Source organism: Ambystoma mexicanum, chromosome 2q (assembly GCF_040938575.1).
Source record: "Ambystoma mexicanum isolate Mex_15411 chromosome 2q, UKY_AmexF1_1, whole genome shotgun sequence".
In the NCBI taxonomy this organism is placed as follows: Eukaryota; Metazoa; Chordata; class Amphibia; order Caudata; family Ambystomatidae; genus Ambystoma; species Ambystoma mexicanum.
Genome location: NC_090924.1, coordinates 456,604,147 through 457,566,929, shown reverse-complemented (window position 1 = coordinate 457,566,929; position 962,783 = coordinate 456,604,147). Strand labels below are relative to the sequence as shown.

At 46.9% G+C, this 962,783-nt stretch overlaps 2 protein-coding genes across 4 annotated transcripts in view; both read right to left on the bottom strand.

Moving 5' to 3' along the window:
- Positions 1-191,804: 191,804 nt before the first annotated feature.
- LOC138569514 (uncharacterized) lies at positions 191,805-845,383 on the bottom strand. Of its 3 annotated transcripts, XM_069647555.1 has the most exons (11): positions 844,946-845,383; positions 578,696-579,145; positions 578,357-578,593; positions 539,176-539,649; positions 538,837-539,070; positions 513,646-513,801; positions 432,994-433,100; positions 431,993-432,149; positions 347,263-347,355; positions 236,886-236,995; positions 191,805-194,516 (listed from the first exon to the last, which is right to left on the bottom strand). In XM_069647555.1, exons 1-11 carry the CDS (start codon positions 845,352-845,354, stop codon positions 194,433-194,435), a joined length of 2,511 nt encoding a protein of 836 aa, XP_069503656.1. In that variant the 5' UTR covers positions 845,355-845,383; the 3' UTR covers positions 191,805-194,432. The 3 variants fall into 3 exon arrangements, with proteins under 3 accessions (XP_069503656.1, XP_069503657.1, XP_069503658.1); XM_069647556.1 differs by lacking the exon at positions 513,646-513,801; XM_069647557.1 differs by lacking the exons at positions 578,357-578,593; positions 578,696-579,145.
- Positions 845,384-914,111: 68,728 nt separating this feature from the next.
- The window catches only part of LOC138568974 (synaptonemal complex central element protein 1-like), a 347,522-nt gene continuing 298,850 nt past the window's right edge, over positions 914,112-962,783 (bottom strand). The window contains exon 5 of the mRNA XM_069646720.1: positions 914,112-915,142. The gene's annotated coding sequence lies outside the window, so the exon portion shown is untranslated. The remainder of the gene's footprint in view (positions 915,143-962,783) is intronic.

Here is a 962,783-nt window from a genome sequence, read left to right as displayed (position 1 = left end):
ACCTATTGTGTATGCTCCTAGCCTAAATTGCATTTGCCCATCGTTATGCTCCTAGCCTAAGTCGAATCTGCCTACTGTGTATGTTCCTAGCCTAAGTTGCATTTGCCCATCTCAGGTTATCCACACCCTACCCAAGGTCACTTCCACTATACTAAACATGGCCTCCCACCACGCCAACAGGCCTCCATACTCTGCCTACATTCCCCCTACTCCGTTCCTACCAGCCTTAATCACATATGAGCGCCATAACCACCTCCCCACAGCCACTCCACCCACTAATGCTGTCATAAAGCCTAAATCCACTGTCAGATTCACATCGCACACACCACCACTGCACATAAGAAACACTAGATTAGGAGCCTGCACAACCACAGCACACACCAAAACTCACACTCACATTGCAGACGCTCCTCCCACTTACTATCACTCCTACTTCGAAACCCCAGCATCCCACCACCAAACGCCACACCAACAGTGTTAAACCCAGCACACATGAACCTTCCCAAATCCAACTTGCTCTCATTAATACCAGATCATTACAAGCCCATGCCACAGAAATGCATGATTTAATCTCTGACCTAGAGCTAGACGCTCTAGCCATTGCAGAAACCTGGCTTCATGAAGCTTCTGGACCAGCCATATGCCAGTCCCTTCCCCCCGGGTACATCATCCTCCGTCAAGACAGACTAACACACAAAGGTGGTGGTGTGGCCCTAATAGTCAAAGAAATACTGAAGGCTAGACAAATGAAATCTATCACATCTGAGAACTTTGATGCCATATCAGTAAAAATCTCCTTCTTACCTAACGACACCATGACAATGCACCTTATCTACCGGCCTCCAGGCCCACTCCTGAACTTCCAAACCGACATCCTACACCTCATAGGTAACAACCTAAAACCAAATACTAAAGCCATACTCCTAGGAGACCTGAATCTCAGATTCAATGACACAAAACACAAACGCAGCAAAACCTTTGCTAAAGCCCTTCTGGACCTACAATTCATCCAAAGAGTTGACTCTGCCACTCACACTAAAGGCTGCATACTAGACTGGTTAGTCGACCACAACTGTAAGGTAGATATCAGCTCAATCGCCCCACAACCTTGGACCGATCACCACCTCATCCACTTCTCCCAACTAATGCAGCAATCACTCAAAACCTCCCCATACCAGCTGCCCTAGCCAGATCTAAAAAACTACTCACTAAAGAGAGAAGTCTCAGCATTAGCATCACCCATCTCTAACAATCCTAAAGAACTAGTTGAACTTTACAACCCCACTATTAAAGAGGTCATCGACACAATTGCCCCACTATAGACCAAAAAAGCTAAAAAAAACTCTTCCACGCTAAATCATGGTTCAACCGAGACCTACGAGACCTAAAAACACCCAAAAGACACACTCTTAAAAAAATGTCAATTCTGCCCCACTGCGTTACTCATACCGAACTATTGCGAAACAATACAAAAACGCCAAAGCTGCTACATACAATACTAGAATAAATGCCCAATCTGACTCAAAAGAACTATTCGCTATTTTCAATGAGATAGTCACTCCTCCCACGTCCAAACTTCAAACGGTCAAAGACGAGAAATGGTGTAATGACGTTCAGAAGGCTATGCTTGACAAAATAGACCTACTCCAAAAGAAAATCAAAGCCAATCTTGACAATCTACCCAAGTCCCCCTACAAAACGCGGAACTCCCCTAACCCTAAACATCCTATCCAACATGATAGCAACCCACCACCGCCTTTTACCTTTAGAAAGGTAACCACTCCTGAGGTCTTACTCATTATGAAACAAATAAAACCCTCACTCTGCAAAGGGGACATCTGTCCAGCAAACATAATCAAAGACTGCGCTGAGTCCCTAGCGCCATTCATTGCAACCTTTATCAACGCATCATTTGCCACTGGGTCGGTACCCTCCTCTCTCAAGGAAGCCTGGGTTCGTCCACTGCTAAAAAAGCCCACTCTAGACCCAGACTCACCTAACGACTATAGGCGAATCGCAACAGTGCCATTCTTGCTGAAAAACCTGGACAAGGCTGCTAATCTACAAATACAAACCTACCTTGAATTTGCACAACATCCTAGGCAAGAGACAGTCTGGTTTCCGTCCATGCCATGGCACAGAGTCAGAGCTACTCGACCTAAAAAGCCAAGTCCTAAGAAATATGGATAAAGGCAAATGTGCCATCCTCCTACTCCTTGACCTGTCGGCAGCGTTCGACCTAGTGGACCATAAAACCCTAAAAACACACCTCACCAATACGGCTCACTTCTCCACTGAGGCCACAACATGGATCTCGCCATTCTTGGAGGGCAGAGCTATGAGGGTCTACTCAGACCAAGCGTCAGCCACTCCCTCCCCTATCAACTGCGGAGTACCACAAGGTTCCTGCACCTCCCCCACATTATACAACCTATTCAGACTCCCTCTATTCAACGACTTAGAAGAATTCGGCATAACATTCACCAATTATGCCGACGATACACAAATTCTTCTCCCTCTATCTGGTGATTATGACCAAGACCTAAAAAACGTACAAAACGCATATGCTATCATCCAGCCTGGATGGCAGCCAAAGGCCTCCGTCTAAATGGAGACACGACAGAGATCCTAGTGGTGGGTCCAAAAGAATCCCTCAGTAAACTAGACAACAAATACAGTAACTTCTTAATTGAGAACTCTGTAATCTGTCTCCTCTGCTGTAAAAATTCTGGGAGTATACCTAGATTCAACCCTGTCCATGGACAGACATGTTAGTTACATCTCCTCCTCTGCAGCACTAACAACTAAAATAATCAATGCAGTAAAGCCTCACCTATCCACTGTAAACTGCCTCAACATCGCTAGGACCACCGTAGGTGCCAAATTGGATTATTGCAACGTCCTCCTACTATGCACTTCAGCCAAAAACATTAATAGACTTCAAATCACACAGAACAACGCCTTGAGAGCGGCCCTCAATATTCCTAGGAGGGAACACATCTCCCTAGCAAGACAAAATGCTCATTGGCTCCCAGTCAAAGAACGCATCCAATTCAAGACTCTCACCATTACCCACAGATGCATTAACCAATCCGCCCCTAGCTACCTTACTGAACCGTATACAACCAGTCCAGACACTCGGACCCAAAAGAAACCAACTCTCAGTTCCCAACTTCAGCAGAGCTAAAGCTGGCGGTTCGAGTTTTGAAGTTCTAGCTCCAAAATCTTGTAACTCTCTACCTCCTAAACTGAGAGCTGAAACTTCCCTCATGGCCTTCAGAGAGGCACTGAAAACCACCTTGTTTAAGTGAATCCCACTTAAAACTCCACGTCAACATGAATAATGGCTGTAATTTACAATTCTACCTATGCCCACCGTTCCCATGTAACCTCGAAACATTAGCTATGTCTGTAACCACTGTCATTGTCTTCGTTTTATTCACCTATGCCAAGTAAAACTGCGAGCTTTAAAAATGCAAATAAATAAAAATAAATTGCGGCGTGAACAGGGAGCTCCCAGACAAAGCTCTGGCCCTGAAGAGACTCCAGCAGCGGCGTCCATCATGGGAGTGCTCGGGGGAGAGATGTGATGGCTTGCCCCAGTTGTTTCCTGATCCCCCAAAGTTGATCGGCTCTCTCTGCGGGAGGGTTGAAAGCTGCCCGCCCCTGAGCCTGCGTGTCTGCGCTTGTGCTCCCCTGCGCCTGACAAAGGGAAAAGACTGCTCTTTGCCCGCAGCGGAGCCCAGACTGGTCCCCCCTGTTAGGCAGAAACCTGTGCAGTTCCCTCTGGGACCACTGCAAACAATTTAAGACTACAGGTGTTTGGCAGTAAACCCACTTAATAGCAGGCTGTACCACACAGATTCACTTGGTAGCTGTGGCTGAGCAGTCAGACTTCCCTCAAGAAGAGTTGGGCAGTATACAGAGTATTCACAATAGGTCAAAAGAACACCATAGAACAAGTAATCACTGACCAGGGCTTGGTGTAAACATTATTTATTTAAAACCACATTTAGAAAAACACACAGGCACTAATAGTAAGCAATTCAGAAACACGGTCACTAAAAGATATACACTCCCTTAGAAGAATTTTAGACAAGTCTTGAGGAAAGCCCCACTTATTTTCAGACAGCGGTGAGCGCTTAACGCAGATGGCACTTTAATAATTCGTTTTTAAAAGGGAGAGAAAAGCAGAGAATAAATTGAAACAGGTCCCAACACTTTTACAAGAACACAACAAGAGAGGAAGGCAAAGTAAAACCGTGAAGTTAGAGTTCAGTAGGCCGAATCCACTTTAAGAGGATCAAAACGAAATGTGGCCAAGGTCACATGGTTGCAGTGCACAAAAGTTTTGTAATGGTTCAAAAAGGAGTTGGACCAAAGAAAGGGACCAGTTAGGTCATGGCGACCAGCCCAGTCCAGAAGGTTAAGGGGTTATTATTACCTTGTAGCAATCTTTAGAAAAGGAAGCTTGGCGGACACGGTACCTTAAAGTGGTGAGAATACTCCAGCGGGGGCAGTTGTTCCTGGCAGCGGATGCAAGTCGGTGCTTCATCCGGGGGAAGAGAGGATCTCGTCGGGGAAGAAGACAGGAGTCCGTTGCACTGCCCGGGAAGAAACCAGCCGCAGAGTTCTCAGTTAAAAGGAACGGTCCTTTAGTTCGCGGTCCATTGGTATGTGGCTATCCGGGTGCCGGGGTGCTTGGCATGGGCAATTCGACCACAAGCCAGTCTGGGGTGCGAAGAGAAGAAGGTAAACTGGTTGTGCCCACCAGTCAGGGGAAGAAGCCTCTCCAGCCGGGAGATCTTCTCTGTCGTCGGGAAGTGGTGAGTCGGTTCCGCAGGGCTCCACCGGTGGTGTCGTCGTGGTAGGTCGGCTCAGCTTCTCCCTCGTCGGATTTTCCAGTCCTGTGGCGACTTCTGAAGTTCCAGTCCCCAAAGCCCTGCTTTTATGCAGCACACCCCTATTCACTCAGCCTAGCTGTCAATCAAACATGCTAAGTGGTGAGCCGGCCGGCTCACCACTTGGACCAATCACACAAGAGTGTGACTTGAGTTACCAAGGTAACTCAGTCCAGGGTGCCTAAACCCCCTCCCACACCCCCTGTGGTACCCAGACAGAGTGGCACCACTTTTGGAGGCTTCTGTGGAGAAGCCCGCCAAAAAGTGGAACAAAGGGCTCGACTTGGATTGGAGTCACAGAAGAGAACACAAACGCCATTTTAGAATAGAGTCCTGGCAAAAAATACCAACCGGTGAATTAATATTAAATAAATAAACCGGCGGTATGTTCGAGGCTATGAGAATTAAATAATTAAAGTTGGTAACCTCGAACAATGGGAAAATCCCATAGGAATATATTTGCGGTCGAATATAGAAAGTAGCATCCACTGCCACCAGCCAAAACTCGATCAAGGGGGACGGAGACGTGCCCCCTCGACTAACAGACCCCGGGGCAATCGAATTGCCCTGACCAGTACGTCCACAATATGATGGTTTGTACTGGTTTCTGTTAATAATTGGGACTAGTAAAGCCAATGGTGACTTTACATGCCCTGGGAGACAGTAGTCAGTCCCAGGGTATGGAGTCTGTGGTGGGGTGTCACTATGACACCCCTGTGTTACTGCACGGAGGGTGCTGTGTAACACGCATAGAAAAAAACACATGAGACCCTATGGAGTAAAGGACCCCATAGGAACACACGCTGGAGACCAAGTAATAATACTGGGTCACACAACCGCTCTCATATGGGGCCCAAGATGGGCACGTATTTATATCTGATTCACGACAATATGTTCAAGTATCCATAATATACCATACTTCTTAGAGAAAGGAAGATGAGTCTTTCTGATTCATATCAAAAATGATTTATCCATAGTAGTTCAAACAAAAAGTTATCACTAATAATCCTTAGTGAGGAAGCAGTTGCCACAATCCACATGTATTAGACTAAAAAAGCCAATGCATTTCGGAAATTATTTCCTTCATCAGGGCGAGTCTAATTATAGAAGTCCAGCAAGCAAGTATATAACATAACAAATGCAAGTATGTGACATTCATATAATGGTGACAATTCAAACGAAACATACATTGAAAAAAATGAATGAAAGGAAACATACCAATCAGTAGATGTTACATCATGGGTAAATATCAGTAGCAAAAAAGAAAAAAGAAAAAGAAAAATGCTGTAAGTAGTTTATAAGGTAAATAAATGAAACCAAAGAATATTGGGTGTGAATTTACCTCATTGGTGTGGTCAGTGGTGAAAAACAGAACGTCCTGCGTTCATGCCCGCTCAGCAGTGGGTTGTAAATGACATTATGCACAAAGGCATGGAGAAAATCCACTCGTGCTTACAAGGAAACCAATCTGTGGATCATAAAAGATCCAATTAGATACTGTGTTTTACACTCATACTTGGTCAAAGAGAAGGATTGTAATCAGATTCTTACCTTGTAATACACAGAGAGAAACGATCCTCCACTGTGCAGCTGCAGGGCAGTGACACAGACTGCAGTGTGAAGCCGTTGTCTAGGCAACGGTTCTTTTGTTTAGCATGTGACCACCTCGTTTCTGTGAGATGCAGGTGGTCACAATTAATGATGTGAAATCGGCCAGGGCCCACAAAAATGACAAACCAAATATTTATGGGGCATCATCAATAGGTGCCCATAATTGTAATGATAAAATCCGAAGAAAAAAAAATTGAAACATTAGAATAATGAAGATAGAAAAAATACTGTCACAGGTCCTGTGGCTGTCTGGTCACAAATACTGCTGTAAATTCGACCAGGGCCCCCAAAAAATAAAAAATGAGGTATTTATAGGGCATCACAAATGGGCGCCCATAATTGTAATAACAAATTCCCAAATTAAAAAAATTATGAAAAAACAAAGTAGTAGTGATGGATTTATGCAGGTGGTCACAAATAATGTTGTAAAATAGGCCAGGGCCCACAAAAATGACAAACCAAATATTTATGGGGCATCATAAATAGGTGCCCATAACTGTGATGATAAAATCCGAAAAAATTAAACATTAGAATAATGAAGATAGAAAAAATAGTGTCACAGGTCCTATGGCTATCTGGTCACGAATACTGTTGTAAAGTCGGCCAGGGCCCACAAAAATTAAACATGAAGTATTTATGGGGCATCACCAATGGGTGCCCATAATTGTAATGACAAAATTCCAAATAAATATATAAAGTAACAAAGTAGTAAAGATAGAAAAAATAGTAAAGATAGAAAAAATACTGTCATAGGTCTTTAAGCTGTCTGGACAGCAAGACATAATGAAATTAAGCTAAGGTAATATTAAGACTATTCAAACGTAGATGGGCAGTTGAAGTACAGTCACAGTGCGTAAGGTGTCGCCCAGGGGCGGCATCTTGGGTCCCAGACATATGTCCGGGACATGCACTAGGGCTGTTACTAGAATGCTCCAAACATGATTAGACAAAAGGCAACATATGCCAGACAATAATTAAGAAAATAAAGCAAAAAAGGCTACATGAGGTAGAGTGATTCGAACAAGTTAAGCTCAATGGCTGTCAACATGTGGAAATGTAAAAAAACAGTATCCAAATGTTCAGAACATCTTTCACAAATTACTCTGAGCATCATATAGAGTAGCCAATGCAATCAAAAAGTAATAATTAGAGCACAGGGCAAAGAGACCCCTATGTATGAAAACATGTTAAAGTATGCAACTCAAGCACAGAAAGAACAGTAGAAACAGTAAAGTCACAAGAGGAACAGTAGAGACCCATATGTGAGAAAACATGGCAAAGCATACACCTTTAACACAGGCAAAACAGTAGTATCACAATCAAATATAACAGTGGTAATTGATCTCCTCATTCAGACCGCTCGGGACCAGACTACAGAGTTTATCAATCCAAAATGTCTCTCTGCGATTGAGGCGCAGACCTACATCTTCATGAGGATTATTTCTTATGAGTACCTCCAGAATCAGAAACTTAATCTGTGAAAGATTGTGATTGTTCAAGGCCCAGTGGCGAGCTACAGCCGAATTAGGGTTGGAATTACGGATACATGACCGGTGTTCGTTCCATCTGATTTTGGCTGCTCTAGTTGACTGGCCGACATAGTATTTTCCGCAAGGACATCTAATGCCATATATGATGTTGGCAGTGTCGCATGTGCCAAATGTCTTGAGGATGATCTTCTTACCTGTGCGTGGATGGAAGATTACATTGCCTTTAATGACGGAATTGCAATTGATGCAGTGTAGGCAGGGAAACGTACCAGTGCGTTGTGTGATAATTTTTTTCAATGGAGGTCTTGTATGTACAAGTTCGTCCCTGAGATTCCTACTCCTCTGGTATGCAAACACAGGTAATTCAGAAAACAAGTTTTGTACTCTTATGTCGTTTTTGAAAATGTTCCAGTGTTTCTTAATTGTTTGTTTGATTTTATTGCTCTGGGTAGAGAATTTTGATACATATACTGGTGATTTAAGGTCCCTTGTTGGTTTCTTAGGAGTGGATAGTAAGGTTTTACGGTCAAGACTGTTGACCCTTTCAACTGCAGAATCCAGTTCTTCTTGATGGTAACCTCTTGCAAGAAATTTCTCTTTCATAGCCAGATGCTGTGAAATACAATCCTCGGGGTCACTTACGATCTTTTTGACTCGAAGAAGTTGACTAAATGGCAGGTTCCTTAGTAAGCTAGGTTGATGGAAACTAAGGCGGTGTAACAGATTATTGCGATCAGTTGGCTTCCGGAAAAGGGTGGTACTATAACCATTGTCTTTCTTTATTATTTGTACATCTAGAAACGTAATCTTGTCCCGTGATGATTCCCTAGTGAATTGAACTCGTTGGTCAATGTTAAGGTGCTCAAAGAAGACATCAAATGCTGTATCTGTGCCTGTCTTCCATTCCGGTTTGTTCAAAATGTGGTCCGACTCGAATTTGTACATAAAGCAGTTGGCGTAAGTCGGCGCCATAGTTGCACCCATGATGTACCAGAGACTTGAAGGAAAAACTGGTAATGGTATTGAAAATAAGAATTTTCAGCAATAAATTGCAGAAGGGTTAGAATAAATTCCTTTTGGGCTCAAACATCCGGTGATTGAAGTAAAAGCCATTCTACTGCTTCAATTCCAAGGTCGTGTGGTATAGAAGTGTATAGATTTTTGACATCTATAGTAAACATCAGATGATCCTGTTGGAAAGTAATATTGTTAAGCTTCTGTAAAAATGAGTTGTGTCTCGAGTATAAGTAGGGGTTTCTTGAATTAGGGGTTGTAGGAAAAAATCAATGTAAACACCAAGTGGCTGGTTTATACTGTCCATTCCTGCGACAATGGGTCTGCCAGGGGGTTTGATAGGGTCCTTATGAATCTTTGGCAGAGTGTAGAAATTCGGAATTCTCGGATGTTCATTGAGCAGGAACTTGTGTATGTTCATTTACCCAATTTAGTTCGAGTGCTTTGTCCAGCAGAATAACTAAGTTCTGTTTGATTGAGATAGTTGGATCATGATCTAGAGTGGCATATGTGGTCTGATCTTGAAGTTGTCTACTACACTCAGAATCATAGTCTGTAGTGTTAAGGATGACAAGGGCACCTCCTTTGTCTGCAGGGTGAATAGTGATTTTGGTGTCGCTGTAGAGATCTCTAATAAGTCTCATTTCGTGAGGTTTCAAGTTCTTGTGTGGCGGGGTTCGATAATTGATCCGTTCAAGATCTCGAGTGACCAGTTTTTGAAAAATATCGATAGAGGGGACACTGATGGGAGGTATGAACCCACTTTTAGCCCTAAACTCTTGGAAATCAGGCATGTTGGGAGGTTTATCGTATGTTTCCAATTCTTCAAAGAACACTTTCAATTTAAGCTTCCTTACAAATTTATAGAGTTCGATCTTACTGTTGAACAATGTTGTACTATAGGTCGGAACAAAACTGAGACCTTTTTGTAATGTGTCTTCTTCCTGTTTAGTAAGAGTTCTGTCTGAGATATTAATCACTAAGTTTTCCTTAATTGTAGACGTGTTTGAGGTTTGGGTCTTTGGCTTCCTCCTCCCCCTGCGGGTTCTTTTGGCCGTGCGCCTAAAAAAACAGCGGTGGATGTTTGTGCTGAGGAGCTCGCTGTGTGGTTGAGGTTGTCAAGTGCTTGTTCAATTGGTGTTTCTGAATCTCTCTGTACTTCTGAGTCTGAACTAGAGGTGTTATCAGATGATTGTTTGTCAGATGGGTATTTATAGAGCTTTTTTGGTGCTACTGGGCCATATTTCTCCATCCATGTGTACACTTCATCATTAATATAGTCATATGTGTCGCGCTTGAATTTCTTAACTTTCTTTTGTTCAAGCTCAGTTTTGTATTCTTCAAGTTTTGTATTAATATCCAGAAGAATTGAATCGTATTCCTCTTTACCCAATGTAGCCACTAGTTCCTTTTCAATCTCTTGAATTTCTGTACCCAAAGTAACCAAGTTTTTTGCGAGTTCCTGGATGGTAAGTAGGATCAGGTCTAATGAACATTTGTTTAGGATAGCCTCCCACTTGCGAACGAATTCCTTACTTTCTTTACAAAGGGTCGGGCGTAATTGTACTCGGAGTCCCCTTGGAATTCGCTGGTTTTTAAAGTAGCGCCCCAGAGTGATTGCATGAAGCTTCCTATTTATTTTTTTGCGTCCCAGATACTCTAGTTGTTTTATCCGCTTTGCTGGATCTTTTGGTGTTGTCCCATGTGCACCTATTGTCGTCTCACTAATAAGTTTGAGGATCGCGGTTGCTTCCTCTGAAGAGAACCCTAAGGTCTCAGCACATTTAGATGAAAGGCCTTCTATGTCTTCAAATGACATATTGGTGTAGTAAATCTTTGAGTGAAAAATTTTTTGGAGTAAAAATGGTGTGCCTCCACTGTTTTGTGTCTCGCAAAGAGGGAAAAAAAGGAACAAACAGAGAAGAGAGTGGGCACCACCATGTATTCAAAAATGTTCAGAATATTCAAGTAAAAATCAAATTTTTCAAAAAAGAATATACATCCAATTGAAAAGGAGCTGGCTGTGACAAGTCTGGAGACACCCGGACTTATAATTGCAACACACGCTGGAGACCAAGTAATAATACTGGGTCACACAACCGCTCTCATATGGGGCCCAAGATGGGCACGTATTTATCTGATTCACGACAATATGTTCAAGTATCCATAATATACCATACTTCTTAGAGAAAGGAAGATGAGTCTTTCTGATTCAAATCAAAAATGATTTATCCATAGTAGTTCAAACAAAAAGCTATCACTAATAATCCTTAGTGAGGAAGCAGTTGCCACAATCCACATGTATTAGACTAAAAAAGCCAATGCATTTCGGAAATTATTTCCTTCATCAGGGCGAGTCTAATTATATAAGTCCAGCAAGCAAGTATATAACATAACAAATGCAAGTATGTGACATAAATTCATATAATGGTGACAATTCAAACGAAACATACATTGAAAAAAATGCATGAAAGGAAACATACCAATCAGTAGATGTTACATTTATGGGTAAATATCAATAGCAAAAAAGAAAAAGAAAAATGCCGTAAGTAGTTTATAAGGTAAATAAATGAAACCAAAGAATATTAGGTGTGAATTTACCTCATTGGTGTGGTCAGTGGTGAAAAACAGAACGTCCTGCGTTCATGCCCACTCAGCAGTGGGTTGTAAATGACATTATGCACAAAGGCATGGAGAAAATCCACTCGTGCTTACAAGGAAACCAATCTGTGGATCATAAAAGATCCAATTAGATACTGTGTGTTACACTCATACTTGGTCAAAGAGAAGGATTGTAATCAGATTCTTACCTTGTAATACACAGTTAGTTATTCTGCTGGACAAAGCACTCAAACTAAATTGGGTAAATGAACATACACATAGGTTCCTGCTCAATGAACATCTGAGAATTCCGAATTTCTACACTCTGCCAAAGATTCATAAGGACCCTATCAAACCCCCTGGCAGACCCATTGTCGCAGGAATGGACAGTATAAACCAGCCACTTGGTGTTTACATTGATTTTTTCCTACAACCCCTAATTCAAGAAACCCCTACTTATACTCGAGACACAACTAATTTTTCACAGAAGCTTAACAATATTACTTTCCAACAGGATCATCTGATGTTTACTATAGATGTCAAAAATCTATACACTTCTATACCACACGACCTTGGAATTGAAGCAGTAGAATGGCTTTTACTTCAATCACCGGATGTTCGAGCCCAAAAGGAATTTATTCTAACCCTTCTGCAATTTATTGCTGAAAATTCTTATTTTCAATACCATTACCAGTTTTTCCTTCAAGTCTCTGGTACATCCATGGGCGCAACTATGGCGCCGACTTACGCCAACTGCTTTATGTACAAATTCGAGTCGGACCACATTTTGAACAAACCGGAATGGAAGAAGGATATCTACATGTGGACTCGATACATAGATGACATTTTTGGCATTTGGACAGGCACAGATACAGCATTTGATGACTTCTTTGAGCACCTTAATAACATTGACCAACAAGTTCAATTCACTAGGGAATCATCACAGGACAAGATTACGTTTCTAGATGTACAAATAATAAAGAAAGACAATGATTATAGTACCACCCTTTTCCGGAAGCCAACTGATCACAATAATCTGTTACACCGCCTTAGTTTCCATCAACCTAGCTTACTAAGGAACCTGCCATTTAGTCAACTTCTTCGAGTCAAAAAGATTGTAAGTGACCCCGAGGATTGTATTTCACAGCAAGGTTTTACTGCATCATTTGCAATTCCGTCATTAAAGGCAATGTAATCTTCCATCCACGCACAGGTAAGAAGAGCATCCTCAAGACATTTGGCACATGCGACACTGCCAACATCATATATGGCATTAAATGTCCTTGCGGAAAATACTATGTCGGCCAGTCAACTAGAGCAGCCAAAATCAGATGGAACGAACACCGGTCATTACAATTATGGGCACCCATTGGTGATGCCCCATAAATACTTCATTTTTAATTTTTGTGGGCCCTGGCCGACTTTACAACAGTATTCGTGACCAGATAGCCATAGGACCTGTGACACTATTTTTTTCTATCTTCATTATTCTAATGTTTAATTTTTTTCGGATTTTATGATCACCGTTATGGGCACCTATTTATGATGCCCCATAAATACTTGGTTTGACATCTTTGTGGGCCCTGGCATATTTTACAACATTATTTGTGACCACCTGCATAAATCCATCACTACTTCTTTGTTTTTTCATAATTTTTTTAATTTGGGAATTTGTTATTACAATTATGGGCACCCATTTGTGATGCCCTATAAATACCTCATTTTTTATTTTTTGGGGGCCCTGGTCGAATTTACAGCAGTATTTGTGACCAGACAGCCACAGGACCTGTGACAGTATTTTTTCTATCTTCATTATTCTAATGTTTAATTATTTTTTTTTCGGATTTTATTACAATTATGGGCACCTATTGATGATGCCCCATAAATATTTGGTTTGTCATTTTTGTGGGCCCTGGCGGATTTTACATCATTAATTGTGACCACCTGCATCTCACAGAAACGAGGTGGTCACATGCTAAACAAAAGAACCGTTGCCTAGACAACGGCTTCACACTGCAGTCTGTGTCACTGCCCTGCAGCTGCACAGTGGAGGATCGTTTCTCTCTGTGTATTACAAGGTAAGAATCTGATTACAATCCTTCTCTTTGACCAAGTATGAGTGTAAAACACAGTATCTAATTGGATCTTTTATGATCCACAGATTGGTTTCCTTGTAAGCACGAGTGGATTTTCTCCATGCCTTTGTGCATAATGTCATTTACAACCCACTGCTGAGTGGGCATGAACGCAGGACGTTCTGTTTTTCACCACTGACCACACCAATGAGGTAAATTCACACCTAATATTCTTTGGTTTCATTTATTTACCTTATAAACTACTTACGGCATTTTTCTTTTTCTTTTTTCTTTTTTGCTATTGATATTTACCCATGATGTAACATCTACTGATTGGGATGTTTCCTTTCATTCATTTTTTTCAATGTATGTTTCGTTTGAATTGTCACCATTATATGAATTTATGTCATATACTTGCATTTGTTATGTTATATACTTGCTTGCTGGACTTATATAATTAGACTCGCCCTGATGAAGGAAATAATTTCCGAAATGCATTGGCTTTTTTAGTCTAATACATGTGGATTGTGGCAACTGCTTCCTCACTAAGGATTATTAGTGATAGCTTTTTGTTTGAACTACTATGGATAAATCATTTTTGATATGAATCAGAAAGACTCATATTCCTTTCCAGTATTATTACTTGGTCTCCAGCGTGTGTTGCAATTATAAGTCCGGGTGTCTCCAGACTTGTCACAGCCAGCTCCTTTTCAATTGGATGTATATTCTTTTTTGAAATATTTGATTTTTACTTGAATATTCTGAACATTTTTGAATACATGGTGGTGCCCACTCTCTTCTCTGTTTGTAAAGGACCCCATAGCCCATACAACACATTAGCAGTCAAAGGAACACCACAAATCATGTCCAAGAGTGGGAGAAAAAGAGTCTCACTCTTGGCAGGAGAAAAAACAAACTCCAGAAATCCAGCAAAGCTGCTGGGGGACTCACTAGGTTAGGAAATTCAGCCTAAAGAGAGAATTCTCCCTAACACCCCCCGGAGTGGAGAGCGGTGCGGGTGCAGCCGGGTGACGAGGGTCAGCTTGCCTGCAGCTCCAACACAGCCTGGGCGAGTCAGCAGAGGATACCTACCATACTATTAAGCCCGGCCGTGAGGTAAGGAGAGCGGGCGGGCCAGGGAAGCTCATGATCCAGTAAGCGCCGCTGGGGTCCATGAGGAGGCGGGGGAATAGCAGTCCATCCGCCTTCCCTTCCCATTGAACCATACCCCAAGGCCTGGAGGGGCAACCCACGGCATGGAAAATCAATTGAGAGGAGGCCCTATACTCGAAGGACAGTGACAGCAGGCTGTGGCTAGGTCCACAACCAGGAGTGGGCAATAAAGAGACTTTTAAGAAGTCATGCGGCAAAGAAACTGTGAACTGGGGAATCGGGCTCAGCGGCAGGATCTGCCAAGCAGAGGATCCACTTTCTCCCTCGGCAGGGGAGACCAGCTTAATTTCGCGCCTTTCCCTGAGAGACTTAATGCATTTTTGCCCGCCGGCAGACAACAGCCAAGGAAGTGTATTGTGAGTCCTGTGAGGCTTGATAAGTGGAGGCCCACCCTGGGCTGTGAGCGCAGGAAATGCAAGAAGCAGCAGGCAGTCCCCCGGTGGAGGAGTGCTGTGTATAGGGACCGGAGGGCAACAGCGCAGCACGGGAGAGACCATGGTATAGCCCCCTCCCGTGGCACATGGTGAACAAGAAAGCAGGGATCGAGGTACTGCACACGGGATGTAGGGGCACAGAAGATAAAGGTTGCGTGAAAGCCGGGAACAGCGAGAACAGCTGCAAGACCAAGATCACACAGAGCGCTCCAAAACCCTGCCCGCAATTTTAGAGGCTCATTCCCGCGGGGGTAATGGCATACAGTGATATGCCCCCTTTTGCAAGGAGCATTCACAAAGTCCCTACAGCGACACACAACGCACACTCTATATGCAGTAGGACACAGGGCCCTCTACAGTTCAAAAGCTACAGAAATTCTGCAGGGAGTCCACAATCCTGGCTTCTCCCATGCCCTAAGATGACACTGCAATCCCAGGGGGCGACCAGGAACTATCAACTAAAGCTGACATTCGCTTTCTGCTGGGAGAGATCCGTGCGTTTAGGACAAGCATGATCACAACGGTCAGCGTGTTACAGGACTAGATTCATAAGATTGAGGATAAGGTTGAGGCTCTGGAGAATTACCAGCAGTCGGCAGATATAAGTGAAATGAGGACGGAGGGCCATTTCCAAGAGTTTGAACAGAGGAACCGGGATCTGAAAGCAAAAGTTGACGATTTGGAGAATCGGGGAAAGAAGGGCGAATATAAGGATACAAGGCCTCACGGAATCCCCAAATGAGACCCCTGCTTCCATAGAAAGAAGGATCAAAGTCCTCATAGCTTCCATACTTCCCTCTCCAATCTCCCCTCAGCTGGAATTTGAGAGAGTCCATCGAGCTGGTGCCTCCCCCACACCCCCTCCTGGCGGGCCGAGATCAGTCCTGGCAAGATGCCACCATTACAAGCATAAAGTAGATATCCTCCAAAAGGCGCAAGAGTTAGAAACAATTGACTTTGAGGACTCCAAAGTAAGGATATATGAGGATCTCTCGGCCGCCAGCACAGAGAAGAGCGTGCCATCCTCTCACTCTATGGCTGGGAGAAAGGAGCACGAGATATAGGTGGAATCACCCGTTCGCCTTGATATTCTCGTATGGAAATGAAGAATATAGGCTCACCTCGAAGGAGGAGGCGGAGGGAGTCCTTTGTAGCCTACAAGCGGGGTCAAGCGCAACTGAAGGGGAAGAAGCCCCCTCATCATCGGAGCATGCAAGAACTCTCTCTGGCCCCTGGTGACAAAAAAGTAAGACCAGAGGAGGCAAGAAGTTTCAAAGGTTGAACACCCCCTGATGGAATCGAGATGAGCAGATCACGCAATCTAGAATCAACTCAAACTGAAGCCGGGCTGGGCATCGTTGACAGTTGAAATAGAGCGACTGCTCAAGGCATGCGTTTAAAAATGAGGGGGAGCCGGAAGTTCCTAGGGATGACATCCGTTGTGTGGCCCTATGTTAACACATGGGCCGTCTCCGCAGTTAAAGAGAGCACAGCTGAACGTTTTCTCGTTCTTTCTTTCTTTCCATCGTACATTTCCTTGGGGGGTGGATGAGGCTTGACTGTAGCTGGCAGTCCATGAGAGAATCATTAAGGAAAGTGAAAATGCTGATGGCACGACCACCAATGAAACGGGCGGAAAGCTGGTGACAAGCCTGTTTAAGGGAGATGATGGGGGTTGACGCAATTAGATTCAATGTAAAAGGATTAAACTTGCCGCAAAAAAGGGCCATGCTTAGACGCACTTTCAGATTAGCTAACCTCGACATACTATTTGTCCAAGAAACAAAATGTAAGCAGCTGGGAGAATTCGAAGTAAGAGGGGGATCAATATGGGCATCTGGGCCTCAGACGAAAGGAGGGGTGTGCATACCATACTGGGCCTCCCTGGGGCTCCAAATAACACGTTTGCACAGAGACCCAAAGGGTGCATTTCTCATTATACAAGGGTCCATCGGTTCCACAGCAGTCGCGCTGTGTTCAGTGTATGCCCCCAATGCTAAGCAGCTATCTTTCTGCAAAGATTTTCTGATGACCCTAGAGGGAGAGTTGGGGCAGGGGGGGCTGTAATCAAATCACAAACCCAAACTCAGATTGGTGGTCATATTGCACGGGAGCTTTGCCCGCCCCCCAGACAATGGAGCTTTTCAGCAGCTCTTTGCAGCACATCACCTCGTAGATGCGTGGAGGACCACACACCCACAGAGCAAAGCCTATACATTTTATTCACCACCCCACCAAACCTTCACTCACATCGATTATATATTTTTAGAAGAGTACCTAGAACACTTGATCACATAAGCGACAAATAAAGTGGTGGGTTGGTCGTACCACGACATGGTCGCTGTTGGCTTAGACCTGGGGCGGAACATATTGGTGGATAAAAGATGGATATGCAATGTTACACTATTTAAAGATAATCTCTTCCAGGAAACCCTAGCCGAAGAGATATGGAGCTTTTTTGAGAGAAACAACACAGGAGAGACCTCCACCCATACTGTCTGGGAGGCCGTGAAAGCTACACTAAGAGGCTTAATTATGGCGCAGGGCTCCTCAGTCAAAAGATTGAAACTGCTAAGAGAGACCCAAGTCAAACAATTAATTACAGAAAAAGAAATGGCCCTTGCTAGGGAGGAAGGTGACCTCGCTGAGAGGAATACTGAGATTAGAGCCCTCAGGAAAGAACTAAAAGAGATTTGGGAGAGCAAGGTGTTGTCTAGCCTGTGATTTGTTAAGCAAAAATATTTTGGGAATGGGGATAAGGCACACACACTCTTAGCAGCCAGGCTCAGAAGGGAGAGAGCAGATAGGGCGGTCCTGAAGGTCAAGACTTCCTCTGGTTCGATACCGTCAAACCCGGTAGACATCACGGGCAGATTTTCCCAATTTTATGAGCAGCTTTACACATTCCGACACTGCCCTCACCCCTGAGAGCAGTGAGGAATACCTGTCCAAAGTAGTGTTCCCCGCACTGACCGATGAGGACCGAGATAAGCTGAATGGCCCAATTACCACAGAAGAGGTTGATCATGCCATCTCCGCCCTGAAGGCGGGTTCGGCACCAGGATCAGATGGATTTACCCCAGCCTATTATAATAGATGTAAAGGCGCTCTGGTGCTGTTTATTGCCTTGCTCTTTAACAGTGTCTTAGAGTCCGGTTCAGCCCCCCCTTCCTTCACAGAGGCAAGAATTATAGTGATACCCAAGGAGTGGAAAGACAGGATGTACTCTAGCTCTTATAGGCCTATCTTACTGTTAAGTGTTGATACAACGGTCTACGCTAGCATCCTAGCCAAAAGGTTAGGCGCTGTTCTCCCCCGGCTGATACACAACGATCAGGCTGGTTATGTTGCCGGTAGGTAAGGTTCAGACAATGTCCGCAAAACTCTGGACCTCATGGCTTCCATCCCAACTACGGAAGAAGGACCCACATTGATATCAGTCGATGCCGAAAAGGCCTTCGACCGAGTGAAGTGGAGGTTCATGTCGGAGGTCCTGCGCAGAGTATGTCTGGGCCCAAACTGGGTCAGGGGAGCACATGCTTTATATCGTAATACTCAAGCTAAGGTAGTGGTAAATGGAATTGCTTCAAAGCAGTTTACATTAACCAAGGGTACTAGACAGGGCTGTCCCCTTTCCCCGCTCGTATACGTTCTAGTCATGGAGCCACTGGCTCAAAACATTATTCGAAACTCAAAGATTAGAGGGCTCCTCGGATATGGTGTAGAATACAAACTGGCGCTGTTTGTGGATGACGTCCTGGCCTATGTCTCCCATCGCGAACACTTGTTTCCAGCACTCCTGCAGGACATAGAGGAATATGGAGCGCAATCGGGGTTTTGCATAAATGGGAATAAAACAATGATCCTCCCTCTCAGGGATCCTGACCCGTCACTTGCACCGCACCCACAAACATGGGGCCCCAGAGTCGTGCAAACAAGCATTAGATTCTTAGGTATACTGATCAAGAGGAATCATCAAGAGTTATATCAGTCTAACTATAAAACACTGTGGTCAGTGATCCAACAAGACCTGGACAGATTGGGCAAACTCAACCTCTCCTGGGCAGGTAAACTCACAGCGATTAAAATGAACATCTTGCCACGACTCCTCTTCCTTTTCCAATCTCTTCCCATTGTACTTCCCAGTGCCTTCCTGAGCACGGTTCAAAAAACCCTGTTGGCATTCCTTTGGGATAATAAAAGACAGCGCATTGCATATAACACTCTTATCCTAGCAAAGGAAAAGGGAGGTCTTGCCTACCGAGACATCCACGCATACTATGCAGCTGCTCAGCTTCGTGTTCTTGTAGACAACATTCGTGAATCCAAAAGCAAACAATGGGTCACCTTGGAAAATGGTCTCTTTGCCCCAGTCACCCTTGGGGAATGGTTATGGGCTCCTCGGGAAGCCATCCCGCGCAGGGCAAGGGAGCATCCTGTCCTATGGGCACTATGGGATAGAAGAAACCCGGGTATGGTGGGAGTCACAACATGGCCGTCACCACTTAGCTGCATCTAGGCCCCACCAATTAGAGATGCTATCCTGGAGCCCCTCCGGTTTCAGCCCCAATAGGAACAGAGACTGGTCAGGGCAGGGCAAATGTGGAGGGAAGGCTCGTTCTTGTCCAAGGGAGAGCTCGAAGAGGCGCAACAAGGTCTGACTATTAATCCTCTGCCATACCAGCAGCTGAAGGGAGTCCTCACGGACCGTAAGTGGAAGGACATGCTAAAGCACCCTCTAACGCCATTCAAAAACATACTGAATACGCACTCTGGTACCAAAGGGCTCATAGCCTCCATGTATAGGGCTCTCATGGACAGGGGTCACCTCTCTCCTCCAAGCTCTAAAGCCAAGTGGAACTAATAATTGGGCTGGGAAGAGAACCAAGCAGGCTGGGATGCTATATATAAGGCGGTCTGGATGTCCTCGATCTCGATGCAATATAAGATGCACAATTGCAGAATTCTGACTCAATGGCACTTAAACCCACAATGCTTAGCAAAAATGTACAAGGGCATCTCCCCTACTGCTGGAGAGGGTGTGCACAGGTGTGCACATATTGGCATCAATGGTGGAGCTGTCCACGGATTCAGCTGTTCTGGAAAGAGATTCTGGGGTGGATCTACAAGATCGAAGGAATACACAGAAACTTAACTCCTCTCTTGGCCCTCTTTGGAATTGAAGAGATTGAAGACGGATATCTACTTCTCCCACACATGCCAAGAAACCTGCTGTTAGCTGCCTGTGTCTGTGTAACGATCAAGTGTAAAGCGTCCTCCCTCCCTATGAAATCAGACTGGCTGAGTAAAGCTAAAGAAATATATAACATGGAAAGCCTACAAGCCCTCATGATGGAGACCCACACACACATAGACCAGAAATGGCTTCCGTTCTTGGAGTATCTCAATGAGGGTCAAGCAGCCCAGACCTAATGCGGCCCCACTGTCGGGAGAAAGGTGAAGCAAAGGTTTTAGTTCACGCGCCTAAAGCACTCCCGAAACCCAGCACAGGCATGTCTACTGTGAATTAGCTACCTTGACGGAACCCGGTCTATCCCGTAACCTAGCCAACAAGCTTGGACTCTGCTACCAAGCTAGCCGTACGCCCCTGGTGGACAATATGTGCTCTTAAGTCTCACTGGATAACAGTTTGCTATAGCGGTCAAGCCCGTGAGGGGATTGAGGGTGGGGTGTGGAGGGAGACGTGGGCTCATCTCTATCCTGTCTTTCTCTTCTTTCGTACTCTAATGTTATAAAATTGGTGATCAGATTGTTATATGTGTTGCGTTTGGCCGATGCTTTTTGTGATCACAATAAAGATATATTTAAAAAAAAAAATGTTAAAAAATGGCTCAATGATATGCACCTAGAAGGATTTGATGCACAACTCACAGATTGAGCAAAATTCTTAGGCTTCTCCATTGACAGCAATCGGTCCTTCCAGAAACACATAGCCAAGAAGGCCCAAATAGCCAGGCTCAGAATCTCTACCCTTCGAAAAATCAAACCCTTCATCCCGCCGCAGGACTTCCAGACCGCAGTGCATGTCCTTGTGATCTTGCACATAGATAGGGGAAATACTCTCCTGACAGGGCTCCCAGCTGCTCACTTGGCTCCCCTAAAAGCTGCCCCCCACAATTCTCCCCACAATTCTCCAGTCTTGCAAATCTCTCACTGGCTCTTTCAACAACTGACCAAGGACTAATTCCAATGGACGCATATACTGATGCAAAGACCTCACAGTACTGTGCTACTGCTGTCAGCCCAAATGCCAGATACCCACACTCTGGTACAGTGCTCTGCTGCTCTAGAGCTAGGTCAGCGCTTCAAACAACACATTTTTATTTTTTATTTTGAAAATCTCCTTAAAAGCAATGACGGCAGACACTGATGCAGTAAGATCTCTTACAGGGCAGAAAGACTTTTCGTCCCTTCAGGGGTGCATCAGACATGACCACCTCCTCGTCCTTCACCATGGGAGTAAAGAGGGAGATCCAAGTATGGCCCTTGCAGACCCCCCCCTGACTGGCAGATCCACATCACTCCTGTGCGAGGCTACTCGCTCAGACAGCCATTTAAACCATACCCTATTGACGACATGGAGGAGATAGTCGTCATTGATCAAACAAGTTGACTGACTATAACCGTGAAGAAGCTGGTGACATCATCACTGACATTATTGGCATCATGACATAGATGCGTTAGATAAGAAGCATATGGGCATCCATGCTCGAAGCTCCACAAACACTTTTAGTTTATTGCAGTTAGACATGAGGCAGATGCTTATGAGCCATAGGAGTTAGAGGATTGACACGCTTATACAAGTATATCTTCAGATATGCAGAAACCGGAAGATGCCAAGAATACATACAACCAATTTGCACATGCTTAATTGCGACTAACGTCAACAGCCAGAGAAACAGTAGGTGCTTTGACGTGAATGGAGGAAGCAAGGCAAACTTCAGAATACAGGGAAAGGCTGACGGACCGATCCAGTTAAAGCGGACAGACAAAGCTTCCCGCTCAGGCACTGTATACAGCCCTGCCAAGGATGATCAGAGATGGAACGTTTCCAGTTTACCAGGACGATAAGGGACCTGCAAGGAATATAGTCTAAAATCCTCATAATTTACAAGCAGGAGAGCTTCATTTCGTGGTCCCTACACACGTGACCTAGAAGAACAGGACAGAGCCTATTCATTCGAGGTAGATCGGGAGGGGGCAGGGAGCTGTTCCTATCAAGCCAAAGGTGGAAAGGTACAATTACTATACAGACTCAAACAGAATATTCTGTGTCGGGGCCCAGGTGATCAGAGATAGCAACTTAGGGGAAACACGCAGCACCTTGTAATCATTCCCACTGCCTTGGGAAGTTTCACTTGGCCTGGTAGCTTTCCAAGGCTGAGACGAGAGAAGACCCATTCTGCCCAAACCCTAGCTACCTTTCACATTATGCACACTACGTTGCACAAGCCAATTACTCTCAAGCTAACCTGCAACTTTGTATTTGTTACACTTAGAGGTTGTCCTAGGAGGAGCCGCCCACTACAAATAAACAGGAAACGTAAATGGAACACACAGCCGTGCCAAACGACGAAGGAGGAGATAAGGGGAAAGAAAGGGAAGAACCAAAGAAAATATACCCATTGTTTACAAGAACCACAGAAGGGTATGCGGACCCAGTGTATGTACCAGGGGTCAGTGCGCCCGTAACTCCAGTCACTGCGCCGCCTCCTCCATAAATTCCATCAAGCACAACTCCTGCTCCCACAGGGCCCATTACTCGAGATCTAGAAGTAGTGTCAACATCTACCCAGGCAGAACTGGCCCGATTACGAACACTATGCGAGACATCACTGCCCTTGTTCGGGGATGGGCAGCCGCCATTGCAACCCATGCCAATAAGTACTGCTGCATTACTGGAAGATAAATGGAAATCTGGGGATTTCCTTTTTAGAATAGACAGCACCCCAATAAAAACAGTATGGGAGGAATGAGAAGGCGAGGTAGAAAGTGTGGGATATGATAAAGTAGCCTCAGAAAGGGATGAGGAATGTTGGAGTGACTTGATGAGGCAGATGAAGGGGCGGTAGGAGGTGTGCAGCAAATACAATGGGCTACTCCCCAAATAACGACAACAGAGGAAGGATGGGAGGGAAGGCTCTGAACAGGTTAGGAATAATGGCATTGGCAAAAAAGAAAGTAGTAAAGGTGAGTAAGGAGAAGGTGAGATCAAAATTACAGATGCCCCTCATCCACATGGATGCAGGACGGCCTCATTATATACCTTGGGCACTGACGGACAAGAACAATCTCTTCAAAGCGCTTCCACCGCTTTCAGGGGGTGCAGGAAAATGGATATATGCATTTGAAAAGAATACAGCGGGGGTACCATTCGCAATTGAAGACATAAAAAGCCTTTTAATATCTGCAGTGGGAGATCCAGCAGACGCAGTGTGGGTGAAGGCAGGGTTTCCGGGAGTGACCATGGAAAATGACATGCATGACAGGGCGTCTTTTAACCATGTGTGGACGCGAGTATGATATGCACTGCAGAAGGCCTTGCCCGTTACCCCAGATTTACACTTGGTAATGCAATGTACCATGGGGGACGAGGAAGATGCTGCACAGTTCATTCTTCTGGTGCAGGAGCTGTGGCGAGCGGAGGCAGGCATGGCCTGGGACCAGTTCACCTCCCTCTTCTATTTTATCATTAAGCAAGGCCTCCCAAAGGAGGTCCAGAAGGCCCTTGATAGAATTGCTGGGATAGAAGCCAAGGAGTGGCCAGAAATACAAAGCATTATAGTACACCACTGCGGGAGGTTCAAAGAAAGGCAAAAACAAATAGCACAGTGGAGATTAGCTGACGAAGCAAAGCTGGTACAGAGTAAGTTAGTGAAGGTTGCAGCAGTAACTGCTGCATCTCCCTCAGAACGGCAGGGAGAAGAAGGGAGGGACCCATAGTGCTACAGGCTAGAATGGCAGCTACATGGGCAGTCAACGGTCAGGAGACATGGTGTGGAAAGGAACGATACATGGGATCTCAATAACAGGGAATACCGGCAGAGGAAGAGGTGGGTATCGAGGACAGCGCGGAGGAGGAGGTGGTGGATATTCATATGGAGGGGGAAGGACCAGGGGGGGGGTGGACCTGGGCCATGCTGGTCGTGTGGGAGATGGGGACACTTTCCAAGGGAATGTCGTATCCGACCTGTAACCAATGACCAGAATACCCAGAGTTACAGTAATTAACAGCCGTATGGGCACCCACACTGAGGTAGTCCGTATGGACTCCCCATGGGCCATTTCGAACAGGATGGGCAGCCCGACTATAGGCCCACACCGGGGTATACTGCACCCAGACCCCCCCCGCATTGTTTACAGGCCCGTCCAACTCAGCAAAATCACATCGCGCACACACATGCAAACTCATTCACCACCACAGCTAACGGCGCCCCAGCACCTTATCAAGCAACGTGTGTGCTAAGTGAAAATGTTTTCTCTTGCCCAGGAACAAACACCCACCCAGATTAGGACAGCCCACAGAGAGCACTTGCGTGTCCAGTCCTATACTACCTTACATCCAGACGAGGAACCATTGGTGGGGGCAGAGATAGGAAACAAACCGTTCATCTTTATGGTGGACTCGGGGGCAGAGAAATCATGTTTATGTGAAGGGGATTTTCCGTTATCTGGCAAAAATCACGAGACGCAAGGATTCTCTTGGTCTGTGGTCACGGTTCCTTGCACAGAAGAGCTAAATGTCAAAATAGGAGGAAGGACAGTACAAGCACCCCTACTGTATCATGAGGTCTCACCTATGAATTTACTGGGACGAGACTTGCTAAGCAGACCAAACATGATCATCGAGTTTACAGACCAAGGGATAGTGTGCTCCACCCCGGGCATGTGCTCCATGCGATAGATGCTTCTCATACAAACAATAGCAAACAAGACGGCTGTCCGAAGGGTACCAACCAACGCAGGCAGAGATGTTTATTTATGGCATACAGGTGTTAGCCAGGGTGGTGCCAGAGATTACATGCAAGGATTGGAGAGTGCCCTCTGATTTTGTTTTCAGCCCCGTAGCTACCCCCGACATATTGCCTGGATCCATTTTGTCTCTCGATCTACAGGGGGTTCAGGTTTCCGCAAAACATATTGTGACGATTGGCCTGGACATGCATGGCTGTGAGTGAAGGACAGTATTTTGTATTGACTGAACATAGCACCGAACATAGCACTGCGTGAATAAAATGATGAAGAGCTGTTCACTGACAATGACACTGATGGCGAAATAATAATGGAAATATGTATGCCTTGTGACATAATGGTACAAAAGTGATGAACCCCCTCATGGCCATTGTCAGTGCACCGCCATCTTTCTGTGACAATGATTTACAACTAGTGCCACCCAATTTATGGACTATGGCCCCCTTGATTTAGGGTTATTGAAGGAAGTGACACCAATAAAAATGAAGATTAAACCAAGAGCAGTGTTGGCCAGGGTCCGACAGTACCCCCTATCAAGAGAAGCAGAGGAAGGTATAAAAGACCCTATACATGCACTATTACAACAGGGCATCATTGTACCCTCAAATTCCCCATGCAGTACCGCGATTTACCCGATTAAGAAAGAAAAAGGGAGGTTGTGGCGTATGGTGCAGGACCTCTGCCCGCTTAATGAAATTGTCCAAAAAGAGTTCCCTCTTGTCCCGAACCCGGCATCCATCTTGTGTAGCATCCCAAAACAGGCCACGTACATTATCGTGGTGGCACTGAAAATGCCTTTATCTCAGTGCCCCGACAGCATTTACCCTAGGGGGGAAAAGATACAAGCATTGTCGACTGCCCCAGGGGTACTGCGAAAGGCCGAGCATTTTCAACAGAATATTGCACGAGGACCTCAGCAATATTCCTGTTCAAAGCACCATCATTCAATACGTTGATGTCGTCCTGGTGAACAAAGGGGAGGATAAATGCAGGAAAGACTCAGTAATATTGTAAACATTTCTGCCCCACAAGGGGTACAAGGTAGATAAGAACAAACTTCAATACTGTTTGGCAGACGTGTTGTATCTGGGCCAATTAATCTCCAAAGATGGTAAGAGGATAATACCCGACAGAATAGCAACAGTACGGGCAACAGCCAGACCTCAAACAGTGAAAGACATGCAAATGTTCCTTGGCATATGTAATTACTGCAGGGCATGGATCTTAGATTATGCCACATACACACAACCCCTACTACAGGGCTTAAAGGAAGCATAGAAAGAAAACACAGCAATAACATGGACACCTGAAATGCATACTGCCTTCACAACATGAATGTCTGATATGCACAGCACCCGTCGTCACCACACTGGATTCTGAAAGAGAATTTTTCTTGTTCTCACATTCAAACGGAACACTGATGACTGCAGTATTGACACAAAATACATCATTGGCCCATAAACCACTTGCTTACTAAAGCAGTACCCTAGATTCAGTAATGAAAGGCCATTTGGCTTACCAACAAGTTCTTGCAGCAGCTACCTTCGCGACTGAAAAATGTTCCACAATTGTGATGGGATGCTCTGTCACGTTATTTGTTGAACACTCTGTTTGCTATACTTGACCGATCGAAGCCAACACTCACCACACAAAGGGCCACTGCCTATGAGATTCTCATCTCAAGCCCAAACATTCATGTGATATGCTGAAACAGCCACATTCCTCACAGAGCCATGTACATTGGAAGATATGCAAACGTATGACTTGACACTTATGAGGGAGAAAGAGACGACATTCCCAAATGAAGTGAAATTCCCTTGAGTGAAGGAGATGTATATTTTGTAGATGGGTCATCGTCTGTTTGTCCAGAGACTGATGAAAAGCTTGTTGGTGCGGCAGTAGTAAGATTGGAGGAAGGAGATTACGAGGTGCTGATGCAGTCGAGATTGCCCATGCATTATTCAGCTCAAGCAGCCGAATTGGTAGCATTAATTCAAGCACTCCATGCAGCCAAAGGATGTGCAGTGACGATATACACAGATTCAGCGTATGTAACCACCACAGTACATGCTGGACTATCTAGATGGAGAAGAGGGTTAAGGAGAGCAGATGGGTCACCATTGCAACATGCAGGGTTGCTAAATGAATTGGTTAAAGCACTTGCAGAACCATCAATAGTAGCCCTGGTAGAATGGCAAGCCCATACTAATAACGAGGACAAAATATCACTAGAAAACGCGTGTTACGCTCACCTGGTATCCACAGGGACGCCACCCAGCCGGGTTACTCGCTGGTATGCTTCTCAGCTTTGCCCTGATGTGGTCTGCGGGGAAGGTTCTGCCGGAAAATACAGGAGGACTGTGTTCAAGACTGACCGACTGGGGTAAGTATTCTCCCTCCACCCCCGTATGATTTCAGTCCCTATGGCGCCCTCTCGTCACCTTGTGGTAGAATTAGGCGTGCTCTCCGTCCTGCCTTCTTTGCAGGGGCGCGTTCTCTTTCATGGGCGAGTGTGGTCCAGTTACTTCACTGACGCGGGCCCGTCTGCTATTGTGCAGGTAGTTCTTATTGCTGTTCTTTAGTTGTGTTGCTATCCTGCATGCCTTTCTTTGTTTAAAATGTCTCTTTTTTTCTTCCTTAGGTATGCAGAGCTTCAGCGCGGTGAACTGGCTTGGTTGAGACCCGCTGGTAAATGATGGCGCATTAAGAGCACTATGATGCGGTAAGGAAGCGCTATGCGCAGCACTGCAAAGTCTTGCCTTTGCTAACCTGTGTTTTCCTTCCTTGCAGGTTGCGGTGTTATTCAGCGCGAGTGGAATGTCCGGAGTGGTGCCAGCCGAGAGGCGACCAGCCAGGTAAGCCTTTTGAGCAGTTCGTAATTTGTAAATGTCTCTACTGCTTTCTTTAATGTTGCCTCTATCTTCCTCTTTCAGGTTGTTTTGTCCGGGATGCGTGCAGATTCGAGGAAGCTGTTCTCAGTAGCTGTGAGTGTTTAAAGATGAAGACTGCAGGTAAGATGCTGCTGCTAATGTTGTTCCTTTTGTCTCCTTGCAGGTTCTGCTTCTCCGAGGTTCGAGGGAATAGCTGGACACAGTGAGCGTCAAGTTGCAAGTTGCAAAGTAACGCGAAGCGTGTTGTCTTGCTCGGGTGTGGTTGAAATAGCCCCAACAAAATAGTCCAGGTAAAGTAGTCCCTAGGCTACTACACCCAAAACACTAGACCACCTAGCTTGGTTCTCAGGAACCAAGCTATGTGGATGCCTCCATGTTGGCTGACAATAAAGTAGTTCCCAAGCACATTGTTTTTTCATGGTGTATGAGCCTGGCGCCATAGGCGCCAGGACTGGCCCCATGAGTGCTTTTGAAGAGGATGCCAGGCTCTAGAGGCCCGAGTCCTGACTCCACCTGGCCAATGGGTTTGCCAGAGGGGGTTTTGGGCGAGGGTCGTGAAAACGCGGTGGCGGATGCCACTGCAAAACAAGCAGCATCCTTCCAGAAAGACTTGGCAACAGAATGTGTAATTAAAGAAAAAACGGAAGAGCCTAAAGACAGCGGCTACAACTCTCTCCCAACAGCTAAGATAATAGAGCTCCAAAAGAAAGTACCTCAGTCAGAACTATGGGCAAAACGGGGCTGCACACAGTCACCCACAGACCTCCTATGGAGACAGGACACAACAGGGAAAGTAGTGATGCCAGTAGAATTATTGAAGATAGCGTTCCAACAGTTACTTTCCCGCTCACACATCAAAACAACACATCGCGGTTCATCCCGAACCTCCATGAATACCTTAATAAATTAGCAATTGAGTGTATAACATGCCAAACATTCAGTTCCGTAATGATTCTCAGGACACTGCAGGGAACATTGCCCCGCCCCATCGGACCTTTCCGTGAACTGCAAATTTATTATGTAGACATGGGAGAAAGGTATAATGGGGCTAGATACTTAATCATAGTGGTTAGTCCCTTTTTTAGCTTTGTGGAGTCTGGATCCTGCGCCCATCCAGACGCGATATGTGCAGCTAAATTTTTAATAAGAGAAGTATTCCCACGATGGGGCATATGCGATGTCATACGCTCCGACAATGGGACACATGTTGTGAATGACCTTTTCAAAGAAGTGACTACATTATTGGGAATAAAGCATAAACTGTGTTCAATTTCTCCAGCATTGGATCTTTCATGGATTCACATGCTGTGAATATTCCCCGTCGTCAGGCTGGGAAACCTCGGTCACTTTAACTTAGCGTTTTCCTATGGAAAACTGAAACACTTCAGTGTCCTATCAACGTCCTTGAAGGGTGCTTTAGGCCCCACCAATAGGACATGTGGTATAAATAGCCCTGCCCCTGTGGCTTCCCTTCAGATTTCAACCGTCTCCAAACTGTTGGGATCACCTCGTGTTCTTCGTGTGTTTGCACGTGCTTCTTTGGTATCGAGAGCTACAATGGCATCGGGGGCTCGGAAGAAGTCTCTTTTTCGGCCTTGTGCTACCTGTGGCTTGAAGAAGGTGTACGAGGGCGACAGCCATATGTATTGCCTCCACTGCCTTTACCCCATCACTTGGCAGAGACCTGCAAGATTTGTCAGGGGTTCTCGCAGAAGACTCTGAAGGACCACAATCGGTGGCTTATATGTTGGCTCAATGAGGGCACTACCTGGCTTCGGAGGTGGGGTCGGCCCGGAGTCTGTCTTCGGACGGGCGGGGAAGCCCACTGAACATCGCTGTGCGGCGTCGGCTGAGCCTCCAGCGAAGAAACATTGTCCTGCTTTGCCAGCGTCGGAGGTGGAGAAGAGCAGTAAGTCTTCATCGAGCAAGCCGCTTTCGAAGGGTACGAGTACCTCTTCGTCCAAGCATGGTCGGTCAGACCATTCCCGGGGGTCTGGTGTTAGGCCCGAGAAGTCAACAGCACAGGAGACAGTCTTGACCAAGCCGAAGGAATCATTGAAGCGCTCGTCGTCCGGGATACATCACAGGTCGTCGTCCAGCCAGGAGTCTTCCAAACACTGGTCCAGTTCGTCCAAGAAAGCCGGGTCTCCGGTGAAGTCGACATCCAGGGATGCGGTTCCGACGACGACCACATCGACAATTGGGCTGCACTACGATCCCGTCGTCGACGACAGTGATTGACAGTGGACCGATGGATTGTTGTCAACGATCGGGGCGTAGCAGTCCGCCGTCTTTGATTCTCTTCTTCCGGACAACATTCTGCATCAGGATCTGGTGCAGAATGTTGTCGGTTTCATTTTTCGGTTGCATCAGGTGCTGGGCCCGTCGGCTTTGGGTCTACAAAGTGTCAGGCCTTCAACGTCAAGTGGACTGGGAGCTGGTTCGGCCAGTTATCCGCTGGGTAACCCACAGTCTCTTTTGTCATTACAAGTCCTGTCCACGCTGCAGTCATTGTTGGGGCAGCTGTATGCGAAGTTGCCTCCTCGGAATGTGAATTCATCGGTGCCGGTGGTCAAAGTGCCTGTTGTAACACAGAGGAAGTCTCCTCTGGCACGGTTGCCGTTGCCGGTGGGGGTAGGCTGTCCACAGTCACATCCAGAAGAAGGCGAGCTGCCTGAGTCTGAGCTAGCGAGTGTTGCGCGGGACACTTTGTCTACTGTTTAATCTTCACCAACGAGGGACGATGCGTGGGATACGGATGTAGAGGTGCAACCTCCCCGGAGTCCGGCGCAACCCTCTCCACCAGATGATATTGGGGCCTTCCACGCCATGTTGTCTAAGGCGTGTGGAGTTTGGACTGGCTCCAGAAGAGGAGCGGAAGGACTGCTTCCTATTTGATAATATGGGCAAGAGGGGGCAGGCTGTCTTCTGTGTCTTTTCTTGATCATGTGTGGCAGGAAGGCCTGCGCACGATGCGCCATCCGTTATCGGAGCCGACTGTCAAAGGTTGTCTTGAAAAGAAGTTCAAGGCTCGAGTCTACCCCAAAATGCTTGGTGTCACAGTCCACGCCCGAGTGGTGTCAGCGGCGGCCAGCAAGAAGGCCAGAAGTCAACACAAGTGCGTGACGCCGCCAGACAGTGAGGCCAGGAGGCAGGATGCCTTTGAGAAGAAGGTTTTGACGGTTGGGACTATGACGGTCAAGGAGGCGAATTCCGTGGCGATTATGGACCGATATGATCGAGAAATGTGGCATCGGCTGGCCCCAATTCAAGAACATCTGCCGGAGCAGCACCGCAAGGACGCCATGCTGTTGGTGTGTGAGGGTGAAGAGGCCTCCAACCACAGCATAATTATTGCCGTGGACCTGGAGGAGTCAGGATTTAAACAAAATAACAATGTGGTGGGGCTGCAACGCCAGGCCTGGTTAAAATGCACTGACTTTCGGCCAGAAGTACAATATAAAGTCATCGTCATGCCCTGTCAAGGGGAGCACTTGTTTGGTGAAAAGATTGATGAAGCCGTGAAAGGGATGAAGGAGCACACAGAAACAGCTAAGTCCTTGGGTTCCTTACCGAGTGGGCATTCTTTTCGCTCCTTTCGCCCGTTTCAGGATGCTTCAGGTAATGCCCGGTTTGCTTCCACCAGGGACCATGGATACAGTCGATCCAGTTACTCCTCGCAAGGGTATCGACGGTCGGCCCAGTTGGCGCAGAAAATCGAGACTTTCAGGCTCAATGGAAAAGGGGTTTGCAGTCTTCAGCATCTAAAGGGAGGCCAGATAAACCGCAACAATGACTGCCTTATGGACAATCTGCTCGGGGCAGCGTGGCTATGCACGTGGACAAGTGGAGAAAAATAACATCGGATCACTGGGTGTTGGACACAGTGCGTCTACGCCACTCGTTGCAGTTCAGGTGTCCCACGGTTCCTATCCCACCGGTGTATGTCTTACAGCCGCATCTTCAAATCCTGCGGCAGGAGGTGGTTCTCATGCTGGAGAAAGGGGCTATAGAACTGGTGCCGGTGGCAGAGCGGGGCCAAGGGGTTTATTGCCGATACTTTGTGGTGAAGAAGCCCAACGGCAAGTGGAGGCCCATTCTGGATCTTCGGGCGTTGAACAAAACTCAGGACGCATTATTTCACATTGCCATGCAGCGACGGCACTGTGAGTTTCTGCGGTTTGTAGTTGGCGACGAACACTACCAGTTTCGGGTCCTCTCATTTGGCTTGAAGTCATCTCCCAGGACGATCACAAAGTGTTTGGCACCAGTGGCAGCGTTCCTCCGACAGGAAGGTCATCATGTACACCCCTACCTGGACAACTGATTGAGGGGTCCGTCACCGGGGAGGGCACAAGACAGTCTTGTGGCAACCATGCAGCTTTTGCAACGACTGGGATTTGCAATCAACTTCGAAAAATCGGTTTTGGCGCCGTCCAAGGAATTGGTGTTTCTGGGGGCAGAGCTTCTCACCCGCAACAATCTGGTGAAACCCTCCAGCGAGTGTGTCAAGAAGTTGCAGCAGAGAGCAGGTGAGTGGAAAGAGAGCACAGTGGTGTCGGTCCGAACTTACATGTCGCTGTGGGGGACCATGGCTTTGTGTATCCCGCTTCTGCCAAATTGTCTCCTCGTGAGGCCGATGCAAGAGTTCCTAGCAGACCGATGGATGCAGAGTCGCGGGTCATGGTCGGACAAGTTGGTGGTCAACAGAAGTCTGGTGTACGCTCTTCACTGGTGGACCTGCATGGCCAATCTGGTGCGGGGCATGCCGTTGCTGGAGTCGGAGTTCCGATTGTGGCAGACGCCTCTCGGATAGGATGGGGGGCTCATCTCGTCGATTCACAGGTGCAGGGCCTGTGGTCTCTGGGGGGAGGAGGGGGGAATCTCTGTTCCACATCAATGTGCTCGAGTTGAGAGTGGTACACTGGGCCCTCAAGTCGTTTCTGCCATGCATACACGGATCAGTGGTGAGGGTGTTGATGGACAATAAAACCACAATGTTTTATCTAAGGGAACAGGGGCACACATTCCAGGGTCCTGTCAAAGGAGGCGCATGATGTTTGGCATTGGGCTCAGGAGATCTGCATTGTGGCATATCATCTGCAGGGGATGTTGAATGTTCAGGCGGACGCACTCAGCAGGCACGCGGGCCAGCTGCACGAGTGGAGGCTGAACGAGCAGCAGTTGTCCGGGATCTTCCGGCGATGGGGGCATCATCCGTTGGATCTTATCTTTTTGCAACAGTAGAAAACAAGCAGTATCGGGAGTTCGCCAGCAGGGGGGCTCATCCAGAGTCTCGGGGGGATGTGTTTTCATTCCTGTGGATGGGCCAGTTCGTGTATGCATTCCCCCTGTTCCCGCTCATTCAGCGGACCCTCCAGTGGATTCGGAGATACCAATGCTGTGTGATTCTGGTGGCCCCGTTCTGGCCCAGACAGATGTGGTTCTCCGATCTCCTTCATATGTCAATGGAAGAACCAATTCGTTTAGGGGCGGCTCCGGATCTTCTGTCTCAGGATGAGGGGAAGGTGTGGCATTACGATCCAGGATCTCTCAGCTTGACGGCTTGGCTCCTAACCACTCCGAGTTCAGCCATTTAGGTATTTCCCGGGACTGTCGACAGATTTTGGAGGCAGCGAGGGCACCGTCCACCAATATCTCATACGGCCGTAAATGGAAAAGGTTTTATGAATGGTGTAAGGCCCACCCTGGAGTTGACCCTTTGAACATTTCTCTGGCACAGGTTCTCCTGTACCTATTGCATTTGGTGGAAGGGGGCCTGGCATTGTCATCCATTAAGGTACATTTGGCCGCGATATCCAGGTTCACTAGGAGGCGGCATGCTGCTCCTCTGGTCAGTGATCGGTTAGTGAAACATTTTTTGAAAGGGTTGTTTCGAACTTTTCCTCCTATGAAGTAGTTTGCACCGGTGTGGAGCTTTAATGTGGTACTTTCGGTTGTAATGAAACTGCCTTTTGAGCCGATGTCTATGACTCCTTTAAGGTTTCTATCTTGGAAGGTGGCTTTTCTGGTGGCAATTACTTTGGCAGGCAGATATTGGAGTTGCAGGCACTGGTCATCGACCCTCCATACTTGAGATTTCTGAAGGACAAGGTTATTCTGGCCACTAACCCGCACTTTATCCATAAAGTGCTGACAGCATTTCACAAACTCATCTATATCTTTACCCTCGTTTTTTGCTACGGCAAGGACTCTCACGTTGGGTTTCCTCTACGATTTCGTTGTGCCACTTGAAAGTGGGGAAGCCTTCGAGGGGGGTTCCTAAGGCACACTCGATGAGATCCGCGGCTTCGTCGGCAGCGTTATGGTCGGGGATACCGCTGGTGGATATTTGCCAGGCGGCCTCCTGGGCGTTGCTGCATACCTTTACCCGGCATTACTATCTGGGGCAGCAGCACGTGGATGATGTGCAGGTCGGGTGTGCTGTCCTGCAATGCCTGTTGCAATAAGGTAAGCCCCGCTGCTTCGGGGTGTTTATTTTGAACTTTTTCACTTGATGGGTTGTTGTCTCATGTATGTGATTAAGTGTTATTTATTGGTTTGCCTGTTACACTCCATCATCCATGGGTGGTACTGCTATGTAATCTATTCACAGCATGTGAATCCATGAAAGATCCAATACTGAAGAAGGGAGTAGTTTCTTACCTGTAACTCCATTTCTCCAAGCGTTGGTATCTTTCATGGATTCACATGCGCCCGCCGGCCGTCCCTGTAGGCAAACCTGGGTTGGGTTTCCTCTACTTTGGCGGTTAAAATCTGAAGGGAAGCCGCAGGGGTGGGCTATTTATACCACATATCCTATTGGTGGGGCATAAAGCACCCAAAAAGGACGTTGATAGGACACTGAAGTGTCGAAGTTTTCAATAGGAAAACGCTAAATTAAAGTGACCGAGTTTTACCAGCCTGATGACGGGGAATATTCACAGCATGTGAATCCATGAAAGATACCAATGCTGGAGAAATGGAGTTACAGGTAAGCAAGAACTCCCTTATCACCTGCAAGCGAATGGGATGGTAGAAAAAATCAATGGCCTCCTTAAAAGCAAGTTCACCAAACTGCCACACTCTTAAAAAGAATTGGGTTTATTGCCTCCCACTGGCCTTATTCCAACTGCGTACTCAACCCAGTAAGGACCACCATTTGTCCCCCCACTAAATAGTAACTGGGCAAAAAATGCAAACGCCCATGTCCCCATTAAGAAAAATGTCTGATGCCCACAGAAGTAGCAAAGTACTAAGGAATTCAAGGAATACCTCACACAGCTTACAAGGGCAGTACAAGTGATTTCAAAACAAAAAGCCTCACCATTCACTAGAGAAAATTAAACGGATACTTCAACACCCTCAGCAGATAGCTTGACAAGTCCTTTAATGCCTGGAGAACTAGTATATGTCCACAGCTTTGTACGTAGGTGGAACAGTCCAAGATTTCATGGCCCTTATGAGGTAATATATTGCACATCTTCGGCAGTGAAGGTAAAGGGCCTGAATTACTGGATCCACCTATCAGATGCTAGAAAATCACATGACAGTGTAGTACAAGAAACACTCCAGCAAGATGAACGTGAGGCAGAAACTCCGTAATGCATACTGGATAAAACCGGATAGTGGCATAAAGATACATGAGCAACAGCGATATAGTGATTAAGAGAAATATATGTATTCAAATGTACTGTGTAAAAAATAATGTATTACTTATCCTGCTTTTTTCTTACCTCATCTCTCTCTCCATATTTTTCACTGAATTGCACCTGTACTTTTAATGTTTGACCTTGCAGATCATCTGAAAGTATGTTTAAACCCTTATATCCCACTCTGTAGGTTCTACGATGGTGGAAACTAGCTCATTGGTTACAACTAGAATTCAGTCAGATAGCAGTAGGAATAGTGTAAGTGCCACTAGGACATAGTCATATGAATGTGGCCTTTATTTTACGGACAGCGTTGTCGGAAGCGGCCTCCTCCTTGCGTGCCTCTGCGTTGTTGCATTGTTACTGTGGGTGGAGGTGCGGCTTGACACGCCCCCAGCTTTGTTCTTTGCCGTCGGAAGCCGGCACATCAGCGAGTTGCCGCTCCTAGTTGCCTGCAGTCTGTGGCTAAACGGGCTCCTCCCTTCGTTTCCCCTGAGCTTTGGAGCCTCTGAGTTTAAGAATCCTGACTGCCGCTGCCCGAAATCTTGGACAGCGGCATAGCCCTTGAGTGGAGCGGCGAGGCGTGATAAGGAGTAAGTACGCCCACCACATCCCGCCGTCGTCGTACGCTCCTTGGATCATTGACTGGTGTGAGGGGGGCCAGAGCTGGGAGGCGTGTGCCGTGTGCAGCTGGCAGAGAGCGGTGCCTGAGCTGTGTTGAGCGGCACTCGCTGAGCGGGACCGCAGGGCTGCTGACATTAACAATAACTGGACAGCAGCCCGCAGGTCCCTGGTGGCGTATTGGGGGGCAATATACTGATTGCCTTGCTGTGGGCAATTATTGTGAAGTGCCAAATATCGCCTTTGATGGGGGCACAGGGGGCTAACATGTGCAAATTACGCTCATTATTTTCCATTCTGCTGTTTGCCCCCCCCTTTCTATACTTGGTTGAGAGTGAACGTACAAGCTTGCTTAGGCACTCTCTGAGCACCTTTGAAGGAAGTGATCTGGCTGTATAAATCAGCAGGGTGTTACTTGGAGCAGAGGCCACCTACACCTCCTCCCTTAACAAAGAGCTGACACACTGTGAGTAGATGTGGTCAGGAGACTGTCAGGACTTGTTCCCTTTGATCCTGACCGCTGATATATCGAGGAGACTGCAGGGATTTGTTCCCTTTGATCCTGCATCCTACAATATACAGGTGACTGTGGGACCTATTCCCATTGATACTGATTTGCGATACAACCAAGGTGCAGAGGACTAGAGTTGGTGTAAGCCTGAATGCCTCCTATGAAGAGATCTACTCAGCTTAAGTATAACCTTAGAAGAACTAAGGGAACCGAGAAAGTAAAGAGTCCTCTGAGTAATGATGCAGCACGGGCAAAACCCAGGAAGAAAGCTAAGAACGCCATACCTGCTGACCAGGGCATGATTACTGAGTTTTTCCCCACAAAGCCCTCTCCCTGAAACTAACTCCACTACTATCGAGGAGGCTATTGTTCCAGCGCCATATAATGCAGGTTCTCTATGTGCCTCCAGTTATGATGACATAGACAATAATTTGTTATTGGAACTATGCTTAAACATCCAAAGAAATGTGACTCCTGCACCAGGATCAATGCCTATCAACATTGATTGCACCCAAGTAAACGAGCAAGGAAATACTCCATATGACAGTCCTTCCACAGTGGAATCAATGGGCAGATTATCAGTATCTCCGAACCTGGCAATGGCTTCTATGGAAGACAGCCCCGAAGTCGAAAGCGAATGTCTGGCTAATACCTACCCTGGGGCGACTGAGATTGCAGAGATTCAGTCTTCAGTCGCATCTCTCCAATTCGCTCTTAAAATCCTATTGAAAATGTCTGGGCGAATACTGGCCAATTCCAATGCTTTAACCCTAGACATGAATAAAAGGGAGAAAACCGATGGAATTGCTGATGTTGACCCTTTAGCAGAATCCAACCTCTCGGAAGCTATACAACTGGTCGAAGAAATTGAAGAACAGCAAACTGAAGAACGACAAATCCCGGGGTTAGAGGCTGACAATGAAAACGATGAACCATTCTACTCGTGCAAGCAACGTAGAATGGCAAGGAGGGCGGCTGAGAATAAAAGAGCCAAAGCTATGGCTCCTTCCAGGCGCGATAAGGACCCCACTGGGCATCCCTCAAAGAAAGCCAAAAAAAGAGCGGCCAGAGCAAGGAAAAGGAGGAACAGTGGAGAGGGCTGCCTGACTAGCTGGTTAATACCTGAACGAGAAAAGATGATTGAGCCCGATGAGGAGGATGGTGAACTGGAGGGGGATAACATGAGGGAAGAGCATGTGGCTATGGATGAGGAGAGCCCTGGGAGAATACCTGAGCCACCAGCTTCAACGACCAATATAACTCTTCCGACTGAGACTAAAGTTGCCACGGAAGGAAATCGTATATGCTTGATAAAGAACTTATACTTAAGCGAAGAACCAAAATGGCTATCTCGCACAGAACTGTTAACTAGACTGAGCTATGTACTGCAACTGAGGGTCCTTAAGTCAGACGATTTGCAATTCGTGGAACCACTTAAAGGCCCAAATCCCCAGGTCTCAGCGTTGCATTGCAAGTTTCAATCAACTGCACAATTGCTAAGGAACTTTAAGGTCGAATTGAACGCTGTTGATGTGGAAGTTGTCAATTTGAATGACGTCGACTTAAGATATCTGGCCAGGAGGCAGATCTGCCAGTTGAGGTTAGTGCCTGTCCTAATCTCACTCCAGGGAAGAATGTGGATGTTTCGGACATCCAGCAAGTATTAAAATGGCTGGCTGATTCGCTATCTGGAGTATTGTTAAAACAATGAGATATTACAATTTTGTCATGGAACTGCAGGGGTTTTGCTCATTTGCTGTCAACTGAGGACTCTACCAAGATCTTGGATAAACATAGCTGTTTTTGTCTCCAAGAAACTTGGGCGATGGATCCATTGATTCTGGATGGCTTTGTCACTTATCAAATGGCAGCAAAAAAAGGCGTAAAGGGTAGACCCTATGGTGGCCTTATTACGGGGGTGGCCAACACTCTTGGTTCAAAACAAGTGGAAACCCAATTTGCTAGTAATATGGTGGCAGTTGAAGTCAACTATGACAACCAAGCAGGAAAGGATCACTTCCTATTAGTCAGCCTATATAACCACCCTGGTGCATTATTAAGAGAACAGCTGCAGGAGGCTCTTCATGACCTATTGGCTACCTTGCTGTTAAAACTCGGAAACACTGGGGTAATAGTGGTGGGCGACTTTAACTGCCACATGACCGGGATTAGAGGGAAGTGCCATCACCCTAAATTAAAATCTAATAATCGCATGCAACATACTAAAAAAAAAGTGATCCCGAAGGCTGAGGGTGGGAACATTTGTTTGATTTATGGGACTTCGAAATGGTCAATGGTAAAACCATTAGCGATTACCCAGGATGCCACACTTGGTCTAATGGAATCTCCTGCAGCACTTTAGATTACATCTTTGTCTGCCCAAGATTATATCAGACGGTGGATGACATGCAAGTGATCCCTAATGAGTGGAGTGATCATGCCACACTTACATGCAAATTGAAAATCAGGGTAAAAGACCCCCCTGCCATTAATATGGGTAACATTAAGCTAAACAAAGCAGGCACACGGATCAGTTGGTCTGATAAAAATGTGGCCCACGCTGTGGCAGCTTTGACTAATAACTTACATCTTCTACCGAATTTTGGGGAGATGACGATCAATTCCATCGAAACTTGGATCTACTCCTTTGCTGAGAATCATGCAGTTTGTCGAATAGGGACCATGACCAGCTGGGGGAAAAGAAAGCCCCCTTTTGAAAAAATGATCAGAGATGCCAAGAGAGAGTGTAGAGCAGAACTTCGGCTTGCCAAGAGAAGAGTATGTGCCCTAGACCAATATTTTATCAAGGTAAGGAGTGTCAAAAATAGATAAAGAGCTATTATTAAGGCCAAAAGGAAATCCGATAAAATCTTGTCTTGGCAAAAGCTAGTAAATACGATTTGTACAGGTAAAACCCGTAATATATGGTCGTTGCTGGGTGAAGCAAGGGGCACTGTACAAGGTCCATTAGTTAACCCTATTAAGTCCGAAACATGGATAGCATTCCTTGAAAATCGAAATGCTAAGGAAGTTACAGAGGAATCCTGGCCATTGATCACAATGCTGTTAATCCCTCCTATTAATGCATTTTATGAAATGGTGACGAATATAATTATGGAATTAAAATCCTCACATGCCCCAGGCCCTAATGGGCTAGCAAAGATTGTGATGAAGTCTCATCCTGAATTTTGGGCATCACTGCTAGTTATCATGTTTAAAAAGTTCTTAAATGAGGGGAAAATACCCCAATCCTGGCAAACGGCGGTTCTTATACTGGTCTTTAAAAAGGGCAATCGAGCAGACCCCAGCAACTATAGACTCCTTTCAATGTTGGATGCTACGGGGAAGATATTTGCCTCACTCTTATTAAAGGAGCTACAGCTCTGGGTAGAGCAATCTGATATACTTTGCAAATTTCAGAGTGGATTTAGGCAGGGCTATTCCACGGCGCATAACATCATGGATATGGACCTCCTAAGGACGATCAGGGGGGCAGCCCCCACTATATGCCCTCTATATAGACTTCTCTGTGGCATTCAATTCTATTCCCAGAGATTGTCTGTGGCAGAAGCTAAAATCAATGGGCTGCCCTGAGGGCCTAACTTACTATCTCAGATCTCGCTCCATCAGAATACCTCTGTAAAAGTTAAATTGGACCAGGAAGGTCATAACACCAGAAGCGTTCTCCAAAACCGGGGGGTGAAACAAGGCTGTGTCACGGCCCCTTTAATATATAATCTATATGTACATGACATTCCCGTGGCCATTAGGGCTGCGACAAACTGCCCACTGAAAATAGGAGACTCCATCTCTCTTGTTCTTGCCTACGCGGACGGCCAAGTAATACTTGACCACACTATCAGTGGGCTACCTATTTCGGCCTTTGCCCTGTGGGAATACGCCAAGAGAAGCCGCCTTAAAATTAACTTGGAAAAAACTAAGGCCATGAGATTCACCAAAAAGAACACCTCTCGTGTGCAGCTTAGAGTGGGCCTCGATAACATTGCCTACACTCCTCATTATCGTTACTTAGGGATCGAATTTGAGACCGTCGGTGACTATGGAATATGTATACAGTCACGCATCTCTAGAGCGGCACAATTGACCGCCCTATTCCATAGATTCACAGTAAATCAGGGAGGTTTTATTATCTGGGGTACACGTCAACTTTATATACAAGTATTGTCCCCCATGATCACCTATGGCCTGGAAGCTCTCCTTAACACTGACCCGAAATGGTTACAGGTAATAGAAGGAAAGTGTTGGCGCTCTATCCTGGGCCTAGCACCAGGAATTCCTATGGCAATAATAAGATTAGATTTGGGGCTGACCTCGTTGAAAGCTCTAGTTTTAAAAAAGCGAGCCCTACTCTATTTGAAAAAGAGTGGTGAAGCCAACAACGGGCTACTAAAGGCTGTCCATCAAGAGATCTCAAAGGTTTATCCCCGGTGTCCCTTGAAGGAGCAAATGTCCAAATTGCTGATGCCCATTGGGTGGCAAACCCGGGTGGGTAGTGTCACAGAAGAAGTACAGAGGGCCCTGGGTAAACTTACAGATCTCTGGGACTGGCTCGAGAACTATAATCATCTCGGAAGCTGAAAAGCTATCAGTTTGTTCAGTACAGACTGTACAACTTTAAAAAACCTCAGAGCTACCTCAATCTGTGCCCTGATGTGAGACTCAGACGCTTAATTTTATTGTTAAGGCTCAAACAACTACCCACGCTAACGATCTCCGGGAGAAGAGACATGATCGCTCCAGAACTATGACTTTGCTGACTATGCAAGGAAGTGAATCAGCTAGAGACGGGCAGATATTTGTTGACTGAATGCCACAAGATGCTAAGTGCCATAAACCCCGGTTTGGGCAATTTTGTGCACAATTGCGGAAATATCAAAGAGGAATTATTTTGCTATCATTGCATTAATTCCAACAGCATGAGGCTCCTGACGGCATTCTATAATATTTAGCTGAAGGTGGAAATAAGTCTTAATATTACTATATAAGAAAACACAAAGATGAGCCACTGAATAGTCACTGTTGATGCCTAACTGATTTTGCTATTTATTTGTCATGGGTTTGCATTCAAACAGGAACTGCTATAATAGTAAATCATCATTGCTAAGTTAAACAAATACTGGAAGTCCGCCCTGTAGAATAGCTGCCATTATGAGGCATTGTATGGTTCTTAATCTATCACTAAATCGAGCTTATTGTTATCTTAAATCTCTGTGTTGATGATGACATGATGGTTTGTTTACTCAGGGAATTTGATGTTTTTCTCTTTAGCTATATTTCTGTAGTTAATATTTAATGTGTTTTCTTTTTTTGATAATTTTTATTTTCTTATGTTTTTTCTACGTAAAAGCTATATTAATGTGTAAAGTTTCAATGTAAACTAAATCACAATAAATAAAATTAAAAATTAAATTAAATTTATGGCCATTGTGTTTTCTACAATATTACTGTGTTTGGGGCTTTGCTGGAGCATTTCTTTTATTGTTGGATACATAAAAGAAGGTGGGGTGGGGGAAAACTAATACACAAAGGGTGCAAACTGATATAGGACCATAATACCTCCTTGAACATTACCACACAACACAAGAATCGTACAAAGGTGTCATCACAGTCTGGGCCACTTGTAATGAATGAAAGTGAACATTTTATTTATGTATGAGTCAACTGTTTATCCACTCCAGTAATGTTTACAGTACCATCAAGTGACTTGTATACAACCAGATATCCTACCTCAAATGTTATGTGTATACTCTGTCTCCTACTGACATGTCAGAAGCACTTTCGAGCCCTCGATACTGGCAGCTTAGTAATGATACCAATGTAACCTCAGATGTCGGTCTCTTCCCTATTTATCGTTCACATGCTTTCAGTGCACACGAAATGCCCAGTGTTGATGGTAAGCAAAAAGGTCACTAACTAATGTTAAAAGTAAGTTCACACACAGGCAGACGCGGCAAACAAAGCAATACAAATACGATGCATATCACGGGTTGGGGTTGGATAAGGTAGAGGATCTTCGTTATACGGACCAGTCTAACAAGTGGTACTATGACATGAGAGCCACAGGGAGACAGGCCACAAACGGTAGCTGCTATGTGTTCACTGATACCTCATGCGTCAGTGACGTCGAAGGTTTTAGTGCCACAAGAATCCCCTCTAGTGGAAGCCCAGTGTCTCGTTCATCTTGCACTATGTAGGATAAGAAGCACCTTCCAGGATAGACGTTGCCTGGAGCTCCGGCAATGCAGACTCTCTCCGTGACGGGCCCGCTGCATAAGCGGTTCGGCGAAGTCCTGGGGCATGATATGAGCCCAAAACCTTGCCTGTGACGTTGGAACCCCTGCGGCTCATGAAGAGACAAAAAAGATCGGGGCAAACAGCCGCCATGGGGCCACACGGCGATCCTTCGATCTTCACAGCCCCTCCACCGCCTCCTTTCAAAATGGCATGCGGAGCAGACAGAGCCCACATCAACGCGATGCAGCAGGCTGCCTAAGCTTTTGAGGGTGCTGTGATCCCAGCCGGGAACCCCTCCGCTAGCGGCCCTGGGCCCATCAGCTTCGAGCACTCAGCGCAACACACAGCGCCCTTGGAGTGGAGAGCCTTCGCTCAAGCTACAGCGCTGCAGGACGGGGAGGGGCCCACCCACCCGGCAGCATCGGGCTCGTGGACAGCAGGAGGTGAAATGATGCTTCGGGAGGGCGCGGTGAAGTGCCACTCCCCCCCCCCCCACCTCAATCTCTAACAGCTTACCTCATCGGCTACAGAGGCAGCAGGGTGGAACACCGGATCGTTGTCTGACTTCCCCCGTATACCAGCGCCCCCCCCCGCCGCCGGAGCGAGGGGGTTCACCTTGGGCCTAAATTGCTGCTGGTGCCCGGGGGCTGCGGACATGGGCCCAGACATCACAAAACGAACCCAGCCAGCAGCTCCTCGCCCCGGCAGTGACCCGACACAGGCTTTTGGCTGGCTATAACAGAGGACCAGCTGGCCATGAGGGGACATAAGCCCAGCCTCCACATGGGGCACCCAGCCCCTTTGGCTCCGCCGGCTCCACATATCAGCCATTATAAGGTGGGGACACTGAAGGGGATCCTCACTGCAGTTACCACCTGCTTAAAACAAACCATGACACCGTAATGAACGGGGGCGCACATGTGACTGCTTTTCTTCTCCCTGCTCCCCCCTATTTCCCTCCTTGGGTGCCCCGGCCCACTCTTCACCCCCCCCCTGCCTCCTAGGCCTGTATTAGGAAGCTGGAGATCCAGGCCGCCCCCCCCTTTCTCCCCTGCATCTTGCTCTGGGAGTCATCAAACCACAGAAACATGCACCCCCGCAAGAACTAATCAGGGAAGCAGGAGCTTCTCCCTAATAACTGGTGCACCCTGACCGCAACCAACAGTCTTCCCCGCTCTATCTTTCCGAGTGAGCAGTGGGCCACTTGCCCTATCCCTACTTGCTATAAAAAGCACAGACATCACCACAATGTTTTCATCGACCGAAAATGGAAAGAAACACGACCCTCCCAAGCTTACCCCACAGAAACTCCAAGAGGAGAGAGAAGCCCTTGCCACTAAAGAGGACATACCGGCTTTTATGGACAATATCAAGCCTGAACTTAGATCCTGCATGACAGAGCTTACTACCAAGCTGGAACATACCGATCAAATGGCGACTGAGATGGAACAAAGGCTAGGGGAGATAGATGACCGCTTCCAGGACCATGCCACTACATTGGGGGAGGTCCAGCGCTCGATCAGAACCCTGCAGGACAGGTGCAAAATCCTCGAATTCAAACAAGAGGATTTGGAAAACAGGGCCCGGCGCAACAACTCTGAATCCAGGGCATCCGAGCCTCTGTCCCGGACAAAAACCTAGCAGAGCATGTGGGGGACTTCTTCCAATCTCTGCTCCCACTATTGGACAAATCTCAACTCCTTTGGACCACAGTCAGACTGCGCCCACGTTGGGGGGTTGACTCAGACCTCCCCTCCCCCCGACGTCATAACGAGAGTGCATTTTTACACCACAAAGGAGGCTATATCAGCAATCAGCTGGTTGCAAGACCAGCTTTCCTTTCAGGGTTCGCCGCTCCAGATCTACCAGGATCTCTCATTGCTTACAGTTCAGAAGAGGAAAGCTCTCCGACCCCTGACCCTCTTCTTGCAGGAACATCAAATCGGATACAGATGGCTATTCCCGACCGCCCTGCAATTCTCATATGACTGCACCATGCGCAAAATAAGCCACCTTATGGATACCAATAAAATCATGCACCCAGCCCCGCCCAGAGAAGCCACCTCGCCAAGCGCCGACGACGCCCCTGTCGTGGGAGTCGCCTCCCTCCCGAGACCCAGACGATCCGATCCTCCTGGTCGAAGGTGCCAAGAAGCAATAGAAGAAGGTAGGCTGGTGCAGGCTCGCAGCCAGTGGATTTTGACTCGGCGACTCTATGGACCCCCAGCTCCAGCTCAAAGGAACTTCACTGAGCCTGATCCAAGTTAAGAACATTTACAACCAATGCAGCGGGCCCTACTCGCGGCCCATGCCCATTTCCAAGGTATATTCCACCTATGAGTCCTTGGAATCTCTGACTATTACCTCAATTGGCCCGGTTGGCCAGAGGGACGGCCGTACCCACAATGTCGACCCCCCCCTCCAGTTAAAGTTACGCCCCCCCCCATTGGGGGTTTGTTTCAAAACCCTGAAAGCAGAGTGACACATTCTTAGCTTCTCTTCAAGATGGCGGCTAACTCGCACCCCTCCGGCCCCTCCCCCCCAGATGCGGCAATGAAGGGGGGCCTAGCCCAGGAGCATCAAACCCTAACATTTCTCACCCTCAGTGTTAATGGACTGAACTCCCCCACCAAACAAAAGCTGCAGGATGAAGATGCAGCGGTGGCCCTGCTCCAGGAAACTCATTTACTTCCAACAGACTTAGGGTGCCTCCGCTCCCAACGCTACCCACTTCAGCTATTTGCCTCAGGTGGCTCTAAGAAGGAAGGCACAGCATTTCTCTTCAGAAAGGGCTTGAACCCCCAGGTCCTGGAATCAAAAACTTGCCCGGAAAGCCGATTTGTGGCAGTCAGATGCCTACTGCTGGGAGACCTTTATACTTTTGTCTCAGTATATGCCCCCAACTCCGGGCAAGCAGCCTTCTATGACTCGTTGGGTTCCTCCCTCGCCCCCTTCACAGAAGGCCAAATCGTAATTGGGGGAGACTTTAATGGAGTACCAGACCCTACAAAAGACAAATCTCACCCTCCCACCCCTGGAGACTTCACTCAGGCACTCAGTCTGTTGCGCCTGTTCAGATCTCTTGAAGTGGTGGATTCGTGGCGAGTACTCCATCCCTCCGAAAAAGACTACTCCTTCTATTCTTACGTTCATCGAACTTTTTCAAGGATTGACCTTCTCTTGACGTCCCCCCCAGATACTTGCCTACGCCAACGAAGTGTCCATCGGGCCACGGATCCCATCAGATCATGCCCCGGTAATCCTGGAAATTCGGGCACATGAACCTAAGCCCGACTCTCCGCGCAGATGGACTCTCTATGATCCAATCCTTAACGAAATGCAGCTGAGGGAAAAGATCGCAACAGCGATCAAAAACTTCCTTAAGGAAAACCCGACCGAAGACACCTCCCCTGCAAACACCTGGGAAGCCCTGAAAGCGGTGATCAGAGAGGAATTGATCGTACAAGGAGTGGCATTCCATTGAAACAGGCACGCCTGATCCTTGAAGAAGAACTTAAAAACAGCGGAAGAGTCCCACAAGGAAAACGGTTGGTCCCCCAAGATACAGTGAGCCATCCGTATCGCCAGGAAGAAACTAGAGGCCCACTAAACCGAACACACAGCACAGCTTTTGCCCAAAGCCAAACAATTCTATTATTTAAAGAACAATAAGGCGAAAAAGCTGCTTGTAGCCAAGCTAGCTAAAGCAAAATGCAACAGCACCATCATAGGGCTCCGCGACCCACATGGGGTGATAGAATATGCAGAGTCAAAAAAGTGACAACTAGCGGCGGACCACTTGGTTCAGGTCATGATGGCGCCGGCCCGGTACCGGACTAAAAAAAGAAAATATCTGCAAGAAGCGGCCCTCCCCCGGATACACAATTCGACCAGGGAGAACCTAGAAGCACCAATTTGAGGTGAGGAGGTTGAGGAAGCTATTAAATCCCTTAAACCCCAGGCCCCGGTCCCGGACGGATTTTCTCCCAGGTTCCATAAAGTCTTCAAACCCCAGTTGGTCCCCCCCGGTGACGCTCTTCAACTCCTTTAGGGAAACGGGCACGGTAACCCCCTCAGTGCAGGAATCAATCACAGTCCTCCTCCCCAAGCCAGGGAAGGACCCGGGAGACCCAGCCTCCTATAGGCTAATAGCCCTGCTGAATATCAACGCCAACCTGTACTCCAAAATCCTCGCCAACCGCCTGGCACGTATATTACCTGATGTAATCCACCCCGACCAAGCCGGCTTTATCCTGAACAGATCGGCAGGAGATAACATCCGCAGAACCCTGGATCTGGTGGACCTCGCCTCTAGGGGCTCTGAGGGGTTGGTATTGATGGCCCTGGATGCTACCAAGGCATTCGATAAGGTGGATTGGTCCTTCATGAGCCTCACCCTAGAGGCCTTTGGGTTTAGCCCGGCATTCCAAGCGATGATCCTGGCCAATTATAAATCACCGAAAACCATCCTGAGGGTCAATGGCTCGCTCTGTGCTCCAATTCCCCTGACCAGCGGTACTACACAAGGCTGCCCGTTGTCTCTGCTGCTATTTGCACTCATCATGGAACCCTTTCACCCAGAAAATAAGACTGAATGACTACATCAAGGGTCCCCAGGTTGGCCGATCCCAACATAAAATTGTCCTATATGCAGATGATGTGCTGCTCGCAATCTCGGAGGCCCGCTCCTCACTACAACATGCCTTGGCTGAAATAACTAGCTATGGGGAGGTCACTGGCTTCTCTATCAATTTCAATAAATCGGTGGCCCTAGGGGTCGGCCTCTATTTGGAGGAGCGGGAGGCACTGGTCCGGATGTGCCCGATCACATGGAAGCCAAGGGCGATTCCCTACTTGGGGGTCTACATACCCGCAAATCTGAAAGAAACATACCATACCAACTTTCCCCGTCTCTTTAAAGAACTGGAAGGCGATTTGAAACGCTGGACGACCCAAGAAATCTCCCTGATGGGATGCATAACGGCCTGTAAAATGAACTTACTCCCAAGGTTTCTTTACGCCTGCTCCTCCCTCCCGGTTGCAATCCCAGCCTCGGCCCTACGTGACTTACAGAGGAACATTTTCCAAGTCATCTGGAGGGGAAAGAAGGCCAGAATCCCCTCAAAAACAATGTTAGGCAACGCGAGATTAGGCGGACTGGGGGTCCCCGACCTGCAAGCTTACAGGGTGGCAGCGCAACTAGCACAGGTCCGCGCCTGGCAAATAGCAACCAATCGCCCCAGATGGGTAGAATTGGAACAATTACGGCTACCACTCCCCTTGCGGTTCCTTCCACACGTGCCGCCCTCCCTCAGAGAACATGGGGAGGGACTCCTGCTGGCGACCAAACACACTTTGAACTCCTGGGACTGGGCGCTGAAACATAAAGGAATTCCAAGGGGTCTGAGCCCGCTGTCTCCAATTTTCCACAACCCGACCTTCTCACCCGGAGCGAACCCCCAGAACTGGATTGCGGGAGGCCTCGAGACCCTAGGTCAGCTAAATGTGGGAGACCTTCCTTGCATGTTTGCATAATGCAAGGACAAGTTTCAGCTTCAAGAAAGGGACAGATTCACATACATTCAGCACAGGCACTGGTGCTCCCACCCACAAACTCTCCAAGCAGCCACGCGCCCTCTCACCCCCTCCAGCTAACCCTCAAGGATCTTCCAGTCTGAGGCAGGATCTCCACTTTATACAAACGCTTTCTAGGGGATTTTCTCGCTTCAAAAACCCAGTGTATGGCCCAGTGGGATACAGACCTGGGATACACGATGGAGGACCAGACTTAGGCGGACATCTGGACTCGAGCACCTACATCCTCCACCTGGGTTACCAACAGAGAGTGCGCATACAAAGTTCTGCTGCGTTGGTACTACTCCCCTCTCAGGCTTCATCATATGAACCATTCCCTTGATCACACCTGCTGGAAAGGGTGCGGCAGTGGATGCTCCATCTTTCATATGTGGTCGACATGTCCCAAAATCCAACAATTCTGGAAGTTATGCTTAACCACCATTGAACAGATCACCCAAACGGCCCTCCCCCTGGAGCCTGGGCCCATCCTCATGGGGGTCCCGGTCCGCGGGACCTACCCGTGCTCTGGAAACCACACCAAACTACTAACTCAATGCCTCCTGGCTGAGAAAATAATTATAGTTCGCTCCTGGAAAGCCCCAGACGGCCCCTTCATGTCCCAGTGGTGGGGGAAAATATGGGACATCTTGATCGCGGAAAAGGTAACAGCGGCAAGTGCCGGAACCCTCCATCGCTTTCAAAACACTTGGGCCCCAATATTAGAATATGATCTGAAATTTCCAGCATTGACTTACAAACCTACCAACATCCGATGGACCTTGAGGGACCGGGATGCTCCCTGAGGGTGGTGGGGGAGTACGACCAAAGTGGACGCAGAGCAGAAACTAACGAGAGGTGTCTCTAATCGAGGACTGAGGGGGGGGAGGTGGTTGGGGGATTGGAGGGGATTTCTGTTGCTTGTGGACTTGCTTGCAAAGCCTGTTTATCTCGTATCGTTGACACTCTGCCTTGGTTTAAAATAAAACTTTTTTTTTTTAAAAAGCACCTTCCAGGCACACACAGTAAAACTACAACTGCTTCCTCCTGATGAAAAGCTATGCAAGAAGAAACCTGAGGGTACAACGTGTTTTAAAGAGCCATTCTTTGCAATAAAAGGGACACTGTTCACAGAAAACAAATGGCAAGATGCAATAGTGATGTGCAAGGCAGAAGTGCTATGTTGCGTATCGGACAATAGACTGCAATGGATGGAGGACACATGCGCCCACGTATGGTCTCAACACATCATGAAACTAACATTGGTCACAGCTCTCGGAAAAACGAATCAAGATCCAGCCTGAAGAAAAATATGAACTGTGCTACCAGGGGAAAGGGAGAGTACCCATGGGTTAAAATACACGCTACAATGTCATAATACCTGACATGCGAAAAGGAACTGCAGCTTTGATGGACCACTACTGGGTGTGTGACAAACAGGCATACTTCCACCTCCCGTCATCATGGAGGGGCCACTGTGCTCTGGCAACGCTGCACTCGGGACTACTGGTGATTCCGGAGAAGCGCATCAAGGGGGGAGGGGTACCCAATCCACGGCAACTGACACCCAAACCGCAGGTGAAGTGCCCCCGATCTATGATGTGTTATCAGAAGACAAGTTGCAAGATCAAGTGTCCCTCAGAAAAAAAGAGCATCCAACTACCCCTCAATAGACTCTTCAGACCTCTTGGTGCATATCCCTGATCAGTATAAACTGTTTAACTCAGCAGAGACATTTTTTGCATATCCAGGCACGAGAAAACGCCAAATGGTTGCAGATAATCCGCTGGCAACTGATCCAATTAGCCAATGAGACAGAAGAAGAATTCAATGTCATCAAGGTAGAACTAAGAGCACATAGACTAATGACAATACAAAATAGATATTTGCTCGACCTGCTCACGGCTATGGAAGGTGGTGTTCATGCCTTCTTCAAATGCTGAAAATGGAACACTCTTGCATGTTATCTCAGCAGTGCATGAACTCGGAGTGCGGATGAAAGAAGAAGGTGGCGTTCAATCTAGTGACTGGTTCAGCGCGGCATTCAACTAGGTACCATCATGGCTCGGTACTGCAATGAAGTTACTGGTCCCCATTATTGTCTTCCTCCTGCTGATCTTCTGTGTGTGCCAGCTGGGAGTATGATGCAGTGCAGAGGCGATTCCTAATAGTACGATGATGATGGTGACTGTGGGCAATCCGAATAGAAATGGGAAAATGCCTCATGATACCAGGGAAGCCCAAGTACAAACAGGCGAAAGTGATGAATCCAAATATTGTATGGTGGCCATCTACAACACAGGGGATATAGTAGATGCTCTATGACACACAACCATCAAACAACCCCAAGATTTAGAAAACCATAAGGAGGTGTGGGTTGACCTATCGGGGGATGGAGGCTGCATTTATATGACATGTACTCCTGAAGAATATACACGGTCTGGGTAAAGTTTACGAAGTGTGTGCCGTGCATGGATGCCAATAAAGGGTACACCTGCATGGGATGAAGCGGTAAAAAGGGCAGAGGAATGTAGACGTGCTGGAGGAAGGTATTTGTTACTTAAGAAGTAATGAAAGGGGGAATGTTGGGAAAAGTGGTCTTTCCCGCCTCTCAACACTCCCGCATGCACGGATCTCACTTGTGCTGAAGGGGGGGATGTCCCCTCTCCCCCAACTGTAATCTGTGTTAATCACCTACTAATTACTAACAAGGAAAGCATGTAACTAAGCCTTATTAACGTGCAAAGTCTCAATTTTATGTAGTCCACCAAACGCCATCTTTTACAAGGCCTGCAAATCTCTAAAAACCTCTCTTCCTCTGCCCTGCGCCTCTCACCGCCAGCCCAGGCCCCCACCCCACTGCCTCCTGCCAGCTTCTCACAAACCCCGTTTTCACAGAAGTTCAGCCATTCATTGTTGCAATCTTTAGTGCTGTCCCGGAACAGATGTGCTCACTGCACTGGGCCCCCGCCTGAGTGCCCATCCATCTCCACTAACCTGCTTGTGCCACTTCTGACCCACACCCTGCTAATCTGTAAACCACCAGGCCCATGCCCCTCTGCTCTTTGATACAGATACACAACTGACCTCCCGTAGGGCCAAACAAAGACACCCCTGAGAGCCCTGACCCCAGACACTCATATATTCTTTCTAATCCTAACACTTGTCTATTCGTATCATGAGGCATTAGGTAGATCAAAACCTCCAAGGTGGCACCTGGGTTGGGGTCTCTGGGTTTATGGGTACCTGAGTGCAGAGAGTACAATACATGCCTATAACTTGTCTATGAACTCTGGGAAGCACCCACATTCCATACCAGACTGTATGATTGTCATTTGTCTCATGCTCTCAGATTCTGTTATTGTAAGATCAGTTAGGCAGGCAAAGTGTCATTTTTGTTGGCCTGACCTTCATCTCAAAGAGATGAGCCCAGCTGACCCACATGCTGCGGGAGTGACATCCAAGCAACAGCCAATCCTACGTGGTCCGCGCCTACACTTCTGTACAGTACTGACGACTCAACCCAATCGTATTGCAGAATTGTGTATTTGTAACCTGATGTCATCAGTGACAATTCTTTCCCTCATAATGTGCTACCCGTGTAATGTTTGGCAGGGTGTGCTCTGGGCAGCAGAGTTCTCTGCGTGCACAATTAAACTTTGTTCTACTTGCAATCTATCTCCTGGTCTCATACTGGGGTGTGTCCATTATTCTGAGTTTTGTCGATATCGTGTCGGGGAATGGGCACCTTCACTATCCAAAGGTTATACTAACCCCTATGTATTACATATATAGTTTTCCCTGGACTAACCAATCCCCTTCCCTGTTTTTTGGAACGCAACTTGTTTTTGTGACATCACTAATGGTTAAAATGGTGTGACACACGTTTGGAGGATGAGAGCTTGTGGAACAGTTATGTTCTAGTGCGACCCCTGTCAGTTTTGATTGATAATAAAGATTGTAAATTGTACCCTAAGGTTTCTTCCGTTCTTGCAGCTGGGAAGTTGTGGGGCCCGAGTACCCTATTGCTGGTAATCTGGGTAACTGCTAAGAGTGCCCTTGCCGCTCCTTTACAAGTGGTAGCAAAGGGGTGGTCGCTAAGACCTTTTGGCACTAAACTGCCAACTGCATACCTGAGGGGCTGTGCAGCGACACGTGAGGATCAGACCCCAAGACCACACTTGGGAATAATTGAAGCGATTGTTAGGAGCCACTTTGGAGGAATTCCTGCCCGCTCCCCTTGGGATGTCAAGCAGACCGGTCGGCAGAGTGGCCGATTCTGGGAGAGTCTGTGTCCCGGGACTTCAGCGGATCAGTGTGTAAGTATAGATTCAACTATCCAGCAAATACTGGGTAGGGGAACACTTTGTTTAGTGTTGTGCTTTTATGTTTTTAGTGACGGTTACCCTTTCTTTAGTTGGTCAGCTTAGGCGATCAGCTTACTTTACGGATGGAAAAATAGAAAAATACTATAAAAAGGTTTCCTGTACTTTGGGCATTGGCTTGGTTTATGGATGAAAAATATTAAAATCATAAAAAGGATACCATTGCGCTAGGCAGGTTAGCTTGGTTCATGGAAGATATTATGTATGGTTCCCTGTATCTAAGGTTTTAGAAAAAGGCGCTAACTTAGGTTGTGGAACGTGGTTTCTTAATTTATCTCTGAGATGTATTCCTATATGCGGTGGTATTAAAGAAGGACCACAATTTTGGTGTTCCTTGTGACTAGGTGACACGGGAAGCTGGCCGTGTGTTATGTTTGTTATTGTGTCCGCAAATATAGCGCAGAATGAACTTGCGATACAAAGGGCAAAATGGCAAGCCGTGGCCTAGGGATGACCGCTTTTCCAAATGTGTGCAGCAACATATGACCACTTATTTACATGCTACCTATAAAGGAAAGACATTAAGTAATAGACTGGCTATATTAGAGCTATGGAAAATGTTTCAGGACGAGGAAGGGGGCTCATTCCAGAAATAGTGGATGTTGAGCTCACAATGTGGGAAGCAAATTACCCAAGCCATCGCCTCCTCATACTGCAGACGCAGACCCAACAGCAGAAAGCCAGAGATTTTACCCCTTGATAGAATTGCCATGTTTAGATGGCGATGAGGGAGGTGGCATACAGAGAAGAATAGGGGAACTCCATAGGAGCAGGAGAGACAGTGCTGTTGCCCCAAAGACTAGTAGGAGTACAGCAGGGTCTCAATTGAGGGGCAAATGTGATTTTTTTTATTTGCTGTTGGACAAAGCAAAGGGAAAACGACAGAGGAAACGGATGTTGAGGAGGCTCTGCTTTGAAGATGAGAGAGAAGAAGACAGTGATGACAGTATTGGGACCATGGAGGTCAGACAAAGACTGACAGGAAAGTGATGATGATGAAGGGGAGAGGCCTCGCCGCTTCTCAAGGGAATTAAGCCCTGACAGAGACACATTATGGGAAGAGACGAAGGAGAGCCAGAAGGACAATTAGAGCGTGCCAGGGACAAGTCGCATACTGCAGACAAAGTTATTCTGTATGCGCAGAGGCTCGGAGCCTTGCCAGAACAGAAGTGGACTGAGATAATGAGGGTGTTCACAGTCGCTAAAGACATGGGAAGACATGACGGAGAAATGAGACTGACACAGTTCCCATTACTAGAGAAGGATGGCGGACTACCACAGTATATATTGTGGCAACAGATGGACAAGTATAATTTGAGGTGTAAGCTACCCTCGTTGACTGCAGGGGCTAGGAAATTAATTCATGAACTAGAAAGACTGACAACAAGGACGACATTGATAGTGGGTGACATGAAGAGTTTACTCTCAGCCATTCTTGGAGAGGTAGCGGACGACGTTTGGAAAAGAGCAGGGTATCCCAGGATGACAGTACAGAACACAGCGCATGATGGAGCATCATTAAATGAGTAGCCATATGGCAAGCTCTCAGGGTACAGTACCCAGATGCATATGGCACGTAAAATGCGTGAGGACGAAGACCCACTTCAGTACATTCAGGAAATACAAGAACGCTGGTGTCTCAAGACCAGAGAACTGTGGTATAAAACAGTGGGGTTATTTTATCACATATTATGTGAAGGGCTGCCAGAACAGGTGCAGAAGCGGCTGAAGAAAGTGGGGAAGGTAGGCAACACTATGGTCGGAGATTCAGCTAACCATAGTGCACTATTGTCGGTTAATGCAGGAGAACGCAAGAAAGAAGCATGAGGAGAGTGTAAGGAACTCATGGTGGCAACACTAAAGATAGACACAAGTGATCACAGTTCAACAGTGTTTATTAAACTGTATAAATGGGCTGGAAAAATGCCTAATCTAAATCTAAGATGGGAGCAAGCTACGACCATCAAATAATAAGTCGGTTCTAGTGGCATCTTGTCAAATAAAAGGGCCAATTAGCAGGCATACCTTAGCCGGGTTCACGTTTGCCAAATACACAGTTCACTTTGGTTTCTCACAATGTGGGATTCACTCTTGTTCGCTTTCTCCTCGACATCCCTCCGTCGGGTTCACATAGCCGTTCTAACACAGTTCATGATTTTCTAATACATCATCTCATCAGAAAGCAGGGTTCCCTTCCCCTAACTTTCTCTTGCCATCCCTCCGTCGGGTTCACACTTACCACAATTCACACAACAGTTCCTTTAGACCCCTTAGGTTCTTCCTTTTAAAGAAGTCAGGGTCTCAACCCCAGGCATACTTTGCTTTAAGCCACCAGTCAGGCTTCCCTTTACTTTCCTTCTTGTCAATGCGTCAGAAAATTTTCGATTGTACAAGGAGTTTGACTCAACCCTTGTATGACCCCCTCTGACTCCTCACGCCAGCCTCTCCTAGGGCCTCCTGATACTTGTAGTTTCAAGAAAGGGGACCACTCGGAGTCCTTCGAATGAGCATCCACGTGACACCAGACCACTCTGCATCTGGACCTTCACTGGGGTTTCTTTTAAAAGTTCAAATACACAAGTTCTTTGTCACGAGTTCTTTATACAATAATGTTGCCACCTGCAATCTTGGGTCCAGCAGAGTTTGGTTTATTATCTTTTTTTTTGTTTGTTTTATTTATTATTGTATTTGGTTCACAAAAAAATAAAAAAGTTTACATTTCTTTAGAACCTTTACAATTATTAATCAACCAATGACATTTAACATTCCCAAAAATGGGGAAAATAGACCAAATAAAAATACATTTTAAAAAAGAAAAATTAATAACCATTTACGCACATTGACTTCGATAAAATATAATTACTCCCATCTCCTGTTATTCACAAATTCCTTTTCAATCAATAAAGAATACAATTGGCCTTGGTTTATTATCAGTTCTCTCCGACTCACCGGCTGTGCTGAACTGTTGGAGTTTCTTGTCGGGAGTCAAGGACGGCACCACCACGGCAACCGCTTCTCCCAGCTTTGGCTATCAGAGCGGAAGGGCCCTGTGTACTGTTGACACCTGTCGCACCACAAGCCAGCTGGACTTCCCGATCTTATAATTTCCCTTTCGATGGCTGTGCGGGTCTGAGTTGAAAAGGGCAAGGGCAATTCCCTCCTCATCGTCCTTCAGGTCTCGCTGCCTTTCTCGTTTGTTTGAACTGCTGGTCCGGATTAACTGCTTCCTTGTGCATTCGGCCTTGCTCGAAGTGTGCTCTCGGGATCTGCCTTTTATCCCTGTGGGGAAGAGAAAGGGTTGTCAGGTGTGTGTAATTATTAACAATTGCCTGACCCTTGTGTTGGTACATGTCAGGTAAAGGGCTCTGATTTTAGGCCGTTGTTTATCACAGTGTAGGAAAGTGTTTTTGTTAGAAAAAGGGCGGGGGGGGTAGAGTTTCTAGATATCCTACGCGGACAGATGGGGAAAAGGTGTCTTAAAGATGGGGATACTGCTTCTCACCCTTCTGTGTCCCACTCCCTGAGCACCCCTCATCCAGGTGATCATCTCCCATTGGTCCACCCCCCAGGAACTGTATCCAATAGCAGTGCCGTGTCCTGGCCACCTGGACGGCAGATCCCTGAGGGCTAGTAAGTGAGACACATTCAGGTTTCTCACAAGAGAAAGCAGGAAGAAGCAAAGCTAGTGCAGAAGAAGCGATCCAAGTATACAATGGAAGGGTCGATGTTGACAAGTGGAGAGGGAATAGTTGCCCAGAATATGCAAAATTAAATTGACCGCAGACAGTAGGAGGAGTATTCGTCGGAAAGGGCGACGTAAACCACTGGCCAAAGGGACGAGGAGGAGTGCCCCGGAGAAGAGGGTTCGGACACCCAATACAGCAGGGTGGAGACTGATTTAATGGGGGACAGCCGAGACCAATAGCCAGGTCCATTACCATGCTGGCTATGCAGAAGGATAGTTCACATATCACAAATGTGCAGGAGCAGGCATGAAATGCAGTAGAACAGGGGAATGACACCCCAGCCAATATACCAGATGGAACAAGCTGAGTATTATTGCCAAGATCATGCGCAGACATACGCGCTACAACTAACGCAAGCGCAGAACATGCCTATGCAGCCAAATAAGCTCATGACACATGCACTGCAAGCACAGGAACACGTGCAGCCACCTCAGCCAGCACAGCAAGTACCGATGCAGCAGAATATTGTAGCCACGACACTCGCAGACTCCACGATGCAGACTCCCATACAGAAGTTGGGGGGGGGGTGACTAGTGGGGGGCATCCCTTTTATCAGGACAGGGATGACATTGTATCCACAACGGGACAGCCTACATACAAAACAGTCTTAGTAGGGCTTGTCATTCAGATTGCTCAAGTGCGAGGGGTCGTGGGAGGAGAAGTGGGAGGAGACTGTAAGTAGCTTGTAAGTGCTTCGGTTGGTGGCTCATAAGTGCAGAGAGTCAGGGGACTGTAGGGTTGCAGATACAGTACCTTAAGTGATTGGGGGCCCAGAGGCAGTGTAAGGGCAACTGGTCATGTAGGAGAGGAGGCTGGACCTTTAAGTTCAGTGGGTGGTCAGGTAACCAGAGTGTGCAGCAGATGGGGACATCAGCAAGGGAGCAGGAGAGAGAAAGCGTAAGCCAAAAGGAAGTTCTTGAATTACTTCCGTAAACTTAAATGGTCCTTCTCAAGTTTGAGAGAGGCTGGAGGCTGTTCCAGAGGGAGGCCCCAGCCGAAGAGAGATCTACCCACCACTCTCTGCCTGGAGAAGCGTCTGAACCGCGGAGTTGGAGATGGATGTGCAGAGGGCTCGAGAAGGAAGATCTTTAGGAAGAGAAAGTTAGAGGTAGTGTTGTCCTCGGTCCCAGAAAGCCTTGTGGACAATGCAGAGGGTCTTGAACTTGATCCTTGCAGCCACAGGGAGCCAGTGGAGAGATTTCAGGGCTGGATAGATACGATGCCTGAGCTTGAGGCCAAGGACAAGTCTTGCAGTCCTGTTCTGGATAAGTTGTAAATGGCAAAAAGTAGAGGCAGCCAGATTTAGAAGGAGACTGTTGCAGTAGTCCAGCCTAGAGAGGACAAGGGCTCTGGAGACAGTGAGCTTCTGGGGGGAAAGTCATAAAAGGAAGAATTCCTCTGAGGAGGTTGTTGATAGCTTGACTTCTTAGAGACATCGAAGATGTGAGGAAAGAAGGAGAGGGTGGAATCGAAGATGACCCCAAGGTTCTTAGACACACAGAAAGGAGCAGGTAGAGGGCCCAGGGTGGGTGGCCAGAGTGAGGGAGGGAGGCGGGAGCAGGTGTCCCAATGAAGAGCATCTGATCGTTGGAGGCACACCATTCCTGAATTGCGGACAGACACTCTGGTAAGAGTGAAGGATCAGAAGAGGCTCTAGGGAGCCTGAACGAGAGCTGGCTGTAATCCGCATAACACTGAAAGTTAAAGCAGAAAGTAGAGATGCAGTGGGCCAGAGGTTCCAGGTAGTGGTTAAAGAGCCAGGGAGAGAAGTTAGACCCCTGGGGAACACCACAAGTAGAGAGAAGGATATAAGAGAGGAAAGACCCAAGTTGGAACTCGGAGGGTCGATCATTAAGAAAGGAGGTCAGCGAGGAAAGGTCCTAACCAGAGATGCCTAGGTTGTTGCGGAGATGATTGAGCAGGATGGAGTGGTTGACCATGTCAAAAGCAGATGATAGATCAAGGAGAATGAGGCCAGAAGGAAGGTTAAAGTCAAGATTGGAGGGCAAGTCTTCACGGGTGTTCAGGAGAGCAGTTTCCTTATGGCTGCTCTGAAGCCAGACTGATGGTCATGGAGACAACCAACAGATTCAGTATGTAGATTAAGCTGGGAGATGGGCCACTTTTCTGGGAGTTTGCCCAGAAAAGGAGATATGGATATCGGGCGATAGTTTGCTGGAGAGGTAGGATCGTCAGAGGGTTTTTTAAGAAGGGGTGCACAAGAGAGAGCTTGGGGGTTAGGGAGGGGAAGGTTCCAGTGGCAAAAGAGTGATTGCAGAAATCTGCCAAGACTGGAGCAAGGGTGTCGATGTGGTCATTAATGGTTCTGGAGGAACATGGGAGCACCTGCTTTGACGAGAATTTCATAGATCAGACATGTCTAGAAACATCATCGGGAGTGAACAGCGGGAAGAGGAGAAATGCAGAGAGAAATGGCAGGAGAGGGGCCTGGAATGGTAGAGGGAGAGGTAGAGGTAGAGGAGATAGAGTGGACATGATGTCTAGAGTTTTATTGGTGAAATGAGATGCCAAAGGTGTGCAGAGGGCCTGGGATGGAACAGGAAAGGTAGAAACTGCAGAAGGATTGTACAGCTCCTTGCATATTTTGAAGTTTGGAAGATTTGTCTGATGCCGCGGGGATGTGGGCTTGGATGTAAGCTCTCGTCTTAGAGTGAACAGAGTCTGTATTGCCTTTGGAGCAGGCGGCAGGCCAGTTTGTCAGAGGGTTTGCTTGATGCCCTCATTTCCTCTCTTAAGGGTGACGAGGTCAAAATCGTACCAAGAGTTGGTTCGGAATGGTTGGGGAGCAAAGCACCTGCACTCATAAGAGTTCCAGTAGAAGTGGTACAAAGGGAAAACAATGATTACCTCAAGGAATGGTAAACCAGTGAAAAGTAGTTCCTATGCCAATTCTACCACTCCAGAGTGCTTCCTTGTCATTTCCAGAATGATGGTCCGGTGAAGGTTGGAGAGAACAAAGGTCAAGGTCAAAATTAGCTTTATTCCGGCTTAATGCCACGAAGGCATACAACAATGAAAACATTCCATCTACATTAAAAGAATTTCAAAATAAAAAGACATGATTGAATTATTAAAATAATACAGCTGCATTGTTCCCCCAGAGCATTATCCTTAATTACCACATTAAATATGATCAATAAAATACATTTTATATATTCACACTGTAAACAAGTACAATTTGAAGAGGTTGGAGAGAACAAACAATGCAAGCGAATATCTAAGATACCAGGCATGAAGGTCGGTACATCGGCACTACTGGGCCTGCTAGTCGAAGGCATACATGCAATTGCCACCAGAATGGGGAGGAATATGCTCTCTAGTACAGCAGCATTAGTAGTACCTCGGGAGGACATACAGGTAGACGGGTTCCCTAAGATGGATGCTCATCAGAGGAAGAAGAGATTGGTAGAGCTGACAAGAGTGAAGAGGAGTAACTAGGTGTCATGGAAGATTCACTGGATGCAATACTACCAGAGCATAGACTGTTCAGCAGAACAGAGATGTTCTTTGCGTCAGTCGTTCCAGCATTCCAGACGAATGCGAATGCCAAATGGCTCCAGATCACGCGATGGGAACTGATGCAGACCATAAACTCGACCGGTAAGGGGTTCAACGCCATCAAGAAGAGCTGAGGTAGAGGCCACCAGGGGGTGATTGCATGGACGCAGCCTGAGTACGTCTCTCCAGTCCTAATGGCTCAAAAAGTGGCCTGATCCCCCACTGGGACCCCCACACCCACTGGTGGCTGCCAAGACCAGGTGGTCTCCGACATCCCTGTTCACACGCCGGTCCAACAACAGAACTGATCGGACCAGGAACAGTGGAGAAAACAACGCAGCAACTGTCAGCGGGAAAGTGAAAGTTATCCCGCTGACAGGATAAGCAGCAATGGCGGCCCAGACCGCAACGAGAACACTGCAGGCACTCCTGCAGTGAGGAGGCCCCAAAGGAGTGGAGACTGCATCCTGACCCCCCCTGGCTCCCCACGCAGAGGCGGATCCAGGAGGTGGGTGCAAGGCAGAGGGGAGAGGACAGCATCCCTCACCAGGATACTGAGGTGAGAGGAGCCGAGGAGGAGGACCAGTGCCCGTGGAGAGGCTGAGGGAGTCCCTGACCACATGGGGCACAGTGATGAGCCCCCATCGGCAAGGGACAAATGTTGGTGAAGGCTGGGACCCCTAGGGGGAGAAGAGAGGTGTGGGCCTGCCCAGCAATGCCATCGTGCTTCACTGAGCTGTGTTGGAAGGCCACATGGAGCCAGTGCAGGGCAGCAACTAGGTGAGGGCCCCCGGGTTTATGCCTGGGCCATGTGCCCACCTGGGAAAGTCCCCCGACACATAGGAGGAACTATAATGGAGGGCAGGGTCATTGGGGACAGAAGGCAGCATACCCAACGATTGAGCAGAGAGGAGAGTGAGACCAAGTAAGACCCACGAAAAGAGTCTCAACAAAAGCTAGCTGGGACTCTGCGGTGGGGCGAGCCCCCAGGCGGAGGGAAGATGAAGTGGGAAGAGCGCCCACCACACGGTGCCCACTCTGTCAGTGCTCCTTCTCCCCAGGGTAAGAAGCGCAAAGGGACAAAGCTGGTGGCACCCCGGCAGAGCAGTGTCAGGAGGCCCAATAACAAGGGGAGGAGTGGGGCATGAGGCATCCCCCGGAGGAGTATCGGGGAACCCCACTGGTGAAGTGACCAAGATGAGCACCGTATTAACAGGGATCAGAGCTGGAGGGGCGCCCCAGGAAGCAGGAGTGCGCTGATCGAAGTGAGAGCCCAAGAAGGGTACCACTTGGAAGGGGAGGAGGCACTGCTGCCGGCCCAGAGGAGTTAGGGACAACACAAGGGGAGACAAGAGTGGGTGAAACAGACAGGGGGCCCTGAGTGATGACACCCAGGCCCTGTGAGGCGTAAGGCAGTGAAGGAGGGAGAGGACGCCATCCTAGTAGACCGGAAAGGGAGGAGAGTGCACCTGTGTGACCCAAGGTGCCGTTGGACCGAAGACCCAAAGACCCTCCTGAGGCATTCCACCCCAGGAGAGAGAAGACCGGTGTGCAGGGGAAGATGGGCACGAGGAGAGGTGGGGGCCACAGCTGAGCACTGTGAAAAGGTCTGAGGGGAGATTGAGACCTGGTGCAGCCATGAAGTCCCTGTTGATCTAAAGGCAAATTGGGAGCAACTCGGCCCTGCAATCCACTAAAAAGGCAGACGACGCCAGCAACAGGTGGGGTCAGCATAGGACACAGAGGGATAGGTGAGGGCCCCCTCAGTTTGAAGAGGGGCGTGTGCATGCCTCCCCGCAATCCACCCAAGGTCTGCAGGAGGAGAGTGCCAAGGGATAAGGAGGGGAGAACGCTTGAGCTGGTGGAAGCAAGGGGGAGAAGCTGCCACAACAAAGACCCCTGAGGGAGAACCACAGAGCCCCAGGCCATAGTAGGAGGGAGCCGACTACAGAAAGAAGAGCGCGGTCCAGTCCTGTCAGCCCTGGACTTCACCGGCTTACCAGAACGAGGGGGACTGTGTGTGAGCCAGGACTAGAACAGTCCATCACCAAAACTGAACAACAGATTGTAAAAGAGCGGGACAGACAGGTCATTGAGGGGGCTAGTGAGAGCACAGGGAGCCCAAAGATAAATGAGCTGGAATAACGCCCTGGAGCAGTTCCAATTTCATACCCCCGAAGCTGGTGCTCCCCAACCCAGCCCACCCAGGCCAGAGCTATGGAGGCGGACTCATTCTTTACCAAGAAGGACATAGCCACCCTGTTGGAGGAAATTGGGAGGATGCGCTCAGCTCTGGGCCTCAGGCTATATAACATGGACAAGAGAATGGACTCCATTGATGAGAGCTTTCACATCCTGGAGCACAATCAAACTTCACTTGATATGTTGGAAACACAGATGGACATGAGGCTCTCGGAACTGGAAAGGAGGGAGACCGTAATGAAACTAAAAATGGATGACTTTGAAAACAGGGAGCGAAGGAACTACCTCAGTTTCTTCGGGTTCCCGTAAAGAGAGGGAGAAACCGAGAGGGGATATAACAAGGTTGATTATGGAACTACTGAGAATCATGTTGGGATCAGATGCGATCGACGAGCCCATGATGGACAGAGCACACCGAGCAGGGGGTGAAGTGGGGGGAACCTAGAACGGTGTTGGCGAGGTTCCACTATTTCTGGAAAAGGTGAAGATACTTGAAAAGCCGAGGAAGGTGGGTCCAGTCACTTATGGGTCTGCAAAGATAGCTATCTACCAGGACCTGTCAGCATTTACGTTGGCTAGAAGGAAGCAATGCGGCCCCCTGACGAAATGGCTCACTGATAAGGGAGTGAGATAGCGATGGGGCTTTCCCTTTTCCATATCCTTTGACTATGAGGGCTACTCCTACAGGCTGAAAATGGAAGATGACATTCAAAGGGTGATCACCAAACTCATGGGGGGACACATTGCCCCTCCTAAGGGGCCCGGGCGAAGTGAGGGAAGGAGCATGTAGCAGTGTACAACAGAAGGATAGACAGAAGATCCCCAAGTCTTGGAAATTCAGAAAACTCAATACTCCCCCTGGGGGAAGGAGAAACAGATGAGTACACTGGGGAAAGATATCCCTGGGATCTTTTGCTATGTAAGGAACAAGTGGTGGGGCCAAGGGGGCAGGATGTCGGACGAGGAAGAGGGGAGGTGTGATGAGTGGGGGGGATTGGAGGTATCTGGAGATGGGAGGGGCTCAGGGGAAAGTGCTTGATTTATAGCGGGTCCTGGGTTCAGGAAGATCACTGGTGATCTGATTCCATCTAAGTTGACAGATCTGGGTGGGTTTGGATGCTGAGCGGGGGGCAGGAAGGGAAAGGAGGCGTTGGGTGTGTTTTGCAAAGTTTCATGGTTTGGTAAAGGTTTCATGGGCTCCAGTGACGGAAGCCCATCAAGGGAAATTTCTCAGGGGAGGGGGTGTTTGTGCGGTGGTCCAACAGCAGAGTAATGTCTGGATCGAGTGAGATGAGCGTCGGCTCCCTCAATACGTGAGGCCTCAACTCACCAAATAAAAGATTGATGTTCCTCCCTGAATTTAAGCGGGCAATGTTAGACTTGATGTGCCTACAGGAAACGCATTGGCCTAGTGGCAAAGAGCCCCGAATGCGATCCCGGGAGGTAGGAGAAGTGATCATGGCCTCTGATGTGGGACACGGTGCAGGGTGGTGATTCTGAATTCAGCCCATTTGGGATTCGAGTCGGTTCTTGCTAATACCACTGTGAGATATGTGTTCATAAAGGGTCTGTGGCATAACACCCGCCTCACATTGGGTTCGGTCTATGCTCCAAATGTGGCTCAAGAGGACTATTGGGAAGGGGCCTGTGACAAACTGAGTTTGCAGAGGGTCAGTTGATGGGTTGGCGGGCACTTCAGTATGGTACAAGAAGGATCGCAGGAGGATGGGGGAGGGACCGACGATGAGGGCAGGGGATTCGAAACATTTTAGAGAAAAAAATGAGGTTTTGGGCCTGGTTGACTCCCTTACACCCCTCACCCCACAGAGGGCGATAGGCCGTTCACTTTCTGCTCAGCGACCCACAATTCATTCTTACGTATTGACCCGATCCTGGTGGATGCAACCCTGAAAGCGCAGGCTTTGGAGTCTCAGGTCGCCCCGATTCCATGATATGATATCATGATATGGTTGTGTGTTATGGTTGTGGTCTCGCACAACATGGGGTGGAGAGGTGACTCGAGTGGGAGCTGGAGATGTAACAATTTCCTACTAAAAGATAGGAAGGTACAACAGGAGCTGCTCGAGGATATCGAGGAATATTAGGGGAGGTGAAAATCCAATCTGTGTGCGAGGGCTTCAAGGCAGCATTCCGGGGGGTGCTGATTGGGATAGGCTCCAAAAAGAGAAAAGAGAGGGAAAAGAAGGAGAGCAAACTACGGGATAAGATAGCGTAGATACAGCCGGGGGTCCCCAGGGAAACTATATCTCTCTGTCAAAGGCAAAGGAGCTCCGGAGCTATGAAACACAATTGAAGGCCATTATGACCCAAGACATGAAAAAGAAGCTTCTGTTCCTGAAACAGAAATACCATGAGAGGGGGGATAAAGCGGACAAAATTCTGGCATTGAGACTGAGGGAAGAGAGGAAGCAGAGAATAATTGGGGCTACAAGGGCAGAGGAAGGTGGGACTGTTTTCGACCACAAGGGCATTGGGAAACAATTTGCTAAGTACCATAGCAACCTCTATGCGTCAGAATGGAAGGGGGAGGAGTTACCAATAGATGCTTTCCTGAGGGGTCTACCCATTCCATGGCTCCCCCAGGTGGGAATGTAGACCCTTGAATGCCCCATAAGTGTGGAGGAAGTCATAAGTGTTGAGGAAATCCTAATGGCTATAAAGGGTATGAAGGAAGGCACAATCCCGGGGGGAGGACAGGTTTACCATTAAGTTCTATAAGCTGTTCAGGTTGCTGTTGGCCCCCATCCTTGGTGAAGGTGTACAAAGCATGTCTGCAAGGGGAACCTCTGCCCTCAACGATGTTGGTGGCAACAATAATAGCCATCCCGAAAGAGAGAAAGGACCCAAGCATGTGCTATTGACCCATCTCCCTCCTTAACATTGACCTAAAGATTCTAGCGAAGTCCTTGGAACGAGACTAGAGCGGAAAATGCCAAAATTAGTACATGGAGACCAGGTGGGCTTCATCAGAGGGAGACTGGGCTCCGATAATATTCTAAAGACTATACATTTAATCCATGGGTCACAGGAGGGCGACCTGGACACTTGTCTTGTATCGCTTGATTCCAAGAAGGCTTTCGAAAATCGAATGGCCCTTCATGATGAAGGTCCTGCAGAAGATGGGGTTTGGTCGGAACTTCTTGAGATGGGTATCTGAGCTCTATAATAAGCCTAGAGCCAGAGTCAGTGTTAATGGGGGACTCTGTGAGATCTTCACGCTGACCAGAGGAACAGGACAGGTGTGCCCCCTCTCCCGCCTACTCTATGCCTTAACGATGGAGCCACTGGCAGTTGCGATCCGCTCTAATGGGCTGATCAGGGGCATAGACGCTGGGGAGATAGAGTGCAAGCTATTGCTTTTCGCGGATGACCTACTGGCATACCGTGCCGATGTCCAGCGTTCACTACCAGACATGCAACTGTACTACAAGGCGGCACAGCTGAGGGTGATGCATAAGCAGATGTGGGACGAACTGGGGACCTATTGCACCTATTTGGAAGACCTTGCAGCTCACCCCCTGAAGGTGAGGGACTACTTCTGGTCCCCACCTGGGGCCATCCCAGAATGTCACAGGTCGCATCCTACCTTGGGGGTGTTTTGGTCCGGATGGCGTGACAACGAGGGTAACCATATGTTCTTGATGTGGCCCTCCCCGATGTCCTCGGGTTGGGGACCCCCATTTCACCTCGGATGACAGGGGCTAGCCTGCTTGCAGAAGTGGTCAGACGGGGGACTGGAACGGGTGGGAAGACTGTTTAAGGACAGGGTGTTCTGGGACCTGGAGTCCATCCGGGAGGCACTGGGAAAGGATGTGGTTTCAGTGTTTGAGTACCTCTGCATCAACCGCCTATTAACTGATACAAAGTGGGGAGACTCAGTAGCTAAAGGGCTTACTGCTGTTGAGAAGGTCATAGACACCTCCACCACAACAAGGGGTATCTTGTCTAGACGTTATAAAACCATGAACGAAGCCCGCCTGGAGGGGAGGCAGACATTCCAGAGGTATTGGGTGGACCTAGTGGGGGAGGAGATCCCAGAGGAGCTATGGGCTCGAATCTACAAGGTGGCCTTTCAGGGTGGATTGTTCACCTCCACAATGGAGCATAACTTTAAGATGTCGATGGGATGGCATAGGGACCCTTTGAAACTATCCAGGATGTTCGAGGGAGCCTCTCCAATGTGTCCTAGGGGATGTGGGCAGATGGGGTCTCTAGCCCATATGTGGTGGCGGTGCCCCAAGGTGCAGATGTTTTGGAAGATGGTGCTGAGCTGGATGGAGGAGGTAACAGGAGTCAGCTTGGGCTTGGACCCTTTGCAAATACTCTTGGGCGTCCCGGCAAAGGACAGGGAGGAATATAGGCTCCATAGGATGTGGAAAGCAATGCTGAGAGCGGGGAGACTGGCAATAGCACAGAGCTGGAAGAATGAAACAATACCGTTGAAAGAAGTTTGGGAGAGGAAGGTTTGGAGATGGAGAAGCTGTCATGATGCCTACCCCCGGGCATCAGGACCAAGGCCCTCAGCTCCGGGAGCAGGCATCCAGACATTTATTTAAATCTCAGCAGCCCTGGCTAGGGGCTGCCTGGGTTCAGTCCTTGCGCCCTAGGCGCCAGGCTCATCATAGAAATCAGTCCTGGCGCAATAGGAGCCCGGCTCATAGACTTTACTTACCTGATGCAGACCATGCTGCAAAAGAGTCCAAGCCTACATGAGGCCTGGATGGGACTATTTTGTTACAGGGACTATTTTTTACTCGGGCGTGGCTCTAGGGAACTTCTTACCTGGAACTACTTTGGAGGCCATTTAAACCACACCCGAACAGCAGCACATGCTTCGCGTTATTCTTCATCCAGCAGCGTGACGCTCACCGTGCCTGCAGCCAGCATCCAGTCTTCTGCCATGCCCGTGTGCCTGCAGCCAGCATCCAGTCTTCTGCCACGCCCGCCTTGAATCCGGAGCTCCTAGAATAAAGAAGAAGAAAGGGACAAGGTTAGAAAACAAACTTATTTCAAATTCCTCACCTAATTCCGGAACCATTTCATCTCCGGACCTGGAAAGTGCATCAGTCCTGCACGCATCGCTTTGCCAGCTCCAGCACGGCGCCATACTCACCAGTTCTCACAGCATCTTTCGATCTGGCACTGTCTCCATCATTTCTTCGCCGTAATCCGGCACCTAGGGGACACAAGAAAAAACAAGGTGAGCCAAGGGAATCAACAAATACAACCTCTTACCACCATAGACTTACCACCGGCGGTATTATTCCATAACTCTCCACATTTTCATATGCCGCATCTGTAAAGAGGGAGAAAAACAACATGTTAACGCATGCAATAGTTACCGGACAGCATTGGGTAATACAGACTCTTACCTGAATGCCAGCAGCAGCTACGAGACCTTCTTCTCACGAACTCAGTTGCAACTTAAGGAAGGAAGGGGACAAGAGTGAACATCGGGCACATTGGACTCTTTGATCTTGATACTTAACAATCCCGCCAGGGACTTCAGAGTCAATACTTACCGGAACTCTCCCAACGCCTTCGAACCAGTGAAGTAACTGGTATCTACGCGCCCCTGCAAGACACGCAGGATGGAGAGCTCATCTTTTACGAACATAAGGTGAGGTTACTAAGGGGCTATCGGAGGTGATTAGTGGGGGAGAGCGAGAACATTTGGGAGGCCATCACTAAAACCCACAGGTGGTTAATCCCTGTCTCCACTTGCAGGAAAATAGTTCTTCGGGTCCAGCAGACAAGACTAGGCGGGCCAGTCCAGACAGTCATCTCTGCACTACGCATCACGTTGAAGGAGACCGCAGCTGTCCGGGTCCGATCGACACCCCTGTGGGGTCCAGGTGAGCGTAACGGAATGCGAAGCCTCTCTACAAATACCCACCCGGGTGTTATGGAAACCTCGGAAACCGACCAACTGGCCCAATTATTGGGGGAAGTTAGGGCGGAAGTACATGCCGCTCGCCAAGAGACTAATGCCCTCAGGAGAGAACTGATTGTCTCAAAGGAGCGCAAGGATGATCTGGCTAGGCAACTACTGCAAAACCAAGCTGGGCAAACGCCCCTACCTGGATATGTGGGAAACCCAACCCCCTTTTCATCAAGCAATCCGGTGCAAGTGGTTTTACCAGGAAATATTCCGTTAGCTCCACCCGAACGCTTTGCTGGGGACCCCAAAAGGTTCACCGTGTTTATGACCCAATGCTGCTTGCACTTTTTATGCAGACCGGGAGCATTTCCAAATGACCAAGCCAAAGCAGCCTTTGTATTGTCATATCTTAGTGGCAGCGCAGCGGATTGCTCCATTTCATTAGTCAACCAGGATGATCCTCTTCTCCGGGATTTTCAGGGTTTTCAAAGGAGCATGGAAAAACTATTCGCCAGACACTCACATGGTCAAGCCCTGGACAACAAACTTTTATCCTTACGACAAGGTAACCAAGATCTGCTAACCTATATTGCAACCTTCAATAGGTTGGTGGTGGAAACCGGGTGGCCGGAGGAAAAACGAATTACATTGTTTCATCGTGGACTTCGGGGAGAACTCAAAGATGTCTTGGCTCAAGTTGTGAATCCACCTCAGGATTGCACAGAATTTATAGACTTAGTGGTCCAGCTAGACCACCGACTTCAGAACCGAAAGACTGATCGAGCTAAGTTCGAGAACCGGGTATTGGTTAAACCCAACGTTGCCCCCAAAGGAACAGATGCATCTGAACCTATGCAGATCGGGGGGGGGGGGGTAAAGGACCCTTAACTCAAAAGGAAAGAGAAAGAAGACAGATGCAGTTGTGTCTGTACTGTGGAACCTCGGGACATTTTCTACGGGATTGCCCTACAAAACCACCCAAGAAGGTGGTAGGAGTTGCTGATAAAAGCCACATAGAGCCTGATTCGGGAAACGACCACGCCCGACAAGCGTAGAGGTCCGCTTGCCGAGCTTAAAGCAGTACACTCAGACCTCGCATCTGATCATCCCAATGGTCCTACTTGATCCCAGGCAGCCATCACATATGCACGCAGTAAGGGCATACATAGATAGCGGCGCCGTAGGAAACTATATGGACCACGAATTGGTGTCAGGGATGAATCTACCTCTTTGCAAAAAGACCACTTCGGATGGCATCACCACAGTTGATGGAACTGAGATTGCCTCGGGGCCTGTAACTCATTCCACTACAGAGATGACACTGTTCAGTCAAGATGGGCATCGAGAGACTATTGTGTTTGATCTAATCAAAGCCCCACAGTTCCAGATAATACTGGGGATGCCATGGTTGGAAACACATAATCCTTGTATAGATTGGCGAGAGAAGAGAATAACCTTCCCGGATTGTGCACACACCTGTTACCCGGAGAAAACTTTGAACAAAGGCCTGGCTACAGTCGTTAACCCAATCGTGCAGTTACCTCAGGAATACCAAGAATTTCAGGATGTTTTTCAAAAAGAACAGGCCAATACATTACCTCCTCACAGATCATACGATTGTCAAATCGACCTCCTACCCGGTGCACAACCCCCATGCAGTAGAATCTACGCCCTCACGGAACCTGAAAATCGTCACCTACGGCAATACTTGGACAATACCTTGCTAATGGCTTTATTCGTCCTTCCAAGTCTCCTGCATCCTCAGCTTTATTCTTCGTGCCAAAAAAGGAAGGTGACCTTCGAACATGCATAGATTACCACGCATTAAATCAGATTACGGTAAAAAACCGATACCCATTGCCTCTGATCCCCGAATTACTAGACCAAGTAAAGGATGCTTGTATCTACACTAAGTTAGATCTCCGAGGGGCATATCATCTGGTACGTGTCAAAAAAGGGGATGAATGGAAGACTGCCTTTCGCACCAAGTACGGATTATTCGAATATCAGGTGATGCCCTTCGGGTTGTGCAATGCACCAGCAGCCTTCCAGTATTTTATGAACCATGTCCTTCGTGAACTCATTGACGTCTGTGTCGTCGTATACATAGATGATATTCTAGTGTACTCCTCCTCAGAATCAGATCATGTTAAGCACGTGCGTGCAGTCCTTGAGAAACTATGCCATCACAAGTTATATACAAAATTGGAAAAATGTGTTTTTCATGCTATGGAAGTTGAATTTCTTGGATTTATCCTGACTCCAAAAGGAGTCCGAATGGACTCTCGAAAGGTGGGCGCAATTCTCAAGTGGCCATCACCCAGTTCAGTCAAAGGGGTACAAAGCATGCTCGGATTTGCTAATTTCTACCGCAGATTAATTCCGGACTTCTCCCATGTTGTACACCCCATCACAGCACTTTTGCGAAAAAACAAACGCTTCTTGTGGACCGAAGAGGCTGAAAAGGCCTTCCAAGAGCTGAAAGCGAATTTCACATCAGCACCTGTCTTAAAGCATCCACGCCCTGAGCTTCCATATATAGTAGAAACTGATGCATCCAGTTTAGCCATGGGAGCTGTCCTGTCCCAGAAGGACCCTGAAACCAGTCAACTTCACCCAGTAGCGTTTTGGTCCAGAAAGTTCTCAGCACCTGAGTTAAACTATGCGGTTACCGATAAAGAGCTATTAGCCATTAAATCCGCCTTTAAGGCTCGGCGGCACTATCTTCTTGGTGCCAGGCATACTATTACCGTAATCACCGATCACCGGAACCTGCAGTATTTAAAAACAGCCAAAGCCCAATCATCGCGACAACTTCGATGAGCATTGTTCTTTGCCGAATTCGATTTCGTGATCACTTATCGACCAGGCTGCAAAAATGGCAAAGCAGATGCCTTATCCCGAATAGGGATGGGAGAAGCATATGCAAACCCGGAACCGGTGCCAATAATTCCCGAGCAAAGAATTCTTGGCATAACTACTCTACAGACACTAGAAGATATTCATTCAAAAATCCAACAACTCTTCGATCCAGCAACCCTGCAGGACTGGGTAAGGAAAGGCCCGGACTACTCAGTCGTCAATGACCTACCTTACTATCAAGGACGACTATTTCTACCACACAAGGAAATACAAGAACTAGTCATCTCCAATTACCATGACACCCTGATGGAAGGGCACCCAGGTATCACAAAAACTGAAGCGAAAATTAAGAGACAGTTCTGGTGGCCCACTTGGCGAAAAGATGTAAAGTCATTTGTGATGTCTTGTGGCATTTGCGCCCAAAACAAAAGCCAGAAGAAAAAACCTGCTGGCCTTTTACAACCTTTGGATATTCCACCTACACCATGGCACACCTTGTCTTTAGACTTTATTACAGATCTACCTCCATGTAATGGATTTAACACCATCCTAGTTATTGTGGATCTTTTTTCCAAGACGGCCCACTTTATTCCTTTAAAGGGGTTACTTTCTGCTTCGATTCTGGCCAAGGAGTTCCTCGAAAACATTGTTCGATTACACGGATTCCCTTCCGTATTGGTTTCTCACCGAGGTAGTCAATTTATCTTGCATTTTTGGAAGAAATGTTGTCAACTGGCACAAATCAACGTGAGGCTATCAACAAGTCACCATCCTCAGACCGATGGTCAGACGGAAAGGACCAACCAGACCCTTGAACAGTACCTACGCTGCATGCTACACCAGACCGAAAGCAATTGGAAAGATATTTTATGGATTTCCGAGTACGTATACAATAACTCTGTACATTCAGGAACCGGACAAAGCCCTTTTTATACCATATATGGACATCACCCTCGAACCTCAGAACTCGATTCGCCTCAGCACTTAGAAATGCCCGCAGTTAGTCATTTGCACTCTACTATTACACAAGCCTTTAATGAAGCCACAGAACATTTGAAACAAGCAAAAGAGAAATACAAGAAAAATGCTGATCACCATAGAAGTGAAACTCCACAATACCAGATTGGGATCAAGTTTGTCTGGCTACAAAACATATACATCTGAAGGGAACTCAGACTTTTAATCCTAGATATTTGGGACCTTACACCATTAAGGCCGTTATCAACCCGGTGGCCGTCAAATTGGAATTACCCTCTAATATGCAAATTCATCCTGTCTTTCATGTTTCACTTCTAAAACCAGTTCAACCAGGGACAAGATTAACCAAACCACCTGACCCCATCTTGATAGATGGAGAACCTGAATTCGAGGTAAAAAATATCCTGGACTCCAAGATGATTAAATCAAAACTTTTTTATTTGATCGATTGGAAGGGCTACGGACCACAAGTAAGATCATGGGAGCCTAGCGACCACGTTCATGCACCTCGGTTGGTGAAAAGATTCCATCGGAACTTCCCAGACAAACCGGGGCCAGGAGGAAGAACAACTTTAGGAGGGGCCTTAGGGGGGGGGGGTGCTGTCATGATGCCTACCCCCGGGCATCAGGACCAAGGCCCTCAGCTCCGGGAGCAGGCATCCACACATTTGTATAAACCTCAGCAGCCCCGGCTAGGGGCTGTCTGGGTTCAGTCCTGGCACCTTAGGCGCCAGGGTCATCATAGAAATCAGTCCTGGCGCCTTAGGAGCTAGGCTCATAGACTTTACTTACCTGATGCAGACCATGCTGCAAAAGAGTCCAAGCCTACATGAGGCCTGGATGGGACTATTTTGTTACAGGGATTATTTTTTACTCGGGCGTGGCTCTAGGGAACTTCTTAACTGGAACTACTTTGGAGGCTATTTAAACCACACCCGAACAGCAGCACATGCTTCGCGTTAATCTGCATCCAGCAGCGTGACGCTCACCGTGCCTGCAGTCAGCATCCAGTCTTCTGCCACGCCCGCGTGCCTGCAGCCAGCATCCAGTTTTCTGCCACGCCCGCCTTGAATCCGGAGCTCCTAGAATAAAGAAGAAGAAAGAGGCAAGGTTAGAAAACACTTATTTCAAATTCTTCATCTAATTCCGGAACCATTTCATCTCCGGACCTGGAAAGTACATCAGTCCTGCACGCGTCGCTTTGCCAGCTCCAGCACGGCGACATACTCACCAGTTCTCCCAGCATCTTTCGATCTGGGCCTGTCTCCATCATTTCTTCGCCGTAATCCGGCACCTAGGGGACACAAGAAAAAACAAGGTGAGCCAAGGGAATCAACAAATACAACCTCTTACCACCATAGACTTACCACCGGCGGTATTATTCCATAACTCTCCACATTTTCATATGCCGCATCTGTAAAGAGGGAGAAAAACAACACGTTAACGCATGCAATAGTTACCGGACAGCGTTGGGTAACACAGACTCTTACCTGAACGCCAGCAGCTGCTACGAGACCTTCTTCTCACGAACTCAGTTGCAACTTAAGGAAGGAAGGGGACAAGAGTGAACATCAGGCACATTGAACTCTTTGAACTTGATACTTACCAATCCCGCCAGGGACTTCAGAGTCAATACTTACCGGAACTCTCCCAACGCCTTCAAACCAGTGAAGTAACTGGTATCTACGCGCCCCTGCAAGACACGCAGGATGGAGAGCTCATCTTTTACGAAAATAAGGTGAGGTTACTAAGGGGATATCGGAGGTGATTAGTGGGGGAGAGCGAGAACATTTGGGACGCCATCACTAAAACCCACAGGTGGTTAATCCATGTCTCCACTTGCAGGAAAATAGTTCTTTGGGTCCAGCAGATAAGACTAGGCGGGCCAGTCCAGACAGTCATCTCTGCACTACGCATCATGTTGAAAGAGACCGCAGCTGTCCGGGTCTGATCGACACCCCTGTAGGGTCCAGGTGAGCGTAACAGAAACTGACAGCGATAGTGAATGATAGGTTGAGAGAGTGGAGTGTGCTACTGCTGAAATGGGGACTGGAAGGGGAGAACCCAGCAGATCACATAGACACTTGCACAGTTGTGGTATTTGAGGGGTGGGAGGAGGCCTCAGAGGGAGCCGATGCAGGCCAGTGGAGACACAAAAGGGACAGCTCCTCAGAGATAGAAGAAAAGGAGTTATTTCATTATTGGACGAGTTTTTGAGATGAGGTTTGGAGGGACGGGTATTGGGGTTTTAGTACACAGTGGGAAAGGGATTTGTGGTGAGCTACCAGTGAGGAATCAGACGGTGAGGGAGGTTAGGGGGGGAATTAGAAGGTTGATTATTATGTGATATTGAAATTAAAAACAACACTGTTCTGTTTTGTACCCTTAATAAATGCTAATAAAAACTAAAGTTAAAAGAAAAAAGAGCTGAGGGCTGTCGGACTAATGGCCCTGCAGAACTGATACATTTTGGACCTTCTCACGGCCATGGAAGGAGGTGTTTGCACCAAGATTGAGCCTTCTTGCTGGACTCAAAACCCACCCACTATGAGGAAAATAGAACACTTACTGAAGCTATCAGTTCTGTATGCTGAAATCGAGATGGAGACAAATGCTATAGGGCCAGTTTATGACTGGTTGTCATACATCTTCTCTTGGATACCGTTATGGATGGCCAACGGACTGAAAGTACTGATGGCATAGTGTTATTTGCCTTCTGTGCCATCAGAGTACTGTGAGAAACCAAAGAGTGCCTCACCCGCTGGTCCTCAGGGACTTGTCATCCAGGTGGCCAGCATACGCCATTGCTTTAGGATTCAGTTCCTGGGGGTGGACCAGTGCGGGAGGATCACCTGGGTGATGGGTCTTCGGGGAGTGGGGTGAGGCAGCCGAGGGTGAGATGCAGTATTTTTCCATTTTTTTGTAAACCTAACCCATCCTATTATTTAGGATTCTCTGATGTCCCAACCCCCCACTTTCTACACAAACACTGGGCCGAGGAAGAGGGCGACTGAGAGTAACAAGACTAACTCTTATACATTGCACAGGACATGTCCCGCTAATCGGGTCAGGCAAAGTCAGGCACTTGACTTTAACTGCCTATACCTGATACCAATTAGCTCTCCTCACATGGATAAAAGGCGATCCATAGAGACACACTCTGATCAATGTGGAATACGAGGAAGAGCAGAACTTCTGGGGCAAAAGCGAACCTACTGGAGCACAGCGACGTACCACGGGACGAGCGCAGCAGGTCGAGAACCCCAGGAGTTCCCTATAGGAGGTTGTTGCCTCCAAAAGGCCACAAAAGACACATGGAGAAGGCCATATCCCAAAGCAGGAGGCTGCATTGTGTTTCAAGGATGTCAGCGACCCTCCAGGGCGAACGCAAGAGCTGGGGAGGCAAGGCCAAGCCTCTGGTACTAACCTTGACTCTTACATTGGACAACTGTAAAGACAAGAAAGAAACGCACACAGCCGGTGAGTTAGCAAGCGACCTGAGAAACCGGTGTGTGCTTGGGAAAGATTGGAGTTGCAACATTATATCGCCAGTGAAGGCTGCACGCATGTGGATGAGACGCGAAGAAAGGCAGACCTGTGAAGTAAAGATAGCTGTGAAACCAGCGATACTGAGTAACGGAGTGGTCTTGCGAAAGGAAGTAGCCCAGTCACAAGTCTCAGTGAAAGATTAATTGTTTGTAGCGATAAAGGGAATTAACTGTGAAAGCAAAGTCATCAAAATTAACCCAGAGAGAAAGGGAGAGTAAACTGCTAAACGATGAACTTTGAGTCTAAGTGGTCCTGCAGAGGTCTGCAAAGAAATCCACGCACATTCAAATGTTTTCGACATCCGAAAGCTGTCTGAGCCCGACTGATGGAGACCCGAAGTGTAATAAGTATCGGGAAGGGAGTCCCCTTCTAGTATTGTTGAACTTGTGTTGTGAAAGGTCTGAGCCGACACAGTGGGACCAACGTGAGCTTTGTTGAACATTGTTTGGAAGACTAGAAAGAGAGACTTTAACATGGAAGGTCGAGCGGGCGGGCCTTGATTCACAATTTTGAACTCTTCTTGTGTTAAAAACCCAAGCCAGAATGTCATCTCACCTACGGGGGCTGCCTTACTCTGTGCTGTTTTACGTGGGGAGGAGAGCTGATTCAGTCACATTTATTCTTTATATTTGAACACTTATTTTCCTTTACATACATATCTCCTTTATACACTTTTTGTACAACAGATAGGGCAGGAATTAGGTGTTCTTAGCATAGTCCATTTTGCTTTGACAGACTCTACTAGGACTGTTTTATTAATTATTTGATGGTCGAGACTACTCCCATCCTAGTTATAGGGCAAAGTAGGAGTTTTTCCAAACCCACAAACTTTAATAAAGGTTTTACAAATTGTACCTTTTATGTCAGTGTCATACTTATGACACCATGCCTTCCCAACAGTAGCCATGTCACAATGCAAGAAGACTACTGAAAAGACTATAGGGATAAAGGTATTACTGGAGGTAGGGACGGAAGAGAATGAGGAAACCAAGACATGTAACACACTGAAATTACAGCTACTGCAGTGCCCTCTGTTCCCACCAGGCACAGTGATCGCGTTTCCACCCAACTCACGTGACTATTGTTGGAAATGGGTATGGTGCGCCGCTGATGGATATTGCAGCTATATGACTTGGAGTTTATATGGCAATACAAAGTATCATGGACATCTAGCAGGAGTAACAAAGGTCTGGGTCCAAAAACTGTATATGTATATGAATAGGGAGGGTCGTTTGGGGAGTGTGGTTGACTTGTCGACCAAAGGGGGAATTGAAGAGGGAGATCGAAGTGTGGCCCTTGTGACCCCTACCTGACTTGCAGCCGACGACAGAAATTACAGATGCACATCACTCCGGGGTCCTTCCTCGCCATCGCAGATGTGACAAACGCTGCTCACAGCCATTTGAACCATACCCAATTGACATGGAGGAGATGCAGTTGTCATCAATCAAACAAGTTGACTGACTATAACCTCGAAGAAGCTGATGTCGTCATCACTGACATCATGGCTATCAAGCAAAAAAGTGGATCAGTAGATCGGGATGACACTAACTAAATTCAGTATATATCAAATTTTATTCAATAAACACATAACAATGCTACACCAACACGTTTAAGTTTATTGCAGATAGACACAAAGTAGATGCGTATGACCCATAAGAGTTAGAGAACCGGCACACTTACACAAGTATATCTTCAGCTATGCGAAACAGCAAGATACCAAGAATACATAAACCACTTGCACATGCTTAGTTGCGATTAACATGAACGGCCATAGAAACGAAGATGAAAGCCATAGGTGCATTGAAGTGAATGGGGGAAGCAAGATGAGCTTCAGAATACAGGGAAAGGCTGGCAGACTGATCCAGCAGTCAGGCAAAGTTTCCTGCTTAGGCACTGTGTACAGCCTCGCCAAGGATGAGCAGAGATGGAATGTTTCCAGTTTACCAAGACGATAAGCCACCTGTAAGGAATATAGTCTAAAATCCTCATAATTACAAGCAGAAGAGCATCATTTTGTGGTCCCTACACACGTTACCTAGAAGAGCAAGACAGAGCAAGACAGAGCCTATTCATTTGAGGTAGAAGGGGGGAAAAGCTGTTCCCATCAAACCAAAAGTGGAAAGATCCAATTACTATACAGACTCAAAGCAGAATGTTCTATCTCAGGGCCTAGGCTATCAGAGATGGCAACTAATGGGGAACACGCAGCACCGTTTTGATCGTTCCCACTGCCTTGAGAAGTTTCACTTTTCCTGGTAGCTGTCCAAGGTCCCAAGGCTGAGAAGACCTGCTCTGCCCGATCCCTAGCTACCTTTCACATTATGCACACTAAGTTGCACAAGCCAATTACTCTCATGCTAACCTGCAACTTTGTATTTGTTACACTTAGGGGTTGTCCTAGGAGGAGCCACTAGATATGGCTATCCAGTGGTTATACTAACCCCTATATGTTACATATATAGTTTCCCTGGACTAACCAATCCCCTTTCCCATTAGGTTTTTTGGGCGTGCAACTTGTTTTTGTGACATCACTAATGGTTGAAATGGTTTGAGACACGTTTGGAGGATGAGAACTCGTGGAACTGTTATGTTGTTCTAGTGCAATCCCTGTCAATTTTGATAATAAAGACAGTAAAATGTGCCCTTTAGTTGGAGTCTTCTATTCTTGTGGCAGGGAAGTTCTGGGGCCCAAGTACCCTCTTGCTGGTAATAGGGGTAACTGTTAAGAGTGCACCACCCTCCTTGGTGATCTTTCAATAGAAGCTCCTAATACAAGGTTTTAAACCGAGATTTCAAGGCTACCAGAAGTCTAGAGTCTGCAAGCTAGCTCAACGGTGCAGAGGGTCCTCCTCTTCAAAGAGAGGGAGCCAAGGCAAAACACAAGCATGCCTCCTAGACGTCATCTGACAAGGTCACCTCCTAGTTTGCAAAGCTTCTCCCACCTATGTCACCACAATGGCACATGCTACCCCGTCTACAAGTTCTCATACAGGAGGTACAAGAGATACTACAGAAGCATGCCAACGAAAGTGCTAAGACCTCTCTAAGGCACAGGAGTCTACTTAAGATCTTTTGTTGTAAAAAAAGGCAGACACGAAAATGGCACCCGATCCTCGACCTAAGGAGGTTAAACAAGTTAATTGAAAAGCGGAAATTCAAGGTGATTACTCTGCAAGACGGCATAAGAGCAGTTCATCAGCAAGACTTCTTGGCTTCTCTCGACCTACGAGACATGCAGTTCCACATTCTAGTGCATGAAAAGCAAAAACAGTACTTTCGGCTTGTGGTGGGAAATGAACACTACCAGTTTTGGGTTCTGCCCTTCAGATGTGGATCAGCCCCCGAACCTTCACAAGGTACCTCACACCTATAGCAGCATATCTCCGAAAATAAGATCACCACGTCTACCCCTACTTAGACTGATTAGTGCCGGCACCAACACGATCTCTATCAAAACAGTCAATTTCACGAACGGATGCGACACAACTGCTCAGATTTGCCCTAAACTACAACAAAAATAAAGTCCTAAATGCAGCCATCCAAATGACTACTTTTCCTTGGTGCAGACTTTGTCACGACGGAAGCGCTAGTATGATGTTGCCAGACAGGATCAAGACTTTGACAACAATTGCCCCACTTTCCAACAGGGAAAGTCGATTGCTATCTGAAAATGTATGAGACTGCTTGGGACAATGTCGTTGTGCATACCCCTCATTCCACATTGCAGACTGCACATAAGGGTTTATGGCCAAAAGATGGTTCCAAACAACTGGTTCATGCAATGCTAAAGTAAAATTGCCCTCTGCACTGACCCACAGACTCAAATGGTGGTCATCCGCACACCACATAGCAATGGGCAACCCTTTACAGGAACCACCATACCATAGAACCCTATACCTCCGTTTCTGGTTGGGGGGCATATGTCGATCTCCTCCACGTAAAGGGACGGCGGGCACAGCCAGAAGCAACCCTACATATCAATGTCTTGGAATTGAGGGCAGTCAGATGGGCACTCTGGTCAGTCCTGCCAGTGATAAGAGGGTCAACAGTGAGGTTATTGTAGGGGAGGCATGCATGGTATCACAAGTATGACACTGACAATGGGTATAATTTGTAAAACCTTTATAGTAGTTCTTGGGGCTGGGAAAACTCCTACTTTGCCCTATAACCAAGATGGGAGTAGTCTCAACCATCAAACGATAAAACAAAACAGTCCTAGTGAAGTCTGTCAAATCAAAATGGCCTATGCAAACAAAAACCTAATGCCTGGCATATCTCGGGTACAAAACGTGTATAAGGAGAAATGTATGCAAAGGAAAAATAAGTGTTCAAAAGAATACATGTGGTTGAACCAGCTCTCCTTCCCACATTAGACCTCACGGAGCAAGGCTGTCCCTGCAGGCAGTATGCCACACTCTTGCTTGGTTTCTAACCCAATGAACAGTTTAACAACGTGGATCGAGACCCACCTGGCCTTCCACAAAATCTCTTTTCCTGACTTCCAAATAATGTTTCAACAGAAGTTCACGTAGGTTCCCCTCTGTCGGGCTCAGACCTTTCACACCAAAGTTCACGTAGGTCCCCCTCTGTCGGACTCAGACCTTTCACACCAACGTTCACATACTTCCCACTCTATTAGGCTCAGACCTCCGCTGGCCCCCTCTGTTGGGCTCAGACCTCATGCTGGTCCCCCTCTATCAGTCTTAGACCTTTCACGACAAAGAGCAACAAAAACTTGTAAGGGGGCTCCCTTCCCCAAGGTTATTACACTTTGGGTCTCCCTCTGTCCAGCTCAGACCACTTTCAGACGTCAAAGACTTTCAAATGTGCGTGGCTTCTTTACAGGCCAACGCAGGACCACTTCGACTCAAGGTTCACGATTTACCTTTCACTCTCCCCTTTTTGTGGAGTTAATTTTGCTTCATTTTTGCCGTTCATTTGCTTTATTGCTTCAAACAATGTACCTTTCACATAGAATGTACCTTTCAAGTAGACCTTTGAGTGGGCTACTTCCTTTTGCCAGACCACTCCTTTACTTGGCATAGCTGATTTTACAGATGTCCTCACTTCAAAGTTCATTCAAAGGCCTGCCTTTCTTCGCGTCTCACAAAACATGCGTGCAGCCTTCACTTGCGATATAATGTTGCTACTTCAAACTTTAACACACGCCGGTCTCTCAGGTCGCTTGCCAACTCTCACCAGCTGTGTGCGTTTGTTTCTTGGTTTTACGATTTCCAATTCACGAGTCAAGGTTGGTATCACAGGCTTGACCTCGCCTCCCCAATTCTGCCGTTCACCCGCAGGGTTGCTGGCATCCTTGAAACACAATGCTGCCTTCTGATATGGGATCTGGCCTTCTCCACGTATCTTTTGCAGCCTGTCGGAGGCAACAACCTCCATTAGGGAACCTTCTGGGATTTCAACCCGGTGCTCTCGTCCCATGGTCCATCGGTCTGCTCCAGTAGGTTTGCTTTTGCCCTGGAAGTTCTGCCCATACTCGTGTTCTGCCTTGCTCAGAGTGTGTATCTAGGTTCTGCCTTTTATTTGTGCAAGGAGAGCTAATTGGTATAACGTGTATGCACTTAGAATCAAGAGCCTGACTTTGCCTGACCCGATTAGTGGGACATGTCCAGTACGATGTGTGAAAATTAATGTTATTACTCTGTCACCCTCTTCCTCGGCCAAGTGTATGTGTAAAAAGGGTAGGGTTTGGAACCTCAGGGAATCCTAAGAAATAGGATGGGTTAGATAAACAAAATGGGGGAGAATACCATGGGCCTCATTACAAGTAGGGCGGTAAGGGTTAACAGTCACCGGTAATGAGACCGGTGCCGTTAAACCCTTACCAACCTACTCCGAGTTCCCTTTGCAGGTCCTTTTAGCAGGCGTTAAGGACGGGACCCGCAAAGGGACTTTAGAGCTAATAACAGTGCCATAATTTATGGTACCGTTATTAGCGCCTTGCCCATTCCCATTGAGCCCTATGGAGGTTCAAATGGGAATGGGGAAGGGCCCTGGTGAATGGGGAATTACCGGTCCCGCCAACCTTGGAATGGACCGGTAATTGCTCCATTTACCAGGGCGGAATCGGAACGAGTTTGGAGGCAGCCATGCCGCAAATAGCGGCGTGGTTACCTCCAAACTCGGAATGAGGCCCCATGTCTCCACATCGGCTGCCTCACCCCCACTCCCTGAAGACACCTCACCCAGGAGATCCTACCACACTGGTCAACCTCCAGGGTCTGGATCCAAAGGTGATAGCGGTGCCCTGGCAGCCTGAAAGAGAGATCCCTGTGGACTAGCATACACCTAGCAGCGATATCCAGGTACTACAGGAAGAAGGACTCAGCTCCACCATTCGGTGAACGGCTCATTGAACGCTATGAGAGGCCTTTTTCATTTGTTTTCACCTACCAGGAAATCGACTCATTGTAGCATGAACACAGTGCTTGTGGGTCTCATGAGGGCCCCCCTTTGAACTTTTGGCTACAGCACGTATCCAATATGTATTATGGAAAGTGGCATTTTAGTGGAGATTACCTCATCGAGGAGAGATATGCAAGCACAAGTGGTGAACGAACCATATCTAAGTTTTGGAAGGGGTGGGGTGGTACTAAAACAAACTCCTGCTTCATTTCATAGGTCCTTCTTCAACCCATAAGTCTCAACTGACTTCCACATTCATTCTACCATCATCTTACCGACTTTTTTCCAAAACCCCAAGTCTTTCAATGTAAGGAGAGCTATAAGTATTATTTGTACAGAACAAACCCCTTCCGGGACTCTACTCAACTATTTGCTTTTGGCCCAATGAGTGCGATCTCAAAACAGAGGTTATCCAGATGGATCTCTTGTGAGGGAAGCCCCTCCGGACCAGTAGCCTTGCTGCTCTTCTTTCGACTGATCAACCCTAATATCTCTATGTTCAAGAACTTTATTTCACCATTGAGGCCACCCGCTCTATGCTGGGGGTCACTTCAGGATTTAGAAAAGTAAATCCTTTAAAAGTGTGAAGCCATCAATCCTTGGTGATTGCCCCGCCATGGATATACTGTCCCAGGTCACAGCCGTTCGCCACCAACTTCCAAAGTAATTTAAGGTTGTTGTTACCAACTGCTGTTCCTAGGAGATGCCACTGGATCTCTCCATAGTCTTGCCTCTTGGACTTATTACATTTCTTATATGCACATTTCAGATGGATTTGGCCCACCGCAAAAGTTCCAGAACTGACTGCATTATTCAAAATAGCCTTCTGTTTCCTACAATCACCATCAAACCAGGGAGCATGTGTGTTTGTAGAGGATGCATTCCTAAGTTCCCATTATGAATTTTGCATAGTTTCCCTCTGATCCTCTCAGCCAGATAACAACATTTTACTATCAACTCCTACCCCTTTAATTCATTAGAGAGTATAAAATGCCCAACAGCTATAATATTGTCTGAGGCTAAACAAGTTCCCACCTTCAGGCTACTCGAGTGGCCCATAGGCTGGATACTCTCCCAATCACCCCTAGCCTCCAATTCCTCAGTTAACGGCTGGGCACTAGAGAACTCAAAAGATAACACCACTAGCTAATTGTCACTTTCCGGCCTATCTTCCACCCAGAAATCTCTGACTTGTTTGAAAAAATAGCAATCAACCTAAATATAATCTAAAATTGAGGAGTAATCCCCTCTTCTGAACGTGTGCATGTACGGGCGATTGCGTGCTAGTCCATTCAATTCCCCCAGAAAGTACTGCCCCCCTGGTCTGGTGTATCAAAAATAGGACTCCTTCCAGGGATCACACATCAGTTTTCTACTATGCCTCATGTTAAGGGGGCCAAGTTTTAAATTCAAATCGCCCATGATAAGTATGATACAAGTTTCTTCCTCAGCAGAGAGCTGGGTTAGGAAAGCTCAACTCCTTCAGCATTCTAATTTCTTGTTTTGGAGGTGATTAGATGTTTACCACAAATATCTTAAATAGCAACTTCAAGCCAAATGTCATGATGCCTACCACCGGGGACCCAGACCACGTCCAGCAACCCCAGAAGCAGGCATCAAGTTATCCTAAGCAAGCCCAACAACCCCTGCTCGGGGCTATTTGGATCCAGTCCTGGCGCCTATGGCGCCAGGCTCATATGGAGAGTCAGTCCTGGCGCTTATGGCGCCAGGCTCATAGATCAAAACTTACCTGATGCAGACCATGCTGCAAGAGCTCCAAGCCAAAACAGGCTTGGAAGGGACTACTTTACTTAGGGACTATTTTTTACTCGGGCGGGGCTGGGGAGGAATACTTACCTGGGACTACTTTGATTGATTGATTAATTGATTTATTTATTTATAGAGTGCTTTACACCAAGGCGCTGTACAATGGAACAACAAAATACAGAGTCAAAACAACAACAACAAATAACAATGTGAGCAAAGTGGCAACTTGAATCATTCAACAACAAAACAGTGCAAAGAGCAATTGACTGAGAGGGGGGAGAAATGGAGTGCGAACAGGAGATTGAAGGGAGGGGCGGGGAAGGATTGAGTGAGAGTAGAAGGAAGGGTGAGAGAGTGTAAAATAGAAAAGGGAAGGTGGAAAGGGAGGGGAGGGATTAGAAGAGGGGAAAGACGGGGGGAGTAGAGAGGGCAGGGGTGGCTTCAAGGTGGGGAATGGAGGAGGAAGGATTTAAGGGAAGTGCGAAATGAGATGAGAGTAGTGGAAGAGCGGATTGAGAGGGGGAGAGAGTTCAAATACAGAAGAGCAAGAAGTTGGAAAGAGCGGAACTGGGAGGAAGCGCAAGGGGAAGGAGGTACAGAGAGCAGGAAGTGGCCAGCAGAACGAAGGGAGCGAGAGGTTGAGTAGAAGGAGAGAAGGGAGGAGAGATAAGGAGGGGCAAGACCATGAAGAAATTTGAAAAAAAGGTAGAGAAAGTGGAATTTTAGTTGTAGGTGGAAAGGTAGCCAGCCTAGTCGAGAGAGCGAAGAGGAAATTGAGTCATGGGAGGTAAGGAGACAGAGGGTTTGAATGGCAGAGTGGTATATAGATTTAAGAGGGGCAAGTTGAGATGAGGGAAGACCAAAAATGATAGAGGAGCAGTAGAAGAGGCGGGAAAAGATGAGTGAGGAGATTAGGAGCTTGGTAGCATGGAATGTGAGGGAGGGACGGATTTTGCGAATATTGTTAAGGTGGTATCTGCAGGAGCGGGAGGTGAGCGAAATGTGTTGCGAGAAGGTGAGAGAAGAGTCAAAAAGAACACCTAGATTGAGAGCATGAGTGGAGATAGGGAGATTGGAAGGAGGAAAGTGGATGAACGGGATGAACTTTGGAGGCTATTTAAACCACGCCCGAAGAGCAGCACACGCTTCGGGTTATTCTGCATCCAGCAGCGTAACGCTCACCGTGCCTGCAAGTCTGCATCCAGCCTTCTGGCACACCCGCCTCGAGTTTGGAGCTCCTAGAAAAAGGGAGAAAGAAGGAGAAAAGGCTAGAACAAGAGCAATACCTTTAATCCTTACCTGAATTCCCGATCCATCGCGCCTTCGAGCTGGAAGAAAGAAGTTATTTTATGCACGTCGCCTCGCCTGCTGCAGCGCCGCGCTGAACTCACCGGCCTTCGCAGCATCTTCACATTCCACCGCATCCTCCTGCATGTTCCCGCCGCAATCTGGCACCTAAGGAGAAGACAAGAACAGCAAGGTGAGCCAAGGGAATACACAGAGGAATATTAGTTACCCCCCCCATAGACTTACCTGATTTTACCACTGGGGGTACTATTCTATTCCTCTTCACGGGTCGGCGTAGCTTCCACTGCATCTTTGCCGAACCCCGGCCCCTAAGGGGAAACAAAAGGACATCAAGGTGAAACAAAGGGACTAACAAGGGGAACCCTCCTCACCCCAATAGACGTACCTGACTTTACCGCTGGAGGTATTATTCCCCAAGACTTCATACTTTCTCTCAGCGCCTGAATAAGGGAGAAAGCAACAGGTTACATATTGACATTATTTTATCGAACTGTGTTGGAAAATACAAATCCTTACCAGAATACTACCGGTTGCCACGAGGAACTCTTCATTAGGGTCAAGCTGCAACCTGCAAGGAATTGGACAAGAGTGAAAGTCAGGCATTTGAACTCTTACGAACTTTATACTTACAGCGTCTTGCCGGGAATCTCGGAGTCAATATTGTTCTGGAACTCACCAATTCCTTTGAGCCAGTGAAGCAACTGGTTATCAACGCGCCCCTGCGCTCAATGAAGGATGGAGAGCTCATCTTTTCAAACCATCAGGTGAGACTATAAAAGGGGACATCAAAGGCGATCTGTGGGGAGAACAGCAGAGGTGAGGGGATTTACACTCAACTCCACGGATGGTTAATTCCCTTTCTCCATTTGCAGAAGAATATTCCTACAGGCCAAGCAAACGAAGTTAGGTGGGCCAGTCCAGTCCATCATCTCGGCCCTACGCGTCACATTGGTAGAGACCGCAGCTGTCCAGTTCCGATCGACGCCTCTGTGGGAGACAGGTGAGCGTAACAGAACGCGAAGCCTACCCACAAATTCCCACCCGGGTGTTATGGATACCTCAGAGACTGACCAATTGGCCCAATTACTAGGGAAACTGAGGGCTGACGTGCATTCCGCCTGTCAAGCAACCAATGCACTTTTTATGCAGACCTGGAGCCTTCCCAAACGATCAAGCCAAGGTAGCCTTTGTATTGTCATATCTCAGCGGCAGTGCAGCTGATTGGTCAATTCCACTAGTTACTCAGGATGACCCAATTCTTCGGGATTTTCAGGGCTTTCAAACGAGCATGGAAAGACCATTTGCCCGGCACTCCCAAGGACAGGCCCTGGATAACGAACTTTTGTCCCTACAACAGGGTAACCAGGACCTTCTATCCTACATCTCAACCTTTAATAGGTTGATAGTGGAAACTGGATGGCCTGAGGTAAAACGAATCACGTTATTTCATCGAGGGCTTCGAGGAGAACTCAAGGATGTCTTGGCTCAAGTCGTGAACCCACCTTAAGACTGCGCTGAATATATAGACTTAGTGGTCCAGTTAGATCACAGACTTCAGAACAGAAAGGATGATCGAGCCAAGTTTGAGAATCGGGTGTTGGTCAAAACCCACACTAACCCCAAAAGAGCAGATGCTTCAGAACCCATGCAAATCGGAAGGGTTAAAGGATCCTTAACCCAGAAGGAAAGAGAAAGGAGATGGCAAATGCAATTGTGTCTATATTGTGGAACTTCTGGGCATTTTCTACGGGATTGCCCTGTAAAACCACCCAAGAAGGTGGTAGGAGCTGCTGATAGAAGCCATATGGAGTCAGACTCGGGAAACGACCACGCCCGACAAGCGTAGAGGTCCGCTTGCCGAGTTTGAAGAAGGATACTCAGACCTCACATTTCATCATACCAATGGTCCTCGTAGATCCAGGGCAGCCATCGCGTATGCACGCAGTAAGGGCATACATTGATAGCGGGGCCATAGGAAACTATGTGGACTATGAATTGGCTTCCATGATGAATCTACCTCTCTGCCGAAAAACCACCTCAGATGTCATCACCACAGTCGATGGAACTGAAATTGCCTCTGGGCCTGTAACTCATTCCACCGCAGAGATGACACTATTGGGTCAGGATGGGCATCGAGAGACTATTGTGTTTGATCTAATCAAAGCCCCACAGTTCCAAATAATACTGGGGATACCTTGGTTGGAAACACATAATCCTTGTATTGATTGGTGAGAGAAGAGAATAACCTTCCCGGATTGTGCACCAACCTGTTACCCAAAGAAAAGTCAGAACGGAGGCCTGGCCACAGTAACTACAGCAGTCATGCAACTACCTCCAGAATACCGAGAACTCCAGGATGTCTTCCAAAAAGAACAGGCAAACACCTTACCTCCTCACAGATCGTACGATTGTCAAATCGATCTCATACCCAGTGCACAACCCCCTTGTAGCAGGATCTATGCCCTTACGGAACCTGAGAACCTTCACCTACGACAATACTTATACCAGTACCTTGCCAATGGCTTTATTCACCCATCCAAGTCCCCTGCATCTTCAGCTTTGTTCTTCGTGCCCAAAAAGGAAGGTGACCTCAGAACGTGCACAGACTACCGCGCATTGAACCAGATAACTGTTAAAAAGCGATACCCATTGCCTCTGATCCCTGAACTACCAGACCACGTGAAGGACGCTTGTATATACACTAAATTAGATCTCCGGGGGGCATACCATCTGGTACGTGTAAAAGAAGGCAACGAATGGAAGACTGCTTTCCGCACTAAGTATGGGTTATTCGAATACCAGGTGATGCCTTTCGGGTTGTGCAATGCACCAGCAGCCTTCCAATACTTCATGAACAATGTCCTTCATGAACTCATTGACGTTTGTGTTGTCGTATATATCGATGATATTCTAGTATACTCCTCTTCAGAATCTGACCATGCGAAGCACGTCCGAGCAGTCCTTGAGAAATTGCGCCAGCACAAACTATATGCAAAACTGGAAAAATGCGTTTTTCATGCCACAGAAGTTGAATTCCTTGGGTTTATTCTGACCCCAAAGGGAGTCCGAATGGACTCACGAAAGGTGGACGCAATCCTTATGTGGCCATCACCAAGTTCAGTTAAAGGAGTACAAAGCATGCTCGGCTCCGCCAATTTCTACCGCAGATTCATCACTGCACTCTTGCGAAAAATAAACGCTTTATGTGGACTGAAGAAGCTGAAAATGCCTTCCAAGAGCTGAAAGCGAAATTTTCGTCTGCACCTGTATTAAAGCACCCGCGCCCTGAACTTCCATACATAGTGGAAACCGATGCATCCAGTCTAGCCATGGGAGCTGTCCTGTCTCAAAAGGACCCTGAAACTGGCCAGCTTCATCCAGTAGCATTTTGGTCCATAAAGTTCTCAACACCCGAGTTGAGCTATGCGGTTACCGACAAGGAGTTATTAGCCATTAAATCCGCCTTCAAGGCTTGGCGGCACTATCTTCTCGGTGCCAGGCATACCATTAATGTGATCACCGATCACCGGAACTTACAGTATTTAAAGACAGCCAAGGCCCAATCATCACGTCAACTCCGATGGGCATTGTTCTTTGCCGAGTTGTTTTCGTAATAACCTATCAACCAGGTTGTAAGAATGATAAAGCAGACGCCTTATCCCGAATAGGGATGGGAGAAGCAGAAGTGAACCCAGAACCAGTACCTATAATTTCCAAACAAAGAATTCTTGGCATGACTACTCTACAGACACTAGAGTACATTCAGTTAAAGATCCAGCAACTCTTTGATCCTACAGCCCTGCAGGACTGGGTAAAAAAAGGCCCGGACTACTCTGTCACCAATGAACTGCCTTATTACCAAGGGCGGCTATTTCTGCCACACAAGGAACTACAAGAGCTAGTCATTTCCCGTTATCATGATACCCTAATGGAGGGGCACCCAGGTATTGCAAAAACTGAAGCTAAAATTAAAAGACAATTCTGGTGGCCCACCTGGCGAAAGGATATTAAATCATTTGTGATGTCTTGTGGCATTTGCGCCCAAAACAAAAGTCAAAAGAAAAAACCAGCTGGACTCTTACAACCTTTAGACATTCCGCCTACACCATGGCACACCTTATCGTTAGACTTTATCACTGATCTACCCCCATGCAATGGATTTAACACCATTCTAGTTATTGCGGATCTTTTTTGCAAGATGGCCCACTTTATTCCTTTAAAGGGATTACCTTCAGCTTCAATCCTGGCCAAGGAGTTCCTCGAAAACATTGTTCGCATACACGGATTTCCGTCCATATTGGTCTCTGACCGGGGCAGTCAATTAATTTCACATTTCTGGAAAAAATGCTGTCAATTGGCGCAAAACGATGTGAGGTTATCGACCAGTCGCCACCCCCTGACCGATGGTCAAACGGAGACGACCAACCAGACTCTCGAACAATACCTGCGTTGTATGTTACATCAGACTGAGAGTAATTGGAAAGACATTCTTTGGATTGCCGAATATGCATACATTAATTGTTACCCTCACCTCGGACCCAGACAGCTGCAGTCTCCTTCAATGTGATGCGTAGTGCAGAGATGACTGTCTGGACTGGACCGCCTAGTCTTGTCTGCTGGACCCGAAGAAGTATTTTCCTTATGTTCATAAAAGATGAGCTCTCCATCCTGTGTGTCTTGCAGGGGCGCGTAGATACCAGTTACTTCACTGGTTTGAAGGCGTTGGGAGATTTCCGGTAAGTATTGACTCTAAAGTCCCTGGCGGGATTGGTAAGTATCAAGTTCAAAGAGTTCAATGTGCCCGATGTTCACTCTCGTACCCTTCCTTCCTTAAGTTGCAACTTAGTTCGTGAGAAGAAGGTCTCGTAGCTGCTGCTGGCGTTCAGGTAAGAGTCTGTGTTACCCAACGCTGTCCGGTAACTATTGCATGCGTTAACGTGTTGTTTTTCTCCCTCTTTACAGATGCGGCATATGAAAATGTGGAGAGTTATGGAATAATACCGCCGGTGGTAAATCAGGTAAGTCTATGGTGGTAAGAGGTTGTATTTGTTGATTCCCTTGGCTCACCTTGTTTTTTCTTGTGCCCCCTAGGTGCCAGATTACGGCGAAGAAATGATGGAGACAGTGCCGGCTCGAAAGATTCTGTGAGAACTGGTGAGTATGGTGCCGTGCTGGAGCTGGCGAAGCGATGCGTGCAGGACTGACGTACTTTCCAGGTCCGGAGATGAAATGGTTTCGGAATTAGGTGAGGAATTTGAAATAAGTTCGTTTTCTAACCTTGTCCTTTTCTTCTTCTTTATTCTAGGAGCTCCGGATTCGAGGCGGGCGTGGCAGAAGACTGGATGCTGGCTGCAGGCACGTAGGCGTGGCTGAAGACTGGATGCTGGCTGCAGGCACGGTGAGCGTCATGCTGCTGGATGCAGAATAACGCGAAGCATGTGCTGCTGTTCGGTGTGGTTTAAATAGCCTCCAAAGTAGTTCCAGGTAAGAAGTTCCATAGAGCCACGCCCGAGTAAAAAATAGTCCCTGTAACAAAATAGTCCCATCCAGGCCTCATGTAGGCTTGGACTCTTTTGCAGCATGGTCTGTATCAGGTAAGTAAAGTCTATGAGCGGCGCCAGGACTGATTTCTATGATGAGCCTGGTGCCTAAGGCGCCAGGACTGATCCCAGACAGCCCCTAGCCGGGGCTGCTGAGGTTTAAACAAATGTCTGGATGCCTGCTCCCGGAGCTGAGGGCCTTGGTCCTGATGCCCGGGGGTAGGCATCATGACAATAATTCAGTACACTCTGGAACTGGACAAAGCCCCTTTTATACCTTATATGGGCACCATCCTCGAACCTTAGACCTTGACTCACCCCAACCCTTAGAAATGCCCGCAGTGGACCATCTGCACGCTACGATTACACAAGCCTTTAAGGAAGCAACTACACATTTAAAACAGGCGAATGAAAAATACAAGATAGACGCTGATCAGCATAGAAGTGATACTCCACAGTGCCAGATAGGGGACCAAGTATGGTTAGCCACACAACATATACCTCTAAAGGAACACAGACCTTTAACCCCAGATATTTGAGACCTTACTCTATTAAGGCCATTATCAACCTGGTGGCTGTCAAGTTGGACTTACCCGCTAATATGCGAATTCACCCCGTCTTTCATGTGTCACTTTTGAAGCCAGTGCACCCAGGGACAAGACTAACCAAGCCACGAGACCCTATCCTTGTAGACGGAGAACCCGAATTTGAAGTTAAGAACATCCTGGACTCCAAGCTGATAAAGTCAAAACTCTTTTATTTAATCGACTGGAAAGGTTACGGACCAAAGGAAAGGGCATGGGAACCTAGTGACCATGTTCATGCACCCCAATTGGTGAAAATATTCCACCGAAATTTCCCAGACAAACCGAAACCACAGGGAAGAACGACTTTAGGAGGGGCCTTGGGTGGGAGTGCTGTCATGATACCTACCCCCGGGGACCCAGACCACGTCCAGCATCCCCGGAAGCAGGCATCAAGTTATCCTAAGCAAGCCCAACAATCCCTGCTAGGGGCTATTTGGGTCCAGTCCTGGCACCTATGGCACCAGGCTCGTATGGAGAGTCAGTCCAGGCGCCATAGGCGCCAGGCTCATAGTTTAAAACTTACCTGATGCAGACCATGCTGCAAACTTACCTGATGCAGACCATGCTTCAAGAACTCCAAGCCAAAAGAGGCTTGGAAGGGACTACTTTACTTAGGGACTATTACTCGGGCGGGGCTGGGGAGGAATTCTTACCTGGAACTACTTTGGAGGCTATTTAATCCACACACGAAGAGCAGCACACGCTTCGCGTTATTTTGCATCCAGCAGCGTAACGCTCACCTTGCCTGCAAGTCTGCATCCAGCCTTCTGCCACGCCCGCCTCGAGTTTGGAGCTCCTAGAAAAAGGGAGAAAGAAGGAGAAAAGGTTAGAACAAGAGCAATACCTTTAATTCTTACCTGAATTCCCGATCCATCGCGCCTTCGAGCTGGAAGAAAGAAGTTATTTTATGCGCGTCGCCTCGCCTGCTGCTGCGCCTCGCTGAACTCACAGGCCTTCGCAGCATCTTCACATTCCACCGCATCCTCCTGCATGTTCCCGCCGCACTCCGGCACCTAAGGAGAAGACAAGAACAGCAAGGTGAGCCAAGGGAATACACAGAGGAATATTAGTTACCCCCCCATAGACTTACCTGATTTTACCACCGGGGGTACTATTCCTCTTCACGGGTCGGCGCAGCTTCCACTGCTTCTTTGCCGAACCCCGGCCTCTAAGGGGAAACAAAAGGACAGCAAGGTGAAACAAAGGGACTAACAAGGGGAACCCTCATCACCACAATAGACTTACCTGATTTTACCACCGGAGGTATTATTCCCCAAGACTTCATACTTTCTCTCAGCGCCTGAATAAGGGAGAAAGCAACAGGTTACATATTGACATTATTTTATCGAACTGTGTTGGAAAATACAAATCCTTACCAGACTACTACCGGTTGCCACGAGGAACTCTTCATTAGGGTCAAGCTGCAACCTGCAAGGAATCGGACAAGAGTGAAAGTCAGGCATTTGAACTCTTACGAACTTTACACTTACGGCGTCTTGCCGGGAATCTCAGAGTCAATATTGTTCTGGAACTCACCTATTCCTTCGAGCAAGTGAAGCAACTGGTTATCAAGGCGCCCCTGCGCTCAATGCAGGATGGAGAGCTCATCTTTTCAAACCATCAGGTGAGACTATAAGAGGGGACATCAAAGGCGATCTGTGGGGAGAACAGCGGGGGTGGGGAGGATTTACGCTCAACTCCACGGGTGGTTAATTCCCTTTCTCCATTTGCAGAAGAATATTCCTACGGGCCAAGCAAACAAAGCTAGGTGGGCCAGTCCAGTCCGTCATCTCGGCCCTACGCGTCACATTGGTGGAGACCGCAGATGTCCAGTTCCGATTGACGCCTCTGTGGGAGCCAGGTGAGCGTAACACCAAACTTGAGGGGGACTATGACCATAGAGCCAAAATTGGAGTAGCACCTACTTATCCTTAAGTCAACCTGTGCGCAGACCGGGGTTAATAGGCCTCCCTTATTTCGGCCCCTCAATCTTTTCTCGGCCCGCAAAGCATTCCCCTGAAACCCAGGTAGAAGGAAATCGCGAGTTAGGCAAGTTTCCTGTAAGCAAATTATATCACATGTATTTAAATAATCTACCCAGTTCATATCATATAATTTTTTAGCCACCCCTGGTATGTTCCATGAGGCTACCCCAACCAACACAAGATTATCTGGGGATTTTGACCCCCCCAAGGACCCCTTGGTGTCTTGCTTGTTAAAGAAGGTATGATCTCTGTGTCATTTGTATTTGTATTTTATTGTTTATATAGCGCCTTAATCCAAATTGCTTTACAATTTAACAACAAGAAAACATCAACCATAGAACATAGAAGCAATAACAGTATATTTGAATCAAACCATGAAAAACAGCATGTGGAAAAAAATTCGCATTTGAGAAGGAAGAGAAACGGAGGGGCAGGGGAGGAGAAAAGGGAGAGGGAGAAGGGAGTAAAGGGAGTATTAGGGAGGATGAAGATTATAGGGGAGACAGGGAAAGATAAAGGAACAAGGAAGAGGCTATTGGGAGGAGAAGGAGAGGTGAAAGGGGAGAGGTGTCAGGGAGGGGAGTGAAGGAGTGATTTCAAGGTGGAACGGAAGGAGGAATAGGTGGAAGTGGAGCGGACATTGAAAGGAAGGGTGTTCCAATGTAGGGGGGCAAGGAGCTGAAAGGAGCGGAAACGAGAAGAGGCACAAGGAGGTGGGGGGACAGAAAGTAAGAAGAGATCAGCAGAGCGAAGAGAGCTAGAGGGGGTATAGAATGAGAGAAGAGAGGAGAGGTAAGGAGGGGCAAGGTCATGAAGAGATTTAAAGACCAGACAAAGGAAGTGAAATTTAAGTTGGGAGTGGAAAGGAAGCCAATCTAGGTAGGAAAGTGAGTTAGAGATGGAGTCATGGGGTGAGAGAAGCAGAGGGTACGGATGGCAGAGTGGTAGAGGGATTCAAGGAGGGCAAGATGGGCGGCGGGGAGACCGAAGAAGACAGAAGAACAGTAGAAAAGGCAAGAAAAGATGAGGGAAGAGAATAAGAGCTTGGTAGCATGGAAAGTGAGAGTAGAACAGACTTTACGGATATTAAATAGGGGGTAGCGACTCCTAGATTCCAGGCGTGAGTGGAAATAGGAAGATCAGAAGGGGGAAAATGAATAGAAGGAGGGGGAGAGGGAGGAGGAAGTGTGTTAGAAGGGAAGAATAAGACCTCAGTCTTGTCAGTATTAAGAGAGAGATAATGAGATGACATCCAGTTTTTAATGGCAGTAAGGCAGGAGGAGGGGTTTAGATGCAAGTCAGGAGAGGAATAGCTGAGTGTCATCAGCGTAGAAGTGGTGAGAAATTCCGAAAGAGGAGATGAGAGGAGCGAGAAGTGAAGTATAAAGAGAGAATAAGAAGGGTCTGAGGACAGAGTCTTGGGGAACGCCATAGTCCAGAGGGAAGGAGGAAAAGGTTCGACCGCCCCATGAAACAGCGGTAAGAGGAGAGCCAGTTAAGGACTGAGCCTTTGAAGCCAAAGGAGGAAAGAGTATTGAGAAGTAAGGGATAATTGACCGTATCAAAAGCAGTGGAGAGGTCGAGAAGGATGAGGATTGCTTAGCGTAGCGAGCAGTAAGGAGGGAGTTAAGGACATAGGTAAGAGCAGATTCAGTGGAGTGTTTGGGGCGGAAGCCAGATTGAGAGGGGGGAAGAAGAGAGAGGTTAGAGATAAAGGACGAAAGTTGGGAATAGGCTTGGCGTTCAAGTATCTTAGAAAGAAAAGGTAGAAGTGAGATTGGGCGAAAGTTAACTATTTTAAGGATAGGGATAATAGTGGCGTGCTTGAAGGCATTAGGAAAGATGGCCATAAAGAGACAAGTATTGAAGAAGGAGGTTATATAAGGAATAAAAGGGGGTAAACCTTGGGAATAAGAAGGGTAGGGATGGAATCAGAAGGGGCAGCAGTAGGGTGGGATTTAGTTAGGAGGAGAGAAACGTCAGAGGGAGTAATGGGAGAAAATTCAGACATGCAAGCCGAGGGGGAGTGCAAGGAGGGAGGAGGATGGGAGTAAGAAGGAGAACAGATAATTCTTTGCCAAAGAGAACATTTTTTGTCATTGAACCACTGTAAGCCAGCTTTGTATGGCCACTTTGGAACTGAGCTTGGTTTTTCTTCCATCCGACTTAGATCAATGACTCCAGACCCAGGCCCCTCCAGTAGGGCTGCAGCCCCTAATGATCCAATGCAGCACTCACGGGTAGAATCAGTGGGGCTAACTGAACCAGGGTTATATTGGCCCCTGTTCTGGCTCAGGGCTTCAATGCTATCTGTGCCGGTGGGGTAATACCTCCCTCCTGGTCTAGCGCGATTATTCAGCTGATTTATAAAAAAGGGACCCTGGGCATCTCCCACTTCATGTAGACCTATATCGCTACTAGACTCTCTTTTTAAAATCCTGGGTCATGCCATTCTGGTTCGCCTCAAAGATTGGGTTACGAGTAGTGGGGTTCTCTCCCAGGTCCAGCTGGGATTTAGGCCAACGTTGGAATTTGCAGAGCAGGTCCTCGGGCTCCATCTGGTAACTGCACATTCACTGTATGTTAAGGAGGAGCCTATCTACTTGGCATTCACAGACCTGACCAAGTGAATCGTGCCAGGTTGTGGGATGTGCTCAGGTTCCTGAACTGCCCTTCAGCTCTGGTAAGTCCTTTGGCCAGACTGCATGAATCCACGCAGGCAAGTGTAAGAAGCGGCGCCAATGGACATTGTACAAGTTTATTTGCAGTCGAAATGGGGGTGCACCAGGGCTGCGTCCTGGCACCTCTCCTTTTCTGCCTGTATATTAATGGCCTGTACAGACACCTTCTAAACTCCTCTCCTGATGTACCCAGGATGGGTGGTCGGTCTCTCCCTGTTCTTGTATATGCAGATGGCTATGTCTTGATGGCGCGTACCAGAAAGCCTTGCAGTCTCTTGTCTCTGACTATGCTGTTTTTATGGACTCGTTAGACCTAGTGGTGACTGCAGCAAAGTCGGCGGTAATGGTCTGTTGGAAGGGAAGGTGCATGGTTAAATTCAGGGTCATGCATTCCAAGAGCAGTGCGATTCCCAGGGTCGATTATTTCGACTTTCTGGAGGTCAGATTTCCCGGCGGCTTTTGTGCCACTGCCCATATTTCAAAACAGGCTGTGCGGTTCAAGCAGGCTCTGGGTGGGGTTGCCCAGGGGAAAGACCATGTTCAAAGCAAGACCAATTGATCTATTGCTCAAATTGTACAAAGGCAAGGCAGCATCTGGGGCCAGAGTTGGCATGGAGCTATGGGGCTATATGAATGTTGATGCTATTAAAATAGTGGAGAATCATTTCTTCAAGAAATTGTTGGGCCTGCCATTGTCGTCTCCAAATTTTGGAGTATACATAGAGCTGGGTTGTAGGCCAATCAGGGTTGTGGTTTCCTTGCAGCCTGTCTTGCACTAGCTCACGCTTTGGGGTAACGATAGAGCTACTATCACTCATGAATTGATCACCTCTATGATATAAAAATAAAATATATCATATCATATCATATCATTGCCAAAGATCTGAGTGGTAAGATCCCATGGTTGTTCCACGTTATGAAACAACTGAGGGCAAATGATGTTACACATTTGTTTCCGCCTGCAGTATGCTCTCACGAGGTGAGATAAAAATGTGGACCTCCCTTTTCTAGGAGCATATGAGCTCGGTTTAACTGTGTCCCATTAAGGGCGGTGGTTGCGGCTTGGCCTGGGGGGATGTTAATCGGTCCTGCCCTCTGTGTGATGCGCCAAATGAGGACCTTGCACGCTTGGTTTTTTTTGCCCTGCATTTGCGAAAGTGAGAGGCTCTGTCCTACGGCCCTTACTGCTTGAAATCGGATTTGTGCAATATCAGCCTGCTTTAATATATTTATTGTGGGCTGGTTCACCTCGTGTGGGCTGGTTCCTGCTTACATACCTACAAACTGCGCTTTACCTGAGGAGATTTATGCTAAGAAGTATGACATGATAATTGAATTTGTATGTTTATCATTGTGCTAGGATGTGAATTGTCTCTGGGATTCTTAGAGTTCTTATGGAAATGGTTTGTACTGTATTGTATTTGTATTGTATTTTGTATTTTGTACAGTTTTTATGGAATATAATTTGCATTTCCAAAAATAAACATAATGATGATGATATGGTCGAACCAAGCGTCAAGAATATGACATTACTTTGCTTTAACATCCAGGAAAATGTCAGTTCCCTTCCCGGCCAATGCCTTTCTGCATTGAATAACATATGCTGTGAAATATGCATTATTAAAACCAAACACACGTTACACCCTCCACAATACATGCAGTCAGACAGGATCTGAACATGAGTAAAATTCTTAAGCAAAATTTCAGCTAGCCCCATTGTCTCTTGGATCGATGCTGCCACAGCCCGTTTATAAGAATTTGTATACCCATGAGTACGGCCTTTGAAGACCATAATTAGGTTCTGTTTCCTCCATTGCCAAAGTGGGTCCTTCTCCCCTTTTGATGAAGTCGGGCTCAAGTTTCTTGCTTGGGGCTCGAGGGCCTCTATCAACCCAATGCAATCTTTCACTTTGCTAGAAATAGTCAGTGGTACAACCTCAGCCATCTCCAAGCCCACCCCCCCACTCCCCGAAGCTGATAGGGGGAGTTTCTCCAGGAGACGCTGAACATGAGCGGTGTTGCTTGAGATGATTGAGCCACCAAATCCAAAACTCCACCATTGTTGATCTTGTACAGTAGCAGTAGCAGAAGCAGGGTTTGTATTCAGAGGCTTTGGAGCCACACAGCTTGGGACCCTTTGTGCCCCCATAGGTTCCCGCAAATACACTGAGGCTGGCAGTTTATTCTGACTTTGGTGGCCTTTATTATAACCACTCGCCTGCGTGTCACATGAGTTCCCCTTCTCGCTCATTCTGCCTCTGCCCGACGGAGATAGAATACTTGGGGGATTCACTGGGCCATTTGCTGTGTTGGCAGCCTTCGCAGTATCTCCCTAGGGCTTCCCTAACTGAGTTTCTCTTGGTAGATAATTATTCAGCAATTGCAGACACTTCAGTAGGCACTGTGTATCCACCAGTGCTTCCTTTCTCTAAGTAAATAAAAGTTGCTTCAGCTCCTCCACAACAGATTCCATCCTTGACATGTGTTGCCACAATTTGTCCTTCATAGCTCTCTCGAAATTATACGAGTTACTGTGGGAGGACTGCTGGGATATTGACTCTGGGCATGAAAACGCCACCGGTACCTCCTCCTTACCTGCCAAAGTCAGGACTGAGGTCTCCCGCTCATCCTCTGGTAGCCCCTTCAGACTGGTCATCTCTTGATAAAATAAAGATTTCTTTTGACTGTGGCTGTGACTGAGGCTGTGGCTATTCATACGTGGACTGCTTGTTGTTATGGGGATTTATCATTTTTATGCTTCATCCCCTCTCCTAGTGAGAGTCCAGCACTTGTTGCTGGACTTCTGGACGTTTTTCTGAAATTCTGAATGAGTGAAGCCTTTTTCCACTCATTCATTCTTATGGGCTCTGTCTTTTGGAACTTTCTGTTTTACCTGTCCTATGGAGTCTACTTTCCTCCATACCTCTTTAAGGCATCTGTATTTTACTATTGCAGCACCTTGCTCCTTATGGGCACTGTTGCTGGGGACACTTTGGGTCCTCGTCAGAGATTATTTTCTTTATCCTAGAGTAACTATAGTTCTTATCTCTCCTAAAACATTTTAGTTTGAGAGATTGGCACCCACCTCCTTATGTGGAGTGCAAAGGGATACTTACTATCCCCCTTCTCTCAGCTCCTGGGACATTTTAGTCACATAGACAACCTCCTAGTTATGGCTGGTGGCAGTGGACGTGTTCTACCAACTATTGTGTGATCTTTCTACCGCAGGCTATGTCCATAGCCTCGGTACTGCACAATGAGGGCCCCCAAGGACTAACTTGGGGGCTTCCTTCTTTTTTTGCCATTTCTAGTGTGGTTGTTTTTTGTTAGCCCTTCTACCATTCTGGGAGGGGGAGGCCTGTGTGTGTGTATGTTTTGCCTTTGGCGGAAACCCTTGGGTGTCCCTGCCTAGGCTCCAGTGTGTCTGGGCAGGCAGGAAGTGGGGGAGGAGTTTTCTACCTCCCTCTCCTTTTTCTTGCCAGAGTTCCTGAATAGAAACAGCTACCTCTGGGGGGTCTGGCTGTCCTGATTGGAGAGCCACACACACCTTTCTGTAAATTGCTGAGAGAGATTGCAGAGGAGTGTGTGCTGGAACTGTACATAAAGTGATGCTTCTGAAGTGAAAAGGAAGTTGACCACTGGAAACTGAAATAGCCGAAGAGAAGACAACCAGAGACGTATGCAGACCCTTTGCAATGCTGTGAAGAGACCATTGCTGTCCTGACCCTGTTTTCTAAGCGACAGAGGATCTCCGAAGAAGACGACTCCTGTGACTTTCCAGAGCTGCGAAGCGCCAATAACAGGAGACTGCTGACCCATTTTAAGTGCATCGTTGTGGAAAGGTTGAATTTGTCCAAGTCTTTGATAAGCCCTCAAGAATACTACAGAGACACAATCCAACTCATTCAAGTCCCCTTAACAGAGGGCAGGACTGCAGGAACCGAAGAAGATTGACTGGACGAATCGTGTCCTTTGTTGGTGCTGCAGAAAGGGCGCCAAGACCACAGAGTACCAGAGAGGTTGATGAAAGCCTTGCCAGAGGACCTCCCTTCAGACTGCTGCTAAGAGATCACGTCCATTGTCCTGCCTTTTGTCAGACCAAGGACTCCGGAGGTCAGGTCCAGAGCTGCGACATAGAGGAGCGTCGAGCCCCAAACGTTTCCTCTAACCAAAGGTACTATGGGGAAAAAGGTATTGCTTACCTTATTCCAGAAGGTTGCTCCAGAGCATTGGAGTGCATGTAGAGGTGTCCAGGGCAACCCCCTCTTACCTCCGACCCAAGCTGCTGCTTTTGTCCCTTTAGCAAGTCCTTTAACAGGGTCTTTAACGTTGGTTATATCTTCTTGCATCTTTAATCCTAGGGACTAGAAAGCATCCATAGGAACTTTTTTATTCTGCTGCTTTACAAGACTTTAAGCCTCTCCGAACTGCCTTTTAGCTAGGGTTGCATGTTGCACTTTAAAAGCTTTGCTGTGCGAAAAAACTGCCTCTAGAACCTTAAACTCTGCTAATATTACACTAACCAACGGTTTTCCTTCTTAAAAATCACTATCTTGTATGGTTTTGCTAAACTTCTTTCAATTATTGTATTACTTTGTGGGTGTGCGTTATTACCGATAATCCAGTAGACCTAACAATCGTAACCTTTCAGCAACTTTCAACTAAGCTGTGTCCTTTTGGAAGTATCTAAAAGCATGCCTGTGTGTTTTGGTTTATTGTGCTAAGTATTTAAAAGTGAATCGTATGTAAATGTAATAAATCTATATTTTAATATAAATGTATGTGTAAGTGTTTCTTTGATGTGCATTACTAAATAGGTTCAGTGTACTTACCGACAGCTCACATCTTCCTCTTATTTCATGTTTTATTGTACATTAGTTTATATAAACTTTATACATTACAAAAAGATTTTAAAAAAGAGTACCTTCATTACAAAAGGAAGAAATAGTAAGAAGATAAAAAGAAAACAATTGAATTCTGAAAATGTTTTGGTTACGTTAATCACATTCTTTAAAATCCAGTAATCCATTTAATTCTATAATATTAGCTTTTTAAAGATATTGCACAATTCGTACTAACATTCTTTGTCTACCGTGTAACATATATGACCATAGATTCTCACTATGCAAATGATCAATGTAATGTATAAAACAACTAAAACATTCCTCTCTCAGGCTCTGAAGAGCAGGGCACAATATCATTAAATGTTTTAAGGTTTCCATAGGATTTCGACACAACCTACACATTGCATTTTCCTGTTTACCTCTTAAAAAACAACACTTCTCCTGTATACAACAGGTTAAAACTATATTGCATTAAAACTTCACTAAAGCTCCTGTCTGGGCATTGTTTCAGGTAGGATGGAAGAGCCCCCCTCATTTGGCACTCCAAGCTGATTTCTTTTGTCAGTCTAAATTTTCCTCTTCCACCACAGGTTTTCACCCAATCTAGATCTAAGATTTGTCTTTTTGTTTTCTCTTGGTGGTGGAGCAACATCTCTAGAGATACATCGAGCCTGCCCATTATTTGTTGGCACTGTTGGTAGAATATTCGAAATGGCTTTCCTGTATCAGTCCCCATTTGAACTCCCATTGCAGCATACAAAGAGTCCGGGGAATTTATCATTAATTTTTCGAAATAAGAACAGCATCTTCATCTGAACTCACGAAAGGAGTGAATTCAACCCCAATTCTAAACGTAGGATAGAAAGTGGAACACAAGATGGAACCAAAAGCACCTTCCTCCAAATCATTTCTTCTAACTTATTCAGTTTCATTTTCTCTAAATTGCGAGATATTTCTAGCCTATATATTAATGAAGGAATGATTTTACCTGTATAAAATAATATATGGGGTTGAAACGTGAATCAACAAAAGTTTTTTTTTTTAAACGTGTTTCACTTGTCCAATGTACTGGATCTCTCGTGCCCACAATGCTGTCTTCCCAATCTTGTACTCCATGGCCTTAGGAGAGTGAACCCTAAGTATTTTATTTGCGGGGTTACAGCTATTACTATGGAGTCAAGTTTCCATCTGAAGTTAATCTTCCTAAATTTCTTTCCATTGTAACACAAGAGGTTTTATTTGGCTGGATTTATTGACAACTGTTTATTTTACATACCCAGAAAGGCAATTAAGTAATCTTTGCAGGCCAATCATGGTCCTATCTAAGAGTAGTAGCCCATCAGCAAACGCAACCCAAAAGCTCTGCTCTCCCCTTATCCTCGAGGCAATGAACAAAGCTTCCTCAAGATCCTCACCCACATCTGATAAGCACAAATTGAAGAGGCAGGCGGCCAAAATACACCCCTGCCTCACACCACAATCAGTTTCTATTGGCCTGGATACCTCACCATTTATTCCAAGTTGCACTCTCACCTCTGTATTACTATGCAATTGTATTAAAATATCTAGCAGCTGTGCCGGAATTCCCCAGCCAAGTAACTTTGGCCACAGCCTCGCCCTATTTACTTTGTCGAATGTGAGACTTAGATCGATACTGGCCACATACAATGGGTTATTCCCTTCAATAGACGATTGGTCTACCATCGACTGTATGTAGAATCCACTAGCATCAGTCCCTGTTCCCTTCCTTAAACCTGTTTGGTATCTTGATAGTCTTCTTGTCAAGGCCGCCCATTCCTCCAGACTACTCAGGGCACACCGAGCAAATATTTTGCCCTCCACATCAAGGAGAGCAATAGGGTGGTAGGTCACAGGATTCATTCTGCTACCTTTCTTGAATATAGGCACAATAACTGAGGAGTGCCAGGAGCGAGGGAAGGCCTTATTAACCAGGACATCTTGGAATAGGGCATGCAGTACTCTAGTCCACATTTCTGGATTATTCTTCAGCATGGGATTACATAGGCTGTTTGGTTCAGGGGCATGAGAGTAATTTGATGAAAGATTTTATCATTTTAAGTAAATGTTCTGGAGAGATGTTCAGGATTCATCAAAGTTTACATTTGGGATTTATCCACCAACATTTTTGTACAAACCCTCAAAATGTTTACACCAGACTTCTTCTGGTATTGGATTCATAATTTCAGGAGACTCGTACCCAGTTCTCGTGTTGACAATATTCTAAAAATTCCTGCACAACCACACTCAGCATCTTTTCTCCATCTTTTTGCATCCAATTCCTACAAGACTGTCTCTCCCTATGAATCTGTTTATTTTCTCATCATTATTAAGGGACCCTGATCTTAATTTCTTTATTAATTTACGCATTAGGGTGTGCCTTTCTTGGACTTCTTTTATATAGACATGTGGATGACTAGTACACATTTTGGTAAGATTACCCAAAAGGGTTGTATTCTTGTCCCTTATAAACAAACAAAAGTTCTCAACATCCAGACTCCTTATTTTTTGGGGATAGGCTGAATAATACCAAAATTCCTCAATAAGTCTATTAAAATTCTCAAGTCTCCTCACATTTCAGGTAAGTTTATTTTTACGTTGATTCAGAGTAATGTTTCTGCATGATGTCATTTTGGACAGCTTGAGCATTATATTTAAATGCAATGCTACAAGATCATGATCATTAGCGGAATTGTGTATAACTTCAAGTAGAGTGAAAATTGAGAATACATTTTCTGAGACTATGATATAATCAAGCCCGGAACTTTGTTTGTCCCTATGTCATCTATTATGTGGGGGCAGATCTTCATTCATTTGCCCATTGGCAACTATCAAACCGAGCCATGCCAGAAGTCCATCCATTGAGTGCCACATTCAATTAAAGTTATGGTATGCGCATTCGGATCCTCAACCATTATTATTTCAGCGACTGCTAAAGCATCCTTGTAACTTTCGAGGAGTCTCTCCAGTCCCCCTATCATGACAGAGTGTTCGCAACGGGCCGGATGCCAGGAAACATCCACCAGGAGTATATTTAGTTCTACATTCTCCAATTGCTTTTTTAGGTTTACCGCCAGCACACCTCTACATTCATCAGAAAACACAGTTGCCGTTATTCCGTGACCATGTTTAATCAGTGTGCACAGGCCTCCCGAGGTCCTCCCACCATTCCCTCTAATCGCTGCTTGTTGCAAGATCACATGCCCATCCCAGACAAGGTCATACAAAGCGTTGGTTTCTTGGAAACACAATACATGGTAATCTTTTAACGTTGCCAACAATGCCTTATCCTGAATCAGTTTACCGAAGCCCCTAATATTACATTTTCCTATCACACACCTTTGCTTATCAGTGTTTTCCACAGAATCCTCCAATTTGGCGTGACTACACATTCCATCAATCTTAAAGCTACCAACATGATTTCCGTCACAAGGTGGAGATAACGGCCATCCAATTGGTCTTACTGGGGACTCTATTGGTTGAGGAGTGTTCTTGCCCATGGGTATCATTAATATAGACATGTAACCCTCTTCACTTCATTCCCTCTTTCCCCCCTTCTCTTACTAATTCTTCATTCATAGGAGAAATCATAAAACCAAGATCACACAGTCTCTTCCTCTCTGACAGTACATGATCAAACACAATTCTCGAGTTAAGATGCAATATACAGCAGTTTGTATCCCTCTTATCTGGAAATTCAATCCTCTCGATGTCAGAGGATACAAAGGCTCCTAGGTTTGGAATTTCACTAAGGATTAGAATAACATTTTGTTCCGTACCCTTTGGGGGCACCCAGTTCTTGTTTAAATGCAGGGTGTGGTCTAACATTTCCATGGATCATCCTAGACCCTTCATGAGGCTCATTGGCACAAACCTTCTCACCAAACCTATTTGTGCCAGAGCTTGTAACTATACTTTTGTTCTGATTATTATAATTACACATCTACCTCCTGGCTCCACTAATTGTGGTTTGTGCATTCTTTTGAACAAATCCCCCAGATTCACGTTCCCATTCAAGGCCCTCTGCTACATATGTACCCAAAGGAGGGACTGTTTCTCCCACATGTGTCTCCTTTCTGTTTCGGGGAAACCCCTGTCTTCCGCTGAGCGGCGGAATGGGGTTTTGTTTCTGTCAGTCACCAAGGGAACACAACACCCGTTTATCCCTTTCAGAGGTGTTGTGTTCCATTTATTATTTTTGCACTCAAACTCATAAACACCCTTTGGTTGACATGCACAACAATCTTCATTCATATTGGTCGCCTTTTCACCTAGCGATAACCCTTCTGCATTAATCCCCGAACTTACGTGTTTTTCCCCCAAATGTTTCTCCCCTTCCATTATTGGGCAGGCAATTTGTGTTTTTATGCATCTGACAGGAATTTGTTGAGTTTTGGGCATTGAGTGATCGCTACTTCCTTTTTGCTTATAAGATGAAATAATGGCATTCTTTTGGGAGCCACAACCATTATCACCCATTATCAGTTGACAATGCTCTTCATTCCCAGTTATTACAGTTCTTTGTCTGCCCACATATTTCTTTAATCTCAGATTTGTCTCTGAATTTGGCCACTTTAGGGAGGTCTGAAGGGCGGCAGTCGGCAAGATTGCTGAATTAATAAGAGGTCCCCTCAACGGTAGGAGATCAAAACCCATTTAGGTAGCAGAGGAAACACTCAGTGTATTGATCCCCTCAGGTTCACTCACATGAAGATTAGATTATTTGGCACAAGCACCAACAGGTTTCACCCACACTTCTGAGGTACATGTTTTTGTGTGCAACAGCTTTCTCTCATGATTCTATCATTTTCACTCCCATTTACATTCATACACATACACAAGCCAACGTCATACTCCGGTTCCTTTCTTGCAGTAGTTCCATTCTCATGCCTCTTGGTTTTCCTTTGACCTAACAAACCCCCAAGAAACACTTTTTTTTACAAATGTTTGAACCGCCTTATTTTTCCTTTTCATAGTTTTATGGTTCTTGGTTTTCGTTATCTGGTTGGGCGTTTCCCCCCGATCCTTTCCTGGGGTTACGTTCTTTCCCCCTTTCACAGTCGAGGGGTAACTTAATTCGGAGGAGACCTGAGATGTAACATCAACCTTTAATTTCTCAGTTGTAGAGGCGCCCCCTTTAATTGCAAGTTCCAGACTCTCCAGTTTATCTCTCTGAGTCAGTCAAAATTACAATAGGTGGATGAGATGTTCTATGTCCATATGTCCTCCAGATTGATCCCTTATTTGTCCACCATTTGTCCACCAGTATTAAAAAATATTGCAAATTCTCTATCGTCCCGCTGATTAAATATTATGTGGGGAAGGTTATACCATCTTTACTATATGGGTTGGAATGTAATATTCAAAGTTTCGAACTAAACTGGGAACACATTGAGGCTAAGCTATGCAAGAGAACACTAAATCTCCCTAATTCGGTTCCTATGACCTTTGTTCGTTTTGAGTTAGGATTGATCTCTCACCTATCCTGGATGGAATGGAGATGGGTTTCCCTGTTTAGATCCATTATTGAGCCTCAAGCTGATTCTCTTTATGAGGATGCCCATATTCAATTGATCAAGGGTGATAAGTTTCTTCAAACCCTTAGATCTAGAAGTTTGGATATTCTTGCTGTAGCAAACTCTGACAAAGAAACCCTGATTTCGAACCCATTAAAATCCAAAGAACAAATTAAACGTTGTGACTGGATCCGAATGACATATGTCAACTATGTCAGATGAACAGCAAACATACTGTGAAACACATTTTACTACCATGTTTGGGGACAAGGGAATTGAGGTGGGGTAGCCTGCAAAGATGTGTCCATAATGTGGAATGGTTGGAATCAGAAAATTTCTGGGGAAGAATTATTTTGGGCATTGAAGTTTTCTTGACTATGGAGATGGTTAGACTTCTTAATGAACTAAATCTGGTTCACTAAGTTGTAAATGGAGGTGGAAACTGACATGAGAAGTTCTTATTATGTTTGAATTTTTGCATTGTTTGTTTTTGACTACGCCTGTTTTATCTTCTCTTTTTGGTTCTTTTTTTCTCTTCTTTTCTTCTTCAGATGAATATAATTTAGTTAAATGTGGTTTCTTTTTTCTTCTCTTTCTTTTTGATTCTAGACTTCTTCTTTTTATGGCTTGTTTTAATATGTATACATTTTGTACTATGTGTAAAAAGTCGAAATTGTGTTTTGGCTAAATCACATAAAACATTTTTTTAAAAAGAGGTTAGGACCATATTTAAGGCAGATAGGGTTGGAGCAGTCAGGCGAATCCATTCGTCCAGTTATCTCAGGTTATGATGGATGGAATTTGCGTCATTACTGATTTCATCATTTATAAACCCAGACCCAGAGGTCTGAAAAGTCTCCTTTATCAATTATGTTAGTAAGGTCAGTTGGTGAGCCCTGTATTGAGGGGTTGCATATGGGTTGCATAACGCTGTCACCCTGGTGCCATTCTATTTCTAATGCCATTAAGTTAGTGTGTTCAATCAGGCTTAGGTCGTTCATGCCATTTCCATCATTGAAATCATACATATGAGTACCATCCAGAGCTGCCCTGGATATGACCCCCCTTGGCTTAGTTGTAATATTTTGGTCTGAAACCTTGAAGAAATCCTTGATTGTTTGCCCAGCAATTGGGCATGTTTGAGGATGTGGGGGTGAGCTATGCCTGGAATTTCGTCGAGGTTTTAATGTCGGTTTCAAGCATTTTGGACGCACTCCAAGACGTCTAACCTCATCTGCTACCAAACCTGGTATAGTCTGATCCTCTTGGAGCACTGTGCTTGGTGGGACATGACCCCTAGATTTGTCGTTAACACGGCCACCATTTGGTCTTTCCTCAAAATTGAGGTCGGGCTCCCCTCCTTAGACCCCTAAATAACCAAGTCTCTGACTGATTGCCTTTGCAAGCCTTGCCTTACAACCTTGCTTAAGGTAGTTTAGTACGATGGCTCACAGGTTTTCATAGGTTGTCACAGGTTGTCAGGATGCACAGTTAACACACGGTAAATAAGTTAAAATCAGATTTTATATTTTTGTTGTTACGTTGTTTTACAGCTAAGAAAGGATACATGGGACGGAGTACAAAGTATATGATGTGAGTTTGTTTACTATGAGGGCTGCGAGGCTGAGGCAGAAGCTGAAAAGATAAAAGGTGGTAGAAAGACTGGAGACCACGGCTCAAAGGGTATTACCCCAACAGTCGCCATGGAAACAACCCCTTGCTTCTTTCTGGTATGATAGTTCCAGGAGTAAAAGAATACAGAACAGTACCTTTTTATTGAGTCTAGAGCCACTCTATTCCCTCGACAGACCACGACAGACCACTTCTGCCCACTTCCGTCCATGTCACGCTCCGTGCAGTTTTGATATTTTGTATATTTTCCTGTGTGGAATCCACCTCCAGCAGCAATAGCAAGCGAAAAAAGACTCTCCTCCACTGCGACAGACCACCTCTGCCCAAATCTTCCTCTTATGATAAGCCTGACTGCTCTGCCACTCTACCAAGGTTCTGAGTATTACAGACTGATGCTAAGAGTTGGGGATCTATAAACCACTGGGATAGCTTACTAAAGTCTTACCTCCAAGTGGGACTTTAGGAAAACTCCCCTAGCACTTATATGTACCAAACTCCTAGGAGTTGGGCTTGGGACCCTCGTATGAGTGCATCGGTCCAAAATGATGTCAGGAATACCAGGGTATTTCTTGCTCCCTAGCCATGGGGACCACAGAACATAGGGTCCGGCTTCACCGGGTTTCACAGAAGCCACCTGATTTGATTTACCATTTTGTCAGTGGCCTCTTTATCTGATTTGCCCTCCATGTTGAGACACTTTTCCTCTTAAAGCCTGTTGATTGATTCCTCCAGAGCCCTTAGGATCGACCTGTCTGAAATGTATGGTGCCTCTGTGGGACGTAAGAGGGTCCGCAGAGGGGTCTGCACAGTTACTGCGTGAGAAATAAGGGATGGCTCAGGTGCAGGATCAGGTATAGGATCAGAAGCTGCAGTATGATTTCCTTCATGCCGAATGAGGCAGGCTGTCCATACCTCCTGTCTCTATCTCTCATACCCCCCAGAGGATGTCTGGCCAAGTGGCTGGTTACTGAGCATATAAGCTAATGGCTTAAAATTGAAGGATACAACGCCCTGTGTACCGGCCCTGCCCTATGATTGGGGCATGCCCCGGCAGGCAGATTTATCTTCAGCGGTAGCAGCAGGAATTTTCCCTGCCTCTGAATTTCCTGAGTCCAAAATGTCCCCTGGGGCAGGGGGTACCTCATGCACTTCTGGCTTCGGAGGGCCCACTGGATCGATGGCTGTGAGGGGGATCTGGGGCGCCTCACTCTCAGACACAGATGTATCACCCGGCCTCTAGTTTGCCCCACCCTTTGAAAGCATAATCTACTAGTGTGCTGTGAGTTGGGTCTCTCCCCCTGGCTATCTTTACAAAATATGCTATGGCTGATAGGGACATCCTAGACCATGCTTTCTTCTTACTCTGGCTATAAGCCCATGCAACACATTTATTGAGCTCTATCTCATTGACGTCTTCTGTGTTTGCAACATTTGTAACTTCTTTTAATGTGGCAAGACACTTACTCTATTGTTTGGCTGTCTTTTCTGGCAGTGACTTGTTGGTCAGCTCCATGAAGACCCTTGTGGAGGCCTCTGCTTGTCTGGCTCGGTAGGCACCTTGGTTAGAGGTGCGTTGATTTCTTCTCCTGGCCTCGATCATTCGGCGTGTACCAATCAGCTGTATTTAGTAGTTCCCTGTCAGAAGCGCCCAAACCTCTTTTGGCATTTCTGACATCCTCTGGTCTGCGTCTGGTACGAAGCGCCGGAATGTATCCCACTGCAAGAGCGATAAAGCGTCAGCCACATCATTTTCTGCTCCTGCAATGTGTTTTGCCTTTATCTCAGTTGTTGTGCAGGGAAATTGTGGTCATAGCCCTTAGTACTTTCAAAACCCATTAGCATGATGTAGTTCTTCTATTGATGATGCTGACCACTACCATATTATCAGACCAAACTACCAGCTTACATTTGCGACCCATAGTGTTAAGCCAATCGATATGGGAAAGATTTCCAGAAAAGCTATGTTCCTGGTCAACCCGTGGATGTGCCATGCCTTTGGCCGAGGATCCGCAAACCAACTTTTCCCCAGAATTGCACCAAAACCTTTGCTGCCGGCGGCATCAGAGAATAATACTCTTCTCTTTTCTGTATTGAATGGCGTGTGTCATATGACCACCCCATTGAAATTCCTCAGGAAATTTCCACATGTGGTTAACTTCTTTCTGACCTCTTATCTCAAACTTATGAGAAGGTGTGGTGTTGTGAAACCTCTGGTCTTTGGCTCTAGGTTCCTGGAACTAACCCTTCCCTACGGTATTACCATACTGCATAATTGAGAATGCCTGCTAGAGATTGTAATTCTCGCACTATTGCTTTTGTCTTTTTGCCTTAAAGATCTGATTGTCTTCAGTAGACTTAAAAAGGATATTGTAGTCAAAGGTCCTGCTGCTTTCTCATGAGCTAAATGGATGCCCCATGTTTCTGTGAATTTTATAAACTCCTTTAGGGCCTGTTTACAGGTGTCTGACTCATTTTGCCCTATGACTAAGAAATTATCCAGGTAATGGACATGGATGCCTCTGACATGTGCCTTTGCAAAGCACATTGGAGGAAACAACCAAATTGTTCAAAGGATGCGCATGAGATGGCACACCCCATGGGCAGGCATTTGCCTAAATATATTTTGTCTTCAAATTGAAAGCATAGCCATGGTTGTGATCCTGGGTGTACTGGTAACAGCCTGAATGCAGCTTCTATGTGCACCTTGGCTAGGAGTGCGGCTCTACCTGCTTTTTTGACCAATCTGATTGCTTCCTGAAAACTGGTGTAATATACAGCTGTGTCCAGCTCTGATAGGATATCATGTACTGACCTGCTTGGGGGAAGTGATAGGTGGTGTATGAGGCGATATTTTCCTTGCTCTTATTTTGGGGACCAGCCCTAGCAGAGAGCAGATGAACTTACTGAAAGGTGGTGCGTCCCAGGGACCACTTATCCTCCCCAACTCCAACTCTTTCTGGATTTTTTTCTCTGACTGTTGGGTTTTCTCTTGCTAATTTGCTGTTCCTTGGGATGTCCCCTAATTTGTCCCATTTGAAAGGGATGGTGAAACCATCCTGTAGACATTTGCTGGCTTGTCTGTCTGGGTATGTGGCCAGCCATCCCTCCATAGCCTGCACCTTTATGGGTGAGTGGCCAATGTCTGAATGGTTTCTATGGGGGTTTCTTGGGCTTCTGGATATGCTGTAGCACCCCCCCCCCACATTTGCTTCATTGGTGCTTTTATCTACACTCCTTACCCCAGGAGAAAAATCCCATGTCATATTTCCAACATATGGTTTTATTACCCTTGGGTGTATGTCCGTTTGGTGCATTTGTGCTGTGCTGCGGGTATGTGACCTAGCCCCCCCAGGCTGCTTCTTCTGAAAGGGCTTCCGTCTTTTGTTTTGGTGTTGGTAACTATCATTGCCTCTGCTTGTGGGTGGCTGTGGGGGCCTTTCTGCTTGTTGCAATGTGTGTGTGGCTGCCTGGATTTTCCATCATAATTAAGCCAGGCTTCCCCCCCAAAGGTCTCATTTTTATTTTTGTATCTTTTTAGTTTTATATTTATTGTCTTAGAGCCGACATTGCGACTTTTCATATAGTGCAAAACATACATTTCACATACAAAAATTTTCAAACAGAAAAAATGAAATCCAAATCTTAAACAGACTTTAAATCAAATTTAACACTCTCAAAAAACTAACAGCCTCCCATATCAGCCGGGACAGAGCACATTAATTCGTAGAAAGATGATGTCCCAAGCCACCAGTAAACAAATCTTGAAAATGTCTTTACCCTCAGGTCCCAAGTGTCATGGCAAACCGTCATAATGTGTCTAAGGGTCTGGATGCCTTATTTCCCACAGAGGGTACACAAGTTATCGGCATATTGATCCTTGTGCCTAGCAAAAAGGATCTCTCTTGTTGGTAAAAGGTTAAGGCGAAAGCTGAGAAAATCAGTTCTGCACTTTGAAATGGGAAAGCGCCTCAAATAGCCCAATAAAAAACCTTTTGGTTTATCATATGATAATGACTGAAACAATTTAGTACTATGCATTTCTGCTATTGTTCATATCCAGTCCATTTTTTTTCAAACACCCTTTGACCTATATAGGGTTACATATCAGGTCATTTTCCATACATTCACTTCCTGCGGAATTCCAAGGGCGTGTATTCTTCGTCCACACAGGAACTGGTTTGAACTCTCCCGTAGCGTGTCTTTCAAATCCTCATATAATGAGTTCACCCTAGGTACTAGGATCAGCCTATACCATGAGATTACCCTCCACTCAACAATGGAAAGCAAAGACTGTAGACCCAGTTCATACCTAAGGTAAGCTATAGGCAGGCTCTGAGGGAGAGTAAGGACATATTTCAATAATTTACCCCCCATCCTTGCCCAATCCAGCATTTTTATTGCTGGATTTATATCTAGACCATAGATAAGGGAGGGGATTACCTTGCTGATATAGAACTTGATCAGAGGAACCAGAGAGAACTTGCAATAAACATGATTGGGTTTCTTCATTTGGCAACCCAGTTGATTAGTTTGCCTTCTATGGTTATCCTCGCGTATCCCTGCGATGGAAAAGCTCACAATTTAAACCCCAAGAACACGACTTTGTGGGCCATTGGTATTATCTGGCCAGAAAGCCTCCAGTTTAAGGAGGGCTCTTTCTTCAGTGGTCATTTGAATACAACTATTTTCAACTTAGAGGGGTTTAGATCCTTGGTTCTTGCATACTCCCCCAAAGCACCCAACAAATGTTGGAGTCCTATGGGGGTGTAGTCAAGCAACACAATATTGTTGACATATGCTACCCAGTTTATCCTCTCCAAACCAATCTTCGGACTTGCCAAACTGCACTCGTACAAACAGTCTGCCAGATCCGCTAGGTACAGGTTGAAGAGGCAAGAGGCAATTATGTAACTCTGCCTCACCCCTCTCTCACTGTGGATCAGGCAGACAGACTTCCCTGAAGATCTAACCTCACCTGTCGATAGGAACATTCGTGGAGTTCTACCATGATTGCTAAGAGTGTTGCAGGGATTCCCCACTGTCTAAGCTTCAACCATAGGCAGGCTCTATTTACTGTGTTGAAGGCCTGTGACAGGTCAATCCAAGCACCAAACAAAGAAGAACCTCCCTTAACAGATGATTTGCTAGAGACTATACTCCTAATTAGGCCATTTAATGATGTAGACAATCCAAAATGGAATCCTAGTTCATGTGTAGACAGGATTCCTTCCTTCTCTACCCGGAGTTCCAGTTCTTTCAAAACTATCCCCACACAAATGTTACTGTCAGTGTTGAGAATGGTCGATGGATCAGCCTGATCTCCCTTATAAATCGGGATAATTATGGCCCCATGCCCCGACTCAGGTATAGTCCTAGACTTTTTTAAAAAAAAGTTTTTATTAATTTTATTCAAACCAAACATGCAGTGCATAGATCAACAGTTCAATTGTTAATTCCTTAATTCTGGCCACTGCTCCCCCTGTCCCACCCCCCTGTATGAGCCTATTTATCCCACACCTTCTGTATCTGCTGCATGTGGTGGGGTCTCGCTGCTCGTGGATCCTGTCAGATCTTGTATTGTTCCAAACAATTCCACTATCAATGATCTCCATGCAATCAAGGTTCCTGCCTCCTCCTCCCCCCCACGTTGCTTGCCTCTTGCCATACTATCGTTTCCGCGTCCGCCCATTTCTGCAAATCTTTCCACCCGTGGCCTGTGGCCTGTCTTCCATCCCATGGCAATTCTTCGTTTTGCAAGCACATATGCTAGATTGTCATGATGCCTACCCCCGGGCATCAGGACCAAGGCCCTCAGCTCCGGGAGCAGGCATCCAGACATTTGTTTAAACCTCAGCAGCCTAGGGGCTGTCTGGGTTCAGTCCTGGCGCCTTAGGCACCAGGCTCATCATAGAAATCAGTCCTGGCGCCATAGGCGCCATGCTCATAGACTTTACTTACCTGATGCAGACCATGCTGCAAAAGAGTCCAAGCCTACATGAGGCCTGGATGGGACTATTTTGTTACAGGGACTATTTTTTACTCGGGGCGTGGCTCTAGGGAACTTCTTACCTGGAACTACTTTGGAGGCTATTTAAACCACACCCGAACAGCAGCACATGCTTCGCGTTATTCTGCATCCAGCAGCGTGACGCTCACCGTGCCTGCAGCCAGCATCCAGTCTTCGGCCACGCCCGCCTCGAATCCGGATCTTCTAGTATAAAGAAGAAGAAAAGGACAAGGTTAGAAAACGAACTTATTTCAAATTCCTCACCTAATTCCGAAACCATTTCATCTCCGGACCTGGAAAGTACATCAGTCCTGCACGCGTCGCTTCGCCAGCTCCAGCACGGCGCCATACTCACCAGTTCTCACAGCATCTTTCGATCCGGCACTGTCTCCATCATTTCTTCGCTGTAATCCGGCACCTAAGGGACACAAGAAAAAAACAAGGTGAGCCAAGGGAATCAACAAATACAATCTCTTACCACCATAGACTTATCTGATTTACCACCGGTGGTATTATTCCATAACTCTCCACATTTTCATATGCCGCATCTGTAAAGAGGGAGAAAAACAACACGTTAACGCATGCAATAGTTACCGGACAGCGTTTGGTAACACAGACTCTTACCTGAACGCCAGCAGCAGCTACGAGACCTTCTTCTCACGAACTCAGTTGCAACTTAAGGAAGGAAGGGGACAAGAGTGAACATCGGGCACATTGAACTCTTTGAACTTGATACTTACCAATCCCACCAGGGACTTCAGAGTCAATACTTACCGGAACTCTCCCAAAGCCTTCAAACCAGTGAAGTAACTTGTATCTACGCGCCCCTGCTTGACACGCAGGATGGAGCGCTCATCTTTTACGAACATAAGGTGAGGTTACTAAGGGGATATCGGAGGTGATTAGTGGGGGAGAGCGAGAACAGTTGGGAGGCCATCACTAAAACCCACAGGTGGTTAATCCCTGTCTCCACTTGCAGGAAAATACTTCTTCGGGTCCAGCAGACAAGACTAGGCGGGCCAGTCCAGACAGTCATCTCTGCACTACGCATCACATTGACGGAGATCGCAGCTGTCCGGGTCCGATCGCCACCCCTGTGGGGTCCAGGTGAGCGTAACAGAACGCAAAGCCTCTCTACAAATACCCACCCGGGTGTTATGGAAACCTCAGAAACCGACCAACTGGCCCAATTATTGGGGGAACTTAGGGCAGAAGTACATGGGCCTCATTACGAGTCATGCCGGTAAGGGAAAAATGATGCCGGTATGTAAATACCGGCATCATTTAACGTTCCTTAGCATTCTGACCCGCAAACCCGGTATGAACGGCACCGTTATTTACGGTGCCGCTAATTGCGGCATAGGCGCCTACACGCGCCTCTTCAGGTAGTAAATACCGGCATGCAGGTAATAGGGGGTAATCAGAACCCACGCAAACATGCAAATACCGGCATCGCGAACACGGTAACAACAGGCTGCATGATGCCAGAAAAACAGGCATCGCGTACCACCAGCAAACAGCAACCAAGATACAAGGCAGCTGCCACAGGTGCACACAATCCCCACAGGTGGAGTCAAAGGAGGCTGCGCCAGTATGAACTGAGCACACCCACACACCACAACCCCCCCAGGTGTAGGCAATGCAGAGTGGTCCAGTACAAAAGGAGCACACCCACACACCACAACCCCCCCCACAGGTGTAGGCAATGCAGAGTGGGCCAGTACAAAAGGAGCACACCCACACAACACAACCCCCTCCCCAGGTGTAGGCAATGCAGAGTGGGCCAGTACAAAAGGAGCACACCCACACACCACACCCCTTCCGACACCAAAATGCTACCACTAGCATTTGCAATCATGGGGCAGGAGGACATGCCTATACTGCTACAACTACAACTACAGCAACAACAACAACAACAACAGCAGCAAGAACAGGCAGCACAGAGGAGACGCAGGCGGAGAAGGAGGGTGAGACAGGCCCAGCAATTACCACCAGCGCAGCCACCAGCGCCTCGTAGGCAGCCACCAATCCCTCGCACCCGATCCAGCCCATTCAACCTAACCCCTGAGCAGATCCACACCCTGTACCGGTTGGACCGTGACACCATCACCACCATAGTGGACATGATAGAGAGCGACATTGCGAGCCACATACAAATACGCACTGCCATCCCCCCACTACTGAAGGTGGTGTCTGTGCTACACTTCCTGGCCACAGGCACCTACCAACACACAGTGGGCCAGCTGCATGGCATTTCACAACCACTATTCTCACGCATGCTGAACCAAGTGCTGGATGCCCTCCTGAAGCACACAAGCACCCACATATCCCTACCACGGACTGCCCAGGAGATAGCCGAAACCAAAGTAGGCTTCCATGCACTGGCAGGCATGCCCAATTGTGTCGGTGACATCGACATGTGGAATTGGTAGTCCCCCATGCCACAGAGGCGGTGTACCGCAATCGCAAGCAATACCACTCCATCAATGGGCAAATGGTATGTGACTCCAGCAAGATCATCACTCATTGCTGCGCCCGATTTCCTGGATCCACACATGATGCCATGGTACTGCGCAACTCCACTCTACCCCGTCACATGGAGCGACATGCTGGACCACGTGCCTGGCTGCTCGGTGAGTTGCACAACAGGCCCATGGCCATGCTGTGGGGTACTCATGTGTGCGGATGCAGAAGGGGGGGATAGTACACCTGGGTGGGAAAGGGGGGGTAGTACACCTAGGTGGGAAAGGGGGGGATAGTACACCTGGGTGGGAAAGGGGGGGATAGTACACCTAGGTGGCAATAGCCAGTGAGTGTAGAATGAATGCAGAGCTAAACACTCCTCACCTGACACAGCCAAACTGAAAATGACACATCACTGGGCAACATATCACAAATGATGCAAATGGATGACAACAAGTAAGAGGCACAACCAGGCCACCATGGTGATGGCAATCAATGCATGACTGAATAGGATGGCAACTGTGCCAATGCGGCCAGTGTGACCATGCATAGCAAAGAGTATACTGCATGAATTGGAGGCTAGACATTGTCGCACTGCCACAGCACATCTGCCTCAACAGGCATGCTTACACCCTGCATCATCTATTCAACCCCATCCAGTGTTACACACCTCTTTACAGTATACATTCCATATAGGTGACTATTTGGTACACGTACAGGGACATGTGCATGCTCACACCTAATAACTGCTGCCATGACCGTGCTCCCTGAAGGTGTCAGTTCAGAGTGACACACACCTATTTGTATCTGCTTGCAGGTAATGGAGGATATCCCTTGAGGCCATGGCTACTTACCCCTCTGCGGAACCCGCAGAACAGCCATGAAGAGGAGTACAATCGTGTGCACACTCGAACCCGTGTTGTGATTGAGCAGACCTTTGGCCTGTTGAAGGCGCGGTTCCGCTGCATAAGCAGGTCTGTTGGGGCACTCCTGTATAGGCCTGAGAAGGTGGCAAAGATCACCATGGCCTGTGTCATGCTGCACAACATGTGCGTCCGAAGGAATGTACCACTGCCACCTGACATTGACATGCATGGCCTGGGTGAGGATGAAGGGGATGGAGATGGAGGCGAAGGAGCCCCCCTGCCAGTACGTGATGCACGGGACGGCCATGCTGTACGCCAAGCACTAATTGACGAATACTTTTAAGACACAGGGACCATGAATGACTTTTGTCAGTCAGACACTGGGCCAATGTGAACATGCACAAAGGGAATGTTGTAGTTTGGACACTGAACACCGTAACACATTAAATGGATGCACACCAAAAATGACAATGTCCAGCCAGGGATTGTTCTCCAGAAAACTTGTGTATTATATGAAAGTGCAAAACTGTGCCCACTCCCCCCTCCCACAATCCCAAAACAATCTCCCTCACCCACCCCACAGATCCCAAATGCCCCCATCTGCGCAACAAACAGTGTTGCCTTCACCAATGTTACTCCTCCCATTTTTTCCAATTTTCAGAGTCACTTTTTGGCGACTTTAGGGTCTGGGGGTTCCATGGCCATGCGCTGTGCGCTCCTGCGCGTGAAGCGCACAGGGCTAGATTGAACAGAGGTGGAAGGTGTTGACGTGGTGGATGTGTCAATTGTCAATCCCCTTACAGACCCATTGTGTGGCTGCTGCACTTGCCTGATGTTGGCAAGTAGGGCCTCGGTCAGTGACCCCATGCACTGCCTGAATGCAGACGTGGACGCCTACACGGCAGCTGTATTTGCAGCAATGGCCGTGGCTATGGCCTTCATGGCCTCATTACCGGCAACGACCTGTTGCCGCATAATCTGAAGAATCTCGTCTTGGCGGGCCTCTACCCTTGCAAGACGGACCTCAAAGGTGGTTTCTGTCGCAGGTGTACCGGTGGCTGGTGGGGTGGTGGAAGGCAGGGTGGTGGAAGGCAGGGTGGTGGAAGGCAGGGTGGTGGAAGGCTGGGTGGTGGAAGGCAGGGTGGTGGAAGGCAGGGTGGTGGAAGGCTGGGTGGTGGAAGGCAGGGTGGTGGAAGGCAGGGTGGTGGAAGGCACCTGCGTGGGGCCCTCGTCCTGGGCACTGTCGTCCGCGAAAATGCCGATGTCCGAATCTCCTAGGTCGGAGTCATGGAGACATGGGTCATCCAGGCTCTCTGTCTCCACAGGGGGGGAGGGGGTGCCAATGGGTGTTGGGCTGGGCAATCCCAAAGATTCTTCGGCCTCTTCGACCACCTCTGTGGACACAACGTCCGTGGTGGCCGGTGGTACAGCTGCCACTATTGCAGCAGGTGCACCCTGCAGAGATGATGCCTTGTGTGGCACACTGGGAGTGGTCGCAGGCAATTTTTCAGGGGAGAGGGTTGCGGTGGCCCTGGTCCCCTTGCGTGCACTGGATGTGCTTGCCCCCCTGTCCTGGGATAATGCAGGTTCTCAGTGAGATTGCCAAATGGCAGCTGTGATTTGTTGCAGTGTAATATCTTGATACATTCAGGCATGATTTAATTTCTGTTGTGTGGCATTTGGTGTACTGAGAGGACATGTTGGCAATGATTGCATGGCTGGTGGCAATGGATTGTCTAGGTGGGGGGGGGGACATGGGCATGGATGGGTCATGTTGCACCTCTGTTGGGTTTACATATTTCACGCAGCATGCATGTGGTGTAGGGAGTGGCAATCAGTATTCTGTTGGTGAGTTGATATTGCCTTGGGTAAAGGAATTGCCTTGCCTAATCGGACTCCCACCTCACTTGTGTCACATCATGTTTTGTTATTGGTGGATGTGATGGTTCACTCACCTTCCTCTGTTGTGGTAGCTGCCCCGAACTCCTGCTCTCCGATCCCCTCTATGGATTCTGGATCGATGAATCCACTTGCAATCTCCTCCCATGTGGTGAGCTTAACAGGGGAGTGTGTGCCACCGCCTGTCGCCATTGCGGCCCTCCGGTTCTCCGCAAGGATCTTCCGGACACGGAGGCGGAGGTCGTCCCAGCGCTTTCTGCAATCCCGGACACTCCTTGGGGTGCACTCCACTCCTGTTACCCTCTGCGCAACCTCCTGCCACACCTGTTTTTTACGCGTTTGGGCCGCATGCTTCAGGTCCTTGCTTCGGATTATGTCAGCATGCTGTTGTAGGGTGTCCGCTAGCATTGTCAATTCTGCATCTGAAAAGCGCTGCTTCCTCTTCGTTTGTGAGCTTTTTCCAGTGGCCTTTGACATCCTGGTTGTGTTTTGGCACTCAACAACACGGGTGTAGTGGTAGTAATGGAGGATGGCAATGGATTGTGTTTTTAAAGATGGCTGCCGGCCCATTTCCTGTTCCTGCGCGATGATAAATTTCCAGGTCCGTTTTTTGCAAACACAGTAATAACATGACGGTATTACCGTGCCGGTATTTACGGGTTAGTGTGAGGCGGTAGCGCAATGGGCGGGCCCCGCAATTCCGGTATAGGGAGCTTGGAGGCCCTTTACCGGCATGGCGGTATTGCCACTACCAGCATGGGGGAACGCGCGTGCTCGCGCACTCGTGATGACCCGCAATTAGCGGGTTCATACGTGCACGGACACGCTTATTCCGGCATGCTGGTAATGAACCCGGTTTTACCAGGCAACTCGTAATGAGGCCCATTGTCTCAAAGAAGTGCACGGATGATCTGGCTAGGCAACTACTGCAAAACCAAGCTGAGCAAACGCCCCTACCTGGATATGGGGGAAACCCAATCCCTGTTTCATCAAGCAATCCTGTGCAAGTAGTTTTACCAGGAAATATTCCGTTAGCTCCACCCGAACGCTTTGCTGGGGACCCCAAAAGGTTTGCCGTGCTTATGAACCAATGCCGCTTGCACTTTTTATGCAGACCGGGAGCCTTTCCAAATGACCAAGCCAAAGTAGCCTTTGTATTGTCATATCTTAGTGGCAGCGCAGCGGATTGGTCCATTCCATTAGTCAACCAGGATGATCCTCTTCTCCGGGATTTTCAGGGTTTTCAAAGGAGCATGGAAAAACTATTCGCCAGACACTCACAGGGTCAAGCCCTGGACAACAAACTTTTATCCTTACGACAAGGTAACCAGGATCTGCTAACCTATATTGCAACCTTCAATAGGTTGGTGTGGAAACCGGGTGGCCGGAGGAAAAACGAATTACATTGTTTCATTGTGGACTTCGGGGAGAACTCAAAGATGTCTTGGCTCAAGTTGTGAACCCACCTCAGGATTGCACACAATTTATAGACTTAGTGGTCCAGTTAGACCACCGACTTCAGAACCGAAAGACTGATCAAGGTAAGTTCGAGAACCGGGTATTGGTTAAACCCAACGTTGCCCCCAAAGGAACAGATGCATCTGAACCTATGCAGATCGGGGGGGGGGTAAAGGACCCTTAACTCAAAAGGAAAGAGAAAGAAGACGACAGATGCAGTTGTGTCTGTACTGTGGAACCGCAGGACATTTTCTACGGGATTGCCCTACAAAACCATCCAAGAAGGTGGTAGGAGTTGCTGATAAAAGCCACATAGAGCCTGATTCGCGAAACGACCACGCCCGACAAGCGTAGAGGTCGGCTTGCCGAGCTTAAAGAAGGACACTCAGACCTCGCATCTGATCATCCCAATGGTCCTACTTGATCCCAGGCAGCCATCACGTATGCACGCAGTAAGGGCATACATAGATAGCGGGCCGTAGGAAACTATATGGACCACGAATTGGTGTCAAGGATGAATCTACCTCTTTGCAAAAAGACCACTTCGGATGTACTCACCACAGTTGATGGAACTGAGATTGCCTCGGGCCTGTAACTCATTCCACTACAGAAATGACACTGTTGAGTCAAGATGGGCATCGAGAGACTATTGTGTTTGATCTAATCAAAGCCTCACAGTTCCAGATAATACTGGGGATGCCATGGTTGGAAACACATAATCCTTGTATAGATTGGCGTGAGAAGAGAATAACCTTCCCGGAATGTGCACACACCTGTTACCTGGAGAAAACTTTGAGCAAAGGCCTGGCTACAGTCGTTAACCCAATCGTGCAGTTACCTCAGGAATACCAAGAATTTCAGGATGTTTTTCAAAAAGAACAGGCCAATACATTACCTCCTCACAGATCTTACGATTGTCAAATCGACCTCCTACCCGGTGCACAACCCCCATGCAGTAGAATCTACGCTCTCACGGAACCTGAAAATCGTCACCTACGGCAATCCTTGGACCAATACCTTGCTAAGGGCTTTATTCGTCCTTCCAAGTCTCCTGCATCCTCAGCTATATTCTTCGTGCCAAAAAAGGAAGGTGGCCTTAGAACGTGCATAGATTACCGCGCATTAAATCAGATTACGGTAAAAAACCGATACCCATTGCCTCTGATCCCCGAATGACTAGACCAAGTAAAGGATGCTTGTATCTACACTAAGTTAGATCTCCGAGGGGCATATCATCTGGTACGTGTCAAGAAAGGCGACGAATGGAAGACTGCCTTTCGCACCAAGTACGGATTATTCGAATATCAGGTGATGCCCTTCGGGTTGTGCAATGCACCAACAGCCTTCCAGTATTTTATGAACAATGTCCTTCGTGAACTCATTGACGACTGTGTCATCGTATACATAGATGATATTCTAGTGTGCTCCTCCTCAGAATCAGACCATGTTAAGCACGTGCGTGCAGTCCTTGAGAAACTACGCCAGCACAAGTTATATGCAAAATTGGAAAAATTTGTTTTTCATGCTACAGAAGTTGAATTTCTTGGATTTATCCTGACTCCAAAAGGAGTCGGAATGCACTCTCGAAAGGTGGACGCAATTCTCAAGTGGCCTCACCCAGTTCAGTCAAAGGGGTACAAAGCATGCTCGGATTTGGTAATTTCTACCGCAGATTAATTCCGGACTTCTCCCATGTTGTACACCCCATCACAGCACTTTTGCGAAAAAACAAACGCTTCTTGTGGACCGAAGAGGCTGAAAAGGCCTTCCAAGAGCTGAAAGCGAAATTCACATCAGCACCTGTCTGAAAGCATCCACGCCCTGAGCTTCCATACATAGTAGAAACTGATGCATCCAGTTTAGCCATGGGAGCTGTCCTGTCCCAGAAGGATCCTGAAACCGGTCAACTTCACCCAGTAGCGTTTTGGTCCAGAAAGTTCTCAGCACCTGAGTTAAACTATGCGGTTACCGATAAAGAGCTATTAGCCATCAAATCCGCCTTTAAGGCTTGGCGGCAATATCTTCTTGGTGCCAGGCATACTATTACCGTAATCACAGATCACCGGAACCTGCAGTATTTAAAAACAGCCAAAGCCCAATCATCGCGACAACTTCGATGGGCATTGTTCTTTGCTGAATTCGATTTCGTGATCACTTATCGACCAGGCTGCAAAAATGGCAAAGCAGATGCCTTATCCCGAATAGGGATGGGAGAAGCATATGCAAACCCGGAACCGGTGCCAATAATTCCCGAGCAAAGAATTCTTGGCATAACTACTCTATAGACACTAGAAGATATTCATTCAAAAATCCAACAACTCTTCGATCCAGCAACCCTGCAGGACTGGGTAAAGAAAGGCCCGGACTACTCAGTCGTCAATGACCTACCTTACTGTCAAGGACGACTATTTCTACCACACAAGGAAATACAAGAACTAGACATCTCCAATTACCATGACATCCTGATGGAAGGGCACCCAGGTATCGCAAAAACTGAAGCGAAAATTAAGAGACAGTTCTGGTGGCCCACTTGGCGAAAAGATGTAAAGTCATTTGTGATGTCTTGTGGCATTTGCGCCCAAAACAAAATCCAGAAGAAAAAACCTGCTGGCCTTTTACAACCTTTGGATATTCCACCTACACCATTGCACTCCTTGTCTTTAGACTTTATTACAGATCTACCGCCATGTAATGGATTTAACACCATCCTAGTTATTGTGGATCTTTTTTCCAAGATGGCCCACTTTATTCCTTTAAAGAGGTTACCTTCTGCTTCGATTCTGGCCAAGGAGTTCCTCGAAAACATTGTTCGATTACACGGATTCCCTTCCGTATTGGTTTCTGACCGAGGTAGTCAATTTATCTCGCATTTTTGGAAGAAATGTTGTCAACTGGCACAAATCGACGTGAGGCTATCAACAAGTCACCATCCCCAGACCGATGGTCAGACGGAAAGGACCAACCAGACCCTTGAACAGTACCTACGCTGCATGCTACACCAGACCGAAAGCAATTGGAAAGATATTTTATGGATTTCCGAGTACGCATACAATAACTCTGTACATTCAGGAACCGGACAAAGCCCTTTTTATACTATATATGGACATCACCCTCGAACCTCAGAACTCGATTTGCCTGCAGTGAGTCATTTGCACTCTACTATTACACAAGCCTTTAAGGAAGCCACAGAACATTTGAAACAAGCAAAAGAGAAATACAAGAAAAATGCTGATCAACATAGAAGTGAAACTCCACAATACCAGATTGGGGATCAAGTTTGGCTGGCTACAAAACATATACCTCTGAAGGGAACTCGGACTTTTAATCCTAGATATTTGGGACCTTACACCATTAAGGCCATTATCAACCCGGTGGCCGTCAAATTGGAATTACCCTCTAATATGCGAATTCATCCTGTCTTTCATGTTTCACTTCTAAAACCAGTTCAACCAGGGACAAGATTAACCAAACCACCTGACCCCATCTTGATAGATGGAGAACCTGAATTCGAGGTGAAAAATATCCTGGACTCCAAGATGATTAAATCAAAACTTTTTTATTTGATCGATTGGAAGGGCTACGGACCACAAGAAAGATCATGGGAGCCTAGCGACCACGTTCATGCACCTCGGTTGGTGAAAAGATTCCATCGGAACTTCCCAGACAAACCGGGGCCAGGGGGGAAGAACAACTTTAGGAGGGGCCTTGGGGGGGAGTGCTGTCATGATGCCTACCCCCGGGCATCAAGACCAAGGCCCTCAGCTCCGGGAGCAGGCATCCAGACATTTGTTTAAACCTCAGCAGCCCCGGCTAGGGGCTGTTTGGGTTCAGTCCTGGTGCCTTAGGCGCCAGGCTCATCATAGAAATCAGGCTCATAGACTTTACTTACCTGATGCAGACCATGCTGCAAAAGAGTCCAAGCCTACATGAGGCCTGGATGGGACTATTTTGTTACAGGGATTATTTTTTACTCGGGCGTGGCTCTAGGGAACTTCTTACCTGGAACTACTTTGGAGGCTATTTAAACCACACCCGAACAGCAGCACATGCTTCGCGCTATTCTGCATCCAGCAGCGTGACGCTCACCGTGCCTGCAGCCAGCATCCAGTCTTCTGCCACGCCCGCGTGCCTGCAGCCAGCATCCAGTCTTCTGCCACGCCCGCCTCGAATCCGGAGCTCCTAGAATAAAGAAGAAGAAAAGGACAAGGTTAGAAAAGGAACTTATTTCAAATTCCTCACCTAATTCCGAAACCATTTCATCTCCGGACCTGGAAAGTACATCAGTCCTGCACGCATCGCTTCACCAGCTCCAGCACGGCACCATACTCACCAGTTCTCACAGCATCTTTCGATCCGGCACTGTCTCCATCATTTCTTCGCTGTAATCCGGCACCTAGGGGACACAAGAAAAAAACAAGGTGAGCCAAGGGAATCAACAAATACAATCTCTTACCACCATAGACTTACCTGATTTGCCACCGCGGTATTATTCCATAACTCTCCACATTTTCATATGCCGCATCTGTAAAGAGGGAGAAAAACAACACGTTAACGCATGCAATAGTTACCGGACAGCGTTTGGTAACACAGACTCTTACCTGAACACCAGCAGCAGCTACGAGACCTTCTTCTCACGAACTCAGTTGCAATTTAAGGAAGGAAGGGGACAAGAGTGAACATCGGGCACATTGAACTCTTTGAACTTGATAATTACCAATCCCGCCAGGGACTTCAGAGTCAATACTTACCGGAACTCTCCCAACGCCTTCAAACCAGTGAAGTAAATGGTATCTATGCGCCCCTGCAAGACATGCAGGATGGAGAGCTCATCTTTTACGAACATAAGGTGAGGTTACTAAGGGGATATCGGAGGTGATTAGTGGGGGAGAGCGAGAACACTTGGGAGGCCATCACTAAAACCCACAGGTGGTTAATCCCTGTCTCCACTTGCAGGAAAATACTTCTTCGGGTCCAGCAGACAAGACTAGGTGGGCCAGTGCAGACAGTCATCTCTGCACTACGCATCACGTTGACGGAGACCGCAGCTGTCCGGGTCCGATCGACACCCCTGTGGGGTCCAGGTGAGCATAACATAGATCTTTCAGTTTACCAACATGCTTAAGTTTCTCTGATCTGGGGAACCCCCCCAGCAAGCAGGCCCAGGCTGTATCTATTATGATTGTGACCCCCTTTTCCGCTAGTTTCTGTGCCACTTCACCCCAGAAGCGCTCAATTACTGGGCATGACCAAAACATGTGTATCATGTTGGCCTTTTCCTCATCGCATTTGGGACATGCTTGTTTTCCAGCATTTCTGAACCATGATATCCTCAAAGGTGTCATGTATGCTCTGTGCGTTATATACAATTGAATCTGTTTTAGTCTCGCATTCCTTGACACCTTCTTGTGGTACCCCAGGGCACGTTCCCACATCCTATCCTCTATCCGGGCTCCTACTTCCACTTCCCAGTCTAGTCGTAATTGTGTTAAATCCTTCCTGACTTTAAATATCACCATCTCATACAGTCTAGAAATCTCATGCCCCCCTTCCGATATATCATATATTGCCTCTATGACAACATCTGGTTCTTCTGCCAGTACTGTTTCAGGCCACGTTTTCTGGATTCTCTGTACCATACTGTGATATGTGATATACGGGCCCGTGTGCAGCCCCGCTTCCTCCCCCAGCACTTCAAAATCCGTAATGATCCCCTCTTGCCAGATGTCCCCTAACGTTACGAACCCCACCGATTCCCAGTGGTTCCTGATTATCATCCTCAGCTGCTTGTCTACCCCCGCTAATGCAACCAGTGGTATCTGCGAGGAACATGGGAATGGGTTCTCCATCATCCGGCACGCCCGGCGCCACATCTCCCACCCAAGCATCATCATCCTAGGGCGCTCTTTCATCTCTGCCTTGGGCAGCCACATCATCTCTCTTAAATGAAATGGTGCGCAATTCTGTCCAAACAACCTAAATTCGGGGGTCACGTCATCTGAGAGCCATTTAGCCACATATTGCAGCTGGCTTGCCACATAATAGACCTCATAATTAGGCAGTTTTATCCCCCCTTTTTCATAAAAGTTCTGCAGCTTCCATAGCGCCACTCTATTTTGGGTGCCGTGCCACAGGAAATCCCTACACATACTGTTCAATTTAGCAAAAAACTTCTTGGGTATCATGTATGGGATATTCCCAAAATAATGCAGGAGCCTAGGTAGGACCACCATCTTCAGCATTGCACCTCGTCCCATCATTGCTAGGAGCAACTTCACCCAAAATGTCATACACTTCTCGATGTTCACAATAGCTACCTCAGTGTTGTGCCTATGTTCCTCTTCTACTGTGTGGTACACGTTTATCCCAAGGTACCGGAAAGAACTAACCGCCCATGGTATTAGTAACACCGGTAACCGTTTCACCGGGGTTCCCTTGTAGCTCTCCAATGGGAAAATACTGGATTTTTGAGGATTTACCGCTCTACCAGAGAGCCCCGCATATCTCTCCATCACCTCCAGGATGTACTGAAGATTTTCCTCCGGGTGCCTCAAGTACAGCAACAAATCATCTGCATATAAGGACATCAGGTGTCGTTCCCCTCCCACCTCGATACCTATCGTATCATATTGTTGTCTGAGGTATATTGCTAAGGGCTCCGGGGCTAGTATGTACAGCATTGGGTACCATGGGCACCCCTGTCTGGTGCCTCTACTAAGCTGCCATCTCAGATATCACTGATCCCGTTCGAACTCTGGCCAGCGGCTCACTGTACAGCATCTCCGCCCACCTTATGTAACCAGGCCCCATTTTGTAACCTTCCAGGGCTGCCAGCAGCCACGGCCACTTGACCGAATCGAAAGCCTTTACCGCGTCCAAGGACACAATCGCCATTTCACCTTCATTTTTGCTTCCCCATTCGACCACCCACTGGAGTTGCCTGTGATTATGAGTTATATTTCTATTCGGGACATAGCCCATCTGGTCGGGGTGGATCAGTTTGCTAATAACTCTTCGCAATCTGTTTGCCAATACAGCCGTCAATATCTTGCTGTCCTGGTTAAGCATCGACAAAGATCTGAAAGAGCCACAGCTATGTCCAGGTTTGTTGGGTTTGGGAAGCGGTATTATAATCGCTTCTCTAAGTGACTCCGGCAACCGTCCCACCTCGAACGCTTCGTTTAACATTTCTAGCAGTGGGCGGAGCACTTCCTCTCTATATACTTTATAAAATTCACTTGGGAACCCGTCCGCCCCCGGGGTCTTACTAGTGGGCAGCTGCCTCACCACTTCTTCTAACTCCTCCAGAGTGATTGGTGCATCCAACTCCTCTTTCTCTTCTGCACTTATCCTAGGCAGTCCTATGTCTTCTAATGTTTCCGATATCTCCCCGTGACTACTTCCCTCCTCATCCCCATATAGCGACTTGTAATAATCCGCAAACTCCTTGTTCACTCCTGCTTGGGTGTCCACTACGCTGCCATCTTCTTTCATTATCGTTCTAATCGTGGGTCTGGGGGTTTCGCTCTTGTATAACCATGCCAAGAACCGCCCTGTTTTATCCCCTCCCACATGCTGTCTCTCTATATATTTTTTGTAGTTGAGGTTGCAGAGTCTTTCCCAATGTTCCGCACACTTCTGTTGTAGCTTAAGTACCGGCTCCATGTTTTCGCTTCCCCCCTTTAATGCCTTTTCTAGTTCCCTTTCTGATCCTTGTAGGTCAGCCAAAACTCCACCCTGCAGACCTTTTGACTTGGATATGGCAACCCCTTGCATCACCACCTTGAAGGCTTCCCATAATGTACTCGCCGAGTCAACGCTGCCCGTGTTCGTCTCAAAATAGTTAATGATCTCCTCCCTTATGTCTTCTCTAAAAACAGGGTCCTTAAGCACCTCTGCTCGGAGGCACCATGTCAGAATCCGTGCTCTCGGGGGGCAGTATTGCCACCCGAGAACCAGGGACGAGTGATCCGAGAGGACCCTTGCTTTATATTCTGCCTGAGTGGTATCTGTTATTACATCCGACGTAGCAAAGACATAGTCCAGCCTTGTGTGTAGTTGTTGTGGGGGTAGAGTAGTGTGAATATTGCCTTTCTTGGGGGTGTATCGTTCTCCACACATCCACCAGACAAAAGTCATCTAGCAGTGTCTGTAATGCTTTAGCCACTGGGGCAGGTCTATCAGGCTTGCCATCTGATCTATCTATCTTGGGGTTTAGTACACAGTTAAAATCCCTGCCCCAGATCACCGCACTACCCATACACTTGCTAAGGTTGGTACATAGAGTTCTAAAGTATGCTGCCGTGTTCTGGTTGGGGGCATATGTATTCACGATACTTATCTCCTTATTCTCCACCAACCCCTTCAATATGACCATCCTCCCATCCGTTTCCGCAACTTTCTGTAATAGTTGAAACGGGACGTGCGGCGCCACCCAGATGAGTACTCCTCTAGCATAAGCAGAGTATGTCGAACCCCTTTCCATTTCTTCTCCACCTTCTCCATCTTTCTCCGTGTCAGATGTGTCTCCTGCAGCAGTGCAAAGGTATAGTTCTAGACTTAAACACCTCATCGAACAGATGGAACAACATATGTGACCACAATTGACTGTCAGACTTTAATATTTGATTAGTGAGCCCATTAGGTCCTGCGGCCCTTGAAGCTGAAGATTTCTTTATCAGGTTTTTTATGATATCCCGTGTAATATTCAGCTCCCACTTAACTTTGTTCAAGAAAATTCCTGAACTCGTGGTGGGTAATGCATAAAGGGACGAGAAATGTTCCTGCCAGACTGCCTCCTGAACGACATTACTCTGTAAGCTACACTGACTACATCTCTGAGAGTTAATAAGTGGGCACACATTTCTGGAAGTGGCACTGCCCATCGCCCACAGCATCTGTTCTCCATCTTTCTGGGATCAGAGATACTTATGTGACCTAGACCAGTTCATATACTTCGACCGTAATTTTCTGATTTCTGTCATGTGTTCTTCTCTATGCAAAGATTTGTGTTTCAGCATGTGAATATCTCTCCTTAACTCTCTCTTCTTTTGACACTAATCTTCATTACATGTGTGAGAGTGCTTAGGCTTAACTTGCTCTCCCATTATTGTGGGCGTATATTAACTGCCCAGAGAAATTCTACGAATGTCAGGGTGTTGCATATAGGGTTAAAGTCTGATTCCATAGAGGTAGCATCAATTTTCGACAGACCATTGTTCAATTTGGTCCCACCCCCACCAAATATTACCAATCTATTTCTGCCATTATTAACAGATACATCACGAAATGTAACCTTTGCAGGATTGAAAATTGGGTTAGAGAAAACCCCAATAAGCATGTCATGGTCGCTTATCCCCTTCGCCTTGACTTGGAAGTGGGTGCATTTTTCAAACATATCTTTTGACAAGAATAAATAGTCAAATGTTGAGCCCTGCATCCCTCTATTCAAAGTGAAAGCTGGAGGAACATCCCCCTCAATGTTCCCATTTGCCATGTACAAGTTCCATTCAGTTGGGAAGGCGTACCATTGTTTACCATTTGGTGTGGGTTCTCACAATGTATCTTCATTCACACTTTTTTAATACATTGAGAGTTCAAATCACTTATGAGAATTATACTCACTAACCGTTCATCATCGCAATTCGAATCAATACATCTGCTAACAGTTCCAGAAGTCTGAGAGGAGTGAGCATGAAGGGTTCCAGCATATATTAATAATTAACAATACCTGGATGACGCTTTTACTCCTCAAATCTGCCTTTGTGACCAAGATTCTCAGAGTTTTGTCGCAAACCAATTCAGTGGAGGATAAAATGGAATTTTGAAATGCAATCAGCAGCTCCCCAGCCGGTCTCCCTTTGCCTTGGCCCTCTTCTGTTTGCTCCATAATTGTAAACCCATCCACAACAAAGCTGAACACCAATCATGTCTCCTGAAGGGCTATTATATCGTAGTGATCAAAAATGTCCTTTCTAATTGCACTGTTCTTAAATGAAATGGAGCCCCTCGTGTTCCACCCATTCAGTTTGACCTCCAGAGTGACTAAAGTGGCACCTCAGCTAGACCCAGTTTCTGAAAGACTTGAGAGATTAACTCGGGTACTAATGTCCAACCATTGTGTTTGTTGTCCAGACTCCGGATAAACCTTTTATCTGATTCTAAATTGTCAGGACCAATAGAACTCGATCCTCTATTGGTTCCTGAATGGAGTTTGTGTTTTCCATTTACCATCTTACACTATTCGTTTATGGGCTCTGCTGGTATTTCAAAACCTTTTTTTAAATTTTTTTTTTTAGAAGAGCTGGAGTAGCTGCGAGAATAGCATTGGCCCCCAACCTGGCCTTTACCCGATTTTCCACGATGTGTGTGTTTGTGTGGTTGGGAAAGCAGAAATATTCAAAAGAGGAAAAGATCATCCACCTCGCGAAAGATGGCTAGGATTCCAGTCCTGTTCAATGGCTTTGATTTTTTTATTTTCTTCCAATCTTTTCATCCACACCTTTGAAACTGCAAATGGGTGAATTAACTGCGGGGTATAATCAAAGCTGATTCCTGCATTTGTCCCGCATTCCGTCATTGAAAGATGAACTATGTTGCCTTGAGACAATGCAGGTCTTTGACTATAAACATTTATGGAGGAGAGAGGGCGCTAGAGAGCCATCCAAGATGGCCGCCTCCTAGAGAGCTCCGTGTGGCTCTCCATTAATCCTGCGACATCCTCATCTTTGCGGCATCCGATTCACCCAAATTTGCCACCGGGTGCGCTCGGGAGGCGCCACTGATCACCCCGAGCCCATTATCCTCTCCAACGGCGGAGCGCCGGCCGAGATCCGGCCCGGGCGCCAAGGCCCGCGGACCACGCCAGCAGCAGGCCGAGAGGGGAGGAGCAGTCCGGGCACGAAACACAGAAGAAGCGGCGTGCCACCCGGCGCCCAGAGTTAGCAGCGACCCGCTGGGTGAGAGAACGAGGCCACACCAAGAAACGGGCTGACGTGCGCACGACAGCACCAAGAGACACACGGTCTCCGTCCCCGCAGCGGCCTGGCAGAAAATCCAGCAGGGAGCGCGAAGGACTACGCTACCCTCGCCAGACACGCAGGTAGGATCCCCATTCGGCACGCAAGGTCGGCCTTCCCGACCCACCAGGCTGCATAAACCCCGGCGCTTTTACCAGACACCGAGAAAAGCTCAGGAGGCGTCACGACGAACCCCTCACAGAATGCCTGCCTTGGCACCCACCTGAGTAACGGCCACGCTCGGCCTAACCGGCACATTGGCAACACAAAATAAAAGGGAGTCCCCCACCCCAAGACGGCAGACAACATCTGAAGAATATTCCCGCTGCCCCTTCATCCCGACACCGCACAAGCCCCACCACCTGGCGACGACTCCCCACTCCAAGGCCTGACCAAGTTCCAACAGGCGGTAGCAGGAGCGCCAGCCAAAAGCGACGGAGGTCACCCCCGCCACCAGACACCACGAGTCCCCCTCCAAAATCGGGTACTCCAAACACGCGCAACACCAGCCATATAACCCATGAGAACCTGGCCCCACACTCAGCTGCTTCCAGTTTGACAAAGGTGGACATCGTAGGCCTATCTCACAAAACAGCGTAATACCCGCCAAAACCACGACGAAAGCATCGGACTCGTCACAAACGCCAGTGGAGGGTCGCCAGCTCCGCAACCGCCACACTCTCAAGCACTCAACGGAGAAACAAGAGCGTAATGGGGAAAACAGATAAAACCCAAAAGAAACTGAACTTCGAAGCAAGCCATACCAACAAACCTCCCAATGAAGGGTGCAGAGCAGCGTCCCCAACGCCCGCTACTTCCATGTCGGACGAGCATATACCAAGCTTCGACATTAGGGAAATCCTGATGGACCTCAAGGCGGGAATTGGCGACTTAGGCAGCAAACTCGACAATCTCTCGTCTAAAGTGGACCAACTCCAACACAGACTCGACAAGCACGCCGACAGGCTAGACACCGTGGAACAACGGGTCTCCGACCTAGACGGCGGCACGTCGGCCCTGACCACGCGGATCTCCACCCTGGAAACCCAAATGAAGGCAGTCTGCGCCAAAAATGAAGACTTAGAAGGGTGCTCAAGAAGAAACAACATCAGAATTATAGGAGTTAGGGAGAAACAACTTCAAGGGAAAATGGAGGACCATGTTGAACTGATCTGCACGACGCTCTTCGGGAAAGAACTCCTCTCCCAGCTGTTTGTAGTCGAACGCGCCCACAGAATCCCAAATTCAAGACCAGTCCCAGGCGCAAACCCACGGCCAATTATTGCAAAACTGTTAAACTACAAAGATCGCGATGCAATACTCAAAGCAGCCAGGGAAAAAGGGAACCTCCAGTACGACGGAGATCCAATTCAGTTCTTCCCAGACTTCTCTCCCAGCGTACAGACACAGAGACGCTCCTTCACCACCGTAAAGAGGAGACTGCAGGACAACCAAATACTTTACTCAATGCTATACCCGGCAAAGCTTCGCATTCAACATGATGGGAAAGCACTTTTCTTCCACACACCTGATGACGCCGACGACTACTTGGACCGTGCTGGCTGCAGACCTGCCCCAAACAACCCCAGGCCGCAGCGCGAAAACCAAAGGCGCAGAGAACCACCATAACTAATCGTCCCGGGCAGCTAAGAGAGATGAACTCGTACCTCCAGCGCATCCACGCAAGCCTTTACCGCAGAGAGACACTCCTAGTTTGTAGGAGAGCCACCCTTACCTCTCGGGAGGCACCAAGTGCCCCAAGCACAGCAACCCTCACTGTTTGTTGATGAAAGGGGAACATCGCGGGTCTGTTGGGGGTTGCCCGCGCGAGGGAGGGAAGTTACGTACACCACACCACCTCCAGTTGAGGTGTGCATCCTCACAATGGTTCAACAGTGAGGAGCGTCCAGGTTCCGCGCCATCTCCCCCACACCCCCCAGCTTCACCAACGCCAGCACAGCGCCCAGGCTCCGAACCCCCCGACTCCATCCAATCTGCCAGATCATCCCTAGCTGCAATACCAGCAACCTTGAGACATAAACGACGAATCAACATAGACCCTAATCTATTCCATTCAATGTCATAACCTGGAACATAAGAGGAGGCAATGTCCCATCGAAAACCAGGAAAATCCTCCAATACCTCAGAAGACACGAAGTGGACATAGCCATGATTCAAGAAACACACTTGCTCCCAGGGAAGGACCGCCAGTATGCCAAGAGTTGGGGATGCCACAGGTACTTCTCCTCTTACTCGTCGTATTCCAGAGGGGTCACGATCCTTATACACAAGAGGATCGGCTTCCGCCTTATCCACACATCCAAAGACTCCGAAGGGAGGGCAGTCCTCGTAAGTGGCATCATAGAAGGCCAGAAAATCACCCTCGTCAACTCCTACGCACCAAACGTAGACGGCCCCGACAACTTCAGCTGGGTGCTATCCCATCTCTCGTCTCGAGACCCCGCAACCATAATCTGGGGTGGGGACATGAACACAGTACTGGACCCGGTGAAGGACAGATCCCACGCTACCCCACATCCTCCGTCCAGAGCCTGCCTCCAAATAAAAGAAATATGCAAAGCATTCGACCTGAAAGATTCCTGGAGAGCATCTAATGGAGAGCTGCGAGATTACACATTCCACTCCGCGCCGCACAACTCGAGCTTCAGAATCGATTACCTTTTCACCTCAAGGAACGGCCCATGGACCAGCGGCTCATGCGATATCCTACCAAGAACTCTTTCGGACCACTCCCCGGTAACTCTCGTCCTCAACCCAGCTAATCCCAAACCTCCCCTACTGAGGTGGCGCTTCAAAACAGGCTCCATGCGAGACGAGGTCTTCGCCTCGGAACTGAAAGAGGAGATCTCAATGTTTCTAGAAGCCAACACAGGGTCAGTTTCCTCAGCCAGCACGCTCTGGGAAACTCTAAAGTGCTACATCAGAGGGGTCTGCCACGCCAAAGAAAATGGCATCCTGAAGCTCATACGGCGGGAGCTGGCAACCAGCGAGGAGAAGCTAAAGCAGCTAGAACTTCAAGGCACCAACACAAACAACCCAACAAGTTCAGTCGCCCTGAGAGAAGAGCTACAAAAATTCAGGAACGCTGCCGATCGCGAAGTGAAATTCCTAAACCGCGACAGATTGGTCAGGCAATACGGCGAAGGGCAAAAACCGGGCGCTCTTCTGGCAAACCTGGTCAGAGCCGACAACAAACTTTCCCCCCTAGAAGGGATCAGGACCAAACAGGGACAAATAGCCCACACCGACGAAGACATGGCAGAAGAATTCAGGCTTTTTTATCAAGAACTCTACAGCACTAGACACAACGGAGACCCAACCGCCGCAAGGGAGTACCTAGAGGACACTGAACTGTACTGGGTTGAACAGCCGCTGCGGGAACCACTAAACGAGCTAATCACACAAGAGGAGATTACTGCTGCCATAAAATCCCTCCCGAACTCTAAAGCTCCCGGCCCAGACGGCTTAACCGGGGAATTCTACAAAGCCTTTGCACCCACCATCGCTCCCCTTCTAGCGGCAGTGTACGAAGAGTCGTTGGATAGGGGATCCCTCCCCCACTCTACCCGCGAAGCCAACATCATCCTCCTGCACAAACCAGGCAAACCATCGGAGGACTGTGCATCATACAGACCCATCTCCCTCCTCAACCTTGACAACAAGATACTCGTGAAGGTGCTTACCAACAGGCTTCTACCACTGATGCCCACCCTGGTACTGGCAGACCAGGCGGGTTTCATACCGGGCCGAAATACAACCTTTGGCATCAGGAGGCTGTTCAGCGTCATCGAAGCACTCGATCCTTCAAGTCAAGCAATCGCAGTCCTCCTCGACGCCGAGAAGGCATTCGATTCAGTGGAATGGCCGTTCATGTTCACTGTACTCACCAGAATGGGGCTGGGCGCTCGCTTAATCAAACTTGTCTCTTTATTGTACAACAAACCACGCTCCAACATCATCGTAGGCACGGCAAAATCTGCTCCCATAGAGCTCCAACGGGGCACCAGACAGGGCTGCCCGCTTTCGGCACTCATCTTCGGCCTGGTAATGGAACCGTTGGCTTCCAACCTAAGAGAGCATAGACAACAAAGAGGGCTCGTTATTGGACCACACAAGCTCATTACATCCCTCTACGCAGACGATGTGGCACTGTTTATCCGGGATCCCGAAGAAAATCTAAACCCGGTCATGAGGGAAGTAGTCAAGTTTGGAACAGCCTCCGGCCTGAAAGTCAATCCAGCAAAGTCCATTATTTTCCCGTTGACCCCTGCTACCAAACCATTCATTGATGACTTTCAGTTCCCATGGAAAACGTCCAAAGTCCGATACCTGGGGGTCCAAATGTCCCTGAATTACCACGAGGTGTTCCGCGACAACTACAAAGAGGTAGTTAAGTCCCTCCAGGATAAAGTGACGTGGTGGAAGTCCTTACCACTAACGCTCTGGGGGAGAGCTTCCCTAGTTAAGATGGTGATTCTTCCAAAATTGCTGTACCTATTCACCAACATCCCTATACTGCTACCCCAAACCTTCCTGAAAAAACTGAAGAGTATGGTCCTTGAGCTGCTCTGGGCAGGCAAACCAGCCAGAGTGGCACACGCAACACTGACACTCCCAGTGACGAGCGGTGGTCTCGCCCTCCCAGACCTGGAGAAGTACTTCTGGGCAGCACAGGCACAATTCCTCAGCCATTGGTACGCCACCCATACAATCAGGCCTCACGTGCAAGTGGAGCGAGCCCTGGCTACACCAAACTTGTTAACAGCAGTCGTCTTCAGCCAAATTCCCGTTCCCAACTACACCATGAATGCAATGCTTTCAACGTACAAAGTCTGGAAGAGACTAGCTCAAATATACGGGGTACAATCACGATACTCTCCACTATTGCCCGTAAAGTTTATCCCAGGGGTTCCACTGACATCTGAGAAAGTATTTCACCAGTGGGTTGACAAACTACAAATAAAGACCCTGGGAGACCTCTTCACGGGGGACGGCTTTATAACACCACAACAAGCAAAATTGAAAGGCGGCAACACCGCACTTGACGTATTTCTATACTTCAGGACCAGGTACACTTTACAAGCTCTCTTGCCAGACTTCCCCCAGCAACCCCCAACCTGGCAACTACTACACAATGCCATACAGGCGCAAGGCGAGGGCAGGCTGGTGTCGCAAATCTACAAATCCATCATCACGGATACGACACCTAACCTTACTCAGGCAAAGACCAGATGGGAGAGGTCCCTGCACAAAACTATTCCAGACGAAGACTGGACCTACATCCTGAAACAAACACAGAAAATAGCTCTCAACTCTCGCCTCAAGCTAATTCATTTCAACTTCCTCCACCAGACCTATCACACACCAGCAAAAGCTAACAGACACCACCCTGAGGCGGCTGCGAACTGCGAGAGATGTGGGACGCAACCAGCAGAATTCGTCCACCTCGCATGGGATTGCCCCGAAATAATACCTTTCTGGACCCGAGTCTTAGAGACGACAGCAGCAATAGTGGGAGAGGAGATACAACCGAGCCAAACTGCAGCCTTACTCGGCTTGACAAATTCACTTTCCGCCCCGTCAAGGAAATTGGCAGGACTCCTGCTGACACTGGCCCGCAGGAGAGTGGCCATGGCCTGGGGTCGAGGCCCACCTCCAACAATCCCCGCCTGGCGCAGGGACATTCTTTACTGCCAGGATGTGGAAACAGACTTTATTAAATCACTACCCTTACATGCCCGCCCACCTGACATCTGGGGACCGCTAGTACAATTCCTGCTAAATGAAGCTGAGGAGACACCTGACACTCGAGCAGGCACCTCTGGCACAGGAACAAGCCAGCTGTGAAGACACAGAGCTAGCAGCACCGTCCACATGTCTCAAGTAACCAGAACTAGGCAGCACATCCATAGGAGTCACAAGACTGAGCGGGAGAGCAGGGGGTGAGGAGAGGGAGGGGGGAAGCGGGACATGGCGCAGAGTTAAAACCACCCTAATGTGGGTGTGTAGTTGTTTTGTGTTTCAAAAAACCAAAAATAAAGGTTTTAAAAAAAATAAACATCTATGGAGACCAGTGTTCCCCTGTCTTTTGTTTGAGTACAGGTCATTTTCAGATTTCTCGGCTGTGAATCCTGAGTTAGTTTTGTTGGTTCCTCATTCAAAATACCATTATGATATGATATGATTTGATATTTTATTTGTATGGTGCTCGTACACAAGTGTGTCAGAGCGCGACTAGGCAAGGACGGGGAACAGGGGAGAACACAGCACAACATAGAAACGATCTTACTAGGCCCAGTGACATTGAGAACGCCCAAGTGCATGGGAAAGGGAAAAGGGAAAAAGTGCATGGAAATAAATAAATGGAGGCAAAGTGTGGTAGTGCAGCCAGCAAGTGGCAAGTGCTGTGTTTAAGGCAGCAGACTGAGTAAGTCTGAATAAGTGCAGAAAAAGAAGAAACAGGGGGTGGGGTAGCTCTATGGGTACAGATACAGTCCCCTGTGCAAGGGGTGGCCAGGAGGCAGTGCAGGAAGGTGGCAGTGTGAGCAGGTACATGGGCCCAGGGGACAGAGGGTGGCCAGGTGCACAGTGCCAAGAGAGAGCAGATCAGCAGGGGAGAAGGGGAGCAAAGGCAGAAGCAAAGAGGACGGTTTTGAGATGCTTCCGGAACCAGAGATGGTTCTCCTCAAGTTTTAGAGTGGCAGGGAGGCTGTTCCAGAGGGAGGCCCCAGCCGAAGAAAGAGATCTACCCCCCAGCTAATTTCTTTGAAAAACAATTGACCCGGAGGGAGTTAGAGGTAGAGGAGCGAAGAGCTCGAGAGGGGAGGTGTTTGCGGAGGGATAGCTGAAGGTATTTTGGACCCAGGCCCAGAAAGCCTTGTGGACAATGCAGAGGGTTTTGAATTTAATCCTTGCATCCACTGGGAGCCAATGGAGAGATTTCAGAGCTGGAGAGATACGATCCCAGGGCTCGAGGCCAAGGATAAGTCTTGCAGTCCTGTTCTGGATAAATTGTAGAGGGCGGAGAGTAGCGGCAGGTAGATTTAGAAAGAGGCTGTTACAATAGTCCAACCTAGAGAGAACCAGAGCTTGGGAGACAGTGAGCTTCTGAGGGAAGGAGAGGAAAGGAAGAATACCTCTGAGGAGGTGCAGTAGGAAGTTTGACTTTTTAGAGACCTCAGAGATATGGGCCGAGAAGGAAAGTGTGGAGTCAAAGATGACCCCAAGGTTCTTAGCCTTGCAGGTAGGGGTAGGAGGAGGGCCAATGGAGGCCGGCCAGAGAGTGAGGGAAAAGGATGGAGATGGTGTGCTGATGAGGAGGATCTCCATCTTGCTGGCATTTCAGACAAAGATCATTGGCGGCACACCAATCTTGAATGGAAGTTAGGCAGTCAGAGATGAGAGAGGGAGAGGAGGTGGCCGAGAACAGCCGGAAAATGAGTTGAGTATCATCAGCGTAACACTGGAAATTTGAGCAGAAAATGGCAATGAGGTGAGCGAGAGTTGCCAGGTATTGGTTGGAAAGCCAGGGTGAGAGGTTAGACCCCTGGGCAACCCCACAGGTGGAGAGGAAGATAGATGATAGGAAAGACCCCAGTTGGACCTGGGAGGGTCGATCAGAGAGGAAAGAGGTCAGCCAGGCCAGAGCCTGATCAGTGATACCCAGTTTATCACGGAGACGGTTGAGCAGGATGGTGTGGTTGACCGTGTCGAAGGCAGAAGAGAGGTCAGTTTCCGTGCTTCTGGCCGCTCTGAAGCCAGACTGGTGGTCATGGAGAAAACCAACAGAATCTGAATGAAGGTTAAGCTGAGAGATGGCCAGCTTTTCCAGGAGTTTGCCCAGAAAGGAGGTAATGGAAATTGGGCGATAGTTAGCCGGACAGGAAGGATCAGCTGTCGGTTTCTTGAGAAGAGGATGCACAAGGGAGTGCTTCAGAGGGGAGGGGAAGGATCTTGAGGCAAACGAGTGGTTGCAAAAATCAGCAAGGGCTGGAGCGAGGGTGTCAATGTGGTCCTTGATTGTTTTGGAGGAATAGGGATGAACCTGTTTCGATGAGGCTTTCATAGATCGGACTTGTCTAGCAACCTCATCAGGGGACAAAATAGGAAAGGAAGAGAAGGCAAGGGCATTGCAGAGAGCCTGATAGGCAAGAGGAGAGGAGGAGACTGCTGCAGGGTTGTCAAGCTCCTTGCCAATTTTAAAGAGTTCAGCCGAGTTGTTGGATGCCGCAGAGACACAGGCTTGAATGTGGGCTCTCTTCTTAGTGCGGACAGAGAGTCGGTATTGCCTTTGGAGCAGGCAACAGGCCAATTTGTCAGAGGATGAGCAAGAAGACCTCCATTTCCTCTCAGCCGCCCTACACTTACGTTTAAGTGTAGCTAGGTCAGAGTCATACCAGGAATTGCACTTGGCTTTGGACTTCAAGTGGATCCTCATGACAGGGGCAAGAGCATCAAGAGTATCAGAGATAGAAGAGTAGAGAAGGGACAGGGTGTGTCGGGGTGTGAGGAGGAGGAGGGGGAGAGAAGGTGGCAGCGAAAGCCTCAGCTGACACACGCTTCATAGGTCGGATGTCTGAGAAAGTAAGTGGCAGTGTTGGGGTGTGGTTGGCTTGGGGGAAGAGAGAGAGTGAGAGATGGGAGGAGAGGAGGCAGTGGTCATTCCAGGAGAGAGGAGTGGTCAGAGGAATAGAGAGGGGGAGGCCAGGGGAGATCAAGACATCAAGTGTTTGTCCTGCAGAGTGCGTCGGGCCAGAGAGGAGGATAGAGAGGGAGAGAGAATCGCAGAGGTTACGAAAGAGCAGCGATGAGGGACAGTGAGAATCGAGGTGAATATTGAGGTCACCAAGGAGGAGGAGCTGAATGGTTAAGACCAGGAGGGAGGAGGAGAGGTCGGCCCACTCAGAGAGAAAAAATGTGATTTGCCCGGGGGCCGGTAGAGAGTAGCAACAGTAAGAGAGTGGCTAGGAGAGATTGAGAGCCTGCAGACAAGGCATTCAAAAGAGGAGTAAATCTGAATGGGAATGATAGTGGCAGGAATCCACTCAGGAAAGATCAGGGCTACGCCTCCTCCATGTCGAGTGGATCTGACTGGAATGGGGTTCCTCACTTAACTTCACCATCATGGGGAACCATCACAGTTTCTTGGTGCCTTTGACCACTCTAGGGTACACTCCATCCATGGCTCCAATACTAGATTTGGCTTGGGTGGATGCTGCATTCTGCCAGGAATCAGTCATCCCTTGCAGAAGTATCGGGCCATCTTTAATACTTTTTTGGGGTTCTCTGTTTGGACCCCCACGTTAGCTTTTATGGATACTGAGATTTGCATGGGAAATCTATCTCCGGAGCATTTGCTGTGTTCTCTGATCTTGGGACAAGCATCTATGACTCCAGAGCCATTACAGTGTGTGTTTGCTGCTCAGTATTCTTTGAATTCCTTGACCTCTTCTGATGGTTCTTACTTCCATTAATTGTTGGTATAGTGATGGCACGCACAAACTGAGCTGTGGCTACGATCCTCTTCTTTGGGACTTTCTGATTCTTTGTTTTCTGCTCCTGACTAATTTTGGATATTTCATCCTTCTCTCCAGCTTCCAGGTATTTTGGCCTATGAGTCCCATGATCCGACTATTAACTATGATGGCTAGGGCTGATGGGGGATGTAGTCCAAAATACCTGGAGAGCCAAAGTTTGCAGACCCCTGCACTATGAATATGTCCCCAATGGATCTTAGCAGGGGGGTTGGCAACCACCCCTAATTGTATTAACTCCTAAATGGAGAAGGAGAACCCAATCTGTTGGTGCTACTCATTTAGTGTCTATTGAGAATTCAATAGACATCAGCTGGAAGTACCTGTTGTTGCCTCGGTTACCTTTAGCCTGTTGAACCCCAGGTCCAGAAGCATTACTTTTGGGAACTTCTGTTTCTCTTTGTACACCAAAAGGACATCAAGCAATTGAGCAGACTTTAAAACCCCATTGAATACAAGTTTACTTCATGCAACAGACCACGCGCTGAGTTTCCAAGCCCACAATCGAGCCGGTCCAGCATGCACACTTTGAAGACATTTGTGTCGTGATTGAACCTCAGTGAGCTGTCTCTCCAATATCAGGACACCTGGACCACGCCATCAGCTTTCCCTGATCAAGCCTCCCTGACTTGGAGACACTGCTGCTTTGCCTGAACAAAATCTAGACATCATGGCATGTTTTTGAATGGACAACAGTATACGGTTGTGCCAACTTTAAGACTTCGAACCACAGACCAAACACCTGGAAAGCTTGGATACATGATGTTGAGCCATCAACAAAGACCTGGGCCGATAATATGTGGTTTAGGTGCTTTAGGCCCTAGAGATTGGTTTGTGTTATGGTTGAACCAAGAGGCGCGGCTTATTTAAGAAGGAAGCGCGTGCTAGGGTGGAAGGCAGAAGGGAGGGATGAGGAAAGGGGTTTTGAAGTCAGTTAAGGTTCGAGAACAATAAAGAAGGTTGACAGTACGTACGGCTCCTGGTGTCATTAATGAGAGCATGGGAGAGCAAGTGAAATGAATGCCAACAACTGGCGACGAGGCCGCCGAACACATTGCGTTCCGCGTGGTGGGTACCTTGACCCAGCAGTGAAGAGAGGAGCCGCCAGGCTGGTGACGCCCAGCAGTGGCAGTAATCCTGGCGGGTAAGGAGCCCAGCAGCAGAGAAGCAGCCATCACGACTGCAACAGCGGAGGGCAGCGTCGGAAATGCTAGCCCAGCATCAGAAGAGCAGCGGAGGGGCGCATCAGCCCCAGCAATAGCAGCAGCCATCCCGACTGCAGCAGCTGAGGGCAGCGTCGGAAACGCTAGCCCAGCATCAGAAGAGAAGCGGTGGGGCACATCAACCCCAGCAACAGAAAGCAATCATCTGCCTATGGCAGTGGAGGGTCACGCTACATGCATCGACCCAGCAGCTGGTAACAAGTGATCTCGACTGCAGCAGAAAGGGGCCACCGTCACTAAGACCATCCTGGCAGAGACACAGAGCAACGACAAGGGTGTCACACACCCCGACACCCGCCAGTCATCAGGAGCACTTATACACGCATATGACTATGCGCCTACAGCATACGCCGGGGGGAAAGAAAAGAGGTCCGACCACGCGGTCACCCCATCCCAGCAACACAAGCCGTGTGGGACAAATGGTCAACGACAGGAAAGACTACAGGTGCTGGTAAGAAACCCCACCCCGCACCATAGCAAAGAAAGACGCCTTAAGCCAAGATGCAATCCATGGAGGGTGCCACAAGTACTAGCGCATCCCTCAACTGCGCACCGTGCCCTGAATAGGCATGCACCAACCCCAAGAGGGCTTCACAGGGATCATCAAGACCCGCCCGAAACCCCGACCAGCAGCATCAACAACCATGGCCCAGACTGCACACTCCCCATGTGGCTCATACGCACCAATTAACACTGCTACGGCCACCCAACGCACCCATTCAACAGTTCAGAAAACAAGGAGTATACCGGCAACGGGACCTCAGCCCCTCCCAGTTGAATACCGCCATCAGCCCCACCAGCTAAAAGGGCAAATTGCTGGCCTGCCCACCCCAGCATCAGCCAACCAAGTTGCCTACATCTCATCATCAAGACCAAACCACCATGACTGATCTAACTCAAGGAGCTGCAGATGCAGGAGCAAGCCCAACCACCAACGCTAACCCCTCATCCCACGCCAGCCTCATGAGGAGACCTAACCCCTTCACGCTCAACCCGCACCACGATCAAGGACAACGCTGGGAAGAATGGGTGGAAGAATTTGAAGACTTTGTAGGTGCCATTGGGACTCAAGATCCTCCCAACAAAATCAGCATCTTCACAAATGTGGCAGGAGGAGAAATCAAAAACATAATACGAACAATTCCACCACAGGAACGAGCGACATATCAGCGCCTCCTTGAAGCCATCAACGAGACGCTAGTAGTGACACCCAACCGGGACTATGAAAGCTACACCTTTAACCAATGTGCTCAGCTTGCCCACAAATCCATAGGTGAATTCGTCATACGCCTTCAGAGGAAAATTCTGAAATGCGACTTCGCCAACTTCAACGACGACGAAGCAATCAGACTAAGGGCCTCATTACACGGAAGGCGGTAATCCAGGGTGCTATTAGCACCCTGGACCATGCCGGTAAATTACCGGCACCGCCTTGGCGGAAAGGGGATTTACCGCCCCATTCCAAGGTTGGAGGGGCGGTAAATCCCCCTTCCGCCATTGCCCTTCCCCATTCCCATTTCTGCCCCATAGGGCTCTATGGGAATGGGGAAGGCGCTAATTACGGCACCGCAATTTTGCGGTGCCGTAATTAGCTCCGAGGTCCCTTAGCGGGTTGGTACTTAACGCCTGCAAGAAGCAGGCGTTAATTCCTCCAACCCGCAAAGGGACTTCGTAGTACGGCGGTAAGGGTTAACGGTCACCGTTGCCATTAACGGTGACCGTTAACCCTTACCGCCGTCCGTGTAATGAGGCCCTAAGAATAATAGAAGGGTGCATATCATCAATGTTCAGAAAGCACCTCCTAAAAAAGCCTCTATCCCTCAAGAAAATCCTTGACCTCGCGTGGGTATATGAAAGAATAGATGTCCAAACCGTAGCTATCGAAAATCAAAAAAAGGGGGACATCATCGCTGCCATAACACCGTACACAAGATACCAAAGCCCACAAAGCAGACAAAACATCAGGAACCCCCTAACATGACCCCAAAGCGACAGGCAATGCTACTGATGTGGGTTTGAATACTCCCACAGAGGACCATGCCCCGCAATCGGTCAGAGGTGCATACGCAGTGGCACAAGAAAACCACTTCCAAGCCACGTGCAAAGAACAGCTTCCAGAAGCAGGGTCCGGCCGCCAACAGAACGTGCAGAGCCCCAGCCCACGTCTGGAACCACAAAGAGAACAACTTGCCCAAAGGGTGCCCGACAGAGGAATGACATACCCCACAATGACCTATCAACGCCCAAACACTGTGACAGCCCTCGAAGGTCTACAGATTGAGCCCGATAGGAAAGCCCATGAACTATATGACTACCAACTATATGACCAACCAAGGATGTCTACCCTAGGTGAGGTCTACCCGAGGGAGCTCACGTCAAACCAAAACCAAGGAAGGAGCATCACCCCTATGGCATCAGACTACGCCCCATACAACAATTCCCCACCCAGAACACTAATGGCGGAAGACCAGCAACCTCTATACCTACAAGATGGATATGGCAGATAATATGTCCAGATTCTCAACGTCCATGCAGATGACACACCAGATCCCAGAGTAACAATACAAATGGGAAACGCCAAAAACCAATTTGTTGTTGACACAGGGGCTACGGTCAATGTGATGAACGAAGAACTACAACGCTCAATAGCGGATGAATACCCACTGCGCCAGTCGAAAACTCACATCTTCCAATGGGGATCTGCCGACCTATTGACAAGGATACCCTAAAATCCCAATTTCCCAATCTATTTGAAGGGGAGGAATGCTCAAAGACTCTGTCATTAAACTACACATTGACCCCACAGTAACGCCAGTACCACAGCACCCCCGCAAGGTGGAGTTACACCTTCAGGCGCAAGTGTCCAAAGAACTACAACTCCTACTGCAGAATGACATTATTGAGAAAGCCGTAGGACCCACACCATGGGTATCGCCCATCGTGATAGTACCCAAGGACAACGGGCGACTCCGCATATGTGTCGACATGCGTATTCCCAACACCGCCATCCAAAGGGAAAGGCACCCCGGCCAAAGTCTAGAAGACATGCTTGTCAGGCTTAACCAGGCAACACACTTCTCCAAATTGGACCTTAACAGGGCTACCACCAACTCGTTATTTACCCAGCCTCCCGACCAATTACCACCTTTGCCACACATGCGGGACTGTTCAGATATAAACGCCTTAACTTCGGCATATCCTCAGACGCAGAAATTTTCCAAGAAACCATTCGACAACTTATCTCATCAGAAGTCAATGCCTTAAATTACAGTGACGACATCCTCATCTTCGGGAAAACTCAAGAACTCCATGACAAAGCACTCCTCACGGTATGCAAAATCCTACAGGAAGCCGGCCTAACGCTCAATGGCCCCAAATGTGACATCAACAAAACAAGCCTCAGATTTTTCGGACACATATTCTCCAATGAGGGCATCACAGCCGACCATGACAAGATAAAGGCCATCACAGACCTTCATGCCCCCACAACAACAGCAGAATTACAGTCATTCTTAAGCATGGCAGGATACTGTGCGCGATACCTCCAAAGTTATGCCACCACCACTGACCCGCGTCGGACCCTCCTCAAGAAGGACGCCCCTTTCAACTGGGACTCGCAATGCCAGATGGCTTTTCAGACCATCAAAGACACCCTAGCAAACCATCGTCAACTAGCCTACTTCCACCCTGAGTGGGACACCATCATCACAGTCGACGCCAGCCCGGTAGGTCTCGGTGCCATCTTGGCCCAAACCAACCCCAGCGACAGAGCCCACCACGCAGTAGTAGCCTATGCCAGCACAGCCCTGTCCCCCACTGAGAAGGCATACTCACAGGAAGAACGGGAGAGCCTGGCAGCAGTCTGGGCCTGCGAAAAATTCTCCCACTTCGTAATAGGCCGAAGATTTACGCTTGTAACAGATCATCAAGCCCTGCTGTCCCTATTTAGCAATCCCAAACCAGAATGCCCCCCGGATAGAAAGATGGGGCATCAGACTCCAAGAATATAACTTCACCATCAGTCACAAACTGGGGGGAGATGCCAATCCAGCCGATTACTTGTCAAGACATCCGACGAGAGACAGAGACAACTCACTTGTCTGTGAAGCAGAAGAGTACATTGCGTACCTATCCACTAACGCCATGCCTCCCACCATCTCGATAGAAGCATTCACAGCCAGAAGCAGGGCCGATCCCACCATCAAAGCAGCCCTACATCTCACCCACACAAACAACTGGACAAACGTGCACAGGACAGATAAAGGAGAGGAAGGGGCGGACAGGAGAGATCTAGACCGCATAGCGAAGATAAACCCCGAACTAGTGGCCACAGACCAAGGCATACTACTACGTGGCAACCAACTGGTGGCTCCAGAAGACCTCCGGAAGACACTAGTCACCATAGCCCACGAAGGGCACAGGGGAATTGAGAACATTAAGAAAATTCTGAGAAGCTATGCATGGTTCCCCTATATGGATATAATGGTTCCCCTATATGGACATAATAGTAGAAGACGTCCTAGCCCACTGTGGGCCCTGCCAACAAGCAGCGAAAAGAACAGACCCAAGCCCAATGCAGTTAGAGCCACTACCAGAAAGACCCTGGCAAAGAGTTGCAATCGACTTTTAAGGGCCCCTAGAGGAAGGAGGATACTTACTTGTAGCGATCGACGAGTACTCTATATTCAAATAGACACTCTCGACATCATTCCACAAAACAGCACCCATCATCGATGAGCTGTTCAGTGGATGGGGCATCCCAACCGTCGTAAAGACCGACAATGGACCCCCCTTGCAAGGACGGGACTTTGAGAAACTGGCAGACCACCTTGGCTTCCATCACCAAAAAATCACACCCCTCTGGCCCTATGCAAATGGAATGGTGGAACGTTTCATGGCAACCATCAAACTCAAACAACAGAAAGTCCTAGCAGACCAAATACCGCACCCACAAGCGATATGCTGGATGCTCCGGAGCTATCGGACAACACTGCACGATGCGACCGGGCAAGTGCCTGCTGAACTAATGATAAAATACAAACCTCGGACCCGCATTCCTCAGTAGGACGAATATACCCCAGAGCAAGATGCAGCCATAAGGGAACGAGATGCAGAAAGGAACGCTCGAGCCAAAGAGTGGTCCGATAAGAAAAGGAAAGCGAAAGAATCACAACTTGAAGTAGGCCAGACGGATCTGGTCCGCCAAAGGCAACTCAGAAAGACAGAGACGCGATACATCCCAGAGCCCAGGGTGATCACGGCCATAAAAGGACTGATGATAACTGCAATAGGAGAACCAAGAGAAATAACCCGGAACACATCATTCTTCAGGAGGCTATACCTTGAGGACCAAGAAACGCCAGAACTCACAGCGAACAACCTGGAGCCTGAAGAGAGTGCCAATCCTCCAACCGAGACAGCGGGTGAAACCAGAGAGTCCCCAGGCAGACCGCAAAGGACTGTGCGGAGACCTACGAGGCTCATCGAACAAATATAAGCCCCCAGCTTTCATGTTAAGCATGGGGGAGATGTTATGGGTGAACCAAGAGCCGCGGCTCTTTTAAGAAGGAAGCGCGCACTAGAGCGGGAGGATGGCGGAAGGGGAGGGACAGGGAAAGGGGTTTTGAAGTCAGTTAAGGTTCGAGAACAATAAAGAAGGTTGACAGTACATACAGCTCTTGGTGTCATTAATGAGAGCATGCGAGAGCAGGTGAAGTGAATTGAATGCCAACAGTTTGGTCCTCATTTCCTACCTTGGCCAGAGACATTTTAAATCGGAATTGCCTACTTTTGTGATTCCTCCTACAGTACAATTTCATGTTTCTCAGCCTACCTACAACTATAAATTCAGCCTGTAGTTCTGTATTTCTCCTTGCAAGGCTGGGAAAGTTAAATATTTTAGTTGCACAGTGTGTTTTAGTAAAGACTATTATATTTTTTACAGAGCCTTGTGTAGAGACATTGGGCCTCATTCCGAGGCTGGCGCTATCCATGGAGTAAATAGCACCATGGTAAGCAACCATGGAGCTATTTACTCCATGGAAATCCGGCATGGTGAATGGAGTAATTACCGGTCCATTCCAAGGTTGGAGGGACCGGTAATTCCCCATTCACCATACCGGTTCCCCATCCCCATTCCTGCCCCCATAGGGCTCAATGGGAATGGGGAAGAAGTAAATTACGGCACCGTAAATTACGGTGCCGTAATTTACTCCAAGGTCCCTTTGCGGGTTGGATTTTTAACGCCTGCTAAAAGCAGGCGTTAAATGCCAACCCGCAAAACACAGAATATGGTGGTAAGTGTTAATGGTCACCGTTGCCATTAACGGTGACCGTTAACCCTTACCTCCAGCCTCGGAATGAGGCATATAGTCCTGCGAGAGCGGCCTTGGCCATCTACTCGGAGCGCATGAGAGAGACGGCGCAAGAAGGTGCAATAAGAAGTGCAAGGGACTTAGTAGGCCCCCATTACAGCACTCTAAGATGGGGAGTTAGAGAGACAGACTCACATAAACATTATTGGACAGTGAAGGCAACTGGTCCTGTGCCTGTAAATAGTCTATGCCTGCTGAGTAGCAATTAAAACAATTTCTCCTAAACCCAAGTGTTGGGTATTATGTTAATCCACCATACCTTGACTGGACACTAGTTTAGAAGTAATCCTGTTGGTGTTTGGAAGATTCTGCTGCTGATCTACTTCTATAACGAGTATAGCCTGTCCTCTGCCACCAAAGACAAATGAGATATACCTTCACCTGTTTAATCTTTATGACAAACTCTGCTAAGCCCTGTTGTGGTACAGGTTTGGCTATAGCACTTAAAAGCATTTGCTTCCCCTTGTACTGCTTCAGGTTAGAATGGGATTTCCTCACAGCTACGGAAAAAGTCCAGAAGAGGCAGAGGTGGACCAATTTCCCAAGACTCACTAACCACAGACGGGGGCCCTGAAATATACCGCGTCGTTGCTAGCCTAAAATCCCATCAAACCTAACACCGGGACAAATAATGTCTAGTACCAGGCTGTTAGTCCTAACTCATATTACACACCAGGGGCTTTCCAGGAGGATCAGCAAAGTCATCAGACAGGCCTAACACGTTACCTATTACAAGACATACAAGACAAGTTAGTGATGGGATCTCATTATCCTCTGTCACATCTCCCAGGCAGAAGGGATGCCACCTTCAAGTCGAGCCTAAGCCCCACACCTTGAAACTCCATTGTGGCAAACCTGCCCTCATGGAGGACACCTCATAGCAGAGTTATGCCAATTCAACCACTTTGTGTGTGTATGAGAGGAAGGTGGGAGCTAGCCTGGAGGCTCCTATGGCCCTTTATATGTGCAAGGCAACCAAGATCTTTTTTGCATCTTTCGGGTGAGCACTGAGCCCCCACAGATTGGCAATTGCGTGAACGCTTTTGCTGACCCTCGTAAGTGCGAGAAAACCAAAACTCCTGCATGCGTCTTTCAGATGAGTACAGGAGCCTTAGGCGAAATGGGTGGCATATCAGCCTCTTCTGATTCAGTCCCACTTTTGCAAGAGTCACAAGTGATGCAAACGGTTCAGGGTAGTGTGGAAGGGCCTACCACACTATACATAAAACTAGACTCCCATTTAATGTGATTCTCAACTTTTAACCCAGGGTAGACTGATTGATGCCATCTCTTAAGGCACAGGCTTCCATTCAACACCATATTCCATCTCATGCAGAGCACCAGAGCCTACTTTAACATACTCTAGGTTACCATTCTCACAAACAGTTCTTCTTGAAGGGCATGTGCAATACAGCCTGAGAATTCCTTCATCTAGAAATGTAAACCGACTTTTCCTCCCATGAGGACTTTTTCATAGATCTGATTGTAGAGATAATTCCACCTGCATCAATGTTGCCTCCTCAGGTTCCACACACACTGCCATCTCCATCCTTGCCACCTCCGAGTGTGGAATCCCCACAGACACTCCTAAAAGCCCTGGGCCTATTTAGCCACCTTTGCCTCCCAGACCCCTGCAACGCTAGATGTCAGCACTCTCCCTCTGCAATCAGCAGGATGTGGCCTACAACACGGGTATGGTGAGGCTAGGGAGAATGAAGACTTACCTTATACTGTGGAGGCGTTACATGAACACTTACAATTTCTGGACCTACAAAGCCCAGAACCAGAAACGGTTAAAACAGGCATTCTAGCAACAGAGCTGGGAGGTAAGCAAAGCAAAACAGGCATTCCACTCCAGCCAAAGTGTTGAAAGGAGCAAAGAAACTGGCGAGCTCTACACTACATTACTGTATGCCAAGTTCTTAAACACGGGAGAGGAAAAACGACGCTTGGGGTTGATTCTGAAGCTCTTCCAGTGGTTCCTGCCACTGTTCTGGCTCAGAAAAGGCAGAAACATGTCTGGGATGCTTGTGTTCTCATGTAGAAGAGTTGTGACCAAGCAGTTTGGGTTGGATTGCCCCTGGTTTTGCCCTTTTGCAATGGCTTGGCAGGCAACGAACGATGGTATGGAGGGTTGCCCAGAGCAATTCCAGAGGTTAGGATTTATCCTAAACCTTCCAGCCATCACCTGCTATTGTCACCCTGAGTGGGACGGGTATGCCCAGATGTGGGTCCCGTGCCTGCTGGGCCTAGAGACCCAAGCTACTCCTCATTGATGACGCCCAATGAGGCTGAAACATGTCAGGGGATGCTTGTGGTCTCAAGCAATTCAGGCTGGACTGCCCCTTTGGGGTGGGACCAAGATTCATTTGCATATGGTCTTTCCCCTTTCGTAATGGCTTTGCAGGCGAGGAATGATGGTCTGGAGGGTTGCCCAGAGCAATGCCAGATGTTAGGATTTATTCAGCCATTACTTCTTTTGTTTTTCTCAGAGCAGCGGCACAACGTCTAGATTAACAGATATGGTTTTACACCTTTGGCAAAGAAGGCCTTTAGCCTATCGGCAAGTACGCACTCTACATTCCTCTGGAAAAAATTTTCTGGTGGCCCCCTCATATAAATTCCTCTCTCAAGGAGACAGATGCTTTTTTCCATCAGGGGCCCCCAACTCTGAAACGCCCTTCCAGCAGAATTGCAGAATATGTCATCTATCATTCTCTTTTTAAAAATATTGAAAACATACCTGTTTCAGTGATCAATTGGTTTCTGTGACTGTGCCTCAATGTGAGCAAAGGATCTTAACATCTGCGTCTAGATGCAGTCTATTGTTTGGTTCCGAAAGGATGTGCGCACTATAAATCCTAATCTAATCTAGATGCACCAGGGAAATTGTGCCTTAAAAGTGCCCTTGACCGAATGCAGTCTAATGCAGATACTAATATGGCAGCCTGCATTTTGAGCCGTTTCCCCTCCCCAGAAAAAAACAGAATCGGTCCTGGCTAGCACAGCAGATGCCAAACAGATTTCCATGGACATGATGGAAGCAACTGCCAGATGTGTTGATATTGTTGCTAGGGGAATCTGCGTAGGTCTGGCTGTGAGCACACCATGACTAAAGCACACAAAACAAATTCAGGACAAACCGAGACCCTTACATTTCGACCTCCGACAACTCTACATCTTTCAATAGACCAGGAGTTAACACAAAAAACAAATATCCTAATAAGCTCAGTCAGTCCACCCTGAAGGTAGACCGAGTTAGAGCTTTTCGGGGCTTTGTTTGCTTTCAAACAAGAATTCAGGCTTTGGCCCAGTCATGAAAAAGGCAACTTACAAAAAGGGGTTCTCCTCCTGCTCATGGAACATTGCACATATGAGAACACAACTCCAGCAGGGGGAAGAGTTGTAACTTTTTTCGATCATTGGAGAACCATTTCAAGAGACCCATGGAGTCCGTGTTAGGCATCAAAGTGTTTTCCACTCTCTCCCTCAACTTCCATTGATTATTCCCTTTGAGATATTAGCCTTGATTTAGATGGTGGCAATAGAGAGGGTCTCCCCCTCTGCAAATCAGGCGGGTTTTTACTCCTGCTAGTTTGTTGTTCCAAAGAGGGGCAAAGCAGGTTTGAGCTCAAACCTTGACCTCTCAGACATCAATGCATTTCTCCCAAAAGAGAAGTACAACATGGTTACCCCAGTCCAAAGCTCCCTCAGCTATAAAGCAGTGGAACTGGCTGTGCACTCTGGGTCTTCAGGACAGATACATGCACATCCCTATTTGGCCTCCTCGCTGCAAGTAATTGCATTTTGCAACCCTAACCCAGTCATTCCAGTTCAAGGTTCTGCACTTTGACTTCAGTTTGGCCTGCGGGTATTCCATCTCATGTGAGACAAGGTGGAGTCACACTTGTCCCAATATGTCTGACTGGTTGATCTGGGCCTCCTCACCCTTCAGTACGTCAACCTCTTTCCAGCCAACTTTGTATCTAGTATTTTGCTTGGGCTGTTCAGTAAACATTACCAATTCTGGCACAGTCCATTCAGGAAATTGGCTCTGCGTGGGACACATTACAGAATTCAAGCTCTTCAAATGATGAATGTAAATTGTGGCAGCTTCTTCAGTGTGTGCTTTTACATATCGGGAATTATTGGGTGTGTTTCTGGTACAGCATATCAGATTACACATTGGAAGGACACAATCCCATTTGCATTGCTCCTAAAATGAAGAGATCCAGCCAAGGAACTTTTTGACTTCTGTTACAAATCAGGCCAAACAGGAGATGATCTGGTGGATGAACCAAGACGTTCCCTTAGCTGAAAAGCCCTTTTGCAACTGGACATCATAGCAAAAGACTTTCCACTAATCCGGTGAGGTCAGGGGCTTGACCACATAGACACTGCAAATCCATGACCTATAAGGCCCACACGGTCAGGTATATTAAATCAATGCACCAGAGCTGTCAAAGCCATATTTTTCACCCTCAAAACCCTTTTGTCTTCAATGCTGGAATCAAGGGTGCTTTCCCTGCTGATCACTTCCATATTAGGTTTCTACCTCAACAAGCAAGGGGGAATACATTGGGTATCTGTAGAAATGACTGAATCCGATTTTTTTCAAACGTTTGGTACATTTTAATTAAAATATAGGTGGGTGGGTATGGGTATTAGTTAAGGTAGGGGGTTGCGCGGGGTCTCCTCCCAAACTATTTTGTAAAAAGTGCAAAAAGCAAGGTGGAATTTTGGTTTTTCGACCCAAAAATATTTGTAATTTCTGCATTTGTTTTAAAAAAAATGTGGTTAATTCATGGACAACCAACAAATGAACCCTTCATCTGTGATAGTAAGCCACAGAACACAGCCTTCCCAATTGTGGATAACCAGATGGGCTCATTAAACGTGAGAGCAGATTCTTAAAGCAGCCCTCTCAGCCATCACATTAGTCGAAATTGTCTGCCAATGTAGTTTGTGAGATTTTCAAACAATGCTAAAAATCTCTTTTTCAGTTTGAACCAATGCAAAAGGAAGTGTCCTCTGTGTGCCTCCCAGAAGACAGAGGACACAATGTCCCTACTGGACCCATTTCTGCTCACTTGGGATCATAAGACACTATATACCTTCTCAGATTTGCCACATAATCCTGGTTGTACTGGATTGGTCCAAACAGTTTTCGTATTCTGGTCTACTGGCTCCCAATGGGGACCCTTCTTCAATCCTATCACTTAGGGATCTCCCATTGCAAGAGTGGGGCTGATTATTCACACTTACACTCAATCACTGATCTTACTCGACTAGTCCATGGGGCACTTTGTCACTCACAAGTAATGAAATGTTACCCAAGCGGCAGGAGAGTATTTCACCATAAATCAATATGGCCAGAGTTGAAATTCATTGACTTAGTAAACTGCATTTTTGGTTGCACTGACATTGGCATGTCGGATACGGAAGATTTAAGCCCTATGCCTCTTGCCAGCTTTCTTACATTTCATATAAAGGGCATGGTCTTATACACTCTTCCACGTTCGCTACTGAAAAATGATTCTTCCAGTTTTCTTCTCAAATGAGGCCGAAGGATCTCACTGTTCCCTGAATGTCAACAGGTTGTTAAAAGTATATCTGTAAAGTACTAGAGAGATTAGATTATATTCCTTCCTATCCTATTTGTGACCTATGGTGTTATGGCACCCAGGGCTAAAGCAGCAAAAAGTGCCCACTGGATAGCTTGCTGCATCCTTCACTCTTACTCTGTTAAACAATTCCTGGGCATAGGGAGCTGCATGCACACTTAGAGCAAAGTGGCATCAGTACCATTCCAGTTAAATGTACCCCTTGAGAACATCTGCAAAGTTGGTAAGTGTGCCACCCAGACACATACTGCAAACAGAATTTTATGGATACCAGTTCCAAGGCAGGTAGATGCGCAATTTCGCCAGGTAGTTGTGTAGACAGTCTTTAGCAAGAAATCCATCCAATTACTAGGGTGCTTAGATCTCCCACATGCATAGAGGAAAAGGGATGATATGCTATGGCATTTATAACGTGCCTGTAGACAAGTGTTTCACGTGGGACTTGGGAGTAAGAACAAGTCACTCACTTGGTGACTACAGTACTCCTAGTCCATAGTCGCTTCTCCTCCTGTAATAGGGTTGCCGGGGACCAAGAAGTAGGCCATGGCCGTGTACATCCCTCAACACATTTATTTTTGGGGGTAACTCAATACTTGAAGAAAAATTATGTGTTTCCAAATAAGCAAATATGGTCAGAGTTAGTCTCCTAGGTTTACTGGGCCTCACCACCTCTGAGAAGCCCCCACAGTGTCTTCCTTGGTTTCATGGTTTGCAGGCATTCCTGATCCCTTGAATTTCCAACCCAGTCCTTGCAGCTCTAAAGTGGTTTCTTTATGCCTTTTCTGGGACTTGCCGGCTGTAGGGTTTTCCGAACTCTTCCTCTAAGTTTTATCTTGTAACAGCTTGTCTTGGGTCCCATACCCCCAGACTCACTTTGGTGCACAGTCTTTCCAGCACATGGATCAGCAGGAATATCCGAAAGGGAAATCTGGAGAGGCATCTCTCGAGGTCTGCCCTACTTGGGGTCCCTCCTGTTTCTTCGCCCCTTACCTCTCTGGCCTTAACATGACCTTCACAGCCCTCTTGCATTCCTCCTCCCACTGTCTGGTCCAGCCTGGGGTGACCTGGCCCTCCAGAACCTTGCAATTCTCCAACCCTTCCTCAATTTCACCTTCTGGCTTGTGCTGCCTTCACCTCCGGATGTTGCCACCTCCAAACCACCTACTTCTGTTGGCCCTTCCTCGTCTAGGATACTGCCTCCTTCCCTTGATGTTACCACCTTCATCTCCTCATTACCACCATTGCTGACTGATGTTTCTATTTCTTCCTCCTCTCTCACTTATGGCCCTTATGATATCACTTTTCGCAGAGCTCTGATTGGGCACACAATCGACTGAACTTGGAAAGTGTAGTTTACAGCCTTTATTTTTATTTGTACCAGAGGACAAAAGTATCAAAGACAATATATATATATATATATATATATATATATATATATATTTCAAAAGAAGGAGGAAAAGGCAAACCGCACTCCCGCAGGCACATAAACTAGTGCCAGCTTCAAAAATGGTCGGACAAAACACACCGGACACAGTAGAAAGATTACTGATGTCTTTAATGTTTTACAAAAATTTAAAAAATGCATCGTGCAGCAACAAATGCACAACACATGAGCAGCAAATAGAAACAAAACAACAGCAGGACGCCTAGGGGCAGCAGTCTGCAAACAACGCGTTTCGCCCTATACTGAGCGCTTGATCACGTAAGGGGGAGTGGGTTTGACAAAAGTAAATACACTTCAGAAATGCAGTCCCTTAGCTATGTCGATGGCAACAACTGTTAAGACAACATGAGGAAACAAAGGCAGCCATATTGGAAGGGAGTAAAAATACAGGCAAAGTCAGAGAAATTAAAGCACAGTGCATTAACAAATTCTCTGCAAGTTATCTGCAAGTTGAAAGTAGCCCTGACCACAATGTGGGACACTGTATGGAAGGTAATAGTCCCAATATAAAGTCAAAACCTCATAAAAATAAAAATATTGATATAAGGGACATGCTAAATATTACAGTGTAATGACCACAGGGCAGACCACCATAATGTGATGAACTATAATAGCCATACTCAGAATAACAATATACCCGCATTGAAATTAGAATTGCATGGATAGTAAAACGGCCAGATCTGTCAAATAGCATTCAAGTGAACATATGCGTCCTAAGTGACCTATGGACACCCTGTTGTGAAAAACTTATTAACATCAGTAGTAAAGTCATGTCACATGGGAATCACTAGCATATATAGGCAATAATACCAAGGCCCAAGCATGCAAAATAAAGCCTGCGAATGTTCAATCAGCCTCATGAGGTAAGTAAACAAGTCATGTGTTCCCATCACTCAAGTAAAATTACAATAAAAACAGGCGAGCCGAGTTTAGATGTAAAATTAGATCAAAGATAGGGCTGGACCAACAATGTTAAAAATGTCAGCATGACAGTGCAAAAGACAAGATATTATGTGCAAAAAACAAGAGTAGCAGCTAAATCATCAAATGTCTGTAGTTCAGTGCAAAAAAGCATAGCGAGCAGCAGGACAACAAAAATGTGTCTAACCAACTTCAAAATTGAAGAGGTCTTAAAATGCAAGTGCATCAACATGGTTGACAGTGCAAAATGCAAAAAATAGCAGCTATTCCGTCAAAGTACAAGTGCATAAGCAGTAATAACGGACCATGATGTAAAAAGCATTCGGAGCCAAAGGCTATAAGCAGCATGACAAATTAAAGCCAAAAAATAAACAATACCGAGGAGAGAAGGGAAAAACATAGGTATGTAAAAAGACTGCATGTAAACCACCAAGATAAACTAAACATGGTTAATGAAGCGCTCCCCCTATAATGCAAAATAATCAGCTAAGACAGGCAGATAAAGAGAAGTGAAAATTGTACAAAATGTGAAAAAGGTTAATAAATAAATACCTGCATGAGACCAACAAAAGTGAAACAGGAAATATAAAGTTAAGGAAGTGTCCTATTTGGAAAGCAAGAGAACCCCAGCAAAGGAAAACAAAGCAAAATAGCAGGAGAGACAATAAAGTAACTGAGGCAAATAATTAAGTACCCAAAAAAGTATAAAGCTCCTTGTCTACATTGTGACCCCTGGGATATTTAGTGTCAGGATCTAAAATAAATCTGGTTTCGAGTTGTCTCAGCTTCAAAATACGATCACCACACCTTGGATGAGGAGGTACATGTGCTACAGCAAAAAACGTTAACATTTTCACATCATTGTTATGTTCAGATTTAAAATGTTTAGCCATGGGGTATGTCGGATCAGAATTCTTAATGGCTCTCAAATGTTGCAGGATTCTGAGTTTCAATTTCCATGTAGTACTGCCAACATACCAACGCAGACAGGGGCAAGAGAGTACATAGACACCGAAAGTGGTATCACAATTGATGGAATGACGTATCATTTGCTGTGTTTGTGTAATAGGATGCACAAAGGATTTCTTAGCAATGGCATGTGCACAAGCGTTACACTTCATGCATTTGGTAAATCCCGTGTGTGAAGCTGGAAGCCAGGTTTTAGAACAGTGAATCTTACCCCCTGGAGGTAAAAAACTGGACACAAGTTTGTCCCTTAAAGAAGGTACACGTTTGTACGTCAAGGTAGGTCGGTTGCCCAAGATGGGCTTCAAGTCATTATCCAGAGTAAGGACATGCCAATGCTTTTCCACAATTTTTCGAATATCATTGGAAGCAGTATCAAATGTAATGAGTCTAGGATCATTATTCATGACAGTTTTAGGACTGGTATCATACAGTAATGTATCCCTGGACATTCCACGTGCTCGAAGATATGCCATTTCAATCGTTCTTTTTTGATAGCCTTGTTTCAAAAAATCCATGGCTGTCTGTGCACAGTGATAATCAAAGCAGGCAATATTGGAACAATTACGGCGATACCGAATAAATTCGCCATAAGGGATGGATTTTTTGCAAGGTGTAGGATGACAACTGTTCGCATGGAGTGGTAGACCAGTATTAGTCGGTTTCTTATATAATGCTGTACTGATGCCTGAATCATCCATCATTACAGACACATCTAAGTAGACAATCTTTGAGCGACTATGGCATTCAGTGAAACTTAGATTGACCTGATTGTTGTTAATGCTTTTAACAAATGACAACCAGTCACTTTCGGTACCCTTCCAAATGATAAAAACATCATCTATAAACCGCCACCAAGAGATAATCTGTGTCGGAAAGCAAGATAGTAATAAGCGGGACAGGAAAGTAGCCTCCCACCACCCCATTGTGAGATTATCATAGGATGGTGCAAAGGTACTGCCCATCGCAGTCCCCCTTACTTGCCGATAGAAGCATCCTTCAAAAAGAAAAACATTATTGTGTAGACAGAGTGAAAGCATGTCCAAAATCATATAACTGTGTCCAAGGTAATTTAAAGAGCGGGTGTCCAAGAAATATTTACATGCAGAAATACCAATAGTGTGGCTGATGGATGTATACAAAGAGACTACATCTAGAGTGGCCAAAAGCAAACCCTCCTCCCAAGGTGTATTAGTAATGTGTTGTAAAAAGTCCTTAGTATTCCTCAGGTAGGAAGGTAACACTGTGATAAATTGAACCAGTGTTTCATCAATAAATTGGGCTAGATGTTCCAATAATGAGCCGCATTAAGTGACAATAGGCCTGCCTGGGGGATTAATACGGCATTTATGCGTTTTGGGGAGGAAGTAAATGGTAGGTATGGTATGACATGTTGGAGTAAGAAATTTAACCAAATCATCCTCCAGTAGATCTTCATTCATCCACCTGGTACATAGAGCAATCAGATCTGTCCTGATTTCTTCAGAAGGATCCTTCAACAACTTGGTATAGCATTGACGGTCATGTAATTGTCGATTGGCCTCTATGACATATTTCGTTCTGTCCTGGATAACAACATTGGAGCCTTTATCAGCTGGTTTGATGACAATATTAGATAACAGCTGAAGTTCATTCATAGCTTGACGTTGGGCAATTGTAAGATTCTGTTTGATAGTGCCAACCTTTTGACAAAGTTTTCTGAGGTCATCAATACATAGATCATGGAAAGCCTCGATACAGCCTCCGACTGGAAATTGAGGGTTGAATCTAGATTTACTTTTAAGCTTAGTCTGTATATCCCAATTGGGATTGATGTCAAAGTCAGAAAAGTCAATATTTATAGGATCATATTTGTCATCATCGAGGCATGCCAGATCCATGAGTGATGGGATGCCCGAAATTAAGAGATCGGTGCCACCAGTACGTGATGTAGGACGCTTTATGGTGGCAGCAGTATTGGCAAAGAATTTTTTAAGCTTAATTGTACGCATTAACTTGTCAAAGTCTATGCGTACTTGTGCGTAATCATAATTCACAGTGGGACAGAAATTAAGACCCAACAATAACAGCGAAGTCTGGGATTTGGTAAGGACGTGGGACGACAAGTTGATAATTTGGCAGATCCTCATATTGTCTATTGTTGGTTTTTGGCCCCAGAGCGCGTTGATCTGCCCTGTTGCAGCGCCTTTAGACCGGTTCCCACGTCGGCCTTGGCGGATGACTTTTTTGCCTGTGATTTCTGTCCTCTTCCTCGTCATTTTGGCTTCCCACGACCTCTGCCTCTTTTTTGATTTTTCCCATCCTGACATAAAAGTTGCATTTCATCGAAAAAATTCATTTTAGGAATGGGCTCGTCAGTCTCAGATGCAGAGATATCTGACTCAGAAGTGGCCGCGGCTAAATCACCAGACTGAGCAGACATTGACTGTGTAGCATTGGTTTTGCGAAGAGAGTCGAAGCGTTTAGCAAAAGTAAAAACACGACCCATCTCATAGTCTGTTTTTATCACAGAGACATTTTCTGTGTTGACGCTGTTTGATCTCATCTTCATAAGAAATTAAAGCTTCGTCAATTTTTATGCATAAAAATTTCCTTCCTCTGTTGTGGGGACTTTAGTAAGATCAGACTCTACTTTATCCAATTCTTTGAGTGCTTGTTCGCGATCCAATTTGGCATATTTTACTAGAATTGTCAAAAATTTGCCACAATAATCGTTACTGGCTTCCCCCCATTCCTCGAGCATTAGTGGGTTTTGGTCCTCAAAAGACGGAGTAGTCATGATACGTAAGCCTTGTGGTATTCTGTCAATGTCCAAATAATTTTGAAGGGAATGCTCCTCCCACCATTTAGATATTTCCCTTTTTCGAAGTCTCTCATATTCCCTCAGTAAGGACACTTCCTTGCTAACATTACTGCTAGCCTTTTTATTAGCCCCAACAGTGGGCAATGTAACAATATATTCCTGTTGTTCACAAAATTAATCCTTGGCTTGAAGTAGCCGGGCTGCTACCCAGGCGTCCTGCATGCTTATCATACTATGGCTGAAATATTGTAGATTTTATAAAAAGTCCGACTGGAAAAAACCAAGATAGCGGAGTACCGTCTTCTAATTGTAAGAGTGGTGACCAAAAAGACCTGAAAGCTGGTGTGGGCTGGGATCCGGAATGCAGTAAGTACTTGTGTGGCAGATGGGAAGCTAGAACGAACTGAAAACACACTGTTACCTTGCAACGTTCTCCCGTGCGTCCTCCGGAACACGTGAAATCGCCGGCCGGCAAGGTGGTTCCAGTTGTTATCTTCCCGTGCGTGCACTCGATCCGAGTCTTATCGGCAGTGTAGTCTGCCACCAGCGGCAGCAGTCCTCTTCAGCAGGCGAAGCATCAAAGTAGGACGCGCACAACGTGACGGTCCCGGTGCTGGTTCAAACACGGAACGCTCCGTGTTAGACAAGATTTCAAAAGAAGGAGGAAAAGGCGAACCGCACTCCCGCAGGCACATAAACTAGTGCCAGGTTCAGAAATGGTTGGACAAAACACACCGGACACAGTAGAAAGATTACTGATGTCTTTAATGTTTTACCAAAATTTAAAAAATGCATCGTGCAGAAACAAATGCACAACACATGAGCAGCACATAGAAACAAAACAACAGCAGGACGCCTAGGGGCAGCAGCCTGCAAACAACACGTTTCACGCTATACTGAGCGCTTGATCACGTAAGGGGGAGTGGGTATGACAAAAGTAAATAAACTTCAGAAATGCAGTCCCTTAGCTATGTCAATGGCAACAACTGTTAAGACAACATGAGGAAACAAAGGCGGCCATATTGGAAGGGAGTAAAAATACAGGAAAAGTCAGAGAAATTAAAGCACAGTGCATTAACAAATTCTCTGCAAGTATATATATATATATTAAGGAAAACTTTCAGCGATAACAAAACAAAACAGTCTCTTACCCTGGGGTGATCGGTCCTCTGGTCCCAGGATGGTTGTCACTCTATGTCGACTATCTAGATGCTTGCATTTCTGGGTCTCAGGCCTAAGTCTATCTAGCAACAAGAGTCTTTGAACAGTCTATTAAACAAACCCCGGAATGTGTCCTTTCTATCAGCTGTAGATACAAGGCAACTTTCTCCCGGGGGTTGGAGCCAGGATTTCCTGCTATCAGCCCGTATTTTTCAGATCCTCTCTCCACTGTCAAGGGTGCACCCCCGTTTCTCTTTTCTTTGGAGTTCCTTGCTACTTCTGTCCTGTTCTCCCTACCTGGATCACGTACCTCCTCCCGCCTCTTCCACCTACCTTAGGCCAACCTGGCCTCCTGGTTCCTTCCTGCTCGGACTAACCGCTTTACCACCTCCATCAGCTGTTACCACCACCTCCTGCTGCACACCACCTCCTTTTGTTACCCCTTCCTCCAGATTCCGGTCACCTTCTCTTGATATAACGACTTCCTGCTGAGGTTACCATCTACAAACTCTGACAACCTCCCCTTAATATAACCAAACCCTCCCCCAGGCTTCTTCTCTCCCTATTGCCTTCAACAGCACCCACTGCTCCACAGTCTTTGTATCACAATCCATACTCCTCCAAACACCAGCCACAACCTGCTCCAGATAACTGACTGAATGTAAGGCAGGCCTTTTATAGTGATGTGTGCCCTCCACCTTGGTTGAAATTAGGGCAAGGGTTTGTAGCTATGATTGCCAACAGTTGGAGGGCTGCAATTGGTTGGTGCTGCCAGCCTCACGTGGGTCCTGTTAAGGGTGAATGAGGCTCTCTAAACCTGCCCTCCATTTTGGATTTCATGTGTGTCAGAAGAGCTTTAGAGAGCTGCATGTGGAAGGAACGACCCTGTGTTGTTTTGTTGTGCAGATAAGTACAGTTGGTGTTTCTAACTATGTTTTCCTGTTTCCCATAATATTCATGGACACTGAGCGAGTTCACGGACATCACAAGCAGATCTGCAAACTCACACAGATCTGCAGACTTTGTGTATAGGTTTGCAAACCTTGTGGGCTTTGGACCTGCAAGATTTTACAGTGCAAGTTAGTAATCCCATTTTAGGTGCTGAGGTCCCTCGTGGGGAACGGGTGCTGTGCTCTAGCACCTTGAAGCGACTTTTGTGCTAGATGGAATTACAATAATAGATCTTAGACCAAATTACCAGACCGACTCAAAGAATATGGTGAAATACTTATCAGTTTAATAAAGCTGGGTCATCTGGCACACATCAGACTGATGCTTGCACACTAACACGATAACTTGATTGCATGAAAGTCTTATATCCCAATGTACGTCATTCATGACGTCATTCTACGTGGCAAAATACAAAACCTATCGATGGGAGGGATTGGTTAAGGGAACATATTTACTTATAAAATATATAAGTATTAGTGCTTCATTGACTACCCCTTGTCTTTAGGGCACGCCGTGAACTACCTCTAAATGCATACAGCACTGATTATGAAGGACAAAACATCAGGAGATTGGCTCTTGCAATGTTGTATGTTAGGTTGTCGCCCAGCCCCGCTGATTGGTTGGCATACTATCCCAACCTTAGACTTTTGTCTCCTTGGCAGCACGTATGTGAAACGAAACTTAGGTGTTTGAATCCTACCAGACTACTCCCCATTTTACCAATTAGATCATCATCTGTCAGCAGTAGGCCATCAGACAAAGTCTTCTGTTTGTAGTTGACCTTGTTGCTGATCACTGTTCTGGAACATTCAAGGAGTATGAGCACACCGCTATCTTAGCTTAGAGCTCTAATGAATAGTCTTTGTTTTCGACTTCTGGGTCACGTGTGAGTGGACCATAATTTGTCCATTTCAGCCTTCCATTTACTCCCATTTGATTTAATTATGCAAGGTGATGTTGCTCCTCTTGACCTCTAGAGACTTGCTCACTCTATTGCATATTAGATATTGCAGGGTTGCAGTGGAAGCGGCAACTGCCATGCAGGTAAGTAGAGGAGGGGGTTGGTGAAAGGTATATTTTGGGTTGTTTGGCTGAAGTGCAAATCGATTTGCGGCGAAATTGACTACGGTCAATTCCGCTGCGAATAATTACACTTCGGTCGAACAACCCAGATCTATTATAAACAGTGATTGTTGGTGCCTGCGCCAATTGATCAACATGGTATACTTGATCAAATAAAGAACAGGATAAAACTTCAGGTACGTTTTGGCAGTTGAAATCGACTCACCATTATGGGGGACACTCCTCTTTTACATTTGTGTAGGACATTGCCAAGATATACAGTGAAACTAAGAAAATATCATTCGGAATGGGTACGAGGCACGACTAATAAAACACTCATGCCGTGGCCTCAGGAGGGTTCGCTGTCAATAACCCTATTGCGGCATATGCCAATTTATTTGCATGCCACATATAAGGGAAAAAAGGCTGCCCATTTTAGAGTTATGGAAGATGTACCAGAGTGAGAAAGAAGATCCAGCTAAGGAGTGGATGCTTAATCAGCATAAAGGGGAGGATAAGACGCATTCGGCTCCCCTTTCCTCTCCTGAGATAAGAGTGTAGATACAGAGGAGAAGGGATTTTACCCCTTAAAGGAATTAAAAGCAGCAGCGGAGTGTGTTAATTCAACATATGCACCCCCACTTATAACAGCGAGAATAATGCAGAAGAGAGCAAAAGAAGAGAACACAAAGATATAGTAACAAGCAATGAAAGTAAACAGCGTGATGCGAGAAAGGACAGACAAGACAGACAGATGGAGATAGAGGAAGAAGCAGAAATAAATAAAGGATAAAGCTAAAGGAATAGTGTTAGTACAGAATGAATGGATTGGAGGACAAATATTACTTAAACTAGATGACAAGGGTATTGATGGGATTCAAGAAAGAGAGGAAAGAGAAGAACGGGAAAATGAAGAGAAGGAAGAGGAAAAAGCATAAAAAGAAGAAAGGGATAAAGAATGTAAGGGAAGAATGAAGAAAATATGAGGCAAGGAAAGAAAAGGAGAGATTAGAAGAGAAAAGCAGAGAAGAGATAGAAGCCCAAAGAATGAAAGTACATAGGTTGTAAAGAAGGTAAGAGGAAGATGAATTGAGGAAAATGAGGAAAAGAGAAGAAGAAATTAACAGGAGTAGGGGATTAAAAGATGGTGAGATAGAATATTTATGTCATAGGAGCATAGTGCCGATTAATGCATGAGAACGATAGGAGGAAGAGGGAGGGTCAAAACATCCCCGTAGTGCGCTGCAAGGAATGCCGAGATCAGCATGGGCTGGTGGGCAGGACACAGAAGACATAGAGCGAAGGCTTAGGAATTTATACAGGCAAATGAGGAATATAAAACCCAAGAGAAAGCAGAGGGATCCCTATTAAGCAGGACTGAAGGTAGATTAGATGACGTCACAACAGACGAGTACGGAACATTGTCTTTAAACAGATTAGATCTTGATGACGCAGAGAAGGACAATAGTCACACGAGTTGGGGCATAATGATGTCAGACGAAGAAAGGGAGGAGAATGAGAAAGCGCAAAGAGAGGGCGCATGCAGGTTTTGAAAAGAATCAAGCAGAGACAAAGGGGTAAAATGGCCAGATTTAGAAGACCCTAAAAAGAGAACACCAGAATCGATGTTATATACCGATCGACCACAAGAACGATTGCACAGTACAGGGAATGTATCATTGCCTTATGTAAGCAGATTAAGGGCATTACCAGGACAGAGACGAATGGGCGAGACAAACCCTGTCTGGAAAATACAAAGCATGGGCATGAGTGATTATGTGCTACTACTTGATTCAAGTACGTTCATGCCTGTTGAGATGGCTACGTAAGTGACTAAAGAGCTGACATGCTACGCAAGATCAATTTATAGAGTGAACAGTCCCTATTAATTTGGAACTGGGTGAAGAAACTAAACTGTTTGACATCGTAAAAGAAGTGTTTGTTGCAGATTTTAATCTGCATTGCATTTGTGATGAGAACTACCCAAAGCACAAAGTGTTGAAGAAATTAAAATCTAATGACCATCCCCTGATGAATGTTCGACCAGCGTGGTGTTAGGAATAGAAACATGTTGGGAATCTATTGTAAATACACTTTATGGGTGCTGGAGTTTACATCATCGTCATCTGTATCTATTGTATTGTTTGATGTTGATACATATTTATCGTACTGATGTGATATTGTATTGAGTTATGACTTGCTTTGTGATTTAATTATTTTTTTGAGATATATAAATTAATAAATTGAATTGTTATACAATCTATATAGTTTTAATGTTACTATGCCAATTTTTTCAGGACAAATAGTATTGAGAGAGACAGGGCTCCATCACCTCCTATGAGAGAGCTGTTTTTGAATTTAGAGTATCTATCTCTCATCTTGTACGTAGATTTAGGTCCACCCCAGACCGCAGAGATAGGTTGACCCTGGTTAGGAGTCAATTTATGGGGTTGTGGATTTACCTGTTTGAGGTACAGAGGAGTGATTATGGACCAGGAATTTCACAATTCACGTTATTGAAGAAGGGGGGAGGACGACCACAATATATACCTTGGCCACAGATGGATAAAGACAATTTAAGATGTAAATTGCTGAGTTGGACCTCTGGTGCAAGAAAATTGATTTATGAGTTAGAAAGAATGACATCAGGAATGAAGTTAGCTATAGGTGATGTAAAAGGCTTACGAGCAGCTAATCTAGGGGAGAGAGAGCTGACAACCTTTGAAAGCGAGCAGGATACGTGGGTGTGACTGCGCAAAACACGGCACACGATGGAGCAACATTTCATAACTGCAGAGCAGATGTATATTGGGCGCTCAGAGTGCAATATATCGATACATCCTGGTGCTGGATGAAGATCATGTTACTTATATTAAAGATATTCAAGATAGATGAAGCATCTCACTGTACCAGGACTTATCTATCACAACCCTACAGAAGCGGAAAGCACTCCGCAACCTCACAGAATGGCTAATAGAACGGAAGGTGCAGTATCGATGGAGTTTCCCAACTGCCCTGAACTTCACATGGGCGGGATCTCGGAGGTACAGCCGCACCCCAAATGAAGCAGAGAAATTAAAAGGGCCAGAAAGCAGAGCCTCCGAATCCGAAGCACATAGCCAAGGCAAGATGAAACCACCCCCGATCGGAGCATGGACGCGTGCCACAAGGAAGCGTAGACTCAGGGGCCCCCGGAAGGCCATGGAACCAGACTGATCCAAGAATAACGACCACAGCCAAATACCTGATTGCTCGCTGCGGCGATCCACTCTCCTAAGGTATTACAGCAGCATAACCATAGGCACACCACAGGGGGAGCCCAAAATGGGAGAGGGTGCTCTGATGACCCAGGGCAACACTGCAGACACACAGACCCAATAATACCTTACACTAAGTTTAACGCAACGCACACGGTCCCACTCTGTCGGGCCTCACGCTCTCTGGTCATCCTGTTGACGGTATTCGGGTCCCGTTGTTACCTATTACCTCAACATTGAGGTCCAGCTAGCCTACCGCATTATATGAGGCTGGTCTCGGTCTCGGTCCAAGGAGTTGGGGGGAGGAAGGTGGGAAGGGGTTGGGGGAGGAAGGGATGGGGGAGGAAGGGATGGGGGAAAATTGGGGTACGTTGACCCCTAGTAAGGAATTCCGCACTACAGCTCAGACAAACACAGACATAACACATACACATTCACCAAGGGGGGCTCGCCAAACATTGACCCGAGGGCCTGGAATAAAGGAGCCCATAGTGGCGCTATCGCATGAACCTAACAGGGTTGGAGGATGATGGAAACATCTGCATCCTTACATGGAACGTGGGAGGCCACAACTCTCAGAGGAAACGCAAATCGGTAGAGAACAGGCTTAACAACCTAGAGGGCGATATTGTAATCCTCCAAGAGACCCATCTGTTGGCAGCTGACGAGCACCGCCTGAGGCTTAGGCGATTCAAACAGGCCTACTTTGTCACTTCGGGGGCAAAAGAAGCGGGGGGTAGCAATCCTATTGAGCAACAATTTCCCAATACGGGATCCCACAGTGAAAAGGGACCCAGAAGCCAGGTATTTCTTTGTAAAGGGATATATCTCAGAACAACCAATCACTATAGCAGGGATTTACTGTCCCAATAAGGACCAAAACAAATTCCTACAGAACTTAATCCCAACACTGGTAACCTTCACCACAGGGCATCTTCTTATGGGAGGGGACTTCAACATGGTTGCGGACCCCCTAGTAGACAAAACCCTCCCACGATCCAATCTGGATTACACCCGAGCCCTAACCTTCGCCAGGCTAATGCGATAAACTGTAAAAATAGACGCATGGAGGCTCACGAACAGTGGGGCCAGGGACTACACCTTCTACTCTAATGCCCATGAAGGTCACTCTCGGATTTACTTATTACTAATCACGGGGGCCCTATTTCCATGCCTGGAGAATATACAGATCCACACCAGGATGATCTCAGACCATGCCCTGATCTCGGCAGACCAGGCAATGAGCGGGTTACCAGCACCCCCTCTGAGGTACTGGAAGCTAAATAACTCCATACTCCTAGATGAAGTAATCAAAACAGAGGTGAGGGACTCGCTGACTAATTACTTCAAGGAAAACACAACCCCTGATACACCCATCGGTATAATATGGGAAGCTATGAAGCCCGTGATCACGGGAAGACTAATCAGTGCAGCTGCAGAACACTACCAATCGTTAAGATCCAAGCATCTGCCCTGGAGCTAAAAGTCTCAGAGATAGAGAAGAGACAAAAAATTCACCATACCTGGAAGCTAGAGAAAGAGCTGAGGAAAGCGAAAGTTGCACTGGAAATCCATTGGGCAGATCGATCGGCTAAAGCCCTTGCATATATGAAGCAGTTTTATAATAGCAAAATTAACAAGGCAAATCACATACTCACCCATAAGCTGCAACGGATACACAAAAGGAACAATATAGTCTGCATCACCGGGGGAGATGGCATAACTCGATACACAGACACAGGAAAAATGAATGCCCTCGTAGCCCATCACAAAACAATTATGACTGGCCCGCATACCCAAACCGGGGACCGACGCCAGAGCAAGCAATACCTACAACCATTCATAGCACCCAACATGAAACCCCAGCTTGAATCCCTTGAAATTCCAATAATGGTAGAGGAAATCGGGGAAGCTATCAAATCCCTGAAGAACACCACCCTAGGCCCTGATGGGCTAATGGTGACATTTTTCAAATCATTCACGCAGACACTAGCTCCACAGCTCACTCGAGTATTTTACTCATTCCTAGAATTCGGGAAGGTCACTTAATCAATAGATGAATCACTCACCATATTAGTCCACAAACCGGGGAAAGACCCAAAACAGGTATCCTCTTACAGACCGATTTAGACGGGAATATCTAGACGGGAATATCTACTCCAAAGTCCTGGCCGCCAGACTGGGGAGGGCACTCCCAGACCTGATAGATAGGGACCAAACTGGGTTCATCCCCAGGAGGGGGGCGTTCGATAATATCAGAAGAACGCTAGATCTTATCGATAGCGCCACACGGCAGAAGGAAGAACTCCTGGTCATATCTCTAGACGCGCACAAAGCGTTCGACCTTGTAGGCTGGGACTACATCAAGAGCACACTCGAACACATGGGTTTTGGACATAACTTCACAACATGAATAATGGCAAACTACCAATCTCCAACGGCCCAGCTGCGGGTAAATGGGAGTAGATCGGAAACCATAACCATCACCCGGGGAACACGCTAGGGTTGCCCACTCTCTCCCATGGTGTTCGCACTATCTATGGAGGCCTTTGCGGGAAGGATTAGGCAAAACCTGGGCATACAAGGAATCTCAGTCGGGGGCAGGGAATATAAAGCAGCATTATACGCCGACAACGTTCTCCTAACAATAACACACCCAAGCACCTCCCTAGACCCCCTACGAGAAGAGCTAGAAGCGTTTGGAAGAGCGTCAGGATTCAGGGTGAACTACGACAAATCAGCTGCACTAGCAATCAACATCACAAAGAAGCAGCAGGAGGAACTCAACCAAATTCCCTATACCTTCGACCGAAGGAGCAATCCAATACCTGGGGATCCACATTCCCAAAAACCATGCCTAGATATACCAAAGCAACTTCCCACAACTATTTAGAGAACTGAGAAGGGATATACGCCACTGGAACAAACAGGAGATCTCATGGCTGGGCATGGTGGCAGCAATAAAAATGAACCTGATCCCAAAACAAATCTACTATTTCCTGGCACTGCCAGTACACATCCCAGAGAGCGAGCTTAACGGCCTACAGCGATCCATACTAAAATGTATCTGGGGGGAAGAGGCCCGAAGAGCGAAGCAAATCATGACTCTAGGCCGTAACGCAGGAGGTCTGGGAATGCCAGAGGTAGCCAGGTACAGACGAGCGACCCAACTAGCCCATGCATTCACATGGACACAAGCATCAGACCCACCATACTGGATACAACAGATAGAAGAAGCATGGTGCAAATCTCCCCTAATCGACCTCCCACACATGCGGGTGCTAAAAAAATAGCCGAACACAGGACCCCTAAAAGCAACACACAACACAGTGACAAACTGGAAAGCAGTGGCCCGAAAATGGGGATGCACAGGAACTCTGGGCCCCCTGACACCGCTATGGGGCAACCCATACTTTTCACCAGGCCTTCAACCTCCGAGCTTTGCCGCATGGCAAGACGGGGGGCCGCCGAACAATCTCAGACTTTCTAGAGGGAGGCAACCCACTCACGTTCGAGGAGTTCAAGACCAAATTCAAAATCCCAGAAGGGGAACGGTTCAGATATTCACAGATACAGCACTGGCTATCCCAAAGAGCAGTCAAGAAAAAGGGCTCTAGAGACCTAACCGCACTAGAGCAGACACTAACATCGGCCCCACCCAGAGGGAAGGTCTCCACACTATATCGGCTCCTGGATAAACATGACCTTGCAATCAAAGAGAGATATATGATCAACTGGGAGAAAGACCTGGGGCGACCAATAGACGAGGGCACCTGGAACAAGATCTGGGTGACAACCCACAAAAGCACCCAATGCATCACCAATAGAGAGTGCGAATACAAGATCTGTTACAGATATTACATCACCCCTACGCAGCTGCACAAAGCCAACCCAAACATTCCACCGGGCTGCTGGAGGGGCTGCAAAGCTGAAGGAACCCTGTTCCACCTACTATGGACATGCCTGCAAGCAGTGAACTATTGGAGAGAAGTACTAGACCACATAAAAGTATTCACAGGCCTTGAAATCCCCTGGGATCCAGGGATTGTCTTGCTGGGGGACACAGGGGATGGGGAAATCCCCCTTACAGCCCACATAGCTCGTTTATGTACACACCTCCTAACAGCAGCAAAAATCGCATTAGCACGGCTCTGGAAGAATCCTACGGGCCCATCAATCCCGCTATGGTGGGCAAAATGCTGGGACACGGTCATGGCTGAGAAGATCACAGCTCTACGAGCAGGGAATCTGACCCAATTCCAGATCACTTGGGCCCCGTTTATGGACTTTGCAGCACAGTTCCCAACCCTCTCTCATAGACCCCCACTCACCGGCTGGCTGGAATGATTCGAGAGACTATGAGACACCACAGCAGCACCACTACCATCCCCTCTCCTCTCACCCCGGACTGAGTCAGCCAACCCAGAATCAGCCTCCCCCCACTAATAAACCATCAAGTCACTAAACCAATATATGATATAATGTATTCTGGAATATATGCAATGTCTGATGTACTGTCATAAGTTAAAATGCCAATAAAATGTTATGTTGAAAAAAAAAAGATGGATGGCCTCAGGAGACATGTGAACCATGGGATAAAATGATAGCATTATTTTACCACATTTATTTATTTATTTCATTTTTTCATAGCGCCCAGGACCCGGAGCTATCACGGCACTAGTGGTTACATTACAGAGAGTGCATATGAGACGTGTGGTGTCTTGGTGGTTGTCGCAGGTGACAAGTTATTGTTACAGACAATACAATAACAGGAGAGCAAGATTTAGACATATTTTTAGAAAGTAGTGTTTTGATGTTTTTGCGAAGGGCCTGGTAGGAGAGATCTTCTCTGATGATGGGTGGGAGTGTGTTCCAAAGGGTGGGGACAATGGTGGTGAAGCAGGTTCCTCTTGCTCTTTTTCTGGTGAATCTGGGGGTGCTAGGTGAGGTGAAGGAAGAGGAGTGCAGGCTGCGTATGATTGGCTTTTTAGAGATACGGTGAGTGAGGTAGGAGGGGGCCGTGTTGTGTAGGCAGCGATGAGTGATGGAGAGGATTTTGAAATCAATGGGTGCCTTGATTGGTAACCAGTGAGCTTCCCGTCTCACTTTGGAGATGTGATCAGACTGTTTCAAACCCCACACTGCTCTGAATTAGTTGTTTTGGGTCAGCTGCAATTTCTTTAGGTTTTTTACAGAGGTGCCTGCAAGGATGGCATTGCAGTAGTCAAGTTTACTCCCTATGATGGCTCTGGCTAGTGTGAAACAGTTGTTGGTGGTGTGGAACTTCATGGATAGGTTGATGAGTTTAGTGGAATATGCCGCGGAGGAGGCGATAGCCTTGACGTGTTTGTGCATGTTTAGCTCAGTCAAGGTAGACACCCAGTGTTCTGACATGGGATGAGACAGGGGTGGTGTTCCTATCAATGCAAAAGGAGGTGAAGGCAGAGACAAGGTGTTTGAGGCGGTGCGGAGAGCCAACGATGAGCAACTCCATCTTGTCATCATTAAGGCAGAGGTGGTGGTTGGCTATCCAGGTTTAGATGATGCTATAAAACCAGTTGATATTATCAGTGTCAAGTTTGTAGTTGCCAGTGTGTTTGAGGAGGACTTATGTGTCATCGGCAAAGTTTGTGTAAGGAATGTTTAGGTTGTCCAGGTGGTTGAAGAGCGGCTTAGTATACATATTGCAGAGTGTGGGTGAGAGGCAGGATCCTTGGGGAACACCGAAAGAGACAGGAATGGGGTCAGCTGATTCAGATTCAGCAGAAACCCTGGAGGTTTGTTTGCTCAGGAAGGACTTGATCCAGTCGGCCACTTCGGAGGAGAGGTTGAACAGGCCGGTGAGGTGGTGGCACAGGATACCATGGTCGACAAGGTCGAAAGCTGCTGAGAAGTCAAGTAGGAGGAGGACACAAAGGTCTCCAGCATCACAGATCTGATCAAGTTGGATCTTTAAGTTAAGAAGGGCGGATTCCGTGCTGTGTCTGGGCCTGAAGCCGGATTTACGGGTGCCAAGTAGATTGTTGGTTTCTAGATGGGTTTGGAGTTGGGAATAGGCAGTGCGGTCGAGGATTTTCAGGAGATAGGGCATCGTAGCGATAGGGCAGTAGTTTGTGGGAAGGGTGGGTTTTTTCAAGAGAGGTGTGACCCATGCTTCTTGGATGGATTTGGGAACAGTGCAGGTGTTGAAGGAGGCATTGATAAAATTGGTGATGGTGGGGGAAAAGGGGTCTGCGTACATCTTTATAAGATGTCACCTATGCAGTTGGAGGCTTTAAGGTGTTGGATGGTGGAGATCACATTGGGTGGGGAGACGGGGAGAAGGTGAAAGTAGGGATCGTGGGGCAGGTTGGGTAATGGCTGCGGTGGTGACCTCATTGGTAAGAAGGAGCAGGGATTTCTTGATGATGGTTTTGTCACAAAGTTTGAGGGTTTTGTTTGCTAGGGCTGATTGCACAAGGTAACACCAGGCTTTATCCTTAGGGAAGCTATTAGGAGCGGGGGCTGCAGTTTCAAGCTCCTTGACGATCTTAAGTAGCTCTCTGGTGTTGGAGCTGGCATCACTGATTTGAGTATTGTAAATGCTGGCTTTAGTAGAGGTAATAGCTTTTTTGTAAGAGGTGGCCGAGTTGGAGAATGCCTCCTGGATGTGAGGGCTAGGGGTTTTCCTCCAGAGGTGTTCTTTGGTCCATTTTAGTTTACGGAGGGTAGTTAGTTCTTCAGTGAACCAGTTATGATGATTGTCTTTTTTATGCAATTAGTTTTTAGGGGGGCGTGCTGCTCTAGGGCGTTGAGGAGGGCGGAGTTGTAGGCGTTGAGGATGACTTCAGGGTCAGTGCTGATAAGCCCTGACTCAAGGGAGGCCAGAATGGTGGGTTCCAGTATTTCTTTGGTTAGTCTGCGGGTGTGTCTAGCAGGGATGGGTAGGCGATCATCAGGTTTTAAGGTGGCAAGGGACGTGGAGACGTGGGTGTGATGGAGTATTGGATCACAGAGTGGTCAGTCCAGGGTACAGGGATAATGTAGGTGACTATGTTGGGGATGTTGAAGGATAGGATCCAGTCGAGAGTGCTGCCTTTGATGTGTGCCGTGGCTGAAACAGATTGGGCGAGGTTCATTTCATGGAGAGCTGTGGAGAGAGTGGTAGATTTCAGGTCTGAGGGTCTTTGAATCCTAGGTTGAAGTCACCCAGGAGCAAAAATTGAGTGTTGGGCTTCAATAATGGGGCGATGAGCAGAGGTATGTCAGCATCCCGGGAGCTGAGGTTGTTGGGTTTTCTGTAGAGGAGGAGGTTGATGGTAGTTTGGGGGTAGGGTTCAATTTTTAGCAAGTAGGAGTTCCTAGCCTGGCAGAGGCTCTGATGGGGAGGAATGCTTTTGATATGATGGCGATTCCCCCGGCTGGGGGGAACTGTCAGATCATGTTGGGAAACAAACCCAGAACTACTCACTCACAGGTCATCGATAATATAACGTCTTTCTTTATTTTAATCATGAATCCTCTCAACAAGTTCGCCCGCGTCGTCGCTGGCATCTGCAACCGAGGCCAAACATACCCTTCAGAGCCAGCCTTAAAAGCTAATTCATCACTATTCCATTCTCAAGGCAACAAACAAACGTACTTACCCCATTAGTTCTTTTACCGCCACATACTGTGTTCACTCACATGAAGTCTGCTACAAGTCTCATTTGGCGCTCATATTTAATGGACGCTTTAAAGGCTATGCCTCCAGTGTCTGTTTCCTGTTGTGCTCACTTGCGCATTTCATGTTTGTCTTGCGTGGCTTTGTGGTTGTTGTGGTTATAATAGCAGAGACTCTGTGTCGCATTATGCCTCACTAGTCCCCGCAGCTCCATGTCGCATTACGCCCCATTCGTCCTTGCAGCTTCATGCATCCACTGTTTACCTCAAAGTGCATCCCGATTGTTATAATGCTCGCAGACAAGTCATAAGCTTATTATGTACATTTGTCCTCGAGTGTTCCTTGTCTAACTTGCATTGCATTATCTTTGCTGTACAGGCATATATTTAATCAGACTATCCCTTCAAATTGATGGTATTAAGGACACCATTTACACCCATCAATGGGGATTTTTCTTTCCTGTAATTGTTAACATATTATCACTAAGGACATATAGGACTTGACCTGCTCTTCTTTATCTTCCTTATTATCTGGTTCTGGGAGTATCTTTTCTACGCTGTCTGCCAAACAGAGCTTAGTTCACCACATGACTAGGAGGATTGACTCACTCGTAGCCATTCTACATTCTCATTTAGTCCTTTTGTGTTGCTCTTGGTGACGAAAATAAGTTCTTGTTATTTCCTGAACAGTCTCTCCTTATCTCCAGAACCATCCTTCCCTGGTAGCAGTTTATAAATCACTGTGCAGTGGATTTCTTCCAGGGTGTGATTCATCTCTGTCAAGGCAGATCATTTTCAACCTTATTGCATATGCAGCTTTTGTGCTTGGTTATCCTTGTGCATATCTTTCTCTCGGGTTTCCCGATGCATAATAATCCACAAGGACACCGTGTTGTGTAGATCACCATGCTACTATTGCAATTGGTCAGTGTGTTTTGTTGCCATGGCGACTTCAAACCGAGATCACACTCTGTGCTCCTTTTTGTTAGTATAAAACATCTACAGTTACCACATGGTGTGTGGCCTCTTGCTCTTTCCAAAAACCACAGTTCTTGCTAACTTTTCTCTTTTTGGGGAGGCAATATGATGTCATTTATTGTAATTCAGTCTTTCAGATTCCTGCTTCGTTTGAAGGCAGAAATAGGGGGTCTGAGGCTGGTTTTCTCTTTGCCGAACACTCTCCAGTTTTTAATAACTGATTTTTTTATTTCGTCCGACAGATTGCTAAATGTGCTGGCAAAGACCAGATTTATATTCCAACAGGAACTCCCGGTTATTAGTGGCTCTCCTGTACGCTTGCCTCACCACTTTCTTGGGATGTCCTTGATTTCGTAATTTTGTTTTTAAATGGACTGATTCCTGTTCATAGAGTTCCACACAAACTATTTCTTCTCAATCTGAGGAATTGATCAAATGGTAAATTGTTCTGGGTGTGTAGGATGGAAGCTGTCAAACCTCAAAAGGGCATTCCTGTCTGTTGGTTTAAGGAAAGGTTTGATCCACAATTTGAGTGATTTCATCATGGAAGACCGTTACATCCAGAAAGTTCACCTTGGTCTCACTATAAGTTGCTGTGAACTTCAAAAATCTATCTGGCACATTCAGCCAGGTGACGAATGCCTCTGCCATATTCTTGTATGCTTTGTGCAAGATAGGTTCCCACTATGTTTAAGGTCTTTCAATCAGAATACGGTTAACGAGCCCAGAAACAGATAGTTTACGTTCTTAGCGCATGGCAGGGAGCCCAGCCTGAAAAGCTGGACATCACTGTGGTTTACCAACGATTAGGTGTTCGAGGGTTGAGGTCTGCAATGCTTGGGTGTGGTGAAGGTTAAGTGCCAATGACACACCTGATTAGAAGGGGTATTTCGAGTTGCTAATTTGCATGCTACACTATGGTAGCACTAAGAGATGTAATTACTGAATGCCATATGTCATGTGAGATAGAAGCTTAAGAGTACATAGTGTTTGTTTATCTGCTTGCAGGAGAACGAATCAGAGGTTCCCGGGAAGCGGAGAAGCTGATACCTTACTAAAAAGACAGGATTTTATATGAATGATTAGCATATGCAGACTGAATAAGCAACCTCCATGAACAACAAAGACAGTTGTAACACCGCACAATGATGGTGTATTGACGTGCGCGCAAGTGTGCATATGTAGCACCCTACTGTGCAACAGACAATCTTAGAGGTTCCTGTGATTAGTCACACATCCGATCAGAAGCGAAACATGTTGTGCAGGCTAAGATCTGAAATAGATATGCTGTATGCATTTTTATAAATGATTTGATTTTGAGAATATATGAATGACAATAGCACAAAGCCCTTTATGATTGAATGTATGAATGTAGCGTGATGAAGAGTTCAAAAGTAGTTATGTTTTACAGTTCTTTTCTTTGTCGCAAGCATTGTTGTGTATGATGGTTTTAAGAAATACAGTTAGGATGTAAAAACTTTAAGAGCAGTGAACACTGATTTTTACTATGACATTTGTAAGCTCTTTATGTATGGCATTTAATAATTCAATAAATAAATGTAATTCTGATGTAGGAAGTGAATCTTATCTATACATATGGGTTTTTCAGTTTGCAGATGAAGTAAATACCAGGGCTACCCATATGTATTGTCCCTGGGGTCTCTATCTATTGTATTGGGGAATGGGAGCAAAGCCATGGCCAGAAATACAATTGACAATCGTGCATCATTGCCGATTGATGCAGGAGAAGAATAAAAAGAAAGCTGATAACAGAAAGCAGGAGGAAGCCAAGCTAGTTCAGAAAAGCAAAAATAGCCATAGAAGGAACGTTATTGACGATTAATGAAGGAAGGGGGACACAGGAGATACAGTCAGGGCAGCAAAATAATGCAAGGTATTCCACAGATCAGAGTGGGAACAACCTTTGGCCAAGAGGAAGAAGGAATGGGTCTAGAGGAGTAGGACGAGGTTGATTTCAAAACCCTCAGGGAAGAGGAGGATTTAATGGTAGACAGCAGCCACAATCTTGGAATTGTGGAAAAATAGGACACATAGCTAGGACATGCAGAAGCAGAGGAGGCATGCAACAGAATTGGCAAGCTCCAAGAGGGGGGGTGGGTTATGCTCCACAATATAATGCAGAATCACAGGACTATTATGCCCAAGATCACACGCAGACTCAGACATATGCACCACAACCCCAGAAAATGCAGTCAGTGCCACAGCAAATGTAAGTACTCATGTAAGCACAACAGGTATAACCGCAGCAAGCGTAGGCAGAACAGGCCATGGCACCACAATGGAATATGATTAAAGGATCTCAGCAAGCACCTGCACCCAAATTGGGGAGTGTGGCTGTGGTAGGAGGAAATCTTTTCACGGGTAAGGGGATGAATGTATACCCACAATAGGATAGCTCACAGGTTGACATGATGTGTTCAGTACTATCAGTAACGCCAGACCCCCAAGGGTCAAGGTGTCGATAGGAGACAAGACATTTTAATTTCTTGTAGACACTGGAGCAACTTGTTCCTGTTCCATGAGGGAAAATACCCAATCAGGTACTGCCATGAATGCTCAGGCATTCTCTGGGGTGATGGGTTTAGTTCTTGTTACAGGCGAATTACCAATCTCTATAGGAGAACATGATATGTCAATGCCATTATTATATTCAAGGCAGACGCCAGTTAACATGTTGGGACGTGACTTAATAATGAAACTTAACATGACGAAATCTTTCACTGCCAATAGGATAGTGTGTTCAACCCCAGGGATACATTACATGAATGTGGGAGAGTTTATTTTAGCTTTGACAGGCCAGAATGCATTACGAGAAGTTCCTTTAGATCCAGAGGTATTCCTGTATGGAGTGACTGTTCTATTATCATGGGTACCCAGATTGATAGGCAAAATATTGAGAATACCTGATGAATTTTTGTTTAGGCCAGAAATACCCATGGATGATGAAGAAGGGCAGATTATTCCCTTAGAATTAGAAGCACCGGTGGTCGGAGATGAAAGGGTAATGCTCCATGGGACAGATGATGAAGGAAGAGGATGGAGAACAGTGATGGTTCTCAGTAAAGGATGCAGACTGACAGTTTGACTGACAAAGAGCTGTTTGGAGATGGCTACTCAGATGACTAATTGGTATTTTTTTTATAAATCTCACTTATTGGATTAAAGTAAGGAATATAGAAATACCGCAGAAAATGGCATTGGTAAAAAAGAAACCGCCATTTTTTCAGCAAGACTTAGAGAAAGTGCCAAGTATTTTATGGACCACAAGCCCATAAAATGTAGGTCTATTAAAAGGAATAGGGGCAGTTCAAATTAAGATTAAACCAGGAGCCCTTTTGTCACGGCCAAAGCAATTCCCCAAAGTCTAGAGAAGCGGATGAAGACATATTTGAGACAATTTTAGCTTTAATGAAGCAAGCCATATTAGTGCCTTCTGACTCTCCATGTAACACGGCTCTATACCCTGTGAAAAAATCAAAGGGGGGGTTGCAGAGATTTATCCAGTGCCTTCACCCCTAAACAATATAACCGAAGCAGAGTTTCCTTTAGTTCCAAATCTTGTGACACTATTGTGCAACATCCCATCTAAAGCCAAATATTTTACAGTTATAGATTTAAAAAATTAATTTTTCTCAATTCCCATACACAAAGACTTACAAGATTTCTTCATTTTCCTATAGAACCATCCACCTGAAACATACTCGATTGTCCCAAGGGTACTGCGAGTCCCCTTTGTTCTTTAATAGAGTTCTCCAGATGGACATGGGTAATGTCCAACTTAAAAGTGCGATAATCCAATACGTGGATGACATTTTGGTGTTCAGTGAGACAGAAGAAAGATGCAAAGAAGACTCAGTTAAGCTCATGACAATACTCTCAGAAAAAGGGTATAAAGATAAGTTACAATATTGTCAAGAAGAAGTCTTGTATATAGGATAGTTAATCTCTCATGAGGGGAAAAAAGTAACACCTTAAAGGGCAGAAGCAATCATGAGAACCTCAGCACCCAAAAGAGTGCGGGAAATGCAACAACGTTTAGGCTTATGTAATTACTGTAGAGCCTTGGTGTTTGATTACAGTACATATATACGACCACTTTTAAAAGGACTTAAAGAATCTCAAGTAGACAAGAGCACATTAACATGGACAGATGAGATGACTGAAGGATGTGAGGAATTAAAAAAAGCACATTAACATGGACAGATGAGATGACTGAAGGATTTGAGGAATTAAAAAAAGCTATCAGCACAGACCGTGTGTTAGGGATTCCAGATGATCATGAATAATTGTACTTATTCTCCCATTTAAATGGAGAAGTTATGACAGCAGTTTTCACACAAGAGATGACTTTAGGACATGGGAACAAGCCATTAACTTATTACAGTGGGATTTTAGATCCAGTTATGAAAGCACACTATCTTTGTGAGCAGTCTTTAGCAACTGCTGCATTTGTAATAGAAAAGGCTTCAAGTATAACCATGGGGTGTTCAATAACGTTATTTGTAGAACATGCATTATTTGCCATTTTAGAGAAGCCCAAAAGTAAATTTACCAAGCAAAGAGCATCAGGAAACGTAATTATATAAAATCCTGCAATTAAAATGGTTAGATGTAAAACAGTGAACCCAGCAATGTTTATAGCAGGGCCAGTAGGAGAGAATGACTATGTACATGATTGCACAACGTATGTTGCAAATTATAACGAAATCCCCCAGGATAGATAAAATGCTCTTGGGAGAGGGGCGTTGTCTTTATTGATGATCATCGAGAATTGATTAAAAAAAACTGGGGAATGGCACACAGGATCAGCAGTAGTAAAACTGTATCGAGAGGGTGAATTTGAGGTAGTGACAAGTGCAAGATTGTCCTCTAATTACTCAGCACAGGCTGCAGAATTTGTGGCACTCATCAAAGTACTGCAGAGCTTTGAGGATGAGGAATCAATGGTGTACTCTGACTCCGCCTATGTGACGTCAACTGTGCACGCAGGTTTGTCATGCTAGAAATGGAGGGGCTTCCTTCGTGCAGATGGTACTCCAGTGCAGCATGCAGCCCTATTAGACAGGCTTATTGAAGCATTAAGTCTTCCATTGACCCTAGCAGTCATAAAATGCTCAGCGCATTCTAAAAGAGCAGACGTAATTTCCTGCGGGAATGAAGCCGCAGACGTAGAAGCCAAAAAGGCAGCCTATTATCCGCCTATGTCTAGTTTAGGAATAGAAGATGTTAAACAAATGACAGATGATGCATGTTAATAAAGGAGGGCTTTAACATGCTGCCTATTGTCCATTTAATTGAAATACAATGACGAGCTTCGCAAGAAGAGCAAGATTTATGGAGAAAGCGGGGGTGTTCTTTATCCCCCATTGAGGCAATTTAGAGACAGGATAGCACCAGAAAGCCAGTTATCCCTCTAGCATCATTAAGACTAGTGCTGCGGCAGCTTCACTACCCAGCAAACACGACTCGAGAGAGTACTGCTGCTACAATTTCAGAAGAGTGGTTTTCCCTGAATCTGTTAGAGCATGTTGCACAGTTCATTATAAATTGCATTGTTTGTCAGAAATGTACTGCAGGACACACTTTGTGAACAGTGAGAGGAGCAATCCCTAGACCCAATGGCCCCTTTCAGCATCTGCATATAGATTGTGTAGATATGCTACAGACATGCAATGCTACAGATATATGCTGGTCGTGGTATGTTCATTATCGAGATGGATCATGGCAGATCCATGCATGCACCCTGATGCCACGTGTGCTGCCAAGTTCCTTGTGCATGAGGTGTTTCTGGAGATGGGGTGTGTGTGAGGTCTTGCGGTCTGATAATGGACTGCATTTTGTGAATTAACTATTTGAGCAAGTAGTTCTTTTGTTAGGGATCTTAGGGATTAGACCCAAGTTTTCTTCCGCTTATCACCGAACGGCAACGGCATCTGTGTGAGATTAAACAGACTTTTGAAGGAGAGAATAGTCAAATTAAAAATAACTCTAAAGAAAGGATGGCTACACTGCCTACCCCTAGCCTTGTATGTATTAAAAAATCAGCCTAGCTCAGATCACCCTCTAACTTGTCATCAGTTGCTGACTGGACGCCGTATGAGAACCCCACTTGCTCCTCCACCTAGAGTAAGACCTGATGCCCATAGTGTAGCGAAGACATTGGGTGACGAGATGCATGATTACCCAACAATGACTGCAAGTATTTCTTTCATGTCTCAACAGATCAAAACCAGAAGGGAGGGGTCAAAAGGAAGAGACAAAGACAATCGACCTATTGAAACAGAGGAGTCACTGAAACCTCCTATTCTATATCCAGGAGACCAGGTGCTAGTACGTAAGTTTTTGCGCACCTAGAACACACCCCGTTTTGGTGGAGGAAATTAGTGCCACTGCAGTCAAACTGAAAGGGATATGTGCCTGGTCGCACCTAAATGATAATAAACGGTATAAAGGCGAACCATCAACCACTCATGCAGCTGGCCACTGCAAGAGAAGAAGTTCATTGTGTGCTGACCCATTCAAGTAAAGAAAGAGAAGAAGTTCCACACATGCAGACACGTTCCATGGCTAGACAGGAGAATTAGGAAAACGAAGTGAACCCAATCACCAAAGACCAGCGTTTCTCTAGAATCAACTAAAGATCAGCGTTTCTCAAAATTCAATAACGAAAAGATAGACTTACAGTTACCCTGCAACTTTTTTAGATAGAATTAAAGGAACAATGAGAGAAGAATCTGGATTTTGAAGAGAAGACAAATAAGAAGAGAATCTTTCGTCCATCGTTCATGCTACCTACAGATAATACACACAATCTTGTATGCTGTTTTTCCTACATATTACAGTCTTATCCAGCCCTGATACAAAGAGGAGTAAATAAAATCATGTTTCTCAGAGATCCCAAGAATAACTGTATAATTTGGAGAGTGATAATTGCAATCATATTACAGTTTCTGATAAAAAAAAGTGATTTAAAAGGAGATAACAAATGTGCATATTAAAGTAAATCCAAAAGGGAGAGGATTCAAAATTTCAGTGATTCACTACCATCCAGAAAGTTGATAGGTTTTCATGGAATATTGATAGTGAAATAATTTTGTATTATGATTTGTGTTTTCTTCCTTATCTGTATAACATTTAGACATGTTACACAAAGCAATACAGGGATGAATGATGTTAATGAAACATTTATTACTGGTCCCCATGGTGGTACAGACAGCTTTTCCCATAATGTGTCACGACACCTGTTTAAATATAAAAAGAATGCTGAGGCAGACCAAGAAGATATAAATACATATATTGATAATTCGATTCATTTAAAAAATAATCCATGGTACCAGCACATGAAAGAGGTGGGAGAAAGAACGTTGGACGAAAGCTGTTATGTTTGTTCCCTAATACTGTATGCCATGAATGCTGCAAGAACATATATTGCAAAAAAGTGCCTAAGTCATCTAACAGCATGCACAACCAGAGGACAATTCGAAGGAAAATGGGCAATGTTATGACAGCGATCAAAAATGGCATTTCCATATGAACACACCTTTGTGAAAACAAGAAGGATGGAAAATGGACTACGATGGACAAGCAAGAAGCTAATGTACCCATCCCAGATTGGAGAAAGAATAAAGGTTGTCCAGATGAGGAAGCTGAATTGTTCCAAAATAATAGAAAAACCAGGAGAGCCAAGATGTGCAGAGAGAGCTCAGCTAATGGTGTATGGACGTGTTGTTACCAGTACTGGATGGGAAGAAGGACTATTGGCCTGCCCTGTACATCTATTGAAGAAAGACTCAGCAAGCATAGTGAAGATAGTGAGTGGCAAATGCCTAGGATCATGGGCCAAGTATACAAAGTTACTCACATGGGTCGACAATGAAGCAGGACCTATATCTATAATACCAGTAATGAATGCAACAACGTGCTTCAGGAATGATTGCCTGATCCTGGTTGGAGAAAACAGAGAAAACAGCACAACTGAGGAAAAAAAAATGGGGGCTGCGGGGGTGTCTCCCGCAACACCCCGCTCACTATACTTGACTATATCCCTGCAGCTTCCGAAAAAAAAAGACCCTGCGGCGCCGGTTCCCGATCACGGAAGTGAAAGGGAACTGGCACTGCAGGGACACAGCGTGAAGGAAAGGTAAGTAGGGTTTGGTTATGTTGGTGGTGTGGGTGGGGGTGTGTTGTGGGTGTGTTGTAAGGGTGGGTGGGGGTGTGGGTTTGTAGGGGTTTTAAATGCATGTTCACATGGGAAATGTACGAACCTTTTGTGGTTCGCACATTTCTCATGCAAACCTTTCCGTTGCTGACTTTTCCGTGACGGAAAAATCACGCAGATCCGGACAGATAATCAAAGTCCCAGGAATGAATGGAGGAACTGCAGCATTGATGGCCCGATATTGGGCCTGTGAATCCAGAGCCAACATGCAGTTGCCTAAGAATTGGGGAGGAATATGTTCCATAGTAATGATACATGTTCCAGCATTGGTGATCCCCCAAAGTGAGCTTCACATCGATGAATTTCCAAAGATGGATGACCACATGAGAAAGAAGAGGTCACACAACCTATATCAACAGAAGAGAAGCAATTATTTCTCAGCAAAATCAATTGAAGCCTATGATAATGTTCCAGATGAACATAGACTGTTCATCAAGACAGCAATAATTATGACATCTATACTTTTGCCAGGACTCCAGACTGCAGTGAACGCCAAGTGGCTGCAGACTACAAGATGGGAAGGTACCCAGTAATTTTTCTGAAAATAAAACGGAGTGGTAAGTTTCACCGAAAGCCAAAATACAGAACAAATCCCGAAAATGTTAATTAAATATATATATGGTAGTGGGGTAAGGGGTTAAAGTGAGTGGGGTTGGGTGGGGTTAAAAGCATAGAAAAACAGAATGCTTGGGGAGTCTCCTCCCCAAATAAAATAAAAAACAATTTGGTATTTTGACCACTCTGAAATTTACCACTCTGTTTTTACCTTCGTAAAGTCACATATAACCGATGGGAATTGTTGCAGACAATTAATACAACAATTAAAGGATTCATTTGCAATCAGAGAAGAATTAAGAGAGCCATCAGGCTGATGAAACTCCAGCACAGATATGTTCTAGATATGATTACAGCAATGGAAGGAGGCGTGTGTGCCCAAGATCAGCCATCTTGCTGTATATTTATACCATCTCATGACGGAGGGAATGGAAACCTGACAGAGGCAATAACTATGCTGACGACCCTGCAAATGAAAATGGAGGATGAAGTTTTTGAGACAGCGGCAGATGGTTGGTTCTCATCATTATTATCATGGATTCCAACCTGGCTGGCAAATGCTTTCTAAATACTTGGAGCAGTACTAGTGTTGGCATTGCTGGGATTTTGTCTCATAAGGGTCGAATTGGGACAAGGCCAGAAGACAGCCAAGAAAGCTGTTGGAATGAAGATCATGATAGACATAAATATTGCAAATGAAGGAGAAGTGCAGTATGAGGAAAGCACCCGTGAGAATATAAAAGAGTTCCTTTGCACCTCCAGGAACACATTTCTATTACCTCAAGCATCATAGAATATATGTAGGATGTTGGATATTCTGTCCATCATATGTAGAGTGCTGTCACAACACCTGGAGTGTGGATGAACATATAAAGAATGCAGGCAACTTGAGGGGGTGACAACGATTTTGATCCCAAAGAAACGATCATATGAAGAGATGATAAAGAAGCATGAAAAATAGTATGAAAAAAAGATGAAGGCAAATGATGAATAGAATATGAAGACAATAGAAGAAGAGAATTTTGGTCGAAGGTTCCACCAGAGGGGGAATGTAGAGGAGCAGGTAGCCTCCTTCTCACTGGTTCCCACCTCCTCACCACCGTCATACTGGAATGGTCAGAGAAAAGCAGTAAATGGGACCCCCTGTTATTCCCATACCAGAACGAGTGTACGAGAGACGTTATGCACTCAGACAGCCATACAGAATGTATCCTGACGTTGTGCCAGTGGAAGGATGCCGCATGGAAGGATGTCGGCCCGCACCTATGGACATCATGGAGCTGTAAGTGAAATCTGATGAGAGCAGAGTGATGTCATAAAGAGGATATATAAAAATACTTAAGAGTAAACAATGTAACTGAAGCACAAAGAGAAACATGTGCCCAAAGCTAAAGTAATCGTGACTACAAAGAAGATGAAGTTACTTATTCATCAATAACTGTAAATACGCAGTAATGCATGGTAGAAAGGAAACATATAGAAGCTTGCCACAAAAGTATATATAACGTGGCTAGGACGCCCATGATAGGAAAATGGACACCGATTCATATCTGATACATCCAAGCCACGTCAGAGACAGACTAAGGTTGCAAGATCAGGAGACTTGGAAGAATAGTTCCATGTGCAGAACCGACAATGATTCAAGGTTGGCCCAGAATAAAGGATGCAATTTTAAGGAATAAGCACAGAGCACAAAGGGAGTTACATGGATAACCTTTGAATATGGGACATTCCTCATAGATTGATGAATAAGAAAACATCTGCGAAAGCCAACTGTTGGTCAATTAAAAGTGCACAAAGTTCATATGAGATTGAGTGAGTAAGTCTCTAGAGGCCAAGAGCAGCAAGTGCATCCAGCAGAATTTAATCAAATGGCAGAAAATAGAAGGATCAAATGGACAAATTCGTGGTCTGCTAACAAGTGATCTCGGAGAAGAGAACAAGGGATATTCATTAAGCCTCAGACAAAGATAGTGGTGTGCTTACACTCCCTTGAATGTTCCAGGACAGTGAGCAGTCAACAAGGTCAACTACATAAGGAAGACTTTGGCTTATGGCCTACCGATGAGAGGTGATGAACTAATTGGGAAAACAGGGAGTAGTCTGATGGGAATCAAACACCTAAGTTTCGTTTTGCTTACGTGATGCTAAAAGATTCAAAAGTCCAAGGTTGGAATAGTATGCCAACCAATCATTGAGTTTGAAGGACAACCTAACATACAATGTTGCAAAGACCAATCCACTGACAGTTTGTCTATTATAATCAGTACTGTACATATGTAGAGGTAGTTCATGGCATGCCCTACAGATAAGGGTTAGCCAATGATGCACTAATTCTTATATATTCTATAAGTAGATATGATCCCTTAAGCAATCCTTCCCCTCGATAGGTTTTGTATTTTCCCCCTTCGAATAACGTCATAGATGATGCATATTGGGATATAAAGACTTCTGTGTAATCACGCTGCTCTGTGCGTGTACATGCATCAGTTGGATGTTTGTCAGGTCTCTCTGCTTTGAATAAATTAGTGTTTTGCCACATTCTTTGAGTCTAGCGATTCAAGGTGCTATAGTACAAATGCGTCAAGTTCATTAAGATGGGTGAAACAGTATGGGGAAGCAGAGCTAGTGAAGCACCGTTTGAGCACCTTAACATTTCGGGGGCACCCTGTGGATCACTTTCCATAGTTAGTCTACTTGCGATCACCCAATCCCCACACCTAGATTGGGGCACCGCCGTAGGTTCCCTAGTAGGATGCTTTTCCTTTGTAATTGCAATTGCAGATGTCACACTACTGTAATAGGGTCACTATAAGCCCCAATATCCACCCTCAGGCATGTTATGACCGCAAAGACCCCCAATTGAGTAGAATGGGGGCTGAAGACCACCTCTCCAATTCTGTACGGAAGTAAAAATTGGGGCCCACTGCATTGCCTTCATGTCAGCTCCCGTCAGATTGAATTTTACCCACCTCCGTTTGTGTCAATTTCACGTGAGCTCCCTTTGTCCCGCTCGCTGTGAATCACTCTACAAAAAGCGTATGCCCCTTCCATTGGCCCTTCCTTGGCATACGCTATCGAGGCAGCTTCTTCCGTGAGCTGGCTTTCTGTCCCTTTTATTTCCCCTCTTCCCACCATTAGATTTTATAATCCCGCCTCTGCTAGATATAATCGGAATGACAATATTCTTCCCCAGAGTTCATAGGGGCAAAGCCAGCTGCAATTAGATATTGAATGGCTGCCTGTACGGGCGCCAGATTAATCTAATATCACTCAGTTGGAGGGTGTGAGTGGCCAGCTCTAATTTGATGTTTCATATAAAGTCGCGAAAGACCATGGCCCTCATTACGATACTGGCGCTAAACCATGGAGCTATTAGCACCGGTATCGTAACGAGTCCGCCAATTTTCAATGGGGAATTAACACCCCATTCCAAGGTTGGTGGGGCGGTAATTCCCCATTGAACATTGGCCCTTCCCCATTCCCATTTTTGCCCCAAAGGGCTCAATGGGACTGGGGAAGGCGGTAAGTACGGTACCGCAAATTGCGGTACCGTACTTACCTCGAGAGTCCCTTTGCGGGTCCCTACTTTAACGGCTGGTCTAGACCAGCCGTTCAGGTCGGGTCCCGCAAAGGGACCTCGTAGTAAGGCGCTAAGTGTTTAACAGCGCTGCAGCCGCTTACGGCGCCGTTAAACATTTAGCGCCAGGGTCCTAATGAGGGCCCATATTCAGCGGTGAAATGTCCAGAGCCGTTAACCTAACTTTTCAAGCTCTCTCAGGGTATGATGGAGACCTTGCTATAGTGACAGTTATCCGGTAGCATTCACGCCTGTTGCAGAGATGTTAATGCTGCAAAGGTGTTTGGTTAAAAAGGATGACAAAGTTTCCACTTCAATTGGAGCATTTAAATCCGCTCCTTTGCCAATGACATCCTTGTCTTGCTGCATTACTTCCAGCACCCCTCTCCCCCGCCACTCCATGGCTAATAAACTCTGATCAGTAATGAAGTCCAGACCTCCACATTGCCCAGTGTAGCCTTAGCAGCGGGTCTCAGATCAGTACTTGGACCAGAATTTACACTGGCAAACATGTACAAATCTTTCTCTGTATATTAATTAGCTTTGATATTTTCTGAAGCACAACCGTCCCCTTTGCTCTCTGCTGTGTTAGTCAACCTTTCCTTTACTTTCCTTTAATAGGGTCCTTAGCATTAGTACTGGATTTAGCTGCAACCAGCCGTGGTATAATCTCTGTTATTCCACCTCCTGTGACGGTGCCCGTGAGACAATCTGAACATCCCTCGCTACATTTTCCTCTGCGACAGATCGTACTGCGTCCGTCTCGGGCCTCCGATTCTCTGCCGTCTTCACACTAATCGTACAAATAATGCTTTGTTGCCCATCTAGCTGGCTTTCTGAATCCTGAGTCGCCAAATGGATGTCCAAGTGCCTCAACCCTCAAGCCCATAGCTATTTGCCGGCCAAGCCATTACAAAATGGAAAAAGGAAACCTGTCTGAGCATGCTTGTGTTCTTGTGCAGAAGGGTTATGACCAAGCAGTTCAGCCTGGACTGCCACTTTTGGGGTGGGACCAAGCCTAATTTGTATGTGGTCTTCCCCTTTTGTAATGGCTTGGCAGGCAAAGAACGATGGACTGAAGGATAGCCCAAAGCAATGCCAGAGGTCAAGATTAATTCTAAACCTTCCAATCATCACCTCTTTTGTTTTGCTACAATCTTACAGCCAAGCCTTCAGCATGATGCACTTGGACATGCATCATGGAAAAGCTGATTGGAAATTGGGTCCCTCAAAATTCAGATACTGAAGTTCTCTCTAGCAAGACCTAAAAATGATCCTAGCTACATTTTAATGATGAAAGGAATATGTTTTGTTTAAAAACATACGCAACACAAGGGATCATCTTCAATTCAGAAAACTACTCAAAACGTGACTCTTTCTTCCAGAACCAGAATGAAACAAATAGGAAGCATATACGCAGCGGGAAACAAGAATCCCATAGAGGGAACACAGCGTCCCAAACTTAATCTTCCCTAACTGGAGGGTGGAGGAAGGATGCCATGTCCACATACCTCTAGCCCGCAGACGAAACATAGGTAGGCTAGGACATCACACGGGAATGGGCAGGGAGGGACCATGAGGGTGGGGGAAAAGGACACAATATCCACATACCGCTAGTCCACAGAGGAAACATAGGTAGGTAAGGACCCCCACACAGGAATTGGCAGGGAAGGACCAGAATCCACCAACCTAAACATCGACAACCCCGGATGACGGAACACGCGTGCGCTAGACAGGTACGCAAACCGCTAAAGTAAACAGAGGAAAACTGCCATCCCTCATCATACCTGCCAACTAGGCGGACAAACTACAATACCAAACACACAAGATGATCACAGATGGATAGCAAAGAAACGCAAGGACAAAAAGGTAAGAAAGAAAGAAGAAAAAACACAACTCTAAAACCTCAATTTCCCCATACACTTCCCATACAGAAATTCACACAACCATTTCTCTGCACAGCAATCCGCACGTACTTCACCACACTCCAACAACAGATAAACAACACATAACCTGTTTCAACAACACACAGGGACACACACCGACCCGATAACCGCACTCAAGCTCAGTGAACATTGCAAACCGAACTGAAGCTGCCAACAGGACATCACAGCTCTCGTTTTCCTATTCTCAGTACGTCCTACTATGCCCCCTTCCCTCCTTTTTCAGATCCGCCAGAGCGCCTGGGGACTACGCCGGTGGCAGCGGTGCACAGTACAAATACCTTTAACATATTTATATAGTTTTAATTTAATAGTGAAAAAAAGACAATTACTGCAAGATGGGTGAAAGAGCGCTATTTTAAATAATTACATTAATACAAATAGCAACGAGGCAGAAAAACTCAAAAGGGAAAGAAAATTGTAAAGTAGGGAAAAGACGAGTGCAGAACAAAACAATGATTAAAACAAAATAACAATCATAGATAAGAAAGATAATTGGGCAAAATAGGGCTGTACTGAACTGAGCAAAATTGGAAAGCAAAAAATGGGAATAAAGATATATTGGAAAAAGAATCACCATAATGTGATAATTATTGGCCCGAGCTTACTTAGTTAAGCACTTGGGGATTGAGTCACAAGAACTTGCACTGGACAAAATCTGGAGATGCCCTAAACTCCTGCAACGTTATAGCTGTTTCAAAAATCCTAAAACTACAGCAAATACAGAGCTGCCAGGAGTATCTCAGATATCCCATTGAGAGCTCCCAGGAGTATCCAGATATCTCCCTGAGAGCTCACAGAAGTATGTCAGATAGCCCCTTGTGAGCTTGCAGGAGTATCACGGATGTCCTCTTGAGAGCCCCCAGGATTATCGCAGCTATCCCCTAGAGAGCTCTCAGGAGTATCTCAGCTATCCCCTACAGAGCACCCAGGAGTAACTCTGATATCAACTGAGAGCTCCCAGGAGTATCTCAAGATATTCCCTTGAGAGCTTGCAAGTGTATCTCACATATCCCCTTGAGAGATCTCAGGAGTATCTCCGATTTGCCCTTGACTTTTTTTGTGTGAACTGTATATGGGCAGCTCCAGTTTCAGGCTTAGTGAATAAGGGAACAGGCAGTATGAGTGAAGTTTAGATGCACAGGGCATCCGACCCCTGATTGGCTCACATGCTAATCTTTGTGAATCCTGCTTGATCCGGACTTCACAGCACTGCATGCAAAATGTGGCATGTGCATTCCGGGCAGCTTTTTTTCAGTGCACAATCCATCAGCTGGTAGAATGAAAAGTTAGCCATTGCATCTCTATGATACAATATTGAGCAACAATAAAGTTTACAGTCTATTAGAATTTTAAGAGAAATATTTACATTTTAAGTAATTGTCGTAGTACTTTTGCCTTAACATGTAAAACATCACACATAGGAGGGAACCCATCTCTCTACGAAGAATTGGGTTTGTGGAGCAGTATGTACAGAAACGGGACCCTGTAGGGTGCGTCGGGCATAGAAGATTTGCATTGTGCTCAACCGACCCATGCATCCAAAACATTTTTCATCCACACAGACTCTTAAATAATATGTTCAAACTCTTTATTGAAATTTTCTTTAAACTATGGTAAATATGGATTCTTATCCTAATATTTACAAATATAAAAACAGTGACTGGGAGTGAACCATTTTCTGTAATGGGAAACAGACATTGTACCTGCTACCAGAAGGCCCCTCTCGCTGTGTAAAGGTCCTGAGGGAATATCGTTAGCAGACCAGACAGGGTCCATTCATTGTGACAATCGGCCTCATTACAAGTCCGGCGGTAATCCTGCTGGTGCTACTGGTGGGTTGCCACCGGACTTGTAAACTTTTACCAGTGCCTGACTTCCCGGTGCCACTGGGAGATTCCAAGTCCGGCGGCCCGGGAAGTCTGGCGCCGGTAAAATGTAAGTCCCCATTCCCATGGCAGTGGAGACTCGGAAGCGCCGGTACTGTTGCTAATGGTGCCGGCGCTTCTGTGACCGGTCTGCCTACCGTGGCCACTGCGCCCAGGAGGGTCAGACCTGTCTAGCTCAGCGGCTCTGGCAGGCAGACTCCTACTTTCCGGTCCGGAAACAAGGGTTCCAGTAAGCTCACTGGCACCCTTGTTCCCGGACCAGCAAACCTCTAATGAGGCCGAATCAATCCTTGCAATGAGAGCCTAGGTGCTTAAGTGCACTGTGATTGGAACACATAGCTGGGGGTTGGGTTAATTCATTTTGATAAACAATGGGGCTCTTGTGCCACATAACACAGCAGCTAATGTACTGTGTGTCTGGGTTATGTGTAGGTTGTATTTGTATTTATTTATAGAGAAAGGAACATTGTGTTTAGAACAGAATCTGCATCACAAAGGTATGATGGAGAGTGGAGTGGGCCCATGGCGAAGTGGCATTGCAATAGTGGAACAGTGAGGTAACTGATGACACATAGCTAAGGTGGCCGAGAGGGTTAGGTAGACACATTATGATCCCCAGTGTGAACATGGTGGCAACAGTGAAAACGTGTTGCATTTTAAATACCCCCTATTTTTAAAACATCCCATTATTAATTGGGCTAGCCACTGCATGTGGCACAAAAAACGTACGGCAAGTGGTAAATATGCATCATTTGCTTCTTGTGCTTTCTATGTACCGGTATGTATTCTGGCTCCACCAGTCACAATGGCCCACTGTATATGTATAGCTACTCTTCGTTTGTGAATAAACCTTGAGCTCATGGCGGGCATGTTAATAAGTATAGATTGCCATAAAGCTGTAGGCGTCAACTTACTTGCACAGACTGTTTACATGCCCCCTATTAATACATAAAGTATTAAAGCTTGTGGGTTCGAGAATTGTCCCAGTGCGCTATTAACCACTGATGTTGCTTTGATGGTTGTAGGATTCGTCCACCACTCCACAAAGACCACCCAACTGGAGCGTTGAAGGATTTATAGCAAACATTGAATTGGATTCAGGTGAAGCGCGCTCTATTTCTCCAAATTTACTGAGCTACATATTAATGAGCAATTGATTCAGAGTCCTCCAGATAGGTTAATGGATATGTTTAATTCTTGATAAGGTCAGCCAACAAGTGTTTCGACCTTGGTCGTTCTCAAGGTCATCCTCCTACTAGTTTCAATGGTGATTCCATAAAATGTCTGCCGAAGCTGGTACAGATCATTGAGGTTGTGTAGAGGAGGCAACGGGAGTAGTTTGGATGAACCCTATTTCAGGTGCATCTTAAATGTGAACATTTGTGTGCGTCAGCATTGGGTGAATGTCAAGAATAGCTTTGCGGTATTTTCGTATGAGATAACTGTCAATCTAGAATTAAACATATCTATAAACCTATCTGGAGGACTCTGAATCAATTGCTCATTAATATGTACCTCAGTAACTTTAGAGAAATAGAGCACGATTCACCTGAATCCAATTCAATTCCCTATAGATACATTTTGACGGGGTTGGGTGGGAAGGGGCAGAGTTGGTGATATGACACATTTATCTCCAACTCCCCCAAGCGGACATAGGTTGGCCCATCACTTAATGACTGACAGACGTCAGGGCCCAAGCCACAACAGTGCCCAACAGAAAGAGCTATGACATCCTCCATCTGCTTTATCTACCACCTTTGCACATGTCATGGCCATAAAACGTTAGGGTACCTCAATCTTTCTTGTACTATTATTTTATCATAAATAAATAAAGTTTTTGCAAGATATGTAAATACTTGTTTGGAGTGAGACACTTGCCTACCACTAGTTACAACAGTTTGATAATATGTATTTAAAATGGCTAGCAAAGATATGGACCATGTCAGAAAAGTTAGAGCATTCCAGGATTCTATAACGCCCTCATTTTTCATCTTCCGATTGGAGAGCCAGGTGTGTCTCTCTTGTTGGTCCAGAACTTATGCCAAGAAGAATGTACAAGCATGGGCGGACAGCCAATATCAGCGATGTCGAGCCTCAGTTATCCATTGCAGTGTCTTTTATAATCAAAACAAGGGCTGGCTAAACTACAACAAAGAGTTCTTAGTAACAGAGATGGGCTGGAGTTTAGGCAGTGGTAAGACACCACAAAGGTAGACTTTCTGAGCTTCGGTGTAGAGTTCTGTTCAGTGGGGCATTTGTGCAATCTGCAATTCACAGGAATTCTGATGTTAAATAGCGAGGAGGACCCCCAGATTACAGTATGGCAGCCAAGTCTTCTCGGCCCATCTCCAACATCAGGTTAAACAGCTTTCCCACTTTCGCTTCAGAAATCTTGATCTGTGGAGTGGGAGAAAAAGGAGAAAAAATTCTCAGTGATAAACTTGGCCAGGAGCACATTCAGTTTACTTGTGTGTTGGAAACTCCTGAGAGAAGTGGGAGGTTAAAGGTAAGTGGGGAGCCTGAACATACTATTTTCTTATGATGCTTCTTGAAATGCTTTTCTCATGTCGGCTCAGGTCAAAATGTGAGACCGTATTGGTGACCATCGGTGAGCAGGCAATCACACTGTAGTGCACACTGAGGCGATATGATCCAAGGTGGCGGGCCACCCCTCTCGATAATGGCCTGCTTCTCAGGTTAAGGGCCCAAGCCAAACAAGAGTCTCTTAATACGGGCAACAGTGCCATTACCGAGGGGGTCGCCCTCCGCCTCGGGGCATATCGACTTTAGCACCCACAAGTAATTACATGTGGGTGATAAAGGCGATATTACATTTTTTATTCTGAATCAACACTAAAGAGGGACTCCTGTTCCCGACGCAGCATCACAGGACTCAGTGAAGGTAGGTTTTTCCTTAAAACAATTTTTAACATCGCCTTAAGCACCCAAATGTAGTTACTCGTGGGTGCTAAAGGCGGTATGGGGCTCGTTTGAGGTAGCAAGGACGGCACAGGGTGAAGAGCAGACAGCCACGGGGGAGATCGGAACATGGGCTTACACCACAGAATTCAGCCCACGGTCAGAGCTCACTAATTGGCTGACGCCCCCGCCTAGGGTGATAATGAGAATTGGGAAAAAGAAGCACAGAGAGCACCCAGAACACCAAGAAGGGGAATGCACCACCGGGGAAGGGGGGCATTGAGCCCCACTTCTGATCTGCCAGAGCCTCTGAGAATCAGGGATGCCAACCCACTGTTATGTGCTACCTAGAAGAAGGCATGTTGGGGGATTTACCAGAGCCCCTCCTCCTATCTTAGTACCTCTTGTGTAATATCAATGCATGTACAGCCCATCCACAGCTTTATGTGCTTCAGAGAAAGTGAGCCCTTTTCCCCACTGGCCAGAGAGATTTTCGCTTCAATGACTTGTTATGTGCAGCCTTCCCTTTGTAAAGAAAACTGATTGGAAAAAGTAGGTGATGATTCTAACTGTATCGCTCCCCCTGGCAAGCACAGACCCTCTTGTACCGACTCATGATCTTTGACTGACCAAACTACCCTTGTCCCCAAATCGCTTCAGTCGTGCACAGAGTCCACGGGAAGACGCAGCCCTTGCTGCAGAGCTGCACTGCTGACGCTTCGTTTCCACCTGACTCCAAGATGGCAAATAGATCATTTAAACCTTCATCCACCACACCAAGAATAATTATCCCAAATTGTCCACAGGGAAATAATAGAAATAGGGCACAACTGATAAGGCTTATTAGAGGGGAATAAGCAACCTCATTTAGGGAGTAGTGAAAGACCACAAAATAACCAATCAAACCATTTACTTGATAAATCGGTTATTCAAGAGAACTATAAACGTGCTCAGGGCTCTGCAGTAGGTGTCACGGATCATGGCTGTTCATTTACAGTGCAACACGCGGCTTTGAACTACGTTATCTTGACGAGAAGCTAGTTGTATCATGTCACAGTGATTGAAGAATTTCATTTTAAAAGTTTTATAAATTGTAGTAGATCTGTTTTTTACTCTGATATTTAATCTTCTGTGTACATCGACTGATTGGGGGTGCATTTTTAGTCTGCACAACTATTGGGAGTCCTTCTGACTTCAAACACTGGCTTGCCGGTATCAGTCACCTGCGGCAGCGTCATTTCCCCATGCTGCAGGCTTAAAAGACTCACAAAGCCTGTTAAGGCCTACTCGGGGCTGTTTGACAGTTGACGTGGCGTGCTGCTGACTGCCAGTCTATTGTGAGGTTGGACCTATTTTGAATTAGTATTGAGCGCACCTACCTGGTGTGGCATGGAGTGTACAATGTTGCGGTATCCATTAGGGTTACTGCAGGAATTACAGTATAGTAAAGAGGGTACATTAACCCTTAGGGCGCTGAACAAAATTAGACAGCTAGGCATTTCAAACAGCCACCCTGCTCCAGCTGAACAATGCTTGCCATTTTTGCAGGTCCGCTATAAAGAATGCCATTGCTCTTAATGATCTTCTTTTGTCATTGAAATTGGACATTTTATCTATAACTGAATCCTAGTTTAAATCCACCTTTGTTGTGCATTTTTATACGTTATTTCCAGATAATCACCAGATCAAGTGGGCAAATAGATAGCTTTTGAGGGGTGGAGGAGTGGCTATTATTTCGAGGTCCTTCTTGGACCTACGTAATTTTCAAACCTTATCCTGGAATAGGAACTCTGAAGTTCTTACCTGTACTTTGTTTAAATCTCACAATGAATCTTACCATTTAATTCTTTGTTATCGACCCCCTGGCTATGCCAGCCTCTTTCTTCATGATCTTGAAGTATATTTGGGAACAGAAGCACTATACCATCAGAATGTAATTATCTTAGGTGATTTTATTATATGGTGTAACGATCTGGATAATCTGGATTATATCCAGTTTGATACCATGCATTCCCATGAATTTATGCTACTAACTGAAATGGCATCCCATGTAGGTGGCAACTGTCTAGACATTGTTATGTTCAGAGGGAAACAGGTGTGCCATCAGGACAATATACCAGTTACATGGTATGATCACTATGTGGTGAAGTTTATCATTCCATGGGAAAAAAACGCTATTTGATGATAGGAAATCTGGCAATAGCCAATTGTCTTGCAACGAAAAGAAAATGTATGCTATCACATGGGCTCAACTCCTGGATGGACTAATTGTGCCCCTGGCTGACCTGAAATGCCCAGAGGCTTTTCAGAATCTTATGTCCTGTCTTCGGAAAAATTGTGACACCTTTTCCCCCATAATAAGTAATACAAACCCAGGAGAAGGAATAACCAGTGGTATAGGGAATCATTGAAAATTTTAAAGAGAGAGTATCGCCGGAAAGAGAAGTTATGGTTGAAGACTAGGTCATCTGCACATTGTTTAGATGCCAAAACAGCTCTGGGGGACTACAAGAAGTCCATTGCTCTAGACAAAGCCTCGTGTATTCAAAAGCAGACTGACTTGGCGCAAAATAGGCCAAAAGCACTATTTACAACTACAAAAAACATTGTGTCTCCACCATGTACAATCTCACATGTTTCTCCATCTCTGCCCCTAGCAAATGAATTTAATACCCAATTCAGCAAGAGACTATGTCAAATGGGAATAAAACTGATAGGCATGTTCAGATGGGCCCAGAGTTTACTCTCAGCCCAGTAGATCTGGAAACAGTCTCCAGTCTCATGTCTCAATTGAAGCCCACTAATCACAATTATGATGCTATCCCTGCATACTTAGCCAAGAGGCATGTAGCAGCTATTATCGAACTGCTCCAATCTGTCCTAAATGCCTCATTAACCCAGGGGATTTTTCCAACTGAGCAAAAAAAAATAATTCCTTACACCACTCCTGAAGAAAAATACACTGGATTACAAGGCTCGCTCTAATTATCACCTGATTGCAGGCCTATCCTCGCCGTTGAAAATCCTTGAACAAATCGTTACGGTACAACTGCAAGATTTTCTGGAAGATCAGGAGATATTGGATTTGTACCAATCAGGATTCAGGGCCGGATATGGGACTGAAACAGCTCTTTTGTCTGTTTGGGATGACATATTGAAGGTGGCCGATGAGGGTGATATCAGCATGTAAGTCATGCTGGACCTATCGGCTGCCTTCGATACAGTAAACTTTGAGATTTTAACTTTTAGACTTTCTAGAGTAGCTCATGTGTCTGATGAATCATTGAAATGGTTCACATGCTTTTTGACTAAGCAAACTCAAGTTAAATTGGGGCCTTTCAGCTCTGACCCGCTACCAGTGAAATGTGAAGTGCCTCAGGGCTCCTCTCTTTCTCTCCACTGTTATTTAATAATTAATATCTACATACGTCTGCTTTGGACATCTTTTCTGAATTTAATCTGCGCTATTATCCGTATGCAGATGATACACAGATAGATTTATGTCTGATTAAGAGAACCAGAGGAAGCTATAGACAGATTGGTAGCTTGTGCCAGTAAAATAAAAAAATTGGATGCTGACTAATAAACTTCAACTTAACCTAGCTAAACCAGAGATTATAATATTTGGGACTAAGTTGAAATTTAGTAAACTCTCTCAGCATAGGGCGACGCTGTTGAGCAGCCCAAGATGGCTGCTTAGCTTTGGAGCTCCGTGTGGCTCCGGCCAAAATCCACCCACAGCTGTGGTCTTCTTCAGCCCTGCAACCCCACACTTTGCGGAGCTGTTCCTCTATCCCTCCTGCCTGCTCCCTGACAATCCCGGTCCGAATCGGTCCCTGGAGACCAGTTAACGGACTCTTGCGCCAGCTGCCTGTTGGCCTGCAGGGGCCTCTGCGCACGCCCGGCTCTCGCCTCCTCCTCTCTGGCTCCTCTCGCCTGCAGCGGGCAGTGGAACGCTGAGTGTGATGCCCTTGTGTCCTGCCCTCCTCCTGAGGGCTCCTGCTGCACGGCCTGCGACTAACTACTTGAGGCGGGATCCCGCCATCGTCTGCGGCAGCCCCCCCTTGGAGCGTGCCGTTGCGCGGGCAGCCGCCGCAGGTGCCTGCGCTGGAGCGCGCCCCAGCTCCCTCCCTCACTACCAGCGCCGGAGCACTCGCCTTGCTGCTCCTTGGAGCCCGGAACTTCTCACCCCACCCTGGAGTGGGGCACCATACCCTGACTGTCAGCCCCCTAGTGGGCTTGCAGGGACTCTGGACACCTCTCCATTCCCCATCACTGGGGCCCCGGTCTGCACCATAGCCCCCCCTTACGCGGATGGCTCGCAGTTGAAGAACCCTTGGGCTAGTGGTGCGCTTGGCCTACATTCCCCCCCTTCTATTGGAGGCGTCGGGGCTCCGGGGGGGAGCGAGGACTGACAAACTGAACTTACACAGTGCCCCCCAACCTAACAGAGGAGTGAACCCCTAGGCATCAACTGCTACATTTTTGTCAGTTGGATACTCGCCTTTGTGGATTGGCAGCCTCCCCCTCTTGGCCCCCTCTTGGCCCCACGCTCTCTATCTGGCTGCGGTCTCCCTGCCTCCATTGCTACCATAGTCTGTCCACACCACCGCCACAAGTGTAGTGCCCGGTGCCTGCCATTGCCTTGATCCCTTGGCCATCCGCCCTCCCCCATTTGCTGCAACTGTGAGCCCCTGCCTCACCCGGGACTGTACCGGCAATGTCCAACAGATCTAGAGGGGCCTCGAAGGGGGGAGCCATGGACGAATTTACTAAGACTGTCCCGAGGACAGAGGCTGGTCACACATCATCCCTGCAGGAGGAACCTGAGCCTGACCCTCACCCCTGTGCAATGGCCCCCGATTTGACTACACTTATGGAATCTATGGCCGAAAATTTCACCTCCTTCCATGAGAAGTTAGATGACATCAATGCCAATGTGGCCTCCCTAAAAACACGAGTGGACCAAGCGGCTACCAGAATAACTGACACTGAAAGTAGAATATCAACGAATGAAGATGATATTCAGGTGCTGCAGAACACAGTTGCCTCCTTGTCGCGCGACGTGAAGAGTGTGAAAGCAAAGTGCGATGACTTGGAATCTCGCTCTCGCAGAAACAACCTGCGTATTATTGGGGTCCCCAAAAACACCCTGAAAGGGCGCATTGGAGGACGCCGTTGAAACCTTGCTCAGAGACCTGCTCGGCAACCCAGCTCTCTTGCCCTACTTCACAGTCGAACGTGCCCATCGAGCTTTGTCACCACGCCCCAAACCAGGCGACATCCCCAGGCCCATCATCGCCAGGATTCTAAATTACCAGGACAGAGACCTCATTCTCCACCTGGCGCGTGAGAAGGGAGACCTATGCCTCGAGGCCAACACCATCAGGATTTTCCCAGATTTTTCAATAGCGGTATAACAGGAGAGACGTCAATTCCTCTGGGTCAAGAAATTGCTTAGGGAACGATGTGTACGCCATCCTGTTCCCGCACGACTCAAAATTACACACAATGGCAAATTGTACTTTTTTACTGTTCCCGACAAGGCAGTGAAATTCCATGAGGCGCACATTCCTCTTCATGATCCAACTGGTTGCCGCGCCAGCGAGGATTGACCTAGCGTATCGTACCCTAATGCGGCCTAACCCGTCTAGTAATCCTTCACTTTGAATGTGTCAATGGCAATAATGTACTGCAAACTCAGCTAACTCAGCCCCTTCTACAAGCACCCGGCTTCAGGCTTACCCTTTGTACTTTGGACATTGATCTCCATTTCCCTTTCAGGGTGTGGAGCTGGCCATGAGCCCTAGTTACCTCCTCACTACCATCCTGTTTCCAATAGCCTACTGACTTTGGGGCCTGACATAGGATCCGTTTACCGCAGAACCTGTCTTCGACAGCTCTCGCTGTCCTATATGATGTTCAAACGTCCGTCCACATAGCAACAGCACACCTCACTGCAATTGCAATGTTCATGTTTGATTGGGTGTTACTGCTGGTTGGCCCTGGTTGGGCCATGGTAGGGGCATATCCCCGTTGGATGTTGCCCTTTGACCTCTACTTCTCTGGGAGTGCCGATTTAATTGGTGACACCTGCACTTGGGGGTGGGGGGGATATACACTGCAAGTTGGGGGAGGGCAGTGAGGGTGGGGGGAGGTAAGGTTGGGGTTTTGGAAAACGTTATTGTAAAAGGCAGAGCAGACAGACAGACCACACGACATCGGGGCGCCCACTTTGGGGCTTGCTATGCCCTATTTGTAAACTTCGGTGACAGTGGTGGGATGTTCCTTAGACTCTTACAATGCCTGCTACAGTGATGTCCTGGAACATCCGGGGCTTAAGTAATTACACCAAGGCGCGTAAAATCATGACCTACGCCAATAGACATGGATGCAAAATACTACTGTTACAGGAAACACATTCCACGGGCCCCCTGACCAAATGCATGGCACCATCATGGGGTCCCCACAGATATTCCACCTCCTACTCGATCCGAGCCTGAGGGATACTGACGATGATTCATGAATCACTTAAGTATTTACTCCACAAGAGCTATATAGATCTAGAGGGAAGATATATCATATTGTACTGCACAATAGCTACCAGAGAATATTTGTTAGTAAACACCTATGGCCCTAATGTGGACTCCCCCGACTTTGTCGACCAGGTGGTATCTATATCACTGGGCTATGTGGGGGTGCATATTATCTGGGGGACGGGATATGAACTTCATTTTAGACATTACACTGGACAGAACAGGCACAGCTCCCAGACCACTATTCGGCGCAGCCAGAAGACTCCTAGCACACAGTACATACTCGACTTCCAAGATGTATGGCGGGTACTACATCCACAAACACGCGAGTACACTCACTACTCCTCAGTGCACGATAGCTCGTCCAGAATTGACATGTTCCTTCTGTCAAGCGCAATGCTGGGGAGAGTGGTGGAAACACAAATTCTGGCTCGCACCCTGTCGGACCATTCACCGATCTTGATGTCCCTGGAACTGGGAGTACCTCCCCCCACCATCAATACTTGGAGGTTCAAGTCTTCTGCACTACAGGACATAGTGTTCAAGGCGGACATTCTTGCCGACATTCAGTCCTATTTTGAGCTCAATACACCCCAGTCCACGGCCCTGGGAGTACGATGGGACGCTCTCAAAGCTTTTATCAGGGGAATGTCTGTATCCAGGGAGGCAGGAGTCCTTAAGACTATAAGAGCAGCCCTTGGCCGCTCCGAAACCAAACTGCGTGAACTAGAGAGGGCTCACCTGTCGTCAGTTGACCCTGTCACTCTTCTCCAAATTAGCAAAGAACTCCAATTCTTTAATGAGCAAGCCACTAGGGAGGTGCAACACTTTAGCTGCCCACAGGCTGCGTGGAAATATGGGGAGGGTGATAGGCCCGGGAAAACACTGGCCACCCTGGCTGGGGGTGAGTGGGGCCAAACTCAGATCACTTGTGTTAAGGACAGCCAGGGAACAGCTCGGCGGTCCGATCAGCAGATCCTGGAAGTCTTCACGGACTTCTATTCAGAACTATACTCTCAGCCCCCCGAACACAGCGAATCCTTTATGCGAGACCTCCTCGAGCAGATTCCCACAACTTGTATCTCCCCCACAGCCAGAGACCAACTGGCCTCCCCCTTCCAACTAGATGAAATAGTTGAGGCCATATTTAAGTTCCCTAAGGGTAAGGCACCGGGCCCCGACGGGCTGACTGCAGAATATTACCAACTACTTGAAGTATGAATGAGTCACTCTGGCTAGGGTCCCTTCCCCCAAAACTGCGTGAGGCCGTTATAACGGTTTTACTTAAACCCTGTAAGCCCAATGATGAGTGCGGATCATACAGGCTCCTCTCGTTAATAATTTGGACACTAAAATTTTCGCTAAACTGGATTGCCAATCGCTTCCTCCCGGTCATGTCATATATGGTCCATGATGAACAATCAGGCTTCATGCCTGGGAGGTCCACATCCCATAGCATTAGAAGGTTGCTCAATGTTATGTCGCGTATTGACCAGGGGGCGAGTGCAGTCGCAGTCAGACTAGATGCCCAGAAGGCATTCGACATGGTGTCCTGGAAATACATGTGGCTGGTGTTGGAAACCATGGGCATAGGGCCTAACATGATTGCATACATTAAGTTACTGTATACCTCCCCGGTGGCCAGGGTCCGTGTCAACTCCCAGACGTCGGGCTTGATCCCCCTTTTTAGAGGTACCCGGCAGAGCTACCCGTTCTCCCCGATCCTGTTCGCCCTGGCAATAGAGCCAATGGCAGACTATGTAAGGGAGCGACACTCACGTAAAGGTATACGGCTGAAAGACTCCCCTGAAATTATTTCGCTCTATGCTGACGATGTATTGTTTATAAGAGACCCGGCTGTTCACCTTGACCCAATCTTGCGCGATATTACCCGTATAGGCACACATTCTGGGTTCACTATAAACTATACTAAATCCGAAATCTTCCTCCTCACCAGCTCCACGCTACAACCTGCCACTGAGTACCCGCTCCGCTGGCCCCCTGATGGGATCAAATATTTGGGAGTCCAGGTGTCCCTGACCAAAGACACATTATTGGCAGACAACTACCTGGCTGCGGCACAGCAAGCTGAAGCCAAGATGACGCGCTGGCGCACCCTTCCACTTTCACTAGCCGGGAGACTCTCACTGGTGAAGATGATTTTGCTCCCCAAATTACTGTACATATTTAGCAATGTCCCTATCTGGCCCGGAAAGATATACTTCACAAACTTACATAAGCTGTATGCCCAATTCCTATGGCACTCTGGCGCCGTGCGTAAAAAATGGTCAGGCATGACACTCCCCTATGATAGAGGGGGATTCACCGCCCCCGATATGCTACGGTACTGGATCGCAGCACAGGTGCAGTTCGCCACTTATTGGTATCCCGGGCCCCCACCTCGTCCCCATGTCAAGCTGGAAACACTGGCAGCAACGGGCACCAACACAATGGGAGTCATTACGAGGTTGGAGGTAACCATGGCGCTATTAGCACCATGGCTGCCTCCAAAACCTCACCGACTCCGCCCTGGTGAATGGAAGTATTACCGCCCCATTGCAAGGTTGGCGGGGCGGTAATTCCCCATTCACCAGGGCCCTTCCACATTCTCATTTGAGCCCCCATAGGGCTCAATGGGAATGGGGAAGGCGCTAATAATGGTACTGCAAATTGCGGTACCGTTATTAGCTCTAAGGTCCCTTTGCGGGTCCTGTCCTTAATGCCGGGTAGACCCGCAAAGGGAACTCGTAGTAGGGTGGTAAGGGATTACCGGTACCGGTGCCCTTACCGGTACCGGTAATCCCTTACCGCCCGGGTCATAATGAGGCTCAATGTCTTTAATTCAACACCAGCAGTACGAACCTGATTCACCCACCGATCCGGTCCATGCCACGGTGCAAGCCTGGGGCCGGATATTCGAGACCTGCACCGAACAATGGCCATTCTACAAATGGCTTCCCGCCTGGCGATTTCCCGGGCTGGAACCCACATTCGACACAGCACTGGCACGACACTGGGAGGACCTGGGATATCACGCCCTAACTGACTTCTACCCTGAAGGACAGTTTATAATGCCACAAACGTGGAGGCCGGGCCACTCGGGCTCCGCACTGGAAACCTTGCAGTTCTATAGACTCTGCGCCGCCTTCAGAGATGCATGGCCAGACTTCACCAATGAACCCCCGGACTCCCTTGGGATTGCCTACATCGCCAACTCGGGTGGCGCTCGTGGGGAGGTTTCTTCAATGTACAAGCACTTACTGACCACTGCCCCCCCGGCCCTCCAAGGCCCGAGATGACTGGGCGGCTGAGCTGGAGTTGGAGCTCACCGACCACCTATGGGAGAAGATGTGTTCTCATACCAATAGGGTTTCCTTAAACTCCGCTATCGAACCATACAGTACAAGTTATTAAACAGGCTGTTCTACACCCCACGCTGGATCTCCAGCTTTGCACGTGCTGACCCACGACCTTGTCCTCGCTGCGGCGCGGAGGGAGCTGACCATTTGCACATGTTCTGGAACTGCCCGGGCCTGACTGCATTCTGGGGCAGGGTATTGGAAACGCTATCTGAAATCACTGGCTCTGTGGTTGACACTGACCCGTTGGGAGTTCTGTTTGGGATATGGCAGACTGAGGGGGCTAAGAGCATGGCTAAGTTCCTGAATATTGGCTGCATAGTGGCTAAAAAATGTGTTTTACAGAACTGGAAGAGTCCCCCCCCCCTTCATTCCAGAAATGGTTAAATCTGCTCACGTGGTCCCGAAACTGTGAAGAAGAGTTGATCCCAGCTCGCTTCCGCCCCAAAAACATATGGTCTGCCTTCAACAGTTAGTTGAATGGCTTAGATGATACTTCCACAGTAGACGATTCCCCCCAGCTCAGGAACCTGTTGCCCCGCGATATGTCATCCCCCCATGCTGTCGTTCTATTGTTTCTGTATACCCCTGTATTCACTCATGCATGTACCTAATGCCTTGACTGCTCTGATGTATGTATATGCTTTATGCCTCTGCCAACTAAAAATAAAAGTTTTTTTAAAAAAAACTCTCTCAGCATATGTCCTGACCTGCACTTTTCGGGGTTCCAGCAACTTTTGCATCCAAGGTAAAGTACCTTGGGTGCATTTGGCAGGCGAATCTGGGTAGTAATCTACAGGTAAATGAAAATGTTAAATCTGTGTATTATCATCTCAAGATTTTTGAAACCCTTGCTGCCTCTTGTCTCAGAGAAAGAGCGCCCGTTGATTGTTAGCACATTAGTACATTCTAGACTAGACTATTGTAATGCCCTTCTAATAAGAGTCCCAAAAGGCCAAATTCAGCATCTGGAGGTCACTCAAAATGCAGCTGTTAGGCTGCTCTACTCGTTACCCAGAAGTACACATATTTCTCAGTTTCGTAGAAATCTTCACTGGTTACCGGTGCAGCCGAGAGTTCTGTTTAAGGTCCTCTGTCTGATCTGTAAGTGTCTACAAGGAACTGCCCCTACATACCTTTCATCAAATATCACTGCTTACCATCCAGACCGTTGCTTACGGTCTTCAGGGCAACATTTGTTGGTGGTTCCATCGTCCAGGTCTGTGTCCTGGTGTGATGGATGCTTTTCATGTGCAAGACCTCGTGCCTGGAATTCCCTGCTGCGTGAACTTTTGGAAAATTGAAATACTAAGTGAGTTTAGAAAAAGGTTGAAGACTTCTTTTTGAATACCGAAGACTTTTCTTTTTGGATAACTGCCTATGAGAGATCTCACTCGTTATTTCTGTATTATTATATCACCTTCGCCAGGATGCAATTTTTTTGCTGGGTTCCTTCTTGGTTATGCGCGCTATTAAATACGAAAATCAAATGGCACAGACCAAAGGCAGCAGACAGAGGAGTGCAAGTTGTGGAGTAAGAGCAAGTGGAGACACTGACGCTGGGAGGTTTTTTGGGGGGACACCCATAACAGAACTATACACCACTTATGACTGTCTGCAAAAGAGTTTGAGCCAGGTATCGAAACAAGCCTACAAGGCAGTTAACTGTCATGGTAGAGAGGGTCAACCTCACCGGACAGTGGTAATGTCTGGCTATTCTAAGTATGTGGAGTGAAACCAGTTCCCAGGAGGGTGGCCCATGGAAGAAGGGTGAGAAAATAACAGCCTGACCAAAACCTTTACGTGCTTATTCAAATAGTGATGAGCTTTTAACTTCAACAGAAATGTGGTCTGTATTAATGAGTGGAAATTATATTAATCTTGTTTATCATGTTATGGGTCTATATAAAGAGATCATGGAAATGTTTAAATTAGTAGAAACATGAACTTTGCTTGATACTGCTTGACCACTCCTGTTGGATGGATGTATTATGTCTGTTTTTTATTTAATGTATTATGTATTTGTATGTTGTGTACAAAGCCCAAAGAGGCTGTATGTATCAATAAAAAAAATAATAAAAAATAAAGCAAGGGGGAATACATACTTGCTTGAAGGAATGTGTTAGAGTGTCTTGACTGTGGCCAGGACAATGACCATGACAAGGTTAGTATCCTGGCCTTGTCAATAGGGGGTAGGAACCCCCCTAAGCCTAGAGTGTGAGGCCTACTCTATAGGGGGTCAGTGGCAGTTCGGAGGGCCCCCTTTCCTGTCCACTTCCCAAGTGCCTTTTTACATATGTGCAGTAGCATTTTGCATCACGCCATGCCTTTGAACCCTATTGCTGGCCCAGATTTTTCTTTCAATTTCAGAGGAACAACAGATACTGGAGAAGAAGAGGAAGACTGAAAACCATCAGTGCTCCAGGCAAATCCATCCAAAACGACCGCTGGACAGCAAGAGATAGTGTGAAAAACCACAGATGTCTAGCTTACTGGTCAGGAACTATACACGAGTGGTGTAAAGACAGCACTGGCTGAAGGCAAGCAACCTAAGGAGGAGCTGGCTCTAAAAGAGTTGTTGCCGATGCCATGCAACACACACCAGCGGATCTACATAAAAATAACACATTTCTGAAAAGCTTGAGATTCAAAATTCAAAGCAGACTTGCTTGCATTTTGAACTACTAGTTTTCGAATTCTGTTGTTTTGTCCCCCGCTTTGCATTTAATGTATTTGGGGTACACACCTGGAAGCCCATATTGCCGAACTAGGTGAGTGGGGGACACCCCACAACCCCAGCTCACCTAGTTCGGTATTTTGGGCTTTGTCATTTTCTGTCATGTCGAATTATATTTATGTTATTTTTGTGCAATACCACGCCAGCCTCGGCCCAGCTGATGATGATACTGGTGTGGGTCCCTTAGATCATTAGGAACATAAATGAAAACACCACCGGGGCGGAGGGCGTTCGAGAGACCGGGCAAGATGGTTGCAGCGTGATCGAGCTCCGTTTGATCACCCTGCGACCATCTGATGGCACCGGGTCCACTGGGCCAATTGCCGATCACCAAGGAGAGGGACGCAATCACCTCCAACTCTGTGGAGGTTGATGCGCTGACTCACTGAGCACTGCTCGGCAACTGCACACAGCACCGGGGACGGCACTGATGCTCCGAGGCGGCACGCGGGACCTCCTCACACCAGCTCCTTTGGGTCGCTGTATCCGCGATGTGCCTCCAGTGACATCTACCTGGGAAGCTCTAGCTCTGTATGTGCTATATGAGTGGAGCGGGCTGCTAAAAGCTTATCAGTGTGACAGTGGTTCTGCATGGCGGCTTGGCCGAGGCCTTCTGACCATCTAATGAGCAATATGGCACCAGCAGCGGCACACAATCTGTGCAGCCCAAGATTTCGGACATTTTGTGCAGCGAGGCTCTTGGCTCCACCTTCTCCACAGGAGCCCATATTGGACGTAGTGTGGCTTCTGATGGACTGCCGCCATTGATTTGCCTAGCAGTGCACCTTTTAGCCTCTACGCTTGGCCGAGAACTTGTTTGAAATTTTGAATTGTATAGCCTCATCATGCGAGATCCACGGGCTGTTGGCTGGACGCTGTTGTCGCAAAACAGGTGTGCCTATATTTACAGGCACCACTCATGCCGGCGCATTTTGTGTGGGCTACGACCCAGGTGCACATCGATCCTGCAACTAATTGTACCTCTATCCTGACAGCTGAGGTATCTATCCAGCATAGATCATTGCACTGCTCTGCCAAGATAGATGTTGCCACGCAACTGCAGCTGATATTGGCTGAAATGAAGACCATCAGTCAGCTCACACAGGAAACCAACGGCACAGCCCAGCACCTCATTAAAGAACTGAAGGACATTAACAAATGTCTTAACGCACAATCAGACTGCACCACAGATAATGAAAGGCACATAAGTGCCTTGTAGGATAATCAGGACACAGTATCAACGGACGTCGATGCCTTGATCAGTGAAGTGCAAAGACTCAGGGTCAAAGTCAAGGCTCAAAAAACGATATCGCAGCAGAATCCCATATGGCTAGTAGGGGTGCCAGAAAATGTGGAAGGTAGGACATGGATGGTTGTATATATTACCTTTTCCATGATAAGCTTAATTTGGCGGAACCCAGATCATGTGTCATAGAGCGTACACACAGAGTGCTGATGCCGAAACCTGCCAAAACCTTCCTCACATTATTATGACACGCAAGCTTAATTTTCTGCATAAATTTGCGATCTTGAAGGCATACTGTATGGCAGGCACTTTGCATATTGAGGGCTCGACAGTGAGGCTCTTTAATGATTTTTGTCACACAGCGCGGGAGAAATTTTAACCCCCTTTTCGAGGCCTTGAAGGACTTATTTTTTGCGGTCCAGCTGGACAGCCAGTGGCACACTTTTGATACTCCAGATGAAGCCTGGAAGTTTTTGAAATCACGTGATCTGGTTGCTACTGATCATATCCCGGATTAAGCTACCGGCGTGGGAACAGGCCCGTCGGAGGTGCGGCCACAGTCTGATCCTACTGCGCATCAGGGGTGGGAAAAAGCAGAAGGCCAACCTAAAGGATTCGACCAGAAACTGGAAAAATGCCCCAAAAGGTGATGGCTGCTGGCCTATGCTCTCTAGTGATTGCATTGTCCTATCCTCGCTCTTTGCATCTTCAACTATGGTGACGATCTGTATAGTTGACAAGTGTGCTATAGGGTGGCAGGATTGCCCTTCCTATGTCAACATTCGGACAGGGCTACTTGGTTGGGGATTTTACACCTAGAGATAGGTACACGCCCCTTGTCTTTTGCTCAACCCTTCTGACATTTATGCACCCATGTGAGACGGCAGACTGCATTTTTCTTTTTTAACACTGGTCACCAGCGGCTTGAGGGCCTCCCCTGTGCGCCAATACACTCTTCTATGACACATGTGGTAGTGTTTTGTTACCTGTTGTGTTTCCAATTCCCTGGAATGTGGTGGGATCTAGGAGGGTTTTTTTGGCTCCCCTTTTTCATCTCCCGTGTGGGTTCTTTCAACATTGTATTGGAGTCATGTTCTGGGAACCCTAATGTTTCTGATTCAATTGTTATACATGTTTTTTATTTTGGGGATGTTTCTGTGGTGCACATACATTTTTATTTTCCATGCTCACCTGCGTCAGCGCCTCCTGCAAATGGGGGCATGTATGCTATATCTTCAGGCGGTCACTACTTAGTGGGCATGCAATCTAACAGGTGTGACGGCTTCGCTTACAGTTACTTCAATTAACATCCAGGTTTAGGACATCCCATCAAGCGACATCAACCGTTGAACCTTGTGAGGGACCTACAGGATGGAATTCTCTTTTTTACAAGAGACACTTTTAGAACAGACCGAATCTGACAAACTCTGTAGAATATGGGTGGGCGCTGCAGTCCACTTCCTGTATCATGCGAGATGAAGGGTCGAGTCCCCTTGACAATATTAGACACTAAAACGGACAAAGAAGGATGTTACGCCCTATTGTATGGCATGATATACAATGAAAGAATTACCCTTCTAAACATGTATCACCCTACCAGAGAGACTCCCCATTTTTTTTACCCATACTCTAGCCACTTGTGCGTCTTACATGGGAATACTCACCTTCATAGGGGGAGACGTGAATGTGGCACTTTCGCCCGACCTAGACAGATTGCATTGGCACAGGGTGGGCCCCTGCCAGAAAAAGGCCTGACTCTCAACACACAGGTGGATGACCTCCACTTGACGGATGCATGGAGGCACATACACAAAGACAAAAGAGATTAAACATTTTATCGTATTGGGTCACCTCTTATCCTCCATGTTGACAGCCAACATCACTGTGTTCCATAAAGAGGGTCAGGATCCTACTCTTTGCAGCTCGTATCGGTCTATATCATTGATCAATTCAGATGCAAAAATATTGGCAGAATGTCTAGCACAGGACTGGAGAATCCCCTCCACAGGCTGGTTCATCAAGACCAGACAGGATTCATTTTGCATAAACACTCTGCTGACAATCTCTGATGCTTACTGCACATTTTAGATGGACCATTGAGCTGCGAAAATGGAGTTGTAAGCTTGGATGCTGAAAAAGGTTTAGATAAAACCAGGTGGGACTACATGTTCGCTGTTCTTCATAAGTTTGGTTTAAAAGGGAGGTTTGTGCAGATGGTGCAATTGCTATATGTGATGACAGTAGGAGTCAAGGGGCTTCCACTATCTGTCTTTGCCCTAACATATATATCACAAAGTGGACAGTAGTTATTTTATTAAAAAACTATTTATTCCTGGGTCTAAATCCCTAATGATAACTTTCTTGCCCTGTGTGTGAATATCTCATGCCCCCATAGTGTAGTACACCCGTGCCTAGTTGGCGATGATGTGCTGCCTACAAGGGGTGTAGAGATCCTTGCCCTCAACTCTCTCACTACTTTCCTCAATGTAGGTGATACGTGCACACTTCGTGGGGGTCAGTGTTTTTGTTTTTTATTGTTACCGCCTCCAGTCTGTGTGTCTTATAATTAAGGACTGCATTTTGGCCTGGTGGTCAAAACAACAGCAACTTTAAAAGCAATTTTCTATCAATCATAATAATAAAACCCGCCGATAAAGGGGGTGCAACTGTTGTCATGAATAAACATGACTATGACAAGATGGTGAACACTTTAGCTGAAGGCGGGAACACATACCGGAAATTGGGGAGTGATCCAACAGAAAGTTTAAGGAACTTAATTAACCCCATTATCGAGGAAGCAGCGGCAGAAGGCCACATCAGCACCAAAGAAGCAGACTTTTTAAGTCCCAAACATCCAAAATGCCCAGCGTTCTACGCACTCCCGAAAATCCATAAAGGGATCTCACCACCACCAGGGAGACCGTTAGTGTCCGGTATCGGCTCTATATTGGAACCCTTGTCACAATTCGCTGATTTTTTTCTGAAAGATGAAGTTCGCAAAATGAGATCCTACATGAAAGATACCACAGCTGTTCTCACATACCTCGAGAATCTCAATCTGGTAAACCCGGATCTCTACATCGTCACCATGGATATAGAATCATTATACTCTAGGATTCCTCAACAAGAGACCTTAAGAGTGGTTGAACAAGTCCTATTAGAGAAAACAGGCAACCTAGACATGCCAATTAGTCTCATTCTACAATTAGCAGAAATTGCACTCACCAGGAATTTCTTCTTAAAGGAGTATAAGTATTATGAACAAACAGCCGGGACAGCCATGGGAGCGACCTTTGCCCCCACTTTGGCTAATCTGTACGTCGCTGCTTTTGAAGAAAAACACATATATTCCAAAAATAACCCTTTTTCAAAGCACATCCTTAGTTGGCGTCGTTACTTTGACGACATTCTTATGTTCTTTGAAGGAGATCAGAACACTCTGACCAATTTCATCACTAGGGTAAATGGACTAGATCCTTTTCCTAGGTTTACACACGAGGCGAGCAAAACTGAAGCCATGTTCCTCGACTTAAGAATTAAAAGAACAGGACCCACTTTTCAAACCACAGTGTTCCGAAAAGCTACAGACAGGAACTCCCTTCTAGAGTATTCCAGTTTTCATCAAAGGACCCTCAAAGAAAACCTGCCATTCGGCCAATTGCTCCGCTTCAGGAGGAATTGCACCACTCAAAGGGAATATGACGTACAGGCAAGAACACTTTCATCTAACCTGAGAGAAAGGAATTATCCCAATAAAATCATAAGACAGGCGTGCAAAAGGGCAAGGAATATACCCAGAGAAGTCACCCTTACACAACAAAGAAAAAAAGAAAGGGGACCTGATGCCATTACAGCAGTCTTTAGCCACTCACCTGTGGTCAACCTTCTCAAAAAAGAAATGCAAAAATCCTGGTATCTACTAAATGTAGATGACAACAATTTACCAGTGCCATTTTTCACCATTAAAAGAAGGAAAAACCTCAGGGACAGCCTAATACACACATATCAAGAAATAAAACCTCTAGAGACCAATACTCTCTGGAACACACCAAGAAGGTTGGGACATGCCCCCTGTGGAAACTGCTCAGTGCGTCGACTAACTAAACGCACCACCACAGTAGACATCGGGTGGAGATACCCGTGGGAACAGAGGACTTTCACAAATTGTAACACCACTAATGTGGTGTACCAAATTCTCTGTCCATGCAATATGAGATATATCGGTATGACAACAAGAACTATCCGTATCTAACATCAGAACAAAACAATGCACTGCCCCACTAGTGGAACACTATATGACACAGGGACATTCAGAAAATGAAATAGCATGGATTAATTTAGAGAAAGTGACGGTACCAAAAAGAGGAGGCAATATAGCAGTGTTGCTATTACGAAGAGAACAAATGTGGATTTTCAAACTCCAAAGCCACAAGACCGGCTTGAATGAAGAAATTTGCTGGCAACTTTGGCTGTGCACTGATGTTTTTCACACAAGAGAATTAGTAGCTACCTGAATAGCTCAAGGGACACTCATTCCATATAATATTTAGCCAGCAACGTACTGGCGTACCTGCCAGCACACTACAGGTCGCCTTTTCCATCAATTACCAGCCATAAGCTTTTCCATGATCCAATTAGAGAGATCACTAGATGGTCTGGCAGGCCCCCTTTTTCCTATTCTAGTCCATTGGACTACATATTCCAACATGCACTGGGCATACCCATATTCAGCATTCAGAGGGAAAACAAACAATACAAAAACATTAGCAGTTACTACCAGCCCTAGTTAGTTATATAAGGCTGTGCCTTTTAGTGCATTATTGCAACACTAGTATAACTTGGAATACATTTTGGGATCATGTGTGGTTCAACCACACAGAGAACCACTATTCTCAGCACAGTGGAGAAATATTTGTAGTTTCTCGTCGACACGTGACCGCAACTGGCCACAGTCAAGAAAATCAGCAGCCACTTTATTAGATCAAGGGACACCAACTCCCCCTAATAATTAGCCATTCACAGACTGGCGCACCTGCCAGTACACTGCAGGTCGCCATTTCCTATCTCTGACTCAATTAGAGTGAACATCAGATGGTCTGGTAGGTATATTTTCCTATTCGAGTCCCGTGGACTACATATCCCAATATACACTGGGCAGATCCATATCCAGCAGTGGCACCCATGTGTGAATTCTGAGGAAAATAAATTATATAAATACACTTGTAGTCACTGATCTAGCTATATAAGGCTTTATCTGTTTCAGTGCATTATCGTAGCACTATTACAATTTTGAATACAAGTTGGGACTTTGTGCGGCTCATTCACCCAGTGAAATACAATTCCCAGTGTAGCTGAGGAACACGTGTATTCCCTCGTTCACACGTGATCGCAAAAGGCCATGGCCGACATACACGAGCACCAAGATGGCACTCCGTCTGTTGCACGTGACCACGAAAGGCCACTGGTCATCTAAATGAGCTCCAAGATGGCGGGCGTTAGCGCGACCTTTTCACAGGCAGCCCGGTTTTGAGAGAGAAAACCTACCACTCACAGGTAAGAAACTAGAAAGCCCCCCAGGCCATACTTGTATCAGTTGGGGCACTCATGGTTAGTTTCACACTACTCGAACCACTCGAGCAGCACAAAACAAACTCATGACCATGTCTGTGCTTTTGTAAGCATCATTAAGCTAAACTATGTAAATACATCGTGTAAAGAGCACACAACGAATAAAACGCAATGATTTAACCATATGGGCTTTCGACTCGTGCCCAACATTGCCTGTTATCTACACACTTGGTACCTAAGACCATAGGCACTAAATGCTTTGACCTTGGTCTTTACCCCACAGAGGTATCCCATTAGATGTGATGAAGAGGACTGGACGAAATTGAGCACCCAGCACCTAGACCCAGTACCCACAGAGCCTGATACGAGAAACCCCTATCTCACAGGTATTTTATTACATTATAACAAAAAACTACCTGTAGATTACAGTACTGGCCACGATCTGTAAAATAGTTGGCACAGGATAAGATATATCAAAACATCTTCTTACAGGTTTTTGACGCAGAAAGCCACCGAGAGTTAAGATGTACCCAGCAACGACCCGAGAATAGAAAGGGCCTCCACAGGTAACAATTCTCGACTTGCATGGTAGTTCCCACATTGAATACCGATAAAGAATTTCCCTTCTTACAATCCCCTTTTGTCTATTTTTGTAACCCAACAGGGACCGGGACGTAAGCAAAAAATGCCTGTGGGTAACCCGAAGAACCTCCCAAAACCCTCTAAGATGTGGAGACATTTGAAGCAATCATATTGTTAATGAGAATACACGATTCTCCATCATGAAGAAGGCGGCTAGTTATGTGGACCGCCGAAACCGGTTGACTAACTTTAAGAGTTGAGAGGCTGATGACCGCAACTCTGAGACCCTACATACGGTAGAGGAGAGGGCTCGAGTAACTAAAACACATCATTTTAATTCTATCAAACTAGTACAAAGTCACCCCACTGATTGATAGAAAATTGCTTTTAAAGTTGCTGTTGTTTTGACCACCAGGCCAAAATGCAGTTCTTAATTATAAGACACACAGACTGGAGGCGGTAACAATAAAAAACAAAAACACCGACCCCCACGAAGTGTGCACGTATCACCTAGATTGAGGAAAGTAGTGAGAGAGTTGAGGGCAAGGATCTCTACACCCCTTGTAGGCGGCACATCATCGCCAACTAGGCACGGGTGTACTACACTATGGGGGCATGAGATAGTCACACACAGGGCAAGAAAGGTATTAACAATTGCTATATGACAAGCCACAGTGGCCACGAATGGCTTCACATCTGCTCCCTTCCCCTTATATTTGGGTACTAGACAGGGCTGCCCCTTTCGCCCCTCCTGTACGCGTTGGCGAGTGAGCCGTTGGCTGCAACACTGCGCAGTGACGGTCAATGGTCTGGTATTGTTAAGAGCGATGAAGAACACAGAACCTTGCTTTATGCCGACGACCTTCCATTATATATCAGTCTGTACCAGCGCTCTCTCCTCCATATCCGCATGATATTACAACTATATGGCCCTATTGTCAGCTATAGTGAGAACTCAGACATGCCCCTTCGAACAGACATCCCCTGGCATCCATTTCATCTGCAAGGTCGACACATTACATACCTAGCTGGTACTGTTAGTCCTGACCTGGGAAGCCTGAGAGAACTGAACGATAACCCCCTACGAGATAGGATCAAACAGGATCTAGCAAATGAAGTAAGCTTCCATTATCGCTCTTCTGTAGGGTTAATGCTCTTAAGAGGAATTCACTCCCAAAATTGATATATATGGCATACATGTTACTGATGTCACAGACATCAGCTATTTTGAAGAACTAGATAGACACGTTGTGAATTTTATATGGCGGGATAAAAGGGCACACTTGAATAAGACTATATTGCAGGCCCCCACGCCAATGGGGGACATGCCCTACCCTCTTGGAGGTTGTACCACCTTGTTGCCCAAGCGGGCTGGGCCAAAAGATGGTTGAATACAGATGATACCTCCAGTTGGCACGCAGTGGAAATCAAGGTGTTCCTACCATAGTCTCCTTGCTACATTCTTGCCATCCTGCCTCTCAATCCCCCAAAACGTCATTCAGTAGTTGGACCCATATGGTCTCAGTGGCATAAGATGCGTGCTATTACTGGAACGGATGTCCATGATACTCTCATGTCGATAATGGTTTATACTTTCCTGCCATGCAGTACGTGCAATGTTGTACATAGACATCAAAATACGGAGTGGCAGAATGTGCGAATAATGGACGTGTTGGATGATGGCTGTCTGGTTCCATTTGGGGAGGCTCAACACATTTTAGGGATATCTGCTGGAGATTGGCTCCAATATAAAACAATACAATCTGCTGTCAGAACACAAATGACACAGGAGTCATTCTTGAGAGAACCATCATCATGTGAATTGGAATTTGGCAGGAATATATTAGAGCATCCGAGAATTAAAACGTTTTATGCATCATGTATCCCAAACAACCTCAAGAGAAACAAGACGTTGGCCGGCATGTTGCCGGAGGACATAGGGATCTCGGTTGTGGAAGATATTTGTGACTTCTTTGCTCAGGCTGCTCACGCATCCTATAGTCTGACAAATACAGAGATACAATTCAAAATCATATGCAGACCATATTATACCCCAACACAGCTGTATAATATAGGACTCGCTCGTTCTGCTAATTGTTGGAGACAATGTGAAGGTCGTGGTACTCGACAAATAGCGGGCATACAGGGTGCTGCGATCTCAGCATATCCCGCATCTATGCTATTCGGAGCAGTGATGAGTGGCATGAGGACGCTGTGAGGCTTATACTCATACAAATTATGCGTTTTACGGTACGCAAAGCGATACTCCTCGGCTGGAAGAATGTGATGCCCCCTAACAGGAAAAAATGGCTGACGCTTTCAGCCACTACCCGCGCAGCAGAGAGATCGTGTTATAGACGCAGCACCAGTGCCTTGCAGGATACATTCTCGGATCTGATTACCATAGTGCTTTCGGCATCTGTACACCGACCATTGTCAAACTAGCCTTAGGCCATGTAAAGATGACTGAGAGGGTGAAGCCCCATAAACATTGTATCTGATCTGTGGGACGGCCAGCAGTGAGTGTTGTGATGGTGGTGGGATGGGGATGACATCTGGCTTGGTTCTTTACTACAGGGATGTATATCGTGCACTAGATCGGGGAGTTTTGTCGGAAACACCCTTCTGCAAGTAAAACTAAGTGAGGAAAGACAGATTGCACAGTGCCACCCTGGGAATAGATGCAGGTGAAATTCATGATGTAATGTGTTATATGTTCCTCAAGAGGCTTAACTTTAGGGGCATGCTAAGGGACAACATGGTAATTTTTCAATTTTTCAATGTCCATAGAGTTATATTAGCTGGTTGCACTGTGAGGGGGAGGGAGGGATGAGTGGAAAGGGGAAGAGCAGACTATGCTCTATTTGCAGCCTCAACGAGAAACTATTGATGTTCTTTTTGTTTTCTCTTTTTTGTTTTCTCATCCCTGAGGCTTGTATTCTTTCTTTGGTAGCTGGCATGGATTTATTGGCTGCTCTCCCTGTGTTCATGATTTCGTTCTACTATGTGCTGTTACAAATGTTTTAATAAAAAAAGTAATCCAACAAAAATAAAAATAAATAAACCTCCACCAAACGGAGAGTGAACTTACCTTAGGAGCGTCCAGGCCTGAGAACACAAACTGGGACACTGTGCAAAACGAACCACCATTGTTTCCACAGCAACTCCATGTGGAGAAAGGGACAGTGGCTTAAGGCACATTTAAGAAAACAATGCTATATGTAACACCTCCCGGGTGGGATGACAGAACCAGACTGGCCTGGGACAGCAAGCCAGCCTTGAGGATAGGGAGGGGGCTTAAAAGAAGCCCCGGGAAGTTATGGGTTGTTTGGGTGAGGGCAGAGGATGGGGTTGCGGGGTGGTATGCAGCAGGGGCGGACAGAAGCATAAAACTGTCTCGGCACCAATGAAAAAGTGGCCCACAGTTGCAAATGGCAATTTATTCCTTTATTGACAGAATGTTTGAATAGTACCCAAGGGAATGTTTATGGTTAAAATGTAAGCAAATTGTGATATTTAAAGAATATTTATTGAGCAACAATGGTCAAAACTACTAGCTACATAGTGAAGTAATTTATCAAAATGTCCCACATTGGCCAGAAAAGTGGCCCATTTTGACCCAAAAAACTAGCCCACATTAGCTTTTTGCATTTTTGGATTGAGCATTGTCCTATTGCCCTATAGGCCAGTTCGAGCCTGGCGGCTAATCCATAATGGGCGAGGGGGTGTGTCGATCCATTGGCCCCCTCATCCATTATGGGAGAGTCGAGGAGCCAGCCCAGTGAAACATGGAGCACTCCCTCAGCTGCTTTATCCAGCTGAGGGAGTGCTGCTGGGCTGGCTGAACTGTCGAAGGGAAACACTGTTTCCCCTCCACAGTTCAGTTCCCCAGCCGCACATGCTCACTGAGCCATGCAAGGCTGAGGGCGTTTTGCTTTGCAAGCCTTGCATAGCTCATTGAAAATGCTGGCTGGGGAACTGCATGTCTGTATGTGCGAGGGGGAGCTCTTGCACCTCCTCGCACATATGGACAGAGCAGCCTGGAGCGGGGTGTTTCAGCACCCACACACAGGCCCCTACACACATGTGCAGGAGCCAGGAAGCCCTTGCTTCCCGATTCCTGTTCATGATACAGGAGCTGGAGCGCTGGGGAGGAAACTTCAGGCACGGGCCAGAAGGTAATTTTAGGTCATTTGATGTTCATTTATTGTTTATATAAATATGTGTATGGATGCTTGTATGCTTGTGTTATGAGTGAGTGTATGATGGAGTGTATGATGATGTTGCCCCAAATGCGTGTGTTTGTCTGTGGAGATGATTTTGGCGAGTGGGGGGGAGGGTTGTACAACAAAGGCATTTTAAAACTGCCTTCGTTGCACAAACCGCTACACACCTGCCAAAATCAGCTCTTTTCTGAGGTGCTGTGGAGCCCAGGGGACAGGGATGTTTTTTTTTACTGGACATCTATTATAGCTGTCCAGTCAAAAATGCTATACTTTCACCCTGGGCCCCCTAGCACCTTGCATACACACATAATCATGCTGATTGTGTTAGGCACTGTGGGGACCAGGGGACAGCGATGGTATCTTTTTACTGGACATCTATCATAGATGTCCAGTACAAAATATCAGGCCTACCCCTGTGCCCCCAACGCCAATTGCAAACTGGCTTTTTACTCAATTCTTTTAAAAAGTATGCTCTAAAATGCAACATTTAACCCATATTTAAAATAAATCATGGGGGTAAAAGCCCCCAAACCCCTCTTGATTGCTCTGGGGTGGCCCAAGCCTACTAAAACGTTTGAAGACCACTGCTATAGAGAGTCCATGGACTGCCAATTACGCTGCAGAGTGAGCTAGCAGCACAAATACTAACTATTGTCTTTACAATTAGGCCTATGAGCGTTCTGCCAATTTATTTCAGTGTCTCTGCCATTTTGAATTAGGTTCAAAATGGCAGAGAGAGCCTTCGAGCTGCCAAGTATGTGGCAGGATTGTCTGGCAGCACAATTATCAGCTATTATTCTGAAAGCTAGGCCTCTGTTACACGTAATCATGAAATCTTTCCCAAGAGAGTAGAGCACACTATGAAATCATGGTTTCGTCCTTGGTATAGGCAGACAAGAATGCAACAGCAGCAAGGACAGGCTTTAACGTGGGAGAGCTGCACGTTTTGGGAGTAGCCTGGGGTGCCAAGTTATCTGGTCGCATGGAAGAGAGTGTCCTTTAATTTAATTTGTTGCTGAGGAGGGCAGATTTCACTCTTTGTACTGACTGCGAATGATTAGCTCATCTGCACATCCAAATGTAAGCTGTTAATGCACTAACCTATCAGAATAGGGTAATGTACTAACCAATTAGAATTTGGTAATTTATGCTGGCTTAGATTTTATATAAGAAGGAGCCAATATGATGATTAGAATGTAGTTACAACTAATGGTCAGATGGTATCCACATGTATTCACATTTTTTTGGTTTTTGTCTTTGTGTCTATGGGCCTCACTCCGAGTTGGGCGCAAAGGGATTACCGGCACTGGTAAGGACACCGGTGCCGGTAAACCCTTTGCGCCATATTCCGAGGTCCCTTAGTGGGAGCCGCAAAGGGACCATGGAGCAAATAACGGTACCGCAAATTGTGGTACCGTAATTAGCTCCCTCCCCATTCCCATTGAGCCCTATGGGGGCTCAAATGGGAAAGGGGATTGGCTTTTTCAATGGGGATTTACCGGTCCCGCAAAGGTCGGACTACACTGGTAAGTCCCCATTGAACCAGGTCGGAGTCGGTACCGTATTGGGAGGTAGTCATGGCGCAAATAGCGCCATGACTACCACCATACTCGGAATGAGGCCCTATGTCTTTTTGTCTTTTGCGTCATTGGGGGTCATTCCGTGTATGGTAGTAGCCATGCAGCAATTAGCTCCATGGCTGCCTCCCATACCGGTACCGACTCCGGTGTGGTTCAATGGGGACTTACCAGTCCATTCCGACGCTGGAGGGACCGGTAAGTCCCCATTGAACATACCATTCCCCATTCCCATTGAGCCCCCATAGGGCTCAATGGGAATGGGGAGGGCGCAAATAACGGGCTCGCGAATGGCAAGCCCGTTATTTGTGCCCTGGTCCCCTAACGGGACCCGTAAGGGACGTGTGGTCTGACCACACGTCCCTTACGGTTCCCATTAGGGGACCTCGGAATCGGGCAGTAGGGGATTAGCGGCACCGGTCTCCTTACCGGTGCGCGGTATCCCCTACTGCCCGACTCGGAATGACCCCCATTGTCTTTTTGTCTATGTCTGATTTGGGTGTACCGAGAGTTTTCAGGTTTGTGGTCTCACGAGACCAGCTGACCTGCCGGCATCAATTGCATTTGCGTTAAAGATGTGTTTTATACAAATCGGGCCACCTCATTATTGTTTGGATTTTACTAGCGGTCTACATTCTTCTTGGGTAGACGTGAGAATATGGGTTATTTTTGTTTATCGAAAACCCAGAATCCTGCAGCATTTAAGGCATGATTTCCACCCCCCCTCTTGCTTACTCTAGTTATGGTCACTTTTCCCCTTGCAGACTAAGGTCTGGAGCACCCCATGCGGGGGGCAGGGGGACACAATGTACAAGGATCAGGCGCTTTGAAACTAGGACAGTGGTGGTGATATGGCACAGTATGAAAGCAGAATAACATGACATGCGGTTTATTTACATGAATACTGGATGCGGAAGGCAGCAGCCATAATAAAGCAGATTGTCAAAACATTGTCAAAACATGTCGTTTTTTAAATACTGTCTGTTTTTACACATACGTACCGAGGATCACACTATGTTTCAAACAGTTTCCCCTTCTATGCCTGATATGGGAAACACAACATAATTGTGTGAGGTATCTGGAGGCAAATATATTGTCAGGTGCAATATATGTGTTAAAACAGTAGTCTCTGACTCCCAGCCTTTCGGTTGTGCCATTAATAATTGTTAATTACTTTGCATAGTGGTTGAGCTCCTTGCGAGAACTGCGGCATATCACGACTATGTTTATGATCTTCTATGGATTACCGTTGATGGCAACCCTGCTCATTTTAACGACTGCATAAAGGCACTGGAAAATTGATTTATGTGAGGCGTTTGACAGGGATGGCAGGTCTTGTTTCAATATTGGCAAACTATCTTAAAAGATTTGGTGTATTTCTCAACTTTTACCAGTTTATTACAGAAAGGATTGACGCTACACAGTGTATTCCAATTCGGCTGGGTGATGTATGCAGACCATACGCTCTGTACCGGACCATGAAACAGGCAGTGTATTCATCAGGTTGGTACTTGACCCACTTAATAAATGTAGGTCCAGGCAGTGCCCCTGGATATGTTACTGAGTAACCAACCCCTAGTGCTTTCAAATCATTACTCCCCAACATGCCCCAAAGCTCCCTTGAGTCGGGCTCAGATTGGTCATCTAGACAAATATCGAAGTCCCAAAGACGGAGAACTTCTTGTATTTACTTCCCACTGAGGAAAGGAAGAGATCCAGAAAAACGTTAGCGGACTACACAGGGCGACAGCCAAACTGATAAATGTCCAATCTGTGTTAGCTCACCCCAATCCAGTGCTTCCAGATGGGAGATTTTCAGGGAGGCTTTGCAGACTATGGATACCCCTCCACCCCAATTAGGAGTGTGGTTAACAGAATGGTGAATCCCACTTTGACTAAGTCATGGAAAATGGCCTGCGAGGTATCTGTGAACCATGTCTCTGTGATAAAAAAGATATCCAGTTCATTTCTCCTCTCAATGAAGTCATCAGGTTCATGTGCATCACAAACTGCAGACCTCACATTTAGCATTGCAGCTTTGGTAGAAATGCTCGCTGAGCGCACAGGATCATATTCTTTCATACATCCGGGATTTGGGAATATATTTCCACCAGCTTTTCTCTCTACTGCTGGGTCCTGGCGTTAGGGATGCTGCCTTGTCCTCTCAATCTACATTTTGCCTTGACGGGCCTGGCGTTTTGTCTTCACTTTGGACACTGTCTGTACCGTGGGATCAATCAAGCAAGGGTTGGGGGGCTCCAGGGGATCCTCCTTATACTGCTTGCAGGGCTGCATCACTGAGTAGGTGGCTCAGCCTGGACCCCAGGGATCCATGAGTAAGAAATATGTGACCTTGTCTCACCTACCTGACAGTCCCTCTGTCTGTGATGCATCCCCTGTCTGGATCTAGGGACCAGGTATTTGGTGACTCATTAGGTGTCATAGAGCCAGTTGCCACCCAGAGCCAGTGGATGTTGGAACTGGGGTGCTATGGCACCCCACCCTGGTCTCTGCCACAGAACATGGGACAATTACACTGCTGCCTCTGTGGCTAGTCTGGGCCGATTAGACCTAACCCCACCCACTCGTCCGCTACAGCAGCCCAGTCCTGACAGCTTTGCCCCTACCCAAACCCGCTGGGAGACCATGTGTGATAAGATTAGTATGCCCCTGACCCATCTCAACTGAGAGAGCCTAAAGCTCTCCTTGAGCAGACCCAAACCTATAAACAGGAAAAAGAAACACTCCCTTTAAGGAAGAGAGTTTCTTTGCAATTTTCCACTTTAGCAAGTGTTTATATACAATTAAAACGCTCCTTGATATATCAAACAACACTTCTTTGCAAGTTTGTGAGACCTGCCGGCAATGAACTCTGCAGAACCGCGGATACAATCTTGTAAGTTCGCAACTTCCGAACTATAAGAGTTCAGCGCGGAAAGACACTTTTCAGCATTTCCGCCCCCCAAAAAATAAACTCTCCCATCGGGAGAGTTTATTTTTTAATGTTGCTAGTTCCCCATGCACTCTCAATTTTCCGCCGCTTCGGAATCACGTGTTAAGAACACTCTAGAGCTTTGCGCAGCTTAGCTAGTAAACAGGATAGTCAGAGGGAAAAAATAAAATGAAAGGTTGCGGAGTGTCCATTTATAGCATCCGTCCAGCCCCTTGAGTCCAAAGTAGCCTGGGATGTACACAGGGGAGAGAACCAAATCATAGCAATCCCCAAATTACCAGTCATGGTAAAGCTGCACTTCATGCTGCTCCTGTATACTTCGGAGCCCGATCCAGGGGTGTTGAGAGAATTCCATGTTGGCTTCTGGGTGCAAGACTCCCCTGGTAGGCAGGCAGCATGGAAGAGCCCCCTTCCAGCTGGACCTGGGCTCATAGAACATCAAGCCCACAAGAAAAAAGGCCATACAAACACCACGTATTTATCACTTCCATCGCCCGACAGCAAAGTGGTGCCAGGACAGTGCGAACACTGTATGTGGGTGATGGGACGAGTTACAAAGATGGTAAAGGTCAGTGCCAGGTGTCAAAGAGGACAACAGGATAATAAGGAGGAAGCAGTGGAGACAACGTGGTCAGGGGCAACTGAATGGGTAGGACACAGGCAAGGAGGCAATGATTCATGAAGGAAGGAGCAGACCGTCACTAATGGCAGCACAAAGGAGCCAGGACTGAGCATTAAGACTGCCAGACAGGAGCAACTCCTCAGGAAACAGAAGACGTTTGTGCCGCACTGTGCCTCTGTCTTTTTCTTGCTGATAGATTTTATCCATAAGCCGTGATTTTTGGTTACCGAGGTTTGAGCCTTTTACTCCATCTTCTCGGGTTGAGTATGTAGTCGTGGGTTAGAATTCTTCTTGGTCTGTGTGGACTTGTCACAGTAGGCTGGTTTCACAGGGTCTTCGCCGTGCCTGGCAAAACCAGTGCATTTATCTCCACTGGCATGAAAGCGAGGCTCCTCCTCATGTCCCCTGTCGCCCATGGCAACAGACTTGGTGTGGCGTACAGTGCATGTCGAGAACGAATACGCTTGTCCCCCACAAATGCGTACTGCACCCAACGTGACAGCTCCCATCTAGAGCATCCAGCACGCCGGTGGACGTTGCTGAAGCTGACCCACATAACACCAGACAGTGCAGCCGCCCAAATGCCACAAGGGTTAGCACCACCAGCTGAGGAAAGGACGATGACAATGCCCACGGTAAGTGGACGTCAGAACTGTCACCCCAACCCAACCAGTGGAAGATAGGAAAACACTATAAAAGCAACCAGCTGCAGTCAGGCCGTGTGGGTTATTCGAGAAGGATGTGGCAAACAGTGAGACAGACTTGAAGTTCGATAGGCAGAGTGATTAGGAGGAGCTGTATACAAATAGAGAAGAAAAGAGAGGAGGGTGTAGCAGTAACATCAGAGAAGGTGGTTGTATCAGAGGAGGAGATGGCTTTAAAATAAGAGGAAGAGATGGGTGAAACATCAAAGGTGGTTTTAGTATCAGAGAAGGCGGTGGCAGTTACATCAGAGGAAGATGTTCTATCAGAAGAGTGCATGGCAGTAACATTAGGGAAGGAGGTGGTAGTAACATCAGTGCAGGAGGTGATATGAGAGGATGAAATGGCTGAACCATCAGATAAGGGTGGGAGTAACATCACAAGAGGTGGTGATATTAGAGGATGAAATGGCAGTAGCATCAGAGGAGGAAGTGCGGGTAACATCAGAAGAGGTGGAGGACCAGAGGAGTTGGCAGTAACATCTGAGAAATATGTTGTTAAAACAGGGGACTAGGTGTATCAGAAGATCAGATGGCAGTTAATTCAGAGGAGGATGTGGTAGTAACCTCAGAGGAGGTGGTGGTATAAGAGGAGGAGATGGCAGTAGCACCAGAGGAGGAGATGGGATTCACAATAGAGGAGGTGGTAGTATGAGTGAAGAAGGTGGCATTTAGATCATAGGCGTATGTTATATCAGAAGAATAGATGTCAGTAACATTAGGGGAGGAGGTGGAATTAACGTCAGAGTAGAGGTGACATTAGGGGATGAAATGGCAGTAGCGAGTAGCACCAGAGAAGGAGGTAGGAGTAACATCAGAAAAGGTGGTGGTACCAGAGAAGGAGGTGGAAGTAACATTAAGGACGAGGTTGTATAAGAAGATCAGAAGGCAGTAACTTCAGAGGAGGAAGATCAGAGGAGGAGCTAGTAGCATCAGAGGAGGTGGTGTTATAAGAGGAGGAGGTGGCAGTAACATCAGAGGAGGAGATGGGAGTGACACCATAGGAGGGGATGATACCAGAGGATGAAATGGCAGTAGCATCAAAGAAGGATGTGGGAGTAACATCAGAAGAGGTGGTGGTATCAGAGAAGCATTTGGCAGTCACATACAAGGAGGAGGTAGAAGCAACATCAGAAGAGGAGGTTGGAGTAACAGAGGACTTGGTTGTATCAGAAGATCAGAATGCAGTAACCTGAGAGGAGGAAGTGGTAGTAACATCAGGGGAGGAGCTAGTAACATCTGCAGAGGTGGTGTTATCAGAGGAGGAGGTGGCAGTAACATCAGAGCAAGAGGTTGTAGTATCATAGGAGTAGGTTGTATCAGAAGGTCATATGGCATTAACTTCAGAGGAGGATCAGAGCAGGATGTAGTATCAGAGGAGTAGATGGCCATGAGAGAAGAGGACATTGGCAGAATGAAAGTACTAACAGTTGAATGGTAGAAGGTCAAACCCTTAGCAAACAAAAGAAGGAAAGCACAAGGCGGCCAGGTTGGCCCAAGGAAGATTAAGGGGGCAGGAGGAATAAGACCTTCACAAAGAGGACAGAGGACGAGTAATCATGGCAAATATGAGAAACCACACCAAGACTAGACGAGAAAGGGAACCCAGAGTTGAGGAATGGCGAAGTATCACCAGTGCATGGCAATGAACCCCGAACCACTCCCACCCCAACAGAGACTCGGTGGCTGTACTAACATCTGGTTCAAGAGACTGTGTAACTGATGGAGGGAATGCTCACCCTTGAAGTATGAGGTAAACAAAAGGGTTTGGGGATCCCTTGAAAAAGAACATTGCCACTGAAAGGTGAGATGGTGCCACCCCAGTGTGAGCGAATTGGTTATTCGTTTTTTTCCTCCACGTTACGTTTATGTGTGTATATCAATAAAGGACTGTGCACATTTTCTCTCATGTTCAGTATTCTGTGCATGCTGCATATGCCACCTAACATTGTACAGAACCAAAACAGTCATCACCCTTGACTATCAAGACTAGATAACGCCAACAATCTTTAACTAGGCCTCCCGGATAACTGTCAAACTGTCTACAAAGGGTACAAAACTCAGCAGCAAGACTTCTCCTGAGACTGGAAAGATAGGAACACATCGCCTGAATTTCCAGACACTCAACTGACACAGAAGAAGAATTCAGTTGAAAACTCTATGCCTCACCCACCATGCCATCCAGGGCAGGGGCCCAGAATCCACCACAAAGAAGGTCATCTGATAAGCACCTGCTGAACGCTCTGATCTAGCAAAATCTCTCTTGTAGCTGCCATTCTTCAACTATAAATACCCAAGGATTCTACACTTTCTCATTCTTGGCAACCAAACTATGATCACCATACCCAAGCATCTCACTAAAATATGCAAGATCACTTGGTCTTTAGAAAACCGCTAAAGGCTTGGCTATTCAAAATCACATCACAAACACATAAGCAAACTCATTCACACTCCAAACAAAAGTGTTGGTATAATTTACAGTAATTACGATAGTGTCACGACATTAAGACCTCCCCTAGACACAAAGGCACAGACACAAGACACAAGTACCCCCATTCTGAATTCAATTGAGTCAGTCTCACCTACACATTGTTATTAGGCATTTATATAGCCCTATACATCAATGGTATGATCTCAAAGCGCTTGTAGGTTGAACATCCTTGGGGACCGTAGTCCAGGTCAGTCGAGAGAGTAGGGTAGTACAGGGTGTTTGGGTGCACTGAATATGTGTGCAGCTGGTGTGATTTGCCTGATGTTAGCTGCATCCTAACATTAGGTGCAGTGATAGTTAGAGATCAGTCGAATGTGTGCAGTCAGGTGGTTGGCCTCCGAGACTGCATTCTGGCGGCATTAGGCCTGTGTAGGGCGTTTATGTGTGCAGCTAGGCAGATTTCTTTGTGGACTATAGCTGCGTTCTAGCAGGATGTTGAGGTATTCATGGAGTATTGTTCGTATGTGTGCAGTTAGGCCGAACTTGATCAAGGGGTATAGCTGCGCTCTATTGTGGGTTGGTGTAAAGTAGAGCATGAGCATAGCGGTAGGAGAGGTGAGAGCCTGTAGTGGACGATTTACTCTTAGGAGCCCACTGTTCCTGGATAACATTCTGGATCTGGACGAGCTGGCAGTGGTCCTCATGTTTTGCGGTAGCAACATTCTGAGGTACATTCACAGGTAGGACCGGGGTAAGTTATGTTTTCGCTCGGTCAGAGGGTCATTATTCTTAGGCTCAGCACTATGTGTTTATGGCGGGTTGCAGGGTAGGTCTAGGCAGGATACTTGGTTATAGGACATGAGATATCTTGCACCGATGTGGCCACACCGAGGCAGTGATACTAAAGGACTGGCTGTACATTTGTCAGCCGGCTGTAACATTTGTCGGCCGGCTTTAATTACTTTTCAGATTAATGTTGTTGAACTTATGAATCCATAATGTTGGTGGGTTTCAGTGGCCCTAGATGGTCCTAATAATGGTTTATGGAAAGAGCCAGGTTTTTAGAGCTTTGCGGAAGGCCATGTAGTCTTGGCTGTGTCAAATGTGCAGAGGGAGTAAGTTCCACAAAGTTGGAGCCAAGGCTGAGAAGGCGGACCCTCCAATCCTGGCAGAATTGGAGGCTGGAATCACTAGTAAGAGGGCAATGCTTGACCTTAGCGTGTGTGATGGGTGGTAGGGTGTAATCTTCTCGTGTAGATATGCTGGGCCGGTCATGTGCACTGCTCTGTGGGTAATGCATATGATTTTGAAATTGGCCCTTCGTCCAACAGGGAGCCAGTGAAGGGTGCAGAGTTGGTATACCGGTGCACCCAGGTATAAGGAGTTGGCATAGTCCAGTCTCGACATCACAATGGACATAATAGCGGTGAGTCTGATGGGGTAGGTGAGGTGAGGGAAAATTTGTATTTTGTTTTATTAATAATATACATGTGGCAGCAAAGCCTTGTATATACAACACAAAACATTTTATAAGACAATACATGGGTAATAATAAACATGCTAGAAGTTAATTAACAGTTAGTTATATAAAAGCTCAGTGGTTAAAACTCAGGACATAAAATCACATAAAAGCCAGCAATCATTCCTCCTTCGATTAAAATACATCTCCTTCTTAAAAGAAAACACTGTATGGAGTTAATGCAGATAATGGGTAAAATTACATCATGGAATAAGATCATAAAATCTCTAAAATGTCAGTATATTTAAAATAAAATGTAATAAGATAGTGAATAAGATTGATGTCATTCCCCTCCATAAATATTGACCATAAGTGTGACAGATCTGAATAGTCGATTCGATTGTTAGACATTTTCATATACTTGCCTCTTAGTGGGGAAAGGCCATCACATAGCAACAAGATATGTATTAGGCTTTCTATTGTGCCATCACCACAAAAGCAGCAGTTGCAATTGTTTCAGGGAATGCCCCTTCAACTGCCCATGGCCTCTAATGTGTCACAGATGTTACATTTTAACAGTAAGTATTGGTGTAATACTACACTACTTGGATATGCGTTTATATAAGATGGTCTTTGGGTCCGCTCTATTATGTAACCAATGAAAGCACCGCTATTACAGTTAGAGGCCAGACGAACAATACGGCTTTCGTACATGAAACTATTCAATTTCTGTTTGAGCTTAGATTTTATCATATTAACAGGGGTATTGGTTTGTGAGATATCCATTTGATTCTGCCATCTACCGTATACTCCTAGTATATTGCCAATAGTGCCCAGTTTCCTGACTTTCTCTAGTTTAAGAAATGATCGAATATAATTTACAACACTCGTTCCATTGTTTTGCCATACAAGTTTGTCCAGCAAATAAAGTTTCTTTGGATACGAGTTGTTGAGATCCCAAATAAGCCAAATTAAAGGTAGAGGAAGTCAATGGGTAAGGTAGATGGCATGCGTAATCATTTCCGAAGGATTTTTGCTTCAAAACAAATCAGTTTCGATTCATATGCTTGGCCCGAAAATTTCAAACCCATATTCCAAAACTGGGGCTATTTTAGCGGTGTATAGTAGGAGAACCGTCTGTACTGATATTCCCCCATTTTAGCCAATAAAATGACTGATGGTATTCGCAATGACAATGCATCTGGCTTTAATGTGCAGCCAATGAATGTTCCATTTAAGAGAGCCATCAATGATTAGGCCGCGGTACCTATAACGGATGACAGTTTCGAACGAAGTACCCTCTAGCTGCCATGTTGGATACGTTTTCATCCTCTTAGAGGGAGGAAAGATCATCACTTTGCTCTTGCCAATATTCACTGTCAATCCATTTTCAGAGGCATAGATTCCAAGTGCAGATATCATTGCTTGGAGGCCTTTTGGGGTGTGGTCGAGTAAAATCAGGTCGTCGGCATAAGCTAGCCAGCTGGTAAACTCAGTGTCAGCTTTTACTGCACAGTGAGAAATGGCATCAGAAGCTTTATTCAAATCAGCCAAGTAAAGATTAAAAAGAGTCACTGCAAGGATGCATCCTTGCTTTACACCTCGATTTGTACACATAAAAGCTGAACGTTTTCCTTTGCCATCTAGGCGTACTCTCACTTTGGTGTCTTTGTGAAGGAGCATTAACATTCTTAACAGGCCGGAGGGGATGTTCCATTTTACTAATTTTGCCCACAGTCGATTTATTAGAACTGAGTTGAAAGCAGCACTAAAGTCTATGAAAGCGCAGTAGACCGATGTTTCTCTCCTCAATTGAGAATATTTTACGGCTGATACCAGGGTCAAAATGTTGTGACTAGTCGCATATGTCGCACGGAAGCCAGTTTGACAGGGGCTTGGGATGTTGTTATCATTAATCCATTTAGTTAATTCCACAAGAAGTATTCTGGCAAATGTCTTTGTGGGGACGTCTAACATCGCAATGCGTCTTAGGAGTTTGAGGTGGTAGTGACAGGATTTTGATACATTATTGATCTGATGGGAAAGAGTTAAGCCCGAGTCCATAGTGCTGCCAAGGGTTTTGACTATATTAGAGGTAGGAGGGGGTGCCAAGGGAGGGGGGCCATGGGAGTGGATGCGGGAGAAGGGTAGTGTTGCCGCACACCATGATCTCAGTTTTACCTGGGTTCAGAAGGAGGTGGTTTCTTGTCATCCATTGGTCAATATCTCTGAGGCAGGCTTCAAGGTCGGGACGTGGGTTGGAGCTTGTTTTGGGAATTCTCAGGATAATTTGGGTATCGTCAGCATAGTTGTAGCAGGTGAGGTTGTGCATGCAGATTATCCCTGGTAGAGTGGTCAGATAGAGTTTGAAAAGGAGAGCAGAGAGACAGATGCCTTGGGGTACTCTAGTGTTCACAGTGCAAGTGGTTGAGACAAAAGAGGAGAGGAAAGCGATTTGTTTCCCGTTGTTGAGGAAGGAGGCAATCCATTTGAGTGCAGAGCCTCAGATTCCTAGGGAGTGGAGTTAGTTACGGAGGATTGAATGGTTAACTGTGTCAAAGGCTGTCGACAGATCAAGGAGAATCAGCGCTGCACAACCCTCTGAGTCGGCTGCGACCTTGAGTTCATCCCAGATCAGAGTGGTTTCTGTTCCATGGCGCGGCCTGAAGCCTGATTGAGCGGGGTCGAGTAGTTTGCTGTATTGTACGAAGCAGTTGAGCTGAGAGTACGCAGCATGGCCAATGAGGTCATCCTCAATAACCACAAGACAATCACACCACCCCTTCAGCACAGGCCCAATCTCAGTCAAGCACCATCCACACTGGCCACAGGAATGTAAGACCCATCTTTTATGGCAACATCACTGTTTCACCTTACACATTCGCTGAAACATACTAGGTCGGTCACACTAATCAACCACAGTCAGGACTTCCAGACCACCCCATGAGCACTCACTGGGCGGAGACAAGGAAAGTGAAACACACTTGTACTAACACTGTCTAACAATCATCTTAATAACAAAACCACACAGGTTCACTTACCCCTATTTTGATTAACAAGATCAGCTCAGGACTACTCCCTAACAACCAACTAGCCTACTCCCCTATTCTTCTCTTCACCTTTCTCTACATACAGAGATCACTATGCACAATCCTGCCTAACATATCCTAGACCCTTACCACCTCACAAACCACAGCAAAGGCATGGATATCTCATCATGCATGAATCTGCATCACTTCTACCCCCACCACACATATACTCCTTCTCCCAGACCTGTAGATCTCCATGTATCCCAGGTGTGATGAAGTCCCCGGCCATATTTTGAGGACATCTAGTGGGGTGAGCAAAGAGGCCAGGTGCCTCGCTGAACTAGTGAATAATAATCCTAGGGGCAGTATGGGGAGAATACTTATCTCACGTCCAGAAACGTCCCATTATTGGGAGCGAGTAGCCAAACGCACAATCAAATCACTACTGGCCATTTAAGTAAGAAGGCTTGGGATGAATTTCAGCATACTATGGGCACTGCTGGTCCAGTAATGGGGAGACTGTGGGAGTTAGTCTATTTGCTTTCCGGTGCTTTGAGTATCAAACAGAGACTAGCCACTACTGCGGTGAACACACCATGCAAACAAACGCTCACCAGGATATAGGGGCACAGCCCAGCCCGTGTTGTGCCACTGTCCAGGAGGGATCAAGAAGAGATGTGGCTTTACTCCCAGAGCCCCATATGTGTGCGCAGTGACACAAAGAGTGAAACTAGAATTCCTAGATGGCGGACTAGGCTTCCAGAGTCTTGATCTTCATACAGACAGGAAATATGCCCCAAAGCTTCCGCACACCTGAAATAAGAACACCAATCCATGCAGAACAATCACAAACCAATGTTAGTTTTTCCACACATGTGCAGTCCTTTTCCCAAAGCCTTTATTATTGATATTACTATCATTATTAAGGTATTTATTGAGCGCAGACCTAGATTCAGGAAGCAGTGGAGCACTTTACAATCAGAGGGGGAAGAACAGAGTGAGGGAATCATAGAGAAAAAGGGAACGAGGAGCTAACAGGGGAGGGCGAGGGTGGGCAATTGGCAGCAAGGGATATATAAGCAACCGTGGGGGAAACAGTGGAGAGCAGATTACAGAGTCTCAGGTAGGGTGGGGAGTGCAGGGCTTGTGGACCTAGGTGTTAAGAAGGAGTCATTCCTTGAAGAAGCCTGACCCAAGGGAAGGAATAACTGGGGTATATAAGACCCACATGTAGAGGTAGGAGCCTGTGCGTTTCGAGAAAGTCATGGTGTGCGTTTGGAGCAAGTTGGCAATTCAGGAGAGAAGTGGAAGGAGGTTGTAGGGAAAGAGGAAAGAGCGGACATGACTGTAGACAAGAGAAGGGAAAGGAGCATCAGATTTAGGAGGTGCATACCAGAAGGCGGCAGGAGCTGAATATGAGGTGGTGGCGGGAGTATAGCATCAGGAGTGGGTGGAGGAGAAAATCAGTAGGTGGCAGGAGAACATCCAGCAGTGGCAGGAGGAAACATTTGGCAGAGAATGGGAAGCTAAAGGAAGCACACGGCTCTAGTGATGTGGTAGCTAGCAAGATTACAGGTAGGAATGAGTGGCAACCATTGCCACGGCAGGGAGTAGAGAGGAGGTGCAGAGGGTAGCATTTAGTACCCCGGGGAAGGGCGGTGATTAGACACTTGTAAGGAAACTGTGGCTGGCAAACGTGGTTGGCTCTGTCTGCCAGTAAGAGAGAAGCTCCAGTTGTTTCTGTGACTTGTGGCATAGACACACCAACATCTACAGTGCCTACAGGAGCGATCAGAGGTAGTTGTAGCCAATATCAATGGTGATAAGCCAGAGGACGTTTGAGATGAAGAACCCCAGAGACTGAGTGCTGGAGTGATTCCCCAAAATCTTGTAAACTTTTACAAAAGAAACACTTGCACTGGCGCAACTGTTGAGGAAAGAGTGCCCCGTGCAATTTTCTTTCCTTTAATTTTACGTGAGGAGGAGTGCTGTTGTGTTCAATAAAATCTATTTTTCTAAGATCATTTGTGGAGCCCACTTGACTATGTGACACTGCACTGGTAGTGAATCAAACTATGATTCTCCCTCTCGATATACAGATACCTTAGGGCACCTACCATAACCCACCTAGAAACACACCAGCACCAATCAACACCTCAGGATTCGCACTTGCCTATCTGTCCCCTCCGCTAACCCTCCTTTCCCTCCCAGAACTATGCATCAAGAGGCTGCACTATGTACAACCACTTTACATTATATTGCATGAAGATACTGAAGGACATGGGGAGATGTGAAGGAAATGTGCATTTTTGTAGCGTGAGCAGATGTTATCTTGTCTTATCTCTTGTACGTTCTTTTTTTTAATCAAAAGAGCATTGTTCTTCCTGTGTATAAATAGATACATAAATGTAGAATGAGGCTGCCAACTACACAAACACAGAAAGGAACCTGCAGGCAAAATTACAACCCAGACTGGAATTCAGGTTTACAGCCAACATAAATGTTACACAGTTCAATGCCAGCTTTGCTACAGACACAGGCTTTAACATACCTAGCAGGCCCAATGCTAATGCCTGATACCCTAAGCACCTTATGGCAGAGTAGAACATAATAATAAATGGTGCACAAGGCAAAAGGATTAACCGAGCAGTTCATAGCAGCTATATTGCACCATGGTTACAGTTCTAAGGATCAGGGGCCTGTAAAGTGTACGTAGAAATTATAAAAGACAGATTCTAGTTTTTCAAAACTGCAGAGATTAACCCCCATAGGGACTGAAGGGCTTCAGCACATCACCACTATCAGAATGGCCCTGTGGGTGTCAATCCATTACACTATGGGTGCTCATATGGGTTGCCTGACATTGCCTATCAGTTCACCTATGACTGGTTCTCCGAGCTTGCTGAAGTAGTCATGGGATGCCTGCTCCACCTAAAATGGCCTTTGTTGTGCGATGTTGAGACGGTCACTCATCAATTGTAGGCTCTGCTTCTCAGCTCTAGATACTCCATAATATTTTAGAACAACTGGATCTGAAGGATTAACACATATGGCCATTAACCTTCGGAGGTAGACAGCTAACATTCAAGAGCCTTCTTCCTGGGCAACAGCTCAATTGAGATTTCGTGTATCCCTTCATAAGACCGTGCGAAATGCAAAGGAACGGAACAAATTAATATATTTAGAAGGCATCTCAGTATACAATAGAATGCATGAGGTATTCCATAAGGATGTCCCGCCATAGTCGTAGACACTTGCAACATTATCTCCACCTAAAAAGTGCCTTTTGCAGAATGGCTGTGAATCGTACAGTGAGCTGGTGCCCCTGTCAAGTTGAACCTGGATGTCTAGGATGCTGCTCTAACATTAGAGTAGGAACAGGGGAGTGACAGTTCACCTTGGACCCCTTTGGTGGTTAACTTAAAGACAGTCTTGCTGCTGGGGGCAACGTTTACAATGATTTCCTATGAAATCCACTTGCTTTTGCTGGTGCAAAAAGTAGGCGTATTCCATAGAAATGTATAGGTTTTACGCCAGTTTTTGAAGATGGGGAGTAAAAGGGAGGCAGAAAGGTAACTCCCGTTTCGCCCCAGCCCTTCACCTGTCAGTTCACCTATGACCAGTCCTCTGAGAGTGCTGAAGTAGTCATGAGGATACATGCTCCACTGCACAGTGCAAACACAGTAAACCCTGCCTGGCATGTATGCATGGTAGGCTGTGTTTACAATGATTTCCTATAGAATCCACCTGCTTTAGTACAAAAAGCTGGCATATGCCATAGAAAATCATATGTTTTATGCCAGTATGAAAATGTCATGCTGGCGTAAATCTGAGTTGTCCTTGAAGACGGAGGCAGAAATGTAACTGCCCCTGGCCTCCGCCTTCAAAAACAGTGAACATTCCCTGGAGCCTGAATGGAGGCGTTAAGACTACTGTAACACGGTTATGCCTGTCTTTAGCGCCTTAATTTACGCTCTGGGGGACTCGAAAATTAGCCCAACAGTGGTAAAATCAGTATTGTAAGGCACGTGCAGCTTCTGCTCTTGTTTGTGTGAAGTAAATCCCAGTATGTATGCTCCAAAAGAGTCCCAGATGCCTAGTTCCGTTCCCTCCCACTCTCTTGGCCAAGCACCCAAACTGATATCCCTGATCCTTGAATAATAACAATGCAGCGCAAGGAGAGCCCACCATCTCCTCACCTGGCGAGCCTCCATGTGAGCCTTCCTGGGGATCACAACTGCCACACAAATGTAGGAAAAGGCGAGATGGGGTTGGAGAAGAGTGCAATAAATAATCTGACACACGGGTGAGGGAGGATGAGCAGCACATGATCAATGGAGGAGCAAGTGGGGACAACATTTGACATTGCGTGGGGGAACCAGGGAAGTTTGCACACACAGAGAGACATGAAAAGTATCAAACACAATAAGTTAGGACTGGAATTGTAAAGGCACAATATGCAGATAATCAGTGTATGGGGAACTCCACAGTGTGGGTGCAACATTCTGCGTGGTAAGAGGTGATGAGACATGCAGGGTTGTGGAGAGTAGAGTGGGACGTACAGGGTTGCAAGACGGAGAATCAGACATGTTGGGTGCGGGTGGAATAGGGGCAAAGATGGACACTGCATAGGTGTCAAGGGTGTGACCTTTGCACCAAATAATTATATAGAGACACAGTCACATAATTTTACCATGCTTCAAAGGGAGCAAGTGTGAGCTATTTTGAACTAGGCTAAATTGCAGCAACTTCATTTTCACTTTTGCGTTTTTACTATCATATGTGTCAACGCACTATTTTGCAAGGGATGAGTGATCGTACCTGCCAGTGTCTCAGCACCATTTCCGCAGGGTCTTTCTCTTTCAGTTCCCAGTTGTGTATGAAGATTGTTGGAACCTCGCGATTTTCTGCCAGCCACCGCCAATCATGACCTGGAATAGAACAAGTAGAGGATAGCAGAGTTAGGTAACAGTTTCCTCTGAAGCCACATAAAAAGTGCACTAGTGCAGCTCTCCTACGGGGTGAGGATCATTAACTTGAATCTCTAAGGGTGAAACATGTGTAGGTCTAACATGAATTCTATGAAAGCATGAATTAAAAACACACATTTCAAGCATCAACTCAAACCTTTGGGTCCTTACTAAGAATCTCACATAGCGAGCGCATTTGGAATTAAGATTTTTTATATTTTTCAATTGTTCCAAGTACGAATTGTGAGACTGGCCTCATGGAAGGAGACACAGACAACAGATTCACAGGGTAATTCATAGAATTTCACACAAAAGTGGCGCATGCGGCTGGCACACAGTGTCCCCGTGCGATACACTGCGCCAGCCGCGTGCGATAAAATCCATTTCATCGCACAGCGTATTCATGGATTATAGCCTCCAAACCCAGCCGTGGCGCAGAGTGGCGCAGCGACATGCAGCAGCGCCAGTTACGCCCCCAAGAACGCCCTCGCGCAAGGAAAAGCCATCAAAATTCCCAATTCATCGCAAATGTCTGTGCTAACCCTGGACCAGTTCACAGGGCTGCCAAACAGCAAACGCCAAGTGGGGAACGTGTATTTCAGTGGTTCGCAGGAAGTTTCACACGCGATTGTCCTGGGTACGTGTACATCAGGGGTGCGCGTGAAGTAATACACGCAAATCCATCAGTGCACGTGTATTCCAGGGGTGCGCGGGAAGTATCACACGCAAATTCAGCAGGGTACGTGTATTTCCGGGGTGCGCGGGAAGTATCACACGCGATTCCATCAGGGCACTTGTATTTCATGGGTGCGCAGGGAGTACTACACGTGAATTGGCTGTGTGGGTCCTCCCAGGTGTTCCCTCTACACCCTCCACGGCCCCTGCAGGCAGCCCACACCACAGGGGACTACCCTGCACCCCAGCTCATGTCCCACAGGCAGCCCATCCACCATGGGCATGCCCCCCAGCCAACCCACATGTCACCTTGCACCACTGATCAACAACACATGTCTCCCAGCACCCACACCCCCCAGCACTGTGGGGCACCTGCCAGCAGGCCCCCACACATGTCCAACTCATGTCCCCCTGCACCCCCACCCCCCAGCACTGTGGTGCACCCTCCACCAGGCCCCCACTCATGTCTTCCAGCACCCCCACCCCCTGCATCCAGGGCCACCCTCCACCAGGCCCCCACACATGTCCCTCTGCACCCCCACCCCCCTGCATCCAGGGCCACCCTCCACCAGGCCCCCACACATGTCCAACTCATGTCCCCCTGCACCCCCACCCCCCCAGCATCCAGGAGCACCCTCCACCAGGCCCCCACTCCTGTCTACCACCCCCCCCACCCCCAGCAGTGCGATTCGCCTGGGTACGTGTATTTCAGGGGTGCGCGTGTAGTCTGACACGCAAATTCATCAGGGTACGTGTATTATGGGTCCGCGTGAAGTTCACATGCGATATCAGCAGGGTACGTGTATTACGGGGTTTGCGGGAAGTTCCACACGCGATTGCCCTGGGTACGTGTATTTCGGGGTTGCTTGGGAAGTTCCACACGCGATTGCCCTGGGTACGTGTATTTCGGGGTGCGCGGGAAGTTCCACATGCGATTGCCCTGGGTACATGTATTTCGGGGTGCGCAGGAAGTTCCACACGCGATTGCCCTGGGTACATGTATTTCGGGTCGCGAGGGAAGTTCCACACGCGATTGCCCTGGGTATGTGTATTTCGGGGTGCGCGGGAAGTTCCACACGCAATTGCCCTGGGTATGTGTATTTCGGGGTGCGCAGGAAGTTCCACACGCGATTGGCCTGGGTACGTGTATTTCGGGGTGCGCGGAAAGTTCCACACGAAATTGCCCTGTGTACGTGTATTTTGGGGTGCGCTGGAAGTTCCACACGCGATTGTCCGTGGTGCGTGTATTTCTGGTTGCGCGTGAAGTTTCACACGCGATTTCAGCAGGGTACATGTATTCCAAGGTGCGCGGGAAATTCCACACGCGAATCCAGCAGCCTACATGTATTCCGGGAGTGCCAGGGAGTCCTACACGTGAATCGGCTGTGTGGGCCCTCCCAGCTGTTCACTCTACACCCTCCACGGCCCCTGCAGGCGGCCCACACCACTTGGGACTATCCTGCACATGTCCCGCAGGCAGCCCATCCACCATGGCCATGCCCCCCAGCCAACCCACATGTCACCTTGCACCACTGCCCACCAACGCATGTCTCCCAGCACCCCCACCCCCCAGCACTGTGGGGCACCGTCCACCAGGCCCCCACTCATGTCCAACTCATGTCCCCCTGCATGCCCACCCCCCAGCACTGTGGGACACCCTCCACCAGGCCCCCACTCATGTCCAACTCATGTCCCCCTGCATCCAGGGGCACCCTCCACCAGGCCCCACTCATGTCCAACTCATGTCCCCCTGCACCCCCACCCCCCAGCACTGTGGGGCACCCTCCACCAGGCCCCCACTCATGTCCAACTCATGTCCCCCTGCACCCCCACCCCCCTGCATCCAGGGGCACCCTCCACCAGGCCCCACTTATGTCCAACTCATGTCCCCCTGCACCCCCAACACTGTGGGGCACCCTCCACCAGGCCCCCACTCATGTCCAACTCATGTCCCCCTGCACCCCCAACCCCCTGCATCCAGGGACACCCTCCACCAGGCCCCACTCATGTCCAACTCATGTCCCCCTGCACTCCCACCCCCCAGCACTGTGGGGCACCCTCCACCAGGCCCCCACTCATGTCCAACTCATGTCCCCCTGCACCCCCACCCCCCTGCATCCAGGGGCACCCTCCACCAGGCCCCACTCATGTCCAACTCATGTCCCCCTGCACCCCCACCCCCCAGCACTGTGGGGCACCCTCCACCAGGCCCCCACTCATGTCCAACTCATGTCCCCCTGCACCCCCACCCGCATGCATTCAGGGGCACCCTCCACCAGGCCCCACTCATGTCCAACTCATGTCCCCCTGGACCCCCACCCCCCAGCACTGTGGGACACCCTCCACCAGGCCCCCACTCATGTCCAACTCATGTCCCCCTGCACCCCCACCCCGTGCATCCAGGGGCACCCTCCACCAGGCCCCACTCATGTCCAACTCATGTCCCCCTGCACCCCCACCCCCCAGCACTGTGGGGCTGTGGGGCACCCTCCACCAGGCCCCCACTCATGTCCAACTCATGTCCCCCTGCACCCCCACCCCCCTGCATCCAGGGGCACCCTCCACCAGGCCCCACTCATGTCCAACTCATGTCCCCCTGCACCCCCACCCCACAGTACTGTGGGGCACTCTCCAACAGGCCCCCACTCATGTCCAACTCATGTCCCCCTGCACCCCCACCCCCCTGCATCCAGGGGCACCCTCCACCAGGCCCCACTCATGTCTCCCAGCACCCCCACCCCCCACCAGTCAGGGGCACCTGCCCGCAGGCCCCCAAACATGTCCCCCAGCCAACACGTCATCACAATCTAGATCCCTGGCCCTTATGGGCAGCCTCCACATGCCAAACACCCACCCAAGTATTGCATCCACCTACATAGAAATGCCAATTACATGATACAACCCCAATGGCAAGTATGTAAATGAAGACATGTCCCTCACATACACACAATGGGTGTCAGTGAATGTCAAAACCCATATCATGACATGCATGAAACCAATGAGATGATACTACACATTGAAGTATGATGAAAAAATATGTATTAAAAGCAACATAAATGGAATCAAAAATAAACAAACGAAAATGGGAATTAAAAACAAAAAGCACCATGTCCGTAAAATAATGTAAAACCACAAATCATAATCCAAAAGAAAGCTGTCCAAAGTCACAGTTCACAAAAGTAAATCCAATGGAAAATTAAAACCAAAAACCATTGCTCCATGGGTAAAATAAAAAAAAAAAATTCCAACAGTCAACTATATACAGATAAACAATCCAGGGTCCATGATCCCAACAGAAGAAATGAAACCTATCTAATAACACAAACCTAATAAAAAAAACTATATACAAAAATCTGGTCCATTGTCCAAAAGGTCCAAAAAATATAAAAGAGCAAAGGAAACCTAACACTAACTACAGAACTATTTACAAGGGCAGCGGGTCAGTCCGACGGCTCACTTCGGGATGTTCTGGGCCAGGGCATCATCGAACTCCTGCTCAATGTCCCGGAGGCGGTTCTCCTCCATGGCCCGAGGGTCCGCAGGGCCGACGACATGTTCACCTCCAACTCCCTGCGGATTGCCTCGAGGCACTCGGCCCGCCTCGGGGCCCTCCGCATGGAGTTCTCCGCCCTGACCATCGTGAGCTGTGCCTCTTCCGCCCGCTGCCGCTCCACATCTATGGCGTGGCCCAACCGCTGACACACGGAAGACACTTCCCGTCCTGGGTCCTCCTGCCCTCCGGCCGATGCCTGCCCCTCCGATGTCGAAGGCCCCGAGCCATCATGGCTCCCACCTCGTTGCTGCTGCTGCTGTGCCTATGCCCGTGCCCTGGCTCCTGCTGCCTGCACATCCTCCACCGGCTGGGGTGCAGTTGTTGATGTGGCCACCCCTGCTGGACGTCCGACTCCCGACTGTGGCAGGGATGCCTCCTCCACCAGCCTGGCCGCACCGTCAGAGGCAGCTCCACAGGGCACCCAGGTGACAAATGGGTGGGAAGATGGCACGGAGGACGACTGGCGCATAGGGTGTTCAGTTGAGGAGGGGGTCGGAGCAAGCTGCAGCAAACGGAGGAATCCGGCCTGGGTGACCTGTGCCAGTAGGCCGACGCGGTCAACGAGCCATTCGAGATGACGTGCAGTCTCCTCATGAAAAGACTGCAGGTCACCTCGCATGGCCCGTTGACGCAACGCCACACCAGTCAGGACAGGCTCAACCCGTACCTGGATAGCCACGTCCGCAGGCAGAGGAAGGCCAGTTGTTGTGAGTTCCTCCACTGCCTGAAAACGGGTCTGGACATAGGCATCCCTGCTGGTGCAAGATGATGCAGTGACAGGATCAGGGACAGGAATGCACACAGGCACCTCCGCTGCGGCCTGTGCTGCCTCCTGTCCATGGTCCTGCACTGCACCACTAGCACCAGTGGAATCCCCACCCCCAAACCCCGTCTCTGTCGCTTGCACAGCCTCCTCCTCCACCAAACCCCCCATCAACCTGGATGACTCCGTGCCATCTTCCCCCGTTGGGCCCTGTGGGGTCCCAGCTGCCCCTTCTGCTGCCGAGGAGTCCAACTCCGACCTCCGCCTCTTGGACCTCCCCCCGGCAGCTGCGGCCTGGGACGTGGCACCGGACTCCTCACTCCCCGACAAAATCACAACCTGGGAGGGGAGCCGGGCCTTGCGTCTCCGGCTGGCGGTGCGATCCCCGCCGCTGTGCTCCACAGCACCTTCTCCGCCCTCTTCATCAGTTGACGCTGCAGAAAGGGAGAAATAAAACACAGGCATCAGGGCACTGTACAATGGACACATACACACATGACAGTTGTAAATGAGTGGCATTGGCAAACCTCAGACATGGCATCACAATCGCCAACACACATGTCATTTCAACTCGCACACATGAGCCATACCACAGCCATATTGCAACAGCCAGCACCATCCATACACATACAACATCATGAGCAGGCAAAGGTGAGCCAGACATCACATGCAAAACAGGGAGTGCACTACACATGCACACACACACCACCACACTTGCATGCATGTGTACACCTCTGCCAACTGTCGCAGTGTTCAGATTGGCATCCATGTCACATCTGCCAATCAGGCTTCCACATCCCGCTGTCACATGCATCCATGTTGCATCACTGTTGCACCCTTGTCAAATACACACACATGCACATGTACACAGTGCTGATACATGCAGCTGAAAACAACATCCATGTGTGACATCACGAACATGCCTACTTACATACACATTCATCCAAACATGTGCGCCTACACAACTGCATAGGCATGCAAGCCTACACACACAAGCACCATCCATGTCTCACACATGACAGCCCTTGCATGTGTAAGCCTCACGGCCCTGTACACCCCCCCATACTTGGCCCCATAAAAACACATGTGCAACCTGCACACTACTGGCACATCACCACACGCACAGCTCACAATCATGATGCATGTACACTTACCGCTCGACTCCAGACGGGTCTGCCTCTCAAGGACCTGGACGTGGAGCGCTGGGGATATGCGTTCCAGGACCCTCATCTGATCGTCCGACAAGTGGCCCCGACGCCCCTTAGCATCCGCTGCCTTCAAGAGGCGCCGGGCCTTGTTGAGGGTCCTGGACCTGAAGTCTTCCCAGCACTTCTTGAAATGATGGAATAGTCGGACTGCCACCCCCTCCGCGTTGTTGGCAGTCACGATGTCTGTCCAGATCCGAGTCCGTCCTTCCTTGTCGGTGCGCAAACTTCCGAAGAGGGCATCATACTGCCCTTAGGACTTGCTCCACCAGGACACCAACTTCGGTGGCAGTGAAGCTGGTGCCCCTCTGCCTCTCTGGCCGGGGGTTGTCAGTGGTGCCAGATGTTGCAGTGCCCGACATGACAACCCCAGAGGCAGGAGTGGGTGGGCAACTGGATCCTGGGGCTGGTCTGTGGAGCGATGGAATCCCAGTCGGGAGTCTTCGGTTCCAGCAGAGGTGGTCACAGCAACAGCACCCCTGGCTGATGTGCAGGCAGCAAATGGCAGGGCAAGTGGACAGCAGGCAATCAGGCAGCAGCAGATGGAAGGTGGGAGCGAGCTCGGAGCTCTGGGGGGCAGTAATTTGGCCTTCTGGGCAGGAGCGTGGTCTTCCGTGTGCTTATGTGTGGTCAGCTTGATACGGAATGATTTGGCACGTGAAAATCCAGCACGTCTGCGTGTAATTCGAGGAAAGGGCTTTAGCGCGTAAGCGCGACAGCACACGTATGCGAATTCATTGGGCCAAAGGCCACCAGCGCGTATGCGCGTCTGTGACGTGCGTGCACGGGCGTTTCCCTGTACACGGGTGCATGTTACACGTCCAATGACTGCACGTCAGAGTGTCAGCTCGTGTAATTGGAGGATGGGGCCTTAGCGCGCACACGCGGAAGTGACTCTGGACGTGTGGGCATGTTTAAAAGGTACGTGTAGAACGCCATTTCCTTGTACGTGCTTTTCGTGGAGAGCGAGTGGGTGAAATCTGTACTTCTTGTCGGTTCACACGCGATTTACTTCACGGCGTTCCAAGTTCATACTCCCTGTTACCTCTGACAGCTTTTTCTCTTCTTGTCTTTTTCCTGGGCCTGTATCCTCAAACAGCGTTGATTTCTCCTGTTTTCCTGTCTCCTCAGACAGCGTACAATTCTTCTTTTGCCGGGGGTGTTGCCAACGCGCACACGCGTGTATTTTTCACGCGATTTTTCCTGGCAGACGGTGAGTCGCGCACGTATTTGACATCTGTGCTTGCCCCTTGTGTTGCCTACCCCTTCAGAGGTCATTCTAGGCTGCGTGTGACACGCATACGTTCATTTTTGTGTTTCTGGGTGCCACAGCGTAGTGCAGGTTTATTTTTCCACGCACGTGGTCTAGGAGGTGTTGCGTGCACATTATCTCCCTTTTTCGGGGTGCCTGTGCGTTGCGTGACCCGTCATCTTCCCCCAGGGGTCACATACAGCCTTGCTAGAGCACTAGGGTACGGATTCCATCTAGTACCCTACCCCTTTGACCCCCAATTGCCCAGGACAATAGTTTACTGCAACTCCCATACGCACAACAACATAAGTGCCATGGTTGCGAGGCGAGCACGCGGTAAGAGTGGCAAAGGTGGGCGAGCCACAAGAGGTGGCCGTGGTGGATACGGTAGGGGACGTGGCCGGGACTTGCAGGGTGCCCCTAGCCCCCCATGTCTGGGTGACCAGTCAGGGACAGCCATGCCCCCCCCCTGGTTGAGGGTAACGTGGCTGACACCATCCCTGCTCAGCCCTTGTTGGACCAGCCCATTGTGGCACCAGACCTGGCACAGGGTGACTCCATGGCTGACTTCCAGGTCAGCAGGTCTAGGCCACGTGTGGCGGTGCACGTTGGTGTCACAAGCCCACGTGGATCAGGGGCAGCTATGTCATCTGCTGCCCCGAGTAGGCAGGGTGGGCATGCTGCAGGGGCAGCTGTGGCTCCATCCACCCCAGCTCTGAGTCTCCCAGCCAAGACAGTGTCGGTCCTAGTCCATCCTGCTGACGTTCCCCCTGACTACATAACACTTCAGCTAATGCCTGCACCAAGTCCCATGGTGAGTGTTCATTCCCACACTCCTAGTCCACAGTCCACCGGGGCTCCTGCCCCTAGTGTCCAGAGCAGCGTAGGACACTCAGTATCACCACCACCTTCCAAGCGGAAGAGGAAGAGTGCTCGTCCAGTACAGGCTGATGCCCCAGACACGGCTACACAGTCTGGCCCACCAAGGAAGCCCAGCTTCAATCAGGCCGAACTTGATGCACTTGTGGAGTATGTGTCCGCACATGACAGCGAAATGGTGATTACTGCAGGATGCAAGACCACACCTGCACAACGTCAGGCACACTGGCAGACCATCGCGGACCTCATAAGTGCCCTTGGATTCGTGAGGTGCACAGCTAATCATTGCTACAAGCGCTGGAATGACCTGAAGCGCAGGGCAAAGAAAAAGCTGGCCTCAAGTCATGCCGCAACTCTAGTGACTGGAGGTGGGTCTCCAGCAGAGGACATAGAACTCACTCCAGATGAGTATGTTGCTGGGACCTACGTCACGGAGGAACAGATCCAAGGCGTGGGAGACCTGCCAGATTACGAGGCATTGTCCGGTCAGTGCACATGCATGTGTGTGTCATCCATGTGCATGGTGTGTGTGTGAGTGCTTCTGATTGAGTGCCAGGTGAGGGGGTGTGTGCCTGAGTGGTTTGGGTCACCCATGTGCTTCATCCAATACATTCTGCGCACCAGGATTTGGGTGTTGCAGTATCCCTTCTGGCAACAGTAGACAATCAGCCCAACCTCATGCCCTTGAAGTGTCATCTTGCCACAACATAGTTGCATATTATTCTGTGTTCATTCAGGCTAATTGTCTGCATTCCACCACTTTCACTAGGCATTTCTCAGTCCTATTGTCACATGTGTGACATGGCTAGGGTACATGCCATCTGTGTGATGGCATGTGTCATGTATGTGTATTGGACATGCCAATCACAGGCCAATGTGTGATGGCACTGCTAGCCAGCATGCAGCAAATTTGTTGGTCTTCCATCTTGGTGTCATCAATGTGTGCCATTTGCCTCCCCTTCATACGCAGTGACAGTGCATGCATGGGTGGGTTATAGTCATGTGGGACATGTGTCAATGAAGTACTGTTTCTGTTGCTTCTCAGCCCTAATTGTGTGCCATGGTGCTAATGCCTGTTCCCATTTCTTTTCTTTCATGTCTTTGCAGGGGATGACGCACTTGATACTGCTGGGGTTGTGGAGATGGTGCAGACCCAGGAGGGGTCTCAGGCCCGACCGGGCACCAGTGAGGGACGTGGTGTGGTGGTGGGTGAGAACCCACACTTGCTGCAGACCATCATCTCAAGGGGTGTCTCTGGGTGCACCTCCCCCGAGCTCTATTCAGGTGTCGATTCGGATGATGAGACCTATGTGCCATCGCAGGTAAGTGTTTCTGGGAGGGATTCTGTACTGTCCAACCCACCTGCACCAGGGGTAGAACCCTCAATGGGGATGTCAGTGTTGGTAGGTCCGCCTTTGGTGGTTACGGATGCAGGGTCACACTCCGCTACATCTGATTCTGATCCTGTTCCTGGGCCAGCAGATCAGAGGGGGAATGCAGTCCTGCAGCCTCAGGCAGTGCCGGCACAGCAAGGCGCAGTTCGCCTTTCCCCAGACAGGTGTGGTGCCCGCCGACGCGGTGGCCGTACGCCACCTGGCAATACCGCATGGGAGCAATCCATATACGGTATGGCAAACCAACAGGCAGCATCAACTGAGATGATGGCTCAGGCCATGGATAGGGTGGCCACTTCCATTGTCCCCCAAGAAAGGCTGATTGAACAACTACAGCAGGCAACAGACTCCATTTGCCAGTCACACAGGGAGGACATGTTGGCGTCCAACAGGGACAGGCGGGCGGCACTGGAGACTCTGCGGGAAGCCATTTCTATTGAGTCTCAGGGCCACAGGGAAGCCCTGAGGGTGGAACTCCGTCAGCTCAGGGTAACTCGAGGACAGAACAGCAGCTGGAGCGGCTCACACGTACGCTCTCAGCTGAGATGCAGGCAACTAGGGAGGAGGTCCGGGCATCCCGTGAGTTGTTGCATGGGGACCTCCGCAAGATTATCCTCCAGAACCAGACCTTCCACACCCGCATGCTTGCTGCCATGGAGGACCAGACTAGGGCTTTGCGTGGGCTGCCTCCCATAGTGCCACCACCTCCTGATGCAGCTGCAGAGGGTGAGGAGAGCGACAGTAGCGATTCTCCCACAATATGGTAGCCGTGCAGGCCATGAGCCCATGGAGGTGTTTTTTTTCCGCAAGATCCACACAGGTGGGTTTTGGTGTGCACCCTGTCCTCAGACCTCCTGGGTGGCCTTCCCCACCACCCCATGCCCATTCATGGCCATTTTTGATTTTTTGGACAGTGTGTTGCCTTGTGTGGCTCCCGTGGGCATATGCTGTATTGGGCCTGGGCACATGCAGGCTTGTCCTGAATTTGGGTCAGATGCTTGGGTTTGTGTGACACACACCCCTCCTGCTTCCCGTTTCCATGGGCTTGCAAAGGGTGTGCCCAAGTGACATTGACTTACACAGTGACAATGGACTCCCATTTGATGTGTGGGCAGTCTGTAGTCAATACTGTGTATACATTCCTACTGCATATTCTTGTTGTATTGTACACTGCATGGTGTATTGAAATGCGCCTCTGCATCCATCTCATCCTCCTAATTTGCAGGTACATTTCTCATGTCTTCACAAGGCGGTCTACTTTGGAAATGGAGCCCATGTTGTAAGCAGTGTACCTACACTTTTGCGTGGCGCTAACACTGTACAGTTGGAAGTGTTCCAAGTGCTGGCATTATCAGGTAGTGAGGCTACCAATTTTTAAAGTCCGTACTGTCATGTTTATGGTCGGTTGGAGGTTGTGTAGGTGATTAGTATTATTGGTAAATATTTGGTAATGTGTGTTGTTGGTCCTGCATTACTGTGAGCATTTCATGTGTGGCCAGTTTCCATTAGGGACACTGTAGTTGGTGACACTTGTGTCATGTTGAGGGGATTAATTTGTTTGCTCTCACATAGCATGACATGCCATGGTATGTTGTGTGGCGGTGCCGGGGAGGGGTTGGGTGACATGGCACTGTTCCCATGTTGTATTTTGCAGCATGGAAGTGTGTCTTTTGATGACACTGCATTGGTGGTGTTTGTGTAGGTAGGGATGCACACATTGTGACACTTCCAGGTGAAAAATCTCAGGCTGCTATGGTTCTGACAGTTGACTGTCCCTTAATTCATCAGAATTGTCAGATTGAGTCATCATTGATTGTCAGATGGTATGTGCCAGGGCTGTGTGCACTCCACAGGGGTGTGATTTCTATGTGAAGTAATTAGCCACCAGCTGCGTACGGGCTGCCTCACCCCGTGCCCTTTCCCCTCCCATGCGCAGCAGGCGTGCATGTGGTTGGGGATGTGGGGGCACCACCATGTCCACAGCCAGGCCCCGGCGTGTTGCAACATTGTGCAGGACACATGCTGCCACTATGATCATGCACACTACTGGGGGAGCGTATAACAGCTGCCCGCCAGAACGGTCAAGGGAGCCAAAGCGTGACTTGAGCACTCCGAATGTGCGCTCCACTATGCCCCGGGTTGCAATATGAGCTGTGTTGCATCGTACCTCGGGAGGCGTGATGGGGTTCCAAATTGGCGTCATCATGTGGGTGCTCAGAAGGTAGGCACTGTCCCCTGGGGAGGTGGTGATGGGGATCATTAGTGGGGTAGTGACATTACTCTGTATCTGCCATGCATGCGTGTGCTGTGGCATTTATACTCACCAAGCAGCCATGCATCGACATGCCGCCCCACTTCCATGTCCCGGTTTAGGGTTGACATCCTGTAAATGAAGCTGTCGTGGGTGGACCCTGGATAGTTGGCATATACTGAGGTGTTGATTCCCTTGGCATCACATACTACCTGGACGTTGATGGAATGCCAGTGCTTGCGGTTTCTATAGATGTGCTCAGATGCCCTGGGGGGACGTAGAGCCACATGGGTGCAATCAATGGCACCTAGCAATGGAACCTAGGAATTGGGCCACCCTGTAGAAATCCAGGCTGACAGCCTGCCTTTCTGCAGGTGTTCTGGGCAGGTATATGTGCCTGCGGACTGATGGGCGTGCAGTGATGATGGCCAACACCTGGTGTAGGCACCGTGACTGCGTGGCCTGTGACACCCCCACTATGGCAATTGTCCGCTGAAATGATCCGGTAGCCAAGAAGTGCAGTACATTGAGGACCTTCTCCAGGGGGCTGAGTGCTTGGGAGCACAGGGTGGGTGATGTGAGGTCATCCTCCCACTCACTGACCAGGTCGAGTATTATGTGTGGTGGAAACCTGTACCTCCCATACACCTGGTCATCAGGCATACCAAATAGGCTGGTTCTGGGTGTGAAGATTCTGGCCCTGACTATCCTCCTCCTCCTCCTGCGATATCCCACGGCCACTGCTGCTAGGAACGGTATATTCATCCTTGCGTCTGAGCTTGTTTGTTGTTTGCGCACTCTTTTATGCTGCGCGGGACGTGCACCGTGTTTACGGATTGGACCTTTTTTTTGGGCGCGTTGTAGGCGACCGTGTAAATCTTCCCGCCCACCCCAGGAATACACGTGACACGCTCTCCCAGGCCCAGTCGCAAGTAAATATTCCCGCCCACCCCAGGACTACACGTACCCCACTCTCACAGGCCCAGTCGCGTGTGGACGTTCACGCGACACACGAAATACACGTACCCTGCTGATATTGCATGTGGAAGTTCACGCGGACCCATAATACACGTACCCTGATGAAATCGCGTGTAAGACTACCCGCGCACCCCTGAAATACACGTACCCAGGCAAATCGCACTGCTGGGGGGTGAGGGGGGTGGGAGACATGAGTGGAGGCCTGGTGGAGGGTGCCCCTGGATGCAGAGGGGTGGGGGTGCAGGGAGACAGGAGTGGGGGCCTGGTGGAGGGTGCCCCTGGATGCAGGGGGGTGGGGGTGCAGCGGGACATGAGTTAGACATGAGTGGGGGCCTGGTGGAGGGGGCCCCTGGATGCAGGGGGGTGGGGGTGCAGGGAGACAGGAGTGGGGGCCAGGTGGAGGGTGCCCCTGGATGCTGTGGGGTGGGGGTGCAGGGGGACATGAGTTAGACATGAGTGGGGGCCTGGTGGAGGGGGCCCCTGGATGCAGGGGGGTGGGGGTGCAGGGAGACAGGAGTGGGGGCCAGGTGGAGGGTGCCCCTGGATGCAGAGGGGTGGGGGTGCAGGGAGACAGGAGTGGGGGCCTGGTGGAGGGTGCCCCTGGATGCAGGGGGGTGGGGGTGCAGGGGGACATGAGTTGGACATGAGTGGGGCCTGGTGGAGGGTGCCCCTGGATGCTGTGGGGTGGGGGTGCAGGGGGACATGAGTTGGACATGAGTGGGGGCCTGGTGGAGGGTGCCCCTGGATGCAGGGGGGTGGGGGTGCAGGGAGACAGGAGTGGGGGCCTGGTGGAGGGTGCCCCTGGATGCTGGGGGGTGGGGGTGCAGGGGGACATGAGTTGGACATGAGTGGGGCCTGGTGGAGGGAGCCCCTGGATGCAGGGGGGTGGGGGTGCAGGGGGACATGAGTTGGACATGAGTGGGGGCCTGGTGGAGGGTGCCCCTGGATGCAGGGGGATGGGGGTGCAGGGAGACAGGAGTGGGGGCCTGGTGGAGGGTGCCCGTGGATGCAGGGGGGTGGGGGTGCAGGGAGACAGGAGTGGGGCCTGGTGGAGGGTGCCCCTGGATGCAGGGGGGTGGGGGTGCAGGGGGACATGAGTTGGACATGAGTGGGGCCTGGTGGAGGGTGCCCCTGGATACTGTGGGGTGGGGGTGCAGGGGGACATGAGTTGGACATGAGTGGGGGCCTGGTGGAGGGTGCCCCTGGATGCAAGGGGGTGGGGGTGCAGGGAGACAGGAGTGGGGCCTGGTGGTGGTGCCCCTGGATGCTGGGGGGTGGAGGTGCAGGGGGACATGAGTTGGACATGAGTGGGGCCTGGTGGAGGGTGCCCCTGGATGCAGGGGGGTGGGGGTGCAGGGAGACAGGAGTGCGGGCCTGGTGGAGGGTGCCCCTGGATGCTGTGGGGTGGGGGTGCAGGGGGACATGAGTTGGACATGAGTGGGGGCCTGGTGGAGGGTGCCCCTGGATGCAGGGGGGTGGGGGTGCAGGGAGACAGCAGTGGGGGCCTGGTGGAGGGTGCCCCTGGATGCTGGGGGTGCAGGGATTCATGAGTGGGGGCCTGGTGGAGGGAGCCCCTGGATGCAGGGGGGTGGGGGTGCAGGGAGACAGGAGTGGGGGCCTGGTGGAGGGTGCCCCTGGATGCAGGGGGATGGGGGTGCAGGGAGACAGGAGTGGGGGCCTGGTGGAGGGTGCCCCTGGATGCTGGGGGGTGGGGGTGCAGGGAGACAGGAGTGGGGGCCTGGAGGAGGGTGCCCTGGATGCAGGGGGGTGGGAGTGCAGGGGGACATGAGTTGAACATGAGTGGGGGCCTGGTGGAGGGTGCCCCTGGATGCAGGGGGTGGGGGTGCAGGGATACAGGAGTGGGGGCCTGGTGGAGGGTGCCCCTGGATGCTGGGGGGTGGGGGTGCAGGGGGACATGAGTTGGACATGAGTGGGGGCCTGGTGGAGGGTGCCCCTGGATGCAGGGGGGTGGGGGTGCAGGGAGACAGGAGTGGGGGCCTGGTGGAGGGTGCCCCTGGATGCTGGGGGGTGGGGGTGCAGGGGGACATGAGTTGGACATGAGTGGGGGCCTGGTGGAGGGTGCCCCTGGATGCAGGGGGGTGGGGGTGCAGGGAGACAGGAGTGGGGGCCTGGTGGAGGGTGCCCCTGGATGCTGTGGGGTGGGGGTGCAGGGGGACATGAGTTGGACATGAGTGGGGGCCTGGTGGAGGGTGCCCCTGGATGCAGGGGGGTGGGGTGGGGGTGCAGGGAGACAGGAGTGGGGGCCTGGTGGAGGGTGCCCTTGGATGCTGGGGGTTGGGGGTGCAGGGAGACAGGAGTGGGGGCCTGGTGGAGGGTGCCCCTGGATACTGGGGGGTGGGGGTGCAGGGATACATGAGTGGGGGCCTGGTGGAGGGTGCCCCTGGATGCAGGGGGGTGGGGGTGCAGGGAGAGAGGAGCGGGGGCCTGGTGGAGGGTGCCCCTGGATGCAGGGGGGTGGGGTTGCAGGGAGACAGGAGTGGGGGCCTGGTGGAGGGCGCCCCTGGATGCTGGGGGGAGGGGGCGCAGGGGGACATGAGTTGGACATGAGTGGGGGCCTGGTGGAGGGTGCCCCTGGATGCAGGGGGGTGGGGGTGCAGGGAGACAGGAGTGGGGGCCTGGTGGAGGGTGCCCTGGATGCTGTGGGGTGGGGGTGCAGGGGGACATGAGTTGGACATGAGTGGGGGCCTGGTGGAGGGTGCCCCTGGATGCTGGGGGGTGGGGGTGCAGGGAGACAAGAGTGGGGGCCTGGTGGAGGGTGCCCCTGGATGCTGGGGGGGTGGGGGTGCAGGGATACATGAGTGGGGGCCTTGTGGAGGGTGCCCCTGGATGCAGGGGGATTGGGGTGCAGGGAGACAGGAGTGGGGGCTTGGTGGAGGGTGCCCCTGGATGCAGGGGGGTGGGGGTGCAGGGGGACATGAGTTGGGCATGAGTGGGGCCTGGTGGAGGGTGCCCCTGGATGCTGGGGGGTGGGGGTGCAGGGGGACATGAGTTGGACATGAGTGGGGGCCTGGTGGAGGGTGCCCCTGGATGCAGGGGTGTGGGGTTGCAGGGAGACAGGAGTGGGGGGCTGGTGGAGGGTGCCCCTGGATGCAGGGGGTGGGGGTGCAGGGAGACAGGAGTGGGGGCCTGGTGGAGGGTGCCCCTGGATGCTGGGGGATGGGGGTGCAGGGGGACATGAGTTGGACATGAGTGGGGGCCTGGTGGAGGGTGCCCCTGGATGCAGTGGGGTGGGGGTGCAGGGATACATGAGTGGGGGCCTGGTGGAGGGTGCCCCTGGATGCAGGGGGGTGGGGGTGCAGGGAGACAGGAGTGGGGGCCTGGTGGAGGGTGCCCCTGGATGCAGGGGGGTGGGGGTGCATGGAGACAGGAGTGGGGGCCTGGTGGAGGGTGCCCCTGGACGCAGGAGGGTGGGAGTGCAGGGGGACAGGAGTGGGGGCCTGGTGGAGGGTGCCCCTCGATGCTGGGGGGTGGGGGTGCAGGGAGACAGGAGTGGGGGCCTGGTGGAGGGTGCCCCTGGATGCAGGGGGTGGGGGTGCAGGGATACATGAGTGGGGGCCTGGTGGAGGGTGCCCCTGGATGCAGGGGGGTGGGGGTGCAGGGAGACAGGAGTGGGGGCCTGGTGGAGGGTGCCCCTGGATGCAGGGGGGTGGGGGTGCAGGGAGACAGGAGTGGGGGCCTGGTGGAGGGTGCCCCTGGATGCAGGGGGGTGGGAGTGCAGGGGGACAGGAGTAGGGGCCTGGTGGAGGGTGACCCTCGATGCTGGGGGTGGGGGTGCAGGGAGACAGGAGTGGGGGCCTGGTGGAGGGTGCCCCTGGATGCAGGGGGTGGGGGTGCAGGGATATATGAGTGGGGGCCTGGTGGAGGGAGCCCCTGGATGCAGGGGGGTGGGGGTGCAGGGGGACATGGTTGGTGGGCAGTAGTGCAAGGTGACATGTGGGTTGGCTGGGGGGCATGGCCATGTTGGATGGGCTGCCTGCGGGACATGTGCAGGGTAGTCCCCTGTGGTGTGGGCCGCCTGCAGGGGCCATGGAGGGTGTAGAGGGGACAGCAGGGAGGACCCACACAGCCTATTCACGTGTAGGACTACCCGGCACCCCCGAAATACACGTAGGCTGCTGGATTCGCGTGTGGAATTTCACGCGCACCCGGAGTACACATACCCTGCTGAAATCGCGTGTGGAACTTCACGCGCACACCGAAATACATGTACCCTGAGAATTCGCATGTGAAACTTCCCGCACACCTTGGAATACACTTACCCTGCTGAAATCGCATGTGAAACTTACAGCGCACCCCGGAATACACGTACCCTGGCCAATCGCGTGTGGAAGTTCCCGCGCATCCCGTAATACACGCACACGCTATTTTTCACACAGCGGGTGTTCGTGTTTGTCGGTACCCCTTTGCATCTCATTTGTCCTAGAGGGCCACAGTATGGATCATTCATCATAGCTGTATATAGGTTCTTTTTGTTAGCACACATTTTGGCGCACATTTATTTCAGGCACAGGGACGCTACCGTCTGCTTTCTTGTGGCGGACTTGTTTGGCCTTGTGCGCGTCTTTCACCGTGCGCTGGTTTGCCCTATTCGATTCCATGAATACGAGTTGTGGGCGAGCGTGTGGGCGTTCCACGCACTTGCCTCCTGTACTTCCCCCGTGACGCCCATATTTACACGCGTTGTTCCCCATTCCGAGTGTTACGCCCCGTGTTCCGCCTACTTTTGTTATGTGCACCGCGCTATGTGCGATTTCGCAGCGGCCGTGGCGCACGCCGTTGGATGACCTGTGCGCCGGCGTGCGTCGCGCACTTTTTCAGTGCACATCCAATATTTTTCTCGCGCACGAACTTCCATGAATCGATGTGCGCTGGTTTCCCTGCGATTTTCGCAGTTGCACTGCGATTTTCGCACTTTTACTGCGAATCGCACGTTTTGGCACCTCTGCGCCGGAATTTTCGGCGCACATTAATTCCATGAATCGGCCTGTCAATGTATAACACAAGCTTTTATTAACGAAAAAGTCAGGATGGATTAAGGCCTAACTTGCCCTATGCTACGGTGGGATTTCCCTACCTAAAGAAACTAAGGAAGGTCTGTGTCAATATGTTCAACTGAAAAGTATGTATGTGTCTAAAACCTATACCTGCCCTCACAACTAATACAAACATGTCAACCATAAATTAAACAGTCTTCCAAAAGTAAAGTTCTGAGCTATTTCTAGTGTGGGCTTACTCAGCTTCTTTTACCCAAATGTCAATAAGTTCAATATAATGTTCATTTGACCTTCTTTCGGACTTGAAGCAATAAAGTTCCACACATTTGAAAAGGTCAGGATGCTCTTAGCCAAGTTCAATGCAGTTTCCGGGCAGCGCATCTCAGGGTTTCCTTCCTCTAGAGCAATATCAAAAGATGATACAAAAAGAAGTATCTTGGAGCTTTCATTGGGTATTTAAATAATTCCTTACAACTCAGGGTTCCCTTCCCCAAGTCTGGTATACACCAGTGGTTGGTTTCCTTCTCCCACAAGAGCAAACTTCATTTTTAGCATGTAGGAGTTCTCTGTGCTTGGCACAGTTTTAGACCATACGATCCACCCATTACAGGTCACTCAAAGAGGAACCTTCTATTCCCTTTCAACAGTTCAACAGATAGTAGTTCTCCAGTCTTCGCCTAGTTTTAGACCACATGGTCCACCCATTACAGGTCACGCAACCAGGAACCTCGGATTCACTTTCAACAGTTCAACAGATAGTAGTTCTCCATTCTTGGTGTAGTTTTAGACCACAAGGTACATCGATTACAGGCCATGCAACCAGGAATTTCCAGGTCTCCTTGAGTAATTCAATATATAGCCAAACAAGTAGTTTCTCCAACGCAGCTCCACAACTTTAATATACAAGTGGTTTCTCAACCTTGACTCCAACTTTGCTCTCTGTGTCTTTCAACTTATTTCATTCAGTTCAATATTCAACAAGTGCAGCCTTGTGTATTTGATTCAATTCAGTATTCAGTAAATGTAACTTTGCTTCCTTCATTCAATTCGATATTCCAAAAATACTGTTTTGCTTTATTCATTCAAAGTATTAATCAACCAATGCAACGTTACTTCTTTCTTTCAATTCTGTATTCAAGAAAAGAAACTTTGCCTAGTTCATTCGATTCTGTATTCAATAAAGGTAACTTTGCTTGTTTTATTTGGTTCCGTATTCAATAAAGGCAACTTTGCGTGTTTCATTTGATTCAATAATCATTAAATGCAACTTTGCTTGGTTCATTCAGCTGGTATTCAATAAAAGCAACTTTGCTGGTTTCATTCAGCTTAGCATTCAATAAGGGCAACTTTGCCTGTTTCATTCAGTTCAGTATTGAATAAGGGCATCCTTGCCAGTTTCATTCAGTTCAGTATTCATTAAGGACAACTTGACTTGTTGCTGTGGACCGCTGCTACATTCACGGTCCCTTGGAGCGCCACGGTTGTTCCAGTCTTCCAGACACTTACCCAGACCTGACAGCTTCGCTCCTGTTAACGGCTTCTCCCCGAGCATGAAAGCCTTTTCACCGGGTGCTTCGTGCCGCGCTCTCCGTCTCTCATGCATCGCTTCGTCCCCGCTTCTCGGCAGCGCTTGCTGCCCGCCTCCCCTTCTGTGTAACCTCCAGGGTTTTGGTTGGCAACTCTGCGTCTCTGCCTCTTTCGCTTCTGCGCTGCTCCTTGTTCTGTGTCTTTCTCTTTCCCTGCTTCCTGTTTGTGCTTCAGACTTCCAGATTTTACCCACCTGTGCTTCATTAATGAGCTGCAGGTGTATACAATTAACCAATATTGCCTGGCCCTGATTATATGGACATGCCTGACCTTGATGCCTCTTCTTTGTCCCAGTACTAAAGTGGTGAGAGGAAATGGTATCCATTACTCTCAGTTGCTTCTTCCTCGTCTCAGTACAAGAGTGGGGAAAGTGTATATTATTCATAACTCTCAGTTGTTTCTTTCCTCGTCTCAGTACTGTTAGGTACCCCAGGAGGGGAATAAAGGGGAACTACCTTATAATGACCTAAAAAGGTCGGGAGAGGGTTAGGCTGATTGTTATAAGGACAAGGGGGATACTGTGTTTTGTCCAAAGTACCTCATTCCTAGTCCTTCTCTCTCTCTGTCTAACAATTTGGGGATGGTAGTTTCTCATGTTCTTATCAGAGATTAGGGAACATGGTGTGCAATATCCATAACCACTTCTGGGATAGGAGTTCCCTCTTGAAAGGAGGATGTGGAATACTGTGTCTTACCTAAGGGCATCCCACCTCCAATGCCCAAAGACTCTCTATCCAAGTGGTCCCCCCTCGCTTGTCCACTCCCAGGGGCAGGATCCAAAAGCAATGGCCTTTCTCAGGACACCTGCACAGAGTATACGGGGGGGTAGATGTGAAGACTCTCAGGTTTCTCACACACCATTCCCCAATGCGGTTTGGACCGTTCCGTTTCACAAGGAAACCAGGAGAGAAAGAATTTCTTATCTTGTTCTTGACTTTTGCGGGTTTACACTGTGGAGTAGTTTAGAGCACAGTCCAAGACATCCTGCATACCACTTAGGCCTGTTTTCTTCATCTGAGGTATGAGGGTTTCTTCACCACTAACGTTATCCTTAGTCCCTAAGGAAACATTGTCAGTTCTAGCAGCATTAGATCTTATTTGAACTATCCAGGAAACCCATAAATGGAACTGAGGTAACTCTGTTCCTAAGACCAATGGGGTTGGTAAGTTGGGAATTACAGTCACTACCAGATGTATCTCTTCACCCAGAATAAAATGGGTATTTCAAATTGTGGGTAGGTTTCAACCAGGCCATGTACACAGCCTACTCTCTCCTCAACCTTTTTTTCTCAATTTCTGGGGAAGTAATTCTTCTCGTAATTCACATTTCTTACTCCCACTATCTAATTGAGCCCAAAGGGGTTTCCCTTCCAAGAGGGCAGGGATTTGATAGTAGATTTTATTTTCTGCACATAAGAATATCTCTGATCGTTTCTTATTTCCCTTCTATTTGTAATGGCCTTCTTTCGGGGTGGTTTCAAGATACCATGTTGACTGTGTAATTTCTCATCTGACGGTTTAATTCTCTTATATCTTTGAATTTGGCTAGATTAATTTATGGATAGTGAGTCGGAAAGTTTGCTTTCATTTACTGGACAACGTCTTACCATGTGCCCATACCCCTTACAAGAATAACATTGTTTGTAGGGTTCATGAAGGGGGTTAATTATTAAAGGATATCCTCTTCCTTTTTCCTATTACCCTAGAGATTCATCTTCCTGTTCCATTGATGTGATCAAGGGAAGATAGATAGATAGTAGTTCTTTCAGGTTAGATGTCAATGTATTACAACTGCTTGAAATATTTCTACACATCTCCTCTTGAGAGGTTTCTCTCACAGTCCACTGGGTAACATGTTCCCCCAAGTTTTCATACCTTAGACGGCTTACCAGTTGGCCCTGTTTAATTTCCATTGAGTCATCTGAAAAATTCAAAAAGATCAGCTTCAATTCACCTCTGCAAGGAACTCATGGTGGCAACAGTAAAGACAGACACAAGTGATCACAGTTCAAGGGTGTTTATTAAACTGTAAAGGTAGGTTGGAAAAACACCTAATCTAAACAAAAATCGAAGATGGGCGCAAGCTTCGACCATCAAACAAAAATAAGACAATCCTTGGGGCGTCTTGTCAAAATAAAATAAAAGGGCCTATACTAAAAAACCTATTGCCAATCCCTACACAAAAAGAAGTGCGGGATAATGTTTATAGAAAATAAGGAAGTGTTCACAAATAATAGGTCAGGATGCGGTAGTCAGGGTCTCCCTTCCCCATGTTTTAAGCATGGGACAAGGTAGGGTTCTGGAGCACAACACACGCTCCAGCTTTCCCAGCACAAGCTAACAGTTACGTTCTCAGCAATCAGGGACTTCAGTGGTTAATTCCCTTTTCTACAAAAAGTCTCTTGCTGCTGTGGACCTGATGTATTCAAAATAATAAACAATAGTTCCTCTTTGCTTGCACGTTGTGTGATGTCTTTTCACCCTTGGATCCCCCTCTTCCGGGCGCAGATTCCTTCATCGGGTTCACTACTGCTTTCAACACAATTGCTTTATGACCTTCACAAATTTTTATGCCTTTTTGAACAGTTCACTGTGAACGTTCACGCTTGTCAAAACACTGTATTGTATTTCAGGGCTTTAGCTTTCGCCCCCTCTTTATTGGCATCCCTTGTTCGGGTTCACTCTTGCCAATCTTGTCAATCGTATATTTTCTCATTCAACTCTTACGATGCGGGATACACTTCCTTTAACTTCACAATCATCTATCGGTCAAAGACTTTTGACTGAACAGATGATTTTACAAGACACCTGTATGACTACTTGGACCCCCTTCCCCTCTTTCCCAAGGCCTTCTGCAATGGTAGTTTCAACAATTGGGTAATCGCCCAGAGTTTCCTGAGTGAGCACCTACGTGGTGCTGGACTCCTCTGTTGCTGGTTTCCCCCTTTCTGATATCAACAGTTCTTTGTACTTTCACAGTTCAGTTAGCCGTTTGCTACTTTCGTTCAACACAGTTCAGTTTCTCCCCTCGACTCACCAGCTGTGATGAACCACTTGGCTTTTCTTTCTCTCGAGTCAAGGTTGGCACCACAGAGACAAGCATCTCTCCCGGGCTTGGTTATCAGCGGAGGAGTGCCCCGAATACCATTGACATCTGCTGCAACACATGCTGGCTATTATTTGCAGCCTTACAATTCCTTCTGCAGAGGTTTCACTGGCCTTAGTCGGAAAGAGCAAGGTCGCTTCTCTCCTTGTCACCCTCTCGGATCGTACCGTCGTTCTCCTTCTCTTGAACTGCCATGCTGAGTTAGCTCTCTCGACTTGCGGTCTGCCTTGCTCATCTTGTGCTCTCGTGCTCCACCTTTTATCCCTGTGAGGAAGGCAAGGGGCAGTCAGGTGTGTGCGGTTCTGTTCAATTGCCTGACTTTGCCTGACCCTGGTGTTGGGGCATTTCAGGTGAATGGCTCCAGTGTTAGTCTGTCGTCCTTCATGATATGTGAAAGTGTTCATGTCGGACAAGGTGGGGTGGGAGGGTAGAGTGTTTGAGCATCCTACGATGGGTGAAACACGGTATACCCCTTTTAGGTTGGGGAAAAGGTATTATAAGAAGGGGCATACCGCGTCTCACCCGTCGGTGTCCCACTTCCACTCCCCTAGGACTCCCCATCCAGCTGATCCTCCCTCACTGATCCACCCCGAGGAACTGGATCCAATAGCAATAACCGCGTCCTGGCCACGTGGAGGACAGACCCCCGGGGACTAATTAGGGAGACACCTTCAGGTTTTTCACACCTCCCAAGGAGAGAACAAGAGAGATCTTCAATTCTTTCTCTTCGGGGTATGACGTACATGGCTATACCCAGTGGAAAACTGATTTGTAATACTAAAGAGATTATTTTATCTCCCAGGTATTCGGCATTCACATGGGCATTTTTCCTAATGAGAAGAATAGTTTGAGGACTCAGCACCTTAAAATGTACCCCCAGCGATTGGTTCCAATTGTTAAAAGGGTTAAAGCATTCCCCTGAGCCTTCACTTTGTTGGTTCAACAAGTTGAAGAAAAAATGTTGGTCATCTTCCAACTTTTTGTCTCCTAATCCCTTACTATGGGCCTCACTCAAAGTACGGTGGTTCGGAAATAAGGGTGCCTGTAGCAACGTATCAGCACCCTTTCTGGACCGCCATACTACGAGAATGCTGGTAGGGGCACGGATACCCCGGCAAGCCTGACCTGCCAGGAAATCAAGCCCCTACCGACATGCCTCTCACTGAAGCACCAGCACTGTTACCAATGGTACCTGTGCTTCAATAACCACATTCCCAGGGAGTCCTTTTGGACTCGCTGGGAATGGGGATTTACCGTTCCGCTGCCACTTGTGATATCCCGGTGGCACCGTGATATCAGGAGGCAGAATGTGTGTTACAGGGTTGGCGTCAACCCGCCAGCAACACCAGCAGGTTACCACCAACCTCATAATGAGGCATGTCTTTGGAGTCTTGGGTTAGCAGAGTCCTCAGGGACCCTAATAGTTTCCCAAAGCCTTTGAGTTTCCTCATCAACTCTTTCCTCTTGGAGTCTGGAGAACATGGCTCTCTCCAATACCACTTCAGCGATCTTATGGCCTTGAACATTTTTATAAGGGTTCTCCCCATGGTTTATCACTAAATCTTTACATCAGCTCAGAAGTTTGGGTCTGTAACCCCGGCTAAGATATTGATCCCAAAATTCCAGACTAACCCTAACTTGGGTGTTATTCTGATGTATGAATCTGGGGGTGCAATCAAAATCAAATCTGTGGGTATCACCTGGAGGAATTGTCCCATCCCTACTGCTACAGATATCAAGCCCGATAGAGCCTTTTCTGGCTACTACAGGATCTGATGCTCTAGCACTTTGTTTTTCATATCTGACGGTCCCCCAACTTGTATCGTTTGAGCCGCATGCTACTCCTGACGCCATTTGTGAGATTGGCATCATGGAGGAGACACAGACAACAGATGCAATATGTAACAAAAGCTTTTATTAATGAAAAAGTCAGGATGGATTAAGGGCTTACTTGCCCTATAATACAGTGAGATTTCCCTATCTAAAGAAACTAAGGAATGTCTGTGTCAATATGTTCATCTGAAAAGTCTGTATGTATCCAAAATACATACTTGCCCTCACAACTAATACAAAACAATGTGAAGGGATGTCAACCATAAATTAAACAGTGTTCCAAAAGTAAAGTTCTGAGCTGTTTCCAGTTCAGGCTTACTCTTCAGCTTCTCTTCCCCAAATGTCAATAAATTCAATATAATGTTCAATTTACCTTCTTTCGGACTTGAAGCAATGAAGTTCCACACTTTTAAAAAGGTCAGGATGCCCTTCCTCAAGTTCAATACAGTTTCCGGCCAGCATGTCTCAGGGTTTCCTTCCCCAAGATCAACATCAAAAGATGATACAAAAAGAAGTATCTTGGAGTTTTGGTCTGGTATTTCAATAATTCCTTACAACTCAGGGTTCCCTTCCCCATGTCTGGCATACACCAATGGTTGGTTTCCTTCTTCCACAACAGCAAACTTCCGTGTTAGTATGTAGGGGTTCTCTAGTCTTGGTGCAGTTTTAGACCATATGATCCACCCATTACTGGTCACGCCAGCAGGAACTTTGGATTTACTTTCAACAGTTCAACTGATAGTAGTTCTCTGGTCCTGGTGTAGTTTTACACCATATGGTCCACTCATTACAGGTCATGCAACAGGAACTTCCAGGACTCCTTGGGTAGTTCAATATTTAGCCAAACAAGTCGTTTCTTCACAGCAGCTCCACAACTTTAATATAAAAGTGGTTTCTGGGGGGCTTAGGAGAGCCCGCAGCCAAGATGGCCGCTTGGTTCTGAGCTATGCGAAAGTATAGCCGAAGGGGGAGGCTGCTATAACACCCACTAGGGAAAAGGGTGCTCCCCCACGACGAGTTATTCCTGCTACAGGACACTGAGGACATAAACCCCAGAGAGAGGGAGGGCTTCTGGCCCACCGGGTGGTCAGTATACTCACACCGCTTCAGCTTTTACATACCCTGCCTGGGCCGGTCAACTACACCCTGGCACACTGCAAGCTAGCTAAACAGAAGGGCGGCCCCAGCATAGACGGCACTGGTTTATAACTAGTGCGGTCGCGCATTGCACCATTGCTGCAGGGACCGGGAAGTGGCATCTTGCGGTGGCCACTGCTCCGGCCAGTGCAGACTCTTTGGCCAGCTACCGATGTCACCCCAGCGGCTAGGCCCATTATTGATCATCCGCCCGCAGCCCTTGATCTGGGGCACTCCCAGGTACGACTAACAGACCCTCGTGGTATCCCTGCTGACATGGCCCAGGCAAGGTCTGGTATCCTGCCTGGTACGCTATCCTCTCCCCTCCTGTGGCCATGCCCTTGGGAGGTAGCATGAAGCTGCTTCAGAGTCTACCTCGTGATAGGCAATTCCTGGTCCCCTACGCTGGTGCATCCAGAGGTGGTTGGGAGTGGATTACACGCCCCAAGCTCCACCTCAGCAGTCCTACTCTCAATGGAGTGGCTCCTGACCCTCGAGGCGGCCCTCATACCAGGAAACATCGCCAGAGACGAAGGAACCTGCCCCACCAGGTACAGCGTAGCTAAGGGTGGTGTGCCTGGAACATCCTAAATTGTCAGGTGGCATCGGAAGCCAAGTTATAGAGTGCGCCAGGTTTGGGAGTACGGAGGGCAGGCACCCCGGCGGACTAAACAGGGGCACTTGTGCAGGGGGAGTTATATGGCTAAGGGAAAGGCAATCCTGCTTGTCATTCTCCCAGAAGGGGGATTGGGTGGCGGGAGCAAGAAGATGCTAATGCCTTACGACACTCGGATAGACCATGCCCACCTGGCCAGGAAGAAACCCCATCGAAACTCACGGGGGCGCACAGGTGTCGGAGCTCAGTCTAGACGGAATGGCATACAAACTCGATACAGATATACAGGGCCTACAATACGCTATGATGTACCCGTCCAAATTGTGTGTGCTGCATGGAGGCCAGGCACACTTCTTCACGGACCCAGGGGCTGTGCAGGACTTCCTAGAGGCACTGCCCAAGGAGTGAGAGGACTGCCGAATCAGGGCGATGTGCTTGTGTAAGGTTCAGCACCTGAGATCAAATATTACTGTGTGTTGGGGATGATAGACCCCGGCTGGAGGTGCCTACTGATGGCAATACAAACAAAATGTGCTGTACAGAAACTTTTCCTTGGTGGAATATAGATATGCTTGACCTTGTAATGTTACAGTCCAACTGCTGATTACAGGTGACTTAGAAAGGGCTTCCTCCGGAGGCCAGATGCAGTGAGCGGTCACTTGGGTAGCATTGTCCGACACCCCCGGGCTGTGGCTCATGGCGATTTACTTGTTGGAGAAGGGGGAGGGAAGGATATTCCACTGCTAGTTGGGGGAGGGCAGTGTGGGCGGGGGTGGGTTCACTTGATGGTAAGGGGTCGAACAGTGGTTTTGGGGGTGCAGGGGGGAAAGTTGGGTGTTAAATCAAAATGATTCACGTCTCTTGCGTTCTGGTTATAGCGTGATGTGGCATGAAAGTGCGCGATGGTAGGACTGGTCTGGCTAGTACGAATATGGGCTTATGGGCAATTGTAATGTGATAAGTTGGAACGTGTAAGGACTGAATAACCTGCGGAAGGCCAGTAAGGTACTCCAATACTGTGAGAGGCACAGGGCCAAGGTGGCGCTTATACAGGAAACTCACTTAGTTGGTAAGGGGAATGAGGGGGTTGGCAGGTCCTGGGGGTATTGCAAATACTACACCTCTTCCTCCACATACTCGGTAGGGGTCATGATACTCATTCAAAAGTCACTTTCGCACCACAGAGACAGTGATTGATCTGAAGGGGAGCTTTGTGATCATCTCGGGGTGCTGGGGGTCCACGCTGGTGACATTCGTCAGCATATATGGCCCCAATGTGGACGACCCATCTTTCTTCGAGTCACTATTATGTAGATGCCATAAGTACCTTCACACCAACATTGTGTGGGCAGGGGACCTCAATATCACCGCAGATCCAGTGAGGGATAGATCAATCAGCACCTCTTGTCCACGGTCTCGGGCTGCAGAAGCGGTGCAGAGATGAATGGCAGAGCTGGAGTTTGGGGACGTATGGAGGTTACTACGACCGAAGGGTAGAGAGTACTCATTCCATTCGACAGTACACAACACTTACTCATGTATAGATTATATTCTAGCAAGCCTGACTCTGTTTCACAGAAGTGTCGATTGCACCCTTCTCCCTAGAACATTATCCAACCACTCACCGATTCTCTGGACACTAAATGTGTCTCCCGTCCCTTCTGGAGATTCAAAGCCGAAGCTTTATCAGACATAGTGTAGAGAAGTGAAGTGCTTAAGTCATACTTCTAGGAGAACCTGGGCTCGGTTTCCACAGCAAGTTTGTTATGGGAGGCATGCAAGGTGGTCCTACGGGGGGGTTGTCTGTCCCTGGAATTGGCTATGTTAAAGATGATACGTACAAAACTGACCGAAGTGGAGTGGGAAATAAAGAGTCACGAGAGCAAGGTTGAGGAGAAGGAAGGAATTGGCTGCAAAGTTGACTTGCGTGATGTGTTTTACCGCTTTAACAACCTGGCCGAGTGTGAGATTAAATACATGGCACGCCCGGCGCTGGCCTGTCGAAAAAGGGAAGAGGGTAGGCTGGGTAAACAGCTGTCAGCAACGCTTAGACATGAAAGGGAGGCCACGGACATTGTCGCTGTGAGGACAGTGGATGACGAAGTGGTTGTAAAACTGGATGCCATACTGGACACCTTCTGTCAATTTTACGAGCGGCCATATACATCTAGGGGGTTGATATCAGCAGAACACCTTATAGAGTATGTGTGTGAAGCATCCCTGTCTGTATTGCAGCAAGAAGCGATTGCGGGACTAGCTGAGCTTCTTCTGCATAATGATGTTTTCCTGGCAAGCGTGCCCTACCCTCTGGCAAGGCGCCGGGCACGGACGGAATAACGGCAGAATTCTATAAGCATATGGGCCAAGAAGTTGTCCAACACCTGTTTCAGTATGGGCGAAAGGGATGAAGGGGGGACTGCTTCCCCCGACTATGCGTGAGGCGGTGATCACATTGATCCTGAGGTCTGGGAAGGACCCCTGGAGATGATGCAATCCTATACTTCAAAGCAATAGCTGAGTTTGGGTGTGCCTCAGGCCTCAGGGTAAATTGGTCAAAGTCAATACTATTCCCACTAAATGAATCCACGGTTGAACCCCCCAACACTGACGGGTTCAGATATGATATGATATCATATGCCATTTATAACGCGCCTATACACAAGTGTTTCAAGGCGCAGAGAGGCAAGGGAGGGGGAACAGAGGGAAGACAGAGACAATGATTTTACTAGGCCAGGTGACATTGAGATTGCGCAAGTGCAGGGGAGAGGGGAGGGGGAAAACTACGGGGGGAAAAGGGGAGGGGGCAGTGCAATACATAGGATAAACAGTAAAATAAATAAAACAATAAATACATAAAACAAATAAATAAAACAATAGATAAAAACAATAAATAAATATGCGGCCAGCTGGTGGCAAGTACAAGGGTAAGAGCAGGCATCAGGTGTCAAGTCCTGGTAGGGGGCTGTAGGGATACAGAAACAGCCCCCGAGTGCAAGGGTTGCCAGGAGGGCACTGCAGGTATGCAACTGGTGCGGGGGGGGTGGTATCTGGCCCAGAGATCAGAGGTTAGCCAGGTAACCAGCGCAGTTTCAGCCAGGAGATCAGCAGGGGAGAGGAGGAGAGAAAGCAGAAGCAAAGAGGAAGGTCTTGAGCTGGTTCCAGAACCAGAGATGGTTCCCCTCAAGTTTCAGAGAGGCAGGGAGGCTGTTCCGGAGGGACGCCCCAGCTGTAGGAAAGAGATCTACCACCAACTTGTTGCTTGGAGAAGCGACTGACCCTGAGGGAGTTGGAGGCGGATGAGCGAAGAGCTTGAGAAGGAAGATATTTAGGAAGAGAGAGTTGAAGGTATTGAGGCCCTGACTGCAGTTTTCGAGCCAACCTCTGTGGCTTTGGTTATCTGGCCAGTCCAGGCGTTTGCGTCTCAGGTGTGTCTCTCCTTCAGGAAGACTACGACTTTCACATAAACCTCTCTTGGGACATTTCCTCGTCTTCTACGCTTCTAGGGTACGGGTTTCTCATTCACTTCCTTTTAGGGATTTCTTTATCTGCTGGCTTATAGTAATCCCTTTTTCTGTTTGGGATTGCTGGAGTTTATTTTCTGTTCTCCGTTAGGCCCCTGGGGCCCGTAAGCTACTTGAATGTCTGTGTTAATCAGAGTCTCTCGCGTAGTGCTGTGGGGCTCAACAGCCTTCCTCCCTGTCATTATTGCATACTGTGTACCTGATGTTCCACTGTCTCCTTCCCGGGGGTATGGGGGGTTGGGGGGGGACAGTCACTCTGCCTGGTTTTGCATAGTGGGCTCACCTTCCTAGTCTCATAGGATGCAGCTCTCCCTTGGAGAAAAGGGACACATTTCATGAATTCATCACACCCCTCTCTTACTGCAGATTCTGTGTTGGAAATCAGAAGCATCAGGCAACTACCCCTGAGGGATTGAACTACAGATGTGAAGAGTAGGAGCCAAAAGTTGTTTGGGGTGGAATTTTTTTTGGGCTTTCCAATCCCTCTTACGGTGAATCTGTGGCAAACAGCCCTCTGAGATCCACTGGGCACCGGTACTGTCTAAGGTTTGTTTTTCGATTACCTGTAGAGACAGGTGGCTCTTTCTCAGCACAGGGCCAATTTCCCAGAATCTCAGGGTCTTAGGCATGGACTTGGGAGGGACCCTCCAACCTCTGACCACCTCCTTGCTCTAGAGTCCTGTACCAAATAGTGCTCCTCTCAGAGCTATCACTGATGTTACCTCCCTGGCCTTCTGTGAAATTACATGAACGTATTCCTCGACTCGTATCCGAGATCTTCCCTGGAACAACCTGGTCCAGCAGGACCTTCCTCTTCTTGCTGGCTCTTAGGGTGGCTGATCTCCTTCCACCTTGCAGCCTTATTTCCCCTTCTATATTCTCCGCCTTCGGATGCAAATGTTCTGCTTCCAGCATCCTCAATACAACTTTCTCCTGATTGCGACTTTCTCCCTTAAGCTCCACAATACAGATCTCTCCAGACAGCAACTTTGTCCCTCAAATCCCCTCTATGCAACTTTCTCAAATTGGTCATATTCTCCCTCCAATCGCCCCAATGCAACTCTCTCCAGAATGTCATTTTCTCCCTCTTACCTCCTACATACTGCTCTCTCTGGATGGTAACAATCTCCTTTAACGTCCTCAATAAAACTCTCTCACTCCAAATTTAAACAATCTCCTCTCAGCTCTGCGCTTTCTGTTGACTACTATCAAGAGGACTGGCATTTCCTCTTTTGGCCTTCTGGAAGCATTCAGGCTTACCACCAAATGTCTTGAAATAAATTGGTGATATCGCAATCTGTCACTTTGTGGGTGTGTATACAGCAGAGTACTCATAAAAAAACACAAGGCAAAGACAAGACCATGTACTGAACAAAGGCAATATGCCCTTTATTGCAATGTGTTCCTCCTACAAGGTAGGCAGAGTGTAGGATGACACTAAGTAAGTAGCATTGGAGGGGGATGTTGCTGTCTAACGCAGGGTAGAACAGTAGGCAGAGACAGCATGAGCATGGGAGCATACTCATGGCCTTGAGCACAGTGATTAGTACTCCAACTCAAAGGGTACCTGAGTCTGGGTATAATGGGAATCCACCTTTGGAAGGAATACACATGGGTACCAGCAGATATGCACGAGAGTAGCAGTGGAGGCCCGGAAGCAGAGGAACACAGTCACACAGCAGGATTCGGGGTCCCACAATGAACTGGAGGCTTAGCTTCTCGCATACTAGCTGCAGGCAAAAGTGACATAGAGGCAAAGCATCGATGCATGCATCACCTCCCCCTGTTTGCTCCTTCTTGTAACTTTCCTCCAGTATGGTTGCTGAACAAATCTGATTCTCGTGACGCAGAGTTAGTGCACAGAAGCCCCAGACCCAGAAACTGGAATGCACACTGATACACCTCCCATTCCACTATGAAGCTCTCCCCCTCGCCGATCCAGGTTTATCAGGGTGTTTCATATGGAGGTATCTGAGTAGCCACGGCGCTTGGATGCTAGTTACTGGTTCCCTGGTGGGTTATTTGGGACCATATCCCTTGCAGATATTCCAGTCTCCTTCCCCTATGATGGTCATCGCAAATGTGGCATACTTCATATTCTGACATCAGCATTGCTTCGATGGGCAAGGTATGCAAAAGGGGTATAGCCTGATGTGCCCCCTTGAGTACGGAGATGCAGAAGATGTGATGTACCTCTAACAATTTCATGATATCTAGTTTGAATACGGTCTCTGATGTTTTCTGACACATGGATGAAATGTGTGATTTAAGTGTGGGAGCCCAAAATTCTGAGTGTTCAACCATGCTAATTGCTCAACCTCGAATTCAGGAGTAGGGCATCGTCTGCGATCGACCTGTCTCTTGTTTCTCTGTTTGGCCTGTTGTAAATGGACTTGGTGTCTCATTGTATCTGATGAAGTAGACAAACAGATCTTGTTCCAAGCTTTCATTAGTTCTCTCTGTGTGGATGTCGGTCAGCGCATGATGACTTGTGGAATAGGCCATTTCACTATGCATCAATTTACAGAAACCTTTTCAGAGCCATATGGTAAACTGACTACCCCAGTCAGATATCATTTTGTTGGGGAGTCTGTGTAGCCAAAAGATTAAATAATGAAAATGGATGCCCAGAGACACTGCAGATGAGATAGCAGAACATGGTACACAATGGGCAGCCTCAGTGTAATACTCCACAACCATAGTGATACAGGTGTACACTCTAGAGAGAGGCAAATCAGTCATGAGGTTGATAGATATTTGTGACATGGGACATTGTGGTTCTTCCAGCAATGTAATCTCCCTGTGCGGGGCTTGTCGCCCACTCCTCATGGATGCACACATGGCATATTTCTCTACAAAGAACTTGCAATGTGGATTTACTGCAGGTCACCAAAAACTGCGTCATACTAGCTCCAAAGTTTTATACAACGCTCTGAGTCCTGCTATTGGAGTGCTATAGTGTTGTTCACTTGCTCTTGTAGTTGTGGGGTCTGAACAAATAACTGTGTACCCTTGATATACAATACATCTTTATCCTGCCATTTTTAATGTTATAGATGGCATTGCCAGTGGTGGTTATCTCGTGTTGCCTGACATATTCAATCCAAAAAGGAGTCTAGTCCTTGTATCACTATTATTTGCTGAGGCGTAAACAGAAGCTCAGTTCTCTTAATTTGTTCATACACTTTGATATACAAAATACCTGGTATACTCTCCTGCCAGGTCTTAACACAAAATGTCCCTCTGGTTTTCCTTTCCCTTTTTGGTCTTCCCCAAGTTTGTACTATGGGTCCCAGAGACCAGTACCACTGTCTAGGGCTTCCGATACCTTGCCTGACCATACTTCGGTGTCTCAAACCTTTCCTTCGGCTCACTGGTTCTTTTCCTACAGTCTCTCTGCGTTCCCGACTTTGAATCGGGTGTATCTCAGGCTCTTGTTGATCTCTCTGACCCTGGAGGCCCCTCCTACAGACGTTCAGTCCAATGGTTGGTGTTCCAGCTCCCTCGACTGCCAGAAAGAACAGCTTGCTTCCTCCTGCTTTGCCACAGCCTCCGCCGAGCTTCCCTGAGCGATTCGCTCACCAGACTTCCTTTTCAGTCCATCTTGCTGCTCTGTCTTCTGCACTGCCGCTGGTCATGACACTCCCGGTAACTCCACTCGCCTGTCAACATGACAGCTTGGGTTCCCCAGCAGCGTCTAGCTGGTCCGATCTCCCGTTCTTGCAGCGTCATCTATCTGCATCACCATGAAGAGAACTCCATACTTCCGTTCCCGGCATGGTTTTAAATCATGTCAGGCCAATCTCCAGCTACTAGACTGCTGTTGTTGGTTCTCATTGGGAGTAATAATCACTGCTCTTTGCCCCTTCCTCCTCTCAGTTTTATCATTCTACTCATGGTATGATATTGAAGACTACTGTCAGTAGATTTGGCAAGTTGTTGAAGGGGATTACTAAAGTATGCCATCAAGGCATGAGGAATGAAGGGACTATCCCCAAAAGGGAAAAGGGAATACCATGACTCACCCAATGATGTCATGTCCTCCCCCCAAGGGTTTGCCTCCCCCATGTGGTCCTCCCTCAAAAAGCAGCCCACAGGGTCAGGATCAGGTAGTGGCTGCCGTCCCCATGCCACATAAGGAAAGGCTACTGCAGGGAAAGGAGTGATGACATCATTAGATTCATCACAGTACCTTGTTGGAGATCCCATAGGACTATTTCACAGGCTCTTTCAAATTTGTGTTTTGCAAACATGAGCTTAAGTTCTTTTTCAAATTGGGCAAAATGATTAAGTACAGGAGTATGTTGCGGAAGATAGGGGGTGGTTCATAATGCTGCATCTCCACTTAGCAGGTTAAGCACAAAAGCAACCTTAGAATGAACTGACTCAAATGCCTGGGACTGATATATGAAATGTATCGGGCACTAGTTCACAAACGACTGAAAGGTATGAAGCCTTACATCGTATCTTTCTGCAAGGGGTAATCCTAGTTTGGACTTGAATTTGTATAGTGGCCACTTGTTGTATTGATTTTTTCATTTTAACAACTGCTCATTTCTATTAGCTACTTTCTAGAAGACTGGCATTTCCTCCTAGGGTCCCTCTAGAGACATCCATGCTTACAAGGAAAGTCTTGAAATAAGTTTTGTGGCTTTGCTATCTGTCTCCCTGTGGGCTCATGTGCAGCACAGAACTTCTTCTTAACACAAGTCAAAAACAAGACCATGTAGTATACAAAAGCAATGAGCACAATCAGTAGTGTTCCAAATGAATGGGGAACCTGAGTCTGTGAGTATCAGGAATCCGCCTTCTGTTAGAGTGCAGGCTGGCACCAGGAGATCTGCATAAGACCAACTGTGGAGGCTGGGAGCAGAGGGATGCAGCAACAAAGCAGGATTTAACGTCACATGATGAAATGGAGACTCAGCTTCTGGTGCACAAGCGACAGGTGGAAGCAATGAATCATGTAGCACACAGAAGTGGATTGGTGATGCATGTGACACACACCGCTTTTTGTTTGCTTCTTCTCATAGCGTCCCACTGCCATGGTTGCTGGGCATCACTGTTTTTAGTGAAGCAGAGTGCAGAGAAGCCATGGACCTGCAACTGGTATGCACGGTGCTACACCAATCTCCTCCAAAAATGCCCTCCAGCTCCTCCTTGAACACCCCATACTACCAGATTGGACTGGCTGCTTTCAATAGTGTTGTCCCTCCTCCTCCTGGTGGTGCTTAGGACATAGTTTGTAGTGTGTGGTTTGGTACTCTGTGATTGTGTCTGGTGCTTGTGCTCATGTGAGTTGGAAAGGGTTTGGCCTAAGCTTGCGGTTCATCGTATAGATTGCTTGCAGACAAATCCATCAAATTTCATTTTTTCTTTTGAACCATTTTGCTGCAAATGTATATGAGAGGGGCGACTTCCTGCACACCCACTTATGCCCCATACCTTATTTATTACCTTTACCCAGCCCCCACACACGTATGCATCAACATGCGGCCAATAATATGTGATTGATTGGGCTACGACCAAATCTACAGTGTTGAAACCTCTCGTTACCAAGCTTGCACTAAGCTCTTCAACCATCTTGGATGCCAATACTGTCTGAGACACATTTGTCATCTCCTCTACTCCTCACTGAACCTCTGCTCCTTTCCTTGTTCCAATCTTGGTCTCTGTGCTTTTTCAGCATGTAAATATATAGCTGGAAAATGCTTTGGTAAGCATATGAAGCTGTCCGGTGAGATTGTGACTCCCTTGTTGTGGAGGATTTGCAACTTTGAAACCCCTGAGATGCTAACCGGAACGGGATAATAGTGTTAGTTTGTTTTCTTTTTCTTGCGTAATAGTGTTTGGTTATTTTCTTTCTCTTCTGTACAACTTGAGTCAGTTTCAGATTGTTTGAGCACAACTATGTATCCATAGGACTTTGGACGGTCTGTGCAAGTGTTATTTGTGTTCTGAAAGGTTTCCCCCGGTATTAGTGTCGATGCAATACACATGTTTCCCCGCTCACCAGTGACTTCAAACTGCTGTAACTATGTTTCTTTAATGGAGAAGGCTGAGTCAACCTTTACAGAAGTGGTGCCTTTAAGGGTTTTCGACTGTCCTCTGTTCCTTTGACCCCTTGGTGGTCACTGGTGTTTGTGGGGGTGCTGTGAGTTTGAGCGCTCCTTTGACTGCCTCCTCATTAGTGTGGTATCCCACATGCGGTGGTCTCGGGATTCCCAGTATAAGTCCTTCAGGTCCAGCAGCCACTAAATCAGGGAAGCCTTTGGCTCCCAGACCCCACTGTCCGTCTCCAATGTTAGCCTGGGAGCAGTGTCCCGTGGGTTAATCCGGCCTGCCGAGATCCATGCTCATAATGTACTCTAGTTGTGATAAAACCAGCAATATGAAGGCTAGAGCCCTCTGTGGGAAGGTAAGGAAAGGCATTATCACGATTGAGCGTAGGTGGGAGAAACATTTCTTTACTACTGCATTAATTCCCGATCCCAGAGTTTGGCCATTGTGCATCAAAATTCCAAGATCCTTGACCACTTTAGACTTTTTCAGGTACGAACCCATTTATGTAGGCCATAGTATTGCTGCGTCTGTCATGGTATTTGGTGAAGAGATCATAATTTCAGTCTTGTCCGGATTTATTTATAGGTTGTTATTCGCTGTCAAAGTGTTCACTTGAGTGGGGGATTGTTGAGGGCAGAGTCTCTGTCTTTATTTGTAGTCATTTTGAAAATTGAGTGTTGTCTGCGTAGTTGTAGGTTGTTCCTTTTGATGAGTCTTATCAGAGGGGCCATCTATATGAGGAAGAGCAGAGGAAGTAGTGATTATCCATAGGCTATGTTATGTGAGAACGAGAATATGGGCGTCACTAAGTCATTTCTGTCCTGTACTTGAGAAATGAACTCATCCATTCTAGCAATGTGTTGGCCAGTCCTGCTTCTTTAAGTCTCTTTGTTAGTGATGCATGCTTAACCATTTCATTACTTGCTGACAGATACAGAAGTATGTGGGTCAAGGTATTGATGGTGTCTGCGTTGATCTTAAATTGATAGAAAATAGATAAAAGTGCAGATTACGTTCCCCTCATTGGTCTTAAATCTACTGGACCTGGTCCAGAACGAGATTGGCCTTACTGTGTTCCTGGATTTCAGTATAAACATAGCTTTCCATGATATTAGCTGTGAAGGGTATGTTGGAGATCACTCAGTAGTTTGTTGTGTCTTCTGGGTTTCCAGCATTGTTTTGGAGGGGTGGTTTAATGTAGGCTATCTTGGAAAATCATGGTACAATTCCAATGAAGAGGTCATTACCTTGCAATTGAAAAAGACTGGAGTTTTCTAGCAAAGGATGTCCTTGCAGATGTTTGGAAGGCAGAGGGTGATAAGAGAGACACCTTAGCCAAACTTCTAACAGACACTGTACAAGAAATACAAGTCCGAGCATTGGAGCTATTTATGGTTCGTGCCACTAGGCTAAGATTAGTGGCTAAACCTCTCTAAGTGGAAAACATACCCTAACAAATGAAAGGATTCGAAAGTAGTATTTCCTACATGCATGGACTTAAAGAAGCACTCAGGAATGCCTGCTAGCAAACGTCCAGTTACCTAAATATGAGGTGATTACACCTGTTTAGATAAACCTAATCACAACAGATGCCAACAGATATTCGAAACTAAGAACAATCCTTTTGTTATTGGCATAACTTACAGAAAAGATATCCCGAATTGTAATTGGATATTATCAGCACTTTGGTATTTAGGCCCCGCCTTGAAAAGGACCAAAACGGTCGAAACACGTGTTGGCACATTATGGGCCCACTATTGAAGGAATAATAAATGTACTATTGGACAAGATATACTACTTTGTACTGATCTTGGATTTTTGTAGGACAGCGCTTTCTCCACAGATCACTAGTTAGTTTATTTACTGTATAGGGTTGGGGTAAACTATGATCTGATGGTAAAGCAGCAGTCTAGTTACACCAATTGGACTAGTAAGAACGCTTCTTATCAGTGTAACATTTTATCTTGTTATGCATTTAGCGCTCTGTTACCCGGGTACCCAAACACAGTAGTTTCCTTTATTAGTGTCCACAGCGCAGAAGAGCGGGAACTAACCCTGCAGTGAAGTCCGGCCCACTGCTGGAGGTCAACACTGGACAGCATTTCCCCTGTGGTGGCCTGCCTGGACCGGAGCCTGCTTTGTTTAGTAAGAAAGAGAGATGACAGGGCCTCGTCAGGCAGGAGAGCAGTGAAGTGCATAGGACGAGAAACTACTGGTATCTACATTATTTTGCTGCTGGGCTGTTTTAATTATCCCCAGAGGGATTACAAGGGGTCATCTTAGCTTATTACAGAACCACCTTCATCTCCCCCCACTTCAACCCCTTCATGAACAAGATGAATTCAGGGCAGACCAAGGAAAAGCCGGCGGCATCTATTAAAGGGATGGTCCAGCAACCTAAACCATCATCCGTGTCGCCTTCCGCAGTAGATGATGACGCGCAGCCCGCCACGAGAGGGGACATCTTGCGTCTGCAGTCCATATAAAAGGAAATGGCATCAATGTTAGGAAAGATTTCATTTTTATTTTCCCTCCAGTTGTACACCCCCAAGCTTTTTGCTGCTGTTTAAACACCTTAGTCTGACTTTGCCAGAAAAGCACAGCCTTCAGCTGCACTCCTCTGGGCTTCCTCTTTTTTTTTAATTGGAAACTGACATGCCCTTAAGACAGTCAGTCTGGGAGACTTTGTTTCCCTTAGTCCTTTTCCAATGTTGCAACTTTTCTGCAACATGTAACAAGTGCACAATGTACCTTACAGTACAGTGCACTTGGGTCTCATAGTCATTTCCAAAGACCCTAGATACTCTCATAGGACTTTTTGGGAGATGTGCAGATGTGTCATGGACTTGGCTGGTGGCAGCTTATCTTTTCAAGTAATTTTAACCCTTTCCTGCCATTTTAACCATGCTTACCACGTTTGGCATGAATAGGTGGCCTGGGTCCAAAATGGCCATGCCACGAGGTTCTTTGTCCTGTCCTTTGACCATCTTGCCCCTTTGGCTTCCCCAGGTCGAGTCGACCAGGGTCAGTCCTTATTTGCTCATGCAGTTTCCCACAAAACCCCAAGCTTTAGCAGGCTTCTGTATGCCTTGTGTGTGTGCCTCCAGGATGTGGGATGGCGTGTCTGTCTCCAATACACATCCTGGGTGCCAGAGAGTCTTGAGTGCTGTGAATGCATGGGACGACTGTGGTCCATGATTGGTCCACGTATGGAGTGTGTGTTTGTGAGCAGATCTCCTATTGGGTCCTCTCCGTTTTGGCGCAAAGGGAGCTTTGGATAAGAGGGGGCTGAAAACACCCATACCATGTTGATCTCTGGAGTTCTCACTGAATGAAGGATAGGATCCAATATCCTGAAACTAAGAAGCTGAGTCGAGGAACCGCTGGTGAATCGCTGGAAGTTTAGGCACCCAGAGCTAGCTGTCATCCGTGGGACCCCTCTGCATCTGGTCATCCTAGAAGGTCTGCGAAGACGCTTCGACCCATTGGAATAGTGGGACCAACTATTCTCTGCATCTTCAACAAAACCTGCAGGTAAGCCTTCTCGGAAGTGTCCCTGGGCCAGCCAGTGGTCTGACTTTACGCATAGCCTTTGCTCTGTCTCTGCCGTCGTTACTGCTAGCTCTGTGTCCCCGGCACCCTCACACCGAATTTCTAACACTTGGCATTCCCAGGTCTGAAGTGAGATGAGTGCGCCAGGACCGGAGTAAAAGCAGTTACCGTGTTGCCCAGCCGAGGCGACAATCTTTGGAGGTGCGCTGCATTTGTGACCCTCTTGCCCCTGAAGCCTGCTGCAGTGAAACGGGCCCAATCCCTCCAACAGGAGTGGAGAAATCTCACTGTCCCGTTTGGGAATCATTACTGTATCGCCGGAACTGAAAGCCGCACAGTCGTCCTTTTTGTCGCATTTGAACCTGCAGCCGCAGTGGACCCAACTGGCGAAGTTCGGTCCGGAGTGCGTCTGGGGCCAGTGAGTAATCCTAACCTTAACCGGTGGCCCCTACCGCCTCCATCTGTTTTTATGCACCCTTGGGGGGTCCCTCTCCTTTCCACTGCTAGTGCGAACTAGCGCCCTATTCCCAAACCTTGGAATCACCTCTGCCTTCAAGTGGAGGCCGTCCTCCAATAGTGCGAATCTATTCTTCATCGCTTCACCCACCTTCCTGAGCTGCTAGAGACCCCTGAAGAGACCCCGTTTTGCCCATTGGAACAACCGCGTGCGCCTGCACTACATGTACTATTGAGCATAAAGCTCCTCTCTTCTTAGGGTTTAGACTGCCTCTTAGTTAGGTGCGTGTTCGATGTTGAAGGGGACTAAAGACTATCTGCACTACCTATTTTCCTTGCCCTCTAGGTTGTGAATATAATTTGTGCCTTTAACCCTTTAGACCCCAATGGTCTTGTATATATCTTGTATTGATTGTGTTGTGTTGGTTTGATAGTATTGCTGTGATTATTTTACTGTGTGTTGAGTTACAAAGGCCTTGTAATAAATATGTTTATATTTTTGATATAGACACCTGTCTGGGAGTAATTTGTAAGTGTCTTTGCACTGTGTGCTCATTGAGGTCTTTCAGTCACCCTCACACCTCCTGAGAATTAGTCTTGACCGCAGACCATAGCTACCTTGATTGGTCTGGCTTGTCCAGAAGTTACCCTGTTCCAAGAAACTAGGCTGGCCTTCTGAACATCTGCCCACCAGGTCAGAGTTCAGAAATCCGTCTTAACAGTCAACGCTAAAGGAATTGAAAAGCTGTTTCCAGGACTTGTCCCACATGTGCAGCAGAATTAAACTAGACTGGGAGAATTGGAAACAGCCTACTGTGACCAGGTGAAGCACAAGATCAGGAGGAACACATAGTGGCAACGCTTTAGGCCTATAGGCACTTTGCAGAAGAAAAGCAGGAGGATGTGGAAATGTGCTCCCAGAGGAACAATGTCCATATCAGAGGGGTGCCGAGAGAAGTTAAAGATCAGGATCTGGAAGAATACGTCCGGGGGCTGTTCCAGGGGATATTGGGGGAAACGGAGGTCGATCCCACTCTGGATCGCACACACAGAGTTTACTCCAACTTTCAAACACAGCAAAATCTCCTCCCGGACGTCATGACGAGAGTTAATTTTTTCAAGTCTAAAGACTTGATCTTTCAGAAGTCCAGGGAACAATGCAGCCTGGAGTATAAAGAGGCATCCCTCCAATTATTTCAGGACCTTTCTCAAGGGACAATCCAAAAACGCAGCCTCATGAGGTCACTACCCAACTGGCTAGGAGACAAGGGTGTTCAATACAGGTGGGGATATCCTTTTCGCATCATGTTTCAACTGGACGGAGTCCAGCACCAATTTACTTCCCTCCGGGCGACAGTGGAGACTCTTAAGATACCGGAGGCAGACATGAACTTACCTGACGATAGTTCCCGAGGACCTTTGACATCTACCTGGGCCCAATCCCACTCGAGGAAAAGTAGAAGGAGGGACCGCCGCAGGCCCTCGATGGACAGGCGAGAGAGGAGCGTGAACTCAGAGGCCCTCTCCTGAGGGTCCCCCTCATGGAACTATGAATGAAGTGAGATGAGTATTTTGGCCAGCAGTAAAAACAGCTATGAATCATGGATTATAATGCAAAAGACAGTTAAAGAGGTGTAGAGGCTGTAGATTGGAATACGAATCTAAGCAACTATAAGGGCACTCGGAGTGTACGCCCTATTTCTGGCGACAGACCTGATGTTCACCCCATACGAGGTTGTGAGTGTGTTTTTTTCTTTTCATCTCCTTTTATTTGATGGTGCGACTCAAGATGGTGCAAAACAGAGAAGGGACTAGATGTGGAATATTGGTTTATCGTGAATGGAGGCTGGTGGGCGATTTGGCCAGAGGTCGGAATTAGGGGGGGCAAGAACTGGGAATGGTTCTAAAGGTTGGCTAGTGTCAGTAGATATATTGATTAAAAGGGATGGCTGATGTGAAGGTCATGTCCTTAAATGTCCAGGGTCTGAACTCACCAAGGAAGAGGAAACGCGTGCTAACTAAGCTGATAGACCTAAAAGCTGATATAGCCCTAATTCAGGAGACCAATCTTTTGCAGTGAGACTGGCCATGGTTGTGATGTGGTTTTGGAGGGGATCGTTGATGGATCAGGCCCTCTAGCCCCGGCTGAGTCGTCAAGGTGGTCTCTCTTAAGAAGGCTATAGGGGACATGCACCTGATAGATATATGGAGATACCTGCACCCCCAACAGCGAGACTACACACATTTTTCACACTTTCACTCTAGTTACTCCCAAATTGATTTTCTTCTGGTTTCTAGGCCCCTGCTCCTGGGAATATCGCCCGCCACCATAGAATTGGCACTGGTGTTTTACCACTCTCCTGTTGCTCTACAACTAGACGGGTATGGACTTGGGGGTAGGAAGTCCATGGGGTGAAAGTTGAATGGCTCTTTACTGGCGGACCACACGATATGCACCAATGTCACTTAGGATTACCCAATCCTTCCAAGAGAGCCTTACGGGAGAGGTCTCATTGACGGGGTATGGGAGGCTTTGAAGCCAACACTGAGGGGGGAGCTGATCACTTTAGCATCAGCTCGGAAACAAATCCTTACAGCCCAGCGTGTTCGAGCAGAGGGGACAGTCCGGCAGTGGAAAGCCCAATATGAGGTAGATGGTGATAGGAGAACATATAGGCAGCTGCAGGTGGCTAGCGTGGAACTAAAAGCGTTATGAGTGGAGGACATCTCGCATAAGCTGCTTGGGACGAAACATTTTTACTACAGCACCTCGAATAGGGCGTCCCGAATTCTGGTTTATAAGCTTCAAGGCCAGAGAAACAGCACAACGATTGGGTGGAGCTAAGGGACGCGCAAGGCCTGTTACACGATGACGAACCTGCTAAAATGGGTATATTGTCACAGTATTATACTGAATTGTTTGCAGCATACTCTCCTAATGGCCTACAGCAGGACACATTTCTGCTGGAGGCCCGCGTCCCCCGAATACCTGAAGAGCACAAACAGACATAAGAAAATCATATAGCAGTTAGGAGGTTACGCAAATAATTTGCACCCTCCCTTGAAACAAAGATCCGTGACCGGATGGGTTCACAGTCCTGTTTTAAAAAACATTCTCTGAAGTTCTCTCTCCCTATTTGGCAAAGGTGTTTAATTCCTTCATGGAGATTGGGTCTATCACACAATTAATGGGGGAATCAACACTAACACTGCTCAATAAACCTGGGAAGGACCCTGCACTCTGTTCCTCTTTCTGAGTGATCTTAAATTATGATTCTCGTATATTCTCAAAAGTATTAGCTACGCAGTTGGCTGTGTTACTTCCTGGTATAGTAGCAGCGGACCAAACAGGCTTTGTTCCTGGGCGTCAAGCATTTGATAATGTTCGTCGGACGGTGGATATCTCGGCCTGGGTGCGGCAGCATAAACGGTCACTAGCTTTACTTTCAATCGACGCAGAGAAAGCGTTTGATCGTGTAGATCGGATATATTTATCTAAGATATTCATGGGGTTTGGGTTTGGCCTGAGCTTTAGTAAATTAGTGCTGGCTAATTTTGTCCTCCCTTCTACCCGGATCAAGGTAAATGGGATCCTCTCGAACCCAGTGAACCTGAGAAGGGGGACCCGACAGGGTTGTCTGTTGCCCCCCTCCTCTTTGCCTTAGCAATGGAACCCCTGGCTTGTTTGGTGCGTTCTTCTAGGGATATTCTCAGGGTGGAAGTAGCGGGCTACCGACATAAGCTGGCACTCTATGCCAATTACCTCCTTTTCTACATGCCGGACTCCTCGATATCTTTGCCTCACATCATTTCACTACTAGATAGATTCTGGGAGGTCTCAGGCTTCAAGATTAATTATTCTAAATCAACGATCCTCAATGTAACAGAATCACAGGAGCGGTTGGGCATTCTCATGGGCATCACATTCTATGAAATATTTGGGTGTTCACCTCACAGCAAAATATACCGATCTATATGCGGCCAATATACTGCTGCTATTTTCTGGGGCCAAGCAAGATTTACTGAGATGGGGTGCCTCCGAAATCTCCTAGTTGGGCAGAATAACAGCAAATAAGATGACTCTATTGCCAAGGCTACTGTATACATTTCAAGTGTTACCGGTTTGGATCCCCAGGGCTTCACTAAAAGAATTTCAGACACATATGTTTAGATTCATATGGTCCAGAAAATCCCCCAGGCTCAGTAGACATATGCTCATGAAAGCAAGGGGCGCTGGGGGGTGCGGTTTGCGGTGCCTGATATTGAAAGCTATCTCTTTGCAGCTCAGTTTGTGCCCGTCCTAGAAAGTCAGGCTACGGAGAATAACCCAAAGCACTGGGTCGCCTTTGAGCAGGAAGCCCTGGGATCCCCATTGCATTACTGGTGTTGGATCTCCCCGAGGGTAAGTATATTGGGAGTGCGGGGGCTCTCAACAACTAGCACCACATAAGTACTGGGACAAGGCTATGCGGCGATATGCAATGACTACCTTCCCCTCTCCTATGATGAGAATATGGGGAAATGGTGAGTTTCCCCCGGGATTAAGCAAGGGGCGTCTCCTTAGGTGGTCTGAGGGTGGGTTGAATAGACTGGGGCAGTTATTTCACGATAACCTCCCTCTCACGTTTGATCAATGCAAACAGGCCTTTATGGTCACTGACTTGGATAGATATGGATATGTCCAACTGCGACATTGGGTGGCCCGATCACACGTAACAACAGAGGGGAAACGGGATGCAACCCTCTTTGGGGTTCTATTCGTGGGCGATCCCCCAGCAGCAAGGCTTGCATCCTTGTATAAGGTGTTGAACTCCAGTAGATTCAAAGACCCACACGGGTACATATCCAGATGGGAGGAGGATGTTGGAAGGCCCATAGATGAGCTAACATGGTACAACATCTGGATGAGGGCGGATAGGGCATCCCAGGTGGTCCAGCTTAAAGAGAACTGTTTTTAAACTACTATGTCACTGGTACTTGACCCCGGAACGGATACACAAGATGAACTCTGAACTTTCCTTCCAATGTTGGAGATGCGGGATGTCCCCTGACTCCTTTTTTCATATATGGTGGGTGTGCCCCCAAATCCAGGGGTTCTAGAATAAAGTGGTCACCCAAATTAACGAAATTTGAGAGTTTTAGCTCGAACTTGACCTGTTGGTTTTGCTTTTGGTCAATGAAGACTCCCAGGGCAATCATACACAGAAGCTCTCGTCTGGTAACACATTTCCTGGTTTTCGGCAAGACTGGTGATAGCGAAAGACTGGAAGGGCCAGGAAGACCCAGATATTAAAGAATGCTGGGCACGAGTCTGGTATGTAGCGGCCATAAGCAAAATAAATGGGGCAATGCAGGAGCAGATGCCGACATTTCTTTCTGACTGGGCCCCACTCAATACATGTTTTTGTTTTTATTTTAATGTTATCTCCTATGTTCATTACGATACACTGTTCTCATTCTCATGTTTATTATTTACTACATTGCAGCATGAGCACTAAAGGAACCGAATAGAGATGGGTGTAATAGTGGTGTGGACATGTTACTCACACACTTGATGTCTTTTTTTTGTATAAGGACGTCGATGATATGCTTGTTTTGGTGCAAAGAGAAAAGTGTTTAGTAAAGTTTAAATGGTTAAAAAAAAAAAAGTACCAGCATACAACACTTGAATAAGAAGGGGCTCTAGTCATCAGAGCTTCGTCCCCAAAAGTTGCGCCGTTGCCCCTTTATCTGACTATTCATTTAAGGTGAAGGCTGCCCATGTAGGAGCTATTTGGGTTGGTATAATGAAGTGTTCATGCTCCACCGTAAGGTTGCTGACTGTGTCTGGGCGTCTTTCTCTGAATGTGGGATTGCATGGAAGAGGTCTGTATATTAGCAGGAAAAATAGGTTAGTTTGGTGGTTGAGGTTTAGGTGAATGAAGGTGCGTCACTGTCTGGGATGTCCACAGGAGATGCTGTGTGTGTGAAGGAGTTTGAAATTAGTATGGATGGCTTTTTGTGCTACTACCTTGTAATCATTCAGTAGCCACGTTTCCATGACGAACACTATGCTGGTGCCTTCTTCGCTGGGGTGCTCGTGGTTCTCAGTCTTCTGTTTGGATATAAGGTGTTGGTCTGGTTGCAGTGTATTTCATTCTCTGCCAACCAGTCCCTTTCTGGTGAAACCTGTGGCCCTGAGTTTCTCTTACTATGTGAGCTTGTCTTGTCTGTGCCAGTGTTCTTGGCTACACCTGGGGTTATGTGTGTTGACTGTTCTTCACTGTCTCAGATTTCTCAGGGAACTGTTCTAGTAGGTTATGTATTGTTCTTCTAGCCAGTGGTTGCCTGGGAAATCCTGTATTGTTTATACTGTGTCATGGCATTCCATTGTAATGATGTATTTTGCTGTAGTTTCTGATAGTGTCCTATTCGTTGTAGTAGGAAGGCTCGTCCATTCTCATCCAGATAGGGGAGAGGGTCCAGATAGGGGAGAGGTTCCAGATAGGGGAGAGGATCTTGGAGTTGAACTTGCTTGTACCAGGATCTCACTTATGAAAGTCGCTCATCGCCTCCTGCTGTTTCCAGTAATACTGCGGTTTCCATTCTCCCTAGGTCTCCCTTGTGCAGCTTTAATTTGAGAGCATAACTGAAAGTCTTCCCCTCCTTTACAGGATAGGGGCACCAGCTGGAACCATCAAGTACAACCAGAATGTGTGGGTCTGCTATGATCAACTATTACATGCCGACACACGAGCTCATTTCATATCTCTGGGCAATCTGAAACGAATCTCAGTTGGCTTGCTGGAACTGGTACACGCACACACACACGCACACACGCACAGCCTCCCCACCCCAACTGTCCATCACTGCCGATTTGGACAGGATTACCAACTTCCAACAAGATTGTTGAGTCGTCTGGTATCTACTGCAATTTAGCCGACACAGCAAACTCATTAGCCAATGAAACGACCTGCAATCACAGGCCACTATGGTATACTGCAGGGATGGGATTTAGGGGCACTGGCAGTTTGCCAGGTAGCTGCAGTTGATGGAGGCTGTCTATCCTAACAACGTGAAGCTCTGTTAAAGTAGAAGTAAGTTAGAAGATAATAAAAACACATTTTTCCATCTTCTACCGTCTATTTTAGATGTAATTTTAAAGGATGAGGGTGGGTGTTTATGTTGCACTGTTTACAGTTTTCGGGGAGGGTCGTTGGGAGAACAGGGCGATGACATGTACATTTCTCTGCTCTGTTCTATGCACTGCCAGTCCCAGCCTGTTAGCTATTTACTTCTCATTACCTGGGAGTCACCAGGTGACAGGTGTTGGGAATCTGACTTTTCTTTCGTTTTCGTTGCTGTTGTTATAAGAGAAATGAACCTTCTTTCTGTCCCACGTACTGACATGTGGCTTGCTTTGTAATGAGGTGCCTGGGGCGGGGTGGGTTGCTGCCGAGAAACTCGCAGAAGCACCATTTCTGTGACGTGCCATGCCTGCCCTGGGGCACTTCTTTGTTGCTCGCCAGTGCATGGATCCCCTCGCTAGGGGAAAAGTCATTTCGCTGCTCACTCAGTACCACCCCCATGACTATTGCCTGCAGCATCCCCTAAGCACAATGTGTGGCTTCACCTCTTCACCTATATGCCATGCCAACCATGTTCACAAGCTGCTATTTCACCATCATATTTTAGATCTTTTTATCATAACAAAGTAAAACCAATTCACTTTCTCTTTCACAATCTATAACAGGCAGAATTAGAAACGATGACCACCAGGCAGTATTAGAGAAAATCTACGATAGCAGGTATAATTAGAAATAAGGACCTTCAGGCAACACCACCTCACACTCCTACCATGGCCCCTTCTCATGCACACACATGCATGCACACGCACGCACACACGCACACACCTCTCACACTTCACTGCACGGCACAGTGTACTGGAGCAAGATTGGTGACTTTAATGACATACAGTACGCATCTTTACAGGTTGTCTAAAGGAGGCTTCTGCTTCTTTGCAACCAGCACCACCAGATTTGGATGTGAGCTACCACTGGTTTTACTTGCATTATCTCAGACCTCCCTCCCCTTGCATCCATTCCACCTTCACTAAACCGAGCAGCAAGTCAGTGAAAGACAGAGGGTGTTGGTGGCTGGCGGTAGCCACCGCTAGCTCAGATACTGTGGTATCCCCCTCGTACCCTGCTTCCAGGCTTCAGAGATGGCAAAGAAATACTCTTTGCTCAGCTGTACCTTTCCGGACAAGCGGAGGGAATTCCTTATGCATTTTTGATGACAGATAGAAGGATGGGGTGGGCCTCCTTTCAGCTCTGAGCAGGTGGTATTGTACCCAAATGCACCATCTGGCAATGCAGGTAAGTTCTTCTGCAGACTGATTACCACCAATGGCACACCAGTAGTGCCAGATGAGAAAATAGGGTGGAGGCTCTGCCTCTCGTCTTGTCAACAGAAGGTGGAGCAGAGACGTGTCGGAAGCTCTTCTTCCACTAGGTTTCATAGAAAGGGGCTTTAGTGCACTGAGCAGCTGGGAGTTTTAACACATTTTACTCAAAAATGCTCTTTAACATGTGAAATTTCTACAAACTATTGTGACGAATCTGGGCAATTCTTCCCTTCTCCCCAGAGGGGGTCACCCCTATGAGGCTAGGGAGGTGAGCCCGCACTGCAAGACCCTGCCTAGGGGTCAGGGCATATGGAACCTCACTGGGAGTGACACCTAGTCTAATGAGGACCTCACGGAATGTACTACATTGTCTACCTACATGGGACTTAAAAGATTTCAACTACAAGTACCAGTGATCCTCCTTCCACCATGTTGGCTTGAGGTAATGCTGAATTATCTGAACACAGCCGTCAAGGAAGGACACACCTTTTTTGATTCTGATGACGTATTTAACCATAGTAAGAACTGTGAATGGAGAGAGACCTCCTACGCTGTGCACGACTCCAATGGAGGGAGGAGAATCAATGATACGCAGCGGCAAGCCTCTGTGGACATATCCTGGAGGGGCAGAGCTATGCAAAGCCACGGAATAAGGAGTGGCGTAGCTGGAGCGAGACACGCTAGCTGGAGGCTTTGAAGCGGGTACACTGAACGAGCTAGAGGCTCCGGTCAGGAAAGTGGCACAAACGGAAAGAAAACCATCTTCCCTGGTGGCGTGGGTGCCAAGCATCCAACACCGAGAACAGGAAGAAGAAAGGAGCCAGAGTCCACAAGCCCCACACGGCGAGTGACGGTACCTACTAGATGAGCATGAACAGGGACTTAAACGCTCCCAAATTGAGGACGCTAGTGAAAGCTTTAACCCGTGGGGTCAGAGACTGCCAAAGCTATTCACAGTTTGAGAAGCCTAAACGGGCACAAGACCCAGGTAAAACAGAATGTGAGAGATGCAAATACTGCATATCAAGGCTGGAGAAGCTGCAAATAGAGTGATAGTCTGAAAGATTGGAATGGGCATGCGACTCAAATAAATTGTGTATGAAAGACGAACACTGTATAGGCTTCTGTGTTTCACCCTCAGGCTGGCCCCCTATGCTTCTGCATGAGTCCCGGGCCTTTTCAACGTCTTCCTGGACTGAGAGGAGAAACCACTGATGCCATTCTTCAGAGATGGATGTTAACAGAACTAGGTCAGAAACCAAGACAGTCACCTTTGTAGGGCACTGCACATTAGGGTACTGCCCATCTCCCTTACATCCAACAAATACTTTGGAATCTGAGTTAAAAGGAGGTGTGGAAACTACTCTACTTGGGGATTCTTTGTACTCTAAGGGGTGGGTCACCACCAGTAAGATCCTGCTTGCCCTCTCCCCTATATGGTGTTAAGCAGTGCAGGCTCACCTCTCTAGTCCCATAGGGGTTGGCTCCCTCTTTGGGAGAAGGAATTAATTCCTGGATTCGTCACAGCCTTCACTGTAAATTTATTATAACATCAGACGACCTACATAAAACTTTGACAGGTTAAGCGCTAGGCTTTTGGACACAACATGCACATATCCTAGCCAGAATGCTTGCCATGGTTTTACAGCCTGCACTACATAAACAATATTGGCATCCATGGACAAGCCCTGGCAATTGCGGTTCTGCGATGCTTGGAGAGTTAGCACAGAAAATTGCAAATCAATTGGGACATATTTCTTTGTCCAGTAGCAATTTATTTATATTTTTATAACATAAAGAAATCAGCAGGGTTATACATGTATATAGTATTGTCAGGTGACGCTGCTAAATAACACCACAAATTAGCATAAGCCCTCCCCCCTCTTGGCCCCATCCACTCCTAAGTAAAGCCCTGTTATACTGTGTTTAGAGGAAGATGATGTTCTCAGTCCATCAAGGCTTAGGGGTGTTATATTTCTCCAAGAATGGTAGCCACATAATTTCAATGATCTGTTTTGATTATTGAAGCAAAATATGTAAGTGTCTCCATATGGTAACTGTCCCAAACATTGCCTAGCCATTCGTTCTTTGTGGGTGTCATTGTCCTCTTTCAGAATTGTGTCACACAGCTTCTCGCCGCTATAAGCGTGATGCTTGATATATGGCCCAACATTGTTTCCCCCTCCACTCCTGACTTAAGCCCAACTAGACTAGCTCAGGCGTTAAGTTAACATGTTTCCTACTTGACCTCCCTGATCCAGGATAACACCTCCTTCCAGAATTTTTGGATCCCAGCGCATGTGCAAAAAGTCGGCCTGATGCGGCCACATCTCCAGAAAGCCGAGCTCACCCTGGGATACATTCATGCTAATTGGTGTGAAGAACAATACCATTGATGCAAAATCTTAATCGCTTGCCACTTGTATTACAGTGATATAGTTGATTTGAATGTCTTGAGACAGATCAGAGCCCATTCCCCATCTGTAGGTTCTCTCCCAAAGTCATTACTCCCTTCTACCCGGACTCTCAAGTACTCTCTGGGCTCTGCTGATACTAATTCTCTACATAAACATGCGGCTAAACCCTTCGACTCTGTGTGCATTATAATAGCCTTCTCGAAGGATGTTAATTCTTTGCAGAGGTTTTCTTCCCATTGTTTTTCTTGCAGTACCTCCTTACACTGAATTTAGGGAAAAATCGGTATCGGGTGGATTCCTTACCTCTCTCCCAGTTGTTCATCGGACATGTACTTACTCTCCAACCACATCTGACCTTCCCTCTCTAAAACCTCCTCATATCAACTCTGAAACTGCAGGGGTTGATGGATCAGGCCTCAGACTGGGGGCATCCATATACAACTCGGAGGGGAAGGATTCCCTACTTCCAAATATCCCATATGACTGCTATATCCCATATACCTGCCAGGATTGGATTCTCAAGATCTCCCTTAGGGATCTTAGTTTGAGGGACCCAGAGCCACACATTCAGAGTAACTTGGCTCAGGACCATGTTATCTAAGGAAACCTATTGCTTCATCGAGAGCGGGTCCAGGTGGTCTGTTGCCTTGTAATATGCCCAGAGTTCTGGGAATGCCACCCCTCCCCTTAGGCCGGATTAATGTTTTGTAAGCTATCCTCGGCTTAGCCCCTAACCATAGTAAATCCAACAGGGTTTTCGGAGAGGTCAAAAGAAGTTGGCTGGCATCAAGACTAGAAGTTTTTGGAATAAAAAGAGGAAAGGGTACGATGTTCATTTTGATAGTATTTAATCTTGCCATACACGAAAGTGATAATTGGACCCATTTAGTAATGTCCTCCCGAATTTTGTCCCATAGTGGGAGGTAATTTATGTCAAACAGTTCTGACAACACCTCAGGTATAAAAACTCCCACGTATCTGATTCTCCCCTCTCTGAATGTGGAAGAATCTCGTCATTAGATTAAATGTTGATCCTCTTATAGAGGAAGGTTGCCTACAGTAAACGCATTTGACTTCTCAACATTAACTTTGTATCCCAAATACATTTCATATTTTCTAATCGAATCCTCTATGATATGATAAGTCATTTATAACGCACCTGTACACAAGTGTTTCTAGGCACGACAAGACAAGGGAGGGGAGACAGAGTGAGGACAAAACAATGATCTTACTAGGCCTTGTGTCATTCAGATCGTGCAAGTGTGATGACGCAAAGTGCAGGGGGGAGGGAGAAGGATAAGTGCCAGGATGAGAGAAAGAGGAAGTGCAAAAGGGGAAGAAAACTCTGTGTAAGCGCAGCCATGGCAGCGGGGTAAGTGCCGGGAGGCCAGGGACTGTAGGGCTGCAGTTATAGCCCCTAAGTACGGGTAGGCCCGGAGGCAGTGCAGGGGTGACTGGTCGTGGAGGAGCCTGTACCTGGTGAGACTCTGAGGGTAGCCAGGCCACCAGTCAGCGCAGCAGACAGGCAGGTCAGCAGGGGAGAGAGAGAGAGAGAGAGAGAGAAAGCATAGGAGAAGAAGAAGATCTTGAGCTGCTTCCAGAACTTCAAGTGGTCCAGCTCAGGTTGGAGAGGAAACATCCAAAAAGGCAGAAAATAAAAGACTGAATGGGAGATTTGGCCGAATTTCGAAAATTCCAAATGGCCGAAAAGGTTGACAAAATCCACCATTCAGTGGCAAGATCTGCAGTGGGGTGCAGGGCTGTCCCTCGCAGCCGATCGCGTAAAACATTTCTTTTTAAAGGAAAAGACCATGCAGTACCAGTTACAGATCACGGAAGTGAAAGGGAACAGGCGTCGCAGGGACACAGGGAGTCGGCGGCACACATCGAAGTCGGGGTGTGTTGTTGGGGTTGGAAGCCCGTGGCTGAAATGTTCAGGGGAGAGAAGACTGAAAGTTATTTTTGGAAAAATAACTTTTGGTCTTTTCTCCCACGAACATTTCAGCCACAGGCTTCCAATCGCAATCCATTTGAGAGGGGCAGGGAGGATATTACAGGGGGTGGCAGCTGAAATCTACCCCTCACTCACTGCCTGGAGAAGCGTCTGACCCTCAGAGAATTAGAGGTGGCCGAGCAAAGGGCTTGAGAAGGAAGGTGTTTGGAAGGGAGAGTAGGATGTAGTGCGAGCTCCGGCCCCAGAACGCTTTGTGGACGATGCAGAGGATCTTGAACTTGATCCTTGCAGCCACCAGGAGCCATTGGAGGGATTTCAGGGTTGGAGAGATATGAGCCCTGGGCTTGAGGCCAAGGACAGGTCTTGCAGTCCTGTTCTGGATAAGTTGCAGAGGATGCAGAGTAGAGGAAGGCAGACTGAGAAAAAGGTTGTTGCAATAGGCCAGCCTAGAGAGAACCTGGGCTTTGGAGACAGTGAGCTTCTGGGGGAAAGTGAGAAAGGGAAGAATACCTCTGAGGAGGTGCAACTGGTAGAGGGCTTTCTTGGAAAAGTCTGTGATGTGAGAAGGAGAGGGTGGAGTCTAAGATGACACCGAGGTTTTTTGACTCACAGGAAGGTGAAGGAAGAGGGCCCAAGGAAGGCGGCCAGAGTGAGAAAGGGAAAGCGGGAGAGGGGTTCCCAATGAGAAGAATCTCGGTCTTACTGGCATTAAGGCAGAGATGGTTGGAGGTGCACCAATCCTGGATTGCGGATAGACAGTCAGGAATGAGCATGAGAGGAGAGGAGGCTGAAGGGAGCCTGAAAGAGAGCTGAGTGTCATCCATAACACTGAAAGTCAGAGGAGAAGGTAGAGATAAGGTGGGCCAAAGGGGCCAAGTAGACATTGAAGAGCCAGCGTAAGACGTTGGAGCACTGGGGAACACCACATGTGGAGAGAGAGGTGTTGGAGAGAAATGACCCAAGCTGGACCTGGGAGCGCCGGTCCAGGAGGAAGGAGGACAACCACTCCAGGGCCTGATCCATGATGCCCAGGTTCCCACAGAGTCAATTTATCAGGATGGCGTGGTTAACCATGACAAAAGCAGATGAAAGGTCAAGGAGGATGAGGACAGAGGGAAGGCTGGAATCAAGATTAGAGAGCAGATCTTCACATGTGTTCAGGAGAGCAGTTTCCATGCCTCTGGCTGCTCTGAAGGAGTGCAGGAGTGATGAATGGCGGGATTTAACATGCATAGTACCCGGTGAGGGTCAACCAGAATGCAACATGCATTCCGATAGGCCCTCACCGGGGCTTTACCCGGCTGGGAATCCATTGCACGCTGTACGTGCCTTTGGTTCCTGGCGGGGGACGTGGTGGCCCCTTAGCCAACGAGGAGGCTCGAAGCGGGGCAATCCCCGCTCTGAGCCTCCCCATGGCTGGAGGCTGACTTCGTCCCCCGCCGGGGACTCAGGTAAATATTCTTTTTTCCTCCACCCCCTCCCCTAAAACTATGTCCTCCCCTCCCCCCCAACCCCACTTACATTCTTTTTTCTTCTTTTCTTGGAGCGGACGCGCTGGGAACAGAGGGTTCCCAGCGCGTCCGCTCCCGCTGGCCGCCATGGAACGGGAAAATGGACTATGTTTTCCCTTTCCCGGTTGCCATTTTTTTTACCTCTTTTTTTTTTTTTGCAATTAGTACCCCGGTCTAATGGGTCAGGGTACTAATGGCTATAAACCCCTCGACGGGAGGCCAATACAGCCCGCGGTAATGCCCCCAGGGCTTTGTTAAGACCCCTGTTACGCTTGGGCCTGTAAATACGGCCCCAGGGGCATTATCTGGGGCGATAATGGCCTGCCGTCTCATGGCATATTGCCACAATAATACATCATCTGCAAACAAGGTGAGCTTTTATTCTATGCCCCTTACTTCTATTCCCCATACGTTGGGGTTGGCTCTGACACTATGAACCAAGGGGTCCATCGCCACAACATAGAGTAAGGGCGAAAGAGGGCATCCATGTCTCATCCCCCTGAAAAGGCTAAAGGGTTCTGAAATAATTCTGTTCACCGATACCCTGGCTATCGGATGAGAATATAAAACATCTATCTAACCCTTCGGTCTCTGACCCATTACCAGCCTACCTAAGACCTTCCTCAGGGAATGTCCAGCACACCCGATGAAAGGCCTTCTCAGCATTTAGCAAAAGAATGACCTCGCCCATCTGCACCACATGCAGAATCACCATCCAATGTAAGGTTTCGAAGATATTGTCTGCTCCTTGTCTGTTTGCAACAAAACGTCCTTGATCCGGATAAACCACCGACAGAAGGACTTCCTTAAGTCGTGAGGCCAGCACCCTAGCAAATGTTTTTGCGTCAGGTTCAGCAGGGACAGGCCTAAGTGAGGAGCACTTCGTACATTCTTTGCCCTCCTAGGGGAGGACCACTATTACTGCCTCCAGAAAGATTTGGGAACTGTGCCCGCTCCCGGCATAGTATTAAATAGTTTGGCCAGAAAGGGGGGGGGGAGCAAATGTTCCATCTTATAAAAGGCGGAGGTAAAGCCACCCTCCCCCAGGGTTTTCCCGGGATTCATGTGCTTGATAACTACTTTGACCCTCTCCACCTCCATTTCCCCTTCTAGGCATTGTACTTCCATTGCCATAAAAACCCTCAAATGCAGGCCCTGGAGATAGTTGTGAATATCCTGTACTGAGGTCAACCTTCCTCACTACACGAATACTAATATTAACTAATACTACTAATACACTAACACAAATTCCAGTGCTACCTTCTCTTTGGAGGGTTTACACACTCCATAATCATTTAGAATTTCCTCAATTATCCTATCCACCTTCATTGTCTCAGCCTTTTTGCCAACAGAGTACCCATTTTATCGCACCTCGCTTAGTATTTTTGCTTAGTCACTTTCAGTTTATGGTTTGTTTCACCCATTAGGAGCCTGCCGAGCTCTAGCCTCTTTTCCCTTCGGGTTACAATCAGTTTATGGGTGTCTGCTCTCGTATTTTTCATCTCTTCTTCAATGGCCTTAATGTATTTCTGTAACCTCGCCTCTATGAGCCCCCTTTCCTTGTTCTTCCTCAAACCCTTCTGGACTGAGGAACCCGCTGAATGTTGCTTTTGCTGCATCCCACACCACATGGCACCACGTGACAGTGGACCTCACCTGTGCCATTAGTCAGAAGGAAGTGGTTAATTTAGTGGCCCGGGAATTCCCTCAACATGTTCTCTGTCAGAATGGAGTCGTTACAGTAACACATAGGGCCTCATTACACGGCAGGCGGTAAGGGTTTAACGGTACCGGTAAGGGCACCGGTGCCGGTAAACCCTTACTGCCTTACTACGAGTTCCCTGTGCGGGACCCGACCTTAACGGCTGGTTTTACCAGCCGTTAAATTAGGGTGCCGCAAAGGGACCTCGGTGCTAATTACGGTACCGCAATTTGCGGTACCGTAATTACCACCTTCCCCATTCCCATTATGCCCTATGGGGGCAAAAATGGGAATGAGGAAGGGCCTTGGTGAATGGGAAATTACCGGCCCCGCTCACCTTGGAGTAGGCCGGTAATTCCGCCATCCACCAAGGCGGACACGTTAAAATACCGGCGGCAACGATGGCGCTAATAGCGCCATGGTTACCGCACAACATGTAATGAGGCCCATAGTGTTAGATTTTCGGACTGTGCCAAAGTACAGTTAGGCTTGCACCATGTCATGGTCGGAACACAGGGTGACATGTACCATTGAGTCCATCACGAGGGTCTCACTTTCCTTCCCTATCATAATATAATCAATTCTCGTGCTGAAAGTATGCGGCATCAAGAATAGGGTATACCCCCCAGCTTCCGGATGGCATTTTCTCAAAACATCTAGATACCCCATGAGAAACCTCTAGATACCCCCAGAGGACCGAATGTTCTTTCTCAGTTTTTCTCCCTACGGATTAACTACTTGATTTACAATCTAGTGCAGGATCAAGAATCAGATTTAGATCTCTCTCTAAAAGCCTGATCTCCTCAGCCCAAAAGTCGAATTTACGAAAGACTGGTTGCAAAAAAATTGGGCTTGTGCTGTGTTCGGTGCATAAACTCAAACCAGTGTCCTCGGGTTGTCCTCTGAAAGGCCCTTGACCATTAAGAGCCTACCCTCTAGAGCTTTCTTGATTTGCACCTCCTTCAAGACCTAGGATTATACCTACACCCCTTTTCTTGTCTTTTTCGTAGGCCCAGAATGTCTGCCCTATGTTCCTTCCAAATATGGTGCATTCCTCCCTTAACATAAAATGCGTTTCTTGCATTAATAGAATCAGTTCTTGTCCCCCAAACTCTCTCGGGAGCAAGGAAATGTTGCAGGGTGAATTTAAGCTCAATAGATTAGCGACTTTCAGCATCCTCTAAGTACGCATGGTTCCCTTCAAATTTTACCATCACCTCAGATGTGGCTATGTTGACCATCCCTTTCACCAATAACACCATCACCACCTGTTGCACTTGCCAACCATAGACAGTATTTTGTTTCCAGATCCCCTTCCACATTACCAAACATTGAAATAAAAACTGAAACTTTGCCCAACCTTGAGATGCCCAGAAAGTACTGGACCACCAGGACTAGGAGCCAACTCCCTTAGTCATCCCTCCTATCAATCCAACTTACACAGTTATATCCTCAATCTCTTTTAAATCACAAATCTCGCCCCACCACTTGTTCTTGCCCAGATTCTAATATAGTCCTTCATACAACAAACACAGTTCCAAACCCACATCTTTAACCTGCCTTACCAGCAGTTCTTCCCTCCTTCACTATTTACCTGCAAGTATTCACATTCACTGAGCATCTAGGAAGAAAGTCATCCCACGTGCCCCTTCTGCGATCCAGCTACAGTCTTCCTAAATGTTCTCACTTCTGGCACGTTTTTCCTCGCTCACGGTTGTGAGAAGGCACTTCAGAATGTGTCCTGTATGGACTGTGCAATTTCCCCTCTTCAATGCGCCTCCATCGGGAGCAGTGCCCCCTACCTGGTGACAAGGCTAAGAGCACGACTTGGTGTCACTCCAGCCACCACTGCCACAGGTTGTATCCGAGGCTCTGCTCTATTTCCAGTTCCCCCAGAGTCAAAGCACTTGTGGACCACTATCTTCGGCCAAACCACTGCCGTCGGGCCGCATCCAAACTTTTGTGGGGGGAGGAAGGTCTTCTTTGGCTGGGGCTCAGTGGAGCTTCAGATTAACGCGGCCATGTTTCTCTGTGCCCCCTTGCAGTCTCCATTGGGTAGTTTTTGGTTGCTAACTTTCTTAGAAATTCTATGTAATGATTGCAGCTTTAAATTCACTCACATATAACGTATGCTAGCTTGCAAGTAGTGTGAGTGCACAAAATAATGGCTATTTATTCATGCAGTAGTTTTCAAGTTGGTTGAATAAATACGTTCCACCTTGACAGCAAATGCACCGAGGAGGTCAGGTTGAGACTCCACTCTAACACGAGGGGCATGTGGTAGACCTGGACCCAGAAGCTAACAGGGGTCAGAATAAGACTGATAGAGAAAATACTGAAGCAAGATGGGAATGTTATGCTCACTATGGTTTTTTAATTGAGTCAGGGAGCAGAATATCCCCTGTGTCACAAAGTACGGGCCCCACCAAGCACAAAGAAGTGCACATGAACACTATAACTCCCTAAGACTGAGTGACCTGGTTGGACTCTAACCTCAGTTGATTACTCAGGAACCTTGCTTTCTAGAATATAGCCAGGATTTTTGGACACAGGAACATAATAAGTAGAGCAGGGCATACACAATATGATATGGCATTTATAACGTGCCTATACACAAGTGTTTCAAGGCGTGATGAGGCAAGAGAGGGGGAACAGAGGGAAGACAGAGACAGCAATCTTACTAGGTCAGGTGACATTGAGATTGCGCAAGTGCAGGGGAGGGGAGAAGTGTAAGGGGGAAAAAGAGGATGGGGTAGTGCAGTAAATAAGATAACCGTAATAAATAAATAAATAAAGACAATAAATAAAAAGTGCGGCAAGCTGGTGGCAAGTGCAAGGGTAAGGGCAGACCTCAGGTGTAAAGTGCTGGTAGGGGGCTGTAGGGATACAGAAAAAGTCCCTGAGTGCATGGTTGCTAGGGGGCAGTGCAGGTGTGCAACTGGCGGGGAAAGGACCTGGGCCCGAGATCAGAGGGTAGCCAGGTAAACCAGTGCAGTTTCAGTTTCAACCAGGAGATCAGCAAGGGAGCAGAGGAGAGAAAGTTGTAGAGGAGGTCCCAGATATGGCCTGCACTCCAGCCAACCATTTTGAAATACCGGGAACATACTTGCCGAGATATGTGACGTATGAGGAGAAAATAAACCAACAGAGAGCATCACTAGGGCGCTGCCCAGTGCCCATCTGAAGAGTAATACCTGTTGAAGTGCCCATAACCAGGCAACCATGGGCAGCACGGTATCCATTGAGACAACCATAATAGCAGCTGACACGAAATGAAGACTACATGCAAACTGTCCCTGAAGAGACCCAAAGGGCCTTAATCAAAGGTGATTGTGATGACACAAGGGCCTGGACAGACGTTCAGATGAACAAAACGATAATCAAAAGATGACACGCAAAGACGAAATGTAAGGAATAATGATGTAATGGACTTAAAAGGAGAAACGATGACGAACTATGAAGAACCGTAACTATAAAACAGGATGAAGATACGCAACTAGCTAACGCCTGTAAATAGGCTTCGAACGCAAGATGCTAAGGAAACAGTACTGCTTGCTATGCTTAGTAGAGGAATAGAGCGGCAAGGGCCAACCATATATCTGCCTCAAGAAGTACATTATACAAGTGCGAATCCATTTTACAAAAGCAGAACTAAGGTTAGGTTGCTTGGGGTCAAACAAGCCAAGATTCATATACCATAGGCCATTATCCTGGAAGCCCCATGGCAGGTGAGTGCTTCGCGACCCCCCAGCTCCTCATTTTGGAAAAAAATAAAATAATTTGTGCTCTAAAAAGCATGTGGCGGGAGGCCTTAGCTGGCTCTCCCCCATGGCCCTGCGGCTTCCTGGGCCTCCGTTCCCCGCCCCCCAGACCTCCCAGCCAACGTGATTGGTGCCCTGCACCAACAGTAAACACAGGTCTACTGACCTGGTGTGTGCACGCCTCACCAGCGCCATTATCCAGGAAGCTCAATGGCAGGTGAGTGCTGCACGACCCCCCAGCTCCCCATTTTTGAAAAAAAATAAAATAATTTGTGCTCTAAAAAGCACGTGGCGGGAGGCCTTAGCTGGCTCTCCCCCATTGCCCTGCGGCTTCCTGGGCCTCCGTTCCCCGCCCCCCAGACCTCCCAGCCAACGTGATTGGTGCCCTGCACCAACAGTAAACACAGGTCTACTGACCCGGTGTGTGCACGCCTCACCAGCGCCATTATCCTGGAAGTCCCATAGCAGGTGAGTGCTGCGTGACCCCCCAGCTCCCCATTTTGGAATTTTTTTAAAATGGTGCTCTAAAAAGCACGTGGCGGGAGGCCGTAGCGGGCTCTCCCCCATGGCCCTGCGGCTTCCTGGGCCTCCGTTCCCCACCCGCCCAGACCTCCCAGCCAACGTGATTGGTGCCCTGCACCAACAGTAAACACAGGCCTACTGACCTGTTGTGTGCATGCCTCACCAGCGCCATTATCCTGGAAGCCCCATGGCAGGTGAGTGCTGCGCGACCCCCCAGCTCCCCATTTTGGGAAAAAAGAAAAGAAAAAATGTGTGCTCTAAAAAGCACGTGGCGGGAGGCCGTAGCGGGCTCTCCCCCATGGCCCTGCGGCTTCCTGGGCCTCCGTTCCCCGCCCCCCAGACCTCCCAGTCAACGTAATTGGTGCCCTGCACCAACAGTAAACCCAGGTCTACTGACCTGTTGTGTGCACGCCTCACCAGCGCCATTATCCTGGAAGCCCCATGGCAGGTGAGTGCTGCGTGACCCCCCAGCTCCCCATTTTGGGAAAAAAATAAAAAAAGAAAAAATTTGTGCTCTAAAAAGCAGGTGGCAGGAGGCTGTAGCGGGCTCTCCCCCATGGCCCTGCGGCTTCCTGGGCCTCCGTTCTCCGCCCCCCAGACCTCCCAGCCAACGAGATTGGTGCCCTGCACTCAGGGGTCTTGCTAGGTCTGGAAAAGACATGGGGCTACGCTGATGTCGGAACTGGGGGCTAGCTAGCCTTTTGGTTGTAGCTCCTGAGATTCTATCTGGGGCTACAACCAAAAGACCAGGGGCTATAACTCCCTTAACCCCCCCTAGCAACGCCTCTACCTGCACCAACAGTAAACACAGGTTTACTGACCTGTTGTGTGCACGCCTCACCAGTGCCATTATCCAGGAAGCCCCATGGCAGGCGAGTGCTGCGCAACCCCCCAGCTCTCCATTTTGAAAAAAAATGTAAAAAAATGTGTGCTCTAAAAAGCACATGGCGGGAGGCCGTAGCGGGCTCTCCCCAATGGCCCTGAGGCTTCCTGGGCCTCCGTTCCCCGCCCCCCCAGACCTCCCAGCCAACATGATTGGTGCCCTGCACCAACAGTAAACACAGGTTTACTGACCTGGTGTGTGCACGCCTCACCAGCACCATTATCCTGGAAGCCCCATGGCAGATGAGTGCTGCGCGACCCCCCAGGTCCCCATTTTGGAAAAAATGTATAATAATTCGTGCTCTAAAAAGCACATGGCGGGAGGCCGTAGCGGGCTCTCCCCCATGGCCCTGCGGCTTCCTGGGCCTCTGTTCCCCGCCCCCAGACCTCCCAGCCAACGTGATTGGTGCCCCGCACCAATAGTAAGCACTGGTCTACTGACCTGGTGTGTGCACGCCTCACCAGCGCCATTATCCTGGAAGCCCCATGGCAGGTGAGTGCTGGGCGACCCCCCAGCTCCCCATTTTGGAAAAAAAATAAAATATATTGTGCTCTAAAAAGCATGTGGCGGGAGGCCATAGCGGGCTCTCCCCCATGGCCCTGTGGCTTCCTGGGCCTCCGTTCCCCGCCCCCCAGACCTCCCAGCCAACGTGATTGGTACCCTGCACCCTCATTAAGGTCACCCCAGAGCAGCCTCTGCCCGGCAGCCCCTAGCGGCTAGGGGCCCCAAGGCCAAGGGCGGCTCCTACATTGACGGCTCCAAGATGTGTCTGCAGGTGTCTGTAGGGGAAGCCAGTGAAGCCAGCAGTCAACAGACACCAACAAAAACTGTGAGTGTGGCATGGGTGGGGAGTGGAGCAATTACTCTACTCCAGAAAACCCCTGCCACTCTATCTTACCTCCCATTAACATAGACTGCCATAGAATCACACCAGGTACACTCAGTAAGTTTTGTGACCACTAGACTGAACTTATTCATGAAAGGATTGTCGAAGTTACCTTGCATTACATACTAACATACTTGTCAAGGTCAACAAGCGCCACACTTAGATGAAACTTCAATATTGGCATGCCCACACTCAGAATTGTGAATATTAGCCTGCGTCACATCTAGATAGGACTCTGAATATTGGCATGTCCATACTTGGACAGAACTGTGAATGTTAGCCTGCGTCACATCTAGATAGGACTTTGAATGTTAGCATGTCCACACTTAGATAGAATTGTGAATATTGGCATGTCCAGACTTAGATAGAATTGTGAATACTAACATGTCCACACTTAGATATAATTGTGAATATTGGCATGTCCACACTTAGATAGAATTGTGAATATTGGCATGTCCAGACTTGATTGATTGATTGATATTTTATTTCTATCGCGCTTGTACACAAGTGTTTCAGAGCGCGACAAGGCAAGGGAGGGGAACAGGGGAGAACAAAATAGCGATCTTACTAGGCCCAGTGACATTGAGAACGGGCAAGTGCATGGGAGAGGGGGGATGGGAAAAGTGCAAGGAAGGGGGGAGAGGTGGAAAGTGCGAAGCAGAGGAGAAACAGATAAATAACAATAAATAAATAATAAAGGCAACAAACAGTGGTAATGCAGCCAGCAATTTGCAAGTGCTAGGCTTAAGGTAGCAGACAGGGTAGGTCCGATAAGTGCAGGAAGAAAAAGGGGGGGCTGTATGGGTACAGATACAGACCCCAGTGCAAGGGGTGGCACGGAGGCAGTGCGGGAGGGTGGCAGGATGAGCAGGTACCTGGGCCCAAAAGACAGAGGGTGGCCAGGTGCACGGTGCCAAGAGAGAACAGATCAGCAGGGGCGAGGGGGAGCGAAGGCAGAAGAAAAGAGGAAGGTCTTGAGGTGCTTCCGGAACGGGAGATGGTTCTCCTCAAGTTTTAGAGTGGCAGGGAGGCTGTTCCAGAGGGAAGCCCCAGCCGAAGACAGAGATCTACCCCCAGCTCGTTTCTTAGAAAAACGACTGACCCTGAGTGAGTTGGAGGTAGAGGAGCGAAGAGCTCGAGAGGGGAGGTATTTGCAGAGGGATAGCTGACGGTATTTTGGACCCAGGCCCCAGAAAGCCTTGTGGACAATGCAGAGGGTTTTGAATTTAATCCTTGCATCCACTGGGAGCCAGTGGAGAGATTTCAGAGCTGGAGAGATACGATCCCAGGGCTTGAGGCCAAGGAAAAGTCTTGCAGTCCTATTCTGGATTAGTTGCAGAGGGCAGAGAGTAGGGGCAGGTAGATTTAGAAAGAGGCTGTTACAATAGTCCAAGCTAGAGAGAACCAGAGCTTGAGATACCATGAGCTTCTGAGGGAAGGAGAGGAAAGGCAGAGTACCTCTGAGGAGGTGCAGTTGGAAATTTGACTTTTTAGAGACCTCAGAGATGTGGGCGGAGAAGGGAAGGGTGGAGTCAAAGATGACCCCGAGGTTCTTAGCCTCGCAGGTGGGGGTAGGAGGAGGGCCAAGGGAGGCGGCCAGAGAGTGAGAGGAAAGGATGGTGAAGGTGTGCCGATGAGGAGGATCTCTGTCTAGCTGGATTTCAAACAAAGATCATTGGCGGCACACCAATCTTGAATGGCAGTTAGGCAATCAGAGATGAGAGAGGGAGAGGAGGTGGCAGAGGGCAGCCTGAAAATGAGTTGAGTGTCATCAGCGTAGCACTGGAAATTTGAGCAGAAAATGGCAATGCAGTGGACTTGGATAGCATTGTGAATATTGGCATGTCCAGACTTGGATAGAATTGTGAATATTGGCATGTCCAGACTTGGATAGAATTGTGAATATTAACATGTCCACACTTAGATAGAATTGTGAATGTTAGCCTGCGTCACATCTAGATAGGACTTTGAACGTTAGCATGTCCACACTTACATAGAATTGTGAATATTGGTATGTCCACACTTAGATAGAATTGTGAATATTGGCATGTCCAGACTTAGATAGAATTGTGAATATTAGCATGTCCACACTTAGATAGAATTGTGAATGTTAGCCTGCGTCACATCTAGATAGGACTTTGAACGTTAGCATGTCCACACTTACATAGAATTGTGAATATTGGTATGTCCACACTTAGATAGAATTGTGAATATTGGCATGTCCACACTTAGATAGAATTGTGAATACTAGCATGTCCACACTTAGATAGAATTGTGAATTTTGGCATGTCCACACTTAGATAGAATGTCCAGACTTAGATAGAATTGTGAATGTTAGCCTGCATCACATCTAGATAGGACTTTGAATGTTAGCATGTCCAGACTTAGATAGAATTGTGAATACTAGCATGTCCACACTTAGATAGAATTGTGAATATTGACATGTCCACACTTAGATAGAATTGTGAATATTGGCATGTCCAGACTTAGATAGAATTGGGAATACTAGCATGTCCACACATAGATAGAATTGTGAATATTGGCATGTCCACACTTAGATAGAATTGTGAATGTTAGCCTGCGTCACATCTAGATAGGACTTTGAATGTTAGCATGTCCACACTTAGATAGAATTGTGAATATTGGCATGTCCAGACTTAGATAGAATTGTGAATACTAGCATGTCCACACTTAGATAGAATTGTGAATATTGGCATGTCGACACTTAGATAGAATTGTGAATGTTAGCCTGCGTCACATCTAGATAGGACTTTGAATGTTAGCATGTCCACACTTAGATAGAATTGTGAATATTGGCATGTCCAGACTTAGATAGAATTGTGAATACTAGCATGTCCAGACTTAGATAGAATTGTGAATATTGGCATGTCCAGACTTGGATAGAATTGTGAATATTGGCATGTCCAGACTTAGATAGAATTGTGAATACTAGCATGTCCACACTTAGATAGAATTGTGAATATTGGCATGTCCACTCTTAGATAGAATTGTGAATGTTAGCCTGTGTCACATCTAGATAGGACTTTGAATGTTAGCATGTCCACACTTAGATAGAATTGTGAATATTGGCATGTCCACACTTAGATAGAATTGTGAATACTAGCATGTCCACACTTTGATAGAATTGTGAATATTGGCATGCCCACACTTAGATAGAATTGTGAATATTGGCATGTCCAGACTTAGATAGAATTGTGAATAGTAGCATGTCCACACTTAGATAGAATTGTGAATATTGGCATGTCCACACTTAGATAGAATTGTGAATGTTAGCCTGCGTCACATCTAGATAGCATAGCACTGAAAATTCGAGCAGAAAATGGCAATGCAGTGGACTTGGACAGCATTCTGAATATTGGCATGTCCAGACTTGGATAGAATTGTGAATATTGGCATGTCCAGACTTGGATAGAATTGTGAATATTAGCATGTCCACACTTAGATGGAATTGTGAATGTTAGCCTGCGTCACATCTAGATAGGACTTTGAATGTTAGCATGTCCACACTTAGATAGAATTGTGAATATTGGCATGTCCACACTTAGATAGAATTGTGAATATTGGCATGTCCAGACTTAGATAGAATTTAGAATTGTGAATACTAGCATGTCCAGACTTAGATAGAATTGTGAATACTAGCATGTCCACACTTAGATAGAATTGTGAATATTGGCATGTCCACACTTAGATAGAATGTCCAGACTTGGATAGAATTGTGAATGTTAGCCTGCATCACATCTAGATAGGACTTTGAATGTTAGCATGTCCACACTTAGATAGAATTGTGAATATTGGCATGTCCAGACTTAGATAGAATTGTGAATACTAGCATGTCCACACTTAGATAGAAGTGTGAATATTGGCATGTCCACACTTAGATAGAATTGTGAATATTGACATGTCCAGACCTAGATAGAATTGTGAATAATAGCATGTCCACACTTAGATAGAATTGTGAATATTGGCATGTCCACACTTAGATAGAATTGTGAATGTTAGCCTGCGTCACATCTAGGTAGGACTTTGAATGTTAGCATGTCCACACTTAGATAGAATTGTGAATATTGGCATGTCCAGACTTAGATAGAATTGTGAATAATAGCATGTCCACACTTAGATAGAATTGTGAATACTAGCATGTCCACACTTAGAAAGAAGTGTGAATATTGGCATGTCCACACTTGGATAGAATTGTGAATATTGGCATGTCCAGACTTAGATAGAATTGTGAATAATAGCATGTCCACACTTAGATAGAATTGTGAATATTGACATGTCCACACTTAGATAGAATTGTGAATACTAGCATGTCCACACTTAGATAGAATTGTGAATATTGGCATGTCCAGACTTAGATAGAATTGTGAATATTGGCATGTCCACACTTAGATAGAATTGTGAATACTAGCATGTCCACACTTAGATAGAATTGTGAATATTGGCATGTCCACACTTAGATAGAATGTCCAGACTTAGATAGAATTGTGAATGTTAGCCTGCATCACATCTAGATAGGACTTTGAATGTTAGCATGTCCAGACTTAGATAGAATTGTGAATACTAGCATGTCCACACTTAGATAGAATTGTGAATATTGACATGTCCACACTTAGATAGAATTGTGAATATTGGCATGTCCAGACTTAGATAGAATTGGGAATACTAGCATGTCCACACATAGATAGAATTGTGAATATTGGCATGTCCACACTTAGATAGAATTGTGAATGTTAGCCTGCGTCACATCTAGATAGGACTTTGAATGTTAGCATGTCCACACTTAGATAGAATTGTGAATATTGGCATGTCCAGACTTAGATAGAATTGTGAATACTAGCATGTCCACACTTAGATAGAATTGTGAATATTGGCATGTCCACACTTAGATAGAATTGTGAATGTTAGCCTGCGTCACATCTAGATAGGACTTTGAATGTTAGCATGTCCACACTTAGATAGAATTGTGAATATTGGCATGTCCAGACTTAGATAGAATTGTGAATACTAGCATGTCCAGACTTAGATAGAATTGTGAATATTGGCATGTCCAGACTTGGATAGAATTGTGAATATTGGCATGTCCAGACTTAGATAGAATTGTGAATACTAGCATGTCCACACTTAGATAGAATTGTGAATATTGGCATGTCCACACTTAGATAGAATTGTGAATACTAGCATGTCCACACTTTGATAGAATTGTGAATATTGGCATGCCCACACTTAGATAGAATTGTGAATATTGGCATGTCCACACTTAGATAGAATTGTGAATACTAGCATGTCCACACTTTGATAGAATTGTGAATAATAGCATGTCCACACTTAGATAGAATTGTGAATACTAGCATGTCCACACTTAGATAGAAGTGTGAATATTGGCATGTCCACACTTGGATAGAATTGTGAATATTGGCATGTCCAGACTTAGATAGAATTGTGAATAATAGCATGTCCACACTTAGATAGAATTGTGAATATTGACATGTCCACACTTAGATAGAATTGTGAATACTAGCATGTCCACACTTAGATAGAATTGTGAATACTAGCATGTCCAGACTTAGATAGAATTGTGAATATTGGCATGTCCAGACTTAGATAGAATTGTGAATAATAGCATGTCCACACTTAGATAGAATTGTGAATATTGACATGTCCACACTTAGATAGAATTGTGAATACTAGCATGTCCACACTTAGATAGAATTGTGAATACTAGCATGTCCAGACTTAGATAGAATTGTGAATATTGGCATGTCCAGACTTGGATAGAATTGTGAATATTGGCATGTCCAGACTTAGATATAATTGTGAATATTGGCATGTCCACACTTAGATAGAATTATGAATATTGCATGTCCACACTTAGATAGAATTGTGAATGTTAGCCTGTGTCACATCTAGATAGGACTTTGAATGTTAGCATGTCCACACTTAGATAGAATTGTGAATATTGGCATGTCCACACTTAGATAGAATTGTGAATACTAGCATGTCCAGACTTAGATAGAATTGTGAATATTGGCATGTCCAGACTTGGATAGAATTGTGAATATTGGCATGTCCAGACGCAGATAGAATTGTGAATACTAGCATGTCCACACTTAGATAGAAGTGTGAATATTGGCATGTCCACACTTGGATAGAATTGTGAATATTGGCATGTCCAGACTTAGATAGAATTGTGAATAATAGCATGTCCACACTTAGATAGAATTGTGAATATTGACATGTCCACACTTAGATAGAATTGTGAATATTGACATGTCCACACTTTGATAGAATTGTGAATATTGGCATGTCCACACTTAGATAGAATTGTGAATATTGGCATGTCCAGACTTAGATAGAATTGTGAATAGTAGCATGTCCACACTTAGATAGAATTGTGAATATTGGCATGTCCACACTTAGATAGAATTGTGAATGTTAGCCTGCGTCACATCTAGATAGCATAGCACTGAAAATTTGAGCAGAAAATGGCAATGCAGTGGACTTGGACATCATTCTGAATATTGGCATGTCCAGACTTGGATAGAATTGTGAATATTGGCATGTCCAGACTTGGATAGAATTGTGAATATTAGCATGTCCACACTTAGATGGAATTATGAATGTTAGCCTGCGTCACATCTAGATAGGACTTTGAATGTTAGCATGTCCACACTTAGATAGAATTGTGAATATTGGCATGTCCACACTTAGATGGAATTGTGAATATTGGCATGTCCAGACTTAGATAGAATTTAGAATTGTGAATACTAGCATGTCCAGACTTAGATAGAATTGTGAATACTAGCATGTCCACACTTAGATAGAATTGTGAATATTGGCATGTCCACACTTAGATAGAATGTCCAGACTTGGATAGAATTGTGAATGTTAGCCTGCATCACATCTAGATAGGACTTTGAATGTTAGCATGTCCAGACTTAGATAGAATTGTGAATACTAGCATGTCCACACTTAGATAGAAGTGTGAATATTGGCATGTCCACACTTGGATAGAATTGTGAATATTGGCATGTCCAGACTTAGATAGAATTGTGAATAATAGCATGTCCACACTTAGATAGAATTGTGAATGTTAGCCTGCGTCACATCTAGATAGGACTTTGAATGTTAGCATGTCCACACTTAGATATAATTGTGAATATTGGCATGTCCACACTTAGATAGAATTATGAATATTGCATGTCCACACTTAGATAGAATTGTGAATGTTAGCCTGTGTCACATCTAGATAGGACTTTGAATGTTAGCATGTCCACACTTAGATAGAATTGTGAATATTGGCATGTCCACACTTAGATAGAATTGTGAATACTAGCATGTCCAGACTTAGATAGAATTGTGAATATTGGCATGTCCAGACTTGGATAGAATTTTGAATATTGACATGTCCAGACTTAGATAGAATTGTGAATACTAGCATGTCCACACTTAGATAGAATTGTGAATGTTAGCCTGCGTCACATCTAGATAGGACTTTGAATGTTAGCATGTCCACACTTAGATAGAATTGTGAATATTGGCATGTCCACACTTAGATAGAATTGTGAATATTAGCATGTCCACATTTAGATAGAATTGTGAATGTTAGCATGTCCACACTTAGATAGAATTGTGAATGTTAGCCTGCGTCACATCTAGATAGGACGTTGAATATTAGCATGTCCAGACTTGGATAGAATTGTGAATATTAGCATGTACAGACTTAGATAGAATTGGGAATATTAGCATGTCCACACTTAGATAGAATTGTGAATGTTAGCCTGCGTCACATCTAGATAGTACTTTGAATGTTAGCATGTCCACACTTGGATAGAATTGTGAACATTGGCCTGCGTTACAGCTAGATAGGACTTTGAATGTTAGCATGCCCGCGCTTAGGTGAAACATGAATGTTAGCATGTCCACACTTAGAATTGTGAATATTAGCATGGCCACACTTAGAATTGTGAATATTAGCCGGCGTAGCATCTAGATAGGACTTTGAAAGTTAGCACGCCCGCACTTAGGTGAAAACTGAATGTTAGCATGCCCGTACTTAGATAGAATTGTGAACATTGGCATGTCCACACTTAGATAGAATTGTTAATGTTAGCCTGCGCCGCATCTGGATGGGACTGTGAATGTTGGCATGCCCACACCTAGATGGAATCCTAAGCATTGGCCTGCGCCACATTCAGATAGAGTTGTGAGGGTCAACAGGTGCCACACTTGGACAGAACTGTGAATGTTAGCATGCTAAAGATCAGGTAACCGACTAACCAATATAAGCTCAAACTCAGCATACTTATCTCACTCAAAAACTCACACAACCATCTCTCGCACAACAAGCCGCACGCACTTCACAACACTGCAACAACACATAATCCAGAGCAACAGCACACACGGACTGACACCGATCCAATACCCGCACCAAAGCTCAGCATCTGGTGTATACCGAGTTGAAGCTGCCAAAAGAACACCACTCCTCTCACTATCCTACTCCCTCTTCACCTTACTAACCCATCCCACCTTATCATTTACAGATCCGTCAGAGCGCATGGGGGCCAAACCACTGCCGTCGGGCCGCATCCAAAACTTTTGTGGGGGGAGGAAGGTCTTCTTTGGCTGGTGACGGTGCGCAGTACAAATAACTTTAACATTTAACATATACCTGCACAAAACCAGACAAAAGAGCAGAATCAAAACTTAGCAAGAAGCAGCTCATGCCTGGGAATTCGAGGTCAATCCAAGGAAGGGAGGAGAGCGGCAATTAAGAGCATAGCAGCCTTCCCCGTGAAGGTCGAGATAAGGAGGCCCAGGCAGGTGGCAAGGCTGAATGAAGAATCAAATTCTCAAATAGAAGGAAATTGAAGCAGATTCATGGTGTACTAACACGTGACCAGCCAGGCGCGTAGAGGTACCCACGTCTGATGTCATCCAAAACCAGAGGATGCCATAACTTCTCCTGATAAGAAGCTACAGTTTCAAGGCCAACCTCAGCCAACTAATTGACACATAGCCCTAAAGTACTGATTGATGGAAGGGAGGCAGGGTGAATCTTGGGGCATACCGCATCCGGGTGATCATTCTGCTTGCTGCTAATTAAAGTGGAGATTTATGCCTAGGGTTGTAACCGACCCAATCACAATGGACCAAATAATCAAGGGTCCTATAGCTAGTAGAACCAATGAGACGTCATACTTTTTGTGACGTCTAATACAAGTGATGTAGAGGGATGGGCTTAGACGCCCACCCGACAAGAGTTATCCAATCCTTACACTCCGTTACCACATACAGATATAGTACCTATACTTAAGTTACCTTTTCCAACCAATAGAATTTCATGATAAACTTTTGAGTGTTACATGTCAATGATGATGAAGTTTTGCTATAAGCATTGCTGTTTGAATGAGGATTTTGGAAGTTGAAGCGAGACGGGCGATCGCAACACTGATGATTTCCTATTGTTTCCCTGTTTTTTGTACTTGTCATTAAACGGACTTCCCTTTGCCAAACCTTTGAGTTGTACGTATTAATTGGTGTTGGAGTAAGGGAATCCCGCACCCCATCCACCTCAAGGTGCAGCTATCTCGTCTTAAAGTACTCGAGGGTGAGCTCTGATCCCATGGGCCCGTCAGAGGTCGCTCCGCCCTCCTGTACACTTGGTAGCAGAGGATGGTTATGAACATCAATTATCGATTATTGATTAAAATAAGACACCTATTGACCGTCGACACAAAATAACTCTAGGTCTTTGGCAATATCACAAGTCCTTCCCATTTGCCTGAGTAGACTGTGAAGCTTCCCGTGGACAATGATAGTTTAAATCTATCCAAAACTGCAGTGGGTCTGAAGTGACCCATTTTATAAACATAAACCCTTCCATTCCTACGGGCAGCGGAACAGGCGAAAGACTAAAGAAGGCGGTAATGGAGGCAGTGATCCCGAGGGTCCAGAGAGGAACCATGCGAGCGGTGAGTGAAACAAAGATTGAATGCTTTGGCAAATGTCATAGGCATTAGAACAAGGAATAGGTAACGAAGGGAGGTGGAGAAAGCAAAATAGTCAGAAGCAGAGAAGACTGTATATATATATATATATATATATATATATATATATATATATATATATATATATAAGGGGATAATGACTCGAGAATAATTGAATAAATTGCAAATACTGGGGTAGACACCAGAGAAGAGAGAGAATACCAGAAAATACCAGGGTGGACCCCTGAGAAGTTAAGAACACCAGGGCGAACACCTGAGGAGAGAGAGAGGATATGCCTTATTCCTGCGCTTTAATATAACGGTCAGAAAAAACGGGAACTCAGAGCCCACATAATAGGGTACGACTAGGCTACTACCACGTTTAAAGACGTCGTAAAAGGGGTTTGTTTAAACTCCATGTCGGGGTACAAATTAGAGGCAGAGATTTTTGTGTCCAGGTGGTGTCTGTCTAGTCTGTCAAGTGTCTGTCATATGTGTTCTGTTGTGTGTCACATGTAAGGAATTTTTGTTGTTTGTTGTTTAGAACTGAAAAGTATTTTACGCGATTCAATAGTTGAGAAGGAATTGCACATGGATTGATGTTCTTGAGTAAATTGGTGATAGAAAAAGTTTAGCGGGAAAGATTGGATTGGAGCTTGCGGTACTTGGTGCTCGCTCATATTGTTGGGAGTGTTGAAGTTGCATGAAAGTATTGTTAGAAACAGAGTAAAGCATGGAAGACATTACTCCATTAGCACACCTATGTAAACAACTGCCGAAACATGCACCCAAGCTTAAGAAATACAGCGCTGAGTGGGTTAAGGGTACCGCCCACAAGATGTTTATGCCGTGGCCACAAAATGGGTCTTTATCTAAACCCGTCTTACAGCATATGACGACTTACTTGCATGCCACATATACAGGCAAAAAACTGGAGAAACACCTTGCTGTTCTAGAACTTTGGAAAATGTTCGAACAGTCGAAGAAAGAAGAGCCACCTGCTGACTGGATATTAAACGTATGCAAGGAGGGCTGAGACACCTACTGCGCCACCTGCCTCGCCTGAAACAGAAACCGAGGGAAGTAAGCCTGAGGCACTCTACCTATTAAGAGAGCTTAAGGCAGCCATGGGGTATAGCAACCCCGCATATGAGTCACCTACGTACAGTAGTGACGAAAATAAAGGGAAGGGTCAGGATAGACTCTTACCTCCACAGTCCCAAGGAGAGACACGATGAGAGGAAGGATCAGGCACAGACAAGTGCATCTCTCGATAAAGAGAGAGAGAGAAAGAAATGGAAAGGAAGTGAAGACAGAACTGATGAGATGGCATTCGCAAAAGACGAATGGATGGGAGGATGGACATTGCTGAAACTCGATGGAGAAGGCAGTGATGATGTGAGACCTAAAAGGAAGGCAGATGAGGCACAGAGAAGGGAGAAGGAGATAGAAAAGGAGTTAAGGGATGAAAGGACAAGAAGGAAAGATAGGCTGAGGCGAGAACAGCTATATCGCGAGGAGCAAGAAAAGCAGCTCGATCGCAAGCAGAAAGCAGCCTATGACCAATACAGACAGAAACAGCTAAGGTTGGAAGAATAGCAAAGGACATGTGAAAAAAGGATAAGGAGACGAAAAGATGATGAAGTTGGTAGGGTAGATGAACGTAGAAATGAAAGAGGAAGGGAAGTAGATAAGATCAGAGAAGAGGCGGGGAAGCGCAAAGAATTCGATGATGATATCGAACAAAAGCGTACACAGAGGGCACGCGATCTCGAATATCTGGAGTGAGAAGTTAAAAAACCTGATCCTGATGTAGACTGGGAAGACATTGAAGAATTCTTTCCTGCATACGACTCAGTACCAGGCATGACTAGGGCAAATATTGAAGATGACTTCGACACCAGAAGCATCGGGGAAACGATCGATAAGATATTTGATGAAATGGGGCTAGAACAAATATCCTGAGGGGAAAGGGAAGACCAGCGCCTGGAGAACACTCAGCTGTATGATACTGAGGATGTCACCTGAAGTAGTGGGAGTAGGAGACTATCCCTGGATAAACTAGAAATCAGTAAAAACGATGATGACACAAGGAGTTGCATGAATTGGGAACAATCGGTGTCTGACTCCAGAGAAGAGACGGAGTACGAGACAAATAAAGAAGGGAGACGGCGCGAAAAGCGGCTCCCAAGGGACAAAGGGATAAGATGGTCAAACACTTGCAAGTCCGCACTGAGGACATTAGAATCTGCCACGCAGTCCGACTAGCATGAAGGGACACCCTGTGGTCAGAGGGGGGTGTCGGCACCCACCTATGCATACAGGTTGAGGACTTTGCCAGGTAGACGGCGATGCAGGAATATTACCCCAGCGATAGAAAAAAGAGCTATGGGGAAAGAGAAAGAAGGCTGCGCATTCCAATTTCCGCTGCTAGAAAAGGGGGGAGCAAGACCGCAATATATTTCATGGCCACACATGGATCGCGAAAACCTGAAAAATAAGCTTCCAATGCTGACATCGGGATCCGGGAAGTGGATACACGAGTTAGAAAAAATGACAGGGGGTGTCACGTTAGCTATAGGGGACATTAAAGGTCTCCTGATCGCCATTCTTGGTGAGAGAGCAAACAATGTGTGGACATGGGCAGGGTACCCTGGTGTAACCATAATTAACACTGCACATGATGGAGCGCCATTCAACAATTGCAGAGCAGCAGTATGGAAAATGCTACGAGTGCTTTACCCGGACACTTCAGATATGGGAGCTATAATGACTCAGAAAATGAAGGAGTCAGAAGATCAGTTGATTTATAGCCAGAATTTCCAAGGCGCGTGGGTGCTCGAAACACATGAATCTTGGACAAAATCTATACCGGTGTTTTGCCACATTTTATGCCAAGGGTTGCCAGAACCAGTACAGAAATAGCTCAAGAAATTGGTAGGGGTTGAGGCTAAGCCTTGGGCTGAAATACAGTTAACTATTGCACATTACTGTAGATTGTTGCAAGAAAAGAATCGGAAAAAGGAGGCAACTCGAAAGGGTGAGGAAGCGAAGCTGGTGCAAAAGAAATGATCAAAGTATGCTCTTGAAGGAGCTATGCTGATGAACCCAGCCGAACAGAACATACAACAGGTGGCTAGCCCACAGCAGAATAACCAGGGTAATGTAGGACAGTACCCAAGGGGAAGAGGATTTAGAGGAAGAGGATGGCAGAGTAATCAAGGAGGGTTCCAAGGACATCAAGGAGGCTTCCAAGACATGCAACCGGGCAGCCTAGATATGTCTAACGGACAAATAATCCGACCACCGCCAATATGTTGGCTGTCTGGACTGAAGGGGCATTTAGCGCGCACGTGTAGAAGTCAAGGCGCGTGGCAGAAAAGCCAAGGCATGGGAGCAAGCACGGTGAATCCACCTGCAATCTCACAACAGGGCGGTGCACAAAATCACATAGTGCAGCAGCAAGCACCAGGCATGCAACAAGGTGCACAACAAGCGGTTCAAACACTGAACATGGGGAATTTGCCACAAGGACAATTTCAACAGGCACCATCACAAACGTCTCAGGGCACGAACTCCGGAAGGGGAGGCAACCCAGAGAGTGGAGAGAGTCCACAAGCGTACAGTGGGCCGAACTTATATATGAACTAGGACAGCTCACTGGGAACCCTGATGTGCTCTATCCTATCAGTGACACCGGACCCCAATAGGGAACCTAGGGTGAATGTCGCCATAGGGGGTAAAGAATATTCCTTCTTAGTTGACGGGGGTGCAACACGCTCGTGCATACGAGAAGGCAAGTTTTCCTTGTCCGGCGAGGCCATAGTTACTCAAGAGTTTTACAGGAGCTCACAGTCGAGTTCCCTTTACAGACGCACTCCCAGTCTCCATAGGAGAGTGCAAAATGAATGTGCCTTTGTTGTATTCACGTCAGACCCCAGTAAACATTTTGCCTTGAGATCTAATGACAAAATTGAATATGACAATCTCGTTCACAGAGGAGGGCATAGTATGCTCCACTCCAGGAATGCATTATTCGAATGTGTGCGAATTTATTAGAGCATATTCAGGACACAGCCATGGAGCCAGAGGTTTTCGCATATGGCATGCGTGTGCTTATGGCAGGATTACCAGGCCTCGCAGATAGAACTGTGAGAACCCCTGATGAGTTTCTATTCAGACCGAGAATACCTATGTATGTGTCATGATTCCTGCCCCTCATGTCCCCAGCCCTTCAAGATGTCAGGCTGGAGCCAGGCCACGATCACCTATATGGCCCTCAAGGGCCTCTCCATCCCTCCAAAGACCCACTTGGAGTCAGACTTGGCTCTTGTGGCACCAGACTCACTCACTCCCATAGGATAACATTGGGGTTTGGACTTGTAGTGCATTGATGGGGACAGGATAGATGCCCCCCCATATTTCGGTTCCCAGAACTGCAGTCTAGTCTTTTGGGTGTGGTTCAGCCCAGAGACACCTGGGATACCCAGAGACTATTTAAGCCACGCTGAGAAACATGCTTTGTGTTTTCTGCACCTGCAGCGTGACACTCACCGTGTTCGGATCGGTCTCCAGTAGGACTGCATCTTTCTTCTGGGCTCAGCTCCTGCAAGAACAAGAACACTTTTAGGAACAGCCTTACCTTGCGGCGCTTCTACCCATCATTCATCACTCCTGTTCTGCGGGCATCTTCGGCGGTGTCATTCCCATCCCGGTACGCCGCTTCCTAAGGAAAAGGGAAAAGAACAGAAAAAAGGCATTAGTAAGCATTCTGCAAATCTTCGCTTATTTTTAAATACTGTACGAGCTTCAAACGCTTACCTGAATCCCAGGCGCTCTGGGTAAACTCTGTCTCCGGAACATCTCATCCATCTGAAAGAGGAAAAAGACACTCCGAATGACCAATCACGGGTCGCTTTTGTGCTATCCTAACTGAGTGGTAGCACCGCGGACTGGTCTGTACCCTTTGTGGCCCAAAACGATCCTTTGCTGCATGACTTCAGGGGCTTTCAGCAGGAGATGGAAAAGCTGTTCGCCCGTCGTACTCATGGGCAGGCATTAGACAACGAACTTCTGTCCCTACGCCAAGGGAATCAAGACCTATTAACATACATAGCCACGTTCAATAGACTCGCAGTTGAAGCAGAATGGCCAGTGTAGAAGAGAACAATGTTATTTCATCAGGGGTTGCGGGGGGAGCTCAAGGATGTTCTCGCACAAGTAGTGAACCCCCCGAAAGACTGCTCAGAATTCATTGACCTTGTGCGTTCAAAGGACAATACTGCCCGAACAACGGAAGGTTCAGGAGAACCAATGCAAATCGGGGGGGGGGGGGCGGTCAGCTCCCCCTTGACTAAAGCGGAAAGGGATAAAAGGAGACATCAGCAGTTATGTCTGTACTGTGGAAGGTCAGGTCATTTCCTTAAAGAGTGCCCTGTGAAGCCACCGAGGAGGACGGTAGGGGCCATGGACAGGACAAGGAAGATACCATCAAGGAATCGGAAAACTCCCCAGCCCAGCAAGTGTAGGGGTCCACTTGTCGAGCGAAGACAGTGAACTACAGACCTCCCATTTTGCACTATCTGTGGTCTTGATCAATCACCAACAACCATATCGGATGCACGCAGTAAGAGCATACATAGACAGTGGAGCCGTTGGGAATTACATCGACCAGTATCTTGCGGCAAAGATGGGGCTTCCGTTACGCCCTAAATTAACCACCGACACTGTTACCACTGTCGACGGCACGGAAATAGCTTCTGGTCCAGTATCCCAATGCACTGCAGCTTTAACCCTTCTGTGCCAGGATGGACACCAAGAATCTATCCTTTTCGACCTCATAAAGGCACCACAGTTCTGTTTGATTTTGGGAATGCCATGGTTGGTAGCTCACAATCCTAGAATCGATTGGCGAGCAAAAGAATTGGTCTTTCCCGAGACTTGCGCCCACACATGTTATCGCCAAGAGAAACAACCAATAGACACCAGAACCTCCATGCTTGCGACTGTGGCAATGGGCACCCTACCAAGTGAATACCAGGACTTTCAAGATGTCTTTCAGAAAGAACAGGCTAATACACTGCCACCGCATAGACCATACGATTGCCAAATCGACCTGATACCCGGTGCACAAATCCTTTGTGGGCGAATTTACGCATTCATGGAACCAGAAAACCAGCACCTGAAGGCCAATCTTGACCAATACCTGGCCAACGGGTTCATCCGTCCCTCAAAGTCTCCAGCAGCCAGTCCTCTATTCTTCGTACCGAAAAAGGAGGTGGACTTGAGAACGTGCATCGACTATCGTGCACTGAACCAGATTACCGTAAAAAACCGCTACCCCCTGCCACTGATCCCTGAATTGCTTGATCAAGTCAAAGATGCCCAAATCTACACAAAACTAGACCTGAGGGAGGCATATCACCTTGTTCGTGTAAAACAGGGGGACGAATGGAAAACCGCTTTTTGCACCAAATACGGCTTGCACGAATATTAAGTAATGCTCTTTGGCCTTTGCAACACGCCTGCTGCATTTCAATACTTCATGAACGATGTCCTACGGGAATTGATTGATGTCTGTGCTCTAGTGTACATCGACAATATCCTAGTATATTCCGCATCAAAGCAGGACCACGTTAAACACGTCCGATCTGTATTGGAGAAACTCTGTCAACACCAGCTCTACGCCAAGCTCGAAAAGTGCTCAATCCACGTCTCTGAGGTGGAATTCCTGGGCTTTATTCTCAGCCCGAATGGAATCCGAATGGATGTACACAAGGTAGATGCTATCCTGAACTGGCCATCCCCAAATTCATTGAAGGGGGTTCAAAGTATGCTGGGTTTTGCAAACTTCTACCGCCGGTGCATCCCAGGATTTTCGCAAATCATGCATCCCATCACGTCATTACTAAGGAAAAGCAACGAAAAGTTCCAGTGGACAACAGAAGCCGAGGAGACTTTCCAGGAACTCAAAGCAAGATTCACCTCTGCCCCAATCTTACGCCACCCTCGCCCTGGTCTCCCATACCTGGTGGAAACGGACGCCTCAAGCATGGCTATGGGTGCCGTCCTCTCACAAAAGGACCCCGAAACGGGCCAGTTACAGCCCTTTGCCTTCTGGTCGCGTAACACCCCCTGAACTCAATTACGCTATCACAGACAAAGAACTCCTGGCCATTAAGTCAGCCTTTAAGGCATGGCGGCACTACCTCTTGGGCGCCAGACACACAATCACTGTAATAACTGACCACCAGAACCTCCAGTACCTAAAAACTGCAAAGGCCCAATCCTTACGACAACTACGTTGGGCTCTTTGTTTGCTGAATATGACTACGTGATTACATTTCAACCAGGGGTAAAAAACGGGAAGGCCGATGCCCTTTCCTGTATGGGGGTCGAAGAACAAGTGTATCAGACCCCTAACCCAATAGCAATCATCCCGAGTGACAAGCTCCTAGGAATCACAGCAACCATAACTCAGAAAGAATTACATGAAGAAATCCAAAACCTGATGACTCCGGAGCAATTACAAGCGTGGAGTGCACAAGGAGAACATTACATGATAAAAGATCAGTTGCCCTACTTCAGGAATCGTTTATTCTTACCAAACCAAGAACTACGAGAACAAGTCATGTCCGTTATCATGATTCCTTGATCGAGGGCCACCCCGGAATCGCTAAAACCTTAGCCAAGGTAAAACGAAATTATTGGTGGCCCATGTGGCGTAAAGACATTATCCAATTCATCCTATCTTGTGGAGTGTGTGCTCAAAACAAGTCATCCAAGCAGAAACTAGATGAACAATACCATTCCTTTACAGTTGATAACATCCCTATCGCTGTGTCCAAAGTTATCAAGACGTTGGGCATCTACATTGAACCTGACCTATCCATGAACAGACAGGTCAACGCAATTGCATCCTCTGCAGCGTACCACTCTAAACTCCTCAATGCAGCCAGACCTTACCTTTCCCAACCCAACTGCCTCACCATAGCTAGGGCAATAATTGGGTCAAGGTTGGACTACTGTAATGCCCTCCTAGTAAGCACCTCCCAAAAAAACGTGGCCAAACACAACTAGCGCAGAATAATGCCCTCAGGGCCGCAACCGGCATCTCTAGACATGACCACATCTCTGAGGCCAGAATAAAGGTCCCCTGGCTCCCCGTCAAGGAGAGAATTGCTTTCAAAACTCTCGCCCTGGCGCAGAAGTGCCTGCATGGTCGCGCTCCACCTTACCTAGCTCAAAGAATCAGCCTGCAAACTCCTATTAGGCCCACCAGAGTGGCCTATACCAACAGAATCCTTGTACCTTAAACCCGCAGTGCGAAAGCGGGGGGTTCAAGCTTCCCCAACATGACAGCCACGCTGTGGAACTCCCTTCCCCCATCCATCAGGGGAATTGACTCCCATGCAACTTTCAGGAAGGCCATCAAAACTAGACTCTTTGTCTAAAACAACCTTTGCTATGCATTCTGCAACATGATTTTGACAATGTAACTCATGAAAATGTCCGTTGTTAACCGTAACCATTCTCTGTTTTCAAGTCTCTGCTGGGGCCACATTCTTGTAACCCTGAATCGAGCCTCCCTAAGCCATCTCATAGCGCATTAATGCCTGAGGGCTACAGTGCGCTTTACAAATGCAAATAATAATAATAATAGAAACCGGCTGGGCTATTACAACCACTGGAAATCCCACCAGCACCCTGGCACACGTTGTCCTCGATTTTATTACTGAATTATCACCCAGTCAAGGATTTAACACTATTCATGTGGTCGTGGACCTATTTGCAAAAATGGCACATTTCATTCTTCTTAAGGGGCTCCCAAATGCTTCCACTCTGGCAAAGGTATTTCTTGAAGGCATCGTACGGCTCCATGGGTTTCCTTCAGTTTTGGTCTCAGACCGAGGTACTCAATTTGTATCTAACTTCTGGAGAAAATGCTGCTCTATGGCCCAGATCGACATCCGGCTATCCACCAGTCACCATCCCCAAACGGATGGTCAAACTGAGAGGACAAATCAGACGCTCGAGCAGTATCTGCGTTGCATGTTACACCAAGCTGAAGGAAGCTGGTTCGACCTATTATGGATAGCTGAATATGCTTATAATAATTCCCTACACACCAGCACTGGGCAGACACCCTTTTATACCATCTAAGGCAGGCACCCACGTACTTCTGAGTTGGAAATTCCTACAACCCTGGAAATGCCAGCAGTCAAAACCTTGCACACGACCATTTCTCAAACCTTTAAAAGGGCAGCTGAACACCTACTTCAAGCTAAGAATCGCCAAAAGAAGTTTGCTAATCAACACCGAGCAAAGGCCCCCAACTACCAAGTGGGAGACAAAGTCTGGCTGGCGTCTAAACACGTGTCCATTAAAGGAACCAGAACTTTCTGTCCAAGATACCTGGGTCCATTCACCGTCACCTCTGTGATAAATCCTGTGGCGGTCAGACTAGCTTTGCCGTCAAACATGCAGATTCATCCTGTGTTCCACGTGTCTCTCCTTAAACCTGTTCAACCTGGGACCCGGGTAGCAACGCCACCGCAGCCAGTAGTAGTCGCCGGGGAGCCAGAATTCGAAGTCAAGGACATCCCAGGTTCAAAGTACGTCAGATCCAAATTATACTACTTAGTAGACTGGAAGGGGCATGGTCCACAAGACAGGACATCATTGTGAGTACATCCATTCACCTCGCTTGCTTAGACGATTTCATCAAAACCATCCAACCAAACCAGGACCAGACAGAAGAGCCACCTTGAGAGGGGCCTTGGGGGGGGAGTGCTGTCATGATTCCTGCCCCTCATGTCCCCAGCCCTCCAAGATGTCAGGCTGGAGCCAGGCTACGATCACCTACATCGCTCCAAAGACCCACTTGGAGTCAGACTTGGCGCTTGTGGCACCAGACACACAGGATTGGATTGTAGTGCATTGATGGGGACAAGATGGATGACCCCACATATTTCGGTTCCCAGAACTGCATGTGCAGTCTAGTCTTTTGGGTGTGGTTCAGCCCAGAGACACCTAGGATACCCAGAGACTATTTAAGCCACGCCCAGGCTGGGAAACATGCTTTGTGTTTTCTGCACCTGCAGCGTGACACTCACCGTGTTCGGATCGGTCTTCAGTAGGACTGCATCTTTCTTCTGCGCTCAGCTCCTGCAAGAACAAGAACACTGTTAGGAAACAGCCTTACCTTGCAGCGCTTCTGCCCATCATTCATCTCTCCTTCTGTTCTGCGGGCATCTTCGGCAGTGCCATTCCCATCGCGGCACGCCGCTTCCTAAGGAAAAGGGAACAGAACAGAAAAAAGGCATTAGTAAGCATTCTGCAAATCTTCGCTTATTTTTAAATACTGTAGGAGCTTCCAATGCTTACCTGATTCCCAGCCGCTCTGGGGAAACTCTGTCTCCAGAACTTTTGATCCATCTGCAAGAGGGAAAAGACACTCTAGGTTAGCGTGGAAACATCTAGAGGCGCCGCATACCGTGCTTACTCACCGCATTTGTTCTTCATAACCGGCATCCACGCTGAAAACTTCGCGGCACCTAAAAGATACAGAAAAATAACTCAGTTCAATATAAATATGAAAGGGGTGCATCGCGCATCGCTCTCACTCACCTTCAGCGCTACTCATCTCAGCAGCACGCCGCCATCCCCGGACGCCGGCCATTATCTAAGGAAGGAAAGGAACGAAGTTAGAGAACTGTTCAAAAGACTCATTATACTTACCTGTCGGACTCTTGCCAGTGAAGTAACTAGGCAGCAACGAGCCCGCATCAATCAACACGCCCCTGCGCTGAAAGCAGGACAGAGAGCACACTATCCAAGAAAACAAGGTGAGCTGTGGATCAAAGGGAAGGGTTGGACCCCGGGGAAGAAGGGGTTCAAGCACACAGAGACAATAGGGAGTTAAACTCTACCAATCCTGTATTTCAGGCCCAGTCTCCAGTCGAATAGCCTCCAGGGAAGGGTTTGGGGTCGTAAGAGGTCAGAACAGGCCGAGTGACGTCCCCGTGGATACCAGGTGAGCGTTACAGTATGAAGAGGATGGACAAGTATTTCCCTTGATGATACATGTTGCAGCAGTGTGAGGGAAAGTAGCACTGGTCGAAGGTTACGTTGATGAAGGCAGACAATAGTGGGCAATTATCACCATTGAAGAAGGGTATCGAGTGATTGACGTCACCGATGACAATCTGTTTGAAGAACAACCAGATTCAGAAGAGACAAGGGTGGAATTGAGTCTCATATTTTGTGTAAAAATGATCAAAGAGAAGTGCCTCAGAGAATGATGTTGACACTGACACGTCCAGAATACTTTGATGACGACATGGCCCAGGTGCCTGTACAGGACCATACGACCCTCCTGGAGGGGGTGGGAGAAGTGAAAATGAAGCAGAAACCAGGAGCAATTTTACAGAGAGCGCGATAATATCCCATGTCCAGAGAGGCGGAAGAAGGGATCGCAAAGAGAATTTCTGCCATGATGGACCAATGCATTTTAGTGACATCAGAGTCACCATGTAACACAGTGATTTATCCGGTCAAGAAATCAAAAGGAGGGTCTTGGCGTTTAATCAAAGTTTGAAGAGTATTAAACAATATTGTTGAAGCCGAGTTCCCTCTAGTTCCCTCTAGTCCCTGAACTATCTACAATCCTATGTAACATACACATCGAGGCAAAATATTTCACAGGGATTGATTTGAAAAATGCCTTTTTCTCAATCCCGCTGCACCGTGACTCTCAAGATCTGACGTTATTCACATTCAGACAAATGCGTCTGAAAAGCACGAGGTTGCCACAGGGGTACTGTGAGTCCCTGTCTATATTCAATAGAGTCCTACAGATGGACCTAAGCAATATTGCATTAGAAAGTGTCGTCTTGCAGTATGTGGACGACATCTTGATCTGCAGCTCCACGGAAGAACAATGCAGGCACGATTCAATTGAGTTATTGACTACACTGGCTGTGAAAGGTTATAAGGTTGACAAGGAAAAGTTGCAATATTTTCAACGGGAGGTCCTATACATCGGCCAGCTAATCTCACATGAAGGGAAAAAGGTGACTCCAGAAAGGGCTGAAGCCATCATGAACACGGCTAAGCCACTCACGATGAAGCAAATGCAGAGCTTTTTAGGCCTGTGCAATTATGTTAGAGCATGGGTCTTCGATTACAGATCATATACCAAGTCCTTGCTCCAGGCCCTGAAGAAGGCCCAGGCGACAAAGGAAAAGATTTAATGGACTGAAACAATGGAAAAGGGGTTTGCAGAACTCAAGAGAGCGATTTGTATGGCTCCAGTTCTCGGGATTCCTAATTATGCAGAGGAATTCTCCCTGTTCTCGCACACAGATGGTAGCGTTATGACGGCAGTGCTCGTGCAAAAAACCTCATTGGGGTACAAGCCCCTGGCATATTACAGTGGGAACCTGGATCCAGTAATGAGAGGCCACTTCCCATGCGAACAAAGCTTAGCTGCCGCAGCGTTCGCCATAGAGAAAGCAACAACTATTGTAATGGGAAGTTCTATGACGTTATACGTCGAGCACTCATTATTCACCATTTTAGAAAAACCAAGGGGCACATTGACATCTCAAAGAGCTTCTGCCTATGAAGTGATTATATCTAATACCTCAATCAAAACAGTTCGATGTAGAACGGTGAACCCTGCTACGTTCACAGCTGAGCCAGTCACTGAAGGAGAGCCGATACATGACTGTGCAAACTATGAAGAATTCTATGATGAAATCCCCAGGGCAAAAGAAAATGCCCTGGCGGGAGGAGAGATCGTTTTTATTGACGGTTCTTCGAGAATCGACCAAGGGGACAGACTAAGATATACAGGCGTCGCTGTAATGAAACACATAGCAAACAGAGAATTTCGGGTACTCTTCAGTGCACGAATACCATCTCACTATTCAGCAAAGGCTGCAGAGTTATTGCGCTGATACTCGCGATTGAGAATCACGCAGACCAGGAAGTGACGGTGTACAGTGACTCCGCCTATGTGACATCCACAGTGCACGCACGACTAGCACGCTAGAAAAGGAGGTGTTACCTCCGAGCAGATGGCACGCCAGTGCAACACGCAGCCTTATTGGACAGGCTGATTAAGGCACTACAACTCCCAGTGGGCATAGCGGTTGTGAAATGCGCCGCCGACATCAAGGCGATAGATTTCGTGTTGTGCGGAAAACATACAGCAGACACGGAAGCCAAGCATATGGTCTCCAAGAGTGAGACGATCATGGAAGTGGACGTGGCATGCACCCTTGAGAGGATGATGGTGGCGCTTACCACACCTGAAGCCTACAGCAATCTGGGACAGATGCAACTAATGGAGCTTCATGGGGAGGCACCACAGGACGAGAAGAACCTATGGAAACGTCAAGGGTGTTCTTTAAACCCCTCTGACGGATTTTGGTGACAAATCAGCACTGGTAAACCAGTAATGCCTGTAGCCCTACTAAAAATAGCATTGGAGCAGCTACACTACCCTATACACATGTCGAAAGAGAATCTAGCAGCAACGCTCGCGGAAGACTTTAGCAGAGCATGTTGCATTCTTTATGGTGAACTGCATAATCCGCCAGCAATTCACCGCTGGGCACACATTAAAAGTAGTGAAAGGCGTCATTCCCCGGAAAAGTGGGCCTTTTCAGCACTTACATATCGACTATGTCGACATGATACAAGTGTGTAACGGGTACAGATACTTAATTGTAGTGGTGTGTCCATTCTCTAGATGGATAGAAGCAGGTCCATGTACACACCCAGACTCTACCTGTGCGGCCAAATTTCTAGTGACGGAAGTGTTCCCTAGATAGAGGGTGTGTGAAGTAATGAGATCAGATAATGGGGCTCATTTTGTAAATACAGTCTTTGATCAGATTAGCTTGTTGCTTGGTATAAAGCACAAGTTCTCGTCGGCGTATCATCCGGAAGGTAATGGTATTTGTGAGAGGTCAATGGCTTGTTAAAGGAAAGGATAGCCAAGTTGAAGCTTACTCTAAAGAGGGGATGGTTGCACTGCCTTCCCTTTGCAATGTATGCTCTTCGGAACCAACCAGGCTCCGACCATCATTTTACGCCACACGAAATAGTCACAGGAAGAAGAATGAATACTCCCCTGACCCCTCGAGACAGAGCTAGATGTGATGCCCAGCCAACCAGGGAGGTCCTGGGATCTGAAATGCAGAATTACCTGAACTGCAGGACATCCAGCCTTACTGACCAGCTGCAGCAACGACGAAAAGGTTGCAGCGTAACACAAGGCACAGAGGGGGACACTGCAACAGACCCAGCTCAAGGTCTAAGTGTTCCAATCATTTTCCAAGGAGATGCTGTACTTGTGAAGAACCATACGAGGAAAAGGTGGGACGAGCCGAGATACAATGGTCCTTTTATCGAGGAGGTCTGCACTCCATCAGCTGTAAAACTGCAGGGCAGGAGAGGATGGATTTTTCTAAATGACATTAAGCCCTATATCGGAGAAAGCCCTCTAGCTGCACCCCACAGCGAAGAAACTACAGACAACGGGGAAGGACCACAGCACGTGCAGACGAGATCCATGACGAGGAAGAAGGACGCATGAGCAGCAAAGCCAAGACAAAAGAACCCTTTTGCAAGTTGTGGCTTAAATTGGACATTTCCTCTAAGCAAAAAGAGGATAAGGACATAAAAACGGACACTCTGTACATCCTAGCTGCGGGGTGAAGAAGAAAATTGTGTATGTAAGCCACAACACGTTTGTCAACTTGAACTTTCGAATCAAGTCGCACTTAAACATTGCCAAGAAAAAGACTATAACAGACAGTGATCAAGGACGTTTACTTTAAGAGCAAAATCCAGCAACCTGAATCATCCAGTACCAAGACTTTGGTTGGCTGCACTTATGGTGTCCCCCAGCAGAAACAGCACAAAGGACGTACTCATCTACTTCCAGTTAGTAGTGGTATCATATCTGGCACTAGTAGGGAGGGTCACCAGTGTTTCAGACTTTATTCAAGATCCTGCCAACTAGAAGATCATCTGGCAAATACATACCGTCATCACGGAAGCCTTCATTGTGGTGCCTGAATACATTGATAAAGACACAAATGATTTCACCACAGGCGATTCTAGATGAACTCATCAATACACTTTTCTTTCACATAATCGAGGAGTGTCCAGCTATTGTCGAAAGAACCACTGACACTCTGACTTTTATTAAAGATCCAGCAAACACTGAAAATTTGAACCAGCTGTGGATTAAACTGAGTTATTTGGTCGCAATCCACGCTTCAGGGAAGAGCAAGGACTGTTCATGTCAAGGAAAGGGCCTGTAATCCTGAACCCAGCAAGGGAGGACAAATGTCCCTGTCACCCGAAGACAGCCGACTGGCTCACAACGTTCTCTTTCGCCTAGTGACTGACTTTCCAGACTGGTGGGGAGACATGTCGAGGTTGTCGTCCTCACATTCATCAGAGATCCAGCTAACATTGCACAAATGGGAACGCTCCTCCATAGTATCATGCTACAAGTGGAACTGTCCAACTTTCAGAGAGAGTATCTGCAGAGATTCTAGTGACTCTTTCCGCCGAGGGACAGCTCGAGGAAGCAGAGTCAAGAACTTCACCTTTTGCTGTTTGATTGCCATTTGCCATTTCTTCACAGTGACCAGTGTCCAGCATGTCCTCGGGACTGAAGCAGATTCGGGGGATGAACTAGCAACTAACCTACTTTGAACATGCACAGTAAAAGTGACATACTGAAGTGTTAGTCTAATCTGTTTTCCCATAGTCTAGCAAGGATATTGCATCATATATCAAGAGACAATCGTCACCCGCAAGAAGGGGGACACTTGTGAAGTACCAGACACTTCATGACACAAACTGTTTGAGAACAATATCGAATTGGGGGAATTCAATGACATTGACATTGAATAAATAATCAAGATGAGGGCCCAGAACAGTAACCTGGTCCTCCCACAAGCAGAGGGGCACTCTCGCTTCTCTGGAAGGAAATTCTGCCGTCGGACCTGTTCTGCTTAATTTATGCTTAGTTCAAAATGGCGCAGGCGCAATGCATTCTGGGAGCGCTCGCAGACATGTTGGATATTTACTTCACTCCGCAGTGAAAGGCTGCACACATTTTGCTGAAGTGTTAGATTCACAGTGCTGAGACAAACATGCTTTTTCAAACTTGGTATGCAGTCAAGGCCATTTCTGCTGGGAAAAGCTAACGTTGTTATGACTTGCTACTGTTCTCGGTGGAGCATGTTTTTAGAGCAGGGAGGCCCTGAGTTCCTTGGGCGAAGCTCTCGATTGACCCAGCTGGCAACCGACGGCTGTTCCTCAACTGCGCAGGTGCAATTCCAGAAGGTTCGAGAATTAACTCCTTTTTTGGAGTGCCTATATAGGCGGAAACCTGGAGAGGTCAGGTGAGACTTCAGCCAGAGAAGGACGCTCCGTCTGGCTTTCCTGTGAGCTCTGGCACTCTCGTCCTGGCTATCCTCGGGGTCTTCCAGCCGCTTCTGGACGAGATGAGGAAAAAGAATTACGCTCACGGTGATGTATTCTTTCTTTGACTTCTTTACTTCTTCTGCGATTTATGTCCATGTTAGTTTTATGAGTTATTTCTATGTACCTGTAATCTTTGAATAAATGGCCGTAAAGAGCTGATTATCTCCTAAAGGGTGCGTGGCTGTGAGTTATTGTGTCTGTCTGTTTTTATGTTGAAGTATTTGCTCTACAATTGCATTGGTGATTTATGGTAGTTCTGTGCACTTTTCAGAGGAGAGCAATACAGGCCCTACCGTACTTTTATGTGTTTATGCATTGTGTTTATCATTACTTTACTATCTTTAATGATCAGAACTGCATTTTTTCTTGGTGCACAAAGCGGTCCAATTTCAGTACACCCACCTGACGGTGTACGCATGAATCCTACAAAAGCACCCAGACCCTATATAGTAATTCCGGTCCCGAGGAAATCTGATGGTAAGGTAAATTAAATGAAAATGAATGAAATTAGCAGTGACACATAGACACTTGAGGTAACGAATGAAGCGAAAAGCTGGAGATAGGGTCAGCACGGAATGAACGAAAACATAGCACTGACAACTACACGCACCCACACACTGAACGCACACGAACCAGGGCATTTGTCAATGGCTGCAGAACCTCAAGCGAAGGCAACCGAGAGTATGAATCTGCCTACTGAACAATCAGTTCCTGAAAATAATGAGAGAGACAATAAAGAATCGAGAGAAAGGCCAACGAAAAAAGATTTAACAGAAGTCCTTAAGAAGACAGAAGCGGCTGTAGGAGAATTTACTGCAAGGTCACAAATGTTAATAGGTAATTTATTCCCATTTATAGCCAAAGCGAAGAAGCGGCATGAGGAACTGAAAAATAAGATTGCAGAGACTGTATTGCCCAGCACACAAGTTCCAATGCAAGGAACAAGTACCAGGCCCACGATGCAGCCATACACTGGGCCAGCGACAGGCTGGTGGTTGATAAAGGCACTTATAGGGAACAGGAAAAGAATGCAAGAAGAGAAGGAGAGAACTGCAAAACCTCCACCTACCTCATCGATGCAACTAAAGAAACCCACTCCATGGACCAGAATGCCAGAGAGTACTCCAGCAAGGAAAAGTCACACAGACGCGTTTAGAAACGTAGTTATAGCTAACTACCGGAAGACACAAAGAATCAAGAGAAGCCCACACAAAGATAACAATGAACTGAACGACTACCTGGACAGCACAGCACATCTAGGAAACAACATCTGGTACCAACACATGAAAGAAGTTGGAAGAAAAGAATCAGAAGGAGAATGCTTCGTTTGCGCACTTCTACCATACAGCATGGGGAAATCCAAGATCTTCGTGGATGTAGAGATTGATTTCCTGACAGCACACTGTCTGTCGCACATAGCAATGTGCCACACCAGAGGACAGTTTATGGGAAGGGATGCTTCACTGATATGGGCAACTGAAACGGATTACCCTGATGAAGATGATTATGTTCAGGACATTAAGACGAGAAATAGAGCCCATACCAGGAATCACGTGATCAGGTACGAAAGACCTGAAGTCAAAGGAGCAGGAATAAGATGGGAAATAAACCCGAGACTGAACGTCCAGGGGAAAACCCAAGAAGAGGCTCAAATTTGGAAGAACAGCGGCCAGATGCAGATTTGGGGAACAGTGCTTTCCCCCAACGGATTGGAAGAAGGAGTCGTTATCTGTCGAGCATGGATGGTCCTTGGAGCCTGCAAAGAAGCAATAGAAAACTCACAGAGGTTGTGCAAACCTCTATGGCCAAGACTCACAAAATTACTAACATGGGTCGAAGACAGAGGAGGACCCCTGCAAATAGTGCCACTGGAAAGCCTGAAACTGTGTTTCAGGAATAACGGCATGAGAAAGATGGGAGAGAATCCGAACTGCGGACACATTTTTGAAGCTCCAGGAATGATGCACGGAACTGCAGTAATTATGGATCATTACTGGGTGTGTGGATACAAAGCATACATCAGACTGCCAACAAACTGGGGAGGCATATACACAATAGTGAACGTCCACGTCCCAGCACTAGTGATCCCGAAAAAAGACCTGGATATTGACAGTTTCCCAAAAGCAGATGTCCACTTGAGGAAAAGGAGATCTGTGGAACTGACAACACGAGTGAAGAGAGAAAATAATTTTTCTGCCAAATCAGAAGAAGCATTTTATGCAATCCCATATGAACACAGGCTATTCAGCCTCACCTCATCAGTGTTCACGACAATCCTCCTGCCAAGATTCCAGGTTGGAGCAAACACTAAATGGTTGCAAATAACAAGATGGGAGTTACTGCAGACCATTAACACTACAATAAAAGGATTTAATGTGATTAAGGAAGAACTAAGAGCAATCCGATTGATGCCTCTACAAAACAGATATGTACTTTACATGATCACAGCGATGGATGGAGGAGTTTGTGCAAAAATCGGAGAATCATGTTGCACATTTATACCTTCTCATGCCAAAGAAAATGGAACTTTAACAGAGGCCATAGAGATGCTAACGAACTGACGAAGTGGACGATGACAGCTGGTTTGGAACACTATTCGCATGGGTCCCACAATGGAGGGCAAACATATTCAAGTTTCTGGGAGCTCTTCTATTGATCATACTGCTAGGATTTTGTGTCATTAAGATAATAATCTCACAATGCCAGAAAACTGCAAAGAAAGCAATAGGCATGAAGATCATTATCAATGTCAAACCAGGATAGAAACCCAGAGACCTGACTGATGAAGAAATAAGAGACTTTATGAAGGCCAGCGAATATGCGCCAGAAGGAACAAAGTTTGCGTATCCCAGAAAACGTAGGAATTATGAAGGAAAATGGATCTATTGCAGCCCAAATGGACAGTGCCAGCTAATGACCTGGAACAAAGATGAACATCTAAAAACAGCTGGAAGTTTGAAAGGAGTGATAAAAATATGGACGCCGAAGAAACACACATTCACACCATCATGGACAAACCCAGAAGACGAAGACGTGGATACAGAAGAACTAAATAAGACTAACCCAAAGGAAAAAGAAGAAGTGGTCGATGAATCGACCAGAGGGGGGAGTGTAGAGGAGGTCCCAGATATGGCCTGCACTCCAGCCAACCATTTTGAAATACCAGGAACATACTCGCCGAGATATGTGACGTATGAGGAGAAAACAAACCAACAGAGAGCATCACTAGGGCGCTGCCCAGTGCCCATCAGAAGAGTAATACCTGTTGAAGTGCCCATAACCAGGCAACCATGGGCAGCACAGTATCCATTGGGACAACCATACCAGCAGCTGACACGAAATGAAGACTACATGCAAACTGTCCCCGAAGAGACCCAAAGGGCCTTAATCAAAGGTGAATGGTGATGACACAAGGGCCCGGACAGACGTTCAGATGAAAAAACGATCATCAAAAGATGACACGCAAAGACGAAATGTAAGGAATAATGATGTAATGGACTTAAAAGGAGAAAGGAGAAACGATGACGAACTATAAAGAACCGGATGAAGATATGCAACTAGCTAACGCCTGTAAATAGCCTTGGAACGCAAGATGCTAAGCAAACAGTACTGCTTGCTATGCTTCGTAGAGGAATAGAGCGGCAAGCACAACCATATATCTACCTCAAGAAGCACATTATACAAGTGTGAATCGATTTTACAAAAGCAGAATTAAGCCCAGGTTGCTAGGGGTCAAACAAGCCAAGATTCATATACCTGCACAAAACCAGACAAAAGAGCAGAATCGAAACAAAAAGCAGCTCATGCCTAGGAATTCGAGGTCAATCCAAGGAAGGGAGGAGAGCGGCAACTTTGAAGAATCGAAACTTAAGAGCATAGCAGCCTTCCCCGTGAAGGTCGAGATAAGGAGGCCCAGGCAGGTGGCAAGGCTGAATGAAGAATCAAATACGCAAACAGAAGGAAATTGAAGCAGATTCACAGTGTACTAACACATGACCAGCCAGGCGCGGAGAGGTACCCACGTCTGAAGTCATCCAAAATCAGAGGATGCCATAACTTCTCCTGATAAGAAGCTACAGTTTCGAGGCCAACCTCGGCCAACTAATTGACACATAGCCCTAAAGTACTGATTTATGGAAGGGAGGCAGGGTGAATCTTGGGGCATACGGCATCTGGGTGATCATTCTGCATGCTGCTAATTAAATTGAAGATTTATGCCTAGGGGTGTAACCGACCCAATCACAATGGACCAAATAATCAAGGGTCCTATAGCTAGTAGAACCAATTAGACGTCATACTTTTTGTGACGTCTAACATGAGTGATGTAGAGGGAGGGGTTAGACGCCCACCCGACAAGAGTTATCCAATCCTCACACTCCGTTGCCATATACAGATATAGTACCTATACTTAAGTTACCTTTTCCAACCAATAGAATTGCATGATAAACTTTTGAGTGTTACACGTCAATGATGATGAAGTTTTGCTATAAGTATTGCTGTTTGAATGAGGATTTTGGAAGTTAAAGCAAGACAGGCGATCGCAACACTGATGATTTCCTGTTGTTTCCCCGTTTTTTGTACTTGTCATTAAACAGACTTCCCTTTGCCAAGCCATTGAGTTGTACGTATTGATTGGTGTTGGAGTAAGAGAATACCGCACCCCATCCACCTCAAGGTGCAGCTATCTTGTCTTAAAGTACTCGAGGGTGAGCTCTGATCCCATGGGCCCGTCAGAGGTCGCTCCGCCCTCCTGTACAAAGTAGAAGCAAAGAGGAAGGTCTTGAGGTGCTTTTGGAACCAGAGATGGTTCTCCTCTAGTTTCAGAGAGGCAGGGAGGCTGTTCCAGAGGGAGGCCCTACGAAAGGAAAGAGATCTGCCCCCAACTCATTGCTTGGAGAAGCTTGGAGAAGCAACTGACCCTGGGTAGTAGGAGGGGGATGAGGGAAGAGCTTGAGAAGGAAGATATTTAGGAAGAGAGAGTTGAAGGCCTTATGGACAATGCAGAGGGTTTTGTACATAATCCTCACCGCCACAGGGAGCCAGTGCAGCGATTTCAGTCCTGGAGAGATACAATTGCTGGGCTTGAGGCAAAGGACAAGTCTTGCAGAGAGTAGAAGCAGGCAGATTGGGAAAGAGGATGTTGCAGTAGTCTAGCCTAGAGAGAACCAGAGCTCTGGGAACAGTGAGCTTCTGTGGGAAGCAGAGGAAAGGAATAATACCTCTGAGGAGGTGCAGCTGGTAGTGTGACTTCTTAAAGACGTCAGAGATGTGAGGAGAGAAGGAGAGTGTGGAGTCGAAGATGACTCTGAGGTTTTTAGCCTATCAGGTGGGAGCAGGAAGAGGTCCAAGAGAGGCCAGCCAGAGAGTGACAGGAAAGGAGGGAGCAGGTGTACCGATGAGGAGAATCTCAGTCTTACTGGCATTAAGGCAGAGATCATTGGTGGCACACCACTCCTGGATAGCAGACAGCCAGAGATGAGAGAAGGAGAAGAGGTGGCAGAAGGGAGTCTGAAAATGAGTTGAGTGACATCTGCATAGCACTGAAAGTTGAGGCAGAGAGCGGCAATGTGGTGGACAAGGAGTGCCAGGTATTGGTTCAACAGCCAGGGAGAGAGGTTGACCCCTGGGGAACACCACAGGTAGAGCTAGAGATAGAGGAGAGGAAGGAACAAGTTGGACCTGGGAGAGACGATCAGTGAGGAAAGAAGTCAGCCAAGCCAGGGCTTGATCAGTGATACCCAGGTTATCACGAAGACGGTTGAGCGGCATGGCATGGTTGACTGTGTCAAAGGCAGAAGAGAGATCAAGTAAGATGAGGACACAGAGGGTGTTGGAATCAAGGTTGGAGAATAGGTCTTCACAGATGTTCAGGAAAACAGTTTCCGTGCTTCTGGCAGCTCTGAAGCCAGATTGATGGTCATGGAGACAACCAACAGATTCAGTGTGAAGATTAAGCTGGGAGATGGCCAGCTTTTCCAGGAGTTTGCCCAGGAAAGGAGTGATGGAGATTGGGCGATAGCCAGGCAGGAAGGGCCGGCAGAGGGTTTCTTAAGACGAGGGTGCACAAGGGAGTGCTTCAGTGTGGAAGGGAAGACTCCAGTGGCGAAAGAGTGGTTATAGAACTCAGCCAGGGCAGGAGTCAGGATGTCAATGTGGTCCTTGATGGTTTTGGAGGAACAGGGGTGAACCTGTTTTGACGAGACTTACATAGATCTGACTTGTCTAGAAACCTTGTCTGTGGAGAACAGGGGAAAGGCAGAGAAGGAGGGAGGAGAGGTGACCGAAGAGGGGCCAGAGGTAGAGGGAGGAGGGGGAGAGGAAGAGAGAGAGGACAGGATTTCCTGAGTTTTAGAGATGAAATGAGAAGCCAGGGCCATGCAGAGGACCTGGGAAGGGATAGGAGAGGTAGAGACTGCAGCAGGATTGCCCAGCTCCTTGCAGATTTTAAAGAGTTCACCGAGTTGTTAGATGCCGCTGTCATGATGCCTACCCCCGGGGACCCAGACCAAATCCAGCAATCCCGGAAGCAGGCATCAAATTACCCCAAGCAAGCCCAACAACCCCCGCTAGGGGCTATTTGGGTGCAGTCCTGGTGCCTATGGCGCCAGGCTCATATGGAGAGTCAATCCTGGCGCCATAGGCACCAGGCTCATAGATTAAAACTTCCCTGATGCTGACCATGCTGCAAACTTACCTGAAGCAGACCATGCTGCAAGAGCTCCAAGCCAAACGAGGCTTGGAAGGGACTATTTTACCTAGGGACTATTTTTTACTCGGGAGGGGCTGGGGAGGAATACTTACCTGGGACTACTTTGGAGGCTATTTAAACCACGCCCGAAGAGCAGCACACGCTTCGCGTTATTCTGCATCCAGCAGCGTAACGCTCACCGTGCCTGCAAGTCTGCATCCAGTCCTCTGCCACGCCCGCCTCGAGTTTGGAGCTCCTAGAAAAAGGGAGAAAGAAGGAGAAAAGGTTAGAACAAGAGCAATACCTTTGATCCTTATCTGAATTCCTGATCCATCGCGCCTTCGAGCTGGAAGAAAGAAGTTATTTTATGCGCGTCGCCTCACCTGCAGCAACGCCGCGCTGAACTCACCGGACTTCGCAACATCTTCACATTTCACCGCATCCTCCTGCATGTTCCCTCCGCACTCCGGCACCTAAGGAGAAGACAAGAACAGCAAGGTGAGCCAAGGGAATATACAGAGTAATACCCCCATAGACTTACCTGATTTTACCACTGGGGGTACTATTCTTCTTCACGGGTCGGCGCAGCTTCCACTGCATCCTAGCTGAACCCCGGCCCCTAAGGGGAAACAAAAGGACAGCAAGGTGAAATAAGGGACTAACAAGGGGAACCCTCCTCACCACACAAGACTTACCTGATTTTACCGCCGGAGGCATTATTCCCCGAGACTTCATACTTTCTCTCAGCGCCTGAATAAGGGAGAAAGCAACAGGTTACATATTGACATTATTTTATCGAACTGTGTTGGATAATACAAATCCTTACCAGAACATTACCGGTTGCCACGAGGAACTCTTCAGTAGGGTCAAGCTGCAACCTGCAGGGAATCGGACAAGAGTGAAAGTCAGGCATTTGAACTCTTACGAACTACATACTTACGACGTCTTGCCGGGAATATGGGAGTCAATATTGTCCTGGAACTCACCAATCCCTTCGAGCCAGTGAAGCAACTGTTTTTCTACGCGCCCCTGCGCTCAATGCAGGATGGAGAGCTCATCTTTTCAAATCATCAGGTGAGACTACAAGAGGGGACATCCAAGGTGATCAGTGGGGAGAGCAGCGGGGTGGGGGGATTTACGCTCAACTGCACGGGTGGATAATCCCCTTTCTCCATTTGCAGAAGAATATCCTACTGGCCAAGCAAACGAAGCTAGGTGGGCCAGTCCAGTCCGTCATCTCGGCCCTACGCGTCACATTGGTGGAGACTGCAGCAAGTCCAGTCCAGATCGACGCCTCTGTGGGAGCCAGGTGAGCCTAACAGCCGCAGAGACGCGGGCTTGGATGTGGGCTCTCTTCTTGGTGTGGATAGAGAGCCGGTATTGCCTTTGGAGAAGGCGGCAGGCCAGTTTGTCATAGGATGTACCGGAAGTATGCCATTTTGTCTCAGCCACCATGCACTTGTGTTTAAGGGTGACGAGGTCAGAGTCATACCAAGATTTGCACTTGGCTTTGGGCTTGAAGCGGATCCTCATGACAGGGGCAAGAACATCGAGAGTATCAGATATAGCAGAGTGGATCATGGAGAGGGCTGTGTCAGGGTGTGAATCAGCCAAGGGGGAACGAGGGGGGGAGAAAGTGACGGCGAAGACAGAGACCTTCCGCATCATCGCTGGATGTGAAATGCAAACAAGAAAAGGCAGTTCGACCCTGGGGAACTGGGCCATGGGGGGGGGGCTTGCCCCCAGGCCACAGACGGCTATGCAAACGAGACTCTTGCCTTGTTTCATTCATGTCTGACTCCACCTGCCAGCTTGGTGGCACTTGTCCCTTTAATAAATTCATGGCTGGGAATATACTGGGCAAGACATTTGGGTAGGCACATATAATACTTTAATGGTACCCTGTTAGTTACTGCTGCATAACTGTGGTTAGCTTCCTCAGGAGCTTAATAGGAGACTGGGTCACGTTCTTAGATCACCCGAACTAACATGGACCACTCCAGGCATTCCACAATACCAGCGAAGGTGGTAGGGCCTTTCAACTCTTTTAGTTGAAGGGGTCCTGAGTGTCCTCCACGTTGACAACAGTCTTATGACACAGCAAAATACACTTTCATTTGAGACTTTAAATGTGCTCTTTTCTGCGTGCAAGTTACAAGCTGCATTTGCTGGCCCGGCGGCCCTTAAGGACGTTAGCTCCCTCGGGCCTCCGCAGTTTCTTTTTACTCCAGCTTCTCTACTTTAGTCCCTTACTGACAAATAATGATGAATAGATTTTTAGTAGATGTTTAGGGCCCAATTCATGGAATTATCTTCACGGAAAATAGGGACTTTGCGCGACAAACCGTGCAAAATCCCTTTTGTAGATTCATGGAATTGACTGCGCAGTACTTTTTCATACTTGGCGGGGACTTCACGCAGGCTCATCACGTCAATGCGAGAGGCCCAGTGCCTTGCGTGAGACACCATGCAGAGCGTGGGCTTGGCTTGCACGGAGGGCAGGTTAGGGGGCAGAACTTGGAAAATGAGGAAGAACAAGGGACAATGTAGTCATTACAAGGGACGGCCCGCAGGCAGTCCTTCACACGGCCACTATTGCGTGGAACGATACGTATTCATGGATCTGACTGCGCAACCTTTCGGCGGGGAAATGGCCAGGTAAAGCCCTAATACTATCCGCCACCCGAAGGCAGGCATACAGACACTTACACATAGAATTCACTGCGCAGAGGTAAGATCGGGTGCTGGATTTAGGGATGCGTGTACGCAGCCGGGGTTCTGATCTAATTTAGGGGTGAGCATACTCAGTGTAACGAGGTACAGGAATATTTTATGGGGGTTCACACAGAATTTCTGAGTTTTACCCGAGTTACGATAAATCGTACGCATGTTTTCGGGGTGCTGGTAACAGTTACGGGGGACCCGCGCAGGGTCCCTGAGATGCAGGCCTGCTTGCGGTGGACCCCATCCACTGTTTAAAGGGTGCATGTATTCGTAACTGGGGGAGCACGCAAAGGTAGCTGTTTCTGGCTGTTTGCGTGTGGGCGTGTCGGGACGTTCCGGTCACGTCTTGCATATACGGTTACTTTACGCAAACAATTCCATGACTGCGCGGAGCACACTGAAATTCTCTGCGTGCAGAGTTGTTCTCGGCACGCAGGCTTTGCGGAATCGCTGCACACTTTTCCATGAATCGGGCCCTAAGTGTTTCAACTCCCTCGTGGCTGGCTGTCTCTTGATAATCGGCAGCTATTAACCCCCTGGCTGTGTTTCTTTGTCTCCATGATATTGTATGTACCAGATGGGTGCCTCAAACTGTTGTTCGCCACTTTAAGCAGGGAGGCCCTCAACCATCATGTTGAAATGGATCCTCACGAGTCGTGACACATCTTGAGCCATCCCGGCCCAATACACACAACTTGTTTGCCAAATTGTACATTACTAAGAGAGTATGATACCTTTCGCTACGTTTATGTAAACTTCAAGTATTTGATTATTTTCATGGTTTTGTGTTCGAAAGGAAAGCAGCCTTTGCCATGTCCTATCTTTATTCCAGCCATGTACTGTGTTTGAAAGTGACTGTTTGTGCCCAGCGAAGTAATCAGAAATTCAGTACAGGGTGGGCCTGGGACAGGGCACCCCATAAATTAAGTGAGATATTTTCTTAACTGGAGTGTTTTCTGTTGTGCGTAAGCAGGCTGCATTTTGGGCTTTTAAGGTCTAGTCTCAATGCACTATAAATAAGACCTATTACTAGTAACCAACAAAATGATACTCATTTTATTGACTGTTTAAGGATGAAGAGAACCCTGCCAAAATTCAAACAGGTGCAATCAGGTTCCAGCATAAATACAGACATAAAGGGCCTCATCAATGTGGTGGTAATAGCCTTACTGCCGCATTACCGCTCCGCTCAAACCCGCGCTTGGGCAGAAAGTTGGAGATTTACTTCCAACTTTTAGCAGGTGGTAAATCTTGCCACTTTCGGCCTGTTTTCGGTGCTATTGCCGCAGCACTTATAGTGCCACAGTAATAGAACCCAGAATTTACTGCCCTCCTTACCGCATACCTGCAACTCAGGATGCAACTCAGGATGCAGCGCTAACAGCGCCGGACCGAGTTGCAGTAACGCAGTTTGCGTTGGGTGGTATACCGGCACATTTATCACCGGGATACCACCCAACTTCTGATGAGGCCCAAAGGTAAATGCTTTCTTTTCTGTCACACAGCAGTAATCTGCATTCAGAATAACTGCTGAGTGCGACTATTCTAAAATTAGTAATACAGTGTTGAGCTAGGCTTTCTTGTGCAGGCTTATGCAGTAACAGCCCACTGGGCTAGTTAGGCCCTAGAAAAGTGAGGGCCTCGGCGATAATTTAGGGCTGTTACATTCGAAGCACCACTCCTTAAAGCAGGGCCTAATGCTACTTGCAACCGGCTCATTTTGCTTGGTGCTAAAAGCATTTTTATGAAAAAAAGATTGTTCCCTTGGATGAATGAGCATGTGTCCTGCAGCACTCATTCAGAAAGGCAAAGAATAGTCCCTTGAAAGATGGCCGCCAATTGGGAAGTGAGAGTAGCTTGGGGGAAGTCCCTTGTCGCTTTCCATGGCACACTTTAGGAAAGTTGAAAGAGATGCACCGGCAAGCATTTGAATGCACCAGCAGGAAAGTGGAGGCAGTAAGGGTGAGAGAGGGGGACAGCACACCAGAGCCTGGCTCAAGGGGGAGCAACAATCAGCTGTCCTGGAACTAATGCAGACTATATGCACATCCACCTTTCTCACCCAACTACTCTTACACACTATTGTTTTATCAAATACGCTAGAACGGAGCTCGACCAGTACAAACATTCTATAAGATGTGAACCTAAATGCCAAGACTGATTATTTCAGACCTGGCATGGCCCAACTTGAGATCTCACCGTGAGAGATGAGAGACTATTGTTCATGCCGTCGTTTTGTGTTTTCTTTGTCAACTGTGGCTTCAGTATTTTATTATTTTTGCTTTCTCCTTCCTTATTTGTAGTTATGAGTTTCTTTTTCTGTACTGACACTCTAACATGAAATCTATACTAGACTGATAAGACTACATCAGTTAGCGTTGCTGGTACATCTATACGAGACCTTAGTTATTCATTCAAGCTAAAGACTACACTAGTGAAGTGAGCTCCTAATGGGCATCGAGGCATTAATGGAACATGCAGGAAATGGAGGTTTGATGTTTGGTGGCCAGGAACGCATGCTTGTGGCGTGGCCCCTTTAAGGGCAAGCACGCGACAGAGTGACGTTCACTCCGTCGCGTGCCATATAAATAAAGGGGCGTCGCCCGGCGGCAGCAGAGCCACCGGGGAGCCCACACGAACAGCATCGGTCTCCGTGTGTCTCTGTGTGCACGGGGGTGTGGGGGCTCACGGGGGCGGCGGGATCGCCCGCTAACAATGGCGACGAAGTCGGATCGATCCCTGGGACAGGTGGCAACGTTTCCGAGATGCGCAGATGATCGCGTGTGAGCGCATCCGTGAATGTTGGCCGCGGAGAGGGGAGAGACACGCGTGGCCGGCGGCCATTTTGACGACAAGGCCTCGGAAACTCACGGCTTCATAACGAAGCATCTGTGAGAGATCCGGACCCAATTTTTGGAGAATCCAGTGGCGGACAGTCACTGCTTGCAACACGTGCTGGTGGAAATGCAAGTCATTTGCATTTTCACTGTTTTTCATCGAGTTTAAGGGTGGAGCTACCTGGAGGCCTACTGGATGCACACTGGGGCCTACCCTGCTCAATTTTTGGACTCTTCAATCCTACACCGGCTGAAGTCTGGAACCTGGTGGTCCTACATTTGCCTGGAAAACCCTCGAACCTGGACATCATCTGAATCATCTGAGGGGCTGGGATCCTCATCAAGGTACTGGTTGTGTTTGGTGTCCAAGTTGCGGCCCCATCACGGGGTGCCTGTGCGCTTTACACCATGGATCAAGGTGCAGCGGCCGCCGTGGCCCAACAGCAGGCTGCTGCTCCAGCCCAACCCCCGCCTGCCCCTCCACCAAGACCATTGCTGAGACCTCCCGGTACCCTACAGCCAATGCCAGAGTTTGATGTCTCGGGCACGCCATCAAGCCTGGGACAGAGGTGGAAGATGTGGATGGACAGGCTGGAAATGTACTTCAGGGCCACGATGGAGACGAGTGACGACAGTAAGTTGGCCACTCTCCTGTATTCTGCAGGCCCTGCTGTGCACGAGATTTTCTTGTCCTTGCAACCAGCGGATGGGTCTTTTGATGCCGCCAAAACTGCGCTCCACAATCACTTCCTGCCCATGGCCAATGTGGATTACGAACGGTTCCTAATGGGCAACACCAGACAGAAAGATGACGAGACTTTGGATGTGTTTTATGGGCGGCTGCGCAGGCTGGCGGCACCTTGTGCTTGGAATGACCCTGATGAGATGATTCGCAACCACCTCATCCAGGGCTGTTCCTCTGGTAAGCTGAGACGTCAAATCCTGCGCGAGCCTGGTATAACACTACCCCGCATCCTAGAACTGGGGAGGTGCCACGAGGTGTCGGAGCTGCGGGCATCAAGGATGGAAGCAGGCGTACGCCCTGGTAGGGTGGAAGAGGTATGCGCAGTTGGAAGAGGTCACGGATCAAGACGCCCCATGAATACTCAAAGTCCACGGCCCCAAGGGGCGCAGTCCTCGTGCCTAAAATGTGGATATGACCTCCCGCACCCAGCAGACTGTCCAGCAGCGGGAGTAAAGTGTGGACGATGTGGGGGCACAGACCATTTTGCAAGAGTGTGCAGATCGACGGTCCCGAAAATGGTCCCCAGGGGACCTGTCCGGGCTGGCTCTTTCCGCCCCCAGAGAACATCCAACGTTGCCCAGGTGGACCAGGCCGACGATGGCCCCCCTCAAGAAGGTGAGGAGGAAGAAGATGATGAAGAGAATGTTTTCTTCGTGTCATGCGTAAGAATGCTGAAATCGCACTCCAAGAGACAGCCGAGATGCGATGTACTGGTCAATGGGGATTCAGTACCCATGTTGGTGGACACGGGGGCGTCCGTGAACGTGATGGCCAGGCAACACTATGATGCAATGCAGGCACCGCCACCGCTGGCGGCACCGAGAGCGCGCATTTTCACATTTGGTGGCAACCATCCGATCCCACTGGATGGTGTGTTTGTGGCTGACACTCAATATGGCAACTCAGGCATTCGGGCAGGGTTTTACGTCACGCCGGTGAGCACCAACACGCTCCTCTGCTGCGCAGCTGCTGAAGCTTTGGGGATTGTGACATTCGCATACAACGTATATCTTGACGACATCCAGGAGCTCCTGGAGAAGCACACATCTCTCTTTGAAGGCGTTGGACAGTTGGTGGGGGAACCAGTCCGCTTGCACATTGATGAGTCCATACAACCGGTGGCTCTGAAGCACCGGCGCATACCGTTTCACCTCAGGGATCTGGTAGACCAGGAATTGGACAACCTTGTTCAGCTGGACATAATTGAGAAGGTGGAAGGCCCCACTCCTTGGGTTTCACCCATTGTCGTCGCACGGAAGCCCAAACAACCAGATGCAGTAAGGATTTGTGTCGACATGCGCCTGCCCAACAAGGCGATCAAAAGAGAGAGACACCTAACCCCCACCATGGACGACATCATTGCAGAATTACAGGGGGCGAGATTCTTCTCCAAGCTGGACTTGAGGGCAGGATATCATCAGGTGGTTCTGCACCCTGAGTCCCGATACATCACCACCTTCACCACCCATCGGGGCCTGTATCGGTATAAGAGGCTAAGTTTTGGAGTGTCCTCTGCAGCGGAAGTATTTCAAAATATCATAAGAGGGGCGTTAGCAGATCTGGATGGGGTCATCAACATCAGTGACGACATCTTAGTACACTCCAAGTCAGAGGCAGAACACATGGCCCGCCTTGCGAAGACATTTGAGCGCCTCCGTCTCTTGGGACTCACCCTACACAAAGAGAAATGCGAATTCCTCAGGACAACAATCGAGTTCTTTGGGTTCGTGTTTAAAGCGGATGGGGTGTCACCCGACCCCCGGAAGGTGAAGGACATTAGAGAGGCCCGCCCACCTGAAAACGTCGCTGAGGTGAGGAGTTTTCTGGGCATGGTCACTTATTGTGGCCGCTTCATCAGGAATCTAGCGTCCCGCTCTGAGCCTCTAAGATCTTTAACCAAGAAAGACTCCGTGTGGCAGTGGGGGCCCCTCGAGCAGGCGGCATTTGATGACATCCGGGGTGCCCTAGCGGCAGAAGACACCATGGCGTTCTTTGACCCTAGCCTGCAGACGGAAATAGTCGTGGACGCCAGTCCCTATGGTCTGGGGGCGGTCCTCACTCAAGTGGGGCGCGAGCAGGAAGTTCGGCCAATAGCCTATGCGAGCAAGGCACTCTCGGACACTGAACAACGCTACTCGCAAATCGAGAGGGAGGCCCTGGCGGTGTTGTGGGGTTGCAGGCATTTTCGCCTATACATTCTAGGGCGTCCTGTGACTGTCATCACTGACCACAAACCACTGCTACCCATCATGGCAGGCTCCTCCTCCAGACCACCAGTAAGGATAGAGCGCTGGATGCTTGCCCTGCTTGAATACGGCGTGTCGCTGGTGTATCGGCCTGGTGTAAGCAACGCTGCAGACTATCTGTCACGTCACCCATGTGGGGATGCCTGGGCGTCTGTGTCCGCGGAGGAGGCTGATGAACACGTTCGTCTCGTCGTTGAGTCTGCCACCCCCAACTCCATGCAGGTGGCGGAGCTGGAGCTGGCGTCGAATGATGACGAGTGCTTCGCCATTCTAAGACTGGCCATGCAACAAGGTGCGTGGAAGACGGTGCTTGAAGCGCTAGACCATCGAACATGCGAAGCCAGGGTGGCACTGGAACAGCTCTGGAAGGTGCGGGAAGAACTTGCATTCTCGGAATCGGGACTCCTGCTGAGAGGCGACAGAATAGTGGTGCCACAGACGAAGATCCCACAGATAATCGCTCTCGCCCACCAGGGCCATCAAGGGGCGCCCAAAACAAAGGCTCGGCTTCGCCAGAAGGTGTGGTTCCCGGAGCTAGAGCGGAGGGTAGAAGAGTTTGTGGCCTCGTGTCGGTGGTGTCAGGCCGCATCCCCAGCCCAGCGGGACCCATCCATTGAGACAATGCCTAGGGGAACCAAGCCATGGGAAGTAGTGCATGCTGACTTCGGCTCTACATCTAGAGGGACGCACTTCCTAGTGATGGTCGACGAGTGGTCGCGATACCCGGAGGTGGAATTTGTGGAGTCGCTGGCGTTTGGTGACGTGGTGATCGCAGTGGAAAAGATCTTCGCCACCCATGGCCTTCCATCGGTTGTGTGCACTGACAATGGCGCACCGTATCAGGGTGAGAGCTTTGCTGAACTCTTAAAGAACTATGGTATTCAGCACAGGAAGGTCACACCCCTCTGGCCCAGGGCAAACGGGGAGGCCGAGCGCATGATGCGCACCCTTAACAAGGTGTTCCGGATCGCCCAAGGCAAGGGTGAATGTCTGCAGAGGGCCCTGTATGTATTCCTACGGGGATACAGAACCACTCCCCATTCATCGACAGGAGTAGCACCGGCGGAGGCCCTCTTCCAGAGGTTCCCTCGGGATGTCGTACCTGAGGTAGGGGCCCGAGAGCCCGCCATCATTGACAATGAGCAGGTGGAGGAAGATCGGCTGGCAAGAACTCGGGCGGAGAACATGAGAAGAGGTCTGAAGCCACCCAACATTGCCCCAGGGGATGAGGTATTAGTGAGGAACCGTCATCCGCAGGGCAAGCTCTCCCTCACATACGAGCCCGCCCCCCTGGATGTTGTAGCGGTGAAGGGGTCTATGGTGACTGCATCAGATGGAACATCGTCGGTGACCAGAAATGCCAGCTTCTTTAGGAGACTGGGTGACCCGGGAGCGAATCGAGTGGAGGCTGGCGAAGAACTACCCGACGATAGTGGAGGAGATGTCCCCACCATGGACTCGCCTGTTCGTGGAAGAACCGACTCAAGCACTCCGGTAAGGGACAGTGGCAGGAGGTACCCCCTGGGAGCAGGGCGTGGGAAACCTGCCCACCTGAGTGACTATGTGACAGACTGATCTGGGGTCATGTTGGCGATGGGTCGCCGGACTGTGTGAAGGCACCGCTGGGGATCCAGGGTGGTTGCCAATAAATGGGGGATTCCTAATGGGTGTGCTGTAAAGTAGTGATTAGTCAGTTTTGTGTGCTGTAGAACGTAGAACAATTGTATCCTCCTTTGTGTTTGTTGTTATGGAAAAGGAGGAGTGTGGCGTGGCCCCTTTAAGGGCAAGCACGCGACGGAGTGACGTTCACTCCGTCGCGTGCCATATAAATAAAGGGGCGTCGCCCGGCGGCAGCAGAGCCACCGGGGAGCCCACACGAACAGCATCGGTCTCCGTGTGTCTCTGTGTGCACGGGGGTGTGGGGGCTCACGGGGGCGGCAGGATCGCCCGCTAACAATGCTGATGTGGATAAGGTGCGGGCCTGTATACCACGCAAACATAGTGCTAATCCTGCAGTAACCCTCTGGAGTTACTTTCCGGACTATGGCAACAAGCTGAGGTAGGTGAATACCGGCTTTGTGCTTGGGTTTTTGGAAAGAAAATGTTGTGAGTAAGGGAATACATTCTTAGTGTCTGATAACAGGGTTCAGAGACATGTGCGGGTTTCTAGCATGCCACAATATCAATCACAAGTGCACAACATTTTATCACCCACAACGCAAAGGGATGGTCAAATGCTTTGTGTACTCAAGGATTTAGTACAGATGTCTGTGCAAACAAAGAGGATTTTAAGAAACAATTGTTAAAATACATATTTTCATATAACCCCTCATTAACACCACAGAAACCACCCTTTTTGAGATGCACGGAAAGCATACTCAGATCGCATGAGAGGGGGCAGACCCGCGGTGGTTGGGTGTGAGATTGCCAGAAAAAATGACTAAAGGGTTGTTACGGTTTTCAAGTCCAAAAAGAGTAAAAGTACGGCTAGGAATTTTGTTATTTTGGATAATGGAGACAGGTGGAACGTGAGTCGCACAGTACCATATCAAGCAAGTGAAGTACTGTATGGAGTGGGTTATGTGGTCCATGGGCAGATAGATGTTGCTGGGACCACTAGGCTCCAAAGTGAGATTGCCAGCGGCACAGATCCCGACGCCTTTCCCCCAGTAGACCAGGGTTGGAGCCAGAACAGGAATTGACAGCACCCCACCTCATAATTGTCTAGCGTTGAATCTGAAGGGACAACACATGAAGTTCCAGGACTATGTTATGTTTCAAGTACCCTATTGTTGCACGTCCTTAAGGATTTTTGAAAGATGCCTTGTAAAGGGTGGGAGATGTGTCAAGCGGTGATGCAATGTGCCACCACGCGGGACATCCTGCGCAAGTTTCTGCATGGAACATTCAGAGTTTGATGAGGGTTATGTTATGTTAAAGGTACTTATATAGTGCACCGTCACCAACGGAATTGGTCCCCAGGTGCTCTGGCGGATCTGTATACAGGAAGGAGGGCAGGTAGGGTTAGTCGGGAGGAGGGGAGTAGGAGAGTGGGAGAAGTGGTGTGGTGTTGGCAGCTTCAGCTTGGTATACACAGAGTGCTGGGCTTTGGTGCAAGTATCAGATCAGGCGAGACCTTGTGTGCTGTAGGTGCTGTTTATGTGTTATGATGCGGTGTGGTAAAGTGCATGCGGACTGCTGGGAGAGAAATGGTTTTGTGTGAGATGAGTATGTAGAAAATTGAGGGTTGGGTTAGTGTGATCTGTATCCTGATTCAGGTACTTCTGGTTCCGTTTGAGCTGTATCCCTGTGGGTGGGGTTGTTACTGGTTCCTCATGGGCCGTCTCGCTGTGGTGGTGCTGCGCGGATCCAGCTGTATCATAGTGAGTATTGTATGAAGTGATAGGTGTGTCTGAACCTTTTCTTCAGGTGTGGAACTGGGGTGGTACTATCCTCTTGTTATCTAATGTGACACTGGTCGGTTGAGGCTTTGAATGGTTCAGGGTCGGAGTGCTGTTGATGAGGCGTCCTAGTGCATCCGTCTTGGTCAGCCTGTGTATTCAGTCGTTAGTTTCCTCCTATCATGACTATCTTTCAGTTAGTTCTTAGGTTTCTGTGGGGTGACTTCCTTAGGGCTATTGTTTAGTTGTAGTTTGTGTGTGATGGTGCATTGTGCTTCCCGCTGTATCTTGATGAACATTGAGTAATGTGGGTGCTTATTCTGTTTCTCAGCCTCTGGATTGGAGCTAATGGTACAGGGTTTCCTATTCCCTTGCTATCTGCTGTGATTAGGTTAGCAGCCATTTCCCGGCGCCTGCCCTCCCCTAATGCTCGCCTCTCTCTTCTCCTAAAAAAGCTACCTTCTCATTACTTCCCGAGGTGCAGGTGAGTGCATCCCCCCCAGGACCCTCCTGAGCCCTAGGGAGCAACATCTCGGCCTTTTGGCTGCCCCCCTGCCCCTGATCACCATCCTTGCCTGCGGTGCTTTTTCTCGCGTCCCTTATCCCTCCTCCCGCCTCCTGGGCCACCCCCTTCCATGATTGGCGGAGCTTAACTCCTTGCTGGGCCTAGTGGCTGCACTGCACCCTGCTTACCTCGTTTACATCCCGAGGTGCAGGTGAGTGCATTCCCCCCAGGACCCTCTTGGGCCCTGGGGAGCAACATCTCAGCCTTTTGGCTGCCCCCCTTCCCCGATCGGTATCCTTGCCTGCCGAGCCTTTTCCCGCATTCCCTTATCCCTCGTCCCGGCCCACCCCCTTCCCTGATTGGCGGAGCTTAACTCCTTACTGGGCCTAGTGGCCGCACTGCACCCTGCTTACCTCATTTACTTCACAAGGTGCAGGTGAGTGCATTTCCCCCTTGACCCTCCTGGGCCCTGGGGAGCAACATCTCGGCCTTTTGGCTGCCCCCCTGCCCCTGATCACCATCCTTGCCTGCCGTGCCTTTTCCTGCGTCCCTTATCCCTCCTCCCGCCTCACCCCCTGCCTGATTGGCAGAGCTTAACTCCTTGCTGGGCCTAGTGGCCGCACTGCAACCTGCTTACCTCGTTTACTTCCCGAGGTTCAGGTGAGTACATTCCCCCCCAGGACCCTCCTGGGTCCTGGGGAGCGACATCTCAGCCTTATGGCTGCCCTTGATTGCCATCCTTGCCTGCTGTGCCTATTTTCCCTGCGTCCCTTCTCCCCCCTCCCGGCCAAAACTGTAAGTGTGGCAGTGGGGTGTAAAGCAATCACTCTACTCCAGAAAGCCCCTGCCACTCTTCCTTATCTCGATAACGTAGATTGCCATAGACGTATACCATGCATAATCAGAGAGATTTGTGCCAGCCCAAATCTATTCATGGCTGCACTGCAAATGTTGCACTGCATACACACTTATTTACTTGCCCACGTTGACTAGTGCCGCACCTAGAGATAACTGTGAAGACTGGCCGGCGTCGCACATAGATAGAAATGTGAATGTTAGCATGTGCCACACTTAGATGGGCTTAGATCGAATGCTCAACTTTAGCCGTGTCGCACCTAAATAGAAATGTGAACGTAAGCATGTGCCACACTTAGATGGAATGCTCCACTTTAGCCGCCTCGTACCCAGATAGAAATGTGAATGTTAGCATGTGTCACACTTAGATTGAATGCTCTACTTTAGCCCGTGTCGCACCTAGATAGGATTGTGATTGCAAGCATGCGCCACACTTAGATGGAATTCTCTACATTAGTCACCTCGCACCCAGATAGAAATGTGAATGTTAGCATGTGCCACACTCAGACTGAATGCTCTGCTTTAGCCCGCATCACACCTAGATAGGATTGTGAATGCTCGCATGTGCCACACTTAGATGGGCTTAGATCGAATGCTCAACTTTAGCCCGTGTCGCACCTATATAGAAATGTGAACGTAAGCATGTGCCACACTTAGATGGAATGCTCCACTTTAGCCGCCTCGTACCGATAGAAATGTGAATGTTAGCATGTGTCACACTTAGATTGAATGCTCTACTTTAGCCCGTGTCGCACCTAGATAGGATGGTGATTGCAAGCATGCGCCACACTAAGATGGAATTCTCCGCATTAGTCACCTCGCACCTAGATAGAAATGTGAATGTAAGCATGCCCCACACTTAGATGGAATACTCAACTTTAGCCGCCCCGCAACCAGATAGAAATGTGAATGTTAGCATGTGCCACACTTAGATTGAAGGCTCTACTTTAGCCCGTGTCATACCTAGATAGGATTGTGAATGTAAGCATGCGCCACACTTAGATGTAATACTCTGCTTCAGCCGCCTCACACCCAGATAGAAATGTGAATGTTAGCATGTGCCACACTCAGACTGAATGCTCTGCTTTAGCCCGCATCTCACCTAGATAGGATTGGGAATGCTAGCATGCGCCACACTTGGATGGACTTAGATTGAATGCTCAACTTTAGCCTGCGTCACGCCTAGATAGAAATGTGAACGTAAGCATGCCCCACACTTAGATGGAATACTCAACTTTAGCCGCCCTGCAACCAGATAGAAATGCGAATGTCAGCATGTGCCACACTTAGACTGAATGCTCTGCTCTAGCCTGCGTCACACCTAGATAGGATTGTGAATGTTAGCATGAGCCACACCTAGACGGACTTAGATGGAATGCTCAAATTTAGTCTGCGTCACACCTAGATAGTAATGTGAATGACCGTAAATTCACACCTAGATAGTAATGTGTACAGACCGTAAAACACCCCAAGCCCAGCCAACGAACCCACCGGGCTGAGACTGCCAACAGCACATTACTGCTCTCTTGCACTTTTCCACTTTACTCCCACTAACTCATCCCCGCCCTTCCCTTTTTTCAGAGCCGCCAGAGCGCCAGGGGACCACTCCGGTGGTGATAGTGCGGGGTACAAATATCCTTTAACATTAACATTAACAAACGCAGCAACTCTTATTTAAAGCACCACAGTTAAACCCAGGTTTACGTTTGCAAAAATGTTGCCTTTTTATTAAGAAAATGCAAATGAAACATGAATTAAAATGCAACTTGGCTTGCAATGTAGTCCTCTCTGTTCAGACAGTGGGAAGAGGTCGGCAGAAGGCCCTCCATCACACGTTCTCTTACCTGTGGGGTGCGCTGTGCTGAGTGCTGTGGTAAACGGCAGCCTGTCAGAATGCTTCATATTTTTGATCAAAAGATGTTCCGGGAGTGATGGTCCTGTGAACAGAAAGATGGGATTCCTGTAATATTTATTTTTATGGGCAGCCGATGGGTGCGTATGGAAACAGCTGACATTTTAAAATAAATATAACAATCATATCAAATGAGTTGTATCAGATGTTCTTCATAAGTATCTGCATGGAGCACACACAGGTCATAGGCCTGCGGAGCAGCTCAGGAGGCAGCAACGAGCCTGGAAGGAAACAGGTAAGGAAAGAAAAGTGTTTTTGTTTGTGTGTTTGCATCACTGCGAGGATGCATGCAAGATGGTAAGTGCGTATATGTTTGTATATTATTATTTTCATTAGTATATTTTGGTTAAAATTAAACCTTATACACCTTGAATACAAAGCTTCACGCACAGTAAGATATTTTATTACATTTTCCAACATCATCTATATATATATATAAAAGTGAAAATGTGTTTGTGTGTGGCGGGATATGTGGCAAAGCTTGGTTCCTTATACAATTCCACACCGTTTCACCAATCTGCACCAAATGTTGCATAGTTACCGGGTAGGACCATTCAGACATTACTGGCTACATGGCATTTGGACACTCCACCCGTTTCCCAAAATGTCAACATTTGTTTGTGACTTGGTGAAGCATTGTTCCTTATCAACACCACACCGTTTCACCAATCTGCCCCAAATTTTGCATAGTTACCTGTATGGACCATTCGGACATTACTGGCTACATGACATCTGGACATCCAACCCCGTTCCCAGGATTTCAGCACAAGTCAAAATGTGTTTGTGACTTGGTGAAGCATTGTTCCTTATACAACTGCACACCGTTTCACCAACCTGCCCCACATTTTGCATAGTTACCTGTTAGGACCCTCCAGACATTACCAGCTACATGACACGTGGACACTCCACCCCTTTCCCTGGATTGTAGCATCTTCACACATGAGATGGTTGCCTGAAATCGGCGAAACATCAATGTGGTCGTAGACTGACCGGTTCCAACACAAGGAACGAAACAAGTTCCATGCCCTAGGATGCACAGTTTACAAGATATTTGCACTGCACTGCACCGCAACGAATTGCACCACGCCAGGGTGAGGCAACAGGTTGGGAGAGAGCACAGGAGGTCCCAGTATGCAGCAGCACACCAACTCTTGCCTCCCCCCCAACATCTGCTCCGGGTTATGTCAGCCAGCCACACGCACCCATTCTCAGTGCAGTTTCCTTCAGGGTGCAAAGCACATCAAGCGATAAGCAAATCAAAACAGCGACCTACAGGATCAGTGTTATCATGTCTGTCTACAGAACCCGTTTGGGTACTTCTGCTAGTATGATATAAAATGTAAAAATGAAAACAGCAAAATAGGAAACATCCAATTATGAAGATATAAATAAAATCACATAATACATATCTTTTCATGAATAACAGTATGATATTATGTGGCCTCCCCATTCAATTAGCTCCATATTATTAACCAAAATCGAGAAACAGCCATAGATAATCCTAGATTATGTCCCAGTATTCAATTCTTTTATTGGGTATTTATAATGAGCCTATACAGCAAAAGGTGTTCAAGGTGCCACTAGGCATAAAAAGGGGAGGGGGCAGAACAGGGATGAAGAATAACAAAAAACTGTCCTACTAGGCCTTGTGACAATCGGATCGTGCAAGTGCAGTAACAAGAAGTGCAAGGGTGTGGGGGGGCTGGTGGGGAGGTGGGCAGTGCCAGTCAGAGTGCAATGTGCTAATGCTAAGATGGGAGGGGAGGAGTGGAGAACACGCAAGTGCTGGGTGGGGAGGGAGTGGGGACCTTAACCAAAAAGAGTCAATACATACTGTCTCTACATTATGTTTGTGTATATGAGATGGGTTGTTTGTAAGTGCAGGCATACAAATTAATGCAGTGTGAATAGTGTACATGGATGCGAGTGTGTGTGTAAATGCAGTGTGAATGTTCTGGGTGCTCGTGTGGACGACAGAAAAGCTGTATGGGTGCACGACTCATAGTCAAAAGTTGGTGTGTGCCTGTGTGTGTGTATCTGTGTGTGTGTGAGATACTGTCTGTGTATGCAAGCCTGGGCCCGGGGAGGAGCATTGGAGCATGAACATTTTTTGACAGGGCCCAAAGCCAACTTGATTATCATTGTGTTAAGGTGGAGCTGGAGAGGGAGGAGGGCACTACAGTAGGGCTGTCTGGGTACTAGAGTGGCATGAGAATGTGTACTCAAATTAAGGGCAAAGCCAACATGATGAGTGTTCTTACATGGGGGAGGTAAGGGCATGTTTCATTACTGTGGCATGGCATTATTTTATACTGGTGTTAAAGTGAAAGGCAACATAATAAGTGTTCTTACATGGTGGGGGAGCATATGTGCAGCCAACAAGGTAATGTTTTCTTACTGTGGCATGACACTTTTTTACTAGCGTTAGGGAACAAATACAACATGAGTATTGTGTTCTTATATGGGGCAGGATTTGTGTAGCCAGCAAGGACATGTTTTCTTACCGTGCCACAACTTCTATTTACTGCCATTAAAGGGGAAGTTCACTCAGAAATTCTATTGGCCCAATCAATCAGGCATGTATTTTTGAGCATACATCGATTGATTGTAAAAGGAATTCCAAAGCATCTTTCTTTAGTTTCTATCCCATTTACACATGCAAAACTGATGGCCGGGTACTGCCATCTTGTGATAAACTTAGCCATTGATCCATCGCCCTAAATTCAAGTGCCATCGCAGCAGTAATTCAGATCACCAACCCCTCAGGCTGATTGTGACTAATCAACCTCTGGGGTACCAGTGGTTCAGGGATGAATATCATTTTCTAAACCATCAATCAGCCCCACACCTCTAGTACACCAGAAGGGATCCGAACAGAGTGGAATACAAGTGAATTATAAGACCTTCTTTTCCAATTTTGGTAACGTGGACGGAACGGCAGGCTTATCTCCGCAAGGTCGTGTATCTTTGGTTAGTTGCAACACAGTGAAAATATAATTATTAAGCAATGATGAAAGGAACTGTGCAGTCAAGGTTTTATAAAAATATCTACTTTATTATTACAACAACAGACAGGTCTAGCACACTACAAATATGACCCACCCGGTAAAGGAACACAGAGGACAGACAATTTCACTAGGGGAAGGGATGCACTCTGGATACTGATAGGAGGGTAGTTGGTAAAGCAATCAGTCGTACTGTTCAAGCTTATTTGGTTCCAGCACCAAAGGGGCAAAGGGTTGTAACTGTCTCTAGGGGCTTTCGGAAAAGGACCAGGGGGGCAGAACCACAATGTACCTGATGCTGCAGAGGTTCTTGGTGCTCGACAGCGTCAAGGCAGTTCCAGGGTGCTTTGCAGCCCTTGAGACAGAGTTAGTGGTGGAAGATAGCTGCTGGTACCATGTGGCAGGCAGTTTGGCAAGTGAAGCTGGAAGTACGTCTGCAGGCTGTCCGGCATGGTGGCTCGGGGCCAAGAATCGTCTCTATGCTGGTTGGCGGATCTGCAATGCGGGTCGAGGCAGCTGCGGCATGACAACAGTCAGCAGTGCAGCCGGATGCAGTTTGAGGACTCGACAGTCTCAAAAATGTCCTTAAAAGATGGACGCTGGATGATGCTTGTGTGGCACTCCTCCTAGCTTCTTCACGGGGCCCGTGTCCTTTCAAGGTGGACGACCCAAAGCTCAGGAGAGTGCAGGCAACAACCTTGTCCTTTGTCGAGAGACTCTCTGGCATTTCCCACTTAGGAAGCTTGCTGGCAGAACCTAGCAGGGCACACTGTGTGCTGGCTGGGTACGTGTTCTGGGGCTTCTGGACGGGTCCTCTGAGTCCTGTATCTCCCTCTGTTCCCTGGGAGATGTTTAGGGGAAGGATCTTGCTTCCCTCTTGGAACTCCTGGCCTCCTTCACTGGCAGAAGATGTAAGGTAGACTGTACCTTCAGCTCGGTTCCAAATTAGTCCTTCTTCTTACTCCTTTCAAAGTAGTCTGATGAGTGAGGAGGTCAGCCCTCTTTTAAGCCATATGGGCCCCAGAGATTGGTGCAGGCTAAGCCTACCTTACTGAACCAATCACTGGTCCCCACCAGCAATCTTCTGTTATGCATGAGGTCAGGATCAGAGTGCTCTGCAACAGGAGATACAAGGGATGACAACATATAGCCAAGTCCCACCCATCTTCCTGTCTGCTATAGATCAAAGTGTCTCTCTGGTTAACTGAGTCCTATGAGGCCCTTGATTAAAGCACAGGTTTCCCTTGAAGTCTGTTCTAGGAGCAGACTTCCTGTCTCCCCCAAATCACATACTTCTCCTCTCCGAAAGGGGTCAGGTCTGCAGGGGTTTGCCTATGGTAAATAGTGGATCCAAACATGCATTTCACTGCCTTTCATACAGAGGGGTGGGAATTAGCTTCAAGTTGACACATTGCATACCAAAGGGGTGTTAGCCCCGCCTTTCTTGTCTGTCTGGCAACCAAGCCCTTTACGCTGGCTTCAATTATCTTGTTAGTATACACTATCACCAGCCGGATTAAACAAAAGGAATGCAGATCCATGGAGCCTTTCATATTTAAATTAGGCTGCCCATGGCTGGAGGAAGGTGTGCCTTTCCTCCTTCCTGAGATGCTTTGATGTACCCGGGGCTGTCACATTCTAGCTGAATATGACAGGGGAAGACGGCGCCTGTTGGATGTGTCTTCCCAGAGTACACCTGACTATGTGTTTTGTGCGGGAAGCAGATAAAATGGGTGCGGAATGGCCACACACATTTTGGAGGCTGATCTCCCATCATTCATTTTCCTTATCAGAAAAATCAAAAAGCCCAGGCGAGTGCACTCTCCCTGTGAGGATGGTCGAATTTCTCACACTGACATCATTAGTCAAAACGATATACACCTATTCTGATGACATTCGTGGACAGCGTAGCCAAACATACCATGTCATTACCTATGTCATAACGTTACCTAACGCAAAACCAGGAAGATCAAAACACACATCCACACACAGCGCAAAAGTTCACTTTCTTTTCATAAAAAGGAGAAATCAATGTAAACATTTAAGAAAATAGTAATAGTCAGGAATGTAACAATTACTTATATTTTTAACATGATGCTCAAAATAGAAGATTACATCCACAAAAACACTGAAAACATTTGTGAAAAGAAGTGATAGCCTTTCTGGCATGCTTCACATTTTTTCTATAACTGTCAACTTCCATCAAATATTGCTGATTGCCTTGATCGATCAATTAATCCCTGCATTTAAATGTGTGGTAAAATCTACTGCACTTATTTTCCATCTCTGATGTTTGATCGATGCACATGGTGTTCCGTATATGTGAGTAAAAAGGACTAATTTCACTTTGAAATGCAACACTTTTTGATCCGTATGTATTCATACCATAATCACAGGCATGTTGCTCTGTATTACTGCCACTGCAAATGGACAAACTGGTGCCTGATGATCGCCCCAGAATATTGATGTTACAGATGCTGTGTTGATGGTTATTGTCCAATTCTGGTTGAAAAACCTATCCACAAGAAGATTGTATCCATGACAAACGCACATCCCCAGGTCGCAGCAATGAAAATTTGAGAATGCAAATACATATTTCAGTACCTATTTTCAAAAAATAATATACACAGTACATGAATATGTTAATTAACAATTTTTGGTATAATGTACACGTTCAATGCCTAGTCTTTGCATCAAATTGAACATCAATCCGGCACATCATTAATCATTAAGCACACAGCACACATACCAACTTTAGTCGCATAAATACTATGTAAAATTTTGCTTAATTATTTGTGGATTTTCCATTGTCTCTATGTAAAGATGTGCAACCATCATGAAAGACAGATCTCAGTAATAAAAACGTAACTTTCTTATGTTCAGATTCATTATAGTTTCAAGATAGTTCACTATAGTGAATCTTATCAATTCTTTGTGGATATTCGACACATACAAATTGTTAATACGAGGGGTTCAAGGACAAATAACAAAGAGACCCTTAATTGAGGTTTTGTTTTCGGGAACAAATGCCACAAAAATGAACAATATTATTTTCTACTTTCAATTGTAAACTGTGCAGGGAAAATAATGGAATATGTCAACTGTGCCAAATAAAAAAATATTTACTTTGTTTTTAATAGTCTCAAGGCACCCTGTCCCAATGCGCTTTGGGCTACTTCAACACATGCAGCTAGGAGCGGTGCAGAACACAGACGCCACACATTGCTGTGTGGCCATGGCCACCGCCAGTCACGTACCCTGGGCATGTATGTATTATTTGTATAGATGCCCAGAAGAGAGGCCATCCTGCAGCAGTGGGGGCGGGTTGCAGATCTGTCTGCCCATGCGGTTGTGATCGGTCTAGGTGATGATTGCATTAGTGCCAAAAGAGTTTTTACAAACATGTGCCAATCTTCCTTCAATGTAAAGTCATGCACCCCATCACAACGCAACCTAACAGTAGTGTGCCTGTACACATCCAAACCATCTCCTCAGAATTCGAATACATATCATGAAAACACGCTTTCCCACCTCAAACCCAATATGACGACTTCTGAAATTCTGTCCATTGGTTAAATAAGTTCACCCTTGTGAATTTGACACCTATTGCAACATACTCAATGCAACTACTTCCTAACACCTGATAAGTGTATATTGCTGTTAGCTAACTATCTATTCGCTACCCACCTTCAGTGCAGATCAAAAACGCACAAACTCATTTTACAAATCCTCTCAGACACAGAGAGATGGTTACAACACGAAATACAGATGCATGGATATTGATGTATAAAACGTGGTGGGTTTATATGTACAGATGGCCCGAGAAGGGGGTAAAGAGGCAATTGCCCACCAGGAAGGCTGGACTTTTGCTCCCAGGGCCACAGGTGCAAAGTGCAAAAAACAACAAAAGAAGACAAGTTCCTTCAAATTCCAGCCTGTCTAGAATGAGCTGAGTTTTGAAAGGCTTACTGGCTTCTGTGTAGATGTAGTCAAACAATCATCTTTATTTCACAATGGTGCAGGCATGCCTCAGTGCCCTCCACAGTGAGATGGAAATGAGCATGGGCCACAGGGGCATGTTCATACTGCACATCGGCAAAGTATGCATTTAAATGACATATTCTGTGACCCTGGATGTCAATGTTGGCTAACACTGTGGCCCATAAATCTTTGGTCTATTGCAATCCGCAGCCACTTACCACAAATCCTACTTACCAAGGAAGTTAGACTCCATATCTTATAAGAGCTTTTCCTTGCTTTGATTCTGTATGACTGCTTCTCCTTTGTTATGGTGATTTTCTTGAGCACTTGTGAGTTCATTACAAAAAAAGAGTTTAATAGCACACTGAATAATAACCATGAATATTACAAGGGTGGTATGGTGCGGTACTCACTTTTGCATTCAGTTGAATAACATGCACAGAAAGATGTAACGGTCAGGTATTACTTATTAATAGAATAATACCATTGCTGGTCATATTTTATGGACATAATAGCCAATAGTGCCCCTTTTAGTGAATTTCCTGGTAAATGCCATAATAATGTGGGCATCTGAGATGCTATCAATGTTCCCCTTTCCATGCACCTTTCCAAATACTTTACGTGTTTTGAAGGAAAGTGCCTGCGCTTCTTTGAAAACACAAATGCATATGTTAGGCCACTCTTACACCCTCTCCATTACCATATCCCAGGATGACACCCTTTGCAGTTCCCTCTGCTTCCATGAATTGAAATATGCAGCCAACCTAACAAGAAAGTGCAACATGTCAGCACAATAAACGCCAAGTCCACTCAGCGTCTTTCACAGTGTTGTACAAGTGTAGACCCCTTAGCTACAATTACCATCAAGTCCCTGACCCCAACTTCTTGTCATGTCTGGAAGAGGATGAATGGCAAATAAAGGTGATCTACCATCTAGATGTGAACCAGGGCAATGGAAGGGGGTGAGTTACAAGCAATTAGTCACTGAGAAATGTGGGCAAGGGATGATAATTGAGTAAAGAGTAAAGGGATGGCACAAAAAGGAAACAGAGGTATGAAAGTTAATTGCAAGGAACAAGAAGGTGAAGGGGTAGAAAGGATGTGGTGGAAAGGAAGAACACGTTGAAAAAGATCTTTGCCTGACTTGCAAGCAAAGGCAAGTCCTTATGGACCTGGCTTGACTCCTTTCTTGTTCTAACACAGTGATGCATACTTGCATTATGAACATATATTTCAATTAAGACCAGTCTTAATGACTCGTCTTAATGCAATGAGACAGAGAAGTAGTGGCCTTCAGACTTTACAATTAAATGCCTCTTGACTGCATGCTAAAATCCATTCATTGCCTGCCTCTTTGCTTGTGTTGTGCACGGTCAGACCATAATGCAGTGTTCAAGTCCCTAAATAAAAGTGACTGAATCCATTAACATACAAATTGTATGTTGTGTCACCAGAAATTAGCATATGAAGGTGCACTCTGAAAATAGTGTGGGGACTCCTGAAAACAGTGTAGCTACTCCGTCCACACTCGTGTACCCTCGACTTCAGCTGTGTCATAATGCACGATTAGTATCAATCACACCACTAATTGTTCTATCCCAGTCAATCCATGTTCTGTGTGCAAGATAAATTGTAACAAATGTAATATTAGATCTCGCACCTATTTTACTCTAAAGATTCAATGTTGTCAATGCACTCCTTTCTATCAATGTTCTATTTCTTGTAATGAACATTTTACTATGACCCATTACATATTTTTTAAGCATGGCCAGCACAGTCAATGGACCTCATTACGAGGTTGCATGTAAAACCTGCCAGTACGCAGTGGATTACCGGCAACCTCTTAACACTGTTACCGCAGCGTGACATCCAGATGTTACCAGGATGTCACATGCAGTGGCAGTTATTTCCCATGGAGTCTATGAGGACTCCATGGGAATTGGAAACCTAAAGCACCAGCACTGTTAGTAACGGTGCCAGTGCTGCAGTAAAAAGCCTGCCAGTAGAGGCCTGAACTCCCAGCCGGTGAGGGAACAGGATGTCTTTCTTTGATTGACATGTTTTAGAGAGTGTGGATTGTGCGAGCGGGTCATCAAGTAATTCTGAAACATCTTCTGTGTTGTCTGTCTCTTCTGGGGGATGTTGTGTGCTGTAACAATGATCCATGGGTACTTTCCTTGGGTAACTGGTGGCATTCAGTTCAAATTCTGACCACTGGATATCTGCATACTGACTCTGAAGCTTGAGGCGAGCATGCAGAGTACAAAATGTTGTTGCTCCAAAGTGGCATCAGTTTGGCAAGTGACATCATTAGTTTAAGGTGGGGTCTGAGCCTTTCTGCTCCTCTTCTTCCTAGGCCTCTAATTGATTAAAAATATGCTTAATTTATAGTACACTTACAGAAGATATGAATTTCAACCTCAAAATGTAATATCAATTAAATACATTCTAAACAACCCCTTTAAAGAAACGAAAGCATGTTTCTTATTTACCCTGGTTTTTCCTAGTGTGTCTTGATATAGTCAATCTTGATTTGCCAACTTCATCACCCAACTGAAAAAGAGCTTTTTGAAAATGTAGAAACTAAGCATTTTACTCTTCCATTTCAAGATACATATGTACACTTACAAATAGTACATCATTTCCATATGAAAAAACATGATCACATAATAAAAATAACATTAAAAGAAAAATAGATAACTGATCTTTTAAAAATATCATATTTCTACCGCGGGTCCATGTGTCTCTTCAATCTCAACCGCTTCAGTAGTACACTCCTTGTGCATAACAAATTCAACAAAAATAGTTTAATAGTAAAACAATGTAATGTTAAAATCTTTGATCTCAAAAAGTACATCTTGAGAATGTTGTCTTTATGATTGTCCACTTTACAACTTCGGTTATGCATAGAAAACAGAGACAGTAAATCACTGGAACATTTTCTTTAGTGAAAACATTTATCACAATTAAATTGTTAATACGATAAAGTCGAACACTGTGTAGATCTAATGTTTTAAAAACAGATATTTGAAATTGTACCTGGTGAGTTTCGAAGGTGTCACAGGGAATTGGTGTAAGATCATCCTCCAAACAAAGTGAATACTGAGCTTTAGGTAGGTAGCGACAGTTTATTAACACATACATAGACCATTCAGAGAGTGAAAAATTCCATGTAATTCTTCTACAATCAATGTTTTGTGATGATTACTGACATTGATGCATGTGTGTGGGTGAATGACACAACAAGGTTGATTGAATGCTTTCCAATTTGTCAAAAGTATTATTAATTGTAAATAAAGTATCACTTTTCTTATTACTTTTAGATAGAATATTATTAATCAACAATTATTAATATCATTCAATAAAATATCATGTCTCCTACCTCATCCTCCTAACTAGTCGCAATAGAAGAATAGAACGTTGTTGAAGTTCCTGCATCCCCTTGGATCAAAATAATTGTTGTTATAATAGTAATGGAAGAGAAGTATAACAAGAAAATGTAATGAAAAAGATAATTGATATTGTGATACGATCCTACATGCCAATTTAAATCCATTGCAAATATAATAAATAACAATGATCAATATGTTTAAAGTTGAACTTTACCGTATAAATGTATTGTATAGTTGCATCTGAATGAATAGTATAAAACAAATTACTTGAAAGGGGAGTGAGGTTGACGTTGATTCCGCACTATTTGTTGAAGTTGAATCTCTGTCTTTTTTTCAATGTATATATTCATAGCAGTGTTCAATAGAAACGTACATTAGTATTAAAATTTAGACAATTTCATACACTGTAAGATAAGTTTACATGCATGTCAGTTGGCCCCAGTGTTTGGATATTTGACTTGTCTGTTGTTTCCTCTGTGGTAACGGTCTGTGTGCTTACATCAGTGTGGTCTACGTAAAGGCAGTCATGGTAATCAACACATTTACCAAAATAACCAATTTTCAGAGGACGCTATTAACGTTTTTAGAAAGGCTCACATTGCAGTGAACTATTTGTGTGTGCTTAAAATAGGGATACACAAAGTAGTTGAAAGTGAAACATTTAAACACTTCTGTACATTATGTCGCAATGGAAAATCGGGCAATAAAATATTGATACCAATATTCCCAAGAAACTTCAAACCTTTCATCATGTTAACTTTTGACAAACTATTTCAGTAGACTGTGTGATCATTTTGACAACATATGCATACATGTGAACATACATACAAATATCAACGTTCGCTACTCACTAGTCAGCGTGGGCTGTAATTGAGTTGGAACTGCAATGGGAACTAATTTGCGAAGGATTCTGGGGCGATGCTTTTTAAGTGTACTTTGATGGTTTGTACATATCTTCTGCGAAGTGCAGACGCGGAATTGATTGGCCCTCATGTTCTCCAAGACATCCTTGCCTCTGCTTTCAATCTCGGATAATGGAAATCCACAGTTCAACAACCATGCTCTTATTAACGTCATATGCTTTGGGAAAACATGCATCACTGTACCAGGAGTTTTGACATGGCTGATATTAGGGCAACCATAAACGATGCATGAAGGCATTGTTTTACTGTCAAGAAGAGTAAAAAAAAATGAAATAAAGATTACAATTAATATAGTATAACAGTGAGTAATTCAACTATCACATAGCTTTGAAAGTAAACTTTTCTTAGACTTTGAAAAATGCCCTGTAACCTGGTCTAACCATCACAGCGATCAAATTGGTTAAAAACCATTGGTCTACCAAAAGAAGAAACGTATTTCTGGCACATCGAAGAACTTTTCAGCAATCCAAAGAAAACATGGATTGAAAACACGGATTACGAAACATTACATTTCCATACAATATACTGTCATGTGATGTGGTTATTCCAGAGATAAAAATACATAGATAGGTTGATAATAGTGAAGTCTTTGAGATACATTAAAATGAAAATATGATGTATATTGAGTAAAAAGCACTAGAAAAGTACTGAACTGAAAACAATGACACTCGAAAAACCAATAGTTGACTAACCGTTACTTGGAAAAATAGATGAGCTGACTCAGAAACCAAGGGAACAAGCAGCCCAATGACAATATCCTTTGTAGACTGCAGAGATGTTCTCTTGCTAACTTTCAAGGTGTTTATAAACGCTTAGAAAAGTGGGTGTTAAAGTGAATGTTTGATGTGTTTTTTCCCAGCCAGCCCCCTTGCGAGCGCACGGTCACAGGCACAAACTACCATTTAGACCAGAGGGGGTATGGATGAAGGTGAGGCGAGCACAGGAGGCCCGGAACCTAGTCAAAACACACAGACATATGTTGATTGCAGGTACAGGATCTTCAAATGGGGAGCCTGGAGACACCGGGTCTGGGGTGGCCATGTGCCCAATGGTTCCCATGCGAAAGAGCCCTTTGAGGTGTACATGGTATTCGGCACCTTGTTCGTTCCCACCCACTCAGCCCCTTTACAGGCACACGGTCACAAGTACGAACTGCCTTTGATACCAGAGGGGGATGTATTTGAGACGAGCCAATAGGCCTGAAACCTAGTCAAAGGACACAATATGTTGATTGCAGAAAGGGTGTTTTCAAAGGGGAGTCTGGAGACACTGGGTCTGGGTTGGCCATCTTCCCAATGGTCCCCATGCGAAAGAACCCTTTGAGGTGCACATGGTATTCGGCACCTTGTTCGTTCCCACCCTCCCAGCCCCCTTGTGAGTGCACGGTCAGAGGTGCGAACTGCCATTGATACCAGAGGGGGGGGCGGATGAGGCGAGTGCAGAAGGCCCGGAACCTAGTCAAAAGACAGACATATGCTGATTGCAGGGACAGGTTCTTCAAAGGAGAGTCTGGAGACACAGGGTCTCGGGTGGCCATGTGCTCAATGGTCCCCTTGAGAAAGAATCCTTTGAGGTGTACAAGGTGGACGGCACCTTGTTCGTTCCCAGCTGTCCAGGCCCTTGTGAGCGCAACGTCACAGGTGCGAACTGCCCGGAGGCGGATGGATGTGGATAAGGCAAGTGCAATTTGTTAGGAAAATGTTAAAGTGCACTGATCTTTCATGATCTTCTTGGTATAGCATACATTTATAAATATTAGATGTTTGGACGTGTTGGTGAATTACAATTTAGTATTAATCACTTTTCATATTACCTAATTTATTTTATTTAGTTTAGTATGGTTGATGGTATTGACAAACCGCAAATTGTACTGCTGTGGTTGAGATACTGGGCCTCAGTACGAGGTTGGAGGTAGCCTTGCTGGTTTTACTGGCAAGGCTACCCCCAAACTCGCATCCGGCTCCGGCACCCACGAAAGGGGAATCACCGGGCCATTCCCACCTTGGCGGACCTGGTAATTCCCCTTCTGCGGGTGCCAGAGCTGGTACGTCCCCATTCCTATTTGAACCCCCATAGGGCTCAATGGGAATGGGGAGGATGGTAGCAGCAGTACTGTTTATAACGGTTCTGTTGCTACCATCATGTTTTGCTCGCGGGTGCCGGTACGGCCACCTGGTCAGACCACGTGGCTGCAAGGCAACCCGCGAGCAGAAGTCCTAGTATGGCGGTACGGTAGCAACGGTGCTGGTAGCGATAACGCTGCCATTGTTGCCTTACCGCCATACTCCTAATGAGGCCCACTGTCTGTATAAATCCATTGCGTTGTCCGGTAAATCGTACTCTACACCAGTTTCCTGACTTCGGTATCGATGTCATGGATGAACCAATTGATCTTCCCAGGAGTTAAGGAGAACAGGCCGGCGTACTGATCCAGCAACCGCTGGCAGTCTCATATCTGCTGCTCTTTGAGGTCTGGTGAGAGTTGAACTCCCTCAAGAGACTCGTCAGTGGGCTCTCACTCCCATTGCTTGCCCATATTGCTCAGCCAACAATTCCTCACCACTCCAGACCTTAAATTACCCATCCCACCAAGCCAATTTCTTGCATCTCACCACCTTCCGTTGCCAGATGGCAATTCCTCAGAATATCGATCTCATGATTAATTGAGAGACTGACGTAGTCTGGTACCTTTTTTTAAGAATTAATGTTATTTTGGCGTGTTATTGGGATTTGTACCACGCACTGTTGCCATTTGCGTGTTCTCCAGGTGGCCTTGTGGATCTGGAAGGGAAAAAAGGTGGGGGGTTTGGTAGGAGAAGACAAAGTGTTGCGCTTAACTGTTGGTGCTGGGATAGCCAGCAGCAAATGGTGTCTGTTCATATGACTTCTCGTGGTGGTTTGTGGATTTTCCCCAGAGGTCTCTGTTTCTAGTTGGGAGACCAGAGGGCAGGGGATCTGTGTTTTGTGGGCAGGGTTTAGTGTTTGGTTTGGAGAGGTGTCGCATTTTGGCTAAGTTGTGATGGGACAAAGAATTTGTTTTAGCCATTTTTTTTCAGGGAGTTGGTGAGTGCCTGTTGAGTGAGGCATTTAAAGAATTAGGTTGTTAAATCATTTGTATTCATTGGCCAGATCCGCTGGACTGAGTTTTGTGGGCATGTTTTATGGTATCTTGTAAGTTTGTTTCTGTAGGCTAGCTCTGCTCTGTGATGTTCCTTTCCTCTGTGTTTGTTGTGTTATTCCTTGAAGAGTGGTTTGCCATATTGTTTATATTGATGTGGCATATGTTGGGGAAGGTGTCTGCTCGTGTTATGTGTTTTTCCTTAAAGGATGTTTTTCTCATTGTCTTCATTTAGGTGTGTAATTGGTTGAATACAGTGTGGGTTTGTGCAGTGGTGGCATCAGTGTTGTTATAGACTGTTTATGTTTGTGGATAGATCTCTAACCTAGTATATTGAATAGCCATTTTTGTAAAAAAATGTCTGTGATCTCACATGGTCCTCTGTTGTTCAAACTCCTTCGGGACTGAGTTCCATAGTTTTGCTATGAGGATAGAAAAGGCAGTACCTTTTGTATGTGTTTTTCTCATAGCACCTTGATTCTTTGAGTATGTCAGTGCTTAATTTCAATGTCCTTCTTGGGCAGCAGTGGGTGAATTTTGATTGGAGGAATTCCACTTGAGAAAGAGCTTTGATGTGGATTCTTTTTTCACTGTTAACAAGTGTAGGTTTCGCAGGGCTGGGGTGATGTGTTCTCCTGTTAAGTCTTAGTAGAATTCATCCTGCAGTGTTTTGGATGTGTTTTTGCCGAGTGGGTAGTCAGGCATTGCTAGCTTTAGATTGTTTGCATGATCTATTCTTGACAGTTATCAGCGAGATTATGATAAAGGTCGTGTGTGTTAATTCCGGCATAGTTTTAGCCTGCAACCATCATGGGGTACTTATGATCATCATAGGTGTAGTACAGTGGGGTATATCGTTAATGCAGCCCATGTGCCATAGTGACTTGGCTGTCACGGCAGCAGTCAAATGGGCAACTGTGACCTCTGAACCTGCTCAGTGCACTGGTAGAGCAGGTGCTGCAAATCAGGATACTGATGCAGCAGGACATCGATACACACTATGCTTTTGGCATCAATTTACTGAAAGGGGAATATGACCCTTTCAGAGATGGAATTACCTGCACCATGTTATTAATTAATACCATTTTAAAAAGCCAGGGCTGTCACACCCTTGCCAGATGGAAATTCATCACAGTCTGGGTTTAATTTAAGGTTGTTATTGGTCATCCAGAGGCTTATCACAGTGAGGCATTTATTGAGGGAGTTGCTTGGGTCAGTGGTGGCCATCATCTTGAAGATTAGTTGAGTGTCTCTGCGTAGTTGTAACATGTTAGTTTGTGTTTTATTAGTAGCTTTATGAGAGTTGTGATGTTTATATTGAAGAGAAGTGTTCAGAGACTTGATCCTTGTGGGATGCCGTGGTTGGCGGTTCTCGTTGTTGACATGAAAGGGGGTTTGGTTCCGTTTGTGAGGAAGTATTTTAACCATTGCTGTGCAGAGTTATGGATGCTTGAGTTCTTGATGAAGTCGGTGTGGTTGAGTGTGTCAAAAGCTGCTGCTATGTCCAGTAGCATGATGGTGTGTTAACATTTATCTTTATGTTGCCCCATATGAAAAGAAGTGTGCAGTTAATTCCTCTCATTGGTCTGAAACCTACCTGAGATTAGCCCATTAGGCCATTTGATTCCAGGTGGTTGAGCATCTCTTCTTATACTTATTTCTCCATGATTTTGGCAGGTTAGGTTATGTACGATACAGGGCTGTAGTGAGTTGGATCTTCTGCTTTTCCTGCCTCATTCCTTAAAAGCAGTTTAAGGCAGGCAGTTGTGTACATTTATGATATTATACAGGTTTTCGGTGACAGTTTAATCAAGTTCTGACAGTAGAGGGCTGGTGTTTCTTTGGAGAGTACATTTTTATAGACGTCAGGTGGACAATGGTCGTTGGAGCTCCAGCCACATTTGTCTACTTTAGTAGTTTGTTGAAGCTTTCTTCTGAAATTGGTTAGAAATAGTTGTGTTCTGTACATGTTATCAGGTTTTCCTGCGTCTGCTAAGGTGTAGGTTGTATTTGAGGTAGATGCAACAATTGCCTTTTAGATTTTATTTTGATTTTGCTTCTGAGATGGTCCGTGATGTTGTTCCATAACATTTGTGAAGTTTGTGAGTATTACTGCATGAGACTGGGTTTTTCATTTCATTCATGATTTTGTACATTTCCTTCAGTGGGTTTGTCGCTAACTGGAATCTGTCAGCATAATGAGCTTTCTTGGCTTTTAACACAGCTGCTTTATATAGATGGATCTGCCATTGGTACTTGACATTGTCATGTTGATTGTAGTGTTTTCTCTAAGCTTTCTCTAATGTTACTTTGGCTTTCTTGAGTGGTCTTAGTCCTGTCGTGTACCATTTTGATTCTCCTTTTTTCTGTCTTGATTGTATTTCCCTCTCGGGAGAAATTTCTTGCAGCATTTGGTTCAGCTAAAGCATGTCTGGTTTGCCATCAATTGTGCTGTTTTCTAGATTGCACTTTCTCTTTTGGTTGTCGTTGGTTGTTTATGGTCAGTGCATAAGTTGAGATGTTGATAAGGATCAGGTGGTGGTCGCTCCAGATGACTGTTACAGTGGGAGGGGCATAGTAGTGGTAAGTCTATCCTTGTAGAACATTGCATCAAATGTGTGCCCTGCTTGTTGGGTGCCTCCATTCGCATTGCTTTCAGGTGGACAGTTGCCAGGTGAGCACAGAGGGAGTTTGACAATGTTTAGTTTTCCCTCCGAAACCAGACGTTAAAATGTCCCAATATAATTATACTGTCCTGTTCCACTGCTAAACTGTCTATCTCGACTGTGAATTTCAACTCAACATTTTAGCTGTATGTGGTCTGTATATAAGTGGGAAAAGTAAGTTTACTTGGCCGCTGAGTTTGCAGTTAACCAGGAGAGAGACACAATCTTCAATGTCTGGTGAAGATAGGGATGTAGAAGTTAATTTGATTTTTGTAGGTCACAGCGAATCTTCCTCCTCTTCTGCCTTTTCTGTTTACTTATAGTAGTTTGTAGTTGTTTGGCAGGGCTTTATTGGTTCCTACTTTGTAGTCATCAGCCATGTTTCTGTGAGGAAGAGGGCATCTGTGCCACCTTAACTTAGGAAGGCATAGATTCCAGCTTTGTCCTTTGCCATTGATTGTACATTCATTACGCTGCATTGTATTGTGTTCTTATTCAATGATTTACTGATATATGCATTTTGGAAAGGCGTGGGCGGTGGGGATTTTACGAACTGTTGACTCACAGGTTGGGCATAGCTTGATGTTCCAGAGTGTGCAGGGTTTTCATCTGTTTCTTTGCTTAGAAGTTCCAATAGATTGTGTGCTCTATTATTGTTTGTAGTATGGGTTGTCCAGTGTCCTATTATGAAAGTGGTATTGAGTGTGCTGAGCTCGTTTGATGATCTATTTCTTAAAATGGGGTTTTCCCCAGTGTTATCAGCGTTGTGATGTTCCGTTTAGGGAAGGGCTCTATTCGGTGGGAGGATTCTATCGAAACCTTTCACTGAGATCCTCGGCTGTGTCTCCTCTTCTTGTGTCGCTGATCCAGTGGGTTTTTATGTGGAAAGGTATTGTACAATGTACGATGTCTTAAGTCTAATTTTAGTAAATGGGTTTTCCTCATTAGATTGGTGAGATTAAGATCTGTTGAGGTATATTTGCGTTTTATTTGTGTTCAGTTCTTTTTTTGTTCTGTTTTACATCCTTGTCCATTTGTCTTTCTTGTATTGAAGCATTGTTTTAATGTCTTGAAGTAGGTGTAATTATGTTGTTTGTGGGTTGTGACACTCCGTCTATTGTAATTGGTAACATGTGGAGTTGTGTAGCTGAGGAGTTGCAAAATGCTCAGTATTCTTAGGTAGCTTTATTGTGGGTATGGTGCGGTTGTGGTGCAACTTGCTCTGGCTATTGTTGGGGATTTCAAGTTTAGACCACAGAGAGCACCTGCCAAAAGGTGGCAGTTTGATGTGCTTAGAGTTTGGGTGATAGTTCATAGGTAATGTGGTGCAGCTGTGTGGATTGTATGCAGTTGGTTATGATAGCAGATAGCCTGTGTTCTAGTTTTGCAAGTAGTTGCAATAAAGCAGTCACGCTTTGTGTTAGGTATTGTGAGAAACCAGAAGGTGTCTCACTCACTAGTCCCAGCGGATCTCTCTTTCAGGTGGCTGGGCACGGCCATCGCCTCGGATCCAGACCCTGGGGGTGGACTAGCGTGGGAGGATCACCTGGGTGACGGGTCCGAGGGGAGTGGGACACCAGATGGGATACACGGTATCCCTCTCTTCCCTGTAACACCTTGATCCCATCCTACCCAATGGGATTTTTAGAAACCCCAGCCCCCCAAACCCCTTTTCCTGCACAAACACTTTTACATGGACAGCCCGCTCTGGGAGAAAACAGACTCACACCCGAGCCGAGTACTATGTCCCAATACTATGGTCAGGCGAGTTCAGGAAATTATCAACAATCACTCACACCCGACTTCCATTACATTTCCCCACACGGATAAAAGGCAGAGCACAAGAGTACACTCTGAGCGAGGCAAAACACACAAAAGTACAGCAGTTTCGAGTTGGCAGCTGAACGAGGGGGGAAAGACTGCCAGGCACGAGAGGTTTGTGAGAGGGGCAACGCCCTTGACCTTTTTGACAGAAGTCGTTACTTTCAAGAAACCTCCAAGGCAGAGAACATAAGACCAGGAAACAAGGCTGAAGAAACCTGGATTGTGTGTCAGAGATACTGAGGGACCTCCGCGTAACTGACCAAGATGGGGAGGAGCAGCAGCCGCTGTGGTATCATCCTTGACTCCAGGAACAAAGAAGCGAAAGAAAACAGAGCCAGTGAGTTGGGGAGACTGATGCCAGACTGGTCTGTGTTGAAGCCAACGTTGCAAATGGCAACATTGTAAAATGAGCACTGAAACGAACATTGTTAAACACGTGTGATGAAAGATGCAAGTGAAGCTAAATTGCTGGTGAATATTTGAACATTCAAAGATAAGATACGATACCATGGTCCGGTACTGTGAATGTGCTCAGTCAAAGGTCCCTGTACTGTATCCTGACAAAAGGAAATGAAGCAGAAGATAGATGTGAAGTGTGAATTGTGTGAAGTAAATCAAAGTGGTCCTGCGACGGTTTTAGCAAAACCCATCGCACATTCAAAAGTCTTCAATTCTGGTGTCAAAAGGGGATCTTAGCCTGGAAAAGGGGGATCAATGGTCACAGCCCAAACGAAGGAGAACAAGTTGTGAATATTGTGCAAAAGGGGATCTGAGCCCAGGCAAGGGGGATCCATGGTCCGAGCCTGAAAGAGGGAGACCAAATTGTGAACATTGTAGAAAGGGGATCTGAGCCGAATGAGGGGGATCCATGGTGCGAGCCTGAACGAAGGAGACCAAATTGTGAACCTTGTAGAAAGTGGGTCTGAGCCTGGCCGAGGGGTACCCATGGTGCAGGGCCAAAGGAGGGAGACCAGTCTTGAACTTGTGAAAAAGAAAGTCTGACAAAGGAAAGGGACGTTTGTGCTTTGTTTGCTGCATCAGGCCCTCTGCAATAAGAGACTGTCATTGCGAGAGAGATTATGGCAGAAGGCCCTGATGCCTATGTGTTTAACTGTTACCTCGTGGCCAAGAAGCCAGAGAGTGTGCAAAGCCTGCACGTGACGCCTTTCCCTGTGCTGAAAACGTGGGGAAGGGAAGCTAACTGCTCAACTATCCTGACATGTCATTTCTTGAACACTTTTCATTTGCATACATTATTATCTCACACCATTTTGTATTTAGAAGTAAGGATTAGCTATAGGTTTATTAGTATGGGCCCTTTAATTTTGACAGACTCCACTAGGACTGCGTTATTACTATTTGATGGTCGTAGCTTGCTCCCATTTTTAGATTTAGGTTTAGATAGGCGTTTTACCAACTCATTGAAGTTCAAAAAACACCCTTGAACTGTGATCACTTGCCTGCGTGGACCTGTCTTCACTGTTTGATACCATGCCTTCCTTACAGTATGCAGACAGCAGTTTTAAAACAGTCAGGCTATGTGCTAGATAATCAGGGAGGTATGATATAATGGCCCAGCTATGTGTTAGGTGTTCCTACATAGATGGTCGAAAAAACATCACAGCAGTGTCTTAAGTATGCAGAGAGTTATGGTAAAACAACCAAGTTGTGGGCTATGTTTGCAGAGAGCAGTAATAGAATGGGCCAGCTATGTGCTTGGTTTGGAAACAGTTATAATAAGAGCTGCCCAGCTATGTGTTAGGTGTGCAGAGAGCTATAATAAAGAAAGCCCAGCTTTGTGCTAGGTATGCCTATACGTATAGTAAAGTCAGCCCAGATATCTACTAGGTACGCAAACAATTATAATAAAGACAGCACAGCTATGTGCTAGGTATACACATAATTATAATAAAGACAGCACAGCTATGCACTGGATATGATGCTTGCTAAGTATTCAGAATAGCTGTAATAAAGACAGCCCAGCTATCTACTAGGTATGCAGACAATTATAATAAAGCCAGCCCAACTATGTGCTAGGTATGCTGCATGATATAAAGGAAGCACAGCTTTGTGCTAGGTATGCAGACAATTGTAATGAGAATGCCCAGCTATGTGCTAGGTATACAGACAATTATAATATAGACTGCCGAGCTATGTGCTTAGTATACAAAATTAGTATAATAGAGACTGCCTTGCTGTGTATGCAGACAGTTTTAAAAAAAGACAGCCCAGCTATGTGCTAGGTATGCAAACAATTATAATAAAGAAAGCCTGGCTGTGTGCAAGGTATGCAGAATGGTTATAATAGAAACAGCTCACGTGTGTGCTAAGTATGTAAGTAAAGATAGCCCAGTTATGTTCTAGGCATGTACAGGGATATAATAGAACAACACAGTTATGTATTGGGTGTTGTAAACAAGCTGGTTATGTGCTGGATAAGCAGGATAAGTAGTGAAAGAAACTGCATGGTTTGGGTAGAATTGTGAGGCAGGGTAAATCTGTAGTTTGTCTATGTTCTAAGTGTAGGAGTGTCCTGTGGACTGTGTACAGTGTGAAAATAATCCAGGGCGCTATTTTAAGGTCTTTGAGGTTGAGGCACATTGGAAATACAGTATACAAAGTATGCAACGCTATTGCACTTTCTTGGGTTACTTAAGGGTAGTAAATATAAGTTTGTGGCAAAATGTAGAGTTAGTGCCATGAACTTTGCCTGGGAACTCCAGTTGGAGATAATGGTACAGTACAATTAAAATTGGTGCAGTGTGCTTAGTCATTTTTCCTAGATGGCAGACAGAACTGTATAGCGTGAATCAGCTGTGTGCTTTCTATGTGAAATCTTTATTTGAGACACTATTTTTTTTTCTTTTTTCTTTAAATGATATACTTTATATATAAACTTTTCATTTCTGCACATCATACAAATCCATTTTCTTAAAACCAAATAACACGTCACAAGGCAATATTGACAATAAAAGACAGAGCAAAAAAAACAAGACGCTCAGCATCATCATTCCAGGTGTCCCTGTGGCCCTGTGGCCATATGTCAGTTAGACTCATTGTACCGTTTCTTGTCCAGGTCTAATATGTTAGAAATGAATTGCGTGTGCGTAAAAAATGATTTTTTGTCTTGGCCACTCAACAACTGATCCCATCTAGAGTCAGGGTCTAATTGATAAGTTGCAATTGCAAAAAAAGTACCAAACAGGGCTCTCTTAAGCGCCGGACAAACCATAATTAAATGATGCAATATTTCAGGAACGTCTAGAACCATACAAAAACGACAGTGACTTTCTGAGAGTAGTATTTGCCTAATTTCAGTTAACCTTTCACGAGTCGGAAGTATATTCAGTCGGATCTTCAAAAATAAATCTCAAACTTTTGGGTCTGGAAATAACTGTAAATATAAAGGCGGCTCATTGATGGCTCTTAAATCATTTGAGACACTATAAAGTTTGTAGCAACTAGTTACGCCAAAATCAGGTGTAGCATAAAGACGTTGTGCCTTACCTGAATGTAGCCGCAGACAGGGACCAGGCGCCACCACAGAGCAAAGGGGCCAGGCGAAGAGGCAAACAGGAGGCACTCTTCGCCTTTGCTGGCTACCTAGGCAAGGCTGCCATAAAAGGCTCGCTGAAGAGCAAGGCAGAGACCATTCAGCAAGCTGCAGGTTGGGGGAAGGACAGGCAGGGGGCAGCTATGAAGTGGCAGGCGGGAGGCAAGGGATCAGCATGTAAAGCACAGAAAGATGAAAGCAAGGAAAGGCAGGCAAAATAAAGCAAAAGGTGCTTGCCCTTGCTAGGTGGATTCTGCAGCAGCAGAAATGGGTGTGGTAGTCCTCTGGGGCCTGGAATATACTTCCACAAGGTCTCTGAGCACAATTTAGGCTGTAGGAAGGGCCTATTAATGTTCTAGGTCACATAACCATGTACAGACCCATCTGTAAGTTGGAGGCCATGGAGGGGTGTGTGGGGGACAAGACACTGGTGCATAAAGCGCAGAAAGGTACCAGCAAAGAAAGGCAGGCAAAATAAAGCAAAAGGTGCTTTCCCTTGCCAGGTAGGTTTTGCACCTGCAGAAATGTAAAACCATTGTTGTTATCTCTGGGAATAATATGTCCTTGAACAATGAACAGAACATGTTTAAAGTTAGTTGGAGTTCCCGATTAGACAGATGCTTCTTAAGCTATTTTTTTTATTTTAGCGATTTTCTAAATTCAACTGCATGAAGACATGAAATACGACTGATTCACAAATGTAAATCTTATGATGCAGAGAGCTAATTGCCCATGATAGTTGTGTGATATATTAATGGAGTAACCTTTAAATCAGACTTTGCACAGTCATTTAATTTAATTGGTTTTTTATAATGTGCCTAATACTCAGGGCCATTTTATGCACTTTTGGGGCCCTGGGCACGGACATCTTTGGGGCCCCCTTCAACCAAACCAAAGGAATTGATGGATCAAGAATACTGGTCGCGCCCACAACCTATAGGTTGATATGCTGTCTCGCAGCATAATAAGCATGTTTACCCCATTTAAGTCCTATTGTCCTCTTCATTCTTGCTCTAATCAGAATGACAAACAAGTAGCATTTGAAGACCAACATTAGCAGTCTACAAATGGGTTACTGTTCTAGTACATACAGGATACTTTTTATCAATAACATCCAGGAAGGTAGATGTAGTATTAATGCAGGACCGTATGTAAAAGGTACATGTAACCCACAATAGAGAGAGAACTCACATTAGCTGCCTCACAGAATGTAAATGTGCTCATACATGGATAGGGACCACTAATTGAAAGGAGCGAGAACGCTACACATACCGTAGCATGGATAATGGAGGCAGATTAGAAGCTACCGGGAAGGTGTCTTTATCCAGACAGACTGAGATTAGATATGGTTTTCAAATAGTGCTGCCATTAGATATAAAAGGAACAAATGCCGGTGGTGTGCGATATAAACATGCTCACTATTAACACAGTGAAACCATGAATAAGGCTTTTATGAATACCATACCATGAGAAGGAAATCACTCGGAAGGGCTGACAATTTTGAAAGGTTTAGGGACTGGCAACATTGAAAGGTTAGGCAATACAAGATTAAATGAGATGCCCAGGATCACACATTGGTTAAGGGGTGAAGGGGGGAAGCTGGGATTTGTGCCAACTCTGCAATTTCTGCATTTGAACACTTTCTCTCATTTTTTTTAAAAACAGACCTGGAAAGTACACAAATCACATTACCAAATATGACCATTTTGAAACAAAATATTATAGGCGAGTGTTATGCAAAATGGGAATGATTCTAGCTTCATTCTCTCCTTCATCAAGGGAAGTATAGAAGAACCAGCATACCAATTGATATGATTTAACAAATTTAATCTGGGTTTGCCTTATGTATTTCAAAGCTTTAAATACTTCCAAAACAATGGCTTGTGACATTTTCATTTACAAACGTGCATAAAAACATTAGACTTTTAACAAAAACCAAACCGTTTTTTGTGTCAAACAAGCAGACCTTAAACTATGCTTTCCTGAGGCCTGCAACATATGGTCCGCTCTCTTCTGGCTACCAACCCTTCCACCCAAATGGTCTACATAAGAAAAAGATCAAGTAATGGGCTAAACGATACCAGCAGCATGAGAGGAGGCAAAACTCACAGAAGACAGCACAGTAATGTAATATATATTTAGATGATTTGACCAGGATCACTGTATCGTCTGCTGGAAAATCCAGGATACAAACATAAACGCTGTTGTTCCATAGTCTTGAATTTGGATATTTATTCACCTCTTGGACTAACAGTTTATGCCATCATTGGAGGCGATTGCCTAGGTTTTACAGCACTGCATCTGAGCAAACCAATTTCTAGACCTTCACCATATGGATGATATGTTAGTTTTATTTTTTATAGCAACCCCTATCTGTTACAGGTACATTGCTGATAATAGCATATGTTGTCCTGCAAAACCAAGTACATATGCTGTCAGGTTTATAAACTTTAGACATAGGAAAGGCTCAGCCAGCCTTGTTGGAATGTGATATTCTAATTTTGCATATGAACACATATCTCTGCAATAGGTGCTTCACACACTGAGCTAACTTCTGAACCATTGTGGCACTCAATGTATCAATATGCATTTCACAATTGCCTATTGCACATGATCAACATAATTCCCACAGGAAGGAAAGAATGCTACAGAGTTGAGCCCTCAGGAACACACAAACTATGTATACCACAGTGAACACAGAAAGCAATACATGATGAATTGATCAAGGCAGAATGCACTTGCCAAAACAGAAAGCAATGGGTTGAGAGCCTCAGCACCACCCCATAAAATATTCTGACGTGTACTATTGAAGACTGGTGAACAATGGAATCTTACTTCCTCAGATCAGCTAGCCTTGTGGGGCTCCCTGCAAGGTGGGGGCCCTGGGCAAGTGCCCCTTTTGCCCTCCCATAAAAACGTCTCTGCTAATACTGTACCTGAGCATGGTTCCTAAGCGCGGACCCGGGATTCGACCCTCTGTTGCTCTGCGTGGACCTGCTTCCAAGACCAGCGCATTCCCCCTGTGCTATCCTGCATTCCGTGGATTAGATGAACTTGGTTTCACACTACTATAAACCAAGCACAAGGACGGGGCTCACACAGAGTTCGTGAGGTATCCTGGTGAGCAGATGTCATGCGGGTAGAGCTGGGAGGCAGAGTAGAGCTGAACCAGAGAGCTGAGAGGCAGAGCGGAACTTCAGAGCTGAGAGGCAGAGCAGAACCACAGGACTCGACTGCTTTGGTGAGAAGAGGCGAGCAGCTACTCTAATACATTCACTATAGTAGAGTACATTTGCTCATGGGGTGAAAAATAGACAGTTTGCCAATTTTTCCAAATTTTTTTTTTTTTTTTTTTTATTGTTTAATCACATTGGATTTTTACAATACAGGTCTTCTCATCATTTCATACGATTATTTATCCGATCAGTTTGTCGCTTTCTGTGGGCAATTTGTGATTTGCCGGTTCATTTGATGGATGTTGTGGTCACTGTTGTGTTTGTTCTTGGTGACACCCAGGGCTTTAAGTGGGGTAAGAAATCGAGTGGGGGCCCTCATTTGGGGGCGTGGCTTGTGGGGGGCGTGGCCTAAAACGTACGCAAATCGTAAGGTATGCACACACATATATATGCATGTTATATACCTGTGTGCGTACCTTACTATGGTTTGTGTACTTTGCAAGCCATCTTTTCTAAACATAGAAATATGTATTTCTATGTTTAGAAAAGATGGCTTGCAAAGAACACAAACCATAGTAAGGTACGCACACAGGTATATAACATGCATATATATGTGTGTGCATACCTTACGATTTGCCTACTTTTCAGGCCTTTTTTTTAAAAAAACATTTCGGTTTTATAAAAGATGGCTTTGAAAGTACACAATTCAAGCCATCTTTTATAAAGCTTTGACTACGGACAAAATTGTCCGTCGGCAAAGCTTTATAAAAGATGGCTTGAATTGTGTACTTTTCAAGCCATCTTTCATAAACCTCGAAAAATGTCGAGGAATCCCCAGGTCCGCCGAGGGTTAAAGACGCCTCGGCGACCTGGGGAAACAAAGGGACAGTAACTGCCTCTGGTGACCCCTCGCGCGAGAGGTCACCAGAGGCAGTTACTATGATTTACAGAAGTGGCAGCCAGGCACAGCATTGCTGTGGCTGGCTGCCACTTCTGTCAGATCGCCTGACTTCATGGCAGGCGCATATCCCGTCGCGGCTGCTGCCGCGACGGGATAATGCATCCCGCCAATGTTGCGTGTGGTGGGACGGGGGCCCCGGCAGGGCCCCGGCTCAGTCCCACTTTTTGGAGACTGCCGGGGCCCGGCCCCGGCATGCCCCGGCCCACTTAAAGCCCTGGTGACACCCATTGTTGTTGAGTAGTTGTTGGTCGATGTATTCTAACATTTTTGCTGCTGCAACTTGCCATGTGATTTTATCACCCCCAATGAGCCTGCACCACCAGGTATTTTCCTTGTGTAATATGTTAAAACCGGGCATGTGTGACAAATACTGTTGTCTAATGAAATTCGTTGCTGGGCATGACATGAGCAAATGTCTTATTGTTTCTTTGACAGGGTGGCTGGCATTGTTGCAAAAACGACAATCGTTAGTTGCTGTTTGTCCTCTGATATAAAGTATCTCGTTTGTTTTCATTATGTTGAGTCGTGCTCGTAAAATTAAATTTTGCGCCTTTTTATTTGGAAATTGGTTTATGAAGCCTTGCAACTCGTTTCGTTTCAATATATTATGTGGTAAGTGAGCCATAAGTTTCGATCTTGTTGTAACGTCGATCGTCATTGCCCAATCTGCATCTTTAATTTTTTGTAGAACTTTACATGGATTTTCAATCAGTTCTTGTTCGTCCGATGCTATATCACATAATACACCTAGATTTTCCTCTTGCCATGTTATTAGCATCTGACAGGTTCTGGCATCCATTTCGCATTTAATCATATTGAAGATTTTATTGCTGGTGTCCATTCTGCTTTTCCTAAAGAGCATTATGGTGTTGCACACCACTGTGCATTTTAAAGATTGCAGGCTGAGTTCTCGGCGTATGGCCACCCCTGATGTCGATTGGGGTAATTTCAAGACTTTTCGCCAAAATCGGGCCTCTAGTTTAGCCCATATTTGCTTTGGCATCATGGGCATTGCTTCCATCCCATATGTCAAGGTAGGTACGACCTTCATTTTATAGAAGTTTAAAACTGGGACAAGTGAGTATTTCCCAAATTTGCCATCGATAGCTTTTGCTTGGGCTGCTAGTTTGTCTGTCTTTCCAAACAGTTCCGCTTGCATTGTGTTTTCTTGGCGTGAACTGTCTAGGAATACTCCAAGATATTTGAATGAGGTGACGGACTCGATTTCAGTGTGGCCCAGCCGCCATCTGAAATTGCTGTTTTTTTTCTCACGATTTTGGAAGATCATAACTTTTGTTTTGCTTATATTAATTTCTAGGTGGTTGCTTGTTGCATATTGCTGTAGGGCACTTAACTTTCTTTGCAGACCTATTTGTGTTTGATCAAAAAAAGTTAGATCGTCCGCATATAGGAGATGGCCGATTTCTGTGACTCCGATTTTTGGCGGGAATACCCTTATTGTTTGCCCAATGTCTTGAATGTCCCCAATGTAGGTGATGAACAGCGCTGAAGCCAGCGGGCATCCCTGCTTGACTCCTCGGGTGCTCTTGACTTCATTAGACAAATCCCCTTCTCGGCTGAGACGAACTCGCATTTTGGTTTCATGATGCAGAGCCTGTATCGGGGCTAGTATGTCTTCCGGGCAATTCCATTCTTTTAGTTTTCTCCATAGGATCGGCCTTTCAATACGATCAAAAGCTTGAGTGAAGTCAATGAATACTACAAAAAGACACTGTTTGTATTGCAGTGCTTTGCTTTTTAAGATGTTACACGCCAGAATGTTACACGAGGTTCCTACGTTTTTCTTAAAGCCAGTTTGATAATCATCATTGCATTTTGCTGATGCAGCCCATGTTTGAAATCTTTTCATTAGTAACGTTGCGTATACTTTGCCTATCACGTCCAATAACGCAATCGGACGAAAATTTGCTGGATCTGTAAGGTTCCCTTTTTTGTAAATCGGAACTATTATAGCCTTTGTCCATGATTCAGGTATCGATTTTAGTTCTGTGCAGCGTCGAAAAATAGCACTTATGAAGCTTGTCCATTCGTTTGCATATTTTTTTAATTCAGCGTTGGTAATGCCGTCTGGACCAGGTGCTCTGGAGTTCTTTAAGTTCTTGATTATATTCAAAATGTCTTCTTTATTTTCTACATTGACCCAGTTTATTGCTTTCGATTGTGTCTCAATGCCGGTATATGGTTCTTCTGCTTTGAAAACTGTTTCAAAGTGTTGTTCCCATGCATGTTGACTAATGTTGTTCAAAATTTGTCTCTCAAGGGTTTGCTCTGTATCTCTTGATAGAGTCCAGAAATGTCTGCTGTTGTTTGTAATGAGAGCCTTGATAATTTGTTCCGCATCAGCTTGATAAAATTTATATCTATGGGCTCTTACCCATGCTTTGTATCTTGATTTTATGTTCCTGATATTTGCGGGTGTTTCATTGATGGATTTTTTGCGTGCGTTACGTAGCGCTTTTCTGTATTCGCGTCTTTTTGCAATAAGTTCTTTATTATATGCATGTTTTGTGTCAGTTTTCATCATGTGTCCTCTTCCTTTTCTCGGACATATGTGCGGAATTAGTAGTGGTTGATAATCAATGTCGGGCACTGTTGATGCCAGTGCATCTGCTTCGTATTTTGCTGTCGCTTTGATGATCTCATTCGCATTTATTCTTATTCGTGTTCCTTGTGCGTTCGGTTCGAGTTGCAAATTTCGGCCGCTTTTGTTGTTCTCTGCCAGCCAAGATATTACTAACATGTTGTGATCGCTCATGGACGTGCGTCGCACATTAAACTCTTTGATGTCATGCAGTAGTGATTCTGATACAAATATGTAATCAATCGTGGTTGCCAAAGGCGCACGCTCCCATGTTGGTATTCTGTTTGTTACTGGGAAAGCCTCATCTACATTGTGAAGTCCATGCATGCCGGAGAATTTGAGCCATTCTTTGCCGAGTTGTTCTGCGGCTTGCAGTGCTATGGTTTTGCTTGCCTTTTGTGTTGTTTTGCAATTTGCATTCAGGTCTCCGCACACAAGTATTGTTGATACTTGATACTCACGCATTGCTACCTCTATTGCCTCGTTGCACATTGCATTGAGTTTTCTTGCACTTGTTGTTACTGGATTCCAGTAAGTGTTGATTATCATAACTTTTTTGTTTTTCACTTTTTGTTTGCCTACCTCACCCCAGGTGAGTATTACTGCTAAAATTGACTGGTTGGCGGTTATTGTTGTTTCCATTGAAGCTCCACATCCATTTCGACATGCTATCATCAGTCCTGAAGTTGGACGTCCTTTAGTTCCCCTTGCGGCAGGTGCCAGAATGATCTGGTAGCCTTCCATCGTGGGAGTTTGTTGCAGCCATGTCTCTTGGAGACATATGATATCAAATTCTCCTAGATTGGGGTCTCCTGGTGTGGTTAAGTGGGAGTGTCCTCTCGTGTTCCATGAGCATAACTTTACAGTTTCGCCCCGCTCATTGTTCTGGTCGTTTGTTGCTGTCTTGTCTTGCCAGAATGGCTATTTGTTATATCGGCGGGACAATGCTTTCGGTAGCCAACCCCATAGTCCTGTTTTGCTATTCTGTGGAGCTTCTTTTTTCTGTGTGGACGGACTTTTGTCTACTCTTTGTGTCACCGATCTTGTTTTCCAAATTATAATGTTTTTCTTCTATATTTTGGGGTCTGAATTATGCCATTTTTACCCATGTTTTTCTTTCCAAGATCTCTAGTGCAGATGCAGGATGTCATTTATTAAGTCATTTTCCAACTATAGAGTGTGGGTAAAGCCCTGAGTTTGGGGTGAAGCCTCTGCTCCTACATTCAGTTCTCCAGCCAGGATAAGTTGGCTTAACTATGCACTAGTGGATAGAAAGGAGAAAACCTGCAGGTGGATTCAATGGTTTAACCTACAATTTTATCCATCGCTTTAGATTATTTTTAGTTAATTGCCTTGAGTTTTTGATAAGAGTATTTTTTAAATGGGTTTAGCACCCCCTACACATGAAGTCCACTTCTGATAGCCAACCGGGATGAGCCATGCTCTGTTAATTTTGCACTGTCCTCTGTTCTACCTAGCTAATGATTTTCGAGTTGGTAAAGTTGTTTACTTCTCAGTAATTTACAGGACAGGAAACGTGGACGTGACTTAGTTTGTGTTTTTTTCTCTTTGGTGAACTGCTATGATTTTCAGTTTTACAATGTTGTTCAAGCATTTTGCATTACTAATATTGGAATATTCTTTGCAAATTGCTCTATGACACTTTGGGGATTATCACTGGAATTGGTATTCTCAATGAGCCCGATTTGGAAGACTGGTACAGTATTGTTTACAATTGTGTCTTAGACAAGGGGGGGGGCTGCATCTTTGTTTTGTTTAAGGCTGCTGCTTTCATTGGCTTTAGTAGAGGCAGCTCGGACGCCACAGCACCATATGCCCAGGTTTAGCAGTGATCTTACATTGACATTTTATACAGCGTTTTCTCTTTGTACTAGAACCACATGCAAGGCATCTAATGGCTTGAGGTGTTTGCTGTGTTGAAGTTTTATGAGAGCCTTCCAGCAAGGAGATGTGTTTGGCATTTGTGATTAGGAAAAGCTTTTGATGTTAAATATGAAGTTGTGCTTTGTATAGTTTGAAAAGATTGCATGAGTATGTGCACAAAAGGGCACAGTCAATTGTTCGTAGTCAAAGTAGAGAGAGCAGGGCATGGCTGGGCATGGGGCCTGAACTTTAATTAAACTTCCTAGCCTTCCTCTTCCTCGCCAAACATGTATAATGGACACAACACAGGTAGGTAGCATGAAAATTGACAAGCACTTATCTGAGGGACTTTTAGACTTTTAATGGAACAGTAGGAGCCCTTCCCATCCGGGCTAGACTAGCTCTTATTCATTAAATGAAACAGGGATAACAATTCTAAACAGTGCTGTATGTGTTGTAGTGGAACTGGCTGTATCAGTACTCCCAGTCCTATATACTTAGGCACGGACCTGGCGTACCTTTTTTATGGGACAATTTCAACTATTCAAAGGAGAGCCGATGCACATGTTGTGGTATTATAACCACATTTCTTAACAGGACATATAAAGCAGCAAAACAGTAATGCTTGGTGCCTCCTCAGGTACCCCCCACGCCCTCTTAATGGAAAATCTGCCCCCGCCACTGGCCCTGCAAGTGGGAGTAGTGTGATATAGGCATTGATGGGGCAAAAATGGGAATGGGGAAGGGCAATGGGGGAAGGGGGAATTACCACCCCACCAACCTTGGAATGGGGCGGTAATTCCTCTTTCCACCAAGGCGGTGCCGGTATTTTACCGGCATGGACCAAGGTGCTAACAGCACCTTGGTCCACCGCCGTCCGTGTAATGAGGCCCATAGAGTCTTAGGGAGTAAAACTTTGCAAATAGGTGCCCAAGGGGGTTACAGTTAGGTCACAGAGCTGTAGATTATAGATACAGACATTGTAGAGGTGAGGAAGTTAGGCATATTTGTTGAAGAGTGCAGTTTTTACTTTTTTCCGGGCTGTCAGATAGGAGGGTTCGTCTTGGGTGCAGGGAGGGAGGGCGTTCAAGAGGATGGGGGTGATGCCAGGGAAGCTAGTACCTCCAGCTCTTTTACTAGCATATCTTGGGCTGATCAGAGACGTGGTTGAGGAAGACTGCAAGAGGCAAGGGTGGGATTTCTTGGCAATGCAGGGGGCAAGATAAGAGGGAGCGGTGTTGTGGAGACAGTGGTGTGCGATGGAGAGGATTTTGAATTCAATGTCCGCCTTGATTGTTAGCCAGTGAGCTTTGCATCTTATTGATGAGATATGGTCAGAACGCTTCAGTCACCAGACTGCCCTTAGAGCATTATTTTGGACAGTCTGCAATTTGTTTGTTTTTAGAGGAGGTGCCTGCAAGGATGGGGTTGCAATAGTCTAATTTGCTGCCAATAATGTCCCCGGCCAGTGTGAGGCAGTTGTGTCAGGAGTGAGGAATTTCCTGGAGAGGTGGATAAGCTTGGTGGAATAGACCACAGAGGACGCGACCGCCTTGATGTGTTTTTGCATGTTTAGCTCGTAGTCAAGGTAGACTCACAGCATTTTGACATGCGTTGAGACTGGGGTATTATTTCCATCGATGCAGAAGGAGGTAAAAGCCGGGTCAAGGTATTTGAGGCGGTATGGGGACCCTATAATACGGAGCTCCGTTTTATCATCATTCAGGCACAGATGGTGGTGAGCCATCCAGGCCTCAATAATGCTGCATATCTGGTTAATATTAGCACAGTCCGCTTGGTGGTCACCTGTGAGTTTCAAGAGGACCTGCGTGTCGTCAGCAAAGTTAGTGTACACTTCATAATGACCCCCAATCCTCCACCTTGTTTAAAATAAGTGTTCAGCTAAACCTCCACTCCCATCGCTCATTTCCCATTCCTACATGCAGCTTCCCTGCCCCAACCATTCACAAGTGACAGTAACTGGGTCTGATGTGAAATGTTGCAAGGTGAGAACATGTTTCAAGAGGCAAGATGCAGTATTAAGCACGCTACAGGAGGTTATCTTTATATTAGTATTACATCCTCACCCCACAGTCACCGAAAACAACATTCAAGGGCACTGAAGGAAAGATCAGAAATTGACAAAAAGGTCTCCCAAACTGTAGCTCACATTTCAATAAAGATGTTACAGTAAGAAGATTCCAAGGTGGCTGCCGTAATCGATGCTCTCACGAACCTCGGCACAAAAAAGGAATAATAACTGAGCCAAAAACACCCTCCCCAGGCATTTCGGAAAGCAGACAAATGGTACGGACAGGTGGGGGCCCACACTCCTTACTTCTGAAGACTGGAGCGATGTTCGAAGCCCTTGGTGTTGACACAGGCCTGCAGCGCCTGACCAGAGTGAGTGGAGGTCGGAGCGGAGACAAGCCACCCAGCGATCTCAAGCTGCAGAGCTACCCGGTGGCCCAGAAGCGGTCATAAAAACACCCGGGAGAATGCAGAAGCTCCGCCGGTGAACACCTTGCGGCAAGCGAGGAAAGTGAACAGACCCAGCAAATAAAAGACATGCAGCGAGGAAGGAACCAACACAGACTGAATCCAAGCAGGGGAATGAGGTGTACCAGGCCTACGTCAAGAGCCTAGACAGGAGGGGAGCGCACCCCTGTGGAGCGAAGGCCTGACCCATAGAGGCAGAGGTGGGTGGCGAGGGAGACCAAGGGAGGGCGAAGAAGCCCGCACAGGAAGAGCGACGGAAGCTGGGCTTGTCGGTGGGCATGCAAATTAACTGAGGGCCCGGGCTAGACCAGGCCCCCCCTCAATACTGGGCCTCAAACTTGGAGAGGCACTCAGTGGGCAATAAGTGGATGGGGGAATTATTAATATTTTCCCCCAGCCATAAATATGGGCCACCTCCTTCCTGAAGTATATCCCTGGAATGGGGCACTCACTAAAAGTTACAAGCTACCACAAGCTTAACCAGGACCCGGAGGAGGAGGAGGGCAAACGAAGTACCCCGGAAAAGCTCACCACCCACCAGAGAGAAGGGCAAGATGAGAGGGCACCACAAGGGAACTCCCCACCATTGCCCTACAACCATGTCTAAAAACAGGGGAAAGGAGCCACTAACTCCCTCAAAGGGAACCAGAAAGACCCAGGAGAGCAACCTGCAGAAGATGCGGGCTAAGGAAGACAACTCTCTCCAAGTAGCCCAACAGAACCAGTACCAAATGGACCACGGAGGACTGCAACCACAAGAAGGCCAGGATCAAACTGTGACGCAGGCACTTCTTAAGCAGTATTTTAACAATTTTGTCGACAAAATTGCAAACACAGTCCAAAGGCAAATGGATATAATGAGAGAAGATCTGGCAGAGGCCGTGCATGATATAAAACGGGACGGAACAAACAAGATGGAAGAAAGGGTGGATATTAATGAGAGAGCAATCCAAGAATTGACTTTAGGAAAACACTGCTACCACATCTGGTAACTCTTTTTAACGAATTTGATAGAGTGGGGCGCATCACACAATCCATGGAATCCATGGAAGAGGTGAAGGTAGTCCTCATACCAAAAGCGGGCAAAGACCCGACCATTTGTGGGTCAAACATGCCAATCTCTTTAATTAACGTTGACACTAAGATATATACGAAAGTCCTATTGAGCTGCCTAGACCAAATCCTCCCAGACATTGTAAGCACAGACAAATCAGGCTTTCTTGGGGGCAGACAAACGAATGATAACACAAGAAGGATAGTGTACCTCATAGAGAAGGTTAACAAAAAAGGCATCCCTGGTCTCCTAGTCGCTTTGGACACCTAGAAAGCATTCGATAGGGTGGAGTGGAGGTTTCTATTCCTCACTATGAAGAAGATGGGATTTGGGGATAACTTCCTAGCAAAGATTAACGATAACTACCAGAACCCATCATTACGTATAGCTATAAATGGCCAACTAACAGAGCCCATCAAAGTACAGCGTGGCACAAAACAGGGCTGCCCCCTCTTCCCTTTACTCTATGCAATCCCTCTTGAGACCCTATTGGCTGCAATAAGAGCTAATAGGGAAATAGTAGGGGTACCATTTGGGGCAAGACGCCATAATATAGCTGCCTTTGCAGACATTACTAACATTAACAGAGCCTGGGGCATCCCTTGTAGCCATGGACAGAGGGATGCAACAATTCGGGACAGTCGCAGGATTAAAAATAAACACCCACAAATCTGAAATCCTGAACCTGACGATACATAGAGATGTATCGAGTAACCTCAAACAGGGGTCCCCATATAGATGGGTCGAGAAGGCCATAACATATTTAGGAGTAAAACTGCCAAAAACAGTGGAGGGGCCCTTTTTTGCTAATTACCCACCTCTCCAAGAAGCCATAAAGAACAAATTGAACGAATGGGGCCCGCTAACCATAACATAATTAGGTAGAATTAACATCTTGAAAATGGCCATCCCTCCCCAACTGCTATACTGCTTCATGGCACTCCCGACACAAGTACCTGCCTCCTTCTTTAGAGGCCTCCAAAAACACACTGGCAGATTCGTGTGGAACAATAGAAGACCGAGAATAGCGAAAAGGGTAATGATGATGCCAAGGAATAGGGGTGGAATGGGAAGCCGGACTTTAAGGCGTTCTCTCTGGTGGCACAAATGAGAGTGATCACAGACTGGTTGAGGGACGACCGGGACAATATATGGAGGCCAATGGACAGGGCGGTGGTAGGAGAGAACCTAGAGAAAGTACTATGGAAACCTAAGGGGGATAGGCCATCCAACATGTACTGTAGCAGGATAGTGTCCATGGTGGGGGATTCCTGGGACGAATTAATCAAGCAGGCCCGAATCACCTCTTTTCCGTCCCCACTTACACTGATCTTTGGCAACCCACAATTCTCCCCGGGACTGAGAGACAAGGTTTTTAGTAAATGGCGGGAGGGAGGGTGACATAAGATCCTTGTTATGTTGGAGGGACCAGAAATTCGATCTTTTTCTCGATTCAAGGTGGATTTTGGGTTGGAAGAAGGGTAACGATTCAGATACACCCAAATAAGACATTGGTTGCTGCACCCGTCACTGAAGGAAGCAGCGACGTGAACCCTAACCCCCTTCGAGAAATACTTATTGACAGACTAGGGCGACAAACCCATATTAGCGACAATCTACTCTCACACCAAACATGGGGAGGAACCGGGGTAAAGGTGACACATTGCACATTGGGAATTGGCAACAGGCCAACCAATAGATGATCAGATTGGAAAATACTGTGGGCCAATATTCCCAAGCTCACGAGGTCCCTTCAGATTCAGGAAATATGGGTAAAACGTATGCTACAATGGCATCTAACCCCAGTAAAAATCCATAAACTGTACCCCTCAGGATCCAAACTATGCTGGAGGGAATGTGGAATGGAGGGAACCTGGAGCCATGTCTGGTGGGAATGCCCGCCTATCCAATCATATTGGGGGGTAATGTAGGAAGCAGTAGAGGAAACCCTTGGAGTGAAGGTAGGAGGTAACAGAGGCATGGCACTGATAGGCCTAGGTGGAATTTGGATGAACTACACTTGAGAGCGGAACGCAAAGTATACGGCATCCTGATGATGGCGGGGCGCTGGCATTAGCGCAAAAGTGGAAGTCAAAAGAGCCTCCCATGGAACACGAATGGGTGGAAAGAGTATGGAATTTTGCAGCTCTCGAATGGCTATCTTACTCTCTACAAGGAGACCACCAAGCTTACTTAGCAGATGGTCCAGGGGGCTGGGGTTTCTACAGAAGGGAGCCAGGGGGTCATGGTGCCTGAGGAGAATGAGACTTTTGGGACTATTGTAATTATCCTGGGAAACTTGCACACCAAGGGCCTTAGACCCACGGCCTCTCAAAGAGAAAGCATTTCAACAAGCAAATGGAACTTACAACTCAAAAGAAGAGGAGGATATGGAAGGAGAGGGGAAGGGACGGACGAAGGATCAAAATCGGACAAGGCTATTGGGGTGAGGCGGTGGGGTTCACTTTGTGTGGAAATGTTTTGAAAATGGAAATGAAAGGTTACTTTAAAAAAAAGATGTTACAGTAAAGAGAGACCATTTTGAAAGTCACTTTGGGGAAAGCCATATAATACCCTGTCCAACCTGTAACGTATCCTAATTGAGAGAAACCGTTTGAGAGATCTTTAAATTATCTTTTTGATTGACTGCTATACCTCCTCCTCTTTTTTCAGGATGATTAATAAATAGAATTTTATAATCTGTGGGTACTAGCAAATGGAACATAGCATGCGAGGTATCATTAAGCCATGATTTAGTGATACAAAATATATCAAGCTTATGTTCTTCTATGAAGTCGGAAATGTCAGTTTCATGAAGCACTGCAGACCTCACATTCAATAACGCAGCCTTTAGTGGGAAGAGTGGATGAGCCACTGACATTCCGTTTATATTTACATGCTGTTTTTCTAACCCGAGGGCGTGCATTCAATTTAAAGCCTGAAGCGTAATATGCCCTAAATTGTGGTTCTGTCCTAGAAGGGTAGTTTTACTATATATACTGAGAGCTAACCAGCATGTTGTTGGTAGGTAGAAGGGAGGAGAAGACCTGGGTAGGTTGTAGAGAGTGGGGGTAGCAAAGTAGAGGGCATTTTCTATATAAATAAGGCAGTAGAGAAAAAGGCCCAAGAGGAGACTCAAGCAGTAGTCAATTGTGCTGAGCATGATGGCGGAGATTAGAGTTTTCATAGAGTGGTTAGTGAGAAAGACATTGGGCCTCATTAGGACCCAGGCGTTAAGGGGTTAACGGCGCCGTAAAAGGTGTCGGCGCCGTTAAACCCTTAACGCCTTACTACGAGGTCCCTTTGCGGGACTCGACCTTAACGGCTGGTCTGGACCAGCCGTTAAAGTAGGGGCCCGCAAAGGGACTCTCGAGGTAAGTACCGTACCGCAATTTGCGGTACCGTACTTACCACCTTCCCCATTCCCATTATGCCCTATGGGGCAAAAATGGGAATGGGGAAGGGCCATGGTGGCATGGGGAATTACCACCCCGCCAACCTTGGAATGGGGTGGTAATTCCCCATTCTGCCATGGCGGACTTCGGCATCGACCATGGTGCTAACAGCACCATGGTTTTCTGCCGGAGTTCTAATGGGGCCCATTGTTTTACGAGAGCAACAGAGGCAGTTGTAGTGATGAACTGTTGCAGTTGAGGGTCACTATCAAAGAGGACCCCAATGATACCTCACATCCCATGCTAAGTTCCATTTGCTAGTACCCACAGACTATAACATTCTATTTATTACTAATCCTGAAAAAAGAGGAGGAGGTATAGCAGTCATTTAAAAAGATAATTTAAAGATCTTTCAAATGGTTTCACTCAATTAGGATTCGTCACAGGTTGGACAGATGATTATGTGGCTTTCCCCTTCGGTTTCCAATAACATATTACTGGGTTGTAGACTTCCAGGCCCTGCAAAATCCTTTCTGGAAAATGTTGTTAATTTCCCATTAACTATAGGCATTAAGCATACAAAGTTGGTCTGTATTGGCGATTTTTATATTTGGCTAGTTGATTTGCGTGCAATCAACTCTAAGGTATTCTGGGAAGTCCTGCACAGTCGCAGCTTAAAGCCCCTCGATTTAAAGCCATCCCATTCAGCAGGGCACAGTCTTGGCCCCAATCTAGTGTGTGGGGCAGGAATGAACATGCTCAACACTTTACCCGTCACCTGGTTAGATCATTTGGCCATGATATTTTCTTTTAATAGTAATAAGGAAAAGGGATTTCCTTCGACTCCAGCAAGGGAGCAAGAAGTTCAGATGCCAAGGAGCTAGGAGAGTGGAGGATAAAGGTGACACTGGAACCTGGAATAAAGGGGACTTTTGTTTTGGAAGAGTTCAGCATGAGTCAGCGGAGAGCAATCCAGTGACGATTTGCAGGCAGACAGTTGGAAATCCGTTCCGAGATGGCTTGTGTGAAGGAGGGAAATGAGAAATAAAATATCAGTGTCATCAGCAAAGAGGTGATAGCGAAAGCCAAAGAACGACATAAGAGTTTCTAGGGCAGAGGTATGAAAGGTGAAGAGCAGAGGTCCAATGCCTGATTTTTGGGGGACGCCAACAGGGAGAGGGTCAAGGTCAGATGTTGTCTCAGGAGATTTTAAAGGATCGAACTTCCAAGTAAGAGGCAATCCAGGTGAGAGCAGATTTGAGGAGAGTGAGGAGGTGAGAGGAGTTGTTGGCAGCATCAAAAGCAGAAGAGAGGGCCAAAAGGAAGCCTACACAAGAGAGTTTGGAGTAGTTATTACCAGACAGAAAGTTGGAGACACGCATGAGCTTGGGAGGTGTGAGCAAATCTTGGAGGGTAAATTAAAGTTTGAGTGGGTGATCTTGAAAGGAGGAGGTTAGGTTTGTCAAGTAGGAGTATTTGGCAGAGTCCAGTGCAGATGTGAGGGAGTGTTTGCTATGGAAGCCTGATTGAAGTGGATCGAATAAGTCATTATCCTCAAGGTACTTAGTGTTAGGGAGAATTCTCTGTAAAGGCTAATTTCCCAAACCTTTTGAGTCCCCCAGCAGCTTTGCTGGATTTTTGGGGTTTCATTTTTTCTCCTGCTAAGAGTGAGACCCTTTTTCTCCCACTCTTAGACATGATTTGAGATGTCCTTTGACTTTGTAATGTGTTTTATGGGCTATGGGGTCTTTTACTCCATAGGGCTTCATGTGTTTTTGGTAGGTATGTTACACAGCGCCCTCAGTGCAGTAACACAGGGGTGTCATAGTGGCCCCCAAACATAGACTCCAAACCCCCTGGGACTGACTACTGTCTCCCAGGGCATGTAAAGTCACCATTGGCTTTACTAGTCTTAAATTGTGAACAGAACCAGTACAAACCATCATATTGTGGAAGTACTGGTAGGGGTAATTCGATTGCCCCTGGGTCTGTTTTTCAAGGGGGCACTGTCCCGTCCCCCCTTGTCGAGTTTCTGGCTGGTGGCAGTGGTTACCACGCAAAATATTCAAGCGGAATATTTCCTATGGGATTTTCCCATTCATTTTAAACGCACCACTTTTTTAGTGCAATGTTAAAGATACTGCCGGGTTATTTATTTAATATTTATTCCCCGGTTGGGTCTTTTTGCCAGGACTCGGTTTTAACATGGCGTTTGTGCTTGCCTCTGTAACTCCAACCCAAGTCGAGCCCTTTGTTCCACTTTTGGCGGGCTTCTGCACAGAAGCCTCCAAAACTGGTGCCACTCTGTCTGGGTCTACAGGATGCGTGGGAGGGGGGAATAGGCACCCTGGACTGAGTTGCCTCGGCAACTCAAGTCGCACTCTTGTGTGATTGGGCCAGCGGTGAGCCGCCCGGCTCACCAGTTAGCATGTTTGAGTTACATCTAGGACTGATGAATGGGGGTTTTCTGCATAAAAGCAGGGCTTTGGGGACTGGAACTTCAGAAGTCGCCACAGGACCTAAAGAATCCGAAGAGAGAGAAGCTGAGCCGACCTGCAATGACGACACCACTGGTGGAGCCCTGCTGAACCGAACTCACCACTTCCCAACGACAGAGAAGATCTTCTTCCAGGAGAGTCTTCTTCCTTTGAGCTGGTGGGGTTAACCAGTTCGCCCTTTTTCGCCTTCCTGGATCGTCTCGTGGTCGAATCGCCCGTGCCAAGCACCCCGGCGGCCGGATAGCCACGCTTCACCACTACCGCGAATAAAAGGGTAGTACCTTTTAACCGGGAAACTCTGCGGCTGGTTTCTTCCCTGGCAGTGCAACGACCTCAAGCTTCCCTCCACGTCGAGATCTTCTCTTCCCCTGGACGAAGTACCGATTTGCACCCGCTGCCAGGAACAACTGCCCCCGCTGGAGCTTTCTCGCCATTTCATGTAATGTGTCCCGCCTGGTCCCCCTTGCAACAGACTGTTCAAGGTGTCCCGTAAATCCTTGACTCTCTATCCTGGGGTGACCTCGGACCCGTTAACATTACCTTTCTGAACTGATCCAACTCCTTTTTGAACTATCTGCAAAGACTTTTAAAGTGTACTTCAACTGTGTGATCTTGGGCACATTCCGCCTTGCTCTCTCCAAGAGTGGGCCTGGCCTATGAACTTTTTGCTCTACAGTAGACCCTGCCTTTCTTGACTTGCTGTGGTTCTTTAAAAGTGTTGGTATTGTGTGTTTTCCTATTTCTGCCTTTTCTCTCCCTTTTTAAAATGAATTATTGCAGTGCCATCTAAGGTTACGCGCTCACCTCTGGTTTGCAAATAAGTGGTGTCTTAACTTAGACCTGTCGAATAATTTAATCAGGGAGGTGTATATATTTCTAGTGACTGTGTTTGAACTGGCTTGACATATTAGTGCCAGTGTATTTTTACAAGTGCGTTTTAAAATAAATAATTATATACTTTTATACCAAAGCTCTGGTCAGTGTTTGCTTGTGCTACTGTATTTTTGTACCTAATGTGTATACTCTATATACTGCCTAACTCTTCTTGAGAGAAGTCTGACTGCTCAGGCACAGCTACCAGGTAAATCTGGGTGGTACAGACTGCTACCAATTGGGTTTACTGCTAACACCTGTAGTCTTAAACTTTTTGCAGTGATCCCTAAGGGAACTGCACAGGTTTCTGGCTAACACTTAGTGATCCAGCTGAAGACCACCCACTCATGGACCTTTTAATAATGAGGAAATAAGGAAATTGGGCAGTAGCTTCTGGGACCGTTTGGGTCAGCAGAGGGTTTCTTCAATAGGGAGGGGTAGGTCAGTTGCAGATTAGAAGGAAGCATAAAACGGTTTCCAGGGAAGAGAGAAAGGTTACACAGTTCAGAGAGATATGAGCTGGTGATTTAGACTAAGTCTTTGACCGGGAGCAAACGTATAACTGGGAGCACAAGATGGATTGGTCCTGAGAAGGATGGGTGCTATTTCGGTAGAAGAGAAATAGTTGAGAGTAGCATGGAGAGGGGGAGAGAGGTGGTGTAAAAGAAAGAGGGTGTGGGAGGGAGAAAGAGGAGGGCTACGAGAGTGCCGTGAATTTGAGAGATTTTAGAGGAAATGTAGAGAGCAAATTCATCAGCAGAAATTGAGGTGCAATGGATATTGGCTTGTGAGGTGTGATCAAAGGGTGAATGAAAGTTTGCATGGGTGATCGTGAAAGGAGGAGGTTAGGTTTGTCAAGTAGGAGTATTTTGCAGAGTCCAGTGCAAATGTGAGGGCAGCAAGGAAATTATTGTAGGATAGTAGCAGGGATTGTGGTTTGCGTAGGCATCGTAGGTCAAAGGGTATGTTTGTTTTGAGGGTCTGAATCTTAGAGGGGATCCAGGGCTGAGGATAGGGATAGGAAGTTGGGAATGAGCAAGCAGGATAGTATTGGTCAAAAGGAGTCGTAAGTACATTGTGGAAGAAGGAAAATCACAGTCAATGGAAGAGGCATGGATAGGAAAGAGAGACAGGAAGGGAGTTGTGAATTTCCTCTCAATCATTGAAGAGCAGAGAGGAGTTTTAGAGCGTGGAAATACTGAGATGTTAAAGTGAACAATGGAGTGATCAGAAGGAGGGGTAAATAAAGTCAGAGGAGGAGAGTCAAGTAGTGAGAAAGACAGGGTCAAAAGAGTTCCCAACAGAGTGGGAAGGGCGGTCATGGAGGGAGTAAAGGGAGTGGTCTGATAAGAGGGAGTTAAGTTCAAGGCGGGTGGCTGCAGGGGGTTTAGGAAGGTTAAAGTCGCACAGCATGACAAAAGTATATTGATGGGAAGTGACTCAAGGAGAAGGTTCAGTTCAGGGAATAAGGAGTTGAGAGGACTAGGGGGTTGGTAGAGAGCCAGAAAATCTTTCCCATCCATGCTTAATTTCCATGTAGCCGATGCAGTTAATATCCTAAGCAAACCATACTCATGATTTGTTAATATTGTAAATACTAATGGTATCCAAGGGGTGATGCTGGAGAGCCAAGTCAACCATATTCTATGCCTTACATTCTATTGTGGACATATAACCTGTGAAATAAGGGCAGTCTCCTGTCTCCCCCACCCCCCGGCTCATGCCCCGTGTGGTCTCCTGTCTCCCCCACCCCCCCGGCTCATGCCCCGTGTGGTCTCTTGTCTCCCCCACGCCCTGCTCTTGCCCCGTGTGGTCTCTTGTCTCCCTCCCACCCCCCGCTCATGCCCCGTGTGGTCTCTGGTCTCCCCCCACCCCCCGCTCATGCCCCGTGTGGTCTCCTGTCTCCCCCGGCCATGCCCCGTGTGGTCTCCTGCCTTCCCCCTCCCGCCAGCCATGCCCCTTGTGGTCTCCTGTCTCACCCCTCTCACCCCCACCCCCCCCTCATGCCCCGTGTGGTCTCTTGTCTCCCCCCACCCCCTGCTCTTGCCCCGTGTGGTCTCTTGTCTCCCTCCCACCCCCCGCTCATGCCCCGTGTGGTCTCTGGTCTCCCCCCCACCCCCCGCTCATGCCCCGTGTGGTCTCTTGTCTCCCCCCCCACTCCCCGCTCATGCCCTCTGTGGTCTCCTGTCTCCCCCACCCCCGGCCATGCCCCGTGTGGTCTCCTGCCTTCCCCCTCCCGCCACCCATGCCCCTTGTGGTCTCCTGTCTCACCCCCACCCCCCCGCTCATGCCCCGTGTGTTTCTCCTGTCTTCCCCCTAACCCCTGCTCACGCCCCGTGCGGTCTCCTGTCTTCCACCCACCCCCCGCTCATGCCCAGTGTGTTTCTCCTGTCTTCCCCCTGACCCCTGCTCACGCCCTGTGCGGTCTCCTGTCTTCCACCCACCCCCCCGCTCATGCCCTCTGTGTTTTCCTGTGATACATCAGGTTTTAATTCCCTCCTCTTCTACTACCTTCCTACTCCCCTTCCTACCTATTTTCTCCCTCCTCTCAGCCTTTCCCCTCCTAGCACTTACTCCTATCATCTGTTCCCTGACTTTTGATAGCAGCTTGTCTGTCTCCCCTCCTCCCCCCTTGTTTTTCTCCCTCCCCACCCCTGTTTTTTAAATTTGTCACTGACAAATTTGCTCAGTAGCGTGCCTTGTTCTTCTCCTTCTCCCACACATATCCCACCGTGCCCCCCCTCCCAACCCTTCTCTTGTATATCTCCTGCACTACATCAATTGTCGTCAAACATAGTAATGTTACTGCTTGCTTTGTTTCTCTCTCTTTTCCATTACCTCTTGCCTTACTTGTTTCTATGCACTTGCACTATCAGAAATGTCGACAGGCCTAATATGATAGTTATTTTTCACATTCTGTATTGTTTCAAGGACTTTAACTGAATGTAACTGTATTTTCCTATGTTCCCTCCCTCCTTGAAGCGCTTTGAAACACATTGTGTACAGGCGCTATATAAATAAACAATCAATCAATCAATCAATCAGTGCATACCACACAGGTGGTGTCCAGTGCAGGATATCACTGTGCATTAAGTGTTGCACAGAGTGAGTTAGATGGCTATTGCCTCACATAGATATGTCAAGGGCAGCTGGTGCTGGAGGATGCCTGATTAGAAATGGTGGCACATCTGACCTAGCTGATCAGGCTGACCAGACATGAAGGCTGTGCAGTGAGTAGTTAATGTGATGAAAGACTCCCCAATGGCAGCCGAGGCCCTTAAAAATGTTCAGCTGCTACTGGTAGCTATAGTCATCTGAAGAGTCTGTACCCTTGGGAAGCCTTTGAGGAAATTGACAAGGAATATATGGACCCAATGGTGACTGGTGAACAACTTTGGTGAGAGGCATATGAGGCTGCAGCAGAAGGCCCAGATCACCTATCGGAAGCCAGGCAGGGAGGGCAAATGTCAAAAGGGGAATAAAAAATGGCGACTCATCTGGCACGGTTATGAACACTGAAAATGAGATATCAGTTATGTGCCCAAACTGTTACTACAAAAACATAAAATTTAAAGCTGTGGATAATTTTAGGACTTTTTTTATAGATTGTTGATAAGATCACTGATGGAAATAATGACTGAGGGGTATTCTATTTGTATAAAGAGATGTATATTGATTGTACATTGAGCATATTTTATTTTTGTATCTGTAGATAACATGCGGTATTCACTTTTTATTAAACTGGAAACACAAATAAAAAAATATAAATACTGGTTTCAAAAGAGGGCACAAGGAATGTATGTGCCGGTGGACAAACTAGCAAGAGCCCTGATAAGCCCCCTCATGTTACAATCAACCAGAAGGGGGAATCATGGGACAGACTTTGTGACAGCATGACCTTCTGATCAGATATTTATGTATTCCTCGGGAAGGGCAGGACTTGTCACCAAGATACATATTCAATAAGGGGGAAACTGTTAGGGACACATAATCTTGGCGTTATTCCTCTGGTTATTTTCGTTATTTTGTTAGACTGCAACGAGCAATAGTTTTATACTATTTCACTCTCATTTCTACATGGAACAGATGAACTGCCTATATTTGTACTTGTGCAAAATGGTCCTCTCAATGCAATGTTCATCATTTGCACGACAAGGCGCAAAAAATAAAATAGGCAAGACAGCATTTGCAATGGATGCCTATGGAATACCTTGGTTTCATTCAGCATGAACATATCCTGCTGGTATAAATCCATCTGGTCATTGAAGGGGGCACGGTTATGCACACTGAAAATGGCATTTCAGTTATGTGCCCAAACTGTTACTACAAAAACTTAAAAAATACCCCCGAGTGCAAAAGTGGTGCTAAGGTAGGCGTAACACATATACGTCTGTGTTTTGCACCAATTTCTACACTGTAGGGACCTGGAAAATGAGGCCAAGGAAGTGTGTTGGGTGGAAAACAGCCTTGACCACGGGCCATTAAAGTTTCATGCTGTGGTCTCAAATGCAGTTTCAATCTGGCCGTTTTTATGGGAGCTGTAATTAACAGCCCTTTTATCAGTTAAGGGCTGCTCAGTCAGTACTAATTAATGATAAATGGGCCATGAAGTCAAGTCCATTTCAATGACCTTTTAATGTCAACATTTCTACATATTTTTTGTTTTAATCCTATAATATGCGGTTGTTAACAGTGATTGAACCCATAGGCCCTGATTCATGGAATTATTTGCGTGTATAACTGGGATTTGCGTGCCATTCTGCCCGCAAATCCCCATTCGTCAAACATGGATTTGCGGGCAGAATGGCAAGCAAATCCCCGTTTTACACGCAAATATTTCCATGATTCAGGGCCATATCTTTTCATGGTAAATCTCCACCGCTGCCGTGGATTGGTTAATATGTGGAAGATAATGTCAATGAAATACTTAAAAACGTGTATAAAAGACCATTACTTTTTTTATTTTTTTATTCACATAATGCATTCTAAAAACTTGCTTTTCAAACAATGCAAGAAGCAGTTGCCATTTGTTGATTGTACAACCAAGAGGGGAGTATCCACACATTTCATGTCAGACTGTGTTGCCTTTAGAGAAAGTGTGGGAGACTCGTATCCCCACCATAGGAATACCCCTAAGACCTCATTGTTTATCCAATCCTGATACTATTGAGAGACACCAGTCCCAAAGGGGGATTGCCTTTCATGGCGTAGAATAGCTATACCCACGTAGTCCATATAGGCATTGACCACAAGACTTCATATTTGTGGACTGGAGCCAAGAAGCATGCTGGGAAGGGCTGGCTCACCCATAATGGGGGAGGAGCTGCTGACCCGCTAGTACCCTTGCTCATCATGGAGGAGCCACACCATCTCACTGGAAAAACAGAGTGCTTCCTTAGCTGCTTGCTGCAGCTGAGGCAGCGCTCCTAGGCTGGTTTAAAGTTTCATTGTGGAAGCATGGCTTCCTTTTGACAGTTTAGTTCCCCAACGCACATTACCAATGGCCCATGCAATGCCAGTGGCGTTTTGCTTCTCCAGCCTTCCATGACCCATTGAAAATGAAGGGTGGGGAACTGCACATCTGAATGTGCATGGGAGACGACATCCCTCTGGGATGGGGCGTGTTGCTGGGGTAAGGTGGTGAGGATCGGGGGCAGGGGAGCGACTAAAACGAAATTCTTAATGGGCATCTATGGTAAATTAAGCATGATAAGTGTTATTACATAGCTATATTGGCATTTTGGTGCAGCCAGTCTGGCTATGTCTTACTGTGCCATGGCATTTTTTACTAGGCATCAAGGTAAAGCAAACATGATAAGTGGCATTACGTGTGTAGGCTGGCCCACATTATGCAGCCAGTTTGCACAAGAGTTCTTATGGTGGTACGGCATTTTTAACAACAAAGCCAACAGGAGTATGTTCTTATATTGTATTGTAGTCAGGGACCGAAGTCCATGTGTGGGAAAGTTCGAAGAGTTTATTTAAGCTGTAGCCTTCCCAACCTTAGACATCATCATCTCATATATTCTAGATATCTCATGTCCCCCCTCCGTTATATCGTATATCATATCTATAGTAGCATCTGGTTCTTCACCCAGTACAGCTTCGGGCCATGTTTTCTTAATTCTCTGCACCATTCTATGATACGTAATATACTGGCCTGTGTGTAACCCAGATTCCTCACCCAACACCTCAAAATCCATGATAGATCCCTCTCGCCAGATATTTCCCATTGTTGCTAGTCCAACCGGTTCCCAGTGATTCCTGATTATCATCCTCAGCTGCTTTTCTCCCCCTGTCAGTGCAACTAGTGGAACCTGCAGGGAGCATGGGGATGGATTCTCCATCATCTGGCACGCCCTGCGCCACATCTTCCATCCCAGTACCATCATCTTGGGACGCCCTTCTATTTCCGTCTTGGGCAACCACATCATCTCTTTCAAGTAGAATGGGGCACAATCTTGTCCAAACAACCTGGATTCGGAGGTCAGTTCATCTGAGAGCCATTTGGCAACATACTGCAGTTGGCTCGCTACATAGTAGACCTCATAATTAGGCAGTTTTATCCCCCCTTTCTCATAAAAGTTCTGTAACTTCCATAGTGCCACTCTATTGCACGTGCCGTGCCACAGGAAATCTCTGCACATACTGTTCAGTTTAGTAAAAAAAACTTCTTGGGTATCATGTCCCATCATTGCTAAGGGCAACTTCACCCAAAATCTCATGCAGTTCTCGGTTTTTTTAAAGGCTACTTCCGTGTTGTGCCCATGCTCCTCTTCCACTGTGTGGTATACATCTATCCCTAAGTAACGCAATGTACTAACGGCCCATGGTATTTGTAACACCGTTACCTGTTCCATTGGAGTCCCCTTATGTCCTCCTAAAGGGAACATGCTAGATTTATGAGGGTTCACCGCTATACCAGACAACCCCGCATATCTCTCCATCACTTCTAAAATATATTGGAGATTTTCTTCCGGGTGCCGCAAGTACAGCAGCATGCCATCCGCGTATAGGGAGATGGAACAAGTTACTTACCTGTAACTGTTGTTCTCCAGCATGGGTCTGGCATGGATTCACATGCTCATGAATATTCCCCGTCGTCAGGCTGGGAATCCTCAGTAAAGAAAAAAATCAGTATCAGTTTCGTTTCTGATCTGGCTATCTTAGTAGTAACCAATCACTGGTCTCTGGGTCATACTGCCCCCAGCCAATGACTGTCCTCTCCCTAAACCCCGCCCCTGGCAGCCATCCTCAGATTTGGTAGCACGTGAAGAGGCAGTATGACCAAGTGAAGAGCCGCAGAGGGGAAGGAGGGAGAGTTCGCATGTTACAGTTACAGGTAAGTAACTTGTTCCTTCCCCAGCATGGGGTCTGGCATGGATTCACATGCTCATGAATATAAGAATACATAGCAGTACACACATGTACAACCACGGGAGGTGGCAAGGCTCAACATTAAGCATTACATAAAACTCAACATTAAGCATCTCTTACCTCCTCACCAGGTTCACCTTAAGTGAACAGGTTGCGCAGCACTGCCTGGCCGACTCTGGACTCCTCCCAGATGTCCAGCAGGGGCACACCAGACAAGAACGCTGTGGTAGCAGCGATCGCTCTGGTCGAATGGGCTCTCGGACGGCCGGGCAACGGTCGGTTTGCCAACCAATGACAGTGCATGATGCAGCCGGAGAGCCATCTGGAAATGGAAGCCTTCGAGAGAGCCATCCCTTGGTTCACAGGTCCAAAGTTCACAAACAGCTGTGATGTCTTCCGAAAACTCTTAGTTCGGTCCACATAGAACTTCAGCGCTCTAGCCACATCCAGCGAGTGCAAAGTCCTCTCGGCCGGCGACGAAGGCGACGGGAAGAAAACTGGCAACACCAAGGGCTCATTGAGATGGAAGTCGGACGGCACCTTGGGCATGAAGGAGGGGTGCGTCCTCAGCACCACCCTCGTCTCGTGAAAAGTCAAGTATGGAGGCTTGCAGGATAGGGCCTGAATCTCTCCCACGCGTCGTGCGGAGGTGATGGCTACAAGGAATGCTGTCTTCCACGACAGGAACTTCAACGGAGCCGAATACAAAGGCTCGAATGGCGGGCCCATGAGCCTGGTCAGCACCACGTTGAGCTCCACGCCGGGGCTGGAGCCTTCACCGGCGGGAACGATCGGAACAGTCCTTTCATAAACTCCTTCACCAGGCGATGAGACCACAGGGATGACCGTCCTGCAGTTCTGGTGTATCGGGAAATCACTGCCAGATGTATTTTAATGGAAGAATGAGCTAGTCCAGCTTTGGCCAGCGACAGTAAGTACGGTAGCACTTGAGGGGCCGTAATCCGTAGAGGGTTAATCTTCTGTGCACGGCACCAGGCAGAGAACTTCTTCCACTTATGTCCGTAGCACTTGAGAGTTGAGGACGCCCTGGCCTTTGCAAGAACCTCTCTGCATTCGGCCGGGATATCGTACCCTCCAAACTCTAGTGCTGCAGGAGCCAGGCCTGCAAGTTCAGAGACACCGGGTCGTGATGAAGAATGGCGCCTCCTTCTCTGGAGAGAAGATCTGCGTTTGTCGACAGCTTGACTGGTGGGGATGCTGACAAGTGCAACGAGGATCATCCTGCACCGGGACCTCTTGAGTTGGTTGATGAGCCTGAGCAGCAACGGCGGGAACGCATACAGGAACACGCCATCCCAGGGGAACGAGAAAGCATCGGCAATGCTCCTCGGCTGGGGGAACCTGCTGGCGAACCTCTGGCACTTGGAGTTCGTCGCCGTCGCGAACGGGTCAATATGGGGTTTGCCGGAAGAGTTGATCCACTTGATCCTGGCGTAGTTCCCACTCGTGGCACAAGTGCAGCTCCCTGCTGAGTCATTCGGCAATGGTGTTTTTTATCCCTGCTAGAGGAAAAGGCACCAGAAACATCCCCTGGGAAACGGCCCAGTGCCACAGATCCTGGGCTTCCTTGGACAGGGCTGGGAATCTGGTTCCTCCCAGTTTCCGGATGTAGAACATCGTGGTGGTGTTGTCAGTGAAGATCCTCACCAGCTTGCCCTTGAGGGACGGGAGGAATTACTTGAGGGCCCATAACACCGCTCAGAGCTCCAGTATGTTGATGTGGAGCGGCCTCTCCTCCGGGAGCCACAGGCCTCTCGCGTCAAGATCTCTGGTGTGCATCCCCACCCCTCCAGGGAGGCATCCGTGTTCACCGTTGCCTGGTATGCTGGGGTCTGAAAGTTCGTGCCTGCCGCGAGATGCGCGCGTGTGCCCCACCATCGGATTTCCTGGCGGAATGCCTCGTTGAGCGAGATCTTGTCCTCAAAGCTGCCCGTCGCTTGCATCCAATGGGCGTCGAGGAACTCCTGCAGAGGTCGCATCCGAAGCCTGCACAGGAGCACCAGATAGATGCAAGAGGACATCATCCCAAGCAGGGACTTGATGGACCTCACTCTGGTCACGTCCGTGGCCAGCAGACGCTGTACCTTGCCCAAGATGGCCTGCGTTCTTTCCTCCGACGGCGAGGCCAATCGTGCCACTGTATCGAGCTTGGCTCCCAGAAACAGCGCAACCTGCGACGCAACCAGGTGGGATTTGGGGAAGTTGATGGAGAATCCCAGGTCCGCGAGCAGCCGGACGGACTTTGCTGTGTGTTCTACGGTGAGTTCCCGTGACCCTGCTCGGATGAGCCAGTCGTCCAGGTAGGGGTAGACGTGGAGCCCCTGCAGGCGCAGCCGCGCCGCACTGGTGCTAGGCATTTGGTGAACACCTTGGGCGCCGACTTTAATCCGAACGGAAGGGCCTTTAACTGGTAGTGCCGCCCTTGGACTACGAACCCGAGAAACTTTCGATGTCCTTTTAGGATGGGTATGTGGAAGTACGCATTCTCCAAATCCAACGACAATAGGAAGTCGCCTTCCTCCAGCTGGCCCAGCACGTGCTGGAGGGTGACCACCCGGAACCTCTGTGCCTTGATGTATTTGTTTAGCCGACGCAATTCCAGGATGGGATGCCAACCTCCTGTCCTCTTCCTGACGAGGAAGTACCTTGAGTATACTCAGGAGCCCCGGAGCCTCTTCGGGACAAGCTCGATGGCTCCTTTCTTGAGCATCGCCCTTACCTCTAACAGTAGTTGAGGGATGTGGTTTTCCTTCCTGGCCACGGGAGGAATTCGCGGGCACTTCTTTAGAAATTCCAGAGTGTGCCTGTGGGCCAGGGCATCCATCACCCAACGGTCGGTGGAGATGGACTTCCACACGCTGATGAACCTTGTCAGCCGGCCTCCCACCGGGGTGCTTCGGTGGGGGCCCGACGCGACAGCCGGTTCAGTCTTGCTTGGAAGCGGCCTTGCCGCCCTGGCCTCCTTGGCCACGATGGCGAGATCCACCGGACTTGCCTCGTCCCCTCTAGGCTTCTTGCGACGAGGAGCGGGCCGCTTGATGGTAGGTCGAGGAGCTGCCACCGAATCCCTTGGAGGCACCTTACTTGCCTCCGGAGTTCCGAAAGGGTGGCCGCCGCTGCTGCAGAACTCCCAAGGCCCGAGCCGTCTCAGTGTCAGTCTTGATGGCCTGCAACGACGCATCCACAGTCCTTCCAAACAGATTGTTCCCATCGAAGGGCATGTCCAAAACCTTGGCTTGCACGTCCTGGAGGAAATCCGTCGCCTTGAGCCACCCCCGCCGTCGAAGGCAAACGCCGTTGCCCAACTGGCAGAAACCGGTGTCGGCAATGTCCGCGGCCACAGTTATGGCGTGGTCCGACGCCACCCCACCCTCCTGTAGGATGGCCAGGGCCTCTGCCCTCTTGTCTTCCGGGAGGAAGTCCAACAGGGGGGCGATCTTGTACCACAATTCCCTGTCGTAGCGGGCCACGATCGCTAGAGCGTTGGCCGCCTTAATCGTCGTCGCCGCCGATGAGATGACTCATCGTCCCACGGCGTCCAGCTTCTTTCCCTCGCCGTCCGGTGGGGAAGTTGAGGATGGAGCCGATGCCCCCCCGCTTTCTTCTTGGCCGCCGCTGAGACGACCGAATCCGGGGCCAACTGCGCCCTAAGGCACAACGGGGCGGCATCAGGGACCCGGTACTTCTTCTCGTACCGGTCCCTCTTGGCAGGTGTCGTGGACGGGATCTTGAGGAGGGCAAGTCCCTCGTCCCAGATGTCATCCAGCAACGGCACCGCGAGGACCGTCTTCCTTTTGGCCTCGCGCCGTTGGTAGAGGAAGCCTTCCTTCTTCTTCTCCTCAGGGCAGAGTTGAAAAAGCTTGAATGCCCTGGCAATCATGGCGTGGAAGGAGCCAATCTCGTCGGGCATGGACGCCCGAGGAATTGGAGACAGGAAGCCAGTCCCGTCGTCACCGCCGTTGTCATCCGTCCCCGACGTGGCCGTGTCCGTTCCTGTGTCGTCCCTCGGGATCGGGGAAGGCGTCAAAGGCTGAAAAGGCCGTGAGGGCTGAAGGGGCACTGGATGAATTCTCCTCCACTTGTTCGGAGGGCTTCCCGACGGACCCGGTACAGCTGGGTCGTCCGTCGGGGGTAGGGGCAGTCTCGTCCTTATCTCCGTGCATAAGGCTTGGATTGCTGTCAAAATGGCCGCCGAGTTGTCCTCAGGCTCGGGTTGCAACGGACGTGCCGGGAGCGACGGTTGTTCCTCCACAGGAACCTAGTCGTCGTTGCCACCCTTGCTCTCGTCGTCCCCCTCCTCGGGATTCCTCCCGTGGGGCTGGGCCTCTTCCAAATTCTCGGTCAGTTCCTCTGTGTCTGTAACGGCCACCGGCGCCCCCCCCCTCTTTTTCCACCGGGGTCTTCACGGGGGTCTTCTTGATGGGCTTAAAAGAGGATTCCCTCAGCGGAAGCAAGGAAACTCTGGGCCCCGAGGTCGCCTCCACTGGGATAGCCTTCACAGGCTTTGCCAGGGCCGCAGCGACTCCCTCGATGGAGGCCTTAGCTGGGTGAATCAAGGCCTTTACCACTTTGGGCGCGCTTGAGGCCTTCACCTTAGGGGGAGGGTCACCACCTCGCTCCCCCTCGGCTGGTTCCTCCGAGATCGACCGGGGCCTCTCCAGAAACCTCGGATTTCCTCTTCCCCGAGCCAGAGCGTTGGCTCGCGGTTGATGGCGTCGGTGAAGGTGCGCCCTGCCTGGCAGCCGAGGAGCCCGACCGTTCGGCGCTCCCGGTACCCGCAGACTCTCGGTGCTTTGCCTTCTGTTGGGCACCCGTCGCCGGGGCGCCCTCACAGGACTTAGAAGACCGCTCAGACTTCTTCTTCTCACCTGCTGGGCTCTTGCCGTCCAGCCATTTGGAGAGATGGGTCCGGCGATCCCTCATCGTCCGATCCGACATGTTAAAGCAAAACGCACAGTCCTTCTCCACGTTCGTTTTGTCCTCGTGGAGGCAGTAAAGGCATTTCGAATGCTCGTCCTCCTTGAACACATTTTGTAGGTTGCATCCAGGGCAGACCCTGAACAGTTTGCCGGGAGTCGAGCTTCCCTTCTCCTGGGCCATGTTCTTCTAGTCTATGAGGTAGGCCTGAGAAACTTCTGGAATCCTCCAAGAAGCGTAACTCGACGGAAACTTCACCCTTGAGGGGCGTAGATAAATCCGAAACGGGTCCCCGTTGATCGGACGTAGAAACGGTGGAGCTCGAGGCACAATTAAACGGAAAAATTAGATCAATCACTCTGAAAAAACGCAAAACGCAGTAAAGGCTCGAGAGCTATAGCACAAGGACTCCCAACACTTGAGTGTGCTTTAAAAGTCTGAGGATGGCTGCCAGGGGCGGGGATTAGGGAGAGGGCAGTTATTGGCTGGGGGCAGTATGACCCAGAGACCAGTGATTGGTTACTACTAAGAAAGACAAATCAGAAACGAAACTGATACTGATTTTTTTCTTTACCGAGGATTCCCAGCCTGACGATGGGGAATATTCATGAGCATGTGAATCCATGCCAGACCCCATGCTGGAGAACATATGTCGTTCCCCTCCCACAGCAATGCCTATGATGTCATATTGCTGTCTCAAGTATTTTGCTAGAGGTTTCAGGGCCAATATATAACGCATCGGAGACCACGGGCATCCTTGTCTGGTGCCTCTGCGTAGCTTCCATCTTTCCGATATCACTGCCCCCGTTTTAACCCTGGCTAGCATTTTCGCCCACCGTATATATCCAGGCCCCATCCCGTAACTCGCCAGGGCCTCCAGCAGCCATGGCCACTTGACCAAGTCGAAGGCCTTTATTGCATCCAACGACACGATTGCCATTGCACCCTTGTTCTCGCTCCCAAACTCAATAACTCGTTGGAGTTGTCTGTGATTATTGGATATATTCCTGTTTGGGACATAGCCCGTCTGATCAGGGTGTATCAATTTCCCAATAACCCTCTTCATTCTATTCGCCAAGACAGGCGTAAGTATCTTGCTGTCTTGATTCAACATCGATAAGGGTCTATAGGAACTGCAGCTATGCCCAGGCTTGTTAGGTTTGGGAAGTGGTATTATAATCGCTTCTCTGGCAATCTTCCCATCTCAAACACTTCATTCAGCATTTCTAACAGTGGGGGAAGCACCTCTTCTTTATACACTTTATAAAATTCACTCGGGAGTCCATCAGTCCCAGGTGTCTTACTAGTGGGCAACTGTCTCACCACCTCTTCCAGTTACTCCAAAGTGATCGTGCATCCAACTCCTCTCTTTCCTCCGCACTTATCTTGGGCAGTCCTATATCCTCCAGTGTTTCTGTTATCGTCGTGTGACTACTCTCCCCCTCATCTCCGTATAGTAGCCTATAATAGTTTGCAAACTCCTGATTAACTCCCTCTTGGGTGTCAGCTACACCACCATCTTCCCTCGTTATTGTCCTAATCGTGGGCCTGGGGGTTTCACTCTTATATAGCCACACCAAGAGCCTTCCTGGCTTATCCCTTCCCATATGCTGTCTCTCTGTATATTTTTTATAGTTGAGGTTACACAGTCTTTCCCAGTGACCCGCGCATTTCTGCTGCAGCCTGAGTATCAATTCCATTCCTTCCTTAGTATTACTTCCATCCCTCAGTGCCTTTTCCAGTTCCCCTTCTGTCTCCCGTAGGTCAGCCAGGATTCCCCCCTGCAGACATTTAGATTTAGCTATGGCTACCCCTTTCATGACAACCTTGAAGGCTTCCCATAGTATACCCGCCGAGTCCACACTACCGGTATTCATCTCGAAATAGTTTATAATCTCCTTCCTCATATCCTCCCTAAAAAAGGGGTCTCTCAGTGCCTCCGCTCAGAGGTGCCATGTCGGAATCCTTGCTCTCGGGGGGCGGTATTGCCATCCGAGGATCAGAGGTGAGTGGTCCGAAAGGACCCTGGCTTTATATTCTGTTTGTGTAATCTCTACTAGTACCTCCCAAGTAGCAAAGACATAGTCCAGCCTCGTGTATAACTGCTGCGGGGCGAATAATGTGAGTATTGCCTTTCCTGGGGGTGTCTCATCCTCCACACATCTCCCAGGCCAAAGTCATCCAGCAATGTCTGCTGCGCTTTAGCAGCTGGGGCGGGTCTGTCCACATTTCCATCTGATCTATCCACCCTAGGGTTCAATACACAGTTAAAATCCCCTCCCCAAATCACTGCACTCCCCATACACATGCTTAAATTAGTACACAATGTTCTGAAGTATGCCGCCATTTTCTGATTCGGGGCGTACGTATTCACAATGCTTATCTCCCTATTTCCCACCAATCCCCTCAGTATGACCATCCTGCCATCCATCTCAACTGTCTCCTGCAACCGCTGAAACGGAACATGCAGCGCCACCCAGATAAGCACTCCCCTGGCATAGGCACAGTATGACGCGCCTACCACTACTCCTTTCGATTTTTTAGCAATCAGCTCCGTCATATCCCATGTTAGGTGGGTCTCCTGCAACAGTGCAATGTCTATCTTCTGCCTGCGCAGGTACAACATGACCTTGTTCCACTTTAAATAGCTATTAAGCCCCCTGACATTCCAGGTAATTATTTTAAAGTCCCCCATGATCTATTAGAGTTCCATCCCGCCCTCCACCAGTGCAGTCTAGATCCAGGTTCCATCTCAATCTATATAGGCTTGTTTCCCAATTTAAACTCCCCTTAACTTAAAACACAACAAAACCCCCAATCTCCCTCCCTCTCACCTCCCTCCCCATCCCCAACTTCCCCCCTCCCAACTGTTGCCCAGCTCCATCCCTGGATCTCAGGCACCTCCGCATCTAGCACTTTCTGGCAATAGCCTGTACTCGCAGCTCAGCAGGATGAGGTCGCCCTAGTGGCTATCCTACTACTACTACTACTCCTCCTCCTCGGGGGGGCGGGTGCCTTCGTCCTGCCACCCCTATCCGCTTCAATTCAGCCGCGCATTACTACTCAATTTACTTATGTACTCATTATTCTATATTCCAGTCCAGTAAGTTCAACAAAATCAAGGATACCATAGGCTAGTTCCAGCATTATCCGTCCGTACCCCTCTATCATTAACTTTATCATAGTCTCCACTGGGATACACGGCTCTGTGTCATTTCAATATACATATAATATCCCAATCACTTATCGTGCTCCTCATGAGCCTGCTCCGCATCTTGCTCCGGGCAGCCCTGTAGATCCAGCCATGTCGCTGCTTTTTCTGGGGTGTCAAAGAAGAACATCCTGCTTTTGTGTAACACTTTCAATTTTGTGGGGAACAGGAGCATATATTTGATTCCGGCCGTGCTTAGCCTCCTCTTGACTGCCACATAGCTGTACCGTTGCCTCTGGACTAACATTGTGTAGTTATAATACGCCGTGATGGTGGTTGAAGCTCTCTCGATCGTTCCCCCTTTACGAAAGTACTCCAAAATCTTCTCGCAATCCTTGTAGTTCAGTATCTTTGCAATTATTGCACGGGGAGGGGCCCCAGGCTTCGGTTTCCTCATGAGGGCTCTATGTGCTCGCTCCACTGTAAATCCTTGAGAAAGTTTGTCGGCCCCTATTTCTTGCAGGATCATGTTCTCCACATAGTCTGTAGGGTCCTGGCCTTCTTCCCCCTCCGGCAGGCCGACCACGTGGATGTTATTCCTTCTCGCTCTCCCTTCGGCCTCCTCCGCACGGTTCTCCAGATTGGCCACCTGCTGCTTTAGTATGTGAACCTCCTTTGCATTATTGGTGCTGGTGTCTGTGTTGGTTTTCACTGCACTCTCCAGACTGCTCGTTCTATCTGCCAGCGCCCTGACATCTTGTCGCAGTAGGGTGACTTCTATGCCCACTGCGTCTATTTTACCCTCCAAGGAAGTTCGCAGGTCCGCCATTGCTATCCCCCATGAGTTTCTCAGCTCCGCTATAGCCGATAGTATTGAGTGGTTTTCAGTCGCCAAGGTACTCTCCGCGGATGCGGTCGCACCACTATGCGTCTGCGCCGCAGGAGATTGCTGTGTTCTTGCAAATGGTTCCATTGTGGATTGCTTGCTTTTGCTCTTGGCTCCTCTCGCCGCCATCTTGCGATCTTAGTTATGTGTCCGAAGTGATTTCGTCCGTGGTATGGTTATTCTGCTTTTCTGTCTTGCTGTGACACCCGTGAGTCACTTCAGGTCTGAGGCCATTGTCTTGAAGAGCCCCTATATATTTGCGTGTGCTAAGTCTCCGGATGGATTATGTCCTCCCACGTTTCCAATTGTCCTTACTGCCTCTTGCAGACTTCCTCTGACCTCCAGCAGGACCATCCGTCTCTTGGGCCCATTACACTCTGCCTGCATTCGCTGAGGTCACTCCAGTGTCATCCCTCACTTGGCACAGCCCTGTGTACCACACCTTCCGGTAACAATGCCCAACATCTAGCTCATCCACTTCTTCAGGGCCGTTTGCTTATCCTTAGCGCCTTAGGGGTCATGCGGCGCCTAACTCTGTGTGCCCCTATAGTCAATGAAGCGTCAGCACCAGCCCAGTAGCTTAATCCTATGTCCTCCTGTGGGCATTGCTACACGGTGGCCACTCTCGCAATTATCTGCTGCCAGCTTCCATGGCAAACAGCTGTAAACCAGCTCCAGCTTTCATTTGTGCTTGGAACGTGTCAGCTCCCATTCTCAGTTCAACTCCTGCACCATTGCAGGCCCCCATTCGCTCTGCGGCCGTCCCAAACACACAGTTCAGTTATACGGATCTGCTACATATGTAGCCACAAGTTCCCGCTGCGCGGTCGCCGACTCCACTACAATGTTTAGCCCGATGGTTATATTTGTGTCATTGGGCTCCGATTCATCTCGCGTCCCATCTCCACCTCTGCTCATGCGTTCCCAGCGGGGAGGCGCCAGCCAGCCACTCCATATAATTTCTGCCTCACGGCACACGGCTTTGTCAACGCCGCGCAGCAGGTCCTTTCCGCTGGTGCGCTCGGAAAGCCGGCTACTGTGCCCAGTTCGCCTCTCGAGCTTCCAGTGACCCGCAGCGTTACACGGCGATGTGCTTGGTGAAGAAACGCTGCCTTGCACATATGCTCCAGCGGACGCGCTGCCAGAAGCCAGTCCTTCGCTTAATCACCACGGCCCAGCTCGGTTGTTTCAATGATCGGGGCTACGACCCCTTTGTTGTCCGCCATTTTGTGTACGTTCATACCCACGGAGCCACGAACTCGGAGTACTATATCTAGGTGCACTGCACCTGAGAATCTTGATTCTTGCAGTTGTTGTAGGGTTTATCTTCCGACGCATGTACTGGCATTTATAGAGGGTTTAGGCTATTTTGTACGCGGTTGATCAGTTATACGGATCTGCTGCATATGTAGACACAAGTTCACGCTGCGTGGTCGCCGACTCCGCTACAATGTTTAGCCCGATGGTTATATTCGTGTCATTGGGCTCTGATTCATCTCGCGTCCCGTCTCCACCTCTGCTCATGCGTTCCCAGCAGGGATGCGTCCAGCCAGCCACTCCATATAATAGCGTTACACGGCAATGTCGGGGCTACGACCCCTTTGTTGTCCGCCATTTTGTGCGCGTTCATGCCTACGGAGCCACGAACTCGGAGTACTATAGGCGCACTGCACCTGAGAAGCTTGATTCTTGCAGTTGTTGTAGGGTTTATCTTCTGACGAATGTACTGGCATTAATAGAGCGTTTAGCCTATTTTGTACGCGGTTCTTCGGATCATCATCGGATCAGCAGGAGCAGCTCCACCAGGGCACGTCCTACTCCATGGCTAGTTAGCCACGCCCCCAGGAATGAGAAGAACATTGCTGAATGATCTGTCCATGTTAGTGAGCGTGGGGGCAGAATAGATATGATGTTAGTTGTGCTGAAACTGCATCAAGGGTGTGGCCTGCAGTGTGGGTGGGCAGAGAAATGCATTGGCCCTCATTACGACCCTGGCGGAAATAGGAAAACGATGGCGGAAATGCAATACCGCCATCGAATAGCGCTCGGTGCGACTATGACCCGTCACCGCAAAGTACGAAGCCATTAGCGACACCGTAGTGAACGCCAACGCTAACTGCACCAAGCACGCGCGCGCGCGCCATGCGAAACCGCAAACACCACCATGGCGCAAGGGTACGCCAATTCCGACCCTAGCGGACATGTACCTAACGCCATCAGGCATGGCGTAATGTACCATTCCGCCATGGTGAGAAGTACGGCATCGCGAATCAACCGTAAACGGCCCCACTGAGTGCCTGTACACCGCTCCCTGCCCACAAAGTACAACTCCCCGTAGGTGCAATGAAGTCACAATGCAACCATTGAAATGTACAAGTCACCCATGCATGGCAACGAACAAAAGAAACACAAGAGGGGCCAATGGGAGCTGCAGGGCACAGATGGCACGAATACAGAAGCCATCCCAATGGACATGACCACAGTCCCCCACCAAGAAACGCACGCAAACACAGGCACCTGTGACCAGCAATATTCCGAGAATCACATCATTCCACCAGTCCACCTGGCTGACCGGCATCTGTTACACAAAACCCAATCCCCCGCCCCTGAGCATGACAACATTCAAACTGTCATATTGGCAGCCCCCATCCCTGACCTCACGGGCTTAGTAGGCAAACGCGCCCAGTACAGTACCACGCAACTAAACTCCGAAGCTGGAACCCAATGCAGATCTCCTCACAATACATCGCCCCCCAAATAGGCATATGCCACATCACTTGCAAAGAAAAACGCTACACGGGCCAAATCAGAATAGAAATTTAATGCACATCAAAGTCACCAAGCCCATACAGCCATCAGGCCATGAACTCCAAAACACAAATCACCATTGTGGGCTGCATCCGCAAGAAATGACCAGCCACTACTTGTGTGTCGCCCTGTTCCCTCATGGTACACAGAGCCACATTCACGTACGAAAAGGCAACATGGAAGCGCACAGAACCGCAGGGCCGTCCCAATGGGGAGGCACTAGTCCAGCTGAAAGGCCGAAATGTTGCTCCGAGCCACCAGTACTGCGTAAGGGCATGTGGGCCATTGGCGATCGTCCCATAAGATCGTAATGCTGCTCCACTGATTAACACGAAGCAGCAGGTGTCGGGAGTAAAACCCATCTGCAGGAGTGGCATACAGATGGCAGTGGCAAAAGGGGAGGAGATACCTGTCAACCACAAGAAAAGAAAAAGAACAGAATGGCCATCAGAACTACATTCCAACAACTCACTTCAATGATCACACGAAATCCACAGCCATATGCATGCTAGCCCACTCCAAAGGATCATCACCACCCCAAAACCACTTGCGACTCATAACCATCTATATCGAGGTGCAAACACCATCACAAACGAGTGTACCTGTGCATGCGTCTGTCAAAACAGAATCCATCAGATGGGAATGTTAACGTGCATGGACGCAAGTGTCTGAGGGCGCGTCGAGACAGGGAGGGCTCAACAAGGCCAGATAGACGATGGTCCCACTATGGCAGCCCTGCATCACATAGCGTAGGGGAGGCAGATAGATCCCAAGAAGCCCTGTACATGGCAAACTCTGTATCAAATCACCTGCCCATGCATCCATTCATCATTCCCTCATCCCGGGATCAAAACGCCTGAATAATTACTCACATAACATTTGAAACATCCATTGAGTCTGTGCGTTATGCAGCCTGCAAAATCCACAGTGCCCCAGCCCGTAATTCCAGTGTTGTGAAGTAACATGTATTTGGGAACGGCCGGCCTCATCGCCCACGTAGCTATTGCGCATCCCAAACTATTCATATCAATCATTGCTTCCTCGCCATGGGCCCTGTCTCAAGGACATTGAACAATAGAACGTTATATTTGCAGTCAGACCTGTGGGCATCTCCTCGCCGCTAGCTGGAAACCGAAAGCGCCGCCCTTCGAATTCCACATTTGCAACATCACGTCGAAGAGGCATCTGTGGCCGTTTGAAATCACTAATTATTCCATCGAGTGCGGCTGTGTGTGAAAATGGCAACTGCCTTCACCCACAAATGGGACGCCCCGCCCGTCGTTGCAACTCGGTACAGTGATGCATGAGGGCCCACCGTTACTCGAGTACTACGTTCCACTGACCCTTCACAAGTCTGTTCGCGACTGCACAGATAGTATGTGAAACAATGGGACCACAGCAGAATGAACATATCAACCAATCTTACACGGCCATCGGGTACAAATACATGATTGCAATAGCAAGATGCCATTCCCCGAATTGCAGCGTTGTGCGCGGGACGTGCTCGGCCAAAGGGGAGAGCAGTTTGCACAGGTGGAATGAATCACCACAGGTGGAGGCCATACAGCCTGAAAACACATAAATTGCACAGCCAGTCTCCTCCCACAACCACACCGAAATGCTACCGGCAGGACTCGCGATGTTGGCCCTGGGGGACCTGATAGCACTGCAAGTACTCCAACTCCAAGAAGAAGACGAACACCAACTACAACCAGCCGCACGGAGGAGACGCAGGAGGAGGAGGAGGCCAAGGCAGGGCCAGCAAGGGCCGCCAGCACAGCCACTACCACCACGCAGGCAGCCCGCAATCCCACGCCTCCGAGCACATCCGTTCAACCTCACTGATGAGCAGATCCACACCCTCTACCGTCTGGACCGGGACACCATAGCCGCCATTGTGGACATGACACAGGCTGACCTTGTCAGCATGATAGATAGCCCAACCGCCATCCCACCCCTACTGAAGGTGGTGTCTGTACTCCACTTCCTGGCCACAGGCACCTACCAGCACACAGTCGGACAGTTGCATGGCATTTCTCAGCCACTGTTCTCACGGACACTATTTCAAGTGCTCGATGCCCTCCTGCAGCACGCAGACGACTACATCTCTCTACCACGCTCGGAGCAGGAAATTACCAACACAAAAGTGGGATTCCATGCACTTGCCGGCATACCGGGTTGCATTGGTGCCATCGACTGCACCCATGTGGAATTGGTCGACCCACATGCCATGGAGACCCAGTACCGCAACCGAAAACAATTTAATTCCCTGAATGTACAAATGGTGTGTGACTCCAACAGGATCATTACACATTGTTGTGCCCGATTCCCTGGATCAACCCATGATTCTATGGTCTTGAGGAACTCTACAATACCACGCTACATGGAGCGACACGCAGGGAACAGATCCTGGCTACTCGGTGAGTCTCATTACATGCATGATTATGTGGGGTATGTGATTTGGCAATGACCTGGCAGGGAGGGGGGGGGGTGTGCGTACGTAGCAATGGCATTCCACATCATACGTTTCTCGTCCACATACAGGTGATGCTGGATATCCACTGAAGAGATGGCTCCTCACACCAGTCCGGAACCCACGGGACCAGCATGAGGAGGACTACAACCATGCCCACTCACGTACCCGTGTAGTCATTGAACAGGCATTCGGCCTACTGAAGACTCGTTTCCGCTGCCTCAGCAGGTCTGGCGGGGCACTCCTGTACCGCCATGAGAAGGTTGCAAAGATGGTCATGGCATGTGTCATGCTCCACAACATGTGCGTACGTAGAAATGTGCCCATGCCCCCTGACGCAGAACTGCAAGCACCTGATGATGGTCATGATGAGGGTGGGGATGTGGCAGCACCTCATGGAGTCTGCGAGGCACCGGAGGGCCGTGACATTCGTCAGCATCTCATTGATGTATGCTTCTAGCACTCACGCCTGGTGGCTGATACATGGACACGGGACTCGTGGCACTGTGTGTGTCTGGGACATGCACAATATGGACTGTACGCCTATGATGGCCTAGTACACAAAGATCAATGTCCACACATCTCATTGGTTGATCGTGCACTTTTTATGGCATATGTGATGTCATGTTGAACACCCTATCGACCCGCCACCCAAGTGAGCCCAACACACCCCCTCCACCCTCCTACCTCCCCCCCGAACACCAGTGTCCAAAGATGCTCATTGTCAGTGGGCTGTCGCTATTGCAAGCCCCCTCTGCGGGTATCAGGGGCACCCCTGCCTGTGGAGCGCAGGTTCCTTCCAGATCTACGTTGGGGGCTGCCCTGGACGGAACTTGCAACGGATGATGTGTCTGCCTGCTCACGTCCATGCATGTCCCTAAGGGTTTGCGAGAGCTCAGTGAGCACACGGCGCACTGCGGCAAGTTCGGCACATACGTCTTTGGACGTCGCATGCAGTTCCCCCCTCAGGCTCTCGGTGCTTCTCTCCATTTGGACTCTCAGGCTCTCGGTGCTACTCTCCATTTGGACTCTCAGGCTCTCGGTGCTACTCTCCATTTGGACTCTCAGGCTCTCGGTGCTACTCTCCATTTGTGCCCTTAGCGTCTCTGTACCTCTCTCCATTTCTGCCCTAAGTGTCTCAGTTGATGTTTCTATGTCTGCCTTAGTGCCCCCACATTCATCGGCATGGTCCTTGAGGAGTGTGGCCAGTTGCTGCTGTTGTACGATTAACTGGTCGAGGGACTGTTGCCTCTGCTGGGCCATGGCCATTTGCGGGGGTGTCACAGAGGGGCTGTTGTCCTCATGTTGCCTTGCCACAGGGCTTGTGGGGGATGGCCAGTCGTCGTCTTGTGGGTGCCCCTGCGTGGTATCCTCATGTTGTACGGGATGGGACAGACAGGGGGATTGGGACAGGTCATGGATGGATCTGACTTCGACATCCCCGTTTTCTGTGTCCGAGCATGCTGCCATCAATGGGGTGTCACCTATGGTGCTGCTGCCACCAGAGGCAGTGCCTTCTGTGGCATCCATTGGGGGGACCTGTGGTGGTGGTGTTGTGGGCATGCTGGCTGCTGGGGTGCCTGTTGATGTTCCCTCCTCTGTGCTGCCACCTGATTTGTGCTGCTGCCGTGTCTTGATGCGTGCAGCTGAGGTGGAGGGTCTCTGGCCGTTGGTCTTGGCCCTCTTTGCAGGTGTGCTGGTAGGGGTGTCCTGTAGCTTGTCGTTTGGATCGGACCCTGTGGTGGAGTAAAGGAGGGCGAGGGTTATTGATGGGTCTGTGGGAATTGGAATGGCATTGTATCACATGCATTGGGGTGGTACCTGAGGGTGATTTGGGTCGGGGCCTTGGAGGTGCTTTAATTTGTGTGTGGAGTGAGGGTGCAGTTGTTTGGCAGCCTGCAGTTAGGGTGTGCCTGCTGCACGTGTAGTGCGTGTATTAGGGGTTTTTAATTATTTATGTATTTATTGTGGGTTTTAACGTGCGCTATCAGGCCGATGTGTGTGGACGTTCTCCTGGACATGTGTTTCTGTTGCACTATGTGGACGCATGGTACTTCACATGGATGGACTGTGTGGATTTGGCATTGTTTTATCTGGCCCACCTACCTGAATCTTCGGATGTCTGCACTCCTTTCTCCATCCCTCCGACTCCCTCTATGCTCTCCATTCCGATGGTGGAGGCACAGATTTCTTCCCAGGGGGTCAACTTGATGGGTGATTCAGGACCTCCCCCGGTGGCTGTGGCAATGTTGCGGTTGGCAGAGAGTATGCTGCGGACGCGTATCCGCAGGTCGTCCCATCGCTTGCGGCATTGCTGTGGGGTGCGGGGTGCGGTCCCCACCGCACTTACCCGCTGTGCCACCAGAGCCCATATGGTCTTCTTGTTTGCAAGTGCCGTTCTGGTCATTTGCGTGGAGAAGACGACGGCAGCATTCTCCTGGAGGGTCTCTGTTAGCACGGTGAGTTCCTCACGGGAGAAGTGGACCTGCCGCTTGCGGTCGCACGCTTTCTTCGCTACTTTTCCCATTTGTCTTGGTTTCGCTAGGGTGGGTGACGGGTTGGGGTGTGTTTCAGGGTAGTGATTTTAGTGGTTGTGTGGCTTTTGTGGTTTTATAGGTGTACGGCGGGATGTTTCCCGTTCCGGGCCCATGTTTTTACTTCCGTTTCCGTATATTTCCGGTCACCGTACTTTCCGGTAGGCGCACACTGCGGTGACCGCTAAGAGGGGTGGCGGTATTGCACCTAGGGCGCCGTACGGCGGCGGTGTGGGCCGTTTTGGGGTCATTTCCGCCATCGCGGACTTTGCACTTCCGCCGTGGCGTGGTGCTCGTGCCCGATGGGTCGGAATGGGCCGCACTTTGCTCCTTCGTGCAATGGCGGAAACGCTATTTACGCTGTGGCGGTCCGGTCAGTCACTTTCCGCCAGGGTCGTAATGAGGGCCATTGTGTTAGGTTGAAAGATTCTAGGTTATCTGTGAGAGAGCGGGTCATAGGGCTTGAGGGGGGAGTCAAACCAGATGTTAAAATCCCCTACTATGGTGAGGGTTGGTTGAAGGTGGCTGACCGTCGCTGAGTGTGTCTGCAAAGTTTTTGTTACAGCCAGTGGGTCTATAAATGAGTAGGAAGCTGTGGGAAGAAGTGGGTGAGAGTTGGAATTTTGCCAGTAGGGATTCATAGTCTGTGGTGCTGGCTAAGGATTCCTTGATAAGTACTGGATTTTGGTGTTTGTGTAGGATGGCTAATCCCCAACTGTTCTGGATATTTTCTGGACAATCAGGTTGCAGCCTGGGGTAAGGCCTCAAGTGCAATGGGTTCATAGTCATCAGCAAACCAGGTCTGTGTGATGAAGAGGATGTCTGGGTTTTCATCTGAGATAAGGTCAAAGATGTTAAATATAGAGCTAAGACCGGGTTGGGTGCGGGAGGAGAGATTTGGGTGCTATAGCCAGGGCAAGGATTGGGATCTGTGGTGGAGCACGGGTGATGCTGAGTGGGGCTTCAGGTGGCTGAGACCTGGGCCTTTTCTTGTCTTTCGGGCAGCCCACAGGGTGTGGATGAGAGTGGGGGGGGGGGCGGCTCTTGAGTTCAGGTGTTGGCCACGGCTACCCTTGCTGCGCTAAGTGAAGGGAAGCGTGTAGTGGTGGGGAGAGGGCAGTGCTGTTCGGGGCTGGTGGAACAAGCGAGCAGAGGCAAGGGGGTAGCGGGGTGTTGGCATGGGAGGCTTGGCAGGGCTGAGAGGGTGGGCAGTGCAAGATGCTCAGGGGTTTGATGTTTTCGACTCCAGCTCTCCAACGTGCTGCTCTGGCTTGGGCGGTGCGAGATCTACGTGGAGGTTGGAGGAGAGGGGCGGATCCAGGAGGTTGGCCATGGGTGTTGGTAGGGCGTATAGCTCAGAGAGTTGGAGGGGGTGGAAGGGGCTGCATGGGGGAGTGGGGAGTGGGAGGATGGTCCGTGCAGGGATGAGGGTTGGGTGTGCATCATTAAGCATACTGACGTGCCAGCGTGCAGCTCTAATTTGGGTGGTGTGTGGCATGGTCTCTAGAGTACAGCAGGGATGAGGCAGCTAAATCTAGCAGAACAGCACTCCGATTACAGGGAACACAGCAGCAGCAGTGTGTCTTGATTTGGGAGTTCACAGCAGCAAAAATGTGACTAGCCTTGAGGTTGACAAAAGCAGGCAAAGTGCCTAGACTTAGATAATAATGCAGCTGTGGCGATGTACCTAGACTTTGTGGAGCCCACCAGGCAAAGCCCTAGATAGGAGTGGAGCAGTGGAGCTGCAACTGGAATCAAGTGACTGGGCACACCTAAATTTGAGATGCAGTGGGAGGAACGCCTACGTTTTCAGCCACCGCAGCAGATGGAACACAGCGGTAAGTCAAGAAACACCCAAAGTGGGACTCAGTAGTAAAATGTGAAATGCCCAAATTTGTGGTACTTGAATAGTGGGAGAAATGCCTAGTTCAGAGAAACAGCCGTAAACAGAGCAGCACCCACATATGAGATTCAATAGTAATGGGAAAACACCAAAACTTGTGGTATCTGAATAGTGGGAGAAACGCCTAGATCAGAGACACAGCACATGTGAGACTCAGCAGTAATGGGGAACCGCCAAAATTTGTGGTACCCGAATAGTTAAACACTTTAATTTGGGACACAACAGTGTTTGGAGGACTACTCACTAGCAAACTAACACGTCTGTGTATGTGTGTTATAAGGTAATGGGAATGCGGGCATCTATTGGTGCGGCCAGCAAGGAATTGTATGCGCACCCTGCACAGCCAGCGTGAAAATATTTTTATGGGCGAAAGCATTATGAAAATCCATTTTAACCCGTTTTTACATGTTAACTCACCCTAGATCCACCATTGGTTGTTCTGGTCTCCCTCGCTATGCTGGGTTGCTCTGGTATATTTGTGGCAAATATTGATGCCCCTTCAATTAACAAAATTACCAGCCGCAACTGATGCTAGGCACTGTATTGCAAAGATTAAGCATGAGGGTGAACAGTAACAGTATTGGACCAGGAATCCCGACACCATATAGTTGCTCTGATCCTGCTACCATTTGCTTATATTATGCACAGAGAAGAATATGCCTTTTGTTGCAGGTTAACCCATAAGGAAGCTAAAAGAAAATCCTCTTAACATACTTCTGTGTCATGGGTTTGTTGAATTTGCCCCACAGACTAACCTGCAAATCCACAATAAGAGCATTTAATTGGTTCCTTTTCAGGAAAAACACACTTGAGTTACAAACACATAAACAGTCACAAAAAAGGCAGGTTGCACAGGTGGAAAGATGGATGTATCAAACACAGCCTTTGATCTTTCCACTCAGAACCACTCAGAACCTCAAGGGTTTGCCCTAAGCTTGCATTTACCTACTTTGGCCTTACATGTATTTCAAATACAACCGACCGGCTAGCCACCATCCCTTATTTCATGGACTTCAGCATAAAGTATGTCCATTCTTCAAGAAACACATTGTTACACATTTTAAAACTCAGTGCTTGAAATTGAAACACAGAAGTGCAGGTACTCACTATCCTAGAGTACCTACTTACTGTTGAGAAGTGCCGGAAGTCTACCATTAAAGTATTGGCTTTCTGATTAGAATTGGGCTGACTCAAAACTGCAAAGTTTATCTTGCCAGAGCACCCACCCAATGCCCAGGAAACTACCAGATCTGTTCCCAAACCTAGTCTCCCGCACAAGCAGCCCTTGCTTCAGAAGACTCAGCACGCAAGACTGAATGCAGAAACAGGTAAATACTCAGATCCTGTTCAGAAGCTGTCCAAATTGGTATATATGTCTTGTATATTACAGACCTTTTTTGTTAGGATGAGTATTGCGACCAATAAGAGCAGAGTCCAACTTGCATTACTCACTCAAAAGTGCTTCTTGCTGAATCACTCTCACAGACATGTTTCAAACTTAAAGCGCGGAAGTGCAGACAAAAAAGTGCATTTCGGCACAAGGTTGTTGTTCATTGAGGACTTTGTTACTTGTAACACCAACCTGTGAGGAGGAGCTCCTTATTGTAGTGGTCGGTGCAGGTGAAAAATTGCAGTTTGGCAAACGGTGTTTGTTTCTAGAGGACTTTGCTACCTGCAACATCAGCCTGTGAGGAGAAGCTTCTTATTGTAGTAACCAGAACAAGGAAGCTGAGCATGGAAGTGTGGCAGAATAAATGTGCAGTTTGGCTGGCGACAGACCCCGGACTGCGCTCACCAGCAATATCAAAGAAAGAGGGTAAGCTGTTACTTTTCGTTTCTTTTTAATACATGACTTTGCTATTAAAGAACGTGTCATATCTTGTGTGACCTCCCCACGCTATAATGTAAGGAGTGGTCCAAGTAAGACCATGGTGGATATAAATGATGAGTCCTTACATGCCAATCGTTGCTGGTGGAAAAATCAATTCATGGTACAACTTTGCTGCAGAGAAAATTGTCAACTATAGGAACGAACAGGGCATTCCAGTTGAAAAGCCTGTTATCACGGGCAAACATGCTATTGATGCAATAATGACTGAGTCATATAGTCATCTGGATAATACGGGTGTAAATCGCCCAATTGAGGTAATTGAATCGTCATTCCTACAATTGTGCCAAACTTTGGAAAAGTAAGGAAATCGGCATGAAAAAATCTTTGCTACCCTCAATTACGGCTTTATTTGAGTCTTCTGTGATAAATGGGTCTATATCTGGAAATGGTTCTCAAGTACCACATCTGACCAAATGCTTGGTTTAGAGTTTGAAACCTGTGAATACTACTACACAGACAAGCCAAGATATAACTGTAACCGTTCCCTCCCTCAGTGTCCTTTGCTTGATAACGACTTGCCTATGTCAATAAACTTAGTATTGCAATCTTTTGTCAGACTTTGTGATGTTCTGTCTGAGGAGAGCAAAGAACACACTTGTTTGTTAACTGAAATTAAAGTCACACTCAAGAAAAGATGGAATAACCAGGATTCTGCTAAGAAGGGAGGAAATGGCTAGGAAAGCCAACCTATCCCTGCTCTTGTTTGAGCAATCATCTATTTTGGCCCCTCATACGATGGACCAAGTAGATAATCCAGAGTGTTTGGAGAGTTACAACTTTTCTCTGGAATCCATGACTAGAGAGCATCAATGATAACAATCCTGGAAGTACGCGGTCAATCTAAGAGTCCACAGAAATTATTACCAAAAAATGACAGAGGGAAGATTTTAAACAAGTAAGAAGGTTATAAAGGCTCAGCTATGTAAAAGGGAGAGCTACTGGAAAGGTTTGTGATCTTTCATTGTGGAGATGAATACCAGAAGAGGAGCCTGAGGAGGGTCTAGTTTCGGTAATTAAAAAGAAAAAAACACAAAAAAGAAAAAACTGTTGGAAAAGAATTGTAAGGTTACAATGGAGTCTGAGCCCCTGATTGAGGATAGAAAATCCAATGAAAAACAGCAGAGTCCTAAATGTAGGGTGCAGAAATCTATACTGCGTATTTAAAGAATTACTCAAATCAATCTCTTGGATACCAAGTGATATCATGCCCTTGTTGGCATTAGCAGTAACCTCGAGTAATAGAAGTGTAGCGTGGAGGATCAAATAAGTAAGGATATAATATCATTTACATCCCCCAAAGAAGGAAGATTAAATTCAGAAAAAATAAGTTATCCATGGTTGCAATGTAAGGTTTTTACGCTGAAGTCTCCACAACCTAATCTTTTTCAAATTGGTAAGGAATTGTTGTTTGAAGACTGAGGGGAATCCACGTTAAATCAAGCTTTGCTTTTGGCACTATTGGAACAAATTCCCTCTCTCTGTTGAGTGAGCAGCAAGGGCATAGCTCAAGTGGAGTTTGTAAATATGCAAAGAACTGATTTGGTAGTAGGGCATATATATTCTAGACTAATTTATAATCTACTACTAAAAGAGGTGGAATTTGTTTTGACTCTCGGTGTAGCTGTCTTTGCGTATGACAATAAGTGGTGAAAAACTGTGGCAATGACACATCCAGGACTATAAAAACAAAAGCATCGAACTCCGTAAGGAGCAAAATGACTGGGTCGAATGAAGACTTACTGTGCTGTACAGGGGCTTAGAAGAGTGCAATTCCAGAGACAATTAAAAAAGAACCTAAATGATGTTAATGAAGGCTCCTGGCTCTCAACAGCACTGATTACAAATAAAAAATCTGCAGCTGGAAGAAATTATTTTTAGCGCATGTGAACTAAAGATCATCTCTTGGAATTCACAATGGCACATTTCCTGTTTTATTAGATTATGGTATATTTTTATAATTATAGGAGATATTGCTACTCAATACCCCTTCCCTAGATGGCTATTCTATCTTCGTAAAGGCAGCAAAAAAGGGTCTACCTGGTCACCCATTTGCAGGTCTTATGGCTGCTTTAAAAAACCTTTAGAGTATGGAATGGGAGTCCCCAACAGAGAGCCTGTTTGCAGCAAATGTAACTTATTAAGAACGTTTTTATAAAAAAAGGACTCTCATATGCTTTTGATTACGATATATTGCAACCCATTACGAGCAAATCTCAATTCCGTATTTGACATTTTGGGAGATATGATGGATGATTGACAAAAGGCAATGAAATCTGATGAAATTCTAATTAAGTGTGATTTAAATTGCCTTAGCCCAGATCTTCCAATGACGATGAGGATTGTATTATTTATCTAAGTAAGAGTGTATCACGTGCTAATGGAAGTTGTTTGTCTAATTTTATGGCATAGGGTCTACAACAAATAAATGGAAACATTATGGGTAATATTGCCAGTCAGACCACATAGAAATGGGAGGACGCTCACTCAACTATTGATTATGTCTTCTGTTCACGTTAGCTGTGGTCATATTTATTACCAATGAGAGTAGAGTGGTCCTTATTGAGTGATCATGTTTGCCTATCTTTAACTTGTTGTTTTTTCACTAGAATACCAATGAACAAAAAAGGGTCCTATATTGGTAGAGCCAAATAGTGGAGGTACTCGTTTTGTCTGGTCACCTACTGTTATAAATACATATAATGACTCAATATAGGTATTATTGAAAATAATAATTAGAAGTATTAAAGTGTTATGCTTGGAGTATTATGATGATTGGTTGTTGAGGCTAGAAAGGATTCAAATGCCTGAATAACAATACCGAAATTGGGTAAAAAGATATAGACAATCACCATACATAAGCGATAATAGCAAGTTGCTAACTAGTCTGAATGATAAGTCTTGTCACTGTTTTTGGAAATATGTTAAAGGTTTATTTACCTGCCCGAATAATACAATAGCAAGTGTCATCCAAGAATCTTCTTGGGTTGATTTTAAGAAGAAATTTGCCTTAACATCTTTTTCCGAATTGTTCTTTAATTTTAATACGGTACAAATGTGGATGGGTACCTTTTTTGTGGACGAAATTAAAAGGAAAATAAATGTAAAAGCTCTAGATCCATGGGCCCAGATGGTCTCCCAAAATTAGTCTTAAAGGCAAATCCAGGTATGTGGTCAAATATTCTGAGCAGGTTATCTAGAAATATTAGGAGGCATTGCCTCATGACAAACACTTGGAAGACAGTTATACTGTACCGATATTTAAAAAGGGCAATAAGCCTAATCCAGGAAATATTGTCCCATAGTTTTACAAGACCCTGCAGCAAAAATGTTCACTTCAATGGTATTGAGTGAATTAAGTAGATGGTCTAAAGAAATTGGGAAACCTACGAAATTCCAAACAGGGTTTAGATCGTCAATAGGGACTTCACTGAATGGCTTTACCTTCAAGTCATCGAGAGCGCCAAGGGGGCCACATTTGCCCCTAGCCTGGCCGTCATATTCATGTCTGAATATGAACAACAATATATTCTGAACACCAACAACCCCTTCAGAGATAAGATGTCCCGATGGTTCCGCTATATATGATATTATTTTCATCTGGCAGGATAATGACACCGCACTGGATAACTTCCTCAATTGGGCGAACGAACAAACAGCAATTCAATTCACCTTTTGCAAAAGTAACCAAACCATCAACTTCCTAGACCTTGAAATCACCGTCAAGGAAAACAAACTAATCTGCTCTCTATACAGGAAGGAAACGGACAGGAAGACCCTCCTCCACTACAGGAGCAACCACCCTAGCAATTTAAGGAACAACCTAGCGTTCGGACAATTTCTGTGGCTCAGACATAACTGCACAGAACTGGAACATTTTAAGAAACATGCAATTATACTCCAGAACAAACTAAAAAAACAGAGGTTACCCCAAAATACTGGTCAGGAATACAGCAAACAGAGCGCAGTACACCCCACAGGAAACCCATTCTGAGAATGGCACTCAAACGGGGGAGGAACCTCAAAGACATGTTAATGCACGCCACGCTCAAAAAAAAGTCCCAAAGGTCGGAACTTTGGAGTATGCGGGAGATAGTAGGACATCACCCCTGCGGTTCTTGCAATGTCTGTAGACTTACGAAGAAAACAACATCATTCATGATCGAAGAAAAAGAGTGGAAGATCAAACACTTCTCCAATTGTAAAACTACAAACGTAGTCTACATAATCGAATGCCCTGGTGGGCTTAGATATATAGGCCAAACCAAGAGACAAGTGAGCAAAAGGATCGGTGAACATCGATCTCGGATTCTATGCCGTGTACATACAGCACCCTTGGTACCACACAATCTTGAGTACCAACACAGCGCAGACGATATGCACTGGTGGGTAGCGGACACAGTCCTCAAAACGACGAATGCCACCAATGCCTTAAATCACAAAGAATCCTGGTGGATCTTCAAATTAAAATCAACCACCAAAGGCCTCAATGAAGCCATGCCCACTACCTACACATGAGATAGTCTGCTCATTCTCCCTCCCTCCCACTGCTTAAGTCTGCTCCATACTGTACTCTTACGTATGCGACTGTTCCTCCCTGTTCACCTGCACTTGCTGTGCCATTCCCCACGTTTTGGGGCACCACCACTACTTGATGGCATGGCTAGCCATCCAGCCCCTCCCTGCCCCCCCTTTTAAGATAGCCTCACAGTACCTCGCCACACTGCACTTCACTGCTATCAAGCACCACAGCATCTTGACCAATGAGCCCACGGCCCCCCGGTAACGGCCTCATTACCTCCCAATTGGCCGCTTGCTCACATCAGTACTTGGGGAACACCAGATTCCGGTCCCTAACACATAGTTATTCCACGCCGCACCTGCCCCCCCGTCAGGGTCCAGCCTCCAATTTCTCCCTAACCTGGGCCCACACGGGTCTCAAACTATCAGATTCCATGTTTGCACAGCAACTTTTACCATGTTTAGCAAACACCTACCCCAAGCACTACTACCTTTGAGTTATGTTGCAACTACTTGCATGAGGTTACTGTGTGCCAAATGGGTACAACGCTTCTTTTCAGCAACAGACAACCTGGTTGCCATTATGACATCCCTATACACTACTACAGGCATGCGCCGGACGCAGAGACACTGATCCCTGACACATGCGCAGTTCGTCTTTACGGCACAGCTCACAAGCCGTCCTCTGCCCAGAAAGCTGGTCCCGCAGAGATCCTCGGAACCTCCGTGGCTCAATGCGACTTGCACGCACCAACTTGCACACCCCAGGTGAGCATTACACCCACAATTAGGGGGCTCCCACTATGGGACCGCCCCAGTTCGAACTTACCTCCTCCTAAAAACCGCCGCCTGGACAGCCTGTTCCAGTGCAGTCATGCGGTTTGCGTCCCTGTTCATAAAATCCCGTTCTAATCTCTTTACAGGGCCATAGCTACCTGGAAGATTGGCCGGCATGACTTCTCCCGGGCAGCTACCCTTGGCACATGCCGTGGTGCCTGCATATTAGTGAATCTTCAAAAACCTGCATCACTCAGGTATGGTGTTTTCCCTTCTCTCCTCCCACGTTGCCATACAGTGCATTTACTCCACTGCACTGATCTACCTGCACAGGTTCTGCAAAGCCTTCATTCCCCACTTGTTACCTCTTTTCAAATAGAGGCACCAGCTTCCTGTGAACAGCTACCCCACTCCGGACTAGCCCTACAACTGGCTTGACAAAATAACAGCACAGGTACCTCTTGCAACTCTCGCACAGCCATTGTACCTTGTAGGACCAGCCCTCCTCGCTGACCCCATCCCTTATTATTATTTTTTTCCCTACTCTCCAGTTCTTCAAGAACTTTATTTGCCAAGTGTGCCATCAGGAGTTTCCTCCCCTAGCAACACGGGGTCTACTCCTTCGTCTCTCCCCCACAGGAAGAAGCGCCACGCTCCTCTTTGACCAGGTCAGTAACTAATGCGCACTTGCTACTGGACAGTGCAACCACACTGTCCAGCCACACTGTCTCAATTTAATTTTAATATGTGCTAGTATTGGAGCCACAAGTCCCCATCCTAGGTGAGCTCACTACTGACTGAGTCCCTCTTCCCCGTTCTGTTCCCTGCTGCAGGGAGACCAGGTCGAGGCCCATAAAGAAGGCTTCTTTGCCGAAACGTCACGGGAATACTCCATCTTGAGGGCTAACTGCCCCCCATCCCGCATCATCTTTTGATCTACACCCAGACGAAGACCAACGACTAGGTCCTTCCCTTATCAGTCAACTTCAAACATTCAATGCCAAGAAGTATTTAACTGCCTTTGCTTTTGTATTTTATGTTGGTTGCCCTCTGAAAAATTCAAAATTCTTCTTTTATGTGTTCTATACTGAGGCAAACCATCAATGTTCACACGGCTCTGTAATTGCTTTGTACGTGTGTGTACATATTTTTATGTGAATGTTTACCTATGTATTTGTTGATGATATTCATGTTTCCCCCTTTTGTCTACATAAATTGAATACAAGTGAAATGCAGAAAGTGTTTTTATCCTTGTAAAAAAACCAAAAAAGAACCCCTGATGCAGGGGCACGCAAACATAATGCGGAATTAAGTCTGCATCTCTTAACACCAGCTAAATAAAAAGCTAAAGTGTACTTTGCAAGTGTCTTTGCTCACCGCTTTTATATGAGAGTTAGCTTAATAATACAGCTCTGCATATACTAAGCATGTCAAATGGTTAAATCTTTACAGTAAATGTACATGTAAAGCTACAAAATATATGTGGCAGGACGCCACCTCTTTGTTTCCATAGTTATCAGTTCATAAGTCCTCCCACATTTTTGAGCAGTCCCTCCCGTTACCCACAGTCCTACAACAAGCATTAATACAAAACAACATGCCGTTATTTAGTGCATATTCTGATCTTAAAACTCAGGTCTTGGGGGATAGATGAAGGTCTACTAAAACTAATAATGAGCCTCTATCTTGACACCACTTTAAGCATTATATTGGACGTGAACGGAGCACTTAGTAAGGTACTACAAACATATAAAGGATCTCAGCAATGCTACGCCCTGGTGCCAGCACCATTTAACTTGTATGTTTCTGATTTAATAGGATAAGTGGAAAATAATAATACATTCCATCTGATGTTAGGTCACTTGAGAATTTCTACTTTCTTATTCATGGATGATATTATGTTGTTCAATATGACGCAAAATGTATTACAAAGATCTTGATCCTCTTTAGAAGCTTATATAAATCTTGATGAATTGGAAATGAATGCAACTAAATCTGCTATTTTGATCAATAAAGCTGGCAGAAGAACGAATGAAAAATGTTCCTGGAACATTGGAGGGAAAAGAATGTGCGGCTAACACAGTCAACATATTTCAGATTTAATATTCAGGAAAAGCCCAATAGTAAAAATACTAAAGTAAGATTAAAAAGAAAGCTGATTCCATTATTGGCACAATGCAAAAACGTTAAGTCCAAGTGTTGTGCTTATACTTCAATCCCTTAAAGAAATATTGTGCAGGAAAGTTATATCTTCTAAGAACGTCTTGCGGCTACCGAAAGCAATCCCTCAATCTCAAAATAGGTATGAACTGGGGCTCCAGTCTTGGACTAAGTAAATAGAAACAAACTGAATATTTTTTAAATATTTTAAATTCAGTTATTAACTCTTTATACAAAGATCTGTATAACATATATTGTGAAAATACTTGAAAAGTAACAACAGAGTTTACCAATGAATGTGAGCAAATATTGTTGGAACTGGATAGTAATCTAGCAACCTTTGTGGAAAATCCAGCTAGGTTTATGAAAACATTGAAAATATATGATTGGTGCCAACGGTTGCAAAAATGATATAACTATAAATTATGTTCAGAATATATAAATGTGTGTATTTGACCTGTTTCCAAATAAGCACTACTGGTACATCTCCATGAGGGTATGTTTTAATTTACTGGGAACCTTAGAGAAATGGGGGTGCATTTGTGGTCTCGACAAAAGAGATAGGGTTTGTAGACTCTGTAAAATCTCTCTACAATATGAAACTTCTCATTATATATTGCGTGGCCACTCAAGTGCATGGAATGCTATGGTTTGAAAGATTTGTAAATAATGCTAATGTGGTGACTAGTGAGGATCTTTGGTCACGCTTAATGGGAGGGACAGATATATCATTGCTCTTATTAGATTCCTGAAAAAAATACATGATCTTTTAGATGAACCAGGAAGAGACCCAAGATCGAGCGACTACGTCCCAATCGAAAAACCATACAAAATAGCCATTCTTGCGTCCAATTGATAATCTATGGAACAAAATATCCACGGAAATTAGAATGACAGAAGACCACCTCCCCTTCAGAAAACTACTGAAAACATGGTTTTTCAACTCGCAATCACCATCACCAAATGGACACTGCTAGCAATGCCAATGGGGACCGAAGAAAAGCTATTAAAAATACACAAACCACACATCCACCACAAAACTAAGTGCTGCAACAAACGCCCAATCGACTGGACGCTGGCCATCCGGAAAAAATAGCCCAATGGGCATAACCCAAACACACCATAGAAGGCAGACCTGTACTAGACACCAGTTCCTCCTGTTTCTACAACCACCAACAGAAATGCACAACCTTTATCCTACTCACTTTTTCTTCCCTAACCAACCCAATTCACTTTCTTCCAGCACCATGTGAGCACCTGGAGACTATGCCAAAGGTAACGGTGCACAGTATAAGACAACATAACATAAAAAGTCAGTCCATTCTATTATAAATGTCACTCCTGGTTCTATGTGAATGTTAAACTGTAATTTTCCTCAAGTCCCTGCCCCCAACAGGTAGTACTCTCACTTATCTTAATGCATAACCACAACACATTTAACAGGGCAAACGAGTCATAGTTGACTTGTTGGGCACATCAGGACATTGAAGTCTCTCTGAACTTAAAAGTGAAAAGGGAGTTTCTCCTATTGTCTAGCCACATACTAACAGTGGTTCAGGTCTCTTCCTGAATGTAGAATTGAAAGTTTGGCTGCTAGTAGCAGGTATGACACCAACTTCAGTTCCACTGTTTTGCATGGCTCTTTTAGTGAATCATAGAGGCCGAGGATGCATTACCCTAACCCTCCCCCACATACATTTGCGGCAACACTTGATAGAAACAATTTGATGACTTCCCCTTCGATGAAACCTCCCTATCCTGTCACACCCACCTCCTCGTCTCCATAGGAAGCTATACATATATAGCTCTCGGTGGGGAGATGCTTTGTCTAAAACAAAGAAGGTGAGTGTGCTCCTCGATACTCCACTGCCCTCTAAACTGTGATATGCATATTTTTTCCGTCCCCCTGTGCCCGCATCTCCCTCTTCCCCATCGTGCATAGATTCCTGATTCCCCTCCTCCTCCCGCATCCCAGCCCGTCCTCTGCCCCTGATTGGTATAAATAACCGTGTTTAATAGGTCTAGCGACCCATGTTAGCCCTTGCTCGCCACTTTTACCAAATACAAAGAAGGTGAGTGTTGTGCTCCTCAATACTCCACTGTCCTCTAAATTGTGATTTGTATATTTTGTCCAGCCCCCAGGTGCCCCTGTGCTTGCATCTCCTTCCTTTTCTCCTCCGTGCATAGCTTCCTGATTACCCTCCACCACCCGCCTCCCAGCCCGCCCACCATCCCTGATTGGCTCTCCACCCAGGTCATAACTGACTTTTCCATGGCAGCCCTCTTCCTGGGCAGCCGCTGTGGCTAAGGACCCAAGGCAAAGGGCGACACCTATGGAGGCGGCTCCATATCGTGTCTGCAGGTGTCAGCAGGGGAAGCCAGCCGTCAACTAGCAATGACTAACAAAATAGGTGTGGCTGAGGCAGGGGTAGAGCAATTACTCTACCCTGGAAGCTCTGCCATTTCACAAAACAATCCAAACACTGTGAATGCTGGCCTGCACCACACTTTGAGAGACTGTTCATACTGACTTCTGTCAACCCCTCTCTCGCTGCGTTGATTTACACCTAGAGGTACCTACTGTGACAGTACTGTAACTAATTACCTACCTGACTTGCCCAGATCCGCTTGTAGAAAACTCTCTGAGAGACATTACTGTGTTCTAATTTTCCTGTGATAATAATGTGCCTCATTCTACCTGTCCCACACACCTAGAATTTGCTCTGTTTGGCCAGATTTGCATCTAGAAGGCACCCCATGAGATATTACTGTTTCATTCCCCCTGAGACATTACTGTGTTTTAATCTGCCTAAGATATTACTGTGTCACATCTAGAAGGTACCCCCTGAGATATTACTGTTTGACTCTGCCTAAGATACTACTGTGTCTTATTCTGACGGAGATATTACTGTGTTCAATTCTGCCGGTCCCACACACCTACAAATTGCTCCCGTTGACCAGATTCACATTTAGAAGGTACCCCCGGAGATATGACTGTTTCATTCTCCCTGAGATATTACAGTGTTTCTCTCTGCTTGAGGCATTTCTGTGTCATATTCTGACCGAGACATTACTGTGTTTTATTCTGCCTGCCCCACACACCTAGAACTTACCTGAGATATTACTGTGTTTTATACTGTCACATCTAGAAGGTACCCCCTGAGATATTACTGTTTCATTCTCCCTGATATATTACTGTGTTTCTCTCTGCCTGACATATTACTGTGACTGTGTCACATCTAGAAGGTAACCCCTGAGATATTACTGTTTCATTCTCCAAGCTATTATGGGGTTTCTCTCTGCCTGAGATATTACTGTCTTATTCTGACTGAGACATTACTGTGTTTTATTCTGCCTCCACCACACACCTAGAAATTGCCTGAGATTTTTTTTATTTTTTATTTTTTTATTTAACCCGAGGGTTTTTAAAAGATTTTGTGTTGCATTGTCTTTGTCTATCAGGTTCCTAGTCTGTTTGACTAATTTTTTTTCTTTGTCTCACGTTGAGAGAATTGCATCCAAAGTTTTTTCTGTGGCCGTAACCCAAGTTGTTCGTCCACCCCCAATTAGCCTCGACCACCAGATCTCCTCATCGAAAATGTGAGCTGTAGCAGAACAGGCTTCAGATACGGTTTTCTGATAGATTCGAGAGAAGCGACAGAATTTCTTATCTATCGCTTTTGCCTGAGAGGTTAGGGTTTTTGTTTTCGCCTGCAGATGTTTTTGCATTGCGTTTTCATGTTGCGAGTTGTCAACCATAATGCCTAAGTATTTGAATTCGGCGACCTTCTCAATGCGTTCTCCCTCCATGGACCATGCAAAAGTATTGCTTTTTTCTCTCCCCTTTCCAAAGAATAGAATTTTGGTTTTTGACTTGTTAATTCCGAGGACGTTTTCTGAAATGTATTCGGCAAAGTTGGTAAGCTGTCTCTGCAGCCCTATAGCTGTTAGGTCGACAAGGATGATATCGTCCGCGTACAGAATTCTCGAGATTTTTGCGTCTTATACTATGTCACATCTAGACGGTAATCCCTGAGATACTACTGTTTCTCTCTGCCTGAGAGATTACTGTGTCTTATTCTGACTGAGACATTACTGTGTTTTATTCTGCCCCCTCCCATCGCTCACCCCTTGTGGCCTCCCCTTTTTATCCCCCTCCTGACCACAACCCACCCCGCCCACTTCGCTCACCCCTCATGGCCCATGGCTCACACTCTAGCACCTACCTTCACGCCTCCCCTTTTTTCCCCCTCCTGATCACAACCCAAGACACCTCCCCTCATACTTCAATACAACCTGATGCCGCCCACCCTCCTACCACTGCCCTGCATCCAACTCTAAAATCAGAGGGGCACTCTGGCACCCCAAACACCTCCTGCCTCAAAATGCCTATTCCCCATCCCCCTTCCCACTCTAACTCTTCAACTACTACCCTCCCTCAGACACCTATTGGGAACACCCTGGTACCCCTCGCCCAGACACCACGCCCCCTATCGAACTCCCAAGCCAGATGAGCCCTCTGGCACTCCAAACACTGTGAATTCACCCGCTTTCCCATTGTCCCCCTGCACCATCCAAGGAACACCACTCCCTCCCCTCCAATCCCCACTACCACTCTGTCCCACCCACTTAGCCCACCAGAGAACTCACCACCCTCTTGCCCACCCTCCCCAGCCACCCTCTCCCCCATAACCCATTCTCGACCCCCGCCAACAAACCTCCCCCTTCATATACCTTCCCCTCTCTGAAAGCAGCACGTCTCGCCCTCACTAGAACGGTAGCCTCATCTCCCCCCTCTGACCCCACCCTTTCTCACACCCCTATAGTACTAAAACACACGAAATGCAGAAAACATTGCTGGTCCGCTTCCTTGACTCTCTACTCCGCACCACTTCTGAACCCATCCTCTCCCTCCCCTCCCCTACCCACTCACAATCCCCCCCTTCGTCCAGTTTCTATCCCGTCTCTCTTGACTTCTCTCCCTGTACTCCAGAACCCCCAAACTCACTCCAAAATCTAGCCGCCCAACCCCCTCACTCCTACTGATCCTCGTTCCACTCTCCCACCCCCCCAGGCCCTCCCCACACCTCTGACATATCCACCTCCACCCGCCTACTCTTCCCAGCCCCCATCGACATATCCCATTCTCCCAACCCACCTCAACCTGTCTCAGCAACCCTGAATATTCCACCCCGCCCACCTCCCCTCCAAGCTCCCACGCTCCTCATGCTCCGACTGCGTTGTCCTCCACTAAGACTTCACCTCCTCATAGTCAATTGCATCCTTTTTAATGCCCGCTCCGTAGCAAGAAACAGACACAGCATCTTTGACCTCCTGTCCTCTGACAAGCCCGACCTCGTCTTCATCCCTAAAACCTGGTTCTCTGACGACTTTTCCCCTATTACCCAAATCATCCTAAGAATCCACAAATCAGACACCAACACCCACCCTGACTTCAAAGCCTGTCTTCGAGCTATTGATCAATGGATGACAATAAACCACCTCCTCTTAAACCCAACTAAAACTGAAATCATGGTGTGCAGCAACACTGCCCTTCTATCTCATCCACTCCCAAGGCCCACGTCCCTCGGCCCACCTGCTCCCCCGCCCCCCTACGACACAGTAAAAAACTTAGGCTGCACTATGGACTCAGGCCTAACGCTCTCCCGTCAGATCAACAACCTGTCAAAATGCTGTCACTAACACCTCAAACTTCTCATACGCATCTTTCCTTATCTCTCCTTCCCGGACAGACTTGCCGCAGTTATGTCTATTGTGATGTCGAGACTGGACTATGCCAACTCCCTATACCTAGGAGGACTGGCATACCAACTCAACAAACTCCAAAGAGCCCAAAACGCTGCTGTTAAACTGCTCCTTGCCCTAGGTCCTAGAGACCACATTTCACCAGCTCTCTGAACCCTCCGCTGGCTCCCGGTCGGACAAAGGACCACTTTCAAGACCCTATGCATCACTCACTGAGCTATGCACAAGTCTGGGCCATTATACCTACAAGAGAAGTTAAAACCTTACCTTCCATCTCGCACCCTAAAATCAAGCACCACCCTCCTTCTTGTAATTCCAGCTGCTAACTTGCCAGGATTGGAGGGTCCGCCTTCTCAACCTTGGCCCCAACTCTGTGGAACTCGCTTCTCCCTCATATTCGTCACACCCAAGATTATATGACGTTCCTCAAAGCTCTAAAGATGTGGCTCTTTCCATAATACCAACCACAGTCAGCCTCTAACGACTAACCTAGCATCCGACAACTAATTGCCTCGACGTGATCACGAGTAATGTCGTTAATGAATACGCCTAGTGACTCACTACAAACGACCCACACCGGCGATCCGGAATATCGATCTCCTTAGATTCTAACTCCACCAAACACTTCCTACGCATACCACTATGCTTACTCTCTGCTCTACCCCATCACACAATTAGAGTGTGGCTATACCCCTTGATCAATTCGGCCTAGCTGCTCACATACGAACACTACCACATTGACAACTCATCACTCTTATAAAACGCAACTATACCCCATGACAAACCGGCCTAGCTGCCCACATAAGCATCCTTCAGGCCTAACGGAGCCAGAACCAGTCTGGATGTCCACCCGCCAGACTGCACACATTCAACTGATGTCAAAGGCACCACCCCTAATGCTAGGATGCAGCTACCACCAGGCAATTAGATCTGCTGCACACATAACTGGTGCACCCAAGCACCCTTCTTCACTTTCCTCTCTCAACTGACCTGGACTACGGTCCCCGAGGGCGTTCAACCTACCAGCGCTTTGAGGTCATACCAATGATATATAGAGCGGTATATAAATGCCAAATAACATAACATAGCAATAGCATAACATGAAATGTATATCAAACTTTAATTTATATGGATGCTTTAGTAGGATGAAATTGAATAGTTGTTGTATTATGTGTATAAATATATTATTCTTATGTTCCCAAAATGCTCTTTGCTTTTATTCAAATCTCCAGGCGTGGGTTCCATGAAGAGATAGGGCCTCATTACGAGGTGGGCGGTAAGGGGTTAACGGTGCCAGTAAAGGTGCCGGCGCCGTTAACCCCTTACCTCCCTATTACGAGGTCCGCTCGCGGGACCCGCTCTGGACGCCTGGTTTGACCAGACGTCCTTAACGGGTCCCGCTAGCGGCCCAGCATGCTAACAACGGGCCCGTCATTAACAGGCCCATTGTTAGCATGCTCCCCATTCCCATTGAGCCCTATGGGGGCTCAAATGGAAATGGGGATGGTCCGGGTTCCCTGAATGGGGAAATACCGGGCCCTCCAAGGTCGGAATGGCCTAGTAATTCCCCATTCAGGGAACCCGGACACGAGTTTGGAGGCAGCCATGCCCTTATTAAGGACATGGCTGCCTCCAAACTCGTAATGAGGCCCATAGCCTCAATATAAGCATGGCGGTCCGGGAACCACGGTACCGGTAAGTATGCCGGTACCGTAGATCCCAGACCACCATACTACGAGCGGTGCTCACGGGCGCCTGTCAGCCCGCCAAGTCTGGCCTGGCGGGCAGAGCGGCACACGCAAGCGCAGCATGTCGGATGCCACCGTCGTTGACAGTGCCGGTGCATCCGAATGTCAATGGGGACTGACAGGCACCTGCACCCGGCAATGCAGGAATTACCAGGTAATTCCTCATTGACGGGTGCTGGAAAAATTGGCCCTCGGCCCTGCCCTCTTCCGCAGCACAGAGGAGAGGGTTCCCAGAGTTTTTTTTTTATTTGCAGCACTGCCTGCCCTTTTAAAACACTAAAAACTACAAATGTTATTAACATACTCTTATCTCACGATCAGACCTTACCCAGGAATGGGAAAAGTGATATTTGGCTGCGCATCGCCTTCACAACGTCACCCCTTGAATCTTTCAGCTTGTCCGCCAGGTGGCGCAGTTTTTCCTTGCTACCATGGAGCTCCTGGATTGACAGCATGAACCGTCTCACGTTCAGCGTTAGCGCCAGCTGTAAAAAAGAAAAAAAATACAGAATTTCAATCGGTAAGCATTTCCGTCTTTTTCTACCACACGGTCAATCCTCAAAGTGTATGATGCTGTCCAAAAATGTTCATCCGCCTGTACTATGCGTTCCCTCCTTCTCGGAAGCACACCTGTTAAAAGTGAGCTTTTAGCATTAAAAAAACCTACCTACCCATTACTCTCTGAATGCACGCCCCTAATCTCATTTTTGCTTAAACTAGAAGATTCTGGCAAAACAAAACAGCAGCAGCATATTATAGGACACTAAAGTGGTTGAAAATGAGGAGCCTCCCTTCAGGTTGCCTGGTCCAACTGCCAATAGTGCATCCACAGAAAATAATGTATTTACGTGTTATTTTCCATGCTTGTTTCCTACTAATAGCATTTTTGCAATGTTTCGGGCAAGGTTGCTGACTGGCAACGGGGGCCGTCGGGGTCGGGGGGCGTTGTCGAGTCCGCTGCTTGCCGGTGGAATGTAAGCCCCCCACCAAACCAAGCCTCTACCGAGGTGCGCAATCACTGTCAAAGACTCTGGTTATGTTGTGCAATTGCTAACTGGGGCTGCTTAGCTGCTAAGCAACATTCCTTCCCAGAACTCCAGGGCAACAGCCACGGAGATTTGGCGGCATCGTGCCCTGCCAGACATTCTTAGCATTACTGCACTGAGAAGAATGTGCCCACGAACATACACATTCAATCGAAGCATATTGCCCAAAAAATCCTCTGTATTCGCAATGGGACTGATTCCAGAATCACATGACCACAACGCCCCTGAGAGGCAAAAGTCCAAAAGGTAAAGGTAAGGGCTGGGTAATTGCAAAACATCCAACCTCGTGTGCTCCAATCACATCAGCAAGAGTTGCTGCTTCTTCAGGTGTGAAGTCTTTCAGATCAGCAAACGCAGCCAGCGTAGCTGGGTCCCAGAGACCTGGACATTCTGTCAAAAGAAAAGAAAAATATTCATGCACTGTGAAGAGGGCAGGCATCCTGTCACACTGAACATCAGAACATGGACGACAGATAGGCCTTAGATGGTGGTAACTGGAGCACTAAGGCCTTCGTTTTAGTTTTGACTATTAGGCGGAGCGAAAGGTAGGGAGAAATGGCATATGAGGAGGGACACAAAGCGTGTATGTGTTGTTTGGTTATTTTGCCACCCTTTGACTTCCTGGCCATGTTAATCCCTATGGCATTTCCACCCACTTCCTGTCAAAAACACATCCTGCTAGGATCTCTTTGGGCTAGGTTTCTCAAACCCTACTATCAGACTTTGAGCTCAAAGAGCCTACCAGTGCTTCTTTTTTAAAGATGTCTTTTGACAGTGCCGGTCGTAGTTCCCAAACCGGCAAACTACGAGTTCTGCTCCTGGTTCTGCGAACTGGCACCCGCGAACAGAGCATGTCGGATGCACCAGCACCATTATGAATGGTGCCGTTGCATCCGACCTCCCCATCAAATGGGAATGGGGAGCATTCCATTCAAGCGCCCGCAAATGGGCAATTACCCGATCCGGCAGAGCAGTAATGAAATTGCAAGTTTGGCAGCAGCCTGCCAGTTCTACCGGCAAGGCTACCGCCAACCTTGTAATGAGGCCCAATAATAACTTCATTGGAGCTGTTAACGCGTTACTCATGGGTGTGATAAAAAAGCTGTTAACCAGGTCTGCATTCAGCCAATCGATTAATAAGCACTATGTGTGTCCTTGCCAGAAGTCGTGTTAAAAACAAGCCTTGGCAAAGCCAACAGTTTTGGCTTGTGTATAAGTATTAGGCATCTGCCAGGCTGCCCAGGTATTCGCACCATTTTACAGCATCAACAGTTATTACCACTACAAAGTAGTGCTAATGACTGACTACTTTGCCTTCACAAAAGCTCACCCTTAAAAGACTTAGTGGTATGAGATGGGGAGAGATGACATGTGAGGATGAGCACACATCCTGCGGCTGTTGTTTTGCCATAGACCCACCCATCCCATACCCAGTGCCGTACTACGGCTTACCCGAGTTCCCAGCCACTCCCTATCGCCTGGACTCTCCTTAATTGTGTTTCCATGGCTATATGCCAGAAATGCATGCCAGAGCTCTCTAGTTAACCAACATGCCTACATGTGGGCAGTCACTGCCTCTCCTGGAGACTGCCTGGCACCAAGCATTCTCCAGTGAAAGCTCCCTGCAGCACCATTACTGCCAGCCACCAGCCAACAGTTGCAGCCAATGCCCCCAACATTATTTTATTTTCTTGCTGTAAACCATTCACACCGTTTATTGGGCTATTTTTCCGGCCTTTATTTTACAGGACTTCAGTTGGTTTGCAAAAGAGTATTGTGCAGAGTCAGTGGCCAGGGCAAGCTTCGGGCGCTGGTGGTGAGAGGAACAGGAGCTGCACGGCCTGGCAAGGAAGGGCGAGGAAACTAGAGGCACGCATGGAGCCCATGACACATCATCCCCGTGATGCCCATACGAAATTCCTGACATGTGGAGTTTAAAAGCAGTTCCCTTGTTCGAAGGTAGAATACATGTTATTTGTCAGGAAGTTGTGGGAATGAAAAAGAATTGTTTTACCAAAGAGGTCTGATGAGTGCAAAGCTTGGGCTCCTCTTTCTGAACCCCAGCTTTCAGCACGAGGAAAGGTGTGTGCGTGTGGAAACAGTTCAAGGCATGTGTTAAAACATGCGTTGTTCTAGAAAGCAGAAAATAAATCGTAAACATAAATAGCTGATTACGTGTATGAGACAACGAACAGTGTCAAATTAAAAGCAGTGGCTTATACCTAATTTAGGATTAAGTTCCCAAAGGGGACTGCAATGAATGTTTGCATAGATTCAAACTGGTGCCATCTACTTGAACCAATTGACAGATTCGTGGATTTCTTTTAAAACCTCTGAGCATGTTGACAAAAGCGTTCCTGAAAGAAACTCAGACACCATCATGATGTTTGATGTCCAACCCTATGATGCAGCATCTCAAAGCCATAGGAATACCACAGGCCGCCCAGGGCTGTCTTTAGGGTTTCACCTGACCCTCTCACTACCCCCCTCTCTTGGGGTCCTAGACCTACGGCTCTCCAACCCCAGCTGCCTTTCCTCGCTATCTTGCAGCAGCTCATCCCTAGGGGTCTTTTTCTAGCAGTTCTGACACGTGGTGTACCATCTCACCATCCTACCATTTGCTCCTACCTCCACCCACCTTAGTCACATACCTCATACTGTCTCACTTTCTCAGGAGGATAGCTCAGTAGGCAACGTGCTCGCCTTGGAAGCAAGACGATATGGAGCACCATAGGTTCGATCCCTGGGTCCGCGCTTAGAAACCTCTGGGTATTCAGCGTGTTATAAATAACCTATCATATCATATCATATCCCAAAAAGACAGGCTCAACTGCGGTAGTCTCCCGGAACCTAGCAGGGGTGGTGAATAAACTACATGACACAGACTGGGGGGTTTATTTATCAACATTCGGCATCATCTGCTTACAACAAACCTGGCTTACGGGTGAATTTATGTTACCGGGTTTCCAGGGGCACGTAGTGAAGACCGTGAGAAGTATGAGAGGTCGAAATAAGGGAGGATTAATCACCTTGGCCCGGGTGCAGAATGGGGTACGAGCAGGGATGTCATTTCACCAAAATGCCAAGGGTAGCCGAAGTGACATCACACGACCCTTGACCTCGGATGACATCACAGGAAGTCATGTAATTTAACCTCACCCCAAAGGGACATCACAGGAAATGAACTTTCATCCCTTGACAAAATAGGAAGTGGCATCACATAGCATTGTTCCTAAGTACACTACGAAAAATATGGTTACGATATCACTGTAATGTGATGTACATTTGCTACACGAATAGATCACCATATGTATTATTAATATCAGTGTGTATAGGCCCACATTACCAAATTACTGTGAATGCAACCAGACGTACAAGGCCAAATGATAATGATGTGTTATTATATAGCACTTACGCTTAAGTGCTTTATATAGAACAAATATACGTACAATATCACCCAACCTCTGATGGTGCTCATTTATCGACCTCAAACGGATGAAAGGCTGAGTTGTTCTTGCTGGGATTCGAACATGCAACCTTCAGATCAAATAAACATCACAGCAGTGAGCGCTCAATCCACTGAGCAATCTTACCAGCTATGGCTTTCTTACCAGCTATCGTAAAATGAGCAATTACATGTCTGAGTGTTCTGAAAGTCAGAAAGAAAATGACACTCTGTAGTTGATATCATTAAACTGGTAACTGAGATTTAACAGCTAGCCGGTTCATCTGCATTTGTGGTGCAAAGTTGGCCACATGGGAGGGTTCATAACTTTGGATTAAAGTATTTAAAGTATTTAGAGTAGCGCAGGGAAAGCAGCGCAATCACACGGCATCCTGTACTCAGGGCACTCGTTACTGCATGCATGCAAACAAACATCCTGAACAGCATGCCAGGGAGATAGGAAAGATAGACACATTACAACAAAGCATTCATTATAGCACAATTAAATCAAGGGCCACTTGATGTGCTATGGTCAAACATTTCAACACTGTACACAAGCTTATAGGCACACAGATTTTGTCAAGTAAAACAAATACACCGAGATGGAATGTCTTGTGATGATCGTAACGGAGACAACAGCAGAAAAAAACATGCTAACTTGCAAAAAACAAAATACATAGAAATCGATGCTTATTCTACTCTAAATGCTTTTTGGACGCTTTTGTCTGCATTGTGAATTTGAGGTGTTTAAGAACAGACTGGGCCTCATCACGAGTTGGGCGGTATCCAGTGGTATTCTCGCCGGGATACTGCCCGCGCTAATAGCGCTACCGCCACCCAGTCCGGTGCTATTCACGCCGGATCACGGGTTTGGCGGAACAGTCCTTCCCTATTGCCCATTGGGCCCATTCGGAAATTCCCCCATTGGACCCAATCGGGAATTTTCAGCGCGATTACCGTAGGCAGTGTTACCGTGCGGTAATAGAGCCGAAAATTTACAAATTCCCAGCAGATTTTCCCCCAGCTCAGAGCTGGGGGTAAATACTGCCAAGCCTGTGATTTGGAAGACCCTTAAATGAAGCGGTAATAGCGTTACTGCCGCATTTAAGGTTTACCTCCCAACTCGTGATGACCCCGTATATCAGTGACTCACCCCCTGAAGTGTGCCTGAAATAAATATTTAACAAGCCTAACAATAGTATAGAATTCCAGAAAGACAAATTATTTGTTATTCCTATTCTTTCTTATTTAGGGTCACTGCTCAAAGTGGTACACTTGTGGAATCCCCTGTTTTGTGGGGATCTCAGCAGAAGCTCTGTTTTCAATGCCCCAGACCGGGAGTGGGGGGGGGTAGCCTCTTGGCCGATCTGATGGTTGAGTTTTTCCTGGTGGAACTGAATGGACGAATAATGGCTGATGCCCCGCTCAAGCCCATGTTCAGAAGAGGGAGCTCGCTACTCCTCAATCTTAGATGATTGTTTTTCTTTCAAACAGGTCAGAGATTTCCGGGTGTCTGGTAGGACAGAGAGTGATCCTCTCTGTTGATCTATTTAAAGTCCAGTCCCTAGCCACTGGATTGGGGGATAAAGAGAGTTGCCAATCTATTAGTAGCATCTTAGTGGGAAAGTGTCTAGCCTCAGCTGATATTATAGCTATTCGGGATTCAATACTCTTTTTTTGACTGAGAGGATTTGTGCTAATCTATGTCAAGGACACGATGGAAACACAAGAGGTTTACCGCTTCTCAAGCACATGCCGCCTGGTTTGATGTTGAATGCAGAAAACAGAAGGGTGTCTTGAATAATGCAATCCGAAGCGGGAAAAATCTGACAGCATCGCCATCACGATATGCCACGACTAGAGCCCTGTACATCCTATCAAGGAGTCGACATATATTGAATACTTACACAGCAAGGGACTTCCCGAATGCCCCACGCACCAAGATATAATTCAAAGGAAAAATATTTTTCAAAAGCAAAAGATCCTCTGTAAATGCATATTTAGACGTGTATGTAACTGCAATACTGTACCAAAGTGTAACACAATACCTTTCTGGCATAAAAAGTTATTATTTGTGACTTAAAGAAGCTTGTGACAATTTGAAGAAATAATGCATTATATGCTACTAATCCACCACCATCTGTGATTACAAACAGGGGTCTTGAGAGACACAATTGAAAGATTTTTAAAAAATTATTTAGACCTCTTGACCTTGACAAAGCGCTTAATTGGGTGAAACATTAGCATGTGCCACCTCCTGGTTAATGTTGGCTTGACTAGGAACTCATCTTAAATCACATCTTTGGTAAAATAATTAATTTTGAAATGTCTGACCTACTAACTCATTTGCCTTGGTGCAGTACCCAACTACACAACATTTTGATCACATTTAGCACACGTTTTAAAAAGAGTCTAGTCGCTTTCTTGCCAGGCACAGTAACAGGACTGCGTCTATTAGGCCACTCCTTTAGTTACTGGCCCATACATCTTTCACAGGTCCCTAAACTACTTGGGATTACTAGGCCTCACGTACAACTTCTTAGGCCTCACACCAAAATAATGTTTCATGACGCGAAAGGGCCCTACATTGATTTCTTATCCCACAAAAAGCACAATTGCCTCTGAGCAATAATATGTTTCGCTGATATGGAGTAGATTATACAAAGAGAAATAGATCAAGGATCTTGCAAATCTTTGTTGGAAGATTATTCCAAAATCTAGGCTCTGCCTCAAGCGTTGCATATTTGAATGCTGATATTGAAAGAAAAAAGGAGCCAGCGGAAAGTAGTAACCGGATGGGACATTAGGCCTCATTACGAGTTGGGCAGTGCGGGACAAAATGCGGCGCTATTACCATAAACCGCTGCACTACTGCACCACCAAATATGAGTTTGCCCTAAAGTTGGTGTATTCACCTCCAGCTGTTAGCTGGAGGTAAATCCACCAGATTTCTGCCAAATTTCAGCCGAATTACCTTTGCAGTAATTCTGCCCAAAAAAAACAGAGTCCTATGGCCTGAAAAAAAATGGGGATTTCTACCGCCAGACCAAGTGGCGGTAGTACAGTTTAGTACCACCAAACTGGGCGGATTTACTGCCCAGATACCACCAAACTCCTGATGAGCCCCCTAGAGGTGATACAATTTGCGGGAGTGTGCTGATAGGAAAATATCATAAGGTTCTAAATTGTCCTGCACCGGCATCCTGCTCGGGCTGTTACTGGCATCCCGGTTTGCCGTTGGCTCTATTGGGTTATTTCTAGATCCCTTTCTAAATAATCAGAGACATATTTAACTGACTGGGGCTCAGTCTGGCAAGAGGGGCAAACAGTAACATGAGAGCTGTTCTCTATAATGCACACTGTACAATATACAGGCACTATGGGGCGCATGTATGCAGGTATGTTGTGCATTCAGTGTTGCTGAAAGTAGCCCTCGGGAGCAGATTTGGGTGGGTAACCAGGACCTTCAGACTCAATGCTGCCGAGACATGAAACAAGGAGTGTTACACATTTGACATTTCAGTGCCAGCTAATGAGGAAAATACCACAGTTTGAAGACCTCAGGTATAAAGTACTCAGGGACATGGGTGCCATCTTTTGATTTTTGATACAGGGGCAGAAATTCCAACAACCAGTGAAGTGAGGGAGCCATACCCATCCTCATCCTCAGGTCATAAAAACACATTTTAAAGCAGGAATTGGAAAAAAGGCATAGGATTTACAGGCAGGTCTAAACATATAACATCTCAGCAACAGTCACCTTAACTGCTCAGCTTTCTTTGCAGCATTCTGCTTTAATATTCCGTCCTCAACTTTCAAAGAATTCAACACCTGACACGGATCCCTGTAACTACTCAAGTCAGCAGCACTAGGCAGGTATGTGGCCTCCTGTTAGGGAGAATTCTCTACTAAGGCTAATTTCCCTTACCTATAGAGTCCCCCAGCAGCTTTGCTGGATTTGAAGTGTTTATTTTTTTTCTCCTGCTACGAGTGAGACTCTTTTTCCCACTATTAGACATGTTGCTGGTGTGTGTTTTAGGCTATTTGTGTGCTTATGGTCTATGGGGTTTTTCTCACCCTCAAAAGTATCATCTTTTTACATGCGTGTTACACAGCACCCTCAGTGCAGAACCACAGGGGTGTCATAGTGACCCCCAAACATAAACTCCATACCCTGCGACCGACTACTGTCTCCCAGGGCATGTAAAGTCCCCATTGACTTTACTAGTCAATAGTTATGAACAAAACCAGTACAACCCATCTTACTATGGAAGTACTGGAAAAGGTTAATAGTTTTTCCCTGGTGTTCATTTTCGACGGGGTACCGTCCAGTCCCTCTCTCCAAAGTTTCTGGCTGGTGGCAGTGGTTACTACCGTAAATATTCGACCGCAAATATTTTCCTATGGGATTTTCCCATTGTTTGAGGCTACCACTTTTACTGACAGCCTCTAACATACCGCCGGTTTATTTTAATATTAACTTTACTCTGGTAGGTTTTTATTGTCAGATCTTTGATAATATTCCTTTCTCATGTCTTCCTCTGAAATCCTAACCCAGGTCGGGGATCCTTTGTTCGTCCTTTTGGCGGGCTTCTGCACAGAAGCCCTCCTTTCGGCGCCACTGAGTCTGGGGTAGACAGGATGTGTGGGAGGTGGAATAGGCACCCTGGACAGGGTTACCTAGGCAACCCAAGTCGCACTCTGCCCTGATAGGCTGGGGGGGTTATCCCGCCAGGATAGCCACCCCACTGTGTGAGCGACAGCTAGGCTGTATGAATGGGGTTTTTTCTGCATAAAAGCAGGGCTCTGAGGACTGGAGGGCAAGACGTCACCACTGGAACTAAGAAACCCGAAGAGTAGAGAACCTGAAGACATCTGCAACGACTGAACCACCGGTGAAGCCCTGCTGCAGATCCTCACCACTTTTCTCCAACGACTCGAGAAGATCGTCACCTGCAAGAGTCTTCTTCCCTTGAGCTGGTGGGTCCAACCAGTTCGCTAATTGCCTTCCAGGACCTGCCTTGATCGAATCGCCAGTGCCCAGCACTAGGAGACCCGGATAGCCAGGCCCCTGTCCACCACAACCGCGATTTAAAGGAGCGTACCTTTTATTTAGTTTTGGCATCACCGCGGCTGGCTTCATCCCTGGGCAGTGCAGTAACTCGAACCTTCCTCCATGACGAGAGCCTCTCTTCCTCTGATGGATCTCCCGAATTGCAAGAACTGCCAGGAACTACCGCCACCGCAGGAGCCTCTTCCACTTTTAAGGTACATTGTTCCGCCAGGCCTCCCATTTCGATGGGTACTGCTGAAGGTGTTTTAAATCCTTTACTTACCTTCTGGGCTGGCCGCCCCTTTCAACTAACATTATCTTTTTACCTTCTGCAACTGCCTTTTCAAATCGTTAAACAAAGACTTGACTGCAGCTACTAGAACCGTTTGATCCTGGGCATTTGCCTTGTACCATTGACGCTGGCACAGGCCTATTGACACTGGCTAAATATGTTACAACTGCCTTCTCGAGATTGCTTTTCACTAAGACCTCCTCAGCCACACCGAACACAACCACATCTTCCTCACCCACCAACAAGCTTTGGCCTTTCCCCTGCAATCAAGTCTCGGGTCCATCAATGACTAGAAGACATCCAGCGTCATTCCCACTTTGAAGTTAGCAGCACTTGCTAAGTTTTGGGTCCTATGTGGTGCTTTAGCTCCACCAGCAGTTTTGTAACAAGTATGGCTTTAGTGGCACTATTTGGCTTTTAAGCGGCTCTTTAGCAGCACCATTCGTTTCAGCTCACATGTGGCATTTCAACTCCAGGATTAGTTGTGCTCACGTATGATGCCCGAGCACCACCGTTTTGGCCAATGTGGTCTTGGCTCAAATGGGAAACCTTAGCACCATCAAGAGTTTGACTCATAAAGGGGTGCTTTAGCATCTCTCTTGATTTTTGCTCTTAGGTGGCACTTTGGTACCACCTAGAGAGGCTGCATAGCTCTGGCTCACACAAGACACTTTAGCAACATTAATTGTGGTTCATGTGTGGCACCATAGCAACACTTAGCAAGGCTACATAGTTTCAACTCACAGGGAGCACATCAACACCATCATTACTTTTGTTCAAAGGCGGGTATTTAGGAAGACCATGGTCCTCATTACGAGTTTGGAGGTAGCCATGGTGCTATATATTAGCGCCATGGCTTCCTCCAAACTCGTAACCATGATGCTCAAACTTGTCATAACGTAAATTGACACGATGCATAACATGTTTTCCAGTGCATGCTACACCCAGGCCACGTCCCAATTGTCTAGGCAACACAAAATGCTACAAGCTTTCCCAAAACACTGAGCCAGGTTTGAGATCATGATGCTTGGCTTAGAAACCCCTGCTGCCGCTGATTGTGGCTTGGAGTTTGTTTGGATGATGAGGTCCGCATTCTGAGGGAGTGCTCTCATGTTTGAGAGATAGTGCTGGCTGAGGTAGTACTCTCATGTTTGAGAGATAGAGCTGGCGTTTCTCGCTGTCATGCTGTGAAACAAGGCCCATGCAGCGCTCTCAACTTCTAATTCTTTCAGGCAGTATCAGGCAAGTCTTAAGAAAGGTGTTGAGAATTGACGTTTTTATTGTAGTTCAGCACATTGTTATGGGCTTCAGCAAGAGAGGATGTTACGTTATGGCTGCTTTATATTTTTGCAGTTTGTGTTATGCAACACCTGGGAACCATACAAGATTTGACATACTATGTGAGCACATCTCTACATATTGAATATTGGTGAAGATGCTGGTGGTCATTCTGTGGATTAAGTAATTATATGGCCCTTCTCCCTTGCAAGGATGGAGTATTAATTACATATAACCATTATGAGCATGACTAATTAGGTATGCTCATATCGAACATTAAATAATAGTTCTGCACTTTTAATCATGCAATCTTCTTTAATTTCAAATAGGAAAGTTGGCTTAACCCTGATGAAGATGCAGCGTTAATTTATATGCCGTTACGCTGAAACCGGTCAGTGATTTAAGGCAAAAGTGGTTCAAAAGAAGGTGGTCCAAGAAAAAGAAATGATAGTTTAAACGCAAAGGTGGTTCAAGAGAAGATTGTCTCAGAAAAAGGATTCAAAAGAAAATAGAGGTAACCTAGTTTCAAGAAATGACTTGTAGAGAGAAGTAATCCAGACTCATGGTGTCATAGGAACTGATTATGGTTTCCGTTTTGGAAAGATGTTTGAAATTAAGGTTGTCGTTATCTGCAAATTGTGATATAAACTATGAAATCAATTATGAAAAACCCACTAATTTACGGATTTGTGGGAAATTTTGAAAGAGCCAGGCACCACAGTGCTCGTTTTAGCACTTTGGGTAATGTTAGGGATTAATATTGCTTGCTAATTGTATTTTAAATGATTGCTATTTATGAAAGTAATGTATTGTGTATCTTGTTTATATTGGATGTATTTTAATTGCAAAAATATAGTTCATGCATGAAATTAATATACTGCATATATATGTCTGTGTGTGTGCATTTTTGATATTAAAATAACAGTTCATGCAGCGGTTTTGTGGCTTGATTGTGCATTCATTGTTTTTTTGTTTTTTTTAATATCTTTATTTGTTTTTAGTTTTTATAAACGTTTACAAAAGTAAAGATTAAAACATTTAAATTTTACAATTCTACTTGATACCTTAATATTTCCTTTAAAAGCAACATTTTATAAAATTTCTTGTAACTTAGTATCTCAAGTCCGCATTTTACTCTATTTTACATACATTTTCTACAAATGCTAAGAGAGGTGTGTGGGCATCATGAGTGTGGAGGGAGCATTTCTGCCTGGGCCTCAAAAAGGTACATTTTCTATCCTGGACAAAAAAATACTACCCAACTGCAAGTGCTGCTCATTTACACTAATTTCTCAAAATAATGTCAAAGCTCTCAGGATATCATCACCTAGTAGATTTAAGATGCACTAAATAAGAAGGTGTTTGGCTATTGCCATTCTGTAGTGTTAGCTCCTAAAATGATTCAAGTCAGGACTTCAAGTACTGGAATGTAAAATGATGGGAGCCTAAATACGTGGACTCGTTCAGCATCCTTTCCCTGACTTGGGTAACTTGAGATTTATGTGATATCTCCTTGGCTATGACTATCCCATATGATACGGATGAATGACGCTCCTAGTCAATCTTTGATAGGAGCTTGTTATGTAAAAACGCAATTCAAAGTCGCACAAAAGATATTTTAAACAAACATCTGTCCTGGGGCTGATGCTGCAGCGCTCACCTTTGCTTATTCATTTCTTGGAGCAAGGCCGCTAGGAGTTAGGGGGATGCTCAAAAGGACCGGCATGGAGTAGTAACTCAAGGTCAGCATTTCAGGAGAGTCTGGACTTTCCAGCCCCTTTGCATACATTAGAGTCGGGAGCACACTCCTGACCCTAAAGTATGACAGCCTCTCAGCAGGCACGTGCTTGCTGCGAGAACATTTCCCCTTCAGGGGCCCGTCTCAGTGAAATTCTTGGAAAGTAATCATAAAAAATCATGACAGGTTCAGAAATGACCGTGTCATGATTTGTTCCTCGCCGTGCACCAGTACCCACAGGTGCAGGGATGACCCTCATTTCCACACATTTAAAAGCACCTCCTGTTTGTGAATTTGGGATGCACTTTTAAATTAGCAGAAACGTCCCTTATTTGCGCAAATGTGCAAAGGGGGTAAAAAAGGGCACCTGAAAGAGCGCATAAGAGATGTACTCATTTAGATGCCCTTTTAGAATGGGCAAGTTCCCTTTTTTGGCGCAAGTGATCTCAGAACTTGCGCCCAAAAATGTTTTGAGAATGTGGCTCCTAGTGTCCCAAAGTCCTATGCTTATGCCAATTCACACACATCCGGGGCATGTACAACCAAGAAAGATCTACAATTCACTCACAGTCCCACGGTAGTTTTAAATGTGCCAGCAGACTTCTTTACTTGCCCTGTGTCGATGAGCTCAACAATGCACACTTTTCTATATCTTTGTGCAGTACTCCTACTGGGGAAAGACCTCTGATCAAGTCTCACCTTGCCCTATAGGTCCCTGCAGATACATGACCGAGGAAAGCCCTTACAATTTGCCCTCTTGCCCCAGGGGTTCTTCTGGGCAGCAGTGTCTTCCACCGACTGTGTTTTTGTCAGGCTACAGTAATTGTAGCCTTACAAAAATGTCAAATGTGATCCCCTGTTAGCATGAGCCTGTTATAAACTTTGCACAGATACTTAAGGACAAAGCTTCTGCATAGCATCTGTGGTTCCTCTGACGTGAGAACCAGAAAAGTCTGGAAAAGAAGAAGAGGAAGTGGAAGAAAAAGGAGCCATGGGGTGTTCCCTCTCTCCTCGGAACGCCTTCCTTTTCCAGCTATAATGGAAGAATGGTTCTGCTCGACGGTGGTACAGCAGGTGGATTATGGGATCTGTTACCCAGGGGAGAAGAGGGCGAGCCGTGTACGATGTACATTTTTTTACGGAAATAGAAAGAGAGAGAAGATGGGCCCTCAATGGTGATTTTGGCAGAATATATATAAACCTTACATGGCTACAGGAGCTATTCATGGATTAGTGGCCAAGCAGAGGAGCCAGTTGAGTACAGTAGAAATATGTCTGGGATTGGAGAACAATTTAAAAAGGAGAGGTGTAGAGGACGAGCCAACTGCCCCTACCTCAACCGTTCCGCCCCTATTGCCTGTATGTTGGAAACCAGAGTATGTGACATACACGGAGCAGTTGAAACAACAAAGACCAAAAGGAATCCTAGAGGCAAGATTCCCATTGAGGAAACCATAACTGCATACAAGGAATTATGATGGTTGTTTAAATGAGATTCCTGAAGAAGCAAAGCAAATAAATGGTAAGGAAGAATGGTGCCATCACCAACCATCACCAAGTAAACGTCACTCAAATCTGAACTGACGTAACTAGGAGATGCAGAGAATGCAGATATTCTATAAGGCATCAAGAAAGTATCGAGGATAAGTGACACCTTGGGATCAAGGCGAAGAAGCTTATGCCACAGAACCGATGAAGACATCAAGCTATGTTACACGTGTACAGATGCAAGCAGACAAAATAATCTTGAGGCTAGCTTTATAGTGAATAGATTGCGGCAAGCGCAAATATATATATATATGCGTAAGGACAAGTAAAGGATGGGTGTTTCCACTACGCATTATAGCAGTGCTGGACTTTAACAAGAAGGCAGAAAAAGGCTCATTTCCAGGGTTTCGCAGTTGAAAAGCAAATTGAATTACAAAGTGAAACTCAGCAGACAAGGCTGGATGAGCCAAAGAAGCCAAGGTCTTATCAAACTGGAGTAAACTGACATTGGTTAGAAATCGTGTGAAAGAACAGAACTCCTGTTCAGAAGGCATGAACAAAACAAGGAAGACGTCAGAGGTCTATTAACAAATAGTATTAAATAGCACCAGAAGCTCAATTCCATGGTCTCCAGTCACATGGAAGGATGAAGTTGGACGAACGAGATGGTCACACCTACACACAAGGGCAGAGCATGCTTTCACTCCCTGAATTTCTCATAGCTAAGGAAACACTCTCAAGGCCGAGCTTCAAAGCCTAATTGGCAGTTTACCACTGAGGTGATGATGGATTGATATGCTAATTGGTGGGAAGCAATGGTTAAAGCGAGCTCACCAGCACCTGGATGGCCAGCCTGCATGCTGCTAGACGGAGGCGGAAAAGTACTGATGGCGGTTAGAGTGCCAGCGTAATTAGGGGTCCTATAGTTGTGTAAACCAATGGGACGTTGTGCATTTACTGACGTTCATAGTGGTAATTTTTAGGGGAGGGCTTAGTTGCCCCACCTGATGTTAGGTAACCAATCACATATTCACAAGTATTTAGACTAGTATGGATCGTATACTTAGATGTTCACTCAGAGCCAATCACCTATACTCATAGGTTTTTGCCGTTTGCCACGTAGGATGACATTAGTAAACACGTAGGTCAACGTCATTGATGATCAGTTTTGTGTATAAAATCTCAGTTTTTTCTAGAATGCATTGAGTAAGAGGATTGAGCGAATTTGTTGATGTTCGTTGTACTCCCTGTTTTAGATAATTGATATTAAAACAGTTTTCCTTTTGCCAACAACCTGAATTGTCTTTATTATTGATGTATGAATAAAAATCTACATCCCCGTTCATCTCCAGGGTAATTGCAACTCATCATAAAAGGGTGGGGTTATGCAGTTCATGGAGAGGATGGTTCAGATCCATCGACATAAGTAAACTTTAAAGTCCCGCAAATATCGAACGACCTTTGCCATTTGGCTGAAAGGACGTGAAGCTCCTGTAGTTAGTTGTTAGTGTCATTTGCAAAAGCTTGCAAGTGCGGTGTGATGGGTCCCCTGGTTTCTACAGAATCCCCTCCCACGTCTACGAGAAGCTGATCGAACAGAAGTTTGAAGAGACGGTAAAATAGGTGTACGATCCTGAGAGTCGGAACACGAAAATGCGAGTGGTGAGTAAAAACAGAGAGTTGGCAAAACGTATGGGCGATGAGTGAAGAAAAGAAGTGAGTAACAGAGGGAGGCGGGATAAACATAAAGTGAGAATAAGAGTGTCATATGTATATAGTCAATAGATATTGGGGGTCATTACAAGGTTGGAGGTAGGCGCCGTTAACCCCTTATCTCCAACCTCGAAATGAGGCCCATTGACTTAAGTGTGGCCTAGCAATAGAGGTAACGTGAGAGAGGCCACAATAATAGAATACACCCTGGCCTGCGCTTTAAAGAACTTATCAGAAGACATTTGAACCTAGAGTCCAATAGCGGATGACGTAGAAGACGGATTCAATTAAAGACGAATCTAAAGAGGTTAATTTAAACTCTGTATGGAGTATCTTAGAGGGCAAACAGATCTTAGAAGAGACTGTAGAGAAGAATATATGTGACCGGTCGAGTCTGTCTGTTTGTTTTATGTGATTATGAAAATGATGATGTCATAAGCGGAAAAAACTAATTGATTGTTTGAAATTGAACTTGGTGTTTTTTTTTATAGCAAGATTAAAGTAAAAAGTGTGATTAAAGGGATTGGAGCCTGCGACGATTGATGTACGCTCACATTGTGTTATTTCTCTGAAACGTACTTTTTAAATCTGTGATTAAAGCAAGTGAGTGTTAAACAGGTTAAGAATAACGAGTCAAGAATGAAGGATGTTACTCCACTTGTTCATCTCTGCAAAAAATTGCCGAAACATGCACCCAAGCTTAGACAGTAAAGCGCGGAATGGGTTAAAGGAACTGCAAACAAAATGTTTATGCCGTGACCGCAAGGAGGGTTACTATCGAAGGCAGTCCTGCAGCAATGACGACATATTTGCATGCAGCATATACGAGTAAAAAGCTAGACAAGCGACTGGCGAGCTTAGAGCTTTGGAAAATGTACCAGAAGGATATTGATATTGATATTTTATTTCTATCGTGCTCGTACACAAGTGTTTCAGAGCGTGACAAGGCAAGGGAGGGGAACAGGGGAGAACAAAACAGCGATCTTACTAGGCCCAGTGACATTGAGAACGCCCAAGTGCATGGGAGAGGGGGCGGGGAAAAGTGCATGGAAGGGGGGAGAAGTGGAAAGTGTGAAGCAGAGGAGAAACATATAAATAACAATAAATAAATAGTAAAGGCAACAAACAGTGCTAGTGCAGCCAGCAATTTGCAAGTGCTAGGTTTAAGGCAGCAGACAGGGTAGGTCTGATAAGTGCAGGAAGAAAAAGGGGGGGCTTTATGGGTACAGATACAGACCCCAGTGCAAGATGTGGCCCGGAGGCAGTGCAGGAGGGTGGCAGGGAGAGCAGGTACCTGGGCCCGGAGGACAGAGGGTGGCCAGGTGCACGGTGACAAGAGAGCACAGATCAGCAGCGTAGAGGGGGAGCGAAGGCAGAAGAAAAGAGGAAGGTCTTGAGGTGCTTCCGGAACCTGGTTCTCCTCCAGTTTTAGAGTGGCAGGGAGGCTGTTCCAGAGGGAGGCCCCAGCCGAAGACAGAGATCTACCCCCAGCTCGTTTCTTTGAAAAACGACTGACCCTGAGGAGGTTGGAGGTAGAGGAGCGAAGAGCTCAAGAAGGGAGGTCTTTGCGGAGGGATAGCTGAAGGTATTTTGGACCGAGGCCCAAGAAAGCCTTGTGGACAATGCAGAGGGTTTTGAATTTAATCCTTGCATCCACTGGGAGCCAATGGAGAGATTTCAGAGCTGGAGAGATAGGATCCCAGGGCTCGAGGCCAAGGACAAGTCTCGCAGTCCTGTTCTGGATTAGTTGCAGAGGGCAGAGAGTATAGGCAGGTAGATTTAGAAAGAGGCTGTTACAATAGTCCAAGCTAGAAAGAACCAGTGTTACATTTCCTCGTCAGCACGGGATTCTCTGGCGCCTTTCCCTATGGCGCTGCTGGCGTCACGTTGCTAATCTCCGATTTCCTACTCCCAAGATGGCCACTATTTCACAAGGGGTTGGTCCAGTGGTTCAGGAGACCAGAGAACCGACTCCGCCCATCCTCGAAGAGAAAGTATTTCCGGCTCTCAACACAGGACGGCTTTGCGTTGCTTCTGTCAATAGAGACTGCACTCCGTGAGTATCGCTCCTAGGGACCTTTAATCCTTACGAACTTGCAATCCTCACAGACACACACATTTACCTTCCTTTTCTCACTCTCAGGGTTTCATTCCGGGAGACACTGAATCTCTCCTTACTCTCCCACGAACTACGTGATCCTGTCCAACCTCCAGATCCTGTTCGTATAGCACTCGCTAGATCGAGACATATCGAACTACAATACCCAACCAACCCTTCTCCCCGAACGCGGATCCATTTGCCGAGCAGTTTTTTCCTTTGTCATTTCTTCCATTGGACCTCGAGCAAACCTTGCTCTGACTTCGATTAGCCTACCAGGGTAGAGTTTTCCGCTTTATTTCCCCCCATACTTTATTTTGTTCTGTTCCCCTTGCTAACCGTTGCTTCTCGTTATAGCCACAAGACTCCTAGCCTACTACGGACAACGTGACGGAGAACAACACCCTCCGTGAGAAGTCCACAGCAGACAGTCCGCATCTTATTCTTCATCACTACCGTCTCTGGGTTTTCTTCCCCTTGAGGGTTTCCCCGGCATTTTCACACAGTGTCAACACCTTTCCACACTGTGAGAGAGCGCTGGGTGAATCGCTCTTACCTACTGAAGGCATTACAGAAGAACAGGTAGGATTTCGCTCTTTATACCTATGTGATATTCGAGGAAGTGATTGATACGTATCTTAACGGGAATAATACCTATCACAGTTGATACCCATAACAGCAAGCAATGCCTAAAAGAAAGGATACGAACCACTCACCTCCTTACATAGGTATCAGAGACACGAAATGGAACAACAGGTCCAACAACTAGTGGCCGCCATGCAGAATTTTTCTGCAGAAGTGCAATTTCTCAAACAAGAGAAGCAGTCTTTAAAGAACCAAGTGGGTCATTCTGCTCAGAGTTCAGAAGTCCCACCAGGTCCTCTTCCCTCCGGCAGATTCGATGGCAATCCCCATCAGGTAAAGGAGTATCTCGAATCCTGCACCATCCAGTTTGCATTCAAAGCAGCCTTTTTCCCAACAGACAGGGACAAGATCGGTCACATGATATCACAAATGACCGGAGCAGCCTTAGCTTGGGCCACCCCCTTGGTGACCAGCAACAACCCAATTCTAGACTCTTACCCCGCCTTTTGCAACAGCATAAGGAACATGTTCGGAAGACAAGAAGTCACCATAGCCGCCCAAGAGCATCTTTTGGATCTTAAACAGGGGTCCTTAGATCTTCTTTCGTACATAACCTGTTTCAAGCAGATGGCCGCAGATACCACCTGGGCGGATGATGCTCAGATGACCATATTTCGGAGAGGCTTGTCCGAGGAACTAAAGGACGAAGTCTCACGACTACCTCGTCCACCTAATATGAGCGAATTTATTTCCTTGGTAATGCAATTAGACTATAGACTTCAGGAGAGAAACCGGGAGAAGAGAAAGGGTAGACAGAGTCGACTGAATCTTGAAGGAAGCACTCCAGCTAGTAAGACTGTGACAGTAGAGGTACCTATGCAGTTAGGAGCCGCTCGCGGTCCCCTTTCCTCCGAGGAACGTTTTAGGAGAAAGTCTCTCGGACTCTGTATGTATTGTGGCTCAAATACATATACTGCCAAAGAGTGCCATCTGATTCCCACTAAGAAGTCGGGAAACGCCAGTGCCCGGCTGTGAGGGGAACAACGGTGCAGGGTACGACATCTCCAAACAGTTCCCTCCTTACTACTTGTACGGAAACCCCTACCCAGACAACAGTTAACGGGATGGTAGTTCTAGCGATATCCCTCTCATGGGACAACCTCCGCTTAGAGAACGTGCCCGCTCTGGTAGACTGTGGAGCCGCTGGTAATTTCATCGACGATTCTTGGGCTCAGAAACACAACATTCCCAGAAATCCAAAGACCATATCAGTCCCGGTGAAAAGCATAGATGGTAGCCTGCTAATTTCCAGGCCCATTAAAGACCAAACAGATTCCCTGATCATGACCATCGCTTCCCATCAAGAGTCCCTAGAATTAGACATAATAAGAACAGCTCATTACCCTGTCATCCTGGGCCTTCCTTGGCTAAAATTCCATAATCACTACATAAATTGGACAGCGGGTACTCTATTCCTGGGTTCCGAGACTTGTGTCCGAAGGTGTCTAAAAACAACCTCCCTTCAGTGCAATGGAAATCGGAAAACTGCCCCAAGCCTTGAAAAAACTCTGCTAAATCAAATATCAACGCTACCTCCCGAATACCAGCATTTTCGCTCAGTGTTTACACAAGACGAATATTCTGAATTACCTCCACATAGAAGAGACGATTGTGCAATAGATCTGGTACCCAACAATCCTCTACCATTCGGACGTATGTACACACTATCAGCTAAAGAAAAGGAGGTACTAAAGGAATACTTAAGAATACATCTCCAAAATGGTCTTACGGAATCCACCTCCCCAGCAGCAGCCTCCCTCTTCTTTATACCGAAGAAAAATACCACGGAACTCCATCCGTGTATAGATTATCGGGGATTAAACAAGATCACTGTGCCAGATAAATATCCGATGTCCCTCATTCCGGATATCCTGGAGGCAATTCGAGGCTCTAACATCTATACCAAACTGGATCTGCGAGGAGCATATCATTTAATACGCATAAAGAAGGGAGACGAGTGGAAAACGGCCTTCCGTACACCTTTTGGTCTTTTCCAGTACAAAATCATGCCCTTCGGGCTGTCTAACGCACCAGCCGTCTTCCAACGGTTCATGGACCACATCTTCGCAGATATATCCTTACATTATGTAATCATTTATCTCGATGATATATTGATCTTTTCATCTTTAGCAGAGCATATATTCCATGTTCAAGAAGTACTTTCACATCTCCAGCGAAACCATCTCTTTTGCAAAATCGAGAAGTGCGAATTCCATATATCATCGGTAGCATACCTTGGGTATATTTTGTAAGGGAAAGGCATTGCAATGGATCCCTCCAAGGTGTCAGCCATCACTGAATGGCCTGTTCCCAAATCCACCAAGGACATTCAAAGATTCTTGGGATTTGCTAATTTTTTATAGAAGATTAATTCCCCGCTTTTCTTACCTGACTCATGCCTTAACACATCTCCTCAAGAAAGGGGTACTGTTTCTTTGGAATGCGGAGATACAACACTCTTTCGATCAACTAAAGCCACTATTCACCAAGGCACCAATCCTGATCATGCCCGACCAACAAAAGAGATTCATTGTAGAAACAGATGCCTCCCATCAGGCATTAGGAGCCATTCTGCTACAAACAGGAATCGATGACATTGAACAGCCCGTAGCTTATCTATCAAAGACTCTGACACCAGCCGAAATGAACTATACAGTGTTAGAAAAAGAACTCTTGGCAATAAAACGTGCCTTTGAAGAATGGAGACATCTGCTATTGGGAGCCCGATTCCCCGTAGAGGTCCGGACCAATCACCACAACTTACGCATATTACAATATGCCCAGATGTGCAATAGCCGTCAGGCCCGATGGGCTCAATTTTTTTCCCCATTTCGTATCAATTTTTCATTTATACCTGGCAGAACCAATTTAAAGGCGGACGCCTTGTCTCGAAGAGATCCTGTGGAAGAAACACTATTCCACCCTGAACCTATTTTTCCCAAGACAGTCTGCATCCCAGTCGTACGAGACATTCTGCAGAAGATAGAAGCAGCAACTAGACAGTGGGAATCATCTCATCCGGAACTCGTAACTAAATATCATCTAACACCCCAACGGGGTCTCTTGTGTAGAGATAAAAGGGTCTTTGTACCGGACAAGAACCTACACAAAGAAGTGTTACAACTATGTCATGATTCCAAGACCGCCGGGCATCGAGGATACGCTGGCACTGTAGACCTGATTCTAAGACATTACTGGTGGCCAAATCTCCGAACAGACGTTCAGAACTATATCTCCTCTTGTACCATATGCCTACAAACCAAAAGTCCTCGACAAGCACCCTCAGGGAAACTGGTGAACACAAGAATACCAACAAGACCGTGGCAAATTATCTCCACGGATTTTATAGTGGATTTGCCAATTTGGGAAGGTTGTAACACCATCATGGTTACTGTGGACTCCCTCACCAAGATGGCTAATTTCATTCCTCTGTCAGCTATCCCTTCTGCGCACATGATGGCGCAGGTGTTTCTAGACCGTATATTCTCTCTTCACGGACTTCCGGAAGTGATCATATCAGATCGAGGGCCCCAGTACACCTCCAAATATTGGAAACACATTTGCCATGTCCTAGGACTATCCAGAGCCTTGAGCTCCGGGTTTCATTCTCAAACGAACGGACAGACGGAACGGCTCAATCAAACTCTTGAGGGTTATCTGCGGTGTTACATTAGTGCCGCACAGGATAATTGGAGAAGACTTCTGTCCTTAGCTGAGTTTGCCTATAACAACAGCACCCATTCGGCTACACGTCTCAGCCCTTTCTTTTGTACCTATGGATTTCATCCTACAGTATTTCCTGCTCATGGATTATCCTCCTCACCCGTTCCTAACATCGACAGTATGGTCAAAACCACACAAGAAGGACAGGAATAAGCCCAGAAGGCCCTGTTAGAAACTCAACTCCAAAGCAAAGACCAAGCGGACAGACATCGCACTTCGGCTCCATCGATTCATGTTGGGGATCGGGTATGGTTGTCTAACCGATTCCTCTTCAAAACTGTCACCTAAATTCTTTGGTCCTTTTCAGGTGATTAAGCAAAAAGGACCTGCTGCCTTTCAACTTCAGTTGCCAAACTCGTGGAAGCGCATCCATTCGACCTTCCATGTCTCTCAACTGAAACCGGACCTCCGGAATGTATTCCATCAACAGCCTACCAGTACCCCTCTTCCGATCCTTACAGACGATGGTCCTGAATACGATGGTCCAGGTATCTGCGACTCACGCTATAGAAGAGGTACCTTGCAATTTTTGGTGGATTGGAAAGGTTACTCACCTGCAGAAAGGTCTTGGGAACCCGCCTCGGCTGTACATGCTCCTCGTCTGATAAGAACGTTTTATCATTTTCATCCTGGCAAACCGGGTTTTGTCTCCCATAAAAGGGGGCATACTGTTACATTTCCTCGTCAGCACGGGATTCTCCGGCGCCTTTCCCTATGGCGCCGCTGGCGTCACGTTGCTAATCTCCAATTTCCTACTCCCAAGATGGCCACTATTTCACAGGGGGTTGGTCCAGTGGTTCAGGAGACCAGAGAACCAACTCTGCCCATCCTCGAAGAGAAAGTATTTCCGGCTCTCAACACAGGACCGCTTTGCGTTGCTTCTGTCAACAGAGACTGCGCTCCGTGAGTATCGCTCCTAGGGACCTTTAATCCTTACGAACTTGCAATCCTCACAGACACACACATTTACCTTCCTTTTCTCACTCTCAGGGTTTCATCCTGCGAGACACTGAATCTCTCCTTACTCTCCCACGAACTACGTGATCCTGTCCAACCTCCAGATCCCGTTCGCATAGCACTCGCTGGATCGAGACATACCGAACTACAATACCCAACCAACCCTTCTCCCCGAACACGGATCCATTTGCCGAGCAGTTTTTTCCTTTGTCATTTGTTCCATTGGACCTCGAACAAACCTTGCTCTGACTTCGATTAGCCTTCCAGGGTAGAGATTTCCACTTTATTTCCCCCCATACTTTATTTTGTTTCTGTTCCCCTTGCTAACTGTTGCTTCTCTTTATAGCCACAAGACTCCTAGCCTACTACGGACAACGTGACGGAGAACAACACCCTCCGTGAGAAGTCCACAGGAGACAGTCCGCATCTTATTCTTCTTCACCACCGTCTCTGGGTTTTCTTCCTCTTGAGGGTTTCCCCAGCATTTTCATGCAGTGTCGACACCTTTCCACTCTGTGAGAGACCGCTGGGTGAATCGCTCTTACCTACTGAAGGCATTACAGAAGAACAGGTAGGATTTCGCTCTTTATACCTATGTGATATTCGAGGAAGTGATTGATACGTATCTTAACGGGAATAATACCTATCACAGTTGATACCCATAACAACCAGAGCTTGGGATACCATGAGCCTCTGGGGGAGGGAGAGGAAAGGCGGAGTACCTCTGAGGAGGTGCAGTCGGAAATTTGACTTTTAGAAACCTCAGAGATGTGGGCGGAGAAGGAAAGTGTAGAGTCAAAGATTACTCTGAGGTTCTTAACCTCGCAGCTGGGGGTAGGAGGAGGGCCAAGGGAGGCCGGCCAGAGAGTGAGGGGAAAGTTTTGGTGAAGGTGTGCCGATGAGGAGGATCTCCGTCTTGCTGGCATTCAGACAAAGATCATTGGCGGCACACCAATCTTGAATGGCAGTTAGGCAATCAGAGATGAGAGAGGGAGAGGTGGTGGCAGAGGGCAGCCTGAAAATGAGTTGAGTGTCATCAGCGTAGCATTGGCAATTTGAGCAGAAAGTGGCAATGCAGTGGGCGAGAGTTGCCAGGTATTGGTTGAAAAGCCAGGGCGAGAGGTTAGACCCCTGAGGAACACCACAGGTAGAGAGGAAGATAGATGAAAGGAAGGCCCCAAGTTGGACCTGGGAGGGTCAATCTGAGAGGAAAGAGGTCAGCCAGGCCAGAGCCTGATCAGTGATACCCAGGTTTTCACGGAGACGGTTGAGCAGGATGGTATGGTTGACCGTGTCGAAGGCAGAAGAGAGATCGAGGAGGATGAGGACAGAGGGAATGTTAGTCAAGGTTGTAAAGCAGATCTTCACGGATGTTCAGGAGAGCAGTTTCTGTGCTTCTGGCAGCTCTGAAGCCAGACTGGTGGTCATGGAGACAGCCAACAGAATTGGAATGAAGGTTAAGCTGAGAGATGGCCAACTTTTCCAGGAGTTTGCCAAGAAATGGTACAATGGAAATTGGGCGATCGTTATCTGGACAAGAAGGATCAGCTGTGGGTTTCTTGAGAAGAGGATGCACAAAGGAGTGCTTTAGAGGGGAGGGAAAGGATCCAGAGGCAAAGGAGTGGTTACAAAAATCAGCAAGGGCCAGAGTGAGGGTGTCAATGTGGTCCTTGATGGTTTTAGAGGAACAGGGATGAACCTGTTTTGACGAGGCTTTCATAGATCGGACTTGTCTAGCGACCTCGTCAGGGGAGAAAAGAGGAAAGGACGAGAAGGATGGTGGGGGGTGGCTAAAGGAGGGTCAGCAAGCACAAATGGGGAGGGGAGAGAAGGGGTGTGGGTGGAGAGGGTGGACAGGAGGTCCTGTTTTTTTTTAAATCAAGTGAGAGGCAAGGGCATTGCAAAGAGCCTGGGAGGCAACAGGAGGGGTAGAGACTGCTGCAGGGTTGGCCAGCTCCTTGCAGATTTTAAAACGTTCGGCCGAGTTGTTAGATGCCGCAGAGACACAAGCGTGAATGTGGACTCTCTTCTTGGTGAGGACAGAGAGTCGGTATTGCCTTTGTAGCAGGCGACAGGCCAGTTTGTTAGAGGATGAACAGGAAGTCCTCCATTTCCTCTCAGCCGCCCTACACTTACGTTTAAGTGTAGCTAGGTCAGAATCATACCAGGAATTGCACTTGGCATTGGATTTCAAACGGATCCTCATGACGGGGGCAAGAGCACCAAGCGTATCAGAAATTGAAGAGTAGAGCAGAGAAAGGGCTGTGCCAGGATGTGAGACAGCCAAAGGTGGAGGGGGGGTAGAGAAAGTGGCGGCAAAAGCCTCAACTGACACACGCTTCATGGGCCGGATGTCCGAGAAGGTAGGTGGCAGTGTTGGGGTAGGCTTGGCTTGGGGGAAAGAGAGGGTGAGAGGAGAGGAGGGAGTGATCGCTCCAGGAGAGAGGAGTGGTCAGAGGGATGGAGAGGGGGAGGTCAGAGGCGATCAAGACATTGATTGTGTGTGCCCTGCAGAGTGAGTCGGGCCAGAGGGGAGGCTGGACAGGGAGAGCGAGTCGCAGACATCACGGAAGAGTACAGAGGAGGAGCAAGGAGAGTCTATATGTATATTGAGGTCACCGAGGAGGAGGAGTTGAGTGGTAGAGGCCAGGAGGGAGGAGGAGAGGTCTGCCCACTCAGAGAGAAATGAGGTGATTTGACCAGGAGGCCGGTAGATGGTAACCACAGTAAGAGAATGGGTAGGCGAGAGAGAAAGCCTACAGGCAAGGCATTCAAAGGAACAAGTTACTTACCTGTAACTGTTGTTCTCCGGCATGGGTCTGGCATGGATTCACATGCTCATGAATATTCCCCGTCGTCAGGCTGGGAATCCTCGGTAAAGAAAAAATCAGTATCAGTTTCGTTTCTGATCTGTCTTTCTTAGTAGTAACCAATCACTGACCTCTGGGTCATACTGCCCCAGCCAATGACTGCCCTCTCCCTAAACCCCACCTCTGGCAGCCATCCTCAGATTTGGTAGCACGCAAAGTGGCAGTATGACCAAGTGAAGAGCCGCAGAGGGGTAGGAGGGAGGGTTCGCATGTGAATCCATGCCAGACCCATGCTGGAGAAAAACAGTTACAGGTAAGTAACTTGTTCCTTCTCCAGCATGGGGTCTGGCATGGATTCACATGCTCATGAATAAAAGAATACATAGCAGTATACACATGCACAACGACGGGAGGTGGCAAAGGCTCAACATTAAGAATCACATCCAAAACTCAACATTAAGGAATTCTTACCTCCTCACTAGGCTCACCTTAGGCGAATAGGTTGCGCAGCACTGCTTGGCCGACCCTGGACTCCTCCCTGGAGTCCCGATTGACGCAGTAGAATCTTGTGAAGGTGTCCAGCAGGGGCACACCAGACAGGAACGGCGTGGTAGCAGCGATCGCTCTGGTCGAATGGGCGGTCGGTTTGCCAACCAGTGACAGTGCATGATGCAGCCGGAGAGCCATCTGGAAATGGAAGTCTTCGAGAGAGCCTTCCCTTGATTCACAAACCCAAAGTTCACAAACAGTTGTGACGTCTTCCGAAAACTCTAGCTACATCCAGCGAGTGCAAAGTCCTCTCGGCCGGCGTCGAAGAAAACTGGTAACACCAAGGGCTCGTTGAGGTGGAAGTCCGATGGCACCTTCGGCATGAAGGAGTGGTGCGTCCTCAGCACCACCCTCGTGTCATGAAAAGTTAAGTATGGAGGCTTGCAAGATAGGGCCTGGATCTCTCCCACTCGTCGTGCGGAGGTGATGGCCACGAGGAACGCTGTCTTCCATGACAGGTACTTCAAAGGTGCCGAATGCATAGGCTCGAATGGGGCCCCCATGAGCCTGGTCAGCACCACATTAAGCTCCCACGCCGGGGCAGGAGCATTCACCGGCGGGAATGATCGAAATAGTCCCTTCATAAATTCCTTCACAGGGCGATGAGACCATAAGGACGCCCGTCCCGCAGTCCTGGTATATAGGGAGATGGCAGCCAGATGTATTTTGATGGAGGCGTGAGCCAGTCCAGCTTTGGCCAGCGACAGTAGGTACGGCAGTACTTGAGGGGCCGTAATCCGCAGAGGGTTAATCTTCTGTGCACGGCACCAGACAGAGAACCTCTTCCACTTATGACCGTAACACTTAAGAGTTGAGGACGCCCTGGCTTTTGCAAGAACCTCTCTGCAGTCAGTCGGGATATCGTATCCTCCAAACTCTAGTGCTGCAGGAGCCAGGCCTGCAAGTTCAGCGACTGTGGGTCTTGATGGAGAATGGCGCCTCCTTCTCTGGAGAGAAGATCTGCGTCCGGCGGCAGCTTGACTGGTGGGGACGTTGACAAGTCCGGGAACCAGATCTGCCTCAGCCACGTCGGTGCGACGAGGATCATTCTGCACCTGGACTTCTTGAGCTGGTTGATGAGGTGGAGCAGCAATGGCAACGGAGGGAACGCGTATAGAAACAGGCCGTCCCAGGGGAACGAGAAAGCATCGCCCATGCTCCTCGGTTTCGGGAACCTGCTGGCGAACCTCTGGCACTTGGAGTTCATCGCCGTTGCGAAAAGGTCGATCCGGGGTTTGCCCCATCGTCGAAAGAGCCGATCCACCTGGTCCTGACGTAGTTCCCACTCGTGGCACGAGCGCAGCTCCCTGCTGAGTGAGTCAGCGATGGTGTTTTTTATTCCTGCCAAGTGGAAGGGAACCAGAAACATCCCCTGAGCAACGTCCCAGTGCCACAGATCCTGGGCCTCCTTGGATAGGGCTGGGGATCTGGTGCCCCCCTGCTTCCATATGTAGAACATCGTGGTGGTGTTGTCGGTGAAGATCCTCACCACTTTGTCCTTGAGGGACGGAAGGAACGACTTGAGCGCCCAGAACACTGCTCGGAGCTACAGAATGTTGATGTGGAGAGACCTCTCCTCCGGGAGCCAAAGGCCTCTTGCGTGGAGGTCTCCGGTGTGGGCCCCCCAACCCTCCAGATAGGCGTTCGTCGTCACCGCCTCCTGAAACGCTGGGGTTTGAAAGTCCGTGCCTGTAGTGAGGTGAGCATGGGTACCCCACCATCAGATCGCCTGATGGAACTCATCGTCGAGAGGGATCCTGTCCTCGAAGCAGCCCGTCGCCTGAAACCAGCGGGCGTCGAGGAACTCCTGTAGCGGACGCATCCGAAGTCTGCAAAGGGGTACAAGATAGATGCATGAGGACATCATCCCGAGGAGGGACTTGATGGACCTCACCTTGGCCACGTCTGTGGCTAGCAGGCGCCGTACCTTGCCCAGGATGGTCTTCATCCTCTCCTCCGACGGGGAGGCCAATTGCCCCACTGTATCGAGCTTCGCTCCCAGAAACAGTGCTACTTGCGACAGAACCAGGTGGGATTTGGGGTAGTTGATGGCGAACCCCAGTTCCGTGAGCAGCCGGACGGTCCTCGCCGTGTGTTCGACGGCAAGTTCTCTTGTCCTTGCCTGGATTAGCCAGTCGTCCAGGTAGGGATAGACGTGGATCCCCTGCAGGCGCAGCTGCGCTGCCGCTGGTGCCAGGCACTTGGTGAATACCCTGGGTGCCGACTTTAATCCGAACGGTAGGGCTCTGAATTGGTAGTGGCGTCCCTGAACCACGAACCTGAGAAACTTCCTGTGCCCTTTTAGAATGGGGATGTGGAAGTAAGCATCCTCCAGGTCCAACGACGACATGAAGTCGCCCTCCTCCAGCTGTCCCAGCACGTGCTGGAGGGTGACCATCCTGAAATTCTGTGCCTTGATGTACTTGTTCAACCGACGCAGGTCCAGGATGGGGCGCCAACCACCTGTCTTCTTTCTGACGAGGAAGTATCTTGAGTATACTCCGGAGCCCCGGAGCCTCTTGGGGACGAGCTCGATGGCACCCTTCTTGAGCATCGCCCTTACCTCCAACCGCAGTTGAGGGACGTGATTCTCCTTCCTGGCCACGGCAGGAATGCAAGGGCACTTCTTTCGGAATTCCAGCGAGTGCTTGTTTCCAGCACCCAACGGTCGGTGGAGATGGACTCCCACACGCTGACGAACTTTGTCAGCCGGCCTCCCACCGGGGTGCTTCGGTGGGGGCCCGACGACACGGCCGGGTCAGTCTTGCTTGGAGGCGGCCTTGCCGCCTTGGCCTCCTTGGCGACGACGGCGGGATCCTCCTTGCTTGCCGCAACCTCTGTAGGCTTCCTGGGAAGAAGAGTGAGCCGCCTGACGGTATGTGGAAGAGCCACCGCTGGATCCCTTGGAGGCACCCTGTCTGCTTCCGGAACTCCGAAAGAGCTGTCGTTGTTGAAGTACCCCTAAGGCCCGGGCCGTCTCCGAGTCGGTCTTGATGGCCTGGAGAGACTCGTCCACCGCCTTACCAAAGAGGTTGTTGCCGTCGAACGACATATCCAGCACTCTGGTCTGGATGTCCTGGCGAAAGTATGTTGCCTTGAGCCATCCTCGTCGCCGGAGGCAAACTCTGTTGCCCAGTTGGCGAAATCCGGTATCGGCAATGTCCGTTGCCACTGTTATGGCGTGATCCGACGCCACCTCGCCTTCATGCAGAATTTGTAGGGCCTCCGCCCTCTTGTCGTCAGGTAGGAAGTCTAGCAGGGGAGCTATCTTGAACCAGAGCTCCCTGTCGTAGCGGGCCACGATCGCTAAGGCATTGGCCGCCTTAATCGTCGTCGCCGCCGACCAGATGACTCGTCGTCCCATGGAGTCCAACTTCTTGCCCTCGATGTCTGGCGGGGAAGTGGAAGTTGAAGCCGCCGCACCCGCTGCTTTCTTCTTAGCCGCTGCCGATATGACAGAGTCTGGCGTGGGCTGGGCCCTGAGGCACAAGGGGGCGGCATAGGGGACTCGGTACTTCTTCTCGTATCTGTCCCTCTTGGCAGGTGTCGTGGAAGGGTTCTTGAGGACAGCAAGCCCCTCGTCCCAGATGTCATCGAGCACTGCGAGGACCGTCTTCCTCTTGGCCTCTCGTCGTTGGTAAAGAAACCCTTCCTTTTTTTGTTTTTTAGGGCAGAGCTGGAAGAGCTTGGATGCCCTGGTTATCATGGTGTGAAAGGAGCCAATTTCGTCTGCTGGAGAAGCCCGCAGGGGGGGGGGTGACGGGATGTCCAATGTGTCATTGCCGCCGTCGTCGTCTGTCCCCGTCGCTGTATCTGTCGCTGTATCCTCTCTAGTGTCCGGCGATGGGGATGAGGGGTCCACAGGCCTCGCGGGCACGAAGGGCGGAGAGGGGTGGACTCTACTCCGCTTGTTCGGAGGGTTTCCCGACGGGCCTGGTTCTAGATCCTCCGCCGGGGTCTGTGGTAATCTCGTCCTTATCTCAGTACATAAGGATTGGATCGCCAACAAAATGGCCGCCGAGCTATCCTGGGGCTCGGGTAATGGCTGCGACGGACGGGATGGCTGCTCCACTGGGCCCTCTTCTTCGTCATTGTCGCTATCTTCGATCACGTCAGCGGGAACCGTCCCCTGGGATCGAACCTTCTCGAACCTCTCGTTGAGGCCTATGAACCTCTCGTTGAGGCCCTTCTCGGTTTCCACCTGCTCCTCCTCAGAGGCTGATTCCGAGTCTGTAATGGCCACCGCCCTCCCCTCTTTTTCCGCCGGGGACTTCACGGGGGTCTTAACGATGGGCTGGAAAGAGGATTCCCTCTGAGGAGGCAAGGATACTCTGGGCCCAGAGGCCGTTTCCACTGGTGTAGTCTCAGCTGGCTTCGCCAGGGTCGCAGCGACCACTTCGATAGAGGCCTTTGCCGGCTGGATCAAAGCCCTCACCACCTTAGGTGCGCCCTGGGCCTTCGCCTTGGGGGGAGGGTCAGTGCCTCGCTCCCCCTTCGAGATCGACCGGGGCCGCTCCAGCAGCTTACCCGGGTTCTCGGACTTCCTCTTCCCTGAACCAGAGCGCTGGCTCATGGTTGAACGTGCCGGGGAAGTCGCGCCCTGCCTGGCAGCCGAAGAGCCCGACCTTTCGGTGCTCCCGGTGCCTGCGGACTCACAGTGCTTGGCCTTCTGTTGGGCCCCCGTCGCCAGAGCGCCCTCACAGGACTTAGAAGCCCGCTCAGACTTTTTCTTCACCTTCTCACCTGCTGTGCCCTTCTCCAGCCAGGCGGCGAGACCGGAACGATGATCTTGTTTGGTCCGTTCCGAAAGGTTCTTGCAGAACGCACAGTCCTTCTCCACATGCATCTTGTCCTCATGAAGGCAGTAGAGACATCGCGAATGCTCATCCTCCTTGAAAACATTTTGTAATCCGCATCCAGGGCAGCACCTGATCAGCTTGGATCCGGGCGTCGAGCTTCCCTTGTCCTGGGCCATGTCCGTTGAGGTAGGCCGCAGATCTTCCGGAATCCTCCAAGAAGCGTAAACTTGACGAAAACTTCACCCTTGAGGGGCGTAGAAGAATTTCGAAACGGGTCCCCGTTATCGGAAGTAGAAACGGTGGAGCTTGAGGCTCGATTAAACCGAGAAAATCTCCTGAAAAAGCGCGAAAACGCAGCAAAAACTCGAGAGCTAAGCACGAGGACTCCCAACACTTGAGCGTGCGGTAAAAATCTGAGGATGGCTGCCAGAGGCGGGGCTTAGGGAGAGGGCAGTCATTGGCTGGGGGCAGTATGACACAGAGATCAGTGATTGGTCACTACTAAGAAAGACAGATCAGAAACAAAACTGATACTGATTTTTTCTTTACCGAGGATTCCCAGCCTGACGACGGGGAATATTCATGAGCATATGAATCCATGCCAGACCCCATGTTGGAGAAAGAGGAGTAGTTCTGAGTGGGAATGATAGAGGCAGGAATCCACTCAGGAAAGATCAGGGCTACCCAGCCACCGGACCGGGAGGATCTGGGTGCTGAAAGGATCTAGTAGCCATCAGGGAGGAGTGTCCAAGCTCGTGACAGAGCAGGCCGTGAACCATGTCTCAGTAAGACCAAGGACATCAAGGTCTAGTTTTTCAAGGAGGTGGCAGATGTCAGAGGAGTGTTTGACAGCAGAGCGAGAGTTGAGTGTGGCAATATGAAGAAGGTTGCCAGCCTTAAAGAACTTCCGGGGAGGGATACAGATCAGAGGTACACCCTGCGGAGGAGAAAGAGCCCTAGGAAGGGCAGATGAGGAGGAGGAGAGAGAGAGAGGGCAAGGTAGCCAATGGGGGAGAGGAGAGGACAGCAGGAGATGAGAGGAAATTGATGAGGCGAGGGAAGCGCCAATCAAAGAGGAAGAGATTGACCTGAGGGCCTTGGACCATGACAGTGCCATTTAGGTGGACATTAATGATGACTTCAGAGGAGTCGAAGGAAGCCATGAGAACTTCCCAGCGAGAGCCACCATTAATGGGAGAGGAGGAGATAGGGCAGCGCACAGAGACCATATGAGGAGTCCATAGATCTGGCGAAGGAACGACAAAGAGGATGTCAGTGCGGATCTGTCTGGCGGAAGCATTGGATTAGGTGTCGGCGATAGGAAGACCAGGGTTAGAGACCAAGATATCCTTTTTGAACTTCTTCCTACCAGACTTAGTGAAAAGGGAAGGATAGTCAATGGAGAAGCAGTTGGAAAAGATAGGAGAAACAGAAAGCGCCATTGGGGTGAAAGCGAGGAGAGGATGGAGATACTGGGGGGGGCTAAGGCAGGTAAGTGTGGGATACAAGAGAGTGGTGAGGTCACTGGGCTAACAAGTTACAGGGAAGAAACAGTATACAAGCAAAATACAGAGAATTCCACAATGGGCAGCAAGATTTGACTTTTTAGCACAAAGCAAAAACAGCAAGGTTTGACTTTTTAGAACAAAGCAAAAACAGCAAGATTTGACTTTTTAGCACAAAGCAAAAACAGCAAGATTTGACTTTTCAATCTTGGAATCGGATGTTAGCAAAGGGTATTAGGAAGCACTGTGCATCAGGATGACAACATGGGAATAACAAGCAGAAAGAACAGTGATAGTCAAAGGTGGTAGGAGTGAGTCCATAAGGAGGGAACTAACCCATAGTTCTGGAGGAGGCAAAGTCAAGGCAGTCCGGATTTCTTAGAGGAGTGAGGTGGCAGCATCATTGTGGTTAAGGTGCAGGGAGGACTCCAATTAGCATTTGGGAAGCGGACAGGGAGCAGACAGGGGCCTTAGACGTGGGCCATTGCTGAGAGGGCCGGCTGAAGCCTGCCGGTCCCTGATTGGATGGAAGAAAACACTCAGCAACCAATGGGAGTGCAGCACAGGGAGAGGTGGTTCAACACAGCCTGCCTACACAACAAAGAAAACCACAACGGCCATCTTGGAAGGGCCAAATAATAGTCAAATAAGCAGGCAATAGTGGGAAAAAAACTTGTGCTTTCAAAATAGCAAGGCATGAGATGAGCCGCCATCTGTATTTTGGATACTTAATGTATGCAAAGAGGAGGGTGAGGAGCCCTCTGCTCCCCCTGTCTCAGCTGAAATAGAAGACAAAAATAAGAAAGACGATGGGTTATACCCATTGAGGGAGCTTAAGGCAGCGACAGGGTATACCAACCCAAGTGAAAAGGAGAGACGCGATAAAGAGAGAAGTGATCGAGCAAGCACATCTCTAGATATAGGAAGAGAAAAAAGAGATGGAAGGGAGAAAGAGATAAAGTTGATGAGTTAGCACTTCTACAGAAGAAATGGATGGGTGGCCAGATTTTGCTTAAACTCGATGGTAAAGGCATTGAGGATGTAAGGCAAAGGGAAGATCAAGATGAGCAAGATAGCAAGGATAAAGAGAGGAACGATTGAAGGATGAAGAAGCGAAAAGGAAGGATAGACACAGACAAGAGCAGTTATTACAAGAGGAGCAATTAAGGAAACAAGAGAGAGCAGAAGAGCAAAGAAAATGTAATAACAGACAAAGAGCAATTGATGAGCAGGAAAAGCTAGAACGAAAAAGAAAAGAAGAGGAGGAACAGAAGTTAAGGGACAAAATAATACAGAGACGAAAGGATGAGGAGATACGCAGGGCAAACGAGAGAAGGGATATTAAGAAAAAAGAGCAAGACGGGGTAAGGGAGGAAGCAAGGAGGCGGAGAGAATCTAACGATGATATAGAACCTAAAAGAAGGCAAAGAGCATGCGATCTTGATTGCTTGGAAAAAGAAGTAAGGAATCCTAATCTAGAAGTAGCATGGGAGGACATAGAGGAATTCTTCCCAGAGGCGTTTCACTCTAGGAGCATTGGGGAAGCGATTGATAAAGTATACCAAGAAATGAAAGCCCACAAAGAATCAAAGGGGAAGGGAAAAAATGATCAACTCGACAGTACGCAGTTATACGACACAGAGGGAGCCTCCTGAAATACGATGCAGAATGAGTTGTCTTTAGATAGACTGACTCTAAACAAAGACGAAGAGGAGAGAAGTTGCACGAGTTGGGCACAAGAATTGTCAGACGAAGACAGAGACACCTTCCGTGGGGAAGAGAGAGGCGATGTATGTGGTCCTGAGGGATGTTTTTCAATGGATAAGGAAGTAAGATGGTCAGATATAAGGAACAAGTTACTTACCTGTAACTGTTGTTCTCCAGCATGGGTCTGGCATGGATTCACATGCTCATGAATATTCCCCGTCATCAGGCTGGGAATCCTCGGTAAAGAAAAATCAGTATCAGTTTAGTTTCTGATCTGTCTTTCGTAGTAGTAACCAATCACTGATCTCTGCGTCATACTGACCACAGCCAATGACTGCCATCTCCCTAAGCCCCGCCTCTGGCAGCCATCTTCAGATTTGGTAGCACGTGAAGTGGCAGTATGACCAAGTGAAGAGCCGCAGAGGGGTAGGCGGGAGGGTTCGCATGTGAATCCATGCCAGACCCATGCTGGAGAACAACAGTTACAGGTAAGTAACTTGTTCCTTCTACAGCATGGGGTCTGGCATGGATTCACATGCTCATGAATATAAGAATACATAGCAGTACACACATGCACAACCACGGGAGGTGGCAAAAGGCTCAACATTAAGCAATACAAAAAATTCAACATTAAGCATCTCTTACCTCCTCAGCAGGCTCACCTTAAGCGAACAGGTTGCGCAGCACTGCTTGGCCGACCCTGGACTCCTCCCTATCGGCGCAGTAGAATCTCGTGAAGGTGTGCGTCGACCTCCACGTAGCAGCCCTGCAGATGTCCAGCAGGGGCACACCAGATAGGAACGCTGTAGTAGCAGCGATCACTCTGGTCGAATGGGCTCTCGGACGGCCTGGCAGCGGTCGGTTAGCCAACCGGTGGCAGTGCATGATGCAGCCGGAGAGCCATCTGGAAGACTTCGAGAGAGCCTTCTCTTGATTCACAGGTCCAAAGTTCACGAATAGCTGTGATGTCCTCCGAAAACTCTTCGTGCGGTCCACGTCGAACTTCAGCGCTCTAGCCACATCTAGCGAGTGCAAAGTCCTCTACGCCGGCGACGAAGGAGACGGGAAGAAAACAGGTAACACCAGGGGCTCGTTAAGATGGAAGTCCGACGGCACCTTGGGGATAAAGGAGGGGTGCGTCCTAAGCACCACCCTCGAGGCATGGAAAGCCAAGTACGGTGCTTTGCAGATAGGGCCTGGATCTCTCCCACTCGTCGTGCGGAGGTAATGGCCACCAGGAATGCAGTCTTCCACGACACAAACTTCATCGGGGCGGAGTGCATCGGCTCGAATGGGGGCCCCATGAGCCTGGTCAGCACCACGTTAAGTTCCCATGCCGGGGCCTTCACCGGCGGGAACGACCGGAACAGTCCTTTCATAAACTCTTTTACCAGTCGATGGGACCACAGGGACGTCCGTCCTGTGGTTCTGGTATATCTGGAGATCGCCGCCAGATGAATCTTAATGGAGGCATGGGCTAGCCCAGCCTTTGCCAGCGATAGCAGGTACGGCAGCACTTGAGGGGCCGTAATCCGTAGGGGGTTGATCTTCTGTGCTCGGCACCAGATACAGAACCTCTTCCACTTGTGACCGTAGCATTTGAGAGTCGAGGACGCCCTGGCCTTTGCAAGAACCTCTCTGCAGTCGGCCGGTATATCGTACCCTCCAAACTCTAGCACTGCAGGAGCCAAGCCTGCAGGTTCAGCGACGCCGGGTCGTGGTGGAAGATGGCGTCTCCTTCTCTGGAGAGAAGATCCGCGACCGCCGACAGCTTGATGGGAGGGGACGTTGACAAGTCCAGAAGGTCCGGGAACCAGATCTGCCTCAGCCACGCCGGTGCGACGAGGATCATCCTACACCGGGACCTCTTGAGCTGGTTGATGAGTCGAAGCAGCAACGGCAACGGAGGGAACGCATTCAGGTATAGGCCGTCCCAGGGGAACGAGAACGCATCGCCCATGCTTCTCGGCTGGGGAAACCTGCTGGCGAACCTCTGGCACTTCGAGTTCGTCGCTGTTGCGAACAGGTCGATTTGAGGTTTTCCCCATCGTCGGAAGAGTTGATCCACCTGATCCTGGCGCAGTTCCCACTCGTGACATGCGTGCAGCTCCCTGCTGAGCGAGTCGGCGATGGTGTTTCTTTCTCCTGCCAGGTGGAAGGGAACCAGGAACATCCCCTGGGTGACCGCCCAGTGCCACAGATCCTGTGCCTCCTTGGATAGGGCTGGGGATCTGGTGCCTCCCTGCTTCCGTATGTAAAACATTGTTGTGGTGTTGTCCGTGAAGATCCGCACCACCTTGCCCTTGAGCGACGGGAGGAACGATTTGAGAGCCCAGAACACGGCTCGGAGTTCCAGGATGTTGATGTGCAGGAGCTTCTCCTCCGGGAGCCAGAGGCCTCTTGCGTGGAGATCTCCGGTGTGGGCGCCCCAACCTTCCAGGGAGGCGTCCGTCGTCACCGTCTCCTGGTACGCCGGCGTCTGAAAGTCCTTGCCCGCCGTGAGGTGCGCTTGACCGCCCCACCACTGAATCGCCCGCCGGAACACCTCGTTGAGGGGGACCCTGTCTTCGAAGGTGCCTGTCACCTGCATCCAACGGGCGTTGAGATATTCTTGAAGAGGGTGCATCCGTAGTCTGCAGAGGCGCACCAGGTAGATGCAAGAGGACATCATCCCCAGGAGAGACTTGATGGACCTCACCCTGGCCACCTCCGTGGCTAGCAGGTGCTGCACTTTGCCCAGAATGGTCTTCGTCCGTTCTTCCGACGGTGCCGCCAGGCGCCTCACTGTATCGAGCTTTGCTCCCAGAAACAGGGCCACCTGCGACGGCACCAGGTGGGACTTTGGGTAATTTATGGCGAATCCCAGGTCTGTGAGTAGCTGGACGGTCCTCGCAGTGTGTTCGACGGCGAGTTCCCTCGTCCTTGAGCGGATGAGCCAGTCGTCCAGGTAGGGGTAGACGTGAATCCCCTGCAGGCGCAGCCGCACCGCCACAGGTGCTAGGCACTTGGTAAAGACCCTGGGGGACGACTTCAATCCGAACGGCAGTGCTCTGAATTGGTAGTGGCGTCCCTGGACGATGAACCTGAGGAACTTTCGGTGACTTTTGAGGATGGGAACGTAGAAGTATGCATCCTCCAGGTCCAACAACGATAGAAAGTCGCCTTCCTCCAGCTGTCCCAGCACGTGCTGGAGGGTGACCATCCTGAACTTTTGTGACCTCATGTATTTGTTCAAACGACGAAGGTCCAGGATGGGGCGCCAGTTGCCTGTCTTCTTCCTGACGAGGAAGTACCTTGAGTACACCCCGCAGCCTCTTCGGGACGAGCTCGATGGCACCTTTCCTGAGCATCGCCCGTACTTCCAACAGCAGTTGCGGGACGTGATTTTCCTTCCTGGCCACAGGTGGAACGTGAGGGCACTTCTTCAGGAATTCGATAGAGTGTCCTCTTGCCAGGGTATCCATCACCCAACGGTCGGTGGAGATGGACTTCCACACGCCAACGAAATTCGTCAGCCGGCCTCCCACCGGGGTGCTTCGGTGGGGGCCTGAGGCCACGGCCGGTTCAGTCCTGCTTGGAGGTGGTGGCCTTGCTGCCCTGGCCACCTTGTCGATGGCGGCAAGACGCTCCCTGCTTGCCGCGACCCCTGTAGGCCTCCTGAGACGAGGAGCGTGCCGCCTGGCGGTAGGACGACGAGCCACCGCTGGATCCCTTGGAGGCCCCCTGTCTGCCTCCAGAGCTCCGAAAGGGCCGTCGTTGCTGAAAGGCTCCTAGGGCGCGGGCCGTCTCCGTGTCCGTCTTTAGGGCTTGGAGGGATTCGTCCACCGCCTTCCCGAACAAGTTGCCGCCGTCGAACGGCATGTCCAACACCCTGGTCTGGACGTCCTGACGGAAGTCGGTCGCCCGGAGCCAACCCCGTCGTCGTAGGCAAACTCCGTTGCCCAGCTGGCGGAACCCGGTATCGGCAATATCGGTTGCCACCGTTATGGCGTGGTCCGACGCCACCTCGCCTTCTTGAAGTATTTCCAGGGCCTCGGACCTCTTGTCGTCCGGTAGGAAGTCCAATATGGGGGCCAGCTTAAACCAGAGCTCCCTGTCGTAACGGGCCACGATTGCCAGGGCGTTGGCCGCTTTGATCGTCGTCGCCGCCGACGAAATGACCCGTCGCCCCATGGCGTCCAACTTCCTACCCTCGCCGTCCGGAGGGGAATTCGACGTTGAGGCTCCTGACCCCGCCGCTTTCTTCTTCGCCGCCGCCGAGACGACCGAGTCTGGCGTTGGCTGGGCCCTGAGGCACAGGGGAGCGGTCTCGGGGACCCGGTACTTCTTCTCGTACCGGTCCCGTTTGGCTGGTGCCGTGGAGGGGTTCTTGAGTACCGACAGGCCCTCCTCCCAGATGTCATCGATTAGAGGCACCGCAATGACAGTCTTCCTCTTGGCCTCCCGGCGCTCATAGAGGAAACCTTCCTTTTTCTGCTCCTCCGGGCAGAGCTGGAACAATTCGGACGCCCTGGCGATCATGGCGTGGAATGAGCCAATCTCGTCGGGCGGAGAGGCCCGTGCGATGGGAGACCCGTTCCGTCGTCGTCGTCGTCGCCCTCAGAAACCGTCGTCGAGCCCACCGCACCGTCATCTCCCGACTCGTGGGAGGATGAGGAGGGAACTGTAGGCCTTACGGGGGCCAGTGGAGGAGAGGGTTGGGTCCTCCGTCGTTTGTTCTGAGGACTTCCCGACGGGCCAGGTTGCGGGTCCTCCGGCCTGGGCCGTGGTAATCTCGTCCTTATCTCAGAGCATAAGGACTGGATCGCAGACAAAATGGCCGCCAAGCTATCCTGAGGCCTAGGTTCCGGCTGAGTCGGAAGGGAAGGCTGCTCTTCCTTGCCATCGTCGTCTTCCTCGGTTATCTCCCGAGGATCTTCCTTACGGGATTGAACCTTCTCGAATTGGACTTTGAGATTCCTCACGGCCTCGGTCAGTTCCTCCTCCGAGGCTGACTCCGAGCTCGAGGAGGCTACCGTGCCCCCCCTCGCTTCTTCCATCATGGTGGCCATGACGATGGGCTGAAAAGAGGATTCCCTCCTTGGCGGCAGGGAAACTCTAGTCCCGGAGGCAGTCTCCGCTGGCGGGGTCTCTGCCGGCTTGGCCAGAGTCGCCGCGATCGCCTCGATAGAGGCCTTTGCCTGCTGGGTAGGGGCCTTCACCACCTTAGGAGCGTCCTGGGCCTTCTCCTTAGGGGGAGGGACGACGCCTCGCTCTCCCTCTCCCGAGATCGGACGGGGCTTCTCCCGAAGCTTACCCGGGGTCTCAGACTTCCTCTTCCCCGAACCAGAGCGCTGGCTCGTGGTTGACGGTGCCGGGGAAGGTGCGCCCTGCCTGGCGTCCGAAGAGCCCGACCTTTTGTCGCTCCCGGAGCCAGCGGACTCGCGGCGCTTGGCCTGGTGTTGGGCCCCGTCGCCGGGGCGCCCGCACAGGACTTAGAAGCCCGCTCGGACCCTTTCTTCTTCTTCTCACCCATTGAGCCCTTCTCCAACCAGCTGGCGAGACGGGATCGACGGTCCCTCATGGTCCGCTCTGACAAGTTCTTGCAGAACTGGCAGTCCTTCTCTACATGAGTCTTGTCCCCATGAAGACAGTAGAGGCATCGTGAATGCTCATCCCTTTTAAACACATTCTGCAGCCCGCATCCAGGGCAGCTGCGAAACAGCTTGGGTCCGGGTGACAAACTCGCGTCCAGGGCCATCTCGAAGTAGGCCGCAAATCTTCTGGAATCCTCCAAAATGTTGATTCGCCGAAATCTTCACCCTTGAGGGGTGTAGGAAAAATCCCGCAACGGGTACCCGTTAACGGGAGTAGAAACAGTGGAGCTTGAGGCTCGATTAACCGAAAAATGTGAAAATTCACCTGAAAAAGCGCGAAAACGCAGCAAAAGCTCGAGAGCTAAGCATGAGGACTCCCAACGCTTGAACGTGCGGTAAAAATCTGAAGATGGCTGCCAGAGGCGGGGCTTAGGGAGATGGCAGTCATTGGCTGTGGTCAGTATGACGCAGAGATCAGTGATTGGTTACTACTACGAAAGACAGATCAGAAACGAAACTGATACTGATTTTTCTTTACCGAGGATTCCCAGCCTGATGACGGGGAATATTCATGAGCATGTGAATCCATGCCAGACCCCATGCTGGAGAAATGCACCTATACCTAGGACATCAGAACCAATGACACAGTCAGACCGACCTAAGGGGCAACTCCATGGTGAGAGGGGGGAGTCGCCACCATATGTGAGCAGATTAAGATAGCTGCCAGGAAGAAGGTGGTGCAGGAATCTTGTCCCTGCGGTGGACAGACACATGATGAGAAATGAGAATGAGTTTGCGGCTTCACAGTTTTCCTTACTAGAGAAAGGGGGGGCCAGACCACAGTATACCGTGGCCCCAGATGGACAAGGATAATTTAAGGTGTAAACTCCCAAGTTTAACTTCTGTTGCTGGGAAATGGATACATGAGTTAGAGAAAATGACTTGAGGAAACACATTGGCTATAGCGGACATTAAGGGTCTCCTGATCGCCATAGTTGGTGAGAGAGGTGATGATGTTTGTTCAAGGGCAGGATATGTTGGTGTTACTACAGTTAACACTGCTCACGATGGAGCACCGTTCAATAACTATAGAGCAGCGGTTTGGAAAGCGCTTAGAGTACTGTATCCAGACACATCCGATATGCAAGCTATAATGACGAAAAAGATGCAAGAAGGGGGTGAACCGCTTGTTTACATTCAAAATTTCCAAGAGCAGTGGAGATTGGAGTCATGGGAAGCTTGTGGAAAATCTCTACCTGTGTTTTATCATATATTGTGCCAAGGGATGCCAGACCCTGTACCGAAGCAGCTCAAGAAGTTAGTCGGTATGGAAGCAAAACTACGGTCGGAGATTCAGCTGACCACAGCGCATTATTGTAGACTCTTGCAGGAAAATAATTGCAAGAAAGATGATGCTAGGAAAGGCAAAGAGCCAAAGTTAGAACAGAAGAAATTGCCCAAATATGCCATTGAAAGGGCAATGTTGACTAGTGCAGACGGATCGAATTCATAGCAGACCGCAAATATGCCACAGGTGAATAACCAAAGGCAGTTTGATCAGGGCAATAATGGATTTGCTCTGCAAGGAAGGGGAGGATTTCGAGGAAGAGGTTTTCAGAATAATCAAGGGAATCGGCAGAATAATCAAGGAAGCTTCCAGAATAATCAAGGTGGGTTTCAAAATTTGCAGAATGACAGTCAAAATATGCAGGATGGGTAGATTAGGAGACCTCCTACATGTTGGATATGTGGTATGGCAGGGCACTTCGCTCGTATGTGTAGAAGTTAAGGGTTCGTGCAAAAGGACCCATTTTTAGGAGGGGGACTTCAAGCCCGCCTACGTATTCACAGCAAAGTGGAGACGGGTTTGTTCAGAATCAAACGATGCAGCAGCAACAAGCCCAGAGAGTGCAGCAAAGCTTGCAAACACAGCAGGTAGCAGTCAATCCGTCACAAGGGCAGTCGCAGCATTCACCCATGCTGATTCAGCAGAGTACACGCACAGGACAGCTAATGACTCCTAGAGTAGGGGGTGTCACTGTCGATGGAGGGAAGCCTTTTACAGATAACGGAATGAGGCTGTACCCACAATAGGACAGCTCACTGGGAGACCTGATGTGTTCAATACTATCTGTGACGCCAAATCCTCATGAGGAACCAAGGTTAGACATCAGTATAGGAGGCAAATCTTTTTCATTTTTAGTAGACACCGGTGTAACACGCTCATGTATACAAGAGGGAACATTTTCGATGTCTGGAAATGCCATGAATACTCAAGGTTTTACAGGAGCTACAAGTAGAGTTCCTTTCACTGAAAAATTACCAGTTTCTATAGGAGAATGTGACATGTCGGTGCCATTGCTATATTCAAGGCAGACACCTGTCAACATATTGGGTTTTGATCTAATGACCAAGTTGAACACGACAATTTCCTTTACTGATGAAGGCAAAGTGTGTTCAACACCAGGAATGCATTTTTTAAATGCATTTATTATGGAATTTACAGGACAAATGGCCATGCCTTTAGAACCAGAGGTTTTCCATTATGGAGTACAAGACAATTTCTGCCCCTGTAATACAGCGATTTATCCTGTGAAAAAGGGGAAAGGGGGGTCGTGGAGGCTAATTCAAGATTTGAGGCCGATAAACCAGACTGTACAGGCCAAGTTCCCTCTAGTTCCTAATCCTGCTACAATCTTATGTAATTTACCGGTTGAAGCACGATATTTCACTATGATTGATTTGAAAAATGTGTTTTTCTCAATCCCATTGCCCAAAGACTCGCAGGATCTGATGTCATTTACGTTCAGGCAGACTAAATTAAAAAGCACGAGATTACCTCAAGGGTATTGTGAGTCTCCACCGATTTTCAATAGATTCCTCCAGATGGATTTAAGCAATATTGATTTACAAAATGTTGTGTTGCAATACGTAGATGACATTTTAGTTTGCAGACCATCAGAGGAAGAGTGCAGACGCGATTCCGTTCAGCCAATGATTACACTTGCTGACAAAGGATATAAGGTTTAAAAAAAGAAGTTACAATATTGTCAACAGGTGGTGTTGTACATAGGCAAATTGATTTCACATGAGGGAAAGAAGGTTACTCCTGAGAGAGTTGAAGCTATTTTGAAAACCACAAAGCTGCACATGATAAAACACATGCAAAGATTTCTGGGTCTATGTAATTATGTCAGAGCACGGGACTTTGACTACAGTTCATATATAAGGCCTTTATTACAGGCTTTAAAGAAAGCACAGGCAACACAAGAGAAAATTGTGTGGACTGAGGAAATGGAAGAAGGCTTTGATGAGTTGAAAAAAGCAATTTGCACAGCTGCAGTTTTAGGGATTCCTAATTATGCTGAGGAATTCTTTTTGTTTTCGCACACGGATGGCACTGTTATGACAGCAGTCCTTACACAGAGAACCACATTGGGGTACAAGCCCCTTGCATATTACAGTGTGATTTTAGACCCAGTGATGAGAGGTCATTTTCCGTGCGAACAATCTTTGGCAGCCACCGCGTTCGCCATAGAGAAAGCTGCAAGCATAGTGATGGGATGCTCTATGACGTTATTTGTTGAACATGCACCATTTGCCATTTTAGAGAAACCAAAAGGCATGTTAACTTCTCAAAGGACTTCTGCCTATGAAGTAGTTATATCGAATCCAGCGATCAAAATAGTTTGATGCAGAATAGTGAATCCTGCCATGTTTGTAGCTGAACCACTGGCAGAGGACGAGCATGTGCATGACTGTTCGAACTATGAAGAGTTCTATGATGAAATACCTAGGATAAAAGAAAATGCTTTAGCAGGAGGAGAAATTGTTTTTATTGATGGTTCTTCAAGGATCGATCAGAATGATGGACAGAGATACACAGGTGCCTCTGTAGTAAAGCACATGGCCAATGGGGATTTTCAGAAGATGGTAAATGCTCGACTACCATTTTATTTTTCAGTTCAGGCTGCAGAGTTAGTGGGGCTGATTGTCGCGCTCGCGAATCATGCAGACCAGGAGGTAACAGTGTATAGCGACTCCGCCTATGTTATGTCAACGGTGCACGCAGGGTTAGCACATTGGAAAAGGAGGGGCTACCTCTGAGCAGATGGCACTCCAGTGCAGCATGCCGCCTTATTGGATAGGCTTATTAAGGCACTGCAACTCCCTGTAGCCATCGCAGTCGTTAAAAGCGCAGCACATACTAAAAGGACAGACTTTATCTCACATGGAAACCAAGCATCAGACGATGAAGCAAAACTCGCTGCATGTTCAGAAAATGTTATGTCATTTGATACACCCGATGTAAATGAGAAAATGGTTGTAATGATCTATGTGTCTGACTGAAGGATATAGTAATTTGTCAAAGACACAATTAATAGAGGTCCAGGGGGAAGCACCTCAAGATGAGAAGGATTTGTGGACGTGTTCTTTAAACCCCTATGAAGCATTATGCGACAAGACAGCACGGGTAAAACGGTGATGCCTGTAGCCTTATTATGGGTGCCGCTGGAACAGCTACACTGCCCTGCGCACACAACTAGAGAGACCGTTGCTGCAACTATTGCAGAGGATTGGTTTGTACCAAATTTGTAAGAACATGTTGTGTTCTATGTAGTGAACTGCATCGTGTGTCAACAATTCACGGCTGGGCATACACTGCGCACAGTTAGGGGACTTATTCCGAGACCCACTGGCACCTTTCAGCATTTGCATAATGTCAACATGCTGCAAGTATGTAATGGATATAGATACATGATTGTAGTAGTTTGTCCCTTTTAACAATGGATTAAGGCTGGTCCATGTACACACCCAGACTCTACCTGTGCAGCAAAATTCTTAGTGCGAGAAGTGTTTCCTAGATGGGGAGTATGTGAAGTAATGAGGTCAGACAGTGGCCCACATTTTGTGAATCAAACATTTGAGCAGATCAGCTTGTTGCTTGGTATAAAGCACAGTGTTTCTTCAGCCTATCATCCACAAGGAAATGGGGTCTGTGAACGGCTCAACAGCTTGCTTAAAGAAAGGATAGCCAAGTTGAAGCTTACCTTGAAGAAAGACAAAAGGCGGGAGAGGCGCACACTCCAAATCCTGGCCAATATACTACCTGAAGAAAGATAAATAATTACTGGGTTAAATCCCAACGATCCCAATTGTTGCAAAAATGTTCACAGGGTTGGATCCCTTCTGCTGCATTTGTACTGCTGTTCTCCTCCTCCTAGCGCTTTCATGTCCCAGAGCCTGCATTAGCAACTTAATTGGATTCACCTGAAAAGAAAGTCAACACAGCCTCCCTGAAGAGTGTTGGGACACGAAAGCGCTAGGAGAAGAACAGCAGTACAAATGCAGCAGAAGGGATCAAACCCTGTGAACATTTTTTGCAACATTTGGGATCTAAACCATTGAATTGGACACTTTGGGCTTTAACACAGTTATTCTTTTTCTTTTTTCAGGTAGTATATTGGCCAGGACTTGGAGTGCACGCCTCACCCTCCTTTTGTAGCACCGGGGATATTTTGCCCTACAGTGGAGAACCATAGTTATGGTTTTCCCCCTCGCCCTGCTAAGGATAAGATGTGTGCTCCTGGAGGGGAGTCTTTCCTTGGTCACCTGAAATGAACAAATGATTTCACTACAGCTCCATAATCCTTAGAGACTGCATTTGCAACTTAATAGGATGCACCTGAAAAGAAAGTCAGCACAGCCTCCCTGAAGAGTGTTGGGACACGAAAGCGCTAGGAGGAGGAGAACAGCAGTACAAATGCAGCAGAAGGGATCCAATTGGACACTTTGGGATTTAACCCAGTTATTCTTTTTCTTTTTTCAGGTAGTATATTGGCCAGGATTGGAGTGCATGCCTCACCCCGTTTTGTTTTTACATGTAATTTGTGGAGATCCGGACTCCAGAGACTGCAGCACCGGGGATATTTTGCCCTAGAGTGGAGAACCATAGTTATGGTTTTCCCCCTCCCCCTGCTAAGGGTAAGATGTGTGCTCCTGGAGGGGAGTCTTTCCTTGGTCACCTGAAATGAACAAATGATTTCACTACAGCTCCATAATCCTTAGAGACTGCATTAGCAATTTAATTGGATTCACCTGAAAAGAAAGTCAACAGAGCCTCCCTGAAGAGTGTTGGGACGCGAAAGCGCTAGGAGGAGGAGAACAGCAGTACAAATGCAGCTGAAGGGATCCAACCCTGTGAACATTTTTTGCAACATTTGGGATCTAACCCAGTGAATTGGACACTTTGGGATTAAACCCAGTTATTCTTTTTCTTTTTTCAGGTAGTACATTGGCCAGGACTTGGAGTGCACGCCTCACCCCCCTTTTGTTTTTACCTTGAAGAAAGGGTGGTTGCATTGCCTACCACTGGCATTATATGCATTAAGGAACCAACTAGGTTAGGACCACCATCTCACCCCCCATGAGATAGTGACAGGGAGAAGGATGAGGACACCCCTCACGCCTCCATCCAGAGTTAGAAGTGATGCTGAGCCTACATCTGAACTGTTAGGAATGGAGCTATGTGATTTTCTTATGTGTATGACTTCAAGTATCTCTGTCATTTCAGGTCAGCTACGGCGAAACGGGTGTGGGGCAGTACAGAACCCAGAAGGAGTTGCTTCGACAAGTAGCATTCAAGAATGATGTCTTCCCAAACTATTCCCCAGAGATGCAGTCCTAATCTGCAATTTCACAAGGAAGTGGCCCGAACCCAGATTTAACTGCCCTTTCATTGGGGTAGACGTCACGTCGTCTGCAGTCAGAGTGCAAGGCAGACGTGCTTGGACTTTTCTAGGTGATGTAAAAATCTATGCTGGAGAGACCCCTTCGCCCCCACACCCTTCAGAAGCAAGCATCGGGGAAGAACCTCAGCAAATGCGGACAAGGTCTATGACGAGGAAGAAGGATGCAGAGGCTGTCGAGTAAAAGAAAAGATTTCATTGGACTGTGGCTTAGTTCGGGACACTCTTTTGGCCACTTATGAAAGAGTTAAGGGAAGCTGAGTCTAACACTCTGTGTATTCATTTCAGGGTTAAGGGAAGATCTTTTGTTCTTAAAGCCACAGGAGTTGGTTGACTTTGGACTGAGGCATGCTTAAACCTTGATAAGAAGAAAAATATGCCAAGTCGTGGGCTCATTTTTGACAGTTTGGAAGAGGGTGCAGTACCCTGATTCATTTCTTAATGAGTTCCTGTTTGGATTTGCCCATGGTGATTCTCAATGACAACGTTTCACGGATTATATTCAAAGTTTTTCTCTTTATATTGCACACATACCCTGCAATTGTGGGGAGAACTAATAGTGTTTATGTTTTTCTGCAAGATGCTAAGAATGGTCCAATCGTAAGGAGGTTACTGTCACGACTCGCTCTCTTCGCTCCCGTTCCCACCATTTGGGGGCATGATTTGGGGTTTATTCCCCACTGGACTTTTCCTCCGAACTTTAAGCTACAGTGCTGTGATGATTTGGGAGCGCTAAATCCCTATTTTCCCAGCTACTTCCCTTCCGGATCCATTCCAGGTTTTTGGCAGCCAGCATGCTTCTTTTACCAAATGACTATGCTTCCCAGAATGCCTGGCCCACTGCTCCACCTCCACCCTTGCAACACAAGGTTGGGTGGAGGATAGGTAACAGCTGTGGCGGCAGGTGCAGCTATCAGCACACCCGAGGCGTGTGCTCGTTAAGCAGCTTTAAAAGCCTCAGTCTCACTTCAGTCCAGCGCTGGTCATCGATTGCAGTGTTCCTGTTTTTGACTAGTCCCTGGTTCCTGGTTCCTTGCCTTTGTACCTTCTTCCTTGTTCCTGTTTCCTTGTTTCCTCCGCCCTGAATTTCGGATTCATGAGCTAATTGATTTCTGCTCCCTTGATTTCCCTTTTTGTCTTCCTCAGTTTGCAGGCAGCAATTCTCAGTGCTTTCCCCTTTTAGATGCAGCCCAGTTTGTCTGTGTTCTATATTTCTTTGACTCTGTCCTTTGCTGCTGTTACTCATTTGCCTTAGCCTTCCTCTTAGTTTAGTTTCCTGTCTTTTCCTTGGAGGGGTAGGGAGAAGTTTGCATAGGTTTATTTCGTTTTTCCCTGCTCCTGATCCTTACTTTCTAGAGGATCCATTCCATGTTTTCCACTGCACTTCTGCATTTATTTTCCCTTTGATTATTAGGTGTGGTGTGCGGTAGTAGCTACCTCCTGTGTGAATGCTTATGTTTTCCTCACTATTTTGTAGACACTATTCCCACTTAGGTATTTAGTTTTCCTTCCATTGCTGTTCTAGCCTTTCGGGGTCCCAGTTTCTTCAACAGGATTCGTGGGCTAGCTGACATTCAAGAGGTTTATCTCGTCCTCGTGAGTACAGTTCTTAAGTTCCCTTCTGTAATACCATCAAGAGTGTTAGTACACAGATCCTGTCATTGCTTGCCCTCCACGTGGGTTTAGCGCTGTCAGTACCTGTAACAGCAATTGGGGGTAAGGCGCTTGCCGACTTTCCTCGCGGTCAGGTGCTTACCCCACATCCCTTTTCATATATTGGTTTTGATGTCACACTCTATTTGCACTCCTGGGTTCTAGCATACCTGAGTCGTAGTTCCTGGGTGCACATTTCCCTTGCCATATTCGCAGCCTTTGTACTCACCTGACTAATCCCTGACAGTATGACCAGCCCAAAATTCCCATTGAATATGGCAAGTTTAAGAAAGAAAGGCAGCAAGGCCTCTAACAAGTTTGTACAGAAAGCTTCCCCTACATTTACCTGTGAGAATCAAATCACTAGTCCTGACTCCAGTGAACTCCTTGTCACGAATGGGCATTTACGGGCAAAGTATTTTTCCCATAGGATGGCACATCCTACATGGCCTGATCCTAGTTCTATCTTTGGTCTTGATCCCGATTCTATGTCAGCACAAGCCTTAGCCGCAGAAAACAACACACTGTTAGACTTATTATACAAGAGTACCTCTGTTGTTGAACCCCATGATTCCAGTTGTGCTTCACCTCAGATAGAACAGTTTCATGATACCAACATAAAGAATGGAGGGGTTTCTTACATAACTTCTGTTTTCTACCCTCAGTCTAACGCATACTCCGTTGCACAGGTACATACTGTAGTCCCTAATGCCAAGAGGTCTAATGTCAATAGTTTGTTTAAGGGAAACACAGACCAAGTTGGAAAAATAAACTATAAATCACAGAACCTGCAAGCAGTAGAGGACAATGTACAATCGATGCACATCCAGTTTGCTAGTGCAGGATCCAGCCCTGATACCACTATGCTTTCCCCTGTGCCTACTGATAGTGATGTACAGTTAATGCAGGGCATGCTAAGAGCTAAACTTGAGGAGTTAAGACAAGAACTCATTTCTGCACAAGAGGAAAATAAAACCTTACACTCTTTACTGAATACACCTCAGACTTTATCTGTTGATGTGGAGGAAGTGAACACTGTTCAGCCCCTGAGTGCAGAGACTTTGGTAAACCATGATATTTGTCGATATGTTAGATCTATTGGGAGTGAAGGTCTTTCGTCTAGCACAGCGCTTAATCTAGGCACAGGTTCTAACAATTGTTCTGCTGTTTATCAGGGATTGCAGTTAGCTGAAGAGTTACAAGCCACTCCTTTACCAAAAATACCCTGTGTAGCAGTTTGTCATAATTCTGAGCTAGCACACATACAAGCTTCTGAATTCCAAACACAATCCACAATGGTGGCATACACAGATTCAGTCACTACCGTAGGCTTAGGCCCTGCTCTTGATACAGCTGCTGAGACTGAAGTAGATGTTAAAGCTGATGTGGAAAACAATGTTACCTCTGGGTTCACTCTTCCTTCTGCCACTTCTGATCAATACGAACAGTCAGAGACAGTACAGATTTCATGTTCTGATGGACTCATTCCACAGTATACTGAACCAAAGAACCGTCAGGCGGTTCCTGAACTGTTGATTGATAATCTGCCTCTTTCAGAAGCTAAAACAGAGGAATGGACAATAGACGAAATCCTGATCAACAGAGACTTTACTATGGTGATTCCACTGATTGATTTTGACTTCTACAAAGAAAAAGACTCTGTCACCCACTAAAGTAAGGGACTGCAAGGGTACAGCTCAGTCTTTGGTTACTGGTGCCAAGGAGTCTACTGCCCTAAAGGTGCCCTTCATTCCTGAGCCACCGATGGGTCTGTCAACTTCTGAGACTTCTGTCTGTCCTCCTACAACCATTGACTCTTCTATGATTCAATCTACAGCCCTGCAGTCATCTTTGGCACACCTGTCTTCAACCAATGAACCGCTGCCATGTCTGCCATTTACTCAAGAGCCAGTCCCAAAGACCTGGACATGCTTGTATCCAGCAACCGAGATTGCTCCAGCTTGCATGCCTTCAGCCTCAAGGTTTCCCCTGACCTGCCTGTCTTCAGCTACAGTGACTCATCCTGCAGATCATCCTTCAGCTTTAGAGCCTCTGGTAGTCCATCAAAAGAGCATGTCTTCAGTCCCGGAGTATACTGAGTATTTGCCTTCAGTTCATGAGACGCCTGTATCCTGCATAGCCTCGCTGCCAATATCAGAGGTATACATGTCTACACCATCTGATTCTGCTGTATTTTCTTCTGCTCCAGCGATTCCTCCTGAATCCCAACCATTTACAGTCGATGAACATCTAGCCTGCCTTTCTTTTGCTTCAGGAGGAGCACCAGAATGCCTGCCTTTCCCACAAGACGATTCTCCCAACTGCTTCACTTTAGCATCAGAGCCTCCTAAAGATGCAGCATCAGAGTTTGAGACTTTTGCCAGCTCCCGCTTCAGAGTCATCAAGCTGGACCAAGTGGTGAGTCAGAACCACTCACTTGGGTGTGCACAAGGGGTGGTGCAGACCGGCGTATTACCTACAGGACTTGTGCAACAGAATACCGCCAAGAAGCACCAGTCGGGTACTAGTAGCCAAAGGAAGGAAATGACTGCTGCAGTTCAAGATGTGTCTGTTATTGCTCCTTCTGCGAGTCTGCCTGAAATACCAAGTACTGCGTCTATCACTCCTATCAGGATGCCAAACATCCCTGCTGTGGTATCCCACGTGAAACAAGGTGGCTACACGACTGTCACCAGGAGTACTAGCCTTGTACAGCCCATTGGACTTTCAGGTCTCCAAGGCGTAGAACATGTGCAGTCAAACCTTAGTCACTTTCAACCACAAGCCTTTTCCCAGATGGATGACAGAAGGAAATCTGAACCTCTACCTCAGCCACCACCTTCTCTAATGACTGAGCATAAACCTTTCCTGAAGCCAGCATTTTCCTCACCTCCCGCATGTCCACTCTCGGCAGAAAGGCTAACAGAGCTTCTACCATTGCCTAAGGCATGTTGCACCAGCCTGCCTCTCTCCTCAAAGACTTATAAGGGTCCACTCCCAGTGACTGAGCTTCCTGGACCTTCCAACTCTGCTTCTGGTCCTGCAAGTCCTTCATGCCTTTCTTCGAACCATGAGCCTCTTCCTCACCAGAAGCCACCGTTTCCATCAGTACCACCTCCAAAGACAAAGCACTCCTATCATGGAAGTCCATCTGCCTTTGCCCACAGGCCACCATTTCCATCAGTGCCACCTCCAAAGAAAAAGCACTCCCATCATGGAAAGAAGATGTCTCGTGCGGGTGGCGGGCACCCGAAGCCGGCCGTAGGAGGGGGTATACTGTCACGACTCGCTCTCTTCGCTCCCGTTCCCACCATTTGGGGGCATGATTTGGGGTTTATTCCCCACTGGACTTTTCCTCCGAACTTTAAGCTACAGTGCTGTGATGATTTCGGAGCGCTAAATCCCTATTTTCCCAGCTACTTCCCTTCCGGATCCATTCCAGGTTTTTGGCAGCCAGCATGCTTCTTTTACCAAATGACTATGCTTCCCAGAATGCCTGGCCCACTGCTCCACCTCCACCCTTGCAACACAAGGTTGGGTGGAGGATAGGTAACAGCTGTGGCGGCAGGTGCAGCTATCAGCACACCCGAGGCGTGTGCTCGTTAAGCAGCTTTAAAAGCCTCAGTCTCACTTCAGTCCAGCGCTGGTCATCGATTGCAGTGTTCCTGTTTTTGACTAGTCCCTGGTTCCTGGTTCCTTGCCTTTGTACCTTCTTCCTTGTTCCTGTTTCCTTGTTTCCTCCGCCCTGAATTTCGGATTCATGAGCTAATTGATTTCTGCTCCCTTGATTTCCCTTTTTGTCTTCCTCAGTTTGCAGGCAGCAATTCTCAGTGCTTTCCCCTTTTAGATGCAGCCCAGTTTGTCTGTGTTCTATATTTCTTTGACTCTGTCCTTTGCTGCTGTTACCCATTTGCCTTAGCCTTCCTCTTAGTTTAGTTTCCTGTCTTTTCCTTGGAGGGGTAGGGAGAAGTTTGCATAGGTTTATTTCGTTTTTCCCTGCTCCTGATCCTTACTTTCTAGAGGATCCATTCCATGTTTTCCACTGCACTTCTGCATTTATTTTCCCTTTGATTATTAGGTGTGGTGTGCGGTAGTAGCTACCTCCTGTGTGAATGCTTATGTTTTCCTCACTATTTTGCAGACACTATTCCCACTTAGGTATTTAGTTTTCCTTCCATTGCTGTTCTAGCCTTTCGGGGTCCCAGTTTCTTCAACAGGATTCGTGGGCTAGCTGACATTCAAGAGGTTTATCTCGTCCTCGTGAGTACAGTTCTTAAGTTCCCTTCTGTAATACCATCAAGAGTGTTAGTACACAGATCCTGTCATTGCTTGCCCTCCACGTGGGTTTAGCGCTGTCAGTACCTGTAACAGCAATTGGGGGTAAGGCGCTTGCCGACTTTCCTCGCGGTCAGGTGCTTACCCCACATCCCTTTTCATATATTGGTTTTGATGTCACACTCTATTTGCACTCCTGGGTTCTAGCATACCTGAGTCGTAGTTCCTGGGTGCACATTTCCCTTGCCATATTCGCAGCCTTTGTACTCGCCTGACTAATCCCTGACAGTTACTCACAGCAATTATTGAACAAGTTCTGAAGTTGCCAAAGTATAGTGGGGAAAGGACAAAAGCCCCTATTAGCTGATGACGCGCACAGACTGGTCAGTTTGGTCTTTTATAGTCTGATTGAAGAATACCCTCATCTTGTTGGAAGACACACTGATGTGCATACATGGCTAAGGGATCAGAGAAACAATGCAGCACTAAACAAAATCTTGAGAGTTATCATATTACAAGTGAGTACCTATTCCTAGAGAACTCTGAGATCATAGTCAAACTTTCCTTCAAGGGACAGATCGAGAGGTTGCTGGTCAGACAGAACTTTTGTTTCATGCTGATAGAAATTCATCATGCCAGCCCTCCCCACGAAGGCACTACCTACAATCGCTTACTACCCTGTCCCGAGCCGAAGGAGCCGGGTGGCGCAGACTGCTGTCCGCTCTTTACCCTAGGAATTTGCCTTTTAAACCGGCACTGCGAGCTGCTACTGTGCTCTTGCCGGCATCTCTGCGCTTCCTGGAGGAGGCGGGGCCACATTTGCCACGTGATCCATCACGTGACCCAGGACGCTGATAAAACGCAGAGGCTGCCGCCCGAGCGGTGTGTGCTGCTATTGTGAATGAACTTGTTTTATTTACCTTGAAGGAATTTGCCTTTTAAACCGGCACTGCGAGCTGCTACTGTGCTCTTGCCGGCATCTCTGCGCTTCCTGGAGGAGGCAGGGCCACATTTGCCACGTGACCCAGGACGCTGATAAAACGCAGAGGCTACCACCCTTGCGGCGTTAAGCCCGTCGGGGTAAAGGCCGGTGACTGTTGTGCGGCTGTTTGGCGGCGTTGGCAAGACGATAAGACGCTGAAATTAATACAGTCTGAGCCACATTGATCTGCCCCCAGATCTAAAAGGGAAGACAGAAAATATTTAGTGGAGACTGCGGGCAATTAGCCTTTGATCCACTATACGCAACAATGATCTGGGAGGCACACACCGGAGAAAGCCCCGGAAATTGGCATTCAAGAACTCAACTCTTCGTAATATAATAAAAAATAAAATAAAAAAACAACGCCCACGACACATTAAAAATAAGCAGCAAAACAGTAACCAAAAACTACATAGAAGAGAAAAACATACCCTACAGTGCCCGAACGGGCAAGAAAGTGTGCATCTCTAAAAATCACTCTCCGCATGACACGAACAACAAAGCGCAGGAAACCCGTTGAACTAACACCCCCGCACATGAATCTCAGAAGAAAGACAATGGAGACGCCAGAACTACAACATGAAATGACCAAACTCTGCGGTAGCAACAAAAATACTACCCCTAGAGAATGTAATACCGAAGAATCACCAATAATTACCAAAAGCGATACCAATACAAGCTGAGCAACGAAAGAATTCAAATAATGGCACCAACAAATGAATGCGACGGAAACACCAGAGAACCTTCTCCTCCAATCTCGAAAGCATATATGAAGTTGAACTCCCCAATTAAAAAGATACAAAATACATCCGAACCAAAAGAGAAGCCTGTAACAAAAAGTGAAAACGAGAATTTAGCAACAGGAGACATGAAATTTGAAAAAAAAGAGTCCATGAATGTGGAACGAAGCAATACTACCCCTGTTCAAAAGAACAAAATCATAATAAAGAAGGAGGATGAGATAAAGGAAATCGAGAAGAATCCAAAGCTGCCGGCCCTACAAGAAGGAAAGGACAAAAAAGAAAGATAAATCATAACCCAGCAGGAAAAGGCTGCCAAAGCAAAAAAGAAATGGCAGGCCCTATACGAAAGCCGTAGACACTCGCAACAACTGGACTCAAAGAAAAAGGAGCAGACAAATCCAAAAACCGCAAGATTATCCCTTGATATAACAGAAATTGAAAACCTAATGAAGAACCATGAAAGAAGAAAAGAGGTCTGCGGCAGCCCACCATCACTCACAAAGAAAAAAGAGACAGACAATTGGATACAAAAGCAACAAAAAGGAAAAGTACTAACACCACAAGAACAAGAATTCCACAACAATGACAGAAGATCACAAAACAAAAATGATTGGCAAATCGAATGCGAAGAAACACAAAATCCAAACCAAGAATTATCAGACAAATGCAGATGCGATCAACATACTGAACAGGAATTAGCATCTATACCGACTTCAATGCTAGACCTACAAAATATGCTGATCACAACTACAACACAATCAATATTGCCATACATGAAGCTGCAAGAGGCACTAGTAGATTCAATAAAAGACCAAACAACACTCATTGCATTGATACATTCAAAACAAAGCTACTTAGAACAATGTATGATTAAAATTCTGCAGCGAAATAGAAATCAAAACACAAAACTGCCACCTATGGCAAACTAGGCTATTTGACATCGCACGCAGCGACAGAGCCGAAAAAACAGATCTGACTCACGCACTAATCACAATGATGACACAAGGAAACCAAGAAAAACCAAAGCAGATGCCTCTTTCAAATCCCCACAGTTTAAGCAACACGTGGACATGGCAAGAAGGGATAGATAACAGCGATCCCGCAAAGATTGCAGAAAGGCAAGAAGCAAAAAGCAATCTCACTTCCGTAGAAATTAAAGTGATGAATACAAACAACCACATAGATAGAGACAAAGGAAAAAAGGAAAGCAAACCAATTGATGATAAGAAACCTATACCCGATCGGAAAGGAAAAGAAACGTATGAAATTTTTGCGAACGGAAACAAGACTCAACTCAACAGAGAGCAGGATAAAAAAGGAATAACACCCAATAAAAAAAAGCAAAGAGGGTCACGCGCGTTCCTAAGAAACCTGACGAATCCCCCAAAAGAACTGCATCCAAAAATTAACAAATTAACACAGCAGAAACAAACAAAAAAAACATTGAACCCAAAGAGAACAAGATAGGTCTAGACCACAACGATGAAGTCATACTAATAGATGAACTAATCAACCTATCAACTTATACAGAAGATGAAACTGAACAATCTGAAGAAGCCCAAATCGGAATGGCAGAGACATCTTTGATAACGATAGATGAATATGAAGAAGAGCACCCAGAAGAAGACCATAACCAGGAAGAATCCAGATACGAAATGACACTTGATGAAATATCAAAAATGGAATGGGAAGATGACAACGAAACAACATTGGATGTAAATAATCAATTCACACCGACAAGGGAATACCAAAATAACAATGTCAATGATGAAACAACTGATGAACAAACAGGAAAAGTAATAAAACTACCAATCTTTGTACTCCCACAAAATCAGCAGGCAGAAAAAATAGACAAGAAAATAAAAATAAAGAGAACAACAACAAAAAGCGACAACTTAATCATGAACCGCTCCAATGTGCTAAGACTGATACAAGCTATACCAAATATGACAGAAATCACAACGAAAGATATACAAAAAGTAGAATTTTTTGATGAAACAACAACAGACCAAGTGAAGATCACCTTTGAATCTGAAAAAACACTGAACAGAATGCTAGAGAATAAACATATCTGCAAGCAGATAGGCTTCAAAGTGACCTTGATCGAAGAATTGCAAAATACAGAGTGGAGGAAAAAACAAAAAAATATTAAGTTGGAGCCAGACTGGGATGAACGAAAGTAGTTGCAAAATGGATGATGCCTATGAGAAGACACTATCTGAACACAAGAGAAAAGATGACAAGTATGAGAATAAAACAAACGACAAGAAAGACTATCAAGACCGTCACTACCTCTACAGAAAATACGGAATATGGAGGCAACAAGACAATTCACCTATAAATACAGAAGAAATATACAACCAAAAAAGATAACAATTAAAAGAAGACAACCTGCAAACCACCACATTATGCTCATGGAACACCCGGGGACATAGCCATTTATTCAACACAACAAACCCGAATCTTATATCGGCTGACATAATCTGCATCCAAGAATCATGGATTACGCAACAACCGATAGCTGACGGCTACACCATACTAATGAACCCCGCAATCCAAAAGCAAAAAGGCAGACCGTCCTCTGGACTTCTAACTATAATCAAAAATGGACGAAACATCGACATATTAGAATATGAAAACTTAAACCCGTGGATACAAATTACAATACTTAAGCACAAAGCGGGAAACAAAGAGAAAGAATCCCCAACAGTGATTCATAAGAAGGACCGCATATGGACGATAATGAACCTATATTGGAACCCGGCAGGAATAACAGATGAGAAATGTATAGATATGGTAACATCAGCAATAGACAACACCAAAGGAAAATATAACGAGACAGAATTTATATTATGTGGAGATCTAAATAGCCACATATTTAATGAAAAAGGAGAAGAAATAGAAAAATCTCATCTGTCACCCCGAGCCAAATGCTGGACCAAAAAACTACTATGCAGGAACTTAAGAAGATCGGATAGCATCGATACAATAACTGGAAGGTAAAAGGAAACCTGGGCAAGAGGCAAGTCCATCGCCATAATTGATTACATTTACATGACTGAAAACATACATGAAGAACTGAGGGAATCCAGAAATATTAAGACAGAAGCAAGCGACCACTACATAATAAAAAGATCGTGGAACACTGGGAAAATGGTAAACAATAAACTGGATTCAACACAAATCGAAATAAACAATGGAAAAAACAGATTAAGAATTGGAAAAAATAATGGAAGAACTGCCAAAAATAATGCATAACTCAGCATTAGATGAACTAGAAAAAATCAACTATGGATGGCTACTTTTACCATATAGATGCCAAAATACATCAAATGGAAAGCAAATAATAAAGAAAAACACCCATGCATATAACGAGAAAATAATAATAAAGAAAATAGAATTGAGAGCAAAAATAAAGAGGATAAAGAAACAAAATCCATTGGAAAAATACAAGGAAATTAAAACAGCAAAACAACAATACACAAATTGGATAAAGAACAACAAAGCTATGATAACACAAGATGACGCAGAGAAAATGCTCCTGACACTGAAGAATAGAAACATGAGACAACTATGGCCGTTACTACACGATCAAACGCAAACACAGAACAGCATGGTCACTGATATACGAGAAGCAAGATGGACAGAATATTTTAAAGAGATTTATGGAAACAATGATTCAATGAAAGAAGAAAATAACACACAACAAAAAGCATGGCAATGGGAATGGGACTATGAAGATCTAGAAAAGGCAATAAATACCCTACACACCTCCAGAGCCCCAGCTCCAGATGGCCTTTCCAACACGATAATCAAGCAGAATGCAGTAGTCTGGACAGCGATATGCGAGAGCATCTTCAAGATGATACAAAACACACAAAAAATTCCAAACACATGGACACAAGCCATCATAATACCCATATTCAAGCATGGAGACACAAAAGAACCACAAAACTACTGACCTCTGGCACTTTTAGACCCTTTGGGTAAGATTTTCACAAAAATACTACTAGGGAAACTGGACAGATGGCCAAATAAAGAAAAGAAATACGCAATGAGACAAACCGGATCCATCAAAACACTGGGCACTAATATCAATCTATTTTTACTAAATCTATTGAAACATGAAGCCATAAGAAACAAAACACAAATTTACGCCGCCTTCGTAGATCTATGGCTAGCTTTCGACTCTGTGAGTAGAGACATTCTATGGAAAAAACTGATTGCTGGAAATGCCCAACTGATATCGAACCGATTAAACTCTTATATGGGGATACCAGCGTGAGAGTCAGACTATCGAGAGACGGTTCACTCACGGAACAAATCAGAACATGGAATGGCCTAAAACAGGGATGCCCTTTAGCAGCTACTCTATTCCACCTCTACATGGCCGATCTGGAAACAAACATTTACACACTGCAAATAAATCCTCCAAAAATAAACAATACAGCCATACCCTGCATTATGTATGCTGACGACATAGTGCTTCTTGCAAAAACACTGAGAGGATTGCAGATTGCACTAGAAAAACTAGAAACATACATGACAACGAATAAACTGAAAATAAACACGAAGAAAACGAAAGTCATGTCTCTAAAGAAAGAAAATAAGATCAATCGTCAGCTCCCGTCTTTCCACATAGGAATGGAAAAAATGGAAATAGTAAAAACCATAAAATATCTTGGAATATGGATCTCCCAATCGCCAACAGAAGAATGATGGGCGGTACACCTCAAAGAAAAAACCTTATCCTTAGCCCAGCGAGCGAAAATAATCCATGGAAAGTACGGAAAATGCTCAATGACCCCAGTAGTTACATTTTACAAACAAAAAGTAACGGCCATACTAACATACAGAGCAGAATCCATGATAAATATCAACTCCAACATCTGGGACAAACTAGAAGGGTGCTTCTGGAAAAAAGTACTAAACCTGCCGAATTCACTACCCATCACACGAATCAGAGAACTTGCACTTCAATCGCTAAAATCCATTGCCTCATGGAAACAACTTGATTTATACAGGAAAATTATGACCAAAACCAATACCCCACCTCTGGAAATATTCAGAACGGGGAAAAATTGCAACAGAGAACATGCCTTAGAAAAATGGAAAACAGCGACAGAAGCGAAAAGAGAAGAGCAAGTTATATCGATGGAAATGTTATTAGAGAGACCGCAAAAAGAGAAAATAAAACTAAAAGAGAATGACTGGATGAAGACTAACCAAGAGAAAAACAAATATCGGCATAATATACATAACCCATTTGATAACAGAAGAATTAACCAACTACCTTCATACCTGCAAATATTTCCGTCTTCAAAATCAGAGATACATTTATGAGACTTCGGTTGAACATCCTCCCGACACGAGAAATAAAGGCAGCTAGAAAACAAATCCCCATAAGCAAAAAATACTGTTGATTTTGCAAGAATCCCAAGATGACCGAGAGTTTACATCACATAATCATGATATGCCCGGCATTGAATGAAGAAAGACAACAATCGAGAGAATGGTTCATGAACACCGAGACTGCACTAACACCTGAAGATCGCTGGGCGAGGATGATATCTGGGAATGAGAAAAAACTGGTGTTTGCCCTAATATCATTCTGGCACAATATCATGAACAATAGATGAGTACGACAACACATATACATGAGGAAAGAAAACAAGAAGTAAGAAAAAGGACAAAGCTCCCATAGCACTCGCTTTGTAAAATGAGTAAAGATCACAAGAAAAGTAAGATGAAAGGTTTGAATGCAAACCAAACGTTTAAAAAAAAAAATCAAAAAAAAAAAATCATCATGTCATCTGGTCTAAAACAGATTCGAGGAATCGACTGGGAACTGGTGTATGTCATTGAACTTATCTAGACTTATTCAAATCAGGTTTCTTCTGGCTGGGGAGGCATCCACATTTCTTCCGGTTAAAGACTGGTTCCAGGGATACTTTGAGAGTTTGTTTTTTGGTATCCAGTATGCAGACAGCTGATCGAGGATAAGTATCCAGGATAGCAGCTTCAAGAAGCAGAACATAATGCTGCTGTATTAAAGTTACTTTTTCCTTCCTTAGGCAATAAAGATGGGAAGTGTCAGTAGCAACATCATTATGCCGGGTGCAGAGAGACGTCCACGTTGTCCGCAAAGTCGATGCTGCAAAATATCCTATCTGTGTATTATTTACGCTTGCATTTTGTTCATAATTATACTGCTTTCACTCACAGTACGTATATCGTACTACATTGATGTACATGAGGCTAAGACTCCTGTGAATCTTCCTGAGCATAAGGAAGGTACAATTGTGGCAACTACTAGGCAGCCAAGACCCTATGTAGTTATTCCTGCCCCAAAGAAAGATGACAAATTGCCTTGCTTTTTTAGATAAATGTCCCTAACAATCATTCATATGCAAGAAGTGTCTTAGAGATGCTTTTTGTACGCAAGAGACAGGCTTGGCAAGACAGGCAGGAGAAATGGTTGATAGAAGGTGAACCTACACAGGCAATGCATGCAATTACACCTGGTCCTGTGATAAATGACCCAAGGGTGATTCCTAAAAGAAAGTCACACATGGGGATTTTGCGATACATTTTCATGCCTAAAAGGTATGCTGAGAGGATGTAACTTTCTGAACTTTTTCCTACTCAGATAACACATGTAGATGTACCAATTCCGCTGATAAATGTACCTATGATTAACCCAATTAGAAGAAGTTATGCTAACACACTTCCTGAAATGATTATGGAAGGTCACATGAGACGAATAAGGCCTAAAAGAAGCACCAAAGAGGATGATTTTGAACTAAATGATTACCTGGACAGTACAGCTCGCCTGGGAAATAACATATGGTATCAACATATGAAGGAAGTGGGAAGAAGGACTTCGAAGGAGGAATGCTTTGTGTGTGCACTCCTGCCTTACAATATGGGAAAATCCAAGATCTTCATAGCTATCGAAATAGATGTCCAGACAGCTCGTTGTCTTTCACACATAGCACTTTGCAAAACAAGAGGCCAGTTCATGGGCCGAGATGCCTGCCTCAAATGGGCAACTGGATGGACAGATCCAGACGAAGATGACTACATCCAAGATACAAAGACAAGAAGCAGAGCCCATACTAAGAATCAAGTGATTGGATCCGAGAAGCCTGGAGTGAAAGGAGCTGGAAAAAGATGGGAGGTAAACAAAAAACTGGAGAGTCCAGGAAAATCTGAAGAAGAAATTTGTAGATGGAAGAACAGAGGCCAAATGCAGATCTGGGGATCAGTGTTATCACCAGACGGATGGGAAGAAGGAGTGGTAATTTGCAGAGCCTGGGTGGTCATTGGTTGTTACAAACCTGCCATTGACATCGTACAGAATGGCTGTAAGCCATCATGGCCAAGACTTGCTAAGCTACTGACTTGGGTCGAAGACAGAGGATGACCCTTGCAGATAGTGCCTCTGGACAATTCAAAGCTGTGCTTTAGAAATAATGGCACAAGAAACGTTGGAGAGAATCAGAACTGTGATCGAATCTTTGATATACAAGGAATGATACATGGAACAGCAGTAATCATGGATCACTATTGGGCTTGGGGATCCAGGGCATACATGAAGCTACCCAAGGATTGGGGAGGACGATGTTCATTAGTGAATGTCCATGTTCCAGCAATAGTGATTCCAAAAAGTGATCTGAATCTTGACAGTTTTACAAAAGCAGATGCTCTCCTGAGGAAGAAGAGATCTGTGGAGCTGATGAATAGGATGAAGAGAGAGAACTATTTTCAGCAAAATCCATACAAGCTTTTGTTACTATTCCATATGAGCACAGGCTGTTCAGCCAGACCTCGTCGGTGTTCATGACGATTTTCATGCAGAGAATCCAGGTTGGAGCAAATACCAAGTGGCTGCAGATCACAGGATGGGAATTGCTACAGGCGATCAACACTACCATAAAGGGATTTAATGCTATCAGAGAAGAGTTGAGAGCCATACGACTGATGACTCTTCAGAACAGATATGTCTTGGATATGATTACAGCTATGGATGGAGGCGTTTGTGCAAAAATTGGAGAATCATGTTTCACATTTATACCTTCTCATGATGACGAGAATGGAACCTTGACAGAGGCCATAGACATTCTGATGAAGTTCCATGGTCAGATGATAGACGAAGTTGAAGACGTTGCTGATAACTGCTGGTTTGGATCACTCTTTTCTTGGGTTCCACAATGGATGGCAGACATTTTCAAGTTCCTTGGAGACCTCTTAGTAATGGTATTACTTGAATTCTGTGTGATCAAGTTGATAATCTCACAATGTAAGAAGACAGCAAAGAAAGCCATAGCGATGAAGATCATGCTCGATATCGAACCATGATGGAAAGCCAAAGACCTGATGGATGAAGAAATCAGAGACTTTGTGAAGGTCAGTATTCATGCACCTGAGGGGACAAAGTTCCTGTATTCAAAGAATCATCAGAAGTATGTAGGAAGATGAATCTATTGCAGTCCAAATGGACAATGCATGCTCATGACGTGGAACAAGGATGGGCTTGTGAAAACAGCAGGATGCCTGAAGGGTGTCATAAAGATATGGATCCAAAAGAAGCTCTTCTTCAAACCTGAATGCCTGGAAGTGAAGGATGATGTAAGCGTGGTCGATGAATCGCCCAGAGGGGGGAGTGTAGAGGAGGAGCCATGTACCCCCACCTCAACCGTTCTGCCCCTATTGCCTGTATGTTGGAAACCAGGGTATGTGACATACACGGAGCAGTTGAAACGACAAAGGCCAAAAGGAATCCTAGAGCCAATATTTCCATTGAGGAAACCATACCTGCATACGAGGAAATATGATGGTTGTTTAAATGAGATTCCTGAAGAAGCAGAGCAAATAAATGGTAAGGAAGAATGGCGACGTCACCAACCATCACCAAGTAAACATCACACAGAGCTGAACTGACATACCTAGAAGAGATGCAGAGCCCAGAGAATGCAGATATTCTATAAGGCATTAAGAAAGTATTGAGGATAAGCGACATCTTGGGATCAAGGTGAAGAAGCTTATGCCACAGAACCAATGAAGACCATCAAACTTTGTTACACGTGTACAGATGCAAAAGAAACGCAAGCAGACAAAATAATCTTGAGGCTAGCTTTATAGTGAATAGATTGCGACAAGCACCAATATTTATATATGCAAATGAACAAGTAAAGGATGGATGTTTCCACTACGCATTATAGCACTGCTGAACCTTAACAAGAAGGCGGAGAGAAAACATTTCCAGAGTGTCGCAGTTGAAAAGCAAATTGAAGTATAAAGTTAAACTCAGCAGACAAGGCTGCATGAGCCAAAGAAGCCATGGTCTTATCAAACTCAAGTAAACTGACATTGGATACAAATCGTGTGAAAGAACAGAACTCCTGTTCAGAAGGCATGAAGAAAACAAGGAAGACGTCAGAGGTGTTTTAAAAAATTGTATTAAAAAGTAAAACAAGCTCGATTCCATGCTCTGCAGTCACATGGAAGGATGAAGTTGGACGAACGAGATGGTCACACCTGCGAACGAGGGCGGAGCGTGCTTTCACTACCTGAATTTCTCAGAGCTAAGAACACTCTCAAGGCAGAGCTTCTAAGCCTAATTGACAGTAGACCACTGAGGCGATGATGGATTGATATACTAATTGGTGGGAAGCAATGGTTAAAGCGAGCTCACCAGTACCTGGATGGCCAGCCTACATGCTGCTAGATGTAGGTGGAAAATAGTGACAGAAGTTAGTGCCAGCCAATTGTAGAGGACCGCGTAATTAGGGGTCCTATAGTTGTGTAAACCAATGGGACGTTGTGCATTAGTGACATTCATAGTGGTAATTTTTAGTGGAGGGCTTAGTTGCCCCACCTGATAGTAGGTAACCAATCACATATTCACACTTTTTTAGGCTAGTATGGATTGTATACTTAGATGTTCACTCAGAGCCAATCACCCATTCTCATAGGTTTTTGTAGTTTGCCACATAGGATGACGATAGTAAACAAGTTGGTTAACCAACCCTAACACTCTAGTAGCCACCTTCAATGATACCCTGACAATGGCACTCGACACCATTGCGCCGTCCAAACTTTGCAAAAGTAAACAAATGTCCCATCTCAATACGTGGTTTACCCCGCATCTTAAAGAACTAAGACTCCATAAGAGGAAACACCAAGCTATCTGGTGACACTCCCCCACAGTCGAGAATAAAACAATCTTAACCAACTTCGCCAATATGTATAAAAAGGAAATAATCCTCATCAAAAGTAATACGTTTAACGAAAGAATTTCCAAAGTGAACTCCAACACAAAGGAGCTCTTCACAATCCTTCGTGAAATGGAAAACCCTATTCCACCTACAGATAGTGCCCCAAAAGATTAACAATGGTGCACTAGCATCCAAAACGCTTTATCTAATAAAATAGCCACCCTGCAGACCAAAATAGCTGCCAAAAAAGCCTCCTTGCGCTCCACTGAGACGCACCCCATCAATCCCACTGTAACGCCTATCTTAAATACACCATTTAGATTTACCAATATCTCCATATTGGAAACCGAAAAGGTCATACTCTCCCTGAAACCTTCTAACTGTCAGGGAGACAGTTGCCCAGCGCAAATAATTAAGGATGCAGCCAGAGATTTAGCACCCTTTATCTCTAAACTAATCAATGCCTCCTTTAATTCATGCACAGCCCCAACTAACCTGAAAGAATCATGGGTATTACCACTTCTTAAAAAACAGACGTTAGACCCGTCCATCCCCACTAATTACAGACCTATCACAACTGTCCCCTTTTTCCTCAAAATTATTGATAGAGTAGCCTACCTCCAAATACAAACTTATTTGGAGGTCAACCACCTCCTAGGATCAAGCCAATCTGGTTTCAGACCACAACACGGGACAGAAACGGCGCTAATTGATCTAAAGACACAAATCGACGAGTTGAAGGATAATGGTAAAACAGCTATGCTCCTCCTCCTCGACCTTTTGGCAGCCTGGTGGATCACTCAGTGTTATGTGAACATCTAGAGTCAGCTGCACATTTCTTGAGTGATGCTATAGCCTGGGTTCAGTCATTCCTAGCTAACCGTACGATGAGAGTCTTCTCCCCATCAGCCTCAGCAGACCCAATCCAAACCACCTATGGTGTCCCACAAGGTTCTTGTGTCTCACCGACAAAGTATAACATCTTTACCAAGCTACTCTTCGACAAACTTGACCGACTGAGTGTTACATAGACTAATTATGCCGACGATACTCAGATCCTCATTCCCCTCTCAGGCAACTTTGTCGAAGACATGGCTTTGGTAAACAAGATATACCTCCTCATTCAAGCATGGATGGCCTCACATGGACTCTGCTTAAATGATGACAAGACTGAGATTCTGATCCTGGGCTCTGACTCCAACGTAAAAAAACTAAGCCCCAATAACGATGCCTTTACCATTGATGGCAACGTAATTAAAGTAGTTACCCAGATGAAAACACTAACTTTTTGTTTGGATTCTACACTATCACTAAAAAAAACAAGTTAGCTCGATGGCTTCCTCCACAGCTTATACGTGTACATTAATTAGAGCCTGCAGACCCTTCTTATCCAAAACCAGCTGTATCCCACTTGCCAATGCACTAATAATGTCTAAACTAGACTATTGCAATGCCTTATATGCTGGTGCTAACAAAGGTATTATCAACAAAATTCAATTATTACAAAACAACGCCATGAGAACAGCCCTGAATATATCACGCAGAGAACATATCTCTAATTCCAGAAGAGACCAGCACTGGCTAAAAATCAGTGATAGGATACTTCTCAAAATGGCTTCCCTCACGTTCAAATGCCTAAACAACACCGCTCCCCCTTATCTTTCTGCCAGAATCACAAAAAAAATCCCAACGTACCACACTAGGGCCTCTAACCACCTTTGTTTAGAAATTCCCAGATTTAGACTCTCCAAAGCTCGTGGATCCAGTTTCCCTGTTAAAGCTGCTATCTCCTGGAAAAGAATGCCCTGCCCCCTTCCATTAGAGTGTGACAACCTTACTCTAGTTTTAGACGGAACCTGCTGATTTGGCTGCGAACTAATGATTCCTAGAAACTGCTCACCACCTGGACTCGTAAATCTTGCATAAACCTGCGAGATTATATGCGTCTACTTCCATCTTTGTCATTAATGTAGCTGGATTGTGTGTTTACCCTACCACACTTGTATGTAATTCATATGTCATGTAATCCATATGTCTATGCTCCATGTACTTATCTGTATCCTGTAACTAAGCTTCAAGTATCCTTGTAACGGCTGTGCCCAGCTACCTAAGGGTTAGGTGCGCATTACCAAATAAATAAATAAACAAACAAACATCATTGATGACGAGTTTTGTGTATAAAATCTCAGTTTTTTATAGAATGCATTGAGTAAGGGGATCAAGTGAATTCATTTATTGTTCATTGTACTTCCTGCTTTAGATAATTGATATTAAAAGAGTTTTCCTTTTGCCAACTACCTAAGTCATCTTGATTATTGATGTATGAATAAAAATCTGCATCCCCGTCCATCTCCAGCGTAATTGATACTCATCTTAACGGGCTGGGTTATCCAATTCAGAGGTGTTTCAATAGATGGTTCAATTTCAAGAGGTATTTCTGTTACCTAATTCGTTTTACTGTGTTACTGTTGCTCTGAAATTGTGGTAAACTAGGGCTTTTCTCCCCTTGCAGGACTCTCAAACTTAGGTGGCCTTTACACTGGGTACCTAATTTGTATTACTGTGTTACTGTTGCTCTGAAATTGTGGTCAACTAGGGCTTGTCGCTCATTCCTGCCCACTTGCTCCCGTCTGTCTTCCCCACCACTCCCTCCTTATTCCATGGTCCTCTCTATCTCTCCTATCTTCTCTAACTGCTTCTCCATTGACTATCCTGCTCTCCTCACTAAATCTGGTAGGAAAAAGTTTAAAAAGGATATCCTGGTCTCCAACCCAGGCCTCCCTATCGCTGACACCTACACTAGTGCCTCCTCCAAGGAAACTCTTACTGACATCCTCTTTTTCGTGCCTTCCCCTGACCAATGGACCCTTCATATGGTCTCTGTGCTCTCTCCCTTATCCTCTTCTCCCATTAATGATGGCACCCGTTGGGATGTCCTCTTGGCCCCCTTCCGCTCCTCTAAGGCCATCATTAATGTCTACGCTAATGGGACCGTCTTGGTCCAAGGCCCTCAGGCCAACCTCCACCTCTTTGATAGACGCTTCCCGCGCCTCATCAACTTCCTTTCCTCTCCTGCTGTCCCATCTTCTCTGTCCTCGGCTACCTTTCCTCCACCCTCTCACCCTGCCCTCACTCGGGCTCCTTCTTCTTCACCACAACAGGGCGTACCTCTGATCTGTACCCCTCCCCGGAAGTCCTTCAAGGATGGCAACCTTCTCCACATTGCCACTCTCAACTCTCGCTCTGCTGTCAAACATTCCGCTGATATCTGTCGCCTTCTTGAGGAACTGGACCTTGGCATCCTCGGTCTCACTGAGACATGGGGCCTCATTACGACCCTGGCGTTAAGGGTTTAACGGCGCTGTAAAAGGTGTCGGCGCCGTTAAACCCTTAACGCCTGATTACGAGGTCCCTTTACGGGACCCAACCTTAACGCCTGCTTTTAGCAGGCGTTAAAGTAGGGTGCCGCAAAGGGACATTGGTGCTAAGTACGGTGCCGGAATTTGCGGCACCGTACTTAGAGCCTTCCCCATTCCCATTGAGCCCTATGGGGCAAAAATGGGAATGGGGAAGGGCCCATGGTGAATGAGGAATTACCGCCCCGCCAACCTTGGAATGGGGCGGTAATTCCGCCATTCACCATGGCGGACCCCGGCATGGACCATGCTGCTAATAGCACCATGGTTTAGCGCCGGGGTCGTAATGAGGCCCATGGTTCACGTCCAGCTCTGTCACCAGCTTTGACACACTCCTACCTGACGGTTACAAGATCCTCTCCTTGCCCAGGCCCAACCGTGCTGGGGGGGGGGGGGGTGGCCCTTATCTTCCCTGAGTTGATTCCTGCCATTGTTACTTCTACGCAGACCTACTCCTCCTTTGAATGCCTTGTCTGCTGACTCTCTCTCTCTCTCCTAGCCATTCCCTTATCGTGGCTACTATCTATCGGCCGCCTGGTCAAATTTCCTCCTTCCTCTCTGAGTGGGCTGACCTCTCCTCCTCACTCCTGTCCTCAACCACTCAACTCCTCTTTCTGGGAGACTTCAATATCCACCTTGATGCCTCCTGTCCTCCCTCTGGACTCTTTCGCGACCTCTGCGACTCTCTCTCACTCTCTATTCTCCCGTCTGGGCCGACCCATTCTGCAGGGCACACTCTTGATGCTCTGATCTCTTCTGACCTTCCCCTCTCTGTCCCTCTCTCCACTCCTCTCTCCTGGAGTGATCACTTTCTCCTATCCTCCCACCTCACCGTCCCTTCCCCACAGGCAAAGCCACCCTCATCACTGCCGCCCACCTTCGCGGTCATCCGACCCATGAAGCGCGTGTCAGTTGAGGCTTTCGCTACCACCTTCTCGCCCTCTCCTCCCCCTTCGGCTGACTCCCACCCTGACACAGCCCTCTCCACTCTCCACGCTGCTATATCTGATACCCTTGATATCCTTGCCCCTGTCATGAGAATCCGCCTGAAGCCCAAAACCAAATGTAACTCCTGGTATGACTCGGATCTCGTCACCCTTAACGCAAGTGCAGGGTGGCAGAGAGGAAATGGCGTGCTTCATGTTCATCCTCTGACAAACTGGCCTGCCGCCTGCTCCAAAGGCAATACCGGCTCTCCGTTCTCACCAAGAAGAGAGCCCTTATCCAAGCCCGCATCTCTGCGGCATCTAACAATTCGGCCGAACTCTTTAAAATCTGCAAGGAACTGGCCAACCCTGCTGCAGTCTCTACCTCTCCAGTCCCCTCCCAGGCCCTCTGCACGGCACTGGCCTCTCACTTCATTTCAAAAACCCAGGACATCCTGTCCTCACTCTCCTCCTATCACCTCCCCCCTCTATTCCCTGCTCTTCCTCTGGCCCTTCTGCAGCCACCCCTCCTCCCTCCTTCTCTGCCTTTCCCCTTTTTTCTTCTGACGAGGTTTCGAGACAAGTCCGATCTATGAAAGTCTCGTCAAAACAGGTCCACCCCTGTTCATCCAAAACTATCAAGGACCACATCGACTCCTTGGCTCCTGCCCTGGCAGACTTCTGCAATCACTCCTTTGCCTCTGGAGTCTTCCCATCCCCCATTAAGCACTCCCTTGTGCACCCCCTTCTTAAGAAACCCTCTTCCGACCCCTCCTGCCCAGCTAACTATCGCCCAATCTCTATCACTCCCTTCCTGGGCAAGCTCCTGGAGAAACTGGCCATCTCCCAGCTTAATCTCCATGCTGAATCTGTTGGTAGTCTTCATGACCATCAGTCTGGCTTCAGAGCGACCAGAAGCACGGAAACTGCTCTCCTGAACATCCGTGAGGACCTGCTCTCAAACCTTGACTCTAACACTCCTTGTGTTCTCATTTTGCTCGACCTCTCTTCTGCCTTTGACACTGTCAACCACACCATCCTGCTCAACCGTCTCCGTGATAACCTTGGTATCACTGGTCAGGCTCTGGCGTGGCTGACCTCTTTCCTCTCCAATCGTCCCTCCCAGGTCCAACTGGGTTCCTTCCTCTCTGACATCTTTTTCTCTACCTGTGGTGTCCCCCAGGGATCTAACCTCTCCCCCTGGTTGTTCAACCAGTATCTGGAACTTCTTGCTCACTGCTTCGCCGCTCTCTGTCCCAACTTTCAGTGCTACGCGGATGATACCGAGCTCATTTTCAGGCTACCCTCGGCCTCCTCTTCCCCTTCCCTCATCTCTGACTGTCTTTCTGCTATCCAGGAATGGTGTGCCGCCAACGACCTCTGCCTTAATGCCAGTAAGACTGAGATTCTACTCATCGGCACACCCACTCCCTCCTTCCCTGCAGCTCTCTTGCCGGCCTCCCTTGGCCCTCTTCCTGCTCCTACCTGCAAGGCAAAAAACCTCGGGGTCATCTTCGACTCCACACTCTCTTTCTCTCCTCACATCTCTGACGTCTCTAAGAAGTCACACTACCAGCAACACCTCCTCAGAGGTATCCTTCCTTTCCTCTCCTTCCCCCAGAAGCTCACTGTCTTCAGAGCCCTGGCTCTCTCGAAGCTGGACTACTGTAACAGCTTCTATCTAAATCTTCCTGCCTCTACTCTCCGCCCTTTGCAACTCATCCAGAACAGGACTGCGAGACTTGTCCTTGGCCTCAAGCCCAGGGACCATATCTCTCCATGACTGAAATCACTACACTGGCTCCCAGTGGCTGCGAGGATTAAGTTCAAAACCCTCTGCATTGTCCACAAGGCCTTCTGGGGCTTTGGGCCAAAATACCTTCAACTCTCTCTTCCTAAATATCTTCCTTCTTGAGCTCTTCGCTCATCCACCTCCAACTACCTCAGGGTCAGCCGCTTCTCAAAGCAACGAGTTGGGGGTAGATCTCTCTCCGCAGCAGGGGCCTCCCTCTGGAACAGCCTTCCTGCCTCCCTGAAACTTGAGGAGAACCATCTCCGGTTCCGGAAGCACCTCAAAACCTTCCTCTTTGCCTCCGCTTTCTCTCCCTCTCTCCCCTGCTAAAATCGCTGAACCTGCACTGAATCTGCAACTGGGCCACTCACCGATCTTGGTCCTTGGCCCAGCCACTCTTCCCTGAACTGCCTACTTGCACTACAGGACTGTCTCTGTTTCCTACAGCCCCTTCTCCCGGCACTTACCTTGCACTTGCCACCAGTTGGCCCTATTATTTATCTTGTATTCTACTAACCATGTACAGCATTTTCCACTCTTCCCTTCCCCTTGAACTTTTCCCATTCCCCTCTGCCCTTGCACTTGCGCGATCTGAGTGACACCTGGCCTAGTAGGATCGTTATCTGTCTCCCCTTGTTCCCTCCCCCCTGCCTCGTCGCGCCTTGAAACACTTGTGTATAGGTGTGTTACAAATGCCATATCATATCATATCATAACTCCAGGGTGTCCAGATTTGACTGAACATCTGATAAATACCAGGGAAGGCAAACCAATATGGCATAGGTCTTGCTGGAGCATCAGAAGAGATTGGCAGAGGAGCAGGTGGAAGAAACTATTACACTCGAAGTAATAGAACCCTCAAAAAATGAATGCTGTTTCCCAGAGGTAATGGTGCCCAAAAAGGATGAGAAAAAATGGTTTATGCGGATTTTAAGAAGCTCAAAGCAGAGGATAAGTTTGAGGCATGTCATATGCTGCGGGTAAACACATGTTTGGACCTTTTGATGAAAGACATGTACATTAGTACTTTGGATTTAACCGAAGGATCCTAGCAGATCCCGGTGGAGGCGGGATTCAGAGAAAAAGATAGCATCTGCACACATTGAGGATTCTATCAATTTCGAACAATGCCATTTTGTTTGAATGGGGCTCCTTCTACCTCTCATCAGCTCATGAATCATGTGTTGACAAGAGGAGCAGGGCTCCTTCTACCTCTCAGCAGCTCATGAATCATGTGTTAATAGGACAAGAGGGGTTTTGTATCATCTATTTAGAGCATGCGGCTGTATGTAGTACTACCTGAAACCAGTAGAATTAAGCAGTAGGTTTAGCCATCAATACCAAGTAATGCTCCTTTGGCTTTTCAAAACCCCGCTATTTTGGATATACGTTCGGAAGAAGGGATGTGACACCTAATGGGGAATAAAGTGAGAGAGGTTTGAGATTCTCTGGTACCCACAAACAAGAAGGACGTGTGTTAGTTCTTAGGCTTGGTGGGATGCCTCGGTCACAGCTTGTACAATAGCTCTGCAGGTAGAGCGCTTGCTGCTGAGATCTGTGTGTGATCTACAAGGTGCCGGTTCGAATCATGGCATGCCCAACTCAGACTTTCATGCATCCAAGGTCCTTAAATGAGCACCAATATTGGTTGGGTGATAACATTTGTACACAGAAATATTGTGCGTGAGGGGCGCTGTTGCGCACAACAAAAATGGCCGCCTGATTGTTGAGCTCCCGCTCCACTGAAAGATCCTTTGCATAAAAATCCATCTCAGACCTGCCTGGTAAGCCTCGGACACAGGCATCGCTAGCCTGAATACCCGTGAACATCCGTTGAAATTTCTGGGCTCTGGCGACCAAAGGGGCCGGAGTTGTGCCGTCTCGAACATTGGCCGGCAAGCGCAGCGGACGGGACCCGGAATTGAGCACCGGGGCGGCCCACTCGAGTGCCGCGGCTTCGGCGCCCCGAAAGGCCCCAAATGGGAGGAGCCTAAGTACTCGACCGGCTCCCGCTCTTCGCTCTGAAGCTGCGCCACTGGACTCCCTGGCGGATCTGGGGAGATGAACCGAGGACCGGACATACGATCAGGGAGGTGTATAGCCTGAAGGATCCTGCACTCTGGGGTCCGGAGATAGACCCCGAACCATCGCCCTTCCAATTCACTCGGCGGGCCCCCGACCTGCATCGCAGTTCCCTGGGAACTGGAAGACAACATCCGATCAAGGGGAGGTTGATACGACGGAAACTGTGGGGGCCCGGGGATTTGGGGAACGCCGCTGTCCGAAACAACCCTATCACTCCTACGGAGGATTACCTGGGCTCCATATAGCCCCCGTTGGAGCAAACTTGCCGGGCTGAGGCTGGCTCCCACTTGGAGACCCCAGCCCATGAGCTAGGGGCTGCTGGGAACCCCGAGAGTGAAACACACACCCCTCATCATATCCCACCCGGCAACCAGCGGATGCACGCATAGGCCGATTAAGGCCCTGAAACTCCCATAGAGTCTGCCATAAGCTGCTATTCCGATAATACAATACATGGGAGGGAGCAATCCACTCGGCCCAACTGAGTGGTCCCCCGGACGACGGAAATACACTCCCGCATCCCGCTCCAAGGCCCGATACACGTTGAACAAAACTGGGACAAGCGGAATACTCCCTTACCACGGCCGCCATAGCGGACACCACAACGGAAGAGCCATCTGAGATGGGTAGAGGCTGTAAGACCCCGGGGAGCAAGAAGAAAGGCCCAATGGACGCCTACACGGGCAACCAAAACCTAACCACTGTGGCGGATCTGCATGCTGACGCCGATGAGGCCTCGAACCCAGAACCTGGCAATCAAGTGGATAAACTAACGGCAATAGTGCAGAGTGGATTCCTTTCCGTCAACACAAAGCTGGATGACATTGTTTCTACCATAGGCTCCCTTAAGGCTAGAGTGGAAAGGGAGAGTGTGCGTGTCACAGAGGCTGAAAATAGGATAAGCACTAATGAGGACACCATTGCTCATCATACCCGAGACATTGCCTTGATCAAAGAAAATTTCGTTAAATTACAAAACAAGTGCGAGGATCTCGAATCAAGATCAAGGAGGAACAATATACGTGTAGTGGGGGTGTTGGAATCCTTTGGGAAAGGCCAGATGGAAAGACAACTGGAGGAACTATTCAAAACCCTGTTTGGGCGGGAAACATTCTCTGAGCATTTTCTGATCGAAAGGGCACATCGTACACTTGCTCCGATTCCTAAGCCGGGCGCCCCGCCACGCACTATAATTGCAAGACTCCTTAATTACAGGGACAGAGACACAATCCTGCGGAAGGCAAGAGAGGCAGCAACACTCCAGTTCGAAGAAAATCGTATCCATATTTATCCTGAATTCTCGGTGGGGGTGCAAGCAAGCAGGAGATCCTACGAGTCAGTCAAGAAGCCCCTGCGGGAGCGTCAAGTCCTGTATGCCCTCATTTTCCCAGCCAAAATGCGGATCCAACACGCAGGCAGAGCACATTTTTTTGAATCTCCGGCTCAGGCTACACACTACATCGAAACCTCCATACCTCTCCCTCCTAGAGGGGGTGGAACAGCACAAAACAACAGGCCCAGACCGGCGGACTGAAGAGGGAAGATAAACTCATGAGGCAAACGCAGGTACAACACAGGCTCTAGCATAGGCCGTAGCTGGGAAAAAACGTGTAATACTAATCGGCCCAGGCAATGTGTTTAAGTGGAGGCTGGGACCCAGACGGCGGCCACATGAAGCAACATGGCTACCCTTGGAATATTCCACGAGTTTGGTTTGATGCAACGTCTAGTTGGGGGTGACGATGAGGGTGGGGGGAGCTCAGGGGAGTTGGGATTAGACGTTACAGTCTTGGACTGGCCCTATTGAGGCACAAAGTTGGTAACTGGGATTTGAGAGGTAAAAATGTGGTTGCATATGGACCGGCACTGACTAGAATTCACGAACATTATATAGTTGCTGTTCAAGAGGATGGCGAATATTTACTCATGATTCACGGGCGATGGTCTGAGGGTTAAACTGTTAACATGGAATGTCCGGGGGCTAAATAATCATATGAAAGTCAAAAAAATTGGTAACTACATCACCAGACATAGCCTCCAGGTGCTGATGCTTCAAGAAACTCACATGGTGGGGACCAGTAATATTCATATACTGCCTAAATGGGGCTCCCTAAGGTACTATACAGACTATTCATCGCAGTCTAGGGGGGTCATTACACTCATTCATCCAGGTTTGGGGTTTAGGCTGGAGAATCACACGATTGACCCTTTAGGGAGATATGTTTTGGTATGGGGAGAGATCGCTTCCCAGCGCCTTCTCCTAGTCAACACCTATGGGCCCAATATTGACGACCCGCCTTCTACATAGAATTGTATCAGATAATTGTTTCACTTGAAATCTCAAGGGTCATCTGGGGTGGGGACTTTACTCTGGTCCTTGATCCGGTGCTAGATAGAGCTTCTAAGGTGGTCAGAGCTCCCAATAAAGCAGCCCTAAATCTGGTACATATCCTATCGCAACTTCTGTTGGTGGATTCCTGGAGGGAGCTACATCCTGATAGTAGAAGATACACATTTTACTTTACCGTCCATGACTCTGAATCCAGGATCGATTACTGGTTTATTTTCTTCATCTATGACGACGGCACTGCAGGGGTGTGAAATTTTGCCTCGTACTATGTCAGACCACTCCCCAGTGTTGTTAGATCTATTGTCCGGGGAGCGCTCGTGCCCGCCAGGATGTGGAGAATGCACGGTGGAATGCTTGCAGACCCCGGGGTAGTGGAAACACTGCATGTTGATATCGAAGAGTACTTTACAAACAATATGGGATCGGTTGACAAAATTTCAAAAGTATGGGAATCCTTTAAGGTTTGGATAAGGGGGTGCTGATATCTAAGTCTGTTGGTATGTTGAAAAGAGTGAGAACTGAGCTATCAGAGGTCGAAAGCAAACTTGACAGGTTAGAAACAGACTATACGCGTACCCAAAATAAAGTCTTATTGTCTGACATTCACACACACCTGCAAGAGTTTAATAAACTGACCAGCAGAGAGATTCAATATATTGCGACCCCCTTAAGGGCTCCAAGATATGGAGAGGTGAATAAGGCGGGTAGAACGATATCCAACTTACTCAAACAGGATAAACAACCCACCCTGATCACTAGTATTCAGACAGCGCAAGGCGATATACGCCTCACTGATACGGATATAAATGGGGAATTTTTGGACTTTTATAAACAACTCTATTCAAATAAAGATTTGAAATCACTCCCAGAAATTAAGACATACCTTGGTGCCCTCTCACTCCCTAGACTCCCTGAGGAAGACCGTCTGGCCATGGACCAACCCCAGACGAGATCACGGAAGCAATTAAAGCGCTGGCGTCAAGGTATTGCATGCACCTCGGTCGGATGGGTTGGGGGCCGAATTTTACAAAGAGTTCCACGAGGAACTCGTCCCAGTATTGATGCAGGTATGGGAAGAAGCTCTCGATAGTGGCATTTTGCCTCCCACCATGAAGGAGGCTATCATAATGGTCATCCCCAAGCGACGACGACCTCCACAGGACGTATCGTCGTATAGACCCTTGTCACTTATAAATACCGACGCTAAAATATTCGCAAAAGTCCTAGCGAACCGACTTCTCCCTGCTGTACCTACCCTTGTACACCCTGACCAGAATGGGTTTATCCCAACAAGATCCACTGCTCTGAATCTCCGTAGGCTTTTTGGCATCATGGCACAGATAGACCCGGCGAGAAGTGCGGCAGCCTCATCCCTCGATGCGGAAAAGGCCTTCGATTCTGTCTCGTGGGTCTATCTCCTGGCAGTTCTGGAAGCATTTGGGGGTGGGCCCCAACTTTGTAAAGTATGTCAAAAACCTGGTGCACGAGTCCTAACTAACAGGACCATCTCTGACATGTTCCTACTGGGCAGAGGTACCAGACAGGGATGCCCATTCTCACCCCTACTGTTCGCATTAACCATCGAGCCAATGGCGGCTGCGGTCAGACTGAGACACACAAATTGAGGGATTCTGATGAAGGGGTCCACCCAGCTGATTTCACTCTATGCAGATGACACACTATTGTATGTTAGAGAGCCCGAGGTAAATATAGCACCCATAATGGAAGAAATACGGGAATTTGCAGAATATTCTGGGTACAATATAAACAGAAATAAATCTGAAATATTCCCACTTACCCCGGCCACTAGGTGTCCTCTCACCACAGGAGGGCTTAAATGGTCAGACCACAACATCAGATACCTTGGTGTTCTGGTATCCAGAGACAAACACACGCTGTACTCAGATAATCCTGAAACTGTACTACGCACTATAAGCACGAAACTTCAGATCTGGGGACGCCTCCCAATCTCATTGGCGGGTAGAGTAGCGGTCCTCAAAATGGTGCTCCTTCCCAAGTTACTATACCTCTTTGTAAATATCCCCATATGGCCAGCAGAGTCTTTTTCACCAAACTCCGATCCAGAGTGGTCACATTTCTCTGGGGTGGAAAACGGCTAGAATAAGCTGGGAAAAAATGATGGAACCATATTCCACGGGAGGCATAGCGGCCCCTGACTTCGAGCTCTATTATTATGTTTCCCAGGCACAGTTTGCAAAACACTGGTATAAGGCCCCAGATAGTACACCCCATGCGTGGATAGAAGAACATACCACACACCCCACGAATATACAGTCTGTCCTCTTTGATACAAAATATAGGGACACGTGCGAATATAACCCTGTAAGCTGCACGGTAAGTGCATGGGAGGCAATATTCAAAAGACTGAAGATTGAAACACCCTATAACCCGGAGATACCTCTGTGGAACTTCCCGGGCTTGCCTCCCATGCATGACACAAGCGTACAAGACTCGTGGGACCCTGACAGGGAAATGAAAGTGGGGGATATGTTTGTAGATGGGAAATTTGTGGAACTGAGGTTGCTCTTAAGGGCATTGGGAGATGGACCGCTCAAAACCCTCCAATACTATCGTATGAGGTCCGCATTTATCAGGAGGTGGCCACTATTTCCGGACGAACCAGTGGTTCATCCGTGTATACAACTAATAACGACTACAAACGGTCTGGGGATCTCCAGGCTGTACTCTGCGGTTCAGGCACACACACCCACGCTGAATCATGTTAGGGAGAAGTGGGAAGCAGATTTACAGATGTCAATTGAGGAGGAGAAATGGGCAAGGTATTGCATGCTTACTAAAAACGTCTCACTAAATTCTGGGCTGAGATTGATTCAATTTAAAATCCTAAACAGGCTACATTATACACCAGCCAGAGTTGCAAAATTTGCACCGGATGCCTCAGACTCCTGCCCTAAGTGCAATTCACCTCAGGCTGATGCTTATCATATGTATTGGAAATCTCCGCTGGTGACAGGGTTTTGGAAAGAAGTGGCAGTATTGTTGGAAGAAATAACACAGATTCCCCCTGCGATGACCCCCCAGAAATACCTATTTGGCGATATTGGCAAATGTTCTGAAAAAATTTGTAGATTATTCAACATTACGTGTGCCATAGCCAAAAAATGCATACTTCAGAAATGGAAGAGTTCTGCCCCACCCAGTATGAATCATTTTTTGCAAGAATTGACACACATAAATAATGCAGAAGAACCGTTTGTTATGACCAAACCTGTATCATGCAGACCCAAGGACATCTGGGGCCCCTTCAGAGTCTACTTGTGCAACATGATTGAGAATGATAACATGTCCTCGTAACATTGTTAACAGAATCAAATTAAGATGTGTTCTTGTTCTATATACGACTTGAAATGTGCTACGGTGCCGCTATGCTTTTGTAACCACGAATAAAGAAAGTTTAAAAAAAAAAGAAGTGCTGCTTTTTGAGAGGATTCATTGTACATCATGTGCAGTATTGAGTCAAATGGCGACTGGGGACGAGCACCCTCTGATGTACGTAACTGTTGCTTAGAGTGACTCCCTATGCTACCCAGAAAAAGAAATATGATGGTCAAATTGGCATTGGAGTCAGGAAGATGTTATTAAGTGGGCAGGACATGTTCATTGGTTACAGATCATAATGGCTGACCTGGTTAAATAGCATGAACAACAAGCACGTTTAATGACACGGCACTTGGCAATGCAGCCATATTCTTTTTCGACAACGTACCGTACAGGGAGCCAACATAAACATGGCGAACATTTGTTCGTGTGCATAATGAAATGGAAGGATCAGGCGTTCCGGTGGATGCCGCAGCTGCCTGGGGTGTGTAGGACAGGCTATGCTGGATTGTGATTGTTTTAAGGAGCCTAACAGTAGAACTTCCAGAGTAGAGGAGCGGTTGGTCTTCATTCCACCGGAACGAGTGTTTTGTGATAAGTGACCTTTTATTAGGAATGCAAGGAAAGTGAAAGCAAGTTGCGGCAGGCCCCAATGAAAAAATAATGGCCCACAATTGCAAATGGCGATTCATTCCTTTTGTGACAGACTGAATAATACACTGGGGAGGTACTGGAAAGAGACTGGGCTCCAGTCCCTCCCCAGCTTATAAGCAGTCCCCAGGGCGAGCCAGAAGCTCGTGCCCTGAGAACTGGCTCCCCCCCTTCCTGCGGGAGGGGTGGAGAGACCCTGTAGAGGGGTGGGGTGGCCAGAGGGGCGTCCCGCTATGTGGGATGTTCCTCTAGCGGCCCCTGCGGTGGCTTGGACAACCCCTTAGCGGTGTCAGCAACCATTGACCACCCCCCCCCCCTCTTCTTGAGAGGAAGAAACTTACCTAGGGACCTACATACTAACTACAGAAGACAGACACTGGTTTTACATTTGGAAACAACAGGTCACAATTTATTGGAGCATACAACACGGGGGCAGTCCCAGCCCACACACATCATGGTTCACAACCATACTTTCAAAGTGGCCCAAAAGCAGGGAAAAGTTCTACTGCTGAATGTTCTCGGTGTCCCCTTGCCGCCCCTGGCTTCCGCAAGGCACTGGACATAAGCTCCAGCTTTGTACTGCATGGAGTACTTCCTCCTCTGGCCACTGAATCTTGAAGGTGAGGAATCTCAAGTGTCCCTAAGGGACTCAGTGGCCTTCGTCCGATTTTGGCTCGCGTGCGGCCATCAGGAAACCTGCCCACAGTTCATGCCGCGGCATACTCTCCTCCCTGGCTAGGACTGCCCCGAACTCTGCTACGCTTTGGGGGTGGCCCCTCAGCCGCCCCCAATGCCCTGATGCTCCATTCAAACTTACCATGTTACTAGCTGCACCCAGCCTTCAGCAGGGCCCCCAGGATGGCCGTGAGGAACAGATTGTTCCCTTTATTTGACAGATGTACTCCGTCTGGCCGTGAATTCAGGTAATTGTGCCTTACGAAACCAAACCCTTCTGCCTTTGCAAACCTCTCAATTCCCCTGTTGAGCCTGCGTCTGGACTTCTCCATACCCCTGTGCGAGTCCATCCCCCGCCATTGCAGCCTGGGCACAACCTCTGACCAGATGATTTCGGTGCCCGGCAACTCCTGTGCCAGGGTAAGGAGGCCGACCTGTATTTGGGCCCACAATCGCCGCCTTCCCATGATGGCCAGGTCATTGCCACCTAGATGCACCACCAGCACCCTGGGCGCAGGCTTCCACTGCAAATGTCTGTGCACCGCAGGTAACAATGAGTGCCACTGCATCCCTGATGTGCCTAGCCAGACCACCTTGTTCCTTTCAATTCCCAGGCTGAGGCCCAGGTGCCATTGGCGGGTCGCGGCCTCCGCCCATGTTATAAAGGAATGGCCTACCATCCATACGCTCTCATCTGCGGGTACAAAATTATTAAATTATTATTTGGTCAGAGCAAAGAAAATTTGGTCAGAGCAAATAAACAGGGAAAAACACAAGTCCAACAACTTCAAATCCGTCCATTTTTGATGCAGCAGGTCCCCCTTATGTCCCACCTGGCCTGGATTGCCCGGTCTCCTGTGGCCTCACATAAAGCTGGAAGTGCTTTGACTGCCATCTCCCTATTTTCTGAATGGCAGGTCCAGGCATGCCCTGTAAAAAAGCAGAAGTGGCTGCACCTATACGAAAACTGGGAGAGGACCAGCCCTGCCCCTTAACCCCCACTGCCCCCAAGGTGGTTGATAAAATCTTCCTAAACTGGTAGTTGGTGAGTGGAGTGCCTTTTTCGTGCATTAGGAGGGGGCCTGGATGCTGGGCTCTCACCGTCATGTACCTTCTCAACAAAGTGACCGGGCAACAGCTGCTGCTGCTGGATTGGTGAAGCACCACCAGCTTCCCTCTTCCACTTTGGTCTGTTTTACAGAAACACGGTTTTATTGTTAAGACCCACTTCTCTTCCTCTGGCCTGAACTGTACATCGCCCAATGCCAGAGCCCTACCAGAGAGATCTCCCTTTCCTGCTGCCACCAGTTCACTGATCCTGAAGGCCCCAAAGAATGCTAGTGAAAATGCTGCCCTGAGCAGCGCCACCTCGAAACCATCAAAACATATCTCAGGCAGTGCACCCAGTAATTTCTCAAGCAATTCAAAGCTAATGGGTTTACGAGTGTCCTGTTTGTGCCCCTCCACCCGGCCCCATCCCTTCAAGGCTATGCGCACCACAAACCCTTTGGTAGGATCACGCAACCCTTGCAATTTGCAATGGAAAGCAATGGCCGCTAGGTGGCCCATTGCCCTACACCTGCTCTTACCGTTACTATTAGCCCAGACAACAAATGCCCCTACCTGTTCTTCCAGGGAAACTCCAGCAATTTCTTGACCCTCAATCATGCTGATAAACTTACCGTAGCACTGCCGGTACCGGGATCTAACGCCTGGTGTGAGCGATCGCTCCCCCAAGTTCCAGAGCGCCTGGTCCACGTCACTAGCTGCCACCATTCGTCCCTGAACGCCAACCCTTCCATCTTTGCAGTTCGGTGTGCTGCCCGGAACTTGCGCCACTGAAATCGAGAAAGAGCATCAGCAGCCACGTTTACAACACCCTGTACATGCCGTGCCCTGAATTCAATGTTCCTTCTTAAACATGCCTCCACCAGTCTCCTGAGCAGGCTCAACACTGCCAGGCAAGAGGCAGACTGCAAGTTAATGGCCTGAACTACGGCTTTGTTATCATACCAGAAATGTACCCTGCTGTTGCCCAGTTGCCTGAGCCGCAGCGTTAGAGCCAGGACAATGGGAAATAGCTCCAAAGCCATCATGTTCTTAGTCCTGCCCTTCTTGTGCCACTGCCCTGGCCATCTCTGGGCACACCACTCCTGGCCCAGAATAACCCCGAAACCTTCACTTCCTGAAGCATCGGAGTACAGCTGCAGTTCCTCGCTGGTTTGCCAGGGGCTTCTCCATAACAGTACCCCATTGAAATCAGCGAGAAATGCCCGCCACACGCGCAAATCCTCCTTCAAACCTGCCCCCAGGCGGATGTGGTGGTGGGGCAGTGTTACCCCCGCTGTGGCCCTGGCTAACCTGCGGGCGAAGACCCTCCCCGCCAGGGTAACCTTGGCTGCGAAGTTCAACTTTCCCAACAGTTGCTGCATCCTTTCCAATGTGGTCCTGTCTTTTGCTAAAGCAGCCTCTATTTCCTCAATCAGCTCAGACACCTTCTCTAGTGGCAGCCTGCAAGACCCCTTCCTGGTATCTATCTCAATTCCCAGGAAAGTCAGCACCTCTGTGGGTCCCTGTGTTTTCTCAGGCGCCAGTGGAACACCCATCCTGGCCATCAATCTCTGAAATTAAGTTAATGCGTGCCCACAATCCCTGGATCCCTCCTGACCCATAAACATGAAGTCATCAAGATAATGGATCATGTCGCCCCTTCTTTCCACCTTGCGTGCTGCCCACTCTAGAAAAGTGCTAAATGCCTCAAAATAAGCACAAGAAATTGAGCAACCCATTGGCATGCATTTGTCCACATAGAACTGCCCCTCCCAATGAAACCCCAACAACCGAAAGCTATCCGGGTGGACTGGTAGAAGTCTAAATGCAGACTCAATATCCACCTTTGCTAGGAGGAGTGCCCGCCGCCCTGTGGCAGCGACCATCAGCATGGCCTGATCGAATGACGCATAGGGCCTCATTACACGGAAGGCGGTGATCCAGGGTGCTATTAGCACCCTGGACCATGCCGGTAAATTACCGGCACCGCCTTGGCGGAAAGGGGATTTACCGCCCCATTCCAAGGTCGGTGGGGCGGTAAATCCCCCTTCCGCCATTGCCCTTCCCCATTCCCATTTCTGCCCCATAGGGCTCTATGGGAATGGGGAAGGAGCTAATTACGGCACCGCAATTTTGCGGTGCCGTAATTAGCTCCGAGGTCCCTTAGCGGGTTGGTTTTTAACGCCTGCAAAAAGCAGGCGTTAGAGCACCAACCCGCAAAGGGACCTCGTAGTACGGCGGTAAGGGTTAACGGTCACCGTTGCCATTAACGGTGACCGTTAACCCTTACCGCCGTCCGTGTAATGAGGCCCATAGTGTACCGAGCACCGGTCCTGGTCCAGCCAGTCATTCACTGAGTCTCCTTTTGGGTAGGACAGGTGGTGGATTAGCCTAAACTTGCCTTTCTCCTTTTTGGGCACGATTCCAAGAGGTGAGATAATACAGTTAGGAAGGGGGGGGGTTGGGGAAAGGGCCCGCCACCCGGCCCAATTCCAACTCCTTGCCAATTCAAGCTGGGGAGGCACTGGAAAGAGACTGGGCTCCAGTCCCTCCCCAGCTTATAAGCAGTCCCCAGGGAGAGCCGGAAGCTCGTGCGGGAGGGGTGGAGAGACCCTGTAGAGGGGTGGGGTGGCCAGAGGGGCGTCCCGCTATGAGGGATGTCCCTCTAGTGCCCCCTGCGGTGGCTTGGGCAACCTCTGAATAATAGCCAAGGGGGAGGTTAAAAAAAAGTGATGTAGATTGTGCATTTTAAAGAATATGTATTCAGCAACACTTGTCAAAACTACTAGCGGACATTGTGAAGTAACTTATCAAGCTGGCCCACGTTGGCCACAAAAGTGGGCCACTTTGAATTAAAAAAACGGGCCCACATTAGCTTCTTGCGTTTTTGGTTCGGGCATTGCTCTATTGCCCTATAGGCCAGTCCGAGCCTGCAGTATACAGCTTGCATTACTTGGTTGCTGATCTATGTACAAGCTAGACAGTTGAAGGCACTGTCTTAATTGATCAAGTCCTTTATTATAGCAATGAAGTTCTGCAAGTCTATGTAAAAATATAAGTATAAGCAGGAGGAGAGCCCCGAGAGCAACTTGTCTCCTCTGTCTCTGCGGCGACCTTGCGCTTGTGCAACAAAGTGCGGAAGATCTCGGCCAGAGCCTTTGAAGTTCTGCAAGTCTATGTGCAAATATAAGTATAAGCAGGACCAGAGTCCTGGGAGCCAGCGGTCTCCTCTCTGGTCCGCTCGGTCTCTGTTGCGCCCTGGCGCTCGTGTGGACGAAGTCTTGCAAGATCTCAACTGAGCCTTTGAAGTTCTGCAAGACTATGTGCAAATATAAGTATAAGCAGGACGAGAGCCCCGGGAACTACCGGTCTCCTCTCTTGTCCACTCCGTCTCTCGAGCACCCTGGTGCTTGTGCGGACAAAGTCTTGCAAGATCTCGGCTGAGCCTTTGAAGTTCTGCTTGTCTATGTGCAAATATAAGTAGAAGCAGGACGAGAGCCCCGGGAGCCGCTGGTCTCCTCTTGGGTCCGCTCTGTCTCTGCGGCGCCCTGGTGCTCGTGCGGACAAATAATCGCAAGATCTTCGGCCAGAGCCTTTCTTGCAAGGATAGTGTTTCACAGTCCACATAAGTTACTCCTGATGGTACGGTTAGGTGACAGGGTTGCTTTCAAGTTTTTTTTTATTAGTGTTAATATGTTAGTATTTACACATGATTTCCCCCTTCCCCATTTCCTTGTTTTGTTACTGAATATATTCTATTTGTTTTCCAATTATTTTTTCAGCTCGATGTAAAGAAATGCAGGGCAAGAAAATTGATGTGGGGGACCGGTGTTGAAATTGTGTTGGTGAAGTATGGGAAAAGTGAGACCGCATCTCCCAGAATACCGCTGGGCAGCAGGAAGGTTGCCCGAAGTGGATTGGGGGGGGGGGTGGTTTTGATTATGAGTGTGTATATAAAGTGCATAGAGAAATACGTAATGCCCTACTGTGACAAGTCTGCACAGACCAAGAAGAATCCTAACCCACGACTACACACTCAACCCTAGAAGATGGAGTAATGAGGCTTAAGCCACAGTATCCAAAAATCACAGCTGATGGATCAAATCTATCAGCAAGAAGACGACAGAGAGCATGTTTAATCCCATCACGGCGAAGACGCTGTGAACCTTACTATGACAAGTTCACACAGACCATGAGGAAATTCAACCCACGACTACACAAACTCAGCAGGATGGATACAATCTGCCAGCAAGAAGAAGAAAGAAGCGTGGTGAAACGTGTGGGAATGTCCGTCCTTGGAACACAAATACACCGCCATCTTGCAGGCAGCTTTTATCTGTGATTAATGGCTGCATGCCTGATTCCGCTGAAAGCCTGGTCATATTTTACTGCAAGAAAGTGGCTGGCATTTCATGGTCCAGCGTGTGTTTTGGAAGGAAATGGCTACAGAGTTTATAGAGCCAGGAACGCGCGTCTTTTTGGCAAAATAGTGGTTTGACCCAATTTGGTCTGAGGGGGCAGTGGAAATGTATATTTCGAATATATACAGAATGATTTGTTTTATGAGTTGAATTTTGCAAGGGGTGAATATATTAAAAAGTTTTGTAATTATGCTAGGTTTTTAACGAGGTATGCCCTGGATGAGAGATTGAGGAGTTTAGCCCTGTTAAAGAAGCAACGATTGGAAAATAGGTAGTTGATTGCGATTGGACTATGGAGCTGGAAGGATGCCGGGAGTCTGTAGGCTGGTTGATGGAGCTGGCAGGATGCCGGGAGTCTGTAGGCTGGCTGATGGAGCTGGAAGGATGCCGGGAGTCTGTAGGCTGGTTGATGGAGCTGGAAGGATGCCGGGAGTCTGTAGGCTGGCTGATGGAGCTGGAAGGATGCATGGACTCTATAGGCTGGTTGATTGAGCTGGAATGATGCTGGGAGTCTGTGCACTGGCTGATGGAGCTCGGAGGATGCCGGGAGTCTGTAGGCTGGCTGATGGAGCTGGAAGGATGCAGGGACTCTATAGGCTTGTTGATGGAGCTGGAAGGATGCCGGGAGTCTGCACACTGGCTGATGGAGCTGGAAGGATGCTGGGACCCTGTAGGCTTGCTGATTGAGCTGGAAGGATGCAGGGACTCTATAGGCTAGTTGATGGAGCTGGAAGGATGCCGAAAGTCTGTACACTGGATAATGGAGCTGGGAGGATGCCGGGAGTCTGTAGGCTGGCTGATGGAGCAGGAAGGATCCCGGGAGTCTGTAGGCTGGTTGATGGAGCTGGAAAGATGCAGGGACTCTATAGGCTGGTTGATGGAGCTGGAAGGATGCAGGGAGTCTGTAGGCTGGCTGATGGAGCTGGAAGGATGCCGGGAGTCTGTAGGCTGGCTGATGGAGCTGGAAGGATACAGGGACTCTATAGGCTGGCTGATGGAGCTGGAAAGATGCAGTGACTCTATAGGCTTGTTGATGGAGCTGGAAGGATACAGGGACTCTATAGGCTTGTTGATGGAGCTGGAAGGATGCCGGGAGTCTGTAGGCTAGGTGATGGAGCTGGAAGGATGCCAGGAGTCTGTAGGCTGGCTGATGGAGCTGGAAGGATGCCAGGAGTCTGTAGGCTGACTGATGGAGCTGGAAGGATGCGGGATCTCTGTAGGCTGGCTGATGGAGCTGGAAGGATGCGGGGACTCTATAGGCTGGCTGATGGAGCTGGAAGGATGCAGAGCTGGAAGGATGCAGGGACTCTATAGGCTGGCTGATGGAGCTGGAAGGATGCAGGAACTCTATAGGCTTGTTGATGGAGCTGGAAGGATGCCGGGAGTCTGTAGGCTAGCTGATGGAGCTGGAAGGATGCCAGGAGTCTGTAGGCTGGCTGATGGAGCTGGAAGGATACCGGGAGTCTGTAAGCTGGCTGATGGAGCTGGAAGGATGCAGGGCCTCTGTAGGCTGGCTGATGGAGCTAGACGCATGCAGGGACTCTGTAGGCTGGGTGATTGAGCTGGAATGATGCTGGGAGTCTGTGCACTGGCTGATGGAGCTCAGAGGATGCCGGGAGTCTGTAGGCTGGCTGATGGAGCTGGAAGGATGCAGGGACTCTATAGGCTTGTTGATGGAGCTGGAAGGATGCCCGGAGTCTGCACACTGGCTGATGGAGCTGGAAGGATGCTGGGACTCTGTAGGCTTGCTGATTGACATGGAAGGATGCAGGGACTCTATAGGCTAGTTGATGGAGCTGGAAGGATGCCGAAAGTCTGTACACTGGCTAATGGAGCTGGGAGGATGCCGGGAGTCTGTAGGCTGGCTGATGGAGCAGGAAGGATGCCGGGAGTCTGTAGGCTGGTTGATGGAGCTGGAAAGATGCAGGGACTCTATAGGCTGGTTGATGGAGCTGGAAGGATGCAGGGAGTCTGTAGGCTGGCTGATGGAGCTGGAAGGATGCCGGGAGTCTGTAGGCTGGCTGATGGAGCTGGAAGGATACAGGGACTCTGTAGGCTGGCTGATGGAGCTGGAAAGATGCAGTGACTCTATAGGCTTGTTGATGGAGCTGGAAGGATACAGGGACTCTATAGGCTTGTTGATGGAGCTGGAAGGATGCCGGGAGTCTGTAGGCTTGTTGATGGAGCTGGAAGGATGCCGGGAGTCTGTAGGCTAGCTGATGGAGCTGGAAGGATGCGGGATCTCTGTAGGCTGGCTGATGGAGTTGGAAGGATGCGGGGACTCTATAGGCTGGCTGATGGAGCTGGAAGGATGCAGAGCTGGAAGGATGCAGGGACTCTATAGGCTGGCTGATGGAGCTGGAAGGATGCAGGGACTCTATAGGCTTGTTGATGGAGCTGGAAGGATGCCGGGAGTCTGTAGGCTAGCTGATGGAGCTGGAAAGATGCCAGGAGTCTGTAGGCTGGCTGATGGAGCTGGAAGGATACCGGGAGTCTGTAAGCTGGCTGATGGAGCTGGAAGCATGCAGGGACTCTGTAGGCTGGGTGATGGACCTGGCAGGATGCCGGGAGTCTGTAGGCTGGCTGATGGAACTAGCAGGATGCCGGGAGTCTGTAGGCTGGCTGATGGAGCTGGAAGGATGCCGGGAGTCTGTAGGCTGGCTGATGTCTATTTCTATTCAGAGGATTTAACAGCGCTCCCACCAATACAGGACATTCTGCACTCAGAGCTGATTGGAAGAAACATATATGCTCCAAACAATGCACATTTGAGAGCCAGGACCCAGGTGTGACTTTTGGAGGTGGTCCCTCTGGAGCCTGTGAAGCTTTACCACATAGATGTTTTGCAATACCCAGGTGGGTGGACCAGGCAGTGGTCTTGTAGGATAGGCGTGTTCCTGTGTTCCCTTCTCATTGCCTTTGACTGCAATGTAGGTAAAGTGGGCAGGGCCCAGTGAGCACTGCAAGGGCTGGCGAGGCAGGCAGGGTGAGCAGAGCGATGGTTTGCCCCAGCCATCCCTTTTCTACCTGTGCTCAGCTGTGTATGCGACACCATGGCAGCCCCACAGATGCCTCTCCCAGAAGCCAGAAGACTCCATTATTCTCTTGCTAAGAGTGGGCAGGGGTATCTAAGGAATTTTGGGGCATGGGGATAGCACGCCTTTGGGGCCCTCCCGGATCCATAGAAATGGAGTGATCCAGAATCTCTGCACTCAGCAGGCAGCATTCAATGAGCCCGCTTTAACCAGGGGCTCCTTGAAAGAAAGGTCTCCCTGCTACTGATGTCTATGTGCTCGAAGCAAGAGGAGGGCTGGAGGGCCCAGTCTCTCCTTTTGTTTCTGAGTAAATTACTATTTACTCGGAAACAAAAGGAGAGCTGGGCAGTCCAGCCCTCCTCCTTTTTTGAATACATAGACATCAGGCAGCCCGCACGGCACGGTTACACCTGCTGCTTGCAGGTGTCAGTACTTAGGAAGTGTTGGCACCTGCAGGCAACTAGTGTAACCGGGCTGCCGGAGGTGTCGGCTGACTGGGGCTAGTCATGGTGGGCCTGGGCAGGGGCCCCAGCTCGGGAGTCCCTTCTGGAGACTGCCGGGGCTCAGCCCCGGCCCACTTAAAGCCCTGAGCCAAGACAACAACGAGACAAAATAAACTGGGGAGAATCAGCCAAACAACAAGGTTTTTAACTTCCTTCTGAACCCATAGCTTTTTATGCTGCCCCACAGCAATCATAATATGCTTGGGTACTCCGTTCCTATGTATCGTCTTGCCATCTTCAAACTTACTGGAATTAGAATGAAAAACATATGGGGCCTCATTACGACCCTGGCGCTAATGGGTTAACGGCGCCGTAAAAGGCTGTGGCGCCGTTAACCCATTAGCACCTGATTACGAGGTCCCTTTGAGGACCCAACCTTAACGGCTGGTCTACACCAGCCGTTAAAGTAGGGACCCGCAAAGGGACCTTGGTGCTACGTACGGTAATGCAATTTGCAGTACCGTACTTAGCGCCTTCCCCATTCCCATTGAGCCCTATGGGGCAAAAATGGGAATGGGGAAGGGCCATGGAGGAAGGGGAAATTACCGCCCCGCCAACGTTGTAATGGGGTGGTAATTCCCCCTTTCTCCATGGCGGAGTCGGTAAGTTACCGGTATGGACCATGGTGCTATTAGCACCATGGTTTTCCGCCTGGGTCGTATGGAATTTTAAGCCAACATTAGCAGTCCCTGATGAGGGTACGTGTGTACCAGCATAAGTACGGGACAAATTTTAAAAGTAGCAGCCACGAGAAGGGTGTAGATCTAATTGCAGGACACAGATCTGTAGACAAAGGTACACATATTCCAGCATAGACAGAGGACTCATATTAGCACTCTGACAGAATGTAAAAGAGCACATGTATGGAGAAAGATTGGAAGCAATGAGAAATAACACATACCATTGCATATAACACAGAGTGGTCATAAATTAGCAGCTACCAGAAAGGTGCATGTATGCCATGAGACCGATATTAGAAGAGAGCATGGTTTTAAAGTGGTATTGCTATTAGTCCGGAAAGAAACACATTTCTTATTATGATACATGAATCAACTCAATATTGGGCCTCATTACGAGTATGGAGGTAGCCATGGTGTTATTAGCACCATGGCTGCCTCCTCCAATACCGGGTTCCTTCAATGGGGAATTACCGGGTCATTCCAACATTGGAGGACCCGGTAATTCCTCCTTGAATGGGGAGGGAGCTAATAACGGGCATGTTACTAACGGCCCGTTATTAGCTCCCTCTTCCCCTCACGGGACCCGGAAAGGACGTCTGTAATAGGCGCTCCCATAATGAAGGGTGCCGGTCCCATACCGGCACCCTTATTGTTACTGTTATTAGCTCCAAGGTCCCTGAACGGGAACCCATTCAGCCAGACCCTACCCAGACCCGGTATTGGAGGCAGCCATAGTGCTAATGGCACCATGGCTACCTCCGATCTCGGAATGACCCCCAGCAGGGCCTCATTACGCGGTAGGAGTTAAGGGATTCCTGGCACCGGTAAGGGTGCCGGTAATCCCTTACCTCCATATTCCGAGGTCCCTTAGCGGGTCCCTTCCTTAACGCCTGGTCTGACCAGGTGTTAAGGACGGGACCCGCTAAGGGACTTCAGAGCTAATAACGGTACCGTAAATTGCGGTACCGTTATTAGCTACTTCCCCATTCCCATTGAGCCCTATGGGGGCTCGAATAGGCAATGGTTCTCAGAATGGGGACTAACCGGGTCCTCCAAGGTTGGAATGACCCAGTAAGTACCCATTCTGAGAACCCAGACCCGGTATGCGGTAAGGGGGTAGCCATGGTGCTAATAGCACCATGGCTACCTCCTACCGCGTAATGAGGCCCACAAATGGTCCTCATTACACGGTAGGCGGTAAACCATGGTGCTATTAGCACCATGGTTGCCGCCGGTACCATACCTGTACCACCATGGAGGAAAGGGGAATTACCACCCCATTCCAAGGTTGGCGGGGCGGTAATTCCCCCTTTCTCCATGGCCCTTCCCCATTCCCATTTTTACCCCATAGGGCATAATGGGAATGGGGAAGGAGCTAATTACGGTACCGCAAATTGCGGTACAGTAATTAGCACCAAGGTCCCTTTGCGGGTCCCAACTTTAACGGCTGGTCTACACTAGCCGTTAAGGTCGGGTCCCGCAAAGGGACCTCGTAGTAAGGCGGTAAGGATTAACGGTCACTGATACCCTTACCGGCGTCCGTTAACCCTTACCGACTTCCGTGTAATGAGGCCCATTGTGCAGATTCTCAAAAATGCGAGCAGATCAAAAAAAGCGCATTTTTTCATTTGCACTAATTTCAGAAATGTGTAGGTCACCTTATTCTCAAAGGTGACCAGCGCATTTCAGGGGTGGCGGCACAGTGGCGCAAAGATTCGCTGCGCAGCCCCTTTAGATACATTAGTGGCGGGAGCGTGCTGCCGCCACTAATGTGTTACAGGGTCCCAGCAGCCACATGCCTATTTGGAGGGTATTTCAGAGTGACAGGGCCCTCAAGGGGCCTGCAATGCTGAAATCTGGTAAATAATACACATTTCCTCCTCACTTGAAGCTTTTGAAACGCACGTGAGAGACTAGAGACTGTAGTCCAAACAGGCACAGGGGAAGGTCTTTCATATGTGCGCATTTCACAGCGTATCTCGTGTGTGTATTTGTGATGCACATAAGAGATGTGCTGCGGCATTTCAACATCTGCACCAACATATATAGAGAACCTACCCCACTGTGTGCAGAGCACAAGGCTTTCCAGGAGTCCTTGATCAGAACAGAATGTACTTGTGACTAGCATCTGGGCATCCAGGCAGCAGGTGTAGAGCTCCAGCAGCGCCCCATAAAACACCCAGGCATGCTTTAGCAGGCAGCCCTGTGAGCCCCTAACCCCTAGAGTCGGGCCGGGCGCGAGCCCCATTATGCCTCCCATAAAGACACCCACGAGGGTGTGTGAGGAGGGGCTGAACAGTGGAGTGAGGAGTTGGTTGGATTTTCATAATCATGTATTAGTACCAAAGAAAATAACGTTTTCAAAAAGTTTTTTTTTTCAGACGAGACAAGATGATAACACGGAAATGGTTTGAATTCTGCATCACAGACGTTACTGCAACAGGTTAAGGAGAAGCATGGTTTAAATCCCAGAATGATTACAAACATTTCATGTATTTCACAGCTTTTCATGCTGTGTGATTATTAATAAAAGCAGAGTCTGAGGAGTGAAAGGAGTGGAGTCTGTTCTCCTGGTCACACTGCTTCCAACTCTTCTGTGTCTACTACATTGGGCGTGTTTTGTTACTAAAACTGCTTTTCCCCGCAGAGCGGGCGCGGAGTCTTGCAGAGTCTGAGGAGTCCGAGGCAGTCCGTGGAGTCCTGGATGGTTGTGCTCGCCTCCTCTGACTCGCCCCGTTCGGATTACGTTTGGATTCCTGTCCTTCTTCCCTCGCCTCTCCTTGTCTTTCCTCTTCCCTCGCCTTTCCTGCCTTCCCTTCTCACCCCTTCCCTTCCCTTCCTCCCTTCCTCTGTCCCCCCTGTGTACCTGTGCGCTTTGCTGTGGGCGGCCCGCACTTCCGTTTGGTCTTGGCGACTTCGGTGTGATCCAGCGGAGTAATGAGAGACACCACGAAACCGATGTCGTTCTCGAAAACACGCGCCCAGCGAAAACTGGAAGCCGCCGTTTCAGGGATCCAGAGAGTGCATTTCCGAACGTACTTCACCACCGCCCACCTCACTGCATCAGCTCCAAGTAAGTGACTACATGGCGTGCTCGCCACCTGTGGACGGCAATGTTGTGATTAGTACAGCGGCTGCTAATGATAACAATTTTCAGGAAATGCTTTGAGCAAATGGTTCTGCTAATGTAAGCAGGACGTCCTTTCATGTGTCGGCTAAAAGTATCCACTCAGCCCCGCCATTGGGTTCTGCAGTCGTAGAGCCAGCGATTCACCCCACCCCGTCTGTGCCTTCATCCCGAGACGTTGCTCCATTGCGAGACTTAGTGTGGCGCTCGCTGAACAAACACACTCTTACACCAGTTAATAATGGTGGTTCGAATGTGTCACACGACTGTGCAGACGGCGTGGATGCAAGAGGCTCTACACTCAGGCTGAGTGATTCAAATATCTGCTTAAGTGGGAACAGTTGTTTGAATTCAGGGTCCCTGCACGCTCGCTTTTTCAGTAACCTCGAAAATCTCACACCTTCGCCACTGATCAGCCGTGGATGTGATATGGTCATTGAGGATGTGAACAGCGTGTTTTGCCCCTCGCATGACCATTTGAAACCAATGCTGATTAAACCATCAAATGTTGCTCAGACACAGCTGCCATCAGCTGCAACAGGCTGTAAAGTGTCACACTGCCCCGGAAACAGAAGAAATTCACTATATGTCGTAAATAAAGTTTTGCTTGACCTCACACGGCTAAATAAAGAAAGAACTCATTCTAATTCAAATAAAACTACTGATGCTGCACTAGAGCCCTTACTGAACATCCCCCAAACACAAATCTGACTGTGGAAAAGCTTCAGAAAGCGAAAATCACGGACGCAACACCTTTCCTCAAACGTAGGAGAGTCGATTCGAGCATCTCCCCCAACATTAGATGCTCACAGAGAAAAAAAATCAAAATGGTGAACCCAACGTCCACAAATTCGGCAAACTCAATAAGTGAAGAAATGACGCAGGACAGAAATGCACCTAAAGTCACGTCGTCAGAGCTATCATCCTCTGATTCATCTATAATGGAACGGCCATTTCCAAAGATCAGACGACATGAGGTTGTGCACGATGACGCAATGAGAAAGGCACAACACATAAAAGATTTGCAAGCCACCATAATATCCTCTATGACAATCTCAATGGCGCCTTTCATTAAGATGTATGAACATCTTAATGAGAACATTAAAGATCTCTCCAGCCTGGTCTCTTCTATGAACAGTAAACTCCTGACTTTTGAAAATACACACAGTGCCCAGAAGGAGGCACTGTATGGGATGACCAAGAAGACTGACTGGGCGTTGGATACACTGGCAGAGTTCACCAAAAATGCTAACTTGGACAAAGAATTGCAACCCGATGTAGCGAAAGAAGCACTGAACCTCTTTCAACAAAAAAAAGAGGCAAATCCCTCAGCTGCGAAACCCATAGGGGCCGAATGTCAATCTTCTCCACCTCCGGTTCAAGCTAACCTTGCAAAAAAGACCATACTATCTGTTACACCGAATAAAGACTTGGAGAAGCCACGGACGAGAGATAAGTCATTGCTAACTGAGTCAACCCTACAGCAAGATGCCATTGAGACATCTGTTGAGGAAAAGGAAGCGAGAGCCCCCATGTCATCGAAAGCCTGCACTCCATATTCGACCGATAATCCGCAATCCTCTCAGTTCAGCGCAATCTTAAAAGTGAGCCAAGCTGCAGGGAACTTGGCCTTGCAAGACCCCCAAATGGCTTCAACATCTAATACCTGCCTAAATCCTCATAGTATCAACACATGTAACTCACCCTCAATGCCTGATGGAAATGACATGGCACCAGATTTGTATGACATATTCAAAAAAACTGCTAATATTCAAGATCAGCAATCAACACAACCTCAATTGACGGGTGAGAGTTAAAAAAAATCCAAAAATCAACCTTTAAAGAGAAGGAAACGAGGAATTGACGGGGGGCGTGGCTTGGAAGCCATGTGAGAGGACGCGCTCTTGGGAGAGCTCCCGGAGATCCTACATCCATCCTGTGCAATAGTGCATTGGCACTAACTCCCGCAGGCCAGAAACGAGAGTACCTGTCCATGAATGTGAGCTGCACAACTATGGAAGAGCTGAAACCTCCACAAGCCCGGCAACGGTAGATAAATGTCATCGAAGTTCCTGGAGTCGCGGACCGGACGGAGTGAAAATGGCGGCCACACCGGACAATGGAGGGGACACAAACGCGTTGAAAGGAACACCCTTGCGGTGATCGGCGGCGACGTGGGCGGTGCAGGCCGTGGAGATACAGATAAGCCTTTGGGAGAGCGTCAGCGCGTCTCTGTGGGCACCGATGACCTAACGCGGGCCTGGGAAACGGTCGGCGACGGTCGGCGGTCGGCACTAGGACCCGCCTGAGCTGACTGGTGCAACGGACTACGTGCTTTGGCCCTGACCTTTGGGGGATACTCGGATAGTGGCTGATCCTACGACGGGGTCGCGTGTACGGGCCCACGGCTTACAGCGGCTGTGGAATGGCGAATAAGGCCGTCAGACAGAAAGCAAAACAGCCCACATTGGACGAGTTTACCAAGACACCGACGGGCCCAGAGAGTGCTCGGACCAAGGAGAAGCCACCCATGGCCGCGGCTAGCCCAAACCAGGACGTGCTGGCTGCTCTCGCTGAACTGAAAGCGGACTTGAAAAGCGCTTGGGAGGCCAAGCTTGAAATGGTGGTGGCGGACCTGAAAACAGCGCTCGACCTCAAAGTCGGAGAAGTTCGGGAGGAGGTGAACCTACTTCGACAGGATGTGAAGGCCCTATCGGAGCGCACAGAGAGTCTGGAAAAGGAGGGCAGCGCCAACACGGCAGATTGTGCCTCACACAAGGCCGACCTGCATATTTTGGAACAGAAAGTACGCAACTTGGAGAACAGGGCCGAAGAAGCGGAGGGGCGCGCCCGAAGGAACAATATCCGTGTTGTGGGCATCCCGGAAGGATTGGAGGGTCATAACCCCACGGACTTCATTGAAAATATGTTGCTCCAAGAGATCACCGGGGGTGCGCTGTCGCAGGGTTTTGCGGTGGAGCGAGCACATAGAGCATTGGCTAGGAGGCCTCCACCGGGCGGTCCGCCCAGGCCAATGATAGCCAAAATCCTTAACTACCGTGACCGGGAAAGGATTTTAGAGCATTTTCGTAAAGGAGGAACCATCAAAAGGGGGGAGGCCACTATAACGGCCTACCCAGACTACACCATGATGGTGCAGAGGAGTCGGATGAACTTCGGGGCGGTCAAGAGAAGATTGAGAGAGGCAGGGAAGAAATATATGCTCCTCTACCCGGCCAAATTAAAGGTGATCCACAATAATAGATCCCTGTTTTTTGAGTCACCGGAGGAAGCCATGGGTTGGCTGGACATGCAGGGCAGCCCCCAGGAGTCGGAGGTCCGGGCGGATGAAGGTGGCAATGAGAGATAAGTGCTCTACGACGAGAGAGGGTGTTGCCGGAGACTATGGGACTTGACTATAGTTATTGCTATGGCCTGGGGAGGTCGGGCCTGGAACTGGATGTTAAATGCACTGTTTGCACTGTAATTGTTGTCGTACATGGGAGCCTTTCAGGGCTGGTCCATTCACCCCCGTTTAGTATTTCTTAGTTAAGTGGCCGCTAGGGCGACTTTACCCTACTGGGCTCTGTGTGTAACAGCCGGAACTAGATGTGGGGGGGCCTGAGTTCCCGGGATGGAGCTGGGCAACAGTTGGGGAGGGAGTTGGGGGGGAGGGGATGGGCAGGGGGAATGGGGGGTGTGGGGGCAGTTGGGGTGTACATAGTGTTGGGAGGTTTGAACGGGATCGCGAGCCCTGAGGGAAGATTTTGGATGAGACTTCTGGATAGCATGAACGAGCAGGGATGGTCGGGGGGGAGAGTGCAAGATATCAGTACATCATGGGGGAGCTAAAATTGTTGACATGGAACGTCAGGGGCCTCAATAGCTATCTTAAACGGAACAAAGTTATGTTGTACTTGAGGCGACAAAAGATAGACGTCGCATTACTGCAAGAGACGCATTTGACCCGAGACAAATTAGAGCTGGTGAAGAAAAAGTGGGGTGGAACGGTGGTAGGATCCGCGTACTCAGCTTATGCTAGAGGCGTGCTGATCTGGGTGGCGCCGCATGTCCCGTTTCAACTGCAGCAGGAACGTGTGGATACTGAGGGGCGTCTGGCTATGGTGAGAGGGGTAGTCGAGAACAGAGAGATGTGTGTAGTGAACACGTATGCCCCGAACCAGGGCACGGCAGAGTACTTCCGGACCATGAGTACCAACTTGAGTTGGTGTGTGGGGAGTGCGGTGTTCTGGGGAGGGGATTTTAACTGTGTGTTGGACCCGGGGATGGACAGATCCGACGATAAGGTGATTAGGCCCGCCCCGGCAGCCCGGGTGCTGCGGACGCTGCTGCGGGACTTTGAGCTCGATGACGTGTGGAGGACCAAGCACCCCAATGAGAGACAGTACTCGCATTACTCGGCCCCGCAGCGGTTGCACACTAGCCTAGACTATATTTTTGCCACGTCGGACGTCTTGGGGGATGTGTCTAGTGCGGAATATAGAGCGAGGGTCCTCTCGGACCACTCACCTATGGTGGTGGGATGGCAATATGGCCGCCCCAGAGCGCGGATCCCGACGTGGCGCCTGCGCGCAGAGGTGCTTAAAGACCAGGCTTTTAGGGAAGACATGCGGGAGGAAATAGTTAGCTATTTCGATACCAACACTGGCAGCGTTGACTCGGCGGGAACTCTGTGGGAGGCCTTTAAGGTTGTGGTACGAGGGGTGGCGATTGCTAAATCGAAAGGTTTGCAGAATGGGGCCCTGGTCGATTTACAGAAGGCGGAGAGAGAGCTGGAAAAGGTGCTGAAGAGCGAGCATATAGATAACGAACTGGTGCTTAAACTGCAGCAGCAGTGTACAGAACATTGGGGGAGGCTCTGTAATCTAAATTACAAAAAGTATATTGAAAGGCAACATGCGGGAGGAGATAAAACGGGTCGTCTTTTGGCATGGTTATATAAAAGAGAAACCCCGAGGCCCCCGATTAGGACAATAACTAGAGAGGATGGGGAGCAGATAAATACCCAGGAGGGTGTCAATGAGGAATTCGTAAATTACTATAAAGCATTGTATGGGGATCCGGGTGGCGGCGACCGGGAGGAAATGTTGGAGACCCTGCAAGATATCGGGCTGCCCAGGATAAGCACGGAGGAAAGAGAGGAACTAGATGCCCCAATAACACTAGGGGAGTTGGAGGCGGTCGTCCAGCAGCTACCCACTAGCAAGACCCCAGGAACGGACGGCCTGCCCAGTGAATTTTATAAAACATTTGGAGCGGAAGTACTCCCCCCGATGCTTGATATGCTTAATGAGGCGTTCGAGAAGGGGAGGTTGCCGGAATCGCTCAGGGAAGCGATTATTATACCGCTCCCTAAGCCTAATAAACCCGGGCATAGTTGTGGGTCGTACAGACCAATATCTATGCTGAATCAGGACAGCAAAATACTAACGGCTGTCCTGGCCAACAGACTGCGGAGGGTGATAGGCAAACTGGTACACCCGGACCAAACGGGATATGTCCCGGGGAGAAACATTGCCCAAAACCATAGACGACTCCACCGGGTGATTGAAATGGGATCTAACAGTGATGGGGAAATGGCGATAGTGTCGTTGGACGCTGTTAAAGCCTTCGACTCGGTTAATTGGAAGTGGCTGCTGGCGGCCCTGAGAGAATACGGACTGGGACCAGGATATATTAGATGGGCGGAGCTGCTGTACAGCGCTCCGCTGGCTAGAGTTCGGACGGGCATGATTATATCCGAGAGATGGCAGCTTAGTAGAGGCACTAGACAGGGGTGTCCTTGGTCCCCGATGTTGTATATCTTGGCCCTGGAGCCTCTGGCACTGTACTTGCGGCAGCAGTATGATATCGTGGGCATTGAGGTGGGGGGAGAAAACCATCTGATATCCCTGTATGCGGATGACTTGTTATTGTACTTGAGTCAGCCGGAGGAGAATTTACAATATATCCTGGACGTGATGGGGAGATATGCGAGGTTGTCGGGCATAGCGGTCAACCCCCAGAAATCGTACATTTTCCCGTTGGGCTGCTATAGGGGTGTTCCCACGGAGCGGCTGCCGGTGCTCCAGGTGCCCTGGTCAGTCAATACATTCCGTTACCTGGGAATAGATATCTACCACACGGTGGAGGAAGAATACAAGCGCAACACAGAGATGGCTGTTGAGAAGATACGCGCATGTATGAGCTTTTGGCAGAAGTTGCCCCTAGCGATGATGGGGCGTGGGGCGATGATCAAGATGGTAGTTCTGCCTAGGCTGCTACATTACTTTAGCAACATCCCATACATGATCCCTAAGGGTTTCTTCACTAAAATAAATGGGGTTTGCAGAGAGTTTCTGTGGCATGGTACTCGTAACAGAGTAGCGCTCTGGAAGTTACAGAACTTTCATGAAAAGGGGGGAGTCAAACTCCCAAACTTTGAGGCGTATTACATAGCGAGCCAACTACAGTTTGTGTCTAAATGGCTGTCCGACGAAGAGACCCCAGAACTCAGACTATTCGGGCAAGATTGTGCCCCATTTTTCTTAAAGGAGGTCATTTGGTTGCCCGAGGCTGTCACGAGAAGGTACCCGGCGATGGTGAAGCTGGGGTGGAAGGTGTGGAGACGGGCATGTATAATGATGGGTGACCCACTTCCGTGTTCTCCGCAAATTCCACTGGTTGCCCTGGCGGGGGTGGATGGACAGCTGAGGGAGATTATTAGGACCTACTGGGAATCGGTGGGGTTGGTGACATTGGGTGATGTGTGGCAGGAGGGTGCTATTAAGGGGTTTGTGGAACTTAGCGAGGAGATTGGATTGCACGAAGGCCAATATGTTACATACCATAGATTGGGGAAGAAAATTCGGGAACTGTGGCCTGAGAATATCATGGCAGACGAATCGGAGGTTACGATGGCGGGGATATATGATACAACGGAAGGGGGACATGAAATTTCTAGGCTGTATGAGATGGTGATGTCGAAAGTTGGGAAGGAACTGACATGCCTACGATTGGAATGGGAGAGTGAGGTGGGGATCGAAATGGGAGATGGGATGTGGGAACGGGCTTTGGGGTACCACAGGAAAGTGTCTCGAAATGCCAGACTGCAGCAAATACAACTGTACGTCATGCACAGAGCGTACATGACCCCTCTGAGGATATCCAAATTTCGGAATGCAGGCAGACAGGCGTGCCCCAAATGCGACGACGAAAATGCGGACATGACGCATATGTTTTGGGCGTGCCCAGTGATTGAGGGGTTCTGGAGGGAGGCGGCGCGCAAGCTGAGAGAGAGAGGGGTCACGTTTGCCATAGACACCGCCTGGGCATGCCTTCTGGGTGGGTTTCCCAGACCTCGGCAGCAGAAACATGTAAGCAAACTGAAAGACTTAGCGTATGTGCTGGCCAAACGACGAATAGCCATGGGCTGGAAAAAATGTAGCAAGCCACGGGTTGAGGTGTGGTGGAATGACCTACAGAAATGGGCGGAGGCTGAGACAGCGGTGTGGCAAGAGGCGAGTTGTATGTCTTGGGAGGAGGAACTGGGCTCTTTGATGGCATGGAAGACATTGATATCCTGCATATTCGGGACAGGGGTTTCGGGAGATCCAGATGATGACGATGCTCGCTCATGTGCAACAGAAGCGGAACAAGACATGGAAAATGGCTCGCGAGGGGGGAGGGATCAGGGGAGTAGTGCGCACTAATGGTTAAATGTTTATTGGAATATTGTTTATTGCACTGCTGTTTGGTTTGTATCGGTGTTTGTGTTGAAAAATCAATAAAAATCTATTAAAAAAAAAAAAAAAAAAAAAAAACGAGGAATTGACTCACGCAAATGTTTACGTAACATTAAAACAGTTAATGTGACACTAAACAAAACAGTCGTAAATGAAAAAAGAGATAAATCGAAAACGAATGTAAAAGATGTGACTTCTGTGAACAACGAAGCTTTGATTGTCATCCCAAGTTCCAGTGACATCTCTGCGGATCTGATGAATATGTCAACATATGAAGACGATGATAATGCCGACCCAACTGAATCCGAACTAATCCTGCAAGATGTTGGAACTGACCCACAAGTCATTCCAAGCCATGAGGGTGTAAGTGTGGACAAAGAGCTGCCTCCTTACAATATAGGCGCAAACCCCTCAGAATTGCAACAACCATTGCCCAAGATACATGATGGTAAAAGGGAATCATCGATTCCGGCGTTGCCCGAGAAGGGTGCTCTGAGAGAAATAAAGATTCTGCCCCCACCTAACATGGCGAGAAGAGTGTGCCAAGTGATACATCATCCTTCTACACAAGAGGCACATCCTCAACCTCCCATAATGTTCATGACTCTTGATGAAAAAAGAAAGAAGCTGGCTGCCTCTGCACTTTTTTTTGAAGCATGAAGCCACACGTGTCACAAACGAACATCCTAGAGACTCCACCAATAGAAAGTCACAAGGGAGTGAGGGTTTGTTGTGGAATGCTTAACACGACACACTCAAACCGGTGTATACCACACGAGCTACCATGAACAGTAAAGCCAAAATATCTGAAATTAAGAGAATTCCGCCCCAAACACTTGTCGGAATAAAGGCTAACTCGTCTACCCAAAAAACACAACAGCTACATCAGGTACTACTGGAACGCAATGAATCTTCAGACAACCTAATTCTGAACCGGCACAGCGTATTGTGGTTATGTCATCTTGTTCCTACACTCAGAGCGATCGAATCTGAGGACTTGAAAGTGGTGGAATTTTTCAACGAAAATAAAAATGATGCTGTGATATTACATGTTCAATCAAAACTGATTGTGGAAACTTTGCTTGAGGCTGGCCCAGTGCTGATGTCATTGGGATTTGACATCTCCAAAGTGGCTGACCGTTCTCCGTCCGGCCCCATACGAAACGCCACAGCCAATGTGCCTGCCTGTGAAACTGAAAGGGCCAAAATTTCAGCAGCAAAAGATCTAGTCACTGCACAGATCTCGTTGGCTGTCCTTAGTTCCGACATTAAAAACTCTGTCTCATCTGCGACCTCCCAGATCGAAAACTAATAAGGATAACAATCCAAGGGGCCAAAAGATCAAGCTCTGAATGTGATGGAGTAGAGCCTGCCGCCAACTTAGAAGAAAAGGCTAACGACTGGACCTGGGTAGCAGGAGCCCTAAATACGAACCAGGACAAGTAATGCCAGGCCCACTGTGGCCCCAAGGGCTGCTAGAGCTGCTCAATGGGCTCCTGGAACACAAGAGGCTTCTTGCATCGTTTCTCAACTGCTTGGGCAGAAGACCTTGATATAATTTGCTTACAGGAAACTTGGTTATCCGAAACTCCAATCATTGAAGGCTTTGAGACAGCTATGACCCCAGCCATTAATCAGGCAAAGGGAAGACCCATGGCCGGCCTGCTATTGGCGGTGAAGAAAGCTTCTGGACTCAGGATTGAGAGATCAGTGAACATTTCTCCACATATCCAAGTTTCCGTTGTTAGCTCATCCCACTCAGAAAATCCTCAGGTTCCCTTGCTTTACATCATAAAATTATTTGGGACTCACTAGAAAACTGCTTTTGGTCGAAAGTACTAGCCCTTCCGAAGGGCTTGAAGACCGCATGCATAAGATATGAATTATCGTTAATATCGATCCACGCTAGGATTATTTGGAGCCTGCTAAATCTATATCGCAAAACATGTATTGGGGCGCAAATCCCTCAATTTGACATCTTCTATGATGTCTCAGCTGGTAACTCTAACGTCGCTTCTATGTGGTCGAATAGATGTGAAGTGTTATTACAGAACCATGATATTAAAGTTTTTATGCTTCATGAAAACCCGGATGCGGTAAAACTCAAAATCTGGCGCGCTGACTGGGAACAAACATGTATTGAGAGATCTGCGGCCAAATGAATGTGTGATGCGCCACTGCAGATACGTGCCTTTAACACCCAACAGCGATACATTACATTGTTTCCAGGTCCGCAAGCCCGAAGGATGTTTCTATTGTTCAGATAAAAAATGTTTTAAAACCATCGAAAGTCTCCGCTTATGGAAGAGCAATGAGCATCTAAAACCCGAATGTAGATTTTGCTTGCAAGCTAATGAATCACTCAAACACCTAGGGCTATTTTGCACTAAGCTAAGATCTGAAAGAACAATTCATTTGGATCCACAGAGTGTAAATAATCCACCCTTATGCGCAGACGACTGGTGGAAACAGATGCATCAAGGAACAGACTTCAAATTGATACTCCCGTTAACATGTCTTTTGGAGTCAATTGAAAATCGCCTGATGAGGACACCAACAGAGTGAACACACCTGTAAAACTCAAAATTGCACGATATGCCAGACAACAGTGTATGAGGAAATCCGCCTGAAAGTAAACAATTGATGAGTGTTGTACGTTTGTATGTTATATGTTTATACGTTGTCATTTTAAAGGTTTGAAAAAACCAATAAAATAAAAAGAAAAAAAAAATTATACTGGTATCATTTGGCAACAGGAGGGGTGACATTTATTGACCAAGTCTCAGCCACGATTGACGATTTAATTGAAAAAGAAAATCCGGATGATCTAATCATATGTGGTGACCTGAATATTGACTGCATAACACAGCATGACCGAGCCAGAGGCAATAGGAAAACGATCATCCGACAAGTGCAGCTATCAAATCAATGGTGCCTTGAGATGGACTTGCGTGGGCTAATGATGCTGAACGGCAACACAACCGGCGATATCCCAGCTTAAGCGACTTGGTGTAGACCTGGTCAAAGTTCGATACTGGATTACATATTTGTATCAGAAACTATCCACACAAAGACCACTCACCTCGAAGTCATTAAAATGACTCACAGTGATCACGATATGGTGAAGTTAAAATTCAACTACTACACCCAACGCGAACAAGAGTCTTGGCCACACGCTGTTAGAACTGGTGCGTGTAGGCTTCGCTTACATCTACAAGATGATGAGGTAAACACAATTACATCAGACTTTCAATCAATATTGCAGTCCGTTGAATATGAGCACCTGCTGTCTCGATTTAAAGAACGTAAAAACATCTTAAGACACGTGGACTTTGACCCAAAGCACAAATTTGATCTAGAAATATTACAACGGAAAAGATCGATGCGACACAACCTAAGAAAAGCTCAGAGAACGCCGAATGTTAACATCCTCGAATGCAAAATATTGATTAGACAAACATATAAGAACTGGATCAAGTCGCAGAAGACCATTATGCTCCAAATCGACTATGAACTGATGCTGTCTAAAATGGCTAATAAAAACACTGCCGACTTTTGGAGGCTGATAAATAACAACATAGCCCCACAAAATGCATTACAATCAAATTCAGTTTCAGGAACAGAATGGGCGTCGTTCTGTACCAACCTTTTTTGTAAGGATGAAGTAACGGAGGCATGGAAAGCGCCAACCTTGACTCACTGGGACCTAGTGTTCGAAAGAGATGACATCCTCCAAGTAATTAAAAGCGTGAATGCTTCTCGAGCCCCGGGCCCGGATGGCCTAACGAATTACACCATCAAGCGCCACCCAGAACAATGGTCCCACTTCTGTGTCACTGTTTGCCAGAATACTCAAGTGCTGTACCACCCCAAAATCATGGAAGAGCGCTGTGATTGTTCCAATTTTCAAAAGAGGCGATCGAAAGAACCCTAAAAACTACAGACCGATAGCTTTGCTTGACGTGCTGGGGAAAATCTATGCAACCCTCCTCCAACAAAAACTACTACAATGGTCCAAAGAATCAAACCATGTGGACCCAAGACAAGCAGACTTTGTAAAGGGGGTGGAGTGTGGAGTGAACCTGCTACTCCTAAACCTGCTGAAATTGGCGAACACCAAAGTCTATTTAGCCCTTATAGATCTTTCATATGCGTTTGATAGCATAAACAGAGAGCTGCTGTGGAAAAAACGAAATGCTTGGAATTGTCCACCCAGCCTGCTAGCTGCTATTCGTGAGTTACATTCTAACACCACGATCAAGATAAGACTAGACAAAAAAAAAAACGTTATCTGCTCCAATTAACACATTTAAAGGTGTCAAACAGGGATGCCCCAAGGCAGCTATAATTTTCAATCTGTTTATATCGGACATTATCAACATTTTTAATGGTGCAAACGTATTTCCAGCGAAAATCCACAGTTCTCACATTAACTATCTGGCATACGCAGATGACCTCATCTTAATTGACCTTACACCAATGGGGCTCCAGTGGAAGCTCACGATTCTTGAAACCTATCTAACAACAAATGGGCTGAACATAAACAAACAAAAATGCGAAATACTAATCCTTGAAAAATTGACAGGCAAGAGAAGGAATAAAATAAAAAAAATGTAACTGGTATTTTGCCAATGAACAAGTAAAGATTGTGAAAAACTCCACCTATTTGGGTATGAAGTTTAGTGCAAGCAGGAACGATGCTCCATGGGCTGAGGTATCTAAAAGTAAATGTCGTCAGCTAGCATGCCAAGCGAGTCTGATAAATAAAAAATATGGGAAATTCTCATTGAAGCCAACCATCACCTTCTTCCAACAAAAATCTACCCCGGCCCTTATCTGTGGTGGAGAAAATGCTTTTGGATGTCCAGACACACTATGGAACTCTCTTGAAAACATCTTTTGGACAAGAGTGCTACATTTGCCCAGGGGATTATCAACGGTCTGCATAAGATACGAACTGGGATACATTTCAATACAAGCAAGAGTCTCATGAAACCTGTTGAGCCTTTTTAGAAAAACGATGCTAAAGGTTCCAGCGCCACAGATCTGTACACTACACTACGCACCTGGGCAAAACGTATACAATTCTTTCAAAATGGAATGCACTCTGTCTTGACGTCTTGGATCAGTACGACATTACCCTACAAACTCTGAACGACAACCCAGAGCTAGCTAAGAAAAAACTGTGGAGAGCAGACTGGATTAATACCTGTGATCTAAGGCTAAAAGCAAAACTGATGACAGAGGTACCTGGAGAAGCAAGAGCCTACGGCCAGCTGCAAAACTATTTGACTTGGTTTCCTGATCACCACTCGAGAGTTCTTTATATGCATTTTAGGCTTAATATAATGGCAACCAAGGAACGCTTAAGCACCTGGACGCAATTTGCTGATATGTCTCTAACATGTAGATTCGGTGGTGCCCCCAAAGAGACTTTGAAACACTTGACGATGTTCTGCTCTGCGTTTCTTCAACACAGAAAAACTACCTTCGATCCAATTATTAACAAGCATCACATTCTAACCGCAGAAGAGTGGTGGAAAGCTCTGTTTGACGGATCACACAGACCAGTGATGCTTGCATTGGTGTTGTTCCTCAGAGTCCTAAAAGAATGCTTAGACGCGGAGAATATAATTCTGAAATCAGTAACTGTGTGAGATTTACACCTTCTCCCACAAAAATAACTTAAAGATAATTATCAGCAAAATGACGATCAGTTGTTGACCATACGATGATGGGTCAGGGTTTCCTTGTGATTTATCATGTGTTCTGTTTTTTCTTTCTTTTAAAGGTTTAATCAAACCAATAAAAAAAAAGCAATACCATTCTGTTCTCCCGTTGCCCTTCGTGCCCGATTCCTCCATGGTGCAAACGTTGTAATAACGGGTTTTATTATCACCCAATTAAAGTGATACTTCTGGATGGCATCAGACGTCCAGATGAAATGCACCACTTCATCGCACGAAAGGCAGAGTGGGCCCCTCAGCATTTCGAGTATGTAAATCAGCCAACATTTAAAATGGTTCTGCAGGTTCCTCAGCTTGAAACGAGTACAAGTACGTCTGCTGAGGAGGGGCATTTTCAAATTAGCCTGCCCCATATATGATCAGCGTGTCTGCATTGTGTAAATCCTGTGTCTCCCAGAGAACTGTACTAGACAGAGATGCCTCGAGATAGCCTAAGCAGTCAGCTCTCTTCACGCCTTTCCGCACAATATGTAATGCTGTGCTTAATCCACAAGGCATCAGTGGCAAGGGCCGAGGAACATTATGAAGGGTGCAATGCTATGCTGGCATAACCTAGTCACCTTACCTGTAGGAGAGCATGTTGCGTTCTCAGCGTTCCTTTCGTGGCTGGGGTTAGCGGCACTGGGTTGGCGGACACTGTTGGCTCTCTCCATCTCAGAAGAAGCGTCATCCTGGTTGTCCCCATCAGAGGAGCCAGAGATCTGGAGGCTGTGCAGGCTGTGCAGGCTATCGTTCACCAGTACAGGGCCTCTGATGGCCTCCTGAATAGCGTTGTTGACAGATGACAGAGTATTTAGCCCTGGAGGAATGAGGGATACATGTTAAATCATTGTGTGCGAAATTGCCATATACACTGGAATGGCCTCCACTTGAGATTAATTTAGTGCACAGTCAAAAGTCTGACCTGGAAGCAGTAGGAGGCCCAGTTCTTGGTTGTGAGGCGGGGTCATGCCAGTAGGTAAAGGTGGGCAGCCGGTTCCCTGCCCAGGCTGTTTCCAATTTACATCGCTTAATGTTGCAGCATTGAGTTGGCAAGCAGCTGTAGGAAATATGGAGGTTTTAACAATGCTTGCTTGACCATTGCTTTGCTCTTTTCTGTTCATCGGAAATGGAAGGATTTCTTCATTTTCCTCCGGTACCAGCCTTCTTCTTACTCCGGAGCTTTCACGAAACAAGACGTTATGGGCAACGGAGGTGGGTGTCATCTGGAGAGATTGTCTAGGTGACATAAAGATGGCAGTAGAGGGTGCAACACTGATGGGGTCCAGTGTGGCAGCGGTATGGTCAGTGGTTGCCAATGCTTCCATGCACTGGGCTAATCGTTCTTCTGGATCCGGTCTTCTCCGATCTCCATCGCTGCATGATGAGACACCGTGAGCTGTAGAATAATATAAAGAGGCATTGAGATACAATAGGGTTAAAAAAACAGTGGCAAAGCTTTGCCTATTCCAGTAATTGTAAGGGTCTGCACCAAAAGGTCATGATACGACTTACACGGGAATATGGATAGGCCCCAGAAATAACATAAAAGTTCATTCCAAATGAGATGCTAAATGCTTGGAACTACCCGTTAGAAGTTGTAGCGAAGGGTGAAGGCAAGAGTCAGTAAAATTATTAAAACATGGAATGCAACAACAATTGAACTCTCCACTACCTGCCCATTCACTTACCTCCCTTCAAACCCTGCCCATTCATTCCTAGGGCAACTCTCATGGCACTATCCTCCTCCTCTAATCACTTACTGCATCTAATCTTACTATTGGCACCTCCCGATCTGACCACTCCCTTCTTCAGATTAATTTTACTGCTCCTCCCCCACTCTTCCTCCCTTCCAACTCTTCTATCTCTAAATATAAATGTAAACCTGACTCCCTGGCCTACCTAGCAAAGGTCATGTCCTCCCTCCTCTCTCTACCTCCTTGATAGGCCTCCTAATTAAACAGGCATTCTTTGGGTTTAATCAAGCTCTGAGCCTCCCTTTTCAGAACCTCTATCCCTCTGAAAACCTCTGCCCCTCTAAACCCATCCCTCAATCTTGAGTCGCCACTCAGTTACACCTCTTCAAAGGCGGATATGCAATGCCAGCTCTGCAAGTTGCGAAAGAGCCGTATCCAGTGTCCGTTCCTCGCCTTTAAGCCTCACCATCACTAAGGCCTTTCATTCTGCCAAGTAGACATACTTAACTAATCTCATTACTACTCTTCGCTCCGTTCTCACCCCCGCAAACCACCATCAAGGCTATGCCGGATTCACCTCTCTATCCATCCCCCTGCTTCTTTTTTACCCCTACATTCCATGCACACCATTTCCCATCTATATTCCTTCTGTCCAACTTTTCCCACTGAAAAGCCAACTGTTCTTGTATTTGTATTTGTATTCTTGAGTCCCTTTCGGCCCTTTTTCCCCACAGATTGTCAAGGAATGTGCACCTCTTACTTACTCCCAGCTCTCTCCACTCTCTTTCTTCTTATCCTGTGATCTTACCTGTCCCTTTCAGTATTCCTACTGTCTTACTGATCCTACACAAGAAGCCCTCAACTGACCCAAGCATCCTGCTAACTTTTGATCTGTATTGTTCATACATCACTGTTAATTCTGGAGAGGCTCGTCTTCAACAGGATCTCCACATACTTGGACAATAATGGCCCTCGTGACCCCCTCCAGTTCGGATTCCGCAGCCGACACTATGTAGAAATAGCAATAGGCCTTACACATGTCTCCAATTTTCTGACCTCTGCCCAACATCAAAACTGACCTCTATCCTAAACCTTCTGGACCTCTCTGCCGCCCCTGATAATACAGGCCACTCATATCTCCTTTGGAAACTCTTGAATGGATTCCCTCCTACCCTTCTAATAGTTCCTACTCCCTCTCATTGAACACAGCAGCTACCTCTGATTCTAACACCCTCGTTGACAGTATTCCCCCAGTCTCTTTTCTTGGCCCACTACTTTTCATCCTTTAAACATCCTCATTCGGACAACTCATCTCTTCCTTTGGGTTCTCATATCACCGCTTTGTAGACAACACTTATATCTTCTTTTCCTTCCTACACTCAGTCCTGATATCTCTGCAAGCACCTATGATTGCTTCTCAGCAGTGTGTCACTGGTTGGCATTTCAGTCTTATGCATAACTCTTGAAGATATTGACTATAATTAGGTGTTGGTCTTAAAATGACTGGGGTTTCAACACCCCACTCAAACGGGTCTGCCTGGGAGGGAAATTTGGCTGGCTTCTCTAGAAGACACATTTGCAGATTAACCTTGAACCCTGCCAGTTCACCATATTCCTCGATGACCGACATAGCTGCAGGAATCAGCACATGCCAGTTGCACATAAATAGGAAGAGCATAGATTGCAGTCCAGGGAATATCCAGCCAGTTTCATTCCTCTGCATCATCAAAGAGGGTCGATTTTGATAGAGACTGGCCATTTCATTTAGACTAAACAAAACCCTCTTGAACGCTGGCCGCATATTTGTTCTGATCACAAGGATGACCTAAGCCATTATGCCCTTCTATGCTCTTAACAAGCAGCAGGAGACCTTTTTATTTAAATGCTTGAAAGTGGAGGAGGACATGGATAGGTAAGAATTCTCCATGGAAGGATACCTCAATTTGGTGATGGACTACAGCCTTGATTGCTCTAAATCTACACTGTATCTGGCAGCTGATGTCATGTCAGCTAGACTCAACGCCTTTATTTATTTACGATGACTTATATAGCACCTTTATCCAAAGACTTGAAAGAGACATAATAATCTACAAAACAGAAGTATGTAAAGAGAAAATCAGTTGTAAAAAAAGAGGTGTGAGGCGCGCACTCCAATTCCTGGCCAATAAACTACCTGAAAAAAGAAAAAGAATAAATGGGTTGAATCCAAAAGTTTCCAATTCACTGGGTTAGATCCCAATTGTTGCATAAATATTCACAGGGTTAGATCCCAATTGTTGCAAAAATATTCACAGGGCTGGATCCCTTATGCTGCATTTGGGCTGCTGTTCTCCTCCTCCTAGCGCTTTCGTGTCCCAAAACTCTTCAGGGAGGCTGTGTTGCCTTTCACTTCAGGTGAATCCAATTAAATTGATAATGCAGTATCTAAGAACTATGGGAGCTGTAGTGAAATCATTAGTTCATTTCAGGTGACCAAGGAAAGACTCCCCTGCAGGAGCACACATCTTACCCTTAGCAGGGGGAGGGAGGAAAACCATAACTATGGTTCTCCACTGTAGGGAAAAATGTCCCCGGTGCTGCAGCCTCTGGAGTCCCGATCTCCACAAATTACATGTAAAAAAAGAGGGGTGAGGCACGCACTCCAATTCCTGGCCAATATACTACCTGAAAAAAGAAAAAGAATAAATGGGTTAAATCCCAAAGTGTCCAATTCACTGGGTTAGATCCCAATTGTTGCAAAAATGTTCACAGGGTTAGATCCCTTATGCTGCATTGGTACTGCTGTTCTCCTCCTTCAAATATTCACAGGGCTAGCTCCCTTATGCTGCGAACTATTGGGCAGTAATTGGGATTTAACCTTGTGAATATTTTGGACACTTTGGGATTTAACCCTGTGATTGTTTTTGGACACTTGTTCAGGTAATATATGGGCCAGGAATTGGAGTGTCTGCCTCACCCCTGCTTTTTTGAACATTTAAAGAGAAAATCAGGCTGAACACCAAAACAGGCGAATAATAATCACACATACAACATTTTGCAAGGCATGGCTAATCATGAAAGGCACTAGGCAGCAGATGTTGCTTTAAAGGACATAGGGCCTCATTACACGGATGGCGGTAAGGATTTACCGGTACCGGTAAAATACCGGTACCGGTAAATCCTTACCGCCTTACTGCGAGGTCCCTTTGCGGGTTGGGGGATTTAACGCCTGCTTTTTGCAGGCGTTAAAAACCAACCCGCAAAGGGACCCAGGGAGCTAATTACGGTACCGCAATTTGCGGTACCGTAATTAGCGCCTTCCCCATTCCCATTGAGCCCTATGGGCTAAAAATGGGAATGGGGAAGGGCAATGGTCGAAGGGGGAATTACCACCCCGCCAACCTTGGAATGGGGCGGTAATTCCCCTTTCCGCCAAGGCGGTGCCGGTATTTTACCGGCATGAACCATGGCGCTAATAGCGCCATGGTTCTCCGCCATCCGTGTAATGAGGCCCATAGACATAGTCAAATGTACAAAAGAAAAGAGTTCCAAAGTTGTGGGGCCAGGAAACCAAAAGAACGAAAGTGAGAAGACGCACAATAAGGGCCAGGATAAGCAATAAGAACTTGAGGAGAACGAAGAGGCCCAGAGAGTCGATACAAATTAACCAAACAGCAGAGATAATCTGGAGTGAGAGTATGAATACATTCAAAAATAATACAAAGTAAATTAAACTGCAACTGGGCCAAGATAGGAAGCCAGCAGAGCTTGGCAAGATCGGTGTTAAGACGGATTGCTGAACTCTGACCTGGTGGGCCGAGATTCAGAAGGCCAGCCTAGTTTTATGGAACAGGGTAACCTTCTGGACAAGCCAGACCAATCAAAGTAGCATTTGCGGCGGTCAAGACTAAGTCTCAGGAGGGGTGAGGGTAACTGAAAGAACTCAATGAGCACACAGAGTGAAGGACACTTACAAATCACTCCCAGTCAGGTGTAGATATATTAAAAATACAAATGCATTTATTTCAAGGCTTTGAGTTTCAACACACAGATAAAATGACAGTTATACTTCTAAGCCAACACAATCCTATCAATATACATATATACAAGACCAATGGGGTCAAAGGGTTAATGCATAAAAAAAGGGTCAGCAACCGAAAAGGGGAAGGAAACAGGAAGTGCAAATAGTCTTTACACCCTTCTGCATCAAACACAATCCTAACTGAAAGGCAGTCCAATCCCTAAGAAGAGTGGAGCCTATTTCTAAAATGTACTTGCAATGCTAGCACACACGGTAATACAGATAGGCAAAATGGGGTCTCTTCAAGGGTCTGTAGCAGGTCAGGAAGGTGGGTGAGCTGATGCAGAATAAGTTCCCACTATTAGTGGAGGGTCTCCCCAACAGGGCAGAGCAGTTGCCAGAGTTTTGGAATAGTTGGCTAGTTCTCACTAGCAGTGGAAAGGAGAGGGGCCCTCAGGGGTCACTCATGCGTAAAAATGGATGGATGCGCTAGCGGCCACCAATAAGGGCTGCAATTACTCACTGACCCCCGGCCCACTCTGGACGAAACTTCTTCATTCGAGTTCACTTCGGTTGCAGGTTCAAATGCAGCAATCTCGCGGCTCTCCGGCTTTCAGCGACGAAGATACAGCGTTGATTCCCAAACGTGACAGTGGCAATTTCTCCGCTCCTGGTGGATGGATCAGGCCAGTTCCACTGTAGCAGGCTTCAGAGCACAGAGGACAACAGCTGCAATGAACTTGCAAAGTTCGTCATCACGGCTGGGTGACAAGGTAACCATATATACTCTGGTTCAGCCGCACTCACTTTACTCCAGACCTGGGAACGCCAAGTGTACGAAATGGGGTGTGAGAGTGCTGTGAACACTGAGCATGCGATGTACCACGTTTCAAGAGCCTCCTCGAAAGTGCAGCGTTATCAGGTCAAATGTCCTGCGCAAGCTGGTCAGCCCACAGTTTGGCCCAGGGACACTTCTGAAAACGCTTACTTGGAGGTTTTGATGAAGGTGCCGAGAATAGTTGGTCCCACTATTCCAATGGGTAAAAGCAGCTTCGCAGATCTTCTATGGCGACCGGATGCAGAGGGGTCACACGGGACGACAGCGGGTTCAGGGTGCCAAACATTCCAGCCAGTCACCAGCGGTTCCTCGACTCGGCTTCTTAGTATCAGGATACTTGGATCCTATCCTTCGTTCAGTGAAAACTCCAGAGATCGACATGGTATGGGTGTTTGGAGCATCTCTTATCCAAAATCTCCTTTGTGCCAAAACGAAGAGGACCCAATGGGAGATCTGCTCACATACAGGCATACCATACATGGACCAATCATGGACCACAGTGGTCCCAGGCATTCACAGCACACCAGACTCTCTAGCACCCAGGATGTTTATTGGAACTAGACAGTCCAGCCCACATCCTGGGGGCGCACACTCAAGGCATGCAGAAGCCTGTGAAAGTTGGGCGACGCATGGGAAAATGCATGCCCAAATAAGGACTGACCTGGGTCGGCTCGACCTGGGGAAGATGAAGGGGCAAGATGGCCAAAGGACAGGACAAAGAACCTTGTGGCATGGCCATTTTGGAGCCAGGCCACCTAACCGTGCCAAACGTTGTAATCGCGGTTTACCTGGCAGGAAAGGGTTAAAAATACACAAAAAGGAAAGCTTCCACCAGCCCACTCCAAGGCACATCTGCACTTCTCCTAAAAAATCCTTCAAGAGTAACTAGGGCCCTTAAATATTACAGGAAGACCCAAGTGCACTGTACTGTAAGGTACTCGGTGCACTTGCAACATGTTGCACAAAAGTTGCAACATGGACAAGGACTAAGGGAAACAAAGTCTCCCAGTACTGACTGTCTTTAAGGGCATGTCAGTTTCCCCATAACAAAGTGAGCTAAAGCCCAGACGAGTGCAGCAGAAGGCTGTGCTCTTCTTGTAAAGTCCGGCTACACAACTGGGGGGAAAATGACACACGAAATGGAAATCTTTCCTAACACTAGGCAGCCAGGAATTAGGGTTTTGTTGCTGGATGGAGAATAAGACACTTTGGGAGTTTTGAACCACTTGCTTTCTCTCATGCGCATAAATCCTATTCCACAACTGACAACATCTCACACATAATTTGATTAAAACTGTGCAGGGAGATGAACTTGGGCAGATCTCAACTCTAACCATGGCAAGTCGGGAAAGGCAGGGAGATGCCTCACTTGCACAGAAGGAGACACTGAAAGCAGTCTTAGGAGACAACGCTTATTGAGTTGTTGGCAATAGATAAAGAACTATACACCCTAACTGAGAGAGAACCTGGGGCTTAAATATGGGAGCAGGAATCCTTGCATAAGTCCTTGAGACATACTTCTGATCTGAAAAAGCTAGTTGCTACAAGATGTCAGCTCAATGTGAATTTATTACATCAAACAGAGTATACTCCCATCAGCTAAACAAACAACAAGGCCTTTATTCGGACCCTAAAAAGGTCAGATGTGACAGATGTGGGTCAAGAGAAGAGGAACAATGCAAGAATGTGTAACTTTTACACTTACTCATACACCCCTGACTCTGTCACCTGTAACCCACTGACATACATAAAGGAAGTTCAGCAGACCCAAATCAAGGCATCCAAAGGGGGAAGCTGGACAATTTCGCTTGCGGAGTTGACAAATGCCATCAAGAATTGATAAACTAACACGAGCCCGGGCTCAAATGGCAATACAGGTCAATTTTGTAAAATAAATGTTTTGTTCACGTTGACACCACAATTTTTTAATAATTTCAAAGAAACAGGTCGCAATGCCCAATCTGTGTATATTTCCTGTTTCCCCACTGCCCTCATGAATACGGATGCTAAACTGTATACTAGAGTTTTGGCTTGCTGTGTACTGAAGTACCTTCCATATGTATTGAAACAATATCAATTAGGCTGTGTGCCTAATGGCAAGGCTTTTGACAGCACAAGAGTCATCTTGCAAATTATAGCAAAACCTGTAGATCGCACACAAAAGCAGTTCGGCTAGAGTTGGAGGCTGATATGTTATTTGAGCGGATAGATTGAACATTTCCGGCAGATCTCTTGAAAAACCTGAGATTTGGCGAAACTGTAATCAGATAGATTTTTGGGCCACATAATTGGCAGAGCCTAGGTTCCAGGGAAAGATCTCCCTCTCAGCCCAGTCAAACTCCATCAAAATAAATGCTACATGCTTGCAAAAAGGGATGATCCTACGTGCATGGAAATCATCCAACTCATCCTTCTGTATCGATGATTGTGTGGAGGAGTTATTGACTGTGTCCACATATGAGAGGGCGATTTTCTAGCAATCTGGAGACACTGATAAATTCGTGGACATATGGGTTCTGTTCCTAGATGTATATGACTGATATGCTTTTCAGATGTGTTTCCTGATACGTTCTCATCCGTGTAATTTTACTTGCACTGTTGCTCTTGAACTTGGATCATACTGAACCTACTGTATTTGCTATGTGCATGGTTTTACGACGTATGATGTGTTGTGTGTGTTTTATTTTTCCTTGTGTTATAACTAGGCGTCATATCTGTCCTACTTGCTATAACCTGATGGTTCTATTGCTCGCCAGCACTGATTCTACTGTTTATGCTTTTACTACATTATTTAGTCAGTGTTATTGTTGTTTGCTTTTGGCACATGAAAATAAAAACAAAAACCACAACAAAATATACGCTACACCATCACCAATGTTTCACCATCAGCTGCACTTCCATTGCGGAACTGTTACTGCACGTGGCAGTGATCGCTAGTGTTGCTACAATTTCACCAGAGCCCATGTTTGGCAATCTGAACCTCGATCTTGCTGAACAGGGTATGAGTGGGCACCTGCTGCGCTCTACTGCACTGCTAAGGGGTGACTGAGCAGTTTGGCGCTCTTATGGTAGATCGGCTGCGATGCTGCTGCGATGTTATTCTGCCCGTCACTGGCATTGGCAGTGCCCGACAGTGGGTGGCCATTCTATGTGTGCTGGGAGAAGGGAACTGAATAAATATATATACAAGTCCGGTGTGCGATTCTGGGGAGGCCCCCATGAGGATGAAGCTGCAAGCTGAGATGATGGTCAGGAACACTGCGCATGATTAATAATGTTGGTAGTAATCCTGCACCTGCCTAACCTTGTCAACAGTGGGAGTGAAACATCAGAGAACCGAAGTGCCTGATTTGATCATTTTTAACCAAGACCATATGAACCTCTTACTGGGCATATGGGTACAGTACCCCTTTCACCTTTATTGGCGAAAACAGTCTTCCACCAATCTGGATTTACCCACTCCAAATCTATTGCTTGTTCTCTCTGCTTCCCCACAATGAGAAGTACACCATATCCTGACTAAGCTGGCTTGGAGATGAGCAATTTAAATATTTGTGAAGGGGTTCTCTCGAAGCCCTGATATTAAACACAAGCTTTATTAAATCTCTCCTACTAATTAAAATGGTTGCTTGAGCTGCCCCCATACACACAAATGTTGTGACAGGTCGGCACATAATGGTCATGTTGACCAATAATGACGAAACATACCAGGTGGAAAAGGCGGGCCCTAAAGGTTGTGTGGATCTTAAGCACTTTGCAATTCAACAATTACAAGGTGTACATTCTAAAATGCCGACCGTACAATCTATAGGATGTGGGGAGGACCCCTCTATCACAGTTACCAAAATTAAGGCACAATTGAAGGCTAGCCATACAAAGGTATCATGTCAAATTGATGGAGCAGTAGCAACAGTTGAGGATGTACAAAGCTGGATGATAGAGCTCACAGGGCGCACTCACAAAGTAGATACACTAGTTAATACCACAGAAGAGAACACTGGGAAAATAACTAAATGGATTAAGTGACTGGAACACAGTGATAAAGACAGACAGGACAAGACGGAGGATTTGGGAGGAAGGTTGTGACAGTTATGCTCTTGGCATGAAGAATAGAGATCAGTCTGTCAGCTTGAAAGATGTGATGGAAACCTTGGGCCTCATTACAACTCTGGCGGTAGCCGTGCCGGCAAAACCAGCAGGCTGCCACCGGAGTTATGTTTTTTTCTGGCGCCTAGCTCTACGGAAACACCCAGGAGATTACGATCCCAGTGTTCCTGAAAGTCAGGCGCCAAAAATGTAAGTCCCCATTCCCATTGAGTCCTATTGGACTCAATGGGAATGGGGATGAGGGAAGCACCAGCACCGTTAATAATGGTGCTGGTGCTTCCCGGAAAGTCTGCGGGTCAGGCCTGGTGGACAGGATAGCAGCCGCCCGCAGACTCGGGGTGTGCCGGTCTGGTAACAATTTTGCCGGTAGGCTTACCAACACTGTTGTCACCGAACCAGCACACTCGTAATGAGGCCCCTTGTGTGCATGACAGTGGCAGCGCTGGGCCCTGTCAGGGGAGGGGGGCACCTACGGGTGCTTGCGTGCAGGCAGAGCCGCTCCCCTCCTTACCTGCTGCAACGCTGGCCTCCAGGCCGCAAGGAGGAACACTGCAGCGGCAGCGGCCCTACCGCAGGTTGCTACGTTCTGCAGCAACACCGGAAGGGAACGCAGAAGAGGGAAGCATGGCACCAAAGGGGTGATGCGCTTACCCACAATACCAGCTGGAGCCGACGAAAGCAGCAAGGATACCACTACTAAACCATCAGGGATGTTTGAGATGTATTAAAGGCCCCATGGAGGCCTTACACACTAAACCACCAGGGATTACATTATTATTATTTTAAGAGCCTACAGGCTAAAACAAAGAATCCAGCGTCCCGGGACCCCAGTAGGGTCCATGTTGGAAAACGGGCGGGGCTTAGTAGCCATTTTAAGCACTGCCTTCGCCATCCCCTGTAACCCCCCTGAAGCCAGGTAAGTGATTGGTTAGGGTCAGTATCCAATCCTGAGAGGGGGTGGGGTATTTACGTAAGCCTGTGTGAATGTCTAAGTGTGGGTTAGTTGGGTGAGGACAAGAGGACGTCTGAGTGGAGACCAGTGAAGGCAATCACGAGTGTGGAGGATAGTGTTAAGGAGGGGTTCTGTGGAGTGTTTGTGTGAGGAGTGTGAGTAGTAGAAGTAGGAGTAGTAGAGTGGGATAATAGTGGCAGAGGTAGTAGTGGTTAGGAGTAGAGGTAGTAGGGGGTGGGAGTATAGAGTGAAGGATATTAGTGGTAGAGTGGGAATTAGTAGAAGGGTGAGCAGGGCACCATATGCCTGGGTGAGCAGGGCACCATATCCCTGGGAGTCCCAGCGAGTCCAACAGGGGCTAATACAGATCTAGAATTTATTAGAGAGAGGTAGTGGTAATACCGGAGCGGAACCAGTAGTCGTGGTAGTAGCGGGAGAGTGATAGTGAGTGTGAGAATAGAAGCAGCTATTGGTCTAGAGTTGAATAGGATTTAGGATTAGTGGAATAGTAGGAAGCAGAGAAGCAGAGTGAGAGGCAGGAGGGAGAAGAGGGAACGGAGGTAGAGGAGTAGTGGGAGACATCAGTTATTAGGTGGGAAAGGAAGTAAAATTGAATGGTGCAGTTGGAAAGGCAGAGTGAGAGATTTGTAAGGGACAGTGCATGGTGGGAGAAGAACAGTTGGCAGGGATTTGGTATAGTGAAGAGTCAGGAGTGAGAGGTTGTGAAAGGAGTGTACGTGATCCTGGGTGAAAGAATGAAAGAAGGCACCATTCCCTATTTCCCAGCAACTAACCATTGATAGGAGAGGGAAAGATAGACGTTCCATAATGAGTCAGATAGCCAACGTCTCAGGGAGAACACCTGTAGTTATAGTAAGAAAAGAGACAGACAGGGGTTACCGAGCGGTAGAAGACTTACAGCCCAATAGGGATGAGGGGCTGGGAGGTGAATTATAATCCCAGGGAAAGTCGAGAGAGGAAAGGGACGGCCCTAGCGCCAATATACCCCAGTCCCTTAGACCCCTGAGAATCAAGGAAACAAACAGCCATCCTGACAATTATTTTTAAGAAACACCCTTGGAATTTTATTCAAGAGTCAGCATGGTAATTTGTGGCAGCCCAGCCCCATCACACTTGCTACTCCAAATATTTCCATCCATTCCAATTGTCATTGAGAGGACTCGCAGATCACTGAAACATCATTATGAGCCTGGAGCACCACCTCGAACCATGATTCTCAAACTACCATTACAGAGACAGGGTTTAAAGGCAGCCAGAGGACTTGGAGTGATACGTTTTGAGAAATGTTACCAGGATTTCAGACCGAGAGTACAAAAAGCATGCAAGCAAGGTGAAAATGTGAAGACACTCCTACACACCACGAATCTCAGTTATTCATTGATGTACCTGGCTAAGCTACAGATTGTTGTTGATGGTAAACACGCTGCTACACTGACACTGAAGTTATTTTATAGAATCTCTTCCAGTGTCTGGGAACCCATTCCGTAAATCCTCATCAATGACTGACCACAAGGAAATTTGATAAATATGAGTTGAAATCTTTCCTCAGCATGTGGTTTTTACATCCTCAAGACCAGATCACTTTTCTCTATTTTTACAAGACGTTTTTAACCTTCTTTAAAGGCATTAGCCCTCATTACGATACCGGCGCTAAACCATGGCGCTATTAGCACCATGGTTGGTGCCGGTATCGTAACGTGTCCGCCATGGTGAAATGGGGATATACTGCCCCATTCCAAGGTTGGTGGGGCGGTATTTCCCCATTTCCCCATCGCCCTTCCCCATTCCCATTTTTGACCCATAGGCCATAATGGTAATGGCGAAGGCGCTAAGTACGGTACCGCAATTTGCGGTGCCATACTTACTGCAAAGGTCCCTTTGCGGGTCCCTACTTTAACGGCTAGTCTAGACCAGCCGTTCAGGTCGGGTCCCGCAAAGGGACCTCGTAATTCGGCGCTAATGGGTTAACGGCGCCGCAGCCTTTTACGGCGCTGTTAACCCATTAGCGCCTGGGTCGTAATGAGGCCCATTGTGTATTAGTAAGAAGTAGAAAGAGATGACCACTGAAAGTATTGATCATTTCACTTGTTAGGATTGATTTACGATGGAGTTGGGTGGGTCAGTGTAGGTGGGGGTGGGTGATACCTTTGAACAATTGGAGCTTGCATAGTGAACCGGGGTGCGAGGCAGGGAAGATGGGATGTTGCAACCTGTAAACTTATATAAGGACTCAGATCTTCTTGAGTGATTGTGACAACATGGCGAGTGCTGTGCAAGAGTACAGGGATGAGCGGTGTCTAAAACACCTAATCTGCCCCCAATGCAACTAAACTAGCAGTGATCCAAGTTATAAAGGTGAAACAGGCATAGCACAAAGGGTATACCTCCTTTACATCTTGTGTTAATGTAGGCAGAGGGAAGGCTATACGCTTCAGGAGGGGTGTGAGCTAGCTTCCAAACAACAACAGTACTGTGGTACACAAATAAAAAAAATGTCCAACCAATGTTCTAGAAAAATAGCAGACTTTAATTAAACTAGAAAAACAAACACACAAATCAAGAACACACTAACGCACCCTTCTTTTTTATTTTTATTTTTTTATTTTATTGGTTTCAATACAAACTTTTAAAATGTTACACAAAACACACACACACAACATAAACACAAACATCCCTCCAAGACCCTCTTCCAATGATACTGCCACCCAGTGATTAACTCCATCATCGCCTTTCCTTAGCATAGATCACAATCTGATCAATCTCCCAGATTCAGCTTATTTTCAATCACGGCTAAGAAGGAAGTCAAAGGCATTATTAATTTCATGCCAGTTCCATTACACATTCTCAACCACCACACCTCTGCACACAGGGATGGATGTTCTTCGCTCCATTGCCCAAAGTAAATTGATCTTGCATCTTTCAGGCTGGGGCAGAACAACACCAAATGTTTAAGTGACTCAACTTCGTTATCACAAAACCGGCAGGAAAGGTTCAGGCCTACATTACAAGCCCATGTACTTGTCCGCTCTTTGGTTTTTAAAGCATTTAGGCGAAACAGCATAAAAAGTCTTGGTGCTTTGGAGTTCGGGAACAGATGTACATATTTCTGTAGGACATTGAAGCCTCTTGCCTCAGCCGGTGAGACGAGATCGGGCGCATTCAGTGTGGTGGTAAGTTACCCTTCAAAGACATGACACAGATTATGCAGACTTAAAGATTAAACTATACGTGAAGATAGGAAATAGTCTCAGCTGCGATTTTCAAGTTCCATTATGAGGTCTTTAGAAAGGTAATGAGTGGGGTCTTAAATGTCACTAGGGCTCTTTAAGGCAGACCGGGTGGACAAAAGCACTACAAGTACTTTTTAGGATTGTTTCTGGGTCTCAACAATATCGAGAGAGGCATCTATGAGCTTTCTAATGGGTCGAGCCGGTGGTTCACAACGGACTGAATGCAATGAGTGCAATGAGACAGTCAAGTCGGCTTGAGATGCAATGCGGTCCTGCCACAGAGATAGCTCAAATCTAGTGAAGAACAGGCAGGTGATGGTCGAGTTAGCATCACTGAGAGGTTGAGTTGGTTTGACAAGGTCCAACGATGCAATGTGGTTTTTCAGCGGCAATCGGCACAAAAACGGCTCGACTGCAACAGTTGATGGTCGAGAAAGTGGCTTGAATTGCATTGAAAGGTGTGTACAGAAGGCATGGTATCACAAATATTGACATTGACACAATGGATACAATTTGTAAAACCTTTATTGAAAATGTTGGAGTTGGAGAAACCCCTATTCTGCCCTATAACTAATATGGGAGTAGTCTCAACCATCAAACGATGAACAAAACAATCCAAGTGGAGTCTGTCAAATCAAAATGGCCTATACTAACAAAAACCTACCGCCTGCCCTATCTCTTGTACAAAATGTGTAAAAAGGAGAAAATGTATGCAAAAAGGAAAAGTCAGTGTTCAAATGATAATATGGCTGCACCAGCTCTCCTCCCCACGTTAGGCCTCACGAGGTAAGGCGATCCTTATAGGCAGGATGACACACTCTGACTCAGCTTCCAACACAATTCACAGTTCAAAGCCGTGGATCGAGGCCCACCTGGCCTTCCACATTTAAAATTCCTTTCTCTGACTTTCAAAATAATGTTTCAACCAAATCTTTAACAAAGGTGCCCCTCTGCCGGGCTCAGACCTTTCACGACACGGTTCTCGTAGGTCACCATCTGCCGGGCTCAGACCTCTCACAATGCAGTTTACACAAAGTTGCAAGGGGGATCCCTTGCCCAACCTTAATATACATTGGGTCTCCCTCAATCGGGCTCGGACCACTTTTGGATGTCGAAGTATTTCAAATCTGCGTGGCTTTTGTTCACAGACTACTGCAGGACTACTTCAACTCAACGTTCACTATTTACTTTTACTCTTCCTGTTTGTTCGCTCTTTTGCTTCAAACAATGCACCTTTCACTGAGACTTTCAAATCGGCTACTTCCTTTCGCTAATCTTGCAGCTGTATTTTACTTTAAAGTTCATTCACGGGTCGGCCATTCTTCGTGTCTCATCCACATGCGCGCAGTCTTCACTTGTGATATGATGTTGCGACTTCATTCACTTTAACACAAACCTGTCTCTCATATCGCTTGCCAACTCACTGGCTGTGTGCGCTTCTTTCTTGTTCTGCGTTTTCCAATTTTCGAGTCAAGGTTAATACCACAGGCTTGACCTCGCCTCCCAAACTCTGCCGTTCACCTGCGAGGGTCGCTGGCATCCTTGAAACATAATGCAATCTTCACCTGTGGAATTTGGCCTTCTCCACGGGCCTTTCGCGGTCTGCCATAGGCAACGACCTCCAGTAGGGAAGTCTTTGGGGTTTTCGGCCCTCTGCTCTCGTCTCTTGGTCTCTTGCTTTGCTCCAGTAGGTGTGCCTTTGTCCCAGAAGTTCTGCTCGTTCTCGGGTTTAGGTGTCTTTAGGTTAGGTGTTGCCTTTTTATTTGTGTGAGGAGAACTAATTGGTATAATGTGTATGCACTTACGGTAAAGTGCCTGACTTTGCCTGACCCGATTAACGGGACATGTCCAGTACAATGAAAGAGAGTTTGGGCCTCATCACGAGTTTGGCGGTAGCCCTTAAATGCGGCGGTAGCGCTGTTACAGCCGCATTTAAGAGTCTGCCAAATCACAGTTTCGGCTGATTTCCCCCCAGCTCTGAGCTGGGGGGAAATCCGCCGAGAATTTGCCGATTTTCGGCGCGTTTACCTCCGGCGAGAAATACACCGGCAGTAAAAGCATGAAATTTTCCCATTGAGCCCAATGGGGAATGGAGAATTCCTGAATGGGCTCAATGGGGAATGGGCAATACCCGTTCCGCCAAACCCGTGATCCAGTGCTAATAGCGCTGGTGGGTTTGGCGGTAGGGCTAATAACGCCAGCGCTTTTAGCGCCGGCGTTACTGCCCAAAGTCTGGTTACTCTCAGTCACCCTCTTCCTCGGCCAGTGTTTCTGTAAAAAGGGAGGACGGGGGGAGTTGGGACTTTGGAAAATCGCAAAAAAGAGGATGGGTTAGATGAACAAACAAGGGGGGAATACCCTGTCTCACCATCAGCTATTTCACCCCCACTCCTCAAAGACCCCACACCCAGGGGATCCTCCCGCACTGGTCCACCCCAAGGAACTGGATCCAAAAGCGATGGCCGTGTCCTGGCCAAATGAATGACAAGTCCCCGAGGACCAGCGTGTGGGATACCCTTTGGTTTCTCACAGGTGGCGAGTGTCAAAGGCAGCTCCAGGTGCTTGCATTGGTTAAAAAAAGGACTTGGTCGAGTAGATTCGAAAGCGGATCGAAGCTGCAAAACATTGCCCAGAGCTGTCCCTTAAATTCTGGCTGCCATGGACTCCATTCAGGGCCTCTAGGAGGAAGACTAGTTCTTGCTCTCCACTTCCCAATCAGGCATGCCTCTGACTCTCACACCAGAGAGAATACAACCCGCTAGGGAAGAAAGGCCCAAGTCGATCTTGCAAGGATAATAGGTTTTAATCTCACACAAATATGAGAGCAACAGAAATAACTCTGCTGCCAAGAGCGTTCTGCCGAAGAATGGTACAAGCAGAGGCTTAAGAGGATACACATCATCATTATGATGCAATACATACACTAAAAAACCCATGCAACTGGTTGGTGTGCACCTATACAGGATCTGCCTGCTCCATAAAGGATGCCAGGTCATTGGTTCCAGCCCAGTCCGTCCATCGTCCATCACGTGGGTGCTGCGGAGAACATCTTTTTCTCAACAACGAAGGTCAGAGAACAAATTATATTTCGATTTGCCCATGTTGCTGTATTTTCACTGAATCACCTGAGCAAACCGCGAGGCTTGCATTCTCTAAGATGGCCGCCGCCTTTTGATTAGCACCTCCAGAGCAGGAGAAGTGCCTCTCGATCCCGATTGGTTGATAGACTGCCTTTAACCAATCAAGCGCCACAGGCAGGCGCAAGCCGGCCCCTCGAATAAGGCACTCGATCAAGGCTCCTGACTAAGTTGACCGAGCGCAATGAGCGTGAGGCGACCACATGCTATCAGAATTTTGTAGCTGCATCCACTTTGGCTCACAGATGCCCACTACTTGTCTGAACTTTTGCCCTCGGACCAGCTCTAACCCCAGTGCCTGATCCAAAGCTGTTACACCTATTCCGGACTACTGCTGTGCCGCATACTTTACTCTTGTTACTAAGCACAGTGAAACACTTTCCCATCTCCTAACGTCCTATCTTGCCATTCCTTTTAGCATTTTAACAGATGCTACACCGCCGATTAGTTCAACCCCCTATGCCTTCTGCACCGCGCATGACTCACCTTTCTGCCTGAATGTTCACTCTTCCGTAATCTGACCCATCGAACGTGTGTTCTCTGTAACGTTCGCCAAGCTGTTTATTTTGTTAAGTTGAAGTCGCTCAAATAACGTGTCTTCTCTGTATGCTCTAAACTGTCCATCTCGCAACTGCCTTCGATACTGTGACACCATGGCCCTTCCGTTATACCTTTGTCTATGGTAACCCATGAGGGCACTGTGCCATCTGAGCCACTGTACCCTGCCATTAACTCCTAATCTAGAGAGTACCACGGTATTACCTAGCAATAGGATTTATCTGAATAGCCCCATAATCTGCCCTGGCTGCGTTGTCTGTACGTCAGTGCATTCTGTCATGTCTTGTGCTGCCAGCCTTAGAATCTCTCCTTTTGCTGCTGCCACTGTACGTCGCAAGTAATGGGTCATGCTCTGCCAGCCCTGTTAGGCCTTACCACTGCAGCTGCCACTATACTGTAGTGTTTAGCAACTTCACCTGTTCTGCCAAACTTCACACTGAACATGTATCACTGCTATTGTTATTGCTGCTTCTATACTGCTTAACCAGCCTCTACTCCTGCGGCTTTTGTTGCTAGTGTCACCGTTTGGCATAGTACTTTGACTGGCTCTGCCAGCCTTAAACATTACATCTGTTGCTGCTACTGTTCTACATAAGTAATGTGCCCGAATGTTCCACCTAATGTATTGCCTGTCACTATCCCTTGACCTTACTACCTATTTATTAAGTGCCAATGCTCTGCCCAGATATGTAGAACCACATGTCTTGCAACATTAGTCACTATAGCATCGCCCATATAGCATATAACTGGCCACCAGTTCTGCCGCCTAGTATCACTTGCCCAAGAACCTCACAGTTACCCACGCACACAACAAAACCGTGCTCAGCACTCTCCCGAATGGCCTATCTCTGTAGCCTATCTTTTATAATGGCCACTCTCCTACCGAGAATCCCTACCACCACTCCCACCTATTATCCACCTTCCTCCTTGTTTAACATCCCTCCAGCTAGCTGGAATATCCTGGTTGCCCCTTGTCCACTTACTTGTGAGGAATGGATTATTTGTTTCGCCTCACCACCACCACCATTGGTCCCTTGCTCTCTCACCATGAGGAATGCAAGACTAGGGTCTTGCATCTGTCACAAGACATCTAGAACCAAGACAGTTACCCCCCCCCCCCCAGGTCACTATACCAGGCCCACCTCTGCACAGTCACCTGGCACCGCATATTTGCCCCTATCTGAAGACAGAAAGTCTAATCCCACACCACAATCCCACCTACATCCACCCACTTCTCCTGACACCAAGGGAGCCCTTATCAATGCTCACTCCCTTGTAGCCCACGCACTCGATATTGCTGACTTCATCATCGCCAATCAACTAGACTTTGTGCCATAACAGAAACTTGGCTTAACCCTGCTACTGGACCCTCTCTAGCGCAAGCCCTTCCAGATAATTATACTATGATTAGAGCCGATAGAACCTCTGGTAAAGGGGGCGGTGTTGCATTCAAGGCAAAACACACCTCTGCCTCAGAGAGTTCTCCAGCACCCCATTACCATCAGCCGAGCTACGCTCAGTCAAATTACCACTCAACCCCACCTGTACCTTACTCGTACATCTCATCTATCGGCCACCCAGCCCTCTCTCCTCTTTTGAGGAAGGCATCTGAACCCTCCTCACTCAAAATACCAAACCTGGCTCTCAAATCATCCTTCTAGGGATCCTGAACTTAGGTTTCCACGGCCCTAAAGGCACAAACGCCACCTCCTTTGAGAACACCCTCTCACAACTTGGTTTCAAACTACGCATCACTGAACCCATTCATTGCAAAGGCAGAACCTTGGATTGGCTGGCAGATCTTAATTTCTCCACCACAATCCTTAACAATGAACCATGCGCATGGTTCAACAACCATTGTATCACCTTCTCCATAAAGGAAAAGGTCTGCGCTAGTCCAGGACCAACCGCTGCCCCCCATACCTTGTCGAGGAACAAGCGTAATTTAATCTTAGATCACTTATGGCCCCTATTACAGCCCATTGCCAATCTACCTCCCGATAAGGACCCTGCCTATCTAGTTGAAAGGTATAATACGATTATGGAGCAAGCAATTAACAAGTTTGCTCCCTTAAAACATCGAAAGGCCAAACCCACATCCCATCTAAATAAGTGGCTCACTGCTGGCCTAAAATTGCTCCGCAATGAAAAAAGATCAGTTGAATCCACCTGTAGAAAGACTCCCTTCTCCCTGAACAAAGAGCAGTTTGTCACTGCAGCCACATCCTATAAAGTAGCCATTCTCAGAACCAAAAGAGAAATTTACAATGAGAGAATACAGAACGCTAAGTCAAGTACAAAGGAACTTTTCACTATTCTAAGGGAATTAGAGTCTCGTGCTCCACCCACTGAAACGTGCTTGAAAGACGCCGCCTGGTGTGCAAATATCCAGAAGGCCCTCTCAGATAAAATAATACTTCTACAAACTAAAATCGAAGAAAAAAAAAACACCTACCCCTTAGTTCTAATAACACCGAAACCAATGTACACCAACTTCCACCATACCCACCTTTCCACTTCTCTCCTGTTACCATTAAAGATGTGGAAAATATAATCTGTGGGATAAACCGTCCAACTGCTAGGATGATTTATGGCCAGCGTCGGTCATGAAGGATGGAGCAAAAGAACTAACACCGTTCATAACAACCCTGATAAACTCCTCCTTAAAAAATTGTTCAGTTCCTGATGACCTCAAAGAAGCGTGGGTCATACCCTTCTGAAAAAACCTAACCAAACCCTAACATTCCTACTAATTATAGGCCTATTACAACGGTTCCCTTTCTCTTAAAAATTCTAGACTGTGCCGCCTATATCCAAATTAAAAAACACCTGGAAGATAACGAGCTATTAGGACTCTGACAGTCCGGCTTCAGACCAAGACACAGTACTGAGACGGCTCTTTTAGAATTAAAAATACAGATGGACGAAGTGAAAGACAAAGGTAAACTGGTCATCCTCCTTCTATTAGATCTCTCAGCAACCTTCGACTTGGTCGACCATAACATCCTGACTAAACACCTAACCACAGCAGCAGCCTTTTCACCGAATGCTGCCAGCTGGATCCAATCCTTCCCTGCTAACAGAACCACTAGGGTCTTTGTGCCTTCAGCATCCGCGCCACCAATCCCCATCCATTGTGGAGTTCTGCAGTGTTCTTGCGTCTCACCTATGCTCTACAATATATTTACAAAGCTCCTCTTTGACCGTCTTGACAATCTGGGTGTCACCTACACTAATTATGCAGATAACACCCAGATCCTCATCACACTCACTGGCTGCTACACTAAAGACACTAAGATGATCAACAACATCTATCTAGAGATCCAAGCCTGGATGGCTAATCATAGGGCCTCATTACACGTAATGCGGTAAATCATGGTGCTATTAGCACCATGGAGAAAAGGGAATTACCACCCCATTCCAAGGTTGGCGGGGCGGTAATTCCCCCTTTCTCCATGGCCCTTCCCCATTCCCATTTTTGCCCCATAGGGCTCAATGGGAATGGGGAAGGAGCTAATTACGGTACCGCAAATTGCGGTACCGTAATTAGCACCAAGGTCCCTTTGCGGGTCCCAACTTCAACGGCTGGTCTACACCAGCCATTAAGGTCGGGTCCCGCAAAGGGACCCCGTAGTAAGGCGGTAAGGGTTTACCGGTACCGGTAAACCCTTACCGCCTACCGTGTAATGAGGCCCATAGTCTATGTTTAAATGATGATAAGACTGAACTCTTGATCATTGGCTCCCAAGCTCGCTTAAACAAATTAGACAAACACTACTCAGCATTCATCATGGATGCAAATACCATGAAAGTCTCCAGTGAAGTCAAAACGCTTGGGGTTTACTTAGACTCCACTCTATCATTAAACAAACAAGTCAACACCACAGCCTCATCCACGACCTACACCAACAAACTCATAAATGCCTGCAAACCTTTCTTATCCACTAACATCTGTATTACACTTGCCAGAGCACTGATCTCTCAAAGCTGGATTACTGTAATACCTTATTCCTTGGTTCATCCTCTCGGAATTTAAACAAACTCCAAGTTCTCGAGAACAATGCTCTAGGATCAGCCCTAAACATCCCACGTTACAGCCATATCTCAATCTTTAGGGGGTAGGCACTTTGGTTACCTGTGCACGACAGAATCACCCTACACTCGCTAGTCATCACACAAAAATGCCTCTCTAATATAGCCCCAAAATACCCGACAGATAAATTCTGTAGATATCAGTCTAACCGACCTACCAGATCCAACTACCTCAACCAATTCACCATCCCAAAATACAAACTAAAAACGCAGGAGGATCCAGTTTTCCAGTGTTAGCGGCCAAATGGTGGAACTCCCTGCCCCCAGACATAAGAGCAGAACCTTCTTATTGGTCCTTCAGAGCCAAGACAAAATCCTGGCTTCTCGCCCAGTCTACGATTTAGCAGAGTTCACTCTCTCGTACACAACACTTTGCATATAGCTGTATAGATAATCTGCACACTCTGCTCCTCACAGTACTATTGAAAAGACTGTAAATCTATTGGAAATTTGTGAATATGCCTTAACCCTGTATCCATGTAAGTATGTGTTGTATCTGCTCGTATTGTGACTTGTAAATATATACTGTGACTGCTTGTGTGGTGATCTGTAACCCACCACGTGTACCCAAGTATAAGCGCCAGATACCCTTGGGTTAGGCGCGCTATATAAGTAAATAAACTAAACTAAACTAAATTAACTACACTCCTAACACAATGCTTATTCATCATTATACTGTGCACCTGGCAGGCTTTAAGACGGGCACAGAGGAGGTTCAGGGGTACCCTGACCTCCACACACACATTTCACTCACTCCCCTTCACACCATCCCGCTCCAAGGCCTCCCCCCTAGTTTTGAACTATCATTTATCCCACCCAGCACCTTGCAATACAAATCATATGATTGTAGCTCAAAGATGCTTAATGTCCATTCACTTTGAACATTGAAGACTTGTTACTTTAGGGTTGGTGGTCGAAGGTCACCTGGTGCCATGGAAATCAGGGGCCTTGGTGCTTAGTCATTTATATGGGCTATAACTCGTGGTCACCTGGGGATGGGCCAGGTCATGCTTTGGCCAGTGTGAGATAACATGCACACCTGGCGCCGGTCTTTGATCGCGGCATTGTCGGGCACATTTCTTTTTGAGTAGAAAAATATCTTTGCAACACTGTTAGAACAATGAATAAGCTTTATGGCATTTGGGGGTGTGGGTTGTCCTCATGGAGCTCGGATATGGCTGGAGATTTTACTCGTCTCGCGATTAGGACCTAGTGCATGAAATGCTGCATTCGCCGCAGAGGCCTTGTCTCCTAACTATAGTTACAAATAAAAATGCAAAATGCACTAACATCTACTCAAAATGGCAGTCAAATGCTGCTTGCCCTACTCTAAAGTGCTTAGTGGCGTTGGACGGGGTTGCCTCCTTCCCAACAGATGTCACCTACAGTGAGAAGGTCCCTGGTTCCAGTGTTCAGGTAGCAGGTAAGTATTGTCCACACATCAGTTCACTGCAAATGTTTTCCTAGGATGTGTGCGAGAAGAGCCTTTATGTCTTCTGGGGGACCTCAACCTTAACCTTCATGGCAGAGGACTCTGGGCAGACTGTATCCCATTAGAGCGCCAACAGAATCCTTCTTCTATTGTCCAAAGATGATTCAATTCAAGTGGGAGCCTCACCCCTCTATACAGTGAATCTGTCAGAGTGGATTGGTCCATGCCAAGCCTCCTTTAAGGGTCCAATCCTGGCTGCTGTGATCAGTTTCATTTTCCTTTTGACATCAATCCCAGAGTGCATTGCTTGCAGGATGAGTGGCTGGGGCACAGGAATTATGAAAGAAAGCCCTGGGATATTGCAAGATGGTGAGACCCTTCTCTGGACTGTGACTCCTCTTCTGGATATTTTATCTCTGCCAGCTCTCAGGTCTGCCCTACATCAAAGTGTCTCTAGTACTTACATTCCGTGTACGACCATCCTATTGTATCAAAAGGCCTAAGCTTTGACGCATGGGTCACCTCCTTACTTATTGGTGCACTTCCTGTGCTATGGAAAAGAGATCAAGACTTTTAGGCTGAGCCCAAATGGTTTGTTTTGCGTGAACCTCAGTTCAGACAGATAATGCACAAAGGCCCTGTCAGTGGAATAGTAGAAATCAAGCTGACAATGACATGGCATCAAAAGGTTTGGCCTGTATAAATCTACATGTCCGGGAGCCACTATGTCAAGACTAGACATGTCTTATATTGAGATATTATTCTGACACCAGAGAACACAACTATATGGAGTGTAGATCAGAGGTGCCGACGGTTAAAACCTTGGATTCCAGCAGGCTGTGTACAGGAATGCACAGGTTATTCTAACTGCCATGTTGCAAAATTATTTGGCAGCTGCCGTTGGTGTCATTAGACAAGCTCAGCAGAGTTATATGTTTACACTATACTTTTTAGCATGGAGCATTATAAAAGTGAGGTCTGATTTGCAGGTCTCATTTTTCGGAAATAGAGTCACCAACATCCTTTTATATTTCAAAGTTCAGGTTTTTTGCCCTCACGGGTGGTATTGTGTCACAGTGCAAAGGGAGCTACCCCCTTTGGGACTTGGGAGGTGAGCCTGCTACGCTTCACACCTCCTGGGGCACAGGGCAAGAAGGATCTCACTGGGGATGCCCCCACCCGCTTTAAGGTCAAGGAATCCTCAAATAGGGTTTCTCTTCATCCTCTCTTATCTGAAAAGTCCTCGTTATTTGTTTGTTATATTAGGATTAACTAGACCAATAATATGCAAGTTCCTTTCGACATGGCTGTATGATTTCTGACCCCTTTATGAGAATGACTGTGTCCGACAGAGAAAGGAGGTTATCCAATTTAACTACAGTCAGGAGTTTAAAGGACTTGTGAGAGCAACCGAGAGGGAGGAGGAAGTCCTGTGGACTGAGCAGCAGGAAGGAATGTCCCACTGAAGGGCAGAGTCGAGAGACCGACCCACACAGACGGCGTGCATAGCTGAGGAGCTCTGGGATCCAGGTAACACTGCTCAACATCACAATAAGCTTTATTTAGTCTTTTTACATAAAAGCATACAGAGCAAAAATACATAAAATTCCAGAGGTAGCGTACAATATCAGATTTAAAAACATACACATTCATACATATCATTGCCGGAAAAAGGTAAAAGTCCTTAATATAAATTGTTAAAAATATAATCCCACTGTATGCTCAGGACTCCAAAGGTCCAAAAACACAGAAAGAGATACAATTATTCCAATAAAATATTTGTGTCACATATGTAAAAGTCTAAGATTAAAAGGAATAAATACAACTATCATTTAAAATATTTTTGTCTTAAATGTAATGCCTTTATTAGGTAGCTACAAACTGCAAATACAAATGTTGGCACATCGCTGTACATAAAGTAAAAGTGATGACCTTGTTGCAGACCTGATGATTAAAAAAGAAAGGAACAAGCCACTTCCTTTACAGTGGAGAATACATGAAACATGAGAGGAGAAAATGTAATGTGGTTGACATAATTCATGCAAAAAGAGCATGCATCTGATGCATTTTGGTGCAATGTGCTTGTATAATCAGCCACAGCAAAGATGTTTAATCTAAACTTCTTGTAAAGTGCTCTTGGTAGATTGGATAGACTTCATTTATATATGGCTCTGGAGAAGAATTACATTTAACCACTATGTAACCACGGAATCTAGACAGTGGTAATAATCAATGTTTCAAACCATGGGACTTCTAATTTAGCTTTGATCAAATTGATTTGCTGGTCAGCAATTTTCACTTCATTCCTTGTTAAATATTCGTTACACAAATATTTGTACATGTTTGTACCATTTCCAGTTTACACCACTCTTGCTTTTAATAAGATCCCATTATATATCCTTTGGCATTTCTAAGCCACCAAATGTATGGAAAGTTAACCAATATAAGGGCTTGAATCAGGAGGTAAAACCAAATAATTCACACAATACTCTTGGATACATGATTCCTCTACTTGAACTGACGTTATCCTTCTCTCCGGCCAAGCTTAAATCTTGGATTTATGATTGCAGCATACTGCCATGTACACTTTCAGAACACAGCCCCATTAAGCTATCAATGTCACTGAATGCAATGGGAATTTGTGCAACGTCCGGAAAGAGATTTAAACCCCAGACGATGACTGATTCAATCTTTAAACAGTATGTACTTATTATCATTGAGGATCATTTCAAATGTAATGTTTGGGCGGTTTTAAATGTGGCAATGCTGGGGGAATCTTTTAAAACATATGTATGAGTTGTTTTCATCTCAAAAGAAGCGGGAATCCTTAGGGATATTCATAGTAGACTATCCACTTCAGAGACAAACATTGGAAATCTTCAACGGGAATGGGAAAATTGTTCTTTGTGGCCACAGATACATGGGAAACTAGATCAATTCATGTTAATAACATAATCTGAAATAAAATATTTGAATAAACCTCAGGCTTTTTAGCATTGTCTCCTTGAATTATTCTAGTAGTTCTAGTGTTTTTTATGGGAATGGTATTTTTAAAAGCATAGAATGTTTTATACATGGTGTGAGGAGTCAGAAATGAAAGTCGGACACAGGTTTGCTATGTTTTTGGTTAAAGACTTTTATTTGAAAGAAAATGGGTTGGGAAAAGGGCTCTATGACCTCGGACCCTGCTATTAGAGGAATTTCCATACCTAAACAAAACTAAGCATCTGTCCATGTCAGTGTGTAAAAAAATAAACTGTCGAGTCCACCCGGGGGCGCAGGTAAAATGGCAGCCTGAGCGATCACCGCCCGAGGACTCACAAGATGTCTGAGGACCCACAAGATGTGGCTGTTCTTGGAAGCTTGTCCAGCGCGCCTGCTATCCTAAGCAAGTGCTTTTGAGTGGGAGACGGTCTGCTTGTGGCAAGTTCAATCTTGGGGGAAACCCAGTGAAGGTTTCCTGCAGAACGCAAAGAGGAAAGTCATGCCACCCCACCCCCAAGCCCCAGCCGAAGCGGGAAATGTCCCGAGGCCCAGCTTCAGTGAACCCCGTCGCTGTGGCAAGATTGAGGGAGAGGAGGCGAATTAAGGCCAGGAGGGGCAGATCTGAAGTGAGCAGGTAGCCGCCAGAAGCCTGGATTCGTTGCATGGTGTGAAATCGGAGACCTGGCGAGCCCCGGTCATACCAACGCGGCTCTACAGTGCTGCCGGCAACTTGTGCATGTCGCATAGTGTAGACGCAACAAACCGACGAGCCCCGGCTTCGCCGGTGCGGCTCTGATGTGCTGTTGAGATCCTGAGTTCAGCATGGGGAGCCCCCACGGAGGACGGCGGCCTCAGGCGGGTCCCTGACATGGTTCCGGCACCGCTGGGTAAGGAGAGGGGGCGGGCGAAGGCAGATGTGCACAGAGAGAGCCTGCAAGCAGGAGCTCCCTCCCACACCGAGCAGTAAACAGAGGAGTGCCGAGCGGGACGCCTTGCCTGCTATCAGGGGACAAAAGCGCCCGTGCAAGCAGGAAAACGGTAACACTAGACATTTGCCCACGAACCCACTGGGGTGAAAATCGACACCCACAAGGAGGCGCACAGCGGATGGCTGCCACCTCCTCTCCCCCATTGTCTGCCTAGAGAAGAAAGACCTATAGACTGCAAAACGTCTCTACAACAGTGCGGTGAGCCAGCACAGAAGCTGGTTAAGTGGCCCCCGAGCCTGGGAGCACCTCAAAAAAACTCACGGTGAGCAACTGCACATACATCACCCAGTTCAAAGGGGGCAAAAGAGAGAAGGAAGAGGGTCATCTATCACAAGGCCCATTTTTGTGAACTGCACGTTAACTAAGGCTAACAAAAAAGAGCATTGAACCATCCTCATTTTGCCCCGAAACTAACCAGGGAGAGCACGCACAGACTCACTGCATGCCCGCAATTCAGAAAGGCCCTAGAGTACGCACAGACTCACTGCATGCCCGCAATTCAGAAAGGCCTAGTGCAAGGGCTCCACCATAAAGCGCAACTGGCACAGTTCTCCGTTTTAGTGCTGCCACTGCAACCCGCACCCCCCTTCCCTGGCAAGTGCATACCCAACCAAGCAACACTTGATACCGGAGAAGAATACCTGAGAACAGTCCCTCACACAGACACCTTCAGACAGAGGCAAACGCACAAGGGCGCATGCAGGGCTGGATAGATCCAGCGATGGACCAAAAGCTGCAGGAATTCCGCTGAGCGGATCGAACCATGGCAACGTCACTACTGCAGGAAGCCCCTGTCATACCCGGCAGAGACCCGGAGGCCTTGACGAAGGCAGATGTGCGTCTTCAGTTGGACAAGATCCGCTCCCTGAGGAGTAGCATGACGATGACAGTGAACGCCCTTCAGGAGAGGGTCCATAAAATTGAGGACAAGGTGGAGGGTGATTTGGTGGGCACTCCTACGACCCGCCTCCCACTGTTCGTCGGGCTGGACGATTTAACATGTGGACACAGTGCATTCATGCCAGTTAATAGCTAATAAGTTGATGTTGTAGGGTGTGGGCCCCTCGGGGAGTCACCCATTGTGTGGCCCTATGTTTTTTTCTAGGGCATCTCCAGTTTTTAGGGGACCCTTTTTTTCCTCTTTATTTTCATGGGAGAGCAAGGGGGCTTGGGGGAATACAGGGGAAATCGCACAGTGGTATGGGGGAGAGTGAAAGGTCATGTTCCAGGGACCGCCAATTCAAGACATTAGGCAGCATCTACCCCACATGGCGGCGACAACCAGCAGAAACCAACATTTAGAGGCGCATACTGGAAGGCTAGGGGACAATGCATTAAGCTTTGCAGGGATATGGTAGCTGACCAACTGCTTGTGGGTCACTAAATGTTAAAGGTCTCAACTCGCCCCAAAAAAGATTGATGCTGGTGAGAGCTTTCCAACAGACCAAACTAGACATTGGGCCTCATTACAAATCAGGCGGTCCGGAAATAACGGTGGCGGTAAACCTGCTGCCACTGTTGTTTCTGGACCGCCTGATCCCGACTCCTGCAGGCGGGAGGTGATGTTCCCGCCAGGTCTGACCTGGCGGGTTTAACACCGCCCGCCTGCAGGCGGACGAGGAAACACCGGCAGCATTACGAGATGCTGCCGGTGTTTCCATGATCCCCATTCTCATTGAGTCCCATAGGTTTTACCGCCTCGGTTACCGCTGGACTCGTAATGAGGCCCATTCTATTTATGCAGGAAACCAAATTCAAGACGGGTGAGAAAATCACTCCCAAAGGTAGACAGCTGTGGGGAGCCATATGGGCCTCTGGGCCAGTCAAAAAGGGAGGGGTCAGGATCCTCTTTCGCTCAGCCCTCGGACTGCAGGTCACAAACACTCACAGGGACCCACGTGGGAGGTACCTCATTATAAAGGGGATTATTCGATCAAGGATAGTCACTCTGTGCTCAGCATACGCCCCAAACACCAAACAATTAGCGTTCAGTGGAGACCTTTTCGCACTTCTGGACAAAGAAGGGAGGGGGGCCTTGATCTGTGGAGGGGATTTTAACCTGGTCATGGACCCAGCCTTAGACTTGAAATCATATAGAGAGGAGCTGTCCACCCCCCGTACTCCCGGTATAAGGGGCTCTTTCAGAGCTTGATAAGGGAGCACTTCCTAGTAGTTTCGTGGAGGGCCCAACATCCACAAACGAAGGTGTACACATTATATTCCCCCCTCATAAAACATTCTCCCAGATTGACTATATTTTCCGAGAGGCAGAAAATGAACATAGCATTAAGGGCATGTCCATTGAGCTAGTAAGGTGGTCGGACCACGATATGACCGCTGTCGAGCTTGACCTGGGTCCTAGCAGAGTCGCGGACAGAAGGTGGACCTGCAATGACACACTTTTCAAAGACAAACTCTTTAGGGAATTGCTGGACTCGGAGATCCGGGATTTCTTTAAGCGTAACGACACAGGCAATCCCTCCCGCATGATAGTGTGGGAAGCAGCGAAAGCCACCATAAGGGGTTTGTTAATAGCGCAAAGAACATCTGTGAAAAGAACGAGAATGCTGAGAGAGACCCAGTTGAAAGAAGAGATAAGCAGAAGAGAGGCAGCCCTTGGAGAAGGGAAGGGGGGGTCAGCCAAGACCCCAGCAGAGGTCAAGGAGCTCCAGCAAGAACTAAAGGACATATGGCATGGTAAGGCGTTAAATCATCTTAGATACGTCAAATAAAAATATTATGAGAAAGGCGATAAAGCCCACACCATACTCGCAGCGAGACTGTGAGGACAAAGGGCTGAAAGGGCGGTCAACAAGATCAAATCCCATTTAGGTGCCATAATTGGTGATCCTGCTGACATTACCACCTGCTTCGCCAAGTTTTATGAGGAACTTCACACCTCAGATTGTGGCTCCTTCCCAGAGAGCATAGCAAAACTCCTAGAACACCTGGCGTTTCCCTAATTACAAACCTCAGACCAAGGTATGCTAAATGTGCCCGTCGCAGCAGAGGAAGTAGATCTCGCTGTCTCCAAATTAAAGGCAGGATCTGCGCCGGGAAGGATGGCTTTACTCCGGCCTACTACAAGACTTTCAAAGGCGCCCTAACCCCCTTTTAGACTCTCTTATTTAACGGCATCATGGTCACAGGACAAGCCCCACCCTCTTTCACAGAGGCCAGAATTATAGTGCTGCCCAAAGAGGGGAGAGATAAGCTTGAGTGTGGCTCCTATAGGCCAATCTCATTGTTAAACGTGGACACAAAGGTTTATGCCAGCATCCTAGCCAATAGACTGAGTATGGTCCTGCCAATTCTTGTGCACGATGACCATTTGGGATATGTAAAGGGGCGACAGGGCATTGACAATATATGCTAAACCCTAGATCTAACAGCAGCTATTGACGACAACGACGTACACAGACCAAATAAACAGGGTCGCTCCTCACCGGAGTGACCTATTCTCCATGCACACTCTTATGCATATATAGCTATGCAAATTAAATCTTAATTTTCAATTATGATGTACTCGTCAATGGTTAGGACTTTTTATTTAATTTTTTAATATTTCAAAATAAAGTGAATTCCCAAAACGGAATTTATATCTTTCTCGCAATTAATTTAGCATTGCAAGTTATTGTGTACACAACCTCATTGCTTACATAAACAAACAATTCTTTCAAGGGACTAAATTTCCCAGTGTGATTCTCTACACATGCATACAAAATGTGATGATAGAATTAGCCACTCAAATTTACATAATTAGTCCACAATTTCCTATTCCCTGTCTTTTACAGATGCGGGCAATCCAAATATGTGGCTTCTTTTCTTTCAATTTGATTGCCTTTGTGTTGATTTTTAATGCACAACGCGTTTCGGGCTATTCTAGCCCTTCATCAGGTGGGAGCTATTCACAAGTTCCAATAAATCAATTACTGTAATTTAAGTAGAGAAAAATTCTAATCAGTGTCATTGTTCACTCAGTGTTTCAGAATACTTATTACGTGCTTCTCAAAAATGTTAATTGAAAATACCTCTGACCTTCAGTTTCACTGATACAAAAAATCCAGTGTTCTTCCAAACACCTTCCACACTTGGCCTGTAGATTTTTGATGATTTGTTTTTCTTTAGCGTGCAACAAACACTCTCTCTTTGTTAGATCTGTTGAGAAAACAATAGGAGATTGTTTTCACTCCATGCAGTCTTTTTTTTTGGGGCGTTTTGATGCAGGTTATGCACCGGGATCAGTCGCTTGGGAAGAAGCTCTGGGTCCCAGTGTCATAACCCTGATTGTTAACATTTTCAGGAAGGGTAGATGTTAATGCGCATTTGAATCATGTGCTCACCTTTGTTCTAGAGTTCCAGTGCCGTGCCTGTTCCTGTCGCTGGAAGGGGGTCGCCGTCTGTGTTGAATCGACCGTTCACCGATCTTTCGCTCGTCTCGGTTTGCTTCTCTCCTACTCCGGCGTCCACCGCTTGATGTTTCCGTGTGTGGAGCGTTCCACTGTGGCTTGGCGTTCCCGTTCAATTTGGTTGTTATGGTAACTGTATTGTTGAGGAACTAGACGAGGTGACTTATTCCTCGTATTCCATGGGCGCCATTTTAACATATCCTTACTAGTTGTGTGATCGTATTGAGATCTTCACTCTTCATATGTAGTTCACATGCCCTTCTTCATTTGTTCAGTTGTTATAAAAAACAAGTTAAATCCCAATCAGCATTCATGCCGTTGGGTTGCATAGAATTCAATTTTTCGATCCAGTAAGTTTCTCTTTGAAGCAACATTTTGTTAAGGTTGCCTCCCCTTCTTGGGGTTTTCACCTGTTCCAGGATGATGAACCTCATCTGGGCAATGTTGTGTCTCTCTTGTTTGAAATGTTGTGTAACTGGCGATTTGATGGCCCCTGTTCTTATGTTCGATTTATGTTCAGCCCATCTTGTTTTGGCTTTTGTCGTGTCATCCCGACATAATATATCCCACACGGGCATCTTATGCCGTATATTACATTTTTCGAGTCACATGTGGCTGAATGTTGAAGATTTATCTTATATCCCTTGTGGGGATGAGTGACTATGTTGCCTTTGATTGAGTTGTTGCAATGGTTGCAATTGTAACAAGGAATCGTCCCTTTGTGGTTTTTCTGTGTTTCCCTTGCTGCTGAAAAGTCTGCTTTTATTAACTGATCTTTAATTGATCTCCCTTTGTTGTAGGCAAAGAGTGAAGGTTCAGGAAACAGTCTTTTCATTACGGGATCCAATGAAAGAGTTGTCCAGTTTTTTTTAATGATTTTTTTGATCTTCGGACTTTGTTGTGAAAAGGTGGTGACATATACCAAATTGTCTACTTTGTCCTTGGGCTTGTGATTTAAAGCTTATTTTCTGCTGATTTTACTGACTTTTTCTGCACTTGTGGTTATATTTACTGCTTGGTAGCCTCTTTTCTCGAATTTTTGTTTCAAGTCTTGTGATTTTTTGTTGTATTCACCTTCTTCAGAGATGATTTTTCTGTATCTTAAAAATTGACTGAATGCTATGCTTTCCACTGTTTTCTTTGGGTGAAAGCTGCTGGCATGCAGTATGCTGTTTCTGTCTGTTTCTGTCGTGTATATGGTGGTCTCCAATTTCCCTCTTTTCTTGTATATTTGTACATCTAGAAATTCTATCGTTTCTTTGCTTGTTTTTGATGTTAGTTTAATCCTTGGTGCCATCTGGTTCAGATGTTGAAAGAAAACTCTGAGTTCTTCGTGTTTGCCTCTCCAAATCCCAAATATGTTGTCTATAAATCTGTAGATGCATTTCAGTTGTTGGGTCCATCTTGCATCATTAAAGATGTTGGTTTCTTCCAGGTAGGCCATGTATGTTGTTGCGTAACTAGGGGCCATAGAGGTTCCCATCGATGTTCCGGCTATTTGTATAAAGTATTTTTCTTCAAACATGAAGAAGTTATTCCGTAATACAATCTTCAGCAATTTAAGAATGAACAGTTTATCAGCTTTACAGTCAGAATCGGGTTTCAGCAGACAACGACGTACACCCCACCCTGATTTCTATCGACGCGGAAAAAGCCATCGAGAGGGTGGAATGGTTGTTTATGCACCAGGTGTTAAAGCCAACCTAGGTTCCAGGTGGGTTATGGGGGCGCAAGCACATCGCAACACCAGGGCTAAGGTCATGGTCAACAGCGTAGCATCCTCTCCTTTCACCCTGTCAAGAGGAACCAGGCAAGGGTGCCCTCTGTCGCCCTTAGTCTTTGCCCTAGTGGTAGAATACCTGGCCCAGATCATTCGGAATGACAGCTCCATAACAGGCCTCATCAAATTTGGCAGAGAGTACAAACTGGCTTTGTTTGCCGACAATGTTCTAGCTTACATTACTCACCCATCCCGGTCGATCCCAATGCTCTTAGCCAGACTAGAGGAGTACCGCAAGCACTCAGGGTTCCGCATAAATAGAAACAAAATGGTAGCCCTCGGTTGAGATGCGAAGGACCTCGCTTGGATGTGAACCCAGCGACTTGGGGCCTTAAGGTTGCCAGAGACAGTTGTGGATATCCAGGGATCCCAATTACAAAACAGCTGAAGGACCTGTTTCATGCAAACTATACCCTACTCTGAACGGTGCTCAAACGTGATACTCAGAAGTGGTCTAATTTAAAGCTCTTGTTGGCAGGGAGATTTATGGCCATAAAAATTAACATCCTACCGCGCCTTCTCTTCCTGATCCAGTCACTCTGGTCACCCTCCCAGATGCCTTCCTAGCAGAAGCGAAACTGACCCTACTGGCATTTTTATGGTAGCGTAAAAGACCCTGTATTGCATACAACACATTAATCCTCCCCAAGGTGAAAGGGTGCATAGCGTTCCCAGATCTACTTGAATATTATAGGGCGGCGCAGCTGAGAATGATTGTGGACCACATCAGGGAATCTGATGGCAAGCAGTGAGTTCACTTGGAGAACGGCTACTTTGCCCCGATCACCCTGGATGAATGGCTTTGGGCTCCTTTGAAACCCTCTGATGTAGGGTGCGAGAGCACCCTATTTTGGGGGTGTTATGGTCAATATGGAAAAATATTCCGAACATGCATTGCGTCACCACTTGGCCCTACCCGTTAGTTGTATCTGGGTCCCTCCGATTAGGGACATCATCATAGATCCAATCCGCTTTCAGCCACAAAACGAGCAGGGGTTGGTAAGAGCAGGGCAGATGTGGAGGGAGGGGGTCTTTCTGTAAAGAGAAGAACTTCAAAGTGCACAACAGGGCTTGAGGATCCAACCACTTCCATACCTACAGCTAAATGGGGTCCTCATAGAATCACAGTGGGAAGCTTATTTGCAACGGCAACTCACCCCCTTTGAAGGCATCCTAAATACACAATCTGGGTCTAAGGGGCTAATTGCCAGAATTGATCGTGCCCTCATAGAAATGGGTCACCTGCGGTCCCGTCACACTCAAGCGAAATGGGATAAGGAACTGGGGTGGGAGGATAACCAGGAGAGATGGGCTGTAATATTCCGAGCAGTCTGGGAGTCGTCAATTGTGGTTCAATATAAGATGCATAATTGCAGGTTACTTATGCAATGGCACCTAACTCCTTAGCGCTTGGCATAAATGTACGCAGGCATCAGCCTCTAGTGTTGGCGGGGCTGCTCACAAATTAGCACATATTGGCACCAGTGGTGGGACTGTCCTGGTGTGCAAGTCTACTGGAAGGACATTCTCGGATGGATACATGAGATAGAGGGAATAGATAGATAGATACTCTGTTCCTGGTGTTGTTTGGGGAGGAGCTACTGGATGAACATTACCTGGCCCTCCCCCATCTACCAAGGAACTTACTCTTGGCAGCACACATCTGTCTGACCATGAGATGGAAGAGAAGCAGTTTGCCCTCAAAAGCTGACTGGCTGTGCAAAGCTAAGGAAATGTATGATATGGAGAGCCTCAACGTGGCATTGCTGGAACCCGACGTGCCCATAGACACGCTGTGGTTTCCCTTTCTTGACTTTTGGGAGAGGAACAGGTTGGCTCCTTAGGATCCTGACCAAATAGAATAGTGTTGCAGTGGCGAACGTCCCTCTCCGAGGACATTTCTGGTCAGGCCCAGAGTTTGGGGACCCCAACACATTGCTTAGCCTGATTTGCCCGGAATGATTCTGTGAGGCTGTATGCCCGATTGCCTGTTACCTGTTTTTGATAACCAGCTAAAATAAAACTGCATTGAGAAGCCTTTCACTTACTCTCACCTCTGTTGGATTGTTGTTCAGTTGGGCGGAGGGGGATGAGCAGAGAGGGAGAGTGGGGGAAATGTTAATTACCTATATTTAAAAAAAAACGTGGTCATCCACTTGTACCACACTGCACCTGGAAAGCTATGTAACCACTGTACACTTGTTGATCACAATAAAAATATATTGACAAAAAATAAACTGTCCTGTGTCCAAAGTTCTATTCTGACCCTCACACTATAAAATAAACTCTAAGGTGAAAAAGGGAAGTGTCTTTAACCTTGGAAATGTTAGGGAAGTGCTCATAAAGAAAGAATAACTGGTTCAAACAAAGGTTCTTCAAGGAAGAAGGTATTGACTCCGAGGGTATTTCCCTTCCCCTGGATTCTTCTTGCCTCCATGAATTGTTATAAACAACAGTCCGTTGGGCCTCTCTTGGCCAACTACGACACTTGCACACAAAACTGTCTGGTTTTACAATTTTGGTTTCTTTCAAAACACCTGGCACTTCTCTCTCTCACACAGGTGTTGTGTTTTTTCTTTCTTGGTTAATAGAATCCTCTTCAATACTCTCCGGCCAGGGCCTCTGGTTTTCACACACTTGTGACTGCCTGGTACACTCTCCTGCCAGGACATCTGGTCATTCAGGGTCTTCAGTCACTCTCAAAGTTGTATATAGATAATGTGGCAATAAGCCACGAGACAGCGGGCCAATACCGCCCCAGGTAATGCCCCCGGGGCCCATACTGACCTGCTGTCGAGGGGTTTATAGCCATTAGTACCCCAGCCCGTTAGACCGGGGTACTAATAGCATTTTTTTCTGTTCCAAAACGCTGCAAACAGAAAAAAAAAAGTCAAATAAAATGCCAGCCGAGAAAGGGAAAACGTAGTCCGTTTCCATGGTGGCCATCGGGAGCAGACGCGCTGGGAACTGAAGTGTTCGCTACCTGAAAAGAAGAAAAAAGAAGGTAAGCGGGGTTGGGAGGGGAGGGAGGGGATCGTTTACAGGGTTGGGGGTGTAGGGAAAAAAAACTTACCTGAGTCCCTGGCGGGGGACGAAGGCAGCCTCCAGCCATCGGGAGGCTCGGAGCACGGATTGCCCCGTTTCGAGCCTTCTCATTGGCTAAGGGCCGCCACGCCCCCCGCCGGGAACAAAAGGCACGTAGGTGCGTGCAAGGGATTCCCGGCCTGGTAATTCCACCGGCGAGGGCCAATCAGAATGCTTGTTGCATTCTGGTTGACCCTCGCCGGGTACTAATGTTGGATAATACATCCTTTTGATATGTTATCCTCTTTCTACTGTTTAAATATTTGCACATGTGTACATTCACATGTTAGAAAAGGGGCTGATTGTAAATTAGGGTCCCCCTTTTCAACATGCCCAGTCTGTATCTCTTTCTCAATTAAGTAGTTCCCAAATGTTTGCATTCAGCATGCTTGCTGATGCGTCCTGGTGTCCCCGCTGCTTCTGGGTGGACTCACCGGTGTCTGTTGGCAATGGTAAATTCTCTCACGGTCTGCAGACGAAGTTTTCCCATCTGCCTACCTCTCGCGGCCTCCTTTCCTTCATTCACAGGTCCTCTGTGGCTTCAGATCAACACGCTTGCTTTCCTCTTGGCTCCCCTGTCTGCGAACGCCCAGGAGTCCCTCACTGGCTCCTGACATTCACACAGTGTTTCTCAGCTCAGCAGCTTTCTTCTTCTCAGTGGTGAGCCTCCTGGCTACACCACGCCGGTCCCAGATCTTCCGTTCTCTGCTCCTCGTAGAGAGGGGCAGCTATCTATAATGTTTTTTTCGTTTGGGATGCTTACATTTCCCAGGCACAGGTGTGTGCCAAGAAACACTAGAGTGCTCTCTAAGCTTTCAGTCTCTTTCGCTTCACATTGCTCGATCTCTCTTCTTTCTGGGAAGCGAGCTTGGGCTACATAACCTTTGATTGGGAAGAAGTAGCCCATGCAATATCTTCCTGGTGTGGATTACAAATAGTGAGCTGGTATAACATATTTCTGTAAAGGGGACAGGTGAAAAGGCGCAGCTGGGCGCTTTATACCTGTGACAGTAACTAGGTCCAAGGAGCCACTGGGTGCTATATACCTATGACTGAGAGTTAAGCCAAGAAAAAGATAGACCCTACACTGCTTAGCATTTAGAAAAGCTTGCAGAGGTCGGGATCCAAAAGAAATGAAGGACCCCAACACTTTAGTATTTGACCCATCAAGACACTATTGATTTAGGCATGTTCCAAGGAGGGAGGTAGACTTTACTTGTAGATTAATCTTGTGTCCCTGTAGGCGTTTATCCCAACCACAACCTTTGTGTGAATAAAATATGTTCACTGTTTGGTAGGTCCACAACAGAACCCAACCTGTGATCGGTAGAAACAAAATTATATATCTGTAAATGTGATATGAACGAGGCAAGCATCAAGAAAAAACCTGGCACTGCCTGGCTGCCCCAACAAAATTGTAAATTGCTGAAATAACCCCACGGGAATCGATAACCACCCAAGGACAGGTGACTAAGGAAACCTTCCAGCTACCATTTTCACTTTTTCAATTCTGGACTTCTGTCATCCTACAAACTATGGCAGAAGGTTCCTGCAGTTGGTCCATCCCACAGGCAAAATAATTCTCATATCACAAAAATGTCAGAGTATGGATGCTCCAGTTCTGTCCCTTCCCTCGTACTTTGAAGAAAGGTACAGCTTTTTCCCGGACCAAGCTTTCTGACAAAGATGGTAACTGGAGGTGGCCTCCATCAAGAGTGAAAAAGACCAATAAATTGAGCATTTCCCTTAATGTATGGAGCCCAGCAGGATTTCAAGGGGAGGATGCCTCATCTACTGACATGGCTGGCCTCACACAGAGAAGCGAAAAGCGTTGCGACAAACCACTATTACAACACCAGATGTTTGTATACTAAGCTCTGGCCAATGGCAAAAGGACAGCAGGCTCAATGGTTGGTCATGCTAGACCAGGCAAACACCAAGAATATCCAGCAGTAGTGGAATAGGAACATCTGAAAAATAGACGGACATCTTAATCTGAAAAAGACTCAATTACTCTTTCAGCTGCCCATGCTCATCAGTGTCCGCAAATGCCATCCACAACTGTCCTTAAAATAATGTTGAAGATACCACACCCTACTCTCCTGCTTCTTGCGTCCCCAGGAAAACTGTTTAGACTCACACACTGAGTACCACACTCACTCCAATGACCTAGGCTGTAATGCTGTGCTCAAGACCCCCATATGCCATGCCGGCCCCAGCATCCTAGGACACCCTCCTGGTCCCAATGCGCAGGCCTGTCACAAGTACATTGAAGGAGCGAGTGGACTGGCGACCGATCAGATGACAGGTGAACAGTGAAGAATGTATTACATACCTTCCGGATTCAAGGACTTTAGTTGCCCACTACACCGTAGTAAGAGGTTTGGCCTGGTGAAAATACTATTTGAGTCAAACATGCACATGAAAGTGTGTGAGCAACAGAGACCACTTGAGGGGTTGTAGTGTGTGGTATAAATATCAGCAACATATCATAACATAACAAAACATGACATAACATGCACAAGCTGAAAACAAGTAGAAAAGCATCACCTAAGGAGAGGGGCACACTGGTTAATTTGTAGTAGAGATCAGAGTTTCTGCGTAAGTTAATATCTAGGACAGAAGCTACCAGATAGCATAAGCAGTCAACCCTCTTCATTCCTTACTTCCAGAGAATAGTATTTAAGAAAGTGCTAAGTACATTAGGAAATAGTGGCAGTAACTCACAAGGATCATGCAAGATACAATGATAGAGAGACATAGGTATACACAGTGACAACCGCTGGTTACCTTACCTGGAAGACGGTGTGCCACACTCTCTCTGTTCCTGAATTGATCGGACTTAGAGGCACCCAACTGACTGACACAGAGGGCACGCTCTGTCACAGGAGAAGAAGCACTGTTTTGAGAGTCACCAATGTAGGCCTCTGAAATTTGTAAACTATACAGGCTGTCAAGGCCATCATTCGCCTTTGAGTTACACACAAGGGACTTTTGAAGATCATCATTGACAGATGGAATGGTATCAGCCCCTGCAAGGATGGAATGGAGTAAAACAAGTTACTACTGGATTATTGGTGTCATTAGCACACCACCAATTTGAGAGTCAGCTGATACATTGTAAAAAGCGTCACCTGAAAACTGGAGGCGATCCAGCATGTCAAAGGAAAGTACATCCTTTCCCATAGGTGGATGCCAGATGTCTTGCTCAGGCTGATGCCAAGTTACAGAGTTCGGTGTTGCAGCGATGGATTGACAGGGTGAAGTTGGTGAAAATTTGACAGCAGTTCCTTGACCATTACTTTGCGGTTTTGTGCACATATCTCCATTCTTCTCCTGCCCCAGATTACTTGTTGGGGCGGAACTATTCAGAAGGGGTAAGGTACTGGCCAAGAAAGTGGGTGTTGTTTGAGTAGACTCTTTCTGTGACATGAAAAAAGAAGATTTGGGAGACACGCTGGCTGGATCCTGCATGTTAGCAGCAGAGTCACTAGTTGGCAACCCTTCTCTGCACCGCAGGGCTGGCTGTCCTCCTGGAGAATGCATGCTGTGATCTCCACCATTACACAGTGAGACTCCGTGAGCTGTGGGCAAAGACCAAGAGCTTGTTAAATGACATAGGGGTGTAGAATGGCTTTAAGAACAGGAAAAAAGGTTTACACATTTCAGTGGAAGTGTGACCTTGGCCCAGGAGGCTGCGAGATAAGATCTGAAGGGCAGCCCCTGAAGTAACAGATGAAAGCTATTTAGAAATAGGATGGCAGATTCAGTAAAACAAAGAAAATAGTCAGGGGCGAACACATGAGTATTTATAGTTTAAAGCAAACAAAGGGATGAGTGTAGTGGTTCTTATCTAAAATCAATATGTGATTATCTATAAAATCACAGGGAATGTACATCAATTGGAAATAATCTTCTTCCATTGGTCCTCAAGTACATCTGCACCACTATAATGCATTGAAGCCCATATACGGTATCAATCAAGCAGAGAAGGGATAACAGTCGAAAGATGTTTCTGTAGTCTGTAGGTGTATTGTCCTACCTGTCTTGCCAGCCTTCGGGCATGTAGAGATACCGATACCCGATGCCTGCGCTTGGCCACCTGCATAAAACTCTCCCTCCCCGATATGCAGATTTGCTGTGGCACAGCCAGCAGGGAGTGTCCAATGGAGGGAGGAGGGCTTAAAGTCTTCCCAGTAGCCTCTGAAACAGCTGCAACCCACTTATCTGAACTAGCTCCCCTCCGATTTCTGAGGATCTATGGAACAAACAGGAACCACCATGGTAGTCCCCTGTGTCCTTACCACCCACAGCCCATCAACCAGCCCCTACCCCCAGGTTGCCATGTGCCTGAGCTTGTGGTGTTGGTCGCTTCCCATGCGACTCCAGATCTCATCAAGCAACAACCTGGAGACAGTTCTGATAGACAGCGAGGTGTAGTGAAGTTGACAATCACTCCACTGGGAGACGTGCACAGCACAGCAGTTAATTACACCCTGATCCGTTAGGGCAAATGTTCATGATTGTACGTGTCCTTAAATTGTTAATGTCTACGAATGTCTTTATGAGTTACGCTCACTCACTTAGTCCTTTCTTTCCTTTCCTCGAGAGTGTTTGCAGGAGCGGCTACGTGGTGCATGATGGTGGGGGGGGAGCAACAGCGGAAGGGCATAGCGAGCAGACACCCAGGAGAGTGCTAAGGTAAGAAGACAAAGGGAGGACCAGGGCCCAGAGAACATGCTTGTATTCGCACGAAACTTGTCCGTTCTTTTTTGTTACAGGGAGCCACTTTGCGGAGACCCGCGGCTGAAGAAATGGCAATGGTGGAGGAGCGTGGAGGAAATCGGGTTCAGTGATTCTTCTCCTATTCTTCTTTCTTCCTAGTGTCTTCTTTGTCTTCTTCCTTCTTCGCTTCTTCTTTCTTTCTGGTGTTTTCCCTACCTTCTTCCTCTTCTCCTGGGTGGGTCAGAATGAGTGATGTAGTGGTTCCAGGCAGGATCCAGGAACATCTGGCACGTGTTGCGGGGTGTGAAGTACAATAAATAAATAGGCTTTCCTGTGTGTTGTCCCTGATTTCTCTACTCTCCCGGGATCTTCTTACGAAATCCAAGATGTCTCGATGGATTGGCCCTTGGTTGCCTAACCTTCCGACTGTCCTGGTCTTTCTCCACCGCCTTACTAAGAATACCCAGGTACACTAGCAATGCTGTGTTCCTTATGCTTGAGGCATTGTTCCCTGCTTGCTCCACGATAGCCATGACAGTAGGTGACAACCAAAAGGATTCTCAAATGCAGCAAAGCGTTTTTAAATGAAAGCGAGAGCGACTCATTCAGATATGGATACCTCAAACAATGAAACATACATATCGTTGGGGCACGGTTGCAGCCCTCCCGGGGGTGAGGTCGCTCGGGTCCGACTTCGCCCTCAGCGCTTATGTGGTGACTGGTGGTAATAGGTGATGCTGCTCGGAACTGCTCCTGCATGGACAATAGGGGGTGTGAGTATGCCAGCTTGTGCGCCTGATCCCCTTCTAGACCCCTTCTCCCAAACCATGGTACCAGTAGGATGCGCTGTCTCTGGAAAGCTCATCTGTTCATTAGTTTTGGTGAGCACTCCGTCCTGCTGCTTCTGGCAAGGGCGCTTTTATGATCTGGACCGTGTTCCTACGCTGGTCCCTTGCACGTGGTAGTCCAGTCCTGCTGCGACTAAGCCACTATACTTTAGGTAAGTGTTCCTGTTTGCTTTTGTCTTTCCTCGTCTGTTTTTGTTATATTGTAAAGTTGGTTGTCTTGTATTGCTGTCCATTCCGCTTTTGATGTTTGCTCTTTTGCTTTCTTCCCTTGCAGCTGATGTTTCCGGCCCGGCAGAAGCTGTGGAGCTCGAGGCGGCAGCCGGAGGGAATGAGGAACGAAGCTGCAGTGGTACAGTAGCCGATAAGGTGTTAACTAGGGGGCGCCTGGGGTTCAAATGCAGCACGGCCCTAGGACGGATGTTCTAACATTGTCTTTCTTCTTCTTCACAGGGTCCAAGTTCGTTGATGCGGAGCGCGGTGCTGCGGCTTCGGGATCAAGATCACTGGATGTCAGGTGATGAGTCTGCAGATGAAGCGATGAAGCACCAGTTTCCTGGAGGTGAGTATGTAGGAAAACGGCTGGTTTCAAAGGTAAGTAAACTGGTCCAAGCGGCGGTGAGCATCACGTTGCACGCGAGTGCACAGTAACGCGAAGCACCGGCCTTAAGGATTGAGCAGCTTATATAGCTGAGCTTCTGAAGCCACGCCCATCAGGTTCAGCCTGCCTGCCTGCCACAGCCGATGAGTCAGCACATGTAGATCAGGCCTAGGGAGCCACACCTGATTAGTCAGCACACAAGGATGTTCTCTGGAATAAAGGCTTTCAGCCCCTGGAAAGTTCTTGTAAAATAAAAGCACTCCTGCACTGAAATAAAGTAAAGCACTCCCGCACTGAAATAAAGTGTTCCTGCTCACATCTCCATATGAGCCTGGCACCAAAGGCGCCAGGACTGAGTCCAGCCAAGGCCCCTGTGTTTATGGGTCCCAAAGGGAAATAAGTAAGTCAAGTGACCCATTGCCCCCATCACTAGATGGTATGGTTTTTGTGTTCTGGGGCCATGACAATATCAAGAGGTAATATGAACTTTCCATATGTTAACCATTGCTCTCCCAACTAGAGGGAAATTCTACTGTGCTTTGGGTAGCTCTGGATAGCACTGACTGATAGTTTCATGCTTCCCCAGGGCAGGCCATTTGCAGAGGCTTTTACTTTCAACCCACAAACAATCAGAAAGAAGAATTGTGTAACACATTTTTCTTTACTTTTTTTATGCCTCTAAAGGAGTATTATTAATTGTTCAGTTATCCTCACAGACACGGCTGAAATTTGTCTGCAACACAGAAACAATGCTGACCCTGGAACACATCAAAGCAGACACAAGCCCATCAGAGGTCTGACTCAGCGTGACAGCCTCACTAAGGCACCCGCCCATCACAACAAGACACAAGACATCAACATCAACTCTCAAGCACTGCAGGTCGGGCCTAGGACAACATTAGCATACAGACCTGGGCTGAGTCTAAGGGAAGTGCTCACTCCTCCCTGCAACATTGACACAGGATTACAAGTTCCCTCTTCTATCGCAATATCCCTGTTAGACCCACGTGTTGGCCATATTCACCCAGGTTGGTTATGCCCATCAATAGCGAACAGACATGAATAGAACTCCATGAGCATGCACCAGATGGGGACAAGGAGAATGCAATAACCCTGTACTCCTAATCCCAAACAATTATCAAAAGAACAGAATTCTTGGGTCTCACAAATACTGCTGGTCCAAACCTCTTTACACCATCCAAACCTCCCACTAATGTACTCATGTTTTCTTCCTCCAGTTTTTCATTACGTACATGGATCACCATACACGCATTGCAGTCTTCTGCCTGCTGGTACCTTCACCACCTCACTAACTCAGCAGAGCTGTAGCGAGCTCCCTCAGTATGATTACACAACACCTCTACCCACAACACACATGTACACCACGTTTTATGGACCAGCAGCTCTTCTGGTACTCCTCACTGATCGTGAAACAAGCAGCATGCCAAAACTTGCCACCTAGAAATATACCTGTGCAGAAGAATTGGTAATGTCCAGCGTGCACCCATCAACAAGCTTTGGCATCTGCCCCCTCGCTTCTCCCACTAACATTCTGACATAGCATTCTCTTCCAAACCCATGTGCCAAGGGAATGACTCAATGGAAAATGAATACACTTTATATTACATTACAAATCACCCCATGACATATAATGACTTGACCTATGATGAGATAACATGTCACATCCTTCTTATACCATGGTCCCCAGCTGTAGAACTCTTCCACAGGCACCCTCCTCGAATGAACCATACCCCCTTAAATTTAGAAAGAAGACTACTACCTGGTTTCTCTAGAAAACATTGTCTTGCATCTAATTCTGCCATCTTACCTGAATGCCCAGAGGTTACTCATTGCATGTAGTGTGGTACAAATTCTAAAATAAATAAGTAATGCCATATCATGACCTCATCATGACCTATGTTGGCATGACAAATCATGAATGAGCATAATATGAGTCACAAAGTTCCCTGCTTGACTCTGGGGACTTCTAGTGTAGTGACCAAGAGGGCCAGGTGCCTCCTCAATCCAGTGGATGGGTCGGTGGCAGTTTTGAAGAGTATCCCCTATCCCCCCCTAGATCATAAAGCAGGGAACAGTCACAGGGAACTTAGCCATTAGCCCTTCAAAACACATCAAATGTGCACTTTGCAACAAGGCAATTTGCTCAAAACGACAATCCTAGTTTCCTCCGGGCAAACATCCCCTCATTCATATAGACCATAATACTGACAATGCCAATTTAAGAAATAGTGACTCCAAGCACCAACAGAAGCCCATTGTGTATGTTGTGGAGGAGGCCACTGTCCCGCATAAAAACCTGCCCACACATCAGGGGCTTGTCAGCAATATATGAGTGACTTGGCTCTCTTGCCCACAAGGACAGGGGCTGCAGCACAACATTTCCTGCGCAACTTGCAGAGCAAGTTTGTGTAGGAACATTAATGCTGACACTGCTCGCTAAATGAATACACTGAATGCAGGGGTGATAGAGGAGAAAAAAAGCTTATACCATGCTCACCACTGGTACTAAAAGACACAAACCATGAGACAAAACACCCTGCGTCATGAAGCACAACCCAGACCACAATAAATGGGAATGTAAAATCCAAGATCTTGGACAAGAGCCTTTAAGCTTAGAAGAGTATTTCCACCAGCCAATCACAGTTAAAAACAATTCAAAATCACAGCTGAAGACCTTTACAGGATGTCCAGCTCAGTGGGAGGGATTACTGGGACTATATAAACCCAAAAAGCAGACACTGTGTGTGTTTGGAGAAGGAGCTGGTGGTGAGGTTTGGGGGCAGTTGGAGAGAGGAAGAATCTAAGCGAGAAGAAGGCGCTTGGCAAGAAGGAGCTTTAAGAGCAGGAAGAGGTTGCTTCAAAGCAGGATTTGGGAGAGGAGTTTGGAGAACAGCAGGTAGAAGGTGGTGGTAGGAGTTAAGGAGGAGGTTGAAAACATAAGGATGAGGTGGGAAAAGAGAATGGGGAGGTCGGAAAAGAGAATGAGGAAGGGAGGAAGGTGGCAGACACCATCAAGAGGAGGTGGTACATGGGTGGCTTGAGAACACTAAGAGGAAGAGGTGGAAAGAGATAGTAAAGAAGTTGGAGAGCATCAGGAGGGGGGGTGGAAGGAAATCTGGAGGAGCTGGAGTAACATCATGCTGTACGCATTATTAAAGGTGCATCTAGGAAGGAACACATCTCTGCGTATAGAAGGGACTTACATTGGTTGCCGGTTGCGGCCAGAGTCTGTTTTAAGGTCAATACACTGACGCATAAATGCCTCTATGGACGGGCACCATCCTATTTATGTGAGAATTTTTCACAGCAACAATCGGCACGAGTTACTCGATCCAACAACACCATGTATTTAACATGTCCTCGAAGCAAGTGTGCAAGAGGAGCTGGCCGTTCTTTCCCTGTCCAGGTGGTTGTGGCCTGGAACAAGCTGCCAGTGGATCTACATAGGCAGGAGAACTTGTTGACCTTCCATACACGTATGAAAACGTTACTATTTACTTGATACACGTATCTGGTTCTTTACCTTTTTAAGGATGTTTGTGTGTCTGTCCTTTTTAAGTGCGCCTTGATGCCTGCGGACTCTGGTGTGAAACAAACAAATAAATAAATAAATAAGAAAGAGGTGGTTGGGGAAGATAAGGATGAGTTTGGAAAACACCAAAAGGTGGAGGTTGGAGAACCTCAGGAGGGGATGGTAGAGAAGGAAGAGATTGAAGAGCATCAGGAGGAGTCGTTAGGCAGATTGTCTCATAAAGGTCAGAGGGGCCAGTTGGACCCGCACAAGGGGTTAAGGTCAGGACGCTGATTTGAGGGTGTTGGACACAAAGCGAGGGGAAAAAGCATATGGTTTAGCAGCAAGGAGGGTGACTACCAGAATACCGAGGAGGAGAGACAGACAGAGGTAACTCGTAAAACCCTTCACAGGCCACCAGAGAAGTTGAGAGTAGTCAAAGCTTCTTGACTATTTCAATTGCCTGCTAAGAAGCTCCTCCAGTTTCCACATACATTACAAATGACTACAGCATTATATATGAGAATGCACGAAAAGCAAGAAACAGAACCATAAGAAGGAATAGTGAAGAAGAGTGCAGGAAACACAAAAGCCTGAGACTGAGCATCACGGAGAAAAAGAAATCCAAGGTGAATTGAAGAGTGCTGGGACCCCTCAAGTTCGAGACTGGGGCCTAAAGAGATAAGAAAAAACCAGAAGAAGAGGCAGAACAGAGGGTTGGAGACCCCTTCAATCCAGACTTCAGGTAACTTCTGTTAGCCCAAGAACCTGAAGCTCTTAATTTCAACAATGAATTTTGTCCCACTGTAATAATTACCTTAATTATATTCAATTGGTTCAATATTCCTGTCTTGGTCTGATTTCCGATTCCTTTCACAACTCGTGGCACGATACATGACATTAAATGTTACCTCATATCATGCTATGGCATACTGTGATATGGCATATCGTCACATGGCCTATGATATTGAACCATGACAAACTATGATTACATGGCATATCAATGTACCATAACATGGAACAGGATGACATTACATGGTGTGGTCATTTGGCCACACTTCAGGATGTGGTCAAATGACATCACTTCCTGTGTTGTCATCAGAGTTCAAGGGTTGTGTGATGTCACTTCCGCTACCCCAGGCATTTTGGTGAAATGACATCCCTGTCCACAGCATGATTTTCTTTTACAAAGTTTTCTCGGAGTAAATTTCAATGCATTGTGTGGCTTATCACTTATGTTACAGAATGGTTCCCTGATTTGCACATTGCTGGGTAGGCACCATTAGAGGAGAAAGATGGGGTGGAGATGTTTCAGTAATGTTTAGTTTACTGCATATAGCACAGTAGAAATACATATATTTTATATATGTAAACAGTATAAAGGCATGACTTTATTGTATAATACTAGATAGATTGATGAGGTTTACAAGCAATTTGGATGTTTTTCTGGCGTGTGTATAGATGCATATTTGCAATTGGAAGCTTTTGTAAAAAGAAATATAGGAGAGTGGATTGACGTTATGCAAATGAGGGATGGAGTTAATCATTCCGCGGTCGAAGAATTAGAAATGATTGATAATGTCAAACAGAAATGATTATTCTAAGGTGAATATTTGTAGACTTCTGAGTAATGGAAGTCATGAGTTTTTGATGTGTGTCTGTGAGACATTGCAGATTGGTGCAGTGATGAGCTTAGGTGAATGGAGTGTAGTGTATATAAATGTGAGAATTTAGATTTGCACAACATAGACATGTATGAGATTTAAATAAAGCATGCAACATTTTTTGAAAAGAAGGTTACATTCTATCGAGATTACTCCTGTAAGGTAGTGCCTGATCACCAGTATCTTGAGGGAATTTCTAGTGAAATTCTCACTCCTTGTGCAGTAGTCTCACCACAACTGTGCAAGTTTATGTAATAAGAGCAAGATAGTTGGGTTTGCTGCTATGTTGTGTAGCGGACACATTATTCATGTTGAGTGACGTGAGCATGATGGGTAGTTTGTTCTTACTACCCCGATTAGTAGTTGTATGTCTGAGAATGATGAATCACGTGTGTGCAAGGGTTTATGCACCACAGGAAGTCAACTAAGCACTTGCAGTGCAGGAGATGTGTGTCACGAACAGTGGTGTATGCCAGTGAGTAATTGAAGCACTTGATGTGCAGAGGTTTGTGTCACGAGGACTAGTTTAGGCACTTGGTGTGCAGGAGGTGTGTGCTCAAGAAGTAGTTTTGTTATTGTATAATGAAACACTTTATGTGCAGGAGTTTTGTGCCACAAGAAGTAGTTTTATGTCATGTAGCAAATGAAGCATTTTATGCACGGGTCCATGTGTAGAAGTTGTGTGTCACAAGTAGTAGCTTTTAGGTTTTAGGTCATGGAATAATGAAGCACTTATGCTCACAGGTCCATGTGTAGTTTAGTGGATTTATGAGCATGAGCACAAGAAGAAAGCTAGCTAATGGATAGTATGCATACGTTAATAATTGTTACCAACAAATTTTACGTGTACGTTTACACACGAACATGGGAGTAATTAACCCATGTTTGTGTGCTATATAACAAACTGCTTCCTTGCAGCTGCATTCGTTTAGTGTGATCTTAGTTTTGTTTCTCTCTTTTCTATGGAGCTTATCCTTTTATTTGTTCTTAAGGGAGATGTTTGGTGTTGTGCATGTGGTCTTATTGTCCGTCAGGATTTGACTTTAGGTGAATTTCTTATTTTGTTTGGAGATTTGACAAGTTTGACAGTATTTCTTTTATTTATTTATGCGTGTATTTGTTTACATAAACCTTTTACGCAACATTTAAAATATAAACAGAATACAATACAGTACATCATTGCAGCAACTATAACCCTCCTAATAGGTCGAATAAAAATCATCAAGTTAAGACCAACTTTAAAAATGTTGTCGCAGTAATACATAGAATAATTTCCTGTACCGATAAAATGCTACACCAAACGTATTCTGTACATAACGTATTCCTATTATACCCGCATTTTGCGAACATCTTTGTACAAACCACCACATTCAAGTTTCGACATCTAGGCAAAATATCTACAAACTCTCTCAGCTCTTAAAATCTTTTTTTCTAGCTCCCATGACTTCTCTAGTGGAATATGAATTTGATTTTAGGCTTCACATATTGTTCCTTAAAACTCTAGACGGATGTTTAATCAGATATGCCAAAATGACATTAAAAGATCTAATTTCTCTTTTAAAATGATAAAAAAAGATGATAATGCATTAATGAGGGATGTTTCCAAACCAATCTAATATGAATAACATTTTTTTTACCTTCACAGGCGCACTAATTAGTTTGTTTTCGGATGAATTAATGTTCAAGAGGAGAGAATTGCACTGTTGTTTCCAAGTTAACAAAACCTTGCATGCAGAACGTTCAGCTTCCAAGTTCAAATTGGTAAATAAACTATCCGATGGTGGAAGTAGTATCTTTCTAAAAAAGCTGCAATAGCCTCCAATTAACTTGAGTTTACAGAGAAATTAGGCCTCGCTCATGGCTCAACACTGCTCCTGGGACACCTTGGGGGATCAAAAGCGTTTTTCTCTACAATAATACTTCAGTTTTTACCCAATATATCAAAAAATACATAAACTTTGCACCATACAACCTTTTAGGTATTATTCTTTGGTGGTAGTAGTTAAGTAAGGGCAAAAGCAAAAAACGACCTTATCTTTTATCCATCAGCTGAAACTCAGCTGCACCCTTTGTACCTAATACTCTAGCATTGTTAAACAAAACCTGTTTAACCTTTTTTGAATAAAATGTCACCCATAAGTATTTAAAGCTAGTTACTACTTGCAACTGAGACTCATTCAAAAACCACTTGAACTTGGATTGTTTTGTTGGATTAGTAATCAAGATTCTTATATACTGACATTTAATTTCAAATCCAAATCCATAAAATAGTAATTCAAAGCAGTCAGGGATCTTTGAAGTCATATAGGGGTAAGATCACATATGATCATGTCATCTGCATAAGCCAAGTAATGAAGATGGACATTACCTAGTTTGGTGGATTTGCCAGGACTTGATCAATTGTGATGCACAGATCCCAAATATATAAATTAAACAAGAATGGTGCTAATACGCAGCCCTGGCGAAGCCCCCAATGGGTACTAATCCATTCAATAAAGGAACCCTGTTGATGAAGTCTGATTTGTGTGCCGAGATGTAAGCCAACCAAAAGATTAAGCAGCACATCTGGACAACCAAGCTTATGCAGTGTCTGCCACAGTCTTGCCCTGTTTATACAGTCAAAGGCTTTGGATATGTCTAAAAAGGAAAAGTATGTTGATCTCTTTTCCAGAAGTGCCTGCCTACACAACAGCTGCAGCTGCAGGCAGTTCAGAGAAGTGCCTATGCCATTCCTAAATTCTGACTGATGTTCTTGCCCAGGCTTGTAAATTCTTTAAAATCAGACTTGTAAAATTGTACTTGAAGAGTTAAAAATGTGTTGGAGCCAGTCTTCCACCAGGTTTATAAATAAGAACCAACAAGGTTCCTTTCCAAGAGGGAGGTAGGATATTATTACTTAACATATTATTGAAAAAGCCCCAAGGAATTGCAGACCATAATAATGGATTAGATTTCAAGGTGGCATTTGCTAAGCCATCTGGTCCTGGAGCATTCAACGCTTTGCATTTCAAAATAAATTGCTGAATTGCAATTGTTTGCTCCATTGAACTGCAATTCTTGAAACTTCATTCACAGTACAAGAGCTCACATAAAGCTTTGTAAAGTGGTCTTCCCATATCCGAGCTGAAATTGGTTGGATTTGCAGGAATCTCTGGATATCTGGGGACTTAATTAACCTACAGAACGTACCGGCATCCGTTTGAATTATGCATCGAAGCATAGCTCCCGCATCTCTTAAAGTCATTGCCTGGCGATGGGATTTTACCCAGTTAGTGTAATCTTGCTTTAATTTACAAATATGTAACCTATTATTTGCATCATGCTTATTTAGACTCCTAATATCACTTCACATCATTTGTTTTTTGACTCAATCAGGGCATCAAAAGTAGGCTTATGAGCACTTATTTGAGTTGAGGGACTAGACAGGAATTTCTCAGTTGTTAAACTCATCAACAATGTTTGTATAACATAGTCGTACAAGTTATGATCAATTAAGGATTCATTATCTGTATTGTCACAGCCCATAACAACTTGATTAAAATGGGCTGCAAGCCCTAGTTTACAGATTAAAGATTGATCTCTACATCTCACTTCAACAGACAGCATATAGTTAACAGAATTAGCTGTTGCAAAAGGTATCAGTAGCAGCAAGGACAATATACAGCGGTCACTCAGTGAAGATTCAATAATTCAAGTTTTCGACAAAACACTTTGAGATCTCTTGAGAGAAAAATATAATCTTGGTTGACCTAAAGTGAGAATTCCTCCAAGTCAAATGAGGACATGAAATCACCAACAATATTTCCATATTTCCATTCCTTAACAATAGATCCAAAGTCTTCATTTCAAATCGGATCTTAGAGCCACGATGCCTGGATTAAAACTAAGTTTTGGCTCGATGACCATCCAAATAATAGCTAGGATCAAGTCATTCACTGTTAAAGTCACCCGGCACCATAACACTGGTACCTTCCTCAACCATTTATTGAGATTGAAGGGCTGAGAGACTTAACAAAAAAATGTTTATGTGTGTTGACCTCAGAATGAAATAGATGTTATTTTTATTTGGGCATTTAGGCAAAAGCAAGACATCTTTGAATTAAAATCTACCCACTGAAATTTAACCAATTGCATGTCTCCTCTATGAGCTACTATTTGAGACATTGAAATACCCAGACCATTTTGCACTGCACAAAGTAAACCACCATAAAGTCTGCCTCGAGGACCCTGCTCATCTTTACCATGACAAATGGTAAAGCGATCAAGTAATGGACAATCAACAAGCCAGGTTTCCCGGAGGCAGATCAATTAATAGTGCTGCAAACAGCAACGTATCAAAATTGGACATTAAATGTGAGTAACCCCTAGTATTCCAAGATGCTAACAAGAACTTTTTATTTCAGTTCATATTGTTAGCAAAGGAGTTTCCAACATGCAGGGAATTAACAATGTGTGACCAGTTGTATGAATCTCGCTTGTTGGGTTTCGTAAGATTGGTCTGTTCACAAAATGCCCTTTGCCACTATTGCTACTAATGCTTATTATTACAGGCTCTCTTGGAAGGTATTCAAGCTTTAGTTGAAACTCCGAAACGTGTGATCAAAGGAGCCCTTTGTCCCTATATGGAGGCATGCGTAATGGGTCTGGAGGGCCGAGATACAGAGGCTGTCAAAGAGGATAAAAAAATCAGCCGGACCCTTAAATCCCATATCTTGATGGTTAGAGTTCTCCAACAGTTGTTCCTGTATTTTCATTCTTCTATCATAAGGAAGATGGATAAGATTGGACTAGGAAATTCTCAGAAGGAGTCAATATACCAGTGTTGCTGCAGGGCTTCCCAGGATTAGCTGGTATTACATTACTTTCCAAATTGGTCCGGGAAGAACTTTGGCTTGGAGGGCAGTCTTCAAAACTGCACTTTCTTGGGATTTAGGAGGACATCGGTCCAGAGGAAGAAATATCTGAGCAAGGTGTCTAAGAAAGTGGCTTTTGACTGTTGAATCCAATGTTGAAGCCAAGACCATATTTTCAGCTTTGTTAGAAGAGATAATGGGTTAATCCACATGTATTGTGGTAATTATGCTTGATGGCTCCACATTTACCTTAGAGTGAGGGGTTAGAATGCTCATATTCAGCTCCATATCTTCTTCCTGTACTGACTTTAAGAAATGCTTTATTGAACTTTTTGCTTTAGCCAAAGGAATAGGTATCTTCTTTTTCCCCCTTTTTGTGGTGATGCAGCTGCTCGAATCAGCTCAGATGGCATTGATGTTGGCTTTGACAGCAGTGCTGTCAATGCCCCTACTATCTGTGGTTTTCTGCTGATGAGTTAAACAGGTTTTTTAACCTCCTCAGAAATGTACGAAATCCTTTGTTTTTGGACTTTGGAACATTTTTGATATTCTTGGTTTTCTTTGATGGCTTGATAACCAAGGAGTCAGGAATCACTTCCATGTTTGTTACTGGTGAAATCCTTTGACCAATATTTTGATATGTTATTTATAAGGCACTTAATACCCTGAGATTTCTAAGCCCGGACCTGGGGATCGAACCTGTGGTGCTCTGTGTCGTCTTGCTTCCAAGGCGAGCACGTTGCCCCGAGCTATCCTCCCTGCCTACTAAACATGGACGCAGATTTGGAAGTAAGGTTCAATGAAGGAATCAATTAAGTTGTTGCCTCTACCCTTGACGCTTCTGGCTGCGAAGCATGTATAACAATCGGGGTTCAGGTATGAGTGATTTCGCAGAGTCACTCAAGTTAGCAAGAGAATTATCAACTTCATGGTGACCTCCCTCGTTTAAATGGCTGAAGGTTTCAGATGGTGAAGTCATAAGCCTGCAATACTAAGAAGTAGTGTCACCCATATGGAGAGAATCAAGTTTGTCTGGCTTGTGCCGAGTAACTCCATAAATAAACCCTTCCACAAAGTTTAATTTAGACCACATAGAGTTTAAAGTATATTTTAGTTTTCTAATCTCCTTGAGAATGCACTCGTATGCTTTAGTGAGTGTGGACAGAGTTAGGTGTGTGTAATGCGGAGCCAGGTATATTGTTAGCATCGCTCGTCAATAACCCAAACTTGTGTTAGGAGGAGATGAATGTAAAGGAAAAGGATACTCTGGAGGCACACTATGTTTTGGAAAGTCCGGAACAAATAAAGATAGAGAGCAAGACGAATTGGTGTCCGGAATAATTTGCGCGTCCGAGGAAAAAGGCAGAGTCATCTAGTACAGACTGCGGAGCGTCTGAACCCATAGCGTTTAGAATAGAACTGGCGCTCATGCTAAAAGCTAATTGCATTGGCATAGTTTTAGTACAGTCAGATTGTTGCATTGTCAAATCAGAAGTAGGGCAAAATAGTTCTGGTTGCTCTTAGTGGACAGGCAAGATCGTATGCGCTTGTGCAGAATTTGAGGGCATGTGAGAATCTGGAGATTTAATCAACAAAGCCATAGTTCAATGAATAATGAGTCAATGAAAAATACTCACAATAAAAGCACTCCTCTGACAGCAATGAAACGTGTCTAATCACAGACTACTGCAATCAGCCGTAGGCCGACTCGCTGCTTCACTCTGTCTCACTTCACGACTTGTTGTTTCGTGCCAAGCAGACTTCAATACTCTTGTGGCCTTGTTGCTAAAATGCAGAGAAGAGGTGAGTAGGTGATCTCACTCGACAACTGTGGCTCCACGGCAGACCACTTCAATTGCCACTTCCCCTGCCACGCACTGTGCAGTGACTGATGTTTTATGGGTTGCAGTGAACTCCTCTCACTAAAGGTCCGCCTCCACAGTAGAAAGAAAAGACAGACATAGCACAAGCAAGCTTCTTGTGCCATGGCAGACCACTTAACGTGCCACTTTACGCACTGCGCTCCGCACAGCGACTGATGTCTTAAAGGGTTGCAGTGAACTCTTCTCACTAAAGTTCTGCCTCCACAGTAGAAACAAAAGACACATGTAGCACTAGCAAGCTTCTTGTGCCTCGGTAGACCACTTCACTTGCCACTTCACGCACAGCGTTACGTGCTGCAACTGATGTTACAAAGGTTTTCAGTGAACTCCTCTCACTAAAGGTCTGCCTCCACAGTAGAAACAAAAGACATACATGGCACCAGCAAGCTACTTGTGCCACGGCAAACCACTTCACTTGCCCCTTTCCGCAACAGGATTTCAGAATTCTAGAGTGGTACCTCTGAATTGATGCGGAAGGATGTGCTTGGGGGTGGCAGGCCTAAGGTCTGGGTGTGGCACCCAAGCAAAAGGAGTTTACGTTTTATATGTTGGTTGTGAGTGTAGTTATTGACTGCTCTGAAATAGGGGAGGTTGGTGCTCAGGTGTGGCAGGCCTAAGGTCCTGGTGTGGCAGGCCAAGGCAAGAGGAGAAATTGTTTATTTGTAGAATGTGAGTAATCCTGTTGTGCATTGTACAGATTCATTGTGGTTCAGTCGGAGCGAGTGTGTGGCTTTGCTTTGTGATATTTTAGGAAGGAAAATGTGTGGTATCTTGTGTGTGCTTGGGCTATTCTGCCTTGAGTGCATGAGTTGTATTAGTAGAATGCTTAATGGAACATGGAATTCTGGAATCGGAGGCTCTCTAAATTCTAGGAGTGATAGTTGGAAGATGTTCGGGATGGGGATGATACCTGGTGAATGCTACTTCCCTGCTCTCCTGCATAAGCACTTACCTTGCAACCTCTAACAATAAAGTACTTTCCTTTCATATAATCCTGGGTCCTCTGTTGTTCCCTGCTTGATGCCTGTCTCTCCGGGTACCCAGGATATGACAATTTTACATTACTAACCCATATCCCGCTACATGTGTCACAATTGGTGTCTGTCCGTCCAACCATCAATCCACCCACCGATCCACCCATTCTTCCAACCATGCATCCATCCATACCTGTAATTTGAATGTTTCCGACTTGAATATATTTGTTTGTCCATGACTCTTTATTAACCCCTTAAGTGCTAAGGACGAGTATGTTCGCCCTGAATTCCCATAAGGATTCATTATAGGCTCTGCCCACACCCTGCACTAAAAAAAGCTTCTTGGAATATCACCAAGACCTAGACTGTGAGACTCAAAACTAGTCAGTCTACAATGAAATACTGGCCCACACTGGAAAATGTCAAATCGTTTGTTTTGAAGCAGGCTGTTTCAGTGTGCAATGTGGATGTTTTGGATAAAAGGTATTCCTGATTGTGCATTTACAATAATATTAGTTCATTTAAAATGATCAAAGGTTGTTACTGCACAGTGAAGTAACTCATCACAATGGCACACTGACCAAACAGACAGGCCCCTGCTAGCATGCTGCCCCTGCACCTTGTCTATTACTCTTTTGCCCTAGAGGCCTGTTCCAGTCTGAACTCACCTTGTGGTTGGCAATCAGACTATATGTGGTGCCTAGGTAGACATGTCTGCCACAGCTAATAACAGATCCGGGAGCTAATACTTCAAAAAATGTTCTATTAATTTGGGACTGGGCATTAAAACATAAAGGAATCCCGCATGGCTTGGGTCACTTCTTCCCGATTTTGCACAACCCAGCCTTCTCTCATGAGTCCCAGCCGAAAAAATTTAAAAAATGGGTCTACTGGGGGGTTTGAATCCCTGGGACAACTCTTCGATGGCAGCCAACCCCGCTCCTTCGAACAATGCAAATTAGCCTTCCAATTAGTTGAAACGGATAGGTTCTCGTATGTGCAACTTTGTCACTGATGCTTTCATCCACAGATCCGACAAGCAGCTCACTCACCCCCGCCCCACCTGAGCTTACCCTAAGGGAACTGCCATCTAGGAGGAAAACCTCTACTCTTCATAAGCTGTAGCAGGAGGATGCCCTTATCACCAGAGCCCCCTACATGGCACAATGGGAGGCAGACCTGGGTCGCCCTCTGGAGGACCAAACGTGGCTGGACATATGGTCTACGGCCCACTCCTCCTCCTTCTGCTTTACTTACCGGCAATGTGCTAAAAAATTGCTCTTGTGGTGGTACTAGCCTTCAGTTCGCTTACACCTCTTTAGCCAATCCCTCCACCCCCACCGCTGGCGCAAATGTGGGCAGCTCGGATCATACTTCCATATGTGGTGGTCTTGCCCCATTGTGCAATCTTTCTGGGCCCAATGCATCTCTACGATAGAGGACATCACTCATGTGGCTTCCCCAGAGAGCTGGAAACCATTCTACAAGGCGCCCCGGTGCCAGGGCCTTACCCAAAATCGGGGGGAACGGCTAACCTCCTCATGCAACTTTTACTGGCGGGGAAAATCACAATTGCTCGTACCTGGAAGACTATCGAGGGCCCCTCGCTGACTTTCTGGTGGATCAAACTTTGGGACATCTTTGTTGCAGAAAAGGTTACATCAGCCAAGGCAGGCCACTTACACTGATTTGCAGGCACATGGGCCCCACTCTTAGACTTTGACAGGAACGTCCCCCTGATGACTCATAAGCCCCGATTAGCTAGATGGGCCTTGCGCTCGGGCGCTGAACCAACCACGTAGGGTCCTGCTCAGCTGGGGTACTGGGATTTTGTGTATTCAGCCTTACCTAACTGTAACCTAAGGTCATTCTGTATTATAGATATGCCTGTAATGTCTTCGCTTGTGCAACTGGTTCCAAAATAAACATGTTAAAAATAAAATTGTCTATTACCTCCATCTCTTTAATCCAATAAATACTGCACATATACTTGGTGGATTTACGGCAGACTTGGAAGCAAAGAGTGTCGAGTGATGCCTGCCTGTGTCATACATTTGTGAGGGGTCAGCAATGAGAGGCGGGCACAAAGAGGTATCATTCTCAACATTAGCCATTTTATTAATAGAAAGGGGTACGGATAAAGGCCTAACTTTCCCTATCCTAAAAAGAGTGTCCCCTCCTATTAAACAAAAACTAAAGCAGGAGGACCTTGTGCCCAAACTCATTCTGACCCTCACATTAATACATTCAAGCAAAATGTGCAAGGAAACTGTTTCATAGTTCAACTCAGTAGAAAAGTGCAATAACTCCAACATATAATTTCAACAAAAACACTTCTTGTATCCAAGGGTTGGCTCCCTTCCCCTGAATTATTTCAAGCAAATTATTCGCAAGGTTCTGTGTCAAAACCAGTCTCTTAAAGGCATTACAAATGTCAATTTTACCTAACAATCTCCTCAAGATGACAATACAAATGTTCCTTCCATGAGATGGATTTGGAAAAGAAGAAGTCTCTCCTAGTCTTTCAGAATGGCCAAACAAAGTATCCTTTCCGCATTGTTGGTTTGGATAAGGTAAAGGAAAGTCTTGACTACTTTCCAGGATGGCAAAACAAATGTCTTTTTCAAAACAAACATTTAAGTATGGCACAAGGCAAGTCTTTTCAAAGTAGCTGGTTGACAAAATGTTTAAAGGAAACAAGATCTGAATATGACCAACTCTCTATTCAACATAACAATTCAAAGTGAGTTTCCTGGTACACCATGGGCGTAGGACATGGGGGGGACAGGGGGGACAAATCCCTGCACCATTTTAAGTGGGGGGGATGTAATGTAATTTATCCCCCCCAGAATTTGTGTTTGGTGTGATGTGCAGGGATCTGTTTTTGAAGTGGGGGGAGGGGCTGCTTACTATGTAAGCTGCCCTCTCACCCCTGCCCCCCAAAGCATGGGGGCAATCCCCTGGGGGCAGATGGGTGATCATCTTCCCCCAGGGAAGGGGGGCACACAAAACAAAAAATATATGGGTGGAACCACTAGTCACCAGGGATTTTTGCAAAGGGAGTGGCCCTCTCCCCCCACCCTAAGTGGATGGGGGGCACCTTATGTAGCCCTCCCTGGGGGCAGATTTATGCCCCTAGGAAGGGGTACATGAGATGCTCTCCATCCATTTGGGGTGGGGGGGAGAGGCCACTGCAAATATTGGCAGAGCCACCCCCTCCCAAGCCTGGGGCAGTACATTTTGACCCCCTCAGGGCAGATGGCCACACACATGCCCATCTGCCCCTAGGGAAGGGCAAAATAAATATATATATATTTATATTATAAGTTGTTTTGGGTGTGGGTCGGGGGGGGGGCACTAGACCACCAGGATGTTTTGTGTTTGAAAGTGGAGTGGCCATAGCACCACCCTAAGTGGATGGGGGCACCTTATGTAGCCCTCCCTGGCGGCAGATTCTTTCACCTAGGTAGGGGTACATGAGATGCCCCCATCCATTTGGGGTGAGGGGAGAGGCCACTGCAAATATTGGCAGAGCCACCCCGCCCCCAACCCTGGGGCAGTACATTTTGCCACCCCCCGGGGGGCAGATGGTCACACACATGTGCTCATCTGCCCCTAGGGAAGGATATATATATATATATTATAACTTGTTTTGAGTGGGGGCGGGGGGCCCACTAGACACCAGGATTTGTTGTGTTTGAAAGGGGGGGTGGCCCTCTCCCCCCACCCTAAGTGGATGGGGGCACCTTATGTAGCCTTCCCTGGGGGCAGATTTCTGCCCCTAGGAAGGTGGTACATGAGATGCCCCCATCCATTTGGGGTGGGGGGAGGCCACTGCAAATATTGGCAGAGCCACCCCCCAAGCCTGGGGCAGTACGTTTAATAATAATAATAAAATAAAACAAATTACAACTTGTTTTGGGTGGGTGTGGCGGGCCACTGAACCACCATTGATGTTTTTAGTGGAAATGGGGGTGGCCTCCCCCCCACCCCAAATGGATGGGGACATCTCATGTAGCCCTCCCTGGAGGCAGATTGCTAGCACAATCTGCCCCCAGGAAAGAGGCAAAATAAAAACTAAAATAAAACAAATGATAACTTGTTTTGAGTGGGTGTGGGGGTCACTAAACCACCATGGATGTTTTTAGTGGAAAGGGGGGTGCCCACGGTTGTCTTCTTTTCAGAAATGCATGGGGTTCTCTGTTTTCCTTGGTGGCTTCAAGACCCTAGGCCCAAATCTGTAAGTTGTCCACATGAACAAAATCTGCTTTGCCGAAAGGCTTGGGGTTATCAGTGGGTTAGCCTTTTCCCTTTGCGCCGAGGTAGGTGCATCCACACATGTGAAGTACCGTTTACGTCGGGACACCTGTGGGAACGTGGGAAGGTAGAACATCTGTTGTTGGCGGCGTGTTTCGGTGGGTGGGCAGAGGGAAATGTCTCTGAAATTTGGTGGAAAGAAACACAATTTTCAGATATTTCACTCTGGCCACCCACTGAAACACACCGCCAACAACACATGCCCTACCATCCTGCGTTCACACAGGTGTCCTGACAAAAATGGTACCTCACATGTGTGGGTGCACCAACCTGGGTGCAAAGGGAAAAGGCTAACCCACTGGTAACCACAAGCCTTTCGGCAGAGCAGATTTTGCTCATGTGGACAACATACAGATTTGGACCTACGGTGTCGAAGCCACCAAGAAAAACAGGGAACCCCATGCATTTCCAAAAGGAAGACACCCATGGGAATCCACAGAGGTCTGACTTGCACAAATCGCCTGAGAATGTATTACCCACAATCCCCGGCAAAGTCTGAAATGTAGTGAAAACACTACAATTTTCAGACATTTCCCGCTTGCCACCCACTGAAACACACCGCCAACTCCACATGTCCTACCTTCCTGCGTTCCCACAGGTGTCCCGACATTATCAGTACCTCACATGTGTGGGTGCACCTACCTGGGCGCAAAAGGAAAAGGCTAAACCACTGGTAACCCCCAAAGGGTCTGGGGTGACAACCTACAGATTTGGGCCTAGGGTGTCAAAGCCACGAAGGAATACAGGGTACCCCATGCATTTCCGAAAAGAAGACACCCGTGGGAATCCACAGAGGTCTGACTTGCATGAATCGCCCCAGAATTTAATACCCACAATCCCAGACAAAGTGAAAATTGAGTTTTTTCCACCAAATTTCAGACTTTGTCAGGGATTGTGTGTCATAAATTATGGGGCGATTTGCACACGTCAGACCTCTGTGGATTCCCACGGGTGTCTTCTTTTTGGAAATGCATGGGGTTCCCTGTTTTTCTTGGTGGCTTCGACACCCTAGGCCCAAATCTGTAGGTTGTCCACATGAGCGAAATTCCTGAAAATCTGCTGTGCGAAAAGACTTGGGGTTACCAGGGTTTTAGGCTTTTCCCTTTGCACCCAGGTTGGTGCACCCACACATGTGAGGTACCATTTTTGTCGGGAAACCTGTGGGAACGCGGGAAGGTAGGCCATGTGTTGTTGGCTGCGTGTTTCGGTGGGTGACTAGAGTGAAATGTGTCGAAATTGTGGGTTTTTGTCACAATGCCTGCCCCCGGAAAGCCAGACCAGGCCCAGCAACCCCCGAAGCAGGCATCATGCCACTTGAAGCATGCCCCAAAACCCCAGTTAGGGGCTATTTGGCTACAGTCCTGGCGCCTATGGCGCCAGGCTCATAAGAATAAAGTCAGTCCTGGCGCCATGGGCGCCAGGCTCATTACAGAAAACTTACCTGATGCAGACCATGCTGCATACCTACCTGATGCAGACCATGCTGCACGAAGCCACAAGCCAAATGAGGCTTACAGGGACTTCTTTACCTCAGGGACTCCTTTCCTCTCGGGTGGGGCTGTGGAAGAAGACTTACCTGGAACTTCTTCCAAGGCTATTTAAGCCACACCGGGACAGCCACACGTGCTTCGTGTTATTCTGCGTGCTGCAGCGTAACGCTCACCGTGTCTTCAGCAGCTCCAGTCTTCAGCCACGCCCGCTTCAGCCCTGGAACACCTGGAACAAGAAAAGGAGAAGGAGAAGAGATCAGAACAAAACCCTTACCTGAATCCTTGATCCAGCACATCGTCGATCTGGAAGAGAGAAGCCTTCACAGTGCCTTGCAGCGCCGCTCTGAACTCACCATCCGGGGCTGCATTCCTTTACTCCATCGCGAACCCAGCATCTCCAGGCCATTCTTCAACACCCGGGGGAGACAAGAACAAATAGGTGAGCAAGGGCAATACAAACCAACCCCAAAGACTTACCTGATTACCACAGGGGGGTACTCACCTCATCTCGGGTCGGCGCAGTCAATCCTGCATCACCGCCGCACCCCGGCCCCTAAGGGGAAAACAAGGACAATACAACCTACCCCCAAAGACTTACCTGATTACCACAGCGGGGTACTCACCTCATCTCGGTTCGGCGCAGTCAATTCTGCATCACCGCCGCACCCCGGCCCCTAGGGGGAAAACAGGGACAATACAACCTAACCCCAAAGACTTACCTGATTTACCACAGGGGGGTACTCACCTCATTTCGGGTCGGCGCAGTTAATTCTGCATCATCGCTGTACCCCGGCCCCAAAGGGGAGAACCACAATAGACTTACCAGGATCTTACCATTTGCCACTTGGAACTCTTCTAGTGGTTTAAATCTGCAACCTGCAAGGAATCTGGCAGAGTGAAGATCAGACTTTTGAACTCTTACGAACGATTGGACTTAGAGTCGATACTGGAACTCGCCAATTCCTCCACGCCAGTGAAGTAACTGGTCGTCTACGCGCCCCTGCGCTCGACGCAGGATGGAGAGCTCATCTTTCCAAATCATCAGGTGAGATTAAAAGGGGACTTCAGGAGTGTTCTGTGGGCAGACAAGGGGAGTGGGAAGGTGGGTTAACGCTCAGATTACGGGAGGTTAATTCCCCTTCTCCATTGCAGAAAGATATTCGTACGAGTCTAACAAACGGAGCTAAGTGGGTCTGTCCAGTCTGTCATCTCGGCTCTACGTGTTACTCTGGTGGAAGCAACAGCGGGCCAGTCCAGATCGACGCCCCCATGGGAATCAGGTGAGCGTAACAGTTTTTTTCTGTCATTTTCCCGATTTCCCCCCAAACTATGGAATCTTTCCCTACATAGTTGTTGCCTGACCTGCACAAATCACCCCTTCCTAAACTTGGAATATTGTCTACTTTTTAGGAATGTATGCCTTTCTGGCTTCCCATTCAGCTTTCCTACCCTTTTCTTCCATTCCGTCCGCGCATGTCCTATTGGACAAAAAAACGCCAAAATCGCCTACCGCTCACAAAACGGCTGATTAGCATATCAAAATATGTTATTTTGGTTTCCACTCAATCTGTTCTTGAAAGCTTGGAAAATGGCAAATCCAGCACAGCAAACCATTTGTTCTTAGCTCTTATAAGGAAAACACCACAGGCTTCTTTGTACAACATTGTATTGGCATTTTCACAAAAAAAAACAAATGTTCTGCTTTTTGGTTATTTTCTCTCACCCCACTACAGCAAACTAGGATTCCTAGGTGGCGTTATGAACGCCTACATGTGGGAAAAAAGGGGCCAACTTTGGCTGAGATATCTCATGTGACAAAGAAGTTACAAGGAATTGAATGGCGACATACCGAGATCACCAAAAAAGGCCTTGGAACTGGGGGGAAATACACATGGCAGTTAAGGGGTTAAGACGGTAAAGCCCCAGAGGAGATATCATTTGTAAGGTAGCTCAGTTAATTAATGCTCCAAATTCAGATTGTGCACAGGAATATGTAACACCTGTGTTCACTTCCTGGCTTAATCTTCCAGTGGTATAATAGGCAGAGTGAATGCATTCAGCTTCCGATGTAACACAGCATTTTCCAGGTCAATTGGTTCAGAAAAAGTGGTGGAAAACACTATTACTGTCGCTTTTCCTAATTGGCCAGATTTTCGTGCATTTTCTGGGTGGAGTTCGGGAGCTGAGTGGACATACCAGGACCCCCTGTATTTCCCGCTCCACCAGGTAAATGTGGCCTTACTGCCAGAATGGATTCTCATGCTGGAAATAAGGAAAGGGATTCCTCTGGGATCTGCTTGGAAATGAAACCTGGTAAAAGCGGGCGGAGTCCAGCAATTGCTAATTGCGCGAAGTATTTACACTCCTCCAAAGTGCAAAAGCAATATGATTTCACCTGCCTTTTACACTAAAATGTTCCATTTTGTGGTGGAAAAGTAAAAACGTGCACCCATGGAAGTGGTCCACTCCATGCAGTTTACTTTGTGCCTTGATGCTTGGGGGTTTTGCGTGATGCTACACATGTAATAAATAAAATCAATAAATACATTTAACATGACCCCAGATAAATGTCAATTCGTGATCAGAATGTTTGAGCATGACATGTCGTTGGTAAGAGGGTGTCCCGTGCTTCTTGAATGCGTTGGCGAATGCCCTTAATTGCCATCTCGCGTTAAGCAGGTGCTTTAACCCATCAGTGTGGATTGTGCAATAATAAGTCGACAGAGGTATTTCAAATGGCCAATTTCGCTCTTTGGGTGAAATTTTCAAAGTGGGAGAATGTTGCCCAGCATGTGCCACTTTCTCTGCGGAGTGAATTGTGCCCACCCCGAGGAAGAAGTGTGAAAAACCCACAAGAGCACTGTGCCCTGCTCTTTCTGCGTGTGTCTTCCCCACAGGGTGACAGATGCAGACTCAGACATGGATAAGTCTCAGGTGGCAAGCCTGTACCCTAGTTGATGTGGCAAAGGATTCCAGACTTCTGAGGCTGATAAAATTAGTAGCATTGAGTTACATGCCACCTGACAGGTATGTGATAAAGTTGCAAAGCAGAGCTGTTAGTGGGCTAAAGCAGGAGGCAATGTCTGCTCACCCTCAAAGGGTACGTACAACCAAAAGTAATAGGCCCCTCCCTCCATCATGGCTGTAGGGGCCAGGCTCCAAACCATGGCAGGAATGCCCTCCAATCATCCATGCCCACGAGTAGGGTACCCCTCGTGCTCCAGGAACCCTGTTGAGCAACCTCTGTGCTTTCCAGGTGATACTAACGTTATTTAAAGCCAGAAGTCTAAAAGGTAATCGCTTAATTTCAGCTGCAAATTAGCTCCTGGCATGATCAAAATGCCTTAACCAAGTGTGACATTATCCCCTTCAATTATAAGCAATATATTTGTTCTTGCGTTTCTTCATCCACTGAATTCTGTTAGAAACAAAGGCAAGAGTTGTCTCTTGTATAGGCATTAGGAAGGCAGTTGCCAGCCTCTGGCATAATATGCCCATGTTATTCCAATACTGGCTAGCTGTTGCCCTCTTATGGCCAGGTAGAACCATCATGGCAGTGACTGGCAAATGCCTTTCAGCTGCAGACAGAAAAGCGGAAATAAGAGGCCAATTCAAGATACAGAACAAATAGAAGTTAAGACACACTGCAGTTGCCATTGCTGTGTTAGGGGGAATATGTTGGGTGTTCAAGCTAGGAGGTATGTATTAAGCAAGCAAGCAGTGAGACAAGGGAGAAGCAAAGAAATGCCAGAGGAGCTCTTTGAATAATGTAGCAGGGCAGAGGACCCATGCTCTGCCGTCCTAGTAACATATGAGAGAATCAAATAGATCAGGCTTTGCAGCAAATGTTGAGCGAGAAAGGAACAGAGTCCAGCTCTGCATTCAGAATAACAAAGGCAAAGAAAGGCTAGGCTCTGAAGCCAGCATGAGATGGAATAAGATGGACCAGACTCATCGTGAGAGGCTGGCCCGGCCCTCGAAGGGGCGCTAGAGGGGCAGCCCACATAGCGGGCTGCCCCTCTGGCCACCCCCCTGGGTCCACATACACCCCACCTACTAGGCATTCCCCGGGTCCGACACATCCGGCTGCGGACCTCGGAGTGCTTATAAGGGGGTTGGCTTGCGATCGCTCATCCTCCTTGTTTGCTGTACCCCCCCCCCCCCCGAGGACCGTCAAAGCAGCAACATCACACACCTGGTCCCTCTACTCCCATAACAGGGCTTACTCAGAGGCACAAACAAGATTTCCTCTTTCTTTGAAACCGCCATCCTTCCATTCCAGGAGACACACACACGTCTCCTTGCCCCACACAAAAAAGTAGCAACTTGCAGTTGGTAGAAAAGGCTGCAACTCCTTTATTTGGCAGGAGTCCACTTACAGGTGATCTGCCTCTTAACGAGCTGGCGTCCTAGCTGTGGCCCACTGAAAGTAATTGTTATTTCCTCTCGCTTACCATGAGCTCCTAGTCAGATGATAAATCCAGAAATGCAACATACAAAGACATGTTCTTTGTTGCTGCATCCTTTAATTTTCTTCTGTTTTCTTTTCTTCTTTTCTCTTTTTTTATACAATGATATTTGTAATTTAATACGTACTGCTATTCTAATTCTAATTTTGTGAAAAGTCGAGTTCTTTGACTAAAACACAATAAATAAATAAATAAATAAATGAATAAAAAAGTCCCCAAGATGTCCCGTGTCCCCCCCAGATTTTATGTGTCTCCTACGCCCCTGTGGTACACTCTACTGCCAGGAAACTCAGCAACTGAAAACTCTTCCAATCCTGGTTTAGTCTCCTGCCAGGAATATCTCCCCTTTGGCTCACTCAGATCCACTGGCGTACTCTCCTGCCAGGCATCCTTGTCCAAAATGGTTTCTCTACCTGGTATATTTATCAGGCTTTTATTCACATTCTCTTTCACCTTCAGTATCACACAACTGTGCCTCTTCACTAGCACACTTTTGTTGACTTCAACTGGTACTTATACCAATCTTCCCCAAATTGACATCCAGTGTCTGAGGGACTGTTCAAGCGTTGGCTTTCAACCTTTCTTACAACCTCGCTTAGCTTTTGGCAATGTTTGTTCCAGATTCCACCCAACTGACCTCTTAAGTCAAGAGAATTGCTCCCACATTTTCCCTGGTTATTCTTTTACCAATATCTTTTGGCTTAGGCAATGCCGGTCCCAAGTTTCTCCTAACTGACCTCTTAAGTCTGGAGAATTGCACCATATATGCCCCTGTTCTTCTTTTAGCAATGTCTCTTGGCTTGGGCAATGCTGGTCCCAGGTTTCTACCAATTGACCTCTTAAGTCGGGAGAATTGCATCACATTAGTCTTTTCCATCTATTTATATTGAGTAGGTTTTCAAAAGTACTTTTAATATGCTTTTCAGTAACTCTGCATATCCTGGGCCCCCTTCTATGTGAGGCTGACTCACCGGCTCTACAGGCGGCAGTTTAGAGATGCTCACGAGGGGCCGGATCCTCTTTAGTGGCAGAGTCCCACTGCATCTCTGCGTCGCCTCCTCCAGCCTCTACTGCCAAGACCAAAGTAGCTTTGCAGGATCACGTCTCTGAACATGGCTCCGCTGTACACCTTCTGCTTTCTCTCGCCCAGAGATTCCCTCCTCCAGTCTCGATTCCTGCTGCCAGCTGACTTCTGGCAAGCTTCTATTACTACAGTCCTACGTAGGATCTCTTCTGCCACCGGTCACGCTTCCGGCTCGGCGCATTCTGCAACCTGCCTTCTCTCTCCATCCACGTTCTCCCAGCTGCAGGTGATTTGGGCATTTAAAAGTCCTGCACAGCTGATTCGACTTGTGACCACTAGACGGCACAGTATTCTCAAAGCCACATTTCCTCCACATGAACTCCTTACTCCTCTTCCTCATCACAGCATTTGAGGATTGAGTCCAAAGAAGTTTCAATGGATTTTACATCACATGGTTTAACAGTTGTAACATTACAATCACCATGAACATCAGATGTTTCATATGGTTTAGTTTCACCATATCTATATGAAGACTGAATGGGTTTTGGTTTAAACAGTGTTTTTCTCATGATTTTAAAATTAGATGGTTTTGAATCATGGCAGCAAGCAATCAAAAACCCTGAAATTAATGGATCCTCTTCACAATAAAGAGAATTATATCGCTTCTCTCCTTGTGGAGTCACCACTCTCCCTTTCCAGCCATCTCCTCGCATGCAATCCACTCTCATATTGCCCACCCCAGAGTCAGGATCAGGTAGCAGCTGCCTTCCCCTGGCCACATGATCAGTGATGACTCTGCAGGATTCATCACATTTCAATCAGCAAGGAATTCCCACGTTCTTCTGGACTTAATGTGGGTTCTAGAAATATAGAAGACATTGAAAGAGCATGGACAATATACCAATAATGTATTTAAAGATCTACATTTTAAAAATAAGTGAAGGTTGATGTGACAATTCTCATCATTTCATATATTGCTATTAAAGTTTTGAAAAGTATTATTGTAGCAACTTGTAATTCCTCAACTGTTCTCTGCTCTTTCCACATCTCACCTACAAAGTATGTAGTTGTAAATGGAGGAGCTATTCTGGTGACAGTTGTGTGAATGTGATCTGCCATGAGGGAAATGTTTAACATTAATCTTAACTGTCAGCCACTCAGTGCCATGACATATAATATTGTCACAATATTCCCAAATTGTTTTCCTCTCTAGGAAGATGCGTCACCACTCTAGGCATTACCCTTATTCCCTCTAGACCAGTTAAACCCTGTATGTATGTGTGCTCATCAGGTCGCTGTTTCTTAAACCAGCAAGCATGACTCAGCCTGACAGTAATACTTGGTTGATAAATTGAGTACCAATTTATATGGGGTCATGCCACATTTCACAATCAATGATTGCACGCTGCAGCCATTCCTCATCCACAGAGACCTTCTACTGGCTTTGGCCAAGCTCTGGCACTGCTTAGAGAGCATGGCTGGGCACTTCACTATGTCAGAGTTGTTTGAAAAACTGCCACAGAGTTCAAAGAATGCTAGAGCCGTGCCTTCAAGCACCCTGAAGGAAAGAGATGTGAAGCATTTTGAACCGGGTGACAGCGCACCAACCACAATACTCTTCCTGTGATGTGAGTGAACCGCGGCAGGTGGGATAATGTTTGGTATGTTGTAATGCACCAGGCTAACCATGGAGCCTAGTGCTTGGTATAAGTTTGACTAAAACATTTTGTAGTGGGGGTGTGTTGCGCACATTATGTTTAGCTCATGCATCTTATCCAAATCCACTACAAATCTGCTCCAAAGGACTGGCCAAAAAGGTGTCACCAGATATCAAACCGAAAACAGAAGAAATAACTTCTTTATTTTATAAATTATTATTTATTATTATTATTTTAACTATTCCACAATGAAAAGAATAAAACACATTTCTGCAAAATGACCAACTATTTGTGTGTCCGGAACCCATTTAAAGGGTCATAAATATGAGTCGCAAAGACACTCTACAAACACATGAGGCACAGTCATAAATGTATGTCTGCACTACCATCTATAAAGTTATTTCTCAGTTAGGCCATTTTGAACATAATCACAGAAGAAAGATCAGAGTGGCCATGGAATTGGATAGAAGAGGAACGAAATAACAACAGTGAAGGTAAAGCACTTGCTCCACAGGGCTAGTTCTTGGAGAGATGGAGCTGTTGTACTGATGAGCAATGACTTACTGCCACCCCAAACACTGCTATTATTACAGATTTGTATCTCAAACTTAAAAGATTGGTATGTACTGTGAAGAACACCTCTGATATATGATGGTGAAATTACCTTCCAAAAGAAATAGTAAGGAGCATGTGCTTTAAACTCCTGGTTTTAAAATTCCTATCTGTCTTCTACGAAGAGCTAGAGCAGGGCTTATATGTGCTAATGTATGTCATTACAAATGTAGTGGAATTGGTTCAAAATGACCAGTCTATTATAAGCGCGCAAGAATCAGCAGAAAGTCTTTCTGTTGTAACAGCCATTCCGGACACACTGAACAGAGGATTTCCAGAATGCAATGTGATTTCATGGCCAGACCAGATGGATGCACTTAACTTCTCCGGGGTTGCAGTATGCCTGGCAATGTATGGTTCTACTGGCCTTTTGCTCAGCGTACTTACAAGACGTTTTGTGGTATCATCTGCCTGGCCTGAAGTTCCACTTGGAATTTGCATAATGTTTTCAGTATACCCCTTCAAACTACACCTTTTCCCACTACAGTGTATGTTCTGATTCTAGGTCCTGCGGCCTCCTGCCTTGTCAGCAGATGATTGGCCAGTGCAATATTTACAGGAAGCATGAGCGTCACGGTGCCGTGCCCCACCTCGTTTATTTAGGTTTCCAAAACCGAGTTTGGAGTGCAATCCAGCGAGGGAAGGCCTATTGACCCATCCCCCCAACTGCCCCCATCGTTTTCTGGTGGTCTTGTCTCTTCTTCTCCGCTGCCCTTGCCGCTAGCTTCCAACACCGTCTCTCTTCCCCGCTCCTGCCTCCCCAGCAGCTGATAGGCCAGGGTCATACAGGAAGCGCTTTATAGCTGTTGGAGCTAGGGCGCCTGCCCGGGCAGCCCTTGGCTTAGGGCCACAAGGCAAAGAGCAGTTCTTGACTGAGCAGCTCCACTCTGTGTTTGCCTGGGACGCCTGCCGCAGTCAACCAGCAACGACTAATAAGGTAAGCCTGGAATGGGCGTGGAGTAGAGCCATAACTGTACTCCAGTAAAACCTATCCATTCTTATTACAAAATAGCAACATACATTTAGCCTATTTGTGTAAAGTGGCCTTATCTTGCATTTAGCTTAAGTGTGCAAAGCAGCCTCGTCTTGCTTTTTAGCCATATGTGTTAATCAACCATATCTTGAATTAGGCCTGCTTGTGTACAATAGCCTTACCTTGTTTTTTGCCCATTTATGTTAGTCAGCCTTATCTCGCATTTAGCCTAATTGTGTAAGGTAGCCATGTTTTGCAGTTAGCCTAATTGTGTAAGCTAGCCATATATGGCATTTAGCAATTGCAAGGACTGGCCACGCGTCACTTTTAGATAGACGTGTGAAGATTAGCCACGCATCACACTTAGATACATTTGTGAAGATTAGCCATCCGTCAGTTAGATTGTGAAATTAACCTTGCATACCACTAGATGGGATTGTGACGATTGGTCATAGGTCACATTAGATAGAATTGTGTAGATTAGCCATTTAGAAGAACTGAGAGAGTAGCCAATGAACAATCCACCCCGCTTCTGCTCCCCTCCAACACACCACCCAAGTACTAAACATGCCCACTGTGCTAGCCAAGTTACACATAAACACGCACAACATTAGCAAGACACACATACAACAAACATTCCTTTACACTGCACCCTTCACTTACGGATACAAGTCAGTGCACACAATCTTCAATACCAGACAATCTACACATAAAACACACAGACAAACCACAACAAAACAAACATTCACATAGAAAACAATCCAGGCATTGAACCATACCTGTACGGATACAACATGCCAGTGCAAGCAATCAACCATCTGCAAGCCAACACAAACAGATACTAGTTTCTCCTGGCCTAAAGGCAAACGTCTTATCTACCTGCTTCCTTCTGGAGTTCTTCTAGGGTTAGATTAATCTAACACTCTCTGGGCTTCTCAATAGGAAATTATGTTTTCTTGTGCCGGTCAAAGACACCCTGGACTGCTCTCTCATGCACTAGCTCCTTCTCCCTCTTTTTCTAGTTCTCACTACTCCTTCTGCCTAACCCTCTACTCTTCTCTCAATCGCCCTCTCCTTTCTTTGCTTTCTCTAACACCCTCAGTCTTCTTCCTCTCTATCTCCTTCTGTTCCTCTGCTGTCCACTTTTCTTCTTCTCTCCCCTTCTCCTCAACTTTCGCCACTCCCCTCTTCTCACCTTTCTTCACCTCTCTTTACCCCTCTACTCTCTACTCTTCAGACCACTCTCCTCACCTCACTCCTACACATAACCCTCTAACTATGCCACTATCTCCTAATCCTAGCACACTTTTTCCACCTATCTCCCAACTGTCCCCTTCCTGCTTTACTCTGCCCTCACCACTACTCCCACTACTGTCATACTCACTCTCCCGACTCTGCTACTGTACCCTCTTTCTGTTACTCACACTCTCTCTCTCTCTCTCTAATCCCCCATACACTTTCTCTCTCTCCCTCTCTCTGTCTCTCTCTTTTTTCACTCCTTTCAAAGTCACCTTTTACACAATCCCCCCACTATACTACATAAAACTGGTTCCACTCTCTCACAATCAACACTCCCCTCCTCACTGCTCCAACTCTGCCACCAACTCATCCACCCTCTGTTCCACCTTCCATACCCAACCTGGCCTCTCGGTCTACCTCCATCGCTCCTGACCTCACCTCCATAACATCCACTCTATGTCTCATTCACTACCCTTTTATAGTGCTCTCTTCCTAGTTATGACTCTTACCCACCTCTCCATTGGCTCCAGCGCTCACCTGACTCTAAAGCTGCTCTTTCCCTAGGGGCCAGATCACACATTAGAAATTGATTTGAAAAAACTTCTACCCCCTCCTCTATTTCAGTCTCTGTAAAGTACCAGCCAGGTGTGCAGGCTGCTCATTTTTCATGTGGCTTTCTTCCTGTGCTGGCTGAGCTTTGTTTCCAATACATTTGGGTAGGGATTCTGTGTCTCAACTGCTCCCATGGACTCTTTCGTCTTTCCTCACTCCACTTCATTTTCTTTTTTCTCTCTATTTGCTTGGCATATGTCTGGGGTTGGTAGGTCGATTGTTGGCTGTCTCATTTCTGTTTGGCAAGAAAAATCCCAGCCCAAGCCCATTTCGTTCTTGATTCCATTCCACTGGTTCTGATCCGGGTTTTCTTGGTTTTGCCCAGGTGCATTCTGGGTGCTGTTGTCCTGCACGCGATAATATAGAAATCTAGCAAGAAAAAGTACTGGGCGGCTTCATGTAACATTGAGTTTTACCCACATTTGAATTCATGGCTCTTGAGTCGGTTTGAGGGACGGGGGTGCCCCCAATTCCCAATCCCCACTTCTGGAACAGGGCTGGCTCTGGATTTCCGCATGATAAGCCTCCTGCCCCAGGTTGGGAGGGATCCCTTTACCCTGCTGACAGGATAAGGCCCTTAGCCTGTCACATCTGTCTTTCAATGTTCATTATTGCACATGATCCATATATTCCTTGCGGCACGACTTATGCTTTAGAGAAAGAACAACAATGGATCAGGTCAGGATCTACTTGTCGGCAACATAAAGGAAAAAACACCCCTTCTCGACTGAGAACTGGGGACTGTTACAGTATACACTAAGGAATCTGGTCGGAATCTCAGTTACACTATTGTTATCTTTTAGTCTCAGATCTCACACTTAATGTGTCATTTGGGTTTCCCGATGATCAACTCGCCATGTAAAGATTTTTACGGCAGTATCATCAGATGAAAAGTTCTGAAAAAAATGGCTTATCTTGAGAAATATCATGGTAAGCATGGAGGAAACAGCGTGGAAGGACTCATTATTGTATATTCCAAAAGTGTGATCCCGAGCATATTATATGGCCTGGCGGCCCTTCCAGAAAATATGTAGAAGGGAATTGAAACACTAGAAGCAAGAATATTGTGCTCAATACTTGGAGTACCACAAACAAAAGCACAATGACAGTAAATTAACACACCATCCCCAAATCACATCATGTAGAACTGAATCAGCCACCAACCTAAAGGTACCCCCTTGTCTAGAAATAACCAACATCAAAATTGCACTACTAAACACTAGGTCACTGAATAAACATGCACAAGATGTACATGACTACATCCTTGAAGACAACCTAGATATCATCTTTCTTACTGAGACTTGGTTACAAGAACCAACAGGCCCTACTATCGACAGAGCTGTTCCTCCCAATTACAACATTTATTTTGAAAATAGAGAGACAGGTAAGGGAGGAGGGGTCGCCATAATAGCTAAATAGAGCTTAAAATTATTCACTGCCAAAATCCAATGCTCCGGTTGTGAGGTCCTTCATCTCAAGCTCACGCCCTGCCGTAACCATTGCATTAACCACATCACCATCTATAGGACCCCATCACTAATTTCAGAGTTCAATGACAAACTCTGCCACATTCTTAACAACCTAAAAAAACAACATGGGAACGGTCCTTCTAGGAGATCTCAACAGATGGCGGGGAAACCCTAGCGACAAGGACGCTATAAGCCTCGAAAAGAATCTACAACACATCAACTACTCTATAGCTAATAAAAGCCCTACCATCCATTCTGGGAACCAACTCGATTGGATTATTACCAACAATGTAGAACTGACAGTGACAAACATCCTACCATGTATCTGGACTGATCACTATAAAATTGAAGTCACGCTGTCATTAAATTTCAAGACCAACTACTTTGATAACTCTCCAAAATCCATACAAAGTAAGAATTTGAAGAAAATCACTCCATAAACTTTAAGAAAAGCTATTACACACATCATGGATAAAACCTCTGATGATGACCCCTGTGAACTCATCACCTCTATATTCAGCAGCCATTTCCAGGAACTTCTAGACATGCAGGCTCCACTTAAAAGCAAACAAGTCTGGCCTAACCCCAACCACCAGAGCTGGTACACGGCCGAACTTGCCACACTCAAAACTGAAAAAAAAAATTGGAGAGAGAATGACATAGAACCCCTTCCGAGTCCAATAAAGAAAATTGGAAAAAATCTGACTTTTTGTATAGAACCAAACTAACTGAAGCCAAAAAGAACTACTACAATGACCAAATCATTGGCGCCTCAAACTCGACAGGCAAAAATGTTCCAAATCTTAAAATCCATTGAAAAATCTCTGACTCTTTCACCACCTTTCCAACCAACCTTGGCAGATTGCGAACAAGTCCAAAGAGTGTTTGCCAATAAAATCACAAAAGCCAGAGATAACATAATTAATTGTAAGTTATTAGAAACACTACCCTTGGACCAAACTAGGGAGGGGAATCCAGAACTTAACATTCCCAAATTTTACTTCTCGCCCTTTTCGGTTGAAGATATGCTGGATATGCTTTCATCCCATAACTGTACTTCTTGCTCCGAAAACATCCTACCCTCTAAATTCATTCTATATAACGCAGACATTTTCGCCCCCTTTTTATGTCGCTTGACAAAAGCCTCCTTCAGGGATCGGAAAGTCCCTGTTGGAATAAAAACAGTCACAGTCACTCCATTGGTAAAAAAACCTGGTCTAGAACAACAGGACCCGACAAACCTCAGGCCTATCACTAATTGCAATTTCCTGCTGAAAATCCTTGATAAAATTGCCACAAAACAGCTACAAGAATACGTTGACAAGCACTATCTCCTGCATCCACAACAATCAGTTTTCAGAAGTGCTCATAGTACCGAATCAGCATTATTGGATTTACAAACCAAAATGCTAGGCATCCTTGACAAAGGAAAGGCAGGCCTGCTAGTTCTTTTGGACCTCTCGGCAGCTTTTGATTGATTAGATCACGCCAAGCTCAGAGAGGCCCTAGACACAGCTGGAAACTGCTCCAAGGAAGCTATTGATTGGGTATCGCCCTTTTTAGAGGACAGGAACTCTAAAATTACTTGGGGAGGGCATTCCACGAACTCTAGCCCAGTGGATTGCGGTGTTCCACAGGAGGCCATCTCCCACTGGAATGAGCTACCTCGGAACCTCAGGCTCGAAAGCAATTTGCTATCTTTTAGAAAACAGCTGAAAACCACGCTTTTCTAGTAAGAAACCCCTTATTACTTACTACTCTGCGCTCATGTAGAGCTTGGTCCTACCTTTCCTTACTGTTCTGTCCTGTCATTCTTCCGTCCTAGTGTTTTTGTTGCGCACTGATGCCTGCGGGCTTTCGGCGCGTTATAAATATATAAATTAAAAATAAAAATAACAGTGCCAGGAATACCTTTGCACTGAACTTCCCATCGATCAGTTTGATACAACAATGTAACTTATATTTTTCTCTGGTGTTAACCCCCCGGATGACAAAACTATATATAGTCTTCTGGAGGGGCAATATATTAAAGGAAGCTACAATTATTTAGGTATTTATACAACACAGTTAAGAATTATACGGAGCAATTGAATATTAGTCTTGAAGATCTATTGCTCAATCCTAATAGAAGTGCTGTGTTGAAAAAGAAAGCAAGTGATTGTGATCTCTCAGAAAGTATTGACTATTTGTCTAAATTTAAAGATATATAGAGAATATACCACGCAAGCCTTTAAACAAGGATCGCCCTGTACTTACCTCATGAAAATATGCTTTGGAAAAATTAGGAGAATTATTATATATCTTCGTTATCACATTCTTCAACATATGAGCACCTGGGGCGTTGGATGAGGATTTCCCGGAAGGACAGACTTTGCCGACTCTGCATGACTGAAGTCGAGTCTGCCCGACATATCCTCACCCAATGTACTTCATTGAAAAAGGAGTATGCTAAAAGCTACACTAACTTTGTATCCAGCATTATGCATATTGCGCAAAATCAATTTTGGGCTGCCGTGATTAGTGCTGAGTCTGTTGTTATCTCTGGAGCACCTTATGTTTGGAAGCAGGTTGATAGTCTCATTCAGTCTTGCCAGGGCGGATCTATCTGTTAGGCATCTATTCTGCTCTTATAGTTTTTATTGTCATGGTAAAATCTTACAGTTTCATTTCTGTTGAGATATGTTTCTAATTGTAATTCGGGATAGACTTTTAGAATTGACCTTTGATCTTTTTTTAACTTATCTTTGGGATATTATATGCAATTGTTTTATATTTATTATGTATTTTATTATGTATTATAATAATGTGTTAAGGTTTGTTTTAACCAAAACACAAATAAATAAATACATTTAAAAAACGAATGTGTTGTTACTGACAATCAATATAAAGATACTTTTTAGTTTTAACGAAATGGGAATGTATTCATTATTTATCAATATTTAAAAATAGGAACATATATAGAAATAAACACAAGATACATGACAACTCAAAATAAATTTCAAAGGCATATCTGAGAGACAACAGGATAATGTGCTGTACAAAAGGTGTTAGTCAAGGGGAGTAGAAAGAATAAATAAATACAGATCAAAAGTCCAGATTATTTAAGAGTAGCAATTAATCAGCTATTTCCAATTCAGATTGTTGGTTCAATGTCAGACAGTCATAAGAAGACTACTGGCTACATCGAAAGTTAATTCAGTTTGAATTGAACTATGATATTAATAGTGGCAAGGTTTGTACGTGTCTGTGCTTAATCAATGATCTGCCTCCTTCAGAGTCATAATTAGTTTTAATGGACCATGTATATATTATATCAAATATGACTATGGTAGTGAAAGATTATATTATACAAAATTAATATACAAATCGTAGTAATATTTATAATTAATACATTTAAGACAGTCTTAATCACCATCATAATTCTAATTGTATATACAATGTGCTGCCCACTTCAAAATCTTCTGGTTGTAAATGTTTGACTATACAACAAGGATGAATGAAAAGGAATACTGGCATTGATGCAAGTTAAGCCCTTAAATAACTGAGACAAAAACGTGCTTACCTTTAGTGCCTAGGATCAAGGAAAAAGAAAGTCTTAGCTAGCAGTGTGTGCACAATTGAAACTGCAGTAATGCTGCAACGTTGGAGGCAACAGCTATTTTATACCCTGGGCTCTTGCTACATGTGGGTGTACCCTGTATTGGAAGTACTTTGGTTTTGTTTATTTTACCATTCTGCCTTTGCTCCTTATTGATGTCCACTGGTTTTGATTGTGGTATGTCTTTGAAGCTACTATAACTTTGATAATAAATAAATGGACCCAAACGCTGTATGGCATGATGAATTTACATAACAGAATCAAGATAAGACGGCGCAAGACCGAGTACTGTGCAGACTTGAACGACTAGTCCCAGGACTGTTGCTCCATCTTCCAAGACTTCTACCCCATCCCAGTGGGACATCCTGGTCAATTCTCATTTGCAAGTTATATTGTGCATAGGGTGTCCTTGACAGAGTTGTGCAACATGCAGCCAGACCCTGGATGGACAATTCTTTGGTTTTGGTTTATTTTACTCATCTATCTTTACCCTGCTACACACAATGTATAATGATGTGTACAGGTGTGGCTGGGCGGATTAAGAAATGCCTTCAAAGCCATTATACCTTTGATAAGAAAATTGACCCAAGTACTCAATGGCCTAAAAATGTACATTGAATCATGAAGATAAGATGGTGCCAGGACGAGTGGTGTGCCATTAAAACAGAGGTGTCTCACACAGCTGGGACATTTTGGTCAATTCTCATTTCTGAATCCAATATTTTGAGACACATCAGACAGATCAGAACACAAATCCGTCAAAAGTAGATGATAGCCAAAGACAAAAAGTTGTTTTGTTACATTGAGAGAGAGCAATAGTAACATTTCCTGCTGGTAATCAGTCCCTGTAGTTAACTAGAATTAACATGTCAAATGTTTTAACGATATGCTACAACCACATGAGAGAACAGATCTCCCTATATCAATTGGCTAAGTTGCCGCACAAATACTGGTTCCCAATTCATCACAAGATTGCTAAGAAAACACACCAGAGCACCAGCTATTTGATTAATGAGATATTTACTATCTCCTTGCCACTCACAGACATCGAGGGAGAGCAAGGCCAATGTAAAACTAGCATAGCTTATTTTTTTCAGTTCAGCTATTGGTGGTTTTCATAGATACAAATATTGAGAGGGTGCTCTAGGGCCATGTTATGTTATGTTAATTTAAACCGTGCACCGCTACCACCCAGGGGCAGTCTCCAGGCGCTCATGTGGCTCTGCAAAATAGAGAACAGGGTTGGTTAGTGAGGGTAGAGTGATAGGATAGGGGTCTGGAGAGTAGAGGGGTAAAAAAAGAGATGAAGAGATACGATTTAGTATGTATAACACACCTTTACACAAGTGTTCCTAGGTGCCACAAGACAAAGGAGGGGAGACAGAGGGATGACAAGACAAACTATGTTATTAGGCCTTTTGACATTCAGATCGTGCAAGTGCAACGAGAAAGTGCAGGGGAGAGGGTAAGTGGAGAAGTGCAGGGAAGGGGCAAGGGGGAAGTGCAGTCAGGGCAGCAGGCGAGGACAGCAGAGGACTACACAGTCCCAGACCGGAAGTGCTTGGTAGGCCAGAAGGCAGTACAGAGTGACTGGTCAAAAGGGGGGGGCACCCTGAGTGAATCTGAGGGCAACCAAGCCACCAGTCAGAACGAGCAGACAGGTAGATTAGCAGAGGAGAGGCAGAGAGAAGGAAGAAGAGAAGAGGAAGGTCTTGAGCAGCTACCGGAACTACAGGGGGTAGGGCTCAAGTCTGAGAGGGGCAGGGAGGCCATACCAGAGGGAGGCTCCTGCACAGGAGAGAGATCTACCCCCACTCTTTGTTTGGAGAAGCATTTGACCCGCAGAGAGTTTGAGGTAGCTAAGCAGAGGGCTCTGGAAGGAAGGTATTTAGGAAACGAGTGTTGGATATAGAGGCGGCCACAGCCTGAGAAAGACTTGTGGATGATGCAGAGGGTCTTGAACTTGATCCTTGTGACCACCGGGAGCCAGTGGAGAGATTTCAGAGCTGGAGAGATGCTGTCGCTGGGCTTGAGGCCAAGGCATAAGTCTCACAGTCCTGTTTTGGATTTGTTGAAGAGGGGGAAGGGTAAGAGTTAGGAAGATTGAGAAAGAGGCCTTTGCAGTAGTCCAACCTGAAGAGAACCAACCAGACTCTGGAGACAGCGAGCTTCTGGGGGAAGGTGAGAAAAGATAGGATACCTCTGAGGAGGTGCAGCTGGAAGTGGCCCTTCTTGGCAAGTTCTCTGATGTGTGGAAAGAAGAGAGTGGAGTTGAAGATGAGGCCAAGATTTTTTGCCTCACTGGATAGTGAGGGGAGGGGGCCCAAGGAGGGCAGCCAGAGGGAGAGAGAAAAGGCGGGAGCAGGGGTCCCAATGAGAAGGATCTCTGTCTTACTGGCATTAAGGCAGAGGTCATTAGAACACCATCCCTGAATAGTGGATAGACAGTCAGGAATTAGCAAGGAGGGAGAGCAGGCTGAGGGTAGTCTGAAAGAGAGCTGTGTGTCCTCCGTATAACACTGAAAGTTAGGAGGAGAAAGTAGAGATTAGGTGGGCCAAAAGGGCTAGATAGACATTGAAGATCCAGGGTGAGAGGATACTAGGGAACACCACATGTGGAAAGAGAGGTGGTGGAGAGAAAGATCCCAAGTTGGACCTGGGAAATTCGGTCCAAGAGGAAAGAGGTCAGCCACGCCACAGCCTGACCAGTGATGCCAAGGTTCGCACTGAGACGGTTGATATGTGTGGCGTGATTGACCATGTCAAAGGCAGAGGAGAGTTCAAGGACGATGTGGACAGAGTGAGAGCTGGAATCAAGGTTGGAGAGCAGGTCTTCACGGGAGTACAGGAGAGCGGTTTTCGTACCTCTGACCAATCTGAAGTCAGACTGATGGTCATGGACATAACCAGCAGATTCAGTGTGGAGGTTAGATGAGAGATGGCCAGTTTCTCCAGGAGTTTGCCCAGGAAAGGAGTGATAGAGATTGGGCGATAGTTGGCCAGACAGGCAGGACCAGCAGGTTTTTTCAGGAGGGAGTGCTTGAGAAGAGCGGGGGAAGATCCAGTGGCAAAGGAGTGATTGCAGAAATAAGTTAAGGCTGGAGTGAGGGAAACAATGTTGTCCTTAAAGGCTCTGGAGGAGCAAGGGAGCACCTGTTTGGATGAAACATTCATAGACCGGACTTGTCTAGAAACATCATCAGGTGTTATAGGAGAGAGGACAGAAGGAGAGAAGAGGGAAAGGTGGCAGGATGGGACCTGAGAGAGGTAGAAGGAGAGAGATGAGGAGAGGAGGATAGAGTGGACAGGGGGTTCTGAGTTTTAGTGGTGAAATGAGAAGCCATGGCCGTACAGAGGGCCTGGGAAGGAACAGGAGAGGTAGAAACTGCAGTCGGATTGGCCAGCTCCTTGCAGATTTTAAAAGGTTTGGCAGTGCAGTTAGAGGAAGGAGAGACGCAGAGTTGAATGTGGACCCTCTTGTAGCCCGACCATCCAACCTACCATGAGGCTGGATGGAATATCAAGAAAAAGGAACAAAAGAAAAGAACTAACCTGCCCAAGAATGGGCTGGTCAGGGGAGAGAAAATAATCCTGAAGGATTTAAAACAAAGGACAGTTGAAAGAACAGTCGAAAAAATGAGAGAGAAAGAGAGACACTTACCTAGGAGGTCGCGGCCTCGAGCAGCCCCCTGGGGCCTTAATCCTTTGAAAAGCGGTGGGCGGTGCAATGGGGAGCCCTCGCAGACACTCTCCAGGGGGGCTGAGCTGCTATGCCGGGGCAGCTCGGCCGCCCATGGCACATGTCGGGCTGCCTGTGGGCCAGACCGGAACGGATCCAGAGACATTTATGCCCCGGACAGTGTGGTGGTGGCTGCCCGGGCCCTTCAAGAACAGCCTGGCCAGGACCATGTGTGGGGGGCGGCCCGACTGGGTTGACCGGCCGTGCCCCCAAAGGCCCGCCTCATGGCCAGCCTGGCAGGCCTGCCATTCAAAAAATCCCCCTGGGCCGCGTATGTCAGGAGCAGTCCAGGAGGTAATGCAGAGAGTGCAGTGGAAGCCCGCTCCACCCCAAAGGGTGGAGCATTGAAGAGGTAAGCCCCGGGTGAAGAGGAGGTGGTGGGGAAGTCACGGTCGGTCCATTGAGCAGCCCGGGTGAAGAAAGCCACGGGCTGCGCAACAGAGCGGCCTGGGTGAAGACGCGGCCCGCTTCCTGTGTTTCCACAATGCAATGCTGAGGGGGGAGGCCAGGATGCGGCCTGATGCTCGGCAGTGAGCGCATTGGTATCCGCATAGCAACGGGGCTGCCGTCGGCTCTATTAACAATGCTGGGGCAGCGCTGTGACTTTGGGTGGGCCCCCAGGCAATGGGGCATACCCATGTACTTTTAATGGTGCCCAGGCCGTTGTGGTGATGTCGGGTGGGCCGCCCAGCCAACGGGCCCACCCTAAAATAATATTTATATCGCGGGTCGCGGCCGTGATGCCCACTCTAAATGAACATATGCACTGCGGGCGTGCGGCGGTGAGTGTGGGCGATCATCCATATGTGCAGTGGGCCGCCCAGAGTAGATTCAAGACCCGGGCTGCCGGCGATGAATGTGGTGGCCCCACGTGGTGATCGGGGCCACCCGGAAAACAGAAGAGAGGCCAGGCCTCAGACCAGACCTGTGGGGAATGGGCTATGCCATTAAATGTCAACAGGACCAGCCTGCCACCAGCACACTCCAGCCTTTCACCCATTCAGAGCCAGTGCCCAAGGCCAGATTTCAAGGTACTGTAAAGGGGTGACTGACTGCAGCAGTCACCCCATTGTGACATAGGGTCTCATTACGACCCTGCTGGTCCGGAAAGAACGGTGGCGGTAAAACCCCTGCCACTGTTGTTTCCAGACCGGCTGATTCAGAGTCCTGCAGGCGGGAGGTGTCAATCCCGCCAGGTCTGACCTGGCGGGATTAACACCACCCACCTGCAGGCGCACATGGAAACACCAGCTCTATCATAGACGGAACCAGTGTTTCCACGATCCCCATCTCCATGGAGTCCTATGGGACTCCATGGGAATGGGGATTTACAGAATTCCGCCTCCGGAATTACCAGGTCACTGGAATTGTAATTCCCCGGTGATTCCGGCACGGCTACCGCCGGACTGGTAATGAGGCCCATAGTGTTTTATGTTGTATATATTGTGAGTCTATTTCTATAAGTATGAATAGTTATGTTTATATGTGATTAATGTTATGTAGGGTAAATGCTAAGTAGGGGGATGTAGAGAGTTGGGGTATTGGGGGAATGCTAAGTAGGGTAACTGTTAAGTAGGGATAGATAGGATATTAGGTAGATGGCCATTGTTATTAATTGAGGGTAGAAGGGAGGTACCTTGGCGTGAGATAGGGGGTCAGGTTGGCGGCCTGCCCAAGGCCGCCTTGCAAATGGGACCACCCATAGAGACCATCCTCTGGCCTCACTCTCCATGTGGGTGGTACCTGGTTTTAGGAAGGGTATTGCTTACGGCAAGCTAGCCCTTAGGGTTCCTGAGACCCCTCCAAGTATGGGTGACCTGATGTAACTGGTCCCCGCTTAGATCAGGGGAATCCTAGGGTATAGGTTTCAAGAAGGAGTATGTTTAATAGAGAGAGGTCCTCATTGGGATCCCTATTTTTTTGTGTATGGTTTTACAAAACCTTTACAAAAAAATATATTCCAATTTAGAATTCATAAATAATTAATCAATTAACCCAAACACATTCAAAAACACATTACCGTCAATCACAGTTTTAGCCTAAAAAATCACTACATTCAAGTCATTTAGTCTTGCTACCCATAACTCACAAAACTCTATTTGGAGATAAAAAAGCAACGGTGAACAAGCCTTAGCGAACGACCCCACATTATTTTAGTAGTTGAACTACAGAAAATGTTAAGGTTGTTTCATGACCATATATAATTCTGTTCCAAAAGAATTCAGAGGTCAGCCCCTCTTCATTCCTTACATGTTTTCTAAAAATGGATCAGCCGTAAGCTCCAGGTTCCTTCACATTCCATTTGTATATGTCTCAGCGTTTGGTTTGAGGGGTCACACATACTTGGCACAGTTTGTATGCTACTTCTTCTTGATTACATTTGGCCAAGATTTCCCCTGTTAGTAACAGATTCAACCTTGTTCTAAGGAAAGTAGTTCTAGCCTGTCTGTCTGGGAACTTTATCAAGTATCCCGAGAGAAACCCCAGTTTTTTATCAACTGCTTGAAAGGCATTTGGCGATGTCACGTTTCTCACTTTTGCGATTCTGTCTATCCAATCGTCCAATTCCCCAGCTTTTTTTACTTTCTGAGGGATGTTAATGAGAGTCTCCAGATTTAAATATATCTTACCTAGGAATTCCTTTGCTCTTAGTTCCAAGTTACCCAGGAGCTTAGATCTCGAGGATTCAAGATGGACTTTGATGTCACTGTACAGTGTGTTATATTTTGGGTGATAATCTGCCGATAGAGTGAGATCAGCTTCCAATTTGCAAGGGATGCCAGTGAATTCAGACCCAGCTTGAATCTCAAACTCCAGGATGGGGTACTCATCGGGAGACCCAGAGCTTTTTTCCAAATAAGAGTCTCCAGTGTGTCCCAATTTGTGTTCCAGAGCAGAGGTTTAGCCTCTAAGCCATAAAGAATCACTGGAATCACCTTTGCCCTATAGAATCTAATCAGAGGCAATATTGAGAACTTGCAGTATTTGTTTTAAAGCTTTTTCATCTGGGGGATGAGTTGTAAAGCTTTCGCCTCTGCATCTAATTCTACCTTATAGATTGCAGGAGAGGCATATATTCTATACCCTATGCATATCACATCTTCAACCCGAGGGATTGTGTGACCATCCAGGACCCAGTTTGAATACAGTATCTTTTTCTGGGGATGCTTAAAAACTAGGATCCTGGATTTCAACGGGTTGATTGACAAACCATTTTCTCTGGCATACTGCCCCAGTTTTGTTAGCAAGCGCTGCAATCCTTTTGCTGTTTTGTCTAGCAAAACAATGTCATCTGCGTAGGCCAGCCAGTGGATTCTCCTTCCATTAAGCTTCAGGCTGGCCAATGCAGATGACTCTAGGAAAATCCCCAGATCATCCAGGTATAAGTTGAAAAAAGGGGTGCTCCCAGGCAACCCTGTCTGACTCCTCTCTCGACTCTGATTAGATCCGAGAGGTGTCCGTGGTTGTCTAGAGGAACTCTCATAGAGGTATTTTTATGGAGTTCAATCAACATTCCAAGTAACACCTCTGGAATCCCCCAACTGCTCAGCTTTTTCCAAAGATGTTCTCTTTCCACCTCATCAAAAGCCTTCGATAGATCCACCCAAGCCCCATAGAGTGGGGATTAATTCTTCACCATTGCTTTTTCACTAATCAGTTTTAAGACGAGGCCATTCAAACTGGTGGAGTGCCACCGTCTAAAACCTGTTTCGTTATGGGAGAGGATCTCTTTGCTCTCCACCCAATTTGTAAGTTCCTTTATCAAAAGATTTATGAAAATCTTGCCATCTATGTCGAGGAGGGCGATAATTCCCTGGATTCAGGCAATCACCTCCCTATTTCTCTAAATATTTGGTTTAGAATTCTAGACCAAATGCCTGGTACATTTTTGAGCACCTATTAGGTGAGTCCATTTGGACCTGCTGCTCTAGAAATGGATGATTTAGAGATAATGTCCAGAATGTCCTCCTCCTCGAAGGGCAAATACCGGGGAACGTTCAGCTGAATGACAAATCCATCTGGCCATAAATTCTCAAAGTTTCTAGTCAAATATTCCACTTATTTAGTTTCTGGTACCAAGTTACAGAGAGTGCTCCTGTGGTTGGTTTCTAACTGACCAACAACCGACTAGAAGCTTCTTGAGTTACTTTCATTTATCAACCGCAGCATTACTTCTCCATCATGTTGTAAATGTGTCATCTTCGTTCTAATGACCAGCGTTTATATTCTTGGCGTACTTTTTTCGCCCCCAGTTTGTAATTAACTAAATTTGATTGTTCCTTCTTCAGCCTTCTAAGTTTCAATCTCAGTTCCCTTTTTTTCTTTTGCGTTTCCTCATTGAAGCAATGTAAATAAATTTGCTTCTCAGCCTGAGTAGGTTTGTTTGGTGGGCATACAGACCAGATAAATTTACCAAAGTTTACCGTATGGAAGTTTTCCAACCAGACAGAATCTGATATTTTTGCTAATTTACTATTTTTTTTTTTTTACCTCCTGCCTATATTTCATGAGCCTTATTTTTCCTTTGTTCATGGCTACTATGCCCTGGGAATGTATGCCAGATGTTACCCTTGACAAATCCGGGAATAGCAGCTCTAGAAGGGAGTGATCGCTCCCGCCGTACTCCTTTGTAACCAGAAAGAGTGCTGAGAAAGAAGGTCAGGTGAAATAAAAATATAGTCCAATATAGATGACGATTGACCACAAGGCCAGGTGACATTTGCATCTGTCATTTCACCAGTTGACCCATTTAGCATTTTCAAGCCCCAAGAGTCCAGAAAGTCTATCCATACTCGTTCTTTTTTGGATTTTGTTTTCTTGGTAGACGATGACTCTTTCCACCCCAGAGCATTGATACAATCTACATTAAAGTCTCGTGCTAAAACTATATTAAACCCACCGAAATCCAACTTAGTTATTTCCAACAGTGTATTTAGTGCTGCCAGAAGACCAAAAGGTCAGAACAGGCGGGGTTCCAGTAAATGTTGATAGCAATTAAATCAGGATCTGGCATATCACAATTTAGGCAGAATTTACACGCCTGGATTCCCATTCCATTATTAAAAATGGGAACTACTGCTTTTATTGTGAGGTTTTTAAATGCCATCAGGAGACCCTCTGCCGGCCTTCCCTTCACTTTCTAAGATGCAGATAAGCAATGAGTTGTATAGCCCTCTGTCTCGATGGAGTTGACAAGCCAGGTCTCCTGGATCATTATAATGTAATTTTGTCTGAATATTTGTTCTCTCTTTTTCCCAGATTTAAATACACTGGAACCCCGCATGTTCCAACTCAGTAGTCTGATATCCTTGTGTCTAAAGAGGCTGCGTTCCCTATAAAAGTTCACTCTGGTGTCTGTGTCTGTTATTCATCAAAGAACTTAGGGCGCAGCCCATCTCCTGTTTACAGCAATTTTATTTGGCAGGTGCAGTGCCCCTCCCTACGCAGAGTGCTGGGGTGTGGGGTGGTATTGATGGGAACAGTCTCTGCTCCGGGGAATGGGAGAGCACACTCTTGTACGTACCAGGGCTGGGAAACCAGGGGCTACTCTCTTCTTGGAGAAGATGGAGAGTCTGTATTGCCTTTGGAACAGTCGGCAGGCCAGTTTGCCAGAGGATGTGCCCGAAGCCCTCCACTTCCGTTCGGCAGCTTTGCACTTGCGTTTCAGAGCATCCAGGTCAGAGTCATACCAAGAATTGCACTTGGAGGTAGGCTTTAGACAGATCCTGATGACAGGGGCAAGGATATCGAGAGCATTGGAAATAGAGTGATGAAGGTTGGAGAGGGCAGTGTCAGAGTGGGAGTGTGCCGCAGGAGTATGAGGAGGAGAAAAAGAGGCAAAAACGGGCGACTAACACCGCTTCATAGGCTGAATGACTGCAAAGGAAGGTGGCAGTGCTGGGGTAGGTTTTGCCAGGGGGACAGATAGCTTCAGGTGGGAGGAGAGCTGAAAGTGGTCAGTCCAAGAGAGTGGAGTCGTGAGAGGGGTAGAGAGGGGGATGTATGAGGAGATGATAACATCCAAAATGTGTCCCGCTGAGTGTGTCGGACCAGACGGAAGAATAGCCCTAGGGAGGATTGTCTCGGGAAGATAGCTCAGAGGCAACATGCTTGCCTTGGAAGCAGGACGAAACGGAGCAACACGGGTTTGATCCCCAGGTCCGTTCTTAGAAACCTCTGGGTATTAAGCGCGTTGTAAGTAACCTATCATATCATATCAATAGAGAGGAGAGAGAGTCGCAAAGGTTGCGGAAAGGCACAGAATGGTCAGAGGAGTCCAAATGTATGTTGAAATCCCTCAGGAAGAGAAGCTTAACGGTAGAGGCAAGGAGAGAGGAGGAGAGATCAGCCCATTCAGAGAGGAAGAAGACGACCTGGCCAGGTGGCCTGCAGATGGTGGCCAAAGTCAAAGAGAGGCCAGGTGAGATACACAGTCTGCAGACCAGGCATTCAAAGGAGGAGTAAGCCTGGGTGGGAATGATAGAGGCACGGACCCACTCAGGAAAGATCAGGGCCACTCCACCTCTGGGCCGATTGGTCCTGGGTTTGGAGAGGATGTTGTAGTCCTCAGGGAGGCGAGTGTCAAAACTTGTGACAGAGCTGACCATGAACCAAGTCTTAGTGAAAGCAAAAACATCCAGATCAAGGTCTTCGAGGAGGAGGCAGCTAGAGGAGTGTTTGACAGCAGAGAGAGCGTTAAGAGTAGCTACGTGGACCAGGGTGCCACTTTTGAAAGACTTCCGGGGTGGGGTACTGGAGAGAAGTACACCCAGTGGAAGAGACAGAGGGGCCCAAGAGAGGGCAGAGGTAGAATGAGGGGGCAGATGGCCCAGAGAGGAGGAAGAGGCGGGCACCAGAGAGGAGGCAGCAGAAGAGGAGTGAGCAGCAGAGGAGCTGGAGATGAGGAAGGTGGCAGAGGGGTGGTAGAGGTAGAGCTAGGTGACAAAGGGGCCAGAAAGGAGGCAGAGGGGAGAGCCACAGAGGAGGCAGCAGAGGTGGAAGGGAGTGGCATAGGAGCTGGAGAGGTAGAGGATAAAGGTGGCTGAGGGGCCAGAGAGGTGGTAGATAGAGTAGCAGGAGAAGGGAGAAAGTTAATAAGACGTGGGAGACACCTATCCAGGAGGAGGAGGTAGGGCTGAGTGCCCTGGACCAAGACAGTCCCATTTATATAGACATTAATGATAGTTTTGGAGAACATGAAGGAGGCCAAGCGGACCTCCCATCTTGTGCCACCATTAATGGGAGATGAAGAGAAAGGAGAGAGAACAGCAACATATCTGGGGTCAGAACAGCAACATGAATATGTAGGCTTCATAGGTCAGGAGAGGGAACGACAAAGAAGATGTTGGTGAGAGTCTGTCTGGAGGAGGTACTGACATGGGTGTCAGCGATGAGAAGGCCTGGATTGGAAACCAGGATGTCCTCCTTGAATTTCTTCCTTGTAGACTTCATGAGCAGGATAGGATAGGTGATAGAAAAGCCGTTAGAGAACATGGGTGAGACCGAGAGCACCACAGAGGGGTGTAGGTAGAAAGGAGAGGGAAAAGCGAAAGGGAGAGGAGAGAGGAGAGGAAGCACAGCACAGAATTAAGTCACACAGAATGCACTGGGTGGGGCCATTGTGGGATTTGGGGGGCCACACAGAGGGAGGCACAGTAAGGAATGGACTGAGAAGGACAAGCACATAGACTCAACAGTGGGGCCGAGCATGCAGGGGAAAGGGCAGAGGAGGCAGACAGGTATAACCAACAATTATCAACAGTAAACACAGAGGGGTGAACCTAGAGAGCGAAAAAGACCTATGTGGCACAACAGAAACAAAATGTAAAGTACAACCAACAATTACCAACATTAACACAGAGGGAGGAACCTAGAGAGGGGAAAAAGGTGTACAGATGAGAGAGGTGAGAAGAGGGGAGTGGAGAAAGGTGAGGAGAAGGGGAGAGAAGAAAAGTGTGGACAGCAGAGGGACAGAAGGAGATAGAGAGGAGAGGAAGAATATTGGAGGGTGAGAAAGCAAAGGAAGTAGAGGGGCGATTGAGAGTAGAGTAGAGGGTGCGGCAGAAGGAGTTGTGAAATCTGTAAAAAAAACAGCAAAAAGGAGTCACTGCATGAGAGAGGTCCAGGGTGTCTTTTATTGGCACAAGAAAACATAATTTCCTTTTGAGAATCCCAGTGAGTCTTAGGTCAGGCTAACCATAGAAGAACTCCAGAGGGAGTCAGATAGATAAGGCTTTTGCCTTTAGGGCATCACCAAAAGACAGTATTAGCCGATCAGTGGCTGTGGGTGTTAGGGAAGCCTGGGTTGAGGTGGTGGGAAGCCCAGAGGAGATGAGAGCAGGAAGCCCTGACGAGAATAAAAATATTGATTGCTACTACTTTGAAAATAAAAACTCTTGAAGCACCTTTCAGAGTCTGGGTGTTCTTAAGGACATGGTGTCATCATGGCATCGTTCATGCCCCGATACAGAGGCCACCCACAGGAGAGAGACCCTCCACTTTAAAAGAATTGATCGGGAGAAAAAAGCAGAAGCCAGTCCTAGAGCCTAAACGCAGCAGAGTATTATCAGAGAAGAGAAGAGTTACAGGTCTGATCTTCCACACACTGGTTGACAGGGCATACCCACAAACCTCAAGATCTGCATGGGAGAATGCTTATGCGGGCCATAGCACCTACAGCTACTGAGTTTCAGCGAATGAGAACATCATGGTTCAGACTGACCTAGGGATGGGACTAACGGCGAACAGTTTGGGGTATTTCACCTCAACCTAGAGCAACTCATAGGCGCCACCATGCCAGTTAATTATCGTGGTCAACCCAGCAAAGCATTATAGTAACGTCCAGGCCCTGATGTTCATCTTCTCACCTTCCCTATGCAGTTCCAGAAAGGGAAATAGTGAGCTGGATTTGGTGAGATAAGACTATCCAGCAAGACCCACAAATGGGAAGCAAGTACAATGACGGTTGGCGTCCACCTTGGGAATCCAGTCCCATAACTGAGGGCGCAACATCTTCCTGGCAGGAGGAACCCACTCAGGACCTAGAGGATTGCATGGATGGCTTGGCGCAGGGCCTGCCACCAGAAAGAGTCGAGGAAGGTGCAGTGACTGCAGGGTGCTGCAGTGGCATGGATGAACCTGAGGAAAAATGTCACCCCCAGAGAGCCCTACTACTGCAACGAGAACCTGAAAATTAGCTTGAGACCAGAGAATAGAAGGGCTCACACCGAGTACTACCTGATCCATTGGTAGAGTCCAGTTCAGAACGGCTAGCCTTGCCTCCCAGGAAAAGGATTTCCCCGACCATAATCAAGGAGAAATTAGACACTCTGGCCTGTACCCGCAGAACACTGGGGAAAAGGGACTCATTTTCCACTTGATGGGGTTGTTGATAAGGCGGGAAGACCCAACCCAAGGAGACCCTAGGGGGAAAACTCAACAAGATGCCCAGATTGCACAGTCAGGAGATCCCACTAAGACCATGAAGCTAACATCATCTTTGGAGACCCCAGAGGGAGCACACAGGTGGAATCAAAACCCCTCTCCTTGCAGCAGGAAGATATCCAAAGGAGGAGGACAGTCCAACTACAGAGGACATAGCACAAATTAGGGCTGTTGTCCTACAGCAATGGACACAGGAAGAAGACAACGTGGATCTCCCAGATGACAGCGAAGACGAGGCAGAGGAAATGTTGTACCTTCTTCATGGAGTGAGGGGACCTATTGAAAATCTATGCCCTCTACCCAGCTACCAGGAGGTGGACTTTGCCAACACCTCTGGGAAGGAATAAGAGAAGGAGTTCCCAGTGACACTCACACCACCGCCATCTATATGCCCTGGGTGACATGCTGGGAGAAACCTTCTGGGTGCTGGTCCAGGGGAGATGATCTGGGCCTTTTTAGACTTGGTAGCACCAACAATGCCATAACTCCAGAATAACTATACTAGCATAGTTCTCAGGCAGGGAACAACATGGCTACTTGTATCCACAGGGATTGGGTGACTTACTGCACAGAGAGGCGGGTCCTATCTGGAACACCAACATCACTGTGGAACAGCCGCTTTAGTCATCTTTGGCTTGTTCGGGGGTTCTAGTTCTGTTTTCAGAGGTGCTGGCTTCTCTCTACACATAATCTGATCTTTCTCAGCATATGCAACTAGCATTCTACTAAAAAATCCAATTACTATGTTCTCCCATTGTTTCTATAACGCATGTCGCCATCTTCATATTACGGATGAAGCAAGTTGACTGCGGCTGCGACTTTCATATTCACAATTTCTTGTGTTTTGACAGAACCTGTATATTTTCACTCGCGCATTCAATGTGGGAGCAGATGAGATTGCGAAAATCAAGTCTAAACTGGGATCTGTGTAGGTTTCAAAAACTGCAGTAGGTCAAATGCCACATGGGTAGGTGACCGCAGACCCATCACAATAACCAGTAACGTCACACTTTAATCGTAGGCAGGAGTAACGCGCTAGAAAAAAGAAATTGGGTGAATGGTCCAACATTGGCAGTCGTCATAGGGTAAACATCTAGCAAGTCAACACTGTTGTTGCACAATCTATTAAGCAAGCAACCTACAGATTCACGAGGAGTCTTGTGAATTCAGCGCCAAGAATGAACTACTGCTTGACCTGCATTCAGGTTAGAATCAGCAGAGGCCGGGTTCCAACCCGCTTTTTTCCCCACTTCACTCTTCCTGCGCCATGTTATGCTCCTCCCCCTGACGTGCCTTTATACACAGCGGCCTGGGGGTGTTGTTGTAACATTGGCAGTCGTCAATATGGTTAACATTCTAGAATGTCAACCCTTTTTTTCGTTGCCCAATCTATTAAAGTATTGTCAAATATATAAACATTTGAGGTGCGAGGCCATAATAAGCAAGTTCTCAACAATGAGGATATCTTATTTTTAAAGTTCATCTACTTTTAATAATCAATTATTAATTACAAATAATGATTATCCTTTGAGGTGGCCTGCCAGCGTCACAATGTTCCACATATATGTCATAAATAATATTTCATAATCACTGCAGATGCTGTGCAATAGTGAACATGTCTACCTATTCGCGGCTATGCCATAATTAGCATGCTAAAGGCATCATGCCCATAATCTTTGTCAAATGTTTAATCATTCAGTACAAAAAAGAAGGTGGGTGAGGCGCGCACTCCCGGTCCTGGTCAATTGAACCTGTTGCAAAAAATATAATAAGTAGCTGGGTCAAATCCCAAAATGGACAAATATTCACAGGGTTAGATCCCTTCTGCTGCAAATCAGGTACTCAGTAATAACAGGGTTAGATCCCTTGCTGCAAATCAGGTACTCAGTAATAACAGGGTTAAATCCCTCAGCTGCAGTTCTGTGGTCTGTAGTTGTTCTCCTCCTAGCACTTTCTTATCTCAAATAATCATCAGGGAGGCTGTTGAGCAGGTGTGTCTAATTAGACTCAAAGGATTCTGGTAGCTGTAGTGAAAACGTTTTTTTCTGTTCAGGTGACCAGCAACCGACACCCCTCCAAAGCACAAGTCCTTCCCAAATTTGGGGGAGGGGAGAGAAACATCTTTATGATTCTCCAAAGTGGGGCACAGTCACCCCGTGGCGCTGCCTCTGGAGCCCGGGACTCCCATAGCATTCAGTACAAAAAAGAAGGTGGGTGAGGCGCGCACTCCCGGTCCTGGTCAATTGAACCTGTTGCAAAAAATATAATAAGTAGCTGGGTCAAATCCCAAAATGGACAAATATTCACAGGGTTAGATCCCTTCTGCTGCAAATCAGGTACTCAGTAATAACAGGGTTAAATCCCTCAGCTGCAGTTCTGTGGTCTGTAGTTGTTCTCCTCCTAGCGCTTTCTTATCTCAAATAATCATCAGGGAGGCTGTTGAGCAGGTGTGTCTAATTAGACTCAAAGGATTCTGGTAGCTGTAGTGAAAACGTTTTTTTCTGTTCAGGTGACCAGCAACCGACACCCCTCCAAAGCACAAGTCCTTCCCAAATTTGGGGGAGGGGAGAGAACCATCTTTATGATTCTCCAAAGTGGGGCACAGTCACCCCGTGGCGCTGCCTCTGGAGCCCGGGACTCCCATAGCATTCAGTACAAAAAAGAAGGTGGGTGAGGCGCGCACTCCCGGTCCTGGTCAATTAAACCTGTTGCAAAAAATATAATAAGTAGCTGGGTCAAATCCCAAAATGGACAAATATTCACAGGGTTAGATCCCTTCTGCTGCAAATCAGGTACTCAGTAAAAACAGGGTTAGATCCCTTGCTGCAAATCAGGTACTCAGTAATAACAGGGTTAAATCCCTCAGCTGCAGTTCTGTGGTCTGTAGTTGTTCTCCTCCTAGTGCTTTCTTATCTCAAATAATCATCAGGGAGGCTGTTGAGCAGGTGTGTCTAATTAGACTCAAAGGATTCTGGTAGCTGTAGTGAAAACGTTTTTTTCTGTTCAGGTGACCAGCAACCGACACCCCTCCAAAGCACAAGTCCTTTCCAAATTTGGGGGAGGGGAGAGAACCATCTTTATGATTCTCCAAAGTGGGGCACAGTCACCCCGTGGCGCTGCCTCTGGAGCCCGGGACTCCCATAGCATTCAGTACAAAAAAGAAGGTGGGTGAGGCGCGCACTCCCGGTCCTAGTCAATTGAACCTGTTGCAAAAAATATAATAAGTAGCTTGGTCAAATCCCAAAATGGACAAATATTCACAGGGTTAGATCCCTTCTGCTGCAAATCAGGTACTCAGTAATAACAGGGTTAGATCCCTTGCTGCAAATCAGGTACTCAGTAATAACAGGGTTAAATCCCTCAGCTGCAGTTCTGTGGTCTGTAGTTGTTCTCCTCCTAGCGCTTTCTTATCTCAAATAATCATCAGGGAGGCTGTTGAGCAGGTGTGTCTAATAAGACTCAAAGGATTCTGGTAGCTGTAGTGAAAACGTTTTTTTCTGTTCAGGTGACCAGCAACCGACACCCCTCCAAAGCACAAATCCTTCCCAAATTTGGGGGAGGGGAGAGAACCATCTTTATGATTCTCCAAAGTGGGGCACAGTCACCCCGTGGCGCTGCCTCTGGCGCCCGGGACTCCCATAGCATTCAGTACAAAAAAGAAGGTGGGTGAGGCGCGCCCTCCCGGTCCTGGTCAATTGAACCTGTTGCAAAAAATATAATAAGTAGCTGGGTCAAATCCCAAAATGGACAAATATTCACAGGGTTAGATCCCTTCTGCTGCAAATCAGGTACTCAGTAATAACAGGGTTAGATCCCTTGCTGCAAATCAGGTACTCAGTAATAACAGGGTTAAATCCCTCAGCTGCAGTTCTGTGGTCTGTAGTTGTTCTCCTCCTAGCGCTTTCTTATCTCAAATAATCATCAGGGAGGCTGTTGAGCAGGTGTGTCTAATTAGACTCAAAGGATTCTGGTAGCTGTAGTGAAAACGTTTTTTTCTGTTCAGGTGACCAGCAACCGACACCCCTCCAAAGCACAAGTCCTTCCCAAATTTGGGGGAGGGGAGAGAACCATCTTTATGATTCTCCAAAGTGGGGCACAGTCACCCCGTGGCGCTGCCTCTGGAGCCCGGGACTCCCATAGCATTCAGTACAAAAAAGAAGGTGGGTGAGGCGCGCACTCCCGGTCCTGGTCAATTGAACCTGTTGCAAAAAATATAATAAGTAGCTGGGTCAAATCCCAAAATGGACAAATATTCACAGGGTTAGATCCCTTCTGCTGCAAATCAGGTACTCAGTAATAACAGGGTTAGATCCCTTGCTGCAAATCAGGTACTCAGTAATAACAGGGTTAAATCCCTCAGCTGCAGTTCTGTGGTCTGTAGTTGTTCTCCTCTTTCTTATCTCAAATAATCATCAGGGAGGCTGTTGAGCAGGTGTGTCTAATTGGACTCAAAGGATTCTGGTAGCTGTAGTGAAAACGTTTTTTTCTGTTCAGGTGACCAGCAACCGACACCCCTCCAAAGCACAAGTCCTTCCCAACTTCTTTTTTGTACTGAATGCTATGGGAGTCCCGGGCTCCAGAGGCAGCGCCACGGGGTGACTGTGCCCCACTTTGGAGAATCATAAAGATGGTTCTCTCCCCTCCCCCAAATTTGGGAAGGACTTGTGCTTTGGAGGGGTGTCGGTTGCTGGCAACCTGAACAGAAAAAAACTTTTTTCACTACAGCTACCAGCATCCTTTGAGTCTAATTAGACACACCTGCTTAACAGCCTCCCTGATGATTATTTGAGATAAGAAAGCGCTAGGAGGAGAACAACCACAGACCACAGAACTGCAGCTGAGGGATCTAACCCTGTTAATACGGACTACCTGATTTGCAGCAAGGGATCTAACCCTGTGAATACTGACTACCTGATTTGCAGCAAGGGATCTAACCCTGTTAATACTGAGTACCTGATTTCCAGCAAGGGATCTAACCCTGTTAATACTGAGTACCTGATTTTCAGCAGAAGGGATCTAACCCTGTGAATATTTGTCCATTTTGGGATGTGACCCAGATACCTATTTTTTGCAACAGGTTTAATTGACCAGGACCGGGAGTGCGCGCCTCACCCACCTTCTTTTTTGTACGAAATGTTTCATCATGACTCTGTCCCTGAATAACTGCTCGAATTTGGTCTATGTAAACCTGCTGCAAGGTAATGCCCTTGTTAACTTATTATTATTTTATTTATGCATTTATTTTCCCCCTTTTTTATTATTATTATAATACACCAACTGTGGGGGCGGAGGCAGATGCTCCACATATAAGAAAATAATTCTTGTAAGAAGACAGGGCGAGAAGAGAGTGGTTAAATGTGGGTTGTTTCTGTCAAATTGCACCTACATTCGTGTAGCAGATGCATAGTATTTCTTTTACTCAGTAAACAGATTCGCATCAAAACCATTGTATGCCATTTGATAAATTAAGTATCCCTAATGCTTTTTTCTTTTTTCCTTCTACTACCATTCCCACAGTTTCCCTTGATAGTCCTTTACAGCATAACAATACCATCAATGCAAGTATTCAGTGGCCAGCCCCGCCTGGTCCCATCCCCCTGACATCTCTGCAGAGGAAGTGCTGGGTCAAACAGCTATGCAGTAAATCAACATCTGCATCGGAGATATTCAACTGCTGTTTCTGCCTTAAATCTTTGTCATTCACATCATGCCCTCCTCACAACTCATCCCCCTACCGTTTCATAATTCACCCATTAAGGCTCTTATTCACAGTGTGTTTTCCAAAGGGTTTTTGCCATTATAAAACGCTTCTGTGAATTAGGCCCTAAATCTTTGTGGCTGGGTGACTCCGCCCCCCTTTCATAATTTAGTAACCAGACCTTTGTGGCATGTGCAGCCGCCAAGTTAATACTTAAATAAATAATGAAGGCTTGTAGGCTTCCTCATCCAACACTTTAAATGCAGCACCTGTTAAAGCCTGAACACAAACCACAGGCACCCCCTTGAATGCTGCTACAGGACATTGGAATGTCGCTATCAAGAAATGCTTGCATCAACAAATGACGTCGTCGATTTCACTGTAATATCCCAATGCATGTTTAATGCCTGGATATGCGGGCCAGTGCATGCAGGGACGGGAAAGACACACAGCTCCTTCCTTTTGTTGTGAACAGTCAAGTGTCAGTGCTACTGCAGATATTTCTGTACCACAAACTGGAGATGTACAATTGGACATACAGATTAGACATCCTTAATACCACAGAGGATGGCAAGTGGTTGTAAATATTGTAATATCTAGGGAGAGAAAAGTTGGTCAGGATCTGGAAAGCAGGGTTTGAAATTCAGTGGAGCTGGGATCTATTTGTCTCCTGCTTGTAGCCTACAAGAGCCTGGTCAGACTGTTATTAAGGATACATGACTTTATACCGAAATATTTTTTTAGAAAGAATGAACTTATAGCAGGCCGATATTAAGGTTACATGTCTTTATACCGAAATATTTTTATAAGGAATGAACATATTGAATATTTTATAACGAAATATGTTACAGAGAATGCACTTTTTGGGGGGTGGGGGGGCTACAAAGGCCCGTTTCTCACCCCTAAAAATCCACCTTAAACCGCATCCCAAAAATATTTAACCCTTTACCCCACCCCTAAATACATTCTCTATAACATTTTTCGTTATGAAATATTCGATATAAAGACTGCATACCGATATTAACAGGTACCAGGTGCTACTTCTGGCTCCTCAGGCCAATTGATGGTGAACAAACATACCCAGGTGTATTTAACTCTGTGCATTTGGGACAATCTATAAATAAGCATTAGGACACATCTGCAAAACATTTAAAGCATGCTGTGTCATAAATAATGGACAAAATGAGAAGTTTAAATCTTATATGGAAGTTGCATTTGCAAAACGTGATGATTTAGCTCCTCGTTCCCCAGCTAGCTCCTGGTCACTGGTTAAAACTCGATATCCCAGAGCTGGATTTTGCTCCTGCTTATCCAATCTTCATTTCGACCCCTGCGACAACCCTACGGTTAAGACTCACTTTCATGAAATCTGCAAAAGACTGGGCAATTTACCTTGTTCTGTTGATAACCAGTGGAGTCCCACTCATAAGAGAAGATCTATCTATCTATTGATCTATCTATTGAATTTTTTCAAAACAAAATAGGTGACGGCTGGAAGGTTTAGAATTAATCTTAACCTTTGGCATTGCTCTGGGAAACCCTCCAGACCATTGATCTTCGCCTGCCAGGACATTACAGAAAGGGGAAAGACCATATTTTCTAGTAATAAGACACACTCAATAATGGTCCTGGACATTCAATACATTGCCTCACTTACCTTCGCATAGAGTTAGGCAATAGATGTAACTTATTAAAGAACAAGAATAACATGTTTTCTGCAGCTAGGCTACAACATGCATAGCAGAATCTGTGGCAAATGTTTGTGATTCACTAAAGTATTAGAAAGCCCATCACAGGCATATATTAGAACAGCAGTTTAGATGCCAATTTGACAGCTTGCATGAATCAGCTCCCACCTACATCATGTAACTATGCTCTAAACGCTTTGTGGGGGCTGGGTCCAAAATCTAAAGCAAACACAACAAAGCACTCAGGAGTCAGAGAGTCAGTAACATAACTGGCGCGAGCGGGAAGCCTCACGCTGCCTTTATTGACTCATTCCACGTGTTCACAGCCGTCCTACGGGAATATACAGCTTCCAGGGGCTGCTTTTCTGCGCGCTCACCTTATCCAGCCTGGAAAGCACTGTGAACGACTCTGCGCATGTTCACAATCCCAGGGTACCAATAGCTTTCCTAGCTATTACTAGTGCCCTTCCCAGAGGTCACATTTTGGCCTTGGGAAGATAACCCGAACAATGAGATTTTGAGCTTTTTACTGAAGTCAAAATATGTTGGCATAGTCCTTACCTACTCTCGAAACTGGTTTTAGGCAGAAAAGGTGCTTCATGGAAATTCGCAAAATTGCAGACACCCTTTCTCAAAAATCTTCGTATCCTTACTCTTGGGCGATCTTTACTGGTGTGTACACCCATGAGCAAAATCAAGTACACACCGATTCTTTTTGGGACAAATATGTTGCTGTTTTTATTGACCTTTTTCTGTCTCTTTCCTAAAATGGCCATCAGCCATCATACAAGTCAATGACTACATTAAATTGCCCCACTTTCCAAGTATCCCTCTTGCGTACTCTCAAATGTCATGTCATAGGCTGCATGGAAGCCATATGGCGCAAGCGGAGAGGGTTCCCTCGCCTAGGCTCAAAGGTAGAATGAGCAGACTTTATAAACCCAAAACTGGGCCAATTTTGAAAATTCAAACATAGATAAAGCACGTAAAAGGCAGAGCCCTAAAATGTGACTTAGGAGAAAGGTTTGGGACACATAATGATGGGTTCCTAAGAGCTGGCTTGCCCTGAAATTAGAAGTAGCTTAATCTTCTTATGTATCCTTTGCGGTTTACTGCAGGCCTTTACGGAGCCTTTTGAATAATCTAATGTCAATTACAACGGTCCCATTGCTTCTTAAAATTATAGATAAATTAGCTTACAACCAAATACAAACCCATCTCGAACAGAACACCCTCCTAGGAGCTAGACAATCAGGGTTTAGACCAGACCATAGCACTGAAACCGCTCTCAGTGATCTCAAAACACAAATAGACTCCATCAAAGATTCAGGAAAATTTGCTTTTTTGCTACTGCTGGACCTTTCAGCAGTATTTGACCTGGTTGACCATGGCAAACTCTGTGACACATTAACCAAAGACTTCAGCTTCTCAATAGAGTCCACCCTATGGATCAAATCTTTCCTTGCTGATCGAACCTCCAGAGTTTCCATTGGGAAAGAAGCAGCTGATCCTATAGCGGTACCCATAGGAGTACCCCAAGGATCATGCCTCTCCCCTAACCTGTACAATGCCTATACCAAACTTCTTTTCTCAGCCCTAGATGATATGGGTGTCATCTACACAAATTTTGCAGATGGCACCCAGATCCTCATCCCCATAACTGGGGACTACATACAAGACACCCAAACTATTAATAAAATGTACTCCATTATTCAAAATTGGATGGCACTGAATAGCCTCTGTCTTAATGACGAGAAGACTGAGATCCTCATCGTTGGCTCCCAATCTAGAATAGGCTCCCTCCACACCGACTACACTCACATCAATATTGATGGGGCATCGATATCAGTTTTAAAGCACGTAAAAATGCTTGGTGTCTATCTAGATGCTAACCTCACCATGTGCAAACACATATCAGCACTCTCATCCTCAACAGCAGACACTGCTAAACTCATTGCGCTTAGCTGCCAACACCTCACACCCACAACCTGTATAACCCTAGCCAGAGCGCTGATTCTTACAAAGTTATACTATTGTAACATCCCTTTTCTAGGAACTTCTAACACCAACATAAGTAAATTACAATTGTTGCAAAATAAAGCTCTTATAGCGGCTCCAGGCATAAAGAAATCAGACCACATTTCCACTATAAAACGAGAAAATCACCGGTTGCCTATCAAAGCCAGAATCATGTTCAAATCACTATGCATTGTTTATAAATGTATCAACAAAGCCCCCATCTACCTTAGGAACACCATAAAGAAAAAAGCTACTAATAGAACACTCAGATCTAACAATAAGTCTTTATTGGAAATACTGCGTCACAAAAGTACTAAAGCTGGGGAGACAGTTTTAGAGTCTTGGCCCCCACCATCTGGAACTCCTTACCACTCAGAATAAAAAAGGAAGAAACCTTGGCCAACTTAGAAAAATCACTGAAAACATGGCTATTCAACAAATATTGATGACCCAGACCTCCCGCTACCTCCCTAACATAACTCCACTCGACCTAAAACTTCACCAATGTATTTTGTTTCTACGCACCTCTGTACCTTTGTGCTTGCTCTTTTTGTTATGGTGTACAAGAATATTATAAGCTGTCTGTAACCTCGCTGTGATACCTAAGGGTCTGGGCGTGTAACAAATGAAATAACAAATGAAATAAATAAGATGATGAACTATAATGGGAACAATCCTGACCACTTCTACTTCTTCTTCCATTTTTTGTTTCATTAATGTGTATCTCTTCCCCCCGTATCCCGTGTCCTCTCTTCTATTTCAGGCCATCCACACTGCTTTTTATCTCTTCTTTTAATTTTTGTTTGGTTTTTGAGTGTTCTGTATAATTGGGAACCATGAAAGCTGGTTATTTTATACTGTCCCTTCCGCACACAAGTCCTTCCCAGCAATTAAAACATGACCTGCGCTCGCCTTTTAATCACAGAAGTCCCCTGTTAACGATCTATCGTCAAAGACTTTTCCTTAAAACCAGAATATTTGACAGCTTTGCAAAAGCAACTTGTTGGGGAACGGGAACATTGTTGCATAAAAGCAAAACGTTTCCCCCAAAACCGGGAGGTCTTGTCACGCGACTCACGATCCATTCAGAAATGTTACTCAGCCTGGCCAGATAGGTTAATTTGCAGAAGCTTTCTGAAGGCCTGATGATCCAATGTCATGGCTAACACCTGCTGAAAGTGAATTTCACAGTTTAGCAGCCGTTTAAGAGAAAACTCGGCAGCCAATCTACATTCTGCATACTTTGGGGGGTTGTACAGGTTGCACATTAATGTAAGCACAATGCCATCTGGTGATGGGCAGATGGATACAGGAGGCAAGCACTTTTTACTGAATGTGAACAAGCAATGGAAGACAGTGAGGGCAGAGCTCGAAGAACTGCCACCCTGTTTTCCAGCCTCCTACCCCACCACTACTCTACAGTATGGAGCATTGCCTGCAGACGAGCCTTACTTTTAGTAGACCTGCAAAGAATATATTCTAATTATCCTAATTCCAAAAGTGGTGGACTTAAAGACTAGGCATTGGCCTCAAAGAACAGCAATGGAAGTTAGCTGCTATTTCTTTTGGTGTTATACATGCAACATTGGATGCTGACCCAGAGGTGGTAACCCCGACCATTGCTGGCCTCTTGCAGCCATAAGCCAAATGCCCAATTGGAAGGTTTTAGTAACTCAGACTTGGTGGTGTATAAAATCAACAAGAGGGACATACCGCCCATGACTTAATGCACCGAGACAAAGTTTAACTGAATTGTTTTTAAAATATCTAAGTATACTATAGTTTCAATAATAAAACGTTCCATACTGTTTACAATACAATGTATACTATTTATAATACAATTTGAAAAATGACAAGTACATTTCATACTTTCCATTAAAATTCTGATCATTGTACATTTATAAATCAATCAATTGTGACAGTGATCTCAAACCTAAAGTATAAACAATGACAACGACATTTTCAGCCCTTTTTAGGAAACAGAAACAAAATGCTTCCGGACTACCAAAGACCCAGAAAAGGTTTTGCCTCTTCTAGCTGTTTTTGAAATTGCTGAAGAATTTTAGCTTGTGACATTTAATAGGGCGCTTCATATAGAATTATAACTTGAGTGCACCTGTTTTGTATATTAGGGTCATAATCCTCCCACCCCAAAATGTAGACATTCAGTTTAGCCAGATAAGAAGTGGCAACTTTATAAGGGCCCTCAGGGCCACGGTTATCATGTATAGACCACAGCAAATAACAATATAAGATGCTGTAAAATCATATAGTGCAACAATATATTAAATCTGTGTAATGACAGGAATAGCAGGAATTTTCTCCTGCAAGTCCTTGGGCACAAAAAAAATCCCTTCAAAACAGGACTATAAGAAATACCAATAAAAGGATATTTTGATGGATCCATTTATTTTATTTTAGGAAACACTTAAAAGTGACTAATTTTGCCAATTTGAGCTTAGGCCTCTGCAAAATGTTATTTTTTAAACAGAAGGATAACATGTTCTAAATGATCGCTTGACTATCATGCCCTATCATACACTCCTAATGAATAATTTTCTACAACACTGGAATTTTTGGGGTCGCTGATTGAAAGAGATTTGGTTAGCTTGATTACATCTTTTAACTATCTTGAATGAACAATGTTGAGGCTAATTTGATCCCACCTAATAATCTTTCAAATAATGTCCCACGATGAAAACCTGAGGAAAATTATCTAATTTTGATGAGGCTTCAAAGTTAAAGATTTTGTTTACAGTCTTACCTGATCTTGTATAGTTTCAACATGACATTTTAGTCTACATACATTATATGGACACACACAGGGAAGTTTCTTGAGTTATTGTTCAGTTTTTCAAAAAAAGGGTTTAACATAAACCACTAGCAATATCAGTGTACATACTTGCATTTGTGTAAAAGTCCTTGAAGCCATGAAACTGTAATTACTATGTGATGACGCATAAATAACTGGCATGTTCCTATACTGTTGAGCATTTTAGGCTAATTGGATGACATGTTCATTTCATACACAGATGAAAAGATACATATGTTCACCAGGTGAAGCAAGTAATACATCTGCTTGCAGTCCAATTCTTGTTACCAACTTCAGGGACTATGTTCTTGTCACTTTGTATGTCCACGGTTGGAAAAATGTCAAAGGGTGCTGTTTGTCAAGACATCCTAAATGAGTGGACGATGAAATGGGAGTAAAATGTATTAGTTGTAATTAGTGGTACTCTACCAAAAGAAGAATGGTAGTTAAAGTAAAATGATGAAGTGTTAGCTATGTGAAAGAGTACATGAGGAGTCGAGGACTAAGTTCTAGGAGCATGGGCCCTGCCAATGGAGTTGACTGTGGAAGGTAATATTGCTATCTGAGGGGATACCCTCACATCTCCAGCCACATTGAGAATGGTCTTTGTTCAACAGTATTTGTGTTGAGAAGATTACAGAGAGAGAGAAATGCAGGTGGCTTGAATTTAAGGGGGGTGTTTAAGAGGGGTGTTGAAAACATGACATAGAAGTTTGTGGTGTGTCTGAGGGGGTCCAATGAAAAAGAAAAATGCTGTTGGACGTAATGGGACCATTTGTTGGTCCTAAAAAATATTTGCCCAATTAAACACTTTGGGCCTCATTACGAGGCTGGCATTCCCGTAATGAAGGGTGCCAGTACGGGACCGGCACCCCTCATTACGGGACGCCCTATTATGAGGTTCCCTTGCAGGACCCGGTAAGGACGGCAGGCGTCCTTAGCGGGTTCCGCGAGGGGACCAGGGAGCTAATAACGAGCCCATTATTAGCTCCCTCCCCATTCCCATTTGAGCCCTATTGGGGCTCAAATGGGAATGGGGATGGGTTTTTCCAATGAGGTCTTACCGGGTCCTCCAAGGTTGGAATGGCCCGTTAAGTCCTCATTGGAGGAACCCGGTACTGGAACCCGGTATGGAGGCCCTTTGTCTACTCGAGGGGTCTTCAAACTGTTGGTCTAGCCCCCTGGAGGATGTAAACTACAAACGCAGAGCTTTTTCAAATGAGAGGATGGTAACTAAGGTTTGGCAATTGTTTTTTGAGAGAGTCATTTACAGAAGAATGGATACTGGTAGCAAGATTATAGCACCCTCTAAATCAGCACGTATCATTAGATTCCTTCACTCAGTCTTTTAGAAAGGCTACTAATCAGGCCTTTGACGAATTGGCTCCTCTCAAACCAGCAAAAAATAATAAATCTAACAATTTGAATAAATGGTTCTCCAGTGATATTCTAGAGGCCAGAAGAGCCAAGCGTAAAGCTGAGCGTCGCAGGAGGAAAGATCAGTCTGCACCACTATTAACATGCTATCAATTAGCTGCTAAAGCTTATAAATCGATTATTTTTCAAGCCAAAGCAGAACACTTTAATAAGAGAATCCAACAAGCTAAATCCCAATCTAAAGAAATATTCTCAATTCTTAAAGAATTGAAAGACCCCCCGGCTACTAACTTAGCCCAAGAGAGTGACAAGTGGTGTCAGGCAATTCATGAAGGCTTTTCGGAAAAAACCTATAAACATCAACAGACTATTGAAGCCAAAAAAGAAAAACTGTTTTCGGATCTTAAGAATACCGTCGATATTCCACACGTGACTAAGAATGATCCATCTGATAGCCTTCCAGATTCTTTCTTTTTTGAAAGGGTTTCTATTTCAGAGGTTCTGGAGGTCATCCACAAATTAAGGCCATCCTCTTGTCAAGAAGACGTTTTCCCCACAAAACTATTTAGGACTATGCAGATACATTAGCACCTTGGGTAGTGCAATTTGTTAATCAGTCATTTGAAGAGGCCTATGTTCCAGTAGATTTGAAAGAAGCATGGATTACGCCACGTCTAAAAAAGGAAAACCTTGACCCCTCAATTCCTGGTAACCTTAGGCCTATAACAAACGTGCCTTTCTTGCTGAAGATCATCAACAGGATTGCTTACCTACAGTATCAAAAATGTATAGATACAAATGATCTATTGGCTAATGAGCAGTCCAGATTCAGGGCTAAGCATGGAACCGAAACTGCTCTCTTGGATCTCCAGGCAAACATTGCCAGCATTATTGAACAAGGAAATACTGCACTGCTTGTGCTGCTTGATCTCTCCTCAGCGTTTGATTTTATTGATCATGATCTCTTGGCCGAGAGACTGAGAACAACTGGTAGATGTTCTCCCTCAGCTACTAACTGGTTCAAAGCGTTTTGATTCCAAGAATGGCTGCAGTTGTAAAAGGTAATTTTAGCTCCTTAAAGACACTGTTGACCTTTGGTGTTCCACAGGGATCATGTTCGTCACCTCTGCTTTTTACCATTTTCTCGAAATTGCTGTGTGACATGCTTCAAAAGATGGGTGTCCAATTCATGAACTATGCTGACGATACCCAGTTGGTATTTGAACTATCAGGTTCCTATGAAAAGGATGTGCTAAGAATCAATGAAGTGTTCAATGCTATCCAGAACTGGATGGCTAATAATTCTCTTGCGCTCATCGAAGCGAAAACTGAACTCCTAATACTTGGCACACCTCAGAAAATAGGAAAATTAGATCCGCAATATAAGAAACTTAAGATTAATAATAGTTTCATTGAAGTCTCAGAGCATGTTAAGACCTTAGGTATGTTCATGGATTCACATCTTTCATACGAGAAACATGTCTCTTACTTAAAATCTTCATGTGCTTTTTACACTAATCTTATATGGCAAACTCGACCATACCTAACTGAACAAAACTTGGCACTGATTGCAGGAGCCATAATTAATACGAAACTGGATTACTGCAACAGTTTCCTGATGGGCACCTCCAAAGGCAACCCCACCAAATTACAGACCATACAGCATGGTGCGGTCAGGGCTGTTTTTGGATCGAATCGTCAGGAAAGAATTTCAGCAGCCAGAAGAAAAATTCACTGGTTACCAGTCCAACAGCGGATTAAGTTTAAATGCTCTGTTATGATTTGTAAGTGTGTTGCCGGCATTGCCCCTAGCTATCTAGCAAAAAAATGAATAAAAGCCCCTGTTCGAAGAAATCTTCGTTTTAATGATAAATATAATCTACAAAAACCAAGTAAAATCTTGGAAAGAGTACGTGGCACGAGTTTTGTTCATTGGGCTCCTATGATCTGGAACTCTATGCCCCTTCTGATTAAACACAACATGTCGCTTGTCATCTTTAAGAAACCTCTTAAAACACACCTGTTTGATGATGGAGAAACTTAATAATGCCCCTTTCTTCTTTGGGACCTGAGCTTCTGTTTTATGTTGTTTGTTTTTGTGAGCGCTTTGAGGCCTATGGGCGATGGGGCGATATATAAAGAACACAACAGATAGATAGATAGATAGATAGATAGATAGATAGATAGATAGATAGATAGATAGATAGATAGATAGATAGATAGATAGATAACTGTTAGCAAGCAAAATGAAGAGATTATTTATGACTCACAGCATTACATATTCGTGAGTGGCATTACGCAAGGAAATGGTCAGGCCAAATGGCTGAATAGGATTGAAAAGGACAGGGTACAGTTGCCCTTTTATGGAAAGGAATCAAGGAAAGATCTTAGTGGTTGTAGAATAGAGGTCCACATTCTACCACAAAATTATTACCTTTTACATTACACAGAAGTAGGAAAATGTTGTTGTTCTGCAAAACAGAAGTGTGAGATGGCAAAACAGTGGCCAAATGAAAGGAGAAAAGGAAAACATTCTTTTACGGCTGAAAATTATATGGATTTAAAGGTATCCACGGAGAATGTTGCTAGCACACAATGCCCCAATTATAATGTCGCCAGCAAAAGTAGACTGCTTAGATTAATGCCTTTAGGGCATAGAGGTTTTTCTGCAACTAAACTAGATGTACCCCTCTGTGAATGTTCTGAGCAAAAGTTGTCCGTTTGGGCCAAGCTCTACAGTGACAGGATTCTTAGTAAGTTCGATCTTTAACTCACTTGAAGACTAAAGTCATCCCTCTCTCCCACAAAATGACTTACAGTGTTCTTCAGGGTGTGGGGTAATCAAAGGGAAACACATATGGGTTTAAGGGATTTATTCCGTAACCAAGCAGGATGTTTGAGACTAGGAACAGTTGTAAGGATGGCTTAACTTATGAAGTAATAAGATGAAACTGGTCTCTCTAAGGTTCAGTAAGTGCAACAGTTCAGGGATGCAGCGCCCAGTCACATCTTTTTCAATATCACAATCACAGGGATCTAGTGCCCAGTGACAGCTTGATTCCCCAACATAGTCTCAGGAAATAGCACCTAGCTATATTCTTTCACACAGTCCGAAGGATATCGCCCTTTGTCACTTCTTGGGTCAATTCACAGTCACAGAGATATAGAACCAAGACACTTATTTTCCGCAGTTCACTTTCAAAGTTAAATATTCGCCGAGCTCACCATTTGTAATCCAGCCAGCAGTATAGTGGCTGTCACAATATTTCCTGCTGCTTGGATATAGTGCCTTTGTTTTTTCACAAGGGATTATTGCACCCTTCTGATTATTAAGAGATATTGTTCCTGTGCCACTAACAAGAGATATCTCACAGCTCGCTTTTAACTGGTATAGTGCCCAGCTCAATGATAAGGGATATAGTGACCACCGCACTTGTCATCAGTCCTTGTCCTTTCATGTTTCAGGTTTCCAAGGCCCTCCCACCTATATCCAGGGGTGGAAGGAAAGAAAAGGCCCAGCACCCTCTCTGACTTCAGACAGAAGTTGAGCTCCTTCCTCTTGGCACGGTGTCCAGTCCAAGTTTCGAAACATTAGTTTCGAATGTCAAAAGTTCTGACACAAAAGTGTTGAAAAAAAAAGTTTTGAATTTATTTATTTAATATTAAAGGGTTTATTTTAATTTAGTATAGGTAAATAAGTGTTTAAAAAAGAAAAAAAACGGCGGTTTGGCGGGGAACCCCTCCCCCCCGCCAAAAAATGAAACTTTTTTCTCAACACTTTTGTGTCGGAACTTTTGGCATTCGAAACTTTGACTGTCGAAACAGTCACTAGGAACCCATGGCACTGTGCTGCTCCGCTGTGGCTCGCTCCTGTTGTCTGTGCTTGAACTACTACCATTGTTAGGGACTTGGTGTGATCCAGGTGGGATCACTTCTGGCACACGGACTCCCAAAGCTGTATCCAGTAATTTTGTTTTGTTCCAGTATCTGTGCTCAGAGAGTCTGTGACTTGACGGCAGTGATCCTGCAGAAATACAGATCCTGTGGCATTCTGCTCTCAACAATGTTTTGACACGTACAGTCTTCTTTCTGTTTCTTGCTACCTGTATCAAGGCCCCCCTTTGGTTGTACATTAGGTCTCATAGTGGGTAAACTCAGGATATCTGATGGTTGGCTACTTCCCTGATATAGGAATACTCATTACCGTCAGAATATGATTTGAATCATCTTGCCCTTACCCGTATTGCATGTTAATGTTCGGGCTAGGGTTCCGAGGATTGGGCTAGGGTACTTTTCAATTCGCTGAGTCTTTTGATTCCAGGAGGATATCTCACAAACCAGCGTTTGGGCAAAGACGTCAAATGAAGACTCTTGCCTCCCTCCAGGTAGCTGATAACTTTGGCAAGATTACCTTAGTAGTCTGGCTTTCCTGGGCTTCAGAGTCCCCCCCATGCAACTGGGCAATGTCAGGCCTTTGACCATCTCACATTGTAATAATATAGCCAGAGAAAAAGGCTGCCATGTCACATTTGCAAAAAACAATATCCAGCACCAAACCTGGAATACACTAGAACTGGTGTTAGAATATTAAGCTAACCCATGCCTAGAATATATGGGAAGTGCTCATGGGCTATGGAAAAAATCATTTGGCTTGGATACATTATTACTTTGGTGACATTTAAGAGTGCGCACTATTGGGGCAATATTTCTACTGGAGACATTTTTGAAGGAGACATGTTCATATATAACGTATTTGAAGGATGGGAATGATGACTGCCATGATAGCATTGAAGTGGGCGAGGGGAGTAAACAGTATTCAAAGAGGTAATGCATGTTATGCGCCGGTTTGTAGTAAGATGATATGGAAAATAGCAGTGTTGTGTAAAGAGGGGCCCATGTGGAAGAGAGGGGGAGCATATCCTTTGTTAGAGTGGGGCTGGATGAATAGTTAAGAAGTTTACAGAGAAGCACCAACATTCCACAGTGGAATGGAAAGAGCACGTCCTTTGTTCATGCTTGGGGAATTCATATTTCTATCTTTGCTAAATTTCAATTTAATATGTAAAATGGGGATTTGTGGTAACACCCAGGTTGTCCATGAAACTATTTTCCTTAAACGTGATGGTTAAGGGAGATTTATTATCAGCATTATTTGTGTCTTATGTTGTATATTAAGCTGTTATTTATCTGAACATGTATGTGTGTGCGTTATAGCGTCTTGAAACTGGTTCTTTACTAGTAATGAGTTTGCCCTTAATATATGAGTTTTACTACTTCTGCTACGAAGGACTCGTGGGACAGAAAAGTATAAAACAAAGTATTGTAAAGCAAGTGGACAGGTTGGGGCAGGCCATGGAGTGAAATATGTTTGTTAGGGTATGATATTAATACATATTGGCCTATGTTATGCACACACCACTCATCTAAGGTCTGGGTTCACACAACCATTGAAGGAAGGAGGCCCCCCTCCCAGCCAGGATCCAATTAATTTATCAGACAAAGCCAGGAATTCGAGGATAGTTTTATTTGTGGGATATAAAACATTCTATCCAGATGAGTAAACCTTTGAGCACATCTCATTTACATTAATGTTGACTGTCATATTTTACTAATGGACTAGTAAAAATGCAAGAAGGCTGCTAAAAATATTACCAAGCATACACATATGAACAATCCCATTGCGAATGCATATGGGGGTACACGTCCTGCCCCACTCCACTAAATTCTGTGCCATAACACGTGATATCAAACCTATTTGATTGCTTCACTGTATGAACATTTATTGGGTGTGCCAATGCTCAGTTTCTTAGACACACGTCATGGTTTCGCCCTGTGCTTATGAGGAAGTATAAATCGAAAAGAAAAAAAAAATCCTTTGATATTCTTACTACGTTTCTAAACCAATGCTCTACTGAGCAAATTAAGAAGGAAGGAAGAAAATGCACGTGATTCTGGGGGAAGTTCTAAGTTTTCCACCCTAGGTCATGCACCACTTCTGTCCCCTTCACAACGAATCAGCGATATTTTTTTTTGCATCCAAAATATTAAGATAAGACTTTTTATGAAAATCATATGCAAGGGAAGTTTTTCCCAGGCTTGGTTTGCAACAGGAAATAAACCGTTCTAACTGCCCCAGGGGTATGCATTGCATGAGTTATTTTCCCTCAGCTTCTGGTAGTACGATGCAGTCGTGTCATTTAAATCTCCTGGTTGTTTGATGTGCTCTTACACTAATAATTTAAGGAAACCCAGGGGCAGCCACATGAATGTTTCTGTTTCATGTTTTTTGTCAAATGCCTTTTCATTAATTTTGAAAAATTTGCTAATTCAATGATAATAAACAAATGCTCCAAGCCACCCTCCCCCGAAGGGAGATAAGAATTCTAAATAGGGCAACAGAAAAATAAGATGGAAACAGTGTTGCGTGTGACGAATCAAAGGGATTCAGTCACTTCTCCCAATGGGGATCCCCTTCCTGTGAAGCTAGGGAGGTGAGCTTGTTACGCAACATTCCCCCTGGGGGTGGCAGTAAGCGGTACCCCACAGGGAGAGACTCCCTTCTTGGGGATACGGCCTCCCTTTTTAATGAGGAACACCCATGTCATCATCCTCAAACATCCAGTACAACCCTATCAGTTGACAGACAACTAGACTCCTCTTATATATATCACTGTAAGGTAACAATAGAAGAAAAGTATCAGCCTGGGACTGTGAAGAGTAAGAACATAGGAGTGATAAAGAATACTTGTCTGTCAGTCACTAAGACGAAGAAAACTAAAGGAGTAATGAAGAGTACAGTTCCAACACAAAGCAAGAACTTTCTTGAGAAGCTGGGGAAGCCCCAAAGTGTGGTATTAAAAGTGGGAGGGCTAAGAAAACCAGGAAGAGAGACCCAGGAGTTTCAAACCGGCTTGCAGAGGGAAGCTTTTAACTTTTAGAGAGACCGCTGGTTTGCATGTCAGAAAACAGCAGGAAAGACAAAGTGCACTGTCTGGAAAACAGATTGGAGAGAGGTTGTCCAGAGGCTGGTGGTCTCGGAGGGACATTCAAATGGGACTGAAGAAGAATTCCAACCCTAAAGTGCCTGAAGTGAAGCCTGCCAAGGACAGATTGGGATTGGTCCGTCAAGCTAAAGAGTATCCCAGGAGGTAAGAGAGAGAGCGAGAGGTGGTGGCCAGTAAGGGGAAAGAGTGAAGACCCCTTGTTTTGCCAATTCCACACATGACACCTTAGCTTTTCAGAGGTGAAATCGGAAGAATCTAGAGAAGCCGGTGTGACTGAAGGAAATCTCAGGAGGGAACACATTGTCGGAGGTGGTAGCAAGGAAGGGGAGAGAGTGAATACATCTTTCTTTGCCAATACCACACACATGCACCAAAGCTTGTCAAACCGGAGAACAAAGAAAACTGAGAAGCCGCCCTGACTGAAAACGGAATGGAAACAAGGAAGAACGCTGACCCGGTGATGCAGCCCCAATACACCAAAGGTAAAGGAGAGAGCAGGCGACCCTGTGAAAGGGGTGTGAAAGATAAATGGGACAGTCATACTTACGTGTCGGAAAACCGAATATAAAGATTGGAGCAATCATACTTGTCCCAGTGAATGGCAAGATTATAAGAATAGTGGTAACCACTTAGGGACTCATCATACTCATACCAGTGAATGGTAAGATTATAAGAAAAGTGTAACTCACTCAGGGAGTCATAATACTTGTCCCAGTGAATGACAAGATTAAAGGAAAAGTGCAAATCATTTAGGGAGTCATTATACCCATCCCAGTGAATGGCAAGCATATAGGAAGAGTGTGAACCAGTCAGGGACTCATCATACTCGTCCCAGTGAGTGGCAAGATCACAAGAATAGCATTAGTCAAAGAGTCAGCCTACTTGTTTCATTGGGACAATAAATAACAACAGGAAAGAGGATTGTTTTTGAGAACAGATTTGTTTGTCCTAAGGAAGGAAGAAGGGTTGTGAAGCCCAACATATATTCAGAAACTCAGCCAAGAATCAGAGGAAGTATAGAGAGGAATTCTTTTTTTTTTGTTGCACCTCTTTTTTTTTTATTAATGATTAGTTTGGTTTCAAACTTTACATTAATTTCATTTTCAGTTAAAATATTTCATTTTTAACTTTTCACAACATCTTAAAAAGAAAAACATTTCCTAATATGAAAATCCTTATTCCGTCTTATATGCTAAATATCAATCATTCCTTTTTTCACATATCATTTCATCAACATCTATTTCTCATTTATTTTAATTTTAATGAATCCCAAAATTGCACGACTCTCATAGTCCATCTGTTATACTGACCCAACATAATATATGTCCACCTTTCTTTCTCATCCATGTTTCTTTTATCTTTTAGAAGCATATTGGCAAATACTTGCTTCTTCGCCGTCAAGGCCTTACATTCCATTATCAAATGATATATTGTCTCTGGTTGTTACTTTTGTTCGCAAAATCTACAAAAGTTCATTTGTTTCTCAATCTGGTGAGTCTGCGCCAGATATTCTCTCGTTGGTAATGCATTTAGTCTTAACCTTAGAAAAGTATCTCTAATCGTCTGGTCTGGGAATTTATTCAGGTATAATGGCAATTCGTTTAAGCTTCTGGTGTCTTGATCTAATTGGATATTCAATTTATATTCAGCTTTCATTTGTTGTGTTAATATCCAGTCATCTCTTTTGATTTTCAATTTCACTTTCTGCAGTCTGTTTATCAGCATTTCCTCTTTTACGTCCAAAACTTGTAGTAGATGTTTGCAATGTTTTTTCAAAATATTTATCGGCGTTACATTTACCGCAAGTGGTTTATCTTGCATTATTATCATCGCAGGTATATTTTCTTGTGTTAAGGTTTTCCTATATAGATCAAGGGTTTTCCACATCACTATAGCAGATGAGGATAGTGAACCCAACTCAAACCTAATTCTAGGCATCAGGTATGATTTTGGTAGGCCAAGTACCTTCCTCCAAAATATACCTTTGCTACTTATCCAATTAAGCATCAATGTATTTATCATGGCCTCACTCCCATATGTTAATATGGCTACTGCTTTTTGTATATAGAAGATCCATACCGGTAGGATTGAAAATGTACCATATTTCCTGTGCATGACTAGAACCTGCCGTGCTAAGGATTCAGCCTTTGTTATTTGATGTTCGCTCCATTGAATGTTTACTATTGACTGGTTCATCCAGATTCCTAAATATTTAACTGTGTTGACAGCTTGTATCCTCTCTCCCTTGACAGACATCCTTAAGGGTCTTTTTGCTGTGTTAGCTCTTGTTGTCAAAACCAGTTTCAGTTTTTTCAATATTTATTTTTTAAATTATTCTCCTCCGTATATTGAAGGCATGCGTTCATTCTCTGCTGTAATCCTTTTTGTGTCTTATCAAATAAAACAACATCATCAACAAATAAGATATACAGTACTTTAGTCACATTAAACAGCAGAGGATAGCCCACCTTTGCTATCTCTGTTATTTGTATGTCCAAGGTGTATAGCACGAGTAATGTTGCCGACAAGGGACATCCTTGTTTAAGGCCATTCTCTGTTGGTATTACTTCTGACAACATACCATCCAAAGTTAGTCGAATCTTAATCGATGTTTGAGAGTATAAAGCCTTACAGGCCGATTCATGGAATTCCTCACAAAAGTGTCGCACGCGGCTGGCGCACAGCGTGCCCGTGCGAATGTCTGCGCCAGCCGCGTGCGATAAAATCAATTTCCGCGCACAGCGTATTCATGGATTCTCGCCTCCAAAAGCAGACGTGGCGCAGAGTGGCGCAGCGACCCTGCAGCAGCGCCAGTTACGCCCCCAAAACGCCCTCGCGCAAGGAAAAGCCATCAAGATCGCAAAACCATTGCAAAGGGCTGTGCCAACCCTGTACCAGTTTACCGGACTAGCAAACAGCAAACGCAAAGCGGGGAACGCGTATTACGGGTTTCGGGAACACGCGTGCGCGAGAAGTTTCACACGCGATCTGGCCTGGGGGAGCGTGTGCGTGTATTTCAGGGGTGCGCGAGAAGTTTCACACGCGATTGGGCTGCGTGCAAGTATTTCAGGGGTGCGCGCAAAGTTTTACACGCGATCTGGCCTGGGGGAGCGTGTGCGTGTATTTCAGGGGTGCACGTGAAGGTTCACATGAGATTGGCCTGTGCGCGTGTATTTCAGGGGTGCGCGAGAAGTTCCACACGCGATTGGCCTGGGCGTGTGTATTTCAGAGGTGCGCGAAAAGTTCCACACGCGATTGCCCTGGGCGCGTGTATTTCAGGGGTGCGCGAGAAGTTCCACACGCGATTGGCCTGGGCGCGTGTATTTCAGGGGTGCGCGAGAAGTTCCACATGCGATTGGCCTGGACGCGTGTAATTCAGGGGTGCGCGAGAAGTTCCACACGCGATTGGCCTGGGCGCGTGTATTTCAGAGGTGCGCGAGAAGTTCCACACGCGATTGCCCTGGGCGCGTGTATTTCAGGGGTGCGCGAGAAGTTCCACACGCGATTGGCCTGGGCGCGTGTATTTCAGGGGTGCGCGAGAAGTTCCACACGCGATTGCCCTGGGCGCGTGTATTTCAGGGGTGCGCGATAAGTTCCACACGCGATTGGCCTGGGCGCGTGTATTTCAGGGGTGCGCGATAAGTTCCACATGCGATTGGCCTGGGCGCGTGTATTTCAGAGGTGCGCGAGAAGTTCCACACGCGATTGCCCTGGGCGTGTGTATTTCAGGGGTGCGCGAGAAGTTCCACACGCGATTGGCCTGGGCGCGTGTATTTCAGGGGTGCGCGAGAAGTTCCACACGCGATTGGCCTGGGCGCGTGTATTTCAGATGTGCGCGAGAAGTTCCACACGCGATTGCCCTGCGCGCGTGTATTTCAGGGGTGCGCGAGAAGTTCCACACGCGATTGGCCTGGGCGCGTGTATTTCAGAGGTGCGCGAGAAGTTCCACACGCGATTGCCCTGGGCGCGTGTATTTCAGGGGTGCGCGAGAAGTTCCACACGCGACTGGCCCGGGCGCGTGTATTTCAGAGGTGCGCGTGAAGTTCCACACGCGATTGGACTGGGTGCGTGTATTTCCGAGGTGCGCGAGAAGTTCCACACGCGATCTGGCCTGGGGGAGCGTGTGCGTGTATTCCAGCGGTGCGCGGGAAGTTTCACACGCAATTGGGCTGCGTGTGCGTGTATTTCAGGGGTGCGCGTGAAGTTCCACAAGCGATCTGGCCTGGGGGAGCGTGTGCGTGTATTCCAGGGGTGCGCGGAAAGTTTTACACGCGATTTGGGTCCTCCCAGGTGTTCCCTGTACACCCTCCACGGCCCCTGCAGGCAGCCCACACCACAGGGGACTACCCTGCATCCCTGGTCATGTCCTGCAGGCAGCCCACCCAACATGGGCATGCCCCCCAGCAAAGGCACATGTCTCCTTGTACTAATGATCACCAACTCATGTCCCCTTGCACCCCCACCCCCAGAATTGCGGGGCACCTGCCAGCAAGCCCCCACTCATGTCCCACTCATGTCCCCCTGCACCCCCGCCCCCAGCATTGCGGGGCACCTGCCAGCAGGCCCCCACTCATGTCCCACTCATGTCCCCACCACCCCCACCCCCCAGCAGTGCAGGGGCACCCTCCACCAGGCCCCCACCCATGTCTCCCACCACCCCCACCCCCCAGCAGTGCAGGGGCACCCTCCACCAGGCCCCCACCTATGTCTCCCACCACCCCCACCCCCCAGCAGTGCAGGGGCACCCTCCACCAGGCCCCCACCCATGTCTCCCACCACCCCCACACCCCAGCAGTGCAGGGGCACCCTCCACCAGGCCCCCACCCATGTCTCCCACCACCCCCACCCCCCAGCAATGTGGGGCACCTGCCAGCAGGCCCCAACTCATGTTCCCCAGCCAACATGTCATCACAATCTAGATCCCTGGTCCCTATGGTCAGCCTCCAAATGCAAAAAAAACCCACCCGAGTATTGCATCCACCCACTCAGAAATGGCAATTACATGACAGAACACCAATTGCAAGTTTCGAAACAAACACATGTCCCTCACATGCACCCAATGGGTGTCAGTGAATCTCAAAACCCATATCATGATATGCATGAAACCAATGAGATGATACTACACATTGAAGTTCGATAAAAAAATATGTATTAAAGGAAACATAAATAGATTCAAAAATAAATAAACTGAAATGGGAATGTACAAAAATTAAAAGAAGCATGTCCGTGAAAAAAAGCAAAACCAAAAATCATAATCCAAAGTAATGGTGTCCAAAGTCACTGTCCACAAAAGTAAATCCAATGGGAAATAATAATTGAAAGCCATTGCTCAATGGGTAAATTGTAAAAGAAAAATTAAATCCAACAGTGAACTATGTACAGACGAACAAGCCAGGGTCCATTATCCCAACAAAAGAAATGAAACCTATCTAACAACACTAACTAATAAAATAAACTATATACAAAAATGTGGCCAATGTCCAAAAGGTCCAAAATAAATTTAAAAAAAAGGAAACCTAACACTACCTACATAACTATGTACAAGGGCAGCGGGCTAGTCTGACGGCTCACTTTTGGATGTCCCGGGCCAGGGCATCATCGAACTCCTGATCAATGTCCCGGAGGCGGTCCTCCTCCATGGCCCCGAGGGTCCGCAGGGCCGTCGACGTGTCCACCTCCAACCCCCTGCGGATTGCCTCGAGGCACTCGGCCCGCCTCAGGGCCCTCCGCATGGAGTTCTCCGCCCTGACCATTGTGAGCCGTTCCTCCTCTGCCCGCTGCCGCTCCGCACCTATCTGCTGGCCCAATCGCTCCCACACGGAAGCCACTCCCATTCCAGGGTTCTCCTGCCCTCCGTCCGATGCCTGCACCCCTGATGTTGATGGCCCCGAGCCATGATGCCTCCCACGTCGAGCCTGCCGCTGCCTCCGACGCAACTGCCTGTGCCAGCACGACGGCATCCAGGCTGATGGAAACCACCGACGCCATCGTGCACATGCCCTGCCCGATGATGCCGTCACATCCTCCATCTGCTGGGGTCCAGTCCTGGTGTGTCCACCCCTGCTGGACCTCCGACTCCCGACTGTGGCAGGGATGGGATCCCCACCGAGGTGGCTGCATTGGTCGGGGCAGGTCCACAGGGGGCCCTGGTGGCATCTGGGCCGGAAGACGGCATGGAGTACGACTGGCGCATAGCCTCCAAAGAGGAGGAGAGGGTCGCCAGAGTGCCCGACACATGTACGAGACCCCCGACCATGACCGCTCCCAACTGGGCCACGTTGGCACGGTGCTCTTCGTGATGACGTGCGTGCTCCCCCCGGGAAGCACGCACCTCATCACGAATGACAGCCGTGCGCAACGCGACACCAATCAGGACCTTCTCCATACGGCCAGGGGTCCCCTCGTCCGCAGGTGGAGGGGAGTCAGATGACATGGACATCCCCCCTACCTGCGGACGGGCCTGGGATGGGGCATCCCTGCTGGTGCATGGTGGTGCAGTCACAGTGTCGGGGACAGTGACATGCACAGGCACCGCCACGGCGACCTGTGCTGCCTCCTCCCCCTGCCCCTGGACTGCACCACTTGCACCAGCAGGGATGCCCCCACCAGGCCCCATGTGCTGCTCAGTAGAGGCCTCCTCCTTCTCTGTGGAAACCACCAACCTTGATGGCTCCACACTGTCTTCCGCCGTGTGGGGCCCCTGTGGGGGCTCACCCACCCCTTCCGCTGCAGCCGTGGGGGCATCCCCGCCGCTTAGCTCCACAGCGCCGTCTCCGCCCTCTTCTTCACTTTGCGCTGTGTAGAGGGAGACATAGAACACAAGCATCAGGGTACTGTACAATGGTCCCCTAGACAGGAGGCAATAGCAGATGAGTGGCACTGTCAAAGATCATGTCCCTCCACAACACATGGGTCAGTGCAGGCAAAACACATGCAGTAACAGGCATGGCGCATGCTATGGACATAAGCAAACATGTCCAAGGGACTCTTGAAGCATACAATGTTGTTTTTGGACTCACATGCATCATGGGTCATGCCTATCACATGCACACACTTCAACGTACTTTCATCCATCTGGACTCGTACACCCCAGACACAGTGGATGCAAGGATAACTAGGCTGCATCAGTGAATCTGAACATTGTCACAGACATGTGTCATGCATCCATGGCATCCACAAGTCACAGACACGCAGGTCAGAAACACAGACATGGACACCATACATGTACATGGCATCAACACCCATCCCTCACCCACACCCATGTCCAGGAACAGAGACTGGCATGCTCTCATGTGTCCATTCCGCATAGGGCTCCCCATGTTACATTTCAACACATACACCAACCGTGTGCTTCACACATTACTGGTCTCACATGCATGACCATGATGTCCCTGCACACACACACGCGTACATGGCCTATGTCACACATACAGGCAAGTATCAGACAACCACCACGCTGCAACATGCCCTGTCTCACACAGCAATGCTTGGCCACTTACCGCTCGACTCCAGACGGGTCTGCCTCTCAAGGATCTGGGCATGGAGCGCTGGGCGTACGCGTTCCAGATGGCTCGTGGGAGGCTGCTCGGGGCTCTGGGGGGCAGTAATTCGGCCTTTTGGGCAGGAGTGTGGTCTTCTGTGTGCTTACGCGTGGCCAGCTTGATAGGGAGTGATTTGGCACGTTAAAATTCTGCACGTCAGCGTGTGAATCGTGGAAAGGCCCTTAGCGCGTAAGTGCGTCAGCACGCATACGCGATTCCATTGGACCAAAGGCCCTTAGCGCGTATGCGTGTCTGTGACGTATCGCGCACGGGCGTTGCTTTTCGTGGGGTGCGGTGCGTGTGTCTTGCAGGCGTTGGGGTTCACACGCTATTACTTCACAGCGGGTGGGTGTTGGCTACGCGTTCTTCTATACGCAAGGCAGACGGTGAGTGGTACCCTGCTCCCCCAGGCCCGATCGTGTGTAAAAACACCCGCAAGCCCCTGAAATACACGTACCCAGCTCCCCCAGGCCCGATCGCGTGTGAAAACAACTGCGAGCCCCTGAAATACACGCGCCCAGGCCAATCGCGTGTGAGAAACTTCTCGCGCACCCCTGAAATACACACGCCCAGGCCAATCGCGTGTGGAACTTCTCGCGCACCTCTGAAATACACGTGCCCAGGCCAATCGCGTGTGGAACTTCTTGCGCACCTCTGAAATACACGCGCCCAGGCCAATCGTGTGTGGAACTTCTCGCGCACCTCTGAACTACACGCACACGCTCCCCCAGGCCCGATCGCGTGTGGAACTTCTCGCGCACCCTTGAAATACCCGCACGCAGCCCAATCGCGTGTGAAACTTCCCGCGCACCTCTGAAATACCCGCACGCAGCCCAATCGCGTGTGAAACTTCCCGCGCCCCTCTGATATACACGCACACGCTCCCCCAGGCCAGATCGCGTGTGGAACTTCTCACGCACCTCTGAAATACACGCGCCCAGGCCAATCGCGTGTGGAACTTCTCGCGCACCTCTGAAATACACGCGCCCAGGCCAATCGCGTGTGGAACTTCTCGCGCACCTCTGAAATACACGCACACGCTCCCCCAGGCCCGATCGCGTGTGGAACTTCTCGCGCACCCCTGAAATACACGTGCACAGGCCAACCGCGTGTGAAACTTCTCGCGCACCTCTGGAATACACGCGCCCAGGCCAATCGCGTGTGGAACTTCTCGCGCACCTCTGTAATACACGCACATGCTCCCCCAGGCCCGATTGCGTGTAAAACTTCTTGCGCACCTCTGAAATACATGCACACGCTCCCCCAGGCCCAATCGCGTGTGAAACTTCTCGCGCACCTCTGGAATACACGCACGCGCTCCCCCAGGCCCGATCGCGTGTGAAACTTCTCGCGCACCTCTGTAATACACGCACACGCTCCCCCAGGCCCGATCGCGTGTGGGCCTTCTCGCGCGTGTAGGACTTTGGCGCACATTTTTTTCCTGTGCAGGGACGCTACCGCCTGCTTTCGTGTGGCGGACATGTATGGGCCTGCGCGCGTCTTTGGCCGTGCGCTGTTTTTCCTTATTCGATTCCATGAATACGTGTTGTGGGCGAGCGTGTGGGCTTTCTGCACACTTGCCTCCTGTACTTCCCCCGTGACGCCCACATTTTCACGAGTTGTTCCCCATTCTGCGTGTGACGCACCGTGTTACGCCTACTTTTGTTATGTGCGCCGCGCTATGTGCGAATTCGCTGTGGCCTTATCACACGGCGTTCGATGACCTGTGCGCCAGCGTGCGCCAGCGTGCGCCGCGCACTTTTTCAGCACACATCCCACATTTTGCGCGTGCACGGACTTCCATGAATTGATGTGCGATGTTTTCTGTGCGATAATCGCACTTGCACTGCGATTTTCGCTATTTCACTGCGAATCGCACGTTTTCGCACGCGTGCGCCGTTTTTTCGGCGCACATTAATTCCATGAATCGGCCTGTTAATTGGCTCCAATATGTTGCTCGGGCAGTTCCATTTATTTTGTTTCTCCCATAGCTTGTATCTATTAACAGAATCGAAAGCTAACTTTAAGTCCACAAAGATAGCAAACGTTGAGATGTTATTCTTTATCGCTTCTTGTTTTAGACAGTTTAATAGGAAGATGTTTAAATTTGTCCCTATGTTTTTAGTGAAACCCGTTTGCCTTTTATCAAAAAGATCTTTGTTTTTTGCCCATGTGTATAGCTGCTTCTCTAAAAATGCCACAAATATTTTACCCAGCGGATCAAGGAGTGCTAAAGGTCGATAATTAGCAGGATTGTCTCTAGGTCCTTTTTTGTAAATTGGAATAATTATTGCTGATCTCCAAGTATTAGGTATTCGCTGTATTTTTCTGATGATGTTAATGTTAATGTTAAAGGACATTTGTACTGTGCACTATCACCACCGGAGTTGTCCCCTGGCGCTCTGGCGGTTCTGAAAAAGGAGGGGAGGATGAGTTAGTGCGACGAAGCAGGAAAAGTGCAAGAGAGCAGTGATGTGCTGTTGGCGGCCTCAGCCCGGTGGGTCCGTTGGCTGGGCCTGGGGTGTTTGCGGCCGGTAGACGTTGTGTACTGTTGTGGAAGGCTATGTGTGTTTTTGTTTTGTTGTTGCAGTGTAGTGAAGTTTGTGCGGTTTGTTGTGCTGTAGGTTTGGTTGTGTTTGGTTTGAAGTTTGAGATGTGTATGCAGAAAGGGAAATTGTTAGTAGGGTTGGTTAGTTTGCGTCTCTATCCAGAGTTCAGGCGCTCGGTTTGCGTGGTCTCTCCTGATGCGGCTCTGTCCAGATCTGGGTCTGACTGGCAGATAATGTTCCCTGCTCTTCTGGCCCCCACCTCTGACATGCTCTCACAGAGCTCCCCTTATCCTCCCTTAATACTCCTGTGGCCAGTGCACCTGCCAATGTCAAACTCTCAGGTGGTGTGGTGATTGCCAGTATCTAATCAGTTCCATACCACTGTGGTGCCTGGCGGTAACTAAGGGCGATGATGTTGAACAATTCGTAACATATACTAGCCCATATTTCTGGTTGTTTTTTCATAGTTGCGTTGCTCATACAGTCAGGCCCAGGGGCTCTAGATGGATTCAATTTTTTGATGTGGTGGGTTATTTCACCTATATTCCATGTCCTTTGCCAACTGCGGTTTATGGGCTTATGCATCACTTCAGTTGTATTTTCGGATTTCCTGTATAGCTCAACAAAATGTTTTTTCCAATTTTCATGAGATACAGCGACAATTTACTTCATCATCCGGTCCCCATTATTATTTAATAAAGCCCAAAGTTCACTTGTATTTCTTTGATTCATTATTTTTAAGATCTTTTTTGTGTCATTTTGACTCAATATCGCTTGTTGTGATCGTGTCCAATTTCTGTATTCAGTTCTACGATGACGAATCTCATCATTACATTGAGCTATAAACAGCTTTTTTGCTTGTGCAATCTTTTTCCTAACTTTTTTTTCATTTGTACAATCGTCTCACAATATTGGTGTTTATGATTCTTTTTTTGATTAGTTGAATTCTTCATCTTCATTTTAAATGGAATTAATAATCCCAAATAGTTCAATTTAGTTTCAATTTGCACATTAGGATCTTCAAACTATTTCTAAGCCATTGTATGTTTTTCTCATTCAGCCTTAGTCTGGTCTCTGCACTATCTGCATGTAACGCTCACCTGATTCCCACGGAGGCGCCGACCTGTTCTGGACTGCTATGACCTCTTCTAAGGTGTTGCGCAGGACTCGGAAGACGGACTGGACCGGACCCACAAACCTCGCCTGTCTGGCCCGTAGAGGAATCCTTCTTAGAGTCTGAAAGGACGAGCTCTCCATCCTGCTTCCGATGCAGGGGCGCGTTGATTTCCAGTTACTTCACTGGATCTCGGGTTTGGTGAGTATTCAACTCCGCTTGACTTTTCCGATATGAGGCCGTAAGTATTCAGTTGCAAAAGTTCAAGCCTTGATTGTCCGTTGTCCTTTTCTCTACTCCAGATGTAGGATGAAGAATCCGCGTAGAGGAATGGATTCACCGAAGGTAAACTCTGGTGAGTCTTTTTGATGGATGGTTCCCTTAGTGATCTTGCTTTCACCCACTAATGCGTGTGTCTTTTTCCCCTTAGGGGCCGGGGTACGGAAGTGCCAAAGAAGCGGCGCCGACCCGAGGTGAGGAAAGATTGTCCCAACAATAATCAGGTAAGTCTTAAGGTGGAAGAATCAGGCCTTCCTCGATCTTCTCCTTCGCTCACCTTTGTTTTGTCTCTTTTTCCCCTTAGGGGCTGGGGTACGGCAGTGCCAAAGAAGCGGCGCCGACCCGAGGTGTGGAAAGATTGTCCCAACAAAAATCAGGTAAGTCTTAAGGTGGAAGAATCAGGCCTTCCTCAATCTGTTCCTTCGCTCATCTTTGTTTTGTCTCTTTTTCTCTTTAGGCGCTGAAAGGCGACGGATGGTGCCAATGGTCGCTGAAGAGCCCGAGGGCGCCTCGTGAAGGTGAGTGGAACGCGGCGCTGCAGCGAGCGATGCGATGCGCTTCTAAAAATAATGTCTTTTCTCAGGATCGTCGGAGTGATGGTTCCGGACTCTGGATGGAGGTAGGTAAAGTTCAATTATTCACCTTTCTCTCCTTTCCTTCCTTTTCAGGTGTTCCAGGTTGCAGGCGGGCCTGGCTGGAGCCAGGATGCAGGAGCAGACACGGTGAGCGTCCAGCTGCTAGATGCAGAACAACGCGAAGCGTGAGCAGCTGTCTGGGCGTGGTTTAAGTAGCCCCCAAAGTAGTTCCAGGTAAGTATTCTTCCTCAGCCACACCTGAGTGGTAAAATAGTCCCATAGGTAAAATAGTCCCTTTCAGACCTCAAGGAGGTCTGGATCCGGCAGCATGGTCTGCATCAGGTAAGTCCATCCAAGCACTCCCATGATGAGCCTGGCTCCTATGGTGCCAGGACTGATGCCTTCTATGAGCCTGGCACCAAAGGCGCCAGGACAATGTCCAAAGAGCCCCTATAAGGGGTTGCTGGGTCCCTCCCTGGGGACATGATGTCTGCTTTCAGGGACGCTGGGCCTGAACTGGCTTCCCGGGAGTAGGCATCATGACAGCACTCTCCCTCAAGGCCCCTCCCAAGATTGTTCCCTCCGGGGGTTTTGGTTTGTTTGGGAAGATCCGGTGGAATTTCTTAATTAATCGAGGTGCATGTACATGGTCACTGGGTTCCCACGACCTCTCCTGAGGCCCGTATCCCTTCCAATCGATTAGATAGAAAAGTTTTGACCTTAACATCTTTGAATCTAAAATGTTCTTCACCTCAAATTCAGGTTCTCCATCTATTTGGATGGGTTCAGGAGGCTTGATTAGTCTGGTTCCAGGTTGCACTGGTTTCAAAAGTGACACATGAAAAACAGGGTGAATTCGCATGTTAGCTGGTAAATCAAGTTTAACGGCCACTGGATTGATTATGGCCGTAATGGAGTAAGGCCCCAGATATTTTGGATTAAAAGTTCGAGGTCCCTTGAGCGATAAGTGCCTGGTGGCCAGCCATACTTGGTCCCCAATCTGGTACTGAGGTGCTTCACTCCGATGCAGGTCAGCATTCTTCTTGTATTTTCTCTTGGCTTGCTGTAAATGTGTAGTTGCTTCTTTGAAGGCTTGGGTAATTGTAGAATGCAGATGGTCCACTGCGGGCATTCCGAGGACTTGAGGCGAGTCGAGGTCTGAGGTTCGAGGGTGATGCCCATATAAAGTATAAAAAGGACTTTGCCCAGTTCCAGAGTGTACCGAATTATTATATGCATATTCGGCTATCCAAAGAATGTCTTTCCAGTTACTTTCAGATTGCTGCAACATACACCGTAAATATTGCTCAAGGGTCTGATTCGTCCTCTCTGTTTGACCATCGGTCTGAGAGTGGTGACTAGTCGATAATCTTACATCGATTTGTGCCAATTGACAACATCTTCGCCAAAAGTGGGAAATGAATTGGCTTCCCCGGTCTGAGATTAGTACAGACGGGAATCCATGTAAACGAACAATATTTTCAAGGAATTCTTTGGCTAGAACTGAAGCTGAAGGTAAACCTTTCAATGGAATGAAGTGGGCCATTTTGGAAAATAAATGCACAATAACAAGAATAGTGTTATATCCTGAACAAGGAGGTAAATCCGTAATAAAATCCAATGACAGGGTGTGCCAAGGTGCTGGCGGAATGTCTAAAGGTTGAAGGAGACCGGCTGGTCTTTTCTTTTGGCCTTTATTTTGGGCGCAAACACCACAGGACATCACAAATGATTTAACATCTTTTCGCCAAGAAGGCCACCAGAATTGTCGTTTCACCTTTTCTTCCATCTTGGCAATACCGGGGTGCCCCTCTATTAGTGTATCATGATAACGAGAAATAACGAGCTCTTGTAATTCCTTGTGTGGCAGAAATAAGCGCCCTTGGAAATAAGGTAAATCATTATTTATAGTAAAGTCAGATCCCTTTTGTATCCAATCCTGTAAGTTTGTAGGGTCCAGGAGTTGTTTAACTCTGGCTTGAATGTCTTTAAGCGTTTGTAAAGAAGTCATGCCCAAAATTCTCTGTTCGGGAATTATCGGTACAGGTTCTGAGTTAGTATCAGTTTCTCCCATTCCTATTCGGGATAGAGCGTCCGCTTTGCCATTCTTACAGCCAGGACGGTAGGTGATTACAAAATCGAATTCCTCAAAAAACAAAGCCCAACGGAGCTGTCGAGATGACTGAGCCTTGGCGGTCTTTAAATACTGTAAGTTCCGGTGGTTGGTGATCACCGTGATGGTATGTCTTGCGCCAAGTAGATAATGCCGCCAGGCTTTAAAGGCGGATTTAATGGCTAACAGTTCTTTGTCAGTGATTGCGTAGTTAACCTCGGGTGCCAAGAATTTTCTGGACCAAAATGCAATGGGATGCAGTTGGTTAGTTTCGGGATCTCTTTGAGACAGGACAGCTCCCATGGCTAGGCTGGATGCGTCAGTTTCAACGACATAAGGGAGATCTGGGCGCGGGTGCTTCAATACAGGTGCGGAGTTAAATTTAGCTTTTAGTTCCTGAAAGGCCTGCTCGGCTTCTTCAGACCATTCGAAACGTTTATTTTTCCTTAAGAGCGCAATGATGGGTTGAACCACACGAGAAAATTTCGGGATAAACCTGCGATAAAAATTGGCAAAGCCAAGCATGCTTTGAACACCTTTCACGGAGCTAGGCGATGGCCATTTGAGGATAGCATCCACTTTTCAGGAGTCCATGCGGACTCCTTTTGGTGTCAGGATGAAACCAAGAAACTCGACTTCCGTGGCATGGAAAACACATTTTTCAAGTTTAGCAAATAGTTTGTGTTGATGCAATTTCTTGAGAACTGCCCTGACATGTTTTCTATGATCAGATTCCGAAGAGGAGTACACAAGAATGTCATCGATATATACGACAACACAAAAGTCGATGAGTTCCCGAAAGACATCGTTCATGAAGTATTGGAAGGCAGCCGGTGCATTGCACAATCCGAAAGGCATCACCTGGTACTCGAATAGCCCAAATTTGGTGCGGAAGGCAGTTTTCCATTCATCGCCTTCCTTTATTCGCACCAGATGGTAGGCCCCCTGGAGATCTAACTTGGTGTATATGCAGGCATCCTTCACCTGGTCAAGGAGTTCAGGGATCAGAGGCAAAGGGTATCGATTTTTAACAGTTATCTGGTTCAATGCGCGGTAGTCAATACAAGTTCTGAGGTCGCCTTCTTTTTTAGGCACAAAGAATAAAGCCGAGGATGCAGGAGACTTAGACGGGCGAATAAAACCATTGGCTAGGTACTGATCTAGATATTGTCGTAAATGAAGATTCTCGGGTTCGGTAAGGGCATAGATCCTGCTGCAAGGGGGTTGTGCACCGGGCAATAGATCGATCTGGCAATCGTACGACCTGTGAGGCGGTAGAGTGTTGGCCTGTTCCTTTTGGAAGACGTCTTGAAATTCTTGGTATTCTGGCGGTATTTGCAAAATGACAGGGGTTACTGTAGCTAGGCCAATATTTGGATTTCTTGGATAACAGGTTTGTGCACAATCTGGAAAGGTTATCCTCTTTGCTCGCCAGTCAATTCGAGGATTATGTGTTTCCAACCAAGGGATTCCTAGAATTACTTGAAATTGCAGAGCCTTGATTACATCAAACACAATTGCCTCCCGATGTCCGTCTTGACCCAACAATGTCACTTCAGTAGTGGAGTGTGTTACCGGCCCAAAGGCGATTTCGGTTCCATCCACTGTGGTGATGACATCCTTACTGGTTTTAGGGCAAAGAGGGAGGTTGATCCTGGAAGCCAATTCACGATCCACATAGTTTCCTATAGCCCCACTATCGATGTATGCCTTAATGGCATGTAACCGCCCAGGCTGCTTCGGATTTACGAGGACCATTGGCATGATGAAATGCGAGGTCAGAGAGTTAGTTTTTAAGCTCGGCAAGCGGACCCCTACGCTTGCCGGGCGTGGTCGTTTCCCGGCTCAGATTCCATCAGGTTCTTATCAGCGACTCCTACCGCCTTCTTAGACGGTTTTATAGGGCAATCTCGTAAAAAAGTGTCCAGATGCCCCACAATAAAGGCATAATTGCATTTGCCGTCTTCGTTCATGCTCTTTTTGAGTTAAAGGTCCTTTAACCCCTGCAATTTGCATAGGTTCAGTAACATCGGCACCCTTAGGGTTAACATGGGTTTTGACCAAAACCCGGGTCTCAAACTTGGACCGATCTGCCTTTCTGTTTTGAAGCCTGTGATCTAATTGGACCACCAAGTCTATATATTCAGAGCAGTCTTGGGGTGGATTTACGACCTGGGCCAGGACATCCTTAAGTTCTCCACGTAGACCTCGATGGAATAACGTGATTCTTTTATCCTCCGGCCATCCAGTCTCCACAATTAACCTATTGAAGGTCGCGATATAGGCTAAGAGGTCCTGGTTACCCTGTCGTAGGGATAGAAGCTCGTTGTCCAGGGCCTGTCCCTGAGAATGCCGCGCAAAAAGTCTTTCCATGCTTGTCTGGAAGGCTTGAAATTTCCGAAGAATTGGGTCATCTTGAGTAACCAGTGGAACTGACCAATCCGCAGCACAGCCGCTGAGATATGATAGTACAAAAGCGACCTTGGTTTGGTCGTTAGGGAAGGCCCCAGGTCTGCAGAGGAAGTGCAATCGGCATTGATTCATGAATACGGCGAACCTTTTGGGGTCCCCGGCAAAACGTTCCGGTGGGGCCAGTGGCATATTTCCAGGTAGATTAATTTGCACGGGGTTATTTGAAACCACTGGGGCGGAATTACCCCCAGAACCTGGTAAAGGAGTTTGACCAGCCTGACCTTGTAATTGCTGTCTGGCAAGATCATCAGTTAGTTCTTTAGATACAATTAACTCTCTCCTGAGGGCATTTGTCTCCTGGCGAGCGGAATGAACTTCAGCCCGTAATTCCCCCAATAGCTGGGCCAGCTGGTCTGTCTCGGAAGTCTCCATAGCGCCAGGGTCGGAAATTGTAGGTAGGCTTCGCGTTCTGTAACGCTCACCTGATTCCCACGGAGGCGCCGGCCTGTTCTGGACTGCTATGCCCTCTTCTAAGGTGATGCACAGGACTCGGAAGACGGACTGGACGGGACCCGCAAACCTCGCCTGTCTGGCCCGTAGAAGAATCCTTCTTAGAGTCTGAAAGGACAAGCTCTCCATCCTGCTTCCGATGCAGGGGCATGTTGATTTCCAGTTACTTCACTGGATCTCGGGTTTGGTGAGTATTCAACTCCGCTTGACTTTTCCGATATGAGGCCGTAAGTATTCAGTTGCAAAAGTTCAAGCCTTAATTGTCCGTTGTCCTTTTCTCTATTTCAGATGTAGGATGAAGAATCCGCATAGAGGAATGGATTCGCCGAAGGTAAACTCTGGTGAGTCTTTTTGATGGATGGTTCCCTTAGTGATCTTGCTTTCACCCACTAATGCGTGTCTTTTTCCCCTTAGGGGCCGGGGTACGGAAGTGCCAAAGAAGCGGCGCCGACCCGAGGTGAGGAAAGATTGTCCCAACAATAATCAGGTAAGTCTTAAAGTGCAAGAATCAGGCCTTCCTCGATCTGTTCCTTCGCTCACCTTTGTTTTGTCTCTTTTTCCCCTTAGGGGCCGGGGTACGGCAGTGCCAAAGAAGCGGCGCCGACCCGAGGTGTGGAAAGATTGTCCCAACAAAAATCAGGTAAGTCTTAAGGTGGAAGAATCAGGCCTTCCTCAATCTGTTCCTTTGCTCATCTTTGTTTTGTCTCTTTTTCTCCTTAGGCGCTGAAAGGCGACTGATGGTGCCAATGGTCGCTGAAGAGCCCGAGGGCGCCTCGTGAAGGTGAGTGGAACGCGGCGCTGCAGCGAGCGATGCGCTTCTAAAAATAATGTCTTTTCTCAGGATTGTCGGAGTGATGGTTCCGGACTCCGGATGGAGGTAGGTAAAGTTCAATTATTCACCTTTCTCTCCTTTCCTTCCTTTTCAGGTGTTCCAGGTTGCAGGCGGGCGTGGCTGGAGCCAGGATGCAGGAGCAGACACGGTGAGCGTCCAGCTGCTAGATGCAGAACAACGCGAAGCGTGAGCAGCTGTCTGGGCGTGGTTTAAATAGCCCCCAAAGTAGTTCCAGGTAAGTATTCTTCCTCAGCCACGCCCGAGTGGTAAAATAGTCCCATAGGTAAAATAGTCCCTTTCAGACCTCAAGGAGGTCTGCATCCGGCAGCATGGTCTGCATCAGGTAAGTCCATCCAAGCACTCCCATAATGAGCCTGGCGCCTATGGTGCCAGGACTGATGCCTTCTATGAGCTTGGCACCAAAGGCGCCAGGACAATGTCCAAAGAGCCCCTACAAGGGGTTGCTGGGTCCCTCCCTGGGGACATGATGTCTGCTTTCGGAGACGCTGGGCCTGAACTGGCTTCCCGGGAGTAGGCATCATGACAGCGCAATCATTACTGATAGTTTTCTGTTTTCTAGTTGTTCGCTTTCTTGAGTCCATCTCATGATTACTTTTTTGTGGTCACTATGTTGAGCATCAATAACTTGAAAAGCTTCAATACTAGATATTATTGTATGGGACACATAATATAATCCAAGAGTGAGTTAATATTTTGTCCTTTTCTCGTCATTTTTGGACCATTCTTTCCTTGCCACACTTCATTTACCATTTCCAGGTCTCTCTTTTTGACTTCCTTCTCCCAAATGTGGGCTTTTCTCTGTTGTATCTCAAACGGGATTCTCGTTCCGTCTTGATTGAATAGATGCATGTTGAAATCTCCTCATATTATTATTTTAATAGATTTGCACTTGCATTTGACCTCATCAATTTTGGTAAGTATATCATCTATGAAACCTTTGTATGGGATCTCACTAGTACTCCAGTAAATATCGACTATTGACAGTTTTTTCTCCCATCTGTCTTGATCTGGCTTATTCAGGATCGCTGTTGTACTTATTGTTTCCAGTATCGATACTTGGATAAAAGGGTTTACATTCACAGCTTCTAACGTGTCTATCTTTACGTCAGTTTTTATAGCAGTAATTAAGCCAGCAGAAGCACGACCTTTCAGTCTCTGAATTGCAGGGTTGATATTGATTTGGAAGCCATCAGAAGTTGGGCGTTCACTTATCCAAGTTTCCTGCAAGCAAACTATATTGGCTAAATTGAATTCTGTACTAGACTCCTTAAATAAATTGCTAGATCCCCTCGTATTCCATGAACATGGGGTTAATTAATATTTTTTTCGCTTTTGAGCTGGTTAATCTTCATATATTCGTCTTATGATTTCCTTGTTTTTAGTTTGACTCCATGTTTCATTTGTTGATTTAACACTTGAGTTCAAGGTTGTTTGAAGGCCTCTTATTTTTTGGTATATTATATTTCTTTCTGTTTCAGCTCGACTTTGGTCAGTCTCGTCTGAATTTTCTCTTATATTTTCCTGCATGTTTCCCGTTCTTTCTTTCTTCTGCACTCCGCAAGAGATGTTCGCAGTTGTTTCTTGTATTACTCGAAAAACTATTACTTCTAATTGATCTTCATTTGCTAATATTTGGTCGTAAGTCTTTTTATTGGCCAATTCAATGTCCACAACATCAACTTGTGCATCGTTAGGATATATTACACGTTGTATATCTATTGTTGAGATGGCTTTTAGATTTCTGATGGCCTCGAGTAATCTTAAGATGTTAGCTCTATTTAATATATGGTCATCCTTTGTTCTTTTAAAACGCTCTATCCTTAGTTTATGTTCATTCCGGGTTCTTCTAGGATTAATACATCTTGGTTGTCTTATCTGGTCTTTTCCCTTGTGTCCCATTGTTCTATTTTCATCACAGGGTTTTCCTATCACCAGTGATAACTGTGTACTATTCGCCGTGTAATTTGTGTGTAAAGATATCCTTGAGTGTTGCGGATAGGTTAAAAATTCTAGTTCGTTTTCTGAGATTTCATCCATCGATAAACAGTCCACTTCATTATTCACAGATCAATCAGATTCATATTCAACCATCACATATAAGTGTTTCATTATTAACCTTTATTGTTTTGTTTGATTTATCACTCATTTCTCCATCATCGCTTTCGTGGTTGTAAGTTGATAAATTAATTGATAGTTCAATTATTTCTTTGTTTGCTGATTGTTTCTTTTCTAGAACATTTTGTGCTTTTTCAGGTGTGTGTGGTTTTGTATGTTTTCTTTTGCTATCTCTTTTATTTTTCCATTTTTAGTAGTTTGTAATGGCATTGACAAATTCCTTAAAAATGCTCAAAACCTCTTTGTTTTCCTTTTATATTAGCATTACTCTGCCGCTTTTTCTGTGATTGTTGTTTTTCATCTTTTTTCCTTTAGGACTTAAGGTTCAAAGATAGAGAAGCTTTCTAATAATTTTGCATTCATAGCGTTGGTACCCGACGTCCCTTTTATTTGTTGTTTTTGTATTTGATCATTTTTTTCTAAATTTTGCCCTTTTAGTTCAAGGTCTGCTGTTTTATCTAAGATGATAATGAGCTCTTTATTGGTTCCAGCTATTACCACTTTTGATTGAGTCTTCTGATTATTTTCTATTTTATTTTCAGTAGGCTCAAAGTCTCTTCTGGCATTCGTAAGTTTTCTATTTCTTTTTCTGAGTGTGAGTTCATTTTTGCAATCTTTGCTTTTATTTGTATATTTCCATTGTATGTTAGCAAAGTTATTTCTGTCATCACTTTAGCTAGTGCAGCTTTCTCCAATCTATCATTTGTAATCATTTCAAACATTCTTTCTTGCCATTTTGTTGTTCTTTCCGCTTCTTTGCATAATTTTGGTTGAACTTTCTCTATAAATGCTTCAAGAAAGATCTGTGTAGTATGGATCAATGCTAACATCGTTATTTGGTCTTTTATGTTGTCAGCTAAGGTTTCATATAGTTTCGTAAAAGGTATTAGAACATGAGTTGCTGCTGTCGTTAGAGTGTTCTGAAGGTCCAACATAGTTGTAGGGATTGAAGGATATTGTGATCTCTGATCTTCTGTCATTTCATGTGTTACCTTCTCATTCTCTAAGTTCTTCAAGTCTGTTTGTTGGGTCTCCGTCTGTGTTAAATCTGTGCTTTTTCTTAGTACATCAGTTTTTTACCGTTTCAAAATGTTTTCTTGTTTCCATTTCCTAATTCTATTTGTTATAGTCACTTCTTCCTTTTTTGTATCATATCTTGGTGTAAATGTCATCCCCCTCTGCATATGAGGTGCTTCATTGATGTTTAAAGTATTAGACAGGGTCCCTCTCTTTTCCTGGTACATCATGAGGGGTTCCATCTCTGTGATGTCCAATGAAAGTCTTTGTATTTTCAGGTTGGAATCGTTAGGCATTGTTTTTTCTGCTAGCATATTCTTTGTGTGTTCTTGATATCTCTTTTGCCATAATTTATTTGCTTGCGAAGCTCTTTGTCGTTGCGACAATTGCATGTTTGTAGTATCTCCTGTTTTCCCATTTATGTTAGAATCATTAATTTGTTCATTTTGTTCAGTTCCACTTGACTGTTGCAGGTCCTGTGGGTTAGTCGTCCCCTTTAAATTTGTTGTCAGCTCCATTTTTCCAGCACATTCTTCCTGTTGTGTTTTATTGGACTCCACAAATGTATGTACGTTTTTTAGCATTTCTTGTACTAGCATGTCGTCAGAATTATATATTTGCATAATATTGCTCGTTTCTATTTCAAATTCCATGTTTTGTTAATTTGTTTAGAATCAATAGTTGTATTTGCTTTTGGATCATTACTCTCAATGGGATTTCTCCCATAGGTATTGTTCTCTGTATTAAGGACATGACTAAGCTGTTCAACTTTATTTGTTCCATCTCGCTTTTCTCTAATCAGGTTTCCAACTTCTTTCTTGTTATAGTCGCTTATTATTTTTTTCCTCTGTTGGTGCAATGCCTGAGCACGCAGGCTGTTGTTGATCTCTTGGATATATACTTTTGGGGGGCAAAATTTGCCTGTGACTATAACAGCTTGTTTAAATAACAGAGTCACCAGTTGTCTATCTTTGCTTTGGCTAATTTTACAAGCAGTCTGGCCATTTTTTGAGCTGCTTTCCTGTGCAGCGCTACGCAGATTGTAGCTTTATGACATTGCGGCCACTTTATGTTTTGAAAGGAAGTTGTGTGCATGTTCTATATAAGCCGTCTTTGTAATGCTCTTTGCACACAGTGTGTCTTTTGTCTCTAGATCGCGTGTTATTCGTAGCCCTTCACATAGGGGATTCTATCGCAAGCAATAGAATTGCTGAGTCTAAAACAGCTCTGCTCGAATGCTTTTTCACGATGCTATTGTTTATCTAATCCAACTATTCAATCACAAGTCTTGTATGTTTATGTTCAATATCTATTTTGCATAATTTACCGTGCAATACCGTATCAGCATCAACGGTCAAAGGCCAGCGCAAACAGCAGGAAACAGCAATGTAGCATAGCCCTTTTCTCCTCACAGGGCTTCTCGCTGCAAGGGTGAAACTCTTTTGTTTTTATCCCGCGTTTCTGGGGAGGCGTGGTTCCGGTTGCTCTGCTTCAGTTAAAGCAACAGGACAGTAGACAGGAAAGCAATGCTGCCTCTCACAGCGGGAAACAGCAATGTAGCACAGCCCTTTTCTCCTCACAGGGCTTGAATTGAGAGGAACTGGAAGAGCCAATGAAACCAAAATACAAAGGCTTCGATAAGTCCCTTTAAAGAACTAAAGCACTTATTACAAGAGATAGCAAGGGGCTGTCTGAAGGACCCGTATTGAGAAGAACTCTGCTGAAAAGCAATCCAGGAGAAGGGGGCCATGCTGCTGGTCTTAAGTTGTTTAGTATAAGGGGTAGGCTCAGAGCAGTTTAGGTTTGGACGGAGGACAGACTTTTACTTTAGACTTCACCATTGACAACGAGCACCCTTGTTTAGTTGGATAGAGAAAGTTAGCCATTTTCTTGATTACCTTTAAAAAAAACTTTTGATTGCTCTGCTTCTGACCTACCACATGTGTCACTTGCAGATATACACCTCTCTTCCTCCCTGAACTGCCTCAAACCAATCCCTTGTCTGGAGAGACAGTTCATGCAAGAACCTCTAAAATATCATAACACAATACAATTGGATCAATACAATTTAAGAGGACACACTAACCATAAAGAAGGAATATGAAAAACCCTAAGCGAAAATATCTAAATGCATTGTCTCTGGGATTCATAACCCATTTGGACAGAGAAGATAAGGTAGGCCAGAAGTGGGTGCCAGTCAGATCAAAAAGTAGCAGATTCATTATGTATGTCAGCTGTTAAGGTTATAATTGCCAAAAGGTATCAGATCTTGTACCACCAGAAAAACAAATTACTTAATACCCGGTAATGTTATTTCTGATGGATTAGTCCTTCATCCCTAGATTCCTCTTTTTAGATATATATCTACCACCACCATTTGCCTTCAGAAAAACCGTTCCGTCACCAGGGGAGGGTGCCATACAGAGCTGATGCTGAGCCGCCTTGAAACCCCTGTTTTCCAAAGGCAGCTCGCACTGAAATATATGTATCTAAGAAGAGGAATCTGTGGGAGGAAGGAATACTTTAGAGATTAATCTAACGAGGGACAGTTGTCTTCTAATCTGCTCCCTTTACCAATTTGCCTGCCAGCAACAAGATATTCATTATTATCCCTTTCAGTGATTGTAGTTGATACCCTTCTTAAACTGACAGACTTTAATACTTCATTCCGAAATTGCTTCGGTTCATGGCTGCCCCACCATATATGCAGCAAGAATCTCAATCCTCCACAATTTGTCCAAGAAACATCAGGGCTTCGAAATGAGATGCTAGCCAGTCTCTGGGACGAGTATACCACCTACATAATAATTTGTAGGGTAGTCCCCTATACTTAAGCCAGGTAGATGATTGCTTAGCCGTCCCCCATGCAGGGCCCCAGTCTTGGTCAGAAAGATCCATATCCAAGTCATCATGCCATTTCCTCATATACTTCCATGGTGTCTGCCCAGAAGATGAAAGCAAGCTCTTATCACACCAGGGATTAATACTTCGAGGGAGTCGTTATTACTGTTTTGTTTTTCAAACAGAAGGAGGGTCCTGGTTGCTGCCTCTTTCACTGGGCAATGTAAAACCCAGTGCAGGATATGGATGTTTGACAACCTGTTTATTTCTTGCTTACACACCATAAATGTATTCCTTCTCCGAGCAACAAATATATTTGAAATACAGCCACCTTTTGCTGTCTATCCATTTTTGAAAGAATATACAGATAGTACTGGTGACAGGCCTCCATTATTATGTACTAGGGTCAGCAGGCAAGGTAAATATCTAATACCCAAGGGCCTGGTAAATTCATCCCACACTTCAAAAACAGATTGGGTTACTGGGTTGATGTCTAACGAAGGTGAGCACCTTGTCTTAGACAGCCAAAGGAAAACTCACAGATAAGCACCCCCTACTGTGTTATCCATTGTCAACCAGGGGACAACCATTCAAAATTGAGAAGCCTAAAAAATATTACCTCACTCTTCTCTTTTCTAAATCCGCCAACATGATTTTTGGAGACACTAGCTTTTTTTAAGCCACCATACATATAAAATTCATACCTTTAAAGATTATGAAGAGCTGCCTTCACAGGTGATACCAGCAAAGCCTGAAAAGGATACAGCAGGCTGGGCAAGATATACACTTTTACCATCTGTATTTTACCAAGCCAAGAGACTGCAAGCTTTCCCCATCCAGTTAGATCCTTATGCAATGTCCATTATGTCTGAGAATAGTTGGCTTTGTATAACTTTGGGAAATTGTATGTGACCCAAGTAGTGGATATACTCATCTGCACATTTAAATGGAACAAATCCACCTACTCTCTCAAATTCAAAGATAGGGTTTAATCAAGAAATTTGGACTTGGCATAACTAACCTTAAAAAATGGGACTGATGCATAATTGTCTCGTTCAGTGGTGAGTGTCGGGACAGACATGTAAACAGCATATTGCCTCCAAACATGGCAAAATTATACTCTACTCCCACAAATCAAACACTATGCATCCCCCTATTGGCTCTCACTCAACTTGTGAAAAAGCTCAATGGCAATAGCAAATGGTAGAGGTGAGAGAGGGTAACCTTGACTTGTGCCCTGTTACACCACTTCAGGCAATCTCCCATTAACCTTCATTCTTGAGGTCGGGCATGCATAACTTGTAAAGACATATCTGATAAAGCTGTCCCAAGACATCATAATACACCAGGGCCTCATTACGACCTTGCTGGTCTGGAAACAAGGGTGCCGGTATGCTTACCGATACCCTTGTTTTCGGACCAGCAAATTATAAATGTGCCTGCCAGGGCTGCTGCGCCGACAGGTCTGACCCTGCCGGGTGCAGTGGCCCTGGTAGGTAGATTCTTCACGGAAGCGCCGGCACCCTTAGCAACAGTGCTGGTGCTTCTGTCTCCCCACTCCCACAGAGTCCGCTAGTACTCAATGGGAATAGGGAGTTACAAGATCTGGCGCCTGATATCCCGTGCCACCGGGACAATGTCCCAGTGGGACCAGGAAGTCAGGCGCCGGTAAAATGTTACGAGTCCGGCAGCAACCGGCAGGGTTATTGCCGGACTCTTAATGAGGCCCATTTGTCGCCTTCAAAAAGGCTCAGCCTACCCCATCAAATTCTTTTTCAGCATTAAGAGATAAGAGGATAGAGAATCGCCTCATTTTGTCCAGCAAATGGGCCCCTTAAACATTACTAAAAGCAAGCTTTTAGCTAAAATGTTATGTCCAGATGTCATGCCATTATGTGCCACATTCCCCTGGGATTTTACTTTGCTTTGGAAAGGGGCTATAAGTAGCTTCAGACATGGACCACGACACCAACCATGACTGTGAGAATGGATTGAAGAAAACAGTTCCTAAAATTAATCAATCAAGCTATGCAGTCCCATAGCTTTATTGAGTTTCAAGGTTTAATGGATCAAAGTACCTTCTCTTTTTGAATGGAGCCCTCTAAAAATCTCTTTAGCACCTCTTTAATCTTTGGCAGTGTGCTCCCTCCATGTATTGTTGTTAGGCTTTATGAGAATATGCGCTCTAAGTTAACAACTCAGACTAACATTTCCAAAGGGCCAGTAACTTGGATAGTTTATCACAAATTAATCCCAAAGTCTTATTTCCAAGTGAGTATATATGAGCTTTGTTGGCTTTGGCCTTTAGGAAATGCACCAAAAAGTCACCCCTTTATTGCTGTTCTCTAGGAAGATCAGTTTAAACTATAATAAGGATCTTTCTGCCTTATTGTCAATTGATTTACTTGCCCTCTGATCACTGTTAACCTGGGGAGTACTTTCCTGGATCCCTTTGCCTTATGTTGGGATGTTGCCCTTAGTCAGTGCTTTAAATGAATCCCAATTTGCATTAAAAGAGGTATCAATTGGGTCATACAACTGCAAGAATTCCTTAATCTGGCAAGACATTACAGTGATTGCCATAAGATCTCTCAACAAGCGTCTCATAAAAGTCAATTCTCTAGGTAAAGGATCTTTGGGTTCCACGGCTACGGTCATTAACACCAGGCAATGGTTTGAATTTCCAATCTTGGCATCTTCAATCAAATGTCTCGATTTTTGGGAAACCCAGAAATAATCAATTCTTGTATATTTTAAATGAACATTAGAATAAAAGGTGAAATCTTTTTCCCTACTATACAAAGTACTCCAATTATCATGAAGACCTATTTTATTAAGTTCCTGTTCAAGGGAATTAGAGGCCCCTTTTGCCTACACTTCAAGTCATTCGGAGTGATCTAACTCTTTATCCATAAAGACATTCATGCCCCCTCGCAGTATTAGCATTCCCATGCGGAACTGAGAGATTACTGGTAGAAGATGAATCAGGCCACAGTGACATCCTGTTCACTCATTCCCACAGTGGTGAACACATTACGCCTTTTAGATCTTTGTGAGAATTCCTTAGAAGAAACCGGGAACCCTCCTTCGCCCAACTGCCATGCCAGTTGTATTACTAGTGTCTGGAAGAGAATTTATGCAGGAAACTTTCTGTGACTTAAATGATTATCGCCTTAAAAATAAAGTGTGTCTTTGGATCAGGCTCATTGTTTCCGTGACCTTCTGTCCACTGTAAATTATTTTGTTGCCCCGGTGCTCGCTGCCAACTGCACTGTTCTTACTACCCATCCTGCTGTTGCCCAGGCATGTTCATCTGTTTCCATGAAAGGGGGTGTGCTCCATTCACAACATTCTTCTTTCGTTAACTGAGGCTCAATTCCACAATGTCTCTTTCATGTGGGAAGCCATGTAGCATCCATCCTGTTTTATTTCTGTTCTCATGGGAACACCGCGGTGACCCCAACAGTTCTGCTTCATGCTCCTTTCATGTTATCAGGCAGTGACCCCCCTCCCTTCCTCCCAGGTCCCACTATTCAGAGATACCCCCCTCTCGTCACACAGCTAGAAGACTTGCAACATCATTTACTGCCGACAGAAGGTTCCAGAATAATGACACACTCCCGCTTCTCCTGAATGGGGCTTCCTATGCACCCTTTTATTTACATGGCAGAACAAGCAGTGGTCGATAACATCTCTTCAAGATGCTTCCCCACTGCTCCATCCAGAAGATACCTCTGACTCAACTGTAACCCTCAAATTCAACTCTGAATATGAAACCCGATAGATGGACCAGGATAGGCAAGTTAAGCTTTAAGCAACCTCTTTTTCAACCTTTATGAAACACACTTATTACTGGAGTAATGGGAGACACCTTTAAAATCAGACCATCTTCCTCCTGAAGGCTAGGAATGATCACCCTCAGAACTCAGGCTATGTCCAATCCTGATAAGACGAGCTGCATGGCCCGCTCTGCAATACACATTGCTACGAATGTGGGAGGAATACCAGGTGAGAAAATGTAAGAGAGAAGGGGTGGGGGGAGGGCAGTACCGGTCCCAGGCAAGTAGGATTTATGTGATTTATTTGGCCATGTGATTTATTTGGCCATCCACGCATCCTATGCTCTTTATACGCCCCTAATCAACAACTGCATGTTTTCCTGGAGGACCTACTTATCAAACATGTCCCTTTTGCCTCAGGAGAGCTAATCATTGGGGGTGCCTTTAGCATGGTCCCAGACCCTGCAATAGTTAAAACCCTCCCCCCAGTCCAGCAGTCTACAAACATGTGCTGCACTGGCCAGAGTTCTGAGAGAATTCGGCTTAGTGGAATCCCGGAGGATTACTCCCACTATTCATGTGTTCACAAAGGTTACTCTAGAATGTATGCAATCTTTCTCTCCAGCAATCTGATTCCATACACTTCAGAGGTCAAGAAAGAGCCAAGGGCCCTTTCTGATCATGCACCAGTCATAGTTAAAGTCGAATGGCAAGGACCACCTCACCCATTCAAAAGCATGGAGGCTTTATGATCTGATCATTTGGGATACCATGCTCAAGGAACAACCCACAACTATAATTACCGACTATTTCCAGGTAAACACTACTACTAGATATATATATCTGGGGGCTTTTTGGAGCTGTTCAAGGCAATCATTAGGGGAGAACTAATTAGCCACTCCGCCATATACTGCAAAGACAGGGAGAAACACAGATTGCAGCTTGAAGCAGAACTGCAGGGTAAAGCACTGCAACATACAGAGAAAAGGTCCCCACGACCTCTAGGGAACTTAACATAATCAGGAATAAACAAAAAGACCATATGGCTGACAAAACTTTGCAAGCCCTACTAAAATATAAACAACTTTACTCCATTCAGGGAAATAAAGACAGCCACCTGTTGACATATAAATTTAGGGCGGCTAAATCCAGAAAATAAATAATCTCTCCCAAGGACAATAGAGGCACTATGAAATATATGGAAGAATAAAAAATAAAGTTAGGGGTAACATAGGGGTTCTCTTTAACTCCTCTCTTTCTTATTCTTCGAATATTTCTCTTTATGCTTGCAACTGTTACTTTCTTCTCTTTAATCTTCGCCGCTCTCGTCCTTTCCTTTCTTTTCATGCTACCAAACTGTTTATCTTTGCTTCAATTTGTTCTCGCATTGATTGGTGTTCTTCTCTTCTGATTGGACTACCGGCTACCCGCCTTGCCCCTTTGCATTCCATCTATAACTCTGTCACCCGTCTTCTTTTTGGACTATCCCCTCGATCTTCTATTTCATCTGCTCTTTCCCCGACTGCTATTATTTTCTTTGAGTCCCGTCTGCCGTTTCATTTTCTTTTTTGTGTATTAAAATGTCTCCAAGGTCTCCATGGTCTCGCTCCTCCATATCCTGCTACTCCTCTTTCTTTCTATTCACCTGCTCGAGCTCTTCGTTCCCAATCCACTTATCGTTTGGTTGTCCCTAAACCTCCTTGTGCATCATCTCGTTTTCTCTCCTTTTCCCTTCTTGCTTCACTCCATGGAAATTCTCTTCCTCTTTCAATTTGTTCCTCCTCTACCTACTGTCTTTTTCATACCCGTTTAAAGTCCTATCTTCTATCCATTCCCACTGCCTCGTGACTTGCCTCCCAGATCTTCATTGTATATGATTGTACGGTTTTTGTTCTTTTATTTTGTAAATGGCGCTTTTTGATGAAAACGCAGTATAAATAAAAATAAATGCAAATACTATAAAACTGCTACACAGAATTAATAAAGGCAGCATCATAGGGTCCAGAAGTATCAAACCTAAGAATGGGGTTCATCTGAACTGAGTAATGGGGTGATGCAGATTAAAGCATCACTTATAAGTGTGAAATGATGACTATGATGTCTATTATTTTGGAAACTGAGACTCTAGGTTTGGTAGAGTTCTTAATTATTCGGGTCACCAAAGAACGATTTTGTATGGGTAATGTGCAAACAGCCTTTCGATTGAAGAGCTGGGTCCTGGTATGCGAACTAATGAGGAACTGGCTTTGTCCACCTTCCCAAATGTTCTAGCTATCTTTTCTTGCAAGACATTGACTGCATTATGCATGGCTGCAGTTTCTGAGCACCAAGCTGCTTTTACTACTTATTCTTGGTCCAGCTGTGCTGTTAATTTTTGTAACGCAACAGAAAAATCGATCAGTTTGGGTGCGGAAAGGAGGACAGGTCTTGCAAACTATCAAGCTTTGACTCAACAATACTGTACAGGAACTGATTTAAGTCAGCACCAACCCACTCAGCTTCCAAACACTCCAAAATGTAAACAAGTTGCCTCCGAAAGATTAGAGGGCTGGGACCACAGGAGTTGGCGCCTTCCCTTGAGCGTGAGGCAAAGATGCAGGAAGGGGTAGGATGGCCGCTGAGAAGTGGAACATCTGTGGGTCTGAGAAGGGATAGGACTGGGCAGGCATTATTCCTCCTTCATAGGTGGGCAGGCAGTTTACAAACTGGAGACTCTCCAAGGTTGACAGTCCTATGTGATGATTTCTCCCTGTCTTCTTTATGTTTCTCGTTCACTGTGTTTCCCACTTTTAGCTTTGTTTTCTGTTCTGCCTCCTTCACTTCTACCTCTATCCAAAACTGGTTCCCCACCTCTTCTTTACATAAATGATTCGCTTTTTCCTCCTTATGATATGATTTGATAAGTCATTTATAATGCACCTTTACACAAGTGTTTCTAGGTGTGACAAGACAAGGGGGGGAGACAGAGGGAGGACAAGACAAACAATCTTATTAGGCCTTGTGTCATTCAGATTGGTCAAGTGCGAGAACAAGAAGTGCAGGGGGAAAGAGAGAGGGGGGAGTGCAAGGGAGAGGGGAGGGGAAACAGGGCAGCAATGCTCTAAGTGAAGTCAAGCAGCGCAGCTCTGGATAGTGCAAGGAGAACAAGGGCCTGTAGGGTTACAGTTACAGGCCCTAAGTGCGTGATAGGCCCGGAGGCAGCGCAAGGGTAACTGATCAAGAAAAAGCCTGTTACCCAGTGAGATTCTGAGGGAAGCCAATCAACTAGTCAGTACAGCAGAGAGGTAGGTCAGCAGGGGAGGGAGAGAGAAAACACACAGGAGAAGAGGAAGGTTTTGAGCTGCGTCCAGTACTTCAGGTGGTCCGGCTCATGTTTGAGAGGGGCAGGGAGGCCATTCCAGAGGGAGTCACCTACAGAGGAGAGCGATCTACCCCCACCCCACTTAGTTGTTTCATCCTCCTTTCCTTCCTCTCGCATTCTCTGCTCCTATTATGCCTCTCTGTATCTATCTATATATTTTTATCTCTTCTCCTCCCCATTTCCCTCTGGTTCTCCTCTCCCTTACTTCTTTCTCCCTCTCCACTGCTCATTCCTTTACATCACTGTTATATCTTGCTCTGAGAATCCCTGTCTGGATACTGTGAGCATGCATTTAGTGATGTTATATGTGGAACCCTGGCATGAGAGATGAGAGATTTTTCTCAAGGAGCAGTTTCACCTGAGAAGGGAGAGAGGATGGATGAACCAGAGGATGCCACTTCAATGTTATCTTGATATATGCCTACTGATACTTTGTAACAATGACCTGACCATCTAAGAAGAAGAAGAAGCAATTAACCTACTGTGAGATCTGGCTCCAAAGTCATCAATGTGTGCACTGTTGAATACAACCATTAACGTCCTCTTTCCTCTACCACCCCTTTCTGTCTCTCCTCTACTCACTCATCTCTTTCTGTTCCAACCACCTCCTAACTCCCACACCACCCTCTCAGTGGGCCTGCCTTGTATACTCTTATGAGTGCATGCATTTAGGCTTGTTAATGGAAGGACTGCATCAGTTTGGTATTAATATTGGTGGGGGTCAGGGCACACTACAATTTCTCCAGGGGAATCTATTTGTGCTGCAAACTGCCCCGCCGCTCCAAACACAGAGGCCATAAAAAGGCTTTCTGTCATCTTGGAGTTAGGCGATCTCTTGTCTCCGAACGCCTGACTCTAGGATAGTGCCGCAGAGTACTTCAGGTGGTCCGGCTCATGTTTGAGAGGGGCAGGGAGGCCATTCCAGAGGGAGTCACCTACAGAGGAGAGCGATCTACCCCCCCCACTTAGTTGTTTCATCCTCCTTTCCTTCCTCTCGTATTCTCTGCTCCTATTATGCCTCTCTGTATCTATCTATATATTTTTATCTCTTCTCCTTCTCCCCATTTCCCTCTGTTTCTCCTCTCCCTTACTTCTTTCTCCCTCTCCACTGCTCATTCCTTTACATCACTGTTATATCTTGCTCTGAGAATCCCTGTCTGGATACTGTGAGCATGTATTTAGTGATGTTACATGTGGAACCCTGTCATGAGAGATGAGAGGATTTTCTCAAGGAGCAGTTTCACCTGAGAAGGGAGAGAGGATGGATGAACCAGTGGATGCCACTTCAATGTTATCTTGATATATGCCTACTGATACTTTGTAACAATGACCAGACCATCTAAGAAGAAGAAGAAGCAATTAACCTACTGTGAGATCTGGCTCCAAAGTCATTAATGTGTGCACTGTTGAGTACAACCATTAACGTCCTCTTTCCTCTACCACCCCTTTCTGTCTCTCCTCTACTCACTCATCTCTTTCTGTTCCAACCACCTCCTAACTCTCACACCACCCTCTCAGTGGGCATGCCTTGTATACTCTTATGAGTGCATGCATTTAGGCTTGTTAATGGAAGGTCTGCATCAGTTTGGTATTAATATTGGTGGGGGTCAGGGCACACTACAATTTCTCCAGGGGAATCTATTTGTGCTGTAAACTGCCCCGCCGCTCCAAACACAGAGGCCATAAAAAGGCTTTCTGTCATCTTGGAGTTAGGCGATCTCTTGTCTCCGAACGCCTGACTCTAGGATAGTGCCGCAGAGGCACACAGCTGTTCGGTTCTTCTCTTTGGGTAACCTGTCACCCTCAGAGAAGCCCTGCAAGCACCCCTCTGGTTAAGAGGGGCAGGTTTGCAAAGTCTACAGCACAGCACATTTAGGTATCTCACAATCCAATTTCTATAATCATAAAGATACAGCTCAGAGATCACCTGCCCTGTGGGTTCACAAACCAGGCATTCCAGGTACCCAAACTGGTTGCCTCTACTTCTTGCCTATGTCTGGTGCACTCTGGTAGGCATCTCTAGGAGCTATCAGTGCCACAGCACACAAGGCTAGGGATGGGGTGGAGGCCCTTGCGGAAGCTCTGTACACTGCCTCTGGTGCCAGCATCCTGAAGCTGGCGGTGATCCCTTTCCCCAGGGTCTCCCAAACCTTACATTCTTACCTCATCAGTGTGAGATAAAGACAGCTGTTAGCACTTTGCAAATTCCAAAAGGAAACCAAACCCAATGCAATCTGAACAGGTGTTTTTTAAGTGGCTTCCTAAGTGGTAGACAATTCAGCTGAAGTATGAGGGATGCGGGGGAGGAATTCCAAAGAGAAAAGCCTTCATTGTGTAGAAACCTACCCACAAATGTTTTGAATTCATTCTAGCATGAGACCAGCCAGTTTGGAAAGATGACCTGAAGCGGATCTGCATGATCTTTCCCTCACAGAAAAGTTTGCATGGGAAATGTACGCACCACCAAAGGTTCTTACATTTCCCATGCGAACAAACACTGCAAATCACACATACCCACACCCCCACCCACACCCACGATACACTGAGCTGTCAGTTGCTTGATTTTTGCCTTGATGATGGCTGCCCACGGGGAATCTTTTGCACTTCAATTGATGCACATTCTAAGTTATTTTGTTGATTCTACTTGGTTCCGTAATTCTTTTTTTGATAAGTACCACCGAAGCAGCTTTTTTTCTTTTTCTTCCTTTTAGGTTTTGCATTATCACTACCTCAAATTTGTTTGCATTGATGTTTAGGCCCTTGCACTCAACATAGGCTTGAAGTAACTTCAATTTTCTATGATGACCAATTGGAGCTTGGTCTAATATGGCGAGGTTGTTGGCTTAGAGCATCTATCCAAGTGGTTTCCCATAGATTTTTGGCGGGAATAAATTAGAACTTTCCAACACCTCTACAAGGTTTGATATGAACAGGTTGAACAGTAGTGATGCCAGTGGGCAGCCCTCTTTGACGTCTCTGTATGTGTTGATCGGCTTTGAGAGGAGACCGGACTGAGCTAGGCAAATTTTTATTTCGGTTCCCGAGTGCAGGGTCTTGATTGCTAGGAGAAGGCTTATTGGGAAATTCGATTTTTTTTTTTATTTGGACGACATTAGTTCTCTGTCAATGCTGTCGAAAGCTTGGGCTAAGTCTATAAAGGCCAGGTACACTTTATTCCCCTGATCGGTTGCTTTGATTTTGAGCAGATTGATCAAAAGTAAGTTGAGCACGCAGCCTACTCCCTTTATGAATCCTGTTTGTCGGCAGTCGTAATTCTGTGAGGTGTAGATCCAGTTTGTCATTTTTGTTTGTAACAAGGATGCAAAGACTTTGCCTAATACATCTCAAAACTGCAATTTGGCGATAGTTTTTCATGTCGGTTATTATCCCCTTCTTGTGTATCAGCACCACAATTGCACTTTTCCATGATTTTGGTATTTCTTTTTTTCCTATTATTGTGTGAAAATAGGATCATGCAGAAGTCGGCCCATTATTCAGGTGATTCTTTAAGCATCTGATTGGTTAGTCCATCCGGGCCAGGGGCTCTGGAGGTACCAGCATTTTTAATGTTTGATAGGATGTCTTCTTTATCAAATTCCATTTTCCACTTGTCTGCATCTGAGAGTTCTGGATCTGGAGTCGTCCCTTTTTTGTATAGCTGCTCATCATAGTGTCTGACCCATTCTTCTTCTGGCACCATGTTGTTTTGAAGTGCTTGCTGTGAATTATTTATGTTATTTAAGAGCCGGCAGATGTTTCTTGTATTTCTGTTGGACAATAATGGTGCTATTTTAATTTCCTACACTTTAACAGTTACCTCCGTACTTGCAATGAGGCCCGAGTCCAACTACAGACCGATTAGTTTGATCAATGTGGACAGTAAGATTCTGGCCAGGATTCTAGCTCTGCGAATGGAAAATCTTTGGCCGGAGCTGATAGATCGGAATCAATCTGGTTTTGTTAAAGGTAGGATGACGTCCAGTAACATGCGGACACTGCTATGTACTATCACGAAGGCGATGGAGTTGTCTGAAGACTCGGCTGTCCTATCATTTGATGCCGAAAAGGCATTTGATAGAGTTGACTGGCAATTTATGTTTAAAGTATTGGAAAAGATGGGTTTTGGGATTCAGTTCTATTCTTGGATTAAACTGCTGTATACCAGGCCTACGGCTAATGTCAAAACTAATGGTCAGAGGTCAACACCTTTTGAATTAGAACGTGGCACAAGACAAGGTTGCCCATTATCTCCTTTGTTATTCGTACTGAGTATTGAACCTTTGGCTATAGCGTTGAGAAATGAGGAGGGTTTACAAGGCATAAGTTGTTGGGGGATGCTACAAAAAATTTGGTTATACTCTGATGACTTGTTATTGGTCCTTAAGAACCTTGGTGATTCAGTGCCGGCTCTTATGAACATTCTCGAAGCCTTTCACTAGTGCTCTGGATACAAGATTAATTGGGCGAAATTGGAGGTTTTACCATTGGTGCCATTGTGTGACAAACAATGTATTACCCGGCTGGGATTCAAGTGGTGTGCTGAAAAACTATTGTACTTGAGGGTATGGATTTTGCCTAATGTTGCTGATTTTGTGACGGAAAATATGATGATGGTGTGCACTACTTTCAAATCGGATTTGAAAAGATGGAGTTTGTAGCACCTTTCCCTTTGGGGGAAGGTGAATGCTTTGAAAATGGTGTCGACCCCTCGAGTGAACTTTGCTCTGAGTATGATCCCCTTCGATATTGAGAAGCATTTTTGGCGTGAGTTGGATAGACTCATGCAGGACTTCTTGTGGGATAATAAACCTCCTCGATTGAAAATTAGCAAATTGCAATTGCCTTTGTCTAAGGGTGGGCTGGGGGTCCCTAATTTCAAACATGAGGATTGGTTATGTGCAGAGTCTAGCCATGTAGGCCCTTTGCCGCCTAGGGCCATTTTGACCAGTAAGCCACTTCGAGCAAGGGTGGAAGGCCTACTGACTGTGAGCTTACGGAACTCATGGGTGGCCTTGTGTGAGTGTTTGGGTTTCAGTGCGTTAAGAGATCTGAGTGCTTCAAATTGGCTGAATCTGAGTATTACGCATGAAGGGAAAACTTTATTCTGGCAGGATTGGTATCTAGCTGAGGCGCATTGGATTAGTGATCTGTTCAATGGTTTGAATTGGATGACGGCTAGGGAGATGCAGTTGAAGTTTGAATTTCCTACTTTTTGTCTGACGGACTATCGGAAGATCAGGAGGGCGATGGGGGATGTAGATTTGGAAAAGAGAATCAACATAGACATGCTTGGTTGAGTGCTTGAAGTGAGTGGATGTGGCCTGGTTAGCTATGTTTATAGACTGGTTGTGTCAAACTATCGGGCTAATGATGCTTTGAGATTGGATTGGAATCGGAGAATTGGTGAAGATATTACGGAGGATGATTGGACACGTATTTGTGAGAATGTGAAGTTGTGTTCTTTGAGTCTTGCTGATAGGTCGCGTCAAATAAAGATTTAGAATAGAACATACTGGACACCTAAGAGAAGGATGAAAAGGGGAATGAGTGACAGTTCTGAATGTTGGGCATGTTTACACGAGGTGGGCACCCTTGAGCATATGTTGTGGTAATGCTCGAGGGTGAGAGGTTTGTGGTTTGAGTTTGACCAGATCTGTGAAAAGATTTTTGAGGAGAAGGTTCATATGGATTTTAAGACTATAGTGCTGGGCAGTGAGGATTTGTTGGACGACCTGACTACTTCTCGGAAGAAATGGATCTTTCGAGGGGCAATGGTGGGGAAGAAACTAATTTTGAGACATTGGAAAACATCTACTCCTGTTACTATTGAGGAATGGATTGCAGAGATGCATTCTCTAGCGGATATGGAGAGAGTGCTGTATTGGAGAGAAAAGAAAAATGCATTATTTAACAAGATTTGGGGTACATTTCTTTTACTATATTAGACCAGTTTATTGATTGTTTTGTGACTCCTGGGGCGGGGGGTTCTGGTGTATATAGTTATGTTGGCTTTGTTATGCATATCACATGATGTTATATTATGTACATAATGTTTCTATGTTGTGAACTTTTTGAAAATAAATTGTACAAAAAAAGCAATGAGGCCCTGCATGTTCTTAGTCCAATGTCCTTTCCCTATTCTAATCCACATAATTCTCACTTGTCCGCACCCAGGCAAGAGTTCTTCAATAGGCTCACAGTCACACAGTGGTCATGCCTGATAGCTTTTTTTTTTGTTGCTGACCTTGTCAGATCGTCCCAATAATATGTAGTTCTCTGACCACTGTAGTCTTGTTGACAACCTCCTACCTGGTCATTTTCTTCCAGCTGACCCCTCATGACCGCACAGTTTCTTTCATTTTTATTGATGAATACCTGCATAGTTATCCCCACCCCCCGCCGCTGGATCTTTTTCAGGCTACTGTGATTATAGGCCCCCAGGCAAGGGCTAAGGGCTGCCCTGTGGGGCCTGAGCCTGCTACAGAATCTGGTCTGATTCTCCTGGTGAAGGCTTCTCTTGGGCTCTGCTGGCTGCTTCCAGGATCTGTATAATGTCCAAGCAGGTCCCTTTCACTCCTCTTTAGTATACACTGACCTCTGACACCTTCTAAGACTTTGCTCTATTCTCATGTGCAGGTAGGAGCTCCCTCACAGTGTGACCTATTTGTCTTGGCCACCTCTCCTCTCACTGCTTTAAGACAGACTATCTTGAATGCCATCCCAACTTTAACAGTCTGGTAGTTGCATTCTTTTTTATATGTTCGCTTGGGTGCTGTTTGTTTATTTATTTCTGCATTTATTTTACAGCGCCCCTAACCCGTAGGTATCTAGGCTCTAGTTTCATTGTGGAAGGGTAAGTTATTTATAACACCCTTTTTCTTTTTCTGAGCGCGGGTTTGGGATTCAAACGGGTGTTTTCTCAGCATGGTCTTCCCTCCAAGACCCACACATTGCCACAGAGCTATCACCCGTCCCAATGTTCTAATTAAAGCTTAGATTATTGGGTCCATTTGGTATTTATTGCAATTTATGAAGTGTTTTTCGCCAAAGCGCTGAACAACAATCAAACACAATGGTACAATTAAGTTGAAAGGATGCAATAAATCAGACAGCAGAAAAAGTGGCATTCATTTTGTAATAGCAAATGCATTTTGAAACAGATCTGAACACTGTGAAGCAATGAAGGGGAGCTGACAGAGAGTAGAAGAGAGTTGCAAAGTTTAGGGACAATCGGGGAGAAAGAGTGGAAACAAGTGCGGGCACAACGAGGTTTGGGAACTGAAAGGAGATGCAAGGATTCGGAACTGAGAGAGCGTGGAGGAGAGTGCAATGAAATAAGAGATGAGAGATGGGGGAGCAAGGCTATGCAGACATTTAAACACATGTTGACGAGGAGAGGAAATTACTGACGGGCCCATTGGTCAGTACTCACCCTCGAAAACTAGTAATACGAGATAGCTGCACCATGCGAGGACAGAGTGCATGATTCACATACTCCGGCAAGGATCAATAATCAGAACTCAGTAAATTGGCAAAGGGAAGTCCGTTTAATGATACATACAACAGCTTATGGAAATCAGCAGCATCACGAACACCTGCCTGACCCAGACTTCCTCGAACATTAGTCCAACAGCCTCTTTTATGGGCAAAATCCGTCATCATTGACGTCTAATTCTACAAAAAATCATCATGTAATACAATTGGTTGGGAAAGGTAACTTAAGTATAGGTGCTATATCTGTATATGGAAATAACGCAAGAGGATTGGATGACTCTTATCGGGTGGGCGTCTACGACCTTCCCTCTACACCACACGTGATTGACGTCACTACAAGTACGACGTCTCATTGGTTACAATGTCTATAGGACCCTAGATTACATGGTCCCTTGTGATTGGGCAAGTTACACCCCTAAACATAAATCTCCATTTTAATTAGCAGCTTTAGAGTAGACACCCAGGTGCCTAGTGTCCCAAGTTTCACCCTTCCTCCCTTCCATCAATCAGTGTTTTAGGGCTGTGTGTCAATTAATTGGCTGGGTATGGCCTCGGATCTGTAGTCTCTTATCAGGAAAAGTTATGGCACCCTCTGGTTCTGGATGACATCAGGCGGTGGTACATCTTCTCGCCTGTCTGGTCACGTGTTGGTTCACCGTGAATCTGCTTCAGTTTCCAACCTTTTGTGCATTTAATTCTGTGTGCGCTTGGCCACCTGCATGGGACTCTCTTATCTTGACCTTCACGGGGGGGCTGGTATTCTCTGTAGTTAGAGTCTCGTGAGCTCATGCTCACCTCCCCTTCTCTGGTTGACCTCGATCCCCCCAGCATAAGCCTCTCTTTGTTGAGTTTCGATTCCGCTCCTTCTCTGGTCTTTGCTGGGTTTCTAAACTCGGCCCGTCAGGCCTTTGGCCGCCTGGGTACATTTCTGCTTTCACAAAATGGAGTTGCACATGTATATTGTGCAGTATTGAGGTAGATATATGGTTGGCGCTTGCCGCTCTACTCTTCTACTAAGCATTGCAAGCAGTATCGATTTCCTAGCATCTTGCATTTCAAGCTTATTTACACACATTCAACAGGGCGGTTGCTTCCATCTTGCCTTGTGGCACCATTCTCTTATGTTTTAACAGTGTCTCTCCCCTGCGTCCATTATCATTATCCTTGCAGTTACTAGTACTGGCATTCGTGCTTTCAGTAGCCAAGTCTGTTTGTTCTCAGGGCTGCTGGGCCCTTGGTCTATTTTCATTGGCCTTCCATTAAGGCTTTAGGGGTCTCCTCGTGGACCGTGTGCAGGTATTCCTCACTCCATATCAGTGGCTGTCTGATAGGGTACCGTGCTGCCCAGGGTTGTCGCGTTATGGCTGCTTCAACCGGTATTGATCTCCTTACGTACAAGGGGCAGAGTCCCAGTGCGGCTCTCTGTTGGTTCATTTGCTCCTCATACGTCACATACCATGGCGAGTACCTTACTGGCAACTCGCAATGGGGGGCAGTGGTGTGGGTCATATCTGGGACCTCCTCTACACACAATAGAGATAAACTGATGAAGAATACAGGAGTCTAAAGAGAGGAGGGAATGTGAGGCAAGGGAGGCATAAATAGAGGCGCCAGGGATTAGGGAAAACATAAGCTGGATAGAAGCATTAAACGCTGAGTGAAGAGAAGCGTGATGGGAGTGCCGAAGACCAATAAGGAGAGCAGAGCAATAGCTGAGATGAGAAAAGATAAGGGAGGTGATGAAAAGTCAAACAGCATAAAAAGAAAGGAAAGCACAACCATCAAGGATGTCTTAGTTACTTACCTGTAACTGTATTTCTCCAGCATTGGTATCTTTCATAGATTCACATGCTTGAATATTCCCCGTCGTCAGACTGGGAATCCTCGGTGATAAATTAAATAAGAATATATATATATTTTTTTAATATATATATATATATATATATATATATATATATATATATATATATATATATATATATACTGCCACCTAGCAGAGAATGTACATAGCCCATTATAGCCTATGAGCCACTTCATTGTGTAGTCCCTCCACCTCACTTTGGTCCTTTATGGCCCCAGCCAATGAGGTGGCAGGGCTTAAGCTCCGCCCCCGGCAGCCATCTTCAGATTTTGAACCGTAGAGATTACAGTATGATGGATGCCGAGCATAGGAGCAGCCTCTCAGGGGAGGCGGGCGGGCGCATGTGAATCTATGAAAGATACCAATGCTGGAGAAATACAGTTACAGGTAAGTAACTAAGACTTCTCCAGCATTGGATCTTTCATAGATTCAGATGCTTGAATAGAATACCAAGCAGTTAAAACATGCCACCATTATAAACAGATATGCATAATTACAGAAAAACATATTTCTGATCAAACCTTTACCATGCAGCAACACAACGGTTACATACTTCGGGAAAGGTGGGAAAGGAGGCTGGTCCTACCTTACACAAAGAGATGGCGGAGCACTGCCTGTCCAACTGCAGTTTCTTTGTTGGTATCTTCAGTCAGGCAGTAGTGTTTCGCGAAAGTATGGAGAGTGCTCCACGTGGCAGCTCTGCATATGTCTTTCAAGGCCACCCCTGCGTGGAATGCTGTTGACGCCGCCCTTCCTCTGGTGGAGTGCGCAGACGGCGGTCTAGTTAAAGGGTCGCCTTTCAACTGATGACAGTGGGTAATGCAAGACGATACCCAGCGTGCCAGGCTTTGTTTGGATATATGTTGGCCCTTGGTACGGCCAGAGAAGGAAATGAATAGCCGGTTTGAGGAGCGGAACTCCTTGGTTCTTTGCAAGTAAAACTTCAACAACCTAGAAACGTCTAGAGAGTGTAATGTCCTTTCCGCTTCCGAAGCGTGATTCTGGAAGAAGGTTGGTAAAACAATGCGCTCAGTGAACGACATCTCCGAAAGTACCTTGGGGAGGAACTTCGGGTGAGGCCTTAAGATGACGCGGTCCTTCTGGAACAAGGTAAATGGAGGTTCCGAAGACAAAGCTTGCAACTCACTGATCCTTCTGGCCGATGTGATGGCTACCAGGAAGCATGTCTTCCAGGACAAGAATTTCATATCGCATCTATGTATGGGCTCGAAGGGAGGTTGCATGAGGGCTGTTAAGACGGTGTTGAGGCTCCAGTCCGGAACTGGTGTAGGTGTAGGCGGATAAGTACGCATCAGCCCTTTCAGGAAGATCTTGATCGCTGGTAAGGAGAGTAAGGCTTGCGTCTCCGCGGTTACTGTGTAGGCCGCTATGGCTGACAGATGGACCTTGATAGAGGACAGTGAGAGCCCTGATTTAGCCAGGTGCAACAAGTAAGGCAGAATTTGATCAACCGAGGCCGTGAGGGGATCGATCGCAGAGGTCTCGCACCATTTGGAAAACCTGGTCCATTTTCTGGTGTAGGTGAGTTGCGTGGACGGGGCTCTAGCGGCCCTGATGATATCCCAGCATTCTGATGGTAACTTTAGGTGCATTAGTTTACGCTGCTCAGGAACCATGCTTTGAGGGACAGGCTCCTCGGGTCGTGGTGGAGGACCTTGCGGTTCTGTTGTGTCAGTAGATATTGATGTGATTTGAGACGAATCGGGGTTTTGCAGGATAGATGTCTCAGCGTCGGGTACCAGACTTGCCGTGCCCAATCGGGTGCAATAAGAATCAAGGAACAATCCTGTTCTTTCACCCTGCGAAGTACCCTCGACATGAGGGGAATGGGTGGGAAGGCGTAGAGGAGCTTCCCCGACCAATCCACTGAGAACGTGTCTCCCAGCGATTGGTGCTCGGGGTATCTTGACGCAAATCTCTTGCATTTTTTGTTGTTCCTGGTGGCGAAAAGGTCGATCTGCGGATGGCCCCATAAGGCAAATATCCGTCGGGTTTCTCTGTCGTCCAACTCCCACTCGTGTGACGCTGTGTATTCTCTGCTTAATCTGTCCGCTAGGACATTGTCTACTCCTGGAAGGTGCTCTGCCCTGATCTGTATCCCGTAGCGCAAGGCCCATGCCCATAGCTGTTGGGCTTCTTGCGACAGAATCTGAGACCTCGTGCCTCCCTGCTTGTTTGTATAGTGCATGGAGGTCGTGTTGTCTGTCTGGACCGTAAGAACTTGACCAGCTATAACCGGTAGGAAGGCTTTCAGCGCCAACCTTACGGCCCTGAGCTCCAACACGTTGATGTGGAGCTGGGACTCTTGTGCCGACCAAGATCCCTTGGTTTGGAGGTCCGCAAGATGAGCGCCCCAGCCTGATAAGGAAGCGTCCGTCCGCAGCAGGAGGGTCGATGTCGGTGCTTGAAATGGCATTCCCTGTAGAAGATTCCTCGGAACGTTCCACCATCGAAGGGCCTTGTGCAACGTCGATGGAATCTGGACAATGTCTTCCCAGCATCCGAAAGCTTGTTTCCATTGGTGGTCCAGAGCTTCCTGAACCGGCCTCATGCGAAGCCTGCAGTTCGGTATGAGGAATATGCATGATGACATCATGCCCAATAGGGATTTGTAAGAGCGTACAGATGTTGTCTCTTTCTGTAGGAAGTTCGAAGTTGAGCGTAGAATCGCTGCTATTCTCTCTGTGGATGGTCTCACTCTGGGAATGCTGGAGTCGAGCTCGGCTCCCAGGAAGAGAGCTACCTTGCTGGGAACGAGGCAGGACTTCGTCTGGTTGATGGAGAAACCTAACTCTTTTAGAAGGTTGACTGTCCTCGACACTGCCGAACGAGCCTTTGCAGCTGAACTTGCCTTTATCAGCCAATCGTCCAGGTATGGAAAAACGTCCGTTCCTGCTCTCCTGAGACTTGCCGCTACCGGTGCCAGGCACTTCGTGAAAACTCTTGGCGCCGATTTTAGACCGAACGGAAGCACTTGAAACTGAAAGTGGAGCCCTCCCACTGTGAACCTGAGGAACTGCCTGTGTGCTGGATGGATCGGAATGTGGAAGTATGCATCCTCCAAGTCTAAAGTGGCCAAGAAGTCGTGCTTGTTTAACCAAGGTAGCACCCTTTGTAGAGCTACCATCTTGAAAGTTATGCGCTTGATGAACTTGTTGAGAGCCCTCAGGTCCAAGATGGGCCTCCATTGACCGTTTTTTTTTATGACGAGGAAAAATCGGGAGTAGAAACCTTTTCCCCTCTGAGAATAGGGTACTGGCTCTACTGCTGCCTTCTGGAGCAGTTTTTGCACTTCGGACATGACCTGTCTTAGCATATGCACTCTGCGGGGAGTTGGAGGCAGGGAAGGAGGTTGGTCCAGAAATTCCAAGGTGTGACCCTTTCGGATCACCTGTAACACCCATTTGTCCGATGTAATTGACCGCCAGCGCTGGAAAAACTGGCTCACCCTTCCCCCCACCGGGGCATGGCGAAGGGGGGGGGGGGGAGATTGGTCGTCACTTCTGCTTGCCTTGCGACTTCCCTTGGGCGGAGCCACGTCTGCCTCTATGGGCGTATCTGTTGGATGACTGATATTTATTGGCTTGGTACGTGCCGCCTTGTGCTTTTTGACCATAGGAGGAACGACTGTATCCCCTGAACTTGGAAGATGAACCTCTAAAGGGACGAAAAGACCGATGGTCCTTACTTTTGTCCTTTAAAGAACTGATGGCTCTGGCTGTGTCAGTGTCTGTCTTGATTGCCTTCAAATGGTCATCTATCTTTTTCCCAAAGAGATCTTGGCCGTCAAATGGCATGTCTAGTATCTGCGCCTGAACTTCAGGTCTAAAGTTAGTAGCCTTCATCCAGGCCTGCCTTCTGAGCACTGTGCCGTGCGCCATCTGTCTGAAGCCTGATTCGGCCACATCAACTGCTGCGTCGATCATGTGATCCGATGTTGCTTCACCATCCGCGATTATGGATTTTGCCTCCTCCTGGAGCTCCGGTGGTAATTGTTTCGCCAAGTTAGACATGCGGAGCCAAAGCTCGCGATCGAATCTTGCGGTCATGGCCAGTGCATTACCCGCTCTGATTTTAAGTGATGCAGAAGATGATACTTTCCTGCCCATGGCTTCCAATTTACGTCCGTCCTTATCCGGTGGGGCCGACAACGGTGAGGAGGGGTTGGCGAGTTTCTTTCTGGCCGCCACTGTAATAACTGAGTCCGGTTTCGTATGACCCCTTAAACAAAGCGGTGCCGAATCCGGAGCTTTATATTTCTTTTCTGGACTGGACACCAACGCCGGAGTCGATAAGGGCGTAGATAGGATCTTGGATCCGGAATCCCAGATGGTATCGAGGAGGGGAATTGTGGTCACTGTCCTCCTTTGTTTGTCCCTGTGCTCGTAGAGCACTGATTGCCTTTCCTCCGAAGAAACCTGAATTTTAAACAGTTCTGCGGCTTTACCTATTATGGTGTGGAAAGAGACGAGATCATCCGGTGGTGTGGCCTTGCCCGGCGAGTCTCTCCTCCTGGGCTTCTCGACGACGTAGTCATCCCAATCGTCTGGCTCCTGAGTAATTTCTCCTTCTTCTGGTTCCGAAAATTCACCAAAAGGATCCTCCTGCCAGTCTGATACCGAGATGGTGGACGGTACCATGGTGGGATCTACGTCCGGAGATCGCGGTCTGTGCGATGACTGTGGTGACGTGACTCTTGTAGGTGAAGCACTGTGGGTGCTGCTCCTCGGTCTTCGAGCAGGTGATCTCATCCGTTTTTGCGGTCTACTCCTGTAAGGAGAGCAACCTGATGTGCCTGGAATCGGGGATGACTCTCTAGGAATGGGATTAATCGGAATTTGCTTCTCCCTTTGCCGTTTGTAAAATTCTTCTACAATCCTCTGTACGGATAACATGAGCACCGGGTCATGAGGATATTCGGATTCTCCCGTGGACGGGTGCCAAGGAGGGCTGTATTGCTTCGGTAAGGGACCGATGGACTCTTCCACCACTTCCGCATCGGAGAATTCTTCCTGAAGAATTATATCCGGAAGTTCTGCCATGTGCCCCAAAGGTGATAATTGCTGTACCAGAGGTTCAGTTACAGTATTTTTCTCAATGATATTGCTTGTAATGACAGGAGCTTCAAGAGTGAGAGGCAGTAATTCCTCTGTAACTGCCGAAATTTGCGGTGCCTCTGAAGGCGTTATGGATGATGTTATCCTCGTCGACGACTGAGATTTTCCCGTCGACGAGGGCTTCGCCGTCGACTGAGATTTTCCCGTCGACGACAGAGATTGTCCCGTCGACGGAGGCTTCGCTGTCGACTGAGCTTTTCCCGTCGACGACAGAGATTGTCCCGTCGACGGAGGCTTCGCTGTCGACTGAGCTTTTCCCGTCGACGACTGAGATTTTCCCGTCGACAAGGGATTCGTCGTCGACGACTGACCTTTTCCCGTCGACGAGGGCTTCGTTGACGAATGTGGAGTGTGTTCCGTGGACGACTGCGTCATGGAGGAATGCTTCGTGGACGAGTGGTGTTTCTTGCTCGTCGACGATTGCTTCGCGGTCGACATGTCCGATGACGATGATCTAACTGTCGACGATGTCTTAAGCGTCGTCGTCGTCGATGCTGGTTTCGTCGACGGTATGGCCGATGACGGGCCTTTACCTTTCCCTTCATTCGTGGGCGGTTTACCCGCCGACGACTGCCCCCCCCGTTTTTTGCAAACTCCTCCTTACCTCTGGAGGCAGATTTTGCTGACTTTTTCTGGCTTGATAGGTCAACTGGAGGCAGAAAGGGTATCAATTCCAGCTTCCTCTTTTTGGATTTGGGAGAGGAACTCCTTTCCACTGAAGAGGCCCTTCTCTTTGAAGTTTGCCTCTCAGATGGAATGCTGGATTGGACAGGAGCTGTTCTGACAGACTCTTAGTCCGAAGATTGATCCCTGGATTCCAGGTATGAAAGGAGTCTTCTATGCCTGTCATGAAGGGTCTTAGTGGAAAAGGTTTTACAAATCTCGCATTTTTTAATGACATGTGGGTACAGACAATAAATGCAATGCTCGTGGGGGTCCTTGTAGTAAACCAATTTCTTCTTGCACCTCGTGCAGTCCCTGAACAGGGAAGGCTTCTTGACAGCCTGAGGTGCCTCCATTTCTGAAGAGAAGTTCAGTCGACGATTTTGAGAGGAAAACAACAAGTTTTGTCACCAAGGTTAATTGGAAAGAGAGCCCCTAAGAAGGGGAACAAGATGGAATATATTTTACAAATATATTCCACACAAAAGTAGAAAGAATTTGAGAAAGCTCAGAGAGCTTGAGGATTCCCTGTGTCTGATAGACTGCGGCGAAAAATCTGAAGATGGCTGCCGGGGGCGGAGCTTAAGCCCTGCCACCTCATTGGCTGGGGCCATAAAGGACCAAAGTGAGGCGGAGGGACTACACAATGAAGTGGCTCATAGGCTATAATGGGCTATGTACATGCACTGCTAGGTGGCAGTATATATATATATATATATATATATATATATATATATATATATATATATATATATATATATATTTAAAAAAATAAAAAAAAATATTATTATTTAATTTATCACCGAGGATTCCCAGTCTGACGACGGGGAATATTCAAGCATCTGAATCTATGAAAGATCCAATGCTGGAGAAACTATAGATATGAAGATGACAGGTAAAGGATGTGTTGGAGATATGTGTAGAGAAGAAGAGGGAAGAGTCAAAAATAATGGCTAGATTTCAAGCAGATTTGGAAAAGGAGAGGAGCGAAGGGTGGAAGGGAAGGGCAGGAGGAGAAGCAGAAGTAAGAGAGGTTGGAAAGAAGAGTACGTCTGTTTTAGTTGGGTTAAGGTGAAGAAAGTGTTGGGGCATCCAAGTTTGGATGGAAGAAGGACAAGCAGAAATTGTGGAGTGAAGTGAGTCAGTGAAAGAGGAGAAAGATAGGGGCATTTGAGAATTATCAGCATGAAAGTGACAGGATAGATTAAAGGAAGAAACAAGGTAGGATAGAGGAATAGTGTAAAGAGATAAAAGGAGAGGGCCAAGCACAGAAACCTGGGGAACACCAGAGTGGAGGGGTTGGAGAGGAGAGGGTTGGCCAGCCCAAGAGACAGAGAAGAAATTACCAGAAAGGTTGGAGTGACACCACTGTAGAACAGAACTAGAAAAACCTGAAGAATCAAGAGCAGAAAGAAGAGTATGATGGTCCACCATGTCAAGAACTGCTACAAGACTCAGAAGAATTAAGAATAGAGGAGTGTTTAAGATGACGGGTAGAGTGTGCAGCGTTTGCGACATGATGAGGGGCAGTTTCGGTTGACTGAGAGGGCTGGAAACCAAATTGTGAAGGAGGAAGTAGAGAATGCAGATGAAGATGAGCAGAGACTTGAGTATACACAGCATGTTTGAGAAGCTTGGAGAGGAAGTGGAGAACAAAAATGGGACAGTAGTTAACAGGAGATGAGGAATTCAAAGTGGGTTTCTTGAGTAGGAGAATGACAATAGCAAGTTTAAAGGATAGTGGAACAGTAGCAGAGGCGATGGAGAGTTTAAAAAGACAGGTTAGATAAGAAATAAGTTGAGGATAAACAGAAGGAATAAGAGCAGAAGGCAGAGGCTTATAAAGGGTGAGGAAGTAGGTTATGCGCAAAGTAGAAGGGCTTAGATATGAGTCGATGGAGGAAAGGGGAAAGGGGGACTGAAGGAGAGAGGGACAAATAAAAGGGGATCAGGAGGAGATGAGCTAGTAGAAAATGAGGAAATTAAATGAGTGACTTTAGTGACCAAGAAGTCGGCAACGTCGGAGGATGGGAGAAAGAAATAAAGGGAAGGGTCCAAAAGAGGAGGTGAAAGAATGTGAGGGACAATCTGGAAAAGACAACGAGGATGATGAGCAACAGTGAGGTCAGAATTTCTTTTTTTTGCCACAAGTGAGAAAGAGTCATAGGATGAATGAAGGGAATAAAGAGAGTGTAGGTCAGTGAGGGATTTGGACTTTTTTTTTAGCAAGGTTCGGCATTACATAGCGAGTATCTTAAAGTAAGCAGTGAACGGGACAGCCAAGGTTCGAGAGGTTTCCAAAAGAGAGTTGAAAATTGAGTATTTCAGCATTAACTTGAGTTTGCGTGATTGGTGTATGCCCTATTGTTCCACTTCATCCACCAGTATATGTCATGTTCACCTACTTTAGTTCAGGTGTTGTGGCTTTTCGAATGATGCAGTTTGGTAAGTGCACTGTACCTGCTCCCGGCTCCAGGGGTTAGAAAACCTGTCTGCAATCCTCTGATCAGATACCTGCATTATGGCTACTAGGTGATAACATGTTCTGGCTTTTGACGATATAAGTTCACTTGCCTACTCCTAGACTACCCCTCTGTTGCACATATGCTCTTTGTGTGATCTCCTTCCTTGCTGTCATTTGGTTTTCATCCGGCTTCTTTCCACAATCCACTCTGGAAATACCACACTGCGTGTGGATTCAGAAATGGGGCCCAGAGCAAGCAGCAGTTATGCCTTGTCAAATGTATTTCTTTTAATCCCTGTCTGAAGCTTATTTTCATGGTTTACTTTTTCTGTTAATACTGTGTCCTTCACATAAACGCAGTACTGGACATTTTCCCTCATTACTCCTAAGATTTGTTTCCTAGTGGGATACATTATTCCTCGCAAGGGAACAGAGTACCTGATGGGATATTATGAGATACCTGGTGGAACAAATGGGTGAATCCACCATATACCTCCTACAAGAGTCACATCACATACCTTGTAGCCACCAGGGATCCCCAGTACCACTGTATGATCCCCCTGAGGTGACTGTCACACTATATAAACTACCAGATTACCATCTTACTAAGAAGTACGCAGTAGCCATGAAGGCCTGAAATTCGCCATAGTCGTCTAACTATAGGCACTGCAACATTATAACATACAGCTAACATTTTGTAAAGCTAAACCTACTTGTAATGTCAGAGGTTAGATCCAAACTGCAACAGCACATGCCAGCCCCACCACTGGACACCATGGACTTGAGGGCCATGGTCACGTCTCTTTGTTGATGCCTGCGTCCACAAACCCTATTCCAAAGCCACAGATTTGTCTAAAAACTGTTCATGAAAATGCTGCACCAACGAGGATGGATAACTAGGAGCTGCAATCTCCCAAAACATAGCCATAACAGGATAACTTTTCCATCCAACCAAATTGTACTAATTCTCATGCAATTTGGGACTCGAAGATCTCACACTGCATACATTTTTCATTCCTGCCCACCTTAACTGATGGTGGAGGTCTTCACATGTAACCAAAAGAATCAGCCTAAAAAGGTTCCACCTGAGAGGCATGTAAAATCTAGGAAGTTTTAAATGATAACTCAATCGACCAGAATGGGCCTAAATGTGAGAGTAACGTTTCACAGGCAGTGACTGTCATAGTAAACATCTGTCCAACATTCTTGTCACCCCAGCATAAATCTACACAACTCTGAGAAGAATCATTTGACACCATAATTGCTTTCTTACAATCATGTTGCGAGCTACCCTGTCAGGGACTACATGCAATGAAATACAAACTACTGTGCCAGCAGAAACCAGCCCATGTGGTGAAATTACTTGTTTGAGGCTCCCTCGGGTGAAAACCATTTATGCACAAGAGCGTTGTTATTCCAGTAGCAGAATGCAAATGTTTATAGTAACCAAACTTTGATCTGGGATAAAACGCCTTCCAAGTGGACTCTCTTAGGTTCCCAAAACACTAACTCATGTCTAAATCACCCTCAGTGTGTCCATTAGTCTGTGGGTGATAGCCTGAAGGCAAGGTCTGTTTAACCCTCTAATTTATATAAACTGCTCCTCCAAACTTTGCAATGTACTGTAAACCTTGGTCTGAGACTTTCTTAAATATTAACATACGCAGGTGAAATTATTCCACCATCAAAATGTGAGCCAAATGTGCCATCCTTAACAAAGTATCAACCATGACCATTATCGGTATACAACCCTCAGACAGGGGTAATTTGACAATAAAATCAGTTGAAAATGTATGCCAAGGTTGATGGGCAAACATCAAAGGTCGCCACAAGCTAGCTGGAAAGGTATGAGGTGACCTACTCTAAGAAGAAACTGAACAATCAGTCACAAACCAGAAGACATCTGCCAGCACTTATACCCCCAAAAGGTTTCTTTAATGTCTCAATGGCCAGCAGTGACCTTATTGTCTGAAATTTCCAACCCCACCTTTCAGAGTTCAATTTATGGGAAAAGTGCCCACTCAAAATATAACTATCCATTCTTCCAAATCAATTTAACTGAGTATGAAAATATGACAATACCAATACTTCTTCTCTAGGGACATACAGCTTTTTACTTGAGTCAAAATAGTCTATGTCATACCCACAATCTGCTCAGATGAAAGAAAAACAGTAGGCATATTCTCTCCATGATCTAGCGCGTGGTATGAACTTGCCTGGGAATTAGCCTTTGGATTAATAGGTCAATACAAAAAAGTAGTAGTAATATCATACTGTGTGAAGAAATATGGCAACTTGCTTGGGGACTATTTTGACATTGCACTTCCCGAATGAATCTCCACATTTTTAGGATCTGTATGGATTGCAAAAGTAAAACCATCACTACATCATGCAATAAAGGCCTCCTTTTGCTAGTATTCTTCTTTATTTGCCAACAGCGCTCTTTCAATGGCTCAGCATTTTTTGTCATAAGGAGCATATGTGGAAGAAAATAAAAAAGGAATGATCGTAAAGCTCTATTTCCAACATCAGAGTTCGAATAGCTCTATCGGAAGCATTCATTCCATCCCCAAAAATTGTGAAGGTATTGGCTGTCCCAACACTGACCCTTATGCAAATCCCTTAAAATAACTGTTGCAAGTTTTCCTTCTGAAGTGACTGAGAAATCCTATAAGCAAAATGGTAATTATTTCTGGAAAATTGGCTACAAAAAAGGAACATCAAAAGAAAATTGAGTATCCTTCACAGACGCATGCACAGGCTATCCAAACACTGATGTTATCTTATTTGGATGCGCTCTCCATCTATTTATTGATAATATTAACCAAATATATCCAACTGACTCCTCAAGCTCACACTTCCCCATTTTGACAGAGAGCTAGTTAGCTATAAACGCTCCAAAGCTTAACTCACTTTAATCTGAACGCCGGTGCTAGGAAACAGGAAAATGAAACTTTCACCAAAGTAAAATATCACGGACAAAAAATAATTATCAGCTGTAAGGTATTGAAAAATAGGCGGGCATTACACAATACTCATAGTGCCCAAAAGAATAATGTAAGTCAATATTCAACCCTTTCCTGGGTTGCAGGTGATTAGCACCTTATCCAACTTGGCCAAAATAACTCTTCACCCTAAACAAACCTTTCGTCATGTTGCTGGTTAGCCTATAATAGTCAACACATGGGGCCTCATTACGAGGTTGGCAGTAACACGACCAGCGGGTTGCCGTCAACCCCGTAACACCGAATCTCGCACCTGACTTCCCAGTGCCACCGGGACATTACAAGTGTATAGGACGCTCCCATAGAGTCCTATTGGACTCTATGGGAGCGGGGAGACGGTAGCACTGGCACCGTTGCTAACGGTGCCGGCGCTTCCGTGAAGAATTTGCCTACCGGAGCCTCTGCGCACAGCAGGGTCAGACCTGTCGGGCGCAGAGACCCCGGCAGGTAGATTGGTAGTGTGGCGGTCCGGAAACAAGGGTGCTGGTAAGCTTACTGGCACCCTTGTTTCCTGACCGCCACCCTTGTAATGAGGCATCATAAATCAGGAGTCTCTTTAAACATCAAAAACAAAGATCACCCAGCCAAAGATTTATAGAAACAGTTAAGCCATTCTAAAGAGATTCATGCAGATGCTCATTCAAAGTCTCCTTCATTTTGGATAAAATATACATTTAACCAAATGGTACCCTTGAATTAGGTTCTAACTTAATAGCACAGTCTTACATTTTGTGCAGGAGTGGAATCGCATTGATAGACTTCTGGAAAATGTTAGCAAAGTTCTCAAATAGAGAGGGAAGGGCACACAGATTAGTCTGCACCTTTTTGTCCATATTGTTTATCCTCAATGAGTCCCGCTGGTCAGACATCCAATAGCCTATATCTCTCAGACAATGGACCTCATAAGTTTGCCGGTCTGGAGACTACAGTACCGGTAAGCATGTCGGTACCATAGTTCCCGGACCGGCAAACTATGAGTTGTGCTCGCAGGCAGACCTGGTGGGCAGAAAGGCACCCGCGAGCACAGCATGTCGGATGCATCCGACCTCCCCATTCCTATTCAGCCCTATGGGGCCGAATGGGAATGGGGAGCATCTTTCTTTCCGGCGCCCGTAAATGAGCAATTACCGGGTCCGGCAGGGCTGTAATGTCCCGCTAATTGCCAATTTGTGGGCGTCGGAATAAAAATTCCCCCCGGCCGCAGCCGTGTCTGTATTACAGGCACGGCTACCGCCATTGTCGTAATGAGGACCATAATGTATCTCCCAAAAGTCTAGTCGCAGAGTGAGGACCCACCTTTATATGAGTCGTATTTCATTGAAAAAGCTACATGAGAAATCATGGGGAAACAAAGAGATGCTACTAAATCAAATGATACAATATTACAATGCTCTACTAAATACACCACCCTGGATTCAGTTAACAAATCTACTGCCCTGAACGCTACCATCAACTGATCACACAATGACTTATGATTACTGGAACATGATTTTCCTTTGTCCAGGTCCGGTTCATTATATGCCAGAGGTACCAGAATTAAAAAATGCAGGCATACAAAATCTTTCCATCAAAAGATAAGATCATGTTCAATTTCAATATTGAACCACAGCCAGCCTTTCTGTTAGATCCAAGAAAATGTGAAACAACTTCCCTCATTCTTCCTTCCAGAATCGATTAAAGTGATCTTCCCACACCTTCCGTAGGTGTGCAATACAGTCCTGCACCAGGTGCCCTTATTTCTGAAGTACAAACAAAATCACATCTGCCTACACCAACTATTTCTTTTAATAACTTAAGTGGCTCCAAACAGCATCTTTCTTTGTGAGCTCCTCTGACCCTAAAAAAACAAGTGGTTTAGAACTCAATCCAAGGTCCATGTTTCCAGCAAACTATACCTTTGCCTTCTTCTTCTTTCTCCAATGGAGACAAAAATCAATTTTCGTCACTAACTCAGATAAACTCTGAAAGGAGGGGGATGGGCTACAATGGCCCACTTGTTCTTGATATCATCCTTCAAATACCTGCTAAACAACAAATACATTATCCTTTCCAAGAACCTAGTCCCCACAGCTAATTGCTTGAAACATGTGATACTACTTTTCTGATCTTATTCAATCCTATTCTCATGCCCGCCGTCTTTTTCAACTTGTCGACTGCCTACTCTCCCTTCACTGTCTGATCCAACTTTGTCTTCTTCCCTCTCTTTCACAAATCCCACCCTTTACTTCACTAATAAAGTTCATCAATTGCACTCATCTATATCTCCTGACTTAAGCTTCCTATCCCCTATGATCCCTACTTCTTACTGTAGCTCCTAGATTCTTTCTTCTTTCTCTCCCCTTATTAACTCAGACACCTCTACCTTTCTTAATGAACTTCATCCTACTTAGTCTCCGGATGACCCTGTGCCTTCTGTTTTTATCCCTGAAATCTAACCCTCTCTGATTCCTTACCTCACAACTTTTCTAAATTCCTCTCTCTCTATTGGCATCCTCCCCTTTGCTTTTAAACATGCTACTACATCCCATTTCTTAAGAAATCTTGACTTGACCAATCTCTCCCCTCAAATCACTGCCCCATCCCTTAATCCCCTTCCTGTTTAAACTTCTCAAAAGAATAGTCTATTTGAAGGCCTCTAAATGTCTTCACCATCACTCACTAGTATTGCTTCATCGGTCAGGCTTTCGTCCAGTGCATGCTCTTTGTCTCCAACTGTTTACTGTCCGCATGAGATCTAAAACGCTAATATTCTGGTACTTTTGGATCTCTCTGCGCCTTTTAACACTGCTGACCACCATTCTCTCTTAACTACACTTTCTTGAATGGGTTTCTTTGGCCGTGTTTTATCCTGGTTTTCTTCATATCTGGCCCTGGCTGGAACTCACTCAGCTCCTCTTCCTCTCCAATTTGGTGTCCCCCGGGGCCCAGTTCTCAGTCCTCTTCTCCTTTTATACCTCTTCTTATTCAGCCATCATTACTAAATTCATCTTTCTTTTTATTTTTATGCAGATTTACACATTTATCTTTCAATTTCCAATTTCCCTGGCAATCTTCACTCTTTTTTTCAGCATGCCTACTTGATATTCTGCAATGGATGCACTCTCGTTACTTACACTTAAATCCATCTGAAACAGAGGTGTTTTTCTTTCCAACTTCTTCTATTCCTTTTTCTTCCCCTATTCCCTCTCTTTCCTTTCTCCCTGTCCACTTCCACTTTTCTTCCAGTGCACGTAATCTTGGAGGGATCTTCGACTCCTCCTTTACCTTTGAAGCTCCCATATCTTCTGTATCTTGGAACTGCTATCCAATTACTTAACATCCGCAAAATCCCTCCTGTTCTTTCTATCTCTGCTACTAAGATTCTTGGTCAGCCTTTGTTTTTTCTCATCTTTTCTACTGCTCTTCCCTTCTGGCTGGTCTCCTGGCTTAACGCCTAGCCCCTCTTTATTCTGTCTATAACCACTTGATCCACCTCGTTGTCTCACTTCCTTCTCGATCATCTATTATGTCTGCTCTCCATTCTCTATCCTGACTCTCCTTTGAATCCCGGCTACTTTTTCATTTTTTTGAATAACCTTTCAATGCTCACATGGTCTTGCTCCACCTTATCTATCCTCACTCATCTACTTTTAGTTTCCAACTTCACTCAATTTCTTTCCCTCATGGCTGTACCCAAACCACCATGCACCGAATCTCGCTTCTACTCCTTTGCACTCCTTGCTCCTCCCTCTCTCTATTTGTTCTCAATCATCTTTTCATCTCTTTCGTTCTTAGCTGAAATCGTATCTAATTACTCTACCTGCCGAAAGCCTGCATTTCTGGAAAACTGTTTCTTCTATATTATTGTACCATTTTTCACAATTTTGTACATCGCTTAGGCAGAAGTGCTTTTTAAAGAAAATACAAATGCAAGAGAAGGAATATATGGTACGCTGCTTGTAATCATAAAGAGTTTCTTCAGCAGATGTCTGCTGATCCCACAGACCAAACGTGTCCAAATGCGGACACAAAGTTGGCATTGATATCCAGAATGGGTGTCCTGCCATCAGAAATTGTATAGCTCAAGCCAGGGTGAGACTCATCAAATTATCTCTCGGTAATCCTAGCTTCATACAATTAGTGCCTAACATGTCATTCTTAAAAGTATGTTGAGTGACCCAAGAATCAAAGACTTCCACAACCTTGTAGTATTGACATAGTTTCACACTAGAAAAATTGATTCTGAGATTCTCATTGCTCATCCATGAGTGTGCCACAAAGGCAGCCTTACATTCCCAATAATCTGCACCTTCTTGGTCAATTTAAGAACAATCAAGATCATATTCCGCTTTCGAGTGATAAAAAGGTTTGAGGTGTTTGAGCATTGCGACCTGATCAGAATGAGTGCCCTTCCCACTCATCAACACTTCCTGGATCAGTGAGAAAGTCCCCTATCTCCTCTGGGGCCTTCCCGTGGGGCCCAATGCCTCCCCAAGATAGCGGAGGATGGGTCAGTAGACCGTACAGGGAGGATTTATTGGTCATCCTCACTTAGTCCCCTTCTCAGAGCAGGGAACTTTCACATGGCACCAACTACGCATAGGGTCCATTTTAGGGGCACAGCCCTTACACCTACGAAGCAGAAACCATATGGGATCAGGGAAATCGGACACTCCCAAACTCGGACGGGTCTATTGCTTCTGCAACATCTAGTGACTCTAGCTACCTTAGCTACCTTAGCAGCTCCTGCCCCTTTAAGAGAACCAAGGAGCAATGGTCCAGTGAAACCAGTCGAGCTTGCACACTCAACTCCCATTCCGTTGTTATGACAGTCAATATTAGGATCTGGGGCTGTCTTGCTTCTCACCAGCAGTCTGCTGCGCCGTCTCGTATTGAAGAGATAGTGTCTATCCCTGTACTAAGCCAGTCTGGCCGATACGGTGGACTAGCTGTCAGAAAGGACACTCCTGCAGGGACAGCCCAGTAGTGGGGGGAAACCCTGTGGGGGGGAAAAAACCTTCCTGCAGCAATGATTCTGATGGATTCCAGATGATGATTCCGTTGAACAGTTGTTAGAGGCTGGATGTTGAAGAGGAATTTCTTAACAGGCTGCAAGGCACGGCACAGAGTAGACTAGAAGCAAGGAAAGCAGAACGAGAACAGGAATACTGGTACTCATGGGAAGCCTCCGCTAAGGAAGCTTTGCAATGCAAAGAAGGCTTCTCAGCCAAGAAGGATATCACCATTTTGGATTACGTGCTACACAGCATGAAAAGCGTAGGACCATAGGGTGCAACCAGTGAAATCTGCAAACCAAAAGGGGAGCATGGACATAACTGGTGGGTTCCCAATTTCAGTTACATGCAGTGTAACCCATCCAATCCACTGAATTCTGTAGGGCACTGCGATGCAATCGGGAATCACATATACCAGATACTTCAAATTGTGGAATTCCTGTCTCTAGTCTTCGCGGTGATCGTTGTGTGAAGCGTTCGGTAACCAGGTCCGTAAAAAGGGAGGAGTGGAAGACAGGATGGATCCTGAACCACGCCAGGGCCAGATGTATCTTGAAGGGCACTGATTGCCACTGGATTGATTTGTTGAAGAATCATGAAGGGAGCTACAAATCAGGGCACTAATTTGCAATGAACTAAATGCCTTGGTAAGTGTTTTGATGATAACCAGACTTTGTCCCTAATGTGCAATACAGAGTCTGGAACTCTAAGTACAGCCACAATCCTTTTCATCCTCTTGGGCTTTCTGCAAGCATGTGATGGCAAGTGGAAGGCCATCATGCAACTGTTTGATGAAACCGTCTGTGGAAGAAACTCTGGTTTCCTGGCTGAGATCCATGGGGAAGGAGCTAGGATGGAACCATAGTTGAGACAAATGGGGAATCACCCAATGAAGCATAAGTAGCACTGTTTTACACAAACACCACTGGTGGTAGTAGAGTGCACCAGTTATCAGATGAAGCAGTGGTGTAGCATCTGAGATATTGTTCCAACAACTGCTTTACTCGCTCAGTTTGACCAGTGGACTGAGGGTTTTATCCTGATGATAAGCATTGTTTAATGAGCAGTAACTTGCACTGATGTTTCCAGAAGCGTGAGGCACAATGTGATCGCTGGTCTGAGATGATGGAGGAAGGGAGGCCATGCAACCTGCATATCTCCTTGATAAAAATATGCCACTTCTCCAATGCTGTAGGCACCCTGTTTTATGCCACAAAAGAACAAGTTACTTTCTTACCTGGTAACGTTCTTTCGATGGGATGGTCCGACGACGTATTCCATATCTATGACAGTAATCACCACAGCTGTGCTGCTTCGGAAACTTTTTCGGCGTCTGCGTCCTGCGTCGATGACGTCGATGCGCCGCCGTCGAGGACCTCCTCCGACGTCCGACGTCATCCGATGTGATAAGTAGGACGCACGACGCCAGTAGCCTCAGTTGTAGTTTTTTCCCCCAGAACGTGTGACAAGAGTCAACTGCCAGTCCGACACAAAGCCTTGCGGAACGTAAGCTGCAAACGCAACAGAAATTCTGCAGCGGGGAAGGCAGGGCGGGAGCGATATGGAATACGTCGTCGGACCATCCCATCGAAAGAACGTTACCAGGTAAGAAAGTAACTTGTTCTTCGAGGGGATTGGGTCCTCCGACGTATTCCATATCTATGACAGACTCCCAAAGCAGTACCAAATCAAGGAGGAGGGAAAGAATTTAGAAACAAAATTTAGAATAGCCAATCAAATAGCAGAGCAAAGGACCGCCTTGCCAAAGGCCAGATCCTGCCCTCTGATGGAATCGAGGGAATAATGCCGCACAAATGTATGCACTGAAGCCCAGGTGGCAGCATCACAGATGTTTCGAATAGGAACACCCCTCTGCAGGGCAGTAGATGCAGCCAAGCCCCTGGTAGAATGGGCCCGCAAGCCAGCCGGAGGGACCTTGCCCGCCAAGCGGTAACACTCCGAGATGGCCAAAATAATCCAGCGGGACAAAGTCTGTTTCGTCACAGCTTGCCCCAAGCGCTTACCAGCGTAACCAATAAAGAGTTGATCGTCCACTCTGACCCGGGACATGCGAGAAACATAAAAGCTCAAAGCTCTCCTAGGATCAAGCCTATGGAGCCTCTCCTCTTCCTTACCAGGATGCGGAGGAGGATAGAATGCCGGAAGAACAATCTTCTGGGCCAAATGAAATTCCGTCACTACCTTCGGAAGAAAAGAAGGACGAACTCGAAGGACAACCCTGTCCTTGTGAAATACAGTGAAGGGCGGCTTAACAGAAAGTGCCTGTAACTCACTCACTCTGCGAGCGGAAGTAACCGCAACTAAAAACACAGTTTTCAAAGTCAACAGCCTCAAAGGGCAAGAATGTAACGGCTCAAACGGAGCACCCATAAGAAACCTAAGAACAAGGTTCAAATCCCAACCGGGCACCAGGAAAGGCGACGGAGGGAACACATTAGTGAGCCCTTTCAGAAACTGTGAAATTAAAGGGATTTTAAAGTAAGAACATTCTTCAGATGAGCGCTTAAAGATGGACAGCGCCGCCAGGTAACCCTTAACGGTACCCACTTGCAAGCCCCTGTGGGCCAAAGAAAGCAAAAAGGACAGAACCATGGGGATGTCACATGCAAAAGGATCCACATTCTGAACTCTGCACCAGTCGCAGAACTTACGCCAACGGCAACGGTACAGAGACTTAGTTGCGGGCCTTCGGGCCGAAAGCAACACCTCCATCACGTCTTCAGGGAGGTCCCAATCCTTATACCTCAACCTTTCAGAAGCCAAGCGTGAAGGTTGAGGGATCCGACCTCTGGATGGAGAACCTGACCTCCCTCCCGTGAGAGCAGATCGTCTCGGTAGGGAAGACGACGTGGAGGGCAGATGGACAAGTCGAGAAGGTCCGGGTACCACGTCCTCCGAGCCCACGCCGGAGCAATGAGGATCATCCGGGAACCGAACTTCCGTAACCTCCGCAGCACTTGCGGGATGACGGGGACCGGAGGAAACGCGTACAGCAGCGGGAACGACCACTCCACCACGAACGCGTCTCCTAAGGCTCCTCTTGGAGGAAATTCCCGCGAGCAAAACCTTTCGCACTTCCGGTTGACACTGGAGGCAAAGAGATCCACTTGAGGGGTCCCCCAAAGGGCGAAGATCTCCAGGAGAATCTCCAGAGCCAACTCCCACTCGTGAGAGATCGTGCTCTGCCTGCTCAGAGCGTCCGCCGTCACGTTCTCGACTCCGGCCAGATGAACTGCCGAGATCGAAACTTCCTGCTGGATGGCCCAGAACTCGAGCTGCATCGCCTCCCTGCACAGAGGAAGTGACCCTGCCCCCCCCTTTTTGTTGAGGTAGTGCATGGCCACTGTGTTGTCCGTCAGGATCAGGACATTCTTCCCTCGCACAGTCGGCAGAAAAGCCCTCAGGGCTAGCCTGACGGCCCTCAGCTCCAACAGATTGATATGGAGTCTGGACTCCGACGGAGACCAACGACCGCTGACTGTCAGCCCGTTGGCATGAGCTCCCCATCCCGTGAGGGATGCATCCGACACGATCGTCACCTCCGGCCAGGGAAGCCAAAACGGAGCCCCCTTCATCAAGTTGCCTTCGACGGCCCACCACAGAAGGTCCCGGGCGACCGAGGGCGGCACCTGAATCGGGTCCGACATCCTGCCGGAGGACTGCGACCATTGCATCTTGAGTGCCCACTGCAAAGATCTCATTCGCAGGCGAGCCTCTGGCACCAGAAGAATGCAGGATGCCATGAGGCCGAGCAACCTCAAGAACTCGAACGCAGGGAGCGTCTGGGCATGCTGAAACTTGCGCACCATCTGCTGAATGTGAAGAGCCCTCACCTGGGGAGGAAAACACTGCCCCAGGGAAGTGTCGAGCACTGCTCCGATGTACTGGAGCCTCTGCGTTGGCGTCAAATGGGACTTCTTTAAATTGAGGGAGAAGCCCAGCCTGTGAAGGGAGTGGCAGGCGACGGACAGATGATCCAGGACCCGCTCGGGAGAGCTCCCCCTGATCAACCAATCGTCCAGGTAGGGGTAGACGTGAATCCCCCCTTGCCTGAGATGCGCTGCCACCACCACCATGAGCTTGGTGAAAACCCTCGGGGCGGAGGTCAAACCGAACGGCAGGACCCGAAACTGAAAGTGCGAGTCGCCAACCGCGAACCTCAGGTACTTCTTGTGCTTGGGATGGATCGGCACATGGAAGTAAGCATCCTTGAGGTCGAGTGACACCAACCAGTCCTGAAGCTGAAGGGCCTGGAGGTCTTGAGAGAGAGTAACCATCTTGAACTTGTCCTTCCTGAGGAGTTTGTTCAAACCGCGCAAATCCATGATGGGTCTCAATCCCCCGTCTTTCTTGGAAAACAAAAAATAAGGGGAATACCATCCCTTGTTCCTCTCCGCTACAGGCACCAGTTCTATGGCGCCTTTCTCCAGCAGGGCTTGAATTTCCTGCGCAAGGAGCGGATCCGGACACTTCAAAGAGAGGTTCCCCGGTGGATTGTCGCGAGGCCTGTGCCGAAAGGGAAGACAGTAGCCGTGGGTTATGATCTCCAGAACCCACACATCCGAAGTAATGGCACGCCACTCTACAAGATGCTGCGCCAGCCTTCCCCCAACCGGCGAACCATGGGACAAGGCCTCATGACTGAGTAGGAGCGGCTGCGGCGTTACCTGAGGGCAAAGAGGCAACTGCCCGAGCGGCCTTGGCACCACGGGTACCCTGTCGTCCACCTCTGGTACCCCTGCGTTGGCCCCTTTGACTGCCAGCTCCTCTCGCTCTACCAAAGGACGAGTAATAGCGAAAGGAGCCACCCCTCCACTGCTGTCCCCTAGGACGAAAAGGCGGAGGTTGGCGAACTGCAGCGCCCAACGACTTCGCTGCAGCTTTTGAGGTCTGCAACCTCTCAAGGCTCTCGTCAGCCTTGCTGCCAAAAAGATGTTCACCATCAAAGGGCATGTTGAGGAGCCGGGACTGCACATCAGGAGCAAACCCCGACTTCCGCAACCACGCAAACCTGCGTATCACGGTGCTCGCCGCCATGGACCTACTGACGCATTCAGCTAAATCCAAACCCGACTGAACGGACTCACACATGGCATCCTTACCATCCTGGACCAAAGCAAGGAAACCAACCCGTTCGTCCCCTTCGGGAATATGTTCAGCCGCTAACGCAACACAGTTCCACAGAGTGTGCGTGAAACGCGACAAGGCACAAATGGAGTTGGCCGCCTGAAGCGCCATACCACCAGAAGAAAACACCTTCTTCGCCCAGCCATCAAAACGTTTGTCGTCCCTATCAGGAGGGATGGTAGGGTACGACGCCTGCTTCGCCGGGGCCGTGGCCGCCTGCACCACCAAACTTTCCGGAGTGGGGTGCCTGGTCAAGTAGCAGGGGTCGCCACTGGCTGGACGGTATTTCCGCGACAAGGATCTGCCCACTGCCGGGAGACTCTCCGGAGCAGTCCAAGCCGCCGCCACCCTACGCTGTAAAGCCATATGGAATGGCAGAACCGGGTCAGAAGGGGGACCAACATCAAGGATGTCCGTCAGATCATCCTGCACAAACTCCCCTGGGGGAGCAGACCATCCCAGATACTCAGACACCCTAGCCATAAGGCGCCGGTATGAGGAATCGGCATGGGAGCCAGGCTCAGGCCGACCAAATTCCACCTCCGGAGAGGTGTCCAGACCACTAGCATCATGCAGTGACTGCCTCAAATCGTCAAATTGACTATGGCCCGAGACAATGTCATCCGGCACCTGATCAGGAACCAGGCCAACCGAATCCTCATCCGCCTCCGAAATATAATCCAAGGGGTGGAAAGGCACCTGAGAGTGCCTGCTCTTGGCCAGAGCCTTCCTAGGGGGTACACCCGAGACACGGGGCACCTCCGACACGAAAGGCGTCGATGGCGTCGAGCGAATCGGCGCCGCCGTCGAGAAAACCGGCAACGGCGCCGAGAGGATCGGCGTCGACGTCGAGGAAATCGGCGTCGACGTCAGATGCAGCGCCTCCAATATCGGCGGCGTCGACACAGCCCTCGAAGCCGGAGCCCCGAGCGTGTCTCTCGACGACCTGAACGTCGACGGCCTCGACGACTTCCTCGGAGCCGGAGCTTCGAGAAAGCCTGTCGACGCCCTCGACGCCTCAGACGTCGATGTCTTCCTCGAAGACATCACAGGTGCACACGGTCTCGATCGCGTCGAGGACCGGGACCTGGAACGGGTACGGCGAGAACGAGCCTCCTTGTCCGAACGGGACCTCTCCCGTGACTCGTGCCGACCACTCTTGCGAGCGGCGTCTCTCGACCTCACACGGCCGACCCCACTCGGGGGCGCGGACGGTTGAGTACCCTGCGACTCAAGAATCGCCAACATTTTCTTCCCAAAGGAAGCCCATTCCTCCGGCGTCGCACGGCTGGTGGGATAACCGACGTGCCGGGCAGAGTCCTCGGAAGAGGACCTGGAAGGCGACCGGTGACGGCGCTTCCGAGAACGCCTCGAAGAGGCAGAGGAGTGGCGAGACCGACTCCTAGAAGAAGACCGACGAGACCTCCGACGATGACGCGGAGAGTCACCCCTCGAATCATCCGTCGAAAGCCCCGCCGACTTCGACTTCCGGGGCTTGGACACCCGACCTACCGACAATTTCTTCTTACGTTCGCGTAAGGCCTTGGAAGTGAGCGACAGGCAGTCGACACAGTCATCCGTGTCGTGGGCCTCCCCGAGGCACCAGAGGCAGGCGTCGTGCGAGTCAGTCACCGACATCTTGGACCCACACACCCCGCACTTCTTGAAGCCCGGACGCGGGGTTGAAGACGAAGTGGAAGACATCGCCGTTAAGGTAATATCGAACAGGCTCGAAGAACCAGAAAGAACAGAACTCCAAAGAGTCGAGGCTAGAACCGAGAAACACGAAGCAACACGTTCGCGGAAAAAACGGAACTGAGGCTACTGGCGTCGTGCGTCCTACTTATCACATCGGATGACGTCGGACGTCGGAGGAGGTCCTCGACGGCGGCGCATCGACGTCATCGACGCAGGACGCAGACGCCGAAAAAGTTTCCGAAGCAGCACAGCTGTGGTGATTACTGTCATAGATATGGAATACGTCGGAGGACCCAATCCCCTCGAATGGGCCATCTTGAAAAAAAACGGTCAATAGTAACCATTTATATGGTCATACTTTGAGAGGGTGGAAGATCCACAATAGAATCAGTAGAGATGCAGTCCCAAGGTGTGACTAAGTTAGGAAGAAGTTGCAGTTTCCCCACTGGAGTGGAATGACTATGCCGACTTTGTGCACACACAGGGCAGGATGCCACATACCCCACAATGCTTTGTTTCCACTGAGGCCACAGAGGTTTTCTCGAAATAAAATCCTGGGTAGTCTTTTGTCCATGATGTCCTGAAAAAGGGGCGTCATGACATAGTGGCAGTATACTCTCAGTTAGGGATAAGGAAGGAATAATCTGTGATCTTTGAATACGAGTCCGCTTTTAGTTTGAAGTTTCGTACTGGGTCGATGTTGAGGGTAGTTTTGAAGTAAATGCGTGGCTTGTCTCACTTGTTGTAGGAACGGGTGTATTACAAAGACAAAGGATTTGTTAGCCAACAAGCATTCCGGAGGTACCTTTGGAGTAAGTCGTACCTTACCAGAGAAGTTGGCAATAAACTTCTGATAACAATTTGCAAGACCAGGAAACTGCTGAACCTTTCAAACTACTTGGTTCTCGCCATTTCAGAATCGATTCCACCTTAGAAGGTTCGATAGAAATGCCATCTGATGAAATCACATAACCCAAATAGGATTCCAAATAGACGGTGAAAGAACATTTCTCAGGTTTAGCCTTCAATTGATTAACAATGAGTCTGTGCAGAACGCCACCCAAATGTCATAGATGATCCTGAAAGGCCTTAAAAAAGAACAAGATGTCATCTAGGTAGACTATAAATAAACACAATAATAAGTTGATCAAAAATATGCGATCTACAAAACATTGAAGACAGCTGGAGCCAGGGTCAGACTGGGACAGAAATAGGCCCGGTCACCCAAAAAAAAGTGTCCCACCCCTCGCCTCAAAAATGTGGGCCACCCCTCATGAACCTTGACCGCTGATGACATCACCAGAAGTGATGTCATTTGACCCCACCCCAAAGTGACATCCCGGGAAGCGATGAAACACAACCTTTCACCCCTTGACAAAACAGGAAGTGGCATCAAATAGCATTGTTCCTAAGTACACTAAATTACTGTGAATCCAAGCAGACGTCCAAGGCCAAATGATAATATGTTTTTGTATAGCACTTACGCTTAAGCTCTTTTGTATAGAACAAATATGCATACAATATCACCCAACCTGTGTTGGTACTCATTTATCGACCTAAGAAGGATGAAAGGCTTTTTGAAAAAAAAAACATTGAAAAAATATATTTATTTTGTTCCATTTTTTTTTCCAAACTGGCCCAGGCATGGCCAGAAATCGGCCCCGGCCCGCAGGGACGATTTCGGCCCGGCCACGGGGCCAATCCGACCCTCGCAGGAGCATTTGTCAGTCCTGCAATGATCCGGATTCAAATAATCCTTAAAATGTGCAAAAGGCAGTCTTCCACTCATCCCCTGGTCCGGTTCTTACAAGATGATAGGCCCCACTGAGGTCCAACTTGGTAAGCAGATGATCTCCCCTTATTGCTTCGAGAATATCTGCTATTAGGGGCAAACAATATTTGACCTTGACTGTGATTTTATTCAAGCCACGATAGTGCAGGCAGGGATGGAGTTCCTTCAAATCTTTTTTAGGTATAAAAAAGAGTGAGGCACCTTTGGATGGTTTATGAGTCCATTTTGCATGTTCCTCTCTAAATACTGTTTTAAGATGTCTGTCACACTTTCAGAAAGGATGTACATACGACCAAACATAATATTAGCACTGGGTAAGAGATCAATTTGCACAGTCTTCTGATCTGTGGGTGGGTAGGGGGGTAGCTCTGCTACGTCGGGGTGCAAAAACACATCTGAGAAATCTGTTTACTCAAGTGATAGGTTCACTATACCAGCCAAAAAAGTGACATTATGTTGTTTTTTCTGGATTTTGATTTCTAGAGAAACTGGAAAGCATCTTTGAATGTAATATTCTGAGCCAAAATAGAATGTGCCTGCTCTCCAGTTAATGAAGGGATTATGTCTCCTCAATCAAGCAATTCCTAAGATTATGGGATGTTGACTGGTCTTGATCGAATCAAAACAAAGGTCTTCTGAATGTTGTCAGATTCGTAAGGACAAAAGCGTGGTTTCTTTACTAACCAGACTGAAACTTAGGGGTTGTCCGTCCACTCCTTCGACTGAACCCGAGTCTTACCTTTAATAGAGAAACCTTGTTGTACTACCTAGCTATGGCCCATAAATACTCCAGCGGCTCTGCAATTAATTAGTGCAGGAAACATCAAGGTATAGCCATTTTCGTAAAAGACATTTGAGTTTGTAAAACCAATAATCTACTGTCGTCTATTTCAGTTGTGATATCACCTTCAGGAACTTCGTTGCTCTCCCGTGCCAAAGTCCCACTTTGGGACAGGAGTTATAATTTCCCAAACGTCTTATGGAGGCTAGAGGGCATTCACAGACTTAATTACGCCTGTTCCCACAATACATGCAGAGCCCATGGGTTCTGTGACATGCTCTATCCTCCTCAGTCTGAGGTCGTCAGGCTGCTCCAATCTGCATAGGTTCAATATGTGGTTGTTACTTTCCAAACAAAGACCCGGAGGGCTTGGAAAGGGCCTGACTGGTCAGTTCTTCATTCTCTCAAGTTTACGTTTGTAAAGATGGTAGTTGATTTGGAGCACCAAGGTAATTATGTTTGGGAATGAGACAGGTCGGGCCATATGAGCCAAATCATCCTCACATAGTCCTCATACAAGGAGTCATCACTCATACCTTGGAATGTACAAGAGAACAGATGGGTGGAGCAAATTAACCCTGAGGGCAGGGCCAGAGTGTCACTACCAGGGAGAAGATCATCCAAAGAAGGAGATTAGCCAGCCTCAAGATCCACCTCTGAGCTTGAAGACATCCTCTGGTAGGTCCCAGCAGCCTGCCCCTATACCGGCAGTCTAAAAAGGACAAGGGAGATGGGATGTCCAAGATGGTGGACAGGTTTTTAAATCTGTGGTCGAGTAAAAAGAAACCCACCTAGGCCCAGAGAACTACAAATTCCAAATTCCCTATACCAAGTCTGCATACCATATCCTTAGATGACTTAACACAGAGAGGCTGGACGGCAGGGCCAGTGCGTGGCAAGCAGAAAATCAGTTGCAAATAAGGAGGGACAAGCCAATCCCAAATCCCACAGCAGGGGTGTAGGCTATCCCCAGAGGGATGACAGCCAATCCCCATCCCATCTACCATATCTATGTCTCCTTGGACTAGAGAGGGGCTGGGAGGTGGGGATTGAGTCTTATAATATGCCAAGAGCTCAGTCCGAGAGCAGAAGCAGTTGGAGTAAGAGCTTGAAACCAGAGAGAGACAGAGGATAGGAGCTGTTTTGGAGAAGGCTGGCAGAGAGACTAGGAGGACTTGGACGGAGAGCAGAACCCAGAAGGCCTGAAGAGTGGCCAGAACATCGGCCCACACTGGAACCTGGGATCTGGTGGATAGCCCCTGGAGACCAAACTGAGGAGCCAACAGAACTGGGGCAGCTGTAAAACAGTGGTGGGCAATGTAAGGAAGGCATGGTATCAACAGTAAGACAGGCACAAGGACCAAAGTTCAAGGGTGTTTATCGAACTTACAAAAGGGTTTGAAAAACGCCAAACTAATCCTAAATCTACAGATGGGAGCAAGCTATGGCCATCAAATAATAATAATGCAGTCCTAGTAGTGTCTTATCAAAATAAAAGGGCCTATACTAATAAAACTATTGTTATTGCCAATCCTTACCTCTAAATACAAATAGCATGGGAAACGATGTTACAAAAAAGAAACGTGTTCACAAAATGATGTGTGAGGATGTTCAGGCCATTGGTCTCCCTTCCCCACGTTTTCAGCACGGGACAAGGCGGTACATTCCAGCTTAGCACAGTCTCTGGCTTCTCTTGAATGAGGATACAGTTTAATCATTAGCATCAGGGCCTTTCATGCCCAAGTCTCTTTGTCTTTCAAAGTCTCTTCATTCAGAGGGCCTGATGCAACAAACAACCGATAAGTTCTTTTCCTCTTTCAGATTTTCCCAAGTACTCAATTTCTTAGGCGAATCACTATTCACCTCAGATTTGCCTCAGCCAGGCTAAGATCCTCTCAACACAATGTTCATAAATTATTTATGCATCCGATTTCTCATATGATTTTCTTTCTCGGGTGACTCACAGTTCACCCTGGATCACCCTCAGCTGGGCTCACATCTCGAATCTCCGTCAGTCGGGCTCTGATCTCGGATCCCCCTCAGTCGGGCTCAGATCTCGAATCCCCTTGTCTCCCTCTGCCCTGCTCAGATGAATTCCAATTTCCAATATAACTTTACACAAACTTGCTTTAACCAAAAGCTTTTATCTGATCTCCCTCTGCTGGGCTCGGACCAACTTTATATACTTTTTTCATCAACTTTCCAAGGCCTATGAATGTGCACAGGGTTTTGCTTGACCTGTTGCAGGACCACTTCGATTTCACAATTCATTCACTCTTCACAACCGAGACTTTCGAATGAGCAACCACGTGGTGCCGGACCACTCTGTCTGTGGTATTGTATATTGGGTTCAAAGTTCAATCACTCATCTGCTGTTTGATTGTGTATGCGTTGCTTGCCACATACGCTTCATACACTGTTCTCTTCAGTTTTCACTATACAATGTTACCGCTTGCAACCTTGGATTCAACACAGACCGGTCTGGTATCAGTCTCCCCAACTGACCAGCTGTGCTGACTTCACTGGTGCTGTTTTGTTGTAGGAGCCAAGGACAGTACTACAGCTGCAAACAACTCTCCCCGCCTTAACTATCGACGGGAGAGAGCACTGGGTACCTCCGACACACAATGCAGGATTCTTCAGCCTTGATTCCTGTTCTTTACATTTCCTATTGTCGAAGGTTCATGAAAGTAACAATCTTTCGTTGAAAAGGTCAAGGGCACTTCCCCCCTTGAAATCCTCTTCGGTTTTGTTGTCTTTCGCCTTGTATTAAACTGCCACCTTGGAACTGCTGCTTCCTCTTGTGCTTTGCCTTGCTTAGAGTGTGCTTTTGTGCTCCGCCTTTTATCCGGGAATTGTTATGGTAGTCAGGTGTGTGTGTAATGGCCAGCAGTAATTGCCTGACCCTGCCTGACCATTGTATTGGGACATGTCAGGTACGGCTCGGGTGTTAGACCATTTACTCTTGTATGGAGCTCTGTGTGAGGAAATGTTTGTGTTGGAAAGGGCGGGGGGGTTTAGTTCCTAAGTATCCTACTTGGTCAGATGGGGTAAAGGTGTGACAGGGAAGGGGATACTGCGTCTCTCCATTCGGTGTCTCACTTCCACTCCCCGAAGACCCCTCACCCATGTGGTCCCCCCACACTAGACCAACCCCAGGAACTGAATCCAAAAGCGATGACCATGTCCTGGCCACCCGGATGACAGATCCCCAAGGGACTAGTGGGTGAGACACCTTCAGGTTTCTCACATACCCTTACCCTATGCGATGTAGTTGCATCTGTTTCACAAGCGAACCAAGAAACGAAATCCATGTTCCCTTGGTCTTTGCCTTTTCGGTGCTCCACAGTGAATCAGTAGGGTTGCAGGTCTAAGAACGACTGCATGACTCGAGCGTTAGAATCTTTCTGCTGGCTAATCCAAACTAGTGGAGAATGATCTGTGATGAGTGTGAACTTCCTTCCTAGAAGGTAGTATCTAAGGTGGGTAAAGGCCCACTTGATGGCAAGGGCCTCTAATTCTAGCACAGAGTAATATTTTTTGTGTGGGAAAAGTTTGCGACTAGTAAAAAAGATAGGATGTTCCAGTCCATCGTAAACTTGTGACAAGACTACTTCTAGCCCTGTAAGGGAGGTGTCTGTTTGTAACACAAACTCCTTCGAGAAATCTACTACCTTTAGGATCGTGTTCTGGCACAGAGTTTGTTTTCATTTGTTGTAACATACATCGTCCTTGTCAGTCCAATTAATTTTCTGGGGTTCGGTGTTCTTTAATTTGTCTGTCAGCATAGCTGTTCTGTCCAAAATGTTAGGGATAACCTACGGTAATAACCGATTAACCCTAAGAATGCTCTGAGGTCTCTTTTAGTTTTAGGCGTAGGGGTATCTAGGACGGACTTCACTTTCTTGCGTTGAGGTTGGACACTACGATTCCCTACAGTGAAGCCGGGGTATTTCACGGTTGATTGGGCCAGCTTGCATTTGGATTGCTTGGCAGTTAGGCCGGCTTCTCTGAGGGCTCTAATGATAGTAAAGAGATGGAAAAGATGGTCTTCCTAGGTTTTACTATGAATGACTATATTGTCAGTGTAAGCTCCACAGAAATCAGAGTAGGGCTGTAATATTCTGTCCATAAGTCGTTGAAAAGTGGCAGGAGCCTTGTGTAAGCCAAAAGGGAGGGCTTTGAACTGGAACAGTCCCAGGGGCATCGAGAAATCTGTCTTTTCCTTATCAGGTCCATGCACTGGCACCTGCCAGTACCCCTTGGTTAAGTCTAGGGTTGATAGAAAGGTGGCGTTACCGGGTTTATCAATCAATTTGTCGATGCGTGGCATGGGATAGGCATCGAAGTCAGACATGGCATTAACTTGGCAGAAGTCTATGCAAAACCTCCAGGAATGGTCAGGTTTTGTGACCAATACTATAGGAGGGGACCATGGGCTTGAAGAGGGTTTGGTAATATTCGCTCTTAACATTTTATTTACTTCCTGAACCACTATCTATTTACAGGCTTCCGGGAGTCTATATGGTTTCAGATGGACCACTTTTCCTCTGGGTGTTCTGATATATTGTGATAAGTGCCTTTCACCCTTTCTGGTGTCTCCAGGAATACATCAGGAAATGTTATAACTAAATCCTTTAAATCTTCTTGTTGTTTATTAGATAGCTCTTGAGGAATTAATTCAAAGTTATTTATTTCTTCTGGTACCAAATAGAATAGTATCATGGCATTGGTGGCAGACGGATTTTCCTTCCACTTTTTTAAGAGATTTACGTGGTCTTAATGTGCATTTTGTTTCCTGTCAGGTTGTACTACCAAGTTTGTTTTCCGAGTTAGGCAAGAGGACCAATACTTTTTGTCCTACGGAAAACAATGTTAGGTTTACTTTTTTGTCATAGGTGGGCTTTTGTTGTGCTTGGGCTTTTTCCATATGAGTATAGACCAGATTTCAAACAAGTTTCATATGCTCTTGCAATCTGGTAGCGGTTTGCGAAAGGGCAATGGGGCATCTTCTCTTTCTTCCCAGGTCTCCTGGAGCATGTCCAGGACATCTCTAGGTTCTCTACCATAAAGTAGTTCAAAAGTAGAGATCCAGTGGATGCCTGGTGGGGGTTTCTTACTGCAAATAGTGCAAAGGGATCCTACAGTCCCAGTCCTTCCCGTCCTTATCTACCAACTTTCGTGGGATCATTTTGAGTGTTTTGTTGAATCTTTCTACCAATCCGTCTTTTTAGGGATGGAAAACTGAAGTTCTCTAGGTGGTGATATGGAGCATATCCTTGACTTCATCCATGAGCTTGCTCATGAAATTGGATCCTTGATCTGTCAGGATTTCCTTAGTTGCGTAATCGATAATCACAAGGACATATTTGTTAACCAGTCTATAGGTTTCCAAAGATCCAATCATATCCATCCCAATCCTTGAGAAAGGGACTTTGATTATTGGTAAAGGATTCAGAGGGGCGGGCAAGGGAATGTGAGTACTGGTTTTCTGACACATTTCACATCTCTGAATACAGTTTTTTGTTATCAGTATGGATACCTGGCCAGTCAATCTTACCACTGATGTGTACCTGGGTCTTAGATTGCCCTAAGTGTCCCCCTGTCAGATGAGAATTTGCGATCTCTAGTACCATCTTCTGGTGAGTTTTGGGGATTAACTGATTTTTTTTAGTCCTTCTGGGGATATTTCCTTTCTATACCGTAATCCTTGCTTTAGGAAGAAAAAGGGACTTCCCTTTTCTACTCTCTCCCCTTCGGGAATTGCCTTTAAGAAAGCCTCAGCGAGTACTGGATCATTTCGCTGGGCGAAGGCTAGGTCAGGAAAGATGGTAAATTCTTCTTCCCTTTTCTCTTCAGTGGTAGATGGTTCATCAGCTTCCCCAAAGCCTATGGTACTTCTCTCAGTATCTTGCGGATCACTCTCTCTAAAATGAGGAAATACTGCGCTTTCAAGAATTCCTTGTGCAATTTTGTAGCCACGATGTACTTCAAATGGAATTTCCCCATGGTTCTGTAAGAGAAGCTTTGTCAGGGAACCTAGTATGGGGAGTAAAAGCAATAGAGGAAGTGTACCACTCATACTATACCAAAAACATAAAAAGGGAGGACCTGGTGAGAGAAGAACAGACTGCATTCCTTAACCAAATGACCCTGCCACAAATCAGCGATTTAAACAGACAAATGCTAGAAGCCCCCATAACGGAGGGAGAGGTGGGAGAGGTAATAAAAACACTAAAAGCAAACAAAGCCCATGGCCCAGATGGGCTTAGTAACGCATATTACAAAACGTTCAAAACCACCCTGATAGGCCCCCTAACGAAACTGTTTACCTCCATTCGAGACTCCGGTAGGATCTCTGGAGACATGAGCCAGGCAACTACAGTACTGCGATTAAAACTGGATACAGACCCCAAGGATTGCGCGAGTTACCGCCCCATATTGCTATTAAATGGGGATGCACAAATCTACTTGTTAGGCAGAAACCTGTGCAGTTCCCTTTGGGAACACTGCAAAAGATTTAGGACTACAGGTGTTAGCAGTAAACCCACTTGGTAGCAGTCTGTACCAACCAGATTTACCTGGTAGCTGTGGCGGAGCAGTCAGACTTCCCTCAAGAAGAGTTAGGCAGTATGCAAAGTATACACAATAGGCACTCAGACACAATAGCACAAGCAAACACTGACCAGAGCTTTGGTATCAAGGTATATAATTATTTATTTAAAAACACACTGATTGAAACACTCCAGCACTATTATTGTAAATCACTCTCAACACAGTTACTATTATTATATATACATCCCTTATTCCTTATCAGACAAGTCTTAGTTAACACCACTTATTTCCAGACAGAGGTGAGCGCTTAACTATAGATGGCGCTCCAATAAGTTAACGAAAAAGGGACGGAAAAAGGCAAAATGTAGGAAAATACACCACACTAATACTTAGGAACTCTTAAGCAAGGCAGGAAAGTCAAAAGTTACTTGTAAGCCAAAGTCCATAGGCCGGGCCCACTCTTGGAGAGAGCAGGGCACAAATGCACCCAAGATCACAAAATGACAACAGGCTTAAAAAGCCTTGCAGGGAGTTCAGAAAGGTTTTAGTTAGGCTCAGAAAAGTTTAGCCAGGGTGTCCCAGGCTAACCCAGGTTCGAAAGCCGGGGGCTAAATCTACCCCGTACAGTTGGTTGCAAGGGAAGCCAGGCGGAACACGGTACCTTATGTGGGAAGGATCCTCCAGCGGGGGCAGTTGTTCCTGGCAGCGGGTGCAAGTCACGGCGTCGTCCAGAGGAAGAGAAGATCTCGACGTGGAGGAAAGATGAAGGTCGTTGCACTGCCAGGGAAGAAACCAGCCGCAGAGTTTTCCGGTTAAAGGTACTACCCTTTGATTCGCGGTAGTGGTAAAACGTGGTATCCCGGTTGCCGGGGTGCTTGGCACAGGCAAGGCGGCCACGAGATGCTCCAGGAAGCGAAAAAGGAAGCAGACTGGTTATCCCCACCAGTCGAAGGAAGAAGACTCTCCGGGCTGGAGATCTCCTGTCGTTGGGAAAAGTGGTGAGACGGTTCAGCAGGGCTCCACCGGTGGTGTCGTCGTAGCAGGTTGGCTCAGCTTCTCCCTCGTCGGATTCTTAGGTCCTATGGCGACTTCTAAAGTTCCAGTCCCCAAAGCCCTGCTTTTATGCAGAAAACCCCCATTCACTCAGCCTAGCTGTCACTCAAACATGCTAAGTGGTGAGCCGGCCGGCTCAGCACTTGGGCCATTCAGGACGGAGTGCGACTTGAGTTGCCTAGGCAACTCAGTCCAGGGTACCTAAATCCCCCTCCACCCCTCCTAAGTACCTCAGACAGAGTGGCACCACTTTGGAGGGCTTCTGTGGAGAAGCCCGCCAAAAAGTGGAACAAAGGGCTCAATTTGGGTTGGAGTCACAGAAGCGAACACAGACGCCATTTTAGAACCGAGTTCTGACAAAAAATACCAACCAGAGAGTTAATATTAAATAGGCGGTATGTTCGAGGCTATAGGAATTAAATAATTAAAGTTGGTAGCATCGAACAATGGGAAATGCCATAGAGATATATTTGCGGTGGAATATAAAAAGTAGTATCCACTGCCACCAGCCAAAACTCGATCAGGGGGGACGGAGACGTGCCCCCTCGACTAACAGACCCCGGGGGAATCGAATTGCCCCGGCCAGTATGTCCACAATATGATGGTTTGGACTGGTTCTGTTCAGAATTTGAGACTAGTAAAGTCAATGGTGACTTTACATGCCTTGGGAGACAGTAGTCAGTCCCAGGGTATGGAGTCTATAATGGGGGGTCACTATGACTCCCCTGTGTTACTGCACGGAGGGTGCTGTGTTACACACATCACAAAAACACATGAAGCCCTATGGAGTAAAAGACCCCATATCCTATTGAGCACATCTAGAGTCAAAGAAACACACTCAAATCATGGCCAAGAGTGAGGGTAAAAGAGTCTCGCTCTTGGCAGGAGAAAACAATAAACCCCAGAAATCCAGCCAAGCTGCTGGGGGACTCACTAGGTTAGGAAATTCAGCCTAAACAGAGAATTCTCCCCAACACTACTCAATGGTCCTGGCCCGTAGACTAGTGGAGGTACTGCCCGGGATAATCCACCCTGACCAAGCGGGTTTTATACATGGGCGAAACACACATGATAATATCCGCAGAGCCATAGATACAATTGAATGGGGTCGTAGAACAGGACAGCGATTCTCGGTCTTGGCATTAGACGCCTCCCAAGCATTCGACAGCCTAGCCTACATTGGGGGTTCCTACAGCTGACTCTGGAAAAGTTTGGGTGTAGCCCGATTTTCACACGCATGGTAATGGCCAATTTCGCACACCCATCCACACGGCTAATGGTTAATGGACGGTTCACAGATAATATCCTCATTCAGAAGGGCACAAGACAGGGGTGCCCATTGTCACCTCTAATCATCGCCATGGGCATGGAGCCGCTAGCACAAAAAGCCTGCGACGACCCAGAGATCCAGGGGGTAGAGACAGGCGCTGGAGAGCCCCAAAAAATAGCTCTTCATGCGGATGATATCCTCATGTTTCTCAAAGACACAACACACCCACTACCAAAAGCATTACATCTAGTTGAGGAGTTTGCGAAGGTTGCCGGATTCCATATCAATTATGGTAAATCCTGTGCGCTCAATATCACCGAGAGAGCAGAGCAAGTGACAGAATGAGAAGACAGATATCTGCCAAAAGTGGGAACAGAGAGCGGTAAAATACTTAGGAATACAATTAACCTCCAAATACGAGAAACTATATGGGGCCAACATCCCGGAATTACTGAAGGAGCTAGCAGGGGACCTAAAACGCTGGGAGGTGCAGGAACTAAAATGGCTGGCAAGAATAATGGCCGTGAAGATGGCCCTGCTCCCCAGGTTCCTCTATGTGGTAAGAGCCCTACCAGTAGCATCCCAGCCCCAGCAATCCAAAAATTACAAAGGGAGATAATGGCATTTATTTGGAAAAAGAAAAAAAACCAAGGGTCCGGAAAAAGGTCCTGTTCAGACCACAATTGTTGGGAGGGTTGGGAGTTCCCGAAATCTGCAGATATTTATGGGCAGCGCAGATAGCCCCAGTATTACAATGTTCACCCAGAAATAACCAAACTGGTTGGGCGGCCCTTGAAAGGGAAGCAACTAGAGCCCCCCTAGATAGCCTCCCCTTCCTTGCTGAACGGCACAGAAACAAAGAAGGTACATTACTCGAATCCACCAAAGCCACCTTATGGTACTGGAACAAGGCGTTACGAAGTAGAAAGGTGAAGATTGGGGGAGGACCCCTGACACCAGTGGCCCATAACCCGGACTTCACCCCTGGAATGCGGTCTGACTTCTGGGTACAATGGGGAGGAAATGAGAAAACACTGACAATGGGAGACCTTTATGAAGAAGGTACACCCCTGACCTTTGAGAGATGCAAGGCTAAATGTAATAAACCTGAAACTGAGAGGTTCCATTATGTCCAACTAAGGCATTGGATTTCTAGTAGGAAGGTCCGAGGAAGAGGCAACCCGAGATCCGGTGGGACAAGAACTCACAATAAAAGATGGCCAACCCAAGAAAGGGGTGTCGAAACTGTATAGCTTAATGGGAGCAGTAGATCCTGAAGAATCCCTACTATATATGCAACGGTGGGAAGCGGATATGGGGAAACCAATCTCTAGCGAAACTTGGAGCCAAATATGGCAAAGAGCCGCTAAAAGCTCTAAATGCACCTCTATCAAAGAAGCAGCAAACAAAATGTGTTTAAAATGGTACATGACACCTGCACATATGCATTCCATTAACCCAGACTACCCCATATCCTGCTGGAGAGGCTGTGGACAACCTGGTGATCAAATACACATGTGGTGGTCTTGCCCACTAGCAGAAGTATATTGGAGGGAAATTCTAAGTCACATCAAGGAGATGTTTAAAAATTGGTCACAAGGCAGGCGCTCTGTTGCCAGTCAAGGTTTCCTGCATTAGCTTCTCCTCCAAACGCACGTTTTCATGACTCCATCAATCTTCAGGGAGGCAGTGTTTCTTTGCTTTTTCAGGCATGTCTTCATTTCCTTTTCAGGTGTGGCAAGTTAATTGACTCTAAGGATTCTGGTACTTGTATTTTTTTGCACTTAGTTTTTCTTGCAGGTGGCTGGAAACAACTCCGTCCATAGCACAAATCTTCCCCTTGATGGGGGCAGGGAGAAAGCCATGGTTGTGGCTCTCCATTGTAAGGCATGATGGCCGAGCTGCAGCTGCCTTTTGAGCCCGGGACTCCTGGAACAATGTTTAAAAATTGGCACCTCTATCAAAGAAGCAGCATACAAAATGTGTTTAAGATGGTACATGACACCTGCACGTATGCATTCCATTAACCCAGACTACTCTAATACACATGTGGTGGTCTTGCCCACTGGCTGAAGTATATTGGAGGGAAATGCTAAATCACATCAAGGAGATAACAGGGGTACAACTGCCATTTGACCCAATGGTGGTCGTAGTGGGGGAGGCGGTTGAGGGATGCTATGCTAAATCTGGGCCGAAAGCCCACCTCATTACCCATATGTTAAGTGCTGCTAGAATAACCCTGGCTCATACCTGGAAGAACAAACAAGTACCAATAGTGGCCATGTGGTGGCTAAGACTATGGGGGTGAGGGCCATGGAAAAGAACTCCGCACTATCCCACGGCTCCTACACTAAATATTTGGACACCTGGATGCCACTACACAAATTAACAGATGATAGAGAAAAAATGTACTTTAAGCCGAAACTATTGCGCAGCATTTCTGTTATTTAAAAGCACACACTCTGAACTGGAAGACTGTGCGATCCAAGAGACTCAAACTGTTGAAACATGCTACACCATATCCAATGTTGAGTTTGTTAGGTGGTGTGGGGAGGGAATATTTTCAAATGTTTGTAATTATACCTTTGAAAAACCAAAATAAATAAAGTTGGTAAAAAAAAAAAAGAGAACCTTTATGTCTCCTAGGAACTTGGGATGTATGACGCCTGCTAGAACGTCTACACCGAATTTCCAGGCCAGGCCAGATTTGGGGCCAATTTTATGTAACACCCAGGAGGGGGTATCAAAACTAAGTCTGTGGTAATAATTCCTCTTTTCCCTGGAGGGATAGTAGCTTCTCTTCTGCTACACATATCAAAGCCTATTGATTATTTCGTGGCAATAGAGGGGTCTGAGGCTCTATGACTAAGCTTCTGGAATTTTAGCGTTCCCCAATTTGTTTGAATTGAGCCACATCCCACTCCGCAAAACACATGTAAGGAAGGCATGGTATCAACAGTATGACAGACACAAGTGACCACAGTTCAAGGGTGTTTATTGAACTTAAAAAAAGGGTTTGGAAAACACCTATCTAATCCTAAATCTACAGATGGGAGCAAGCTACGACCATCATAAAATAATAACACAGTCCTAGTAGTGTCTTGTTAAAATAAAAGGAGGGCCTATACTAATAAAACTATTGCCAATCCTTACCTCTAAATACAAATAGTGTGGGAAACAATGTTACTAAAAAGAAATAGTGTTCACAAAATGATATGTCAGGGTGTTCAGCCATTAGCCTCCCTTCCCCATGTTTTCAGCATGGGACTAGGCGGTACACTCGAGTTTAGCACAGTCTCTGGCTTCTCTAGCACGACAATACAGTTCAATCATTAGCATCAGGGCCTTCTGTGTCCAAGTCTCTTTGTCTTTCAAAGTCTCTTCATATAGAGGGCCTGATGCGACAAAGAAATGATAAGTTCTTTTCCTCTTTCAGATTTTCACAAGTACTCAATTTCTTAGGCGATTCACTATTCACCTCGGACCCCCCCTCGGCCGGGCTCAGATCCTCTCCATACAATGTTTGTAAATAATTTATGCATCCGAATTCTCGTAGGATATTCTTTCTCAGGTGACTCACGGTTCACCCCGCATTCCCCTCAGCCGGGCTCAGATATCGGATCCCCCTCAGCTTGGCTCAGATCTCGTATACCCATCAGTCGGGCTCAGATCCCGGATCCCCCTCAGTCGGGCTCAGATCCTTTTTAACACAATGTTCAATTAGTCTCCCTCTGCCAGGCTCAAACTAATTCCAAATTCCAATATAACTTTACACAAACTTGCTTTAACCAAAAGCTTTTAGCTGATCTCCCTCCGCCGGGCTCGGACCAACTTCATATACTTTTTTCATCAACTATCGAAGACTTTCGAATGTGCAGACGGTTTTGCTTGACCAGTTGCAGGACCACTTCTATTTCACAATTCTTTCACTATTCACATTTGTCACCTTTCAGCTGGATACTTAACAAAGACTTTCGAATGAGTACCCACGTGGTGCCGGACCACTCTGTCTTTGGTATCGTATGTTGGCTTCAAAGTTCAATCACTCATCTGCTGTTTAATTGTGTTTGTGTCACTTGCCATATATGCTTTATACACTGTTCTCGTCAGTTTTCACTATAAAATGTTGCTGCTTGCAATCTTGGCTTCAACACAGACTGGTCTGGTATCAGTCTCCCCAACTCACCAGCTGTACTAACTTCACTGGTATAATTTTGTTGTAGGAGCCAAGGACCATAGCAGAAAACGATTCTCCCTGCCTTGACTATCAACGCGGGAGAGCCCCGGTTACCTCTGACACACACTGCAGGATTCTTCAGCCTTGATTCCTGGTCTTATGTTTCCTATTCTTGAAGGTTCATGAAAGTAATGGTCTTTCGTTGAAAAGGTCAAGGGCACTTCCCTCCTTGTAATCCTCTTGGGTGTTGCTGTCTTTCACCTTGTATTAAACTGCCATCTTGGAACTGCTGCTTCCTTGTGTATGTTGCCTTGCTCAGAGTGTGCTTTCGTGCTCTGCCTTTTATCCATGTGGGGAAGTCTAAAGGAAGTCAGGTGTGTGTAATGGTCAGCAGTAATTGCCTGACCCTGCCTGACCATTGTATTGGGCCATGTCTGGTATACTGCTCGGGCGTTAGTCCATTTTCTCTTGTAGTGAGCTGTCCCTGAGTAAATGTTTGTGTTGGGAAAGTTGAGGGGGTTGAGTTCCTAAGGGTCCTACTTGGTAGGATGGGCTAAAGGTGTTACAGGGAAAAAGACACTGTATCTCGCCATCCGGTGTCCCACTTCCAATCCCTGAAGACCCAGGTGATCCTCCCGCACTGGTCCCACCCCAGGAACTGGATCCAAAAGCGATGGCCTTGTTCTAGCCACCTGGATGAAAGATGCCCTGGGACTAGCGGGTGAGACACCTTCAGGTTTCTCACAGCAAAAACAGTAAAAGTGACCGGAGAGAGGCTCTGTGTGTTATTCTTACTATAGTACACATTTGTCTCCGGGTCCTTTCATTTGACCTTTCTGATGTCACTCCTCATACAGAGGATGCATTTAGCTATGGTGTGCAACCTTTATGTTTTATGATTGCATTCCATATGCAAATCCTCTTTATCCACCAGTTTTGTCTCCTTATAGTTACTTAACTATAGAGATTGTAGGTTTTGTAGCTAAGGATGAGTAGAACACTTCCTTTCTCTTTACACATCCTTTATACAGAGCTTGGCTTTGCTAGTATATGATACACTTGCTGCCACTTCAAACTGGTCCTTTCCAAATTACGTCCTGTCAATCATTCATCATCCTTTTCAGTCTAGGCACACTGGATCCATGCAACCTCCATGCATTAGAATCATACTCCTAACATGAGTGGTTCACTACTCTCCCACCAGATGGTGTGTCCTACAATTTTCATCGTGCCCTGCAAGCATGGTCATGTTTTAGGGCCATGGGGGCCATTCTCCAAACCAACTGAAATGCTTCTACCATACTATGAGGTGATGTATGGTTGACCCAGCCCATGCCTTTTAACACCTCCCAGGAATCCAACCCTTTGACTCACACTGGATTACAATATTTTCTAAACAGAACTGTACCCTCTCTATAAGCCTACTAAAGCAATAGCCTCAACTCCTTTTGCAAGGCAGTATATTAGTTAAATTAAGGTGACCTATCTTGGACCATTAGTTTATATTTCTGTTCAACCAAACAAGAGTTTACCTTTTCAATTGCCAAAAAGGAAATTAAGACGTAGTGCCTTGTTTTGAAACCTATATAAGCATTTCTCGTGCACTCCACCCCCTCCTTGTAAAGGTATATGAGGGAGCAGGGGTTAGCATGCTACTCAGTAGTTTTGGCAGTTGTTCAGTATTTACCAGACACTATTAACATATTCCCAGTTACACCATTTGCGAGTTGTTGCCATCAATGCCCAGGTAGTATTGTCATGTTCCATGTATTGCTCTAGCTCTCAGATTACATGGCAACTGTTGCTATCACATACAAGGGATTTCCATTAAATGCCCTGGAATTAACACAATAGCCAGGGTTTTGCATCACGTCCAGCTGCTCTCACCATATTCCAATGAATACTCAGGTGCTCACAACAATTGCCAGGGATTGCTTAATTTCCCCATTTACTTGCAACATATGGAAAGTATTGCCATTAAATGTACAGCAATTCACACCATTTCTAGATATTTCCTTCAAATGCTCACAATATTATGTCATAAGCATTTATTCTCTACCGTTATCACTGTCGCTGCATCTCTGCGCTGAGGTGTTTTTTTCAAATGTACACTACATATGGTGCCCATGCTTAGGCTTCCAGCCCTCGGTCTGAAGTAGAAGGATAAGCAACTGGGTTGAGTGGGAGCTGAAGAAACGGGGATCTGAATCTAGAATCTAGGTAAAGAAAGGCAGTGAGGTGGGGTGGGGAGTGGGTATTTCTTTTGTTTAAGGCAGCGTGAGTGTGGACTTGACTTCTCTAATTTGAGTGAGAGGAAGTGCAGAAAGATTAGCAGTGTAGGGCTGAAACACAGATAACTTTAGAGGTGTATTTTAGATAGCGTAACCCATTCTACCAGTTAAATGTACACTGATGGAGCGTGGTTGGTGGTGTGATGAGCTCAAGCAGTTCTATGTAGATAGGAGCCAGTTGGAAAGACTCAGTTTATGTTTACCCAACCCACCATTTGTGGATAGATCCTGGGATTGCTACTGTATATGTGGTCTATGCATCTAAATCTGAATTGAATGTGTGAGAAAAAGGAATGTGGTGGGTATGGGGCAGGCTTTGGTGTGTGGTGTTTCGGAAGAAGGAGTCGGACACACATCGGACATGTTAATGATTGTTCAATCAAATTATAGAAAAAAGGACTAGCTTTCTCTATTGCTAAAGGGAGTTTCCCTGCCCAATTAAACAACTAAAAGTGCTTGTCTATCGTCACACAGTCCAAAGCAAATGTCCTCAGTCCAAATCTATCACTACCTGACCCTACCACTAATATGAACAACTCATAATCAGCCAAAAGTATGTCTCTCTTTTTCTGGTAGTTTCCTTTTGTGCCTTCTTTAGTCTGGCTTTCTTTATTGATGTCTCTCTTGTCTACAGTCGGTTAGGTCTGTTCACTCGGAAAGAGCGTTCTGCTGGTGTATAATACTGAATGCTCAGTACTGTCATATTCTTGAGACAGCACTGCACCCAAGCCGATTTTAGAGGCGTCTGTTTGCAGGAGGAATTTTGTATTAAAATCTGGCATCTTCAGAACTAGCTTGTGACAGAAAATGTGTTTCAGACCCTCAAAGTTAGCTTGGCCTTCTTTGTCCCAAGTCAGTTTCTGTGAGTGCAAGTTCTTTAGTTTGTCTGTGAGATTAGCCACCAGGGTGGAGTCAATGGGGATAAACCGCTGATAGTATCCAGTTAATCCCAGGAAGGCTCAAATATCTCTTTTCGCTTTAGGGGAGGGTATTAGTTGCACCGCCTTCACTTTGTCAGCCTGGTGTTGGATACAGCCATTCCCAGCAAAATAGCCCAAGATGTTTTACAGCCGACTGGGCTAACTGACACTTTCTTGGGTTCGCTCTTCGCCTGGATGTCCTGAGAGCACAGGCAATTGAATGCAGGTGGTGTACGTGCTCCGGCCAGCTGATACAGTGAACCTATATGTCATCCAGATAAGCCCCACAGAAAGTGATATATGGCTTTAATACTTTGTCCATAAGCCACTGAAAGGTGGTAGGAGCTCCTTGTAGGCCAAAGTGGAAAACTTGAATTGAAACAGGCCTTGTGGTGTCGAAAAGGCGATGTTTTCCTTATCTCCTGGGTTTAATAGAATTTGACAGTATCCTTTACTTAAGTCGAGTGTAGAAATGTACTTGGCCGTACCCAGCTTTTCAATCAAGTCATCATTCCGTAGCATGGGGTGATTATCAAAGATGAAAATCAAATTTAATTTCCTTAATTCTATACAGAAACGCCAAGATTGGTCAGGTTTGGCAACCAGGATGATAGGTGAGGATCAGGGACTCTCAGAGAGCATGATGATATCTGCCTTGAGCATTTCTTCTACCTCCTTTTGAATGATTTTTCTCCTGGCCTCATGAATCCTATAAGGTGTTAGGTTTATAGTTCTTCCTGCCGGTGTTCAGATATAATGCAAGAAATTAGTAACTCTATCTGGTTGCTCCGAGAACACTTCAGGGAACTGATCATTATGTTTTCCATTTTGGTATCAGCTAGGAGAGCGGCCATAGTGACCGTGGTTGTCTCGCTTGGGTCGACCTTCCACACTTTGAGTAGGTTGGTGATCCTGTTCAAAGGACTCTGACGTTAGGGCGATTCATGAAGAAATCCCACATGCTGTTGCTGGGCCTCACCCCTGACTCTACACTCCACATTACAGAGATCAGTCACAATTCCCCCTACGTGGGACCTCTACTATCACTTACACACCAGTGGCTCTCTTGTTTCCAAGAATGGCCTTTAAATTGGCCATCTTTGGTTGATTGATCTCACATAATATCAAAGATGCCTGCAAGCATTTAACAAAGGCAAAAGGGTCAAGAGAAAGACTGGCCTGTGTGATGAAGTGACTATGACGTTTCCTTGCTGGAACAATAGCCCAGAAGAAAAAGTACTCCCTTTGGAGGAATACATCTTCTCTGTTGGTCGTCACTTGACAGGAGCCAAGTCACTGTGAATATGAGACGACAGAAAACAACAGAAGAAGAGCAGTTGTCATACTAGCCAGAGTCAGATGGAGAGACCGGATGGGGAGACTTGATGTGGAGAATAAACGGCAGGAAATTGAGGCATGTGCCGTTTGAAGGAGGAATGTCCAGCTCTGCAGACAAAGGAGTGTGGTACCGGTGAGGGAGAGTCCTGTGAGTGGAAACAGACCCTGGACACAAAGGCGGTAAAACGTTCAGACAGTGAGATGGATGTACCAGGCAGTAAAGGAACTGAGTCATGAGTGGGACTGTAAACATAAGGTGTGTGCAAGGCACCAGACACTGGGAGGTGTAAGGAAGGCATTGTATCAAAGCAAGACAGACACAAGTGATCACAGTTCAAGGGTGTTTATTAAACTGTAAAATGGGTGAGATAAACACCTAATATAAATATAAATCTATGATGGAAGCAAGCTACGACCATCAAATAATAATAATACAGTCCTAGTGGAGTCTAGTCAAATAAAAAGGGCCTATACTACGAAAACCTATTGCCAATTGTTAACGCTATGCTAGAGAATAGTGTGGCGTAATGTTCACCAGAAAAGAAAGAAGTGTTCACAAAATGATAAATCAGGATGTTAAAGGCTGGGGTTTCCCTTTTCCAAGTTTTTAGTATGGGACAAGGCGGGACTCTTGAACATAGCACACTCCTGGGCTTCTCCGACACCAGGTTACAGTTCCTTTTCTCAATATCACAGTCTTCTGTACCCAAGCCTCTTTCATGCGCAAAGTCTCATGCTTAGAGGGCCTGATGTGCCATAAACAACAAAACAAAGGTTCCTTCTACTAATCTTCCTGTTGGGCGATTACTCTTCACCCTTGGATCCCCCTCAGCCAGGCTCAGATCCGTCTCTCAACATTAACCTCCCTCAGTCGGGCTCAGACCAACAACTCACTGTGGACATCCCTCAGTCAGGTTCACATTTGTCGTCACAATTTTCACGGATGTATGACTCAGCACCCTAATTCGCAGGCAACCCTCAGCCGGGTTCACATTTGCCAACATAACAATGTTCACTTCACAATGCGGGATTCACTTCCCTTAGCTTTCCCCTGGCATCCGTCCGTTGGGTTCACATTGCAATTTTAACATAGTTCAAAAAGAAAGTCATTCTAGACCCCTTTGGTTCTTCCCTTACCCAAGTCTGAGTCTCAGCCCCCAGTCAGACTTTCTCTTAAGCTCCCAGTCAGGCTTTCTCTTAAGTCCCCAGTCAGGCTTCACACAGATCTATTATTACATACGGTTTCTCTCTGTCGGGCTCAAACCTTTCTCAGTGGCTCTTACGCCTAGGCTTCCCTCTGTCGGGCTCGAGCCACTTCGCCTTGCACTATTTTTTGGGTCAGAGACTTTCGAGTGGGCAGGAACCCCAGCCTGACCACTCTGCCAATTATTCTGCTCTCATCATTCCTTTTCTAAGCTTCCCTCAGTCTGGCTCGAGCTGTACTGGTTTTCACATTCACCCCAATGCCTCTTGGGTCTTGTATTTGCTTTATATTTACTCAGGGTTTCCTTTTCTCACACTCGAGTACCCCTTCTGCTTCACTTCCCCATTCAAGCCACCCATACCCTTACCAGGTGAGACCTACACGGCTAGCGTAGCATTGGTGGGCAGCTCCCTGCGGGGTAGAGTTCTGGTCAGGGTCTCACCACCTACCTCTCCTGCACCTGGACGTCCTTTCACATGTCCAGGGGTAGCAAGCTTTGCAGTAAACAAGACCAACAGTCTGCAGTCTTCCTTCTTCAGCCCTAGGGAGGTAAGGCTCCTTAGCTGGGCTGAAGCCTCACGCAGGTACTGTCATCGGCCTTCCTCCTCCTCTAAGCATTCTCTACGGCTTCCTCTGCTCCCCCCTGCTTCTTGGTGTGCTTGGATCTGTAGTAGAGATCCTCTGCCGGACTCAGCCTTGCAACCTCCCTCCTCTGTTCCCAAGAGCAACTGCCTTCTCTTGCCTTGAAGGCCCCTTTTAAGCACCTGTGTTATATTACCAGGCTAAAAGTGTGTGGTTAGGGTTGGGCCTGCCTGACTGCCTGGCCTTGTTAGTGTGACGACAAAATGGCGGTTGTCCATAGGAGTCAATGGCCCAGGGATTCCCATGGGTAATCCTCATTCCTCCCTGTTGCTTCTTCTTCTTCACAGTATTTGGAGGACAGAGTGAATGAAGGGGATTCTCAGAAATGTTGTGAGTTGTAGATTTTGGGAGAACGTCGGCGGAATAATTATAAAAAGGTTTGTCGACAAAAAAAACAGGAATTATGGGGTTTGTAGTGTTTTGCTGAAGAGGAGGGCAGGTTATTGTTAGAAAGGGGAGAATGGGTGTATCGTAGTGGATGAATGTGTTTTCTCCGGCCTTTTCTTAAAGATAAGTACTGGGGTAGGATGGGACTGTGGTGGCAACATCGCATATAGACTGAGCAGTTGTCGGGTAGGGGTGTACTGCAAAGAAGGGGATAGCGCATCTCGCCCGAAGGCGTTCCTTACACGGGCCCAAAGGACCCCTTGCCCAGGTGATCCTCTCTCGCTTGTCCACCCCAAGGGACGGGATCCAAGCGCAACGGCCCTCCCCTGGCCACCTGAACAATGGATCCCCGGGTCTCCCAGTGAGAACACCCTCAGGTTTCTTACGGAGGAGACAGTCGTGAGGAGGCTCAACAACGCAAGGCGTGGCCGATGTGGAGGAGTGCTTGCTACAGAAATAGAGCCAGTGAGAGAATCTGTGGATGTGGGACTCATCCGAGGTACCAGACATTGGGAGAGCAGAGAAACAATTAGGAAGCCTGACAGTGAGAGACGTGAGCTGGTTGTAAGCGGTGGTGAGGTAACTGAGTGGAACCCAAAACCCAGCGAAAGGCAAAACTGAGGAAGGGCGCAGAGCCCCCGACTTCAAGGGGAAATGGTAGAATCTGAGAAAAGACCAAGTGAAACACTGCATTCTGGGAGACTGAATACAATCCCAGAGTGCAACCAAAGTGAAAAGGAAATCAAGTGAGGCGCTGCATCCAATGAACGAGAGTACAAACCCAGAGTGTAATCCATGAAAATCAATTGAAAAGTTGCATTCTGGGATATAGAATACGATCTCAGAGCATAACCAAAATGAAAGAAGAAAGCCGGATGTTGTGAAAGTACCATTGCGTCTCAAAATTATTAGGAGGGAAGGAAAGCAAGTGAAACCTGACATTCTGGAAAATGGGGTGTAATCTCAGGAAGCATACAATGTAAAAGGCTGAGAAAGACAGCAAAGGACTAACCCCTTGAGAGCGAGCGAGAGAGAGGCGCTTCTTCTTCTTGCAAATAGATTTTATCCATCAGCAGTGATTTTTGGATACCGAGGCTTGAGCCTCATCACTCCATCTTCTCGGGTTGAGTGTATAGTCGTTGGTTTGGTTTCTTCTTGGTCTGTGTGGACTTGTCACAGTAGTGCTGGTTTCACAGGGTCTTTGTCGTGATGGGGGTCTTTGACGGGTAGCGGTCACGAGAGAGAGATGTAGTGTCAGGGAGTTGTAGTCTTGGGAGGGCAGGGGCTGAACAAGGGCACGGGGAGGGAAGTGACATGGAGGGGAACAGGAAAGGGCAGTATGTTACTTGGAGGCGTGGAATCAAGACGTGGAGAATTCAGCTCCGTCTCCGCCTGGTGTATTCCCACGCAGAGAGAGTGAGAGAGCGCAAAGAAGCAGTCATCCTAATAACCCATTGTATTTGTTCAATAAATTGTTTAAGTTTTAGTGTTCCAGGGACTGTTTTCATTTTTTACTAAACATGCTAGACAAACATCAGACAAGGCCATAGGAAAAAAAAACGTTCTCACAACCTCCTTCCTCTACGTTGCTGTGAAAGGGCGCTTGCGAAAATCTAAATGAGTCATCGATCGCACCTCCTGTATCCAAAACAGATGTTAAAAAGAGGCCATCGAAAATGCCAAGAAAGCTTATTTGCCAAGCTTGTGAGCGGGAAAGTGTCGAAGAGCTATGCTAGCCTTGCCACCTTGTGCTTTGTAGGATGAAGCCTTGCCACCTTGTGCTTTGTAGGATGAAGCCTTGCCACCTTGTGCTTTGTAGGATGAAGCCTTGCCACCTTGTGCTTTGTAGGATGAAGCCTTGCCACCTTGTGCTTTGTAGGATGAAGCCTTGCCACCTTGTGCTTTGTAGGATGAAGCCTTGCCACCTTGTGCTTTGTAGGATGAAGCCTTGCCACCTTGTGCTTTGCAGGATGATTCCTTAATGATTATTCAAAAGTGCTGCTGTGCCTTGTGATTCATATGTGAGATGGCTGCTTGCATGTCAATTGTTTCTAACGAATAGGGCACACTCGACCGCCATACGCACTTTTTGTTTGGTGTTGAGTCTGAGCTGACAAGTGTTGTGTGCCAGAAGGAACATTTTCAAGGCTGTGAAGAAGATAAAGTGAAAAAACACTTCCAAACTTCTTAGAACATAAAGCATCACAAAGAAAAAAATCTAAATCTCAGAAATGTTCCCATAAACCAAAAGTGTATGCAAATTGTCACTTCATTAATTGCAATTTACTTTTATAAAAACTGAATTTGCTATTGTAGAAGGAAATGGGCTTACACGAAAGTGGCAATTCTCATTAATCTGTGAATTGTTAACAAAATATATTTGTTAGGTCATGGGACTGTACATCATGTATCATTGTGAGTAGTATTTAATTGCTCTTGGTTGATTTAAATTAAAACAACCACCACATCTGGCTCAAGTATTATTCGTTTTTTTAGCTGATCACACCAAAGCCACTTTCTTTCAAATGGTCACTGAGGGCCTGATTCAGAGGTCCGTGTAAAAATAGAAATGTGTTGTTCCAAGCCGGAACAACACATTTCTTAACTGCACCATATTCTGCACCATATTCTGACAGGGAAAGCATGTGTTGCAGGGACATGAAAGACATGGCTTCTGCATGAGCCTGATTTACGGCTTGACATCAGCCCTGGTAACCATGACAAATGCAAGGCAGCCACATGGAGGGAGCCACATGGAGGGGATTCTCCTCCAGGCAGCACTGGTTGAGCACGTGAATAAAAGGAGTTAAAATACAACACCTCTAAGGTGCCGTTAAACTCCACTGCACACTTTTCCCCTTTATAAACATAGCATTTCTTAGACTGCAGCACCACTTTTCTAGTTTAACGAAAATTTAAGAAAACGTTCTTAAATTAGAAAAGTGGCAGTCTTTAAAGAAATGCTCTCAATGCCACTGGAGCACATATTTCCCATGTAACATGTGATTTAAGCAGCTTTTGCTGATGAAAAGCACATCTCCCCTCCAATATTTCCACCCACCATAGGGCCTGATTCTGAGCTTGTGATAAAAAGAGCGTGGAAATATAACATTCTCCCCCTGCAGTTTCCAGCACCACCATTCTAAGTCGTATATATTATAGGCATCATCTTTGACTCATTCCTATCCTTTGAATTGCGAGTTATTGCAGTCACAAAACCAGCATTTTATCCCCTCCAAAGAATGAGGGGAATCCTCCCTATTTTGAGAACGGCTTATAAGATTGCATCCTGGCAGCAGCGATATCCAGCCATGATCATTGCAATACGATCAACAGCAGCCTCTTGGCAAAACATGCGTTCAGCCTAAAGAAAGTCCAAAACTGTGTAGCTATGCTCACGTTTGGACTAAAATGATTGGATGATGTCACCCTGGTGTACCAGTGGCTACTGGTGAAGCAACGTAAGAACTTTGCACTGCTCTACCGAAAACATAAAGTTATTGCAGCTCAACTCCAACTACCCTAAACAAGTTTTCTCACGCATCCACTGACCAGATGCTTCAGGTGGAATTGTACGAACGGACCGAAAAAAAACGGTCTGACCGCACAAAAAGTCCAAAAAATGCATACCACCAAAGGTTCAAACACCAAAAGTTAGAACCTTTGGTAGCATGCATTGTAGGTGAGTAAAAAAAACAGAATGTGGGGGCTGCGGGGGTTTCCTTCGCAACAACCCGCTCACAATACTATACAGTATAGTGAGCGGGGGTTGGAGGGGACACCCCCGCTGCACACCCGACATCGAAAAAAAACCAAGAAACGGGAGCTGTGGGGGTGTCCCACGCAGCACACCCAAGAAAAAAAAACTGGGGTCTCCGGGGGTGTCCCCGCAACACCCCGCTCACTATACCTTATAGCTGTGGTCTTCAAACTTTTTTGGCCTGGGCCCACCCTGAGCAAGGTTTGGGCAGGTCGGGCCCCCCCAAAACTGCCAGATGGACAGTATGTAGAAATCGCTATCAACTTTTGCTTGCCGTCACCGCACCCTACTCCCAGTACAGACCGTGGGCACTCCCCACCCTACGTCCACCACTATTCCAGTGCTGCCACGCATCCTGCTCCCAACAGCGTCCCATAACACAAGCATACACACATCCATACATATTTAAATAAAAAATAAATCGCCATAAACGTACCTTCTGCAGGGGCCTGCGGATGGTTGCTAAAATGCCCCGCTCCAGGTTGCTCTGCCCGTATGTGCGAGGAGGCGCAGGAGCACCCCCTCGTACATACATACATGCAGTGCCCCAGCCAGCATTTCCAATGAGCTATGCAAGGCTGGCGAAGCAAAACACGCCCAGCGTTGCATGGCTCAGTGATCATGTGCGGCTGGAGAAATGAACTGTCAAAGGCAAACAGTGTTTCCCTTTGACAGTTCAGCCAGCCCAGGAGCACTCCCTCAGCTGGAAAAAGCAGCTGAGGGAGTGCTCAGTGTTTCACTGGGCTGGCTCCTCCATAATGGGTGAGGTGGCCAGTGGGTGGACGCCCCCTCACCCATTATGGATGAGCCGGCAGGCTTGGACTGGCCTACAGGGCAATAGGGTGATGACCGTACCAAAAATGGAAAATGCCAGTGTAGGCCAGTCAAAATGGGCCACTTTTTTGGCCACTGTGGGCCAGTTTGAGGAGTTACTTCACTATGCAGCTAGTAGTTTTGACCATTGTTGCTGAATAAATATTCTTTAAATATCACAATTTGTTTACATTTGAACAAAAAACAACCCCTTGGTACTATTCAAACTGTGTGACTTAAGGACTGAATATCCATTTGCAACTGCTGGACATTGTTTTCATTGGTGCCTAAGACCGTTTTGTGGTCCAGTCTGACCATGTGAGCTGCCCCTTCCCATTTCCTCCAATCTAAAAAAAAAAAAAATATATATGTTTTTTTTTTTTTTTACACATTTCATGCTGGGCTCTGGCGCCCCCCCAGAAGAATGGGGACGCGCCCCCCTGCGTGGCGCGCCCCACAGTTTGAAGACCTCTGCAGGCTTATAGTATAGTGAGTGGGGGGTTGCAGGGGAAACCCATGCAGCTGCCCTTAAAAAAAAATAAAGGACCCTGCGGCGCCGGTTCACGATCACAGAAGTGAAAGAGAACTGGCTTTGCAGGGATACAGCAAAATGGAAGGCAAGTACGGGAGTGGGGGTGTGGTCAGGGTGTGTTGGGGCTAGCGGGGGTGTGTTGGGGGTGTGGGTGGAGGGGGTCTCGTGTGTGTGTTGTGGGTGTGGGTGGGGATTTGGGTATGTGTGATTTGCAGTGTTTATTCACATGTGAAATGTACGAACCTTTGGTGGTGCGTACATTTCCCATGCAAGCTTTTCCATCACTGCCTTTCCCGTGTCGGAAAAATCACGCAGATCTGTATAATTCACAAAAAATTACGCAAATTCTCCCTGATACCTGTAATAACATTCAACAAACAGAAAGCTGTCCCTGCCCTACTTCACAGTGTAGATTGTGCACTAAGCTGTCCCTGGTGCTTGTGGTCATCCTTGGATAATACATTTTGGAGGACAATCCTCCACCTTCCAAGAAGCGTCCCCACCGTCATCATAAGATACGAAATGGGCTTGGTCTCCATAAACGCAAGAGTGACATGGAGTGCATTATCGCTCTACAGAAAATTAATCGCGGATGACACGCCCACACAGTTCGCAATATTACAACCCGATTGTAAATACAAGGATGAACCAATTCTGAAAGAATTAACCGAACAATGCCCTAAAATTTTAGAAGACATTAGTGACTCCATGGTGACACTAAAGACAAATCCTGAGGCAGTAAAAAGAAAACTATGGAATCGAGACAACCTAAGATTATTTTGCCCTGCTTTAAGAACGCCAAGATTGCGGCCCTTAGGAACTTTTATTAAGAAAGACCACTGCTAAATGGGGAAGAATAGTGGCAAATAATTTGCTGGGGGTAAAATCTAAAACTAATCTTCGCCTTGACCACATTCTTGGAACAAATGTCCAAACTGCTATTGCAGACCACAGTGTGTGCACACACCACAAATACGAAGGAAGAGTGAACAAAAAAGAACTCAGTCAAAGAAAACTCATGATTCGATAATATTATTATATACACTCACTGTAAAGTCTTGAAATCTCCTTTTTTTAAAACGTTTAACAAACGAATTAAATAAATAAATAAGACATTTCAATAAATACCAACTGGACCCAATAATCTGAGCTTTCATTAGATCAATTAGCACCCAAGCGAACATAGAAAAAAGAACGTAACTACCAGACTGTTATTGGGATGGCATTCAAGATAGTCTGTCTTAAAACGGTGAGAGGAGGTCAGTGTATACTAAAGAGAAGGAGTGAGAGAGTGACCTTCTTGGACACTATTCAGATCCTGGATGCAGCCAACAGAGCCCAAGAGAAGCCTTCACCAGGAGAATCAGACCAGATTCTATAGCAGGCTCAAGCCCCGGAGGTCAGCCATTAGCCCTTGCCTGGGAGCTATAATTACAGTAGCCTGAAAAAGATCCAGGTGTCGGGTGGGGATAACTATGCAGGTATTCCTCAATAAAAATGAAAGAAACCGTGAGGTCATGAGGGGTCAGCTGGAAGAAAATGACCAGGTAGGAGGTTGTCAACAAGATTACAGTGGTCAGAGAACTGCATAGTATTGGATTATTGGGACCATCTGACAAGATCAGCAGAAAAAAGCTCTACGGCATGTAAAACCACTGTGTGACTGTGAGCCTACTGAAGGACTCTGTCCTAGGTGCGGACAAGTCGGAATTATGTGGATTGAAATAGGGAAAGGACATTGGACTAAGAACACGCAGGGCCTCAATACGGTGGTACTGTAAACGAGTAGGAAATGAAATTAGCACCACTATTACCATTCCACCCAATTATGAGTCCCAAAGATGTGACAATAATTGCTCTGGTGCCAATATCTCCAGAGGAATTAATGATGAAGGAATTACCCTCCACTCGTGCCCGAAGTGACAGTAATTTGGGGAGTCGCTCACTGTAGTTTAATCAAAGATGGCTGTCCCATCATTTATTACCTCTGTTCCAGTAGGGCCTACCGCTAATCAGGCACAAGCAGGAAGTACAAACAGCGAATCACAATGAAACCCCCTCCCCTGCAATCGCAGCTGCAGTATGTTACCCTGGAAACAAAACCAGGAAGGGAAAAGACAGTATAAAAGCAGCTCCCAGCACAGTCAGTTAGGGGAGAGAATAGCAATGAACACTACCTCTCCCAGAATGTCCCACTGGTCTAAATCACAATCTGGATTGGAATCAAATAAGACAATTAGGTATTCAGGACAGACCAACATGGAAGGAGGGCTGTATCGAAGGAGGAGAGTCTGGAGAGGTGCCAGAAAGAGAAGACTGGGTGAGTAGAGAATGTGGTGGAACTGATAAGAGTATTGAACTGAGAAAGAGTTTAGTGGGCACGGCCCTATATCCTGGATTGTGGTTTTAGTGGGCAGGACACTAGTTCCGTGCGCACAACTTAGTGAGCATAACACTATATCCCTGTGTGGGAGCTTCGTGAGCAGGGCTCTATATCCTTAGGACTAGATTAGGTATCAGGGCACTATATCCCTGGTTAGGCACTTAATGAGAAGGGCATTGCATCCCTGGGGCCAGTAGAGAGGACAGGGCACTATATCCCTATGTGAATTAAAGGAGATAACATTAAAGAATTGTTGGGGGTGTCATGAGGGGAACCGTTGAAGAGAGGTGAAGTACTGAAGGAAGAGCTGGATGAGGAAGGTGAGAGTAGGGAGCTTTAAGAGGAGTTGGAGAGAACCAGAGGAAGAAGATAATGGGCCTCATTACGACCCTGGCGGTAAGGGGTTAACGCCAGCGTTAGCTGCGCCGACCCCTTACCGCCAATTACGAGGTCCCTTAGCGCCATGGCGCTTTTAACACCTGCTTTTAGCAGGTGTTAAAATCCATGGCGCTAAGGGACCATGGAGTTAATTACGCCACCGTAATTTACGGTGGCGTAATTAACGCCTTCCCCACTCCCATTATGCCCTATGGGGCAAAAATGGGAATGGGGAAGGGTAAATGGGGATTGGGGACTTACCGCCCCGCCGACCTCGGAATGGGGCGGTAAGTCCGCCAACCACCATGGCGTAAACGTAGTTTACGCCATGGTGGTAAAGTCACGGCCCAGGCGGTAACTTACCGCCTGGGTCGTAATGAGGCCCAATGAGTAGGCATTGACCCAAGGAGTGAGAAGAAGAGGTACAGAGCTGCAGGGAGTAGTGCAGAAAGATGAGGAGGGTGGGAGAGAGAAATTGCTATCAAAAGGAAGAACACAGAGGTCTTACACCAAGGTGAATTTTAAAGGGCAGAGGAATGTATTCTCAGGAAGCAGACAAGGTTAAGGAGTTAGAGAACTGGAGAAAGGTGGAAAGAGGAGGAGGGACCTTGGTAAGCAGCACCAAGGATCAGGGGCATGCCCCAATCAGAAGGGGCAGGTGTGGTGTGCTAACAAGGAGGGCAGGACAATTCTAGTTGATAGGACTGTGCATGCAGTCGACTCCTTCCACTCTGAAAGAGGAGAGACCTCGCTCCTGGCAATTGAGAATACCACAGTGACGATAAAGGAATGGGAAGGGTCCGACCTTCTCAACAAGGAAGACTTGGGACTACACCATATGGTCCCGCTCCGGAACAGAGTAGTGACTGAAACATTTGTGTTTTCAGTACGGAAGGACTGAGAAGGGTATTTGAGACCTCCCAAAGAAGCCCAAACCAACAGACTATAGAGTGGAAAAAACTGCTGGAATATCCTTGAGTAAGCTATTCCCTTCCTGAAGTGTCCCAATACTTATCCTACTAGTTTAGGTTCTTTCAGTGTTACCGGGAAAAATGTGAATCTTATGTCATACTAGTTAATACAGTATTTAAACTATTTCTTGGTGCCCTGTATGTCTGTTGATCGTGGCAGCTTTCCTGGCACATGGTGGATAAGCAGTATTCACCAAGGGAAAGCAGGGTTTGTGGGTACAAAGAGGGAATGATGTGAGGGAAATGTTGAGGGTAGCCAAAGGATCACAGGTAATCTGTTACTATACAAATATATTGTTGAATGACCCATTTATTAACTGTGATTCACAAATTCCCTCCCTCCACCCTCTATCCCCAACACCTATGCCCTCCTTCCACAATGAATCTCAATGGCACCTCAGAGTCTGTCAACTATCTTTTTCTAGGCTTGTCTTGGCTAGAAGGTGTATTTAGTGATTGAGTGGTGGTGAACATCAACCGCCGACGAGAACTCCCTGCACATGAGCTTTTTGTAGGGTAATGGATGCTGAGAGGACCGAATCAAGGCCACACATGTTTAGCAATGTTAGGGGAATTGTCCTCTGCATGTTTTCATGGTCAGCCAATACTGCCTCAGCAAGATCCTGCACCCTCTGGTCCACCACATTATTAGATGCTGTCACATCAGTTAGGTCCCGGCACTGACAAGGTATTTCCTGAGTGATCCTGCGCAAGACCACTTGCATAGCATCCTGCATTAACTGTGCATGCCACAGCTGGTGGTCAGCAAAGTGCTCCATCCTCTCCTCCTGCTGCTATATCCTCATCAACCTTTTCCAGATGAAAGGCAAGGCGACACTGGGCAGGTCATTGGGCTGGTGGGCAGGTGAGGTTGTGTAAATGACATCTCTCCACTCTATTCCTCTGGCCCTGGCATCTGCAGGGTCATAATCATAAGAGACAAATGCATTATCATAATGTTGATGCTATTGAAGACCCAGGATGGTGGAGAAATGGTCATAAGGGAGACATGGCTTAAAGCGGGTAAGATGAAGGCAGGGTGGCCACAGCACCACCTCTGACAGCTGACATCGAGGCAATATTGGAACCTGGTGCAGACTGATTGGTGTTCGGAAAATGATCTTCTACAGGAGAGGGGGCAGGCTCACTGGTAGGAGTGGAGGCGAGAGGCACTTCCCAAGGCAAGGTTTCGGACTGACTGCCAGCTGTGGTGGTGAGGGGTGCTACACAGAGTAAGGGGACAGGCTGAATGCTGGTGTCTGGCTCCAATGGTGGTGTTGTATTGTTAATGGCCATAGAGCTGGCACCACCTCTTGCTGGCACCTTGAGACTGGTTTTAGTGGCTCGGGTCTTCCGGAGACTCATTTCGTTAGCAGTATCTTCAGGAGGGTTATGGTCCCAGCTTGCAGATGTGCTGCTGCACTGTCACAAGGGACTTCTCCCTGTGTGTTTGTTGTCAGAGAAATTACCTGTATTCAGTTGACATGTAGGCAAGTGCACATGTGATCAGGACACCCATGCAATGTTAAGGCAGCTGGGTATATCCCAGGATGTGTAGGTATGCCTCACATGTCCATTGCTGATTTTACTACAGGTGTGACTTTTGCATTGTATCTTCCATGTACCTTACCAGTTCTGATATTGATCTTCGGTGCACGTGTTAATTACTCATGGATTGACAGCTACGGCCTATTTACTAAATGCATGCAAGTGGGCACACATTTAGGTTGATTGATTGATTGATTGATTGATTTATAGAGCGCTTTACACCAAGGCGCAAGGTGGTTTGGAAGTATTTGTCCAAAACTTTACGAAATGTACATGTTTGTGATGTGATTACTCTCAGACCTGGGTGGATACTGTAATTGGTGATGTATCTCACTCACTGTATATTTAGGGCATAGTACTTGGCACATGTGTGTTTTATATGGCCCTTTTTTGTCTTGGTAGATGAGTTCATTGATGTGTGAGAGTCTGTGACTGCACACTTCATCTTGCCCTTCATCTTGCACAAATGATGGTATATTAGGGTGGATGAACAGAGACATGGAGCTTTTCTGGCCCTCTAGATTTCACGAAGTAACAGGTTTGTTTATGTTTTCATTCACTGCATGGTTCGCATTCGTATCCACCTGGGTCACCATCTGTATTGGTGTAGTACTGTTGATAGTGATTCAGTAAGAAATGTACCGCCAACCCCGTCTGCTGTGCGCCTTCCTGATAACATGACATGTATGCAATACCTCCCATACCTCCATATCCCTATGCATATCCCCTGACTCCACTGGTTACATTTTTACGTACGTAGATCACTATTTCTAGTTGTTGCCATTTCCACTGCTCTAACTCCCGTGATCCCTGCCATGTTCAAAATGCTTGACACATTCTTCTCCCAAAAGGGTCAGATGCAGTAGTTCCATTATGCCTCCTTCAGTGGCAGAAGTCTTACAGCGGTGCGTGGCGAGAATGCCTGCGTACATACATCTTGAGGTTGTGCCACCTCTTTGGGCAGTCTTCAATTTCCTGCTGCACAGTAGACACTGCTACTATTATGTCTCATATCTGGGTCCATATTATGGTTTGCAGTGGGTCGATGTTGTCCGCTGATGGCTACCCAATTGCTCATCTATATCCCGCAATTTTATCAGCTAAGACCTGTAGCTCTGCTTCCTTGAATTTCAGTTTGCAGACCCTTGTTTCAAACACCTTCAACTTTTTCTTGCCTTCTGGCATGGTTCAGGTGAGTTTGATGCCCGGATGGAAATCAGAACTGATGGATTCAGAACAAATTGTATTTTTCAAAATGGCTGCCGCTCAACTTCCCATTATGTTAATTTTCATACAGCAATAACGATGCATATTTTGAAGGAATTATCATATGTTAAATCCCCTGGATTTGGGGATGGCATAGGTAAATCTGCCAAATATTAACCGATTTATCGTTCGCTACACTTTTACGTGGTAATTCTGCCAGGCGGATTTATCGTTACTGCCAGTTCAGTTTCCATGGCCTCAAATTTATATTTATTTATTTATATGCATTTTGAAAGAGCTCACACAGCCCGCGGGCATCGAGGCGCTGCTACAGGAATCGTTTTTTTAATTTATTTTTTAGTTGCGAAATTTTGTTGTCTTAGTTGCGTATTTACAACGCGCTTAAACACCCAAAGGTTTCTAAGCGCGCATCCGGGGATCGAACCTGTGTTGCTTCGTGTCGTCTTGCTTCCAATGCGCGCACGTTGCCGGGCTATCTATCCTCAGGGACAATGCTTGTAACGGGGAGTTAATTGCTCCGTACTCTATGATAGTAATGGTATATCATTCAGACCATTCAATCTCGGGAGGATAGCTCAGGGGCAACGTGCTCGCCTTCAAAACAAGACGACACAGAACAACACAGGTTCGATCCCCGGGTCCACGGTTAAAAACCTCTGGGTATTAAGCTTGTTATAAATAACCTATCATATCATGGAGTTACTGCTGGTTTTACTGCCATACTCGTATTTTGGCCCTAAATCCTTCTAGCTTAGGAAGCATTCTCCGTTCTTTCTCTTGGTCCCCCAACTCCTATAGCTATTTCTCCATGCCCTGCCACAGAGAATGAACAAAGGTATTGAACTCTTCTTGTGTGTCGTGTCCCTGTTGCATCCGCCTAGTGACAACAGTGTTTAATCAAAACAAATGTTGGTGATTTCTATAGTGCCGAACATGCAAAACAAATTGCTTCAGGGTGCTATAAGGTGGTTGGGGGAAGAAAGGAGAAAAGGTGGCGATACAAATGAAGTGGGGGCATTGTTTACAGACATTGATAGATGGACCAGAGTCTAATATTGCTGTGTCACTAAGCGCTTGATAACATTAAGAAATGCTCTAGGCCAAATTACACAATAAACAAGTGTTGCTGCTTGTCTGGCAGGAAGTTGTGTCACAACCCTTCCTGTCGTAATTATATCCTTTATTTTCTTCACCAACATTTTAAATGTGTTGCTTACAATCGCCTCTCTTTCTGTTTGGATTCTAATTATTTTATTCCCTCTCCCTACAGTCTAGGTTTTGACCTGTTCATTCAACTAAAACTGCTCTCCTTTACCTTGCTACTTCTGCTCATCATTCTAAACGATCCTCTCTCCTCAATCTGTCCATAGCATTTGACATGGTTAAGCACTCTGTATTCTGTTCTCATTTTTCCTTTGTCTGATCTGCCTTGGTTTCTTTCCAATTTTTCAAGCCGCTTTTGGTGTTGTGGGCTAGTAAGTACATCTTGTTTCCCCTGCCTTATTTTAAGGTTTGCCCTGTAGTCGTACCCTAGGCCCTCTCTTCTGTTTGGCCTCCAAAATCAATTTCACATCACTGGCAACCCCATATCCAGTCTTGTATCCTTTCTATGCAGATGACTCATCGATCTATCTATCTTTTCTTCCTTTTTCTGATAAGTACATACTATGTAAAGCTGCCTCTCTGCAGCTCAACTCCGGATGACCTCATTTTCTTCATCTCATTTCCTCTACAACAGAAATAATTTTCTTTCCTGCTTCTTTTTGATACGCTTCCCCATACTGTCTACATTCTATTGCCTCACACTCATCTTACTCTCTTAACTTAGGAGTTTTCTTGGGCCACCAACCCAATCACATTTGCAAATATGCATCCTCTAGTTGCTTATTCATACAGAAAACACCTCTTAAACACCCACCAAAGATGTGCATTTCCGATTGTAGAAACTGCTACAGTACCCTTCCCATTGTCTCCTAAGAACATGCATATTGTTCTACTCTTCGTCTTGGCCTTCCCACCTATATTTTGCTTGGCCAGAATTTGATATTTAACTCTGCAATCTGTCTTCTTGTCAAGATCCACCTGCAGCTCATGCTTTACTCAAAACGGACTCTAAAGTATTGGTATATGCACAGGCATCCCCCATTCTCAACTTATATCTGAGGTTTAAAAGACTTCAGTGTCACTCAACACTCAGAAATATCTGGGGTTTCCAATCCTTCCCGAGGCTCACCCATACTCATGAATATCTGGCATATTCATTGCAAAACTTCTACCTCTTTGAGTCTCACTCTCCACTTTAGAGTTTCTGGGATCTTGAATGCAGCTATAGACCCCACCACCATTGTGTCGATCTCTTATTTCTGCACCCTTAAACAGGGGATTTATCACCTGGCCTGGAAATCTACTTTAAAAGTCATGAAGTGGAAACCACTCCCATATATATCTGGAAAGTCGACACTGTTTCACCCTGTTTCAAGGCCAGTACCTTTTCTGCATAAGCCATGTCCCACAACTTATACCACAACATATTGATCTGTGGCCCATCCATTGACCTCCAGCATCTGCCAGGGAAACCCTAGCGGTGGACAGAAGATGAGTTATCAGGGTCGAGTTGGCTCCATTAGAGGGTTTAAACCTTCACCATATCCCCCAATAGCACAACCAACCGGTCCATCAGCAGTTGTGCTCCCGTCATGTCCTTAATGAGAGCCAAGACCTCCTTCCAAAACATTTGGGACTTTTCACAGGACCAACCCACCAGAGTTGCAACAAGTGCCCCGGTAAGCCCACCAATTCTGCCGGCACAGGGGGGAGGATAGGCAAGTTTTATGCAGCCGAACCAGAATCATGTACCACTGCATTCCTTAATCATGACGCACCTGGAAGAAGCGCCAGCTCTATGACAAATCCTCACCCTGGAGTCGTCTGAGACAGGACCCTGTAAATCCATCTCCCATTTGGCCATGTATGAAAGTGCTACAGGAGTGCCATCACCCTCAAGCAGCTGATATAACATGGAGACCTCCTTCCCTTTAATCCCCTCCCATACTGTCATTTCCAACATGGAGGGCTGTTGAATGCCTGCCCTATGAGTCAGGCGGTGAGAGGCCCAACGTCGCAGCTGAAAGTAACAACAACGTTCACCCACCGTGACATGAAAATTATCTTTTCATTCAATAAAGGTGAGAGTAACCCCCCCTTATATAGCAGAGAGAGATGTGTGAGGCCACCTATACGCCAAGCTGCCCACAAGTGGTTTGGGGTTACCCAGTATTGGAGAAAAGGGACCCAGCCCACCTGGGCTCTTAACCAGCCTCAGTGCCCTCTCCGAGTGGTATAAGGAAGTGAACTTGGAGTAAAGAAGAAGACCCAATAGATTTCTGGAAGAATGGTACACAAAGGGAAGGGTATGCAGTGGCAGACCAGTTACTCATTGCTCTATCCACCTCCAAAGAGTAGGATGGGACTCTGGGGACCAATCCAAGATGTGCGCCAGATCCGCTGCTGCAATGTAATTCCAGAAGATAGGTGAATTCAAGCCTCCCCCAAATCTACTTGTCTGGAGAACCCGACGTCCCACTTAGGTTTTCGTCCAGCCCAGATGAAAGTGAATACTTTCTTTTAGAGAGCCTGGAAATGAGAAGAGGGAATTTTAAACAGGAGAGCTGATGCTCCATAGAGTAGACGTGGTACAAGATTAATTTTAATAGTCATAATACAGCCCAACCATAGTATTTCCAGATTCTCCCTGTGCTTTAGATCCTCCCCTAGAGTACACAACAAAGTGGGGAATTCACCCTGAACAGTGAACTACAATATGCCATTAGCTTGACCTTCAAATAGTCAAGCTCTCCCTCCCTCCAACAGAACAGAAAGTTCTTTGTGATGTCAGACAGTACAGTGGGAGATTCCGAGACCTTAAGCTCCACTGGTTTCCCCAGATTGATGGAATAACCTGACGCCACCTTGAAGGCCTCAAGTTCGATCATGAGATCAGGAGGAGTGTGCAAGGTGTCAGACATCATCAATAAGATGTCGTCTGCATACAGATCAGCCTTAAGCTCAATCTGTCCTAGACAAATTCCTTTTACATCAGTAGTCAAGCAAATTCACCTCGTGGAGGGCTCCATAATTAAGGCGACGATCCAGGGGGGAGAGAGAGGACACCCCTGGCATGTGCCTCTAGATATATCTGTCAAAGAAGAAAGGCGACCATTGATTTTGACTCTGGATTTGGGACTCCTGATAGCCCGGCATAATTAATCGAATGATGTTTGCCCCAAAGACGAATGCGAAAAGCAGCTGCTGTATAAACCCCAGTCAACGCAATCGAATACCTTGTTGGTGTCAAGTGCCAGCAATGTCATGGGAGTATTAGTCCACCTGCTATATTCGATAACATTGATTGCTCACCTTATATTATCTTGCATATTGCGGTCCTGAATAAAACTACTCTCTTTAGAGTCAATAATGACGGAGAACACACCCTTCAATCTAAGGGACAACACTTTTGCCCAGATCTTTGGGTCAGTGTTAATCAAAGCAATTGGGTGATATGAGCTGCATTCAAAAGGGTATTTGTCTGGCTTCCGGATAAAAGTTGTTACCAACTCATCCATAGATCCCGTAACCAACCAAGGTTCCAGAAAATGATTTAACAATGAAACCAGCTGAGATAACAGCTAAACCTGAAAAGTCTTGTATAACAAGGTAGAGAAACCATACGTGCCCATGACTTTCGAGGTCGGGAGGGACTGAATGGCCCTCTATACCTCCACCTCCGTAATAGAAGTCTTCAGTTCACCCCGAACCGACTCTGCAATCTGAACCAGATTTGCTTGCTCAAAGTATATCCATTGTACCTCCTGGGACATAAACTCCCCAGTCAGCAATGCACGGTAGAATGATGAAAAAGCCTCAAGCTCGGTACACTAAAGAGCGTTCTCTGCACCCTTAATATGTAACATCGTTCCTAGACTTGAGCAGACGCAACTGATAGGCCAACTACCTATTAGCCTTATTGTCTTGCGAGTAGTGAAATTGCTTGGTTCAGAGCAGAGAGGTTGCTGTCTCAGAAGTCAAAAGCACCTCCAAGTAGGATCTATCTTGCCAATCTCACCTCTTTATATGCTTTCTTTGATACCAATCTGAAATGAATGAGCTGCTTTTCATGATCATGGCTTCCAGGCAGAGCTTTGCCTTCCTCTTAGCCATGAAGTGAGGCATTGAACAGCTAATAACCTCTCCCCTGACTACCGCTTTCCAAACATCGCAAACCGGCCCCAAAGGAACTGCAGTTGGCATTCTCCAAGAAAAAATTCTTGATTACTTCTGGAATTTCGCTCAGAAATGCGAGGTGGGTCATACACTCTCCATTCACGGACCGGTGGAAGAGTTGTCCGATTGATTCTGACCACAGCAGTGATCAAGACATGGACCAAAATAAATGTAGAACCGATGGTAACACCCTCTATGAAAGTGACCAATGAAGAGGAAAACAGGAGATCAATTCGGAAGAATCCTTAATAAACATGCAAGAAGTGTCCATAATCTATTTCCGTGCCATGCAAGAATCTCCAAATCTTGATCAGTCCCAACTCATACAAGACTCTCGCCAAGGCATTAACATTTTAAAAATCCGACGAGGAAGATTGTGGAGACTTGTCAACCGCTGTCATTAACATTTTTTAAAATCCGACGAGGAAGATTGTAGAGACTTGTCAACCGCTGGGTCAGGTACAAGATTAAAATCACCTTCCATGGTGACCTCACTTTCAATAAAGGAGTCAAGGGAAGGGAGCAATGAGATTAAAAACTCACACTGTCCCTCACTAGGGAGTTACAGAGGCACCCGGGTCATCAAATGGCCAAATAAACATCCATTCACTAGAAGAAACCTACTGTTGTGATCCTTCAGTATACTCAATGTTATAAAATGTGTATCAGTGAAAATCAAGATTGCCGTGTCTCTCTTCTTAGAGAAACAGGCTGCAAAAAATTGTTTGGGGAAGTACTTGTTATAAAGCCTTTTCTCATCTTTCACAAGCAGATGGGTCTCCTATAGTAGTACAGTATCTGCTGCCAAAAATCAGAACCTATCCAGAAATTCATTCCTCTAAACGGGGGTTTCATGCCCTGGACCGTTTCCTCTGGGTCCAGTCAAGCAAAACATACCAGAAGCTAACAGTGTAATCATCCCCAGTCTGCCCACCACCAAGCACGGGAGGACAAACTCACCCCGACCCCTGAACTGATACCATCCAAGCCACATTTTCAACATCAAAATAGTAAACACACACCTAAACAATAACTAACCTCGAACACCCAACCAACTAGCCTAATGCCTAAAGCAACTCGGGGGTGCAGAGCCAGACAGGCCGCTAGAACACCCCACAGCAACCCAGAACCAAACCCATAAGTACAATGAATGAGCACATCCCCTAAAACAGCTGGCAAGAGGTTTTAGTCAAAAACAACAGGCTCTGTCTGGAAACCCGACCAAAGCATGGGGTCAATGTACCACATAATGGGTAGGCACCGGCTGCGAGGATCCTCTAGCCTCATCAGTGCTTCTTCTCCCCCTGGGCCTGTTGACCCTGGACCAAGGACCCACAGGCATTTGATGAGGTTTAGAGGATTCCAAAAACTTGGTCCCAAACAGATGCGGGGAGGAGCAGCAGGATGCAGGATTCCTAATGAGCATCACTTTCTGCATGGACCTAACCACCTTTCGCTCTGCCTCCCTAGCGTAGATCACAGAACATTGGAATCCTCACCTGTACTTGACCAACTTTTACTGCCTGCATAATCTCCTCTTTAATGTTGTAGACGTGGACCCTGTTTGGATGTGTGGGATGACCCATGTGTCTCTGTCCAGTTCTAACACCCCCCCCCCCCCCAAGTTCCTGGTGTTTCATGTCTGAGAGGAGAGCGTTGAAGAGATCTTGGACACAAGATTGCAGCTCTGAATCCTAGATGTGAGTGGGGATACCTTGGATACATATATATTATTCCTCTGGGATCTGTTCTCCACATCTTCCTGGCTCCAGCAGGAGCCTCCTTTGATCCTCCATCACAGAAATTCTATTGTCAAAGAATGACAGATCATAGCTCATGTCACTAGTGGTATGATCTCAGAGGCCAAGCCCTGGATCTCCCTCTTGATTTCAGCTAGAATATATAGATCCTGCTTTGTAGCCGAGCCACAAAGTCCACTCCATCATTCAGTTCGACCCCAGCGTACATTCCAATGGAGGTTTCCAGTCTCCATGATCTCTCCTGTGTATGCATAATAGTTATGACGTCTCCAGATTTGCTGGACTTTGCGGCTTTGGTCACTATGATCAAGCATAGATGGCATCTCCACCCAACACGAATGGGAAAGGGGCAGCCACAGGCTGTGAGTGACTTCAAAAGAGAGGTTTACCTTAGACTCCACTATCAAGGGAAGTGAAGTTATGCCGATGGCTCTGCAGTTAGAGCAGGGAGAATCAGTGCCTCATGGGGAGAGCTACGCCTCAGGTTCCAAAGCCAGAGTTGGTGGGCAGGCTCTAAGCGGCTTAAAGTTGGAGACTCTCCCCAGACATCGTCCCAAGCAGTGACGATGTCTGGGGTCAAGCAGGAAGGAGTGGAGCCACGTGCTTACATATCCTTAAATTTATTCTTAGTGGAGGTCCAAGCAGCCATTAAAAGCCACGAAGCAGAGACGGCACTAGGTCACAATAAGATCCTGGTTGACCTCTATAGGCACAAACCATCAGTCTGGATGCCTTATCTATTGTTGCTCTTCAATGCAATTACTGAATTTGGCAAGACCCCAGCTTCTTGGAATAGTGCAGAGATCATATCCATATATAATGTGATGACCCAGGTAACTACTGGCCCATCTCGTTATTTGACATAAGCAGTAAAATGTATGTTAATGTGAAGTGATGAGGGGCACGGAGGTGATTAACATAAACTTGTCTTTATTTATGTATCTTACATTAACATTTGTGGATTACGTTATACTAAATACTATCTATGATAGGGGACATGAATCGATCCGCTGCTCCTTCTCTGGCTTCTTCTCAAACTGCCGCTCTCCATCGTTCTCTCCTTCCTCGAGCTCCAATCTCCTTTCTTCTTCTCCTGGCACGCGGAATGCACATGGACGGTCTGGCTTTCCCGATGCATACTGTGTCTACATTGTTATAGTGTTAGGACACTACACATCCCCCTTCCTTAACACATGAAAACAAAACTACAAATTCAGATAGTCCGAGAAATGCTTCCGTCGTCTGTAACGTCTTCCTGCTCTGGATCTCCTGCTGACTATCAATGAGCGCTCATCTGGAATGTTTGCCAGAGACAAAGTACTTGTTGGATCTTGAATCCCACTTCTATATCCCCTGTTACATTCTCCTTCTCATCTACCTCTTTCACCACATAACTTGGTCTTCCCATTCTCTTCATCTCTCCTCTCCTCCAACTTAGTCCACTCATCTGCATCTTTCTCACTTAACAACATCACTCTTTCGTTGTTCCAGACTCTGCCATCTTTGGTTTTCACAGCATGAGAAAATACTTCCACCACTCTAACTGGTTCGGACCAATGACAATCATTCTTCCTCCGAAATACAGGAAATTTGATTCTCACAAAACAACCCACCTGTGGCATTATTCTCTGTTTCAATTTCTTAACATCATGTAACAGCTTATTGGACATCTGAGCTTTCATTATGTTGTCTCTCACACCTTCCAGATTCACCTCTGTACCAACAATAACATTCATCCACCCAGGGAATAGCTTGGTGTTGGCTCGCCTGCCTCTGCTCAATTCGAATGGGGATACTCCTGTGGTAGTGTGAGGCGTGAATCTGTGTGCTAATAACGTTTGTTTAACAAACGTCTTCCATTCTTTTCCACTGGCCCAAGCTACTTTCACAGCATCCTTGATGACACGATTATACCTCTCAACTATCCCATTTGACTGGGGATGATAGATTGCCGAACAAACATGCTTAATGGATCTTTCACAAAAGTATTTTTCCATCATCTTGGATTTAAACTGTGAACCATTGTCCGTTAGGACCTCCTCAGGATAACCTCTCTCTCACACACCTCCTCCATGAATTCAATAATTTTCTGTGTGGTCACCTGTGGCATAAAAGCTATCTCTACCCATCTAGTCAGATGTCAATAATGACCAACCAAAACGTAGCACAACCACCACTCCATATCGGACCAATCACATCCATGGGAATCTTCCTCCAAGGTGTTTCAGGGATATCTCTCAAAGCCATTGGGTATTTTGCCCCCATACACACTTTGTCACTTCTCATACAAAGGATACATTTCTTGACGAGTTCGTCGGCTTGACGGTCACATCCAGGCCACCAGTATGTGTTTCTGACTCTTCTCTTTGTTTTGACAATCCCTTGATGACCTTCGTGACTCATCCGTAATATTCTTTCTCTGAGACCACTCGGGGGCACCACTTTATCTTTCCTCATCAAGTACCCACTTTGCAGGTATAGTTCACTTCGAACTTCCCAGAAAGCCTTAGTTCCATCATGATAGGTCTTATTTTTTTCCATCTTCCTTCTTCAACTCGTTTCATTACTTCCATCAGAATCATGTCTTTTTTTAACTCTCCGTCCCATTCTTCCTTAGATAACGACTTCTTCATCTTCTGTGTTGTCCTCTTCTGCAACAACACTAGACAGTCGTGACAGACAGTCCGCCGTATAGTTCTTTGACCCTGGAATGTGTACTACTTTGAAATCGAACTCCTGAAGTCTGGAAACCCACTTCCTAATTCTGCTAGATAATTTATCCAGTCCTTTCGTGTTGAACGTCTCCACCAAAGGTTTATGATCAGTATGAATGTTGAATTCTGAACCCCAAACAAAAGTTCTAAATTTCTCTGTGGCCCATTTTATGGCCAAAGCCTCCTTTCTATTGTCGAGTAATTTTTTTTCTGCTCCTTTGATAAGCCTAGAGGCAAAAGTGATCACTGATTCCTGCCCATTATAAAACTGAGATAGGGAAGCACCCAACCCAACTTCACTCGCATCTGTTGTGATTACTGTTTTTTTCCCCTCACAAAACTTTTGAGAGAAGGTGCTTTAGTGAGTGCTTCCTTGATGAACCGAAACTCCTTGTCACACACAGCATTCCATATGAATTTTTTAGTCATTTTCAACAGACTCCTCAAATTCACTGTATGGTCAGAAAAGTTCTCGATAAATTTTGCATAATATTCTGCCATACCTAGGAATGTTCTGAGTTGATCTTTACTGCACGGCATAATCATCAGTTCAATGGAGTCTGCTAGCTCTTTCTTCGGTGCAATGCCATCTCCTGAGATAACATGTCCTAAGTATTCAATCTCCTTCCTATTTAATTTGGACTTTTCCTTACTGAGCACCAGTCCTGCCTGATGCAATTTCTTGAGAACTTTGTTCAACCTCATGTCGTGCTCAGTCTGATCGCTGGCATAAATTAGGACGTCATCTTGAAAAAATGCTACACCTTCTTCTCCAGCTAATATCTTGTACATCACTTTCTGAAATGCTGATGCCGCTGATATCAGGCCAAAAGGCATTCTGCAATATTGGTATAGACCTTCTGGCGTTATGAAAGCCGTCAAATGTTTGGATTGGTCATGTAATCGAACTTGATGATATGCGGCTGTGAGGTCTAAAGTGGAAAAGATCTTTGCCGGACCTAGAGTCAAAATGAGTTCTTGAATATTTGGTAGAGGATGGCGATCAGGTATTACACATTTATTTAGTTCTCGCATGTCAACGCACAGCCTCACCTTCCGTGAACTTTTCCTTACAATTACCATTGGTGATACCCACTCGGCTGCATCGATCCTCTCGATTACACCTTGACTTTCCAGTTTCTGTAATTCTTCCTTCACCTCATCTCTTAGGGCTAGAGGTACATTGCGTAGTTTTTGTGCAACAGGCTTAGAACCTGATCTAAGTAATATACGATGTGAGAAACCTTTCAGGCATCCTATTATATTTTCCCTGAATATTTCATCCTTTATTTTCTGTAGATTATCACCGGTTTCACCATCTATTTGGTATACAGTATCACTGGCATTGGGATCCAGACGGACTTTTAGGAGTTTCTGATGTGTCCAGCTGAGTAACGATGTTTCTCCATTTCTTGAAACATAAATGCGTCCATTTGCTCGTCTGTCCTTGAATTCTATTGTAGCTATGAACCAACCAATCTGTTCTATTTTAGCTCCCCCATAGGCTTTGGGCTTTACATCAACTTCACGTAAATATTCCGGGCCACATATTCTCCATACGCTCTCCAGAATCAGGGTATATTTGGCCCCTGAATCCATCATCATCTCTATGGGACAGCCATTCACTTTTATCTCCACCCTGGGGCTTTCTATTTGTACAACTTCATCAGAAACTAGAAATACACATTCTTCTTCTTCATCGCTGCCCTCAATCCAATTAAGAGTTGGGTTTTCCCGGTACGAACTTCTGCAACACTTGGCTACATGACCTTTTCCACCACATTTCCTACAAATCAATCTCAGAGCAGGGCATATGTTGCTGTTCGCCCAGTGAGAAGGACTTCCACATCTATAAAATGCTCTCTGCCTGGTTCTACTTCTCCCGCCTTGAGAGTTTTGTCCCTTATTTTGATTCTCACCACCAGACGTTCTGGTATCATCTCTGTCTGATTTATATCTTCTAAAATTCTGTGTGGACCTTCCTTTTGAGGATTTAGCATGTGATTTACTATGTCTGGGAGTTACTGTCCTGTTGCTGCTGCCACTTATTTCTCCCACTTCTTCATCTTGGTCAGACTGTATTGAGCTGATAGATGGTTTGATAGCGACGTCTTTCACTCTATTTTCTAACGCAAGAACACATGTCTCAGTGTGTTCAACTTCTTTAGCTAATCTCAGGACCACATCAAGCGAGGGATCATCCTCGGAACAGAGTTTTTCTCTGACTTTGCTGCTTCTGCATTCAAGCATAAACTGGTCTCTGACTCTCTCCTCTAGCTGTTCATTGAACTTGCAATTCCATGCTAACTTCCTCAGTGCAGAGATGTATTCTTCTATTGTCTCATCTTTTTCTTGGACTCTCTTCCCAAATCTGTACTACTCCAGTATGGTACTGATTTTCTTTTCGTAGTGCTTATCTAGCTTGTATATTGCAACGTTATATTCATTCATGTCCCCTCTCTCTTGATCTGTCAGATCAGGAAGATCTTCATATTTCTCTTGCCCTGCTGGACCAAGACAGTGTAAGAGTAGAGACTTCTTTCTCTCTATGCTATAGTTCGTTCCACATACTACGTGTGCATAGTGTTCAAAGGATTTGAGCCAACGCTTCCAGGGTAGAGTTGGTTCTCCCACTTCTGGCAGAAACATTTTTGGAGGATGGACCCCTTGCATTGCCATGGTGGCAAAATTGAAGGTGTGCACTAAATAATGCAGAAGTGGAGTGTGTCCTTGTGGTGTCCAGCACTGAGATCTTCTTGCTGTAATTTGTGATAGTTTAAACTGTTGCTGCAATGTAGTTTGAAGTATTTTTAAAACTGTAGTTGCAATTGTAGTATATTTGAAACTGAAATCCTCCTGCTGTACTCTGTAGTATTTTTTTTAAACTGTTGCTGCAATGTAATACATGCGCACTGTCTTGGTAACGCCTGTTACTTCAACGTTTGCATTTCACAGCGTTCGTCATGTGCAGATATGTAATCACGGACTCTCTCGAGCACCAATACGCCCCCTTGCAGCAGTTCGTTATGATGTGTACAGTGCAGCCACACGGGAGCGAAAGGGTGTGTAAGGGGAGCGTCCAAAGGGAGTGTCCTCTTCCCCGTTCTTAAGCGACGTGGGCGGTCAGAAATCCAACGTGCGCAGCCGTAAGCAGGAAGCAGGGAGGAATGAAAGCAGCGGCGCTGCGATCTCTCGTATGAGGACAGCTTTCTTTTTCGGGGCGAAGGAATATGCCGGGACGTGGGCGGTGCTGCTCCTACCTTCGTGGCGGCCGGAGATCCTTCTCAACGGCCGCAACGTAATCCCATCCTCGTCGCCATTGAAGTGATGAGGGGCACGGAGGTGGTTAACATAAACGTGTGTTTATTTATGTATCTTACATTAACATTTGTGGATTACGTTATACTAAATACTATCTATGATAGGGGACATGAATTGATCCGCTGCTCCTTCTCTGGCTTCTTCTCAAACTGCCGCTCTCCAACGTTCTCTCCTTCCTCGAGCTCCAATCTCCTTTCTTCTTCTCCTGGCACGCGGAATGCACGTGGACGGTCTCGCTTTCCCGATGCATACTGTGTCTACATTGTTATAGTGTTAGGACACTATATAATGCCATCTTAACGAGGTTAGAGGATTGGATAAGACAAACAAATTCCATCTGCCCAGCCATCTCCAAGCTGGCTCATCTAAGGGTGTCAGCACCATCGATCATGTCTTCAGGCTCATTCTAATTATGAATAAATATATCTTGATTAAGAATGAGGGTTTGGGGGAGGCATGGCTTCGTCGAGCACTGAGCAGGCCATGCTCAATGTCGGCTCCAACAGGCCGCATGTGTTGACCGTTCTGCGTCGGTCCAGCAGGCTCCATCACCTCATATTTGGATCACGCTGGGGTTAGGTCCCCAGAGCGACATGGGGGGAATGATTCTGTGTGCATCAGTGGCTGAGATGGGCAGCTTTGGATTTTGGCACGACCCAAGATGGCAGTGGCACTCACGTCCCAGCCAACAGCACACAAGTACATTGTTGGTAGCCCGTGGTGGGGTCGGCCCTGACCATCATGGCAGCTCCCCTGGTCTAGAGCTGTTTCATATTCCGGCATTTGGCGGAGTTCTCCTTGTCGGCCTGTAGCGGGCCCTGTGCAGCAGATGGACAGGAAGGATAACAAATGTGTTGCAGTGGATTTACTCCAGCTGCAAAGAGCGGGTGTTGACGCCAAAGAACGCTGGCAGTGCCGTAGAGGCACGGTGAGAGGTTGGTGCCATGGCCCTATCCCCTCTCCTTGTGATGTTTCAATCTGGTCCTTGCTCCCCCTGGGGCCATGGCATTTTAGCCCTGCTCTTGCTCTGAACAGCAAGGATGACTTAAAGTTTGGTGTGATTCCCAAGGTTGTTTATCAGCACTTTAGAATTGGTAACAAATGTTGCTCTATCCTCTCTATAGAGTATTGAGAAGTGGTTAAACCATATATTTTCTGTAATTGCATTTTGGAATGGGTTCCCCTTAATGTTAGTACCATTCCGTACGTATGATTTTCCAAAGTATTTGAATTTAACCTTCCCAATTTTGGCTTGCTTTTGTAGTCTTTCTGTTTTATCAGGTTCTTTTGTTCAAATAGACGATTCTTAACGTTATCATTATCAGCTTTTTACCTAGATTTAAGGGCCTTCACCAATTTGTTCTTTTCCCAATACATTGTTTTCAAACCAGGTATACCTTGATAGCTGTGCTGCTGCTGCTAATTTGTCTGGTTTCGGGGGAATAGAATTGTTCATATGCTATCATTCCATACTGCAAGGGGATTTGACTCTTTGTGAATCAAAACCATCTCTAAAATTGGGATCAGATTTTGATTTGCAGCAGGGATGATTTTCTCAAGATCACAATCTTCCCATCTCAATCTTCTTCTGCTATTTACAGGGCACAAAACCTGACCCTTACCAGGTCCCTCAGGTGAAACAGAAATCTTTTCTAGCATTAGACTAACTGCTCCATGGCCACTTTCACTTCTTGGTAGATTTCGATTATTCTTAGATGCTTCCTTTCAGGCAAGCTAATTAGAATATACTAAATATGACTACATTTGATACAGTCACAGTATGTGGGGGCCGGGCAGTGTATTACCAATAATCCTCCCAATGTACAACCATATTCCCAATTTATAGAAGAGTGGAGCTGTTATAATGCATGTTGTGGTGCGGTGCAGTTAAGGAAGGCATTTCCCAAACGAGATTTTCATTTTTCGTTAGGTCAAACATATCTTTGAGTGCTCACATTGTAAATTTAGGTCACAAATGATTACAAGAATGTCAATCCTATTCTACATATTCTACCATACAGTCTTATCTATTTAAGGTATCCATGCAATTGGAACCATAGGGGCTGCTATAACTATTGAACACTAACAGGGCTCCCCCCAGGCTCAATGCGTGATACGTGTAGGTCTGCTGAGTCAATTTCCAAGCATGTGACGGAAGCATTTAAATGTACGTTTACCCAAAGACATAATCCCCGGCTTGGTTAACCTAAGTTTCTTGATGAGTGACCAATAGAAATCATAAAACAAGTACAGCCCTCTACAGTGTTTTACAGGCCCAAGTCTCATTAAAACCAATAATATTGAATTGCCTAATACATTTAATCCAATCATGGTCTTCTAAATATGTGGCTAGTCCTGCAATATTCCATGATAGCAAGGCAATCTCACTGGTCCTTGACCTATCAATGGAAGCTATAATAATATCAGAACAAGGGTTGTTCAAGGGGTGTGAAAAACCCAGGGATCCTCTGTGCAGGTGGCCAGAAAAAGGCCATTGCTTCTGGATCCCTATCCTGGGCGTGGACAAGCGAGGGAGGATCACCTGGGTGGAGGGTCCTTGGGACAATTCCCAAGGAGAGAGTGCCGGATGGAGAGACAGGGTATCCTCCCCTTTCCTAATATAGGATCAACCTCCCTTCCCTCAGCCTTTATGGGCTATATTCACTCATGCCTTATCGCTCCTTATAAAAACCTACCAACTAATGAAAAGAGGAAGAGGCCACTAGGAACAATGCACACTTCCTATGACCAACACCAGTCTAGTACTGAAGCGAAGAAGAGAGGTGTAAGCATAGGCAGTACTGAAGGTCAGGCCTGTCACATTAATTGGGCTCATGATAGCCAGGCAATTCCAGTTAACAACACACACTTGAGACCCCTTAATAGGGCTCAGGTGAATAAAGGAAGAGGAGGCTGCTATGTGAGAAGAGACGGGGGAGAATGAGAACGGCTGAGTCGCTGCGTGACCAGACAGCTTGAAGACTGGCCACGACCCGAGGAGGATGGGGAGGGGTCACATGGAGTTTGCAGGACCAGGAGCCTTCAGACACGAAGGCGGGCAGGCGGAGCTGTCAAAGAACTAACCTGCTGCAGAAAGGACTGGAAAGCAGAACGAACACGGTCCGCGTTCACTGTGAAGAATCAAGAAGACGGCGAATGAGAGGACGTGTCCGGTGGGAAAGAAGAATCAATGCTACTGAAGAAGTGAGGGAGAGCAGCTGGGACTGCCGCAGGGGAGACTTGAAGAGCTGGTGAGTGTCAAAAGACAGGGCTCCTCCTGTGGGACCGCAGGCAAGTAACGGTCCATAAGCACAAGTGAGTGAGAATGCTATTGAATGCCAACCTAAATGAAAATGGCTTTTTGAATGAAAGGCCATAATAGTGAATACCAAACTAAATGAGAACTAGTATTTGATTAAGAACACTTGATGTTACGTATCAAAAGTACACTTGAAAGTTAAATTGACAAATGTGAAATTCAACATGTGAACAAATACTTAAGCATTCAATTTACAACGAGCGACAAATTGAACAAATACTTAAATATTCAAATTCCAATAAGTGGCCAATTGAACAAATAGTTAAGTATACGAATTACAAAAGCGAGGAATACTTGCGATCATGTGGCAAAGTAAAGTCTGGTGCAGAAAAGGGTTGCATTCGCCAAAAGGAAAGACAAGAGTGGAAAAACCTGAAGCCCAGCGGAGAAGACCCTATGAGGGGCTAAACAAATCCAAGGAGAGACTTATTTACCTGACCTGTAATGGGTGGACCATGCGGTTTGACAACTGTGCCTAGACCAGGGAGCACTCTATTATAAAGATCACAGTCATCCTGAAGCAAGCCAAGCAGAAGCATAGGATTCCTGGTTGCGTGACCTGTAGTGGGTGGACAGTGTGGTCTGATAACTGCGCATAGACCAGGGGAACCCTAAATGATGGCCAACAAAGAACATTGTAAGTAAGCCACTGAAAACTGTGAACTATTTGATAAGGCAAGCCAGAAGGGAGATCAAGTGAACCTGTTGTGAACCTGTTGTTTTTCTTATATTGAACATTGAACAAATGAATTTAGAATAAATAATACATTGAAGTCTTGGGGAAAGGATCCCTGGCACTTGAAGGAACTGAGACGTTTTATCTTGGAGAAGGGAAACCTCAAGATCTTCTTTTTGTGTGAACTAGACCATATTAAACTTGGGGAAGGGAACCTCAAGGCTTGGTTGGACATTAGTGATACACACACCTATTGGAACTGTATTGAGCCTGAAGTAGAAGACCCAAGAAGAACTTAAGCTGAGAGAACCTGAAACTTTACTTTTGAACACTATTTTGGTTAAGAAGATTCCCACACTTTGTTTATTTCTAGATGTGAGGGCAAGCAGGGGGTTTGGACAAAGACAGAACTTTGATTTGGACTTTTAGACACAGACCTTCCTAAGTTTTCTTTAGGCAGGAGAAATCCCTACCTTAGTTATAGGGCACGTTAGACCTTATACCAGCCTGACATTTTAATACATTTTTTTGGCCCTGCATGATTCAGCTTACCTAATGGGGGTCTACTTCTTAGCTTAATTTGTAACCCTGTGTGGGGGAAGGCTCTAAAATCTACAAATAACAGACCACTCGCTATCTGCTCATTAAAAAATATCGATTTTATGTAATCTTTGTTGCTGTTGCCTGGCATATGAAAACGTTGAGCTTGTCAAATATCCTCTGTGAGAATTGAACGACAATTGGGCTGCATTATGAGTTTGGTGGTATCTGGATGGTAATTCTGCCCAGATACCACCAAACTGAATTACCGTTACTGCCACTTGGTCTGGCGGTATTACTGCTGGATTACAAGTGGCAGTGTAAGTCCCAATTTTCTTGAGTTCCTAGCACTCAACTGGGTCTTTTTGGCAGAATTACTGCGGCGAAGAATTACTGCGGCTGTAATTCTGCCGTGGTAATTCCACCAAAAAGTGGTGAAATTCTGCAGATTTACCTCCAGCTAACAGCTGGAGGTGAATCCTCCAACTCCCCCCCCCCCCCCAACTCATAGTTGGGCAGTGCAGTAATGTGGCGGTATACAGTAATACTGCTGCATTTAACCTGCACCGCCCAACTTGTAATGCCTGTTTTTTTCTCAGATCCAATGGGCAGTATTTCGGTGTTATTTCGGTGGTAAATCTGCCAGAATACCACCCAACGGAATTACCATTATCGCCACTTGGTCTGGCAGAATTACCGCCAGATTACAAGTGGCGGTGGCAGAGTTAATCCCCATTTGTTGAGAGTCCTTGGACTCTATGTGCATTTTTGGTGGAAATACCGCTGCAGTAATTCCAATGATATTCAGCAGAAAGTGAGAGGATTTACCTCCAGCTGGAGGTAAATTACCTAATGCTGGAGGTAAATCCCCCACTCCATGGCCATACTCGTAGTATGCCAGTGTGGGAAAAGTGCCAGTAATTCTGTTACCCCCAATTCTTTCCCACACTGTCATACTTGTAATGAGCCCCAATGTATGATTTTGTTGATAAAGTCATCTATTCCCTCTCTTATACCAGGGAGGGGTTTTGAGGTATTAACCATGAAGACCACACAGTCTTCATTTTCACATTCTGGAGCAAAGAAGATTGTATGTTTAACTCTTGACTGACTAGGCCTCCAAGGTGTCCAACAATCGTGTAGTGCATAGGCCCGCATTATGAGGTTGCTGGTAGGTCAGCAGTGCTACCAGCGGCCTACCGGCAACCTCTGCTTACCGTTTCCACCACCTGAAATCCTGGTAAAACAGGTATATTCCAGGCAGCGGGGGAACGGTAAATTCCCATTCCCATGGAGTATGGGAATGGGATTACTGAAGCACCAGCACCGTTAGTAATGGTGCCGGTGCTTCAGTGAAAAATCTGCTGGTAGGGGCTTGAACTACCGGCAGGTCAGGCTTGCCGGTAGTTCACTGCCCCTATTCAGCAGACTTGTAGTTTGCCAGTCGTGAAAAGGTGCCGGTAGCCATTGACCAGCACTTTTTTCCAGACCGGCAAACTTATAATTAACTTCCATGTTTGGGTATGGAATCCGTAGAAGTGATCGAATTTAAAAGTACGAATGGAGAAATGACAGAATTTTTTTACCAATTTTTTTCGAAATTTGGGGACATTTTACTAAAATATAGGTGTGGGGTGAGGGAAGGGTAATAGTTAAGGTGGGGGGTAAAGGATAGCGAGGGGTCGCCCCGCATTATTGCAACAAAAAAAATTCTGTCATTTCTCCATTTGATCATTTCATGGTAATCATTTGGATATCGCTGGTGGAGGTAAAGTTCTTCTTTGGAAACTGGTCGAGGGCCCAATAAAACCCTTAAGAGGAGGGGGAGGGTAATCTTTAGTATGTTTATCAATTATCTTATTTCTTAACTCTAACTGGGGTGGTGCCACGACCAATGGGGTCTTTCCAAAATTTTGTGAGGGATGGATGCCCTCTGGTTAGGTCTATCATGTCCTTCCTAGTGATTGAGACTTTCTCGTTTAATAATTCCATTGACTGACATACAGATGCAATTTCTACTGAGAGGAGGGAACAATTCCAGCAGAGTGATGGGGGGATGACTTGGAATGTATAATAGCATAATTGCCTCTCCCAGATGCGACATTCTGGTTGTTGACACTACCAGTCAGCTTTAGAGTGCACCCATTATAATTTACACATATCAGACTGGGGTTATAATTCGGCCAACAGATGATATGTATTAGTTACATTGTGTCTCGGGAGGATAGCTCAGGGGCAGCGTGCTCGCCTTGTAAGTAAGACGACATGAAGTACCATAGGTTCGATCCCCGGGTCCGCGCTTAGAAACCTCGGGGTATTAAGCGTGTTATAAATGACCTATCATATCATATCATATCAATAGTTCTGCAAGTGTGCAGACATCTAAATGCGGCTCTTCTGGCTGCTCTGATACAATTGTGACCTCTTTAGCACCAATTACAGCCAAATTATGTTTATTTCCACAGTTGCTATGTAATTCTACAGGTCAACCATCTTGGTTCGGTAGTTTTGATATTGCAGTATGGTTACTATCATGAAATGTATTAGTGGCTTTCTCAGCTTTATGTGCTTTAGCCAAGGACAATTTTGATTTATGTGGTTTAAAAAACGTCTTGGGTTTGGTAGAAGCCTGGGGCCCAAGTCAATTGCTTACAGAAGTACTGAAAACTCAAAAAAGAACAACCACAAAATTGAAAAACATGGAGAAAACAGTACAACCGACAGGACAAAATAAAATAACAAAGACAGCTCAGACTATGCATCCTGACATCTTAAAATAAATCCTCAACCACAGAACCACAGCAACACATTACTGGAACCTAATGAACCTCGAAAAAGGAATTGTATGAACCGTCTTCAAATCAGCATACATCAAACCACTGTTAAAGGAATCATGAAGCGCAGAAGACCCAAGCAACTACAGACCGATATCCAACTTGCCATACCCAGCGGAAATCCTGGAGAACCATGTGTGATCCTATTTAAATATGCTGAAAACAAACAGAATACTCAACTGGTCACATGTTGGCTTCCGACTGATGAGAGGAACAGAATCAGCGCTCGTATCAATATGCGATGGCTTGAAAATAACTGCAAACAAAGCCCAATCGGCCCTCATACTATTGGACATATCTGCGGTAGCCACGCACCACTAATAAAAAGACTGCTGGAATGTGGCATACAGGAATCCACACTAAGGTGGCTTACCTCATTCCTCATAAACTGAACCTAAAGAACCTACTTACCACCGTACATCTCAAACACCAAAAATATCTCCTGCGGAGTTCCACAGGGATCCAGCCTCTCTCCCCTGCTTTACAACATCTAAATGTGCCTCCTGATGAAAATCATTTGAAACCACGGACTAACTGCCTACAACTATGCAGACGACACACAACTGATTGTGTAGCGACCATCACCCAGGAGCAAAATAACTGCCTCAACAACTGCCTCACAGACATCTATAACTGGATGACGACGAACAACCTCAAACTGAACCTGGCAAAAATGGAAATAATACTCTCTCCAACAGAAATCAACGCAGACAACCCACAACTGGATTGGCCAACCGTCATGGGAACACAACTGGGGATTTACAGCATAGTAAATACATAGGAATACTCATGGACAACGGACTATCCATGGAACCGCAAGTCAACGCAATCACCTGAAAATTATTCTACCTCCTTATCCTACTCAGAGGACTACTCCAATACCTCTCCTTTCATCAGAATCATATCCCTGATAGTTCCAAGAAGTGATATCACACACAGCCTCCACGTAGAAATGCCGGAAACACTCACCAAGAAACTACAAAGGGTGCAAAACACCACAGCCAGGATTCTACTAAGATTAAACAGAAGAGAGCACATCACTCCAGCTCTGAAAAGCCTACACTGGCTATCACACTGGCTATCAGTAAAAAAATGCATTAAATTCAAAGCACTCTACATCGCCCACAAAGTCTTACACAGACAAGGAGCAGAATTCCTCCAAGCCAAGATCAGCCGCTTCCAGCCAAGAAGTGACCTAAGATCAAGCGACGACCTACAAATAGAGACAAAACAATATGAAAAAAGGAAATTCGAAGGTACAGCGTTTTAACAGCGAATTGCTAAACTTTAGAACACTATGCCCAAAAAATTAGAACCACCGAAGACCACATCACCTTCAAGAAATTACTCGAAAATTGGTTATTCGAAAAAGGACACCAGGGGGTGCGGGTATCAGGTAATAATATCGCCATATATATGGTCGCCGTAAATAATATCGCCGGAAAAATGTTGTGCCGATATTATTTGCGTGACCATATATATGGGGACAGGGGCAAAAAAAAAAAATGTAAAAAAAAGAAACAAATTAAAAGTTTGGGGGTTGCGGGGGTGTCCCGCTCCATGTTCCATGCAATAATGTCGCCACAAAAAACGGCAATTTTTCGGCGATATTTTTGCATGGCGAGATTTTTGTGGCGACATTATTACATGGAACCGGGGTGCATTCATGGCAGCAGTCTGAACGTTCCACTCCGTTTCCACCAGGTCCAAAAGCGTGCAAGCTCCTTTTTCTGACCCCACAGAGAGGCCATGTCAGAATCTCCTAGTAGCTGGGGATCTGGTGCTCAACCGAGCGAAACCCCAGGTCCCAAACTCGGTGTGGGAAGCAGGAGAAGGGCACCTCATTGCGAGGCCCTGCATGCTGTGAGAGGTGGGGGATTTCCTTTCCTCTACTGCCTGTCCAGGATATCTTGGTGTGCGGGCTATTTGATCCCTGGTCGCTCCGAGGGCCCCCAGGCTTGAAGGCTGCCCTGACGGCTCCGTTCTGAGCCCTCTGAGCTGCGGCTCCATTAGCAGCTCCAGAAGCGGTGACCCGCGGCGAGAGGTAGATCCTGCTGAGCGGCGCTGTCGCCCCAGCGCCTGGTGTAGACCGAGGGCTGCCGAGGGTGGCGCAGCAAGCACCCAGGTGAGAAATATGCTACTGGAAGGCATGTGTTTCGCTATCATGCCCATAGGCGAGTTTCGTGGCTGTGGTCCCGGAAGGTTACAGGCATCTCAGCAGGACGATACCTGCAGGCTGACGTAGTGTCTCCTGGACTAGGGAGGCAAAGAGCTTGGGGTCTGGGACCAGTTTGAAGCAGCAGAAATAGCCTAGTGTAGCGCGAGGCTACCAGGGAGGCCCTCAGTCGGCGAATGTGGTGTAGAAGGCATGCTGCCAGGGAGGCCTGAAGAAGGTCGGATTGTGCCATTGGGGTGGCCTTATGCGGCCTGAGGACAAAGTGGAGACTTCACATATTTCATTTTAGGTGTGAAAGGTCTACAATTGGATCCGGGTAGGCTGTGGTCTCATCAGCCTTGCTACCCCTTATCACTGTGGAGAGGCGGTCAGGTGGGGGCTACCCGTTCAGGAGCACGCAGACCCCCGCTGGCTCATTTCCCGGCTGCCTGGAGGCGGGAGGAGGTCGGTTTGGGCTTCTGCAGCTGCTGGTGTAGTAAGGGGCTGGCCTCGCTGGGAGCTCCCCAGGGTGAGCGTGCCACAACTGTGGGGGAGCCATTGTGGTACAAGCAGGACAAAACGACCCTTCGGTTGTCCTGCCACACAAGAGGGAGCTGGTGGTGCTGTGGAGGATACCAGTGAATGGCTAGAACCTTGCTAGACTCAGTCTTGGTGTGGACATCCGCTTGGCTGGGTGAGGGTCCCTCTGACCCCTGACTGCCCCGCTTCTGCCTACTTGCGGCTTGCCTCGTTGTCTTCACTTTCATCTGCAGAGAGCACTCATGGGAATGGTGGGGCTTCCAAATGCTTTTGTTTCTTCTTGTGCTGTGGCATTGCTCAGGACGACAGTGGGCCTCATTACGACCCTGGCGGAATTCGGAAAACGATGGCGGAAATGCAATACCGCCATCGAATAGCGCTCGGTGCGACTATGACCCGTCACCGCAAAGTACGAAGCCACTAGCGACACCGTAGTGAACGCCAACGCCAACTGCACCAAGCACGCGCGCGCGCGCCATGCCAAACCGTAAACACCACCATGGCGCAAGGGTACGCCAATTCCGACCCTAGCGGACATGTACCTAACGCCATCAAGCATGGCGGAATGTACCATTCCGCCATGGTGAGAAGTACGGCATCGCGAATCAACCGTAAACGGCCCCACTGAGTGCCTGTACACCGCTCCCTGCCCACAAAGTACAACTCCCCGTAGGTGCAATGAAGCCACAATGCAACCAGTGAAATGTACAAGTCACCCATGCATGCCAACGAACAAAAAAACACAACAGGGGCCAATGGGAGCTGCAGGGCACAGATGGCACGAATACAGAAGCCATCCCAATGGACATGACCACAGTCCCCCACCAAGAAACGCACGCAAACACAGGCACCTGTGACCAGCAATATTCCGAAAATCACATCATTCCACCAGTCCACCTGGCTGACCGGCATCTGTCACACAAAACCCAATCCCCCGCCCCTGAGCATGACAACATTCAAACAGTCATATTGGCAGCCCCCATCCCTGACCTCACGGGCTTCGTAGGCAAACGCGCCCAGTACAGTACCACGCAACTAAACTCCGAAGCTGGAACCCAATGCAGATCTCCTCACAATACATCGCTCCCCAAATAGGCATATGCCACATCACTTGCAAAGAAGAACGCTACACGGGCCAAATCAGAATAGAAATTTAATGCACAACAAAATCACCAAGCCCATACAGCCATCAGGCCATGAACTCCAAAACACATTTCACCATTGTGGGCTGCATCCGCAAGAAATGACCAGCCACTACTTGTGTGACGCCCTGTTCCATCATGGTACACAGAGCCACATTCACGTACGAAAAGGCAACATGGAAGCGCACAGAACCACAGGGCCGTCCCAATGGGGAGGCACTAGTCCAGCTGAAAGGCCGAAATGTTGCTCCGAGCCACCAGTACTGCGTAAGGGCATGTGGCCCATTGGCGATCGTCCCATAAGATCGTAATGCTGCTCCACTGATTAACACGAAGCAGCAGGTGTCGGGAGTAAAACCCATCTGCAGGAGTGGCATACAGATGGCAGTGGCAAAAGGGGAGGAGATACCTGTCAACAAAAAGAAAAGAAAAAGAACAGAATGGCCATCAGAACTACATTCCAACAACTCACTTCAATGATCACACTAAATCCACAGCCATATGCATGCTAGCCCACTCCAAAGGTCCATCACCACCCAAAAACCACTTGCGACTCATAACTATCTATATCGAGGTGTAAACACCATCACAAACGAGTGTACCTGTGCATGCGTCTGTCAAAACAGAATCCATCAGATTGGATTGGTAACGTGCATGGACACAAGTGTCTGAGGGCGCGTCGAGACAGGGAGGGCTCAACAAGGCCAGATAGACGATGGTCCCACTATGGCAGCCCTGCATCACATAGCGTAGGGGAGGCGGATAGATCCCAAGAAGCCCTGTACATGGCAAACTCTGTATCAAATCACCTGCCCATGCATCCATTCATCATTCCCTCATCCCGGTATAAAAACGCCTGAATATTTACTCACATAACATTAGAAATATCCATTGAGTCTGTGCGTTATGCAGCCTGCAAAATCCACAGTGCCCCAGCCCGTAATTCCAGTGTAGTGAAGTAACATGTATTTGGGAACGTCCGGCCTCATCGCCCACGTCGCTATTGCGCATCCCATACTATTCATATCAATCATTGCATCCTCGCCATGGCCCCTGTCCCAAGGACATTGAACAATAGTACGTTATATTTGCAGTCAGACCTGTGGGCATTTCCTCGCCGCCAGCTGAAAACCGAAAGCGCCGCCCTTCGAATTCCTCATTTGCAACATCACGTCGAAGAGGCATCTGTGGCCGTTTGAAATCACTAATTAATCCATCGAGTGCGGCTGTGTGTGAAAATGGCAACTGCCTTCACCCACAAATGGGACGCCCCGCCCGTCGTTGCAACTCGGTACAGTGATGCATGAGGGCCCACCGTTACTCGAGTACTACGTTCCACTGACCCTTCACAAGTCTGTTCGCGACTGCACAGATAGTATGTGAAACAATGGGACCACAGCAGAATGAACATATCAACCAATGTTACACGGCCATCGGGTACAAATACATGATTGCAATAGCAAGATGCCATTCCCCGAATTGCAGCGTTGTGCGCGGGACGTGCTCGGCCAAAGGGGAGAGCAGTTTGCACAGGTGGAATGAATCACCACAGGTGGAGGCCATACAGCCTGATAACACATAAATTGCACAGCCAGTCTCCTCCCACAACCACACCGAAATGCTACCGGCAGGACTCGCGATGTTGGCCCTGGGGGACATGATAGCACTGCAAGTACTCCAACTCCAAGAAGAAGACGAACACCAACTACAACCGGCCGCACGGAGGAGACGCAGGAGGAGGAGGAGGGCAAGGCAGGGCCAGCAAGGGCCGCCAGCACAGCCACTACCACCACGCAGGCAGCCCGCAATCCCACGCCTCCGAGCACATCCGTTCAACCTCACTGATGAGCAGATCCACACCCTCTACCGTCTGGACCGGGACACCATAGCCGCCATTGTGGACATGACACAGGCTGACCTTGTCAGCATGATAGATAGCCCAACCGCCATCCCACCCCTACTGAAGGTGGTGTCTGTACTACACTTCCTGGCCACAGGCACCTACCAGCACACAGTCGGACAGTTGCATGGCATTTCTCAGCCACTGTTCTCACGGACACTATTGCAAGTGCTCGATGCCCTCCTGCAGCACGCAGACGACTACATCTCCCTACCACGCTCGGAGCAGGAAATTACCAACACAAAAGTGGGATTCCATGCACTTGCCGGCATACCGGGTTGCATTGGTGCCATCGACTGCACCCATGTGGAATTGGTCGTCCCACATGCCATGGAGGCCCAGTACCGCAACCGAAAACAATTTCATTCTCTGAATGTACAAATGGTGTGTGACTCCAACAGGATCATTACACATTGTTGTGCCCGATTCCCTGGATCAACCCATGATTCTATGGTCTTGAGGAACTCTACAATACCACGCTACATGGAGCGACACGCAGGGAACAGATCCTGGCTACTCGGTGAGTCTCATTACATGCATGATAATGTGGGGTATGTGATTCGGCAATGACCTGGCAGGAAGGGGGGGGGGGTGTGCGTACGTAGCAATGGCATTCCACATCATACGTTTATCGTCCACATACAGGTGATGCTGGATATCCACTGAAGAGATGGCTCCTCACACCAGTCCGGAACCCACGGGACCAGCATGAGGAGGACTACAACCATGCCCACTCACGTACCCATGTAGTCATTGAACAGGCATTCGGCCTACTGAAGGGTCGTTTCCGCTGCCTCAGCAGGTCTGGCGGGGCACTCCTGTACCGCCATGAGAAGGTTGCAAAGATGGTGATGGCATGTGTCATGCTCCACAACATGTGCGTACGTAGAAATGTGCCCATGCCCCCTGACGCAGAACTGCAAGCACCTGATGATGGTCATGATGAGGGTGGGGATGTGGCAGCACCTCAAGGAGTCTGCGAGGCACCGGAGGGCCGTGACATTCGTCAGCATCTCATTGATGTATGCTTCTAGCACTCACGCCTGGTGGCTGATACATGGACACGGGACTCGTGGCACTGTGTGTGTCTGGGACATGCACAATATGGACTGTACGCCTATGATGGTCTTGTACACAAAGATCAATGTCCACACATCTCATTGGTTGATCGTGCACTGTTTATGGCATATGTGATATCATGTAGTACACCCTATCGACCCGCCACCCAAGTGAGCCCAACACACCCCCTCCACCCTCCTACCTCCCCCCCGAACACCAGTGTCCAAAGATGCTCATTGTCAGTGGGCTGTCGCTATTGCAAGCCCCCTCTGCGGGTATCAGGGGCACCCCTGCCTGTGGAGCGCAGGTTCCTCCCAGATCTACGTTGGGGGCTGCCCTGGACGGAACTTGCAACGGATGATGTCTCTGCCTGCTCACGTCCATGCATGTCCCTAGGGGTTTGCGAGAGCTCAGTGAGCACACGGCGCACTGCGGCAAGTTCGGCACATACGTCCTTGGACGTCGCATGCAGTTCCCCCCTCAGGCTCTCGGTGCTTCTCTCAATTTGTGCCCTTAGTGTCTCTGTACCTCTCTCCATTTCTGCCCTAAGTGTCTCAGTTGATGTTTCTATGTCTGCCTTAGTGCCCCCACATTCATCGGCATGGTCCTTGAGGAGCGTGGCCAGTTGCTGCTGTTGCACAATTAACTGGTCGAGGGACTGTTGCCTCTGCTGGGCCATGGCCATTTGCGGGGGTGTCACAGAGGGGCTGTTGTCCTCATGTTGCCTTGCCACAGGGCTTGTGGGGGATGGCCAGTCGTCGTCTTGTGGGTGCCCCTGCGTGGTATCCTCATGTTGTACGGGATGGGACAGACAGGGGGATTGGGACAGGCCATGGATGGATCTGACTTCGACATCCCCGTCTTCTGTGTCGGAGCATGCTGCCATCAATGGGGTGTCACCTATGGTGCTGCTGCCACCAGAGGCAGTGCCTTCTGTGGCATCCGTTGGGGGGACCTGTGGTGGTGGTGTTGTGGGCATGCTGGCTGCTGGGGTGCCTGTTGATGTTCCCTCCTCTGTGCTGCCACCTGATTTGTGCTGCTGCCGTGTCTTGATGCGTGCAGCTGAGGTGGAGGGCCTTTGGCCGTTGGTCTTGGCCCTCTTTGCAGGTGTGCTGGTAGGGGTGTCCTGATGCTCGTCGTTTGGATCGGACCCTGTGGTGGAGTAAAGGAGGGCGAGGGTTATTAATGGGTCTGTGGGTATTGGAATGGCATTGTATCACATGCATTGCGGTGGTGCCTGAGGGTGATTTGGGTCGGGGCCTTGGAGGTGCTTTCATTTGTGTGTGGGGTGAGGGTGCAGTTGTTTGGCAGCCTGCAGTTAGGGTGTGCCTGCTGCACGTGTAGTGCGTGTTTTAGGGGTTTTTAATTATTTATGTATTTATTGTGGGTTTTAACGTGCGCTATCAGGCCGATGTGTGTGGACGTTCTCCTGGACATGTGTTTCTGTTGCACTATGTGGACACATGGTACTTCACATGGATGGACTTTGTGGATTTGGCATTGTTTTATTTGGCCCACCTACCTGAATCTTCGGATGTCTGCACTCCTTTCTCCATCCCTCCGACTCCCTCTATGCTCTCCATTCCGATGGTGGAGGCACAGATTTCTTCCCAGGGGGTCAACTTGATGGGTGATTCAGGACCTCCCCCGGTGGCTGTGGCAATGTTGCGGTTGGCAGAGAGTATGCTGCGGACGCGTATCCGCAGGTCGTCCCATCGCTTTCGGCATTGCTGTGGGTTGCGGGGTGCGGTCCCCACCGCACTTACCCGCTGTGCCACCAGAGCCCATATGGCCTTCTTGTTTGCAAGTGCCGTCCTGGTCATTTGCGTGCAGAAGACGACGGCAGCATTCTCCTGGAGGGTCTCTGTAAGCACGGTGAGTTCCTCACGGGAGAAGTGGACCTGCCGCTTGCGGTCGCACGCTTTCTTCGCTACTTTTCCCATTTTTCTTGGTTTCGCTAGGGTGGATGTCGGGTTGGGGTGTGTCTCAGGGTAGTGTTTTTAGTGGTTGTGTGGTTTTAGTGGTTTTATAGGTGTACGGCGGGATGTTTCCCGTTCCGGGCCCATGTTTTAACTTCCGTTTCCGTATATTTCCGGTCACCGTACTTTCCGGTAGGCGCACACTGCGGTGTCCGCTGTGATGGGTGGCGGTATTGCACCTAGGGCGCCGTACGGCGGCGGTGTGGGCCGTTTTGGGGTCATTTCCGCCATCGCGGACTTTGCACTTCCGCCATGCCGTGGTGCTCGTGCCCGATGGGTCGGAATGGGCCGCACTTTGCTCCTTCGTGCAATGGCGGAAACGCTATTTACGCTGTGGCGGTCCGGTCAGTCACTTTCCGCCAGGGTCGTAATGAGGGCCAGTAGGTGTGTGGCAGGTCCTTGGCCACCCCCACTCCAATGGACTGGAAATTGTCCCTACAGAGATTTCAATTTGGCAGTGCTCACTCACCTTCTTTGGGGCCAGGACGGAATCAGCAACGCCGGCTACTGACCCATTTTCAACCAAAAAGGACATTGCGGCATTGCTGGAGGAAATAAGGGGAATCTGTGCTGACATTGGGATCCGGATGGACACCCTGGGAAAAAGAGTTGACAGAATCGCCGACAGATTGCAGAACCTAGAATATAATCAAACCTCACTGGATACGATGGAGTTACATATCGATATGCAGCTCTCCAAACTTGAAAGGTGGGAATCGGGGATGACGCTTCGAAAGGATGACTTTGAGAATCGGGAAAGACGAAACAACCTTCGATTTTTTGGGATTGAGCTGTTTAAGGTTATCTGGATACTTGTGTGAGTGACTGGCCCATCTGAGGCACTCCTACGAGATATCCATACATTTTCTGAGTATGGGGCAATGTAGAGATGGAGATGTGATGAAGGGGAGGTTGGTGCGCCCAGATTTCGTCTGATAAAGACCATTTAGTGTAATGGTATGTCCCGGTGGTCTGGGCTTTCCTGGTGGTTCGGTCCAAAGCCAGTCATGGTAACTTGGCTGTACTGGACGCTAGGGAGAAGAGGGGGCTAGTTCTACTTGGGAGTTGGGAGGAAGGGTTGTTGGGAGTTGGGGGGTGTTCTTTGGGTTTGACAGGGGAGATGGGAAATCCTGATGTTCCATTATGTCAACAGACAAGGTGTATTTTGTATGAGGACAGATGGGCAGGTGGGAGCATTATTGGTTGTCTGATGTGTCCTTTTGGCTGACACGGATATTGATTTGGTGGTGGGATCTCTCAGTGCCCAAGGTCTTAACTCCCCCATGAAGCGTTCCCTCGTGCTTAGAGAATTCAGAAGAGCTAAGTTTGACTTGCTCTTGTTGCAGGAGACCCATTGGGCTAGGGGGGATCCCCCGGGGTCGAAGTGCAGGTACGTTGGTGAGGTTTACCAGTCTTCTGCTCAGGCCGAGAAGAGAGGGGTGGTTATAATTGTGTCCTCTGGTCTTGGCATGATGCTTGACAAAATCCTCTGGGACCCTGATGGTAGGTGCAGTCAAAGGTTTGCTAAGGGGCAGTCCGATCACAATTGTGACGGTCTGACTTAAAGATATATGTAGAGGTACAATTGATAAAAGGGGGTGATTTCAATATGGTCCTGGACCCACAGAAAGATAGGAAAAGACTGAGGGATGTGAGGGTATCCAGAACGGAGAGTTCCCAGTCCAGTGAGACGTACAGAATTAACACAGACCTGGGGGTAACTGATGCCCTGATGCTGAAGGCAGAGGAAGAGTCCCCCTTCACCTTCTACTCACGGGTTCACGACTCTTATTCTAGAATAGATATAGTACTAGTTGATATGTCCTTGAAAGGGTTTGTCAGCTCTGTAAACGTTCCTCCGGTTACGTGGTCGGACCATGATCTTGTCCGGGTGGGATGGGCTCGCAGAGCAGTGGGGAGATGGACATGCAATGATCTGCTTTGAACGACAAGGGGACAGCCTAGACTCTTCTGAACCACATTAAGGAATATTTTATGTGGGAGGGGTTCAAGGCAACCATTAGAGGGGTCCTGATTGGGTTGGGCGTGCACAAGAATCGGGAGAGGCAGAGGCAAGAGGAAGACATCCGGTTGACGAAAGAGAAGCTTACGGAGGGCGGTCGGGCAGAATCCCCTCAGGGCAGCGCAACTTTGCATTTATAAATCACGACTGAAGAATTTGCTGATTCAGGACACGGAAAAGAAGCTGAAATTCTTGAAGCAGAATTATTATGAGAAGGGAGACAGGGCGGACAGAATACGGGCCTGGAGATTGAGGGAAGTACGGAAGTCTAAACTGGTCCATAAGATTAAAAACCCAGGAGGGCGGTCTTATTTGACCCGGAAAGCATAAGGGATGAATTCCGTAATTTCTATGAGGCCCTATACAAGTCAGAGTACATTGAGGATGAATCGCAAATATTCCTCTGTGCCCTGCAGATTCCAGGTTTGTCTGACTTTGCAGCGGACAGTATTGATGGCCTGTTACCCCAGAGCAGATGGCCTGGACGATTAGGGATTGAAGTTAGGAATTACACCGGGAGATGATGAATTTTCAATGAAGTTTTATAAGAAGTTTGGGTCTCTCTTGGCCCCTCACCTAGCAAAGGTCTTTAACAACCTGCCAGAGGGAGAAATCCTTCCGGATTCTATGTTGAATGCTATCATTGTGGTTATCCCTAAACAGGGGAGGGATCCAGTGTAGAGTTCCTCATATAACCTATATCGCTCCTCTTCGATGTGAAAATACTGGCTAAACTCCTGGGACGGAGGCTTGAGAGATTTCTCCCACCGCTCATCGACAGGGACCAGGTTGGTTTTATTCAGGGAAGGCAGGGTTCCGACAACATTAGAAAGACCATTGATTTTATTCATGTGGCGAAGGGTGTGGATTTGGACGCTGCAGTGGCCTCATTGGACGCTGAAAAGGCATTTGACCGCGTCGAGTGGCCCTACATGTTGCAGGTCCTGGAGAAGTTCAGACTAGGACCACATATGTGTCAATGGATAGCGGGTCTGCATGGTTTCCCGATGGCGCGGGTGGTAGTTAATGGGGGTTTGTCTGCCCCCTTCCCATTAACCAGAGGGATGATGCAGGGCTGCCCCTGTTAGCCCTTACTATATGCTATGTCCTTGGAACCGCTACAGGGATAGAAATTGAGATTGGATAAGCAGGAGCTAAAATCAGCTCCTAACTATCCAGCATTAAACAGTGACCAGGAGCTCCCTCTGGCAAATGAGGAGCTAGTAGCACATAATATACACACTTATCATTTTGACCATTATTGTTGACCCAATTGCCTTAAATGGCATATAGATGTATCCTAATGTGTATTTATAGATAGTTCCAAATGCACAGAGTTAAATTCACAAATGTGTGTTTGTTGGGCATCAGTTGGCCCGGGGAGCCAAAAGCAGCTCCTGGTAGCTGTTGATGTCAAGCTAACCAGGCTCTTCTAGGCTGAAACAGCAGCTTGTGTTTTGGAAACACTTTTAAAGGGTAGCAGAAAGAATTTGACATACATCTCCTTCACCATCTACGTTGGCCTTGTACAAACAAGCTACACAACAACTAAAGGCAGGTATCATGACCGCTAAAAGCACTACCTTCAATCAGAGGATTTCTCAGGCTAAGTCTAGCTCCAAAGAGCTTTTTACAATCCTAAAGGAATTCGAAGGTAAGACAGTCGTGGGACCAACCCCTACTAAGGGATCAAAGAGGTGTCAGGTAATCCACAAAGAATTTAAGCAAAACATTCTTAAACATCAGGAGGGTATCTGTGTTGATAGGAAGGATATTTCACCTGCGGGGGAGGATGTTTCCATCTCTGGGTCTAATCTTAGGCCCACCCCAGCCCTTAAAATGAATGAGTTCACCTTCTCTCCTTGTTCTGAGAATGATGTTTCCCAGATTATAGGTTCTTTGAAACCTACCGTCTGTCCCAGGGACATTTGTCCCTCAAGGGTGTTTAAAGATTGCTTGGACACCTTAGTCCCTTGGGTTACCAAGTTGGTGCACTTATCTTTCTCTGAAGGCCAGGTAGCTCCGTTTTTGAAGGAAGCCTGGATTACGCCACTTCTCAAGAAGAGCAGTTTAGATCCATTTAAAGCTGGGAATTCCAGAGCTATATTGAGATAAATAACATTCTCGGCCCACACCAGTCTGGCTTCCGAGCCAGACATGGTACGGAGACCGCCCTTCTCGATTTAAAATCTAACCTTTCCCTCATTGTGGACAATGGCCACCCTGCCCTGCTCATGCTACTGGACCTCTCTGCGACCTTTGATCTCGTGGATCACTCCCTCCTGGTCACTAGGCTGCAGAAGTGGCAGGATGTTCCAATTAAGCTTTTCGGTGGGTTGCATCCTTTCTGGGACACTACAATGCTAGGGTTGCGGTGGGTGACGCGGGATCCATCCCGGAGGCTATCTCTTGTGGTGTACCACAGGGATCCTGTATCTCGTCGACTCTCTTTAACATTTTCATTCTGCCATTTCTGACACTTCTTGATTACCTGGGTGTGCAGTATGTAAATTATGCTGACGACACCCAGGTTGTCCTGAAGCTCTCGGGTATCCACACACAGGACATAGCAACTATAAATATGGTCTATGGAACCATCCAGGCCTGGATTGCAACCAATGCATTGGTCTTGAAAAAAGACAAGACTGAGTTTCTAATTGGTACCACAGGGCCTCGGCTGAAAAAACTACCTGCAGCTTTCCAAAGGTTTAACATAGCTGGCTCCAGCATTCAGAGGTGAAAAGTGTTAAGAACCTAGGGGTTACGCTCAATGCCGAGCTTACCATGAAACCTTATGTCGCCCTCCTCCTCTGGGCATCTTGTGGCTATATTAATACACTTCTCAGCCACATCCATCCATTCTTGACTCCTCGGAACATGCCCCTTCTTGTATCAGCATTGGTCAACTCACGCCTGTATTATTGTAATAGTTTGTTTCTGAGTACTTCCCAGGCAAACATGGCAACACGCCAGGTGATTCCGAATGGGCAGTCCGGACCGTGAAGTGTTTAGCCAGACGAGTTCACATCACTCATGCTAGGAGGGAGCTTCATTGGCTCCCTGTGAAACATCGTGTTACTCACAAGGCTCTAACGCTGAGTCACAAATGGCTCAATTTTCAGGCCCCCTCTTACCTTTGTGAACCCACCAGGGTCTGCCAACCAGGCCGCTCGCTTCGATCAGCTGATTAGGCTAGCCTCCAACAACCTACATTCAAACTGAAAGGGTTTGGCGGTACCTCATTCAATTTCCAGGCACCCTTGCCGTGGAATGCACTCCCTCCCGACCTGAGAAAGACAGTTGGCCTCATTACAAGTTTGCCGGTCCAGTAACAACGGTACCAGTAAGCTTGCCGGTACCGTTGTTACCGGACCGGCAAACTACGAGTTCTACTCGCGGGTGCCTTTCAGCCCGCTAGGTCTGACCTGGCGGCGGACCGGCACCCACGAGCAGACCATGTCACATGCACCGGCACCATTCACGAACGATGCCAGTGGATCCGGCCTCCCCATTCCCATTGAGTCTGGGACTCAAATGGGAATGAGGACTAATATTTTCCGCGGCCCGGGAATGGGTAATTACCAGGTCCACCGGGGTTGTAATACCCCAGTAATTGCCCATTCCTGGGTGCTGGAAAAAAAACAACTCCAGCGGCAGCCGTGCCGGTTTTGCCAGCACGGCTACTACCAAAGTCGTAATGAGGGCCAGTGTCTCTGTCGGACTTCAAGAAAAAAGTTAAGACTCACCTCTTCAATCTTGCATAAACTGAACTTCTTCTCCTTGCTCTTCTTCTGATTCAGCTTCTGTATGTGTTTGGGTGCGCCCTGAGACTTACGGGTGTGTGGCGCGTTATGAAAATTTAAATAAATAAATATCTCCCAGCTCCCCTCAATTTCGAACCATGCGCTAGCAATTGCTGTTCGCGCCAATCCGACAATCATGGTTATTCTGTGCAGTGAAACATGTTTCAAGTTGTCATTATTTGCATATGATATATTGGCATAATTAGTAGATGTGCACTCTTCGGTCCTGGAGCTCATGTCCCAGATCTCGATATTTCGCCAGTTTTCAGGGCTCAAGATTAACATTCATAAATCCTGTATCATGCCGACCCGGCTGGTAGGCTCTTGTCTGGAGAACACAGTTAATTTTAGGGGGATGAGGATCGAGAAGGGGAGAATTACATACTTGGGTATTCAGCTTCAAGGAGAACTGTCAGCCTTGTATACCCCAATGTTGGAAACTCTGAAGAAGCATCTTGTGAGATGGGCTCCCTGGGTGCTTTCATGGTATGGGAGGATGATCTCTGTTAAGATGAATGTTCTTCCCTGCTTGCTTTATCTCTTTTCCAGCTTGCCCACAGTGGTCCCGGAGGTATATTTTCAGGACTCTCCTTTCCCGGTTCATGTGGCAAAACAAATTCCCTAAAATTAAACTGTCAACGCTTACACTGCCCAGGAATTGGGGAGATTTGCCTACCCCGACCTACAGATCTACCTTAAGGCGGCACAGCTGCAGGTGTTGGCGGATCACCTTAGAGACAACCTGGGTTATTACTGGACCTTTCTTGAGGATTTTGCAGCCCATCCCAAAAAAATAAGAGATTTCCTGTGGTCGCCGCCGAGGGTGATTCCTAAGATGTTGCACTCACATCCAACCTTGGGAGTCCTATGGTCCATATGGAAAGAATCCAAGACCAATTCTTATTTGTCAACCTGGCCAGCCCCGCTTTCCTCGGTTTGGGGACCATCAACAGATTTAGCTAAGCAGAGCTTTCGTCACTCTCAGATTTGGTCTGATAATGGCTTAGAGAGGGCAGGCCAGTTATTTCGGGAAGGTTCCTTCATTGGGTATGAAGCCCTGTGCGAGATCTTGGAGAAGGAATCGCTGTCCATGTTTGACTATCTCAGATTAAAAGGGCTGCTTACAGACAGAAGGTGGGAGGGCAAATTAACTAGAGAATTGACCCAATTTGAGGTGGTCATTGCTTCAGCCAAGGGCTGGAGAGGTATCCTCTCGCATCTATATAGGGCCATGATTGTAGCTGAGGTTGGTAGTAGACAGGACTTTAAGCAAAGGTGAGAGGGATGGGTGGGTAGTGCAAGCCCAGAGGAGACCTGGAACAGAATAGTTAGGATTACCTTTCATAACAATTTGTTTACATCTATGATGGAGCACAACTTTAAAGTCCTGCATGGATGGCATAGGGACCCAGTCAGGTTCTTGTGGGTGTTTCGGGCTCCTCTCCTTTCTACCCCCAGGCTTGTGGTCAGCGGGCTACATCCTTTCTTATGTGGTGGGAATGCTCTGTGATACAGACCTTTTGGTCAGAGGTCTTAAGCTGGATGAAGGATGTCATGCTTTATCTAGACCGCTTTGTTAGGAGCTCCTCCAGTGGATATAGATGAGGAAAGGTTCCCAAGATTATGCAAGGCAATATTTAGAGCGGGTAGGACTGCATTAGGGCAAAAGTGGAAGTCCCCAGAGGCTCCGGACAGGGCGGTATGGGAACTGAAATTTAGGGACATCTACATGATGGAAAAGCTAACGGATATAGTAAATGATTACGTGGGGGTGTTCCAGGAGCAGTGGAGTCCACCGATTAGAATGTGGGAATTGGGTTAAGAGGGTCTGGGAGGAGATTTGGTGGAATTGGAGAGGGGTGTGGTGTATGGATAGTCCTTTGACTGGGAGAGAAGTTCGGGGTATGGGGCCCATCGCCTGGAACCGAGAGTTACCTAATATAAAAGTATAGGCCAAAGTAAGGAGTAAGGGCTCACATCTGGTTAATTTAGTACAGTGGGGTGTAGTGTTCTTTCATAAACAGGCTAGTTTTACTGCTGTTCAACGAGGCAAGCATTTCCTGTGTTTGGGGGGTGGGGTGGTTGCTCTCCGTTGTTATTGTGATGATTGTGATGTGAATTATCTATGATGTAACGGAAACATTATTAATAATAAATAAAATTCAAGTTTAAAAGAAAAACTTGGTTATTCAACAGTGAATGACAACCGCAAAAGGACATTGGCAGCAATAACATTGTGGACCAAAAAGAAATACACTAAAGGACACAGTCACAGATAACAGCAGCAATATCTTAGAGGACCAGAAAATTGCACCACCCACCCACGTCCCTCCCGCCTGCCGCCCCAACCATGCCTAACAACTAGAGTGATCAACCAAGAGGAGGCTGCCCAACCAACAGCCATATTTAGGGATAACACCCTTGTGCAATTATGCACCAAGTTAACTCAGACAGATAAACAATTAAATCTGAAGCACCGCCCCAACCTGCCCACCCACAACTAGGGCCACCCTAACATGTCCTCCCATAACTAGGGCCGCCCGGCAGAGCACCTACCTCTCTATCTTTATAACTCCTGCTGCGCACCCTTTCGGCAATGGAACGGATATCAGGTTCACACCCACCGGCCACGACTAACTTGGACGAGTAACCAGGAACATACTAGGCACAACCATCCACCTGCCATCTAACTCGCAGAGAAGTCAGCTCCCTGACCTAGAGAGAAGATGAGATGGGCCCACAGACCACAACCAAGAACGTTGGTAGATACTTTTTCTAACCCTGCTGTAAACTTACATAACCATGTCTTTCCTTTATCCTCACAAGACAGTGGTTGGTATATGATCCAATCGTCTCTATTAATTCTTCACCCCTAGGTGGCAAGGACAAATGGCTATGACACTGCAGCACCTTTTTTATTTTTCCTGTATGACTTACCAACAGGCCTCTGGTAACCGATAAGTTCTAAGGCAGATGGATTTCCCCACCGCAGTAAGAATGTGTGTAAAAACCCTAGGAGCATTGCAGGTTGCATAGAGAAAACATCTATGAAGTGGCTCAGGAAGTCTAACAAGTCTTGTATCTGTGAGGGGTTGAGATCTTCAGGTACAAATGTGATGGCCAAGTTCGTAGGCGGGAAACACCTGTTCTTAAGGGTTGAGTTACTTTTTTAATTTTTTTTATTTATTTTTTTATTTTGGTTGGCTAAATTAAATTAACCTTTCAAAACTAGTTTCTATATAACACTTTAAATTACAAATCATATCGTAAAACATCAAGAAGAGACAAAAAGAAGCACCATGAAAATATAAGATCAACATAAAAGTAGCTTGTCAAACATAATTTAGAGCATTGGCCACATATAAACGAACCGATACCTAAACATATAAAATCTAGCAGTCCAAAGTAAAATAATCTTAAGTGACTATGTGTTATTTTTAAATACACTGTAATCAACTTGATTATTACAAAATCAATCTATGGACAATAATGAGCTTAAAAATTGCATTGTGGCTATTCTTATTGAAATTTTAGAAGTAGCAAATAGTTCATTCCACAATTCATCATTCAAGCGCGTCAAGTAATGTGTTTGAGTTAACTTGTGTAAAACAGTTATCCTTTGCTTCCACAACGCAACACACACAATTAGTAGATGTTTTAATGTCTCTTCCATTCCCGCAATTGTACAGAATCGACAATACGATGTATCTCATTGGATTAGTCCCCTTCTCAATAAGATTTGATTGGTTGGCCATAAATTCATACAAAATCTTAGAATTTGACTTCTAAGTGCATTTGATGGGCACTTCAATAGATAGTCAGCTGATTGACGAAATTTTTTATGATCAAAAGAAGGTCTATCAAAATCTTTTAGTAATAAGCATTTCTTTTGGGTGTGATGCCAATCTAGTTGGTATAATTTAAGTTTAGCTCTCGTTGGATTATTAAGCAAAAGATCCAACGAAATATTTGCTTCAGACAAGTCAGACAGTACACTGTCTCTCCAACTAGATGGAAAGGAGTGTGGGGACAGCAGTAGATAATTGGCCAGTATTGAGAGCAAATTATTTGTGGCAAGGCCCAATAAACATTTTCGAAAGAGACAGCATCTCTTCCAAGAAACTTGAATATGAATTTATAAAATGCCCAATTCAAATCGCAAGAGAGCGGTTGGTGTTGAGTTAGGGAGGTTGAGTACTTTTTTCCAAAATTGAGCTTCCGCTCTATCCCAATACAGTTGTTTATCAGGAGGCCAAGATTCAGCACCATAGGTAATAATGGGAATAACTTTCTGTTGGAAAAAGGTTTAAACATGTGCACAAGAAAATGTATCAGATTTAGCCTGGAGAATCTTGGCCTGAGAAATTAAAGTAAAATGTTTACCAGTTATGCTAGCTTTATGAGGGGTATTGGCAGGAGAGTTGCTAAATGTAACACCAAGATATTTATAGTCGGTGACTATGGACAGTTTTTGATTCTGAAGGACCCACTCATAATGTTTAGATTGGCTCGATTTATTTTTACCCAGTTCCATGATTTGGGTTTTCTCTAAATTAAACATTAGATTATTTTTGGCAGTAAATGTTTCTAGTTGGTTAAGTAGAGACTGCAGGCCACTTGGAGTTTGTGAAATGAGAACCAAGTCATCAGCATAGAGAAGCCATGCGATGACTTGATTACCAAGTTATGGGGCATCATTTATTATCCCCAGAAATTCAACTCCCATGTCAAGGATGAATAAGTTAAACAAGGTTGAAGCTAAAGTACAACCTTGCTTAAGCCCACCTTTAATGTGGATTATCTCTGATAGTAGTCCACTCAAATTCAATTTGACCTGCATTGTTGTATTTGTATGCAGGAGATTAGATTTATCAGTGAGATCAGAGATTGTCGGCAGCCAAATTTCAGCAATTTATTGATTAATAGTTGTTGGTGTATTGTCGGGTTGAGTTACTAATGTGCATATGATTAATGTGGTGTATTTGGCCTGTTTTATGGTGGCTCTGTTGCTGGACCCTATAGTTGAGATTGCTCAAGGCACGTGTCACAGGGCCAAAAGTTTACTATAATTGGTAGTCAATAAAAGCATCACCCAAACCCAGACTTGTCACCTCCTTAGTTTGGTGCTTTGGTCACACAAACTCTTTTGCCAGTCTTGGGTCCACCCCTTGTGCTGTCGTACCAAATACCTAACCAGAGTCATCCTATCCTGGGTTCTCAGTACGAACTGGATGGTGTTTGTGGCTTGTTCCTCTTGCTGGTGCCACCCATTCCTTAGCTGGTCTAGAACATACTGTTGTTCCCAATTATACACATGCTCTAAGGCGGTGAAGCAAGTTCCGGTGTGGGAGGGGTTCAAATTGCGAATAAAGCCGACAGTAACAACTCATTCCAGTTTTTCCTGTCCTAGTCTACCAATTGCATCAACAAGTTCTTCAGAGATTGATTACATCTTTTAACTATGCTGTGGAACTGAGGCTCTATATTTATATATGCATGGTCTCAGGAGATCTTTGATTTCGCTCATATGTTTGGACATTAAACTAGACCCCTTGACAATAAGAATCTCCTTTGGAAATCCCATCCTGGTGAAATAAGGGACCACATGCTTAGACATTTGTTGGGTGGTATTGGCTGACAGGGGGAAAGGCTCTGGGTAGCGAGCGGCATAATCAACTATGACTAGGATATATGAATTCCCTGCCTTTGGTGGTTCCAGTGTGCCCATTATATTGTCCCTATCCCGAAGAATGTAAAATCTAAGCAGGAGAGGTTCCTGCTTGCTGCCAACTAAGAATCAGGCGGAACTGTTATGCAGCTTTGCCTTCTCTCGGCAAAGTTCCAGCGGGGAACTACTCTTTAATTACTCCATGAGCTGTTCCCAGAATCCTCCAGTCCTTCTGGCCTTTATTACTCACAGCGAAGGTTTCTTCCACTATGTGTGCAGGCTCACAAACTGTCAGTTGTTTGAATTTTGAGCCCACCTTTGGTTAATCTTCTACTTGCTGCTTCGCTACTTGTCTCCTGCTAAATTGTATCAGCTGGGGGCCAGTGCATGGGATCATAGATCTTTACCCATATAATATATATAATTGTTGCCCATCTAAGGATATCTTTCCTTAAGGGGGAAGGTTCAGGATGCCTGCTTGTTGGAATAAGGCTCTGGGGGGCGGGGACAAGGGTGGGCAGATACCACATATGTCGCATTTAGGGGTTGCATCACCTAGTGTGAGGCATCCCTTGACCCATAGAATCCTCCAACGTAGGCTTCCTAAAGATGCATGCTTCGCCCAGTGTGAGCTTTTCTTACTTTTCAATAATAAGTAAGCCATTGATAACTGGTGCATATTATTCTCACTGCCCTGTATTGCAGGCTTCTCAAATTGCCCATCAGGGATAGTATCTCCCACGCTACTGTTCAATTAGCAATTTATCATATTAATTTGCTGCTTGGCTAAAAGTCAGTCTTGCCACTGTATTAGCACATCATGCGACAAATGTTTTAAACAATCCATAGAGGCAAGACATCACTGGTTTTGTGAAATGTTTACTGTAGGAACTTTAAAGCACCAATGTAAACATGTTACTCACCTTAGTGACTACTGTACTCCTAGTCTAAAGTGCACTTGCTTCTAAGACATTCCCTCCTAGGAAATGGGACCAGAGCATTTTTAGTAGCACCTCAAAACATTTTGTGTCCTTTTGTTGTTATACAGGCCTGGAAATTGCATGGCCACATGCGCTGCTTACCCAAGTCCCCCTCTTCAGGTCTTTTCAAACCACCCAGGTCTCTCCTGACTGAAAGCATTTTTGGGGATGAAGGGCTGGAGTATGGAGGGAAGGGGATTAAGACTAGGAGTACTGTAGTCACGAGGCTGAGTAACATTTCCCTACACCTACCATCAGTCCCCATTCATCCATACTTCTGAGAGATTCACAAGCACATCTCTAGCAATGGGTGGAAGGTCCTATATGAATCCTAACTGAAAAGGCTCCCAAGGACTGCTTACCAAATTTAGCATCCTCCCTCAAACTCAAATCTCAGGTTTCTGCTTTCACAATAGAGTACCTGTGGATGTGTTTGTAAAAGGCGACAGGGGCCCCCTTGGCTCTCACTAATTGTACATCAAGTCCTTTGGCTTCATGTAGCTTGACATGATCAATCTGGAAATAGTTAATTTAGACACTGGAGAACCTTAGTTTGCCCCAGAAGGTTACACATAATTGCGAGGATTACCTTAAATCCCCTGGTTCTGTCCAAACAGAAATTAGAGCTCTCCTAACATCCAATGAAGGAAAGACCATTTCAGGCTCAGAGCCCTGATTTAGAAAAAATACCAGGATTGATATATCTTGATTAATATGGAACTCCAACAGCACTTTTTCGGTAGGAAAGACAGATAAGTGCAAAGCACCATTTTGTCTTGATGGAAGACTGTGAACGGGGTGTCACCCGCAGGAAACCAACCTCAGGTTTCACGTAGCCATTGGTTGAAAGTGTCTGTGACATAATGCAGAGAGGTCCACATTCAGGTCCCATTTGCGATAGGGGAAACTGACCACAGCAAAAAGTTGAAATGTTGTTTCACAATGGGATTCAAAATTGAGAATCCCTGTTTCTCAGAGTTAAGCTATGCACCTAGTGCTGATAGGTATGCTTGTTTGTCATGTGTGTGTCCATGTATCCTTTGTTTATTTTTGTTATGCTATTTGGCTGATGTTTATGTTTGATGTGGAATCACACTTATCTTGTAGGACTGTCGTTCTCTCTGCTTCTCCTTTGTCAAGTTGGTTCTGTTGCCCTGAAGAAGGCTAGGCTACTGATATAGTTGATGGCTGTATATCAGCTGAAACTTGAGTAGGCAATTGCTTTTGAAGACACGCTTTTAATTGAAAAAGATGTTTTTCTTGGCCTCTTGTGTGTAACTTGATGACAATATTCAAGCATTTCTTGCTTAGATTTGAATAAGGATGATAGTCATTTGCATTGCATACTTTTGATTTTATATGGGTGCACAAGTTGATAGACAAGTACAACTTGAGGTGTTCATTGAGGATTTTTTTATTGTTTTAGACGGTTGGGGGTGTTCCTTTGATTTTGTTATATTTTGCCTTTTTTGTGGTTTTCTTTATTTTGGTGGTAAGATTAGTTTTTTTCACAATGGGGAAGATTGCGATTTTTTCTAAAAGATTCTTTTTCCTTTTTATATATATTTTTCGTGTTAACTAGTACGATATGTGAATGTGTTTGTATATCATTTTTTACGTATATGTGTAGATTGAATTTGGAACATTGTCAAATAGATCTCTGTAGTACAGCAAGATAGGCGAAATTGCAGAAGACACCTCCACGTTTTTCTCCCGGCCCGATAGGTATGTTCTGAAGGTCTTTACTTGAGTGTTGGAGGCTGCAAGGCTCGAAATAAAGGAAAGAACGTAGTCCAGTGAAGCGAAAAGAGGGGTTTTGTGTCTCTCTAGGCCAGTGGTCTTCAAACGTTTTTGGCCGGGACCCCCTGAGCAAAATTTGGGCAGGTTGGGACCCCCCAGAAATGCCAAATGGACAGTATGTATTGCGTGCCGTTACCTGCTACCATCACAGTCGCTGAGCTCCCTCATCCCACTCCTACCCAGTCCCTGGTCTCTCCCCACCCCATCACACATCCTGGGCTCTCCCCGCTCTGCTCGCACCACTATCCCATGGTTCCCGCCAATTGTGCTCCCACCATAGTCCCTAGGTTCCCCCCATCCCGTTCCCAACACAGTCTGAGGGCCAGTGGCGGCTGGTGATTTTTTTAAGTGGAGGGGCATAACTATTTCCCCCAAAAATGCCATAGCGACCGAGCATAGTGAGGGAGCCCGAACCAATAAAGGAGGGTTTGGGGGGGTTTCCCCCTGTGAATTTTTGTTAAATAATGGGTTGAAATGTTGCATCGTAGAGCATACTTTTAACAAAAAAATGGGTAAATAACCAATCAGTTTGCAAATGGTGCTGGGGGGCCCAGGGGACAGGCATGACATTTTCTACTGGACATCGATGATAGATGTCCAGTAAAAAGATACCATCCCTGTCTACTGGGCCCCACTGGGCCTAACACAATCAACATGATTATGTGTGTATGCAAGGCGCTGCACATTCACACAGCAATCACTCTATCATTCACACGAGCATCCATCACCATACACTCACTCATAACATAAGCATGCACGCATTCATACACATGTTTAAATAAAAACAATGAACATAAACATACCTTCTGCATTGGCCTGCGTGTGGGTGCTGAAACGCCCTGCTCCAGGCTGCTCTGTCCGTATGTGCGAGGAGGCGCAGGAGCTCCCCCTCGGACATACAGACATGCATTGCCCCAGCCAGCATTTCCAATGAGCTATGCAATGCTGGCGAAGCAAAACACCCCAGCACTTGCATGGCTCAGTGAGCATGTGCGGCTGGGGAACTAAACTGAACTGTCAAAGGGAAACCGTGTTTCCCTTTGACAGTTCAGCTAGCCCAGGAGCACTCCATCAGCTGGAAAAAGCAGCTGAGGGAGTGCTCACTGTTTCACTGGGCTGGCACCTTAGCTCCTCCATAATGGGTGAGGGGCCACTGGGTGGGCGTCCCCTCGCCATTATGGATGAGCCGTCAGACTCAGACTGGCCTATAGGGCAATGCCTGTACCAAAAATGTAAAATGCTAGTGTGGGCCAGTCAAAATGGGCCACCATTTTGGCCAATGTGGCCCAGGTTAATGAGTTACTTAACTATGCAGTTAGTAATTTTGACCATTGTTGCTGAATATATCACAATTTACTTAAATTTTAACACAAAGCACCCCCTTGGGTACGCCTGAAACAGTGGGCCTCATTACAACCCTGGCAGTAGCTGTGCCATTAAAACCGGCACGGCGGCCGCCGGAGTTGTATCCGGGTCCGCCACCCGCGAATGGGCAATTACCGGGTCATGCCGAGTTAGGCAGACCTGATAAGGAACAAGTAACTTACCTGTAACTGTTGTTCTCCAGCATGGGTCTGGCATGGATTCACATGCTCATGAATATTCCCCGTCGTCAGGCTGGGAATCCTCGGTAAAGAAAAAACCAGTATCAGTTTCGTTTCTGATCTGTCTTTCGTAGTAATAACCAATCACTGGTCTCTGCGTCATACTGACCACAGCCAATGACTGCCCTCTACCTAAGCACCGCCTCTGGCAGCCATCTTCAGATTTGGAAGCACGTGAAGTGGCAGTATGACCAAGTGAAGAGCCGCAGAGGGGTAGGCGGGAGGGTTCGCATGTGAATCCATGCCAGACCCATGCTGGAGAACAACAGTTACAGGTAAGTAACTTGTTCCTTCTCCAGCATGGGGTCTGGCATGGATTCACATGCTCATGAATAAAGAATACATAGCAGTACACACATGCACAACCACGGGAGGTGGCAAAGGCTCAACATTAAGCAGTACATCAAACTCAACATTAAGCATCTTACCTCCTCACCAGGCTCACCTCAGGCGAACAGGTTGCGCAGCACTGCTTGGCCGACCCTGGACTCCTCCCTGGAATCCCGATCGACGCAGTAGAATTTCGTGAAGGTGTGCGTCGACCTCCACGTAGCAGCCCTGCATATGTCCAGCAGGGGCACACCAGAAAGGAACGCCGTGGTAGCTGCGATCGCTCTGGTGGAATGGGCTCTCGGACGGCCAGGCAGCGGTCGGTTTGCCAACCGATGACAGTACATGATACAGCCGGAGAGCCATCTGGAAATGGAAGCCTTCGAGAGAGCCTTCCCCTGATTGACAGGTCCAAAGTTCACAAAGAGTTGTGACGTCTTCCGAAAACACTTTGTGCGGTCCACGTAGAACTTCAGCGCTCTAGCCACATCCAGCGAGTGCAAAGTCCTCTCAGCCGGAGACGAAGGCGACGGGAAGAACACAGGCAACACCAAGGGTTCGTTGAGATGGAAGTCCGACGGTACCGTGGGCATGAAGGAGGGGTGCGTCCTGAGCACTACCCTCGTGTCGTGAAAAGTCAAGTACGGGGCCTTGCAGGAAAGGGCCTGGATCTCTCCCACCCATCGTGCGGAGGTGATGGCCACAAGAAACGCTGTTTTCCACGACAGAAACTTCAACAGGGCCGAGTGCAGAGGCTCGAACGGAGGTCCCATGAGCTTGGTCAGCACCACGTTGAGCTCCCACGCCGGGGCCGGAGCCTTCACCGGCGGGAACGATCTGAACAGTCCCTTCATGAACTCTTTCACCAGACGATGAGACCACAAGGACGTCCGGCCCGTGGTTCTGGTGTATCGGGAGATCGCAGCAAGATGAATCTTGATGGACGCTTGCCAGTCCAGCTTTGGCCAGCGTCAGCAGGTACGGCAGTACCTGGGGAGCCGTAATCCATAGAGGGTTAATCTTCTGTGCGTGGCACCAGACAGAGAACCTCTTCCATTTGTGTCCGTAGCATTTAAGAGTCGAGGACGCCCTGGCCTTTGCAAGAACCTCTCTGCAGTCGGCCGGTATGTCGTATCCTCCAAACTCTAGCGCTGCAGGAGCCAGGCCTGCAAGTTCAGCGATTTCGGTTCGTGGTGGAGGATGGCGCCTCCTTCCCTGGAGAGTAGATCCGCGTCCACCGGCAGCTTGATTGGCGGGGACGCTGACAAGTCCAGAAGGTCCGGGAACCATATCTGCCTCGGCCACGCAGGTGCGACGAGGATCATCCTGCACCGTGACCTCTTGAGCTTGTTGACGAGCCGGATTAGCAGTGGCAAAGGAGGGAACGCGTAGAGGAACAGGCCCTCCCAGGGGAACGAGAAAGCATCGCCCATGCTCCTCGCCTGGGGAAACCTGCTGGCGAACCTCCGGCACTTGGAGTTCGTCGCCGTCGCGAACAGGTCGATCTGGGGTGTGCCCCACCGTCGGAAGAGGCGATCCACTAGATCCTGCCGTAGTTCCCACTCGTGGCACGAGCACAGCTCCCTGCTGAGTGAGTCCGCGATGGTGTTTTTTATCCCTGCCAGATGAAACGGCACCAGAAACATCCTTTGGGCGACGGCCCAATGCCACAGGTCCTGCGCCTCCTTGGACAGCGCTGGGGACCTGGTTCCGCCCTGTTTCCTGATGTAAAACATGGTGGTGGTGTTGTCGGTGAAGATCCTCACCACCTTGCCCTTGAGGGACGGAAGGAAGGACCTGAGGGCCCAGAACACTGCACGGAGCTCCAGGACGTTGATATGGAGGGACTTCTCCGTCGGGAGCCAAAGGCCTCTCGCGTGCAGGTTTTCGGTGTGCGCTCCCCACCCTTCCAGGGAGGCATCCGTGGTCACTGTCTCCTGGTGGTCTGGGGTCTGGAAGTCCATGCCTGCCGTCAGATGCGCGCGGTTGCCCCACCACCGGACCGCTCGGCGGAAACTCTCGTCGAGTGTGATCCTCTCCTGGAAGCCGCTCGTCGTTTGGATCCAGCGCGCGTCCAGGAACTCCTGCAACGGGCGCATCCGGAGCCTGCACATGGGAATGAGGTAGATGCAAGAAGACATCATTCCGAGGAGGGACTTGATGGACCTCACCTTGGCCGCGTCGGAAACCAACATCCGCTGTACCTTGCCCAGGATGGACCTGGTCCTTTCCTCCGACGGGGAGGCCAGAAGGGACACTGTGTCGAGCTTCGCTCCCAGAAACAGTGCGTTTTGCGCGGGTACCAGGTGGGACTTGGCGTAGTTCACGGAGAATCCCAGGTCCGTGAGAAGTTGGACGGTCCTTGCCGTGTGCTCCACGGCGAGCTCCCTCGTCTTGGCTCGGATGAGCCAGTCGTCCAGGTAGGGGTAGACGTGGATCCCCTCGCGGCGCAGCTGCGCCGCCACCGGTGCAAGGCACTTGGTGAATACCCTGGGTGCCGACCGTAGTCCGAAGGGGAGGGCTTTGAACTGGTAGTGACGCCCTTGGACCACAAACCTGAGGAATTTTCGGTGCCCCTTTAGGATGGGAATATGGAAGTAGGCATCCTCCAGATCCAACGACGACAGGAAGTCTCCTTCCTCCAGCTGCCCCAGGACGTGCTGGAGGGTGACCATCCGGAACTTCTGCGCCTTGATGAACTTGTTCAGGCGTCGCAGGTCTAGGATGGGGCGCCATCCTCCCGTCTTCTTCTTCACGAGGAAGTATCTCGAGTAAACTCCGGAGCCCCGAAGCCTCTTTGGGACGAGTTCGATGGCGCCCTTCCTGAGCATCGCCTTTACCTCCAGGAGAAGCTGAGGGACGTGAAGCCCTTTCCTGGCCACGGGGGGGACGCGCGGGCACCTTCTTTGAAACTCGAGCGCGTGGCCCCGGGCTAAGGCGTCCAGCACCCAATGGTCGGTGGAGATGGACTCCCACACGCTGATGAAGCTCGCCAGCCGGCCTCCCACTGGGGTGCTTCGGTGGGGGCCCGACCCCACGGCCGGTTCAATCCTGTTTCGACGAGGCTTTGCCGCCTTGACCTCCTTGGCGACGACGGCGGGGTCCGCCAGACTTGCCTCGTCCTCTGTAGGCCTCCTGAGACGACGAGCGGGCCGCTTGACGGTAGGTGGAGAAACCGCCGCCGGAACCTTTGGAGGCGCCCTTGCCTCCGCTGCTCCGAAAGGGCGTCCGTCGTTGCTGCAGAACCCCAAGGGCCCGGGCCGTCTCAGTGTCCGCTTTAATGGCCTGAAGGGAATCGTCCACTGTTTTCCCAAACAGGTTGTTCCCATCGAACGGCATGTCCAGGACTCTGGTCTGTACGTCTTGACGGAAGTCCCTAGCCTTGAGCCATCCACGCCGCCTAAGGCACATGCCGTTGCCCAACTGGCGAAACCCAGTGTCGGCGATGTCCGTCGCAATAGTGATGGCGTGGTCCGACGCCACCTCACCTTCCTGTAGGATCTCCAAGGCATCCGCCCTCTTGTCGTCCGGTAGGAAGTCCAGCAGGGGAGCCAGTTTGTACCATAGCTCCCTGTCGTAGCGGGCCACGATAGCCAAGGCGTTGGCCGCTTTAATCGTCGTCGCTGCAGACGAGATGACCCTGCGTCCCATAGCGTCCAATTTCTTTCCCTCGCCGTCCGGTGGGGAAGTCGATGTGGAGGCCGCACCCCCCCCGCTTTCTTCCTGGCCGCCGCGGAGACGACGGAGTCCGGGGTAGGCTGCGCCCGGAGGCACAGGGGTGCCGCGTCCGGGACCCGGTACTTCTTCTCGTACCAGTCTCTTCTAGCTGGCGTCGTGGAAGGGTTCTTGAGGAGGGCGAGGCCCTCATCCCAAATGTCGTCCAGTAGAGGCACCGCGAGGACCGTCTTCCTCTTGGCCTCGCGCCGTTGATAAAGGAATCCTTCCTTTTTCTTCTCCTCAGGGCAGAGTTGGAAAAGCTCGGATGCCCTGGCGATCATGGAGTGGAACGATCCAATCTCGTCGGGCGGAGAAGCCCTGGTGGGAGGTGACGACGGTAGATCCTCGTCGTATACCTCGTCGGCCGAACCCGTCGCTGCCGTGTCAGTCCCCGTATCATCCCCTCGGGTAGACGGGGAGGAGGGCTGGACGGGGCGCGACGGCTGAAAAGGAGGTGGAGGGTGAATCCTTCTTTTCTTGGGCGGGGGAACACCAGAAGGTCCCGGTTCAGGATCCCCCGACGGGAGAGGTTCCTCCGTCGGCAACGGTAGTCTCGTCCTTATCTCTGAGCATAAGGACTGTAAAGCCAACAAAATGGCCGCCGAGTTGTCTTGCGGCGCTGGCAGAGGGGAATCCGACAGGCGATCAGGGGCCCCGTCGGCACCCTCGACGATGTCGTCGTCACCTGCGTCGGGATCCATCCCGACGGGCCGGTCTTCTTCCACGCCAAGGCCGTGGCTTAAGACCTCGAACAGCTCTTCCTCCGAGGTTGAGGCCGAATCTACGACGATGCCCTGCCCCCCCTTTTTCTTCCCCGCCGGGGATTTCACGGGGGTCCTATCGATGGGCACAAAAGAGGACTCCCTCCGAGGTGGCAGGGAGACTCTGAGCCCCGAGGTCGCCACCACTGGTGTAGCCTCCACAGGCTGAGCCAGGGCCGCCGCGACAGTATCGATAGAGGGCTTGGCCGGATGGATTAAGGCCTTCACCACCTTAGGTGCGCTCACCGCCTTATCCTTGAGGGGGGGGACACTGCCTCGCTCCCCCTCCGATGGGGCCTTCGAGCTCGACCGGGGCCTCTCCAGGAGCTTCGCCGGGTGCTCGCCTTTCCTCTTACCCGACCCAGAGCGTTGGCTCGTGGCTGATGGTGCCGGGGAGGGTGCGCCCTGCCTGGCGCCCGTAGAGCCCGACCGTTCGGCGCTCCCGGTGCCAGCTGACTCGCGGTGCTTGGCCTTGTGTTGGACCCCCGTCGCCGGGGCGTCCTCAAAGGTCTTAGAAGACCGCTCGGATTTCTTCCTCTTCTTCTCGCCTGACGGGCTCTTCCCTTCCAGCCAGTTGGCGAGACGTTGATGGCGGTCCTTCATGGTCCACTCCGACATATTGCCGCAAAACGCACAGTCCTTCTCCACGTGCGTCTTGTCCTCATGTAAGCAGTAGAGACAAAAGGAGTGTTCGTCCTCCTTAAAGACGTTCTGCAGCTGGCATCCAGGGCAGATCCTGAACAGCTTTCCGGGCGTCGAGCTTCCCTTCTCCTGGGCCATGTCCGGGCCTGAGAAGCTTCTGGAGTCCTCCAAAAGCGTAGCTCGACGAAATCTTCACCCTTGAGGGGCACAGACGAATCCGACACGGGTCCCCGTTGATCGGATGGAGAGTCGGTGGAGCTTGAGGCTCTTTTGACCGAAAAAACTAAGTTTTTGAGAAAAAACGTGAAAAAATAGCACTAACGCTCGAGAGCAATAGCACGAGGATCACAACACATGAACGTGCGGTAAAAATCTGAAGATGGCTGCCAGAGGCGGTGCTTAGGTAGAGGGCAGTCATTGGCTGTGGTCAGTATGACGCAGAGACCAGTGATTGGTTATTACTACGAAAGACAGATCAGAAACGAAACTGATACTGGTTTTTTCTTTACCGAGGATTCCCAGCCTGACGACGGCGAATATTCATGAGCATGTGAATCCATGCCAGACCCCATGCTGGAGAATTGCCCTTTCGCGGGTGCCAGTACCGGTAGATCCCCATTCCCATCTGAGCCCAATAGGGCTCAATGGGAATGGGGAGCTTGGATGCACCAGCACCGTTAATAATGGTGCCGGTGCATCCAACGAGCTGTGCTCACGGGTACCGTACGGCCTGCCAGGTCAGACCTGGCGGGCTGTCAGGCACCCGCGAGCACAACTCGTACTATGGCGGTACGGTAGCAACGGTGCCGGTAGCTTACCAGCACCGTTGTTACCGTACCGCCATAGTTGTAATGAGACCCAGTCTGTGACTAAAGGAATGAATATCCATTTACAATTGCGGGCCACTTTTTCATTGTTGCCTGATACAGTTTCATGCTTCAACCCGACCATGTGAGCAACCCCTGCCCATTTCTTCCAATATAAAAAAAAAAATACTGCTGCTCTAGGCTCTTAGCCAGCTATTTTTGTACCGCCCTCTTGTGGAATCTATCCTTGCTCCCTGAAGGATCCACTTGTTATCTTCCAAAAAACCTTAATGACCTAAGTACCTGACCTCAGGTACCATGCTGCCAAATTCAGTGATTGCGTGGAGGGGTTCTGGATCTTCCACTCCTCCTGAGATAGCAAGTCTGGAAGATCTGGGAAGAAAATCACAGACCTCCTGGAGAAGTCACAGGGTGCAAAAACCAGAACATGGTTGGCCACAAGGGAGCCACAAAATTGAGGAAGCATCCTACAGCTTTCCCTAATTTTCAAAGGGCTCGATGAATCAGGGGTAGTAGAGGAGTAAAAGAGTACTCAACCATCCAGTCCCAACGGATCTCCAAAGCATCCCTCAGAGAACTGGATCCCAAACCCATTCTAAAGGCATAAAGATGGCACTGCTTGTTCGTCACTGTGGGGGAAAATTTCACGTGGAAATCACCACATGGAAAACAGACTGAAGACCACTCACCAGTGCAATTGCCATTCGTGGTTAGCTTATGCTAGGCGGCTCAACAGATTTGTTTCTGTGTTGATTGTTTCCAGCAGATGAAATGCTTACAGCCATATACTGTAATGAATAGATCATTCTCATATTTGCAAGGCTAGCAGGGTGAGCTTTGGCGATCTGGTGCCCCGCGCTTGTTGATCTAGAACATTGAAACCAAGTTGTCCTTTCATATGCATTCTGACTTGTTCTGAATATTGGACAGGAAAGCCTTGGCTTTCAGTTCCATGTAAAACCAATATTGTTTCTGATCTTCCAAGAGCAAGAGATGAGATGGCATATCTGCAGATGATGCATTTTGGCCCCTAACCCAAACGCAAAGAATCTGAGGTGGTGACCACCTGTGGGGTGGGCTCCCATGAGTGTCAGATTGTGTGCATTGGACCACCAAATCAAGTCCTATTGCAAATCAGATGGGATCCGAATCTGGGTTTGAGGGTCTGAGGTCTGAGGCCAGGCCTCTTGCAGCACAAGTTGGGTTCTGCGTATTTTGACTCTGGCCAGGAGAACCACTTGGACACATGACACCCAGAACCCTTTCAAACCACCAAGAACTTGTGCTGGAGGAGCTGAGGAAAATCGAGTTTGTATTCTGAATGTCCATGTTTTTCACTGACGTTGCAAAGATCCTGGCCAGCAGAGTATCCCAGAGAAAGCCTAAAAAGATCAGGTCTTGCAAGACCATCAAAGCGGACTCCTCCCAATTTACTGACAGGCCTAGGTTGAACAGTATATCCAGAAGATAGCAAATTTGCACTTCCATCACCTCCGGAAACTGAATCCTCATCAGCCAATCGCCGAGGTATATCTATACGTGGACACCCTAGAAGCAAAGGAAAACTGCAACTGCCACCATCATTTTTGTGACCGTCCTGGTTGCTGAATTGAGGCTACATGGAAGCACTTAATACTGGAAGTGGGATTCTCCCACTACAACTTCACAAATCTACAATGAGAATGCCAGATCAGGATGTGTAAGTACACATCCTTCATATCTACTGCACAGATCAATCTCCCTGCTGAAGTACAGATCAGATCTGCACCAGAGTGATCAACTTAATTTTTGCTAGGGGCAGGTGCAGATTGAAGTCTGCCAAAGCCAGAATGGACCGCAGGACAAGTGCTGGTGGGAGCACGGGAGGGAAGTGCCAAGGGGAGCCCAGGGAGGAGGCCACTGGTGAAGGAATCCCACAGGTGGTATGCACAGCAGGGGGGCTGCAAGCGCAGTGTTGAAGGAGGGTACAGTGCTGGTGTCAGCTGGGCAGAAGGCCTGGTAACCTGTGAGATTCATGAAGGACCAGGCAGCCAGTCTCAGCAGCAGTGGGTGATTAGCAGGGAAGCGGAAAGAGGTGGAGAAAAGCAGAGTTTTGAGAAGTTTCCGGAACTTAAGGAGGTCCGGCTCAAGTCTGAGAGGGGCAGGGAGGCTGTTCCAAAGAGAGGCGCCAGCCGAGGAGAGAGACCTGCCCCCCACTCTCGGCTTGGCGAAGCGTTTGACAAGCAGAGAGTTGGATTTAGAGAAGCGGAGGGCTCTAGCAGGGAAGTATTTAGGGAGAAAAAGTTTGAGATAGATTGCTCCCAGGCCCCAGAAATCCTTGTGGATGACGCAGAGGGTCTTGAATTTGTTCCTCACAGCCCCCGGGGGTCAGTGAAGATATATTAGGGCTGGAGAGATACGGTCCCTGGGCTTGAGGCCAAGGATAAGTCTTGCAGCCCTATTCTGGATTAGCTGAAGGGGGTGTAGTGAGGAAAGGGGGAGATTGAGGAAGCAGTAGCCCAGCCTAGAGAGGACCAGAGCTCGGGAGACGTTGAGCTTCTGGTGAGAGGTGAGGAAATGCAGTACACTTCTAAGGAGGCGAAGTTGGAAGTGGGCAAGGTCCAGGATGTGAGGGGTGAAGGAGAGAGCAGAGTTGAAGATCACCCCAAGGTTTTTGACCTCACAGGATGGTGAGGGTAGAGGGCCCAAGGTGGGTCTCCAGAGGGTAGGAGGGAAACAGGGCACAGGTGTCCCAATGAGAAGGATCTCCGTCTTACTGGCATCAAGACAGGGATCATTAGCCACACACCATGCCTGAATGGCAGTCAGACAATCGGGGATGAGAAAGGAAGAGGAGGTGGTAGAGGGAAGTTTGAAGGAAAGCTGTGTGTCATCAGCATAACACTGGAAATGAGGAGAGAAGGAGGAGATCAGGTGAGCAAGAGGGGTGAGATAGATATTTAAGAGCCACAGTGATAGGATAGGGCCCTGGGGGATGCCACAGGTCGAGACTGAGGTGGTGGAGGAGAAAGGGCCCAGTAGCAGCAGGGAAGGGCGGTTAGTGAAGAAAGAGGTCAGCTAATCCAGTGCCTGATCTGTGATGCCGAGGGTATCGCAGAGCCGTTTTATGAGGATAGAATGGTTGACTGTGTCAAAGGCAGAGGAGAGATCGAGGAGAATGAGAACATCAGGCGAGTTAGAGTCAAGATTTTCAAACATGTCTTCACGGGTGTTCAGGAGAGAAGTTTCTGTCCCCTGGATGCCCAGAATCCAGATGTATGGTCATGGAGGCAACCAACAAGTGCAGTATGAAGGTTCAGTTAGGGGAGGACCAACTTCTCCAAGAGTTTATCCGGGAAGGGGGTAGTGGAGATAGGGCGATAGTTAGCCGGGCAGGGGGGGTCAGCGGGAAACTTTTTTAGGAGAGGGTGCACAAGGGAGTGCTAGAGGGAAAGACCCATTGCTGAGGCAGTGGTGGCACAAATCGAGAAGGGGTGCACCTGTTTGGATGAGACCTTCTTAAAGCGAACAACTTTATAGACCTCATCAGGTGTTATGGGCAGGAGGGAGGAAAGTGCAGGGTGTGGAGGCTGGGGAGCCAAGGGAGGCTGGCAAGCTGAAGCAGGATTGGAGGTGGGGGTGTTGAAAAGTGAGGACGGGATGTCCTGAAATTTATATGAGAAATGGGAGGCCAGGGCGGTGAAGAGAGCCTGGGAAGGAAGGAAAGAGGTGGAGACTGCGGCTGGATTGGAAAGTTCCTTTGCAGATTTTGAAAAGTTCAGCCGTGTTGTTAGTGACTCCAGAGTTGCATGCTTGGATGTGGGCCCTCTTCTTGGAGCAGATAGAAAAATGATATTGCCTTTGGAGCAGGCGACAGGTCAGTTTGTCAGAGGATGAACCTGAGGTCTGCCACTTTCGTTCAGCAACTCTGTACTTGCGTTTCAGGGATGCTAGATTGGGATCATACCAGCTGTTGCACTTGGAGGCCGGCTTCATGCGGACCCTCATGACAGGGGCAAGGATGTTGGAGATGGAGAGGTGAAGGTTAGCAAGGGCAGACTCAGAGGGGCAGTCAGAAGCAGGGGAGGGTGGTTCAATGCAGACTCCCTGATTGGTTTTAAGGTTGCAGGGATGGCCAAACACAGAAGAGGCAAGGCGGCTGGTGAGGCACTCCATTGTGGGGCATGGCGTCGGCCATGTTGGAGATATTACTGCCACATGGAATGGAACAGCCCCACTGGACTGCTACGAGGAAAAAAGCAGATTTGACGGAAAAAGCGCCAAATGCCAAACAGATATTGCAGATGGTACCCACAAGGCAATTTTAGAAGTTGCTGCAACAAAAGTCAGTATTGCGCCAAAGAGCACTATTTCATTCTAACAAAGCCCAGCTGGGCTTACCTGCGTTGAGTGCGGCATTCAAGAGTGGTACAATACCTCATGGTCTAAGGAGGCTTGGATAAATACAACACTTATTTTTCACTTACACACTAATTGAATGCATAGGGGAGTGCAAAGGTCAGGTCACTTGACAGAAACAAGAACATCTTGATTTTCATCTGCCTGGATGAAATTGCATGCTATAGAGAAGCAGTCTGAAAACAAGACATTTGGTCTCTGATCTGTATGCATTTAGACATTCAGAAAGAAACAGCACACAGTGCGATAATGAAAGGTTTCTTTTGTTCAAGGTGTGCTGTTTTTGGTGTCTGCAGATGACTCGAGAGGAGCATTATGCATGCATATTTATTTTCGTAGCATGTTATGGTTCTATCAGTAAAAAGATGGAAAACATAGTTACCATTGGGAAGTATCGTTTGTAACAAACAAATTATGCCTTAAGTGAATGCATGGTTGCATTACACAAACGTATTTCTCGAAGTTCCTGCGTTGTATTCATTTAACATCATGATGCATATATGTGGCGTGTTCATGCATAATAATGTGTAGGAGAAGGTTTTCTACAAATATAATATATTGGTTGAAGCCAGACAATGCTTTATTGCTAATGTGCTCTATTCATTTTTAAGTTTAATCATGTTTTGGTTGCCTGTCGCATACATTTTACACTCTTTTGTAGGAAAATCATTTTTACTCTTGCAGTTTAATTAACACTCTAACTGGTGTTAAATACTTGCGCTTCAAGGTCATATATGAAGCACGGATAAGTATGGAATGTCTAGTTTAAATATCCACTAACCTTAACTTGGAGCCAATGTGGTAAATTGAAAAGGAGTGAGGGAGCTCCTCTAATGAGAACGAACATGGGTCAAATACCCTGTTCTATGGAATTTCTTCCATTCAGGAGGGTCTACCACCTGGCGTTTGCTCACTGCACCTTCACAGAGGAGCAACATCCATTTGCATATCAGTTTTTGTCCCACCCACATGGGCAGTCCAGCACCGAAATGCTCGGCAATTCTCCTCTGATCAAGAGTGCCATCAGCAACCCCAGATATGTGTTTTGGTCTTGTTGGGCCTCCTCAGTGAGGTGAAGCTGAGCTTCTCTAAGGCACAATGAGCAAGGGGTCCACATCTGGATTACCATTGGTTACTTAGGATGAAACCCCAAGTTTTACAAAATTGAAAAGGAGTGTAGGAGCCCCTCTACTGGGAACGACCATGGGTCAAATACTCTGTTTTATGGAATGTCTTCCACTCAGGAGGGTCTAGAACTATGTTTTAGCTTACTGCACTCTTCACAGAGAAGAAATATCCATTTGCATATCAGTCTTTGTCTCACCCATAAGGGCAGTCCAGCACTGAAATTCTAGGTAATTCTCCTATGAACAAGAGTACCATCAACAACCCCAGACTCGTGTTCTGGCCTTGTTGGGTCTCCTCAGTGAGGTGAAGCTGAGCCTCTTCAAGGCACAGTGACCAGGGGGTCGACGTCTGAATTACCGTTGGTTACATAGGGTGAAACCCTAAGTTTTACAAAACTGAAAAGGAATGTGGACAATCTAGTGTCCAAAACAAACTCCAAGTTGGTGGCCTCAGGTCGAAGCCCGGTAATGCTGGAACTGAAAAGGCCCCTCCCGTGATGAGAGGGATCCCTGGGCACAGGTGCCCTATGAAGAAAGTCACATACCGGCCTCTATCTCTTCCCGATGATGAAGTCGTGAAGATGGCTCAGTGCCGAGCATTGAAAGACTTCATACCAGGGTAGGAACTGAAGAATGAGAGCACTGGTCAAAAAACAAATCGCAGAATAAACATGCATCACACCAGTGATCAGGCCCAAAGCACTCTAGACAGGGTGAACGAGAATCCGAAGCTGTGTAATGACCCCTGCAAGAAAAACAAGTAACAAAGTCTTTTTGTCCTGCATCGACGTTAGGAAAACTACCACAACAAAGATGAGGGGAGAAGAACGAATAAGGACAGAGAGAAAATAAAGCTGGGAAAAGACTGCTGATGCCGCACATGTATGATCCCAGCTGCACAACGAAAAGCCCAATGGGGAGGGAGAGCCTGTGGCCGCGCATGCACTGGGCCTGCATATAAATTAAAGGACAACAATGTTTTTGTGGTGCTACTAAAAATTATCTAGTCCCATCCCATAGGACGAAATATCCCAGAAGTATGGAGCACAGGGGACAGGACATAGGAGTATTCATGTTTTTCACTATAGAGGGAACTGCTTATGTTTAATGCGCATAGGACACTGACCACATTTTGTTTCTTTAAAGTGAATTGTGATGTCCAAAACCACATTATCTTGTTTTCAGCAAGTTGTCAATGCACATCCTCAAATCTTCCCAAAGTTGACATTTATCTTATAATATGGTCAATAAAGGCACTGCTTTAAATAACAGATGTAAATACTAAACACAGAATGTAGATGTCCAATTTTTCCCACAGTATTTACTGGCACTTAGCTCTTACATAAGTGCACCAAATGTCTAGCAGATAGCAAGGAAACTGGGGCATAAGGCGGTGATCTGCCCAAGTGCACCCTTTGTGGTCAATTGGCAAAGCAGTGACTAGAATCTGAGCAGGTGGTTAATGTTTCATATGAGATGTTATATTGTTAGATGCTCATTGGCATTTGCAGTGCACACATCTGCTAGTGCAGAACCATGCTGCTAAGGTAAATTCCCCCTTACCACTCCACCAGAGTTGGCGGCTAAGCCTTCTGTATCCTAGCTCCCTCTGGAACACTCTTCCTCTGCAGATCCGCCGCACCTTGAACTACCTTTCCTTACATAAGTCCTCAAAACCTGGCTATTTGCTGCATTATCCTGAAACCCCTCCATAAAACCTTCCAATTGCCAATCCGAACATAGGAACACTCTGCACCAGGCAGGCGCAGGCTGTATTCGCGGCAGCCCGACCTTGCAGCACCTGGTGGCCCCAACCCTTATAGGAGCGGGCCAGAGCACACACACAATTATACACCTATCATGACCCTGGTTCCCTACAAGCACTACCAGCTGAAACACAGACCATCATATCTTTTTCACACTATGAAATGTCACAGGATTGATTAGTCAATGCCCCTCGCATGTACGGGAAAACAGGCAAATCTCACTCAAATTGGTTGTGATAGGATCACCACCATCGCAATCGGACATATTGGGATGCACTGCAGGGAATTGTCATGGGAGGAATTGTGCCATGGCCATGTATCACTCCAGACCAGGTGGGGGTTTCTTGTGCATTACTCCAGGAAGGCAATCAAGCACTAGCCCCGGAATCGCAATGGAAGGACTTGTGGGATGGGCAGGTATTGCGCATGTATGAACTATAGGATGGGCCGCCCATGGTAAAGGTAACTTTTGAGAAGGTTCAGTAAGCGCTCTATATCTGAGTAGACTCGCCACGTTATCCGCCTAGAAGAACCTGGAAGTACAATCCGTGCTCCTCTAGTTGCAAATAGTTGGAGCATAGACTGTCACTGTTGCTAACCGTTTTATTGCAGCCGCAAGAATCGGCAGAAGAAGCCAATACATGATTGGGTCGCACAAACATCAAATCACCACCCAATCTGCTAGGTACGTATACCGCACCACTCCGGTGGAGTCTGGCCGCAGGCATGGCTACCCACACACATCAAAATACAGCAAGGACTATGACAAAATTCAATCATGATGGTCACATATTTCTCTGCCTACTTACACTAGACTACGCCTCAACACCTCTGACATCAGAATGCAGCAAAGACCTATGACAAATTTGGGCACGCTGAACACATAATGAGTCTCTAGCTCTCACGCTGTCTCCTGACTCCTCTCCGTGTCCGTCCATATTTCTGACCGCATGGGTTGCTCTCTACTGGACACACACATCCTAATCTTACTCCATGACCTCCCACATTCTGGACTTCGGTCCACTGAGGGTCCACTGAGGGTGTTCCTACTAACAGCGCATTTAGACTATAATAATGGTAAAAGGCGCTATATAGATGACAAGTACAATACAATACAATGAAGAACATATTTTATAGTTATTTGCATCGTGCCCACCTGATTGCATTTAACCTGCTTCTATGGACTTCCAATTTTGGTAGAGAATGGAACTGGCGGAGAGGTGAAACTAATTTACTTCCAGTTCTGCACAATGTAAGGGATACGACAGTTTCCAAAGTCTTTGGCACAGAAACGCAGTGCCACTGGCTCCTCGGTAAAACAATCTATTTCACAACAAGCTGCCGTCACTGAAAGGTCAGTAGCAGGGCTCAGGCAGAGCACGTATTTCACGTGCCAGAAGGTGCCCCAGCTGTACATACATTCATAATATTACATGTTTTATATTCTGTGATCACCGCGTCCACACAGTTGTCAATTTTTGGTTCTGCCGAATTTTTGACTTGCGCCACAAAATTGTAGAAACCATTGTTACAGAAGAGAGAGAGGGAAGGGGGGTTCTGAACTAAGAATATTTGATTGATATAGCAATGGGCAATGCCACAGCATGAAAAATTGTAAATCACTCAAGTTTATTTTTCCAAACTCCTCCGTAGTACTACCCAATAAGGAGTTCCTTAACAATATTTGCTCCAACCAGCAGCTTTGAAAGAAGCAAGGCTGGGGCCAAGCTTTCCATTTCTCAGTCATGCAGTGATTTGTAAGGTTATGATATTGGGCTATTTTGGGCTACCCGTGGCAGCAGATCATTTTTCTAGCCCTCTTGAGGCTGGTTCTCTACCGGAAACAAACCCACCCCATCCCACTCTCTCTACCCCCACCCTCACTATCTCTCCCCCACCCAGCCCACTCCCACTCTCTCTACCACGACCCACCCACTGCACCACCATTATATGTGGTGGTTGCGTTTTGTTTGGGTTATTCTGGGCTATTTATTTTTAATTTTTTTTAACTTTATTTTTGGCGGTTGCAAAAGTGGACAGAGCGTTTAAATACCAGGCATACAAAATATAACATCTCAAAAATCGGTCATGGCCGAGTAGCCCCATTCCTTTCTGTTCCCCTCTCTCCCTCTCCCGCCCCGTGCCCCCTGGTTCACGTGTCCAACAGTTCAGGGTCACCCGTCTCCGGACCAGCGTTATCCAGTAGGGCTAGCTGTACGGACCAGAGTTTGTGAGTTAGTGCTGAAAAGTTCTGGTCATACTCTATAATTGGGGCCCAAGTGTCTGTAAAACTATGTAGGAGGCCCGCTTTTGCTGCCGTGACTTTCTCGGCTACTAGGATGTCCCATAGTTTAATCCACCACAAGGTCAATGAGGGGCCTTCTGCGGTCCTCCAGGTGTGGGCAATCGTGACCCTCCCTGCTAGTAGTAGTTGTGTAAGGAGCCTGGCAGTTTTCCCGGATCTTGGGTATGATCCTGGCGTTGGTACGCCCAGCAAGATCACCTCTGGGGTTCTGGGAAGTGTTACCCGGGAGATGCTCTCTATCGCGGAAATGCAGTGGTTCCAAAAGGTTTGTACTTTGGGGCAGGACCACCACATATGAAAATATGTGCCAAGTTGTCCACACTTACGCCAGCACAGAGGCATGAAGGATTCTTGAAACTGGTGCAGTAGAAGTCGAAATAGGGGGTGGGAACACTAGTGCCTGAGTTGAGAGTAAGAGAATCTGTCCCTCTCTGACAACTGAAAGGTCAATTTGCAACTTTCAAAGGTGCGAGGTTGGCCATTCTCAAAGAGTTGCCCCAGGGATTCTAGTCCCCCTTCATTTTTGACGAGTCCGCCTGAGGCTGTGCTATTCTTCATGTTTTCTGCCCCAAACAACTACCACCAGCCACTTTCTCTACCCCCACACACACCCCTACTCTCTTTAACCCCTGAGCCACCAACACACCCTCCACTCTCTTCACCCCTGCCCACCGACATTAACCTCATTCTTTTTACCTAAACCCACACTCTCTCAACCCCCTTACAGCCACCCTACCCCACTCTCTCTATCCCCACTCTCTCTACCCAAACACTCTTTACCCCAACCACCCACCCTAAACTACCTCTGTCTCTTCGAGACCCATCCTACCCCCACTCTCTTTACCCCCACCCACCCCACTCTCTCTACATGCCCTACCTCTCGCTACCCCACCCATGCAAACCCCTCTATCTCTCACCCATTCACCCACCGTACCCCTCTTTGTCTACCACCACTCACCCTACCCCCTCTCTACTCATCCCTACACCCTCTCTCTTCACCCAACCCCTCTATCTCTAGCCCCACCCACTCTATCACCTCAATAACAACCGGTAAAATGGCTCAGCGGGTTAAATGCTCGTTGCTGTGATCTGTGTTTAATCTGAAGGTCGCAGATTCGAATCCCGGCACAACCAACTCAGCCTTTCATCCTTCCAAGGTCGATAAATGAGTACCAATTTCGATTGGGTAACAATATTAATGTACGTAAATATGTAGTATGTAAAGCGCTTTAGATTAAAGTGCTATATAAAAACAAATTATTATTATTAAAAAATAAATTATTATCATTATTATTCAAGCACCCACCCTCCGTAGCCCCTCTCATCCTTCCTCTCACACTCTCGCTTTATTTCTTACACTTTCACTGTCTTCCCTTCCTCGCCCATATTTCCTATTGCTCATCATCGATGGCACCTTCTATCAATGATTTCCTCCATTGCTCTGTTGCCCTTCTCCTTCACTTGCACACCTGCACCCCTTATCAAATCACCCATTGAAATGTTATGCTCTCCTTCTTGCACCGTGGTCATTATAAATGCAAAATGCAAAGAACAGAATTAAACACCCAAACTATTAGGTTTGCCAATGCTTGTTTGAGTTATAGTGGCAACCTCCAATGTCATGCAGACAGTAGTCCCAGTTCACACCTCATAAGAAACTGGGACCAAAGGAAAAAGTGGGGCTTACTCGTGAGGCTGAACTTATATCTTTGGGAAAGTCAGGAGAACACGTAAACGCAACACGTTCTGGTTTAGTCCCATTCTAATTGCTCATTAACAAGCCAGACCGGTGTATTTCCAATATCGTTGCAGGTGTCGCCAAACCCAGCATGATATTTAATGAAGGCGTTTAACTACATTCTGTATCGAGTGCTCTATTGGGCTCACAACGTCATACTGGCCACATCTATTGAACTCCTTCGATGTTTGTTCCCTTTTCTGCCAAAAGTGGGAACTCTTACAAATGGGCTAAATGCCAGTACAGAAGTGTTACAAAGAAGTACAGTAAAACGATAGAGCCAACCCTACATGTTAAAGCCAGAGCTGCCGCATATGCTCCATTGAGGAATGCAATTGATGTATGAAAAAACATGCTTTGCATTGTGCATGCATGGGAAACAGACTGGTGCTGCGTGCTGCCTCTAAACAAGTAGCATATATGAACTCCCAAGCAACACACATGCTTGGGTTTTATTCATGTTACCATGGTGTGAAACTTGAAGTTGCAAGCTACCCAGGCATAAAAGTCACTCACTCTGGCATGAACGCTTGTTCTCCAAATGCACAACATACACCATTTGTTATTAGCCAAAAGCAAATTATCACTCACCAATGGCCAGTGCACATTTGTAAATGTGCTCGTAGGTATTCTACTTTCCTACCCACTAGCTTTCACTTTTTATTCTCGGCTAGTCACCCTTAAGACTAGACTAATGCATTGGAGTATAGTTTTTATTTTCGGCTAGACAGCAGTAAGACAAGACTAATGCATTCGAGTACAGTTTTTATTTTCGGCTAGACAGCAGTAAGACAAGACTAATGCATTCGAGTACAGTTTTTATTTTTGGCTAGCCACCAGTAAGACGAAACTCATGCATTGGAGTACAAGTTGTATGTTCGGCTAGCCACCAGTAAGACGAGACTCATGCATTGGAGTACAGTTTTTATTTTCGGCTAGCCAGTAGTAAGACCAGACTAATGCATTGGAGTACAGTTTTTATTTTCGACTAGACACCACTAAGACGAGACTCATGCATTGGAGTACATTTTTTATGTTGGGCTAGCCACCAGTAAGACTAGACTAATGCATTGGAGTACAGATAGGAGGGAGATTGGATATAAGGAGGGACACACAACTTGTGGGTGTTTTTTGGTTACTTACCCACCCCTTGACTGCGTATGGCCGTGCTAATCTCTATGGCCGTTCCCATCCACAACCTGCCCCTCCCCTCCCAAAACACACCCTCCTGGGGCTCTTTAAGCGTGTTCTACCAAGCAATAATATCAAACGTTAGCCTGCCATTGTTCTTTCTAAGCTGTCTGCTAAGCGTTCATGGTTTAATTGCAGCTGTAAATGGCTACTGGTATAATAGAAATCCCTTAACCAAGTGAGCCAACACGAACATGAGGTCATTGCAATCTAATGTGTAAAAGCATAGGACCAATGGAGTTCGTTAAACAGCAAACAAGAGTCCTATGCAGATCAGTGTAAATGGTCAAAATGTCTTCCATACAGTGACGTCCTTTTAAAAACAAGCAATGACAAAGCCAACAGTTTTGGCATGAGGTATTAGATATACATATGCCAGGTTGTACCATCACATGCCCAGGTAATTACTCAATGTTTCAGTTGTTGGGATCTTATGGCCAGGTCATACCATTATATCAGTGCCTAGTAAAGTGCCTATCCCATACCCACACAAAAGCCCAAACTGGTGGCTTTGCCACTGTTTGTTGATATAAGAGAAAGAGACTAGGACACTTTGGGGGCCACGAAAATCCTCCCACAGTGCTCTGCATCTTCTGGAGATTTTACATGGGTCATTCCCTGGAGCCCACCCAGTCTCCCATCTTGGATCTCCCACACAACCAGACAACCACCCCAGCCCGTGGGAGCACCTGTAGTGCCACAGTAAAGGATGTTTACATGGATGGCCTGGAGGGAACCCCCTCAGTGAAACCCAACCGGGGGAACAGAAACACATGGCAATCAGATCCCAGAGAGACGTTGTGGGAGATAATAAATGGAAAGTGAACCGGCTGCTTGATTTGTTTGCACATAACACCCCAGCCTGAGAAGCAAACCAACCCACCATCATGCTCCCCAAATTCCCAGCCCTCTGAAGAGAGGAACCTGAATACCCAAATGCCACACACAATATCAATAAAAAATAAAAGAGAAGCAAAGGCAGTGGACCCACAGAACCCCGAACTAAGGAGGGCAGGTCCCAATCAAGCCATTGAGGCAATTGAACGGGTATATGTCGACATACTGGCAGAACAAGGCAAGAAGCACTCAATGCAAACATAATTCTGTCAGTAGTCTCATGTCACTCTTGGCCATTCTTCCTGAATCCCCTGTCGCCCTCCCCAACTCGTGGCACCGTCTTTCCTCCCTCCACTTTGACTCCCCTCCTGTTCCTTTCTCCTCACCACAACCTGTTGTTGGGCTGTGTATGCCCACACCAGGTTAAGTTCCTAGCTTCCACCCTATGCTGTTTACAGCAAGCATCCCAGCATGCACAGAGTGATGTGCCCCATTGTAAATACCACAGTGTTTTTGTGCCAGTGTATTATCACCAGCATCATGACAGGTGGCCATATGCCAAAATATAAAAGGAGGCCAGTGGTGTGAGAATTAGGATGGAACTCGGAGAGTCTGGGTTTTAGGACAGTAGAAAGAATAGTAGATGCAAAAGTCAAATAGCCCAGTCGTGAAAGGGTTTAGAGGGAGAGATGTATGCAGTGCCTAATGGGGGCTGTAACCCAGAAGCTGGAAAGAGCTAGAACCCGTTGAGAAGGATTAGCTTGAGTAGCCTGCTCAAGTCTATAGCCCAGAACTTGATGGGAGCACTTAGTCCATGAGAGTTCAGGAGAAAGAGTCTGAAGCATGTGGCTTCAGCTTGGCAGGCGCTGGTAATCCTTCAAAGCTAAGTGGGCGCTAGAGCTGCAAAGGACGCCTAGCTGAGGGGTAGACATACTGCCAGGATCGACTGAAGGGTTCCTCAGGATACAATGGTGGATTCACATTCATGCCCCAGTAAATGAGTACCATTCAGGATCCCGGGACAAGGCAGAGGAAAGCAAGGCCTCTGTGAAAGTCAGGTGTAATAACCAAGAAAGAAGCATGCTGGTAGCTGTAAACTTTGTGACTGTGAGTTAACTGAAGGGATTTTCAGGCGCAGACAACCAGAGCGCTGGATTATTAAACTAGAAATTTGGATATTGAACCAAGGACCCTAGCTCATCTTCAATTAGAACCTGTGCATCTATACGTAATTTACTCTCTCATCCTGATATTATTACTATAGAGCCTCCTCACTATTGCATATTCCCCTATATCCTATAGGCATTCCTCCTATCCATCCCAGTTCAGAAAGTACAAGTTATTAAACTCGTCCCTGTGTGGCAGCCAGTGTCTGGGATATATCCCCCAGCAGGATCTCTGTTCTCTTTCTTTCTTATTGGTTTGGTCTCTGCCAGAGTCTGGGATTTAGTTAATAGGAAGCTCCCCTCTCTGGGGCTCTAGCTCTGCCCCTTTCTCTCTCAGGGCCTGGTGCTCTCCTAGCACCGGGCTCTCTCACAGTTCTTGCACTCTGCAAGGGATAATGTGCCCTTCTCATGATATAGGTGTAATTCTTCTCTGGTCTTGAACTTCCCTTCAAGCCTCTGAGTCTTCTGAAATTACTCAGCTCTCCTGGTCCTTTACCTGGCTCTGCTATCACTGCTCTAGCACGTCTGTACGCCTGCTTCCCTCTGGTTTACTGCATGGACAAGGTTTCAGCTCCCTCACTGGCTGGGACGGTGAGAGTTTAGGATCTGACTGGTGGAAGGGCTTGGAAAAGGCTGGTTGCCTTTTTTAATTCAGAATTCAAGAAATGTGCTCTGATTATTTGGCAAGCAGTGTGTTACCCTATCTCTCAGGATTTCTTTTCAGGTAAAGGGGATAAGCCTGGGAAATATTTTTGATCTCTGGGGGTTGCTTGCCACCCTTTTCCCTGGGAATTTTCAGCTGGTATGTCCAGTGTTCATTCTGGGCCAAATCAATCTTTTGCATTCTTAAGCCCTGTTGCTGAAGGGAAAGTGAGAGGTTTTCCACTGGGCTGATCCGGCTCATTGAGGTGGAGGTACTGTTTGTGTGTGAAGGGTGCTCGGGGTGCATTTTACTTCCACTCTGCTTGAGGTTTGTTGTAGCTTGAGCCCTTTTCTCTGGGACCCCTAGCTGGTGGTTCCATTTAAAGCAAAGGAGGGAGTCACAGATGAATTCTGCAGCTGTGCAGAGGGGGCGTAACTTGCCGACTAACAAGGACTTGAGAAGTCCTGTCTTGGGTGGGTCCTTTTCAAAGACATGCAAGGTTCTCAGGAGCTCTCACCAGGAAAGGGGGGGAGATCAAATGAAGGGAAATCTCCTTGATGTCTTATATGGGAGTTCTGGCCTATTATCCTACTCCCTACTGTCTTGCATACCCAACGGGGGCAGGGAGGAGTGGGCCAAGTGGATGGCTTTTGGGGAATCCCCGAATATCACCTTTAGGTGTTTTGTCACTTAGCAGTTGCACTAGACTCTAGAAGAGGGCTGTTGATCGGTGTGACACACCAGACTGATAGAATGTGGTTAGGTAGTTGTACCAGGATTAAAGCGCAGACCGCCCAAGACCACAGTCGGAGCTTAAATCGCAAAGCCACTTCTTTCCACCTCTTTCCAAGTATAACCTTCTGGCTTACAAGGAAAACAAATCAATTGCTAACATGTGTTTACTAGAAAAAGAGCAGTAGCTTTGAGGCAGAACCCGTTATATGCTTGCCCGAACAGTCACAGCCCATCAAATTCCCAGATACTCCATGTTCTTCATTATGTACAGACATACACCTTTTAAGGATGGTTCTGCAGAGATGGGCAGCATTCCTGCTCCCTTTCGAGCTGAACCCCAGCTGTCAGCCTCCTCATCCATCTTACTTTGCAAAGCACTTTGCATGGCGCTGCTCCTTTTCTGACACTGTGAATGCTCTGTCGGTGAAGTGTCTTTGCTGTTCCCCTGCTCAGCCTGGCTTTTGGCTCTTTTGCCTCTGCAACAGGGCCAGGGTAGTGGGAACGAAAGTGAAGGGCAGGTGTGCCACGCTCCTCAACCTTCCTGTAAAGGAAAATGGCGTGGGAGCCAGTCGGGGCAGAAGAGAGTTCGACATGGGAAGAGGAGGAACATCACACTCCCTTCCACTCCTCAATGCTGGTATGGGAAAAAAGCATAGCATCCCTGCCCTAACCCCCATGGCTCAGATTGATTTGAGAAGCCAATGCTCAGATTACCTGGACATCATACAGGAGTCCTCAATCCCAGCTGGGACTAAGTAATTTATACCTCTGTGGATATGTGCAAACCAACATACATCAATATTGAGAAAATTGGCCAATTTCGTTCCCAGGAAATGACGGCCCTTCCAAACAAGTAGAGCGGGGAGATAAAACCATAGCATGCAAGCAAGCCTCTGTAGGTTAAGGTCATAGGGGGTCATTATAAATTTGGCGATGGAGTAAAAGCGCCGGTAAAATTGTTATTGGCACTTTTACTGCACCGCCAAAATACAGTTTTGCCGGTGGGGGGTTACTGATTTGCCTCCAGCCAAGAACTGGAGTTTGGGATTTCCAGAGTGGGGCAAAAAACTAACATCTTCTTCTTTAATAAGAAAACTATTGACCAAGTGCAAGATGAGGAGGTAAAAGTGTCCCACAACAAATCATGAATTCCACACATTACCACAGCCTTATAGAAAGCAGAGGCAGCATGCAGGGCCATCACAAGTCTGGTATATAAACATGAACACATAATTTCTACCCAGGTAAAAGTATTCTTTTGGTGAAATATGGAAGCACTGTAGCATATGAGGCAGAGATGTCAGGGTTAGAGGCAGCATGTGTTAATATTGCCATAAAAGAAGAGCTTTTTGGAAGTGTTGCTTCTCCCTCAAAGCCTTCAAATGCAGCCTTGTGCGCTGATATCAGTGCACTCTAGGCCTGAACAGGGTGCGGCACAGTCCGGCTAAATATGGCTTAAAAAGTGTTGTATGATAACAAAAACTTGATCGATATGGTGTGGAACGACATCACTCCATGCTCTATCCATCAAAGTTCAGGAGGGAACTGAAACAGGAGCTCCATATGGCCATAGAATGTCTATTAGACCCTAACTGCTGAAGACAAATATATTACTCAGCAAGTTTAACCATCTTAAAAGAAAGACAGATGGAGTAGAAGAAAAGACTTACTGGAGAACATTGCTTAACTTCCATGGATTGATTACTATACTGCAGATTTTTTACAACAACCCTATTTTAGAACCCTGACATGGCCACATGAAAGACATATTTACCTTGGCATGGTGCGACAAACTGCCTGTGGTAAGTAACTTTTTTTTTTTATAACACATTTTATTCTTTTATCATTTTAACATCGCAAAACATACATTCTTCATATTAACATTCAACCTAAAATGACCAATTAGACAGTCCTTGGTTAAACGAATGAAGAACAAGAAAAGAAAAAGAAGAAAAGAAAAGGGAAGAAAAGGGCCTTACAATGTCCATTGTATCTCACGCTATATGCCAAATTGGTTTACTTTTGTACACTGTGTTTCATCATCCATTGTACAGATTGGTACAGTCATTGTACTTCCTCCCATCTATTCCATATTTTGTCTGCTTTTTTCGGACACCCCCGGGCTGTATACACTCTTCGTTCCATTGCAATGCATATGTTGACGTCCGTCACCCATTGTTCGTACTGCGGTGTCGTTTCCGAGCCCCACAATTGTGGGATGTTCCTTTTAATTATTGCCGAGGTCGTCGACAAGAGCAACTTCTCGTATTTGGACGCTTCTCCCTCCTCCTCCACCCCAAGCAGTAGCAGCTTTGGGTCCCTGTGAATCGTTCTCCCCAGTACCCGTGAAAGTTCATCGCAACATTTTTGCCAGTACTGTTGTATGCAGCTGCAGTCCCACAGTATGTGGAAGAAGGTTCCCTCCTCCCTCTTGCACTGTAGACAGTGTGGGTCAGTTGTTTACCCCCAGCGATATAGCATCACCCTTGGGTAGTAGATCCTGTGCAGTATTTTAAGCTGAATAAGCCTAAGCCTGGCTGAAATGGCTACCTCCCAAGGGTACATGAGGGCCCCCACACAGTCTTCCGGTTGTACAAACCCTATATCTCTTTCCTATTTGCTTTTCAGGCTGGTTAGTTTGGTGGTGGCAAAGGAGGTAATTACATTATACATGGTAGATGTGACTTTAGTCTCGATATTTGCCTGGACTATGCTTCTTTCGAGGGGAGTGATTTTGGCCATGTCTTCCAGTGCTGGGAGGTGGACTTGTAGAGCATGTTGCATCTGCGTATATTGGAAACGTTCAGTGCTTGGGAGGTGAAATCGGGATTCCAGGGATTCTAAGGATACCAATTTGCCCCCATCGATGATATTGTCCACTGTTCTAATTGCGTGTTGTAGCCAAATACGCCACCTCTGGAGCTTATTTACCTCAAGTAGGTTCCTATTGTTCCACTGTGGTTGTAGTGGGGTGACTTTCCCATCCCACCCCATGAATCTGTGTGTGTCTTTCCAAACTCAGGCAATTTGTGATAGCATAGACTGGGGGGTTGAGTTACATATCGTCCTGTAAAGAAGTTCAGTTTGAAGTCTATCGCGTCCTCCGGTGCTCCCCAGTCTATTGTGTGGCAATGTGGTGTCCCCGTACAGTAAGTCATTGGCCACTGCCATTTGGCTATCCCAATAGTAGGACTGTAGGCGAGGGAGCCCTATTCCCCCCTCCCAGATGGAACGCTAAAGAATGTGCAATGTGCGGGTGTCCGTTGTTCCAAAGGAGTTTCCTTAGTGCGTTGTCTATCTTTTTGAATTCATTCACTGGGATGTGTAGTGGGGCATTTTGCAATATGTATAGGAAGCGTGGGAGAGACAACATTTTGAATAGTGCTGCCCTTCCTACTAGGGTCAGAGGGAGAGAGACCCAGTGCCGGATATCTTCCGTGAACCTGGTTGTTATCGGGTGGAGATTATTGGCCACATAATTGTTCAAGTCATTAGTGATTTGTATGCCAAGGTATTTAAACTGCTCTTTTACTATGCCAAAGGGACAGTTAACTGGTGGTATGAACGTTGTGTTGCCTATTGGGAACAGCATTGATCTGGACCAGTTTACTTTTACTCCACTGAAAGCACCATAGCTGTCTAGTATGCCTACAATCGTGGAACAGGAGTGGTGCGGATCTTTTAAGTAGAGGAGCAGGTCATCCGCATACAGGGAGACTCTATCCTCCCGCCCGTCTTCCCAATGAATACCACTCCAAGCCGGCGACGTTCTCAACATCACTGCTAGTGGTTCCATAGCCAGTGCAAATATCATGGCGGATAGGGGACACCGCTGCCTGGTTCCCTTCACTAGCTTGAACATTTTCGATGGCCACCCATTCACCCTCATGTGTGCCTCGGGGGATTCGTATAGGAGTTGCACCCAGCTCAGGAATTGCAGACCAAACCCCATCCGACACATTATTTCCCAGATTGCCTCCAAGTACACTGAGTCGAAGGCCTTTTCAAAGTCAATTGCCAGTACAGCCAGGGGGCCTTGAATCGTGGATACATTTTCTATTACTGTGTGCAGCCTGTGAATGTTCATGCGGGTTGACCGTTTCGGCATGAATCCGCACTGGTCGGGGTGAATTAGTAATGTGATGACCTGTTGTAAGCGGTTGGCCAGTACTCTCGCTAGTATCTTGGTCTCAGTGTTAATAAGTGAGATTGGTCTGTATGAGCTGCAAAGGTCTGGCGGCTTGTCTGCTTTGGGATCACTATTATCGTGGCCTTCCGGAGGTCTGCCGGTAGGCATCCTTGCTCCTTGGACTGTAGGAACATTCGCAGTAGGTGGGGGGCAATCTCGTTCATACCCAGTTTGCGCCACATCTCAATCGGGAAGCCATTTGGCCCTGGTGTCTTACCCGTCTGGAGTTCCGACATAGCCGTTATCCGTTCCTCCTCTGTAATATCTCTCTCAAGCAGGGCCTGTTGATCGGTGTTGAGAGTGAGGAGGGCTATATCGTTTAGTACCGAATTATCGATAGGTGACGTGGGTGGTCTGTATAGCTCTGCATAGTAAGATGCGAAGCCCTCGGCTCTGTCTCGGTCGGTCAGTAGTGGGTCTGACCCCTCTGGCCTTATCGCTCTAACCTGGCCACTGCCCATTTTGCGCTTTTCTAACCATGCCAGTATTTTGCAGGCCTTGTCGCCAGTCTCATATATTCTGGCTCTCATTGTCCTATGATCCTGCTTAGCACTATCCAGTGCAACGTTTTGTAAACGTTTTTGAGCTAGCGTCAATGCTCGATTTGTTTCAGGTTGGTCTAGTACTAGGTGGTTTAGTTCGGCCTGGGTCACTTGCTCTTCGGCTTCTGCTAATTCCTGTTGGTGTTTCTTTTTGTGAGCAGCAGACTATGACAAGATCTCACCCCTCAGTACCGGTTTGAGGGCCTCCCACAGGATCCCTGGGTCATCTACCGATCCCGTGTTTATCTCAAAGTATGTTTTCGTCATTTGTGGTAATTGCTCCAGATGTTCTGGGAAGCCTAAGTAGTAGTTATTCAAGCGCCAGAGGGGGGTGGACGTGGTCTAGTCGTGTTGAGCTCAATCAGCAGGGGGGAGTGATCTGATATACCTCGCGGCAATAGAGTTGCCGCAGAGGCCCTGTGGATACCTGGTCCCGGCAGAAAGAAGTAGTCTATTTGCGATAAAGAGGCGTGTACCCCTGAGTGGAACGAGTATTCTCTCACATCCGGGTGAAAGTCGCGCCACACATTCCGCAGTCCCATTGCCGTGGCAAACACTGTTAGTTTAGTTTGGACAGAGGGGTTTCTTCCTCTTAGGTGTGAGCAATCCATCCCCACCCTCATGACTTCATTGAAGTCACCCCCAATTGAATTGTCTCCAGAGATCAGAGGTGTAATGTCCTGTATCAGTGCGGTGATCAGAGTTGGTGGCGAGTAGATCCCCAGCAGCGCTATCGTCTGGTTCCAGAGTGTTCCTGTGATGAATGCGTATCTGCCACTGGTGTCTTGAGTCACCCGTACCAGGGTCAGGGGCAACCGTTTGTGTATTAGTAGAAGTACCCCACGAGAGCGGTTACCAGTCAAATGGTCGAAAACATTTGGTCGACAGACAATTTGGTCGACACCATTTGGTCGAATGCCAAATGGTCGAATTTTTTTTTTTTACCCATTTTTTGGTTTTTTTTGTGGGGGGTCCCCCCCCAACCCCCTTTTTTTCTTTTTTATTTTTTTTCCCCACACGAAAACCCACAAAACACATATATATATATAAAAAAAAAAAAATTCGACCATTTGGCATTCGACCAAATGGTGTCGACCAAATTGCAGTCGACCAAATTGCAGTCGACCAGTTGACTGGACACCCACGAGAGCCTGTGGTGAAACCGGCGTGTATTGCAATTCTATAGTTAGTGTGTTTAAACAGGTTACATGTGGTGCCTGCTAAGTGGGTCTCTGTTAGAAAGGCCACGTCTGGCGTGTGCCGATTTAGGAGTTGTGTAGTAAGCCGCCTCTTGATCCCTCCTCCCACCCCATTAACATTCCAGGTTAGGAGTCACAGGGTTCTGGCATCTGTGTTAGTGGAGGCCATTTGGTGAAAGATAAGGGGCAGTCAATAGCTTATAGCACAGTGCACATGTGTCTCGTGTTGGTGGTGTTATGGCAAAGCCTTCTGGATTTGATCTCTGGACCCTTTTCTTAACAAAGCTAACGTTAAACAAATTTCCCATCCCCCACCCTATACTCCTTCCAACTCAAAGCATCTGTCGCCTGAACAGTCAACAACACACCTCAACTACCGGCAGCTGAATAATACAGCTAACAAATAGACTATTTGGGGTTATTCCCATGTGTATGAGTTCCTGACATACCCCGGTGCGATGCCACAGGGTGGCATTCCAGGGGAAGGGGGGACTTCCGTCTGGGCTGGCCGCTTGGCTGTGTATCTCTTCGTGGCTATTCTGATCATGTGTTCAGCACTGTGTTGGTGTACAATACCTTAAACCCCATTCAGTAGGGTCTCAAAGGTTTCTGTTTGCACATGTTTCAGGTGTCGGTGCTCTCATTCCTGCAACTGTAGAGCGTTTCCTGGTACTGGTGGTTGTTGGTCTGGCGGTTCAGGTCCCGGCCGGACTCGGGGTGTTGCGTGTCTGTTGCCCCTTGTCACCGTCCAATCTCCTTCGATGTGTTGTTCTGCCCACTTCCACTCTTCTTTGGGGTCAGTGAAGTGGACCGTTGTGCCCTTATGGTATATTTTAAGTTGGGCAGGGAACATAAGCCGTATTTCACCTTCAGGGATTGCAGTTGTTTTTTGAGTTGGTCAAACGATTGTCTGGCTTTCTGCACTTCCCTGGTGTAGTCTGGAAAAAATTCTATTTTTGTAGGTGAGAGTGCCCTTCGCCCTTGCGGTCTGAAGCAGTGCACGGTCTCGATAATTCAATAGTTTGGCGATCACTGTGCGTGGTGGGGCGTCCGGTAGTGGGCGGCCCGTCAGTACGCGGTGGGCTCGTTCAATGGAAAAGAAGTTGGAAAACGTTTTTGCTTCAAACATGTCTGTGAGCCACTGCTCCAGAAATAGCTCCATGTGTGGCCCCTCTGCTTTCTCCGGCAATCCCAGGATTCTAACGTTGTTGCGTCTGGATCTCCCCTCACTCTCATCTACTCGCTCCTCCATGGTTTTCAGGCGTGTCGTGACTCTGGCCAGTTGTTGTTCTGTGTTCCTTATTCCATCCTCGGCACCAGATATGCATTGCTCTGCCTCTCCGGTGCGCGATGTCAGCTTCTGGAGATTGTGTCTCAGGAGGGAGCCGTCCATTTTCTGCTCCATGGAGGCACGCGAGTCAGCTATGGCCACCATGATGTCTTTTAGCGATATTGTGCCCTCTATTCCCGCCATGGTGTCTGGTTGATCTTGCTCCGGTAAATTGAACTATCCTGCTCTGGGAGATCAATTTTTTTGATTTGTCCTTTTCCATGGTGGGTGCGGATGATTGGGTGTCTCTGTCTGGGCTGTCGTGTTGTTTCTGGGGTAAGAAGCGGCTCCCTTGGTGCTCTCTTAACTGCTCTCCAGATTGTTCTGTCTCCTCCAAGCTTTAGTGCGCGTGGGGCTCGGTATGCACCGAGTGGCCGCCGCGGGGCCACCAAGGGGGAGATTCCCTGGTGGGTGTAGGGGGTGTCCGTTCCTCTCGGGAACCCCTCTAGTTTCTGGCTTCCCCACTGACCGAGGTTCTGGCGGCAGGGCGGTCCTCAGAACTCCACCCGGCACAGATCTCCCCCGGCTTTCGGTGCGACAGCGACAGCCGTCATGCGGGCCGAAGGCTGATTCCCCTCGCTTGCGCGCGTGGGGCTGTTTTCATTTGTTTGCAACAGTGTCCGGTGGGCTTCCCGCCTGCTTCGCACCACCAGTCAGAGATCCTCTGCAGCCCACATGGAGGCCGCCGTCCGACAGTCCCGCTGTTTCGCCAGATGCGGCCGACGGATCATTCGCTCTGCGGTCCGGGGAGCCAGTCGCAGGTCCCTCTCAGTGCGACACTCCATTTCCCGGCTTCGCTCTGACGACCTTGGCCATTTTGTTTGTGCGATGCAGCGGTTGCGCTGTTTTCATTCCGCAGCTCCGAACTCGAACTCGAACAGGCAGGTGCGTTTTGGGCTGGATTTTCATCCGCTCGCGCCCGAGGCGTTTATCTTCTGGAGGGTATGCGTATTTTGAAGATTTGCCACTCGTAGCAGGCTGTTTGCTCAGGATGTTTGCTGCGGCCGCAGGAGCTCCAGGGACTCACGTCCTCATTGCTCTGCTGCTGGCCCTGCCCCCCTGTGGTAAGTAACTTAAAAAATCGAATACGAGTACTGATACCTGATGTGACAGCTGTCATGAAGATCTAGAAGATGTTCAAACATTGATATTGATATGCCCATGTAATAGTCAGAGGGCTCAGCATTTAGATTGTCGGGCCCAGAACAGTGTGCACAGCCTTCTTGAGAGACGACGCAAGGTAGCAGTGGTTGGAGACTATGTCAACGAGGAGGCCAAGCGCACTCAACACGGGGCGTGATTACGTAGCATGCCTGGAACGGAAGAACGAGCTGGCACCATGTGACTGTTAGGAAAGATTTCTTAATTGTGGGTAATTTCCCTTCCATGTGGCAACCCCTAAACTTTTTGCTGTTGTTTTCACCATGATCTAGACTTTGCCAGAGAAGTGCAGCCTTCTGCGCACTCCTCTGGGTTTTCGCTCCATTCTTACGGGGAAACTGACATGCCCTTAAGACAGTCAGTACCGGGAAACCTTGTTTTCCGTAGTTTCTTTATCATGTTGCAGCTTTCGCGCAACATGGCACAAGAGGGCACTGTAAGCTAAATTACTGCTCTCTTGGGTCTCTAGTCTTCTACAGGCCCTAGATACTCTCTTTGGATTGTAAATGAATGGTGCAAGTGAATTACGGACAGGATTGGTGGCAGCAATCGTTTCTTGTGTTTTTGAGCTCCTTTTGGCGTTTTAAGCGCGTTTCTCGCGCTTAGCCCAAAATGGTGGCCTGGCTCCCAAAATGAACAGACCACGAGGCTCTTTGTCCTGTCCGCTGACCGTCTTGCCCCCTTCACCTCCCCCAGGTCGAGCCGACCCGCGGCCATCCTTATTTGGGCATATACTTTCCCGCGAAACACAGATGCTTTCGCGGGCTTCTACAGGCCTTATGTGTGCCTCCAGGATGGGGGCTGGGATGTCTGGTCCCAATACACATCCTAGGCGCCAGAGAGTGTAGGGTGGTGTGATTGCCTGGGACCCCCGTGGTCCGTGATAGGTCCACATATGGTGTGAGTGTTTTATGAGCGGATCTCCCATTGGGTCCCCTCCATTTTGGCACGAAGGGAACCGTGGATAAGAGGGGGCTGGAAACGCCACTACCATGTCGATCTCCTGAGTTCTCACGAACAAAGGAATACAGGAGCCAAGTATCCTGCAACCACGAGGCTGAACCGAGGAATCGCTGGGGACCCGCTGAAGGACTGCTCCTCTGCACTGCTGTCTCTTTGTGAAACCCTTTCTACCTCGGATCGAACGAGAAGGCCTGTACTGGTACTTCGACCCTTGGAATAGTGGCAACAACTATTCTCTGCATCTTCACCATCTCCTGCACGTAAGCCTTCGGAAGTGTCTCTGGGCCATCCAGTAGACTGACCAGCCTACCCAGGAGTCTTGCTCTGTAACTGCCATCAGGTGGTGTTGTATTACGAGTCCTTGTCACTCTCACACGATTCGTACACTTGGCATTCACAGTTCTGAAGTGAGTAGTGTACATTTGGCTGAAATACACCCGGCCGCTCCGTTGCCCTGCTGTGGTAACAAACTGTGCGGGTTCACTGCGTTTGGGACATCCTCAACTCAACTTCTGCTGCTGCGGAATCTACACGACGCCGAGATGTCCCCTGCTCGTATCTGAACCTGCCAGCACTGAAACTGACGCGGAGAAGCCTGGGTCTGCTTGCATCGGGGACCGGTGAGTAGCATCGCTAGGAACTGGTCGCCCTCCTGCAGGAGCCCATAGCTTTTCCCCGCTGTGTCTAACAGCATGCCTTTCCGTACTCGCGCTCTGCTTCTGCCCACAGTGGAGGCTGCGCTTGAGTCGCGGAGCTCTGTTCATCTTCATTTGTTCACCGAACTAAACAGCCTGATTCCCTCGAAGAGACTCCCTGTTTTGCCCGTTGGCACCAGCGTGTGCAGGTACTTTTGAGCACAAGGCTCCACTCTTCGTAGGGCTTGGACTTCCTTTTAGTTAGGTGCCTCTGAAGGCGGACTGGGTCTAATTATTATTCGCACTGCCTGTTTTCCTCCCCATCTAGGTGGTCTACACATTTCGTGCGTAACTCGTTAGACTCGTTTGTTTTTGTATATATATTGTATTGGTTTGGTATGTGTTACGGTCAATGTTACAAAGGCCTTGTAATAAATGTGTATATATTTTTAATATAACACCTGCTTGGAGTAATTTGTAAGTGTCCTTGCTTTGTGTGCTCATTGCAGGCTTTCAGTCACCCTCACCCCTCTTGAGACCTAGTCTTGACCGCCGCGATCGCTACCCTGATTGGTCTGGCTTGTCCAGAGGTTACCCTGTTCCAAGAAACTAGGCTGGCCTTCTGAACCTCTGCCCCTCCAGGACAGAGTTCAGAAATCCGTCTTAACAGTGACTCAGAAGCCTGCAAACACTGCACTGAAAAACACTGTGAATAGGATGCAACATGCTTCTCAAAGAGCTCCAGAACCCTACCCTGACCTCCGTAAATCGCTCTACCGACCTGACTTGGATTACTGATGTTTTCCCTGGCCTGTCATTCTAGTATTGATTTTTTGGACTCTACTTTGGATTTAGATTGCCTTGCTGTTTATTTTTATGGATGACCTCAGCCTGACGTTTGGAACTGTCACTTTGATTACCCTTTTGGATAGGTATTAGGACTTTTTCTGGCAATGTGGATGTACTTGTGACTCTCTGAATTCTTTGCAACTGTGGATTGTGAACTGCAACAGTGACTGGAGTCTTGTTGTTGTAGAAATCGCCTTATGATTTGTTCTTCAGTATCCTTCCTTTATCCTGGCGCTTTCTTTGGACTGTAACTCACAGGTGGGATTGTCCTGTAGGTTTTTCCGATGACATACAGGTAGGACCACCCTGGGCTAAGAAAGGGGGAGAGTTGTGGTTTTGCTTCACTTTCATTGCACATTCAATTGATACGTGTATTTTGCCTGGCAGCCTGCGAGAGAACCAGGTGGTATTGCTCCCGACTTTTCATTGGTGCCTTCTGTACCACTGGGAATGTACATACCACAGGTACAGGAATGTAACCCTATTGAGTAGGAAATTGGATTGTTTGCACATTTTCAGGTCCTAGAACTCTCGTGCTATTCATGACTAAACCTGACATAGATAGGTTATTAGAGAGGGAAGGACTGACAAACTCTCTCGATATCGTGCCCTAACTCAGAGGACATTGGGAGTCACGTGTGACAAGTTTGGAGGCCAGCTTTCAAAATGCATCATGGAAGAACAGGCCTAAGCGTGCAACCTCAGATAAGTTAATTGAACTGTGAAGCGGGAGAACTACCCGAGTACTTTCCCTTTTACATTCAACATTTTTAACAAATGCTGTTTAAGATTTTATGGATAGTTTTCACTCATGTGCAATTAAGTGCTCAGATTGTAGTTTGATAATTTAGGGCAAAGTGTGTGAGTGGAAAGTAGGTTATTGAATCATGGAAATCCGTTGGGCTCTTTTCAAGTTTGGAATGTATTATATGATAAGTATGTTGATGATCTATAGATTATATAGGCAGATGTTGGTGTGCTAGTTTAGAGGATTTTAGCATACTTTTTTTGTTAAAGTTGTATCTTATTTGAGGAATTATTTATGTATGTATTCCTGTGTGCTTTATTTTTGTGCATCTTACTTTCATACCACAAAAGGCTAATGGAGCCGAAAGTGTTACACTTACACCAAATGGTGTTAGAGCGCCTACAGGAAAGAGAGTTAAAGCCTCTCAGTCTAGTGATGTTTCAGAATGTAATGAAACCACTTCTGCTCTACATAAGTACAAGGATAAGTGTTGTTGAGACCGCCTACTCAGCCGCCACACTCCTACAGTGATAACATCAGAAATGTAAAATAGACGCAGCTAAGAGAGATACCGCCTTTGCCTCTAAAAATTAAAAGAATGTCCAATCATGATCTATTAAAAAATATATACTTTAATCAAAGAAATCAATCATACAATTAACAATTTAAAACAGAACAGGAATATGTAAGCACTCTGGATACTTTGTCAGGGAGGGAAAAGACAATAAAGGCAACAATGTTGATTAAAAAGGTATGTCTTAGTGGAAGGAAATGAAAAAGGGACTAAACCAGTCTCTAAGGCCCCAAAAGGTGGCCGAGGGGGACATGGTGTCTTGAAATACCTAATCATAATGTTAGGTGGGTCAACAGCGTCGAATCAGGCTTCAAGGTCCTGCAGATGCGAGTCCAAACATGTGTGAGTGCAGCGAGTCATGTTGATTCCAAGCGGCAAGTCAGTGTCGAGTCAGTTTGAGTGGTGCTATGTAAGGTTCGAAGGCAGCGTCAAGCGATGCATGTCGATGGATAAGCAGGAGCGGTTTGATGATCGAGCGTGGTTTGAAGCAATGAGTACTGCTGTTTTCGGGTTGATTAGTGACGTGATGTTCCAGCAGTTCAAATCAATATGCAATACAAAGTCCTGGTAGTTCGATGCTTGGTTTGATGCAGCGGTTTAAACTCATCTGCACTGTGTGCTGGTACTAGAGCCAGACAGAAGAAAAGACTCTGCTGTGGCATTGCGGCATTGAGCCAGTTTGACAGATTCGATCAGTGCTGGGTTCGAAGTTAGAGTGAGTGACAAAAGCTGCACTGGTGGGTCCTGTTGGTTAGAAGGTGTAGAGGTTGGTTCGAATATGGCTCAAATCAGTTCAAACAACGACAATTGGGATCCAGGCTGTTCTGGGTCTCAGGTGCTGTGAGAATCACTGCACATGGCTCTAAGGCAACAAAAGTCCTTCTCAGTCTCTGCTCTCCTAGCCAAGAGAGGATTGCAAGCAGAGTGGTCAGCCTTGGTCCTCAGCAGGAGTCGCCCCCAATGTAGCCTGGGAGTGGTTAGGGAGCAGAGCTTGTCTTTGCCTTTGAGTACTCCTCGCACAATGGCCGAGGGCTTTGGAAAGATCAACTCTCTTAAGATAAATCCAAATGAATTCTTTCTGATGTTCTTGTAGGTCCAAAATTGAATCAAAGAAGGAGTGGGAGACCCCCTTCTTTTATAGGGAAAATTCCCCACAGCGTTGGAGGTACAGTAAGATTGCTTTAAGGAGTTCAGTCCCTGTCCTTGTTACAAGTGATTTCCAGCAATGTGGAAGCCCCTCTACCAAGGATGAACATGGTTCAAATAACCTGTTTGTTGAAGTAGCCCACTCAGGAGGGTCTACAGGCACGTTTTACCTTACTGCACCCTTCACAGTGGAGAAATATCCATATGCATATCTCTGGTCCCGCCCAATATGGCAGTCCAGCACCGAAATACTAGGCAATTCCCATCTGAACATAAGAACCATCAGCAACCGCAGACAAGTGTTTCGGCCTTGTTGGGCCGCATCAGTGAGGTGAAGCTGAGCATCTTTAAAGCACAGTGAGCAAAGGGTCCATATATGGATTACCCTTGATTACTTGGGGGTAAAACACAGATTTTTACAAAATGTGCAGAGGTGTGGGAGCCCATCTACCGAGGACAAACATGGTTCAAATAACCGGTTCTAGGAGGTGTACCACACTCAGGAAGGTTTACAACTACATTTTAGCTCACTCTACCCTTCACAGAGGAGAAACCTCTGCATTGTGGTGACTTGGCTGTCACAGCAGCACTCAAACAGGGCACCTGTGACCTCTGAGCATGTGCTGTGTCACTAGAGTGCTGGGGTGGCAGATTAGGATACTGATGCAGCAGGGTGCATCAGTATCCTAATCTGTGTACACTGTGCTTTTGGCATGGTGTTTAATAAAAGGGGAGTATGGTTAGTAGACCACCCTTCCTGAGGTGAGTTATATGCATCATTTTATTATTGATAAAAGATAAAAAGCTAGGGTGTCTGGAATGGTGAGAATGGGGCTACAGCTCTTCTGTTTTGGTGGGGGAGTCTGTCTGCATTTAGAACACATATCTTTGCAGAAGGCACAGGACTCCTTATTTGTGATCTTTCTGCAGTGATGTGCAGTAAGAGCTGAATTTCATGTCGAAGACACAAGTTCTGTCAATCACCGCTCCCTACACCAAGCTCCTCCCCTCTGTTCTCCCTCTGATAAATCACCCTTTCACTACCGAGCCCTTGCCACTGCATGAGACAAGCATGCAGACTGTTAAATGCACATCCATCCATCTATCTCAACCCTACCCTAAAGCGGACCATCACCCCCCACATAAAGGCCCATTAATTAGCAATTACCCCCCCCCCGTGTCTAGCCATCAAACTCCCACACCTCCAGACCCATCATCACTCTGTCCTACTCTATACTGATCAACCCTGGATACTGCATCTCCCTCTTTAAAAAACCCATCCGTAATTAACAACAACCCAACACTCAGCAAGCATTTTGCCCCTTCTAATCCAACAACATCTCACGTATGTACTAAGGGGGGTAGCCAGCTGCTAAAGCAACTGGATTTGAGCACCCAGAGATCCTGTCAAAATGCATTCGAGATTCTGTAAAAGGAGCCGATCCTGGGATCTTGAAGTCCTGATATTTGCATCTTTGGGGACAGAGGCATGAGCATCTCTTTAACATCAGGAAACCCTTGAAACAAGGGGTTCCTCGATAATGTTTGCAGGAATCGCTTCCGAGACACTAGACCGTGAAGTGAGCATACACCAAATGATGCCGGCCCATCCCAGGTAAGCGAGAACATGCCTGTGTCACTGTAAGAGAAGTATGTAGTGCATAGACCTTTAACCAGTAACGCTCCTGTGGCACAATGATGCCCAGCATAGGGACCATGCTGAAAAAGGGGGAATCCCATCTTCTATAGGAGATTCTAGCAGAAATGTAATTGCATCTGGTTCAGTAAAATCAGGACTGTGGGGGGTAGCAAGGGTTGCAAAGTCCTGCTTATAAAGATAGAAGAATTCTAAAACTATGAAGATCAAAAGTACAAAAAGGCCAGGAACCAAGATACTGAGTTATGTAATCAAACCATATGTGCGAGCTACCGTGCACCAGGAAATCTCCAGTTTTGGAAACTGCATACATAATTGAGCAGTGCTGCCTGGATGCGTGTGCCAAAGAACATTCTAAAATTGACGCCAGACTAAATCAGGGCTCGTACTGTGCTATCATGCAGGAGAAGGTGGGGCCATAGGAGAGGTGTGTAAGTAACAAATCCTTAGAACCTAACCAATCCCACTTCAACAGAACAACTACAAACATCTGGGCTACGCAAGTGTGGTATTTGTGGGCAGAGCCAAATCGCCATATGAACTGCAGGGTTTTGCATTATAGTTAGGTATTTGGACAAAGTGGGAGGTGATTTTGGAGAGTGATGGAGTTGGAAGGTGGAGGTTGTGCAAGAGCAGAAAGGACGTTTGAGGACAGGATAGGAGGTTAGGCATGGCAATGTTCAAAGAGGTGGAGAGCAAGGATTTTGGGAAGCGCAAGAAGGAGGTGAGAATTGGAGAAGAGAACAGGGGGAATACCAGAAGGAGTGAGATCGGTGGAGACAGAGAGTGGCTCGAGTAGATGAGGGGTAAAGAAATATAGTGGTGGTTGAAGAAAGTAGACTAGGAGAGGAAAGAGAGTCAAAGTAGACTTGGAGAGGCAAGAGAGTCAAAGATGGGCTGAAAGAGTGTCGGAGAAGGAGCAGACACACTACTAGCCTGACTGGTGGGGGGGCATTGAGGAGGGATGGAGCAATGGGCACATGCTGAGGGGTCGCAAGGGTGCAAGAGGAACAAGGAGTATAGTGGAGAGGAGAAAAGAGATATAGAATCAGACCCCGTAGGCACAGGATCATTCCCTAAGATGAGGAGGAGAACGCAGCCTGGCTCAACCTGTATAAAAGCTCAGATGGCTATTCCCATCGTGGAAACTCTGCGGCTTGGCGTTATTCAGTCCTACCGCCTGCTGCTCCTTGGGCCTTACACGCAAGTGCACACAGAGCTGGCCCTGCCTCCTCCCCTCTCCCAAGACCAAGGCAACACAGACTCCTTGGAGCCGGGACAAGAAGAAGTCCAAATCAACAGAACCCTCAGCCAAGAAAGAAATGTGCGGTCCCTTAAACAACAAGACTCAGTGATTGAGAAGTGAACCGGTGTCCTGGGAAAGGACCACTGATTAAGGATCATGGAATCAAGAGACTTTTGTTATTTGAGTTCTTTCCAAAGTGGCGCCATCCTGTTATTAAGTGATATTGGGGTTATTTTGCACAATCTGAATAAACTATTTCTTTTAAACCCTACTTCGGTGTCTGTCTTAAATTGATCCTCCTCAGCTTCCTCACAAAACAAAAACGCCATTTGCATCTAGGTAATGAAGCACAGGCATAACAGTCAATGGGGTTAGGATGCTCCTTCAAAGACAGGCAAATGAACCTGGTCTTGAACATCTCCATAGAATGTGTTGGTTTTATGGCTGTGGAGAGATTTCTAGTGATAGGTGGCCAGTAGTGAGAAGGAGTGACCGATTTCAAAACTGGTAGAGAGAATTCCAGTGACAGAGCGGAAGTAGTGAGAAGGAAGGGGAGCAGGAAGAGGCTGTGTTTGAGGGACAGACATGTTGTTGAGAGTTGAGGAGCATAGTACTTGTGGGGAGAGCAGATCAAGATTAAGTCAGTAAAGTAGTTGGGGCAAACCCATCAATTGATTTTAAGATGAGGGATAGTAACTTGAAGGAGCACTTTTGCATTGAAAGCTATTTGGCATGATGGTCTTTTGTCAATGTGGGAGAGCATCTAGGTAGCTTGTGAAGGATGCGTGTGGAAAAGTAAAATACTTTGTTTAGTGGAATAAAATACTTTGTTCAGCCCGTCTTTGACGCTCTACCCTCTCCTACTGTAATACATAATATATACCCCTACTCCCACATTCACCCCACCATGAAGCGGAATATCTCTCCTAGACAACACACTAGCTACTCTCACATACTCCCCATACTTATCACATGCTTAGGGCTCACCTACACAACTCACCAAACTCCTTCCATTACCTCTTACACTCACACTCACACCCGATCGTCCAACACAATGGTACTGCTCCTCACTGAGTACAACCTCAACCTACGTGGATTGTCTCAAACCACAATGGATTCAGCACACCCGTTCACACAATCACCTAACTGCCCCACTAGACACCACAGATTTAGAGCACGCACCCAACCGTTTCATTCTTGCATGCCCTACTACCACTACCATCAGGAACTGTAGACTCGGATCACGAACCACGACTAAACACTACATGCATGCTCCCAACTCGCCCACTCACAAAGTCAAACCAGCACAGCCACAGGACCCCTGACTTTCACTCTCTCACCCCAAACACCCTAACTCACTGCCCAAAGCGCACCAAGCCAAAATACGCCCAGACAAAAATGTACAACCCTCGGACCTTAAATGCGCCTTGCTCAATGTTCGCTCTCTCTCCTGCCACGCACTAGAAATAAATGATCTTCTACTTAGTCAAGACCTAGACATCATAGGCATCACCGAAACATGGCTACACAAGGCTTCAGGCCCCGCTATCACACTAGCCTTACCAGCAGGTTACGCCATTCTCAGACAGGATAGGATCCCAAAAATAGGAGGGGGGGGTACACTTCTCTATAAAGACACCCTATCCATTAGAGCAATACCTCACCGTTGGGAGGGTGGCGTAGACATCTTATCGGCTAAACCATCTCTCTCACCCAACAATACCATCAATATCCATCTCCTTTACCGTCCACGGGGATTCACGACAGACTTCCAGGGACACATCATACTCATTCTTATTGACAACCTAAAAAAATCTACTAAAACACTACTACTAGGTGATTTGAATCTAGGTTACAATGACCCCAATGACAAAGCCGCCAACACAGTTGCCAAGGATCTTTCAAACTTAGGATTCACCCAAAAAATGTGTAGCCCTAGCCACTCTAAAAGTCGCACCATCGATTGGATTGTCGACCACAACTGCAATTCTACTATCACGTCCAACTGCACTTATCCTTGGACTGATCATAACTGTATTCAATTTACCATCCCTACAGCGTCCGGCATTAAAACTACTATGTCTGCCCCTACCACTTTAGCACGGAGTTCAAAAAAACGTACAGCAGATAATATCCGTCCACTTCTTAACACCCCATGCCTAGCACCTCCCTTCTCACAGGACCCTGTCATCCTAGCTGACATCTTTATAGTGACACCCTCTCCAAAGCAGTTAACTCTGTAGCACCTCTAGAATGCAAGAAAGAAAAAAAGTCATTTCACTCAAACGCATGGTTCACAGATGCACTACAAACTTTGCGCTCAGACAAAAGACACACTCTCAAAATGTGGCAAACCAACCCCTGTGACGCTACCAAAGACAGCTTCAAATTGGCTGCATCGACATACAAAGAAGCCATCTTCTCAGCAAAATCCATTTCTTTTAATCAGCGCATATCTAATGCGAACTCTCAGACCAAAGAACTATTCACCATATTCAAGGAACTCACAGCCCCTCCTACTAGCATTGACGAAATCATTAAGGACGAAGCATGGTGCGCAAGTATCCAAGCTGCTATGCTTAATAAAATAGACCTCCTCCAAAAGAAAATCCAGGCTCGCTATAAAGCTTTACAAAACCAACATATGCCTGCACAAACCACGCCTCCTCACAAACCTCAACACCTCCCTACATTCTCATTCAAGCCCGTCACAGAATAGGAAGTCAAAGACATTCTCAAACACCTCAAACTATCACTTTGCAAGTGAGACATCTGCCTTCCAAAAATCATGAAAGACTGCACCGAGGCCCTTGCACCTCTTCTCACGGCCTTCATCAACTCTGCGTTTGCAACAGGCATAGTCCCTGCCAACCTCAGAGAGGCATGGGTACGCCCTCTACTGAAAAAACCCAAGCTTGACCCCACTCAACCCAGCAACTATCGGCCCATCACTACCGTCCCGTTTCTTCTTAAAATACTGGATAAAGCAGCTCATAACCAGATCCAACTACACCTAGAGAATAATACTGTACTAGGGAAAAGACAGTCAGGATTCCGCAAAGGGCACGGCACTGAAACAGCACTATTAGACCTAAAAAAGCAAATCACCCAAATTCTAGACAAAGGTAAACCTGCCCTCCTCCTACTCTTAGACCTATCGGTGGCTTTTGACTTGGTCGACCATAAAACTCTCACCACCCACCTCACTCAAGCAGCACGATTTTCTAAACAAGTGACTTCTTAGATCTCTTGCTTCTTAGAGGGAAGAGCTCTGAAAGTCTTCTCAAACATAGGTAATGCAGCACCCACGACCATTCACTGTGGAGTCCCACAGGGTTCTTGTACTGCACCTACGCTGAACAATCTCTTTACAAAGCCCCTTTTTGATAAGTTGGACGCACTTGGGATCGCATATACCAACTACGTGGACGATGCCCAAGTTCTCCTACCACTAACAGGCTCATACGACCAAGACGCGGCCTCACTTAGCCAAATCTATGCCATTATACAGGCTTGGATGGCATAAAATGGTCTATGCCTCAACGGAGATAAGACAGAGATTCTGATCCTTGGCCAAAAAACTACGCAAACAAATTAGACTGTCTTTATGCCAACTTCAACATTGACAACTCTATCATCCCTGTCCTCTCATCCGTCAAGACACTAGGGGTTCACGTTAATGCCACACTATCTATGGATAAGCAAGTCAATGCCATTGCTTCAGCATCTGCCTTAAACACAAAACTCATCAATTCCATTAAACCGTTCCTAACTAAGCCTAACTGCCTCTCAATAGCCAGAGCTACCGTAGGTGCCAAGTTAGATTACTGCAACGCCCTTCTAGCAGGCACCTCAATAAAAAATATAAATAGACTCCAAATCACCCAAAACAACGCGCTAAGAGCAGCACTTAGCATTTCAAGGAGAGAACACATCTCTCAAGCCAGACAGTCAATCCACTGGCTCCCAGTCAAAGACTGCATTACTTTTTAAATCCTCACCACAGCACACAAATGTATCAATCCTTCAGCACCTTCCTACCTATCAGAAACACTTACCAGAATCACGTCAGCAAGACCCATTAGAACAATCAACAGGGCCAAAGCAGGAGGGCTAGGCTTCCCCTACATAGCACCAAAGCTCTGGAACTCACTCCCTACTGCTCTCCGAGCTGAAACTTCACTCTGTGCCTTTCGAAGAAATCTGAAAACCTCACTCTTTAACTAACTCTCACCCAGACCTGTTACTTCACACCCCTACCCTTCCCCCTCTCTAATGCTATGTATTATCAAAATTATGTATTATCAAAAATGCTAAATCTGTACATGCTGTCACTGTAACTAAGCTGAGCTCACCTTTCTGTAACATGCGCCACGATGCCTAAGGGCTGCTGTGCGCTCTACAAATGTGAATAAATAAATAGTGGAGAGTGGAGTAGAGGTGAAAGGCCAGGAGTAGGCTAGAACAGTAATCACGTTTGATTGAGGAACAGTGCAAAGATAAGAGCTTGGCAAAGTGATGAGTGCGATGTGGACACAATGTTCTGATATTTGGAAGATTAATCCAAGCCACAAGTAGCAATGATGATTGAGTTTGCCGTCAAAGAGGGCCCCAAAGTTGTGGGCCGCGAGTGATGGAGTGGGTAGATCAGGAGGAAATGATATAGCCATGGAAGAGTAAAAAAGACCACGGCGGGTGAGAGAAAGGTGACTCCATCTTGGAGAAGTTAAGCATCAGGCAACATAGAGCCATCAAGTGAGGGGCAGTTTATGATATGTCCCAAAATGTCAGGACTGAAAGAAGGAACGAAGAACAAATGTCTGGATGTTGTCAGCAAAGTGGTGGTCATGGAAGTCAAAGGGTGACATGAGTTTATCCAGGGCGGAGGTGTACTGGGTGAAGAGGAGTGGGCCAGGAGCTGATCCTTGGAGGTCACCCAATGGAAAGGAGGTGGTATAGGCACTGGTTGAGTTTCCAGAGATGGCAACGGAGCTGTTGGAGACATAAAACATAAGAGGCCAAACAATGAGGGAGGGATGATCCACAGGCATCAGAATGATTGCAATGAACAAGGATGGAGAGGCGGGGGGACCTGTGGACAGTGGTAAGAGAGTCGGAGATGTGGGTGAGACCAGTTTCAGTCCAGATTGGAGATGTTGAGAGAGAATGTTTATCAAAGTATCTGATGTTGTGGCTGAATGCCACTGTCTCAAGGAGCGGCGGGGCAGAAGAAAGGCAGCTAAAAGAAAAGTTATTCAGTCAACATCAAACATGTACCTCTTTTTCCTGCCAAAGCTGGCGATGGCATTTTCATATTTACTATGGGTCTGGTTTTTACCAGCTCATGGGTTAAGTATGTTAGCTTTTAAAAATACAGCTGCACCCATTGTATTGATGGAATTGCTAGAATACTGTAAAATGTTCTTTGGAAGTACAGTGACGCTATTGTTTTCAGATGAAGACAAGCAGTTGCAAAGATTTATGGCCACTCTAATTTAATGATTGGCTACAGCTGTGCCCTATGGCAAGGCATGCTCTGTGCTTCTCGCATTATACTGAATAGAATGCAGTTAGACTAGTGCCGTGAGTTGGGCCAACATTATGCCAGTTAGTTTAAATGAGGTTAGCAGGGGAATGCTGGCTTGTTTTGAAGGGCAACATGTACAAGTTCCTACAAGAACAAATGTGGTTTGGTCATTGCACAATGTCAAATGGTGCCGGCAATTATTTGAGCACAGGTGCATAATGAGAAGGTTTTGGCCTCTGTATTTTCAGGTAAATTTTAGCAAATAAAAAATAAAGATCCATCCTGATTTTTACCAATGTAAAGTGCAATTTTGGCAGGTCTTTTGGCAAGTGATAACTGACTCTTGGCTATTAAAAAACAAGCACTGCTAAGGCCAACAACTTGGGATTTTTCAGTAGGACTGGGTTTGGGCCTTGGACAGGCACTGCCATAACAGTGGTACATGGCGATAAGGTGGCAACAACTGGAAAACGTTGTGAGAGCACCTGGGAAAATTGTATCAGTGCCTATCAAAGGCCTAATTCCTATACACAAGCCAACACGGGTGGCTTTGTTAGTGCTTGTTTTTAAAAGGACTTCATTGCAAGGAACAGATATAAATCAAGTCGCTGAAGGCATGCTTGGTTAAGACATTTTTATTACACCAGTAGCGCATTTAAGCCATTAACTCTCAGCAGACTAATAAAATAGGAAGGCCAAACTTTGATCTTACTGCTTCATAGAGCTAGTTCAAAGAGTTTCTAGGAGGATGTGTTTTGGGCAGGAGGGGTAGGTAGTGGGTAGGAATCGCCACAGAGGTATGCATGGCCATGAGCCATCAATAGGTTGCTAAATAACCAAATAACACCCACTTGTTGTGTCCCTCCTCACTTGCCATGTCTCTGCTATCTGTACTCCAATGCATTTCTTTCAGCTTAAGGGTGGTGCTTAAGTACCAACTAATAGCCAAAACTAAACAGGGGCACTGTGTGGAGAGGAAAGCTTCAAAAGGTGGCAAATCATTATACATGTGTTTGAGACTAGGGAGTCGGAATGCTGGTGAGTAATGAAAAATTGATGCACAAACTGACTAGCTGACGCTCAAGACTGACAATGTTTAGGCTGGTATCCAGTGATAATAGTGAAAACAATTACAGAGATTAGAATTAATAGCGAAAAGAAAACAGAGAAAAAACATTGAAACTGGGGCTAAAAGGGGTTGGGTTAAATGCAGAGCGAATTGGGGAGGTCCCAACTAAAAAAAAATTAAAAATCGGTATTTTTTTCTCTCTGTTTTCTATTCACTGTTATTGCCATTCACTGTTTTCTGTTAGGCAAAATCACATAGACCCGTTAAACCTGAACCGTATAGTTCAGTAATAGTCACTGGAAGCATACCATTTGTGTCTCAGGTGGATTTATTTGAGCAAATTACTTGGAAACCACTCAAGTATTTGAAGAACAGAAAACAACTAATTTAGCTGATTGGTTGTGTGCACCGAGGAGAGATCAGTGCAGATCACAAATTTGAATCCCAGAAGGACCGCCTTTTACACTTCCAAGTTTGATTTAAAAAAGAGTACCATTTTTATGGAAAAATGCATGTATTATTGAAATGTAAATGTGAATTGTGATGCTCGCTTTATATTTAATTCACAGCATTCTGATCTAAAAAGACACCTACTGCCTGGAAAAAGAAAGACTAAGTAAGACAAAAGCAAAATAGGAAAGCAAAGCTTTGACAATTGAAGATGGACTGCAGAAAGTATGTCTCCCACCCCAAGTATCATCATCATTTCATAAAACAAGTTAGAGAGACAGAAAACTACAGATAGCAAGTCAGGAGATGAGTGCCCAACTTCATTCTTCGGTATCATTCGAAAATGCAAATGGGGGTCAAGTGTTTACAAAAAGCACTAATGATTAAACCCGTGGTTTTACACACCTATTACTGTTTCCATTTTTTCCAGAAGCTTAGTATTTTTAGTGAATGTAGTGTTATAACTTTTAGAAATTAGTAACAGGCCTCAATTTGACACAGGGAGTTTATTTGACTCCCTGTCAGAGCCTGCTTATGTAGATTGTCAGTGGCAACTCTTGTCACTGACGTCTCACGCTGCATTGGTTCTGATAGCTAGATAAGCTCTAGAGCTTAGAATGAGAGCCTGTGAACAGGAATGGGGATTGGTTCTCAGAGTGAAATAGGAGACTTTTAAAGAGGAACGGCATAACCATGTGAAGGCTGGTGGGCCTTACGACTGAAGTTATGTTGCATAAATAAATCAAAATAAATACTCACTGACTCCAAGTGTCATTACTTCAGGTGGCAACGGGGGGAGGCCTTGCCAACACAGACCAGAGCAAAATTAGCAATGATGGGCCTTAACAGTGACACTAGAGCATTTCTCGAACCCTGGAGGGAGGACTAGAGCAGCATGCTGTGATCCTGATCAAGATAAAGGACCGCTACAAAATATTTTCTAGATGCACATTTACTGTGACTAAAGGAAAGCTAGGGGAAGGCACCTTCAATCGTAGCTAGTTGAGAAGAAAGGACTCTGCACCATTATGCTGTAACATACAGTTACCTAGCAACCCCAATGCTGCAAGATCGGATGATACATTTTATGACAGTCAGTACGAAAGGACAAAAAATATGCTGTGATGAATCCAATGGTGTCATCACTCCTTTTCCAGCTGTGACATCTTTTCATATGGCCAGGCAACGGCAGCCGCTAACTGGTCCCGACTCTGGGGGAGGCTATATGAGGGAGGATCACATGGGGTGGGGGGAGACAGCCTCTGGGAGAGTATCATGGCATCATCAGATGAGACATGGTATCCCCGTTCTTCCTTTTTGGGATACACCATCCATGCCAAATGCCTTAATGGCGTATTGTCTTACCTTCCTTCATCCACCTAGTATGATCTGACTTGCCTTTTAAGACTAGTATGATCTGACTTGCCTTTTAAGACTCATGGAAACACCTTCTCAAACTCTACCGACAGGTCATCCACAGCTGACTTGTCCTTAAAGGTCGCTGAGAACACTTGCACAGACTTCACATGCAAGTCAGCAAGAATGGACTTCCAGTCCCATAACCACCAGAATACTGTGACGAGGAAGAGGAACCGAGCAATAAAGATCAATGGAGGCCAAGAGCACAAGCTGCGCTCTAGTTGTTGCGATGGCGCCTAGCTGCAGCCAGGAAATTTAAACAGGCAAAACAGCTGACTGAGGTGCGCTGCTGGCGGGAGAAGTCTGCCCCTCTTGGTACGGAGCAATAGACTGTGGGGCTAGAGAGTGTTCTTTGGCAACAACTGGCTTAAGGGCCCTGCTAAGGGAAGATGACCGCAAGAGAGAACACGCTGCGGAAACACCAGAAGCCGATGGAGGACTTTTGGGCGTTTGCAGGTGTTGGAAGACATCCTCCGCCTTACTGATGCCTGAAACAACACAGAAGAGGCCAGCAGGGACCATGACAGGCAAAGAAGCCGATAAATGGAGGCAGCGAGAAGGAAGGAAACACCAAACAATCACCACTGGCTTACCGTAGGAGAAACAGAAAAATCCAGCAAGAGCTGATGAGTCCACCCAAGGGAAGCAGGGACACCGGGGCGTATTGGCAGACATGCCAAACCCAAATCATTTTTAATGAGGCACATGAAAGAGAAAGAGCAAGTGAGCATTGCTTTAAAAGGAGAAGAGACTATCAAGTTTCTGAGTGTATACAATACACATATAAGAGAAGCCCTGGCAGGATAGTATGCCAGGTAGATACAGTACCCGATAAAGCAAGCATAAGAGACTAACAAGTTTGGAAGTGTGGGCAGAGCCCACATGAGAAAAGCCCTGGCACGAGAGTACACCAGGCAAATTAAAGGTGCAAGGAAAATATATATATAAGGAAAACCCTGGCATGAGAGTATACTAGGCAGTTGCAACTGTGTGTATATAAGAAAGTCCTGGCGGCAGAGTATACCAGGCAGATGCAAGTGTGTTTGTATAGGAAAGCCCTGGCTGGAGATTATACCAGACAGTTGCAAGTGTGGTTAGAGAAACAGGCCCTGGTAGTGAAGCACACCAAGCAAAGACAAATTGAAAAATGTGTAAAAAAGATATTACGCCAAGAAGTCCTGATAATAACATATCAGAACTAGAAAAAGGCTGTGGAAATATATTAAAGAAGGAAGAAAACCTGGCAGGAGAGCAAACCAGGTATCCTAACAAGATAAAGACTAAGAGCCAAGTTGTTTTGTGTACCAGTTGAATTGTTGATCAAGAGAAACTCAAGGAATTAATATTCTTGAATATAAAACAGAATGAAGAGGCATCCAGTGGAGGGGAACCACCCTCTGGAACAAGGAACTCTATGCGTCTGGACATTTTGTGTTAGAGTTATACGTTTTCCTTTTTGAACATTTATCCACTACAAAAGGCCAAAGATATTTTACCTTTTCACCTTATGATATGATATGGCATGTGTAACGCGCCTATACACAAGTGTTTCAGCCTTAGAGTTGATTTTTTAAATGTGTGGGCCAGAAAAGTACTTTGGACACAGGACGTTTTTCTTTGGACATTCTGACTGCTGACAGGCCCTTAGTTTTGGTTTCGGTAGGGAAACACCTCTTAGAGCATTTACAGAGAGTCATTTCCCCAACTCCCTTTGTTTTAATAAAAGCCTTTAACCAAAAGCATTACTCCACTGTCTCTGCGTCTCATTCCTTGCTCCTCACAAAGCCCACAAAGGAAGTACACAACTGAATAGCATATAAAAAAGAAAGAAAAAGGAGAGATATATTCTAATAATAATAATTGACAAAAAAAAGACAACATTAATTGACCAAAAAAGACAGTGGGACAGAGGTGATACAACCCTGACACCATACAATCCAGTGCAGAATATGGCACCCCCAATGGCATTTCTTCCATCATGGGGGAACAGCAAATTCCTTGGAAGAATTAGACAAAAGCATTTGAGCACTACATTGCTATATGCAGGACAAACTAGGAAGTTGAGAGGAAAACATGATTCCTAATGCACTGTTTGGGAACCACGGGATAAGAGATGTTTAATAATGACCTGCCAGACCTAAACCAAGACGAAGCAGTCTAAATGAATAGGAAAAATGCATCACATCATATAAAAGACTATGAGACAAATTAAAAGAATATTATGGGAGAGATACCGATTTGGAAAATGGTCGCAGGAAGAAGCTGAGACAGTGGAACAATGTATAATGGCCGTAAGATGTCTGGCCAGATCCTGCAACTTTAGAATGTAAACTAATGAGAGGTTAAGAGACCAATTTGTTCTTGAATGTAAAGACAGCAAAATAAGAGAGCAACGTTGGTCGAAGGGAACTCCCACATTAGAAGAAGTACTCTGCATAGCGGAATTAAGTGGAGCACACCAATAAATATGTGAGAACTTTGGTTAAAAAAAGTACTCAGAATCAGTAACAATATCTGGAAAGAAAACAGAACATAGTGCAACTGACACAAATGAAATTATTACGAAACCATAAACCAAGCATATGATGAAAATGTCTAGTTCAGGAAGGATATTCATACACCCGGTTTTACAAACATTTAAACCGGGAGTGGCGAGAAGCCAGGATACAAACCAAATCATATTTTACAGGTGTGATGCTCCAGGACACATCCCTAGAAACCCAGTATGGCTAGCAACGAACATCGTTTGTAGAAAATGTAAACGTAACTGGCACCTACGAAGGTGCTGCAAAACCAATGTGGGTATCATTCTAGCTGGGGAGATGTACAATGAACCGGAAGAATCTGTCTTTGCAATTGCAGAAAAAGAAGACGACGACCGGGATGGACCAAAGACACATAAGAAACGTTCAGGTGAGAAGTAAACGCTGCTACCGAAAACGACTTTTAACTCAGCCTTCAAGCGTGAAATGCTAAAAAAAAGTCAACATCAAACCAGTGGCATGTGGAGGTGGAAAGATAGAACTTATGGGTTTGTTCTCAGCAGAACTAAAATTCAAAGGAGGGCAAGCATTGTGAAAGGTTTATGTCTCCCATAAAGGATCCACCCCGCTTGCTCAGCTGGCTACATCAAAAAAATTAGACATTCAATCGAGCCTGAATTCAGAAGAGACCAAAGAGGCACAGCTCCGCCTCACTGATGATGCCCAACAAGGCTGAAACATGTGTATGGGGTTGCTGTTGTGTTCAGAGACGAATTGCCATAACATTTTGGTGCTGGACTCCCCATGTGGGTGGGACAAAGACTGATATGCAAATGGTATTTCCCATCTGTGAAAGGTACAGTGAGCTAAAGTGTGGCTGCAGACTCTAGAGTGGGTACCTTCTCAAAGACCGGGCCATTCTTGCTGTGTTCGTTCTCATAGAGGAGCGCTGATGACTAATTTTTGACATTTATTTATTTATTGTTCGCTTGTTAGGCGCTTATACATCAAGTACATACTGTTTCAAGTCGCCCATAGAGCAAGGGAGGGAACAAGGGATAGATACATATTGAATACACAACAGAGGAGGGGAAAGGAGAAGGACGAAACGTCTATGCCGTGTGAGTAATTCAGAACATGTAAGTGCAGCAAGGAAAGGGCAGAATGGGGAAGGTGCTGGAGTGTTCGTGCTCGTGAGTGAGCAACAGATGAAGTGCATGGAGAGGTAAGTGCTACACGGCCAGGAACCGTGTTGGGTGTAAGTGCGAGCCTCCAGGCGGAGAGAGTACAAGGGAAGTGCTGAGAGAAGACAGAAACTGGGGCGATTGGGTTTGGGAGGTGCGGGTCCCTGAGGATGGATAAGGGCCCAGGATGCCAATCACAGCAACTGTGAGTTTAGCAGAGGAGTGGAGATGGAAAGGAGGAGGTAAAGAGGAAGGTCTTGAGGAGCTTCAGGAATTTAAGGATGTCCTGCTCAAGGCATAGGGGGAGGCTGTTCCATAGTAGGGATCCAGCTGAGGAAAGCAATCGACCTCCTGACCTCTGTTTAGCAAAGCGCTTTACACACAGAGAGTTGTGCCAGAGGAACGTAAAGGTCTGGAGGGGGAGTATTTAGTGAGATAAAGTTGAAGATAGTAAGAACACTGGGTCCAGACAGCCTTGTGGATGATGCAGAGGGTCTGTAAATTCCCATTTTTTGTATTTATTGGATACTTGTAAGACACCTATATATCAAATGGTGTTTCACGGCGACACCTATTATGGTTTACCTGAACTTATTTATAAAGTAATGATAAGTGAACCTGAGGTAGGCCAGAGGGCGCGGGGGGGGGGTACATGCTTAAATCAAGAAACGCACCACAAAAATGTTAAACTGCCCTTGTGTCCTTTCAAGGGACCAGCATCATAACGCTCTTGTCTTAGAAGCAAGACAACTGGTCCCACGCTTAGAGGCTGGACTCCAGCATGAAGCGGATATATATAGAAGGCCACATTATTTTTATCTTGGTGGCAGGCGAAAGCAGGTGCAGTCTTCTAATGGGGGATCAAGCCCCAGAAACCCCATTAATTTGACCCTATGTCATTAATAATAACAGGTTGCTTGTGGCCTATTGCAAAGCCAAACCTATCAGCTTTGCCTTTGTTTGCCTACTAATGTAATTATTTGTGTTTGTGTGTATGTTATGAGTGGACTGGCACTGAGGGTTGAGGGACAGCATAGCCGTGGGGCCTGCCCACCTACCTCCACATATAAGGTTTCTCATCATATCTGTGAATAGGTCATCCAATCCTGTTTATTCCTTCCATTCTGGTCCATGAAGTAGCGTCTTGGGGCCTTAGTGGTAAACAGTGGGACTGTTTGGGAGACATTTGTATGTAAGGCACATGACATAAAAAACACCATTAATGAAGAGAAAATCAAAATGTCAAGCACTATAATACGCAGAATTGCGCAAACTAGCGTTTAATAATAAAAAATATCCGGTTTTGATGCCAAATAGGCACGCTTGACTTGTCATCCCTCTAAAACTTGTGAGGCAGTGGCATTAAAGGGTATAACATTGTTAGAGATTGGTTTGCTTGGAGTGTTCCAAGGACGCAGCACCCGCGTACGGGCTCCCCTATGCTGAATTGTGCAATACGGTCCATCGAATGAAGGAAGTGCTGGAAGGGTACTAATTATTTACGCTGCTTAACTCAGCGGTAGCCAGCCCTTTTTATGCTGAGCCCCCCTCATGGGATGGCATTACTGCTTATGTTCCCTATAAAATAAGTCACCGTATTCCCTTTTTGCAGAAGGGGGCGGGCGTGGGTGGTAGTTTGCAGACCACTGGTGGCTTGACCTGATGTGTCTTCTAGCAGAAGGGAGTCAAAGCTGATTTGTGAGTCTTTTGCGGGCGATGAAGAGTAACACTGTTATGAAGTAATTAAATGCGCTAGGTGGGTGGCCCCCATTATGGTCCCTCTTTCATTTGTTGTGCTGCGGTGTCATAGGTCAAACAGTTAAGTGAGTGGGTTTTTAAGGGGCCTGCGTGCCCCGCACCTTGCTTACCGCGAGCTAGCCTCTTCACAGTGCGCTCGTAATCCCGGCAGCGCCTGAGTGCGCGCTCCGCCTGCAGCGCCTCCAGCTGAGCGGTCAGAAGCCCGATGTCCCAGAGGCAGAGCTGGTCCTCCTCCAGCAGCGCGCCGAGCAGCTCGCTCGATGCGAGTTCCTGGCGCCGGCTCAGCGGCCCCGCCCAATAGCCGCGCAGCTTGTTCCACTGCTCGTCTGTCAGGAGGACGCTCAGGGCAGCCGCCAGCTCCCCGAACTCGGCTCTGAGGCTCGGGCACTGCGGGCACATGGTGAGACCGTGCGCTCGCTCAGTCGTCTCTGTGGGGGAACACTGGCCACGAAGCACCGGTAGGCAGAGTCGAATCAAAAGTGAAAGTAGAGGGTTTGCGTGGGCAGGCAGGAGGGGCATGTGATGATATGGGTGGCCACTGGATACTAGAAAACTAGCGGTCATCTATGCCCCGGGCCCCGTGCGGCACAAACGATAGAGGGCCTGGGGAGTTAGGCACAGGGTGGGGGGAATCCAAACTGCGCGAAGGGTAAAGGGAGGGGCAGCCAAGTGGCGCCCCACCCGCAGCTTAGTCTAGGCAACCAAAACTTTTAGGGGAAAGGTGTGAGAAATAGCAGCATGGGGGCAGGAGGAAGTCCTGCCCCCAGCTAGCAACAATAGGCCAATGGGGTATAAATACCCCTGAGAAAGAAGGCATTTGTAACCCGGTCAGGCAGGTGGATCGAAGATTTCAAAGAGGGCCTACATTTTAAAAAGACAATAACTTCCTGGTGGGGCCTTCCCGGGATGCACTGGGAGGACATCCACGACCGGTTGTCAGATTTGATCGGTTTCAGGGATCCACCCGAGTACCTGGTAATCCACCTGGGCGGAAATGACCTAGTCAAGACAAATAAAGGGGAACTGCTACGCAACATGTGCGAGTCCTTAAGGGCGATGGCGCATTGCTGGTGGAAAACCGAAATGTTCATGTCGGAGATAATCACACGCAGAGTCTGGTACGGCGCGCACAGGAGGCATGCAATCGAAGTTGCAAGGAAAAAACTCAACAAGGCAGTAGAAAAATACTGCAAAAGCATGGGGCTCCAGTTTATAAAGCATGGTTTGTCACAGAACAATACAGACTTGTTCCACCAGGATGGGATACACTTATCCAACAAAGGGATGGGAATTTTTACGGATAACATTTTTAGAGCTTTAACGGAGCGAGGTTGTAAGTAGGGTCGCCTTTTGGGGGGGGACCTGAGCGGCCGAGGCTTCCCCCACTCAGGTGTGGCGGCACGTGCCCAGGATCGGATGCCCCGGGTAAATAAGGCCAGCCATGAAGTGGGAGGGGCATCTACACATCCTGGACACGAAGTGCCCAAAAGCGAGTGGTGTTCATTTATTACCTATTGTTAGGAAAGATTTCGTAATTGTGGGTAATTTTCCTTCCATGTGGCAACCCCTAAACGTTTTGCTGTTGTTTTCACCATGATCTAGACTTTGCCAGAGAAGTGCAGCCTTCTGCCGCACTCGTCTGGGCTTTCGCTCCATTCTTACGGGGAAACTGACATGCCCTTAAGACAGTCAGTACCGGGAAACGCTGTTTTCCGTAGTTTCTTTATCATGTTGCGGCTTTCGTGCAACATGACACAAGAGGGCACTGTAAGCTAAGTTACTGCTCTCTTGGGTCTCTAGCCTTGTACAGGCCCTAGATACTCTTTTTGGATTGTAACTGATCGGTGCAAGTGAATCACGGACGGGAATGGTGGCAGCAATCGTTTCTTGTGTTTTGAGCTCCTTTTGGCGTTTTAAGCGCGTTTCTCGCGTTTAGCCCAAAATGGTGGCCTGGCTCCTAAAATGGCCAGACCACGAGGCTCCTTTGTCCTGTCCGCTGACCGTCTTGCTCCCTTCACCTTCCCCAGGTCGAGCCGACCCGGGGCCTTCCTTATTTGGGCATGTACTTTCCCGCGAAACACAGATGCTTTCGCGGGCTTCTACAGGCCTTGTGTGTGCCTCCAGGATGTGGGCTGGGATGTCTGGTCCCAATACACATCCTGGGTGCCAGAGAGTCTAGGGTGGTGTGAATGCCTGGGACCACCGTGGTCCGTGATAGGTCCACGTATGGTGTGAGTGTTGATGAGCGGATCTCCCATTGGGTCCCCTCCGTTTTGGCGCAAAGGGAACCGTGGATAAGAGGGGGCTGGAAACGCCACTACCATGTCGATCTCCTGAGTTCTCACGAACGAAGGAATACAGGAGCCAAGTATCCTGCAACCAAGAGGCTGAACCGAGGAATCGCTGGTGACCCGCTGAAGGACTGCTCCTCTGCACTGCTGTCGCCTTGTGAAACCCTTTTTACCTCTGATCGAACCAGAAGGCCTGTACTGGTACTTCGACCCTTGGAATAGCAGGGACAGCTATTCTCGGCATCTTCATCATCTCCTGCTCGTAAGCCTTCGGAAGTGTCTCTGGGCCATCCAGCAGACTGACCAGCCTACACAGGAGTCTTGCTCTGTAACCGCCGCCAGGTTGTGTAGTATTTCGAGTCTTTGTCACTCTCACACGATTCGTACACTTGGCGTTCCCAGGTCTGAAGTGAGTAGTGTACATTTGGCTCAGATACACACGGCCGCTCCGTTGCCCTGCTGTGGTAACAAACTGTGCGGGTTCACTTCGTTTGGGACCTCCTTAACTCAACTCTGCTGCTGCAGAATCTACACGATGACGAGACGTCCCCTGCTCTCCTGAACATGCCAGCACTGAAACTGACACGGAGAAGCTTGGGTCTGCTTGCATCAGGGACCGGTGTGTAGCATAGCTAGGAACTGGTCGCCCTCCTGCAGGAGCCCGTAGCTTTTCCCTGCTGTGTCAAAACAGCACGCCTTTCCGTACTCGCGCTCTGCTTCTGCCCACAGTGGAGGCTGCGCTTGAGTCGCGGAACTCTGTTCTTCTTCATTTGTGCACTAAACTGAACTGCCTGATTCCCTCGAAGAGACTTCCCTTTTTGCCCGTTGGCACCAGCGTGTACAGGTACTTTTGAGCACAAGGCTCCACTCTTCGTAGGGCTCAGACTTCCTTTTAGTTAGGTGCCTCTGAAGGCGGACTGGGTCTAAGCATTATTTCGCACTACCTGTTTTCCTTCCCTTTTAGGTGGACTACACATTTCGTGGATCTAACGCTATAGACTTGTTTGTATTTGTATATATATTGTATTGGTATGGTATGTGTTGGTTTACTAGAGTTGTATTGTGATTTCTCACTACGGTCATTGTTTTAAAGGCCTTGGAATAAATGTGTATATATTTTTAATATAGCACCTGTTTGGAGTAGTTTGTAAGTGTCCTTGCTTTGTGTGCTCATTGCGGGCTTTCAGTCACCCTCACCCCTCTTGAGACCTAGTCTTGACCGCCGCGATCGCTACCCTGATTGGTCTGGCTTGTCCAGAGGTTACCCTGTTCCAAGTAATTAGGTTGGCCTTCTGAACTTCTGCGCCACCAGGACAGAGTTCAGAAATCCGTCTTAACAAATTGGTGTACAGCGGTGGGATACGACTGAAGGTATCCAGTGTTGCGCACGAACTAAGGCATTTCAAGTTATTCCTACCAGGACACATAGTGAATTGTTATAGTATAACTTTAAAAAGGCCATAGTCCTATCTCACAGTATGGATACAAATACCTTGTTAACTCGAAATGCTTCCAAATCAGAAACATTGAAAAAGATGTGTGCGGAGAGAGGTGTTTCCTCTCAAGGCACGAAATTGGATATGATCCAAAGAATTGTGGCGTGGCAAGAAGCGCAGCTTGACGCTATAACTTCTGAGGACAGTGCGAAGGAGGTGGGGCTGCTCTCACTGGTAGAACCGACGGTTCTGCTGCTGCACTGATCCACCGCGACCACGAGGACAGGGAGGATGAGATGTCTAATGTTTCCTTTGCCAGTGCTGATGGGGAGGCTATGCTTGAATTCAAGAAGCAAGAGCTGCGGTTTAGGCAGAAGGAGCTTGAATTCAGCATAGCCAAACTAAAAATCGAACAGGCAGAAAAACAGAAAGACAGGGATCACCAGTTGGAACTGGCCAAGCTTCAGGTTGCAAATGGGTCCAAGGGTCCTGGACATGGGTCTGGGGCCTCCTCTCATCCACGGTTTCCGAAAGATCTGCTCAGTGTGTATGAGGAAAGGAATGACATTATGGACTGGCTGAATGCGTTTGAGTATGCATGCAAAGTTCAACAAGTTGACAATGCTGATAAGATTGCCTGGTTACTCAGCAGACTGCCCCATTCTGGCTGTAGTGCTATTATGGAAATGTCGAAGGCTGAGCGAGCTGATTTCGCAATGTTAAAGCAAACTCTCATTTTAAAGTTTGGAAAGACTCTGGCCCAATATTTAAAACGATTCCGAGAGTACAAGAAAAAATAAGGTGGTAATTGGGTATCTTATGTAACTGAATCCTTAAAAAACTTAACTGGCTGGGTCGAAGGTTATAAGGTTTCTACCTTTGAAGGCATGATAAATCTTGTCATGCTGGAACACATTTTTGCAACGTCTTCCCCGGAGCTTAAGCAGCATTTGGCCGATTCAAAGGAGATAGATCCTAAGAAGCTGGCCATTGCAGCAGACTTATGGGTGTCACATCGAGTGCCCCATAAGGACAAAACTCATCCTGGTAAGCAGGAGCAAGGGAAAAAGTCCAAAGATAAGGAGGGTGGAGAATCTGATAAATCTTCTTCTCAAAAGGGCCACAAAAAGAAAAATAAGGGTAAGACACAAGAGAACTCACAGGGTAGTGGAGGTCAGCCTCCGAAACAGAACTCTGGTTACAATAAGCCTCCCTATGTAAACGGACCCAATGGATCTTGTTTTGCTTGTGGAGCAACTGACCACGTGAAGGGGGATCCCCGGTGTAAGGTTAGACCTTTGGGGGTCCACTCCGCTAATCTGGCCTTCTCCTCCTACGAGGAAGAAGAGATTACAGGAGCATCCTTCTCCTCAAACTCATTTCCCAGCGGGATAGAAGCTGAGGTAGTTTTAGTTTCCCTGGGTTCCTGGGAGCTTAAAGTCGCAGAGGCTTATGCTAGGATTCCAGATAATACCAAGCACTACTTTAAAGACAGTGTGCTGATCAATGGAGTAGATACTCCCGCTCTTAGGGATAGTGGGTGCAGTCGAACTGTAGTGGATTCTACCTTGGTAGACTCAGAGGAAGTTGCCAGAGCTACTCTGATGCCCACTAAGTTGGCTGACGGCCCACTCCGTATGTTCCCAGTAATACCTGTAAATCTTACTTTAAATGGTACAGGATTCCAGTGAGCATTCAGAGAAACGTCCCAGGAAAGGTCTTGTTAGGTAATGATCTCAGAGCTTTAGGGCTCGTAAGAGACACTGCCGAAAGACCCTACACACGATCTCAAGCACGGGCAGCATTGGCCAAGACCAATACGCCGCCCCAGCCGAAGGGGAAACCCAAGGCGAAAGGAGTAAACAAGTCAAGTCGAGGGAAAGAGAATATTCCCCCGAGCTCGCCTACCACTGCGGTGGAGGAAGTTGGTCAATCGCCCGTGCCTGACGAGGAGGTGGCGATGCCTGAAGTATTTGACCCCAACGACCATCCTGAACTAAAAGACTTGTTAGTAGAAGGCGGTCCTGATGGGGACGAATTCAGTAAAGGCCAACGTGAGTGCCCATCTCTGGAAGGCCTGAGGAGACAGGCCTGCTCCCAGCTTGAGGGTGAACCTCCTTGGATGCATCGGATTTATTGGGAAGGTGGACTGCTGTATAGTGAGCCCACAGAGTCTACAGAAGGAGACCATAGGAGGTTGGTGGTTCCCCTTTCTGTTAGGCACTTCCTCCTGCAGTTGGCACATGAAGTGCCCCTTGCTGGTCACCTTGGTATTAAGAGGACCAAGCAAAGGTTATCCATGCACTTCTACTGGCCCAAGATGGGGGTGCAAGTAGAAAGTCACTGCAGGAGTTGTGCCTCCTGCCAGTTATCTGGTAAGGTTGGCTCGACAATCCAAGCTCCATTGGTACCACTCCCAGTTGTGGGAATACAATTCGAAAGGGTAGGGATCGACATTGTTGGTCCCCTTGACCAGCAAACATCCTCGGGCAATAGGTTTATCCTGGTGCTGGTCGACCATGCAACCAGATATCCTGAGGCCATCCCATTGAAAACTGTAACTGCCAAGTCAGTTGCAAAAGCATTACTTGGCATATTTAGTAGGGTTGGCTTCCCTAAAGAAGTTGTGTCGGATCGTGGCAGCAAGTTTATGTCGAAGTACATGCAGGCTATGTGGAAAGAATGTGGGGTCACCTACAAGTTCTCTTCTGCATACCACCCCCAGACCAATGGTCTGGTGGAACGTTTCAACAGGACGTTAAAGAGCATGATTGGGGCTCTGGAGGAACCTCAGAGAAGAAAATGGGATCTTCTTTTACCATGCTTACTGTTTGCCTACCGAGAGGTACCACAGGAGGGTGTTGGCTTCAGCCCCTTCGAACTTCTGTTCGGTCATCCTGTACGGGGACCCTTAGCCATAGTCAAAGAGGGATGGGAGATGCCCTGTTACTAACAACGTAGTAGATTATGTGCTAGGGCTCAGAAAACGGATGGTACTTCTGATGGGCTTGGCTAGTGATCTCAGAGCTTTAGGGCTCGTAAGAGACACTGCCGAAAGACCCTACACACGATCTCAAGCACGGGCAGCATTGGCCAAGACCAATACGCCGCCCCAGCCAAAGGGGAAACCCAAGGCGAAAGGAGTAAACAAGTCAAGTCGAGGGAAAGAGAATATTCCCCCGAGCTCGCCTACCACTGCGGTGGAGGAAGTTGGTCAATCGCCGTGCCTGACGAGGAGGTGGCGATGCCTGAAGTATTTGACCCCAACGACCATCCTGAACTAAAAGACTTGTTAGGCAGGACACGCGCTGGTGAAACATTGGTACGACCAGAAAGCTTCCCTCATCAACTTTACACCTGGTCAGCAAGTCCTGATCATGAATCCCTAAAGGCCTCGAGCTTTACAGGACAAATGGTCGGGCCCTTACACAGTGGTGGAGCCCCTGGGTGAGGTTAACTATTTAGTGGACCTTGGAAGGCCTGGACAGGCTCCCAAAGTGTTTCACGTAAATAGGCTGAAGGCTTTCGTCCCAAGAGTCGAAATCGCAGCACTGCTACTGGCTTCAGACGTTGAGGAAGAGGAGTCTGAACCTCTCCCCGACCTGTTCCAAAGCGGTCCTTCAGATAGCTCCTTTAAGGGTGTCCGAGTGGCCCCCACCTGACTTCTGATCAGCAGGCTGAGGTGAAAAGTTTGCTTAGGCAGTTTTCCCCCCTGTTTTCACAGTCGCCTGGTTTGACACCATGGTGCAAACATAACATAGACACAGGAGACAGTGTACCTACCAAGAGTAGGGGATACAGGATGTCAGACAAAGTACGGTCTTATATCAAGACCGAGGTCAACAAGATGTTAGACCTTGAGGGGGTTTAAACCCCCTAGTAGTCCTTGGTCCAGCCCTGTGGTTTTGGTTCCAAAGGCAGGCACTTCTTAATTGAGGTTCTGCGTGGATTACAGGGCTCTGAATGCTGTCACCAAGACAGATGCACACCCCTTCCCTAGAACAGATGGTGGATACTTTGGGTGCCTCCAAGTACCTCAGCACGTTTGACCTCACTGCTGCCTATTGGCAAATAGCTTTAGCAGAACATGCCAAGGAGAAGACAGCGTTTTCTACTCCAGACGGCCTTTACCAATTCAGGGTAATGCCGTTCGGGTTAAAAAATGCACCTGCCACTTTCCAGAGGCTTGTGAATCATATGTTGAATGGGTTGGACGAATTCTGTCTTGCATATCTGGACGATATAGCAGTTTTCAGTGCCACCTGGGAAGACCATGTGAAACACCTCAGGATTGTGCTCCAGGCTCTTCAGAAAGCACACTTGACCATAAAGGCTAGTAAATGCCAGATTGGACAAGGCTCAGTGGTTTACCTTGGACATGAAGTAGGTGGAGGGAGGATACAGCCTCTACCCAGTAAAGTACAAGCAGTACAAGACTGGCCTACCCCCACTACACAGACCCAAGTGAGAGCCTTCTTAGGACTCACGGGGTATTACCGCAATTTCGTGGCAGACTATGGCACCATAGCTGCCCCTCTGACTGCCCTCACAACTCTGAAGAAACCCAAGAAGGTAACTTGGACCGACGAGTGTGAGAAGGCCTTCAATGGCTTAAAAGACTCCTTGTGCCAGGCCCCTGTCCTCAGGGCCCCTGATTATCAAAGACCTTTTATTGTGCAGACGGACGCCTCTGACACTGGGATAGGAGCTGTACTATCGCAAGTAGATGAGAAGGGTAAGGAACACCCTATTGGTTTTATTAGTCGCCAGTTTAAGGACAGAGAGCTCAGATGGTCCACGGTAGAGAAAGAATGTTTCTCTGTTGTGTGGGCCCTACGGAAGCTGAGGCCCTACCTCTATGGGACCCACTTCACTGTGCAAACTGACCATAAGCCCTTAAAGTGGCTAATGAACATGAAGGGGGAGAATCCAAAGTTGTTTAGGTGGTCCATAAGTCTTCAAGGCTTCGACTTCACTATTGAGCATAGGCCAGGTGTCTAACATAGCAATGCTGATGGGTTGTCCAGAATGTTTAACCGACCTGAACAAGAGACTCATCCAAGGGTGGATTAGTCCCCCTGTCCATAGTCTGGGAAGGGCGAGTGTTAGGAAAGATTTCGTAATTGTGGGTAATTTTCCTTCCATGTGGCAACCCCTAAACTTTTTGCTATTGTTTTCACCATGATCTAGACTTTCCAGAGAAGTGCAGCCTTCTGCCGCACTCCTCTGGGCTTTCGCTCCATTCTTACGGGGAAACTGACATGCCCTTAAGACAGTCAGTACCGGGAAACGCTGTTTTCCGTAGTTTCTTTATCATGTTGCGGCTTTCGTGCAACATGACACAAGAGGGCAATGTAAGCTAAGTTACTGCTCTCTTGGGTCTCTAGCTTTCTACAGGCCTAGATACTCTTTTTGGATTGTAACTGATCGGTGCAAGTGAATCACGGACGGGAATGGTGGCAGCGATCGTTTCTTGTGTTTTGAGCTCCTTTTGGCGTTTTAAGCGCGTTTCTCGCGCTTAGCCCAAAATGGTGGCCTGGCTCCCAAAATGGCCAGACCACGAGGCTCCTTTGTCCTGTCCGCTGACCGTCTTGCTCCCTTCACCTTCCCCAGGTCGAGCCGACCCGGGGCCTTCCTTATTTGGGCATGTACTTTCCCGCGAAACACGGATGCTTTCGCGGGCTTCTACAGGCCTTGTGTGTGCCTCCAGGATGTGGGCTGGGATGTCTGGTCCCAATACACATCCTGGGTGCCAGAGAGTCTAGGGTGGTGTGAATGCCTGGGACCACCGTGGTCCGTGATAGGTCCACGTATGGTGTGAGTGTTGATGAGCGGATCTCCCATTGGGTCCCCTCCGTTTTGGCGCGAAGGGAACCGTGGATAAGAGGGGGCTGGAAACGCCACTACCATGTCGATCTCCTGAGTTCTCACGAACGAAGGAATACAGGAGCCAAGTATCCTGCAACCAAGAGGCTGAATCGAGGAATCTCTGGTGACCCGCTGAAGGACTGCTCCTCTGGACTGCTGTCGCCTTGTGAAACCCTTTTTACCTCCGATCGAACCATCGAACCAGAAGGCCTGTACTGGTACTTCGACCCTTGGAATAGCGGGGACAGCTATTCTCGGCATCTTCACCATCTCCTGCTCGTAAGCCTTCGGAAGTGTCTCTGGGCCATCCAGCAGACTGACCAGCCTACACAGGAGTCTTGCTCTGTAACCGCCGCCAGGTTGTGTAGTATTTCGAGTCCTTGTCACTCTCACACGATTCGTACACTTGGCGTTCCCAGGTCTGAAGTGAGTAGTGTACATTTGGCTTAGATACACACGGCCGCTCCTTTGCCCTGCTGTGCTAACAAACTGTGCGGGTTCACTTCGTTTGGGACATCTTTAACTCAACTCTGCTGCTGCAGAATCTACACGACGACGAGACGTCCCCTGCTCTCCTGAACCTGCCAGCACTGAAACTGACGCGGAGAAGCCTGGGTCTGCTTGCATCGGGGACCGGTGAGTAGCATAGCTAGGAACTGGTCGCCCTCCTGCAGGAGCCCATAGCTTTTCCCCGCTGTGTCAAAACAGCACGCCTTTCCGTACTCGCGCTCTGCTTCTGCCCACAGCGGAGGCTGCGCTTGAGTCGCGGAACTCTGTTCTTCTTCATTTGTGCACTAAACTGAACTGCCTGATTCCCTCAAAGAGGCTTCCCTTTTTGCCCGTTGGCACCAGCGTGTGCAGGTACTTTTGAGCACAAGGCTCCACTCTTCGTAGGGCTCGGACTTCCTTTTAGTTAGGTGCCTCTGAAGGCGGACTGGGTCTAAGCATTATTTCGCACTGCCTGTTTTCCTCCCCTTTTAGGTGGACTACACATTTCGTGGATCTAACGCTATAGACTTGTTTGTATTTGTATATATTGTATTGGTATGGTATGTGTTGGTTTACTAGAGTTGTATTGTGATTTCTCACTACGGTCATTGTTTTAAAGGCCTTGGAATAAATGTGTATATATTTTTAATATAGCACCTGTTTGGAGTAGTTTGTAAGTGTCCTTGCTTTGAGTGCTCATTGCGGGCTTTTAGTCACCCTCACCCCTCTTGAGACCTAGTCTTGACTGCCGTGATCGCTACCCTGATTGGTCTGGCTTGTCCAGAGGTTACCCTGTTCCAAGTAATTAGGTTGGCTTTCTGAACTTCTGCGCCACCAGGACAGAGTTCAGAAATCTGTCTTAACACCTATCATGTTATTATTGTTTCTATTGTTTTGTAGAAAATAAAATAAGCCTACGGCCATAATTTTTCCACCAACTAAAATCTCTGTGTTTATTACTGCAGTATCTGGGGATCAGGGTCAGGGAATCTGAGTGAAGGGAAACCCACACTACTCAGCCTATGCCCCAGGCCCCGTGCGGCACAAAGTGCGGCACGATAGAGGGCCTGGGGAGTTAGGCGCAGGGTGGGGGGAATCCAAATGGCGCGAAGGGTAAAGGGAGGGGCAGCCAAGCGGCGCCCCCACCCGCAGCATAGCCTAGGCAACCAAAACTTTTAGGGGAAAGGTGTGAGAAATAGCAGCATGGGGGCAGGAGGAAGTCCTGCCCCCAGCTAGCAACAATAGGCCAATGGGGTATAAATACCCCTGAGAAAGAAGGCAAGCTACAGCCAGGTAAGGAGCTCACCTACTACGGGTAGGCTCCCAGGGCCTGGATCAGGGGGAGATAGGAACGTTTTTCCACCCAACCCACCCAGCAAAAGGGCAAGGAGAAAAGAACATGGAACAGGAACACCGAGTACTTCCTTCGGTACACGGTCACAGAATGTCATAGGCGGCGGCACGTGCCCAGGATCGGATGCCCCGGGTAAATAAGACCAGCCATGAAGTGGGAGGGGCATCTACACATCCTGGACACGAAGTGCCCAAAAGCGAGTGGTGTTCATTTATTACTTATCATGTTATTATTGGTTCTATTGTTTTGTAGAAAATAAAATAAGCCTACGGCCATAATTTTTCCACCAACTAAAATCTCTGTCTGTTTATTACTGCAGTATCTGGGGATCAGGGTCAGGGAATCTGAGTGAAGGGAAACCCACATCACTCAGCCTATGCAGTGCATCCAGATCCCGGCCTGCAGGGCTTTTCACTTCTTTCAGTTAAAATGTGACCCGTCTTCCCTTGGTGGTAACTCTGGAACACTTAAATGTTTTTTAAACTCCGTATCGTCATTTGGGATTTCAACTCCCCCACTGGGTGCCTTTTCCAGGAGTTTGCCACATAATGAAGCAATAATAATATTCAAGGTGAGACAACCTCAATGATAAAACCAGGGAGACCACACATTGCAATTTACTTTAGGAAGCATATGATCTATTATAATCTACCCACCACACATCTGCCTCCAGAATATAAAATATGGATTTTGTGATCAGAGAAGTGCCGGAGAAAACTGTACCAACGGACAGAAATGGATTGGTGACAAATGTATTAGCCAGTTTGCTCTTTTGTATTTGAAAACCGGGTTGTTACCATATGTAGTAATGGCTGGACTCATATGCACGCAACTTACCTTAGTGCTTTTCGTGACGGTGGTTGTGAGCTGCCAAAACCCTTTCCCTCCCCAGAGAAAGGTTAGACCACACGTTTGTCAAGTGTTGGCAATAAAAGGTCGTAGGATTTTATTGTTACGGATATGGTTATGGAAACAATAACAATAATCGCATATCCTAATAATATCATACCATTGGCACCGGGTCCTGAGGTTACCCCTTCTAGCCCGTGCTGCCTTCTTGTCCCATGACTTGTGGTCACTGTACAGTGTCCTGTTCTCCTCTTCTGTTGTTCCTTTCCCTTCTTTTCTAGGGTGGGAGGGCTTTGTGGAAAAGAAAAAAGAGAGGAAGACACTGAGTGCACAGCGAACCTCCTGACTGTTTGGCTCCCCGTTCCGGGTCCACAAACAGTTTGTATTTTTGTGAGCTGCAGCAGCTCCTTATATAAGACCCAGGGGTAGCCCTGGGTCTTTGATGTGTAGCTGTGGGGGTTGAGGCCCACCCCCCAGGCCAGCAGTAACCGACTGTCTGCACCCCGGGCGGGGTGGGGGGGGCAGGTCTTTGTAGTTCTCTCTGCCTGACTGACTGGTTTCCTCTGGGTACTTAGCACCCAGTTGCCTTGGAAGGGTGAGGTGATTTTCACACCTCACCCTTCCTGTGCTTTGTGGGGCTGAGAGACTGCTTGTCTCTGTGTGAGGGAGAGGGGCGCAGGCTTGGGATGAAGGCAGCCGCCCCTCTCCCTGGCCTGCCAACATGGTACCAGCAGTTACCCTTCCTCGCTTTGGGAGGCCCTGCAGCATTGCCCAGCATGGTTGCCAGCTGCAAGCAAGGGGGCCCCCAAATCCCATTTTGAAATGGACCCGCCCACATGTTTTGTTTGTGTCGAGTGGATCAAAGATGAATTTGGCATCTGGAAGCCGGAGGTATAATCCCGATACCGGCACTCCATGGTGCCGATTGGAGGGGGGCGGGGGAATTGTGGGAAAAGTCCTGCTTTTTGGCAGTCAATATGGTTCTCCCAATTTGTGGTTAAAGAATGGAGCGATACCTACAGTAGCTAGCCATCTTCTCGGGCTCCAACACCCCACCCACTACGACACTATATGTGACAGCTGACACATTTTTAAAGTGGAGGGATGTAAATCTTTTCCTACACTTGGCTCAAGCAGAGGTGGGTTGGGGCTTTTCCTTAAGAACATTTTTGAAATAATAGTTTAAAATGGTGCATTTCGCTGCACACATTTAAGGACACTTGGGTAAAAAGCCAGCCATAGAGTTTACAATCGGGTCTGTGGGCCCTGCGACACATGTAAACTTCCAGTAGATGCCATGGCACCAACAGTACTGTAAAACGGAGATTGATGTCTGGAAGTTTTTGAATGAATCCCAATCTCTGGTATTGCTCTGAACAACCCTCCAGGCCAGGGGTCTGCAACCTGTGGCTCTCCAGATGGTCTGGACTACAACTCCATTATGCCTAATCATCCACTGTGCTGGCTAGTTCTGATGATGGAGTCAAAAACATCCGGAGAGCCTAAGGGTGCCGAAGGGCTCCAGGCCATCGTTTTTTCACCTGCCATGCCTTTACAGAAAGAGAAAGACCTTATGAAATCAGGACTGGTGCGACCCCACACATTGCAGTACACCCCACATTGCAAGGTCACAGCCCACAAGCAACTCGGACATGTTTCAACCTCATTGGACATCACCAGTTAGGTGTGGCTTGGGTCTCTAGAGACAGCGATCGGATACGCACGTGTGGGCGTTCCCACCAAATTCTGCGTAACCATAGCAAAACTGAAGATCCATTCACTATTTGTCATGGGCAATGGGACTGGTGTGCCAGACGGTAAAACACATATTATGAGGCCACTAAACCCATCAAAGGATATCATAAACACACATCTACAAATACTGCATTCACAATGGCATCATTATAAATGCTGAACCTCATAATGGAGCACAGTGCATGTTTCTCAGCTGAATATCTGGTGACCCCATAACAGCAAAACCCTGCATGTTACTCTGCTCAATATGTACAATACAGATTGCCTGCTGATTATTTTTCCGAAAGAGTAGCCACGAATCTCGCTTTGACAGTTGCCAATTCTCCCACCGGCATGCAAAAGAGCCAGGAGGAACAGGAACTGCAACTCAGGGCTGCACACACACACGTTCATACTCTGCGCTGACTGTCCCTTTCATTGCAGCGCTGAGCAGAGCACTCATGGGAACAGAGAAGGAAGACAATGCACAGTCAAGATACAAAGGGAAAGGATCAGTGGTCGAAGTGTGCGAAAAGAAGTAGTGGAACTATGTTTCCTGCTGGGCTGCACCCACTCCCCACAAACCCCATCACCTCGTCCCTTCCCACACTCCATACACACCCCCAACACTTGCACCTGCTGTTTAAGGGAACGTTCAGTGCAGTGCACTGAAAGTGCAAGTTTCAATTTCTTCCTACACTTTTATTTCAAAACGAAACCATTCTGGAATGGTTTCTTTTTAAAATAAAAGTATAGGAGCTGTAAAAGGTAATTTAAAAAAGTAGAGGAGCACCGCTCCCGCTCACTTCGACCACTGGAAAGGATGCAAGTTGAGTGCTGGTTGTCTTGGGGTTAACTGGCCTGAAAGGTGAACGTGGTTCTCTAGTAGGGAGAAGATGACCTGATACTGTGCCTTGGGGATCTCCAACAGTGGTCCAACATGCTCGCACTCTAATTGGTATATCTAGTCCTCATGTTATCCAGCACTCTCCACTCACCTACAGGCACTTTGGCTCTTCAGTCATGTCAGTTTCTTTGCTGCATCAAACTCGTAGACAAAATAGTTGTGCCAGCATTACCAAGAAGGCTAACTTGAAACTATTGTGGCAAAATAACTTACCTGTACCTGTTGAGGTGCCAAATATGGACTCCCCTTGCAAGGCCAGGGAAATTAGCAATAGGAGATCGCCAGCTTCATCTCTTCTGCAAATGCTATGCAGCTGTTTCAGCTGTCAATTTGAGGTCTCTTGAATCCAGGTATTACCTTAATTTGGACACGGTATTAGGTGGATGTTTGGCAGCAGTCCCCAGGGGCATCGCTTATTTTTCTCCCAATGTATGATGTCTAATGAGTTACTGCGCATGAGCATCCAAGAATATTACTTAGAAAGGAGGTCTGTACATAATGTAGGACACCCTGCCATTAAGATCAGGCTGACACTGGCCTAAAAGGTAACTGGTGCAAGGAATGCCTCTCACTGCCTTGCTCTGAGTGACGCTTGCTTCACGGCACAGTAAATAACAGATGCTATATCCTGAGACTTCTAGCATAAACACAGTTTGCATATACATCTCCAGTGATCTATACATGAGTGTACAAGGCACCAACGGGTGGTAGTGCATGTTTCCACTTCTGTTACACAGCAGTATTCTACATTGAGAGTAATGTTCCATGTGGGAATTATGACGCCCACCAAAGATAGTAATGCAGACAAACAGCCACCCACTTTCATTTTCTACCTAACGTCCATTCTTTATTCACGCTCTTGTTTCTTAAAAATATGCAAAACAGAGCTCTAAAATCATGTTCTGTAAATCCTAGCACAGTGATCCCCAACATGTAGCTTGAAGGCAACATGTTTCTCGCGGCAGACATAAACTGTCGCTCGCCACTTGCTCTGGGCGATGGTGTGGAGACCTAGAAGGAGATGCTGAAACGATGAGCCGTCAGTAGCAAATATAGCCAGGACCGAGTCCTGGACTGTGCAAAAATGTTGGCCAATAAGCCTGTTGTGGTTGCAGCTTGCTTATTTTTATACATGCAAGATTTGTGTTTGTTGCCACCATGCAAACTATTTTTCGGTAAACGTCCTTACTTATTATAGCAGTGTCATTGTTAAAACCATGTCCTCTTCAGATACTTTGCCCAGCTCACAAATAAATGAGTAAAATAATTGAACCATGTTTGTGTCCTGGAGAAAAGTGTCATATTCTGTTACTTTGTACAGCTAGTCGCAGCATAATGGACAAATAAGTGGCATGCATATCCAACTTTTCTTTATTAAATATTTTGCATGCACTGCTTTTTGTACAATTGAGGGTTGTGTTTGATGCCACCATACATTATATGAATCAGAAACATTTATTTTAGTGTCGCCTAAATGTATTATTACATAGTGTCCTGGTTAAAAAAAAAAAAAGTTTGATACTCTGCCCATCTGGCATGTGGCTAATGGGCAGATAAGGTAAATACATGCCACATTTTTCATAAGTAATTTGCTCTATAATCAAATCCAATTAATTTACTTTGAATTAATTTAAATTAACAAGCCAATTAAGTAATCAAAATACTTAGCTAACACCACCACACCCCTCTACGAAGTGGTCATCAAAGGCTCAAACTTCTGGCCAATGTTTACCACTAAGTCTTGTGTAAAATCCCTTTGGGCAGAGAAAAGAGGCTCTAAATCCTTCAGAAAAGTATTAATTTTAATCCTAACCACTTCTTCACCAATGTAACAGGCCCCATGAGCTTTACAATGCACTATTTACTATTACAGGGCAAAATAATTCTTAGGAGGTAATCTCCAAAGCCCCAGTGATCTTTAAAGCCTACTATGTAATGACCAGTATTACTCGATCCATTTTTATTTAATCGTGTTTCTCCATCAAGTTAGCAACATTTAAAAACATGTATCATATTTCATAAACTTCTCATAGAACAAGCACAAAATAAAAAGCAGTTTTAACATATTCAAACAAGCTATATATAAAACCCTGATTATTAGAATTAATTATATAAAACATAGTTGCCAGGTATGTCCACGCAAAACAGAGAAACGACAAATTAATGGGAAATGAACCAAATCTTCGATTCCTACTTTGCAGGCACACTTTGTGATTCCTCCTGTACGCCATAATTTATTGAGGAGATGGTACATTTAAAAGGGCCATTTGCATCAACCTCTGGCATTCCGGGGATCTTATTTACAGATTTCTCCATACCATCTTAAATGTGTACATATGTCTGTATATAAAGCTAAAGGGGGCTGCCTATGTATATTTTGGGCTACTGCCACTTTCCCCATCGGACAAGCTCTTGTTTTAAGAGGTATTTTTCAGTTGACCTTCTCCTTATCCTTCCCTTCTCAATAAGTCTGGTAGGAAGAAGTTCAAAAAGGTTATCTTGGCCTCTAACCCTGGTCTTCCTATCGCTGACACCTACTCCAATGCTTCCTCCAGACAGACCCTCACATACATCCTCTTTGTCGTTCCTTTGCCAGATCTATGGACTCCTCATATGATCTTTATGCTCTGTCCCATCTCCTCCTCTCCCATTAATGGTGGCACTCGCTGGGAAGTTCTCATGGCTTCCTTTGACTCCTCTAAAGTAATCATTAATGTCTACATAAATGGCCAATCTCCTCCTCTTTGATAGGCGCTTCCGTCGCCTCATCAATTTCCTCTCATCTCCTGCTGTCCTTTCCTCTTCCCCCTTGGCTACCTTGCCCTCTCTCTCCTCCTCCTGTGCCCCTCCTAGGGCTCTTTCTCCTCCGCAGGGCGTACCTCTGATCTGTACCCCTCCCCGGAAGGTCTTTAAGGCTGGCAACCTTCTTCATATTGCCACTCTCAACTCTTGCTCTGCTGTCAAACACTCCTCTGACATCTGCCACCTCCTTGAAGAACTAGACCTTGATGTCCTTGGTCCTACTGAGACATGGTTCATGGCCAGCTCTGTCACGAGCTTTGACACTCTCCTCCCTGATGGCTACAAGATCCTCTCCACTTCCAGATCCTCTCGTTCCGGTGGGGGGTAGCCCTGATCTTTCCTGAGTGGATTCCTGCCTCTATCATTCCCACTCAGACCTACTCTTCTTTTGAATGCCTTGTCTGTAGGCTTTCTCTCTCACCTAGCCATTCTCTTACTGTGGCTACCATCTACCGGCCTCCTGGTCAAATCACCTAATTTCTCTCTGAGTGGGCGGTCCTCTCCTCCTCCCTCCTGGCCTCTACCACTCAACTCCTCCTCCTCGGTGACCTCAATATACATTTAGACTCTCCTTGTTCCTCCTGTGTACTCTTCTGTGACCTCTGCTACTCGCTCTCCCTGTCCATCCTTCCCTCTGGGCCGACTCACTCTGTAGGGCACACACTCAATGTCTTGATCTCCTCTGACCTCCCCCTCTCCATCCCTCTGGCCACTCCTCTCTACTGGAGCGATCACTCCCTCCTCTCCTCTCATCTCTCCCTCTTCCCCCCCAAGCCAAGCCTACCCCAACACTGCCACCTACCTTCTCGGACATCTGGCCCATGAAGCGTGTGTCAGTTGAGGCTTTTGCCGCCACTTTCTTCCCCCCCTCCACCTCTGGCTGTCTCACATCCTGACACAGCCCTGTCTCTGCTCTACTCTTCAATTTCTGATATTCTTGATGCTCTTGCCCCTGTCATGAGGATCCGTTAGAAGTCCAAAGCCAATTGCAATTCTTGGTATGACTCTGACCTAGTTACACTTAAACGTAAGTGTAGGGCGGCTGAGAGGAAATGGAGGGCTTCTTGTTCATCCTCTGACAAACTGGCCTATCGCCTGCTAAAAAGGCAGTACCGACTCTCTGTCCTCACCAAGCTTGTGTCTCTGCGGCATCTAACAACTCGGCCGAAGTCTTTAAAATTTGCAAGGAGCTTGCCAACCCTGCTGCAGTCTCTACCCCTCCTGTTGCGTATAGGCTCTTTGCAATGCCCTTGCCTCTCACTTCATTTAAAAAACCCAGGACATCCTGTCCACCCTCTCCGCCCCCACCCCTCCTGTCCCCTCTCAATCTGTGCCTGCTGACCCTCCTTTAGCCACCCCCCCCCCCACCATCGTTCTCGTCCTTTCCTCTTTTCTACCCTGACGAGGTCGCTAGACAAGTCCGATCTATGAAAGCCTTGTCAAAACAGGTTCATCCCTATTCCTCTAAAACCACCAAGGACCACATTGACACCCTCGCTCCGGCCCTTGCTGATTTTTGCAACCACTCCTTTGCCTCAGGATCCTTCTCCTCCCCTCTGAAGTACTCCCTTGTGCATCCGCTTCTCAAGAAACCCACAGCTGATCCTTCTTGTCCAGCTAACTATCGCCCAATTTCCATTACTCCCTTTCTGGGCAAACTCCTGGAAAAGTTGTCCATCTCTCAGCTTAACCTTCATTCTAATTCTGTTGGCTGTCTCCATGACCACCAGTCTGGCTTCAAAGCTGCCAGAAGCACAGAAACTGCTCTCCTGAACATCCGTGCAGATCTGCTCTCCAACCTTGACTCTACCATTCCCCCTTCCTCCTCGATCTCTCTTCTGCCTTCGACATGGTCAACCATACCATCCTGCTCAACCGTCTCTGTGAAAATCTCACTGATCAGTGATCAGGCTCTGGCCTGGCTGACCTCTTTCCTCTCTGATCGACCCTCCCAGGTCCAACTTGGGTCCTTCCTATCATCTATCTTCCTCTCTACCTGTGGATGTTCCCCAGAGGTCTAACCTCTAGCCCTGGCTTTTCAACCAATGCCTGGCAACTCTCGCCCACTGCATTGCCATTTTCTGCTCAAATTTCCAGTGCTACGCTGACGACACTCAACTCATTTTCAAGCTGCCCTCGACCACCTCCTCTCCCTCTCTCATCTCTGATTGCCTAACTGCCATTCAAGATTGGTGTGCTGCCAATTATCTTTGTCAAAATGCCAGCAAGACGGAGATCCTCCTCATCGGCACACCTTCACCATCTTTTGCATTCACTCTCTGGCTGGCTTCCCTTGGCCCTCCTCCTACCCCCACCTGCAAGGCTAAGAACCTCAGGGTCATCTTTGACTCCACCTTTCCTTTTCTGCCCACATCTCTATGGTATCTAAAAAGTCAAACTTCCTACTGCACCTCCTCAGAGGTACTCTGCCTTTCCTCTCCTTCTCCCAGAAGCTCATGGTATCCCAAGCCCTGGATCTCTCTAGGTTGGACTATTGTAACAGCCTCTTTCTAAATCTACCTGCCTCTACTCTCCGCCCTCTGCAACTAATCCAGAACAGAACTGCAAGACTTGTCCTTGGCCTCAAGCCCTGGGATCGTATCTCTCCAGCTCTGAAATCTATCCATTGGCTCACAGTAGATGCAAGGATTAAATTCAAAACCCTCTGCATTGTCCACAAGGCTTTGTGGGTCATGGGTCCAAAATACCTTCAGCTATCCCTCTGAAAATACCTCCCCTCTCGAGCTCTTCGCTCCTCTACCTATAACTCCCTCAGGGCCAGTCATTTTTCAAAGAAACAAGCTGGGTGTAGATCTCTGCCTTCAGCTTGGGCCTCCCTCTGGAACAGCCTCCCTGCCACTCCAAAACTTGAGGAGAACAATCTCCGGTTCCGGAAGCACCTCAAGACCTTCCTCTTTTCTTCTGCCTTCGCTCCCCATCTCCCCTGCTGATCTGTTCTCTCAGCATCGTGCACCTGGCCACCCTCTGTCCTCGGGGCCCAGGTACTTGCTCACCCTGCCACCCTCCCGCACTGCCTCCGGGCCGCCCCTTGCACTGGGGTCTGTATCTGTACCCATATAGCCCCCCCTTTTTCTTCCTGCACTTAACAGACCTACCCTGTCTGCTGCCTTAAACCTAGCACTTGCAAATTGCTGGCTGCACTAACACGGTTTGTTGCCTTTATTACTTATTTATTTATTATTATTATTTATCTGTTTCTCCTTTGCTTCACACTTTCCACTTCTTTCCACTTCTCGCCCCTTCCATGCACTTTTCCCCTCCACCTCTCCCATGCACTTGCACGGTCTCAATGTCACCGGGCCTAGTAAGATCACTGTTTTGTTCTCCCCTGTTCCCCTCCCCTCCCTTGCCTTGTCGCTCTCTGAAATACTTGTGTACGAGCGCAATAGAAATAAAATATCAATATCAATACCTAATTTGCCAAATGTAGTTATATCCACCCACTATCCAAATGTACTGTGCCTTACAACCCCCGTACCACACGTATTTATCTGTACCAGGGGAGGCTGCAATCGCATGTGCACTGAAATTCATTTTATGATTAGCAGAAAATCCCAGATGTGGTTTTAAATAATAAGGGAAAAATGTTCACTGGCCCAACATCTTCAAACTGAACATCCCAAATAAACCTCATAAGGCCCTACCACGTGTATCAGCAGGGATACCTGCTATTTGCCACAGGACATTATTTTGCAACCCCTCCAAGACATGACGGTTTCAACCACCCTAGATTTCGCTGCTATAAAAATCATGGAACAGACCTTTGCCTTATATACTTCCAAGCACGTGTCCAATCAGAATGCCCCTAACTTGAAATAAAAATGTAGAAAGCCCTTTAATCCTTAATGATGCCCTTTCAGCTGTCTTCTGAAAATGGTTGACCCAAGCACCGTTCTTTGAGAAGAGTAGGCTCAAATAAAAATGAGTCTGCCCCCTCATCTCTACATTCATTTAAAAACTAGCTACAAGGTTTCACCTTTTTTCCAAGCAACATCATCTTTGCTTTTATCATATTTAATTTCAAACTATACATCCCAAAATAGTCATTTGTGTTTAGCAGGCCCTGTTGGAGACCTGCCGGGTCTCCAACATAGACCCGGCAGGTCTCTATGTTGGAGACCCGACATAGACTGCCAAAATAGCAGTGTCTACGGCATAAAAATGCATGCTATAAAGTGTACCCTTCAGAGAGGGTGGATTAACTTTCCTAAGAGAGGTGCAAGAATCAACATCTGAAAGGAATAAATTGGGGCCGACTGACATTCTTGCTTTTCACCTTTATTGCTGGGGAAAAACAATTAATAATTCCCCTCTCTTGTATATCGAACAGACGCTGAGATGTCTGTATATCACAGCTGGATAATATTTAATAAAACATTAGGGACCCCAATAAAATGTAAATTACGCCACAATATGTTTCTATCAATCAAATGTTTTCTCTAAATCTAAAAAAGCCCAAAATAATCTCCTCCCCTTACCCTTTACCTGATTTCTCCTTCATGGTGCTCAGAGTGAAGCAGTAGTTCACTGTACTAAGCCCTCTCACGAAATTCGTTTCAGAGGCCTTCAAGATATTCTTACTTTGAGTCCAATCTTCCAGACTGAGCACCAAACATTTGGAGAATATCTTATTAGCAATGCCCAGTGTGGAAGTTGGCATATAACCGTGGAGGCTGTTGGTACAAGGACTACTTGTCCAAGGAGATGGCATAATGCCTGTCATCGACAACTGAATTACACATAAAACAATTTGGTGTCCTTTGAAAAAGCTCCCATTGTTTCTCAACACATTTCTTTGGGTATTTTAGCAATTTTACATGCCATTTTGAAAACTATAAATCTGACCAGCCATGTACAAACCACTCCTCAAATCGTGGTTGAATTTTCTTTTCAAGATTCTACAATCTGCATTAAACCATGGGTGATGTATCCCTTTCTATAACCTGGACCTCCTGAACTTGGGGATGCTGTTTGCCAATAGCTATGTCCCGGATAGCTATAACCAATGACCCAAACTGATACTTTCCGTTGTGGCCTCTGAACTGTTTAACAGTGTTAAGAGAATATCTTATTTTCTTGTGATTTAGTAATTCTTTCCAGTGCCTCCTCGTCGAGCCCCTAGGCATAGCCAATCAGCCTCTCTGGCTTTCGGACATCTTCTTCGTTGTGCCTACCCTGGCTATTGGAAAATTAACTCAAGCTGATAGTATTCACTCTTTGTTCAAACATAAATGCATAGTTTCTTAGCATTCCTGAAGAAGAAACAATCGACAATACAGTAATCGATGACTATGGGACAGTATTGCTGAGCTTGTATGCTTAGGAGTGCACCGTTTGCCACTAAAGATCCCAGAAAATCCCCTGGCAAAACCCCAAAGTACACATGAAAATCAGTGTTTCATTTGTGACCAATTTTATTGTCCAAACATTTGCACTAAATGTCTTTAAAATATTTTGCTAGAGAACCTGAAACCTCATGTAATGTTTATTTAGTCCTGCTATATTTTTGAACAACTTGACTGGTCCTGGTGTCTAAAAATACACTAGACCACTCGATTTCCATAACATTTCCTGTAAAGATCCACTTAACATCAAAAGAAGTTAAAGGCTTTGCAAATTATTTCACTCCTTACATATGGCAATTACAGATCAAGACATCGATACACCCCCAAAGAGCCCATGTGATAAAAACCGCTGCTTGTAGTTAGTATTTGAAGCAGGCATGCAGCTTGTTTTTATGTTAACCCACCCGGTGAAGGGGTGATGATGGCCCTTCTCAAACTGGGGAAGGAGGTCTACCAGGGTGTTTGCAACCACCAGTCTTGCTCCAGTGACGAGGTAAGGGAATTGGGAGGACCCCATTATCTGTCCCTTCTACTTGTGCCTGGCTGCAACTCTCAGTTATCACTTGTTATAACACAACACATGCCATAGCCCCTTCTGCTCAGTCTTCTTTTTCCTTTCTTCCAAGACTACAGAGCCCACAAAAAACAAACAGAGAGAGAGCAGTGGTGAGCAGCAGAGTGGCGTGTGCTGCAGGCCAGCAACCAGAAATGACATAATACTCGTAGAACAACTTTGAGAATCACTATGTTTCTTGTGGGCCACCATTGGATAATCCTGGTGGACCTTACACTTAAACGCTACGGCATAATAACTCTGTAATTTAACTGTGTTTGTTGCAGGCTGCCATGGCAGAGGCTTCAGAGGCATTTTTAAACCTCGTATCTGTACAACATCAAAATTGGGAAAGAAGAAGCTAGCAATTGGCAGAGGAAGTAGGCTGGCACCAGGACCAGTGGGAGTGGGAGGAGAAGCATAAAAGGGACACTGGGAAAGGGGCAGCGTGGGTTGTTCAGGTGAGGTCAACGAAGGAGAATGCAGGCAGAGACCAAGTGGAGGAAATATGGAGCAGCAGAGCATCGAGGAAGGATATTGAGATTGTGTGCACAGTGAGGTACTGGTTGGTGGGAGAAAGGTGTACCTGGGTGTGAGAGTGCATGTATGGTAGGGAGGGAGGTTAACTGGGACTAAGTGGGAATGTAATGGAGTGAGTGGGGCTGAGAGAGAAAGGTGACTGGGGGAAGGAAGGATGGAACGTTATGTAGTGTGGACTGGAGAGGGGAGAGTATTAGAGTGGAGATGGGAGAGTATAGGATGCAAGAGTAGTAACGAGCTAGGGAGAGTGGCAGTAAGTGGAAGAACCATTAGAGAGATAGAGGGGCCATCTTGGTGTTTAGGGATGCCTGTGCTAGGGAGGGAAAACCCATGAGAGACAAGAGGGAGAGAGAGAGACTGACGGCCCTCAGCAAGACCCCCTTTGAAATTATTAATTGGAGCCATTGAACTGTCCTTGAGAGTTTGTGTGTTCTTGAGGCCATCTGTGACATGTGTACATTAAACAATCAACATTAAACAATACCAGGTGTTGAGAATTCGGTTGGATGGGGTCTTTGAAATAACTGCAGCACATTAGAGTTGCATTTGTGGGAAAAAAAGACTGATTTTATGCCCCGGATGCCCGCTGGAGGAGCATTGTGTATTTTTTCAACTACCTGAAGACCCCTCCTAATTGATCTCACAGAGGCAGCAGCTGGATAAAAAAGTCTGTGTGCTCCAAAATGTCCGGGTTCCCTTCACTGTGGAGCTTGTGTGGGGGAGCCACTACCATTGCTTGTGTGGGGGAGCCACTAAATTGTCCTTATCCCAGAACAGAGATCCTAGCTGGATGGAATGGGCAGAGGACTTTGAAGATTTTGTCAGGGCTGTGGCGTGAGTCGCCATATACCAAAGGTAGACAAAGGAGGTAAAGACAGCCATTAAGACATTGCTGCCAAAAGCCCCGGGATATACCGAGTGCTAATATCAGCATTATATGAAAAGTTCCTCAAGCAGAGGAATGTAGACTAGATATGATACACCTTCAGTAAGTGCCGCCACAAACAAGAGGCAACAACAGACCAGTTTGTAACCTTCCTGTAAAGACCAGTGAACCACACGTTCAACATTCTCCAGTGATGAAGCTATCCACCAGTGAATGATCGAGGGGTGCCTCTCCTTGCCATTCCGAAAGCAGGTTCTTACGAAACCACAACTGCTGGAAGAATGTTTCGCCATTGCACGAATAGCCGAGAGGGAATACTTACAAGCAGCCATCCTTGAGGCATCAGAAAGGGCTGCCAGGAACAACTGCATTCCTGCAAAAGAATAAAACACAAAGTAGAAGCAACTATAACAATAAGTGATGCCCGTCTGGGAAGAACTCAAGCAGAAGCGACCCAGGGAGAGGTCACCACACATGTTACCAGTGTAGCATGCCATACCCACATAAGGAATCCTTCACAGCCATCGACCAGATATGCAACAAATGTGGTAATGAAAATGATTTCCAATTTGTTTTCTGGGGGTGGCACATAACCTGTGTGAAGTGTAGCAAATCCAAAAGAGACACCATGGCAGATGCATAATCGCTTCTGTTTGTGATGTGCTTTATTATAATTGTTTTTTTATAACACGCTTAATACTGAAGCGGTTTCTAAGCGCGGACCCTTGATTCGAACCTGTGTTGCTCTGCATCGCCTTACTTCCAAGATGAGCGCGTTGCCACTGAGCTATACTTTGGCTCATTACAAATGTGCTGGTCCGGAAAAAATGACAGAAAAATTGCCGGTAATTCAGGCACCAAAATTATTTCTGGATCGGCAAAGTACAAGCCTGCCAGTAGGGGCCCTGATCTACAGGCAGGCCTGACCTGTCGGTAGTTCAGGCCCCTACTGGCAGACAAATGCTGGAATCACCGGCAACGTTAATACCGGTGCCGGTAATTCTGGCAATCCATCAATTACTGTCAATCTACTACCCGTAATATGCTGGTAATACCGGGATATCGGGCAGTGGAGATGGTAAGATGGGTTTGCTGTTAACCAACCGGAATTACCTGCTGGTTACCGGCAAACCTGTCAATGTCTTAATTCTGTACTGTATGTTTTTGACCAAACTTTGACACATTCTGACTGCATACCACCTGTGGTTCCCATTCGTCTCTCAACATGTCAGAGGCATATTTGGGGTTCACAACATAAGCCAGTTCAAAGGGTGTGTGCCTTTTAGGAATCTGTATCTGTTCTTCCCATCACAATCAAGAAATTTTATACAGGAGTACCTTCAAGTTTTTATTAAATCTTGCAACAGGTTCATCCATCTGTGGAGAAACGATGTTAGTAGGCAAGGTCCTTTATCTGCAAAGTACTTTCAAGTCTTCCATAACCTGTGACATAAACAAGGTTCCCTGATCTGTAGGTATTTCTTTCAGGAATCCCATCGAATAAGGGCAAGTACAATAATCTTGTTATGTTTTGGTTAGTGTAGGTCCTTAACGGGAAAGCTTTGGGGTATTTTGTTGCATAATCTGAATCCACCAAAATATAACAAATCCTGTCTTGTATGGTTCCACATGATTTTCATTGATCAGTGCTATTTTTTGAAGGGGACCTCTATTACAGGTAGTCGCTGTAACAAGTGTAGTAGGTTGAGTAATGACACATTTGACACGCGTTTTGTGGTGTTTGTACAAAATGGACTTTATTGCCAATTTCATGAAAATCAGATCAAACAACTATAGGAATTAGGGGGTTTCTCGAAATCAAGTAAGGATTTTCTAAGGCAAAACGATGTCGCAGATGGGCCACGTAAAATTGGGGTTTCCATCAGTGTCTATCACATGACTATGTTACGCTTCTAAATCATTAAGTATAAATAACAATAATAATCATAAAGTCCTAACCTATTCTTAAGAGTCATTGCTCCTCTTGTGACACCATGATGTATAAACAGTACTGCAAATGATGTGAGCAACAGAAAAGACTCAACCATAATCTTAAACAGTCTTTAACCTTCAGGCTACCCAAATCTAGTAACACAAATTAAGGTGTGGCCAGCTCAAGAGATCTCAAAACCTGTTCTCATATGTCCATTCCCCAGCTAGTTACAACAAAAACAAACAAGAGTTACTAGGAATACTCCTTAGGGTAATACTCACAGTATGAACTTATATACGTCTCTGCTTTTTCCTCCTACTCAAGCACCTCTCCCAGTTATTCCAAAGCTTTCTCTCCTTGGTCTTCTCAGATAACCTGTACTGAAAGGCTTCTTATTGCTCTTCGATTGTCAGGTTTCCTGGGAGGTCCAGCTTCACCCCAGAGTTGCCAAATTTACATAGCTGTCCCTCATGGACCTCAAGGCTTTCTCAGAATTCACAACAGATCCACACTGGGCATTAGGTTTGCTCAGGATTCAGGACTTGGGTACACACAGGATTCACAACATGTCCTTACTAGATGTTAGGCGTACCCGTGATTCACAACAGGCCCCTCTTGTTTCTTAGATTCACACAGGATTTGCAGCAGGCCCCTCCTCGACCTTAGGCTCTTACAGGATTCACAACAGGTCAATTGATAGTTCTGTTCCTCACAGTCAAGATCCTTTGCAGGCATAAGATAGTCTGTCATCCTCCTGCCATTGGTCAGGTTTTCCCTTTTACGGTTTCCATGGGGTTGTTAGTTGTAAGCCTTAGGCCATGGCCTACCAATTTCCACAGGGATTTGAGAAGTTTTGAGGCCTCTCTGGCAAGCCTTCCTGTCCAGGGCTTCCAATGCCTTCCAACCTCCTCCTCTAAATTTTCAGGATTTCGACCCCCTTCATGTCAGGCGCAATCCTGGCCAAATATGTTTCAGTTATACATCAACAAATGTATGCATTTTTTGTTGACGTACGCACTGCGTTTGATTGCGTATCCCGATCTAAGCTTTGGTCGATCCTAAAGAACAAGGGGGTCCCGGGGCATCTATTGGATCACATACAGGCCTTGTATTATGATAACCAGGCTGATATGAGATGGGATGGGGCCTGGGTGGGGAGACCACTGAACTTGAGCGGTGGGTAAGCCCGGGCTGTGTTCCAGCCCCCCTCTTTTTGTATATAAATGAGATTATTGAGGGACTTGTGTCTGACTGTTTTGATGTCCCCAAATTAGGCTCTGATAGGTTCCCGGCCTTATTTTAAGCTGATGATGCTGTGATCCTATCAACCTCCCCTATGGGCTTGAAACACAATTTGAAGCTCTTTTTAGAGAAATGCAACAAACTCTCTATGGATCTCAATACTGAGAAGACCAAAATTATGGTGTTTGCCCATAAATCCTCTAAAAAGTGCAAAATGGTAATAAAAAGTTCAAAATGGTAATACAAGTTAAGGGGGGGGGTGTGTGCTGGAGCAAGTCCGCTCATATGGGGATAAGGTTCTCAGAAGATCTAGTTTGGGGGGGCCCAGGTCACAAAGTCAGTGGCTACACTTGAAAAATACAGTGGGGGGGTCCGCTGTTTCCATCACAGCCATGGCGGAGGATCTATTTCCCCGGCAATCCAAATTTATAAAACCTAAGGACTAACAGCCACAAGGTATGGCGCAGAGTTGTGGGCAGTAACTAAAGCCGCAGCACTAAAAATGGCTGATGCCAATTTTCTTAGAGCACTCTTGCAGCAACCCAAAAGTGCACTCATGGCCTGTCTTCGCTGGCAGTGATCTAAAATCAATATCAGAAGTGCTGACGATTAAACCATTATTGTTTTGGTGTAGATTATGGAGTTCTCCGGATCTTCAATATTATAGAAATGCACTTAAGAGGTCTGCTAGATGTTCCCGGCTCAAGTTCCTTGCCTTGGTTGAGATTTGTACGCAGATGCTTTGAAGAGTTGGCTATGACGGATCTCTGGCTTGCCCCAGAAAGTATGCTTTCACATGTGAAAGCAAGGCTCAAGTCAATTTGCTGCATTGTATTAAATAATGGGTTGAAAACGGCATGTGGTAAATTAAGCACGGGCACTGTAATCTTGGCTCTGAAACCAATGGAAGTATCGAGGCATACCTGGATTGGGTAGGCCCTAGATATGCTCGGGCATTATTCATTCAGCAGCGGAACAACAACCTAAAACTAGCGTCATTTACAGCAAAGTGGTCTAGATCTGATGATTATAGCTGTAAATTATGCGGGGCTCAGATGGAATCGTTAACCCATTATCATTTATTTTGCCTGGAATATAGGGACCTAAGACAGTGCTATGTATTACTGCTATTTAGAAGCAGGGCTGTTGAATCTACTGCAATGGCTGTTGAACTATGTAAACAATCTGCGGATCTTAATGCAGTCCACTTTGTTTCAAAGTATGTCTTCAGGGCCTGGCTACGTAGATCTTGATTATTGGCCGTAGAATGAACGTACCCCTGAAATCACTGGGTGTGTAGAGGAGGTCCCAAATATGGCCTACACTCCAGCCACCCATTTCGAGATGCCAGAAGCATACTCGCCAAGATATGTGACGTACAAGGAGCAAATAAACCAACAGAGAGCCACAGTAGGGCTCTGTCCAGTGCCCATCAGAAGGACTTGTATACCTATTGAAGCGCCAATAACCAGACAACCGTGGGCTGCACGATATCCATTGAGACAACCATACCAGTAGTTGACACGAAATGAAGACTACTTACAAACTGTCCCCGAAGAGGCCCAAAGGGCCTTAATTGACGGCAAATGGTGAACAACACAAGGCCCCGGACCGACGCACAGACGAACAAAACGCGGATCAAAAGAAGTCTCACAAAGATAAAATGTTACGAATAATGACGTAATGAACATTGAAGAAGAGACGACATTGAAATCAAAAGGAGACGTAACCAGGATTGAATTATGCAACTGGCCAAATGCCTGTAAATAGGCTTGGAACGCAAGAAGCTAAGGAAACGATACTGCTTGCAATGCTTAGTAGAAGGCTAGAGCAGCAAGCGGCAACTATATATCTATCTCGAGAAGCACATTATACAAGTGTGACTCCATTTTCTAAACGCAGAATTAAGCCCTGGACAGTGAAGGACAAACAGATCAGGATTCAGATACTAGCTCAAAGCCAGACAAAGAGCAGAATCGAAACACGGCAAGAAGCGGCTCATGCCTAGGAATTCGAGGTCAACTCCAGGAAGGGAGGAAAGCGGCAACTCCGAAGAAACGAAACTTAAGAGCATAGAAGCCTGCCCCGTGAAGGTCGAGATAAGGAGGTCCGGCAGGTGGCGAGGCCGAACAAAAGAATCAAATACACACATTTAGGGAGAATGAAGCAGATACACGTGATCAGCCAAGTGCGAGAGGTACCAACGTCTGATGTCACCCAAACCAGAGGGTACCATAACTTTTCCTGATAAGAAGCTACAGTTTCGAGGCCAACCACAGCCAATTAATTGACACATAGCCCTAATGCGCTGATTAAAGGAAAGGGAGGCAGGGTGAATCTTGGTGCACTCCGCATCTGGGTGTCCCTTCTGCATGCTGCTAATTAAAGTGGAGATTTATGCCTAGGGGTGTAACCCACCCAATCACAATGGACCAAATAATCTAGGGTCCTATAGCTAGTAAAACCAATGAGACGCCATACTTGTAGTGACGTCTATCACGAGTGATGCGTAGTGACCTTTATCACAAGTGATGTAGAGGGATGGGCGTAGACGCCCACCCAATAAGAGTTATCCAATCCTCATGCTCTGTTATCATATACAGATATAGCACCTATACTTAAGTTACCTTTCCCGACCAATAGAATTGCATGTCAAATTTATGAGTTCCACACATCAATGATGACGAGAATTTGCTATAAAAATTATTGTTTGCATGAAGAATTTGGAAGTTGAAGCGAGACAGGTGATCGCATCACTGTTGATTTCCATTTGATTCCCCGTTTTTTTATAAGACACCTATTGACCGTCAACATGAAGTAACTCTAGGTCTTCCGCAATATCACAAGAGCTTCGCCATTCGGCAGAGTACACTGAGAAGCTTCCTGTGGACAATGATAGTGTAAGTCCATCAAAAACTGCAGTGGGTCTGAAGGAACCTGCCTTACAGAGCATAACCCTTCTCATTCCTACGGGCAGCCGATCGGACGAAAAGACCGAAGGAGGCGGTGATCCGGAAGATTCAGAGAGGAACGATGCGAGCGGTGAGTGAAACAAAAATTGATGCTTTGGCAAATGTCCTTAGGCATTAGAACAAGTAAGGGAAAGGTAGCGGAGGGAGGCGGAAAATACAAAATAGTCAGAAGTAGAGAAGACTGTATATATATATATATATATATATATATATATATATATATATATATATATATATATATATATATGGGGATAATGACTCGAGTATAATTGAGAAAACAGAGGTTACCGGCATAGACACCCGAGAGAAAACAGAGGTTACCGGGATAGACACCCGAGAGAAAACAGGTTACCGGGACAGACACCCGAGAAAAAACAGAGGTTACGGGATAGATACCCAAGAGAAAACAGAGGATACCAGGGCAGACACCTGAGAAGAGAGAGGATACCGGGGAGGACACCTGAGGTAAAGGATTTGCCTTGTTCCTGCGCTTTAATATAGCGGTCAGAAGAAACGTGAACTCATAGTCCCACATAATAGGGAAAAACTAGGCTACTATGACGATTAAAGACGTCATAAAAGGAGTTTGTTTAAACTCCATGTCGGGGTATTGATTAGAAGGCAGAGATATCTGTGTCCGGTTGGTGTCTGTCTAGTCTGTTTAACGTTCATCATACATGTTCTGTTGATGTGTCACATGTAAGAAAATTTGTTTCTGTGTTGTTTGAAATGGATTAGGGGTTTTTCGCGATTCTATAATTAAGAAGGAATCGCACATGAATTGATGTTCTTGAATGAATTGGTGATATAAAAAAAATTGCGGGAGAAGATTGGTTTGGAGCTTGCGACATTTGCTGCTCGCTCATATTGGTGGGGCGGTGAAATTGCATGAAAGTATTGATAAAAACAGTTTGAGCATGGAAGATATTACCCCACTAGCTCACTTGTGTAAACAATTGCCTAAACATGCACCCAAGCTTAAGAAATACAGTACAGAGTGGGTTAAGGGCACCACCCACAAGATGCTTATGCCATGGCCACAGAATGGGTCCTTATCTAAAGCCGTCTTACAACATATGACGACCTATTTGCATGCCACATATACAGGCAAGAAACTAGAGAAACGTCTTGCTGCTCTAGAACTTTGGAAAATGTTCGAACAGGCGAAAGAGGAAGAGCCACCTGCAGATTGGATATTGAATGTATGCACAGAGGGGGGTGAGATGCCTACCGTGCCACTAGCCCCGCCTGAAACAGAAAGCGAGGGAAGTAAGTCAGAGGGACTCTACCCATTAAGAGAGCTCAAGGCAGCTACAGGGTACAGCAACCCTGCATATGAGTCACCTACGTACAGTAGTGACGAAAATAAAGGGAAGGATCAGGAAAAGAATCTCACCTCCGCAGTCCCGAGGGACAAGGAGAAATGCTATGATAAAAAGGCGGATCAGGCACAGACAAGTGCACCTCTTGATAAGGAGAGAGAGGGAACGAAATGGAAAGGAGGTGAAGACAGAACTGATGGGATAGCATTTGCAAAAGACAAATGGATGGGAGTACAGATATTGTTGAAACTCGATGGTAATGGAACTGATGATGTGAGACCGAGAGAGAGGTCTGATGAGGCACAGAGAAGGGAGAAAGATAAGGAAAAGGAAGTAAGGGATGAAAGAATAAAGAGGAAAGATAGACTGAGGCGAGAACAGCTATATCGCGAAGAGCAAGGAAAGCTGCTCAGTCGCAAGCAGTACGCAGCCTATGACAAGTACAGGCAGAACCTGCAAAGGTTGGAAGAAGAGCAAAGAGAGCATGAAAGAAAAATAAAGAGAAGAGAAGATGAGGAACTTAGAAGGGCAAACGAACATAGAAATGAAAGAAGAAGGGAAGAAGATAAGGGCAGAGAAGAGGCGAGGAAGCGCAAAGAATTTGATGATGATATTGAACATAAGCGTAGACAGAGGGCACGCAATCTCGACTATCTGGAGCGGGAAGTTAAAAAACCCAATCCTGTTGTAGAATGGGAAGACATTGAGGAATTTTTCCCTGCGTATGATTCAGTACCAGGCACCAGTGGGACGAATATTAAGGATGACTTCGACACCAGAAGCATCGGGGAGACGATAGATAAAATATATGATGAAATGGGGTTAGAACGAGCATCCCAAGGGGAAAGGGAAGACGAGCGCTTAGAAAGCTCTCAGCTGTATGACACTGAGGACGTCATCCGAAGTAGTGGGGGCAGGAGACTGTCCCTGGATAGGCTGGAAATCAGTAAGAACGAAGATGACGCAAGGAGCTGCGTGAATTGGGAACAATCAATGTCCGACTCCGGAGAGGAGACGGAGTGCGAGGCAAATGAAGAAGGGAGTCTGCGCGTTCCAATTTCTGCTTCTAGAAAAAGGGGGAGCGAGACCGCAATATATTCCGTGGCCACACATGGATCGAGAGAACTTGAAAAAGAAGCTTCCAATGTTGACATCGGGAGCTGGGAAGTGGATACACGAGTTAGAAAAAATGACAGGGGTGTCACGTTAGCTATAGGGGACATTAAAGGTCTCCTGATTTCCATAGAGCAGACGATCTATGGGCACGGGCTGGGTACCCTCGTGTTACCATAATTAACACTGCCCACGACGGAGCGCCATTTAATAATTGCAGAGCAGCAGTATGGAAAGCGCTACGAGTGCTTTACCCAGATACTTCCGATATGGGAGCTATAATGACTCGCAAAATGAAGGAGTCAGAAGATCCGTTAATTTTATATCCAGAATTTCCAAGACGCGTGGGTGCTCGAAACGCATGAATCTTGGACAAAACCCATACCTGTATTTTACCACATTTTATGCCAAGGGTTACCAGAGCCTGTACAAAAACAGCTTAAGAAATTGAGTTGAGGCTAAACCTTGGGCCAAAATACAGTTGATGATTGCACATTATTGCAGACTGTTGCAAGAAAAGAATCAGAAAAAGGAGGCAACTGGTAAAGGTGAGGAAGCAAAGCTGGTGCAAAAGAAATTATCCAAGTATGCTCTCGAAGGAGCCATGCTGACTAGCCCAGCTGAACAGAACGCACAACAGGTGGCTATCCCACAGCAGAATAACCAGGGTTTTGTAGGACAATACCCCAGGGGAAGGGGATTGAAAGGAAGAGGATGGCAGAGTAATCAGGGAGGCTTCCAAAGTAATCAAGGAGGCTTTCAAAACGTGCAGATGGGCAGTCCAGATATGTCATATGGACAAACAGCCCGACCACCGCCGGTTTGTTGGCTCTGTGGAATGACGGGGCACTTGGTGCGCGCATGCAGAAGCCAAGGCGCGTAACAAAATAGCCAAGGATTGGGAGCAGGCGCAGAGAATGCACCTGCAATCCCACAACAGGGTGGTGCACAGAATCACACAGTACAGCAGCAAGCACCAGGCCTGCAGCAGGGGGTTTAACCCCTGAGCATGGGGAACTTGCCACAAGGGCAATTCCAACAGGCACCACCGCAAATGTCTCTGGGCACAAACTCCGCGAGGGGAGGCAACCCCCGGGAATGGAGAAAATCCACAAGTGTACAGTGGACCTAACTTATATATGAACTAGGACAACTCACTGGGAACCCTGATGTGCTCTATCCTATCAGTGACACCAGACCCTAATAGGGAACATAGGGTGAATGTCACCATAGGGGGTAAAGACTATTCCTTCCTAGTTGAGACGGGGGCAACACGCTTGTGCATACGAGAAGGCAAATTTTCCTTGTCCGGCGAGGCTATAGATACTCAGAGTTTTACAGGAGCTCACAGTTGAGTTCCCTTTACAGACGCACTGCACTCCCTGTCTCGATTGGGGAATGTGAAATGAATGTACCTTTGTTGTATTCGCGTCAGGCCCCAGTAAACATTCTGGGTCGAGATCTAATGACAAAATGGAATATGACTATCTCATTTACAGAGGAGGGCATAGTATACTCTACCCCGGGAATGCATTATTCGAACGTGTGCGATACGATTAGAGCCTATTCAGGACACAAAGCCATGAGAGCTATCCCACTGGAACCTGAGGTTTTCGCATATGGCATACGTAGGGTTTCCTGTTTTCGGGGTTTATTTTTTTTACTTCCGGGGGTGTTTTTCCAGTGTTTTCAAAAAATTTCAGAATCTGTGTTTATCAGTGTTTTCCCGTTTGCCCCTTTCAAAAAATCACGGATACCTGTTTTTTCCGGTGTAAACACAGAAGTGTTCTTTTATTGTTTCAACATTTAAAAGAGTTGACGATCGAGGTGGGACTTGAACCCACAATCCCCAGCCTTATCCATTAAGCCACTCATTTATATTATAATTTATATTATATAAAACGCAGTGCATAGAATTTGCGCAATTGGCCAATTCAAAGCAATTGCTAAGGATTGGTGCATGTCAGGACTATTTGGCCCTATTTTGTGATCATCTTCATTTCCATCTGTACAAAGCACCAGAATAACCAAATTATTTAGAAGACAGAACATCAGAAGCCAAACGAAAACTGTTAAAATACACGATGGCGAGGCGTAGCAACCACCACACTGCATTCCCTCTTCAGTTAAAAGGGATAAATATGAATTGCGGAAGGGTTTGTGTTGCAGGAGTTTTTCCTTTCTTTACCTTCGCTCACTGCAACATCATATGTAGGGTCTGTTCTCCAAACTCAAAGACCTGCTTTACATGTTGACCTGGTGTCTTCATGATTTAGTTGTTTTTGCCATGGGGTGTTCATTTTGTGTGTGACAGGGTGTTCACTCAGTCTATCACGGTCAGATCAGAGCTCACCCATCAAGTGGCCCAGTCAGTGGTCGAAGTGGGTGGGAGCAGTCGGGAGCGGTGCTCCTCTACTTCTTTTAATGAAGTTTTACCGTTCCTATACTTTTATTTTAAAAAGAAACCGTTCCGGAACGGTTTCGTTTTAAAATAAAAGTGTAGGAAGCAGTTGAAACTTGCACTTTCAGTGCAGTGCACTGTGCACTGGACATTCCCTTAAACTGCAGGCGCATGCATTTGGGGGTTTATATTGTGCTTTGAGGGGGTATGGCGATGGGGTTTGTGGGGAGCTGTGCAGACAAGTAGGGAACATAGCTCCACTACTTCTTTTCGTACACTTCGACCACTGGGCCCAGTGGCCTAATGGATAAGGCATCAGCCTCCGAAACTGGGGATTAGGGGTTCAAGTCCCACCTGTCACAAGTCGTTAACTCTTTTAAATTTTGATATAATTAAATATTAACAATTTCAACAAATAGTAACACAAAGATGATAACAGCAAATAAATAAACAGGGCCGTGGCGGAGGCCTGTAACTGCCTAAGTGTCCCCTTGCAGGGGGCACCAGAGGCAGTACCCGTCCTCCCCACATCCCGCTCCTCTGCCACGGCCCTGTTTATTTATTTATTTGTCAAATGTTTGTCGGGTCCACTGGCCCAACAAACATTGGACAAATAAATAAATAAACAGGGCCGTGGCGGAGGCCTGTAACTGCCTCTGGTGCGGCACCAGAGGCAGTAACAGTCCTCCCCACATCCCGCTACAAAGCCACGGCCCGGTTTATTTATTTATTTGGGCAATGTTGGATAGGTCCGTGGACCTGATTCATTTATTTCCCCAATCAACATTGCAGAAATAAATAAAGTAATCGGGTCCCCAACACCAAACCCAGATGGCCCAATCAGGAGTTTTGCCCCGCCCCGCGCTACTGCTACTGCCAAAGAAAACACAATACTAAACACAAGGCAGCACCCTCAGCACTTTCCCCTGCAGCCAGTTGGAAAGGAAAGATAGATGTGTGGGATAGATTTGGTTAATTCAACCTTCTGCCACAAGGTGGCAATAGTGATTGATAATATCAGTTCAAACAGCTTGCTACAGCCAGGGCTGGAAGAATACCTCATCGGCAGTGCGTCTGTCTTGAATACAAAACAACAGTAGTTCGAATCCTGCTCCTGCTGCAATTATGTTAAAATTATATAAAATGCGGGGTTTATCGGATTCCCCAGGGAATATAAATACAGTGACAGGGGTCAGATATCGGTAAAAATCGGTAATCCCCGAAAACCGAGAATACCAATGCATGAAGAGAAGGGACAAATATTTCCCTTGATGATATATGCTGCAACAGTGCGAAGTAGGATAACTTTAGTTGAAAGCTACGATGATGAAGGCAGACAGTGGGGTGCAATTATCGCCATTGAAGAAGGGTATCGAGGGACTGGTGACTGGGTGACTGGGTGAAAATGATCAAAAGAGAAGTGCCCCAGCGAATGATGTTGGCACTGATACGTCCAGAATACTTTGATGACGACATGGCCCAGGTGCCTGTCTCAGTATGGACCACAGGACCTTAGGCCTCCTTAAGGGGGTGGGAGAAGTGAAAATTAAACTGAAACCAGGAGCAATTTTACCAAAAGCACGACAATATCCCATGTCCAGAGAGGCGGATAAAGGGATCGCAAAGACTATTTCCGCCATGATGGAACAGGGCATCCTCATGACGTCAGAGTCACCCTGTAACACAGTGATTTATCCTGTCAAGAAATCAAAAGGAGGGTCTTGGCGTTTAATTCAAGATTTAAAAGCGTTAAACAATATTGTTGAAGCCGAGTTCCCTCTAGTCCCAAATCCTTCAACAATTTTATATAATATACCCTTCGAGGCAAAATATTTCACGGTGATTGACTTGAAAAATGCTTTTTTCTCAATCCCGTTGCACCGTGATTCACAAGTTCTGACGACGTTCAAATTCAGACAAATGCGTCTGAAGAGCACAAGGTTGCCACAGGGGTACTGTAAGTCCCCGTCCATCTTTAACATAGTCCTCCAGATGGACCTGAGCAATATTGCAGTAGAAAGCGTCATCTTGCAGTATGTGGATGACATTCTGATTTGCAGCACGACAGAAGAACAATGCAGGCGCGATTCAGTTTAGCTACTGACTATACTGGCTGACAATGGTTATAAGGTTGACAAGGAAAAACTGCAATATTGTCAACAGGAGGTGCTGTACATAGGCCAGTTGATTTCGCATGAGGGGAAAAAGGTAACCCCAGAAAGGGCTGAAGCTATCATGAACACGGCATAGGCACTCACAGTAAAGCAAATGCAGAGCTTTTTAGGTCTGTGCAATTATGTTAGAGCATAGGCCTTCGATTACAGCTCGTATACCAAGCCCTTGCTCCAGGCCCTAAAGAAGGCCCAGGCGACAAAGGAAAAGAATGAATGGACTGAGACAATGGAACAAGGGTTTACCGAACTCAAGAGAGCGATTTGTACGGCTCCAGTCCTCAGGATTCCTACTTATGCAGAAGAATTCTACCTGTTCTCGCACACAAATGGCAGCATTATAACGGCAGTGCTCGCCCAAAAAACCTCGTTGGGGTACAAGCCCCTGGCATATTACAATGAGAATCTGGACCCAGTAATGAGAGGCCAATTCCCATGCGAACAAAGCTTAGCTGCCGCAGCGTTCGCCATAGAGAAAGCGACAACCATTGTAATGGGATGCTCCATGACGTTATATGTCGAGCACTCATTATTTGCCATCTTAGAGAAACCGAAGGGTACGCTGACAGCTCAAAGAGCTTCTGCCTATGAGGTGATTATATCTAACCCATCGATCAAAATAGTTCGATGTAAAACAGTAAACCCAGCTACATTTATTGCCGAGCCAGTGTCATGATTCCTGCCCCTCATGCCCCAGCCCTCTAAGATGTCAGGCTGGAGTCAGGCCACGATCACCTACATGGCCCTCAAGGGCCTCTCCATCCCTCCAAAGACCCACTTAGAGTCAGACTTGGCGCTTGTGGCACCAGACTCACTCACTCCCATAGGATAACATTGGGGATTGGACTTGTAGTGCATTGATAGGGACAATATGGATGCCCCCACATATTTTGGTTCCCAGAACTGCATGTGCAGTCTAGTCTTTTGGGTGTGGTTCAGCCCAGAGACACCTGGGATACCCAGAGACTATTTAAGCCACGCCCAGGCTGAGGAACATGCTTTGTTTTCTGCACCTGCAGCGTGACACTCACCGTGTTCGGATCAGTCTCCAGTAGGCCTGCATCTTTCTTCTGCGCTCAGCTCCTGCAAGAACAAGAACACGTTAGGAACAGCCTTACCTTGCGGCGCTTCTGCCCATCATTCATCACTTCTTCTGTTCTGCGGGCATCTTCGGAGTCATTCCCATCCCGGCACGCCATTTCCTAAGGAAAAGGGGAAAAGAACAGAAAAAAGGCATTAGTAAGCATTCAACAAATCTTTGCTTATTTTTAAAGACTGTGCGAGCTTCAAACACTTTCCTGAATCCCAGCCGCTCTGGGGGAACTCTGTCTCCGGAACTCCTCATCCATCTGCAAGAGGGAAAAGACACTCCAGGTTAGCATGGAAACATCTAGAGGCGCAGCATATCGCGCTTACTCACCGCATTTCTTCTTCATAACCGGCATCCATGCTGAAAACGTTGCAGCACCTAAAAGACACAGAAAAATAACTGAGTTCAATACAAATACGAAAGGGTCGCATCGCGCTCTCACTCACCTTCAGCGCTACTCATCTCAGCAGCACGTCGCCATCCCCGGACGCCGGCCATCATCTAAGGAAGGATAGGAACGAAGTTAGAGAACTGTTCAAAAGACTCATTATACTTACCTGTCGGACTCTTGCCAGGGAAGTAATTAGGCAGCAATAAACCCGCATCAATCAATGCGCCGCTGCGCAGAAAGCAGGACAGAGAGCACACTTCGCAAGAAAACAAGGTGAGCTGTGGATCAAAGGGAAAGGTTGGACCCCGGGGAAGAAGGGGTTCAAGCACACAGAGACAATAGGGAGTTAAACTCTACCAATCCTGTGTTTCAGGCCCAGTCTCCAGTCGAGTAGACTCCAGGGAAGGGTTTGAGGTTGTAAGAAGTCAGAACAGGCTGAGTGACGTCCCCGTGGATACCAGGTGAGCATTACATCCAGTTACTGAAGGAGAACTGATACATGACTGTGCAAACTATGAGGAATTCTATGAGGAAATCCCAAGGGTAAAAGAAAACGCCCTAGCAGGAGTAGAGATCGTTTTCATTGACAGTTCTTCAAGAATCGACCAAGAAGACGGACAAAGATATTCAGGCGTTGCTGTGATGATACACATAGCAAACGGAGAATTTCGAGTACTCGTTAGTGCATGAGTATCATCTCATTGTTCAGCACAGGCTGCAGAGTTATTGGCCTTGATACTCGCCATTGAGAATCACGCAGACCAGGAAATAACAGTGTACAGTGACTCCGCCTATATGACATCCACAGTGCACGCAGGCCTAGCGCGCTGGAAAAGGAGGGGCTACCAGTGCAGCACTCAGCCTTATTGGACAAGCTGATTAAGGCACTACAGCTCCCAGTGGGCATAGAGGTCGTGAAATGCGCCGCCCATACTCACGGGACAGATTTTGTGTCGCACGGAAATCACGCAGCAGACACAGAAGCCAAGCGTATGGCCTCCAAAAGTGAGACGATCATGGATGTAGAAGTGGCGTGCACCCATGAACGAATGATGGTAGCACAAACCACACCCGAAGCCTATAGTAACATGGGGCAGACACAATTGATGGAGCTTCAAGGGGATGCACCGCAAGATGAAAAGAACCTTTGGAAACGTCCAGGGTGTTCTTTAAACCCCTCTGACGGATTGTGGCAGCAAGACAGCACTGGTAAACCAGTCATTCCTGTATCCCTACTGAAAATAGCATTGGAGCAATTACATTACCCACTACATATGTCGAAAGAGAATCTAGCTGCAACGCTCGTGGAAGACTGGTTCATACCGAATTTAGCAGAGCATGTTGCATTCTTTATGGTGAACTGCATAATCTGTCAGCAATTCACAGCAGGGCACACATTAAAAGTAGTGAGGGGAGTCCTCCCCTGGCCAAATGGCCCCTTTCAGCACTTACATATCAACTACGTCGACATGATCAAAGTGTGTAATGGGTACAGGTACTTAATTGTAGTGGTGTGTCCATTCTCTATATGGATAGAAGCAGGTCCCTGTACACACCCAGACTCAACCTGTGCAGCCAAATTCCTGGTGAGGGAAGTGTCCCCTAGATGGGGGGTGTGCGAGGTGATGAGATCAGACAACAGGGCTCATTTTGTTAACTCGGTCTTTGAACAGATCAGCTTGATGAAAAAGTTTGAGACAAAACTAAAACATCAAAAAATAAATAAATAAATAAATAAAGCACAAGTTCTCGTCTGCGTATCATCCGGAAGGTAATGGTATTTGTGAGAGGCTCAAGGCTTGTTAAAGGAAAGGATAGCCAAGTTGAAGCTTACTCTGAAGAGGGGATGGTTGCACTGCCTTCCACTGGCATTGTATGCTCTTTTGGAACCAACCAGGCTCCGACCATCATCTTACGTAGCACAAGATAGTCACGGGAAGGAGATTGAATACCCCTCTCACCCCACGAGATAGAGCTAGATGTGATGCCCAGTGAACCAAAGAGGTCCTGGGAACCGAATTGTCACAATACTTGAACTGTATGACATCCAGCCTTACTGTCATTTCAGACCTACTACAGCGACGACGAAAAGGGTGCAGCGCAGCACAAGACACAGCAGGAAGCACTGAGGCAGACGCAGTTCAAGGTCTATGTGTACCTCTCATCTTCCCTGGAGACGCCGTGTTGGTAAAAAAAACCACACGAGAAAAAGGTGGGACGAGCCAAAATTCAACGGCCCTTTTATTGTAGAGGACTGCACTCTGTCAGCTGTTAAACTGCAGGGCAGGAGAGCATGGATTTTTCTCAATGACATTAAGCCCTATATCGGAGAAGGCCCTCAAGCTGCACCCCACTGCAAAGAAATTACAGACAACGGGGGAAGAACCTCAGCACGTTGTGGGATGTTTTAACCCACTAGTCTATGCCCTGCAACCTCACTGTGCACTGCTTGCATCAGAAACAACAGAGTGGCAGCCAAAAAGATCTTTGCGCTAAAAATCTCTGAAAGTGCGCAGGAAAACCTGAAAAATAGGCTGCCAATCCATTTTGCCTGTGTCAGTGGTAACACAGGAGACCACTGTCAAACCCTATCCTTTGGCTGCCCACAGAGGAAAATGAAACTACTTGAAAAAGCAGTGCTGCATTGCAAAGGGAAACACAGAACTGCTTTAAAAATCAGTTTTTCCTTGGCTGTGGAAAGTGCAAGAATTATGGTTCCCAAACATCACAAAAGATCCAACATCCTTGTTGGGTGTTAAACATCACTTTATATTAAGAATTCACCTAAGCACAATGTCAGCAGAAACATATTTTATCAGAAGAAAATCCACATTTAAAGATGCTTGCTTGGAAAAATATGTTAAAAATGGGTGCAGTGCCGCTGCTCGCCTGTGTCAGAAACTGCTATTTACTTAAACTGTCATTTTAAACTTGTACATTAAAATCAAAGTATGGAAAAGAAGAGACTTCCAATCAAAAGCAATATAGGGTGACAATTCAATCTCTGTGTTTAAAAAGGCTGGGATTAAGAGATTTGTGGCTATATTTGTAAAAATGTAAATTGTAATTTAGAGAAAGACTATTTTAAACATTGTTTTAAAAGTAAGTTAAAGCCAGCCACACTGAGCTTCAAAGACATTCCACAGTTTCTCCCAAACAAAGGAATCTTTCCCCTCTGCTGAAGAACTGGCAGGGAGGTGTGAAAGGAAATGGGAGGGGACTTGGGCTTGTTGCTCTGACAAGAAACAAAAGACTCCCTTGAATGAAAGGAAATGCAAATTCGGGTGTGACAGAAAACAACTGCCAGTAGGAAGAAGCTTGGGACTGCTCTGGCCCAGCCAAAACCTTGAGGGCGGAGACAGACAGTTTTGTTTATTCGGAGAGCACAGAAAATATCTTTTTGAAAAAAGACATTAAAAAAACTGAACAAAATTGGTAAAAATCTGCAAATATAGTGTTGTTAAAATTACATTTTTGCTCACGTTTTAAAACCACTCTGGAATTTGTGCGATATTCAGAGACTGAACCACGAAAATATTGATATTGTAGCAGTTGTGATAATGCTAAAAATATGAAACTTCACAGGAGTATGCCCAGATGTTATGTGCATGTATCTGGAAAAATGTGTACAGATCTGACATTCGGTAATCAACCAAAAGCGCCAAAAACTGTCATTTGTGAACTGAAGATCTTAAGAAGATGGGACTTGGACAGATACATACCTGATTAAATATGTGATGTGATTATGTATTATTAGCAAGTTGGTGATATTATAAATATGCTTTATATGAAAAATATATTTTCTGTGTAGAAACAAAGGGGAGGTTTTTCCCTGGATTGTAAATTGCAGCATCACTATGACACTAGGTTTCTTTCTCAAATCAGGACAGAGGAAATTCTCTAACCTATAGGCTTCTTAGAGGGTTGGGCTTAGTATAATCAGCCTACCCACCCCCTTGGGAAATACATAAATATGGACTGTTGAGGACCTAGAGACACACACATTCACCCATCAACTGATTTACTGGCAAAGCGCTCTGCAGGAAGAACCCAGATCAAGACTCCAGAACCCAGATCAAGATTCCAGAACCCTGAAAGCAGAAGGCCCAATCCAAAGCTGAACCCTTCTCAGCTGGCCTTTTAAATCTTGCAACCTGATTTTAACCCCAAACTTCCTAGGGGCACAACCAATTCAACAGCCGGGATGTGCTGTTTTTCTGCTTCTTGTCAATAACCTTGCTAGAACCCAGAGATCCAAACCATTAGAGCAGAACTGTAACCCAGAACCAACCCGTCAGATCCAGTCCAGGAGGCCGTGCAGAGACAGAGTACCGTGCTGAGAGCAGAACTAGGTGCCCTGAATCCTGTCCGGTGGCGAGCAGATTCCAGTCCAAAACCCTTGACCAGATCTTTGACGGGCCTATTCCAAAACCATAGTTGTGAGTATCTAGCATAGAATTGTCCATAGCCAATCTCTTATCTTTACGTAATTCTATCCAACCCATTCCAAAATATCCAGACCTGCATTGTGGAACCTCTTTTGTCTGTCCTGAATCCTTCTTTCATACATATAATCCTGTGATAATTGTAGTGATAATCCTCTTTGCGCTAATATATATTTGCTGAAGAAAGGCAAGTGTCGCAGCGGACAAAGATCAGACAGAGGCGCCTCTGGACTGGTGGCTGTACCGTTGGTATCTTGCATCTTTATAGCCTCCCTTAGTGTTAAGAAATCCTTGTTTGTAATCTTCAACAGCGCATCTCTCATTTGAAATCTTGCCTCTTTTTGAGAAAAATCGACCTTTACTAAAACCTCTGTAACTTCTGAACCATATATGCTAGAAACGAAATTTAAGTGGCAGGTTGGAGCTAACACCCTCAGCTTTCCTTGTAGTTTTGCCGCAATCGCGTTTCCCGCGCGCTGAAAAGTTTGTTGCGATTCTCCATTTAGCTCAATTTCACCACATGTAAAATACCTATTTCTTGCCTTTAACCTCTGAATTCAGTCTCCTATCTACCAGTTATCCCACCATCATTGCTAGTGTTTACTTGAACCTATCCAAAGCGACACCCACTAGTTCTGAATCCAATTTAGCGAATTAAAGTCATTTTTCAGTGTTTTTCCCATTCATTACAAAACCACATTCAAAGCATTTGACCTGTTTAAAATCATTCCTGTTTCTCTCTTAAGCTTGCTGAGGGAATTGGGATTGAAACTGCATTTGTAGAGTGTTTTCCTGAAACCTGTTTCTCTCCTTCCATCTCTATATTTCATATTTATTAGGGGGGATTGAGTAGTGTCAGCGGGAAAGAGTGATTATATTGCAAACGATTGAATTCATATCAAGTTTTATTTCTGTGCTGCATTAAACTCCTATCATTGCATTTCATTGAACACACACCCAGTTTTATTCTATGCTACATTATTATTTTCCTCCATACTCCTATTGATTAGATTGTTGACTGTAGTATCACCCAACGCCGACCAATGTATAAATATTAATAGTGTGATATTTAGATATTGTTCATATTCATAAAAGTGTGATATATATATATTGTTCAATTCATTAAATAAATCTTTTAACTTTGCAAAACAACCTACTTCTTGGTTCAGTGAGACCGGGGGGGATTCAAAGAGAGGGGCGTGATAAAAGGGTACATCGTTCAGAAATAAAAGTACTTTAGACATAAAAATATATAATTAAGGGTTCCAGCTGGGCATCTCACACTAGGCATTGACTTAGTTGGAGTGCTGGGTTCAAACCACTTACAACGTGCAGACGAGATCCATGACGGGGAAGAAGGACGCATGAGCAGAAAAGCCAAGCAAAAGAACCCGTTTGTAAGTTGTGGCTTAAACTGGACAGTTCCTCTAAGCAAAAAGGGGATAAGGACATAACGTACACTCTATGCATCTCAGTTGTAAGGTGATGAAGACAATTGCACATCTAAGCCACAACATGTTTGATGACTGGGACTTGTAAAGCAATCACACTGAAGTGTTGAAGAAAACATGACTCAAATAGAGTGTGATCAAAGACTTTCGCCTAGACACCCAGAATAGGCCAGGCACCCTGACTGACCCACACCAGGACACAGACTTGACACATGTGATGAATCAGGGCATCCAGCCATGCTATGCAGCACCACACAATCATGTCAATGTACAACCTGTGTAGGCATATCCATGTACCCCACATGGCGTAGTGCCACATCATAGCTGACCATTGCATTGCCAATATCACATCATTGACAGACTACACATGACTGGCGACTCCCACAATGCATATGATTGCAAGGTAGCCATGTTGACCATTGCCCAACAACCCCTATGCACACAAGGTGCCCTGTGCCCATCGACGGAGACATGCACATAGGAGTATGCACTTCATGACCATGCACTCGTACCATGGTCAACACACTGCTATGTCTCACACAGTCCATTCATGTCTTGCAGGTGACGCTGGATACCCACAGTTGCCATGGCTAATTAACCCTGCCCCACCACAGGAGATGGCCTATAATGATGCACAGAGGAGAACACGATCTTGCATTGAGAGGATATTTGGCCTTCTGAAATTCCAGTTCAGGTCCCTACATCACACATGCGGTGAACTGATGCACAACCCCGAAAAAGTAGCGAAAATCGTAATGGTCTGCGTCATGCTGCACAACATGTGCATACCCAGGAATGTGGCAATGCCCGCAGATGAGGACAATGACCCCCTAGTTCTGATGAGGAAGAGGCTGGAGGAGTAGAACGGGCACGCCAGGCCCTACATGGGGAAGCAAAGGAAGGATGGATGGACCGCCAGGAGCTCATAGAAATCTTTTCTTAACACCAGAGACATGACACCCATACATGCAATGAATGCATCTGTCTGAATTGCAATAAACAGATACTACCAACATGAAGAAGATTCAAGTGTGTTTAATACTGGCAATAAGGCAACAACATCCCCTACTACAACTAACCCCCCTCCACCCTAACCCCTTACTACAACCTCCACCAAACCCCCACCCCTCCACCCCCCACAACAAACCCCTCCACCCCACCCTCAACAACCACCCCCACCCCCACTAATAACCGCCACCCCCATCCCCCACTCCCAACAACCATCACCCCCCACCCCAATGCCACCAACAACTACCACTCGCATACTCCCAACAACCACCACCCCCTACCCCAATACCACCAACAACTACCACTCGCATTAGCGCTTCTCCCCCTTGTCTGATGGCCTGTCAGCATTTGCGGCACGCCGTTGTGAGCGCCTGGGTGGCGTGCTCTGCATAGACCCCTCAGTAGGGGTTGCGGACTGTGAGCTCCCCTGCATGCTTCCCTGTAGATGTTCCAAGCTCAGATGTATGGCCCTGGCCATGGTCTCATGCGACAAGGACTTTTTTTCAGCCAGCTCCCGGACCCTCTGGCTGGTGAGACACAGGCTTGCATTGCATGTGACTGTGCTCCTGCATAGACGGTTGATTGACCGCGACAACCGCCTTGCGTACCCATGGATGCAGTCACGCATGGACTTGTCATGCCCCAAGTGTTCCTGTTCTATGGTGCGCATTTCTGCCTGCCTCTCTTCCATCTGGTCCAGACGGTCCAATATAAACTGGAGTGTGGGGGCAGGCACTGACGGTGGTGTTAGCATTTGGACATGTTCCTCATGCTGGCCATGATGCTGAGCATCCCTGCCCTGATCGTCTGGTGAGTCCTCCGCATAGCGCAGGGCACAGCGGACATCACGCTACGATGGTGGTGTGTGCAGAGATGAGAGGCTGTGCAGGGGGGACTCAGGCGAAAAATTGCAGGCGCGTGAATGTAGGTGGCTGGATGCAGGGGAGGCACCCTCATACTGATCTACATCTCTGCCTGCAGTGGCATGCTCTGATTGCTGGCTGTCCTCCTCATCTTGACCCACCTGTGCGTCCGCAGTCGGTTCTGATGTGGCACTGTCCTGTACTCTTCTTGGTGGCACAGATTGCACACCTGGGGTCTGTATTGGCCCAGTGGGCTTGTCGGCCGGGATGGCAAGAGTGTCTGTCAGTGGCCTGGTGGACTGGTGCCTCTTCTTGGGTGGCACACTCCCACTCCCCGAACTGCCTTGGCCTGGCTGCCTGCTGCCAGTGGTTGTTGCTGGTGTCCTGGATGGTCCAGCCTCAGGGAACATTTCCTGTGGGTCTTGGTTTCCTGTTGGGACAAATTGATATGTGCGTTAGCATATTGTTGCTGATGTGTTTTGGAAAACAACATTCACTGCCCCTTGTACATTGTCATCACGGTGTGTTGTGCCTCCTGGGGGGCTGGCATCATCTGTCGGCCACTGTGTACATGGCATACATTGCGTATGAACGGTCAGATGTGGGTTGATCTGCTAGACTTGGAGGTGCATCAAAGGGATTAGTTAGGCCATGGGCTGTCCTGTTCAGTGGTACGTCTAGACTGTTGGTGGCAGGTATCTGTAGGTGCAGTCAGGTGGGTGGAGTGCATTTGGCTGTGTGTGGGTCAGGTGGGCATGTTGTCAGATGTGTACTCCTCAATGTATCTGTACATGGGCCATGGTAGCCGAGGTGCATGTGGCTGCAACGCACCTATCATCTGTTGTGCATCCAAGGGCAGGGACTAGTTGCATGGTTGCATGGTGGCTATGTTGGCTGTGCATGGGTGTCATGTTAGGGGGTGTCCGGTGGTCTCTGGCTGCTGTCAATGGGGCCTGGTGCCTCACATGGGTGGTGATTGCTTTCTGCCTGCAAGGTTGTGCAGTCATTGTTGAATGTGTCAGTGTGGTACTCACCACATTCAGCTTGGCTGCTGGCTCCTAGCTCTGCCGTGCCCACGCCCTCGATCCCTAACATGTGCAGTATCCCATTGACCATCTCCTCCCATGGTGTCATGTCAGTAGCAGGGGTTCTACTGTGCCACCTCCAATGGCAGCGGTCTCCCGGCTGTGATCTACATGGATGCAGCTATAACAACAGCTGAGTGTGGTTGTGGATGGCATATCAGACACATTTTCGTAGAGGGAAGAGGTCAATACCATGTATCAATCCTCTTGCTTGTGGGCACCATGGAGTGTGCATTTTGCCACAATTTGGTAGCTTCAGCCAAGATGTCTTTTTAGATAGCAGGCTATATCTGTGGGCAACCCAAAGGGCCAACACCTCAGAAAGGACCACAGTCTTCTCAGGAGTTCTTTCCAGAGTTGGCACCCCGAGAAAGTCTGAAAACCCACCCCTTCTATCATAGAGGGTCTTCATAGAGTGTGGAACATCCTTGTCTTCTTCCGCACTGGAAGGGTCTACATCAGGGTCTGTAGGTTGCCCTGACCCCAAGTCCTTTGGTTTGGATAGGTCCTGATCCTTATTCAGATCTGTCATAGGATCTGGAGCAGGAATGGGCTGAAGAACCTGTGGCAGAGCTACCAGTGCCATAGGAGCCACTGGAACCAGTTTTGCTGGAGCAACTGGCACAGGAGCTGGTAGTACCATTGGACTAGTAGTCGGCATTGGGTGTGAGTGAAATGGGATCAGTTCCAGAATCTAGCCCTTGAAGAAATCCACAAATGTTTTCATCAGGGACTCAAAAAGGTTAAAAGACCTGTCCCCCTGTGCAGCTTGTAGTCACAGTTGTGTTGCTGCTGGCGTGAGCTGGATACTGCTGTCCATGGGGCAGTGGCTGAAACCCATTGAGGTTGTCTGTGCTGAGCTCCATGGCATATGCTGTAGGCCATTGTATCACCTATCAGCCAGGACGAGGAGCAAATGGGCCATGAGGAACTATTGACTGTAAAGGTATCAGTGACTCTAAACCGCTGGAGGTAGATCTATTAGCCAACTGCAGAGGCGTTGCTAGGGAGTGGATGGGGTGGGCTATAGCCCTGGGTTTTTGGTTGTAGCCCTGGATATAAGCTCAGGGGCTACAACCAAAAGGCTAGCTAGCCCCAAGGTCTGACATTAGCGTAGCCCTGGATCTTTTTCAGACCTAGCAACACCCCTGGCCAACTCACCTGGAGATTAACCCACTGGGGATCCTTTATCTGTGTCATGGCTTCCCTGTGGTGGTCAGACATATTGGGCATCTTTTTACGGCCTGGTTTCGAGGAGACACACCGACTTTTTGTCACTTGTACAGAGCCCGGGACAACATATCACGACTGATCCTCATGGGGAAAACCCTTATAACAGGGGTTAACGAAACCATGGGAGAAGACCTGGCTGGTATCTCAGTGCCTCTGGTAGCTCCTACCCCCTCAGATCGTAGTCCGGTTGCAGGCTGAGGTGGGCCCTTGGTGGGTTCATTGGTAATAGCCTTGATGGGCTTGAGACCAGCCCCAGTGGGTCAAGGAAGATCTGATGTACACCCCGCCTGAGGCAACACCCAGGAAGGAGTTACCACAGTGGGGTACCTGCAATGAAAAAGATAGACTCTTTGCAACCCAGGGGGAAGCTCATCAACATTGAGTCTCCAAGAATTGTCAGATAGGACAAAGAGGAGAACCACCAACCAAGGCCTTCCAGCAACTAAGTCCCCACCGTAGAGTCATGCTACATGAAACACAGATAAACCACGAGTGTCAGGCTCAAGACACCTGGAGCAGTAATGATGCTGGGAAGCTCCTGATGCCAAATGCACAGGAGGCAAAGCTGGCCAACACCAAAATATACTTTAAGGTATGGCAGTGAGAGGGTGGCAGGATACAAATGAAAAGAGGGAAAGCAGAGGCAGCTTAGAAACATGCAGTTGCTTCTTGTGAAAGGAGTCCAGTTCTGTTGAGTGGTCAATAAGACTGATGAATGAGGCTGGCAGGAAGAGTCAGCATAAGCCAGGCAGGCACTGTGCTTGCCCGCCATTGCGTGCTTCAAATTTTGAAGTTGAAGGGAAAGTATTATTTTTTGCAGTGAAAATAAAGCTCAGGGATTCCAAGATGGCCGCGATGCTGTGCACACCGCGGCCACCGAGCCCTTGACCTCAGGCTCAAAAAGACTTGCCTGTCAAGAGTTGCAGCCCTCCCCAGGCGACTTCGGCTGGCGGCGAACTCCCACCCCGCGTAGTGGCGTGGGAGCGGGCGGGATTCATCCACGGTCCGGTGAACCTCGAAAGGGGCGGACTGCTGGAGGTTCCATCAGCACTGCCCTTAGCAGTAACGTGGCACCCGCGCAACGTCCAACGGCTGGCAGCCACTCAGTAGCAGAGGAGGCAGGGTCCACACCACCGCAAGAACCCGAGGACCGCAGCCCATGAGGACCTGTGGCGCAGCCCCGGGCGGACTCCCTGACATTCCAGCCTTTTTAGCAGAGACCCTCCTCCTCGGCCTCTCGGAGGGACCGGGGGCTGAGTCTGGGGCGGGAACGGGCTGGGGGGCCGGACCTCGCCAGCGGATGGTGCCCCCTGAGCCGGTTGGGAGAAGAGGAGTACCCTGCTCCGGGGGGGGGGGGATGCGCCACGAGTGCTGCAAGCTCCTGGAGAAGAACGGCCCCCTTCAGTACCACGCAGTGTATCTCCTGGAGGACGGCCATAGGAGGCGGCGCACCGCGCGTAGCAGCGAGTCCCAGGAGATGCTGTGAGGAACAAAACCCTCCTTGGGAGTAGAGGACACCGCACCCTAGCAGCTCCTATGAGGTACGATTTTTGGAGTGGGGGGAGAACAATGGCCCCCCCGCACCTACCCTCGCCATCATCCAAGGGTCCAACCTCCCCGGACCTGATCCAAAAGGGCCTCCCTCTCATCACCCAAGGTTCCACCTACCAGCGGGGCTGGATGCCCACACTTGGCTGCTGAACTGAACCAGAGGGTGCGCTGTGGGAAGAGTGGAGGAGGGGTGTGGAGAGTCCCCCCCTCTTTGAGATACTCACTCCTGCCCACGGGCCCCTGGATGGCACAGTAGAATACGGGGCCCCACATCTTACATCAGCGGAGAGGCGCAAAGCTCCCTGGGGCTCCTCCTAGCAACATACGCAGCCCCTGACCCACGGTCTCTGAAGCGAACTTGCATCACAACAGGGGGCAGCCTTCCCCCTCTGGGTAGGCAGAGAGGCCCCAATTATAGCGGGAACCCCAGACTGAATTGGGGGACCACAGCGCGGATCATTGATCTATCAAGGTCACCCTTCGGTCAACATCCAAACCGCCCCAGGTCTACGGATTGAGGGGGGAAGGTGTCCAGTGTGCGGAGGCCTGGACGACCCTGTGGGCCCTCCCCCCTCTGCTGGAGTAATCCGCAAGACCAGTCACTGGGCACAACTTCAGTAGGCACTGCCACCATGTCTAAGAATAAAATAAAGGAAGCCCAATCCCTCCAAAGACCCCAAAGGAGGCTACAGGAGAACGCAATGACAAAGATATGGGCCAAGGACACAGAGAACGCCCAGGGAATGACCCACAATGACTGGCCGGCAGGGGAATCATCGGCTGATATTGAGGCCCAAGAACAACCCATCACGCAATCGGCTCCGAAGCTCCTGCTGGCTGATATTGTAGAAAAGATAACCACTGCAGGCCAAAAACAAATGGATGCCCTCAGGGAGGATCTGGTGCAGGGCATTCAAGAGATCAAAAGAGATATCAGTAAGATAGAGGAAAGGGTGCATACCAATGAGAGGGTGATCCAGGACTTAGCAGAGGATGCACGAAAGACGGACTCACTCCTGGACACTCTGGCGACAGCCACGCACAACCTTTATCAGGCGCGAACGGCCGGACATTATCACGCTCCAAGAAACTCACATCCGAACGGCAGACTGCAGAAGGCTCAAGCTGTGGGGCTACTCCAGGGCACTACAAGCAACCCAATCTGAAAAGAAAGCAGGGGTTCTATTGGCCCTTAGGGACGGGCTGGGGCTACATATCGCCGGGAAGGTTATGAATGACTAAGGAAGGTTTTTGGCGGTGTCCTTGGAGGGCAATGAAACTCCCCTCACAGTGGGGACGTTATATGCCCCAAACACGGCCCAAGATCTCTTTCTTCAGAGCACATTGGAAAAGCTTGAGAAGTTTGCCAAGTCCCCTATTGTCCTTACGGGTGATTTCAATATCGCGTGGGATCCGGCGAGAGATAGATCGGCGGGATGGGCGGGCCCACAATGGAGACCAACACACGACCTGAAGGAGAACCAAGTAACCTGGGCCTAGTAGACGCGTGGCGGGAGATACAGGGGGAAGCCGGGGGGTATACCTATTCTTCACATGCACACCGGTCCCACTCGAGAATAGATTATATTTGGATGTCTGCCCACCTTCTGGGGAGGGCGCTGGACATCACCATGGATTCCACAACACTGTCCGATCATGCCCCAATGATTGTAGTCCTGAAAGCGAGGGGAAGACCCCCGTGACTGTGGAAATAGCACTATCCGACTGCGCTCTTTAAAGACCAAGTTCTGGTCCGTGAGATTGAGGAGGAAATAGAACGCAGAGAACCCAGCAGAGGATATGACACCCCAGGTTAGGTGGGACGCCTTTAAGGTGACCCTGAGAGGAGCGATAATAGCGGTTAAAGCAAGAAGGCACAGAGAATTGAGAATGGAGGAGGCGTGCCTGGAGGAAGCACTTAGGGGGGTAACCGCAAGAATGGGAATAAATCAGACCCCGGCTACCAAAAGGGAATATAGGGCAATTCGGGCCCAGCTGGACCCGATTTAGACTTGAGCTGCTGAACGCAGCCTACTATGTCTCAGGCAGAAATACTATATTAAAGGTAATAAGGCAGACCGACTGCTCTCGAGAATGCTCTGAAAGGACCAGAGGGAGAAGACAATAGTGAGAATTAAGGTGGAGGGAGAGAGCACCAGCAATAAAAATGAGGACATCTTGAGGGAATTTGCCAGATTCTACTCCGCGTTGTATGCGACCGGCGCCCTGGCGCAGTCCGCCCAACTAAAGTATCTAGACAGGGTTAATTTGCCCCACATAACCCAGGAAGAGATGGACACACTCGAAAGGGATATTACAGAGGACGAGGTGAGGGACACAATCAGAGCTTTGCCTAATCTGAAGTCGCCAGGCCCGTATGGCTAAACTGCATAGGGAAATCCTCACTCCCATCCTAACCAAGCTCTTTAAATAGGGAGGGATAGCGCAATCACGGGAACGATGGAGGAGGCGAAGGTCATCCTCATTCATAAAAAGGGCAAGGACCCAACCGAGTGCACCCCCTATCGCCCCATAGCATTAATTAATGTTGACTCTAAAATATACGTCAAGATTCCAGCGAAAAGATTCGACCATTTGGTCCCGAACCTAGTCCTCCAGGATCAGTCGGGATTTGTTAGAGGCAGACAAACCACAGATAACGTTAGAAGGCTGGCCCACTTAATAGAGAAGGCCCACAAAAAGTGAATCCCCGCTCTCCTGATGGCAATTGATGCAGAGAAGGCGTTCGATCGGGTAGAGTGGGGATTCCTTTTCGCTACTATGCTCAGGATGGGTTTTGGCCCCAAATTATTAGCGGTGAACGGTCAACTGTCAGAACTGGTGCTAGTCGAGAGGGGCACTAAGCAGGGATGCCCTCTGTCCCCGATAATGTACGCCCTCCATTTGGAACAATTCCTCGAGGCGGTGCGTTCCAATGCTCTCATAACTGGCATACCCTTTGAAGGGTAAGAGCACAAAATTGCAGCCTTCACTGATGATATGATACTCTCATTGACCCTCCCGAGCACGGCGATTCCTGCAGTGGAAGCGGAACTAGTGCATTTTGGTAGTGTGCCGGGCCTGAAAATAAACGCCTCTAAAACAGAAATTCTCAACCTCACAATCCCGATGCCAGAAGTCCACTCCTTGAAGAGCACCTCTCCCTATAGATGGGCAGGGCACTCTCTATGTGGGAATAAAATTGAAGACACATGTGGAACAGCTGTATCAGGCGATTATCCACCCCTGCTGGAGAAGCTAAAGAGTAAAATGATAGATTGGGGGCCCCTAGCGATTTCTTGGCTAGGTCGTATCAACATCTTAAAAATGACCATTCTTCCAAAGCTCTTGTACCACTTTGCTGCCTTGCTGGTGCACGTTCCCCCAGCTTTCTTCAGGTCACTGAACAAAATTACTAGCAGGTTTGTGTGGCTCAATAAGCCCCCAAGGATAGCGGCCAGGGTGATGAGAGCTCCCACAGACCGGGGGGCATGGGTTCACCAGACTTTAGGGGGTACTATAGGGCGACTGAGCTGAAGGTGATCCGGGATTGGCAAAGAGACGATCGGGGGAAAGTATGGAGGCCCATGGACAGGGTGCTCCTGGGGGAGGATCTCGAAGGGGTCTTGTGGAAGCCGAAACAGGACAGGCCGTTGCGGATGTATAGTAGTGCAATTCTAGCCCTGGTAGCCAGGACCTGGGATGAGGTGATGCAACAAGCCCACCTAACGTCGCATCCATCACCCTTTACCCCCTATTTAATAACCTGCAGTTCGCTCCCGGGCATAACACATCAACGTTTCAACACTGGCATCAAGGGGGGTGCAGGATGGAGACATGTTCGTGGGGAGGTCAGGTAAAGCAGTTCGAACAGTGTAAGGCTGACTTTACTCTGAATGAAAAGGAAAGATATCGCTACTGCCAGCTTAGACATTGGTTCACCCATCCCACCCTAAAGCAAGCCGCAACCCGACAACAAACCCCCTTTGAAAGATATCTCAACAGGGAAACGGGGGACAAGCATCTTATTCTGATAAGATGCTTGTCCCCCGTTTCCCTGTATATAAGCACATGAAAGCAGGAGAGGAGCATCCACTGCGAGCCTATGTGAAGAACTGGGAGCTAGCTACCAGGTCCGCTATTGAAGATGACGACTGGGGTTGGTTATAGAAGCAAATACCAAATCTAGCAAGATCCCTACAAATTATTTGGGGTGGTCAACCCAGACTTAGTTGGGGTAAACTAACTCGTGCATACTCCCAGGGCGGTCTCTCTGCACCAGATTTCGAGATCTATTATAATGTAGCACAAGCACACTACGCTGTACACTGGATAGTAACCCCCTGGCCTCACATTTACTGTTGGAGATGCGTACTTTGGGCCCATTGAAGCTACTGCACAAGGCCACCACTGCTAAGGTCAGACACGATAATACGATCGACCCGGTACTGGCGACCTGCTCTGCCTGGGCTAGAATTGCTGGCGATTCGACACACGAGGTTCTGTATCACCTGAACATGCCAATATGGGATGCGCACTACCTTCCACCCACTCAGGACAGGGCTCTAGCCACACATTGGCTGGACAGGGGCATACTTCGGTTTGGCGATCTCTTTTTAGATAAACATTTTATCAGCTGGGAAGCCATGGCTGTTATTATTGGCAATAACCCTCTACAGAGATTGCAATATTTACGTCTTGGCAGACTGGCCCTTTAAAGCCAAAACCATTTCTTAACACTAGGAAACTAAGCCAAAATATTTTTCTCATATAAATAAGACGAAAAATCTCCTCCAAACATCCAAGTATATTTATTTTATTGCTTCAATTCATCAAAAAATCCTAAAGAGCCCACTTGAGGCTCCTAGATTCTGAATATTTGTGGTATTGCACCATGTACCCCTAAGATCCCTAGGTGTGTGTACTTTTGCCTGTAAAATATGAAAGACCGCAATGTTGGTAGCTACCTTTGATCAGTTTCAGACAGCACAGTATACCATCTCTATAAGAGTACAAGCAGTCCCTATGCCTTTTCTAAATTACAGGACAGTTGTTTTTACAATATATTTGTGATATACAGGGTGTGATGTGACCATGAATGCTCATGACATGTCTGCCTGGGGTTTCTAGAAGGCACAGTGAGCTAGTTCTAGCCAGTGTGACTAGGATTTCTGTAGTCAAAGCACATCCATATCTTTTTTCCCAAAATAATCCTGCAAAGGTTGAATGTTAGGACAATCACTGATTTTGTAGCAGCCAAAAGATTAGAATAGATGGAGCCAGTGATTTGGCCTCAGGTCATCAATACTCATCTCAGTCGACCATACATTTGGAGATCCTTCTCCATAAATTGTCAATTTATGGAAGAAGACACCCAAATAAAGATGGAGGGAAGCCTTGTGTTGTGACTTAGCTTTACATGTACCCCGATTACTAGCAGACATGCTGGCTGTGCTGGGGGCACAGCACCAATGAAAGAGACATCAACCGCCCCCAAACCAAACAAATCAGAAGATCCTCTCTCAGGTAGGAGTGCTGTGGGGCTGCTATGTGGCCAGAGAGGGCCAGCGCTGGATGTAAAGGTGCAGCGCCAGAGCCAAGAGCCAGTGAGTCTGCTAGTGGGCAGACAGAGGAATTGCCAGGGCCAACTGCCAGCAAGTTTGCCAAGGGCCAGTGAGTTTCCAAAGGAGCAGAGAATAAGACATTGTGGGGCTAGGAGCCTGTTACAGAGCATTGGAGGAGTCTGGGGCCCATTGACTTTGGAAAGGAGAGAGAAAGCATCAGTGTATGCAGCTGCGCCAGGGCTGTGAGTACTTAGCCTACAAAGTGATGCTGCAGCTATTAAATCTTTGGAAGACTGTGTCTGCTACAGGCAGAAAGTGACTGAATGTGAGGTAAAGAGCAACTGGAATCCAGTCAGCCGGGGTCTGCAGTGCTACCAGGTAGAGTCACTGCCTGGTGCTGTGCAAAGAGCTCAGCAGCCAGTCGATAGGCGGCTGTAGGAGTCTTACCTTCTTGACAGGAGAAGGGTGGGAGGCAAGGCTTAAGAGTGCCTGTTGCTGTTTGAGGAGGCCCTGCGTTTGCAGAACGAAACGGAGTTGCTGTGATAGTCGCTGCTGCGTTGGTTAGCACCTTCCAAGGGACGCGAGCATGGCAGTTGGAAGACCGTTCTGATGAAGGGGACCATTGGGGCAGAAAGCTCTGTCTTCCTCCGTGTCTTTCCCATTGCGATGAGGCAAAGGAGAATGCCAGGAGCGATGGCGAACGTTTTGGTGTGTTAAGGCTGTCACCGCCATGAAGTCCGCTCGGGAGAACAGTGAGAGAAGAGAGAAAATAAAAAGAACCCTGCAACGTTCCAACGCTTTCTTTGTCATGTAGCTTCTATGGATAGCTCTGTGGCAATGCGCGGGTCTTGGAAGCAAGGGCATACTGAGCAAACACAGGTTTGAATACCGGACCCGCGCTTGGGGGAAAAAGAAAGACAAAAAAAAGAACGTTATAAATGACCTACCCTTCCACAATGCAACTAGTGCCTAGATACCTACGGTTTGTGTGCGCTGTGAATCAATGCAAAAGAAAATAAAAAAAAAATGGATTCAAAGGTGCTTTCTTCTTTTGTGCCGAGGCGCAAGGAGCAGCGTGTTGCCATTGGAGATGGCACTGCGGTCAGGCTACGTGTGAAGAAATAAGGAAGGGGAGCCGGTGGCAAAGCATAGCTGGAAGGTGTTGCGTGGCAAGACGAGGCGCACCGCTGGTGACAGCTGGCAAGGCAGAAAAAGGCCTCTGAAGAGGATCGGAAGGGTCTACCCACAGAGAAGGGGTCACTTTCCCCAAGTGGGTTTTAAGTGGTCAGGGGGGGCCGTGTCCCCGGGGGTACTTTACTGGATCTGGCAAGAGGAGGAGTGATAGAATTTTGATCTGTGTGAACAGTTTGCCAGTGTAAAAGTATTCGTTTCATCCAGAAGAGCAATTAGCTTTTGTGTTGTGCATGTAGGACGTGATGTGAGGGGTTTTGGAGCGTGGTTAGGGATGCAGTGAGTGTAATTGTAGAAAGTCATGTCCTCTCTGAGTGTGGTTTGAGGTGCACTACGCTAATGGTCTTACTTAAGTTTGGAGTGCACAATATCATTATTGTTTTTTTTCAAGTTACCATACCGTTGGACAAGTAGTGTGAATGTCAAAACAAGAGATGTTTAGTTAGTAATGTTTTAATATCTTCCTTCCGCAGCTGGACCTTTAGCAATATTTAGAGAGGTCGCACTGTGAGTAATCAGTATGTTGGGATGTATGTTGTGCTAACTTTTAAATTTTCAGGTTGGACTTTATGAAATGTATAATGTTATAATGTGGCTGAGAAAAAGCTCTTTTGAACTTACACGGCGAAGGAGCAGGAGGCAGCTTTCTTCAGACACAGACCATATTTATTTTGCGAACTTACCAGCCCGCTCCCCCTCCACGCAGCATTGCGAGCACTGGGCTCCTGCTAGTAACGGGAGGTGGGGCCGCTGTGAATCACGTGCGTGATCACGTGACTGCCCTACGGACTTCAAAAGTGAACTGCAGCCGCCCGAGCAGCGCTGAGCAAAAGCTCTTTTGAACTAACACGGCGAAGGAGCAGGAGGTAGCTTTCTTCAGATACAGACCATATTTATTTTGCAAACTTACCAGCACGCTCCCCCTCCGCGCAGCATTGCGAGCACTGGGCTCCTGCTAGCAACGGGAGGCGGGCCGCTGTGAATCACGTGCGTGATCACGTGACTGCCCTACGGACTTCAAAAGTGAACTGCAGCCGCCCGAGCGGCGCTGAGCAAAAGCTCTTTTGAACTAACACGGCGAAGGAGCAGGAGGCAGCTTTCTTCAGACACAGACCATATTTATTTTGCGAACTTACCAGCCTGCTCCCCCTCCGCGCAGCATTGCGAGCACTGGGCTATTGCTAGCAACGGGAGGCGGGGCCGCTGTAAATCACGTGCGTGATCACGTGACTGCCCTACAGACTTCAAAAGTGAACTGCAGCCGCCCGAGCGGCGTTGAGCAAAAGCTCTTTTGAACTAACACGGCGAAGGAGCAGGAGGCAGCTTTCTTCAGACACAGACCATATTTATTTTGCGAACTTACCAGCCCGCTCCCCCTTCGCGCAGCATTGCACTGGGTCCTGCTAGCAACGGGAGGCGGGGCCGCTGTGAATCACGTGCATGATCACGTGACTGCCATACGGACTTCAAAAGTGAACTGCAGTCATCCTTGCGGCGTAAGCCCTGGTGGCAGAAGGGCTGGTGCTGTTAGGCTGTTTGGCAGGTTTGGCGTGTGGCGCTCCACCTTCGATTGGTAGGGGGTTCATTTCCGCCGACTACAAGACCACTCTCTACCCTTACAAACCGGCTCGAACGGAGCAAAAGGAAGATCTCTATCATACCAGGACAGTTTTAGGTAAAAGTCAAATCAAACAAAGTGCAAAAACAGATACATAATAACATAAGATTCATAGAATCACAACTACCGGCAACGTCTGACCTTAGAATGAAATTAAGGAGTACAACGCATCTGGACTTAACCAGACTACCAGGGTGGGACGGCTCCTATTTGGAGCCAGTGGCACACTCCACTACTGTAGGATCACCTGCAGATAGGAGGGAGCAGGAACCCACAATAAATAACCGGCACTCAGTGAAGGCCCAAATACATACCCCTAATCCAAGAGCAGAAGAGGAGAGAATTGAAAATGGAAGTCAGTCAGACTGTAGAAACCATTGGAAAAAAAGGCTGGACTACACAGTGACCACCAGAAATATACAGAAAAAAATATTTTGAAAAAAGGAGAAGTAGAAGCTTGGAGGAACTGGTGGAATACCCAATAAATGATCCAATGCAGCAAAGTGAAGAGGATGAGATGAGGAAAAAATCAGGGGATGAACAACAAATAACACAAGAAAGTATTGAAAGTGAGAAGGAAACTGAGAGGGAAGTTGATAGGGATATCAACGATATTAACAATAGAAGCCCCCCAACGGAGACCCACAACAGCGAACCTGCAGAAGAGGGTAGAGGGAAAAAGTGTGAGGCAACCTTGAGTGCCCTTAACTATGTTCAAACTCATTGGTGTCAGTCTTCGAATTACTAAAAGGGGATGTCCAATCCCAAGCAGGCATAATTTTGGAATTAACTAATGAAGTAGCAAGATGTGAAGCATCAATAGTTGGCCTCAGCAATGTGATAAACACCACAATATCTCCATCACTAGAAGAGATAAAAAGAAGACTCCCTAAACCACAGAAAAGAAACAGCTCTTCTCTGCACTGTGCTGAAAGATCTAGGGAAAGCAGAATAATCAAGCAGAGACCAGATGCTGAAGGCTATGTGGAACTGGAATGAGAAACCAATACAAAAAGAAATAGGAATCCAGGTTGAAATCCAACATCTTGACGCCCAGGAAGACACCCCCGTATCAGAATCAACAATAGAAGAGCTTTTAAGGACAGCCCAATTGGTGGAAGAACAAGATCAAATAGAAGAGGAACCCAAAAACATGCAAAAGGAAGCCCAAGAGGATCCTAGAGATGACTCAATTATAAGTTGGACTGAGGCAAATAACCAAAACTCTAGGAGAAGAAGGAACGCACATAAAAAAAAGAAAGACATGGAGGAGGAAAATTTCCCCCACTTGACAAAAAAACAAGAAAAAAAAGTTACGAAACAAAAACAAAAACAGCAAAAAAGGGAAGAGGAAATGGAAGAAAAAACACATGAAACTGGGAACAATACAAAAAAATTGGTAAAATACCTCTGGAAAAGGTCCCAAAAAAGTGGCAAAACTGCCTTGATCGTGATAAACATGTATTGGAACCCGGCAATCATTAAAATCCGTCCCTTTCAAGACAAATTAGCAGAATTAATGGGGTTGATCAAGACAAAATGGCAAGAAGTGGAAATCATGCTAGTAGGTGATTTCAATGCGGAATGCATATATCGCAAGAGAATCAAGGGGGCTCTTGGCAAACAAACCCTATCAAATAAAGGAAGATCTTGGTTAGAATTTACCAAGGCCTGGGACCTTGAAATGATGAATACTGCAAATCAAGGAGACGAAGAGCCTTGTATGACCTGGCAAAGAGGAAATTCAGCGTCAACACCGGATTATATATTTGTCAGCGAAAACCTCTTCTCCCGGAAATCAATGCTAATAATAAAAAATGAAGGAGGAAGCCATCATTCGGGATTGGAACTATCAATCAAGTACGACTGGAAAACCGCAAATTTTATTCATAAGCAAGAATTAACGGGAATAAAAGGCAAAGTAAGACTAAGAAAATATGGTCAAGGTGGGAGAAACCTCAATAAAAAACTAGAAAACATTCCAGAACAGACAGCCCAAGAGATAAGCAACCCAGATAAATTTGTGGAGACTTTATGGTCAATCCTCCCCCCAAAAGAGCCATCAAATAGTAGGAAACACATCTCCACAGTTTCGATGAAAAAATGAGGTAAAGGAAAAGAGATTTGAGAAAAACCATTAGAAACCTGAAAAGCCAAAAACTCAACTGTGAAGCATACTCTCAGCAATTGAAAATCATTAAAAGGAACAGCGGGTAACATCTTAGCGTTCAGCATTTAAAAAAAAAAAAAGCAGAGCATTGCAACTCAACCAACGGCTATTTGTCGTATTTATTGACTTTACGCAAGCGTTTGACCGCATCGAAAGATCCCACCTCTGGAAGAAATCAAGAGGGTGGAATTGTCCTGAAGACATACTAGCACCAATCCAAGCTTTGCATCATAACACCTCAATGAGAGTTCGTCTAAGCCGCGATGGTGAGCTGTCCAACAAAATTCCAACTACCCGAGGAGTCAAGCAGGGATGCCCCTTAGCATCAGCCTTGTTCCTAGCTTACATAGGCGACTTACAAGTGCATACAACCACTACGCACGCCTTTCCTCCAAAAATCGGAAATACGATAATAGAACGACTTCTATACGCAGATGATGTCACCCTATTCGACCAAACACTAATAGGCCTCCAATGTCAACTCAATAGTCTACAAGAGTACACAAGGAAAAACTTCCTGGAAATTAACAAAAGCAAAACAAAGGTACTGATAATACAGAGCAAGAAAAAGAAAACTCAAAAACTTAAATGGCTCAAAAATTGAGACGGTGCAGTCCTTCAAATACCTGGGAGTACATCTTGACAGTACAAAAGGCGAACTATACATGCAAGCCACGTTGTTCACTAAGATCAAGAAACTAGCTGCACAAGCCAAAACAATTGATCGCAAGTTTGGAAAATTCTCCTTACAACCAACCATTAATTTTTACAAAATGAAGGTGGTGCCTGCGATGACATACGGCGCCGAGGCCATGCCGACCATCCCTAAAAACATCTGGACCAAATTGGAAGCGTCATTCTGGAAAGCAGTGCTGAATCTGCCGAGTTCAACTTCAGGTGTAGCGATAAGACGTGAGTTGAGCCTACAGTCTATGCAATGCACGGTCAACTGAAACGCTTTACTGCTCTACAGAAAATGTAGAATGGTAGACGGTAATGAGCTGTACAACATGATAAAACGTGAGATGGACACAGGCAACTCTGAATTGCTCGCAACATGGCAAAAAGAAAACATCCAGCTCCTGGACACCATTGCTGCCAATGAAGATGATCTCATCTTCAATCCTTGCAGAATTGTGCGCAAACTGAAGGAAGCAGACTGGGCGAAGACGACCGAAACAGCCGCCACTTTAAGACTCACCTCTCATCTGCCAGGTAACACAAGGAAATTAAATGAGCTACAAAGCATCTTAAAGAGATTTCCGAACAAACAGGCACGAAATCTAATCCTAAGAGCGAGGTTAAATCTCTTGCCAACTAATGAAATCCTGCATAAAAGAGGTCTATCTGCAACAGCAAATTGTCGTTTAAAACACCACGCCTCCAACGCAAGAAACCATTCGTCATCTCCTGACGAGCTGCCCGGCGACATGCACTATAAGAAAAAGTTATTTCACGCTCAAATTACATGATGACTTACTGATGGAAGAGCAAACCTGGTGGTGTAGGCTTATTGGGGGTGACAGAACGAGCTGGCAATAATCACAGCTAAAATATTAGAGTTCATTGTGAATGATCTATTCAAAGTCAATAACGATGCAACAAGCTGACTATGGCCGAAGCAAAACGACAAGCCCAGATGATACGAACAAATATTCAGATGTTAAGATAAGGACATTGAATGCAACGTGACAAATATATTGTAAAAATCTTATTTTGATTAAACAATAATAACATTTTTTTAAAAAAAATAAAAAAAAGGAACTATAAAGCCTGGACAAGGAACCACAAATGTATGATCCATCAAAATGAAGGGCAGAAGATGCTAAAACTAGTCTCATCCTCGCCATCGAGAAGCTTCTGGTCACTGTTAAGAGAACTAGAAGCAAACTCCAGCAGCACATTGTGCAATCTGGTCCCAGAGAAATCCTGGATGGAACACCTTACCAAAAGCTTTGGAAAGATACTAAAAGAACAACTCTGCCTGCCCCTGGACAAAGGCTGGGAACTACAAATCGAGGAGAAGGAAATTGTGGAAATAATAGCCAAGGCCTCCTTGTCAAGAGCAGCAGGGCCAAACGGCCTCACCTACCAAGTATTAAGGGAAAACCCGAGGTTGTGGGCCAGGCTATTGAAAAATCTCTTTAGGGAGATATTGAAACAAAAAAAAATTCCTCCATCGAGGAAAACGGCCTTAGTCATACCATTCTTTAAGGAGGGCGATAGGGCAAATACATCAAATTATAGACCCATCGCCCTCTTAGACATAGATAGTAAAATATTTATGAGAGTACTATTGAATGAGCTCTCGAGCTGGACAGAACAAGAGGGGATACTATCCAGATGCCAAACAGGCTTCAAAAAAGGTCTATCAACAGCCCTAAATGGAGCCCTCTTAAACATCTTTAGTGAAACAACAAGGGCCAAAGGAGAAACACCCCTATATGGAGCCTGGATAGTCCTCTCTAAGGCCTTTGACCAGATCGATAGAACCAGATTATGGCACAAACTCAGAAAAAAGGGAATACCGGAACCACTACTATCAAAGCTAATGGAACTGCACTGGGGAACAAGTGTAAGAGTACGGCTAGATAACAACGGCCATCTTTCAGAGGCAGTTACTGTGGAAAGAGGGGTTAGACAGGGTTGTTTGGGAGCCCCACTTTCTTTAATCTGTTCCTAGCAGATAGAGGAGAACATTTGCGTCCGTTCGCACTGGCAAGCCCAGTCATAAATGGCAGAAAAATATACTGGCTAGCCTATGCGGATGACATTATTCTGCTGGACAGAACAGCCATTGGGTCGCAAAGACTGATAGACGGCCTGAGTAAATACGCGGAGGGGAATGGGCTGATAATAAATCCTAAAAAATCAAGGATCTTAGTACTCAAACATCTGAGGAAAAAGATACTATACAAAAATCGGACTCTGGATGGTCAAAGAATTCCCCAAGTTGAAGATCTTAAATACTTGGGGTACATGATCTATGCTAACCCAGCAATATATAAAGTAGAGAGAGACATTACCTCCAACGCCCAAGCTCTAATCCCCCACCTGATCAAAATTAAGACCAGATTCTGTAAATTCTCAATCGTCCCAATGGTAAAGTACTACCTGAGCAAAATAGTTCCAATTTTGCTATACGGAATAGAAGCTAAACCACAACTATGGAACTTTAATTGGGACAAAATAGAAGGAAGAATCTGGAAGAAAGCCCTAAATTTGCCATGGTGTGCATCAGGAGGACAACTATGCTTTGAACTGGGTTTAAAATCTCTAAATTGCATGGCTGATTGGAAGTTAACATCCTTCTATAGAGAAATCATAACACCTAAAAAAGGCTCTCTGTATGAAAACATTAACGAGCATCATAAGAAAATAAGATCTGAAATGCTGCAAACCCTGGAAAATAAAATAAAAGTGGTAATATCAAGAACTAAGTCAAATATGGAAACCCTGATGGGAAATCCATTGAAAATAAAGCAAGAGATGGTAACATCAGATTGGATAAAAACTATAGAAGAAGCAAGATCCACAATACCAATAAATACCTTTTTGACAGTGGACAAAAAAATAGGTACACTCCCAAAGTACCTAGAAAAATTTCCAGATAAAAAAGTCAGAAACAATTTTCTCAGAGCAAGAATGAACATTCTATTAATGGGGGAAATTCTGAACCTTCGAAAACAGCCAGAAAAATCAGTGATCTACAGCAAAAATTGTGCAACCCCAAGAAACCAAACTCTAAAACATCTGCTCATTGAGTGTAAGGGAACTTGGGGCTTGCGTTTAAAAAAACTAGGAAGATTTGTAGAAAGACCCGAATGGCTGACATTGGAAAACACCGGGCACAGAATAATAGCAGGCCACAAGATCCATCTAACAGCGGCAGTGGTGAATCTTCTACAGTTTCTACACTTGTTATAGAGGACCAAAAACCATTTTTTCTTCCCCTCCAAACGAGGGGTAAGGAAATTGTTTACTTTAGCTGTTGAGGGACAACAAGAACTTCCATTCGCATCTATTTTTTTTTTCATCTCTTGCTTCTTCACTTACCATCTCTTCTGGAACAAGTTCTTTTTTTTGTAAAAGAAATTGTAAAGGTTTCCTTTTCATGTTGGTCAGACAGAAATTGTAGACCATAAACAATTAATAAAAAAAAATACAAAATAAAAATAAATAAATAAATAATGTGGATGCTGTGTGGTTGGTTTGGCTTGGCTCATTTAATTAGAGATGTTGTAGTGATGAATGTGGTCCTTTAGCACAGGCGTCTTGTGGGGTGTCGACTCTGAAGTACTTGGAGTGCTTTTCAGTGAGGAGTTGGCCACCGGGGTATTTGGTATACGCTGCCCTGTTGAAATGGGGCGCATGTTGTGGTGGGCAGTCGGTGAGCTGTAAGTGAATGGTTAATGGTTTTTAAGGGGGACTAGTGTATGGTGACTGTGCGATGTATTGCATGTTGGGCAGATGTGGTGTGGGGCTGGAAGCCTGATGTTTCTAGCTACCTGCCTGGTGTCTCTCCCTTACTCAATAGAAAAGGGGAGAGGCATTGTATAGTGCAGAATTTGTCCCACTTGGTGAGGATGGCCGTGGGGTTTTTGTGTGGGTGAGTTGTTGAGAGGTTCAGCGCTGAATATTGAGGGATGTACATGTGCTGGGACTGTTGTGTGTGTTGTATGTCTCTTGCTTTGTGGGTGTTGTTTACCTGCACCCTGATTAGTATGGATGGAATGCTGTGAGTGACTGACGTGGAATGTTGAGTGAGAGAATGTTATGTTATGAGTAGTTCTGTGAATGTCAGTTGAGAAGATGGGGTGACTGAGAGAGGATGGCAGTGGATGTTTCTGTTCCTATGTACGTATCTGATGTACCTTGTACTTGGAGCATGAACACAGTAAAGATGTTACCTGCTCCTGCCATTAAGTTTGTGTCTTACTTGGCAGGGACCCGCTACAACACCTTGCTAACGAAGCTGCAAACTAGGTAAGCTCTACTAATGATAATGCTGGGCCCAATATCTTGATGGACTGGACTTTCAACCTCCCACCAAGTGGCCAGGACTGGTGCTCATCTCTCTCTTGTCTCGGAAGGACCAGCCATGACAAAGTCTCAACAGAAGTCACAGTCCCAGTTTACCAGCCTTGTCAACCTGCAGCTGAAAGAGATAACATACACCTCATTTCGATGAACCCTCTTACCTGGCCTTCATTACTTGCTGGTGAATTTTGTGCCATCACGGGTGCTGTGTCTCCATCAAACTAAGGGGCATGCACCATTCCCCAGTATATACAACAGCAATAAATGTTCTCTTTCTTGTTCAGACAGCTAACAGAACCTTTCTAAATGACAGTATAGACGTATTGGAATCCCTCCAGCACCAAAGGTCAACACCACCAGAATCCCAGGGATCAGTATCCTGTAACTGTGACAATCCCTGAGCAGAGACTTGCTGGAATCACATGCCTGATAAAGATTTGACATCTGGACATGACACCAGCCATGCCATTCATATTGTTGCATCTCGATTTTGGGCCAAACCTAGCTTTATTTGTCCTTTATTCCCTTCTGGGCATGATATCCTCACAAGGAGCTCTGGAAAAAGTGGACAGCTGGGTGCTGGCAACCTAGCCGAAAACCACAACTGGGTACCTCGCCATTGACACACATTCTATCCTCCCTGGAAAAAAGACATCACACCTTCTGGATTAATCAGACGTTGCTTGGCTAAAATCATGATTAATGAGCTAGCCTAACTATGTGGTTGGTACAAGATTCCTTGCTTTGTGTGCGTGGGTATCCCTGTACTCCCACATGAACATGGCATGAGAGGTCCCAGGAACTGCTGTGACCTTACAGCTAACACTAACAGTTAATGGCACTCAAACGTGCCACTACTGGATGCTATTCTGTCCTGTATATCTTCACTTATGTGCATTTAACATATGCTAAGTATTTAAACCCTATTCTTGTCAACTCCAGGCGAGTCCTAAAAGCTAAAATGCTGTACCTCTGCTACCAAAAGGTATGTATATATTTACAGTTTGCATATATGGAATTTATAAAGCACAAACCTAGGTAGGAAGCAAAAGATCACTGCACATAGGGAATACACCTCAGGGGTTATACAGGTAGGGTCCGGGGATAGCAGAGGTAGCTAGAATCGACAGGTGGAGTAGGGAACAGTATGGAGAGGTAGAAGTAGGGTTGAGTGGAGTGATCAGCGATTGGTGAGATGTTCTTTGAAGAGAAGGGTCTTTATTAAGTAATTCCTGAAGTGTAGGATGGAGCGGTCCAGTCTTACATGCATTGGTTATTTGTTCCAGAGAGGTGGTGCATAGCAGGAAATATGTGTTTCCTAGTTTTTCCCTCTTGCAGTTCTTTGTTTCCATTCTGATTATCATGGCTTCTGGTGGTGCACTGGCCCCTGGGCATGGAGACTTTTTTCAGCCAGGAAGTATGCTGTTTTGTTTGTGACTTCTTTATTAGTGATGAACCCTGTCTTAAACATAATGCATGCTTGAAAGGGTATCCAATGTAGCTCCTTAAGGATGGAGGTAATGTGGTCTAATTTTCATAGTCCTTTGAGGAGGCACGCAGCAGGTTGCTGAACAGCCTTAGGAGGTCAGGGGGCCCAAGAAGGCATCTGCAACTCCTGCGGCATGGCGTTGCCTCAGTCTAGGTGAGAGATGACCAGTGCTAAAACAACTGTTCTGAAACTAGGAGCGAGGATGAAAAACATGACTTTGTGGGTGAATGCAAGATGGTCCCATGCTGTTTATGTCTTCATGGCAATGTGTGTTTTGAACGAAAGATCAGAGTTGATGGTAAAGCCGTAAAAAGTTAGACTTGCCGAGAGTTGAAGCATGAATCTGTCGAGATGCATGTCAGTCAGACAAGTCTGTACTTTTGAATGCTTGGTGCAGATTACTCAGAGAATACATTCGATCTTTGTCGGGTTGAGGTGAACAAGGACTGACATTTTTGCCTAGGATAGTAAAAGAACTGAGCCTCTATCTAAACCTGGACAAAACATCCTGACAATTTGTTATGTCCAAACAGACTCGCTGGAACTGCATTCCAGTTTCACAGCATTGCCAACTCACTCACTCATTGCGGTTTGCTTTCATAGTATATGTTGACACTTGTATATCCCATGCTATATGAGGGATATAAGTGAGGCAAAGTCTTAAATAGGCCCAGGTACTCAGCATTCACACCACTACAGTCAAAGAATGCAGGATTGCCTGCACATCATTTTGTTGGTTACTATATAAAAATAACATGGCCCTGTTTAATTTTATATTATTTTATTTTTCACAATGCAATGGTAATATCAAATCTATATTAATCTGTTAAAACTCATATATCATAAGATAAAGCACATCCCATATTCCTAACTGGAGTCCCATACTGGCACTCTTTATAATTAAACACATCCTTAAATACCATCTCCAACAATAACCAATACTAAAACCCTTAGTCAATACCTAATATTGATAAATACGTATCTCATATGAATAACAAACTGGTAACCCATTTATCACTAAGCAATAGCCATTGTGTACTGTCAACTATCAAAAAACTGATAACACACATGGTTAAGGTAATTGGTAAAATCATATTGTCTTTCCAAAAGAGCATGGCCCTTTGCCCTTAAATATACCACGGAATCGGTGCTTATCGATAACTACCTATGTAGACCTTTAGCAATTCTTAAGATCAAAAATAAAATAGCCAATATCCCTATTCCAAATAAATAACCACACACCATAGCTAACTCTTACCAGTAAACATGACACATAACCAAAATCTTTACTGATAACAAAAACCATGGCATTTCCATTACCAAGAGCCATTGCTATACAGTATCTTAACTACTCCAGTAAATACATAACTTTCAACCCTGTGCATTTGTCAACAATCAGTAACCAGAAGCCAGGTTTGGATTCCAACATTAAACTTCTCTCTTAAAGGCTCCAATAAATTCCAACATGCTTTAGGAGACTTGTGATTCCAACCTTATTGTAGGAATGCACGGAACAGTGTTTAAGATATTATTCAAACAGCAAGAGTCACAAGGTTATTGTGCCAATGATTTTCTGTGTTTTTCATTTGCAAATTCAAATACTACATTTCTTCTATTTTGGTCATTTATCGCCTTTATAAAGTCTTGTCATGCTGACATTAGAGAATGCTTTACGTCTGTCCGTACAGATTTGCTCAACTACAAACTGGTGACATTTTTCTCACTGAACAAACCAGTTTTCAAGTTCATCTTTGTGTAGTTTTGCGTAATATTCTTGCAAATGTCGATAGCTTCTTATCTTCTTTTAAAGTAATTATGTCTTTTTACCCCTGCCTTGGTGCAGATATCTCCACGGCTAGGTGTTCCTCATTGCCTCGGATATCACAAATCTGAAATAGAGCAAACACAAAGCTAAAATTTGCCATGAACAGTTCTATGGGCTGAAAAAGCATCCACAAACAGACAACTAAATTACTCTGGTATTCTTAGTCTTTGCTCTCCGTCCTTCACAAATAGTTAAGAATAGATCTTATGGTAGGCAGGTCAATAAATGGTATTCTTAAAGAGGAGTGCTGTTTCTTTGAGAGTTGAAACAGAGGCATTTCACACACTGCAACACTCCAAATGTGGCTCGCTCCAATACCTGTTTGTCACTAACTGCCACACTGAGTTCCTTAGGTTTATTGCCCTATATAATTAAGGTAGAGCTTAGCACATGCTCAGAAGAGATAGCAAGGTGAATCTAGTGAAGGAGGGTAAGCCGGACCAAGAGAACCAAAATCACTGTGAAAGTAATTTTTCCTACTCCGATATCCTGTTCTCCTTCCTTCTGAACTCTTTTGGCAACGGCCTATAAAGACAAAGGCTCTGGGAGGTGATAACCAAACCGTGAATAAGGTTCAAGAAATAAGCTGCACAAAACGTCCTAGCTAATAGATACATTTCTTCTTGACTATGCATCTAAAGGGTCACGCTTAGAAATATGTTGAGTGGACCACGTGACTATCCATGCATTGTAAGAGAAACAGGAATGACTGGATGCTAATAAATTAATTAATTAATGAGCTTTGACACTGTGCCAAATCACCACCATAGGGGTGTAATGTTTTCCCACCCAGGGATCGCCAGACCTTAGTCTGCTGGAGGAAAAAGAAAATGGGGCATTAGAGATGGACGAGGTATAGAGAGGAGGATAGGAAGTTGGAAGGGAGCTTGAACTGCAGGAGAGAGTGAGTGGAGAGATGAAAATAATGAAATTGTAAATGTATACTTCAGATGAACAAGGGGCTTGAGATGTGCAAGGGCTATGCTAAGTATAATGAAGACATGATTGACCGGGTCACTGCTTGGATAGACTGTGATTTTTAAAGCTCTAGAGAAGTTGGCTGCCAAGGTCAACAAAGTGCAAGATATATGTGTTGCTTATGTATAAGAAATGTTGGGAGAAAAAGAAGAAGAGTGTCAAGGCTGAAAGAAAAGATAAAGGAAGCTGTGGTGCCTAATACCAATGTGCTATACAAAGAAAAGTGATGGGGCAATATTTACATGAGGCACGCTCCTGGGCACATGCAGTCCTGCATAGCTGCTATCCTCCTGTGATGCTGCATGGACGCTCCTCCCCTTAGGGTTTTCCCCACCAGCGGAAGCTTTTGTCCAACACAGTTGAGCATGCATACTGGTCAATAATTACCACCCAGCACTAGCCTCTCCTTCTGCCAGTTGGTATGTATCGCTTACTTGCATAAGGAGACTGTGCTTTTTGGGTGAAGAATGAGAATGTATCCCAGTGGGGGAATCCCTTCCCATGAGATTCTCCTGCTGAGTACCACTCCCAGGCGGACTATCAGGTAGCGGCCCCAGCTCCCTGGCCTCATGGAAAGGGTCTCCTCTCGGGCAGAGGGGATGACATCACAGGATTCATTACAACTTATAGACCTAGTCTTCCTTACCGTCATCTTACCCCCTGAGTTCTTCCATGTGCCTATGCCACACCAGTAGTACTTTTAGCACCAACATAGAAGGAGGCGAAGAAAAGCTGTTGGAAGACACAGAGAAGCCAGAGACCGACACCACAGACCAAGAGCCCGAGAACAAGGTACAGGGGCTGCCTGGGTCCAGGAAGGTGTCTCGGACCCAAGCTTGAGAAACCATATTGAAGGGTCTGGGACCCAAGCATGAGAAACCATACTGAAGGGGTCTGGGACCGAAGCACGAGAAACTGCCTTGAACGTGTCTGGGACCCAAGCACAAGAAACTGTATTGACGGGGTCTGGGACCCAAGCAAGAGAAACCATATTAAAGGGGCCTGCGACCCAAGCGAAAGAAACCAAAGTAAAGGGGTCTGGGATCCGAGCGAGAGAAACCAAAGTGAAGGGGTCTAGGACCCAAGCGAGAGAAACCAAAGTGAAGGGATCTGGGACCGTAAGCAGTACCTGGTAGGGGAGTATACCAGGACTGCCCACCGAACCGCTGAAACGGTTCTCCGAAGAAAGAACTGAGAAAGGCCAGGGAAAGGGAGGCATTCGCCCACCTTTGTTGAATTGCCAAGAAAAGCCAGGGGAAGGAGACATTCCCCCACCTTTGTTGAACTGCCAAGAAAAGCCTGAGAAAGGCCAGGTGAAGGGAGAAATTCCCTGCCATTCGTAAACCGCTGAGAGAAGCCTGAGAAAGGCAAGGGGAAGGGTGTTGGGACTGCTCTGGCAGTTCAGCTTGGTGTGACTTGATCATTGTCGCACACTGCTTTAAATGTTCTTTCTTACATTTGTGTTCTTTTAATTGACACAGTGTTCATCCCGGGCCATTTGCTTCTGACTGGACACTTTTATTCATGTTTAATTTTCGTATTCAGCATTTCCGCTTTTTACATTTATTTTATTTTACTTGTTCATTTACTTTATTTATTTGATTTCCTTCTACTGACTGCAGTGCTTTCACTGCAATCAGCGCAAGGTTGCCTGGCCTCCTTACTTGCACAGGGCACGTTCCCGTTGCGAGTCTGCCTTTCCCTTTTTCCTACATGCACGTGCGTCAGCTGTCTTCTCTCCCTTTTGTCTCGGAAGGATGATTGGCTCCTGCCAAAAGTATGTGCAGATTTAAACTCTACTCCCAGGAGGCACAGCGGATGGGTGCCGCGAAAGCACCTGCGCCTGGCCGAAGTCCGGCCAAAGGCAGGCCCGCAAGCGCTCATGCGCGCTGCAGGCGGGCTGTGGCCGATCTTTCCTGGCGGTGTGTGGTTTAGTGTGTCAGGTGTTGCTAGTGTAGGAGAATCTTTCCAGACACTGACAAACTTTGCACTGCTTTGAATCACGACCGATAATCTGTCCTCACTGTTTGTTGTTTGTGCGAGGTAGACTTGTGCAGGTGGACCTATATTACACCAAAAACACCGGTGTGTGGTGTAGTGTGTCAGGTGTCACTGGTGCAGGGGAATCTCTCCAGAGGAAAGCAATGCTGTTTGAAAAACTTTGCAGTGCTTTGAATCACAACCGATAGTCAGTCCTCGCTGTTTGCTGTTTGTGCGAGGCAGACTTGTGGAGGCTGACCTACATTACACCAACACTGGCGCGGAGCGCGGCGCAGTGTGTGGTGTAGTGTGGCAGGTGCCTGCTGTCCGCTGCCTACAGATACTGAAGGTGAGAAACTGGAAGCCCCTTTGGGCGCGCTGCACTGTTCACTTATTTGTGCATCTCATTAACCCAACCTAAAAGCCATGAGCGCTTGGAGATATTTTGCTATGCACTATTAATCCTCTTCATAGCATTTTGGAACATATTTATACACATACGGCTAACACCCGCGGAAACTGTAAATTTCGGCAACGGAAAATGTGTGGAGACAAGTACTATCTCAACATCTGATGCCCGTGAAGTGACTCCGTGCATTTAGGAATTTGTGTCTCCCCCGTGTTAGGTCCCTTTGCATTGAAGTGGCAACTCTCAAAAGAAACATACTCAAACTCAACTGTTGACATTAAAGGCACAGATGGAAAAGTGACTGCAGGCAGTAGGCCTTTGAACTTTCCGTGTCTGGTGCATAATTTGAGTGTTGTCATTTGGAAATAGGCCTTTGAATTACTCCTGAATTTAGCTGTTGCCATTCAGAGGCACAGATGGAGAAGTGACTGCGGGCATTAGGCCTTTGAACTTCTCGTGTCTGGTGTATAATCCAAGTGTGGTTATCGGGAGGCGCTGATTGAGAAAAGACAGTGGGCAATAGGCCATTGAACTTCTTTCTGCTCTGGTGCTTAAGCGTAACTGCTGTCACCCCGAGGGACAGCTGGAGAAGCGGCCCTGAGCATTAAGCCTTTTTGAGCTCCTCGTGGGCGGTTCATCGGATTGGGAATTTTACTCCACACGATAACTACTTCCAGAACCACTTGATGAAATAAGTGGTTTTAAATCCAACTGGCGAGATACAACTGAGAGTCTTAGGGCCTCATTACGAGTATGGAGGTAATGAAAAAAGGAAGGCGGAATGGCATTACCGGCATTGTTAACGGGTCCGGACCATTACGAGCTAACAACCCGCCAATACCGCCACCGCCCATACCGTGCCCCTTCTTACCGGCATGCGCACGTACACGCGCCCCTTCACGGCACCAATACCGGGATGCTGCTAACAGGAGGACATCACAAGTTACGCAGGCATGCACTTACCGGCATACCGATGGCAGTAATTAGGGCCGTCATGACGGCGGCAATACAGGCATTGCGGACCACCCGCAAATAGCAACCTGCAGTGCAGGCAACTGCCACAGGCGCACACAATCACCACAGGTGGAGTCAATGGAGCATGTCCCAGTAGAAAAGGAGTACACCCACACACCACACCCCTTCCTACACCAAAATGATCCCACTAGCTGTTGCATTCATGGGGCTGGAGGACATGCCTGTACTGCTACAACAACAGCAACAACAACTACAGCTACAACAACAGGCTGCTAAGAGGGGACGCAGGAGGAGAAGGAGGGTGAGACAGGCCCAGCAAGTTCCACCAGTGCAGCCAGTGTTACCACGTAGGCAGCCACCAATCCCTGGCATCAGACCCAGTTCATTCAATCTAACCCCTGAGCAGATCCACACCCTGTACCTGTTGGACCGGGACAACATCACTACCATAGTGGACATCACAACCACTCCTGTCACGCATGCTGACCCAAGTGCTTGATGCCCTCCTGAAGCATGCAAGCATCCACATTTACCTACCACGTACTGGCCAGGAGCTCGCTGACACCAAAGTAGGCTTCCATGCACTGGCAGGCATGCCCAATTGCGTCAATGCCCTCGACTGCACCCACGCAGAATTGGTGGCCTCTCATACCAATGAGGTGGTGTACCGCAATCGCAAGCAATACCACTCCGTCAATGTGCAGATGGTATGTGACTCCAGCAAGATCATCACACATTAACTCCACGCTACCCGCTACATGGAGCGACATGCTGGACGACGTGCCTGGCTGCTTGGTGAGTTGCCTGACTGGCCCATGGCAGTGCATCGGGGTTGTGAGGTGGGGGGCGGTGCATACTCCACCTGGGTGGGATTGAGGGGGATGCATACTCCACCTGGGTGGGATGGGGGGATGCATACTCCACCTGGGTGGGAATGGGCAGTGAGTGGAAAATGCGCTCAGAGCTAAACACTTTTGACCTGAACATCCCAACCTGAACATGACACATCAATGCCATACATAAGACCAATGCCGTACATCACTAACATGCAAGACGCACAAGCAGGCCACCAAGGGTATGTCAAGCGGTGCATGACTAAACAAATTACAACTGTGCGAATGTCGCTAGTGTGATTAGGTACAGAGTAGCATACACTGCTATTATGGGTGACAAGGGAATCGTTTCTTACCTGTAACTCCATTTCTCCAGCATTGGTATCTTTCATGGATTCACATGCTTAGAATATCCCCCGTCGTCAGGCTGGGAACCCTCGGTACCTTTATAAAGACGTTTTCCATAGGAAAAATTTTGACACTTCTGTGTCCTATCTACGTAGTTTTGGCCCACTTACGCATGCCCCAATTGGATTTAGCGGTATAAATGCCCCGCCCCCGCGGCTCCCTTCAGATTCTAACCCCCCAAAGTAGGATGGGGTATATATTGTTTGCATGTAGGGGAGGGCGGCGGGCGAATGTGAATCCATGAAAGATACCAATGCTGGAGAAATGGAGTTACAGGTAAAAAAACTATTCCCTTCTCCAGCATTGGATCTTTCATGGATTCACATGCTTAGAATAGATTGTATAGCAGTACTCCTGATTTTGGCAGTGAGAATGCAAACCAATAACATCCCAACCACATATTTTCCCTTTTTATTTATTTATTTTTTTAAACTTCAGCGGTTATACGCTAGCTTCAAAAGAATAACAACAACCATAATATATTACGATATATATATATAGATTAAAGGACATTCCCCTGAACAGGGCTTACCTCACTGAAAAAGATGACGTAGGACTGCTCATCCTATCTGTACATCGTCTGCATGCTGCAGTTCGAGGCAATAATGGCGGGTAAATGTATGTGGCACCGACCAGGATGCCGCCTGACAAATGTCTCCCAGCGGAATCCCGGCCCACAACGCCGCCGAAGATGAAGTTGATCTCGTGGAATGGGCTCTCGGACGCCTTTCCAGCGGCTTCCATGCTTTCGAGTGACAAAAGGCAATCGTCAATGAGACCCATCGAGCTAGTCCTTGTTTTGAGATCGCCTTTCCTTTCGTCGACGGTCCATAAGCCACAAACAGTTGTTTTGTATTTCTAAATTGCTGAGTACGGTGAAGATAAAACTTTGGAGCTCTTTTCACGTCCAATGTATGGAGAGCTTTTTCCGCGACCGATGAAGGAGTCGCGAAGAATGCAGGTAGTACAATCGACGAATGTTTATGAAAGACAGTAAGAATTTTCGGTATGAAATGAGGATTGGTTGCCAGCACCACCTTGTCCTCAAAGAATCTCAAGTATGGAGGATCTATGACTAATGATTGTATCTCCGAGAGTCGTCGTGCTGAAGTGATAGCCGCCAAAAAAGCCAACTTCCACGATAAGAATTTCATAGATGAGGAAGCCAGAGGTTCAAAGGGAGCTTTCATCAGTTCCGTCAACACTAGGTTAAGACTCCAGTTTGGAGGAAACTTTTTCATTGGTGGAAATGTGCGAAATAAACCTTTCATGAAGTGCTTTATCAGCCGACCACTAAACAATGGTAACGAATGCCTTCTCCGCGTGAATCTTGAAATGGCTGCCAGGTGAACCTTTATCGATGAAAAAGATAACCCACTCTCCGCTAAATGCAGCAAATATGGCAGAAGCTGTTCCGGAGTTATTTTCAGGGGCTCTAACCCTGGCTGATCTTCACACCACATGCAGAATCCCCTCCATTTGCATGCATACGAAGTGTTCGTGGACGGAGCTCGCGCGGCTTGCAAAATTCGACGGCAATACGATGAAATAGTTAGGGCACCAAACTCTGAGAAGTCAGGAGCCATGCTGTCAGGTTGAGACTGTCCGGATTGTGATGCCACACTGTTCCCTTGTCCCGGGTCAGGAGGTTCGGAACCTTTGGAAACCTTACTGGCCGCGCTATTGATAGCTGTAGCAGGTCGGAGAACCACGCCTGCCTCTGCCAATAAGGAGCCACTAAGATTAATCGACATCGGTATCTGTGAATCCATTGCAGGGTCCGTCGTATGAGTGGAAACGGGGGAAAAGCATATAGAAACTTGTCCGTCCACGGGAAGGAGAACGCTTCCCCCAGTGAATCGATCAGTGGCCATCTGCTGGCATACTGTTCGCACTTCTTGTTCTCTCTCGTCGCAAAGAGATCTAGAGAAGGCTGTCCCCACTTTCTGAAAATCTCCAACAACTGATGTTCGTTCAGTTCCCATTCGTGTATCTGATCCATTTCCCTGCTGAGAGAATCCGCTTGTACGTTCTTTACTCCCGGAAGATGGTGGGCTACAATAGTTATATTTTGTTGTAGAGCCCACTGCCATACTTCCTGAGCTTCGGTGCAAAGAGTTCTAGAGCAAGTACCTCCTTGTTTTCTCAAGTAAAACATTGTTTCGTGTTGTCTGTCAGTATTCTCACCACTGACCCTTTTATGTGTGGCAGAAAAGCTTTCAAAGCCCAACGCACTGCCCTCACCTCCAGCATGTTGATATGCAGGAGTGACTCCGCCAACGACCACCGGCCTTGCGTTTGGAGAGAGCCCAGATGCGCTCCCCATCCAGTCAGCAACGCGTCCGTCACTATGGTCATGTGAAACTCTGGTTCCTGCAGGGGAACCCCTGTGGATAGGTTTTCGAAGACTTGCCACCATCGAAGTGCTCGTAAGAGCTTGTTGTTGATGGTCAGTTTGTCAGACCAAAGTCCTTGGCTCTGGGCCCATCAGTCTGCCAGGGATTCTTGAATTGGCCTCATGAAGTGGCGACAGTTGTTCACCATCAAGGACCACATTGACCCCCTCGCTCCTGCCCTTGCTGATTTTTGCAACCGCTCGTTTGCCTCAGGATCCTTCCCCTCCCCTCTGAAGCACTCCCTTGTGCATCCTCTTCCCAAGAAACCCACAGCTGATCCTTCCTGTCCGGCAAACTATCACCCAATTTCCATTACCCCCTTTCTGGGCAAACTCCTGGAAAAGCTGGCCATCTCTCAGCTTAACCTTCATTCAGATTCTGTTGGTTGTCTCCATGACCACCACTCTGGCTTCAGAGTGGCCAGAAGCACGGAAACTGCTCTCCTCAATATCCGTGAAGATCTGCTCTCCAACCTTGATTCTAACATTCCCTCTGTCCTCATCCTTCTTGATCTCTCTTCTGCCTTTGACACAGTCAACCACACCATCCTGCTCAACCTTCCCTGTGAATCTGGGTATCACTGATCAGGCTCTGGCCTGGCTGACCCCTTTCCTCTCTGATCGACCCTCCCAGGTCCAACTGGGGTCTTTCCTATCATCTATCTTCCTCTCCACCCCAGGGGTCTAACCTCTCACCCAGGCTTTTCAACCAATACATGGCAACTCTCGCTCACTGCATTTCCATTTTCAGCTCAACTTTCCAGTGCTACGCTGATGACACTCAACTCTTTTTCCGGCTGCCCTCTGCCACCTCCTCTCCCTCTCTCATCTCTGACTGCCTAACTGCCATTCAAAATTGGTGTGCCGCCAATGATCTTTGTCTGAATGCCAGCAAGACGGAGATCCTCCTCATCGGCACACCATCTCCATCCTTTTCCCTCACTCTCTGGCCGGCCTCCCTTGGCCCTCCTCCTACCCCTACCTGCGAGGCTAAGAACCTTGGCGTCATCTTTGACTCCACACTTTCCTTCTCGGCCCATATCTCTGATGTCTCTAAACAGTCAAACTTCCGACTGCACCCCCTCAGAGGTATTCTGCCTTTCCTCTCCTCCCCCAGAAGCTCATGTATCCCAAGCTCTGGTTCTCTCTAGCTTGGACTATTGTAACAGCCTCTTTCTAAATCTACCTGCCTCTACTCTCCACCCTCTACAACTTATCCAGAACAGGACTGCAAGACTTGTCCTTGGCCTCAAGCCCTGGGATCGTATCTCTCCAGCTTTGAAATCTCTCCATTGGCTCCCAGTGGATGCAAGGATTAAATTCAAAACCCTCTGCATTGTCCACAAGGCTTTCTGGAACAGCCTCCCTGCCACTCTAAAACTTGAGGAGAACCATCTCCGGTTCCGGAAGCACCTCAAAACCTTCCTCTTTGCTTCTGCCTTCGCTCCCCTTCTCCCCTGCTGATCTGCTCTCTTGGCACTGTGCACCTGGCCACCCTCTGTCCCCTGGGCCCAGGTACCTGCTCACCCTGCCACCTTCCTGCACTGCCTCCTGGCCACCCCTTGCACTGGGGACTGCATCTGTACCCATACAGCCCCCCCATTCTTCTTCTTTTTCTGCACTTATTCAGACTTACCCAGTCTGCTGCCTTAAACACAGCACTTGCCACTTGCTGGCTGCACTACCACAGTTTGCCTCAATATTCTATTTATTTTATTTATCTGCGCTCCTCGGCTTCTGCACTTTCCACTCTCCCCCTTCCATGCACTTTTTCCCTTTTCCCTTTCCCATGCACTTGCGCGTTCTCAATGTCACTGGGCCTAGTAAGATCGTGTTTATGTTGTGCTGTGTTCTCCCTTGTTCCGTTGCCTAGCCGCGCTCTGAAACACTTGTGTGCGAGCGCGATACAAATAAAATATCATATCATATCATATGACCAAGGGGATACACGAAGCCATGGCTCCCAGTATCGACGTATATCTCCTTACCGACACTTTGGTGTTGACTCTCCACTGTCTTGCCTGTTGATTGAGCCTGTGGATCCTCTCCACAGATGGTCTCACCAATCCTGACAGAGTTTCGAACTCTGCACCCAAAAACACTAAGCTTCTTGAGGGAGTTAATGAGGACTTTTCGAAGTTCACCGCAAATCCTAGTCGTTGCAGAAGTTGCATGGTGGCCTCTAGACTTGCTTGCGTTGTCATAGGGGACGACGACACCCTCACTAACCAATCGTCCAGATAAGGGTAAACATGATGCCCCTGTTTCCTTAACCATGCTGCAACCGGGGCTAGGCACTTTGTGAACGTTGTAGGGGATGATTTTAGTCCGAATGGGAGCACTGTGAACTGGTAGTGGGTCAGCCCGACTACAAACCTTAGGAACTTTTTGTGTCGTCGATGCATTGGTATATGAAAATATGCGTCCTGAAGATCCAACGACACCAGAAAATCCCCCTATTGAATCGACCAGATCACTTCCTGAAGTGTGAGCATTTCAAATTTCAGATTTATTATTATTTTAATGTTTTGTTGAGGTCTCGAAGGTCGAAAATGGGACGCCATTTTCCGTTGGGCTTCTTCACAACGAAGTATCGGGCGTACACTCCTTGACCTCTCTGTGACACAGGTACCAATTCTATAGCCCCTTTTGTAGCATAAGTACTACCTCCTGCTTTAAAATATTCAGGTGGGGTTGAGCCGAGAACACTGGTGGAATGTGCGACGGCTTGCTTTTGAATTGTAAGGAATGACCGAACTTCACAGTGTCCAATACCCACCGGCCTGTCTCCTCAGAACCACTCCGTTGTTAACCTGCTTAAAGCCTGTTTCTGCCAGGTCTACAGCAATATTTATAGAGTGATTAGAGGCCCCTTCCCCCTCTCGGACAAGTAACATCGCAGCCTTTCTGTGTTCGTCTGGCAGATGTTCCAGTATGGGTGCTAAACGATGCCACATCTCTCTGTCATACCTCGCCATAATAGCCAGAGATTTGTCCGCCTTCACCGTTGTTGCACCCACCGACAACACCTTTTTGCCAAAGGCATCTTGTCTCCTGGCCTTGTTCTCCGGAGGAGTTGTGCATTTATGTTGAGAGCTTGCCTTTCTTGCCGCAGCCGCCGATACCACTGACTCTGGAGCTGGTTGATCGGAGACATTTCGGAGTAGACTCGGGAGCCTTACATTTCTTTTCCAGTCTACCTTTTATTGCCGGCTCCGAGAACGGATGATGGGGACCGAAAACACAGATTTTCTCCTCTTTCCCATATGATCGAACAAAAAACAGTCTTTTTTCTCCTCCTCCTGGGCCAGCCCAAATTTCGGTACAAGCCTTACTCATCATCGCGTGGAAAGAACCAATGTCATCCGGGGGTGACGGTTGGGCTGGGCTTCTTGGAGCTTCCATCTTCGCTTCCGACTCCCAGGTCGGGTCCCTAGAGGGGGATAACGATATATCCGATATGGACTCTCTCTCTGACTTGGATTCCGGCAGTTCTCCTTCTTCCGGGCGCGCAAATGGAAGGCCTTCACGGACAGGCGTCGCCGTCGACACCATAGGAGTCGGTCGATGGGAAGGGCCTGGCTCGTCGTTGACTGGTCTTGCTCGAGCAGCAACCTGAGGTAACTTTTCATCTAATTTCTTCAACAAGTTTTGTAATGTAAACAGAGCTTCCAGGGATAAAACAGTTGCGGATTAAGCAACGGAGTTGTAACCGGGATATTCGCCCCGCTCGAAAGAGTCAGAGAGCTAACCCCTTGCAACCCAAGTTCCGCAGGCCCAGCCACCTGCTCACTTTCGTCATCCACGGAGGATATGGACAGGGCTGCCTCCTGCTTCCGAGGTTATCTTTTCCCACTCGTTGACACAGTGAGACACCCTGCCTCCCAGGATGTTCTGAAACTCGTCATTGCTGGTCTTTTCATTGTTTGTCCTTCGACGACGATGAGTAACCTCCCCTTTTCCTTGAGGCTTGATAGTCTCGACGTCTTCTTGTAGTCTGAGAAGCCCGCCTGTAGCCCTGAGAGGAGTACGACGGTCTATTGAAAGTACGGTCCCTTGATGACGAGAACCAGGAATTTCCTGACGCTCCTCTAAAGGGGCGAAACAAACGAAAACTTCTGCCACTCTGGAGAGCCCCAAGAGAACGTGCTGTGTCAGAGTCTTCTTTCATGCCTTTTAAGGCCTCACCCACCTTCTCCCCAAAAAGAAGGTCTCCTTCAAAAGGCATATCCAACACGTTATATTGCACTTCAGGTTGAAAGTTGGTGCATTTGAGCAGCCCTCCTGTGGAGCCTCCTTCGACAAGGTTAATTTCTCTATCGTCACCGTCGTCGCTGTCACCTGACTCGGCGGAACACCTGAAGAGACGATCTGCGTCACTGGTTGTGAGGGCGTCAACGATCGCACTCCCGTCGACAACGATGGTGGATGTACAGAGCCCTGATGCGTTTTTTAACCTGATTTGTGTCTTGAAGAATCTCGACTCGAGGATGATCTATGATGATCACCTGAGGAGGATCTTGACCAGTCTTTTCTCTCCTTCTTTGACAAGGAGGAAGACGACAAGGTTTTCGTTTTCAACGAAGATTCTCTCGTGGAATGCTTTTCCGATGAGCCTTTCTCAATCGAACGCACTTTCTTCGCCAGAGGTTCAGCCGATACTGATGGGCGGGGGGCCCCTAGAGATTTAGTTGTTGAGGCCAAGCTATGCATGAAGCCTACCTCCGAAGGGGGGTACGCACCCGCTCCGTCGTTCAACTAAGCCACCAACCGCCTATTCTGGTCTTTGAGGGTCTTCTGGGAGAAGCTTTTACAGATGTCACAATTCTCTGCCGAATGGTGAGGGTGGAGACAATATATACAGTCCATATGGCCATCTCCTTCATACACCTTCTTTAATTCGCATGTAGCACACGGACGAAAAAGATCTTTTCCAGGCATTAGGAAAAACGAAGAAACAACCTAGCAAAAATAGTAGATGACGCGAGGTGATCCCACTACTTTGCAAGACGGTTGAAATCTGAAGGGAGCCGCGGGGCGAGGCATTTCTACCGCTACGTCCTATTGGGGCATGCGTAAGCAGCCCAAAACGACATAGATTGGACACAGAAGTGTCGAAATATTTCCTATGGAAAACATCTTTATAAAGGTACTGAGGGTTCCCAGCCTGACGACGGGGAATATTCTAAGCATGTGAATCCATGAAAGATCCAATGCTGGAGAAGACATTGGGCCTCATTACGAGTCTGGCGGTAACTGAGGCGGTAAAACCACCTGGTTACCGCCGGACTCGTATTACCATTCTGCCTCCGTGATTCCCGGAATTACTGGGGCATTACAACCCCAGTTTTCCAGGAATCACGGAGGCGGAATGGTGTTAATCCCCATTCCCATTGAGTCCTTCGGGACTCAATGGGAATGGGGATCATGGAAACACCGGCAGCATCTTGTAGTGTTCCCGGTGTTTCCTCATCCGCCTGCAGGCGGGCGGTGTTAAACACGCCAGGTCAAACCTGGCGGGAACATCACCTCACGCCTGCAGGAGTCGGGATCAGGCAGTCCGGAAACAACGGTGGCGGCGGGTTTACTGCCACCGTTATTTCCGGACCGCCTGATTTGTAATGAGGCCCATTGATCCGCATCCACAGTACATCCACATCAGCATGCAAGTGAACACCCTGCATCATCTGTACAACGCAATCCACACTAGCAGACCATATTGCAGTACACAATGCATCAAATTAATCTGTGTGCATACATACAGGCACATCTGCATGTCAACACCAAATAGCTGCGGCCATGGCCGTGAATCCTAAAGGTGTCAGCTCAGATTGACTCACACATACTTCTTTGTGCTCCCATGCAGGTGATGGAGGCTATCCCTTGAAGCCGTGGCTACTTACCCCTGGGCAGAACCCGTGTAACAGGCACGAAGAGGAGTACAATCGGGTTCATACACGTACCCGTGTCGTGAATGAGCAGACCTTTGGCCTGTTGAAGGCACGATTCCACTGCCTAAGCAGGTCTGGTGGAGCACTCCTTTATGGCCCTGAGAAGGTGGCAAAGATTACCATGGTCTGTGTCATGCTGCACAACATGTGCATCCGGAGAAATGTACCACTGCCACCTGACATTGACATGCATGCACAGGGTGAGGATGATGAGGATGATGATGGAGGAGAAGCAGCACCCCTGCCAGTACGTGATGCACAAGATGGCCGTGCTGTACGCCAATCACTGATTGACGATTACTTCTGAACCACAGGGACGTTGATGGTTATGTGTCAGTGCTACACTCTGCACTGGGACAGTGTGGACATGGACACAGGGTGTGTGGGGAGTTGGGCACTGCGTGCTGTCATGAATTGAATGGACACACACGAAATGAACAATGTCCAGGCATTAAATGATATTGAACACAACGAGTGTATTAAGAAAAATTACAAAATAGTGCTTCCTCTCTCCACCATTCACACGCCCTTACCCCCTCCCCCAAAACACCCAAAGACCTCATAACCCCAAACACCATATAACCCCCAATAAACACCCCATACCCCCAATTAACACCCCATACCCCCCAATAAACACCCCCTTAATCCCCTCTACACCACCAACATCATCTCCCCCCTCACCCATTGACATCCCACACTATTTCCGGGCTTTTTTTGTGTCCGGGGGCAGCATTTCTGTCTGCCTTGCACTGTGCCTCGTCATCCGCACATGGCTGGAGGGAGCGGAGCTTGCAGGTGTGGACGATGGGGTGGATGTGGATGGGATTTGCACCACCGGTGCAGGTTGTTGGCGCATGTTGGTTAGGACCTGTGTGACTGCCCCAAACTGTCACGGATCATGATTGCACTTGAATTTATGGCCGCAATGGTCCCAGCACTGGCCTCACGGATCTCTCGGCGTGTTTCCTTGCTGTCAGCCACATATTGGCGCACCAGCTCGATCATCGAGTCCTGCCGGGCCTCTACCATTGACAGGCGTGAATCCATGTCAGTGGAGGCTGTGGAGGTAGAGGGTGCTGCGGCTGGGTGGACCATTGCAGGGCTGGCCTCTGGGGTGGCTGTGAGATCTGGACTGTGCAGTTGAACCGCAGAATCCAGCATGGGGCTGAACAGTGTGCCCTGAGTGGTGTGTTGGGGTGGACGGGGGCTTGGGGTGTCCTTGTACTCCTTCGCTTCCTCATCCACATCGCTGAGCGGGGCTGTGGCAGCTGCCTCACCCACTGAACTTGTGGCAGCGGACTGAGTGCCATCAGCCTCCCCTTCAGCTGTTGTTGGCAGCTCAGTAGTCGCAGTCTCGTCCGCTGCTGTGGTTTCCTCATGAGCCTGCCTGGCCTGTGCACGTGCCCTGGGTTACACTATGGGCTGCGGTGCTACCCCGGAGGTGGAATGGCCAGTGCCCTGTGGTCTGGCCCTGGATGTAGATGGCCTTGGGGCAAGGTCCTGACTTTCACCTTCTGCATCAGTGCCTGTGGGGGAAGAAGAGATGCACTGCATCAGTGATGGTGTTACATGCAAGATGCATGAGTTGGTGCTGTACAGTATTTCATTTCCCATGGATTGCAATCTTATAGGTGTGTCACAGAGGGTAGTTTCAAGGGGGGGGGCATATTGGCATAAGCCATGGCATCTCCATTCGGCACTGATGCGTACCAGGTGGCGTGCCATTGTATTGAGGTTTGTGTGATGTATGACATGCAAATGGTCCCTGTGTGTTGGGTGTCTGTTGGTAATGGGATTGGCACACAGCATGCATTTCATTGTGGCAGGGTTTGGGCCTCCATCTGGACATGGATCTGTATATGTGTGTATGATGGCCCAGTCATTAGCTTGGCTTGGCTCACTTTCACATCAGTTGTACTACGTCATGGTTTGACCTACTGGGGTTTGCAGGGTCACTCACCTCCATCTCCCGATGTCGGGGAACCCGTCTCCATTTCGCCAAAGCCCACTATGGACTCCCTTTGAATGGTCATGCTGCAGGTTTCTTCCCAGCGCATCAGTTTCACTGGTGAGTGGGCACCCCCGCCTGTGGCCATGGCCTCCCTGCGACAGAGGTCGTCCCATCTTTTTTTACAGTCTTTCACTGTGAGGGGGTTGGTGCCAACCGCTGACACCTTGCGCGCAACCTCCTCCCAGATTTCTTTGTTCCTCAGCTGGACCTCCCTTTTGAGGTCATTAGCAGAAACCTCTTCTGCATGGGCTGCAAGGGTATCAGCCGGCATGTTTAGCTCCTCATCGGAGAAGCGCTTCTTGCGCAGGCAGGGGTAGTTTTGCGGGTAGCCTTTGACATGCTGGATGCTATGGCCCTGCTCTCTCCTCTGTATTACTGCTGGATTGAGAGGATTGCAATGGATTGTGTTTTTAAAGATGGCCGCCGGCGCATTTCCCGTTCTAACGCGATGAAGTTACTTTCGGGTCCAGTATTACAAGCCCGGTATTAGCATGTTGTTATTACGGGGTCATTATTAAGGGGTTGCTCCTTGGCGGAGGCGGTATCGGCGGGTCCCGTGATGGTGCTATCGGGGGGTTGGTGTAGCCATTACCAGCATGGGGGTTCGCACGTGCTCGCGCACTCGTAATCAGCCGCTATTAGCGGCGTCAAGGGTGCACAGAATCGCTAATACTTCCATGCCGGTAACGACTCAGTTTTTAGCGGGCTTCTCGTAATGAGGCCCCTAGACTTTCTTGGGCTTGAATGCGGCAAGCCCTTTAAGCCCTTTTTTCTGCAGTTGAAAGATTCTACAAACTCCCGATCCTGCTATATATTGAGAGGTTGACCCCCAAGAAATAAATAATGAAATACAATTTGCGCAGCAGGATCCTCGCAAAGTACATTAGAACCCCAGAATGGGATGGTTCGTATGCATAAATGTTAGTTACAACGGACCCCCAAGCAGCAACCGCAGATATAGACTCCCTACTGACCACCTTGACAATAAGAGTAAATGCCTAAGTGCATTCCAATACCCTTAACCTAGTCCTCCAAGTGGGGGAAAAGGAAAAGGAAGGAACCCATCAAATGCCCTTCTGTTGAGACGAGGGCTAGAATACACTGTCACCACCTGCAAAATGCTTAACAAAATCAAGGAACATTTTGGTAAGAAAAGGCATAGAAGCATGGGTGATTTGACAGGGGACACATCTTTTGTAAAAACACCACCTACCAGATGTCTTCTCCATGGAGTGGAATCTGCCCCCAGAGGAAGAGGAGCTCTGATGAATAAAGAGATCATGGAAAACAATCTAATGGAAGACCCCCACTTGACATCTAAGGAGGCTGATAACCAAACCCAGAACCCACTAGAGAGAGTGAGTAGAAAAGAAACAACATACGAAAGGATGGACCAGGCAACAAGAATTGAGAGCCCTGAAAGGCAACAGGTGAGTGAAGCAACACTTTCAGCGCTTAACTTTGTGTTGAACTTGCTAGTCACTGTTTTCGATCTACCGAAGTTAGAGATGCAATCCCAAGCAGGGATCTTACTAGAATTGACCAAAGAAACAGCAAATTGTGTGTCATCTATGGTGGGGATCAGCAATGCTATCAATTCATTAACAACCCCAGCTCTAAATGACTTGAGGATGGAAGTCACAAAACAGGGTCTGGATATTTCAGCAATCCTTGACTCCCTAGGAGTAAGGAGTATAGAGGAAGAAGATACCTGTTCTCTGATGCAAGAGCTCTTGATACAGCTGAAGCACCCAAGGAAACCGGTAGAAAGAGATGAGGAGGAGGAAAGAGAGGTCCTGTGGAGTCTTCCATTTGATGATACCCTCCTCTCAGAATCAATATTGGAGGAATTCAGAAGGTTGGCCCAAGTAGTGGAGGGGGAAGAAGAGGTGGTGATGGACCTTGGCCAAAACTCACCAGAAAAGGAGAAGACAGCAACAAAGGAAAAGGATCCAGAATGGACAGAGGCTGGACAACAGAACCATCAGAAAAGAAGAAAATTAAGGAGAAGGGAAGCAAAGGAAAAGAGACAAAAAAAACCTTGTCTCCGATAAATCAAAAAGAATCTAAATAAAACTAAAAACCCAAAGTAACGAAAAATTAAGAACTCAGGGGCAACCTCCTTTTTAAAGGCTCTCTCAACCCCATCAATGGAAGATTCAACGGTTGGAACACAGAAACCTGTTAGATCAGGGTTAGGCTGTATTGAAACATGAGAATCACTCTCTATAAAACATGGGAATAAAAGATCAGAGAAGTTACAACAGAACACTCACTGAGAATCCCTAGGAGCGGTAAACCAAGCTATTGAGATTGTGAGTGTTAGTGTGGGGCAACACATTGACCCACTAGAACGAAATATAAATTAACCTGGCCATACACAAGGGAAGGAGGTCAATGAGGCCCCTAAAAGAACAGGTCAAGTTCACCTGATGAAAAAGTTCTATCTCAACGCAAGCAGGTACACTAGTCAAGATATTGCCATGGGCCCCTTTCTTCCTAAAGAAGAAAAACATCATACAGAATCTTGCAGTGCATCCTCAAAGTATGAAATCTCAACCCCAAGTGCAGAAACTGAAAATGGCACCAATCTTTCGAAAACAAGGGAAAAAATCACTGTGGTTGGGAGAGGGGGCAAAAAAAACATATATTGCCCAGGATGTATTGCTGGGACATCAGAAACAGATACTTGGCCCAGGGAAGAGCAATGGCACCAGGAAATCGAATGAGATAGTGAACCCAAGAGACAATTGTGCTGTTGAACAACGAGGAACGGAAAGCGAACTAGTAACACGGAAAAGGCAAGAGGGGAACTATCTGCTTTAGCGATCCCGAGAGGCTGGCTCAAGACCTCAGCGAAGAACTCACAATATAAATCCCTCAATAGAAGCGTGATATTGTCACTCTTCAAAAAAGTATCAAACTTATATCTATTTGCATCTGAGGATATGGTATTTGTATGATTTCCTATTGACAAAAATGTATATATTGCTAAGTGGGTTTAAAATCAAAAAGAGCCCTAAAGGCAATTCTCGCCGCCTCAAAGGATCTAGAGATACAGGGTTTGGAGATCTTTCCTTCCCTACCAGGGGAGTATATAAGTGGCGACCGACTACAGCAGAAGGTCTGTAAATTGGAGAACCCAGCAAAATTACGAACCCTAGTAGAGCCCCAACTGCCTTCAGCGAGAAATGAGAACTGAGGAGAACAACAACAAAATGATTTTTCCTTCCTCCCTGAAATCCTGAATCAAGTTCTTCAGAAATTGGGAATGGGAACCCATTCCCTTTAGGCAAAATGAATGTCGGCTAGTGAGTTGGAACACACAGGGATCCTGTTCCTACAAAACTAAAGGGATGAAGGAACAAACATTTGGTAACAATTACATAGTAGTTTTTCAGGAAACCTGGCTTGTCAATCCTATACAAATCGAGGGTTTATCAATCAGCACAACAAAAGTAAAAGGTAGACCTTCAGGCGAACTAATGATATCAATTAGAAATACTATAATTAAGGAGTCACAACTCATATTTAATAATTAAATGGCCTTCAGGCCTGCAGAATTCTAATAAGATCAAACAAGCCAATTTTCTATGTTATTGCAATTAACACTTATTGGAACCCCGCCTGTATTGATCTCTAAGCCTTTTTGATGATCTTGTCTTCGTTATTGGAGCGTATTAAACTGGAATACAAGGGAGCCCACATAATATTGGCAGGTGATTTGAATACCTACTATCTCCAGAATGTAAATAAGGAGAAAGGCAAGAGAAGTCAGAGGTTTTCTGCCAGGGGAAGAAGGTGGCTGGAATTTCTAGATGGCTGGGGCCTTAAATTGACAAATGGCTCGGTTGAGGGGAATGTTCCGCCAGCGACAACCTGGCAGCGGGGTGATTCATCTTCCACAATCGACTATATTTTCCTGTCATGTGACCTATTTCTGTGCTGCTCCTCGTTAAGTTTTAAGCATGGGGGCGCAAGTGATCATGCCTGACTATTACACCTATGAATAGACATAGACAAGCAATAACATGCAAAAAAGGGAAAACCAGGCTGTCGATATAGAAAATTGAAGGGTATTGGCTAAGTGAGAAATTATCAACGATATGGCTGTCTTCATATTTTAAGCATTGTAATTGCAACTTGGTTGAACTAGAACAGGTTTAACATGAGCATGCTATAGGTGTCACTTAAAAGTAAACAGTTTAGCTATAAGAATGTGAAGGCATTTCCAATGTTTTAGCTTTTTCTTTCTGTGATGCTGGAAATGCCTTGGAGGGATAGGGCCTCCCCGTCCTTGTCCCACTACCTCCTTAGGCTGTGTTTTCTGCTTATTTACTGCACAGGAGACCAGTTGGGATCCCTGGCTCTTCATTTCTGTTCTTGGTGAACAAAGACCCATGGGATACCTTATGGCATCCATGGATAGGGGTACGTCCTTGTACCCCTAGTGTGTGTTTTTGGGCACATGTGTGTTGGAGCAGGGTATGGGTTGGTGACAGCTACATGTTGACAGTGGCTCTGGGTGTCCTCCCTTTTCGGGACACCTAGGCCCTGCCATAGGAATCAATGGATTACTGGACAAAGGCAAGATGGGCACCGGTGGCCTCTTGGTTTCTTTGCCTGTCCCCCCTTGTTTCTCAAAGTCCTGAGAAACCCTGTCTCTAATCCCTTCCCCTGACCAGATGTTTTGGTAGAAGGAACATATATGGAACTGGGGCTGCCCCTGCTAGACTAGCAGGAGAAGGGATCGCTGTTGTGGGTACACCCCAGGGGTGGAACCTGCCTGAATGGAGAGAGGAGTGAAATCACATCCTGTGTTGTGGGTGCCTGTGATGCTGCCTGAGCACACCCTGACTGAAACTGAGTAAATGCTCTGAAACACTGGGAGTTGTCTCCAATCCACATCCTGAGTTATGGGTGTCTGGTGCTGTGTGAATGACCTGAGAACCTGTGAGCATGATTGGTAGCTGCAAGAATGCACTTGGTGTGATTGGTTGGTTGGGCCTGGCTCAGCCTGAGCGAATGGGGAACATTTGTCTATAACTAGGGAACCTTACTTACATCCTTGTCAGAAGCTGAAAGTCTAAACCGAAGCAGAGGTCTCAAGAAGCTTGTACCCTGAATCCGGCTGGAGGAAGAAGTCTGCGGCTGCAACTCTTCATCAAATCCAAAAGCTGCTTTGCTGATTCGAGGACACGTCCAGAGAGGATCTGGATAGACAACCTCTTCCCGTAGCTATGAGGGGACATTGTGCAACTGCGGCTCTTCACCCAAAGTGTCCGGGATGCAGTGCTGTGTGCCTGCCGTCCCGAAGAGGTGCTTTCGTGGGTCCCAAAGTGTTTGTGACTGCTGGAAGCCAAGTTGTCATGTATCGCCCAGAAGAGGGGGAACCTGGCATAATGCTGCTCGAAGCCAAGAGCTGTCAATGTTCCAAGTAACACAGGAAATATTCAAGTGACACTGCAGCTATGACATCTGTCAACTTTGCCATGCCAGAGAAGATACAGGGTCACTATCGGCAGAGCCGTGTGAGCCGGTGGGTTTACCGCCACCGAACACTGAAAAAAGCGTTGCAAAGGTACAGACTTGTTGAGGGTCCACAGTGCAGTCCAGTGCTCAATTTCAAGTCCCCAGAAGCCATCCTGTCATCCATGCTGCGGCTGCAGCACCGAAGAACCGAAAGGCGGCCAACCGTGAAATACCGAAACCCGACACCTAATTCTGGCACTGCAACCGTCGACACTGAAAGTCTTGATTTCCAGTCAATGAAGCAGTAATGAACCATCTAAGCAGCATCTTCCTTTCCTTTTAAGCCAGTCACCAGCTGCCACACAACAAGAGTTCTGTCATAAAAAATAGCATCTGCCACGTTGCCAGCACCTTCTTAATTTCTACCAACCAAGCAATGAGGAGACACACCCAGTGAGTGTCTTCTGTTAAAACCACCCAGGCACCATCAGTATCACAGCCAGTGTTGCGAGACATCAAAACAGCTCCTGGCAAACTGGCAGTCTCTTCTATGCCAAACACGTGCAGCTCCACTACCAGAGGTCTGTGTCTTGATCTGTTGCCATTGAACACTCACAGCCCTCCTCCGCGGTTTCCGGTCAACAACCTGCCTTCCAGTCATAATATAATGCCTTACATGAAGAAAGGCATGCGCCATGTGTTCCACAACCCAACACTTTTGCCATTGAAAGAGCAGCACTGGACAAGTCTGTCAAGCCATTGTTCTGCTCAGTCTGGTAAGAAACTACATTTTAAGTCTAATGATAAGAATAGTGAAGGAAGAGCAACTGTTGGGCATTACTCAAAAATTGATACAATAGTGCTACTTGTTGGAATGTGTGCCTCTATGGAAAGGTAACCGGTGTAGAGGATAATGAACATGTAGAAACAGAAACCTAGGCATATAAAGGGTGTTGGTGAGTGTGGGAGTGATGCAAAATGCAGCCAGGAATTATTTTTCGTATAGCATGGGAACATGAGTCATGAGGCTTTTGGTACTGAAGTTGGCATCACTCAGTAATGCACTGTATGTCGTTTGCACTTTTTGAACTATTCTGTTTGCAGCCAAAATCACACAAGAACAAGTGTTACACCAGAAGCCTCACAAGAGTACGAGGAAGAAGATCGAGTCTTGATTTCTGTTTTCCGGATGTCAGTATAGTACATAGCCATACTTCAAATGTGTGCGCGGCATGTTTGCAGGCAGAGTATTCCCAAGTACTCTCCTTTTCAGAATCTGAGTAAGGATGCAGCGCTAGAATGGCAATGCAGAAGCCCTCCATAAGTGGAAAAACACGTTTTCAATGTTGGTAATCAGGTTTTATAACACACTAAACGTCTGCAAACCTTGTATGGTAGGATGTGTACATGAAACAGGAAGCAGTATTAGTCAATGAACGAATAAAACCCATTTTAAACTTAGCTGTAGGTTCTAAAGGAGATGAATATCGGAGACGTCTGGCTGTTTTGTGCAGGAATACTGAAGTCCATGAAACAACTGCAAACAGTACAAAACAACGCATCCTACTGAGAGGTAATCCTGAAGGCAACTTGTTGAATCAGAAGTGCCAAAATCATTGAAGACTGTGGATGCCATTGACTATAAGAACACATGTTCTCTGGTGAACTATTCTCCCTCTCTCCTTATATCCTGGCTTTCCCCAAACCCTATACCCGCCTATCTGCCCCTGTCCACCCAGAATGTGATTTTGCTCTGTAGTCATTTTAAAATAACAGGGCGGATCCACATAAAGAGGGGATTTGGTTCATACACTTCCTGTGGTAATATAGGCCTTGACACACTGATACATTTTTTAAATAAAATTATTTTTATTGTTTTACAAACATAAAACCACACACAAACAATTCACTGCCTTTCGAGTACAAGTTTTGACATGTTTAGCAATAGAGATCAATGTAGACAGGTCACATTAAGTTGTCGCCCTTCCCAACCATTCAAATTTCCACAGCTTAGAGCACCTTTATTCTTGTCCCTCCTCCCATTTGCCCCAGATCTTTATGGCTTTGGCAGGGCAGCTCCGTGCAGTGTATATGCGATGTTCCAATACCGCAGACATATCTATGTCAGCAACCCACTGGTTGCGCTTGATCAGCCCGACCGCCATAGATAGAAACAGTTTTTCACATCGGCCGGTGATGTGTTCATCCATTATGCCCAGCAAGAGTAATTTGGGATCCGTTGGCACCGTTCTCCCAAGGGCATCCACGAGTTTGTCACAACATTGATGCCAAAAGTTCCTGATCTGGGCACATTCACACAATATTTGTATAAAAGTACCCTTGGCCCCTTGGCATCGTAAACAGTCTGGGTCAGGGGAACGGTTCCACTGGTGCAAGTACTCCATGTGGAGAATTTTAAACTGTATTAAGCGAAGCTATCGCGATTTCTCGAGGGAACATCAAGACCACTATCCAGTCCTCCGGGTCGACAGCACCCACATCAGTCCCATCACCGTTTAAGATCTGTCAGTTCTGGGGTGGTAAATGCATTTATAGCATTGTACAGGGTGAAGGTAACTTTGGTAGGGATGGGTTCTAATGGGAGGTTACGTTTCTCAGGTTTGACAGGTTGATCCAGTACAGTGTCTACACAACTAACCCCACTAGCCCACTCCTCACCTGATGAATCTGTTGGAGACGCAGTAGATTTGTCTGTAGAACGTTCCCTCTTCTTTTCTCTCCAGGTGGTTTCGATCTTGTTCTTGGATTTGAAGATAGAAGGACGGGCTCGCCTAGAGTCCACTTTGCCAAAGAGGCTATGTGCCCGGCAGCAAGGACTCCAGGGAGCCCACCCCAAACCAGGAAAAAACCGGATGAAAAAAGCCTGGTAGATCTTGATATGGATGGTAGTTGATGTAGTCCGTAGAGAAATCCAGTAAGAGTGAAGGCAAGAGTAGTTTTGCCTACAAGTACCAGCATGCACTGGTTGTTGTTGTAGTTGGCGATTGCCTGTTGTCCGGGTAGAGGTTCAGTTGGCGTGCGGATAACACACGGATATAGTGGTACACAAGGGAAGAACTGTGTGTCGGGAACACACCGCTCCAACGGTAGACACCGCTCACAGGAAACAATGAAAGCTGGGGAACCGCCCAGCGCGGCAGAGAGTACAGCAGTAGCAGAAAGGGCGGAGAGAGATGCAAACAGGTTACGGCGACAGACGCCGCACAAGCGGAGAGGAAAGCAGTCCAGAACGGAAGGAGGCAAGGAGCCGTTCGAGTGGGAAGCAACCCACTAACAAACGACCAACAAGGTAGGCAGAAACCGGGAAGGGAACACAAGAGGGAGCGTAAGCAAACTTACTCGCAGGAACAAAGTAAGGAAGTTGCAACGCACAGGTGCTTCTCATCTGCTGGTCTTTAAGGCGGCTAATACTGGAAGACTAGAACACGCTGTGCGTTGCATGGAATAATTCAGTCCTTCTTCCATATCGACCATCTCCTCCATACTTTCCATGGGCGATATGTGACAACGTTCCAGGGGGGTACATTCAGGCATGTTTGTAAGTGATGGAGACTGTCTTTGCAGAGCGTGGGTGAGTTGTAAGTAGTGGTACTGTTCCGTGTCTAGGAGCCCAACTTTCTGTTGCAGTAGCTCAAATGGGGCAAAGTCCCTGTCAACGAGAACATCACCCACTGCTACGATTCGGGCCTCCACCCACCTGGGCCATGCTTTGAGTTTCCTTACCTCCGTGAGCTTATTGTTGTCCCAGAGGTGGTTGCATCTGGGTCACTCTGCATCCCCACCCAATGTGTCTATGTGCCTTTCCCCAGATTATAACTGTGTGCGCTGCCATCGTCTGCAGGGGGAGGTCTGGTGAGAGTCTGGTGAAGCGTCGCGAGCGGCGATATGCCATGGCTGTCCATCCTCTCAGCCTTAATATGTGGTAGCTCCCGATTACCGTGGAAACAGTCTTTGATGACGGCCATGTGGCTCGCCCAGTTGTACGTTTGGAGATGTGGTACCCCTATGTCTCCCTCCCATACAGATCGCTGTAGTGTGGGAAGAGCTACCCGGGGCTGCCCGCCTCCACCCCACAAGAGTTTCCTGACAAGGGCATCTATTCTAAGGAACTCAGAGTCAGGAATCCAGAGCAGAGCGTTCTGTAGCATGTAAAGGAAACGTGGCAGCGCCAGCATCTTGAAGAGTGTGGCTCTGCCTAACAGCATATGGGGAAGGAACATTCAGAGGCGCACATCGTTGGAGAAGCGGTCTATGGTCGGATGTAGATTTTAGGATGTGTATTCCGAGAGATCCCTAGAGAGCCAGATCCCCAGATAGCGAATACCCTTGCGTTCCACTCTATACGGGCAGTTGGGGGAAATCGCCTGTTCCCCACCCTTCACCAGAAAGACAACGGATTTCCCCCAGTTGACACGCAACCTGTGTAGCATGCCAGCATCTGCGTGACCACTGGACAAGATTCGAGCCGGGTTGCTCAAATAAATCAGGAGATCATCGGCATAAAGGGAGAGTCGATTCTCTCCCCCATCTGGCCATCGGAAGCCCGTCCACGTAGCAACTTGGCAGAGCCATTGGGCCAGCAGCTCAATGGCCAGCGCAAAAAGTAATGGGGACTGGGGCCACCCCTGTCGTGTCCCCCTGCCTAATGGAAAGGATCTGGAGGGCCAACCGTTGACCCAGACTCCCGCATGCGGGGCTTCATAAAGCAGTTTTACCCATCCGAGGAACACCTCGCCGAAATCCCGTTCAAAGCATTATTGCCCATAGGCTCTCCCATATCACTGAGTCGAAAGCCTTTTCAAAGTCAATGGCCACCAGAGCGATGGGGGCGGCAAGGACAGGCGCCCGCTCCAAGAGCAGTTGGAGACAACGTAAGTTCATGCGCTTCGACTTTTGAGACATGAGGCCACATTGATCGGGGTGAACTACAGAGGAGATGACCGGTTGCAACCTGGTGGGCAGAAGTTTAGCGAGAATCTTGGCCTCCGCGTTGATCAGCGGAATAGGCCTGTGTGAACTGCATTGTTCTGGGGGTTTCCCCGGCTTGGGGATCACCACTATGCTGACCTCACGCAAATTGGGGGGGAGGATACCCGTTTCTCTGGAATGCTGCAACATCTTAAGGAGGCGGTGGCCATCATACTCCCGCCCAGCCTCTTCCAGGTCTCCACTGGGAGGTTGTTGGGGCCTGGCGTTTTCGACACACTGCTACATTTGATGATCCATTCTTGTATGAAATGTATGTCACATTATAGTGTTATCATAACCATATTTTTCTTAGTTTTCTGAGGGCCGGTGCTTTATGGTACTACTTACTGTGATGTCAAGTTGGGCTTGGGCCGAATGGCATGACTTCCTGTGATGTCATGTGTGGGTGGGATCAAATTACATCACTTTCTGTGATATCACTGGAGTGTGGGGTCAAATGACATGACTTCCTGTGATATCATTGGGAGGTCAAGAGTTGTGTGATGTGACTTCCACTACCCCTGGCATTTTGGTGAAATGACGTCCCTGTTCTTATTCAGTTATCACAGCAGGGAACGTAACCACCAGGCAATCATTGTGATGGCGCATTTTCATGCTGTCCCTCAAAGAATGATGTGTGCAGCCCAAAAAAGGATTTAACCACCTCCTTTGATGAAGTGCCACCTAAACTGGAATCGATTTGTGTCTGAAAACCCCTTAAAGCAGCCTCCTTCCCCATGTTCAAGCCATCAAACATTGGTTCGCCTCCCAATGGAGCAGGTTGCATGAAATATTACAGAAAAGCAATAAAAGCAATCAACTTTGTGAAATAAACGTGCGTTGAGACTAAATGCTTGAAACCAGTCACACTTTACACACTCAGTGTTGCTGGTGATGTATTAGTCAATAGATCACTGTGATCTTTTCTGACTAAAAATATTGGTGTGGGCAGAAGTACTTTAGGCGACATAACATATTTATGTTTTCCTGCAGTTGTTAAAGTGTGGTCGCACATAACAACTGGGCCATTTCCCAACACATAAGCACAATGAACTCCATGCATTACGGGCCAGGAGTTTAAACGCACCAAGACTAAATGTTTAAAAACAGTCACCCTTTACAATTACTCGGTGCTGCTTGCGCCGTTTAAGTCTATGGCTCACTTGGTGTTACTGCCCAACACAAATGGCAGATGCCCCATCAGGCAAACACACAATAAAAGCAAAACGAGGTCAGCACAAACACATCACCCGGCGAAAGCACATTTAAAATAAACAATGTTTGCAGTGTTAGTGGCAAAAAAAGAGTTGTTCTTTCCATTCACGCAGTGCTGCTGGCACTGTGTTAGTTAATTATAATGGCTCACGTGGTGTAACTGCCAAGTTCAAGTGGGAAAGTTAACAATTATGCACATTCATAACAGTGCCCTTTTTTTATTTATAAATAACTAAAGTTTGTAAAAGTTGAACTATACAATTAACCAAATACCTAAAACAGATCAGTTCAACAGACAAAACAAATAACCTCTCTCTTCCAATGCTGGCTGAAAAAAATGGCTGTCTTTGGCAAACAAACACATACTCCAGAACCAATCACATCCTACAGACATCACTAACATACAGCATATCCAATCAGGTCCTACTTACAGCAGAAAACCCTATACCAATAACCACAAGCAGGTACATGAACATTTTGAGAGACATTTTGGAGCAAAAAGTAGCTATAACAGTAAGTTGTTTATTTTAATACAAATTAAATAAGAACATATATCATAACTTAAAAGCACTAGTCTATATCTTGTTAAGGCAGTAAAAAAGTAAAATAACTTTTTTAGAAACATTAACATATAGCGGCCGTCATTTTGGAAGTAAAAATAGCTGCCAAATTCAGCACACAATACAAATGCAGGGAACAAGTGCAAAAGGGGTGTGGTTTTGAGTGGAGATGGCTGGGAATGGGTGGGAAATCACATAGATTTGACTTAAAAATGGGTTAAATGGGTGGACACATAGTCAAACCACATGTATCCATCCTCATATATCATCTCCATTGAAAAACATTACAGACCCTCACTCGAACTACCTGTTTGAAGCTCTTATGTTAAAGGGCTTGTTTTGGTGTACTCTTCATATCATATACTAGCTGTGCTTTGTATCCTAAAATCTTTTGTTATTAAGCCATTATTATTGATCTGCTGATATTGGAATCCTCTCAGATATACGATATAAGCTGTTATTGATGATTTAGACACCTATTTGGAACAAGCCTTTGATACTAACCCTGAGGCTTAATGTATTATCAGTGGTGACTTTAATACTGTCTGTAAAATTGGTGATGTAGATTCCATGCTTCCTGGTAGTAAGGAAGCTTACAAATTAGGGGGTAGTGGTAAGGTTTGGAACTCATATTGTGACGACTGGGATATGTCTTTTGTAGATTATGGGAGTAATACCTAAGCATATACATGGAGAATGGGTACTTATTGCTCTTTGATCGATTATTTTTGTGTCAACTCTTTGCTATCTAGCATTAATTATGCTATCATTGATATAATCGAACACAGTGATCATGCTCCCATTCACATAGACATTTCTATGTCCTATATCTCTTTAGAAAAGGAAGAACTCCTACTAGTTTTGGAAAATAAGCGAGATACAATATCATTGAGATGAAACCCTAAGTTATGCAACCATATGGCCAATATGGTTTCAAATGACCTATTTAACAAAGGTTATGACATATATAATGATGTCCATCCTGACTGTATGGAGCGTATTATTGACAATTCTGTCAAGAACTCCGTAGCATATCTTGCGTATATGCAGAAACCAGTTGCCTAGGAGGATAAATCCTCCTATAGTTATGAAATCAAAATGAAAATGCTAAAACGACAAAAGAACAAAGATATTCGTATGTTGCAGTATGACCTCTTATCAAATTCACGAAGAGCGTATCAGAAGAATTTAATTGTAAAGAGGTATACATTTAAAGTTAAGGGGATTCACCTAAATATCCACAATAATAACAATTGTTCTATGATAAGACCTATAAGTCAGCATAACACTAGAGAGATGTGGGCTATTATCAAAAAAGGACAATCTGGCAAAGTTAAAGACTCTCCCAGTTCAATCACTGCAGTATCATGGATGGATTTTATTGGTATGAAGTATACATTGCCTTAGAGATTTGCCAATATCGCTTATGCAAATATTTTGAATGCATTCTCCAGTCCTTTCAAGTGGTCACCTTTGGACATTGCAATGGCTATTGATAAGCTTTCCAATTCAAGGACTCCTGGTCCTGATTGTATCCCCTCATGTGTGTATAAGGCTGATAAATCATTCTGGGTGGCCATTCTAAAAATTAAGTTTTATAATATCCTTAAAAAAGGTAAACTCCCTGATTCATGGGTGACTTCTATTGTTATCCCTATTTTTAAAAAAGGGGATCCTTCCAAACCTGAAATTACAGACCCATATCGTTAACGGATGCAGCAGCGAAAATCTTTTCTATTCTGGTAGTTTCTGATCCTGAAGAGTTCATGAAAGTGAAAAAAATATATTCTAAATTCCAGACTTGTTTTAGAAAATCTATTTCAACCAATCTGAATGCCACTATTATGGCTCACTTAATCGCTGGTACGAAGAACAATGAACTTAATCCAATCCATCTTGCATCTATAGATATGACCTCTGCTTTTGACACTGTGGTTCTGAACATTTCTAAGTTCCACCTTAATACATCATGCACGCTGACTGACTCTATTTTGACCTCATTAGGACTAAAACAAGGATGCAACTTTGCAGCGATCCTATTTAATATATATTTATGTGATCTTCAAGATATATGGAAAGAAAGTAATACGTGTGCTGCTAGGCTTTGTGCGTTAAGAATACATTGGCTAGCTTTTGCAGATGATCTTATCCTTTTGGACCTTACCGCAGCAGGTCTAAACAAGAAACTGCGGATATTTTCTGAATGTGCTTATAACCATAATTTAAAACCTAATCTTGCAAAGACTAACATTATGATTTTGGACTCTAGGAAAAAAATAAGAAAGTTCAAGTGGTCTTCAGATGGAGCAGTAATTGCGCAAGTTTGTGAAATTACTTATCTAGGATATTGTATTAGTAATATGTCCTTGATTAAAGCATGGAGTGAATATCTTAATAACAAAGTAAGACCTCTGGCTAGCCAGATGAAAATAATATCTGCCAAATACTGCACATTTTCAGTGGTTCCTTTATTAGAATTTATGAAATTAAAGGTTTAACCTGTCATCCTATATGCTTTGGATATTGGCACTATTAATTTGAACTTGCAACTTGACATACTACAGGGTAGACTGTTGAAATCGGCACTTAACTTAGCCTTGTCGATACCTAATTGTATCATATGCCATGAATTAGGTATCATATATCTGTCATTTCGAAAAGATTGGCGAGACTTATCGAATTATGCTAGGATGCTGTCACCTTTGGAAAATTCCATCTCTGGCGATTTTAATGAGATGCTAAAGGGTTGTAGTTCAAGCTCATTTATGAAATATAATACAAGAATGTGTGTGATACTTAAGGATCTTGATGTTGAACAATGGGATTTGAGAATATGTCCTGGTTATGTGAAGAAGAAATTATTTGAACGAGACTGGTGTAATACCATCAATAATATAGCCAAATATTCTACCTATTGTGAATATGCCAAATTCTCTGGAAAAAGAGATGGGTGTTGTCTTTATTTCACAAGCTTTCCGTGCAGAGTTATTCGCTGGAACTACATGAGATTTAAATTTAATCAAATTAAAACACTGGAAAGGACCATATTTTGGCGTTGCAACAAAAATGACTACCCTTCAAGATCTTGTAGATTCTCTAAATGTGAAGAGGTTAATGAAAAGTTAAAACATCTTATTCTAGAATGTATGCACTTCAGAGATGCACGGTCAAAGTATTTGATGAAATTTGCGAATATTGAATTTGTAGATTGTATGGATTCATTATGGAACCGATTAATGTTAGTGCAATGTAATGCACTGATTTTTGCATTAGTAGCATTTCTACAAATAATTGAACAAGAAATAGTGCCCCTGTCTAACTGAGTTTGAGTTGACTGCCAAATTTTATGTCTGAATTAATGATTTTAGATTTCGTAATATGAGCTATATGGTTTTAGATAGTTGAACTGACATCTCAATTTCGGGAATTACTGTGTTGGTTTGATTTTAAGGTTGGATTTTATATACTCTGATTGTGTTTGATTTTTAAATTGAACTCAGGTTGTCCCATTGAAACATGCGACTTTGCACATGCTGTGTATCTGTACACTGGCAGTATAGGGACTGAACGCATATGGTGCTAGTGTACGATGCGAAATTGCAAAGTTTTGCAAAATTGGCACATTTGTTGTATAGTAACTTATGCAATGGAATATCTGCTCATGCACATTTTGCTGATTTGCACATTTTAGTGATATTGTCATCCGCCGGCGCTCTTGGCGCCTGTTTCCGCGTTGGCGGCTCCTCGACAGGAGGTGGACCAGATATTCCGCCACATTCCTTCCCCTGTGTAGACTGACGGTCTAGAGGTTTTTCAACATGGCCACGCTTGACCGTGTCTTTTGTTTCTCTGGCTCGCCCTTCTCGCAGGTCGCCTTCTCGCTCTCTTCCCTCTTACGCTTTCCTTCTTTTCTCTGCTACTGCTCACTTTTTTTCCGCCCGCAGTTCCTGCTTCATATCTCCGCAGGCTGACCGCGGGCTTCCGCTTGTTTCCCCCGGCAGCCTCTCTCTCACCTGCCGACAGCTTTCTCTTCCTCCTCTCTGCGCCCTGCTCTGTTTTTGGACGGTGTGTACTTGGAGATGTCTCCAGTGGCTCTGATATTTCGGCGGAACCCATTCCGCTCACGCTCCTGCTGCAGCCTGCTTCTGCCAACTTACCTGCTCTCAAGGACTCGGCCTGCATCAAGATCCTGGACTTCTATCAGTGCAATACGGCATTTCCACTCGCCAGAAAGGTTTTTTCCGCCGTTAACGGCTTTTTCCCTTCTGCGCAGTCTGATTGCAGGAAGGGGGCCCCAGGACTGCTGTTTACTAGCATTCACTGTGGCTTCCTCCTGAGACAGGCATTACACACACAAGAAGAGAAAGGATTACTTGTCTCATCGACAGCTACATTTGGAGGATTTCGAATCAGGTGAGGAGAGTGGGGAGGAAAGAGGGTTGGAAGAAAACAACAAAGTGGACGGATTGCAACGCCAGCCAGTAAAAATGTCAGCCGAAGAGCAGATTCAAGAATTATGGAAAGCAATCCAAAGCATGTCCCAAGAGCTCCAGACCGTAAAGGCAGAGAATGTTGTTCTGAAACAGATGATCTCGACACATGAACCTCCATCACCAGAACTACCTGTCATGGCACTCTCTGCAGGGAAGTTTGATGGAACCCCTAAGAAGGTCAAGGAGTTTCTGGAAGCCTGCATCTTGTATTTCACCTTCAGGCCCGTTTGTTTGCCACTGACCAAACAAAGATTGGGTTCATGATTTCTAATATGACCTGTAATGCCCTGACATGGGTTACTCTGCTGGTTACCAGTGCCAACCCGATTCTACAGGATTTTACAGGATTCCAAGACCTATTAAAACAAACCTTTGAAAGGCCTGAATTCACATATACAGCCTGTGAAGATCTGTTGGATATCCGCCAGGGGTCTTCGGAAGTTCTGACGTACATATCGGAGTTCAAAACATTGGCAGCAGGGACCAGATGGTCGGAGCAAGCCAATACGCCATTTTCCGGCAAGGCCTCAAGGAGGAAATTAAGGATGAACTCGCTAGAGCTACTCGACCTCCATCTTTCTTGGACTTACTGTCTGCTGCTCTGCAAATTGAATATCGCCTTCAGGAACGGCGTTTGGAACGTCGTAGACATTGAGCGACAGCCTATCTCACTGAACCCTCAACTTCTTCCTCCACTCCTTCTTCTTCTTCTCACCTCCCTGAGGAACCCATGCAGATTGGAGCTACGAGGAGAACTTTGTCTGCAGCAGAAAGAAGGAGAAGAAAAGAGAAAGGTCTATGTGCCTATTGTGTATCAGATCAACATCTTCTCAAAGAATGTCCCGAACTTCCTCAGAAAAGGCAGGGAAACGGGCTCCCTCGGCGCCAGTAGGGACCTGGTTCCGAGGGGCTCCTGGTACTACTTGCAGTCCCTATGTTTCTCTCTCGATTTCGGCTCCCAGTTTCCAGGATGATTCAAGACTCATGGTCTTTCCTGTGCTCATCAACATCTATAGACGGTCAGTTGAGTGCCTCGCACTCTTGGATTGTGGCGCGGCAGGGAACTTTGTGGACACCCTATGGGTCAAACAGGTGGGCCTCGTAGACTGCCCCACATGGAAGATCAAAATGTGGAGGGAGTGAATGGTTCACCCCTCTCTTCAGGACCCATTACTCACACTACTGAGGAACTTCCTGTTACCATCTTCCAACACTCTGAGATTATCAAGTTCGATATAATACAAACTGCCCATTTCCCAGTTATTCTCGGTATCACGTGGCTGAGGAAGCATAACCCGTACATTAACTGGGCGGATAACCAACTAAACTTCTGCTCCTCATACTGTAAGCTCCATTGTCTGTCCAGCAGAAATGATCTCCAGATCATGATAGTGTTGGCTAAGGAGCAGACCGGTGTTCATGCATTACCCTTGTACTGCTCTCCCTACCAGGAAGTGTTCATTGAAAGAAAGCCAGCCACCTTGCCTCCTCATAGGCCGGAGGATTGCACCATAGACTTCGAACCCAACGCACTGGTTCCGTTTGGAAGGATGTTTTCTTTGACGCAAACCGAAAAACAAGTTTTGCGGGACTATCTTGATGTCAATTTGCAGAATGGGCTCATACAACCTTCTAAGTCCCCAGCTGGAGCATCTTTGTTTTTTATAAAGAAAAGAGATTCTACTGACCTGCGTCCTTGTATAGACTACAGAGGCCTCAATAAGGTGACAATCCGGGACCGGTACCCCATGCCGTTAATACACAAAATAATTGAAGCAGTTCAAGGAGCATGCTTGTTCACTAAACTGGATTTAAGGAATGCTTACCATCTATTGCGGATTGCACAAGGGGACGAGTGGAAGACAGCCTTCCGTACCCCCTTTGGGCTGTATGAGTATAAGGTTATGCCTTTTGGATTGGTTAACGCCCCAGCAGTATTCCAAAGGTTCATGGATCGGATGTTTTCAGATTTGTTGTCAATCTCTGTTATAATCTATCTAGACGACATTTTGATATTTCCTGCCACTCAGGAAGAACATAGGACACATGTACGACAGGTATTGGAAAGACTTAAAAACAATCAGCTTTTAGTCAAACCTGAGAAGTGTGTTTTTGCCGAGTCTTCTGTTCCCTATCTGGAATACATTCTATCTAAGGAAGGCATTTCTATGGATCCGGGCAAGGTGACGGCCATTCTCGATTGGTCTTCTCCGTCTAATGTCAAAGAGGTACAAAGATTCCTCGGGCTTTGTAATTTCTATCGCAGTTTCCGCCCCAACTTTTCTGAGATCGTTCTTCCCATTACTCGACTGCTCAAGAAAGAGATTAGGCCCTTCCGCTGGACCGAAGAAGTGGAACAAAGCTTTGGTCGTCTCAAGAACCTCTTCTGCTCAGCTCCCATCCTTCTGCATCCCGACCAGACCAGACAATTTATTGTGGAGACAGACGCTTCTGCTAGGGCTATCGGAGCTGTTCTATTACAGTCTTTTGACGACTTGGAACACCCCATAGCCTATCTTTCCAAGACGTTGTCTCCCAGCCAACGTAACTATTCGGTCCTGGAAAAGGAGTTATTGGCAATAAAACAGGCCTGCGAAGTCTGGCGACATCTTTTGATGGGAGCATGTCACAAGGTTATAATCAGAACGGATCACAAAAACTTGAAGGCTCTACAAATTATGGAATGTTTCAACTCCAGGCAAGCCCGATGGGCCCATTTTTTTGCCCAATACGATTTACACATCACGTACTTACCCACCACCAATAATAAGTTGGCTGATGCTCTCTCTCGGAAGGATTTCATTGAAGCTAAGATGCCAGCGAGTGAACCAATGTTCCACAGAAACAAGATTTTGGCTCTAGTCAACACCTTTCTCCAGGAAATAAGGTCCGGGTTAACTTCTGAAAGATCAGGACTGCTACACCAAAGGAAGACACCATATACGGAGAAGGAAGGTCTGGTATACCTCAACAATCGCCTATATATTCCCGCTGGTCCTCTGCGTCGGAAGATCATTGGCTGGTGTCACGATACACTCCGCGCAGGCTATCGCGGAACGTCCAACACCACTGCACTGGTTGCTCGATCTTTTTTCTGGCCGGATCTTAAGAAGGACGTAGAAGGATACCGGCGTGCTTGTCCCGTTTGTGCAATGACCAAAACCCTTACCGGTAAGCCCTTAGGCCTTCTCACCCAAACAGAGATGCCTACACGTCCATGGGGGCTGGTATCTACAGATTTCATCGTCGAACTCCCTGTTTCTAACTCCTGCACGTGCATCATGGTGACTATTGATACCATGACCAAATTGGCTCATTTTTCCCCATTACCTGGTCTGCCTACTGCTATGGAGATGGCTGAAGTTTTTGCCCGAGATATCGTTAGACTTCACGGTCTTCCTGATAAGATCATTTCTGATCGTGGCAGCCAATACGTCTCCAAGTTTTGGAAAGCTCTTTGTTCTCGTCTGGGTATGGAACGAGCTCTTTCATTGGGATTCCACCCCCAAACTAACGGTCAGACGGAGCGCCTCAATGCTACTTTGGAGCAGTATCTTAGATGGTATAGCAACTCCAGGATAATTGGGTTTCTGTACTCCCCACGGCTGAGTTTACGTACAACAACTCTAAGCATTCTTTCATTGGCCAATCTCCCTTTTTCTGCACTTACGGGGTACATCCCTGTGCCATTCTCCCTTTAGTGCCGTTGCCTACGAACTCTCGGACGGCAGAAGGAATCCTGCAATCCATAGTAGAAGCCCATGCCACGGCCAGGCAGTGTTTGAAAGAGAGTCGGAGATGCAATAAGGCTCAGGCCGATAAACATCGCAGGCCTTGCCATGATTGGAAGGAGGGAGACAAGGTGTGGTTATCCACCAGGTTCCTACCCCGCTGGGTGCATCCCTCTAAACTTTCTTCTCGTTTTATGGGGCCCTTTCCTATCCTTTCTAAAGTTAACCGTGTCTCTTTTCGGATCAAACTGCCCCCTCACTTGGGGCGCATCCATCCTGTCTTCCATGCCTCACTTCTCAAGCCTTTTTTCCCTGACTCCTACCAGAGACCCGTACCCGACCAACAGTTTTCTCAAGAGACACTCTGATGAATATGAAGTCTCTGCTATTCAGGATTCCAGATATTACAGAGGGAGATTGGAATACTTGATTTCATGGAAGGGGTATCCAAGGTCGGAGGACTCTAGGGAACCGGCTTCCTACATCCACGCTCCTAGGTTGCTTGCACGTTTTCATGCCCATTTTCCCAACAAACCTGGGGTGCCCCGCTCTGGAGGGGGGCATATTGTCATCCGCCGACGCTCTTGGCGCCTGTTTCCGCATTGGTGGCTCCTCGACAGGAGGTGGAGCAGATATTCCGCCACGTTCCTTCCCCTGCGTAGACTGCCGGTCTAGAGGTTTTTCAACATGGCGACTGCTGGGAGGTACTTAGCTCCACAACCCCCTTGCTGTGCGTTTTCGCTACCTTTGGGACTAAGCGCTAGTTTTCTTTTTCTCACTGCCACGCTTGACCGTGTCTTTTGTTTCTCTAGCTCGCCCTTCTCGCGGGTCACATTCTCGCTCTCTTCCCTCTTACGCTTTACTTCTTTTCTCCGCTGCTGCTCACTTGTTTTCCCCCCGCAGTTCCTGCTTCATATCTCCACAGGCTGACCGCGGGCTTCCGCTTGTTTCCCCCGCAGCCTCTCTCTCTCACCTGCTGACAGCTTTCTCTTCCTCCTCTCTCCGCCCGCTCTATTTTTGGACGGTGTGTACTTGGAGCTGTCTCCAGCGGCTCTGATATTTCGGCGGAACCCATTCCGCTCACGCTCCTGCTGCAGCCTGCTTCTGCCAACTTACCTGCTCTCAAGGACTCGGTCTGCATCAAGATCCTGGACTTCTATCAGTGCAATAAGGCATTTCCACTCGCCGGAAGGGTTTTTTCCGCCGGTAACAGCTATTTCCCTTCTGCACAGTCTGATCGCGGGAAGGGGGCCCCAGGACTGCTGTTTACTAGCATTCACTGTGGCTTCCTCCCGAGACAGGCATTACACACACAAGAAAGAAAAGGATTACTTGTCTCATCGACAGCTACATTTGGAGGATTTCGAATCAGGTCAGGAGAGTGGGCAGGAAAGAGGGTTGGAAGAAAACAACGAAGTGGACAGATATATGTATATGTTGTATTTTGTTCTTAATGTTAATGTTTGGATTAATATGAATGATGAAAATGTAGTGTAATGTTAAATTTTGTAAAGGTTGTACAAACCAAATACAAATAAAACAAATAAAAATACAAAAAAGGTCTTGTTTTTTAAATGTTTTTATTTTTATTGCCATTTCCATAAACAGAACAGAACATTGAACAAAATGTTCCCCCAGAAACGCCCTGTCCATGGGCCTCCATACTTTCCCCCGGTCGTCTCTTTGCCAGTCCCAGAGCACCTTCAGCTGAGCCGCCCTATAGTACCCCCTAAAGTCGGGTTGCCCCATGCCCCCCCGCTCAGTGGGGGTTCTCATTACCCTGACCTCTATCCTTGGGGACTTATTGGCCCACACAAACCTGCTAGTAATTTTATTCAGGGACCTGAAAAAGGCCGGGGGAACGTGCACCGGCAAGGCAGCAAAGTAGTACAAGAGCTTTGGGAGTATAGTCATTTTTAGGGTGTTGATACGTCCTAGCCAAGAAATCGCTAAGGCGCCCCAGTCTATCATCTTACTCTTTAATTTCTCCAGTAAGGGTGGATAGTTTGCGTGGAACAAATGTTCCACCTTTGTCAACTCCCCAATTTTACTCCCAAATAGGTGAGAGAGTGCTCCACCCATCTATAGGGGGAAGTGAGCTTCAAGGATTGGGCTGCTGGTGTCGGGACTGTGAGGTTGAGAATTTCTGTTTTAGAAGTGTTAATTTTCAGGCCCGCCACGCTACCAAAGTGCGCTAGTTCTGCTTCTACTGCTGGTATAGCCGTACTCGGGAGGTTCAGAGAGAGTATCATATCATCCGTGAATGCCGCTATTTTATGCGATTCCCCTGCGAAACGGAGGCCGGTTATGAGGTGTTTGGCTCGCATATAGTATCGAGGACAGTGGGCACCCCTGCTTAGTGCCCCTCTTGACATGCACCGTGTCCGACAATTGCCCGTTCACAGCTAGTCTGAGGGTTGGATGTCTATAATTGGCTCTAATCCTGTCCATACATTTTGGACCGAAACCCATCCTGAGCATAGTTTCAAAAAGGAATCCCCACTCCACCCGATCAAACGCCTTCTCAGCATCAATTGCCATCAAGAGAGCGGGATTCCTCTGTTGTAAGACTTCTCTATTGAGTGGACCAGCCTCCTGACGTTGTCAGAGGTCTGCCTGTCTCTGAGAAATCCTGATTGGTCTGGGTGGACTAGATTAGGGACAAGATGATCTAATCTTTTTTGCTAGGATCTTAGCGTGTATTTTGGAGTCAACATTGATCAAAGCCATGGGGCGGTAGAAGGTGCACTCGGTTGGGTCCTTGCCCTTTTTGTGAATGAGGACAACTTTCTCCTCCTCCATAGATCTTGTGATTGCGCTATCCCGCCCTATTTGGTTAAAGAGCATGGTTAAGATAGGGGTAAGTATTTCCTTATGCCGTTTGTAGAATTCTGCCACATAGCGGTCCGGGCCCGGGTTTAGGCAGAGCTCTAATTGCGTCCCTAACCTCATCCTCTATCCTTTTCCAGTGTTTCCATCTCTTCTTGTGTTATGCAGGGCAATTTAATCCCTTTCTAGGTAACTTAGTTGGGAAGAGTGCGCCAGAGTGTCGGATGTGTACAGGGCTGAATAGAATTGTGTGAATTCCCTTGAGATGTCCTCATTTTTGGTGCTGATGGTCCCTCCCCCCACCTTAATTTTTAATATGGTCTTCTCCTTCTGCTCCTTTCTGTGCATTCTCGAGAGCAACCGGTCTGCCTCATTAGCTTTAATATAACATTTCTACCTGAGATATAATAAGCTCCGTTCAGCAGCTCGAGTCTGGATCAGGTCCAGCTTGCCCCGGACTGACCTACACTCCCTTTTGGTGGCCTGTGTTTGATTTTCCCCATTTTTGCAACTATCCCCTTAGTGCTTCCTCTAGCTGCACCTCCTCTACTCTCAATTCCCTGTCCCTTGTCGCTTTAATCGCTATTATTACTCCTCTCAGAGTTGCCTTAAAGGCATCCCACCTAACCTGGAGTGTCGTGTCCCCTGCTAAGTTCTCAGTGAAAAAGCTTTCTATTTCCTCCTCAATCTCTCGGACCAGAACTTGGTCTTTGAAGAGAGCACTCGGGTAGTGCCATTTCCACAGCCCCGGGGGTCTGCCCTTCGCTTTCAGGGTTATAGTCAGGGGGGCATGGTCAGACAGTATTGTGGAGCCCATGGAGATGTCTAGCGCCATCCCCAAAATGATGGCTGACAGCCAGATATAGTCTATTCTCGAATGGGACCGGTGAGGATGTGAGTAAAAGGTATACACCCCATGCATCCCCCTGTATCTCCCGCCACGCATCCACCAGGCCCAGGTTACTGATTTTCTCCTTCAAGTCGTGTGTTGGTCTCTATTGTGGGCCCGCCCCTCCCGCCATTCTATCCTTCGCAGGGTCCCACGCAATATTGAAATCGCCAGTAAGAATGATAGGGGACTTGGCGAATTTCTCAAGCTTCCCCAATACGCTCTGGAGAAAGAGATCTTGTGCTGTGTTTGGGGCATATATCATCGCCACTGTGAGCGGGTGTTCGTTGCCCTCCAGAGATACCACCAAAAAACTTCCTTGGCCGTCTGTGATCTTCTCAGTGATATGTAGCTTCAGCCCATCCCTAAGGGCCAATAGGACGCCAGCTTTCTTTTCAGATTGAGTCGCTTGTAATGACCTGGAGTACCACCAAAGCTTGACCCTTCCTTGATCAGCCGATCTAATATGAGTTTCTTGGAGCGTGATAATGTCCGGCCACTCGCGCTTAATAAAGTGCTCTACTTTCTTGCGTTTAATCGGTAAGTTGAGGCTGTTTACATTGAGGGAGAAGATCCTCAATACTCGTTGGCTAGACATGGTGGTTCAATGGCCATAATATAGATCGTGCGGCACCCCCTTTAGCGTCCTGTCCTCCTCCCTTGGGCTCCCCCTTTTGTGTTTCGCTGCACCAACCTTTCCTTTGCTTCTGGTACACTGGTTCTCCCAACCCCCCCTCTCCATTCCTGCCCCTTCCCCCCCTTCCCTCTGGCAGTGTGAGACGACTGGCCTCAGCCCCCCTCGAATCAGAACCTCGAGAGTCATCCCATTGAATGCCCTCCAACTGTTCCAAAACGGGACCACCCCGTCCCATTCCAAGAACTGAGTCCCCACCCGCCCTCCCAAGATTCTTATAGGTGTCGCTGAAATTCTTGAGCTTGCCAAACCCTTTATCTGCTTCTATGCCTTCCACAGGCCTCCTTTTCCCGCTCCGTCATCCGGATCCTATGCTGAAGCTCGCGCCCAGTGAAGGTCTATTTATTTCTGGGATTCCGGGCCTTTCCTTGGTGACAGACCTTTCAGGAGCAGCTGGTTGTCATTTTTCCTTGTCTTCTTTGACCGGGCGGTAGACCATTCCCACTCTCTACGTTCGGTCCGCTGGGTTGAAGGAGGAGTAGGTGGAGGCGGAGGATCCTCTTCCAGCCCCAACAGAGAGAGACCCTGTTCACATGTGGTAATCTTCTGAGCTTTCCCTTGCCATTCAAAGGCCAGGCCGAAGGGGTGTAGCCATCTGTAACGGGTACCTTGGGCTCATAATCGGAAGAGCCATTCTTCAGCGTTTTTTAAAGTTGCTTACGCCAAGTCCCGTTATACGTGAGTCGGCCTGCCTTCCGTGCTGCTGAGAGGATTCGCTCCTTCACTGTGTAGCTGTGCATTGCCACTAGGACATCTCTGGGTTTAGCGCCTGGCTCTGCTCGTTTGGGACCCACTCTGTGTATCCTATCGAAGACCAAGTCCTCTGTCTCTGGCGCTTCCAGGAGATCCACAAAAATGCCCTTTACAGCTTGGGGCAAATCGTGGTCCTGGGTGTCCTCCGGAAGGGCCTTAATACGAATGTTCGAGCGCCTAGACCTGTTTTATAAGTCTTCCACCTGGAGTTCCAGGTTATGCGTGGCTGTCGCCAATGTGTACAGGAGGGAGTCCGTCTTCCGTGCGTCCTCGGCTAAGTCCTGAATCGCCCTCTCATTCGTGTCCACACTTTCTTCTATCTTGCTCATCTCCCTCTTGATCTCCTGGAGACCCTCCGCCAGATCCTCCCTAAGGGCGTCCATTTGCTTTTGATCTGCTGTGGTGATCTTATCCACTATATCGGCCAAGAGGAGCTTCAGTGCCGCTTGCGTGACAGGTTGTTCTTGGGCTTCAAGGTCCGCCTGGGGGTCCCCCGCAGGCCACTCGTTGGGGGTTGTGCCTTGGACATCCTCCGTTTCTTTGGCTCATATCCTGGTCAGTGCATTCTCCTGCGGTCTCCTCAGGGGTCTTTCGAGGGATTGAGTGTCCTTGGTTTTGTTCTTGGACTTGGTGACGGCGCCTCAGAGTGTTGTGCTGAGTGTTTGGGCTTCCGGGTTTCTCCAGTAGGAGGCAGAGCCTGCAAGGTCAACCGGGCCTCCGCCTAGGGGGGGCCTCCCCCGCAATCAGCAGAACTGGGCGAGTACGGGTAGGCATCTGATGGAGGGATCTCCTTGTGGGTGCTGCTGCTCTTGGTATTTCTCTGATTGCAGCTGCTCTTCCCCTGGTCAATCAGGACTGCGCTATCTAGGTGGTGTCAAGGAGTTCCCCCCTTCTCACCTGAGTTCGATCTTTGCTGGATTTCTTGATCGATGCCTTCTTGCGTACTGCTCGAGTCTTGAATAAGGCTGCATGAGTCTCTTCCGACTCCAGCGTGCGTTCAAGTACCGGGATGCAGGGGTCCAGGAATCCAGGAAATAACAGGGTGCGCAACTAGCACACAAGTCCAGGAATCAAGAAAGGAAGGAAAGGGACTAGAATTGGGTTAGAGTGGAGGAAGCAGGGGAAACAATACCGGGAGCTACGGAGCACACGTCTGGCCGCTACTTTGCAATAGCATTGAGACGCGCGGGACTGTGGGGGCGTGGCATATTTATGGAACGTACTACGTCCGCCGTGAAGGCTGGTGCGAGGCATGTCACGTGATACGGCCATGTTGGGAGAAACAATGAATGCAAGCCCCGCCGTGACAAGGACCAGAAAGTCCAGAAGGGGCGCGTTCTGTGGGTCATGACAGCATGCCTCCTCCGAAAACCTGTTCCACCAGGTTTGCCTGGGTGTATAAGGTGAAATCTTCTGAGTAGTCGAGGGTTCCTGAGATTAGAAAGTGGTTCCCAGGTTCTTTCACTAGGAGGATATCCTTTCCATTCAACCAGGTATTGAACCTGACCCCGTTTATACCTGGACTCACATATTCGAGATACTTCATATTCCAATTGGTTGTCGACCAGTAGAGGAGGAGGTCGGTGGGATTTCCGGGATTGGTGGTAGGGTTTTAATAAGGATGTGTGGAATACTGGGTGAATTTTCTTCCAAGAGTCTGGTAGACTAATCCGGTATGAAACTTGGTTGATAATTTCCTTGATGGGAAATGGACCATAGTACCAAGGGGCCAACTTGTTTGGCCGTAGATGCCGGGGTAGTAATTTCAAGGACAACCAGACTTGATCACCGATTCGATTGCATAAGAAGGACCTGGTCTCCTTTTTAAATCTGCATACCTCTTAGTCTGTGTTCTGGCCTTCTCTAAATTTTCTTTGGCCTCTTGGTGTACGTTGATGAGGGTTTCAATCCAGGAGTCGACAGTAGGTACTGCTGTAGGATGAGGGAGAACAGAGGGTAGAACTGATGGATGGAAACCTTGGCTACAATAAAAGGGGCTGGTCTTAAGAGCTGAATGGTCAGAATTGTTGTAGGCGAATTCAGCCACGGGTATCAGGAGCGACCAGTCATCCTGAACCTTGGTGGCGAAACATCGAAGATACTGTTCCAGGGTCTGATTAGCACGTTCTGTGGCTCCGTTGGTCTGGGGATAATAACCAGATGAGAGGGCGCGTTGGATTCCCAGAATGCGACAGAGAGGTTTCCAGAATTGAGAGACGTACTGAGGTCCTCGATCAGATAAGATCTTGGAAGGGAGTCCATGTAAACAAAATATGTGTTCCAGGAAGATTCCAGCAAGGTAATTCCACAATGAAGCCTGTAGCAATGAATTCCCATGGCCTTGTTGGCAGCGATGGTTGCATTAGAAGACCTGCCGGACTCTTGTTATCATGTTTGTTTTGACTGCAGACAGCACAAGCTTTGATGTACTGCTGTACGTCAGTCTTCATTCCAGGCCACCAAAACTGTCTTTGTATAAAACGGAGGGTGCTGGTTATGCCACGATGTCTGGAGTGAAGGGTATCATGACAGAGGTTTATCATTCTTTGTTGTAATTTCTGTGAAGGAATGACCAGTGCATTGTCCTTGAATAAGTATCCTTCCTTAAGTCTTAGGTTCCACGGATTCTTCCTTGAAATATCCTTCCAGAGGTCAGAGGATTGGGTTTGTACTCGAATTTCTTCCAGGAGGTTGACTGCTTGAGCTACAAAGATCGTGTTGGGAAACATCTTAGGATAGGCCTTGTCTTCAGTAGTTACATAGTCAGGACGTCGAGATAAGGCGTCAGCTTAGGATAGGCCTTGTCTTCAGTAGTTACATTGGGCCTCATTACGACCCTGGCGGAAATCGTGGCGCCAAATGCACCATGGAGCACGGCGGAAAGCTGCCGATAGCGCCATGGGGGTTGGCGGATTTACCGCCCCATTCCGACCTTGGCGGGGCGGTAAATCCCCATTCCCCATTTTACCCTTCCCCATTCCCATTTTTGCCCCATAGGGTATAATGGGAGTGGGGAAGGCGTTAATTACGCCACCGATAAATACGGTGGCGTAATTAACAAGGTCCCGTAGCGCCATGGATTTCTCCGCCCGGAAAAACCAGGCGGAAAACGCTCCATGGCGCTACGGGAACTCGTAGTAGGGCGGACGGGTCCGCCGCGAATAACGCTGGCGTAAACCCACTCCGCCAGGGTCGTAATGAGGCCCATAGTCAGGACGTCGAGATAAGGCGTCAGCAATCATGTTTTGTGATCCGGGAACATGAGTGATTTGGAATTTGGTATTGGGCAAAGAAGTAGGCCCAATGCGCCTGACGACTGTTCCTGCACTCCAATGATTGTAGAATTTGAAGATTCCGATGGTCAGTGTCGACCTGAACTGGATATCTAGCACCCAGAAGTAGATGTCGCCATTCAGTGAAGGCCTGGCCGATGGCTAACAGTTCCTTTTCCAGGGCGGAATAGTGTGTCTCACTGGGAGTCAGGGTTCGTGAGAGGTAAGCAATGGGGTGTTCCAGTTTATCCTCAAGTTCCTGTTTCAAGACCGCTCCTATGGCGTAGATAGAGGCATCCGTTTCCACCAGGAATGGGCGATTTATGTCTGGTTGGGCCAGGATGGGGGCTTGCGTGAACTCTGTCTTCAATCGTTGGAATGCTTTGTCTTGCGGTGTAGACCAGATAAAGGGAGTGTCTTTCTTCAAGAGAGCAACAATCGGCTGGACAATCTCGGAAAATGTAGAAATGAACTTCCGGTAGAAGTTGGCAAGCCCCAGGAAGGATTGAACTTGTTTCACGGAGGTGGGAGAAGGCCATGCCAGTATGGCCTTTACCTTTGAAGGAGCCATACCAATTCCTTCTGGGCTAAGGATGAATCCCAGGTAGTGAACAGAAGTAACGTGAAACAAGCATTTTTCGGGTTTGGCTAAAAGTTTGTGTTCACGGAGTCGTTGCAGTACTGCCTTTACATGCTCTTCATGCTTTAGAGGATCCTTGGAAAAGATCAATATGTCATCCAGATAGACAATGACAAAAAGTAATAACATGTCAGAAAACACCCTGTCCATAAAACGTTGAAAAACCGCGGGGGCATTAGCTAGTCCAAAGGGCATGACTAGATATTCATAGTGACCAAAGGGTGTTCTAAAGGCTGTTTTCCATTCGTGTCCTTCCCGGACACGGATCAAATGATAGGCACCCTGGAGATCCAACTTCGTGAATACTACGGCGCCTCTCACATCTTCCGGGATATCCGAGATCAGGGGCAGTGGGTACCGATCTTTGAGGGTGCATTGATTTAAGCCACGATAGTCGAGGCAAGGTCTGAGTTCCTTGGTGTCCTTCTTGGGAGCAAAGAACAATGAAGCACCCGCTGGAGATTTTGAGGGTCTTATGGTGCCGTTTTCAAGGTTGGTATCCAGGTATTCTCTGAGGGCCTCTTTCTCAGGTTCGGAAAGAATGAACATTCTGCCAAAAGGAATCACTGCTGAGGGATATGTATCTATGGCACAGTCTTCAGGTCTGTGAGGGAGTAAGGCCTGGACTAACGCAGTTGAAAATACATCAGCATATCCCTGATAGGCCTCTGGGACTTGTATGATATTAGAAACCAAGAGTGGTGTTTTCAGGTCTCTTGGTGGTTCTTTAAGGGGTGTCGAGGAGGGATCCAGGATTAGACAGTGGGACATACAAAACTCTGAGCCTAGGAATAGTGATCCTGCTGTCCAATTTATATATGGATTGTGCTTCCGTAACCAGGGCATACCCAATACCATGGGGTAATGGGCTGACTTAATGATGTCGAATGTAATCCGCTCTTGGGGATGGTTTATGGAAAGTTGGATCTCTTTTGTCTGCAGGCTTATGGGTCCTGAAGAGAGGGGTCTTCCGTCGATTGCTTCCACCGGCTGCATGGTGCTTCATGTCTCGTACGGAATATGGAATATGATGACTAACAACCCAGTCTTGATCAATGAAAATTCCCATAGCTCCGCAGTCCACGAAGGCCAGAATGGGATAGGTTTTATTCTTGGAGGGCGACAGGAAGGCTTGTAGTATCACCAAATTGTTTTGTCCAGGGGAGTTCAAGGATGGAATTGATGTGGAGCAAACATCTATCTCCCGAAGCTCTGCTCCATCTAGGATCGGGAGCTGGCGTTTCCCGAATGCCGAGGAGGGGCCAGAGGACACTCCCTAACTAGGTGTTTGTCTGAGGCACAATACATGCACAACCCCGTATGAATCCATCTCATTCTTTCTTGCGGGGATATAGGTCCACGGAAGGCCCCTATCTGCATGGGTTCTGGTTCAGAGATTGAGCCTGGGTTTGTGTCCGCGTTGGTGGTACTCTCAAAGGACGGCTTCGAAGGATTAGCTTTGGATTTCTTCTTCTCTGCCTTTCTTTCCTGGATACGAAAATGAGTGCCTGGAATGAGTTTGGCGAGCTAGTCTGGCCAACTCATCCTTAATCTCCTCATTCAGTCCTCTCCTGAAAAGGGTAAAACTCGCCTCCGGGGACCAATCAGCTTCCTTGACTAACTGCTTGAATCGGGAAACATAGGTGAGCATATCCTGGGATCCTTGCTGAAAGTCTAACAGGCGTTCCTGGGCACTATAGACCTGTTCTGGACGGTCAAACATGGTTTTAAGGGCTTGTATGAAGCCATCATAGTCATCTAGAAGAACGTTGCCGGAATTAACGAGGGGCGTGGCCCAGGTTAAGGCGTTTCCTGAAATGTGGGAAATTATGAAGCCCACTTTAGCCCTGGGAGTTGGAAAGTAGTAGGGCTTAAAAGTAAAGTGAACCAAACATGAATCAAGGAATCCTCAAAGGGTTTTTGGTGAGCCATCATATTTGTCCGCTATACCGCCCAGCAATATACTTTCTTTTGTGGCAGAATTGCGGGATAGAACTAGTTGTTTGAGAGTGGCGTTTTCCGCCTTTAGATTCTGCACCTCGGTTCATAGCTCTTGCATGCCACGCATCAGGTCCTAGACGGCTGCTTCCTTGTCCATATCGAGTTCGGTCGGTTGGCGTCTCAAACTGTCAAGGAGTTCCCCCCTTCTCACCTAAGTTCGATCTTTGCTGGATTTCTTGATCGATGCCTTCTTGCGTACTGCTCGAGTCTTGAATAAGGCTGCACAA

What these genes read in the sequence shown, in the direction of transcription:
- LOC138569514 (XM_069647555.1), bottom strand. Translation starts at nt 845,354, where the DNA reads ATGCCCCTCCTGCCTGCCCACGCAAACCCTCTACTTTCACTTTTGATT. An exon ending in TGTGGCACACCGTCTTCCAG is followed by an intron (nt 539,650 to 578,356) that starts GTAAGGTAACCA and finishes ATTATTCTACAG; the next exon opens with CTCACGGTGTCTCATCATGC. An exon ending in ATGTGATTGGAGCACACGAG is followed by an intron (nt 432,150 to 432,993) that starts GTTGGATGTTTT and finishes TCTTTTTTACAG; the next exon opens with CTGGCGCTAACGCTGAACGT.